General features: G+C 39.1%; 7 protein-coding genes, 6 long non-coding RNA genes and 1 pseudogene across 73 annotated transcripts; 6 read left to right on the top strand and 8 right to left on the bottom strand.

Annotated features, from left to right (window-relative positions):
• The first annotated feature begins 137,715 nt into the window (after window positions 1–137,715).
• On the top strand, window positions 137,716–293,942 carry UFL1 (UFM1 specific ligase 1). 4 transcript variants are annotated; one of them, XM_086317679.1, is made up of 20 exons: window positions 226,618–226,718; window positions 227,907–228,052; window positions 229,398–229,426; window positions 241,877–241,974; window positions 242,499–242,613; window positions 245,055–245,185; window positions 245,391–245,516; window positions 270,712–270,770; window positions 272,752–272,898; window positions 275,542–275,717; window positions 276,352–276,531; window positions 278,253–278,373; window positions 280,670–280,786; window positions 283,668–283,785; window positions 284,884–285,050; window positions 285,128–285,258; window positions 290,317–290,397; window positions 290,711–290,796; window positions 291,293–291,473; window positions 292,093–293,942. In XM_086317679.1, exons 1-20 carry the CDS (start codon window positions 226,642–226,644, stop codon window positions 292,309–292,311), a joined length of 2,505 nt encoding a protein of 834 aa, XP_086173805.1. In that variant the 5' UTR covers window positions 226,618–226,641; the 3' UTR covers window positions 292,312–293,942. The 4 variants fall into 4 exon arrangements, with proteins under 4 accessions (XP_086173804.1, XP_086173805.1, XP_086173802.1 ...); XM_086317678.1 differs by lacking the exons at window positions 226,618–226,718; window positions 245,391–245,516 and adding an exon at window positions 137,716–137,870; XM_086317676.1 differs by lacking the exon at window positions 245,391–245,516.
• Window positions 285,097–290,301, bottom strand: LOC147365977 (uncharacterized). The gene is made up of 2 exons (XR_015133102.1): window positions 289,160–290,301; window positions 285,097–285,332 (listed from the first exon to the last, which is right to left on the bottom strand). It is a non-coding gene; the product is annotated as an uncharacterized LOC147365977 (long non-coding RNA).
• Window positions 293,943–301,331: 7,389 nt separating the features above from the next.
• FHL5 (four and a half LIM domains 5) lies at window positions 301,332–354,602 on the top strand. 2 transcript variants are annotated; one of them, XM_086317673.1, is made up of 6 exons: window positions 301,332–302,470; window positions 340,627–340,797; window positions 341,588–341,762; window positions 343,548–343,717; window positions 348,141–348,327; window positions 354,368–354,602. In XM_086317673.1, exons 2-6 carry the CDS (start codon window positions 340,639–340,641, stop codon window positions 354,529–354,531), a joined length of 855 nt encoding a protein of 284 aa, XP_086173799.1. In that variant the 5' UTR covers window positions 301,332–302,470; window positions 340,627–340,638; the 3' UTR covers window positions 354,532–354,602. The 2 variants fall into 2 exon arrangements, with proteins under 2 accessions (XP_086173799.1, XP_086173800.1); XM_086317674.1 differs by lacking the exon at window positions 340,627–340,797.
• Window positions 313,344–506,525, bottom strand: LOC147365974 (uncharacterized). Of its 4 annotated transcripts, XR_015133096.1 has the most exons (4): window positions 506,107–506,525; window positions 408,913–408,999; window positions 352,046–352,192; window positions 342,967–343,105 (listed from the first exon to the last, which is right to left on the bottom strand). It is a non-coding gene; the product is annotated as an uncharacterized LOC147365974 (long non-coding RNA). The 4 variants fall into 4 exon arrangements; XR_015133097.1 differs by lacking the exons at window positions 342,967–343,105; window positions 352,046–352,192 and adding an exon at window positions 313,344–313,406; XR_015133099.1 differs by lacking the exons at window positions 342,967–343,105; window positions 352,046–352,192 and adding an exon at window positions 365,857–366,677.
• A 5,216-nt stretch (window positions 506,526–511,741) lies between these two features.
• GPR63 (G protein-coupled receptor 63) lies at window positions 511,742–639,444 on the bottom strand. 6 transcript variants are annotated; one of them, XM_086317671.1, is made up of 4 exons: window positions 639,394–639,433; window positions 587,725–587,756; window positions 586,470–586,672; window positions 511,742–517,234 (listed from the first exon to the last, which is right to left on the bottom strand). In XM_086317671.1, exon 4 carries the CDS (start codon window positions 517,079–517,081, stop codon window positions 515,822–515,824), a length of 1,260 nt encoding a protein of 419 aa, XP_086173797.1. In that variant the 5' UTR covers window positions 517,082–517,234; window positions 586,470–586,672; window positions 587,725–587,756; window positions 639,394–639,433; the 3' UTR covers window positions 511,742–515,821. The 6 variants fall into 6 exon arrangements, with proteins under 6 accessions (XP_086173797.1, XP_086173798.1, XP_086173796.1 ...); XM_086317672.1 differs by lacking the exons at window positions 586,470–586,672; window positions 587,725–587,756 and adding an exon at window positions 524,592–524,710 and having other exon boundaries at window positions 639,394–639,411; XM_086317670.1 differs by lacking the exons at window positions 586,470–586,672; window positions 587,725–587,756; window positions 639,394–639,433 and adding exons at window positions 578,671–578,747; window positions 579,202–579,340.
• Window positions 639,445–646,487: 7,043 nt separating this feature from the next.
• Window positions 646,488–655,206, bottom strand: NDUFAF4 (NADH:ubiquinone oxidoreductase complex assembly factor 4). Its single transcript, XM_086317675.1, has 3 exons — window positions 655,002–655,206; window positions 654,044–654,147; window positions 646,488–647,050 (listed from the first exon to the last, which is right to left on the bottom strand). Exons 1-3 carry the CDS (start codon window positions 655,135–655,137, stop codon window positions 646,766–646,768), a joined length of 525 nt encoding a protein of 174 aa, XP_086173801.1. The 5' UTR covers window positions 655,138–655,206; the 3' UTR covers window positions 646,488–646,765.
• On the top strand, window positions 654,155–663,717 carry LOC147365971 (uncharacterized). The gene is made up of 3 exons (XR_015133100.1): window positions 654,155–654,902; window positions 658,590–658,643; window positions 660,927–663,717. It is a non-coding gene; the product is annotated as an uncharacterized LOC147365971 (long non-coding RNA).
• Window positions 659,119–687,026, bottom strand: LOC147365970 (uncharacterized). Of its 4 annotated transcripts, none has more exons than XR_015133094.1 (5): window positions 686,920–687,026; window positions 686,151–686,454; window positions 685,520–686,005; window positions 676,922–677,039; window positions 659,119–659,362 (listed from the first exon to the last, which is right to left on the bottom strand). It is a non-coding gene; the product is annotated as an uncharacterized LOC147365970 (long non-coding RNA). The 4 variants fall into 4 exon arrangements; XR_015133093.1 differs by lacking the exon at window positions 659,119–659,362 and adding an exon at window positions 667,210–667,423; XR_015133092.1 differs by lacking the exons at window positions 659,119–659,362; window positions 676,922–677,039 and having other exon boundaries at window positions 685,212–686,005.
• A 40-nt stretch (window positions 687,027–687,066) lies between these two features.
• On the top strand, window positions 687,067–688,438 carry LOC147365969 (uncharacterized). The gene is made up of 2 exons (XR_015133091.1): window positions 687,067–687,749; window positions 688,226–688,438. It is a non-coding gene; the product is annotated as an uncharacterized LOC147365969 (long non-coding RNA).
• A 6,667-nt stretch (window positions 688,439–695,105) lies between these two features.
• Window positions 695,106–911,178, top strand: KLHL32 (kelch like family member 32). Of its 35 annotated transcripts, none has more exons than XM_086317635.1 (12): window positions 695,131–695,531; window positions 733,273–733,360; window positions 741,394–741,574; window positions 789,381–789,488; window positions 821,097–821,195; window positions 850,487–850,702; window positions 878,216–878,942; window positions 892,851–892,909; window positions 898,140–898,332; window positions 899,984–900,078; window positions 900,823–900,868; window positions 901,956–902,159. In XM_086317635.1, the coding sequence occupies exons 2-11, from the start codon at window positions 733,338–733,340 to the stop codon at window positions 900,844–900,846; spliced, it is 1,725 nt and encodes a 574-aa protein (XP_086173761.1). In that variant the 5' UTR covers window positions 695,131–695,531; window positions 733,273–733,337; the 3' UTR covers window positions 900,847–900,868; window positions 901,956–902,159. The 35 variants fall into 35 exon arrangements, with proteins under 35 accessions (XP_086173786.1, XP_086173780.1, XP_086173761.1 ...); XM_086317641.1 differs by lacking the exons at window positions 900,823–900,868; window positions 901,956–902,159 and adding exons at window positions 751,063–751,249; window positions 910,831–911,178 and having other exon boundaries at window positions 695,148–695,531; XM_086317647.1 differs by lacking the exons at window positions 900,823–900,868; window positions 901,956–902,159 and adding exons at window positions 751,063–751,249; window positions 904,875–905,668 and having other exon boundaries at window positions 695,148–695,531; window positions 850,649–850,702.
• Window positions 870,793–870,902, bottom strand: LOC147365968 (U5 spliceosomal RNA; annotated as a pseudogene).
• On the bottom strand, window positions 899,942–908,901 carry LOC147365967 (uncharacterized). 3 transcript variants are annotated; one of them, XR_015133087.1, is made up of 3 exons: window positions 907,531–907,792; window positions 904,717–904,791; window positions 899,942–900,144 (listed from the first exon to the last, which is right to left on the bottom strand). It is a non-coding gene; the product is annotated as an uncharacterized LOC147365967 (long non-coding RNA). The 3 variants fall into 3 exon arrangements; XR_015133088.1 differs by lacking the exons at window positions 904,717–904,791; window positions 907,531–907,792 and adding an exon at window positions 908,745–908,901; XR_015133089.1 differs by lacking the exon at window positions 904,717–904,791 and having other exon boundaries at window positions 907,531–907,852.
• A 7,329-nt stretch (window positions 911,179–918,507) lies between the features above and the next one.
• On the bottom strand, window positions 918,508–1,043,254 carry MMS22L (MMS22 like, DNA repair protein). 10 transcript variants are annotated; one of them, XM_086317617.1, is made up of 25 exons: window positions 1,043,122–1,043,254; window positions 1,042,297–1,042,473; window positions 1,041,137–1,041,262; window positions 1,037,599–1,037,648; window positions 1,032,019–1,032,106; window positions 1,031,746–1,031,923; window positions 1,029,231–1,029,321; window positions 1,027,525–1,027,655; window positions 1,025,991–1,026,104; window positions 1,023,274–1,023,447; window positions 1,012,636–1,012,698; window positions 1,004,974–1,005,093; window positions 1,002,263–1,002,489; window positions 999,879–1,000,382; window positions 957,373–957,566; window positions 951,984–952,134; window positions 950,138–950,289; window positions 949,036–949,175; window positions 943,521–943,680; window positions 938,206–938,375; window positions 935,285–935,496; window positions 931,873–932,036; window positions 921,302–921,398; window positions 919,680–919,847; window positions 918,508–919,167 (listed from the first exon to the last, which is right to left on the bottom strand). In XM_086317617.1, the coding sequence occupies exons 2-25, from the start codon at window positions 1,042,458–1,042,460 to the stop codon at window positions 919,074–919,076; spliced, it is 3,732 nt and encodes a 1,243-aa protein (XP_086173743.1). In that variant the 5' UTR covers window positions 1,042,461–1,042,473; window positions 1,043,122–1,043,254; the 3' UTR covers window positions 918,508–919,073. The 10 variants fall into 10 exon arrangements, with proteins under 10 accessions (XP_086173743.1, XP_086173747.1, XP_086173744.1 ...); XM_086317621.1 differs by having other exon boundaries at window positions 1,042,297–1,042,419; window positions 1,043,122–1,043,251; XM_086317618.1 differs by having other exon boundaries at window positions 1,043,114–1,043,242.
• Window positions 1,042,692–1,046,634, top strand: LOC147365964 (uncharacterized). The gene is made up of 2 exons (XM_086317666.1): window positions 1,042,692–1,043,328; window positions 1,046,039–1,046,634. The coding sequence occupies exons 1-2, from the start codon at window positions 1,042,806–1,042,808 to the stop codon at window positions 1,046,275–1,046,277; spliced, it is 762 nt and encodes a 253-aa protein (XP_086173792.1). The 5' UTR covers window positions 1,042,692–1,042,805; the 3' UTR covers window positions 1,046,278–1,046,634.
• The last annotated feature ends 106,799 nt before the right edge of the window (window positions 1,046,635–1,153,433 follow it).

Genomic DNA, 1,153,433 nt, shown 5'->3' with positions numbered 1-1,153,433 from the left:
GTAACCTTAATGAGCAACTGTTTAAAGTAATTTTCTCACTGAAAATAGTATAAATGCAATTTAATATTAAGTAAAAATAAGCAGGTGAAAAAAAAAATAAGATCTACTTGTACATTTCAGGTAAAACCCACCACTAAATTTCTAGCTGGGAAAAACTAGAAAAACACTACAACAAAAATAGAAGATATTTTATGGAAACTTTGGTGGTGTTATTATTAAAATATTTGCAAATATTGAGATCAACCTATGGGGAAATAAGTACTGGTCTCCATTTGCACCTTTGAGAATAAGAGACACAGAATAATATTACTGTGTCATGCACAGCATGCTTACAAATCATAGAACATCAAAATCAAGAATGCAGGCTGTAGATTAAAAAGGAGCATCTTGGAATGAGACATAAGAGATTAAGATAAGAAGAGTCTATACCTTGAGTTATGTGGCTGGGAGGGAAACCTGTGATTGCCTATTGTCTTTTTACAGGTTTTGAAGTGATCTGTTCTGAACAATCTTCTTCCATGTAGGATTCAGAGAAACAAACAGTAAAATTCAGTTAAGATCATTCATTATTCTTTTGATTCTTATTATAAAATATTTGAATCAGTATTTCACAGAAAATTTCCCAGTAAGCCTGTTACCAACTAGTTGAGTCACATTCAGCATTTATCTTAACATTTATTTGAGTCTATTGAGAGAAGTCTACATTTGCATCTGCAAGAGAAACTGTGAAGAATATAGAGAAATGGAAAATATGCTCCTCAGAAACTTGATGTGCTCAGTAAAACCATCTAGCACTACAACATTTGAGAGCAACAACTGATGAAGTAGCTATGGCCAAGGAATTCAGTTCAGTTCAGTTCAGTCACTGTGTCATGTCTGATTCTTTACAATGGACTGCAGCACACCAGGCTTCCCTGTCCATCACCATCACCTGGAGCTTGCTCAAACTCATGTCTACTGACTCAGTGATGCCATGCAACCATCTTGTCTTCTGTCATCCCCTTCTCCTGCCTTTAATCTTTCCTAGCATCAGGAGCTTTTCCAATGAGTCAGTTCTTTACATCACGTGGCCAAAGTATTAGAGCTTCAGTTTCAGCCTCAGTCCTTCCAATGAATATTCAGGACTGATTTTCTTTAGGTTTGACTGATTTGATCTCCTTGCAGTCCAAGGGACTCTCAAGAGTCTTCTCCAGCAAAACAGTTCAAAAGTATCCATTTTTTGGTGCTTAGCTTTCTTTATACTTCAACTCTTCCATCCATACATGACTACTGGAAAAAACATAGCTTTGACTAGATGGACCTTTGTTGGCAAAGTAACGTCTCTGCTTTTTAATATGTTGTCTAGGTTGGTCATAGTTTTTCTTCCAAGGAGTAAGCGTCTTTTAATTTCATGGCTGCAATCACCATCTGTAGTGATTTTGGAGCCCAAGAAAATAAAGTCTGTCACTGTTTTCACTGTTTTCCCATCTATTTGCCATGAAGTGATGGGACTGGATGCCATGATCTTAGTTTGCTGAATGCTGAGTTTTAAGCCAATATTTTCACTCTCCTCTTAATCAAGAGGCTCTTTAGTTCTTCTTCAGTTTCTGCCATAATGGTGGTGTCATCTGTGTATCTGAGGCTATTGATATTTCTCCCAGTAATCTTGATTCCAACTTTTGCTTCATGCAGCCTGGCATTTTGCATGATGTATTCAATATATAAGTTAAATAAGCATGGTGACAATATACAGGCTTGACGTACTCCTTTCCCAGTTTGCAACCAGTCCGTTGTTCCATGTCTAGTTCTAACTGTTGCTTCTTGACCTGCATACAGATTTCTCAGAAGGCAGGTCAGGTGGTCTGGTATTCCCATCTCTTGAAGAATTCTCCAGAGTTTGTTGTGATTCAACAGTCAGAGGCTTTGGCATAGGCAGTAAAGAAAAGAGTAGATGTTTTTCTGTAACTCTCTTGATTTTTTGATGATCCAATGGATGTTGGCAATTTGATCTCTGTTTCCTCTGCCTTTTGTAAATCCAGCTTGAACATCTGGAAGTTCGTGGTTCACATACTGTTGAGGCCTGGCTTTGAGAATTTTGAGCATTACTTTGCTAGCATGGGAGATGAGTGCAGTTGTGCAGCAGTTTGAACATTCTTTGGCATTGCCTTTCTTTGGGATTGAAATGAAAACTGACCTTTTCCAGCCCTGTGCCCACTGCTGAGTATTCCAAATTTGCTGGCATATTGAGTGCAGCACATTCACAGCATCATCTTTCAGGATTTGAAATAGCTCAACTGGAATTCTATCACATCCACGAGCTTTATTTGCACTGATGCTTCCTAAGGCCCACTTGTCTTCGCATTCCAGGATGTCTGGCTCTAGGTGAGTGATCACACACACCATTGTGGTTATCTGGGTCACTAAGATCTTTTTGATACAGTCCTTCTGTATATTGTTGCCACCTCTTAATGTCTTATGCTTCTGTTAGGTCCATACCATTTCTGTCCTTTATTGGTGCTCATCTCTGCATGAAATGTTCCCTTGATAGTTCTAATTTTCTTGAAGAGATCTCTAGTCTTTCCCATTCTATTATTTTCCTCTATTTCTGTGCATTAATCACTGAAGAAGTTTTTATCTCTCCTTGCTATTCTTTGGAATTCTGCATTCAAATGGATATATCTTTCCTTTTCTCCTTTGCCTTTAGCTTCTCTTCTTTTCTCAGCTATTTGCGAGAGAGTCAATTCCTAGGCAGGTTGATAAAAAGTCCAGGGTCCCTGAGGAGAAGAAAGGAGTCTGGGGCTCTCAAGGAGGAGATAAGTGTCTGGAATTCTCAAGGAGGAGAAAAAGACAAATATTTTTTCCTACATTCCCTAGTAAAGATTATACAACAATAATGTATCCTGCTTGAGGACATTTCTCCTTCATGAATATCTTCTGACTAATCCTGTTTTCTTGAAGAGATCTCTAGTCTTTCTCGTCCTGTTGTTTTCCTCTATTACTTTGCATTGATCACTGAGGAAGCCTTTCTTATCTCTCCTTGCTATTCTTTGGAACTCTGCATTCAGATGCTTATATCTTTCCTTTTCTCCTTTGCTTTTTGCTTCTCTTCTTTTCACAGCTATTTGTAAGGCCTCCTCAGACAGCCATTTTGGTTTTTTGCAAATATTTTATATGGGGATGGTCTTGATCCCTGTCTCCTATACAATGTCACGACCTTTGTTCATAGTTCATCAGGCACTCTATCAGATCTAGTCCCTTAAAACTATTTCTCACTTCCACTGTATAATCATAAGAGATTTGATATAGGTCATACCTGAATGGTCTAGTGGTCTTCCCTACTTTCTTCAATTTAAGTCTGAATTTGGCAATAAGGAGTTCATGGTCTGAGCCACAGTCAGCTCCTGGTCTTGTTTTTGCTGACTATATAGAGCTTCTGCATCTTCAGCTGCAAAAAATATAATCAGTCTGATTTCGATGTTGACCATCTGGTCATGTCCATGTGTAGAGTCTTCTCTTGTGTTGTTGGAAGAGGGTGTTTGCTATGACCAGTGCGTTCTCTTGGCAAAACTCTATTAGCCTTTGCCTGCTTCATTCCATACTCCAAGGCCAAATTTGTCTGTTACTCCAGGTGTTTCTTGACTTCCTACTTTTGCACTCCAGTCCCCTATAATGAAAAGGGTATCTTTTTTGGGTGTTAGTTCTAAAAGGTCTTGTAGGTCTTCATAGAACCCTTCAACTTCAGCATTACTGGTTGGGGCATAGGCTTGGATTACCGTGATATTGAATGGTTTGCCTTGGAAATGAACAGAGATCATTCTGTCGTTTTGAAATTGCATCCAAGTACTGCATTTCGGACTCTTTTGTTGACCATGATGGCTATTTCATTTCTTCTAAGGGATTCCTGCCCACAGTAGTAGATATAATGGTCACCTGAGTTAAATTCACACCTTCCAGTCCATTTTTAACTCAGATGACCCCTTCCAGTCCATTTTCGGAGAAGGCAATGGCACCCCACTCCAGTACTCTTGCCTGGAAAATCCCATGGATGGAGGAGCCTAGAAGGCTGCAGTCCATGGGGTCACTGAGGGTCAGACAGGACTGAGCGACTTCGCTTTCACTTTTCACTTTCATGCATTGGAGAAGGAAATGGCAACCCACTCCAGTGTTCTTGCCTGGAGAATCCCAGGGACGGGGAAGCCTGGTGGGCTGCTGTCTATGGGGTCGCACAGAGTCTGACACGACTGAAGTGACTTAGCATAGCATAGTCCATTTTAGTTTGCTGATTCCTAGAACGTCAACGTTCACTCTTGCCATCTTCTGTTTGACCACTTCCAATTTGCCTTGATTCATGGACCTGACATTCAAGATTCCTATGCAATATTACTCTTTACAGCATCGGACCTTGCATCTATTACCAGTCACATCCACAACTGGGTATTGTTTTTGCTTTGGCTCCATCCCTTCATTCTTTCTGGAGTTATTTCTCCAATGATCTTCAGTAACATATTGGGCACCTACCGACCTGGAGAGTTCCCCTTTCAGTGTCCTATCATTTTGCCTTTTCACACTGTTCATGGGGTTCTCAAGGCAAGAATACTGAAGTGGTTTGCCATTCCTTTCTCCAGTGGGCCACATTCTGTCAGACCTATCCATCATGACCTGCCCATCTTGGGTGGCCCCACAGCATATGGCTTAGTTTCATTGAGTTAGACAAGGCTGTGATCCATGTGATCAGATTGGCTAGTTCTCTGTGATTATGGTTTCAGTGTGTCTGCCCTCTGATGCCCTCTCACAACACCACCATCTTACTTGGGTTTCTCTTACCTTGGACGTGGGGTATCTCTTCATGGCTGCTCTAGCAAAGTGCAGCCACTGCTCCTTACCTTGGCCAAGGGGTATCTCCTCACAGCCATCTCTCCTGACTTTGAACACTGAGTAGCTCCTCTTGGCCCACCTTCGCCCGCACAGCCACTGCTCCTTGGATGTGGGGTTGCTCTCCTCGGCAGCCTCCCCTGACCTCGGGCGTGGGGTAGCTCCTCTTGGCCGCTGCCCTGACCTTGGGCATGGGGTAGTTCCTCACAGCCACCACCCCTGACCTCGGACATGGGGTAGCTCCTCTTGGCCACTCCTGTGCTGACACAGACTGGCACTCTCGGTCGCCTCCCCTGACTTTGGGTAAGGGGTAGCTCCTTTTGGCCACCCTTCTGCGCAGTCCATCGCAGCCTGCTCACTTCTGAAAATCAGAGATACCAAAGGAACATTTCATGCAAAGATGGGCTCAATAAGGGAAAGAAATGGTATGGACCTAATAGAAGCAGAAGATATGAAGAAGAGGTGGCAAGAATACACAGAAGAACTGTACAAAAAAGATCTTCACGACCCAGATAATCACGATGGTGTGATCACTCACCTAGAGCCAGACATCCTGGAATGTGAAGTCAAGTGGGCCTTAGAAAGCATCACTACGAACAAAGCTAGTGGAGGTGATGGAATTCCAGTTGAGCTATTTCAAATCCTGAAAGATGATGCTGCGAAAGTGCTGCACTCAATATGCCAGCAAATTTGGAAAGCTCAGCAGTGGCCACAAGACTGGAAAAGGTCAGTTTTCATTCCAGTCCCAAAGAAAGGCAATGCCAAAGAATGCTCCGACTACTGCACAATTGCACTCATCTCACACGCTAGTAAAGTAATGCTCAAAATTCTCCAAGTCAGGCTTCAGCAATACATGAACCACGAATTTCCAGATGTTCAAGCTGGTTTTAGAAAAGGCAGAGGAACCAGAGATCAAATTGCCAACATCCACTGGATCATCAAAAAAGCAAGAGAGTTCCAGAAAAACATACATTTTTGCTTTATTGACTATGCCAAAGCCTTTGACTGTGTGGATCACAATGAACTGTGGAAAATTCTTCAAGAGATGGGAATACCAGACCACCTGACCTGCCTCTTGAGAAACCTAAATGCAGGTCAGGAAGCAACAGTTAGAACTGGACATGGAACAACAGACTGGTTCCAAATAGGAAAAGGAGTACATCAAGGCTGTATATTGTCACCCTGCTTATTTAACTTATATGCAGAGTACATCATGAGAAACGCTGGGCTGGAAGAAGCACAAGCTGGAATCAAGATTGCCAGCAGAAATATCAACATCCTCAGATATGCAGATGACACCACCCTTGTGGCAGAAAGTGAAGAGGAACTAAAAAGCCTCTTGATGAAAATGAAAAAAGAGAGTTGGCTTAAAGTTCAACTTTCAGAAAACGAAGATCATGGCATCCGGTCCCATCACTTCATGGGAAATAGATGGGGAAACAGTGTATACAGTGTCAGACTTTATTTTGGGGGGTCTCCAAAATTACTACAGATGGTGATTGCAGCCATGAAATTAAATGACGCTTACTCCTTGGAAGGAAAGTTATGACCAACCTAGATAACAAATTGAAAAGCAGAGATATTAGTTTGCCAAAAAAGGTCTGTCTAGTCAAGGCTATGGTTATTCCAGTGGTCATGTATGAATATGAGAGTTGGACTGTGAAGAAAGCTGAGCACCGAAGAATTGATGCTTTTGAACTGTGGTGTTGGAGAAGACTCTTGAGAGTCCCTTGGACTACAAGGAGATCCAACCAGTCCATCCTAAAGGAGATCAGTCCTGGGTCTTCATTGGAAGGACTGATGCTGAAGCTGAAACTCCAGTACTTGGCCACCTCATGCGAAGAGTTGACTCATTGGGAAAGACCCTGATGCTGGGAGGGATTGGGGGCAGGAGGAGAAGGGGACGACAGAGGATGAGATGGCTGGATGGCATCACCGACTCGATGGACATGAGTTTGAGTGAACTCCAAGAGTTCAAGATGGACAGGGAGGCCTGGCATGCTGTGATTCATGAGGTCACAAAGAGTCAGACACGACTGAGCAACTGAACTGAACTGAACTGAAATGAATCAGAGTTTAGTTTGCTTGTTACTGAAAAAAGGCTATGGCTACACTGCTTGAGGGTAATTGCTACTATTGTTTTGCTAATGCCTAAAGCTCATAAGTTTACTAATGGGCAAAATCTTAGTGCACTGATTTTTCATGGTGTAAGTGGGATCTTAAACTCTATAATTCAGAGCAACAATGCTCCATCTTTAAAGTTGCTGTAATTCAAGGGGTGTCAAAAACTCTAGGAACAGAATATCACTTAAACTGTTCCTGGAGACCCCAATCTTCAGAAAAAGTTGAAAAGGCTAATGACATTATTAAAAGACATTCATATAAGCTAACTCAGGGAACACAAGACAGTTGGCTTAAAATTTTACCCATACCTTTAATGAGGGCTCGAACTGTCCCCCAAAAATGGGATTATCTCAATGACAGACCATTTTTGTGCACAGAGATTATCATACATCCTTAACCTTGGAATTAGCTATGTGACTCAGCTTTCAGCTTTTCAACAGACATTTAGAAAACTCTGGGAGATGACCCCTCCAAAATGGGTTTAATTGCTGGGTCTGCAGAGCACTCCTCATCATCATCAACTGAAGGCTTCACATGGTGAATTTCTCCACTTCAAGGAAAGGACTTTCTTCAACTCGGCAAATACCTTCACCAACAACAATCATATATGATCCCTCTTCTTGATCTGATGACATCTAACAATCCTAAGATGGACTGCTATGACATATTGTACCTTAACTATGGACATAATGTGACTTAATTTTGATTACATTTTAACCTGGTTTAACCATTATTTGGCCTTACATCTGTAACTGCAAAATGTGGTTTGCTTCTAACCATATAGTTACAAATGGCTGTCCAGGCTCCTACGAGTGCTACAGCCTCCTCTATTACTTGGGGTCCCTGAATCAGAGACCTTCATTATGAGAGTTAGGAGAACATGTTGCCTCAACAATTTAGGGACCATGTACCTCTAAAGCAGGAAGTAGTTATGGAATGAAAACGATGCCCCTTTCCCTTGGCAACATAATTCTCCTAGAAGCAAAGGGGGAATGAGAGAGTCAATTCCTAGGCAGGTTGATTAAAAAGTCTGGGGTCTCCAAGGAGGAGAAAGGAGTCTGGGGCTCTCAAGGAGGAGATAGGGGCCTGGAATTCTCAAGGAGGAGGAAAGGATAAACTATTTTTCTACATTCTTTAGTAAGGATTATATAACAATAATGTATCCTGCTTGAGGTCATGTTTCTCCTTCCTGAAAACCTTCTGACTAATCCTGTTATCTTAAAATGTATATTATGGAAATGGGTCTAGTAAGATTGTTACAACCTTGAGACATTCTTTTGATTTATTTTAATAACCAATTAAAAAGTATATAATTCCCTTGCTAAGACTAGGGATGGGGCATTCTCCATCCCCCTTCTGATGCCTATGTCAAAAGGTTTCTCTCTCCCTTTTTAACTTTAATATGATTCTGCTACACAAGAGCTCTTGAGTGATCAAGTCTGGTCCCTAGTTCGGACCTAAATCTTCTTCTTTGGAGGTCACGAATCTGACATTGCTCACCATTAGGTATCATTTGTAAGGCCTACTCCGACAATCATTTTACCTTTTTGCATTTTTTTTTTCTTGACATGGTCTTGATCACTGCTTCCGGTACAATGTCACAAACCTCTGGGCACAGTTCTTCAGGCACTCTGTCAATCAGACTAATCTCTTGAATCTATTTGTCACTTCCACTGTATAATCATAAGGGGTTTGATTTAGATCATACCTGGATGGTCTAGTGGTTTTCCCTACATTCTTCCATTTCAGTCTGAATTTGGCAATAAGGAGTTTGTGATTTGAGCCACAGTCAGCTCCCAGTCTTGTTTTCGCTGACTGTATACAGCTTCTTCATCTTCGGCTGCAAATAATATAATCAATCTGATTTTGGTATTGACCATCTGGTGATGTCCAATTGTAGAGTCATCTCTTGTGTTGTTGGAAGAGGGTATTTGCTATGACCAGTTTGTTCTCTTGGCAAAACTCTGTTAGCCTTTGCCCTGCTTCATTCTGTATTCCAAATCCAAGTTTTCCTGTAACCCCAGGTGTTTCTTGACTTCCTACTTTTGCATTCCATTCCCCTATAATGAAAAGGACATCTTTTTTGGGTGTTAGTTCTAGAAAGTCTTGTAGGTCTTCATAGAACCATTCAATTTCAGCTTCTTCAGCATTACTGGTCAGGGCATAGACTTGGATTAGTGTGATATTGAATGATTTGCCTTGGAAATGAACAGAGATCATTCTGTCATTTTTGAGATCACACCCAAGTACTGAATTTCGAACTCTTTTGCTGATTATGAGGGCTACTCCATTTCTTCTAAGCGATTCTTGCCCACGGTAGTAGATACAATGCTCATCTGAGTTAAATTCACCCATCCCAGTCCATTTTAGTTCACTGATTCCTAAAATGTCAATGTTCACTCTTGCCATCTCCTGTTTGACCATTTCCAATTTACCTTGATTCATGGACCTAACATTCTAGGTTCCTGTGCCATATTGTTCTTTACAGCTTTGACCTTTACTTCTATCACCAGTCACATACACAACTGGGCACTATTTTTTCTTTGGCCCTGTCTCTTCACTTTTTCTGGAGTTATTTCTCCACTCTTCTCTAAGAGCATATTGAGCACATATAGACCTGGGGAGTTCATCTTTCAGTGTCATACCTTTTTGCTTTCTCATACTGTTCATGGAGTTCTCAAGGCAAGAATACTGAAGTGATTTGCCATTCCCTTCTCCAGTGGACCACATTTTGCCAGAACTCTCCACCATAACCTATCCATCTTGGGTGGCCCTACACAGCATGCCTCATAGTTTCATTGAGTTAGACAAGGCTAAGGCCCATGTGACCAGTTTTATTAGTTTTCTGTGATTGTGGTCTCATTCTGTCCGCCCTCTGATGGATAAGAATAAAAGACTTATGGAAGCTTCCTGATGGGAGAGACTGACTGTGGGGGGCACTGGGTCTGTTCTGACAGGCAGAGCCTTTCTCAGTAAATCTTTAATCCAATTTTCTGTTGATGGACATGGCTGTGTTCCCTCTCTGTTATTTGGCCTGAGACCAAACTATGTTGGAGGCAATGAGGATAATGGCAACCTCCTTCAAAAGGTCCCATGCATGAACTGCCATACTCAGTGCCCCAGACCCTACAGCAGGCCACCACTGATCCACGCCTCCACTGGAGGTCCTGGACACTCACAGGCAAGTCTGGGTCAGTCTCTTGTGGGGTTCCTGCTCCTTTTTCCTGGGTCCTGGTGCAGACAAAGTTTTGTTTGTGCCCTCCAAGAGTCTGTTTCCCCAGTCTTGTGTAAGTTCTGGAGGCTCTATGGTGGGGTTAATGGTGGCCTCCTCCAAGAGGGTTTATGCCACACCCATGTCTGCTGCTCCCAGAGCTCCTGCCCCTGTGGCAGGCCACTGCTGACCCATACCTCCACAGGAGACACTCAAACACTCAAAGGCAGGTCTGACTTATTCTCTGTAGGGTCTCCTTGTGTGCACAAGGTTTTGTTTGAGCCCTCTGAACGTCTCTGGTGAGAATGGGGTTTGATTCTAAATGCGATTTTGCCCCTCCTACCATCTTGCTGGGGCTTCTCCTTTGTCCTTGGATGTGGGGTATGTTTTTGGTGGGATCCAACATTCTCCTGTGGATGGTTGTTCAGCAGTGAGTTATAATTTTAGAGTTCTTGCAGAAAATGAATGTACATCTTTCTACTCCACCACGTTGTAGAAGATAGATGGCCAAGTAATAGTAGGTGGTTTTTACCATCTTTTTCTTTTTTCTGTACAGCCCATGGAATTCTCCACACCAGAATACTAGAGTGGGTAGCCATTCCCCTTCTCCAGGGGATCTTCCCAACCTAGGGGTTGAACCCAGGTCTCCCGCATTGCAGACAGATTCTTTACCAGCTGAGCCACAAGGGAAGTCCAAAAATACTGGCATGGGTAGCCTATCTCTTCTCCAGGGAATGTTCCGAACCCAGGAATTGAACCAGGGTCTCCTGAATTGCAGGTGGATTCTTTACCTGAGTGCTACCAGGGAAGCCCCCTTTTTTCCACATGCTTGTCCAAATCTGGGAGTTACAAAGCTACACTGACAGGATCAGGCATCCTAAAAGTTAGTCAATCGTGTCTGACTCTTTGCAACCCCATGGACTACAGCCTGCCAGGCTCCTCTGTCCATGGGATTTTCCAGGCACGAATACTAAAGTGGATTACCATTTCCTTCTCCAGGTAAATTTTCCCGACCCAAGAATCGAAACCAGGTCTCCTGGTTACGTGCAGATTCTTTACCATCTGAGCCACTTTCAATAATATAATACTTCAATATAAAAAAAAAAAAAAACTTGGACATTGGGATAAGATACATGGAGAACTCAGCTTACCTTCTGTTTCTAACATGATTATGAAATTTATATTGTACACGTCATATATAGATATTCCTATAGACAAAAATAACATGTCTCATATATATCTACAGGCAAGTTTTCTGTACATTTTTAAGGGAGAAAATGTTGGGAAAGGGTGTCTTTCTATAAAAAGGGAACAGTTCAAGTGTTCTTAAAGGTCAAATTTGATTTTAACACTGGCGTGTCCTCAATCACATAAAGGACTAATTTCAAGGGAATATTGTATGCTGTTAAAGTCATAATGATTCTATATTTGAAAAAGCAGACAACGTTCTTTGGTCCACATTAATGCTTTTCTATCAAGGCTCATACACATATTGCAAGTCTGTACCCCAGTGATAATTTAAAGCAAAGATATTCTTAACCACCTTAATAAACACCTTATAATTGCCTGAATAAAAATCTTAAATTGCCATTGTGTTTATAATCATGTAAGTGTCAAAAACTATAAATTTGAGCCAATATGAGAATTGAATCAGTTTGTTTAATGAAAAGCATCAAGTGAAATCGTTCAGTCATGTCCGACTCTTTGTGATTCCATGGACTGTAAGCTACCAGGCTCCTCCATCCATGGAATTTTCCAGGCAAGAATACTGTAGTGGGTTGCCATTTCCTTCTCCACAGGATCTTCCCAACCCAGGGATCAAACCCAGGTATCCTGCATTGCAGGCAGATGCTTTACTGTCTGAGCCACCAGGGAAGCCGGGAAGCCTCAAGGTGCCTTGCCGTTTGAATAGGGAAAGGAAATGGGAGAAATAAGTTACTACATAGTATAGATAAAATGAAATAAAAAGTCTTTTCTAACCATCATTACCATATTTGTATTGCTTACAGAAATTTAGCTTCAGCCAAAATGCCTCATTTATTATAGCATGAAATTGTTTAAATTAACCCCAGGTTGATAGCTTGCTAACAGTTGACAAAAGTTCAAGAAACCTTTATAGAATATCATCTCAAGTCTGAGAATTTACTGAGAAGAGAAGACTCTTTGAAAGAGATGGAGTAGAGAATGCCTCAGTGTTTCTTTTATACTCTGTGCCATTCTCCCAGTTCAAGTAGGAAGGGCAATATGGGTGCCCTGCTCTGTTATTTTGGAGAAGGTAATGGCACCCCACTCCAATACTCTTGCCTGGAAAATCCCATGGACAAAGGAGCCTGGAAGGCTGCAGTCCATGGGGTCGCTGAGGGTCGGACGTGACTGAGCGACTTCCCTTTCACTTTTCACTTTCATGCATTGGAGAAGGAAATGGCAACCCACTCCAGTGTTCTTGCCTGGAGAATCCCAGGGATGCGGGAGCCTGGTGGGCTGCCGTCTATGGGGTTGGAAGTGACTTAGCAGCAGCAGCAGCTCTGATATTTGGGGCAACATTTTTCAGAATGCAAGATTGGCCTCTTATTTCCTTTAGATGATAGATAAGCTGCAAAAAGCCATACCAATGTAAGGTTAGAACAGAACACTGGAGATTTCTCCAAAGCTTGGGAATGAAGGGCAACAGGTATTTGTCTCTAGTTAGGATGAATCTGAAGATTAGAAACTGTTTGCAGTGCCCTTGATGGTTGAATTGGGATAGACTGTGTAACTGAGAAAATCTTAAACAGTCAGAGCTCAATAGTGAGGTAGTGAACTTTTCTACTAAGGGACCAAGTGAACATTCAGAAGTTACTGGGGCTAGGATGATACTGAAGGGAGCCTTCTAAAACACCCCCGAGGTATTGTTCATAAGAGTGGGAGCTGGGAGTCCTTTGGAACAGGCATGATCAGCATCAGTGAACAGCACAGCGTGAAGCAAACAGGAAGGTCATGGTCCTTTTCTTCTAAACACCCTTTAATGTATGGTAGAAATCATCACAATATTGAAGAGTAATTATCCTCCAATTAAAATTAATTAATTAATTTTAAAAATAAATAAATAAATAAATACCCTTTATCAAGTTCCAGACCCCAAGGAAACAGAAGCATCAGAGGTGAGGAGCTCTCTCTGAAAACATAGAGAACAGCAGAGGTGCCCTGAAGGAGGAAAAACTAGAGCAGAACATACTCTCTTCTCTCTGGGAACTACAGTATTGAAGTTCAGGACTAAACTGCAGAAGGAGGCAAACTAACAACACCAATTAATATTTAATAAGTCTACATTAAATTATATTAATTAGTGGCAATTAATATAATTAATCTTGACTTAAGATGCTGAAGTTTAATATTTAATTGGATATATACATATGTATATTTCCTTTCATGCTCAGTAAAGAACATTTTTAAATAACTTTTAAATAATTTTGAAATTATGAAAAAGTTGCAAGTACAAATTGCTTTTTCCTGAATCATTTTAAAGTGAGCTGATGATGCAATAGCATCATCTTCAAAATCTTTAGCATCAAAATCATCCTCAAAAACTTTAGCAGGCAATTTCTGTAAGTAGGGACTTTTTCTCCATAACTATCAAAGTCTGGGAATAAATAATGACACATAGCTAGCATCAAATCCTCAGACTCCATTCAGTTTTTCCAGTTATCCCAATAATGTCCCTCGTAACAAAACGATCCAATCCAGGAGCACACATTACACTTAACTGTCATGTCTCTTTTAACGCTTTTCAATCTAGGAGTTTCTCCTTGTCTTTCATGACCTTGAGATTTTTGAAAAGTACAGGCCAGTTCTCCTATAGGATATGATACGATTTAGGTTTGCCTCATGCATATTTGCTCATGATAAAATTCAAGTTATGTACCTTTCACAGGGATATAACAGAAGTGGTGCTCTGTTCTTCTCAATGTACTCCATCAGGTGGTACTTGGTTTTATTTTTTCACGTTACTGGGATGTTACCTTTCTCCATTTGACTAAAGTTGTATTGGACTTTCAGGTATTTAAAATAGGATCGTTTTAATACCTGCAAGTGACTGGAATAACAATGTTCAGTGTGCTATTAAGGGTTAAGAAAGAAAAGCCCAAGTGTTTAAAAAAGTGAGTTTGAGGGAGAATGGATACATTTGCTATCCACTTGAAACTATCATAGCATTGTCAATCACCTGTACTCCCACAAAAAATAAAAACTTAAAGTAAATAAAAAAATAAAAGCCATAGTGAAAGTTAGAATGAAGGCATTATCTCTTTGTATTTCATAGAATCAAACAAAATAAATCATGCCAAACCAAAGCAATTAAAGCCAAAAGGAGGAAATACTTATTTTGGTTTAATTTTAAATTTTATCAGTATTAAAGATTTATATCTGGTTTGTATTTTGTTTTATGGGTATATTTATTTGAATAATGTTAGTAATATTATAATCAAATTAATTTTAAATACTGAGAACCTTAAGGGTCCATGCATAACCCAAGTTTAGGGGAATTATTAGAAACAGTGAATTATTAAAATCCATTCATGTTACATACAACAAAATGGTACACTTTAGAAAGATGGGGTGACTAAAGTTTTCTAGTGGCAGATCCAGAAACCAGATAAAACGTCATAGCTCAAAACCTTGTCTCATTCTCCCAAAGACAAGCTGCCAGTTCTGCTAAACTACCTCTTCACTCTTCCTTCAAAGGTTGGAGTAGGTAGTAATAATCATATTAATAATTTTCAAGCACATACTATGTGCCTAAGAATTGTTTGTGTATCATTTCCTTCTGACAGCAACCCTATGAAAGAAATTTTATAGGTATCTTAATTTAAAATTGAAAGAAACACGTGTACCCCTATGTTCATTGCAGCACTGTTTATAATAGCCAGGACATGGAAGCAACCTAGATGTCCATCAGCAGATGAATGGATAAGAAAGCTGTGGTACATATACACAATGGAGTATTATTCAGCCATTAAAAAGAATACATTTGGGGCTGGTGCACTGGGACGACCCAGAGGGAGGGTAGGGGAGGGAGGAGGGAGGAGGGTTCAGGATGGGGAACGCGGGTATACCTGTGGCGGATTCATTTCGATGTTTGGCAAAACTAATACAATATTGTAAAGTTTAAAAATAAAATAAAAGTTAAAAAAATAAAAATAAAAATGTAAATCAGAAAAAAAAAAAAAAAGAATACATTTGAATCAGTTCGAATGAGGTGGATGAAACTGGAGCCTATTATACAGAGTGAAGTAAGCCAGAAAGAAAAATACCAATACAGTATACTAACGCATATATATGGAATTTAGAAAGATGGTAATGACAACCCTGTATCCGAGACAGCAAAAGAGACACAGATGTATAGAACAGAATTTTGGACTCTGTGGGAGAGGGGTGGGGGTATGATTTGGGAGAATGGCATTAAAACATGTATAATATCATATAAGAAGCAGACCGCCGGTCCAGGTTCGATGCAAGATACAGGAAGCTTGGGGCTGGTGCACTGGGATGACCTAGAGGGATGGTATGTAGAGGGAGGTGGGAGGGGGGTTCAGGATGGGGAACATGTGTACACCTGTGGCGGATGCATGTTGATGTATGGCAAAACCAATACAATATTGTAAAGTAAAAAATAATAATAATAATAAAATAAAATATAAGGAAACTGAGGAGTGAAAAACTAAAGGACATTTCCCCAAGATTATATGATTTCTAAGTGGTGAAGTCAGTAGCTGAAGTTCTTAACTGCCAGTCTGCACTGCCCTGCAGCCTGCCCTCTTGAAATCTACTCAGATAGTTCTTAATTATTGTGTCTTATTGTTTTATACTTCTCTCTCTCTCTAAAGTATAAATGCCTCAAGGATAAGAATTATTTTGCACTTCTTTTTATCACATGTCTAACCAATATGATATGGGACACTAGGAAAGAATCAGCAAATATTGTACCTGAAAAAATTAAGTCAAAATATTGCATGAAGGGAGGAAGAAAGAATGTTAAATTAAAAATCCAAATGAAGCTAGGTGTTAGATAATGAAAGTCTGACCACAATAACAAGAGTCATTAGTTTGTGAATAAATTTGAAGGGCCAAAGAAAAGTTAAAGTTTCTAAATACTCTTTAAGAGATCAATGAGGGCCTAATCAGAAGATGAGATATTAAACTCCATAAACATATTCAGAAACAATGGCATTATGAGAAAAACAATATAAAGAAAAAAGACAACATGGATGAAGTAGGAGATGGTGAAATGACTTGACAGCAGGATTAGGAATTAAGTATAATGACTGAATTTTCATTGTTCAGAATCAACTTGGAGGAAGGCTGCATAGGTCTGAGGACTTCTGGCCAGGATTCAGATTACATGTAAAGTTATTAGAGTGGTGGTGACCACAACTACAAGATTAAAAGCCTATTGCTATAAAAACTTGAATTTGGTATAATGAGTCAAAATGGACAGTCATACCAGGTCGTCAGTTTTATTCCTACTGATCTAATTGGTTGGCTTATTAAACTGACTCTAAAAGTTTATTTAAGAAACATGGATGCACACAAATATAGTCTGAATTAACCAGTCCAAGAGCTGGTATTTAGAATGTATCCATGGATTAGCATATCTGTTAAATTAACATATTTGGGGAAATTTGCAGCTTTCAGCAGATGTTTGACTACTGGCAATAAATAATTATATCACTCCTAAACATTTTGTACAGTCACAGCTTTACTTAACTGATAATATAAAGACTACATCAAGGATGAAAGAATAATTATTTCATTCTAGTAAAATTCTGGCTCAAAAGCAAATTTTAAAACACCCAGTGTAACTGCCTACCAGCACACAGTGTGGAAGGGTACTGAATCCTGTTCCACATAGCACTGCTAATGCAGCTGAAAGAAGGAAATGAAACGGTTTTAGTTTTTTAAAGATAAAAAGATGAAAATAGAAAAGAAATCAGGTCACATAAACTGAAATGGTCCACAGAGGAGCCTGTCATAGAACACATGAGGTCTGGCTGTGAAAATAAAAGCCTCTGACAATCCTGACTAAATCTAAAAACAAAATAACATAGGAAAATACGCTCTACATTATTAGATGGCAAAGAGCAGATCCTTGAGAAAGAGCAAAGGACCATGCTTTCTGCAGCTGGATTGCTGAGGCAGCAGTTTGCAGGTGTGGGTTAGGGGCGAGAAAAATAGCTGCCTGACCACTCAGTGAGGCTTAAGCAGCTGCAGCAGCAAATTTGAGCATCTTGTTCCAGTGGCTTTGTTTGTGGGAAAAAACTAATCAGTGAGGATAGTCAGAGACAGGGATTTAATGTGAAGCTTGGTCAAACCCACGGACACTTTTCCAAAAGTGAAAAAAAATTCACATTGGAGAATAAATTTCAACATTCTTTATTTCTTAGGATAGAAAAACAAATCATTATCCCTTCTACACGAATGCATTCAGTAGAAATACAAAGATTTGTTTTTGTATTAAAGATATATGAGAGTGTGTGTTGTTTATCCTCTGAAAGTAACTGCCTTTGATGACAAGGTCTGGGCTTTTCTTTAAGTTTGATGAGAGCTCAGGCATTGGCACGGACAAGTAGCTCCTATAAATATTTGAGTGATTCCCCTGGTCCTTGAATTTTTGCCACCAGATGAAAAAGAAATATTGATGCCTAGTGTTCTTTCCAGAAGTCCCTGAAAGGCAATGGCTCCTCAAGAGAAGTCTGTCTGGCTTTAACATAAAGCTTCATGTCTCTGTTTTTCAGCACTGAAAGCAGAATGTGAAAACACTGAAGGGAGGACAGGGCCATCATTCCTACATTGTCAATTCTTGAGCTACATAGGGCAAGTAGCACAGCATTTCAGTAGCCTGAAATTCCAACCCCTGACTACACAAATCAACCAAGGCGCTTGTGCCTGCTGATACCAGGTCTAAACTACTATAAGAGGGAAGCAGCTACTCTTATTTTTGTTTTGATGAAATGGTACACAAATCCAGTTAGCCATATGTGTTTAGCTTTTTTTCTGATTTCAGTGTCTAGGAGGATTAAGCAGACACAATCTACAAGTAACTGATAATCATCCCAAGAATATTCTTCTTAAATATGTTCAGAATAACACAATATGCCACATTTTTTGCATGTGTTCATAAATTTACATAATTTACATAAAGACTCCCACTGCTCAATGATTCTGCAATATGCATTCAATATTGTGTTTTTGAGATCTTCCTCTGTTGATACTTAGCCTGCTTTAAGTGGGGGCAGACTTGACTTTACTAAAAAATAATTGGGTATAATAATTCCAGACAAACAACAATGGTAGTCAAAAACCCAAATTGCAAGGCAAACTTCAAAGTGAGCTGTGCTGTTGAAACTTTTCTCAGTGGGATCAGCTGTACTATGAGACTTTGATTTCCAAATATAGGACAGAGATGATCTGAGATTTTTCAGCCTTGAAAGACTCACCACATTTTCCTCCTTCAAACCCATCCATCAAAGTTTAGATACTGTTGGATTGGGCCACATATTGCACTGAAAATGACTTCCACTCAGCACTCAAACTTCAATCTGAGTTTTTTTATTTCTAGCTCTAGATTATTCGACAAGCTGTATAATATTCCTCTGTACAAATCTTCCAAAATTTGTTTCTATATTCACACAGTGCTGAATAGTTGGAGTTTTCATATTTTTTCTTATTACTGTACAAATAATGCTACACTGAAAACTATTGTGCACATCTTCCTACATATAATACCACAAGAATGAGATGACAAAATCAGTCCCAACTATCAAAAGATGTTCATGTTAGTTTTTCAGTTAAATACTCAGCTGACATAATGTTTTGCTATAAAATAAGCACCCCCAGAGATCTTTAATATCACAGTCCCACAATATTTGTTCTAAGTAAGTATTACAAGTTGCCTAGTTTAAAAGTGTATATGGTTAACTTCTTTTCAAACCATGTATATTCAGGTTTCTCTCTCAAAATTTGTTTCTTATGCATCCCTATCAAGTGGACATGAAATCTCTGAATCCATGTCTTTGTATATAGAGAATACTGCTGCTACTGCTAAGTCGCTTCAGTCGTGTCCGACTCTGTGCGACCCGGTAGATGGCAGCCCACCAGGCTCCCCCGTCCCTGGGATTCTCCAGGCAACAACACTGGAGTGGGTTGCCATTTCTTTCTCCAATGCATGAAAGTGAAGTCGCTCAGTCGTGTCTGACTCTTAGCGACCCCATATGGACTGCAGCCCACCAGGCTCCTCTGTCCATGGGATTTTCCAGGCAAGAGTACTGGAGTAGGGTGCCATTACCTTCTCCGATATAGAGAATAGGGGAGTATAAGTCTTGAATTCACTGAGCTATTTTTTTTTAATCCTCTAGTTTTGGTATGTAAGGAAATGAGATATCATCATCACCAGAACAAGCTACTAGGCCTTCTTTTTCCTACACTGCAATTCTTTAAAATAACAAAGCTTTTTTTTTTTTTTTTTTTTAAGTACAGTTCTTTGGTCTTTTTAATATGGAAAATATACTTGATAAAATATACCTGAAATGGAATTTTCGATACTAGTATATGGACATATTCGAATATAATAACTATTACCAAAGTAGTCAAAGTTTTGGTCTCCTTTACTCTCTTATCATCAGTGAATAAGAGTTTTCATTTTCCTTCCATATATATTTCCTTCCAACAATAGGTGTTATACAGTTTTTACCAATCTGAAGCTAAAGAAAGTTATTTCATTCTAAGTTATTTTGTAAGCTGTTATTAAGAAATTTGGGGCCTCCCCGATGGCTTAGCGGTAAAAGAATGTGCCTACAATGCAGGAGACACAAGAGACGCAAGTTCAATCCTGGGTTGGGAAGATCCCCTGGAGGAGGGCATGGTAAGCCACTCCAGTATTCTTGCCTGGAAAATCCCATGGACAAAGGAGCTTGGCGGGCTATGGTCCATAGGGTCACAAAAAGTCAAACACAACTGAAGTGACTGAGCATGCATGCCGGCATTCTTAAACTTAGAGATCTTTTGCATTTTTCTTAGCCATTCAAAGCCTTTGTCTATGTTCTCTAGAATGGTTTGTTTTTCTCATTATTTTTTAAGATATAATATTGCAATAATCTGTATTTGGTCACATTTTGGAAATTTTCTAAGATTTAGACATCTAGAAGCCTGGAAGAAGATGTAATGTTTCATCTGATATTTTCTACAATACTCAGGTAGATGTTGTCTTTGGATTTTAACAGTGTATTAGTTTTCTATAGCTATGTAGCAAAATATCACAAACTAGTGGCTTAGAACAGCACCTACGTATCATCTCACAGTTCTGCTGATCAGAAGTCCAACCAGGCTCTGCTGGGTTCTCTGCTTTGCATCTCTCAAGGTCAAGGTGTCAGCTGGGTTAAACTGTTCTGGGGCCTCAGGGAAAAAATCCACTTCCAGGCTTATTCAGATTTTTGGCAAAATCCAGTTCCTTGAGCCTGCAGGTCTGAGGTCTGCATTTTCTTTCTGGATATCAGCCAGGGACCAGTTTCTGCTCTTAGAGGTTGCCCTCATGCTTTCTCTGTCAACAACCAGCAATGATGTGTTGAGTCCTTCTCCCATGTCAAATCTCATTATAATATAGAAATTCTTTATTTGTCTTGTATATTTATCTTTTTGTGATCTAGGTAACAAACAATTTCTACAAATTTCCCACTTGTCTTTGAATTTTGCTGACACTCTTTTAATTATCCATTTTGATGCCATTAAAATTCTTTCCTTTGTGATTTGCATTCCATTGTTGCTATTTATGTTTCTGGGCTGCACTAATACACTGTAAATCATGCACATTACTGTGTCTTCTCCATCTAAGATTTCTTTTACTTCTTTATCCCTATTGCACTTTCACCATAATCCTTACTTGGAGTATTATTAAAATAACTAGTTCACATTTCATTCAGACTTCTTTCCTCTCCTCATTCTTATCTTTTTTCAAAAGCCTTTCCAGATTGCTGTTTGAATAAATTGCAATCCCCTGCCTCCCTATTGGCCTTCCCCAGTGGCTCAGCGGTAGAGGATCTGCCTGCAATGTAGGAGGCTTGGGTTCAATCCCTAGGTCAGGAAGATCCCCTGGGGGAAGACATGACAACCCATTCCAGTATTCTTGCCTGAAAAATGCAATCGACAGAGGATTTTTGCACTCCATGGGGTCGCAAACAGTCAGACATGATTGAAGCTACTAAGTATGCACGACTACCTATCTCTCTTCCTGCTTTACTTTTCCTTTAGCATTTGACACATCCTCAAATACTGTAGGATTTAATTACTTCTTTTGTTTGCTGCCTAGCTATCCTGAGTTAGCAGGTCAAAGATATGCTGAGCAGGTATTTCGTCTGTTTTGTTCCCACCTTGCTGTATCATCATACCTGGAAGAGGATCTGACACTTAAAAGGCATGCTATAAATATTTGTTGAATGAATGAATGAATAAACAGTTCCCTGTCTTTTTGTTTTAAATGCACATCTTGCAGATAATGGTGTCAGTTAATTTTGTTTGTTTGAAGCCCCTTCTGTATTCTTCTATGTGTTGGATGAGGCTGGGAGTCTGCAAATGACACTTCCCAACATCTCTTGCCAACTGGCTTCCTGTCGAGTTCTGCTAACGGGAGTCCTGATAGGAATGTGTATGGTGGAGGAGGGGAGAACTGCCTCTCATCCTACATCCCGTCTCTGGCAGAATCTTGAGTGGTGGCAGCAGCAGTGACAGAGCAATAGAGGTGACAGCACATCCACGTATGACAGCATTGGCTGTAGACACAGTGCAGGCCATGGTTCCAACCCTGTGAAAGAGGCAGCTCTTTGGTGAATCCTGAACAGGATGTGACATCTCCAGCAGTTCATCAAGCAGGTGTAGACTCTTGGACTCCAGCATAGAAATGTCAGCAGACTTCTGATCTTCAGGTATCACTCTTTCTTCTTTTTTGCTCCTGCTAATCATCTTCTGCATTTTACTCATCCAATATCTACATAACCAATACCCTGTATTAAATTCCCTGTAAATACTTACATTTTCTTCTGTTTGGAGGGATCTTAACTAATATAGCCATTTCCTTCTCCAGGAGATCTTCCCAATCCAGGGATTGAACCCAGGTCTCCTGCATTGCAGGCAGATTCTTTACTGTCGAGCTGCCAGGGAAGCCCCTAATACAACAGCATACAGGTAAACCTTACTTCAGATCCAATCTGTGAGTCTCTATCTTTAGACTTTTAAGTTGAACTCACATTTATCAAAATTACTCCTATAATGGGATTTGTCTGTGTAATGCTTAGTGTTCTGTATTACTATATTTTTATTGTTCCCTTTTTTCTCCTTTCCTTCTTAATATTAGAAAGATTGATTTTTTTTAGTTGGTTGAAAGTTTTATATTTCATGGTTTCTAAAATGCACATGTTTCATGATATCTAAAATGCATGAATTTGGTGATGTAATATCCTGAAATCAGGAAAGATCTGAAGTCAGTACTGTTTTATGATCCCTGTTGGCCAGGCAGTAGTCGTGACAAAGCTGTCATTTACTGAGCCTTCAGGAATGTCAAAAGAGCCAGCATGGTAGCCTGTAGATTAGGGGCCAGGAGTTTGGAAGAAAATCGTAGAGAAAATAGTGGAGAAAAGAATATATTTAACCCTTGGGAACCAAAAGATACTGGAAAAGATGTTGATGTGTGTGACGAATTGGACATATTTAGCAACATTCCTCAGGAGAAGTCTAATGTAGGTCTGTTCTACATAGAATACATAGTAGCTTCTATAAATTCATTTTTAAAATGTTTCATCACCACTTTTCTTAGTACAGAAGATTATTTTGTGTGGAAAACACAAATATTAATGACTACAATGTCATTTAGAAGAGTTGGACTCGGTATGAAGAAGTTTTAGGCATATACTTACCAGTATTATTTTGGTTTTTCTTTTTGTAGTTTTATGAAAATGATAGGACTAAAAGAGCTCTTTCAATCTGAAAAAAAAATTCTAAATAAGAATGCATTGTGTCATGACTGGCAGTCTCTTTTCACAGTTGGCAGCATTTTTTCTTTCATAGCGGTAAATGAAATAATGGTGTATTTTACAATTGATGATGTCTTGAATTTTATGTAAAATAGCAGACATACTATTTTTGTCTTTATGTGATTATTTCTAACTAAAGCCCAACTTTGCATTTATTTTTGTCTCAATTTCTAAATTTATTGATATTTTTGTATTTTCCTTAAACTATTCTCAGCCCCCACTTATGTTCAACATCTCAAGTCATATTAGAATCACTTGAAATTTTAATTCTGGATTGCTTTGGGGTCTGTTTGTTATTGCTGTTGCTTATTAAGGCAATAACAACACTTGCTAAGCTCTTACCCCATAGTGTCTCTTCATCCTATATTCATTCCTCTTTCTCCTGGAGGTCTTTCTGTAAGTGTAATTTCAAAGATAGTTTTTGTGTGATAAATTTTCTGAGGTTCGTTTATCTAAACCTCAGAAAATAAAAATATTTCACTTTCATAGCTAAATGTTATTTATTTGAAAAACATCAATATTCAAAGCTCTTCATTTTTTCTCCTGTTTATTTCTCAATCCATCTGGAAATAACTTTTCCCCATGCCACTCATTAATTAAATAAAGGTGTCCCTTCAGCAATGGTCTGTAATGCTTCCATTAGTATATACTTCAGGTGGCACAGAGGTAAAGAACCCCACCTGCCAATGCAGGAGACATAAGAGATGTAGGTTCACTTCCTGGGTCAGGAAGAGCCCCTGGAGGACAAGATGGCAACCAACTGCAATATTCTTGCCTGGGAAATCCCATTGACAGAGAACCCAGGCAGGCTATAGTTCACTGGCTCACCAAGAGTTGGACACGACTGAGCACACAAACACAATTCAGAGATACATCATTACATTTTCCATTCCATTTTCTGCACATTAATACTTTTGTCAGTACCACACTGTTGATTGCCAGAGCTCTAATGGAGTGATATATTAGGTGGAGTGGTATATAAAGATGCCAACTACCAGTCCTAGGTCATTTCACCTTCTCTTACAACCTTCCCTATCTTTATTTGTGGAGAATATGTCCCAAACTCAGATCAGATCAGATCAGTCGCTCAGTAGTGTCCAACTCTTTGCAACCCCATGAATCGCAGCACGCCAGGCCTCCCTGTCCATCACCAACTCCCGGAGTTCACTGATACGCACGTCCATCGAGTCAGTGATGCCATCCAGCCATCTCATCCTCTGTCGTCCCCTTCTCCTCCTGCCCCCAATGCCTCCAAAACTACAGGTAGCTAAACTCTACAATATCCTGCAAGATGTAAGACTAAAACAATGAAAAAATGAAAGGACTGGTTTGTGTTTTCCCCTAACAGAAGTGAGTCTATAAATAAAATGGAAAGAAAAAGAGGCAGACCTTGAGGGTGGGAGATGATAGCTGTATGTGGACAAGGTGCTTCATGCCTCTACCTTGATTGTGCCCATCCCTAGAAGAATTTCCCTTGCAGTCTGAGACAGAAGCATAATGAATTCTTCTCATTTGAAGTTATCATGAAGACTAGTGCTTACCCAACTTATGCAAAAGAAAACTAAGGCCAAATGAGTAAGTACCATTATGTATATCATACACACATAAGCACACACTCACACATCTGTAACACAATATAACTGTTATTGTTTAGTTCCTCAGTCTTGTCCAACTCTCTGTGGCCCCATGGACGACAGCCATGGGGCTGTAGGCTTCCCTGTCTTTCATCAACTTCCAGAGCTTGCTAAAAATCATGTCCATTGAGTCAGTGATGCCTGTCATCCATCTGACAGTCATCCTCTGTCATCCATCCCCTTCTCCTCCTGCCTTCAATCTTTCCCAGCATCAGGATGTTTTTCAAGGAGTCAGTTCTTCACTTCAGGTGATCAAAGTATTGGAGTTTTAGCTTCAGCATTAGTCCTTCCAATGAATATTCAGGATTTATTTCCTTTAGGATGGACTGGTTGGATCTCCTTGCAGTCCAAGGGACTCTCAAGAGTCTTCTCCAATACCACAGTTCAAAAGCATCAATTCTTTGGCAGTCAGCTTTCTTTAGAGTCCAACTCTCACATCCATACATGACTACTGGAAAAACCATAGCTTTGACGAGATGGACCTTTGTTGGCAAAGTAATGTCTCTGTTTTTTAATGTGGTGTCTAGGCTGTTCATAGCTTTTCTTCCAAGGAGCAAGCGTCTTTTAATTTCATGGCTGCAGTCACCATTGACAGTGATTTTGGAGCCCCCACCCAAAAAAAGTCTCTAACTGTTTCCATTGTTTCCCGATCTATTTGCCATGAAGTGATGGGTGATGGGACCAGATGACATAATCTTAGTTTTCTTAATGTTGAGTTTTAAGCCAACTTTTTCACTCATGTCTTTCACTTTCATCAAGAGACTCTTTAATTCTTCTTCACTTTCTGCCATAAGGGTGGTGTTATCTGTGTATCTGAGGTTATTGAGATCTCTCCCAGCAATCTTGATTCCAGCTTGTGCTTCACCCAGCCCGGCATTTCGAATGATGTACTCTGCCTATAAGTTAAATGAGCAGGATGACCATATACAGCCTTGACATACTCCTTTCCCAATTTGAAACTAGTCTTTTGTTCCATGTCCAGTTCTAACTGTTGCTTCTTGACCTGCATAAAGATTTCTCAGAAGGCAGATCAGGTGGTCTGGTATTCCCATCTCTTTGAGAATTTTCCACTGTTTGTTGTGATCCAACAGTCAAAGGCTTTGGCATAGTCAGTAAAGCAAAAGTAGAAGTTTTTCTGGAACTCTCTTGCTTTTCCAGTGATCCAGCAGATGTTAGCAATTTTATCTCTCATTCCTCTGCCCTTTCTAAATCCTGTTTGAACATCTTGAAGTTCACAGTTCATGTACTATTGAAGCCTGGCTTGGAGAATTTTGAACATTACTTTGCTAGCATGTGAGATGAGTGCAATTGTGCAGTAGTTTGAACATTCTTTTGTATTGCCTTTCTTTGGGATTGGAAAGAAAACTGATCTTTTCCAGCCTTGTGGCCACTGCTGAGATTTCCAGATTTGCTGGCATATTGTATTTAGCACTTTCACAGCATCATCTTTCAGGATTTGAAATAGCTCAACTGGAATTCCATCACCTCCACTAGCTTTGTTCATAGTGATGCTTCCTAAGGCCCACTTGACTTCACACTCCAGGATGTCTGGCTCTAGGTGAGTGATCACACTGTCATGGTTATCTGGGTCATGAAGGTCTTTTTGTATAGTTCTGCATATTCTTGCCACCTCTTCTTAATGTCTTATGCTTCTGTTAGGTCCATATTATTTCTGTCCTTTATTGGTGGTCATCTTTGCATGAAATGTTCCCTTGATAGTTCTAATTTTCTTGAAGAGATCTCCAGTCTTTCCCATTCTATTGTTTTCCCCTATTTCTTTGCACTGATCACTGAGGAAGGCTTTCATATCACTCCTTGCTATTCTTTGGAACTCTGCCTTCAAATGGGTATATCTTTCCTTTTCTCCCTTGCCTTTAGCTTCTCTTCTTTTCACAGCTATTTGTAAGACCTCGTGAGAGAGTCATTTTGCCTTTTTGCATTTTTTTTCCTTGGGGATGGCCTTGATCACTGCCTCCTGTACAATATCATGAATCTCCATCCATAGATCTTCAGGCACTCTGTCTATCAGATCTTATCCTTTGAATCTATTTCTCACTTCCACTGTATAATCATAAGGGATTAGATATAGGTCATACCTGAATGGTCTAGTGGTTTTCCTTACTTTCTTCAATTTAAGTCTGAATTTAGCAATAGGGAGTTCATGATCTGAGCCACAGTCAGCTCCTGGTCTTGTTTTTGCTGACGTCTTCCTGAGATCCTGGATGGTTCACACCCGCCAGGAGGCTTGCAGCCTGAGATAGCTCTCCAGAGGAGATATACAGCACACTTGAAATGGTGCTCTCGTGGAGCACCCAGGAAACCAAGTGGCTGGACCAGGGAGGTCATTAAGACACAAGGCTCACCTGGGACAGTGCGCTCACCAAGCACCTATTCGCCTGAGCTGCTCAGACATGGGAAGGGCACAAAATGCCAGCCCAACCCACAGAGACTGAGTCAGAACTGTGTCTGAGTGTCTCCTGTGGAGGTACAGGTCAGTTGTGCCTGCTGCAGGGGTTCTGGGTGCAGCAGACCTGCATATGGCATAAGCCCTGTTGAAGGAGGTCGCCATTAGCCCCACCATAGAACCACCAGAACTTACACAGGCCTGGGGAAACATACTCTTGGAGAGCACGAACAAAAATTTCTGTGCACCAAGATCCAGAAGAAAGGAGCAGTGACCCCCCAAGAAACTGACCCAGTCATATCCATGAGTGTCCAGGAGTCTCCAGCGGAGGTGTGGGTAGGTAGCAGCCTGTTTCAGGGTCGGCAGTGGCCTGCTTCAGAGTCAGAGGCACTGAGTCTAGCAGTGTATGCATGGGACCTTTTGAAGGTCACCATTATCTTCATTACCTCCACCATAGTTTGGCCTCAGGTCAAGCAACAGGGAGGGAACACAGCCCCACCCATCAACGGAAAATATCCCTACAGTGATATAATTAAGAAATGGACAGAATGCTTAAAGAGCTCCATAAAAGCTCAAAGATACATGTGTTTTCTTATGGGAATACAGCTTGAGCCAGTTTGGATGGTAAAGGGAAGAGCAGAGGAAGAAAGGAGCTGGTTTTGCCAGCTCCAAGAACAGCTTGGAAGGGAATAAAACCTGCTGTATCAGAAGACTTTTGGAGTCACAATCCGTGGAATGTTTCTCTAGAATCCCCCATGACAAGCAGTAGGGCATGTGCCCACCTGGGTCCCCAAGTGGGCCATTTGTCTAAATCAACAATGGGGTACATCTGTATCACAGACCAGTCAGGGATGGACAAGCAGCTGGAGCCTACAGAGCTTTGTGACCTAGCTCTTGAGACTTGATGATAAAGACTGACTCTGACTTTAAAATTATTTGGTCAAGTTTACTACAAGTTTCTTACTCTATTGAATAATGCAGGCTCAAGAATAGAGTTGAGACTAGTCATTAGAAAAGTAGAGTTTCTTGTTGTACACATTTAATTAATGGGTGTTCAGCTGATTATTATGTTGTAATAGAGGCAATAATCATTACTTTTACTTTTTCAACATTTCTGGACAGTCTTGTTGTAATGCAAATTAAATGCATATCATTTAACCCAATAATTCCATGTCTAGGAACCTATTTGAAGGGACCACGTGGCCACAGACAAGATTCCTATGCCAGTTTCAGCTGCCCATCTTGGATGCTCTCATCCTTGACCATTTAAGTCTCCCAAAGATATTGTTATAAACCATCTTCATGGGGTTTGCTGGCCCCTCTTCTCTCACTAAGATACAACACAGGCTAAATAGGACCCACCAGAAAACAGGGCTCTAAGACAGAAGCACAGGCTTTGCCTCCTGTTTCCCTCCATCCCTGTTTCAAATAGTCTCTCTGTTGGATGGGCCTCTGTCCACCCCTTTCTGCTTTTTGTATTTTGCATCTCTCCTATCTACATTGATAATATGTAGAGTATATGACAAATGCTTAGAAAACTGTGCATAAAAAGTGGATTCTTATGTAGTTTAATGTTTTTACTATATGCCTGTCTGCATTCTCTAAAGTTTCTAAAATGTATACATATTATTTTTGACAAAAAGTCAATGTTTGCAAAAATTCTTAAATCCTCAAAGTTCTCTGTAATCAGCACTAACTCAGCCATATTGTGGTTACAAAATGCAATATTTATTGAGCACTTACTACATGCTGAGTACATTGCTAAGCACTATGCCAAAGCCTTTGACTGTGTGGATCACAATAAACTGTGGAAAATTCTGAAAGAGATGGGAATACCAAATTACCTGACCTACCTCTTAAGAAACCTGTATCAGGTCAGGAAGCAACAGTCAGAACTGGACATGGAACAACAGACTGGTTTCAAATAGGAAAAGGAGTATGTCAAGGCTGTATATTGTCACCCTGCTTATTTAACTTCTATGCAGAGTACATCATGAGAAATGCTGGGCTGTATGAAGCACAAGCTGGAATCAATATTGCTGAGAAAAATATCAATAACTTAAGATATGCAGATGACACCACCCTTATGGCAGAAAGTGAAGAAAAACTAAAAAGCCTCTTGATGAAAGTGAAAGTGGAGAGTGAAAATGTTGGCTTAAAGCTCAACATTCAGAAAACTAAGATCATGGCATCCGGGCCCATCACTTCATGGCAAATAGATGGGGAAACAGTGGAAACAATGGCTGACTTTATTTTTCTGGCTAGAAAATCACTACAGATGGTGACTGCAGCCATGAAATTAAAAGACGCTTACTCCTTGGAAGGAAAGTTATGACCAACCTAGGCAGCATATTAAAAAGCAGAGACAGTACTTTGCCAACAAAGGTTCATCTAGACAAGGCTATGGTTTTTCCAGTGGTCATGTATGGATGTGAGAGTTGGACTGTGAAGAAAGCTGAGCTCCGAAGAATTGATGCTGTTGAATTGTAGTGTTGGAGAAGACTCTTGAGAGTCCCTTGGACTGCAAGGAGATCCAACCAGTCCATCCTAAAGGAGATCAGTCTTGGGTGTTCATTGGTAGGACTGATTTTGAAGCTGAAACTCCCATATTTTGGCCACCTCATGTGAAGAGTTGACTCATGGGAAAAGACCCTGATGCTGGGAAAGATCTAGGGCAGGAGGAGAAGGGGACAACAGAGGATGAGATAGTTGGATGGCATCACTAACTCAATGGACACGGGTTTGCATAAGTTCCGGGAGCTGGTGATGGACAGGGAGGCCTGTCGTGCTGTGGTTCATGACGTCGCAAAGAGCTGGACACGACTGAGCAACTGAACTGAACTGAAGTTATAACAATGAACAAACAAGAGAAGTCCCCAAGAGAACCAGAATGTCCTATGTATTTTAGTTTTAAGTGAAGCCGACAATGGTAACAGAAGCAACGTGATTTAATCAGGAAGCATAACTGTATACAAAACTGGTGTTTTAACATCACCTGAGAGATAAGTCATCAAATTTTTCTCTTTAGGGATCTAACAAATAAAGTTGGGCAAGAATAAGATTAATAATTGTTCAAAATTGATGTTCTTAAATGACATATTCTTTACATGTTTTCTTTTGAATAATTTATCCATTATCTAACATTTATGTTCAAGAATTTTAGAACAACCATTTATGTTTATCAAAAAGAATATGTGCTAAAATATCCATATTGGGCCATGGCATATATGTATATACACACACACACACTCTTCAGAGCACTGACTGTAGCTTTGACAGAGGTTCCACTTTCTACCTCTTTATTCATTTATGTCCATATCAGTCAAAAAACCTGTGAGGAACTTAAAGTCTTCATGAATGATGAAGTCACAAATCAGAATAATTGGAAATGGAAAAATATTTAATACATATGAGTTAAAACTAGGTAGGAAATGAATCTGAGGAGGAACTTTGTATAAGTCAAATTAAGTATGTAATGCTTAAAATGCTTAAAACAACTGATAGATGGAATAATACATTATTAATAATTAGTCAAATATTATTGTTAATTACATTAAAGTTCTTAAAATTCCTCTTGTTTCACAGTGCAAATTAATGTTAAGCTCTGATGCTTCATCTTAACAAAAGTTAAAATGCAATTTAATATGAAAGTGAAATGAAAGTCACTCAGTCTTGTCTGATTCTTTGCAACCCCATGGACTATAGCCTTCTGTCCATGGAATTCCCAAGGCAAGGATACTAGAGTGGGTTGCCATTTCCTTCTCCAGGGGATCTTCCCAACCCAGGGATTGAACCCAGGTCTTCTGTATTGCAGGTGAATTCTTTACTGTCTGAGCTGCCAGTCTTATCAATTAAATATGAGATTTAAATTTTCTTTCAACAATGCAAATGAAATCTGAGTTCATTATTTTTCCATCACACAGAAGTTCTCTCTTTCCCAATGTTTTTCAAGCTTAGCAGATAATTAACATGAATGAAAAAAAATATACATTTTATTTTGTTATAAAATTTATTGATCAACTGGAATTTTAGAAAGTATTTTTCCACTTGGAAAATGATGCAACACATATTTCTGAAATTACATTATGCAAAGCAAACCATCATCTTCTATTTTTGAAGCAGATAGAGACATAGCAAAGGAAATGTGGGAAGAATGTGAACAACAGATATTATGAGTATATGTCTTCATAGAGTGCTTCTGGGGTTATTCCTACTACACAGTATTTTTAAAGTGCCAGTTGGGTGCTAAAAATGGGCTATGTCATTGAATTAAAAATGTTATGAGATAGGTACCACTTTTATTCCCATTCAGATATGAAGGGAGTAAGGCACAGAGATATTAAGTAGCTTACTCGAGGTCAGCCAGCTGGTGAATGATGGAGCCCAGAGTTTCAGCCCAGACAGTTTGAACCTAGGCTTCTTAGCTATACTTGGTACCACTTCTTTCCAAGGACTTATACTCTCCAGTGACACTGTGGTTTTATATCATGACAAGCCACAGACTGATGTGATGCCACTGAGACTGAGCCCCTCTGACTTTAGCCTTCCTTACACTATCACCAACAGGTGCAGCTTTTAGGTGATCTGAACACCTAAAGTAATTATTCATGATTTTGGTCGTTTGCTGGGAGAATCACTGAAAGAGCAGAACACTGTCTTGCTTATTAAAACACACATGTGAAAAGATTTCGTAGAAAAGAGGACTCAGTTGGGAAAAGGACAATTTCTGAGTTTACTTGACATTACCTAGACCAGCGCAATTTTTTTTTTAATTCAACATTTTAAAAACTGAATTGAGACAATAATAATACTTTGATAAGAAAAAGACAGATTTATTTGGGGCAGTCCCTGGGTCAGGAAGATCCTCTGGAGATGGGCATGGCAATCCACTCCAGTATTTTTGCCTGGGAAATCCTATGGACAGAGGAGCCTGGCAGGCGATGGTCCATAGGCTCTCAAAGAGTCAGAGACGACTGAAGGGTCTTAGCATGCAACATGAGATGACAGATTACCTCAAATGTTCATCCTCTAAATGAATACCATACACAAAACTTTGCCAGGTGTTTGTTTGTTTGTTTTCCTTACATAAACTCATTTTTTCTAAATACAAGCATTGGCGATTTAACTGGGCTTCCCTGGTGCCACAGGTGGTAAAGAATCTGCCTGAAGTGTGGAAAACCTGGGTTCAATCCCTGGGTTGGGAAGATCCTCTGGAGGAGGGCATTGCAACCCACTCTAATATTTTTGCCTGGAAAATCCCCATGGACAGAGGAGTCTGGTGGGCTACAGCCCATGGGATCACAAAAAGTGGGAAATGAATGGGTGCCTGAGCACAGCAAAGTGATTTAACTAACTTAAATTAAAAGTGTGCCTTTTTCCAGATAATCTTATAGTAAATATCTCAGCTAGCTTATAACCTAAGACCACACAATAAACATAGCACCACAAGATATTAAAATAAAATTTAATTAGCCAGTCCCATATTCATAAATTCATAGTCATCATAGGCAACGTCTTACACATTCTGAAACCTTTTAGTTTATAGGCAAATTTTTTAAATTTTCTAGTATCTTTTGCAAATTTCAGTTGAACATTTCCCTGCTATTTGGCATTATTAATTGATAAAAACCAAGCCATTTCAAAAGAATTGAAAGATAACATTTCCTTTATTTTACTTTTAATCTTTCATCCAAAGAATCTACATATTATCCTCATAGCTCTAAATTATAAATATGATAAGGCATATTAAAGAAACATACACTAAATATTCCAATTTCAGATGTATGTAAAAAATGTAAGATGTGTCTCTGGTTCATTTGAATGAAATGACAGGCATCTTGTGCAGCACAGTGAGCAAATTATTATTTCTGAATTGTACATCAACACAAATCTCCTAAAAGCTCTTTCTTATACCAGCTGCTAAATGATTAATAGTGTTGCATTGATAATTTTCACAAAGACACTGCTAAATAAGAGAACACTGTGTCCAAGAAAATTAGTTTGAGGTTCAGGGAAACAAAACACTTTTTCATAGTTTTAAAAGAAACATAGCATTGAGTTATATCAACTCCCTATCAGTTTCTCAATATAAATGGGTCTGTTGGCCACCTCATGTGAAGAGTTGGCTCATTGGAAAAGACTCTGATGCTGGGAGGGATTGGGGGCAGGAGGAGAAGGGGACGACAGAGGATGAGATGGCTGGATGGCATCACTGACTTGATGGACATGAGTTTGAGTGAACTCCGGGAGTTGGTGATGGACAGGGAGGCCTGGCGTGCTGTGATTCATGGGGTCACAAAGGGTCGGACACGACTGAGCAACTGATCTGATCTGATCTGTGCCTACCCCAGTCTTCTTCATTAGCATATGAGTTAGGCAGTTTGTTTTCAGTACTCGGCATCTGTAACACATAATAAATATATTAATACCATGTATTAATATTAGTATAAATAATACAAATATATTCCATAATATCAAATTATATTATACAATGTTTATGTTATGTATATTTTCAATATTCAGCATATAAAATATACACAATTATATGTGCTGAGTACTGAAAAATAGATACATACATACACACATATATATGTACATATTTATGCACCTTAGTACATCATGAGAAACGCTGGACTGGAAGAAGCACAAGCTGGAATCAAGATTGCCAGGAGAAATATCAATAACCTCAGATGTGTAGATGACACCACCCTTATGGCAGAAAGTGAAGAGGAACTAAAAAGCCTCTTGATGACAGTGAAAGAGGAGAGTGAAAAAGTTGGCTTAAAGCTCAACATTCAGAAAATGAAGATCATGGCATCCAGTCCCATCACTTCATGGGAAATAGATGGGGAAACAGTTGAAACAGTGTCAGACTTTATGTTTTTGGGCTCCAAAATCACTGCAGATGGTGATTGCAGCCATGAAATTAAGAGACACTTACTCCTTGGAAGGAAAGTTATGACCAACCTAGATAGCATATTGAAAAGCAGAGACATTACTTTGCCAACAAAGGTCCATCTAGTCAAGGCTATGGTTTTTCCAGTGGTCATGTATGGATGTGAGAGTTGGAGTGTGAAGAAGGCTGAGCACCGAAGAATTGATGCTTTTGAACTGTGGTGTTGGAGAAGACTCTTGAGAGTCCCTTGGACTGGAAGGAGATCCAACCAGTCCATTCTGAAGGAGATCAGCCCTAAGTGTTCTTTGGAAGGAATGATGCTAAAGCTGAAACTCCAGTACTTTGGCCACCTCATGCGAAGAGTTGACTCATTGGGAAAGACTCTGATGCTGGGAGAGATTGAGGGCAGGAGGATAAGGGGACGACAGAGGATGAGATGGTTGGTTGGCATCACCAACTCAATGGTGATGGTGATGGACAGGGAGGCCGGGCATGCTGCGATTATGGCGTCGCAAAGAGTCCGACAAGACTGAGCAACTGAACTGAACTGATGCACCTTAGACCGATGACTTTAATACAGATATCATGATTCACTTTATGGCTTTTAATGTATTAGCTTTCCACCTCTGCTACTCTTAGCAAGACTGTCTGTGGTGGGAAAAACATGGATATTCAAGGCATAAAATCCTGGGTATAAAACAGAGCTTTAACACTTGTCAGGTGATCTTTACATCATTCTTAAATTGTGAATGGTCAGCTTTCTAAACTGAGAAATGACAAAAATTATACCAACCTCATCAGATTGAAAGAGAATGAAATCAAGTCTCTAGATTTTGCAGTCACTGATATAAAATGATCACTTTCTATAATTCTCCGATTCTAATGACTCTAGACATCTTCTCTGAGAAATTTGCATTTTCAAAAATTTCTTTGTTTCAGATAATACAGAGAATCCTATGTTGTACATATATTTGCCATTGTAATCCACAGCAAACATATTAGCAAATCAAATCTGGGAGAAAATATTTGCAAAACACATACCTGATAAAGAATTTTTATCCAAAATATACAGAGGATGCTTGAATCTCAGCACTAAGAAAACAAACACAATTTTTTAAATACGCTAGATATCTGAAGACACCTCACTGAAGAAAATATACCAGTCACTTGGCCATGGGCACTAAGAAACCACTATACACCTATTAGAATAAGTAATATTCCCATAATTTTCAGTAACAGTTGCTGGCAGAGAAACTGCTGCTGTTTTAATTTGCTCAGTATCATATGTCCTTAATCAAATGCAAATTAAAACAGCAATGAGATAGCATTACACATCTGTGGGAATGCTTGATACCCAAAAAGTTGACAATGCCAATTACTGGCAAGAATGAGGAGCAATAGAAACTTTCGTTCATTGTCGGTGGGAATACAAAATGGTGCAACCTCTTTACAAACTGTTTGGCAGTTTCTTACAGTCTAAACAGTGTTAACATAAAATCTACCAATAATTCTGCTAGGTATTTGCTAAAATGATTTGAAATTGTATGTCTACACATAAACCTGTGCACAAACTTTTCAGCAGCTTTGTTCATAATTGCCAAAAACTGTTAAGCGAATGGATTAACAAACTATGGTATAGCCATAAAATGGAATACTATTCAGTAATAGAAATGATGAGCTATCAAGGTGCATAAAGACTTGAATGAATCATAAATGAATGTTGCTAAGTGAAAGCCAGACTGAAAGATTGCTAACACAGAAATCCACTTATTTGACTTTCTGGAAAGGCCAAAAGTAACAAGATGGTAAATAGTCACTGGCAGAGGTTGGCAGGTGGGAGCAGGGCTCAGTAGTTGAAGGACTGCTTGGGCTGAATTCCCTACTTTTGTTTTTTTGGCCATGCTACTTATGGAATCTTAGTTCCCCAACCTGGGATTGAACAGCAGTGTCACTGCCTTCAGCAGTGACAGGCAGAGTCCTAACTGCTGGATGACCAGGGAATTCCCAATGGTAGGTTGTTAATTGTGAAAAACATACCTAATACAAGATGCTAATAACAGGAAAAAGTGGGTATGGTGTGTAATAGAACTCTTGGTACTATATTAGCAACTTGTGAAATGAAACAAGTGAAAGTGTTAGTTGCTCAGTTGTGTCCGACTCTTTACAACCCCATGAACTATAGCCTGAGAGACTCCTCTACCCATGGAAATCTCCAAGCAAGAATACTGGAGTGGGTTGCCATTTCCTTCTCCAAGTGATCTTCCCCACCCAGGGATCAAACCCATGTCTTTGCTGAGCATCAGAAAGCAACACAACACTGTAAATTCACTATACTTCCATAAAGTGTGAGCCGTACTGTGCTTAGTCGCCCAGTCGTGTCCAACTCCTTGTGACCCCACGGACTGTAGCCCACCAGGTTCCTCTGTCCATGGGGATTCTCCAGGCAAGAATACTGGGGTGGGTTGCCATGCCCTCCTCCAGGGGATCTTCCCAACCCAGGGATCTAACCCAGGTCTCTCACACTGTGGGCAGATTCTTTACCATCTAAGCCACCAGGGAAGCCCACTTTCAATAAAATAAACATTTTTAAGAAATAAACTATACTTTAATAAAAAGTATATTAAAAAAGATATGAGTAGCCCTTAAAATCAAACTGTTTCTCTTCTGAAATTATCATTTTTATCAGATTTCAATGACACATTTATTTTACTTTGAAATTTTAAACAGCATTCAAGAAAATGAAAAAATGTTGAGGAAAAATGGAGTAGATTTTTAAAAAAAATTTTAAAGGCACTGATCTACAACATACACAACACTTCTACTGGATGCTGTAAAAATACAGAATGATGGTTTTGTTCTGAATCTGCTTAGAGTCCAATAGAGATGTAAATAAATAAATGGTTAAAAAAGCATAAACTGAAAAGTGATCAGTTATTTTACCAATCAAATCCAATTGCTAAAAAAGGAATTATTGCTTAAGCCAATATGTGATACTATCATGGCTGTAAAATCCAGTCTTGACTTGCCAGAATAACATGTGCATCACATATATAACAAGATGAAAAGGATTTGCAAACTCTCATAAGAAAAGAGTAATTTTCAAGGTTTAAATTTCACTTTTCTAAGGAGAATATCTATCTCAGCACACATAGAAGTAACAATATTCAGCAAAACCATGTTGTAAAACATTTCATTATAACAGAAATTTAGGTCCACTACTGTTGAAACTATTTCTATGCATTAGACAATAGAGTACTTGCATTCTATGTTTACATGTTTGAATTCTCACTCCTTTAGCCTTTTGTTCTGTAGGCTGCATTCTACCTTTCCATGTGCCTTCCAATAACCAAGAAATAAAAAGCACAGCACTCACATTTCCTGGCAGCTAAGACTCTGTGTATGAAATAACTTCTACTGGTAAGACATACTGTGAGGAGACTTGGAAGGTAGAAAAGAAGCAGAGGACATCCTCTGTCACTATATCCACCTGGACAAGTGGTTTTGTGGAACCAGAAGGGCAGAAAGGAAGATGTGGTAGCTGAACTTGTCATTCAGAGGCCAGTCATCATTTTCATGGATGTTGAGACAAAACTGGGGCATCAGAGTGTCTGTGGACAAAGAAATTTTCTGGTGCTTGGACAACAAATTTTTTTGGTTTGTTTTCAGATTCAATAATTCTAGCTATGACTTGCTTCTCAGCTCTTTCAAGGATTTCCAATGTTATTCCATAGGTTTCAGTGTAAAATACTCAGAGTGGTTGTAGTTTCTAAATTGAGTATTGATTGTTATAGTATTAGACTTACTCTTTAAAAATATTTTAAGACAATTTGAGTTGTTTATACTTATGATATTAATGTAAAGCATGTGTAATCTTTGTTTCAAACAATATTTAAAGCCAAGGAAAACACAATTTATTAAATCCATATAAATAGACTTTTAGGTTCATAAGACATATTTAAGAATCTATGAAGCCCCTTTTAGTTTAAATTATAGATCTGTCTTATTTTGTATTTAATTTTTAAAGAAAATTAAAAATATAATAGATTTAAGATTTTAGTGTGACATAGCTAAAGGTATTCATTAATCAACCATTTCAGTTAGGCAGTTAGTGTTAGTCACTTAGTTGTGTCCAACTGTTTGCAACCCCATGGACCACCAGGCTCCTCTGTCCATGGAATTCTCCAGGCAAGAATACTGGAATGGATTGCCGTTCCCTTCTCCAAGGGACCTTCTCAACCCAGGGATCAAGTCTGTGTCTCTTGCATCGCTGGCAGATTCTTTACCATCTGAGCCACCAGGGAAGCCCAATCAACTAATTAAATTGCATTAAATCTAGGAAATTAAATTTCCCAAATCTGTTAAATCTATAACTTAATTGAATAGTAATAGAAAAAAATAGAATAACTATTTTAAGCAAAAAAAAAATCTAAAATAAGATTTTTTACATTAATCTTAGAGAGTTGGTTTTGAAATTCAATTTATTAAAGTTAGAATTTCCTTATAGTACAGTTGACATACAATTTTATATTAATTTCAGGCATACAACATAATGATTTGACACATATACATTACAAATTGATCATGACTATAAGTCTAGTAGCCATTCAAAGTTATTGCAATATTATTGACTATGTTTCCTATGCTATACATTATATCCCCAAGACTTATTTATTTTATAGCTGGAAGTTTGTACCTCTTAACCCCCTTCATCAATTATACCTAAACCCCACTTTTCCTACCCTCTGGTAGGAGGGTTTGTTTTTAACCACCAGGTTGTTTTCTACACTTTTAATGTACATCACTGTAAGTTCCTTTTCCATATATTATAGCTTTCCCCTCCCAATACATGGCACTGAAAACCAAAGTGACTGCCTGAAATTTCAGACTTCATCTTTTTATTACTCCCACTATGTAGTTTTCACAGTGCAAATATCTGCACAGTAAGTATTTGCCAGCAAATTCCTAGAGCTTTAATAAATTTTGAGATTGTGCCCAAATACATCCTAGTTTTACTATATTATTTTGTTAGACAACTTCATGATACCATGAAATACAGGTAAAAGAGTGAATAAAAAGGAAACTCATGGCAACATTTAATCAGTGATTACAGTTAGAAAACCTATGATAGGAAAGATAGGAAAGACTACAGTAGACATACAGGCTGGGAGCAGGAAGTCATGACCTCAAGAAGTCACAAAATGAAGCAGAATAGCAATAGCTAGAGCAGTCAGGAAGCTACATTCAAGGCCAACAGGGCCAGCTTAGTGGGTGTCTGGCCAATCCTACCACCAGCCACTGAGAAAACGCCAGCCATGCCAGCAATACAGCCTAACTCCCCAGACATCTACAAAATCTGGTAGTATGCCAATGCTAAGAAATAAACAATGACAGGTAAATAAGGCAGTATAAGGCTGGTATTCAATCCCAACCAAATGCAAGAGAGAGTGGCAAGAGTGGGAAGAATAAGTGGTAAGCTTGCCCCTGTCAGTTGTGTCAGTATAGATCAGATGTGACCAGCCTCGTGGAAACCATCAGAAGATGGTATTGGCTAAAAGGAAATGAGTTTGAAATCTGGCTTACCATCAGATTTTGAACCCATGAAATGTTTAGAGAAAGGATGGAAAGGAACTTAACCATGTATTGAGCACTTGTTAATTTTCAAAATCCTACTATAAGGAAGGTTGTGTTTCCATTTAAAACAGATGAGAAATGGCACTGATAATAATTAGACAATCTAAAATTTGAGCCAAGCTTCGAATGACTTTATTATTATCAAGCCCAAAACATTAATGATCACACTGACCTTACATGAAACTGCTCTGATATCTGAGTACGATGGTGTAAATGTTCTAAGAGCTGTTACTTAAATTGTTCTTAATAAAGGATATGCCTTTGTTTAAAAACAGAACTTAAGAATCATTTAGGAAGAAGGTGAGGCCTGAGATTCAGCTGAAATGAAGCAACAGATGAGGGAGCTGAAGTGTGTTTGGGGTCAAGAGTGGTCAAAGAGAAGACAGGGAAATTGGAAAAGTGGAACAGAATGATGGAGGAAGAGAGAAGGTAAAGTAATATGACAGGCAGATGGTGCCTCATTACTGAAATAGTAAAGAGACCAGGAATATCTAACTTTGATTTTGGAATTGCTTGTAATGCTGCCATGTTCCTTCATCTTTCAAACCTTTGCCAAATCCATCTACTCAAAGGCCTTTGTGTGAGTGGTTTGTTTGGCAAAATTTAAGAAAAAGTATGGAATTTCACATTTAGATCAACATGCATGAGCGAGGGACCACATAATGAAGGGGGAAGAGCAACCTTTAGAAAGAACAAAAGCAGCAACCGGAACTAGAGAACAAAACACACAAAAAAGCACATCTACCCTTGTGGCTCCGTTGGTAAAGAATTTGCCTACAATGCGACAGACCTGGGTTTGATCCCTGGGTTGGGAAGATCCCCTGGAGAAGGAAAAGGCTACCCACTCCAGTATTCTGGCCTGGTGAATTCCATGGACAGTCCATGGGATCACAAAGAGTCAGACACAGCTGAGTGACTTCCACTTCCACCCTCTAGGAAATCACAAAAAAATGTTCAGAAAGACATTGTGATCTGCAAGGGTGGACAGTGGATTTTGAGGATTAGAGAGATGCTGACAGCAAAGTAGCCCAAGGGATTTGGAGAAATCAGTTATAAGTTGACATCCTTGAGGAGGAATCTAAAAACCAGATTTAGGATTATTTCTTAGCAGTAAACCCTAACATTACTATTTTTGAATCACAATTCTTTCTCCTCCACCCAACAAACTGTTGTATTGGGTTTCTTATCAATGTCTGTACGTTGGTATCACTCCTAAGCAGGTTTAAGAATTGCCTACAGAATAAGGCAATGAAACATGTTCCTCATGTAGTCTATATCTCAAATTAAACAATGGAGTGTTGCTATAGATAGAGATGTTCCTATAGAAATGTATAGTTGAAAATGTGCTTCTTGACAGTAATGAAACTGTCTGCTTTTTATTTAAATGCATTCTGATATGAAAGTAATAAGGCACTTTTGAAATAATTCTTTTAAACCTTTCATCAGTTCTTTTCCAGTGATGGCACAACCTTGGAGTTATTAAAACTTTAGTTTTACTTGTCAAACCCAGACAGGTATTGTATCCTCTTGAAAGGGAATTGAAGCATTGTGTAAAGTCAGCAATGCCATCAGAGTGGTGGTGTTTGAAAGTGAACCTGTCATGAATTCTAAGTGTGGCTCAAATAAAATCATTCTCTGCTTATGTCAAAGCAGGATTCAGATAGCAAGAATACTTAACTGTGTTCAATGGGGCTTAATGTTTTGTCAGTCATTTATCTGCACATTGAAAATATCCTGTCAACCAGAAGTAGACTTCTAGTAAAATGAATTACAAACCTCCAGAGAGAAATTGCCCCCTTCCCCAACCATGATGTATCCACTGAGACCAAAGAGATTGTTTTCCTTTCCTCTTTCAAGTAATGGAAACTGCAGTACTCAGAAATTCTCTTCAGTATGAGTAAATATCTAATGGATTTGTTCTTCCAGGGTTTGTTTTCAAAAGATGTGTTTATAACTGGGTTTAATATTTAATAATTAGAATAAAGAAATATAGTAAACCACCTAACTATCTAAACCCAACTATCTATTGGGAATGCAAAAAGGGAATAGACTCAGGTAACTTGGTGTTTTAGATATTTTTAATGGCCTAAAAAAAGTCAACCTGTCATTTCTAGAATTTATAAGAATATTGGTCTTTAAATGAGTTTCAAATAAAGACCAGGTATGTCTACTGAATACAAAAAAAAAGTAAAAGAACATCAAGGACAACAGCAAAGAACACGCCACCACAGAATAGAAAATTATGAGAAAAGAGTAAGGGAAAGGTGATGTAGATTTATGCTTTGGTATGCATTTTATTATTTGAAGCACTGTAACTGGAAAGGTAAGAGAGGAAACTACTTGGAAGGAGGGCTATATACATAATTATAAATCTAATCAGAGCACTGAAGGAGCAAAGACGAGTTCAGGAGGTGCTGTGGGTAAAGGAATTGTCATTCTGTGGATCTCAGAAAATTGTGTTGGGCATGGTACATGCTCAATACGTTGACGAAATGAATTCTGAACTTTAGATGAAGATGACCCTGAATATCCTCAGTTGACCCACACATATGGATGACAGAATAGAATAATATGGACTTTGCTCTCAGGCAGACTGATTTAAACTCTAACTTTGCATTTTTGGGGTCGCAAAAAGTCAGACATGACTGAGCAACTAACACTTTTGCACTTTTTACCATATGAACTGTGTCTTTCAGCAAGTCATTGACTTAATTAACCTTGGTTTTCCTTAGGTGTAAAAGGAAGATAACAATAGGAGAAACTATGAAGGGCTGCTGAGAGAATTAACTAGGGTAGTACATGAAGAACATTTTTCAAAGTGTTTCACAAATAGCAAGCTCTCAAACAATGGTAGCTTAAAATGCACAGATAATGTAAATCATGTGACCTTAAAAATTTTTATATTGAAGTTATCTTAGACCTACAGAAGACTATACAAAAATATAGTACACAGATATTTTCATATACTAGGGATCTGTAGGCTTTTTCTGTAAAGAGTCATATAGTAAATATTTTAGGCTTTGTGAGTGAGATGGCTCTATCACAATTATTCAACTCTGCCACTGTAGTTAAAGCATCCTTGGACCTCACCATTAAGTAACACAAATGGGTACAGCTCCATTCTAGTAAAATTTTACAAAAACTGGCAGTAGGCTAGATTTAGCCCATAGTTCACAGTTTGCCAGTCTTAAACTATAGAGTTTATTCAGATACCCCGTTTTAGCATCAATGTCCTTTTTCTGTTCCAGGATCCAACCCAGGATATCACATGGTCATTTCTCCTTGGTCTTCTCCAATCTGTGGTAGTTTCTTGTCTCTTTCTTTTCTTCATGAGTTTGCACTTCTGAAGAGTTCTTGCCAGGCATATGGCAGAATGTCCCTTAATTTTGGTTTTTCTATTGTCTAATGATTATACTGAGGCTATGCATTTTTGGAAGAGTACCAAAGAGATGACATTCCCTTTTCATGGCATTGTATTGGGTGTATATGATATCAGCCTAACTTATTATTGGTCATGTTAACTTTGACCAGTGGTTGAGATGTTGTCTGCCTCTTTTCTGCAGTGTAAAAAGTATTGTTTACCCTTCCAAACTCTGTTTGTTACAAACAAAGCACTATGTCTGGCCCCCTCAAGAGCAGGGGAAACTAAGGTCCACATTTTGGAGGGAAGACTATTGCTATAGACTGAATATTTCTGTCCTTCTAAAATTCATGTTAAAACCTAAACCCCAATGTGAAGATATTAGGAGATGGGGCATTTGGGAGGTTATTAGGTCATGAGAGTGGCATCCTCATCATTTGGATTACTGATCTTTTAGAAATACCAGAAAACTCCCTTCTTCCAAATTGGTAGTAGTAGTTAAGTCGCTAAGTCATGTCCAACTTTTGCGACCCCATGGACTGTAGCCTGCCAGGCTCCTTTGTCCATGGGATTCTCCAGGCAAGAATACTGGAGTGGCTTGCCATTTCCTTCTCCAGGGGATCTTCCTGACCCGGGAGTTGAACCCAGGTCTCCTGCATTGACGGCAGATTCTTTACTGACTGAGCTATAAGGACACAGCAAGAAAACAATCCTCTAAGAAACAGGAAGTGGGCTCTCACCAGACATGGAATCTTCTAGTGCTGTGTGCCATGGATTCCCAATGCCCAGAACTGTAAGTTATACTTTTGTTGTTTGTAAGACTCTTTTTCTATTTTTATCTTATTGAATTTTAAGTTCCTTATATACTGAAAACAACTTTTTTCTTAGATATGTGATACTTAAATATTTTCTCTCCATCTGTGGCTTGTCTTTTCATTTTCTTAACATTGTCTTTTACAGAATAAAATTTTTAATGTCAATAAATTTAATACTGAACAATTTTTCTATCATGGATCATGCTTGTGGTATCATACCTAAAAACACATAGTCAAACCCAAGTTGATTCAAATTTGCTCCTCTGTATTACTCTAGAAGTTTTATAATTTTTGATTTTACATTTAGGACTATGATCTATTTTTAGTTAGTGTTGCACATGGTTTGAGGTTGTATTGAGGCTATTTTTTATTTTATTTTGTTTATGTATATGTTTATGTATATGATAGTTCAAATGTTGAAGCGCCATTATTTGAAAAGACTGTTCTTTCTCCATTAATTTGCCTTTGCATCTTTTTCAAAATGAATTGAATATAACCATCTGTATTTTGTATGGGTTTATTTATGTGCTGTCTATTAAGTTTCACTGATCTACATATCTCCCCTTTCACTATTACTATACAAAATTATCACTGTAGCTTTAGTTTAAGACTTGAAATCAGATAATGAGCCTTCAAAATTTATTTCTTTTTCAAAATTAGTTTGACTATCCTCATTCCTTTGCTTTTTTATGAAGTGAAGTTGCTCAGTCATGTGCTACTCTTTGCGATTCCGTGGGCTGTAGCTTACCAGGCTCCACCGTCCATGGAATTTTCAGGCAAGAGTACTGGAGTGGGTTGTCGTTTCCTTCTTCAGGGGATCTTCCCAACGTGGGGATTGAACCCGGGTTTCCCACATTTCAGGCAGACACTTTACTCTGAGCCACCAGGAAAGCCCATATAAGTTACAGAATCAGCTTATTGATATCTAAAAATATTATTTTGCTCAGGCTTTGAAATTGTATTAAATTTATATATATATATATCATTTGGGGATAATTGACATCTTAACAACATTGATTCTTCTAATCAATACACACTGTATTTCCTCACTTACTTAGATATTTTTTTAATTTCTTTTATCAGAGTTTTAAAGATTTTAGTACTCAGAATCTGCACATTTTTGCTTAATTTATACCTATATTGCAGCAGTTGTAAATGCTGTTTTTCAATTTCAAATTCCAATTGTTCATTGCTGGTATGTAAGAATGACTGACTTTTGAATTTTGACCATTTAATCTACAAACCTGATAAACTCACTTGTCTACTCTCAGATGTCTTTTGTAGAGTTCATGGGATTTTTCTAAGCAGAAAATCCTGTTGTCTTCAAATATAGATCATTTTATTTTCACCTATGCAATCAATATGGCTTTTATCTCCTACTCTTGTCTTATTTCACTGGCAATGACTTCCAGTACATTATTAAATAGGATTGGTCAGAGACAACATTCTTGCTTTGTTCACATCTTAAAAGAAAAACATTTAAAAAGTCAACAGTGTGATGTTTGTGGTAAGTTTTCTGCAGATGCTTTTTATTAAGTAAAGGAAGTTTCCCTTATTCTTAGTTGGCTAAGAGATTTTTTAATCATGAACGTAAATTGAATTTTGACGAATATTTTCTACACCTATTGATATGATCATGTTTCTTCTTATTCAGTCTGGTCATATGGTGAAATACATTTATTTTTCAAATTTTTGATGCAGTCTTTCATCCTCTGAATAAATCCCACTAGATTTCTATATACTGTTCTTCTTTAATATAATAGATATTACAAATTTGATGTACATATACTTCTTGAGAATATTTATGTCTAGGTTCATGAGGGATATTGGTCTGCAGTTTTATTTTTGTATAATGTCTTTCTCAAGTTTTGGTATTAATGTAGAGCTGGCTTCATAAAAGAGTATGGAACTATTACTTCTATATTCTGGAAGAGACTGTATAGAATTGGTATTATTTCCTTATTTATATTGATAGAAATTGCCAGTGAAAAAAATCTAGGCCTATAATTTTATTATTTGGAAAGTTTTAACTATAGTTTAATTCTTTTGTAGAGTTACAACTATTTAGGTTTTCTATTTTTTCTTTTTTAAAAATTTTTATTGAGGTATAGTTGATTTACAATGCTGTGCTAGTTTTAGTTGTATAGCAAAGTGAACCTGTTTTACATATACATATATCCACTCTTTTTTAGGTTCTTTTCCCATATCAGATCAGTCACTCAGTCATGTCCGACTCTTTGTGACCCCATGAATTGCAGCATGACAGGCCTCCCTGCACATCACCAAATCCCGAAGTTCACTCAGACTCATGTCCATCAAGTCAGTGATGCCATCCAGCCATCTCATCCTTTGTCGTCCCCTTCTCTTCTTGCCCCCAGTACCTACCAGCATCAGAGTCTTTTCCAATGAGTCAACTCTTCTCATGAGGTGGCCAAAGTACTGGAGTTTCAGCTTTAGCATCATTCCTTCCAAAGAAATCCCAGGGCTGATCTCCTTCAGAATGGACTGGTTGGATCTCCTTGCAGTCCAAGGGACTCTCAAGAGTCTTCTCCAACACCACAGTTCAAAAGCATCAATTGTTCGGCGCTTAGCCTTCTTCACACTCCAACTCTCACAACCATACATGACCACAGGAAAAACCATAGCCTTGACTAGACGAACCTTTGTTGGCAAAGTAATGTCTCTGCTTTTGAATATGCTATCTAGGTTGGTCATAACTTTCCTTCGAAGGAGTAAGCGTCTTTTAATTTCATGGCTGCAGTCACAATATGCAGTGATTTTTGGAGCCCAGAAAAATAAAGTCTGACACTGTTTCCACTGTTTCCCCATCTATTTCCCATGAAGTGATGGGCCTGGATGCCATGATCTTCGTTTTCTAAATGTTGAGCTTTAAGCCAACTTTTTCACTCTCCACTTTTACCTTCATCAAGAGGCTTTTTAGTTTCTCTTCACTTTCTGCCGTAAGGGTGGTATCATCTGCATATCTGAGGTTATTGATATTTCTCCAGGCAATCTTGATTCCAGCTTGTGTTTCTTCCAGTCCAATGTTTCTCATGATGTACTCTGCATATAAGTTAAATAAACAGGGTGACAATATACAGCCTTGACGTACTCCCTTTCCTATTTGGAACCAGTCTGTTGTTTCATGTCCAGTTCTAACTATTGCTTCCTGACCTGCATACAAATTTCTCAAGAGGCAGATCAGGTGGTCTGGTATTCCCACCTCTTTCAGAATTTTCCACAGTTTATTGTGATCCACACAGTTAAAGGCTTTGGCATAGTCAATAAAGCAGAAATAGATGCTTTTCTGGAACTCTCTTACTTTTTCCATGATCCAGAAGATGTTGGCGATTTGATCTCTGGTTCCTCTGCCTTTTCTAAAACCAGCTTGAACATCAGGAAGTTCACAGTTCACATATTCCTGAAGCCTGGCTTGGAGAATTTTAAGCATTACCTTACTAGAGTGTGAGATGAGTGCAATTGTGCAGTAGTTTGAGCATTCTTTGGCATTGCCTTTCTTTGGGATTGGAATGAAAACTGACCTTTTCCAGTCCTGTGGCCACTGCTGAGTTTTCCAAATTTGCTGGCATATTGAGTGCAGCACTTTCACAGCATCATCTTTCAGAACCTGGAACAGCTCAACTGGAATTCCATCACCTCCACTAGCTTTGTTCCTAGTGATGCTTTCTAAGGCCCACTTGACTTCACATTCCAGAATGTCTGGCTCTAGGTGAGTGATCACACCATCGTGATTATCTGGGTCGTGAAGATCTGTTTTGTACAGTTCTTCTGTGTATTCTTGCCATCTCTTCTTAATATCTTCTGCTTCTGTTAGGTCCATACCATTTCTGTCCTTTATCGAGCCCATCTTTGCATGAAATATTCCTTTGGTATCTCTGATTTTCTTGAAGAGATCTCTAGTCTTTCCCATTCTGTTGTTTTCCTCTATTTCTTTGCATTGATCACTGAAGAAGGCTTTCTTATCTCTTCTTGCTAGTCTTTTGAACTCTGCATTCAGATGCTTATATCTTTCCTTTTCTCCTTTGCTTTTCACTTCTCTTCTTTTCACGGCTATTTGTAAGGCCTCCCCAGACAGCCATTTGCTTTTTTGCATTTCTTTTCAATGGGGATGGTCTTGATCCCTGTCTCCTGTACAATGTCACAAACCTCATTCCATAGCTCATCAGGCACTCTATCTATCAGATCTAGGCCCTTAAATCTATTTCTCACTTCCACTGTATAATCATAAGGGATTTGATTTAGGTCATACCTGAATGGTCTAGTGGTTTTCCCTACTTTCTTCAATTTAAGTCTGAATTTGGCAATAAGGAGTTCATGGTCTGAGCCACAGTCAGCTCCTGGTCTTGTTTTTGTTGACTGTATAGAGCTTCTCCATCTTTGGCTGCAAAGAATATAATCAATCTAATTTTGGTGTTGACCATCTGGTGATGTCCATGTTAGAGTCTTCTCTTGTGTTGGTGGAAGAGGGTGTTTGTTATGACCAGTGCATTTTCTTGGCAAAACCCTATTAGTCTTTGCCCTGCTTCATTCCGTATTCCAAGGCCAAATTTTCCTGTTACTCCAGGTGTTTCTTGACTTCCTACTTTTGCATTCCAGTCCCCTATAATGAAAAGGACATCTTTTTTGGGTGTTAGTTCTAAAAGGTCTTGTAGGTCTTCATAGAACCCTTCAACTTCAGCTTCTTCAGCGTTACTGGTTGGTGCATAGACTTGGATTACTGTGATATTGAATGGTTTGCCTTGGAAACGAACAGAGATCATTCTGTCGTTTTTGAGATTGCATCCAAGTACTGCATTTCAGACTCTTTTGTTGACCATGATGGCTACTCCATTTCTTCTGAGGGATTCCTGCCTGTAGTAGTAGATATAATGGTCATCTGAGTTAAATTCACCCATTCCCGTCCATTTGAGTTCGCTGATTCCTAGAATGTCGACATTCACTCTTGCCATCTCTTGTTTGACCACTTCCAATTTGTCTTGATTCATAGACCTGACATTCCAGGTTCCTATGCAATATTGCTCTTTACAGCATCAGACCTTGCATCTATCACCAGTCACATCCACAGCTAGGTATTGTTTTTGCTTTGGCTCCATCCCTTCATTCTTTCTGGAGTTATTTCTCCACTGATCTCCAGTAGCATATTGGGCACCTACTGACCTGGGGAGTTTCTCTTTCAGTATCCTATCATTTTGCCTTTTCATACTGTTCATGGGGTTCTCAAGGCAAGAATACTGAAGTGGTTTGCCATTCCCTTCTCCAGTGGACCACATTCTGTCAAATCTCTCCACCGTGACCTGCTCATCTTGGGTTGCCCCACGGGCATGGCTTAGTTTCATTGAGTTAGACAATATATAGGCCATATAGGCCATATTTCCCATATAGGCCACTATAAAGTATTGAGTAGAGATCCCTGTGCTATACAGTAGGTCCTTATTAGTTATCTATTTTATATATAGTAGTTGGAGAAGACTCTTGCAAGTCGCTTGGACTGCAAGGAGATCCAACCAGTCCATTCTGAAGGAGATCAGCCCTGGGATTTCTTTGGAAGGAATGATGCTAAAGCTGAAACTCCAGTACTTTGGCCACCTCATGCGAAGAGTTGACTCATTGGAAAAGACCCTGATGCTGGGAGGGATTGGGGGCAGGAGGAGAAGGGGACGACAGAGGATGAGATGGCTGGATGGCATCACTGACTCGATGGACGTGAACTGAGCGAACTCTGGGAGTTGGTGATGGACAGGGAGGTCTGGCATGCTGTGATTCATGGGTTGCAAAGAGTCGGACATGACTGAGCGACTGAACTGAACTGAGTGTATATATGTCAGTCCCAATCTTCCAATTTATTCCCTCCTTACTCCCTGGTAACCATAAATTTGTTTTCTAGATCTGTAATTCTATTTCTGTTTTACAGACAAGTTCACTTGTACCCTTTTATAGATTCCACATATATGCGATATCATATGATATTTGTCTTTGTCTGTCTTACTTCACTTAATCTGAAAATCTCTAGGTTCCATCCCTGTTTCTGCAAATGGCTTTATGTCGTTCTTTTTTATGACTGAGTAATATCCCATTGTATATATACATACCACATATTCTTTATCCATTCCTCTGGTGATGGGCATTTAAGTTACTTCCCTGTCCTGGTTATTGTAAATACTGCTGCAATTAACATCGGAGTGCATGTGTCTTTTTGAATTATGGCTTTCTTCAGATACATGTCTATACAAAAATAAAATCAATATGGAATAAAGGCCTAAATGTAAGGCCAAATACTACAAAACTCTTAGAGAATAACATAGGGAGAACACTCTGACATAAATTGAAGCAAGATCTTTTACGATCCACCTCATACAGTAATGAAAATTAGAGAAAAAAAAAAACCAACAATGTGGCTTAATTACACAGCAATTACAAAGCCTTTACACAGCAAAGAAAAACCATAAACAAAATGAAAAGACAACCCTTGTAATGGAAGAAAATATTTGCAAAAGAAGCAACCAATGAGGGATTAATCTCCAAAATATGCAAACAGATCAAGCAGCTCAAATTAAGCAAACAAACAACCCAATCAAAAAATGGGCTGGAGAGCACATGTACACCTGTGGCAGATTCATTTTGATATATGGCAAAACCAATACAATATTGTAAAGTTAAAATAAAATTAAATTAAATTTTAAGAAATGGGCTGAAGATCTAAATAGATGTTTCTCCAAAGACAATATATAGCTGGTTAAAAAATGTATGAGAAGATGCTCAAAATAACTAATAATTAGAGAAATGAAAATCAAAACTATAATGAGTTATCACCTCACACTGCCAGAACGGCCACCTGGCTGTCTACAAACAATAAATGCTGGAGAGGATGTGGAGAAAAGGGAAACTTCCTACACTGTTGGTGGGAATGTAAACTGGTATAGTTGCTATGAAGAACAGTATGGAGCTCCCCTAAAAAAATACTAAAAATAGAGCTACCATATGATCTATTTATTCTGGAGTGAATTTTAGCAGTTTGTGTCTTTCAAAGACTTAGTCTGTTAGTCTTAGTTGTTGAATATATAGGCACAAGGATATTTTTAATAATCCCTTACTATTCGTTTAGTAAATGTAGGTTTATAGTAATGCCCTAATTTTATTTCTGATATTATTATGTGTCTTCTCTTTATGTTTCTTGGTCAGTCTTGCAAGAAGCTGATCAACATTATAAATATAAGCGTATGAATAATGAGATTTGCCCTCTGGTAGTTGCAACATGTGTATCATCTGAATGTTTTTCTAAAGATTGTTTTTTCACTTCAGACTTTTTTCCCCTGCCATGTCATGTACTGCATAATTTTTGTTGAAGCTATACATATGTATTGATCTGTTGATACTGGGATAATATATTTTATTCTTGGAGTAAATAAACTTTCTCCTTTGCTAGGCCTTCAGGGAAGGGTTTTGTTGATCTGGTTAGAAAGGGACTGTGTTTGAAGTTTGTTATTGCTACAGTTACCCACAAAGCACCAGAGACTTCAAATTCCTCTGCTGATATTTTGCGTTTAGACTGTGGTCTAGTGGTTAGCGAGTTTTCCTTAATGTTTGCTCCCCACTTGGCTTTGGGTTCCCCTCTTGCCATCTTCTCAAGAGAGAACCTGACTCAGATGTATTTCTCTTTTTTTGTTTTTTAATTGGTGTTTGTTAGCCGGGAAGGTAGTGGTCGGGGAAAGGGAGCCTTCTCTGACGTTCTGTGTAATCTCATTCTTAGCAGCACGGTCAAGTTGCGTCTGCATGTTGTGCTTTCACCAGTATTCCTGCTCCCCCTCTAGCTGTAATTCTGGGTCTGGCATGTACTCCTGCCCCTTTCCCAGAGGTGGAGCTTTTCTTATTCCCTTCTCATTTTCTTCCCACTTCTGCAAAAACCCAGTGCTCTAATACACCAGTTTTTTTGGGTTTTGTTGTTGCTGCTGCTGCTTTGGCTGTTTTCCCATGTGCAAAAGTCCATCAAGACTTTTGCTCTGTAACTGAAATAAAGAACATGGATCTGGGTGACCTTTGTCAGGGACTGTTGTTCCCCTTGTCCAGTCAGAACCATAGGAAACCATTCTCAGAATTTTCATAATCTTCCATGTGAGCATTTGATGGCTGTCATAGAGGAAAACCTACAAAAGGATATAAACTACCTATGCCTGTGACCCCAAAGTTTTCAAAGTAGCTCATACGAAGCATTTAACAATGCTTTCAAAGGAATTTTAGCTACATTTTCATATTGGTCAATATGGTTTTTTGGCAGCATCTGTCCAAGTAATCAAATTTCAGAGTTCTGTTTTTCCCTGTGTCTCACCATTTTTTGGAAGTAGTTATTTTACTCTGAAAATTCTTTAATTTGCAGCTAGTCCACCTTTTTTCATGTTACAAGGGTAGGAGTGATGTCATTTCCAGCTCTCTACATCTTTGAGCTCTCAGCTGACATTTTAAAAGTTCCTTTAAATATGCTTGAGGATATTGCTAGGATTAGACTATCTTTACTCAGCTCAAAGAGCATCATGATTTGCTGTGATGCCACCAATATGGAAATAAGTGAGTCCTTATGTTACCAATATATAGGTTGGCAATAACTATGACATCAGTGTATAAGGATGATTTAAAAAAACCCAAAATGTAATTTAATCAAATGCTAGAACAGATGTTTTGCAAATGTTAATGGCTTAGCTGTTCTAATGCTAAAATATATTTTTGTAAAATAAAAATCAACAACACAAGGAATGAATTTCATTAGACTTATATCAACAGTTCTACAAGAAAAAAAATATAGCATGGTATTTACAAGTAGTGTTAATATACAAGTCGACAAGAAAAAATATCCAGAGTGTGGACTTAGCACTCAGGAAAAAAATGGCAAAGAAATTCCAGGAGAATGTGAAGCGTTCAAGAGATGACCTTCAAACACCCTTTAAGGCAAAGCCAGGGAAGAATCTCGCTTTAATTGCCATTTTCACAGAAAGTCTGGATGCACTTATGTTTACAAGGTGATTCCAATAGTCATTTACATCTCAGCTTTGTATAAGCCAGTGCACAATATTACACAAATATTTACACATAGAAAATGCTACTTTGGCCTCAGAGAAAACTAATAATTTTATATATAATTCCAAGTGCCTTAGAAGGAGCAGGGATGTTGTTATTTGTACTCCATGCATTTTTATAGATGTAGAACAGCAAGTTTGGGCCAGGAACTAGAGATCAATATTGCTGTACGTAATCGTGATAGGGCAGTGAGGAGAAGGGATGGGAAGGTCAGGAGAAGAGCAAGGAAGTTGGCAGTCAGCCAGGGTGCTACCTGGTTAGGAACAGCTATAGGGTCTCTAAGTGGGAAATAAACTGTGTGATTTTAAATTATTGTGAGGTGAGTAAGCTGACCCTTTAGTAAAGCTTTAGTTTAAAAAGCTGCTTCATGTAATTTCCTTTGATCTGTGGTGTTTTGGAATGTTCTGATCCCAATGTAGAAGATGTTTCCGCTTTTGGATCAACCCCAGGGCAAAGATAAAAGACTGTCCAGAAACAGGAGTCAGTCAAAAGGGACTTAACAAAGATTTGAAGTAAATACACGTATATGTATAACTGAATCACTTTGCTCTACACCTGAAACTAACACAACATTGTTAATCAACTATACTCCAATATAAAACCAAAAAAAAAAACACTTTTTTTTAAAGAATGAAAGTCCCTTTACCTTTTTCCATTCTACTCTATGACACAGAACTCAGCAAAGACTTGAAAGGCACTTTGGATTTTCACAGTTCCTGAAATGAGACACTCCCCACACCCCCTGTGTTTGCCAGCAGCCATCTATCTCCCTAAGTGTCTCATTCTTTGTAACACTGGAGTTACATTGTCCTCCATGTTCCTAGAGTATATCACTCATCTGGGAAATCAGAAGAATGTACTTGATGCTGTGCTTATAATAATTCCAATGGAAAAATAAAAAGAATCTGCTTGCTCCTCCATCCTTGCAGCTTCAAACATATGAACCACAGAACCCCCAAAGAAAACATGATGACCCAGGACCTATGGAGCAAAATGTTTCATGAAAAATCATCACAGCAAGCCACTGGTACTGGTTCCTGGCATTATTTACAACACTTTGTTTTCTTTGTGAGGATCTCATTTTTCTCAAAAACTAACCCAGTGAAATTTGTACTACTATCCTCAGGAACTCAGGTTTCTGACTCCAAACCTAAAATGCTACCACCAACCACAGCTTTCTCCTTCTCACCTTATTACCTCAGCTGAAACTACCCATCCACAAGCACACAGGATTATGAGACTTGAGCACTGGTGTATTTTCAACATTCTTGTTAGTTGTATACAAAAAAAGACTGAAAAGGTTCTTTGATAATAAAGAAAGAACACTTTTTTGTGAACATGAAGTACTTAACAAGTTGTTTAAAAAAAACCTGGAAACAAGGACGTTGAGCCATGCTATTTAACACTGAAAATACTAATGAAGACTGTTGTTCAGTTGCTAAGTCGTATATTACTTTTTGCCACCCCTGGACTGCAGCACACCAGGCTTTCCTTTCCTTCACTGTCTCCCAGAGTTTGCCCAGATTCATGTCCATTGAGTCAGTGATGCTATCTAACAATTTCATCCTCTGCCACCCCTTATCCTGTTGCCTTCAGTCTTTTCCAGCATCAAGGTCTTTTCCAATGGGTCGTGCCTTTGCATCAAGTGGCCAAAGTACTGGAGCCTCAACATCAATCCTTCCAATGAATATTCAGAGTTGATTTCCTTTAGGATTGACTAGTTTGATCTCCTCGCTGTCCAAGGGACTCTCAAGAGTCTTCTCCAGCACCACAATTCAAAAGCATCAACTCTTTGGCATTCAGCCTTCTTTATGGTCTAACACCCACATATGTATATGACTACTGGAAAAAACATAGCTTTGACTAGATGGACCTTTGTCGGCCAAGTGTTGTCTCTGCTTTTTAATATGCTGTCTAGGTTTGTCTTAGCTTCTTTCCAAAGAGCAAGCATCTTTAAATTTCATGGCTGCAGTCACTGTCTGCAGTGATTCTTGAGCCCAAGAAAATACAGTCTGTCACGGCTTCTACTTTGTTGCTGGTGTTCACTTGCCCAGTTGTGTCAGACTCTTTGCAACCCCATGAACAGCAGCAGGCCAAGCCTCCCTGTCCCTCACCATCTCCTGGAGTTTGGTCAAGCTCATGTTCATTGAATCAGTGATGCTGTCCAGCCATCTCATCCTCTGATGCTCTCTTCTCCTTCTGCCCTCAATCTTTTCCAGCATCAGGGACTTTTCCAATGAGTTGGCTATTCGAATCAGATGACCAAAATACTGGAGCTTCAGCTTCAGCATCAGTCCTTCTAGTGCCTATTCAGGGTTGATCTTCATTAAGATTGACTGGCTTGATCTCCTTGCTGTCCAAGGGACTTTCAGGAGTCTTCTCCAGCACCACAGTCCAAAGGTGTGAGTTCTTTAGCATTCTGCCTTATTCATGGTACAGCTCTCACAACTGTACGTGACCACTGGGAAGACCATAGCCTTGACTATACGGACCTTTGTTGGCAGACTAATGTCTCTGCTTTTCAATACACTGTCTATGTTTGTTCCAGCTTTCCTGCCAAGAAGCAATAGTCTTCTGATTTCATGGCTATAGTCACCATCTGCAGTGATTTTGGAGGCCAAGAAGAGGAAATCTGTCACTACTTCCACCTTTTCCCTTTCTGTCTGCCATGAAGTAATGGGGCCGGATACCATGATTTTAGTTTTTTAAATATTTAGTCTTAAGCCAGGTCTTTCACTCTCCTCCTTCACCTTCATCAAGAGGCTTTTTAGTTCCTCTTCACTTTCTGCCATTAGAGTGGTATCATCCGCATAGCTGAGGTTGTTGATGTTTCTCCCACTTGTCTTGAGTCCAGCTTGTAACTCATCCTGCCCGGCATTCCTCATGATGTGCTTAGCATATAGGTTAAACAAACTGTGACAGCAGATACCCCTGTCGTACTCCTTTCTCGATCTTGCATCAGTCAGTTGTTCCATACAAGGTTCTAACTGTTGCTTCTTGATCCGCATACAGGTTTCTCAGGAGACAGGTAAGTTGGTCTGGTACTCCCATGTCTCTAAGAGCTTTCCACAGATTGTCATGATCCACACAGTCAAAGGCTTTAGTGTAGTCAATGAAACAGATAGATGTTTTTCTGAAATTCCCTTGCTTTCTCTATATTCTAGCAAATGTTGGCAATTTGATCTCTAGATCTCTTCCTTTGCTAAACCTAGCTTGGACATCTGGAAGTTCTTGGTTTGCATAATGCTGAAGCCAAGCATACAAGAGTTTAAGCATGACCTTACTAGCATGGGAGATGAGAACAATTGTTTGATGGTTAGCACATTCTTTGGTACTATCCTTCTTGGGGACTGGGATGAGGACTGACCTTTTCCAGTCCTGTGGCCTCTGCTGGGTTTTCTGGATATGCTGACATAATGAATGCAAAACATCGTTGGCATCATCCCTAAGGGATCTGAATAGTTCTGCTAGAATTTCATCACATCCACTAGCTTTATTTTTTTTTATTTTTATTTTTTTCACTAGCTTTATTAACAGCAGTGCTTCTTAAGGCCCACTTGACTTCACTGTCTAGAACATCTGGCTTTGGGAGATTGACCACACCATCATTGTAATCCGGTTCATTAAGATCTTTTCTATAGAGTTCTTCCATGTAATCTTTCCATCTCTTCTTTATTTCTTCAGCATCTACTAGGTCTCTACCATTTTTATCCTTTATTGTGCCCATCTTTGGGTTGAATGCTCCATTGATATTTCCAATTTTCCTGAAGAGATCTCTAGTCTTTCCCCTTTTGTCATTTTCTTCTATTATTAAGCATTGTTCATTGAAGAAGACCTTCTTGTCTCTTCTAGCTACTTCTAGCTATTTTTTGGAATTCTGTGTTTATTTGGGTGTGCCTTTCCCTCTCTCCCTTGCTTTTCACTTCTCTTCATTCTTCTGCTATCTGTAAAGCCTCCTCAGATGATCACTTTGCCTTCTTGCTTTCCTTTTTCTTTCATGTGGTTTTGTTTGCCGCTTCCTGTACAATGTTATGGATCTCTGTTCCTAGTTCTTCAGGCACACTGTTAACTAGATCTAGTCCCTTGACTCTATTCACTACCTCTACTGCAAATTCATATGAGATTTGATTTAAGTCATACCTTCCTGCCTATTGTTATTCCCATTTTTTTTTTCTTTTAGTTTAAGCCTGAATTTTGCTATGAGAACCTGATGATCTGAGCCACAGTCAGCTCCAGGTCTTGTTTTGCTGACAGCTTCTCCATCTTTGGCTACAAAGAATGTAATCAATTTGATTTCAGTATTGACTGAAATTGGTGATGTCCATGTGTAAAGTCAACTCCTGTGTTGTTGAAAAGGGTATTTGCTATGACTAGTGCATTCTCTTGGCAGAATTCAGCTAAACTGCCGTGCTTCATTATGTTCTCCAAGGCCAAACTTGCCTGTTACTCCAGATATATCTTGACTTCCTACTTTTGCATTCCAATCCCTGGTGATGAATAGAACATCCTTTTTAGGTGTTAATTCTAGAAGATCTTCTAGGTTTTCATAGAACTGATCAGCTTCAGCTTCTTTGGCATTGGTGGTAGGGACATAATAGATTTGGATTACTATGATGTTCACTGGCTTCTACTTTATCCCCTTCTGTTTGGCATGAAGTGATGTGATCAGATGCCATGATCTTAGTTTTTTTAATGAAAGGCCATTAAATTTTTTTAAGTATTAAATTCACATTTTCCCTAATTGTAAACAAATAGAAGACTGTGTTAACAATGCCCCACAAAAATTTAAGAACAGAAAAAAAATGTATAAAACTATATAACAATATTTCATTGTTATCTCTCTGTTGTGAGTTACCTATAATTTTTACTCCACAATTTTTTTTTTGTTTGGTATTTTTCCAGTTCTTTCCAAGTTGTGTGAAATGAATAAACTAAGAAAAGTTTGTTTTTTCCACAATTAGTTTCTATGTGGCAGATATTTATTTTCTATAGTTAGAAGGATTTTCCTCCCACATAGCCTAGCTGTTCTATAATTTGAAAAATGAAATGTTATTTTAAAAATAGCCAAGAAGCTATTGAAATGTAGAGAGGTATACTATCTTAGGTAAACCAGAAAGGTCAGAAGCTTGGAAGCAAAAATCAATGTATTTTAAAGTAGGATCTTTTAAATAGGCCAAAATTATCACTTTAGAAAAAAATAGCTAGTCAAATTTCTTCATTTTACAAAAAACATTGGGAAGGCAAAATGACTTTCCCCTAATCACAAAAAGAGTGGAATGCCCAGAAACAGAATGTAGGTCTTCTGACCCTCAGTACTGTCCATGATTTTTACTTTACCACAGGAATTTAAAGTCTTTAGTACAAAATGACTTGTGATCTTTCCTAAAGATACCTAATGTCATCATCTTTTCCATTTATTCATATTAACAAGTGTCAAATCTAGAGAAAGAAAAAAGAAAAGCTCATAAAGTTGAAATCCTGGCTCATCCCACACAATTAAATTCCCTCATTATACATAAGCAAATGGGAGAAAGAGGTAAGTATCATTTTATTTTGGCCAAACAAGGAGGTATTTGTTGTGCATTGAGAAATAAGGGTATATTTTAACAGCTGGCTCCAGATTCCCAGATAGAAGTGCCTTTGCATAGGAAATACCTTAATAGCATTCTCCTTAATAGTAGGGAAACAGCAAAGCCTGAGTGTGTTCTTCATAGACATAGCAGAGTGGAAAAAAAATAAAATAAAACAAACACAACACCCAAAATCTAGGGATATAGGTAGCCATTTAACAGGAATTTGGAATAGAGGGAAGAGCTCATGGTTAAGAAAGAAATTAGTCTAAATTGCATAGCAGCATATTGGACAGTGTGGATATAAATGAGAATGTTGATAGTAGAGTCTCTAAAATCTTTTGGGAAAATTAGTGCTTTTAAAATCCTAAAAGATGATGCTGTTAAAATGCTACACTTACTATGTTAGCAAATTTGGAAAACTCAATAGTGGCCACAGGACTGGAAAATGTCAGTTTTCATTCCAATGCCAAAGTGTCTTCAAACTACCACACAAGTGTACTTATTTCACATGCTAGCAAGCTAATCCTCAAAATTTATCAAGCTAGGCTTCAGCAGTATGTGAACCAAGAACTTCCAGATGTACAAGCTGGATTTAGACAAGGCAGAGGAACCAGAGATTAAATTGCCAACATCCATTGGATCATAGAAAAAGCAAGGGAATTCCAGAAAAAACAAATACTTCTGCTTCATTGACTTTAGTTCAGTTGTTCAGTCATGTCTGGCTTTGCAACCCCATAGACTGCAGCACACCAGGTTTCCCTGTCCATCACCAATTCCTGAAGCCTACTCAAACTCATGTCCATCTCATCGATGATGCCATCCAACCATCTCATCCTCTGTCATCCCATTCTCCTCCTGCCTTCAATACTTCTCAGCATCAGGGTCTTTTCTAATGAGTTGGTTCTTCACATCAGGTGGCCAAAGTATTAGAGTTTCAGCTTTAGCATCAATCCTTCCAATGAATATTCAGGACTGATTTCCTTTAGGATGGACTGGTTGGATCTCCTTGCAGTCCAAGGGACTCTCAAGAGTCTTCTTCAACACCACGAAAGCCTTTGATTGTGTGGATCACAACAAACTGTGGAAAATTCTTAAAGAGATGGGAATATCAAACCACCTTACCTGTCTCCTGAGAAATCTGTATGCAGGTCAAGAAGCAACAGTTAGAACTGAACATGGAACAACAGACTGGTTCCAAATATGGAAAGGAGTACATCAAGGCTGTATGTTGTCACCTGCTTATATAACTTATATGCAGAGTACATCATGTGAATTATCAGGTAGATGAATCACAAGCTAGAATAAAGACTGCTGGGAGAAATATCAACAGCCTCAGATATGCAGATGATACTCCCTTATGGCAGAAAGTGAAGAGGAACTAGACTCTCTTGATGAGGGTGAAAGAGGAGAGTGAAAAAGCTGGCTAAAAACTCAACATTTGAAAAACTAAGATCATGGCACCCTGTCCCATCACTTCATGGCAAATAAATGTGGGGAAAGTGGAAACAGTCACATATTTTATTTTCTTGCCTCCAAAATCGCTGTAGACAGTGAATGAAGCCATGAAATTAAAAGATGCTAGTTCCTTGGAAGGAAAGCTATGACAAACCAAGACAGCATATTAAAAAGCAGAGACATCACTCTGCCAACAATGGTCCATCTAATCAAAGCTATAGTTTTTCCAATATTTGTGTACAGATGTGAGAATTGGATCATAAAACCTGAGTGATGAAGGACTGATGCTTTTGAACTGTGGTGCTGGATAAGACTCTTAAGAGTCCCTTGGACAGCAAGGAGATCAAACCCATCAATCCTAAAGGAAATCAACCCTGAATATTCATTGAAAGGACTGATGCTGAAGCTGAAGCTCTAATACTTTAATCCCTTAATGTGAAGAGCTGATTCATTGGAAAAGACTCTGATGCTGGGAAAGATTGAAGGCAGGAGAAGTGGGAAACAGAGGATGAGATGGTTGAATGGCATCACTGATTCAATTGCCATGAGTTAGAGATAGTAAAGGACAGGGAAGCCTGGAGTGATGCAGTCCATGGGGATGCAAAGAGTCAGACAGGACTTAGAGACTGAACAATAATAAGAACAATGTTTAATTTAGTTTATGTACTAACAAGATAATCATTATTGAGTGTGTGTGTGTGTGTGTATGTATGTATGTATATATATATATATATATATATATATATACACACACTATAACTGAGAGGGAAAATACCAAAGCGTGTTGAACAAATAAAATTTCTGGGTAAATGGTATCATGAGAAAGAAGAGTTATGTAGCTTATATAATTAATGCCTGAAGCAAAAAAGAATAGCAGCTCTAGGAGAAAAAAAAATAGGTTTAGACTGAATTCAATGGGAACAAAAGCTTGCTAGGAAAAAATGAGAAGTTACAGAACTCCAGCATAAAAGTACATCTCCTCCAGGCAGTCTTGACACATTAAGAGAAACATTGACCTCATCATTTTTTGTGGTAGAAGTTTAACTCAATTTGCATTTAATTCTCAAGAAATGTCATGACCCCAGTTGACATCTGGGTTATACTGGTATAAATCATAAGTGTAAAAATAAAAATGCAAGCCTAACACTAGAGGATTCTTGCCTCTCACTTTTACTGTCACATTGTATTCGGCACTTATCAAAATCAGGGATGGCTCCTATCTCTAGGCAAGGCTTAATTCTGTTTGGATAAGCTTAGTTTGCTTCTTTGTTTTGGTGATATACAATGAAGCTAAAATGTTTAGGAAAATTATTTAGATCACACCTAATGACATTCACAAAAAAAAACTTGATGGAAATTAAAGAGATATATTTAACTTTAGGGTAGTTAAAGAATTAAATGTAAAAGATTAAAATTAAGCTAAAGAGAATGGCATTAATGAACAGAAGAATTAGAAAAAGTTACATCATTGGTTCAAAAATATATTGACCAAAGGAATAAAACATATTTAACTTTGACTATTATGAAATAAATTGAATGAAATGGAATCTAACAGATGGTAAATAAGGACTAATACAAACATTATACAGATTATTATATCAATCATACAACAAAAAATATTCAAATAGTTAAAAGGACAAAGAACATTAAAGTTTATTTACAAGAAGGGGACATCCAATTTTAAGAAAATATTTAAGGAAATGTGTAGCCACATGTTGACCAAAATAATTAAGGTTTATTTATTGTCTGATAAATTCTTAAAAGTTAGTGGTAATATCTCATACTAACCAGGATGTCATCTCATCACCAAGGTGTGACTGAACTTGGTTATATTTGCAATGTACAGTGTGAAAAAAACTTTACATTGGTACTTTTTTGAAAACAAAATGACAGTATTTACCCAGCATCACAACCAAGTGTTTACTCTTTGACCTAATAACCCTAAGGAAATTATAGTCTTTTAAAAAATTTATTATATACATTCATTTTAAAAAATTTTAGATTGCATATATAAGTGAATTATCTTTCTCTGACTTATTTCACTAAGCATAAAGTCTCTAGGTACTAAGAGATATAAACTACTATGTATAAAATAGATGAGACAAGGATCTATATTGTATACCATAGGGAAATACAGCCAGTATTTTGTATTATATTTAGGTTAGATGTCACATTAAAAGGAAAAAAAAAAACCATTCTAAAAATTTTTTAAATATAGACAGAGAGGTAAATTATGAAGTAGACCAATGAACAGCCATGCAACAATTTTAAATACTGAAAATAGTGACACAGAAAATAAAATGTAAGGTCAGCATATACATATGTGTGCATATATGCAACAGAGGGAAACATGATAAGATTAAACGCAGTTTCTTTAATTAGGTGAAATGTAGAGAGAAAATTTTTCTAGTCTATTTTTATAATAGTCATATGAGAAATAAAGTATTTTTAGGGCAGAAGAGGACATACTGAATAAGGCTCATGTATCACTTCATGGGAAATAGATGGGGAAACAGTGGAAACAGTGGCTGACTTTATTTTTCTGGGCTCCAAAATCACTACAGATGGTGATTGCAGCCATGAAATTAAAAGATGCTTACTCCTTGGAAGAAAAGTTATGACCAACCTAGATAGCATATTCAAAAGCAGAGACATTACTTTGCCAAAAAAGGTCTGTTTAGTCAAGGCTATGGTTTTTCCTGTGGTCACGTATGGATGTGAGAGTTGGACTGTGAAGAAAGCTGAGTGCTGAAGAATTGATGCTTTTGAACTGTGGTGTTGGAGAAGACTCTTGAGAGTCCCTTGGACTGCAAGGAGATCCAACCAGTCCATTCTGAAGGAGATCAGCCCTGGGATTTCTTTGGAAGGAATGATGCTAAAGCTGAAACTCCAGTACTTAGGCCACCTCATGCGAAGAGTTGACTCATTGGAAAAGACTCTGATACTGGGAGAGATTGGGGGCAGGAGGAGAAAGGGACGACAGAGGATGAGATGGCTGGATGGCATCACTGACTCGATGGACATGAGTCTGAGTGAACTCCGGGAGTTAGAGGCCTGGCGTGCTGCGATTCATGGGGTCACAAAGAGTCGGACGCGACTGAGCGACTGAACTGAACTGAACTGATATCTCCTGCTTTCCTAAGTTATGTCATTTCACTGTTGACAGATCCCATTATCTTACTCAATTAAAAGAAAAAGAAAGCTATAATATTTGCTCAAAATTCTTATTTTCTTTCTTACATCCTAAACAATAACAATTTCTTGGAAGTAAGGTTTCTCCCAGCAATAGAGAGAGATGCAGCCCTGGTTAGGCATCAACACCAACACTGAAAATGAAAATAATTTATTCTAAGGTGAATTTAGACTGCCTTGGTATTACCAACTCACCTTTTTGAGTTACAAATGTTAACAGATTTTCTAATGTTTCACTTATTTATATATTGAAGCTATATTGTTTGCACCCAGCAAACTGAGTTACAGGTGTCTCACATTTTTTTCCTATACAATATTATTTGAATTTTTCATTTTGCTCATTCTGATAGGTTTCTAGTGGTATAACATTGTGGCGCCAGGTGTTATTTTAGGTGCTTTATTGGTAATACCTATTGAATCTCTAATAAACCCATATGAAAACTGAGGCAGTAAGAAATGTCCAACTAGCATTAGAATGTGAGGTGTCAGATTGCAAGCCTAGGCTCCTGACCTTTGTGATAGGACTGCCTCTACAAGCACCGCATCAATTCTCTACTTAATAACTTTGCAGGTTGTTGCACCAGCATGGTTGTTTTAGTGAAGGAGATTAAAATCAACCATTCTTTTCCCATTAGCTCCAAATATTAATCGAACTGATGTTGCATTTTCCACCTTTAACCTGTGACATTCATACATCTGTCTTTTGAGCACTAAGCAATCAGCATCCAAGCTGAAATATCAGTTAACATGACTGATAAAGCAAACAAAGAGAAATTCTAGAGCTGTCACCCAACTATAATTATATACAATTTAAAGTTTTAAACCATAACTGTGTGATGAATGCCCTCCTTAACACACCTAAAAATATGATTGTGGTAAAGCTGAGAAATTAGCCAGTCCTTATGGCATATTAATTTACTCTTTCAGGTGTTCTCTATAGAATCAGTCTTAAAGTTGCAGTTTTATTAATGGCAGTGTACATAAATGCAGTCAATTAACTCCTTCCCCTGACTTCTTACTGATTTATCTTTTCTCCATTAAATGAAACCCAAAAGGTTAAAAATTCCAAACTTTATAATGATTAAACATGGTTTCTTTTAACCTTTAGTTATCTTCTCCTAACTACTAATGACTTGCTTTTTTCTGCCATTTAAGTAAGTCTACCACACCAGATAGTAGTTGGAGTCGAAGGAACATGTTTCAATTACACTCTAGAGGTTAAAAATTAATGTCATATCTAATTTATAATCTAGAGGCAGAGCAAAATGTAATAATTTATTTTGCAATTTCTATTTTGAATTTTGGTTGACAGGGTCAGGGTTGGGAGGAGCTGGCATTCAAGAATGCAGAGTTCTACAAATAGGTTTAAGCAAAAGTAAGGGGAAGGGAGGTATGGAAGCAAGCAATTCAAGGAAAATAATTAATTTAATTTGGGAAAGGAAAACATTTTCATTAAGTCTTAAAACTCATGTATCAAAAGCACTGCAGTATTTTTACTGCGCATTATTCCAAGTGCACATATATTAATAGAATTTTCCTTTGTAAACAATAAACTTTTGTGAAAAGTTTATCTTTATTGCACAGCACTGTGACTCTTTTCATGACTTAGTCCAAAAACTGACCTTGTACATGAGCTTGAATAGACATCTTCATGAGCTGCTTGAGGTGATGAATAATAATATTCATGTAGCTCATTTCTCCCATACTAGTTTTCACAAAGCTCTAAGTGTTACTAACAGTATTACCTCAGACAAAGAAATCACAAGCTAAAATTAACATGATTTTAATGAAGAATAGTGTATTTGTTCTCTAAGTGCAATGGAAAATATTGGTATTTTGCAGTGTTGAAAATCTAGAGAAAGACAGGGAAAGCTAAGTTTCATTATAGAAGCATTAGTCTAAAATGGTCTGATATGATGCTGAGATCACCATAAACAGAATAGATTATTTAAATTGAATTTTCAAGGCTCTATTTTAGGTTTTGTTTTCTGCTTTATTTCATAGGAAACTTATATGGGCAATCGAACCTAATTTCCTAACTTGTTCCACAGTTACATATTGAATGGGAAATTTTGTGCACTAAAGTCTTCTATAATATTATTTCATGTTTGCAAAAAACTAACAAAACTAAACTCTCATGTTTGCTGATCTTTCAGAAATTGGTCCTCAATCAATCTGATTGCTATCAAGTAGAAATAATTCTAATGCTATGATGTTAAACAAAATTATTGCTAAATTTTAGAGAAATGCAGATCAAAACTACAATGGGGTATCATCTCATGCCGATCAGAATGGCCATCATTAAAAAAATCTACAAATAACAAATGCTGGAGAAGGTGTGGAGAAAATGGAACCCTCCTACACTGTTAGTGGGAATGTAAACGGTCCAGGCACTATAATAAATAGTGTGGAGGTTCCTTTAAAATTGAAAATACAGTTGCCCTATGATCCAGCAGTCCAATTCTTGGGCATCTATCTGAAGAAAACTCTAATTCGAAGAGATACATGCACCCTAATGTTCACAGCAGTACTGTTTACAATAACCAAGACATGGGAGCAACCTAAATGACCAAGGACAGAGGAATGGATAAAAAAGTTTCCTAACACAGGCTTCCCTGGTGGCTCAGACTGTAAAGAATCTGCCTACGATGCAGGACACCTGGGTTCGATCCCTGAGTTGGGAAGATCCCCTAGAGAAGGAAATGGTGACCCACTCCAGCATTCTTGCCTGGAGAATTCCATGGACAGAGGAGCCTGGCAGGCTACAGTCCATGGGGTCGCAAAGAGTCAGACATGACTGAAAAACTAACAGTTTCACTTGTAATACTGCTCACCATAAAAAAGAGTGAAATAATGCCATTTGCAACAATATGGGTGGACCTAGAGATTATCACACTAAGTGAAGTAAATCAGAAAGACAGCCATTGTATGATATCATTTATATGTGGGATCTAAAATATGATACAAATGAACTTATTTACAAGACAGAATCGGACTCACAGATATAGAAAACAAACTCATGGTTACCAAAGGGGAAGGATAAATTAGGATTTGGGATTAGCAGACACTAACTACTGTATATAAAATAGATAAACAAGGTCCTATACATAGGGAACTATACTCAGAACTGTATAAAAACCCATAAAGGAAAAGAATCTGAATAAGAATAAACATATATATGTATGTGTGTATGCATATATATATGTATAACTGAATCATTGCGGTGTACAACTGAAGCTTACACAATATTATAAATCAACTAAACTTCAATTTAAAAGTTTAAAAATAGATTTAAAAAACCCTGAACTCTAAAACAAACAGAAAATGTAAAATTTTTCTAGAAATTTTCCTTTAACAGAGGAGAGTTTTAGGAGTAAAAAGAACATTTTGGACTGAATTAGCTGAGTATTTCCAAGTGAGATGTAAAATGAGAAAAAAATTATTTCCCACTAGAGCTTAAATCATAAATCATTTTCAAGGAAATCAATGTACATTTTCTTCTGTCTGGGATTTCAGTCCCTTATATAATGCATCTTTCTAAAACAAATGGAATTCTTTTATACCCTTGCTAATAGAAAACTAATAGTAGGCCATACATCAGATACCTCATTTATAATATTTTATGCTTATCATTTTATATCTCTATAAAGCTTCATTTTTATGTTCCACTGGGTATTTTTAAGGAAAGAAAATCTGCTCTATATCATTAGCTTGTGTATTAGAAAACATATATTTACTGTATATAATTGCATGTTTTTAAAGTCAATTAAAATCAGACAATAAAGTATTGCATTAGATTTCCAATACCTGAACTAGTCTTTAATAATAATCTTTAAAAATCATTCACATAGATCTAAGTGGCTTTCATAACTTCTTTCAGGGTTGGATTTATCTAGAAAGAGAAATAACAGGATAGGATTAGACGACTGTTGTACTTTCATCTCTAGCTTTCAACATGAATAAACTAATCATGTTATTTATATTAACAAGTGGGATTATGTTTTATTTTGTGTGTGGAGGGTATCGAGACGCTGATGTCAAAAAGTCTAGAATCTAAGAGTAAAGCTAAAATGTCATCAAATAACTCCAACACAAGATGAAAGTTAAAAGCAGCCATAAATTGGGAATCCTGTGAAGAGCAATGAAGGCACAGGGGCTCCTTTCTGCTTGGCAAGGGCAGGGTCAGGAAAGACAGCCCTGAAGGAAGTGACATTTGAGCTAAGCCTTGAAGGATAAGTACAAGAACAGAGTGTCAAAGAGCATGGAACTATCTTTTCATAGCACACTCATTAATTCCTAGTAGCATCTTTGGAATAGAGCACTGAGAAAGATCAGCTTGGGAAATGCGTGTGTGCATGCTAAGTCGCTTCAGTCATGTGCAAGTCTTTGTGACACTATGGACCATAGCCCATCATGCTCCTCTGTCCATGGGATTCTCCAGGCAAGAATACTGGAGAGGGTTGTCATGCCCTCCTACAGGGGATCTTCCTAATCCAGGGATCAAACCTGCATCTTTATGTCTCCTGCATTGGCAGGTGGGTTCTCTATCCCTAGGGCCACCTGGGAAGCCCATCTTGGGAAATATCACTGTACAAAACTGGTAGCTGTGATCTCCGTGAAGCAAGTAGGGCCATACTCTGAACAGTGTTCTCTTATTTTAATACCAATTTAATTATATGATACCGATATCATATCAGATCAGTCGCTCAGTCGTGTCCGACTCCGTGACCCCGTGAATCGCAGCACACCAGGCCTCCCTGTCCATCACCAACTCCTGGAGTTCACTCAGACTCACATCCATCAAGTCAGTGATGCCATCCAGCCATCTCATCCTCTGTCATCCCCTTCTCCTCCTGCCCCCAATCCCTCCCAGAATCAGAGTCTTTTCCAATGAGTCAACTCTTCACATGAGGTGGCCAAAGTACTGGAGTTTCAGCTTTAGCATCATTCCTTCCAAAGAAATCCCAGGGCTGATCTCCTTCAGAATGGACTGGTTGGATCTCCTTCCAGTCCAAGGGACTCTCAAGAGTCTTCTCCAACACCACAGTTCAAAAGCATCAATTCTTCGGTGCTCAGCCTTCTTCACAGTCCAACTCTCACATCCATACATGACCACAGGAAAAACCATAGCCTTGACTAGACGAACCTTTGTTGGCAAAGTAATGTCTCTGCTTTTGAATATGCTATCTAGGTTGGTCATAACTTTCCTTCCAAGGAGTAAGCGTCTTTTAATTTCATGGCTGCAGTCACCATCTGTAGTGATTTTGGAGCCCCCAAAAATAAAGTCAGCCACTGTTTCCACTGTTTCCCCATCTATTTCCCATGAAGTGATGGGACAGGATGCCGTGATCTTCATTTTCCAAATGTTGAGCTTTAAGCCAACTTTTTCACTCTCCACTTTCACTTTCATCAACAGGCTTTTGAGTTCCTCTTCACTTTCTGCCATAAGGGTGGTGTCATCTGCATATCTGAGGTTATTGATATTTCTCCGGGCAATCTTGATTCCAGCTTGGTTTCTCCAGTTCAGCATTTCTCATGATGTACTCTGCATAGAAGTTAAATAAACAGGGTGACAATATACAGCCTTGACGAACTCCTTTTCCTATTTGGAACCAGTCTGTTGTTTCATGTCCAGTTCTAACTGTTGCTTCCTGACCTGCATACAAATTTCTCAAGAGGCAGATCAGGTGGTCTGGTATTCCCATCTCTTTCAGAATTTTCCACAGTTTATTGTGATCCACACTAATTAATATGGTAATATTTAGCTCTTGTTTGCAATCTAGGATAAACCATATTTGTCTGTGGTATTTTATTTATATATTTAAACTATTCCCTAAAATGCTTTTTGACATTTTTACATCTATATTGAAAAGTAAGATGGATATAACTTACTATTTTGTGACATCTTTACCAGACTGGGTTTCAGGATTGGGTTAACTCTGTGAAACAAGATGGGAGCATACTCCGCCTACACACAGACTGGGAATGTGAGATGTGCGTACAAATTACCGAGGGCAAAAAGTTCAAAAGAATTCACCAATTAGATATTCTGATTCCAGAGTATGCAGCAGAGTTTCCAGATGCTTTTTCAAGTTTTACCTACTTTCTACTACCTATGTAAGAAAATTCTGGAAATTACATATACATAAATGTATTTTATAGGTAAAGAATCCACCTGCCATTGCAGAAGATGTGGGTTTGAGCCTGGGTCAAGAAGATCCCCTAGAGAAGGAAATGGCAACCCACTCCAGTATTCTTGCCTGGGAAATCCCATGGGCAAAGGAGCCTGGTGGGCTACAGTCTATTGAGTTGCAAAGAGCTGGACATGACTTTGCATGTCAGAGCAACTGAGCACACACGCTCCTATAGGCTAAGGCTAAGATATAAAACATACAGATATTTTCTAAATATACTAGCACAAAACATAGCCTATTCAGTGTAGCTTGGTCTTAAGAGCCTACCTGAGTCACGTACCTGGGATTGAATCCCAGAACTTCAATTCCAGCTCTATCACTGAACATGCAAGATTTAGCAAGTAAGTTTACTTCTTTATGCATCAGGTTTTCTAGCAGTAAGAGCAGGTAAGTAATAGTACACATTTCTTTGGTTTGTTTTGAGTGATTTGACACATACAAAGCATATGTGGAATTGAAACACAATATTCAATATTTCAACTTCCTTTTGGCTAAAATGAAAAGAAAACCACCCCATGAGTTATAGACCTTTTTCATAATGATTGAGATTGGTTTTATTTAAATTTCTGGTTTATGCTTGTGCATAAAGTGACTGTGGAATCCTTCAGCTTTCTGAGTCTCTGTCTGTAAGAATTTAACGATATGTAACTAACACTTGATCAGGTGCTACACAAAAGAAACCTATGATAATTTTGTGGTGTGAGGAATTCAGTGTTGATGTGAATAGTTTTACTTGCTAATTTATATGTTAATCAAAAAAGTGTTTAAGTTGCATTTAGCATTCTGTTTGATAATATGATGGGCAACCTCCAGGGTTCACCACATTGTATTTTCTGGAGAACATCAGGCCAGCCACCTAATCTCTAGTTTTTCCCCCAGGAGGTTTCATTTATCATCCCTCTATCCTCCACAACTCAGAGTTGCACGTTCAATGTTTTCAGAGCTCTTGGCTTTTGTCCCCAGCACTTTTCAGGGCCAGAATTGTACATTTGCAGTTACTCATGGAATTAACTAGTTTAAAGTCAGAATGCAGGCTCCATAAACACGGACTCTGCCTGTCTTATTTACATGTTGTATCTCCATTACCAGTTTCAAAATCTGAGAACTAGGAGACATTCAACAAATATTTCATAACAGCACAATATAGTGCTTAATAGTATAGACTTTGGAGAGAGAAATTTTTATTTTGAGTCCCTCTCTGCCATTTTGCATAGATAGATTTCCTCTAAGGAAGTTACTTAATATTTCTTTTTCTTTTTTTTTTTTAGCAAACAACTCTATCATACTTTATTTATTTATTTACTATTTTGTTTTATTTTTTAACTTTACAATGTTGTATTGGTTTTGCCATATATCAAAATGAATCTGCCACAGGTACACATGTATTCCCCATCCTGAACCTTCCTCCCTCCTCCCTCCCCATACCATCCCTCTGGGTCGTCCCAGTGCACCAGCCCCAAGCATCCAGTATTGTACATCGAACCTGGACTGGCGACTCGTTTCGTATATGATATTATACATGTTTCAATGCCATTCTCCCGAATCATCCCCCCCTCGCCCTCTCCCACAGAGTCCAAAAGACTGTTCTATACATCAGTGTCTCTTTTGCTGTCTCGTATGCAGGGTTATTGTTACCATCTTTCTAAATTCCATATATATGCGTTAGTATACTTTATTGGTGTTTTTCTTGCTGGCTTACTTCACTCTGTATAATAGGCTCCAGTTTCATCCACCTCATTAGAACTTATTCAAATGCACTCTTTTTAATGGCTGAGTAATACTCCATTGTGTATATGTACCACTGCTTTCTTATCCATTCATCTGCTGATGGACATCTAGGTTGCTTCCATGTCCTGGCTATTATAAACAGTGCTACGATGAACATTGGGGTACACGTGTTTCTTTCAATTCTGGTTTCCTCAGTGTGTATGCCCAGCAGTGGGATTTCTGGGTCATAAGGCAGTTCTATTTCCAGTTTTTTAAGGAATCTCCACACTGTTCTCCATAGTGGCTGTACTAGTTTGCATTCCCACCAACAGTGTAAGAGAGTTCCCTTTTCTCCACACCCTCTCCAGCATTTATTGCTTGTAGACTTATGGATTGCAGCCATTCTGACTGGCATGAAATGGTACCTCATAGTGGTTTTGATTTGCATTTCTCTGATAATGAGTGATGTTGAGCATCTTTTCATTACTTAATATTTCTAAGGCTTAGTTTCCTCATCTGGAAAAGGGGTGCAACAAAACTTTCTATCCTCATGGAACAATTGTGAATTTAAAGTGAGATTATGTTCCTGAAAGGCTCAGCACAGTAGCCAGTATATAGAATATAGTACACTGTGTTTATTATTATTAGAATTATTAGTTAATAGGTTATTATGCCTTCAATTCTAATTATACCTTTCTGTTTAAAATACCTTACTCTAGAAAAATTCTGAACTTTGGTTTCTCTTTTGTTAAATGTACTTTTTTGCTGTGAACTAAGTCAGTTTGGTCCCCCGTGATTATTAGATTCTTCAGATAGCACTATTGCAAATGGCCTGAATTATTTCAAGACTGAAGAGGACCAGGGCCTTACCTCACTACCCAGTAACAGGCTGCATATTTCAGTGAAGGCAGGATCAGTCTCAATCCTGTCACATCTGCCCGAATTAACAGCAAGTGGCATAAGAACAGTCATCAGGAGAGTCTGTTCCTAGGAAGCTAGATGAAGCCCCAGCTCCCTATCCTTTGCATCACTCTGGCAGTGAGTCACATGAGGCAGGTGTGACAGTGTGGTGGAATCCAGTCAGATTTTAATCAGAATCAGGTGACAGAATCAGGTGACAAAATGTGTGTGTGTGTGTGTGTGTGTGGTCATCTCAGGCCTAGGCTGAATGTAGGCCTTTGGATACTGCTTCAAGGGAATGAGCCTCTTTATTTTAAACCTTATTTATGCAAAGGTGCTTGATTAATATCTCTGGCCATCCACATATCTTAAACATCAATAATTTCACAAATAAAAATGATTTCTCACACCCCTTTGTAGTGATAAGTAAGCTATCTAGTTCTATCCAAGGACAGAGTTCATTTACTTGTAACTATTGCCTTTGGAGTCATGCGTGTGCTAAGTTGCTTCAGTTGTGTCCAACTCTGTGTGACCCTATGGAATGTAGCCTGCCGGGTTCCTCTGCCCATGTGATTTCCCAGGCCAGAATATTGGAGTGGGTTGCCATTTCCTCCTCCAGGGCATCTTTCTGACCCAGGGATCAAACTCACGTCTCTTACATCTCCTGCATTGGCAGGCAGGTTCTTTACCACTAGCACCACCTGGGAAGCCCTTGGAGTCATGAATGATGACTTTAAAGGAAGTCTTACGATTACTCTCCTATCCACTCACCCATCCACCTCATGTTAACCATTTTGGGGTGTATAGAAATCAAAGCTCACATACACAACAGTTTTAATACTGAAACATTTTAAAGTAAATTAAAGCAATGTATTGTATTTGCTGGCTTCCCAGGTGGCACTAATGGTAAAGAATCTGCCTGCCAGTGCAGGAGATATGAGAGACAAGGGTTCAACCCCTGGGTCAGGAAGACACCCATGAGGAGGACATGGCAACCCACTCCAGTATTCTTGCCTGGAAAATCCCATGGACAGAGGAGCCTCGTGGGCTACAGTCCATAGGGTCACAAAGAGTCAGACATGACTGAAGTGACTTAGCATTATATTTGCTACATTATTTTACATTTAACTCTTTGCATCCTAGAAATATTTATATACCCTCTCTGTGCCTCAGTTTACATCTATAAAATGAAAACAATGATAGCAATTTCCTTATAGGATTGATGTGAGTTATAAATAAGTTACCTATTAAGCATCTAGAACAGTGTCTGGCATACACTGAAGTTCAATAAATTCTGATAGCAGCTGCTGCTACTCCTGCTATTACCATTTTATAATGATTACTATTTACTGGGATTATAAGCAGATTTAAACAAATTCTTTGACTTCTAGTTTGTAGTTCTTTGGGGCATTTTTTTTTTTTTTTTTCTGAGTTCTCAGAATCCTGCTCCAGTTTTGTTTGTGGGGGTTTTGTTTGTTTGTTTTGTTTATATTGATTCTTTCTTGGTTCCTATATTTATTTTTCCCATTTACCCATTTATGAGTAAAAAGAAGTCATTGCTCTTATTTGCCTCGTTTTATAGAATTAAGTCAACATTTTAAAATTGAGAGATATTCCACTAAAACCCACGTTTCAGTGAACTATCCTAAGATAAGGCAACAAACAAACAAACAAAAAAAACTGTGTAGAACCAAGTAGCATCTGCCCCTGCACCAAGGTCGTGTCCTTTCCGTTTGTCCACAAGTTTCCACTGTGCCTGGACTCCCCACCACAAGGTCAAGGGGTTCACATCTATGGCTCTCTTCTTTTACTTCTTTTAATACAGATATACTTCCTGTACTCGATCTACCTGTATCTGTGCCCATGTTTTCTGCCTTCCGTAGTGTTAAAAGGGATAAAATGTGAGGCTTCCAATGGTCAACCCATCACTTGTGCTCTGAATCCCATTCTCTTTTTGTATATTCAAAGATTTTGCACTCTCAGTTTTTCCCTCTCAACTGGCTTATTCTCATCACATTGCAAAAATGCAGTAATATCTTCTATCTTTAAAATACTCCATTTTTTCACATCCCACATCAAACCACTGCCTCATTTCCCTCTCATAACAAAATTGCAACTAGTTGATGCATGAGTTGTATCTCCTCCCTCTCTTACTCTCTTTTCAAAGCCACTTCAATCAGGCATTTATTGCCTCTACTCTGAAACCTCACTCGTCAAAGTAATCAGTAAGTTCCATCTTGCTAAATCCCAACTCTTTGTTGTTACCTTAACTAGATATCTCATTGGCATTTGGAAAGTTCTCCAAAAATCCTTGTTTAAATACTTTAGTCAGTTGATTTCCATAACACTACACTGTCCTGCTTTCCTCCTGCCTCACTTATGCTTTTCAGGCTTCTTTGAAGGGTTCTCTTCAACTTAACTGTACCCTACTGCTTATTTTTCCATCTATATTTAATGTCCTACATCTAATTCTTCACATCTCTTCTCTTCCTTGACCTTACCCATGTTGTAGGCTTTAACTATTTCTCTATATATATTGATGACTCTCAGAATTCTCTAGTTACAATCATGACCCAGACCAATTCAACATCTCCACTTGAATACAGATTAGGCTCTCAAGTGTATATGTCTGAACCCAAACTCCTGAATTTCTTCTTCAAAGCTGCTCTTGCCTCAACTTTCCCCACCTCAGTAAAAGGAACCACAATTATCCAATTGTTTATGCTTATCTATTCCCTTTTCTTCTTACCTGGTATGTAATCTATCAACATCTACTCACATTTCTTTCAAGATATTTGTCTGAATCTGACCTCATCTCACTGTGGGTCATCACTAAAACTTTAGTAAAGACTACAGTCATCTTTCACTTAGATTATAGCAATTATTACCCAACAAGTTTCTCTGCTTCTACTCTCACCTTCCTAGTCAGTTCTTTACCATAGTGATCTTTGTAACAGTTAAATCATGTCACGTTATGGCCCTTGCTTAAAAATACCAGATTGTTTCCCATCACTAGCTTGACCAGATCATTTTCATTTACCTGAGCCACTCCTAGATTCAACATGAAATTCCTATGTCCCAGGAACTCCCTTGGTCCTAGGAAATTTGAGGTAAAAGGTCATCCTATTATATACAGAATAAAATAAAATCAGATAAAATTAAAACCCCTACTATGTAGTAGGTCAACTACACAATATTGCCTCTGCCATCATCTCCCATTTCTCTTAGCCTTAATCATCTCTATATATGACATCGTCTCCCATTACTCTTAGCCTTAATCATTCTACTCTAGCCACATTGCCCTTCTGTTCTCATCTAAAAACATCAAGTTTGTTTCTGCCTTAAATATTTGTTGAATAATTGAGTGTTCAATATAAAGTAGAAAAGCAAAAGAAAATAATGATCATGATATATTTTAAGAAAATAAGGTATTTATTTATTTAAAATAAAGGAGAATTATTTCTATTCACTTGATATTGAAATGTCTATCTTCTTTGTTAATTTATATTACTAGTCTAGGCCCAGTAGCATCTGATTTTTAAGCTTCTGCTCTAAGCCATTCTAAGGAGCTTAGGCCATGGAGACATGCTGTATTATGTAGATTAAGGAAGATCTGAGGCCTCATCTGTGCCTAGCATCTGGGCACTAAGCAGTTGATGGACACTCTTAATCAGCTAGGGAGTATGCTTAGAAAGAAAACTTCAGTTCAGTTCAGTTCAGTCACTCTGTCGTGTCCTGCTCTTTGTGACCCCATGGACTGCAGCATGCCAGGCTTCCCTGTCCATCACCAACTCTCAGAAGAAAGAAAACTAGATTGTCTATCAAGAAATATGGGTCCTAGTCTTGGCTTTGCCAGTCTAATATGACCTTCAATGAGTCACTTATTCTCAGGCATTAGGTTTTTGCATTTTTTTCTTTTCTTGTTGTTGTTATTGTTTATTTGGTTGGTTGGTTAGTTGTTCTTTAATCCAAAATGACAAGTTGAGTTGTAAAGTTGTCTCTTTAGACTCTTCCAGCTCTATAATTTTTAAATAATTGATTCTTTTTGGCTTTTCCCTATCTGCCATACACTCATATTTTCCTGATACAATAGTAATAAGTGGACAATATATGTGAGCCTAATCTATTAAGGATGCCATAAATTAGAGAAAAATAATGCTGGCTACATGGTACCTCTTTCACCAAGCCTAAACAGTTATTTTTTGCATAATTTTCAAAAAGATTATTCAGTGAAATGCAGACATTGCAGTTATGCATATCATCAAGCTTTTAGCACATCTTTGGGGCTCTGTTTCCCTATCATTGTTGAGCAAGTTTTTTGGATAGTAATATAAAGTGACTTTGCTCAATTTCCTCCTATTTCTTTTCATTATTCTCTTTCAGATCAGACAGAATTCTCCTTCCCATTTTGGTGCTTAAAACCTTCAAATATTTTGTAGTAATGTACCATGCCCTAGTAGCTTTCTAAGCTAATTTCAAATCCCTAGAGTCTTGAAAATTTGGTTGCTGCCATTTCTCCATAAAGGTAGACTGTAAATCAAGTTAAAATATTTCAAATCTAGCTTCACGATCCCCTATTTAAAATTCTATTTTTATTTCAAATAGAATAAATTTCCTCACATATTCCTTTCCTAAATGGCAAAAATCCTAGGGGAAGTGAAAAGTTGTATCTCCTGCTGTGTCATTTTCACTGCAGAATGGAAAGGAACTGTCACCTAGCTAGTTCATAGTTTGATGCTTCAGAAAACCTACTCCAACTTAAATTTTCTTTCTATTCTATTTCCCATTATGCATGCTCTCCTAACTTCCCCTTAACTATGAAACTTGCTTATTTTTATGCTCCCTGAAATATAATATTCTTTTCTATTTAATGTTAATATACTACGTTCTCCTCCTAGGTGTTTCACTCTTCATGGATATTTCATTACATTTTACTCATTTTATAAACTCTGCTCATTCTTCTGTATGAGACTCACATTTCTTCTCCTTCCAGTGAAGAATAGATGATAGTTGTCTGTCATCAGTAAACTTTATGAATTTATGTCTTGTCTGTTTTGTTTTTTAGGAAAACATTTAATAATTCTCAGGATCATGGTAGCATTTATCATCTTATAACTCTCTGTATTTTAAAATTTATAAAATAGGAATTTCTATAGTAACTATTGGAAGTAACTAAATGTTGGTGCATGATTTGCAAATATTTAGAAATTGAGATTGTAAATAATTATATACAGCAATTGAAGTCAATCATTCTCCTTCCTTGAAATGGTTAATCTGGTTATGGCATGGCCCACCCATCAGTATCACACCATTTGGTCTGCCTTTGTTGTTATTGGGTGGAAGGGATCTTCAAATTGGCTTACTTTTCATTCAGCTTCCTTTTAGGACAGAGGTGGATTCAAGTGTATCTGCAACATGGATGCTCAGTCATGTCCAACTCTTTGAGACTCCATGGACTATAGCCTTCTAGACTTCCTTATCCCTGGAATTTTTCAGGTGAGAATACTGGAGTGGGTTGCCATTTCCTCTTCCAGGGGATCTTCCCAACCCTAGGAATCCAGTCCAAGTCTTTTGCATCTCCTGCACTGGCAGGCAGATTCTTTACTCTGAGCCACCAGGGAAGCCCTATTTGAAACATGATATAACTTAAATATTAGTTTCCCATCTATTCTGAACAGAAACTGAATTGCATTCTATCCCCTGGGATGGACTGTTTTGAGTACAATTATAAAAATCAATTACAACTTAACAGGTCATAGGATGAAGATAGATTTCTCATACAATGCCACTGTGTGTAATTATCAGTGATGTTCATTCTGTGTTCAGTCAAATTAGGGAAAAAACATATACACAAATGATTACCATCCAGTGGGAATATTGGTTCTAAAAGTATGAGTGAAGTGCAGTGAAATCACTAGAGATAAAATCATAAATTGTGCCTTGGAAATTCAATATTTACACAAAAGGCTAAGAATTGAGCACTATAGTTTGAATCCCAGAGAAAGAAAATAGTGAGTAAAATCAGTTCTGAACTACCAAAGCGTAAGATTTAAGTAAAGTCAAGAATGGTTAGCATCAAAAAAAGAAAAAGAAAGTGAAAGTATCTTGTTAATACAAGCAAACTACAATAATTATACATATGCTACTAAACCCAAGGAAAACCCAAACATCTAGAACATAAAAAGATGTGGAAACTAGAGAGGACTGATGTTTCTTGGGAGTCAGAGGATGGTTTCCCCCACCCATGGTTTTGAGAACAGAGGCATATTAAAAAGCTGAAGTTTGTGTTGGCAGAAGATGGAAGAGGAATACAAAAGGATTTTAAGAAAGAATTTTGATGATTTTGTGTACCTTTCAGATGTTTAATAAATGCAAGTGAAAGGTTTTTGTATTCTTTTCAAATTACTTCAGTTCTCCTGTATGGTTTTTAAGCAGGTAAATATAAAAGGACCAGGTACACGACAGGAGGACCTCAACTTAATCAAGAGTCCAAAGACACTTCACTGAGATTAAGGTGTCAAAACTCATATTTAAAGATGAGGGTCCAGCAAAAGGCAGAGGGCTCAGGGGAAAATGATTAGCATTTTAAAAGCCTATTGGAAAAGTCTGTAAAGTACTTCAATCAAGTAAATAAATCTAGTCTGTTGAAGCATTCAGAGATAAATCAGTGAGTTCTAGTTGAAGGAAACTATGGTTTAGAAAGTGGGAAAGACATGATATACACCTTTGAGATGGATTTTATACAGCATGTGGATCAGACCCAAAGCCTTAAACTTAGACTTAGAGACCTAGAACTTGGCTTTTCAGGATTTTTTTTTTTTTTTTTTTTAAGTTTAGGCTATACAAGAATTTTTCCACCCTTAGGTAATGGATAAGGAAATATTCTGTGTTTATGAATTGGAAGTTTCAATATTATTAAGATGTCAAGTCCTCCCAGCTTGATCTATAGATTAAATGTAATCCACTCAAAGTCCCAGCAAGCCATTTTGTAAATACAGAGAAACAGATTCTGATTCTAGCATTCATATAGAAAGGAAAAACCCTTAGAGTAGCTAAGACAATACTGAAGAAGAAAAAAAAATTATGTAGAACTCACCCTACGTCAAGATTTACTATAAATCTACAGTAATCAAGGCACAGTATCAGCTGACTCCTCTGGTGTCACAGTGAATAAGAATCCGCCTGCCAATTCAGGAGACATGGGTTTGATCCCTGGTCTGGGATGATTAGGAAGTCAAGAAACACCTGGAGTAACAGGCAACTATGGCCTTGGAATACAGAATGAAGGAGGGCAAAGACTAATAGAGTTTTGCCAAGAAAATGCACTGGTCATAACAAACACCCTCTTCCAACAACACAAGAGAAGACTCTACACATGGACATCACCAGATGGTCAACACCAAAATCAGATTGATTATATTCTTTGCAGCCAAAGATGGAGAAGCTCTATAGAGTCAACAAAAACAAGACCAGGAGCTGACTGTGGCTTAGATCATGAACTCCTTATTACCAAATTCAGACTTACATTGAAGAAAGTAGGGAAAACCACTAGACCGTTCAGGTATGACCTAAATCAAATCCCTTATGATTATACAGTGGAAGTGAGAAATAGATGTAAAGGACTAGATCTGATAGATAGAGTGCCTGATGAACTATGGAATGAGGTTCATGACATTGTATAGGAGACAGGGATCAAGACCATCCCCATGGAAAAGAAATGCAAAAAAGCAAAAATGGCTGTCTGGGGAGGCCTTACAAATAGCTGTGAAAAGAAGAGAAGCAAAAAGCAAAGGAGAAAAGGAAAGATATAGGCATCTGAATGCAGAGTTCCAAAGAATAGCAAGAAGAGATAAGAAAGCCTTCCTCAGCTATCAATGCAAAGAAATAGAGGAAAACAACAGAATGGGAAAGACTAGGGATCTCTTCAAGAAAATTAGAGATACCAAGGGGACATTTGATGCAAAGATGGGCTCGATAAAGGACAGAAATGGTATGGACCTAACAGAAGAAGATATTAAGAAGAGGTGGCAAGAATACACAGAAGAACTGTACAAAAAAGATCTTCACGACCCAGATAATCACGATGGTGTGATCACTCACCTAGAGCCAGACATCCTGGAATGTGAAGTCAAGTGGGCCTTAGAAAGCATCACTACAAACAAAGCTAGTGGAGGTGATGGAATTCCAGTTGAGCTATTCCAAATCCTGAAAGATGATGCTGTGAAAGTGCTGCACTCAATATGCCAGCAAATTTGGAAAACTCGGCAGTGGCCACAGGACTGGAAAAGGTCAGTTTTCATTCCAATCCCAAAGAAAGGCAATGCCAAAGAATGCTCAAACTACCGCACAATTGCACTCATCTCACATGCTAGTAAAGTAATGCTCAAAATTCTCCAAGCCAGGCTTCAGCAATATGTGAACCGTGAACTTCCTGATGCTCAAGCTGGTTTTAGAAAAGGCAGAGGAACCAGAGACCAAATTGCCAACATCCGCTGGATCATGGAAAAAGCAAGAGAGTTCCAGAAAAACATCTATTTCTGCTTTATTGACTATGCCAAAGCCTTTGACTGTGTGCATCACAATAAACTGTGGAAAATTCTGAAAGAGATGGGAATACCAGACCACCTGATCTGCCTCTTGAGAAATCTGTATGCAGGTCAGGAAGCAACAGTTAGAACTGGACATGGAACAATAGACTGGTTCCAAATAGGAGAAGGAGTACATCAAGACTGTATATTATCACCCTGCTTATTTAACTTATATGCAGAGTACATCATGAGAAACGCTGGGCTGGAAGAAGCACAAGCTGGAATCAAGATTGCCGGGAGAAATATCAATAACCTCAGATATGCAGATGACACCACCCTTATGGCAGAAAGTGAAGAGGAACTAAAAAGCCTCTTGATGAAAGTGAAAGAGGAGAGTGAAAAAGTTGGCTTAAAGCTCAACATTCAGAAAATGAAGATCATGGCATCCTGTCCCATCACTTCATGGGAAATAGATAGGGAAACAGTAGAAACAGTGGCTGACTTTATTTTTGGGGGCTCCAAAATCACTACAGATGGTGACTGCAGCCACGAAATTAAAAGACGCTTACTCCTTGGAAGGAAAGTTATGACCAACCTAGATAGCATATTCAAAAGCAGAGACATTACTTTGCCAACAAAGGTTCATCTAGTCAAGGCTATGGTTTTTCCTGTGGTCATGTATGGATGTGAGAGTTGGACTGTGAAGAAAGCTGAGCACCAAAGAATTGATGCTTTTGAGCTGTGGTGTTGGAGAAGACTCTTGAGAGTCCCTTGGACTGCAAAGAGATCCAACCAGTCCATTCTGAAGGAGATCAGCCCTGGGATTTCTTTGGAAGGAATGATGCTAAAGCTGAAACTCCAGTACTTTGGCCACCTCACGTGAAGAGTTGACTCATTGGAAAAGACTCTGATTCTGGGAGGGATTGGGGGCAGGAGGAGAAGGGGACAACAAAGGATGAGATGGCTGGATGGCATCACTGACTCGATGGACGTGAGTCTGGGTGAACTCCGGGAGTTGGTGATGGACAGGGAGGCCTGGCGTGCTGCGATTCATGGGGTCGCGAAGAGTCGGACATGACTGAGCAACTGAACTGAACTGGGACGATTCCACTTGGAACTTAGCCCTTTAGCCACAGCTACTGAGCCCACACTCTAGAGCCTGGGAACTACTGAGCCCACTCGCCACTACTGCTGAAGGCTGCGCCGTCTAGGGTCCATGAATCGCAACTGCCGAAGTCCGCCACCTACAGCCCATGCTCTGCAAACAAGAGAAGCCCCTGCAATGAGAAGCTCCCACACTGCAAGGAAGAGTAGTCCCTACTTGCCGCAACTAGAGAAAGCCTGTGCAAAGCAATGAAGAATCAGTACAACCAAAAATAAAAGTAAAGAATTTTTTGAAAGATGCAGTATTAGCTAAAGAACAGACACATAGATCAGTGGGATAGAATAGAGCGACAAAAAGTAGATCTACAAATACAGTAAATTTCTTTTCAACAAAGGTACAAAAGCATTTCAATGGACAAAGGATGGTATTTTCAACAAACAGTGCTGGAACACTTGGATGTTTATATGCATGGGGATGAGACCCAAATTCACAAGATCCCTAAGGTACAGAAACCTCACCTAAGAACTACTATGTAAGCATAGTCCTCAACTGGTGACCCAATAGACCCTGGTTAACATTGAAAGTGCAACATAGAGACTCTTGAAAAATCTAAGAAATGTCCAGGCCTTTTGTGGGGGGGAGGGGACTCCTACTGGAGACAAGTTCAGGAAAAGCCATAATGGGATCACTCATACTAAGGAAATAGAGATCAAAGAAATTATATGTTTTAAAATAAACATATTTAAAATATTCAGAGAGATCAAGGCAGCAAGAGAATTCACAAGGAATAAAAATTTTATGAAGACAAAAACTCAGATGTTTTTGAAAAGGAACAAAATGGAGATTCTGGAAATAAGATAGTCACTGAAACGTTAAAATAAATAAATAAATAGATATTTTAAACATCAGGCTACTAAAAATCAAACCACTTAAGAACTGAAAATGTCTGCTTCATTAATCCAGCAAAAAAAAAAAAAAAAAAAAGATGACTGCTTGAATAGGGTTTTCGCAATATGAGTAGAAAGTGGAGAAACTTAAGAAGTATTTAGAAAGTAGAGTTAACAAGATTTAGTACATAAGCCTCCAAAAACTACATTCCTGACCCAAAAGAGAGGCACTGTGGTTTTAGCTGATATATGGTAACTTCTTCACAGTTCCTGTCCCATTGTAAACACTCAACAGATTCTTGTATTGTTCTTGTCCTATTATTAATGTTGATGAACAAGGCTGAAAAGTAAAGAAGGAGGTGGTGGGCCTCATAGCGAACAGGGACCCTATCTTTTGTCATCTTCCAATGTCAAGCTATTTTACAGACAGCTTGGCATGCCAGAGCTGCTTTATTTCAGCTTCAGTCGTGTCCGACTCTGTGTGACCCCATAGACGGCAGCCCACCAGGCTCCCCCGTCCCTAGGATTCTCCAGGCAAAAACACTGGAGTGGGTTGCCATTTCCTTCTCCAGTGCATGAAAGTGAAAAGTGAAAGTGAAATAGCTCAGTCGTGTCTGACTCTGTGGGACCCCATGAACTGTAGCCTACCAGGCTCCTCCATCCATGGGATTTTCCAGGCAAGAGTACTGGAGTGGGGTGCCATTGCCTTCTCCATTATTTCAGTCACATTACCCCCCAAAATAGACTTAAAGATTTTTATTTCAGATATCTCGGAAAACATATATCAATGTATGCAATAATGTACGAAATGATTACGGAAGCCGCTCAAATCAGCATTGGAGAGACAGGATAGTTAAATCAGTGATGCTGGCCCAGCAACAGCAGCAAGGAGCAACAATGTACTGTTATTACCTCATGCTGATGTGATTCAAAAAGCATACAGAAAAAAAATTTTATTAAATTAAAGAGATGCAGTTCTAAAGATTTCTTTTGAAAAATACACAGATATTATTTTTGTGGACAACTCTCCTCAAAATAAGAAATAATTTTTATGGGAATATGCAATACTCAATGGTGTGCAGTAAAATAAGAACATTCTTACATTGCTGGTGAAAGAATAATATGTATGGCTTTAAAACACTGCTATCAAGTTTTAAAAGGCCTAAGAACATTTGTACCTTTTAATGTAATAATTCAACACCCAAGAATTTCTCCAAGAAAATTATAGAAGTAAAGAAATATGAATTTCCATGTTGTTTATAGTAGCAAAAACACCTGATACGATCTAAGTAGTTAATCAAAAGGTAGTAGTTGTAATATATGGTATGATTATATTGGAATATTATGTGGCCATAAAAATCTGTTAATAAGAAATTTTTAACAACTGGGATGCTGATTATTGTCCACTTGGCTCCCTACTCTGCCAGATCCATTCTCTTCCATTTTGTTCCCTGATCTGTCTTTGAGAGGTCAACTGTTAAAGACTGCATCACACAGTTAACTTAAGTTCCCACTGAGCTCCAGAAAAAACGTGTCTTTATTTTGCCCATTGAGCCCCGTAACTTCCTTTATTGCAAGTGTCTGATGATCCAGCATCACCTGTTTTGTTTCTTAATTCTAGCGACCCTTCTGTCTGGAGTTGCTTCATAAAAGTCTCTTCATTTAAACCTTCTTGCATGCATGCTAAGTTGCCTCATTCGTGTCCCATTCTTTGTGCCCCTGTGGACTGTAACCCTCCAGGCTCCACTGTTCATGGGATTCTCCAGGCAGGAATATTGGAGTGGTTGCCTTGTCCTCCTCCAGGGAATCTTCCTGACCCAGGGATTGAACCTGGGTCTCCTGTATTGCAGGCAGATTCTTTACTGACCAAACCATCTCCATATCCAGAGATGCACATGAATTTCTTTTGTCATAAAACTGCATAGTCTACATGATCTAATGAGAAAACATGGAGGAAAAACTTATAATGAAACACATAAACATGAAGACTAATTGCTTTTGAGAAGTATCAGTAAGATCCTTTTCCTTCCATTTTCTATTTTCTAAATAATTTACAGTAGAAGTAATTCCTAACAACTCTAAAAATTAGATAAATGTATTTTAAATATACCCCTTATTTTAAAATATAAATTAAGCTACATTTTTTATAACTTTCAATTGATTTTCAATAGTTCAGTATTTTTTTCACAGAAAATTTCCTAGACCTATAGTCTACATCAAAATAAATATCTGGCCAGAAATTTCTACAACTTTTCACTTTCAATTGAGGTCTTTTTCTTGAAAGACCTCAAGAATATTTTATCCCTCCTTTTTTTGAGACAGGAATGTAAGTATATTGCCACTAAAGACATGTTCACATTTGCTGGGCAAGCTTCCATCTACTCTTAGTTTTCCTTGTGTTGAGAGAGGTCAACTAATATACTTTTGGCATTTTTGTACTTGTTAGTCACTTTCTTCCTTGGAAGATGGAGTGCTTTTTCTGCATGAAAACATAGAAAGAATAATAGACATGCTCCACCCTCCAGTTTTCTCCTGAAGCCAGCTTCACCCATAGACTATTAGTTAGCACTTTCATGCTAGACGTCAGGTAGGAGCTAAGTCTGGGGAGTGTCATGAAAGAAGATCTTCCTCAGTCCATGCTTTCTGTAAACGAATGAAATCCCCTGATTCTAGGATCTCCGTACCAGGCCCATTTGACTAACAGACCTAATGCCATAATCTGCATCTTTATCTCCAACAGTGATAAACGTGTTATTTCAGCTCACATATTTGTTTATTTCTCACATCATTTAGTGATCATGTATCCATGTCAATAGTATTCATGTCAATAGTAAAGAATATCATCCTCAAAAATTTCATCAATGAAGTTGCAGTGATAAGTGCACATGTTTAACATTTACATAACAAGACAGATGTTCTGTTTGGTTCAAGTTTTGCTCTATGTTGTCATAATTTTGGATACCAGGGCCTCATATCATTCTTAAACTGGCCATGGTAATCTCTTGAGAATGCAGCAAGTCTAACAGCAAAGGAAGCAGAGTAGAGATCATTTGGGGAGCTGGTTCCTCCCACACATCAGGACTATGAAAGCAGTTGCTGAGCTATATATTGGTTTTCTCTTTTCTCTTATCCTTTTAGCCCTGGAGTTCCAAAAATGCTGGCAAAATAACTATTCAGGATCTAAATTATTCTCCTTAAAACTTTTTTTTTATATGACTCAGTAATGCTTCATTTAAGAGTTGGGCAATGAGGCTACCTTAATCTAACAGATATTTCTTCTAAATATCAAGATAGTAAATTAGATCACTATTGCCTTTTTAGTTTCCTTATCTTAAGCATTAGTCATTTAAATAATTTTGAAATCTTTCATTAGTAATTCTATTAATTCCACTTGAATAGATCTTCATTTAATGAGTCACTGTACACCCTTATTTTCTTCTAAATGAAATATTTTAATGCAATCATTCTATGCAAATTTATACTTTGTTATTAATATGCTATATTTTAAAGTTATATTCATTATGTTATCTATTAATAAAAATCTGATGAAAGTAGCCCTTTAATTCATTTCCTTCAGACTTTATGAAAAATGTATTATGTAGACTATGTGGCAACAAGAGATTATTAATCATGGGACATACTTCACACCACATGACAAAGTATGATCATTGTACTTGTGTGAGATCAATGAAAGATTGTTCATTAATCAAACAAAACTGTATTGAGTACTTAGCATGTATCAGATACTGTGCTAGTTAATGGGGATATACTGTCTCTGTCTTAATGGGCCTAAAAGGATAATGATACAAATGACAGATGTTAATGGCATGACCACACCAATAATTATGAAAAACTATGAAAAATGCCAAACATAAAAATATAAATGACCAGAGTTGGCAGGGAAATGTAGGAAAACTTGTAGATAGTTTAAGGATCCCATTTTTGTTGTTCAGTCACTGAGTTGTGTCCTACTCTTTGAGGCCCCGTGGACTGCAGCACACCAGTCTTCCCTGTCCTTCACTATCTCCCAGAGTTTGCTCAAATTCATGTCCATTGATTCTGACTATCTCATCCTGTCACCCCCTTCTCCTTTTGCCTCTTTCCCAACGTTAGGGTCTTTTCGATTAGTCAGCTTTTTGTATCAGTTGGCCAAAGTAATGGAGCTTCAGCTTCAGCATCAGTCCTTCCAATGAATATTCAGAACTGATTTCCTTTAGGATTGACTGGTTTGATCTCCTTGCTGTCCAAGGGACTCTCAAGAGTCTTCTCCAACTCCAAAGTTCAAAAGAATCAATCCTTTGGCACTCAGCCTTCTTTATGGTCCAACTCTCATATCCATACATGACTACTGGAAAAATCATAGCTTTGACTATACAGACGTTTGTTAGCAAAATGATGTCTCTGCTTTTTAATATGCTGTCTAGGTTGGTCATGGCTTTTCTTCCAAGGAGCAAGCATTTTTTAATTTCATGTCTGCAGTCACCATCCACAGTGATTTTGGAGCCCAAGAAAAAAAATCTATCACTGTTTCCATTGTCTCCCCATCTATTTGCCATGAAGTGTGGGACTGTATGTCATGACGTTAGTTTTTTGAATGTTGAGGTTTGAGCCAACTTTCTCACTTTCCTCTTTCACACTCACCAAGAGGCTTTTTAGTTCCTCTTCATTTTTTGCCATTAGAGTGGCATCATCTGCATACCTGAGGTTGTTGATATTTCCCTCAGCAACTTGATTCCAGCTTGAGCTTCATCCAGCCTGGCATTTCGCATGATGTACTCTGCATAGTAGTTAAATAAACAGAGTGACAATATACAATATACAGCTTTGTACTTTCATAATTTTAAACTGGTCCATTGTTCCATGTCCAGTTCTAACTTTTTCTCTTGACCTGTATGCAAGTTTCTCAGGAGACAGGTAAGGTGGTCTGGTATTCTCTTGAAGAATTTTCCACAGTTTGTTGTGATGCACACAGTCAAAGGCTTTAGTATAGTTAATGAAGCAGAAGTAAATGTTTTTCTGGAATTCCTTTGCTTTTCCTATGTCCAATAGATGTTGGCCATTTGATCCTGATTCCTCTGCCTTTTCTAAACCCAGCTTGTACATCTGGAAGTTCTCGGTTCACATACTGCTGAACCCTAGCTTGAAGGATTTTGAACATAACCTTATTAGCATGAAAAATGAGTGCAATTATTTGGCAGTTTGAACATTTTTTTGGCATGGCCCTTCTTTGAGATTGGAGTGAAACCTGACATTTTCCCGTCCTGTGGCCTCTGCTGAGTTTTCCAAATGTGCTGATATATTGAGTGTAGCACTTTAACAGCATCATCTTTTAGGAGGAACATCATCCAGCTCAGCTGGATCCCATTGGCCTACAGTTAAACAAAATTTTCACCCTCTAAAATTTACCTCTTGCCACTAAGTTGAATCACCACAGAAATTTGCAATATTTATAATCAATTTTTCCTTAAAATTCATCCAAAGACAATTATATGGAGAAACATTTTTTTCAAAGTCAAAGTGTTGTGATCCACATATCAGAGCTCCTGACCTCAACATCTGACCCTTCCCAAACTCCAGTGGGAGCCTTAGGAAAGTAATTTTGCATCTGTGGACCCCAGTTGCTTGGCTTGCAAAATGAAGTTGTTTGCCGGGTCATCTCAAGGCCTACACCAGTCTACATAGTCTATGGTCTATAACTTAAGAGAAATAGTCTCCAGTCTCCATTACTAGAATAAGCTTGTCCCTATAGAGGTTACTTTTCATATAGAAGCCACAAGAATATTGATCTTAAATGAAAATACAGAACTGGATCCTTTTAGTCCTTCATTAAAATAATTCATAACTCTACGGAGCTACTATATGAGGTAAAAGGGACAATAACTTTCTGTTGTGGCTATTGCATCTGATTTTTCTGGAAAATTGTTTCCCAAAGATGCATCTGTTCACCAGCAGCAGTTGGTGTGGGATATACTAAGTAATGACTGGAAGCTAAATTAAATTGAATTATATATAAGTAGTAGCCAACCCAGAAGATATTCCTTTTCCCCCAGAATAATGTAAGTCCACTTGCTATACACATGTGTAGGAACACTTCATTTTCCCAAAACACAAAAAATATTGATTACTATCTGTTTGGCAATATCTTTCTTTCCCACTAGACATAATACCTCCATCATTTACTTTTTGCTGCATTAACAACCAAATTTAGAGTATTAGAACAATAAATCTATTATTTCTGTATGATTTTGTGATGGCAGCTTGGCCCACCTGGACTCTCCTGAGCTTGCCTATGCATAACTCTAGGCTGCTGTCTGGGTTTGTGTCTGCTCTGTTTCTTATTCTGGAACCAAAACCAGAACCAAGAAACAGTGACTACATGGGTCATGTATGTCAAATGTCAATAGTGCAACGGGAAACAGAAACTATGATCCTTAAGCCTCATATTGCACTGGTCAAAGCAATCACATGGACAGGACCAAAGTCAATGGAAGGGGGAGGTATAGGCTGCCGATGTGTTGGGGGAGGGTTCGATGAATTACCAAACAGTAATAAATACTACAACAGCTGCCCTACATTCACTGCAGAACACAGTCAATGGCACATAGTAGATGTTTAGGTGTGGGTTTTTTTTTTTTTTTGAGGAAGTCATAAAATTTGATAACATGTCATTCATCTACCCCAAACAGTCCATGTTCTCTTGTTTATCTTTGCAATACAAATGTTCTTTTCCCTCTGTAGGATCAGATCAGATCAGATCAGATCAGTCGCTCAATCGTGTCCGACTCTTTGCGACCCCCTGAATTGCAGCACGCCAGGCCTCCCTGTCCATCATCAACTCCCGAAGTTCACCCAGATTCATGTCCATCGAGTCAGTGATGCCATCCAGCCATCTCATCCTCTGTCGTCCCCTTCTTCTCCTGCCCCCAATCCCTCCCAGCATCAGAGTCTTTTCCAATGAGTCAACTCTTCGCATGAAGTGGCCAAAGTACTGGAGTTTCAGCTTTAGCATCATTCCTTCCAAAGAAATCCCAGGGCTGATCTCCTTCAGAATGGACTGGTTGGATCTCCTTGCACTCCAAGGGACTCTCAAGAGTCTTCTCCAACACCACACTACCTTAATACTTTAATTTTCACCAATTCATGGGCCAGGAATGGTTCACCATCCTAGCCCTAGTTCTGAGTTCAGTGACTTTTACATAGTCAGTTCTCAATAACCATTTTTAGATAAATGAAAAAATAAATTAATGAATCCATAAGACAAATATCATATAGTTTGTTCTTTTGTTTGCTTGTTTGTGAAGTGCTTTTTGTTGTTTTTTTACAAACAATAAAACTAAGGTTGATATCTACTGCTGCTGCTGCTAAGTTGCTTCAGTCATGTCCGACTCTGTGTGACCCCATAGACGGCAGCCCATCAGGCTCCCCCATCCCTGGGATTCTTCAGGCAAGAACACTGGAGTGAGTTGTCGTTTCCTTCTCCAGTGCATGGAAGTGAAAAGTGAAAATGAAGTCGCTCAGCCATGTCCGATTCTTCGTGACCCCATGGACTGCAGCCCACCAGGCTCCTCTGTCCATGGGGTTTTCCAGGCAAGAGTACTGGAGTGGGGTGCCATTGCCTTCTCCAAAGGTTGATATCTAGTAACTGGTAAATCCTACAGTGCTCTAATATCTCTTTTCATATAAATTAAGAAACTAATTACACTCTTTTGTAAACACAATTAAATCTATGGTATGCTGGTTGGAAATAGTTTTGAAAGACAAATATACACTATTGAAATTATATTGGCACCGTGGAAATGTTCTAATAGACCAGTAAATTTCAACACTCATGCTTTAAGGGTGATCATCATTGTCTTAAAAATTAATATTTACTATCTCCAAGATAGTATCTTATTTTGATGTATTAGCCATTACTGTATATTAAAAATATTTCCCAAGCCTCTGTTTGAAATACAAAGATACATAAGAAAGAGTTTCCTTTGTTCAGGATTTGCTTTCTGGTTGAGTAGATGTGCTATGTTCCAAAATAGCTCCAGTAATATCTGTGAGCATCAAATGAATAAAACATAAACCTATAGAAATTCAGATAAAGGAGATAACTTCATACGAAAATGATGGAAAATCTCACGGAAGAGAAAGAATTTAATGGAAACTTAAAAAATGAGTAGGATTTTCATAACTGAATTAGAAAGGGAGAGTATTTCAGGGAGAATGTGTGTGTGTGTGTGCACTCAGTTATGTCTGACTCTTTGCTACTCCATGGACTGTAGCCTGCCAGGCTCCTCTGCCCATGGAATTTTCCAGGCAGGAATACTGGAGCAGGTTACCATTTCCTTCTCCAGGGGATCTTCCTTACCCAGGGTTCAAACCCACATCTCTTGCATCTCCTGCATTGGCAGTTGGATTCTTTACCACTGTGCCACCTGGGAGAAAGAATCCAATAAATTAGAAAGTAAAAAGTATCATCCAACTTTCTCATCCAATATCAAGAAAGTGGCACTAAAAACTATACATAGGAAAATAACTCGAGACAAGGCTGGGAAAATACAGAATAGATTGTGGATGAAGGCATAAAATGATGAACTAAGGAATGTCAATTTGATTTTGTAAGCATTGTAGAGTCACGGAAATTTTTCACTAGGAAATGTATCACAGAGAAATATATATTTAGGATTATTAATTCGGTAATATTATAAACAACCAATTTGAGGAGGAGTACCATAGAGGCAATTTAGAAGAATGTTTCCATTATCAAAGTATGAGGTAATTACATTTAAATGAAGGTAGATAGCTACAGTGTGAGAAAGGATTACATCGTGAGTACAGTCAGATGCCTTGGGACTAAAACAAAGAGCAGTAACTTGGCCATGGTTTCCTTCATGGTCCCAGAATTCAGATCAGAGACCACTAGGGTCAGAGTACTGAAAGCACAACAAGTTGTGCTAAGGCTCAGAATCAAAAAAATAGAAACAAGGGCAAGGGTTAGTTACTCCAGAGATGGGCATGATTCCTAAAGTAGCAATGTATGCAAGAGACATAGCTCAGGGGCATGGTATTAGCATCATTAGCCAGAGTTCAAACTGAACAGGGCATCTAGATTTTGGATTTTATAAGAGAGAGGCCATACATTCATTTAAAACTAATTTTGGACAGAATTTATTGAGGGAATCAATTGAACTAATGTTGAGTATTCTGACTCAAACCTAAGAGAAATTTCTCTCACTGAGAACAATTCAAAATAATACTTGTCAGAGTAACTGAATGGTCGTGTTTGTTGTTGTCATTCAGTCCAGCCTGAACAAGAGCAGTTCATGTACCTGGACACAAGAACTAGAAGCAGAAGCGATGAGATGATGGTGATTCCCTTCAGGGAGGTGAAACGTACATGGTCCATGTTGAAACTTAATTCATGTATTTTCATCAAGTAAAGAATAACTTGCATGATTTTTACATCCAGTCATTTATTCTTCATCAAACAAAGGCATGTTCTATATTCTAAATTTTATCTGGGTTATGCAATTCTGAGTTTGTTCCTTCTAGTTTTTTCTATAGTAAGATCTCTAACATAAAGGATTAAGGATGCTAATAAGCCTATATACACAGAGAAACAAAAAAGAGTGCTAAGGTGGTACAGGAGAAAGAGAGAGAGGAGAAGAAGAAGGAGAGAGAGAGAGCCTTTATGTTAGGTTAAACAGAAATCATTAATAAAGATATAATAGAAGCACATTTTGTGAATATAAAAATATATCTAAGATATAGTTTCTTCTCAAAAGGAAACTTCAAAATATTTTCAGTGTTTATGGATTACTATATCACCATGTAAAATATTATCAAGCAGTGATTTTTTTCATCCATGAGTGTGTTCATTTGTTGTATGATTCATAACTCCAGTATACAGAAGCCTGACTTCTATGTCACTAAGGGGAGATTTTAGATGCAACACTGTGCCTTTGTTCCTTGAAAACTGTCAGCAGATACTGAAGAAAATAATATATTCTCTACTTACCTCCAGGTACCAAGATACCAAAAACAAGATTTCTTTTTCTTTGTGAACTGAAATTTCAATGTGAAATGTAACAGCACAAGAGTTCAGTGCCAGGAGGATTCATTGATTACTAATGGATCACAGAACTACCAACACACACACACACACACACACACACACACACACACACACACACACGTTAACTATGGCTGCTGCTGCTGCTAAGTTGCTTCTGTCATGTCCGACTTTGCACGACCCCACAGACGGCAGCCCACCAGGCTCCCCCGTCCCTGAGATTCTCCAGGCAAGAATACTGGAGTGGGTTGCCATTTCCTTCTCCAGTGCATGAAAGTGAAAAGTGAAAATGAAGTCGCTCAGTCAGTAGGTTTCAAATATGTGGGCATCAATCATTTGTCTAATTCGATCACAAGCAGTACAGTACCTTTCTAGTCATCATCAGCACATCTCTATCTCTTTCTGAACTGAAATTCTTACTTGCCTGTCTATTCTTTACATCTACCCAATCTCTATTCACCTTTTACTTGGAATCATCTCTATTGTTTGGAGTCTTTTGGTCAAGCTTCTTAATTTTATAAATCTTTTCCACTTTCACCGGTACTTTGGCTTTGCTTTTCCAAACACATCAGGTGTTGGTGTCAACAGTGGATGGAGATATGATGCATGTGTTGAGAGGGCCAGGTTGTATGTAAGGATGAAATTTAGAAAAGGTACTAATTTCAAGATTAAATTGTTGCTTTCTTTGCCTCTCCACCCCAATGTCAAAACCCACAAGCTTCAGCATTATTGTTCAGTAAATAGGAGTTAACAGCAAAAACATACTGAATTGATAAAGTAAAGGAAAAGAATCTGTCTTGTTGAAACTGTCATTTCCTAAAATAGTCACATGAGTCAGAATCTCCTGTAGAGTTTCTTAAAAATTCAGATTCCTCAGAATCCACTCCCACAGAGATCCTGATTAAATGAGTCTGGTGTAAAGGCCAGAAATAAAAATTTTCAACATGCTCTCTGGGTGATGCTAATGCATGGCCCTGCACTCATTATTCTAGAAATTAAAGAAACAAACACTTCTCTGTTCTAATCTGACTAAGAGTAAGTGATAGCAAAGTTGATGGTGATGTAGACACAAGGAGAGAAAGTCGAAGTAATCAGAAAGTTCATAGAACCTGAGAGGAAACACAAGGCCAATCTTAAACTTAAGATTGTTTTAGGGGTTGATGCAAATTTAGTGAACATTTGAAAAAATATGATAGTCATGAAAATATTCAGGGGAATGTACAATGAAGAGGTAGATAAGAATGAAAATAAATAAAAGTAATGAGACAGTCTTGGAGAAGACGGTCTCTTCCTTAAGACATTAGGATCTCAGATTTCCTAAAAAGTAAGAAGAAAATAGATTAAATCATGTGAGCTAAAACATTTCACATTCCTTTTAGGTTGCTGCTGTGTAACTAAAACACACTAGACCCCACTCATTCCCATTTTCATCCTACAACTGCCTACTTTTCCAGTTCTTTCACCTCTTTTACCATGTATACTACTTTACCATCTCTTTATTTTTTAATATAAATTTATTTAATTGGAGGCTAATTACTTTACAATATTATATTGGTTTTGCAATACATCAACATGAATCCACCACGGGTGTACATATGTTCCCCATCCTGAACCCACCTCCCTCCCCATCCGATCCCTCTGGGTCATCCCAGTGCACCAGCCCCGAGCATCCGGTATCCTGCATCAAACCTGGACTGGCGATTCGTTTCACATATGATATTATACATGTTTCAATGCCATTCTCCCAAATCATCCCACCCTCACCCTCTCCCACAGAGTCCAAAATTCTGTTCTATACATCTGTGTCTCTTTTGCTGTCTCGTATACAGGGTTATCATTACCATCTTTCTAAATTCCATATATATATATGCGTTAGTATACTGTATTCGGAGAAGGCAATGGCAACCCACTCCAGTACTCTTGCCTGGAAAATCCCATGGACTGAGAAGCCTGGTGGGCTGCAGTCCATGGGGTTGCTAAGAGTTGGACACGACTGAGCAACTTCACTTTCACTTTTCATTTTCATGCATTGGAGGAGGAAATGGCAACCCACTCCAGTGTTCTTGCCTGGAGAATCCCAGGGACGGGGGAGCCTGGTGGGCTGCCATCTATGGGGTTGCACAGAGTCGGACACTACTGAAGCGACTTAGCAGCAGCAGCAGCAGCATACTGTATTGGTGTTTTTCTTTCTGGCTTACTTCACTCTGTATAATAGGCTACAGTTTCATCCACCTCATTAGAATTGATTCAAATGTATTCTTTTTAATGGCTGAGTAATACTCCATTGTGTATATGCACCATAGATTTCTTATCCATTCATCTGCTGATGGACATCTAGGTTGCTTCCATGTCCTGACTATTATAAACAGTGCTGCGATGAACATTGGGGTACACGTGTCTCTTTCAATTCTGGTTTCCTCGGTGTGTATGCCCAGCAGTGGGATTTCTGGGTCATAAGACAGTTCTATTTCCAGTTTTTTAAGGAATCTCCACACTGTTCTCCATAGTGGCTGTACTAGTTTGCATTCCTACCAACAGTGTAAGAGGATTCCCTTTTCTCCACACTCTATCCAGAATTTATTGCTTGTAGACTTTTGGATTGCAGCCATTCTGACCGGCATGAGATGGTACCTCACTGTGGTTTTGATTTGCATTTCTCTGATAATAAGTGATGTTGAGCATCTTTTCATGTGTTTGTTAGCCATCTGTATGTCTTCTTTGGATAAATGTCTGTTTAGGTCTTTGGCCCATTTTTCGATTGGGTCGTTTATTTTTCTGGAGTTGAGCTGCAGGAGTCGCTTGTATATTTTTGAGATTAATTCTTTGTCAGTTGCTTCATTTGCTATTATTTTCTCCCATTCTGAAGGCTGTCTTTTCACCTTGCTTATAGTTTCCTTTGTTGTGCAGAAGGTTTTAATTTTAATTAGATACCATTTGTTTATTTTTGCTTTTATTTCCAATATTCTGGGAGGTGGGTCATAGAGGATCCTGCTGTGATTTATTTACCATCTCTTTAAAACTCAATTTTTAGCCCTTTTCTCCATGTGTGTAGGCCTCTACTAGCCTTACTGTTTTCCCTAAACTTCCAGTTCTGGAGACCTTCATTTCACAAAGCCTACTGTCAACGCTTTTAAGCATATTTCACTGTTGCTCATACCACTTGTTTTACTAAATCCCTAAGCTAAACTGACCCCAATCCTACTTCTGCTTCTACCACTGAACACCACTGAATAAAAGCCTTACGATGATACTGTTACAACATATGATCTTTTCTCTCAGCTGGATGTTTAACCCCACAGCAATCCTTTATATGTATTTTTAGAATTCTGCCTCTATTTCCTCACAGTAACTATCCTAAATCTTTATTAGTTCATTTGAAGACCCTATTAATTTTCTCAACACAAAAAATAAAATCCATCACATAGGAACTACTTTAACTTCCCATCTTCCTGCACATAAATGCCTATGACTGTACCACTAGTCAAATACCTAGATCTACATCCACAGCTGCCTTCACCTTTCCCAGAAAAATAAGTGCTTCTGTACAAAGCTAACAGATCTATCCCATCTGCTCCAAGACTGTCTCATTACTTTTATTTATTTTCATTTTTATCTACCTCTTTCTTCACTGTACATTCCCCTGAATATTTTCATGACTATCATATTTTTTCAAATGTTCACTAAATTTGCATCAACCCCTAAAACAATCTTCTTTATTTGCTTATTTTTTGTTGGAAATTCAATGAATGGGGATTTAACTCTATTTTTTTATATCTTCCATTCATTTTTTAACTCCTAATATCCTTACTACTCCCATCTGCTCACTCAAGTTGATCTTGCTAAGGTCAACAATAACCTCCTCATTTACAAATCAGGGAACACTTCTCACAGTCTAGCTCACTTAATTTTGAGGAATTGACATCATCTGCTCTTGATGTGCTCTCTTCCTGTAGGCTCTATGAAAGCAGTCTCCCTGGCTTTCCTTCTATTTGTCAGCCTCGTTCATGCATTGTGGACATATGTTGTTTCCAGCACTTACCAACTGTGCAACCTCTCTGATTCCAGCTCCCTCCTCACATAAAAGGGAGGTGATAATTATATATATTTCATTAGGTGGTTGTGAGACTCAAGTGACAAAATGTGTCATAAGTGCTTAACACACAATACCTGACAAACATTAAGGTGGTGCAGTAAGTGGGAGACAGTGTGATATTGATCCATATATTGTATAGTTGTATTATTATTATCACTATTACTATTATTATCTTAACTATTCCTTATCTCAAAATGTTTCCAAATGAATGCTTTTTTGTGTGTTTCTTAAAATATATATCCTTGGGTCTTACCCCAAACCTAACAAAACGGACCCTTTGGAGTTTATCTCAGTAACATGTATTTTAAAGAGTCCCTTGGGTAACTTTTCTGCTAATTAAAGTTGGAGATCCACTATCTCATCCTCTTCTGATGGACCTTGGAATCAGAAAGGCTTTGGATCAAGTTTAAAGATAAAGACAGCTTAGTTTTAGCTTTCTTAGCTTTAGCTTTCATAACTATAAATATAGCTTAGTAGTACTGACTACATGGGCTTGTTGAGAAGATAAAATTAGGTGGTATATATAAAGGGTCTAATATAATGTTCTTCATATAGGCCACTCAACAAATATTTATAATACATTTCATTTCCATTCTCAGTCAAAAGATGAAAAATAATATAAACGCAGTAGAGGGAGCAAGTTTTATCCCACCCTGTGTACTTTCCCTCTAAGATATATCTAAGTCTACAAAGATACAGCTTTAGTTGCCTTACTTGGTGAGAAGTGCAGTAAGTGTCACAGTAAATTGGAAAGCAAGATACCAGGAAAAAAACTTTTAAGTATGCAGTAACTTAGAACCAATAGTCCAGGAAAAAATGGGATGAAGTTAGAGTGTCATGTATTGTGAAATAAATATAAAGTGAACTAGACCATTTTGGCAGGTAGGTCTCATTTAACAAAAAGTACTGTTCATATGATAAAAATGTCCAATATGATTAGCACTATGCTCGCTAATGTGAGAAATTCAAAGGAAGTTCCAGATTTGACCTCTGCCCTGAAATGTTTAGTATCTAATGGGTTGAAAGACTAAAAAACACATGAAAAATTAAGACACAAATTTAAATTGTATTGTTCTATTGAATTAAAACATCATCAGTTCAGTTCAGATCAGTCACTCAATCGTGTCCGACTCTTTGTGACCCAATGAACGACAGCACGCCAGACCTCCCTGTCCATCACCAACTCCCAGAGTCCACCCAAACTCATGTCCATTGAGTCAGTGATGCCATTCAACCATCTCATCCTCTGTCATCCCCTTCTCCTCCTGCCCTCAATCTTTCCCAGCATCAGGGTCTTTTCAAATGAGTCAGCTCTTCGAAGCATGTGGCCAAAGTATTGGAGTTTCAGCTTCAACATCAGTCCTTCCAATGAACACCCAGGACTGATCTCCTTCAGAATGCACTGGTTGGATCTCCTTACTGTCCAAGGGATTCTCAAGAGTCTTCTCCAACACCAGAATTCAAAAGCATCAATTCTTCGGCACTCAGCTTTCTTTATAGTCCAACTCTCACATCCATACATGACCACTGGAAAAACCATAGCCTTGACAAGATGGACCTTTGTTGGCAAAGTAACATATCTGCTTTTTAATATGCTGTATAGGTTGGTCATAACTTTCTTTCCAAGGAGTAAGCATCTTTTAATTTCATGGCTGCAGTCACCATCTGCAGTGATTTTGGAACCAGAAAAATAAAGTCTGACACTGTTTCCACTGTTTCCCCATCTATTTGCCATGAAGTGATGGGACTGGATGCCATGATCTTAGTTTTCTGAATGTTAAGCTTTAAGCCAACTTTTTCACTCTCCCCTTTCAGTTTTATCAAGAGGCCCTTTAGTTCTTCATTGCTTTCTGCCATAAGGGTGGTGTCATCTGCGTATCTGAGGTTATTGATATTTCTCCGGGCAATCTTGATTCCAGCTTGTGCTTCATCCAGCCCAGCGATTCTCATGATGTACTCTGCATAGAAGTTAAATAAGCAGGGTGACAATATATAGCCTTGACGTACTCCTTTCCCTATTTGGAACCAGTCTGTTGTTCCATGTCCAGTTCTAACTGTTGCTTCCTGACCTGCATACAGGTTTCTCAAGAGGCAGGTCAGGTGGTCTGGTATTCCCATCTCTTTCAGAATTTTCCACAGTCTATGTGATCCACACAGTCAAAGGCTTTGGCATAGTCAATAAAACAGAAGTAGATGTTTTTCTGGAACTCTCTTGCTTTTTCAATGATCCAGCGGATGTTGGCAATTTGATCTCTGGTTCCTCTGCCTTTTCTAAAACCAGCTTGAGCATCTGGAAGTTCACAGTTCATGTACTGCAGAAGCCTGGCTTGGAGAATTTTAATCATTGCTTTACTAGCGTGTGAGATGAGTGCAATTGTGTGGTAGTTTGAGCATTCTTTGGCATTGCCTTTCTTTGGGATTGGAATGAAAACTGACCTTTTCCAGTCCTGTGGCCACTGCTGAGTTTTCCAAATTTGCTGGCATATTGAGTGCAGCACTTTCACAGCATCATCTTTCAGGATTTGAAATAGCTCCACTGGAATTCCATCACCTCCACTAGCTTTGTTTGTAGTGATGCTTCCTAAGGCCCATTTGACTTCACATTCCAGGATGTTGGCTCTAGGTGAGTGATCACACCATCGTGATTATCTGGGTCATGAAGATCTTTTTTGTACAGTTCTTCTGTGTATTCTTGCCACCTCTTCTTAATATCTTGTTCTTCTGTTAGATCCATACCATTTCTGTCCTTTATTGAGCCCATATTTGCATGAAATATTGCCTTGGTATCTCTAATTTTCTTGAAGAGATCTCTAGTCTTTCCCATTCTATTGTTTTCCTCTATTTCTTTGCATTGATCATTGAGGAAGGCTTTCTTATCTCTCCTTGCTATTCTTTGGAACTCTGCATTCAAATGGGTGTATTTTTCCCTTTCTTCTTTGCTTTTTACTTCCTTTGTTTTAACAGCTATTTGTAAGGCCTCCTCAGACAGCCATTTTGTCTTTTTGCATTTCTTTTCCATGGGGATGGTCTTAATTCCTGTCTCCTGTACAATGTCATGAACCTCCATCCATAGTTCATCAGGCACTCTATCAGATCTAGTCCCTTAAATCTATTTCTCACTTCCACTGCATAGTCATAAGGGATTTGATTTAGGTCATACCTGAATGGTCTAGTGGTTTTCTCCACTTTCTTCAATTTCAGTCTGAATTTCATCAGCACTTACCAAGTGAAAAGTCATACTATTTAGACAGTGATTCAGTCACTTAAATATCCTGCAAACAAGTAGCGAAGAATGATATCTGCATAAATAATATAGGGGTAACCCTGGAAGGAGAATAATGAAATTTCAAAGGGTTAATTAATATGGAAACAGTCATTCTAAAGTTTCCATGTCAGAATTTCTATAGTGAATCTGTAGTTTAGGAACTGAGATGAAATTTTAAATAAGGTTTGGGTCACAAAGAAGACAAAACTGCACTCAGGCAGAGAAAACATCAGTGGAAGGATGGGGTAAGATTGCATATGGCTTGTCCATGGAATAATGAGAAGGACTATGTGGCTTCAGTAACTACCTAAAGTTACGTAAGATAGAGAGGATGTGATTGTCATTGCACAGACTGAGAAGGTTTGTAAGCAATGCAGATTTGCTTCTATGGAAATAGGATAGTTCTTTTTTAAAAAAGAATCATAACAAAACAATGGATAATATTAGTCTGTTAGTCATATTCATGTATTCAACAACTAGCTACAGGCAGCTAACAAAGCAAATGCTAGGCACTGTAGGAAATAAAATTGAGTAAGATATAGTACACTGCTCTGAAATCTATTTAAAAATTAGGACATAAAATCATGACAAAAATCATTAGAATCACAGCAGAATATAAGTGCTACCAGATAGATACATGACAGTACTGTGAGAAGTAGGTAGCTTATGAATTGTGGTAACATGATATTTGGATAGGACCTCAGAGGGTAGATATAGGTAAAGATAAGAAAAGATAAGAGATATAAGTAAAGATAAGGAGTATCTTTGGGAGAAAACAGTATGACTAGAAGCAGTTTATTTTAACAACTGTCGCATGCCCACTGTGTGCCAGGTCCTGTAAACATTCATCACAGCCTCTGCCCTTAATTGCTTAACACAGGTGAGCAGAGCACTTGTTCTCAGGGACATTTGCGGAGTTGCATTCAGGCAGAGCATTTCTATATAAGAAAGAAATAGAATGAAGCTGGGAAGATAAATTGAACCAATATATTAACGAGAGCTTTAAATGCCAGGCTAATTTATATTCAATTCTACTGGGTATAGGTTCATTGAAATCTGTTGCCATAGTTCTTAGCAGGGGAGTGAAATTATGACAATTGTGTTTTAGGCAGTTTAAACTGGAAGAAATGTATAGAATGGACTTTAAAAAAGAGACTTGAAAACTAGGAGGTTATTGTTACACTAATAAAGAACAGGGTGACAATAGAGTCGGATAGCTGGTGACAGTAAAAGCTGACACATATCAAGAATATGTTAATTCTCTAGTCATTTGTTCAGGGTTTAAGTGAGTTACAGCATTTAATCTTCACAATATCCCTATGTGATGGGTACTGTTATTATTCCCAAGTGACGGATGAGTAAACTGAGCACAAAGATGTTAAGGAGCATGCCCATGACCCACAACTAGCAAATGATGGGGCAAATCTCTAGAAATTGTACTTTTTAACTGCTGGCTATAGAGTTGAAAAGAGAAATAAATTTTGAAGTTGCATGTCTGATTTCAAAAATAGCTCAATTCAAGGAGGTTTAAATACTTTTTTTCACTTAACTTTACCAGCTTAAAAAGAAGTTATATCATCCCTTTCCTAAATCAGACTCACTGAAAAGGTTAGTGGTTTTCAAATTCAATAATAGAATTTTAATAGCAGAATATATCTCAGAGAATACTTACTCCCACCTTACAACTTTATGGAAGAGGGAGCTGAGACCAAGATTAAGAGAACTGCCCAAAGTCAAAAAGCTAGCTAGGGATTGGACTCAGATTAAAATCCATACTTCCTGTTTTCTGGCCTACTGTAATATAGTAGTTTGATTTTATTATATAAAAAGGGACATAACTCTTTATTAGGTTTTCCATAGCAAACATGAGAGATCATAATATTGAGTCATAGAGGGAGAACAGTTTTTACTTATAAATTCCAGAAACATATGTGATTGGTTGCATACCTACTAACTCAAAATCAAAACCGTAAGAATATTAACCACTTAGTCCATTTATCATTTTAGTAGTTTTAACAGATGAGTTTATCGGCAACAGTGGATTTTCAGGCAATGATGTTCAGCAGGTCGACTTCCATATTATACCAAATTCTTAGTAAAGAAGTAAAGCAAACTCCTTGTACTCCTTGTTACCTCATGATGATAAATAAGCAACGGGATATTTTTTATGGGGGTAGAGGTCACCAAAATGCACCCAAGTTTGAAATGCATCACTGTCTTGAGTGTACATCTTCCTAGGAGTACTTTAGCCTTTTTCTGGTCATATTACCAGGTTTTTCTCCCCTTGCAGCAGTAGAGTCATCATTGATAGTAAAAGCATATCCAGATCAATTCACTCTCATTTATTCCATGAATCATTGCCAGACTCAGAGATAAGAACAAAAGGAAGCACATCTTTTTCATGTCCTTTTCAATTGAATGGCACTCAATGAAATTTCTTTATAATATTAAGTACATAAGGGAATGTCTCACATTAATGTAGGACCAAAATGCTTGGACAACTCCGTGGGTTCAAGGCTACTGGAAGGTGCCAAGAAGGCCACCATACAGAGAGGCCACATTGTGAGGCTCAAAGAGCAACGCTGCAGGTTTCTCTGTCAGGAACAAGACGAGTCCAAATAACAACTGGGAATACTTTATCAGCTCTTTCCCCTTAAGTCTCCCCAGCTACAGATATAACATTAATAGTAATAATAATAATAAAAGGAGTTCAGAAGTAAGAATAAAATATAAAGCAGTGAGTTTGTAAAGAAAAGCTTGATTCGCTTCAAATTCATGGGATTATCAATTGATTAAAGATGAATGCATTATTAACACAGAGTTCATGTCACTAGAGAACATAAGAGAGAGATAAAAGAAACATGTTGAAATGGGGTGGAGTGAAGAAAAAAGAGAGGAAAGCCAATAAAAATATTTAAAGCAAAAGAAGAGGAGAAGAAAGAAAATGAAAGAAATTAAGCTGACAGGAAGGAACATATGAGATGCAGCTGTGATGCTCGTTTGCTCTTCTTTTAAAATGTAAATTACTTCTGATTTTGAAATCAAGATCTAGCTATTTTCCTGTGGAAATATAGCCATATACACTTTAAATAATCTCTTCTACAAAGGAGAGAAAATTAGAAAAGATAATGTAGTTTTACTGTAAGGAATTAAAAAATAGTCCTAAAAACCTAAAGGCATTTCAGTGTAACTTGTCTGCAGCAGACAACAGCTTTGAAAACCTCCAAATTTCCTAGCCTGATGTAGGCACAAAGAGAGCCTGAGACTTGGTTGCCTGGCAACCGCGCTCATCACAGGCAGCTGGGGTAAAAGAACCGGCTGGTGCCAAATGGCCTTTCACCTGCTTCGTTAAAGCGAAATCTGTGAAAGACTTACCTCGAAAGGCCCAAAGTCCCCCTTGAGAAACAGAGGCTTGAGAAACCTTTCTGTAGCTTCACTTTCTTTGCCAAATCACTTGAAGTGGGGTTTCTAATGCCTAAGTAATCAGGGGCGCTTTTTTCTCTCCTCCCCCTCCTCTGGGTGCCATTCTGGATAGAGCAGGCTGCAAGCTTGGTGTTTGGACTTTGTATGCAAGGGAAAGGAAATCACTTTTTTCTTTATCCCACCCCTACTTCGATGTAAAAACAGAATATTTTTATATTTATTCCTAAATTGTGTATAAACTTATTAGTCCTAGTTTTATCAGAAAGCAAATCTAATGAAAGAAAATGAGATGTTCATGAAATACAGTACAGTGTGTGTTCTCAATCCTGTCCAACTCTTTGCAGCCCTATGGACTACAGCCCGCCAGGCTCCTCTGTCCTTAGGATTATCCAGGCAAGAATACTGGAGTGGGTTACCATGTCCTCTTCCAGGGGATCTTCCTGATGCAGGGATTGAACTCACGTCGTGCACTGCAGGCAGATTTTCTACCGCTAAGCCAGGGAAGCTCTGTATGTGTGTGTGTGTGTGTGTGTGTATGTGTGTGTGTGTGTACACACCTCCCCCATTCCACCTCCAGGTTAAAGAGGAAATACATTTTTATTCTCAACGTGATCTCCCCAAGGCAGTCTTTTGTGATTGTCAGTAGCTATAGCATCATCCAGAAGACTTTGGTCAGTGAAGGTGAAGAGGTGTCAAATAGCTAAAAAGAAGCAGGGAACAGCTTATAAGCATTCCTAATACTTCTCCCAGAGGTCAAATCAATTACTAAAGACTTGGGTCAAAGAAGATAGAAGGAATGTAATTTTGCTTTAAGTTGAAAATATATCTGACCCCAAGTTTATGGCTTTCACCTTCTCAGGAATGGTTATGAGGATTTTCACTGACATTATTCATCTAACCTTATCTTAGAAGTAAAACTTCCCAGAAAATGTATTATATGTCAAAATGTGATGTATTTGGTCAACCAGCTGTTCTTAAGTAATTAAATGTTTAAGCAGATTCTTTGCTTTTCAAGGACAGTTGAGTGTTTCTGTAATTATATATTATTAAATAGCTTTTCTTTTTAAGTAGTCTTCATTTACAAAGTTAAAAATGGAAGATGGCTTTTTTTCTTTAGAAAGCTGTCAATATAATTCTTTTGGCGAAAAGCAATTTAGGGTTGAAAGTGAGACCTTGAGGCCATAGGTTAGTACACAAGTCCTTAACCTTGTCTGTACATTAGAAGTACCTGGGCAACTTTTTAAAATCACTGATTTACTACTAGAACCTCTCTTCTCCATCAGGGCTGTAATCTTGATTTCACATTTGAGTCACTTATGTATGAAACAGCATCAGTATGTCCCCATGAATTAACTTAACTTAGATTTTTTAAAGTTTTAGAACTCTCTTACTGTCTTATTTTCTGGGAGACTGACTTTAAAAGACTAGTTAAAATACTGTAGAAAAAATAAGGAGTGGTTTGTTTTTGTTTTTTTTTTTGGCTGGGCTTAGATCTTGATTGCTGCGTATGGGTTTTCTCTAGTTGCTGTGAGCAGGGGCTACTCTTCATTGTGGTGCTCAGACTTCTCATTGCTGTGGCTTCTCTTGTCGCAGAACACAGGCTCTAGGTGTGTGCGCTTCAGTGTTTGCAGCACTTAGACTCAGTAGTTGCAGCTCCTGGGCCCTAGAGCACTGGCTCAGTAGTTGTGGCACACCGGCTTAGCTGCTCCACAGCAAGTGGAATCTTCCTGGACCAGGGATCAAACAAGTGTCCCCTGCCTTAGCAGGCTGATTCTTATCCACTGCACCACTAGACAAGTACAAGCATAGGATGAAGGCAATGGCACCCCACTCCAGTATTCTTGCCTGGCAAATTCCATGGATTGAGGAGCCTGGTAGGCTTCAGTCCATGGGGTCGCTAAGAGTCGGACACGACTGAGCGACTTCACTTTCACTTTTCACTTTCATGCATTGGAGAAGGAAATGGCAACCCACTCCAGTATTCTTGCCTGGAGAATCCTAGGGACGGGGGAGCCTGGTAGGCTGCCGTCTATGGGGTCGCACAGAGTCGGACACGACTGAAGTGACTTAGCAGCATGCCTAACTGCTTTTCCCAATACCTGTGTCTCTCTAGTTACATGCTACTGTACCCTTCCATTCTATGCTGTACCTTAATAATGTACTAAAAAAGCTGAAAAGGCAATTAATGTTCATAAAAATATTCTACATTTTGTGGATGTATAAGTAGTGAAGCAAATGGTAGTTCTTACTATTAGCATCCCGCCAGGTTTTGCTCTGGTCACAGAGGGCCATAACTGCTATACTGGCACTGTACAACTCCAAGTTGTGTGTGTGTGTGTGTGTGCATGTATGTGTGTGTATATATATATATATACACATACACATAGAGAGAGAGAGAGGAATTTTTATATACACGTGTGTGTGTGTGTGTGTGTTAGCTGTTCAGTCATGTCCAACTCTTTGTGACCCCATGGATTCTAGCTCACCAGGCTCCTCCGTCCATGGAATTCTCTAGGCAAGAATACTGGAGTGGTTTGCCATTCCCTTCTCCAGGGGATCTTCCTAAACCAGGGATCAAACTTGGGTCTCCAGTATTGAAGTCAGATTCTTTACCATCTGAGCCACCAGTCAATCATAGGCTGAGCTATTTTTTCCAGAAGACCAATATATATTTTCTTAACATGTAGCATTATTTTCTGATAGGGTTATTAGAGTGTTTGTAATGCAGATGGCGACTGCAGCCATGAAATTAAAAGACGCTTACTCCTTGGAAGGAAAGTTATGACCAACCCAGACAGCATATTGAAAAGCAGAGACATTACTTTGTCAACAAAGGTCCGTCTAGTCAAGGCTATGGTTTTACCAGTGGTCATGTATGGATGTGAGAGTTGGACTGTGAAGAAAGCTGAGTGCCAAAGAATTGATGCTTTTGAACTGTGGTGTTGGAGAAGACTCTTGAGAGTCCCTTGGACTGCAAAGACATCCAACCAGTCCATTCTGAAGGAGATCAGCCCTGGGATTTCTTTGGAAGGAATGATGCTAAAGCTGAAACTCCAGTACTTTGGCCACCTCATGTGAAGAGTTGACTCATTGGAAAAGACTCTGATGCTGGGAGGGATTGAGGGCAGGAGGAGAAGGGGACGACAGAGGATGACATGGCTGGATGGCATCACTGACACAATGGATGTGAGTCTGAGTGAACTCTGGGAGCTGGTGATGGACAGGGAGGCCTGGCATGCTGCGATTCATGGGGTCACTAAGAGTCGGACGTGACGGAGCAACTGAACTGAACTGAACTGAATATTATACCATCCTATGAAAGAAATAAAAAGATCCATGTTGTTAATAATTCTCTACTTCTAATATTAATGATGAAAACAGTGATTCGTAGGTAAGAATTAGGATCCATCTTTTGTCATTTTCAGATCTTGTTTTACAAATTCTGTTCTCCACTAAGGGAACCAGGAATCCTAGGAGAAATAGACAATACCAGTGCTAAGGCATGGAAAGTACAAGACAAGCTTGTTGTGATAAAAAGTACGGAGTAAAGAAAAAAGGGACATGTCAAACAAATACACAATTCAGCTCAAAAAGACTCCCCCTGGCTAAATCTGGGACAATTTGACCACCAAAATAAATATTGGTAGTAATGGATTATAAGCTGGTGAGTGAAATCAGTTCAATTCAGTTCACTTAAGTTCAGTCATTCAGTTGTGTCTGACTCTTTGAGACCCCATGGACTGGAACACTCCAGGCCTCCCTGTCCATTGCCAACTCCCAGAGTTTACTCAAACTCATGACCATTGAGTCGGTGATGCCATCCAACCATTTCAATCCTCTGTCATCCCCTTCTTCTCCTGCCTTCAATCTTTCCCAACATCAGGATCTTTTCAAATAAGTTAGTTCTTTGCATCAGGTGGCCAAAGTATTGGAGTTTCAGCTTCAGCATCAGTCCTTCCAATGAATATTCGGGACTGATTTCCATTAGAATGGACTGGTTGGATCTCCTTGCAGTCAAAGGGACTCTCAAGAGTCTTCTCCAACACCACAGTTCAAAAGCATCAATTCTTTGGTGCTTAGCTTTCTTTATAGTCCAGCTCTCATATCCATACATGACTACTGGAAAAACCATAACTTTGACTAGATGAACCCTTTTTGGCTAAGTAATGCCTCTGCTTTTTAATATGCTGTCTAGGTTGGCCATAGCTTTTCTTCCAAGGAGCAAGCGTCTTTTAATTTCATGGCTGCAATCACCATCTGCAGCGATTTTGGAGCCCAAGAAAATAAAGTCTCTCACTGTTTCCACTGTTTCTTCATCTATTTGCCATGAAGTGATGGGACTGGTTGCCATGATCTTCGTTTTCTGAATGCTGAGTTTTAAGCCAACTTTTTCACTCCCCTCTTTCACTTTTATCAAGAGGCTTTTTAGTTCTTCACTTTCTGCCATAATGGTGGTATCATCAGCATATCTGAGGTTATTGATATTTCTCCGGGAAATCTTGATTCCAGCTTGTGGTTCACCCAGCCCAGCATTTCACATGATGTACTCTGCATATAAGGTTAAATAAGCGGGGTGACAATATACAGCCTTGATGTACTCCTTTCCCGATTTGAAACCAGTCTGTTGTTCCATGTCCAGTTCTAACTGTTGCTTCCTTACCTGCATACATATTTCTCAGGAGGCAGATCAGGTAGTCCAGTATTCCCATCTCTTTCAGAATTTTCCACAGTTTGTTGTGGTCCACACAGTCAAAGGTTTTGGCATAGTCAAAAAAGCAGAAGTAGATGTTTTTCTGGAACTCTCTTGCTTTTTCGATGATCCAGCAGATGTTGGCAGTTTGATCTCTGGTTCCTCTGTGTTTTCTAAATCCAGCTTGAACATATGGAAGTTCACGGTTCACATACTGTTGAAGCCCTTTAGTGTCTTCTGTGGAGGTACAGGTCAGCAGTGGACTGCTGCTGGGGTAGGGGCTCTGGGTGCAGCAGACTTAGGTATGGCGTAAGCCTTCTTGGAGGAGGTTGCCATTGACCCCACCATAGAGCCATCAGAACCTACACAGGACTGGGAAACAGACTCTTGGTGGGCACAAACAGAAACTTGTGTGCACCAGGACCCAGGAGAAAGGAGGAGTGACCCCACAAGAGACTGATGCAGACTTGCCTGTAAGTGTCCAAGAGTCTCTGGTGGAGGCATTGGTCGCTGGTGGCCTGCTGCAGGGCTAGGGGCACTGAGTGTAGAGGTGCATGCATGGGGCCTTTTGAAGGAGGTCGGCATTATCTTCATTACCTCCACCATAGTTTGGCCCAGGTAAATAAAATGGAGGGAACACAGCCCCACCCATAAACAGAAAATTGGATTAAAGGTTTACTGAGCATGGCCCCTCCCATCAGAACAAGACCCAGTTTCCCATTCAGTCTGTCTCTCCCATCAGGAAGCTTTCATAAGCCTCTCATCCTTCTCCATCAGTGGGCAGACAGACTGAAGAGCACAATCACAGGAAACTAACCATTCTGATCAGATGGACCACAGCCTTTTCTAACTCAGTGAAACTATGAGCCATGCCATGTAGGGCCACCCAAGACAGATGGGTCATGGTGGAGAGTTCTTACAAAATGTGGTCCACTGGAGAAGGGAATGGAAAACCATTTCAGTATTCTTGCCTTGATTACCCTGTGGTGATTGAAATAAACATCTATAACTCCACATTGACATACATAAATGAATAAATTAAAAATAAAATAAATGGAGGGGAAAGGAAATGAACTTTTTATGGTAGAATGGAGATCAATAAATGAAGAAAGAATTATGTTGTTAGAAAACCATGGACAGCAAATCTAGTGGATACAATTTCATTAACAGGATATTTACTTAATCTCAAAGTACCTCTTTGCAATTACCTATTGATTGGGAAGGGAAAGTAGTGACTTTATCATGGAGAAACCTGGTTGACACCACTTTATCCAAGCAATCAAAACTAATATCACTAATATTAGTGCAGTCTGAATCATGTGCACCAATATGATTCACTAAGAACGGTAAAATATCATTTCAGCAGATTTCCAGACAAAAATGTATAACCTGAAACTAACAACAATGAATCATCAGATAAATTCAAATTGAGGGGTATTCTGCAAAGGAAAAAAAAAAAAAACTGATGTACATCATTAAAAAATTTAAGGCAAAAACTACTATGTATGGCTGAGGATCTGTCCCAAATGGTGGCTCATATGATAAACAATCTGCCTGCAATGTAGGAGAACTGGGTTCAATCCCTGGGTCAGGAAGATCCCCTGGAGAAAAGAATGGCTATCCACTTCAGTATTCTTATTTGGAGAATTCCATGGATAGAGGAGCCTGGCAGGCTACAGTCCATGTGGTCACAAAGTTTCGGACACAACTGAGCAAATAACACTTTCACTTTCAAAGAGACATAAAATATAAATATGATCCATGTTCCTGGTGAACATCAAACAGTGAGAGACTCTTTTTTTGGCGGGGGGGGGGGGTGCGGGGGGGGGCTTCAAAATCACTGCAGATGGACAGTAGCCGTGAAATTAAAAGACACTTGTTCCTTGGAAGAAAAGCTATGACCAACCTGGACAGCATATTAGAAAGCAGAGACATTACTTTGCCAAAAAAGGTCCATCTAGTCAATGCTATGGTTTTTCCAGTAGTCATGTATGAATGTGAGAGCTGGACTATAAGGAAAGCTGAACACTGAAGAATTGATTCTTTTGAACTGTGGTGTTGGAGAAGACTCCTGAGAGTCCCTTAGACTACAAGGAGCTCCAACCAGTCCATCCTAAAGGAAATCATTCCTAAACATTCATTGGAAGGACTGATGCTGCAGTTGAAAATTCAATACTTTGGCCATTTTATGTGAAGCACTGACTCATTTGAAAAGACCCTGATGCTGGGAAAGATTGAAGGCAGGAGGAGAAGGGGACAACAGACGATGAGATGGTTGGATAGCATCACCAACTGGATGGACATGAGTTTGAGTAAGCTCCAGGAGTTGGTGATGGACAGGGAAGCCTGGCATGCTGCAGTCCATGGGTCACAAAGAGTCAGACATGACTGAGGGACTGAACTGAACTGATGTTCCTGGTTTGGATCTTGAAGAGAGAAAATATAAGAAAATATCTTCATTTTGCTAACTATGTTAACCATAGGTAAGAGAATAAACATGTTCTTAGGAAACAAACAGTGCATTATTTAGGGGTTAAAATTCATCTCTCTGGTTTACCTTCAAATGATTCACAATAATGATAATAATATGCAAGTATATAGAGAGAAACCAATGGGACAAAAAGTAAAGAATTGAATCTGGGTATAATATAGGTTATGTGAGTATTCCTAGCTCCTTGTACTATTCCTGAAAACTTTCTGTGAGTTTAAAAGCATAACAAAATAAAAAGTTACAAACAAATTTATAAATATATATCAGGCCCTCTTCCCACTCACCCTCCAAAAAAGTTGTCCCCTGGAGAATATTGAGTCAAAAAAAATACTGCAAAATTCCAGTGTTTCTAGCTCCAGATCTTTGAAGTATAGCTCCAAAATGCAGGTTGGAGAAGAGCTCCAATCTCACTCTACTAGGAAAAGTTCCCAAAGGTAACACACAACTTCATCTCAAGTCTGGTTCTCTTGTTTGATTGTAAGAATAGGAGTAAGAAAGCAAGAATCATGCTGATTATTCTTTTACCTTAGGGGAAAAAAATCTTTTATTGTTGGTGAAAAATTTTTGATGCATATTTTATAAATGATTAAGAAAACTTTTTCTAAAGTAGCTGGATATTTGCAAGCCTACAGCTATTCTGAAGACTCGAAACACACACAGCAGTTTGAGCACTTTCTATCACTGTCTGTGTCAGGTTTTAACATTCTGTTTAATGAGATCAAGATTCTTTTTGCTTGAGAAGAAAATGGACTGAGTTTGCTAGGCGTGCAATGCCAGGACATTTGCATCCTTTTCCTTGCTAGAAAGTTTCTTCTGTTTATTTATATCTTGTGGTCTACAGCCTTTATCTGTTAAATTATAGCAAATTTTTCATTCACTAATTAGCTCTGATTAGAATTCAATCCTTGAAGGTAATATTTATGACAGACACATTGAAGGATGTATATTTCAGATAAGCTCTCAGTAACTCTTAGAAAAAAATCCAAAACAATAAATTATCCACTCTTTTCCAACTTTTCAATGTTTATTAGAAATGACATTTTCTGTCATTCATTAGATATAAATTGCCTGAGATATAAACTTATCATAAGCAAACATTCACATGCTCTTGACATTAGCTCAGGCTTGTCTAGTGGAATGAAACACACCCTCACTCATATAAGTCTATTTTATTATAGTTAATTAAACTTTTTGGAAGTTAAATACAATTTTCACTGGAATAAAAATTTTTATTGGACATCTTATTATTATACCATCCTTTATTATCTCTCTTATGGTCAGTTTCCTCATGTGTAAAGTGGAAATTATGAATGCTACATGAAATAAAGTGCTTAGTATAATGTTTGCTACCTAAGTACTCAATAAATTATGTCCATATATACATATATATATATATAGTTTATCTTATATAAGACAGCTTCAAGTTGAAACTACCATATTGAACACATGTTTATCAGCTCCAAGATTAAAAAACAAGAGATCTCAGAAAACATTTAGCAGATACAGTAGCAAAATGACATTGGTAGTTAGAATCTCAGGCTCCTACCATGCAGTATGAGATGTTAATAAAAAGTGAGCTGGTCTCCACCACCACTCATTTCAGTATCCCAGCAGAGCACAAGATTTGGAAGGATTTGATAGAGGAGGATGAAAAATTATGGAGGAAAAAAAAGTTTGTGGAGGAAGTGGGTGGAGAAGGGAGATGAAAGGTAGTTTGAAAGTCTATGTTCAGCATCTTTACTTCTCCTCCTCCAACTCCCACACACTGAATACAAGTAATTGCTGAGGCCAGAAACTGAAAATTGAATCATTGATAATAGGTGAAGATAAAATCACTGGAACAAAGGCACATAGTAGAGCAAGAAAGAGGCACATACTCGAAAGTAAGAGTAATTGTTGACCCACAGTATACATGACAGTGTGACTCTAAGACCTCTTCCCCACGATACACAGATTACTGACAGAATGTGGTCCACTGGAGAAGGGAATGGCAAACCACTTCAGTATTCTTGCCTTGAGAACCCCATGAACAGTATGAAAAGGCAAAATGATAGGATACTGAAAGAGGAACTCCCCAGGGTAGTAGGGGCCCAATATGCTACTGGAGATCAGTGGAGAAATAACTCCAGAAAGAATAAAGGGATGGAGCCAAAGCAAAAACAATACCCAGCTGTGGATGCGACTGGTGATAGAAGCAAGGTCCAATGCTGTAAAAAGCAATATTGCATAGGAACCTGGAATATCAGGTCCATGAATCAAGGCAAATTGGAAGTAGTCAAACAAGAGATGGCAAGAATGAACACCGACATTCTAGGAATCAGCAAACTAAAATGGACTGGAATGGGTGAATTTAACTCAGATGACCATTATATCTACTACTGTGGGCAGGAACTAAAAAGCCTCTTGATGAAAGTGAAAGTGGAAAGTGAAAAAGTTGGCTTAAAGCTCAACATTCAGAAAACAAAGATCATGGCATCTGGTCCTATCACTTCATAGGAAATAGATGGGGAAACAGTGGAAACAGTGTCAGACTTTATTTTGGGGGGCTCCAAAATCACTGCAGATGGTGGCTGCATCCAGGAAATTAAAAGACACTTACTCCTTGGAAGGAAAGTTATGACCAACTTAGATAGCATATTCAAAAGCAGAGACATTATTTTGCCAACAAAGGTCTGCCTAGTCAAGGCTATGGTTTTTCCAGTGGTCATGTATGGATGTGAGAGTTGGACTGTGAAGAAGGCTGAACGCTGAAGAATTGATGCTTTTGAACTGTGGTGTTGGAGAAGACTCTTGAGAGTCCCTTGGACTGCAAGGAGATCCAACCAGTCCATTCTGAAGGAGATCAGCCCTGGGATTTCTTTGAGGAGGGAGGAGGGTTCAGGAAGGGGAACACATGTATACCTTTGGCAGATTAATTTCGATATTTGGCGAAACTAATACAATTATGTAAAGTTTAAAAATAAAATAAAATTTAAAAAAATAAAAAATAAAACTGAAACTCCAGTACTTTGGCCACCTCATGCGAAGAGTTGACTCACTGGAAAAGACTCTGATTCTGGGAGGGATTGGGGGCAGGAGGAGAAGGGGATGACAGAAGATGAGATGGCTGGATGGCATCACTGACTTGATGGAGGTGAGTCTGAGTGAACTCTGGGAGTTGGTGATGGCAGGGAGACCTGGCGTGCCACAGTTCATGGGGTCGCAAAGAGTCAGACACGACTGAGCGACTGAACTGAACTGAACTGATACATGACAGTGTGACTCTAAGACCTCTTCCCCACCCTACACAGATTACTAGAACCCAACGGTCAGGCTCCAGGTAGAATAGCAGAGAATTTTTTCTGTAGAAAAGGATTACCAAGATAGACTTTCCTGCATTGAAATTTGGGGTCTGACTGGCCATCATTCAGGCCCATTCCACAAGAGTGAGGAGTGCTTTACAAGCACAGATATACAGCTTTAATTCAAAATTTGAAAGCCTTGTTGCTAATTAAGAATGGTCATCACCCAATCAAAAAATGGGCCAAAGAACTAAACAGACATTACTCCAAAGAAGACATACAGATGGCTAACAAACACATGAAAAGATGCTCAACGTTACTCATTATCAGATAAATGCAAATCAAAACCACAGTGAGATACCATCTCATGCTGGTCAGAATGGCTGCTGTCAAAAAGTCTACAAACAATAAATGCTGAAGAGCGTGTGGAGAAAAGGGAACTCTCTTACACTGTTGGTAGGAATGCAAACTAGTACAGCCATTATGGAGAACAGTGTGGAGATTCCTTAAAAAACTGGAAGTGGAACTGCCATATGACCCAGCAATCCCACTGCCGGCCATACACACTGAGGAAAGCAGAACTGAAAGAGACACGTGTACCCCAATGTTCATCGCAGCACTGTTTATAATAGTCAGGACATGGAAGCGACCTAGATGTCCATTGGCAGAAGAATGGATGAGAAAGCTGTGGTACACATACACAATGGAGTATTACTCAGCTATTAAAAAGAATGCATTTGAATCAGTTCTAATGAGGTGGATGAAACTGGAGCCTATTATACAGAGTGAAGTAAGCCAGAAGGAGAAACACCAATACAGTATAGTAATGCATATGTATGGAATTTAGAAAGATGGTAACGATAATCCTGTTTGCGAGACAGCAAAAGAGACACAGATGTAAATAACAGACTTTCGGACTCTATGGGAAAAGGCGAGGGTGGGATGACTTGAGAGAATAGCATTGAAATATGTATATTATCATATGTGAAATAGATCTCCAGTCCAGGTATGATGCATAAGACAGGGTGCTCAGGGCTGGTGCACTGGGATGACCCTGAGGGATGGGATGGAGAGGGAGGCAGTAGGGAGGGTCAGGGTGGGGAACACATGTACACCCATGGCTGATTCATGTGAATGTATGGCAAAAACCACCACAATATTGTAAGGTAGTTAGCCTCCAATTAAAAAAAAAAAGAATGGTCACAAAGAATCATGAAAATATGCAGAAGCCTCAAGAGGGAGGCTAAATAAGCAAACCCAAAAAAGAAATTCAGAGGAAAGATAATGCAGGAAATGCAAGAATTTCTCAAAATTAAACAAAAATGCAAATTAATACATCAGGTAGATAGAAGGTTTTGCGTCAATAAAAAAGGGTGATATTTAGAAGGAAGAACTCTTAGTTAAGATTGTTGAAACAAAATTTCTACAGAAACTTCGAAGTAAACAAAAATGTTAAGAAGATGGAAAATGTGAGAGAAAAGCTTAGAACTAACAGCATCAAACCAAGATCTCAAATAACCAATTCATATAAGTTTCATAAGAGAATAGAAGGGAAGTCCAGAGAAGACAATGGCACCCCACTCCAGTACTCTTGCCTGGAGAATCCCATGGACGGAGGAGCCTGGTAGGCTGCAGTCCATGGGGTTGCAAAGAGTCGGACATGACTGCGCGACTTCACTTCACTTTAAGAACATAAAAAATATTTTTTTACCAAGAAAGTTTTTCAGAACTAAAGATTGTACTTGTCCAAATTGAAAAAATTACCAATACACTTAATTTCTTTAAACATCCAAAACGAAGTATATTGTGTCATGACTTTTAGAATACTATGTTAAAGAGGTGATCTTAAACAATTAATAATAGAGATCATGTTCAAAGATAGAGAATCAGAAATACTTCAAGAAATTCAAAACCAACACCCAATGATTCAAAGAGGAAATTATTTTCAACCTAGATTTTTTTTCATTTAAGTATAAAAGTGAAATAAAGATATTTGCAGTCATGATTTCCCTTCATTTCTTAGGCAGCTGTTGGAAAGGAGTACATAATGAAAAAGAAAATTATATACAAGTATTTATGCCAGATTTTGACAAATTATCTGTTTCCTTGTAATTTAAGTAATAGATCATCTGTATAGAAAGGGGAGAAGGAGGCAGTCTATAAATGATAAATCAACGTATTTTAAGTATTATTATTTAAAATTATAAGGCAATCAATAAGTAAAATAAAAAAGGATAAAATTATATATAAAGCAGGAAAAGAGAAGGAGGTTGGTATAAGTGAAACGAAATTTTATCACTGAGAAAGGTCATAGATCATATTTGAAATCAATACTCAAAAACAGTTTTATAAACATATCTTCTTATGCTTACAACTGAAATTTGGATCTATAATGATGTACTTGAAGAAACTGCTCATTTCCCATTTTCTCATGCAAGCAAAGTTCTAAGAGATGAGTAGATTAAGAGAGATGTTTCAAGTTACACTGCCTTGTCAGAGGGTGTCCATTAAGCGTCACATCTTAAATAGTAGGAGCAAGGTTCCAGGGGCAATGGAAGCCTGCACTTGATATAGACCACTCTTAATCTCTGGCTGCCAATACTGGTAGCATCTTGGGCAGGATGTGGAAGAGAATACAGTACACCCATTGACTCTAGAGTATTGTGAGCAAAGCAGAACTAGAGTAAATATTGAGAAAATGCTAACACTTAGAGCATATGATACTACGTACGATTCAGCCCTACCCCATGGGTAGCCCAGTGGAGCATCCACAGGGATAGAGCAGCCATGTCTTTCTCTTCCAGAGGCAAGAATCACTGGCTGGGTCAAAGGAGAGCTGATCGTGATTATTGGTATCATGTCCAGCATTTCACAGTCAAATCTCTTTTGGAAAATCTGAGATAAATAGGAAATGAGGTGTGCTGAGAGCTTGCCAGTAAGTTAGACGAAGATATTTGCTCTATAGGCCTTTCCTGATAAAGAGGGATGGTATGGGGAGGGAGATGGGATGGGGGTTCAGGATGGGGAACACGTGTACACCCATGGCGGATTCATGTTGATGTATGACAAAACCAATACAATATTGTAAAGTAATTAGCCTCCAATTAAAATAAATAAATTTAAATTTAAAAAAAAAATGGAATGGTAGGTAATTTCAAAGAGGGCTGATGGGCCCAAATCCAGTTGCTCTTAAGGCCATGACCAAAGAATGAGCTCACCATTGGATGTAATAGTCACTTGATGTGCTATGTATTCCTGATGGAGATTTGCAGTATGAAAAGGCAAAAAGATGGAGATACAAGCCACTCATATCCTTGATTGGTGATGTGGGAAAGTAAAAATACATGTAAATGTCTTCCAAGTTAAAAAGAAAAAAAGACCTAAGGGAACATTTTTTTTTTATCTAAGATTATCACATACCATATTCCTGAAACAGTTCTCTCAACAGTCCCTAATGGAACTGTGAGAATTTTCTGGATCCCACGTTGAATGACAATTGCAGAAAGCTCTTTGCTGTTATCAGCCAAGCTACAGATAACTGCGGAAGCATGCCTTTTTTGTAAGTGACATACCCTGCAAACTCCAAGCTTTGTGAGTGAGAAGCATCTCAGTGGGGTCGGCTGCAGTCAGTGGTTTCAGATAGCACACGAGAGTGCACTTTCCTCGGATGACATTACACACACATCCCACCCACACCGTCATGTAACATCTATATGAATCAGAGAAAGAAGAAAAACGCTATAACCAAATGTGAAATATGAGGTATATAATTTGAGATTCATAAATCTGAGTTCTATTTGTCATGTAACAGTAAAAATTTTTAAATATAGGATACTGTGGCAAGATCTATCATGAACATAGTGAATTTTACTTCCCTAATTGTGATTCCTCAAATTTGTGGTAACCTGTGAGGAAGAGGAGATCCTGTGACAGGCTCCACTCTGAGTGACAAGGTTTTTTCTGGTTTCAGATGGTGTTCATGTGGTCCTTGTTTCCAGTTTAAACACTGACCCCTGAGTGAGATTATGCTTGATATTTCTCTCTTTATTTATCTCACTCTCTTTCCCTTTGTCTCTTCCTGATCGTGTCCCCAGAGGTTGACCTGCCTGCATGGCAAGGGGATCCTTCCCCTCCATATTCCAATCCTTTCCAACTTGCCCTCCACATGGCCGGATTGTATAGCTGTTTCAGAGTCTGGCTGTAATATTTATCTTTTGCTGTGTAACAAATAATCTATAATTTGGTGGCTTAAAATAACAATAGCAATTAACTCACAATTTCTATGGATCACGAGTGCAGGTATGGCTTACTTTCAGGCTCAGCTGGAAGGATTATTTTTAAAGCTCACTCCTGGTACTGTTGAAATGATTCAGATCTTCTTAGAGGATGGACTCAGGTCTTTCTTCCTACTGAGCTGTTGGCTGAAAGGCCTCCCTGCATTCTCACTATGTGGACCTCTCCATAGAGCATCTCACAGCACAACACTGCAGCTCATCATAACAGTTCAGTTCAGTTCAGTCACTCAGTCACATCCAACTCTGTGGGACACCATGGACTGCAGCATGCCAGGCTTCACTGTCCATCACCAACTCCCAGAGCTTGCTCAAACTCAAGTCCATCAAGTCGGTGATGCCATCCACCCATCTCATCCTCTGTTGTCCCATTCTCCTCCTGCCTTCACTCTTTCCCAGCATCAGGATCTTTTCAAATGAGTCAGCCCTTCACATCAGGTGGTCAAAGTTTTGGAGCTTCAGTTTCAGCATCAGTCCTCCAATGAATATTCAGGAATTATTTCCTTTAGGATGGGCTGGTTGGATCTCCTTGCAGTCCAAATGACTTTCAAGAGTCTTCTTCAGCAAGTCAGTTCAATAGCACCAATTCTTCAGTGTTCAGCTTTCTTTACAGACCACTTCTCTCATCCTACATAGACTGCTGGAAAAAACATAGCTTTGAAGAGTGGACCTTTGTCAGCAAGGTAATGTCTCTGCTTTTAATATGCTGTCTAGGTTGGTCATACCTTTTCTTCCAAAGAGCAAGCTTCTTTTAATTTTATGGCTGCCGTCAACATCTGCAGTGATTTTGGAGTCCAAGAAAATAAAGTCTCTCACTGTTTCCATTGTTTCCTCATCTATTTGCCATGAAGTGGTAGGAATAGATGCCATGATCTTCATGTTTTGAATGTTGAGTTTTCAGTTCAGTTCAGTTGCTCAGTCATGTCCAACTCTTTGCGACCCCATGAATCACAGCACACCAGGCCTCCCTGTCCATCACCAACTCCCAGAGTTCACTCAGACTCGTGTCCATCAAGTCAGTGATGCCATCCAGCCATCTCATCCTCTGGGGTCCCCTTCTCCTCCTGCCCCCAATCCCTCCCAGCATCCAAGTCTTTTCCAATGAGTCCACTCTTCGCATGAGGTAGCCAAAGTACTAGAGTTTCAGCTTTAGCATCATTCCTTCCAAAGAAATCCCAGGGCTGATCTCCTTCAGAATGGACTGGTTGGATCTCCTTGCATCCAAGGGACTCTCAAGAGTCTTCTCCAATACCACAGTTCAAAAGCATCAATTCTTTGGCTCTCAGCTTTCTTCACAGTCCAACTCTCACATCCATACATGACCACTGGAAAAACCATAGCCTTGTTGAGTTTTAAGACAGCTTTTTCACTCTCCTCTTTCACTTTCATCAAGAGGCTCTTTAGTTCCTCTTCACTTTCTGCCATGGGGATGGTGTCATCTGAATATCTAAGGTTATTGATATTTGTCCTGACAATTTTGATTTCAGCTTGTGTTCATCCAGCCCAGCATTTCACATAATGTACTATGCATATAAGTTAAATAAGCAGGGTGACAATATGTAGCCTCAACATACTCCTTTCCCAATTTGGAACAAGTCTGTTCCATGTCCAGTTTTAACTGTTGCTTCTTTACATGCAAACGGATTTCTTAGGAGGCAGTAAGGTGGTCTGGTATTCCCATCTCTTTAAGAATTTTCCACAGTTTGTTGTTATCCACACAGTCTAGGCTTTGGTATAGTCAATAAAGCAGATATTTTTCTGGAACTCTCTTGCTTTTTCTATGATCCAATGGATGTTGGATTTTTCCAACAATTTAATCTCTGTTTCCTCTGCCTTTTCTAAAACCAGCTTGAACATCAGGAAGTTCTCAGTTCACCAATTGTCCAAGCCTTATTGGAAAATTTTGAGGATTATTTTGCTAGTGTGTGAGATGAGTGTAATTGTTCTGTAGTTTGAACTTCTTTGGTATTGCCCTTCTTTGGTATTGGAATGAAAACTGAACTTTTGGTCCTGTGGCCACTGCTGAGTTTTCCAAATTTGCTGGCATATTGAGTGCAGCACTTTCACAGCATCATCTTTCAGGATTTGAAATAGCTCAACTGGAATTCCATCACCTCCACTAGCTTTGTTCACAGTGATGCTTCCTAAGGCCCTCTTGACTTGGCATTCCAGGATGTCTGGCTCTAGGTGAATGATCACACCATCGTGATTATCTGGGTCATGAAGATCTTTTTTGTATAGTCCTTCTGTGTATTCTTGCCACCTCTTCTTAATATCTTGTTCTTCTGTTAGGTCCATACCACTTCTGTCCTTTATTGTGCCCATCTTTGCATGAAATGTTCCCTTGGTATCTCTAGTTTTCTTGAAGAGATCTCTAGTCTTTCCCATTCTATTTTTTTTTCCTCTATTTCTTTGCACTGATCACTGAGGAAGGCTTTCTTATCTCTTCTTGCTATTCTTTGGAACTCAGCATTCAGATGGGCATATCTTTCCTCTTCTTATTTGTCTTTAGCTTCTCTTCTTTTCTCAGCTATTTGTAAGGCCTCCTCAGACAACCATTTGGCTTTTTTGCATTTCTTTTTCTTGGGGATAGTCTTGATCACTGCCTCCTGTATAATGTCATGAACCTCCTTCCAAAGTTCTTCAGGAACTCTGTCTATCAGATATAATCCCTTGAATCTATTTGTCAGTTCACTGTGTAATCATAAGGGATTTGATTTAGGTCATACCTGAATGGTCTAGTGGTTTTCTCTACTTCAAGTCTGAATTTTTCAATAAGGAGTTCATGATCTGAGCCAGAGTCAGCTCCCCATCTTGTTTTTGCTGACTGGATAGAGCTTCTCCATCTTTGGCTGCAAAGAATATAATCAATCTGATTTCAGTATTGACCATCTGGTGATGCCCATGTGTAGAGTTATCTCTTGGACAACTGTTGCTGGAAGTGGGTGTTTTCTATGACCAGTTTGTTCTCTTGGCAAAACTCTATTAGCTTTTTCCCTGCTTCATTTTGTACTCCAAGGCCAGACTTGCCCATTACTCAAGATATCTCTTGACTCAAGATCTCATTACTCAAGTTATGCATTCCAGTCCCTGTGATGAAAAGGACATCTTTTTTGGTGTTAGTTCTAGAAGGTCTTCTAGGTCTTCATAGAAACGTTCAACTTCAGCTTCTTCAGCATTACTGGTTGGGGCATAGACTTGGATTACTGTGATATTGAATGGTTTGCCTTGGAAACAAACCAAGATCATTCCTGTGTTTTTGAGATTGCACCCAAGTACTGCATTTTGGAATCTTCTGTTGACTGTCAGATCTACTCCATTTCTCCTAAGGGATTCTTGCCTACAGTAGTAAATGTAATGGCCATCTGAATTAAATTCACCCATTCCAGTCCATTTTAGTTCACTGGTTCCTAAAATTTCAGTGTTCACTTTTGCCACCTCCTGTTTGACCACTTCCAGTTTTCCTTGATTCATGGACCTAACATTCCAGGTTCTTATGCAATGTTGTTCTTTACAGCATCAGACTTTACTTCCATCACCAGTCACATCCACAACTGGGTGTTGTTTTTGCTTTTTCTCCATCTCTTCATTCTTTCTGGAGTTATTTCTCCACTCTTCTCCAGTAACATATTGGGCACCTACGGACCTAGGGAGTTTTTCTTTCAGTGCCATACCTTTTTGCCTTTTCATTCTGTTCATGGGGTTCTCAACGCAAGAATACTGAAGTGGTTTGCCATTCCCTTCTCCAGTGGACCACATTTTTATCAGAACTCTCCACCATGACCCATCCATCTTGGGTGGCCCTACATGGCATGGTTCATAGTTTCATTGAGTTTCATTCACAGGGCTGTGGTCCATGCAATCAGCTTGGCTAGTTTTCTGTGATTGTGGTTCTCAAGTCTGATGGATAAGGGTAAGAGGCCTATGGAAGCTTCCTGATGGGAGTGAGTGACTGTGAGGGAAACTGGATATTGTTCTGATGAGCAAGGCCATGCTCAGTAAATCTATAATCCAATTTTATGTTGATGGGTGGGGCTGTGTTCCTCCCTGTTGTTTGACCTGAGACCAAACTATGCTAGAAGTAATTAAGATAATGGCTACCTCCTTCAAAAGGACTTGATGTCTTCAGTGCCCCTAAACCTGCAGCAGGCCACTGTCAACCCACGCCACCACTGGAGACTCCTGAGCACTCACAGGCAAGTCTGGGTTATTCTCTTCTGGGGTCACTGCTCCTTTCTCCTGGGTCCTGGTGCACACAAGATTTTTTTTGTGCCCTCCTAGAGTCTGTTTCTCCATTCCTGCGTCAGTTCTGTAATCAAATCCCACTGGCCTCCAAATCAAATTCCCTGAGTGTTTTAGTCCCTTTGGCAGATCCCCAGGTTGGGAAATCTGTTGTAGGTCCTAGAATTTTCGTAACAGTGAGCAAGCTAAAAACTGAGAGAGTGTTGACAAGATGGATGTCACTGTCTTTTGGAATCAAATCACAGAAGTCATAATCAATTAATTTTGCTGTATTCATCAGTTGTAAGTCACTAAATCCATTAGAGGAGAAGGAAGTGCATACCAAGAGGTGGGGATCATCATCACTGGGGGTCATTACAGAGACTGCCTATCACTCATGCTTATGGTGAGAGGACGGGAAGTGTTTTCAGAGGTTGAAGGAAAGAACCAAAGACTGGAATATATGTAAGAGCTGCCTGACTCTATGGCTCACCCACTATAAATCCATATCTGTTCTTTTCTGTCTCTTTTTATCCAATATTCTAGATTCTCACTTTGTCCTGAGAAGGACAAAGTATAGGTTCTATACTCATTGAACTCTTGGGCTTTAACCACTGGCCTGACTTTCTAATTTTCTGTCCAGACAAATAGCAGAAACTAACATTTATATCTTGTATGTGTACAGATTACAAAGCATTTCCCTGTAAGGAACTGGGTTTCAGGAAGAAACATAACCAAAAGGCAGAAAAGCGGTGGTCAGAGAAGTAGGAGCTTCCAGGTAGTGTATGATAACAGCAATGAATAGTTTCGAGCATTCAATGGTCAGCCTTGTGTTTCCCTCTTAAAATTAGAGTCACCAAATCACCACTGAAGATCCAGGCTGTTATTTGCAAAGTTTTATCATTTGGTTCTTTTACTAAATACAATAAATTTGATATAGTTGATTACTAGAATAAACAGAGAGTTGTGAGAGTTGTAAATTTTAAATAGGAAAATACCACATTTGCTTTTAATATAACCATAGAAACTGAATTAATATCAGGCTTCTTTGCTTATTAAGGTCAGGTTCTGACAGTGGTTGCTATGGTTGTGTTTGATGGTTTTCACTGACTGCAGAACAATTAGAAACATTGTTTTCTCAAAACTGATTTTTCTAGTAACAGGGAACTGAAGTGAATTCAGGGTCCAGCCACATTTTGTGCTTTGATTCATCACTTCTTTCACAGTCATAGTCATAGCAACACATAAAATCAATCAGCATAAAATGCTTATTATGTCACATGTGGATTTTCTAACAAATAGCTTATGAAAACACCTTTCATGTAGATAATAACTAAGAATAAAAGTGGACTGTCTGATTCCCAAGAATAACTGCCTGATGTTGCTTTAATCATGAATAAGTAGTCTATCTTTAAGAAACTAACAAGTGCAAAGCAAGTCAGGACACCAGTTGTGGCTCACACGACAAGATAAATAGGAAATAGAAGACAGAGTCATTTAATTCTGTTTTGTGTATTTCCCCCTCCACCATACCATACTGTATTGATCTGGATGTCTTTTCATTTCGATAAAGGTATTTAAGTGACAGCTGATGAACAGTGTTTGTATTCCATGAGCAGTCTCTCACAGATTTGGATTACATGCAGATGAAAAATAGCCCATATGGCTTTTGAATAAAATGAATGGCTGCAAGCCCTGAAAAAATCCAGTGGAAAGGTTAGCATGCTAAAAGGTTAATTAAAATTTGACTCTGCAGGATGGATACTTTTATTTATAGAACCTTCAGCTAATTTTCAGCAGCCATGTTTTCTTCTAATTAAAATAATATGAACAGCTAATAGCAATCAGCTTTAAAGAACTGAATATTTCAGAGAAAGGGATGATTAATAGGCTTTTCAATAACCATTTTACAGTAGGTGTCTCCACTAAAGAGCACATAAAACATTTGTATTCAGCCATTGTCTGGTTCAAATGTCAGGAGATATTAAGTTGGAAAAGATGAGAAGCAAATTATTTAAAGCTGTCTAAAATAAGTCATTGATATTACCATGTAAATTTGGTATTTCCCTAAAGGTTTTGGAATCATTCTCTGACATGACATAACTCATAAACTCTGAGAAAGTGGGACATTAGAAGCATTATTTTTTAATGAGAATTTCTTTATATATTCACATACATAAACATATGCCAGGAAAGCAGCAACAGTTTGTCATGGAAACATTATGAACACATTCAGATAGATATAGAGATAAGTAGATAAACAATAAGGATCATTTCATCATTATAATTTCTATAGGATTAAGCAATAGTTTCCTCAAACCATTGAGAATGACTCAAGAACTAGATTAAAAACATGAAGTGGAAAAATGGAAAACATCCTTTAAAACTATATGCAAGGGAAGTAAAGTTTTGAAAAGAAAGAAAAAGAACATATCAGAAATAAGTTTCCCCAATAAGTGTCTACTCCCACTGTGGCAGAAGAAACAAATCCATCCCCAACTCCTCACCCAATTTCTCTTTTCCTCTTCTTCCTCAATGATAAAACCCTTGAATTTGAGTCAGGTATATTGCCTTTTTCAATTAAAACCACATATTGCCACCTTCTCGGGAGCTAACAACCACCACTAGCTTGGTCCTGGCCAATGGCGTGCACGTGGCCACAGTGTCTGTGTCTCCTGGGTCCAGTCCATTCTCTCCCTTCTGCTGACTGGCATGCAGAGAGGTACGTGCTCTGGCTGCAGCAAACCTCGGAGGTAATGAGTGAATCTGGGGATGCATGCTTATTAGACTGAGCAATAAAATAAAAGGAGCCCTGGGCTCTAACATCATGGAAGGTCAATTTAGGCCTGAATTGTTCTAACTTGTAGTTTAAGAGAGAAAGCAGTTTCTCCCTTTTAAATTCACTGTTGATTTTGTTGTTGTCTCTTTAGGGTGAACCAAATCCTAATTAAATCATTCTAAAATGTGAATGTATTCTAGAGAAACAAGTCCAGCAACATTTCCACAGTGTAAGATATACTATCAAACTTAAAAAAAAAAAAAAAAACCAAACATATCGTCTCCATGGAGAGACAGAAGTGCACTAAACCAATTATTCTCACTTTTCATGTACATCAGAATCTCCTGGAGGGCTTGTTAAAGTACAGAGTTCTGGACCCCACTCCTAAAGATCTGATGCAGTAGGTCAGGGTGGGGCTAAGAATTTACATTCCTAACCATGTCCCAAGCTATGCTGGTGCTGCCAAACTAAAGGACATTGTGGGTCTCATTGCCCCAGAATACACCTCCACTTCTAATATATGCAAGAGACAACTGTGCCTTACCCTATCAGGCTATTCTAACTTCTAAATGTCATGCAAGGCCACTTCCAACCTCCTGGAATACCTTATCGTTCACCTAACAAGCTCCACATCTTCATTATTTTAAATTGATACAGCTTATAAAAATAGTGAAATGAATATAATGCAAAATCATGTCTTTATTCCTTATTTACTTTAATAGATTTCAGTTCCACTTCAGAAATCAGGTAAAATATAAACAAATTATAGAAAGGGGGGAGGGGTTGGAGGGAGGTAGTATAATTACCAGACCATTTGTTTCTGAATCACCTAGAGCATTTATTAAAAATGGAGGTTCTGAGTCCCATCTTGCAACGACTGAGACAGAGTACCTGCCGGTAGGATATAGGAATCTTTTCTTTAATAAGCTCCCCAGGGGATTCTTATGAACCCAAATGCTTTCCAATTGTTGATCTTGTTGAAAGGTCACCAGAGACACTAACTCAGACTCTTGGAGGAAATTTTTTAGCCTGACTGAGCATGAAACCACAGTCAGAATGACCTCCATAATGCTGCAGGCAAAAAGCTTGAAACCCACTTGTAACCAGAGGGTAGTTGGCGTGAGATTGCAAGCAATCACCAAAAGAAAATCATCAAAATAATGGAATCCTTCTATTGAATGCTGGTTTGAAAAATATTCTTCCTACTCAAATTTATACAAATAATATGAAATCCACCCATCTTGTCACAAAAGGTAATCTTCTATAGAACTTTTGCAGAAGCCACTAGCAGAGATGTTCATATTGAGAAGAAAGCAGAGAAACTCGCATTCACATTTTTTCAACATTCAGTTCAGTTCAGTCGCTCAGTCATGTCCAACTCTTTGTGACCTCACAGACTGCAGCACACCAGACTTCCCTGTCCATCACCAACTCCCAGAGCTTGCTCAAACTTAAGTCCATCAAGTTGGCAATGCCATCCAACCATCTCATCCTCTGTTATCCCCTTCTCCTCCTGCCTTCAATCTTTCCCAGCATCAGGGTCTTTTCCAATGTGTCAGTTCTTCACATGAGGTGGCCAAAGTATTGGAGTTTCAGCATCAGTCCTTCCAATGAATATTCAGGTGCAGAGACCTAAATAGATAAGAAACAAGACATATAAATGGCTAACAGGTAGGAATCTGATCAGGATTTCCACCACTTAAAATCTTTTAGGGCTCCCCATGCTCATGAGGGGGAAGTTCAAGTTCCCTGGTAGAGCCAGAAAGGACTCTTTATGACCCTTTCCTTTATCATGCTTCCAACTTCATCTCTCACTGTCCTCCTTCTCTCACTAGCACCATATCAAACTACTTGCAGTTTCCCCTAATGTGCCCTATTCTCTCATCGCCAGGCTTCTCCTCTGCTTGGGAAGTCCTCTCTGCAAATCTCTACCCGCCCACAGCTTTTGTCTCTGAATGACTCCCATTCAGCTGTCAGGACTCACGTCAGTACATCGTTTTGTGGAAATCTCATCTAAAACCTCCACTCTCCTTCTCTCATTCTTTTTTTTTTTAATTGTAGTATGATTAAAATATTGTGTTAGTTTTTGCTGTACAATGAAATGAATTAGCTATATGTACACATATATCCCTCTCTCTTAACCTCCACTGCCACCAACCCCATCCCACCGCTCTATGTCACCACAGAGCACTGAGCTGAGCTCCCTGTACTATATAGCAGCTTCCCACTCGATATATATTTTACACATGGTAGTGTATTTATATCAAACCTAATCTCCCAGTTCATCCCCCCTCCCCTTCCTCCCCTGTGTCTACATGTCCATTCTCTATGTCTGGTCTCTATTCCTGCTCTGGAACTAGGTTCATTTATACCAATTTTTCTAGATTCTACATACATACATTAATATAGGATATTTGTTTTTCTCTTTGTTAATGAATAAAACTACTATTTCCTAGCTCAAAATTATAAACTGTAACTCCTAGCAATGAGAAACATTTCCAAACAATAATTCATCCTTGATATACTTTTCTACCCTATCATGTGATCAGATCAGATCAGATCAGTTCAGTTGCTCAGTCATGTCCGACTCTCTGCAACCCCATGAATCCCAGCATGCCAGGCCTCCCTGTCCATCACCAACTTCCGGAGTTCACTGAGACTCACATCCATTGAGTCAGTGATGCCATCCAGCCATCTCGTCCTCTGTCGTCCCCTTCTCCTCTTGCACCCAATCCCTCCCAGCATCAGAGTCTTTTCCAATGAGTCAACTCTTCACATGAGGTGGCCAAAGTACTGGAGTTTCAGCTTTAACATCATTCCTTCCAAAGAAATCCCAGGGCTGATCTCCTTCAGAATGGACTGGTTGGATCTCCTTGCAGTTCAAGGGACTCTCAAGAGTCTTCTCCAACACCACAGTTCAAAAGCATCAATTCTTCAGCGTTCAGCCTTCTTCACAGTCCAACTCTCACATCCATACATGACCATTGGAAAAACCATACCCTTGACTAGGCAGACATTTGTTGGCAAAGTAATGTCTCTGCTTTTGAATATGCTATTTAAGTTGGTCATAACTTTCCTTCCAAGGAGTAAGTGTCTTTTAATTTCATGGCTGCAGTCACTATCTGCAGTGATTTTGGAGCCCAGTAAAATAAAGTCTGACACTGTTTCCACTGTTTCCCCATCTATTTGCCATGAAGTGATGGGACCAGATGCCATGATCTTCGTTTTCTGAATGTTGAGCTTTAAGCCAACTTTTTCACTCTCCTCTTTCACTTTCATCAAGAGGCTTTTTAGTTCCTCTTCACTTTCTGCCATAAGGGTGGTGTTATCTGCATATCTGAGGTTATTGATATTTCTCCTGGCAATCTTGATTCCAGCTTGTGTTTCTTCCAGTCCAGCGTTTCTCATGATGTACTCTGCATAGAAGTTAAATAAACAGGGTGACAATATACAGCCTTGACGAACTCCTTTTCCTATTTGGAATCAGTCTGTTGTTCCATGTCCAGTTCTAACTGTTGCTTCCTGACCTGCATATGGGTTTCTCAAGAGGCAGGTCAGGTGGTCTGGTATTCCCATCTCTTTCAAAATTTTCCACAGTTTATTGTGATCACACAGTCAAAGGCTTTTGCATAGTCAATAAAGCAGAAATAGATGTTTTTCTGGAACTCTCTTGCTTTTTCCATGATCCAGCGGATGTTGGCAATTTGGTCTCTGGTTCCTCTGCCTTTTCTAAAACAGCTTGAACATCAGGAAGTTCACGGTTCACATATTGCTGAAGCCTGGCTCGGAGAATTTTGAGCATTACTTTACTAGCATGTGAGATGAGTGCAATTGTGTGGTAGTTTGAGCATTCTTTGGCATTGCCTTTCTTTGGGATTGGAATGAAAACTGACCTTTTCCAGTCCTGTGGCCACTGCTGAGTTTTCCAAATTTGCTGGCATATTGAGTGCAGCATTTTCACAGCACCATCTTTCAGGATTTGGAATAGCTCAACTGGAATTCCATCACCTCCACTAGCTTTGTTCCTAGTGATGCTTTCTAAGGCCCGCTTGACTTCACATTCCAGAATGTCTGGCTCTAGGTCAGTGATCACATCATCGTGATTATCTGGGTCATGAAGATCTTTTTTGTACAGTTCTTCTGTGTATTCTTGCCATCTCTTCTTAATATCTTCTGCTTCTGTTAGGTCCATACCATTTCTGTCCTTTATCGAGCCCATCTTTGCATGAAATGTTCCCTTGGTATCTCTGATTTTCTTGAAGAGATCTCTAGTCTTTCCCATTCTGTTGTTTTCCTCTATTTCTTTGCATTGTTCGCTGAAGAAGGCTTTCTTATCTCTTCTTGCTATTCTTTGGAACTCTGCATTCAGATGTTTATATCTTTCCTTTTCTCCTTTGCTTTTCGCTTCTCTTCTTTTCACAGCTATTTGTAAGGCCTCCCCAGACAGCCATTTTGCTTCTTTGCATTTCTTTTCCATGGGGATGGTCTTGATCCCTGTCTCCTATACAATGTCACGAACCTCATTCCATAGTTCATCAGGCACTCTATCTATCAGATATAGGCCCTTAAATCTATTTCTCACTTCCACTGTATAATCATAAGGGATTTGATTTAGGTCATACCTGAATGGTCTAGTGGTTTTCCCTACTTTCTTCAATTTAAGTCTGAATTTGGCAATAAGGAGTTCATGGTCTGAGCCACAGTCAGCTCCTGGTCTTGTTTTTGTTGACTGTATAGAGCTTCTCCATCTTTGGCTGCAAAGAATATAATCAATCTGATTTTGGTGTTGACCATCTGGTGATGTCCATGTATAGAGTCTTCTCTTGTGTTGTTGGAAGAGGGTGTTTGTTATGACCAGTGCATTTTCTTGGCAAAACTCTATTAGTCTTTGCCCTGCTCATTCCGTATTCCAAGGCCAAATTTGCAGCAAGGAGTATTAAACAGTGAGTGATATCCTGAGGAAAACTTTAAGGAACAAGGACTTTTCATTGCTGCTCACTCCATCCAGCTTTCAAGAGTGGGAGAAAGTCATTCTTGGAGACTTTGTTACAGACATTTTGGATCCACCCTATCAATCTTTTTATGGCTCTACTAAGGGTCCAGAAGAAGCTGGCTTAGGGAATTTTTGTGGGTAGTGGGCCAGAATGTATAACCAAGTTGGTATGGATTGAGAAGGTATTTGCTGCCTGGAGCCTCAAAAAGTGGGAGAAAAAAAAAAAAAAAGACTTTACTCAACCAGAATGCTGTTATTGCCATGAGACACTAACAGGACTTCATATTCTAGGTGTTTCCTCTTGAGCTCTGAAGTGAAGTGAAGTGAAGTTGCTCAGTCGTGTCCAACTCTTCGTGACCCCATGGACTGTAGCCTACAAGGCTCCTCTGTCCATGGAATTTTCCAGGCAAAAGTACTGGAGTGGGTTGCCATTTCTCTTGAGCTCTACTTAATTTCAACTCCCTTTAAAACTTGCCTATTCTAAAGCCAATCTCAAATTCCCTACTGTAAAAAATAGTTCAAGCAGATATCAGGAACCAGCCAGATGAACGTGGCATATGGATCTCAGAAGCAGAGGCACCAGCAGAGAACAACTTAAACCAGAGGATTCAGGCAGAAAGAGCTGTCCCAGAGATGTTACTGGACCCAGCTCTATTTACGGGCTCAGCAGTATTCTTGTGTTCAAGTACTAGTGGGCACCTTCCTGTGCCAGGCATCCAGCCAGCCTATTATAAACAGCCTCAGGCCAGGGAGAGATGCACTTTACCTAATTAACTTAGATGACCTAGCCCCTCTACCTCCTCTAGCTCACCTGCTTTCCAGGGTTCTGTTTTGACAAAGGTGCTGCTCTGGCTCAGCTCTCCATTAACATTCAATCCTGGTATGCAGTCTTGGCTTCTTTCTGTGCATAAATATCCTGGGTCTCAAATTTGCTACCTGGCTTCCATGACTTCAGAACTTTTATGTCTCCTGTCATGCCATGATGAGGGTACCCCAGTAGAAGAGTTCTTTTCTTCTACGACCCTTCTCAGTAGAAGGGTGTTTTCTTCTACAACCATGCCATATTTTTGTTTTGGGTCACCTCTATACATTTCATGCCATTTTGTGGACTCTGTGCCTCTCTAAATGTTGAAAAAATAACTTCAGATGCTGAGGAGTAGCAATACCAGAACTGACCAGATGAAACCATCAGATGGAGGAACCCCATAATGTGGGGACGTGGGTAAGGTTCTTCCTGGGATATTATCTCATAAATATCTCATGAATTTCTTGGTCCTCCTGTCATCTGCCCCACTAGGGCCTCTTATATTGTTCTGGCAATATTCATATGATGATATGGATATTACTTATGGTTTTACATTTCTTTAAGCATTTGATCAATTTGATTTTGGGCTGCTTTTTATTATTATCTGTATTCATTGATTTGGAATTATAAAATTCAGCTTTGCATTTATTACTGAGATTTACTTCACTTATCCTTGTGCAGAAAGAGTGCTTTTCTCTTTCCTAATCCCACTAGGTAAAATATAAACCTATATGATGATTGGAAATATTTCTCTCAGCATACTGGTCACTCTCTTAGAAACTTTCATCTCTTTATAGTCTATACTTTGAAAAATCTCTTTGTTTTACAGTTCAAAGTAAATTCATCATAGAGGATGCCAGCTTAGAGCAAAGGGCAATAAATGCTTCTTTATCCAAAGACCAGGAAAAGCATTAATTATAACAGAATGGTGCAAACCTCCCTACTCTGTTTCAGAAATATCTCTCAGTTCTTTTCCACTGGGATACAATCTAATGTTATGCATTCATATTTTGGCCCCACTGTTGAAAAGGAGATGGCAATAGCCAGTGATATTCCTCAGGCTAAATCTATCAAAAGTTTATGCTAGCAGACTTGACTTGTGATAGATTTAACTAGCAATACACCCACCTTTCTTTCCATCTCTCTCTGTTTCTTCCCACCCTCTACCCTACCTCCACCCGTCTCCTCTCTCTCTCTCACAAACACACACACACACATACACACAAAGTAACTATCCAGATCCAAAAGAATATTAAATAATATTAAAATATACATTTAGATGACCTGTGTGTGCTTGCATGCTAAGTCGCTTCAGTCATGTCCGACTCACTGTGACCCCATGGACTGCAGCCTGCCAGGCTCCTCTGTCCATGGAATTCTCCAGGCAAGAATACTGGAGTGGGTTGCCATGCCCTCTTTCAGGGGATCTTCCCAACCCAGGGATTGAACCCATGCCTCTCGTTTCTCCTGCGTTGGCAGGTGGATTCTTTACCACTGGGCCACCTGGGAAGCTCCAGAATCAAATATCAAGGAAACTCCACTTTTTTCTTAGAAACTAAAAATTTTAAACTTAGAAAATTTAACTTGCTAAAACAATCTAAGTTTCCTGATGGTATTTTTCCATCTTATTTTTGACACTCAAAATTCCAAGGTAAAAGAAATAAGGCAAAATTCCTGATGGCGCCTTTCTGATGTTTGAGGAAGTAGTTTTTAAATGCCAGTTGTCATCCAGCAGTGCAGTGTTCCAAGGCTGTCTATCAGACCAGTTTGACTGTTACTAGTAAAAACTGTTCCTCTTTTTTTTTTTAGTCCTTCTTGTGTTTGGAATTATATTGAGAGTCTTGCCAATTGATAAAGTAAATATTTTTGGCTATATTTTCACTAGGAAAAACATAAGCTTATATTGAATTATTGAATCAAAATATGAAATTAAATGATTATTTTGCTTAATTTCTCTTCACCTTTGTGATTAGAACTACTATCCCTTATGTTTCCCAATCCCACAAATACTCTTGTTTTGTTAATATTTCTTTTTTTCTGCATTTTTGTTAGATTTGCACAGGTTATTTTCAAATTTCAAAACAAATATATGCCTATAAATTCTGTGAAAATGAAAAAAAGTTTTCAATAATGCCCCTGCTCTGAATATGCTAGTTTAAAAATGTCAAGTCACTTAATCCAAGTCCAAGGAGAAGTTTTCTGTTCCCATTTTTAAGTCTTATAGTGAATCCAAGTTTGTGTGAGTTAATTGATTTGGGCTGGTAAAGAATCCACCTGCAATGCAGGAGACCCTGGTTCTTTTTCTGGGTCAGGAAGTTGCCCTGAAGAAGGGATAGGCTACCCACTCCAGTATTCTTGGGCTTCCCTCGTGGCTCAGATGGTAAAGAATCCACCTGCAATGCAGGAGACCTGGGTTTGATCCCTGGGTTGGGAAGATCCCCTTGAGGAGGGCATGGCAACCCACTCCAGTATTCTTGGCTGGAGAATCCCCATGGATAGAGGAGTCTGGCAGGCTACAGTCCATGGGGTCTCAAAGAGTCAGACACAACTGAGCAACTAAGCACAGCACAAAACTTCACAGTCATCAGGGATCGTTTGACTAGCACAGAAAGAAAAATCAATCCAGAATAATTTATCAGTGACAATTTTCTAACCAAGGATGACAGGTTATATTTATGTTAAAACTTTTAGGAAATCTCTTTGCTGTTTTATAATGTTGGGATAAGATTGTAAACCTATCTTTTCCTTCCCCCTCATATCTTCTCATTTCCAAGATCAGTTGGTAAATGAGTTCCCATCCTTTGTGTCTGAGGTTACACCTTTGAGTCCTGTATGACAGAATCAGAAAACTTGTGCCAAACAATTACACTCAAAGAGCACTGTCATGATCAATAAATAGACACAGCAAAATTAATCAGTCACACTTACCATGGCAGCAAATTCACCTTAGTTATTTTTTGTAGAAGCCTTATTTCATGCCAAGCTATTTGCTAACTCCTGGAGCTACAAAATCTGATAAGTTTCTTGCCACCATTGAATTTTCCATATATTGGGAGACACGAATGACTTGTCTGACCATCAGGGTCACCCTGTTATCCCTATTGAGTGGTGGGAAAGATGACACCTCTGAAGTCAGATGGAATTAGGTTCAAATTTCCTCTGCCACTCACTGACTGTGTTACTTTCAGAAAGTCATATAGCCATTTTGAGCTTTATCTTTTAACAACAGTAAGATAGGGATAATAAAACCCTTTAGGAGTCTACTTAGTCAATAAATGTTTCTTGACATGACTATATGCTAGGCACTTTTCTAGGTTCTTGGACTATGTTATAAACACAGCAGGGAGTTCCCAGGTGGCTCAGTGGTAAAGAATTTGCTGCCAATGCAGGAGATGCAGGAAACGTGGGTTTGATCACTGGGTGGGGAAGAGCCCCTGGAAGAGGAAATGGCATCCCCCTCCAGTATTCTTGCCGGGATAATCCCGTGGACAGAGAAGCCTGGCAAGCTATAGTCCTTGGGGTGGCAAAGAGTCAGACTGAGCACGAGCATATAGACCCAGAAAAAAATCCCAGATTTTGTGAAACATATTTCAAGAATATTACCTGCCACTGTTCAATAATAATAGCTATTGCCTTCACTGTTATATTTAATAAATGTAATTCAAAGAGAATTACCAAGAAAAAAAATTTGCTGTCTCAGATTTTACAATGAACAATGCATGAGACAGCACAGACTGAAGAAAGGGCACCTAAAAATGCAAAACAGAGCAAGCAATATATACAAAGTTGAAATGTGTCCATTTCAAATAAATGCTAGGGGTATGAATTTGAGTGGAGTGCTAGGATTAATATTCAATTACGAGAGAATAGCCAGAATAATTCACTCTGAGCTTTTCACTCTGCTGTGAAAAGAAAGTTCCTGCTGCACTAATCAGCCTGGAAAGGCCAATCAGACCATGGTCCAGTCTGTACCAGAGCCTGCATGTGGGTCTCAAAGTGCAGGCTCCCTCTCGCCTTGCTGATTTAGCAACTGCCACAGCTGAAAGTCTATCTGGTCCACCATGGAGACTAAGTCCTCAAAGTGATAGCACCCCTCTGGGAGACGAAACCAGCCACTTTGATAGAAAATTGGTTATTTCAGATCTTTTCAACTCCAGAAGGGCAGCAATTCATTCTTTAATAGAATTGGTACCTATTCTGGGAATAGATTTGTCCTTGTGTGCAGGTCCTTCACTAGCACCACTCTAGAAGAACTTACAGAGTATCTGACTTATTATCACGGGATCCATCATAACATCACCACAGGCTAAGGGACCCACAGGAAGAATGGTGCAATGAAGAGCACACACACAGACTCCCCTGGCCCTACCAAGACCTCTTCACTCAAAAGTTGGCTTCCTGATTTCATGTTGTAATGGCCCCTTAATAGTACAACTGAGATCCTAGCTTACATGTGCAGTGCTGTCCTTCAAAGTACAGTATATACATTAAACCAATGGCTATTTTATAGTGTTATGTCTCTGATCGAAGAGGCTGGGAACCAAAGAATAGAAACAGGAGTGGTTTATCTAAATGCCACTCTTAATAACCCACTTGGAAAACTTATGCTTCCTCTTCTCATGACTTTTGACTTTGCTGATCTAGAGTTTCTGGTTCCTGCCATTGGAACACAGTGGAAGTTCCATTAACTCTAAATTTATGTTTTACATCTGGCAGTCTTTAAGTTCCTCATGTCAGAAGAATAAAAGTAAAAAAAAAAAAATTGCTGCATGTATACATACTATACCTGGAGTAATTGAGTTTCATTACCTTAAGGAGATACAGCTGCTATTATATAATAGGCAGAATGTCTGGGACTCAACAAACTCATTGGCTTATCTCTGAGTATTTCCACATTTGTGACTACTTTTAAGGGACAATTGTTGCAACCACTGCCTAACAAGGGTACAGAAACCAGGGTCTCATCCCTCAGGGGTAGAGCTCTGGAAAAGTAAAGCAGATCAACAGAAATGTTGGCTGAGAGTGAGGAGTATGTAGAAATGGATGATGAATGTATCAGTTGTGATCTCAGCATCAGCAGCATCAGAGAGTGTACCTTGTCCTACAAACCTTTCCACTGTAAATCATTTCTAATAGAAATTTTGAGTGTCAATGCCATTCTGAAGAAGCTCTGTCAAGACAAACCAAAACTTAATAGGAGCAAGAGTGGATCTAAATGATGAAGGGTATTGAATGTAGAATATGTGTTGTTAAATATATCTCCTAGCCCAGTTCCCAATTAATACTAATCAATTAATGTTTCTCAAATACTAATCTACTTTCTACAGGCAGAATTGTGTAAAGGATTGTTTCAAGAGGCAACTATTATAAGCTCCTGGGGGTCCAAGGCAGCCATGTCTTCTTCATCATCTCTAGAGCCTGTGTGTTCCATAGTCATCGTCCAGGATACCCCGAGACAAATTGTTAGTGCCAGCACAGAAATTAAATCCCTTTTCCCAGATTTCCATGGAATAAGCCAGAGTGTATAAAGTTGGGAGAAATTCTGTGGAATGCTCTCCATTTATCAATATTTATTGGAATTTCTGCTGGAGAAAAGAATGACCTAGAAAGGTGAGTGTACATAGGAATTAAATGAAATAGACCCTAGAAACCACCAATAACAACCCCTGACTTTTAGCACTGAGAACACACATTGGAGCAGATAGACCCAGCTGACAGGGAGCTGATGTGATAAGGATTCTGCTGGTGTTGCACTCACTAGGAATCTGAAATAACCTAAATCAAAACAGCAGGAATTCCTCCCAGAACCAGTAGCCAAAATAAAGAGAGACTCAGCATGTCTGAGTTTTCCTTCCAGTTTGACAAAGCCGAAGCCACCTGACCTGTTAATACCACACGCTGCATGGCTCCTTTTCATTTGTCTAGCATGAATTTTACTATCTCATATATTCCTTGTATCTCCCCTATGAGAGAAATATTATTATATTTACATCTCATTATAGAACGAGATGAGGAATTCAGGTACTTCAACCAAAAAACCCACTTGGCCTTGGGCCACTCAAATAGTAAGTGGTGGGCCCAACTTCTAGTCACAGAAGTTTCTAAAGCTTATTCTCTGAAGCCCCTTGTTATGCTGCTCACAGGAGACTGGCTGAACGAATAGGAGCAGTAGCCTCCTAAGTTGTGGGCTGCCCATATTCCCCTACAGACACAGGCACCCCTTCCCCCAGCTGCTGGGAATGTTGGCTGCTGATAACTCACAGCTGAGTCCTGCCTCCAAAATTCTCCTCCAATGAAGAGAGCTATGTAGCCCAATATCATGCTACCTTCTCCGAGTCTGCCACCCTTCCCCCAACTCTCCACCCCAGATGCCAGCATCTGAAATAAAGCAAACTTTCCTTTCCACCAACCTGCCTGTGTACTCGCTTTTGAGCAGCAAGCAGCCGGAACCCCACCACACACGTTCTTTCAGTAACAGATTTTTGGCATCCAACGTGGGGTTGGCTACTGCTGGCTCCTGTGCTTTCATGGCACCTGGCTCTCCTGGGTTTTCCAGGGGAGAACTATGGCCATGACAGTGTATAAGCCTGCTGCTAGCCCCGAGTAGGGGGTCTGGGGGACGTTCCTAGCAGCTGCCAAAACCACGTGTTTTGAGGATCCTCCCTGTTTCTCCCCTGCTCAGCACTGGCTGCCAACTTACTTACGCTTTTCTTTGGTGGAATGGAATCTTGCATTTGGGACAAGCCAACAAGCTCCTGTATTCTTGCCTGGAGAATCCCATGGACCGAGGAGCCTGCTGGGCTACAATACATGGCATAGCAAAGAGTCGGACAGGACTGAAGCAACTTAGCACAACAAGCTTCAAGACCAGGTAAGTCCACCAGAGTGCACACTTTACCATTTGTAAGTGCTAGTGCTGTTTGGGCCTTCTTGCCAGTTGGTCCTGATGTCTGTGTTGTTGAGAACTGTTTTTGGGCACTAGTGCTATTGGGACATTCTTGGCAGTGGTTCCAATGTGTGTCTGATGTTGAGAATTTGAGGGGACATGAGGTGCTATTTGAGCATTTTTGCCAATTGGTTCTGAGGTCTGTCTGCCACTGAGGACTGTGAGCATGAAATGCTATTTGGGAATTCTTGACAATTGGTTCTAATATCTGTCTACTGTTGAGGACCATTTGTGAGCACTGAGTGTCATTTGGGCATTTTGCCAACTGGTTCTGATGTCTGACTACCATTGAAGTTCATTTGTTTTGGGAAAGTGTTTGTCTGGGACTTCATACCGATCACCCTCAGAGAGGGTTTATGACAGATCTATCATTTGGTGTGTGAGCATGTATTCCATTCGTAGGACTGGTACTCTTGTTGCCTTACGTAAAATGGGAAATTCAGGTTCCGTTCTTTAAGAAAAATTTTAAGCTGTGAAACTATGACTAAGAAAAAGAAAAATGTTTTTTTTTTTTTTTTTCAGACAATTTATGGCAACAGTATTGTTTAGATTCGAGGAAAATTAGTTAAAATGAAACTTGAAATTAAAAAAAAAAAAGTTATTTTTGCTTATGCAGTTAGGGAAAGCTAGCTTGATAAAACACTTTCTTCGGATCCTGAGGAAATAAAAATATGCCTAGGAGAAAACTTAACGTTAACTCTTATCAGGCCCTTGTAATACAAATACAGCCCACTTTGTCTGGGCCATCACCCTTTGGTTGATTAGTAAAAGTTCAAGTCAAAGGCAAAAAAAAAAGGAGGGAAGCCTTTTAAGATTGAGTATGTAATTTTGGCTATTCTGACTGTTATTCATAAACTAATAAGTTTAGTTTCAATGCCTAATTCATGAAATGTAAAAAGATGAAACAATGAGATCTCTGTTTGTCTGGATGTTTGTATGTCTCAATATGTGTTTTTGTCTTTGGATAATATTGCTGAGGTTAATATGTAAAGAAGCCCTACTTAATTGGTCTTAAAAAAATACAGCACTTACAAATCACACAAATGTAAGACCAAGAGGGAAAATAAAGATGTTTTGGTTTATTAAAGATGCATGTTGTACCACTGAAGAAAAATTATACTATGAAAAAAATGTATATTTTTAGAGGTTATGGAATATATTCTTAAGTTTACCAATCAGAAACTGCTGGTGTAACATTTCATTTAGTTTTGTTAAAGTTTTAAGGGTTAAAAATTGTGATATGTAAAAATGATAACAGAAACATTTCCATGTATAAAATAAGGATATGTGCTGTTGGTGAAGAAAAAGAATAAAAACAGAGATATTTTTGTTCAAGAGAAAATGATGATAACTGTCCTACAGTTATATGTTTCTGGATGAGGAAATACAGGAAATTTTGTTTGGATCCATAAAATGATAAAAGGTTTATGAAAAAGCAACTTTGAAAAAAGAATTTTATATATTGTCAGGATTAAGATTAAACTAAATTAATTTAGGTATATGAATGCTTTTATTAACAGCAAACTGATTCTAAGATTGAATTTTTTTTTCCTCTGTTAAGAAAGCAAGGTTCTTCTGGAATATTGATCTAATTTTAGTAATGGAGACTTCTAATGGAGAGTAATTGTTTGTTTCTAATCATATTTTCGACTCTAACAAGACGGAAAAATTGTCCAGTAAAGTTGTCACAGAGGATAACTACTCCTGGTGTGTAGCACTGCTGGCTTCAAGTTAACCGCTTAAAGCACACGTACAATGGTTGTATGGCAATCAGGTTGTTGTCTAGTCGCACAGTTGTGTCCAGCTCTTTGCTGAACTCTTTGCTGGCTCTTTGCTATGATGGACTACATCACACCAGGGTTTCCTGTTCTTCACTACCTCCTGGAGTTTGCTCAAACTCATGTCCATTGAGTCAATGATACCATCCAACCATCTCATCCTCCATTGCATCCTTCTCCACCTGCCCTAAATGAGTGGGCTCTTCACATTAGGCAGCCAAAGGATTGGAGCTTCAGCTTCAGCATCAGTCCTTCCAATAAATATTCAGGGTTGATTTCCTTTAGGATTGACTGGTTTGATCTCCTTGCTATCCAAGGGACTTCAAGAGTCTTTTCCAATACCACAGTTCAAAAGCATCAATTCTTTGGCACTCAGTCTTCTTTATGGTCCAACCCTCACATCCATTCTGGAGAAGGAAATGGCAACCCACTCCAGTACTCTTGCCTGGAAAACCCCATGGATGGAGGAGCATGATAGGCTACAGTCCATGGGGTCGCAAAGAGTCGGACACGACTGAGCGACGTCACTCACTCCTCACATCCATACATGACTACTGGAAAACCATAGCTTTGACTAGATGGACTTTGTTGGCAAAGTGATGTCTCTGTTTTTTAATACTCTGTCTAGGTTTGACATAACTCTTCTTCCAAGGAGCAAGCGTCTTTTAATTTCATGGCTGCAGTCACTGTCCACAGTTATTTTGAAGCCCAAGATAATACTCTATCACTGTTTCTATTTTTTCCCATCTATTCACCATAAAGTGATGGAACCAGATGACATGATCTTAGTTTTCTGAATGTTGAGTTTAAGCCAGATTTTTCACTCCTCTTTCACCTTCATCATGAGGCTCTTTAGTTCCTCTTCACTTTCTGCCATAAGGGTGGTATCATCTGCATATCTGAGGTTATTGATATTTCTCCCAGAAATCTTGATACCAGTTTGAACTTCATCCAGCCTGGCATTTTGCATGATGTACTCTGTACAGAAGTTAAATAAGCAGGGTGACAATATACAGCCTTGACATACTCCTTTCCTGATTTGGAACCAGTCTCTTGTTCCATGTCCAGTTCTAACTGTTGCTTCTTGACCTGCATACAGGTTTCTCAGGAGACAGGTAAGGTGGTCTGGTATTTCCATCTCTTGAAGAATTTTCCACAGTTTACTGTGATCTACACAGTCAAAAGCTTTAGCTTATCAATAAAGCAGAAGTAGATGTTTTGGAGCACGCTTGCTTTTTTGATGATCCAGTGGATGTTGGCAATTTGATCTCTGGTTCCTCTGCCTTTTCTAAATCCAGCTTGAACATCTGGAAGTTCTTGGTTCACATACTGTTGAAGCCTCACTTGAAGGATTTTGAGCATTATTTTGCTAGCATGTGAAAGAGTGCAATTGTGTGGTAGTTTGAACATTCCTTGGCATTGCCTTTTTTGGGGATTGGAATGAAAACTGACCTTTTCCAGTCCTGTGGCCACTGCTGAGTTTTCCCAAATTGTTGGCATATTGAGTGCCACACTTTAACAGCATCATCTTTTAAGATTTGAAATAGCTCCACTGGAATTCCATCACCTCCACTAGCTTTGTTCATAGTGATGCTTCCTAAGTCCCACTTGATGTCACAGTCCAGGATGCCTGGCTCTAGGTGAGTGATCACACCATCGTGGTTATCCAGGTCATGACAACCTTTTGTATACAGTTCTCTGTATTCTTGCCACCTCTTCTTAATCTCTTCTGCTTCTGTTAGGTCTGTACCATTTCTGCCCTTTATTGTGCCCATCTTTGCATGAAATGTTCCCTTGGTATCTCTAATTTGACAATTAGGTATAAATGATAAGATGTATGGCTTATAAAGCATTTCCCTATTAACATAGGGAGCTCTGTTATCCTCAGAGCCTGTTCATGATATCTGATTAGTTTTCCCCCAACATGGACAACTAGGCACATATATAAAAAAGAAGCCTAGCACTGAGAGACATGGATGAATCCAGAGCAGCAAGTGAACCACTCTGGCGACATTGGAAAAATATATTGATTATCAATGCTTTCTGTGAAAGGAATTACAATTAAAAGAGGAAAATGATGGAAGAAATTTTCACATATTGAGGTATGAGAAAGTCATTCTTGCCTATACATGATTTAATTTGAACTTCAGGCTAACCAAAACAGCCTGTTTGTGGCTTAATACATACATTGCACTTTGCTTTAATCATTAAAACAGAGAATAATACAAAATGCATTTTTATTCTTATCCTCATTATAATGTGTCTAGTAAATTTCAAATGCTGTCCAGGTATGATGAAAGTTTATTGCTTTTCTTGTTCTGTACCTGTCCCTCCTCAAGGTTGAGGAGTATCATAGAAAAGCAGGGACTGAAATGGAGTAGGGCCCTATGGCCTTGCTCCCCACCATGTCCTCTGCCTACCTTTGTCTGTGGAAAACTTTAGTCAAAAAATAAGTTTAATCAGAGACGTGAGAAATGGGTAAAAAAAACTAGAACACTCAAAGAAGACCAAATAATAGTAAAAAATGTAGTCATTAAGCATAGTCAAGGACCTTTAGTTCTTTTTTCAAGGGCTGTAGATAATATTCTGAGCCATATCCTGTGAGCTGTCTTATAGATACTAAAACACTAGGTGGAGAAGTTAACTACATGATGATCACACTTTACCCAGGACATGAGCTGTAACAATTCTGAGAATTGGCTGCAAAGAAATGGGAATAAATGGACCCTGGAAATAAAGATTAACTGTACTTAAAACAACCAAGATTATGCTGGTCAGAACAGCAATGACCAATTTGAAGATGACTCAGAAAGATGACTGTGCTCGTTCTGCATGTAGCCCATCTCCCCACACTCTATCTATGAGAGTTCTCACCCTCTGCTTATGGGGGGGGCAAGAGTCAGCTTTTGGACAAATGTTTGCCACCCTCCCCCACATCTGAAAGCCAGCATCTGAAATAAAGCAAACTTGCCTTTCCACCAACCTGGCCTGTTTATTGGCTTTTGAGCAGGGAGCAGCCAGACTCCACACACACACTAGATAACAGACGTTGTCATGGAGAAGAATTGGGCCCTTTCTGATGTTTATCCTTTCTGATTACTTCATCCCTCTTTACTTCCATTCTGTCTATCATCATTTTCCTTTAGCCTGATAATCTCCCTTTGGAATTTCCTGTACTGTAGGTTTATTGCTGATTAATTTTCAGTTTTTGTTTTTATTAAAACGCCTTTGTCTTCCCTTCTGAAGAATATTTCCATTGACTATAGTATTCTATGTTGGTAATTATTTTTTGGCAGCACTTTGAAGATATTATTCCCTTGTATTCTGCAAAGTCAGCTGTCATTTCATTGTTGCTCTTTGAAGTGATACAACTTTTTTTCTGGTTTCTCCTAAGATTTTATCTTTGTCTTGTTTTCAAGTGTTTTATTGTGTGGAATTCTCTTTGTATTTATCCTGTTGGATGGTTATACACATTTACATCTGTGGTTTAATATCATCTATTAATTTTGGAAAAGTTTTAGCCATATCTCTTCCAAGATTTCTTCTATACCAACCACTGTTCTCTCCTTCAACGATTCCAGATGCAGACATTTTTAACTGCAAGCCATGTTCATCGTATATTCTCTTCCATCCTTTTGTCTCAGTTACTTCAGTCTGGATATTTTTTCAGACCTATCTTCCAGTTCACTATTTTTTTCACAACTGCATCCAATCTCTTGTTAAAGTCAGATATTAAATACTTAATTTTATTAATTTTGTTTATTATTTTAAAAATATTTATTTTAGCTTTTAGTTTTAATTTAAATGGAAATTTAAATTCTTCTTATAATCTCTACTTCTCTAGTTAAAAATGTCAACTTGCAATTGAATGTCTTACATATATTACCACAGTAATTTTAAAGATTGTATCTGCTATCTTTAATACCTATATCTCTTTTAAATATGTTAAGTTTTTTATGTTTTTTAATCAATTAGTGTAACTTTTTGCTTTGTTATTTTTCACTGAATCTTGAATACTACATGCAGAAATATCTAGGGATCATTTGAAGATATAATTTATTTCATCATCCAAATATATTTGCTCTGCTTCTGCCAAGAATAAGTCTAAAATCTATTTTCTTAATCCAACAATGAATAAGTGGATAGTGAATTTGAAGCTAGGTAGTTAGAAAAGAAAAAAGGAGTCCAAAATGGTGGTGGTTAAAAGACAAAGAAGGGAAAAGCCTGCAAAAATAGAATGAAGGAAGGTGTGAGGACTGGAGTGAGAACCTCAGGTGAAACAAACAGTCCTCCTGGCTAGCCCGATTTCCATAGGGTAGGCTCAGAGGGAGGAGAAAAAACATATAAAAAGAGAAGCCAAAATTGAGCCAGGGGCTTCTCTTTGCATCTTTTGGATAGGCCCACCCTCACGCCTCAAGGATGTTATTTTCCTTTACGTTCTAAATAAAACTGAGCTGTAACATGGAGCTGTAACACTGGTCCGTCTGAGGATATTACACAGGGCTGTAACACTGCTCTGCCCTCGCTTCAAATTTTTGTTGCAACAAGACAGAACCAAGGAAATTACAAACTCCCCCAAAATATATGGTGCCATTTCTCAGATTTAACCGGGCTGAAGCAACCTCAGCTCGGCCCCTGCAAGGCAGAGGCCAAACACAGCAGAAGCCCAACTCAGCAAAAGCTCCTGTGGTGGAAGCTGAATGCAAAGAAAACCCCATGCAGTGGAAGTGACAAGACCAGCATGCTGAAAACTGGGACAGCGAAAAACAAACTCAACAGAAAGCTCACACAGATCAGTCTCAGAAGACCTCTGGTTAAGGTAGGAGGTCCTCGCTCCTATGGCTGGAAGAACATATGCCTAACAAAATCTTAATTCCTTTGCAATCTCTCATTTCTTGTTTCCTCGAACTGCACCCCCCCCCACTACCCCACCATGAACAGGTGAAGCAGCAGCGGGTGCAACTGAGGGACTCTGGAAAGGCTACTCCCCAGTGTATCCTGATGACTCCACTATCCTCTGCACTCTAGTAGCTGTTGCCCAAGTGGGTGGGGATTCTTCTGTCCTTAATCTCCTATGCCAAGGATCAGGCCAATGAAAACTGTGAGCACAGTCAGATATTTAGCAGATTTTCTGGCATATTATGAAGGGGATTTCTTTGTATGAAGAAATTTCCCTATTGCTTTTTCCTCCCATCCTTCAGCTCCTCTCTCCATTTCTGCCACTGATTACAAAGTATTGGGCAGGTCATCATCTTTCCATTTCTGAAAGTTGTGTTTGAAACCATTTACCTAAGATTGGGACTCAAAGCCATGTGGCAGGGACTCTGTGCTATGCTTAGTCACTTAGACATATCCGACTGAGACTTCAGCCTGGCCAAAACCCACGGTGCCTGGCTTCAGGACCTAATGAAGCTCAGGCTCTGATGTCTCATTGCAAAGAATTCAGTGAGAGACACAGCGATAGGTAAGAAGTGGATTTGTTCAGATTCAGAGAGAAGCATACTCCACAGGGTGTGGAGCCATCACAGAGGGCTCCAGCATCAACCATGGAATGTGGTAGGTTAGTTTTTGCCAGCTGGGTGATTTCATATGCTAATGAGTGGGAGGATAATCCCAACAATTAAGGAACCCCCACTCCTTGGTCTTTTGATAGTTCCAAGGCACTATCATGGCACCTCTGGTGTGTCATTTAACTTGCAGATTGACGAGCAAGGTTTAGTTGAATTTGACTTGTCATCTTGGACCCATTTGATTTTATTCAGTTTATGTTATTCCCTTGGGCTATGTCATTCTTTCAAAAAGTGTGCCCTGTCCCCTTCCGGCCTATTCATGTTCTTTTCCTGAGCCCCGTCTGGGCCCACAGTGTTGTCTCTATAATCTTCTGGAAGTACAACCAGAAAATAGCTGGCCCTTGAGAGAGAAATACTGTATAATATCCAAACCCTCTAGATATTTAGGCCTTCATCTTCTGTGTTTCCTACAACATGTACAACAATAGCATCTCTCAGTGAACCTGCTAGGGCGGTAACAGGCACACAATATCTGCTAGAAGTCCATCTGTTGGTGGCAGCCCTTCAAGGGCAACTGGTCTTCCAGGGACAATGTTTGCCACTTTGGGAATTAGCCCTGCTGGCCATTTGGGCCCAAAACCTTACCATCCTTCTCCTAAAGTTATAATCATATCCCTAGATCAAATCTCCACTCCACTTTTATGGAACATCTTATCGATTTGTTCTTAAGTCACTTACTAACTCCTACAACTGGGACCCTGCCCCCTTGTGGGAGAAGGTGATGGCATGCCACTCCAGTACTCTTGCCTGGAAAGTTCCATGGACAGAGGAGCCTGGTAGGCTGCAGTCCATGGGGTCGCTAAGAGTCAGACACGACTGAGCGACTTCACTTTCACTTTTCACTTTCATGCATTGGAGAAGGAAATGGCAACTCACTCCAGTGTTCTTGCCTGGAGAATCCCAGGGATGGGGGAGCCTGATGACCTGCGGTCTATGGGGTTGCACAGAGTCGGACACGACTGAAGCGACTTAGCAGTAGCAGCAGCCCCCTTGTAAGCAACACTGCTCCACCCAGCCTATTAATAAAATACTCTTAATGCCCCTAACAGGACCCACTCCTTAGTCATTACATCTCCTATTACCTAAAGTGGGTCTATGACAATGAAATGTTTACCATTGGAGACACCCTAACCTGCTCTTATGGAGGACTAGGGGAGAAAATCAATGACTTACATTCCCCCAGAGCAGTAAGAGGATAAGGCTTATGGCTGCTTCACCAGGTTACCAGTCTCATGGCACAGGCTTGGATTGCTTACACCATGGTATCTATTCCCATCCACAGTGGACAAACAAACCAGCAATGAGTTAAGATTACACCCCTTAGTCCTATTCAGCACTGGTCCTTGGGGACACCCAACTCCAGTCCTGGGGTCCCAAGAAGTCAACCTGCCTTGACCTGCATAGGTATCTGGCCCCTGGGAGGTTTCCATGCCTCAACCTGCTCAGAGATCCACCAGCCCCGGGTCCCAGGAGGTCTACCTGCCTCGACCTGCCTGGAGATTCTATCTCCAGGAGGTTGTCATGCCTTAGCGTGCCTGGGGATCTGCACCCCGACCCAGGGACACCTGGCTCTCAGGTTGCAACAGTACTGGGTAGGATAAGCTTCAGAAAGACTCACTCCTAAGGAAGTCTACCTATGGAAACAGAAGGAAGCCTATTAGTTGTGGAACTGTGCCCAGTCTCAGCAATAACTCAAGAGTCCAATGAGAACACCATTGCCTTTCTGGAAGGTCTAAAAGAGGTCCTTCAAAAGTTTACCAATCTGGATTTAGACTCTTATGAGGGACAGGTGATTGTAAAGGACAAATTCCTGTCCCAGTGTGCATCAGACATCAGGATAAATTTACAACAGCTACAGTAGCAGGACCCTGTTGCCTCTTTAGATGAGATGGTCCAGAAAGCCACCAATACCTTTTATAACAGAACAGGGGAGGGAGGCAAAGGCCCAGGAAAGGGAGAAAAGGAAAGAGATAAGACATGCCCAGATGCTGGCTGCCCTCCAAGGAAGCCCTGTGGTAAACCCCGAGTGTTAAAGAACAAGGCACCAGGCAAATGCCTAATCTGTAAACAGGCAGGACATTGGGCCAAAGAATGTCTAAACCATGACAAGTCTCCTAAAATAGCTTACTACAAATGCCATCAACTGGGACATTGGGCGGCACTCTGCCCTAGCAACCCAAGAGCCTCAAGGTCAAGCGCCAAGCCTTCCCTCATGATGGTTCAACAGGACTGAAGCAGCCCACTCCAGCCAGCCTGCCTGTTACAGACAACCATCATGGGGCTGGAGCCAAGGGTACACATGGATGTGGCTGGTAGGTCCGAGAATTTCTTGGTTGAAAAGGGGGCTACCTACTCTGTCCTGACCTCCTGCTCCAGAGTTTTCTTCCCTCAAAACTGTATCATTTTGGCTGCTACAGGAAAAACAACTAACAAAAAGATTCACCTGAGCACTTCTCTGTTGCTGGGATGGACAAATATTTTCCCATGAGTTTCCAGTGGTCCCTGAGTATCCAACTCCCTTATTGGGAAGAGATCTTTTCCTGCCTTTGAAATCTTGCAGCTATTGCAGATTTTATGGAAGATGCTTTAAAACACTTTCTTGGAGGCAAACTAACTATTTTTACCAGCCACCAAGTGAAACAACTCCTGAATGGGAGAGGTCATTTATGGAAGTCTGATCAAAGCATCCTCAGATATCAAGTAGTGCTGATGGGAAATTGAGGCATAACTACATCCCCTTGTGAGGCTCTTAACCCAGCTACCCGCCTGCCTTCCCTTGAGGGCTCTCTTCCCTTTCAATCTTGCCTAAAAACCTTGGACCACTGAACAAAACTCCGAGGATTGTCAGAAGATCTTCTGACCAATCCTGAGGAAATCTGGTACACTGATGTAAGCAGCTTTGTCTTGGATGGAGCCGGATATGCAATAGTCTGTAATTTTGAGACCATAAAGGCTAAACCTTTGCCACCAGGTACTTCAGCCCAATTAGCTGAGCTCATAGCCCTGATTCAAGCTTTAGAGCTGGGAAAAGGATAAAAAGAGTAGCCATTTATACTGACTCCAAGTGTGCCTTTCTGGTGCTACCTGCACATGCTGCTATTTGGAAAGAAAGGGGCCACTTGACCACCCGAGGGTCCCCAGTCAAATAAGGTGATCAAATCCTTAGGCTCATGGAAGCAATCCATCTGCCCACTGAGGTTTCAGTCTCCCACTGTAAAGGACACCAAAAAGGGAGCACAGAAGTGGCACGAGGGAACCAAGCAGATGATCAGGCAGCTAAGAGAGCAGCACTACAGAACAGTGACCTAATAGGGGTTGCCACCTTAGTTCCACACACTAATTTGCTAGAAACTCTTCATATACTGAGGGTGAGACTCTTAAATCTAAGAGTGAGGGCTTTCAAGATCATATGGGGTAGTTCCAAAAGGAGGGACTCCTTTTTATGCCTGGGAACCTCCAATGGAAGTTAACTAACTCCTTACATGCCATCACTCATTTGGGGAGAAGACCCTCCAAAGATTACTAGAAAGGTCCTTCAGAGGAACAGGCTTCCAAACGACTATAAGGCAAATGTTCTCCTCTTGTCCCAGTTGTCAATTAAACAGCCCCCAAGGAGCTCAAAGACCCAGCTGGCCCAGCCTGTCCAACGACGTTGGACCTACCCAGGAGAGGACTGGAAGATGGACTTCACACAGATGCCAGTTTCTCAAGGGCGTAAATACCTATTAGTCATGATAGATACATTCACAAGATGGATTGAAGGCCTTCCCACCAGACTGAGAAGGCTGAGAAGGTGGTAAAAAAAAAAAACTCCTCGATGAAATCATTCTGAGATTAGGTCTGCCCAGGTCATTGCAAAATGACAATGGAACATCATTTACTCCTAAGGTCCAACCAAGGGGTCTCTGAAGTATTCAGTTCAGTTCAGTCACTCAGTCGTGTCCGACTCTTTGCAACCCCATGAATCACAGCACGCCAGGCCCCCTGTCCATCACCAACTCCTGGAGTTCACTCAGACTCACATCCATCGAGTCAGTGATGCCATCCAGCCATCTCATCCTCTGTGGTCCCCTTCTCCTCCTGCCCCCAATCCCTCCCAACATCAGAGTCTTTTCCAATGAGTCAACTCTTCGCATGAGATAGCTGGAGTTTCAGCTTTAGCATCATTTCTTCCAAAGAACACCCAGGCCTGATCTCCTTCAGAATGGACTGGTTGGATCTCCTTGCAGTTCAAGGGACTTTCAAGAGTCTTCTCCAACACCATAGTTCAAAAGCATCAATTCTTCAGCACTCAGCTTTCTTCACAATACAACTCTCACATCCATACATGACCACTGGAAAAACCATAGCCTTAATTAGATGGACCTTTGTTGGCAAAGTAATATCTCTGCTTTCTAATATGCTATCTAGGTTGGTCATAACTTTTCTTCCAAGGAGTAAGTGTCTTTTAATTTCATGGCTGCAGTCACCATCTGCAGTGATTTTAGAGCCCCAAAAAATAAAGTCTGACACTGTTTCCACTGTTTCCCCATCTATTTCCCATGAAGTGATGGGACCAGATGCCATGATCTTCGTTTTCTGAATGTTGAGCTTTAAGCCAACTTTTTCACTCTCCACTTTCACTTTCATCAAGAGGCATTTTAGTTCCTCTTCATTTTGAAGTATTGGGCATTACTTATTATTTCCATTGTGCCTGGAGGGCTCAGTCTTCAGGAAAAGTAGAAACAGCCAACCAATTCTTAAAATCAGTGATAAAAAGATAACCCAGGAGACCTCCCTGGAATGGAAGGAGGCTTTACCAATAGCTCTCCTCCGCACCCATATTGCCCCTAAGGAACAGGTTGGTCTTAGTCCTTATGAGATGCTATATGGGAGACCTTTTGTTTATGTCAATGACCTCTTCCTAGATCCATAGGCTCAGACCCTCCAGTTTTATACCATGGCCACTGGGCAATTCCAACAGGATATATGTTTGTGGGGTGTCAACCAGGATCCAAAATATTCTAAAGAGTCACCACTATATGCTCCAGGGACTCAAGTCCTAATTAAAGTCTGGAAATATGGGTCCCCAAAGGCTCAACTCCAGCCCACTTGGAAGGGTCCCTACCCTGTAATACTTTCTACCCCCACAGCAGTCAAGGTACCAGGATTCACTACTCACAAGTCAAGCCATGGAAGAAAAGAAAAAAAAAAAAACACTCAATACACCTGTGAGCCCCTGGGAGATCTCAGATACCTATTCAGAGCTACAAATGAGTGCTATTCTTATGAACATCCCCAAAATTAAGTTTCTGTATGTAAGAGAGCCAACACAGCTTGGCAGGGGTTGTACTCCAAAATAGACAGGAGATAGATCTCCTGATCCCTGAGCAAGGAAGGACTTGAGCCATCTTGAATGAGACATGTTGTTTCTGGGTAAATACCTCCGACTAAGTTTAAAAAAGTTTCATAGTCCTCAAGAAAAACATTCTAGATTCTACAGGACCTCAAAGAATGAGCTAGAGAGTTCTTGGGGTGGCTACAATCTCTCAGGGGATCCTTCTCCTGGCAATGGGGAATTTGGAGTTGGCTAATACCCCTACTAATCCCTATTATCACCATATTGATGCTGCTTGTGATTGCTCCATGTATTATCAATTGTCTAACCTATTTTGTCTCTGCCCATGTCAACAAGCTACAACATGCAATGCCAGTTAAATAAGGATATATAAAACTACAGCCAACCACGGAAAATATCACTCAGACAGACACAGCTGTAAGGACTCTGAGGCTTGAAACTAGCAAGAGGGGAAGGCCCAATGCCCCTCGCCATCCCAGTTCAGCAGGAAGTAGCCAGAGAGACCTCAATGCCCCTATTCCCAAAGAATTGGGCCTCCTATCTCTTGAAGGGGGAATGTTAGGTAGTTAGAATAGGAAAAAGGAGTCCAAAATGGTGGTGGCTAAAAGACAAAGAAGGGAAAAGCCCATGAAAATAGAACAAAGGAAGGTCTGATGACCTAAGTGAGGACCTCAGGTAAAACAAACAGCCCTCCTGGCTAGCCCAATTTCCACAGGGTAGGCTCAGAGGGAGGAGAAAAAACATATAAAAAGAGGAGCCAAATTTGAGCCAAGGGCTTCTCTTCTCTTCACATCTTTTGGGTCGGCTCGCCCTTGACCCTCGAGGCTGGATTTTCCTTTACTTTCTAAATAAAACTGAGCTGTAACATGGAGCTGTAACACTGGTGTCCAGGGAAATTACACAGGGCTGTAACACTGGCCCACCCATTGCTTCAAATTTTTGTTGTGATGAGACAGAACTGAGGAAACTACAAGCTCCCCGAGTAAGCTAAGGGCTGGCCTTGTAAGAGTTAGTTTATGTTTCTTTTACTCTTGCTTCTAAGGGTAAAACTTCCAACTGAAAGCTTAGTGTACTGGTTTACCAGTACTTCCTGTTGCCCCAGTTCCAGTGTTTGTCCTGCCACTGCCATGAGGCTGCTAGAAACCCTGCATAGCCTCCCAGCCTCAGTCACTGCTTTCAAATCAGTGAATGCATTGAGGGGGAAAGACAGGAACAAATGTCTGACACATAACCTCCCTGGTCGTCCCTGCTCTTCATGTCTCAGTCTTACAAGTATTATTTACCAGGGAATCCTGCAGTTCCCTCAACGAGTCTTTTTTGGTTCATAGTTTTCCAACTCTTGTGTTTATTTTACAATGGTTTAGTAATTTTTCAATTGTTCAAAGAAGCTATACCCACCATTTCTGGAAGCAGAACACATCAAATAGCATATTGCTAAAACATAAAGAAAAAAATTGTTTTAGAGCCCCAAAATAGCAGAAAGTGTTGTCTAAGGAGACATGAATATCTTAAGTAGAAGACAAAGTTAGGAAAATCACCTAAAGAAGAAGAAAAGTTTAAGAGATGCAAATGACAATTCCTAAAAGACAAATATGTGGAGTACATCATGTGAAATGCCAGGCTGGATGAAGCACAAGCTGGAATCAAGATTGCTGGGAGAAATATCAATAACCTCAGATATGCAGATGACACCACCCTTATGCAGAAGGGTTATCTTTTTATCACTGATTTTAAGAATTGGTTGGCTGTTTCTACTTTTCCTGAAGACTGAGGCCTCCAGGCACAATGGAGATAATAAGTAATGCCCAATACTTCAAAGTGAAGAGGAACTAAAAAGCCTCTTGATGAAAGTGAAAGAGGAGAGTGAAAAAGTTAGCTTAAAACTCAACATTCAGAAAACTAAGATAATGGCATCCAGTCCCATCACTTCATGGGAAATAGATGGGGAAACAATGGAAACAGTGAGAGACTTTATTTTCTTGGGCTCCAAAATCACTGCAGATGGTGACTGCAGTTATGAAATTAAACAACTTTTGCTCCTTAGAAGAAAAGCTATGACCAACCTAGACAGCATATTAGAAAGCAGAGACATTACTTTGCCAACACAGGTCCATCTATCAAAGTTATGGTTTTTCCAGTTGTCATGTATGGATGTGAGAGGTGGACTATAAAGAAAGCTGAGCATTAAAGGATTGATTCTTTTGAACTGTGGTGTTGGAGAAGACTCTTGAGAGTCCCTTGGACTGCAAGGAGATCCAACTAGTCCATCCTAAAGGAAATCAATCCTGAATATTCATTGGAAGAACTGATGCTGAAGCTGAAGCTCCAATCCTCTGGCCACCTGATGCAAAGAACTGACTTACTGGAAAAGACACTGATGCTGGGAAAGATTGAAGATGGGAGGAAAGGGAGACAACAGAGGATGAGATGGTTGGATGGCATCACTGACTCAATGGACATGAGTTTGAGTAAGCTCCAGGAGTTGGTGATGGACAGGGAAGCCTGGTGTTCTTCAGTCCATGGGGTCGCAATGAGTCAGACACTACTGAGCGACTAAACTGAACTGAAAAGACAAATATAAATATTCAACATATATATGACAGGAATTCCAAGATAAGATGAACAGAAGAAAAGAAACAGTTAAAAAGTTAAAAGCCAATCAAGAAAACTCTTATTCAGTGAAAACAACAACAACAAAACAGAGTCTGCAAATCAAAAATTTTAAAGTTCAAAGTTCTGGGAATAATTAATGAGAAAATGTATATTTAAATGTATTCTGATGAAATTCTGAACTTGAAGTTTGGGGAAAACAGAGAAATCTTACATGCATGAAAATAAAAAATGCAGCTTTTGTGACTGGCATGGAAAGAATCGTTATTTTGTCAAGTTATTACTCATTGTTTTCTTACATAAAAGGCTCCAAAATCTAGGTTCATTTGCATTTCTGCAATAACAAAAGCTTATACTTTTAAATTGGCTTCAAAGTACATCGAAAGCTTCTTCCGATAACTCTGCTTGGTGTCAATTTAGTGGCTGTAGTTGGGAGAGCTTTCAGCTTCTTTGTTGTCAAGTTCATTGTGGGAAGTTTAGAAATAATGCCTTCATTACCATAATCTATGATGATTTCGTATTGTTCTCAATTTCCTTATCACACTTTGTACTTTCTGTTCATGACCAGGCATCACAGATCCAGGTTCCAAACAAAGATGTATACCTAAGATAAATGAGCACATTTGAATATGATATAGGACAAGCAAAATAATAAAAGGTAATATCTGAGGCTATTTGTGAAAAGGGACTTCACTTTGGTTGGAAATGGAAGGAAGCAAATTTATATATTTTTAAATGAAAACTGAATAAAGCACAATTTCAGCACATATTTGAACTAATTTGACTGACGGAGCTGAGTTTTACTTGACTGATAATTAAATTTGGAAAAGAAGCAATGTTCTATAAAGTGGTGAGTTTTATTTTTTTATAAAACAGCTGTATGGACCTCTATTGACTGAGTTAACTATCACACATCCCTGCTCCTCTGTCTGACAGATTTGCAAAAGCCATGGGAGTGAATGACACAAGCATACATTTTCAACACCATGGCAGACCCCACCTTGATTCATCCACATAGCAACCTAATACCACTTGTGTCTTGGAGTACAAAAAATACAAAATTTTCTGTATGCACTGCATTTTTTTTTTCTAGGTAATCTCTCTCACACATAAACTCCACACAGAAGATACACAAAGGACTGGAATTCTGATTCCCTTGTAAATATATATGACACCAAATTTTCAACAATACTTCCCCAAGTCTTCAGATAATCAGCATTCCAGTAAAATAAGCCAGCCTTTACTGGCTAAGATAAATGTAGCAAGGAATATACCAGGAGTGTATAATCCAACTTTAAGAACTCTTGCTCTCAATGAACAAAGTGAAAGTCGCTTAGTCGTGTCTGACTCTTTGCAACCACATGAACTATACAGTCCATGGAATTTTCCAGGCCAGAATACTGCAGTGGGTAGCCTTTCCCTTCTCCAGGGGATCTTCCCAACCCAGGGATCGAACCCATCTCCCGCGTTGCAGGCGGATTCTTTTATCAGTTGAGTCACAAGGGAAGCCAAATAATTTTTGTTTAAAAGGCTAGGAAATAATGCCAAAAATAAAGGCTAAAAAGGAGAAGAGGATTGAAACATGATTGTGTAGGTTTAAGAGCTTAATGGACTTCCCTGGTGGCTCAGACGGTAAAGCATCTGCCTACAATGCGGGACACCCAGGTTCGATCCCTGGGTGGGGAAGATCTCCTGGAGAAGGAAATGGCAACCCACTCCAGTATAATAATCAAGAACAACAATGCTGGAATGAAACTGCTTAGGTTTGCATTTCAGCTGTGCAATGAACATTTTCTCATTTTTGACATTGAACAATAGAGTGAAAGACCTTCCAATATGGTATAAAACATCAAAAATAACCATTAGTACAATAAAAATAGAATGTAGACTTTCCAATTCACCAGAGGCGAAAACAAGCCAACACACTGAGTCCAAATGGGAATTCAGGAAAGAAAAAAAGAGAAACTGGCAAGTCTGAAGAACACAAAAGCATGTCACATGTAAAGCAGAAAGAAGTCTTTTCCTCATTCTCCTCCCACACCCCCACCTTCCATTCCTGATTCCTAGAAAATGCCGGTTCCCTTCCTGTTTCTTATCACATATCTCAGAAGAAAAGTCGACATTTGGTATTGCATCTAAAACTAGAGATAGAAACCATGGTGCTCTTAGCACAATAGTGCACAGGACATATGCATTGGAATATGTCTGAGTAATAAGTCTTATTGCTTTTTGGCTTCCCTTCCTACAGAATCCAAAATACAACCACCCCCACACAATCCCAACTCTATCTAAAGTAGAAACAGATGGGACTAAAGAATAATTCCCCGGAGGCTGAGGAGAAAACAGGCCAGTGGTAGCTGGGAGGTGTGAAGAGAAAGCAGAGATCAGGAAAAAAAACACGTTTTGAATTTCCTAGTAACTGTGAGAGAGGAAGCTTCATAAAGCAGCACAAGGCTTGAACTTGAAAAGTTGGACATACAAGAAGTAGGACAGAGAAGCCACCCCTAAATTCTACTGGGCTCTGTGTGGGTTGGGGTGTCTGCCTGGAGACCTAAGTGCTATTCTTTGTGTTCCTCTGAATCCTGTGAACATTTAATCATCTAAGAGAGTTAAGAGTAAAGACGTTTAAGTTCCACCCCTCTTGACTACTAGTAAGGGGAAAAAAGAGTATCCTTTTTCATTTACCTGTAGGCCTTTTGCCTTCCTGGTAACTATGTGCCCCAATATTAACACACAGTACATTCTTCGACTACTTATTCATATGTTCAACAATTTATTAATCAACTACACTGAGTAGGGAGTCTTCCAGTGACTAGGAAAACCAGCACAGAGAGTCCAGCTTTCTGAGTGTTAAATGGTCTGTTATCCATCTTGTGACTCTCCTTTGGATCAGCTTGACCTGTGCTGAATTCCTGATACTTCTTTTCTGTGTTAGCAACTGTCAGGCAAGTGTATGCTCCTTGGTTTTTGTCTCATCACAACAAAGATTTGGAGTGACGGACATTAAAGCCCCCTCGGCGTGTCACAGCTCTCAGGTCTTGGACAGACCGTGTTATAGCTCTCAGGTCTCGAACAGACCATATCAGTGTTACAGCTCAGTGTTACAGCTCTATTTTTTTTAGAAGATAGCAAGAAAATCCATCTTTGAGGTGTGAGGGCCCATCGATCCAAAGATGTGAAGAGAAGAGCGCCCCAGTGTGCAGAGGGGAGAGAGAGAGAGCACTTTGGCTCCTCTTTTTATATGTTTTTTTCTTCCCCCTGGGCCTGCCCTATGCAAATTGGGTTTGGCCAGGAGTGCTGTTCTACCTGAAGTCCTCACTCCGGTCCTTGGGCTTTTCTTTGACCTTCCTTTGTTCTATTTTCGCCAGCTTTTCCCTTCCTTGTCTTTTAGCCACCGCCATTTTGGACTCCTGTTTTCTATTCTAATTACCTAACAGCAACAAATCAGAAGGCACAACTAACATGACAACAATACCTTGATACCTTAGTTTTCTCCACTTTTATTGCACTCCACAGTGTCAGGGCAACCAACAGGAAGTGCTTTCTTATAGGCGATGTAGTCTGTGGCTCCAATGGTAAGTCTCTGCAGAAAAAGAAGCATCAGTTGTCCCTATGAATCACAGCTTCCAATCCTAGGCACAGCTACAGCTTGCTCTAGAGTTGTCAAATCAAATGTTCTTTGAGTCTATGTTATTTTTTTTAATCTATTTGTCATGACTTGATATTTGATATTCTTGTTTGGGTCCTGAAACAGAAAAAGAACACTTAATAGAAAAGTTGGAGAAATCTGAATAAAGTCTAGAATTCAGTTAAAGTGAAGTACCAGTGTTTTGACAAATGAACCATGATGAAAACAGGTATAAGATTTAGGGAAGACTGAGTTTATAGTATACAGGAACTCTCTGCATTATCTTTGTATTTCATTATTCTGTAAATCTAAAATTATTCCCAGTTAAAATTTTCTTTTAAAAAATCTCAGACTTCCCTGGTGGCACAGTAGATAGGAATTACCCTGCCAATGTAGGACACATGGTTTTGATCCCTGGTCCAGGAAGATTCCACATGCTATGGAGCAACTAAGCCCCTGCACAACTACTGAACCCGTGAGGCTAGAGCCTGTGTTCCACAGTAGGAGAAGCTACCGCAACGAGAAGCCCAAGCACTGCAACTGGAGAGTAGTTCACTCACTGCAACTAGAGAAAAGCCCACACAGCAATGAAGACTCAGTACAGCCAAAAAATAAATAAATAATTTTTTTTAATGGCAGTGCAGATGTTCAGACTATATAAACCAGTAAATTTGGTTATTCACTTATTTAATAAATGTTTATTGAGCACCTGTATTGGGCATAGGGGGTACATGAATGACTGACAGCCCTAGTTGTTGCATAGCCATAAAATACTAATAGGAAACCAGTGCTAGGAAAGGCAACTGACAAAATCAATAACTGGTATGGAACCTGCTCCAGATGAATTCCATCTCATTTTTAAAGATATAACAAAAACTTTAAATATATTGCAAATATCCAATGAGATGAAAGTGTACCTTTAATTTTTTTAAACAGAGAATAAGAAGAATGAGAAGTAAACAGAAATAAAGATATATAAATTTTAAAGTTAAGATGTTGGAGATATAGCAAAAAGAATGGAAAATGCAATAGAGAGGATAAACTTTATAGTGTAGACAGTCAAATTGAGAAATAATAGGTAGGAAGACAGCATTAAGAAACTCACCAAAGTTCAGAGCAGACTCAAATTTATAAAAACATGAAACAAAAATTAAAAATTATTTGTGAGTTTATAATAGAAGGTTATACTCAAAAACTTAAAACAACATTAATGTATAATAAGGAATATTTAACACATAATTAACGCATAATTAGGTCCTTGTAGTCAAGTATGAATTAATGAATAGATGGGAGTCTAGCTAATAAAACATAAATCTTAAACCATAAGAATAAAACATTTCTTGCAATCCAGCAAACTATATAACCGGGAAAAAATTCCAAATACAAAACACCTAGATATGATGAATAAAATTTAAAGTATGATCTCATTAGTGGCCTCCAGACAATAAAGATAAGATACCAGACTCTGGCTTAGAATAGAGGAAGAAGTACAAAGACTTAGGGAGATAATATTGGATTAAAACCTGAAGGACATCTCTTTTACCAAGGTATTAAGGAATACATTAGTGTGGGGTAGACCAACATTCTATAAAAGCTTTGTGGTGGCTGTTCTCTGTAGACTAGAGATGATGGTGGCAGATGCCATCATAAAATCAGGCTCCCTGGTTTCATTTCCAGATGGATAGAAACCAGGTGGCACTGTTGAATCATTAGAGACTTGCTGTGTGCAATTACCGTAATAAGCCAATGAGGTGGGGCAGTAATCAAAGTCTTCTATCCTAAAATGATCTCTGGTGGTAGTTAATTGAGTATGAAAATCCCTAGGAATAAAATAGATAGGCAGCCATTAAAATACTTCTTGATGTGTACAAATGAAAAAAATCTTAGGTCTAGTGATGGAAACTTGACTATAATGGGGATTAAAAACCACTTGAAAAGTGAAAGTGTTAGTCACTCAAAGTGTTATTCCCAACTCTTTGGGATCCCATGGACTGTAGCCCGCCAGGCATCTGTCCACGGACTTCTCCAGGCAAGAATACTGGAATGGGTTAGACATTCCCTTCTCCAGGGGATCTTCCTGACCCAGGGATAAAACCTGGGTCTCCCACATTGCAGGCAGATTCTTTACTATGCGAGCTACCAGGGAGGTCCCAAGAATACTGGAATGGTAGCTTCCATAAGCCTCTTACCCTTATCCATCAGAGGGCAGACAGAATGAGAACCACAGTCACAGAAAACTAACCAATCTGATCACATGGACCACAGCCTTGTCTAAATGAACGAAACTATGAGCCATGCAGTGTAGGGCCACCCAAGATGGACAGGTCATGGTGGAGAATTCTGACAAAACGTGGTCCACTGGAGAAGGGAATGGCAATTCACTTCAGTATTCTTGCCTTGAAAACCCCATGAACAGTATGAAAAGTCAAAAAGATGTGACACTACATCACTGGCTATCACAGAAGTTTTTGTTTAGTCACTCAGTCATGTCCAGTCCAACTCTCTGCAACCCCATGCACTGCAGCACACCAGGCTTCCCTGTCCTTCACTACCTCCTGGAGTTTGCTCAAATTCATGTCCATTGAGTCAATGATGCCATCCATCCATCCATCCTGTTACTCCCTTCTCCTACTGCCCTCAATCTTTCCCAGCATCAGGGTCTTTTCTAATGAGTCAGCTCTTCGCATCAGGTGGCCAAAGGATTGGAGCTTCAGCTTCAGCTTCAGCATCAGTTCTTCCAATGAATATTCAGGACTGATTCCCTTTAGGATTGACTGGTTTGATCTCCTTGCAGTCCAAGGGATTCTCAAGAGTCTTCTCCAGCATGACAGTTCAAAGGTATCAATTCTTCGGAACTCAGCCTTCTTTAAGATCCAACTCTAACATTCGTACATGACTACTGGAAAAACCATAGCTTTGACTATAAAGGCCTTTGTCAGCAAAGTAATGTCTCTGTTATTTAATACACTGTCTAGGTTGGTCATGGTTTTCCTTCCAAGGAGCAAGCATCTTTTAATTTCATGGCTGCAGTCACCATCCACAATGATTTTGGAACCCAAAAAAATAAAGTCTGTCACTGTTTCCATTGTTTCCCCGTATATTTTCCATGAAGTGATGGGACCAGATGCCATGATCTTCATTTTCTAAATGTTGAGTTTTAAGCCAGATTTTTCACTGTCCTCTTTCACCTTCATCAAGAGGTTCTTTAGTTCCTCTTCACTTTCTGCTTAAGGATGATGTCATCTGCATATCTGAGGTTATTGGTATTTCTCCTGGCAATCTTGATTTCAGCTTGAACTTCATCTAGCCTGGCATTTTTCATGATGAACTCTGCATAGAAGTTAAATAAGCAGGGTGACAATGTGCAGCTTTGACGAACTCCTCTCCCAATTCTGAACCAGACTGTTGTTCCATGTCTGGTTCTAACTGTTGCTTCTTGACCTGCATACAGGTTCTCAGGGGAAATTAGTGCTGCCATCAAAGACATGAAAGATGTAGTGGTAACAATTCCTATAATCTCTTTTTACTCCCCTATTTAGTTAGTATAAATTCCAGATATATGCTCAGGAATACCTGTGCATGATGATAAAGATAATCAGGTTATGACACCAATTGCAGCTGCTATTCCCAATGTGGTATCATCACTGGAGCACGCCATCACAGCCCTTGGCACCTTTCAGGCAGTCACTGATTCAGCAAACATTTATTTTCTATACCAGGTAATAGAGAAAATTAGAAGCGATTCACCCTCGCTCTTATACCTCAGTGCTATGTCAGCTCTTGGCTCTTGGTCCCATAATATCCTAGGGGAACCTTGATTGCCTTGATACTCCACAGAGTATCACACTGGTTCATTATATTGATGACAGCATGCTAAGTATATCTGGTGATCAGAAAGTAGGAGAAATAGATGCTTTTGAAAGGCCCATGCATGCCAGGCAGAGGAGACATAAAACTCATGAGAGTTCAGAGACCAGCCACATAGATAAGTTTCTAAAGAAGCAGTGGGCTGTAGCAGGTGAGGATAACTTCTCTTAAGTGAGAAAAGTTGGCCTTGGCACTGCCACTGTGAAGAAAGAGGCACAGCACTTGATTGAACTTTTTAGACTTTAGAAAGAATGTATACCTTATTTGGAAGTGCTGTCCCAATCCAATTACAAGGTAATATATAAAGCTGCCACTTTTAAGCCGGCTTCAGAGTGAGAGAAGCCTCAGTGTTGCGTATGAGCTGTGGTTCAAATGGTGCTACAATTTAAGCTTTATGACCAAGCAGATTCAATGATACTGAAGTGCCTCTGGCCAACAGAGGCTCAACAGAAGCACCACAACACAGATCTTAGAATCTGGGTATAAGGACATGCTATGTACTTCCAACAACTATCCTTCATTTGAAAAGTGGCCTTGAACTGGGTCCACCAAAGACATGAGTCTCCATGTAACTGTGTCTAGGACTCTCCTTTGTGAAATGAGACTTATTTGATGTACCAAATTATGAAGTTGAACATGTACAGCAGCATTTCACTCTTAAATTGAAGTGGTACACTCAAGACCAGGTTCAAGGAGGTCCAGACAGCACAACTGAATTACATGAGTTGGTGAATCAGACCTCAGGGCAGTTGTTGCTATTGCCTTTATGCCTCCCCCTCACCAACATTTATGAACTCATATGCAGAGGCTAATGACTAGCTCATAGAGGAGGAAAAAGCACAAGCCTTTTTTAGAGTTAAATCTACAAGGTATTATGTCTCCAGCCAAGAATAATCACTGCTTTATTACAGTCCCACTTCTAGATGTCCATAAATGACAGTAGGAGAGGTAACTTCCCCTGCTGAGCAGATCTTCAGGCAATAATTTGTGCTTCACTTTTTGTAGAAGGAGAGGTAGATGGGTACAAATCTAAACTAATCATTGGTCAATGCCTCATGAGTTATCTGGCTAGTCAAGGGCCTTAGAAATGTGAAGAGTGATGACAGCACGAATTGAGGAAAAAGTAACATGGATGGACGTATTGACCATGAAAACACCTTGCTCAGCTCCCCGGCTCCATGGAGCATAACTGGTGGATTGAGCTATTGCTCTTCTGGATCCACCACCACAGTCCTGTCCAGGCCACACTTCCCAGGTGTTGCACTGAGCCAGTGACTTTGCACAAAGGCTTACAGATGCAGACCCATTCCTGCAGGCACGGGAATTTTTAAACGAAGTACTTTGGTTCAAGGACTCCCTGTCAGCTAGGCAAACTTTTCTGGAATTGCACTGAGGCCTGATACACTCTGTACACATTGCCCCTTCCTTTTCACTCCTTTTCAGAGATGTCAGAACTGCATTTCCCCACTGCCTCTGCATTTTCCTTCCTTTTTGCCTTTACAGGTATTTCCCCAATAATCTATTGCATGTTGCAGGGGGACTGTATTTTAATATTTTAATATCCAAAGATAACAGGTCAAAATCCTGAAATCTTTGAATGTACCTAATTTGGAAAAGGTTTTTTTGCAACTGTGGTTAGTTAAGGATTTTTTATCAAAGAAGAGTATCCTAGATTACCCAGATGGGCCTGAAACACCATCATAAATGCCCTTAAAGTGAGAGTTGACATAAACACAAGTGGAGGGAAAGGCAACAGTGAGAGAGAGATTTGAAGACACGGGTAATGGAAGGCATCCACCAAAAGCTGGAAGAAGCTGGGAGCAAATGCTCCCCTAGAGCCTCCGGAGGAAGTGTGCTTCTGCCCACAGCTTGATTTCAACCCAGGGAACTGATTCTCAAACTAAGTTTGAGCCTCCAGAACTGTGGAAGAATAGATGTGCGATGTGTGCTGTTTGAAACTATTCAATTGACGGTAATTTGTTAAAGCAGCCACAAGAAATTAATACACATGTCTAATTCTGTCTCGGTGCCCCACTTCTTGAGGATCTGAACTAATACAGATGATACCACTTGTAGTTCAAGAAAAGAGGCACTGAGCTTTAGGGGCAGGTTCATTCACTGCCCAGTAGCCTAAGATGTTATCATACTGAGTGGTATGTGGGGCCTGGACACTCCTTGGCCCAAGGCAGCCCAAGGCTAATGGCTACCGCAGATGACATGGAAGGCATTTAGAATATCAAGAGAAACAGTACCTACAAAGCAGCAGAGGTGGTTGGTTACTGATAAATTGTATTGCTAACTGCAAAGGAATAATAAGAAATTGAGCATTGCTAAAAGGCAGTTAAGGGCTAAGTGAGAGAGCCACTTACAAAGTAGAAAAGAAGACACAGCTGAGCACCAAGTTGAAGTTCTGAAAGTTAAGGATGCAGGGCTCCATAGATGATTAAATAGTTGAGGAAGGTCTGGGGTGGAAAATCAGGGTAGCCTGACACAAAGGTCCCTGCGCTAGAAGGTGTAACATATGTAAAGCAATGGGTGCCCCTTTTGGAAGCTGCTCGCACTTTCTCTCCTGGTTACCAGTCTTATGACCAGGGTTAAATCCCAACATAACCTGCACAAGGCCAAGCCAGGTGCAGCAAGGGAGGAAGGAAACTGAGCCCCCCAGGGGCAGCAACACCAGTGGGAGCCAAGAGAATGCATCTGGCATTGGACTTAGAGGGTGCTTAACCAAAGTGTCGGAATATGAGACCAGATAAACTAGGGATTTATTGATTTGCAACATTTTCACAGGGCATAAGATCTAACAACCTGGCAGGAACCTCAGGGAGTGGGTGCATTTGTTACCAGAATGGCTCCTGGAAGTCTGAGAAATTGATGTCCCACGCTAACAGATGGTAAAGAGTACAGGGGCTGAGAGAAGTGATATGCTGGAATAAATGCAAGGCTAGAATACTCATCAGAGGATTAATGTTCCAGTGGAAGAATGGGGCACCAAGTAAAGAACTATTCAGCAAGGTCACGAGGCATGTACTGGTCTGGGTGCCAGCATCACTAAGAAGTTTGGTGGTGGCCTTCTCTGCAGTGCAGGCCTGAGTGTGGCAGAGGAGGCCACAGAGTTGGGTTTGTTTCTATCCATAGAGATGAGTCTGGGATGTGGGGCTTGGCAGCAGATGCCAGGAGGCCACAATTATCTGGTCAATTGGCAAGGCCAGAGAGGCAGCCCAGGGGCTTTGACCACCCAGGAGTTGTTAGTAGGGCTTCATCTCTCTAGAGCAATGGTCCCCAACCTTTTCAGCACCAGCGACTGGCTTTGTGGAAGACAATTTTTCCATAGACCAGGGGTAGGGGGGATGGTTTCAGGATGATTCAGAGCATTATAGTTATTGTGTACTTTATTTCTATTATTATTATATCAGTTCCACCTCAGATCATCAGGCATTAGATCCCAGAGGTTAGGCACCCCTATTTTAGAGATAAGGTAGACATGCAGTCAATGGTGGTGTTACCCAATGTCTGTTATTATTGCTGTTCAGTCACTAAGTCATGTCCTACTCTTTGCTACGCCATGAACTGCAGCATGCCAGGCTCCTCTGTCCTTCATTATCTCCCGGAGTTTGCTCAAATTTGTGTCCATTGAGTCAGTGATGCTACCTAACCGTCTCATCCTCTGCCACTTCCTTCTCCTTTTGCCTTCAATCTTTCCCAGTATCAGGGTCTTTTCCAATAAGTCAGTTCTTCATGTTAGGCAGCCAAAGTACTAGAGCTTCAGCCTCAGCCAGTCCTTCCAATGAATATTCAGAACTGATTTCCTTTCAGGTTGACTGATTTGACCTCCTTGCTGTCCCAAGGACTCTTCTCCAGCACCATAAGTATCAGTTCTTTGGTGCTCAGTCTTCTTTATGGTCCAACTCTCATGTACCTACATGACTACTGGAAAAACCATAGCTTTGACATACAGAACTTTGTTGGCAAAGTGATATCTCTGCTTTTTAATACAGTCAGTCAGTCATAGCTTTCCTTCCAAGGAGTAAGAGCCTTATAATTTCATGGCTGCAGTCACCATCCACAGTGATTTTAGAGCCCAAGAAAATAAAATCTGTCACTGCTTCCACTTTTCTCCATTTGCCATGAAGTGATGGGACCAGCTGCCATGATCTTAGTTTTCTTTAATGTGAGTTTCAATCTCTAAAAAGGCAAGAGCAGGAAGAGCAGAATGGTCTCAACAATAAAAAGTCACAGTCTTAGTCCCTAAATCTTAGCAAGTTCTCAGATCCAGAAAACATTAATTGAAGAGATGGACTATATCGATCTCACTTTCATTTAAAGAAACTGAGGTGCTGGCAAGGTAAACAGCTGGCCAAGATCACACAGCTAGTGTGTCAAGGAATAAGCTCAGGAAAATATAACTGCAAACTCAGGACTAAATGTTAATATGTGAAGACATCAATAAAGTAGATGATTACTCACAAAAATGTGCAAAGGAACACAAGTGATAAACATGTGGCAAAATTTTAGTAAACAAAGAACATAAAACAATGTACTATCATACTAAACTTGATTAATAAGGATTTTAAATAATATGCTGAGCTAAAATTCAGGAATATATAAACTGGCACATTATTTCTGGAAGTAATATTCACTAAAACACCTAAATTTGGGGAATTTTTTGACCTATAAATGGTACACTTAGGAATTTATTATATACAAATCATTAAACATTTGCATAAGAGTTCATTTACAGAGGCAATGATTAGCATAAAATATAACAGGGAAATTAGAAAAAATACCCTAATAGCTTAAAAAAAGATTCATAAGGAACATTATATAATCATCTAATATAATACTATAAACCATTAAAAATCATAATATTAGATAATATTCAATGCCATAGAAATCTCCACAAAGCATTTTTAGATGTGAAATGGTGAATTAAAAAGAATTTTTATATTACTGTGCAAGAGTTCTTATCCAAAGATTAAGTGAAAATTTAATATTCATATAATGGGGGATAGACCTCAGAGATCAATTATAAGCAAGAGTCTCATTTTCTGATGAATCCACTGAAGCACATAGAAGTTAATATTTTAAAGTATAAACAAAACAAATAGACTGAGAGCAATTTTCTATCCAAAAATGTGCATGTGTGTTTGTGTGTATACATGTATATGAAAGAATTATAAGAGTTCATGTCACAGTGTCATCGGTGCCTGTCTACCTGTAGTGCAAATAATTATTTAATGTATTACGTTTTCTCTATTTCCATTAGTTTTGCAATGAACATGTATGGAAAACCAAGAAATATTATTTGTTTAATTTGTTCAATAAGTTAGTATGCAATTAAAAGCCCTCTGTTCTAACATCTCAAGATTTGCCTGTACATACCTAACAATTCTCAGGTGGCATTCATTAGCATTCACATAAATCCTTTAAGCTCAAAATTACCTTAGTTAGGATGCAATCTAATTTTATTTTTATGATCTGAAACAATAATCCCATTGCTTGAGTACGGAACTAATTTATATGAATACTGATAAGTATGTGAGTAAATACGAATATTGGTATCAGTTATTTTACTGAATTCATATGGAATTTTTAGCTTTATATCTAATTGTTATTTTACTTCTCAATAAATAAACCTAAGCTAAAATTAGGTCACAGAAGTACCATAGTTTTTATAATTAGTACTATAATAAGTATAAATTTTAAATTTTCCGCCTTACATTGTGTCTATTATGAGCACAGATTTCCAGTTTTCCCCAGTGGCATTTACTGTTTAATTCTCTTTACCACCATCATCAGTAAACATCATCATCACCCACTGCAATTTCACTGTGCTGACACATTAGAAAAACCAGCACCACTGACTCCACCTCTCGTATTATAATGCTCAGATCCCTTAGTGCTCTCCTGACACTTTACCACAATCAGAAGTCTTTGTGCACCTACTAACTGGACCACCCCAACATATCAAGGATCTCAGGGTAACAGACTACTTAAGGCCCTTAGAACTTTGGAAAATGAGGCCATGGTTTATCCAGTGTTAGGTTTAACAAGTACAGGGGATAGGGGATAATAGAATGAATAATGGTTCTACATCTCTGGTACTTGAGAATTTAAGAACTGAGACCTCAGAAAAGAAAGACATGTAGTAAAGAACATGAAAGACAGAAAGGAGCCCAGGGACATCGCTTCTAATCCAGACTCTGTGTATGTGTGTGTGTTAGTTGCTGAGTTATGTACAACTCTTTGCGACCTCATGGACCATAGCCCACCAGTCTCCTCTGTCCATGGGATTCTCCAGACAAGAATACTGCAGTGGGTTGCCATTGCCTTCTCCAGGAGATCTTCCCAACCCAGGTCTTCTGTATTGCAGGTAGATTCTTTACCATCTGAGCCACCAGGGAAGCTCATAGGCATTCTAAAAGACTACAGTGGTTTTACCTCTGGGGTTAGTCATCAGGCCAATTTAATTCAGAGATAAAGAGGACACTTGTCAAAAAAAAAAATTCTAACCATTCATGCCTAAAATTATTTTACAGACACAAAGAAAGTCTTTATTCCCCAAAGAGAGAAACACAATAAAATACTAATACCAGGACGAGTTCATCTGAAGAGTAAGTGGAAATTTTAATTGTATACAGATTAAGAAAATTCTAGGGCTGGACCTGAGAGATCAATTACAGCAACATTCTCATTTTATGATGAGCCCACTGAAACCCAGAAAGCTATATTATAAACAGCGTAAGTAGATTGTGTGATAATTTTCTAAATCCCAAAACACTAGAATGAGAAGTGAGCTTGAAATTTTAGAGACATTGTTTTAGGACAAAAATAAATGCAAATTCTCTGCACTTATATGTTAGCTTAATTAAACCTGTAACCTTGCAAATGTCATTGAAAAACAAGGGTTCAGATAACTATAACATGGCAGACCACAGTAGATTATCAGGGAAATTCGGTGCTATGCAGACTGATATTATGACATAGTCTGGACAAGAGTTAAAAGGACCCACTGTATAGTCCTTGACAAAATAATGGACCTTTTAGAAACTCCTCTAGTACTTTGAGTGTAAGATAAAAGGATTGATCTTCAATGATCAAATTACACAAAATTCTATGAAAGTCACACTTTCTGCAAATTTCTTGGGGTCTTTGTCCACAAATACTTGATTGTCTACCCCTTTGATCTTATCCACTGAGAACCTCTATGATTCTTGCAAAAATAACAAAACATAGACCATTCAATCAATGAATCAATACTATTACTTTTATCATAATTGCCTCAGATCTCATATGGCAGACCCTAAAATGACTCATACTGCAAATATCTGCTGCCAATTCAAATACTATAGAGTGATAAAAATCTAATAAAAATGATGAAATGTGTCCCACAAGAGGCAGCAGCAAAAATACAATAACCATTTATCCCCATGAATGATGAGTTTATAAATTACAGACCTGTTCTGGCTATCCCTATAAAAATTTTTATAACTAAAGATTAAAAAACAAAATTTTTTTAAAAATTCCCTCTGTTCAGTTCAGTTCAGTTCAGCCACTCAGTCGTGTCCAACTCTTTGCGACCCCATGAATTGCAACATGCCAGGCCTCCCTGTCCATCACCATCTCCTGGAGTTCACTCAAACTCATGCCCATCAAGTCAGTAATGCCATCCAGCCATCTCATCCTCTGTCATCCCCTTCTCCTCCTGCCCCCAATCCCTCCCAGCATCAGAGTCTTTTCCAATGAGTCAACTCTTCGCATGAGGTGGCCAAAGTACTGGACTTTCAGCTTTAGCATCAGTCCTTCCAAAGAACACCTAGGGCTGATCTCCTTCAGAATGGACTGGTTGGATCTCCTTGCAGTCCAAGGGACTCTCAAGAGTCTTCTCCAACACCACAGTTTAAAAGCATCAATTCTTTGGCGCTCAGTTTTCTTCACAATCCAACTCTCACATCCATACATGACCACTGGAAAAACCATAGCCTTGACTAGATGGACCTTTGTAGGCAATGTAATGTCTCTACTTTTCAATATGCTATCTAGGTTGGTCATAACCTTTCTTCCCTCTATAATTATAACCAATTCAAAAGGCTTCTAATCAACACTGATCAACTACAAGCAAGATTCTGTGTACTGGCTCTTTAAATACCTACTCAGTTAAAATATTATTTTAACAAACAAATCATAACTTCTGCTTATATTTTATAACCATAGTAGTGTGCTCAGTTGTATCTGACTCTTTGTGACTCCATGGGCTGTAGCCTGCCAGGTTCCTCTGTCTATGTAATTTCCAGGCAAGAATATTGGAGTGGGTTGCCATTTCCTACTCCAACTTTATAACCATATCAGGACTTATAAGATGATTTTTAATTCTTCCCTTGAGCCTCCATGACAAAATTGTTTTAAAATGGTTTTCAGAGACCTGACCTTGCCAAATGTTCCACTGTTCCTTCTTCACCCCCTTTCTAACAATCAGGGAGACTCAAAGTAAAATGGTTGGTGAATATTAACTTCCCACTTCAGAAAAAAAGAGTATACAAATGTTAAACTCTGATCCACAGGTTAAGTTTAGGTCTAAAAGGAAAAGAATTTTTTTCTAAGAATATTGGAAAGAAAAACACCTAATCTTATACCATTTATTCAAAGAGTGAGTATTATTCATTAAAATACTTAACTGAAAAAAAATTGAAGAAATTCTAAGGGTCTTAAAAAAACCAAATCATTTCAAGTTTAAAAAAAAATGAATGGGATTCTCTCTTGTTAATATATCCAGCAATATTAGGGTCTCAAGAACATTAATTTCCATCAAACACCTGGTCTCTCTGAAAACTGGTACATTCCCACACATTTATCAAGAAACAGTTCCGATTTCTCAGCTTTCCTCATGTACAGTTTCAGGGAAAGATCCTGACATCGATTTTTGCACATGACTCTGATTGAGTCCAGTGGGAATCCTGCACGCAATTCAGTAGTACAAAATGACCCCTCACCTAGCAGACTATGCCCCTGTTACATATGTTATAGTTTCCAATTCCCAACTTTTTATTTTCTAAATCAGTTGCTCAGCTCTTTGGAGATTTCTCCCTATATTCTCTAACATTTTAAAGCACAGAATTTAAAATTTGAGAAAATCATTTTTAGTTTAATATTGACTTAATATCTTTAGCACACAGTCATTATGGCCTCAGGTGCCTAAAAGTTCTAAACAGTGTTACTGGCACTGAATTTCCAACAGAAAAATTATAAATTATAATAGTCTCAAGATTAATACAGTTTATAGCAAGTATTAATAAGAGCAAGTAGTTGTATACTTTTATTCTGTTGCCGACAGGAATAAACATAATTTGTTCTTTCCACAAGAATTTTTCATTTAGGAGGGGTGCTACTTCAAGTAACAAAATATGTGAATGAAAGGGGATTTAACATTAAAGATATTTTAGTAACTCACTTATCCAGACTGTTTGAAGTAGAAGTTTTAGAATTGGTTATTTTAGCTGCTCAGAAATATCAGGACCCTGGGTGGATTTCCCTGCTACTTTGTTGGCTCTACCCTCATGGTCACAAAATGACTATAACACCTCCAAGCCTCTCAGACTATATCTCCTAGGGCATGAAAGAGGAATGTGGGCTTCAGTTTACAGTTTATTCCTTGGAGGGAGGAGACATTAGTGGAACTCCACCTTATCTGCTCACATTTCAGCCATATAGCTGAAGAAAATCAAGGTTTGGTTCACAGTGAAGTGGAGTTGGTAGTGTCTACATCTGGAACTCCTTACTTGACCATAGCAGAAGCCACATTTATTGGATGTTTTGTGTGACCACTTTTGGGGTAGCTACATATGTACAGAAAGTTCCCAACAAATATCCACAGTAGGTATGATAAGGAGGGTGGGGCCCTAGCACTCAACATGTTTCTCTCCAAAATAACTCCACTTTTAAATAAGGCACCATAGTCAGAGATGTTGAGATGACTTAGGGAATACCTCAAAAACATCTGATTATCTTCACTTTATCATTAAAGCTAGATCAGTTGGTAAAGAATCTGCCTGCAATGCAGGAGACCTTGGTTCAATTTCTGGGTCGAGACTATCCTCTGGAGAAGGGATAGGCTACCCACTCCAGTATTCTTGGGCTTCCCTTGTGGCTCAGGTGGCAAAGAATCCACCTGCAATGCAGGTGACCTGGGTTTGATCCCAGCCTTGGGAAGATCCCTGAGGGGAAAGGCTACTTACTCCAGTATTCTGACCTGGATAATTCCATGGACTATATCCATGGGATCGCAAAGAGTCAGACACAACTGAGCGACCTGCACTTTCACTTTATCATTAACCCTACTATCAGTATATATTTTATTTAACTATACACTAACTCACTAGAATACCAATGGCATAGACTTTAATATTCAATATTCTTACAATGAGTGAATTTTCTAATATGTGCATTCAGTTCAGTTCAGTCACTTGGTTGTATCCAACTCTTTGTGACCCCATGGACTGCAGCACACCAGGCTTCCCTGTCCATCACCAACTCCCAGAGTCCACTCAAACTCATGTCCATTGAGGTGGTGATGCCATCCAACCATCTCATCCTCTGTCATCCCCTTCTCCTCCTGCCCTCAATCTTTCCCAGCATCAAGGTCTTTTCAAATGAGTCCATTCTTTGCATCAGGTGGCCAAAGTATTGGAGTTTCAGCTTTAGCATCAGTCCTTTCAATAAATATTCAAGATTGATTTTTCTTAGGATGGACTGGTTGGATCACCTTACAGTCCAAGGGACTCTCAAGAGTCATATTCAGCATCACAGCTCAAACACATCAACTCTTCGGTGCTCATCTTTTTCCATACATGACCACTGGAACCATAGCTTTGACTAGATGGACCTTTGTTGACAACGTAATGTCTCTGCTTTTGAATATGCTGTCTAAGTTGATCATAACTTTTCTTCCAAGGAGCAAGAATCTTTTAATTTCATGGCTGCGGTCACTATCTGCAGTGATTTTTCAGTTCAGTTCAGTCGCTCAGTCTTGTCTGACTCTTTGTGACCCCATGAATCGCAGCATGCCAGGTCTCCCTGTCCATCACCAACTCCCGGAGTTCACTCAGACTCACGTCCATCGAGTCAGTGATGCCATCCAGCCATCTCATCCTCTGTCATCCCCTTCTCCTCCTGCCCCCAATCCCTCCCAGCATCAGAGTCTTTTCCAATGAGTCAACTCTTCGCATGAGGTGGCCAAAGTACTGGAGTTTCAGCTTCAGCATCATTCCTTCCAAAGAAATCCCAGGGCTGATCTCCTTCAGAATGGACTGGTTGGATCTCCTTGCAGTCCAAGGGACTCTCAAGAGTCTTCTCCAACACCACAGCCCCCAAAATAAAGTCTGTCACTGTTTCCACTGTTTCCCCATCTATTTGCCATGAAGTGATGGGACCAGATGCCATGATCTTAGGTTTCTGAATGTTGAGCTTTAAGCCAACTTTTTCACTCTCCTCTTTCACTTTCATCAATAGGCTCTTTAGTTCTTCTTTGCTTTCTGCCATAAGAGTGCATTGTGTCTTAATAAAACTGTACCACCACTGCCTGCCTTGCCCACCCCCCCATCCCCCCATCCCCACCCCCACCCCCCCCTGCCACCAATAAAAGGTAGTGTGGCTTCTGCATTGGTGCACTCTTTTGGAATATTTGCCCTTGGAACCTGCCAATATGTAATGAGGAAAACTCAGGACTGATGAACGGCTCCATAGAGATGCTCCAACCAAAACCACAGTAGACACTCGTTTGACAGCTAACATCACCTGCCAGACAGGAGACTGAGCAAGCCTCTAAACGATTCCAGCTTAGGTAAGGCTCCAGAGATCAAGGAGCAGAAACAAGCCATCCCTTTTGTGTCCTCTCTGAATTCCTGACCCACAGGAAGCATGAGAAATAATAAGTGATGGTTGTTGTTTTAGACCACATAGTTTTGGAATAATTTATTATATCAATCGATAACTGACACTAATGAAATAGCAACACAAATTTAAAATGAAATGTAAAAATGTAAAATAAAAAGATCTCAAGAACAGGAAGTATATAATTAGGGTATGAATTTATTTCTTACAATAAATCCACAAAAAATCAGGAAATCAGGAAATGCTTCTAGCTGTGATATGCTACATTGAAAGGCAAACCATTCAATACCACGGTAATCCAAGCCCATGACCCAACCAGTAATGCTGAAGAAGCTGAACGGTTCTATGAAGACCTACAAGACCTTTTAGAACTAAAACCCAAAACAGATGTCCTTTTCATTATAGGGGACTGGAATGCAAAAGTAGGAAGTCAAGAAACACCTGGAGTAACAGGCAAATGTGGCCTTGGAGTACAGAATGAAGCAGGGCAAAGGCTAATAGAGTTTTGCCAAGAGAACACACTGGTCATAGCAAATACCCACTTCCAACAACACAAAAGAAGACTCTACGCATGGACATCACCAGATGGTCAACACTGAAATCAGATTGATTATATTCTTTGCAGCCAAAGATGGAGAAGCTCTATACAGTCAGCAAAAACAAGACCAGGAGCTGACTGTGGCTCAGACCATGAACTCCTTATTGCCAAATTCAGACTTAAATTGAAGAAAGTAGGGAAAACCACTAGACCATTCAGGTATGACCTAAATCAAATCCCTTATGATTATACAGTGGAAGTGAGAAATAGATTTAAGGGACTAGATCTGATAGATAGAGTGCCTGATGAACTACGGACGGAGGTTCATGACATTGTACAGGAGACAGGGATCAAGACCATCCCCATGGAAAAGAAATGCAAAAAAGCAAAATGGCTGTCTGGGGAGGCCTTACAAATAGCTATGAAAAGAAGAGAAGTGAAAAGCAAAGAAGAAAAGGAAAGATATAAGCATCTGAATGCAGAGTTCCAAAGAATAGCAAGAAGAGATAAGAAAGCCTTCCTCAGCTATCAATGCAAAGAAATAGAAGAAAACAATAGAATGGGAAAGACTAAAGATCTCTTCAAGAAAATTAGAGATACCAAGGGAACATATCATGCAAAGATGGACTCAATAAAGGACAGAAATGGTATGGACCTAACAGAAGCAGAAGATATTAAGAAGAGGTGGCAAGAATACACAGAAGAACTGTACAAAAAAGATCTTCACGACCCAGATAATCACGTTGGTGTGATCACTCACCTAGAGCCAGACATCCTGGAATGTGAAGTCAAGTGGGCCTTAGAAAGCATCACTACGAACAAAGCTAGTGGAGGTGATAGAATTCCGGTTGAGCTATTTCAAATCCTGAAAGATGATGCTGTGAAAGTGCTGCACTCAATATGCCAGCAAATTTGGAAAACTCAGCAGTGGCCACAGGACTGGAAAAAGTCAGTTTTCATTCCAATCCCAAAGAAAGGCAATGCCAAAGAATGCTCAAACTACCACAAAATTGCACTCATCTCACACGCTAGTAAAGTAATGCTCAAAATTCTCCAAGCCAGGCTTCAGTAATACGTGAACCATGAACTTCCGATGTTCAAGCTGGTTTTAGAAAAGGCAGAGGAACCAGAGATCAAATTGCCAATATCTGCTGGATTATGGAAAAAGCAAGAGAGTTCCAGAAAAACATCTATTTCTGCTTTATTGACTATTCAAAAGCCTTTGACTGTGCGGATCACATAGACTGTGGAAAATTCTGAAAGAGATGGGAATACCAGACCACCTGACCTGCATCTTGAGAAACTTATATGCAGGTCAGGAAGCAACAGTTAGAGCTGGACATGGAACAATAGACTGGTCCCAAATAGGAAAAGGAGTACATCAAGGCTGTATATTGTCACCCTGCTTATTTAACTTATATGCCGAGTACATCAGGAGAAACGCTGGACTGGAAGAAACACAAGCTGGAATCAAGATTGCCGGGAAAAATATCAATCACCTCAGATATGCAGATGACACCACCCTTATGGCAGAAAGTGAAGAGGAACTAAAAAGCCTCTTAATGAAAGTGAAAGAGGAGAGTGAGACAGTTGGCTTAAAGCTCAACATTCAGAAAACGAAGATCATGGCATCTAGTCCCATCACTTCATGGCAAATAGATGGGGAAGCAGTGGCAACAGTGTCAGACTTTATTTTTTGGGCTCCAAAATCACTGCAGATAGTGACTGCAGCCATGAAATTAAAAGACCTTACTCCTTGGGAGGAAAGTTATGACCAACCTAAATAGCATATTCAAAAGCAGAGACGTTACTTTGCCAACAAATGTCTGTCTAGTCAAGGCTATGGTTTTTCCTGTGGTCAGGTATCGATGTGAGACTTGGACTGTGAAGAAAGCTGAGCTCCAAAGAATTGATGCTTTTGAACTGTGGTTTTGGAGAAGACTCTTGAGAGTCCCTTGGACTGCAAGGAGATCCAACCAGTCCATTCTGAAGGAGATCAGCCCTGGGATTTCTTTGGAAGGAATGATGCTAAAGCTGAAACTCCAGTTATTTGGCCACCTCATGCGAAGAGTTGACTCATTGGAAAAGACTCTGATGCTGGGAGGGATTGGGGTCAGGAGGAGAAGGGGATGACAGAGAATGAGATGGCTGGATGGCATCACCGACTCGATGGACATGAGTTTGAGTGGACTCCGGGAGTTGATGATAGACAGGGAGACCTGGCGTGCTGCGATTCATGGGGTCACAAAGAGTCGGACACAACTGAGCGACTGAACTGAACTGAACTACAATCACTACATAAAGTGGGGGACTTCCCTGGTAGTCCAGTGGTTAAGACTCCTCACTTCCAATGCAGGGCGCTCAGGTTCTATCCCTGGTTGGGAAAATAAGAGCAGCTTGTTTCAAGCCACAACTAGAAAATTAATTAATTAATTAATTAAAAATCACCTTAATAATATTAAATAAAGTGACTTTGTTAGAGAGAATGGGAGGGTAGCCATGGGCTGGTTAGATAAATCTCCCAGTTTGGGAGTCCCCCTCTGCCACAGTTATTTATGAAACCTCGAACACCCAGGTGGCACTAGTGGTAAAGAACCCACCTGTTAATGCAGGAGACATAAGAGACAAGAGTCTGAATACTGGAAGATCCCCTGGAGGAGGGCGTGGCAGTCCACTCCACTATTCTTGATTAGAGAATCCCATGGACAGAAGAGCCTAGCAGGGACAGAAGAGCCCATAGGATTTCAAAGAGTCAGACACAACTGAAGCAATTTCACACACATCTACACACAATACACACACACAACCTTGAACAAATAACCTTTATGAGTCTGTTTTCTTAAATGAAAAAGATGTATTTGGGAGAATTAAATGAGATGATTCATGTTAAATACCTAGCCTAATGCCTGACCTGATTAGTGCTGTAGCTACCATGAAATACTTGGAGAGCAAGAGCATGGCCCTAAATTATCTCCATCTATAAAGCTGCTGCTTAACCCATAGATTTTAGAGAGATAGAAATAGTAAGTCCTTTCTATAAACATGCTATCTGTGAAGTTAAAGCATCTTCTTTCACATTTTCTAATTCCTAATTAGTTGCTCAAAATCACTTGTTGAAAATAATCATGGAATCAAGAAGTGCAATTGCTGCTAAACAGATGAAGAATGAGATTTCCATTTATTATTTTATGGAATTTATGGAATTTGATGGTAGTAAATATTATTTCAGATGATGCCTTCCTTGCTGGAGAGGCAATATCACCTTGCCATTTTTGCATGACTATCAGATGATGGCTTTTTCTACATGCTATTTGCTATTTTAGAGAACAAGTGAAGTCAGGAATCAAAAAAAAAAATCTAAAATACAGGGATGGAAGAAGAAAGTTGGCTCTTATTCTTCTGTTTCAGTTATTGCATATCTGTGGTCTAAACTCAGTAAGCCAGCAGGTTAATAAACAGCTTTAAGCAGCCATGGCCTGCTACTGATGGCCAGAGAGGATCCTAGGAATTTGATTCAACTTATACAAACATCTTCAGTTGTACTTCCCTGAATGATTTGAGATGTGAACAAAAAGGGAGGTTGACTTCTAGTAAGAAACAGGCACACATTTGGAACCGTGCATTTTCACTATATCATTCTGCTACTTTAAGGGCATCAGCAAAGAATGCCATCTGAGGACATTTATAAAATAAAGAGCATCTTTCTAAGATTTAATGCAGATTCTTATCTGTGTCTTACCTGTCTTGCTGTTCCTAGCACATTACATGATTCCTAGATCACAAGAGGCACTCAGTAAAGGTCGGCTGAACTGAATTTAAGTACCAGGTCAGAAAGTAGTCTCAAAACCTTCAGAAGAATACTCTACAGGCCATTGAGCATAAAGAAGTGATGTTTCTCCCCCAAGTGCAATAAAGCTTCACTACACCTTCTGTTGTACTTTTCTCTCTCCCTCCAGGCCTTTTCCAGCTAAGATGGCACAGTGTAGCTTGGTGTGTGCATGTTCAGTTGCTCAGTTGTGTCCAACTCTTTGCAACCCTGTGGACTGTAGTTCACCAGGCTCCTCTGTCCACAGAATTTCCCAGGCAAGAATACTGGAGCAGGCTGCCATTTTCTCCTCCAGGGGATATTCCTAATCCAGGGACTGAACCCACGTCTCCTGTGTTGCAGGTGGATTCTTTACTGCTGAGCCACCAGGAAAGCCCATAGCATGGTAGATGAGTGGAAAATCTCCACAGCATGATGGTCAAGTTCAAATCCCAGCTCTGCCACTTTTCTAGATGTGTTATCTTGCGCAAGGTTACTTAACTTCTCAGCACCTTAGTACATCATTTGCAAATGAAGAATAACAATACCTACCTGTTGGGGTTATTGTAAGGAATAAATCCATAAGAATTTGCCAAGTAAACAGATTGAAGTAAGCATAGGATAAACAGCCAATAAATGACAATTGTAATGATAGGCATCTGATCTGTTATTGTCCGAGGCATGCAGCCCAGGCAAGGTCTTAGTTCCCCTCTCCCTTGCCACCCTGGTTAAGAAGACACACAGATGTTACAGCAGAGAATGCTCTTTGCACTCACATGCTCTGAGAAGGATGACTGGAAAGGATCTTGTTTCCACCAGAACTCTAATCAGTGTGGTGAATGGAGAATCACACTGATGGTCCTTAGAAGGCCCAGCTGTGAACAAAAACAGTCTTTTTTTATTTCATGGGCAGTTATTTTCCTGCCACTTTGAATTTAGTTAATGCCAAACATGCCCTGAAAATTCAACAAGTCCTTGATTTTTGTCAGCAAATTAGGTTATCTTGCCAGGCTTCCCCCAAATCATCACTAGCCACACTCAGGAACACCTCCTTTAATGGCAACCCACTCCAGTACTCTTGCCTGGAGAATCCCACAGACGGAGGAGCCTGGTGGGCTACAGTCCATGGGGTCTCAAAGAGTCGGACACGACTGAGCGACTTCACTCATATAATGTATTAGAAATGCTTGAAATGCTGCCATCTAGAGACAAGTATTTAGTAAACTATACGAAGGCAGTGATGGTGAAAGACTGCAAAAAATAGAACTTGGACGTGCATTCCAAATATCATTTTAAAATTCTATAAAGTAAATTGGTTATTTATCTATTTATATAAAATAAATAGGATCAAGCAAAAAAGGTGAAAGTAATTCAAAGCAGAAATAAATAGCATCCTTCATAATTAATATTTTTAAAGCAGTTGTCTATCACAGGCAATGCACTAGAATAATCCTTCACTCAGAACACAATGGGAATGAACAGGAGTCAGAACATCTTGATTTTCAGTCTATCGCCCATGCCTGGGGGTCAGAGTCCCACGTGCCGTGCCCAGATAAACCATGTACTTCTTCAGGAGAAGAGAGACCAGATGGTGTATGCATGAGGTAGTTCCAAGAGCCTCAGCACCTCTCTCTGTCCCTCTCTGTGCACATACCTTTGGGTAAACTATTGTTAGCAATCAAGGATTGATGTTACACAGTGGAGGATAGGACATAAGCAACTAGTTACATTTGTTGGTTATAATTAGAAATTTCATGAAGAACAGAAGAAAAAGTTTTTTGTTATTTTCATCCCACAGGAAAGAATGTTTCCTAATACTATCCCTTAGGTAAAGAGAAAAACTCCAACCATAAATATATCAAAGTTTTCTACATTTTCCATTATTTTGTGACCAGTGTTTCCTTTCTAGCCTTCAAATCTCTCTTGCTGACATGTTGCTTTTGGCAACTGTTACTGTTTCTTATTCTTGTTAATGGTATGGACCTAACAGAAGCAAAATATATTAAGAAGAGGTGGCAAGAATACACAAAAGAACTATACAAAAAAAGTCTTCATGACCCAGATCATCATGATGGTGTGATCACTCGCCTAGAGCCAGACATCATGGAAGGCAAAATCAAGTGGAACTTAGGAAGCATCACTATGAAAAAGCTAATGGAGGTGCTGGAATTCCAGTTGAGCTATTTCAAATCCTAAAAAATGATGCTGTGAAAGTGCTGAACCCAACATGCCAGCAAATTTGGAAAACTCAGCACTGAGCACAGGACTGAAAAAGGTCAGTTTTCATTGCAATCCCAAAGAAAGGCAATGCCAAAGAATGTTCAAACTACCGCACAATTGAACTCATTTCACATGCTAGCGAAGTAGTGTTCAAAATCCCTCAAGCCAGGCTTCAACAATATGTGTACCATGAAATTCCAGATGTTCAAGCTGGTTTTAGAAAAGGCAGAGGAACCAGAGATCAAATTGCCAACATTTGCTGGATCATGGAAAAAGCAAGAGAGTTCCAGAAAAACATCTATTTCTGCTTTATTGACTATGCCAAAGCCTTTGTGTGATCCACACATAGACTGTGGAAAATTCTGAAAGAGATGGGCACACCAGACCACCTGACCTGCCTCTTGAGAAACCTATATGCAGGTCAGGAAGCAACAGTTAGAACTGGACATGGAACAATAGACTGGTTCCAAATAGGAAAAGGAGTATGTCAAGGCTGTATATTGTCACCCTGCTTATTTAACTTACATGCAGAGTACATCATGAGAAATGCTGGACTGGAAGAAACACAATCTGGAATCAAGACTGCCGGGAGAAATATCAATCACCTCAGATATGCAGATGACACCACTCTTATGGCAGAAAGTGAAGAGGAACTAAAAAGCCTCTTGATGAAAGTGAAAGAGGAGAATGAGACAGTTGGCTTAAAACTCAACATTCATAAAACGAAGATCATGGCATCTGGTCCCATCACTTCATGGGAAATAGATGGGAAAACAGTGGAAACAGTGTCAGACTTTATTTTTGGGGGCTCCAAAATCACTGCAGATGGTGACTGCAGCCATGAAATTAAAAGACTCTTACTCCTTGAAAGAAAAGGTATGACCAACCTAGATAGCGTGTTGAAAAGCAGAGACATTACTTTGCCAACAAAGGGTCCGTCTAGTCAAGGCTATGGTTTTTCCTGTGGTCATGTATGGATGTAAGAGTTGGACTGTGCAGAAGGCTGAGCGCCGAAGAATTGATGCTATTGAACTGTGGTGTTGGAGAAGACTCTTGAGAGTCCCTTGGACTGCAAGGAGATCCAACCAGTCCATTCTGAGGGAGATCAGCCCTGGGATTTCTTTGGAAGGAATGATGCTAAAGCTGAAACTCCAGTACTTTGGCCACCTCATGTGAAGAGTTGACTCATTGGAAAAGACTCTGATGCTGGGAGGGATTGGGGGCAGGAGGAAAAGGGGACGACAGAGGATGAGATGGCTGGATGGCATCACTGACTCGATGGACGTGAGTCTGAATGAACTCTGGGAGTTTGTGATGGACAGGGAGGCCTGGCGTGCTGCGATTCATGGGGTCGCAAAGAGTCGGACACGACTGAGAGACTGAACTGAACTGGGAACTGTCCTGCCACCTCTGGGTGTGTCATTTAGCTTGCAGATTGGGGATCAAGGTTTAGTTGAATTTGACTTGTCATCTTGGACACATTTGCTTTTATTCAGTTTATGGTATGCCCTTGCGCTGTGTTGTTCTGCCAAAAGCTGTTCGCTGCCCCCTTCCCTCCTGTTTCATGCTCTTTTCCTGAGCCCCATCCAGGCCCACAATGTTGCCTCTACAATCTTCTGGAGGGACAACCAGAAAATAGCTGGCCCTTGGGAGGGAAATGCTGTATAATATCCAATCCCTCTAGATATTCAGGCCTTCATTTTCCATGTTTCCTACAACATGTGCAACATCAGCATCTCTCAGTGAACCCACTAGGGCAGGAGACGGGCACAAAACACCTGTTAAAAGTCCATGTGTTGGCATCCCTTCAAAGGCAATTGGGCTTCCAGGGATAATGTTTGCCACTTTGGGAATTAGCCCTGCAGGCTGTTTGGGCCCAAACCCTTATTACCCTTCTCCGAAAGTTACAAACACACCCCCAGATCAAATCTCCACTCCACTTTTATGGAACATCTGTTCTGTTGCCTCCTATCAATTTGTTCTTAAGTCACTTACTAACTCCTACAAACAGGACCCTGCCCCCTTGAAGGCCAACATCACTCCACCTACAGGAACAGATAACCCACTCCTTTGTCATTACTTCTATTATAACCTAAAGTGGGTTTATGACAATCAAATGTTTACCATTGCAAACACCCTAAACTGCTCTTATGGAGGACTAGAAGAGGAAATCAATGACTTACATTCCCTCAGAGCAGTAACAGGATAAGGCTTATGGCTGCTTCACCAGGTTTCCAATCTCAGGGCACAGGCTTGGGTTGCTTTACATCTTGATAACTATTCCCATCTGTAGTGAACAAACTGGCAATAAATTAAAATTACAACCCCTTAATCCTACCCAGCACTGGTCACACTGAAGACCTTAACTCCAGCCTGGGGGCACCAAGAGGTTGACCTGCCTCGACCTGCCTAGGGATCTGGTCCCTGGGAGGTTGTCACGCCTCAACCTGCTCAGGGATCTGCCAGTCCGGGGGGTCCCAGGAGGTCAATCTGCCTTGTCCTGCCTAGGGACCTGGTCCTCAAAATGTTGTCACACCTCAACCTTCTCGGGGATCCACCAGTCCAGAGTCCCAGGAGGTCAACACGCCTTGACCTGCCAGGGACCCAATTCTTAGGAGGTCGACCTGCCTCACCCTGCTTGGGGATTCAATCTCCAGGAGGCTGTCACGCCTCAGCTTGCCTGGGGATCTGCACCCTGATCCAGGGATGCCTGGCTCTCAGGCTGCAACAGTACTGGGTAGGATACGTTTCAAAAAGACTCACCCCTAAGGAAGTCCACCCATGGAAATAGAAGGAAGCCTATTATTTCTGGGACTGTGCCTAGTCTCAGCAATAACTCAGGAGCCCAATGAGAACCCCATTGCCTTTCTGAAAAAGCTAAAATAGGCCCTCTAAAAGTTTACCAATCTGGACTTAGACTCTTATGAGGGACAGGTGATTTTAAAGGACAAATTCCTGTCCCAATACGCATCAGACATCAGGATAAAGTTACAACAGCTACAGTAACAGGACCCTGCTGCCTCTTTAGATGAGATGGTCCAGACAGCCACCAACACCTTTTATAACAGAGAACAGGAGAGGGAGGCCAAGGCCCAGGAAAGGGAAAAAGGGAAAGAGATAAGGCATGCCCAGATACTGGCTGCCCTCCAGGGAAGCCCTATGGCAAACCCCAAGTCCTTGAAGGACAAGGCATCAGGCAAGTGCCTAATCTGTAGATAGGTGGGGCATTGGGCCAAAGAGTGTCCAAGTCGTGACAAGTTTCCTAAAATGGCTTGCTACAAATGCCATCAATTGGGACATTGGGTGGCACTCTGCCCTTGCAACCCAAGAGCCTCAAGGTCAAGTGCCAAGCCTTCCTTCACGATGGTTCAACGGCACTGAAGCGGCCCACTCCAGCCAGCCCACCTGTCACAGATAACCATCACAGTGCTGGAGCCAAGGGTGCAACTGGATGTGGCAGGTAGGTCTGAGAATTTCTTGGTTGACACAGGGGCTACTTACTCTTCCTGACCTCCTACTCTGGAGCCTTCTCCTCCCAAACTTGTACCATTTTGGCTGCTATAGGAAAAACAATTACTAAGCACTACTTCATTGCTGGGATGAACAAACATTTTCCTACAAGTTTCTGGTGGTCCCTGAGTGTCCAACTCCCTTATTGGGAAAATATCTTTCCTCCCTTTGAAATCTTACAGCTATTGCAATCCTGATAAAAGATGCCTTAAAACTCTCTCTTAGGGGCAAACTATTTTTATCAACCACCAAGTGAAACAATTCCTAAAATGGGAAAGGCCATTAATGGATGTCTGATCAAAGAGTCCTAAGATATCAAGTAGTGCTGATGGAAAACCCAGGCCTCACTGTACCCCCTTGTGAGGGTCTTAACCCTGCCACCCTCCTGCCTACCCCCGAGGGCCCTCTCCGCTTTCTGGACAAAACCATGAGAGGGGTTGTCAGAAGATCCTCTGACCAATCCTGGGGAAACCTGGTACACTAATGGAACCAGCTTTGTCTTCGATGGAAAAAGAAGAGCCGGATATGAAGCAGTCTGTAATTTTGAGACCATAGAGGCTGAACCTTTGCCACCAGGTACTTCAGCCCAATTAGCTGAGCTCATAGCCCTGACTCAAGCTTTAGAGCTGGGAAAAGGAAAAAGAATAGTCATTTATACTGACTCCAAGTGTGCCTTTCTGGTGCTACATGCACATGCTGCTATTTGGAAAGAAAGAGACCGCTTGACCACCCGAGGGTCCCCAGTCAAATAAGATGAGCGAATCCTTAGGCTCTTGGAGGCAGTCCATCTGCCCGCTGAGGTTTCAGTCTCCCACTGTAAAGGACACCAAAAAGGGAACACAGAAGTGGCACGAGGGAACCAAGCAGATGATCAGGCAGCTAAGAGAGCACCATTACATAACAGTGACCTAATAGGGGTTGCCACCTTAGTTCCACACATTAATTTTCTAGAAACTCCTTCATATGCTGAAGGTGAAACTCTTAAAGCTAAGAGTGGGGTCTTTCAAGAAGATCATATGGGGTGGTTCCAAAAGGAGGGACTCCTTTTTATGCCTGGGAACCTCCAGTGGAAATTAATTAACTCCTTACATGCCACCACTCATTTAGGGGAGAAGACCCTCCAAAGATTGCTAGAAAGGTCTTTCAGAGGAACAGGGCTCCAAACGACTATAAGGTAAGTGATCTCCTCTTGTCCCACTTGCCAATTAAACAGCCCACAAGGAGCTCGAAGACCCCAGCTGGCCCAGCCTATCCAACGACATGGGACATACCCAGGAGAAGACTGGCAGATGGACTTCACCCAGATGCCAGTTTCTTGAGGGTATAAATACCTATTTGTCATGATAGATACATTCACAGGATGGATTGAAGGCTTTCCCACCTGGATTGAGAAGGCTGAAGAGGTGGTAAAAAAAAAACTGCTCCATGAAATCATTCCTAGATTTGGTCTGCCTGGGTTTTACAAAATGACAATGGGACATCATTTGTTTCTAAAGGTCACCCAAGTGAAAGTGAAAGTGAAGTCTCTCAGTTGTGTCCAACTCTTTGCGACCCGTGGACTGTAGCCCACCAAGCTCCTCCGTCCATGGGATTCTCCAGGCAAGAATACTGGAGTGGGTTGCCATTTCCTTCTCCAGGGGATCTTCCCGACCCAGGGATCGAACCCAGGTCTCCCACATTGCAGGCAGACACTTTAACCTCTGCACCACCAGGGATGCCCTTAAATACAAGAATACAGTTTCTCAGAAAACTTCCTATAGAGACACAGAACTTCAAAAGGAAAAGGTAACCCAAGGGGTCTCTAAAGCATTGGGCATTACTTATTATCTCCATTGTGCCTGGAGGCCTCAATCTTCAGGAAAAGTAGAAAGAGCCAACCAATTCTTAAAATCAGTGATAAAAAATATAACCCAGGAGACCTCCCTGGAATGAAAGGGGGGTTTACCAATAGCTCTCCTCTGCACCCCTATTGTCCCTAAGGAACAGGTTGGTCTTAGTCCTTATGAGATGTTATATGGGAGACCTTTTGTTTATGTCAATGACCTCTTCCTAGATCCAGAGGTTCATACCCTCCAGTCTTATACCATGGCCACTGGGTAATTCCAACAGGATATATGCTTGTGGGGTGTCAACCAGGACCCAAAAGATTTTAAACAGTCACCACTATATGCTCCAAGGACTCAAGTCCTAATTAAAATCTGGAAAGATGGGTCCCAAAGGCTTAACTCCAGCCCACATGGAAGGGCCCCTACCCTGTAATACTTTCTACTCCCATAGCAGTCAAGGTACAAGGACACAACTCCCAGATTCACTACTCCCGAGTCAAGCCATGGAAAAAGACAGAAGAGAACACTCAATACACCTGTGAGCCCCTGGGAGATCTCAGATACCTATTCAGAATTACAAATGAGTGCCATTCTTATGAACACCCCAAAAATTAAGTTTCTGGAGATAAGATTTCTCAGGATATCTCTAAAAGCCCACACAGCTTGGCAGGGGTTGTACTCCAAAATAGACAGGAGATAGATCTCCTGATCCCTGAGCAAGGAAGGACTTGAGCCATCTTGAATGAGATGTGTTGTTTCTGGGTAAATACCTCCAGCTAAGTTAAAGCAAGTCTCACACTCCTCAAGAAAAACATTCAGACCATACAGGATCTCAAAGAACAAGCTGGAGAGTTCTTGGGGTGGCTACAATCTCTCTTTGGGAGATCTTTCTGGAGATGGGAATTTGGAGTTGGCTAATGCCCCTACTTGGAAAAGGCAATGGCACCCCACTCCAGTACTCTTGCCTGGAAAATCCATGGACGGAGGAGCCTGGTAGGCTGCAGTCCATGTGGTCGCTAAGAGTCAGACACGGCTGAGTAACTTCATTTTCACTTTTCACTTTCATGCATTGGAGAAGGAAATGGCAACCCACTCCAGTGTTCTTGCCTGGAGAATCCCAGGGACGGCGGAGCCTGGTGGGCTGCCATCTATGGGGTCGCACAGAGTCGGAAACGACTGAAGCAACTTAGCAGCAGCAGCAATGCCCCTACTAGTCCTTGTTATGACCATATTGATGCTGCTTGTGATTGCTCCACGTATTATCAATTGTCTAACCTCTTTTGTCTCTGCCCAGGTCAACAAGTTACAACATGCAGTGTCAGTTAAACAAGGATATATAAAACTACAGCTGACCACAGAAAATATCACTCACCTTTAGATAGACACAGCTATAAGGACTCTGAGGCTTGAGAATAGCAAGAGGGGAAGGCCCAATGCCCCTCGCCATCCCAGTTCAGCAGGAAGTAGCCAGAGATACCTTGATGCCCCTATTCCCAAAGAATTGGGCCTCCTTTCTCTTGAGGGGGGAATGTTAGGTGGTTAGAATAGGAAAAAGGAGTCCAAAATGGTAGTGACTAACAGACAAAGAGGAGGAAAGCCCACAAAAATAGAACAAAAGAAAGTCCGAGGACCTGAGTAAGGACCTCAGGTAAAACAAACAGCCCTCCTAGCTAGCCCAATTTCCATAGGGTAGGCTCAGTAGAAAGAGAAAAAACATATAAAAAGAGGAGCCAAAACTGAGCCAGGGGCTTCTCTTCTCTTCACGTCTTTTGGGTCGGCTCACCCTCATCCCTTGAGGATATATTTTCCTTTACTTTCTAAATAAAACTGAGCTGTAACATGGAGCTGTAACACTGGTCCGTCCAAGAGCTGTAATGCTGGTCCATCTGTCACTTCAAATTTTTGTTGCAATGAGATAGAACCGAGGGTATTACACACTCGCCCAACAACTGGAAAAGGTCAGTTTTCATTCCAGTCCCAAAGAAAGGTAATGCCAAAGAATAGTCAAACTCCCGCACAATAGTACTCATCTCACATGCTAGTAAAGTAATGCTCAAAATTCTCCAAGCCAGGCTTCAACAGTACCTGAATCATGAACTTCCAGATGTTCAAGCTGGATTTAGAAAGGGCAGAGGAACCAGAGATCAAATCACCAACATCCACTGGATCATTGAAAAAGCAAGAGAGCTCCAAAACATCTACTTCTGCTTTATTGACTATGCCAAAGCCTTTGACTGTGTGGATCACAACAAACTGTGGGAAATTCTCAAAGAGATGGGAATACCAGACCACCTGACCTGCCTCCTTAGAAATCTGTATGCAGATCAACTAGCAACAGTTAGAACTGGTCATGGAACAGACTGGTTCCAACCAAGGAAGGGAGTATGTCAAGCCTGTTTACTGTCACCCTGCTAATTGAACTTATATGCAGAGTACATCATGAGAAATGCTGGACTTGATGAAGCACAGCTGGAATCAAGATTGCCAGGAGAAATATCAATAGCCTTAGATGTGCAGATGCCACTACCCTTATGACAGAAAGTGAAGAAGAACTAAAGAGCCTCTTCATGAAATTGAAATAGGAGAGTGAAAAAGTTGGCTTAAAATTCAACATTCAGAAAACTAAGATCATGGCATCTGGTTCCCTCACTTCATAGCAAATAGATGGGGAACAGTGGAAACAGTGACAGACTTTATTTTGGGGTGGGGGAGCTCCAAAATCACTGAAGATGGTGACTGAAGCCATGAAATTAAAAGACACTTGCTCCTTGGAAGAAAAGTTATGACCAACCTAGACAGCATATTAAAAAGCAGAGACATTACTTTGCCCAGAAAGGTCTGTCTAGTCAAAGCTATGATTTTTCCAGAAGTCATGTATGGATGTGAGAGTTGGACTATAAAGAAAGCTAAGCACCAAAGAATTGATGTTTTTGAACTGTGGTGTTGGAGAAGACTCTTGAGAGTCCCTTTGACTGCAAGGAGATCCAACCAGTCCATCCTAATGGAAATCAATCCTGAATATTCATTGGAACGACTGATGCTGAAACTGAAACTCTAATACTTTGACCACCTGATGCAAAGAACTGACTCATGTGAAAAGACCCCGATGCTGGGAAAGTTTGAAGGTGGGAGGAGAAGGGGACAGCAGAGGATGAGATGGTTGAATGGCATCACCAACTCAATGGACATGAGTTTGAGTGGACTCCAGGAGTTGGTGATGGACAAGGAAGCCTGGTATGCTGCAGTCCATTGGGTCACAAAGAGTCAGACACAACTGATCGACTGAACTGACTGACTGACTGATACAAATTTTAAAAGACGTTTCTCTTAAAATTCTGTGTTGCTGTGATGACACCTATTTCCACCTTAACTTAACTGTTCTCAAATAGGTTCTGCTTAAGACTCAGAACTGATAAGGACTCAACAAACCTGGATGTTTTACTTATACATTGTTCTCCTAATCTATGTTAATGAATCTATACACTCATGTGGAAACCTGCCTTTCTTGAAGATTCATGTCAATGGTTTTATGGCCTGGGGTGACTCGCCTGTTGCCAATATTATCTCAAAATGCATGTTGTGGGTGAGGGGCCTGGTGCCACTGAGTTTTGGGACATCTCCTTTATCTAATTAACAGCTGGCTGATAGGTATATAGCACTGCTAAAGACTAGCAGAGGAGAAGGCAATGGCAACTCACTCCAGTACTCTTGCCTGGAAAATCCCATGGACGGAGGAGGCTGGTAGGCTGCAGTCCATGAGGTCGCTAAGAGTCGGACATGACTGAGCGACTTCACTTTCACTTTTCACTTTCATGCATTGGAGAAGGAAATAGCAAGCCACTCCAGATGGTGGGCAGCCATCTATGGGGTGGCACAGAGTCGGATACGACTGAAGCGACTTAGCAGCAGCAGCAGCAAAGGCTAGCAGGGGAGCACTCTTTCTGCCCCCTTCTGATGTCTATGTTAGAAGCTTTCTCTATCTCTTTTATACTTTAATAAAACTTAATTACACAAAAGTTCTGAGGGATCAAGCCTCATCACTGGTCTCAGATTGAATTCTTCTCCTCTGGAGGCCAAGAATCCTGGTGTATTTCATGGCTCAGCAACAACCTTTCAGTAGGACATCTCTAAAGCATTGAGAGATACAGATAAAAGTCAACATGTGAATATTTGCATATTCATCCTTCACATTTGTAGGTGGGAAGCTTTCATTTCATGGAAATTAAAATTTTATTCATGTGAAATCTCAGAACAAGAAGAGGATGGATGACAGAATAAACTATTTTATCTCTGAATGGCTACTCTTTTACTCTCATACTCTAAATGGCTATTCTTAAATAGTTAAGAATATTTATCTTAGAATTATCTGTGGTGGTAATGGTCTGGCCAAGAACATGTCCAGATTCTAACATGCAGGATACTTTTTGCAAGAGAATTTTCCCTGATTTCTTTTAATGTTTCTTCTAAAGCAATGTAAGAGCAGAAAGTAATTCAAAAATCATGTCTTAGAAATGACTAAACTTTGCATATAAAATTATCCTGATGCACACCACTCATTCATCTAAGGTCAGTAATTCTAACCATCTACAGTGTTTCCAAATAATATTAGGTTTGTAGAATTCTGGATAATAGTAAATGATCTCTTCATTCACCAAATCTTAGTAACCTCATGTGATTCAAAACAATATGTAAATGCTAAAAATTAAAAGAAATCAGAATTGAATGGGTTCCTAGAGTTTGCATTCATAACTGTATGATAAATCATATCTAGTCTAATGATTACCAAATTTTTCCATGAAATGCTCTAATATGTAGTGTGATCATATCATCGCACTGAAAAGTCCTATCCATACTGCTCCCAGGACTTCCTTTGATAGAGCTTCCTTGATATACCAGGATGATATATACAAGGTAGAGTAGAATTCATAGAAAATTTCATTGACTAAGATGCCCATTAGCATCATGGAAGCAGGTGATACAATATCACAAGGAAAGCTCAAAAGAATATATTTTTCTCTAAAATGTTTTTACATTAAAATATCTTCTTAAATTCTCTTCCAGTCTGGCCCCTAACTCCACTTCCAATATTTCACAGTAAACAAATTTAGCCACTATCAAAAAAGAGTTTTTGATACTTCTTTTTCAAGAGTTCCATCTAATGTGCTTATCTGGCAGGGTACTATATTGCCAATTAGCACTATAAAGTTTCCAGGTTATGCAGGTGTTCTAGATATTTTGGTACCTGAATTACATAAATCTTTCACAGCAAACATGATAAAAATGTGTTTCCACTTTATCACAAAGATGATTGAAATAAGCCTGAAGTCAAAATGAAATACAGAATGAAAGTCTCTATGGAGGCATTAATAATTTATTTTTATTTAAAAAAAAAGATTAAGTTTTTATGGATAGCTTCTATCCCCCATGAACAAAGGAGAGTTAATGAAGATGCACCAATGAAGACGTTAAAATTCCAAGCCCTTTCTCCTAGGAACCCAGGGCAGTTCATCCAAAAGGAGTTCTAGGCTGTTAGAGGATACAACTATATGATTACTAATAGATCATAACTGAGGTCACATAGATTTCCTCAACCAAAAAGTAACAGATACTCAACAATGTGTATAGTCTCATTGAAACAGTTCCACAATTAATATTAACATTTCCTTATTGGTTTAGAGTTGGTGATGGACAAGGAAGCCTGGCGTGCTGTGATCCATGGGATCGCAAAGAGTCGGACACGACTGAGTGACTGATCTGATCTGATCTGATTGGTTTATTAAAGGTAGACTATCATAAATGTACTTACTCTTTTCCACAGACAACTTTGCTTTATTCAACTCCTCCTCTGAGTATACTAAGGGCAAAATAAGAGGAATCTTCTCCCTTCCTGTCCTTGCAACTCTTCACACTCAGATTAATCTGTTTTCATGAACTATGTCTGCCATGTGACTTTTCCCCTCAAACAAAACCAGTGGCTTCCTGGTGGAAGCTGAAGCAACCTATCCTACCTTCAATGCCTCCTATAGGCCTTGTCCAGCCTGCATTTCCTGCCTTAGAGCCTGGTGCATGGCCACTCAAAGTCTCTCTTCTAGTTGGGCTTGTCTGGCCTTTCAAGCACATGTGAGTCACTGTGGCACAGTATTGTTCCCCAATTTTCTTTACTTGGAATGAGTTCTCATCCTTTTCCCTACCATCTGAACCTTACCCATGATTTCAGGTTCAGAGAAAGTCACACGTTCTCTCTGAAGTTCTTCCTTATCAGAGCATTTCACAGTCCCTATACTTATTAGTGATTTGTATTGTGTTTATTATCTTTGCTAGCCAATTAATATCTATCCTATTCCTTGGATTTTTAATTAAATACTTGAATATTTATATATCTTTCTTCACATAAATTTGACTTTAATAAGGAAAGAGACACTTTTAATATTGCTTTTGAATTTAATTGTCCTTCCCCAGTGTATAGTGCATAGCAGGTATTCAGCAAATTCTTAATTCATTCAAAATAAACTCAAAGAGCAGCATGAGGGGTTCATGCTACATATAAAGCATCCCTTTACAGAGAAACCTGCTAAGCATTGCTCTAAGTTTCCAAGAGGAATATTATCCCCTGGGTGTCATTAAAAATAGATACATGCTATTTTGTGCTGGATGATATAAAGGAAAGTAATAACTCAGGAAATAGATAACCAGAGGTGCATTAGCCCCAGTTCTCCTGTTTCATTATTCTTTGGCTATTTCAATGCTTTCCAGACTGTAAACATCCAAAAGAAAGATAATTTAGTACCTGGATGTGTGCTTTCATTTCCAGTGTGCACAGAATGAAGTAAACCAGCAACAACAGGGAGTTCTACCTGTAGTTTAAAGTTAAGCCTGACAAATCCGTCAAAGCTCTAACATATACAATACAGCAATATCACATTACATCAGATAATCTTCACACTATACAACTTCTCCTGAACAACAATAGCAAGCACCTACTACCAGTGCATTTCTCCCTTTCATCCTTTTAATTCCATCTTTACTGTCATCAATGTTGCCTTTTGATTGGTCCAGTAGACCATTTAAATGTAATGCAATTACATTAAATGATGAATAAATAATGAGTCTTCTATTCATGATAGTGTGGGTGCTGTGTGTGTGCATGTGTGTGTGTGCGAGTGTGTGTGTGTGCATTCATGCCTTAACTCACCGCTCAACTTTAGTTGATCACCGCTCAACTTTAGTTCTTGACCTAGTCTGCACTGTCATCTAGGTTGTATTGCACATCTCAATCTGAACTTCATCCTGGCAAAAACAAAGTTGCCGGCACAACAGTTAGAGAATGCATTCCTCCAGCAGAGTGTTGAATCAGGGTGACCCTGAACCTTCTTTGGATTTTATTTGGAATTAGGCTGCAGTCCATGGGTCGCTACAAGTCGGACACGACTGAGCGACTTCATTTTCACTTTTCACTTTCATGCATTGGAGGAGGAAATGGCAACCCATTCCAGAATTCTTGTCTGGAGAATCCCAGGGACGGGGGAGCCTGGTGGGCTGCCGTCTACGGGGTCGCACAGAGTTGGACACGACTGAAGCGACTTAGCAGCAGTAGCAGCAGCTGGCATGGAAAGCAAAAGTGGACTGTCCCAAGGAAAGACATCAACAAGGAAGCAGAGAGAGCCAAGTGCTAGCATGTCTTTGGCCTCTGTGTATCTGTGCACATTGTACGTCATTCATGATAGTTTATCTACAACTTGACTAACTTGGAGTTCTGCTAATAGTGGCAATCTTGACATTTCTTGGTCAGAATTTAGGCAGATGTAAGACTTTCAATTAATGTCTTACTTATTTCTTTTTGTTGATTAGCCTTTGAGATATGTGCTGAATCAGAAACCTAAATAAAGATAATTTTTTAAAATAAAAAAAAGATTAATGCAATTATTGATACGATTGATTGTAATTATACCACTTTACTACTTGGTTTTTATTTGCCCTGGTTTGTTTCTTTGTTTTGTTTTGTTTTTTGATTCTCTGCTCCTTCTTTCTTTCCTTTCTTGGGAGGATGGAGGGGTTAATCAAATAATTTTTATCATTTTATTTTAACTTATATATTGACTTTTTAGTTAGAACTACCATTTGTATTATTTGGTCGTGGTTATCCTAGGGATTAATTACCACACTCTACTTATACTTAATAGTGTATTAATTAATATAAAATTAGGAATCTTATAAGTGTAAAATTCCATTTGACTATCTCCTCTTTTGTACTATTTTTATTATTTTTTACTTGTACTATAAATTTTCACAAACCTCAGTCAGTTGTATTATAAAGGAAATGAAAGAAGAAAGAAATTGTCTTTTATATTTATGTATATATTTCCCATTTCTTGTTCTCTTCTCCCCTGCAATAGATTCAATTTTCATCAGGTGTTATTTCCCTCTGGCCTGAAGGACGTTCTTTAGAGTTTCTTGAAAGAACAGACCTGATGATAACTAATTCTGTCAGCTTTCATTTATCTGAAAACATCTATATTTTGCTTTTATTTTAGAAGAATATTTTCACTGGATATAGAGCCATAGATGGTAGAGGTATACATATATTATTTCACTACTTTAAAAATGTCATTCTACTGTCCTCAGTCCTCCAATGTTTCTTGTGAGAAAACAGCCACCATTCACATCATTATTCCTGTGTATGGAATGTGTCTTGGTTCCCTGACCACTTTCAAAATTTAAACTTATGTTGGCTTTTCCAAAACTTTGACTATGACATACCTAAAGTTTGGTTCTCTTTGATTTATCCTGTTTACAGTGTTCTGAGCTTCCTATCTGTAAATTTATATTTTTCACTCAATTTGGGTCATTAGTTTTTCAAACATTTTCTTCCCCTTCTATGTCTTTTCTTTTTTTGGAATTCATACTAGACATATATTGGATCACTCAATATTATCCCAGAAGCCATTGAAGATGTGGTATTTTCCCGTCTTTGCTTTCCTTCTCATCTTCAGATTAGATAATTTTTATTGACTTGTCTTCTCATTACTGACTTTATTCTGCATCATCCAATATGTTGGTAAGCCAATTTGGTGATTTTTCTTTTTTTTTCATTTCAGAAACTATATTTTTCAAATCTAAAATTTCTTTTTTGAATAGATTTTCTTTCTTTACTGAGATTTCTCATGTTCACTCTTTATAACCATCATTTCCTTTGGGTCATTAAACATGTTTATAAAATCAAGTTTAAAGTCTTCATATGCTAATTTTTACACCTGATTCATGTTGGGGTTTTTTCCCCCTTGATTAAAAGTCACATTCTTCTGCTTTGCATATTTATAGCTTTTATCTCATATCAAGTATTATGTTCCATTGTAAAATACTGTAATCTATTTTCTTCACTGGAAGATCATTGATTTTTGTTCTAGAAGTGAGTTAAATTACTGGATGATCACCTAGAACTTGTGGATGCTTATTGTTATGATTTGCTAGGGTAGGTAGTTGAAAAACCCTGGGAGTTTATAAAAATCTTAATTTGAAAGAACTCAGACTCGAAACTCTTTTCTGCTTTGAGAAGCATCTAATATCTCTACTCACTTTTTCATCCTTTCAGCTACTACTTTCTAAGTGAGTTTCTTGGAGTCTCCCTCATACTTACATAGTCTAGAAGTCAGCCAAGTATTTGAACAGAGTTCATCTTCATATTATTGTGTCTCCTTGTCTAGGAATTCCTCTTAAAGTGTGTCCTCCCAAATTTTCAGCCACTCTGGCATCCTTGAACACCAACTTTTAATTTCTCAAGCCAGTAGTATTCTGACTTTCTGCTTAAGTCTAGGTGTTCTATATTATGCAGACATCAGAGAGACTTGTGTAAAAAAAAAAAGGGGGGGTCATATAAATGTGAATATCTCCTGTGCATATGAGTGTCTTCTTTTAAGGGTTAAATCCTGTCTCTTTGCTTCTAGTTACTATTCAATGCCTTCAAATTATATACACACGAACATACACACATGCATGTGTTACAGTTGTTACTATGCAAAGGTCAGTCCAATTATCTGCAACAACTGAGATTACTTTTCTAACACCCTTGTATGGCTCTCATTACACCTAGAATTGTAACCAGAATTCTAGATGGCCTTCAGTATCCTACATAATCTGCCCCTGTCTATTTCTTCCACTCCATCTTACCTGCTGTTTTATTTTATTTCAGATATTGTATTCCACTGTAAAATAAAACCAGATCCTCTGTGTTGAATTAAATCGTAAGTAGATTATTAGTTTCATTAAAAGATTCTTGGAAGAGATAAGATTTAGGTCATATGCATTGTACTTTAGAGTTAAGTTTGGTAAGGGCTGTGTTTCAAACATTCAAGACACATTAAAAATAAGTCTTGCTTGAAAAGAAAAGTGAAAATGTTAGACTCAGACCTGTCCAACCCTTTCCGACCCCATAGACCATAGCCCACCAGGCTCCTCTGTCCATGGGATTCTCTAGGCAAGAATACTGGAGTGAGTAGCCATTCTCTTTTCCAGGGGATCTTCCTGACCCAGGGATGAAACCAGGGTCTCTTGCAATGCATGCAGATTCTTGACCATCTGAGCCATGAGGGAAGCCCAAAGTCTGGCTTAAGAAGCTAATAAAAGGATATTGATTTTCTATTGGAGGTCACTATTTTGATTATGGTTGAGTTGTTTTCAATCTACGTAGTTGTGAATATTCTGTTATAGATTTCACAGTTTAAGTCATTTAAGACAGAGCTGACAGACTTCAGGGAAAAAATGGTGAAATATTTTCCATTCCAACTACCTCTAAAAAGTAACACAGTTAGCATCACAGCTGAGACTTTTTTCGAGTCTCTCAGGGTATATCACACATCTGGTTCAATGGAAAAAAATCTAGATTTCCTGATAACTCTAATTAATTTCCATTCATTTATTCATTCAACAAGTATTTCTCATGTTGCTGCTGTATGGTAGGCATATACTAGGCACTGGAAATCCAAAAACTGAATGAGGTCAATACAGCCTCTATCCTCATGGAGCTTGATAGCGGATTTCTCACAGTTATCTAGATTTACATATTCTATATACCATTTGTAAGTTGAAAAAGTAGATAATCAGGCACGTAGGAGTGTTACACAAAATACACAAAACAGCTAACTGGATGTGGACCTGAGGGGATTTCCTGTAAAATAAACCCTATGGGCTTTATGATGTGACGTTCAAACACCCTGATTCTTTTCTCTCACTTCAGATGCTCTGTTTTTATGGTACATCACCACCATTTTGTAAGAAGCAGTCAGTTTGTCACATTCATGAACAAAAATTTTACTTCCTTTAAAGGATGTTTTCAGTGAGTATGCTTCTGTTGATTTTCAGTGACCCCCCCCCCCCCACTAGGTGCTTCCTTCTCCTAAGGCAGAAGCTGAAGCAGAGCGCAGAGGAACCGAAGTAGCATGCTGTCCAGGGATTAAGCAACTGAGTGGTTTGGAAATAGTAGCTTCCTTGAGCTTCCTAGCTTGAGTCAAAATAATGAGTCCAAGAGATTTGGGGTGAGAAGTTTCTTGGCCCTGATAATATTTTAGTCAGACATAAAATACACCTCATTCTAATTAATTCCCACTGTCCTTCAAAATTAACATCACAATGATATCAAATAACAAAAAGAAAGTGTTGGCAACCAACTGGACGTAGCAACTAAGTTAAACAAGGCTCTAGACTACCTAATGTTCTGCATAAACTCCCCCTGAAGGGCCCTAAGCTGTTAGCAGCCTCCAGAGGAGGTGTGCTTGCCAAAGAGCTCTGTGAGATGCCAAGAACACTGGAATCAGATCAAGTTGCTGCTTTCTTAGACTCTGGGCACTTCCCAGATTGAACTCTCTCACCAAACCATTATTGGAGATCCTCTTCCTTATTATAATCTCTGGATTTCACAATCGTTTAAAACTGTCAGACCTTGTTTACTTTTTCAGCTTATTTTTTCTCTTATCATTTAACATCCTTCTAATTTCTCCTTATTTTCTCTTTTGCTTCAGGATCTCACGAACCAAAGTTGCGTGTGTGTGTGTGTGTGTGTGTTTCTCTCATGTGGCCTGCTGGGAATGAAATCAACAAGGATCTCTCATCCATACTTAGTTTTCTTCACAGCAGGTGCTGTAGTGCAGCAGGGATTCTGGACAGAAATACAGCAGGGCTTTTGTTGAAGCTGCCATGCTAGTTACTGGAAGATCAATAAATGATTAGAACACCTAACACAGTGAATGATTCCAGTGGAGTTGAAATGAAGATATTGGAAACCACTTAAAATTCATACACACATTTTATGGCTATCAAGATTTCAAACTTAACATGCATAGTACCTAGCCATTTTCTGAATATATTGTTTGAAAGAGATATAAGATTGATTTTTTTTTCTTTATGTTTCACTAAATACACATTGAGAAAGAGAAAAAAAAATTTTTTTAATTGATTTTGGCAATCAATTTGATCAGGTAAAAAGTAAAGAAATTCAGTAAGAGTTCATTTTTCCAGTATTTGTAGATGTAAGGAAATTTTCATGATAGTTTATTTTTTCTAGCATAAAACTTTTAAATTTATAATAATTTGTAATATTATATTTATAATATATATAGTTATAAGTATATTTATAATATAATAACCTTCAACCAAAGACCTCAAAATTCCTATAATAATTTCTCTCTTTCTTAAAATCTTAACACTAAATAGAACTTCATCTTTTTCTTGATACAAGAATTCTAGTTACTCATTTGCCTTTGCTCTAACTGTGCCTTTACTTATAATTGTGGTTTACAGCTTCTCCACATTTCCATGGTTGATATGTCACAACATCACAAAATGAGTATATTTCAAATTTCCATATCTATACTCAGGTTGTCAACACTGATCAGCAGCCCTTCTCTTCTCCTTGTTCATCTCTCTCTCTTTCATGCAGAATCTGAACTTTCACCTAGTTCCACAGGCTTCCAATTCCACTACCCACTCTCACCTTCTTTGTCTTCCTATTACTTGAGAAAATTGAACCATGAATCTGTCAAGGACTTGTCCATTCCTAACTCAACATGTCAACATCAGCTTCCCTTCCTCAGGGGATGAATGGGCCCTCTCCCTTCAACCTCTGCTCTCCATCTCTCTTCCAGTGTACTGGCAGAATTTCCATCAATTATTTCCCCTGACTTTCCCATCTAAAATCTGTTTTTCCTCTTGACCTACAAATAGACTTAAGTCTATTGCACCTTAAAAAAAACAACAAAACAAAGCAAAACAAAAATTCCCATTGATGCTGTACCACATTTCAAACTCCATTGTTGTTCATATTGATTCCCATTTGTGATGATTTACTTCTTGAGTGTTTTATGATTTTGAATTTTAAGCTCAGTTAATCTAAACCTATAATGTGGGGATCTGAGTTAAGTGTGGATCTTTATAGAGAGTAACTTTATTTGTTTCTGCCAGATACCCATGGCCACATTATTTTAATTTCCGGGATTTAGATTATGTAAATCCAACTACAGATTCCACATGAAGTTGTGCTTATATTTAGAAATTGTTAAGAAGCACATTCTTTTTGCCCTACCTAGAATAAGAGCCAAGGACAAACAAGTGACCTTGTCATGTATCTTTGCTGGTAAGAAGATGTTATTTTCTTAGCCTGTCTTTTCACTGAGCAAATATCCCTTTGAAGGAATTGACTATAGGGATCACTTTGCATAAGTGAAAGGTATCGAATTATGAAAACACAAGTCTCCTTGAATCAGAAAATACCTGCTTGCAGTCACAAATCTAATACAGACTTACCATGCCAGATTGCTGCTTTTTCTTTTTTTGTAAACAATGAGGAGTGTTCTTGTGAACTTTAAAATGTTGTTGATTATATCCAGGAGTGCACTTGTAGTAGGTGATCTAGCCCTCGATATTGCTGGAAGCAAAAATCCTGAAGTTTCTCTAGCAGTAAAAATGTGAGTTCTGTCTGTCAAGGTAATGTCAAACTGAAACACTGCAATTATGAGGAGCTCCAAAATACCAAGTTTTATTTATCTACAGAATTAAATATTCATATTATATCTTATTTTCTGGTAGAAAACAAAAAATCATCCATGATTTCTCACTATTATGTTAATAGGTAAATATAAAAATCTACATTGCAACAGCTAACTATGTAAATTATGTTTAACATTATTTCCATTTCAAAAGGTGGAGAAAATCAAGCCTTAAAAATTTATGCAGACTGTCTAAAGTCACACAACAATTGAGGGATCAATCAAGAATGTAAATCTAGAAAAGTGAAAGTGAAAGTCACTTAGTCGTGTTCGACTCTGTGATCGCATGGACTGTATAGTCCATGGAATTCTCCAGGCCAGAATATTGGAGTGGGCAGTCTTTCCCTTTTCTGGGGACATTCCCAACCAAGGGATTGAACCGAGGTCTCCAGCATTTGAGGCGGATTCTTTACCAGCTAAGCCACAAGAGAAGCCCAAAGATACCGGAGTTGGTTGCTATTACCTTCTTCAGAGGCTCTTTCCCACATAGGATCCAACCTGGGTCTCCTGCAGTGTAGGCAGATTCTTTACTGTTTGAGCCCCCAGGGAAACCCTTTATACCCTCCAGATCAGATCAGATCAGATCAGTCGCTCAGTCGTGTCCGACTTTTTGCAACCCCATGAATCGCAGCACGACAGGCCTCCCTGTCCATCACCAACTCCCAGAGTTCACTCAGACTCACATCCATCGAGTCAGTGATGCCATCCAGCCATCTCATCCTCTGTCATCCCCTTCTCCTCCTGCCCCCCAAACCTCCCAGCATCAGAGTCTTTTCCAATGAGTCAACTCTTCGCATGAGGTGGCCAAAGTACTGGAGTTTCAGCTTTAGCATCATTCCTTCCAAAGAAATCCCAGGGCTGATCTCCTTCACAACGGAGTGGTTGGATCTCCTTGCAGTCCAAGGGACTCTCAAGAGTCTTCTCCAACACCACAGTTCAAAAGCATCCATTCTTCGGCACTCAGCCTTCTTCACAGTCCAACTCTCACATCCATACATGACCACAGGAAAAACCATAGCCTTGACTAGACGAACCTTTGTTGGCAAAGTAATGTCTCTGCTTTCTAATATGCTATCTAGGTTGGTCATAACTTTCCTTCCAAGGAGTAAGCGTCTTTTAATTTCATGGCTGCAGTCACCATCTGTAGTGTTTTTGGAGCCCCCAAAAATAAAGTCTGACACTGTTTCCACTGTTTCCCCATCTATTTCCCATGAAGTGGTGGGACCAGATGCCATGATCTTCATTTTCTGAATGTTGAGCTTTAAGCCAACTTTTTCACTCTCCTCTTTCACTTTCATCAAGAGGCTTTTTAGTTCCTCTTCACTCTCTGCCATAGGGATGGTGTCATCTGCATATCTGAGGTTATTGATATTTCTCCCAGCAATCTTGATTCCAGCTTGTGTTTCTTCTAGTCCAGGGTTTCTCATGATGTACTCTGCATATAAGTTAAATAAACAGGGTGACAATATACAGCCTTGACGAACTCCTTTTCCTATTTGGAACCAGTCTGTTGTTTCATGTCCAGTTCTAACTGTTGCTTCCTGACCTACATACAGATTTCTCAAGAGGCAGATCAGGTGGTCTGGTATTCCCATCTCTTTCAGAATTGTCCACAGTTTATTGTGATCCACACAGTCAAAGGTTTTGGCATAGTCAATAAAGCAGAAATAGATGTTTTTCTGGAACTCTCTTGCTTTTTCCATGATACAGTGGATGTTGGCAATTTGATCTCTGGTTCCTCTACCTTTTCTAAAACCAGCTTGAACATCAGGAAGTTCACGGTTCACATATTGCTGAAGCCTGGCTTGGAGAATTTTGAGCGTTACTTTACTAGCATGTGAGATGAGTGCAATTGTGCGGTAGTTTGAGCATTCTTTGGCATTGCCTTTCTTTGGGATTGGAATGAAAACTGACCTTTTCCAGTTCTGTGGCCACTGCTGAGTTTTCCAAATTTGCTGGCATATTGAATGCAGCACTTTCACAGCATCATCTTTCAGGATTTGGAATAGCTCAACTAGAATTCCATCACCTCCACTAGCTTTGTTCACTTCACATTCCAGGATGTCTGGCTCTAGGTCAGTGATCACATCATCGTGATTATCTGGGTCGTGAAGATCTGTTTTGTACAGTTCTTCTGTGTATTCTTGCCATCTCTTCTTAATATCTTCTGCTTCTGTTAGGTCCATACCATTTCTGTCCTTTATCGAGCTCATCTTTGCATGAAATGTTCCTTTGGTATCTCTGATTTTCTTGAAGAGATCCCTAGTCTTTCCCATTCTGTTGTTTTCGTCTATTTCTTTGCATTGATCGCTGAAGAAGGCTTTCTTATCTCTTCTTGCTATTCTTTGGAACTCTGCATTCAGATGCTTATATCTTTCCTTTTCTTCTTTGCTTTTCACTTCTCTTCTTTTCATAACTATTTGTAAGGCCTCCCCAGACAGCCATTTTGCTTTTTTGCATTTCTTTTCTATGGAAATGGTCTTGATCCCTGTCTCCTGTACAATGTCACGAACCTCATTCCATAGTTCATCAGGCACTCTATCTATCAGATCTAGTCCCTTAAATCTGTTTCTCACTTCCACTGTATAATCATAAGGGATTTGATTTAGCTCATACCTGAATGGTTTAGTGGTTTTCCCTACTTTCTTCAATTTAAGTCTGAATTTGGCAATAAGGAGTTCATGGTCTGAGCCACAGTCAGCTCCTGGTCTTGTTTTTGCTGACTGTATAGAGCTTCTCCATCTTTGGCTGCAAAGAATATAATCAATCTGATTTTGGTGTTGACCATCTGGTAATGTCCATGTATAGTCTTCTCTTGTGTTGTTGTAAGAGGGTGTTTGTTATGACCAGTGCACCTCTAATAATGTAATTATTGAATAGAGACTACAAAATAACTATCTTTAGAATAAAAATAGAAGATGTATCAGATCAGATCAGTCGCTCAGTCGTGTCCGACTCTTTGCAACCCCATGAATTGCAGCACGCCAAGCCTCCCTGTCCATCACCGGCTACCCGAGTTCACTGAGACTCACATCCATCAAGTCAGTGATGGGAATCTAAAACATACCAGAAGAAGGAGACTTTGTATAAAAATGTTTTAAAAGTAAAAGGAACTTATAAGAATTCATTCCCAGTAATTCTTAGCAAAGTAAATCAGATCCGCCTTCAAGCTAAGAACTATTAAACTGGCAAAAAAAAAATATTTTTTATTAAGTCTGCTGGATTCCATTTGAGGGTGCAAGCAGCAGGGATTAATTAAAAGAGCAAGATCTAGGGGATGAAATAAAAAAGAAGAGTTATGAATTTGAGGCCACTTTTATGTACATGTTTATACCATAAAGAACATCTGAGAGAATCAGGAATTTAGCAGGATTTTCAACAGATCATTGTGCCAAGGGAACAAATATTGGAGTTCATTGCCTGCCTAGACAGGGGTAATGATAAATACCTTGGACACTGGTTTGGAACCACAAAGAAATATATCTTACAAATATGGTTCTATCATTAAAAGACAGTCTTTTATGAGAACTGAAGCCCAGATAAGAATAATCTCAAACGTTCATTAAATTGAGATGATCTGAAATTTCTAGCTAACTACCAGAAAAAATATAAATCCCCTCTGGTGGAAGATGACATTAATATGCCCCTAAATAATTTCTATTACTTTGGATTAAATGTGACGCTTACATTAAAAAATGAACAAGATACAGGGAGACAAGGTAGCTTGATCACAACCAAGAGAAAAACAGATAATAGAAACAAACAAAAAATTCAAATAATATATTTTTAGAAATAGATTTGAATATTTTCAAGGCAATAAAAGATAAGATTTAAAACATGGCAGATAACCAAAAGTTGCATAAAAAAGAATCAAATAAAAATTCCAGAGCTCAGAAAAATAATGACCAAATACTAAGAAATCAATATATAGGGTCATGGTAAATTAGTTACAGTTCCGTTCAGTTCAGTTCAGTTCAGTCTCTCAGTCATTTCCAACTCCTTGCGACCCCATGAATCGCAGCACGCCAGGCCTCCCTGTCCATCACCAACTCCTGGAGTTCACTCAAACGCACGTCCATCGAGTCGGTGATGCCATCCAGTCATCTCATCTTCTGTCATCCCCTTTTTCCTCCTGCCCCCAATCCCTCCCAGCATCAGAGTCTTTTCCAATGAATCAACTCTTCGCGTGAGGTGGCCACAGTCCTGGAGTTTCAGCTTTAGCTTCATTCCTTCCAAAGAAATCCCAAGGTTGATCTCCTTTAGAATGGACTGGTTGGATCTCCTTGCAGTCCAGATGTAAAAGAATAAGCCACCTGGGAAATAGGTCAGAAAATAATGTACAGAATAAATTACAGAGAAACAAAAGGAAAGGAAAAAGGAGAAAATTACATAGGAGATTGATAATACAGTGAAAAGTTTGAAAAGATGTATAATTGGCAGTTCAGAAGAAGCAGAGAGAAAAATGAGGCTGAAAAATAATTGAAAAGATTATAACTATGGAATTTTCAAAGCTGGCAAAAGAGATCAAGCCACAGATTCAGGTAGCATTAGGAAACCTAGAAGAGATAAACACCAAGAAAGCTATTGAGGAGCTACTAGAAGATAACTAGCATGAACTCTAGTCAAAGATTCAGTACCAAAGTTTCAGTAACTCTCCAGGATTTACTTTGTGGACTCAGTGGCTCCTAAAATTCTTGCTATTATATCCATGTTATAGGCATTAAAATGTAGGAAGAGGCAAGAGAAACCTCTTCTTCCCAGATTTATCAACTTCAAAGAGCTTTCCCCCAAAGGCAACTCTGGCATCTCCTTGACCCCTTCATTTGCAATAAATGTGAGGAACTAAAATTTTTTCATCTAGTTACTTTGTTACTCTAATATATAACTTTTAACAAAAGAGAGAATGGATCTTTGGGAAGTAATTAGCAATATTTAAGCATAGAAGCAGGACAATCAGTTGGTGAACTCTTTCCATCACCCATTTGGAGAGGACCAGGGTGAAGGAGAAGGAAATGGCAACCCACTCCAGTATTCTTCCCTGGAGATCCCACGGACAGAGGAGCTTGGTGGGCTACAGTCCACTGGTCACAAAGAGTCGGACGCGACTAAGCGACTTCACTTTAATTTCAGGGTGATGGTGGTGGTGGTTGTGAAAAGTGGTTGGATTTCTGCAGATATTTTGAGGATTTGATGGGATTTACTAATGAATAGTTAAAGGCTATAATAGTTTTACTACTAATAGCTCTTTGAAGACAGCATTACTAATGGATCAGGGATGGTATGGGGAGGGAGGTGGGAGGGGGGTTCAGGATTGGGAACATGTGTACACCCGTGGTGGATTCATGTTGATGTATGGCAAAACCAATACAATATTGTAATTAGCCTCTAATTAAAATAAATAAATTTAATTAAAAAAATAATAAAATAAAAATAAAGTGTACTTTGAAACTCTCTGGGGAAAAAAAAGGATCTACTTCATAATGAAGTAATTTGAACCAAGAAAGAAATAGATGAAAGATGAAACTCAGAGGAAAGAAAATATTAAACCTCTGACTAATTTAAAGAATAAAAACAGTAGAATAAAGTTTAAAAATCAATAAGTGGAAAAATTAAAGTTTTCTAAGGTCTGTTGACTTAAACAATACTCACAACCTAGAAGTTGAGAGTTATATTTTACTTGGTGGGAATTTTTAGAACTTCAAGCCCAAGAGATAGCATCTCAATTGACCTTGGGGGAACTGTTCCAAGGAGGGGGAAATTGGGGGGTGGAGAGGAGTCAGAAGTTTTCCACAAAGTAGTCTGAACATCAAAAGATTATTGTTATTTAAGGAAAACCAGATATCTCAAGTTAAGGGATTTAACATTTTTCTCTGTATGGGAAGGTACTGAAATCATTCCTTTCACATGCATCTCAGCTGTCTGGGGCCAACATTCTGAGATTTGATTTTTCACATCCTTAGTTCCTCTCTCACATCCTTAGCTCCTCTCTCACCATAGGGAGTGGCATTGGTTCCTGGCACTGCCAGATCACAGGTATTATTCTCCTTCCTGGTTGCTCTGGAGGACTGGAATTGCTGATGAGGCAATGGCACCCCACTCCAGTACTCTTGCCTGGAAAATCCCATGGATGGAGGAGCCTGGTAGGCTGCAGTCCATGGGGTCGCGAAGAGTCGGACACGACTGAGTGACTTCACTTTCACTTTTCACTTTTCATGCATTGGAGAAGGAAATGACAACCCACTCCAATGTTCTTGCCTGGAGAATCCCAGGGACGGGGGAGCCTGGTGGGCTGCCGTCTATGGGGTCGCACAGAGTCGGACACGACTGAAGTGACTTAGCAGCAGCAGCAGCATGAAAGAGATGGAAATACCAGACCACCTGACCTGCCTCTTGAAAAACCTATATTCAGGTCAGGAAGCAACAGTTAGAACTGGACACAGAACAACAGACTGGTTCCAAATAGGAAAAGGAGTACGTCAAGGCTGTATATTGTCACCCTGCTTATTTAACTGCTATGCAGAGTACATCATGAGAACCGCTGGGCTGGAAGAAGCACAAGCTGGAATCAAGATTGCTGGGAGAAGTATCAATAACCTCAGATATGCAGATGACACCATCCTTATGGCAGAAAGTGAAGAGGAACTAAAAAGCCTCTTGATGAAAGTGAAAGAAGAGAGTGAAAAAGTTGGCTTAAAGCTCAACATTCAGAAAATGAAGATCATGGCATCTGGTCCCATCACTTCATGGGAAATAGATGGGGAAACAGTGGAAACAGTGTCAGACTTTATTTTTGGGGCTCCAAAATCACTGCATATGGTGACTGCAGCCATGAAATTAAAAGATGCTTACTTCTTGAAAGGAAAGTTATGACCAACCTAGATAGCATATTCGAAAGCAGAGACATTGCTTTGCCAACAAAGGTCTATCTAGTCAATGCTATGGTTTTTCCTGTGGTCATGTATGGATGTGAGAGTTGGACTGTGAAGAAAGCTGAGCTCTGAAGAATTGATGCTTTTGAACTCTTGATGTTGGAGAAGACTCTTGAGAGTCCCTTGGACTGCAAGGAGATCCAACCAGTCCATTCTGAAGGAGATCAGCCATAGGTGTTCTTTGGAAGGAATGATGCTAAAGCTGAAACTCCAGTACTTTGGCCACCTCATGCAAAGAGTTGACTCATTGGAGAAGACTCTGATGCTGGGAGGGATTGGGGGCAGGAGGAAAAGGGGACGACAGAGGATGAGATGGCTGGATGGCATCACTTGTCACTAAGAGTCGGACACGACTGAGCAACTGAACTGACCTGAACTGAACTTATGACATCCTTGTATATTTATATGGCAGGAAATACTCCATTTCACAGGTTTTTGTAATATTTAAGAGTAGAGCAGATAAAGATTGTTAGAGCAAAAATGAGAGGAAACCTACTTTGCCAGGGATGAACAAGAGTGGGAAGGGCATTTCAGAAAGATAAACTTTTGTGTGTAAATCTGCAGTCTTCCAGGAATCCTGCAGGTACTAAAAGAGTGATAATGTGGCACAAGCCTGGATCCCAGCCTTCCTTAGGCTGCAGCTGGGGCTATTATTTGGGAACAGGTTGTGTAGGTTTATTTCAGGAGACTTTTAGGAGTCTATTTCTTTGACAATGAAGAACCATCAAATGTTTTTAAAAGCACAAGTGGTATGACTTAAGCTATATTTTAATATAATTATGTTTTAAATACAGTTATGTTGTAGAAATGTAAACTGAAATCAATAAAACACCCTGGAGAAGGAAAGGGCGACCCACTCAGCATTCTTGCCTGGGAAATCCCATAGACAGAGGAGCCTGGTGGGATATAATCCAAGGATTGCAAAGAGTCAAACACAATTTAGCACACAACTTAGCAACTAAACAACAACAATAAAACATACAAAAACAAACAAAAACATAAATACATATAATCCTCAGTGTACAAAAAGAAGGAATCAACAAAACAGTTCATAACTGTTTTTATAAATATATAAAAATAACTGTAATTATAATATAATTATATATTTAAATATACATATTATATATATATATAAATCAAGTTGTTGTTCAGCTGCTAAAAGTCAAGTATAAAGTGGATTGCTGGGAGAAATAGCAACAACCTCTAATATGCAAATGATACCATTCTAAATGAAGAGGAACTAAAGAGCCTGTTGATGAGGATGAAAGAGGAGAGTGAAAAAGCTGGCTTAAAACTCAATAGTCCAAAAACTAAGATCATGGATTCTGGTTCCATCACTTCTTGAAAAACAGATGGGGGAAAAAATGGAAACAGTAACAGATTTATTTTCTTGGGCTCCAAAATCACTGCAGACTGTGACTGCAGCCATGAAATTCAGACACTTGCTCCTTGAAAGGAAAGCTATGACCAACCTAGACAGTATAGTAAAAAGCAGAGATATCACTTGCTCACAAAAGTCCATCTAGTCAAAGCTATGGTTTTCCCAATAGTCACAAATGGATGTGAAAATTTGAACATGAACATGAAGGCTGAGTGCCAGGAACTGATGCTTTTGAACCATGGTCTTGGAGAAGACTCTTGAGAGTCCGTCAGACAGCAAGGGGATCAAACCAGTCAATCCTAAAGGAAATTCATGAAAATTCATTGGAAGGACTGCTGCTGAAGCTTAAGCTCCAATATTTTGGTCATCTGCTGTGAAGAGTCAGCTTATTGGAAAAGACCCTAATGCTGGGAAAGACTGAACACAGGAGAAGAAGGGGATTACAAAGGATAAGATGGTTGGATGACATCACCAACTCAATGGACATGAATTTGAACAACCTTTGGGAGACAGCAAAGGACAGGGAAACCTGGAGTGCTGCAATTCATGGGGTCACAAAGAGTCGGACACGACTTAGCAACTGAACAATAACAAGGTACTGTGCTGTGTACACTTGTTGAGTACAAAAATGAATGACTTTGTCCCTAGACTTAGGTAATTTATGAGATAGGTTGCTGGTGGTTGTTAGAATTGGAAAGAAGTGAAGGATGTCAGAGATAAGAGACAAAGAATCTTTGGGGTTCAAGAAGTACCAAAGGGTGTTTCCTGTGGTTGCTTTTCCTGTACCTCCTGTTCCCCTCACTAACACCCAGGCACATACAGTGTCCTTTTCCATTTTTTGGCTTGTATGTTGTTGAACAAATGTTATTAGGAAGATAAAACATTTTTGGATTTAGAATATTATTTCATACTGTATATTTAAATTAGAGCATTTCTTCTTCACTTAAGATGGCAATATATCAAATTTCTGAAAGCCCATAAATAATTAGTAATACTTTGTGGACTTCTAAACATGTTTCTTTTTCATATTGTTTTTCTCTACCAAATTACCCAAAAGAAAGCTATCATACACAGAATTAAAATGTGTGAAACCTCCAAATGGTTATTGTGGCTTTTCATGGTATAGCTATAGAGTTGAATCTCAATTCTGCCGCTAGTGTTAGAATCAGTTTCAAGTAGAACTACTGAATATTTTTCCCTCTGTATCCTAATCTATTCTAGCATGTATCGTTTGCTTGATAGATGAATGTCTCATATTGCAAGGAGCACAGATGTGTCTTTTTCTCAGCTATAATGATGAAAAACTCCGTAAGCAATTATTTTGTGAATGGATTTTACAGAATGCTAACTCATGCTGCAGAACTAATTCATCCTTCTGTTAACAACAAACATTCACCCAAATGTTCCCCCACCTGCCACAATAAGTGTGATAACAAATACAAGATTTTAGAAAAACCGTGTATTTACCAAATTCTGAAGAAGAGTTCAATCATAGTAATATTATGGATTTTTATTAAGAAAAATCACTAGATTTTAACATATTATAGTATATCATAATCTAGAACATTGTAATGTTAACAGTATTTCAAAGAAGCAATCTTGTTACGAAATTTGCTTCAACCTCAGGGAAAGCAATTGAAAATTTCTAACAACTTATGAAAAATACACAGTTTGAGGAGTTGGGTATTTTCTTACTGACCCACTGTTTACCCTCTAATGTTTTATTTATAACTAAAGACTTAAAGAAGCAAATTAAGAAGCTTTACTGTTGGTATTAAAAGTTTTTTAAAAATTTAGAGGAAACTCAATGATTTCTATTATATTTGGGGTCCAGCCTAAACTCTGAGTTTTATATCTAATTAAAAAATCAGAAAAGTTCTTGAGGTTCATTATATACAAAATGGAGAGTCTCCAATTACTTTACTGCATCACCACCACCTCCAAGATAATCATTGTATAACCATACTTACTTTTGTACTTCAGGTCTAGAAGGAAAAACTGTTGCCTCTGATATCCAAGCTTAGTCCTCTTTGGTTTTCTGTGTTTACTGTAACAAATTACTGCAAACTTAAATAACAGAAGTTTCCTAGCCTCTTCCAGCTTTGTGCAGCTCCAGATGTTCTTTGACTAGAGGCTGCATCACTTTATCTTCTGCTCTTCTGATGTCTGTCTTGAAATTCTTGCTGCCTATCTCTTACAAGGATATATGTGATTGCATTTAGGGCCCACTCAGATAATCCACGGAGAAGGCAATGGCAACCCACTCCAGCACTCTTGCCTGGAAAATCCCATGGACGGAGGAGCCTGGTAGGCTGCAGTTCATGGGGTCGCTAAGAGTTGGGCACGACTGAGCAACTTCACTTTCATTTTTCACTTTCCTGCATTGGAGAAGGAAATGGCAACCCACTCCAGTGTTCTTGCCTGGAGAATCCCAAGGACGGGGGAGCCTGGTGGGCTGCCGTCTGTGGGGTCGCACAGAGTCGGACAAGACTGAAGTGACTTAGCAGCAGCAGAAGCAGATAATCCAAGTGGGTTTCCCTGGTGGCTCAGCGGTACATAATCCACCTGCATCGCAGGAGACAGGTTTGATCCCTGGGTCAGGAAGATTCCACTGGAGAAGGAAATGGCAACCCACTTCTGTATTCTTGCCTAGGAAATCCAATGGACAGGTGGGAGTCAGGTGGACTATAGTCCATGAGGTCTTAAAAGAACTGGACATGACTTAGCAACTAAACAACAGATGATCCAAAATAAAACTTTCCTCTCAAGAGACTTAACTTTACCATTTCTTTTATCATATATTATTCACAGATTTTAGGAAATTAACAGGAATATCTTTTTCAACCTACTATACCATCTATCTGTGGTTTCATCCCATACTTTCCTACCTCTGCTGAGATTTTCTCCCTCTGACTCTCACCCCGCCTCTTGCCTCCTCCTCCCTTCCCCTCATACCTTTGACTCCTCCTTGTCAATGGTTTCCTTCCTTCATCATATATTCATAGTCTGTTAGGGCTACCATAATGAAGTATCACAGTTTGAGTGGTATAAACAACAGAAATTTATTTTCTCACAATTCTGGAGGCTAAAAGTCTGAGATCAAGGTGTTGTTAGGATTGATTTCCTTTGAGACCTGTCTCCTTGGCTTAAAGGCAGCCTTTTCTCTCTCTCCTCATATGGTCTTCACTCTGTAAATGTGTCTCCTAATTTCCTCTCCTTATAAGGACATCAGTCATATTGGATTAAGGACCACTCTAATGACTTCATTTTAGTGTAATAACCTCTTTAAAGACCCTATCTCCAAATATAGTCACATTCTGATGAGGGGGGAAGAAGGGTTAGAACTTCCACCTATAAATCTGGGGCAAGCACAATTCAGGGCGTAACACAAACCATTCTTTCCCACTCTGAAAACAACAGTAGCAACAAAAACTTCTCTTCAAAAGAACTATTCCCTCAAAGTTCCTTCTGTATAAGACATTTACTTCCCACCAAATATCCTGTGCTCCTCTACATTTCCTGGCCCTCTTGCTATAAGCTAGAGCCTTGGGACTAATTTTCAATAGGCAGTATGCAGTTCTAATGGACCAGCAGGGGCTTGTACTATGAAAATGTGAATATAAAAAAGAAAAGTAATTTCATTTTAGAGTCATGGTCTCATAAGACTGGCAACAAATGGATTATAATGTTCATTTCATAAAAAGTGGTTTCTGTGATAGTCTCAGCTGCATTGTGTTCTCATGCCATCAGCTTTCATCAATGTAGGCTTTAAGAAATAGCTTTATGAAATCCATTATGACATTTCTGTGGGAAATGTCCAAAAATCATCTCCAAAACATCTCCAAAAATCTTTGCTTCCCCAGAGAGGTCCTTTTTACTTTTGTCAATGATTATCTTATGATTGACATATTTGTTTTTTTGATTTTGCTTTTGGTTTTTTGTTTCATTCTTGTATTGCTTGAAGTCATATTTAGGATACAAGTTATACAACTAGAAGATAAGCTCAATAAAGGTAACAATTGGAACTGTCTTAGTCACATTCATATATCCCCTATGCCTGGATCAGTTCAGTTCAGTCGCTCAGTCGTGTCCAACTCTTTGCAATCCCATGGACTGCAGCACACCAGGCCTCCCTGTCCATCACCAACTCCCGGAGTTTACCCAAACTCATGTCCATTGAGTCAGTGATTCCATCCAACCATCTCATCCTCTGTTGTCCCCTTCTCCTCACACCTTCAATCTTTTCCAGCATCAGGGTCTTTTCAAATGAGTCAGCTCTTCGCATCAGGTGGCCAAAGTATTGGAGTTTCAGCTTCAACATCAGTCCTTCCAATGAACACTCAGGATTGATCTCCTTTAGGATGAACTGGTTGGATCTCCTTGAAGTCCAAGGAACTCTCAAAAGTCTTCTACACTTGAACCACAGTTCAAAAGCATCAATTATTTGGCGGGGTGCTCAATAAACATTTATTAAATAAATGAATGAGCAACTTTACAAAGTTACATGGCCTGAATATCTACACTGTCATTTTAAATTTGTATTGATTGATTGATTTACCTGTTGGCTGTGCTGGAACTTCATAGCTTCATGGGCTTTCTCTAGTTGCAGTGAGCAGAGGCTATTCTCCTGTTGCCATACTTAGGTTTCTCTTTGCTGTGCCTTTTCTTTTTGAAGAGCATGGGCTGTAGGGTGCACAGGCTTCATTAGCTGTGGCTCATAGGCTCAGTAGCTGCAGCTCCCAGACTCTAGAGCACAGGATCAATAGTTGTAGTGCACAGGCTTAGTACCTCCACAACACATGGGATCTTCCCAGTCCAGGAATCAAACCTGTGTCTCCTGCATGGGCACGCAGATTTATCACCACTGAGCCACCAGGGAAACCCTACACTATCATTTTCTCTCCAGATCTCAACTTTCCAGTTTTTCTGGTATTTTCCTACACCACATTGTTTTTTATTTGGGTGAGTCCTAAGTCATGTCCTACTCTTTGTGACCCTAGGAGCCCACAAGGCTCCTAAGTCCATGGAATTTTCCAGGCAAGAATATTAAAGTGGCTGGCCATTTCCTACTCCAAGGGATCTTCCTAACCCAGGTATCACACCTGTGTCTCTTGCATCCCCTGCTTTGGCAGAAGGATTCTTTACCAGTGAGCCACCTGGGAAGCCCGTTTTTTATTTATCAGTTCAGTTCAGTCTTTCAAGTCATGTCTGACTCTTTGAGACCCTATGGACTGCAGCACTCCAGGCTTCCCTGTCTGTCATCAACTCCCAGAGCTTGCTCAAACTCATGTCCATTCAGTTGGTGATGTCATTCAACCATCTCATCCTCTGTCGTCCCCATCTCCTCCTGCCTTCAATCTTTCTCAGCACTGGGGTCTTATACAATGAGTCAGTTCTTCACATCAAGTGGCCAAAGTATTGGAGTTTCAGCTTCAGCATCAGTCCTTCCAGTGAACATTCGGGACTGATCTCCTTTAGGATGGACTGGTTGGATCTCCTTGCAGTCCATGTCCCTCAAGAGTCTTCTCCAAGAGCTAACACCTATCCTACTCAAACTCTTCCAGAAACTTGCAGAGGAAGATAAACTTCCAAACTCATTCTATGAGGCCACCATCACCCTAATACCAAAATCTGACAAAGATCCCACAAAAAAAGAAAACTACAGGCCAATATCACTGATGAACATAGATGCAAAAATCCTTAACAAAATTTTAGCAATCAGAATCCAACAACACATTAAAAAGATCATACACCATGACCAAGTGGGCTTTATCCCAGGGATGCAAGGATTCTTCAATATCCACAAATCAATCAATGTAATACACCACATTAACAAATTGAAAAATAAAAACCATATGATTATCTCAATAGATGCAGAGAAAGCCTTTGACAAAATTCAACACCCATTTATGATAAAAACTCTCCAGAAAACAGGAATAGAAGGAACATACCTCAACATAATAAAAGCTATATATGACAAACCCACAGCAAACATTATCCTCAATGGTGAAAAATTGAAAGCATTTCTTCTAAAGTCAGGAACAAGACAAGGGTGCCCACTTTCACCATTACTATTCAACATAGTTTTGGAAGTTTTGGCCACAGCAATCAGAGCAGACAAAGAAATAAAAGGAATCCAAATTGGAAAAGAAGAAGTAAAACTCTCACTGTTTGCAGATGACATGATCCTCTACATAGGAAACCCTAAAGACTCCACCAGAAAATTACTAGAACTAATCAATGATTATAGTAAAGTTGCAGGATATAAAATCAACACACAATCCCTTGCATTCCTATACACTAATAATGAGAAAATAGAAAGAGAAATTAAGGAAACAATTCCATTCACCATTGCAATGGAAAGAATAAAATACTTAGGAATATATCTACCTAAAGAAACTAAAGACCTATATATAGAAAACTATAAAACACTGGTGAAAGAAATCAAAGAGGACACTAATAGATGGAGAAATATACCATGTTCATGGATTGGAAGAATCAATATAGTAAAAATGAGTATACTACCCAAAGCAATTTATAGATTCAATGCAATCCCTATCAAACTACCAATGGTATTCTTCATAGAGGTAGAACATATAATTTCACAATTTGTATGTAAATACAAAAAACCTTGAATAGCCAAAGCTATCTTGAGAAAGAAGAATGGAACTGGAGGAATCAACCCACCTGACTTCAGGCTCTACTACAAAGCCACAGTCATCAAGACAGTATGGTACTGGCACAAAAACAGAAATATAGATCAATGGAACAAAATAGAAAGCCCAGAGATAAATCCACGCACATATGGACATCTTATCTTTGACAAAGGAGGCAAGAATATACAATGGATTAAAGACAATCTCTTTAACAAGTGGTGCTGGGAAAACTGGTCAACCACTTGTAAAAGAATGAAACTAGAGCACTTTCTAACACCATCACAAAAATAAACTCAAAATGGATTAAAGATCTCAACGTAAGACCAGAAACTATAAAACTCCTAGAGGAGAACATAGGCAAAACACTCTCTGACATACATCACAGCAGGATCCTCTATGACCCACCTCCCAGAATATTGGAAATAAAAGCAAAAATAAACAAATGGGACCTAATTAAACTTAAAAGCTTCTGCACAACAAAGGAAACTATAAGCAAGGTGAAAAGACAGCCTTCAGAATGGGAGAAAATAATAGCAAATGAAGCAACTGACAAACAACTAATCTCAAAAATATACAAGCCACTCCTACAGCTGAATTCCAGAAAAATAAATGACCCAATCAAAAAATGGGCCAAAGAACTAAATAGACATTTCTCCAAAGAAGACATACAGATGGCTAACAAAACACATGAAAAGATGCTCAACATCACTCATTATCAGAGAAATGCAAATCAAAACCACAATGAGGTACCATTTCACACCAGTCAGAATGGCTGCGATCCAAAAGTCTACAAGCAATAAATGCTGGAGAGGGTGTGGAGAAAAGGGAACCCTCTTACACTGTTGGTGGAAATGCAAACTAGTACAGCCACTATGGAGAACAGTGTGGAGATTCCTTAAAAAACTGGAAATAGAACTGCCTTATGATCCAGCAATCCCACTGCTGGGCATACACACTGAGGAAACCAGAAGGGAAAGAGACATGTGTACCCCAATGTTCATTGCAGCACTGTTTATAATAGCCAGGACATGGAAGCAACCTAGATGTCCATCAGCAGATGAATGGATAAGAAAGCAGTGGTACATATACACAATGGAGTATTACTCAGCCATTAAAAAGAATACATTTGAATCAGTTCTAATGAGGTGGATGAAACTAGAGCCTATTATACGGAGTGAAGTAAGCCAGAAAGGAAAACACCAATACAGTATACTAACGCATATATATATGGAATTTAGAAAGATGGTAACAATAACCCTGTATGCTGCTGTTGCTGCTGCTAAGTTGCTTCAGTCGTGTCCAACTCTGTGGGACCCCATAGACGGCAGCCCACCAGGCTCCTCTGTCCATGGGATTCTCCAGGCGAGAACACCGGAGTGGGTTGCCATTTCCTCCTCCAATGCATGACAGTGAAAAGTCAAAGTAAAGTCGCTCAGTCCTGTCCGACTCTTAGCGACCCCACGGACTGCAGCCCATCAGGCTCCTCCGTATACGAGACAGCAAAAGAGACACTGATGTATAGAACAGTCTTTTGGACTCTGTGGGAGAGTGAGGGGGTGGGATGATTTGGGAGAATGGCATTGAAACATGTATAATATCATATATGAAACGAGTCGCCAGTCCAGGTTCGATGCACGATACTGGATGCTTGGGGCTGGTGCACTGGGACAACCCAGAGGGATGGTATGGGGAGGGAGGAGGGAGGAGGGTTCAGGATGGGGAACACATGTATACCGGTGGCGGATTCATTTCGATATTTGGCAAACCATTACAATATTGTAAAGTTTAAAAATTAAATAAAATTTAAAAAAATAAATAAAATAAAATATTAGAAGATTAAAAAAAAGAGAGAGAGAGAGTCTTCTCCAGCACCACAGTTCAGAAGCATCAACTCTTTGGCGCCCAGCTTTCTTTATAGTCCAACTCTCACATCCATACCTGACCACTGGAAAAACCATAGCTTTGACTAGACAGACCTTTGTCAGCTAAGTAATGTTTATTTCTGAATCAATAATTTTGAAAATATCTTCAATAAACATTTAATTGAAAAAATTGACTCAGTCAACATATATTGTTTCCACAGGCTTGATACTTTTTGCATGGTGAAAAATGACAGAGACAGACCTACCAAGAGACTCTCAGCATTCATTTTACATCAAGTCAGCAATCTTCCCAGAATGGGTTAAGGAGTCAGATCTGGGAACATCAGTCAGGAACCTCTGCTGTTCCTAGAATCTTTCAAGGGGGGCTCTGCAAGGTCAAAACTATTTTCAAAATAGTACTAAGACATTATTTGCCTTTTTCACACTTATTTTATCAAGAGTATATAGTGAGGTTTTCTGGAGACTGCATGAAGTGTGGATAGCTTAACAAATTGAATTAAGAAACTAGCTACTTTCTATTAACCTTTTAAAAAGACACTAAAAGGGAGGGCACAGTTTGAATATACCTCTAGGCTAAATGCTTATAGTCTTGTAACCAAAATTTAAACCTGCCTCAATTTCCCTATCGGAGAAGGCAATGGCAACCCACTCCAGCACTCTTGCCTGGAAAATCCTGTGGACAGAGGAGCCTGGTAGGCTGCAGTCCATGAGCAAGCATCTTTTAATTTCATGGCTGCAGTCACCATCCACAGTGATTTTGTAGCCCCAAAAAAGAAAGTCTCTCACTGTTTCCATTGTTTCCCGATCTGTTTGCCATGAAGCAATGGGACCAGATGCTATGATCTTAGTTTTCTGAATGTTGAGTTTTAAACCAACTTTTTCACTCTCCTCTTTCACTTTCATCAAGAGGCTCTTTAGTTCTTAGCTTTCTGCCATAAGGGTGGAATTATCTGCATATCTGAGGTTGTTTCTTCCAGCAATCTTAATTCCAGCTTGTGCTTCATCCAGTCCAGCATTTCTCATGATGTACTCTGCATAGAAGTTAAATAAGCAGGGTGACAATATACAGCCTTGATGTACTCCTTTCCCAGTTTGGAACCAGTGTGTTGTTCCATGTCCAGTTCTAACTGTTGCTTCTTGACCTGCAAACAGATTTCTCGGGAAACAGGTCAGGTGGTCTAGTATTCTCCTCTTTTTAAGAATTTTCCACAGTTTGTTGTGATAAAGAAGGCAGAGGACCAAAGAATGGATGTTTTCAAACTGTGGTGCTGGAGAAGACTCTTGAGAGTCCCTTGGACATCAAGGAGATCAAACCAGTCAATCTTAGAGGAAATCAACCCTGAATACTCTTTGGAAGGGGCTTCTCAGGTGGCTCAGTGGGAAACCATTTGCCTGCAATGCAGGAGAGTCGGGTTTGATCCCTTGGTCAGGAAGATCCCCTGAAGAAGGAAATGGCAACCCACTCCAGTATTCTTGCTGAGACAATCCCATGGACAGAGGAGCCTGGTGGGCTGTATACAGTCCATGGGGCAGCAAAGAGTGGGATATGACTTAGCGACACAACAACAATTCTTTGGAAGGACTGATGCTGAAGCTGAAGCTCCGATACTTTGGCCACCTGATACAAAGAGCTGACTCACTGGAAAAGACCCTGATGCTGGGAAAGACTGAGGGCAGGAGGAGAAGAGGGCAACAGAGGATGAGATGTTTGGAATGGCATCACTGATTCACTGGACATGAACTTGGGCAAACTCTGGGAGATGATGAGGCACAGGAAAGCCTGGTGTGCTGCAGCCCAGGGGTTGCAGAGTCGGACCTGACTTGGCAACTGAACAACAGCAAAGGTTAAACAGAAGGAGCTCCTTCCTCCATGTAGTAGGAACGCAAAACCGAAAATAATGTTTTTTCTTTCATCCTTTGGACTGCTAGTCCCAGGGAACACCTATGATATCATGCTTGGGCAACATCTTGGAACACACACACACAAAATGCTCAATAGAATGAGAGGAATATGAGTGATGGCTACACAGATAGACAGTATACAGATCTAGAGGTACAGCCCCAAAGTTCGTTTTCTCTTTTCACTTCCATCTGACATTTACTCCAAATCAGAATTACCTTTCATCAATTCCTGGCTCCTGAGAAATTAGGATTTCTCTCTCATTTTCCTAGCAAAATTCCCCAATCAGAGAGATTTCTGACATCCTTGATCAGTGACCCTTACGTTTCTGATACCACTGCCCACAGATCTTTTCACATGAGGTTATTTCTCAGAGATATGGCCTTGCTCTGGAATGGCAAATACATTTCATAGCAAGTGCCAACTCTGATATATTGTTAGCAGTTGGCTGGAACATTGCGAAGAAATCTGAGGTATTTCCAGGCTTGGCAAGACAAATGCCATCATTGATTAGTGGTCTGCCCTGAGTCCTAGATGTGTTAGCTTGTATATGTGTGTTTGCTGACCCTATAAAATCTCTTAGAATTGTTGTGGTCAAACAGCTACAGAGCAAGACAATAAATGTTTAGTACATGAAAAAATTACCCAAAAATATAGCTACTATGGTGGATAATAACAGATATCAGTGACAATATCTCCCTCATAAGCAAACTCAATTCATTTAAAATATAAGCATATTTTTTAAGATTCAGAATAACAAATTCATTTAAAAGAGCATAAGATTTGCCTTAAAGGGTGCTATTGCATAGCCTGTATATCTATATATCCAAGGATATTTTTACCTTTCACACGAACTAGGATAGATGCCAACTACTCTTGATTATGGCATTTTAGGAACTTGGCTGAACTTACTTTCAGAAGCCATCTCCTCAAAATGAAATTTAGGAAGGTGAATTTTAAGGGTGCCAGCTGTGGCTCTTAACAATTCCCAGATGTTGTCCCTGCTGCTGCTACAGAGTAGCATCTGCTGCAAGTCCTATTCCTTTACAACATGTCATCTTGTTGGGGTAATTAATAAATAATACATAGAGGAAGAAGGAGGAAACTGAAAGAGGAGGAAGAACAAGAGCGAAAAGAAAGAAATCAAACAATGACAAATACTGAATGATATCACTTATATGTTGAATCTTTAAAAAAAATTTTTTTTTTTAACTCATAGATACAAATACCAGACTAGTAGTTGCCAGAGATAAAGGATTAGGAGTGGATGAAAAAGGTGAATGTTGTCCAAAGGTACAAAAAAAGAAGTGAAAGGAGAAGGAAGATGATAATGATGATGGTGATGACAAGGAGAAGAACAAGGGGAGGAAAAGAAAAATAAAAAGAAAGACACAAGTTGCTCCTGGAGATCTGGGCCAGCCTAACTTTTCCCTTGCTTGGCAGGAAGCACAGATATTAAGTATTTCTTTAGAATGTGTTCCTGTGTCTATTAACTCTACACACGACTGCCTTAGCACTGATACAAGCTGGCGATATATTCTTTTAAATCATATTTTGTTGGTGAAATAGAAGAAATTTCAGCTCCTTGGAGAACAAAGCTCAAGCACTGACAAGAGCACTAACTTGTTCCTTTACGAATTTGCCTTATTGTCATTTTGCCTGGGAGTTACACTGTGGAGAAGTGTATATAGGAAAGCAAGTGTTGCCTGGAGCTAATAAGTCTGGCTCTAAATACAGTATTGTGAAGGAATTGGGATAAAAGTGAAACCAGAAAAGACTAATATAGAGTTTGTTCCCTTGGAAACAAAAGAATGCTTACTGCTTTTGGAATAAATAGTAGCACAAAAGGTGTGGCTCTAAAATGAAATTCTGACAATATAATCACAAATAACACTACTGCCGATGCTGCTAAATCTCTTCAGTCGTGTCCAATTCTATGCGACCCCATAGATGGCAGCCCACCAGGCTCCCCTGTCCCTGGGATTCTCCAGGCAAGAACACTGGAGTGGGTTGCCATTTCCTTCTCCAATGCATGAAAGTGAAAAGTCAAAGTGAAGTCGCTCAGTCGTGTCCGACTCTTAGCCACCCCATGGACTGCAGCCTGCCAGGCTCCTCTATCCATGGGATTTTCCAGGCAAGAGTACTGGAGTGGGTTGCCATTGCCTTAGTGAGGAATAAATAGGGAGGATAAACATAAAATTTTATAGTTTACAAGGCATTTACATGCATTTAACTCCATAGGTCAAGACTACGCTGATTATATACCAAAGATAAATTGACGGGAACCAGAAGCGATGCTGGTTATTGCTTTACTGATGAGGGTGAAAGGTCACAATGAGCAGAAATTTGCTCCCTTACCTCCCAACAAAACTGACTGATATCCAAAGGGAATTTTAAGCTTTATTTTGGAGTAAGAAGAAAAAGAACATATGCAAAATAGGACATATTCTAAGAGAAATCATTAAGTAAATGACTTCGTACAGTTTAAATCTTCAACATGGTAGCTAGTAGAAAATAGTGGGAATTTCTTAACAATAAATCTTTAAAAATTTACTCCTCCTCAGATTAATAAATTTGAATTATGAAATTCTATAAACGAGGTGATATTCCATGATCTTCCCCTTAAACAAAAGGACTAGCATGGTGTGGTGCTAGTGGTAAAGAATCTACCTGCCAATGCAAACTTAAGAGATGTGAGTTCAATTCCTGGGTCAGGAAGATTCCCTGGAGAAGAGCATGGCAACCCATTCCAGTATGCTTTCCTGGAGAATCCCAACGACAGAGGCGCCTGGCAAGCTACAGTGCATGGGGTCAAAAAGAGTCGGACGTGACTAAAGTAACTTAGAACAGACACATGCATGGTGTTTAAGACAATGTTATAGTTATGCTAACTCTCTTTTTAAAAATATATGAATCACACTATTAGATGTTCCTAAATTTCTTCTGGCTCTAAAATTTTTAAAATCTAAGATCCTATTGTATGAGTGTCACCAGTTATCACAGGTATATATCCTTGATTCACTGTTAATCAATTTTGTTATTAAGTTGAATACTTAATCACTATAGAAGGCAGGTGATGGCAGAAATAACAATGTTGAATGACAGTTAATTTTTGAACTAATCTCAGCTAATTAGTTGAGCTTAATAATAGTTTGTTCTTCTTGATATCCCCAGGGTATACCATAAAGTCTGGCATATAGTAGACCTCAAACACTATTTGTTGAAAGAATAAATGAATGAATGGGTCAAAAATAACAAGGTGAAAGTTATCAAATAAAATTAATTTGTTCAGGTACAGAATAGACTGAACTTGGTTTGATAGCAATTTAGATAAATACCAGTCAGATACAGTTCATTACCAGCTCAATTTAAGCCAAGAGTCCAATTAACAGAAGTATAATATCTAGGGAAATTAATCTCACTGTCACCGCTCTAGTCAGACTATGTGTAAAATACTAAATTCCTTCTGGGCATCACTTTCTAAAGCTGACATTGCCAAGCTAGAGTTTAACAAGAGAGGGTAGCCAAGATATTTAGAAATCTGGAGATCTTGTCAGGAGATATAATTGAAGTATCTGAGATGTTTAACTTGGAAAAAGAAAGCAAGAGGGACATGCTTTGAATATCTAAAGAGTTGTCATGGGAAAGATATATTAGAATCATCCTCTGAGTCACCCAAGGAAAGAATATTGAAGTGACAGGGAAACAGATCTTGCTTTAGTATAAGGAAGGAATTTCAAACAGTTAGATTTGTCCCAAACAGGATTAATCTGCCCCGCAAAGAAGGGAACACTTCATCATTTTAAGTGTTCAAGCAAAAAGTACATAATCTGCCACGAGCTTACAAAGAAATTATTGCTGTAGATGGGTATTAGCATGGATGATCTGAAAAGCCTTTCCTGCCCTGATACTCTCTGATTCTATAAGCCCTGAGTGATTCACTGCCTATCTCTTCAACATCATAATAATCTCTATTTTCATTGACTTTTTTTTATTTAATACTCAATTAGTCCTCTTTGTTCTTTCTCCCATTACTCTCATTTGCTCGTGAGATAGTCCTACAATCAAACATTCATTGAAACCTCAGAAGGGAAAAAAGAAATTGCCTCTTAATAGTCACAACCAGGAATTTCCCTGGCAGTCCCGTGTTTAAGACTCCACTCTTCCAATGCAAGGAGCATGAGTTCTGTACCTGGTTGGGGAGCTAAGATCCCACATGCCACACAGCAACCAAAAGGAAAAAAAAATCTCAACCTCTTTGCCCTAAAAGCAAATGGATTTCTTCTACCCGTGACTCATACTAGTTTCCTGAGACATTGATGCTTTCTATGTACAGGATTATAGTGCCATTTTTGATGGTGGGATTGAGGTAACTGTTAAATCCCAAAGGGCAATAAGATAATGTTAGCTATGTAATTAACAATATCTTTGTAATTTCTGTACAGTAACAAATAGTAAATACTGACTTGCATGAAAATACCCATTTTGCCATTGTTTCGTTTCATTTTCCTAGTTGAGTTGGAGAAAGTTTATCTTGGAGCAACTTTACAGGATCACATCCCCTGCCATTTCAGTGAAGCCAACAACCCACATTACAAATGTTAGAATATCTAATTAGCCTTAGATGAATCTAAGGATGGTGCCACAACCACATACTAGTGTAGCTGAAAAGACCTTGAGTCCTTTCCACATAATGAACATGTCAAAATCTGACTTAGGTTTGTAGAAAATAAAAATTTCTCTTAGGAAATATTTTAGAGAATTGACATGCTGTTTTTCAAATCTACACAAGCTTATTCTTAAAAGGAATTTCTCATCTCTTATTCAGTAGCCACTTGTGCTATTTACCATTATCCTATCCGGTAATCTATCAGAGGTTGTCCAACATTGAACTATTTCCCATTCAAATTTTTATCCTTCATTCAAAATGACTGAAATTATAGTTATGATATGTGGCTGCTAACTGGAGGTGGTTGCTTTGAATCTCATGATCTCAGAGTCTGAACAAATGTGTGCCCTTATCAACGGTCTAAACCAGAGCCATCCAATAGAACTTTTGGTGAGGATAAAATTGGTTTTATATACTGTCCCATAAGATAGCCATGAGCCACATGTGGCTATTGAGCACTTGAAAGGTAGCTATTGTGATTAAACAACTAATATTAAATGTTATATGTATTTTTAAAGACTACTATTAGAGCAGTTTTAACTTCACAGCAAAACTGTGAGAAACGTGCAGAGACTTCCCATATACGCCATTCCTCCACACACATATAACCTCTCCATTATCAATATCCCCTACTAGTGTGGTACATTTGCTATTAATACAATCGATATGCTTACATTTATTTACACATCAAAACCACCCAAAAGCCCATAGTTACATAATGGCTCATTCTTGATGTTGCACATTCAATTTATGTGAACAAATGTGTAATGACAAGTGTCTCTCATTATAGTATCATATAGAGTATTTTCATTGTCTTTAAAAATCCTCTGTGTTCCACATGTTCATCTCTCTTCCCTTCCTAAATGCTGCCAACCATTGATTTTTCACAATCTCCATAGTTTTGCTTTTTCCATAATGTCATGAAGTTGAAATTATACAGTATGTAGGCTTTTCAGATTGGCTTCCTTCACTTAGTAATATGCATTTAAATTTTCAGCATGTCTTTTCATGACTTGATAGCTCATTTCATTTTAGCATTGAATAATATTCCATTGGCTGTATGTACCATAGTTCATTTACCCATTCACCCTTTGAAAGAAATATTAATTGCTTCCAAGTTTGGGCAATTACAAATAAAGATGCTATGAACATCTGTGTGCAGGTTTTATATGGACACAATTTTTCAATTCCTTTGAGTGAAATCCAAGGAGTGTGATTGCTAAATCATATGTTAAGAGCATGTTTAGCTTTGTAAGAAAGTGCCAAACTGTCTCCAAGATAGCTGTACTATTTTGCATTACCATCCATGAATGAGGATTCTGTTGCTGCACATCCTAGCCAGCATATGGCGTTGTCAGCATTCCAGATTTTAGTCATTCTGATAGGTGTGTAGTGGCATCTCATTGTTTAAATTTTTATTTCTTTGATGACATATGATACAGAGCATCTTTTCATATGCTGCTTTGTCATCTGTATATCTACTTTGGTGAATTATCTGTTAAAATTTTTGGTCCATTTTTCATTTTTTGTTTTATTGTTGAATGTCATGACTTTTTTATATCTTTTGAAAAACAGTTCTTATCAGATGTGTCTTTTGCAAATATCTACTACCATGCTGTGGCTTGTCTTCCATTCTCTTGACATGGACTTTTGCAGAACAATTTTTGATTTTAATGAAGTCTAGTTTATCAATGATTTATCTGTTGTGCCTTTGTTGTTGTGTCTAAAAAGTACTGACATGCTACAAGTCATCTAAATTTCCTCCCGTTATTTCCTAGGTGTTTCATAGTTGCATTCTTCATTTAGGTCTGTGATCTATTTTCAGTTAACTTATATGATGAGTGTAAGATCTATGTCTAGATTCTTCTTTTCTTTCTTGCATGTGAAAGTCTAGTTGTTTCTGTACCATTTACTTAAAAGACTATCTTTGCTCCATTGAACTGATTTTGTTCCTGGGGTCGCAAAGAGCCGGACACGACTGAGTGACTGAACTGGACTGAACTGAACTGATGTGGTTTTATTTTGGGGCTCTCTATTCTGTTTCATTGATATATTTGTCTATTCTTTCACCAATACCACACTGTCTTGATTACTGTATCTTTGTAATTAGTCTTAAATTCAGGCAGTGTCTGTCCTTCAACTTTGTTCTTCTTCAACACCATGTTGGCAATTCTGGGTCTTTTGATTCTTCATATAAACTTTAAAAAGAGCTTGTTGATATCCACAAAATAAATTACCCAGGTTTTGATTGGGATTGTACTGAATCTACAGATCAAGTCTGGAAGAATTGGCATCTTGACAATATTGACTGTTGCTATCCATGAATATTGACTATCTCTCCCTTTAATTAGTTTTTCTCTGATTTCATTCATTAGAGTTGGTAGTTTTCCTCATGTAGATCTTATACATATTTTGTTAGATTTATACATAAGTATTTCATTTGGGGGGTTGTTACTGAAAACATTATGTTTTCAATTTCTATTTGTTTGTTTCTGATATAATCTTCAGTTCAGTTCAGTTCAGTTGCTCAGTCATGTCCAACTATTTGGGAATCCATGAATCACAGCACGCCAGGCCTCCCTGTCCATCACCAGATCCTGGAGTTTACCCAAACTCACGTCCATCGAGTTGGTGATGCCATCTCATCCTCTGTTGTCCCCTTCTCCTCCTGCCCCCAATCCCTCCCAGTATCAGAGTCTTTTCCAATGAGTCAACTCTTCGCATGAGGTGGCCAAAGTATTGGAGTTTCGGCTTCAGCATCAGTCCTTCCAATGAACACCCAGGACTGATCTCCTTTAGGATGGACTGGTTGGATCTCCTTGCAGTCCAAGGGACTCTCAAGAGCCTTCTCCAACATCACAGTTCAAAAGCATCAGTTCTTCAGAGCTCAGCTTTCTTCACAGTCCAACTCTCACATCATTACATGACCACTGGAAAAACCATAGCCTTGACTAGACAGACCTTTGTTGGCAAAGTAATGTCTCTGCTTTCGAGTATGCTAACTAGGTTGGTCATAACTTTTCTTCCAAGGAGTGTCTTTTAATTTCATGGCCACAATCACCATCTGCATTGATTTTGGAGCCCCAAAAAATAAAGTCTGACACTGTTGCCACTGTTTCCCCATCTATTTGCTATGAAGTGACGGGATCAGATGCCATGATCTTCGTTTTCTAAATGTTGAGCTTTAAGCCAACTTTTTCACTCTCCTCTTTCACTTTCATCAAGAGGCTCTTTAGTTCCTCTTCACTTTCTGCCACAAGGGTGGTGTCGTCTGCATATCTGAGTTTATTGATATTTCTTCCGGCAATCTTGATTCCAGCTTGTGCTTCTTCCAGCCCAATTTTAATTAATTTAAATAGCTTCATCTGTCTAGTGACTATCCTTTTAGGCAGCACAAGCTGTCTCTACAAATTACAATCTTGAATTGAGCACCGAATAATTGATTTTTTGAACTGTGGTGTTGGAGAAGACTCTTGAGAGTCTGAGAGTCCCCTTGAGAGGACTGCAAGGAGATCAAATCAGTCAATTCTAAAGGAAATCAGTCCTGAATATTCATCGGAAGGACTGATGCTGAAGCTGAAGCTCCAATACTTTGGCCAACTCATGCAAAGAACTGACTCATTGGAAAAGACCCTGATGCTGGGAAAGATTGAAGGCAGGAAGAGAATGGGACAGCAGAGGATGAGACGGCTGGATGGCATCACCGGACTGGATGGACATGAGTTTGAGCAAGCTCTGCGAGCTGGGGAAGGATAGAGAAGCCCGATATTCTGCAGTCCATGGGGTCATAAAGAGTCAGACACTGCTGAGCTACTGACCTTATTGGATTAGTCAAAACCTTCGTTCAGGTTTTCCCGTAAGATGTTATGGGAAAATCCAAAGGAACTCTGTGACCCATAGCATGATTCCCTACACAAATCGAACTGCCCTACGTTAACAGAGAAGACGTAATGTTAACTGCAGCTTGGGGAACAGCTCCTCCCCCGCCTCCCCAAAATGAATCAAATAGAGGGCAGGGAAGAAAAAAAAAAAAGAGTGGTTAACTTTATTATCACTGCGCCAAAATATTAGGAATAATGCAAACAAACGCTTGAAGTAACACTTTATTAACTTGGCTTTCTGGCAGACGAGTACACAAACTGGAGGGCTGGCTCTCTGCAGCCGCGAAGGGATCCCACTGCTGCTGCTGCTAAGTCGCTTCAGTCGTGTCCGACTCTGTGCGACCCCATAGACAGCAGCCCATTAGACTCCTCTGTCCCTGGGATTCTCCAGGCAAGAATACTGGAGTGGGTTGCCATTTCCTTCTCCAATGCATGAAAGTAAAAAGTGAAAGTGAAAGTGAAGTCGCTCAGTCGTGTCCGACTCTTAGCGACCCCATGGACTGCAGCCTACCAGGCTCCTCAGTCCATGGATTTTCCAGGCAAGAGTACTGGAGTGGGGTGCCATTGCCTTCTCCGAGGGATCCCACAGCCCAGGACAAACCTCCCGCGCGGGGAGGGCGGGGCTGCTGCTTTTCTGGCCCCGCCCCCGCCGGCGCAAGTCGCGCACGTTCCGTAGCTGCGTCGCGGGGAGTCTCTTGTCCCTCCGCGCGGCCCGTTCCGCCTCGGCTCCCGCGACCTTTGGGCTGACGTGTCTGCGGTTTGTCGGCGGCTGGGCGAATAGGGCCGAGATGGCGGACGCCTGGGAAGAGATTAGGCGTTTGGCGGCAGATTTTCAGCGGGCGCAGTTCGCAGAAGCCACGCAAAGGTGCCTGACCCTCCCTCTCCGTTTGTGGAGTCCAAAATAGCCTCGGGTGGCCACTCCGGGATCTGAGGCTGCAAACCCCAGGCCTTGAATCCCCGACCTTCCCATCCCCTGTCAGCGTTCCCGCCCCCTCCCTTCCTCCCAGAGGCTGGAGTGCGGTTTCCAAAATAGTTCTCGGCGGGGAAGACCTAGAACATTTCCTTCCCACCCCTTCCAAGCCCCAGCAAGGTGCAGGCGAGGCCACCCCACCTCGACGGCTGGGGCCGGTGACACTCCAAAGACTATCCCTCTGATCCTTGCTTAACTGTTAGCAAGTCCCTGAAGCGTCATTGCCTATTATACACTTCCTGACTTAGAGCTTGAAAGGAGAGGCTAACCCCAAGGTACAGTATTTTGTAAATACTATGTTGACTCCGTAAACATTTTGCCTTCTTGTTCACCAGTATAGGTGTGCTAGGCCAGAGCCATACTCCCATCTGTCATTTTTAGGGACTCCAGACACTTGACGTTTTGGGGGGTGTGTCCTGAAAAAGCTCCCTAAATTTGCTTTTCACCTTTATGGAACACATATAACGCTAATAGAACCCTTTTTTATCTGTTGACTACTTCTTGCCTTGTTCTTTCTGGAGCTAAAGACTTTAATCCTCTGATGCTGTGTTTTGTATCAGTGCTAGCAAACGAGGACACTGAAGTGTTTGTGTAACTGTCAGTTGCAAATTATGGTTTTCCTGGCCTAGCCATGGCCTAGCTAGGTGTCCTGCTTAGAAAGCTTATAGATAGGAGTGAGGCAACTATGCATTTAATAAAATAAAATTTTGTTTTTTTTTTTAAACTGAAGCGAAAGCGAAAATTGAACCAAAAGTAGGACGTGTTTTTTCTTTTACTTAAATTACATGTCCTTACTTTTCTATTTACATTTGAAGATTAGAAGCATGCCTAAGAGAGCAAACTCGAAATCTAAAATAGATTTGTAACAATGAATTACATGATTTAAGTTAATGTAAACCTGTTTACGCCCTATAATTTTTTTAAACGTATTGAATTAGTATTATACGAAAAAAGATTCAGATGCTGTAATATAGAACCTAATGACTATCCAAACATTTTAAAAACCCATTGTCATACATCTCCTTAAACATATTGAGCACTGGATGTAACAAATTCCTTTTTTAAAACTTTTGTTTCCCTCAGATTGTCAGAACGGAACTGCATTGAGATTGTGAATAAATTGATTGCTCAGAAACAGCTAGAAGTAGTTCACACACTTGATGGGAAGGAATATATTACTCCAGCCCAAATTAGTAAAGAAATGAGAGATGAGCTACATGTTCGAGGTGGTAAGTAATTCCTTAGTTTTTTCTTCTGGTTCTTCGGAAAGGGGCCTGGGCATGACCTTTCAAACCATAAATCATAAATGATTTGGAGGTTATAGGACACCCTTCTCAATTGTTAATATAATATTCAGCTTTAATACTTTTAAATAGATTTGGGTGAACATTATATAATTTAAATGAAGTCAAATATTGTCACTTTACAGAATCGCATTTTTTATTTTGAGTTATGTCTTCTGTTTGTGAATTAATCAGCTGTTTCTTTTCACAGTTCTTGAATTTATTGGGTGACTCAGGGGTGGACTTAGCTGTCTGTTATCAGGTGATAATTATGAGAAGGGAACAGAGGTTTTAAATTACAGACCATTGAAAATCAAGACTGTAATGGTCTTTTTTTAATTTTGTTTACAAATTACAAAATAATTTAGTATGATGTTATATCAGATTGTAGGAAAAGCTACTACAAACACGAAAAAGTTTTTGTTTCCATTGCGTTTTTGAAATATGAAGAAATTACTGAGCAAATTTGAATACTGTTTGATTAAAATAGATGCATCTGTGAAAACAACTTATTAGATGTTATGATGTTTGTTTTTTATCTTACTGCATAGTCCTAATAAAATACTAGCTATAATTTGAAATGCTTAACAGATATTTAGGTAATAAGTGATAACATACCAGTTTCAAATAATTGAAAATAATTTATCTGAATTTTGTTGTCAATGTGTCTTTGGTCACAGTAGATAAATTGTGAAGGGATGAAAATAACCCTTATAGGTCTGCCCAACTCAGTATCAGCTGATGCTGGTTATTAGTTTGATATGACAAATGGAACTTTGAAAATAAGCTATCCTCTATATTTTAGCCATGGATACTTATTATGATAGTAACTTGTCTTTGAAGACATTAATTACTGTGGCCCTGTTGGTAAAGAATCCACCTGCAATGCAGGAGACCCTGGTTCTATGCCTTTGTCGGGAAGATCCGCTGGAGAAGGGAACAGCTACCCACTCCAGTATTCTTGGGCTTCCCTAGTGGCTCAGATGGTAAAGAATCCGCCTGCAATGCAGAAGACCTGGGTTCGATCCCTCCCTTGGGAGAAACAGCTACCCACTCCAGTATTCTGGCCTGGAGGGTTCCATGGTCAGAGAAGTCTGGCAGGCTACAGTCTGGCGGGTCACAAAGAGTCGGTCACGACTGAGCGACTCTCACTTTGCACTTTCATTGTGTCCTTTGCAGAAAGATTTATATTTTGGATCTTGAAATGTCCAAAACATAAATATGTTGGAATTTGCAGTTTGGGGCTGGTATGTACTTTCTGATAACTTAAATGAATGTCTTTTCTTTAAAGGTCGAGTAAACATCGTTGATCTGCAACAGGTAAATTTCAGCTTTGTAACAGTTTTTACTTTGATTTCTCAACTTTTTATGTTACTAATTTTTTCAATGCCTTAAGTAGCCACTTGATATTGGTATCATATTGTGTTTGTGAAGAAATAATTATATGACCTTCACTGATACATTTAATCAGTTTAACAAGTTTTTCTTTCTCAGTTGACTTGCTTATACTTTATTCTTTACAAAATAAACTCATAGTTAACCATTTTATGTAATTATAGAGTTTATGTAATTTTGAGAGAAAAATCACTTGTTTCATGGTGACTTGTTTTTAGTATGTGGAAGTTAAACCTAGAAAATATTTTTAGAAAATACAAGTGTACGTGGCATCAGTAAGGGTTTTGTTGTTGTTGTTCAGTGGCAAAGTCATGTCCAACTCTTTCCGACTTTATGGACTGCAGCATGCCAGGCCTCCCTGTCCCTTACCATCTCCTGAAGTTCACCCAAGTTCATGTCCATTGAATCGATGATACCATCCAACTGTCTCATACTCTTCTGCCCTTTCTCCTTTTGCCTTCAATATCTCTCATCATCAGGGTCTTTTCTAATGAGTCAGCTCTTCGCATCAGGTGGCCAAAGTATTGGAGGTTTAGCTTCAGCATCAGTCCTTCCAAAGAATTTTCAGGGTTGATTTCCCTTAGGCTTGACTGGTTTGATATCCTAGCTGTCCAAGGGACTCTCAAGAGTCTTCCCCAGCACCACAATTCAAAAGCATCAGTGCTTTGGCATTCAGCCTTCTTTATGGTCCAACTCTCACATTTGTACATGACTACTGAAAAGACCATAGCTTTGAGTATACAGACCTTTGTCACTGTATAGGTTTGTCATAGCCTTCCTTCCAAGAAGCAAACATCTTCTAATTTCATGGTTGCAGTCACCATCTGCAGTAATTTTGGAACCCAGGAAGAACAAAATCTGTCACTGCTTCTATTTTTTCCCCTTCTATTTTCCAGGAAGGAATGGGACCAGATGTTATGACCTTTGGTTCAGTTTACTAGCTCAGTTGTGTCCGATTCTTTGTGACCCCATGAATCGCAGCATGCCAGGCCTCCCTGTCCATTACCAACTCCCGGAGTTCACTCAAACTCACGTCCATTGAGTCGGTGATGCCATCCAGCCATCTCATCCTCTGTTGTCCCCTTCTCCTCCTGCCCCCAATCCCTCCCAACATCCGAGTCTTTTCCAGTGAGTCAACGCTTCGCATGAGGTGGTCAAAGTACTCGAGTTTCAACTTTAGCATCATTCCTTCCAAAGAAATCCCAGGGCTGATCTCCTTCAGAATGGACTGGTTGGATCTCCTTGCAGTCCAGGGGACTCTCAAGAGTCTTCTCCAACACCACAGTTCAAAACCATCAATTCTTCAGCGCTCAGCCTTCTTCACAGTCCAACTCTCACATCCATACATGACCACAGGAAAAACCATAGCCTTGACTAGACAAACCTTTGTTGGCAAAGTAATGTCTCTGCTTTTGAATATGCTATCTAGGTTGGTCATAACTTTCCTTCCAAGGAGTAAGCGTCTTTTAATTTCATGGCTGTAGTCACCATCTGCAGTGTTTTGGAGCCCCAAAAAATAAAGTCTGACACCGTTTCCGCTGTTTCCCCATCTAGTTCCCGTGGAGTGATGGGACCAGATGCCATGATCTTCGTTTTCTGAATGTTGAGCTTTAAGCCAACTTTTTCACTCTCCTCTTTCACTTTCATCAAGAGGCTTTTTAGTTCCTCTTCACTTTCTGCCATAAGGATGGTGTCGTCTGCATATCTGAGGTTATTGATACTTCTCCCGGCAATCTTGATTCCAGCTTGTGCTTCTTCCAGCCCAGCGTTTCTCATGATGTACTCTGCATATAAGTTAAATAAGCAGGGTGACAATATACAGCCTTGACATACTCCTTTTCCTATTTGGAACCAGTCTGTTGTTCCATGTCCAGTTCTAACTGTTGCTTCCTGACCTGCATACAGATTTCTCAAGAGGCAGGTCAGGTGGTCTGGTATTCCCATCTCTTTCAGAATTTTCCACAGTTTATTGTGATCCACACAGTCAAAGGCTTTGGCGTAGTCAATAAAGCAGAAATAGATGTTTTTCTGGAACTTTCTTGCTTTTTCGATGATCCAACGGATGTTGGCAATTTGATCTCTGGTCCCTCTGCCTTTTCTAAAACCAGCTTGATCATCAGGAAGTTCGTGGTTCATGTATTGCTGAAGCCTGGCTTGGAGAATTTTGAGCATTACTTTACTAGCATGTGAGATAGTGGTAGATACAATGGTCATCTGAGTTAAATTTGCCCATTCCCGTCCATGTTAGTTCACTGATTACAAAGATATTGATGTTCACTCTTACCATCTCTTGGTTGACCACATGTAATTTACCTTGGTTCATGGACCTACTTTCCAAGTTCCTGTGCAATATCATTCTTTACAGCACTGGACTTTACTTTCACCACCAGACACATCCACAACTGAGCATTGTTTCTGCTTTGGCCCAGCTGCTTCAGTCATTCTGGAGCTATCAGTCTGGGGTAATTGCCTTCTGCCCTACCCCACGAACATATTGGACACCTTCCAACCTGAGGGACTCATCTTCTGATATTGTATCTTTTTGCCTTTTTCTGTTGTTCATGGGGTTCTCATGGCAAGAATACTGGGGTGGTTTGCTACTTCCTCCTCCAGTGGACCACGTTTTGTCAGAACTCTCCAACATAACCCGTCTGTCTTGGGTAGCCCTGCAGGGCATAGCTCATAGGTTGATTGAGTTTTGCAAGCCCCTTCACCTTGACAAAGCTGTGATCCATTAGAGGGCATCAGTAAGGTACACTACACTATATGCAGGAAACTGGCCATTTTTTGTGTGAATAGGTTTAATTTCTTATTTTTTCAAATTTTTTTTTTTTCACGGTATAGTTGATTTATAGTTCTTTTTCAGAATCCTTTGCCACATGGGTTATTACAGAACATTGGATAGTATTCCCTGTGCTATACGGTGGGTCCTTGTTAATTATTTTATACATAGTACTGTGTATCAGTTCAGTTCACTCACTCAGTCGTGTCCGACTCTTTGTGACCCCATGGACTGCAGCACGCCAGGCCTCCCTATCCATCACCAACTCCTGGAGTTTACTCAAACTCATGTCCATTGAGTCGGTGATGCCAACCAACCATCTCATCCTCTGTCATCCCCTTCTCCTCCTGCCTTCAATCTTTCCCAGCATCAGGTTCTTTTCAAATGAGTCAGCTCTTCTATCAGGGGGCCAAACTATTGGAGTTTCAGCTTCAACATCAGTCCCTCCAATGAATATTCAGGACTGATTTCCTTTAGGATGGACTAGTTGGATCTCCTTGCAGTCCAAGGGACTCTAAAGAGTCTTTTCCAGCACCACAGTTCAACAGCATCAATTCTTCAGCGCTCAGCTTTCTTTATAGTCCAACTCTTACATCCATACATGACTACTGGAAAAACCAGAGCCTTGACTAGACAAACCTTTGTTGGCAAAGTAATGTCTCTGCTTTTTAATATGCTATCTAGGTTGGTCATAGCTTTTCTTCGAAGGAGCAAGCGTCTTTTAATTTCATGGCTGTAGTCATCATCTGCAGTGATTTTGGAGCCCCGCAAAAATAAAGTCTGCCACTGTTTCCACTGTTTCCCCATCTATTTGCCATGAAGTGATGGCACCGGATGCCATGATCTTAGTTTTCTGAATGTGCAGCTTTAAGCCAACTTTCTCACTCTCCTCTTTCACTTTCATCAAGAGGCTCTTTAGTAGTTCTTTGTTTTCTGCCATAAGGGTGGTGTCATCTGTATGTCTGAGGTTGTTGATATTTCTCCTGGCAGTCTTGATTCCAGCTTGTACTTCATCCAGCCCAGCATTTCTCATGATGTACTCTTCATATAAGTTAAATAAGCAAGGTGACAATGTACAGCCTTGACGTCCTTTTCTTATTTGGAACCAGTCTGTTGTTCTATGTCCAGTTCTAACTGTTGCTTTCTGATCTGCATATAGATTTCTCAAGAGGCAGGACAGGTGATCTAATATTCCTGTCTCTTTCAGAATTTTCCACAGTTTATTGTGGTCCACACAGTCAAAGGCTTTGGCATAGTCAATAAAGCAGAAATAGATGTTTTTCTGGAACTCTCTTGATTTTTCAATGATCCAGTGAATGTTGGCAATTTGATTTCTGGTTCCTCTGCCTTTTCTAAAACCAGCTTGAACATCTGGAAGTTCACGGTTTATGTATTGTTGAAGCCTGGCTTGGAGAATTTTGAGCATTACTTTACTAGCATGTGAGATGAGTGCAATTGTGCAGTAGTTTGAGCATTCTTTGGCATTGCCTTTCTTTGGGATTGGGATGAAAACTGACCTTTTGCAGTCCTGTGGCCATTGCTGAGTTTTCCAAATTTGCTGGCATTTGAGTAGAGCACTTTCACAGCATCATCTTTTAGGATTTGAACTAGCTCAACTGGAATTCCGTCACCTCCACTAGCTTTGTTCATAGTGATGCTTTCTAAGGCCCACGTGACTTCACATTCCAGGATGTCTGGCTATAGGTGAGTGATCACATCATTGTGATTACCTGGGTCGTGAAGATCTTTTTTGTACAGTTCTTCTGTGTATTCTTGCCACCTCGTCTTAGTATCTTATGCTTCTGTTAGGTCCATCCGTTTCTGTCCTTTATTGAGCCCGTCATTTTCTTAAAGAGATCTCTAGTCTTTTCCATTCTATTGTTTTCCTCTATTTCTTTGCACTCATCACTGTGGAAGGCTTTCTTATCTTTCCTTTCTGTTCTTTGGAACTCTGCATTCAAATGGGTATATCTTTTCTTTTCTCCTTTGCTTTTCACTCCTTTTCTATTTCACTCCTTTTTAATGGCTTAGTAATATTCCACTCTATATATGTACCACATCTATATCTTTTTCTCTGTCAATGGACATTTAGGTTATTTCCATGTCTGTCTTGTTGTAAATAGTGCCCCAGTGAACATTGGGGTGAATGTATCTTTTCAAAATATGCTTTCCTCCAGATGTATGCCCAGGAGTGAGATTACTGGACCATGTGGTAGTTATATTTTTAGTTTTTTAAGAAACTTCATACTGTTCACTGTAATGGTTATACCAGTTTTACATTCCCACCAACAGTGTTCGGAGGGTTCCTTTTTCTCCACACACTGTCCAGTATGTATTGTTTGGAGACTTTCAGATGATGGCTGTTCTGATTGGTGTGAGGTTATAACTGATTGTAGTTTTGATTTGCATTTCTCTAATAATTAGTGATGTTGAGCATATTTTCATGCTTTTGGCCACCTGCATTGTCTAATTCAATGAAACCATGAACCATGCCATGTAGGGCCACCCAAGACAGACGAGTCATGGTGGAGAGTTCTGACAAAACATGGTTCACTGGAGAAGGGAATGACAAACCACTTCAGTATCCCTGCCTTGAGAACCCTATGAACAGTATGAAAAGGCAAAAAGATAGGACACTGAAAGATGAACTCCTCAGGTTGGTAGGTGCCCAATATGCTACTGGAGAACAGTGGAGAAATAACGGCAGAAAGAATGAAGAGATGGAGCCAAAGCTAAAATAGCACCCAGTTGTGGATGTGACTGGTGCTGGAAGTAAATACCGATGCTGTAAAGAACAGTATTGCATAGGAACCTGGAATGTTAGGTCCGTGAATCAAGGTAAATTGAAAGTGGTCAAACAGGAGATGGCAAGAGTGAACATCAACATCTTAGGAATCAGAATGATCTCTGTTCGTTTCCAAGGCAAACCATTCAATATCATAGTAATCCAAGTCTATGCCCCAACTAGAAATGCTGAATAAGCTGAAGTGGAACGGTTCTGTGAAGACCTACATGACTTTCTAGAACTGACACTAAAAAAGATGTCCTTTTCATTATAGGGGACTGGAATGCAAGAATAGGAAGTCAAGAGATACCTGGAGTAATAGGCATATTTGACCTTGGAATACAAAATGAAGCAGGGCAAAGGCTAACAGAGTTTTGCCAAGAGAGTGCACTGGTCATAGCAAACACCCTCTTCCAACAACACAGAAGAAGACTCTACCATGGACATTACCAGATGGTCAATACCAAACTTAGATTGATTATATTCTTTGCAGCCAAAGATGGAGAAGCTCCATACAGTCAGCAAAAACAAGACTGGGAGCTGACTGTGGCATAGATCATGAATTCCTTATGGACAAATTCAGACTGAAATTGAAGAGAGTAGGGAAAACCACTAGACCACTCAGGTATGACATAAATCAAATTGCTTAATGATTATACAGTGGAAGTGACAAATAGATTCCAGGGATTCGATCTGATAGAGTGCCTGAAGAACTATGGACAGAGATTCATGACATGGTACAGGAGACAGGGAGCAAGACCATCGCCAAGAAAAAGAAATGCAAAAAAGCAAAATGGCTGTGTGAGGAGGCCTTACAAATAGTTGAGAAAAGAAGAGAAGCTGAAGGCAAAGGAGAAAAGAAATGATATACCCATTTGAATGCAGAGTTCCAAAGAATAGCAAGGAGAGATAAGAAAGCCTTCCTCAGTGATCAGTGCAAAGAAATAGAGGAAAAGAACAGAATGGGAAAGACTAGAGATCTCTTCAAGAAAATTAGAGATACCAAGGGAACATTTCATGCAAAGATGGGCTCAATAAAGGACAGAAATAGTTTGGACCTAATAGAAGCAGAGGATAGTAAGAAGAGGTGGCAAGAATGCACAGAAGAACTATACAAAAAAGATCTTCATGACCCAGGTAACTATGATGGTGTGATCACTCACCTAGAGCCAGACATCCTGGAATGCCAAGTCAAGTGGGCCTTAGAAAGCATAACTGCAAACAAAGCTAGTGGAGGTGATGGAATTCCAGTTGAACTATTTCAAATCCTAAACAGTGATGCTGTCAAAGTCCTGCACTCAGTGTGTCAGCAATTTTGGAAAACTCAGCAGTGGCCACAGGACTGGAGAAGGTCAGTTTTCATTCCAATCCCAAAGAAAGCCTATGCTAAAGAATTCAATATACCACACAATTCCACTCATCTCACACTCTAGGAAGATAATGCTCAAAATCCTCCAAGCTAGGCTTCAACAGTATGTGAATTGTGAACTTCCAGATGTTCAAGCTGGATTTAGAAAAGGCAGAGGAACCAGAAATCAATTTGCCAACATCCACTGGATCATCAGAAAAGCAAGAGAGTTCCTGAAAAACATCTACTTCTGCTTTATTGACTATGCCAAAGCTGTTGACTCTGTGGATCACAACAAACTGTGGAATATTCTGAAAGAGATGGAAATACCAGACCACCTGACCTGCCTCCTGAGAAATCTGTATAGAGGGCAAGAAGCAACATTTAGAACTAGACATGGTTCCAAATTGGGAAAGGAGTATGTTAAGGCTTTATATTGTCACCCTGCTTATTTAACTTATATGCAGAGAACATCATACGAAATGCTGGGCTGGATGAAGCACAAGCTGGAATCAAGATTGCCGGGAGAAATATCAATAACCTCAGATATGCAGATGACACCACCCTTATGGCAGAAAGTGAAGAGGAACTCAAAAGCCGCTTGATGAAAGTGAAAGAGGAGAGTAAAAAAAATTGGCTTAAAGCTGAACATTCAGACAACTAAAATCATGGCATGCAGTCCCATCACTTCATGGCAAATAGATGGGGAAACAGTGGCTGATTTTATTTTTTGGGGCTCCACAATCACTGCAGATTGTGACTAAGCCATGAAATTAAAAGACCCTTGCTCCTTGGAAGAAAAGTTATGAGCAACCTAGACATATTAGAAAGTAGAGACATTACTTTGCCAACAGAGGTCCATCTAGTCAAGGCTAACTGTTGCTTCCTGACCTGCATGCAGAATACCAGTCAGGTGGACTGGTATTCCCATCTGTTAAGAATTTTCCACATTTCGTTTTTATCCGCACAAAGGCTTTGAAATAGTCAATAAAGCAGAAATAGATGTTTTTCTAGAACTCTCTTGTTTTTTCGATGACCCAACGGATATGGCAGTTTGACCTCTGGTTCCTATGGGCTCTGTGGTAACATTAATGGTGAACTGCAAGGGAGACTTTCCCAACCTGATGCGCTGCCAGGGCCCTGGTCCCTGTGGTGAGCCCCTGCCAACCCATGCCTCCACAGGAGACCATCCAACACTAGCAGGTAGTTTTGGTTCAGTCACCTGTTGGGTCACTGCTGCTTTCCTCTGGGTATTGGTGCCTGCAAGGTTTTGTTTGTGCCCTTCAAGATTAGAGTCTCTGTTTCCCTCAGTCCTGTGGAAGTCATGCAAACAGATTCCACTGGCCTTCAAGGCCAGATTCCCTGGGGGTTCCCGCTCCTCTTATCAGATCCCTAGGCTGGGAAGCCTGATGTGGGGTTCAGAAGCTTCACAACAATGAGAGTACTTCTTTGATATTATTGTTCTCCAGTTTGTGGGTCACCCACCCCACAGGAATGGAATTTTATTTTACAGTGATTGTGCCCCCTCCTACCATCTTGTTGTGGCTTCTTCTTTGTCTTTGGACATGGGGTATCTTATTTGGTGGGTTCTAGCATTCTCCTGTCAGTGGTTGATCAACAGCTAGTTGCAGTTTTTGTGGTGTTGCAGGAGGAGATAAGCACATATCCGGCTACTCCGCCATCTTGAACTGAACAGCACTGATCTTAGTTTTTTGAATGTTGAGTTTTAAGCCAGGTTTTTCACTCTCCTCTTTCACCTTCATCAAGAGGCTCTTTAGTACCTCTTCACTTTCTGCCTGCCATTAGGGTGGTATCATCTGCATATCTGTGGGTGTTGATATTTCTCCCAGAAACATTGATTCCTACTTGTGATTCATCTAGCTCGGCATTTCACATGGTGTACTCTGCATATAAGTTAAATAAGCAGGATGACTATATACAACCTTGATATACTCCTTTCCCAATTTTGAACCAGTCACTTGTTCCATGTAGGTTTCTAACTGTTGCTTCTTGACCTGCACACAGGTTTCTCAGGAGGCAGGTAAGGTGATCTGGTATTTGCATCTCTTTCCATTCTCCACAATTTGTTGTGATCCACACAGATTAACTTCAGCAATATTATCCAAAGGCAAAGACACGTACTAGAGACATACATAAATCCAGACTAACAGAGGTCTCACAGTTTCTGCTCAAGGTTTAAAATGCCTCTTTGCATTTTTTTTTTAACCTTTGCTTGCAGTTCTACTAATGAATCCAAGGGCAAAGTCCCAGGAAAAGTGGGCTGTGTTTGTATCTCAAGGACATAGTAAGAGTTAACTTCAAGCTTTCTTCTAGGTGTGTTTTCTCTCAAGGTCAGAATTCCAAAGGAAAAAAATATTTTAACAAGCTAACTTTCTCTAATTGCCTATACAAAAGAACCAATTTTGTTGAGAAGTGTCTGTTTTAAGTCTTCCACCCACTTTTTTGATTGGGTTGTTTATTTTTCTTAAGTAAGTTGCATGAGTTGCTTTTATATTTTGGAACTTTAACCCTAAGAAAACCATAATTCAAAAAGATACATGTACCCCAGTGTTTATTAGAGCACTGTTTACAGTAGCTAGGACATGGAAGCAACCTAGATGTCCATCAACAGATGAATGGATAGAGAAGTTTTGGTACATTTAAACAATGGTATGTTACTCATCCATGAAAAGGAATGCATTTGAGTCAGTTATAGTGAGGTGGATATACCTGTAGCTTGTTACACTGAGTGAAGTACATTATTAATGCATATATGTGGAATCTAGAAAAGTGGTACTGATGAATCTATTTGTAGGGCAGGAATAGAGATGCAGACATAGAGAAAATACTTGTGGACAGAGTTGGGGAAGGAGAGGTGGGACAGATTGAGAGAAAAGCATGAAACATATTTTTACTCATTACCATGTGTAAAATAGATAGCTAATGGGAAGTTGCTGTATAACACAGGGAACCCAAAGTGGTACTCTATGACAATCTAGAGGGGTGGGATGGAGTTGGAGGAGGTTCAAGAGGGAGGGGAACATATGTATACTTATGACTGATTCATGTTGTTGTATGGCAAAAGCCAACACAATATTATAAAGCAGTTATCCTCCAATTAACAAATTTAAGGAAGAACCAATTTTGCAATTTCAAAAGAGTTTTAACCAATTTTCTCTGGAATCTAAAGAATATTGTGGTCTCACAGTGTCAAAAAAGATTATCTTTTTTTGTATTCATAGTTTTATAGCTAAAATTTAGACCAAATAGTGCTTAAACCGACACTAATAAGAGGGGCAGACTGGCTGATGAAATGTTGTCCCAGGGGTACCGTCAGTGGTGTTTATAACTGAAAGTGGACAGAAAGAACAAAAAAACTTAGTGTCCTAGGAGCGTTTTCAAGGGGTGTTTCTTTGGGTTTAGAAGGAGATCCTCCCATGTTGAATAACCTGCAACCAAGAACAGCAGTCCTAGAAATGAAGTCCAGCATCCTGGAAACATTACTAGGAGGCACCTGTAAGGGATTCATAACATCCTCTGAATTACCTTTGATCTTTATGCTGATGGGCTTTGGAGCATCCTCTACTCCCTCACTGCTTTCTAACCAGACATCTCTGGTCAGCTTTGGTTCCTTTAAAGGTGCTCTCCCTCCCTGCCTATGGTGGACATTTGAACCAGTGCAAAGCAGTTGCCAGTTTTTCCCTTAAGCCTTTATAGACAAGACAACAGATCTCCCCTGTGTCCTATAACAAGATTTCCTACACTGGGGTGTACTCCTCAGGATTGAGTATTTATAAAATTTATGTTGTGATCTACTGAGAATTGGCCAGCTCACTAGGCTGGCTATAGCAGTGTGTGGGTTGCCAAAGCCTGGGGTCAGGGTGAGGGGGGCAGCTGAGAAGTAAAAGGAAAAACTCTTGGAGGAATTAGAGTTGAGAAGCATAATTATTTCAGATGTGTGTGTTTTGTAACAAAGATAAGACCTCAGGGTACCTGTGCACTCAGCCTGATGAAGACAGCACTGGCAGTTTAGAAATAAAAAGCAAAAGAACTTTTCCCAGGAGGATGTTGAACATATGTAGTGAAAAACAGGCCCTTCTGTGCAAGATAAGTAGGAAAGAAAGGCACAATCCAAAGGAGAAGCAAAGAAGATAGTGCATGCAGAGATCTCTTGCCATAGTTGAGCGAGACCTGCAAATTACCTTGGCAGCAGTCCGAATCATGGCACCAGATGATGATGGCAAGTGAGAGGACCTTGGTTCTTTTCTTCTTCAGAGAAAGAATTCCACAAAGAAACATTTTAAAGCAGACACAAAATTTATTGGAAGCAACATGCAAAGAGAACAAAGAAGCAGTCTATTTAAAACAAAGCAGAAATACACACACAGGAAAGAGTGTGGGTGTCCTCCCTAATGAGGAGCATCCCAGAGAGGTGATTTAAATCACTTATATGGAAGCAGTTTTTCCTTGGTTTTTTATTTCCTCTGGCCAGTCATCTTTCTTCATTTCCCACCTCAGACTTGACCCAAGGCTCTTCCTGATATACTTATGCATCTTTTTGCCAAGATGGATTCCAGCATGGAAGCCTATAGGAGATTGACAGCACCTATTATGGGATAGCGCCCCTCCCTTTTTGACCCCCAAGTCTTTCTACGCATGTGCAGTCCTGGAGATCCTGACCTCAGGAGTGATAGATGTAGTCATCTTATTTCTTGACTCCAGCAGAGCTCAGCTTCTGCTATTAAGTTTATCCTTGAAATGTCTAGGGGAAGCAAAGGTCCAGTTTACTCCACTTGACAATCTCCAGCTGTTTAGCTCAGGGACCCATCTACCTCCTATCTCAGAACCACGAGCCAGGATCTGCTGAGAAACCTCATTCACGACCCTGACAGTGGGTTTGGCTGACTTCTTTACAAGCCCATGGATCACACCATGGGCTGAGATGTATCAGCAGGCTTGACCCCCTGAGTGCTGGCCTGCAGAGCCTCTCTCGAGTGAGAGAATCAGGGCTGGGATGGTCCTTGGGCCAGGAGGCTCCCCATGGGGCAGCAGTCCAGTGATTGCTCAGAGGCAGTGGGCAGTTTGGGTCATAGACTCACAGACTCACTGCATGATGTCAGCAGGTCAGGACCTGCCTGTTGCACTGCTTCAGGCGCTCCCTCTCACTCCTGTCTGCCTCCCTGGGGACTAGGTGGGACTCTAGAGGTGAAAAGACCTTTGAAGTTGTGTGATTTTTGTAGTGCAAGCTTTCTTAGCGAGTGAAAGTGTACAGGTTCAGAAATGAAAGTGAATGAGCAATAAGCCCCTAATTGTTTGAGATTTTTTATAATATTTCAAATCAATTTGAAATTCATCTAAGGGGAAGTAAGTTTTCATTTTTTTAAAAGTTCTAAAATATATAATTTCAAATTTTAAAACAATATGAACTTATCACTAATAGAATGTGTACTTATTTTCCAGGCAATTAATGTGGATCTGACTCATATTGAAAATAGAATTGGTGACATTGTTAAATCAGAAAAACATGTTCAACTAGTATTGGGACAACTGATAGATGAGTAAGTACAATAATTAAGAATACCTTTTTGTGTTTCTTTTTTTGTAAGCTTATACTTAAATTTAGAATAACTGTGGCACTATGGCATTTTTTAGTACTCTTCCAGTACTGATTTTCATTATTGTGCTCAAAAAGTAAGTGCGTGCTTGTGTGGAATACTTGGGAATAATATAAACTTTTAATTTTTTCTGTTTTTTTAAAGCAACACAAAACACAATTTTTATCATCTTTCCTATGTGAACTTAACTCTGAAAGCAGAATTGTTAAAAAGTCCTAATGAAAATGACTGTAGAATTTTAACTGTTGAAAACAATTTCAGCATTTATTTGATTAATCTTCCATTTAGTTACATTGATAAGAAAAATTTCAGACTATGATTAATGAATGGTGTTTACCTAAACATACCATATTAATTACTTTTGGGGAGTGCCTTATTGCAGCAGAAATTAAACATAAAAAGAAAGAGAAAAATTATTATTCCTAATTAAGTTTTTCCTTTTTTTTTTTTTTAATTTAAACTATTAGGAACTATTTGGATCGTTTAGCAGAAGAAGTAAATGATAAATTACAGGAAAGTGGTCAAGTAACCATAGCAGAACTGTGTAAAACCTATGATCTTCCTGGAAACTTTCTGACACAGGTATTTTTTTTTCCTTAAGGGTATAATTTGTCTTTTCAAATAAATGCCAAGTTTGAAAGGGTGGGAATAAACTAGACTTACTATTATTTGTTTTTTTGCAAGTGTTTTGACTATTCTCTAGTTTTGACTATGTTCTAGCAATATATTTGGGGGATACTTAAACATTGATGGCTCTGATAAGATTGTTTAGAAGTGATTTTAATCTTCCTGAACCCTGTTGCTGCTGCTAAGCCACTTCAGTCGTGTCCAACTCTGTGCGACCCCATAGATGGCAGCCCACCAGGCTCCCCCGTCCCTGGGATTCTCCAGGCAAGAACACCGGAGTGGGTTGCCATTTCCTTCTCCAATGCATGAAAGTGAAAAGTGAAAGTGAAGTTGCTCAGTTGTGTCTGAATCTTAGCGACCCTATGGACTATACAGCCCACCAGGCTCCTCCATCCATGGGATTTTCCAGGCAAGAGTACTGGAGTGGGGTGCCATTGCCTTCTCCATTCCTGAACCCAGAGATACCTAAACTTGGTAGACTTAAGGTCTCAGCCTGCTTGGATGCAGTAGCAAGTATACCAGAAGTGTATATCTTTATTGAATGCTTCTTTAGCAAGAATATCTTCAGTTCTGATTGCTAGTTATAATTTAAGAAACAGCTGATGAAGATTATAATTTATAAGAGATGCTACTGGCATCTTGTGTGGTAAACGTCACAGATGCTGCTGAACATCCTGCAGTGCACAGAGCATTCCTTCCCAATAGAAAATTTTCTTCCCCAGATGTCAATAGTACCAACTTCTTTTGATGTCACCTTTTTTCCTCCTCTAAACTGAGAGCATGATAGGGAGAGAAATCAAGGAATGGCTTATAGTCACTTAATTTTTGGTACTTGTGTCAATACTCAAATCAAATTATAAGTTAAATTACAATGGTGCCTGAAAATAGAGGCTATTTCCTTGTTATTTCAGTTTTCTTAAAGTTGTTTAACGTTTTAGAAGTCTGTTTGGAACAGTGGAAGTTAAACAGGCCATGCTTTGAATTCTGTCTGTGACACTGCTTTGTTACTTAGGGTCAGAAAAATTATTTTTATGCCTATTTGTGCTTCAAGTTACGTATCTGAAAATGGGAATAATTGTCTCTCATAGATGTCAGTAAGGTGTCGAATACATGGTATATCTGGTGAAATGGCTGGCCTAGAGGAAGTACTCAATAAATGATGGTTTTGTTTATATATTTACTGGAACAAATAAGGGAAAAGCCAAATCATTTTAGGTATACTTTAAAAAAATCCATCTTACAGAAATTACCAAACCATAATTGCATGAGATTAATTTATAATGAAACAGATTTACTCACTCATTTTAAGTGGGTGATTTCTCCTCATTGCATCTAAAATACCATTGAGCATATAGATCTGTTTTACAAAGTATTTCAGGAGAACTAAGCTCCTGAGCAAGTGTATGTAAATTACAGAAGATAAAATGAGCAAATACATGTAAATCACAGAAGGCAAAAAAAAAGATACTTTTAGTCAGTTTTACATTAAAATATCAGAACAGATCAAGTGGTTTCTTATTGTGCTACTGATACATTTTAGAAATATATATATATTCTTTTTTCAGTTTTAATTTTTCTCAGTATCATAGGCAGTATTGTAAAAGCTCACTAAGAAGTGGTTTGGGGGACTTCCCTGACAGTCCAGTGGATAAGACTCTGAGCTTCCAATTCCAATGCTAAGGGCATGGGTTTAATCCTGGCTCACAGAACTAAGATCCCACATGCCTCATGGGGCAGCAAAAAAATGGATCCTTAAAAAAAAGTTGTTTGGAAACCATTTTTCTGTACCATAGAAGTATCAGCCAGGCTGACTCAAATAGATTTAACTTGTCCTGGAAAGGGAAATATGTCCAAGCTTATTTCATAAACCTGATCCCAGTCATAGTGTAGCTGTGGAGAAATGCTCTCCTCAGGTTACCAAGAAATCAGGTTGTCTGTCAGTATAGATTTATGGACACAGTTTGTTAATATTTACATCACAGAGTATAACTTTTCAGGTTTTATGTATCCCTAGGTTGCAGAATCTTGGGATAATATTTATTTCTCTGTTAGTATTAGCAGTTCCATATAGGATCCTCTCCAGGATCCTTGTAAATATCTTGGTTGTCTGTGTTTCAGGCTGCCTGTGGCCTTATTAGCAGGTAGCTGAGTTTTTTAACATATCAGTTATTAGACTCATTCAATTCTTGTCTTCACCATAAGATTATGAAGTTTCCTAGATCCTAAGTCTTCATTTTACTTTATATATCTTGTTAATTCATGCTTGCTGAAATTACTCAGTCGTATGATTAATACAACATCAGCATGCCGCATGACTTTAGTAAACCTGTACATATGTAAATCTGTAATTTTGTTCTATCATTTTAATAAGAATTTTCATCCATCTTTACCCTCAGGCACTAACTCAGCGACTAGGTAGAATTATTAATGGACACATTGATCTTGATAACAGAGGAGTAATATTTACTGAAGCCTTTGTATCTAGACATAAAGCACGCATCCGTGGACTGTTCAGTGCTATTACCCGGTAAGCAAGTTTTAAAGTATGTGTATTTTTACATTTCTTTGATCATTGTTTGCCTTTTTTTTTTTTCCTTAAATCTTATTCAGGACCCTAGTTTATTAAACAGAAGGGGAACTTCCATGAAATAGGAATGGGGATTCCAGACTCTCGAATGTGTCCACATTCTCTCCAACCCACATCTCTGTCTTCTATCTTCACCACCCTTAAGACTCCAAATGCACTTCTGCAGAATACTCAGATCATATATAGTCACTCTGGGATTGTGGAAGGAGCATGCAGTCAGAAACCCCTGGGTCATAGCTCTATCATATAGTAACCATGTGACCTTGAGCAGGTAAGTTAGTCACCTAACTTCTTTGAGTCTCAGATGGTGCTGGATGACTTTAGAACTCTTTACTAAATAAAATTCTAGTAGTCTAATGAATAACCATTGTACTTTCAAAATCACTTTAACTGAATGTTTGGGGCCTCTGTGACAAACTCCAGCATAGAATTAAGAAAACCTGCATTCTCAGTTTTCTCTTTTATCCTGTGTCATTAAATTTATCTCAGTAGTTTTCTTGGTCCCCCAGCATATAAATGTCCAGATTTCTCCATTTTAAAACAATCAAACCTCTCTTAACCCTGGATTCCATTCCCTCTACCATCTTGTTTATTCCTTTCCTTAAAGGGAACCATCTCAAATTGATGTCTACAGTTATTGTCTCAGTTTTCTTACCTTCTGTCACTTCTCAGCTTACCCATCTGGCTTCTTCCACTTACATAGCAATGATGTCAGTCTCGTTAAATCTAATGGGTATTTCCTGTCCTTGTTTTACTTGACTTTGTAGCACCATTTAACTCCAATTATGTCTTCTTCTTGAAATGTTCTCTTGTCTCTCTCTCTCTTTTTTTTTTTTTTAACACCACACTTTCCTGGTTTCTTCTTAACCTCTTTTGGCTGTGCCTTATAAGTCAGCTTTTCTGGCTCTTCCTCCCTTCACTAGCCTTGAAAGTTTTCTTTGAGGCCATCTTCTCTTCTCAGTCCTGCACTACCTGCATAGGTGCTTTTACTTTTAAGTTCCAGACACATACAACTTGTACAGTATCTCTATTGAAGTGTTTTACAAGTGCCTGAAATTCAACATATTTAACTCACTGTCCTGAGCTGTCCCACTCCTTGTCTCTTCTGAATTCTTCCACTTGTATTTCCATTATCAGTAAATGCCATCATCAGGTTGGTTTTGCCAGAAACCTGGGAGTCGTCCTTTATGCCACCTTTCTCTCACCTCCGTTTCCATAACACAACATCTTTTGAAGTCATAGCCTAAATATTTATGTAACCTTTACTTCTCTGACATCACTGTTCTCACCAATTCAGGCCGTTTTTTACTGGAGTGTTTTAGTAGCTTTCTAACAAGTCGCTCCTCTTCTTTTCTTACTGTGTTTCAGGATGCTCTTTTGCATGGCAGCCACAGTGATTTCCTTTTGTCATTCAGTAAATCAGGCGCGCTGATTGAATACCTGATACATGCAGCAGGGCCCTGGTAGAACAAAACAATAGAAGGTTAGAAGAGAGAGCTCGCAATCTAATGCAATAGTATTCTTTCTCTTTTTTTAATCTCACGCTTATATTAATAGAAAAGTTCAAAGAGAACCTTTTTTTCAAATTCTGTCCCATTTGAAAGAAAGTAGCTGACATTATGTCCCATGACCAAAAATACTTTAGTCTCTTTCCTATAAGCAAGGGCAAGTGTCCTATAAAACTACAATACAAACATCAAAATCAGAAAATTGACCCTGATCCATTACTACCATCCAATCTTTGGATCCCATTTGTGATTTACCAGTTCAATCCTAATAGTATTCTATATAGAAAAAGGATCCAGTTCAGAATCACATATTGCATTTACTTGTCAAGTCTGCTTGGTCACTTTCAGTCTCGAATACCTACCTTACTTTCATGAGAATATTCATTCTTTTCTTTCTGCTACATGATTCTACTGATAATTCAGATTATTCATCATTGGCAGGAATATCACAGAAGTAATTATATGTCTTTGTCATTGAACCCTATCAGGTGGCATGCAATTTAGATTTTTGCGATTACTCATGCTGCTGTGTTGTGCTCAGTCATGTCTAACTCTTTGCAACCCCATGGTCTGTAGCCTGCCAGGCTTCTCTGTTCATGGGATTCTCTAGGAAGAATACTGGAGTGGGTTGCCATTTCCTTCTCCAGGAATTACTGATGAGGTGCATTGTAACTTCTTAATAAGAATGTATGTAGATTTCTCATTAAGGTTTTTTGTTTCCCTTTATAATTATTTGTGGGGAGGGCAATTTGAGATCTTGTGAGTTACCCTGTTTTTCATCAAATTTTCAATTTATTCATTTATTAAATCACTACAGACTTACGGCTTTCTGTATCATTCTTTGGATTATAATCCATTGTTATCATTATTTAGATTTTCAAGTTGCCTCTGATTTAGGCTAGTGGAATGCCCTTCAGCCTGGCTTCTTTGTTCTTTTGACATTTCTCAATCTTTCCAACACTTCTTTTCTTTCTGATACACAAAGGAGTTCTAGGCTCAGTTCATCCTTTGCCTGTTCAACCTTAGAATCAGCCATTTTAGTAGAGTATATAGAAACCAAAATCTGGACACTAGATTGTTTATTGCTGTTTGGGTTGTTCCTGCTCCCAAGCCCTCAGCAGACAAGCTAAAGGATACACATGGGAGAACAGGGAGGCCTGGCATCCATGGGATCACAAAGAGTTGGACACAACTGAGTGGCACAATGACAACATACATGTACACCCCTATATGTATATTTTCTTTTTTGCATTTTTATTTTTGTGTATCAAAAACCATGAGTTCACACTGAAGTAATTAGTTAGAAGAATGAGATATGTAGGTTAACTACGTTGCAATTCCAAGTTGAAATAAAAATCCAGCAGCCAAGTTTCATTGTACTAAAAAAGCTAGAAATTTTGTGCAGTCCAATTAAACTTTTATTGAACATCCACAATAATTTATGCACCCAGTAGTTTTAAGATAAAGTTCTTCAAGGAGCCCTTTGCATGTTTGTAGGAATACGTTCAGGTAGAAAGGAACAGAAAATAAAAAACATGAGAAGCTTGTAATAAGATAAACAGAGGAGAGCAAAATTCACAGAGCATGTAATTGGACCTAATTGGTTTGTTGTTGTACAGTTGCCAAGTTGTGTCCAAATCTGCAACCCATGGACTGAAGCACACCAGGCCTCCCTGCCCTTCACCATTTCTTAGAGTCTCCCCAGGTTCATGTTCATCGAATCGGTGAAGCCATCCAACTATCTCATCCTCTGTCACCCTCTTCTTCTGCCTTCAGTCTTTCCCAGCATCAGGATCTTTTCCAATGAGTCAGCAGTTCACATCAGGTTAGCCAGAGTATTGGAGCTTCAGCTTCCACATCAGTCCTTCCAATGTGTATTCAGGGTTGATTTCTTTTAGGGTTGACTAGTTTGATCTCCTTGCAGTCCAAGAGACTCTCAAGAGTCTTCTCCAGCACCACAGTTCAAAAGCATCAATTATTTGGCGCTCAGCCTTCTTTATGGTCCAGCTCTCACATCCATACATGACTACTGGAAAGATAATAGCCTTGACTAGTAGACCTTTGTCAGCAAAGGGGTGTCTTTGCTTTTTAATACACTGTCTAGGTTTGTCATAACTTTCCTGCCAAGAACCATTCGTTTCTTAATTGCATGGCTGCAGTCAACATCTGCAGTGATTTTAGAGCCTAGTAAGAGGAAATCTGGAACTACTTCCACCTTTTCCCTTTCTGTTTGCCATGAAGGGATGGAACCAGATGCCATGATCTTAGTTTTTTAATATTGAATTTTAAGCTGGCTTTTTTGCTGTCTTCTTTCACCCTCATCAAGTGGCTTTTTGCTTCCTCTTCGCTTTCTGCCATTAAAGTGGTATCATCTGCATGTCTGAGTTTGTTGATATTTCTCCCAGCAGTCTTGATTCCAGCTTGTAACTCATCCAGCCCAGTGTTTTGCATGATGTGCTCTGCATAAAAGTTAAAGAAACAGGGTGATAATAAACAGCCTTGTCGTATGCCTTTCTCAATTTTGAACTAGTCAGTTGTTCCATACAAGGTTCTAACTATTGCTTCTTGACCCGCCTACAGGTTTCTCAGGAAAAAGATAATATGGTCTGGTATTCCCATCTCTTTAAGCATTTTCCACAGTTTGTTATGATCCACCAGTCAAAGTCTTTAATGTAGTCAATCAAACAGAGGTAGATATTTTTCTGGAATTCCCTTGCTTTCTCTGTGATCCAGCAAATGTTGGCAGTTTGATCTCTGGTTCTTCTGCCTTTTCTAAACCCAGTTTGAATATCTATAAGTTCTTAGTTTACATACCACTGAAGGCTAGCTTGAAGGATTTTGAGTATAACCTTACTAACATGGGAGATGAATATAATTGTCCAGTAGTTCAGACATCTTTAGTATTACCCTTGGGATTTGGGATGAAGATTGAAGATTTCTAGTCCTGGGGCCACTGCTGGATAGTCCAAATTTGCTGACATACTGAGTGCAGCACTTTAATACCATCCTTATTTAGGATTTTAAATAGCTCTGCTGGGATTCCATCATCTCCACTGGCTTTACTGACAGCAGTGCTTCCTAAGGCCTGGTTGACTGCACACTTCCGGAATGTCTGGCTCTGGATGAGTGATGACACCAACGTAGTTATCTGGGTCATTAAGGTCTTCTTTGTACAGTTCTTCTGTGTATGTATTCTTGCCATCTCTTCTATACCACTTCTGCTTCTGTTAGGTCCATACAGTTTGTGTCCTTTATTGTGCTCCTCTTTGAATAAAATGTTCTTTTGATATATCCAGTTTTCTAGAAGAGCTCTCTAGCCTTTCCATTCTGTTGTTTTCCTCTGTTTCTTTGCACTGTTCGTTGAAGAAGGCCTTCTCCTCTGACCTTGCATTTCTCTCAAACTCTGCATTCAGTTGAGTATACCTTTCCCTTTCTCCCTCGCTTTCAATTCTCTTTCCTCAGACAACCATTTTGTAAAGCCTGCTCAGACACTTTGCCTTTTTTCATTTCTTTTTCTTTGGGATGGTTTTGCTCACTGCCTTCTGTACAATATTATGAACCTCTGTCCATAGTTCTTCAGGCACTTTATTTACTAGATCTAATCCCTTGAATCTATTCGTCACCTCCACTGTATAATCATAAGGGATTTGATTTAGGTCGTACCTGATTGGCCTTGTGGTTTTCCCCACTTTCTTTAGTTTAAGCATGAATTTTGCTGTAAGGAGCTGATGACCTGAGGCACAGTCAACTCCAGGTCTTATTTTCTGACTGTATATAATTTGTCTATCTTTGGCTACAAAGAATGTAATCAGTCTGATTTTGGTATTGACCATCTAGTGATGACCATGTGTAAAGTCATCTCTTGTTTTGTTGAAAAAGGGTGTTTGCTTTGACCAGTGTTTTCTCTTGGCAGAATTCTGTTAGCCTTTGCCCTGTTTCGTTTTGTACACCAAGGCCAAACTTGCCTGTTACTCCAGGTATCTTGACTTCCTACTTTTGCATTCCAGTCCCCTCTGTTAAATAGAACATATTCTTTTGGTGTTAATTCTAGGAGGTCTTGTAGGTCTTTGTATAACTGATCAACTTGAGCTTCTTCCACATCCGTTGGGGCATAGACTTGGGTTACTCTGGTGTTGAATGGCTTGTCTTGGAAATGAACCGAGATCATTCTGTCATTTTTGAGGTTGCACCTAAGTGTATTGCATTTTAGACTCTTCTGTTGATTATGAGGACTGCTTCATTTCTTCTATAGGATTCTTGCCCACAGTTGTAGATATATGGTCATCTTAATTAAATTCACTCATTCCCATCCACTTTAGTTCACTGATTCCTAAGATGTCAGTGTTTTTTCTTGCCATCTCCTGCTGACCACATCCAATATACCTTGATTTGTAGACCTAACGTTCCAGGTTCCTATGTAATTCTTTTCTTAATAGTATTGGATTTTACTTTCATCACCAGACACATCCACAACCAGGCATCACTGCCGCTTTGGACCAGCCACGTCATTGTTTCTGGAGCTATTATTAGTAGTTGTCCTCTGCTCTTCTCCGGTAGCATATTGGACACCATCCAGCCTGTGGGCCTTGTCTTTCGGTGTCGTATCTTTTTGCCTTTTTATACACTTCATTGGGTTCTCATGGCAAGAATCCTGGAGTAGTTTGCCATTCCTTCCTCCAGTGGACCATGTTTTTTTAGAACTCTCCACTTCACCCGTCTGTGTTTGTAGCCCTACATGGCATGGCTCATAGCTTCACTGAGTCTGACACGTCCCTTCACCACCACAAGACAGTGATCCATGAAGGGGCTGATTGGTTTCAGGAACTGTAGATAATTTAGCTGAATATTTTAGGTAAAATAATAAAACCAAATTGGCCTATATAGAAATTTGGTAAAAATAATAATTGAATCAAAAATCCCCATACAGAGGTTTTAAATATTAAGTCATATTTTAAATTAATATTTTCTGCTCTCCTAGGTCTGTTATATGGAAAAATTATAATGTCTTAAATAGTCAACAAGAGAAGGTCAAGTAGTTTGAATAAGTTAAAAGTCTGTTAGTCATATTTTTGTTGTTCAGTTGCTCAGTCATGTCCCACTCTTTGTGACCCCATGGTCTGCAGCACGCTAGGCTTCCCTGTCCTTCATATCTCCTGGAGTTTGCTCAAACCCATGTCCATTGAATTTGTGATGCCATCCAACCATCTCATCCTTCTTCTCCTGTCCTCAATCTTTCCCACCATCAGGGTCTTTTCCAATGAGTCAGCTGTTTGTATCAAGTGGGCAAAGTGTTGGAGCTTCAGCATCAGTCCTTCCAATGAATATTTAGGGTAGAATTCTTTTAGGATTGACTAGTTTGATCTCCTTGCTGTCCAAGGGACTCTGAAGAGTCTTCTCTAGCACAATTCGAAAGCATCACTTCTTCAGCACTCAGTCTTCTTGATGGTCAGACTTTCATATCCATACATGACTACTGGAAAAACCATAGATTTGACTAGATGGACCTTTTTTGGGAAAGTGGTATCTCTGCTTTATAATATACTATTTAGATTTGTCATAGCTTTTCTTCCAAGAAGCAAGCATCTTTTAATTTCATGGCTGTAGTCACTGTCCACAGTGATTTTGGAGCCCAAAAATATAATATCTGCCATTGTTTCCATTTTTTCCACATGATGTGATGGGACCAGATACCATGATCTTAGTATTTTGAATACTAATACTTCCTCACTCTCCTTTTTCACCCTCATCAAGAAACTTTAGTTCTTCTTTGTTGTCTGCCTTTAGAGTAGTGTCATCTGCATATCTGAAGTCATTGATATTTCTCCCAGCAATGTTGATTCCAGCTTGTGCTTCATCTAGCCCAGCATTTTGCATGATGTACTCCGCATTATAATTTAAATAAGCAGGGGACAGTTTACAGCCTTGATGTGCTCCTTTCCCAATTTTGAACCAGTCCATTTTTCCATGTTCAGTTCTGTTACTTCTTGACCTGCATACAGGTTTCTCAGGAGGCAGGTAAAATGGTCTGATATTCCCATCTCTTTAACAATTTTCCATTTTGTTGTGATCCACGTAGTCAAGATTTTAGCATCATCAGTGAAGCAGATGTTGATGTTTTTCTGGATTCCCTTCACTTGTCTATGGTTGAGTGGTGGTTTGCAATTTGACCTCTGGTTCCCCTGCCTTTTCTAAATCCAGCTTGAACATCTGGAAGTTCTTGGTTCACATACTGTTGAAGCCTCACTTGAAGGATTTTGAGCATTACCTTGTTAGCATGTGAAAGAGTGCAGTTGTGCAGTAGTTTGAACATTCTTTGGCATTACCTTTCTTTGGGTTTGGAATGAAAACTGACCTTTTCCAGTCCTGTGGCCACTGCTGATTTTTCCAAATATGCTGGCATATTGAATGCAGCACTTTCACAGCATCATCTTTTAGGATTTGAAATAGCTCAACTGGAATTCCATCACCTCCACTAGCTTTGCTCGTAGTGATGCTTCCTAAGGACAGCTTGACTTCACATTCCAGGATGTCTGGCTCTAGGTGAGTGATCACCTAGTTACCATCGTAGTTATCTGGGTCATGAAGATCTTTTTTGTATTTTCTGTGTATTCTTGCAACTTCTTCTTACTATCTTCTGCTTCTGTTAGGTCCATATCATTTCTGTCCTTTATTGAGCCCATCTTTGCATGAAATGTTCCCTTGGTATGTCTGATTTTCTTGAGGAGATCTCTAATCTTTCCCATTCTATTATTTTCCTCTATTTCTTTGCACTGATCACTGAGGAAGGCTTTCTTATCTCTCCTTGCTATTCTTTGGAACTCTGCATTCAAATGGGTATATCTTTCATTTCTCCTTTGTCTTTTGCTTCTCTTCTTTTCTTAGCTATTTGTAAGGCCTCCTCAAACAACCATTTTGCCTTTTGCATTTCTTCTTGGGGATGGTTTTGTCACCATCTCTTGTACAGTGTTATAAACCTCTTGTCTACAGTGTTTCAGGCACTCTATCAGATCTAATGCCTTGAATCTGTTATCTCTACTGTAAAATCGTAGGGGATTTGGTTTAAGTCATACCTGAGGGCCTAGCGGTTTTCCCTACTTTTTTCTATTTAAGTCTGAATTTTGCAATAAGGAGTTCAAGATCTGAGTCACGGTCAGCTCCTGGTCTTGATTTTGTTGAGAGTATACAGATTCTGTATCTTCAGCTGCAAAGAATATTATCAACCTGATTTCAGTATGGAACATCTGATGATCCATGTCTAGAGTCATCTCTTGTGTTGTTGGAAGAGGGTGTTTGCTATGACCAGTGCGTTCTTTTGGCAAAACTGTTAGCATTTGCCGTGCTTCATTTTGTACTCCAAGGCCGAACTTGCCTATTACTCCAGGTTATCCCTTGACTTCCTACTTTTGGATTCTAATACCCTATTATGGAAAGGACATCTGTTTTTGATGTTAGTTCTAGAAGGTCTTGTAGGTCTTCACAGAACCATTCTTCATCTTCTTCAGCATTAGTGGTTGGGGCATAAACTTGAATTACTATGATGTTGAATGGTTTGCCTTGGAAACAAACGGAGATCATTCTGTTGTATTTGAGATTGCACCCTTGTACTACATTTCAGACTCTTGTTGACTATGAAGCCTACTCCATTTCTTCTAAGGATTCTTGCCTGCGGTAATAGATATAATGGTAATCTGAATTAAATTCGCCCGTTTCCATCCACTTTAGTTCACTGATTCCTAAAATGTCGATGTTCACTCTTGCCATCTCCTGTTTGACCACTTCCAATTTCCAATTTGACCACCCTGATTCATGGACCTAACATTCTAGGTTCCTACACAATAAGTACTATTCCTTACAGCTTCGGACTTTACTTTCACCACCAGATACAACCACAACTGGGCGTCATTTCCACATTGACTCAGCCTCTTCATTCTTTCCAGAGCATTTCCCCGCTCTTCTCCAGTAGCATATTGAGCTGGGTAGTTCATCTTTCAGTGTCATATCTGTTTGCCTTTTCATGCCGTTCATGGGGTTCTCAAGGCAAAAATGCTGAAGTAGTTTGCCATTCCCTCCTCCAGTGGACTGCATTTTGTCAGGACTCTCCACCATGACCCATCCATTTTGGGTGGCCCTACATGGCATGACTCACAGTTTTATTGAGTTACACAAGCCTGTGATCCATGTGATCGTATGGTTAGCTTTCTGTAATTGTGGTTTTCATTCTCTCTGCCCACTTATGGGTGAGAATAAGAGGCTAGTGCAAGCTTCCTGCTGGGAGAGACTGGCTGTGGGGAAAACTCAGTTTCACTTTGGTGGGCAGGGCCGAGCTCAGTAAATGTTTAATCCAATTATCTGCTAATGTGTGAGTCTGTGCTCCCTCCCTGTAGTTTGGCCTGAGGTGGCCCAGTCCTGGAGTCTTGCATTCTCTGTGGAAGGGGTATAGTCTCTGTTAGGCCTAATGACAACCTCCTCCAAGAGGATTTATGCCAACAAGCCGCACCTCCTAGGACTGCTGGCAACAGTGTCCCTGTCCCCATGGCAGGTCACTGCTGACCCATGCCTCTCCAATAGATCCTCAAACACTGATGCAGGTCTGGCTCAGTCTCATGTGGTGGTTTCTTTCCCTGGATCCTGGTAAGCACAGAGTTTTGTTTGTGTCCTGCAAGAGTCTCTGGCTAGTGCATAAGAACAAAAATACAGACTAAACCTAAACTAGAGAACTGGTATAATTGGCTTAAAATAAATAGGGAAGAAAAGAATTGGAGTCAGAAAAAAATCTGGATTTTTTTTTAATGATTTACTTAAATTATAATTATTATAAAAGAAAAGCATTCACAAGAATCTATCCAAAAGAAATTAAAGCATATCTCCACACAAAGACATGAAAGCAAATCTTCATAGCAGCCTTAGTCATAATAGCCCCAAACTGGAAATAATCCAAGTGTCCATCAACTGATAATGGATACAAACTACAAAATGTGGTATATCCATATACCAGAATACTCTTTCGCAGTAAAAAGGAATGAATGCTGATCTCTGCTTTATTATTCATGAACCTCAAAGACATGCTAAGTAAAGGAAGCCAGGTGGCTCAGAGGTTAAAGCATCTGCCTCCAGTGCAGGAGACCCAGGTTCAATCCCTGGGTCGGGAAGATCCCCTGGAGAAAGAAATGGTAACCCACTCCAGTGTTCTTGCCTGGAGAATCCCATGGATGGAGAAGCCTGGTAGGCTACAGTCCACGGGGTCACAAAGAGTCAGACATGACTGAGCAACTTCACTCACTCACTCAAAGGAAGCCAAATGCATGAGACACATATTGACTCCATTTATGAGAAATCTCTAAAAAGGCACATTTGTAGAGGCAGAAATCCAGTCAATGGTTCTCTGGGTTACAAGTGGCAACAGGAATTAACTGCAGATATCTAGGAAGACACTTTTTGGGTAATGGAAACCTTCTAAAACTGGATTGTGGTGTTGGTTGCTCAGCTCTATTAATTTATTGAGGTCATTGAATTCTATATTTAGAATTGGTTAGATTTATATGTAAGTTTTATATATCTCATTCAAGCTGTTTTAAAAAATATGTGTAGTCATTACAGAAAATATTGATAAACAAAAGAGATTAATTAAAGTGGATCTCTACCAGTCAAATTTCTTAACTGGAATACAGCATTCCAGTTTCCTTTCAGTTTGTGTATGATCTCGTTTTTCTTCAAAAATACAATCATATAAGATTCAGTGACTTCCCAGGTAAGGACAGTCTCTCAGACAGAAAGAATAGAATAAACAAAAACTTAATATATAATAAAGGGCAAGGCAGATAGTCAAGATCACTAAGTTCAGTTCAGTTGCTCAATCATGTCCAACGCTTTGCGACCCCATGAACTGCAGCACGCCAGGCCTCCCTGTCCATCACCAACTGCCAGAGTCTACCTAAACCCATGTCCATTGAGTCAGTGATGCCATCCAACCATCTCATCTTCTGTCATCCCCTTCTCCTCCTGCCCTCAATCTTTCCCAGCATTAGGGTTTTTTCAAATGAGTCAGCTCCTCGCATCAGGTGGCCCAAGTATTGGAGTTTCAGCTTCAACATCAATCCTTCAACGAACACCCAGGATCAAAATCACTAAATCTGAAGTTAAATTTTGGTTGGAAAGGAAATTGATCTTGGAATAGGAAGACAGATCAATTACCTGGTATTTCAGTAGCATAATTCTGCTTAAGGATATAAAGTGTGGTGCAGTTTTTTTTTTTTTAAGTTAATTTACAGTATTGTGTTCATTTCTTGTGTAAAGCATGTAATTCAGGTGTACATATATATGTATATATTTTTCATGTTCTTTTCCATTATAGTTTATTACAGGGTATTGAATATAGTTCCCTGCGCTATACAGTAGAACCTTATTTATCTATAGTAATTAGTGTCTCCTAATCCAGAACTTCTAATTTATCCCTCTCCTACCCCTTTTCTCCTTTGTAACCATCAGTTTGTTTTCTGTGTCTGAGTCTGTTTCTGTTTTTTAAATAAGAGCTGCTGCTGCTGTTGCTAAGTCGCTTCAGTCGTGTCTGACTCTGTGCGACCCCATAGATGGCAGCCCACTAGGCTCCCCCATCCCTGGGATTCTCCAAGCAAGAACACTGGAGTGGGTTGCCATTTCCTTCTCCAATGATGAAAGTGAAAAGTGAAAGTGAAGTCACTCAGTTGTGTCCGACTCTTAGTGACCCCATGGACTGCAGCCCACTAGACTCCTCCGTCCATGGGATTTTCCAGGCAAGAGTACTTGAGTGGGGTGCCATAGCCTTCTCCATAAATAAGAGCATTTGTACCATATTTTAGATTTCACATCCAAATGATACTATATGATATCTGTTTTTCTGTGTTTGACTTAACTTCACTTAGTATGATAATCTCTAGGTCTATCCATATTGCTGCAAATGGCAATATTTTATCCTTTTTTTATGGCTGGGTAGTAATCCATTGTATATATGTACCACGTTTTTATCCATTCCTCTGTTGATGGACACTTAGGTTGCTTCATCTCTTACCTGTTGTAAATAGTGCTGCTTCGATCATTGGGTGCATACATCTTTTTGAATCATAGTTTTGACTGGTTTATATACCCAGAAACAGGATTGCTGAATCATATGGCAACTTTATTTTTAGTTTTTTAAGGAGCCTCCATACTGTTTTCCATAGTGGCTTTACCAATTTACATTCCCATGAAAAGTATAGGAGGGTTCCCTTTTCTCCATATCCTCTCCAGTATTTATTATTTGATGTTGGCTATTCTGACCCATATGAGGGTGATACCTTATTGAAGTTTTAATTTGCATTTCTCTAGTTACATTGAGCATCTTTTCATGTGCGTATTGGCCGTCTCTATGTCTTTTTTGGAGAAATGTCTATTTGGGTCTTCTGCACGTTTTTTGATTCGGTTTTTGGTTTTTTTAATTGAGATATGTAAGCTGTTTGTATATTTTGGAGATTAATCCCTTGTTGGTCACATCATTTGCAGATATTTTCTCCCATTATGTAGGCTGTCCTTTTATTTTGTTTATGGTTTTCTTTGCTGTGTAAAAACTTAAAAGTTTGAATAGGTCCCATTTGTTTATTTTTGCTTTTATTTCTGTTGCCTTAGGAGGCTGACCTAAGAAAAACATTGCTACAGTTTATGTCAGATAATATTTTGCCTGTCTTCTCTTCTAGGCGTTTTATGGTGTCATGTCCTACATTTTAAGTCTTTAAGCCATTTTGAGTTTTTTTGTGTGTGTACAGTGTGAGGGAGTGTTCTGATTTCATTGATTTACATATGGCTCTCCGGCTTTCCAGATACCACTTCCTGAAGAGACTCTTCTCTGTGTATATTCTTGCCTCATTTGTCAAAGATAAATTGACCATGGGTAGTGGGTTTATTCTAAGCTCTCTCTGTATTTTGTTTTGAGGCTTTTTTTTTTTTTTGCCATGTGGCTTGCAGGATATTAATTCCCTGATCAGGGATTGAACCTGTGCCATCAGCAATGGAAATGCAGAGTCCTAACCACTGGACCACCAGGGAATTCCTTGGGCTTTCTTTTCTATTCCATTGATCTAGATGTCTGTTTTTGTGCCAATACCATGCTGTTTTGATTAATGTAACTTTAAAATATTATCTGAAGTCTGGGAGGGTTGAGCTTCCTGCTTTTGTTCCTTTTCCTCAGGATTGCTTTGGCAATTCTGGGTCTTTTATGGTTTCATATACATTTTAGGATTTTTCTGGTCCTGTGAAAAATGTCATGAGTAATTTGATACAGATCACATTAAATCTGTAGATTGCTTTGGGTACTATGGTCATTTTAGCAATATTAACTCTTCCAGTCCAAAAGCATGAGATACCTTTCCATTTGTTTGCATCATCTTCAGTTTCCTTTGTTAATGTTTTGTACGTCTGAGCATGTAGGTGTTTCACCTCTTTGATGAGGTTTATTCCTAAGTATTTTTTGATGCAATTTTAAAAAGGATTGCTTTTTTTTACTTTCTGTTTCTGACACCTTTTATTATTAGTATAAAGAAATGCTCCAGTACTCTTGCCTGGAAAATCCCATGGACAGAGGAGCCTGGAAGGCTGCAGTCCATGGGGTCGCTACTGAGTGACTTCACTTTCACTTTTCCTTTCATTCACTGGAGAAGGAAATGGCAACCCACCCCAGTGTTCTTGCCTGGAGAATCCCAGGGACGGGGGAGCCTGGTGGGCTGCCGTCTATGGGGTCGCACAGAGTCAGACACGACTGAAGCGACTTAGCAGCAGCAGCATAGGATTCAAACTCAGGTCTGTCTTTCTCCAAAGCCCATGTAAGGATAAAAGGTAATGATGATAAACATCTGACTAAAAGTACATCAGAGAAATCACTAAAAGCCTTAAGATCTTAGTGACAACGTGGAAAACAGTGACAGCACAATTGTTAGTTCCTCATTAAGTTGGAAAAAATTTCTAACATCCAGAAGTCGAAGTTCGGGCCCTCATCAGTGTTTAAAAAAAAAATTTTTTTTCAAATAAACAAAGACATTTCTGTCAAAAAAAAAGAAAAAAGAAAGAAATGCAACAGATTTCTATATGTTAATCTTGTATCATGCTACCTTGCTTAATTCGTTTATCAGTTTTAGTAGTTTTTGTGTGGAGTTTTTTGTTGTTGTTCAGTCACTAAGTCATGTCTGACTCTTTGTAGCCCTGTGGAGTGCTGCATACCAGGCTCCCCTGTCCTTCCTTCAGTATCTCCTGGAATTTGCCCAAATTCATGTCCATTGAGTTTGTGATGCTATCCAATCATCTCATCCTCTGCCGCCCCTACCTCCTTTTGCCTTCATTCTTTGCCAGCATCAAAATCTTTTCCATGAGTGGCCTCTTTGCATCAGGAGGCTAAAGTATTAGAGGTTTAGCTTTAGCAACAGTCCTTCCAGTTAATATTCAGAGTTTCTTTCCCTTAGGATTGATTGGTTTGATCTCCTTGCTGTCCAGGGGATTTGCAAGAGTCTTATCCAGCACCATAATTCATAAGCATCAGTTCTTCAGTGCTCAGCCTTCTTTATGATCCAGCTCTCAAATCCACATGTGATTACTGAAAATAATAGCTTTGACTATACAGACCTTTTGGAGAAGGCAGTGGCACCCCACTCCAGTACTCTTGCCTGGAAATCCCATGGATGGCAGAGCCTGGTAAGCTGCAGTCCATGGGGTCGCTAAGAGTTGGTCACGACTGAGCGACTTCCCTTTCACTTTTCACTTTCATTTATTGGAGAAGGAAATGGCACCCCACTCCAGTACTCTTGCCTGGAAAATCCCATGGATGGCGGAGCCTGGTAGGCTGCAGTCCATGGGATCACTAAGAGTTGGACACAACTGAGCGACTTCCCTATACAGACCTTTGTTGGCAAAGAGATGTCTCTGCTTTTTAATATGCTTTCTAGGTTTGTCATAACTTTCCTTCCAAGGAGCAAGCATCTTTGAATTTCATGGCTGTAGTGCTTATTTGCAGTGATTTTGGAGCCCAAGAAAAGAAAATCTGTCACCATTTTGACTCTTTTAGTTTCTATTTGCCATGAAATGATGGGGCCAGATGCCATGATCTTAGTTTCTGAATGTTGAGTGTTAAGCCAGCTTTTTCACTCTCTTCTTTCACCCTCATCAAGAGGGTCTTTAGTTGCTCTTCACTTTCTGCCATTAGAGTGGCATCATCTACATATCTGAGGTTGTTGATATTTCTCCCAGCAGTCTGGATTCCAGCTTGTAATTCATTTAGTCCAGCATTTCACGTGATATACTCAGCATAGAAGTTAAATAAGCAGGGCGACAATATACAGTCTTGTCGTACCCCTTTCCCAATTTGGAACCAGTCCATTATTCCATGTCTATTTCTAACTATTGCTTCTTGACCTGCATATAGGTTTCTCAGGAGACAAGTAAAGTGGTCTGATGTTTCTATCTCTTTAAGAGTTCTCCACAGTTTGTTGGATCCACACACTCAAAGGCTTTAGTGTAGTCAGTGAAGCAGAAGTATATGTCTTTGTGGAATTCTCTTTCTTTTTCTCTAATCCAATGAATGTTGGTGAGAGATCTCTGGTTCCTTTACCTTTTTTGAAACCAGCTTGTACATCTGGAAATTCTTGGTTCACGTATCTGCTAAAGCCTAACATGCAGCATTAGCTTGCGCAATTGTACAGTACTTTGAACAGTCTTCTGTCATTGCCCCTCTTTGGGATTGGAATGAAAACTGACCTTTTCTAGTCCTGTGACCACTGCTGAGTTTTCCAATTTTGCTGACATACAGAGTGCAGTATTTAACATCATCATCTTTTAGGATTTTTAAATAGTTCAGCTGGAATTCCATCACCTCCACTAGCTTTGTTCATAGTAATGCTTCCTAAGGCCCACTTGACTTCACACTCCAGAATGTCTTGCCCTAAGTGAGTGACCACACTGTCATGGTTATCCAGGTCATTGAGACTTTTTTGTATAATTCTTCTGTGTATTCTTGCTATCTTTTCTTAATCTTTTCTGCTTCTCTTATGTCCTTACCGTTTCTGTCCTTTATCATGCCCATCTTTACATGAAATGTTCCCTTAATATGCCCAGTTTTCTTGAAGAGATCTCTAGTCTTTCCCATTCTGTTGTTTTCCTCTTTCTTTTCATTATTCACTTAAGGCCGTCTTGTCTCTCCTTGCTCTTCTCTGGAACTCCACATTCAGTTGGGTATATCTTTCCCTTTCTCCCTTGCCTTTAGCTTCTTTTCTCAGCTATTTGTAAAGCCTACTCAAAACCATTTTGCCTTCTTGCATTTCTTTTTCTTTAGGATGGTTTTGGTCACCTCTTCCTGTAAAATGTTATGAACCTCCATCTGTAATTCTTTTGGCACCTCTGTCTACCAGATGTAATCCCTTGAAACTATTTACCTCCACTGTATAATCATAAGGTATTTGATTTAGGTCATACCTGGCCTAGTGGTTTTCCCTACTTTCTTCAGTTTAAGCCTGAATTTTGCAATAAGGAGCTCATGATCTGAGCTACAGTCAGCTCTCAGTCTTGTTTTTACTGACTGTATGGAGCTTCTCCCATCTTTGGCTGCAAAGAATATTGAGCATCTGGTGATGTCCATGCGTAGAATCATCTCTTGGAATCTTTTGAGTTTTTTATATATGGTATCATGTCATCTCCTTATAATGAAAATTTTACCTCTTCCTTTCCATTTTGGATACCTTTTATTGCTTTTTTTTGTCTGATTCCTGCAGCTAGGACTTCTGATACTCTGTTGAACGGAAGCGGTGAGAGTGGGCACGCTTGTCTTGTTCCAAAATTTTATTAGGAAGGTTTTCAGCTTTTCACCATTGACTATTACCTTATTTGTGGATTTGTCATACATAGCTCTTATTATGTTGAGATATGTTCTGTCTTACCCACTTTGGTAAGAATTTTTATCATGAATGGTTGGTGATATATGGTATCATGTCATCTGCTTATAATGAAAGTTTGTCAGATGCTTTTCTGCATCTGTTGAGATCATGTGGTTTTGTCTATTCTTTTCTTTATATGGTTTATCACATTCATTTGCATACGTTGAACCATTCTTGTGAACTTGGGGTAGATTCCACTTGGTCATGGTGTATCATCTTTTTTATGTGTTGTTTGATGCAGTTTGCTAATATTTTGTTGATATTCTTTGCATCTATATTCATCAAACATACTGACCTGTAATTTTCTTTTCTTTTTTCTTTTGATGGTGTGTTTAGTTTTGGTATCAGGATGATTGTGGCTTCATGGAATGTCTTTGGGAGTGTTTCCTCCACTTCAGTCTTTTGGAATATTTTGAAAAGAATCAGTATAATTCTTTGTATGGTTGGTAGAATTTGCCTGTGAAGCCATCAAGTCCTGGACTTTTGTTGTAGAAAGCTTTTAAATTAACGATTCTACTTTACTTCTAGGGATAGGTCTGTTCAAATTATGTAGTTCTTCTTGATTCAGTTTTGGTGGGCTGATTTTTTTTCTATGTTTTTAAATTGAAGTATAGTTGTTTCTAGTGTTGTGCTACTTTCAGGTGTATCTTTGTCTGATTTTTGTATCAGGCTGATGGTAGCTTCATAGAATGACTTTTGGAGTATTTCCTCCTCTTCAGTATTTTGGAAGAGTTTGAGAAGGATCATTATAAGTTCTATGTATGCTTGGTAGAATTCCTCATTGAAGCCATCCAGCCCTGTACTTTTGTTTGCAGAGAGTTTTTTTTATCATTATTATTATTACAGATGCTATTTCACTTAAAGTGATTAGCCTATTCAAATTATCTGTGCTTAATTCAGTTTTGGTGGACTGTGTATTTCTAGAAACTTGTCCATTTCTTCTGGGTTGTCTAATTTGATGGCATGTAATTGCTCATAGTATTCTCTTATAACAGATATTGTGTATTTCTGTGATATTGGTTGTTATTTCTTCTCTTTCATTTCTTGTTTTATTTGGTTCTCTCTTTTTCTTCTTGGTGAGCCTGGCTAGAGGTCTGCTGATTTTGTTTACCCTTTCAAAGAACCAACTCTTGGTTTTATTGATTTTCTTTTCCTATTTTTTTTTAAATTGCAGTATAGTTAGTTTACAGTGTGTTTCAGGTGTACAACAACGTGATTCAGTTATATTTATATATGTGTATGTGTGTGTATATATGTTCTTTTTCAGATTCTTTTTCCTTATAGATTATTACAAAATATTGAGTACAACTCCCTATGCTATACAGTGGTTCAGTTCAGCACAGTCACTCAATCGTGTCTGACTCTTTGCAACCCCATGCCAGGCCTCCCTGTCCATCACCAACTCGTAGAGGTTACCCAAACTCATGTCCATTGAATTGGTGATGCCATACAACCATCTCATCCTCTGTTGTCTCCTTCTTCTCCCACCCTCAATCTTTCCCAGAATCAGGGTCTTTTCAAATGAGTCAGTTCTTCGCATCAGGTGGCCAAATATTGAAGTTTCAGCTTTAACATCAGTCCTTCCAGTGAACACCAAGGACTGATCTTTAGGATGGACTGGTTGGATCTCCTTGCAGTCTAAGGGACTCTCAAGAGTCTTCTCCAACACCACAGTTCAAAAGCATCAATTCTTCAGCACTCAGCTTTCTTTATAGTCCAACTCTCATATCCATACATCACTATTAGAAAAACCATAGCCTTTACTAGACAGACCTTTGTTGATAAAGTAATGTCTCTGCTTTTTAATATGCTGTCTAGGTTGCTCATAACTTTCCTTCCAAGGAGTAAGCGTCTTTTCATGGCTGCCAGTCACCATCTACAGTGATATTGGAGCCCCCAAAAAATAAAGCCTCACACTGTTTCCACTGTTTCCCCATCTATTTGCCATGAAGTGATGGGACCAGATGCCATGATCTTAGTTTTCTGAATGTTGAGTTTTAAGCCAGTTTTTTCACTCTCCTCTTTCACTTTCATCAAGAGGCTCTTTAGTTCTTCTTCACTTTCTGCCATAAGGTTGGTGTCATCTGCATATCTTAGGTTATTGATATTTCTCCTGCCAGTCTTGATTCCAGCTTGTGCTTCCTCCAGTCCAGCGTTTCTCTTGATGTACTCCGCATATAAGTTAAATAAGCAGGGTGACAATATACAGCCTTGATGTAGTCCTTTTCCTATTTGGAGCCAGTCTGTTGTTCCATGTCCAGTTCTAACTGTTGCTTCCTGACCTGGAACAGGTTTCTTCTGAAACTCTGGAAGTTCTTCTGGTTCACCCAGAAGTATTCCCATCTCTTTCAGAATTTTCCACAGTTTATTGTGATCCACACAGTCAAAGGCTTTGGCATAGTCAATAAACCAGAAATAGATGTTTTTCTGGAACTTTCTTGCTTTTTCAATGATCCAGCGAATGTTGGCAGTCTGATCTCTGGTTCCTCTGCCTTTTCTAAAACCAGCTTAAACATCTGGAAGTTCATGGTTCACAAGCCTGGCTTGGGTGGCGGTTTAATCACTAAGTTGTGTCCACCTCTTGTGACCTCATGGACTGTAGGCTGCCAGACTCCTCTGTCCATGGGATTTTCCACTAGAGTGGGTTGCCATTTCCATCTCCAGGGGAACTTCCTGACCAGGGATTGAACCTGCATCTCCTGCACTACAGGTTGTCTCCTGCATTGCAGGCAGATTCTTTACCAACTGAGCCACTGGGGAAGCCCATGCTATACAGTAGATTCTTGTTTATCTGTTTATGTATAGCAGTGGTGGTTTAGTCACTAAGTTGTGTCTGAGTCTTGCAACTGCATGGATGACAGCCCACCAGGCTCCTCTGTACATGGGATTTCCTAGGCATGATTACCAGAGTGGGTTGGCATTTCCTTCTCCAGGGGATCTTCCCCACCCAGGAATTGAACCAAGGTCTTCCAGATTGCAGGCAGATTTTTTACCATCTGAACCACCAGGTAAGCCCTATATATAGTAGTGTATATGTATTAATCCCAAGATTTTCATTTATCCCTCCCCTATTTCTCCCCCCATTTTCCCCTTGGGTAACTAAATTTGTTTTCTATGCCTGTGGGTCAGTTTCTGTTTTGTAAATAAGTTTATTCATATCATTTTCTAAAATTTCACATATAAGCAATATCATATGCTATATGGCTTACTTCTGTTAGTATGATAGTCTCTACTTCCATTCATTTTCTGCAGAAAATACCATTTTTCTTATGGCTGAGTAATACCCCCACTGTGTGTTGGGGGAGGTGTATCACATCTTTTTTATCCAGTCATATGTCACGGAACATTTAGGTTGCTAAATGGACATTAGGTTGCTGTGCTGCAATGAATATTGGGATGCATGTTTTTTTCAAATTATAGTTTTGTCTAGCTGTATGCCCAGGAGTGCAATTACAGGATCACATGGTAGCTCTGTTTTTGGTTTTTAAGGAACCTCCATATTGTTCTCCATAGTCCCTGTAACAGATTCACATTCTTACCAACAGTGTTGGAGGGGTCCTTTTTCTCTACATCTTCTCCAGCATTTATTTGTAGACTTTGATGATGATCATTCTGACTGGTATTAGGTGATACCTCATTGTAATTTTGATTTATAGTTCTGTAATAATTAGCAACGTTGAACATTATTTCATGTGCCTATTGGCCATCTATATTTCTTTTATGGAATGTATGTCTTAAGTATTCCACCCATTTTTTCATTGGATTATTTCTATTTTTTTTTAACTCTTTTATTTATCCTTCTATGAGCTTCATTATTTCCTTCCTTCTGTTCATTGTAGGTTTTATTTTTTCTTCTTTTTCTAGTTTTTTTAGGTGTTAGGTTAGGTTGTTTAATTCATATTTTTCTTGTTTTTGGAGGACAGCCTGTATCATTATGAACTTCCCTCTAAGGGAATTGCTTTTGCTGCATCCCAGAGATTTTGTATGGTTGTGCTTTCATTATCAGTTATCCCGAGGTATTTTCAGCATTCCTGTTTGATTTCATCATGACCCATTATTTTTTTAGTAGCATGTTGGGTAGTGTCCACTAATAGTTTTTTTTTTCTTGTTTCTGTTTCTGTGGTCAATTTCTAGTTTCATACTGTTGTGGTCAAAAAAGATACTTGAAATAATTTCTACTCTCTTCAATTTGTTGAGGTTTGTTTTATAGCCTCATCTGTGGTCACTCCTTGAGAATGTTCCATGTGCACTTGGAAACTATGTGTATTCTTGGATCTTTTTAATGCAGTGTCCTGAAAATATCAATTAAATCTGTTGTAGTGTGTCATTGATTTTCTGTCTGGAAGATCTCTCCATTGATGTGAATATGGTGCTAAAGTTTGCTACAGTTATTGTATTCCCATCAATTTCTCCCTTTATGTCTGTTAGTATTTGCTTTATGTATTCAGATGCTCCTATGTTGGGTGTATATATGTTAACAAGTGTAATATCCTCTTGTATTGATCCTTTCATCATTATATAGTGTCCTAGTTTATCTTTTTTTATGGTCTCTATTTCAAAGTTTATTTTTCCTCAAATGAGTATTGCTAGCCTCTCTTTCTTGCCACTGCTATTTGCATGATATAGTTTTATCCATCCCTCACTTTTAATCCATATGTGTCATTTGCCCCCTAAAGTGGATCTTTTGTAGGCAGCATATCGTAGGCCCTTATTTTTTTTTCATCTAATCTGCCACTCTTTGACTCTGGATTGGAGCATTTAGTCTGTTGACCTTTAAGGTAATTATTGATATATATTTCCATTTTAAACCTTGTTTTCCAGTTTTGTATTTCTTAATGGTTCCTTTTTCTTTTTGTCTTTCCTTTTGTGGTTTGATGGTTTTCTTTTGTATTATGCTTTTGTTCTCTTTTGGGTTTTGTGAATCTATTGTGTGTTTTTGATTTGTGATTACTCTATTTTTCAGATGTTTTAACACATTCCAAACCCTTGCTTCAAACTGGTAATCATATAGGCTCAAACATACTCTTAAAAATCTATATTTTACTACTGTTTTCCCCCATATTTTATGATTTTGATGCCCTCTTTCACACCTTCATGTTTATCCTTTTGCTGGTCATTGTAGTTATTGTCACTTTCTTTCACAGTGTTTTTTTAATCTGTGTAGTGGCCTATTTAAGTCATTTACTTTCCAGCTGTGATTTTTTCCCCCTACAGATTCTTCCTTCTTTTCTATTTAAAGAAGACCTTTCAATATTTCTGTTAGGATAGGTTTAGTATTGCTGTATTTTTTTTAAGTTTTTGTTTGTCTGAGTAATTCTCTCTTCTATTTTAAATGACAATATTGCTGGTAGAGTTTGCTAAGTTGTAGGTTTCCCTTTCAAGACATCAAATGTCAATTTCTTCTGGCCTGAAACCTTTTTGTAGAGAAATCAGTTGATAGGCTTAAGTGGGTTCCCTTTGTAACTCTGTTTTTACTTTTGCTGCCTAGAAACATTTCTCTAACTTTGCTATTTTAATTATAATATGTCTTATTGTGGGTTTGTTTGGGTTCATCTTTTTTGGAGGGGAGCTTCTGTGCTTCCTTTACCTGGATATCTGTTTCCTTAGATTTGGGAGATTTTCAGCCATAATTTCTTCCGTTGTTTTCAGTCCCCTTTTCTCTTCTGAGATCCTGTTATGCATAGATTGGCACACTTTATATTGTCCCATGCTGCTGCTACTGCTAAGTCACTTCAGTCGTGTCTGACTCTGTGCGACCCCATAGACGGCAGCCCACCAGGCTCTCCCGTCCCTGGGATTCTCCAGGCAAGAATACTGGAGTGGGTTGCCATTTCCTTCTCCAGTGCATGAAAGTGAAAATTGAAAGTGAAGTCGCTCAGTCATGTCCGACTCTTCGAGACCCCATGGACAGCAGCCTACCAGGCTCCTCTGCCCATGGGATTTTCCAGGCAAGAGTACTGGAGTGTGGTGCCATTGCCTTCTCCATATTATCGCGTAGGTCTCATATATTGCTTTCATTGTTTTTCATTTGTCTTTTTGTCTGCTGCTCTTATTGGGTGATTTCCATTATTCTACCTTCCAGATCATTTATTCATTTTCTGTATCATTCAGTTTGCTATTGATTGCCTTTAACTTGGCTTTAATCTCAACAAATGAGTTTTCTAGTTTTTCTTGATTCCTTTTTATAGTTAACTTGTTACAGAGATCTGCATTTCTGTTGATAACCTTTCTTAATTCTTCAGTAGTTTTATTACCTCCTTTTTGAACTCAGGGTCTAGTAGACTGGATAAGTTTGTTTCACTTTTTTTTTTTTCTTTTCAGGGGAATTGTCTTGATCTTTTAAATGGGTATGGTCCCTCTTCATTTTACTTACATTTTTCTGACTCTTAATTTAGGAGAAATAGCTATTATCTACTGTGGTCTTAGAGGACTGATTTTATGTAGGAGCATCCCTGGGTAGCCTGCATGAGTCTAATATTTGGTGCGAGGGCTCTTTTTAGTACAGGTGCTTGTCAAGTCTTTTCTCAGTATGTGCTGGCCATTATCCCCTTGATGGGGGTGTGACTGTTATTGTGACCAGTGCTTCCAGTGGATATTGAGCAGGGCCTCCTCTTTGCTCTGTGGTTCTCAGAGCCCTGTTGGGAACAGAGCTGCTCCCCAGTTGTTGAAGTAGAAATCCCCAGATCCATTTCAAAGCTGTGGTATGAGAAAGGCAGGACTGGAGTGCTCCCACTGGGAGAGAAACCACTGCGTAATTCCTCCGCAGAAGCTGCCCACTGGGAGTGCACTCTGTGGTGTTGCCTGTCAGTCATCATGTGGGCTCATGAAGTACACTGTTGGAATTGCCCTTGACCCCTTCTCAGCCATGGGAATGCAGGAAATTGGCCTGGGCTACCCTCAAGCACTGTGCTCACAAAACCACTAGCACAGATCTACAGGCTCAGGTCCCCTGTAGGTAGGCACCTAAACTGTCATGGTCACACACCTGGACCTGCCATGAGAGTTACAGACCCCAGTCCCACCTATATATATGCGTGCCCCCAAAGCTTGCAACTGTTCATGCCAGACCTGCCCCAGCCACAGGAGTGCCAGTAATCTGCTTGTATGTCCAACAGGTGCTGAGCTTGCAAAACCACCAGCATGGCGTAAATCTATAGATCAATCAGCCACTGAGACAGCTCAGATTTCAGCCCCACCTCCAAATGTGGGCATCACTCCAGCTCTTGCATCCTCCCAGAGCTCATAAAGGAAAATCCACACTGCTGTGAGCACACAGAGATTAAAGATGCTCTGGTGGGGCCCTGCCCTTCCCTTCTCTCGAGGGTTACTGTATTAACAGTGGGGCTTCTACAGCAGATTCAGGGTCAATCCTGTGTACACCTCCGAAGCGCACTCCACCTCCTTCAGGCTGTTTCTGCACAGCCAACCCCTGTCCTCTCCCCAGGTCTGTCCCCTGGACCCCAAGTTTCAGCACTCAGCCTGTGATGTCCACTAGCAGACGTGTGTCCTTGGCTGGGGATTGCAGCGAGGTGGACAGGACCATTAGTGCCAATCTCTCTCTGTTCTGCCTGTGGCAGACCAGTTACTACACACTCCTCTGAGTCTCCGAAGCTCTCTTTCCGTCCTGGTTGACATTTCAGCCAATGAAAGGGGTTCCCAGGGTGAAGGAACCTTTCCTCTTTCACGGGTCCTTTCTAAGGGCATAGATCCTGCCCCAACTCCTTTTTCTCTTCCTACCCAGGTTCTTGGTGATCTTTCTTGCAACTTCAGTTGTATGAGTTCTGTCAGCTTTCAGAAGGTATTCTGTGAGAATTACTCCACATGTAGATGCATTTTTGATGTATTTATGAGACGAGATGAACTCCACATCTTTCTTTTCCACCGTCTTGATCTCTGATACAGTTTTTGCCTTCATTTTTTTTCTTCTAAATTAATTTATGTTTTTTCATAAGCTAATCATCCTAGTTTATGTAATTCCTAACTATGTGCAACTCTATAATCAGTAAAAAGGTTTTTGTTTTGTTTCCTCTACATAAAGGCCTACAGCAGTGAATTCTTTGATTTCAAGATATGGATTTCAGGAGCAGCTTCTTTACTGTGAGTTTGATTTAAATTGCATTTCACATAATTAGCTTTTGAATAGACTAAATATAAAACTTAACTAATTATAGTATTTTTACCTCTTTTAATCTTAAAACTTATTAAAATATTTCTAGTTGCTAAGTTTCTCTGTACCATTTTTCATGTATGTGTCTTATCTGTTATATTCACCATTTAGTATTAGGTACCTCAAAAGGAATGGGATTTTTAAAGAAATTGTGTATGTGTATAAAATACTCTGTTGTGTGTATGCATACATAGAGAGATTTAAAATTTTAGGATTAAGAATAATTTTCACTTTGTTCTTACCAATTTTTACTAAATTTTTTTATGAAAGTAAGTGTGTGGGGGCTTCCCTACTGCCTCAGATGGTAAAGAATCTGCCTGCAGTACAGGAGACCTGGGTTCAATCCTTGGATCAGGAAGATCCTCTGGAGTAGGAAATAGCAAACCACTCCAGTATTCTTGCCTGGAAAATGCCATGGACAGAGGAGGTAGTTCGTGGGCTATCATCCATGGGGTGTTTGGCTAAAAAAATTTTACAAAAAGCTTATAGCATTAAAAGTATATTCTTAGCATTTAAAAAATAAGTAATTCTCTAAAATAATGTTGGTCCATTGCCTATTTTGTATGTGAAACTTTTTTTTCAAACTTTAAACTTTTTATTTTGTATTGGTGTATAGCCGATTAATAGTGTGGTAGTTTATATGTATATATACGGCTGAGTTCTTTCGCTGTTCATCTGTGAAACTCTTAAGAGGTTTTGAAGGCTTTTTTTTTTTTTTCCCCCTACGCTTGGCTGGAATAATTTTTTAAAGCAGTGGCTTAATCTTTCAACTCCAGTATCTATGCAAGTATAAGAATTAAAATAAATAATGGAAAAGAAATTCAAATTCAGAACCAAAAGTTTAATTTTTATTCACTACCAAAAGCTTAATTTTTATTCACTATGTTTTTCATAAGACAAATTTAAAATTAAAAATGTGATGTATTTTGGAATCTGCTTAATTGGGTTTGTTGGAATTTCATTATAATGTAAACTTCTTTAAGTAATAACTGATAACTTGATAATTTTGGTCTGAATTTAGCTTGGATTTGTGTTGTACAGTCACACAAAATTTTAAATTATGTGTTTGAAATCTAGACCTTTCTGATATATTCTAATTTACTCAGCAATGGAATTCTGAAATTCATTTTTAAACTAATTTTTATTTCTGTTAAAGGCTAAGTTTCCTGAATCATTTTGTCCCAGGCATCTTTTGAATGCTCTTTTTGGTACACTTAGAAATAACTCCTTCCTATCTGCTTTATCTTTTTTTTAGGGGATTGATATTTAAAACAACAAAGTATGTAGTTAAGTGTTACAGTTTAAATAAAAAGCATAAATTTGGTGTTAATGGCAGCACCAGTAGGTGGCAGAGTTGAAGTTTACGCTATCTGGGTCCATACCCATCCTCTTAACCATGCGTTATACTTCTGTTATAGGTAGGGTTTTAATGTGTTGCTTCAGTTTAAACAGTGGAAGTGTAATAATTTATACAGATTTTCATGGCTTAATTTTTCACTGTTGATTCTAATAGGATCCAGGTGTCTTGATTTTCTAAATACGAGAATATTGAACTTGGTTACACCAGTGATTGTGTATTATCTATTCTGAAAGTGTATAGTCGTCTACTTTTAATCATGAGATAGATAATGGAATGTTTTTCCAAAATAACTCAGACTAAACAGTTCAACATTAATATTAATTAGTTAGAATTACAGTTCAGCATCTTTATCTAGTTGACACATTTTCCTGAATTTATGACATGAGTATTCTCATAAATGGCAGGAAAGTTTTGTCTAAAATATAATGTCTTTATTTAGTATGCAACTTGAATTTTAAATTGCTTTTTCTAAGGATAATAAATAAATGGTGAAATTGTAAAGTGTTTTTGAGATTTTTATCTGCTCTGTCTCTATTTGTTTTTCTTTTAAGCTGTTCTTGAAGAACTTGTTAATGATGGACGCTTACGAGGCACTGTGGTTGGTGGGAGACAGGATAAGGCAGTGTTTATCCCTGACATTTACTCCAGAACACAGAGTACTTGGGTGGATTCTTTTCTCAGGCAGAATGGCTATCTGGGTAAATTTTTTTTTTCTTTAAACAAAAAATCATTTCTAATGTTAAACACATTCTTAGAAAGACTGTATTAACCCTGGGAGTGAGTACACATGTACTTTACTGTTGGCCAGCACACTAAAGTGCTTCTCTTTGAATATGAAAGTAGTCACATTGAAGGTTTTTGTGAGTCATGCAACTGAGTTTAATTCCATAGTCACTGAACAGTTGTAATGTAGAAAAGCCAAAGCTGGTATTGATTATTACCAGCCTTCCAGTAATGTGATACTATATATCAAATACTTCCAGTTCTTTTTAATTCATAAAAAGTAATTGTTTTTATAACATAACTTATGAAGTTGCCTGGTTTACATAATCTTAGAAATACTTTATTGGCTGTCAGTTTTATCATTTTTATTAGTTATCCACTATTTCAGAAACATTGAAATTGTACTAAATTCTGTTTCTGAGGTTCCATTATTTGGATGAAATACATTGATTGAATTTAATCATTAAAACAAGTAGTGCGTGTGTGTGTGTGTGTGTATTAGTCACTCAGTCATGTCTGTCTCTGCTACCCCATGCACTGTAGATGACCAGGCTTCTCTGTCCATGGAATTCTCCAGGCAAGAATACTGGAGTGCGTTGCCATTCCCTTCTCCAGGGGAATCTTCCCAACCCAGAGATCGAATCCAGGTCTCCTGCATTGCAGGCAGATTCTTTACTGCCTGAGCCACTAGAGAAACCCAAGAGATGAGTTACCTAAAAATAAGTAACCTATAAGTCATTAGATAGATAGTTCAGTTGCTCACTCGTGTCCAACTCTTTGCGACCCCATGAATCACAGCACGCCAGGCCTCCCTATCCATCACCAACTCCCGGAGTTCACTCAGACTCACATCCATCGAGTTAGTGATGCCATTCAGCCATCTCATCCTCTGTCATCCCCTTTTCCTTCTGCCCCCAATCCCTCCCAGCATCAGAGTCTTTTCCAGTGAGTCAACTCTTCACATGAGGTGGCCAAAGTACTAAAGCTTTAGCATCATTCCTTCCAAAGAACACCCAGGGCTGATCTCCTTTAGAATGGACTGGTTGGATTTCCTTGCAGTCCAAGGGACTTTCAAGAGTCTTCTCCAACACCACAGTTAAAAAGCATCAATTCTTCAGCACTCAGCTTTCTTCACAGTCCAACTGTCAACATCTATACATGACCACTGGAAAAACCATAGCCTTGACTAGACGAACCTTTGTTGGCAAAGTAATGTCTCTGCTTTTCAATATGCTATCTAGGTTGGTCATAACTTTTGTTCCAAGGAGTAAGTGTCTTTTAATTTCCTGGCTGCAGTCACCATCTGCAGTGATTTTGGAGCCAGCCCACTGTTTCCCCATCTATTTCCCATGAAGTGATGGGACCAGATGCCATGATCTTTGTTTTCTGAATGTTGAGCTTTAAGCCAGCTTTTTCACTCTCCTCTTTCACTTTCATCAAGAGGCTTTTTAGTTCCTCTTCACTTTCTGCCATAAGGGTGGTATCATCTGCGTATCTGAAGTTATTGATATTTCTCCCGGCAATCTTGATTCCAGCTTGTGCTTCTTCCAGCCCAGCGTTTCTCATGATGTACTCTGCATATAAGTTAAATAAGCAGGGTGACAATATACAGCCTTGATGTACTCCTTTCCCTATTTGGAACCAGTTTATTGTTCCATGTCCAGTTCTAACTGTTGCTTCCTGACCTGCATATAGGTTTCTCAAGTCATTAGCGTTCAGTTTAAATGTGTGCTAGAATGAGTACTGGTTTGACTTACATTTTCTTGACTTTCTGTAATGTGCCTTTGCAGCCAAGGATTTGAATTAAAATTTTGTTGTAATTAATTTTCTTAAATATTATTATTTGAGGACAAAGAGAGGTTGGTAGCTGTCTCCAGTAACTTTAATGGCTGCAAATTTAAGTCTTAAATATTTTACTTTTTATATACTAGATCTTTTATTAGTGTAAATTAGACTAGAGAATTGCTATCGTCAATTGTTTGATAAAACATTTGAAAAATAAACTCCATTCCTTTTGCTAACTGTGATAAGCAAAATTTCAATTTTTGTTTCTATACATTACATTCCTTTATCCTCAGTTCTATTTTTATTGGCCTTTTGTCTTTTGTCCTCATGCTTCCCTTCGACTCCTCAGTTGGAGAGTAAAAGACAAAGCAGGATTAATGAAGTACTTGAACCAATTTATCTACAAATATGTTTAGTAATAAAAATTTGGGAGTGTAACATAAGGGCCCCAGTGGCTCAGCAGTAAAGAATCTGCCTGCAGTGTAGGAGATGCAGCAGGAGCCAAGGGTTTGATCCCTGGGTTGGGAAGATCCCCTGGAGAAGGAAATGGCAACCCTCTCCAGTATTCTTGCTTGAAAAATTCCATGGACAGAGAAGCCTGACGGGCACACTATAGTCCATGGGGTCTCAAAGAGTTGGACATAACTGAGCATGCGTGCAAACACAGCACAAGGTAATATAACTAGGAAAGAGGCTGTGATATGTTATATTCTTGAAAAATTCTATTAAAATACAATGCATTCCCAAAGAATAGATTTTGATAGAACTTAACATTTTCTAAGAATTCTAAGAGTGATTAACAATTCTATTCCAATCTTGTAATGCATTTCTAGAATTTGATGCTTTGTCCAGACTTGGAATCCCAGATGCTATGAGCTACATAAAGAAAAGATATAAGACTACACAACTCTTGTTTTTGAAAGCAGCTTGTGTTGGCCAAGGACTTGTGGATCAGGTGGAAGCATCAGTAGAGGAAGCCATCAGCTCTGGAACATGGGTTGATATTGCAGTATGTTTTATCTTTTTCTTCTTAATTTTCCTTTAAGCCAAGAACAGCTGGTATTTCACTAGTATATGACCATTTTAAGAATTAGGATACAGCTCTCAGGAGGAATACTTTCATGGTTGGGGGAGGGAGAGGGATATTAATGAAAATGATAATTTCAGATGGTAGAAAGAGCTAAGAAGAAATGTATATTGGAGGCAAAGGTATCAAGAATTGAAGTTAGATTGTGAGTTTATGAGAGGAACGAAGCATGACTTGTAGGTTTAGGGCCTGATTAATGGAATGGAAAGTGGGTCCATTGGTTAAGATCGGGAAACAATGGGGAAGAGAACATGGGAGCTGGGTTCTGGACACACCTGAAGGCACAAACCAAGTTGTTTTGAATAGGACATGTTAAAATTTGAGATGCCTGTTTAGGTATGGGTTGAGGTAGGTTAGGGAAGCAGTAAGATATGTGATTTCAGAGTTCAGAGTGGTGATAAAATTAGAAGTATAATTTGGGAGGTTGTTCAGCATATAGATGGTTCCAAAACCATTGAACTTAATGAGATCACTTAGGGAGGGCATATACATAACAAATGGTTGATCTGTATTATATTGCACTTATACTTTGTTTTCATTTTGTTTGTAATTCTAGCCTCTGCTACCCAGTTCCTTATCAGTTGAAGACGCTGCAATATTGCTGCAACATGTAATGAGAGCACTCAGCAAACAGGCTTCAGCTGTAGTCTTTAGCGATACTATTGTAGTCAGTGAAAAATTTATAAATGATTGTACAGACCTGTTCAGTGAACTGATGCACCAGAAAGCTGAAAAGGTATGCCAGATTTCCTTTCGCCTACTGATTTAACAGTATTTTCACATTACAGTCATCTGATGACTTTTGAAAATAAGGTAAGCAGTATACCCAAAACTGAAAACTATTTCATACATTATTTTCCTTCACTGCATCATTCCTTTTTATTTCCTCTCCTGGATTTGTTTTTCTCCTCCTTCATTCCCATCAGAATATAGAAGTTAGAACATAGGAAAAACATTTTGATTTTTATAAATCAAAATCTTATCAATGAAATTATACACTTATCGCCTGAGAGTATTTGTCCATCATTAAAATCCATACAAATGATACCAGTGTATTATATGCATAATATAGAGTGTATCTATTTATCAATACACATTATATTTACTATATCTAGCAGAGCCTCATAATTTTACCTATTTAGTAGTTAACCAGCCAGATGACTTACTGAGGAAAGAAATTGTTACTATCCACATTGATTAGTTCCTCAGAGCAACTGCTGTGGAAGTGTTTAGAAGCAGAGGTCATACCATGTCTGCTTTAATGACTGTTGAATTCATGTTTCTGGTTAACAGCACCCCCATAATAAAGCCTGCTCATAAATAGGTAGAAAAAACCCATTTATATCTTAGACTGTTAATAAATTCATGAGGGCCTATTAAGTATATAATTTGTGTTTATCTGTATTCCTTTTAAGCTCCTTAATAGTCTTTAAAATGACATAACTTTTCTATATTTGGCCTGCAAACCAGCAGAGAGGAGTATAAAGTACACTGGATTGATATCTGCAAACCTGAGTTCTAATTTCAGCTTGTTTACCCTGTAGGTGTTTGACTAATAGACCTCCAGTTCCCCCATCTTCAAAGAAAAGGATGATGCCTATTCTTAAAAGGATAAATGTGAATTAAGGAATGATGTAAATAAAATGTCTGATACATGTTAGCTACCAGTTAGTAAAGGACTACATTATTATTTTCATTTGTGACCTTTCACTAAACTGCAGTTTAACACTATCATTTTTTTTCTTATTTTCCTCCCTCCAACCACAAAAATAAATTCAGGGGGAAAAAAATTCCTTTGTTGGAACTGTCATTTCAAATAAAATGACACTCAAACAAAATGATATAACATTTCATTGGAAAACTGAAAAGGAAATATTTTCAACAAAATGTTTTTCACTACAGATTTAGAACCATTTTCTGAACTTTGAAATAGTTAATTGTTTCTAACATATATTTATAAAGAAGCAGAGATCAAGAATGAGTCCAGAGTGGGAAAAAGTGTACATGACAAAGTATGCAACTCATATGTGATCATTATTGTGGGAATGGAGATTTCATTATCTTTCTAGTCATCTCGGATATCCAAGTGGTACTAGACCATGGGAGTCTTGAAAAGAGAGGGAGAAAGGGTCACCTGTTAGGCAGTGGCAAAATTAGCCAATAACATTTAAAGAGGATTATATCCAGTACTGTGTGACCAGTTAGTTGTTAAGTGATCAAGCATAGGATTTCTCATTACCTGGTGATAATTACAAGAAGTCAAGGACAACAGGGAAGGAGATTGATTTGGAGCAAGGACTAACAATCTGAGTGGCAGCTGAGACAAAGCTCTATAATTCTTAGCAGTGAAACCAAACAAAAAACAATTAGGATATGAGTATATAAACAAGTTTTATTTTATGCATTTTGTAATATTTTGTATTTTTGCCTATAAAAAATAAGCATGTTTTATTTCAGGAAATGAAAAACAATCCTGTTCATTTAATCACTGAAGAAGATCTGAAACAAATCTCCATTTTAGAAAGCATTAATACAAGTAAAAAGGATAAAAAAGATGAACGAAGGAGGAAAGCAACAGGTAACAAATTATTAACAACATGGAAGATTCAAGATGAGTTTTTTATTCATTGCCGTGAACTTTGTATTTATCAGACCTTTAGGAAGGCCTTTTATTTGTTTAATTCACCTGCTGATATTAACCACATCTTTTGATAATGAATTAACTTGATTATAAAAATGAAAATATTGATGGTTACTCTTCATTTTGTGAGAATTAAGCTAATTTCATGACCTCCTGTTCCCATTGCTCTTTAATGTTCCAGCCCTAGTAGCTTTTTTTCTTCTTGATTCTCAGACTTTCCAAGTTTATGTTCACTTCTACCTGGAATGGTCTCATGAATTCAAGTAACTGTTTCCTTCTTATCATCAAGAGCTCCCCTTGAAATGTCAGTTCCTCACAGAGGCCTGCCCAACCACCACCCAGAATAGTAGACAACATTGTCAGTCTCCATATATTATTCTCCTAGTTTGTTACATCACTTTTATCACTGTGATGTCTTTTATCATTTTGGAATCTTCTCCATCTCATTTATTGTTGTTTCCCTAATACTTAGAGCACTTCTTGGCATATTTTAAGTGCCCCATAATTATTTATTGAGTGAATGAATTTCCTGAGGGCCTGTTTTTATGTATTCTTTTAATTTAGAATCACTGGAAATTATCCTAGGTATCACTGGTATACTAGTAACTTGCATTGGGAAATGTAACACATATTTTCCATACTTTTTGTAGTATTAAAAATTTTATTAGTGCTATATCAAGGTTAAAGAAATTAGATATTCAACGTATTTAATCAATAAATACAGCTATATTGAACATCCATTATAAAAACTTTATTTGCTGTGGAAGTTCACTACTTCAAGATTATTTTTCTCTTCAAAAATCTTTTTCTACAAAATCAATAATGGTATTTTGAAATTTGTCCATTCTAGGAAAACTAGAATATGGTAAATTACTGTAAAAAAATCATAATTTTCATAGCAATGCATATTTTGTTAATTGAAGATTTAAAACCACTTAATCAGTTGGTTGTACTTACATCAGTATAACTAGTCTGTTCTATATCCTTCTTAAAACTTAGGGTCATCTGGTGTTTTGTTCTGATACTGCTGTTAAATAGTTTAATTACAGTTCATGGAATAATGTCAAACATATTTACCATAAGAAATGTATTACCAAATGTAAAAAACACATTCACTTTAAACTTTAATTTGAAAGTTGTGTTTTTCTATCATAAAAGCAATAGAACTTACAGAAAATGATGAAATCTAGGTGGCTCAGCTGATAATCAATCTGCTTGCAATGTGGGAGACCTGGGTTCGATCCCTGGGTTGGGAAGATCCCCTGGAGAAGGAAATGGCTACCCACTCCAGTATTCTGGCCTGGAGAATTCCATGGACTGTATAGTCCATGGGGCTGCAAAGAGTCGGACACGACTGTGTGACTTTCACTTCACTTTGACTTTAAGGGAATTCTACTTAGAGTTTAGAAAAAGAATCTTTGTTTTATATATATATATATTTATATATATATATATATATCTCATTCTATTTTAAAATGAATCTTTTATGACGAAATAATTTTCAATATTTTTCAATGTTATAATCCCATTATTATTTTTGTTGAATAGATATTTTAAATGTAGATGTATAATAGAGGAATACTCTAATTTATTGATAGTGTCTTAGTCTGTTTCTTGGTTTGTATTTTTTTAGTCTTTATTTAGCCCATAGGTGATTGATATTTTTCCACTTAACCAATTTATGGTCAGTATTTATTGAGTGCCTGTTATCTGTCCAGCATTGCCTTAACCCTGAGGATGTGAACATTAGTGAGAGAGGCTCCCTACTTTCAAGAAGTTCATTGTCTTTTTTAGGGTGGTGGGAGAGTCAGCATGTCTCCTGTAAACCTGGGGAATAATCTTTCAATCAAGAAGACAAAACCAAATTTGTGAGGTACTGGAATAGGGGCTGTTAGTGAGGCTGTGGTAACAGATATAAACAACTTAGGGCACTTTTGAGGAAGATAGAAGGAAGCTAAAGGGATGAGTTTGGCCAGGAAAAAGTCAAAGCTTCAGAAAATAGATGTTATTACAGAAAGACTGCATTTAGAGTAGATAGGCTATCTAAGTGAGTTGCTTTAATTCAAATATTTCATCTTATTATTTATTAATTTTTATTGTTTGAATTTTAAAAATATTTTAATAAACCACAACATTTAAAAGTGGCTAAAAGTTAAGTTTATTTGGCAATATAGTGTCATTATTTCTAAAAACAGTTATTAGGTAATACTAACTAATGTCATTTTCCCACCAGAGGGCAGTGGAAGTGTGAGAGGAGGAGGTGGCAGCAATGCCAGAGAGTACAAAATTAAAAAAACCAAGAAGAAAGGAAGAAAAGATGATGATAGCGACGATGAGTCATCTCACACAGGTGTGTAACTCATTTTACTTCTCCTTTGTATGTGTGTGATTTTTTTTAACTTACTTTCTTAAGATGCATACAGTGAGGTGTCTGTGATTATGCAGGAAGTCCTTGCTTTGCAGAGTTTCAGTGGGCACAATTTCACAGTTACGTAACACCAGTACCCCAACAATGCAGTTCATATTTCAGTTACCAGGGTAGTGTACTGAGTAATTGCATAAGGTACAGACTTGGCTGCTGGCTCCTTAGTCCACAGATCACATAAATAACAGATGTGCATCATGGTCTGTGACAGTCACATCACTTATTTCCAGGTTTGTCAAAGACTGATCACTGTGCGTCCCTTAACTTGCTTTATGCACTGAAAACACAGCATGTAGTTTGTGTTACCTCCTTGTCCCCCGGTGATAAATCCATGTGACATTTTACAAAAATGCATCATCAAAAGAGGAAATTGGCCAACAAAGATGAATGTGTGGCAGAGGAAACTGATAACACTGGAAATATGAATCAAGAATAAGCGGAGTTGTAGAAGAAATACCTGACTGTGGGAATGTTGAAGTTGCCTCTGTTCAAGAAACTTTAGCTGCGCAGAGGAGCTTGGTAAAGGCACACTTGACGTAAATAAGGGGAATGATTATGACAAAAAGGATAAAGATGTCTTCAGGGTATGAAATTGACAAAAAAGCTTCACCTTAAAGGAATTCTCATAAGTGTTTCACAGTGTTGAGAGGGCAAAGAATAAAATGTTGGAAGCTGATTGAGAGTTAAAAAGGGAATATGACAGCTTGCTCAGGCATAGAAAAGGTGCTTGCTCTGTATTTTAAGTTACAGGATGAGAAGAAGGTAAGCAGTGTTCAAATTATTCTTGGTAAGTTTTTTACAAAGAAAGTATTTTCATTCTCAGTGTTTCTGATACACTAAATTACAGTGTACTAAATTAGAATTATTAGTCTTATTTTTCATTTCCATATACATTCATAACCAGCAATAAGAACTTTGAATGTTTTCACAAACATTTTTAAAAGGTTACAGAACAATCATAAATTTTCCCATTGTTTATTACAAACACTTTGCAGTTACAGCTTGCATAGATTTTTATGGTCTCCCAGCTTCCATGCAAAGCAAAGTAGAACATTTTATGAAAAGTGACTCTCTGCAAATTGAAGTTAAAAATAATTTTATCCAAAATTATTTAAATTATTTAAATTTAAAATTATTAAAAATAATTTTAATTTTTATGGTAACACCTAATTGGTTGGTTGCTTGTATCTAAGCAGGGGAACTAGATATATGCATCTTTCTTTATCTAGACTTTAGTTAGTATTTGGTATGGTTAAGTTAGCAAGACACACCTTACTTTGCTTTTCTAAATAAAAGTACGATTTTTTTATGTTTGTTTTAAAAATTAATGAAACTATGATACCTCCCCTTCTCCTTTTCCCCAGCACAAAGAGAAACTTGAAATGATTTGAGATTTTTTTTTTTACCTCTTCCGCAGAATTATTTATCACCTTGGGAAATAGAAATATCAAGTGACAAGGCTTCAGATGTTAATACGCCACTACTTGTAATAGAACAATTGCTTAAGATCTGTCTAAAGTATTCTAAAATAAGTCAAAATAGGTACTGTTCTCAACATACATAAAGCAATATTAATTAACAGAAAAGTATCTTAGAAACTGTGAACTCAACCCTTATTTTTAATTAGCATTAAGACTATTCTGTGTGAGTTCCTCAGAGGTTAAACAAGGAGTTAGTGAAGGGGCATTTAAGAAAATACTTTTCTAAAATCTGTAGTCTTAAGTAATTGAGGCAGTGTGATACTCCTTTTGTGTATAGTTTAGTAGGAGAGGAGCTATAAAAGAATTTAAATAAAAGGCAATTTCAGTGCTTTTGAAAAACTGTTTTGTTGTAATCTCAGAAATGGGGGATGCAGTTTGATTCTCAGCTAAAATACACGCTCAACTCTGTGTAAAAGATTACTGGAAGGAAATAATACAGTTTAATAACTAGTCAAATACTATTTGATGTCAGAGAGCAGCAATGAATAGCAGAACTCAGGGGAAAAAAAAGGATAGTACTTTCCTATCTATTCTAAAGCTACAAGAAGTAGCTGTACTTAGATCTTGATGCATACTGAAAATTGATTTTTGAGCTATTCTATTATCTCTAAGGTTTCACTTTTAGGGGCAATAACCTAATTTAGCTGGAAATAATCACTTTTTTATACTTTAACAATTAATTATGGAAATATTGTTAGTTTTCTTTGCAACCCATACTTTCCCAAGTAAGTGAGTAGGCATGACATTTCCTCAATTAACAATTATTTCCATTACATACAAATTTTCCTTGGCATAGAATTATTTCTGTGAGAGCAAAAATAATTATGGCTATAAAATTGTAGGTTTTTTCATCCATGCCTGTTCAAAAAGACAGTTTTTAGCTTCATTCTACTAGAATTGTGGTTCACTTGATTATAAGGATGATTTGATTTTTCATAAATATTTATAAAGAAGGACAGTCTGCTCCATATCCATTGTTCAACAAAAAAATTATCCTAAGATTTTAACAATCCACTTGATTGTTTTAATTTCCAGATATTTGCATCATCCAAGTTAGATTAGGGGGAGAATCATCGTTACTATTTTTGACTGACATGTAGAAAACAAGTTAAGATGTTATTACTCCAAATGCCACTATATATTCTATTTTAACAGTGTTTTCATTGCTTACTGCTATTTGACATGGGTAATTTTGGTGACAAAAGTTAACATTAGAGACTTTATGATCAGCAATGAATAAATTACTATCGTATTAAATATATTATTTGCTTGTAGGTTGCTTACTTCATTGTTTTTTCCTGTGGCTCGTTTTTTTTTTTTTACAGGAAAGAAGAAACCAGAGATTACTTTTATGTTCCAGGATGAGATTGAGGATTTTTTAAGAAAACACTTACAAGATGCCCCTGAGGAGTTTATTTCTGAGCTTGCAGAGTATTTAATAAAGCAAGTATATGTTTTTTGTTTTATGATAGAGATTTAGTGAGTTACTAAAATTTTCACAATCTCATTGAAAACATATAATATAGGTGTTTTGTTTTCAAAACTTCAAATTTAAGTCACTAAATTCTAGATTTTGTTTGCTTATAGTAGTTCAACAAATATTTAAGTGTGCTGGGCAAGGCAGTGCCGAAAATACAGGGCAGGAATGTGGAGGCAGTCTCATCTCCTTCTCTGTTCCAGTCCTAGTTGGAAGAAAAACAACATTGCATGAAAAGTAACATCTAAAATGAAAAGATTATTCTCTGTCAAACAGAAGATAAACAGTGCACTTTTAGAGAGAAAATAAAGTAACAAACTGCCCTCAGAGAGAATAAATTTAGACAGCACTACCTTGTAAATGAGCCAGGCTAAATTTATTTTTGTACAGAAATAAATTGTATATAACGACTATCCCTAACTACCATGAAGTTTTCCCACAAGTTAGTCTGTATGTATAAGCTGCTCTAAACGCAATCCAGGAGCCCAGTGCATCTAACTAACTTTTTGAATTTAGAAACAGAGCTTTTGTAGTCAAATTTTAAAAAATTGAAATGAATGCTCTTGTGCATAAATATGCTACATAGTTATATTTTTCATATATAAAAAGTCAAAATAGTTACTATTAACCATTTGCCACTACATTTTAAAAGTCTATTCTGTGTTTAGCATAAGGATTTTTAAAAATACAGATCTTCTTAGAGTACTTTAGAAATTGAGAGTTTAAGTTATTATTCCTGAGAATGAGAGACAAATTTATAATCTGCTGTATTTATACCAGATTACCTAATTTAAAAAGTTGCTCTGAACTGAATTTGAACTGAAGCTTTTGTTAAAACTGTTTTTCTTGTTGTCTTTAGTGCAATAAGCTTAATTACTTTATAACTTCAAATTAATTAATTTTAATTTCTGGAATTAGAGGAAAAATTCTTGTGAACCATTCTCCAAATCTTATTATTTTTAAATAGAGATCTTTTTAAAGCCTTATTTCCATAGAAGCAAAATTTCCTATCTACATAAACCCAGTGCATTTTAATGAACTAAATATATTTATCTTATTCATAGACCTTTAAATAAAACTTACCTCGAGGTGGTACATTCAGTTTACATGTCTTCAACTTCTTCGGCCTCTGGAACTGGTAGAAAGCGCACGATCAAGGACTTGCAAGAAGAGGTTTCAAACCTTTACAACAATATTCGATTATTTGAAAAAGGGATGAAGTTCTTTACAGGTATTGTACTTAATAGTGTTTTTTCATTCTCAGTTGTTCTTGGACATTCATTTTAATAAAGCATCTTTATTTTCCAGATGATACCCAGGCTGCTCTTACGAAACACTTACTGAAAACAGTGTGTACTGATATCACTAATCTCGTTTTCAACTTCTTAGCTTCGGACTTAATGATGGCAGTAGATGATCCTGCAACCATTACCAGTGAAGTAAGTTAGTGTTTTTCTTGCCACTCTTGATGTGTTTTGCTTTGAAGTCCAAGTACATTTTATTTTCTCACATCCTAAAAGGAAAATGAAATTCAGGAAGGAGTTTTTACAAATCTGTCAGATTTTTAGTTCAGGTTTAGTACACTGTATATACAGTTGCTACCAGGACTGGTAAGACCAGTCTATTAACAGTAATAATAAAAGGAAATACTAGTCATTGTGTCTGGAAATGCCTGTAATAAATATGATAGCATGCATGCTTGGCCTTCTACTTCCTATTAGCATATAGAAAGTAACAGGAGAACATCCTCTCTTTTAAAAAAGATAAGTTCTTAGGCTTCCCAGGTGGCACAGTGGTAAAGAATCCATCCACCTGCTAGTGCAGGATACACAGGTTCAGTCCCATAGACAGAGAAGAAGGGCAGTCCACATGTAGTCCAGTTCAGTCACTCAGTCGTGTCTGACTCTTTGCGACCCCATGAATCACAGCACACCAGGCCTCCCTGTCCATCACCAACTCCCGGAGTTCACTCAGACTCACATCCATCGAGTCGGTGATGCCATCCAGCCATCTCATCCTCTGTCGTCCCCTTCTCCTCTTGCCCCCAATCCCTCCCAGCATCAGGGTCTTTTCCAAAGAGTCAACTCTTCACATGAGGTTGCCAAAGTACTGGAGTTTCAGCTTCAGCATCAGTCCTTCCAATGAACACCCAGGACTGATCTCCTTCAGAATGGACTGGTTGGATCTCCTTGCAGTCCAAGGGACTCTCAAGAGTCTTCTCCAACACCACAGCTCAAAAGCATCAATTCTTTGGCGCTCAGCTTTCTTCACAGTCCAACTCTCACATCCACACATGACCACTGGAAAAACCATAGCCTTGACTAGATGGACCTTTGTTGGCAAAGTAATGTCTCTGCTTTTGAATGTGCTATCTAGGTTGGTCATAGCTTTCCTTCCAAGGAGTAAGCGTCTTTTAATTTCATGGCCACAATCACCATCTGCAGTGATTTTGGAGCCCAAAAAAATAAAGTCTGACACTGTTGCCACTGTTTGCCCATCTATTTCCCATGAAGTGATGAGACCAGATGCCATGATCTTTGTTTTCTGAATGTTGAGCTTTAAGCCAACTGTTTCACTCTCCTCTTTCACTTTCATCAAGAGGCTTTTTAGTTCCTCTTCACTTTCTGCCATAAGGGTGGTGTCATCTGCATATCTGAGGTTATTGATACTTCTCCCGGCAATCTTGATTCCAGCTTGTGCTTCTTCCAGCCCAGCGTTTCTCATGATGTACTCTGCATAGAAGTTAAATAAGCAGGGTGACAATATACAGCCTTGATGTACTCCTTTTCCTATTTGGAACCAGTCTGTTGTTCCATGTCCAGTTCTAACTGTTGCTTCCTGACCTGTATATAGGTTTCTCAGGAGGCATGTCAGGTGGTCTGGTATTCCCATCTCTTTCAGAATTTTCCACAGTTTATTGTGATCCACACAGTCAAAGGCTTTGGCGTAGTCAAGAAAGCAGAAATAGATGTTTTTTTGGAACTCTCTTGCTTTTTCCTTGATCCAACGGATGTTGGCAATTTGATCTCTGGTTCCTCTGCCTTTTCTAAAACCAGCTTGAACGTCTGAAAGTTCACAGTTCACATATTGCTGAAGCCTGGCTTACAGAATGTTGAGCATTACTTTACTAGCATGTGAGATGAGTGCAATTGTGCAGTAGTTTGAGCATTCTTTGACATTGCCTTTCTTTGGGATCGGAATGAAAACTGACCTTTTCCAGTCCTGTGGCCACTGCTGAGTTTTCCAAATTTGCTGGCATGTTGAGTTCAGCATTTTCACAGCATCATCTTTCAGGATTTGAAATAGCCCCACTGGAATTCCATCACCTCCACCAACTTTGTTCATAGTGATGCTTTCTAAGGCCCACTTGACTTCACATTCCAGGATGTCTGGCTCTAGGTGAGTGATCACACCATCGTGATTATCTGGGTCATGAAGATCTGTTTTGTACAGTTCTTCTGTGTATTCTTGCCACCTCTTCTTACTTCTGTTAGGTCCATACCATTTCTGTCCTTTATCAAGACCATCTTTGCATGAAATGTTCCATTGGTGTCTCTAATCTTCTTGGAGAGATCTCTAGTCTTTCCCATTCTGTTGTTTTCCTCTATTTCTTTGCATTGATCGCAGAGGAAGGCTTTCTTACCTCTCCTTGCTATTCTTTGGAACTCTACATTCAGATACTTATATCTTTCCTTTTCTCCTTTGCTTTTCGCTTCTCTTCTTTTCACAGCTATTTGTAAGGCCTCCTCAGACAGTCATTTTGCTTTTTTGCATTTCTTTTTCATGGGGATGTTCTTGATCCCTGTCTCCTGTACAGTGTCATGAACCTCCGTCCGTAGTTCATCAGGCACTCTATTTCTCACTTCCACTGTATAATCATAAGGGATTTGATTTAGGTCATACCTGAGTAGTCTAGTGTTTTTCCCTACTTTCTTCCATTTAAGTCTGAATTTGGCCCATGTAGTCCAGAGGGCCACAAAAAGTTGGACTTAACTAAGCATGCACACACAAATAAGCTCTGTAATGTACAAAATCTTCTTTTAAGCTAATCAGATGACCTAGACTGCAATTAATTTTACCAGATAACCTTTCAGAGAATGAAGGTGACTATCCAAAGAGGTAGGATAGATAGACTGGCTTACCTAAGGTGGATCTTCAGGGAGAAGAGGTGTTTGCCACAAAGACAGGAAGTAAAGCAGCTGAAATTTTAACAATTCTTAGAGGTCTAGGCTAGCACAACAGTTTAGAATCCCATGAGACAGCCAGAACAAGGTGGGGAGAGGGGGAAGAGTAATGGTGTTTAGTTATTTTGAAATCAGGTTTTATTTTCTCCTAATTATTGTTGTGTCACACCCCTTTTTTCTGTTGAGTTGCATATCCCTTACCAGAGTTCTGACCAGATTCTATAACTTTGCAGTTATTTTCATTTCCTGACACTGTCTCGTTTATTTAGACTGACTCCAGTTCATTTTCTTAAGTTCTAATCTCAAATTCAAAGCTCCTCTCTTCCCTTTTTGCAGTGTAAGGTGGAGCTATGGCTCCCATTTGCCTAGAGGAAGAAAAGTATGGTCTGCCCCATCCCCCTCTCCTTCCACACCCTGGATCCACTTAAAGTTGGAGATTAGGAAGAATGAAAGACAAAACGGCCTTTATGAGACTGACTGCATATCACTGGCATTGATCCAGTTCAAACCAAATCAGCCTAATGCTTGTGGCCTCTCCTGATGTGACATTTGTCACATAAGTGAGATAGGCTGTTTGGGGGAAATGTTTTTATTATCATGCAACTCCTTCTCATATCAAGGACTCTCCCTAAACCTCCAGAGGTCCATTTATCTCTTCCTCCTACCCTAGAAAGGCACTGTTTCCCTTCCATTCTTCAGCTCGAACAGTGAGTGCCAGCTATGTGGACTTTTTCATGTACCTGCTTGCATGCCAACCTCCGCTGTGGGAAATACATGGGTACTGTCCCATGCCCTTCAAGGGCCACAGGAAGATCGGTGTAACATGGAGGACAGGAGTCAGTAGGTTGTCCAGTCCTCCAAGACACTGTAATTTTAGAGCCTGCTGCCCACACCATTCCAGTAAGGCCTCCTCTAGCACTTCTGCACTAGGAGGAGCATTCAGACTGTCCACAAATGCCACCAAACTTTACAAAGCATATCTGGGGTGGAGTGCAGTAAAGTTCCACACACCAGACACTATAGCATCTGTCTATCCATGGCTCAAGTCCCCTCACTTATAGATACGCTTGATCTTTATGAGTGGGGCTCCGACAACTGGCCTTAGGGAAAACTACTCTTCCCACCACAATGGAAAAGATAAGGAACAGCCTCTTACCCCAGATTCTCTTTTTCTTGCAAGATGAACAATGGGTATGTGCTCATTCACTCACGTGCTCTCTGATCCTCCTGTTTTACTGCAGGAGCAAATGGGATGAGTGCAGGCTGCATCTAGCTTCTTTGGCTAGCTGTTCACTAGCGTTCTGATGTTAAAGTATTTTACCATATTTTATCCTGAGTTTGCAGTCTGAAATTTAAGAACAAGGATAATACACATTTTTTGTTTTGCTTTGTTTGAATGTATATTCAGTTCAGTTCAGTCACTCAGTCGTGTCCGACTTTGTGACCTCATGGACTGCAGCACAGCAGGCCTCCCTGTCTATCACCAACTCCTAGAGTTCACTCAAAACTCACGTCCATTGAGTCGGTGATGCCATCCAACCATCTCATTCTCTGTCATCCACTTCTCCTCCTGCCTTCAGTCTTTCCCAGCATCAGGGTCTTTTCAAATGAGTCAGTTCTTCATATCACGTGGCCAAAGTATTGGAGTTTCATCTTCAACATCAGTCCTTCCAATGAACATTCAGGACTGATTTCCTTTAGGATGGACTGGTTGGATCTCCTTGCAGTCCAAGGGACTCTCAAGAGTCTTCTCCAACACCACAGTTCAAAAGCATCAGTTCTTCAGAGCTCAGCTTTCTTCACAGTCCAACTCTCACATCCATACATGACCACTGGAAAAACCATAGCCTTGACTAGATGGACCTTTGTTGGCAAAGTAATGTCTCTGCTTTTTAATATGCTGTGTAGGTTGGTCATAACTTTTCTTGCAAGGAGTAAGCATCTTTTAATTTCATGGCTGAAATCACTATCTGCAGTGATTTTGGAGCCCAAAAAAATAAAGTCTGACACTGTTTCCCCATCTATTTGCCATGAAGTGATGGGACCAGATGCCATGATCTTAGTTTTCTGAATGTTGAGCTTTAAGCCAACTTCTTCACTCCCTTTCACTTTCATCAAGAGGCTCTTTAGTTCTTCGCTTTCTGCCATAAGGGTGGTGTCATCTGCATATCTGAGGTTATTGATATTTCTCCCAGCAGTCTTGATTCCAGCTTGTGCTTCATCCAGCCCAGCGTTTCTCATAATGTACTCTGTAGCTTTGACATGTAGTGCATATACAATCTCAAAGGATTTTTTTTTTTTTTTGCCCTATAGGTAAGAAAAAAAATTCTAAGTAAATTATCAGAAGAAACAAAAGTGGCTCTCACAAAACTCCACAACTCTCTGAATGAAAAGGTAAATAAAGTTTTACTGTATTCAGATATTTGAGCTAGAATTTGTGATCTTTGAATAGATTTTTATCAAAATAACTGAAAACTAAATTTAAAACTATTAATCTACACTCAAGACATCTCTTTGGAGGGTGAAGAAAGAGACGAAGCTGGGGACACTTTACTGTCTAATCCTAAATCACAGTTTCAAACCTAATGACAAAATGACCTTTTTAAAAATTGTATTTGGGGCATAAAATTATAAAACAGTATTAAATGACTGCTTTTCTTTAGGCGACTGTTTATAAAAGTAAATAATGGTTTAAATACCTTTCCAGAGCATAGAAGACTTTCTTGCTTGTCTGGATTCTGCAGCAGAAGCTTGTGATATTATGTTGAAGAAGGGAGACAAAAAAAGAGAAAGGTAACACTGAATTAATGTCTGAAATTGGAGTCTGTCTGAATCCTGCAAAGAGAACTGTTGTATCTAAGTGGCTATAGACCTTCAAACGTAGTCAGTCTTCATATCCTTAAGTGTCCCTCTCTGACCCAATGGAATAAGGTATCAGAGTTCTTAATCCCATATCTGATCAAGCCTAGGAATTAATAATTCTTATTAGCCTTAAGACCTTCTTTATAGGAAGCCTTATTTAAACCACGGCACTTCTGTTTGATACCCTACAATTCAAAATAAAAAGCATACTTAGAAAAACTATACATCAGAGATTCTCAATCTATATAGTTTTTCTATTTTTAAGCATATTAGTTTATCAGTGCTGTTCAGAACTATGTGTCTGTTGCATAAAAGGTCCCTTAAATTGTTTATGAAACCTAAAAATGAGTACAGAAGGGAAGAACTGAAATTGGTGAGAACTTGTTAGAATATGATAACGTGCTTATGTTACTTTCTTTTTGTTTAGGCAGGTACTGTTTCAGCATCGACAAGCACTGGTTGAACAGCTAAAAGTTACAGAAGACCCTGCTCTTACTCTGCATCTCACGTCGGTTCTGTTGTTTCAATTCTCAACCCATAGCATGCTCCATGCACCTGGAAGATGTGTCCCCCAGATCATTGCTTTTCTGAGTAGTAAAATTCCAGAGGTATTATATTTTCAGTGTACTTGAAACTTTTAAAACTTTTAGATTCTGAATATTTTGAGTGTACTAACATCATGTTTCTGCTTCCTGGAATGAGAACAGTGAAGGAGGAGATTGATTTTTAAAACTCAGCATAGTTCAGGAATGTTTCAGGATCCTTTAAGATCTATGGTAAAGAATATTCTGAATTTAGAAATTAAGCTTTTGGAAGTGATATAACAATGTTCAGTCTTCCATTTCAGTTTATGCAGGTTTAACCTGTCCTTCAAGAATCAGCTCAAAAAGTCTTACCCAACACACATTCTTCTGAGGGACTTCTCAGCTAGAAGTAAACTGGCTTCTTTGAACTTTCATGTCACTTTATCTTTGGTGATAGAACCCAGCTCAGTCAACTTACATTAAAACTATCTGTATTCATGTTTTATCTCCCCCAAACTAACCTCCTTGAGAGCAAGGAACCTCCTTGAGAGCAAGGACCTTGCTAGATTCAGCTTTCTACTTCTATGACCAGTAATTTGTAAAGATGAAGACCTGCAGTGTATAATGGTTGAATAAATCTTACTTTGTCCCACAGAAAATTAAGTCGTGTTTGTTAACTTTGCTCTCCTTTCTCTTTTCACAGGATCAACATGCTCTTTTAGTAAAGTATCAAGGTTTGGTTGTAAAGCATTTAGTCAGTCAAAATAAGAAGACTGGGCAGGGAGAAGATCCCTTGAGTGATGAATTAGACAAAGAACAAGAGGATATCATCAATACAACTCGTAAAGAACTTCAGGAGCTTTCCTCATCCATTAAAGACCTTGTTCTCAAATCTAGGAAGTCATCAGTGACAGAAGAGTGATGATTTTAATTTACTTAATGTTGTCATACAGTAAATATTTTTCCCTTTAAATAAGTTAAAGGTGAGTGGTTACCAAAAAAAAAAATACTCATTTCACAGTCCAGAATCCCAATAGCACCTCCCACACCCACAATTCAGTTAAAACAGTAGCACTGTATTCATTGTAAGTTTAAAAAAATGTAAATTTTTGTAAATTGGGCTCTCCATGGAAGGTTTCTTTTTCACATTATTCTAAAAATTATACATTTCAAGTTTATTTTCTTCCTAGAAGGTGAATGAAAAATAAATTTTCTGATATCTTTTATCTCTAGGAAAGGACTCTTTTGTTGTGTTACTAGATTTCAGGTGACATGTGTAAATATAATTTTCATAGAAACTTAAAATGTAGTCAGTGTCTTTTAAAGAAAGGAAAAACCTTTAGTATCAAAATGAAAATAGTGTATTTTTCTTTAAAATTAATAGAGAACGCTTCAAAAGAAGTTTGCCAACTGAAGGCCTCTCATTTCCCCCACAAGAGTGAACTTCTGTGTGTCTGGGGCTTCAGGGATGTGTTTACAGATATAGAAGAATACCTGAGAGTCCCATGCATTTCTGTGCTCTATTCTAAAATAAGATGCTAACAAGAGTGAGAGAAAAAGTAGTAATTTACTACTTACAGGTGTTAAATCACATTTACTAAAAATGTAGTACAAATAGTTTTCTATAACCCAGTTTGCATTTCTGAATTTCATTTTTCATATCAGTAGACACTGTCACCTAATACTTTGTTGTAGGGGATCTATAATGCATTTAAATCGTTGGGACTTTTTTTTTTTTTCAAAAATAGAAACTTATTTAGAAATAGGTATTCTTAATTTATAAAGATTAGCAATTAAAAGACTAAAATAGTTCCTTGGAGTAATAATTTTAATCAAATGAGTTTTAAGCAAGAACTTATTGTATATAAAAAAGGAATTATTTAAAATAGTAAATTAAATCTCCAATATTTAAAAAAATACTATTTTATATTATTCCTTATATGGCATTTAAAACAATGTTTTAAAATGTTTGAATACAAAGATCAGTCTACCTCTACCCTAATTCTAGACAAAGTATTAACATTGATTGAAAGAAATTAATAAATTTGCTAAGCAATGTCAAAGTTGATAGGAATATAACAAATTTTAAAATATTTTCCATTGGTAATTTTCTATTAATGTATTTTCATAAGGGCAAAGAAGAAAAATGACAAATCCTCTGTGACCACAAACTCCACTTAGTCGTGTTGATTCAGGTTCCAGAATACACCCAACCTAATTTTTTATTCAGTGCTTGTTTAAAGATCTTATTACTTAGGTTTCAAGAGATACCAAGTAATCCACATTTAAGTCAAAGTATCAGACAATGAAACAAAAAGCCATTCTTACTTTGTTGCATTAAACTTTCATTAAATTCTTTTTCTTTTATCAAAATGGTTATTTTTCCACAGTGAATAAGCAGTTTTTTATTATTTTTGTAAATAAAATTACTTAGCTGATTTTGTATGTAAAAATCTAATTTCATTAATAAAACAAAAACTGTTAAATGTTTACTGTGCTCTTAATGGGCAGATTTAAGAATGTTATTTAGAATAAAGTTCTCTTTCTATTAAATTTTATGTGCTTTGAATCTTCTACTTTAACTGCTAGGATTGATGTATATGTGTAATGTATTTACATTTTAAAATTTTTATTCTGAATATTTTTAGAGGATTTTATTACGTTTGTACACAAAAATAGTTCCATAGTCCTCTGTGCCTTTTTATTCCTTGCAAGTTTGCCATTCATGAACCATTTCACCTTAATAAATCATTTTCAGTTACCTGGATTTCAGCAAATGTATAGCTGAACTTTTATCTGCTATTAGTACTTCTTACTATTGCACATAATGGCAGGGATATTTGAATAATATGCTCAGGTATTTATGTTCATATGTTCTCTCTCCAGACCATTTGTTTTTGAATAGTCAAAGGAAACTCATTTCTGACCATCAGAGTCAATGAACAATGGCATATGTTAAGCAAAAATCACAGTGTATTTCCCAAAAAGACCTTAATATGAAATTAGAAAAATAAATGTAGAAGTTGCTTAACCTGAATATAGACCCATCTTGAACTTTTTGGAGAATGTACTTTAGTCAGACCATGAAGCACCAAGGGTGAAGTCAAAGTGCGGCAGTAATCTGAAGAGTGTGTCTGTAGAGTGAAAAGAAACAGTTCATTCCTTCCTCAGAAATGCCACTTGACACACAGCCAAATGGGATTTTTTTTCTATCAAGAACTAACTTACATGAGTTGGGTGGGGACAATGGAAGTTTTGCTCTCTTTGACTAATACCAATGAAGCCTTTGACCCCAGTGTACACAGTATATAAGGAAAATGAAAGAAAGAAATTTATAAATTTTGGCATGTAGATTTTCCACAAAATCTGAGAGCACTATTAAAGTTACGGCTATTAAAATAGCCTACAGATTCACTCAAGTTGTTCCCCTCTGAAGGCCACACTACACAAACAGGAGAATAAATAGAACCCAGGACTCCACAGCAATGGAAGAAAAAGAAATGAATGCAAATTGGAAAAGAAGTAAAACTGTCCCTATTTGCAGATGACATGATACTATACATAGAAAATCCTGAGGATACTACCAGAAAACTACTAGGGCTCACCAATGAATTCAGTCAAGTTGCAGGATACAAAATAAATACACAGAAATCCACTACATTTCTGTACGCTAACAATGAAATTTTAGAAATAAGGAAACCCATATAAAGAAGAATAGGATACCTAGGAATAAACTTAACTGCAAAAGATCTGTACTCAGAAAACTCTAAGATGCTGATAAACTGAAGCCCACACAAACAGATGGAAAGAGATTACCATGTGCTTGGATTAAAAGAATATTGTTGAAATAACCATACTACTCAAGGCATTTTACAGATTCAGTGTAATCCCTATCAAATTACCAATTGTATTTTTCACAGAACTGGAACAAAAAATTGTTAATTGTATGTAAACACAAAAGACCTCAAATAGCCAAAACACTTTCGAGAAAGAGCTGGAAGAATCCCGCTCCCTGACTTAAGAATATAAAGCTACAGTAAATAAGTATGATACTGACACACAAACAGACACACAGATCAGTGGAACAGAATCGAATCCAGAAATAAGCCCATGTGTTTAAGGTCAATTATCTACAGCAAAGAAGGAAAACATACAGTCGAAAAAAGTCTTCCATAAGTGGACAGCTGCATGTAAAAGAATGAAATTACAACATTCTCTTAACACCATATTAAAAAAATAGACTCAATAGAGTTAAAGACCTAAATGTAAGACGATACAATAAAATTTGCAGAGGAAAACACACAGAAAACTCTTTTACATAAATAGTAACTTTTTGATCTATCTCCTAGAGTAACGTAAAGAAAAACAGAAGTTTTAAAATGGGACCTAGTTAAACCTAAGAGCCTTGCACAGCAAGAGAAACCACAAAGAAAATGGAGAGACATCCCTCAAAAGGTAGAATGTATTTACAAATGATGTGACTGATAAGGGATTCATTTCCAAAATATACAAACAGCTCATACAACTCAATAACAAAAAAGCAATTAAAAAATAGGCAATGCATCTAAATAGACATTTCTCCAAAGAAAACATACAGATAGTCAATGGGTATTTACAGTATACTAACACATACATATGGAATTTAGAAAGATGGTAACAATAACCCTGTATACGAGACAGCAAAAGAGACACTGATGTATAGAACAGTCTTATGGACTCTGGGAGAGGGAGAGGGTGGGAAGATTTGGGAGAATGGCATTGAAACATGTATACTATCAGGTATGAAATGAGTCACCAGTCCAGGTTCGATGCACGATACTGGATGCTTGGGGCTGGTGCACTGGGACGACCCAGAGGGATGGTATGGGGAGGGAGGAGGGAGGAGGGTTCAGGATGGGGAACACATGTATACCTGTGGCGGATTCATTTCGATATTTGGCAAAACCAATACAATATTGTAAAGTTTAAAAAAAAGTAAAAAAAAAACAACAAAAGATGCTCAACATCATAATTATTAGAAAAATGCAAATCAAAACTACAGTGAGGTGTATCACCACACACTGGTCAGAATGGCCATCAAAAAGTTTATAAACAGTGCTCAAGAGGGTACAGAGAAAAAGAAAACCTCCTGCACTGTTTGTGGGGATATAAATTGGTGCAGCCACTACTGAGCACAGTATGGAGGTTTCTTAAATACTAAAGATGGAGTTGCCATATGATCTAGCAATCCACTCCTGGGCACATACCCTGAAAAGACAAAAACTCTAATTTGAAAGGATACATGCACCCCAGTGTTCACAGCAGCACTACTTAACAGTAGCCAGCACATGAAAGAAGCCTATAAATGTCCATCAAAACATACATGGAAAGAGAAGATGTGGCATATATGTTATACATAGAGAGATATATAGTATATGGGGCTTCCCTTGTGGCTCAGCTGGTAAAGAATCCACCTGCAATGCAGGAGACCTGGGTTCGATCCCTGGGTCAGGAAGATCCCCTGGAGAAAGGAAAAGCTACTCACTCCAATATTCTGGCCTGGAGAATTCCATGGCCTGTACAGTCCATGGGGTTGCAGAGAGTCAGACACGACTGAGCAACTTTCACTTTTCCTATAGTATATTACTCAGCCATTAAAAAAGAATGAAATAATGCCATTTGCAATAACACAGATGGACCTAAACTTTCATACTAATTAAATCAAGTCAGAGAGACACAGTATCACATAGAATCTAAAAAACGCATGCGTACTATGTCATGTCAGTCGTGTCTCTTTGTGACCCTATGGACTGTAGCCCTCTAGGCTCCTCTGTCCATGGGATTCTCCAGGCATGAATACTGAAGTGTGTTGCCATTTCCTTGGCACCACCCAGGAAGCCCATATAAGTGAACTTGTTTACAAAACAGAAATAGACTCACAGACATAGAAAACAAATTTATGGTTACCAGAGGGGATAGCAGTGGGTAGAGGGGAGATAAGTTAGGAATTTCAGATAAAATAGATAATAAGGACCTGCTGTATAGCACAGGAAACTATATTCAATATCTGATAATAACCAATAATGGGGGGAAATCTGAAAAATATATATGTATATATTTGTGTGTGTGTGTGTTTTAGTGTTAGTCACTCAGTTGTGTCCAATTGTTTGTGACCCCATGGACTGTAGCCTGCCAGGCTTCTCTGCCCATGAGATTTTCCAGGCAAGGATACTGGAGTGGGTTGCCATTTCCTTCTCCAAGGGATCTTCCTGACCCAGGGATCGAACCTGGGTTTCTTGCATTGTAGGCAGATTCTGTACCATCTGAGCCACCAGGGAAGTGTGTGTGTGTGTGTGTGTACACACATATATGTATGTGTGTATATATATACATACATATATCATTAAAAAGTCACTTTGCTATATATCTGAAACATGGTAAATCAACTATAAATAAATTAAAAAAAAAAAAAATAGAACCCAGGTCAGACTTTTTCCAAATCATTAAGAAAGCAAGCCTGACTTTTGGATCTTCAAAAACTGTTTATTCCATTTACACACAAAAAGAAGGAACTACTACATTAAACCACACATAAACCACACATAAACACACACTGTTTATTCCATCACACACAAAAAGAAGGAACTACTACATTAAACAGGTATTAAATTTTTTAAGGTCCCCAATGTTGTGTTTTATGTGTTTTACCAGGCTTGTCTCTATTTGCACCTCTGTTCCTCTTCAATGATTAGTAGTAAGACTTAACTTGAATGTGTGTTTGAAGAGCAGGAAGGAAGGGATTATATTGGGGTGTGATGGAGGAAAGAGAGGACATGGTGAGTTTCAATCCTTGGCTCAATAATCTGGATCCTGTAAGACAACTAAGTACAAAGAATAAGAATACAGATCTTAAAAATGTGTCTTGCTTTCAAGGTGATGGCAAGAATCAACAGTTATAGTTCAATACAGTGTTGAGAGAGCAGCAAGCAGAGGATGTAATGGGAGAAGAAAGTCAAACTGTCTTGCACTGCAGGGAGGGGAACTGAACCAGCTAGAGGTGACCCTTAAGAAAAGTAGGACTAGCCTGGTAAGGGCATTTCTGGACAAAGAAAAGGAGATTCCAGACTACTAAGATAATATGAAGCAAGAAATTTTGGAATTCCTAAAGTATGAGAAATACGAAAAATGATTTGGGAAGTAGTGTAAGATGAAGCTGGAGAGACTAGAGGAGGAGGAATCACAAAACGGCTTACATTTAAGCTGAGAAGTTAGCCATTCTCCTAAAAGTAAGAGATTGCCTTTAAAGATTAATCAGGGAAGTGAGGTGATTGTCTTTTAAAAAGATCATCCATTCTAAAAGGTAATTTGACAGTTTGCCAAAATCCTTTAAAATGTATGTATTATTTGTGAGATCAGTGTCTCCTGAGAAGTAAAATGTGAACTTAAAAACGTGTACAAATCTTTTCCCCCCAGCCTCTGATAGAAATGTGGATGATACATCTCTCAAGGAATGGAGGCAGTCTTCCACCAAAGAAAAGTCCTTTCTCTGACTAGTCAAGCTATGACAAAATCCCCACAGGTTTTCTTCTGTGTTCATTATTCATTATAAAGAAGAAAAAATCATTTTAGCAAATTGTTTTCCTACTAAACTGTCTTTACTTACTAGTAAAGTGCAGCCTTAAACTAAATGTTTAAGTTTAAATTAATGAACTAGAGTGTTCTATTTTTTTTTCTTCTCTCTTTCCCACAAGAATCTAAGTCTTGTGAGTCATAAATTATAAATGCTGAGGCTAAGTTTTGGTGTTGAAGAAAACAGATCATAGAGAAAAAAGAGGAAACATTATTCCATCACATACTTCATTATGTTGCAGCCATTATTTACAGCCACTTCAAAAATATTGGATTTGGAAAATCACAGTATATTAAGTAAAAATATATGCAGTGTGGTTTTGATTTTCTTATTAAACGTATTTAACTATAGCTGTGTAAGCATTTGCATGAAAATACATAAACATTTCCTCGTATAGCTACATGTATGCATACAGAATATTTCAAAGATATTTGAGTGACGAATTGTGACTGTCTCTTGGATTTCAAGTCATTTTAAACAATGTTTTTCATTATTTCAGACTTTCTGCAAGAAGCATGTATTTTATAATTCAATAAATATATCTTTAAATATTGTTTTATAGTGATACAAAGAAATTATAGAAGGGAACTAGACTGAGGTAGATGCCAAATGTTTTATGACTGATAACAACAATCCTGGAGAAGGCAGTGGCACCCCACTCCAGTACTCTTGCCTGGAAAATCCCATGGACGGAGGAGCCAGGTAGGCTGCAGTCCATGGGGTAGTGAAGAGTCGGACAGGACTGAGCGACTTCACTTTGACTTTTCACTTTCATGCATTGGAGAAGGAAATGGCACCCCACTCCAGTGTTCTTGCCTGGAGAATCCCAGGGACAGGGGAGCCTGGTGGGCTGCCATCTATGGGGTTGCACAGAGTCAGACACGACTGAAACGACTTAGCAGCAGCAGCAGCAGCAGCAACAACAATCCAAGTGAGAAATGTGAGGGCCAGAATGCAGGGATAATGACAAATCTAGGAAATATTTAACAAAGTAGAACCACCAGAAGTTGAGGATGGGGATGAATGATGGGGATGGTGGAGACTAATTGAGGAAAGTGACAAGTCCAAGGTATGATGGATTAGGTGATTGTGCCATGTCCTGAGACAGGAAATGCAGCAGACTCATCTGTACAGTGAGAGGTGGGGAAAAGATAAAAGTGTTTGTTTGGGAGGCCTACAGACCTCTGTGCAAAGAGGATACAAGCGAACAGACAATAGGATACAGGCCTAGAACCTTAGACAGCAATACCAGCTGAGAATACAGGCTTAACAGTCATAATATATTACTAATCGTTTTCATGAGAAAACCCATGGAGAGTGTAGAGAAGCATTCTGAACTGACAATGAAGTTCTAGGGAAGGGTGAGGTGAATAAAGGGAAAGGAGGTTGAAGATGCTAAGCCCAAGGAGAAAATTGAGAGAGAATGATTTAGTGAGACCAAGGGAAGAGAGTTTCAAAAAGAAATGGACATGGCAGAGATGAGAAATTTCAGGTAAGATTAAAGACAGTTACTCTTAGGAGTGTTAACTAAGATATTTTATGAGCTTAATGGAGCTACGTGGAATAGTTTGAGAATGGAGCGGGAGGATCTTAGGTTGGATGCGTGAATGAAGATTACCCTCTCAGGAAAACACAGGGGCAATAAAGAGGGTTCCATAACTACATGGGGACATAGGCGACTTTATAACTCCTGGACTCTACTTCCTCACCTTTAAAAGGAGAAAATTAATGCCAGTCTGCCCGTGGCATCATAAGAATTAAAAGCTATTACTAATAATAGGTTTTATGTTAGATTGAATGTTTTATAATAGTTTGAATGTTCTCTTGTCCTTTCACTGAATCAATTTGTTGCTGCTCATCACAATGTTTTCATTTTCATAATATCTTTATCATCAAAGTCAGGTGAATAACAAGGCACTGAGTTGACTGCCTTTATATATTTCCCTAGCTCCAGTTTTTTGATTGTATGTAACTGAGTTTGACCTCAGAAAACATTAACATATTTCTTTGGCACCTCGAACAAGGACAGGTCAAGTTTGGTCTGGGAATAGATGGCGTTAAAGCAGAACATTTCCTTCCTCACCCACCTTTACAAACTGAAGAAATGGCCTTAAACAGAGAGATTAAAAGTAAATGTCACCTGCTTTATAGATAAATATGACCCACTGAGAATTCCTGTTGTAGATTAGTTCAGTATTCAAACATTTCTTTAGATCCAGCTCCTGAAATATCTGGCCACTTTTTAAGTTTTGACTTCAGATTTCAAAAGCCTGAGTTTGTGCTTAAGTGAAGTCATACAGCCATGGACGTGACATAACAATTGTTGCCAGCTCATAGGGAAAGAGGCAGCAGCAGGGAAGGCCAGGTCCACAGTTCAGGTGCAGGAAGCAGTAACTACTTTGAGTTATCTGAGTCAGGTCTAAGGCTCAAAGTTCACCAATTTCCCAGGAAGGCAGTGATAGAGGCCACACCCCACGATTCATCTCTCAAGCTACCAAAAACGATACAGGTGAGAACATCGGGCCTCATCTCTTTCCAGATATTTCAACAAAAAAGCTCTGTAATTTGTCCATTTCTAACCTATAAGAAGATCTGATTTTAGCTCAGTTGGTAAAATAGCTGCCTGCAATGCAGGAGACTCCAGTTTGATTCCTGAGATGGGAAGAACTCCTGGAGAATGGATAGACTACCCACTCCAGTATTTTGGGGCTTCCCTGGTGGCTCAGACAGTAAAGAATCTGCCTGCAATGCAGGAGACCTGGGTTCAATCCCTGGGTTGGGAATATCCTCTGAAGAAGGGCATGGCAACCCACTCCAGTATTCTTGCCTGGAGAGAATCCCTATGGACAGAGGAGCCTGGCAGGCTACAGTCCATGGGGTCGCAGAGTCAGCCATGACTGAGCGACTAAGCATAGCACACAGCAACCCATAAGAAGGATTCTGTCACTGAAATAACAGCAACAATAACAACAACCAAAAAAAAACAAAAAAACAAAAAACAGGAAATACATCATTGTCTATAGAAAAAATGTTTTAATTTAAATATACCCTCAATTTAGCCTAGGCAGTGGAAATTTCTTGAGTGTATGTGAATGTCTGTATGTGCACTTTATACTTTAAACTTTCTGGAGATTATCTAGACGTTTCATGTACTAATTCTGGCAGGATTTCCCTTTAAGGATGTCCTGCAGAGAATTTGCTACTCATAATTTTAAGTAAAAATTGACGAGTGCTTTTTCAGCCCAGTAGGAGTCAGCTATGTACATGTCACAAGACTTGGAGGAAACCCACACACCCTCCTATTTTCTTCCACAAAGTTAAAAAGGCTGCAGTTGGGAGGGACCCTCAGTTTTGGTGGCCCATTCTGTACCTCTTGGAGGTAACATATGAATGTGTTGGAGGGGAAAGTAAATCATCATATATTCTCCTTTCATCCTGTTTAAACTGTTGGAAGAAGCGGCTTTAAGAAAAAGTAAGTTTTGTTTTCTTCTCCTTAATGTTGTCTTTGCATTTCTAATTTTTTTTTAAGTGCAGGAGATTCTTATAAACTTTCTCATGTCTACTTAAAGGAAACTTTGTGGTGACTTGGTTTTACTTGGCAAGCAAGTATATATCTTGAAGTTTCTTAGAAACTTTTTAAAAGGCATTTGAGCCAGCAGTTATCAAACTTTATATGCTGAGCTTTTCAGATTTCTCAATTTGATGCCATGTGTATAAAGGCAACGTAGTAGCCAGATAACTCTTTTGCGTTGTCTCCTGAGTTCTGAAAATTGTCTATAATTGGAGATACAACTTCATTGTATTCATAAAAAAGGGAATGACTTGATTCTGGGGTTTTAATTGGCTTAATTTATTTGAATGACTAACTTTATCACTAAGGATATTTTATGGCTGGATTTATATATCCAGAGCACAATTTAAAGTCATTTACAGATTTTGAGTTAGTGAGATTCCTGCTATTAAAAAAAAGAAAAACTGCCTATTTTTCACAAGCAGGCATAAAGACAATTCCTAATGTTAGGCTTTCTAAGATTGAATTAAAATGTCTGTGTGCCTGACCCATGTGTAATATGCTGAATGAATCTAAAGCACTGCTTCTTGAAACAGTATTATGAAAGCAGAAGTATGCTTCCCATATGTGTTTATACTTTTTCCCTCTCTAATCAGATTCTTTTTGGTGTCTGTTATCCATTTGAAAACCAAATGCAACTCAACTTGTCAATTTGGGTTTTGGAAATGTGGGAACCAAAAAGAATCATTAATAAAATGTGTAATTCTTATAAATAAAATGTAACAAGTCATTTTAGCTGTCATTTCACATTCACAATATTATCATGTATAGGTTCTAGGATTTTTATTAGCAACATATATGGATTAAAATTTAGCACAAACAATTGCAGATATACACATCGCACAGGATATTTCTTAACATATTTGTTATGATATGTGCCTAAAGCCATAATCCAAACTGCTTGGTGGGAAAGGTAAACTCTGACATCTGTTTTCTACACTTGTTCTATTTATTCCCATGTGTTGTCATTAGCTGCCAATTCCGGGACTGTTCTACCTAAATAAGAGCAGTAGATTTGTGCTTTAATGTAACATCACCTCACTGACAAGTCTACCTCTTATTTTTATTATATTTGCCAACAACATTCTGAGTAAAGTTGGATTAGTTTGGGTTGCTTAAGCAAGGCTAGCAACTTTCTACTATAATATTGAAAATAAAATTTTTTCTAGAACATGCTGCATAAGCTTAGATTTGTTTTTTCACATTTTCAATCTAGGAAATGACCTCTTTAGAATTGAAAACCAAATACTTGGGTTCACGTGGAAAGTTCTGAATCAGATGTCAGTTAAACAACCTTATATTTCCACGTTCTTGTAATTCTCTTTATCCTTTCTGATTGTCATCATTTTTCTTGGTTACCTTTTGGCCCCCTGGAAGGAACTGTGAATAGGAAGGGAAGGAGAAGGAGGATACGGGACTCCTTCCTGCCACAACAGCTCAAATCCCTCCAAAATTATCAGCTTGAGCACTATCTCCACAATAGACTTGGGATCACAGATTCTCTTAACAATCTGAGAATCAATGGACATGTCTCAGAAGAAAAAAGGCACATGGTATATAGACTTTTTATCCTTAACATTTCTGGGGTTGATATACTCTTGAAACCTGTTCTTGAGTATTCTTGAGGTGTCCTGATTATGAACTACTATTCTCTATGAAACCTGGAGTTGGGTTTATGCAATCTTTAAACGGATTAAGGTGGAAGTATGTCTGACTCTCTCAATTTACCCAAGGACAGGAAAGGTTAAGGCAAAGATTTTAGCTGAAGATGACATTTAAGGGTTAATTTTTGAAGTAGATACATGGTTAATCCATAGTCATACTTGTTCTGGACAGCATGTCCACTGATATAAAAGTGGAAGATTCAAATGTCAGAAGTTTCTTCTGTGGAGACTAATGCTTAGAAAGGAAAGGTGATAGGACTAAGCCTCTAGAGACCCCAGAATGTGGAACAGGTGACTGAAGGGGCACCTACCTATTCTCTGGCCATTCTCCCAAATCCCCATACCGACCTATTGGTAGATTGGGGCATAAAAGGAAAGATCTAAACCAGTGCCCATTATCTCATATCTTCTACTTCAGGGTTCACGGACTTTAATCTTTCCTTCTTTATTGGCTCCTCTCATCATCATATACTTCTGCACACAGTATATCATCTATGAGGACTTGTCTAATCATTGCCCAGAAAGGGTTCGGCAGGGCAAAGTCTGGATGGCTCCTTCCAGCTGGTTTATAGATTGTGCGATGTCCTCTGAGTTGCTCCCTCTTGACAACTGAACTCGCACAGTGTGATAACCTAGTGATTGCACTGTTTTCATCAGTCACGTTTTTACAAATGGGTAGACTCATTCATCGGAGAAGGCGATGGCACCCCACTCCAGTACTCTTGCCTGGAAAATCCCATGGATGGAGGAGCCTGGTAGGCTGCAGTCCATGGGGTCTCGAAGAGTCGGACATGACTGAGCAACTTCCTTTTCACTTTTCATTTTCATGCATTGGAGAAGGAAATGGAAATCTAATCCAGTGTTCTTGCCTGGAGAATCCCAGGGACAGGGGAGCCTGGTGGGCTGCCGTCTATGGGGTCACACAGAGTCGGACACGACTGAAGTGACTTAGCAAAAGCACAAAATCATCATTTAAGCATATTCAAATCCCCCATCTTGAAAAGCTTCTGCTTCATTACCAAGCTTTTCCAGTTTACCCTCATTCCTAAGCTTTATAGATCAATGTCCTGAAAGTATTGTCTACACTCTGTAAAGAATCCCCATTTTCTTAGCCCTCACTTCTCAATCTATTGCTGTCTGGCTTTGATCCTCATCAGTTTTCCCCAGCTCTCACTGAGCTGATCAATCGCTAGTGTATTGCTAAATCCAGCAGAAATTTCTTATTCTCTTCTTACTGTTTCAGAACCATTTTACCTTAGTCTCCACTTTTCCCATCTTGAAACACTCTTTACCCAGAGCTTCCATCATGTCCAACTCCTAGTTTTCCTCCCACCTCTAAGACCACTACACTCAGTCAGTTTCACAGATTCTTCTTCCTCTTTCCTTTATCCTAGACTTCTTTTCTCTTTCTGAGCAATGTCACAGCTTCAGTTACAGTCTATTCTATATGCTTAGGTGTCTGAAATCTTTATGTCCCGCTAAGATATCTTTCCTGAGCAACAAACCTCTATGTCTGATTGTCTGCTGAATATAGGACTTCCCAGAGCAGGTGTAGACCTTAGTGAATACAATGGAGTAAATGCAGGGACATGAAGGGCAAGCCAGGTAGAATTTTGACCTAGAATTTGCCCTGGGATCCCTTTCAAAATGTCCAAGGAATTTATGTGGTTTCCTCACTCACTCTTTGGACCTGACTGAATAGTTCTCCTTGACTTTCCCACAGTCCTCTCAAGTCTCATTTTAATCTAAAAGTAAACTCATCAACCAACTGCCTCCCATACTTTCCACCCTCTTCCCCCAAGTATCCTCGTACAGAAAATGACACCATGATACAACCAGTTGCTCAAGCCAGAAACTGGAGGTGAACTGACTCCACCTCTCCCTCAATTTATATACCCAAAGAATCTCCAAATTCTGTTCACACTACCTCATCCACTCACCAGCTTCCCTCCTTCATCACTGCCATCGCCCTATTTCAGGCTGCCATCCTCCTCTATTTGGTGAACAGTAGTCCTTTCATGGGTCTCCCTGACTCCAGAATTGCCTTCTTTGGCTTCACTCCCCATACTGAAGCCAGAGTGATTGACGTGAAACTATTGGTCTAAAAATAGATTTGATTTTGACCATCTCTTACTTCAAGCCTTTTCCTGACTCTCCACTGGCCTTAGGATAATGTCCAGATTCCTTCTCAAAGTTAAAGAGAAGCAGCAGAGTTCAGTGGGCTACAGCAGAAGTTCCAAAACTTTAAAGTGCTCAGGAACCACCTTGTTAAAATGTCTATTCTGATTCTGTAGGTCTGGGTTGGTGCCTCAGTTGTTGCATTTTTAACAAGTTCCCAGGTGATACTGATAATACTGGTTCATGGACCATACTTTTCATGCTAGATTGGCTGGAGCTCAAGTCTCTGTTGTATTCCTCACTAAATCTGATAACTTAGAAGAGTCACTTAGTGTGCACACGTGTGTGTGTGTGTGTGTGTGTGTGTGTGTGTGTGTTATTGTCCTTGTATATGAAATGAAGATCATGACAGTATAAAATTTTCTTAGGTTTAAAATGAGGAATAAATGTGTTATATTAAAATTACAACAGTGTCTGGCACAGAATAAGTATTAAGCACAAGTTAGTTTTCTTACTAGTTAAGACTGAACTGGAGAAGGAAATGGCAACCCACTCCAGTATTCTTGCCTAGAAAATCCCATGGACAGAGCAATCTGGAGGACTACAGTTCATGGAGTTGCAAAGAATTGGACACGACTGAGCAACTGAGCCCTGAGCACAAGACCCTGAATAACTTAGCCTCTATAGTCTTCTCCAAAACAGTTTTTACTGTTGCACTGACGGGCACACCCAGGCATGCACACATGTGCGCACACACACACATAACACACACATAACACACTCTACTTCTCAGTCACAGCAAATGACCTTCAGCAAAGTAGGAATTGAGCAAATGCCTCTTTTCTGCCAGGCCTCCATGGGCACTTCTCCACAGAGCTCTCTGCCCACAGACCTAACTCACCTTAGTCATATCCAGGTGCTCCTTTCTCTGGAAAGAACTTACAGACCACCCTCTACCCAAATCTATGTTTGGTACCACTTCTTCATATTCTCAAACTGCCAATGTACCCTCTTGGGCTCACATTATAGTCTCATTTATTTCTCTTCTATAAGACTGTACGCTTCATTAGAGCAAGGGACTACGGCAATTACTGCTGAATTTCTAGCATTCTACACTCTGTTGCAAGTTTCTGATGATCAGTAAGAAAGAATGCATTTTATAGACACATTTTCAAAGACCATAAAATGAGACATGGAGACAGGGAACAAAGATTTAAGATCTGATGTAATAGAATGAGCTTCTCTGCAAATGCTGCCTCTGGGTTGCACTGTTAACCCACTGGAAAGGGGTGGGGGGAGTTTTAAATTCATTAAATAAATATGCAAGGCTAAAAAGTCAGTGCAAGAGTGATACTGTGATACAGAGGAAAGAGTCAAAGCTTTGAAGTCTGGTCCATGTTAAGTCCTCTGTGAACTTGAGCAAATTAGTTCACCTCAATTCCTTAAATGGAATAAAAATACCCATCTTGTAGAATTTTGTTTTAGAACTATGCTACTCGTCAATTCTGCTTATACAATTCTGCTGCTCCTGGACCTTAAGATTTTCCTTTGCTTATTCATTTTGCCAGAGCAGAATTATCAATGGACCTTGAGTTTTATTTTGCAGTAGACCATTTGGATGTATCAGGTTCTCCCCTCTCATTATTTAAGAATACACTTTAGGTTTTATTTTCAATTTAATTGCAATGAGAACATGCACTGTAGACGATGGGGAAATCAGCTTCTGGGATTCTTGCTTTCCAGCTTGATTCTGTTCTCTTTAAAGATCTTTTATATTTAATTATTCTTGCTGACAATTTAAGTAAAATGCCATTATCATGCAATTCCTAATACTTTTTAAAAGTCTATTAATAGCTATCCTGGTCAAGGTATCAAACAATTTATCATTTTCCTGACAGAGTCAAAAAGTCACGTTCATTCCTTCATGTATTCACTTTCATTCAAGTAAAGTCAGTATAGTATTAATATCTATAAAAATATTGGTCAAGGTTATCATGAATCTCTCCACTGTGCTGATAACCATTTCATGGGTGAACAAGGAGATGCCTATGATAAATTTTGACCAAGGCTTCTCAGTATAGAACAATGCTTTGACTTTATGTAAAAATTTTTTCTTCACATTAAATTCAGCATTTCTTTAGCAGTTCACAGATGTAATTTGCATGCAGGGAGAAAAAATGCATCTGACACCAAGCTATCATGTCACCTAAATGAAGTTGTAAAAATTATTTCTGGCCTTGTAATTACAATCATTCTATTAATTTGATGCCTTAAACATTTCTACACTTACACTATTACAGAAGATTCTAATCACTGAGTTTTTTTTTTTATAAAATGTATTACTACAATCTAATTTTGTTCAATATTTTTCCTTATTTTCAAAGTGTATATTATGCATTGTACAATTTAAAAAGTAGTGAACAGTAAAAAATCTTTTTAAAAATCTGTAACATTAATCAATAATTTTAACATTTGAGTATATTTTCTTCTAAACTTGTTTTCTACTCTTCAAAAATATTTATGTGGTCAAGATCACATTGATTATTTAATTCCTACTTTTTTTCCATTTAAAGCAATATTAGGAGCATTTTGCCATGTCATTAAGTAATTTTCCAAATACCATATTAATAATTTCTAGTGTTATTTTAATACTCTTGCCTGGAAAATCCCATGGAAGGAGGAGCCTGGAAGGCTGCAGTCCATGGGGTCACTGAGGGTCGGACACAACTGAGCGACTTCACTTTCACTTTTTACTTTCATGTATTGGAGAAGGACATGGCAACCCACTCCAGTGTTCTTGCCTGGAGAATCCCAGGGACGGGGGAGCCTGGTAGGTTGCCGTCTATGGGGTCACACAGAGTCGGACACGACTGAAGTGACTTAGCAGCAGTAGCAGCAGCAGTGTTATTTTAAAAGTCATTTAGTAAATAATTTTATATTTTTTAAGCAGTGTGCAGAAGTTCTTTTCAAACTCTCCAGGTTCGATGCATGATACTGGATGCTTGGGGCTGGTGCACTGGGACGACCCAGAGGGATGGTATGGGGAGGGAGGAGGGAGGAGGGTTCGGGATGGGGAACGCATGTATACCTGTGGCAGATTCATTTCGATATTTGGCAAAACTAATACAATATTGAAAAGTTTAAAAATAAAATAAAATTTTAAAAAAATCTACAAAAAAAATTAAAAAACACTCAACAAAATATAACAAAAAAACACAAAATGTATTTTATGTTTTCTGTAAATGGAAAAGACAGTAAATATTTTAGATTTCAAAAACTATTCAACTCTGCAGTGAGAGTGCAAAAGTAGCTACAGACTGTAAATGAAAGAGGCTGTGTTTCAATAAAACTTTATAGACCCTGAAAATTGAATGTCATGTAATTTCACGTATCAAAAAAGTTATCCTTCTTTTGATTTTCTTTGATCACTTAAAAATGCAAAAGCTATGTTTAGGCCTCAAGCCATGAAAACACAGATTGTGGCTGGATTTTTGTTCTTGAGATGGAGTTGGCAACCTGAACTCAGCAGCCTAATACCAAGAACCTTGGCTTCAGCAAGTTTGAAAAAGTTCCATGAACACAAAAATGTGAATATATTCTTAAGGAGAGGTAAATAATTTTTATTAGGTGCTAAGATATTCTTTTGAAAGGATCAAATATTGTCTTTATTTAAGTAAAGTAGTATTTATTTATCTTTTTTTTTTTTTCAAAAAAATTTTTTTTAAACTTTACAATATTGTATTGGTTTTGCCAAATATCAAAATGAATCCACCACAGGTATACATGTGTTCCCCATTCTGAACCCTCCTCCCTCCTCCCTCCCCATACCCTCCCTCTGGGTCGTCCCAGTGCACCAGCCCCAAGCATCCAGTATCGTGCATCGAACCTGGACTGGTGACTCGTTTCATACATGATATTATACATGTTTCAACGTCATTCTCCCAAATCTTCCCACCCTCTCCCTCTCCCACAGAGTTCATAAGACTGTTCTATACATCAGTGTCTCTTTTGCTGTCTTGTATACAGGGTTATTGTTACCATCTTTCTAAATTCCATATATATACGTTAGTATACTGTATTGGTGTTTTTCTTTCTGGCTTACTTCACTCTGTATAATAGACTCCAGTTTCATCCACCTCATTAGAACTGATTCAAATGTATTTTTTTAATGGCTGAATAATACTCCATTCTTTAGCTAAAAATGTTTAAAAATTACTGCTGTAGATAATAGACCCAAAAGCACTTTGTAAACCACATGTGTGTGTTAGTCGCTCAGTCGTGTCCAACTCTTTGTGACCCTATGCACTGTAGCCCTCCAGGTTCCTCTGTCCATGGGATTTCCCAGGCAAGAATACTGGAGTGGGTTGCCATTCCCTTCTCCAGGAGATCTTCCCAACCCAGGGATCAAACCTGGGTCTCCCGTATTGTGGGCAGATTCTTTACTGTCTGAGCCACCAGGGAAGCCCTTGTAAACCACAAATCATTATTAAAATATCTATTAGTACTTTGCTTATGATACTTTTCATTCAGACACCAAGTGATCTGAAAAAAATTGATTAATGAAAATAAATGTAGGCATTATCAGAATTCAATCTGAAAAACTGATACTCAAAATTCAAAAATCTTATAAACTGTAATCTAAAGAGGGACTAGATAACAAGTTAAATTACTAAAGACATTTAAAATAGAATTAATGGTTATTCTAATCGAGGTAATTAAAATATTTATTGTTTTTTGACTGAGTCAAGAGCTTAGAAACACTATTCATTCCTTCACTTAGTTTTTGTTAAGTTTTAAACTACAAAGTTAAAATAATCAGAGAATCCTAATTTACCATTCTGATTAATAAAAACTAGCCTGTGTATGGAGAAGGCAATAGCAACCCACTCCAGTACTCTTGCCTGGAAAATCCCATGGATGGAGGAGCCTGGTAGGCTGCAGTGCATGGGGTTGCTAGGAGTTGGACGTGACTGAGCAACTTCACTTTCACTTTTCACTTTTCACTTTCATGCATTGGAGAAGGAAACGGCAACCCACTCCAGTGTTCTTGCCTGGAGAATCCCAGGGACGGGGAAGCCTGGTGGTCTGCCGTCTATGGGGTTGCACAGAGTCGGACACGACTAAAGTGACTTAGCAGCAGCAGCGTGTGTGTGTGTGTGTGTGTGTGTGTGTGTGTGTGTGTGTGTGTGTGTGTATTCTGTCTTTTCTCCTCTCCTGCCACATGCATATGCACACAGCACAACAAAAGGACTTAGGAATAAAGCCACCTTTATTGGAATGTATGTATGGATTTTAAAGTCCCACTTACTCATGAACCTCTCCTTTCAGAGTTCTAGGACAATTGTGAAATAGATACAGTGTCATATATGAATCAATTTATCATCAATGTTTTTATTGTTAAGGCTGGGTTGGAAAACAGAGCTATTCCCTGAGACTGTGCCTCCCAGCCTGAACTGAGCTTATTTGCAGAGAGGTAGAGAACTTGGACTCAGTGCTCCTTCCTATGGCTGGGTGACTGCAGTGGGCTCCCTCCAGAAGAGCAGAGTTTAGGGCTATGCCTTGGCAAATCCCACTGGAGGGAAGTGGGAGATACTTGAGTGGGGTCCTTTGCCCAGTTGCTTCTCAGTTAAGTGTCTCCCCAGGTAGAACAGAATCAGCAAGTGAAGGGACAAACATTTCACCTCCAAAACTTTCCAAAGACAAATTCCTTTACATGGCCAGTATAGAAATCTGAGAGAAATGAGAGATTCCTTAATATGATTTTTAATTCAAAAAATATTCCTGCTTCTTTGTATAAATGTAAGCTCTGCCAGAATTCCAATAAGGATGATGCTATTAAAGTGTTGCACTCAATATGTCAGTAAATCTAGAAGACTCAGCAGTGGCCACAGGACTGGAAACGGTCAAGCCTCATCCCAATTCCCGAGAGAGTACTAAAGAATGTTCAAACCATAGGACAGTTGTACTCATCTCCCATGCTAGTAAGGTCATGCTTCAAATCTTGCATGCTAGGCTTCAGCATTACTCAAACCAAGAACTTCTAGATGTCCAAGTTAGGTTTAGAAAACGAAGAGGAACCAGAGATCAAATTGCCAACATTTGCTGGATCATAGAGAAAGAAAGGGAATTTCAGAAAAACATCTACCTGTTTCATCAACTACACTAAAGCCTTTGACTGTGTGGATCATAACAAACCATGGAAAGCTCTTAAAGAGATGGGAATACCAGACCACCTTATCTGTCTTCTGAGAAAGCTGCATGCGGGTCAAGAAGCAAGTTAGAATGTTGTATGGAAAAACTGGTTCAGGATTGAGAAAGGAGTATGACAGGGCTGTCTGCTGTCATTCGGCTTATACCTATATGCTAAGCACATCATGAGAAATGCTGGGCAGGATGAGTTACAAGCTGGAATCAAGACAGGTGCAAGAAACATCAACAACCTCAGATATGTGGATGATACCACTCTAAAGGCAGAAAGTGAAGAGGAACTAAAGAGCCTCTTGATGAGGGTGAAGGAGGAGAGTGAAAAAACTGGCTTAAAACTAAATGTTAAAAAACTAAGATCATGTCATCTGGCCCCATTCAGTTCAGTTCAGTTCAGTTCAGTCGTACTTCAGAAAGAGGAAAAGGTGGAAGTAGTGACAGATTTCCTCTTCTTGGGCTCCAACATCACTGTGGGTGATGACTGTAGCCATTAAATCAAAAGACAATTGCTTCTTGGCAGGAAAGTTATGACAAACCCAGACAGTGTGGTGAAAAGCAGAGACATTACTCTGCTGACAAAGGTCCATATAGTCAAGGCTGTGGTCTTCCCAATAGCTATGTATTGGTGTGAGAGCTGGACTGTAAAGAATGCTGAGAGCCAAAGAATTGATACCTTCAAACTCCGGTGTTGAGAAGACTCCTGAGAGTCCCTTGGACTGCAAGGAGATCAAGGCAATCAATCTTAAGGGAAATCAACTCTGAATACTCCTTGGAAGGACTGATGCTGAAGCTGAAGCGCCAGCACTTTGGTCACCTGATGCCAACAGCTGACATTGGAAAAGTCCTTGATGCTGGGAAAGATTGAGGGCAGAAGGAGAAGAGGGCGTTAGAGGTTGAGATGACTGGATGGCTTCACTGATGCAATGAACAGGAACTTGGGCAAACTTCAGGAGATGGTGAGGGACAGGGAGGCCTGGCCTACAGCAAGCAGTCCATGGGGTTGCAAAGAGTCAGACACAACTTGGCGACTGAACAACAGTAACAATTGTAATTTTAGTTTAGTATAAATTTAAGTCATCAATGTAAATTGTTGAGATGCCAAATAAGAGAGATTTTCAGTTGAAGGTATATGTCCCAGGCCTGCTTAACAGTATGGTCTTCAGTTGACCAAGAAGAAAACAGTAGGCTAAAATTATTCATAGCGATGTGTAGCTGAGTTTTGAAAGTTCTGACGTGTAACAGTAAGTGCACCTATCCAGGTATGGACCACCCTCCAAGTGTGGTCCCTCTACAGCTGTAGCAATGATCTCTGGCCTAGTCCATACCCCCACCTACTGCCTCCCTCACAGCTGTGTGGAGTCCTTGCTGCTTCTCCCCACCTTTACTTAAAGACTCGCTTTTATTCCACCTTCAAGCTACAGATCTAAACATGCACATGGGTGCCCAGTTGTGTCCGACTCTTTGCAACCCCATGAACTGTAGCCTGCCAGGCTCCTCTGTCCATTGGATTCTCCAGGCAAGAATACTGAAATAGATTGTCATTTCCTCCTCCAGGGAATTTTCCCTACCCAGGGATGGAAACTGCATCTCCTGCATTGGAAGGCAGATTCTTTACCACTGAATTACAGCTCTGGAAGAAGCTTTAACTGACATTTTCTAGAAACTTCCTAATTCCAGGGCATCCTGTGCCTACATCCAAGTATTTCCAGATGCCCTCTCCTTTCTCCTCTCACTCCCTCTCATCCACAACATTTAGTGAGTGACCAGCACGTGTTGATAATATGCTAGACATGGGCTAGTTTGGGGCCAACATAGCATCTGTCCTGCCTGAAGCTCCGCTGAGCAGGAAGGACAATTAACTAGGGCTGTGGTGCACAGTGTTTTGCTGACATACAGAGAGCCGTGGAGTTTTAGAGCCAGGACTCTGGTCTGGTGGCAGAGGGATGGAGTAAAGTGCTTATTTGTAAGTCTCTCCCATGCCAGAGTAGAAGTTTTTCACAAGGAGAGACCCCGTTTTACCTTCACTGCCAAGCACTATGTTAGGCACTCAAGAGCTCTTTGTGAAAACTATAGAAATAAAGTTCACCGTGTTCAGAGAACCGTTTGATGTTGTTGGGTTTAAAACTGAAGAAATCAGGTCAACGCAGATGCCAGAGTCTGAAAGGTCTGAAACTCTATGCTAAAGAACTTAGACCAGGGATAGGTCACAGAGAGCAATGTGATTCAAAGACAGCCATTTAAAGACTCTGGCTCAGTCTGATTTCTAAAGTGGGAGGGGAGTGGCAGTTTGACCCTAAATAGTTAAGATCCTATGGCCAAAGCTTCAGCTTTCTTCCTGCATTCATTCAACACATACTTAGGCCAGGCTCTCTTTCAGGTGCCAGGGACACAGCCTGAACAAGGCAGAGGGCTCTGCTACGGCTAGTGTGACAGGTTGGCAGGCCTTAAAAATTCACACATAGAGTGAGGCCTGGGGTGAAAATGAAAATAAAATCATAACCAGTACTTGTCAACTAATACTGTGAACATTTGGTTTCCAAAGGAATGACAACAGGTTTCCCCTTTGCTTTATACACAGAATTAGCACAAGCAACCTGAGATCCACACACTGTATTGCCAAAGCTGTAACCCACAAGTGCTGAGTGAAGGTGTGACTACTTTGGGTCCAATCATTTTCCTTCGACAGATACCAAGAACTGACTCTGGTTAAATCTCTGAGACTGAGAACAGATAAAAATTAAAGCTGATTTTAAAGATTACCCTATAACTATTTCAGTGGCCACCCACTCCATCACCAACAAATTTGAAACTGTCAAGAGAGTAGCTTGTAATTACTGATTAGTGTTATCAACAAAGTATAGGATATAACCCTGCCTTGTATCTTTTTAAATCACATTCTGGGTAGGAAGATTATTTTGCTTCAGGTATAAATACTAGGAAAATTAGTTAGCCTTAATCTCCACTCCTCCTCCAACCCAAACCTAAACTCCCTCTTCATGGCACATAAACTCACACATACATACACACAAACACACACACCACACATGCACACACATCATTACCTCAATTTTTTAGGTGAGGATGTGGAAGATAAAGCTTTTCTTCCCAACTGCACTGTTAATCAGTAATAACTATAACAAAGGGCTTCTCTGGTAGCTCAGAAGCTAAATAATCTGCCTACAGTGTGGGAGATCTAGGTTTGATCCCTGGGTCACGAAGAGCCCCTGGAGGAGGGCATGGCAACCCACTCCAGTATTCTTGCCTGGGAAAATCCCATGGACAGATGAACCTGACTGGCTATAGTCCATGGGGATGCAAAGAGTCAGACATGCTGAGCAACTAACACACACAACTATAGCAAAAACCAATAGAAATTGAATTGTCTCGAATGTTCGGGGGAACATGTACTTGCTTTTGAGGCTAATGACATGGTTTTGTACAGCTAGTGGCAGCCTGCCTTCAGGCATGTAATGATCGTCTCTCTTCATGCATGTGAGGCTGTAACCTGGACACAGTGAAAAGGTAGAGTGCCAGATACAGATAGTGCCAGCACTAAAGAGCCTCTTGATGAAAGTGAAAGAGGAGAGTGAAAAAGCTGGCTTAAGACTAAACATTCAGAAAACTAAGATCATGGTATCTGGTCCCACCACCTCATGGCAAACAGATGGGGAAACAGTGGAAACAGTGACAGACTTTATTTTCTTGGGCTCTAACATCACTGCAGATGGTGACTGCAGCCATGAAATTAAAAGACACTTGCCCCTTAGAAGAAAAGCTATGACAAACCTACACAGCATACTAAAAAGCAGAGACATTACTTTATCAAAAGTGTTTCATCTACTCAAAGCTATAGTTTTTCCAGTAGTCACGTAAGGATGTGAGAGTTGGACTATAAAGAAAGCTGAGTGCCAAAGAATTGATGCTTTTGAACTGTGGTGTTGGAGAAGACTCCTGAGAGTCCCTTGGTCTGCAAGGAGATCAAACCAGTCAATCCTAAAGGAAATCAGTCCTGAATTCATTAGAAGGACTGATGCTAACGCTCCAATACTTTGGCCACCTGATGCTAAGATCTGACTCATTAGAAAAGACTCTGATGCTGGGAAAGATTGAAGGCAGGAGAAAGGGATGACAGAGGATGAGATGGTTGGATGGCATCATCGATTCAATGGACATGAGTTTGAGCAAGCTCCGAGAGTTGGTGATGGACAGGGAAGCCTGGGGTGCTGCAGTCCATGGGGTCGCAAAGAGTTGGACGTGACTGAGCAACTGAACTGAAGTGAACTTCACCTCTTCTCTTTTTTAAAAAAATCACAGCAGTAACCAAAGCTGTCATTTCACACAAAGTTTTTGCCTGTGTTTGTATGAAAACAGCCATAGCAAATGGCTTCTATAATGAGCCTGGAGATCTGAATTCTGGATGAAGTTTTTTCAGTGACCACTCTGTAAGCTTAAAAAAAGTCAATTTGCCTTCCTGGACTTCAGTTTTTCTCACATGATAGATGAGAGGAATAAAGTAGAGAATTTCAAAAATCCCTCTCAGCTCCTAGATCTAGTGGTACTGTGAAATGGGCTGAAATCAGAAGCATTTTTTAAAGAGAACAAAAAATATCAAAATGACTGCAGTACTAGACGCTTTCTCTCTAAATATCTTATTGTATCTATAGGGGATTCCTTTCTCCAAGTTTCTCTATAAATCTTCTACGTCTCCACATCTTCCTTCCTTTTTTCTCTATCTTTCCTCATCCTTGTCGTAATGACTGAGATTTAATTATTTTAGTAAACTATTGAAGTAAAGATTGGCTGGTTGTACAACTAATATATTGGAAAGTGGAAGTCAATTCTTTCTCTTTCTTTTAGAGAAATGAGATCATGCAGAGCAAAGTTGAGAGACTATTTGTGAAATTACCAAAACGGTGGTACATGTAAGACTCTTTAAATGGGTCACAAACTGGCATTAAATTTTGGCTGATTTTAAAGAAAATCTCATTTCTATTTAACAATTTGGTCCTAAAGTTCAATCTTTACTAACTAGTAATTTAGTCTGAATTTTATTAAAATTTGTTTTGATTAGCAATGTGGGTATTTCCTTTTAAGTATTTACAAAATTTTATTTGGAAGATACATTCCATTTTTCCAGAAAAAATACTAGATCTATAAACATCCTCTTTGGAGTTTAGTTTCTATCCCTGTAAAATAAGGAGCTAAAATTCATCTATCTCTTCTAGTCCTTATGTTCTATCATCAAAAACAAGTGACTTAAGTAAGTTTAGTCTTTTGATTTGTGTTAAGATTTCATTTAGTTTTTAAAATAGGTCATTTGGTACAAAATTCAAAAGGTACAAAAGACTATATACAAGCAGAAAATAAATCTCACTACCTTCCCATTCTCTTCATCACTGTTTTGAGTTTCTTCAAGAGTGACTAGGTATTTTTAAGTTAAATGTTGATTAATGAGAAGGTAAGCTTTTTTTGATCAGTACCAAATGTTATAGCACTATTAGGATAACAAATTATATATATTCTTAAAATTTTCTACCTACCATTAATTCCTATATATTTCAGCAAGGTTTAGTTTTCCATAACTCATAATGGTTTTAAGGTATTTTGATATATATTATCTAATTTGCTTCAAAGCACCATCTATGGGTATGATTTACAATATTCTACCTTATAAGGCAGAACACAAATGTCATATTTTTCTGCCATATATGTATTTAGATGCTGCCAAAATGCCAAATGGGATGATTAGAGTAGTTTTATAAACTGGTTCTTTGACTTGTCCATGCAAAGGTCATGAAAATGATCAACTGAGAGTTAAGAATTTCGAGAGTGAGTGGAAATTGTGTTCCTATGAAAAGGGGCACTTATGCCTTACGGTCAGCCCTCAGTGGCGGACTCCTGGGATTGCCACCCTCACCCATGGTCTGTGAAGGACCAAGGAGAATCCCTACTAGAGGTTCACAGGAATATAAAGGCAGCAGTGACTATTACTGTTGAAAACAGAATTAAAAGGTCCAAAGAGACATCTACTCCAAACCTGTATCCACCTATTAAACTGTTGGTAGACTTGCAAAGACAAGACGTTTGCTACCCTCTGACTTGCCCTACCAGTTCAGAGGAAAAGAAAGAGTATCCAGTGTCTCCTCCTTAGAAATTAAGGGAAGATAGTTTATACCTGGCATGCTTCTAGTCTCTAGAGATTCATAAGGATGCCTTCCAACAGAATATTCAAAACGGGAGGTACTTCAGCTTATTTTCTTGATCTTGAGTCATCATCACTTTCAGTAAAAAGTGACTGTAAGTTTTATCTGAGACACTTTAAAAGATCATCCAGTAAGTGCTGGACACTTTCAGGCTCCATGTGGAGTGCAGAAATGAGTAAGATAAAGATACAAAGTTAAGTGGGTCTCTGGAAGCACTACTAAGAACAAAACTAGTGAAGGTGATGGAATTCCAGCTGAGCTAATTCAAATCGTAAAAGATGATGCCGATAAACTGCTGCACTCAATATGCCAGCAATCGGGCAAACTCAGCAGTGGCCACAGGACTGGAAAGGATCAGTGTTCATTTCAATCCCAAAGAAGGGCAATGCCAAAGAATGTTCAAACTACTGTACGATTGTGCCTCGTTTCACATGCTAGCAAGGTTATGCTCAAAATCCTTCAAGCTAGCCTTCAGCAGTACATGAATTGAGAACTTCCAGATGTACAAGCTGTGCTTAGAAAAGGCAGAGGAACCAGAAATAAAATTGTTGACATTCATTGGTTATAGAGAAAGCAAGGGAATTCCACAGAAATGTCTAATTCTATTTACTATGCTAAAGCCTTTGACTGTGTGAATCACAACAAACTGTGGGAAATTCTTAAAAAGATGGGAATGCCAGACCATCTCACCTGCCTGAGAAATCCGTGTGCAAGTCAAGAAGCAACAGTCAGAACTGGCCATGGAACAACAGACTGGTTCCAAATTGGAAAAAGTGTACATCAAGGTGTATATTGTCACCTGCTTATTTAACTTATATGAGGAGTACATCATGTGAAATGCCAGGCTGCATGAATCACTAAGCTGGAATCAAGATTGCCAGAAGAAATATCAACAACTTCAGATATGCCACCCTAGTGGCAGAAAGTGAAGAGGAAGTAAAGAGCCTCTTGATGAAGGTTAAAGAGGAAAGTGAAATGGTTTAAAACTCAATATTCAAAAGTATTCAAAAAAAACTAAGATCATGGCATCTGTCCCATCACTTCATGGCAAATACAAGGGGAGAAAGTGAAAACAGTAACATATTTTCTTTTCTTTGGCTCCAAAATCATTGCGGACAGTACTGTAGCCATGAAATTCAAAGACACTTGCTCCTTGGAAGGAAAGCTATGACAAGCCTAGATGGCATATTAAAAATCAGAGACATCACATTGCCAACAAAGGTCCATCTAATCAAAGCTATGGTTTTTCCAATAGTCATGTATGGATGTGAGAGCTGGACCATAAAGAAGGCTGAGCTTCTTTGACGCTTTCAAATTGTGATGCTACAGAAGACTCTTGAGAGTCCCTTAGACTGCAAGAAGATAAAACCAGTCAATTCTAAAGGAAATCAACCCTGAGTATTCATTGGAAGGACTGATGTTGAAGCTCCAATACTTTGGCCAGCTGATGTGAAGAACTGACTCATTGGAAAAGACCTCAGTGCTGGGAAAGAGTGAAAGCAAAAGGAGAAAGGGGCGACAGAAGATGAGATGGTTAGATAACATCACCAACTTGATGGGCATGAATTTGAGCAAACTCTGGGAGACAGTGAAGGACAGGGAAACCTGGCGTGCTGCAGTCCATGGGGTAGCAAAGAGTCAGATATGACTCAGTGACTGAACAAGAACAAAGATACAGTGCTTGCCCTCGGTGAGCCCACATTATGGTCATAAGGAGTACAATGACCTCCTCCTCCTCCTCCATCATTTACAATAGGAGTTAGAATATAAAAATCATCTAAGAGAAACACAACTTGTAAATGTAACTCATGTACTTTACATATACATTATAATGTAAATTCATATATCTTAAAATGCAAAAATGTCTGCAGCTTTAAGTTAATACTTGAAATAGAACTTGTTGATAGATTCTATTTCAGAAGGCCCAGAAAAGAGCTCCTCTTCCATCATTATGTTTTATGAATTAGAAGAAGGTCATAAACCAAAAGAATCTATAATACACATTAATGCCAGGATACATAAAAACCAGTATATTATATGGTTAGACTTGTCTTATTCTCAGAAAAGAACTGTGTGGTTGATTGTGAACTCTTACTTAGTGCCCTCAGTTAAATGACTGAAAGTTCTTCTTAATTTGTTTAACTGGAGTTGTCATTTTTAAGCCGTTTTTTGACTTAGAAAACTACTTTATAGGGTCTATTAGATAAAGGATACATTTATCATTTTATATTGGCCACTTTCCAAATAAAGCATACTCTTCACTTCATTGGAGAGTTTCTAATATTATTTTTCATCAGAATAGAAGTGGTTTCTCATATTTTAAAACATATTTATTGGAAGAAAAATCACGGAAAGCATTTTTTGCTCGATTCTTCTATATTCTGAGTAGCATTACTTTTAGGTTTTCATGATTACATGGAGTTAAGATGCATTGACCAGACTGTTGTGATTAGAGCACTCAGCTCATCTTTCCTAAATTTCTGGGTCCATGGTTATTACCCTAACCTGCTCTCAAGCCACTGTGTAAAGTGAATATGCTTATCATCTTCTTAAGGTGAATTAATTGAGAAGGATAGAGTTTTCTCATTACTAATTATGGAAGGAAATTAGAGTTTATTTTAAAACACCAAGAAATGAAAAGAGCTGTTTTGGTTTTATAGCGATCAAATCACAGTGTCTTTATAACACATGACATAGAACTCAAAAATTGAAGGAAAAAAGGTACAAAAGACATTGCATTTCCTGTCTGATGAAGCACATTCCACTAGGCCATAGAAAAATTCTCCTGTGATCTTGTAAATTCAAATACCTGGCCCTGTAAGGAATTCAGCTGACTAGCATGTGTTAGAGATTCAGTCCTTCTAGAGTAGACTTAGTTTCTACAGTGGCAGGTCACACTTCTTGCTAAATATACTTGTATTTCTCAACAGATGCAAGAAGCAGCAGGTAGAAACAGTGTTAAGTAGACAAATCAATGAGTTCCCTCCCCAATGCTGAGAAAACTACTCCGGCTCAGATGGGGTTTCCCTGGTGGTGGTAGAGGTAAAGAATGCCCTGCCAGTGCAGGAGACATGAAAGATGTGGGTTCAGTCCTTGGGGCAGGAAGATCCCCTGGAGCAGGAACTGCCAACCACTCCAGTATTTTTGCCTGGAAAATCCCAGGGACAGAAGAGTCTGACCAGCGATGGTCCATGGGGTCTCAAAGAGTCAGACATGACTGAAGCAACTTAGCACAGCATGGCACACAGAGCTCAGATACTGACAGTAGATGGTGAGCATGAAGAAGATGACCTCAAACAGAAAAGAAGACCAACCAAAGCAAAACAAAACAGAACCAAAAAACTATCACAACTACTATCTTCAGTATTCCATACAGTACTTGAATTTTTCAAAAAGCTTAGAAATGGGTAAAGGAAATATTCTCTAATATTTACATCAGATCTGGAGTTATGTTTTGATTAGAATCCACTTCCAGGAAATGAGGTTGATTTGGGGGATTCACAGGCAGGAAATACCCTGCCACTACCATGTGCAGACTCGATGTGAAACACATTTACATAAACTACCACATTTAGTTCAGTCCTTGTATATACCGGGATTCCCTGGTGGCTCAGAGGTTAAAGCATCTGCCTGTAATGCGGGAGATCTGGGTTCTATCCCTGGGTTGGGAAGATCCCCTGGAGAAGGAAATGGCAACCCACTCCAGTACTCTTGCCTGGAGAATCCCATGGACGGAGGAGCCTGGTGGGCTACAGTCCACGGAGTTGCAAAGAGTCGGACACAACTGAGCGAATAGTCTAGTCTTGTATATACCAAACCCCAGCACTAAATGAGAACTCAAGACTTTGAGGAGATCCTCAGGGAACCTAGGAACAGTATTTGCTCTTCCAGAACAACTTTCACAGAAATAACAGCAAGTTGACAGGGAGTAGAAGGGAAGACAACCTATACCTATTGAAATGATAGTGGTTCCTTCAGGATAAAAACTGAGACAAGCCTAATGATGGATTTAAAAGCAGAAATTTGGTATTTCAATAGGCAGAGGCCTAGATAATGCAGTTTCACCTTAAAAGTGGTATTCTTTATGTCTTGAAATTTTTCTTATATCCCAGTGAGGAAAAGACTCAAGGATGGTATTAAAATCATGTATTTTTAAGAGCCCTACTTTTTCTATTTTGTAAAGAATATAACATTTGATAAAATATGGTTATTCTTACATAGTACCATGAACTACATTTTACCTCTGTGTCAGTAATAGCTGCCATAACTACATGATTTTGAAAGTAATCCCTCTAAGAATACAAAGCAGTTGTTTTCTTTGTTAGTATCCACAGAACAAATTAACCAGATGGAAAGCTCTTGTCAGCTGTTTTGTTTCATGGGAGAGCAGTGGCATCAGCTCTCAGGAGAATTCTCATTTGACCTCTCTACACAAAACATTCAGCTTCCAACAAACTGAGCTTGTGAATACACCCCTAGAGACTAATATCAAACATTCCACCACAATTCTATGATGCTTGTTTTAGGTTATTTTTGATTAATGGCCTGAAGTTATGGCTTTAGTTATTTTTAAAATTGTTTGTTGAGTTTTCAAAAGTAGTGTTTGAGGGGTTATGAAAATAGCCTCCTTCTTCAAAATGGGAGCTACAGTTATAATTGCACATTTTCCATCAAGTCGAGTATACCTACAGCCAACTCACTCATGCCTTTTCCATCCCAACCTCACTTGATACTTCAGTGGGACCATATGCTGCTAATGATGTTCTCATTTCATAGTTAAGGAAAGTAAGTGCCAGAAAGATTAGATTGTTTCCAGCACTCATTTCTATGCTAGGGCTAAAGCAACTACTGCAACAAACTATAGCCTCTGCATTCCAACCCAGTATTCTCTGTATATTATGTGTTGGGTTATAAGGAAAAACCAGATAATAAAGTATACACAGGTCTACTCAACTCCACCATCAGAAGTAGGAAAAGAAACAAAGGAACAACCTAAGAGTATAATTTTATTAGTTATTCTAACTCCTTAGTATTTTCAAATCTGAGAATTTAAATTTTTCTACTGTCCAGTTCAGTCGCTCAGTTGTGTCTGACTCTTTGCGACCCCATGGACTGCAGCACACCAGGCTTCCCTGTCCATCACCAACTCCTGGAACTTGCTCAAACTCATGTCCATCGAGTCGGTGATGCCATCCAACCATCTCATCCTCTGTCATCCCCTTCTCTTCCTGCCTTCAATCTTTCCCAACATCAGGGTCTTTTCCAGTGAGTCAGTTCTTCGCACGAGGTGGCCAAAGGATTGGAGTTTCAGCTTCAGCATCAGTCCTTCCAATGAATATTCAGGACTGATCTCCTTTAGGATGGACTGGTTGGATCTCCTTGCTGTCCAAGCAACTCTCAAGAGTTTTCAGCACCACAGTTCAAAAGCATCAATTCTTCGGCACTCAGCCTTCTCTGTAGTCCAACTCTCACATCCATACATGACTACTGGAAAAACCATAGCTTTGACTAGATGGACCTTTGTTGGCAAAGTAATGTCTCTGCTTTTTAAAACACTGTCTAGGTTTGTCTATGACAAACCTTCAAAGGAATAAGTGTCTTTTAATTTCATGGCTACAGTCACCATCTGCAGTGATTTTGGAGCCCCCCAAAATAAAGTTTCTACTGTAAAACATCTGCCCTAGTTTACACAGACTGTGAAGGATATATTTCTTCATATATCCCACTTAACTCCACCCAAGTTCTGTCAAATTCAGTCACTCAGATAACACTTCAGTGTAACAATACTTCAGCTAACATCACAGATTTCAGAAGACAATGACCTTGGAATCTTGGTAAAGACATGATTTGTCTCTGAAAATCATATTCACAGGCTGGTGCAGCTTCCAACAGAAAACTGAAGTATCTGATCATAACAGTTCCAAAACTGTTAATGGAAGCTTACTGGTACCCACAGTTTAGAGAGGAAACCCTTTACTAATATCAATAGATTAGCCACCTTCTGCTGTTTCCTTGATATCTTCCTCAGCTGGGATTTAAAGGGCATTCTAGCTGACTTCTTCAAAGAAAGTAAAAGGGCCCTCCTTGCCATAGACAAGAAGCTTCCTTGGAGCTTCACCTTCTGTTCCCTAATCTCTATCTCAGTCCTTGGATATATTTGCCAAAGATATAATAGATATGAATTAATTTACTATTGAAGTCAACATATGCAAATTCTTAACTTTTTTATTCTTGAACCTTTATCTTTTATGCTGTTGATAGAATCCTCTATGTTTTCATTAGGACTTGTCTTGGACTCCAAGCTCATGGGAAATAGGAAGTTTTCCATTCATTCATTTCTTCAGTCATAAAGCATGTGCTGAAGCCCTGCTGTGCTCAGACATGAGACACACAGAAGCAGGCATCATCCCTCCCTTGAGGAGCTTAGAAGTGAGAAAGACACACAATACAAATGTGGTGAAAACCCACATATGTATGAACTAATGAGAGCAACTTCTGTGTCCTCAGAGATCTGAGAAAGCTACAGAGAAGGATTTTTAGCTGGACCTTGAACCATGAGGAGGTGGACAGGGTAGGGGCTGAGAAGGAGAAGATCATTGAAGATAGAAGAAAAGTCATGTGTGAAGGCTCAAAGGTATAAAAAGACATAGTGCATTTGAAGAATAGGGAGTCACGCATGCATACTAAGTCGCTTTAGTCGTGTCCAACTTTTTGTGACCCTATGAACTGTATTCCGCCAGGCTTTTCTGTCCAAGTGATTCTTCAGGAAAGAAGAATGGAGTGGGTTGCCATGCTGTCCTTCAGGGGATCTTCCCAACCCAGGGATCGAACCCAAGGCTCTCATGTCTCCCGCATTGGCAGGCAGGTTCTTTACCCCTGGGTCATTGGAAATGGCTAAAGCATAGGTGAAGGGTTGGGGTGTGTGTGTGTAGTGTGTGATGTGCAGTGTGTGTATGTGTGTACCACATGGCCCAAGGTTAGGGAAGGGATAAAGAGACAGTGAGAAAAGTAGACAAAGTAGTAAATGGTCTCTATGCTAAGTAATGGACTTGGTTTTATAGTCAAAGAAGTTGTCATGTTTTTCTCCAGAGAAAGGAGATGACCATGAGTCTGAGAAAGAATTTTCTTGAGCATTGTGATGTTCTAGAATTCCCAGGGAAACTGATCTTATTTAGAGAGCAAAAGTCATCTAGTAGAAATGTGCTTGGTTCCACTCAATAGAATGAGAAAATTTTAATAATATCTTCAATTCTATGTAAGCCACTATTGTCCATCAGAGATATAAGGGGCGGGGGGTGGGGGGCATACACAATGATTTAAGGAATGCTTCTGAAGTGGAATCCATAAGATATGGTATGGCTTCCCTGATGGCTCAGTGATAAAGAATCCGCCTACCAATGCAGGAGATGCAGGTTAGATCTATGGGTCAGATGCAGGTTGGAGAAGGAAATGGCAACCCACTCTAACATTCTTGCCTGGAAAAATCCTGTAGACAGAGGAGCCTGGCAGATTACAGTCCCTGGGGTCACAAAAGAATCAGACATGACTTAGCAACTAAACACCACCACCACAATAAAGATATGTGGTGGGGAACAGGCAGGGAGGGAGGAGAGAGTAACTGAAACAAGTGCATTGGCAGACAAGCTGCCATGGTTATACATGTATCACCATGGTTTCTGTAACTCGTTATAGAGCACAGAAAAATATACTTCGCTCAATGAGGCTTCCAAAATGCTCTGTACTGACCATCAGCCCACTACCTGCCCTCAGAGCAACAATTCAAATTAAAATACTAAATGGGGAAATTAAGCCCAGGTAAATTCATCTCAGTTCAAATTAAGATTCTTCATCCACTTTTAGTCTTCATCCAAGCTCTATATATCAATCACACGTTTCAAAGACTTCAGTGTTTTGAACTAACATTTTTCAAGATCATTTTAATATTCCTTATGCCCTTTGGATTTAAATTCTTTCAACTTCTTTCCTAAAGAAAAGCAGAAACAGATCTACTTTACAGAATCAGTGAAAGACTGGAATGGGCAATTGAAGCAGTCATGCAGCACTCCCAGATGAGCAGAGATGTATTAGCACAGGCTGAGTAAGGCTACTATGAATAACCAGATGAAGATTAAGCCAGAAAGTCCAGCAAACTTTGAATTAAAAAACAGTGCACTTTGTGGATGAATCTAGAATCTGTCATACAGACTATAGTAAGAAAGAGAAAAAACAAATATCATATATTAATGTATATATATGGAATCTAGAGAAATGGTGCTGATGAACCTATTTTCAGGGCAAGGGTAGAGAAGAGACATAGGCATAGATAACACAGTGGGGAAGGAGAGGGTGTGACGAACTGAGAAAGTGGCATTGCTATATGTGCACTACCAGCCCCCTTGGTGGCTCAGATGGTAAAGAATCCGCCTGCAATGCAGGAGACCAGGGTTTGATCCCTGGGTTGGGAAGATCCCCTGGAGAAGAGAATGGCAACCCACTCCAGTGTCATTGCCTGCAGAATCACGTGGACAGAGGAGTCTGGCAGGCTACAGTCCATGGGGTCACCAAGAGTTACACACGATTGAGAGACTAAAACTAACACATTTCAACTTCACCATAAAAAATAAAAGCCCTCTCTTTTGAAGTTTGTAATCTCTAACAGGAAAGCAATAAGACAAAGCTCATGTCTGATTGCCAAGTAATAAGATGAATCTCGTGCACACTGGAACCACGTTTCGGCTTTGCATATTCATGGTAAATGAGTACTGAGAGAGAGAAAACTTTGTCTCTGTCTCCTCCCTTTTGCATCTAAATGGTCCCTCCCAACTCAGTAGGGGGCCATGGTGATTTGATGACCACTTTGTACATGCTTATTTGGTCTATGTATTCCTAGCAAACTTTATGTAAAATATCAGTACAGCATTTGGATGTATAATCCTCTGTCTTGAAAATGTATATAACTGCGTATTAGACTTGTAACAAGTGGGACATTCCTCAGAGTTTCTGACAGTTTATCTCCTAGGTTATCATTCTCAGGTTGGCTTAAATACAGTTTCGTTTTTCTTCTTGAAAAATACATAAATTAAATAAAATGATCACCCTGAGCAACTGCCCTTTGAATCAGCCCTCAACTATCCTCATATCTTCCCTGTTTGGACAATAAATTCTATAAGCACCATTAGCATGCAAAAATATCCTCAAGATATTGCCACATGCATCTGGATTACTTCTCTGTCGACAAAAAGAATGGTTTAATATATTATAATACTTCTGCACATTTACCACCCCTTTTTTAACTATTAAAAATGAAACAGATATATATAAAAGAATATTTCTGTTATATGCAAAGTATAAGAAATAATTTTGCTTAAAGAAATCAAGTATTTTCTATATATTTGAAACCCTGACACTTCCCAATTCCAATCTAACTCCAGAAGTTAATCTTAAACTGAATCCTGATTTTTGTGTTTATCATCTCTGCTTTAACAGCCTTAATAATATTTTTTATGTTTAATAACATAATATATATTTATTATAATTCCAAATAATCAACTTGGGCTGCTTTTTAACTTTATAAAAATGCAATCCTGGTGTATGTACTATTTTATAACTTGTTTCACTCAATATTGTGAAGTTCATCTGTATTAAGGAGGGCACCTGTAATTCATCTGTGTTTACTGCTGTATAGCAGGTGCTATATGACCATACATCTATTAATACTTATTTATCCACTTTTCCTTTGATAGATTTTCAGAGTTTCCTGCTGTTAGGGCTACTGTAAACTGCGCCATGAGCATTCTCCCAGGTGATCCCTGCAAGGTTTATGATTCACACACTTAGGCAAGAAATCACTGAGTCATTTGAAAGGCACATGTTCACCTTTACAATACAATGAAAAATTGCTTTTCAAAGTAGTTTTGTCCATCCATATTTGAGTTTTATTTCAGTGTGTGAGTTCTCATTGCTCCTTATTCTCACTAACATTTCGTATTTTCAGAATCGATAGTTTTTTCTGACCTTGTGAGTATAAATTATCTCATCATTTGCTGAACAGGTCAGTTCAAATTTCACTGAGTAGATTGAGCTTCCTTTAAAATATTTTAGAAAGAATTTTTGCTTATGTATTTTGCCTATTTTTCTATTGGTTTACCTTTAATTCTTATTGATTCATGAGAATGTTTTATATATCCTGCATTGTAATTCTTTGTCGGTTATATATGTGGCAAATATCATCCAATAATCTGTTATTCTGTGGCTTGTCCTTTCAATATTAATAGTACCCTTCAGTGAGAAATTTTTAAAAGTATCAATCTTTTTGTTTGTAGCTTGTGCTTTTGCATCTTTCTGAAAAACTTTCCCTAACCTGATCATAGAAATTTACTACTGTATTTTAAGCTTTTCTTTTATGTTGATGATAGAACTGTTTTCAATATGGTGTAAGGTAGGACCCAATTTAGTTTTTTGACATGTGAATAACCAGATACTTCAGTACCATTTATTGAATACTTTTTCTTTTACTGAACTATTACTGTATGTGTGTAAATGTTTGATCTGATTTTCTATTACATTGCACAGATCTTCTGGTTTATCCAGTTCTAGTACTTTGCCTTAACTTCTTTAAGTTTTGGCTTTCATGACAAGCCCTCCTACTATCAAAATTTTTAGATATATTGTACTACATTTAATACAAGTATAATTTTTATTATTTTAAAACCTTTTAAACATTGTATTCCTGGGGTATAGAAATTCTGTGAGATTTATATATTGGTTTTGTATCAAAGAACTTGCTAAACTCTCTTTCAGTGACTGTTAATGAGACTGAACACAAGTTCATGTTTATCAGTTATTTGAATATCCTCTTTGGTACAGTATCTATTTGAGCTTTTCTCTCCTTTATTGGATTGTCTAGGTTTTTTTCTAATTGATTTGTAGAATTTTTATGTGTTCTGGATATGACTCTTTAGTTGATTCTTGCATTGAATACCTTCTCTGACACTTTGGCTGTCATTTTCACTCTCTCTGTGTCTTTTGAAAAATTTGTTGCTGTTCAGTCACTAAGTCGTGTCTGACTCTTTGGGACCCCATGGACCGTAGCCCACCAGGTTCCTTTGTCCATGGGGTTTTCTTGGCAAGAATTCTGGAGTGGGTTGCCATTTCCTTCTCCAGAGCATCTTCCCAGACCAGGAATTGAACTCACATCTCCTGATTTGGCATGTGGATTCTTTACCACTGAGCCACCAAGAAAGCCCTTTGAAAAATAGTGGTTCTTAATTTTAATGTAGTCTAATTTATTAAAATTCCCCTATTTGGCTGTTACTCTTTCCACCTTGTTTACGAACTCTTTCCTTGTTACAAGTTAATGAAAACATTTTCCTATATATTTTGAAAGGGCTCAAAGACGAATAATACCATCACAAAAGTAAATTTTGAAGTCCATCAACATAGTATATCTTTATACTTCTTTGAGTTTTATGTTCCTTCAAAGTAGTCTATGTAGAGGTTTCCCACATTCTTATTAGATTAAAATGTAATTGAAGGTCTTTTAATTATATCATAAATTATATATTTTTAAAATTTTCATTTTCTCTGTGTTGCTGTAGGAATACAATTGATTTTTATACATTTCACCCAGCAACGGATAACTCCCTTGTAAATTCTAATAATATAGAATTACTTAGATATTTTTCGCACAAAAATCAGTTACCAGTAAATGAGAGTGTATTTGCTCCTTTTCAATTCTTATATTTTTTCTCATCTTAGCGCATAAACTATAACTTTCAGTATAAAACTGAACAGAAATATAATCAAGGACATTCTTTTCCTTTTTCTGATCTCAGTAAAAACTACCAACATTTGCCAGTAAGAATAATATTTGCTGTATTTTTTACTGCATTGAGAAAATTCCTCTAATCTTAGTTTGCTAAGCTTTTAATAGTGAATTGAAGTAAAATTTTTTATCGAATGTCTTTTTGCATCTGCTAAGAATATGGGAAGCTAAGAATATGGCTTTCTGTTTTATTTGGTAAATGTGGTAAAATACAATGATTCTTTTAATTTTAAACTAAAACTCCATTCCTGGGATAAACTCAATTTATCATATTAACTTTTTCATATATCACTGGATTCAGTTAGTTACTATCTGTGCTAACTTTCTTGTAATTACTGCATATTTTATTATTAGTAGTATGATTGGCCTAAATATTTTTTCTCATAATGTTTTTAGATTTTGGTATCAAAGTTTTGGGCTTCCCTGGTAGCTCAGTGGTTTAAAAAAAAAAAAAAAAAAACCTGCCTGTCAATGCAGGAGATGGGAGTTCAATCCCTAAGTTGGGAAAATCCCTCAGAGAAGGAAATGGCAACCCATTCTAGTATTCTTGCCTGAGAAATCCCATGGACAGAGGAACCTGGTGGGCCAGAGTCCATGGGGTCACAAGAGAGTCAGATGACTTAGTGACTGAGACAACATCATCAAAATTTTAATGGGTTCAAAATTAAATGGATCATGTTTTTTGTTTTTAATTATTTGGTATAGTGTGCTAATATTATTGCTATTTCTTCCTAAAAGCTTAGTTAAATCCACTGGAGAAGCCATGTGAACTTGTATTTTACCTTGTATGTAGACTTTTAATTTCAAAGTAAGTTTCTCTAATTGTTACCAACCAGTTGAAATTTTATATTTCTTCTTGTTCACTTTTAATGTTTTACTTATCTTAGAAGTTTCCCATTTTGCCTAAATTTTCAAATTCTTTAAAGTTGTTCTATGTTAATATTTATTCAGATTCATCTACGTATTTATAATTTTGGTTGTTTTTCACCATCTATCTCTGAGCTTCAGTCAGAGCTCAGTATTCTTCTCCATGAAATATACTGTTAAGTATTTAATAAGGATGTGCTATTGATATATTCAGTTTCTGATTGTCTGAAAAAAGTCTTTTTTCAGACTATCAAAAGTCTATCAAAAGATAGACTTCTAGGTAAGCTCCCATTTTTTTCCCAGCCATTTTATTTTTCCATCATCTACCTTCCATTTTTTCTGTTGAGAAGTAGGTAACTTCTCAATTTATTGTTACTCTGAAAAGTAATATTTTTGACCTATTTTTAAGATCTTATTTTTCTTCAGTTTTTAATAGCTTTATCCAGAGAAGCCTACATTGTGTGTCTTCAGTCTGGGTGAGGTTCATAGTTTTTGCTTTGTTTTTTAAATTTGTAATGTGATGAATTTGTTAGCTTTAATAGATTGGCCATTATTTCCTCAACAAAAATTCTCCCTCATATTCCCACCAAAATATATAAAACAACTCCTTTTACATGGAGATAATAATATTTTTAATATAAATTTATTTATTTTAATTGGAGGCTAATTGCTTTACAATATTGTATTGGTTTTGCCATACATCAACATGAGATAATAATATTATTTGTAGATTAAATGGAATATTGAAAAATAGACTCCTAATCAGTTTCCTGTCTGTGGTGTATCTACCTTCCAATCCTGTCACTATTCCTAGATTAATTTTCACAGATCTCAGTTCAAAACACTTCACTCATCTATTCTCAATCATCAATGATTGTACCTTTTCTATACAAAAAGTAAGCTCATCTCTAATTTGAAGCTTAAGCCACTAATGATCTTACCCAGGCTACCTTTTCAAACTTGTCCTCCAATTTGTACCTTCTCATGGCCTACCAACCACTTCAAATAACTTACTTGCTGTTTTCCATTCAGACCTCACATATAGAGTCTAAACACCTTTCCTCCTAATTATGTTGGTCAGTCTCAATGCCCTTCCCCACATCTTCAGGAAAGGAGAGGTTTATGCAGGCTCAGATCCTGGGCTTCACTTTCTGACAGGTGGAGGTTTAAATCCTAGATTCAGCATTTTCAAGTGGTCTTGGCCTCTCTAAGCTTTGGTTTTTTTCACCTGCCAAATGGGAACCACAACAGTGGACCCATCCTACAGGACTGTTGTGAGGATTAATAGAGAATCTGCATAAAGTGGTTAACACAGTACTTGGCTCTCAAGAAACGCACAGAAACATTAGCTCTCATTGTTAGTATCTGAACAGTCCCTCCAAGGGTGGCAGAGGCTGCTCTCTGCCCACTTCAGTACCCAGTCTGCCCTGTAATCCAAAGGTCAGAAACTTGCTGCTGCCACCAGTACCACTGCCACGACTGTCTCTCACAGCCCCAAACCAAGCCCCTGGCCCCTGGAAAACCTGAGTCCAAGCATTCTGAGTGGTGGAAACCACACACCACTCTATGACTCAGCCCGCCAGCAGCAACAGCAGCCAGAACACGTCCTTCACTTCGCTTCCGCCTGCCCGTGTACACACCTGTTTGGAGTTAACAGCTAAATTTTCATCCTGAATATTAGCTGTAAGAGGTTCCAGGAGAAATCTCAAGCTGCCTGACCTCTCCAACCAGGAGGAGGATAGAACCAAGTTGGGAGAACAAATCCATAATACCTACCACACGATCCATTCAAATGCCATTTTCTCTAAGTTGTTTCTGAATTTTTCCAAGCTAAAAGTAATCCCTTTCCTCTTCTTAACTGGGGCTTTTTTATTCTCACTGGACTTTAGAACTTCCTGGGAGCTTAAAGATACTTGTTCTCCTTCCCTACCCCGCAAGAAATTCTGATTTCATTGGTTTAGGATACAGGTGCACTTTGGGGGAAATTTTAAAAATTCTAATATGCATCGTGTTTAGAACCATTGCTCTAAATTATTATGAATTTTCATTTCTCCTTATCACTTCCAAATTTTTGTTTAGTTATAAAATGTCCTTCCTCTTTCTACTAGATTATAAGCTCTCTGAGGATAGAATTTGAGTCGTCTATTTTTACATCCTTCACTGACTTCTAGGTGATTACTTTGCAAATAAAAAAGGTTTACCTATTTATATAATGAATGAGTGAATGGTGTGTGATGCCCTGAAAACACAAGCATGTTAAAGATGACCTGCATGGCCTCAAGTCCCTGCCTTTCTCCTGCTTGATGTTCTCTGAAGTACACTTCTTGTGAATTTATTAATTCTGTTCAGCATAATAAAAATATAAGTGAGTATATTGCTCACAGCATTTGACTTCTAATCATTAACTCACCATATAACATTACTTGACACAAAATTATTCCTAGTTTTAAAAATAACATGTATCCAACAGCATTCTCACTCATGAAAGCTATGACCTTAGACTCACATCCTTTTAGGGAAAAATCTAAAATCTAAAGCAGAGAATTGGAAGAAGAAAGCCAAGTCCATCCATGACATTGAACTTCTGAGCTATTTATCTTCATAGGTTTTTAGATGTATCAGTGTATCTCTAAATCAGTCTCCTAAAACCTCAGGATACAGTGATAAAAATTCTGTAGTTAAAGTGTTGTGTAACTGAGGAATGACTTTGAAAGAAGTTTGACAAGAATATATCTAATCTTATCCCATTGAAAAGCTTGACATGAGTGTCTAATTGATATTGATACTAACATTTCTAAGTTTATGCCTAGAAAAGTTAAATGCTATCCAATTGGGATCCACTATTAAGATTTCCTATGACTCATAAATCAGCTCTGCTCAAGGATTTTAAATATTTGGAAGCAAACATTTTTAAATATCTTTGCCAAATTAACCCTCAGATGGGGGCTCCTGAGATAAGAATCACATGGTCCCTATCCCCTTTCCTACAGTTTTACCTGTTAGAAAATGATTGAAAACAAGCCATTTGGTCTGTTCTTGTGGGTTATGACCAACCCAGACAGCACATTAAAAAGCAGAGACATTACTTTGCTAACAAAAGTCCGTCTAGTCAAGGCTATGGTTTTTCCAGTGGTCATGTATGGATGTGAGAGTTGGACTATAAAGCAAGCTTTTTAATTGATGCTTTTGAACTGTGGTGTTGGAGAAGACTCTTGAGAGTCCCTTGGACTGCAAGGAGATCCAACCAGTCCATCCTAAAGGAAATCAGTCTTGGGTGTTCATTGGAAGGACTGATGTTGAAGCTGAAACTCCAATATTTTGGCCACCTGATGCGAAGAGCTGACTCATTGGAAAAGACCCTGATGCTGGGAAAGATTAAAGGCAGGAGGAGAAGGGGACGACAGAGGATGAGATGGTTGGATGGCATCACCAACTCGATGGACATGAGTTTGAGTAAGCTCTGGGAGTTGGTGATGGACAGGGAAGACTATCATGCTGCAGTCCACAGGGTCACAAAGTCAGACACGACTGAGTGACTGAACTGAACGGAATCATTATTAATTTTATCAGAGGTTCAGTCACACATTTGGTAATGCAGGAAAAAATCTTGTTAAATAGGCAGAATACAACATAGTAACATTAATAAGGTCATAAGTAAGTATTTAAGCTAAGAACTTACAATCGGTGCACCCCAGTATCTCCCCAGGTTATCTGACCAGTTTGTTCTGCACCAGTTGTTGTCTTTAAGGGAAATGATATATCAGCATTGTATGTAAAGTTCATCGAAGATGTTTCCATGTAAGAGGGTGAGCATGACCCTTTATGGGATTGAGAAAGAAATGTTGTCTTCTAAGGAGTTACATTGTTGGCACCAGAAAAAGAAAAACTGGTCTTTATGGCTGGGCAGGTATTTCTGCCACTGGGCTGGTCTGGATAATGCATAGTGCAGGTGTACATGGCACTCTGAGTTTGGATGGACTCCGGGAGTCGGTGATGGACAGGGAGGCCTGGCGTGCTGCGGTTCATGGGGTCACAAAGAATCGGACACGACTGAGCGACTGAACTGTGGGTACAGATTATTCCCTGATTATTCAGAAATAATAATGAAAGGATTAAAGAGGAGGAAAACAGCAAAAAAAAAAAAAAAAGTACAGAATTATGTTTAGGAGAGAATAAGGTAGTAAAACTGTGACCCAGTTGGAAAAATTCATACTCTTATATTTTTGCCTACCCCCAACCCTATTTAGAACTGTTTGTATTAAAGGTTCAGTTCAGTTTAGTCGCTCAGACACGTCCAACTCTTTGCGACCCCATGAACCGCAGCATGCCAGGCCTCCCTGTCCATCACCAACTCCAGGAGTCCTCCCAAACACATGTCCATCGAATTGATGATGCCATCCAACCGTCTCATCCTCTGTCATCCCCTTCTCTTGTCCTCAGTCATTCCCAGCATCAGGGTCTTTTCCAATGAGTCAGCTCTTCGCATCAGGTGGCCAAAGTGTTGGCATTTCAGCTTCAATATCAGTCCTTCCACTGAACACCCAGGACTGATCTCCTTTAGAATGGACTGGTTGGATCTCCTTGCAGTCCAAGGGACTCTCAAGAGTCTTCTCCAACACCACAGTTCAAAAGCATCAATTCTTTGGTGCTCAGCTTTCTTCAAAGTCCAACTCTCACATCCATACATGACCACTGGAAAAACCATAGCCTTGACTAGACGGACCTTTGTTAGCAAAGTAATGTCTCTGCTTTTGAATATGCTATCTAGGTTGGTCATAGCTTTCCTTCCAAGGAGTAAGCGTCTTTCAATCTCATGGCTGCAGTCACCATCTGCAGTGATTTTGGAGCCCAGAAAAATAAAGCCAGCCACTGTTTCCACTGATTCCTCATCTATCTGCCATGAAGTGATGGGACCGGATGCCATGATCTTAGTTTTCTGAATGTGCAGCTTTAAGCCAACTTTTTCACTCTCCTCTTTCACTTTCATCAAGATGCTTTTTAGTTCCTCTTCACTTTCTGCCATAAGGGTGGTGTCATCTGCATATCTGAGGTTATTGATATTTCTCCCGGCAATCTTAATTCCAACTTGTGCTTCTTCCAGCCCAGCATTTCTCATGATGTACTCTGCATAGAAGTTAAATAAGCAGGGTGACAATATACAGCCTTGACGTACTCCTTTTCCTATTTGGAACCAGTCTGTTGTTCCATGTCCAGTTCTAACTGTTGCTCAAATAGCTTTAAATAGTTGGAAGGTCTTCTTTTATCCTGAATATACCTGGGTGAAAATCTGTTGGCAAGACTTACCATTTCCCAGCTTTGGATGTAATCCCATGCCTTCTCTCATTGTCTTTTCTCCTTCCTTCCCTGCTAATCAAAATCCTTGTTCTCTTCCTTCCTTCCTAACAGATTTGCAAAAGATTAACTTCTTTAAAATCTTTCTAGGAAGGTCTTCTATGCTGTAGCTCCTCACTCCTTTCTAAAATCACTAAGAATTCTATGGTTCTAGTGGAATGTGTATCATATTCTATATGGTAACACTCCTGTTTAAGAAAACTCTATGTGGATGTATTCCTATACCCATAATTAAATGACAGACTTCATAAAAATGAGGACTGGATTTCTTAGTGTACTTTTCCCAACCAAAAATGAGAGAGTGAACGTTCAGTTTGTTCTATCTCAAATTATATTCACTATTACCAAGGTAAGAGCTAAGAGGGTCCAGACTTCTTGAGGGCAGAGAGTTCAGCTATTACTGAGTAGATATTTCAATACACATTGACCTGGACCAAATGCCTACTCGCACTGTATCATTCTATAAAATACAAAATTATACAGTTTTGAGATATTGGGCTGACTCTTTCACCCTCCCCAGCTTCTTGACACTGCTTTTAAAAAACAGGTGGAATAAGATGTACTTTCTCTTTTAAAAGAAACTGAGAAAAATATGGTCCATTTTGTTAAGAATTTTTATGGAGCAAGACTTAATATGTAATTATAATGGAGATGGGGCAGAACCGTATCTTCCCATATTTACATTTAGATAAGTATTTATATTCATTGATATATACTTCTATATTAATATTTATAAAATATTTAGAGATTTAGATTTTATATTTAGACAACTGATCACCAAATGAGGTACAAGTATGATTGTATTTAAAGTGTGGTTTAAAATAAAAACTTGAAAATCTGCCAATTTTGTGATCCCTTTGGTGGTTTATTCATTTTATAATATACTAAAAGCCTCACAAAATGGAAGTAGCCTGGGAGTTTCTAAGTTCTGAGAGGCTATGCTTCATGATGCTATCATACACATCTGCTGCTGTTGCTGCTAAGTCACGTCAGTCGTGTCGGACTCTGTACGACCCCATAGACGGCAGCCCACCAGGCTCCTCTGTGCATGGGACTTTCCAGGCAAGAGTACTGGAGTGGGGTGCCAGTGCCTTCTCCATTATACACATCTAAGACTAAATAAATACATGACTAATGAAAATGGCATTTTCCATACGAAGTGATGAAAGTTAAAAGTATATATTTTATTTCACTATTAAGAGATAAAACACTTGATCACTGTAAACATGAACAAAATTTGAGTTTTAAAATCTTTCAAGGGACTCACATTTATTTCCTCCTGTTTCCAAGCCCTCAGCAATCCTTTTAGTGTGTGTTGTATTTGTGTAAAAGGGACATTTCTATGGAATTAAGCAAATAGGGGATTCAATATTCTTCGCAGATAATTTTGGCATGTTCCATTGGGAACTTCTAGTCTGAATTTTTGTCCTTCCTTAGAAAAGACACACATGTTCCAAATCCTGTCTTTTCTCTGTTACTGAAGGTCTACTATATACAGACTTAATGACAGTGTACATTTAGCAAGACACTCAGCTGAAAATGTTACCATTAAAATAAAAGAAGGCAAACTATGTGGGAATGCAATGTAAATATAGTAAATAAAAACTAGCACTAAAAATTCTGTAAAAAAGCATCACAATAGTGGATTTTCTCATTTTGCTAAAATTGAAAAAGAAAAAAAACAAATTTCTGAGATGGAGAATTAGAAAGTATCTATAGTTCATAATATATTTATTTTCCAAGAAAATCAGTGGTACTGCTTTTGGTGACAACAAAAAACTCGTGTTTAATCCTAATTAATTGCCAACATCTGTTGGATCATAGAAAAAGCAAGAAAATTCCAGAGAAACATCTACTTCTGCTTCATTGGCTATGCTAAAGCCTTTGTGTGGATCACAACAAACTGCAGAAAATTCTTAAGAGATAGGAATAACAGAGCACCTTACCTGTCTTCTGAGAAACCTATAAACAGGTCAAGCAGCAACAGTTAGAATCAGACATGGAACAACAGAGTGGAACACTTTCACTTTTCATGTCAAGGCTGTATATTGTCACCCTGATTATTTAACTTATATGCAGAGGACATCATGAGAAACACTGGGCCGGATGAATCACTAAGCTAGAATCAAGATTGCTGGGAGAAATATCAATAACCTCAGATACACAGATGACACCACCTTAAGGCAGAAAACAAAGAAGAGTTAAAAGAGCCTCTTGATGAAGGTGAAAGAGAAGAGTGAAAAAACTGGCTTAAAACTCAACATTCAGAAAACTAAGATCATGGCATCCAGTCCCATCACTTCATGGCAAATAGATGGGGAAACAATGGAAACAGTGTCAGACTTTATTTTCTTGGACTCCAATATCACTGTGGACAGTGACTGCAGCCACGAAATCAAAAGATGCTTGCTCTTTGGAAAAAAGCAATGACAAACCTAGACAGTGTATTAAAAAGCAGAGACATAATAATTTGCCAACAAAGGTCTGTATAGTCAAAGCTATGGTTTCTCCAGTAGTCATGTATGGATGTGAGAGCTGGACAATAAAAAAAAAAAAAGGCTGAGTGACGAAGAATTGATGCCTTTGAACTGTGGTGCTGGAGAAGACTCTTGAAAGTCCCTTGGACAGCAAGGTGATCAAACTAGTCAATCCTAAAGGAAATCAACCCTGAATATTCATTGGAAGGACTGATGTTGAAACTGAAGCTCCAATTCTTTGGCCACCTGATGTGAAGATCTAACTCACTGGAAAAGACCCTGATGCTGGGAAGATTGAATGCAGGAGGAGAAGGAGATGACAGAGGATGAAATGGTCGGATGGCATCACTGACTCAATGGACATGAATTTGAGCAACTCTGGGAGATGGTGAAGGACAGGGAAGTCTGGCGTGCTGCAGTTTATAGGGTTGCAAAAAGTCAGACATGACTGAACAACTGAATAAAAACCTTTTGAAATCCATGGATTTTGTTAAATGGTTTTCCTAAATTTACAAAATAACTATAATTCTTCTCTTAACCTTGGCTTTATATTTTTCATTTTATAAAATGCTGCTGCTATTTTTCCTTCTGTGTACATGTTAGTTTAGCCCTAAAACTTTAAGAAGCCTATAGCTCTTTTCTACCACTGATGGTTTTGACTGCATGTCTACATATTGCTCAATGGCAGGTACAACAGTGTAGTTGGGGAGGGTGAAGCCACAGGTAAGAAGGATGTCTCAAGGGACCTTAGAACTAACTAATGTGCAGAAATCAAACCTGCATCTCTTAAGTCTCCTGCACTGGCAGGCAGGTTCTTTACCACTAGCACCACATAGGAAGCCCAAAGATTTGGGAAATAAAAGGATGGCATAGAAAATGACAATGTACTTGATTAGTAATTTCTATTTCAGTTAGGAAAAAAAAGACTTATTTCCATGGAACTCCACCTCCAGATCTCTACAACAAGCTAGTAAGTGATGACAGTTAGTGAAAGCTCTATCAACAGTTCATATTTATATCCTTGAGGTGAAACCACCCTATTTCAACAAATATCACTTTCTCATTGAATTCCACATTAGTGAATGATGAATACAAGATGTTTTTTCACACTCCGGCTGCTGGCTTGATGCATTTTGCTAGCAAAATACACAGGAACTGCCAAGATGGGAGAGTAGCCTTTCCTAAATCCCTCCAAGTGTCACCATGACTACAGCATATTTCCTAAACTGGTGGGTGTTCATATAAGAAGATATAAATCCATTCAAGTGCTTGACTCATGCTGTATTGGGGCTTTATAATTTGTCAAAAATTTTGCCTTTATGTATGTGAATTATTTTTCTATTCATAGGATTAAGGCAAAATGACAACTCCTCAATTTTATTGCCAATACTGCATGGCATCACTTCTTGGGAAGAAATATGTACTAAAGGATGACAATCCATACTGTGTTTCTTGTTATGATCGTATCTTTTCTAACTATTGTGAGGAGTGCAAAGAACCAATTGAATCAGGTTCCAAGGTAGGTTTAATTCACAGAATTATTGCATATGATCAGCAGAAAAATGTGTTGTGATTCCTATTTTTCTTTAATAATCTAAGGCTCTGCTACTAGATATAAGGATTTTCAAAGCTATCATCAATCAAGTTGATGTTCAAGGCACTATGCTCAGCACTGTGAAACAGAACACATGCTTTAATCCTTACAGTGATCTTGGAAGACAGTTTAGGATGCTAAAGATTAAAGAAGTTATTTGACCAAAGTTACACAGCTAAAGTGTTTTTTCTAGAATGACAAGAGTATAAATGACTAACTGCATAAACAATTGGAAGTATAAAGATTGAAAAACCTTTATTTCCTAACTTTGAATCAGTTTCATATTCATTAAAGACATTGTGCCCTGACACCTCTCATGCATATAGCCCGTTCCTACCAGAACGCATATTGTTGTCTATTTTCTCTTTTTTTTAATCTTTGCTTTAGGTAAGTAGTGTTGAGATTTTGTTTACTTAAATCTTAAACAGTAATAGGATGTTATCATCTAAAAATAAAAATCATCTCAGGAAATTGGAAGAAATAGGAGAGTCCCCTTATTTTCCATCTATCTTTTGTGACCAACCAAGGAAGCAGGCTCTAGCTCCTAATTGTGGCAGAGTCTCCTCTCTCCAGGTAATAGTATCAATAACATCATGCCCTCAAGCTAACAGCAAAACCTACTAGCACCAGAGCCCCAGAGTGTTTAGTATTGTCTTACAAAATGGCCTGTTTGATCATAAACACATTTAATTAACTTTTACTCTCTGTCTCGAAGGATCTTTGTTACAAAGGCCGTCACTGGCATGAAGGATGCTTTAATTGCACCAAATGCAATCACTCTTTGGTAGAAAAGCCTTTTGCTGCCAAGGATGAGCGCCTGCTGTGCTCGGAGTGCTATTCTAATGAGTGCTCTTCCAAGTGCTTTCACTGCAAGAAGACCATCATGCCTGGTAAGATCTCAAGGCCTTTTGGTCTACAACTGAAGCTACAATGCTTTAAATTAAACCCAAGCACAGGAAGAGTGTAGTGCATTAGTACCCCCATTCTCCTTCCATGGTTTCACTTTTCGTGGTTGTAGTTACCCAAGGTCAAAAATGTTCAGCCTGAAAATATTAACTGGAAAATACCAGCAATAAGAGTTCCTTAAGTTTTCCATTGTGTACTGTTCTGAGTAGTGTGATGAAACGTCCTTGCACCTGTTCCATGACATGAATCATCTCTTTGTCCAGAGCATCCTGCCCAGTAGTCACTTAATGACTACCTCAGTTACCAGATCAGACTGTTGCTGTATCACAGTGCTTGTGTTCAAGGAACCTTTATTTTAGTTAATAATGGCCACAAAGTGCAATAGTAGTGATGCTGGCAATCAGGTATGCCGGAAAAAAGCCATAAAGTTCTTCCTTTAAATGAAAAGACAGTTCTTAATTTAATAAGGAAATAAATCACATGCTGAGGTTACTAAGATCTAATGTAAGAAAAAATTCCCCATCCATGAAATCATGAAGAAGGAAAAAGAAATTTATGCTAGTTTTGCTGTCATGCCTCAAACTGCAAGTTACGGCCACAGTGCATGGTAAGTACTTAGATAAGATGGAAAAGGCATTCAATTCGTACAGCAAGATATTTTCAGAAAGAGAGACCACATTCACATAATGTTTATTCCAGTATATTGTTATAATTGTTCTGTTTTATTGTTATTAATCTCTTGCAATACCTAATTTATAAACTTAAACATAGGTCTGTATGTACAGGGGAAAAAACATGGTATACACACACACACACACACACACACACACAAGGTTTGGTGTTTTCTGCAGTGTCACACATCCACTGGGGATCTTGGGATGTATCCTTCACAGATAAAGGGGACTATTACACAAAATCCTGCTTTTCAGATAGACATATTTCTTACTATCTCTTTATCTCATTTAGTGTACTTTAGAAATGAAAAGATTATACTTTGTTTCCAATGGGCCAAGTGTACTGTCTTTTATATACTGTCATAAACATAATTCATAGGAACATTTTGAACCAGAAACTGAACCAGGGAATAAAATCTACACCAATAAATAATGCTAAAACTGCATTAAACACCCTGTCCTAGGCAGAACCAATAGCATCAAAAAGCACAGCCCATCATAGGAGAATGGAATCAAGCATCATTTTGTATCTCAACAAACACTGGTCTGAGGGTCAGTCATCTTTCTTTTCTCTCAGGGAAAGCAAGGATCCATGTAACCTGTTACACCTTTAGGCAAGTAATAATCCTCTTCACTGATCCTCTTCTCAATACCTATGGACAGCAGCATAAGAACAATTCTCTCTCATTTTCTTATTATAGATTCAAAGTTTTTCTAGGAGACTGTAACTGCACAACATCAATCTCAGGAGTCTGTGCCCTGGGCATTCCTAATATCCTTGTAATTCTTATTATGGCCCAATTTATCTAAACCATGTGCAGCCTTTCAGAGTCTACTTTTATAGTCCTTTCACATCATAAAATTATGAAACAGCACAAGAATTTCCAGTGAAAGAGTGATTCACCATCATTGTGGCTGAACTCTATTGACCTCTTTTTTCAGATAAATGTTTTGGAAACCAAACACTATTTTTTTTCTAAGTGGCTGATTAGTTTATCACCTTAACATATAGTTTAAGTGATGTGATGTATTACTGCTTAAAAGAAAACAATGAAACTTGATTTGTACTAATAGACTCTTACTTTTGGGGTCCAGGTTCCCGCAAAATGGAATTTAAGGGTAACTACTGGCATGAAACCTGCTTTGTGTGTGAGCACTGCCGACAGCCAATAGGAACTAAACCTTTGATTTCCAAAGAGAGTGGCAATTACTGTGTGCCATGTTTTGAGAAGGAGTTTGCTCACTACTGCAGCTTTTGTAAGAAGGTAAATATCTATAAAGCATGAAGCTTATGAAATCTTCCAAACCATTGCTTTTTAGCAACATTATATATTTGCTGATACTATCATATTATAGCCATCTTTGCACACTCACGTTAGTACTGAATTCCATCAAGTTCAAAAGCACTACCTGTCACAGTGAGGAAGCCCATCTATTTTTATCACCATAAAATGCCACCCAGAACATGAATTTAATGTTTCAAAAGCTCAAGTGATTTGATATTCCAGTTCCATTCACTGATGTTCATGCAAGATTTCATGTATTCTGGTGAAGGACCCACATCTCTCTTTGAATACAAATATTTCTTAGAAAATTTTTGATCCATATAATTTCAAAGGGAGATGGATTTGTCTCACAGAGTGACTAAGGGAACCAATTTAAACAGGATATCTCACTCCTCACTTTATATCCAAGCAATGTAAATGTCTTCTTGGCTTGAAGCTTTCATATTTCTAGCAGTAGACAGATAAGAGAATGATACTCAAGAGTGACAAGATCATTAGGGAAACTCATTCATTAGACAGAAAGAAGGCTAAGCACTGCAAGTGGTTTCCTTCGCCTCCAGTTGCAAAGCTTCATGTAGGGCCTTTTAACTTGGATACCCATTCAAACTTTTCCAATAGGAAAAAAAGTCACATTTTTCAAGTAAACTTGGTACAATTCTTTTTTTATCCTCTAAGCTTTTATATGAAAAAGTCACTCATCTCTATCACCTTGATAACATATCTGTAATCCGTTAATATATATTGATGTTCTCAAAGAAATCCTTGACCTGTGAGGTATCATAAGTTTCAAATACCCCTGTAAGTTGTGATCAGAAAGGCTGAATCATGGTAACATGTACTAATTCAGTACAGTGGTTTCTAAACACTTTTGATCTACAGGCTACTCTGCTGCTGCTGCTAAGTCACTCCAGTCATATCCAACTCTCACAACCCCATAGATGGCAGCCCACCAAGCTCCACCATCCCTGGGATTCTCCAGGCAAGAACACTGGAGAATGGAACACTGGAACAATGGGTTGCCATTTCCTTCTCCAATGCATGAAAGTGAAAAGTGAAAGTGAAGTCGCTCAGTCGTGTCCGACTCTTAGCGACCCCGTGGAGCCTACCAGGCTCCTCCATCCATGGGATTTGCCAGGCAAGAGTACTGGAGTGGGGTGCCATTGCCTTCTCTGACAGGCTACTCTAGCAGATCTCTTAAGACTATTTGCATATTTGCATCCAGACAGCTAGCATGTCATTATCTACAAATTAACACACACAGTGAATTTCTACATATATTTAAAATACTGATACTGCATTTGAGGAGGCATCGATAAACTCCTAAGTTACAATTATTAAATTACACGATAGTTCAGTTCAGTTGCTGTCCGACCCTTTGCGACTCCATGAAATGCAGCACACCAGGCTTCCCTGTCCATCACCAACTCCTGGAGCTTGCTCAAACTCATGTCCATTGAATCGGTGATGCCATCCAACCATCTCATCCTCTGTCTTCCCCTTCTCCTGCCCTCAATCTTTCAGGGTCTTTTCCAATGAGCCAGTTCATATCAGGTGGCCCAAGTACCAGAGTTTCAGCTTCAGCATCAGTCCTTCCAATGAATATTCAGGACTGATTTCCTTTAGGATTGTGATGGCTGAAAATTACAACTGAAAGTAACATGACATAAAACCATCTCAACCGTGGAGACTTCCATTACTCTATCAGAAATACTGACTTAGAAAATGACTTTACAAGAAACAGTTAGACTCTATGACCCTGAGACAGATGAAGATGAAGCTCTGCAAAAGTCAATGAAATGCATTTAGAAAGAGATGATGGAAATAAAACGGACAGATTGACCTGACTGTTTTGAGGGACAACTAAATTGGCCATTTTTAGGCTGTGTTTCTTAAGGACTCACACTAAAATGAGACTTGTGGGAGTCATTTTAAAATCATTTGTTGGGCACACGATGTAAAGTTTCCTTCAATGCTATTCAAGATTCAAATATCTTCTCTAGTATATCATAGCTGAGCACTGTCTGGGACCAAAGCCCTGATGTTTCCCAGGTTAGAGGAGCCTGCCCTATATTTAGGACATGATTTTAAGTCCCCAGAAATTTATGAAATGTTTGTATTGGGTAGTAGACAGATCACAACATGCCAGATTATTTTCTATTTAATTTTTTAAAACCACAAGTCCTTTAAGGAAAACTGGATATAAATGTTTCTAATCAAGATGATCCAAGCTGAAGAAAAACAATTTGTTTCAACCCAAGCCAAAGACCAAATATAAAACAAAAGAAAATAAGCAAAAACTACTTGACAACCAGCCCACAGAATTTTTTCATAGATTTTATTTTCTGAAACTAAAATGTATTTTCTACCAGAAAGGAAGTAACCTCAAACAGTCCTTTGAATTCAAACTCCACAAGTTTCACATGTTCTAAAATTGATCAGCTGTCATCCACTGAGTGCAAAATCATTGTTGACTCCACTTTGCCAGAGAAGAAACATGTTCTAAATCCTGGGATCAATCAGTATCAAAAATCAGGCTTGGATATTAGACTTCATCTTAGCCTGTCTGCCTCTTCAAAAGGAATATAATCACAAACAAGCTATTTTTAATGTTCCAGAGTTTCATCTCCGTAATGAAACAATCTTTAGTGTATACATCAAGTTTCATTTTGCTGTGAATACAGTTTTCAAGTTTTGAATCTTTTAAGCCTTGCCTGCTAATCATTTGACCAAACAAATCAAAAGAATCCTGAATTCTGCTGTGCCTGTTGTAAGGCATTTGAAGTCAGTAGGGGGTATTTTAAATTGCTTTAGTTCACACATACCATTATGTTTCCCATTTACTTATTTAGAACAGTATATATTTTTTTCTCATTTACAAAAAATAACTTTATATCAAATTTAATTATTAAGGTATTCATTGGAAAAATTTTAAATATCTTTAGGATAATCTTTTCAAAAGCCTACAGCATAGACAGTTTAATTTGTCACAATAGAACGGCTTAGAATAGACTTTTTCTATATCTAGTTAATTTGCATACAAAGACTACAGGCGCCATCTCAGATATCACATTGCTTCAGTCATTAGAAGACATTTCTATGAATGCTTGCCAGGTTCCCCAGCCACCCCCAAGAGCTCAGTAGCCATGGATTTGAAAGATGCTAGGACTTAAAAATTGCTACACAAGTAAAGTTGTCTAATATTTTTCCATCTGATTTTTAAATAGAGATATCTCAGTCTTTTAAAAGGTAGAATCCATGGATTAAACTGGGTTAGAAAATATTTTATGGAGGAGTAACAAGCATCTCTGCAAAACCCTAACACATCACACATTACGGTTCAATGTACAGCACTTATGACTGAATCCTAGCGCTGAAAACACGCAGTTGCCCACAGTCATTCCGTTTGTGCTAGGACATACTAGAATCGCTTTCAAACATTCTTCCTTTGGTGTTTCTTCATTCATTCAACAAAGATTTCTCAGTGGCTTATCAGTGCAAAGCAATCTCGTCTCAGTACTATGTTCGTGGTTAGGCACACAGATTGTGGAATCAGGCTGCAGGTTTGAATTCTCACTCTCTGTGTCCCTAGCAAGAGATGTAACTGCTCTAACTCTCTGGAGTGGTTCATCTCTAAAGAGGGAAGATACTGTCAGGATACTGAGAATGTTAAGAACAGGTTAAGCACAGGACTAAAGACTGAAAAAACACCTTAGAAATATTAGTCATTATCAGCAGATGATGCGTGCCATGCCAAGTTCCTTCAGTCACATCCAGCTCTTTCAACCCCATGCACTGTAGCCCACTAGGCTCCTCTGTCCATGCGAATTCTCCAGGCAAGAATACTGGAGTGGGTTACCATTTCTTCCTCCAGGGGATCTTTCCAACCCAGGGACTGAACCTGAATCTCCTGGAGCTCCTACACTGGCACATGGGTTCTTTACCACTAGCACCACCCGGGAATGGTGCTGAGCAAATCCTTTCAGGGTTGTTCCTGCTGAATAAAGCATTCAGGAAAAAATAGCTTTTTTTTAGGATTCTTAGAAGTTATATGTGAACATAAGAACATAGCATAGAAAGTATCTTAAGTCTAATGGCAGATCTTTGAAGATCAACAAGAAAGAGAAAGATGAGCAAAGAAATCAAGGGCTTATATCTTTTCATCTTCCTGAGCTCATCATGACCCTGCTTCTTTCCTATACCACTGTAGGAGAAAAATTAGGATAATTCTCGTCAGTTCTATTTGATCGAGATAGCCTTTTGTTTTACTTTGGTTCAAAAAAATCACAGGAAAAAGACATCCTGACGCAAGGTGATAGGGTAGCTCGAAGAACCACTTGTGGACAAAGCAGAGAATCACAAGAGACATTCCATGGCCATCGCCTTTTTTGTGATCACTTCTCAGGTCATAACTTCAGGTGGGATAACGTTTCGTGACCAGCCATGGCATAAGGAGTGTTTTCTGTGCAGCGGCTGTAGGAAAGAGCTCTGTGAGGAAGAGTTTATGTCCAGAGATGACTATCCATTCTGTCTGGACTGCTACAACCATCTTTATGCCAAAAAGTGTGCCGCCTGCACCAAGCCTATTACTGGTAAGTTTAATATAGCCCTAGCATGAAAAAGTACGGTTCTAAAAACGCTATACAGTTAATTTAGGAAATGTCATTTTAAAAAGGATGATCTTTCCCTTATGTCTCCTTTTGAAACAAACATGAGTACTTATATATAAATATGAATATTACACAGAACCCTCAAGGTAAGTATAGAGTATAATTAAGGCAGCTAGGCTCTGTAGAGGGTCATTAATACTAAACTTCATGGTACTGACTCAAAGTAAAGCAATAGTTCAAGAAAGAAGGAGAGTAAGATGAACACAGAAGACCTTCACAAGGAGGCCTGAGTTTTGTGTGTGTGTGTGTGTGTGTGTTAGTTGCTTAGTTGTGTCCGACTCTTTGCAACCCCATAGACTGTAGCCCACCAGGCCCTTCCATCCATGGGATTCTCCTGGCAAGAACACTGAAATGGGTTGCCATTTCCTTCTCCAGAAGGAACTACAGAAAGAAAGAAAGGGAAGTTACTCAGACTCTTTGCGACCCCATGGACTGTAGCCTACCAGGCTCCCCCATCCATGGAATCTCCCAGGCAGGAGTATTGGAGTGGGTTGCCACATCCTTCTCCAGGCCTGAGTTGAGGTAGAACTTTAAGAAACTGAGTGGGAGAAAGGGATACTTATAAATCAAAATGCTGCTCAATTCTAGACAAGCGTAAAGGAGCCTTAAAATAGAAAAAATTTTAATTAAATGCAAGTACCGTGCAAAAATCAGAAGTTATAATAATTATGATAGCGTAGGTGAGGAATTAATTAAACCTCAATTTAAGATGATTCTAACAAATGTATTATTCTCTTTTCATTCTGTTCACTTACAGAATTATCTAATTATGAATAGATGAAACAAGATAGCATTCTGTTGAACAAAATATGTGTGATATGATTTGAAAATAACATAAATGGTAAATCTATCTGTGCTAAATGAGTTTTCAAGGTAAAAAGCACATTGTATTTTCCCCAGACTTACTTCTAAAATGCTAATCCTGTCATAAGAGAACTGACACTCTCACCCCTGAGAGACCCAATAGCTCTTTTTTTCTCTCCTTTTTAAAAATTTATTTTCAATTGAAGGATAATTGCTTTACAGTATTGTGTTGGTTTCTGCTAAACATCAACATGAATCAGACATAGGAATACCTATGTCCCCTCCCTCCTGAAGCTCCCTCCCACCTCCACCCCCATCCCATCCCTCTAGGTTGTTTTACAGCCCTGATCTGAGTTCCCTGAGTCATGCAGCAAATTCCCATTGGCCATCTATTTTGTATATGGTAATGTATATTTCCATGTCACTCTCTTCATAGGTCCCTTGTCTCCCTCCTTCCCCGGCTCCTGAATCCATATGTCTGTTCTCTGTGTCTGTGCCTTCGTTGCTGCCCTGAAAATAATTTCATCAGTACCATCTTTCTAGATTCCATATACATGCATTAATATATGATATTTGTTTCTTTCTGACTTACTTCACTCTGTATAACAGGCTCTAGGTTCATCCACCTCATTAGAACCGACTCAAATAAGTTCGCTTTTATGGCTGAGTAATATTCCATTTCAGTAGCTATTCTTTTAGGTATGGTCACCAAATAACATGGCAGAACTGTATTTCTGCTCTCCATTCCTAGTACTCTTAGATCATATTTCACTTCTGGTTCAGTTTATGTAACATAGGATTATTACAGATTATTTTATACCTTTTCTCCTCCTCTATCTTCAGATATATCACAAGTAAAATTGAATATTTATTTATCTTCAAGTAAAGAGTTTTGCTGCAAGCCCAGCTTGATAGGTTTCACTTTTTTGCAAGGGAGGAAGTTTCCTAGATAAACAGAGCATGGTCTTGTTTCTCCATACAAGGCACCATATTTTTTAGAATCTCACACTGGCCTATGGGCTACATCTGGCCAGCAAGCATGTTTTGTTTGGCCTGCATAAGCTTGGAAACTAATGTAAAATCCATCTCTTCAGCCAAAAAGTAAATGAAGAGCCTGCCCGAGGTAAGCATACAGCCCTCACACTCCTGGTCAGGTCACTGTCACGGGGAGCTGAGTAACTGGCCCACTGTGTAGGGCATGCCCCCTTTGTTCCTCCCACAATCATTCAGCTATGTCACCTCTGCAGCCCTTTCAGGGACATACACTGGTGATTTTAGACCATAGGGCTCCAAGGCTTGGGCTGTTAATAACTCTCCTCTCCGGCTTTTGCATATCTGGCAACTCTTGCAGCCAAGGGAATAAGCCACCCTCTCTACTGGTTCTAGTTAGAAATGAAACTTCCAAAAATGTAACAGTAACTGGAGCTCAAAAAACTTAGTAGAATATGCAATCACAGCTTGATGGACTCAGACAATTTATTCTGCACTTTTCTTGAATTGGCCAGAAAAGAGGGGGGTGGGGGGGGGGTGGTTGGAGGTGGATTTCCATGAAGAAATGAGAAATTTTAACAACTTAAAAATGTTTGAAAACTTCCAGGGACTCAAATGGCTAGTATGGATCTTAAAGAGCCTATACAAGCTTTGAACTTGATGAGTTTCCATTCTGATCCATCACCGCAAATGCATGTGTCTAAGTGATTTTTCTGATGGACTGCTGCAGGTCAATTACTGAACCCAGCTTTTTAAAATCAGACAGAAAAACCACATTTTCCACATGAAACATAGGGATGATCAGGAACCAAAGATGTGTCCCAAAAGTAATCCAAATGCAGGATATATATTTAGAATAATCAGTCTGTTGATCATTATCTTAATCTTCTTTTGGCTCTGTGATTGAGACACACCAGAAACTAAATGCCTGCAAAAACTTCCAACTCACTTTAGTATGTTTTGATCTGATTTTTAAATATATATGGGCTTCCCAGGTAACTCAAACGGTAAACAACCTGCCTGCGATGTGAGAGACCTGGGGTCGAGCCCTGGGTCAGGAAGATCCCCTTCAGAAGGGCATGGCAACCCACTCCAGTATTCCCATCTAGAGAATCTCAAGGACAGAGGAGTCTGGCAGGCTAGAGTCCATAGGGTCATAGAGTCAGACATGAACTGAGCAACTAACACTTTTAAATATATATATATATTCTCTGTAGTTGTGCTTCTTTAAAGTTGAGCTATTTGAACTAATGTACCACAGGGAACTATACTATTAATACCAAACATTTATCTTCTGAAAGTTGTACATTCAGGCAAACGATATGTCATCCCCAGAAACTATGTTAGAATTGTTTTTAAAACATCATTTTAAATTAGCTAGATCTATAAGGAACAACGGAGAAGGCAATGGCACCCCACTCCAGTACTCTTGCCTAGAAAATCCCATGGACGGAGGAGCCTGGTAGGCTGCAATCCATGGGGTCGCTACGAGTTGGACACAACTGAGTGACTTCACTTTCACTTTTCACTTTCATGCATTGGAGAAGGAAATGGCAACCCACTCCAGTGTTCTTGCCTGGAGAATCCCAGGGACGGGGAGCCTGGTGGGCTGCCGTCTATGGGGTCGCACAGAGTCCAACACAACTGAAGTGACTTAGCAGCAGCATAAGGAACAAACTCAAGATGTAACTATAAGTTTTTTCTCCTCCTCTAAGATAGGATTTGCCTTTCTAAGGAGATAAATGAAGCCGCTTGACCTAGTGGGAAGAGCACTAATCTAGGGAGTAAAAGACCATGGCCTTGTCTCTGCCCCTTATTACTGTGTGACTATAGGTATGCAACTCACCTCCAAGGTCCTCATTTGTCTTCTTTGCAAAATGAGGAATTAAATAAGATCACATCTTTGCTGTTTTCTACTTCTGTTTATTTTCAGTAAAGTGAGTTTCAAACGTTGACTTCTTCAGACAGGGATGCTAATATTTCTGGTTATGTTCTTTAAGAAAGAAAATTCAGACTTAATTTGGTGAAGTTGGAAGCACAGACTCTGAAACAGATGGCCTAGGATTGAATTCCAGACCTGCCACTTAGCAGCCGGGTGATTTGGCCAAGAGGCTAACCTCTCTGTTTGACAATTACTATCTGCAAAGTCGGGTTGATGGTAATAACTACCCCATGGAGTGAGGTGTGAGCTGTATGAAGTAAAGGGCTTGGAATAGTGACTGGTTCATCTTTAAGAGCTCAACAAAGGCCAGCTTTTAGTTTACTGAATTTTAGGAATAAATGAAGCCAGATAAAACAGGTGTCAGAGTCCTGTTTCCTGGTTGACTTTCTTATTGAAAATGACCCTTATGATCTGAAGGAGTAAACACATCCAAAATCAAAACAGTTTATAACCATCTCACATGTTAAGTCAAGACTTTCTTATATCCCTGCTACCAGATGTTTCCTTTTTATTCTTCTTTGTAAAATTCTAGAAGAATTATTTTTACATTTGCCACCTGTACAAAGCTTAATAACAAAATCAAGAAAATTTCATATGCATCAAAATGCTAGATGTGTAATAATTAAATTCATGAACAGAAGTGGTTTATGTATATATGGAACATTATTCTTGCAATCAGCTTATTAATGTCTTGAATAACATTTAAGGGGATTAATTGGTACATTATTGATTTACTCTCATTAGAAGGTAGTGATGGCACCATAAATAAGCTATAAATTTAATCAAGAAAAGTACAAGAATTTGATGTAAATGTATCCCTGAACTAGTAAATTATATGTGAAGGCATCAAAAAACATTTCCAGGAAGGAAACAAAAGCTCATTATCATATCTAAGGAGAATTTACCTGAAATAAAATATTTATTCACCTTTTTTGATTTACCATCCCAAATGAAATATTTGGAAATTATATGTGCATCAGCACATGAACTATTTTAGCCTCACTAAAATAGTGTGATAAGCAAACCACAAGAATTTCATAGCACTAAGATCACTTGGAGAAAAGCTGGCAAGTGAAGATTCAAGTCTAGGGCATCCCAACCCTTACCAGACCTTAGACTTTTCTCCTTTTTAACAACTCCTCAAAATCAGTTCCTTGAACTGTACCCTGGATTCATATTTGGAGTATAGAGACAGAGTCTCATCAAAGACTCAAATTCTCATACCTTTCTTATTAATGGAAACCCTATGGCTCAAGTAAGGCCCAAGTTGAAATGGGGGAGCTGATTTCATTGGGTAACATGGCTTCAGTGGCCACAGGAATCAGATTCACACATCTTTGCTGCAAGCCTACATTGTAGTCAACTCTGGGCAAGGTAACAGGGTTATCATATGAGGCTAGCTAAGGACAGTTTGGATGGAATTCTCTATTGGAGCCTTTTGGAAATTGTGTCTCAAGCCACAGTATGACTGTGGGACTTTATCTTGAATAAAATTAAACATGGGAAAAGAGAGAAAAGAACTAAAAGTCATTAAAATATCAGATACCAGGCTGGGAAGTATTCATTTATTTTACCTTAACTTTGCTTCAAAGTAAACAGTGTCACGAGGAAGGAAAAAATATTCTTACTTAGATAAGCAAGTAACTAAGTAAGTAACTTACTTAGATAAGATGTGGAACTTTGAAGTTCTGACTTCAAAACTTATTCCTTCTTCTCACTGCACTACCCTGAATTTCCTTATGTCTTGTGAAAATTGCTCAGCCATGTACAACTTTGCGACCCCCTGGACTAATACAGTCAATGGAATTCTCCAGACCAGAATACTGGAGTGGGTAGCCTTTCCCTTCTCCAGGGGATCTTCCCAACCCAGGGATCGAACCCAGGCCTCCTGCATTACAGGCAGATTCTGATCCACAAGGGAAGCCTTATGTCTTAGGCAATTGGGAACTGTCTCCAAAAATATGTGCTTTGTATACCCAAGTTCAACATTCTTATGCAGATTATGGGACAAAATTGACTGGGTATCTGGCTGGATCTCAAAGGAAGAACCTGTGGGTGTCATTCCTGAATAGATACAGGCCATTTCAGGTGGCATCATTTCTTGGTTACTTTCTTGATGCAGTCTTACTCACTGTTTTATCTCCAGCTCCCAGAAGTGTACCTGATAGAATGCTCCACCTTTTTGTTGAAAGAATAGATTACTCTTTTTCTCCAATTGCTTTACAGGTCTCAGAGGTGCCAAGTTTATCTGCTTTCAAGACCGCCAGTGGCACAGTGAATGCTTTAACTGTGGGAAGTGCTCGGTCTCCTTGGTGGGGGAAGGCTTCCTGACTCACAACAAGGAAATCTTCTGCCGCAAATGTGGCTCTGGGGTGGACACAGACATCTAGAAGGAGACAGTCCCTCCCCACCGGAAATCCACCTTGCTTTTGTTCTCACTAAATCCAAAACTCAACTGACATTGCACTTGACTTAATTTGTAGGAAAAATTCATGTAGAGTTTATAGCACAAGTGTTTTTGCACACCTTTTAATTGAACTATAAGGGCTCAGAAAAAGCACAGTCTAACAGAAATGAATACACTCTAAATCACAAAGACACCTTTTCTTGCAAAATACTGCACTCTGCTGTTAGAAAATATGGGAAAATATTTCTTTATTGTAATCTAATGTATAACCTATGCCTAGAAGTCATGGATTTTATTACTGAAAACTGATGTTTTTCAAAACTGCAAAGTAAGAAGGATACCAAGAGATCAAATTGAAAGACAAATATATGAGACTAATGTTTGCATTCCTCACTAGTTATACGTAACATGCTTGGCTGTTAATGGTAGAACAAAAATGGTCAGGGAAAACATCAGTAATCATCATATTTAGGTATTTTGTCATTTTATCATTCTTTTATTGTTCACAAGTACTAACTTTGGAGTTGAAAAACAAAGCTGCAATTTGCCCTCATCCTCCCCACGTCCACAAGTAGTTGGTTACCATATTTAATCAAAGGAATTTGAGAATTCTGGGCACCATGCCCCTCATTCTCTGCATAGATACAAAGGTGTCCTTTCCCCCCAGGGATAGTCGAAGCATAGGTTTCAACACATTTTGTGTTGAAAGCATTTCAAAGTCCACAATGAAATTTTTTTTCCTAAATATTTACATATTCCCTGAAAGAAAAGTCTATTCTTTCAAAAGAGCAAACCAGGATAATCATTGTCCCCAAAGGCAAACCTTTAAAGTAAATTGATCATTAAATCATCACTTGTGGAAATGAGTTTTAGGGAAGGGATTGTGTGTTGGAACATGACTTTCATCCAGATATCTAAAGGCATAATAGAATGCATAATTAGCTCTGAGCCTCACGCATTTTGCCTTCCAACATTTCACAGATGATTAATGAGGAGACATAAAAGTGAGTTTTAAAGAAATCTAGTAATAATAAAAACCTAAAAAGAATAACTCACTGCTGGTAATTCAGGACCTGTGAAGAAGCACAACAGAGCACTAAGGTCTGTAAATGAGGCTTCCTCCACACCTGGGCTACGCACATCACCTGTGCCGCTTAGTCACCCGCGCTGCCTCCATCACCGCGCCTACAACTTCAGTCTCTTACATCGACTCTGAGGGGCACTCTCGACCTTCAGGAGCCATTCGCCAAGTAAACCAGTGTGCTTACTGGTCACGGCCTCAATGAAAACCTATCACTATATGTTTATCTTTATACCACACATCTATTGATGATGGCCCTAACTAGCTGCCCCTGGACAAAAATTTCCACATTATGTAGGATAAGTGGAAATCAACCTCTGCTCTCATTCAACTATGACCCTTGGTTATAGCGTCACGGGTGCAGCAGAGAGAGGTCAGGAGGAGAAATCCAGACTGACACGACATTTTTGTAAGTGTCTACTCTCATATTAGTGCACTAAAGGTTCTGACTGAAGTCTAATTATTGCTGTGGTTGATTACAATAATTAAAATAGCATCACAGAAGACTCAATTAAAATTGTTATGGAAACACAATTTTTGAAAAAGTTTAAAATGCAAGAACCTTTGGAGATGTCAGCAATTTAGAGATACAAATAAAAGGTCAGGCTTCATCAGCTATTTGAAAGACATAATTGTCCTTTTCTGGGTATTAACAATGCCACGATATTTTCTCATATTAACATTTAAATGTAGGCAAAAATACCGATATTCTTCCTGCACTGCTTGAAATTGCACATGTAGAACTGAATATGCCAATTGTTCAATGCTTTAGAATAAACAGTGAACCATATATTTAGAAAGCCAAGCCATTCTGAATCTATGTGGATATACAATATGTAATACTGTCTCAGTTAATCAATTAGAAGTAAACATACAAAATGGTTTTTCTTAAACAATTGGTATCGTTCAGGCATTTTGCTGTGTGAGACTGGGGGGATGTGAGTATGCACATGATGGGGCATTTTACTTAATTCACAGAACCATTTCCAAGACAGAGATTTTGTCATCCTTTGAGAAGTGTAGCTAAGTATATCTTATCACTAAGCTACCTTCTAAATGTGGAATTATCTCTATTTTTAGAAGATATTTCTTCCATATTTAGTGGGTAGCTTAGTCATCAAACACATATTAAAGATGTCCAATGCACAGTTAGAGCTCAAGTGCTATGATTCTGGGGTGGTGGGGAGGTAGATCAGGGTATGGAAGCATTGGGGTGCCTGATGCAGAGAGCTCATAAAAAGCACCACTATAGACATAACACAGAGCAACAACAACTGAGAAAAGACACGATTAGACTGAGAAAAGACACAATTAGACTGACACATAAAGATAAAAGTAAAAATCATACATAATATGTGGTAGGTGGTTTAGGTCAATAAAAAGAAAACCCTCTAACTGACTTATCACAAGATAGAATGGAGTGTCTCAGAAAGCAGTGGGCTCACAAGATTCAGGGCATGACATCTGCACAAATAAGGAAGCAGTTAGAAACCAATCTGTGTGCTGAGAACAACCCAATGGCTTGGAAATAGCAGAGTAACTGTGCCAAAGAGGAAGAAGAAATGGGATTGCTAAAGAAAAGGGTCAGATGAAGGGAGAGTTATGAACTCTTAGGATAAATGGTTTATACTTAATAGAATAGGAAAGAGAAAGTTAGTTACTGTTCTTAAAAAGAAGAGAAAAACATGTAAAGAACATTGTGCTAAGCATTATGACAATGTGTAAAGAACCTTGTGCTAATGATCGTATGTGGCCTAGAACAGAAGAGGGCAAGTTTCTGAAGGTGAAGATATACCTCCAGTAATACCTTTGATTAGTGGCTGCAGAAGTGAAGAAAGGGGCAGCAATAGGTAATGCAAACCAAGAGCTAGATTTAATGATATAGATGAGTGAACAAGTCAATCAAATATTTTATGCTGTCATGTTGCAGTTAGAGATGAAAAAGAAAAATGCAGAAAAGAATTTCTGCTTTCATCGTAAGAGGAAGGGTGCCCAAGTCTTCAGTTTTCACTCAACAAAACCATAACACATCATATGGGCCTACTGGTTAAGTGAAGTGTAATGGTGCTACAGTCATGGGTTGAAAACTTACTTTTAAAAAAAGAAACATTAAATTGTACTTTGGAGGGAAAGATTGCTCAACCATGGTGAAAATGAATCACACTGTCAAAAAAGACCTTGGTTAAATATCACTGCAAAATTTAGTCCTACAAATGAAAAATTAACCTAAAAATGTACGTCTGTTTTAGTAATAATAACATCATTTTTTAAGGAAAAATTATTTTTTAACCTACTTTTGGTATATTGATTGCAATTCATGTTTTAAATAGGAAAAGATGGTTATAATATGCTTGAGGTGTATTTCATTGAGCACAGAAATTATTCTCAAATACAATCATAGATGTTCATTATTACAATAATATCATTTTTGCTTGTTTTACAAATTCTGATCTTCAAAATTTTATTATGCTAAATAAGTTTTCATAGTATATAGTTCTCAAACTGTATTTAGAGATTTATTTTTTACATAACTGTGCAGTAAGCAAGATAGATACGGAGTAACTTTATAGTGTTTATATATGTCTATTACATAGTTATGAATTTTATCTTCACTTTTACAACACCTAAATTAGCTATCTGTTCAAATATCATTTCAGGGTATTAAAACAGGAATAGCATAATTCAATTCTGTCTGACCCAAACAGTAATAACTCCATATCTATGTTCTGTCTTCTAATGATCACATTTTAAAATATTCTAAACTAAGAATTATTTTAATTACTATATCTGTGATTCTAAAAATATTCTGTCAGAGATATCTCACTTCAGTTGAATTTTCTTATTTCTTATTTTGAGGTAGTCTTCTGCTAATTTCATTTAGGTACTGGAGGAATTTGTAAGACTCTTACTGCTTTTAATCTCTTCTTAATTTTGTCTAAAGCAAAATCTATATCTGTAATAGACTTCATGTAACTTCAGCTAATCCATACTACAAGCATCAGTTAAATTCTCTCTAGAGTTACATTAGACGACTCATTTAATGTCAGAATGTATTCCACAAAGAAACATTCAGAAAAATATCTCTCACCAAACATTTCCAGAGCATTTTTTTAAGTCATAGGGCTTTGAAATATATGATGAAATTCTTATGAATACTCAATAAACATTTACGTCTTGGAATGGTATTTCTTCAGTGAAATGGTCAGAATATTACTAGAAATTATACTTGCAGGGATAAACCTTTATCATGAAGCTCTTCCCCCAAAACTATCAGATCTTTAGATCTTCACTGTCTTACCAGAAACATTCCAAAAGTCAGCTGGAATAACTGTAAAGAAATGTTTGGGGAACTTTGTGGTCCTCTTTCTAAGAAGTAAAGGAAATTGATCGGGCTTCCCTGGTGACTCAGCAGTAAAGAATCTGCCTGCCAATGCAAGGGATGTGGGTTCGACCCCTGTATCCAGAAGATCCCTGGAGAAGAAAATGGCAACCCAGTTCAGTACTCTTGCCTGGAGAATCCCATGGACAGAGGAGCCTGGCAGGCTACAGTCCACGGGGTCGTAAAGAGTCACATATGACCGAGCACACCCATACACACCTGTTAAATGTGGGGTTGGAGGAGATATTTCTCAAACTGAGAGTCAAAAAGGAGGGGAAAGGAATGGAAATGATTCATGCTCAAGTTTCAGTTTATACAGGAAGTAACAGAGTTTATGTTACTCTGAGTATTCAGAATGCCTGGATTGTATATCTCTGTGGTTGAGAAAGGAAACAGCTCACTGTGATAGAATTATGATCCATGTCACAGAGAAGCAAAGAGTATTTGGGTCAAGTATTTTCCCACGAATGGTAATAAACTTATGGAGTGGATGTCCATAAAGGGTTCTCTCAATGAGGAACATTAATGAGCTCAACAGACATCCATTCAATGACTCAAACAGTGACATTAAATGCTATTCCCATCACATCTAAAAACAAAAATTAGGTTTGACATTTATGGAAGTCCACACACGGAATCCCAAAGGTTTATTCTTTATTTATACAAGTTACAACCTACTCCTAATTTGCCTCTGTAGCATCATTTACGAAGCTATTTATCTGAGAACTCTAACCCAAGGAAATAAATGAGGGAATATGAATAAAGAAGAAGTGAAGGAAAAAAGAGTGGTAATAAAAAATTAACATTCCTGAAAAAAAAATAGAAAATTTAATTGATTTTTAAAGACATTTTTCCCTATAGTATAATAAAACATTTTCAAAACCACAAGGCATTTGAAGAAAGCAAAATAAATGGACAACGGAAAATAAAATTTGATAAAATTTGACAAGAGAACTACAATTTGATATCTGTCACCCAGGTAGCTCTAGTAGTAAAGAACCCACCTGCCAATGCAGGTGACGTAAGAGACACGGGTTCAATCCCTGGGTGGGGAAGATCTCCTGGAGGAGAGCATGGCAACCCACTCCAGTATTCTTGCCTGAAAAATCTTATGGACAGAGGAGCCTGGCGGGCTATAGTCCATAGAGTCGCAAAGAGTCAGACACGACTGAAGCGACTTAGCATGCATGCATAACCTCTCTCAAGGAAAAATTACTCTCAAATACTACCAACAGATACGTAGTCACCAAAGTCAATAATATTTACAGTTCCAGTGCTGTCGTGAGGTATTTGCTATTGTTGGTCTTCCATTGCTCCTTCAAAATCTGACTATAGTAATCTTTCCACTATATGTATATATATATGTCTGTGTGTGTGTACTGACAGAGATGTTGATTTTTATATGTATCTATCCAATTACCATGTAGTACACCTTAAATAATTTTAAAAATTAAAAACAAAATTCTCCAGTTAGTGTCATCGATAGGGGCTCATGGCAATCTTGCAAACAGATCTCCTAAAAGAATAACAATGTTAAACATTTTCCTTATATGTATGAAATAACTCTTTTCATGTTTGATACATTTGGCTCATTATTTTCATACACTGCTAGAGAGAGAAAGGTACTTCTGGAAAGAACTTTGGCAATGTATATAAAGAGTCTTAATGTTTTTTATATCCTTTTAACAAGAAATTCCAATTTCTAAGAATTTATACTGGGAAAAATCATTGGATAACCACACAAATATTTTGCACTAAAAGGTTTACTTCAGTATTCTTTAATAAGGTCCAAAATAAGAGAATAAATTAATTACGGTATCTATTTATAATTACTTTAAATTAGCCATTAAAAAATAAGACTAGGGACATGAAAATGTTCATGACTCAAGGTTGAGTGGAAATAAAATATTATTAAATATGTATGATATGTCCATGTTACTAAGTTTATTAATTTATGTGTGAAGAAAAACACTGCAAGGAAGTACAATAAAATATGAACATTAGTAAAATTTAAAAATTGTCTTCCAGTGGCATCCATGGCACTTGTTTCTCTTATGTCTCCTAAAGTCATACCTCCCTTTATCCATTTCTTTAAAATAGATATTCCTACATTTTCTCTGTCAATTAACTCATCTAGTTTCTTGACTTCAATTGCCTTTTCTATGTAACTGAGCCCAAATATACATGTCTTGCCTTCAATTCTCTTCTGAGTTCCAGACCTGAGTTTTTCTCTGCCTTCTGAATATCTGCAATTCAGTATCATGTGAACAGCTCACAACTTTATTATTCTTCCTACAAATTCCACTTATTATGTTCTGCATCTTAGTTAAATGTATCATCCAGACAGGGTCTTTAGATTTTATATCCTGGGCATTAGTCATTAAGAAAATGCAAATTAAAACCACAAGGTACCATTTCACATGGACTAGAAAGACTGTGATCTGTAAGTCAGGCAATAACAAGTGCTATTAAGATGTAGAGAAATAGGAACACTCATACACTGCTGGCAGGAATGTAAAATGATGCAGCCACTTTGGAAAACAGCTTGTCATTTTCTCAAAGGGTTAAATATAAAACTATCTAACAGCCCAGCAATTCTACTTCCACTTATCTACCTGAGAGCTATGAAAACATACATCCACATAAATGTTCATAATAGCATTATTCCTAATAGCCAAAGAAGTGGAACCACCCAAGCATTCAATTGATGAATGAGTAAACAAGCATAGCATAACCATTTAATGGAATGTTAGTCAAAAATAAAAAATGAAGTGCTGACACTCGCCACCACATGTATTTTGAAAACGTTGTTCTAAGTGAAAGAAACCAGACAAAAAAGATAATATATCTATGATTCCATTTATACAAAATGTCAGAAAATGCAAATTTATAGACAGAAAGTAGAGCCATGGTTTCCTAAGGCAGGGAGAAGGAATGGGGATATACTATAAATGGGCATGAAGGATCTTTGTTGAGGGGAATGAAAATCTTCTAAAACTGACTTATGATGATGGTGGCACCACCACTTGGTAAAATTACTAAAAAAAAAAATTATTAAATTGTATCCCTGAAATCAGTGAATTATCTGATACCCAAAGTACACCTCATAAAGCTTTTTTTTTTTTTTAATCTGCCTTGGATCCCACCCCCTCCCCAATCCCTTATACCTAATTCTCATAAGAAAAGCCACAATTTAAACATTTTCTCTTGCAAGCTTTGTCATTCTCCACAGGCTTCATTCCTTTACACTTCCTACACCTAGGAGTCTCCTGCCTGTCAAAATGTTAATCAACCTCCAAAGCCCAAAGTTATCACCTATGTCAAATCTTTACTGATATCCCTTAGAAAAAAACTCACCATTTTCCTCAACTTCTTTTACAATTTTGTGAGCAGTTTAAATAACTTGATTTACATTACAGTCAGAAATGGGGGAAAATCTAACTAAAAGATGATGGTCTTTGGAGCCAGGCATACCAGGTACAGGGCTCAGCCTTACCACTTCCCTTGGTGTGTGACACGTGGTAGTTACTAAACTCTCTGAGTCTCGATTTTCCCATCTTGAATTGGGGATCTGTAATATAAGCTTCAAAATCCTGCTCTGAATATTAAATGAAATAGATGCAAGCTGCTTCACATCTACCTAAAACATTTCAGTTACTAAAAAACTAAATGTCAGTTATTGTCACCTTCCTTTCTACCCCTGCCCTACCCCTAGATAATGCTTTTATTCATTATTTATAAACCCAGAGCTTAACAAAATGTCTGGCACTTGGTAGAAGAGCAATAAATACTCACTGAATTAAATTTTAGTTATGAAGAGTTATTATAATAATATTTTATGTTATCAGTAACCATGATAAATATGTAAATCCTTTTTGCTTCTCATCTTGATTGTGTGAAATGAAGTTGCCCATGTGAGAAGCAGCTAGACTGCAAATCAGCACCTGCAACTTCAAGCATCTGCTCTGAATCTTCTATTTTGATATCACTGCTTTCTTTGTCCAGAGACTACTGATCTGTAGGATGCACTTGTTTCAACCAGAATTCAGGAGGGTGTCTTCAGACACTTAATCTTCAGGTGCCCTGGAGAATAACTCTTTACTTGAAGTTTGCTTTTGGTTCCTCAAAATAGATTTTGCAATGCAGAGTAGCTTTTATGTCAAGCCAGACCATCCCAAATACGCCTGCCAAATATGGAGTCAAGCCAGCCAGCAAGTTTTGGATCATGTACTTACAGTTAGAAATGTAATTGTACTTACTTTGCTTAAACTCCAGAGTGCATTCTCTGTGTCTCACAAAAGGGCAGAGGACTTTAACCTATTGCTGAGTACAGACAGCTCTAAGCATCCTAAATTCTCTTATCGTACCATAACAGCATGTGTGGGCTGCCCTGGTCCTCCAGAGGTCCCCGTTTCTCTATTTCAGCATTCTTTCTGTTGACGGGCATTACTTCTCTCTGGATATAGATTCAGACTATTCACTTAATTACTTTGGAAGGAATTCCAGAAAACAGACATCTAAGCACACTTTTTTGTATACAAATATTCATCAATAAAGATTATTAATTAACAGCAGCTTTATTATTATTTTAACAGCTTCCCTGGTAGTTCAGGTGGTAAAGAACCCACCTGCAATGCAGGAGACGCAGGTGCAACAACTAAGTGTTTATCAATGGGTAACTGGATAAAAATCCAGGGTGTATCCATACAGTGAGATACTACCCAAGAATAAAGAGGGACTACTAATGCATGGAAAAACATGTATAAAAATGAAAAAAATCAGATAGCAATGACTGTAAACTGGACGATCCTGTTTAGTTGAATTTCTGAGGAAGTAAAAACTATAGAGACAGAAATCAGTGGTATTAGAGGCTGGGGGTGAGGGTATGAATTGAGAGGGTTACAAGGGAAATTTGAGGAGTGATGGTGGTGGTTTCATAACTATTACTTTTGTCAAAATGGTGTCTTTTTTAAAAAATCTGTGCTGTGCTAAGTTGCTTCAGTTCAGTTCAGTCGCTCAGTCATGTCCAACTCTTTGTGACCCCATGAATCGCAGCACGCCAGGCCTCCCTGTCCATCACCAACTCCTGGAGTTCACTCAGTCTCACGTCCATCGAGTCAGTGATGCCATCCAGCCATCTCATCCTCTGTCGTCCCCTTCTCCTCCTGCCCCCAATCCCTCCCAGCATCAGAGTCTTTTCCAATGAGTCAACTCTTCACATGAGGTGGCCAAAGTACTGGAGTTTCAGCTTTAGCATCATTCCTTCCAAAGAACAACCAGGGCTGATCTCCTTCAGAATGGACTGGTTGGATCTCCTTGCAGTCCAAGGGACTCTCAAGAGTCTTCTCCAACACCACAGTTCAAAAGCATCAATTCTTCGGCACTCAGCTTTCTTCACAGTCCAACTCTCACATCCATACATGACCACAGGAAAAACCATAGCCTTGACTAGACGGACCCTTTGTTGGCAAAGTAATGTCTCTGCTTTTCAATGTGCTATCTAGGTTGGTCATAACTTTCCTTCCAAGGAGTAAGCATCTTTTAATTTCATGGCTGCAGTCACCATCGGTAGTGATTTTGGAGCCCCCAAAAATAAAGTCTGACACGGTTGCCACTGTTTCCCCATCTATTTGCCATGAAGTGATGGGACCAGATGCCATGATCTTCGTTTTGTGAATGTTGAGCTTTAAGCCAACTTTTCCACTCTCCTCTTTCACTTTCATCAAGAGGCTTTTGAGTTCCTCTTCACTCTCTGCCATAAGGGTGGTGTCATCTGCATACCTGAGGTTATTAATATTTCTCCCGGGAATCTTGATTCCAGCTTGTGTTTCTTCCAGTCCAGCGTTTCTCATGATGTACTCTGCATAGAAGTTAAATAAGCAGGGTGACAATATACAGCCTTGACGTACTCCTTTTCCTATTTGTAAACAGCCTGTTGTTCCATGTCCAGTTCTAACTGTTGCTTCCTGACTTGCATACAGATTTCTCAAGAGGCAGGTCAGGTAGTCTGGTATTCCCATCTCTTGAAGAATTGTCCAGTTTATTGTGATCCACACAGTCAAAGGCTTTGGCATAGTCAATAAAGCAGAAATAAATGTTTTTCTGGAACTCTCTTGCCTTTTCCATGATCCAGCAGATGTTGGCAATTTGATCTCTGGTTCCTCTGCCTTTTCTAAAACCACCTAGAACATCAGGAAGTTCATGGTTCACATATTGCTGAAGCCTGGCTTGGAGAATTTTGAGCATTACTTTACTAGCATGTGAGATGAGTGCAACTGTGCGGTAGTTTGAGCATTCTTTGGCATTGCCTTTCTTTGGGATTGGAATGAAAACTGACCTTTTCCAGTCCTGTGGCCACTGCTGAGTTTTCCAAATTTGCTGGCATATTGAGTGCAGCACTTTCACAGCATCATCTTTCAGGATTTGAAAGAGCTCCACTGGAATTCCATCACCTCCACTAGCTTTGTTCGCAGTGATGCTTTCTAAGGCCCACTTGACTTCACATTCCAGGATGTCTGGCTCTAGGTGAGTGATCGAACCATCGTGATTACCTGGGACGTGAAGATCTTTTTTGTACAGTTTTTCTGTATATTCTTGCCACCTCTTCTTGATATCTTCTGCTTCTGTTAGGTCCATACCATTTCTGTCCTTTATCGAGCCCATCTTTGCATGAAATGTTCCCCTGGTATCTCTAATTTTCTTGAAGAGATCTCTAGTCTTTCCCATTCTGTTGTTTTCCTCTATTTCTTTGCATTGATCACTGAGGAAGGCTTTCTTATCTCTTCTTGCTATTCTTTGGAACTCTGCATTCAGATGCTTATATCTTTCCTTTTCTCCTTTGCTTTTCACTTCTCTTCTTTTCACAGCCATTTGTAAGGCCTCCCCAGACAGCCATTTTGCTTTTTTGCATTTCTTTTCCATGGGGATGGTCTTGATCCCTGTCTCCTGTACAATGTCACAAACCTCATTCCATAGCTCATCAGTCACTCTATCTATCAGATCTAGGCCCTTAAATCTATTTCTCACTTCCACTGTATAATCATAAGGGATTTGATTTAGGTCATACCTGAATGGTCTAGTGGTTTTCCCTACTTTCTTCAATTTAAGTCTGAATTTGGTAATAAGGAGTTCATGATCTGAGCCACAGTCAGCTTCTGGTCTTGTTTTTGTTGACTGTATAGAGCTTCTCCATCTTTGGCTGCAAAGAATATAATCAATCTGACTTCAGTGTTGACCATCTGGTGATGTCCATGTGTAGAGCCTTCTCTTGTGTTGTTGGAAGAGGGTATTTGCTATGACCAGTGTGTTCTCTTGGCAAAACTCTATTAGTCTTTGCCCTGCTTCATTCTTTACTCCTAGGCCAAATTTGCCTGTTACTCCAGGTGTTTCTTGACTTCCTACTTTTGCATTCCAGTCCCCTATAATGAAAAGGACATCTTTTTTGGGTGTTAGTTCTAAAAGGTCTTGTAGGTCTTCATAGAACCATTCAACTTCAGCTTCTTCAGCGTTACTAGTTGGGGCATAGACTTGGATTACTGTGATATTGAATGGTTTGCCTTGGAAATGAACAGAGATCATTCTGTCGTTTTTGAGATTGCATCCAAGTACTGCATTTCGGACTCTTTTGTTAACCATGATGGCTACTCCATTTCTTCTGAGGGATTCCTGCCTGCAGTAGTAGATATAATGTCATCTGAGTAAAATTCACTCATACCAGTCCATTTTAGTTTCCTGATTCCTAGAATGTGGGCATTCACTCTTGCCATCTCTTGTTTGACCACTTCCAATTTGCCTTGATTCATGGACCTGACATTCCAGGTTCCTATGCAATATTGCTCTTTATAGCATCGGACCTTGCTTCTATCACCAGTCACATCCACAGCTGGGTAATCTTTTTGCTTTGGCTCCATCCCTTCATTCTTTCTGGAGTTATTTCTCCACTGATCTCCAGTAGCATATTGGGCACCTACTGACCTAGGGAGTTCCTCTTTCAGTATCCTATCATTTTGCCTTTTCCTACTGTTCATGGGGTTCTCAAGGCAAGAATACTGAAGTGGTTTGCCATTCCCTCCTCCAGTGGACCACATTCTGTCAGTTGTGTCCAACTCTGTGCAACCCTATGGACTATAGCCCACAAGACTTCTCTGTCCATGGGTTTCCTCAGGCAAGAATACTGGAGTGAGTTCCCATTCCCTTCTCCAGGGGATCTTCCAGACCCTGGGACTGAACCTGGGTCTCCTGCATTGCAGGTGAATTCTTTACCACTGAGCCACCCGGGAATCCTAATTGTTCCTAATACCTAAAAATGCTATTGAATTTTATATATTTATCTTAGATCCAGGAAATTTGCTGAAATTTCCTACTAGTGTTAATGATTTTAACCTAGAGTAGGCATACTTCTTGATCCATATTGTCTGGTCCTTAACAAATACCCACAACTCTGCTGCCTGCTATTATGCTCTATATGCAACTTCTAAAGATAGGGTAATACAAGTGTTCAGCTGGTAAATATTCAGAGATAGATCCTGAGACTGAAAACACTCTGGCTATTGAAATTTTAGTTCAGTTTCCATTCTTAGGTTTTTAATGAAATTTCTCTTCCTTAAATGAGGTATGTTTACTAGGTGCTGTAAATGAGGCCTATGCCAGTTTATGAGGAGAGTTATCACCAAAACTCACAGCTGCTAGGATTCCCAAAAGCAAAATAAGGCCCTTTCATTTGTGGTTCATTCTCTAACATGGAATAACTGTTGAAAACTTCTTGGCTAATTACCTTTTTTGTGAACAACTGTCAGCTTTAAGGTGAGAGCAACCTCCCCTACAAGTCCAAGTGTGTGGCTAAGTCACTTCAGTTGTGCCCGACTCTTTGCAACCCTATGGACTGTAGCCTGCTAAACTCCTCTGTCCATGGGATTCTCCAGGTAAGAATACTGGATTGTGATTTCCTCCTCCAGGGGACGTTCCTGACCCATGGATCAAGCCCATTATCTCTCATGTCTCCTGCATAGCAGATGGGTTCTTTACCACTAGTGCCACCTGGGAAGCCCCCCTACAAGCACATCTGATGCTAAATACAGGCAAGTATAGGTGACTCTGCTTAGCCTTCTTAACATTCCCCAAGAACAGCCTCCAGGGCCATGCCCTCACCATGTCTGCAGTGATGTGCGAAATACCTGTGTTTATTTCCTACAACAATCTAATAAAGTGGTACTTTTAATTATTCCATTTGGGCTGATGAGACAAAGGTTTAAAGAGATCAAATAATTGGCTTGAGGCATAATGATACAGGTAGGTCTGACTCCAGAGTCTATGCTGCCAGTGAGGCTGACAATACAGTGTAATTCTGCCTCCTCTCTCTGCAGCAAGCCATCTTGCATTATTTTTCATATGCTTTCTTTGTGCTGGTCCAAGTCCTGCTCCACCTGTTGGATGTCTTCTAAGTCTGTTTTCTCCTTTTTGCTTCCACAGTTCAAGGCTTCATGACCTCTTGCCCAGACTTTTTAAATTGCATCCTACTGAAATATGTTTCTGTGCCCCTATGGCCTCTTCCCTACATCTATGCACACTTCCTTCACCAGATAACTATTTCTCAGGTAGCACCTGATTGTGGCTCCATCTTACTCAGCAGCCTTTGCTGGCTCTCCATTAGGTCTCCTCCCAAATCTAGTCCCACCCTCTTTTCCCAGACATCTCTCTCAGGATTCTTGCTGCAATGGAATATGCATTCTTAAGGACAGAGTCTTTGTCTACATCATACATATACCTAGAACAGAGCCTGGCACAGAGTAGATGCTCAAGTTAGTATTAGGTGGAAGAATGAAGAAATCTTCTGCTTTAACTGAATCTTACTACTCGTTGAATCCAAAATAAATGTCTTATATTTTTCCCAACTTGATTCCATTGCTTAAAATATGTATCTGTGTTTTAAATAAGTTCATACCCACTGCAAGTTCATACACTGCTATATTTAAAATAAAATGCCTTTCTATTTCCATTAAAAGAAAATATACTTAAAGGAAATTTTTAAAGATTAAAAAAATGGAGTCCTCTCTACCATCTATACTCATGCAATTTAATTTCCATTAAAATGTATCCATTATTTAAGCTACAGCTCATAAGTCAACTTCTCCAGCTGGAAACACCCTCTCTCACCTCTGTTCTTTATGATAACTCTAGTCTCACACTCAATATATTTGCTCTGAATTATAGTTAATTCTCCCTCATTAATTTATGAAAACATTGACTCAAAAACAGGGAAATGTCTGATTCAGCTTTGTATTCCCTGTAATGTTGAGTATAAAATAAGCCTAAACAAATGCTTGTTAATTTTTTAAAGTGAATTTGGTCTCAGAACAAACCACTTCTGAACTTCTTCCCCATAAATACTGATACACATATAAACAACAACATTTTTAAACAGTTAAATGTTTTAACATTGTTTTTAACAATGTTAAATAGTTAAAGTAACAACAACATTAAATTAGTAAAATTACTAATGCCATTGAGACTAAGGACTTTGACTGAATTTCATCTTCTCAGCCACCCTCTGAGGTATGATCCTTATCACACGGGAAAGCCCAGGCACAAAGAGGTAAGTTCTCCAAGTTACCACAGCTAGTACAAGGGAGAGCCTGAATTTTCAATCAAGAGGTTTGGCTTTCAAGTTCATGCTCTTAAGCTTGTACACTACCACCCCCAATAATGAAAAGTTCAATTTTTTTGAAGTAAAGCAATGTTGTTTATTATTTTGAACGTTACTTTGTTACTGAACTTTCATTGAGCCTTATTTATACTTTGACTGGTAGCTAATTGCCCGGGTTGCAGAATAGTTATTTGTCTGGCAATGGGTATTTTGATGGTTGTTTTAAGCATACAGATCCTATTTAGGTTTTGTTAGATTTATACCTAAATATTTCAGTTATTTTGGAGCTTGTGTATAGGTTTTATTTTTTAAAACTTGGATTCACCATCATTCATTATTTTTTTGCAGAAATACAGTTGATTTTTATGAAGACCTTGTATCTGCAACTTTGCTAAACACACTTATTGGTCCTAAGAATGTTTTTGTAGATAGCTTCTGTGTAGACAATATTTTAATTTCTTCTAGTACAGAAAAATTTTTATAAGAGCCAAATATAAATACATGCATCTATACCACAGACCTGTAAGTATGTAAACTTTTGGAATTGAACATTTAGTTCAGTTCAGTCCCTCAGCTGTGTCCGACTCTTTGCGACCCCATAGACTGCAGCATGCCTTCCTGTCCATCACCAACTCCCGGAGTTTACTCAAACTCATGTCCATCGAGTCGGTGATGCCATCCAACCATCTCATCCTCTGTTGTCTCCTTCTCCTCCTGCCTTCAATCTTTCCCAACATCAGGGTCTTTTCCAGTGAGTCAGTTCTTCCTATCAGGTGGCCAAAGTATTAGAATTTCAGCTTCAGCATCAGTCCTTCCAACGAATACTCAGGACTTATTTCCTTTAGGATGGACTGGTTGGATCTCCTTGTAGTCCAAGGGACTCTCAAGAGTCTTCTCCAACACCACAGTTCAAAAGCATCAATTCTTTGGCGCTCAGCTTTATTTATAGTCCAACTCTCACATCCATGGGCTTCCCTTGTGGCTCAGCTGGTAAAGAATCCACTTGCAATGCAGAAGACCTGGGTTCAGTCCCTGAGTTGGGAAGATCCTCTGGAGAAGGGAAAGGCTACCCACTCCAGTATTCTGGCCTAAAGAATTCCATGGAGTGTATAGTCCAGGGGCTTGCAAAGAGACAGACATGACTGAGCACTTTCACTTCACTTCACTCATATCCATACATGACTACTGGAAAAACCATAGCTTTGACTAAACGGGCCTTTGTTAGCAAAGTAATGTCTCTGTTTTTTAATATGCTGTCTAGGTTGGTCATAGCTTTTCTTCCAAGGAGAAAGCGTCTTTTAATTTCATGGCTGCCGTCACCATTTGCAGTGATTTTGGAGCCCCCAAAAATAAAGTCTCTCACTGTTTCTGTTGTTTCCTCATCTATTTGTCATGACGTGATGTGACCGGATGCCATGATCTTAGTTTTCTAAATGTTGAGTTTTAAGCCAACTTTTTCACTCTCCTCTTTCACTTTCATCAACAGGCTCTTTGTTCTTCACTTTCTGCCATAAGGATGGTGAGCATAAAGGAACTGGGTATATTTGGATTTCTATTTTGTGTACCCACAATTTTTTTTTTAGCAATATTAAGAGAATTTTCTTTACAATGAAAAAATGTCAATAAATCAATAAAAATGGAAGACTACCTTTGAGACAATTTGTGGAAAACTATTTGTCTAACTAACACTAAACCTTTCCTTCCCATAGCAGGGCATTCAGAAGCCATAGCTTGGTGACAATATTGATTTTTTAAAAATAAAGACCAGTTTATTATTTGAATTATCCACTAGGTGGCAGAAAACTGTTACCATCTAAAGCGACATTTCTAGATTAGTCCAGGCTCTTTGCTAAACTTCAGATTTAGGCAAATTGCTTTCACCTCTATGCTTCGCAATGCTGGCCTTTTCGCACATGGCATTTCCAAGCAAACAACTATTTTTAAGCTGGGAAAGAAAAATCAGAGGTTTTCACAGTAATAAATAGTAGGTATGAGCATGCTAATTATATGTTTGTGTTGCTTTGCTTTAACATAGTGGAAACAGATGCACAGACATTGGGTGAAGGGCTGAAAGCCTCCACAGAATGTTCCATCCAGATGTGAGAGAGTATAGTTAAGCAGAAAGACCTGAAATAGGACAGTTTTCTGTAACTTTCAAGTCAACTTTCTCACCTCTGGTTGCACACTAGACACTCAAGGGCCCTACCCCAGCACTCCGAGGGTGGAACCTGGACACTGGTATTCGCTCAAGCCTCCTCAGCTATAAGAGGATTAGACTAGACATTTTAGTCTTTCAGGTTCCAATATTCTAGGACTGATGTCTAACGTGCTCCTGCTCAGTCGTGTCTGACTCTGCGACCCTACAGATGTAGCTCTCCAGGCTCCTCTGTCCATGGGATTCTCCAGGCAAGAGTACTGGTATGGGTTGTCATTTCCTCCTCATCTAATAGCATATCTATCATTATAAGCTCTGTGACTGCAGGAGCTAATTCTGTTCTGGAGCCTTTATGAATATTAACTTAGTTAATCCCCTGCACTATGAAAGAGTTAGGGGAAAATGAGACATGAAAAGGTTTCAGAACTTGCCCAAGGCCATACAGAAAGAGAATGTTGAGATTCTTCCTGGCAGTCTGGCTTCAGAGCCTGAGCTTATACCATTATAGCACAATTCCCTCATAAATGGTTGATTAATCCATCTCTCTTTCTGCCTATATGTAAAAATGCACCTGTACCAACAATAGTTTCAAACATTGTTTTTTAAGCCATAGCTGCCGATCTCGTTGGACAATTGGCACACTCTGTCTGGGAACTGTGCTTTGGCAGTGACTAACTAAAAAAAAATAGTACATTGGGAGCACTGTTATTTTTCTGGAGGAAATTATAATTGAATTCAGTAATCCCTGGTATTTTTCAAAAGAAGAGAATTTTAAATGCACTTATTAGAATTTTCAAGAGAATCCTAATTTAATAAATTCTATAAACATCCATGACATGAATTTGTTGCCAAGCCTCGAAGAGACTAATAAAAACTACATTCTATTCACACTGTCCTCTCTTTTTAGAACCTCACTTTTTCCTGGCATCTGAACGCATGGCTCTCTTGACCCGCGAGAATGCGTCCATAGAAATGCAGGTGGATGTGCTACGGATTCTTCCACATGTGGCTTAATCAGGCTGAATTCTTCGCAGCGTTCTTCTGAAGAATATATCAATACTTTTTGCCAACATTTCTTGCTAAATAAATATCCGGGGGCAGTGTTAAGTAGTAAGTATGCTGTATGGTTGCTATGAAGTTTTGGATCATCTGTCTTTGAGGAAGACAGTCATATTCACAAGAATTAAATGCCTCTAGAAGTGACCATTATGTGCTATTATTTTTTAGCTTTTCATGCTGGAAAACATATGTAAAAGTACAGTGAGAAGTACAATAAACACATGAACTCATCACCTAAATTCAATTAATGTGTAACTCTGGGCCAATCTCTTTCTCTATATCTCTACTTATTCCCTTCCCCTCAAACACAGGTTATTTTAAGCAAATCCCAGACATTATACTACCTCAACTGCAAATATTTTAGTATGACACTCTAAAGATGCTCTTTTTAAGAAAACATAACATTTATCTGATAAAGTAAAAATTATACTTTTAGAACCTATTTATCTAGGTCCCATTCATTATTGAATGCCCTGGTCTTAAGAAGCATAGGTTATTGTTGAGGAATTACAGTTTATTTCCAGAAAGTAATTTATCAGGCAAATTTTAATCAGGAGGAATACAAAGGGCCTCAGCAGTATACCACAATTTATATTGTTTTTTCCCCTGGCACTTTCTCCAAACCTTAGACTATGTTTGGTTCTTGTCAAATAGTTGTAATCTCCTTAGTAATCATTTACTTTTAGAAAAAAGTTTCTTCTGGGCCAAATGTCAGTAGCACATGTTGTGTGAAATAGCAGACTACAGAGATTTAGCAAAACACAGAAGTTAACAGTATACCCCCCAGACTGTGGATTGGGTAATAATTTTTAAACTTCACAGAAACTCCCATTGCAGCTGGACAATGCAATGGAAGGAAGCTGACTTTAAAGGCAGGACTCTTAACAAGGAGTAATCTTGAGAGCATCTCTATGGGCTCAGACTTTCCCTCTTGAAGATCCCTGGGTTAACATGGAGGCTCTCTCCCCAGGTAGAGCTTCCTTATACGTAGTCACTTGGTCTATGAAATCCTGGAGGGGTGGGTTACAGCAAGGCAAAATCCCCTGAAAACTCCCATGCTATGTGCAAAATCCCTGAAATCAGTGAGAGAGGCTTTTTCTAAACCATTATCCCATGAGGACTGGCAAGCCACTCAACAATCATCTAAGAGAGTCAGGCGTATATTCTGGCCTCACCAAGTGAAGAGTTGCAGGAGGGAAAGGAGCCAATTTAAAACCATAGTCTTTCTATCCTTGAGGTTTCCAAAGGGCCAGTGTGATAAATTTTAGAGTTGGAATGGGACTTGGCACTTGATTATGGCACTGGTCCCTGGGTTGCACTTTGAAGAAAAGAAATTCAAACACGAGGAGAAGGGAGATACAGTAGGCTTCACAAAAATGATATTTCTACCAGCCTAAAATAAACTTAAAATTATACCCTGATATTGTTCAGCACAGTGAAACATTCTACCTTCAACAGTTATATAAAAGATATCTGATTCTTTTCTTTCAAAAATTCCCTTTCCTCACCTGTAAAAAAGGACAATCTCAGAAAATATTGCACCTTCTGGTGTGTGGATAGGATGCCTGGAAAGTCATTACAAGGCATGGCTGGAGCACCATGCTACCTGATGTGAAATCACTAAAATAATTTAAGTTGTCTTTTTCTAATCAACCAATTAAAAGTTCTCCCTGAATACTGGATTGAATGCTGTACATGCAAAGCTCTAAAAAAAAAAAAAAAAAAAAATTTATTTCAGATCTATAAGTCTGTAATTGAAATGATTCCTGGTCTCTCTCTTTCCTCCCCTTTTTCTCTAATGTAAGAGTTTCATTTTCTTCATCTTTGTTCTGGCCCTATTCTTTTCTTTCCAAGTATATATGAGTGCTTCCCTGGTGGTTCAGGTGGTAAAGAATCTGCCTGCAATGCAGAAGACCCAGGTTGGATCCCTGGGTTGGAAAGATCCCCTGGAGAAGGAAATGGCAACCCACTCCAGTATTCTTGCCTGGGAAATCCCAAGAACACAGGAGCCTGGCGGTCTATAGTCCACGGGTCTTGAAGAGTCAAACATGACTAAAACTTTCACTTCTCCCCCGCCCTTTATATGCCATCATACAAGCTTACCCAGCCTAACTGCCTTGAGTCATGGCCTCCTCATACCCTTTACATCACCAGTCCCTGCCCTTATGTCCAAGAACCAAACCTCTCCCTCATCCCTTGACTATTAATAACATTCTATACATATAGCAGAACTGGGCAATAGAAGCATTTTCTTCTCTTTTTTAATTAAACAACTCTACTACCAATTTTCACTAGTAAAAGGCACCATCATGTTCTTTTCCCCAATACAGAATATCAAATGTCTTGTTCTTTTCTCCCATGTTCAATTTTTTGACAAAATGTTTCATTCTCTCTATAAAATATACATTTCCTTCAAGATGACCCAAGCATGCATGATATTCTCAGGCATTTCATTATGCAGACTACTATAACCTCATCAAGGAGTTACCCAGTTCTCACCTCTGTCCCCACCAACTCTGCTGGAGCTGTGCTGCACAGCATCACCTCCGCTCTGCTCACACGATAGCTCCTCAGTTAGATAAGCAGAGCAGCAAGGACCAAACACTCGTGTCAGAGCTGGACTTCAGTCTTGGCTCCATTCCTTACTAGCTATGCAAGATTGGGGAAGTTGTACACCTCACTCATTTTGAAGATGAGAAGAATAAAGCTGAGTATGATAATAATAGAACTTTCATCACAACATTGCTACAAGGATTACATTAACAAACGTATTAAGTACTTACTTGGTGCCAGGCATCTAATTGTTTAAAATGTGTGGCCTCTTTGGGATAGAAAGTGAACTGAGAAATGACTAGAAACCCAAAGACAAAACTAAGATACGCAATTTCTCCTTCTTTCTTATTATTTCTCCCTCTCTCTGTCTCTCTCGCGCTCTCTCTCCTCTCGCTCTTGCTCGCTCACTCTCTCTCTCTCACACACACACACACACACACACTCTCTCAAGCAGTAACAAGATAAGAATTGAGTCAATGAAGCAAATAGACTAAATGAACACTGATTCAAGAATTAGGAAGTTCAGTTAACCAACAGCCAGAGCTGACAGCTTCATAATGATGAGTTCATAACAAAGAAAATGATGATGGAAAAAATTACATTTTATAAGTGTTCACAAGTATGTCTATTTCTCATATTTCTTACTATCTCCTATTTTATCACTCAACTTCCAGCTTTATTTAATCCATTATCCATGTTCTATATTTTTATTCAACTAGATTTGTCCTCTTGGAAAATCTTCTAACTACATTTATAAACCAGTTACCAAACATTAAACAAATTACTAAATAACTAATTGCAAGGAGAAGTGTGCAGGTCTGTGTCAAGAAAACACATATACGTGAACTTTGGGAGTTTAAAATCTAAAACAGAAGCATACAGAAATTGGAAGTTGAAAAGAATATATAGTGTGAGAGCAACCTAAATGCCCATTAACAAATGAATGGCTAAAGATGCGGTGGTACACATTAAGATAATACAATGGAATACTGCTGCTGCTGCTGCTGCTAAGTCGCTTCAGTCGTGTCCGACTCTGTGCCACCCCACAGACGGCAGCCCACCAGGCTCCTCTGTCCCTGGGATTACTCCGCCATAAAATGAGCCATAAAAGGAATTTTCATAAAAGAAAATTCTTTTCTGTAATTTTTTCTATCATCATTTTCTAGGGCTTCCCTGATAGCTCAGTTGGTAAAGAATCTGCCTGCAATGCGGGAGACACTAGTTTGATTCATGGGTCAGGAAGATCCGCTGGAGAAGGGACAGGCTACCCACTCCAGTATTCTTGGGCTTCCCTTGTGGCTCAGCTGGTAAAGAATCCACCTGCAGTGCGGGAGACCTGGGTTCAATTCCTGGGTTGTGAAGATCCCGTGGAGAAGGGAAAGGCTACCCACTCCCGTATTCTGGCCTGGAGAATTCCATCTGTATAGTCCATGGGGTTGCAAAGAGTTGGACACGACTGAGTGACTTTCACTAATAAAAGGAATACATTTGAGTCAGTTCTAAAGAGGTAGATGAACTTAGAGCCTATTATACAGAGTAAAGTACATCAGAAAGATAAAAGCAAATAACAAGTATTAATGCATATATATGGAATCTATGTGAAAAATCTAGTGAAAAAGCTGGCTTAAAACAGCATTCAAAAAACTAAGATCATGGCATCTGGTCCCATAACTTCATGGCAAATAGATGGGGAAAAAAATGGAAACAGTGACAGATTTTATTTTCTTGGGCTCCAAAATCACTGTGGACAGTGACTGCAGCCATAAAATTAAAAGATGCTTACTCCTTGGAAGAAAAGCTATGACAAACCTAGACAGTGTATTAAAGAAGCAGAGACATCACTTTGCCGACAAAGGTCCATACAATCAAAGCTATGGTTTTTCCAGTAGTCATGTACAGATTGTGAGAATTGCAGCATAAAGAAGGCTGAGCACCGAAGAATTGATACTTTCGAAATGTAGTGCTGGAAAAGACTCTTGAGAGTCCCTTGGACTGCAAGGAGATCAAATCAGTCAATCCTAAAGGAAACCAACCCTGAGTACTCATTGGAAGGACTCCTGCTGAAGCTGAAGCTCCAATACTTTGGCCACCTGATGTGAAGAGCGGACTCACTGGAAAAGACCCTGATGCTAGGAAAGATGAGGGGTGACAGGGGATGAGATGGTTGGATGGTATCATCAACGCAATGGACATGAGTTTGAGCAAATGCCAGGAGATAGTAAAGGACAGGGAAGCCTGGCATGCTACAGTTCATGGGGTCACAAAGAGTCAGACATGACTGAGCAACTGAACAACAATGGAATCTATAAAGATCCTACTGATGAACCTATTTGCAGGGCAGCAATGGAGACGCAGACATGGAGAGAAGACTTGTGGACACAGTGGGGGAAGGGAAGGGTGGGACAAATTGAGAGAGTAATATGGAAATATATGCATTACCATGTGTAAAACAGAAAGCCAGTGGGAATTTGCTGTATGACTCAGGGTGCTCAAACAGGTGCTCTGTGACAACCTAGAGGGGTGGGATAGGGTGAGAGACAGGAGGGAGGGAACTTATCTATACCTACGGCTGATTCATGCTGGTATATGGCAATAACCAATACAATACTATAAAGCAATTATCCTCCAATTACAAATAAATAAAATTTTAAAAAGGAATATATAATGAAAATTATCCTTTCTATTTGTATACCTCATCTTCCCTCCATTCCTCCATCCTACATTTAAGTTTCTTAATCATTCTAAAGTGAAGTCGCTCAGTCGTGTCCGACTCTTTGTGATCCCATGGACTGTAGCCCACCAGGCTCCTCCATCCATGGAATTTTCCAGGCAAGAGTACTGGACTGGGTTGTCATTTCTTTCTCCATCTTTCTAGCATTGTATTATAGATTGTTTCTCACACCTTTTATATATAAAGGAGCCAATTACACATGCTAATCTGTACATGGACTCTTTTTAAACATTTTATTTTGAGGCACTTGCAGAGCCACACGCAGTTGTAAGCAATAACTTCAGAGCGATCCTGTGTCCTTTAGCCAGTTTCCCCTGATGGTAAAATCCTGAAAACCCACAGCACGATACAACAGCCAGATGTTGACAGTGATCCAGTCTGGACACAAAACACTTCCATCATCACAAGGATTCTTCATGCTGTCCTCTTGACAGCACCTATTTTTCTATACAATACATTTGTTATCAATAATTTTCCTCAAACTTAATTTAAAAAACAACTAGCCTCGTCATTTTAAATTGCCTTTCCTTATTTTGAGAGGAGTATAACATCTGTATATTTTCTTCATAGTCATTTGTATTTCCTTTTCTGTCAACTGATTTTTCATATCCTTCTATCAGTTAGTTTGGGCTTTATATTAATTTCCAGGACTGCTTTATAAATTAGAAGTCAGGTATGATGTAAATATATTAAAATTCATCCATTTTGAATATACAGGCTGCTGTGTTTTGAAAAATGTATTCACTTGTATAACTACCAGCAGAATAAAATATTAATATAAGACATTTCTATGACCCAAAAAGTTCTGTTAGGCCCACTTGTAATCAACTGCCCTTCTCAGAAGCATTCTCAAATAGCATCTACTTAATAAAAAGCTGAATTAAGAATAACTGGGGAAGATATTTTTTCACTACAGTCTTATTGTCACTCTCCTTTGGATCCAGTGGGTAAGTAAGGAAGAGGCTGAACTTCTATCTTTTTTCTGAGACTATCAGCTGTGAGATGACAGTAAATACAATGTTTTTAGGTTTTTATACTGCATTTACCATTTGCATGTGCTTAATAGATATTATCAGTCAACATTTGCTTCTAACTTGAAACTTGTCATCAATTCAGTCATAAAAATGAGGATATAATTGAGTCACAGTCTATGATATAAAAACACTTCCCCTGCAGATGTAGAGAGCAGACTTGTGGACGCAGTGTGGGAAGGAGAGGGTGGGATGAATTGGGAGTAGCTTTGACATACATACACTGCCATGTGTAAAACAGATAGCTGGTGGAAAGCAGATACAAGCACAAGGAACTCAGCTCGGTGCACTGTGATGACCTAGAGTGTTGGGATGGGGGGCGGAGTTGGAGGGAGGCTTATGAGGGAGGGGATATATGTATACTTACAGCTGATTCACATTGCTGTACAGCAAAAACTAATGCAACATTGTAAAGCAATTATCCTCCAATTAAAAAAATTTTAAAAGACTTGCCTACTCACTAGAAGGTATAATTGCTTATACAACTGTCAGCAGAACTTTTAAAAAACAATAAAATCACTTTTAGAAACAAATACAGTCCCCTACTTACCTGATGCTTAGTTCCTGACTAACCAATTGTAAGTAAATGCTTATATTCTTGTGAAGAAAAATGGTAGACAGCAATAGTATACAGGCAATGACTAAAATGAGCGTGAGCCACGTGCCACTGAATTTGGATAGATCCATCACCCTCATACTGAAGCTCTCTGCCTCAGAGCTGATGCATAATCACTGAACTGCAGCCAGCTTTGTAGGGTTGAATGGGAAAGCTATTATGCACCCACAGACCAGAGTGGCAGCTTTCAATGACTATAGTTTGACTTATTTTTTAGGTTGTTTGTATCTGTGTGGGAAGAATGGAAGCAGAGCATCTGGAGATAGAAGACGGCCATCTGAACTCATTTTCTGTATACTGCTGTAGGAAGCACAGAGGTATTTAAGCTTCTGCATCAGTCATTCTGGAAAATAAATGTGAACTTGCTAGAGAGCACTGTGTTTCCAACACCAATACCATTTCAGATAAGCCACTGCCAAATAAATACCATTCCTTTAAAATTAAAAGAAAACAAAAACTGTTTCTCCATTAGAAGTATCTAAATATGATTAAGTACTACTTAAAACCGTATTTATGGAGTTGTACAACTGTGTGGCTTTCATCATCTAAAATAACAACTTGTAAACTCTAGTAAACCTCCCTTTAACTAAGAGTCAAGGCTATTTTCTAAAATTATCACAGAATAAAATAAGGAGTTAGAACATCTACAGTAAACACTTCCTCAAGCGAAAGAATGCCTTATTTGGGCTAAGCCCAAAACTAATACAAATCCTAAATAACCTGTTAAATGAAAAACTTAGTCCTATTTCAACTCCTCTCAGCCAGAAAACTGCCTTTTTCACTCTTAAATACCCTATCTGTTACCTAAACTCATGAAGTGTGTGCTCAGTTGAGTCTGACTCTTTGTGGGCCCATGGACTATTGTAGCCCACCAGGCTCCTCTGTCCATGGAATTTTCCAGGCAAGAATAGTGAAATAGGTTGTCATTTCCTTCTCCAGGGGATCTTCCTGGCCCAGGGATCAAAACTGTGTCTCTTGCATCTCTTGCGTTGGCAGGCAGATTCTTTACCACCATGCCACCTGGGAAGCTGAAGGAGAGGCCCTGATCATAAAGGCACTACATGTTTTCCATACTTGTGATCTAAATTTGAAACCCTTCCAAGCTCTAATTTTCTTCCAGGTAATTTTTATCCAGGAAGCTTCAGAATTAGATTTTTTAAAATAAACATGAGCTTTATTTATTTATTTTACATAAATATAATTGATTTGGGCTTCCCAGGTGGCACGGAGATAAAGAATCTGCCTGCCAGTACAGGAGACATGTGTTCAATCCCTGGGTCAGGAAGACTCCCTAGAGAAGGAAATGGTTATCCACTCCAGTATTCTCTCCTGGGAAATTCATGGACAGAGAAACCTGGTGGGTTACAGTTCATGGGGTCACAAAGGGTCAGACATGACTGAGCAACTAAACAACAAAGTTGATTTATAATGTTGTATGAATTTCTGCTCTACAGCAAAGTGACTCAGTTATACAAATATATTCATTTTCTCTCTCTCTATATATATATATTTCCATTATGGTTTACCATAGGATACTGAATATAGTTCTCTGTGCTATACAATAGGACTTTGTTGTTTTTCCATTTTATATGTAATAGCCTACATCTGCTAATCCCAAACTCCCACTCCATCCCTTGCTTAACCGTCTCCCCCTTGGCAACAACAGTTTGTTCTCTATGTCTATAAACATGAGCTTTAGATACATGGTTTCTTATTGTGTAGCCTCTGAACAATGGTACACAGAGTTTCCTTTGTGCAATTTCAATTAAACCATATCATACCACATGGAGGGACACTCCATGTCATTCCAATGACAAAATGAGAAACAATGGTAATCACATCTAAGTTTATGCCATTTCACTTTTGTTCATAAATCTGTAGATATCTACACATGCAAATAAGATCCAACTTTCAAAATTCTACATTTAGGATTTTCAAAGAGAGATTGACCTAAAGACATCCCAAAAAAAACATACTGTTAGAGCCCAAATGGATAATACTTATTGGACTAAACTACACAGATAAATGATCAATAAATAATCAGAAGTAACTATTATCAGCATATATTTTAACCAATTTCTGACCTCTCAAGTTGTTCTTTGAGGTTAAGAGGGTGGCTAAGCAAAAAAAAAAAAAAGAAAGAAAGAAAATAAAAAATCTTATGAAAGGCATGATTCCCTGGTGGCTCAGCAGTAAATCCATCTGCAATGCAGAAGATCCATGCAGGAGATATGGGTACAATTTCTGGGTCAGGAAAATCCCCTAAAGAAGAAAATGGCAACCCACTCCAATATTCTTGCAGAGAATCCTATGGACAGAGGAGCCTGGCAGGCTACAGTCCATGGGTCATAAAAAAGTCAGATACAACTAAGTGACTAATCAACAATGTGAATTTACCAGAACCTAAAATCTAAAAGAGAGAATCATCCTACTGATAGTGGTGAAATTTATACTATACTAGTTTAAAAAAAAAGAAATATTAGTAGATTGTTCAAGAAGTTGTAAACTACAACAACGATATGGCTTCAAAATATTGACTATTCATAATTGATTTTGGACATATTAGAGTCAAATTCCATACTATGAGAACTTATTTTTTCAGCTTTATTAAAATATCATCATTAAGAAAAATTGTAAAATATTTAAAATATATGCAGTGATGATCTGATATACATTGTGAAAGGGTTCTCCCATCAAGTTTATTAATATATGTATCACCTCATATAATGATAATGAAATACTGCATCCTATTGAATAAAATAAAATCCATGAGTCCAAACTGATATAAATGAGTATATATATAAAAGGAAAGAAAAATGTCTTTGCTACAGAAAAAAGAGTTAGAAAAATTACCACTTTGATATATTACAAAGCTACAGTAATTGAGATAGTATGATACTGACATAAAAAAAAAAAAATAGATAAATGGGATAAGACAGAAAACCCAGAGACAAATCCACACACCTATGATCACACCGTCTATGATAAAGGAAGCAAGAATATATAACGGAGAAAAGACAGTCTCTTCTTATAGTGGTGCTGGGAAAACTGGACAGCTACATGTAAGAGAATGAAATTAAAACACTGCCTAATACTATACACAAAAATAAACTCAAAATGGATTAAAGACCTAAATGTAAGGCCAGGCCCTATAAAACTCTTAAAGGAAGATGTAGGCAGAACACTCTGACAAAAATCACAGCAAGATCTTTTTCGACCCACCTCCTAGAGTAATGAAAATAAAAACAAAAATAAACAAATGGAACCTAATTAAACTTAAAAGCTTTTAAATAGCAAAGGAAACCATAAACAAGACAAAAAGAAAAGTCTCTGAATGAGAGAAAGTATTTGCAAACAAAGCAACAGGTAAGGGATTAATCTCTAAAATACACAACAGCTCATGAAGCTCAATATCAAAAAACCAAATAACACAATCAAAAAATGGGCAGAAAACCTAGACATGTCTCCAAAGAAGACATACAGATGGCCAACACACACATGAAAAGATGCTCAACTTCACTAATTATCAGAGACGTGAAAAATCAAAACTACAATGAGGTAGTACCTCACATGGGTCAGAATGGCCAACATAAAAAAATCTACAAATAATAAATGTTGGCAAGGGTGTAGAGAAAAGGGAACTCTCATACACTCTTGATGGGAATGTAAATTGGCACAGCCACTATGGAGAACAGTATGGTTTTTCCAGTAGTCATGTATGGATGTGAGAGTTGGACCATAAAGAAAGCTGAGCGCCAAAGAATTGATGTTTTTGAACTGTGGTGTTGGAGAAGACTCTTGAGAGTCCTTTGGACTGCAAGGAGATCAAACTGCTGCTACTAAGTCGCTTCAGTCATGTCCGACTCTGTGCGACCCCATAGACGGCAGCCCAGCAGGCTCCCTCGTCCCTGGGATTCTCCAGGCAAGAACACTGGAGTGGGTTGCCATTTCCTTCTCCAATGCATGAAAGTGAAAAGTGAAAGTGAAGTCCCTCAGTCGTGTCTGACTCTTCGCGACCCCATGGACTGCAGCCTACCAGGCTCCTCTGTCCATGGGATTTTCTAGGCAAGAGTACTGGAGTGGGGTGCCATTGCCTTCTCCCACAAGGAGATCAAACTAGTTAATTCTAAATGAAATCAACTCTGAATATTCATTGGAAGAACTGATGCTAAAGCTGAAGCTCCAATACTTTGGCCACCTGATGCGAAGAACTGACTCATTTGAAAAGACCCTGATGTTAGGAAAGACTGAAGGCAGGAGGAGAAGGGGACACAGAGAACGAGATGGTTCAATGGCATCACTGACTTAATGGACATGAGTTTGAGCAAGCTCTGGGAGTTAGTGATGGACAGGGAAGCCTGGTGTGCTGCAGTCCATGGGGTTGCAAAGAGTTGGACACAACTGAGTAACTGAACTGAAGTGATGGAGGTTTCTTAAAAAAACTTAATTCAACTATCAAGTGTGTGTTAGTCATACAGTTGTGTCTGACTCTTTGCAACCCTATGGACTTTAGCCCACCGAGCTCCTCTGTCCATGGAATTCTCCAGGCAAGAATACTGGAGTGGGTGGCCATTCCCTTCTCCAAAACTATCCTATGTCCCAGCAATCCCACTCCTGGGTTATACCCAGAGAAAACCACAATTCAGAAAGATATATGCACCCCAATGTTCATTGCAGCACTATTTACAGTAGCCAGGACATGGGAGCAACCTAAATGTTCTTCAGCAGAGGAATGGATAAAGGAGATATGGCACATATATACAGTAGAATTTTGTTGTTATTGTTTCATTGCTAAGTTGTGTCTGACTCTTTTGCAACTCCATGGACTGTAGCCTGCCAGGCTCCTCTGTCCATGGGATTTTCCAAGCAAGAAAAGTAGAGTAGGTTGCCATTTCCTTCTCCAGGGGATCTTCCAGATCCAGAGATCAAACTCATGTCTCCTGCATCAGCAGGTGGGGTCTTTACCACTGAGCCACCAGGGAAGCCCCACATGGAGTATTACTCATCCACAGAAAAGAAATGAAATGGTGTCATTTATAATGATGTGGATGGGCCTAGAATTTGTCACACAGAATGAAATCAGAAAAACAAAAATTCTATATTCATGTATATATGGAATCTAGAAAAATGGTACAGATGAACCTATTTGCAAAGCAGAAATAGACACATGGATGTAGAGAACAAACGTATAGACACGGGGAAGTGGCAGGTGGGATGAACTGGAAGATTGAGATTGACATATATACATATGGTTATGTATAAAATAGATAACTAATGAGAATCTGCTGTATAGTACAGGGAACTCTACTCAATGCTCTCTAGTAACAAAGGGGATATATATATATGTATTTAGCTGATTCACTTTGCTGTACATTGTAAAGCAACTAAACTGCAATTAAAAACAAATTTAGAAAAGAAAATCATCACTTTTAAATATCATAATAATAATTGATTCAGGCAAGGATCATCAATGGACTCCCCCACAAATTTATTTATTAATGACAAAGAGAAAAACAATAAATTTACAGAGGAGATACTTGGTAGACACCATGTTACTGAATGGTAAAAATCAAGGCCTTTAGTAATGGGACTAAGTGAAGCTTCTGCTACCCGCTGTGAAACTCTAAGAAGGATACCTATCTTCTTTGGAATTCTTGCTAACAACACATGGTCTAATGTCTAATTATGAGTTAATATCCAACACACCCAAACCATGAGACATTCCATCAAGTAGCTAGCCTACACTTCTTTAAATTGTCAAAATCATGAATAACGATGAAAGACTGAGGAGCAGTTCCAGACCAAAGAGACGTGATAACTAAACACAATCCACGGTCCTAGATTGGCTCTTACACTGGGAAAAAAATATAAGAATATAATTGAGACAAATGATAAAATTTGAATATGGACCATTCAATAATGTATCAGTTTCAAGTATGATATTACAATTGTGGTTATGTGGGTTATGTAGGAGAATATCTTTGTTCCTAGAACATACACACAGAAGTCTTTAGGACAAAGGGGCATAATGTCTGAGATTTATTCTTAAGTGTTTCAGGGGAAAAAAAATTATTTAAAGTGAGAGAAAATGAGGGAAATGTAAGCAATTGGTGTGTCTGGTTAAGGGTATAGACATATGTCTTTGAACTATTCTATTTCTGTAAGTTTGAATTCGTATAAAAATAACAAGTAAGAAATAAAGGAGTACATGGTAAAATTTCCTTAGGAAACCATGGAATATTTTACAAAAATATTTCAAAAAAAAAAATTGGAATCATGGAAATATACCAGGGTTCATATAAGTCTATGCTAGAGCACCCTTAGCAAGAAAGGCACGGGAGATGGCTTGCTGCTTGCTGAGAGCAAGCCCAGGCCCAGGCTCCATGGCTTTGGTAGAGTGCAGGGCCCCATCTCTAGCAGCCACCATGTGCCATGGCGCTCAGTTTACAGGAGGCCACATCTTAGCTACATGGTTTGAAGCATTCAGGTCCCCATGTGTGCAGCTAGTTCCATACATGTGTTTATCTGGGAAATAATCATGTATATTCTTTGCTTACAGATTACTTTACTCAGTGTTCATAGCAGGGCCCCCTTCAAATAGAGCTGTAGATGCTTATCGGAAAAATTACATACATATATGCATGTGTGTGTGCATACATACACAGGCCCACAACTTCTAAAGTGAAGTCACTCAGTCGTGTCCAACTCTTTGCAACCCCATGGGCCCCAGGCTCCTTCATCCATGGGATTTTCTAGGCAAGAGTACTGGAGTGGGCTGCCATTTCCTTCTCCAGGGAATCTTCCCGACCCAGGGATCGAACCCAGGTCTCCCTCATTGTAGACATTTACAGACTGTTAGGTTCCCAACCCAGGGATCGAACCCAGGTCTCCCGCATTGTAGACATTTACAGACTGTTAGGAAGACTGGTCTCCCCATTAGTAGCTCTAAATCCCACATACCAAATCTCAAAGTAGTAAAGTCATTTAATTGAGATTCGATTTCCTCCTCTGCTAAATGGGGTGATACCAGTATTTATGCCATGGGATTGTTAATTGTTAAATTGCAAATCCTTCTAAAGTACACAGCACAGCGACTGGCAAATAATCAGAATTCACATGAAGAACACACACGACAGCATTTTGGCCTAGAAGGACATGTGCTTGGTAATCAGCAAGAAGGCTATTACTCATTGAGCTTCTTCTCAGGTCTCTCAAAGTGACGTATGTAAATAACCTTTTCCTTACATGTCAAGCAGCATATCCATCGAAAGTCTATCTAAAATAATTAGAAAATAATCATCCAGGTCTTGTCATCAGCCTTAATAGCAGTTCATTTCTCGGGATCAATGATGTAAAGAAACACAGTGGTTCTCCTCCGTACGCTGGCTATTTATAGTGGCTATGGAGCAGGCCTGCAGGAGCAGAGCTCAGAATAGGAGCCCCCTTCCCTGGGGCTGTGTGCATTCACTGCTTGTTACAAGAAATGCCTTTCGTCACATCTTGAGCTCAAATATATTTTACTTTATTTATGATTGTTTTCACTGACAGTTTGAAAGTATCTCTAATTACATAAAGATTTTTAAGTTCAACTCCCAAGTCTCTTAAATACACACATACGCCTGCTACTTTCATAGACAGATGAAATCACTCAATTACCTTTTTGGAGAAGTTAACATAGAAAACAGTTTTCCAACTGTGAGGCACAGCACCTTCTTTTTCTTCCAGGAGGTGGCATGTTAATAGGAAAAGCTATCAGAAAGAGCTGTTTCTGTTTGGCCACAGAGAATAATCCCCAGACATGTGATGTCATCTCAGATTGATTTCCCTCTCACTGTTCCTTTGAATACATTGTTATTTAAAGAAAACATACAGAAAAAGGATACGTAATAGGACAAAAAACACATGCTCCCATGAGGGCTTTAAGACAGATCTTATGTAAGGAAGTGCCAAGAAAAATGATTCATCTTTTTGGATTTACAAATTCCTACTTATCTGAGTAAGCAAAAGAATAAAAGAATCACAGGAGAACAGGTCCTCAGGGGCCCCTGTTCTCTCGTGTGTACTCTTTCCCTTCTATTCTCATTCCACTTTTCTGACATCTTATTTATCTGCATGTGTACACATCCTCAAATTCCCAGTTGTTTTATTCCTAGACAAGCTGCTAGAAAAGAGTAGTCTAAGCCCAGGGGCTCAATTTGCCTGCCTCATGCTGCAGTGCTTCTGCTTTCTGCCCACTAGTTTTGTGTTCTTTGAAGCACACGGTTGGCACAGACCCCTTGGGTGCTAAAAGCCAGTGGACGTGCCCAAAGCCTTGTCACATGTGAGCATGCTCGAAGACTACTTGAATGTGTTACTTCCCTGTTCCCCTCTCAAACTGCTGTCTCCTTAATTTCTTTGAAGCCTCAGATGAGATCAAGATCAGTCGCTCAGTCCTGTCCGACTCTTTGCGACTCCATGAATCGCAGCATGCCAGGCCTCCCTGTACAACACCAACTCCCGGACTTCACTCAGACTCATGTCCATCGAGTCAGTGATGCCATCCAGCCATCTCATCCTCTGTCGTCCCCTTCTCCTCCTGCCCCCAATCCCTCCCAGCATCAGAGTCTTTTCCAATGAGTCAACTCTTCGCATGAGGTGGCCAAAATACTGGAGTTTCAGCTTTAGCATCATTCCTTCCAAAGAAATCCCAGGGCTAATCTCCTTCAGAACGGACTGGTTGGATCTCCTTGCAGTCCAAGGGACTCTCAAGAGTCTTCTCCAACACCTCAGTTCAAAAGCATCAATTCTTCGGTCCTCAGCCTTCTTCACAGTCCAACTCTCACATCCATACATGACCACAGGAAAAACCATAGCCTTGACTAGATGGACCTTTGTTGGCAAAGTAATGTCTCTGCTTTTGAATATGCTATCTAGGTTGGTCATAACTTTCCTTCCAAGGAGTAAGCGTCTTTTAATTTCATGGCTGCAGTCACCATCTGCAGTGATTTTGGAGCCCAGAAAAATAAAATCTGACACTGTTTCCACTGTTTCCCCATCTATTTCCCATGGAGTGATGGGACCGGGTGCCATGATCTTCGTTTTCTGAAGCCTCTGTTTCCCTTTAATTAGTTTTCCTGCTTTTATATGCTCTCCTACCTCTGCGCACTGCTCTCAGATGTAGAATTCATTCATTCCCATAGCGTCAGATTCTACCTGAATACCAACGATCCCTAAGTATAGCTCAACTCTTCACTGTAAATCACCTTTAGTGAACAGACCACTTGTTAGTCATGACCTCAAGCACCATATTTCAGAAGAGTTCAACATCTTCCCACTCCTCACTCTGAGTCTGGTCCCATGCTTCCTCACTGTGAATGGATCAACCTGCAGTCACAATAGCAGCTGACATGTATTCAATATTCAGTCGGCACCAGGCAGTTCACTGAGTGCTTCACATGTGCTCTTGCATGTAATGCTAACCACAACTCCAGGATGGAGGTACTCTTATTATATCCATGTTGCAGAGGAGGAGCACAACATCCTCACATATTCTTGTTAAGGCAAACAGGAGTGACAGTCGCAGATGGGGGACTCCGGGGACAGGGTCTGAACCAGCTGGTGGTACTGCCTCTCCTCCATCTCCCACCCTTTTCTTATGACTGGTAGTATAGCTCTGTTGAGTCAGCTTTCTAATATTGGGCTGGTCAAAAAGTTCTTTCAAGATTTTTCTGTAATATCTTACATAAAAACCCAAATGAACTTTGCCCAACCAAATATTTCCTGACCTGATCCTCTCTTCATTAACTTTGGTTTTGTCTTCATTATCTGCTACTTGATTACCATAAAAGTCTGTTTCAGTTTTGTTTAGTACAGTTGCCATTTGTTTAGTATTCTTGCCCTTTCAGGTGCTTCCCTAGGGGGCTCAGATAGTAAAGAAACTGCTTGTAAGACAGGAGACACATTTCCTGTCCATTTCCTCTTTCCTATTATTTGAATATGGTTAAAAGCTACTTAATCAATTCATGAATATGGTTTAGGAAATATAATTTACTGCACAGAAAAGCATTATCCAGATTTATTTCCTATCGTATGGAGCTTATTATTATGACACTTTGTCTTATATAACCTCCATGTAAATATCTTGAATACTTTATTTCTAATTTGCTACATACAATTTCATGCAATCTACATGTTTTCCTGGAGCTCTCCCTCATTAAGGCCTCTGTTCTCCTACTCCAAATAAGACTGACTGTTCTCTCAGCTTGCTGAAGAGCTTTGATGCTGGCACCCCTCTTCCTTACTCTCTTTTGTTAGAGATATGGTTTCCTACATTCTGTCTTTTCCTCTTTCTTGATGTATTCCCTCAATTGTCTGGAAAACATCCTCCATTAATAGCTTAAGAAAGTTTGCAAAGAAAGCATCCCTTCTGAACAGGTCCGCATCTTCCCCACTTTTCACTGGTAGTATGAGTATCAAGTTAGCACAAATATGTGGAATCTAGACAATGGTACAGATAAACCTATTTCCAGGGCAGGAACAGAGACACAGATGTAGAGAAAAGACACGTGGATACAGTGGGGGAAGGGGAGAGTGCGACAAATCCGAAGATTGGGATTGATACACATACACTGCTGCTGCTGCTGCTAAGTCGCTTCAGTCGTGTCCGACTCTGTGCGACCCCAGAGACGGCAGCCTACCAGGCTCCCCCGTCCCTGGGATTCTCCAGGCAAGAACACTGGAGTGGGTTGCCATTTCCTTCTCCAATGCATGACAGTGAAAAGTGAAAGTGAAGTCATTCAGTCGTGCCCGACTCTTAGCGACCCCATGGACTGCAGCCCACCAGGCTCCTCTGTCCATGGGATTTTCCAGGCAAGAGTACTGGAGTGGGGCGCCATTACCTTCTCCGCACACATACACTACTATGTGTAAAATAGCTCATGGGAACCTGCTAGAAAGCACAGGAAGCTCAGTTCAGTGCTCTGCATTGACCTGGATGGGTAGGCTGTGGAGTGGGGGTGGGAGGTGAAGAGGGAAGGGATATATGTATACAAATAGTTGATTCACTTTGTTGTACACCAGAAACTAACACAACATTGTAAAGCAATTATACTCCAATAAAAAATAAAATAGGTCTTTGTATTTAAAAAAAATTTTTAATAAAGTTCTCAGAACTACAGATGGAGATAGATGATAGCTAGCTAATAGGTAATAGACTTTACTTCAGAATTTTGACAATCATCTTCTCCTGTCTTTTTGTTTTGGGGCTTGAGATATTCAATTCTATTCTGATACTCAATCCTTTACATGTGATCTTTCCTAATATTTAGGATATCTGTGCTCTGAAATTTCCTACTGAAGTGTCCTAGTGTGAATCATTTTCATTCTTGGCAGTGGCAAATTGGTAAGTTCTTTAAATCTGTATATTCATATTTTTTTAATTCTAAAATATTTTCCTGTATTTCTTATTTTATTTCCTTCCTTCCATTTTCACTCTATTTTTAATTTAATTTTTATTTTATATTGGAATTCAGTTGATTAACAGACTTTTTTAGTGTCTCAGATGGTAAAGAATCTGCCTGTACTCAGGAGACCGGGGTTCAGTTCCTGAGTCAGGAAGATCCCCTGGAGAAGGGAATGGCTACCCACGCCAGTATTCTTGCCTGGAGAATCTCATTGACAGAGGAGCTGGGCTAAAGTCCATGGGGTCACAAAGAGTCAGACATGACTGAGCAGCTAAGCACGCACGAATCGTTGATTAACAATGTCACATTAGCTTCAGGTGTACAGCAAAGTGATTCAGTTATTCATATACATGCATCTATTCTTTTTCAGATCCTTTGTCCATATTGGTGGTCACAGGATATGGAGGAGAGCTCCCTGTACTATACGGTAGGTCCTTATTGGTTATGCGTTTTAAGTATAGTAGTATGTATATGTTAATCCCAAACTCCTAATTTATTCCTCCTCCCCCCACCTTTCCCCTTTGGCAACCACAACTTTGTTTTTGAAGTCTGTGAGCCCGTTTCCATTTTGTAAATCAGTTCATTTGTTTCATTTTTTAGATTTCACATATGAGCGATATTGTATGATATTTGTCTTTGTTTGACTTACTTCACCTAATATGATAATCCCTAGGTCCATCCATGTTGCTGCAAATGACATTATTTCAGTCATTTTATGGCTGAGTAATACTCCCTTATATATATGCACCACGTCTTTATCCACTCCTGTATCAATGGACAGGTAGGTTTTTTCCATGTCTTGGCTATTGTAAATAGTGTTACAATGAATACTGGGGTGCATGAATCTTTTTGAATTACAATTTTCTTCAGATATATGCCCAGGAGTAGGATTGCTGGATCATATGCAGTTCTATTTTAAGTTTTTTAAGGAACCTCCATACTGTTCTCCATAGTGGCTATTCCAATTTACATTTCCACCAACAGTGCAGGAGAGCTCCCTTTTCTACACACCCTCTCTAACAGTTAATGTTTGTAGACTTTTTTAAAATGGCCATTCTGACTGGTGTGAAGTAATACCTCATTATAGTTTTGATTTGCATTTCTCCAATAATTAGTGACATTAAGCATCTTTTCAAGTGGTTTTTGGCCAACTGTATGTTTTCTTTGGAGTAATGTCTAGTTAGATCTTCTGCCCATTTTTCAATTGGATTGTTTGTTTTTCTTACATAGAGCTGCCTGAGCTGTTTGTGTATTTTGGAGATTAATCCCTTTTCAGTCTCTTCATCTGCAAATATTTCCCCCATTCTGTGGGCTGTCTTTTTGCTTTGTTGATGGGACTTTCTTTTTCATTTAGATGTCTTTACTCATGTTTAGATATCTTTGGTTGACAATACATATTAAAGATGAATGTTTAAAAAGCTAACTGGTAGCTTCCTATGTGTGAATGATATGTGTCAACTGACATGTTTTGGTTTGAGGTGACAGGATGGGAACCATAATTCTACTGGAGAGTTTCTAGACTTCCTATTCCATATGCAGCTCAATATGTGAAGGACTTTCCCCCAGAACTCTTAAGTTCTCCAGAGAAAGGGTCTTCAGTGTCCTAACTGGGGATACATGCAATTTAGGCCAGATGGGATAAGAGAGTAGATCTAATCTAAGTCATCCTTGAATGAAGCCTTTCAATTAATAACCTGCATTTGCTCTAAATCCCAAGCAGTTCTTGTTCAGTTTCTAGAGAATAACCTCTAATCTCTTGTCTGAAGGCTATACATGTAGTTACTTATTCAAGGTACAGAGGCCTGGAAATAGTAGTTCAGCTTTCAGTTCCATATACAGAAAAAAAAAAATGCTTTTACCTATATCGTGTTCAGTTCTGGACTTTATTTCCTGTATTTTGATATCTGTACCATCCCTAAGTTCTGACTCTGCATTTAAGGAAGCAGATAAGCTCTCCTCTTTTCTGTATAAGCTTCTGCTCTGCTAAGTATGTAATATTTATTCCACCCATTGCTGATATTCAATAGGCACTCACCAGTTTGGCCATGCAAACTTTTGAAATAGAAATACTCTTGTATCTGTTGGTTATTAGCCACCACCCCAAAACTCCTTGTGTATTCTCTTGCCCCCACATCATCTCCTGGAAACACATACACACAGTTCTTCAAGGGACACAGATGGCAGCTTTAAATAGGTCACTGAAAGGTTCAATGAAGAGACCACTGACTGAGATGTGGAAAGGGTTAACGGAAACCAAGAAGTGATGGGGCAGGACCCCAGAATCATCAAGATTAGACAGCTATCACCTCCCCTAAATCTGAACAAATAAGAAAGGGGAAGACTTGTCGCAACTAAGCAGAGCTATTGCTACAGAATACAGTCACCCTACAGGACCTGGGGTCTCAGATGGATCACAGCAGACACTGCCAAATCTTGAAAAGAGATTTCAAGATTCGGAAAGAGCCAGGGTTGGGAGTAAAGACCCCCGACATCCCCTGGTGCCTCCATTAGCTGAACCAACAGGAAGCCAAAGGGCAAGAGGGCCCTCTCAGCCTGAGGGGCAGGTTGGTAGTGAACCTAAAGAGACAAACCAAAGGTTGACAGAGACAATGCAGCACATGACTGTCTCCCAGAGCGTCCCCAGAAAACTGCTCTGACACTATATCTGGCAGTTCTTTTTGGATGCTGGGACCTGATGCCATAATTATTTTCAAATATTTTAAATACCCACCCTACTCCTAATAAACAAATTCACAAACTGTAATGAACTTGTATTCACCAATATCCCCTCTCATTCTCCTTATGCCTATAGATTTATACTCACTGTGCTTGGGTAGTGGGGATGGAAGGATGGGGGTTTAGACTTTAAAGGACGTCTAGATTCACTTTTAAGGACTCTGTAAAACAAAACAAAACTCTGTCTTTGGATTCACTTCCCCACAGTTTTGCTTATCTTCCTGGAATGACTTCCATTCACTTAGCTAATTCCAACTCTCTTCAGGTCAACTCAGAAATTCCCTGCCCAAGGAAGCCCTGCCTCCCAGGTGCCCTCCTGCATGCTTTTATAACCACCATGTGATGACCACTATCATAAAATTCTTTCCATTTTGCTGAAACTGTTTATTTCCACCTCTTCAATGACACTATTAGCTACCTGAGAGCAGGAAGAACATATTTCTGTTCATGGATTCTTGACCTATCAGACCAACTCCTTCTATTGAGAAATATGTCTAGTCCCTTTACTATCCTGATATGAAACCCATAGTTAACGCAGCCTACATAAGACGCACAGGGTTTCCCTGGTGGCTCAGCTGGTAAAGAATCCGCCTGCAATGTAGGAGACCCCAGTTCAATTCTTGGGTTGGGAAAATCCCCTGGAGAAGGGAATGGCAACCCACTCTAGTATTCTAGCCTGGAGAATCCCCATGGACAGGGAAGCCAAGAGGGCTACAGTCAATGGGGTCACAAAAAGTCAGACACGACTGAGAGAATCAAGGCATCCACACACGCTGAACTGTCTTCCAAGGGAGTAAATCCAACTATGCCAAGGAATCCCAAAACTTTTTTTGACAGTCTTGGATTCTCCAGCAGAAGAAGATTAGGAACAAGCTTTTCAGTAGAGACATTGGACAAAATGCAAAGAGATGAACCAGATTACTATTCACGGTCAAGAAGCAGACCAACTGCCAAAGGCTGCTGACATAAGCAAAACTAACCCCTATGACAAAAGAATCACTAGGTTGTGCTTAGAATTTCCCCACCCAAAAAAACACGCCCTTCATTGGCACTTGTGTCATGCCAGTAGCCAGTTCTGTGGCGAGCAGGGAGCTTCATCAGGTGACAGGAGACATCATCCCAAGAGGCCTTCCAGCATCACTTATACGATCTCACACATCACAGACCTGCAGCCGAGAGACTTTAAACTCATGACCTTTTAAATCACAATGAACCATTAAAGGCTAATTAGATCTTTCCTTAATTTCACAGTCTTCAAAAAATTGAGATGATTAATGACTTCAAATTTGAAGATTTTAAGTTTAAAGGCTACAATCATCTGACTATTAAAATGGAAATAGCTGACTGAAAACGCCTTCAAATGAGTTCTGTTTCAAGGATATAGTCAGTCATTAAAGGGTGGTTTGAATGCCCAAGTGAAAGTTTTTGCTTTTTCTCTTAATAGAAAGAACTGTATCAAAAGCTATCAGTACCTCCAATGAAAAAAATAAAAAGCTATCAGTATCCTATCAGTTATTAAGAACAGCTGCTTTGGGGTAATTCCTTTAATTTAAAAAAAAAAAAAAAACAGTTCTTTTAGGAAAAAAAATTCCCTGAGCTTAGTTAACTCTTTAAGGATGTGTGAAAATTCTAAGAACATGAATAAGATCAGATTAAAAGTTTATAGACCTTAGAAAAACATGTGGATGTATCTGCATGAAGAATGTCAGCGAATTTCAAGTATTATTTAAGTTTTTGTGCCACTATAAGTATAATAAAGCAGTAAGCTGTGTTCAAAAGAAATCAACAAAATACCTTCATTTTAGCATATGGAGTAATAAAGGGAAATTACTTATAATTAAGGAGGTTCTATGTCAATATAAAAATTCTTGAACAGGACAAAATTTGACTTATTTAGACACTTGCAATATGAAGAATTCCATTCAATGTACTGACTCAACGCTTATAGTTGAGTTATAACTAACTCAACAGTTATAGGTGTGTGATGTAAGAGCCTCTAATACCACAAATATCCCTTCCATCAGCGACTTGACCTTCCAAAATGATGAACAACTCTTGGCATGTTCTGAACAAAGCAAAGAACAATCTAACTGTGATTTACACACAATTTGCATTCTTGGAAAAGAACGCAATACATAAATCCATACATAAATAAAATGGATTTAGGCTCTTTACTCATAACTACAAAAACAAATCTTTCAGCTATTGTCCTGGGTAATATTTTCCCCTCACATTTTAATCTCTTTAAAATTAGGAAATTTATCTTACAGTCAAGGGCTTCTTAGTCTCTTTCAACTGGGAGGCAGTCAAGATCAGCAAACTCAATCACCTGCTCATCATGTCATCACTCAATTGTATTATCTGCTTTGTGGGTATTTCCCATTCTGAGATTAATTACTATGTAACAATTCCTTTTAAAAGATCATGCTACGATTCAACATTGAAACAAGTATTCAAAGGCATGGAAACAGTACAGGTCTGCATCATTTTGAAATTTTAAAATACTAATCATTGGAATCATGATCATCATATTCAATTTTTTCCAAAGGTACATCTAAATTGCTTATTCCTTTAAGAAAGAAGCATACATTCCTTAAGAAAGGTAGATGCCATAAGAAGATAGCAGCTTACATGTAGTTCATGAAACAAATACAAGATTTCTTATCACATGTCACCCAATGCAACAGATGTCAGGAGACTTTGTAGGTCCCTCAGAGTAGGTAAAAGAAATTTCAAAGATACAAGAGCTATGGAGAGTGACCTATGTTTCATACAGAACTAGAGTAAAGGTACATGTCATAATAGCATTTTTACCTTTCTCAGTTATACATATCATACATCTTAAAAATCAATGGTATCATATCAAATGAAATATGATATGTGAATGTATGGTAAAATATTTTAAAATCCTATGGAAGCTTGCACAATTCTTTACTGAAGGACTGTCCTACAGACTGAAAGATGTCTAGAGTTTCTGGCTCCTGACACTAAATATCATGTTTGTGACAAAAAAAAAGAAGAAGAAGAAGAAGAAAACACACAAGCTGCAACACACCACCAGAAAGGGAAGTGGGAGTTGGCTCGTGCTGGATACTACTGTTGGGTATTATGGCCATTCCAGGACCTAGTACATAATAGGTGTTCAATACATGCTTTTCAAAAGATGATTAACAAATGACTAAACTTTAGAATTTCCCAGTACGTTGACTATTGCCAACTCAGCCACTGATCCTTTGTCAAGAATTGATCTTTTGATCATTCTTACTGTAGACTATAGTTCTCTTATGTAAAAATTTTGCCCTCCTTTTAGTAGAGCATTGCTTAAGCAACTGCAATCACAGCATTATTCATTTATTTATTCCCCAGACATATGTTCAACAAGTACTTATTAACAATTTACCATGAGCCAAATCTTGTACTAAATACTGTGAAAACAGTGTAAAATAAAAGTGTATATAGATCCTGCCCTTAGCTTATACTGTCAGAGGCAGAAAATTAAATAAGCAAAAACAATAAAATAAGTCCTCTGAAGGTGGTGAGGGGGTAGAAATAAGACTCATTTGGTTTTTAGTCATGCTAATTCATTTTGCTAGTGATACATTCTGATCTAAAATACAGATATTATTGTCACTTCAGTGTTTCTGGTGGCTACAATAAAAATCCTCTTTTTAATGCAATTCTTTTGGCTCATGGAGTAAAGGATCAGCAGTATAAATGTGGGAATGGTTTTTTTCACACTGTAAGAAAACGGCATACTTTAAACGACAAATATTAAAATGAGAATTCTCTACACTTCTTTTTCACTTCTCATTTATTTTCTCAAGAGCTCTAAAATTTCAGTCTCAAATTTTGATCTCAAAATGGAACCAGCAGTGCTCAGAAATTTGCCTTTATAAAATGCCCAGCAAAACAGGTCCTGAACACACTTCACATTAAACACTGACAAGTTATATATGTCATCCATTCTGTCAAACATAAAGTGGAACAGTGGTCCAAACAATGGTCCCAACAAATTTTCACAGTTTAATGAGCAATTTGATGACATGACCCCTAATTGACATTTTATTATTAGATATATTTGAAAATACTTTTCAAAAAGTATGTTACTAAAGTTACTGGATTGCAAAAAGAAATCATTTTACAGATGATGATGAATTTTTAAAAGTATCTCTTTCTTTCCTTCTCTTTCTTACAGCAACAAACACATCTACCAGAGATTCCAGCATTTTCGAAAGAAAAAAAAAAAATGACTAGGCATCAGAAATGGAGATTAAATAAGTGAAGTAGGTTTACCTCAAGGTTGAATCATTATTGTAGCTAAAGATTTTACACTAAAAATCAGCAATGTCTACTTTTTATGTTATTATATTTTTATCATTTCATGAAAATGTTTTTCCTTTGACAAAATGGTAGATATACTAATTGAAATTAATGTCCTGGATCAAAAGGCATAGTTACCAATACTTCAGTGATATCAAGTTTATTTTTTTTTAAATAAAGAGTCAAATGCATCCCTTTAAATACTTAGAAGACCTTTGAGAAATACATCTCTAATGTAGTTTAAAATATTCTTCGACTTTGAAATTAATTTAATATAGTGAATTAAATATTCAGTCTCAGTCACTAGATTACTTTATATATTTTTTCTATTTTATTAAATTTCAGACTAATTTCCAACCACTGAAATACTTTCATGTTGGTATTTGAGCAATAACAGAAGGATTTTCCCCCTGTATCCTCTTTATTACCCTCCCCACAAAATCTTTATTTCACATTTCTGGGTCCTAAAGATAAGAGGTTCACTGCTTGTCAGGGTATTAACAAGATCATCTAAAATAAACCTAGTGGGTAGCACTTACGGATAAAAACAGCATCATGAATATGGATGTGGAAATAGTCAAGTTTGAAACCTTAGAAATTCATGAGTGCTACAGTTAAATCTGAAACCTAAAAAAAGAAATTTAGTATTTCACTGCTTCTGTCTTTTAAGGAGCTAAATACTCTCCCTTTCTGCTATAGTAACATTTTTCATAACATCTTAAAATGAGAAATTGAAAAATCCCCGCACATGAAAACCTGACCTATTACCATAAAACCCACAAACACTGGTGCATCTGTGTATTCTTAGCATTAAAAGCTTGTGATGAGGTCATTTAAAAGGTGTTTTTCCTCCTCCTCTTTACCATTTGACTGGCAAAACAAGTAACTGGAAATGTAGCTCTGACTTCTTATAGACACCTCTTCTAAATCCCAGGGCAAAGTGAAGACACCCTGTGAGGTACTTGCATAGATGTGGAATCATAATAAACCTCAAAACTTATATTTCACAGATAATGAAACAAAGAGCCAAAGGCATCAATATATTTACCCAATTAAGAAAAAAACAGCAAACTGCTGGCTAACAATTAATAAAACCTGACTTAATCTCTCCTTAGGTTATGAATTTTGACTTGAATACAGTGTGTAATATAAATACTGTATAATCCAGACATGCCAAAGATAAGAAGATTCACTGGAAAACTAAAAAAACAAAATTTCCCTCCCTGAAATTCCATACAGTGGTGCTCCACACAATCTCTCTTTTAAGGGTATAATTTTTATACTTAGAAATGACTATAAAATTGAGCAGTTAAGTCATGAATTTCTTTTTTATCCCTTCTACACAAAAGTTAAAGCTCTCCTTATGAATCACAGAGCAATCTATGCTTTTTTTCAGTGAGAAATTGATTTATGTATTTCCATTTCAAGCTGCTTATCTGTACCAGTTGAGGTTTTAAGTCCTTATCTTGTTGCCTCTCAGAAGCAAACCCACCTGTCTTCCCTGCTTTATGATACTGGATCTGAACTCTCAAAACTACTTTTGTTCTTTGCCAACTGCCTTGATGTTAGGTTGTGCCAAAGATGAGACTAGAGGATAAAGCCATTTTTCCAGCAATTATCTGACCCATGATTTCCAGAAATTCAGTCTTTGGTCCTCAGACTGTGACTTGAGTTGAGCTTGTCACTTGCTTCATGTAGGACTCAAATGGACTCAATAAAATCTATTGTTTTATCAGTCAATATTGTTTATCATCACTGCTACTACAGTGTTGCTCTTCTAATTGGACAATAGCATTATCTTTAAGTCAGTGTTTGAGCAAACCTTTCTGCAGTTCATGTTTGGCGCCTGTCAGAATCTGGTCAGGAGACAAACACCAGTAACTGAACTGGAAAAATTTAATACAAATAATTGTTAACTTAAATTCCATCCAAAATTTAATAGGTGGATTGCAAAATTACAGCGAATTTATTTGCAGCCTTGCCAAGTTTCTCAGGAAAAATTTAGGGTGCTATTTGGCAAGAAATGGGTCTTTGAAACTGAGAATGTGTGTATCTGATTTGGATAAAATGAGAATCTTCAAACCCTGAGTCAATCTTAGCCTTCCTCTTCAAGAAAAAGTTCTTGCTCTCCCTTGTAAGAATTCCCTTCCTCTGCTTGTAAATCCTACAATAACCTCACCTTAGATGTTTTACTAGGGAATGCCTACTCTGCTCAAAATGCTCTAACTATTCCTTTGCCACAAGAGCCATAACTAGGGTCAAATTTGAACTTGCTCCAGAGGGTCAAATAGAGGTGTGATTAGAGAGGAAGTAGTTTAAATACCAAAAGGATTGCAATATTTCACTAATGCGTACTGGAAAACACTGGGGAATATGTATAAAAGCTGTTATTTTAAGGAGGAGAAATTATACTACTATACAAAGCTAAATTCTTTAATATGGATGCACTTACTAGAGATATTAAAATTAATGTCAGTTTTTACAGCTAGGACATGTTCTAACAATGTAAATAGTTGGCTGAAACTTGAACTTCATGGTGGTCTATGCTTAATGAGATTGAAATGCCAATGTTTTCCTGGCACTAATGTAGAGAAAGGAATACAAAGCTTTATTTAGGAAGACAGAACCATTAGAATGGATTTATCCTGTATAATTTGGAGAAGGCAATGGCACCCCACTCCAGTACTCTTGCCTGGAAAATCCCACGGATGGAGGAGCCTGGTAGGCTGCAGTCCATGGGGTCGCACAGAGTCGGACACAACTAAAGCAACTTAGCAGCAGCAGCAGCATCCTGTATAATTACAAGTTTTCATTCCAATCCCAAAGAAAGGCAATGCCAAAGAATGTTCAAACTACCATACAATTCTGCTCATTTCATACATTAGCTAAATAATGCTCAAAACCCTTCAAGCTAGGTTTCAACAGTACATGAACTGAGAACTTCCAGATGTACAAGCTGGATTTAGAAAATGCAGAGGAACCAGAGGTCAAAGAGCCAACATCAGCTGGATCATAGAGAAAGCAAGGGAAATCCAGAAAAATATATACTTGTGCTTCATCGACATCACTAAAGCCTTTAACTGTGAAGATCACAACAAACTGTGGAAAATTCTTAAAGAGATGGGAGACTACCTTACCTGTCTCCTGAAAAACCTGTATGCAGGTCAAGAGGAAACAGAACTGGACATGGAACAACGGACTGGTTCCAAATTGGGAAAGAAGTATATCAAAGCTGGATACTGTCACCTTGCTTATTTGCAGAGTACATCATGCAAGACGCCAGGCTGGATGAATCACAAACTGGAATCAAGCCTGCCAGGAGAAATATCAACAACCTCAGATATGCAGATGATACCACTCTCATGCAGAAAGTGAAGAGGAACTAAAGAGCCTCTTGATGAGGGTGAAAGAGGAGAGTGAAAAATCTGGCTTAAAACTCAACACTTAAAAAATGAAGATCATGGCATTCAGTGCCATCACTTCGTGGCAAATAGATGGGAAAAAAGTGGAAACAGACTTAATTTTCTTGGGCTCCAAAATCACTGTCACTGTGGACAGTGACTGCAGCCATGATATTAAGACGCTTGCTTCTTGGAAAGAAAGCTATGACAAACTAGACGGTGTATTAAAAAGCAGAGACATTACTTGCCAACAAAGGTCTATATAGTCAAAGCTATAATTTTTCCAGTAGTCATATGAGAACTGGACCATAAGGAAAGTTGAATGCCAAAGAATTGATATTTTTGATTTGTGGTGCTGGAGAAGACTCTTGAGAGTCCCTTGAACTGCAAGGAGATCAAATTAATCAATCCTAAAGGAAATCAACCCTGAATATTCACATTGGAAGGACTGATGCTGAAGCTCCAATACTTTGGTCACCTGATGCGAAGAGCTGAGTCATTAGATAAGATCTGATGCTCGGAAAGATTAAGGGAAGGAGGAGAAGTCCATGACAGAGGATGAGACAGTTGGATGGCATCACTGACTCAGTAGACATGAATTTGAGCAAACCCCAGGAAGACAGTTAAGGACAGGGAAGCCTGGCATGCTGCAGTCCATGGGGTTGCAGAATTGGATATGACTTAGCGACTGAACAATGACAACAATCTCCACAGCGACACACACCAGTTATATCTGTGAGAAGACCCAGAAGATATTCCCTTTACTAGGGCATATATTTTCCTCAATATTAGGAAATATTGAAAATATTGAAATATTGAAAAATAGGAAAATATTAATGAGGATATCCTTAAAAATATCTACACTTGTTCTCTTCTTTAGGCACTAGTGACCTTTGGGATATTGCCATTGAGATGGGTTCCCTCATTACAATGGAGATTTCAAAATAGCAGAGACCAAGTTTTAGCACTTTGCTGCCGAAGACAATAGGGATATTTCAAATATAAAAAGGACTTAGGCACCTAGTGGTGGTCAGAATAATCTGACTCATAGGGATGTTTAGTGAGCTAGTAGATCAGAGTGTCCTTGAGAATGAACTATATTGACAGCTTGCTAGAATACTACTTGATTCATAAACAGATCATTATTTTTATGCCAAAAGTCTGCCACAATGGTCACTGCCTCTCATTCAGTTACAACATGGCAAAAGGTACAGATAAAGAAAGAGATGAAAAACTGGAAACAATAATGTCATATACCATAAGATTATTAGATGAATGAGGAGAGAGAAGGATAACATTCCCAACTCACTCCTATATCTTGTGTCTAATTCCAGTAAGCCATAGATCCAAATTCATTAATAAACACTCTCAGGGCAGTCAGAATATCTGTATCACTCACAACTATGATCTCAACTTCTAAATTTTTGATCTTTTGAACTATGGACTTAAATGAATTAAGTATCATATATGTTTAGAATGTCTGTATTCTACTGAGGGAGATTCTTCAGGATATACAGTCCACCATACTAACAAATATAAATTAGCTAATTTTCTTTTGGCAGAATCCAGGATTCTTTTTCTTACTAAACTATATCCTTTAGCTCTTTTAAACTATATCCTTTAGCTCTCTTAAAAAGAGTTAGAATATACTAGTAGGTGCTGTTAGTATTTCTCTGAAAATACTTTTATTGTGACCTCACTCTTAAATATAGTTTATCTGGGTATAGAATTTATTAAAAGTGTTTCTATCAGTACTTTAAATGTCATATTATTGTATTCAAGTACCCATTTTTGAGTAAGAAATTTCCTGTCTATCTAATTTTCATTCTTTGTTCATAGAGTATCTTTTCTGACTAGTAAGTTTTAAGATATTTTCCCTCTAATATTCTCTAGTTTAAAAATGGCTGAGAATTCTCTAAAATTAATGACAGACAAAATTATAGATACAGAAACCTCAAGATGTTCAAGTAGGATAAATAAAAAAAATATCTATACCTGTCTATATCCTATTCAGACTTCAGGAAACCAAAGACAAAGAGAAAATTTTGAAAATCTCAGAAGAAACAAAACTACCTAATACATGGAGAAACTAGTATAAGAAAGTCATCACAATTCTCTTCAGAAACCATATATACAAGAAAATAGTGAAGTGAAATATTTAGAGTGCTCAGAAAAAAAAAAAAAACACTAACCTAGAAAATTGAACCCAGCAAAATTATCCTTCAAAAATGGAGAAATAGTCATTTCAGACAAGCAAACTTATTGTAATGTTATTGTTGCCAGTAACATAAATATTAAAAGTTCTTCAGACATGAAAGTCTGAAACTCATAGATTAAAAACTCAAACCTGCATAAAAAAGAAAGAATCAGACAAGGAATAAGTAAAGGTGAAATGCATGGCCAGCCCCTCCTGTATTCTTGCCTAGAGAATCACATGGACAGAGGAACTTGGCAGGCTGCAATCCATAGGTTCACACACAGTCAGACGTGACTGAAGCAGCTTAGCACAAAGGTGAAATCAGACCTTTTATTTCTAATTTTTAATTGGCCTAATAAATTTCAAAATAATGATAGCAATGATGTAATCAGTGATTACACCTTATGGCTAAGTGAAATAAATGACAGCTATATTGTAAGGAATGGAAGAGAGGAATTGGGTATACTATTATAAGGTACATATACTACCCATGAAGCGTAATAGCATTTTTTGAAAGCAGATTTATATTAGTTGTATTATAAGTGTATTTTGCAAGTTCTAGGGCAATGACTAAAAACAAGTATAATTTATATGCTAAGATGAATGCAAAAAGAATCATATAAAATGTTCAATTAAAACTGGAGAAGGCAAAAAAAGAGTGGAAGACAGAAATAAAGAGCAGGGCCTTTATTCGCCCTGCTACACACTACAGGTCTACAAGCCCTGTACTTGCCCAGCTTCAAGACCAATGAAAGCCAAGAGTCAGCAACAGAAACATCAGTGGTTTAATGGCTGTGGGAGCTTCCAGGTCTGAAGCAAGGTCCTGGAGCAACACTGCATTGTGCACAGCAAGTAGGCAGGACATGGGGGCAGTCTCACTCCCAGGGGGAGGGGAAGGTTCCCAGTTAAAGGGGAATTGACATCAAGTTGGCTTGTTGGCTACCAGGGAAATTAGCAGGCCCCTCACTGCCCCTTTGATAAGCTATCCTGGGACAGATATTCTGATCTAAGAATCGGAACAATCACCAGCTGAGGCTGGGGTGGGAGGAGTATTTAGGAAGTTCAGTCAGGTGAGTAGGGTGTAGGTGAAGCAGGCACTGGTCAAGCAGAGGATGAACAGAGAGCAAGAGAATAGCCATCTTGGGTGGCCTGATCATACACTCTACCCTTATACAGCCCGCACAACCCTTACAATCTTGGCCCACCCATCTTCCGTGAGATCCCTGTGGTCAGTGACATAGGATGGCAATGCAACAATGTGCCAGAAGTACAATACAAAACAGCAGCAGTCAAAGAGTATCAAGAATGAGACACCTAGTATGCTCTGAACAGTCATTTGCCGGGATGCAGGCAAATTTTGGAGCCAAAGGCTTACCAGGTCAACAGAGAGGGAGTTAATGGTAGTAGTGTCTTGTTCAGTAATAAGGAAAGTAAGGCCACCTCTGGTTTTTTTGTAAACTCAGAACTACCTCCATCGGGACAGAGCAAACCACCTCCACCTGGCTCTAAGCGAAACATTCTGGTGCCAGGAGGCAGCCACAGTACAGGTCTGCCACATTAGGGATGGACCCACAAGGTCTTTCTAAACAAAATCAATTAATCCCACTAGTTAGACTTGTGTGTCCAAAAGCAAGTCTATTCCACTCTACAGAGTATAGCCCAGGGGATTCATGGGCAGTCACCCTGGCAAAGGATATGATGTGTTGTATGGTAACATTTACCAGCAGGTATTCTTCTGATGTAATAGCACGTGGGACAGGAAGTCTTTCTCCCCATTGTCAGCCATCCCTATGTGTTTACATTAGCCTGGTCAATTTTTCATGAAGTTCAGAAGATGATGGCAATGAAGTCTTACTGTAGGCCTGGTAATTAGACTCATTTCACGGTGAGGCCATTTTGTTGCCCAGGCTAGCAACTAAATGTAAGACGTCTAACAGCTACAGCACAGGACCATTAAGCAAACCACTTTCTGAGATACCACACCCTGAACAAGCTCAGAAGTATACTGATGGGGAAACATTTTAGAAGCTATGTATTTTACCATTTATACCAAATTGTTACACAACCACTGTATCTGTGCTTTTAGCAACAGATTTAAAGAAAACAATGTTACACATCATGAGTAGCTATACTCTGTGACAACTTCACTAGAGAATTCTTTTTCCATCCTGAACATCAGAGCAAAAGTCTGGCTGCTGCTGCTGCTCAGTCACTTCAGTCTCGTCCGACTCTGTGCAACCCCATAGACAGAAGCCCACCAGGCTCCCCCATCCCTGGGATTCTCCAGGCAAGAACACTGGAGTGGGTTGCCATTTCCTCCTCCAATGCATGAAAATGAGAAGTCAAAGTGAAGTCGTTCAGTCGTGTCCGACTCCTAGCAACCCCGTGGACTGCAGCCCACCAGGCCCCCCCGTCCATGGGATTTTCCAGGCAAGAGTACTGGAGTGGGCTAACACAACATAAATATAGACCTTAATTAGCAGAACTAGAATTTAATATCCATTGAAACACAGTATTTTTCTCTCTAAAATTACCCTCATCTGCAAAGCCAAACCAAGACTAATTTATTTGCAAATTAAGTCTGGCCAGTTGACTACACAGGCTCCTCCAAACTCCTCAGGAGTCTCAGGCTGAATTCCCAAAAGGCCTCTCGAGGCTGAAAAAGCCCTGCCAAAGGCCTGCCCTCAGGACCCACCTTGGTGGATTTCTCTCTTCTAGAGGTCCCCCAAATATCAAGACTCCTGCACACCCCAGGAGACAGTTTTTTCCCATTCACATGGTAAGACTACTAGGAACCCAGCAATCTCCAGGTTCTAGAGGCACCAGTTAGAGAAGAAAAATGTTTCAGTTCTACCCACATGTACATAGTTCACCAAATCGCTGTAAGTCATAATTAACCTGAGGGGAAGGATTTCTCCTGAAAAACACAGATCAAAACTAGACATTTCAGACAAAACCCATAAACATTATAACCATATTTACCAGTTCACTCAGTAAACAGTCCTTTTGTAAAAGTTTTATGGAGCCATCAGGTTTTCTATTAGGACTCTTTTCTTTCCCTGTTTGGCAGCATGCTCTGAAATTTACCAGAGACCTGTACAGTCAGGCCTTGTCAAACAGTCCTCCCTGTGAATTTTCTTGAACGTGAAGCACTTTTGCAATAGCATCAAAGTACAATAACTATAAATGACAAAAGACTTTTAAATACATGGCTAAACATCTGATTACAATGTAATTATTAAAGAAACTTGGCTACAATAAACAGAATTATGACCAATTATAATCTTAACCCTTAAAAACCTTAATCTCTGGCAAAAACCAAGAAGCAAGTAATTGTAAACTATTTATCATAAAAGCATTTCCTTAACTGAAAACATATACGTTAGTCTTTTTCTCTTAAGAAAGCAAATGTAGATAAACTTAGACCTGCCCAGCAATTAATGGGCTTCCCAGGCAGCTCAGAGATAAAGACGCCTGCTAATGCAGAAGATGCAGGTTTGATCCTTGGATTGGGAAGATCTCCTGGAGTGGGAAACGACATCCCACACCAATCTTCTTGCCTGGAAAATTCCATGGATAGAGGAGCCTGGCAGGCTATACTCCATGGGGTTGCACAGAGTCGGACACAACTTAACACACACAGCAATTAATACTCCAATATTTTATCCTATTTGAAATGAGAGAGATAGTCATTCTCTTCTTATATCCATATACACAGAAATGGCACAGGTTTCCTGCTGGAGTTTAAAAGGCCTCTTTTTTCTCCCCTCTCAGGAATCACAGGTGATTATAGTTTCTGAGAATCCACATAAATCATTTACATCTCAAAGGCACAGAAAGAGAAATACCAATTTTCTCTAGAAAACTAACTTCCTCCAAGGCATATGCAAAAACCTGTTTCAGAGTGTCAAAGATTCCCGTCTTGCCCATTTTCAGTGATTTTTTTCAGCTCCTAAATAGCCAAGTCAGTTTAAAAACAGTAAGACAATAATACATATTATTCACTTATATTCACGTGCCTCACTTTCAGAGGAGCAGGAATCAACATTTAATTTACCCTCACCTCAGCAGTTAGCTCAGCCTCTGTGGCCTCTCTTCATACAAAAAGCAATGGCAGACTTCTCTGGTGGCCCAGTGGTTAAGAATTCCCCTGCCAATGCAGGGGACATGGGCTCAATCCCTGGTCCAGCAAATCCCACATGCTGTGAGGCAACTAAGCCCGGTGTGCCACAACCACTGACGCCCGTGAACCCTAGATCCCATGCTCTGCAAAACAGAAGCCATCGCAATGAGAAACCAGCGCACCGCAACTAGAACGTAGCCCCTACCACAACCCAAGAAAGCACACAGCAGCAAAGGCTCAGCACAAACAAAAATAAATTTAAAATATAAATCATGAAGAAAAAAAATTAAAAATAAAAAGCAATGGCATGCCACAACTAAAGATCCTAAATGTGGCATCTAAGACCCACCAGCACAGCCAAATAAATAAATATTAAAGAAAACAAACCAAAAAAAGCAATGGTCAGCCTACAACTGTGCCCACTGCCTTATCATCTAACTTCTTTCTTCCCACCATAATGGCAGCCAATATCGCAGCAGAAACCTTGGGAGTTGGGGGCGGGGGCGGGTGATGTTGTCTATGAGTTCTCTGTACTCTATTGGCACACTCCATTAGTCAAGGACAGCCACCACAGGGCCCCACATAGTAGGGGACAGCCACCCCAAAATTACCACAGCAACTTTTGGGATCACCCCTGGAATTCTTGGGCCCTATATTAGTGGACACCCACCCTAGAATTACACCCGTAACTTTTTGGCTCCATACGTTAATGGAGGACTGCCGCAACTTTCCATTCCCCACCCTCATTTCCCAGCTCGGTGCTCCTGGTTGGCCCCACCAATTGTTGGACTATACCCTGCAACCCTGCAAGCCCTGTGCTTGCCCAGCTTCAAGACCAAAAAAAGAGCCTGGAGTCAGCAACAGAAATATCAATGATTTCATGGATAGGGGGAGCTTACCTTTCTGGAGCAAGGTCCTGGAGCAACACCCCACTTCCTCGTGCAACAGACAACAGGTAGGACAAACATGGCAGCAGCCTCAGCTCCCTGGGAGGACGGAGTATAAGGTTATCGCTGCAGGGGAATTGATATCTGGTGGGCTCCTCAGTTACCAGGGAAACTAACGAGGGGGACGCCCCTTACCACCCCTTTGATTAGCTATTCTGGTGGAGATGTTCTGCTCTAAAGATTAAAACAATAACCAGCTGGGGGTGGGGGAAGGGCACAAGTATGTAGGAAAGTCAGTAATGCTCTGCTCTAAAGATTAGAACAAGAATTAGCTGAGGCAGGGAGCAGGTATGTGAGATCAGTCACATGAGTAGAGTGTAGGTGAAGCTGGGGATGTGCAGAGAGCAAGAGAACAGCAATCTTGGATGACCTGTTCATACAGCAGCTGACAGAAAACGGTTACAGACATGCAAGATATTAAACTGTATCAATAATCATTTTAAATATGAATGATCTAAGTACCAATTGAATAGAGCAACTATAAGAGGGTTAAAAAAAATAAAGCTCGAGATCCAGTATATGGTGTCTACAAGAAATTCAATTTTCATATGAAGACACAGATTAGAAATGGAGGGTGAAAGACATAATGGAGAAACATAATTTAATAATTGGTTGGTTATACTGAATTTAAAGAGAAAAAAATAAACCAATTGTACACTCTTGGAGTACACAGCTGTAACAGCTCAGAACAAAAGTTGCTTACAAATGGAATTGGCAATTTAATTTGATAAGAAACACTATACTTCAAAATGGATAAAATCTTTTATTTTGTTATAATTAGTAACATCTATTTATTAAATGAAAACAGATAGATCAGATCAGATCAGTCGCTCAGTCGTGTCTGACTCTTTGCGACCCCATGAATTGCAGCACTCCAGGCCTCCCTGTCCATCACCAACTCCCGGAGTTCACTCAGACTCACGTCCATCGAGTCAGTGATGCCATCCAGCCATCTCATCCTCTGTCGTCCCCTTCTCCTCCTGCCCCCAGTCCCTCCCAGCATCAGAGTCTTTTCCAATGAGTCAACTCTTCGCATGAGGTGGCCAAAGTACTGGAATTTCAGCTTTAGCATCATTCCTTCCAAAGAAATCCCAGGGCTGATCTCCTTCAGAATGGACTGGTTGGATCTCCTTGCAGTCCAAGGGACTCTCAAGAGTCTTCTCCAACACCACAGTTCAAAACCATCAATTCTTCGGTCCTCAGCCTTCTTCACGGTCCAACTCTCACATCCATACATGACCAATGGAAAAACCAGAGCCTTGACTAGACAAACCTTTGTTGGCAAAGTAACGTCTCTGCTTTTGAACATGCTATCTAGGTTGGTCATAACTTTTCTTCCAAGGAGTAAGCATCTTTTAATTTCATGGCTGCAGTCACCATCTGGAGTGATTTTGGAGTCCAGAAAAATAAAGTCTGACACTGTTTCCACTGTTTCCCCATCTACTTCCCATGAAGTGATGGGACCGGATGCCATGATCTTCGTTTTCTGAATGTTGAGCTTTAAGCCAACTTTTTCACTCTCCACTTTCACCTTTATCAAGAGGCTCTTCAGTTCCTCTTCACTTTCTGCCATAAGGGTGGTGTCATCTGCATATCTGAGGTTATTGGTATTTTTCCCAGCAAGAGGAACATAAATCCATATTTCTTTGGGGAAAAAACTGACTGGACACATTACAGTTTTAAAAATGAAAGTAAGTTATTTTATATTAAAAGTCCCCATTAAGCAGTTTTAAATTGATCTTTTTACTTGTTTTCTTGCTTTTTGACCATACTCTGGTGGTATTATGAATCTACAGAAATTTGGTTTTATTTTCCCTGAAATTTTAAGAATCTAGGAAGAGTCTATATAGCATTTATTCTGTACTCCTCATAGCAAACATATTATCAAATTCCCACACAATCACTTGGTGGTGATGGTTTAGTCACTCGGTCATGTTCAACTCTTTGCAATGCCACAGACTATAGCCTGCCAGGGTCCTCTGTCCATGGGATTCCCCAGACAAGAATACTGGAGTGGGTTGCCAGTTCCTTCTCCAGAGGATCTTCCTGACACAGGAATCAAACCCAGGTCTCCTACATTGCAGGTAGTCTCCTTATTGACTAAACTTGCTGTCCTTGTAAAAATTCATATTAATCTTTAATGAAAGGCTTTCTATATAAGTTCCCAATCTCACTTACAGAAATGCTTCACTACTTCTAGTTTGAAAGTGAAGGACATTCTTCATTTTTGTCCCAAACTCAGACATATTTTCAGGCTATCCACAAAAATCACAAAAGAATTTGATCTGGTATAATAAGTTTGTCATACAGTTCACTAAATCTACTCCATAGATTTTTTTTTTAAGATTTGGTGATTAAAAACTTCATGATAATGAGTATTTTCTCATCCATGATAGCTGCATTTGTAAACAATAACTCTGGGGGTTTTTGCAGGTCAATATTGTATCTTCTTTGATGTTGATCATAAAACCAACAAACCCCATTAATATTTATAGTTTCCTTTGAGAAGAAAAAACTACCCAAATAGTTGATTTTGTAGGCCAATAGCACACAGAGAGTCTCTAGAGAATAAAATGTATATTTCCTCATCTAACAGACTTAAGAAACAATAATCATCTTTGGAGGCAAGCTAACATAACAAAAAAAGGCAAAAAATGTTATAGACTATGGATTACATCACACATTTTGAGTGACAACTTAGTTTAGTAAGATAGTCTGACTGAGAGATGTCCCAAGACTTCCCAAGGCTGCATTTCTTTCTACTATAGGTGGCTATTCTTATCAGGTTCCAGGCCTTGACTTCCAGCAGCCATTTGATGCTGCTGCCAGCACTGCTTACCGACCTTTACTTACTTATTACCACCACTACCACCCCCTACCCCCCGCCACACGCTCCCACTCACTTCCAAGACTCACACTTCCGTTTCCCCTTCTCCAGCTCAGAAAGAGAATCAGTAAGACATCAATGACACAGCATTGGTGGGGAGGAGGAGAATCCCACTTTCTGCTCCTTTCTTCCCTTTTTCCTGCTTGAGTCACAGAAAGTCCTTCTATTCCTGTGATCAGCTTATCTTACAGTTTTATTCAGATTACTGAATACTTCAAATCTCTATGTATGGTTCATTTGCTCATGTTACTTGCTGTTGAATATTGAAAGCTCATCTTCCATGCGTCTAAAATATTTCTGAGTATATTTCATACATGTAAGACACATGGTATATGCAATATAAACGTTACTGAAGACCCAAAAGACAAGAAGCTGGGCATAACCATAGAGAAATATGCCTTCACTTAAAGACAAAGCCAAAAAAAAAAAAAAATGGCTTGAGTAGTACAAACAACTTCTATGGAGAAATGAGATTTCAAAAAGATAGTGGAGGGCAACTGGTATAAAACTTAGAAGTGTCTGTTTACAAGTGAATTGTTGTTTAGTCACTGAGTCTTGTCTGACTCTTTTGTGACCCTGAAAGATTGTTGCTGAGCCATGAAAGATGCTGGGATTCTTGGCCTCTGGAGGAGAGGAATTCAATCTGGGGCTAGTGACGAGGCTTGGTCACTCAGAGCTTTTGTGTGATAAAGTTTTATTAAAGTCTAAAAGAGACAGAGAATGCCTCTGACATAGACATCAGAAAGGGGCAGAAAGAATGCCAACCCCTGCCCCCCTTGCCTTTAGCAGTATGTTATATACCTATCAGCAAGCTGTTAATTAGAGAAAGGAGATGTCCCAAAACTCAGAGTGGCCCCAGGCCCCTCACCCACAACATGCATTTTGAGATAACATTAGCACTAGGTCAGTCACCCCGAGCCATAAAACGATGGACATGAATCTTGAAGAAAGGCAGGTTTCCAAGTAAATATATAGTTTCGTTAACATAGATCAGGAGAACAACGCATGAGCAAAACATACAGGTTGAGCCCTTATCGGTTCTGAGTCTTAAGCGGAACTGACTTGAAGAAAGACAGAGTCTAGGGTAAATACATAGTTCATTAATGTGGCTCAAGAAAAACGTTTCCATAGGAAAAACGCATTGGTTAGCTCCAGGTTTGAGAAAAGTTAAGTTCAGGTGGAGCCAGGTGTTGTCATGGCAACACAGAATTTTAAGAGAAACTCCCTTTTAAATTTGTATGGAGAAGGGGAAAAAATCAAACACTTGTTTGTTTCCTCCTGCTTCTTAAGAGAGAGATTAAAAAATGTCTGACATTTGCAGCCTGTTTCCTCCATATGGAGACCCCTGGCCTTCCTGCCTGTTACCCTCTCATCCCAATAGACTGTATCCCCCCAGGCTCCTATGTCCATGGATTTTCCAGGCAAGAATACTAGAAATGGCAAGGTTGCCATTTCCTTCTCCAGGGGATCTTCCAGATCCAGGGATCTAACTCATGTCTCCTGCATTGGCAAGTGGATTCTTTACCACTGAACCACCTGGGAAGCCCTTACAAGTGAATAAACAGGAGTAATTTGAAAGCAATTTGTGGACGTTTACAGCCTGAGAACAGCTTTGTAAAAATTATTTTGGCAGCAGTGTCCAGACCATTCTAGTGTGGAGTGGCTGGATGAATGAAGTCCAGCAAGATCACTGAAGTGTTCTAAATTAAATGTAATGAATGCCTAGAAATTTGATAGTAGGTAGAGAAAAGAGGCACCATCAGAGCAGAGAGTAATTCTTCAACAAATCTTTGTTATGTGCCTGTAGCATGCCAGGCACTGTGCTGGGTGCCAAGAATAGAATATTAGGCAAAACAACCATGGCCTATGCACTTCAAAAGTTTAAAAGGTAAATTGCATGTAAAAAAGACTTCCTTGAGAAACTCATTTTATCTGAAGGATGCCGCTGCCTACATGCTTAGCTGTGCCTGACTCTTTGTGACTCCATGGACTGTATAGCCCACCAGGGTCCTCTGTCAATGGGATTCTCCAGGCAAGAATACTGGAGCGTGTTGCCATTTCCTCCTCCAGGGGATCTTCCTAACCCAGGGACTGAACCTGAGTCTCTGTGTCTTCTGCATTGCAGGTGGATTCTTTACCGCTGAGCCACCTGGGAAGCCTAAAGTTGGTGTTAACTAACAGCAGATTGGAGGTGGGGAAAGCATACACAAATACTACTACTTTTCACCAGACCAGGTCCATAAATATTTGGCTACATCACTATCATCTGCATCCCACTACTTTCATAGAACCTTGTCATTCACTCATTTAGCAAATCTTTATTGAACAGTTTACTCTGTACCTATTACAGTTCCAGGTGATTGGGATGCAATGAAAAAAATCTTAAAATATAGTGGAGGAAAGAGAAAAGTGAACCGACCATTTCAACACATTGTGACAATGTTGCGAAGTTCCAGGGAAGAAAAAGCATTAATAGTCGAATTGATACTTTCGAACTGTGGTGCTGGAGAAGACTCTTGAGTTCCTTGGACAGCAAGGAAATCAAACCAGTCAAGCCTAAAGGAAATCAACCCTGAATATTCATTGGAAGGACTGATGCTGAAACTCCAGTACTTTGGCCACCTGATGATAAGTGCTGACTCATTAGAAAAGACTGGGGAAATGCTGGGAAAGATTGGGGACAAAAGAAAAAGAGGCAGGCAGAGGATGTGATGGCTAGATAGCATCACTGACTCAATGGACATGAGTTTGAGCAAACTCCGGGAGATAGAGAAGGACAGGGAAACCTGGCGGACTGCAATCCATGGGATCCCAAAGAGTTAGACACGACATAGTGACTGAACAACAGCAAAGTAGTAACAGTTGTAATCTCCAATAACAAAATGGTAACTCCTATTACCAAGTTCTTGAAAATCACCTTTACAGCAGAATTTTAAATTGCATTCAACCTTTTCTATAAGAAACTACAGTTTGGTGGTGTACAAGATGATCTGAACATCACATGTCCCTTCCTTCTCACAGTTGGTGCCTGGGCACTGTCATCTCAGGCAGAAAGAGACCAAGGTAGGGCTAGAAGGGTCACCTCTTTGTTTCAGCTTTGGGACTTTTACTGCCTTCATTGCAAACACAGAATAAAATCACATAATAAAACACCTTTTCATAAACAGCAGGAGAAAAAGGGACTAAAACTAATCAAACCCTGGAGCTACCCAAGGCACCAAACCTAAGCTGCTTATCCTCTGAGAGGAGCAGTTGTTTTCCCAGCAGTATCCCTTGTCGTGGTGAGTGGACGTCCTGCATAACCACAGGGCTTGTGAAAGACTGCAGGCAGGAGTCTATTTCCTGAATCCTTTCTCTTGAGCTTCCACAGAGCTCAGAGGGGGAATTTTTGTATATTTACGACGATTACTTGGGTACCTTCCATCACCAAAATTGGATATGTAATGTCTCACATTCTACTTATTTAGCAATAACACTTTTAAGTTGCCAACTTCAGGCTTCTCAGGAAACTGTCCTGCTCATGGAATTCTGCCAACAGCCTAAGAACATTTTGAAGGGTTTGGCTGAGAGAAGGAAACATCGGCGAGTAATTTGATCCAGCATGAAAGGTCACAGGCGTCAAGATCTGTTGCCAAAATGCTGCTGGTGGGGATTAATTAATATCAATTGAGCAACCACAAGTGTCTGGCATTTGACTAAGACTGTCATTCTTAGCCTCATCCCACTAAAAGAAAAAATGTGCAGTTTCAAACTAACGGGGGCCAACAGACATGTACCTCTCTGGCCACAAAAAAATGGAAAAAGGTTGATGGGATTACAAGGGTAAACCTCTCTCTTATTTCCAGGTAGACAAAGATCAGTTTTGTAGTCATTTATCTAAGACCATTTTCCACTCAGAGAGAAATAAAGAGAATAACTAAAATTTATTGAGCTCTAAATATGTGCCAGACTTTGAGGTGGTCATATTATTTTTATGTTTAATCATTTGGCCTTCATAAGAACCTTGCAAAGTGTTATTATCCTCATTTTACAGATGAACAAACTGATGTGTTAAGCACTGGCCAAAGACATATAGCACACATGAATTCTCTACCTGGGAAGCCAGGCCCTCCCTATGCTGCCCGTGTCTTGCTGTATCTAAGCAATCTATTATTTGCAACAGGAAACTCTGCATAATAACCAAAACATTGTCTATCACAATGTTTTGTGATAGAAGTGACTGTCACCCACTAACTAGCTTGAACTGGGCCACATTTCTTCCACACATAAAACCTTAAGAATCATTCAATACTGCTGAGTATTTATTTAACTCAGGCTTCCCGGGTAGCACAGTGGTAAAGAATCCATCTCCCAATGCAGAAGGTGCAGAAGACTCAGGCTTGATCCCTGGGTCAGGAAGATCCCTGGAGGAGAAAATGGCAACCCACTCCAGTGTTCTTGCCTGGAGAATTCCATGGACAGAGGGGCCTGGCAAACAGTAATCTATGGGGTTGCAAAAGAGTCAGACATGACTGAGCGTGCGTGCACACATACATACACACACACACACAGGTTTAACTCTGATCACCAACTGAACGCCTACAGCATTAAGCCTATAGTGTAAAATGGAGCATAATCCATCGTTATGATGGTATAGTTACAGGAAGCCGACACGTGCAGGACTCAGTTTTTGATAGGCAATGAAAGAACTTTGAGTATCTCTTTTCTGCATCTCTCTTGATCTAAGATTGGCCCATCTGACATGACACATCTTGTAGAACATGAAGGATTTCCGTTTTTTCTTTCACTTCTGCAAAGACACAACTAAAAAACCCAGGGTTATGACTGTGTGTGTGCGCTCAGTTGTGGCTGACTCTGCAATCGCATGGACTGTAGCCTGCTAGGCTCCGCTGTCCATGGTGTTCTCCTGGCAAGAATTCTGGAGTGTGTTGCCATTTTCTTCTCCAAAGGATCTTCCTAGACCAAGGATTGAACCTGTGTCTCCTGTACTGGCAGGTGGATTCTTTACTACTGCAGCACCTGGGAAGCCCAAGGGTCATGATTACACAGATACTATGGAGGGTGTAACAGATATTCTGTTATACCCTAAGAGATATCTGTTAGATATTGGATTTCTTGCATATTTATTTTTAATGCTAAAATATTATAAAAAATTATTGAAGAAGTAAAAAGTGCTTAAATAGGAAGGAAAGGTTGAGATGTTGATTACCGTGTGACCATAAATATATGAGTGAGAATCTATACTATAACTCTTAACCTGTGGTTAGTTAGCCCTGTTTCAATCCAGCCCAAGAACTCTGTTTTGTTTCTATTTTGTTTAATTTTCATTTTGTTCTGCTTTCCTCAAGCACATAGGTCAATGATTTTGATTACAAAGAGATTGGGTATTCAATAAAACAAGCATGACTTGAACTACTACTTTTACTCTTTCATTTTACAACCTAGTTATTTCATTTCCTACCTCTCACACCTGACTGTTTTCTGTACTCTTATTACTGGAAGTTACAATCAGGTCAATCCATCATTTGTCTAGGATTTGAATTTCCTTCATCATTGTATAAATCAGTGTGTACGTGTGTATGCTTGCCAAATTGCTTCAGTTGTGTCTGACTCTCTGAGACCTTATGGACGGTAACCTGTCAGGCTTCTCTGTCCATGGGATTCTCCAGGCAAGAATACTGGAGTGGGTTGCCATGCCCTCCTCCAGGAGATCTTCCCAACCTAGGGATCGAACCTGCACCTCTTACCTGCATTGGCACATTCTTTATCACTAACACCACCTAGGAAGCCACCAGAGGACTCACAGATCTACCGTGAGAATACAATGACAACATTAATTGCATTGACAGCATTAAGTGCCGCTGCTGCTGCTAAGTGGCTTCAGTCGTGTCCGACTCTGTGCGACCCCATAGATGGCAGCCCACCAGGCTTCCCCATCCCTGGGATTCTCCAGGCAAGAACACTGGAGTGGGTTGCCACTTCCTTCTCCAGTACATCAAAGTGAAAAGTGAAAGTGAAGTCGCTCAGTCGTGTCCAACTCTTAGCGACCCCATGGACTGCAGCCTACCAGGCTCCTCCGTCCGTGGATTTTCCAGGCAAGAGTACTGGAGTGGGGTGCCATTGCCTTCTCCGAGTGCAATGACAGTATTAATTCAGTGTGCAGATGCAAGTACAAGTGGTACTATGCCCACGTGTAGATGTTACATTGTACATAGTCATGGGCTCTGTGAACCAGGTTGCTTGTTCACTTTATTTGTAGAACAGACAACAGAATAATGACACTTATTAGAAAGTTATGGCGGTACAGAGACCCAGAGAGGACCCAAATGAGGGAAGAATAAACCTAGGAAAGAAATTGACAGAGGGAAGGAAACAGCTTGGCTTTCGGTTGGCATGGACATAGATGCCCTAGGTATATGCAGGCTAGTGGTGATAAATAACCCCCACTGTGTGTGCAATACTATGTGTATAATATTCCAGTGTATATTCTGGGATATGCATTGTATTGGGCACATCTTTTATAACATGTGGGCTTCCCTGATAGTTCAGTTGGTAAAGAATTCACCTGCAATGCAGGAGACCCCAGTTCAACTCCTGGGTTGGGAAGATCTACTGGAGAAGGGATAGGCTACCCACTCCAGGATTCTTGGGCTTCCCTTGTGGCTCAGCTGGTAAAGAATCTGCCTGCAATGAGGGAGACCTGGGTTCAATCCCTTGGTTGGGAAGATCCCCTGGAGAAGGGAAAGGCCACCCACTCCAGTATTCTGGCCTGAAGAATTCCATGGACTATATAGTCCATGGGGTCACAAAGAGTCAGACATGACTGAGTGACTTCCCCCATCCCTTGCCACAACATGCCATTTATTTCATACAAAACTTTAATGCATTTCCCAACTGAAGTAGAGTGTGTTTAGATAATGTAAATAAATCACCCCAATTTACATGGCTTGAGAATCAAGACAAACCCTGGTCTGTTCAGGTCCAAGGCTCAAATTCTTGCCTTGATCTGTTTGTATTACCTGATGTCTACTAGGAGAAAATCCACTGATGCTTCTACATACCCTCTTCCCTAGTTTTCAAATGTCCTTCATTTGTAATTTATGTTCAATCAAGGATTTTATTTTGTATTATCAGTATTTTTCTCTCCTATCCTTAATGTAATTCACTCTCCCAATGTCAACAATCACCTATAGTCAAATAACTTGCACATTTTTATCATCCTGATTCTGCTCATAAATTCTAGAAGAATATTTATAACTGTTTATCCTATTCCTTCCCTTGAATATTCCATTGGAATCTCAAATACAAACCATCCTATTATATACTCATAAACATGTATATGTGCAATGGACATCAGACTTTACTTATAATAAAAGTAGTAAGTTCATACATAGGACTTGACTTTTGTTCCAAGTGTTTCATGTGTCAACCCATTTAATTCTGCAAACAAATACATAACCCAAATACTATTATCTCCATTTTACACATGAGGAAACTGAGGCAGGCATAAGTTAAGTAAATGGCCCAAACCACGTGGATAGTAAATGGGATAAAAGAATGGGGCGTTCAAACTTGGGCACTCCAGTTCCAGAGTCTGGGTTCTTTACCACCAAGCTCCTCTGTCTCTCCTAGTCCGTAGGTAAGGTCTCTGTAATCCATGGAGGTTAGGTGGTCTGCCAATGCTCATACAGGCAAAGTGGCAGAATCAGACTTTTCACATTTCTGAGCCATGACAATTCTATTCCATTGTCTCCCCCATCCACCCCTCCATCACCTGTGTCTTCTTTGGATTTCCTAATCCTGTTAATGATTTCATTGTCTTCTCAGTTACCCTGCCTGAAACATCTGTCATCTTTTTCTACTCTTTTTATAATCCGATCAATTGCCCAGTCCTACAAATTTAGCTTTACATCTCTCTCTCTCATCTGGTCCTAAATCTCCTTTCTTCACTGCACCTTCCTCACCTCACCCTCTTATGTAATTTCAGACCCTCCCACTTTGTTTTCCTCATCCCAAGAGCCAGCTCTCTCCTGCTCTTTTAAATGACTCTTTAGCCATATGTGCATCCTGACTTCCAAATAACATGTGTCTGCTGCTCCTGTTTTTAACGTTGGGCATTGACTATTGATTTCTCACAACAGAATAGGAAGATTTAACTCTCCTTCTTGCCAGCTCCCATCACACACTTTGCAATCCTCATTCTTCAAATATAAATATATTATAATTTTGATTGGATCAATGTTGACATTGCTATGACTAAGCAAATGCTTTTATTGATCCCCATAGCATAATATGATGTCTTTCTCTACTGAACAATTTGTTTTTGCCGGAGTGTCATTGGCCTGATTTTCTATCATGAATTCAACCACACATTCTCTCCTATTGTGTCAGTATCTTCTCAATACATTTAAACAGCTCAAGCGTCCTTTTGATTTCATCTTCATGACATCTCTCATTGGAATTTCAGATTCAGCTCCACAAAAACTGTCTCGCATGCCTCACCCCCACATCAGGACAACCACAATGCTGCCATATTAAGATCTCCCATCACCAGCATCCTGATGATCCCCTTCTCCCGACTCCTGAGCTGAATCTCTGTTTTCTGGACCCCATGTCTTCATTCTAGCTATACCGTCTTATTTCGCTGATGCAACATCCTGAGAAAAGGTGAAGTTTTGAAACTTTTAAAATTTTACCCTCACATTTGATTGAAACTTTGTGTAGATGTTTTCGAGGTTAGAAAATAGTATCTTCTAGTCTTCGGTGTTGCTTTCACCTGCAACATTTTTATTCTTGGTTCTCTTTGTATGAACCTCCTTCTCCTACTATTACTATTTATTTTTGTGTATAAAATAATACAAAAGCTTGTAGTATCTTTCTTTAATCTCCAGTATTCTGAAATTTCACACATATGTGCTTTAGTGTGAGTCTATTTTTATCAATTTTGCTGAGAATTCAATTCAGAGAGCCCTTTCCATTGAAAGCTTATGTCCTTTACTTCCCTGGTGGCTCAGATGGTAAAGAATCTGCCTCCAAGGCAGGAGACCTGGATTGGATCCCTGAGTTGGGAAGATCTCCTAGAGAAGGGAATGGTAATCCACTCCAGTATTCTTGCCTGGAGAATTCCATGGACAGAGGAGCCTGATAGACTACAGTCTATGGAGTCGCAGAGTCGGGCACGACTGAGTGACTTTCAATTCAGAGAGCCCTTTCCATTGAAAACTTATGTCCTTTACTAATGAGATTTATATATACATACAAATATATGTTATACAGTTGAAATATATATATACTATTGAAATACATATACAATTGAAAAATTTTCCCCTTAACTTTCTCTGTTTTGTCTTTCTGAATTTTCTGATACTTTGATATTAAGTTGCCAGGACTATTTCTCGTTTCCTCTGTATTCTGGGAGATTTTCTTAATTTTTACTTCCAAACATTATTAGTTTCTTTCATTTTTGTTACCATAGTTTTAATTTTCAGTAATTCTTTTTTTTTCTGTTCCATTTCATGATCCTGTTTCATGGATGAAATCTGTTTTTGTCTCTCAGAGGATATTAAGGATTAATTTCTTTGAGGTTTTCAACCCCCTGCATATTCAGTTTCTCTATGTTTTGTTTCAGTCTCTATCTTCCATTTAGAGATGTCAGCTTATACTTCAGGATAGCTCAGTTCAGTTCAGTTCAGTCGCTCAGTCGTGTCCAACTCTTTGCAACCCCATGAATCACAGCATGCCAGGCCTCCCTGTCCATCACCAACTCCCGGAGTTCACTCAGACTCACGTCCATCGAGTCAGTGATGCCATCCAGCCATCTCATCCTCTGTCGTCCCCTTCTCCTCCTGCCCCCAATCCCTCCCAGCATCAGAGTCTTTTCCAATGAGTCAACTCTTCGCATGAGGTGGCCAAAGTACTGGACTTTCAGCTTTAGCATCATTCCCTCCAAAGAAATCCCAGGGCTGATCTCCTTTAGAATGGATTGGTTGGATCTCCCTGCAGTCCAAGGGACTCTCAAGAGTCTTCTCCAACACCACAGTTCAAAAGCATCAATTCTTCGGCGCTCAGCCTTCCTCACAGACCAACTCTCACATCCATACATGACCACAGGAAAAACCATAGCCTTGACTAGCCGGACCTTTGTTGGCAAAGTAATGTCTCTGCTTTTGAACATGCTATCTAGGTTGGTCATAACTTTCCTTCCAAGGAGTAAGCGTCTTTTAATTTCATGGCCACAATCACCATCTGCAGTGATTTTGGAGCCCAGAAAAATAAAGTCTGACACTGTTTCCACTGTTTCCCCATCTACTTCCCATGAAGTGGTGGGACCGGATGCCATGATCTTCGTTTTCTGAATGTTGAGCTTTAAGCCAACTTTTTCACTCTCCACTTTCACTTTCATCAAGAGGCTTTTTAGTTCCTCTTCACTTTCTGCCATAAGGGTGGTGTCATCTGCACTGAGGCTATTTGAAAGTCTTGAATGAATAGTTGGGGTTTTCAATGAGGAGTTTGAATAAATGGTAATCTCAAAGAGCCAGATTAGATTTGGGGAGAAATATCTGATACTCATTTCTATAAAACTTTTCTTCTTGGCTGATCAGAATCCCCACAGAAAAGACTGCATTGCCTTTTTGGATGGTATAAACCTATGCTGTTGTGCTCTTAGTCGCTCAGTCATGCCCAACTCTGCAAACCCATGGACTGTAGCCTGCCAGGCTCCTCTGTCCATTGGGATTCTCCAAGCAAGAATACTAAAGTGAGTTGCCATTTCCTTCTCCAAGGCATCTTCCCAACCCAGGGACTGAATCCAGATCTTCTGCATTGCAGGCAGATTCTTTACCATCTGAGCCACCAGGAAAGCTCTGGCTACCAGCATTATGGTAAGTGAAAGGGAGTGTCTCAGATTCAGAGTAAATTTTTCACTTAATACCCTGGTTTTCATACAATAATCTTGCCTTCAAATCTGCCTGGTATTCTGGAGTCAAAAGACCCTACACTTTACAATCCTTAGAAAATAAATCTCTGATTTTCTGCCTGGTTAAAAGAGGATATTGTTTTGGCTTTATGCAGTAGAAAAATGAACAGAGAAGCTGAAGGAAACCAGGATATGTCACTTCAAAATATGCCTCTTTGACATAAAAATTATTTTGAACTGTAAGCAATCAAGAAGCAGAAAACCCAGGAAGAGCTCCCCATTTTCTGCCTAAAGGCAGGATATAAATTCTCCTTTTACTAAAGACAGATTCTTATCAGCCCAGAGATGGCACCAGAGGAATCTGCAAGTAAACTTTTCTCCATTAGTTTCCTCCCATTTACTTACCTTGTGACATTTTGCTGGCCTTGGAGGCCTAAAACTGCCTTCCTTTGTTGCAACATTTCTCTACAAACACACTGTCCTTTGCTGCAGATGCTGTATAGGCTGGACTTCCAAATAACCATTTTGAATTATTATTTTGGGTTTAGATTTCTCTTGCTGATGTGTACAGCCTACAGTAATAAACTGCTGTCTTTCTCTTGTTAATCTGTCTTGTCAAAGAGTTCCAGCTGAAAGCCTAAAATGGGAGAGGTAAAAGTTTTGCCTCCTCTACAGGATTGTTTTCTGCCTCCGCAAACTTTCAGTTAACTCTTCTGTTTCAGTTCAGTTCAGTTCAGTCGGTCAGTCGTGTCCGACTCCTTGTGACCCCATGGACTGTAGCACGTCAGGCTTCCCTGTCCACAAACTCCCTTCTATTTATAGCCCCCAATTCTTCTGTTTATAGCCCCCAATTCGCCTGCACTCCCACAGGCACACCATGCGACATATTCCTCAGCCACTGAGAACTCTGTAGTAGCACTCGAGTTATTTTCCAGTTCTTCATAATTCTCAGGTCTGCTAATTAAGTTCTTAGCCATCCACCTACTTTGCCAGCTCTTAAATTTTTGCAGTTGGATCTTCTCCATTTCCTTTGTCCTTTTAGGCTGAAAAGCTAAAATCTCTTCACTGCCATTTTAGCATGGATTGAAGCAGGCAGCCAAAGATCAATTCAACTTCCCTGCTTAACTAGATATTGGCCTTTATTTTCTCTGGTCTAGTAAGTTACTAGAGTCTCCTAATTTCTTGATCATATCAGTCTTCTGTTTAGAGATAATCAGGTTTTCTGTTGACTAAAGCAACTATTTTCTACCAAGTAGTTGTTCTCATCTGTTAACTGTCACCACCACTATTCATAAAAGCAATTTTCCATCAGAAGATAATTCTGATGGAAATTATTCTCTCAGTATAACATTATTCTCTCAGTATAACGATTAATTTTCTTACATCTCTCGGGGATATGATGCTTCATATGGTATTAGCCTACCATTATGGCAGTGGCACCCCACTCCAGTACTCTTGCCTGGAAAATCCCATGGATGGAGGAGCCTGGTAGGCTGCAGTGCATGGGGTCGCGAAGAGTTGGACATGACTGAGCAACTTCACTTTCACTTTTCACTTTCATGCATTGGAGAAGGAAATGGCAACCCACTCCAGTGTTCTTGCCTGGAGAATCCCAGGGACAGGGGAGCCTGGTGGGCTGCTGTCTATGGGGTCGCACAGAGTCGGACACGACTGAAGCGACTTAGCAGCAGCAGCAGCATGGCTCATTACCTATGATTTCCACTGACTCTTGCACCAGCCAAAATTGGCTGGGTTTTTTTGTTCCCATAGTCTGACATGTATTTTTTATCTCTCTCTAACTCTGTTTATGCCATTCCTGCATATCTAGAATACAAATCCCTTTGAGCTACAAATCCTTTAAAGCCCAGGTCAAATGGAGCTTTCCCTCCACTCTCAGCACCTTAGAGCAGTGTACTTCACACATAGCACTTTGTACACCTCATTTGGTTTTTACTAAACTAAACATTTTATTTATATCATTATTCCCCTTCCTTTAGATAAGGAATTGTAGGAATTGTATCTTATTCTTATACCTTTGCCAATGCAACAAACATGTGGGTTCATTTAATTGAATTAAAACTATCCAAACCATAATACATAAGGATATATAATAACTTATAAAGCCTTAAAATATTTTTCCTCTTTTATTTATTTGAAAAAGCACCAAGATTTAAAACAAAAGATAAACTCCGTTCACATCTTCATCTCTACTGCCTTGACTGATTCATAGCAATTGTAAAACTCTAAGCATAGTCTGAAATTTGGCTGCCAATTGTATATCTATGAGGGAAAAATCATTTCCCAAAGTATAATTTTTTCCATAAAATATATCCATCAAAATTTCTGTGCGACTTACTGTAGAGAAATCGCACATGACTCACTAAATCAATTTACTCAGGTAAAAGAACATTGCTGGCTTGAGGGGTTATGGGGATTATTATAACTTCAGAAAGATAGCCAAATACCTTCTCTGAACCATTTTTAAAAGCTACCTCAGCAATGAAAATACTGTGTGTTAGCAGGAAGAGAAGGCAATTGACAGTTGCACAAGCTCAGTGGAAATAGCTAGTGTCGTCAAAATAAATCCAGTTTTAGGCTCAACACCCCCCATTCTTATTCTCAGAGCCATATTTCAATAACTTATTTCTGATTACTGCTAGTCATTCCATCTTGTTCCATTTAATATAAATAGCTCCCATTCATTGAGCATTTCATGCTAAATACTTTATATACTTTTTATTTAATAACTACAAAATCTTTTTAGATGTTATTCTTCCCATTTTTACAAATATGTAAAATCAGGTTTAAAAGGACGCTAAGTAAATTGTCTAAGGTCAGAAAGCAGATAAAGTGTCCTTTTTCTCTTATTTAATGATTTTAAATACTTGGTGTTATTTTCACGTGCTAGTTGCCTATATATCCTTGAAACAGAATTTTCATTCTTCAGCTTTTATCCAAGAGTCAGTGGAAAAGCAATGCTGGGTAAAGACTTGCTTGTTATCCAGAGTGAAGAGTTAAAAGGAAGGTTACCTATGCAGACAGCGTCTACAGTGCGTATCCTCTGCACCATATTTGTGTGTTTAGTTCTGTGTGTTATCTATGTTTACCCAAGAGAGATGGAAACTGCATTCTTGAGAGCTGTCTGTCTTCCTTTCTTGCATTTTCTGAAAAAGGCCATTTGCCTTGTGCTGCCTCTGTATCCAGCAATATAGCCCTGCCCTAATATCCACAGAAGTTTTCATCAATTCATCACAGTCTGTCTAAACCCCTTACTTTTTATTACTTGCTTTTTAGGAACATATATTATATGGGAATCATATTTTTCCTTTAGGACAAAGCTAAAGGATCCAAACTTTTGTCATTGGTTGTATATCCATTACTGTGCTACAATTTTAAAAGCTCCCTAGTTTGAGACCCTTCCATCATACCACACCATCTCTTCAGCAACAGAACGGAGGCTATATTCATGATCAACCACTCGGCATCAAATAAATGGCAAACATAACAAAGAACAAGCACTCACTAAATTATTTCTTGAACTCCTATCATTTACAATGTGATAAATACTGAGTTGATACACAGATAAATAAAAAGAGTACCATTATACTGCAAATATGCAGAGGGCTTCCCTGGTGGCTCAGTGGTAAAGACTCTGCCTGCCAATGAACCCTGTAGGAGATGTGGGTTCAACCTCTGGGTTGGGAAGATACCCTGGAGCAGGAAATGGCAACCCACTCCCGTATTCTTGTCTGGGAAATCCTATGGACAGAGGAGCCTAGTGGGCTACAGTACATGGGGTCGCAAAAGAGTCAGACATGACTTAGCCACTAAACAACAATGACAAATATGCAGAGTTCTGATATACAGAGCACACACAGTCAATCATCTAAACCCTAAATTTGGCCTGAAACAAATATAATACTTTTTGGTTGGCTAGAGATGTCTTCCTGGTCTGTTCAGCCTTCAATAACTTTCTCTCCATGAATTAGACCCATTAAAATTGTGAATACCTCACTGTTGGTGGGAATGCAAACTAGTACAGCCACTATGGAGAACAGTGTGGAGATTCCTTAAAAAACTAGAAATAGAACTGCCTTATGATCCAGCAATCCCACTGCGGAAATCAGAATTTAAAGAGACACGTGTACCCCAATGTTCATCACAGCACTGTTTATAATAGCCAGGACATGGAAGCAACCTAGATGCCCATCAGCAGATGAATGGATAAGAAAGCTGTGGTACATATACACAATGGAGTATTACTCAGCCATTAAAAAGAATACATTTGAATCACTTCTAATGAGGTGGATGAAACTGGAGCCTATTATACAGAGTGAAGTAAGCCAGGAAGAAAAACACCAATACAGTATACTAACGCATATATATGGAATTTAGAAAGATGGTAACAATAACCCTGTATACGAGACAGCAAAAGAGACACTGATGTATAGAACAGTCTTATGGACTTTGTGGGAGAGGGAAAGGGTGGGATGATTTGGGAGAATGGCATTGAAATATGTATTATATCATATATGAAACGAGTCACCAGTCCAGGTTCAATGCACGATACTGGATGCTTGGGGCTGATGCACTGGGATGACCCAGAGGGATGGTATGGGTAGGGAGGAGGGTTAAGGATGGGGAACACATGTAAACCTGTGGCGGATTCATTTCGATATATGGCAAAACCAATACAATATTGTAATAAAAAATAAAATAAAATTTAAAAAAAAGAAAAAAAATTGTGAATACCTATGGTAGAATCTGCATATTGAAGTCCCAGGGGAAGATCTCAGATGTTAAGATATAAAGAGGGAGAAATCTTGAATTTTATCCATTTTTATCAAACTTTCTTGCTTCTTTCCTGCTGCCTACCCTTTCTACCTTGTCCATATTCTCTCTCTCTCTCTCTCTCTCTCTCTCTCTCTCTCTCTCACACACACACACACACACACACACACACTGCTGTAAACTGAAAGGGTGTGTTCATCCCAAATTCATGTTAAAATATAATCCCAAATATGATGGCATTTGAAAGTGGGTCCTTTGGGGAAGTGATCATGCCATGAGGATAGAGGCCTCATAAATGAGAGTCAGAGACCCCAGCGAGTTCCCATGCCCCTCCTTCCGGTGAGGCAAAGTGAGAAGCCGGCTCTCTGTGAACTAGGAAGCTTGTATTCACTAGAAACTGAACTTGCCTGTACCTTAATCTTGAACTTCCCAACCTCCAAAACTGTGAGAAACACATTTCTGTAGCTTATAAAGTTAAATAAGCAGGGTGACAATATACAGCCTTGATGTACTCCTTTTCTTATTTGGAACCAGTCTGTTGTTCCATGTCCAGTTCTAACTGTTGCTTCCTGACCAGCATATAGGTTTCTCAAGAGGCATGTCAGGTGGTCTGGTATTCCCGTATCTTTCAGAATTTTCCACAGTTTATTGTGATCCACACAGTCAAAGGCTTTGGCATAGTCAATAAAGCAGAAATAGATGTTTTTCTGGAACTCTCTTGCTTTTTCCATGATCCGGCGGATGTTGGCAATTTGATCTCTGGTTCCTCTGCCTTTTCTAAAACCAGCTTGAACATCTGGAAGTTCACGGTTCACATATTGCTGAAGCCTGGCTTGGAGAATTTTGAGCATTACTTTACTAGCGTGTGAGATGAGTGCAATTGTGCGGTAGTTTGAGCATTCTTTGGCATTGCCTTTCTTTGGGATTGGAATGAAAACTGACCTTTTCCAGTCCTGTGGCCACTGCTGAGTTTTCCAAATTTGCTGGCATCTTGAGTGCAGTACTTTCACAGCATCATCTTTCAGGATTTGAAAGAGCTCCACTGGAATTCCATCACCTCCACTAGCTTTGTTCGTAGTGATGCTTTCTAAGGCCCACTTGACTTCACATTCCAGGATGTCTGACTCTAGGTCAGTGATCACACCATCATGATTATCTGGGTCGTGAAGATCTTTTTTGTACAGTTCTTCTGTGTATTCTTGCCACCTCTTCTTAATATCTTCTGCTTCTGTTAGGTCCATACCATTTCTGTCCTTTATCGAGCCCATCTTTGCATGAAATGTTCCCTTGGTATTTCTAATTTTCTTAAAGAGATCTCTAGTCTTTCCCATTCTGTTGTTTTCTTTGGAACTCTGCATTCAGATGCTTATATCTTTCCTTTTCTCCTTTGCTTTTTGCTTCTCTTCTTTTCATTTGTAAGGCCTCCCCAGACAGCCATTTTGCTTTTTTGCATTTCTTTTCCATGGGAATGGTATGTACAATGTCACGAACCTCATTCCATAGTTCATCAGGCACTCTATCTATCAGATCTAGGCCCTTAAATCTATTTCTCACTTCCACTGTATAATAATAAAGGATTTGATTTAGGTCATACCTGAATGGTCTAGTGGCTTTCCCTACTTTCTTCAATTTCAGTCTGAATTTGGTAATAAGGAGTTCGTGATCTGAGCCACAGTCAGCTCCTGGTCTTGTTTTTGTTGACTGTATAGAGCTTCTTCATCTTTGGCTGCAAAGAATATAATCAATCTGATTTCGGTGTTGACCATCTGGTGATGTCCATGTGTAGAGTCTTCTCTTGTGTTGTTGGAAGAGCATGTTTGTTATGACCAGTGCATTTTCTTGGCAAAACTCTATTAGTCTTTGCCCTGCTTCATTCCGTATTCCAAGGCCAAATTTGCCTGTTACTCCAGGTGTTTCTTGACTTCCTACTTTTGCATCCCAGGTAAGGGGTAAATAAAGGAAGTCTCTACCTGTGCTGAGTTTTTCACATATATCCTTGGAAGTACAAAAGTTCAGAGGTTTTAGAGAAATAATCAAATCAGTGTTTTCCTGTTCTATTTTCTCAAAGTGCCCAGAGGCAGAAGTCATTTATAGGAGGGCTTAAGATGAATCCTCTGAGACCATTAGTGCCAGAAAGGGCTCCTGTCAGTGCCCACTCAGATGGCAGAGGTGCACGCGAGTGGAACTGAATTGCAGCTACTTCCGCTGGTTATCTTGTGAGAGTTCAACCTCAAGAGTTTAACTATAGTCTCCTTCCTCCCAAAGCTATGCACCTTCTTGTGAGCAACACAGCCTCTCCATCCAGGCTCACAGATGCAGAGTTGTCTACTCGTCTCTCCTCCCACCCCAAGAGCTCTGCTGCAGTCCTCGGGGATGGGCACTCCCGCTGGTGAACATGCAGTACCCTTTCAAGCTTCCACTGTGCTGCTCCTCAGACTAATTTTCATCTCACTTCTAACTCTGTTAAAATGTGTCAAGGTCTATATTATTTACCTTTTCCAAAACCCTTCCATAAATCCCCAGCTGTTTTCCCTTCTCCTGTGCTCCTGGGGCACTTAGTTTGAATAACTGTACTTGGCCTATGTATAAATGTCCATGTTTCTCCCTGGAGAGTATAGATGTAGATTATCTTTGTTCTTTTCCAAGTAAGTGAGAAGTCCAACACGGGTCTCACTGGGCTTAAAAAGTGTCAGTAAGACCAAGGTCTTTTTTGGAGACTCTAAGGAAGCATTTGCCTCCTTGCTTTTTTCAGCTTCTAGAGTCCCTGGTGGCTCAGATGGTAAAGTGTCTGCCTACAATGCGGGAGACCTGGGTTCAATCCCTGGGTTGGAAAGATCTCCTGGAGAAGGAAATGACAACCCGCTCCAGTATTCTTGCCTGGAAAATCCCATGGACAGTGGAACCTGGTAGGCTATAGTCCATGGGGTCCCAAAGAATTGGACATGACTGAGTGACTTCATTTTCTTTTTTCTTTTTCTTTTAGAGTCCACCCACATTCCTTGGCTTGTGACCGTCTTCTTCTATCAAAAGTCAGCAATTTCAGATCTCCCTCTCATCCTTCTTCCATAGTCACGTCTCTCTAAATTGGGCCAACTAATGCAGGGCTAACTGTCCTATCCATGTCATCTAATTCAATCTTCAAGCAAACAGTAAATAATACTAAGTCATTGAAAGAAAGCTGGTAGGTTAAGGAATTTCCCCAAGTCATCCAGGCAGGACAGAGAGTCACATTGGTCTGGCTATTGCCATCCATTCTGACTCTTCAACTGACTAAAATTCACTACATAACATCCTCAATTTGAGTGGAGAGAAAAGGAAAACTTGCACTTCCATTCATGCAATAACCGTCACAGCCATAATTTGCTCTGCTTTTCTCTCCCTCCCCATACAACCCCCATACTCAGATTTGACCATCAGTTTTTGATGGCTTCCTCTTTCTGAAATTCTCCAGTATAAACTCAACATCCTGCTGGAGGAGACACAACAAAGCCCGCATAATTACTGCATTACATCAGAAACAGAATGGATGATATGAATGAAGGTCAAAGATGAAAAGTGAATCTTTAAGACCTATGCTATTCTCTCATTTTTTATAACTAAGACATTTGAGTGGGGGTGGGGCACCATATAGCAAGCAGGATCTTAGTTCCCTGACCAGGGATTGAACCCACTCCACCAGCAGTGGAGGTACAGAATCTTAACCACTGGACTACCAGGCAAATCTCGATGCTGTCTTGTTTAAAATTACCTTACTCACATTACTTTCTGAAACTGGCATTCTTCTTTTCAAGTGGCACATTGTGAATCGCGATCAAAGCCTGCACGGACAGTTTCTTCCATCACATTACCTCCACCCTTCACAGACACCAGAGGGCCCTCCCAGTAGGCATCACTTTAAAAATCAGAGAAATTGATTTTAGCTTTTGAGGAGATGTTGTAACACTGTCATTCTTCCCATTTGGCAAAGAGTTACATCGCAAAGCACAAATCCTTCCCTCCCCTCTCCTCCTCCTCCTCCGTCACTCCTCCAAACATACCCATGCTGGGAGATAAGCTTACCATCAGGCACTCTGGTAAAGTCAGGATCTGTTTAGGTCAGTCTGGGCTGCTATCACAAAAAACCATAGATTGGCTGGCAAATAAACAACATAAATTTATTTTTCACAGTTTTGAAGGCTGAAACTCTGAGATGAGGGTGCCAGTGTGGTCAGGTTCTAATGAGGGTCCTCTTCCAAACTGCACACTGCTATCTTCTCCTTGTATCCTCCTCGCAAGGTGAGGACAGTGCTAGAGAGCTCTCTGGGGTCTCTTTTGAAAGGGCACTCATCCAATTCATGAGGGCTCCAGGGCTGTAACTCTTAATACCACCACATTGTGGGGGGTTAGGTTTCCAACATATGAATTTGGTAGGACACAAACATTCAGATCGTATCAGGATCAGTCATCTTTCCTCTTCCATATTCATCAGCCCATCCATCTCTCTAGTTAGTTCCTATTTCTTGGGTATGCATGTTGTCTCTACCTTAGTGTGAAACAGAAGACTTTTAACAATTCTTTCACATTAGGGCCACAGTCTTATCTGTGACTACTTTCAAGTCCCAAAGGATTATTTAATGCATGCAGTTGTGTCTGACTCTTTGTGACCTCATGGACTGCAGCCCACCAAGCTCCTCTGTCCACAAAATTTTCCAGGTAAGAATACTGGAGCAGGTTGCCATTTCCTACTTCACAGGATCTTCCCGATCCAAGGATCAAACCTGTCTCCTAAGTTTCCTGCGCTGGCAGGTAGATTCTTTACCAGTGAGGTATCTGGGAGGCCTCAAAGGATTATTTAATAATCATTAATAGAAAGATTTGGGGTTTCACTAAAGGGGATTTTGGGGTTTCACTAAAGGAGATTTTGAGGGGAAAAGCATATTTGTTATTCCTCGTGGTAGGCCACATGAGCAATCACTCATTTGAAAGATGTCTATTTTCTTTTCTCTTAGTTATGTTAGTGTCCTACAATATTTCTTATTCAAAGTGAGTACTTAAAATGAGCCCTCTGCTGAGTGTGTGGGTAAAGACTGGTGAGTGGTTACAGGTAAAGGACCAGGCTGTGCTATCATCAGGAATTCCAAAATTTAGCCCAATGCATTGGCTATCTTGCTATGGAAAATATGTGCGGGTAGAACACTGAATATGCTTCTGATGGTAAGTAAGTTGTGCTAATTTTTTTTTTTTTTTTTTTACATTACTGTAACAGATAGGAATTTAAATCGGAAAAGGCCTGGAGAAGGATAATGAGGATAGTTCATGTTTGGAAAGGTATATGCTTAGTAACTAGACTGTCAAGTAAGATTAATTAGCCATTATAGGAGAACCACATGAATAAATTGATCAGAGTCATAAAATGTATCCATTTTTTCCATTTAACCATCCCATAAACTCCCAAAGACTTCATTAAATTTCTATGATTAAAAGAAATATAAATAATCAGATCAGATCAGTCCCTCAGTCGTGTCCGACTCTTTGCAGCCCCATGAATCGCAGCATGCCAGGCCTCCCTGTCCATCACCAACTCCCAGAGTTCACTCAGACTCACGTCCATTGAGTCAGTGATACCATCCAACCATCTCATCCTCCGTCATCCCCTTCTCCTCCCGCCCCCAATCCCTCCCAGCATCAGGGTCTTTTCCAATGAGTCAACTCTTCACATGAGGTGGCCAAAGTACTGGACTTTCAGCTTTAGCATCATTCCTTCCAAAGAAATCCCAAGACTGATCTCCTTCAGAATGGACTGGTTGGATCTCCTTGCAGTCCAAGGGACTCTCAAGAGTCTTCTCCAACACCACAGTTCAAAAGCATCAATTCTTTGGTGCTCAGCCTTCTTCACAGTCCAACTCTCACATCCATACATGACCACAGGAAAAACCATAGCCTTGACTAGATGAACCTTTGTTGGCAAAGTAATGTCTCTGCTTTTGAATATGCTGTCTAGGTTGGTCATAACTTTCCTTCCAAGGAGTAAGCGTCTTTTAATTTCATGGCTGCAGTCACCATCTGCAGTGATTTTGGAGTCCCCCAAAATAAAGTCTGACACTGTTTCCACTGTTTCCCCATCTATTTCCCATGAAGTGACGGGACCAGATGCCATGATCTTCGTTTTCTGAATGTTGAGTTTTAAGCCAACTTTTTCACTCTCCTCTTTCACTTTCATCAAGAGACTTTTTAGTTCCTCTTCACTTTCTGCCATAGGGGTGGTGTCATCTGCATATCTGAGGTTATTGATATTTCTCCTGGCATCTTGATTCCAGCTTGTGTTTCTTCCAGTCCAGCGTTTCTCATGGTGTACTCTGCATATAAGTTAAATAAGCAGGGTGACAATATACAGCCTTGACGTACTCCTTTTCCTATTTGGAACCAGTCTGTTGTTCCATGTCCAGTTCTACCTGTTGCTTCCTGACCTGCATACAAATTTCTCAAGAGGCATGTCAGGTGGTCTGGTATTCCCATCTCTTTCAGAATTTTTTTAAATACCAGAGACTTTCCAGATGTATTAAGGCTATAATGTGTGTTTAAATAGAGCTGAAGAATGAAATAAGTGAATTTTGGGTTGACAATATCATTAGATCACTTAGATACTAAGGGCAGTGATTCTTACACTGGCTCATAAAAATGGGCGTGGTTAATATCATTAAGTTACTGTCCTCATATTCATATTCCAGTTCTAATATTCATGGTTCTTTGATTAACCAACATGTCCAAAAAGAGAATTTACCCTGTCAAAATTATTCAGTCTTTTGAGTCTTTTTTTTAAATTTAATTTTATTTTTAAACTTTACATAATTGTATTAGTTTTACCAAATATCAAAATGAATCCGCCACAGGTATACATGTGTTCCCCATCCTGAACCCTCTTCCCTCCTCCCTCCCCATACCATCCCTCTGGGTCGTCCCAGTATAGTTCAGTCACTCAGTTATGTCTGACTCTTAGCGACCCCATGGACTGCAGCATGCCAGGCTTCCCTGTCCAACACCAACTGCCAGAGCTTGCTCAAACTCATGTCCGTTGAGTTGGTGATGCCATCCAACCATCTCATCCTCTGTTGTCCCCTTCTCCTCCTGCCTTCAATCTTTCCCAGCATCAGGGTCTTTTCCAATCAAGAATAATCACCTTTCATTAGTTAATCTCAGAAAATTTTAGAAAAGTATGTTATACTACAGAAAATTTTGAAAGTAAAAAACCAAAAACCCCAAAACTCTGAGAACCCTTATTGCTCCACTAGAATTACTACTAGTATTTTGATATATTTCTTTTCAGGCTTTTATTTTCTATGCAGTTGTGCAGAGATGCAGTCCTAATGTAGAGGTATAAATAGCCAGCGCTTCTATTTCTGCCAAAAGCATTTTCCCATATTTCTTATCTTCCTACTCAGCCTTTTTAAGCTGCATAGTATTCCAACAAAAGATTATATAACACACTACTTATTAGTTCATTTTCTGATTTTTGCTATTAAAAGACATTAGAGTAGTTAAGAGAACATCCTTTGACATCAAACAGTGTTTCTATCAGTAATCAGCTGCTTGATCGCAAATATGCTACTTAATTTTTCTTCAGAATCTCACACAAAGAGACAATTAGTAAGCTTTCAATTAATATTTGTTGAACAGATGAATGAACCTCTTCTATGGACCAAATAGTGTCCCCTCAAATTTGAACATATATTGAAATCCTAACCCCCAGTATTTCAGAATGTGACTATAAGATATTACTTTGCCAACAAAGGTCCGTCTAGTCAAGGCTATGGTTTTTCCTGTGGTCATGTATGGATGTGAGAGTTGGACTGTGAAGAAAGCTGAGCACTGAAGAATTGATGCTTTTGAACTGTGGTGCTGGAGAAGACTCTTGCGAGTCCCTTGGACTGCAAGGAGATCCAACCAGTCCATCCTAAAGGTATCCAGTCCTGGGTGTTCATTGGAAGGACTGATGCTGAGGCTGAAACTCCAATACTTTGGCCACCTCATGCGAAGAGTTGACTCACTGGAAAAGACCCTGATGCTGGGAGGAACTGGGGGCAGGAGGAGAAGGGGACGACAGAGGATGAGATGGCTGGATGGCATCACTGACTCAATGCACATGAGTTTGGGCGAACTCTGGGAGTTGGTGATGGACAGGGAGGCCTGATGTGCTGAGATTCATGGGATCACAAAGAGTAGGACACAAATGAGAGACTGAACTGAATGGAACTGAACCCCCAGTATTTCAGAATGTGACTATACTCATTGATAGGCTCTTTGAAAGGTAATTAAGATTAAATGAAGTTACTGGGGTGGGTCCTAATGTAATACTGCTGATGAACTTATAAGAAGAGATTAAGACACAAACACTGAGGAACTTCTGCCAGCAAACAAGTGGAAATTTGTTATATGACACAGAGAAATTCAAGTAGTTGAAGTGTGAAGAGGAAAGGTAGGAAAGGGAGTAATTAAAGCTGCACAAATGCAGTTTTTCATTGACATGCACAGAAGCTTCTTTAAACTTTGTTCATAGGTAAATGGCTATCCTAGGCTGTCCCAGAATCAGCAAAGGTGCGTGCCTCAGGCTGAATGCTGCTATAACTTAACCATGAAAATTACACAGGTGCCAGGCTAGACAATGAATGCAATTGGAACCTCAGCAAATGCAGACGGGCCTCACGAACGGTAGTGAGAGAATTTGATTATAGAAAAAAAGTCTTTTCACGTGAGGCTTTTTAGATATTTGGGGGTCATGTAAATTATTTGGTGCTTTTGCTTAGGTTTTCTATTGTTTGTTGTTTTGTTTTGCCAACTAGATCAAATCGTAAATTGTAACTATGTCTATAGGAACTACAGAAAAATAGGTGTGAACTTTTAGCTTTAAATTGTTCAAATGAGGCCTAGCTCATTAGTGAGATAGATTTCTCCAAATTCTGCAATGTTTTATGCTATTCTGAACTTCTTTCATGACAAATTGAAAATGGTGGAGGAGCTGAGCTTAGATACATGTGGCTTGTCCACAGGGTCTTGAAAGTTTCCCCCAATATGGCCTCAGGATGGCTCGATTGTTAATTACCTAAGTTCTTAAACCGCTTAAAAACTATGCAATTCTCAAATTTGGCTAAATTCATGGAAGAGTGGTATATTTCATTAATAAATAAAAAAGTAAGAATGTGGCCTTTAATACAAAGACACATGCTACCTTCTTGGGTTCAAAGAAATATCGCAAACATAGATGGCAATTCAAAAAGCCTGTGCTTGGAACATTATGCTTCTAGAAATCAAGTTTGCTCAGGAATCAAAGAGAAATTGAGAGCGATTAAAAAAAAGTTGATTCAGTATTATACTCAGAAAAAGCGCCGTGGAAGAATGAAAACAAATTAAGGAAGACAGACTGATTAAACTGAAGGAAGAAAGAAATTTCTTCAGAAGAAAGGTTAAGATCTGAAGAAACAGATGCAGATATTAAAGGAAATATGAGATTTTGAAGGCCAGAATAGATCAATAATGAGAATATTATAATAAGTAATATATAATTATAACAAAAAAAGCAAAGAAGCATTATACCAGTAAAGAATAAATAATATATTATACCAAAATACAATTCAGTTCAGTTCAGTCGCTCAGTCGTGTCCGACTCTTGGCGACCCCATGAATCGCAGCATGCCAGGCCTCCCTGTCCATCACCAACTCCCAGAGTTCACTCAAACCCATGTCCATCGAGTCGGTGATGCCATCGAGCCATCTCATCCTCTGTCATCCCCTTCTCCTCCTGCCCTCAGTCCCTCCCAGCATCAGAGTCTTTTCCAATGAGTCAACTCTTCGCATGAGGTGGTCAAAGTATTGGAGTTTCAGCTTAGGCATCAGTCCTTCCAAAGAAATCCTAGGGCTGATCTCCTTCAGAATGGACTGGTTGGATCTCCTTGCAGTCCAAGGGACTCTCAAGAGTCTTTTCCAACACCACAGTTCAAAAACATCAATACTTCAGTGCTCAGCTTTCTTCACAGTCCAACTCTCACATCCACACATGACCACTGGAAAAACCATAGCCTTGACTAGACAGACCTTTGTTGGCAAAGTAATGTCTCTGCTTTTGAATATGCTATCTAGGTTGGTCATAACTTTCCTTCCAAGGAGTAAGTGTCTTTTAATTTCATGGCTGCAGTCACCATCTGCAGTGATTTTGGAGCCCCAAAAAATAAAGTCTGACACTGTTTCCACTGTTTCCCCATCTATTTCCCATGAAGTGATGCCATGATCTTCGTTTTCTGAATGTTGAGCTTTATGCCAACTTTTTCACTCTCCTCTTTCACTTTCATCAAGAGGCTTTTTAGTTCCTCTTCACTTTCTGCCAAAAGGTGGTGTCATCTGCATATCTGAGGTGATTGATATTTCTCCCGGCAATCTTGATTCCAGCTTGTGCTTCTTCCAGCCCAGCATTTCTCATGATGTACTCTGCATATAAGTTAAATAAGCAGGGTGACAATATATAGCCTTGATGTACTCCTTTTCTTATTTGGAACCAGTCTGTTGTTCCATGTCCAGTTCTAACTGTTGCTTCCTGACCTGCATATAGGTTTCTCAAGAGGCATGTCAGGTGGTCTGGTATTCCCGTATCTTTCAGAATTTTCCACAGTTTATTGTGATCCACACAGTCAAAGGCTTTGGCATAGTCAATAAAGCAGAAATAGATGTTTTTCTGGAACTCTCTTGCTTTTTGCATGATCCAGCGGATGTTGGCAATTTGATCTCTGGTTCCTCTGCCTTTCCTAAAACCAGCTTGAACATCAGAAGTTCATGGTTCACATATTGCTGAAGCCTGGCTTGGAGAATTTTGAGCATTACTTTACTAGCGTGTGAGATGAGTGCAATTGTGCGGTAGTTTGAGCATTCTTTGGCATTGCCTTTCTTTGGGATTGGAATGAAAACTGACCTTTTCCAGTCCTGTGGCCACTGCTGAGTTTTCCAAATTTGCTGGCATATTGAGTACAGCACTTTCACAGCATCATCTTTCAGAATTTGAAAGAGCTCAACTGGAATTCCAACACCTCCACCAACTTTGTTCATAGTGATGCTTTCTAAGGCTCACTTGACTTCACATTCCAGGATGTCTGGCTCTAGGTGAGTGATCACACCATCGTGATTATCTGGGTCGTGAAGATCTTTTTTGTACAGTTCTTCTGTGTATTCTTGCCACCTCTTCTTAATATCTTCTGCTTCTGTTAGGTCCATACCATTTCTGTCCTTTATTGAGCCCATCTTTGCATGAAATGTTTCCTTGGTATCTCTAATTTTCTTAAAGAGATCTCTAGTCTTTCCCATTCTGTTGTTTTCCTCTATTTCTTTGCACTGATTGCTGAGGAAGGCTTTCTTATCTCTCCTTGCTATTTTTTGGAACTCTGCATTCAGATGCTTATATCTTTCCTTTTCTCCCTTGCTTTTCGCTTCTCTTCTTTTCACAGCTATATGTAAGGCCTCCTCAGACAGCCATTTTTCTTTTTTGCATTTCTTTTCCATGGGGATGGTCTTGATCCCTGTCTCCTGTACAATGTCACGAACCTCCATCCATAGTTCATCAGGCACTCTATCTATCAGATCTAGGCCCTTAAATCTATTTCTCACTTCCACTGTATAATCATAAGGAATTTGACTTAGGTTATACCTAAATGGTCTAGTGGTTTTCCCTATAATTATTATTATAACACAATATAGTATTATGACAAAAATAATAACAAAGAAGGTGATATGAGGATAAAATGAGTAATTACAAGAGAAGTCTTTAAAAAGAAGTCTTCAGATAAATGTCTGCATAGGGTAACGATCTTACTACTCTCTATTGTCATTATTATCATTACTGTTGAGAGGTGTAAAGACACTAACATAGCAAGCAGAATAAACAGTTAGATGCCACAGAGACTTCCTAAAAGAGGAGCAGCAGAAAGGAGAAGGAAGAGCAGTTAACAGAAACAAATTCCACTTGGACTGAAAACAAGAGGGTGAAATGGCTAGTCAAGGTCTCTGATGTCTGAACCCTGAGAAGCAAAAATGTAGATGTGGATCCTCACACGGCTTCTTGAAGGAAGCTTCTATGCAGAAACGGGGTTCTCCAGCTGAAATAACTGTGAATTTGATGGAGAAATTTTTCCTAAGAATCAGTTTTCATGAATGAAAGCAACTTTATAAGAAGAGGCAGAGGCCACAGCCCCTGAGGCAAAGGACTGAAATGGCCACTCACAAAAGGGAGACTCCACCCTTGTTACAGCACTGAAATCCAGAAATACCATTCTGGATGATAGAGACCTGTACTGTTTTTAAAAAATAATTTCAATTTTTTGGTCACACAGCTTGGCACATGGTATATTAGCTCCCTGACCAGGAATCGAACCTGTGTCTCCTGCATTAGAAGCATGGAGTCTTAACCACTGGACCACCCGGGAAGTTCAAGTTGTGTAATATATATATATATTTTTTTACCCTAACATCCTGTGGCCTTCGATTTCATTATCTAGTCACTATTTCTGCCCATATCCTGCCCTAGATTCCACTGGGACATAAGTCTATCTTATTCATTCCCAGATTTCTAACACTTAGCACAGTGCCTCGTATATATTTGTTGGACAAATAAATAAACTGATAGGTGTGGAGGATACTAAAGAGTTCACTTTTCTTTTGGTTCTGACCATTACAAAGCATATAATTAGAAGCATAAGTATCCTTTGAAATTTTAAATGTATATTGTTTTCCCTTGTCCTACTGTATATTGAACACAGGCCTCATGTTCTAAGGAGGGTGGGGCACAATCACCGTTGTCTGCAAGGACAGCAAGTTAACACAGATGCCAAAAATTGTCTGCCCTAAAGGATCACAACAGAAAAACTCTGCCTGGTACCAAACCTAATATCTGAGTAATTACATTTTCCTGCTTCATTGCATGTCTTCCCTATCTTTTTTTATTGCAGACATTTGCATATAACAGGATAGTAGTAATTGAAGTCAGTATTATCCCCACCCACATTCTTCCAAGAAGGCTTGCCTTTTCTCTGTCCAGCAAATGAAGTGAGGTTGACCCCCAGGCTCTCAGAACTGAGTTGACTCAAGATGGATGGAGTTTTAGATACAACTCAGTTCATCTTAGTGTCAAATGTCTGAGGCCGAACCTGTGTTTATGACAGCCCCATGGCTCCAGCAGAGCTTTTTCTACTGAAGCCCCAGCAGACTGGGAAATTTCACTTTACTTTTCAGTCCAGGCCCCATCATGCCTGTTGCCCTGACACTTGGGAGATCCCTGCATTCACAGTGTTCCTCCAGACTCCAATTCAAGTCACCTCATTGTCAGTCACTCCATTCCTTTAACCAAAAGAATGTGAGAGCAATTTATGTCAGTTAGTTACAAGCAGAAACTTTACAAGTCACTACATGCTTCCTCATACATACTTTTCCTTCTTCTATGAGATTGGTGTGACTGTAGTAGTTTCCTGGGGGTCTCATTACGGGGAGCCAGAAATGGGGGGCAGGGAGGAGCTGCTTAACAGACTTCCTTGTCTGACAGTTCTGAAATCTAGAAGTCCAAAGTCAAGGTGTTGGCAGGATGCAAGAGAAGGATCTGTTCCAGGTATCTCTTGCTGGATGACAGATGGCTGTCTTCTTGTGTTTTCATATCACTTTTCTCTCTGTGCATGTCAGTTTCTATGTCCGAATTTCCCTTTTATAAGGACTCAATCACATTGGATTAGGGCACACTCTAATGATCTCATCTTACCTAATTACATCTGCAATGTCCCTGTTTCCAAATAAGGTCACTCTGAAGAATTCAGGGTTAAGATGTCAACATATGAATTTGGAGAGACATAATTCAATGCATAACAATGTTCCACACTGTTGCAGGAAGGCAGACCCCTTCCAGGGCCCAAAACTGGGCTCTTGTCTAACACTCGGAAATGAATTGTCCAAGAAGACACATGTGCTGACAAAGCAAGAGATTTTATTTGGAAAGGGCACCCAGGCGGAGAGCAGTAAGGTAAGGGAACCCAGGAGAACTGCTCTGCCACGTGGCTCGCAATCTCGGGTTTTATGGTGATGGGATTAGTTTCCCGGTGGTCTTTGGCCAATCCTTCTAATTCAGAGTCTTTCCTGGTGGCGCTCGCATCGCTCAGCCAAGATGGATGCTAGCGAGAGGGATTCTGGGAAGTGGACGGACACACGGTGTCTCCTTTCAACCTTTCCCTAACTCTTCCGGTTGGTGGTGGCTTATTAGTTCTGTATTCCTTATCAGGATCTCCTGTCATAAAACAGCTCATGCAAATAGTTACTATGGTGCCTGGCCAGGGTGGGCGGTTTCAATCAGTGTGCTTCCCCTAACAACACCACAACTGCTTTTTCATCCTGAATCCAAGAATGAAGGAGATACATGAAGGAAAGCCTTGTCGCTCCATAGTTGACATTCAATACAAGCCACAAATAAATCTTTATTATTGTATGTCACTGAGATCTCAGGGCTGGTTTGTCATCACTGTTCTACTTAACAAAAGCTGACCAACTTAGGCTCTAGTATGCATTCATTTGATGTATTCCCCTGGTTTCAGGTAGTGTGGTATGTTGAATTGTGTCCACCCCGTCCCCCAGAAAGCAAGTTTAAGTTTTAATCCTCAGTGCCTGTGAATGTGACCATATTCAGAAATAAGGTCTTTGCAGAAGATGAGGGCATATTGGAGAAGTGTTGGCCCTAAATCCAATGACTGCTGTCCTTTTAAGAAGAAAAGGACACACAGAGATACAGATGCAGGGGAGAAAGCTATGGGAAGGCAGAAGGTTACGTGCAGAGGCTGGAGTGATGCATCTAAAGGAACACCCAGGATTATTGGAAGCTAACAGAAGCTAGCAAGAGGGAGAGGAGAATTCCTCCCCGGAAACTTCAGAGGGAGCACAGCCTTGCCAACACTGTGATTTGAGACTTCTATTCTCTAGAACTATGAAAAAAATAAATTTACTCTGGCTTAAGCCACCCAGCTTGTGGTATTTTGTTATGGCAGCCCATTATGTTTGTTCCAGTGGGATCAAATGTTATTTTCATGGCAAAGCTTTTTTAATACTCTGTCTCATGAAAGCCAGTAATTCTTAATGCTGTTTCCTTATCTTTTTCTCTTAATGAAATGCCACCAAAATATGGCAAGAACTTGTCTGAAACTGTCTTAGTGGTGGTGTATGCTTTATTTTGTCTTTTTGCACATTTCATGGATATTTCAGTGGGAAGTTAAAAATGCATGCCAAGTACTCCTAAAGCTAACACTCTATTAACTCTCAAGTCTAATATGTTTAAGCATTGAGAAAGAGATCTTCTGTTGAAAAGTTAATCTCCTAAACCAACAAAGGAGAAGTAAAGTTGACAGTGTCAAGAAAGTCCAGTAGGAAACAAATACCTAAAAACCAACCTCTCTGAATCTTAAAATCTGATGTGCTCAGCTATAAAGAAATTCCAACTGCCTGCACAGAGCTGGCCTTACCTACGATGCCCCTAAGGTACTAGAAGAGAAGGAATCATTTTATCATTAATTTTATAGCAGTGGCTCAGGGTCACCATTTGGTGTGCACTCAGGGTAGACTCTTGCCAAGATAACTCCTGTTAGATCTCAAGGAGGGCCGAGTGGGGAATCTAAACGTGAAAGCCAGAGTCACCTCATTGACCTCTCATTGAACTGGCATCAGCAGCAATAAAAAGCATCAGCATTTACCACAAGTGGGAAGGCACCTGTAACCTTTGCAACCTTAGGGAGAGTGATTCGACAACTGGGGGCTGTGTTGAGCAGCAGAAAGTGACAGGCTGACTATGCCCCTTGCAGAGGCAGCAGGAAATAAGGATTTGCAGCTTTGGAAGAGTAACCCAACAAAAGGGACTAATTACTGGGAATGGGATTGCTTATTATTTATATATTTACCATACTTAATACTTATAAAGGAATGATACAATCATTGAAGAATCACTCAAACAATACAGAAATTAAGCCAGCATAATTCCCAGAAGTTATCTGTTAATATATATATAGATGTCTAGAATTTTTCCATTTCTCTAATAACATAGTTTTCCCTCTCTTTTTACTATTTATTTATAAAATGGGATTATAATATATTTTTTTACAATTTGTTTATTGGATTTAACAATATGGAAATACTTTTACAATATTATACATCTACTTGTCTTTTTTTTACTTTTTAGAGCAATGCTATTATTTTAATAAATATGAAGCATTCTCATTCCAAAATATTGAAATTCTCTAAAAAGTACAGAAACAGTAGCAAAAAATATATACAAAATGTAAACAACTAAAAATAACTCTCAATAACATTACATGAGCTTCATTCTAGATATTTGTTTATGTATAGTAACCTCGTGATGTATGTATGTATGATACCTTATGTATGATATGCAGATGACACCACTTCTTCTGGAAGAAAGTGAAGAGGTGCTAAAAAGCCTCTTGATGAAAGTGAAAGAGGAGAGTGAAACAGTTGGCTTAAAGCTCAACATTCAGAAAACGAAGATCATGGCATCTGGTCCCATTGCTTCATGGGAAATAGATGGGGAAATAGTGTAAACAGTGTCAGACTTTATTTTTGGGGGCTCCAAAATCACTGCAGATGGTGATTGTGGCCATGAGATTAAAAGACGCTTAATCCTTGGAAGAAAAGTTATGACCAACCTAGACAGCATATTGAAAAGCAGAGACATTACTTTGCCAACAAAGGTCCATCTAGTCAAGGCTATGGTTTTTCCAGTGGTCATGTATGGATGTGAGAGTTGGACTGTGAAGAAAGCTGAGCGCTGAAGAATTGATGCTTTTGAACTGTGGTGTTGGACAAGACTCTTGAGAGTCCCTTGGACTGCAAGGAGATCCAACCAGTCCATTCTGAAGGAAATCAGTCCTGGATGTTCATTGGAAGGACTGATATTGAAGCTGAAACTCCAGTACTTTGACCACCTCATACGAAGGGTTGACTCATTGGAAAAGACTCTGATGCTGGGAGGGATTGGAGGCAGGAGGAGAAGGGGATGACAGAGGATGAAATGGCTGGATGGCATCACTGACTCGATGGACATGAGTTTGAGTGAACTCCGGGAGTTGGTGATGGACAGAGGGGCCTGGTGTGCTGCAATTCTTGGGGTTGCAAAGAGTTGGACATGACTGAGCGACTGAACTGAACTGATATATAAAATAATAGAGATATGGATATATATACAAAGTTTTTAATATATGTAATATTTTAAGAAATATTTTACTTGAATTTAAACAACAGGATAATTTTTAAAACTGAAACAAAATAGAAGAATGATGAAATAGACAAATATCCCTTCTGACAAAGGGAATTAGTTGGTTAAGTTATAAGGAAAAATATAAAACCATTAAAGAAGTTGGTTTTATTATGTTTTAAACTACCTACTTCAAACAAGCCTACAAATATTTAGCTTTAACTCCACATACAAATGCATTTAGTGTTGTAGCAGACATTATCAAGCATCTATTTCTGCTCCCTCCCATCTTCCTCTCCCCCTAAAATCTGTTTATTCCAGTTTCCCTCCTTCTCATAACCATGTGCTTTAGGACAGGACAGAGGGTGAGTCTTCAGTGGTCAGCATGGGGAAGCCCATTCTCCCCACCAGTGATTGGTGAGCACTGTAGGCATGTGATCTGACCAATGAGACATGAAGGTAACTTTGCTGGAGGACTTCCAGGAAATATTTCCTAATTTTTAGAAGGAAACACATAGAAGCAAATATTCTATTCTTCTGAACATTGTTATATTTGGTTGTAATGACTGGATTGTTGCAGCTACTTTAAAGCCTTAGAACAAATCTGGTTCTTTTAAGAATAGAAGCAGAGAAAGATTCAGAGAATCTGGGTCCATATCATTGTTGGATTCCCATATTAGAGAGTGGGCTTCCCAGGTGGCTCTAGTCGTAAAGAATCCACCTGCCAATGCAGAAGACATGAGAGACTCAAGTTTGATCCCTGGGTCAGGAAGATCCCCTGGAGGAGGTCATAGCAACTTACTCCAATATTCTTGCCTGGAAGAATCCTATGGACAGAGCAGCCTGATGGGCTACAGTCCACCGAGTCTCAGAGAGTCGGACATGACTAAGCAATTTAACACACACATACACTAGACAGTATTGGGAAACACTGCTCCTGGAACCTCTTGTTATATAAAGTTATAAGCACTATTGTTTAAGCCATTTTGAGATGGATTTCTGTTTCTTGAATCTAGTATTATCTTCAAAGTTATCCTTATGAACATAAGCATTTCTCACTGATCATTTCCTGATCTTGTGTGTGGATGTGTTTGTGTCCAGGTCTATAATCTAACTTAATCCAAAATAATCTAATTTAATCCTGGGGTGATTTCAAGGCAAGTTTATTTTGGGGTGGGAAAGTTCTAGAATTACTCATATAACCAATCCATGTTTTATTATTCATTCATAAATTTTTTATTAAAAATGTGCATCTGTGTATGCATATATGCATGAGCATGTATTTACCATATGTAGTCAGACACTATTGTTAATGCTATGACATAACTGGCATAGTTAAACATGAAAAATCTCTGTTCCTATGAATTCATAGCTGAGGCTGTGGGGGAAGAAAAGCAATAAAGTAAACAAGGATATTGTATTATCTATAAGAATGTGATAATTCTTATGGAGGAAAAACAAGAGCAAGAAAAGGTAGGGAGAACCACAGATAAAGGATGGAGTCAGGGTTGCAATTTTAAGTAGGGGGGTTGGGCACGTCCTCCCTGTTCTGTGCATTTCTCTTCACTGCATGCCATTTAATCACATGACTGTTCTGTAGATGAACAAAGTTAGCTACAGAAATGAGGCCGTATCATTTGAAACTTTTTTGTTGTTCAATTTTAGATTATAAAAATCCCTTGAAATGAGAACTCGGGTCCACAATACATCATTTGAGCAGGTATATATTTATCACCATCTGACAGCTTGTGCCCATCAACACAGCCTCCTGAGAAGGTAATTAGATGTTTGATAGAGACACATTTGTGTGTATGTGCGCGCCTTGAAAGTGAAACACAATCTCGCCCCTCCCACCCAAGTTCTGTTTCCAGTGTCAATCCAAAGACAAAAGAATGTAATATGTGCTAGTTTGTCCACCTGGTTATTTACCCTTAAATACATTATATAATAGCTATTATTTTTGAGGATAAGATACGTCTCAGATGAGGTAGCAAACTTACTGCAAGATCCTTCTACATTATTACAGCTATTTTACTACCCTTTATACTTATCTCTCTCACACAGAATTCTACAAAGATTTTACTCAATAAAGCATTTAATTTATTTTCCTAAAAAGCCACAGCTCTCTTTTTGCAATTCATATTACATTGCTTCCATATTATTTAATTAAACAATTACAGTAACAAGTCTAACTGATTTAAACCAACAAATGAAACCCCTGATTATTTCACAAGCAAATAAAGAGTACGACTGGACATTTTTCTTTGGATAATTAGTGCTTATTTCCTAGGACTGTGTGGCCCCATCACACAGTAGAACTAAACGTGAAAGCACTAACACTGATAGATGCAATTTGTCAACCCCACCCCCTTCACCACCCTGACTTTTTCCTCCCATCTGGCCACGATTCATGTGGGAAGCTTTGCTCCATAGGTTAGCAGTCTGTTCTTTACTGTCACGCTGGACTGTGGGGAGGGTGAGCCTCTGTTAGCCTCAGGCAGGGAGAAGTTATGGTTTATGACAGAAGAACAGAGAAACACCAGGATTCAGGAGCTGGCTGACTTGTCACATACATAAAGAAGGTTGTAAGTACAAGCACAGTCAGATAAAGTGAGCCAATCTGAAATCTTTTACGGGTGTATCCAATGATCAGGCTTAGAGAATATTTCTTGAAGACTGGACAGAAACCAGGAAGTACAAAAACAAAAGAAGACAAAGCCAGGGATGAATGGAAAAACACATCAAGTCAGTGCCTTGAAGGCTGAGGCAAGTTGGATGCCACCATTTAGTCTGAATCATTCTTTCCATATAGGAGAAGCCAATCCCTATGATAGAAAACCCAAGGAAGCAAACAATGAGCTCTGCGTAAGCTGATAAAAAGGAATACATCACACACTGAGATTTACCCCAGTTAGATCAATAGCGGTTCCCTTTCTTCCAGGAAAAGAGTATTGTATCTCTGTCCAACTTCACAAGCAAGGCTTTCTCTAGTCTTGGTAATGATACTTGTCACCAGTTAAACACAGAAGTTGAAAGTGTTAGTTTCTCAGTTGTGTCTGACTCTCTGCAACCCCGTGGATTGTAGCCTGTCAGGCTCCTCTGTCCATGGGATTCTCCAGGCAAAAATATTGGAGTGGATTGCCATTCCCTTCTCCAGGGGATCTTCCCAACCTAGGGATTAAACCTGGGTCTCCTGCATAGGGGAGAAGGCAATGGCACCCCACTCCAGTACTCTTGCCTGGAAAATCCCATGGATGGAGGAGCCTGGTAGGCTGCAGTCCATGGGGTCACTAAGAGTCGGACACGACTGAGGGACTTCACTTTCACTTTTCACTTTCATGCATTGGAGAAGGAAATGGCAACCCACTCCAGTGTTCTTGCCTGGAGAATCCCAGGGACAGGGGAGCCTGGTGGGCTGCTGTCTATGGAGTCGCACAGAGTCGGACATGACTGAAGCGACTTAGCAGCAGCAGCAGCAACAGCAGCTCCTGCATTGGAGGCATATTCTTTACTGTCTGAGCCACCAGGGAAGCCCGTAGTTAAACACAGAGGAAACAATGTTTAATATTATTTTGTATATGCTTGCTGAAGCTCAGAAATAGAAAGAAAATCACAGGAAAAATTAAATTTACATTCTCAGGAATACAAAACATAGAGGTATGAAAGGTAGGGGTGGTCCAAAGGAGAAAATTTGATATTCAAACACCTTGCCTTCAGAATACTGAGAGACCTACATAAATATTTGTTGGATTATCAGTTTCATCTGCATCTATTCCTCCCATGGCCATGTTAAGACAAGGCCACAAATACTTCCATCTTTCTCCAATCAAGAGGAGGGGTCTATGTTCCCTCCCCTTGAATGTGGTAGGTTGCAGCTTCTTTGACAAATAGAGCATGTAGGAAGAGACACCATGTGACTTCTGAGGATAAATCACAAAATCATGGCACTTCAGTCTGATTTGCTGGAAACTTTCCTGGGGAGCTCTCACTCATCAGGTAAGAAGTCCAGCTACCCCAAGGACACCATGAAGACACTACATGGAGGGGAGCAGCTCCCCAGACACAGCCTTTGAGCCCTCCCTGGTGATGCACCAGATATGTGTCTACAGCCCCAGCCATTTGAGTCAACCCAGCTGAGGTCCCAAAGCAAAGACAATGCCTTGTGTGAATTCCTGACCCTTAGGAAGTGTAAGATAAACAAGATGGTTGTTGCTTTATCCCACTAAGTTGGAGGGGGAAGGTGTTCCCTTACACAGAAAGAGATAACTGGAATAATTTCTAATCCTCTGGGATAGTGGAAGAGAAAAGAAAGAAAAATACTATTTTTGCTGAGTTTTCTCTATAACACTTTTGCAGTTGTAGTTATGAGGAACTACTCAGGAGTCTTAAAAACAATATGTAATTAATTTTTAAGGAATATAAGTTCTTCAAACTGGACATAATTGGGGCTTGTTACAGAAACCAAAGGTTAAATTAAAAGATTCTATCATTTAAAGCACTAAAAGATGAGAGGAAGCACCCATACACTCTTACATCTTTCTGTCTGCCTTTCCCCTGCTCTTCTCTGCCTCTCAGTAAACTTGATCAAAGATTATCTGCCACTCTCAGTTCTGCAAGAGACAGAATTCACCCGTGTCTTATACCTGGATTTGGAGCTGCCAATACTTCTTACTATGAACCAAGCAGAAAGCCACAAACCCAAAACTAGGGGGAAAATGGCTTTGTAGAAAAGCTACTTTTAAATCATCCAATATGTCATTTTCCTATGGGTGACTTTCTTACAAATATTCTCAGCAACACCTTCATAGATAACTTTTTAAGAGAAAGCTGAAAGTATATTTTCTTTTTAAATTTAAGCTCAAAATAGATAATCTCCAAAAATATGAAAAAGAATCATTTTGCTCTACAGTAGAAATTAACACAATATCAACCAACTATACTTAAATAAAATATATAAAAATAAATGATCCAAGATCTAGAAGATTGTATGACTTTCCCATTTTGTATTTCTTGAAGAAATATTTTAAAAGTAAAACAAAGATCTTTCAGCTAATTTAAAAATCCCTATGTGAGAATAAATATTCCTAAGCTTTACTCAGATCCACCAAATGTTAAAAAGAAATATTTTTTTCACTCTAAATTAGAAGTTGTCAATTTCTTTCCTTCTTGAATATGAAGTATACTATTAAATGAAATTGTATAAAAATAATCCAGGTTTCATTAAGAATTTTATCAATATCTCTGCACCATACAAAAGTAAATACTGGGACTCAAACACTTACAAATAAGAAAATTAATGAAGTTATTTTACCAGCTTTATATTTACTGGCCAAAAAAAAAGTGCTAATGGGTTTTAAGTATCAGCTTAGCTAAACTTCTTAATTTGTCCATTTGTGATGGTTTTGACAAGTCACTTCAACCTAGTTGGCTCTCTGCTGTGCATTCAAGGCAGGATATGTGGTGTGGCTTTTGTTGGTTAGAAAAGGCACCTCAGAAGCACAGGTGAAGAGACAGCAAGGGACAGGATATCCCAGACCCTGCCCCAGCTCATTGAACAAAGGAAAAAGTGATGAAATCTGTGAATATATTTTGATGCACATGCCAGTATTGCTTCCCAAGGCTGAACCGTCTGAAGAAGGTGGAATTTCCTTGACTTTTGAAGTCTTCCATCCCTTAGGATTATCCTTTAGGATAATCCTTGACACAAACAACATGTAAATTTCAGCAGCTTAACACAAAATTTCTTGCTCAAGTAACAGTATGGTGAGGGGAGGTGGTAGACTCTGTTTTATGGAATGATTCCAGAACTACATATACTTCTCTCCACCATCTTTCCTTTGCTAGGTCCTCTCCATCTGGACAACTGACAAGTGATAAGAGAAAGAAGGAGACACCTGCTCTGATCATCTCAGCTTCAATAGTGATACTTACAACTTCTCATGTTCCAGTGGTAAGAATCAGTCTCATGATAACCAGCTAAATGCAGGCTTTGCCACATATGTCAAAAAATAGTTTTCTATATTTCCCCAATTCCATGACCATCTTTCTTTTTTTTCCCACTTCTGGAGTGGCTACTTCCCTAATCCTGAGTAACATTATTAATTTAAAATTTTATGTATCCTTTAAGATGTAGCTGGATATGGGGGAAATATACCAAGTAACGTTTGATGTAGATACCATTGATATCCCAATAACTTGCTTCCATTATCTGCGAAAAAATGCAAAATTTTGGCTTAACAATTATACAAGGCATTTAAACCTTTTTATCTACCAACCTCCAGTCTTAGAAATCATATTTAAAGAAAAACTCTCAACATGTTACGCTATTCTTAGCTCAGATAGAAAATGATGCTGATTATAGCAGTGTAACTATGGTGTTGCCATGGTTATCTACCTATTAATGATTAAACTTGCTTCCTTATGCTGGTTAGAAAGTATATTTTAAAAGTAGAAAAGAAGTTTATTAGCAGATTATAAGACCCAAAGTTCTCAAACAAAAGTTTGGATATCAGAAACCAATTCAGGCTCTGATATCCAACAGATTTTTCTCTAGTGTCCATGATGTGGGTTTTTTTGCCCCTCATCAACTCAGCAGTCAGTCGTCAAAGAAATAAGCATTTTATGCATCATACAGTCATTATGACTTCCTGGGCAGAGAGAAACTTGATGAGAGATAGTATGAATTATACAAAATATAAAATTGTTTAAAACCATAAAGCATCAGCAAATTGAATCTGTTTATTCTTTTCAATTATTTATGAAACCCATCCTCCTGAGTCCATATACAAAACTATCACCATAAATTATCAAAGCACTCAAAGTTTCAGAATCATATGAAAAAGATAAATAGCTAATAGTTTTTCACAGAAATGACTTTGAAATTTAAAACCCAAGATATTTCTGTTTACTGTATTTTTAATAGCACTCAAATGTTTGTAGGTATTTCCAGCTTCCAACACAATAGATAATTTATCTCCTTACATTTATAGTCCTCACTATTTGTTTTTAGTAAGAGCGAAAACTTGGAAAAGATATACAAGTTATCTCTGTCTTCAGATAATTTTGTTCTGTACTAGAGGAAAAAATAATAATTATATGGTAATGTTTATCTTCCTGTGCTTATCTATTTGTTTATTCAATAGACATCTCTGGAGTGCTTAATTTCATGCCAAGCTCTGTCCTCATGTGAAATGCACAAGACAGATATGGTTCCTATTATCATAGAGCTTTTAATAGTATAGGTAAGAAATGATGAAGCCCTAAACAAAGGCTTCTGAATGAAATCACTCTTTTTTGACAACAGGATGAACCCTTAGCCCATCCTTCAAATTCTTCAGCCTATATTTTAAGCGTTACTTGCAGAAGGGTACTGTGCTTACGCGCTGAACCCCCCTACACACACACACAGAAATGTTTGTTTGCATACATCATTTGGAACCAAATTTCCATGTCCAGGATTGTGTTATCTATCTCCAAGAAGTAAATTATATCCAGATTTCAAGTCCTAACTCAAATCTCACTTTCTCCACAAAGCCTACCCTGACTGATTGAATGGTCTCTCTGTCCTCTGAACACCTGTAGACTTTTTTTTAAGTGTTAAAAACTTGCATTGGAAAATTTATTGAATTTATATTATGAACCAGATATTTAGTTTTATGACAATTAGTTTTTTTTATTTTGAATCTTAATGGTGAAAAATCTGTATTTCACAGATGAGAAGACTTGAATTACAGTGGAGATAAATAAGTTGCCCCAAGTTAGAGCTATAATTCAACTCATGATGTTATGATGAAAAAACATCTATGTTCTTTCCCAACACATCACATTGGCCTAGTAACATTTTTTTATTTCTTATCAGAGTATAAATTCTGTTAGGTCAGGAATCACCTTTATATATGTCTACATTTCCCTTAATATCTAAAGTTAATGTTTTATCCATTGTATGTCTTGATTAAATTTTTTCATGATAATTATAATAAAAATGCAAGATATAATACAGAAAACACCTTCATTCACACATGTATGAAATAACAATTACAAGAGGTTAGAAAGATGGAAACATGGTGGGTTGAGGTAGTGAGAAAGGAAGCTGAGAACTAAAGGATGAGTGGAATTTCAGTGGCTGCTGCCATTAAATAAAAGCATTCATTCCAGACATGGGAAAAGTAAAGAGCAAAGGTGTTGAATTGAGAATGCACAGGGTCCATCCATGGGACGGTAGTTGGAAGTCTCTGGCTACAGCAGAGGTTGATACAGTGAAAGACAGCTTAGAATAGTCAGTGTGGGATACACAAAATAAGGGCCCCCAAAAGACATCCATGTCCAAACCCTGAAACATGTGTTTGTTACCTTATATAGCAAAGGGACCTTACAGAAATGATTCAAAGTAAAGATTTTGAGAGATTATCCTGAATTATCCAAATGGGCACGGGGTAATCACAAGGGTCCTTATAAAGGGATGTAAGGAGATCAGAGTGAGTAGAAAGAAATGTTACGAGGAAAGCAAGAGGTTTAATGATAAAAGACTACTACTACTACTAAGTCACTTCAGTCGTGTCCGACTCTGTGTGACCCCATAGATGGCAGCCCACCAGGCTCCCCCGTCCCTGGGATTCTCCAGGCAAGAACACTGGAGTGGGTTGCCATTTCCTTCTCCAATGCATGAAAGTGAAAAGTGAAAGTGAAGTCCCTCAGTCGTGTCCGACTCTGTGTGACCCCATAGATGGCAGCCTACCAGGCTCCTCCATCCATGGGATTTTCCAGGCAAGAGTACTGGAGTGGGGTGCCATTGCCTTCTCTGATGATAAAAGAAAGGACCATAAACCAAGAAATGTAGGTGGCCCAGGTGACCTCTACAATCTGAAAAGAAAAGGGAACAGATTCTCCCACGAAGGAACCCAGCCCTGCCAACCCCTTGATTTTATACTTCTGACCTCCAGAACTGGAAGACATTGAATGTCTCTTTTCTTAAGTCACTCTGTTTGTGGTAATTTGTTACCTAAAAAATAAGGTATCAGGAAATTTGAGGGCTGTACTAAATAATCAGGAATATCCCCTGCATGCATTGAGCATTTCTAAGACAGGGATGGAAATAAAATCATATGAAGATAAATCATGATGTTACATTTATTCACAGCTTTCTAAACAATTGTGGAAGCAATGAGAAAGGAACCCAGGGAGATGCTTGGAGATTATCTCCGAGGAACTCAGAAAAAGAAAGAAAAATTCAAAGAAGATACATAAATTATGAGTGTAAGAAGATCAATTGAAGTTACAAGGATTTACTGCATAGCACAAGGAACTATTAATATATTCAATATGTTATATAACTTATACTTGAAAATAATCTGAAAAAATATATATCTATATATATTTGCCTTGCATCTGAAACTAATACAATATTATAAATCAACTATACTTTAATTTTTTTAAGTATAATTAGGAGAATAAGAGAATTTAGGCAGAATAGTAAGTGCTAAGGAAGATTATTAGTTAAGTGTTGCACACATTGAGTTTAGCATGCTGGTGTCATACCCATTAAACAAATAAGACCTTACTACTAGAGAGACAAAGATGACTTGGAAACAGTGCCAACTAACTGTGAACTCCGTGCAAGCAAGAATATAGTCTTTTTCTCTTTACCACAAATCTAAGTACACACAGCCAACTACACGTAGTAGATGGTGGACATGTTTGTGGATGGGGAACATGTCTGCTCTTGTTAATCAAATGTATTGTAGACATTTCTGATTTTAAAAGAGCCTCATTGGGATAAAAATCTTGGTATAAAGATTTCTCTCTCTCTTAGTTGATCTCCTTTCCAATTTTGCATCTGGATTCTAGAATCCATATATATCCATGTGGCTTTGACAGGGAGGAATGCCCAGTCCTTATGCCACCTCCTGAGTCTTCGTATGTCCGCTGAACTGTGCCATGGCCCACCAGGTCCCTGGGTGTCTTTAACTGATGTCTGCTGAGTTGAGACCATCCCATGTGGACATCTGAGCATCACTATGGCACTGTTGCAGGTGCCGTGGCCTCCAGCTGCAGGATGATGTAACCACTTCATGCTCATTCTAAACACCTCATATCTCATCCTTATGAAAGGTCTCCTGTGTTCCTCCCAGCCCTTCTATGTCCTCTGCCTCTTAGGGACCTTGGGATTCTCAGTTGCTTTCTCTGAATCATTACAATGTGTACTCAATCCAGTGTAGTTTTTATCAGGCCCAACTGCCTCGGCCACCTGCCTTCATCTTTGTTACTATTCATTCTAGTATTCAATGTTGACTTTTCTGAGACTCCTGCAGGTTCCCTTAGGCTATACATTTGGGAACCCTGAATTTTCCAGATTTATCTGAGTTTTTAAAAACAATTCCTTGGCTTTTAAACCTATTGCCTCTCTATGGCTTTTTAAGTGTCAGATTTGAAATTAAAAGGTGAACAAAGACATTTGAGTTGTAGACAGTATCTCTTCCTTCCTTCCTTAGAGCAATAATTATTGGTCTCTGACTTTGCCTTAGCAAGACTGGACCAGAGAATGAAAAAGAAATATTTGAGAAAGGAAAATACATTGAAAACCATTTCAAAAGCTTTATATATAGAAGCAAAAGAGAAAGCTGAAGACAAGTGCATGAATGACAGCTGAAGGAGTGAGAAAAAGAAACAGTAATGGTCTGAGGGCTCAGCTGGGCAGCAGCTACAAAGCAGGACCAGGAGACAAAGAGGAAAGAATGCAGAGTGAAAACGCAGTGGTAGAGACAAGGAGAACCACAGTGTCAGAGACCCAAGTCCAAGAGAAAAAGAACATTTCCCAAGGAGGAGAGGAAGAGAGAAGTAAAAAAGCAGAGATCAAGGAGAACAGACATCCAAATGGAGCCCCAGGATCTGACATATGCAAGGTAACTAACATTTGACAGGTGTGGGTTAGGGGTAGGGTTTGGATTACAACCTCAGAGACTACCCAGGTAAGGACTTGATAATATAAGCTATATATTAATAAAGCTGGATATTTCTTTTTATTATCCCTATGGAAATATCACTCATTATTAATTTCATGTTTACCGCTAAACTGGTATATGGCCACTCTACTAAAGTGCATCCTTTTCCTATGTGTAAAAATTCATTTTTTACACATGTTTTTACATGTTACACAGAAAAAAAACATGTTTTCTGTACATGTTACATAATTCTCCATTTAAAGCACACCAAAGTTATTGTGAGTTCAAAAGATAGTCATTGTAGTTCCTACTATAAAATTCCAAGGCTGGAAAAAATTCTTATTGTTCTGCTGAGCTTACTAAATATAAGAAACACTTTTGCTGTCTCAAGAATTGCTAAGCTTTAAATAAGGGAAAGATGTCAGTTTGCAAGTTCAAATGAGGGCCTATGCTATAAAAATACTGTATCAGTTCCAAAGAGAACTAAGGAGAAAGTGGATTGTATACCATGTGTATGTAAAGCTCACTTCAACAGATACTCAAAGAACTGAATTTTATACTTAAGTTACTTTATTGGTCACTGAAAAGTTCACTATTATATTGTTTCCATTAAGTATTTCATCAACAAAAATGTGCTCAATAAAGCAGGCAGATTATAGTTGTGTGTGTATATATATATATATATAGAGAGAGAGAGAGATGGATATCAAAGAGAAAAGGATCTCTCTATGGGACTTTATATATTTTTAATAAATATAAATATATAATTTAAAAGATACATATTAAAAAATAAATAAATAAATAAATAAAAGATACATATAAAGTAAAATGGCCCAGACTATAAAACTATCTGAAAGTCACAGTGATCAACCTAGCAAATACTTAAATAAAAAGACCTGAGTTCTAGATGAAGTGACTACAGGTACAATGTTTAAGTTTTCTGAACCTCAATTTCTCCATCTATTAAATACATATGAATACTATAAATATTTTAAAAATAGTGATAGGCATAACACATATGCTCAAGCAAGATATGGCATATTAATCTTAAGTGGTAATATGCTACTCTTTTACTGCTGGTGTTACAAAACTGTAGAACTGAAATATAGCTAAGTCATGGAGTGAAGAATCAGCAAAATACTCCTAGATTCCTCCAGAATAATTTTCTCTCCACTTAATGTAATCTCTTCAGCATGTCATTCCACTGACGTATTCTCTGAGTATACAGAATATCAATGAAGCCTCTGTGTCAGATTTTTAAAAAATAAAAATTGAAGCTGTTTTCCATTCTCTTTCATTTATTTAATTTCTGAACAAAAGCTCATCCTCCTGATCCATAGGACAGTTAGGACTGTCAATCTCATTGCTTTCACCAAAACTGAATAAAGCCCACCTGAGCCTTCACAGCAACAAACAAACATTAGGTTTTGAATAGAAAGTGTATCTGAGGGTGATGGACTCATCCAAAGCTTGGCACATTCTCGAGAGGCAGGCGGGAGCACAGAGGAAGACCCTGTTACCAAATCTGGCAGGCAGAAAGAGGACACAAGATTTGCAGCTGATACCATCTAATTCACTGACCTGATTGCACTTCCAGAGGAAGACTCAGATTTCTGAGGTAAAAAAGACTAAGATAGAACAAACAGCTCGGGTAGCCCAGGGCATGCAGTGCTCTGCGCAGGAACACTAGCATCCTGCAGCACCACACTTAATGCGGAAGCCAGCTGGTGAAGGCACAGAGTTTAGTCTTACATAATTATTGTTTAAAAGAAAAGAAAATAGAGATGTATTTTTATGGACCTCTCACTGATGCATTCTGCACTTAAGTAAATAAACATTCATGGGTGATAATAAATAAAAATGGTTTTCTTCTCATCAAGTGTCCAGAGGTCCCAGGTGGAAAAAATAGCCAAACACATTGTCAGAAAAATGGCAGACAACTAACTTCCTCCTCCCCAGAAAAATAATTGGTATGTGAGGAAAACACAATGAAACACATATTAATAATGTAAAAGTTAGATTCCAAAATGACTCCAGGGCTTCCCTGAAGGCTCAGTGGTAAAGAATCCACTTGGCAATGCGGGAGGTGCAGGTTCAATTTCTGGGTCGGGAAGATTCCCAGGAGAAGGAAATGGCAACTAACTCCAGTATTCTTGCCAGGATAATCCCACGGACAGAGGAACCTGGTGGGCTGCAGTCCAGGGTGTTGCAAAAGTCAGACACGACTTAGCAACTAAACAACAAGAACAACAAAATGACTCCAGCTTTCATCAGACAGCAAATTATTATTATTAGTTTCCTTCTATATTATCAGAGGAAAATCTGGGAAAGAATTCAGATGCACATTTTCTATCCATCAAATACTATTCATAAGTCTATTTTGCATATCAATTCAAGTTTTACCACATTTTAGACAGAGGAAGCAAATTAATTCATTTTTATATGACTGTTTCCCTCTTTTCTTCAGTTTTCCCCTTGATTTGGACTTATTCTCTCCCCAGTTAAGAACATTCTATTCCCCCTCAAGATGGTCCTGGTGATGCTTCTGTCTGGAGCTATATTTCTGTCCTTGAAACGAAGAGTGATTCAACAATTGGTTTTGTTTGCTTACTTGCTTGTTTGTTTCCATAACATACTGGAATAGTTCTTAACAGAAAAGCCATCTGGATTTCCTCTTTCTTCTGAACTTTGCTTCCCTTCCCTTTAACTCTTTCTATTGTGCTTCTGGCTGTGCAGCTGAAGTATTACAAATACTATTTATATTAGTTGTAAAAAAAAGGACTATAACCTTCCAAGATACTGTCTAATGATAAGATCCTATGAAAATGTAAGGGCTTCCCCAGGGGCTCAGCAGTAAAGAATCTACCTGCAATGCAAGAGCCATAAGAGACACAGGTTCAGTCCTGGGTCGGGAAGATCCTCTGGAGGAGGGCACGGCAACCCACTTCAGAATTCTTGCCTGGAGAATCCCATGGACAGCGGAGCTGGGTGGGCTACAGTTCATAGGGTTACAAAGAATTGGACACTACTGAAGCAACAGCACACGTAAGTGAAAATTTAAACCTTTCTCCCTAGACTCTGCTGCTACTGCTAAGTCGCTTCAGTCATGTCCGACTCTGTGCGACCCCATGGACTGCAGCCTACCAGGCTGCCCCGTCCCTGGGATTCTCCAGGCAAGAACACTGGAGTGGGTTGCCATTTCCTTCTCCAATGCATGAAAGTGGAAAGTGAAAGTGAAGTCGCTCAGTCCTGTCTGACTCTTAGCGACCCCACAGACTGCAGCCTACCAGGGTCCCCCATCCATGGGATTTTCTGGGCAACAGTATTGGAGTGGGGTGCCATTGCCTTCTCCCACTGTACCTCAAACAGATTTCGTTGTTCTCTTGGTAATTTATTCTGTGCTATAAAATGAGGGCTGTGGAAGCTTGTGAAGTCTGAGCCTGTATCTAACCTTATACATATAGCATCAAAGCTGGGTGGAAGTTCAGGCATCATTTTGTCCTGGGTTCTCAACACTGGCTGAGTATCCCAACCACCAGAGTGAGCTTTCAAATACTGCTGGCCCAGTCCCATCCAGACCTGATATTTCTCAAAGCTCCTCAGATCATTTTAATGTGCAGCCAGGGTTGAGAGCGGCTGGTCTCATCTATCAGACATTACCAAACTGAAGACCAGAAGGCCCAATCACTAATCTACCTACATAAAATAAAAAACAGCAAAGAAAGGATTAAAGACCCATGTTTTAGTGCAGGGTTTTAGTGTTTCAACTTCAAGGACTACAGGACTGCAAAGGTCTGAATTTCTTTCTAGCTTAGCTCAGGCCAGAACCAGCTATATAATTTGCAGAGCTAGTGCAAAACAAAAAATGTGAAACCCCTTTTTCATAAATTGCTGAGAACTTCAAAAAGCTGGCAGCAGAGATTTAAACCAGGCTCAGGGCCCTTCTAACACAGGGCCTGATGCTACTGCACAGGACACACACACCCATAAAGCCAGCCCTGGTCCAGGTTTTGAAGATCTCCTGTTCAGTAACAAGGTGAATGAGAAAAAATAAAGTTTTTCTAACTCCACAGCTCCAATACTTTGACCACCTGATGTGAACAACTGACTCATTGGAAAAGATCCTGATGCTGGGAAAGATTGAGGACAGGAGGAGAAGGGGGAAACATAGGGTAAGATGGTCGGATGACATCAATGACTCAATGGACATGAATTTGAGAAAACTCCAGGAGATAGTGAAGGACAGGGAAGCCTGGCATGCTGCAGTCCATAGGGTCGCAAAGAGTCGGACATGACTGAGCGACTGAACAGCAGCAGCTATAAACTGGGAAACAGTGCTGAACAAGTCTTTAGTTTTGTTTCTTGTTTGTGTGCTTGTTTTGTTTGTTTTTTTAACTGCAGGAGTTCTCAGGAGACTTCAGTAAGGTAACGTACATCATGACTGCCCTAGCCTGCCTCTCCCCCTGTCCAAAGCAGAATCTGTGACACAAGGGCTTTAACTTGGGGGAGTGATTCCAGAGAACCAGAGGATGGGAATAGTAACATAGTGAAGGAAGAAATCAATACAAGGGTATGTAATGGAGCCAGCCACTGCAGTGGGAAAGTGGGCTGGATCTCCCTGGAAGCCTCTGAAGAGCCAAATAGAATAAGCTTCAGCAGTTCCGAAGGGTGGAGAACAGAGCCCTTATCCTCTAGGTCCTGTTGCCTGTTGGCCCTGAGCATGGCCCTGTAAGGGGTTAGCCCCCTGGCCTTTCCACACTGCATGTGTCAGGAGAAACTGGATAGTCTATCAGGGTGATACCCTGTAAAGCTGGCTGCCCCAGCCAGGGCCAAAGGGACAAAGAGGCCCTGAGACCGTGACCCTTCAAGCTGGCATTCAGTCAGCAGCAGTCCAGACTGATTTTAGCTAAAACTCTTTACTTCCCCAGAATACCTATTAACATCGTTCTGGACACATGTGCTATCTATGGAGCACACTTTGGAACAAGTAGAGGAGCTATTGTTACAGTTAGATATTCCTTTTCAAAGAAATCACATGCTGAAGAAACCAAGTTAGGTGTTGGAAAGATCAAAGGCCTGATTAGAACAGAGAATCAAAGCCTGCCTCCAGCTGAAGGTCAGTAATTGTTTTGAATGTCCTCCCACAGGTATAAGCTCGAGGATTCAGGTCCCCCTAGCTCAACTCTGTGCCAGCTCTCCTGAAATTCTTTAATGTATATCCAGAGAGTTTTAATAGGGCTGTCATTTGTTATGACATCTAAGTCAGACATTTTTCAAATGAATGCTAGATGAAACAGAAAGCGCTTTTGGCCTGAAAACTGGTAACAGTAAGAGGTTTTAAGTGAACTTGGCCACAGCTCACAATTACACAGACAGAAATCCTTTCCTTGTTCAAGACAATTCTAAACACATGCACTCTCGGTCACTGAGACTGCTGGCAGTCATTTGTACAGACATATTGTGAATAAATGTCTTCTTACTATATTTATTTAGCTGTGACAGCAGACTCAGAGCAATCCTAGCACTGAGAAGAAAAACTCCCTAGATATGTTTGGTAGACATGACACAGTTAACATACAAAAATAGCACAACAACAACAAAATCTTTACATACCCAAGTCATAATTTCTATTTTTACTTAAGAACTCTATATGTTAATTTTTAAAATAGTTTGCTATTTAAAAAAAAAAAATCCTTTCAAACATCTCTACATCATGTCTCCTATTTTCTGTCAGTCAGGCAATATTTATTTCATGTTGATGATGTCCAGAGCCCTGAATGTGATTGTGTGTATCAGCAGGATGTTTATATAAATTTAGAAAAGCACAAAGAACTCTGTCTCTCAGGGAAGCTAAATTGAAACATCAGAATGACAAAATATCCGGTGTTGCAGAACATTTTTATAAGGTTTTCAAAAACAGATTCGTCTTAAGAGTGATTCAAATTCTTAGAAAGAATGTTTTTATCATAATTTTCAAAATGTAATTGTCTTACTCTGAAATGTTTGTATGTGATTGGAAAACATGACTTTAAATATTTAGTTTTCCATCTGTTTTAAAATACGACCACCCACAAAGGCTGTATGCTGCCAGTTTTCTCTACATTCCTTTTCATTGCCACACTTATAAACCTGGAAAATTTCACACAAAAACAACTCAATAGCCTGGACTTCCAGAGCAAAATAATTTTAAAATGAGTAATGTAACTTTAAAATGTGTAAATGTGTATATGTAAAAAAAAAAAGAAAAGAAAGAAAGAAACTAAACAAGGTATCATTCCATTGCTGTATTATATCTAAATTTATTCTTAGATACAGTATTTCAGTACCATTATTTATATCAGTAGGGGTATTTCTCTGCTCATATCACATTAGCAGAAATTTTCCTTAGGATAAAGGTCACAAAAAAACCCTTAAACAGGTATACCTCAAATTTACTTCTTTTATACCTCATTTTATTTCTATATCTCATATTTTCTCTTTGTCACATCTCTATTTGTCATTCATTAATATAAAACAAATATGATACAGATTCTATCTCTGAACCTGGGTTACTCTTAGCCAGTGAATGACAACATTTCTTCACCTTAGTTACCTGATCTGTAAAATTAGGATGTTATATCAAATAACCACTATTCTCTTTAAATCTTAAAATTAAATGTAGCTTTAAAATAGGCCTTCCTGTGAAAGAGATGGGCTGAAAACCTTCCTGTACATTCCAGATTAGGACAGCAGATTGAAAACCTTCATCTGATTTCACTCCTTCTCCAAACTCTACTAAAATTACAGTAACTAAATGTTTAAAGAAAAGGAGGCTAAAACATTCCTCCCAATGAATATTCAGGGTTGCTTTCCTTTAGGATTGACTGGTTTGATCTCCTTGCTGTCTGAGGGACTCTCAAGAGTCTTCTCCAGCACCACAGTTTGACAGTATCAGTTCTTTGGTGCACTGCCTTCATTATGGTTCAACTTACATTCATAGATGACTCCTGCAAAAACCATACCTTTGACTATACAGACTTCTGTTGGCAAAGTGATGTCTCTGCTTTTTAACATGCTGTCTAGGTTTGTCATAGTTTTCCTTCCAAGGAGCAAGTATCTTTTAATTTCATGGCTGTATTTACTGTCTACAATGATCGTGGAGCCCAAGGAAATAAAATCTGTCACTGCTTCCCCTTTTTCCCTATTATTTGCCATGAGGTGATGGGACTGGATGCCATGTTCTTAGTTGTATGCTTGTTTTTCTTTAATATTTATTTAAAAAGAAAAAGGCTGAAGACATGAGGCAGAGTAAAGTGCATAAAGTATAGGCAGATTTAGTAACTTTGAACCCACTGAAATTTGACTGCAGATCCCACTTTCCCCTGATCTCATTCAGCTTCCAAAGACTCCAGCAGCTAGGCTTTCACTGTCCAGGCAGAGAAATTGACTTTCTTAAAGGAAATACCTAAGAGAGTTCCCTAACAACAGACTCACTCAGGGTGAAATTTGAGGTTCAAATATGAAAACAGCATCCATGCATTCAAAATCATGAATCATCTTTTTACTCCTTTATCATAAATCACGACTAGATAATCAAGGACTACTAAATATCTAGGCAAAAGCTCAAACAAGAGTGGAAGAGATAAAACAAACAACCTGACATAAACAGCTAGGAGGAAACACAATCTAGACAACCATCATTGAAAACCTCAGAAATATAAAAGAAGATGCTGCGTTCATGAAACAAGACCAGGAGAACATTTTAAAAGGGAAAAAAAAAAAAAAAACCTTCAAATTTAAAAATATTCTAGCAGAAATTTTTTAACCACTATTGAAAACTTAGAAGATATCTACCCCATAGAGTAGAGCAAAATGACAAAATAATAAAAAAAATAAGAAAGAAAAAATAAGAAAATGGAAGTACAGTTCTTGATCAAGTGGACTTGGGATGCAAGAATAGTTCAAAAAGAATGAAATTTTGCCATTTTCAGCAATGTGAATGGGCTAGAGAATATTATGCTTAGTGAAATAAGTCAGAGAAAGACAAATATTGTGTGATATCATTTATATGTAGAATCAAAACAATAAAACAAATGAATTTATATAGCAAAACAACAACAGACTCACAGATATAGAAAATGATCTAGTGGTTAGAAGTGGGAAGAGGGAAGGTGCAGAGCAAGGTAGGAATATGGAATTAAGAGATACAAAATACTATGTCTAAAATGGAAAACAAAAAAGAAAAAATAGAAATAAAAAAGTGAAGACAAAGAGAAAATTCTATAACTTTTTGTGAAGGCAGGAAAGAAAAAAAGATCACATTAAAAGAAATGAGGCATCATACAGTTTTGAAGTTCTAAGCAGCAACACCAGTAGCAATAATAAATCAACACCTTCAAAATTTTGAAAGCAAATAACTCACTATCTAGAATGCTATACCAAATCAAAGCCATCAATCCAGTGTGAGGTTAGAATAAATATGTTGTTTTAAATTTATTTTTTTATTGAAGGATAATTGCTTTACAGAATTTTGTTTTCTGTAAAACCTCAACATGAATCAGCCATAGGTATACATATATCCCCTCCCTTTTGAACCTCCCTCCCAGCTCCCTCCCATCCCACCCCTATAGGTTGATACAGAGCTCATGTTTCAGTTTCCTGCACCATACAGCAAATTCCTGTTGGCTATCTATTTTACACACGGTAATGTAAGTTTCCATGTTACTCTTTCCATACATCTCACCCTCCCCTCCCCTCTCCCTATGTCCATAAGTCTATTCCCTAACTCTGTTTCTCAATTGCTGCCCTGTAAGTAAATTCTTCATACCATTTTTCTAGATTCCGTATATGTGCGTTAGAATACGATATTTACTTTCTCTTTCTGACTCACTTCAGGCTGTATAATAGGGTCTAGGTTCATCTACCTCACCAGAACTGACTCAAATGCATTCCTTTTCATGACTGAGTAATATTCCATTGTGTATATGTACCACAGCTTCTTTATCCATTCATCTGTTGATGGACATCTAGGTTTCTTCCATGTTCTAGCCATTGTAAATAGTGCTGCAATGAACAATGGGATACATGTGTCTCTTTCAATTTTGGCTTCCTCAGGGTATATACCTAGGAGTAGGATTGCTGGGTCATATGGTGGTTTTTTCCCTTAGTTTTTTAAGGAGTCTCCATACCGTCTTCCATAGTGGCTATATCAATTTACATTCCCACCAACAGTGCAAGACTGTTCCATTTTCTCCACACTCTTTCCAGCATTTATTGTTTGTAGACTTTTTGATATTGGAGAAGGAAATGGCAACCCACTCCAGTGTTCTTGCCTGGAGAATCCCAAGGACGGCGGAGCCTTGTGGGCTTCCATCTATGGGGTCGCACAGAGTCGGACACAACTGAAGCGACTTAGCAGTAGCAGCAGCAGCAGCAGACTTTTTGATAATGGCCATTCTGACTGGTGTGAGGTGATATCTCATTCTGGTTTTGATTTGCATTTCTCTAATAATGAGTGATATTGAGCATCTTTTCATATGTTTATTAGCCATCTGTATGTCTTCTTTGGAGAAATGTCTGTTTAGGTCTTTTTCTCATTTTTTGATTGGGTTGTTTGTTTTTCTGGTATTGAGTTGTATGAGCTGCTTGTATATTTTGGAAATTAATCCTTTGTCAGTTGTTTTATTTGCTATTGTTTTCTCCCATTCTGAGGATTGTCTTTTCACCATGCTTATAGTTTCCTTTGCTATGCAAAAGCTTTTAAGTTTAATCAGGTCCCACTTGTTTACTTTTGTTTTTATTTCCATTACTCTAGGAGGTGGGTCATAGAGGATCTTGCTTTGATTTATGTCAAAGAGTGTTCTGCCTGAGTGTTCTCCTGCTGAGAGGAAAGAAAAGAAAGAATAGCTATGCATGTATACCTGTGGCGGATTCATTTTGATATTTGGCAAAACTAATACAATTATGTAAAGTTTAAAAATAAAATAAAATTAGAAAAAAAAAATAAAATAAAATATAACACCAACAACAACAACAACAAAAAGAATAGCTATGCAAAGTTAAACAGAAGTAGATGAAGAAGGTTTATATAAAGACTAACTGTAAGGGGAAAAGAACAGCAGGAAAAGTAAATAAAGCAATAAATTTAGAAAAAAGATAATATATGTTTAAGAAAATTAAAAATTAAAATTTAATTTGATTAAAAATTAAATTTAAAAATTAAAATTATAAAAAAGAGAAAAGAAAATGGAAGAAGAAAGAGAAAAGGAAAAAAAGGAAAACTCCACAGAACTGCAAAGGCCCAACGTAGAAGCAGAGGTTTATAACAACAATAAAAAGTGTGATTGAATATACACATATACATATACACACATAAGTAAAATCAAAACAGTCCAACAAAAATAAAGTACAATAGACTGACCTGGCAAACAAAGGGAACCAAAAATCATGTCTACCAGAACAACAGTAACTAAAGCACAAACTGGAAAACAAAACTAAAGCAAGGTGCTAATTGGGATATAAAGCAATGAAAATAAAACTAACAAATATGTTAAGACTAAAGGTGAAAAAGAAAGACAGAATAGATATGCAAAGTTAAACAGAAGTAGATAAAGAAGATTTATATATGATAAAGATTAACTGCAAGGGGAAAAGAACAGTAGGAAAAGCAAAGGAATAAATGTAGAAAAAATTAATAATAGGTCTAAAAAATTAAAACTAAAAGAATGGGGGAAGAAAAAAAAACTCCCAGAACTGCAAAAGCCCAACATAGAGGCAGAGGTTTATAGTATAGCAACAATAAAAATGTGACTTGAGGGGGAAAAAAAAAGCTCAAAAGCTTAGATTTCATAGTGCCAAAAAAATAAAAAACTACAATAGAAGGAGGGGAAAAGGAAACAAAAGGAAAAAATCCAAAAGAATCTACAGAACAAGTCAAAACATAAGAATAATAAATGTTTTTCTTGAGTCACTGCTGTCAGAGTCTCTTCCCTCGCTGGGAGTCACAATCCACCTCACCTCCCTAGGATGCCCTCCAACACTGTGCTGATCTCTGGACCTGCTGTGGGGGCAGCTCAGATTCTAATCTGTGCCTAGTCCTCTGTGTTCTTGCCTCCAATGTCCACAGCTATCAGAACTAGTGTGTTTTCCTTTGTGGGAGCTCTCAATGACCTTTTATATATTCCATAGGCACAGAGTCTGTCTAGTTGATTGTGTGGATTTAATCTGCAGCTTGTACAGCTGGTGGGAGGGTTTTGGGTCTTCTTTCTTAGCCACACTGCCCCTGGGTTTCAATTGTGGTTTTATATCCACCTCTGCATATGGGTTGTTAACTGGGATTTGCTCCTGAGGCTGCCCTGAAGAACTTGGGTTTGCCCCTGTGAAGAGCAGGTGTGGAGGTGGTGCAGCTGCTTGAGTCACAGGGGTTCTGGCAGCACCAAATACTCAGGGGAGTTGGCAGCTAGCGAAGCAGGAAATATAGTGCTCTAGAAGGGAATGGCAACCAGTATTGGCCAATACGCTCCAGTATTCTTGCCTGGAGAACCCCCCTCCCTGACAGAGAAGCCTGGCAGGCCACGGTCTACAGGGTCACAAAGAGTCAGACACTACCGAAGCGACCCTACGCACATAGACGCAAGACTTTTTTAGCCTATGGCAGCTCTGCCCCATTGAGAGCTGAGTGTGAAGATAGCGCAGCTGCTTGGCTTGCGGGGACCCTGGCAGCACCAAGTGTGCAGGGACATGGACTGCCTCTGCTGCGGGAATTATGGCCCTATCAGAGCCTTTTTTCGAGCCTTTGTAGCTGGTGATCAGAAGGCCTCTTTGGCCAATCTTTCTCCGTAGCACCCATTCAGGCATGTAGAGGGCTTCCTGGTCTGGAGTCCTTCTCTGTTGTTCGGCACATCAGGCACATAGAGGGGCCCCCTGGGTGAGGTCCTACTCTGTAGTTCAGTGTGACAGGTGTTTGATGGGCCAGCCTCTCTATTTTTCAGCTGCCAGTGCTGGTGTGTCCAGGGAGAGAGGCTATGGTGATGGCTCCACCCCCTATGCGTGACTGGGCAAATCGCCTCACTTCCACGGCTGCCTGGCTTTCCTCCACAGGCTTTTCCCACCACAATCTCCTCCTTCACATCCCTCTGTGAAGGATGTGTCTCTGTGTCTCTCTGTGTCTCTGTGTCTCTCCTCAGTCAACAGCAATCCTGCCTGGGGATTGCTCCACAATCCCTAAACTCCAGCTCCCAGCCACTGCACTGTCTGGGATATGTATGGCTGTCACAGGACTGTATGATTCTCATTCCATTTAGGCTGCCCCAGATCAGCTGCTTCACTCTCAGCCTTAAATGTTTCTCCTCTGATTCAGGAAATTGCCCTGAAGTGGGAATCAGACCTCTGCTTCAGTTCCCCCACACGCCAAGGGCAGGCTTTCCCCCCTAGTCCCTTCATCCTACCGAGTTTGCATGGTTCCAAAAGCCTCTTGATGAAAATGAAAGTGGAGAGTGAAAAAGTTGGCTTAAAGCTCAACATTCAGAAAACAAAGATCATGGCATCCGGTCCCATCACTTCATGGGAAATAGATGGGGAAACAGTGGAAACAGTGTCAGACTATTTTTCTGGGCTCCAAAATCACTGCAGATGGTGACTGCAGCCATGAAATTAAAAGACACTTGCTCCTTGGAAGGAAAGTTATGACCAACCTAGATAGCATATTCAAAAGCAGAGACATTACTTTGCCAACAAAGGCTCGTCTAGTCAAGGCTATGGTTTTTCCTGTGGTCATGTATGGATGTGAGAGTTGGACTGTGAAGAAGGCTGAGCGCCAAAGAATTGATGCTTTTGAACTGTGGTGTTGGAGAAGACTCTTGAGAATCCCTTGGACTGCAAGGAGATGCAACCAGTCCATTCTGAAGGAGATCAGCCCTGGGTGTTCTTTGGAAGGAATGATGCTAAAGCTGAAACTCCAGTACTTTGGCCACCTCATGCGAAGAGTTGACTCATTGGAAAAGACTCTGATGCTGGGAGGGATTGGGGGCAGGAGGAGAAGGGGACGACAGAGGATGAGATGGCTGGATGGCATCACTGACTCGATGGATGTGAGTCTGAGTGAACTCCAGGAGTTGGTGATGGACAGGGAGGCCTGGCGTGCTGTGATTCATGGGGTCTCAAGGAGTCAGACACGACTGAGCGACTGATCTGATCTGATGTGATATATTCTTTTCCACTGGTCAGGTACTCCTGTCCGCTCTCAGCTGGTGTTCTGCATGCACTTCTGTGTCTGAAGGTGTGTTCCTGATGTATCCTTGGAGAGAGATGTACTCCACATCCACCTACTCCTCTGCCATCTTGTTCTCCTCAAAAATATTTTTAATGTATGATTGGTATCAAAGTATTTGTCACCCATGACCCATTCTTAAGAAGTCCTTTAAGGATGTACTTTACCACAATGAGAAAAAAAAAAAAAAACGAAGAGAGACCAAAAAAGAAATGGGATGCAGGAAACAGGAGATATAATACAGAACAGAGAAAGAAAACACAAGGGAGGATAGAAAAGGAAGACCCAAGGATTTCAGCTATGACCAGTTGTCAGTGTAACTTAAGAGACAAACTAGAGCTGGAATCACCTAGACACCCACTGCTACAACTTTGTAACCTGAGACAGAACGTATCTATGAGGCTGATCCAGATTTTTATCCAAATTTGGATGAGCAGGTACTGATGAAGCTCTTCCACCCCACACCAGGTCCCGCTGCAGGGATTAGCACAAGTACCTGTTTCCCCTACAAAAGTGCTCTTCTCAAACCTATTCCTAAGAGCTAGAGATAGACCACGATGAGTACAGAAACACCAGCAGAGCAGCCCTTTCCTGCTGATTATATTTCTGCTAGACATTAGGTACCTGCCAGCCAGTTGCCTCAAGTATATGAGAGAATGTATAAGCTATGGCAACAGGAACATTCTGTGATATGTGGCCCTTGTCATTTATTATACAACTCAATCAATTGGAATTTTTCATTATGAATTACTGTTCAGAACTTGGTTACTACACACTCACCCTTGAAAAACTAACCTATTCTAAGGGGTACTGACAAGTCAGGCTTCTAACCCTTTAAGGGTGAAGGCCACTTTCTGATAAGTTCACCAAAGAAATACTCATAAGAGCAGCCTTGTAACAGAGGCCAGACCACTAGTTCCTCTTGATGTCTTTTGAGGGTCCCCTTTCTCCTTATTTGAAAACCTCATCTCCACCAAAAACAACAAACCAGCCAAGCAAAATCCCCACTGGGACTACGGAGAATAGTAACACTTTAAATGAGACTATCATAAGAAATCACTTTATTTATGTTGAGTGAAAAAAAAATGCACATTATGTGTATGCAATGCTCTGTGGTGTCCTCAGTGGGAACGATATCCAAAAAAGAGGGGATATATGTATACATAGAGCTGATTTACTTTGCTGTACGGCAGAAACTAACACATTGTAAAGCAACTATACTCCAATAAAAATTAATTTTAAAATGCATATCATGGCCACTAATAGGTAAGAGAAATAAAATACATCTCTGTGAAGATTTCTCAGACCACCAGTGTCCCCCCAAATGACTGAGAATCAAAGTGTTATGAATTCTTCTTTCTCCATGGCAGACAACCTTTCCTTACAGGAGCTAAAGTTAAGAGAACGAGAGACAAAGCAGAAATTGCAGTGAGGTTTTTTGTGTGTGTGTTTGGTACATTTATTTTGCATTTTTTGTTTGTTTCATTTCAGTGATGAGAGAAAGGAATTGAATTTCTAGAAGAGGTTATTTACATTGTAAAAAACAAACATGGAGAGATGGGGGAAGGCAAATAAAGGTGAATAATAAAGATGCATCAAAGATACTCTAGCTGAGCAGGATAATTAGTAGGTTCTAAAAACCAAGTTTAACTTAATAAGAAAACTTGGTCAAGAAGAGATGCCTAACTCCTCATTGACAGATATAATAGCAAAATTCTTATGATCTGCACAGAAAAACTCTATTTCCAACAACTATTATTATTATTACTACTTAATCACATTCATCCTTTTATACAAAATGTTTTGCTCATTCAGCATTATAGTCCAAATCACTGATGGAACATTTTGCTTTTATTCAGAAATATAAAATCTCAGTGTCTCCAATTTTAAATGATAGTCAAAGACATTAATCAGTAGATTATGATTTAGATAAGGCTAGTAGATATTTCAAATTTTCCTTGACTTCTTTCTTCATTATATAAACAAAGTCATGCTCAGAAACAAAAGCACGTGTAAATAAAGAGTGTGAAGAAGGCTAAATAGCTTTCTAAGAACCTTTGTTCTTCATGACCTGGTTGCTTTTCATTCTGTCCATTTACAAATGTGCATGATACATCAAGCCAAGAAATGAGCCCATCGATAGATTCAGTGAATAAAATGATAAAGAACTGTTCCTGTAATACTTAGCTGAAGGTGATTACAACATGCTCCTTTTTATATCAAAATCTGTTCCAATACTATGTCTATTCATGTCAGAAGGCCCTGATGAAGTCCACCTTTCATTTCAATATTAATGGCAACAACAGGAAGGAACTGTAAATTAGGTTTGCAGAACTATTATCTGCTGCAATCAGAAATAGCTTTAAATGACAGAGACTCTTGTTACTCAAGGCTCTGGGGGAAAAAATAGAAATCACAAATACATTTCTCCTAGCAGACTGGACTTTTTCCTTTGTTTTCTATTCCTCCTTAACCCTTCTCCATTTGTCTAAAAAGTGCACTGATGCCTTTCTCTGAGTAAGAAATAGGATGAAATAGTCATGGATAATTAGAATTCTGTTGGCCATCACCTTACTACATTCTGAGCTTTGCAGCAGGAACTCAGTTCATTTTAAGATCAGACTCACATTTCCTTAGTGGTTATTTGCTGTTCCAGTCCAGTGACTACTATTCACTTGGAAGCTGTGAACATTTGGTGACAATAATAACAAAGGTGTCTTAGAACCATTTATACATAAACTGGCCTGGTTCACACAGGTTCTCAAACAAGAACAGTCAGGACTCTGTGGCAGGAGGGTGCGATCATCTTTCTGTCATCCAAAAGAAGAGAGTCCAATAATAAGCCAAACATGATTAGGTCTCCAAATAATACCTAAAGGTAAAGAGGCTATCAGCCCCTGGCATGCTCTCATTCTGGCCTGTGATGAATAAGGCTTAGTGTCTTCTGTTGATCTGTGAAAGCTACCAAGGCCATGTTAAAAACCACTGACTCCCAAACACTAAGGTTGACAGTGGTTCTCTCTATATATATCAAGCTCTGATTTACTTAGGTATTCCACCGCTTTCCTTTGACATTTGCCAAGTTTCAACAGTAGAAGCTTTTTTATACCTCAGAAAGCTTAGGAAATGCAAAGACGACATAGGAACTATGTTTATTCAAAGTTAGCTTTCTAAAAGCAAATAGAAGGGCTTCTGGAGAATAGTTGTTGCTGCCTCTGACCATGGTAGCTTACTAGGAAAGATTATTCACTATTCATTATTAACCTAGCATCACCACACAACTCCCTCCTTCTGTAAAAAAAAAAAATTCAGGTTCTTGATAATTTATCTTAGGTAAAGGGATGGTGGTGGTTTAGTCACGAAGTCATGTTTGACTCTTTGTGACCCCTTGGACTATAGCCTGCCAGGCTCCTCTGTCCATGGGATTTCCCAGGCAAGAATACTGGAGTGGATTGCCATTTTCTTCTCCAGGGGATGTTCCTGACCCAGGGATCAAACCCACATCTCCTGCATTTCAAAGGAGGCAGATGCTTTGCCACTGAGCCACTGGGGTAGAGGGAGGAGAGTAAAATGTGATTAATTATGCAAATTAAATCTATTTTTAATTATCTACCTATAAAATAATATTTGAGTTGTATTTTCAAAGCAATCACTGGGCTAGGGTACTATAAGTCTTTGTTGAATGTAAACAAGCCAAAATCCATATCTTACCCTGCAACTGATGTAATTTCTAAGCAGTAAAGAGCCATTTAAATTCTCACTATTGCCACTGTCCTACTTCTCAAAATTCCATTTAAATTCACACATCTACAACATCATTGGAGTAAATGAGACCATTGATTAGAAGAAAAACAGATGGCATCCATAATATAAGAATTTTCTAAACACTGTGTGGCCTTGGGTTGATTATTAGCAGTGGTTTCATTACTTTACAGAATAAGACAAATAGTTTATTAGAAAGCAGGCAACCTGGATGTCTAAGAAGTGTGGGAATTACCAGAGAGAATACTTCTAAGGTAGACTACAGTTGGCAGTTACAAAGACAAAATTCAAAATATTTACTCAGGATCCACCATATGTGGGTAACTAGGCCATATTTGATAAAGTCAGGGAAATAAAATTAAAAATAAAAAATCATCTCCCACCCTAGAAATCCTCTTCCAGTAGATAAAGAAAATACTTTATCCAAAGAAGAAACAAATTTCTCATATTTTTATGACAGGAGCAACTTGGAGCAAGGTGCCCACTGCAGTTGGGCTCCTACCCTCCCTCAGAAACTGGGGAGAAGCTATCTGTTTGATGTTTACTTTCAAAGAGATGGCTCCCAAAACCTTGAGAAAGATATTCCAGAATCATAAAGCTGACAAAAAGCCCTACACAGTCTCTAAAAAGATATACATACTTTTCAAAGAGAGGAGAAAGTACTTAGAATTTTTTTAAATGAATGTTCTAAGATAAAGGAGGAGAGAAAAGTTTCTTCAATTATTTCCAATAAAATTAAGTTTATTTTTAATTTTTATTTGTCCCTAAAAGACTAATTCTCAACACAAACTCCGATTTCTTCCAGTATTTCTTACTGTCACATAGATTTCAATTTTATTCTCCAAGTCACATGTCTTCATCCCTTCCCATTAGTTGCTGGTAAATTTGAGTTTCTTGATGTCTCATCACAGAAACGATTCAGTGAGAGACAAAGTGATAGGTAAGAAGTAAATTTATTTAGACAGAAACACACCCCACAGGTAGAGTGTGGGCCATCTCAGAAGGTAAGAGAGAGCTTCAAAATATGGGGTAGTTAGTATTTATGGCCTGGGAGGATTATTCCTATTATTTTGGGGAAGTGGTGGGGATTTCCAGGAACTGGGCCACCACCCACTTTTTGGCTTTTTATGGTCAGACTCAGAACTGTCATGGCACTGGTGGGTGTATCATTTAGCATGCTAACATATTACGATGAACTTACGATAAGGCTCAGGGTCTGCTGGAAGTTGAATATTCCACCATCTTGGACCCAGCTGCTTCTATGGCTGCTTTTAAATGTTGTGCCCTGCCGCCTTCTTTCCTGTTTCACATTCAAACCTTCACAACGTTCACTTGCCTCGGGGATTTTATGCAGCAGGGCAAAACTCAGCAGCTGGCCTGTGCCAGTAGGAAAAAGGATAATGCAGTCATTTACTCAGAGACTGGGCAAAGGATTGGTTGTTGGATCCAGAGTCTGTAGAGTGTTCCAAGTATTTGGGAAATATAATTAAAAACAAAATCTCTTCTTAACCGAGAAAACCTCTCCACAAAGACTGAAGAGAAAGAAAACAACTTTATTATTGAATACTCATTAGCCAGAATGTAATGCTCATCATAGGCAAAAGAGAATCCATGAGATCCATATGCTTGTTCTCTATGTCTGTGTCTCTAATTCTGGTTTATAAATAAGATCATCTATACCAGTTTTTCAGATTTCACATATTTGTATTAAAATACACTTGTTTTTCCCTTTCTGACTTTCTTCAGTGTGGAAACAACCTAAATGTCAATCAACATGGGAGGGAATAAGAAGGTGTGGTACACATATACAATGGAGTATTACTCAGTCATAACAAGGAACAAAATTCAGTCATTTGTACAGACGTGGATGGACCTAGAGACTGTCACCACGACTGCTTCTGATCACATCCATTTAAAGGTAGCTAGTTATGTATTCTTACAGTGTATATCTTCAGCTCTCCCCCCACTTAAAGAAAAAAGTCTGACAGTCTCAGAAAAAACTTTTTTCATGTGCGTAGATACATTTTCTATTGAAAACTCTTTTTTAAAATTAAGACAATATTTTGCCTCTGTTTTTAATTTAAGGGCCTCCCTCATGGCTCAGACAGTAAAGAATCTATCTGCAATGCAGGAGACCCGGGTTTGATCCCTGGGTTGGGAAGATCCCCTGGAGAGAAGGGAATGACTGCCCACTCCAGTGTTCTTGCCTGGAGAATCCCATAGACAGAGAAGCCTGGCAGGCTACAGTCCATGGGGTCGCAAAGAGTCAGACATGACTGACTCACAACTTTAATTCAAAGATGAGAGGAACTATGGACAGAATACTGTAATTCAAAATCATACAAATGTCTTTAATAGGTATTTTCCTAATAGCTTAACCTGGAGAAATAAGTCCCTTATTTCAGTTATTCATTCAATTATTTTATTCATCATATCCATAAACATTTACAGTAGAAAAAATTCTCAGAAAGAGAGTGATACATTGTTCCATTTGAAAGAATCATAAAGTCAAATGTGCTTAATTCATTGACTGGAAGTTATATAAAGTATTCTTAGATTCCATAGGAAGTTCTTTAGTTGAGTTTCTGAAAGTTAAATATTAATGTGTACTGATGCTACAAGGAGATCCAACCAGTACATCCTAAAGGAGATCAGTCCTTGGTGTTTATTGGAAGGACTGATGTTGAAGCTGAAATTCCAATACTTTGGCCGCCTGATGTGAAGAGCTGACTTATTCAAAAATAACCTGATGCTGGGAAAGATTGAGGGAAGGAGAAGGGGATGACAGAGGATGAGATGGTTGGATGGCATCACTGACTCAATGGACATGAGTTTGGGTAAACTCCGGGAGTTGGTGATGGACAGGGAGGCCTGGCGTGCTGCGGTTCATGGGGTCGCAAAGAGTCGGACACGACTAAGCGACTAAACTGAACTGAACTGATGCTATATATCACAGGGAAATTAAACTTTAAGTTGGAAATTTAGGCATAATTGCAACTAATCATTTTAATTGTGTAATTGCCTAGCCTAAATAAGCTGCATGTTATAGCTGTGTTGTCAGTAACTTTGTAATTAGATCTGTGTCTTGAGAAACAAAGTAATTCAACACCATGTTATTCATTAACAGAACTATTATGCAATGAAATCAAAAGGAATAAGTCCATGCAAATATGCTAAAATAACAGTTCATAGATTGCAATGGTTTTCCCAAATCCCTAGGCTGTCTATTAAGACTATTACCTCATTCAAAATGAAAATAGTTTTCTCTTTTCAGATTATAAAATACTAAATGTTCAGTTTAAAGAATTTCCATGCAATTCAGAAACTACTTCTAAAAAATAAAAATAAAATCAGCCTTAATGTCTCCATGAAGAAATAACCACTAATATTTTCCTTTTTATCTTCCAGATTTTTTACTATACCTATATATAGATACTTTTACAAAACTGAATCATTTTTAAACAATGTACTTCATCTTGTTTCATTTACTTATTATATTATTACAATATTTTGCTGTTTATATACATTACATCTTCATTAATGTAAATATTTTTCAAAATATATTTTCCTTATTTATTTAACCAATCCATTTTTAAAATGCACTTAGTTTTTATGTTTCTTTTTTTATATTAAAAGCAATATTTTAATGAATATTCTTATTATACTTTTATGCCCTTTATTTCATAAATTTCTATATTGCAATTGCTGGGTCAAAAAGGACATATAATTTTTAAACTTTTGTTAAATATTTCTCCAAAAGTTTATACCAATTTATAGTCTCATTAATAGTGTACAAAATAACCTTTTCCCTGACACTCTCACCAACACCAGTTCTTAACAGTATTTTTAATTTTGGGCACACTGGTTTTGTTTTTCAAGTTTAAGGAGGAATTGCAAAGAGGAGACTTTGGATATGTTCACTGGATATGTTCATTTTCTTTATTATAATGCTGCTTCACAGACATATACATATGTCAAAACTCATCAATTATATACTTCAAATACCTGCATTTATAACCAATCATGTCATTTATAACTAATAAAGACTGAAAAAAAAATAAAAGGATTCGAAACAAAAATAGGCCAAAAAAATTTTGGTTTTCTATTTCTCTGATTAATATTAGAGAAGTAAAATATATTTTAAGTGCCTGCTGGCCAGTAGGTAATTGTTTTTTATTGCGGACTTGTGTATTCTCTTTAAAGACTAAAATAATAACTCTTTGTAAATGTCTTTTCCAAGTTTGCCTGGTTTGATTATGCTGCATTTGGTCACTGTATGTGCGTGCATACTTGCTAAGTCACTTCAGTCATGTCCAACTCTTTGCGACCTTATGGACTATATAGCCCGCCAGGCTCCTTTGTCCATGGAATTCTCCAGGCAGGAATACTGAGTGGGTTGCCATGCCCTTCCCTCCAGGGGAATCTTCCCAACTCAGGGATTGAACCAGTGTTTCTTACATCTCCTGCATTGGTGTGCAGGGTTTTTACCACTAATGCCACCTGGGAAGCCCACATTTAATCACTAGAGGTTTCAAATACTTAAGTAGATAAACCTGTGTCTTTCTCTTGTTGGTCAGGGCAGGGTCCTGTAGCAATGTTTCTGAACCCATAACCTGTTCCCATTTTTAATGTCAAATCTGTATTAAAGGCAGTCTACCCTCCATTTCCTGCCTGTTTTAGAAGCTCAAGTCAGAACCAAGGTGGGTTCTGGTGGCTCAAGGAGACACTCAACCTTTTTCAAATTTGATTTTTTTTAAGAGCACAAGTTCTCATGGCTCCCACAGAGAGTCACACACATCACTTTACAGACAGCAGGTATGTTATGTTAAATCATTAAGATTAAAGTTATTTGACCATTTTTGATCTATGAAAATGACCATTTTGTATGGTTCAGTTTAGCAAGCAGACTCGGGTTCATGTATGTGTTTGCGGAGCATGGATCACTCAGTAACATCAACCTTCAAAAAGAGTTGGATTTCTTGAAGGCGAAGTCCCATGTGGAGAAAACAAAGCTCCAACAGCTGAGAAAAGATTTTGATCTGTACAAGTTGTATGGTATTGGCAGGGATAGAGACTATAAGGACAGCTGCAGGTCTGATAGATGTGCCACTTGTCTCTATGGCCAATGCAAGCCTAACACAGCCCTGCAGATCTTCAGTGCACCAGCTTTTAGATCACTGATGACCCAGCATCTACTTCTTCATTATCCAGTTCCCCAGCCATACGCCAAAGGAAGGGGATGGCAGAAAGTGATATTAGTGCTGCCCTCAAAACAAGGACACTTATCCAAAACCGAAGGAATTCAAAACAGGAAGAAAGGCCAAGGTTTGGGCGAGATGTGGCACATCATAGAGGGCATACTGGTCTTCACTGGGTCCCAAAGTGTGCCGGCTAGGGAGACAGCACCAGCTGGGAGCTCCAGTTTAAAAATATGTCTAGAAACTGGATACAAACATGGAAACAAAGGGCAAAGCTGTTCAGGAAAGCAAGGGTTATAAACCCAAAGAACTCCACAGCAGAAAGTGGAGACAGCACAGAATGGTGAGGGTTTGGGGTTTCCCTTAGGCTTTGTGAAATACCACAAAGATCCATGGGGAAGATAAGACCACCAGCTGTGATAGGAGAGTTGCTACTATCATTGCAGGGGGACAGGGGGAGGTGGAGGGATTACCTTCTCTTTATAAAGTGTAGAAAGTGTATTCCTGAATAGGTGGCACTAGATTTAGTATTGGCTTCAGAATACAGAGATCAAAGAAAGACTCTGAAGGAAATATAACAGACTTTAACTCAAATAATATTGTTGAGTCAGGGAGACTAAACATTTTTAAACTTTGACTAAAAGATAGGAGTGTTTTAAGTGATATTCTATAACAAATGAAGCAGTCAATATGGGTGATGGATTTTTTTTTTAAGGTGAAATGAGATAGTGTTATAGTTAATCTCTTCACAGGTGATTTTCACCAGTTGACTTTGAGAATCACAAGAGGTAAATTTTAGATCACTGGAATGCATTTGGGGGCAAGCTAGCAAAGCCAAACCTAGGACACTTCCACTTTCTCGTTCTTCTATTTTTTTCTATTAAACCATCCTCCCTCTCCCTCCTCAAACTGAACTTCCATAAATTACTTTTTTCCCCATTTTTAATCAAAGGCATACTAACTTGCCATCTGATACACACCACATAATCAATGCAATCATGCCAACTGCCACACTCAGTCCAAGGCCAAAAACAATATACTTTTTGACTGGGCATTGTCTCTTTGCAGTGTCAAAGTGACAGGTGTGAAAATTTATAGAGCTTTGTGAATAGTTAAAGAACCTCAGGCAGAACCTAAGATTGAAAGCCCTGCTTCCAGGGAAAGAATCCTTCAAATTAAATCTAATACTGATGCCCCTCTACCTTTATAAACACTTATTTCTAGAATTCATTATAAGTTCCATAGATGAAGTCCTTTAGAAGAAACACTGCACAAAACCTCCCAGAGATACAAAACCTGCTGTTAACAAAGACGCAAAAGTGCACACAGTCCTTTTCTTACACCTTAGGAAAACAGGAACATCTGGTGTTTAAGCTGCTCGTTTTTCAGCCATCCCTGTCTCCGCAGGTCTCTCTGTCAGTTCAACACCCACTGAATCCCAGCTACTACCCCAGGCACTTTATCTCGTAGCGTTTCATCTTCACCACAACCTTATAAGGCAGGCATGATTATCCTCATTTTAAAAGATAGAGACTGAGCATATATCCGGAGAAAGCCACAATCCAAAAAGATACATGCACCCCAATGTTCACTGCAGCGCTATTCACAGAAGCCAAGACACAGAAGCAAACTAAACGTCCATCAACAGATGAATGGATAAAGAGGATGTGGTATGTGTATCTACAATGGAAATTTGTGGCAACAAGAACAGACCTAGAGATTATCCTACTAAGTGAAGTAAGTCAGACAGGCAGAGACAAATATCAGATGATATCAATCATATTTGGAATCTTATTTTTTTTAAATGATACAAATGAACTTATTTATAAAACAGAAACAGTCTTACAGATATTGAAAATAAACTTATGGTTACCAAAGGGGAAACAGGGGAGGGAGGGATAAATCAGGAGCTTGGGATGAACACACACACACTACTATATATAAGAAACTATATATAAGACAGATTACCAAGGACATACTGTATACCACTCTACTTAAGGAAACTCTACTTAATATCCTGTGATGATCTATACGAGAAAATAATCTAAAAAAGAGTGGATATATGTAAATGTATAACTGAATTACTTTGCTGTACACCTGAAACTAACACAACATTGTAAATCAACAGTTTGCCAAGAAAATTAAAATTTTTTTAAATAAATAAAGGACAGGCACACTGAGTTTCATAGAAATCAAAATAGTTTGCCATAACTAATACCTAGTCCATCTGAATGCAAATTACATACCTTTTGAGTCATTAAATCATTCAGTGAATATAATTGAGGGACTGGGCACTGGGAATATAGCAGTAAACAAAGTGAAGTCCTTGCCCATATGGGGAATATACTCTGGTGCTGAGCACCATTTGTTTTCTTGAATCCCGTGTGCAGTTAATTAGTTTACTTTGAGGCAGTTGTAAATAGAGGTTAGCCACAATATTATATATTATAGCCACACACTCCTAACCCCACCACTAGGCAATAGCTGCTGATCAGCATCTTTACCAGGAGGAGACACCAGGAACTGGATGAGTAAGTGGCTTGAGCACTAGACCTTGATGAGCCAGTTCATGTTTTGTTTTGATCCTTGATATTTTTCATGTTTTTTATTATCTTACCTTGCTGTGCATGCTATGCTCAGTCACTCAGTGTGTCTGACTCTTGCAACCCCATGGAATGTAGATCTCCTCTGTCATGGAATTTCTCCAGGCAAGAATATTGGAGTGGGTTGCCAGTTTCTTCTCCCGGGGATCTTCCCGACCCAGTGATGGGACCCGTGTCTCTTGTGTCTCCTGCATCGGCAGGCAGATTCTTTACCACTGCGCTACCTGGGAAGCTATATCTTATGTTAGTTGGGATCAAAGGGTCAAACTGATATTAGCCTGTGTAATAAGGCTTTTCTTTCACAGAAACTTTATTTTTTCTTCCCTTTGAAAAAAGAAATCCATGCTAGCTTTATAAGATTGAGGATGCAGAATACATTCTGGCTCAAAATTATCATGAATCAGCAATTATTTTTAAACTATTCAAAATGGCTTGCAAATGTTTTGAGTTTTACTATTTCTTGCCTGGAAAATTCCATGGACAGAGGAGCCTGGTAGGCTGCAGTCCATGGGGTCGCAGAGTCTGACATGACTGAATGAGCACGCATGCACGGCTAAACTTCTAAGTTAGACTGACATAATGGAGCCGAACATCACTGAACCCTCATCGCTCCAATTGGATGCAGAGGAAGAAGTAAATCAATGAAGAGTAATCACTCACTTGTCAAACATCCTCATATATTGCTCACTTCTTGTACAAATGCTCAGAAGGACAATTGTTCAGAGGAGGCCTCTGCAAGAAGGGAAAACTTTGAAACTCATTTTACAAGTGTCCCAAAGTAAACTAATTAACTGAAAATAGAGGTCCAAGAAAGCAAGTGGTGCTTTACGGGAGCTATTGATGCCCTGCCCACCTCCATCCAGGAAAATAGTCTCGAACACGAGGATCTAGCAGATGGGGTCTTTTATTTTCCTCTTCTGTGGACTAGTGTTCAAAGAACATAATTTTTTGAAAAATACCTGGATAAATGGAAAAGCTATCTATAAATTAAACTAGTCCAGCAGTCACTCTGTACTAATTCACAAGTTGGAACACCCCTATTAAGTCACAAATGTAAACATTTAATGAAATAAATTAAATCAAAATGTCTGACACAAAAATGTTACACAGTATAAATGGTCACCAGTCAAGGGAAAAAAGGGGACAAGCTATACAAAGACCCTTAATCCACATTCTGAATATTCAACCTCTCAGTTATAAAAATCTGCTAACCTTGGAAAAAACAAGATGATTGAGTGGGAGGAACTGCCTTTTACATAGCAAAAAAATCACCTTTTGATTAAATAACCACCAACTAATTTCTCATATATTAATATTAACCGCCACAATTCTTTAACTCTAGTGCAATTCTTTCTCAAAGAATAAATACATGAATAAGAATAAAATTACAGTGATTATATTTATAATATAATCACAGTAGTAATTATGCTCAATTTATTTAGGAATATGGAAAGCAATTTTGAAAGGAAACAATTTTAAACATCTCATATTCTCTTCTGAAGATGAATCAAATATTTTAGAAGACATTTAATTGAGCAAGAGGGATCAAGAGAGCTTCAACACAATAGTGTTAACAACTATTTTCAACCATCCAAGGATTTTTTCCATGTTGTTTCATTTCATCCTGCCCACGATTTAAACAGCTACTTTTGCTCTTCACCTGGGTTATTGCCACCTCAATAAGATACTATCATTTTTATATCATATTTTTTGAATTTAACCAAGAAAGTTACTTGTCAATGACCTAACTACAATAAAATCTCCTTTGATTGAGAGCATTTTTAGAGGTCAGTAAAAAAAAACAAAGACACTTCAAATGATACTTACCAGTCAGTGAGCTAACAAAATCATTTTTAGATGAAATTTTAAAGTGCTTCAAAATAGTACAGTGTGTTTGGATGTAAGACTATAATTCTTCCCATGAGGCCTAAAAAAAAAATCCCTCTTTTCATGTTTAACATGTTGTATGCTTAAGCAGCTGCTCTAAAGGAGTACATATACTTAAGTTAATTTCCAGGTTTCTTGAAAAAGCTTATTCACATAGGACATCACCCTCCGATTTAGATTAAGGATTGTTACAGATGTTCATTCAATTATTTCAGTGGTAATAGACTACAAAAATTACACTGCTCTATTATAAGCATCCCCACGTACAATGACTTTTACTTGGAAGTTTTAAACATATGGATATTCAATATGCTCCAAAGTCATAACTATTCATTCTTATTCAAATGACTTCAGGGAGATTTTCAGCAGACCCTTATGAGAAGAATTTAAGTAAATTAAGGATTTCACAGTCAGTAGTTTTTGGGGCTGTAGGTTTTTCAGCTCTAGCCAAATCCCTAGCCTAGTCTTTTCTGAAAATTCCCCTTGTTTACCCAAGCTTTTCAAAAATTTTGTCCTAAAAAGCCTGGATTTGAGGTATGATCACATAGAGAAGCAGGAGAAAATGACCATGTGAAGCATTGTGAAAAGTTTTAAACTTCAAGAGAGCAGATAGAACAATGCTGTGTGTGTGTGTTAGTCACTCAGTCATGTCCCACTTTTTATGACCCCACAGACTGTAGCCCACAAGGCTACTCTGTCCATGGGATTCTCCAGGCAGGAGAATACTGGAGTGGGTTGCCAGTTCCTTCTCCAAACAGAACAATCCTAGCCACCTACATTTTTGCATTTCATCAAATTTCAGACTTCATACTATTTGACAAATTTCCTAGGTGTTTTTCTGTATCTCATTGTTTCCTAAGTTCATGCAATAGAAAAAATCACAAGACCTCAATTACTCTTCAGTTAGGATGCCCAGATCACACTAACCTCAATCTCTTTGACTAGTACCAGAGTTCCCAAAATACAATTTCACTTTACTGGGAAAGATGAAAGGCACATTTGGCATTTGCACTGCAATGAGAAGTCAGTAGTAGATGAAAAGCTATCAGTCTCTAAGGTTTTTTTTTTTTTTTTATATAAGTTATGTGCTAATCTTAAAAGGCTTACAAAGTGAGTTTTCCAAACAAGGAAATAGAGGATTAGCAAATTCCTAGAAACATCCCAATGGAAAAGCATGAGTCCCTGTTTCTTCCAGACCTCATAACTTAATTAACCCACAAATAAATATCTCACAAAATATAGAGAAACTTCACAGAAGAGAAGAAAAGTAAAACATTGTAAAAGATAAAGCTGAAAGAGATCCAAAATCTAATATTCTCTTGGCTTCTTGCTCTCATCACTCCAGTGCTCTTCTTCCAACCTCAGTATCAGCAGATGATTCCTACTTACTGAGAAAATTAAACACTATTCTCATTAAATGTTAAAATTTAAATGTTCATGAACTGTTTAAAATGTAAAGTTTTCAATTAAAAAATAGAAATTAAATGTATTAGTCACAAACCAGTAGAGAGAAAATAAATAGTAAGGAACTAGTTTAATTTTGCAAAAGGAAAAATGCGTAGTAAATAGAAAGCACTATTTGTTATAAAATAAAATTTAAAAGTGACATAAACAAAACTATATGTATTAGTAACTTTATAAATAAAAGTGGAATAAAATTCCATTTAAATGGCAGATTCTTCAAATTGGACTTTGAAACTTTAAAATCTGGCTGTGTGCAGTTTATAAGAAATATACCTAAACTATAATAATAAAGATTGAAAGTAAATTAGTAAAAAACATATACCAGATAAATAACAAAAAAAGATGGTAGATTTATTTCACAATAATTTGAAACTGAGTTTAAAGAAAAAATCATCATTAGGAGTGAAGAGTCAGTACATGATAAAAGAAAAATTCACTAGGATGACATATCAGCTCTAAACTTTTATAAACCTAACTTACTTCAAATAAAACAGTAAAAATGGACAAAACTATAAGGATGTACTTGAAAATCTGCAATTATAGTGGGGAAATTTCTGTTAATAATAATCATTACTTATATAGTATTCTATAGCATTAATTAATATTTTAGACACTAATCTAAGCTCTATACTTAGCATGTCTGATAGACTCTCATTCTTAACACACTCCAAATCAAAGTCCTGATTTCCACCCCCAAATTTGCCCACACACATTCTTCCCCATCTTAATACTGATGCTGTATTTTTCCAGTCACCTGGCCCAAAACCTTGGAGTGATTTTTATTCCTTATATTCTTTTATATCCCATATTCAACAGATCAGGAAGTCCTGTCGAGCCTGTCTTCAAAGTATATATTAATGCAATCGTCTCACCCCCTCCTCTGCTACCCTCTAGTCCAAACCACAGCCATCATCTACCTACATTTTTTCAATAGCCTTGTAACTAGCCTCCCTGATTCCATTTTTCTCCCCATACCATTCTGTTCTCAACACAGCAGCTACAGTGATTCTTTTAAAATGTATGTCAGATCACATCACCTCTCTGCTCAATATCCTCTAACTTCTCAACTTATCTACAGTGAATAGCAAAGCTCCTCACAGTGGCTTACGAGGCTCTACAGATGTGGACTTTTACCCCCCAGGCCACTTACTCTCCCATGCTCTTCTCTGCTCACACCTCTCATGAAACTGTGGAATCTCATGCCATGCCACGCATATTCTAGTCCTGGAGCTCTTGTATTTTCTTCTGCCTGGAACACCCTTGCCCAGATATCAACATGCTAAGTTTCGTCACTTCTTCTAGATCACTCTTCAGATATCATCACCATGATAAGGCCTGGCCTCCCTATTGAAAACAGAAACTTACCTCTCACCTCACTCTCCTCTGCTCTATTATTTGCATGGACTTATCATCTAAGATACTATATAATTTACTTATTTATCTTCTGTTTCTCCCTGGTGGCTCAGACGGTAAAGCATCTGCCTGCAATGCATGAGACCCAGGTTCAATTCCTGGATTGGGAAGATCCCCTGGAGAAGGCCAATGGCAATCCAATCCAGTTCTCTTGCCTGGAAAATTCCATGGACCAAGGAGCCTGGTAGACTTCAGTCCATAGGGTCGCAAAGAGTCGGACACAACTGAGTGAATTCACTTTCACTTTCTCCCTCAATACAAGCTCTAATGGGGGAAGGGGGTGTTTGTATGTTTTATTCACTGGTGTGTTACATATGGCAAGAACATAACTGGCACATAATGGGCTCTCAAAAAATATTTGTTGAGGGAATCCTTGTGGTCAAGTGGCTAAGACTCCACGCTCCTAATGCATGGGGCCTGGGTTCCATCCCTGGTCATGGCTATCAGGCCATGAAAATAACATCAGTTCAGTTCAGTCACTCAGACATGTCCGACTCTTTGTGACCCCATGAATCACAGCACACCAGGCCTCCCTGTCCATCACCATCTCCTGGAGTTCACTCAAACTCATGTCCATCGAGTCGGTGATGCCATCCAGCCATCTCATCCTCTGTGATCCCCTTCTCCTCCTGCTCCCAATCCCTCCCAGCATCAGAGTGTTTTCCAATGAGTCAACTCTTTGCGTGAGGTGGCCAAAGTACTGGAGTTTCAGCTTTAGAATCATTCCTTCCAAAGAACACCCAGGGCTGATCTCCTTTAGAATGGACTGGTTGGATCTCCTTGCAGTCCAAGGGACTCTTCAAGAGTCTTCTCCAACACCACAGTTTAAAAGCATCAATTCTTCAGCACTCAGCTTTCTTCATAGTCCAACTCTCACATCCATACATGACCACTGGAAAAACCATAGCCTTGACTAAATGGACCTTTGTTGGCAAAGTAATGTCTCTGCTTTTCAATATGCTACCTAGGTTGGTCATAACTTTTCTTCCAAGGAGTAAGTGTCTTTTAATTTCATGGCTGCAGTCACCATCTGCAGTGATTTTAACATTGAGGTACCTTAAACACAGATTACTAAGTGGAAGAAGTGAATCTGAAGGGGCTGTTTACTGTATGATTCTAACCACAAGACATTTTTGGAAAAGAAATTATGGAGATAGTTTAAAATATCAGTGTTTGCCAGGAGTTAGAGAAAATAAAGGAATGAATAGGTAGAGCACAGGGGATTTTTAGGACAGTAAAACTACTCTGTCCTAAAATGGTGAATGTAAGTAATCATAAACTTGTCCAAACCCACAGAATGCACAATATAAAGAGAAAACCATAATATAAGCTATGGACTATCAGTGATAATAATGTGTCAGTATAGATTTATCAATTATACCATTCTGTAAGTGAATGTTGACAATGAGTGAGACTATGCATGTGTGTGGGGACAGTTAGTATATGGGAAGCCACTGAACTTCCACTCCATTTTGCTGCGAATCTGAAACTTCACTAAAAAATAAAGTATTAAATTTTTTCTAATGTATCAAGAAATCTTAATTCCATCCCCATTCCTGTTCAGCTTGTCCACTCATCCACTACAAGTAGTATAATTAAAATTAATTTAATTAAATCTAATCAAAACAAGTTTCTTAATCATTCTAAAACATCTTTGTTCAAATATAAACAAACACAAACATACATTCCTATTTTCTCATCTTTGTTAGATAAAAGGTAGCTTGGAATGTGCACAACACCGCTCCTGGCTTTTTCAGTTAACAGTAATATATTCTGGAGATTTCACATCAGCACAATATGGATGCCATGGCCTAGTCGGTAAAGAATCTGCCTGCAATACAGGAGACCCCGCTTTGATTCCTGGGTCAGGAAGATTCCCCCAGAGAAGGAAATGGCAACCCACTCTAGTATTCTTGCCTGGAGAATCCCATGGACAGAGGAGCCTGGCAGACTACAGTCCATGGGGTTGGAAGAGCCGGATGCAACTTAGTAACTAAAGAGAGAGAGAAGAGAGATTATTTTCTTAAGTTAATTAATTTATTTTTATAATCCTTGTAAAATTTTTACTGTTTTTTTAATTTTCTTTTTAATTAGAGGATAATTGCTTTACAATATTGTGCTGGATTCTGCCATATATCAACCTGAATCAGTCATAAGCATACATATGTCCTCTCCCTCTTGAACCTCCCTCCCATCTCCCACCCCGTCCTACCCCTCTAGGTTGTCACAGAGCACCAGGTTTGAGCTTGCTGCGTCATACAGCAAATTCCCACGGCTATCCATTTTATATACGGTAATGTATATGTTCCAATGCTACTCTCTCCATACATCCCACCCTTTCCTTCCCCCACTGTGTTCACAGTCTGGAGGCCCTCATTCTTTATGCAACTGCACAGTACACCATTGTATGGTGAACCAGGTCCCCATTACTGGGCACTCATGATGTTTCCCCTCTTTTGCTATAGAAAAACCAAGATATTGGAAACTAAACTAAGCCATAATGACCAGGTTTATACATGTGCCATTTTGTATTTGTGTACATATAACTATATATACTGTGTACATATAATGTATAACTCCTGGGAGTCCCTTTGACAGCAAGGAGATCAAACCAGTCAATCTTGAGGGAAATCAACCCTAAATATTTATTGGAAGGACTGATGCTGAAGCTGAAACTCCAGTATTTTTGGTCACTTGATGCAAACAGCTGACTCATTGGAAAAGAGCCTGTTGCTGGGAAAGATTGAAGGCAGGAGGAGAAGGGAACAACAGAAGATAACTGGATGGCATCACCAATGAAAAAGACATGAACTTGGGTAAGCCTTGGGAGATGGTGAGGGACAGGGAGGCCTGGCGTGCTGCAGTCCATGGGGTTGCAAAGAGTCAGACATGACTGGGTGACTAAACAAAAACAGCATATAACTATGGGCTTCCCTGGTGGCTTAGTCAGTAAAGAACCCACCTGCAATGCAGGAGACTTGGGTTTGATCCTTTCATTGGGAAGATTCCCTAGAGAAAGGCATGGCAACCAACTCCACGAGAATCCCATGGACAGAGGAGCCTGGCAGGCTATGACAGCCTTCAGAATGGGAGAAAATAATAGCAAATGAAGCAACTGACAAAGAATTAATCTCAAAAATATACAAGCAACTCCTGCAGCTCATTTCCAGAAAAATAAATGACCCAATCAAAAAATAGGGCAAAGAACTAAAGAGACAGTTCTCCAAAGAAGACATACAGATGGCTAACAAGCACACGAAAAGATGCTCAACATCACTCATTATCAGATAAATGCAAATCAAAACCACAATAAGGTACCATTTCATGCCAGTCAGAATGGCTGCTATCCAAAAATCTACCAACAATAATTCTGGAGAGGGTGTGGAAAAAAGGAAACCCTCTTACACTGTTGGTGGGAATGCAAACTAGTACAGCCACTATGGAGAACAGTGTGGAGATTCCTCAAAAAACTGGAAATAGAACTGCCATAAGACCCAGAAATCCCACTGTTGGGCATACACACTGAGGAAACCAGAACTGAAAGAGACACGTGTACCCCAATGTTCATCACAGCACTGTTTACCAATAGCTAGGACATGGAAGCAACCTAGATGTCCATCAGAAGACAACTGGAAAAGAAAGCTGTGGTACATATATACAATGGAATATTATTCAGCCATTAAAAAGAATACATTTGAATCAGTTCTAATGAGGTGGATGAAACTGGAGCCTATTATACAGAGTGAAGTAAGCCAGAAAGAAAAACACCAATACAGTATACTAACACATATATATGGAATTTAGAAAGATGGTAATGATAACCCTATATGCAAGACAGAAAAAGAGACACAGATGTATAGAACAGTCTTTTGGACTCTGTGGGAGAGGGCGTGGGTGGGATGATCTGAAAGAATAGCATTGAAACATGTATATTATCATATGTGAAACAGATCGCCAGTCCAGGTTTGATGCATGAGACAGGGTGCTCAGGGCTGGTGCACTGGGATGACCCAGAGGGATGGGATGGGGAGGGAGGTGGGAGGGGGGCTTAGGATGGGGAACACATGTAAACCCATGGCTGATTCATATCAATGTATGGCAAAAACCACTACAATATTGTAAAGTAATTAGCCTCCAACTAAAATAAATAAATTAAAAAAAAAAAGACAATCCTATGGACAGAGGAGCCTGGCAGGCTACAATCCATAATGTCGTAGAGAGTCAGACAAGACTGAAGCAACTGAGCACACACATATATATAACTATAGGAGAGATACCCAGAAGTGAGATTTCTGGAACAAAGAGTAAAATGCATCTATAATTTTGGTTGCTATTGCTAGATATTCTTCCACAGTTATTGTAGCATTTTTGCTACATCTGCATCCAGCAAATGATAGTGTGTTCTCAAGCTTTTAGATTTCGACCAATCTCATATGTGAGAAATGGTATCTCATGTATTTCATTTTTATTTCTCATGAGTGGGGTTGAACATTTTTTCATATGCTTATGGACATTCCTATTCTTTTTCTATAACTGCTCCTGCCTTTTAATAATCTTTTATGGGGTTGCTGGTATTTACAGTTTTAGGAATTCTTTACACATTAAGAAAGTTACACCTATGTATAACATGTGATCACATTGTCTTTCAAACTCCATACAACTCTAGATGGTAGCACAATTACTCCCACTTTAGAGACGAGGACACTGGAGTAATAGGAATATTAAGTAAATTGTTCAAGAACACACAAACTCAACCATAAACCTGACTTTGAAGATGGTATAATATCCATTTACCACACTGCTCTCATGCCACAAAGACAAAAACTAAGGAAAGCAATAATATCTAACACTATACATTAACTACATTTTTATCTTCACAACAACTCTATAAAGTTGACATTATTATCATCATCTTACTGATGAGAATGTGAGATTTCAAAAAGATAAATACGTTTTCCCAGGAAACACTAACTCGTTCATCAGGGATCAAGTCCCCACAGTCTGTTCAGAACTGGAGTGCTTTATCTGCAAACTCTTCAGTTCTTGTCCTCAAGGAACTCACACCATCCAGTAGCGGAGACAGAAAAGCAACCAGCCTCAAAAATAGGGGTCAACTAAAAATAAAATAGAACTGCAAGCAGGTACAGTTGCTATCACTCCATTTACTGGGAATCTTAAGCTGAGTCTCATTTGTTTTAGAGATAATGATAAACTGTGAGGCTAGCGTCCAAGAGATTGGGCAGTTTTTCACCTGATGCTGTCATTACACCCAGCCAAGGCTCCCAGCAATCAATGCAGTTAATGAAACACAAATTGCCATGGTTCAGCTTAGGGAACATTACTTCAAATTCACAGCGTTCAGAAGTTCTTTGGAAAGGAGCGCTCTTTATGGAGGACTTCCTAAAGGGTCAGTACACTATCAATTCCCCTCAGTAAGCACTAGCTCCAGTATCTGCCAGACTAAGAAAGGAAGGTACATGTCCAGCTTCATAGTTCTCCCTCCTGAGCAATTGTTCTGGCTGAAATTTGATCTTAAATGATGCTTTTGACCAATAGTGAGAAAGTTTTAGAAATTTCTAGGAAACTATGCTTTCTGTTAAGGTGATATTACGGATTCTATTCAAAATGATCTCGTGTCTTCTCTTTGAAAGAAAACTGTAAGTGATTTCTGATCTCAATGTCAGGAATAGTTTTATTCCTACTGAGACTGAATTTTGCTTATCTTGTAGACTCTGAGATTCTCCTAAATGATATTTCCCTCTTTGAATTGACTGTAAGAAAGCTCAGATTAGAGTTTGTGCCACGCACACATACTTTGTATACTCACTTTACTCCCAATTCCATCTTACATCCTTAGCCTTCTTGTCCTTTTACTCCCTTAAATTATTTTATCTTATTGAATTGTGTGTATCATATTGTCACCTAAATGAATTTTAAAGGAGAGCAGGTATAAATATATTCAAGGTATAAAAATATTCAAGCTACATATTTTAATCTCAATTTCCATTCTTTTAAACATTACCAAAACATCATGATTGGAACTCTACTGAATCTAAATTGTGATGCAAATTAAATGAGTAAGTAAAGAAAGACTACTCCAGGGACTTCCCTGGTGGTCCAGAGCTTGAAACTCCATGCTTCCAGCATAGAGGGCATGGGTTCAATTACTGGTCAGGGAACTAAGGTCCTACATGACTCACAGTAAAGCCAAAAAAAAATTGCTCCATCTGCACCAAAATTTCACTAAATTCCTCTCATCTTGTGCTGACCTATAGAATTTAACCAGAAACTTGTGGTAATTTGTGTCTCTGGTAAGAGAAGGGTCAGAGCATGCCAGAATTCTTTTTTAATTGCAGATTATGCAGTCGGGCATGCTAATTGCTACCTGATTAAATCAAGTTTAAGCTATTAAAGATAAATTTTCTGCTGTTAACTGCTTTGAAGCCAGTAAACATGGAGCCTTTAAAATAAAGTAGATATTGGTGCTCACAATGCAATCTTCCTAGAAATAGGCCCCTATATGTTATAATAAAATCATGCAAAGAGCAAAGTAAAATTACCTGGAACATCATTTTAAAATACTACTGGCTCCAGATTAGAAAATTCTGATTATGTCAAAAAAAAGGATTCAAATGAACCCCAGAGTACTTTCTTAGTAACTTGTTTTTATTAACCTCCAGTGGATTACACGGAGAAGGCAATGGCAACCCACTCCAGTACTCTTGGCTGGAAAACCCCACGGATGGAGGATCCTGGTAGGCTGTAGTCCATGGGGTCGCTAACAGTCGGACAGAACTGAGCAACTTTGCTTTTACTTTTCACTTTCATGCATTGGAGAAGGAAATGGCAACCTACTCCACTATTCTTGCCTGGAGAATCCGAGGGATGGGGGAGCCTGGTGGGCTGCCATCTGTGGGGTCGCACAGAGTTGGACAAGACTGAAGTGACTTAGCAGCAGCAGCAGCAGCAGCAGCGGATTACAGATTCTAGGCTATTAGTACGATTGAGAGAGAATTTCCCTCTGTTCTCAAGCTTCTCTCTTTATCACTCCACCTACAGGAAGACTATCAGCATATTCCATCCAGGAAAAAGGGTATTTCAAAAAATAAAAACTCAGCTCATTGTGATAAAAAAAAAAAAAAAAAAAAAACTAAGAAAACTCAAATATGTTGACATTTCTATCCTAAGAATAAAAGTAAAAGGATTTTTGGTCTTGCTTTGTTCATCTATTGGCTCATTTCTTTCTGTTTTCAATGACTTAATGAATACGTCACTCCAAATCTTTGTTGTGACAAGACAAAAACTGAGGAGCATACACTCTCACACTCGCGTAACAAATAGGTCAGGATTGATTCCCCCTAAGCTTTGGCTCATTTAATACTCAGACAAGCTGAATCCGGTTATCTCAGGAAAAATCATTCTTTCGACTTTTGCAATATTTCTAACCTCAGAAAATTACGCATGTTCCTGGAGTCTAAAATGACTATACCCAGAGGAGCTAATTTTCATCTGTGCTTTGAACTTACACAGAAACCACAGCTGCCTTTATCTCTTTGGCTTATAGGTTAATTTACCACAGGGTGTTCACTTTGGCTCTCCTTGGTGTTAAGCTGATAAAAACTGCTTGGAAATATTTTGACTCCCTGTGTCTTGCCCTTATTATATTGTCCAATTCAGTTCATATCATCCTTCTTCTCTCTCTTGACTCTTTTTTTCCTCTCTCTGAAATTAGGTTTTGCTGTTGTCAAGAATGAACTGCTCCTTAGGGAAACCAGGGAAAATCCTGATTGCACGTCACCTTGAGCATAACTGCGTCAGGTCATTTTAGTTTCCCCTCATTTAAAACCACTGTTCCCTCTTCTTCCATATCTTTTTCACCTTCCAAGGGAGGTGGAGAGAAGTGCCATATAACTGACATCATAAACTCATTTACTAGAGCATATCTACTAACAAGGAATTAAACTATCCCTAGTCGGCAAGAATTGATATTAAACAATAAAAGGTGTGTCCCCCGGTGATGACAAATAAAGTAATATACCTAAGACTTAAATATTCAACTCAAAAGAAGAACATAGTCCTTATTTGCTGGGTTAGGCTTAAAATATTGGATCTTTCTGTCTTTTATCTAATTTCTGGATCCCTTATGAAACCATTACTTCATAGTGGTAGCTGAAGTCTCCCTGGGGCTGTTCCTCAGGTGTAGTTTCTTACAAAAGGCACAGAGAAAAACAATTTTCCAATTATAAGCATAAGAAAGGACAACCTGTCTTTTAATAAATAAACAAAATTCCAAATGGTAAACTAATTGTCTTAATGCTGTGAAGTTTACTTACCTTTCCCTAAGTGACCCCCATCAATTACTGTTTTCTTCTAATGCTCCAAATTCAGAGGCAAAATTAAAGTAGAACAATAAAAGAGGAAACAGTTAAAGGCCCAGACTTAAAGAAAATAATTTGAATAAAACTCTATGAGAAACATTTGAGCAGAGCAAAGATGCAAAGAGATAGTATGAAATTATTAAGAAGAATGAGTTATATCCATGTAGACAGACCTGTAAAAACAGCCATGATCTAGTAATTAATAAAGATATTCTACAATAATGTATATAGTATGACCCCAGATTTTATAAAATAAGCAAACAAAACTAAACATAATAGACGTTTATAAGTTTATATAATCATAGAAGAAAATATATAAGTACATATAACTAATGGTCAACATTGGTTACCACTGCTGCTGCTGCTGCTGCTAAGTTGCATCAGTCGTGTCCGACTCTGTGCGACCCCATGGCTGGCAGCCCACCAGGCTCCCCCATCCCTGGGATTCTCCAGGCAAGAACACTGGAGTGGGTTGCCATTTCCTTCTCCAAAGCATGAAAGTGAAAAGTGAAAGTGAAGTCACTCAGTCATGTCTGACTCTTCATGACCCCATGGACTGCCGCCTACCAGGCTTCTCCGTCCATGGGATTTTCCAGGCAAGAGTACTGAAGTGGGGTGCTGCAGAAAGGTGTAATTAGAAAGAAGAAAGTAAAGTTTTTTTTCTATATGTCTACATTGCTTTGACTATTAAAATGAATACTTATTATCTTATAATTAAACAAAACAAAAATGTAAGGAAATAAATTATATACCAAGGAAAACACATGTATCATATATGGGTGAGAAGTTTCTGTTTGAGCAAGTTTTTGTTGAGTATTAAGAATGGTCATATAGCTTAGGTATAGTGCATTTGGCTGCAAGCAGTAGAAAAGCCATGACTTAACTAAAGACGTGTATTGGCAGGCATAACTAGAAGTCCAGCAGTCATGTGGGTTTCAGGAGTGACATAATCTATGAACACCAGCTCCATTTCACTGAGATTCTCTTGGCTTTCCCTTCTTCATGCACTGACTTCATCCTCAGTCTTACAGAAGAATCAGATTTCTACATATCACATGTCCAGAAGAAGACAGGATTGTGTTCTGGAAGTTCCCAAGAATACAAAGTAAATACTCCCATCAAATCTCTCCTAGTGCCTCACTGGTTCAAAAGCAACACATTCCCAATCTTGAAAAATGTATTGGCAAAGGAGATAGATATTAGGTCAATCAGGGCTGCTCTTAGGGTGGGGTGTGCACATAGTCTACCAAGGAACATGGGCTGAGTTGGGGAGGGGACAGGGTAGACACCAGAATAGGGTTCCATTAGCAAAGAAAGCAGAGAAGTGATGACTCTGGCCACACAAAAGTAAACAACAGTTATACAACCCTTACCCTGATGAAGTTTACACTGTTGCAGAAGGGAAACAATAAACAAGGAATTATGACTGTAAATAGCATTAGGAAAAGTAAGTATAGAGGGTTACACTTTGGGAACAGACTGCAAAGGATTTATCATTGACAAATAGGGTTGGAGAAGTTTACAGACTTCCCTAAAAAACGCTCATGATCTGAAAAGGGGGGAGAAGACAGAACACAGGAAGACAGGAACGTCAACAAGTAGTTTAAATAACCAAAAGCAAATAGCCAGAGCCAAGAAAAACTGATGCAAAGGCTACATCTTCTGTACATCAGAAAAACTCTTACAAACTGCCAAGGCAAAGACAGATGCCGAGAGGGGAAAATGGGCAATGTAGAGCACAATAAATAGAAAAGGCAAATTATATATTATTTGGTTCACTAATAAAGACTCTGATGCTGGGAGGGATTGGGGGCAGGAGGAGAAGGGGATGACAGAGGATGAGATGGCTGGATGGCATCACTGACTTGATGGACTTGAGTCTGAATGAACTCCAGGATTTGGTGATGGACAGGGAGGCCTGGCGTGCTGCGATTCATGGGGTCACAAAGAGTCGGACACGACTGAGCAACTGAACTGAACTGAATAAAGAGGAGTTTTCCAAGTGTCTCAGTGGTATAGAATCCACTGGCAATGCAGGAGTGCAGGAGACACAGATTCAATCTCTGGGTCAGGAAGATCCCCTGGAGGAGGAAATGGCAACTCACTCCAGTATTCTTGCTTGGGAAATCCCCTCGACAGAGGAACCTGGTGGACTACAGACCATGGGGCTGCAAAGAGTCAAACATAACTTAGCAACTGAGCACGTAGATGTAGCAATGATCAGAGTAATACATTTTGAAATAAATATTCCACTTTTCACCTAACAAAATAAAATAAATAAAATGAGAGGGGTCCCAAATTGAATTGGGGATACATTTCAAATGGATAACAAGAGGATGATTCAGTCATTCTGAGGTCATTGCTCAAATTTTATTTTTTAATATTAATGTTTGGAATGTATAAAACATGAGATTTCAACACAGACACTTGGCATTTGTAATACTGCTAAAGGTTTCTGCTTTGCAAACAGGAATTCTGATATATTCTCCTTCACATTATTCCCATCTCCAGAGAAACTTACATGTGAGCTGAATTTTCAATTGTATTATTTAATATGTTCCCAACAGAAAGCTTCTCTTTTTGCTAGGTTTCAGTGAGAGCTGAATTCTCTACTTGTAATTTTACATTTGTGAAGATTGGAAGAACTTTCTACAGATTAGCTACTGGCTCCAAATACTGCAAATATTGTTTCTCCCCCACTATCTTCATAATGCCTGTGTTAGGCACCAAAACATGCATTTTCACAGCACTTCCACGTCACAGTTGAGTGTGAGTCAGCACAGGGAGGAGTGGGAGTCCTGGAAGCCATCCCTACCCTAGGCTTGCTAGCAGTAACTTAATTGTATAGGCTTAAGTTAACTTAGCTTAACTTAACTGTATATCTCACTAAATCTAAATTAAAGTATGTCCCCAATTCAATTTGGATCCCAAAATGCCTACTTCCTTCCAAAATACAAAGCAATGTGATAGAGGTAAGTCAAAGTGGAGTCAGTAGTCCTAGAGTGACTGAGAAAGAATACAGAAATATTACCATTAAAATATCTTACTTTTGCACAAATACATATGATCATGCAAATATACCACTAAGGTCTCACCCAGAACCTTGAAAAGGGCTCAGGCAAATGAGAAGCCCTGAAGATTATTTAAGGTTCCCTGGCTTTGTGAAAAGTTAACTGAGTAGGACTGAAGTCAAAATAAAATTGAAGAACATGAACTGTCACCAGTCTTTAGAGTTGTGTGATAATCTCCAGCAGCATTCAGCAGCTCAGTTGAGAAACCAAATCTAATGGAAATGTGTTGATTTTTAATCACCCAATATTCATAGACCATCATTTTAATCACTGTACCCCAATTTCTCCCTTGGAGAACCACCCACTTCTTCCCCTACTTTTAGCCCATGCACTTCTGGGCTCCAGAGTACAGCATGTTCCCTAGACCTAAACCAGACCATGTGGTATTCTGTCACTTAAAATGGAAAGAGTCCTCACACAATTTTTAAAAAATTAAAAAGGAAAGAAACTGGAAGCATAAGAAATGAGGAAAACAAGGATAGAACAGGGGCTTCCTTGGTGGTCTAGTGGTTAAGAATCTGCCTGCCGATGCAAGGGGCACTGGTTCAACCCCTGGTCTGGGAGGATCCCACATACCTCAGAGCAACTAAGCCCTCAAGCCACGACTACTGAGCCCACACACCCTAGCTGTGCTCTGCAACGAGAAGCCACCAAAATCAGAAGCCGGTCAACACAGCAAAGAGTAGCCCCTGCTCACCACCACTATGGAAAGCCCGTGTGCAGCAACAAAGACCCAGTGCAGCCAAAAATAAATAAATAAATCTTAAAAAAACACAAAGATGGAATAAGCAAACATAGGATAGAAAGCAAACTTTCCATCTTGGGCAAGAAAGCTAATAATCCCTGGTAAGGAGTAGAGTAAAACATTTAATCTTATTTCTTGGAATTGAGACCATGTGCCTCTTGGAGTTTTTCAATAAAAAAACTTGATAAGGAAAGAGTTAAGAGTGCTGCTGATTGTGGCCTTCTGTAAGGTCCTGCAATGCAAAACCTCGCTTAGGCTCAGCTGAAACTGGCCCATTTCAAAGCACAAAGGAATGAAAATTAGGAATATGCTGATGGAAACAATTTCTGCCTATGGCCTGTGATCTGAGTTGGCTAAGAATCCAATGAAATGAAACCAGGGACTGGAAAAGATGGAATGCTCTGCTGTCAGTTAAGGTTCTTGCCAGAAAAGGCAGGGAGGAGTCATCCCAGGAGACAAAATTGGGATGTGTTCCCACTCAACTGTCTGCTGTCATGCACTCCAGGAGTGACTGACAGAGGGAACAACTGACTTAAAAGGAAAGCAGCAGCTGGTATGGAGCCGAGGATCAAGAGGCAAATTACTGGTGGCTCAAGGCACAGTTGTTGCTTAATGTTATTCCTAGGCAGAGACCAAAATGAGAACCATTAATCTGAGACTCAAGTGCATAAACTAAAGTCTGAGACTAAGGCAATGCCAGCTACTGAGATGTCTTGATATGATGTCTGACTTTGGGTGTCAATTCATGGAATCCAGAGAATGAAAGGGAGGTAATGGGTGGGAAGCCGTCCAAGCTGTTAAAAAAGCTGCTTTGCTTAACTCTTAATCAATTCCTAGGCCCCTGATACTTAACTAGTTCAAAGTAGAATGCTGCAAGATAATATTAATATATAGCTCCTTCTGTCCAATATCTAAGATATCTTAAGATATGCCCAATATATAAGATAGCTATGCAAAACAATGAACAATGGGCCAAACTTTCCCAGTAGGTCTTGGTTGGGGTTCTGTACTTTTAATAAATTAAATGGGCTTACCCCACATACACTTAAATATTTGGAATATAGTAATTTAGGGAAAATAATCTGAGATATAGAAAGGCAATGCCAAAGAATGCTCAAACTACCGTACAATTGCACTCATCTCACATGCTAGTAAAGTAATGCTCAAAATTCTCCAAGCCAGGCTTCAGCAATATGTGAACCGTGAACTTCCAGATGTTCAAGCTGGTTTTAGAAAAGGCAGAGGAACCAGAGATCAAATTGCCAACATCCGCTGGATCATCGAAAAATCAAGAGAGTTCCAGAAAAACATCTATTTCTGCTTTATTGACTATGCCAAAGCCTTTGACTGTGTGGATCACAATAAACTGTGGAAAATTCTGAAAGAGATGGGAATACCAGACCACCTGACCTGCCTCTTGAGAAATTTGTATGCAGGTCAGGAAGCAACAGTTAGAACTGGACATGGAACAACAGACTGGTTCCAAATAGGAAAAGGAGTATGTCAAGACTGTATATTGTCACCCTGCTTATTTAACTTCTATGCAGAGTACATCATGAGAAACGCTGGACTGGAAGAAGCACAAGCTGGGATAAAGATTGCTGGGAGAAATATCAATAACCTCAGATATGCAGATGACACCACCCTTATGGCAGAAAGTGAAGAGGAACTAAAGAGCCTCTTGATGAAAGTGAAAGTGGAGAGTGAAAAAGTTGGCTTAAAGTTCAACATTCAGAAAACTAAGATCATGGCATGTGGTCCCATCACTTCATGGGAAATAGATAGGGAGACAGTGGAAACAGTGTCAGACTTTATTTTTTTGAGCTCCAAAATCACTGCAGATGGTGACTGCAGCCATGAAATTAAAAGACACTTACTCCTTGGAAGGAAAGTTATGACCAACCTAGATAGCATATTCAAAAGCAGAGACATTACTTTGCCAACAAAGGTCCGTCTAGTCAAAGCTATGGTTTTTCCAGTGGTCATGTATGGATGTGAGAGTTGGACTGTGAAGAAGGCTGAGGGCCAAAGAATTGATGCTTTTGAACTGTGGTGTTGGAGAAGACTCTTGAGAGTCCCTTGGACTGCAAGGAGATCCAACCAGTCCATTCTGAAGGAGATCAGCCCTGGGATTTCTTTGGAAGGAATGATCCTAAAGCTGAAACTCCAGTACTTTGGCCACCTCATGCGAAGAGTTGACTCATTGGAAAAGACTCTGATGCTGGGAGGGATTGGGGGCAGGAGGAAGAGGGGACAACAGAGGATGAGATGGCTGGATGGCATCACTGACTCAATGGATGTGAGTCTGAGTGAACACCGGGAGTTGGTGATGGACAGGGAGGCCTGGCGTGCTGTGATTCATGGGGTCGCAAAGAGTCTGATACGACTGAGTGACTGAACTGAACTGAACTGAATCTGAGACACAGGCAACTGAGGGCACTGACTTTCACTGAGGATTTGTCCTATCTGTTCAAATGGTCACATATGCCCATCTTCAGTTCCTGAGGCCCAGGAAGTCCCAGCAAGAGAGCTGCAGATTAAGGCTTAGATAGTTGACAGGAATCTTGGGGAAATCTTGAGCCAGGTAAAATATTTTTTCCAAGGAAACTTGCAACCTTGATTCCAGGGGTAGAATATGAATCATAGTCAAGAAGTTACAGTAAGAATTTATGACCAACAGCAGATCCTAAAATTATAGTCATATTTATAAATAGAAAAATTAAGAACTATGGGTGGAAGGTAGGAGAATCTCATTCATGAGTTTTCACAAATCCTAAGGTCATAGACACATGAGGATGTTTATGATCCGCTTTTACATGTTGCACTTGTATGTCACATGGTTGACCTCCAGCACCATGGGTTCTATGTGATCTTCTACCCAGATGTACATGGGTCAGGAGCCCTTCCCCAGTGCCCATCTCTCAGTGGGAGTCAGGGGTATTTACTCAGACTTGCACAAAGTTGGGGCAGTTTAGCAGCAAGGCCTATGCACCCAGGATCCAGAAAACAGGATTTTCTACAACTACCATTCTATGGGATTGTGCCCAGTCCATTGCAGTCCTACAAGCATCCAGAGTCCAATATGGAACACATATTATTAAAATAAATATAGAAAATGGAAGGAGAGAGAAGAGCACAAGTTAGAGGAAGAGAGAAGAGAAAAACCAGCAGTTCCACTTACTAGAGCAGAATGCACATTTCTCATCATTGAGTAAAGGGCCCTTTGAATAGAAGGAGGGGAATATTCACAGAATTAGCTGGTTTCTCTAGGATGCAACTGTAAACATCCCCACTGATTGCACCTTCACACGGCAATGACACACTTCCTTCACTCACATAGTTTATCTCCAGTCTTCAGCCAACAAGAATGTATGGCTGGCTTGCCAACTTGCCATGCATAGACAACTGATTTTGTAGCCTACACTAATAAATCACACCTTTACACACTGTTCATGGGGTTCATGCTTTCAAACTGTGGTGCTGGAGAAGACTCTTGAGAGTCCCTTGGATAGCAGGGAGATCAAACCAGTCAATCCTAAAGAAAATCAACTCTGAATATTCATTGGAGGGATTGAGCTGAAGTTGAATTTCCAATACTTTGGCCACCTGATGCAAAGAGTTGACTAATTGGAAAAGACTCTGATGCTGGGAAATATTGAGAGCAGGAGGAGAAGGGGGACAATAAAGAATGAGATGGTTGGATGGCATCATCAATGCAATAGACATGAGTTTGGGTAAACTCCAGGAGTTGGTGATGGACAGGAAGGCCTGGCGTGCTGCAGTCCATGGGGTCGCAAAGAGTTGGACATCCCTTAGCGACTAAACAACAATAATAAATCATGAAAATATCGTGTAAGTTTCCATAAAGCCTTCCTGAGACATTCAGGTCCTCCTTGCCCTTAAATAAAACATATACCAACAACCAGAACTCCTTCCTATAGCCAGCAACACATTGTCTGATGCTCTCATAGAAATGAGAGGTGATGGAGGCAATTACTGCCAGGTAGGATGATCTGACATGGCCCAAAACTCTTCCAGAAATCCTGCATGGTGCTTTAGGAGGAGTCTGGTTGGTCATGAGTGTGGGACTGTTCATCCATTTGTCTCTCTTCTCAGCCAGGATATCAAGATAGTCACTCATTCTGGCTCACCCATAAATTTCACAGCCTTACATACAGAGTTCATCAACAGCATAAGGAAATCAAGGGGCCAGACTATGTCAGGGGAAATCTTAAGGAAGCTGGACCTGCATGTGGGGCAACTATCCAGGGCCACTACCAAACCGGGAGGGAAGTCCAATGTTCTTCAGTGGTTTCTTCTTTTTAGGATACTCTGGTCAGAAATGAAGAGGTCACTGTTGGCTCTACTGAGACAGAAAACACTGTGTTTTCACCAAAACTTATATCTTCTTCATCAGGAGTACACGACTAGACCACATTTCTCAGTCTCCATTGCAAGAAGGTATATCCAATGTGGCCAAAATTTTATCCAATGGAATATGGGGGAGAAGCAATGAATGCTACCTCCAAGCTTGGCCCTTAAAAGTCTCCCAGGTGTCCAGGCATGGTAACTTTATCCAGTCTATTGATATTGGCACATTAGAATTCACAGGCTGAAGATAGCAGAGTTTCTATCATCTTGGCTTCCTGAATGATTACTTGGAGCCAAACCAGGAATGTGTAAATTAAATTGTTATATGAAAAAGAAATAAATTATTGTGTTAAACTACTGCTCTGAGGACTTTGTTGTCAAAAAATCTAGCACTACTTTAATGAATACATGCACTGATGTTCACGTCACATTTGTGGTGCTGGGATAATAGCACTCAGAGTCATGGTTGGATCAGGGGAGACAATGGCCCAGGGTGGCCTGATATAGATAAAGAATTTCAATTGCAGAACAAGAAGGAAACAAACCTAACTGCTAGAAAAGCATTCCCAAAAGTCAGCGTCAAGGAAGGAAGCCATTCACAACAAAGTAAGTAATGGGGATTGAGCCAGGAGGCCTGTGAGTGAGTTGGGTTCTGGGGATGAAGACAAACAGAGCCCATGGTGTAGGATTTGGGCAGAGATATGAGGGCAGCAAAGGTCCATTTTCTGTGCAAATTCAGACAATGTCTGTCACTATCTTTAATAGCCAGCTCTTTATCCATTAGCTTCCTAAAGACTCTACTCACTGGTCTCATTTCTGCAAACCCCATTTCTCAAGAGCCAGTCATTTCCCAAATTCTTTTCTTTAACTTTGTCCTGTACCTGTCACACAGTGATGGTATTTTGATATTCTACTTCTTCACCATATCTGTGCCTTAGATTTCTACTTTTTTCATAATCTGGTAACTGATTGCTGAGTATGTTACTGGGAGTAGAGAAAGACTGCTGTTTTCACTCTCATGTTAAACTTTTACTGGCATAAACACTAGTGTGTGTCAGCCCGCAATCTGGGATTAAGTTGAAAGCACCCAGATGAGCCCTCAGGCTGCAGAAGAGGGCAAATGCTCAGGAAACCCTGCTTCTGAGACATCAGGACCTCATGACAAAAGCCACATACCTCTAGGCAGTCCATGATCTCTTGGCCAACCTAACATTCCTGAGGAAGGAGGTGTCAGATGTGGGTTGAAGTTCTGAATAGGAGCTTCACCAACCTGAGTCCCTCTCCACTATCCAAATCTCACCTGCCTCTCTAGTGATTACCATGTCTGAACCTCTTCCCAGGAAGAACCCCAATGCAAAGAATCATTCTTTGTTTATTGTTTGGACTATTTAGATCTCAAAAGACTTCCGCTGGCCCCAGCCTCTAAGAGCTGTGTGCCTGCTTGGCCCGTCTGGATTTCTGCCCTGTGTTAGGAAGTGCTCTGAGGACATACAGGCCAGTAAAGCTTCATAAGGCTCTGCGGCTTTTTGTGCTTATCTGCAAGAAACACATGACTTCAGGCCATAATAAGGATATTCATCTTGTGGGGTGGCACCTATGCAAATGATCAACACAGAGGAGTTCTCAGCCTTAGTAATGCTGAACCGAGTATCTACCAAAATGAAGGTGTGATGAATGCAGGCAGACCACCAAAGCCAGGAAATCATAGAAGAGTTGAGAAAAAGCTGAGGGCAGGACCAGAGGCAACAGGAGGAATCATGAAGTCCAAATTAGGTTGACTGGGACAATCAGGTTCTAAAGGACAATTTTTCATAAGTGAAGGAGAAATAAGGTGAAGGAAATAAGAATGCATAGGTGAGAAGTTGGATAGATAGCACCACAATGTGAAAAAAAAAAAAGCCTGAGTTTTGGTGCTGACAAAGAGTTGAATTCCTGTATCTCCACTTTATATATCCTGTGGTCTCTTAAATTCATTCAACGATTAACTTAAAACCTTGAAGGATTTGTAAAACAGATTGATAATACCTATTTCCTAGAATTATTATAAGAATTAGAGGCTTCCCTGGTGGTTCAATGGCTAAGACACCACACTCTCAATGCAGGGAGCCCGGGTTCGATTCCTGGTCAGGGAACTAGGTTCCACATGTTACAACTATGACCCGGTGCAGCTAGTTGCTAGCTCGCTAAGCAAGTAAATACTTTTTAAAAAGAATTAGAGATTAGTACTTGCACCATTTAACAGGCATCAAATAAATGATGGATGTCATTAATATGATTACTTGTGTGTGGACTTTCTATAGGCTTTAAACAGCAATCACAGTCTTACCCAAGAGCCAGTGACTGAAATCATTCTTTATAATGCCTATCCTGCTCCAATCAAAAATGAATCTTTACTTAGTACTTAGACCTTTTAGTATTTATTCATTGAACATAGTAAGTAAACTCCTTTTATACATAAAAGGCTGAGCTAGCTGCCAAAAACACAGCACTACCCAGGCATATACCATATTGTTACCTGTTTCTATGTGGCTATACATCTTGTTTTAAACTGTCAGTATTTTAAAACTATGTTACTAAATATAAGTTTTCTGCATTTCCACACAACACTGTACTGATGTGGCTGCCTTTTTTGTTCGCCTAACATTTCTCTTTTTTTGAATCAACCCTTTGTTCTGGCACCATGTTAATGCACCTTTTGGTATATTTATACATGTCATGTCTTGGATTGACTTTTTATTCCAAGTTTCTTCCTGGCAAACATAATGAGCACAGTGAGCTTGCTTAATAAATGTTACATAATAGTAACTATTAAATGTTCCTTTAAAATCTCAAGCCGTTTTTTATCTTTTGCTTCTACTTTGAGATAATTATATACTTCTCCAAAGCTATTTATAGCCCCCATCAGGAAGAACAGCTGAAAAAAAAAAAAAAAAATGTGTTCCCGGTCCTGCCAAAACTATGGTGAAAGTGATTTAAACTCCGAATTTCTGTTGCAAATGTTCCGATGGCATTCAACATATGGAAGTCTAATTCTAGCAATAGGAAACTTCTTCCAACCAGAGTCTCCCCAGTGGAGGTGGTTATTAAATACATCTTGTCCATATCACCATCATCATTCATTTACCAACAAACTGAGATCACACAAAACCAGTTATGAAACACACCTTTTACTTGTTATCGGTCCATCTGCATCTGCTTCTCAGCTGCACAGTGAGTCACGTCCTCCTCTACCCTTTGAAGTCTGAACCCCAGCATATTTAGTCAAGACCGCAAGATGTAGCCACAGACCAGCCTCACAAGAAGAGCAGAGGACCTCCTCCGTGCCATGACTTGCACATTACAGGGTCAAAAAAATTATATACATATGCACACTACTCTGAGGGTTGCCAGGTTTAGCAAATAAAAATTTAGCAGCCCTATCCATTCCACACAATCGTCTCCCAAACTAGCCTTAAAACCCTCTAATTAGTTTCTCCCCTAAGTCAAGGCAGCAGGTTTATACAGTGGGCAGCTCGCTGGACTTGGACACTGAGGCTCTATGTGCCGACCTTAGTACTTGCTACTTGGCTTGGGTAAGTCCATTCTGATTTTAACCATCAAGATTTTATCAAAGGTCCATTTCCAGACTTGTAGGAGCCACCCCTCTCTGTGAGCCATGGCACTAGGCACTGGAGAAGCAACAAGCAAGCACAGTGCCCCGCCCTCGCCCCCGGGGAGCTTAGGGCCTAGTAGGAGAGAAAGGTGAGAAGGCCAGGGAGAAAGGGAGGGCTAGAAATCAAGACAAAGCTGATTTTGTTTTTTGGTTGTCAACACATCTCTGTTAGACTCCATTCCTCTATTTCTCTATTTCCCTTCAGCGTGCAGCTTGTTTTACTGTACATGTTTTCATGAGAAGCCTTTTGCCCTGGAGAGAGATCTAACAGAACCTGTTGCTTGGCAATTGCAGCCTTCACAAAGGTGAACATATAATATTGTGATGTCTTGGAATCCAAGTTAATCACAGCATTTGTATAGCTTTGGGGAAGCTTAAGAAAACTCCATATTTCTTCCTGTCAGAGGCAAATGTCTTCTGAGCCATTTGCAGTTGCTTTGCTCATTAGATGAATCCTGGAAGGTGGGGTGAGAGCACGTGAAATTCTCTGGGTACTAACAGTTTCCCAAGGAGTCCTCGGCACCCATGAAGAAAAAGTCCTGCCAGCCTAGGTCCAGAAAAGCAAAAGTAATAGCGATACTTACCAGACAAGTTTGGGATATGTACATCCTGGGTAGGTCCCAGTTTGTGTCCAAACTGAGAACAAAATGCTCGACCCACGCTGGGAACCAGCCGCTCCTGGCCTGTGTGCCTTTTGTCCTCAAGCTCAACCTTTTTAGCGGTAAATCTTGGATGATGAACTTAAAAAAATGTGCTTTCTTACAAATATAAACATTCTATTGTTCTTTCTACTAGTGAAAATGCACATATTCAATTAAAAGACATTCCAAGATTATTTATTTGGCCTCTGTTAGCTTGGTTACTGTATTTTTTCCAAAACTGGAAAGCTCATTTTCCAGCCCTTCGTTCTCTGATGCTAAAATCCCACTAAGTGCTTCTGAGCTCTAAAGTTGGGAGCTGATGAGCTGGGCTTGAGTTCCTGTTCTACCTCCTAACTGCTGTGAGACGTTGGGAAAGTCATCTAATCATTTAAACCTGTTTCTTCATCTGCTTATTAGTGGACACAGCTGATCCCCGAACAACGGGTTAAGTATCTTCACCCTCCAAAAAGTGGGAAATTCAGGTAGAACTTAAAGGTCAGTGCTCCAGCCCCGTAGCTCTTGCAGCCAAGATTTGACCAACCACGGATCTTGTAGTCTAGTGTATTTACTATTAAAAAATTTCAAATGTGAGCGTACCTGAACAGATGCTCAATAAGATAAATTACACAATTAAATTCTTTTCATTGTTTGCAAAACTATATAAAGAGGGCTTTTATATATATACATATATATATATATATATATACACACACACAAATGCTGTTGTCAACTAATGAATTCTATTTACTATACCAATCATAAGTTAAGAGGATGTTAAAACACAGCCATTTTATGTCAGGCTGAAGGAGTCCTGGTTGGCAACATAACAGGAGTGTCAAAGCTGGCAGCAGGACCTCAGGGTTCTTGACTTTATCACTTCCACCTTCTCTTCCAAAATCTGGGCTACTATAAATCCTGTGGAACTTCAGACAAACCAATACATTCTTGAACTCCAAGTGCACACCAGCATGAAACTCTTTCCAAAAGGGGTTGTGACATCTGTGCAGTCTAGGAAACTGTCTGGGTAGCTAAGTATTCCCAAAATTTCTGCCACAGTCAGCAAGTTCCTGAAGGTCCTATGATATTAGAGATGGTATATCCAGGGCTCCAGGGGCCCAGATAGCTTGACAACTCGATTTTGATTCAGCCTAATCTACTTAATGACTTAAAGAATAAACCAATCTAGGTTTTGTGCTAATACCTACAACTTTGTGTATAGGTTTTTCTGCCATGATTATTTTATCTAATGCATGGACAGGAATAATCACCTAGTATGATGCTTAGTAAGTATACTAGTCACACTAGAAACTCAGTTCTATTATTGGGGAATAATAGGAGCAAGGTGTTCTAAAAAACTGTGAACTTTAGCATTAGGCCTAGATTTGAATCCACCTGAAAAGTTACTTAATCTCTTGGGAACAGAATTGGAAAAAGGAGAAAATACTATGGATTGAAATAAAGTGTATTTTGACTATGTTAAGTGGCCAAAATATGGCATGCATGCTTAGCCTCTCAGTCATCTGACTCTTTGTGACCCCCTTGAACTGAAGCCCACCAGGCTCTCCTGTCCATAGGATTCTCCAGGCAAGAATATTGGAGTAGGTTGCCATTTCCTACTTCAGGGGATCTTCCCAACCCAGGGATCAAACGCGTGTCTCTTGCATTTCCAGTATTGGCAGGTGGATTCTTTTATCACTGAGCCACCTGGGAAACCCATTTAAAACATGGCACTCATCATCATTATTATTGTTAGCATGTTTTTATTTTGTGGTTAATATTGTCTCAACCATTTATGCTTTCAAATTTCTTAGAAGAAAGGCATCATCCTTGCTAAGTATCACTATAATTAAAGTTTATATAAGAAGAAAGTTAATTTATGAAATCATCTGATCAATTATTATTACTCCCTTTTGAGAAGTTTCACAGTGCTGTGAAATTCACAGATACTATGTCCTGTGATTATGTGAATTTGAATATAATGCAGTCAGAATGTCTCCCATCCTCTTCAACATACTTATCTTGGTCATGACATTAATCTCAACACTGAGATTTATGCGACTGAGTTTTTTACACTAATACTATAGCATTATTTGTTGCTGTTGTTTAGTCACTAAAAGTGACAGTTTGCAACCCCATGACTGTAGCCCACATGCCAGACTCCCCTGTCCTTCACTACCTCCCAGAGTTTGCCCAAGCTCATGTCCATTGAGTCGGTGATGCCATCTAGCCATCTCATGTCTGCTGCCCCCTTCTCTTCCTGTCTTCAATCTTGCCCAGCATCAGGGTCTTTTCCAATGAGTTGGCTCTTTGCATCAGGTGACCAAAGTATTGGAGCTTCAGTTTCAGTATCAGTTCTTCCAATGAATATTCAGGGTTGATTTCCTTTAGGATTGACTGGTTTGATCTCCTTGCACTCCAAGGGCCTCTCAAATCTTCTCCAGCACCAGAATTCAAACGCATCAATTCCTCAGTGCTCAGCTTCCTTTCTGGTCCAACTCTCACATCCATACATGACTACTGGAAAAACCATAGCTTTGATATTTTAAGTTTGGATGTTATCACTGCAATGGTCTTGATGTCTTGAAGGTCCATGACATTGTACACGATGCAGGGATCAAGACCATCCCCAAGAAAAAGAAATGCAAAAAGGCAAAGTGGTTAAGGAGGGCTTACGAATAGCTGTGAAAAAAAAGAGAAGCGAAAAGCAAAGGAGAAAAGGAAAGATATACCCATCTGAATGCAGAGTTCCAAAGAACAGCAAGGAGAGATAAGAAAGCCTTCCTCAGTTATCAGTGCAAAGAAATAGAGGAAAACAACAGAATGGGAAAGACTAGAGATCTCTTCAAGAAAATTAGAGATACCAAGGGAACTTTTCATGCAAAGATGGGCACAATAAACGACAGAAATGGTATGGACCTAACAGAAGCAGAAGATATTAAGAAGTGACAACAATACACAGAAGAACTACGCAAAAAAGATCTTCACAACCCAGATAATCACGATGGTGTGATCACTCACCTAGAGCCAGACATCCTGGAATGTAAAGTCAAGTGGGTGGGCCTTAGGAAGCATCACTATGAACAAAGCTAGTGGAGGTGATGGAACTCCAGTTGAGCTATTTCAAATCCTGAAAGATGATGCTGTGAAAGTGCTGCACTCAATATGCCAGCAAATTTGGAAAAGTCAGCAGTGGCCACAGGCCTGGAAAAGGTCAGTTTTCATTCCAATCCCAAAGAAAGGCAATGCCAAAGGATGCTCAAACTACTGCACAATTGCACTCATCTCAAATGCTAGCAAATTAATGCTCAAAATTCTCCAAGCCAGGCTTCAACAGTATGTGAACCGTGAACTACCACATGCTCAAGTTGGATTTAGAAAAGCCAGGGGAATCAGAGATCAAAGTGCCAACATCCGCTGGATTATCGAAAAAACAAGAGACTTCCAGAAAAACATCTATTTCTGCTTTATTGATTACGCCAAAGGCTTTGACTTTGTAGATCACAACAAACTGTGGAAAATCCTTCAAGAGATGGGAAAACCAGACCACCTGAGAAATCTGTATGCAGATCAGAAAGCAACAGTTAGAACTGGACATGGAACAGCAGACTGGTTCCAAATTGGGAAAGGAGTAGGTCATATATATACACTTATATGCAGAGTACATCATGAGAAACGCTGGGCTGGATGAAACACAAGCTAGAATCAAGATTGCCAGGAGAAATATCAATAACCTCAGATATGCAGATGACACCACCCTTATGGCAGAAAGTGAAGCAGAACTAAAGAGCCTCTTGATGAAAGTGAAAGAGGAGAGTGAAAAAGTTGGCTTAAGGCTCAACATTCAGAAAACTAAGATCATGGCATCTGGTCCCATCACTTCATGGCAAATAGATGGGGAAACAGTGGAAACAGTGAGAGACTTTATTTTGGGGGGCTCAAAAATCACTGCAGATGGTGATTGTAGCCATGAAATTAAAAGGCACTTGCTCCTTGGAAGAAAAGTTATGACCAACCTACACAGCATATTAAAAAGCAGGGATATTACTTTCCCAACAAAGGTCTGTCTAGTCAAAGCTATGGTTTTTCCAGTAGTCATGTATGGATGTGAGAGTTGAACTATAAAGAAAGCTGAGCACCAAAGAATTGATGCTTTTGAACTGTGGTGTTGGAGAAGACTCTTGAGAGTCCCTTGGACTGCAAGGAGATCCAACCAGTCCATCCTAAAGGAAATCAGTCCAGAATATTCATTGGAAGGACAGATGCTGAAGCTGAAGCTCCAATACTTTGGCCACCTGATGTGAAGAACTGACTCATTTGAGAAGATCCTGATCCTGGAAAGATTGAAGGTGGGAGAAGGGGACGATAGAGGATGAGATGGTTGTATGGCATCGCCAACTCAATGGACATGAGTTTGAGTAAACTCTGGGAGTTGGTGATGGACAGGGATGCCTAGCATGCTGCAGTCCATGCGGTCACAAACAGTCGGACATGCCTGAATGACTGAACTGAACTGAACTGAACTCTGCCCAGGCTACAGTCCCTAGTTTTTCCATCAAACACTATCTAAGTGGTGCTGTGAAGATGTTTTGTAGATGTGGTTAAAATCTACAATCAGTCCACATTAACTGAGAGATTTTCCTAAACAATCTGGATAGGTCTGACTTAAGCAGTTGAAAGGCTGAAAGCAGAAGGGAGGCTGTTCTGAGAAGGAAGAAATTCTGCCTCAGCAGAAACTGACAGCAACTTCAGCTTGTGCCTGTGATTTCCAGCCTGTCCTACAGGACAGCCCGCCCTCTGGCCTTCAAATCTGCACAGCCAGCCCCACAACCATGTAAGCCAACTCTTGCAATAGATCTCATAATAAATACGTTTTACTAGTTCTGCTTCCCTGGGTTAAATCCTGACTGATACACCCGTGAAATATTTATTTTTTTCTTTTTGCATTAAATCTAACTGACTGCACCTTGACATAGAAGGTAGACACTTCTCCTAAAGGTTCTCTTTATTATGAGTAGAGTGCAGCTAATTATTTTCACAGTAGATGTGAACATGCTTTTAATTCAACATTTTCCATTTTGCTATATCTTACCTTTCCATTTCAAAAGAAACTATTAGATGTAGATTTAATGACAACCTTCCTTTGTAAATCAACCTTCTATTGTAACTTAAAAATAAATATATTTATCTTTTGCATATAAGTGAAAAGGAAAATAAAACCCTCGTGTCTAGTTGGCAAAAATTGAAACTCCTCTAAAAATGAATGATATTTTCTAAAGATTTAAAAGTAGGTTTTAGAAAGGCCTTAGATTTTAGAAAAGTACAGTATGAAGTCATTCCATCAAAACAGAAGCAAATATTGTCACTGATTTGCCAGTGACAATGCGATTTCAAATGACTTAGCAGGAAAATTTTTATAACTCTCCTAGACAGAATGTCTTAAAACTATCTCTTAATACTAGTCTTTTGCCAAGTTTCATTTCATCCTTAATTGCTCTGAGAACTTCTAAAACCAGAATACAGTTACACACATAAAGGCTTTGAGAGCTAATTTGAAAATAAAAACCCAGAGGAAGTAGGATTGAAACTAAACTCAGATTTTAATTGAACAGAAAGTATTATTCATGACAATTTTTTTTCTAAGATAAATGAAGTAGTCCTTTAAAAATACTCCACTTTTAGAAATGTTAGACATTTATTCATTTTCTTACTGGTAGCTCTTTTCCTGGCTGTAATAAGAATATGCACAAATAATCATACATTTTGATTTTGAATATTACAACCCAAAATTCAAAGTGATTTTTTCATATAGGTTAGGTACCATTGTAAAATAAATTAATTTTAATTACAAAGGACTAGTACCAATTAATATCTAAGAACTGTATTACCATTTACTTGTAATAACAAACATGTGCTTTGACATTTTCATTTATTATAAAAACTGAGTTTTCAATGAAGACTATGGTTGTGAAAATCTGAATTAAACAGTCCTTTAAACATTAAAAATCATGGAAGTATAAAATAGCAAGCAAGTGAACATTTTTCCTGTGATATATACATAAATATTTTCATGTAAACAAAAGCAAATATTAAGTTAAGTATCCTTGTCAGCAACTGAAATACATAGATTTAAATGGTTGTTTTATTTTTTCCATGCTTCCATTGAACACAACTGGCGTAAAGAGCAATAGGAATTGGAGGAATCTTTGCATTCCCCTTACTCTTCAGGAGGTTACATACAATAAAGATACCTCTCATCTAGAAAAGAAAATATGAGAGGAATCAGATTCCAAAAGGCATCACTTTCAATTGTGAAGTCATCTTTTCACTCTACTTTGAAACTATATGTTTTATCAGAACTTTGCGGGTTGAAAGATAATAAAGCTGATACTGGAGTGATCCAACACTAACACATGTGGCAGCAAATTAGGCCAATGATATACAGATTTTCCTCTAAATGCGGATTATCCATGCACTGGGAGATAAGGGCTTCCAACACAAATCAAACATTTTTTGGAAAAAACAGACAATTTTTAAGTGGATATATTTCCCACAGGAGTGTTTCTTGAAGTATGCCCCACAGACCATCTGAACCAGAATCAGACCACATACTCAACAAATAAAAGTGGGCCTTGGTGGGCCCAGTGCCCCTCTGGGGCCCTGGTGACCTGTATTTATTGTTAACAAGCTCCCCTGGGAAGATTTAAATGCAGATGAATATTTGAAAGTTTGAATATCACTATTTCAGATTATTAAGGATTTCTTTTGACTCTTTCTTTTGACCACAAACACTTCATTATCTCTTTCCTGCTTCTTACTTATTAGCCTGAAGGAAAAAGAAAAACATTTCTGATGATGTCAGCCAGTGGTGATAACTCATAGTGGCACTTTTTTTCCATCAAGAAAATACAGAATAGGCAACATATGATACTACACCTAAATTCTTCAAAGCTATACCACAGCACTTTTTTTTTTAAGCTTTCAAAATGTATACGTGATAAAAATGTTCAAAATGGTTTGTAAACTGTCATCTGATCAATCAAGACAATCCAGTAGAAAGAGAACTGCTGTTTGGTGTGGGTGCTGAATTCTCACAAAGGACCCTCTTGGTCATCTTTCACAAACGCTGAGCCTCTTAGCAGTGAGCTCTTCCCAACGCTGCACTGCCTACCAGCAGAACTGAAGTTACCTGAGGATTGCTCATAAAAACAGGACAAAGGAAACAGCTGTCTCAACTCCAGCGATGAAAGGTGTCTCAAGATCTACTACCAACATGTAAGATGAATACAGATCACACTGACTTTCCTCAGATAAAGTCTAATTTCAAATAGACTTATTAATATCTGCCTAAAATCTAGCTTATATTGAAAATGGAAACCATGATACACTTCAACGTGCTACTAATATCTACTACAGTGTTTATGCTCTATAAGATCCCAATGGATAAAAGCAATTTTACCTGTGAATAATATAAACAAGAAACCAAAGAGGTAGGTGAGTCTCATCAGAAGATGATCTCAAAACATGTTGAATAACATGCTTGAGTCCCCAAGGACAAGTTAACTGGAAAATGAGTCCCAATAACAAGATCACTGCCTCAAGAACAGTGTTTCTTGGGTCTTTCATGATGACATCCACCTCCCAAACACCTAACTCCTGCCATGGTGCCACATGCTCTTCAGACATTCAATTTTAAGAAACATCTAAAGAAGTAAAATGTAAGAAAAAATAATACTGGAGACCAAAGAGTGATGCTGATGTCAGCTGAGCTCTTCAAAAAATCTCTACTCTCACATTACAATTGGAAAAGATCTTGAAGATTCATCTAGTCCAACTCTCTGGTTGTACAGCTAAAGAAACAGAGGCTCACTTCCCACTGGTGACAAAGCATGACAATTCTGAAAACATGCTATAAATCCAAAAGAAGTTCATGGTTAACTTGACTATTTATAAAGTCCATGATGTAGCCAGCAGGCTACACTTTCAGCACTTACGGCCTTAGTCTGAAGCCCCATCTCTGGGGACTGTCTAGTTCCTAGAATTGGAGAGAGAGGGCACCGAAGGCCCCGGATACACGTAGGGCAGATTATCAGCAAGAGAAGAAGAATTTGAAACCCTGGACCTGCCCCAATGAAAACTTGCTCAAGGCTCAGACCAGGGTTTCTGTTCACCTCTAAGTATTCACATTCTTCAACAGCCAGCTCTGCTCTGGGCGAGCACTGGGGCAACCACAGCATTCTGTCCAGAACATTGAGAAATACAGCTGGACAACTGGAAACATCCAAACCTACAGGGCAAAGACCTATAGACAGCTGTATTTAACTGCTCGATAATGGTCACTTGTTTTGCAAATCAAAAATCTGCCTTATTTCCTTATACCCTTATCTAAGATTTTTAAATTCCACTTTATAAAGGAGGTTATGAATGATTTTATTTTTTTCCTTTCTATTTTCCAGACTTTCCGTAATGTAATTCCTTTTGGTAATTAAAAGAAAAAAAATGAAGCTATTTTTTTTTTAAAGAAGGTTTCAGTCCTAAAAAAAAAAAAAGAAAGAATACACATAGTTTCCCTGTTGGTCATGGAACTTCCAAACCTGAAGGAGGTGTCTGTGTGGTATAGCAGAACAGCAGTCTCAGGACTCAGATGGATTTTCTGACCCCAGCTCTACCACTAACCTTGGGCAAGGTTTAAGTCTCTTTGAGACTTGCCTTCTTCGTCTGCAAAAGGAAGAAATAATAACCTCCCTCACAGCACACTGTGAGGATAAAATGATGCACAGCGCCTGGCTCCTGGTAGACGTCTAATTAAATGGTGACCCTTTTCCCTACTGAACTCAGAGAATCCGTGAGTAAAAGGAATCAGCACAGCCCCCACCAGCCACAGCCTCTCTGCATTTCATTTACATTTTCGAGGGTGCTCCATCTTCTCAACTCTGCCCTATTTCTCTGAAGATTCACTATTGTGCTTAGAAAAAGTTCTCTATTTTTATGTTCTCTCCTTTAAAACTACATGCAGATAAAACATTTTTTTAACTATCTTGCTAGAAATAATGCAATGTTTCCTAAAGCACAACATGTCATGTATAAAAGCAATTCTGAAAAACATGACTGAATTAGTCTGTACATTGTTTCTTAAAGTGCACCAAAGTAAATATTAATGACCTTTAAAATGTCACTCACCCCCTTGGGTTATTTTTCTTAAATAAAACTATCTACTGAGATGTATGTGGTTTTTGGCTCCAACGTGATGGCAAAAAGCAGCAGTGTCTTCCAGGAAAAAAAAAAATTTGATAAACTCAACTAAGCATATCTTAGCAGCATACAATATGCCTAAAATTCAATGTAACTTCAGGCTCAATAAAGCACAATCCTGATTCCTGACAGAAACAAAATCAACTGAAGTTACAGAAAACCATCTCCCCACCCTAAATCAAGGATTTCTCTTGAACCCTGGAGGTAACACTTGGGATCACTTCCCTATTGTGTATCCCTGGTAACAGACTTATAACTAATCACCATCCTTTATTTACATTGCACACATACACATATATACATACCCTATGAATAAAACAACAAAGTTTAAGTGGAGAAGCCATGAGAAAGAAAATTCAAAGTCAGATAAAGAACAGCCATCACCCTAAATGTCAGGCAGTTCCAATATTCACACCACCGTCCGATGTTCCCCACACACATAGACAGCACTGGGGCGTATCCGTCGCCGTGTGTGACCAGGGAGCCGCGGCAAAATCTTGAAGGACTTAGGCATCATGTCCAAGCAGGCATCGTGGAATTTCTTAATCCTCCAGTAGTAAATCAGTGGGTTCAACGCAGACTTGAGGTAGCAGAGCCAGAGTAGCCAGGTGCTGATCTCAAAAAAGTTGTGCTGATAGTAAAAGTGCTTGCTGAACGTTGCCACAAGGCTGTAAGTGGTGAATGGGGCCCAGCAGACGATGAAGACAGCAAAGAGAATCAAAATGGTTGTGAAGGCACGCGTTTTAAAGCCCATGTCAATGCTCATCTGGAAGGGTCTCTGGAGACTCATGAGACCCAGTTTGCTGGCCTGGCTGAGGCATATACCTTCAGGGTAGCTGTGGATCCTCAAGGCATTGTGCCGAAGAGTATTGAGGATGCCCATAAAGGAATACAGGATCACCAGGAAGGGCAGGAAGAAAGAAATGAGAGAAATCAAAATCACATAAGCCTGGTAACCCGGATCGGTTGTGTACCCAAACACGCACTGGGGGGCTCGGGAAGGTATCTGCAGGTCAGGGTTCCCTACTGCCAAAGGAAAAGCTACACAAAAAGAAGTTGCCCAAGAAACTGCAATGAGAACCTTAGCCCTGTATGGATTTAGCTTATCCTGCCTCTGGACTATAATAAGAAACCTATCAATGCTAATGATGAGCAGGATGGCTACTCCCTCTATGACAAACAACCAGAAAAACATAGCAGATACCCTACAGAAGAATTTCCCGAAAATCCATCTGGTGGTAAGAATAGTGACCAAGGCCAAAGGCATGTTCAGCACTGCAAGCAACATGTCTGCAAAGGCCAGGCTGGCCAGGAGGATGTTAATGGCGGAGCGCATGGCAGCTTTTTGGTAAACCATGAGGCAAACAACCAAGTTGCCAAGAAAAGACACACACAGAATAAACATCATTAGAGCAGAAAGGATGATCTGGAGAGGCAGGTTGAGGCTCTTGGAAGCTGCTGGTGTTGGGGACACAGCTGTACTATTCACTGTTAAGGAACTCATCCCAGTGGGAGCCAGGCTTTCAACACTGTATCTAAGCAGTGGACCAACGCCAGGGTGCTGGAATGGTGGAGGGACTGTAATATTCATGTAGGTGTTTTCATAAACTACAAACGTTGTGTTGGATGCCCCAGCATGGGATGCCGTCAACACTGCGGAGACGACCATGGTTTCAACAGGATGGAAGCTGGAGTTGTCAGAGATGTGAGTGTTCTTCAAGCATTTTAACACAGAGCAGCAGGATCAGGTTTCACTGATGAGCTTGGAAACATATTCTGAAAATGGGAGAAAGATGTCCATCTTCCACAGGAGTCCTTTTGCCTGAAAACAAGTCCAAAACACAAAAAAATAAATGGGAGTGAGTTTTGTACATATCATTTAACTCCTTACTCTTTATCCTGAAGGACCTATTTTACTTTTTTTAACTCTTTAAAAATATTTAAGTTTCTAGACTAGTCATCACTAAAATATTGTTCTGTTTGTAGTCAACTATAATGGAAACTTCATGACTTCCATATATAAAGTGAAAGTGAAAAGAATAAAAATGTATTACTGCCTCAAACGCCAAAAGTATTACCTTACAGTTAATTTTTCTTTCAAATTTCCAGGATCAGCATAGCCTTTTCACAGTTACTATTAATACAGATTTTATTATCTGTTTGTCCTGAGAGTATTAACAGTTTTCTTGATAGCTCTTTGGTACAGGTTTATATTCCATTCTTAAACTAGCCCGAAGCTAGCTGACAAAGAACCCTGAAATCAGTTTCCTATTTAATACATGATAATCAAACACTTTTGCTTTCACAGCTTCACAAGTAGACACTACCCTTATTTTCAATGAGGGTCTAAAGCAGTTTTCTGGCTCTCTATTTTATTTGTGTTTTTTTCCCAGAATCCTACCACTCTACTGAAGAAGTTCTTCAAGAAAAGAAGAAAAGTTATCTGTAAAATGTCTTGGTCATATTTTGAAGACTTCCTTTCTTTTTCCAAAGCTCTCTTTGATCCTCATATTCTCTCTTCTTTCCCATGCCCACCCATTTCCATCCTTTATTTTCTGAAATAAATACTTCTATCTTCTCAATTTCTTTTTCCTAAGATCAACCTTACTGTAATGCCAGCAACTTGATTAAAATGTCAACCAAGAAATAAAGGATTCTAAAGAAGATGACTGGGAAAATATTCAGGTGTGAAGAAGAATGCACTCTAGAAAACTTACAAAGATATTTCACTTCTTGCTCCAAAAAGCTTCTTATCACCTTTCTCTTCTCCTTACCCCCAACTTCTTAACAATTCCTGTAACCCGTGAGTTTTCTGTAAACAACTTTCTTAATCTATTATCTTCCTAACCTACTTTTGTGATGTAGGTTTTTCCTTTCTTACTGGAGAGGTAACTTTAACCTTTCTAATTATAAAGAACTCTCACTGGATGTCTGTGTAGATTCCTTTAACAAATCCAAAGATTGGGGATGGGCGAATTACACAGTAGTTTGCATGCATGTGTGTGTGCTAAGTCACTTTAGCCGTGTCTGACTCTTTGCAACTCAATGGACTGTGGCCTCCCAGGCTTCTCTGTCCATGGGATTCTCCAGGCAAGAATACTGGAGCGGGTTGTCATGCCTTCTCCAGAGGATCTTCCCGACCCAGGGTCAAACCTGTGTCTCTTGTGTCTCCTGAATTGCCAGGCAGGTTCTTTTCCACTAGCACCACCTGGGAAGCCCCATATTAATTGTTTAAGATGATGCCATAATTTTCATTATTTGAACTTACAATTACTGAATGATTTTAGGAGTAAGTGCCAGAAGTCCATTTATTCATTTCTTGTAGTATAGAGGGTAGAAGCATTTCATTTGTGAGACCCAAGATCCAGCACTTTAACCAAATCATGGGCTCTCTAACATATTCCTATCTCTCCACAATCCCCAATTTGCTGTCCAGGGCTAACCATATGAATAAGAATATTCACCTATTTGTTCAAAATATTAATTTTACTATATACTTTCAATGTTATGGGCTTCACTCATACCAGCTCGGATGATAGAGAATCCACCTACACTGCAGGAGACTTGGGTTCAATTCCTGGGTTGGAAAGACCCCCTGGAAAAGGGAATGGCAACCCACTCCAATATTCTTGCCTGAAGAATCCCAGGGACAGAGGAGCCTGGCAGGCCACAGCCCATGGAGTCACAAAGAGTCCGATACAACTGAGTGACTAACACTTCACTTCACTGTTATAGCTTAATTTCTTTGTCTCTACAAACAGGTATATTTTCTAAGGAAAACATACCTGGATAAGATGCTCCACTAAGCCAGTGACTCTCAAACTTTATTAACCACAAAGGACCGTGGGGAAAGTCTCTTTATAACTATATAATCAGCCCAAGTCTCTTTATAACTTCACAAATATACATACAAATAAGCATAAAGACTGTGCTTACTGCATACCTCAGCCTCAATATGGTTCTATCTCTAGAGAAAAATCATAAATGTATATCTTAGGCAAATGTGTATCTTTAAGCCTGAAGTAACAGCTGTAACTGCTTGACTAAAAAAGTAAATATATCCATCCTGAAGGAGCACACACTTAGCTTTCTAAAACTCTTATTTTCTAGACCATGCTGAGAACAAAACCAAAACCAAACAGAGCCAAAACAAAAATTTATTGTAAAAGATGCCTTTTAGGTTGTTCTATGTGCATATACAGTCACAATATTTTACTGCTGTTTTAAAAACTTCTAACTCAATTCACTCAATTATTCATCCATCAAATATTTATTTCAGAGCCTACTATGAGCCTGCCTGCCTCCTGAGACACCTGTTTGCAGGTCAAGAAGCAACAGTAAGAAATGGACATGGAACAACGGACTGGTTCCAAATTGGGAAAGGAGTACATCAAGGCTCTATGTTGTCACCCTAGCTTATTTAACTTCCATGCAGAGTATGTCATGCAAAATGCTGGGCTGGAAGAAGCACAAGCTGGAATCAAGATTGGCAGGAGAAATATCAATAACCTCAGATATGCAGATAACACCACACTTATGGCAGAAAGCGAAAAGGAACTAAAGAGCCTCTTGATGAAGGTAAAAGAGAGTGAGAAATCTGGCTTAAAACTCAGCATTAAAAAAACAAAGATCAAAGCATCTGGTCCCATCACTTCATGGGAAGTAGATGGGGAAACAATGGAAACAGTGACAGACTTTATTTTCTTGGGCTCCAAAATCACTGCAAACAGTGACTGCAGCCACAAAATGAAAAGACGCTTGCTCCTTGGAAGAAAAGCTATGACAAACCTAGACAGTGTATTAAAAACCAGAGGCACTACTTTGCCGACCAAGGTCCATCTAGTCAAAGCTATGATTTTTCCAGTAGTCATGTATGGATGTGACAGTTGGATCAAAAAGGAGGCTGAACACTGAAGAATTGATGCTTCTGAATTGTGGTGTTGGAGAAGACTCTTGAGTGTCCCTTGGACAGCAAGGAGATCAAACCAGTCAAGCATAAAGGAATATATGCAGATGTCCTGATCAGAAAAGATCCTGATGCTGGGAAAGATTGAAGGCAGGAGGAGAAGGGGACAAGAGTGGAAGAGATGGTTGGATGGCCTCACTGACTCAACGGACATGAGTTTGAGCAAGCTCCAGGAGACGGTGAAAAGACAGGGAAGCCTGTCATGCTGCAGTCCATGGCATCGCAAACAGTAGGACATGACTGAGTGACTGAACAATAAAAACGAGCGAGGCACTGGAGAAACACTGATGAACAAATGATTCCTGAATTTCTGCTTAAACTAGACAAATGAACCATAGACCCTGCTTCTCAAAATTACACTGAAATGACAGTATAGGGATATGAAAGATGCATCAATGGATAAGAGTTTTTGTAAATGTTTTAAGGCAAAGGCAGATGGTGGTGTGGTAACTGAACAGAGCAGAACAAAGAACTTTTTATCTTCAATACTTCCTAAGAAATATGCTTAGAAGCTGAAAAACTCTGTAGATCCCCAGAGAAGCTGTAGGGGAGGAGATACCAGGAAGTACTTTAAGTTTGGGTGGGGCAGAAAACTGGGAAATTGACTGAAAAATCTATATACAGAGCTATTGGAACCCCACTCTAGGTTTGTGGCTCATCTCCAGCAAACATATGAAAGAAGATACCCCCATGCCAGCAGCCCAAGTCGCTGGCACAACTGAAGCCAATAAGCACAAAACTTTAGCGAATCAGGGCACGGCTGGTCACAGCAGGACTGGATGGGTGTCTATACATTCAGCATGAGAACCTAGCCCCCTTCTCCACCCTGTTGCCAGAGGCCAGCAGCCAGGCATACATTACCAGGCAGGACTGAAGCACTCATCTTTTCCAGTAATTAAAAACTCCCAGAGGAAAAAAAAATACTCTAGATACTAACCTTTCATGGAGCCTCAAGAAAAATGCCAGCTTGGTGCCCAGTTACCTTGTATACTGAAGCCCATTTACTGTCAAGCCCAACCCATGCACACAGAGCTTCCAATCAGCTTTTCAGTACCCATTAAATATAAAAGTTGAATTTCCCAAATATATAAAGAGTCTATGAAAGGCTTACATAAAAGCAATGTTAAGGTAAACACTGAGGAAGATCTGAAATTTCTAATGTCAGAGAGCTTAACATACATGAACTTAATAACGCTTTTGCCCTGGTATCTATATGCTCTTCATTCATTGTACTCCTGGCTGAAAAATTAGGACTTCTGAATACTCATTGTAACTATGTCAAAAGATTCTTTCCTCTTAGAAATTCTTATCAAGTACATTGTGACCTGCAGTTTCTTTGAATTTCACAGTAGACTAAATCAAAGTTTTATACTTAATATTTGCATTTCCAGAGGAAATGGGACAGTAGCAACATAAGAACAGTAGAAAATTAGCTTAGGTTGGTAATACTTGCTTAGCAGTCCTAATGTTTAATCTGAACTAGTCTTTATTTGCCATTTGTTGGGTACTCTTATTACATATTCCAAGAAAAAATTAAAATTATATGTGAAGGTGCACGTTTATATATATATTCATACACACATACATACATATATACACCCCACGTGTAAACCTCAGATATGGCAGAAATTATTGAATTTATGATTCTTTCTCTTGTCTCAAGTATCTACAGAAACAACGCAGGGGCAATCAGGTTAGTGATACTGTTAAGTGTTTCATGTTTGGAGAATGCGGAGATGTCACAATTAATGGGGCTTCAGGGGCTGGAACAGAGAAGGCAATGGCACCCCACTCCAGTACTCTTGCCTGGAAAATTCCATGGATGGAGGAGCCTGGTGGGCTGCAGTCCATGGGGTCGCTAAAGTCGGACACGACTAAACGACTTCACTTTCACTTTTCACGCATTGGAGAAGGAAATGGCAACCCACACCAGTGTTCTTGCCTGGAGAATCCCAGGGAAGGGGGAGCCTGGTGGGCTGCCTCTATGGGTTCACACAGAGTTGAACATGACTGAAGCGACTTACAGGGGCTGGAATGGGCAGTGAAGGCCACAGAATTCTTGCAGTCTTCATCCTTCAGTCTTAAACTGCTATTTCAGTGCTTTAGATATTTGTTTCATTGAAAAGAGTATATTCTCCTTAGAAGGCAGATTGATTTTATAAATCTCATTGTCTCCTATGACTACTATGCTTTGCACACAGCTCAATACATACATGGTAAATTAATCTGCACTGCGTGCATGCATGCTTAGTTGCTTCAGTCGTGTCCAACTCTTTGTGACCCTAAGGACTGTAGCCCTCCAGGCTCCTCTATCCATGGGATTCTCCAGGCAAGAATACTGGAGTGGGTTGCCATGCCTTCCTCCAGGGAATCTTCCCAACCCAGGGATGGAACCCATATCTCCTGCACTGCAGGAGAAGTTTTTACTGCGGAGCCACCAGGGAAGCCCTTATTTGCATTATGTTTTATCAAATCAGAGAATTTCTTCTTTTCTCTTTTTATTATTTATGTTATATGCACATAATTTCATTTAAAAAATCATCAAATTGAGTTTTAAAATGACAGTCAAATCTTATACTACCTTTCACATTCCACATCTGGTTTTAGAGGTAGCCATTTTTAACTATTTTAAAGTTTTTTTTCAAAAGTACTTATGTACCTAAATAACATGAAGAAATTGATACTTTAATCAATATTATATATGAACTCCTGATTTCCTATTAGGATAGTAAAGGTTTAGCTGCCATAGCACCTCCCAACTTACTTCTTATCTCTTCATACTACCAAAATATTTATTTGAAAATTCCAAAGAACAGCAGAAGTTAGTGCATCTATTAATATATTTGCACAAATAGTATATTTACTGATAAGCCAAAAAAATTTTTCTTTCCTGTATAAATTTTGCATTTTATAGAATTAATAATTTATATACTTCTAATTTTATTTTTTTAAACACCTGTTTGTTTAATCTGCTCTACCAGACAGATTTTACATCTAGAAGTATCACATTTCGGAAGGTTAGATATATCAGCTACATATTTTATCTTGAAGTTATTCATTCGGCTTTATGTGCCTCCCTGGAGTGACACTGGGTCAGTTGCACAGAAGCCAGCAGGAAGCATCTCTTTACTATCATCTTGGAATCCTCCTTTTTGCCTTGGGCTCTTGGCTTCCATATTTCTTAGGTCCTTTCTCTTCCACTTCACTGCCTCCTTTGTTGACTTCCTTGTTTCCATGAACCAATTGTTTTTGAATAAAGAACACAAGGGACATAAATTTGAGTCCTTATATGTGTCTGTCTTTATTTTTATCCACATTAACTGTCTTGGCTTAGAATTCTGTTGAAAATAATTTTCTCTGAGAATTTTGAAGGTGTTGTTCCACATTAGCGGTTCTCAAAGTTGAGCATGCATAAGAATCACCTGAAAAGCCTATTAAAACGGGGGCCCCAAACCCCAAGTTTCTAAGTCTGTAGTCCAGGGTGGGGCCTGGAATTTGAATTTCCAGAGGAAAGAAAAAATTCAATTGAGAACGTTAAATTCCAATCTCAAGGATTAGAGGAAGAGCCAGACCACAGTGACCACAGTGAAGAAAACTTATCTCCTACTGCCCCAGAGATGGGATTTCTAAAACTAGAAGTCTAATCCTATGGGTGGCAATATTGCAATGCAAACTGAATTCCCAAACTTACAGAGTCTCTTCAGTTAAAGTTAGGATTCTGGCTGGGAAGCAGAGGGGCCTGAAAGCTGGGATAAGACTCAGTTCAGTTCAGTCACTCAGTCATGTCCAACTCTTTGCGATCCCATTGACTGCAGCATGCCAGGCTTCCCTGTCCATCACCAACTCCCAGAGCTTGCTCAAACTCATGCCCATTGAGTCGGTGATGCCATCCATCTCATCTCATCCTCTGTCATCCCATTCTGCCCCTGCCTTCAATCTTTCCCAGCATCAGGGTCTTTTCCAGTGAGTTAGTTCTTCACATTAGGGGCAAAAGTATTGGAGCTTCAGTTTCAGCATCAGTCCTTTCAATGAATATTCAGGACTGATTCACTTTAGGATTGACTGGTTTGATCTCCTTGCTGTCCAAGGGGATTTTCATGAAGCTGAGGCTGAGGACCATGTGCTGCAGTTTTATCTGCCAATAGTAACAGCTCTTCCTCCTTGCTTGATGAGGTTGGTCTCTCCTTGCCTGAAGAATCAGTAAGAGCCTTACCTACAATGGCATCTTGCCAGGGACTTTGGCCTTCCTTAGGACCCTGCCCCAACTATCTCTCTTGCTTCTAGACCTACAACCAGAATCAAGTCCCAGCAGAATCCAGTGTGTAGTGTGAACTGTGAACGAGAAAGAAAGAAAATTTATATCAAAAGATATGCAAGATAATTCCAATTTATATAGACAGAAACCAGGGAATAGGTATGAAAATAGATGCAGAGGGTATTAAATCAGGTTGGAAAGAATATAATGTTAGAATAGATCAAAATTTTTAATATGGGCACACTAAACTGAGATTCTGGATTTTCTGTGCTATGTCAAACGGCTGAAAATGGCTCTAACAGTTTGTTCACTTGGTTGATGGACGCCTGGTTCTGAAGGTAACCTACACTACATAAAAATGAGATGACACTACCTCCTTGGTAAACAGGGAGCTATGCAAAGACTTCAGCAGATAGGAATGCTGACCTGGATTTATCATGTAAGACCTGCTCACCTGCCTATAACTATATCACCTGGTAGGATCCAGAGGGCACTGCCTTCACTGATGCTGAGATACACTGGTTCAAAGGATCACCAGCATACTTGAAGATCTCTATAGCCGCTATTCTCTGCAGACCAGGAATGACAACAGGCAATGGTGCCACCCAAGAAATGGGTTCCTAAACTGAATGGGGATCATAGTATCCCAGAGTGGCAGGGGCTCAGTGACAGTACTCAACAAAAGATGAGACAGCATGCTTACCAACCTGGGCAGCAAGCAAAGGCTGAAATCGGAATAGTCTAACTTGCAGAGATCATTGGTGCTTGATCATGGTATTTCTAAGAGAGAAATAGTTACAAACCTACCAAGTCCTACTTTTTCTATATAAGGAGCAAAACTATAAAATAGAAAAATGCCACCCCTCAATCAATTCCCAAACTTGAACTAATACACAGATCTAGAACCTCTTGAATAAGAGGAAAACAGGGGACTTCCCTGGTGGTCCAGTGGCTGAGACTCCCCCCTCCCAATGCTGAGGGACTGGGTTCAATCCCTGGTCAGAGAACTAGATCCCACATGCTGCAACCAAGAGACTGTAGAGATTAGGGTCACTATCAAGGACTGAAAGGATGAAGGTCACCACTGTCATTCCTAACACAGACATATTCAGCTTGCCAATTTGGCCTTTAAGAAAAGCAGACGGATCTTGGAGAGTGCAGATACTATACCAAACGTGACTTCTCTGCTGGAGTAAATCAGCACATTCACTGGCATCTGGTACATAGCTGTTGATGTGCAAAAACATATTAGTTTTTTTCTTTATATGTGCTAGCAAAGAATACCTGAGCAGTTTGGCTCCAGCTGGCACCCTACTACCCTACCTCAGGGCTCTATCAGCTCCCAGCACGCACTTATAATCTAGTCCACAGGGACCTTGACTGCCTCTCCATTCCATAGAATGTCATGCTTTCCATTGCATGCTGACTGAGCAGTAAGCAGTAACCACTCTATACTTGGTAAAACACAGATGTGACAAAGGTGAGGAAATGGTCTTAAGGACTGAAAGGATGAAGGTGATGATTCCTAACACATTCATATTCAGCTTGCCTATCTGGCCTTTAAGAAAAGCAGAAGGATCTTGGAGAGTGCAGATACTGTGCCAGATGTGACTTCTCTGCTGGAGAAATCAGCACATTCACTGGCATCTGGTACACAGCTATTGTACCCACAGAGGCCATTTTGTTTTGTACCAGGTTGTTCATCTTGAAGGAGACATGCCAGAGGGACTGATTTACACTCATTTATGGACTGCAGCTAATGGTTTGGTTGGCCATATAAATGCTCACCAAATAGCAACTTCACACATATGGAGCTAAATAATCAGGTAGACAAAGGTCAACCAACCTTTTTCTCTACTGTTGTTCTTCTCAAAAGGGATTACGAACAAAGTGGCCGTGGAGTACGGTTGGAAGTTGTACATGGGCTCCACAACATGTATTTTCACTCACCAAAATGACTATGGCTATATCCACTTAGTATCAATGTGATAACATTAAGGCCAAAACTTGACTCAGTAAATGTGGCATCTTTCTCTGGGGTACCCACCAGCCATCTGGTGGCAAGCTGATTACATGGACTACTTCCATCATGGAACACTTGGTTCTCATTGGAATACGCTCATATCCTGGAAAATTTTTATCAAATTAAGCTGTCAATCATAAGATCAGTATGTTTAACATCTATACTTCTTTTCACAGAATATTCCACATGTAAACAGAAAAATAATCAGAAAGTTAAAAATCTCTACCTTTTTAGTTACACATTTGGAATAAAACACTGGATATGCAAAAATACAACATTTATATTTTGTTTAATTTATTTTTTAATTGAAGGATAATGATAATTGTTTTACAGAATTTTGTTGTTTTCTGTCAAACCAACAAGAATCAGCTATAGGAACAGCCATGTTCCCTTCCTCCTAGATTTTGTTTTTAAGTAGTTAGAAGCATATCAAGATATTTAATCAGTATTCAAAGCAGGAATGTGTATTCTTAAAGAGAATAACTTCTTTTCTCCTGACTTTTTCTAGAAAGCAGAGTGTCGAAGAATGTCTTAAGCAGTTTTGGTATAAATCAGCTTTTAAAAAATTTCACAGCAACTCTGAGACTATTACTAGTAAAATCCTCATTTTAAGTATGAGGAATTAAATGTCAAAAAAACTAGATAATTCAGAAGAAATGGACAAATTCCTAGAAACACACAACTTACCAACATTAAATCAAAAAGTAATAAAAAATCTGAACAGACCAACAATGAGCAGGGAGATTGAATCAGTAATTTTAAATCTCCCAACAAACAAAAGCCCAGGACCAGAGAGCTTCACTAGTGAATTCTATTAAACATTTAAAGAATTACTATCAGTCCTTCTCAAACTCTTCCAAAATACTGAAGAGGAAATAATACTTTCAAACTCATTTTATAAGGTCAGCATTACCCTGATACCAAAGCCAGACATAGATACTACAAGAAAATAAAATTTATAAACCAATATCCCTGATAAGAGACTTCCCTGGTTGTTTAAATGGTAAAGAATCCATTTGCCAATGCAGGAGAAGCAGGTTCAATCCCTGGGTTGGGAAGATCTCTGTAGAAGGGAATGGCTACCCACTCCAGTATTCTTGAATGGAGAATTCCATGGGCAGAGGCCTCGTGGGCTACAGTCCATAGGGTGGCAAAGAGTCAAGACATGACTGAGAGACTAACACACATCCCTGATAAACGCAGATGCAAAAATCCTCAACAAAATACTAGCAAACAGAATTCAGGACCACATTAAAAGGATCATACACTATGATCAAGCGAGATTGATTCCTGGGATGCAAGGATGATTCAACATATGCAAACATTAAAAGAATGAAGGATAAAACACATATGACCATTTCAACAGATACAGAAAAAGCACTTGACAAAATTCAAGGTATTTTTCAAGATAAAAACTCATAATAAATTAGGTATATAAGGAATGTACCTCAATTTAATAAAGGGCATATATGAAAAACCCACAGCTAATATCAAACTCAAGAGTGAAAAGCCTTCCTTCTAAGATCAGGAACAAGACAAGGATGCCCACTCTTACCAATTCAACATAGTACTGGGAAGTCCAAGCCACAGCAAACAGGCAAGAAAAAATAAATAAATAAATAAAAGGTAATCAAACGGGAAAGAAAGAAGTAAAATCATTGCTGTTTGCAGATGACATGATCTTAGAAAAAATTCTAAAGACTTAGTTTATTAGAACTAACAAATAAACTCAGGCAAGTTTCAGGATACAAAATCAATACACAAAATCAGTCATGTTTCTATACACTAAAAACAAACTACCTGCAAGAGAAATTAAGAAAGCAATCTCATTTACAACAGCATCAAGTATAACCAAGGAGGTGAGAGATTTGTACACGATTTCTTTGAAAAAGAAACTGAAGAAGACACAGAAAAATGGAGTTCATGGAAGAGTAGATGGAAGAGTACTATTAAAATACCCATACTACCCAAAGCCATCTACAGATTCAAAGCAATCCATATAAATGCAGATATAAAACCATACCATATGGTGGCTGTGAGAAATCAGATTGGAAGAGGATTATAAAATATAAAGTGCCATCAAAATATGACATATAACCATGATCTTTCTACAGCACTTCAACTATGTTCTGCAATTCATATCTTATTGTACACCTTTGTGGGAGTATAAACTGGTTCAGTTTTTTGGAGGGTAAAAAAGAAATATTTTTCAATATCAAAAACAAACAATTTAGAACCTCCCTGATGGTCCAGGGGTGAACCCACCTGCCAATGCAGGGGACATGGGTTCAACATGGGTTCTTCCTGGTCTGGGAAGATTCCACATGCTGCAGGGCGACTAAGCCCGTGGGCCATGACTACTGAAGCCCCCGTGCCTAGAGCCCATGCTCTGCAATAAGGGAAGCTACCAAAATGAAAAGCCAATGCACCACAACTAGAGAGTTATCCCTGCTCGGCACAACTAGAGAAAGCCCACACGTAGCAACAAAGACCCAACATAGCCATAAATAAATAAATAATTTTAAAAAGTTAAAAATAATAAAAATAAACAATTTAAACACCATTTGGAATTCTGCATTACAGAAATAAAGGCAGAAACATGCAGGTAAGAATATTTATTACAGCATTAAGAGTTTAAAAAACTAGACCCCTTCTAAATTATCCTCAATAAAAATAATAGTTAAATGAATTAGAGTACACACATGCTAGAGAAAGAAAACCATTCAACTATCACAAACAATAGCTAATCCTTAATAGTGACACTAGAGAATATTCATCATACACTGAGTAAAAAGAATCAGCTTGCAGAATGACACACAGTCCTATTGTTGTGTATACATGCAAATGTATGCATGTACGTGACATACAGGTATATCTGTATGTTTATACAAATAGAAGAATTCACACAAACTGACAAGAAGGATTTTCTCTCTGGTGTGAAAATAAAGGTGCAAAATATATTTTCCTTCCTTCTGTCTGGCTTTTTAAAAGTTTTTTTCACATTAAATCAATACTGATGCTTATTATTCAGTGGAACTTTCCCTCACTGTTTCCTATATAAAACAAGACACAAGTTGCAGCCTATCTTTTTTATAACCTATCAGCCCGAACACAAAGCTGTGTACTCTAGTGATACTAACAATGCAATAACCATTCAGAGTACCCTTTAACCATGGAGAAGAGAAGCAAGCCTTCTAGTCTGGATCTTTTTGACAAACTGGGCCCAGTGAAAGTCCTGGGTTCAGGCTTCTCAAGGCTCCCAGAAGACACCTCCCACCTCCCCAGATCCTAGCTAACTGCATACACTCTAAAGGGTGACCTTGGGTCCACTGAGCCCAGGCTGCTGGGAAAGGTCAAGCAAATAAAACAACTGCTGCTGCTCTAGAATTCTTCTGTCGCTTAAGAAGGAGTGAAGTAAATACATCTTTGGCTCGAGTAAAGATCAGCATAAGACGAATAGGATAATCAGTGTCCTACCAAGTTCATAACTTACACAGCAGAATAAAAACAGGTAAGAATTTGAATACTGGCCTCACTCAGACTTTTACCTGCTTTTGTCTTGAGCACAGTGAAAATCTAAAAGAAAGGAAAATGTCTAAGAGAAAGAAGCGCTCGTGTCCTGGGTTACTGAGCATCTCTTTCCCACTCTGGGCCACAGGTGATGCTGGAGGAGAAGAGGTCTCACCATGGTCCTCCTGATACTCACTGCACTCAGCTATGAAGTGAGCTTCTTTCAAGTGAACTTCTTCCTCCAACTCAGCAGTGAAGGAACAAAGGCTTCCTCCCTCCACCCTATCTTTCCTCTCACTCAGGAAAGAAAAATAAACTAAAACTGAGAGAGGAAAGAGACCATGCATCACACAGAAATCTATCTCCTTTGCCTGTAGTAGGCCCTTCACACTTTTCTAGAGATTCTAGTTAGAAATGTGTACTGGTAGAAAAAGAATACACTGGAATGGATGCAAATATACTGAGTCTACTTTTGAATTCTCTAAAAGGGTAGGTGGAGACAGAAACAAAGAACCAGTCATTTCACTTCAGAAGTAGCCCAAAGTTCAACTTCATTTCATTTTTACAAAAGCGATCATCTTCATCAAGCATCCTATTTGAAAATTTTAAAAAATAGTCTACAAAAAAATTTATATCACTATAGCAAAGTCTACTTTTTTGGGCTGAATTGCTATTTTGTTGTTGTTGTTTTACCTGCAGATAGAGTAAAAGGAAGCTTTGAACAAACTAATCAGAAGAAAATAAAATTTTTTTAATTAATTTTTTTGGCTGCACTGGGTCTTCGTGGCCGTATGCAGGCTTTCTCTAGTTGCAGCAAGCAGGGGGCTACTCTTGGCTGCAGCATGCCGGCTTCACTCGTGATGGAGCACAGGCTCTAGGTGCACCAGCTTCAGCGCTGCAGTATGCAGGCTCAGGAGTTGTGGTCTGCTGGCTCATTTTGCCCTGTGGTGTATCAAACCCTTGTCCCCTGCATTGGAAGGCAAATTCCTATCCAGTGTACCACCAGGAAAGTCCCAGAAGGAAATATTAACAATCAAGTAGAGTGGATGGGGTAGGAGAAGGCTTATTTGAAGTCATTTGTATACAGAGACAATCACCATTGCATCAAAATTTCACTTGTTATCAAGGTATCTCTAACTTAAAACCTATATGCAATAAAGCTAAAGGGGAAAAATGCTGTGTGCACATTTTAAGTATGAACCATAGCAATGTTCTATTTATAACACTGTTCCATTCCTAATATATTTCTAATTCCAACCAGAATACCCACCACAAAAAAAAAGAAGAATTTTTCTCATGAATGTTTAAAGGAACATTTAGTTTTTCCATGGACATTTTTAAAATTAGATTGTTAAGCATGAGGATTTATTTGCATTTGTGTTACTTTTTCCCGCAATCGCCAAGGAGAAATTAAACTAAATGTCAGCAAGGGCTTTGTTTCAGAGGAAAATATTCTAAGTGACTACTGATGACAAAACTGAAACTCAAGTGGCAAGAAAGGTCAACATTTAATAGAAAAGTAAATTAATTATAATTAAAAACTAGGAAAATGTATTTTTAAAGTGGCTAATAGAAGATTAACCCTCTAGAACTTTTCTATGAATACAAAAAGCAACAGACATGATGCGCCCTATGGGTGATAGGTTTTATTCATCTCCTTTTTGTCTCCTATTTCTAATTCTCATTCTTTGGCTCACATTCATTAGGTCATTGTTCTGCTGAGAAATCTTTACCTGCCTTGAATATTATTGGGGAAAATGTCAGCCAATTTAATTTTGTCAGCCTCATTGAATAATTCTGACACATTATTTACCTACCACTGATGTTTCTCAAAGAGGTGTTAGATTATAAATTCAAGGAAATAGCAAATCTTATTAGGTAATGAACCTGGAATTTTATTCTCATAGCTCTGCCTAGAATTATTGCTGCTGTGTTAAAATTTGAGTATTTTCTTTTTTCACCTATAAACTACTCACATACAGCAAAAGGTGAAACCAAGTTTTATTTTGTTTTTTACACCTAAGGGAATACATGGGCACTCACATTAAAATCCACATGCCAATTAAAAGCAGTATAATGTAGTCTGATTTTGAGAAACACATTAAAAAAAAAAGATTTAAGTTTGGTTCATTTCTTCTCATACCATAAGCAATCTCCTCCCTACCCACCCCTTCAATTACTGCCTGAATGCAGATACCTGACAAACATGTTTCAATGGCCTAAACCTTACTTCTGAGTTCTAGACTCATGTACATAACTGCTCATTTAACATCTGCACTTGGATATCTCAAAGGCACCTCAAACCTTGAATGTTCAAATTAATCTTACCCCACACCAGAGTTCCCATGTTCAATGACTGGACTGCCACCCATCTGGTTATACAAGCCAGAAACCTAAGAATCACCTTGACAGCTTCCTCCCTCAGCTATATTAATTCCTTCCCCCAAGAACTATCAATTTTAACTCCTAAACATTGTTCCTATCAGGCCACTTCTCTCTAATCCCTCTACCATCATCCTAGTCCAAACTGCCAATAAGTCTCATGAGGCAGGAATTTTTGCCTGGGTTATTCACAAATGATTCCCAACACCTAAGGCTGTGCCTAACACATGGTCCAAGTTCAGTAAACAATTTGCTAAATGACTAACAGCCTCCTGCTAACTATTCACCCATCCTCACAGCCCATTTGCTTTGTGAACTCTTTCTCTGCCATTACTATGGGAATCTTCTCTGGCCAAGACATGGCCAGCCAACACTCCTGCTGTCTCATCCCAACATGTACTTCTTTGTGATAAGACTGCATTGGTAGTCACTTTACAGTCATCCATCACACCCCTAGATACATATCTGTGCCGAGGCCTGCCCTGTCCTTGCCCCAGCTGGAGAGCAAACTCTAAGGAGGCAGAGATGTCACATATTTTTTCCTCAGGATTGTACCCTGAAACCCAGTTAAGAGCCTAGCATATTATAGTATACACTCAATAAAAAGCTTGTGGTTGTTCAGTCACTGTCACGTCTGACTTTGTGATTCCATGAACTGCTGCATTCCAGGCTTTCTTGTCATTCACTATCTCCCAGAGTTTGCTCAAACTTATGTTCATTGAGTCAGTAATGCCATCCAACCATCTCATCCTGTCACCCCCTTCTCCTCCTGATCTCAATCTTTTCCAATAAAAAGCTACTGAGTCATTAACTTTTAAAAATCTGTCATCACATTCATAACCCAATGTCTTCTTGTTTTATTCCCTTTGTGAAACCCTTTCCTAAAGTTTATTCTATAGTATTGCCTTTATATTTCTTTATTAAAATATTTGGTGAATCTTGTCAACTTGGGAAGCAAACTACAGTGATTAGCATAGTAATACACAATGACTAGTTGAAATCAGGTATCTAGAAGCATTTGCAGAGAAGGCAATGGAAACCCACTCCAGTACACTTGCCTGGAGAACCCATGGACAGAGGAGCCTGGTGGGTTATAGTCCATGGGGTCGCGAAGAGTCAGACTGAGCGACTTCACTCTCACTTTTCACTTTCATGCACTGGAGAAGGAACTGGCAACCCACTCCAACATTCTTGCCTGGAGAATCCCACAGATGGAGGAGCCTGGTGGGCTGCTATCTATGGGGGTCGCACAGAGTTGGACATGACTGACGCAACTTAGCAGCAGTAGCAGCAGCAGCAGAAGCATTTGACCCTCATCTGTTCTCTAAGTAAAGAGCCAGAGACTTGCTATAGTCTGAACATTTGTGTCCCCCAAAAACTCATATGTTGAAAATGTAATGTATCAATGCTTTCAAACTGTGGTGCTGGAGAAGACTCTTGAGAGTCCCATGGACAGCAAGGAGATCAAACCAGTCAATCCTAAAGGAAATCAACCCTGAATATTCATTGGAAGGACTGATGCTGAAGCTGAAGCTCCAATACTTTGGCCACCTGACGCAAAGAGCCGACTCACTGGAAAAGATCTTGATGCTGGGAAAGATTGAGGGCAGGAGGAAAAGCAGGCAACAGAGGTTGGATGGCATCATCAATTTGATGGTCATGAGTTTGAGCAAGTTCCAGGAGTTGGTGATGGACAGGGAGGCCTGGCATGCTGCAATCCATGGGGTCACAAGGAGTTGGACATGACTGAGTGACTGAACAACAACAAAAAACCTGGGAGTCAAACAATTCCTTCTCACCCCTCTAAGAGCACACCAAACCAGCCACTCTAGCTTTCCCATCTTACCTCCTAAGTAGTTCTTTAACTCTTTCCCCTTTTCTGCACCCCTATGACCACATCCAGGTAGGAGGAGCCTCCTAAATGGAGGCCTTCTCAGTCTTGCCCTTTCCTTTTAAATCCATCCACCAAACTGTAGCCAAGTGAACTTACTTTTAAATCACAATCCCAATCATTTAAACACTTACTGTATCACCATCAACTATATAGCAAGGATGATCAATCTTTTCTTTCCTCTCAACAACCTGAGGGATCCAACATACTCATAAGAATTCAGGGGCTGAGGGTAATATGGTCACCTCCAAAACATGGATCAAAATTTCTGAAGGATGCATGTGTAGTTAGGCAAAGTTTCTCTCCTCTGGGCTCTCCTAGATTATAATGTATCTACATGTTTTGTTGTTGCTGTTGTTTTTCTGACTTCTCCCATCATCTGGTAGGGACAGGATCCCTGGGCCGTGCAGGCAGCCACGTGACTGTCAAGCATGCCATCTCCTGCAGTGACAGCTCTGGGGATGGACAGGCCCATGACACCTGCTAGTCCCTCTACCCAGAGCCTTCAACATTTCTAGGTCAGGTCACTTTACACACACATACACTTATTCTAAGATCTCATTCTTTCCAGGAACCCTTTATAAGGCTCAAATTGGACTAAGCACCTCATCTCTGTGCCCCAACTGCACTCTCTGCACACCCCAAGGCAGCACTCTAGACCAGGAGCAAATCATCTGCTGGGAAGTTTCTACTAGGTCTTTCACTAAGGCCAGATGGTGAAGGAAGGCTGATTTTTGGGATTCCCTTGGATTAAATACATTATGTTAAGTATAACTACCCGCCAACTCAAATAACCTATCTCTGTGAATCCCTGTAATAAAGTAACAGAATTGTCTCATGCTTTAGGATTTAGAGATATTTTTAAACCTGGGGGGGGGGGGGGGGGGGCGGGGAAACTACCAAAAAGAAAGAACATGTCCTTTTCCTACTCATCTGCTTCTAGTTCCCATTCCCCCACATACATCCAAATGCTGACAGCTCTTTAAGACTCTTTCAACCCAAATGAACAATATTTAGAGGCCTAGTTAACTCAGTAAGAAATGATTCAGACATTTTAAGTATTAATTAAGACTGTAAAAACATTCAGAAATTCTTACAATGTAAAGTCATAAAGCACAGGGTGGAATATTGCATTTTATGTACTTAAAACTATTTTACACACACGCACACAGACTCAAAGGAAATAATCATCCAAATGCTGAAATTAATATGTTAACAGTGGTAGATTGTGGGCTTTTCCTTTTCTTTGTACTTTTTAATGTGCTCTTATTATTTTTATGAGAAAATAAAATTAACTTGAATCCTAAAGAATATTTTCAGTGTATTTGAAAAAGCATAAAGCCATGCCTCATTGAAATTCTAATACAGTAAAACCTCAGTCTGTAAGAATTGTTCATTATAGCTCAGCGGCCCAACTACCACTGAGGTGAGTGGAAGAGCTTTACCCTCTTGATAACAGACATATTTTGACAAGTACTATTCACTTCTCTAGCCTCTCCAGTTATGTTGGGGATGTCATTAAAAATACAGATGTGCAGAACACAGGGTTCAGCTTCATGGCTGGTCTGATACTGTACATCTTGAGAGTTCCCAAGACTGTAGAAAGACAGGTTCTGAATGGTGGCTTTCCATGGTAGGGCATGTGGTTGTCTCTGGGGTGACGGAGCCAACTGTATGTGACACCCACACAGGGATGCACATTTCAAAGAGGTTCCCAACATCTGTGCTTGCAGCTAAAGCAGAGAACAGCAGTTCTTCCCTACTCTCCACCACTATCCTAGCAGAGTTATTCCCACATCTGCTTTTTTAAAAAATGGTTGATTTATGGGCTTCCCGGGTAGCTCAGGTTGTAAAGATCTGCCTGCAGTGCAGGAGACCCTGGTTCGATTCCTGGATCAGGAAGTTCCCCTGGAGAAGGGATAGGCTAAGCACTCTAGTATTCTTAGGTCCTGGTGACTCAGGTAAAGAATCCACCTATAATGCGGGAGACTTGGCTTCAATCCCTGGGTTGGGAAGATCCCCTGGAGGAGGGCATGGCAAACCATTCCAGTATTCTGGCCTGAAGAATCCCCATGGACAGAGGAGCATGGTGGCTACAGTCCATGGGGTCATGAAGAGTCGGACACAACTGAGCAACTAAGCATACCCACACATAGTTGATTTATAATGTTGGGTAATTTCAGGTGTACAACAGGGATCTGGTGATTCAGTTAGATATATAGATATAGATGTATTTATTTTCCATTATAGGTTATTACAAGACATTGAATACAACTCCCCATATATAGTAGCATGTATCTGTTAATCTCAAACCCCTAGTTTATCCCTTCCTCCCATCCCCTTTCCCCTTTGGTAACTGTGTGTTTGTTTTCCATGCCTGTGAGTCTGTTTCTGTTCTGGAGATAAGTTCATTTGTGTTAGATTTTAGATTTCACATACAAGTGATATATGATATTTCTCTTTCTCTGACTTCACTTACTATGATAATCTCTAGGTCCCTTCATGTTGCTACAAATGGCATTATTTCATTCTTTGCATGGCTGGCTGAGTAACATTCCATTGTGTATATATATATATACACCACATCTTCTTTATCCATCCCTTTGTTGCCCACATCCAATTTGACAGCTCCTCTAGCTTTAAGAGGCTTCTCATCTGGTGCTAATGCTGAGGAATCTGCCTATCAACGCAGGAGGCATAAGAGATGCGGGCACATTCAATCCCTGGGTCGGGAAGATCCCCTGGAGGAGGGCATGGCAACTCACTTCAGTATTACTGCATGGAGAATCCCACAAACAGAGGAGCCTGGCAGGCTATGGTCCACAGGGTCGCAAACAGTCAGACATGACTAAAGTGACTTAGCACGCATGCATGCTTGCTTTAAGAGTCTTCAGCCTACACTCTCACCAAAGCTTCTACTTCCTGCAGTGCAGGCTGCTACTGATGCTCCCAGGACTTCTCCATAGCCCTGCTACATGCTCTTTTCTCCTCCTTCTGTGTCTTTTATCTCCCATCATTTCACACATACTCTTTGATTGAATTAATATATAAGCCTTTACTACAAACCATTTTGACATTGCCTTTGGAATGTCAAAATGCTAACTGCTTTGACATGTTTTTCGTGTCAAATGAAATAGCAAATTTGCAATATCATCAAGGAATCTTCTGTTCAAAGGGGGGCCGACCTGTGGACCAGCAGCATCTACATCCTCTGGGAGCCTGTTAGGAATGCAGGGTATTTCTAGAGCCACTGACTCAGAATGGGCACTTTTAAAAGACCCTGGAGGTGATTCCTAGGTGCATTAAACAGAGTACTGGTGCAGGGGGTCACTGGCCAGGTTGTTTTTATTTGCCAAACCTTTGTAGCTTTACCTACACATTTAATGCTAAGCCTGGTAGGCTGCAGTCCATCGGGTCGCTAAGAGTCAGACACGACTGTGCGACTTCACTTTCACTTTTCACTTTCACACATTGGAGGAGGAAATGGCAACCCACTCCAGTGTTCTTGACTTGAGAATCCCAGGGACAGGGGAGCCTGGTGGGCGGCCATCTATGGGGTCGCACAGAGTCGGACACGACTGAAGCGACTTAGCAGCAGCAGCAGCAGCAACCTAAGGAAAAGTGCAGAGATTGTGCCTGACCTTCACCTTACCAGCAAATCAGGAAGCACAGCCATTACTCATAGTCTTGGAGTAGGGATGGAGCCATAAAGATGTGAAACTGTCCCTGTCTGTGCTCCGGGAACAGGGCTTTCTCCAGGGTTTGCTGAGGTTTCAAGTGAGTTTGGTGCTGATGCTAAGCCACTTCAGTCGTGTCTGACTCCTTGCAAACTTATGGACTGTAGCTTGCCAGACTCTTCTGTCCATGGGATTCTCCAGGCAACAATACCACAGTGGGTTGCCATGCCCTCCTCCAGAGGATCTTCCTGACCCAGGGATGTAATCCATGTATCTTATGTCTTCTGCTTTTGCAGGCAAGTTATTTACCACTAACACCACCTGGGAAGTCCTTTCCAGTGAGGTTAAATCAGCTCAACTCAGCACTGGCCAGGACTTGTGGAAACATATAACAACAGTTACCAGTTCCTAGGAATTCTCAGGTGGCACTAGTTGCAAAGAACCCACCTGCCAATACAGGAGATGGAAAAGATGTGGGTTCAGTCTTTGGGTCAGGAAGATCCCCTGCAGGAAGGCATGGCCACCCACTTCAGTGTTCTTGCCTGGAGAACCCCATGAACAGAGGAGCCTGACAGGCTATGGGCCAGGCTAGAGTCGGACATGGAGAAGACGATGGCACCCCACTCCAGTACTCTTTCCTGGAAAATCCCATGGATGGAGGAGCCTGGTGGGCTGCAGTCCATGGGGTCGCTAAGGGTCGGGCACGACTGAGCGACTTCACTTTCACTTTTTACTTTCATGCATTGGATAAGGAAATGGCAACCCACTCTAGTGTTCTTGCCTGGAGAATCCCAGGGACAGGGGAGCCTGGTGGGCTGCCGTCTCTGGGGTCGCATAGAGTCAGACACGACTGAAGCGACTTAGCAGCAGCAGAGTCAGACACAACTGCAGTGCCTTGGCACGCTCACATGTACCAAATTATTAAAATGCTAGCTGCTTTGACATGTTTTCCAAAGTGCAGAAAAGTTAATTCTGTACTATGTTCCATCCTGTATTTTCAAAATGCTTAGGTATATAAATCAAATATTCAGAAACTGGAGAAATGTAAAGGAAAGAATGAGAGGAAAGAATACTTTCTCATTGATTTGGTCATGGGTTCACTAGTTTCTAGGTGAGGTAAAAACTGAGGAAATATACAAACAACTTCTAGTTCATGTTTTTGTATGAACTGATTATTTCCAAATAATCAAAATTTTACAGTGAACATATTAATCTTTAAATCAATTATGGAATATTTGCTTCAATTAAAAAAAAAAAAACCTCTCCAGCATTCAGAATCACATCAATTATATCAATGTGACCAGAATGTATTAGAATCTTGAGAAACAAGATGGTAGAGGAGTAGGTGAATGTGGAATACATCTCTCTCCACAGATACATCAGGAATAAACCTTCAGACACAGAAGTGCACGCAGAATACCAGCTGAGAGCAGACAGGAGTACCTGACCAGTGGAAAAGAATATATAGACCCACACAAACTTGGTAGGACAAAGGAACTAGAGGGAAAAACAGGAGTGTTAGTAGGACTGGACGTGTGCTCAGCGGGTTGAAGAACTGAAGCAGGGGTCCGATTCCCACAGCGAGGCAACTGTCTTAGTCAGAGGAGAAATATTTAAGGCTGAGAGTGAAACAGCTGATCTGGGGCAGCCTAACTGGAATGAGAACAGACAGTCCTTGCCGCAGCCATACATACCTTGGACAGGAATGCTGGTCTCCTGGAAGGCGCAGCAGCTGGGAGCTAGAGTTTTAGGGATTGTGGAGCAATCCCAGGGTGAGGGCTGCTGTTGACTGTGGAGAGACGGATTGAGGGGATGTGAGGGAGGAGAATGTGGTGGGAAATGCCTGTGGAGGAAAGCCAGGCAGCCATGGAAGCAAGGTGATACTGCAGAGTAACGCTTAGTGGGTGGAGCCATCACCATAGCCTCTCTTTCCCCACAGGCCAGCATAGGCAGCTGAACAATAGAGAGGCTGGCCCATCAAACATCTGATGCACTGAACTACAGAGTAGGACCCCACCCAGGGTACCCTTTAAGTGTCTGACGTGCCAATCTACAGAGTAGGACCCCAGCCAGGGGGGCCACTCTATGCCTGATGCGCAGAACAGAGAAGGATCCCAGGAAAGGGAGCCCTCTAAGTGCCTGAACAGGCAGAGCTACAGAGAAAGAGTGTCCAAAAAGGCCTTCTGATCGCCAGCTACAAGAGGCTCGAAAAAAGACTCTGATAGGGCCATAACTCCTGTGGCGGAGGCACTCTGTGTCCCTGCACACTTGGTGCCGCCAGGGTCCCCACAAGCCAAGCAGCTGCGCTATCTTCACTCTCAGCTCTCACTAGGGCAGAGCTGCCACAAGCTAAAAGTCTTGTGTCAATGCACACAGGGTCACTTTGGTCGTGTCCGACTCTTTGCAACCCTATAGACTGTGGCCTGCCAGGCTTCCTGTCAGAGAGGGAGTTCTCCAGGCAAGAATACTGGAGCGTATTGGCCAATACTGGTTGCCATACCCTTCTAGAGCACTGTATTTCCTGCTGCCCTAGCCACCAACCCCCTCTGAGTACCTGGGGCTGCCAGAACCCCTGCAACTCAAGCAGCTGCACCATGTCCACACCTGGCCCTCACAGGGGCAAACCCAAGCCCTCCAGGGCAGCCTCAGGAGCTAAACCCCAGTGGACAGCCCACATGTACTGTTATTTTCCCCTTGCAGTTAATCTTTAACATTTATAAGTCTTCTTTATCTACCTCTATTTAACTTTGCGTATCTATTCCTTCCGTATTTTCTTTCTTTCCTTTCAACATATTTGTTAGTTTTATTTTCATTGCTTTATTCCCCAATTGGCACCTTGCTTTAGTTTTGTTTTCCAGTTTGTGCTTTAACTAGTTTTGCTCTGGTAGATATAATTTTTGGTTTCCTTTCTTCACTGGGTCAACTATTGTACTTTATTTTTGTTGGACTGTTTTGATTTTGATTATGGGTATAAATGTATATGTGTATATTTAGTCACACATTCTATTGTTATAAACCTCTGCCCGTATGTTGGACTTTTGCAGTCCTGTGGAGTTTTTTTTTTTTCTTTCTTTCTTCTTCCTTTTTTTTCTTTTCTCCTTTTTATAATTTTAATTTTTTAAAACCTATTATACTTTTTCTACATTTATTCGTTTGTTTGCCTTTCCTACTGTTCTTTTACCCTTGCAGTTAATCTTTAATTTTTATAAATCTTCTTCATCTACCTCTATTTAACTCTGCATATCTTTTCTTTCTTTCCTTTCCTCTCAACATATTTGTTAGTTTTGTTTTCATTGCTTTGTTCCCCACTTGGCACCTTGCTTTCGTTTTGTTTTCCAGTTTGTACTCTAGTTAGTTATATTCTTACCTGGTAAATATAATTTTTGATTTCCTTTGTTCACCAGATCAATCCAATGTATTTTTGTTGGACTACTTTCACTTTGCTCATGGGAGTATATGTATATGTGTATATCCCATTATTTTAATTATTATTTGCCTGATTTTGTAACTGTGATTTGTTTTTGGTCTCTTGTTTTGGGATATTTATTTTAATCTCACTCAATGCCATAACACCCACTTGTGGAATCTTAATTCCTGACCAGAGATCAAGCCCTGAGGGTTTGGAGTAGGAGCACTGACTCCAAGACCCTAGACTACCAGAGAACTAACCCTAGGGAGTCAAGTAGTGAGAGCTCACACAAAGGAAACCACTTGAATATAAGACCCTGCATCGCCCAACCACCAGCAGCACCATGTGCAGGATGCCTCATCTAAACAACAAACAAAACAAAAATACAAACCCAATCATCAGCAGGAAAGATTACCACCTCACTCAGCCTTGCCTATCAGAGGAAAAACAAACAAACAAACAAAAACTCAGCAGAAATCTCACCCTGGACACAAACCACTGGACCAATCTTAGGAGGGCAGAAACCAAAAGGAAGAAAGAACTCAACCTTCTTTAAGGAAAGAATTCAACTTTCCTTGAAGCCTGGGAAAGGAGGCCTCAATACAATAACTTAAAAAAAAATAATGAAAAGGCAGAGAAATACTGCACAAATGAAGGAACAAACTAGAAACACAGAAGTCCAAATAAATGAAAAGGAAACAAGCAAACTACCTGAAAAAGAATTCAGAATAATGACAGTAAAGATGATCAAAAACCTTGAAAACAAAACGGAGAAAATGTAAGAATCAATTAACAAAGACCGAGAAAAACTAAAGAATAAACATACAGAGACAAACAACACAATTACTGAAATTAAAAATACTCTAGAAGCAATCAGTAGCAGAATATCTGAAGAAGAAGAACAAATCAGTGAGCTGGAAGATAAAATGGTGGAAATAACTTCTGAAGAGCAAAATAAAGCAAAAAGAATGAAAAGAGCTGAGGACAGTCTCAGAGACATCTGGGGCCATGTCAAACACATGAACATTCGAATTATAGGGGTCCTGGAAGAAGAAGAGAAAAAGAAAGGGTATGAGAAAATTTCTGAAGAGACTATAGGTGAAAATTTCCCCAACATGGCAAAGGAAATAGTCAATCAAGTCCAAGAGGCACGAAGAGTCCCATACAAGATAAACCCAAGGAGAAAGATGCCAAGACACACACTAATCAAACTAACAAAGACTAAACACAAAGAAAGAATATTAAAAGCAACAAGGGAGAAGCAACAAGTAACATACAAGAAAAACCTTGTATGCTTAACAGCTGATCTTTCAGCAGAAACTCTGCAGGTCAGAAGGGAATGGCGGGATATATTTAAAGTACAGAAAGGGAAAAATCTACAACCAAGATTACTGTACCTGGCAAGGATCTCATCTTAAAACTGATGGAGAAATACAAATAACTTTTGCTTGCCTGAAATACAAAGCTTTTCAGGCAAGCAAAAGTTAAGAGAATTCAGTACCACCAAACCAGCTTTACAACAAATGTTAAAGGGACTTAAATAGTCAAGAAATACAACAGAAGAAAAAATATCTACAAAATCAACCCCAAACAATTAAGAAAATGGCAATAGGAACATATATATCAATTACTTTAAATGTAAATGGATTAAACGCGCCAACCAAAAGACACAGACTGGCTGAATGAATACAAAACAAGACCCATATATACGCTGTCTACAAGAAACCCACTTCAGACCTCAAGACACATATAGACTGAAAGTGAGAGGGAGGAAAAATATATTCCATGCAAATGAGAAGCAAAAGAAAGCTGGAGTAGCAATCCTCACATCAGACAAAATAGACATTAAAATAAAGATTACAAGAGATAAGGAAGGACACTACATAATGATCAAGGGATCAGTCCAAGAGGATGACATAACAATCATAAATATCTATATACCCAACATAGGAGCACCTCAATACCTAAGACTAACAACATAAAAGGAGATAATGACAGTAACACAATAATAGTAGGAGACTTTAACATCCCACTCACACCAATGAACAGATCATCAAAACTGAAAATTAATAAGGAAACACGTCTTAAATGATACATTAGATGAGATGGATATCATTGATATCTTCAAGACATTCCATCCAAATGTAGAATACATCTTCTTCTCAAGTGCACAGGGAACATTCTCCAGGACAGACCAGATCTTGGGTCACAAATCAAACCTCAATAAATTTAAGAAAACTGAAATTGAATCTAGCATCTTCTCCAACCACCATGCTATGAGACTAGATAGCAATTACAAGAAAAAAACTGTAAGAAACATAAACACATGGAGATTAAACAACATGTTTCTAAATAATCAGCAAGTTACTGAAGAAATCAAAAGGGAAATCAAAAAATTTCTAGAAACAAATAACAATGAAAACATGACAAATCAAAACCTATAGGATGCAGCAAAAGCAGTCCTAAAAGGGAAGTGTATAGCAGCTGAATCCTACCTCAAGAAACAAGAAAAACGTCGAATAGAGAGCCTAACCTATACCTTAAACAACTGGAAAAAGGAGAACCAAAAAAAACGCCAAAATTAGTAGAAGGAAAGAAAGCACAAAGATCTGAGCAGAAATAAGTGAAAAAGAAATGAAAGAAATAATAGTAAAGATTAATAAAACTAAAAGCTGGTTCTTTGAGAAGATAAACACAACTGACAAACCTTTAGCCAGACTCATTAAGAAAAAAAGAGAGAAGAATCAAATCAACAAAATTAGAACTGAAAAGGGAGAGGTTACAACAGACAATGCAGAAATACAAAGAATTATAAGAGACTATTATGAGCAACGCAGAAGGCAATGGCAACCCACTCCAGTACTCTTGCCTGGAAAATCCCATGGATGGAGGAGCCTGGTAGGCTGCAGTCACTGGGGTCCCTGCCAGTCGGACACGACTGAGCGGCTTCACTTTCACTTTTCACTTTCATGCATTGGAGAAGGAAATGGCAACCCACTCCAGTGTTCTTGCCTGGAGAATCCCAGGGATAGGGCAGGCTGGTGGGCTGCCATCTATGGGGTCACACAGAGTCAGACACAACTGAAGCAACTTAGCAGCAGCAGCAGCATGAGCAACTATATGGCAATAAAATGGATAACCTGGAAGAAATGGACACATTCTTAGAAAAGTTCAATCTTCCAAGACTGAACCAGGAATAGAAATTCTGAACAACCCAATTACAAGCACTGAAATTGAAGCTGTGATAAAAAAAAAATCTCCCAAAAAACAAAAGCCCAGGACCAGATGGCTTCACAGGAGAATTCTATCAAACATTTAGAGAAGAGCTAATGCCTATCCTTCTAAAACTCTTTCAGAAAATTGTAGAGGAAGGAACAGTTCCAAACTCATTCTATGAGGCCACCATCACCCTGATACCAGACAAAGACAACACACAAAAAGGTAACTACAGGCCAATATCACTGATGAACATAGATGAAAAAATCCTCAACAAAATTTTAGCAAACAGAATTCAGCAACACATCAAAATGCTGATACACCATGATCAAGTTGGGTTTATTCCAGGAATGGAGGGATTCTTCAATATATGCAAATCAATCAATGTGATACACCATATTAGCAAATTGAAAGATAAAAGCCATGATAATCTCAATAGGTATAGAAAAAGCCTTTGACAAAATTCAGCACCCATTTATGATTCAGTTCAGTTCAGTTCAGTCTCTCAGTAATGTCCGACTCTTTGCGACCCCATGAATCACAGCACGCCAGGTCTCCCTGTCCATCACCATCTCCCGGAGTTCACTTAAACTCACGTGCATTGAGTCGGTGATGCCATCCAGCCATCTCATCCTCTGTCATCCCCTTCTCCTTCTGCCCCTAATCCCTCCAAGCATCAGAGTCTTTTCCAATGAGTCAACTCTTCGCATGAGGTGGCCAAAGTACTGGAGTTTCAGCTTCAGCATCAGTCCTTCCAATGAACGCCCAGCACTGATCTCCCTTAGGATGGACTGATTGGATCTCTTTGCAATCCAAGGGACTCTCAAGAGTCTTCTCCAACACCACAGTTCAAAAGCAAAATTCACCACAGTTCAAAATTCTTTGGTGCTCAGCTTTCTTCACAGTCCAACTCTCACATCCATACATGACCACTGGAAAAACCACAGTCTTGACTAGACGGACCTTTGTTGGCAAAGTAATATTTCTGCTTTTCAATATGCTATCTAGGTTGGTCATAACTTTCCTTCCAAGGAGTAAGCGTCTTTTAATTTCATGGCTGCAATCATCATCTGCAGTGATTTTGGAGCCCCCCAAAATAAAGTCTGACACTGTTTTCACTGATTCCCCATCTATTTCCCGTGAAGTGATGGGACCAGATGCCATGATCTTCGTTTTCTGAATGTTGAGTTTTAAGCCAACTTTTTCACTCTCCTCTTTCACTTTCATCAAGAGGCTTTTTAATTCCTCTTCACTTTCTGCCATAAGGGTGGTGTCATCTGCATACCTGAGGTTATTGATATTTCTCCTGGCAATCTTGATTCCAGCTTGTGCTTCCTCCAGCCCAGTGTTACTCATGATGTACTCTGCATTTATGATTAAAACTCTTCAAAAAATGGGCACAGAAGGAACCTACCTCAACACAGTAAAAGCCATATATGATAAGCCTACAGCAAACATTATTCTCAATGATGAAAAACTGAAAAACATTCCCCTTAAGATCAGGAACAAGACAAGGGTGTCCACTTTCATCACTATTATTCAACATAGTTCTGGAAGTCCTAGCTACAGCAACCAGAGAAGAAAAAGAAATAAAAGGAATCCAGCCATAAAAAGGAACGCATTTGAGTCAGTTCTGATGAGGATAAACCTAGAACCAATTATACAGAGTGAAGTGAGTCAGAAAGAGAAAGATAAATACCATATTCGAATGCTTATATACAGAATCTAGAAAAATGGTACTGAAGATTTTATTTACAGGGCAACAGTGGAGAAACAGACATAGAGAATAGACATATGGACATGGGGAGGGGGAGGAGAGAGGGAGATGTATGGAAAGAGGAACATAGAAACTTACATTACCATATGTAAAATAGATAGCCAATGGGAATTTGCTGTATGGCTCAGAAAACTCAAAGAGGGGCTCTGTATCAACCTAGAGGGGTGGGATGGGGAGGGAGATGGGAGAGAGGTTCAAAAGGGAGGGGATATATTTATAAACATGACTGATTCATGTTGAGGTTTGACAGAAAACAATAAAATTCTGTAACAATTATCCTTCAATAAAAAAATTAATAAAAAATTTTAAAAAGGATGTATTAGAATCTTAGCCCAACACTAAACCAAGCAACATTTATCTATTTTTTAATTTTTATAGCCACACAGAATGTGGAATTTTCCTGACCAGGGAGCAAACCCATGCCCTCTGAATTGGAAGCATGGAGTCTTAGCTACTGAATCACCAAGGAAGTCCCACACTTATCTTTTCTTTTCTTTTTAATTTTATTTTATTTTTAAACTTTACAAATTGTATTAGTTTTGCCAAATATTAAAATGAATCCGCCACAGGTATACATGTGTTCCCCACCCTGAACCCTCCTCCCTCCCCATACCATCCCTCTGGGTCGTCTCAGTGCACTAGCCCCAAGCATCCAGTATCGTGCATCGATATCTTTTCAATTCAACTTTATTTTGAGATAACTGGAGATTCATATGCAGTTGTAAGAAAGAACACAGCATTCCCATTTTCCCATTGCTCAGAGTTTCTTACAATATCACAAACAAGATATTGAAAATGACAGTCAAGATACAGCACAGTTCCATCACAGGGATCCCTCCTGTTGCATTACTATGGTCAGACCCACTCCTCCCACTCTCCCACTGCTGTCCCTGCCCCCGGCAACCACTAGTCTATTCTCTGTCTCTATAATGACACAACTTCAAGGATGTTACATGAATAGGATCATACAGTTATGTCATCTTTGGGGACTAGTTTTTTTTACTCACCATAATTCTCTGGAGGCTCATCCAACTCAGTTCATATATCAATAATTTGCCTCTCTTTCTGGCTAAGTGGTATCCCACCAACCTCCAAGTCTGCTTGACCACTCAGCTGCTAAAGGATAGGTAGGTTGTTTTCAAATTTTGTACACAACACAAAAACTTCTATGAATATCTGTAATACAAGTTTTGTGTGAATACAAGTTTTCATTTCTCTAGCATAAATGCCTAAGAGTACAATTACCACGTCATATGGTAGTTGCAGGGATTCTCAGGTGGTGATAGTAATAAGGAACCTGCCTGCCAGTGATAGAGACATAAGCAGACACGTGTTCAATCCCTGGGTTGGGAAGATGCCCTCAAGGAGGGCATGGCAATCCACTCCAGGATTCTTGCTTGGAGAATCCCATGGACAGAGGAGCCTGGTGGGCTATAGTCCATAGGGTTGCAAAGAGTCGAACACAACTGAAGTGACTTGGCACGAATGCACTCACACGTGCCTGTTTAGTTGCATGTTTAATTTTATAAGAAGCCTCCACACAGTTGTCCAAAGTGGCTGACCCTTTTTATATTCCTACCAGAAATGCATATGTGATCCAGTTTCTCAGCATTCTCATTAGTATTCTAGTGTTGTCACCATTTTTCACTTCAGCCATTCTAGTAGATATGTAGTAATATCTCACTGTAGTTTCAGTTTGCATTTCCCTAATTACTAATAATGCTGACATCTTGTCACGGCCTTATTTACCATCTGTATATCATCTTCAGTGAAATGTCTCTTTATATCTTTTGCCCATTTTCTAATTGAATTGCTTTGTTTATTACTGTTTTGAGAGTTCTTCATGTCCCTACATACTGTCTTGTGGGATATTTAGTTTGCAACTAGTTTCTTCTGGTTTGTCTTGTCATCCTCTTAACAGTCTTGTGCAAAGCAGAAATTTCTAATTTTGATGTGGTCCAATTTATCAGTCTTCCTTTTTATGCATGGTGCTTTTGGTGTCAAGTTTAAGAAATTTTTCCTTAGCGCTAGACAATGAAGATTTCCTTTTTTCCCTAAAAGGTTTATAGTTTTATACTTTGGATTCAAGTCCATGGCCCACTTTAGTTCATTTTTATATAAGGTATGAGGTTTATGGTGAGGTTCATTTTTTTACCTATATTCCCAATGGATCCAGCACTATCTGTTGAAAAACCTTTCTTTCTTCCACTGAATTGCTTTTGCTCCTTTGTCAAAAATCAACTGAGCACATTTGTGGATATTTCAAACTGTGGTGCTGGAGAAGACTCTTGAGAGTCCCTTGGACAGCAAAGAGGTCAAACCAGTCAATCCTAAAGGAAATCAATCCTGAATATTCACTGGAAGGAGAGATGCTAAAGCTGAAAGTACTTTGACCACCTGATGCGAAGAACTGACTCACTGGAAAAGACTCTGATGCTGGGAAAGATTGAGGGCAAGAGGGATGTGGGGAGCAGAAGATGAGATGGTTGGATGGCATCATCAACTTAATGGACATGAGTTTGAGCAAACTCAGGGAGACAGTGAAGGACAGGAAAGACTAGCATGCTGCAGTCCATGGGGTCACAGAGTCAGACATGAATTAAGCGACTGAACAACAACTTTTGGAGGTGTATTTTTGGGTTCTATTCTGTTCCATTGTTCTGTTTGTTCTTCCACAACTATCACACTGTCTTGATAATGTAGCTGTAAAGTATTAGGTAGAGTGATTCCTCCCCACTTTTTTTCAAGACCGCTTTAACTATTCTAGGGCATTTCCATCCCGATTTCAGAGTAAACTTGGCTAGGTCTACAAAAATAGAAGAAAGAAGGTTTTTGACCAAAAGGGTTCAGCTGTACAACCATTCTTTTCCTCATCCTGTGGCTAAAGGAAGCAGGCTTTTTTTTTTTTTTTTTTTCCTGTCTGTTCCCAGGTTGCAGCACCCTTGTTCTATCGGAGACAATAAGAACATCCAAGGAATCCCAGTGCTTTATTGTTCAAGTCCCAAGGGCCCTAGGCAGCCCGCCTTCTTCCCGCTCTTCCAAGAACTCCTTTCTCTGCTTGTTTGTTGTGCTATATCCAGGAGGACTCAGAAAGAATGAGGTATTGATCATTGATGGAAGCAGAAATTCCAATGTGTATTTCTAATGTTACTTCTGGTGCAAAGAGAAGACAGAAGGAAAATAATGATGAACATAAGCAGAAATGAACTTCTTTACACTGTCCATTATTCACAAAATACAACCTTTTGGCCACATTTTTACCATACAGGGAGAGGTAGAAGCAAAGCAAAACAAAACAAAACCAAAAAAAACAGGAACTATATCATTCAACCCTGTTTCCCCAGGCCCCAGCACAGTGACAGGCACACAGAAGAGCCAATGCTCAATGAATATTTGTTCATTTACTGATTCTCCTCATCTAAGGAAGTTTTGAAATGTCCCAGGCGCTCTTCGGAAATGAACTCTATATTCCTAAAACACATGGGAGAACCAGTATAATGACACAAGGATTTGGCTCAAAGAAGAATGTGGCTTTGATTCAATTATTTACTATTTGTCAACATCACGTTTACTGAAAAACTGTAACAGCCCCTGAAGCTTTCCACTGTGTCTGCCACTAAAAAGAGTAACTGAAGAGAATACAGTCCAGACACAGACCCATACATAAACTGTCACCTGATTGACAACAAGCATGTCACTGCAATTCAATGGGGAAGGAAGAGTGCTGCAGTAAATGGTGCTGAATCAATCAGATAGCCAGAAAAAGAAAGAAACCTTGACCCCTAACTCACAGCACACGCACAACCAACCTCAGATGCAATCTTAGCCCTAAATATGCAAGGTCTAGAAGACAATGTTGGAGATAATATCAAGACTTTAGGTAAGCAAAAATGTACGAAGCAGACCAAAAGATATTACCCTCAGGGAAAATATGGTTAAATAATATTTCATTAAAAATTAACAACCTCTGGTCATCAAAAATGATCACTGAGAGTGAAAACCCAAGCTATAAACAGAGAGAAGGTAATTATATCGTCCAAATCCAGAACCAGAGTTCAAATTGCCAACATCCATAGGACCATCGAAAAAGCAAGAGAATTCCAGGAAAACATCTACTTTTGCTTCACTGACTATGCTAAAGCCTTTGACTGTGTGGATTTCAACAAACTGTGGAAAACTCTTAAAGAGATGGGAATACCAGACCACCTGACCTGCCTCCTGAGAAATCTGTATGCAGGTCAAGAAGCAACAGTTAGAACTGGACACGAAACAATGGACTGGTGCAAAACTGGGAAAGGAGTACGTCAAGGCTGTACATTGTCACCCTGCTTACTTAAATTCCATGCAGAGTACATCATGCGAGATGCTGGGCTGGATGAAACACAAGTTGGAATCAAGACTGCTGAGAGAAATATCAACAACCTCAGATACTCAGATGGTACCACTCCATTGGCAGAAAGTGAAGAGGAACTAAAGAGGCTTTTGATGAAGATTAAAGAGGAGAGTGTAAAAACTGGCTTACAATTCAACATTCAAAAAATGATGATCATGGCATCAGGTTCCATCACTTCATGGCAATTAGATGGGAAACAATGGAAATACTAACAGACTTCAATTTCTTGGGCTCCAAAACCACTGCAGATGGTGACTTCAGCCATGAAATTAAAAGATGCTTGCTCCTTGGAAGAAAAGCTATGACCAAACTAGACAGCATATTGAAAAGCAGACACATTACTCTGCCAACAAAGGTCCGTATAGTCAAAGATATGTTTTTTCCAGTAGTCATGTGCAGATGTGAGAGCTGGACAATAAAAAAGCCTCGGTGCCAAATAACTGATGCCTTCGAACTGTGGTGCTGAAGAAGATTTTTGAGAGTCCCTTGCATAGTAAGAGATCTGACAGAATGGGGTCCACTGGAGAAAGGAATGGCAAACCACTTCAGTATTTTTGCCTTGAGAACCCCATGAACAGTATGAAAAGGCAAAATGATAGGATACCGAAAGAGGAATTCCCCAGGTCAGTAGGTGCCCAATATGCTACTGGAGATCAGTGGAGAAATAACTCCAGAAAGAATGAAGGGATGGAGTCAAAGCAAAAACAATACCCAGCTGTGGATGTGACTGGTGATAGAAGCAAGGTCCGATGCTGGAAAGAGCAATATTGCATAGGAACCTGGAATGTCAGGTCCATGAATCAAGGCAAATTGGAAGTGGTCAAACAAGAGATGGCAAGAGTGAATGTCGACATTTTAGGAATCAGCGAACTAAAATGGACTGGAATGGGTGAATTTAACTCAGATGACCATTATATCTACTACTACAGGCAGGAATCCCTCAGAAGAAATGGAGTAGCCATCATGGTCAACAAAAGAGTCCAAAATGCAGTACTTGGATGCAATCTCAAAAACGACAGAATGATCTCTGTTCGTTTCCAAGGCAAACCATTCAATATTACAGTAATCCAAGTCTATGCTCCAACCAGTAACGCTGAAGAAGCTGAAGTTGAACAGTTCTATAAGACCCACAAAACCTTTTAGAACTAACACCAAAAAAAGATGTCCTTTTCATCATACGGGACTAGAATGCAAAAGTAGGAAGTCAAGAAACACCTGGAGTAACAGGCAAATTTGGCCTTGGAATACGGAATGAAGCAGGGCAAAGACTAATAGAGTTTTGCCAAGAAAATGCACTGGTCATAACAAACACCCTCTTCCAACAACACGAGAAGACTCTATACATGGACATCACCAGATGGTCAACACCGAAATCAGACTGATTATATTCTTTGCAGCCAAAGATAGAGAAGCTCTATACAGTCAGCAAAAACAAGACCAGAAGCTGACTGTGGCTCAGATCATGAACTCCTTATTGCCAAATTCAGACTTAAATTGAAGAAAGTAGGGAAAACCACTAGACCATTCAGGTATGACCTAAATCAAATCCCTTATGATTATACAGTGGAAGTGAGAAATAGATTTAAGGGCCTATATCTGATAGATAGAGTGCCTGATGAACTATGGAATGAGGTTCGTGACATTGTACAGGAGACAGGGATCAAGACCATCCCCATGGAAAAGAAATGCAAAAAAGCAAAATGGCTGTCTGAGGAGGCCTTACAAATAGCTGAGAAAAGAAAATAAGCCAAAAGCAAAGGAGAAAAGGAAAGATATAAGCATCTGAATGCAGAGTTCCAAAGAATAGCAAGAAGAGATAAGAAAGCCTTCCTCAGCGATCAATGCAAAGAAATAGAGGAAAACAACAGAATGGGAAAGACTAGAGATCTCTTCAAGAAAATTAGAGATACCATGGGAACATTTCATGCAAAGATGGGCTCGATAAAGGACAGAAAGGGTATGAACCTAACAGAAGCAGAAGATATTAAGAAAAGATGGCAAGAATACACAAAGAACTGTACAAAAAAGATCTTTACGACCCAGATAATTACGATGGTGTGATCACTCACCTAGGGCCAGACATCCTGGAATGTGAAGTCAAGTGGGCCTTAGAAAGCATCACTACAAACAAAGCTAGTGGAGGTGATGGAATTCCAGTTGAGCTATTTTAAATGCTAAAAGATGATGCTATGAAAGTGCTGCACTCAATATGCCAGCAAATTTGGAAAACTCAGCAGTGGCCACAGGACTGGAAAAGGTTAGTTTTCATTCCAATCCCAAAGAAAGGCAATGCCAAAGAATGCTCAAACTACCACACAACTGCACTCATTTCACACGCTAGTACAGTAATGCTCAAAATTCTCCAAGACAGGCTTCAGCAATACGTGAACCGTGAACTTCCTGATGTTCAAGCTGGTTTTAGAAAAAGCAGAAGAAGCAGAGATCAAATTGCCAACATCCGCTGGATCATGGAAAAAGCAAGAGAGTTCCAGAAAAACATCTATTTCTGCTTTACTGACTATGCCAAAGCCTTTGACTGTGTGGATCACAATAAACTGGAAAATTCTGAAAGAGATGGGAATACCAGACCACCTGATCTGCCTCTTGAGAAATTTGTATGCAGGTCAGGAAGCAACAGTTAGAACTGGACACGGAACAACAGACTGGTTCCAAATAGGAAAAGCAGTACGTCAAGGCTGTATATTATCACCCTGCTTATTTAACTTATATGCATAGTACATCATGAGAAACGCTGGGCTGGAAGAAGCACAAGCTGGAATCAAGATTGCCAGGAGAAATATCAATAACCTCAGGTATGCAGATGACACCACCCTTATGGCAGAAAGTGAAGAGGAACTCAAAAGCCTCTTGATGAAAGTGAAAGTGGAAAGTGAAAACGCTGGCTTAAAGCTCAACATTCAGACAACGAAGATCATGGCATCTGGTCCCATCACTTCATAGGAAATACATGGGGAAACAGTGGAAACAGTGTCAGACTTTATTTTGGGGGGCTCCAAAATCACTGCAGATGGTGACTGCAGCCATGAAATTAAAAGACGCTTACTCCTTGGAAGGAGTTATGACCAACCTAGATAGCATATTCAAAAACAGAGACATTACTTTGCCAATAAAGGTTCGTCTAGTCAAGGCCATGGTTTTTCCTGTGGTCATGTATGGATGTGAGAGTTGGACTGTGAAGAAGGCTGAGCGCCGAAGAATTGATGCTTTTGAACTGTGGTGTTGAAGAAGACTCTTGAGAGTCCCTTGGACTGCAAGGAGATCCAACCAGCCCATTCTGAAGGAGATCAGCCCTGGGTGTTCTTTGGAAGAAATGATGCTAAAGCTGAAGCTCCAGTACTTCGGCCACCTCATGTGAAGAGTTGACTCATTGGAAAAGACTCTGATGCTGGGAGGGATTAGGGGCAGGAGGAGAAGGGGATGACAGAGGATGAGATGGCTGGATGGCATCACTGACTCGATGGACGTGAGTCTGGGTGAATTCCGGGAGTTGGTGATGGACAAGGAGGCCTGGCGTGCTGCGATTCATGGTGTCACAAAGAGTCAGACACGACTGAGCGACTGAACTGAACTGGATAATAAGGAGATCAAACCAGTCAATCCTAAAGGAATTCAATCCTGAATATTCACTGGAAGGACTGATGCTGAAACTGACGTTCCAATAGTTTTGGCCACCTGATGCGAAGAACTGACTCATTGTAAAATACCCTGATGCTGGGAAAGATCAGGGGATAACAGAGGATGAGATAGTTGGTTGGATGGCATCACCAACTCAATGGACATGAGTTTGAGCAAACTCAGGGAGATCGTGAAGGACAGGGATGCCTGATGTGCTGCAGTCCATGGGGTTGCGAAGAGTCAGACACAACTGAGTGAACTACAACAACAGCAAGACACTTAATATTTGTGCATTTTGTTCTATAAATATGTTACACAGCAATAAGAAAGTTTATAAAAGGAATACCTACATAAGTCAAAAAAAAAAAAAAAAGCAAATGACACTGACAGTTCACAAGAAAGGACACAAACAGCCCTCAAACATCTAAGATGGGCACCTTTGGTCTCACTAAAGGAACAGGCAAACAGCATACTCGCAGAGATACTATTACCTACATATGAGACTGGCAAAAAATTTTAAATATCCAACATTGGTAAATCTGTTAGTCAACTCCACATATTACTGATGGGAGTGCAAAATGATACAGCCTATTTGCAGGGGAAATTAGCAAACAAAACTACATATACATTTACCTTTTGCCCTAGAAAGCTCAATTCCAAGAATTAACCATGAAGAAATACAAAGCAATGTATGTAAAAATTACTCACTGCAGTAGTAATTATAAGAGCAAAAATACTGCAAAAAACCTAACTGCTCATCTAGGAGACTAAGTAAATAAATTTACTCATCCACATAATGGAATACTATGAACTTGTTTGAAAGTGAAGTCGCTCAGTCATGTCCAACTCTTTGCAACCCCGTGGACTGTAGCCCACCAGGCTCCTCCGTCCATGGGATTCTCCAGGCAAGAATACTGGAGTGGGTTGCCATTTCTTTCTCCAGGGGATCTTCCCAACCCAGGGATTGAACCCAGGTCTCCACATTGCAGGCAGAGACTTTAACCTCTGAGCCACCAGGGAAGCAGATTGAAGATTTCAAACAACTAACAGTGATTTCCAAATACATTATAAACTGAATAAAGCAAAATATAAGAGTACATATAATGTGTTGTTCTGTGAAATAAAGGACAAACATAAATATATGCTTTTATTTATTTTTGAAAATAAGATAGACCAAAAACAGGGAGTTGGGGAGTATTTAGATGGAGAAGACAGAGCTATTAGTGACGCTTCTCTGAGTATATTTTTAATATAGTTTGCATATCTGAACCCCTTAAATATTTTACATATTCAAAAATTAATATTAACAGGACAGAAATGTAAGCCCTCAAGATTTAATCAATTAAAGTGAACTTAAACCTATTATCAAATTGATAGTTGCACTGAAGAAAGAATTTTTTTTTTATCTCAATAGAGTCACATTTTTTATTTTTTATTTTTTTAATTTTACTTTATTTTTAAACTTTTATCTCTGAACAGAACACTCTACTTTAAGCCCTTAGAACACCTTATATCCTAAGGACAAAGAAAATTTGCAAAAAAAATCTGAACTTTACTTAGCTTATTTACTTACTATTAGTAGTGATACTGGTATTTGGTAAAACTATTTTGTTTGTATCATGGGATAAAGCATATATACATTTATCACCTCCCCACCCAGCTCTATCTACTGAAAACCTCTAGAGGCTACAATACTACAGATAAAATGAATGCCCAGGGTATCTTGGTTTCTAAACACATTCACCAGTAAAAGAAACCACAGCTCCTTAGAAAAATGGTGGACTCCAGGTCTAGGGTAGGAACAGTATGGGCAGAGGCTGAAGTACATTACTGGACCAGAAAGCAAAGAAGTGTTAAAAGATTAATGGTGACTTGACAATCTCCCTTTTCTCTCTAGATGTCTCTCTAAAAGATCTCTCTAGGATTTTTTCTTTATACTTAGTGTTCTTAAATTTCACAAGAATATTGCCTCCATCCATTTTGCTGGGTCCTCAGAACTTGTCAGTCCAAAGGTTTGGATTATTTCCCAGAGCACAAGAGAGGCTTCTATTATTTATTTGGTATTTTCATCTCCTCATTTACTCTGCTGTATCTTCTGGAATTCCAAGTATTCAGATATTAGACGAACTTGACTGAGCCTGTCTCTTTGCCTATACGTTTTGTGCCTCTCTTTTTGCACTGTTATAGGAAATTTCTAATATTCACTTTCAAGATTTCCATTTAATTATTTTAATTTCAGCAAACAATCCCTAGTTTTCAAGAGTTCTTCCTTACTCTTTGATGTTGCTATTTTAATGCATCCCGTTATTTTCCAGATGTCATTTTCTTGAAACTTTCCTAAAGTTTTCATATATTCTTTTCTGTTCCTTAATTAGTCTGTCTCTTCCAAGGACAATTATTCTGTTTGTTTTATCACTCTTTTGTTTCTTGTCATATATCTGGTAGATATTTTTGAATAAAAAAGAGAGTAGCTTTTCTCTCTAGAGCTGGTGTGGATTTCCTCTGCTTTTTTGAGAGTCTCTTCTATGCATAAGGCAGCAGGCAGGGAGGTCTGTGTAGGGAAATTAGGGAAATGTTAGTCATAACAAGAGACAGGCTTTATTTTAGGGTGAGCAGGGGTGGGTCTTCAAACAGAAAGAAGATAAGGGCTTTACTGGGGCATATGCACTCCCTTAATCAAGTCCATTCTCTCCCAGGCAGGCACTTTGATTTCTTAAGAAAAGAAGTCTCTGGTTTTCAACTGAGGGGTAGAATGCTAAGCTGTTCTGTCCTACAGGGTGGGTGTGCAGGTAGAAGAAAAACAGTGCACACGTGGATCACAGCTTAGCTTTTCATTTTTCCTCTTCCGTTTACTGCAAATAGACAATTCTGTGAATCTTAGCTCTTAACTTAAAATCTGTACAAAGGCAATGGAAATCTGCAGAAAACAAGAGGTGGTGAACTTTCCAAAAATTCCCAGTCATAAAAGCAGCCTCAATGTTGATGCTAAGAAATTACTGAGTCCATCTGTTTTTATTCTTTCTCTGTAAACAAACAACAACAACAAAAAAAACCTCTAATGTTTGAGATGGAAAGAAAGATCACTCTGCCATAAAAAGCATTCCATATCTCATTTTAGAGACATGGACACATTCTTGGGTCTCCCCTACAAGTTTGTTTCACCTTTAAAATGTCTTTTAAATTCTTTGATGTCTCTTTGAGCAGTACCTATGGGTTTTTGTTTTTTTAATGTAAGTGTGAACTGTGAAGGACAGCAACATATAAACATCTATGAGTCCACCAGATAATTCAACTTGTATTAAAACAAATCCTTAGGTGAAGATTCACACTACCTGAAATGTAAGACATAAAAGAAAATTATTATAAAAATTCAACAAAAAAGACAATGCTGGTATTATTTATGCTAATTCAAAGCAAATGAAAAAAAAAATATTTTATGGGTATGACATTCAATGGTACTCAGAAAATAATCCTTAGATTTGTTCAACCACCAACTTTATACATGAAACATACTATTTATATACATATAAATATATATATTTACCAACAAAAGGAGATGCTATCTGGCATTATGGAGTGCCAGTGTCAGCTGAGTATTGCATGGAAGTATTTTCTGCCTGAGTCATGTTCCCATTCCTTTAGGTCTTTTTCCTAATGTGGAGAACACGGCAGAAACCATTCTTGTGACATTTCTCTGCAGATTTTCATTAGAATGAGCTAAAAGCAAACATCTCCACCACTCTGATATTCCCACTGATGAACAGCAGCCATCTGAACTTGGGACAGCTTCAGAGCTGCCAACTTTTATCTCACCGAACTCCTGTGAGTCTACTTCTCTTACCTGCGGGCGATCACTTATCACACAACAATGGTGCCCCAGACCTAACCCTAATCCCACTGCTTCTATTAATACTAGTAACCAATTCATGTCAGCTTTGAGTGTTTACTTTCTTATGCCAAATTCTTACCTAGTGCTTACATATTAGCCAGACACTATTCTGGTACCTTACAAATATTAGTATCTGTAACACATTTAGGAGGTGGGCATCCAAACCATCCTCGTGTATAGATGAGGAGGCTGAGCTACAAAGTAGGTAGCTTTCCCAAGGCCACACAGTGACTAAACTGCAGAGCTAGGATCAGCACCTAGGTAACCTGGCTCTAGTCCATGAATCACGATCATGAAGGGAGGGGGGAAAGTCTTATATCAGAATAAGAGAGAAAATTTTAAAATGTAATCATATCTCCCATTTCTTAACACCCACCATGTACCAGACTTTCACATGTTATTATCACTATTCCTGACAAATGAAGACAAGTAAACCGAAGCTCAGAGTGTGACTTGTCTCTAATCACAGGGCTGGTGGGACAGCTAGACTTGGAACCCAGGGCAGCCTGGATCCAAAGTCCCTACTCTTTTCAAAATGTTTCGCTGCCCCCCTTATCACCTGGAGAAGAGAGAGGTTCGTTTGTTCCCTTTAATACAGCAATCTGCGATGTTAAAAATGCTGTCCCTAGATCTGGCCCACATCCTAGGTCTGACACCTTGAGGATTTTATTTTTACACCAGCCTTCCCCACAGACTCCAATTTTTCTTCAGAATACCATTCCCCAAGGGCCAGAGGCAGAAGCATGAGAGCAAATATATAGCTTATGCAGAGTTGATGAAATGACCAAAAAAGGAAGGTAGGGCAGTGACTAAGACAAGGACATTTCTGGGAGTCAAATTATATTTCCACAATAAGAGAGACAAAGTATGCCTAATATGATAAGGAAAATTCCACTATCCCTCATCCTCAGACACTATTCTCATAATGTGAGTAAAAATTAAACTGTCTGGATGATTTCTTAAAATCCAAACACTGGGTTACAGTGTGAATGAAGAATGCTTTAGATTTTTAAAAATTTTGTAATCATGCTTTAGAACTCTGAAGTCAGTCTAAAACTGTCTTATCCTTAAACCCCTTTAAAATGCAACTGGCAAGGTTGCCATTCAGCATTTATATGCTACTTCTAGGAATGACATTAATTCAGTTTCATGTGAGGAAGGTGAGACATAATCCCTCTTTTACATTTGTGGAGATTTATGAGGCAGATATTTGTCCCTAATAAATGTGGGACAGACAGCACAAAGGAGAGTTTGATCCTACATTACTGATGTGAAGCAATGCGAGAGAGAAGATAATGACTCAAAAATGGAATAAGACTTTGAGGCCATGCTCCTAAATGAAATAACATAAATCAATAACCAAAGAAAATTTTCATAGTGAACATAAGGAACAATCTTCAAGAGCTTTTTAATCCTATCTCTGCATTATTTTTTAATGTAATCTGCTTCATGATAACCTGGACTATTCCACTTACCAGAAACCAAAAAAGAACACAAAAGAGACACAACCCCTGCCTTCAAAAGTCTGGAAACATTATAAAGACCAAGGGAAATGCCAATTATTTTTAACTTCACTAAGGTAACAATTCTTTATCTTCAAATTCACAAATTCTTATTTATTAATAAAAGCATCATTACATAGTTCTTAAAAATCAATGAAAAACCATGGTGATTAATAAGCAAATCATAAATGGAAGATGCAAAAGGTCAATCATTTTTTGCAACAATGTTCTGTCTCATTAGAATAAAAAAAAATAAAAAGTTTAATAAAAATTACAAGGTTTTTTTTTTTGCTTAGCAAATTTTCAGAGGTTTAAAAAAGATGAAAATAATTCTGACAAAGTAATACTCCATCAATGGAAATGTAGCCTTACTATAATTCAACAAGCTTATCAACAGCCTTAAAAAAACACTTCTAGGTTGGCACAACATTGTAAATCAACTATACATCAATTTAAAAAAACTCCTAGAGACTCCCTGTCCTGGCAAAGAAAAACAAGCTGTGGCAGACCAATGCACCAAACAAAAACAACCAAAAGCGCCTGAATAATTTTTTTTTAAACCTCTTTGAAGTCACCTAAGAGATACCAAAGGAGGGATAACTTGAGAGGCCTAGATCTTATAGAGAAGTAAGTATGGAAAAGTGAGATAACTCAGCACTCAAAGATACTTCTTCCCTGGAGGCATGGGCCAATTCTAAAATGCCAGCTCAGGGGCTTTCTCAAGGCAGCAAGAAGCTGAGAGCCTGAAAACTGGCAGCTGAAAGGCTTAAAAACAGTTGAGAAGCTTAAGGTTGAGTAAGAGAGCCAGCTGGGAGGCTGAGAAACTGAGCAGAACAGAGTCCATATCAGTCTCAAGGGGCTGGAAGTTGCGCTCAGGGCCAGGGAGGGTGGGAGAAAAGACTTCTGCAGGATTTCAGCACTGGAAGAGGCATGGACAGGAAACTGGATGGTGCTCGTAACACCAAACACCAGCTTCGAGTCAGCTCAAGTTTAAGTTTCTTAATCTTAACAAAGTCTCCATATCAAGTTTATTTTTAAAGTACAAATAAGACCCCAAAAGCACTAGCTATAAAGGAATGACTGAAAAGCTGACCAAAAGAAAGTAAAGGTAAGCCAGAAAACACTTGCAATCATATAACTGACAAAGGACTCATATGGACAAATATATCAAAAATAAATAAATAAACCCAGTTGAAAGATGAGCAAAAGAATTGGAATAGAAACTTCACAAAGGAAGATATCCAAATAGCCACACACTCACACACACACACACACGCAAACACAGTAAAGGTGCTCTTCCTCATTACTCATCAGAAAAATGCAAATGAAAACCACAGCAAGACACAAATCCAACAGAATGGCTACAATTAAAAAGACAGAAAATCAGCAAGTTTTGGTCAGGATGTGGTACAAACAAAACTTTCAAACACTGATGCTGGGATAGAATGTAACTGGCTATAGAAAACAGCTTGCCATTTATAGTAAGTTTGTAGTTAGGCCTGCTCCATAACCTAGTAATCCCACCCTTGAGTATACACTGAACAGAAAAGCTCACATTTGTGCACCAAAAATCAAGTACAAGTATTTTGCTAGCAGCACAATTAAAAATATCCAAAAACAGAACATCAATAGTAGAACTGATAAATAAATGTGATGTATTCATAAATGAAATACTATACAGCCATGAAAACGAGAAAACTACTGCAACAAACCACATCAATGAATCTCATCAATAAAATATTAAGCAAAAGACACAAAAATGTATACACAATATCATTCCATTTAAATAAAATTCAAAAAAGGCAAAATTAATTTATGGTGTTACTAACCATTGATTAACTTTGGGGAAGAGTACAAGTAATGACTGGGAAGGGGTTTATAGGAAGTTCTGAGAGGTTCCTGAGAAGCTAGCAACATTTCCTCCTGATTCATGTGGGAGTTACATACATGGATTTATCTTTTCAAATTTCAATTTTCACATGAGTCCCTTATGACTTGTCTATCTTCCTGTTGTAGGTAATACTTAAAAAAAAACATTATTAAAAATGTACAGTCATCCACACTGCAATGAGAAGCCCATCACCACAACCAGAGAGTAGCCCCCAAACACCACAACCAGAGAAAGCCCACATGTAGCAATGGAGACCCAGAACAGCCAAAAGTAAATAAACAAATAAACAAAAATTTAAAAAATACATACAGCCATCTCTCAGGATCTGTGGGGAACTGGTTCCAGGACCCCCCATGGATACCAAAATCTGCAAATGCTCAACTCCTCTACATAAAATGGCACAGTATTTGCAATTAAGATATGCATATCCTCCCATATATTTTAAATCATTTCTCAATTATTTATATCTTATATTATACTTATAATGATACCTAACACAATATAAATGCTATATAAGTAGTTGCAAGTGCATGCAAATTCAAGTTTTGCTCTTTGGAACTTTCTAAAATTTTTTTCAGTTCTTTTCAATCCACAGATCATTGAATCTGTAGATGCGGAAACTGCAAATACAAAATGCTGACTACTAAAAGTTTCTAAAACTTGTACTTCTCAGGATCCATTCTTTAGAAGTATTTTTAAATGTCCTTTAAAAGTTTAAGTAATGAAATATATATAAAATCTTCCAGACCTTGGGTTAGGCAAAGAATTCATACACGTGACACCAAAAGAATAAATTAACAATGTGAACTTCATAAAAATTCAATTTTTTGCATTTCAGATGACATAATTAAGAATTTTTAAAACCAAGAAACAGACTCAAAGTATTTGCAAAAACATATAAAATACCTGTACCTGGAATTTTCAAAGAACAGTTACAACTTAATAGCATTTAAACTAAATTGATAATTGAACAAAAATATGAATAGAATATTACAACAAAGAAGATATACAAATACATAATAAGCACATGAAAAAATATTCAACACCATTGCCATTAGGGAAATGCATATTAAAAACCACATTAAGATATTAACACCCACTAGAATGGCTGTAATAAATAAGACAGACAACAACAAATGTTAGTGAGGATTTGGATAAATAAGAACCCTTATATATTCCTAGTGGGAATGTAAAACTATGGAACCACTTGGGAAAACCGTTTGGCAGTTTCTCAAATAGTTAAAAAAATAACACTCCTACAGAACCCAGCAATTCCACTTTTAAGTACTGACCCAAGAGAAACAAAAATGTGTGTCTACACAAAGACCTGCACGTCAATGATCACAGCGTTATTATTCTTTATAGCACAAAGCTAGGAGCAACCTAGATGTCTATCAACTGGTGAATGGGGATACACAAAATGCATTAGAGGCACACCCCAGAGATACTGTGGGTTTGGTTCCAGACTACCACAATAAATTTTAGCAAGTATCACAGGAAAGAGAGTCACACAAACTTTCTGGTTTCCTAGTGCATATAAAAGTTATGTTTACACTATAGGGTAGTCTATTAAGTGTTCAAGAGCATTAAGTCTAAAACACAAGGTACATATATTAACTAAAAAATACTTCATGGCCAAAAAGTGCTAACCATCATTTGATAACACAGCGTTGCCACACACCTTCAATTTATTAAAAAAAAAAAAAAAAACAGTAAAAAACACAATGTGTGAAGCTTAATAGAGTGAAGTACAATAAAACAAGGTGTGCCTGTATATCCCTACAATGAAATACGTCCAGCAATAAGAAGTAATAATGTACTGATACATGCTGTGTCATGGATGAACCTTAAAAATATGGTAAGAAAAAGAAATCAGTCACAAGAAACCATGTATTGCATAATTCCACTTAGATGAAATGCTTAGAAAAGACAATCAGAGAGACAGAAAGTAGATCAGTGGTCAGCTGGAACTAGGGATAAGATGACGAATTAACTACAAATGGACATGAGGAATCTCACTAGGTGGGGGAGAAAATGTTCTAAAACTGATTATGATAACAGTTGCACCACTTGGTAAAATTATCAAACACCAGTAAACAACCATAAACTTGAAATGACTGAATTTTATGATATGTTAAATAAAACTAATAAGGCTGTGAAAAATTCATGTACAGAGTAAAATGAAACTAAAGGTTCATATTAAGGAAACAGATTGAGTTAATTATGCGATTTATATAATAGAATGCTATGTAGCCATTAAAGCTGTATTTGAACAGTGTTTAATAAAGATACAAGAAAATATTATGTGAGCAGATTGAATAAAGAAAACAGACTATGAAGCCATATATACCATATGCTCTCGATACGTTTAAAGTTTTTAAAAGGAATTAGAAGGAAATATCAAAATATGAACAGATGTTTCTGACCAACAAGAGCATCAGTGATATCAGTGATTTACACTTTTTCTTACTCTTCTTTATTTTCTAAATCTCGTAAAATGAGTGGTTTTCTTACATTCAAGATTTCTCCTTGAAGAATATTTTCATGTATTATAAATACATGAAATACAAACATTAACATTTCTGTTTAATGGTAAGACATTCCTTTAAAAAATAAAAAAACTCTACTCCTTATGTGTTGACGGTAAGGAAGCAAAATAAGCATCCGCCTGCCTGTCTCAACATGTCTACTGTTCATGGGTAGAAGAGAAGACAGTGTTTAAAATTTTGGAAAATGGTGACAAAAAGAGTTACTCAAATGTTCCTTATCCTTTAGAAACCCTCCTACATTGTTGGTGGGAATGTAAGTTGGTGCAACCACCACAGAAAACAGTACAGAGGCTCCTCAGAAAGTTCAAAATAGAATTACCATATGATCCAGCAACCCCACTGCTGGGCAAATATCTGGACAAAAGTCTAGTTCAAAAACATACATGCACACATATGTTCATAATAGTACTATTCAAAGTAGTCAAGGCATGAAAACAATCTAAATGTCCATCCATACCCTACAGAGGAATGGATATAGAAGATGTGATACATATACACAATGGAATACTACTCAGCCATAAAAAAGAATGAAATAATGCAATTTGCAGCAACATGAAAGGACCTAGAGATGATCATCTAAGTGAAGTAAATCAGAGACAGACAAATACCATAGGATGTCACTATATGTAGAATCTAAAATATCACTCAAATGAACTTATTTATGAAATAGAAATAGACTCACACACATAGAGGACATACTTGTGGTTGCCAAGGAGGAGGCGGGTGGCAGGGTAAGGATGGATGGAGAGTTTGAGGTTAGCAGATGCAAACTATTATACGTAGGATGGATAAACAACAAGGTTCTACTGTATAGCACAAGGAATTATAGTCAATATCCTGTGATAAACTACAGTGGAAAACACGTGAAAAAGAATGTATATATACGTACAACTGAATCACTCTGCTGCACAGCAGAAATTAACACAACATTGTAAATCAATACACCAACACTGTAAATCTATACATCAATAAAAAGTGAAAGTTTTTAGAATGTCCCTCATCCTTTGGTCAAGTGTACTTTTGTTATGCAAGAAATGGACTCTGATCAGTAAAGGGCATAAGAAACATGAGAAGAACAGAATTTTGTTATACTTCAATGTGCAAAATTAAAATATGGTAATCTATCATCACTACTTTTAAAAGTACCCCATATTTCTTCCAATATTATCTATTAATTTAAAAAACTGTGCCTATCTTTTCACATTACTCTCTAGATCACTTTTCTGGTTCCCACAAACATCTCTTGGGAATCAATGAAATTTTAAAGAGCTGCTGATTATTGTTTGCTTTCATGCTATTCTGCAAAAGCTTTATTATTTTAATCCTGCTTTACAGTCACCTGAATTTCCGGGTACAGCTCAGCTTGCCACTCCACTTTTTAAAACTGTTTCCTTAACCAACTCTAAGATGGCTTAAAACTCAACATTCAGAAAATGAAGATCATGGCATCTGGTCCCATCACTTCATAGGAAATACATGCGGAAACAGTGTCAGACTTTATTTTGGGGGGCTCCAAAATCACTGCAGATGGTGACTGCAGCCATGAAATTAAAAGACGCTTACTCCTTTGGAAGGAAAGTTATGACCAACCTAGATAGCATATTCAAAAGCAGAGACATTACTTTGCCAACAAAGGTCCGTCTAGTCAAGGCTATGGTTTTTCCTGTGGTCATGTATGGATGTGAGAGTTGGACTGTGAAGAAAGCTGAGCGCCGAAGAATTGATGCTTTTGAACTGTGGTGTTGGAGAAGACTCTTGAGAGTCCCTTGGACTGCAAGGAGATCCAACCAGTCCATTCTAAAGGAGATCAGCCTTGGGTGTTCTTTGGAAGAAATGATGCTAAAGCTGAAACTCCAGTACTTTGGCCATGTCATGTGAAGAGCTGACTCATTGGAAAAGACTCTGATGCTGGGAGGGATTGGGGGCAGGAGGATAAGGGGATAACAGAGGATGAGATGGCTGGACAGCATCACTGACTTGATGGACGTGAGTCTGAGTGAACTCCGGGAGTTGGTGATGGACAGGGAGGCCTGGCGTGCTGCGATTCATGGGGTCGCAAAGAGTGGGACACGACTGAGTAACTGAACTAAACTGACTAAGCAACTCTATAACCCATCTGACCCTACACAACTATCTATATGAGGATTCGACATTTAATTTTTCTTTAATAGTTACATGGCACAACGAAAGTTTCCAAGGCGTTAAGTTATCTAATTAAAACTAAATGTTTCCACCATCATAAATATTTCTTCTGAAAATGCTGCTCTCTCTTCTCCACTTCTCTTAAAAAACATATGATTCTGGCATGTCCTCTGGAGGGAATCAAAACTCAGCGTAAAAATAAATTTTTATTGAGTACTTTCAAGCCCTTCCTCCAGATGCCCATTGTGTCCACCGCAGCAGGGGTCAGAGTGCCTGGTTACTGCTTACTTGCTATGTGTCATTGAGCACATTACTTACTCTCTCATTTTCTCAGATCCTCCTCAGAAAAATGACCAAGGGGCACCTTAGTTGCTAAAGCTGCAGTGGGGCCTTGTTAAATGAAACAGCACATGTAAAGAAGTGGCACACATCGGTTCCCAGTACTTACAAGCTAGCAGTTCTACTCAGAAAAGAAAACCATGTTCTCCCCAACACCAGCACTTCAGTGACGTGGAGCATTCTATCCCTCACCCTCAGAAATGACTATTTTCCATATGATAAAGTGTTAGTCGCTCAGTCATGTCTGACTCTTTCTGACCCCATTGGACTGTAGCCCACCAGGCTCCTCTGTCCATGGAATTTCCCAGGAAAGAATATTGGAGAGGGTTGCCATTCCCTTCTCCAGGGGATCTTCCCTACCCAGCGATTGAACCCAGGTCTCCTACATTTCAGGCAGATTTCTTACCACCTGAGCAACCAGAAAAGTCAATCATATGTCACGCAAACTGAATTTAGTCTTGTTTTTCACCTCAAGATTCTACACTGTGATTTTGACACAATACCTTTGGTTCTCTTCCTCTGACCTTCTTCACTCCAGCTTCCGCCTCAATTATTTCAGAGAAGTGACCTTCAAAGTCTCTTTTCAGAACAAAAGAGATAGAATTTTTCTGTCATTGCTTCAAATCTGGTCTAAGTCTGTATTCCTTCCTGCACCCAGAAACAGTCTACTACCACCATGCCCAGTTTATTCCTCTACCACCAGATGCAACTACAGTATGGCTTTCTTGTTTTTCAGAACAACACTTGTTGTTGCTGACTACGACTACCCCTGAGAGGTGCAGCCAAGCCAATTCACAAAAATGTTTAGGGCATCTACCACGTGCCAGGTAGTGTGATACTTAGTTGGAGATTTGTGGACACGCTATCAAAAACAAACAGGGGACATATACACTTACACTATGGTCTCCTCCAAGCATCATCTCTTGGTATAAGACAATGTTTTAAGATTCCCTATCCCCACCACCGTAGTATCCCACACACGTCAGCATCAATTAGACCAATTTCTCTGATGGTATAATAGAAATGTCACAGAATGTGGACCTGGAACACCTTAATGAATCACCAGATACTTCAAATAACCTCTTGAGTATATACTTGTATAACTAATAATCAAACATTAATATATATCTTACTTTTATCAGTTCAGTTCAGTCACTCAGTCATGTCTAAGACTGCAGCACTCCAGGCTTCCCTGTCCATCACCAACTCCCAGAGCTTGCTCAAACTCATGTCCATCGAGTTGGTGATGCCATCCAACCATTTCATCCTCTGTCGTCCCCTTCTCCTCCTGTCTTCAATCTTTCCCAGCATCAGGGTCTTTTCCAATGAGTCAGTTCTTCGCATCAGGTGGCCAAAGTACTGGAGTTTCAGCTTTAGCATCAGTCCTTCCAATGAATATTCAAGACTGATTTCCTTTAGGATTGACTGGTTTGATCTCCTTGCAGTCCAAGGGACTCTCAACAGCCTTCTCCAACACCACAGTTCAAAAGTATCAATCTTAGTTTTATGTATTCCTTTTAAAAGATTCTAAAATCCTTGGTCCCTTGGCCCTGTAAACATAATTATTACCTGGCAAATTCCAATAATCAATGTGAGGGAAAATACAGAACTACTAAACATTTTCCTAAGTGGGAAGTTAGAAAATGGTGCAAGAGAAACAACATAGAGCAAAAGATCATTCTGCTCTTGGCATGCCATTTCAAAATAGGATCGCTGAAGAGCAAAGCTGACTCATCCTCAGAGACAATGGCAATTCTCTTTTGACCTTGATTCACCGCCATGATCAAAGTAATTTGTTTAACTTGGGAAGATTCTGAAAAATCTAAAGGTCATACTTCAAATTCTTGGACCTCAAAAATCTATTAAGACTTTAGTTTTAATATTTGAAGTGGCCACCAAATAAAGACAAAGGAAAAGTCAACAGAATCATCATATGCCAACTAAAATTACCTCACTGGCACATCTTAACATCCACCTGATACTCAGTCTTTCAACATGCTATTCATGTTATAAATCTTTGACATATACTTTCCACTTAACATATACTCTTTACATTCATTCCCTTCCTTTAACAAATCATTATTAATCATCTGCTGTCCACCAGTTTCTGATTAAGCATGGCATACAATGAAAAACAACAGGTATATCTCATCTTATGTAACTCTCAAGTCTAGTGGGGAGACTCACTGTGATGGTTAGCTTTATGTTAACCTCACTAGGACACAGGGTGCCTGGATTAAACATTATTTCTGGGTGCATTTGTGGTATTTCTCCAGATTAAACTGGAATTTGAATTATTAGATTGAGGAAAGCACACTGCCCTCCCCAAAGTGAGTAGATATCACTCAATCCATTGAAGGCCTGAATAAATCAAAAAGGTCAAGAAGCGGGGATTTGAATTCTGCTTGTTTGAGCTGGGAATTTAAGCATCTCCCTTCAACTGGTACTTACACCAACATCCCTCAGGCTCTCAGAACTACACAATCCGCTTTCTTGTGTCTCCAGCTTGCAGGTGGCCAACCATGGGACTTCTCAGTCTCCATAATCACATGAACCAATTCCTTTTAATAAATCAAATATACCTCATGTCGGTTCTATTTCTCTGGAGAACACTGACTCATACCAAACAGACATACAAACACAAAGTAAACACTGGATTATACCTTGTTGCTTGTGCTGTAAAATGAGGGCACCCCAAGAGTAGAAAACAGAAAATATAATTTCTCATTTGTCCATATTTTCTTCCAACATTCTTTAATGTTATGTCCCATGATAGTATGATATTACATACCAGCACAAATGCAAAAGTACTTGGCTGAAGACTAGTATAGGCCTGTGTGTGTGTGCTAAGTCACTTCAGACCTTTCTGACTCTTTGAGATCCCATGGACTGTAGCCCGCCAAGCTCCTCTGTCCATGGGATTCTCCAGGCAAGAACACTGGAGTGGGTTGCCATGCCCTCCTCCAGGGGATCCTTCCAACCCAGGGATCAAACCCAGGTCTCTTATGCCTACCTTGTTTTATTTTGCTTTGCTTTATTGTGCTTTGCAGATACTGCTGCCATCTTTGCAACAGTATTTGCTCACTTCATGTCTGCCACATTTGGGTAATTTTTGCAATATTTCCATTTTTTAATTTCTATAATTATATATATTATTATATATATTTGTTATGGTGATTTGTAATCAGTGACCTTTGGTGCTACTACTATGACTCACTGAAGGCTCAGATGATGGTTAGCGTATTTTAGCAATAAAGTATTTTTTAATTAAGTTAAGCACATTGTTTTTTTAGACATCATGCTATTGTACACTTAATAGACTACAGAATAGCATAAACATAAGTTTTATATGCACTGGGTAACCAAAAATTCCATGATTCAATTTACTATATTAATAATATTCACTTAATTGCAGCGGTCTATAACCAAGTCTGCAAAATCTCTGAGATATGCCTATATATTTTGATTTTAAAGTTACAGTTTATTTTTTATTCTGCTTTATTTTTTGATGGAAGGGTGGGAGAAAAGTAGGTCACAGGGTAAGAAATAAAAGAAAATAAATGAAGACTAAAAGCAGGAAGCTTTTACTACAAGAATTAAATTTTACTAAATGCATATGGTCCTAAAAAAGTCTTCTAAAACCAAACTGCTCACAAATAATTTTAAACTCAAGAAAATGTTTCTTGAAACCTCGATAGCTGAAGGATTCTCCACTAATACTTTTCATGAATAAAGGAAGGAGTTCATGAATAAAATAATTATCTCCTTTAATATAACCTTATTTCCATTTCTATTATTTCTAAATTTTAATTTTCAATCAAGTTTGCTGTGTATCCAACAATAGGGAAGCATTGATCTAAGTAAAAATGGTTACATAATTGTCATTCTAAATTCAAAGTACTGCAAATCGCCTCCCAACACCTACTATGCTCCCTCCCTACCAAAAAAATCATGTCTTAGCAAAGAAAAATTTTAAAGAAAATCTGGAATGCTCATTTTGAACCTTTAGAAATAAAAAAATAAAGTTGATAAAATAGCTGTATTTAAACATGAAAGAACAATTTCTCATCATGCATCACAAAATCACAAGGGAGAACGAATTTGGGGTTTGGTGGTGATGCTTATCTGTTGCTGGGTTCCCCACTGGTAATGCCCTAATGACGGTGCCAGTCAGTAAGTACCTGATTCTAAGTCCTCTGGCCCACCACTCAAAACCCAAAGCATCAGAAAGCTTTGCAAGTTCACAAAGTATTGATTCAACTGACATATGGGAGTTAAGACCAAGGAACCATAGGGAATTCACTTACCCAAAGTCAACTGTACACATAATCACGAGAATTACAATTCCTAGATAAAAACACTAAATACTGCTGTATAAGCATCACTGTCTATGCTTCTGTGGATCTTCTGGTTTTATTATACTTCATTCATGCCTGGTTCTCATTTGATTTCTTCTACCAGATGTAGCCCATGACAGTGATATTTGAAAGTGCTGTATGAGTGTGCATATGTATATATGAGTATGCACATGTGCATGTGTGCTCAGTTGTGTTCAACTCTGCAACCCCATAGACTGTAGCCCACCAGGCTCCTCTGTCCATGGAATTTTTCAGGCAGGAATACTGGCGAGGGTTGCCGTTTCCTACTCCAGGGGATCTTCTCAACCCAGGGATCGAACCCATGTCTCTTACCTCTCCTGTATTGGCAGGCGGATTCTTTACAGCTGTGCCATGTGGGTGAATTCAATACAGATTTCATAATGGCAAGAACCACTGCCCTAGAATGATGCAAATATAGAGTTTATCTAATGGCTAATGAAACAAATGTGAAAGTTCCTCTTATATGCAGAATATTGATTATGTTGGAACTGAATAGAATAAGAATTTAACATAGACACTGGGAAGGACAGCATTCAATGCAGTGATCACTCCAAGTCTCAAGTTTATATTAGACAAACAGAAAATTTCCTTTCTACAAGGGCCACAAAGCAAATGGATGCTTTATGCTATGCAACAAGGCTTTTCATGTGAGTCTTCCCTGTCTATCCACTTAAAAAAAATTACCTGAAGGATCTTTTCCTAAAATTGTATTCCAACCTAGAATCCAGATAAGAGCAAAGATCTCACCAGAATGAGATTCTGTTATATGAGCCTCAGAGATCATTTCTATTCTGGTGGGTCCTTATGCAAGATGAGAGAAATTAGTAGGATGAAAAGGTTTTAAAACTTGGAATGCAAAAGAAAAGTTATATCATAAAAGGAACACAGAAAATATTAAAAGCTTAGTTTTATGACCTGATGAATGAAATAATTACCCAAAGGTAATCAAGTTTATTACTTCAGTCATTTTTGTATTTGACTTCACTTTACCACTGTGTCTAAGTTTTTATAGCTAACCCACAGCTATAAATATAAATATAAATATATCTCAGAAATATAAATGCTGAGATTCTCGAACTCCTTATTTTTTATTAATAACCATTCATTACAACCAAAAATGCATACACATATCTATACCACAAAGAGTGAAAGGGAAAAACTGAGTATAATAACAACACATAACAATAACTCATCTAAACAAAAAATTTATTCTGAAATGCTAAAACAGGTAAGCACCCAGTAGGTAAAGAAACTGCCTGCAATGCTGGAGACCTGGGTTCAATTCCTGGGTCAGAAAGATCCCCTGGAGAAGGAAATGGCAACCAACTCCAGTATTCTTGCCTGGGGAATCCCATGGACAGAGGAGCCTGGCGGGCTACAGTCCCTGGGGTCACAAAGCCCGGGAAGCTACAACCCATGGAGCCACAAAGAATTGGACACACTGAGCCACTAACACTAAAAAGGGGACAGAGAAGCTCGGCATGACTTAGAAAAAGGAGGAAAGGACATGCATGGTCTCCACACAGTGGAGAAGACAATATCTGAAAAAAGAACAGCTGACCCAGAAAATATGTTTGGGAGTGTGTGTGTGTGTTTATTTTCTGTTTCCTTTTTACAGCCAGAACTAAATTCTAAAAATGAAAAAGGTACATGAAAATACAAATGCCATTCTGCCATCATTAGGGTCATGTCTGACAGCTAAAGATAACTTTAGTCATAAAAATGAAGAAGAGAATTTCTCTCTACATTAAACTATCAATCTGTGAGTTTTTCACACAAGTCCTTTTCTTAGCTTTTGCCCATTTTATATCCTTTAAATTGTTCCCAGGAGTAACTATGTTTTTGTGTTAGTCAGAGGGACACTTATCTGATTTCAAAAGGTAATTTCTGGCTATGATGAAGTTCTGTATTATTGACAGAGAGCGAGAAAGAGATAAATATATAAAATACAGATATAGAGATATAAACACACAGAGGACATTAGGAGTCTATCTGTTGGCAGCAAAGGGTAGAAAATAGAATCATTAAAATCTTAGAGATGGCTATATAAGAAACAATATTTAATTACTCTACCATACAGCAATTATGGATACATCAGTGTACATGGTCAGTAGTTCAGATGGTAATGTAGTAAGGAGACTGACAGTGAAGAGAGGGATGTCCTTGGTGGTGCAGTGGCTAAAAATCCATGCCCTAACATAGGGGACTGGAGTTCGATCCCTGGTCAGAGAACTAAATCCCACATGGTGCAATGAAGAAGAGTGAAGATCCTGCATGCCACAGCTAAGACCTAGCACAGTCAAACAAATATGTTAAAAAAAATTTTTTTTTAAGAATAAGAGAGAATTCTCAGGGCATGCTATCAACTGCTATTCCTGTTTAGGTGGAAATAGCCTTTATAGCTATAACTGGGCACTATTGGATGGTTTAGTGTTGAGGCTGTACCTTATAGCTGAGTTTTTGTAAATATTATACTTAGCATTATTTACCTTGGATAAAGCCTTAGTCAGTCAGGTCTGAGTTCAAATGCAATCTGATTTGAGTCTTTCATATTAGACTAACCAAAAAGACCGTAGAAGGTAATCAAGGAAAGCTATGATGAACTCTACAGATTTTATATTGGGACTAATAAAATGCCTTGAGGTCAATGAAAAACATCAGTGTCCTTTATCCCTATCCCAAAATTCTACTTTTAGGGTTTTACTCAAAGGGAATAACCATAGATATATACAAAAACTGAGCTTTAAGATATTTACTGCTATATATCAGCAATTTTAAAAAAGGAAAAACTGCCTGATATTATAGCATATCTCCAATAAAATATGATACATCCATAGAACAAAATACTATTTAGTACTCAAAACATGCTACAGAAGATCATTCTATGATATGGGATGTGATTCATCTTTGTATGAAAGTTTAAAAGAAACAAAATAGTAAGTATCATTTTAAGAAAATGAAAGTTTTTTCTTTATGCACATAAAATATATATCAAAATGTTAATAGGTGTAATTCCTCTTTTCCTTTTTTGGCCTGTCTGGATTTTCTAAATTTTTCACACATACGAATAAAGAATAAAGATTTGAAACCTTATAAGAGCAACTATACATGAAATATAGACACAAAAATGAGAAGTGACCAACATCAGTGCACCTTTAAGTAGAAGTAAATTAACCAAGGCCTATTAAGGAAGATGGAGGAACCTTAAATTCAAAACTCATAATGTATCATTAAAGAACTCAATAATTCAAAAGAAAGGAAAACATTTAGAAAGTACTGCTAGGAACAAGCTCAGAGTCTTAAAAGCTAGTCCTGAACAGTGTGAAACTTTAGAAGTGGAAGGTTAATCAAAAATGAAAACACCATATTTCATTTATAGCCTGGAGGAAATGGAAAAAACAAGCTAAAATGATGAAAAGTTGATTTTATTAGAAGTAGACACTCAGGCAAATATTTTTTGCTCTGGAAGGCAATAGATGCTATGCCTGGAATTAGCCCCTTTTCATCTCAACTCTTTGAATCTATAGCTTCCCAGGATCCCAACTTAGATCAGCAGCAGACACTCAGCCAGAAACTGTAATGAACACCTGGTGCAGACGTTGACTTATTCTTAGGTAACTCAGAGCTGAAACCCTTATTTTGATTGAAACTTCAAGCATCTTTAAATGCCTGCAAATGTTCTTTCTCTAAAATTACCTATGCATTTGTTTTTGCTTAAAATAAAAAGGAAGAGGTGAAAACGCCTTCCTTTGGAAGGTAAGAGCTACAATATAGAAATGAATCATGTCACTTCTGCTGCACTCCCTCCCCAAAGCAAATCCTTAGACATTTTCATGTTTAAAAAAAAAAAAATTGTGTAACATATTTTAAAATGCTTTAATGAAGGGGCTTCCCTGGTGGTCCAGTGATTAAGAATCCCCCTTCCAATAAAGGGGACACAGATTCAATCCCTGGTCTGGGAATTAAGATCCCTCTTGCCCCAAGGCAACTAAACCTACCTACTGCAACTACTAATAGAAGATCCAACACAGCCAAAAAAAAGCAGCTTTAATGATGTAGACTGGGCTCCATCAATTGATAGAAAAGAAGTTAATCAAGAAGCTTCAGTAAAAAACCAAAGGTACCTAAAGCTTATGACAACAATGACACATGAGGGTTTCAAATGATTAAGAATCAATTAATATATATGCTAGGTGATTGGCACAGTGGGGATGTTTTTAATCAAAGTTGGGCCTGGGAGGTTTATCACTCAAAGGAAATACTGTTAATAATAATGTCATTATTAATTTCAATAGAGTGACCACTAGATGATCCTCCTAACTGCAAATATACACTCTTTTGCCCAGGACTTGAAAGCTCTGTTAAAATCCAACCTTCTCAAACCTTCATTACATTTTGAATTAACATGAATGAGTTTCCTAGTATATTAAGCTATTTCATGCTTGAGTTTTCTGAATCTATTATACAGAAATGGGAACAAAAGTACTTTTATTAATAATACCAATCCTGTCCATATTTACTGGCACAGAGGCTAAAAGGCACTTTATCCTAAGTGTCAAACTCAAAGAATGAAACAGCTTGCTGTCAGCTTCAAAAACCATTTTTTACAAGCATGGCACACTGCCTCAAGCCAACTAAACACTAAAGCATGTTGGGCTACCCACATTGCAAATTATTTGGAATGTTCTCCACATTTTGTGGTTGCAAAAGTACCTATTTTGTAGATCATCCAGTTCAAATCAGGGCCGCGTCTGACCTTAAACAGAAAATTCCCAGGAAACTGAAACTGTAATGGACCAAGATCCCATCATTCTGAAAGTCTGTGATCTCACACGTATAGTCAAACATTTCAAATGTTATTTTTAAGCTGAAAATACACAAAGTAAACTCTGTGAAACACAGCACTGTCCATTTCAAGTAAACACTAAGAACTCATCCTAAATATACACATCACTGCTGCTAAGTCACATCAGTCGTGTCCGACTCTGTGCGACCCCATAGATGGCAGCCCACCAGGCTCCTGTCCCTGGGACTCTCCAGGCAAGAATACTGGAGTGGGTTGCCATTTCCTCCTCCAGTGCATGAAAGTGAAAAGTGAAAGTGAAGTCACTCAGTTGTGTCCGACTCTTCCCAACCCCATAGACTGTAGCCTACCAGTACTCTTGCCAGGGATTTCCCAGGCAAGAGTACTGGAGTGGTTGCCATTGCCTTCTCTGATACACATCACAGTAGCAAAAAAAAATAAGGAAAAAGAAAAAATTGCCACAAGCAACAAAGTAAAGGAAACTTGCAGCAAATATAAACTCATTTCTGGTAAATGCCCAGCAAGTGAAAAAAATGTCTAAAAAATCATTTCATTTCTAATTTTCATATATATGCTGAGATGCAGCAGCTTCAGCTGTGGAAAATGTAAGAAATATTCCGAAGTTTTGTTTATTGAGATTGGAGCACTGTATCAAATGTATCATTTTCCCAAGTATAAATGGGTATCTCTCTCATATCAAATATTCAAGACATCACTTCACAAACTAGGGCACCAAAACTGACCCAAGGTTTATCTCCCATGCTATTGAGGTTTACACTCTAAGTCCCAGACCAACAGGGAATACTTGAAAGTAATTAGAAGAAGAAAACACTATATTGACAAGCTAAATTTTGCCAGGATTCCTCTACTGAAGATAAATTACTGAAGCTTAAGAAATGCCTGATCCAATCAACCAATTGTATGATAACTCAGTCCATTTTAAAAATACGGAGTTAGGACCACTGGAATATGGCTCCCTGGCTCAAGCCTGGTATGAGAACAAGAACATGCTGGAAAACACAGTATCTTTTAACTTATCTGATACTGATGAAAATTGCTAAAATCAATGACAAGCCCTAGCCAGAAACATGTTCAGTTTCTCATCTTTTAGATCTGCCATTCTTAGTGCAGGAGTATTACTGAGTCCCTGAACAGTTTACCCTCTTATAGATATAAAGAGATGCAGAAATATATGAATATCCACATCTATAGATAGATAAGAATTTTGTGACATGTATATGTGATATATATGTGAATACACATTTAGTTTCAAAAAGAAAATTCACAAAACCATCATCTCAATCAAATAAATCACATACCAAATCTCAAGGTACTCATATTAATCCACACAGTTCTAGGAAATAAGTCACACCCACCTTAGAACCCCCAATTCTTTCTGAATGCAGTATTTTCTTGCCTGGAGTCCAGAAAACTTAAGGCAAAATAGTAACTGCAGTGTGGGTTTTAAGTATGTGACTTTTTCTAAGCAAAATTTTTCCAAGAATGCTCAGTTTGCTACAAATTTTCAGAAAATGCTTGAGATGAAGAGTTCTTTTTTCAAGGTTTTAACATATTTGACAGCAGAGTGACAAAACTGTGCTCAGAAATGAAAATCTATATCCCAAACAAAAAGTTATATTAATGCTTATTCTAGAATGATTTTCTTTCAAAACTTCCCCACTACAAGTAAAGTTGTCTCCTACCATACCCCCTATTTCTGCAGTACATTTTTCTACACACAAGTTACATGTAAAGCATATACCTGAGAATTTAAAATACTTCATGACACTTTTCTTTAAAGCTTTCACATTCTATTTTTATTTTTCAAAATAATCTGGATACAATCAATTACATCACTAAAATCTGGCTATTCAACACTTTACAAAGTATAGGGACTTGCCATCAGCACCTGTGATCTACATATGACATCGGATGTATAGAATGTGAGTGAAGAAGACAGAAACAGGGATAGACAGGGGTGGAAGAGAACTGGCAATGTGAGAAAATGGGCTTCCTTTACCCACAGGATACATGAAAAAAGAAACTTAGCCATTTGGGCAATAAATGAACTTATATATTAGGTTTCATCAAATAATTACATCTATTACATACTGTATCCAAGAGTAAAATTGCCTGAAGCAAGAAGGATTATGCAAGAAATATGTGGTTTTGCTTCAGATTCTTAGAAATACTACTCCTAAAATTAGTTGGAGTCTTCTTAATTTAAGATATAATGAAAACCAAATTCACCAATAAACAAAAAAATCCTTCTTTAACAAAACATGCTTTAAACCTCATCTCACCACCAAAAAAAATACTGCATCCTACTACAGGGATACCTGCCTTTCATAAGTGTTAAGATCAAGACTAAATATTTCATGAGGACTAAAAAGATCACTTGGAACATTTCAGTCAGCCTTGGGGGTAAATTTCATAAAAATACATTGTTGGGTTTTGTTGTTTTGTTTGCTTGTTTATTTCAGCACCCTAATCCTCCAGGATTTTTTTTTTTCTTAAAAAAAAAAAAAAAAATCCCAAAAGGGGCGGAGGAATGAGGACTAAAATCAATGCAATGCTGAAGCCCGATCAAAGCTGAGAGACGGACCACAGCGCCGAAAGCTCACCCACATGTAAAAGGCAACCTCTCCGAACTGCTGGAGCTGGAAGGAGTCCTCCGACTTGGGCAAACCAGGTGAACTGCATCCCTAAGGAGTGAGGAGCCCGCAGTGTAAAAGTTCAGGAGGATTCCATCCCCTTCCTCTCACTCCCAGCACTTCGCAGCATCTCCAGGGGAGAGCCGGGCAGAGACAAACCCGGCACTGGGTGCCGACCTGCAGCCGAGCGCTTTCCTCGAAGGCCTCACGGTTCGGGCGGGCAGGGGCCGGGGCAGGGGGCGTCGGGAGGGGAGGCGAGGCGGGGCCCGGGGCCACCGAGTCCTGGCCGGGCCCCACCGTGTGGCGCCGGCTGCCGAAATCCCTCGAGTCCAGCTGTAAAAACCTTCCCGAAAACCCAAGCTTCTCCGGCACAACTTCGGTCTCACCGGCCTCGTCCCCCGCCTCACACTCCGCCCAACCCCACAACCCTTCCCACCTAGGCGAATCGAAGCGCTCCCCACGGACGGCTACCTGTCCCCGGGGGGCCGGGGACCCCACGCCTCACCTCGTACAAAGAGCTGCGCGCGGGCGCCTGCAGGAGAGCCCGGGGAGCATGGCCCCAGCCAGTCCCTCCCGGAACTTTCCTGACATAGCACTTCTCTCCCCGGCTGCAGAAAACGACGCTTCGAGGCGGAGGAGGAGGAGGCGAGGGTGGCGGCAGCGGCGGCGGGAGCAGGAGCAGAAAGTGAGGAGCATCGCGGAGAGCGCCGCCGCCTCGCTCTCTGCCGAGGGGCTCCCGCCCCCAGGGTAACCGAGCTCCCTCTTAAAGGCGCCCGCCGCGTTTTAGGACGGCGGCCAGGGGGAGGAGGCAGGGCAAGAGGGGGAGGAACCGCAAAGACTGAGAGGGCCGCCCCCGCTCTCCGCAGGGTCTGGTCGCCGCTCCGCCTGGACAAAAATAGGGCAAGTGCTGGGACCCGGCACCGGCCGGCTGCCCTCGCCGTTGGCTGGCGCCCCACGACTGTGTTAGAACTTCACCCCTTCTCCTAACCTCTCCCATCCTTTTTTGGGGTCCTGTCTTCCCGCCCCCTCAGCGGCGCCGCGCACACCTACGCCCCCAAAGCCCATGCGCGCCGCTGGCGACTGCCCATTGGAATAGCGTTTCGTCCTGTGTTTCCTGCTTTTTCTTCCTCTATCTCCAACAGAGTGATGAGAGTCTCACCCCAGCCCTGAGAGCGCAGGAGACTGAAATAACTGAAGATTTCAGAGGCCCCTAGACTGGCCCCTGAACGTGTCACTAATGTGTGGCATGGGAGACTTGCTAAATGCTCTGCTTTACTATGTGCGCTGTTCTCGTCCAATAGTCAATGGCCAGGTGGCCTCCCACTGGACTTCTTGAACCAGTGGCTTTTTTGCTTTACAGCAAAGACTGGCTGTAAAGAGCACCCAACTGAATTCTTGGAAGGCCCCTCAGAAAAGATATCACCTTAAGATCGAAATGATACTGGCGATGATGCTTTCAAGTGACAAGTGATAACTGTTTTTCCAGCTCTCACCCACATTTGTGATTACTGCTAAGAGCAACATGGACCGTGCCCAGTGTGGGGATGCCCAGAGACACAGCATCAGCAGCTATCAATGCCCCAGGAAGAGACCACAGAAACAGTGGGTGTGGCAGCAGAGAGCTTGTTTTTCACCTCTTGACTCCCAACTCTTGCTTCTTAATACTGTGAGGCCTGAGTTTGTGTCATTTGTACCCTTCACAGTGTCCTCTGGCTGAGGTGACCGTGGGCAGGCAATTCAAGATTCAGATCCAGCCTGGTCTCCAAAGAATAGGGGCAAGGGGAAACTCAGGGAGAGGTATTTTCTAATTCCACCAAGGCACTGGAATCAGTTGCCTGAGATGGACCTCATTTCTTCCGCTCCTGCCACCAGCAGTTATGAAACAAGCGCATGTGAACTTGTGGGAAGCAATATACAAAAGGTTGGAGGAAACTTTCTTACCAGATGGAGAGGAAACAAGTTTGGGGCTTTATAAAAGCAGGAGACATGGTGCTGTCAGGCCAAAGATAAGATGAGAGAGGAGGTTAGTAGTGAGCAAGAGTGAAGCTATACTGGTTTCATGATCAAGTCTTGTTTAGTCAGGATAGTTAGATGTAATAGGTACCTGAATCAAACTGGTTTTTGAAAGCCTACAGCGAAGAAGGTTGAAATCCCAAGAGTAGAACTGGCAAAAAAAAATTAAAATGCTTTTTAGAATCCTTTTTCTTTTTTCTCCAGGAGTTCAAAGAGTGTTGGGACTTCATTTCTCTTCATATCATGGTTGTGCTTTCATTGCACGGGTTTTATCTTCTCTAATCAAGGCCTAAACCTACAGCCCCAGGCTTTTCTCCTCCTCCCACGTCCTTAGCAATTGGTCTCATTAACAAGAAAGCAAGCCAAGGAATGAGTCTCCCTGGGCTCACTTGGATCCTCTGCCCATCTCTGGACTAACCATTAAAACCACAGACTTGAATATGCACTGCCAGGTTTCGTCATTTGCCTATGGCTGAGAAAGGTCAAGAGAGATAGATTGGGTGCCTTCCCCCTAATATACATGCAAACCACATGGGCTGAGCAGGAAAGAGGAGGTTTCCCAAAGGACACTTACTGTTGTTAACAAAGATGAAATGAAAATTAAACAGGTAGAGTCTATAGACAACCAGTTCCCCACCTGTCCCATTCCCCAAAGCACACACACATACAAAGCACCTACCTCTCTGCCTCTCTCCCTATAGCCTCTGGTTCAGAAGAATACAAGTAATTGACACAACCAGTTACATCCTTTGGCCTCAGAAGCCACTCAGAAGGACCTCAGTAATATTAACAAACCACTTGCAAAAAAAAAACAAACAAACAATATTTAAGCTGTAATTGTATTCAATAATTTTTTTTCCTAAATCATGCTACTTCTGCCTCCAAGATGCCCTCAACCCCTCATTCATTGCTAAGCCTTGTTATATAATCAATTATAAGAGTCCATGAATATACATTCAACTTGAAAAAAAAATGAAGCCTATGAATAATCACATTTCAGTATCCAAGTGACACAGGGCCCAACTCCATTTCCAAACTCCAATAAGTTCTTCATTATCTTTTCAGAGATAGCACGGAGGAGTTTATATTTTGCCTATCAAAAATGCCAAATAATTTCAGCCTTCTTCCCACACAAGAACTTCTCTTTGGTTGCTGATAAAAATGTTTAATGTATTCTTCCTTCATTTTTGTATTTATAGAATTAGTTCATAGATATTCCAGACAAATAGATTTAAAAACCTGGAGGAACCTTCAGGATTAACCTAAAACATTCCCCTTTATTTCAAGGAGGAAGATTTAAAAGCAGAGATTGGGTTGTCTGGGGTCATAGGGCTGTTTTTAGTTTGTGATCTGCCCTGCTCTGTGCTAGATATTTCACAAAGTAAAGAAGCAAAAGCATATAACATGATCACTGCCCTCAAGAGGTTAGATTTAGTCAAGGAGACATGACCACATCTAAGATATAGGACAAATTTTCAGAGCATCACAGTGTATCATGTTAGTGTACAGAAAGGCATGATGAGTCTGTGTTAACTATAGGCATTGAAATAAGAGACGCAATGAGCTGAAGTAGTCTTGGAAATGCTTTTCAGCTAGGAACCAACTTGATGGTCCTTAAAAAATGCAGAAACAGACTTCCCTGGTGGTCCAATGGCTAAGACTCTGCACTCCAGACCCAGACTAATGCAAGGGGTCTGGCTTTGACCCCTGCTCAGGGAACTGGAGCCAGCATATCTAAATTAAGACCCGACACAGCCAAAAAAGAAAAAAATGAAGGCACTGATGGGTAAAAGGTCTTGCCATGTGTTTGGACTGAAAGGAAATTTGGACTGTAAGGAAATCTGCACTGTCATGGTTTAGGAGAGTATTTCAAACTGCAGATTATGAAATTATTTTAGTAGACTTTAACCAGTATTTTTTTTTTAAGAATTATTTATTTATTTGGCTGTGCTGGGTCTTCCTTGCTGCACGTGGGCTTTCTCGAGCGGCAGTGAGCAGGGATCTACTCTCTAGTTGGGGTGTCCGGGCTTCTTATTGGGGTGGATTCTCTTGTTATGGAGCAGTCTCTAGGTGCATGGGCTTCAATAGTTGCTTGACCAGTATTTTTTAAATTAAACAAAATGAAAAATATCAGAGTGCATCATACTTAATAAGATTATTTGTTAAACTAGTTTCATTATCTTCTGTGTTCTAAGTTATGATGTAAATTTCATGTCTTGCTTGGGGTCACTTTCAAAAAGGTTTCAAAAGCCATAGTTCTGAATCCAGACAGAATGGTGTGAAACACTTCAGAGCAAAAGAGTGAATGAATAACATCTCTTCAAGCGTCGTTTTCCTTCTGTGCAAGAGATTTCAGCACAACTTTTTTTTTTTTTGGCTGTTCCAGGTCTTAGTTGCAGCACTCCAGATATTTGTTGCAGCATGCAGGATTTTTTTAGGTGTGGCATGCAGGCTCTCAGTTGTGGCATGTAGGATCTAGTTCCCAAATCAGGGATCAGACCCAGGCCCCCTGAATTGGGAGCACAGAGTCTTAACCACTGGACCACAGGGAAGTCCCTCCAGCACAGTTTTTTACAGAGTAAGACCTACAAATGGTACCTCTTATTTGCTGGCTAGACTGAAGATTTTCAGCCCTGGCTGCATATTAGAATCACTTGAAGAGTTTCTACAAAATACGGATGCCACCCTCAGAGACCCAGACTCAGTTCTGGGATAGAGTCCAGGCATCAGTGAGTTTAAAAGCTGCCCAGGTACAGTTGTGGCTGCAAACCCATGGGCTAGACCCATAGTTGAACACATCTAGTACCTGAGAAGCATGGTGGTACACTGTATCTCTTCAGTGAGAACACTGACCTTATGATTTATGTTTCTATTTCTTTACCAAGCAATAGATAACATGCTACATAGTCATCAGAATTCTAACTTTCTGCTCTAAAAATCTTCAACTCTGGTGCAATCCGCTCATTGTTTATCTCAGTCAATGACACAGCATGGATCCTGAGTCATAATCTCTTATGTGTCTCTCCACATGTACAATTTATGGTTACTTATCAGCATACAGTAGTTTCTGGAGGTGTTAAAAGGCAGTGAAATGCCACCAAAAATTCCCTAAGGAAGAGGAAAAGAGCTGGAAGCAAATGGCATTGGAAATCCATAAGCTAAATAATTAGCAAATGACTCATTACATTTCAGCTATTTTCATCCTGACTTTTAATAACTTCGCTTCTAAATATAGTAATTAATGATGTGCTTTTTGTAATTTTACATTCAGTAATCCCTAAGTGTTCATATCTTACACATTTTCCCTTGTACAGTCAATCGCTTTGTGTATGAAGCAGGAAAAGCTTCCTTCAAATACAGACTATGCAAGAGACTCAGAAGCACTGGTATTCCACCTAGTCATTTTGTCTATGTAAATCTCAACTTTTTTTTTTTTGGTTGGACAAAGATAATAAATATAGCATAATTTTGAATCTTGCCAAAGAGAGGAAGCGACTAAGTAAGAAAGAACAAGGAAAAAAAAAAAAAATCCAACACCCAGACATGTAATTCATGATAAGACAAAATCAGTACCCAGAACCACTGTAAGGTCCTTTTGCCTGACTCTGAATCTAATCAAGCCTCTAGACCTAATAGGAAATACAACAGAGGATTACGTTTACAAACTTCCTCAGGGAAACAATCAGTCAAATCTAGAATGTTGAACAGTCAATAAGAAAAATGACCTTGCTTCCCTGCCAAATCAATGTCATGAAAAAGCAGGGGGCCAATTATAAAAGAACACAAGAGATTTAAGAATCATAATCAAAATGGGACCTCCCTGGCAGTCCAGGGGTTAATACTCAGTGCTTCCACTACAGGGGGCAAGGGTTTGATCCCTGGTCAGGGAGCTAAGATCCCACATGTTTCGAGGTAGGGACAAAAATAAAAAAGAATAATAATCATGAAATGCAGTGTGTGGACTTTGTGTTCTATTTTGACCAAACCACCTATGAAAAGAATCCTTGAAACAGGACAAGCGGGTTATAAACTAAGTATTAGATACTATAAAAGAATTATTGTTAATTATGTTAGATGTGATAATAACATCACAATTACATATAAAACAGAAATTTCATCACAGGTACATACTGAAGAATTCTATAATCTTGTAAAAAATAGGAGGAGGAATAGATGAAAATGACTGATTAATTTATGAAGCTGGGGACAGATACATGGAGGTTTATTATGTCTTACTTCCCATTATTGTGTATATATATTTGGAAAGTCCCCTAACAAAGTTATTATTTTTAAAAAAGCTCTGTGTTTTGATGTATTGGATGTTGAGTTGATCTTTTATTAAAATCCTTCTCATGGTTTCACCAACAGGGCAGTGATAAATATATGTAAGTGTGGGCCTTGGTACATCTTTAATATATTTAGAAACAAGGTTTTAGGCTCAGAAGTCTTTTATTTATTTTTTTTAAAGTCTTTATTGAATTTGTTACAATATTGCTTCTGCTTTATGTTTTGTTTTTTGGCTGCAAGGCATGTGGGATCTTGGCTCCCTAACCCGGGATTGAACCTGCACCCCCTGCATTGGAAGGCAAAGTCTTAACCACTGGACCACCAGGGAAGTCCCAGAAGTCTTTTATTATAATATTTTTGACCAATAGTTACTAGTCACATTCAAGACATGGTTTAAGTCAGTGCACAGTGGAGACAAAGCTCTAAAGCCAATCCTTTTGCTTCAGTGGGGTAGGATTGGACAAAAGGAGGGACTCTGTGGGCTTCCCTGATAGCTCAGTTGGTAAAGAATCCTCCTGCAAAGAGAGCCCAGTTCAATTCCTGGGTCAGGAAGATCCCCTGGAGAAGGGTTAGGCTACCCACTCCAGTATTCTTGGGCTTCCCCTGTGGCTCAGTTGGTAAAGAATCCGCCTGCAATGAGGGAAACCTGGGTTTGATCCCTGGGTTGGGAAGATCCCCTGGAGAAGGGAAAGGCTACCCACTCCAGTATTCTGGCCTGGAGAATTCCATGGACTTTATAGTCCATGGGGTTGCAAAGAGTCAGACATGACTGAATGACTTTCACTTCACTTCACTTCACTTCTGCGGGAAAAGTACTCAATCCCCCAACATAGCTTGCTCTCTGTGTTGCAGGTGCCCCCTACAAGTGTCTCTGTGCCCCGATAACAATCCAATGACTAGCTTTGGCTGCCTCCACCTTAGTATGCCCATGGTGAAGTCTACAGGTAAGTCCATAGAGACCAACTGGGTGGATGTTCCTATCTTTTTCGTAAGCTGCAATGAAGACATAATGTCTTGGCCGTTTCCCTCCCCATCTTACCCCATCACACCGTCCCCTCCCCCCAGAGAAGGTGGATACTCCAGTGTGAACACACAAACACACATATACCAAATGAACATTGCAGTGGTAGATGCAGCAGGCCAAGACCAGTCAGAGGAGATGGAGAGCAGCCAGTCAGCCTGCTTTTGGCCTTCGTCTTAGTCCAGTGTTTCTCCAACACTGGTGTCTGGACTTATATTAGCACAAGATTCAATTTTAGGAGAGGATAACCTTTACTATGTGTATTTAATTTGTTATGAATTAGAAAATGTAACAAGCACATCACTCTCCTGGGTATTCTTTAGATAAAGCTAAGTTTTAAAAACTTGGTCAATATTTTTAAAATCTCAAAGGAATAAAAAGTACAGCTACTTTGAGGATACAACAAATTCACAAAGGTATTTCATAAGCAACCAAGAGTTTTGAGATTCTACCTTTTATCTGTAGAAGCAGGACGAAGCTTCATAGCTCACACATTGCTAGCCTAACTGTGCAGGGACTTCACTAAAAATGAAAGGTAGTGAATCGGATAAGTGAATCCTTTGGCGTTTGATAATCACAAATTCTTCTTCTAGTACCACCATGATGGAGGGACACAAGGAGACTAATTAACCTCTTCAACCCTCACTTTCTTGGTCTGTAAATTGAAAATAAGAATGAATTGTTATGAGGATTAAGACATTGATCTAAAACATTTAGTCTCTGATACGAAGTAAACGTCAGTGCATGTTACACTATTACTAATGGCACAGAGTCTGTATTTTCTAGGTATTCTTTTATCACATTCCCGTTTAGAAAATTGTGGCATAATAGGCAGCAAATGTGAAAATTTTCCACTTAGAAATATAATTAACAATATTCAATATCAGTGTCATTGACAGTCAGGGGTTATTGTTTTCAGCATGAATTTTTTAACAAGAGAAGTGGTTCTTACCCTGGTGATAGTAAGTTTTATCACTTTTTCTGTCTTCTCTCCCCGGGACCTCAGCAGTGAAATCTCAGGAGTCCTAACCACTAGTCCACTAGGGAAATCCCATTTTATCTGTTTTGTAATGACTTGTTTTTAATACAATTGATATTTTTTAAAACAACTATAATTGGCTTTACAAAGAACTTTTAAATTATATTTAGAAGTTATAACTATTTAGAAATTATAAAATCTCAGTATTTTAGCTTTTTAAAAATATAAGCATGTATTTGAGCTAAAAGGAATTTTGTTTGAATATTTTGTTTTTCTTGGAAGTAAGCCAAAAACCTCCATTTTAGGATAAAAATCACTAATAAAAAACGATTATCCTCAAAATTACCATATACAATCATTTCCATTCCTTATTTTACATAATTATGTATTTTTCCAAAGAAGATATAGATGACTAACAGGCACATCGTGAATTACCAGAGAAACACAAATCAAAACCAATATGAGATAAAATATGACACTTGGGTTGCTTCCAAATCTTGGCTATTGTAAATAGTCCTGCTATGAATATTGGGGTGCATGTAAAACCACAATGAGATATCACTTCATATCTGTCAGAATGGCTATCATCAAAAAGCCTACAAATAACAAATGTCAGAGAGGATGAAGAGAGAAAGGAACACTTGCACACTGTCAGTGGGGATGTGAATAGGTGCAGCCACTCTGGAAAATAGCAGGGAGGTTCCTCAAAAAATTAAAAATAGAGTTACCATATGATCCATCAATTCCACTGGACATATATCTGAAAAAAAAGAAAACACTACCTCAGAAAGATACACGAGTTTGGGGGAGAATGGATACATGTATATGTAAGGCTGAATCCCTTTGCTGTTCACCAGAAATTATCACAACACCATTTGTCAGTTGGCTATAACGCCAAAACCAAATAGGTTTCCCAGGTGACTCAGAGGTAAAAAATTCACCTGCACAATGCAGGAGCTACAGGATACCTGGGTTCGATACTTGGGTCCAGAAGATCCCCTGGAGAAGGGAATGGCAACCCACTCCAGTGTTCTTGCCTGGAGAATCCCATGGACAGAGGAGCCTGGCAGGCTACAGCCCATAGAGTCGCAAAGAGTCAGACAGGACTGAAGCGACTGAGCACGCATGCACAAGCAATACAAAATAATTAAAAAAAAACAAAACACAAGAAGGTATATGTGCAACCCAATATTCATAGCAGGACTATTTACAATAGCCAAAATTTGGAAGCAACCTAAGTGTCATTCAACAGACAAGAGTGCATAAAGAAGATGTGATATATATAGATATACATAAAATATTTCTTAGCCATAAAAAAGAATGAAATTCTGCCTTTTGCAGAGATGTGGATGGACCTAGAAAATATAATTGTTAGTGAAATGTCAGACAGAGAAAGACAATTATTGTATGATATCCCCTATCGGTGGAATCTAAAGCACAAATGAATGTGTGTGTAAAACAGAAACAGACTCATGGACATAGAAAACAAAATATTGGCTGCAAATGGAGAGAGGGAAGGGAGAGGGACAAATTAGTAATATGGAGTTGGCAGCTACAAACTGCTACTCATAAAATAGATAAACAACAGGATATATTCTACAGCACAGGGAATTATAGTTATTATCTCGTAATAACTTTTAATGGAGTATAATCTGTAAAAATACTGAATCACTATGCTATATACCTAAAACTAATATACTTTTATAAATCAACTGTAACTTCAATTTAGAAATATGAAACAGAAAAAGTGAAAGCTAACGTAGGATTTGTGTTTTGGTAAGTCAAAGCGATAATAGCAGTGCCCACTAGAGGAAGAGAAAGAAAAGAACTACTTCTAACTCCTAGGGGAAGGGGTTGGGGAAAGTGAAGGAATGAATTACTGAACCAGAAGCCTCCCTAAGTAGGAACATGCCATGGTTTGGGAGACTAAATTGATAAGGCCAGCTGATTTAAACAAAGCTGTTAAGGCTTAGATGACAAACGTGCCAGAATATTCCAGAAGGGAGACGCTAGATTTCGTGGTGGGATGTTATTGCTCCTGAGAGAAACAGAAAGAGAGAGAGAGAGTGAGTGAAGAGCCAAAAAGAGGAGTAAGAAGGAAAGGGAGATGGCCTGAAACTGGAAGGAGTAAGGATCAGTAAAACTCCCCAGCGGTGGAGTCCTCGGGATCTTGTAAGATCTGTTATAAAGTTGTGCTGCTTGTAGTTATTTGCATTTCTAGAATGCAGATCATTCCTTCATCTCTCCAGAAATTCAGCAAAGCCTAAATTACAAGCGCTTTTAGAACAATTATTTTTGGCTGTTGTTGGTTTTGTTGTTATTTAGTCGCTAAGTTGTGTTGACTCTGTGACCCCATGGACTGTAGCCCACCAGGCTCCTCTGTCCATGGGATTCCCCAGGTAAGACTACTGGAGTCAGTTGCCATTCTCTTTGCCAGGGGATCTTCCCAACCCACATCTCTTATGTCTCCTGCACTGTCAGGCCAATTCTTTACCCCAAAGCCACATGAGAGGTTTACTTTAAGATCATTCAAAGTTGAAATCCCTACCTAGGTTTACATGATGCAGACTAGAATATCTAAAAAAGCAGAAGCCTGGGAAGTAGATGTAAGTATAAAAGCTTAAGTCTTCAGAAATTCTAAGAACTTTTGAGAAGGCTTTGGATTTCCATGGCCATGAATTTGGGGTGGATGGTGTTGAGGTCATTTTATCTGGTTCATAAGAGCCAAGAAGTCTCCATCTGATGTCTAGGTTACATAAAATAGAATTATAGAATTCTTAAATTCACCTCATACAACACCTCACTTTTTACAGTTAAAGAACTTGAGGCATACAAAGAGCCTTAAAATGCATATCCTGACAAAAATTTGATTGCAAGAAGCTAAGAGATGGGAAAATGAGACAGAAGGGAAGAAAATCATTAAAGGGTGTGTTTCCACTGTGTGCGACTAGAATTTAACACTGCTGAGAATCTCTGGAACCAGGGCAGAGCTAGCACTTCAGAGTTAGCATTCTCAAAGATGAGGGAGTTGGAGTATTTAGCTTCCCTGTTGGCTCAGTGGTAAAGAATCTGCCTACAATGCAGGAGACATGAGTAGATGTAGGTTTGATCCCTGGGTCAGGAAGATCCCCTGGAGGAGGAAATGGAAACCCACCCCAGTACTCTTGCCTGGAAAATCCCATGGACAGAGGAGCCTGGTGGGCTATAGTCCATGGGGTTGCAAAGAGTCAGACATGACTGAGCACAGCACACAGAATCACTAGTTGAATAGGGAGTGGCTATTCTCTGGAACTTTCAGTCTATCCTGTGCTGGGAAAGAACTGACTTCAGAGGTGGGAAAGAACGCACATGCAGAGATGCAGGTTCTGACAGTCAGAAGTGTTGCCAGCCTGCATGCAAGTATTAGTTGCCAAGTAGATTGAGCAGGGCTATGACAGCATCTTCTACATGAAGACTTGCAAAGGAGTCTCACAGAAGAGTCACCAAGTCTGGACTAAGGACAGCATAGCCTCGGGTGGGGGTAGAAACTGGTATGTATCTGGTCAGTTAGGCAGACCTAGGTTTGAATCCCAGCCCTGTTCTCTAGATTCTGTGCAACCATAGAAACTTACTTAGCCATTTTGTTCTTCAGTTGCCTCATTTGTAAAATGGGGATGTGTTAAGAACTAGCTTGTAGAGTTGGTGAAAACTGAATAAATAAATATTTGTAAAGGAAATAAGAAATTGGCTAGGACAGAGAAGACAGCACAATAAGTGGTGACTAATATTAAGGGTAGTTATTTTATTATGTGAGATAAACTTGAGAGGGGGACAAATAGGAAATAAAAGGGAAAAGTTCTCTTTTTCTCCCTCCCACCACTGTATGCTATAGGGAATCCCACCCCACCCCCAACCTTACCCCTGGACCATAGGTCAAGCAGAGTTCTGTGCTCACTGGTCAATTTCAGTTATTAACATTTTTCACTGATTGTAAGATAGACACCTAATAACCACTCAGTCATGTCTGACTCTTTGCAGCCCCATGGACTGTAGCCCACCAGGCTCCTCTGTTCATGGAATTTTTCAGGCAAGAATGCTGGAGTGGGTTTCCATTTCCTCCTCCAGGGGATCTTCCCGACCCAGAGATGGAATCGTGTCTCCTGTGTCTCCTGCATTGCAAGTGGATTCTTTATCCACTGAACCAATTGGTATGAAATCAAGATATGCCTTACAATCTAATGAATCTGACTTGATGTAGTACTTAAAACAGGACTCCTTTTGGGAATGAAGACTCATTTTTCATATTTTTAAAATTCTAGTATGATATAATGCTGATAGATGTTGACGTTAAAGAAGAGATCTGTTGGGTTATTGTATTATTCTATCTATTTCTGTGTCTGTTTGAAAACTTTCATAATACAAAAGTAATATTAAAGTTTAAGTTTATTCCAGTTCAATTAAAACTTTGAATTAATACCCAACACTTCTTAATAATTACATCAGAAAAGTAGATCTATTTTCCTAAGTTTATTTTTAAAGAAAGATGAAACTAAAATGAGTTGTATTATTTCTTCTTTCTTCTTTGTGTTGGTTTTTGTAACCAGCTAGCCTTGTTGTGGCATACAGGGACATAAACATAATTGAAAACAATTTAATCAAGTTACATTCAATGAAAATTCAATAAATAGGCATTCAGCATAAAATGGGGGGGGAAAAGGAAGGAAAGGTTGCCTTTCTTCAGGTTCACAGGACCCTAGTTAAGGATATGTTTCAGTAATAATTAACTATTGCTGCTGCTGCTGCTGCTAAGTCGCTTCAGTCGTGTCCGACTCTGTGCGACCCCATAGACAGCAGCCCACCAGGCTTCCCTGTCCCTGGGATTCTCCAGGCAAGAACACTGGAGTGGGTTGCCATTTCCTTCTCCAGTGCATGAAAGTGAAAAGTGGAAGTGAAGTCACTCATTTACTGTTGCTGCTGCTGCTGCTAAGTCACTTCAGTCATGTCCGACTCTGTTCGACCCCACAGACAGCAGCTCACCAGGCTCCCCTGTCCCTGGGATTCTCCAGGCAAGGACACTGGAGTGGGTTGCCATTTCCTTCTCCAGTGCATGAAAGGGAAAAGTGAAAGTGAAGTCACTCAGTTGTGTCCGACTCTTTGCGACCCCATGGACTGCAGCCCACCAGGCTCCTCTGTCCATGGGATTTTCCAGGCAAGAGTACATTGCCTTCTCCACATTTACTCTTAGGTTGGTGCAAAAGTAATTGTGGTTTTTGCATTGTTGAATTTTGCCATTTAATATTGGAATACATTCTTAAATAAATGTGGTTATGTTATACATCATTTTAATGCACATTTCTTGCTTTAGGATTTTTTTTGCTAATTACTTATTACTTACTGTTTATATTTATTTTAGACTAGGGAAATGATGTTAGACAAAAAGCAAATTTGAGCAATTTTCTTATTTGAGATCAAAACGAATCATAAAGCAGTGGAGGCCAACTGCATTTGGCCCAGGAACTGGTAATGAATGTGCAGTGCAGTGGTGGTTCAAGAAACTTTGCAAAAGAGACAAGAGCGTTGAAAATGAGAAGTGTAGTGGCCGGCCACCGGGAGTTGACAACGACCAATTGAAACCCATCACTGAAGCTGATCCTCTTACAACTACACAAGAAGTTGCCAAAGAACTCAGCGTTGACCATTCTATGGTCGTTCAGCATTTGAAGCCAATTGGAAAGATGAAAAAGCTCAATACGTGGGTGCCTCATAAGCTGACCCAAAAAAAAAAAAAATCCTCATTTTGAAGTGTCATCTTCACTTATTCTATGCAACAATGAACCACTTCCTGATCAGACTGTGACCTGTAACAAAAAGTGAACTTTATATGACAACCGGCGACAACCAACTCAGTGGAGAAAAAGAAAGTAGGGAAGAGAAAACAAAGGGATTGGAAGAACAATTAATAAAATTACTGCAGAGGTTCAGCACAGTGACTATCTGAGGAAAAGTGCCCCAGGCAGGAGGAGCATCAAGGCCACGCCTCCTCCTGATCCTGGAATACTCAAAGAACAGAGACCAGAGCACCTGGAGCAGGGGAAAGGGAAAGATGAGGTCAGTGTCTCTTGAAATGTGTTCCAAATTAGTTCCTTAGTAAGTTTGGGAAATACTACAGTCTCTGTTCCCTTTAGAGAATCACAGTGTCCTCTGCATATTAAATGCTCTAAGAAGTCCTGCCAAAAGCAACCTGTTTAATATTTATAACCCATGCGATGGACAAAATGTTTGTGTTCCCCCCCAAATGTATATGTTGAAATCCTTACACCCAGTGTGATGGTATTAGGAGGCGGAGCCTTTGGGAGGTCATGAGGGTGATACCCCCTCGTGAGTGGGATATAGTGCCCTTACAAAAGGACCCCAGACTGTTCTCTCACTCTCTTTGTGCCCTGTGAAGTCACAGCAAGAAGACAGCTGGCTATGAACTAGGAAGCAGGCCCTTGTACATGCATGCATGCTCAGTCGCTTCAGTCATGTCCAACTCTTTGCGACCCCATGGACTGTAGCCCACCAGGCTCCTCTGTCCATGAGATTCTCCAGGAAGGAATACTGGAGTGGGTAGCCACTTCCTCCTCCAGGGTCTCTTCCCAACCCAGAGATCGAACCCATGTCTCCTGCATCTCCTGCTTTGCAGGTGGATTCTTTACTGCTGAGCCACCTGGGAAGCCCAAGCAGGCCCTCATCAGATACCAAATCTGCTGGTTCCTTAATCTTGGATTTCCCAGATTCCAGAACTAGGAGAAATACCTATTTATTGTTTAAGTCACCTAGTCCCTGGGATTTTTGCTATAGCAGTCCAAGCAGGACAAATAATCCAGCATTTCTCAGACCTTCCTGACCACAGATCTCTTCTACATCGAGCATCTACTTTTTGGAATACACATTTTGAAAAAGATTATTCTAGCTTGTGAACTCAGAATAAAGACAAAGTGTGTTCTTCTTTGTATCTGCTTAAATACATTCTCCGTAAATATCTGTTGGGTGGGTCAACCCTCATTATGTCACAGTTATATACCTACCATGTTATTGTGTCTTAAAGGAAGACTGATTCTGTTAAACCAACCATTTGCTTTAGGTCATGTTCCTGTGTGCAGTGGGTAAGCTTTCAGCCTCCTTTAAACAATCTCCTGATCAGACCTAGACATTCTCCCCTGTCCTTTCCTGGGTTAGGAATTAGGTCCAGCAACCTGGATACACTCAATTCAAGTGCATGGTAGATACCTCTTTGGCTTAGCCAATTCCATTTTTACTGTAGTCTTGACTGAAGTTAGGGTTAACACCCCCAAAAGATGTCCTTTTCAATATAGGGGACTAGAATGCAAAAATAGGGAGTCAAGAACACCTGGAGTAACAGGTAAATTTGGCCTTGGACTACAGAATGAAGGAGGGCAAAGGCTAATAGAGTTTTGCCAAGAGAACGCACTAGTCATTGCAAACACCCTCTTCCAACAACACAAGAGAAGACTACATATGGACATAACCAGATGGTCAACACCGAATCAGATTGATTATATTCTTCACAGCCAAAGATGGAGAAGCTCTATACAATCAGCAAAAACAAGACTGGAAGCTGACTGTGGCTCAGATCATGAACTCCTTATTGCCAAATTAAGAAGTAAATTGAAGAAAGTGGGGAAAACCACTAGACCATTCCGGTATGACGTAAATCAAATCCCCTACAATTATACAGTGGAAGTGACAAATAGATTTAAGGGACTAGATCTGATAGACAGAGTGCCTGATGAACTATGAACAGAGGTTTGTGACTTTGTATAGGAGACAGGGAGCAAGATCATCCCCAAGAAAAAGAAATGCAAAAAAGCAAAATGGCTGACTGAGGAGTCCTTACAAATAGCTTAGAAAAGAAAATAAGCCAAAAGCAAAGGAGAAAAGGAAAGATATAAGCATCTGAATGCAGAGTTCCAAAGAACAGCAAGGAGAGATAAGAAAGCCTTTCTCAGCAATCAATGCAAAGAAATAGAGGAAAACAACAGAATGGGAAAGACTAGAGATCTCTTCAAGAAAATTAGAGATACTAAGGGAATATTTCATGCAAAGATGGGCTCAATAAAGGACAGAAATGTTATGGACCTAACAGAAGCAGAACACGTTAAGAGATGGGAAGAATACACAGAAGACCTGTGCAAAAAAGATCTTCATGACCCAGATAATCACAATGGTGTGACCACTCACCGAGAGCCAGATATCCTGGAATGTGAAGTCAAGTGGGCATTAGGAAGCATCACTATGAAAAAAGCTAGTGGAGGTGATGGAATTCCAGTTGAGCTATTGAGCTATTTCAAATGCAAAAAGATGATGCTGTGAAAGTGCTGCATTCAATAGGCCAGCAAATTTGGAAAACTCAGCAGTGGCCACAGGACTGGAAAAGGTCAGTTTCCATTCCAATCCCAAAGAAAGGCAATGCAAAAGAATGCTCAAACTACCACACAATTGCACTCATCTCACATGCTGGTAAAGTAATGCTCAAAAACATCCAAACCAGGCTTCAGCAATACATGAACCATGAACTTCCAGATGTTCAAGCTGGTTTTAGAAAAGGCAGAAGAACCAGAGATCAAATTGCCAACATCCACTGGATCATGGAAAAAGCAATAGAGTTCCAGAAAAACATCTATTTCTGCTTTATTGACTATGCCAAAGCCTTTGATGTGTGGATCACAATAAACCGTGGAAAATTCTTCAAGAGATGGGAATACCAGACCACCTGATCTGCCTCTTGAGAAACCTGTATGCAGGTCAGGAAGCCACAGTTAGAACTGTATATGGAACAACAGACTGGTTCCAAATAGGAAAAGGAGTACGTCAAGGCTGTATATTGTCACCCTGCTTATTTAACGTCTATGCAGAGTACATCATGACAAACGCTGGGCTGGAAGAAGCACGAGCTGGAATCAAGATTGCTGAGAGAAATATCAATAGCCTCAGATATGCAGATGACACCACTCTTGTGGCAGAAAGTGAAGAACTAAAGAGCCTCTTGATGAAAGTGAAAGAGGAGAGTGAGAAAGTTGGCTTAAGGCTCAACATTCAGAAAACTAAGATCATGGCATCTGGTTCCATCACTTCATGGCAAATAGATGGGGAAAAAGTGGAAACAGTGGCGAACTTTATTTTGGGCTCCAAAATCACTGCAGACCGTGATTGCAGCAATGAAATTAAAAGACGCTTACTCCTTGGAAGGAAAGTTATGACCAACCTAGACAGCATATGCAAAAGCAGAGACATTACTTTGCCAACAAAGGTCCGTCTAGTCAAGGCTGTGGTTTTTCTAGTGGTCATGTATGGATGTGAGAGTTGGACTGTGAAGAAAGCTGAGCGCCAAAGAATTGATGCTTTTGAATTGTGGTGTTGGAGAAGACTCTTGAGAGTCCCTTGGACTGCAAGGAGATCCAACCAGTCCATCCTAAAGGAGATCAGTCCTGGGTGTCCATTGGAAGGACTGATGTTGAAGCTGAAACTCCAATACTTTGGCCATCTGATGTGAAGAGCTGACTCATTGGAAAAGACCCTGATGCTGGGAAAGATTGAGGGCAGGAGGAAAAGGGGATGACAGAGGATGAGATGGCAGGTGGCATCACCGACTCGATGGACGTGAGTTTGAGTGAACTCCAGGAGTTGGTGATGGACAGGGAGGCCTGGCGTGCTGCAGTTCATGGAGTTGCAAAGAGTCAGACATGACTAAGCAACTGAAATGAACTGACTGAAGTATCAGATACGCTTCTGGTTATTTTTTTCTTCTTTTTTTTTTGTAAGAGTACAGCTTTTGTTTTGGTTGTTTTTTAGTTTGGCTGTGCTGGGTTTTCCTTGATGTGCAGGTTTTTCTCTAGTTGTGGCAAACAGGCTACTCTTGAGTTGCGGTGCTTGGGCTTCTCATTGCAGTGGCTTCTCTTATTGTGGAGTACGATCTCTTAAGCACATGAGCTTCAGTAGTTGTGGCTACTGGGCTCTAGAGCACAGGCTTAATAGTTGTGGCACATGGACTAAGTTGCTCTTCAGCATGTGGGATCTTTCTCGGCATGTGGGATCCCGGATCAGGAATCAAACCCATGTCTCCTGCATTGGCAGGCAGGTTCTTTACCACTGAGTACCAGGGAAGCCCTAATAAATGAACCTGTTCATTCTTTCCCCAGGTGGCTTAGTCTAAGAATATATCACTCTGTCAGCAAGGGAATCCCAGAGGGGAGGAGGGGCAGTGATGGAATTTGAGGAAACATCACGCTAACAACAGTCAGTCCTCATTCTTCTCCTTAAAGCACAGGTAATAGACAGTTAACTTATGTGTACAAGATATCACCGTTTAAATAATATGTAATAAACTAGAAGTGCTTTCAAGAGGCCTATAATGTATATATTGTTTTTATTTCTAAGGACATTACAACATTTGTTTCTGAATGGTTAAGAAATTTACAAAATAACTGATACAAATGTCCTAGAGAATGATCTGTTGTTAAGATAGCAATTAACTACATGAATAGTCTTAAAGCACTTAGCACTAACCAGGGCTCCTTCATTATGTATTTACTAGACTATGCTATTGCCAACCATCTAAGGAATTCACAATCCCACAGGGAAATGAGCTCTTCAGCTGGTTTCATGTGTACATATTTTATTTAAAAAAGCATCAGTTAGTACAAACTTTGGTAGAAAATTCCATAGATATTAACAACTTGTGTGACTTTTTTGTTCGTTTCAACATAAAAATCAGGAACATGGAGTTATGTTTGTATGTATGTGATATATACATATAGATTTCATATATATATGAAATTATTAAGGCTGTTTGTATTGACTGTCTCCCAACCAGTCTTTTAAATTTTCAGACAGAAAAATTTACCCTCTAATAGAATTATTTCTAATTAACAATAGGAATGTAAGTTTTTCTCCATCAGTGTGTTCTTCGCATGGCATGAAGTGGGGCAGGGCACATATGAGGATGCTGATCATTTGTGGTAGTAGATGTTGAAGCAATCTAGATGCCCATCATTTGGATAATGAATGCTAAAGGTAGTAGATACATACGAAGAATTGCCATTGTTAGGTAGTTAGAATAGGAAAAAGAAGTCCAAAATAGTGGTGGCTAAAAGACAAAGAAAGGAAAAAGCCCATGACAATAGAACAAAGGAAGGTCCAAGGACCGGAGTAAGAACCTCAGGTGAAACAAACCGCCCTCCTGGCTAGCCCATTTTACATAGAGCAGGCTCGGGGGAGGAGAAAAAAACGTATAAAAAGAGGAGCCAAAATTGAGTCCTTCTCTTCGTGTCTTTTGGTTCGGCCGGCCCTCATGCCTCAAGGATGTATTTTCCTTTGCTTGCCAAATAAAGCTGAGCTGTAACACTGAGATATAACACTGGTCTGTCCGTTGCTTCAAATTTTTGCTGCAGCGAGACAGAACCAGGGAAATTACACACTCCCCTGATATAAACTGAGCTGTAACACCAAGCTGTAACACTGGTCCATCCATTGCTTCAAATTTTTGCTGCGGCGAGACAGAACTGAGGAAATTACAGACTCCTCTGACACCATGCAGTGGTGAGAAATATATGAAAATATACTGTTAGGTGAAAAATGTAAGAAACAAGTCAAGACAATACTACTTATATAAACGAAAAACACATACACACAACACATATTTCTCAAGTCACATATCTATTCAAAGATATATTAAAAGACATCAGAAGTGAATGTCAAACAGCGAGGGGCTGGACCAGCTGGGGGTCGTTGGGCATCTTTCTCTGTTCCTGTGTAGACTCTGTGTAGTCTTTCCAGCTTGGTGACCTCAGGGTGGCTGGCTTCTTAGATGGTGTGCTTTCAGTACCCCTCAGCACTGGTTTTCAGACTTTGGCAAGCAACAGGATCTCAGAAGGGTTAAAAACACAGATTTGGGGGATTCACCCCAGAGTTTCTGATTCAGTAGGTGAGGCTAATGTCCAACAAACTGAATTTCTCACAAATGTGCAGGTAATTGCTGACATTTCTGGTACTAGACCCACACTTTGAAACCCAGAGTTATAGAAGAAGGCATATGTAAGCACAGGAGATGAAATTATTAGAATGCTTCTAGTGTGTGCAGTATTCTCAGCCACCTCCTAAACATACCCCACCAAGTGGCCTTAAGGTCATCTTGTCACCAAGACATTAAAAAATGCATTGAAGATGGGCCATCATCATTTTTCCACTTCCTAGCTTTTTGACATTATCAATTAATCTTTGGGGGTTTGGTTACTTGCCATCATAAGAAAAAAATAAAAAGAAAGTACTTCTTTACAGAAGAATGCAGGCTAATAAACGCAAACATTTCCATAAAATTGGAATCATCACCATTCTGCAATCCCCAAGGTATTATTTGTGTGTTTAGTCACTCAGTCATGTCCAACTCTTTGTGACCCCGTGGACTGTAGCCCTCCAAGCTTATCTGCCCATGGGATTCTCCAGGCAAGAATACTGGAGTGGGTAGCCATCTTCCTCCTCCAGGGGACCTTCCTAACCCAGGGATCAAATCTGCATCTCCTGTGTTTCCTGCATTGTAGGCAGATTCTTACATACTGAGCCATCCAGGAAGGTAAAAAAAAAAAAAATTGTTTAATTATAAAATTATATGAAAGATTGTTAAGGAACAATATATTCTCAGAGTGCAACATTTCATTTTATCTTATATGAAAGAGTAACTGTGGGTTTAGCATGGAACTTTCTAAGGCACAGCAAGAACTAATTATAAGTAGTTGCTTCCTGGTGTGGTCGAATAACAGAATATAATATTACCTACTAATATGAAGTAGTCTTGCCAATAACGTTTAATCTGAATCTAATCAAACCTTAAGACATAACCTTGGTCATTCCCCAGCCACCACATCATCTGCAATGGTTGATGGCTCCTACAGACCAGCTCTCACCTACCTATACCCCCCCAGGAAATGGTGAGCCATTTCCAGGGACCACACTCAGCTTGTCCACACCTTTCTGAACTGGTGGGTGTTTCTAACTGACTAGCTCTGGCCGCTCCCTCTCAAAACTCTCTTTACCACTAGCAGGCTTTTGAAGAGGTCTTTCCCTTGGCAGTGAGAGGCTATGCACCTGCTGCTTCTGGACCTGTTAGCTTCAGCTTTCCCCCTTTTAGAAGATAACTACATTCTACTACTTAACAATCCTTGATATCAAATTTTTCCTGTTCAAATAATTGGTGTGTATGTGTTTTTTTTTTTCCCCCTGACAGGACCTTTGCTGATTATCAGTGTTCAGTTCAGTTGCTCAGTCATGTCCACTTGGCTTAGCCATGGCCGCTCTGAGGCCCTATGGACTGCAGCATGCCAGACTTCCCTGTCCATCATCAACTCCTGGAACTTGCTCAAACTCATGTCCATTGAGTCAGTGATGCCATCCAACCATCTCATCCTGTCATCCCCTTTTCCTCCTGTCTTCAATCTTTCTCAGCATCAGGGTATTTTCCAATGAGTCAGTTCTTCGCATCAGGGGGCCAAAGTATTGGAGTTTCAACTTCAGCATCAGTCCTTCCAATGAACAACCAGGACTGATTTCCTTTAGGATGGACTGGTTGGATCTCCTTGCAGTCCAAGGGACTCTCAAGAGTCTTCTCCAACACCACAGTTCAAAAGCATCAATTCTTCAGTGCTCAGCTTTCTTTACAGTCAAGCTCTCATATCCATACATGACTACTGGAAAAACCATAGCTTTGAATATATTTCTTATTGCTGCTTATGCCACACAACAAACATAAGATCAGTATTCATAATAAATTAATAACTCCTATAAATCAATATGAAAAAGACAATCTAATAGAAAAATCAAAAAAAGATGTAAGTAGGCTTTCCATAGAAAAATTAATAGCCAATCAATATATAAAATGTAAAAAAGCATTCAACTTCATAAGCATATCACTTCACAGTAGTTGTGGAGAGCTGTTGGATCAATAGAAATTTATATAACAATGGTGAGATGGAAAGGCTTCCCAGGTGTTGCAGTGGTAAAAGAATCCACCTGCCAATGTAGGAGATGCAAGAGATGCAGTTTCCATCCCTGGGTCAGAAAGATCCCCTGGAGGAGGAAATAGCAACCCACTCCAGTATTCTTGCCTGGAAAATTCTATGGACAGAGGAGCCTAGCAGGATACAGTCCATGGAGTACAGAGTCAGATATGACTGAGGAACTAAGCATGCATGGGTGAGGGGAAGACCAATTTGGCAGTATCTCTAAAAGTTGAACATTGTTAGAGTGGGTGACCCAGCAACTATACACTTAGGTGACTTCTAACTATGCACCCAAGAGAAACTCTGGGCATACGCACACCAGGAGACACAAGAATGCTCCTCATCTCTATGTTTCCAACAGGAAGGGGAAAAAAAGGAAAAAACAAATGTCCATAGAGACAGCAGAAGAATGGATGAATAAACTGTAATGCATTCACACAACAGGATATCACAAAGATGTTACAATGAACTAAAAAAAAAGCAACAATTAATGTCTCTTGGAGATATAATACTGAGGGAAGAAAACAAATCCAAGAACACTACAAAGTATGCTAATACTCTCTCAATTCTTCCCACCCTCTCCTTCCCCCGCTGTGTCCACTGGTCTGTTCTCTATTGTCTGCGTCTCTATTCCTGCCTTGAAAATAGGTTCATCAGTACTATTTTTCTAGATTTCATATATATGCGTTAACATATGGTATTTGTTTTTCTCTTTCTGACTTACTTCACATTGTATAACAGACTTCAGTTTATCCACTCACTAGAACTGACTCAGATGCATTCCTTTTATAGCTCAGTAATATTCCATGGCATATATGTACCACATCTTCTTTATCCATTCTTCTGTCAATGGACATCTAGATTGCTTTTATGTCCTAAATACTGTAAATAGTGCTGCAATGAACACTGGGGGTTCATGTGTCCTTTTCAGTTATGAGTAACACGGAAAGATATACATTACCATATGTAAAATAGACAGCTAATGGGAAGTTGCTGTATAACACAGGGAGCTCAACCCAGTGTCTGTGGCAACCTAGAGGGGTGGGATGGGGTGGAGGTAGGAAGGAGGTTCAAGAGAGAAGGGACATATGTATACTTGTGGCTGATTCACATTGTTGTATGCGAGAAATAAATATAACATTGTAAAGTGATTATCTTCCAATAAAAAAAGAAAAAGAAAAAATACAATGATGTAAAAATAGAAAATAATATGCCACTATAGATATTTTAGGGCTCAAAAACAAACTGCACAATACTTTTTCCCCCCACAGTGATAGCTTCTTTAACATTTTGATTAATTAATTAACTTTTAGCTGGATCTTTGTTGCTGTGTGGGTTTTTCTCTAGCTATGGCAAGCAGGGGCTACTCTCTAGTTGTGGTGCAAGGGCTTCTCATTGCAGTGGCTTCTCTTGTTGCAGAGCACAGGTTCTAGGGTATGTGGACTTTACTAGCTGCAGCTCCTGGGCTCTAGAGCACAGGCTCAATAGTTGTGGGACATGGGCTTAGCTGCTCTCCAACCCATGGGATCTTCCTGGACCAGCGATGGAACCCATGTCTCCTGCATTGGCAGGCAGATTCTTTACCACTGATCCACCACATATAGATGTTAAAACTGTATTAAGTATGTAATCTACATATAATTACATATCAAATAATGTAGTTTAAAAAACAATAAAGGAAAAAGAACAATGCTCTACACAGCTCATGATTTTAAAAAAATGAAAGAGAGCCAGTGGTACCACATGGTGATGGACTGTGTGGGTTTTGAAGAAAGACAGGAGAGAGGTGTAACAAACTAAATTCTCTTCAATCAAATCATAAGCAAAATCTGAAGTTCATAAATTAATCATTAAACATATCAGTATTTTATTTTGAGATAAAGACCAAAAGGAATATTAGAAGAACAAAGAAGAAAAGAGTTAACATAGTTGAATTTGTCGGGTAGAATAGAAGAAACTTAGATCCAGCCTTGTTACTTTTCTTCCTAGTCCCTCTGAGAGTTTTGGTTTTCTCTTTTATTTTATTAATTTTATTTTATTTTTAAACTTTACATAATTGTATTAGTTTTGCCAAATATCAAAATGAATCCGCCACAGGTATACATGTGTTCCCCATCCTGAACCCTCCTCCCTCCTCCCTCCCCATACCATCCCTCTGGGTCGTCCCAGTGCACTAGCCCCAAGCATCCAGTATCGTGCATCGAACCTGGACTGGCACGTCATTTCATACATGATATTTTACATGTTTCAATGCCATTCTCCCAAATCTTCCCACCCTCTCCCTCTCCCATAGAGTCCATAAGACTGTTCTATACATCAGTGTCTCTTTTGCTGTCTCGTACACAGGGTTATTGTTACCATCTTTCTAAATTCCATATATATGCGTTATTATACTGTATTGGTGTTTTTCCTTCTGGCTTACTTCACTCTGTATAATAGGCTCCAGTTTCATCCACCTCATTAGAACTGATTCAAATGTTTTCTTTTTAATGGCTGAGTAATACTCCATTGTGTATATGTACCATAGCTTTCTTATCCATTCATCTGCTGATGGAGTTTTCTCTTTTAAAATAACTTTGCTATAGCTTGCTGCTGCTGCTAAGTCACTTCAGTTGTGTCCGACTCTGTGGGACCCCATAGACAACAGCCCACCAGACTTCCCCATCCCTGGGATTCTCCAGGCAAAAACACTGGAGTGGGTTGCCATTTCCTTCTCCAATGCATGAAAGTGAAAAGTGAAAGTGAAGTTGCTCAGTCGTGTCCGACTCTTCGCAACCCCATGGACTGCAGCCCACCAGGCTCCTCCGTCCATGGGATTTTCTAGGCAAAAGTACTGGAGTGGGGTGCCATTGCCTATAGCTTATGCTGTAATAAAATATTTTAATTATGTAAAGAATTATAAAATGCAAAGCTATAAAAGAAATAATTGGGACCAGAGTTTAGAAACCCTGGGAGGATGGGGAGTTGGGGTCCTGGAGAGCAGGAACATTGGGGCAACAAGAAGCTTGGATTTTAATCTGGACTGTGCTACCAATGACCTGATCTGCTATGGTAAGTAATTAAACTTTCTAGTCAGACCACCTCGTCTGTAAGAGTTTGAATAGGTCATCAGTGAAGTTCATTCCCGTTCTAAAATTAATTTTTTCTACAATTGTTCCAATGTACCATGTAACTTTTGGTCATAATATTATTTTCTTTCAGGTGAGCACTCATATGAATTCATCATTTCTTTGCCTCCATCTCTGTTAGACTTCCCATGCCTGGTAGCTTGGGAACATTTGCTGAGAAAAAGTTCTCTTTACTTTGGGATCTTTCAAAAAGTAACGGGGGATGTCTTCCCTTATGTTCTCTGCTGTATCCCCCATCAAAAAAGTGTGTTTTGGGGAGAGGAATTGAGGACAGGAAGGAGGGAGGGTGGAGAGGCAGAGTGCTGCACTTCTTTGTCAGGAACTCCCACCTTTGTGACTCTGTGTTACAACTCTTATCTTGCTGGCAGAATAACTGATGTTCCAGATCTCTTGAGCTCCACACCTAGATTGTACACTTAGAACATCAAAGCTTAAGAAAATAGCAGGTTTCATATTAAGGGCTTACTTCTTTTTTATTTATTTTTAATTGGAGGATAATTGGTTTACAATATTGTGTTGGTTTCTACAACAATGTGAATCAGTCATAGGTATACATATGTCCCCTCCCTTGTGAGCTTCCCTTCCACCCCCAACCCTGTCCCACCCCTCTAGGTTATCACAGAGCAACTGAGCTGAGTTCTAAGAGTTTCCTTCTCTTTTGGCTTCTGGGTTATAGAGGGTGTACTTACTCTGAAATAATTTCCCATATATCAACAGTGGTGGCAGCCTCAGGGATAGTTTATGTCAACCTGGAGGAGTGAGCACACCCAGACACCAGGTAGCTCTCCATCCTTGCTGAGCCAAATGACGGTACAGGTTATCCTGCTATTAATTAGCATCTTAATGGCACTCCTCAGCTCCACTTTTAGCCCAGCCTTTAGATCTATATTCATAGAAATTTTCCTTAAAAAGCAAGACAATTCGTGCTTCTCAAAGAAAATTGAGGCTCTGAGTTTTACAAACAAGTAGTCAAAGCCTTTCAGGGCTCTCCTGATGGCTCAGTGTTAAACAATCCACCCACCAGTGCAGGAAATGTGGATTCGATCCCTGGCCTGAGAAGATCCCCTGGAGAAGGAAATGGCAACCAACCCCATGGACAGAGGGGCCTGGTGTAGTCCATGGGGTTGCAAAGAGACAGACATGACTTGGCCACTGAACAACGAGTGAAAGCCAATTACCTGCATCCCTGGTGAACAGTCCACCACTGCACGATGTACTAGGAGAAGGCACGGGCACCCCACTCCAGTACTCTTGCCGGGAAAATCCCATGGACGAGGAGCCCGGAAGGCTGCAGTCCATGGGGTCACAAAGAGTCGGACACGACTGAGCGACTTCACTTTCACTTTTCACTTTCATGCATTGGAGAAGGAAATGGCAACCCACTCCAGTGTTCTTGCCTAGAGAATCCCAGGGATAGGGCAGGCTGGTGGGCTGCCGTCTATGGGGTCACACAGAGTCCGACACACCTGAAGTGACTTAGCAGCAGCAGCAGCACCATGTACTATCCTATTTATTGGTTATGTTTATCACTCTATTCTGTATCCTTAAAGGCCTCAGGTACCAATAAAACAAAATTACACTGCTCACAATCACTCTGGCAATTTTAACTCTGCAAATTTCATTCTTGGACATTTTGTTTTGGTTGTTGTTTTCATATTTCTCATCCCATTAGAAATTGTGATCAAGTGTGCCTGCCTAGCTTCTGTTTCTCTCTCTCTTTTTTTTTTTTATAAAAGTGTTACTTCTAGTGGTTTTTATGCTATATTTTCCAGTGAAGTTTAATTATATGGAAGTTTATAGTTTAGAAAAAGCTCATAAGAGTGAGCTTCACTCACTATTGGTTGAGTAACTTCAACCAAACTACTATAGAGTCACAAATCCCAGAGCCTTGTACTTGGATTATGAAAGAAAAATTCATGGTGAGTTTTTTTTTTTTAATTCAACCAGATTATAGCTGATTTTGTCAAGTCTACTGCACATGCAACTACAAAATGATAAGAATCTACTATCTTTTGAAAGTTAAGTTATAATGCTTTTGATGTCACTTCATTCAACACAAGGAGTATATATTAAGCAACTGTTTTGTACAGGATTGTGTGAGCACTGGAAGGGATATCAAAGTGGGTTAAAAAAAAAAAAAAAAGGCTATTTCCAAATAGGGAAGCTTTCTTCTAAAACAGCTGGAAACAAGTGGTATAGGGTAATGAAACCAAATACGATGGTAATGTAGAAGGGGAGAGGCTTCATTTCACTTCAGGGATCTTGGACCGTTTCGAGGAAAGAAGGCTTAAGTTGGCCCCTTAAGAATTGGTAAGAACTTCAGAGAAGGATATGTACATGAAACAAAAATAGATTCCAGCAAAGACGAAGAGCTGTATAGTTTTAGTACAGAAGCACACATATACCATGTAATTCATAACATATATCTCAAATATAGCAAAGGATTACTGTCTTCAATATATAGCAATAGATGTGTTAAGAAAAATACTAAAACCCTCAATAGAAAAGTAAAAGATATATTTACAGATGAGAAAATGTATGTGATTAATTAACCATGAAATATGTTCAAGTTCACAGTCAAAGAAACACAAATTCAAATAATCGTAATCTTTCAAGCATTTTTTTTATTGTAAAGAGTCTCAGAAGGTACTGTTCAGGACCTTCAAGAAATAATGAAATTGTCACCCTTGCATAAACTGGTACAACATCTAGAAAATAGTTTCATATTATAAATAAAGAGCCACAGAAAACTTCATATCTTTTGTCTCCTTAAGTTATTCTATATCTACTAATCTGTCCTGAGGGAAAAATCAAAGTATGTCTAAGGTTTATGTGCAATGATTTTCATCATGAAAAAAATCCCTTTAAAAAGCATAAGGGTTAAATAAGCTATACTTCACATTTCTGATGGAATACCAGTATATATGTATATACATTTTATATGTATCTACATATACAGAGAAATACTGTACAGAAATGCACCAAGATGTTATAATAGTTATTTCTGGATGAAACTAGATTTTTTTCTTCTCTATCCTTAATTTTCTATATTTTCTTTAGTTGAGTATGTAATGCTTTTATCTTTAGGAAAGGGTAACTCTTCAAACAAATTTTTTATCTTTCTTTTCTTCCCTCTTTTACATCTGATCCAACACATTTTATAAATACAATAGCATGTCTATGATAGTACTGGTCTTCACCTTGGAATTCACATTTCCTTCACAAAGGAAGTTCAACACTTCAGAAGTAGTAGCACTTACCCAAATCAACTCCAAACCTGCCTTCTACTTCATAGAAATTTCTCTCAAGTCAACACCCCTGAGTTATCAGAGACTTAAGACTTTTCTATTCCATACTCTAGGCCTTTTATCTAAGAATTAACCCAAGAAAGAGAAAGTGGGACTTGAATATAACTTTATAAGCAAGAATAACCTCAACCAAAAACTTTTTCTTTAAATTCTGGGCTTCTATTTATGCAAAACAAATCGTGTAAATCTGAGTTCCCACCATCCCATCTACTTAGAAGAAGGGACATTTCAAATTAGTGTCCAAATGCAGGGAACCTAACCTTATCAAGGAAACCCTCATCATTCATGTTAACATCTAATCCTTTTAAACAGGGTTAAACAAATGATGGGTTTCCCAGGCAGCTCAATGGGTAAAGAATCCACCTGCAATGCAGGAGACACAGGAGGCATGGGTTCAATCCCTGGGTCAGAGGAGGAGGGCATGGCAACTCACTCCAGTATTCTTGCCTGAAGAATTCCATGGAGAGAGGAGCCTGGAAGGCTACAGTCCATAGGGTTGCAAAGAGTCAAACACAATTGAAGTGACTGAGCACACACTCAAACAAATGATGGGTGGGGAATATTTTCATATATTTGGCATATTTGGGGAGTCTTATAAATCTAGGATAATTTTATTCACTCTCAGTATTTCTGTTAGATTCCATAAGACCAAAAAAAAAAACAAAAAAAAAGGAGGTGGTGGCAGGGGCGGGGCAAATGCTGAGTTCCAAAAGGAAGACAATTCAACCTTCATAGAGAGGTGGTATACCTTCACAGAAAACAAGATGCATGTGAGTGTTTGGACAGAGACCAATATTGGGTAAAACTGTAGCTAGCAAGAAACTCAGTCTACAAACTCAGGCTTAAAGGAAAAAGTTACCTCATTTTCATGAATTCAATCCAAGTTCTACCTTAGAGCCTATCTCACTGGAGGTAAATTCTGTTTGGGTCATTGGTGGTGGTTTAGTTGTTACATCATGTCTGACCCATGGACTATAGCCAGCCAGACTCCTCTGTCCGTGGAATCCCCCAAGAATACTGGAGTGGGTTGCCATTTCCTTCTCCAGGGGATCTTCCTGACCCAGGGATTGAATCTGGGTCTCCTGCATTGCAGGCAGATTCTTTATTAGGACCCTAATCCCATTTCAGAGCTTTGTCAAAAGCCAGAAGGCACTCTGGGAGTCTGGAGGAAAATGACCTCTAATATCCCTTTTGCCATGGCTGCTGTAGGCAGCCTCATTAAGCAAGCCTGACAAAGTCTCTTAAACTCTTAACTTGCATGCCTTGAGCCTGACGTGGGATCTTCCAGGACATTGGCCACTTTGGTTCTTAGGATCTCACCTTCATAGGCTCACTGTGCAGCCATCCTGGAACTACAGATTCAGAATGCTGTGAGCCCCTTCTGCTCCCTGCTCCCAGGCTGAGGAAGTCCCCTCTTGCCTCAGCTACTCCACATTATTCTGCTTCTTTTCACGAACTCTCTACTTCCACTTGTTCTTTCACAATGAGCTGTGAAAGCCCATTATACCCAGAGCCTAAATATTAAAAACTATTTTCTCTTTCCCTAAGGGCAGGAAGGGCTGTCTCTTTAAACTCTCCTGGATGGTGAGGAAATATTTTGATTTATATTTCTAGGGCATCAAAGATAAAACAAAATTTATGAAGTGTCTAAACTGAACACGTCTGAACATACACATCCTGCCCTCTCCGTGTTTATTCTCTCAAGTCCTATATTATTACGTGCCTCACAATCATACTTTTTCCACATTATTTTCATCCACCCATTTTTTTTCCTTCCTCAAAACATTTTAAGGTATCTAAAGTCCACACAACTTCATGCTTCTTCTCTGTTTACCAGTTGAAGCAACTTCAAGTTTGAAACAAGTATTTTTTTTGTATTTTATCCATTTAAATTTTATATTATGTCTTTTCAAGTTATTCTAAGTTCTTTCCATTCTCTACTTCTGATTTCTTTTGAGCGTCTTCTGGGATTAGGAAGTGCTGTCAGGATAAGAGATCTCATACAGATGGCATCTCACTGTCAGAATCTTGTCCCACAAGCCCTTCCGCAAATGCCCAGGATTCTGCTGCACACAAGTGAACAATTCTCTGAGCCAAAGGCAAAAATAGACAAACAGAAGTTTGCACTCTCTCTTGCCCTGACAGAATCATGCTTTCCTGTGTTAACTCTACGACCTCTTCCTACCCTTCAGTTACATTCTTTCCCCTCTGGGTGTGAAGGTCTGGCCTGAGAAATGCTGTCCTAGCAGTAATTCCATCCCCACGAGGACATTCGTTGTTCAACCTTAAAAGGCAAACAGATCTCAGCATTTGAGTATTTCCAATATACTTCTTTCAGCAAAATGTATGTCATGAATTTTATTTTTAAGACTTTATAGCTTTTTCTATTATTTATAATATTAGTGAAAATAATTCTAGCTGAGAGTAACAGAAACCAACACAAGGACATGCCAGAAGCCAAGAATCGGCAAGCATCCATGAATCGCTCTTTCTCCTCTCAATTTTGTCCGTCTGTCTGCTGACTTCTCTCTTGGGATAGCCTGGGTTTTTCATTCTTCCATTCACAGAACAGCCGTTTTTTACAGGAAGGAGGAGTTTCCTGTTTTTGCTGTTGTTGTTTTCACTAAAAGAATCAAAGTGGTTATTTTTAAAGATTTTTGTTTAAATTCCGCATGGGAGGACTTCCCGGGTGGTACAGTGGATAAGAATCTGCCTGCCAATGCAAGGGACACAGGTTCAAACCCTGATCCGGGAAGATTCCACATGCCACAGAGCAGCTAATCCCGTGTACCACAACTACCGAAGCCCATGTGCCTACAGCCTGTTTTCTACAAGAGAAAGCACCTCAATGAGAAGCCCGTGCACCACAACTGGAGAGTAGCCCTCACACACTACAATTAGAGAAAGCCTGTACACAGCAACAAAGACCCAGAGAAACCAAAAGTAGATAACTTTAAAACTTCCACATGGGAGCATTTGGCTTATTAAACCAAGTAGAGCTCAAATTTGGAATAATTTGTTCCATTTTTTCACCTGGTAGGATTTTTAAAATAAAAACTAAACAAACAAACCAATCGTAAAATGAAGCAGTAATAGGTTTGAGCTTGTTTCTTCCACCCATACTGAGCTTTTAACAAACAATACAGGATTTCTTGAGCCAGCTTCACAGTGATTTAAATGACTTATAAGAGATGACTTATTTCACTTTGTCAACAAAGGTCCGTCTAGTCAAACCTATGACTTTTCCAGTAGTCATGTATGGATGTGAGAAGTGGACTATAAAGAAAGCTGAGCACCAAAGAATTGATGCTTTTGAACTGTGATGTTGGAGAAGACTCTTGAGAGTCCCTTGGACTGCAAGGAGATCCAAGCAGTCCATCCTAAAGGAGCTCAGTCCTGGGTGTTCATTGGAAGGACTGATGTTGAAGCTGAAACTCCAATACTTTGGCCACCTGATGTGAAGAGCTGACTCATTGGAAAAGACCCTTATGCTGGGAAAGATTGAGGGCAGGAGGAAAAGGGGACGACAGAGGATGAGATGGTTGGATGGCATCACTGACTCAATGGACATGGGTTTGGGTAGACTCTGGCAGTTGGTGATGGACAGGAAGGCCTGGCGTGTTGCGGTTCATGGGGTCACAAAGAGTCAGACATGACTGAGCAACTGAACTGAACTGATTTCACCATTATCAAGAGGCATAAAGAAGTGAAATAATCCTAAATAGACAGGATCACTGACACCTCTGATTTAGTTCAAGAAATCTAAATAGGTAGATCAAAGGGAAGCCAAGTCTCCATTAAAAGCAAGCCTCCTCCCTCCCAGCTGTACCCAAGTGAGGAAGGAGAAAGAAGAAGGGTGTAGCAGCCTGGTGGGCTCTGGGCATAATCTTAAGGAGGATTATTTTTCTACCTTGCATTCAACTACTATGTTCCCAGCCTCTTTTTTAATTAGATGCAATCACTTCTGATCTGAAATGTGCTTAGAAGTCTAGGATTTCCATTTACCTCAGATATCCTATTGAGCTTGTCTCAGACTGAGCTCTTGATGGCCTGCTGGAGCGTAAGTGTTGATGCTCAGCATGATGATGACATGGGTTATCTCATGATCATCACTGGAGGCGAGACAGGGTAAGAGGTTTTATATTGAAAAAGAAGACTAAGGAAGAGAATCTGGGTGGTGCTATTGTGTGAAGAGACAGAGGCATATCTGGAATTTGAGATTAAAATGCAGCCTGAAATGGCTTCCACCCAAACTCTGGAAGGCATCTCCCTGTTCACTGAAGTATCACATCCATCACGTCACATGCAGTTCCTCTGCATCCTATGCAGGATTACAAAATAGGGGTGGCTTTGCTTATATTTCTTGTGCTATTGTTGTTTAGCCACTAAGTTGTGTCCAACTCTTTTTGTGACCCCATGGACTATAGCCTGCCAGGCTCCACTGTCCGTGGTATTTCCCAGGCAAGAATATTGAGTGGGTTGCCATTTCCTAGTCCAGGGGATCATCACAACCCAGGGAACAAACCAGCATTTCCTGCTGGACAGGCAGATTCTTTTACTACTGAATCACCTGCGAAGCATACCTGGTTCAAAATTGGGAAAGAGGTACATCAAGGCTGTATACTGTCACCTTGCTTATTTAACTTATATGCAGAGTATATCATGTGAAATGCTGGGCTGGATGAATCACAGGGTGGAATCAAGATTGCCGGGAAAAATATCAATAACCTCAGATATGCAGATGACACCACCCTTGCAGCAGAAAGTGAAGAGGAACTAAAGAGCCTCTTGATGAAGGTGAAAGAGGACAGTGAAAAAGCTGGCTTAAAACTTAACATCTAAAAAACAAAGATCATGGCATCCAGTCCCATCACTTCATGGCATACAGTTGGGGAAACAATGGAAAAAGTGACATATTTTACTTTTTTGGGCTCCAAAATCACTGCAGATGACTACTTCAGCCATGAAATTAAAAGATGTTTCTTCTTGGAAGAAAAACTATGACAAACCTAGACAGCATATTAAAAGCAGAGACACTACTTTGCCAACAAAGGTCCATCTTGTCAAAGTTATGGTTTTTCCAGTAGTCATGTATGGGTGTGAGAGTTGGACCATAAAGAAGGCTGAGCACCGAAGAACAAATGCTTTTGAACCGTGGTATTGGAGAAGACTCTTGAGAGTTCCTTGGATTGTAAGATCAAACCAGTCAATCCTGAAGGAAATCATCCCTGAATATTCATTGGAAGGACTGACATTGAAGTTGAAACTCCAATACTTTGGCCACCCGATGCGAAGAGCCAACTCACTGAAAAAGAAACCCTGATGCTGGGAAAGACTGAAGGCAAAAGAAGAAGGAGACAGCAGAGGATGAAACGGTTAGACAGCATCACCTACTCAATGAACATGAATCTGAGCAAACTCCAGGAGACAGTGGAGGACTGAAGAGCCTGTTGTGCTGCAGTCCATGAAATTACAGAGTCGGACACAACTTGGTGACTGAACAACAATAGCTATTTTCTACAAATAATTTGAAACTCAGATTCCTTCTCTGAAATATTCAAAGTTAATACAGGTGGGATGTTTCTATCAACACCCATTTCCTGTTCATGCAGCCATGCCTTCCCTAACAAGTCTCAAGTTTTATAGTCTCTTGCTCTATGCCTTGCTACTGCAGCTGGAGGGTAGGTTTGTAGGCTCTGAAAACAGACTACCCTGTTCATCTTCCTGCCTCCTCCTCTTAAGCAGGGTGACTTACCTAAACTTTCTGTGCAGTGGTCATGTCATCCTAAAAATGGGGACAAAACAATAACAGTGCCTAATTCACAGGAGGATCAAAGGAATTTTTAAAAATTCCTTTTACAAATAAATGCCTAGCAGATTATAAACCGTTGCCCTTAGGTATGGCTATAACTTATAAAAATCAATGGGATTTCAACATTTACAAAGAAAATGTAAATACTATAGAATATAAAAAAAAATAAGTCTTGATTTCAAAAATAAAAATAGCCATTCACAAGTTGCTCTGTGACACACATTGGGTAAGGGTTGATACTTAAGTTATTCAGGGCCATCATTAATAAGAGTATCCTTTGCCCCTCTTTCAAGGTCATTGTACTTTAGAGAAGCAAACATCTTGGCTTCAGGCCCTTCCATGGCCACAATTTCTTGTACCCATGAAAGCATCCTCTTTACCAAGTCATCCTGGGTCACTGGTCTCAAGAACCCACTTCCACAGCCAAGTTATCTACTGGGCACAAACGTATTGCTTTTTTCCACTTAGCTAAAATTGGAAAACACCCTGATGCTGCAAAAGATTGAAGGCAGGAGGAGAAGGGGACAACAGAGGATGAGATGGTTGGATGGCATCACCAACGCGATGGACATGAGTTTGAGCAAGCTCTAGGTGTTGGTAATGGACAGGGAAACTTGGCGTGCTGCAGTCCATGGGGTTGCAAAGAGTCAGACATGACTGAACTACTGAACTGATTGAAGATGGATCTACTGTGCTGATAGTCTACAAAATTTCATTTTCATTCAGTATCAAATATTTCAGGTTTATAAAAATATAAATGCCATGTTTTAAAAACAGGAATTCAGGAAATATTGAATTACAATATCAGAGAAAAGACTGAACCACCCTTGGTTATCCAAAAAGCCAACATATCCAAAATTTGATAGCTCCCTTGCCTTTTGCTTTATGGAATAAATGAAGGAGTAATTTCCTAAGTGATGAGACTACATGACATGTATATTCAGTGACAGAACACATCTGAAAAGGAAAGAATCCAAGAAATCTTGGTTTGGAAAACATGACATCAGAAAAGAAGCTGATATTTACAAAGATTTGCACCTTGGCCATGACCTGTAAAATGTAATTCTTACTATAATAAAAATAAACACTGTTTTTTGTTACAGTACAATTTTAAATTTTCTGTTATACATAGACAAGAAGTTCAGGATGACAGATAAAAAAGAAAACAGACGGAGATATTGGAGGATATGACTATGAGAAGATCATTTTTTTCCTTCATTTTTATTTCATATGGTTTAGAAAACAAATTTTAAAACAAAATTATAGGAAAACACTGTTTTCTCTTTATTAATTCAAATGTTGCTTATGGCATTCACTATAAAGGATTGAATATAAATTTAACTATAAACATTTTAATGATGATCATTAAAAGTCCTAACTGAAAACAGAACTGAGAATGTGAAATAGTATTGAATGATTCAGAGTTAAATTCAATCCATAATTCCAGTGGCTTTTTAGACTGTAAGTACCTCCAAGAGTCTATTCATTCAAGAGAAAAAGTGAACTGTCAAATGTAGAAGTGCATATTAATTGCTTCAGAAATAAAAATAACTTGATAAACATCTTCAGTTCCCAACTATTAACACTGAAATATTCATTTGAAATGTCCTAAATTTCCCTGTCTTTGGTTAAAGCTGATCTTGTCAGCAAATAAATGTGGGATATAAATACAAAACTTGAAAACAAAACAATAAACTTAAGAAATATCAATCCAATGGAAAATGTGGGAAACATTCAAGAGATAAATTACACATCAGCAGAGAAAAGTAGCTCCATTGCTACCTCTTAAATCAAAATGAATGTTTCAGCCCTGAACTTCTTTCTCAGCCACATGCTGCTGCTACTAAGTCACCTCAGTTGTATCCGACTCTGTGCGAACCCATAGACGGCAGCCCACCAGGCTCCCCAGTCCCTGGGATTCTCCAGGCAAGAACACTGGAGTGGGTTGCCATTTCTTCTCCAATGGATGAAAGTGAAAAGTGAAAGTGAAGTCGCTCAGTCGTGTCTGACTCTTAGCGACCCCATGGACTGCAGCCTACCAGGCTCCTCTGTCCATGGGATTTTCCAGGCAAGAGTACTGGAGTGGGGCGCCATTGCCTTCTCCATCTCAGCCACATAGTGAAGTTCTTTTTTTTTAATGAAACAAAAGATGAATATTTTTAATGAAAAAAGGTACAATTCACAAAGAAGATAGACATCATAACCATTAGACACATAACAACAAAGAAACAAAGATACATAAAGCAAAAATCAGAAGAAATATAAGGGAAAAGAAAAAGTATGCAATCACAGTGAGACATATTAACATTTCTCTGAGAACATTTTATCAAGTGCAGTGAAGTTCTTTTCCAGAGTCTCAAGCAGTCGTATCTCCTTACACAGCCATTTGCCTACCAAGGATGAATAGGAAGACTAGTGAATATACCTGCTTACTAAAGAAATTAGAATGACGGTCGCCCATCAAATACTGTCAGCACAGTACTGCAATGACTGCTACAGACAGGGCGGCACTGAGGAGACAGTAAATGACTCTACCTGGGGCATTAGGGAAGGCTTCACAGTTAAGATGGGAAATGAGTTTCTCTTAAACTATTACCCACAGATGATGGCTCCTAGGGAGTCTGTGGAGACGGATTTTGAGGTCACCTCCATAATTAATCAGTGTGTGTGTAGTGGATAGAGGTGCAATTACAGCTTAAGGGCACATATTTTGTATTCCTGGAACATCTTCAAGCTATGCCTAATTACCTGCAATTTCCTCAATGTACCCTGTTCTCTCTAATGCCTGTGCCTTTGCTTGTGCTCCTCCCTCTGCCTGGTATACTCTCCTGAGTCTGGCTTCAGTGCCATGTGGCACTGAGAGTTCCATGTAAAGATGGAAATGTGAGTAGAGACAGACAATTCTCCCCTTTCTGTTCCAGACCAAAACAATTAAGGAAATGTAAAAATAGAGACTAAGGATTCCAGCACTGGAAATGAACCACTGAAATAGCAGGAATTTCAAGAGGTATCTATCAGATGCAGAGCAGACCTGTCCAGACTGAAGAACAGCCCAGAATTTGGCTGTCCAATCATCACATGAAGGAAGAAGCCTGACCTCTGAGAAAATGAAGTGGAAAATAAAAAACCTCACAAATAATTCCTTGATTGGAAGGGCAAAAGCAGGTTGTGAGACAGACAGGAGGAAGTGAGGGAACAGGTCAGCCTCGTTGGTTCTGGGTGTTGGGAGAGAGGCTAGTGGAGGCGGGTAGGAAGTCCCCAAAGTAAGGGCAGCTCCAATGAGCCAAAAGCCAGCAGTGGAATGGGAACACACCAAGCATCTGAAACACAGCTTGAATCTGGGCCAGCCATGTTGAGGGGTCAGAAGCCAAGTAGACAAGGTCTCTACCATTACTTCATGGCAAATAGATGGGGTAACAATGGAAACAATGACAGGAGGAGAAGGGGACGACAGAGGATGAGATGGTTGGATGGTATCACCAACTCAATGGATATGAATTTGAGCAAGCTCTGGGAGATGGTGATGGACAGGGAAGCCTGGTGTGCTGCAGTCCATGAGGCTGCAAAGAGTTGGACATGACTGAGCAACTGAACTGATCTACCACCTGTGACACTTGTTTATTTTTTCCCAGAGAAAATTTTTTAAAATGTTTTTAAATAAAAAAGTTTTGAAAATAAAAGTAATATTAAAGTTAAGGAAAACCAGAAATGTATAAAATACAAAGCTGCCTCTAATTTCTTGTTCAGCATATATATGTGTGCGCACATGTGTGCTAAGTCACTTCAATGATTTCTGACTCTTTATGACCCCATAGGCTGTATCCCTCCAGGCTCCTCTGTCCACGGGATTCTCCAGGCAAGAATACTGGAGTGTGTTTCCATGCCCTCCTCCAGGGATCTTCCTGACCCAGGGATGGAACCCACGTCTCTTTATGTTTGCATGTACCCACCTAATAAATTTTGAAAAGTTCACTTTTTATGACCTGCATTATATTACTCCAAACTTGTTTTATGCATATATATCTCTACTCACGTATTTAATAAATGGGTTCATACTATCTTACAATCTGATACTTTCACTCAAAACATATTTTGAAAAGCCTTCCATGACAGCACATTTGGATCTTTTTCATGACTGTAGAGTATTTGTTGTATGAATACAACGTGACCTATTTAATTTGTAATATATGAATATATAAGCTTTTCCAATATTTCTGTAAATATAAACAATGCTGCTGTGGTATATACGTGAATATTTCTAATGGATAAATTTTTCTAAGTAGTGTCATTTGCTCAAAAAACATGCATATTTTAAATTTTAATAGACATTGTCAAATTTACATTCCCACCCACAATATATACAATATAGGAGATCCTTTCCTCAAACCATTGACAATAGAGGAACATTATCAATCTAAATGTCTAACAGCAGAGAACTGCTTAAGGCAACTTTATCATATGCACACGAGGAAATTGTATGCAACAACTTAAAATTATGGTGTGAAAGAATATTTAATCATTTAAGAATATGCTGATAATACATTTTTAAGGAAGAAAAAAGAACAGTGTAAGAAAATACTATTCCTAAGCTTATATTATGATGCTGTTCTTATGAAGCTCTTCTGAACTCTGATTTCTTCACCAATACAGTGAAGTCCCATTTTGATAGAACCAAAATGAGATAATTCTCTTGAAAAAGATAAGTAAGCCACAAAGTTTCTGACAAATGATGTATCTCTAATTGAAGCTAATGTTGACATTTTCCCCAAATCTGTGAGTCAACGGTATAATGCAGACCAAACCCACCAGCTTTGTTACAGAGGGCCAACCAGAGACATAGTGAATGGACACAATTTTTGCTCTCTCTGTTGGCTGCCTGACAACTTTGACAAACACGGGGACCTTGAGGACTTAAAGACTCAACATGGAACAGTCTGTACAGATTTGCAGAGGGTGTGGGTTTTCCCTCAAGAGCTCTCCCAGGCTCCTTTTCTTCACATTTCTAACCTACCACATCTAAGAGCATTCAACTTTTCCACAGAACTTTGCCTAACCACCCAAGTCTCAAATTATTTTTTCTTTTTTTCCCATCCTTCTGTACTTCTGAACATTCAATTTCTCACTGCCTTGCACAGATACTTCACTGCCGGGTATGTCAGCTTTGAGTCAGGCAGATTAGTCTAGAGCTTTGTCCTACCTGAGTCCCATTTGACATGCGTGACCTTAGGCTGGTTACTTATCCTCTCTGAGACTCAATTTATTCATTTTAAAAATGGGGACCGTTAAATTTATCTTAGAAAAGATTATTCATGTAGAGTACTTTATATAATGTATACCACAAATAAGACTGCAATAAACATTAACACTGTTATTATTGATATTATTTCTAACATACTTAAAGGCATGTGGCCAGGTCTTATCTCAACAAGATTAAGTATACAATACTTGTTTTAAATGAATTTATCTAGATTTATTGGAGAAGGCAATGGCACCCCACTCCAGTACTCTTGCCTGGAAAATCCCATGGACGGAAGAACCTGGTAGGCTGCAGTCCATGGGGTCTCTAGGAGTCGGACACGACTGAGCGACTTCACTTTGACTTTTCACTTTCATGCATTGGAGGAGGAAATGGCAACCCACTCCAATGTTCTTGCCTGGAGAATCCCAGGGACAGAGGAGCCTGGTGGGCTGCCGTCTATGGGGTTGCACAGAGTCGGACACGACTGAAGCGACTTAGCAGCAGCAGCAGCATCTAAATTTATATACATTTTATAAACTTGGCCCAGTATTATTTTCTTTAGGCAACAACATTTTGTACAGGTTCATGCTCAAATATCACTGTATTAAAATAATGAAACACAAGAGATTACAAATGGAAAGGCAAATACTTCTTTGGGCTAGAAAATGGGGGGTGGGAAGTTTAAGTAGGACAGAACACGCAGAAGAATATGCATGTTTCTCAAAAAAAAACCCGTGTCATGGACCTGAATTATTAACCAGACTGACTTGAGTCAGGAGAATTAAAATCTTCACAGCAGGATATAAAACACTGAGAGCTGAGATACATACATATATAAATAGATGATAAATAAATATAAGTATAGAATATGGACTATATGCCTATATGTATATCTCAGCCCAAGCTGAACTCTTCAGAATTTGTATCACATTATGAGAGTTCCCAGATATTGTAGTTTCCTCTTAATCAACCAAGTAAGTGTCATTCAGAGTTTAGGTCTCAGCAAAACGTCTGGGCTAAAATTTGACTTAATGATGTCAGAGAGTCTCAAAGCAGTTTGCACTGAGTGAAGCAAAACATCGCCTCCAGTCTCCAGGGTGCTAAACCCTCAGTGGAGAGGTACTCAAGCATAAGGTAGCATTTTTAGCAGCAGTTCTCAGTTTCAGAATGATTTCAACAACTTCAAAGCCATCCTTTGTTTCACGTAGCCCTATTTGCATGTTTTTAGCCCAATCATGGGAGAAATGAGCTGCCTGTTTTTAAACAACATCCCTGCTTTGTGACTGGTAACAAGCTACATCTGGGCAAGACTGCTAATTGGCAATTTTAAAGACACGTGGGGCCAAGAAGGTCTCCTGAGCAGTGATCAACAGACCTGATGTCTAACGGGAAAGGGAACATTGGGGATTCATAGTAGAATGTGTCTATTTTGTCTACTTATCTATTTTATTTATTTTAAAGGGATGAATTTAAAAGAGTAAGCCACACAAAGATTCCATTTCTTAAAAAAAGCACAACCTGCATTTTAATGTCCTATACTTAGTATCAAGTAAGTTGCAATATATATAGTATGACATTATTTTAACCCCACTAAGTGCTTTGATGTGGAACTGCTCAAGGAACTTAAATTCATTAAGCTTACCCAATGTTTGGTTTTTCTCAGACTCAGTTAAATTGATATTTCAAATATAAGAAGAACTAGATTTATAATTAGACTTCAGTGCCACATTGGGTACTAATGAAATATTTGTCTATTTACTAACCACATGCTAAGTCACTTTAGTCGTTTCCGACTCTGTGCGACCCCATAGACGGTAGCCCACCAGGCTCCCCCGTCCCTGGGTTTCTCCAGGCAAAAACACTGGAGTGGGCTGCCATTTCCTTCTCCAATGCGTGAAAGTGAAAAGTGAAAGTGAAGTCACTCAGTCATGTCCGACCCTCAGCGACCCCATGGACTGCAGCCTAACAGCCTCCTCCGTCCATGGGATTTTCCAAGCAAGAGTACTGGAGTGGAGTGCCATTGCCTTCTCCGTTACTAACCATAATCAACTGCAAATTGATGCACTCAGATCATACTCAGAAGTTTAATTTTCCTATTAGGGTTCAGTTCAGTTCAGTAGCTCAGTTGTGTCCGACTCTTTGCGACCCCATGAATCACAGCAGGCCAGGCCTCCCTGTCCATCACCAACCCCTGGAGTTCACTCAAACTCATGTCCATCGAGTCGGTGATGCCATCTAGCCATCTCATCCTCTGTCGCCCCCTTTTCCTCCTGCCCCCAATCCCTCCCAGCATCAGAGTCTTTCCCAATGAGTCAACTCTTCGCATGAGGTGGCCAAAGGATTGGAGTTTCAGCTTTAGCACCATTCCTTCCAAAGAACACCCAGGGTTGATCCAGTGAGTCCTTATGCAAGGGAGGAGAGCAGAGAAAGAGAAAGCAGAATCCATTTACCTATATAGGGCCAACATTCCTGGGGTCAGCTACTGAGTACAATAGCTGCTAAAAATATTCCACAGTTTTAACATTCTAACACCCAGAAAATTAGTAGAATAGAAAAGGTTATACATTTATTTCCCAGAGCATCTTGGCCTGGATTTTTGTAGATCCTTTCTCTACTTTAGTAGAAAACTCTGGAGAGGTAATGAAACAGGAGGGGGTATCCATCCATACACCCAGTATCATATTTTACCTGAGGGAAAAGTTTGGGGTCAAGGCTCATTTTTATTTGTGTTAGTTAAACCTATTGAAAGTTTTTAAAGACATACATTGTAAATTCATGTAAGGTTTCCATGAGTGATCCATGTAAACTTTACTTTAAAAGAAAATAATGTTTGAACATAATTTTGAAGGTATAACACTGAAAGCATTTATTAATATTAAAATGAATAAGGGAAAATATACCCTTATATATTAATATAATCAGAGATCACTATAGTATAGTTCTATATTTCCTTTGGGTTTATTTCTCCGTAAGTGAGATTTTTATTTTTATTTTATTTTATTTTTAAACTTTACATAATTGTATTAGTTTTGCCAAATATCGAAATGAATCCGCCACAGGTATACATGTGTTCCCCATCCTGAACCCTCCTCCCTCCTCCCTCCCCATACCATCCCTCTGGGTCGTCCCAGTGCACTAGCCCCTGTATGTCACATTAATTTGCAAGGCCACAGCTTTGTATATTCAAAATTTAGAGAATAAATCTCATTGTAAATTCAGTATATTGCTTTCTGTTATCATTGTCTTCTTACCACCTAAATGTGGAATATAATTATCTGTTTTAAGGTTAGAATAGTGGAAGCTGAAATTGAACTATTTTCAGTTCAGTTTAGTTCAGTCGCTCAGTCGTGTCCGACTCTTTGCGACCCCATGAATCGCAGCACGCCAGGCCTCCTTGTCCATCACCAACTCCCAGAGTTCACTCACACTCACGTCCATCGAGTCAGTGACGCCATCCAGCCATCTCATCCTCTGTTGTCCCCTTCTCCTCCTGCCCCCAATCCCTCCCAGCATCAGAGTCTTTTCCAATGAGTCAACTCTTGGCATGAGGTGGCCAAAGTACTGGAGTTTCAGCTTGAGCATCATTCCTTCCAAAGAAATCCCAGGGCTGATCTTCAGAATGGACTGGTTGGATCTCCTTGCAGTCCAAGGGACTCTCAAGAGTCTTCTTCAACACCACAGTTCAAAAGCATCAATTCTTCAGCGCCCAGCCTTCTTCACAGTCCAACTCTCATATCCATACATGACCATAGGAACTATTTTAAACGTAACTAAATTACTGATTAAATTTACTCAAGAAATAATGTTTGCTGGAAACTGTATTTGATAAAATATTTCAATAGTCTCCATCTGGAAAAACCTTCAGGAGAATTCATGGCCGTCCTAGGGTTCACCAAGTCATCTGCCTGGATGCAAAGAAGTGAATGAGAAGACATTTAAGGATCCCTTTGAGCTCCTAGAATCCATAAAACCTCAAAAGTAGAAGCAAACCATGCCTTACATCTACTTGGAATCACACAGAACGACCTATTCTTATTGAGGACGCAGATTCTGACCTCTCTTTACAATGGAGATGCCTCTAACAGAGCCAGCAGGTCTCCCTGTTATTAAACTAACCTGTGATGAGTGCCTGCTATTATTAATAATGCACACAAAGGCATAATGTTAGGGGTTAAAGGGTGTAAAAGATGGACATACTTCCTACCCCAAAGAGGTACAGAGAGTGGGAAAGTTTAATCAATGTCTATTTTCAGCTTTGCTACATGAGCAAAAAGCTATACAAAAGATACCAGAGACATTGAACAACTAAATTTCTCCTTTATACAAATACACATACAAACAATCCCCTAATTTCCCATAGGGGAAAGTTGAGCAGAACTACAAAATAAACATATAGCTACATACATCACACATATTTACACATATATGTAGGGATAAATATAAACACACACACAGAGAAGGAAAAAAAAAAAAAACAGAGAAAGAAGGCCAGATGCTCAGAGTAGGAATCTGTATTTAGTCAAATTAAAATTGTTTTTCTTAGGGAACCCTCCTACACCATCAGTGGGAATGTGCACTGGTGTAGTCACTATGGAAAACAGTATAGAAGTTCCCTCAAAAAACTAAAAATAGAGCTACTATATGATCCAGCAATCCCACTCCTGGGTATATATCCAAAAAAACAAGACTCTAATTTGAAAAGATACATGCACCCCAATGTTCATAGCAGCATTGTTTACAGTAGCCAAGACATGGAAACAATCCAAGTGCCCATCGACAGATTACTGGTTTAAGAAGATGTGGCGTATATGATACAATGGAATATACTTTTTCCATTTAAAAAAAATGAAATATTGTCATTTGCAGAAACATGGATGAATCTAAAGAATATTATACTTAGTGAAGTAAGTCAGAGAAATGTAAATGCATTATGATAGCACTTACAGGTGGAATCTAAAAAATAATACAAATGACTACATATAAAACAGAAACAGACTCACAGACATAAAAATGAACTTTTTCTTGGAAAGGAAGGTGAGGGGACAGATAAACTAAGAGTATGAGATTAACAAATACAAACTACTATACACAAAATAAGCAGCAAGGATTTATGGTATAGCACAGGGAATTATATTCAATACCTTTTAATAACCTACAGTGAAATATAGTCAGGAAAAAATAACTCTGCTGTACACCTGAAACTAATACAATGTTGTAAATCAATTAAACTTAAATAAAAAAGATTGCTTTTCTCTTTAAATTATCATATTTTCTAAATATTCAAAATCATGTGAGGTTTACTTTGATAATTACAAAAAGCTTTACTTGATAATTACACAAATTATTAAAATATAAAATAAATTTAAATCTGGACTTTAAATTTTTTTCCATATTTTTAAAAACTCATCTTCATGGAATTTGAAAGCATATTTCTAGTCTAGAAATAAAAATATTACTAGTGGAATAAAACCTGCATTTTGGATATCATATCTAATCTACCCTACTAACATGATAAAAGGAGAACAGAAAGTAAAATTACAATTTGTATTCTAGTCCAAAATTTTTCTGGGCTTCCAGACACTATGATGATGAGTACTTTAAATGCATGAATGAACCAAAATTTAACATGAAATCACAAGTGCTTCTATCACAAATATAACCAGCTGTGTTTAGAATTTATGTCTTGATATTTTCAAAAACCAACAAATTTAAATGCACCATAGAAGCTAATTACTTCCACAACCTACTTCCTGTGGCCAGTGACAGAGAAAACTTTGCAAATAAAGCCAGGTTTATTTACTCTGCCTTATTCAACAAATCTTTAAATAATATTTGTTCATGTCAGTCAGTATTCCCAGTCACTGAACACAGGGAATTCAAAAAAGTAACGTGATTAATTAACAAGAAAGAAGACAATCCAATTTCTAAAGTATGTAAGACACTTGAAGAGACATTTTGCAAAAGAGATTCAAATGGCCAATAAGCAAATTATGGTGTTCAACATCATTACTCATCAGATAGATACAAATTAAAGCCTCATTACATATCCAGCCAAAAGACTTAAGATTAGACAACTGGCCATACCAAGTACTGGTGAAGCTTTGGCTCATTAATGGGGGGGACAGTAAAATGTACAATCACTTTGGAAAACTATTAGGTAGTTTCTAATAAAGTGAAACATGTCTCCCTATGATGCAGCAATCCTACCCCTAGAGAAATGACTGCATATGTTCTAAAACAAGACATGTACAACCAATGTGAATATCAGCTTTATTGATAATAGCTCAAAATTGGAAAGTCAAATATACATCAACAGGAAAGTCATACACTCATAAAATGAAATAATAAATAAGAATCTGAAGAGCAACCAACTGATACAGTGATACAAATGAACCTCAAAAATATTACGGTGAGCAAAAGAATGTACACTGAATGTTTCCGTTTATATGAAATTCAAGAAGAGGCAAAGTTAATCTATATAACAGGGATCAGAATAGTGGTTACCTAAAGCAGGCACCCCACTCCAGTACTCTTGCCGGGAAAATCCCATGGACAGAGGAGCCTGGTAGGCTGCAGTCCACAGGGTCGCTAAGAGTCAGACACGACTGAGCAACTTCACTTTCACTTTTCACTTTCATGCATTGGAGAAGGACATGGCAACCCACTCCAGTGTTCTTGCCTGGAGAATCCCAGGGACGGGGGAGGCTGTTGGGCTGCCGTCTATGGGGTTGCACAGAGTCGGACACGACTGAAGCGACTTAGCAGCAGAGCAGGGGCAGAGGCATTTTCAACTGTTGACCGAGAAGGACAAACAGAGAACTTTCTGAGATGACTGCACATCTCTGAAATAGTCTATATCATAATCTAGGTACTGGCTACATAGATGAATACAGAAATACAAAGTAACTGAGCTGTACACTACTTACTGTGTGTTTGTTTTACCACATGACAATCATACCTCAACTTTTTAACAAAATTAACAACATTAGGTCCCTACCTTCAAGAAATTAGGGGACTAACTGGGATTTTCCAGGCAAGATTACTGGAATGGGTTGCCATTTCCTACTTCAGAGGATCTTTCTGACCGGAGGAACAAACCCGCATCACTTGCGTCTCCTGCGCTGGCAGATGGATTCTTGACCACTGCGCCACCTGGTAATGTCTACTCAGCGGCAGTGTACTCTGAAGACATATGAGAAAAAAATAAAAATTCTTGCTTACATGTTCTTCAAAACTTGTTTTTTAAAGAGAACTTTGAGTTGATGTTTTTAATGTGTTACATCAATTCTAGATATGATACGTGCTGAATTCTGTCTATATGGAAATCTGCTCTAGTCTGAGCAGATTTCATTCATGTATTCACTCAAAAGTCATTTATGGACCATTTTCTCTGTTCCATATTAAAGGAAATGCAGAAATAGAAAAGACCTCTCTACTCTCAGACAGAGGGAAGACCAACATCTAAAACTCATAGTTTTTCTTTTTCTTTTTTTTAACTTCATGAAATCCTTCTTCTCTATAACGGCAAGCACAGCTAACACCCAGGAGAGAGCTCCTTGGTGCAATCACAATGTCCTAAAAAGGACGCATGAGTGGAATGGTGGAGAGTATGTTAAAGGAGAATCACTTTGCTTATAAAATATATTTTTTTAATTTTTTTTTTAAAAGAAAAACTTGAAAGAGTTGATCTGTTGCTCTCAGCCACAGGGACTTTGAGGATAACTTTCTTTCTCTTGTTATTTCAGATTTTATAATCATCATGTCCTCAGATACAAGAATCAAATCATTTTCAAGAACCCAACATCATTATTTAAAAAGAAGGCACTGCCGTTGTAAGCAAAAATGGCTTATGTAAATGTATCTTTTTAAATAATCTGATTTTTCTTTCCCTAGGAATCATCACACAGAAGTCTTTTTTCAGCATCTACGGTGGGCAATGTTGTCTGCTAGAGAAGTAAAAATATAGTTACCAGATCTGCTTTTCTGTCAAAAATGATTTGGCTGATCATTTTTACACATTTGCCATTGACGTTTTGCATCTTTTTTCTAGTCTGCACTCCAGTCACAGCCTTCTGGCAATATGATGTTTTTGAGCACAGATTTGATACGCAAAACCCATCCGTTTTTCCGGTGATTCACAATCTGTAATTTTAGAAAGACTTGGTTCTTTATCACTTGTCTCACTTTAATAAAAGATCTTTGCTAGTATTCTCTGAAGTCCTTTTGGAAACAAAATTCCCTAAAAGATTTCCAGTCTGTGAGAGTGACAAACTCATTTAAATAATCATTTCAGAACAACATTTTGATTTATGGTAAGAATGCTGCTCTAATATTTAAAGTGGCTTAAGGAAATTCAACCAGTGAATATAAAATTAAGCATAACTGTCTCTTCTCTGAGAGGGCACACAGGCTGCAGGGAAGCTGGCAACTTAGAAGACATGGAGTGTGCGGCTTTGGTCCAAGGAGCCATGCTGAATGTTCAGAAGGTTTTGTACTTTGTAGCCTATATTTATTAACTGGATTCTCAAGCTTCCCTTTCCCTCTTTCTTGTGGTAACCTGCTTATCTATGCCATCACATTCACCATTCTGAGGCTCCTGATCTTTCACAAAAGTCCATATACAGTTTTACACTAAGAAGAACATTTTCTGCACCAAGGCCAGGGTTTTGAAAATGTGGAAAACTCAGAAGCTAAAGTTGTACAATTTGACTCGTTTTGGATAAAATACTGACTGTTCAGTTGATTATTTGAGAAAAATGTGTCTGGTGGTTCAAGGGCATAAAAGGGAACTACAGGAGATGCAGGTGGGCTCTCCCCAAGCAATTTTCCAGATAATTGAGGCTTGATTGTTGTTGTTCAGTTGCTAAGTCATGTCTGACCCTTTGTGACCCCATGAACTATAGCATACCAGGCTTCCCTGTCCTTCACCATCTCCCAGGAGTTTGCTCAACTCATGTCCATTAAGTCAGTGATGTCATCCAACCATCTCATCCTGTGTTGCTCCCTTTTCCATCTGCCCTCAATCTTTCCCAGGGTCAGGGTCTTTTCCAATGATTTGGGTCTTTTCCAATGAGTCAGCTCTTCACATCAGGTGGCCAATGTATTGGAGCTTCCGCATCAGTCCTTTCAATGAATATTCAGGGTTGATTTCCTTTAGGATTGACTGGTTTGATCTCTTTGCTGTCCAGGGTACTCGCAAGAGTCTTCTCCAGCATCTCAATTTGAAAGCATCAATTCTTTGGTGCTCAGCCTTCTTTATGGTCCAACTCTCACATCTGCTCATGACTCCTGGAAAAACCATAGCTTTAACTATACAGACTTTTTTTGGCAAAGTGATGTCTCTGCGTTTTAATATGTTATCTAGGTTTGTCATAGCTTTTCTTCCAAGGAGCAAGTGTGTTTTGATTTTGTGGCAGCAGTCACTGTCCACAGTGATTTTGGAGCTGAGAAGAATTCCTTTAAACACCTGGGAAAGTTCTCAATTAACTAGGGCTCTCCAAAGCAGGCTCTGCACAAATGATCTGACTCACTCAGAAGGGCAGGAACTTCAGGGCCTCAAGGGGAGATACATGGATTAGAGAGGAAGCTGAGCCAGGCCTCTTAACACAGGAACCATCTCCCTCTAACTGTCCTCCTTCTCTAACAAAACTCCCATCTCGAGAAGGGGAAAGTGCTGTGACCTAGGGCAGGGATGGATCCTGTGTGGTGAGTCCCCAGGGTGGAAATTCTGGCCCTGCTCTTGGGGATTCAACTTCATCTTCATGGAAGTTGTCTTGCCATTTAGCAGGAGGTAGGCATAGCAGTCAGTCACTCCAGCAAGGCCAGCTGCTTGGCCTGTTTCTTTCCTGGATCAGTACATTAGAGTAACAGCAGTCTTTTTCAACTGTTTTTCCACATTCTGAAAACCACAGCCATCTTTCTGCCTCACTCACATTTGTTAAAAAACTCACATGGGTGGTCAGCTAGATGTAAATTACTCTGTCTCTAATTCCATTTTCTTCATCAAATTCAACAATGACTCATTATGGGTTGAAATGTTTATTCAGAACTGGTGAAAGATTACAGCTGGTAAGGCCAGAGGGCCTTTTTCATCACAGTGAGAAATAAACACTGAATTCTGATGGTAACAAGCCATGTACTGCCTTCAAACAGGCATTGCAAGCATCTGATTTCAGGAAAATCTGAAGTCCTTTTTCAGGTTAAAGTGAACCAGAAATGTAACAGCTCAGGGCTGTGTGCAATTTTAGATTGAGTGTCCTCATTATAGGGTAAAAATAGAAATACCCAGATATTATTATTGTGTTGTTCTGAGGTAAAGTGGGAAATAAGCCTGTGGGACTTCAATGTCTTCTGGAATTCTGAGAATGAGATATTTATGAAGACCTTAAGTATACAAAACAATGAAGAAGATAAATGATGTGTTAAATTGTACACTACACTGAAAAAGTAAACAGGGTTTTGGGATTTTGCAAAAATACAAAATAGACTTCTGGGAAAGAGCTTGAGTCCTAGAGGAGGAAAACAGCGTAATCTCTTTTCTCCGTGCCCTCTGCCATGACAATGAAAGTAAATCAAGAATGCAGCAGTTACATTATTTTTAAATTTTCATACTGGTATTTTTATCTCTAGCCTGCCCTTTCTCAAAAATGATCATTTTCCTCTTTCACTTTTAAATGATAAGTATTTATATGTGCAAATACTGTTTTTGAAAATCCAAGGAAAAACACAATTCAAACCATCTTCTTCAAATTCTTGCCAACTTTTCCTTGTTTTCCTTTTCAAAAAGGGACCCATACTGATGAACCTATTTGGAGGGCAGCAGTAGAGATGCAGAAGGAAGAAACTTGTGGACACATTGGTGGAAGGAGAGGGTGGGATGAATTGAGAGAGTAGCAGTGACATATATACATTAACATACGTAAAATAGATAGCCAGTGGGAATTTACTGTCCAGCACAGAGCTGGGTGCTTTGTGACAACCTAAAGGGGTGAGATGGGGTAGAGGTTTCAAGAGGGAGAGGACATTTGTATACCAATGTCTGCTTCATGCTGATGTGTGGCAGAAACCAACACAACACTGTAAAGCAATTATCCTCCAATTAAAAATAAATAAATTTTTAAAAAAGAAAGACCAGAGCTTCTTACTCCTAACTGACAATGGGCAATGAGTGTAGGGAATAGATAAATGATAAATTAGATGGCTGTTCCACCTTCATCTTTCAACAAAAGTTTTCTCATATTGTGGTGTCCAATTGCTTTGTCTTACTCTTTGATGTTTCAAATAGGCCAGAAGGAAATCTAGGCCAACCCCCTGACTCCCCAGATCTTGAGTTAATATAGCAGACAGTGTGCAAGGAGGCTAATTCATCTTTCATACCCAAAATTGTTAGCAGTGCACTCCAATGTCTGATTGACAGGGTGTCTTTTTAAAAAGACATTCTATCACAATCAGCTGGGAGGAGAGAAGCCCAGGTAAAGTTCATGATGATGTCTGGCTATTCAAAACCCTCTCAGTCAAAACTGCTACATATGCAGTTTTGTAGGAACTGCAGGAAGAGGGTCAGTTCAGTTCAGTTACTCAGTCGTGTCCAACTCTTTGCAACCCCATGAACCACAGCACGCCAGGCCTCCCTGTCCATCACCAACTCCCAGAGTTTACTCAAATTCATGTCCATTGAGTCAGTGATGCCATCCAACCATCTCATCCTCTGTCGTCCCCTTCTCCTCCTGCCCTCAATCTTTCCCAGCATCAGGGTCTTTTCAAATGAGTCAGCTCTTTGCATCAGGTGGCCAAAGTATTGGAGTTTCAGCTTCAACAAAAGTCCTTCCAGTGAACACCCAGGACTGAGCTCCTTTAGGATGGACTGGTTGGATCTCCTTGCAGTCCAAGGGACTCTCAAGAGTCTTCTCCAACACCACAGTTCAAAAGCATCAATTCTTTGGCACTCAGCTTTCTTTACAGTCCAACTCTCACATCCATACATGACTACTGGAAAAACCATATACTTGACTACACGGACCTTTGTTGGCAAAGTAGTGTCTCTGCTTTTTAATACACTGTCAAGGTTGGTCATAACTTTCTTTCCAAGGAGTAAGTGTCTTTTAATTTCATGGCTGCAATCACCATCTGCAGTGATTTTGGAGCCCCCAAAAATAAAGTCTGACACTGTTTCCATTGTTTTCCCATCTATTTGCCATGAAGTGATGGGACCAGATGCCATGATCTTAGTTTTCTGAAGAGGGTCACATTTGCCAAAATCTTAACCAATGGGGTGGATTAATTCTGCCTAAAGAAGTTAATAACTGAGCCTTGAAAAATTGTAAGGATCAAGTGTTTGCTTGATTATGTTTTTCTCATATGTGTTAAAATCAGATACCTGAGCAACAGAACTAGAGAAATAACTTTGAAAACTTTAAATGCTGTTAACATATAAGTGATGTATCAATATTGCTTTCAGGACATGACTATAAATATGAGTCAAGAGGTTAAGTGATGACAGACACTAGTCAAAAAGTCAGAAAGTCAGACTAAACTAGAAAGAAAACAAGAACAAATATCACAATCCTTTTCTTACTTTTCCAGTATTCTTAAGTATATTCATTATGTATGGAAAACATACCAGCATCACAGACAGAGGTAACATGATAGCCAAGGCCATTTACTAAAAGTGAGATCTGGTAAGATGCTGAAGCCTATTTCCCTCCCCTCAAAGCAAATCTTCTACCACTCCTTCCTTGCTAGCTCTCCTCTCCCTTTATCATCAGAACAACTAACTAAGCTGCCATAATTAACATAATAAGATGTTGTCAAGAGAGGAGAGAATTTCTGGTGTATATCTTTAGGAATCTCATTTAGGGAGCTGATCTTTCTTTTCTGAGCCCTTGAGATGTCTGAATATGAAGGTCCAGTTAATCAGCATTTGAAAGCCTCTATCAGCATCTCATCACCAAGGATACTATGCAGGACCATGTGTGTGTACCTCAAAGGCCAGCACTGATTCATCAAAGATGAGGCAAACAGCAAGGCCACAAAGATTCTCAAGACAGAGCGTGATGTTAGAGAAGCTCTAGCAATACAAGGTAGTTGAGGTCCTCTAAATCTGTGAAAATAAAGAAACCAATCCTCCGTAGGGGGACAGAGGCGATGTAGGAGAAAGAATATAAGGCAAACTACTGACTCATACTCAATAAATACATAAACACTGGGTAAAATGAGTATTTCCAGTCTTTATACGTCATTCCCTCTCTCTACACTAAAAAAAAAAAAAAAAAGTGCAAGTGTTAGTTGCTTCAGTGATGTCTGACCCTTTGCAACCCCATGGACTGTAGCCCACCAGGCTCCTCTGTCTATGGGATTCTCCAGGCAAGAATACTGGAGTGGGTTGCCATGCCCTCCTCCAGGGGATCTTCCTGACCCAGGCATGAGAACCCAGGTCTCCTGCATTACAAGCAGATTCTTTACCATCTGAGCCACCAGAAAAAGCTTTCCTCCAAATTCCTAGCTCTCCTTTTATGTGCAGCCCAATAACCACTTCTCCTGTAAGATTCATTATGCAATATCACTTCACTCTGCAATTTATCTTTCTGGGAATCCTTACTGTAGGTCATATTTGTTTCCAGACTCAAAGTTAAAGAGTCTTGCTTGTGTGCTGAGCATGACAAGTAGAATCTAGGTGTGGTGATGGTAAAGCAACCCACCACCCCCACTGTGGTCAAGGCCAGGGCTTTGGACCAGGACTTGCATCTGGGACAGCCCCTCCCCCATCAACTTACAACATGACTGACAATCAAGTAGATACTTAGCACTCTAACATCCAGTTTTCTCACCTGTGAACTGGGGATAATAATTTTTAAAAAACTACCATAAAGACTTCCCTGGTGGTCCAGTGGTTAAGACTCCACACTTCCAATGCAGGAGGTACAGTTTCCACCCCTAGTTGGGGAACTAAGATCCCACATGCCTCATGGTGCAGCAGGGAAAAAAAAAAGCTACCATATAGAGTAACTGGGGGGATAAAATGCAATAAGAAATGTAAAGTACTTACCACTATGTCCAATAAATAATAAACACTGTAAATATACACCACAAAAATATTATTATCAACATTAGCATGATGAACTCAGTGGTTCACATATTTGTAGTACTCTGCAAAGGAATATCCCCTGGAGAAGGGCATGGAAACCCACTCCAGTATTCTTGCCTGGAGAATCTCATGGACAGAGGAGCCTGGCAGGCTACAGTCCATGGGGTCCTAAAGAGTTGGACATGACTGAAGTGACTTAACACGCATGCACAAAAGAATAAGGGCTTCCCGCATGGTGCTAGTGATAAAGAACACACCTGCCAATGCAGGAGATACAAGAGACGTGGGTTCAATCCCTGGGTCAGGAAGATCTCTTGGAGAAGAGCATGGTAACCCACTCCAGTATTCTTGCTTGGAGAATCCCATGGACAGAGGAGCCTGGCGGGCTACAGTCAGTGCAAGGGGTCACAAAGAGTAGGACAGGAATGAAGCAACTTAGCATGCATGCACAAAGGAATAAATCCCTTTACTTTGGGGTTTCCTACAGATTATTTCATAAAAATTTACCATCATTAGAGTTAGACTGAAATCTCCCTAATCAAGCTGACAAAATTGGTAAATGCACTAATGATAATATTTCTAGGGAATTCCTTGCGGTCTGGTGGTTAGGACTCGGTGCTTCCGCTGTTGGGGATCAATCCCTGATTGGGGAACTAAAACCCTGTAAACTGCAGCACAGCTAAAAATTTTTTTTTTCTTTAAAGGCATGTAGTTTTTCTCTCAGAAATTCACAAGACAAGCAAAGATATGTAAACATACACACTTTTTAAATAGAAGTCGTGTTAGAGAAAAAATAATCACACTTTTGTAATTAGCATAATCTCCTCAAATACATAGTAATATATTAAGTCTGTAAAGCAAATTTTAGTTTTAAAAGAAATTTATTCTCCAGAACAAGTTAAATGTGTCCAAAAGTTTGCTCAGCAAACTATCATTTGCTTTCTTCTTAGCAATCACTTTTATTTAAATGGTCTGCTTCTGTCCAGTACTGGCAAATAATAAAAATCCCAAGTGATAGAATCTGATTATATTACACTATCAAGTTAAATAATTAAGAATTAATCTTTCTAATGTCTTTTATCTCATAGCCTCTCTCATAACTCATCACAAATCAAGTTTGACATTCCTCTTAATATTCTTTTATAGAATTCTCTTTAATTAATTAAACTCTCAATTAGTGAAATAATTTTATTTTACTTATAAACTGTATTGTCATTTCTGAAAAAATTCAAAATTATGAAAAATGTTTATAAATGTGGGAACAGATATAAAGTAGGAAGGATTTAAATTTACAAAGATATCAATACAATAATAACATGAAAAAAGAATTACCACAGGCCCCAAAACCATTTTTTAATCATTATCACAGTTATGGTAGAGAAACATAAAAATGATACATTGCTATGATAAGGGATTTTTGTTTTATTCTGAAGTTTACAAAAATTAGACATTTTATTTCTTATTTTGATATATTCTCACAGCTAAATAGTAGGGGAACTTCATTGCTGGGGGAATGAAATTGAGAATGTTTAAGTAACTTCCCAATATGTGGTAGAAGCTGACACTTGAACACAGGTACACCTGGCTAATATGCTAAATAACCGCTAGTTCACTTGTGAACAATTAACAAGGGTATTACATACAGACTGTAATATTTTCAAAGCACTAGAATACAATTAAATGCCTTAAGCCTAATTTTATTTCTGATGACAATAGAGACTCTTATAGTGTTTCCAGATCACCTTTAGGAAACTAAGTAATATTACAGTGTAGGTCCAGTACTGCACGGTGAATTGGGGAAGCAGGACCCTGAATTCCTAGACTCTGCTTTGAACTGTTTGACTTTAGACAGTGAACCTGCAAAATGAAGGCGATGAACCCAATTCTGGCTAAATTACCATCCAATGCGATAGGATGCTTCAATGGACAGAAGTCCCCACCATCATTAATAGAAATGTGCATTCTAAACTGCTTCATAAGCCCATTTGAACTTTATGCAATGCAAAATACACCAAGATTGAATTATGTCCTTAAGAAAATAATTATGCAACTAAAATCTGACATAGGTTGCTGTTACTGGTTGAATTATGTTCCCTCAAACTTTATTTGTTGAAGTCCTAACCACCAAATTACCTCCGAATGTGACTGTATTTGGTGTACTGGTGGTTGTAGTGGCGGCTTAGTCGCTAAGTCGTGTCTGACTCTTGCAAGCCCCATGGACTGTAGACCACCTGGCTCCTCTGTCCATGGATTCTCCAGGCAAGAATACAGGAGTGGGTTGCCGTTTCCTCCTCCAGGGAATCTTCCCGACCCAGCGATTGAACTCGCATCTCCTGCACCACAGCGGATTCTTTACTGCTGAGCCATTAAGACAGGACCATTCAGAGAGGGCCCCAATCCAATGAGACTGATGTTCCTATAAGAGGCGATCAGGACACAGACAGGCACAGAGGAAAAACTTTGTGAAGACATGGGGAGAGGATGGCTCCCTTCAAGCCAAACAGAGAGGCCTCAGGAGAAACAGCCATGACAACACTTTGCTCCCAGATTTCTAGAATCTAGAACTAGGAGAAAGGTGTGTTTGTTTCAGCAACCAAGTGTGTGGTACCTTGTTATGACAACCCTAGAAAATGAATACAGTTGGTTCTTCTATAGCAGCTATATAATCAAAGCATTCTAATGTACATAAATACTGTATGCAGGTCAGGAAGCAACAGTTAGAACTGGACATGGAACAACAGGCTGGTTCCAAATAGGAAAAGGAGTACATCACGGCTGTATATTATCACCCTGCTTATTTAATTTCTATGCAGAGTACATCATGAGAAACGCTGGGCTGGAAGAAGCACAAGCTGGAATCAAGATTGCCGGGAGAAATATCAATAACCTCAGATATGCAGATGACACCACCCCTATGGCAGAAAGTGAAGAGGAACTAAAAAGCCTCTTGATGAAAGTGAAAGAGTAGAGTGAAAAAGTTGACTTAAAAGCTCAACATTCAGAAAACTAAGATCATGGCATCTGGTCCCATCACTTCATGGCAAATAGATGGGGAAACAGTGTTAACAGTGGCTGACTTTATTTTTGGGGGCTCCAAAATCACTGCAGATGGTGACTGCAGCCATGAAATTAAAAGACGCTTACTCCTTGGAAGAAAAGTTATGGCCAACTTAGATAGCATATTAAAATGCAGAGATATTACTTTGCCACCAAAGGTCCGTCTAGTCAAGGCTATGTTTTTTCCAGTGGTCATGTATGGATATGAAAGTTGGACTGTGAAGAAAGCTGAACACCGAAGAATTGATGCTTTTGAACTGTGGTGTTGGAGAAGACTCTTGAGAGTCCTTTGGACTACAAGGAGATCCAAGCAGTCCATCCTAAAGGAGATCAGTCCTGGGTGTTCATTGGAAGGACTGATGTTGAAGCTGAAATTCCAATACTTTGGCCACCTGATGCCAAGAGCTGACTCATTTGAAAAGACACTGATGCTGGGAAAGATTGAGGGCAGGAGGAGAAGGGGACGACAGAGGGTGAGATGGTTGGATAGCATCATTGCCTCGATGGACATGGGTTTGGGTGGAATCCAGGGGTTGGTGATGGACAGGGGGGCCTGGCATGCTGCAGTTCATGGGGTCGCAAAGAGTTGGATCTACTGAGTGACTGAACTGAACTGAGTAGAAGGAACACTAGGAATCTAATGAAATGTGAAGATCTGAGAGGTCCCATCTTCTCCATAAACATTAAAATAATCCTTCTCACAACAGCCCTCTCAGCACAAAAAGTAAGAATTACAGAGAGGGTGAGCCTGTACCGCGTCAGCCACAGCAGTGCTCTGCAAGGAGAAAATAAAAGTGGAAACAGTAACTACCAGCATAAGAAAATAGAAGCCACACAAAAGGCACATACTTTCAATAACCTCTCAAGAAATGTGAAAGTATGTTACAGGTAGTGAAAGACCTCCTGTTTGCATAGCCACCAAATACACCACCCACATCAATGGACTGGGCTCTCTGGAACCTTAAGTTTTTTACTAGCTCGTTACTTTTATATGATTTTCCCCTTCATTTTCCTTGAGACAGTAGCATTAATTAAGACAAATAAACCTTGCTCAGCAGGGTTCTCATCTCTTCCTCCTATGAATTCCCATTGCATTTTATTTATAATTCTTAGGGCACTTATTATGCCCTATAGTGAGGGGGCTTTGTACACTTTTCTTATTCCAACAGGAAGCAAGGACTTCATTCATTCCTTGTCATAACTCTTACCTCTACCTATGGCAGAGACTTGCACCCAATTAACACTCAAGTAATATTTACCAAACTGAAGTGAACTGGATAACCATTCAATAAACCATTGAAGTGTTATTTTACCTTTTAGGTCATAGACAAATAGTACCTCAGTAGGAAATTGAGTACGGAAGACTGTGTTCACACCGAAAGTTATGAGAAATGAGTTTAGAGAGATTAAGCAGGCATGGAGCTCCTTAAAATTCAAGGAACTTGCATTTTATCCTAGGGGTGATGAAATGAATTTAAAGCAGGGGAACAACAGTTTCACGTTTGCATTTTTCAAGAAAAATGAGTCTGGGTGTCAGTTGGAAAATGAATTACAGTCATGATGGAGGCTGGAAGCTGCAGGCAGGGTTGAATTAAAGAACAGTCAAGAGAGGTCTGAGTGTTTTGGTTTTTGTAACTGGGAGACTAGTGAAATCATTGTCAAATCAACCAAAGTACAACCAGGCAACATATATAGAAGAAGATTTAAGACTTTTTTTTTACTGAAATATTAATCGTATTACACTCAAGTATGTAAAATGCTTTATTTTGAAATGAATGTATTGATCTTGATCTTGATGTATTTGTACATAGGTATATACTAATGCAATGTCCGCCCAGATCAAGATAGAGAATACTTCAAGTACCTCTCATTCCCTTTCCTAATCAATAACTTATTAATTACAAGGGAAAAAACAGTAATTTTACTGAAAAAATATGGCAGATACCACCTTAACCAAGCTGTCAAAGTTAACGTAATCCAAATGACAAACTGACAGTATGCACTTCCAGATGTGATGCACTGCAAAGGGCAAAGATGACAAAGAATTCTTCGACACTCTCCCATCAGGAGGTATGGCCAGGGCTCCTTACCCTTGAATCCTTACCCATGCTCCCTACCCATGCTCTGTGACTGCACTGACAAAAGAAGTGATGCTCTGACAATTTCTGACAATTCTACTTTCTTTGTCCTGTAATATTTGCTTTTGGAACCCAGTCAGTCACCATGCTATAAGAAGCCCATGCCACATAGAGAGCTTGCCTACAGATGTGCTGATCCAGTCTTAGCTGAATTCTCAGGCAACAACCAGCAACAGCTGCCTGCCGTGTGTGTGGGCCACCTTGGATGTCTAGCCCATGTCAGCCTTCAGATGACACCAGTTCCCACTGTAATTACATGAGAGATCACAAGAGAAAACTGCCCAGCTGAGCTCCAACAATCTGCAAAACCCTGGAAAATATATATATATATATATATATATATATATATATATATATATATACACACACACATGATGATATATATATATGATTATATATATATGATATATCATATATATATGATATCATATCATATAGATATCTATCTATATATACACATATATATATATGATGATGATATATATATATGTATATGATACATATATACAGATGACACCAGTTCCCACTGTAATTACATGAGAGATCACAAGAGAAAACTGCCCAGCTGAGCTCCAACAATCTGCAAAACCCTGGAAGATATATATATACATATATACATATATATTATATATTGTGTATATATATTATACATTATATGTATAATATGTATACATTATATATAATATATACATATATATAATATATATATATATGAGCTCCAACAATCTGCAAAACCCTGGAAGATATATATAATAAGGAATTTTTTTTAAGCTGTTAGTTTGTTTTTTAATATATTTATTTGCCTGTGCTAGGTCTTGGTTGCCGCACACGGAATATTCACTGAGGAATGAGGAATCTTTAGTTCTGGCACATGAACTCTTAGTTGTGGCATGCCAGAATCTAGTTCCCTGACCAGGTATTAAACTCAGGCCCCCTGCATTGGCAGTGTGGAGTCTCAGCCACTGGACCACGACTGAAGTCCCTAAGCTGCTAGATTTTGAGATGATTTGTTGTAGAGCTATAGATAACTGAAACAGTGACTAATGTAAAACTGTAAGCTCCGTGATGTTATCTTCCCTGTGTTCCTAGCTTCTAGAACGGTGCCTGGCACACAGTAAATAGAAAACTAAATATTTGTGGTGATGAATAAACAAATGAATAAACAGCAATATTACTGATTCGAGAAAATGATATGAAAAGCCACTTCTCTATTCAATACTATGAAGCAAAGGTGAAATGTTTGTCTTCTCTCACCTTAATAAATTACTTGAGCAAGCAAAGTTTTTAAAAAAAATCATGCTATTAATCATATCTACATTCAGAAGTGGGTCGTCCATTTGACCTACCTAAAAGTGGGTCCCTTAAAAAATAGAATGTGCAACCTACATATTTAATAAAGATCTCATTAAGGATGCTGTTTTAAAGGCTTTAGAATCTCTTAAAATCTTTTATCTTACCTTTTGTTATTCCTCCTGAAGCATCATGGTCAGTAACGAAAGGAAAAAATGTAACAAGAATAACCAAAGAGAACAAAAGGTGCTCATTCGCTTTGGTGACATTGTGATACATTAAGTGTTTTTTCATGTCTAAGTACCTTACCTGAACCCAAAGCTTCAGTGTGGACCAACACCAGGGACAGGAAGGCTGAAACAGAAATGACTGTATAACTAATAGATAATGGCCTGAAGCACAGAGTTCGTAAGAGTTGAATATTCTATGCGGGGGTTTCCCCACAGTAATAGAAATTTAAGTAATATATAGTAATATTATTATTATATATAATAATATATATATATAATAATGTATAATAACATATAATATTATATAATAATAATATTATATTATAGCATGGGCGGCTGCGACGGCGCACATAGCATGGACGAGAGGAGCTACCCCACGTACGAGGTCAGGGGCGGTGGCCGAGAGTGCCAGGCTGCGACAGCACAGGAGCAGCCACAAGGAGCTACCCCACGTCCGAGGCCAGGGGCAGAGGCCCAGAGGAGCAACCCCACATCCAAGGAGTGGTGGCTGCGTGGGAGCAGGAGGGTCTAGAGGAGCTATTCCACATTCAAGGTCAGGCGGGGCGGTGGTGAGGAGATACCCCTCGTCCAAGGTAAGGAGCAGTGGCTGTGCTTTGCTGGAGCAGCCGTGCAGAGATACCCCATATCCAAGATAAGAGAAACCCAAGTAAGACGGTAGGTGTTGCAAGAGGCCATCAGAGGGCAGACACACTGAAACCATAATCACAGAAAACTAGTCAATCTAATCACACTAGGACCACAGCCTTGTCTAACTCAATGAAACTAAGCCATGCCCGTGGGGCAACCCAAGACGGGCAGGTCATGGTGGAGAGATCTGACAGAATGTGGTCCACTGGAGAAGGGAATGGCAAACCACTTCAGTAGTCTTGCCTTGAGAACCCCATGAACAGTATGAAAGGCAAAATGATAGGCTACTGAAAGAGGAACTCCCCAGGTCAGTAGGTGCCCAATATGCTACTGGAGATCAGTGGAAAAATAACTCCAGAAAGAATGAAGGGATGGAGTCAAAGCAAAAACAATACCCAGTTGTGGATGTGACTGGTGATAGAAGCAAGGTCTGATGCTGTAAAGAGCAATATTGCATAGGAACCTGGAATGTCAGGTCCATGAATCGAGGCAAATTGGAAGTGGTCAAACAGGAGACAGCAAGAGTGAATGTCAACATTCTAGGAATCAGTGAACTAAAATGGACTGGAATGGGTGAATTTAACTCAGATGACCACTATATCTACCACTCTGGGCAGGAATCCCTTAGAAGAAATGGAGTAGCCATCATGGTCAACAAAAGAGTCCAAAAGGCAGTACTTGGATGCAATCTCAAAAACCACAAAATGATATGTTTGATTCCAAGGCAAACCATTCAATATCACAGTAATCCAAGTCTATGCCCCAACCAGTAATGCTGAAGAAGCTGAAATTGAACGGTTCTGGTTTTAGAAAAGGAAGAGGAACCAGAAATCAAATTGCCAACATCCGCTGGATCATGGAAAAAGCAAGAGAGTTCCAGAAAAACATCTATTTCTGCTTTATTGACTATGCCAAAGCCTTTGACTGTGTGGATCACAATAAACTGTGGAAAATTCTGAAAGAGATGGGAATACCAGAACACCTGACCTGCCTCTTGAGAAATGTGTATGCAGGTCAGGAAGCAACAGTTAGAACTGGACATGGAACAACAGACTGGTTCCAAATAGGAAAAGGAGTACGTCAAGGCTGTATATTGTCACCCTGCTTATTTAATTTATATGCAGAGTACATCATGAGAAACGCTGGGCTGGAAGAAGTACAAGCTGGAATCAAGATTGCTGGCAGAAATATCAATAACCTCAGATATGCAGATGACACCACCCTTATGTCAGAAAGTGAAGAGGAACTAAAAAGCCTCTTGATGAAAGTGAAAGTGGAGAGTGAAAAAGTTGTCTTAAAGCTCAACATTCAGAAAATTAAGATCATGGCATCTGGTCCCATCACTTCATGGGAAATAGATGGGGAAACAGTGGAAACAGTGTCAGACTTTTTTTGGGGGGGGGGGCTCCAGAATCACTGCAGATGGTGACTGCAGCCATGAAATTAAAAGACACTTACTCCTTGGAAGGAAAGTTATGACCAACCTAGATAGCATATTCAAAAGCAGAGACATTACTTTGCCAACAAAGGTCCGTCTAGTCAAGGCTTTTTCCAGTGGTCATGTATGGATGTGAGAGTTGGACTGTGAAGAAAGCTGAGTGCGGAAGAATTGATGCTTTTTTTTTTTTTTAATTTTATTTTATTGTTAAACTTTACATAATTGTATTAGTTTTGCCAAATATCAAAATGAATCCATCACAGGTATACATGTGCTCCCCATCCTGAACCCTCCTCCCTCCTCCCTCCCCATACCATCCCTCTGGGTTGTCCCAGTGCACTAGCCCCAAGCATCCAGTATCGTGCATCGAACCTGGACTGGCATCTCGTTTCATACATGATATTTTACATGTTTCAATGCCATTCTCCCAAATCTTCCCACCCTCTCCCTCTCCCACAGAGTCCATAAGACTGTTCCCTACATCAGTGTCTCTTTTGCTGATGCTTTTGAACTGTGGTGTTGGAAAAGACTCTTGAGAGTCCTTTGGACTGTAAGGAGATCCAACCAGTCCATTCTGAAGATCAGCCCTGGGTGTTCTTTGGAAGGAATGATGCTAAAGCTGAAACTCCAGTACTTTGGCCACCTTATGCAAAGAGTTGACTCATTGGAAAAGACTCTGATGCTGGGAGGGATTGGGGGCAGGAAGAGAAGGGGACGACAGAGGATGAGATGGCTGGATGGCATCACTGACTCGATGGACGTGAGTCTCAGTGAACTCCGGGAGTTGGTGATGGACAGGGAGGCCTGGCGTGATGCGATTCATGGGGTTGCAAATAGTCGGACACGACTGAGCGACTGAACTGAACTGATAGTAATATTAAATTTAACATTAAAATATTAAATAAATATTAAAGCAAATATAAAGTAATATTAAATTTAAGTAATATATAGTAACATAGTACAAATATAGCCCATTTGTACTGTTTCTTAATTGAATAATTAAAAAGCAGCATCTGTTTATGAAAAGCAGCATCTGTTTATGTACTCACCAATTCATAAAAATTTATGTTGAACTATATTGAAAAAAGCAAGGTAAAAGGAAAATACAATTTAAATCTTACACAAAAATATACTATTGTGTAATAAGCACCACTGCAAATGAAACTATAATTACAAAATAAAATAATCTTCATTACATATTTCAGTGAAATTATTCATTTATTTGAATTATTATAGCTTCCTAGAAATGCAGGAAGGCATTTTAGGAAAAATCTGGCTATAATATTTCCCATACATAAGGTATACTAAAATAGCAAATTTGCTCAAAATCATTCTAAGTGGAATTTTTATGACAAAACATACATGTATTAAATTTAATCATTACTTATTCTTTTGAAAAAAAGAAAAAGGCCTGAGGCTTATTTTACAAATGAATAGAATATTACTTATTTTTTTTTCCTCAGTAGCCCCACTATTTCCAGATGTGAATGTCAGTAATCAAGCCTATGGGTAATTACTTTTATTATTTTCTTTGGAACCAGAAGCAGAGTTCATTGTCATTCAGGTGGCATTGTTGCAGCTCTCTTTAAAAATGCACCTCTCCAAAGGTTATATTCTCTCAAATAACCAAGAACTCTTTCTGCTCCTCAAGACTACACTCCTATTTTTTCTCATCTCAGGAATTACTTCTCAACATCCAAGTACTAGCTTATCTCATTTTGACTGAATTCTTATCAACAAAGTATTCATCTTTATAGTGACCTACCCATTGCCTTTTTCCTCACAGGAAGTAAGAAGAATCAATTTGGGTGTTACCTGCTATGTACTTCACAACATTAATACATTAAACTTATAGAACCTCATCTCTGCTCAGGATTCTGTTCTTCTAACTCCTACAGTTCTTCCCAAGACACAGTTCTATTGTCGGAGTGCAGACAACGGCAAAGAAAAGCCACAGAATTAGTCACCTAAATGCGCTGAAGGTAAAGCTTTGAGTTTTTACATATGGACTTAAATCTAAGAGCTTCTGTTATTTCACCATTTCTCCTAAGAAGTAACTCAGTTCTATTATAATGTTCCTAAAGCAGAAGAAATGGAGTAGCCAGATAAACAAATGGATAGTCCTCTCAAAAGGTTTAATGGTCTAAGACAAGTAAGCTAGAGTAGCTTTAAAGTGATGAGCTATATAATGAGCAATGGCTATTTAAGATAAATAAAATCATTTTAATCCTTTGTGTTCATTTCTTATATATTTTCAGCTTGTACCCAATAAGCTGTCCTTAAGCTCAGCCCCAATTCAGGGCGCTTTGTGCCACATCAGTTCAATCCCTGTAGGTATGAGTACAGAAGCTTCATCATACTAACCTGAACCTCCAGTATTTTAGAGCATGGAATAGATATGGAGGAGGGGATATCCGTGCATAAGCATTAGTTGGGACCAAGAAAAGCCTTCTGGCACAGACAGTAGCCACTCCTGATTGGCTAATGGTGAGGTGCTAAATGTTGATCATGTGGAGCTAAGGGGATTGCAGCCAGATCACAGGTGGGCAAGCTCGGCATTAGTGCCTTTTCACCGTATCTCCTAGCTTGTCCAAGACGTTCCAGTTTATGCCTCTTGTCCTAATGTAACTGGTGCCCTCTTCACTCTCAAGTGTCTCAGTTTGAGCAATAATTTACATGGTGACCCTATTTATGGCAGAACTTTGTGATATCCGCCCAGTTAGGCAGCTTTTCTGTATCAGCTTCCTGGATCCCAGTTCTGTTCATCCTATGGTTGGCCTCCCTGTGTCTTCCCCTAACTCTGCTAACCACGAACCTCCAGGAATTATTCCCTTCTTCCTTTTTCATGTCCCATAAAATTTCTCTCCTTCAAACTCCCTCAAAATTACCCTCCTATCTCCTATCCCTTTTCTTCTTTCATAGGAAACTTTAGACCCAGACAATGTTGATATTTAAACTGCACAGATGGTCAGCGCAGCACACTGGTCATTATTTTTAAAACATCCCTGATCCAGAGCTCATCAACAAAGAAGTCTCTCAGCCTGACTAAAGCAGTCTACCACAGCAGAGAAGGCCCAGATGTGTATTTTTCCAGAGGTCCACAGAAGATTCTCATGCTGAGGGCACTGAGTAGTCCTGGCTTCACACAGCCCAGGCACCTTGCATGCCATCGCACCCAATTTTTATAGTCCCACAGAGAAACAGCGAAGGTAGTGCTGCAGTCAGGGGCACAAGGTTTTCAAAGAGTTTAAATCTGGGCTCCAACATTTGTTAGGCCATCTTTTATAGATCCCTGTACTTCAATTTTCCTTGTAAAATATAGTAACAGTACTTCTCCTCCTACCAGTGGTAAATATTGTTAATACATGTAAAGCACCTAGATCAATGCCTAGTACAGTAATTGCTTTAAAGATGCTAGCAATTATTACCTGTTTTACAATTGAAGACACTGCCAACATCACATGGCTAGAGGTGATGCTGAGATCTACATCCAGATTTTCTGAATCTCAACTCCATGCTGTCTGTGACACCACTACTACCCAACACTCTCCTACACATGATACAAAGCAGTAATAGGCTAATCAATGATATGGGAAGGACTATATCATGCGACACTACATAACCACAGCCATATTTACAGCTACCTATCCACAGTGTAGATCTGAATAGTGAAGATGGCTCAGAAACAGCATTACTATGATTCAGGTACAGGTACTGACCTTTATTTGGTAAAGGAAAACAGTTTTGATGATTTACTGAATTTCTAAAACACAATTTTATAGACAGAATTCTTGTTTTCTTAAAAAAAAAAAAAAAAGGTTTTGAACCAAATATGGTCTAGGGATAGTTGATTCACATAATGAAACTGCATCTGAACACAGCTTAAAATCTTCCCATCTCCGTCAGTTTTTCTCTTCTCAGCGTTACAAAGGCCTCATTCCATCACCATGCTTAATTCCTCAGCACCTTCCATATTATTCCCAGGGGAAATTCCTGGGAAGACGGGGATGCCTGTCTTCCCTCAGAAAAACACTGATAACTTGAAATTTTTCTTACCACATTCTACGAGTATTCCCACAGCTCACAGAAAAAATATACCACTAGGACTTTAAAATCCTAAATTCTGGGCCTGACTATGTCATAAACTACAGAATAATCTTAAATAGGTCAGGAAACTTCCTCAGGCTTCTCATCTGAACTGCAAAAATTCAAGTCGAATTTGTTCCATCCTTTGTAGTTATTATGCATCTTCACAGTAACCTTTGGACTTAATAAAGCAGCATTATATTCATTTTATAGAGGAAACAATCTCAAAGAGGTTATGCAATCTACCCAAACTCCCAGAGGTAGTAATATTGCAGAGCTAAACTTACACAACCTTGCTGAAGACCCTAGTACTGGCTCACACTGTGCTCCTAAGTTTGTTAAATGATCGAGACAGCAATTTTCCAAGTCTTTTGCAGTGATCAAACGTTATATTTCTACTTGTAATTTTTTATCTCTTCTTTCAGCCAGTATTTAAATCGGAAAAAAACACATGTATTTGATCACCAAATTCAATTTACCATGGTTCTTTAACTATGCTTTAAAATTATCTTGTACTTTTACATTAAGTCCACAGAAAACTTATTTTTTTTTCAGAGAGTTTCTACCACCTGCCTCTCTGAAAGCTTTTGGACTTACCTGTTTGGTTGTCAAAGCAGAGGCTGACAAAATTTTATAAACACCAATTCTTGCTTGTATTTTTAAAAAGTTATTTTATATGTAAAATTCATTCAAAACAAAGTAAGTCTCCACTAGTTCTTTTTCCCTGGAACAGTAATAAAAATATATTTTCTACTGTTTTGTATCCAGTCTCCTGTCTGCCATTATTCAGGAAACATTGTTATTGGACTTCAATGTCAAGCGTCCCTTTCCTCAACAAAAAAAACTCACAGTCTTAAGAGTCAGGAAAACTCTTCCTTTCACTATTTCACAGGAAGAATAAACCAGCTACCTACACTGGAAGATGAAGCTCTGAATGTTAAAGAAAGGATTCAGGATATTTCCCAAGAGGCTACATGACCAATTTAAAAGCTGATGATAGATTTGCTTAAAATACAGTAATTTTTATTTACAGTAAATTATACATGTGCTGATTAGTCATGCTGATATTACGTAAGAACACAAACTAAACCAAAGTTTAACAGAGAGAAAAGTCAATCCTATCAGCCATCCTGAATATTCAAAAGAGTTCATAAATAGCAAGCTCTCACAAAGAGGTAGCTCAACACAATTGGTAATTTATATAATTAAACCTGCTACAAATGAAGAAAATAAACAGGGCATGGGGATGAGGACAGGAAAAGTCCTGTCAAGATTCTCTTCATTTTGATTCTATTGCTTTCTTGCCTTCAGGGGGGAAGATTTTGACTTCAAAAGTCACAAAATATTTGAGAAGGGAATTTACATCTTGCTGTTCTAGATGGTATTCTTCAGCTATTTTCTTAGCAGTCCATGTGTCTGGATAAAGTTTATGATTATTGAGAAGTGTCAATGCCTCTACAATGGAAATTTTGCCTTTGGGAATGTTCTTAACGTCCATCATGTCAAACTGATGGTCTTTCGGCAACCTGAACTCAGGCTTCTGACGTGCTGTGGCATCCTTTACCTAGTATCAAAAGACAAAAACCAAAAAACAGGCTTTTAGGATGAGAGCAAGGATTTGACATCTACTTTCGTGCCTTGAATCTCTATTTTTCTTCTTCAAACAAGTATTACCCATGCTTCTCCAAACTACATTTTCTCTTTAAGATGAGTCTTAGTTTGATGGTGCTTTTGCCATATCACCATTTCACAACCATAGTTCAATCATTAGGTAGAAATCAATCAAATGGATACCATCCACTCACCACATTATTTCATATATATTAAAAGAATAACAAGTTGGTTGGAAACAATAAACTGCTTTAGGAGGGCAGGAACCTGATGCTGCTCTAACAGCTTACCTGACAATCTTCATTCTTTTCCCTAGTTTTGTATTCATATTCAGTTCAGTTCAATCGCTCAGTCATGTCCAACTCTTTGCAACCCCATGGACTGCAGCACGCCAAGCCTCCCTGTCCATCACCAACTCCCAGAGTTTACTCAAATTCATGTCCATTGAGTCAGTGATGCCATCCAACCATCTCATCCTCAGTCGTCCCCATCTCCCCCTGCCTTCAATCTTTCCCAGCATCAGGGTCTTTTCCAGTGAGTCAACTCTTAGCATCAGGTGTCCAAAGTACTGGAGCTTCAGCTTCAACATCAGTCTTTCCAATGAGTATTCAGGAGTGTAAGGAGATCCAACCAGTCCATTCTAAGGAGATCAGTCCTGGGTGTTCTTTGGAAGGAATGATGCTAAAGCTGAAACTCCAGTACTTTGGCCACCTCATGCAGAGTTGACTCACTGGAAAAGACTGATGCTGGGAGGGATTGAGGGCAGGAAGAAAAGGGGACGACAGAGGATGAGATAGCTGGATGGCATCACAGACTCAATGGATGTGGATTTGGGTGAACTCTGGGAGTTGGTGATGGACAGGGAGGCCTGGCATGCTGCAATTCATGGGGTCGCAAAGAGTCGGACATGACTCAGGAACTGAACTGAACTGATGGGACCAGATGCCATGATCTTAGTTTTCTGAATATTGAGCCTTAAGCCAACTTTTTCACTCTCTACTTTCACTTTCATCAAGAGGATCTTTAGTTTTTCTTCACTTTCTGCCATAGTGGTGGTTATCATCTGCTTATTTGAGGTAATTCATATTTCTCCCAGCAATCTTGATTCCAGCTTATGCTTCTTCCAGCCCAGCGTTTCTCATGATGTACTCTGCATAGAAGTTAAATAAGCAGGGTGACAATATACAGCCTTGACGTACTCCTTTTTCTATTTGGAACCAGTCTGCTGTTCCAAGTCCAGTTCTAACTGTAGCTTCCTGACCTGCACACAGATTTCTCAAGAGGCAGGTCAGGTGGTCTGGTATTCCCATCTCCTTCAGAATTTTCCACAGTTATTGTGATCCACACAGTCAAAGGTTTTGGCATAGTCAATAAAGCAGAAACAGTATTTTTCTGGAACTCTCTTGTTTTTTCGATAATCCAGCAGATGTTGGCAATTTGATCTCTGGTTCCTCTGCCTTTTCTAAATCCAGCTTGAACATCTGGAAGTTTATGGTTCACATATTGTTGAAGCCTGGCTTGGAGAATTTTGAGCATTACTTTACTAGTGTGTGAAATGAGTGCAATTGTGCAGTAGTTTGAGCATTCTTTGGCATTGCCTTTCTGTGGGATTGGAATGAAAACTGACCTTTTCCAGTCCTGTGGCCACTGCTGAATTTTCCAAATTTGCTGGCATATTGAGTGCAGCACTTTCACAGCATCATCTTTCAGGATTTGAAACAGCTCAACTAGAATTCCATCACCTCCACAAGCTTTGTTCACAGTGATGCTTCCTAATGCCCACTGGACTTCACATTCCAGGATGTCTGGCTCTAGGTGAGTGATCACACCATCGTGGTTATCTGGGTCATGAAGATCTTTTTTGTACAGTTCTTCTGTGTATTCTTGCCCCCTCTTCTTAATATCTTCTGCTTCTATTACGTCCATACCATTTCTGTCCTTTATCGAGCCCATCTTTGCATGAAATGTTCCCTTGGTATCTCTAATTTTCTTGAAGATATCTCTAGTTTTTCCCACTCTATTGTTTTCCTCTATTTCCTGGTGGCCTACAGTCCACGGGGGTCACAATGAGTCGGACCCGACTAAGCGACTTCACTTTCACTGAGGAAGGCTTTCTTATCTCTCCTTGCTATTCTTTGGAACTCTACATTCAAATGGGTATATGTTTCCTTTTCTCCTTTGTTTTTGGCTTCTCTTTTCTCAGCTATTTGTAAGGCCTCCTCAGATAGCCATTTTGCTTTTTTCCATTTCTTTTTCTTGGGGATGATCTTGCTCCCTGTCTCCTATATAATGTCACAAACCTCCATCCATAGTTCATCAGGCTCTCTATCAATCTAGTCCCTTAAATCTATTTCTCACTTCCACTATATAATCGTTAGGGATTTGATTGAGGTCATACGTGAATGGTCTAATGATTTGCCTTACTTCCTTCCATTTAAGTGTGAATTTGGCAATAAGGAGTTCATGATCTGAACCACAGTCAGCTCCCGGTCTTGTTTTTGCTGACTGTATAGAACTTCTCCATCTTTGGCTACAAAGAATATAATCAGTCTGATTCATTGTTGACCATCTGGTGATGTCCATGTGTAGAGTCTTCTCTTGTGTTGTTGGAAGAGGGTGTTTGCTATGACCAGTTCATTCTCTTGGCAGAACTCTATTAGTCTTTGCCCTGCTACATTCTGTACCCCAAGGCCAAATATGCCTGTTACTTCAGGTATTTCATGACTTCCTACTTTTGCATTCCAGTCCCCTATGATGAAGAGGACATCCTTTTTTGGTGTTAGTTCTAGAAGGAATTGTAGGTCTTCATAGAACCATTCAACTTCAGCTCCTTCAGCACTACTAGTCAGGACATAGACTTGGATTACCATGATATTGTAAATATCATCAAACCCAACAACTCTTCTTTTATGATCAGTTTCCTTCTTTTCAGTTCAGCTTTAAAAAATAGTACTTGTGATCTCATATCCAGAGGATTACATCTTAATCCAGAGGACATTTTTTAAGCAAACACTGCTGACCACTCCCACATACCCACAACTATTTTTGCTTTGGTTTCCATACCACCTCTCTCCTAGTGTTCCATCTGTCTCCGCAGTGGTTCCTTCCTTGCGGTCTATTCACTTCAGCTACCCTGTAAATGTTAGTATGCCCCCAAGTTCTGGCCCAGGCCCTCTTCTCACTCTACACATTCCCCCCAAGCAATCCCACCATCCCCTTATTATTATCCACACATCAATGACTGTCAAATATGGTCTCAAACCTTGACCTTTCTCCTGACTTTCAGATCCCAATTCCCAAATGACTAACTACATTTTTACTTGATAACCTATAAGTACCTCAAAGATCAACTTGTCTAAAGCTGAACTTGTCCCTTTTCTCTGAAAATACAATTTTGTCCCCATATTCTCTAGCTCAGGGACCAACTCCACCCATCTCTCATAGCCCACTTCAAAACTCAGTTTCTCTTATATTTGACATTTCCCTCTCCTCACTCATTACAACCAATCAATGATCAAATCCTGCTCATGCTTCTAAGTCCCTCTCAAACCTGTTCATTCTCTCCCAGTCACTAATTACCCTTGTCCAAGCCAATGTCTCTTACGGGAATTACTGCAAAAGCCTGGTCTCCTCTTAACTGGGTAAAATGCCTTTCCCTCCCTCCCTCCCAGCCCACCCTCAAAACTGCCCTCAGAATGAAGCAGATCTGAAGTCACTCTTCCACAGGAAACTCTTCAATGACTTCCAACTGCCCTCAGGATAAAACTCAAATTCCTTAGCAAGACAAATACAACCTTCATGATTTGGCCCCTACTGACTTTCTACCCCACCCCATTTCATCAACCCAGATTCATCCCTCATACTTTCTTCTAACTGTGGGTGTGTGCGTTCTCAGTTGCTCAGTTGTGTCCAGCTCTTTGCAACCCCACCAGGCTCCTCTATCCATGGGACTTCCTAGGCAAGAAAACTGAAGTGAGTTGCCACTGCCTCCCTCCTCCAGTGGATCTTCCCCACCCAGGTAATGAACCCAAGTCTCCTGCAGCTCCTGCACTGACAGGTTCTTTACCATTGAGCCACTAGCTCCTAACTGTACTGAACTCTAAAGGCACCACACACTCTCCTACCTTCATATTGTAACTCTGGCCTGAAACACTCCTAACTTCTTCACTTTCCAAAAACTCAAGTTTCCCTTATCTTCCTAGTTCTGTATCTTCTTACCACCTAATATATACTTTTTTAATCCAGTTTTCCCTTCTGATTAATATTAAATACTAAAATTAACATGACACTGAAAAAATCTGATAAATTCAACATCCTCTTTTAATTAAAAAAAAAAAACTCTTAGCAAATTAAAAATAGAACAAAACATCCTGTGATAAAAGTATTTTTCAATCAGACCAAATCACTTTATTTTAATTAATTACAGGCACCCTATGCAAGGAAAGAACAGGACAGAATAATAGACACAGTAAGAGGAGAATTAAGTATAAACACTAGAGAGAGAGAAAATTGTAATTCCATTCCAATGGTATGAGAATATCTTTAGAAAAATATAAAAGAATCAACTGAAAAACAAAGAGAAATAATAACCTAGCAAAGCAGGCACGTGCAATACAAAAATCACTTTTTTTGTGTGACATATTAGCAATAAATAGTTAAAAACTTAGGGAGAAAAGAGATCTCATAGTAACAATCTTCCCTGTACCCTTCAAAGACTCAATAAAACAAAAATGTTAATTCTCAATTAATCTATAAATTCCAATTCAATTACACTCAAAATCAAAATAGGACTTTTCAAGAACCTGTTCATATGGGGAAAAAATGTGTGGCAAGAGTCAAAGAACTTCTGAAAAGAAAGAAGGATGATCATAACAGGTATCAAGATACTTTACAAAGTTTTATTAATTAAAATAGTATAATTCTAGTGTAGACATAAAAATTAAATAGAACTGATGAATCCGTTAACAGACTTATAAGTGTATGTATTAGCATTTTAAATGAGTGGGGAAAGGACTGGGTTATTCAATAAATTATATTTAGACAACTGACCATCCAGTTGAAAAGTTCTCCCTCACCAAAAACTTTATTTAATGCCAAATAAAGATTTTAACATAAAATATATAATCATAAAAGTACTAAGAAAATATAGAAGACTTTATGTTAGACTGAGTCCATACAATGAAAGACAAAAAGGCTAATATATTTCACAAAATTTTGAATAGCAATAGATAAAAAGTTGGACAAAAGTAAATTATTTGACATATGAGAGCCACAGCATCACTGATGTCTAAAGACATCACAAATCATTAAGAAAATTATGAACTGCCCAAAAGAAAAAGAGACAAACATAAATAGGCATTTCAACCTTTTCTTCACTATCACTTGCCCATGAATGAGTTTTTTCAGATTTTTCCTAATACCACTCCAAGAAATTTTAACACCACTGTGTATCCCCTAAGTATTATATTTACATTTCTATATTTTATACAGAAGTATTAAATGGTTTTTGTTCCCCAAGAGTTAATTTTAGAATGAATAAGTACATGTGAGAGAAACAATACCGAAGTATTATCCAACACCTGTCTAAATATAAAGAACACAAACATCAACCCCTATATATTTGTGTGTGTGTGTATGTGAACATCTGATAACCGAACCCTATAACTGTTGTAACAAGTTACAAACCTTACTTTACATGTGCGTTTTCTCTTCCCTACTTAAAATTATACTAATAACTATTAACGTATCTGTGCAGTTTATTGCCTATCTACAGAGAAAGACTTTGGAGAATTTTAGAATGAAAAGGGAATGGTCACTGGTACTTCCCTCTCCTTTAATCAAAGTCTTCTCCCTGCTTAGAAGCTTCCTGCCCCCATGAACTCATCTGGCTAACACCCAGCTGTTGTTCAGGCCACTTCCTCAGAAACCATCCCTGGTCCTTCTGTCTCAAACAGCTCCCTCTGATATGCTCAGTGCCTACATTTCCTCTTTACAGACTTCGCAATTATGTACCTGTGGCTGCTCAGTTGTTTAATGCCTGTGTCCCTCACAACACTATAAGCACTGTGACAGCAAGGACTAGAACTGCTGTGTTCATCACTGTACACAGAGCACTTGTGCCTGATATTTACATACAGGTTCCCACTCCCAGTTTATTCTGCCATCTCCCTGATTTTACAGATCTTATCTGAATATTTTCTTAAAAACAAACAAACAGCCCACCAACAACACAATACTAAAAAATGTTCTGATATCAGAACATACCTCAAACCACTGAAGGAAGAGAAAATAGTATTAAAGCTCTCTCTTACTACTACTACTACTACTACTAAGTCACTTCAGTCGTGTCCGACTCTGTGCGACCCCATAGACGGCAGCCCACCAGGCTCCCCTGTCCCTGGGATTCTCCAGGCAAGAACACTGGAGTGAGCTGCCATTTCCTTCTCCAATGCATGAAAGTGAAAAGTGAAAGTGAAGTCGCTCAGTCATGGCCAACCCTCAGCGACCCCATGGACTGCTGCCTTCCAGGCTCCTCCGTCCATGGGATTTTCCAGGCAAGAGTACTGGAGTGGGGTGCCATTGCCTTCTCCAAAAGCTCTCTCTTGGTGTCATTCAAATGTCATTCAAGTGACCAACTGTCATTTGGTAGGAATTTCCTACCAAATCCTATAAATTCTGAAATAATAGAGGTGCATTCAAATAATCCTTTCACAAGTCTGTTACTTATTTTTTCACAAGTCTTTTAGATTTCAGCAAATACCTCTTGCTTAGACCTCTGTGCTTCAACTTTGCCAAAGCTCTGCATTCTGGTTCAGAAGCACACTGACACATGTATAAACATGCAGAGCCCTCACTCTCTTTTACTATTTGCCACACTTCTCTACGTGATTCTCCTGGAGCTCCAAGGAGTTATAATATATATTTACTTAATGAAAACACACATTACCTGCAAAGAAGACACGGGATCTTGGGAATCAACATACACGTCTTTTAGTAATGACAGCAGTTTGTCATCTTTCCTATCAATTTCTCCCTTAATTTCTGGATGGCCTAAGGAAAGAAAAAGAATGTTACAAATGTAAAAAAAAAAAAGAAAATTTCCTATAAGATCCTAACACTTAACACAAAACAGTCACTTTTTTTCCTCAAAAACTTTAAAATTTTTATTTTGCATTGGGGTACAGCTGATTAACAATACTGTGGTAGTTTCAGGTGAACAGGAAAGGGACTCAGCCATACATACACATGTATCCATTCTCCCCCAAATCCCCCTCCTATCCAGGCTGGCACATAATACTGAGCAGAATTCCATGTGCTATACAATAGGCCGTTGTTGGTTACCCATTTTAAATACAGCAGCGTGTACATGACCTTCCCAAAGTCCCTAACTATCCCTTACACGGCCCCTCCTCCCCCGGCAACCATTAAATTCGTTTTCTAAATCTTTGAGTTGCTTTCTGTTTAAGACAGTCACTTCATTTTTTGCTTAATCAACATTCACTCGAACACAATAGGACGTGTTTTAAATGTAACTCATAATGCTAGGTCAAGTTCGGTGTCCACTGTTCGGCGAAGACGTCTAGAAAGTTCTCTCGCATAGGATTGCTTCTGATTCCTTGTATCATGCCGCAAAGTATTAAAGCCGGCGAGGGCGGGGTCAGCATGGGCAGACGCCGACACCTCCAAGGCTACGAAGTAGGCGGAGCCGCCGACTCCGCGGGAGCAAGGAGACAGTCTCAATGTCACCAGCCCGGTGGCGCCACCTTCCCGAGTTCGGCTGACCCAGGTGATTGCGGCTGACCCAGGTGATTGCGGCTGACCCCGGTCACCCCCACCACTGCACCGAGGTCCACCACTCAACCCACACCTGGAGACCGAGCGCCGGGACCCGAGACACCACTTACTGCTCATCTGCTCTAGCAGGAGGTTCTTGGTGGAGGGGTGCCTGGGAGCGGGGGAAGGCTTCATTCTGCTGATTTCCCGTCCCGCCCGGTTCTCTAGGTTGAAATTCCTGACTGCGCGAGCCACTGCAGCCCCCATTTCTTCACAACATGATGCCCTAAGTTACACCACACGTGGTTAAACACCGGCGCGGGCGACCTCCGGGACACACCGGAGCATGCGCACGTCTGGGGGTGACCCGCACTGGAGCTTCAAAACGCGCGCTAAATGCGTGCAGTTCGCCCCCTAGCGGTCGGGAGGGCACACGCCGCGTCTCCACCCAGAATATCTCAAAGGGAGCACCTCCCTCTGGGGCGGAGACATACTCCCACCTGCGGCTGCTTCCCGCGATTTGGGGCGGGATTTAGGGCTTGGGCACACCTTGTTTTTACGCTCTTCAGCCTGGTGGAGTCCGGCGGGAAGTTTTAAAACAGTTTTCTTGCCGGGATTTCCCCCAGGTTTTCTGATTTAATCCCTCCCGAGTGAGGCCTGGCGTTGGTTCAAGTTCCCCACGTGATCCCACAGTTGCAGGCTGAGAATCAAAGTCTAAGCAACTTGACCTTGAGTTCTTTCACAGGTCGGTGCAACCAGAGGAAGCCAATATAAATGCAATTAATGGCTAAAGGAAGGTTCTAAAAAAGCCATTTCCTCCTTTTATGAAAGGAAAATAGTGAAATTTTACTCATTCTCGATGAATATTTGTTCTGTCGCTCTTTTGTTTAAATGTCGCTTATTTTCCTGTCCCGTTGCCTGTTGCGTCTGAATCTGAGCCCTGTTCTTCCCAGAATCTTTTACATCGCGCTGTCTTAAAGCATTTGACCTCTCGATTTCCATTATGCTCTCCTTTTCCTTCTTTTTGTGTATTTTTAATGCTAATTTGGAGAAGGCAATGGCACCCTACTCCAGTACTCTTGCCTGGAAAATCCCATGGACGGAGGAGCCTGGTAGGCTGCAATCCATGGGGTCGCTAAGAGTCGGACACGACTGAGCGACTTCACTTTCACTTTTCACTTTCATCCATTGGAGAAGGAAATGGCAGCCCACTCCAGTGTTCTTGCCTGGAGAATCCCAGGGACGGGGGAGCCTGGTGGGCTGCCGTCTATGGGGTCGCACAGAATCGAACACGACTGAAGTGACTTAGCAATGCTAATTTGTGTTGTGTCTCTGTGCCATTAAGCATTGAGTCATTGCGTCATACCTTAGCCTATCTCTCCTTTGTTCTATACCTTTCTTATTCTTTTTAAGCCACGGAGACCTCCTTGTAATTTAGTGAAAGGAACAGCCAATAGGAAAAAAAAAAAACAACAACAACAAAAACGAGCGGTGTTACATGTTTTCTTAATCTTCCTCTTTGTCTCTCTCTCCCTCCCTCCCCTTCTCTCCCTCTTCCTTCTCCCTCTGAAAGGATTACAGTGTTGCTTTTATTTAAGATTCTTCAAAAATATTGTCATTAATTCATAAAGAACCCACTAAAAAGTGGCAGAGTTTCCAAAGTTACAGTATTTTTCAGACTGTGGCTGTAAGATCTGTTTTTAGGGTTCTCAGCTCTCAGCAAAATGAAGTTTAAAAGCAGTGAAATGAGACAACAGTAAGTTAAGTAATGATTTTTAAAAGAATCTCAAACTAAAGAAAGGGCTGTTTTCTTTAAAGAAAACTAATAAAATTATTGCATATAGTAATCATACCAAAAGTTCTACAAGGGACATAGCTTCCACCATTAACTATCATGAAATGTTCTTACTGGAATTGGTATTTGGAATTTGCAGAGGCTAAAACCAGTGTTCTCTGGTAGTGTTAATTGTGAAGTTATCCTGAAGGTGGCAGGCTGCTCCAAGAGTTCCATCTTTGAGACAAGCATGCCTGTAAGTGCTTTAGAGCACAGGTCTTCATATTTCTACCTATATACACCAAAACATTTTCCTTTGCTTCACACATCTGTGTGTTTCAACAATTATGGTAGTAATCCCATTCACTGCCTGTTAAAAATATTTTAAAAGTGAAAAATTCATTTTCATAGAAATCCACTGTACTTCTGGCAGCATGGAAAAGTAATGTGAGACAGAAGTTATAAGAAGTATAGGGAGCTATGGGAATTACCCACATGAAAGAATTTATTGAATTTCCACATTTAAGGAGACTTTGGATTCAATACATCTGTATCAGGTGGCTCAGACAATAACAAATCTGCCTGCAATGCAGGAGTCCCGGGTTCGATTCTTGGGTCAGGAAGATCCCCTGGAGTAGGAAATGGCAACCCACTCCAGTCTTCTGTCCTGGAGAATTCCATGTGCAGAGAAGCCTGGCTGGATACAGTCCATGGGGTCACAAAGAGTCGGATACAACTGAGAGAATCACACACACATACTGAGATTCAATATTTAAGGAACATCCAGTCCAGGCCAGCTGCCTTGCTGGCCCTGGAGTGTTCAAGTCCTCAAAGAGCAGGACAGAAGGCAGAGGTACTTGAGAAATACACAATTGCCTGTCATCCCTTGGGAGTCATCTAGAGATAAAACCTGAATCACAAATGCATAATTCCAGCCCTTCTTGTTAAATACGCAAATTAACATGAAGTGTGAACTCAAAACTCTCTCTGGGCTCATGTTAAGGTTGAAGTCAGGTGCCCATGGAAAGCATAACCAGGATGTTGCTCAGAATTAATCATCTCTCTGACTGCCATATGATGTATTTATATTGCTGAATATCCTAGGGTACCAATGAAGTAAACCTAGAGTCTTGCCAACACAATAGAATGTAAATTTTTTGAGGACAGTAATTATTATCTTTGTTCACTGCTGTCTGCATCTCACTGAACAATGCTTGGTACACAGCAGGTACTAAACAAATGTCAGGTACATATTGGTGGGTGGTGGTGGTTCAGTCACTAAGTCATGTCCAACTTTTGCAACCCCATGGACTGTAGCCCTGCCAGGCTCCTCTGTCCATGGGATTCTCCAAGCAAGAATGCTGGAGTGGGTTGCCATTTTCTTCTCCAGGGGATCTTCCCAACCCAGGGATCAAACCCAGCCTTCTGCACTGCAAGCAGATATTTTATTGCTAAGCCACCACAGAAGCCAAGATAAATATTAAATGTGAGCAGGGGCTTCCCTGGTGGCTCAGATGGTAAAGAATCCACCTGCAATGCTGGAGTCTTGTGTTCAATCCCTGGGTTGGGAAGAACCCCTGGAGGAGGGAACAGCCACCCACTCCAGTGTTCTTCCCTGGAAAATCCCCATGGACAGAGGAGCCTGGCAGGCTACAGTCCATGGGTTGCAAAGAGTTGGACATGACTGAGCAACTTTCACTTCACAAAAATGAGCAGAGCCCTCGAGAGTCTAGGCCTTAGATAGGTTTCTACCTGAACACCAGCCCCTCTACCAGAAATGAGTCCTTATGAAAGTCACTCACTCTGGTTATGCTCACTTCATGTTAGAACTGGGACAATAGCAATTACCTAATGGATTTAGCACCATTTAAAAATATGAAGTGTCTGATACAGTGTCTAGCTCAGAATATGATATTGAGTATTTGCGTTGGTTTCCATTTTCCAGAGGAACAGAAAGAAGTTTGAAAAGGAGCAGATATTCTGAAGCCCTGGTCTATAGGTGAGTAAAATGAATAAAATAAATATCTGAAAGTAAAGTGACTCAAGTTCTTCCAGAATTTAATTTTGAAAAAATAGGTGTTTCAGTTTCTATTCTCTGATTAGCGTGCTCTGCATGCAGCGTTGCTGGGCCCATTAAGGTGGAAAATTGGGTGGGCATCATTAGCTTGACACCAGGCTTTCCCTGGTATTGGCTGCAGAAAGAGTCCCTCCTTGCTTCCTTCCTTCATCCTCAATCTTTCTCTCTCTATCTAGATTTTTACTTTCCTGCACTCCTTTCTTTCGGAGGAGGAAATGGCAACCCACTCCAGTATTGTTGCCTGGGAAATCCCATGGATAGAGGTGCCTGGAGGGCTACAGTCCATGGGGTCACAAAGAGTCAGACATGAGAGAGTGTGCATGCATGCCTTTCTTTGAACATAATTCAAAGGCATTCTGTGTTCTCCAAACCCACTAAACCCACATGGACAAGTGACTCAGGATGCTCTGGAAAGTCCCCAGAGGTTTCATTGACCAAACCCCAATTACAAGTGAGCAGCATGGCAGATTTGTGGAGGAATGGCTCATCCTGGCAGAGATGTCCAGGTTCAGATGGAACTTCTCCAGGCCCTGGATTCCAGTACCAGGGGCCAAGGAATTTGTGAGTCCAGCTGAGGTCATTTACCAGATTCCCAAACTTCACCGGTTCCATTGTGATGTAGTGTTGTGCGTTTGTGAGACCTAGAATATTTCAGAAAAAAAAATCCTGAAAACCAGAAAAAACTAGGCTCTGGTAGATCCAATATTCATATTGAGAAACTCTAGGTTTCATAGATTAGAATTACCAACCAGCAATTATACCCAGATGCCTACTCTGTGGCCACCAAACTTTTGGTATTGTATTAGTTTCCTATCACAACTAGCAAATTACTGCCAAATAGTGCCTTAAACTGGAGGAGGAAATGGCAACCCACTGCAGTATTCTTGCCGAGAAAATCCCATGGACAGAGGAGCCTGGCAGGCTACAGTCCATAGGGTTGCAAAGAGTTGGACATGACTAAGCACTGCACAGCAGCAGCAGTGCCTTAAAACAGAGCAAATTATAATCTTGCTCTTCTGGAGATCAGAAGTCAGAAAGCTGGAAATGGGTTTCCGGAGACTAAAATCAAGGTGTCAGCAGAGGTGTCTTCATGCTGGAGGCTCCAGAAGAGAATTCCTTTTCTGGTCTTTTTGGGCACTTCTGCTGCTGCTGCTGCTAAGTCACTTCAGTTGTGTCCAACTCTGTGCGACCCCATAGATGACAGCCCACCAGGCTCCCCTGTCCCTGGGATTCTCCAGGCAAGAACACCAGAGTGGGTTGCCATTTCCTTCTCCAATGCATGAAAGTGAAAAGTGAAAGTGAAGTCGCTCAGTCGTGTCCGACCCTCAGCGACCCCATAGCGTTTGACAACCAGCAAATGAATCATTTCATTGTATTATCTCCTTCTCTGACTATGACTCCCCTGCCTCCCTTTTCCCTTTATTACACCCTTATGATTACATTGATCCTAAATGTGATAATCCAGGATGATATCCCATGTCAACATTCTTAATTCAGTCACATCTGCAAAGTACATTTTGCAGGTTCTGGGGATTAAGAGATGGATGTCTTTGGAGGTCCATGTTCTGCCCAGCACAGTCACCGTCTTCAGAACATCTGTATCTACTTCTATGTCTATGATCAAATTAGTAAAATTCAAAACTAGAACAATGGATAGAATGGCTAGCATTCTTTGTTCAGCCCCATGATGCTTATATTCCAAAGAAACAACCTAGTTGTTGAAAGAATAAAACCATTTTGTTCAGGCAGTTGTATTCTTTCTTTTAGAGTTTGTCTAAGAGCCATGGTAAGCTTACTAGTAAATTTGTCAGTACCTTGCCAGATCGCTACACTGCACTGAGAAGCAATTCTTCTAGGGTCCCATTCTTTCACCTTCTCTGGAGCACCTATGTCTGACAAGCTTCAGTGAGAAAGAATATGTATGGGGTTAGCCAAAAAGTTTGTTTGGATTTTTCTGTAACATATTATAGAAAGCCCTGAACAAACTTATTGGCCAACTCCATTATCCCCCTTATATATAAAGCTGCATGATTGCTTTTCCTAGTTATGGCACCTTAGAGACACCGGAATTCTACCACCTTTCTCTCCTTCCCACTCAATTACTTCCCTCTCAGGTTAGAATTTCACAGTCACTCACCTATTCCTTTGTTTGCATTATTATTTTTTTTTTTTAACCCTTTTCTCTATCTAATCCACTTTTAAAAGGCAGGTACTCTCCGGGAAAGCAGGCCATTTATGGAAGAGTTTATCAGTTCTTTGGACTTGAACTGGAAGCGGAGAGCTGTTTGAAAAGTGGGAGAGAGAGAGGGGGAGAAGCTACTGGAAAAAGTGGGAAAGGGAAGGAAAGAAAGGAACCAGAGAATAACCAGAGCAGAAAAAAGGCGTCTACAACCCTCCATGGGGCTGAGAAGGCTCCACATCCAGCTCCTCTCCCAGTAGTTTTTCCTTCTGCCAGTCTCCTTGTATAAACTCTTTATAAATGAACAATATTGAAAGAAACAATTATCCAAACCCGTGGGATGTAGGCAAAGCAGTACTTAAAGAAAATGTGTGTGTGTGTTTCTATTACATGTATATGTTAAAACTCTAGAAAGATTGACGGTAAATGAATTTGAGTTAAACATCCAACTCAAAAGCACGAGAAAAAGAATATCAATGTAAATCTAAAACATTTTTTAAAGAACTGAAGATAAAGCAGAAATTAATTACATAGAAAACAAAACCAAATAGTTCTTTGAAAATTTAAAAATCTGACCTATCTAAGTAAAAATAAAGGCACAAATAAAAAACCTTAGGGATTTTTTTGGAAAGAGTATGATCACAAATATAGAGAATTTTTTTAAATGAGAGAAAGTGATAGATGCAACTTTATATACAACTTTAATATATGATCTCCTCCCCTTGAGTGACTTACTTATAGCCAATGAAATGTGGGAACTGTGAATAAAATGAAGTAGGACAGGATAGAATCAAATAGGCATAGATATCCCCTGGGGAAGGAAATGGCAACCCACTGCAGTATTCTTGCCTGGGAAATCCCATGGACTGTAGCCTAGTGGGTTGCAAAGACTCAAACACGATTGAGCAACTTAACAGCAAACAGAACAGACTATAGAATTGAATACATGACTCTCGTGACAACCTTACATAAAGTAAGACTCCATCTGAGGAATCAGGAGTGAGAGCCTTCTGTTGGCTTTGGAAAAGCAAGCTGCCATGTGGTTAGAGGGTCTTTAGAGAGCCTGTATGGATATGAGGGATCGTAAGGAAGGCTGAATGCCAAAGAATTGACACTGTCAAACCATGGTGCTGGAGAAGACTCTTGAGAGTCCCTTGGACAGCAAGGAGATCAAAAAAGTCAATCCTAAAGGAAATCAACCCTGAATATTCATTGGAAGGACTGATGCTGAAGCTGAAGCTCCAATACTTGGGCCACCTAATGCAAAGAGCTGACTCACTGGAAAAGACCCTGATGCTGGGAAAGATTGAGGACAGGAGGAGAAGGGGGAGACAGAGGATGAAATGGTTGGATGTCGTCACTGACTCAATGGATATGAGTTTGAGCAAACTCAGGGAGATAGTGATGGACAGAGAAGCCTGGTGTGCTGCAGTTCATTGGGTCGAAATGAGTTAGACATGACTTAGCGACTGAACAACAGAGAACCTATAAGAGGCCACATGGGAAAGAACATCAGGGTCCTTTTGGAGATAAGGGCAGCCCCCAGGTGACAATGAACTGAATTTTGGCAACAACTGCATGAGCCTGAAAGAGGACCTCCGGAAATTAACACAGCCCAGTCAAGTACTGTATTTCAACTGATTCACAATATATACTTGGTTAAATTCAATACCCATTAATAATACTATGGCTAGTTGAGAATAGAAGGAAGCCTCCTCTACTTGATAAAGAGTACATATCAAAAAATTGTAACAAATATAATTTGGAATGGTGAATGTTAGAAGAAAGACCAGTAAAGGCAGTACTTTTTGCTACTAGTCCTATTCAACATTTTGCTGGAGGTCCTAGCTAATAAAGAACGAACAAAGGAAGTGAGAACTATTTATTCTTTTGAACAGGCAGTGTCTCTGTCTTCCCAGAAAATTTTGGAAATCATCCAAAGAATTATTATATCTTTAAAAGAATTCAATAAGCTAGCTGTTCTGTACACCAGTGAGAGAGTAGAATGCCCCAAAATTTCATGTGCGATGGTCACAAACACTATTATGCGTCTCGGAATAAACTTCCAAAAATGTGCAAAACCCGAATTACGTACACCACAAAATTTACGTAAAGACAAAAAAGGAACAAGTGGTAGACATAGAATGTTCCTTGATGCAAAGTCTCAACAGTGTAAAAATGTCAGTTATTCCACAAATTAATCCATAAGTTTGATACACTTTAAACTTCCCTGGTGGCTCAGTAGGTAAAGCATCTGCCTACAATGTGGGAGACCCAGGTTCAATCCCTGAGTCAGGAAGATCTCCCAGAGAAGGAAATGGCTACCCACTCCAGTATTCTTGCCTGGAAAATCCCATGGACGGAGAAGCCTGGTAGTCCATGGGGTCACAAAGAGTCCATGAACACAGTCCATGGAGTCACAAAGAGTAGGACATGACTGAGCAACTTCACTTCACTTTGATACACTTTCAATAGTACGAGACAGCAAAAGAGACACTGATGTATAGAACAGTCTTATGGACTCTGTGGGAGAGGGAGAAGGTGGGAAGATTTGGGAGAATGACATTGAAACATGTAAAATATCATGTAAGAAACGAGTTGCCAGTCCAGGTTCGATACATGATACTGGATGCTTGGGGCTAGTGCACTGGGACGACCCAGAGGGATGGTATGGGGAGGGAGGAGGGAGGAGGGTTCAGGATGGGGAACACATGTATACCTGTGGCGGATTCATTTTGATATTTGGCAAAACTAATACAATTATGTAAAGTTTAAAAATAAAATAAAATTTTAAAAAAAAAGAAAGAAAAAAAGAAATTTTAAAGTGAAACTTGACAACTCATAAGGTTCATCTGGAAGAGAAAATGTGAAAAATAGTCAATAATATTTTTTCACAAATGTAGCATACAATATGTACTGTTTTGCCCATTTGTTCTTTTTATTTTAAAATAAATTTATACCAATTCTCCCACTCCCCACCTCCTGCCTCTAGAAACCACCAATCAGTTCTCTGTGTTTATAAGCTTGTGATTTTTTCTTTAAGATTTTACATATAAGAGAGGTTGCATGGTATTTGTCTTTCTCTGACTTATTTCACTTAGTGTAATTCCCTCAGGGCCCATCCCTGTTGTTATAAATGGTAAGAGTCCATTCTTCATTTATGGCTGAGTAATATGCCATTACTACATTACAGGAAGCAACAGTTAGAACTGGACATAGAACAACAGACTGGTTCCAAATAGGAAAAGGAGTACGTCAAGGCTGTATATTGTCACTCTGCTTATTTAACTTATATGCAGAGTACATCATGAGAAACACTGGACTGGAAGATACACAAGCTGGAATCAAGATTGCCGGGAGAAATATCAATAACCTCATATATGCAGATGTCACCATCCTTATGGCAGAAAATGAAGAGGAACTAAAAAGCCTCTTGATGAAAGTGAAAGTGGAGAGTGAAAAAGTTGGCTTAAAGCTCAACATTCAGAAAACTAAGATCATGGCATCTGGTCCCATCACTTCATGGGAACTAGATGGGGAAACAGTGGAAACAGTGTCAGACTTTATTTTTTGGGGCTCCAAAATCACTGCAGATGGTGACTGCAGCCATGAAATTAAAAGATGCTTACTTCTTGGAAGGAAAGTTAAGTCCAACCTAGATAGCATATTGAAAAGCAGAGACATTACTTTGCCAACAAAGGTCCGTCTAGTCAAGGCTATGGTTTTTCCTGTGGTCATGTATGGATGTGAGAATTGGAGTGTGAAGAAAGCTGAGCGCCAAAGAACTGATGCTTTTGAACTGTGGTGTTGGAGAAGACTCTTGAGAGTCCCTTGGACTGCAAGGAGATCCAACCAGTCCTTTCTGAAGGAGATCAGCCCTGGGATTTCTTTGGAAGGAATGATGCAAAAGCTGAAACTCCAGTACTTTGGCCACCTCATGTGAAGAGTTGACTCATTGGAAAAGACTCTGATGCTGGGAGGGATTGGGGGCAGGAGGAGAAGGGGACGACAGAGGATGAGTTGGCTGGATGGCATCACTGACTCGATGGACATGAGTCTGAGTGAACTCCGGGAGTTGGTGATGGACAGGGAGGCCTGGTGTGCTGCAGTTCATGGGGTCACAAAGAATCAGACACGACTGAGCAACTGAACTGAACTGAACTGAATATGCCATTGTGGAGAAGGCAATGGCAACCCACTCCAGTACTCTTGCCTGGCAAATCCCATGGATGGAGGAGCCTGGTAGGCTGCAGTCCATGGGGTCGCTAGGAGTCACTCATGTATGTGTACATGATTTCTTTATCTGTTTATCCATCTTGGCTATTGCAAATAAGCTGCAATGCCCATGGGGGTGCATATATCTTTTCAAGTTAGTGTTTTCATTTTCTGTGGATAAATACCCTCAAATGGGATTACTGGATCCTATGGTAGTTCTATTTTTAATATTTTGAGGAACCTCCAGTGTTTTCCATGGTGGCTGTACCAATTTACATTCCCAAAACCAATACACAAAGTTTCTCTTTTCTTCACATCCTAACACTTGTTATTTCTTGTCTTTTTAATAATAATCATTTTTACGGGTTGTGGTGATATCTCACTGTAGTTTTGGCTTGCATTTTCCCCTGATGATTAATGATAGTGAGATATACCTGTTGGCCTCCTGTATGCTTTCTTTGGGAAAATATCTGTTCAGATCCCCTGCTGGTTCTTAAATCAGATTGTCTGTTTTCTTTGCTGTTGAGTTGTATGGGTTCTTTATGTATATTGGATATTAGCTCCTTATTACATATATGATTTACAACTATTTTCTCCCATTTAGTAAGTTGCCTTTTCATTTTGTTGATGGCTTCCTTTTCTGTGTATAAGCTATTTATTCTTGCTTTTGTTGCTTTGTTTTTGGTGTCAGATTCAAATAATAATCACTGAGACCTATGTCAAAGACCTTACTGCCTATGTCTTCTTCTAGGATTTTTACGGTTTTAGATCTCACGTTAATGTCTTCAATTTGTTTTAAATTTTACGTATGGTGTAAGATTGTGTTCGAGTTTGATTCTTTAGCATCTGGCTGTTCAGTTTTCCCAACACCATTTATTGAAGAGACTGTCTTTTCCCCATTATATATTCTTGGTTCCTTTGTCATAAATTGACCATGTATATGTGGGTTTATTTCTGGGCTCTCTATTCTGTTCCACTGATCTGTGTACTATACTGTCTTCATTACTATAATTTGTAATAATGGTTTGAAATGAGGGAGTATGATGCCTTCAGCTTTGATGTTTTTCAGCATTGCTTTGGAACCAATATATTTATTTTATTTTATTTTATTTTTAAACTTTACATAATTGTATTAGTTTTGCCAATATATTTTTAAAATACAGCAATAGGGAAGTCCTACCCTACAATTTATCAAAATATTGTATAAAAACCTTAAAGTGTGATATTGATACAGGACTAGGTAAATAAATCCATAAATATAATAGTGACAAGATGGATTTAATTATATACTACATGCCATTTAAAAGCACCCAGTGATGTAAGGATCTAACATTTTCCTCCCCTAAACAGATGGCCAGACTTCCAACATCATTGATTTACCAGGCCACCGTTTCCCCTCCATGATCCCACCTGTCACTTGCTTCCTTGTCTCTTAATTAACTAATTAATTTTATTTTTGGCTGTGCTGGATCTTTGTTGCTTTGTGAAGGGTGTCTCTAGTTGCAGTGGGAGCGGGGGCTATTCGTCTTTGCAGTGTTCGGGCTTCTCATTACAGTGGCTTCTCTTGTTGCAGAGGACAGGCTCTGGGATGCACAGGCTTCAGTAGTTGTGCACAGGCTCAGTGGTTGCCATGCTTAGACCCTAGAGCATGTGGGCTCAATAATTACAGCTACTGAGCACTGGAGCATGGGCTCAGTAGCTGTGGTGCCCGGGTTTTGTTGCTCTGAGACATGTGAAATCTTCCCAGACCAGGGATCAAACCCATGTCCCCTGCATTGGCAGGCACATTCTTGTCCACTGTACTACCAGGGAAGTCCCCCTGTCTCCTTTTTTTTCTTTTTCTTTTTCCCTAGATGAGGTAGCTTTCATAGTGTATCTATCCTTCAAATACCCACTGTTTTGCTGCTTATAGAAGTAGGGAACATTTAGCCATGGCTAGATTTTGGTTTAATTCCAAAGAGGTAATTTTGTTCTGTCCACAGCAATTTAATCAGTACAGTAATTCTCCATCTTGACCCCAGCCACATAAGGTACTCCTGACAATTTGGCAAGGGGAAAAAAAGGTGGGGGGAGTCAAAAAGAACAAGCAAATACTCAAGAACTAATTTTCATTCAAACATTATGAAAACAAGGTATATGAAACAAAATTTCAGAAGGACTATGAAAAGTAAATTGCACTAAAGCAGGTTACCTAAGCTAGTGAGCCCTTTCCAGTAATTCCAGAGCTTGGGTCCATATTTGTATCCTCCATTTATCTGTCCATCTTCAGGTCTTTCTCCCCGATTGCAACTGTCTCTCTGACTCTTTCCTTAATGGCGATAGAAAAACATAATGATCACAAACAGGCATGACACTAGACAGACCTGCATTTGAATCTTGGCTCTATCTTCCTGAGTTCATGCTTTGGGGTTCATAATTTTTCTGGTCACCAGTTTCCTCATCTATAAAATGGAAATAACAATACTGCTCAGCAGAGGTTACTGTGAGACATAATCCTTGTGAAGGTGTAGGACTTGACATATAACAAATCTTCAAAAACTGTTAGCTCTTCTTTTACATAACAAAAATATTAAAATATGAAACATTTGGATAGTAATAACATCATTTGGTTATACTGAAATCAGTATTTTCAGATACATTATTTCATTAATACATTCTGGCAACACTGTTTAGAATTTTATCCACATTAGACATATTTTAGAAGGTGCATTTGGCTGCTTGTTATTTTTAAAGTGGTGGAATGGCCTTCCCTGGTACTCCAGTGCTAAGACTCAGCACTCCCAATGCAGGAGGCCCAGGTTCAGTCCCTTGTCAAGGAACTAGATCCTGCAAGCCACAACTAAGAATCCCACATATTGCAACTAAGACCCAGCACAACAAATAAATAAAGAGTTTGTTAAATAAATAAATGGTAAGTATAGGAAGTACATGAAATGCTCTTGCCCATGGGCTTTGGAGAGCAATTTTTTATTGCTAGTCCTTGCCTTTGCAGGCACAATTCTATCTTTTTACCCCAATAGGCTCTGCTTTTACTAACTCTGCTCCCTAAACTTTAGCGCACACAACTCCCTTCTGAATCTCATTTCTGTTGGATGTGACACTGTTAGCATGGAGGCAGGTGGGGGAGGCAGAGTTCTGTGACCACTACTGATCCTAAGCAGAGAACCCAGGCAAGCCGGCCTGGCCTTCTCACCTACAGAGCAACGAGATAAGAAATGGATATTATTTTAAGCTTCTACATTTGTGGTGACTAGTTATGCAGTGATAGAAAATGAGTATAGTAGGTAGTGTGAAAGTAAGGTTGGGGATGAAGTAGGTGGTGATGGATCCGAACACTCCTAAAGCCTGACGAAGATGTGCCCCAACCCTTGAACCCACAAATCCAAGAAAATTCAAGGACTGCATCCTTCCCCCCACATCTCATGCAACACACCAAGTGCCTGACAGCTTGCCAAAGCACTGTATGGGGTACTAGGTATAAAGTCAAGATCAGATCTTGTGGCCAAAGGTGACAGTACAGTGATGTCGTGTTATCACATGAGATGGGTAACAGAAAGAACAGACTAAAAGGCAAAACACAAGAGGGTAGGGATGAGCCTACACAAAGTTATACAAAGGTTTTGCCAGTAGAAGGGGTCAACCATGACTCATACTTTATATAAAAACACATGTCAATGATTTTGTTTAACTCATAAATGAGGGAACCAGAAAGATTTACGACCAGTTTAAATAATCAAAACATGTCATCAGGGATTTAAAATACAAAAGGAGAGAGGGGTTAGGAATAAAGAGGAAGGGCAGGAAAATGGGAAGAAGCTATTGTTGAGGTCATCACAGGTCAACTAATAGACCTTTTTAAATGATGAAATACAGAGTTTAGTCTTCATTCTGTTTGTCTTAAGTTCGCTTGAATGGAAGTCACAGAGTCATAGACCTGTTTTAGAAGGATGATTGACATCTACATAAAGGATGGTTTGTAAGAGAAGGACCAGATAAGTTGCTGTTTTTGTTGTCCATATGGTAAGCTTTTTTGGTCTGGTTTTCTTCAGTTCAGTTCAGTCTCTCAGTCATGTCTGACTCTTTGCGACCCCATGAATCACAGCACACCAGGCCTCCCTGTCCATCACCAACTCCCGGAGTTCACTCAGACTCAACGTCCATCGAGTCAGTGATGCCATCCAGCCATCTCATCCTCTGTCGTCCCCTTCTCCTCCTGCCCCCAATCCCTCCCAGCATCAGGGTCTTTTCCAATGAGTCAACTCTTCGCATCAGGTGGCCAAAGTACTAGAGTTTCAGCTTTAGCATCATTCCTTCCAAAGAAATCCCAAAGGGCTGATCTCCTTCAGAAAGGACTGGTTGGATCTCCTTGCAGTCCAAGGGACTTTCAAGAGTCTTCTCCAACACCACAGTTCAAAAGCATCAATTCTTCGGCGCTCAGCCTTCTTCACAGTCCAACTCTCACATCCATACATGACCACAGGAAAAACCACAGCCTTGACTAGATGGACCTTTGTTGGCAAAGTAATGTCTCTGCTTTTCAATATGCTACTAGGTTGGTCATAACTTTTCTTCTAAGGAGTAAGCGTCTTTTAATTTCATGGCTGCAGTCACCATCTGCAGTGATTTTGGAGCCCCAAAAAATAAAGTCTGACACTGTTTCCACTGTTTCCCCATCTATTTCCCATCTATTTCCCGGTTTTTTTAGGGATGCCTATTTAACAAGGGGTCTTTGTAGGGACACTGTTTCCATATGTCTTTCCCTTAATCTGGATGGATAGATGGGATTCAGAGACAGGGTTCAGAGGCTGAAGCATGAAATGTCGTCAGCTATTTTCCTAATCTCATGCCACTCTTGATGTAGTTAATCTTTTTTAGAGCTTTTGATCAAAGAGAAGCTCAGAATGTACCCCTATGATCCTGTTGACTTTCAGGTTCCCAACCCACGGCCTTAGGCACATAACCCTTATACTTCCAGAGAAAGCTAAAAACATCAGTTCTGTCTACAGGTCTCAGCAATGCGATCTAGTAAGCTAGTATATGGGCCTTCTCTTTTGGTCAAAAAAAATTCATGCACCTGGCTATATTTTGATAAGGAGTTTGAATGTGTTTACTATAAGAAATTTAAATGTTTATGCAAGTAAGAGGTAAACCTGTTTTTTACCAGTGTGGTTTTATTGGAAAACTAGTGGTAGCCCTTTAAAAAATAACTTTTGATTATGAAATTTCAAACACAATTAAATATAGAGTTAGTATAGTGAATCAACATGTGCCCATTAGCCAGAATCAATCATTATCAATTCATGGCCAACCTAACTTTTTCTTGTATATACCTTCCCATTTTCCTACGTTCCGCCATTATTTTGAGACAAATTCTATTCATCTTATCACAATAACAAGGGCATCTTGCTAAACAACCATAAAATAATGGCAGTCTTTTTCAAAAAGCTGTGAATGAGGAGAAGATACAGACTTTTGGATGGGTTTATATTTGGTAAATTTGTTATTATTTGCTTTCAATGATATTTTTATTGACTTGAACAATAAAGTCATAGTATGACTTAAACACTTTGTGCATTTGAAGCTCCTGAAGCTGTGTCTTGCCCTCTCTGCATACCTCACTGCCCACAGGCTTCCCTTTCACTGGTTTTCCTCCCTCGAAAAGGCTCTAGAGTTGGCTGTTCATCACAAGAGTGACTCTGTAATCACATGATGCCCAAACTGAGCTCACCCAGCTCATTTCTGTCCTGCTACAAGGCCATTTTTGCTTTTAACTGGTTTGTTGATCTGGATGACAAATGAAGTATGATTCATGTGAATGTCAACATCCCATCCCTGTTTCCTTGCCAGCCCCCTAACTCCACCCCCTGAAATCAGGGCTTGAGTTAGTGCCTAAGGTGTACAACAACAGCTCTACTTTGCATGTGAGTGACTAATCAATTCTTTCATCAGAATCCAATAGAACAGATAGAAGATTCCTGTCCTCACAAATAATAAACCATAAAGCAAAATTCCTAAACTTAACACACAGGTCAATTAAGATCTAGAGGTGTGGTAGCTGTATAATGACCCCAAACACATTTAGGTCCTAATCTCTGGAATGTGTAACAGTATCTTGTCTGGAAAAAGAGACTTTGCAGGCGTGATTCATTTAAGGCTCTTGAGATGAGATTATCTCACTGAACCTTAAATGCCATGATAAATTTCCGTAAAAGAGGAAATCAGAGGAAGGTTTGACATAGAAGATGATATGATGAGTGAAGCAAGATGCTATGTTGCTGGCTTTGAAGATGGAGAAAGAAGCCATAAGTCAAGGAAACAGATTCCTCCCGAGAGATTCCAGAGGGAACATGGACCTAAAGACACTTTGATTTTTAGCCTAGTTAAACTGATTTCAGACCTCCAGAACTGTAAGAGTTCCATTCCACTATTCCAATGCTTTCTAGGCAACTCCAAGCCTTGCTTGTGAAACGCAGGATGGGATATATGGAGTTTTCACAAAACACACACAAATAAGGAAGGTAATAAGTACATATTAATAAATAGGGCACTTATCCTGGTGTGTACGACTGTGACCCAGAATTCATCTGCAAACTGCTTCCCGCCTCTCCCAGCTCTCAGGAACAGCCTCAGATTGGACAGTTTGACTTTACTATTCTGCCTGTCATATACGCAAAATATTTTTACTCTTTAACCTTGTTACATTTCTTGATGCTCACAGATGGAACCTGTCGTCTTTTGCTAAAGCAGTGGTCCTCAACCTCTGGGATCTAATGCCTGATAATTTGAGGTGGAGCTGATGTAATAATAATAGAAATAAAGGGCACAGTCAATGTAATGCCCTTGAATCATCCGCAATCCACTGCCCCACCCCCAGTCCATGGAAAAGTTGTCTCCCATGAAACCAGTCCCTGGTGCCAAAAAGGTTGGGGACTTCTGTGGTAAAGAATAGCCTTTACAGAGTTGGGGTGAGTGAAAATCCTGAAGGTCAGGCCCATCTCTTACGGCTTTCCCGTTCCCTGGGGCTCCTCAGCCATGCCTTCCCTTGCCCGAGCCTGCACTAACCTCCGAGGGGTGAGCACCCGTGTGGTCTGCCTCAGGACACCTGGTCCAGGCCTGACACCAGTCATGTGCTCTCATAATGCTGAAAGCTTTCCTTGGCCCTGATCCTGTAGTCAGTCATCTGATTACTCACTCTTAGATGCTCATAATGAGAACTCTGTCCCAACAGACAGGAGACTTTGAATCAGAGATGAAATTTCTGATGGTGGGATTTCAGCCTATAAGACAGACTGCCCCGGGTATACCTTGGAGGGGGGCTTGCTTTACCTTCTCAGCTCTCTCGTGGAATGCAACCTTGAGGCTGAGCCTTGTCATGTGCCTTTAGAAATATAAACGAAGACAACTCTGAGATGTCTCAGCAGGGGGCTGAGATGTCACCATCTGGTCACTCAGGTCCAGCTGTCTTGTGCTACTGGAATTTTTCCACCCCAGGTGTAAATTCCCAACAAGAGGGACACTAACTGACCTGATGCAGGTCAGGAAGTGGGTCATGGGGTTTGGGCATCCGTACCTGAGCCTTATGGGCTTCCCAGGTGACACTAGTGGGAAGAACCTGCCTGCCAATGCAGGAGATGTAAGAGACGCGAGAGACATGGGTTTGACCCCTGGGTAGGGAAGATCCCTGCAGGAGGGCATAGCAACCCACGTCAGTACTCTTACCTGGAGAATCCCATGGACAGATGAGCTTGGTGGGCTACAGTCCGGGGGGTCACAAAGAGTTGGATCCAACTGAGCATGCACACATACCAGAACCTCATGGAGGTGGGGGGTGTAAAGACTAACACACTGCCTAGAGAAAAACGTTCCTGACAGCTCCTAAAATTAACTCTCTGCTCCCTGGTTCTCTGACAGTAAAGAACCCGTGCAATGCAGTGCAGGAGACACAGGTTTAATCACTGGAAGAGCTTGATTAGTTCGATCCCAGTTTGATCCAGGGAAAAGCCCCTGGAGAAGAAAATGGCAACCTACTCCAGTATTCTTCCCTGGAGAATTCCATGGACAGAGGAGCCTGGGGTCTCCTGGCAGTCTCCTCATAGACAATCCCTGGGGTCACAACGAGTCGGACGTGACTAAGTGACTACCACTTTCCCTGGAGTTTCACATGTGTCACAAAGGCTTATTTTGGAGCCTCTTTATGGTTTTAATGACCTGGTTTTTGATTCAACACCTTGTGTGATTGGTCTTGATTTTGGTTCTGGACTATGGTTAGTTGTAATCCAGTTTATCCCACAGCTTTAAAAAGAGCCAGTCTTCTACTGCCCTGGTCACCTTGTTCTGGGCTAATCTTTAGCTAAGTCAGTCCCATCTCTGAGCTCCATAATCAACAGCTTGAGAGAAAGGACTCATGAGCGATGAGATCCTATGGATGGTTAGGGAAGGTTCAGAACTAGAATCCCGGAGAAGGCAATGGCACCCCACTCCAATACTCTTGCCTGGAAAATCCCATGGATGGAGGAGCCTGGAAGGCTGCAGTCCATGGGGTTGCTGAGGGTCGGACACGACTGAGCGACTTCACTTTCACTTTTCACTTTCATGCATTGGAGAAGGAAATGGCAACCCACTCCAGTGTTCTTGCCTTGAGAATCCCAGGCAGCCTGGTGGGCTGCCGTCTATGGGGTCGCACAGAGTCGGACATGACTGAAGCGACTTAGCAGCAGCAGCAGAACTAGAATCCAGTATACTGATTCGCCATCCAGTGCTCTTTCCTTCCACATGGACTGTCAGTCCAGCATTTGAGAGCTACTCATAAGAGGAAACCAGACAGAGCTATTGCCAGGACATCAGCATGTTGAGAGGAGATTGAAAGTGCTGTGTCTTTTGTGTGCAGGCGTGGGATCATGATCTGGACACATTAAAAGTGAGAAATAGGAACTTCTCTGGTGTCTCAGTGGTTAAGAATCTGCCTGCCAATGCAGGGCACATGGGTTCGATCCCTGGTCTGGGAACTAAGATCCCACATATTGTGAGGCAACTAGGCTTGTGTGCTACAACTATTGAAGCCTGTGTGTCCTAGAGCCGTTGCTCCACAAGAGTAGCCCCTGCTCCCTGTAAGTATACCCTGCACACAGCAATAAAGAGCCTGTGAATGGCAACGAAGACCCATTGCAGCTTAAAAAAAAAAAAGTGAGAAATAGAATATCAACCATTTGTCCTGCTGGAATTGTGTAATTATTAAGAAGATGGATGATAGTTTTGAATCAGAAGATTTAAATGACTTTGCACTTTTCCATACATGTGACAGTGGGGAAAGAGGAGAGGCAGGAAGAAGACTGGAGGTGTGTGCTGGGAGTTCAGAGACAAGACACATGTTGGGAAGCAAGCCAGGTTACCGAAGCCCACTGCAACTCTATTCTGAGATGGCACTTTTGCCAGACCCTGCAACAGCAGCCTCTCCCTTCAGGAGTGAAGAGCTGTAGCGCGGTCCTGCACCCTCAACAGACCTCTCCACTACCTATGACGTTCCCCTTTCATAGGGTCTCTTTCCTTTGGAACCAGAGAATGGCATCTGAGAATTTCCACACCTAGGACCTCCGTTTTTAATGACCCTGGTCCTACAGAAGATATGCAAAAGATAAAGATTTCCTTTTTTTCACAGTTGTCAGAGAGATTTCTCAAAGGACAATATCCAAGGATAAGTTTATATAAGAGAAGATTGACTCCCTTGCTCACAACTGCAAATACTGTTACAAAAAATGTAAGCAGTATTTAGATAAGCAGAAGCATTTTGTGTGACACTCTAACTTGTGTTGCTTATTGTTTCTACTTTTGCACTGGCTTTCCCAACTGTATCGCAGAACCCATGGAGAGGTATCTTCGTCACCTCCTCCATACACCTCCATCACTGTATATGGTGATCTGAAATATATGCTTAATAGAGATCTGTTCCTGATAATAAAATGCAAGTTTATAATTTTTGTTTATTTTAAAAGATCAATTTTGTCTTAATGGGAGTTACTGATTTATTCCTCAATCTTTGCTGCATTTCCTCAGGTAATCCGCTAAGCCTTTTAGGTAAATCCTCAGTTATTAATAGAAATATGATTTAAATCTGGATTACTATGAAGCAATTAGATTTGGCAGTTTGTTGATAAAATTAGAAAGACACAAAACCAGAAGAAACTCAAGCTTTGACATTTAAGCAGATGCTTGTACAGAGTACATAACTGTTTATTTAAAACACTACTATTTACTAAAGTAGTATTAGTAAATAGTAGTATCAGCCCTGGGATTTCTTTGGAAGGAATGATGCTAAAGCTGAAACTCCAGTACTTTGGCCACCTCATGTGAAGAGTTGACTCATTGGAAAAGACTCTGATGCTGGGAGGGATTGGGGGCAAGAGGAGAAGGGGACGACAGAGGATGAGATGGTTGAATGGCATCACTGACTCGATGGACATGAGTCTGGGTGAACTCCGGGAGTTGGTGATGGACAGGGAGGCCTGGCATGCTGTGATTCATGGGGTCACAAAGAGTTGGACATGACTGATCGACTGATCTGATCTGATCTGATTTACTAAAGTTATAATTATTTATATATTATATATGATTAATTTGATATGAATATGACTCAGGGAGCCCAGCCTGGCACTCTGTGAAGATCTAGACAGGTGGGATGGGGGGAGGGGAGGGAGGCTCAAGAGGCTGGGGGTATATGTATAGTCGTATAGCTGATTTGCACTGTTGTACAACAGAAACCAACACAACATAGTAAAGCAATTTTCCCCCAATTGAAAATAAATTTTAAAAAATAAAAATATAAGATACAACTATGTTTTAAATATCTTTTTAAAATGTTTAGTGTTTTGATATTCTATATATAGTGTGCTGCTGCTGCTGCTGCTAAGTTGCTTCAGTCGTGTCCGACTCTGTGCGACCCTATAGACGGCAGCCCACCAGGCTGTCCCTGGGATTCTCCAGGCAAGAACGCTGGAGTGGGTTGCCATTTCCTTCTCCAATATAGTGTGCTAGGGCTGTCTTAACAAAGTACTGCAGACTGGATGACTTCAACAACAGAAAGTTATCGTCTTGCAGTTCTGGAGGCTAGAAATCTGAGCTCAAGGTTTGGCAGGGTTGATGCCTTGTAAGGGCTGTGGGAGAATCTATTCTAGGCCTCTCGCCTGGCAGCTGGTGGTTTGCTGACAATCCTTGGTATTCCTTGGCTTGCAGAAGTGCCGATCTCTGCCTTTATGCTCACATGACATTCTCCTGTGTGTGTGTGTCTATATCCAAATTCCCTCTTTTGATGAGAACAGCGCTCGTATGGGATTAGTCACTGGTCCCACTGCAGGATGACCTCACCATAGCTAAGTATATCTCCAGTGACTCATCTCCAAATAAGGTCATCATATTCAGAGGTATCTGGAGTTAGGGGACACAGTTCAACCCACTACACATTCTTCAGTCAGTTCAGTTCAGTCGTTCAGTCATGTCCGACTCTTTGAGACCCCATGGACTGCAGCACGGCTTCCCTGTGCTTCACTATCTCTAGGAGTTTGCTCAAACTCATGTCCATTGAGTCAGTGATACCATTCAACCATCTCATCCTCTGTTGTCCTCTTCTCCTCCTGCCTTCAATCTTTCCCAGCATCAGGGTCTTTTCCAATGAGTCAGTTCTTTGCATCAGGTAGCCAAAGTATTGGAGTTTCAGCTTCAGCATCTGTCCTTCCAATGAATATTCAGGACTGATTTCCTTAAGGATTGACACATTCTTACATTAAGAAATTTTTCTTTATGTCTAGGGACTTACCTGGTGGTTCAGTGGTTAAGACTCCATGCTCCCAATGCAGGGGTCCCGGGTTCAATCCCTGCTCTGGAAACTGGATCCCACATGCTGCCACTAAGAGTTCTCATGCCACAACTAAGACCTGGTGCAGCCAAAGAAATAGAAAAGGAAATGTAAAAAAAGAAATTTTTCTTTACGTCTAACTAAATGATTGATTTGTTCAAATCAGGTCCCATTTCTTTTCTTCCTGGAAAGCAGGCCTGATTCTGCTCGTTAACTATGGCAGAGAAGATGAACTGTTTTTCTACCCCATTTTTAGCTCCCACGTAGGAGCAGGAAGAATGATGAATGTAATTGATAAACATTCTTTAGGTCACATTCTTTTGGATGAAGCTATTATGCCTTCAAGGCAGGACCCAGGCCTGCAGCTTCCTCTTTCCCTGCACTTACAGATATCATCCTGAAAACAGACCAGCCAAGCATCTGCTTTTTCTCCTAGAGGAGGCAGTTCCGGCCAGCTCTCCCGCCAGTAGTTCCAGCTCCTCGGCCAGGATGCAGCCAGCCCATTCCCCTCCCTGACGGATGTCTTCATGTCACAGGGTTAGAACGGGAATCAGAAGCTCCTGGCAGGCTCTGCAGCTCCTGGGCCGAAGCCTCCTGAGTGCTTACCAGTCACTGTATGGGGAACGAGGGGAGGGGATGGTTTTTATCAGGGCCTATTCTGCCAGTAATGACCCCTAGCCCTGATAAGTGTGCTTCAGACTGGGCTTTCTCTCAGTTATTGGTGAGATCTCACACTTAAGGCTTAGGAGTCAAATGGGCAGATTCAGGGGAGAAGACATAGGCTGCCCCCATGTAACCTTAAATATGAACACTGTGCACAGCCTCATGTTTTTCTTCTGCTTTGAAATTTCTTGGGCACTTGATCAAACATTAAGAAAGCTGGTATGTTGTTTCACTGTGGCTCTTGTTTTTCTTGAATGTGCCTCTGATACCAGCAACTCAGTGATGTTAAGTCTGTTGGCATCTTCCCCTCTTCTTCCCCCATACTTTACTGCTGGAAACAAGTGGAATCATTCTCCACCAAGAATAGCACTATGAGGGTGAGACAAATTGAGAGAGTAGCACTGACATATATACACTACCATGTGTAAAATAGCTAGCTGGTGGGAGGCTGCTGGATAGCACAGGGAGCTCAGCTTGGTTCTCTGTATTGACCTTGAGGGGTGGAATCAGGAAATGGGGGTGGGAGGGAGACTTAAGAGGGAGGGGACATATGTATACTTACAGCTGATTCATGTTGTACAGCAGAAACCAATACAAATTTAAAGCGATTATCCTTCAATCAAAAATAAAATTTAAAAACATGGATTTCAATAAAAAGACAAAATAGAAAAAGAGCTGGACTGTAAAGAAGGCAGAATGCCAAATAATTGATGCCTTTGAGCTGTGGTGCTGGAGAAGACTCCTGAGACAGCAAGGAGATCAAACCAGTCAATCCTAAGGGAAATCAGCCCTGAATACTCCTTGGAAGGACTGATGCTGAAGCTGAAGCTCCAGCATTTTGGTCACCTGATGCAAACAGCCAACTCATTGGAAAAGACCCTGATGCTGGGAAAGATTGAAGGCAGAAGGAGAAGAGGGCGCCAGAGGATGAAATGGCTGGATGGCATCATCAATGCAATGGACATAAACTTGGGCAAACTTTGGGAGATGGTGAGGGACAGGGAGACCTGGCATGCTGCAGTCCATGGGTCACAGAGTCAGACACGGAAGGGTGACTGAACAAAACAACAACAGCTCTCCAGTGTTCAGCCAAAGTTTCCTGCCTCTTCCTCACTGGACCCACTGCTTCCTGTTCTTTTCAGGAAGACTTTCCAATCCCTGACCACCATTCCTAGCTTTTGATAACTGTCTCTGCTCTTAGATTTGTGATTCCAAGGGGCACTTTCCATGATTCACTGATTGTAGATTCCCATTTAACTCTGTGCTCTGAACAATCTGTCTGATGCTCTGGGCAGTTTGGGAAAGCCTTTAACTTAGAGAAACTCAGCTGTCAGGCCAGCCCCTCTTTTCTGTAAGCCAGGGCAGAGGGAGGTGGGGCCTCTGCTGTAGACCTCTATTCTGAGTCTTTTGACACCAGGAAAAAACAGGTGATAGAGAAGCTACGTCTGCGTGTATAGAATGACAGTGTTCAGTTTCCAGCATTCATGGTTCAGCTTGTAGAGGGGCAGGTGGACCCACCAACACTTGCACTCACAAATGGCCATCAATCAAAGCCTTTTCCACACCACTGTTATTCCCATATTCTGAGAGATGACATCAACTTTTTCCAACACTTTCCCACAGTGTTATACATATACAATCCCAGTTTGATTCCTGGGTTGAGAAGATCCCCTGGAGAAGGGATAAGCTACTCACTCCAGTATTTGTGAACTTCCCTGGTGGCTCAGATGGTAAAGAATCGGCCTGCAATGCAGGAGACCTGGGTTTGATCACTGGGTTGGGAAGATCCCCTGGAGGAGGGCATGGCAACCCATTCCAGTATTCTTACCTGGAGAACCCCCATAGATGGAGGAGCCTGGAGGGCTACAGTCCATGGGGTCGCAAAGAGTCGGACATGACTGAACAGCTAAGCACGGCACAGCATACCTGTGCTTATTCAGCACACAATATTATTTAGAAACAAACCCATCGAGCCACCTGCTTCCTGGACACTTCCTCCCAGGTGTCCTATAGGCCTTTCAGATGTGTTTTGAACCAGAACTTATCTTCCCCCAGAAAATCCAGGCGGCAGTTACCTTTCCTCCTGTGTTTCCCATCACAGTGATGAATATAACCGCCTCTCCAGTGATCCTAGGCAGACCTGGGCAGCATCCTCAGCTCTTACCCCCTCTACACCCCCTTCATCATGCATATTCATTCCTTCTCATCTCTTTCCTGGATTACACGTTCCTCTCTGGCTTTTCTCCCTCTGCTTCCATACTTATACTGCAGTGATTCTTTTAAAATAAACCAACTTGCTTATTACCTGCAAGCAAACAAATAAACATTATTGCTTATTAGGTCCTTTATGATCTAATCTGCTTCTAAGCAAGCTTTTCTTGGTTGCTTTCATAGTTCATCACCCTGCACTTGAATGTTTAATCAGATAAACTTGTTTTCTTTTCCTAGAACCCATCCTGACTTTCCATATGCTATTCTCTTTACTGGAACAATCTTCTCTCCAACATCCCTTAACTCATACTCTCCCAGTCCTACTCCCACTATAAGACCTTGGGCAACTTTATTTAACTTAGCTGTGTCTCAGTTTCCTCATTTGTAAAATGAGGAGAATAATTATACCTACTTCATGGGTGTCAGAAGAACTAAATGAAGTAAAATGAGTTTAAGACCTGAAGCATGGAAGTACTCAATAAATATTTGTTATTATTGGTACTATTACTACTACTTGGATTCAGCTTATATGTTACTTCATTCAGGACTGCTTGCCTGACCCTGGGCAACCTCAGTAAGCTGACCCTCATAAAATTGAGTACTTCCAAGAACCAGTCACCCTGCATTGTAATTACTTATTCATTTGTCTGTTTTCTCGTCTACCCACTGCCTGTATGCTTGTGTACACACACACACCACTGATTTCCCACCAAGGTAGCTTGTGATCCTTCTATCCCTAGAACAAGCTCAAGTTTTTTGGTTGACTGAAAGAATATGGATAAAACATGATTCCAATGTAATATTGGATTACATGATTCCATATTCCAGTGGAATATTGTCACCTGTTCTGCTAATTCTCTACTTCCTGGATGAGCATTGAAGTGCTTGAGCCCTCATGAAGGGTGGATTTGTGAGTGTTTGTAATCTTGTTAAGATTAAGATGTACCAATATTATTCATGGAGGAAGGCCTTCCTGGCATGCCCACCCAGCTTAGGTACATTATGACTCTGATTGACCTTGGCAACACCCTAGCAACTAATAAACTGAATTCTGTGTATCCTACTGGAGAGCAGAAGCTCATTAGACAAAATTGTAATATATGGTTTTAGTGTTTGTCTGGGAGGCCCAGACTAATTGGAGCAGTCAGCTACTATCTTTGAAATCATGTGGGTCCCAGCCTGATTGCTGATGATACTCACTTTTAAGTTCATATGTACTAAGTGGTATGGCAAATGTGTAATAACTGTATCTCCCAGGGCAAAGGCCCTCATTTGCAGCATTTACTCATTATTATGGTGTTAATAGTCCTACCGTAGACAATGTCACCCCGATGTTGCAAAATTCTTGAAAATGCAATAAAAGCTTTTCACAAGCCTTACAATATAGCTCTAGCACACCAGTCTGGATGAGTGTGGCAGAGGAAATGTGAACTCTATTTCCACAAATAAACATTCATCATGACTGGGAAAAAAGTCTGAGAGAAAGTGTGATTTTTGAGACTGGCCTGGCTCAGATGGTCTCTAGGCTTTCCCTGGATATATTTGCCCCTCAGCAAGTAGGGCTCTTATCATGCAATCGAGGTCTGGTGCCATCCCTCCCAGGGAAAAGAGTGTGGTAGATAGAATAATGACCAACCCAGGTGCCCATGTCCTAATCTGTGCAGTCTGTGAATATGTAATCTTATGTGGCAAAGGAGAGCTAAGAGTACAGGTAGAATTAAAGCTGCTATTCAAATGACTTTAAAATAGGGAGATTATCCTGGATTATCTAGGGGGCCCAATGTAATCTCAAGGCTTATTAAAAGTAGAAGAGAAAGGCAGAAGAAAGAGAACCTGAGAGAGGGCATCCTAAGCATGAATTGTCCCAGGGTTCCTTGCTTTGAAGATGGAGGAAGGGTCCAAGAGTGAAGGACCGTGGACAGCCTCTGGAAGCTAGCAGAGGCCAGGAAACAGATTTGCTCCTAGTTTCTTCAGGAAGGGACTCAGCCCTGGTGACATCTTGATACTAGCCCAGTGAGACCCTTGTTGGACACCCAACCTACAGAACAGTAATATAATTAAGCTTGTGTTGTTCCAAGCCTCTATTTTTGTGATCATTTGTTACTCCAGTAATAGGCAATGAATACAAAGGGATATCATTATTAAACACTACCAAGGACCCCCTGCATTTGCTAAGGACTTGTTTAACTTTGACTCCATATCCTGTGCAAGCTTAACTACGATTCCGCCCTTTGATCTTACTTGTACTCCATCTTGCTGGCATTTGAAACCTGGTTTGATAGACAAACTGTCTAACTCCCTGCACCACTGCCCATGTACCAGGTACCAGTCTGGTGACCTTGCATCATGTGCTCATGAGGTAGAAGTGCATTTATCTAGTGACAACCCCAACACTGTTCCTTCCCTGTCCATTTCCTCAGCCCCTGCAGCCACACGCCCAGCACCTAAATCCTAGACAATTATACAAACTCTTCCTCCAACCCATTAGGAAGGTCAGCCCTCCAGAAGAGAAAGAGTTAATATCACCTGTGCCTCTTGGCTAAAGTACAAACACCCTGAGTTGGCATTCACAGCTTCCTATAGTTTTGCCCCAATCTACTTTGCTGAAGGGATTTCTCAGTATTCCTCTACTGAGTTGTATAGTTCAATCACAATGATCCCAAAAATTGTTTTGTATTTCACCGCTTCACATGCATGCATTCATCTATCCACTTATCATCTAACAAACATTTACTAAGTACTCTTCTAACAACTGTCCTGGGCATGGGAAAATGTAAGACCAAAAACAAAAGGGTAAAACTTACAGCCTAATGGAGGATTTTTAAATATACACCTGAAAGTTCAGTAACTTATGACAATGAATGCTAGGGATATATAGTAGGTTCCCTGGGAGTTGGGTGGCCAAGATGAGGGGGAGGTGCAGTGAGTGGCCTCATCTGTCTTCTCAGTGACTTCTTCCTCCCATTCAGAAGCAGGTGCACCTCAATGAAAAGGACTTTGAGTTTGTGAGCTGGAAACCTGATTTTGGCCCCAGTTCTGCAATTAATTTCTTGATGAAGTAAGTTGAATTGCCAAGTATTTATTCATGAGCAGAAAAATGGGGTAAAGAATATTTATAGAACTGTGAGTAGAAAGAGTGAGAATTAAGAATGCTCTGTCATCTGAATAATGTAAATAAGATTCTAGTTTACTTATGAAATATGCCACCCCAAAATATGCCTCTTTGGCCTATGGATTATTTTTTGCTGAAAGCAATTAAGAAGCAGCAAACACAGAGTTCTTTTCCCTCCATGTGCTCAAAGTTTCCTTTGTGACAGTGTTTCCCCTCCCCTCACTGACCAGGTGTTGACTTAAAGAATAGTCACAACCAAAAAGTTGAGAGTTCTGTTTCATTTGGTGGGAATGTTTAGAACTTCAAGCCCAGGAGACAACATCTCAAGTAACCCTGAGAGAACTGCTCTGAGGAGGCAAGGGGAGGAGCCAGGTTATATAGAAGTTTTGCAACAAAGGGCAGGTAATCTGAACATCGAAAGATTGTTAATTAAAGAAAACCAGATATCCTGTTAAGTAATTTAGGCTTTTCTATGTATGGGAAGATGTAAGAATCTGGGCTCACTGAAATTGTTCCTTTCATGTGGATCTCAGCTATTCTGGGCCAGTATCCAGTGTTTTTTCACATCCTGAGCTCCCTTGGGGCTCACCATGGGGAGTGACTGCAGTCCTGATGGCTGCTAGATGGCAGGTGTTCATCCCCTTCCTAAGTGCCCTTAGGCCCAGGAACTCACGTTGGAGGGCTGCAATTGCTGATGACTGTGACATCCTTGTTTACTGATACGAAACACTCCATTTCTCACAGGAGAACAAGGCTTATCACTGGAGCCAGAAAATCAGCACAGAGATGGGTCTGAACAAACATACTTCACTTAAGTTGCCCTTATCTTCCATTTGTTCCCCCAATATGTACCTTCCCACAACTTACCACCCTGAAAACCCAAACCCCCTTTCCTTTGTCTTGTCTACAATTTACTGCCCTTTGTTAAAAATGTTATATAGCCTCCAGGTGTAACTAATTCTTGTGTCTTCACTCTTTTCTATGAGGACCTCCACGTGCAGAGAAATTAAAATATTAGCATCAAATAAAGTTCGGATGCTTTCTCTCCTGTTAATCTGTTTTTTGACAGTTTAATTCGTGGATCTCAGGCATATAACAGAAGCGAGTAGAGGAAAAGGTCATTTATTTTTCCTCCTCTACACTTAATTTAAATAAAAGCCATTATTAATGGCTGAGATGAAATATCATTTCTTTTTTCTTTCCTGTAAATTCCTTTAATTTGCTATTTAGCCTCCTTGTGACTCAGCTGGTAAAGAATCCGCCTGCAATGGTGGAAACCTGAGTTTGATCCCTGGGTTGGGAAGATCCCCTGGAGAAGGGAATGGCTACCCACTCCGTTATTCTGGCCTGCAGAATTCCATGGACTGTATAGTCCATGGGGTCACAAAGAGACGGACACGGCTGAGCAACTTTCACTAGCGCTCATCAAAAAGGAACAGCTTTTTCCATAAAGCAAATATACAACTTGTTGAATAGTTACAAAGTGAACAATCTTGAATCCTTTTTAGAGTGCAAAACATAACCAGAACCTCAGCAGCCCTGTATGTACTTCACTGGGGCACTTTTCATGCTACACTAGCTGAAATTTGGCTTCTGTACACCAGCATACAGAGTTGAATCTCAGAGTTTTGGGTAAAGTAGAAAAGAATAGCTTTATTGCTTTGCCAGGCAAAGGTGGGGGCCACAGCAGGCCTACGCCCTCAAAATTGTGTGTCCCAACCTGGAGGGTGGTAGTGAGGAGTTTTACAGTAAAGAGAAGAACACCATCATCTTGTGGACATTCTTCTGATTGGTTGGTGGTGAGGTAATCGGTAGTCAGCATCATCAACTTTCTGTTTCCAGCCAGTCTGGGGTCTACATGCTTATGGGTGTGCTCAGGCATGTCCAAGTGAGGCAGAAGGCCGATAGGACCCCCCCCACCCAGGGTAAAGGAGTTGGAGATTCATTCCCTGTGGACTGAAACTCCAAGACAAGAATAGCAGGACAAGTAAGGGAGAAGGCTGGGCCCTGGCTAGACCACGCATTTCTTGTTCGTGAAGCCAGGAGCCCTCCCCAGCCACACATGCACAGAAAAGGCTCCTGGAAGGCCAAAGGGGAGTTACGCAAAGGGGTGTTCCCTACCCATATGCTTTTCAGTAAGATCCATCTTGGCTAAGAGACTCATGTACACACATGGGAGGATCCTGAGATATACCAAATATGGACTGTGAACCAGGCTTTTGTAGCCACGTGTTCCGGGAAACAAACTCACTTAGAAGGATGATGCAGATAGTGGAGTACAGTTTATTACACTGGCAGGGCTAAGGCAGAGTCTCCTCTTAGCCAAGGACCCCAGCCAGTTTTTGTGAAAACCTTATATATGTGCCCAAATCCACCTTCCCAGATTCCCTGAAACAAGTCGGAACAAAGGGAAAAAAAAAAGATACATTAAAGTTAACCTGTGATTCATATGCCTTAAGCCTAAGTGGTTAACAGTAGAGAATTATCAATAGGCCTGTGGTCATACCCCAATAAGCATAATAGAATGTATGATTCTCGGAGAAGGCAATGGCACCCCACTCCAGTACTCTTACCTGGAAAATCCCATAGATGAAGAAGCCTGGTAGGCTGAAGTCCATGGGGTCGCTAAGAGTCGGACACGACTGAGCGACTTCACTTTCACTTTTCACTTTCATGCATTGGAGAAGGAAATGGCAACCCACTCCAGTATTCTTGCTTGGAGAGTCCCAGTGATGGGGGAGCCTGTTGGGCTGCCGTCTATGGGGTTGCACAGAGTCGGACACGACTGAAGCGACTTAGCAGCAGCAGCAGCAGAATGTATGATTCTATTTGGTTACACAGAGAATTAGGGTATTCTTTTAAGTTACAGAGAGTCTGGGTATGAGCCCTGGAGCTCTTCCTTCTGGGGGCCTGGTTTTCCAGTTGGTATGTCATTTCCATAGATACTGGGCATATAGCTCAAAGTCCACAGTCCGGCTCAAGATGGAGTCCTGCTTTCAAGATTAAGCCTGTTCTGTTTCCTCCTTCAAGGCAAATGATAATGACTGGCCAAAGGAAACCTGGAAGAAATACCCCATAAAAGTAATTCAAATTGCCATGAGGGCACAACTCTGGGACTCTCCCTTTGAGTCTGCCTGTGTGTCTATCCACATTTATTGTACTCTTTTTCCTCTTAATAAATTCTATACTTGTTTCATTACTTACTGTCTTTGTCGGAATTCTTTTCTGAAAATTCAGAAGGGCCCAGTCTAGTGGGTAGAATCTTGTGCTTTCACCGCGAAACCCAGCCCAGTCTCTGGCTGGGAACCCAAGCCCCAATCCAAGCTGCTGCAAGCTGAGGCCATCCAAGATCACAACCATTTGCCACCCCATGGACTGTGGCCTTTCAGGCTCCTCTGTTCACAGAATTTTCAGGGCAAGAATACTCGATTGGGTTGCCATTTCCTACTCCAACATGCTTATGCGGAGCATATGATTAACTTCTTCCAGCTGGTGGCAGTTTCAGTATCTGCAAAACAGCTCAAAGATATTTTTACCTATATATCTTCAGAGTTAACCAGGACCCTGGGCCCCAAGGCTGCAATACTGTTTCTTGATTGCTCCTTTCTAGTCTCCACACCCCCCTCTCTCTCCTGAGTAGCAACTGTTTGAACCTGCCCTTTGGAACTCAGGGAAGGTCATGGAGGCTGAATGAAGCCTGTTTCCTACAAGCAAGAAAGGGTGGGCACAGAAAGACTCTTGTGCCCAGGAGCCCCACAGGGTACTGCTCCACTTTCATCTGCTACTCTATACTGCTGTACTGAATTTTAAGGATTTTGAAGACACGTGTATTAGCCAAAATTCTTATGCTGGAAGTGATAAAGACCCTGATTAACCTAGCTTAAACAGAAGATGAAAACTGCACATAAAATCAAATGGTAGGAAGTATGGAAATGGAGCTGGACTTGGGAAGACCTGGGATGAAAGCGCTTACTTTCTCTCACTTCCTCCTCTCTCCTTGCTTTCTTCCTTTCTGCTTCTCTCTGTAGGAGAGCCTCATTATCTCAAGATGTTTCCCCCCAGAGCCTCTTACTATATAGTCATGAGGCCAGAAAAGAGATTCTCTTTCCTCAGCTTGAGTGAAAAAGAAAAACCTGGGGAAGGCCTATTGTTTGGCTCACCTGAGTTATAGGCCCACCCCTCGAGGTCAAGGCAGCCGGATCTGTTACCAGAAGGAGGATTGGGCCGGAAAAAGTGTGGTAACAGGAAACAATAGCTATGACAGAGAGACTGTTTCTTGTTCAGTGTCTCAGATGATCATTACATTCTCTAAAGAGGAGGCAAGTCTGCTTTTAATGTTGAAAGAATCCTATCATTCTAAGGAGAGGCAAAGAGGAGGAGCATGTTTAGCTTAAAAATACCAGAGGTGATTTTTGAGAATGGAAGAGCTACTGTTTCTCAGATTGTCCTGTAGGCCAGCTTTCTGAGACTCAGGTCTTTCTGCCTCAGCACTATTGGCATTTTGGCCCAGATATTTCTTGTTGTGAGGGGCTGTTCTGTGCACTGCAGAGTATTTGGTAGCATCCCTAGCTCCATCCTCTAGATGCCAGTAGCATCCTCCTTCTGCAGTCATGAAAAACACTAACATCTCCAGACATTATGCCTGTGGAAGGCAAGATTGCCTTTGTTCTGGAAGAAAGGAGGTGTTAAGGAAAAACAAAGTCAGTAAAAGGACAAGAGTTGATGTCCAAGGCATGAGTGGAAGCCGCATGTACTGTGTCTGCAGCAAAAAGGCTGCCTCTTCTGTTACCAAAGATACGCCGGGTGAGTCATCAGAGCTCCTGGGTAAAATACCTTTGAGACAACTTGAAGTGGGGCTGATGCTTTCTGTTAAGTGGCAGGCTGAAGCTGGAAAAATATTTTTGTTATTTTTGACAGCTGCATGACCTATTTTACCTTTAGGCTGATGTGACCTGGGAAACATTAGTAATGATTGAATGAAAGAATGAATTTAATGAATGACGTTAATTTTTTTCTTAATGGCATGCTTAAATTCATACATTGCTGCTGTGGGATTAGAATTTTCAAAGCATTAGGAACTTTCATCTGCATTATACTAATGTAAGATGGTCTTGAACTTTCTGTGAAAATTGATCCCACACAGATAGTTCTAAACTTAGAAACTAAAATTTTGATGTACCATCAAGTGTTCCCTTTAAATTCCGCAATAGGTGGCCTAAACATAAGGGAGACAATTTTTCTAAACAGGGTTCCTGAGGTGTCATCCTTGTATTTCATAGGTTACTCTTCACTTTTAAAAGAATGTATATCACCGAAAAGAATTTTGGAGACTTCCCTGGTGGTCCAGTGGCTGAGACTTCGCACTCCCAATGCAGGGGGCCCAGGCGTGATCCCCGCTGGGGAACTAGATTCCATAGGCCATAACTAAGAGTTTGTATGCTGAAACTAAGATACGGCACAGTCAAATAAATAAATATAAATTTTAAAAAGAACTTTCATCAATTTGCTTCCAAATAGCTTCAATCCCATCTGAAATATATTTTGAAGCAGTCAAAGGGTGGGAGAGTAGATAATAAAAGGAAATAAAAATTCTTTAGTTTTGTCTCCATTTAAAAGATAGCAGTAATGGACAGTCACTGGTTTTGCTTGCCCAGCATCCCTTGCCTTTTTGGAGGGGGGTGGGGGTAGGGTGGGGGGCCGGGGGCGAGAACTTCACTACTCCTTTCCTTTTGGGAACTACTTCTTTCCCATTCCATTCCATATGGTCAAATCCATCCCTCACCACTGCCTCTCCAATCACAAACCACATCATGATGGACTTAGGACCTAGACTGGCTTAATTATAGACTCTCCTGGGAATTTGAATCTTGGCTAGAATGATATTATTTTGGGTTTCTGGTCTTTCAAAGCTTGGCTCTTTGGACTTTCCCTCCCAGCCCTTCTCTATTTGCTGAGTCACCAGTGCCCGTCCAAGAAAGTGCATTCTTGCTTAAGTGATTCAGAATCAGTGTCTGCCACTGAAAACAGAATTCAACGAACTGTGACTAATACAGGAGACTCAGCAAAATATTGCGATTGGTTTGTGACCATGGCCAAAAAGAAAAGGAGAAAGTCAGGAAAGAGTATGGAATCAGAGTTGAAAGGGAGAAATCTTGGGTCTTTGTTTACCAAGTGTTGGAAGTATAGGGTCAGTTTATATATGTGTGTGTTTTAGTCTTATATCCTTATCAGGCTTATATGCAGATAGTTATGTAGAGGGCTTCCCTGGTGGCTCAGCTGGTAAAGAGTCTGCCTGCAATGCAGGAGACCCAGGTTCTATCCCTTGGTTAGGAAGACCCCTGAAGGAGGAAATGGCAACCCACTCCAGTATTCTCGCCTGGACAATTCCATGGATAGAGAAGCCTGGTGGGCCACAGTCCATGGAATCACAAAGAGTCAGACACAGCTGAGTGACTAACAGACCCATAGTTATGTAGTTGCCAGGGTGGCCTGACTGATGTCAGGACTTCCTGACTGCTTGAGATTCACCCCTTTCCACCTGAGCCAGTAAAATGAAAAAATATATTTTTATGTACACATCTCCCTCCTCTCCTCCCACTCTTGCTCTGCTTTTATACAAGTTAGTTCATATTATTCCTATTGATCTTCAACTTGCTTTTTTACATTTAGTAATACACCTTTGACATTAGTGTTTAAAGATCTACTTATTTTTTAAAATAACCACATAGTATCCTAATAATTTGACTTGTCTCCAAATAATGGATTCTAATGTGCTCCACCTGGACCCCTCCCTCTCTCTATTTTTTTCTCTTTCCCTGTTTCTTTTGACTATCATGAACATTCTTTTACATAATATTTGCATTTTTAAAAAATTAATTTTTATTGCTGTATAGTTGATTTACAATGTTGTGTTAGCTTCTGCTGTACAGTAACGTGGATCAGTTATACATATACATATATGCACTCCCACATAGGTCATTACAGAGTATGGAGTAGAGTTCCCTATGCTATACAGTAAGTTCTTATTATCTATTTTATATATGATAGTGTGTATATGTCAATCCCCACCTCCCAATTTATGCCCCTGACTTTTCCCCTTGATAACCATAAGTACGTTTTCTATATCTGCGACTCCTTCTGTTTTGTAAATGAGCTCATCTGTACAGTTCTTTCAGATTCCACATATAAACAACATCACGTGATATTTTTCTCTTTCTGACTTCATTCAGTGTGACAATCTCTAGCTCCATCCATGTGGCTGCAAATGGCATTATTTTGTTGCTTTTTATAGCTGAGTAATATTCCATTGTATATATGTACAACTTTTTCTTTATCCACTCCTCTGCTGACGGACATTTATGTTGCTTCCATGTCCTAGCTATTGTAAACAGTGTTGCAATGAACACTGGGGTACATGTTTCTTTTCAAATTATGGTTTTCTCCAGATATATGCCCAGGAGTGAGATTGTTGCATCATGACATAGTATGAGGTTATGTAACGATCTCTATTTTTAGTTTTCTAGGAACCTCCATAATGGCTACATTAATTTACCTTCCCACCAACAGTATAGGATTCCCTTTTCTCTACACCCTGTCCAGCACTTATTGTTTGTAGACAGGGAAGCCTGGTGGGTTACAGTCCATGGGGTTGCAAAGAGTTGGACATGACAACAATTGAACACACACACACACATTATTTTGATGATGGCCATTGTGACCAGTGTGAGGTGATACCCCATTATAGTTTTGATTTGCATTTCTCTAATAGTTCATGATGTTGAGCATCTTTTCATGCACTTTTTGGCCATCTGTATGTTTTCTTTGGAGAAATGTCTACTTAGATCTTCCACCCAGTTTTTCATTTTTCTATAGAGGTAAGTCCTGGAGGAGGTCATGGAGAGGACGTAACCACTGGTTGACTCATGAGATGGACTCAGGCAATTGAAGGCTCCTCATCGCCTCCCTCATTCTTGGAATGCATATTCTGCCCATCTTTCCTACACTGGGAGCTGTTCCAAGAACATAGCCTTGAAAGAATAAAGCATTGTTGAGATTGTCTGAATGACGTGTGTGATGGAACCCCATTAAGGCCTCTATATAAACTTTGAAGGTTCTAGAGGGCAGGTGTAGAGATCTACTCCTGTGTAAGTTCCCTTGTTTATTAAACCAGCCACCTCCCAATCTGGAGTGGTCTGCCTCTTTTTTCAGTCTCTCCTTCCCCTCCATGTATGAGGGGAGTTTGCAAACCAACAGTAACCCCAGGATAAATTCCTAGAAGTAGAATTGCTCTAACAAGAGGAATGTGCATTAAAAAAATGTAAATACAGGCAAGTTGTCATCCAAAGTGTTTGTATCCATGTGCATTCACGTTCTTATTTACCCATTTTCTAACACTGGATATTATCATCTTTTTACATCTTTGTTAATCCGATACATGGAAAAAATTCAATTTATTTTAGAAGTTGCCTCCCCTAATGATGACTAAGAACCCCTTTTGTATTTTGTTTGTACTTATTTAGTAGAGCACTTAGAATATTCTGTCTTGTGGGCAAGGACTATTTTGTGTTCAGAACAGTAAATATTTTCTAAGCATCCATTATGTGTCTACTTGATTATACTGAATTAGGCTAAAAACAACATAAATAACAGTGTTTGGTACCAGATAATGTGGCAGAGAATATAAATATCAAAAATATTAATGGTAAAAGATTTTCCCATGGTATTATTAGTTTTGAGTGACACTAGCTCCCAATACGGAGAAAGCAATGGCACCCCACTCCAGTACTCTTGCCTGGCAAATCCCATGGACGGAGGAGGCTGGTGGGCTGCAGTCCATGGAGTCGCTAAGAGCCGGACATGACTGAGCGACTTCACTTTCACTTTTCACTTTCACGCATTGGAGAAGGAAATGGCAACCCACTCCAGTGTTCTTACCTGGAGAATCCCAGGGACGGGGGAGCCTGGTGGGCTGCTGTCTATGGGGTCGCACAGAGTCAGACACAACTGAAGCGACTTAGCAGCAGCAGCAGCTTCCAATAAGTAGAATGAATTAGCTACAAAATGTACCCAAAAGGTAACTGAATAAATTGAGGTGTTTTGTTAAGCTAGTTATTTTGTATTTTCCACTTGAGAACTACAGAGTATCAGCCAAGAAAAAATCAATTTTGGTTTAGGCATAATTTATAATGATCTGTTTCCCTTGGAAGAATAATTAGAAATTTGGCTCAGCAACTCCTTCATGTCACTACTGGCTTATGACAGAAAACCATGACAGAGGTATTAAGAATGACACTGAGCTCCTCATTCGCTATGGGACAAGGCAACCATGACAGGTGTTTGTTCTGGAGTGGAAACTTATGTCTTATATCACTAGACTGAAACAGGGAAAACATCTAATTATTGACAGTTGAAGCCCTACACTGATCATTCTGTGAAATACATTTTAAGAGCTCAAAATTTTTTTTTGCATAGCTTTTGTGAAGCATTGTTTTAAACTATTTTCTTAACAAAGAGAACTACCATATGTTCAGTTCAGTTCAGTCCAGTTCAGTCGCTCAATCATGTCCAACTCTTTGTGACCCCATGAACCTCAGCACACCAGGCCTCCCTGTCCATCACCAACTTCCAGAGTCCACCCAAACTCATGTCCATTGAGTTGGTGATGCCATCCAACTATCTCATCCTCTGTCGTCCCCTTCTCCTCCTGCCCTCAATCTTTCCCAGCATCAGGGTCTTTTCAAATGAGTCAGTTCTTCGCATCAGGTGGCCAAAGTATTGGAGTTTCAGCTTCAACATCAGTCCTTCCACTGAACACCCAGGACTGATCTCCTTTAGGATGGACTGGTTGGATCTCCTTGCAGTCTAAGGGACTCGCAAGAGTCTTCTCCAACACCACAGTTCAAAAGCATCAATTCTTTGGCGCTCAGCTTTATTTATAGTCCAACTCTCACATCCATACATGACCACTGGAAAAACCATAGCCTTGACTAAACGGACCTTTGTTGGCAAAGTAATGTCTCTGCTTTTTAATATGCTGTCTAGGTTGGTCATAACTTTCCTTCCAAGGAGTAAGCGTCTTTTAATTTCATGGCTGCAATCGGTGCCCAAGGGAGAAACAGTGCCTAAAATCTATTTGTTCTGGTAACAGAGTATATTAGAAAACACACTTGGATTGAGTTTTTACGGCTGTTTAACAAAATGCCAAGTCTTATTTCAGAGAAATAAAATACATCTTAAATTAAAAAACTGTACTTTAAATCAGTCTAAAGGAGGCATTTAGGAGAAAATTGCCCTCTCTGAACTAAACATTTTAATAGACAATATAAATTTTCTTCTTTAAACTTCAATATCTATGCATCAACAATATTAACTGAGCCCCCAATATATGACAGGCATTCTGCTAGCTTATAGGAATACAATGATGAACAAGACAGACTAGGCTTGAGCAGTAAGAAACCCTTCTATAGTCGCACAGGTAGTGAGTTGGTGACATATTTTTTCTCTGTAAATACAGTTATTGTCTTTGCTTTTCTATTTTTTTTTTTAATAAATAGCTTCTATTTATTCCAGTGAAGGACAGGGAAGCCTGGCAGGCTTCAGTCCATAGGGTTACAAAGAGTCAGACACGACTTAGCAACCTAGTGACTGAACAATTCTATAAACAAACAGATAATCTAATCATTATGCTATAGATGAGTTTAAATTTTAAGCACCTTCAAAATACTTTACTAATGTTAAGGGAGTGTTGTATTTATTGACACTAAGTCATTGTCAGAATTTAGGTTCAAGTGTGGTTCGACATTTGAACTTCTGGTATAAAATAAGACTTAATGGAAAATGTAAAACTGCTTATGAAAAATTCTAGAAAATGACACTGCACCTAATGTTTGTAACCAGTCTGTCATTCTTCTCCCTCTGCCCATCTTGGTGTCCAGGACTGCTAGACAAGTAGGACTGAGGATCTAAAGTCCAAATTTCAAGACCAATGCAATGAAGCACTGAATGGCCAGAGAGGCTACAAGGGAGTCAGTGTGGATTGAGCAAAAAAAAATTGCTGAACGATTGAGACTAATGAGAATGTTAGGGACACCTCAGATAGATCAGGGCACTGTTTCCTAGCCCGACAGTGGAAGAACCTGCAAGCGAAGAGACTCAACTGTGAAATTCCATCTTCCTAAAAGTTAAATCCTGATCTTCTACAAAACACAGTTTACTTCAATTGAGAGTTTCATTTCACTGTTACATGCACGCATGGTTAAGTCGCTTCAGTCGCTCCTCTGTGGGGATTCTCCAAGCAAGAATACTGGAGTGGGATGCCATGCTCTCCTCCAGGGTATCTTCCCAACCCACAGGTCAAACCTGTGTTTCTGACATCTCCTGTATTGGCAAACGGGTTCTTTACCACTAGCACCTCCTGGGAAGCACCCATTTCACTGTTAACTGGCTGTGTAACTCCATACTGGATAAAATTTTTTCAATTCCAAAGTGTAACATAATATTTTACCTATCAAAATCATTCACTTTGCTTCTAAGCATGTTTTATACAAAAATGACATGAATCACCCACAAGTGACACCAGAGTGGGCTAGGCCGCAGAAGTTAATGGTGGTATTCTGGGGATGCTGTCTGTTTACAGGTTTGATGCTGGGTTAGCTGCAACCAAATAGGCTTCCATCCAACCCTGGGATCCCCTGTCATTTCTTAAGGTTACTGGAAAGCCCTTTTCAACAGTACCATAAAGTGTATTATTCTAAGGAGGGCCGAGATATAGGTCCTGCAAAGCGGCCACTAGGAAAAGGGGAAATTTGAACTTTACAAGTTAGTTGGGTCGGGGGGAGGGAAGCAGAGGACCAGAGCTCGCGGCTACTGCAAGTTGGGGTCACGGCCATTTGTTCCGGTAGGTCGCTCTCTAGCCCTGGGAGGCAGTCTGGGAGCAGGCAGGCTGGCTCCCGGTGTCTCGGTCGTCGCAGGAGGCAACGCTGCTGAAACGGCAGGCGGTCCAAGCGACCCAGCAGTGGGCAGCGCAGGTGCCAGAAAGCAAGAAAGGTGCAGCACGGGGGAGGTAGGCTTCCGGAGAGAGCGGGCGCGCGCTGGCTCTCCTTAGGAAGGGGACGGAGGTGCGCGGCGTGCGCGCCTCGGGATGCTGGGGGTGGGGCGCGCGTGCTCGCCGGGGGGCGGGGCGAGCGTGCGCGCTGACTCGCCAGAGGCGCGAGGGGGAGGAGCAGCTTCGCAGTCTGAGCCGCGCGGGTCCGCGGGGGTGCGTTCCCAACCTGACGCTGTCGCCTAGCGCAGAGCTAGCCGGACGCGCCACCCGTAGGGCTGGCTGCTGCCTTTATTTACTAGGAAACACCGTTTCCCTGCGGGAGAGTCGGGGAGCGCGCAGACACACATACACACGCTCGCACACACGTTCACGGATACACATACGCGCACACACACGCTAACGCGCTCGTTCTTCACAATTGCATCCCCAAACCGGCAGAGAGAAGCTACTGCGGTTTCTCTTAACCTCGGCATCGGGCATCGTAGGGCGAAGTACGACCATTGTGTATCAACCAGAGCCAGGTGCCTGCGCTGCCGCCTCGGGTACGTAACCCCGCAGACAGCTCACCCTCTCTCCTCGTTACCTGTTCGGAGTTGGTTCTTCAAACCGGTGGGAGAGGGTGGGAGTCTGCTTGTGAGCCAGTGGGGGCGAGATCAGAGTTGAAATTTCAGGGGCTTTGCAGCCCGTGCAGCTTCTAGCAGCGTCGTCTAGCGGGAGCAGTTACTACTCCCGGTTACTTATTCTACCCACCCCTTAGAGTTGCTGTCCCTTTTCCCCTTCCTCCTGGCCCAAGATGTACTTGGCTCCTTGGTTGCCAAGGAGACTTGCTTAAACATCAGTCTTGGGGCGTCTGTTGAAAGAACTGGTTTCTTAAATAATGCTGTTATTTACTTTGATTTTTTTCAAAAAACAAAACGTACACTGAGGACCATGTGGTAATTTGACACTCAATCTGTATTCAAGCGAAGGGTTCATTCAACTTCAAGAAAAGCGGTAATTGCCCTGTATGAAGTGCTTTAAAAAGGATTCGTCAGAGTGATTTTTCAGCGGATTGTGACTTAAATCATAAATTACTCCCATCTTATAAAGAAAGCTGATTCCAATTAGAATCCCTTCTCCCATTATATGTTGCAGTTCACTCAAGCGTGATTGTGTGATTGTCTTAACATTAAAAAGCAGTAAATGAATTAATTGTGATTCCTCACACAAGGATGATCTTCTGTCGTAAAATGACCAGAACAGGAATGCGTATGTGAATTCTTAATGTAGGGAGATAGCATTCATAACATACATCTTTGCTAACATTTCTGTATTTATGGTATTACTCTTTAAGTACAGTTTTCTGCTCCTCTGCCCTTTTTCTGAGAAGATTCTGTTTTCTTTCAAGTCTCTTATTATTTTTCTTTTGGTGATTAGCAGTAGCCTTTTTTGTTGGAGTATAGTTGCTTTGCAGTGTTGTTTCTGCTACACAGCAAAGTGCATCAGCTATGTGTATACATATATCTCCTCTTATTGGCTTCTGACATACATCTGTATGTATAGATATAGATATAAAATGTGTGCCCTGGCTTAATACACCATATTCTAAGGTTTTAGAGCTTATATTAACATGTAGAGAGGAAAGAAGCCCAGAAAAGCTTTGAAGATACTTTTGGGTTTTTTCGTGATGGACTGGATCCTTTCCTGGAGCACTGCGTGAGGCCCAGTGAAGAGGTTTGTCTCACAGGAACCCCTAATAACTGGGCTGTGAGTTTTACCTTGAGGTCTCAGGAGCCTAATGTGAACTTATAACACAGCACTCGGAGAGATCAGCAGTACAGTAGTTAAACTCTGCACTAATTTCATGCCTTCATTACAAACAGAAATAACCACTGGCATTCAACAGTTCATTTTGTTTTCCTTTGATATTTGTTCATCTTTTCTCTCTCCAATTAAATGAGGCCAGGAAATGCATCAGATTCTTTTTATTTAGATTTTAAGCTGTGTCATACAGTGTAATAGTAAGAGAAAGAAGGAAAGCAGTAATAACTGAGGTGGGTAGAGGGGATTTGTGTAACTGACAGGGAGTAAGAAATGAATAATGATGACAAACATTTTACAATTCCAGATTACAGAGTATTTTTGTGCATTTCTATTTTAATCCCCATGACAACCTTGTAGGGTCACGGAATTATCTTCGATTTAAAGCTGAGGGACCTAGACTCAGAGCTAGTGAAGGTCACAGAGCTAGTGAATGCGAAAGCCCTTTTTGGATCCAGGCTCTTTGCCTTTAAGAAAATTCTGTGCTCTGCTTGTCCAGTGTGTGCAGGTGTCTAACAGGTAAGGTAAGGCCAAGGAGGGGGCACGTGGGTGAGGGGGGTGTGGACTGTGACCTCTGGAACCTTATGTGCCCCTCTAAATGGGGCAGCTCTTACTGGCCTGTTGCTGGTTGCCACCCTGGCTCTAAAACGTTCTTGTTTTTTCAAGAAAAAAAGTAACTTCCAGCTTTTTTTTTTTTTGAAGTATCTTTAATTTAAAAGGGCTTCCCTGGTGGCTTAGACAGTAAAGAATCTGCCTGCAATGCAGGAGACCTGGGTTGGATTCCTGGGTTGGGAAGATCCCCTGGATAAGGAAATGGCAACTCACTCCAGTATTCTTGCCTGGAGAACTTCAGGGACAGAGGAGCCTGGTTGCAAAAAGTCGGACACGACTGAGTGACTAACACTTAATTTAAAACACTGTAAGGACTGCTTTAAAAATATATCTGGGCCACAAGTGGTCTGGAGCCTACTGGTTTGCTGTCCATAACTACTGAAGTCTCATTCAATTTAAAACTGTTTTTCTATAATAGAATACTAATGTAAACAAATACATCCATTATTATGAGAGTGATTAAGAGTTTCTTGATTTTGATACTAAAATCTCTAGCAAAATTGCTCAACATCCAATAAACAGGTCCAAGTTTGTTTCTGAGGATTCCTTGGTCTCTTTCTTATACCTCAGAGAAAGTGAAAGAGCATGCAGTGCTCCGGAGGAAGAATTTTTGAATCTGGTGAAACAAAATCATTTATAGTTTAAAATGTTTCATGCTCCTAATTTAATTTATTCTGCATACAGAACAAGTCGGTTGGTTACTTGTTGTTGTAGGAAGAGGTAGAATGAAAACTTGAACAGAAAAAAAGAGCATCCTGAACCTTTCAGTGAAAAGTTCCTTTTAAGGATTTACATTGCTGCTGGTAAGTCACTTCAGTCGTGTCCGACTCTGTGCGACCCCATAGACGGCAGCCCACCAGGCTTCCCTGTCCCTGGGATTCTCCAGGCAAGAACACTGCAGTGGGTTGCCATTTCCTTCTCCAATACATGAAAGTGAAAAGTCAAAGTGAAGTCGCTCAGTCGTGTCCAACTCTAGCGACCCCATGGACTGCAGCCCACCAGACTCCTCCGTCCGTGTGATTTGCCAGGCAAGAGTACTGGAGTGGGGTGCCATTGCCTTCTCTGAAGGATTTACGTTACTAGTTAGCTAAAACCTACCACAAAATATTGCAAGATTCCAAAGGAACAAATGTAAATGGAAACTCAAAGAGACATTTGATTTTAGGACCCTGGCAGAGAAAATTCTGTTTACTCCTTAATTAATCTTATAATGAAGCCAGTATTTTTGAGAGGCTGCCACTTTCTCATATGTCTACCAAAATTACAGAGATGTCCGTAGACTTCATCAAGGCAGACCTGGTGGTCAGAAAGGAGTGGTATTTTATTTCCATCATTTCTTTTGTGGATCCAAATAAGGTCTCATTAAAAAAGAAAAAGCCAGCATTTGGACAGTAGCTTCTGATAGTTCTGTCATTCTAAAATTACTCTCTTGAAGGAGGCTTTAGTGATAAATAAGTGAATTTCAGTTTTCAGTTCTTGAAAGTGTGTTGCACATGGAGTAAAGAGTCAGGCAGATATTAGTCAGTACTAATAAAACAAAGTCCTGGCTGGGAGATAAAGATTCAAAGCAAACAAGCATATTGTTCCTGGAAGCTTTTACTTTTCCAGCCCCTTTTACATGCAAACTGCTTTCCATGTTGTCTTCATAACATCCCTGTAAAATGAGCATGTTATTTCTGTTTGACCATTGAACAAGATTATTTGAAGTTAAATTGGACCAATGAAAGAAAACCCTAAACCTCAACAACACTCCTCACTTGACACCCTCACTTCTCTGCCAGTTTCCTGATGGGTGTTATAGATATGCACATAATGTTGGTTCTGAGGCAGTTGTGTGTTAAATGCTATGACAGAGATACAGAATTCCACAGAAACACAGATATGAGAAAAATCTTAAAACTTCTGATTCTGGAGGTCAGGTAAGTCCTGTGTAGAAGAATTAGTGCCAGACCTTGATGGCTTTGTGGGTCTGATTATAGTAAATGAAGATCCCTTTAGCTGTCGAAAGATGGAAGGTTCTACCAGACAGTCATTTGGAATTGTTCATTGAGAGGATAATGTACATGATGTTTGATATTGATGAGCTCATCATTGTAGCTGAAGGGATGATGCAAGATGTAGGCAGAGATATTGTCTCCAAATGGAATGCAGCAAGAAGAACTGGGGATATAGAGAGGGTGTGGGGGAAATCGAGTCGGTGAATAAGACCAAGAGGGTAGTTGTAGACATAGAATCCAGAGAGTGTAGTACTGATTGTTCAAAAAGAGTGAACCTAAGGCAAAGGATGAACCAAGTATCATGATCTCTATACAGAGTCTGGTACATGGCAAATACTGGTTAACTACAATGGTGTGTCTGCATTCTTAACATCCAACATCTGGCACATAATTTCCTCTCATATTATCACTTTTCTATGGAAAGGAACATTTATAAATATTTTGTTGTTCAGTCACTCAGTCATGTCCAGCTCTTTGTAACCTCATGGACTGTAGCACGCCAGGCTTCCCTGTCCTTCACCATCTCCCAGAGCTTGCTCAAACTCATGTCCATTGAGTCAGTGATGCCATCCAACCGTCTTGTCCTCTGTCATCCCCTTCCCTTCCTGCCTTCAATCTTTCCCAGCATCAGGGTCTTTTCTAATGAGTCATCTCTTTGCATCGGATGGCCAAAGTATTGGAGCTTCATCTTCAGCATCAGTCCTTCCAATGAATATTCAGGGCTGATTTCCTTTAGGATTGACTGGTTTGATCTTCTTGCAGTCCACGGAACTCTTCAAGAGTCTTCTCCAACACCACAGTTCAAAAGCATCAATTCTTTGATGCTCAGCCTTCTTTATGGTCCAATTCTCACATCCATACATGACTACTGGAAAAAACATAGCTTTGACTAGATGGACCTTTGTTGGCAAAGTTATAGATATTTTATATGAATGCAATTAGAATGAACAAATATTTGAATTTTTAAAAATGGGAAAGAGATTGTGAAAATTAGATGAGAAAAGGCATTTATTAGTGTAAATATCAGTATAAACATCATAGGCTTAAAGATTAGAAAGACTCTTGCAAATAGAGATTTTAATGTTAGGTACATCTTTTATGAAGTCTCATTTCATATCTGTGGGATAAGTGAGGAGAAAAGTGAGGAGAAATGTATGGTGTGTTAGCTGTTTGGAAATCTATACTCACACTCAGAGAGAAGCCTTTAGTGACAGATAAATGTACTCTGTTCTTGATCCTGCTTGGTTCAACTTTTTGTTACTTGACTGAAGTATGAAAAAAATGTGACAAGGGAAAGTTAGATTCGAATTCAAGTACTAGATCTGGAATGACTGGGTGGGAGAACTCCTGTTAGAATGATGGGCACAAAGTAACAGGGTGAAATCAAAGAGAAAACATGACATAGCCAGCTAGAGTCTAGCGCTGAGGACATTTGGCTTGTCAGGAGTTCACTTTGAAGTTGGAGGGATTTTAATTCCAGTCAAGTACAATATAAGCCAATGTGATGATTTGCTCTTCACAGATATATTTGGCAAGTAATGGAAAATATTATGAACAGGTGATGTTAGGAGCCCTTCTTTCAGGCTTCAGTAGAGTGCTGACTCAGTAGTTGTGGCACACACCAGCTTAGCTGCACCGTGGCATGTGATATCTTCTGGGACCAGGGACCAAACCCACATCCCCTGCCTTGGCACCAGGAGAATCCCCTTCCCTCTTATTAAATGGAGCTTTTGGTGACAGTGGAGACAGACCTGGTTCTGTCTCTGTGTCAGGCAGTGCATTACACCCGCTTCCCTCCTTCTATATCTGATTTGTGTTATCTGAGAATTTCTTCCAGTTTGGAGACTAGAACTTGAGAATTTATCCCAGAACACCCTCTTATTGGGAATTAATAGTTGAAATTAATTTTGTTCATGTATTTCCTGGTTCTGTCCTTCTGATGGGGTCCTTCATGCTCATACCCTACTTGCCAAGATCTTTACCTAGGAGGTAGAAGAAGCACTCAGCTCTCTTTGTCTTTCTTTTGTCTTGTTTCATATGCACATTGTGATGCATTAATGCATTTAGCTTAACTTGATTTAGACATATGGTGCTGTAAATCTTGGTAAGATTTTAAAAAGAACTATGTATAAAAAAATAACAGTTTTGCAAACCTGACTTGGAGTCAGATTAGTTCTGCATATGGTGAAAGCACGGAAAGCTGTGAATTTGCCTAACGACGTTTTGCAGGGTTGGAATTACTGACTGATAAGATGATTTTTAAATGAAGAAGGAAAATCTTTGGCAGTTTTCATCGACTCTTGACTTACTCCTACATGTTTATTTGAGGTATAATATATTCTGCTTTCTATGCCAGATGAGTTAGTTCCAGTTACTTAGAAGCAGGACTTTCCTATAATCCCTCTACTCCCCAGCACAGCCTGTCTGGCTTACAGGATATTGTTCGAGTAAGTAGTCCCATCCCGGATGATTGCTTCAGTGGGAACACAGTCACTGCTAATGGGACAGATGCCAAGAGCAGTGGAGGAGGCATTTTGCAATTGTTTTTATGACGTGAGTTCTGGTGCCTCATTGTAAATCATTATTTAGAAATCTTATTATTTATAAATTTTAGTTCTTCCAGTTCTTGTGCATTGTCTGTACAAAGTAGCGTGACACAGCCTTGGAGCCTGGATTCAAATGGTCAACCTGACACTTCTTGGCTCTGTGATCTTGGTACTGGCTCTGGGATCGAGCTACATATCTATCTCCCCTCAATCTCATTTTCCTCATCTGTAAAATGGGAACTCTATTACGCTGATAACCGGACTATTCTGAGACTAAATAGGATATGTGTAGTAAACATCTAGCACAATGCCTGGTGCATAATAAAATCTCAGTACTCACTAATTCCTTCCCTTTGCCTCCCCTTCGCTGCCTACCTTTTCTTTCCTCAACATGAGGGTAGAATTCACTTAAATTTTATATTCTGTTAGTATATAAAAGGCTTCCCCGATAGCTCAGTTGGTAAAGAATCTGTCTGCAATGCAGGAGACCTTGGTTCGATTCCTGAGTTGGGAAGATCCGCTGGAGAAGAAATAGGCTACCCACTCCAGTATTCTGGCCTGGAGAATTCCATGGACTATAGTCCATGGGGTCGCAAAGAGTTAGACACTGCTGAGTGACTTTCACAGTATATAAAATGTCTTAATATGGTCCATCAGCCTTAAGAGAGTTTGAGTGAGCAGTGGACTGCTTAGGTGTTGGGGTTATGTCTGTCAGAGGCTTTGGCAAGCCTCCCCTCTCTTTTCCGCTGTTCCTGGAGCCACAGGGAAAAAGAGGGAGCGTCAGTTTTCCCCACAGAGGCAACTCACTGGGACTTTATTTTAGGATCTCTTCAGGGGACCCCCTCTGTGGAAGCACAAAGCTGCCTCTTGTGTCCCCTGTGGATTAGTAAAAGCAGCACCTAGTATCTGGTGGGTACAGACCTCTTACCATTTCTGTGAGGTCAAGTTCTTGCTGCCAACATCTTTCTATTCAACCTGGGGTTTCCCTTCATGCTGAATTATGTAAATTTTATGAAAAGGTCAAGAGCTCCCCAGGCTCAAAGAAAAAAACTCCTCAAATTCACTTTCAAGTCAGATAGGATTAAAGTCTTCCTGAAGAGAATACTTTCTAAAAGTTAAATCTTTTTTTTTTTTCCCTTTTTCCTCTGTACCATTTTTTGTCCCCTCTCCCTTGCCCCTGCCAAGCAAGTCCTCATCTTCACAAATGGCAGAGTGATCTTCCTCTTTTTTTGGATATCGTTAGATTCTCTGACAACCTAGAAGCACAGATGAGGTTAGTGTGTCCTGAATTCTTTCGAGGTTATCCCCCAGCTCACAGGCCTGAGGTAACTCAGGAAGCAGTGGGGGCTACTGGCAGCCTACCATACTGGTGACTTTTGTAGTATTAATAACAAAAAATATTTATAGAACAGTAGCATGAGCAGTAATTTTAGGAAACTATACACCCCATGGATTCAGTGGACATGAATTGGAGCAAACTTTGGGAGATAGTCAATGGCAGGGAAGCCTGGTGTGCTGCAGTCTGTGGGGTCACAAAGAGTCAGTTATGACTTAGCGACTGAACAACAAAATACCAAGCTAAGTTCTGTTTTTATCATACAGTGAATTATAGAGCATTTCATTTACAGAAAAGGCTGTTTCTTGTGCTACATGTGTCATTTGAGAAACATGCACATTTAAGAAACTCATACATATATGCATGTATATGTGTATGTATTTATTTCGGTGTTTCTTTAAATATGTTGCAATTTAATAATTCAAATATATATTTAATAGTAAGTAGCATCAATTTAGATACCTAAAATAAGGGCTTAGGGAATTTGTTCATGCTGAATTTGTGATCGTTTGTCAAAGACAGAATATCCTTTACCTATTTCTTTACTCTCTAAGAAGCCAGAAGAGAATATAGTAAAATTTTTAAAAAGATTCAGTATGTAGTAGATATTAATTACAGTGAGGTGTGAATTCCAGGATGAAAAATATGGTAGCCAAGATGATATCAGTACCAGATCTTGTGTTTGCATCCAATTCAGATACTAACAAAGTTCTAAAATCATACTGCTAAGGAAAAAGAGCCTTTAAATATGAGCATATTCTCAACCACTTCCCAAGTGACAGCTGTGGTTATTATTTTAGAGATTCATGTTCATAATTGAGGTAGATATCCAAATGGAAGAGATTTATTTTGATAGAGTCTCTCATTGACTTGCATCCTCATCTGTTCTGTCTGACATTCCCTGAAAGAGACTTAAACAAAAAAAAAAAGATGCTGTTTTTGTGATAGGCAGTAGTGTAGATGTAACCCAGTAACCCCTCAACAGCAAAGATTCACTAGTCTTTCTCAGACTGATATCTTTGAGCTGATATGGCTGATTTTTTTTTTTAAAGAATACAGAGCCTAAAGAATTATGGAATGAAAGTTTTGGTTTTTCCTTCTATGGAAACATTAACTACAGTCTGATTTAATTTGGGCACAGCTTATCGTCTTTAGCTTTAGGTCAAAGCTGTTTATCATTTCCTGAAGGTATTTCATAGCGTCTAGAGATAGGGCTTCCCAATTGACCAAATATCATTTGAGAAACTCATGCACAGTCCTTAGGCCTTTCTACACAGCATTTAACTTCACTTTTTACTGAAACTCTATAATTTGTGAATGTGTCATCCATAGGGTTTTATGGTTAAAATTTTCTTAACTTGTCATATTTCACAGAGTTGTCAACTTCTGATTTCTGTTTCATGTTGTTCTATCAATATTGCTCTCCAGAAGTCTGTAAATTATAGTCATTGCATATTATTAATTGCTTTAAAATGGAATATTTTTAATGCATGTAACTGCCAAGGGGTTTGTAGATGTGGGTGGAACTCTTTGACCAGCACCATCTCTCTTTGTGGCTGAATGTCTGGTAAGCATGGAATTGGGACAAGAGGAGTCAGTACATGGTTCAGCTACATAGTAGCATCAGCGGTATGTATTGCTTTTGTAAATGAGGACATACTTTGCCCTTGGACCTAATGGGGCATGAAATTCCCAGATCTCCTCAATATGTGCCTTGCTTACTGTGTTCTTCTTTTCAGGCACTGTATTCTTAGAGTTCTTCTACTTCCTCTATGTTGACCCCATTTTGGAAAATATCAATATTCTGTGATTGCTTCAGAATTTTGTTGCTGTCATTCTTTGCTCATGTGCAAACTTGCAGTGCCTCAATCTGCAGCTATTGGTATACTGTTCCTTTTGTGTATTTATGTGTTGATTGATGAAGAGACAGAGGCAAGGATGAAAGAGGACCTCTTGTATCTCAGCATTAAATGAGCCCATTAAGAGGGTTGGACAGTAACCAATGAGGACCAAGATATTTAAGAAGCCCAGATATCACTGACTCAAGAACTTTTTTAGTTCTCTTCTCTTCTTATCTGGAACCTCATGGTTGGCCTTTCTAAATGGTGACAAAGCACATATCAGTATCTTAGCCAGGAAAGAGAATCTCACAAGAATCAGCCATATTTCCCTCCCAGGCCAGCTCCCAGGCTTTCTGAGGGCAGTGCCAGTATTGACAAGGCCTCTTCTTGAGGCTGCTTTTACCTGTGTTTGCTTGGGTCCCAGGGCAGAACGAAAATCCTTCACTGATCATATTTCCGTACATGAGGTGAGGCATAGTGAGGTGGATCAGGAGGGCAGAGGCCCTCGGAGTCAGAGTGTTCTTGTTTCCAGCTCTGCCAGGGGAGCTCTGTGCCCGAGTCTCCTTCTTTATAAACTGGGATAATAGAATCATGAGAACAAAATTGGATGTTTTTTAAAAGCTCTGTTTATAAAAAAAAAAAAAAAGAGCTGTATTATTGGCTTGTTTGGTTGTTCTGGAACCTTGCTTTAGAAAATCATACTTGATCACTGTTCTGCAAGTAAGTCCAGCCCTAATGTTGCAACGAGGCTGATCCTCAGAAGGACCTGAAGTTGTTTTAAAAATACAGATTCCTGGAATCTCTATATTTTTTTGTATTGTAAGCTATGTTGGTTGCTTAGGCTCAGTGTATTAGGACACCTTTCCTGAGTGATTCTCATGGTGGGCCTAATCCCAGAGCTGCAGGTCAAAAGCACAGGGACCTGGTCACACTCTGCTCCTGTTCCTGGCTCCCAAGGACCCACCGGGCCCCCTGGATCTGGGCCTCGGTTTTCTTTTCATTCACATTTAACAAAAAATAACACAGCAAATAAGTCCTGAGTCACAATGCTCTCTGGATACTCAATCGGCATTTAAACGTTGCAGGCAATGCTTTACTAAACAAGTGCCCTGGATGAGAGTGGTTATGTGTGATTAATATCTCCACTGCTGAAACAGAATTTAGGATTTTAAACTCAGATTTCGGAGAAGGCAATGGCACCCCACTCCAGTACTTTTGCCTGGAAAATCCCATGGACAGAGGAGCCTGGAAGGCTTCAGTCCATGGGGTTGCTAGAGTCGGACACGACTGAGTGACTTCACTTTGACTTTTCACTTTCATGCATTGGAGAAGGAAATGGCAACCCACTCCAGTGTTCTTGCCTGGAGAATCCCAGGGACGGGGGAGCCTGGTAGGCTGCCGTCTATGGGGTCGCACAGAGTCTGACACGACTGAAGTGACTTAGCAGCAAACTCAGATTTGTGTACAACTAAATCAGGTGAATTATTACAGAGAACATCTTTGTGAATATCCTCATTGTAATATTACCCAACAATGAAGTAGTTTGATTGATTTAAAAATGGACATTTCTTTGTGTGTGTTTAGTCGCTTAGTCCTGTCCTACTCTTCGTGACTGCATGGACTGTAGCCCACCAGGCTCTTCTGTCCATGGGCTTCTCCAGGCACAAATACTGGAGTGGGTTGCCATTCCCTTCTCCAGGGGATCTTCCCAATCCAGGGATCAAACCTGGGTCTGCTGCATTGCAGACAGATTTTTGAGACCTGGGTTTGATCCCTGGGTTGGGAAGATACCCTGAAAAAGGGAATGGCAACCCATTGTATTCTCGTCTGGAGAATCCCATGGGCAGAGGAGCCTGGGGGGCTTCAATCCTTGGGGTCACGAAGAGTTGGACACGACTAAGTGACTAACACTCTTCCCTTTTGAGGGATCACACCAGACATTTCTGCACAAGATGAAATGAGATGCTTTTTATTTTATACCTTTTTAGATTTAGAGCATTGATAGTGATTACATGACATTATATAAGCCAAATGGAGAATACAATTTCCACAGGGGATGAAATCCTATGAGTCATTGATTAAAAGTAGTGAACTGTGGCACAATAGTGTAGATCTTTACATCAGGATTTTGGGAGCAGAGAAACCATTATTTTGAATTGTTGTTTGCTCTTTGTTTTAGGGACAGTTTAGAAGGTGTTTTTCAGGGTTTTTTTTTTTTTTAAATATAGGTTTTTAAATTTAAAATTCTGTTCTTAGAAACTGGCTGAAACAATGTGACTGTGTGTGTGGATTTTTTATGTCTAAGGGAAATTTCATGACTGTCTTAATTATCATCATCTTAAAGCATCAAAATACTTGAATATTAGGCATTTTGAGGAGACATGCAACTGTTAAGCACCAGCATATATATAAGGAGAAAAGGAGGCCTTGTTATGAGACATTTATGAAATTATACATGATTTTGATCAGAGAAAAGAGAGAAGAGTTATGAATGGTGAGGATGTTGCCTATTTGTAAATATAAGAGAAGTCATTTTAAGGCATATGAGTATATGAAAGAAGGGCAGATCATACTTATATTTATTTGTCTGTGATCATTCTAATCATTATTATGACTGTTGTGATGGTTTCTCTGTTATTGAGTTAGGTACAAACCAGCTTAATCTCTTTTGCAAGATTATTTTTGAGTTGAAGAAATAGTCTTTTGACCTAAAGAATGACCATTTTAGAACTGGAATTGTTTTGTTGAGTTACCTTTTCCTCCCTGGAAAATGAGATGAAATGGCATGTTTAGAGCTTTACCAAATTGGATTTAGGGTATATGCTTTCTTCTGCCTTTTGTGTCAAGGACAGGAGAGACAGATAAGGGCGAAGTTAACTATACAATTGTATTTACCATCAATTGGTTTTTAAGGCTGTAGCTTCATTAGGTGGTTAGCACTCGGCTGTTCTGCCAAAAGTATCTTTTTGGCCATCTGTGCCAAATTAGAGGAAGTAATGGCCTTGGGCACAGCTGCTGAGTCTACTGTGTATTTCTAACTCATTTATTAATGATAATAATCACACGGAGAAGTCCGGTGGCCAAATGTGTAGAATAAATCGAGGGAACCAAATACACACACAGAAATTTAGAGGTGCAAGAAAGAAAAATTTGTGTTTTACATCGTGAAATGAAAGTAGGTGTTATTTAAACCCGCAGCGAGGACTTTAATGTTTTCTACTTTCATCTCCTTATGGTGGCTTTCTTCTGGTGGTTTGGTGGTTTAGTTGCTAAGTTGTGTCTGACTTTTGTGACCCCATAGACTGGAGCCTGTTAGGCTCCTCTGTCTATGGGATTCTCCAGGCAAGAATACTGGAGTGGGTTGCCATTCCCTTCTCCAGGGGATCTTCCCGACCCGTGGATCGGACCCTGGTCTCCTGCATTACAGGAAGAGTCTTTATCATCTGGGCCACTAGGGAAGCTTTCTTGTAAGGAGAAATAACTACAGGAGAGACTGACCTTGATTTTCAGCACTTCTTTGTGATGCTTCATGGATTTTGCTCTAAAGTTGATATTTTTATAGGAGTTAAAGCTCATTAATATATCTCAGAATTCATTGATAGGGCCTTTTCTCAGCTCAACAGCTCTATTAAGAATCACTGAGGGATGAGTGACTCTCATTGGTGTCACTGCTCTTTTTTGTTGGTTGACTTCGACCAACAGCAGGACCTTTCCAGGCAGGGTAAGTCTGATGTGATTAGAAGTATAATTAAGGAGTTATAAGAAAATAAGCTGTTCAACAGTCCTAAGGATAAAAAGAAGGCCAAGAATCAGGATTTTAAATAGACATTTCTAAATTTTGCGTGGCCAATTCATTCTCTAGAATACCCCAACTGATGAATATGTTGGAAGGAAACCCTGTAATGAAATTGACCTTTAAGAGAAAGTTACAAAAATTATGTGTTTTGCCTTTGGCATATATAATATATTTTAGTAGCAAACTTCCCAGTACATGCTTTTTTGTTTTTTTTCCTCCAAACCTGCCTCCTCCAGAGCTTCCCCATCTTTACTCAGGCGCAGAGCCTTGTGGAGTCAGCCTTACTTCTTTCTCGAACAACTCACATCTAGGCAGTCAGGAGATTCTATTGGTTTTACCTTCAAAATGCACCCAAAATCTGACGGTTTCTCACCATATTCCTGCTCCTACCATTGCCCCAGTCAGCACCAGCTGATGCTTAAACTACTGTAACAGATTCTCAGGGGGTCTCCTTTGCCTCTTGTAGTAGTGTTAGTTGCTCAATCGTGTCCAACTCTTTGCGACCCCATGGACTGTAGCCCACCAGGCTCCTCCTCCAGACATCTTTCCCACCCAGGGATCAAACCCCCATATCTGTGTGTGCTGCATTGGCAGGCTAGGTCTTTATCACTAGTGCCACCTGGGAAACCCTTGCCTCTTATAGACTGTTTCCAATACCACAGCCAGGGTGATCCTTCTAAAACCAGAGTTAGATCACCTTCCTCTTTTGCTCAAACCTCCAATAGATTTCATCCCAGGAAGCAACACAGTCCACACCATCTTTCCCCTCCTGTCCCCTCTCTTCATCTTCTACTGTTTCCTGCCCACTTCTGCCCTGGTCTCGCTGGCCTCCTTTTCTTCTTTAGAACCTGCACACACCGTCCCAGGTTTCCTGTGCCTGGACTGCTCCTCTTCCTGCTTGTCCCCAGACACCCTCCCTTACCTCCTTCAGGTCTTGGCTCAAATGTCACCTTCTCACTGAGGCCCACTGCCATCACCTACTGAAAATATAAACTATCCTCACCCCCCTCTTCATTCTCAGTTCTCCTTACCCTGTATTACTGTCCCCTTTCCACAGCTCTCATCACTTTAAAGACCAGATTTATGGAGGGTTAATTTACAGATTGTAAGTGTACAGTTCAATAGTTTTTAGTCAATGTGTATAGAATTGTGCAGCTGTCACCTCAGCCCACTTCTAGAACATTTCTATCAACGCCCAAAGCTGCCTTGTGCCCCTTCAGAGTTATTTCCACTCCCCCTCCACCCTAGGTAACCTCTAATCTCTATCAATAAATGTAGCTTTCTGGACATTTGAATCTCCAGCTTCTCTGACTTGGTATCACCAGTGCTCAGAAAGTATGGGTTAGAGGAGGTGGATGTTTATGTAAAATTCAATTATTACCCTATTCAAGTGTGTCTGATCTTATCTGTGGCTAACTAGGCTGTCATCTCGGTATGCAGTCCCCAAGCCTCTCAGTTTCTCCTTCCCGCTGGCTCCTGTGCCCTCCTCTCCCCTCTGTTCTTCGGGCCACTTTTCTGATTCAGGTCCTCAGCACTATAGCTTCATACTGGTCTCTGCGCTGCTTTCTTTTTTCTTCCATCCCTTCCTGTGGACTCTGTCAGATCGATATCTTTGGAAACTTGGCTTTCTTTATCTCATTCTTTTTTCTAAAAACCTCCTGCGACTCTCTAAGACGTGTGGCTAGATTAGTCTCAAAAGGCATTTCCCCACCTGCCTTCTAATTCTTCCCAGTGTGAACCATATCCCTTTCTGAGATTTTGTAAGTAAACAGGCTTTCAGGAGGTACTGATTTCTCTTCAACCTCTAATTGTCTGATTCCTAAGCCTCGTTGTCGAGTAACATGTGATTTAATAAAAACAACAACAAAAATCTTTAAAGCTTCTGGGAATTGGCTATTTAAAGGAATCCAGTAATTTCTCTCTATTATAGTTCCTTACGTTGAGTATTCTCAAAACAACTCTTCCGGACTTGCTTTATGTGCACTTAAAAAAAAAAAAATTAATCAGGGGTTTCTCTGGCCACTAGTGTGGTGAAGAGAAATTACAGGATTAATTCCATAGTGGAAACAAAACAATGCGTGTTTGGCTGAGGCCCTCCAGCATCAGGAACAGTCCTTGGCTCTGTTTCTCTGTTCTGTGTTCATTGTTGTTCCCTGCTGGAGGGTACTGGGTGGGACTGGGGTCCACAGTGGAGACTTTTTCTTCTGGGATCCAGCCTTCTCAAGTACACCCCAGCTTCTCCGTGCTCTTACTGATTTCAGCTGTTCTGGCCCTTTGTGATGACTGGTGATATTAAAACTGTCTTTGGACTACAGTGTCCCCAGCCACTTCCCTCATCCACAGCAAGGGGGGCTCTGGCTGCTTGTAGCTGCCTTTCGTATTTTGTCTATCAGCAGCGGTGAGGTGGTGCATCCACAGGATGGCTTTAGAGGCGGACAGCTCGTACGTGGAAACCTGGTTCATTCTTTTACCAGTTGTTTGGTCTTGGGAAAGTTATTTATCTCTTTGAACCTGAGTATCCTCATTTCTGCTCTGGAGACAGTTATCCCTACTCTGCGGTATAATTATGTGGATCAGATGCAATAATGTATATATGTTATCCTTGTTCAGCAAGGAAGTAAGCACTCAGTAAATTTATTTTCGCTCAGTAGATCTACTTCTATGATTATTCTTAAGCAGAGGCAGGAGGGCCTGGGAGCTAAGGTTGCTCCCCTGTTATTGGAGAGAGCAGTCTTTCTTCCTATTATCACCTCTCCCTGGGTGTGGGGGTAATGAGAATGTCAGCAATTGTGTTTTGACTATCACCTCTGTTTTCCAGTATTCGGGGTCTAAAGCTGTGATTCATGGGCCACACCTGGTTGTGCTTGTATGACCCTAGTACTCTCAGGATGAAAAGTATAGAAGATCCCGTGTTGTTGTCACTTATTAAATATGCTGCCACTGATGTTTTTGCTTATGAAAGCTTCGCCAGTTTTCTCATTAATATTATTCTGTTCCGTCAAGAATGCTCATTCGGCACATAGTTATGGGGCATCTGTTCGATGTCAGGCTCTGTGCCAAGTTCTGCTGATTCAGTGGTGAGGAAAACAGATCATAGCTTCATCGTCTTGGAGCTGACACTCTGGTGGAATTGAGGGGCATTCCTCAGACGATTTCACAAATAAGGGTAAAATCACAATAGAAATAAATGCTGAGGCTCGTGGTGTTGGGAAAAGTGTAAAAAAACTTCTGACCTGCTCTGAAGTGGTGGTGAGGAGGCTTTCCCTGAGAAGGTGGGGTTGGGGGTCTGAAGGATGTGACGAGATAGTGAAGTGAAAGCCAGAGGGTGGAGAATGCTTAAGATAAAGAGAAAAATTTATGTGCAGAGGCCCAGGGCAGTGTTAAGGGGGAAAGCAGTGATAGTGGAGTGCAGTGGGATGCTGCGAGCCAGGGAGAGGGAGCAGGGAGGTGCTGCTCGAGGGTGGGGAGTGCAGGACCCACCGCACCTGGGTCTTTAGTCTAAAAACGGTGGAAGCCACTGAGGAGGGGTTTTAGTCAAGGAGTGACAGCACCTGGAAGGCTAACAGTGGCTTCTGACTGGAGGAGAGCATGTATCACTATAGGAAGGTGTTACTGTCTGTTGCTCTGGTTCAGGTCAGAGAGGATTGTAGTAGCTTGTGAAAGGAGGTGGTGAGGAAGAGAGAAGGCCATTTAAGGGCTGTGGAAAGGTAGACTTTTCAGGTCTTGGTGCTGGATCGGATATTGAGAATGAGAACCCTGCTGAGTCCTGGGTCTCTGGAGGTGGTGCTATTCCATAGAGCTGTGTGGGTGGAGGCACCATTTGCATGGTGGTGAAACTAATCCATACAGCTGGATGGTGGTGCAGTTGGGTGTATGTTGGTAAAACTCATCAAGAAAGGGGTTCTAGAAGAGGTAGGGGGCGGGTGGGATGGGTGAAGGAAATTACGTGTGCTTTTGGCATTATTAAATTTGAGCTGTCTTAATGTATTCAACTGAAGATGTCAAATAGGAGGTTATTGTATGTTTGGTTATCATAGAAAACTCTGATACAGTTTTTAATCGGCGTTGGAATTGCCTAGAGGTAAAGTAGACCATTGAACTCTGAACCTCATAGAACTGCAGCACGTAATGATTAGGTAGAGAGGGTGGAGCAAGAAAAATGTGTAACTAGAGAGGAAGAGGGAAAACCAGAAGAGGATGGAATCACAGAAGCCAAGGAAGTAGCAAGATTCAAAAGGAGAAAGCATTTATCTGCTTTGAATACTACCAATATCCAGTAAGTCAAGGACTGAAAATGATATTTGGATTTAATGACAGTCCAGCTAAGGTACTGAGGTGGCTTGGAGACCAGAGGCACCTGGCAGCCCAGGTCACGATGCCACCGTGTAAATCCTGGAACCACAGCGTAACTCTGAGCAGCCCCAAGAAGGCAGAGCTTCCCAGTGGGTAGAACGGAAATTGAGTTGTGGGAAACAGAGGGTTAAGCTCTTAATTTTCTCCCACACCAGAGTTTGCAGCAAGGCTCATACCTACTCTTGAGACAGTGTCTACTTATTCATTCAGCAGACTTTGTTAGGTTCTCTCAGGAAAGCTGGGTAAGAGGTGGTCTGTGTCCGGAACACACTCACAGAACAGCGGAGAGGAAAGATGCACCCACAGAACATGTGTAACTGTCATCTAGGCCTAATGTACGCATCCCTAACACAGGCACAAACTGTAGGAATTCAGAGAATGGAAGGCTTAGTAGAAGATCTGGAATGCACAGTCAAAAATAGAAACATGAAATGTACAACCAAAAGCAGCACAGGGCCAGAAGCCTCCTGGAAATCTGCGATAATTAACACCTCAGGATTTACTTTAGAGTGTCACTGGTAGCTCATTAGAGTTTCTCAGGTGTTGCTTTTTCCTTTGTACTTTTACAAACAAATTTTCACAGGTTTGCTTACCAGGTTGAAATTTCAAAAAATAAATTTTTCTGAAAACTCTTTTATTTTAAAGGTGCAGCTTTTATGATTCATATGTTCCAATAGCAAACTAAATTTAACTGAAGTACCCGAAAAGTCAACACTGCTTTTGGTAGAAAATATAGTGAAAAAGGTATGTCTTTCTTCTTTCAACCTGATTGACTCTTAGTTTTTTTAATATTTTGAGAAACGTCCCTACTGAATAAGTGGAAGTGGTCAAATGCGGATTTTGATATTTGACTTAAGAAATATGATTCTTCCTTTTTTTGGAAGTCTGTGTGTATCTCCACTAAGAATTAACTGTACTTGATCTCATTGCTTAAATGTTTCCTGAAGGACTTAAGACACATGTTATGTGAAATTTTAGCTCTGAGAAACTGGTTTTATAATGCAAAAGAGGTTTGATGTGAGGGGGTAATCGTAAAACAATTCAGGATAAGACTGCTGTTGGAGCTGCCTTCACATAATCCACGAAAGCACCTTTATTAGCACCTCCCTGAAAGTGAGCCTGGAAAAGCGCCTTCTCAGTTTTCCCTTCTGGGTTCCCTGCTGTGCAGGGATCACCTGGGATGGTGCCTACCAGCCACTGTTCTTCTGTGTTTTACCCTTCACTTTTCCCACCTGCACTTCCCCCACCCACAAGGAAAATAGGCAAACACTTTCTGCTACTGAATTCTCAGTCTTCCTGTGTTGTGTGTGGGTGGGATGAGGGTCGGATGGGGAAAGTGGTTGTCACATACCTTTTTGAGAATTTTATAAATTCCTCTTTCCTGTACAAAATGCATGCATGCTTGCAGCTTCAGAAAAAGAGTGGCACAGAACAGCAGGGGCTGTCGCGTTCTCAAAGTCTGTTCATGTATCGCAGGTTGGAACCTTCTGCTGTGACCATCCTGGGCACCAGGATCTGAAGGTGCTTTCTCAGACACGTCTTTCATTGTAGTAGTCTCTTGCTTTAGGGGCTTCCCAGGTGGCGCTAGTGGTAAAGAACCCGCCTGCCAATGCCTGAGACAGAAGAGATACAGGTTTGATCCCTGGGTCAGGAAGATCCCTGGGTCTGGAGGAGGGCATGGCAGCCCATTCCAGTATTCTTGCCTGGAGAATCTCCATGGACAGAGGAGGCTGGTGGGCTAGTCCACAGGGTCTCAGAGAGTTGGACACAACTGAAGCCACTTAGCATGCACTTGTTTTAGAGCCAGTGATGACTCCACAGTTGCTGCTCTTAAGTTCTGGCACTGTGCCATTTGCAGCCCAAGGTCAACTGACCCTGCTTATCCCGGTCATCACACCCTGGCACTACTCCCAGCACTGTGGCTGTCCCCCCTTGCTGTCTTTCTTGTGCGTGCCCTCCTGCATATGTTTGATCCTGAACATGTGTGCCTGACCCCTGGCTCAACGTGGTTGTACCTCCCTCTCATTCTAAGATCTGTGCACCAAGGTTTAGTGCCATGCTTATTTCCTTCATGAAAACCCCACTCCTGACTAGCTCTACCAGAGGGTATTTTTCCTTATTTTAGTTCTCATCTACTTGCCACTCAGTTTTCTACATAGCTATGTGGTGAAGCCACATAGCTTGTTGTTCTCTGGTCATTTTGAGTGTTTCCTTAATTAGAAAGTGTATCAATGACAGGAGCAAAGTCCCACAGTGTCAGAGCAGGAAAGGACATTAGTGGTGAAATGCTTCATCTTTTATTCCCCTAGCAAAAAAGTGGCAGTAACTTATAGCTGTGATGAGTGTGTGTATGTATGTATGTGTGGATATGTTAAGACTATCCTTTTAGGGTCATATGAGAATCTCAAGGAGGGGGAGAGAGAGGAAAACGCATAGATTGAAAAAGCCTTTCCACAGGTGATTCTGATGACCCTCCCTCAGTCTCTACCACCATCAGTAATCCTCTACTGTCCCCCATCTGTGAGAATCACTTCTTAATGCAGACTGGCTTCTGAGCTAGCCTGGGAAATAAGTAGGCAACCTGTTTCACCTCTTCCTTGTCCATGTGCCTTGCTTAAAAATTAAATGAGCACTCAGTGCCAGCAATTTAGAGGGAAAAGAGACAGGAAGAACAGAGAAATGACAGGAAGAACAGAGATATGAGTTCTCTGTGGATTGTCTGTGCTCCTGTCCACCCACCAACACACACATCTACATACCTTTACACACATTTGAACACACTTGTGCATCCCTTACCCATGCACACACATTCTCATTCTCCTATTTTTTTTTGTAAAATTATATTTGATTTATAGTAGATGCAGATGTCCATATTCTAGGGGTTAGAAGGACTTGCAGGAGAGCTCCTGAAGCACTGGGTCTCTTGGTGGTGTTCTCACAGGATCCATGCGGTGGTACGGTCTTCTATGGCTGGACCTCTGTGTCCATGGGATCTACATGCACAGAGGACTGACCAAGGGACTTGAGCACCTGTGGATTTTGGTGTCTGCAGTGGCTGCTGGAACATAGCCCTGGTGGATATTGAGGGGCACAGCTTTACCTGTTTTTGCTGAGCCTCACATTGGATAATTTCACATAGGCCACAGAGAACTCTCCAGACTGATTTGAGTTGGATCACACTACTGTCCACATGAGAAGGCAGAAGCACGGAGAAGCAAACTGGCTTATCCAAGGGAGACAGAGCTGGGGCCAGGACACAGGTCTCCCAGACTTTTCATTCATTGGCCGGTCTTCTTCGGTTTCATAGTCCCTTTGGTGTCTCACACAGGACACATTTTGTAAGCCTTCCCTTCTTTTTAAGGACTTTGAGCTCCTGCTGTTATTTCATTGCCATATGCACAGACACTCACCCCAGCCATCTGGGGAAGGGAAAAGTCATATCTGGCAGGGGAATGAGTATGCAGATGAATTCTTTTTATAATTACCCAGAACAAGGTTGTTGAAGGTATGAGTTATTTAGCCAGCTTCTTCAGATTTAGATTCAAAAGCTATTCTCATGTTCAGAAAATATTTTGTACAGAACCCTCGGGACATTCATTCTTTGTCAATCTGTGATCTCACTTTTCAGCATGTCTCTCTGGCTTTGGTAGCTCACGGAAAGCTCATACACCACCAGCATTAACTTGACCCCCGGCTGAATTCTTTGCCTGTCAGCTCCTGTCCTCCGGGCTGTTTCTCATGGTAATATCAAAGATGGGAGCAGCTGGAATCAGATGCCTGTGATTATGAAGACAGTAATTACTGATCATGCCGACACCAGCAATCGTAACTAGTGCTTGAATAATTGAAAATGTTACCTACGAGGCAAGCAGTGATTCAAGGTGTCAGAAAAAAAGGCGTTATATAGAGTAGCCTAGGCAGTAATAGAAGGGCTTCCCTGGTGGCTCAGTGGTAAAGAATCCGCCTGAAATGCAGGAGATGAGGGTTCACCGCTGGGTCAGGAAGATCCCCTGGAGAAGAAAATAGTAGCCCCATCCAGTATTCTTGCCTGGGGAATCCCATGGACAGAGGAGCCTGGCGGGCTGCAGTCCATGGGGTCACAGAAGAGTCGGACACGACTTAGCGACTAAAACGTGGCAGCGACAGGCAATAATATAATGTTTTCATTCTTGTTTTTTTCAGATAGTCTGGCTAAAATTGCTCTGTGGAGGTAATGAACTTTGAGTTTAACCAGTTGTCTTTTTTAACTTCTTTACAAAATAGAGTTATAGGATCTGGAGGAATGCTGTTTAGGGCGAACAAGTCAGTTTTCTTCTCTTTGTCGGGTTGTTGTGAGACAGATAAATGCCCCATGTGCTGCAGAATGAGTACAGCTGCTAGAGTGAGTTTGATGAGGTTGTTTGCTTACATTGTACTTCCATGTGTAGAAAGTATGTGCAGACTCATCGTTTCACTTAATGTCAGTGAAAGTATTTGTGGAAGAAGTTGTTTTACCCTGTCTTAGGGAGAAGTAAGTGTTGGCTAAGAAAGGCTAATTGATTTGCCCAAGTTACACAGATAATACATTGTGAGGTTAAGTTAGAAGGTAAGATTTGTTCATGATTGTGTAACACTTTCCAAATTTGTCAGGTGGCAGAAAATTCTGTAATATATATTTGCTATTTTTAGAATTTAGGGGAAAATATAAGAGATACTGTCTTCTTTGGAGGAATATTTTGGATCTAATATTTTATCAGAAGAATAGTCACAGGAAGGAAAAAAATGCTTTTAATAGACTTGTAAAATTTTCTTCACTGGAAGATTGATCGTTTTTACTCTTACATTTATAACTCTGAGTGAATGAGTGAGTCGCTCAGTTGTGTCTGACTCTGTGTCACTCTTGTGTCTGTGTCCCCATGGACACAGACCACCAGGCTTCTCCACCCATGGGATTCTCCAGGAGAGAATACTGGAGTGGGTTGCCCTTCCATTCTCCGGGGATCTTCGACCCACGGATTGAACCCAAGTCTTCTGCATTGCCGGCAGATTCTTTACTGTCTGAGCCATCAGGGAAAACTATAACTCTAAGAATATAACTCTATTTTGATAACTCTTTTCACATATAGGATATGACTACTCTATATTGGATGTTCCCATATTTTTGTATTGAATTTGTTAATCTCTTATTATGACCTACCCTCAAATATTGTAGTTTTAATTTGGAAAGCATTTCTTTGAGAAATTTGATGTAGCTTCCCATATTTCATTTTTATTTGTTGTTTTTGATCCTTACCCCCTTATCTCAGCACATTGCTATGCCAGCTCTTCATGCTGGTGTAGACGGTGCATAGCAGGGCCAACTCTTAACACTTTTCAGTGCTCACCGGAGGCCATCTAACCCATAACTTTGCTTTTTCTCCCAGAGAGCTAGAAGCCCACATCCAACTCCTGTAGATCTGAAATCCCAGGATGTACCCTAAGATTGAAGCATGTCAGGAGAACCTTTTGGGGCAAGCTCTTCTGGATGTCACAGACCTTATGGAGAGAATCAAAACTTACAAGCTTAGTTCCAGCCCAGGGGGCCAGTGTCAGAGCAAAAGCTTGAATCCAAGTGCAACATAGTGTCTACCAGCAGATTGTCCTCTGGCCCAAGTCCATGTGGACCCAAGTCCAAGTTCTAGAGAGGGAGGGATTCTTTACAATGAGCAAGAAAGATAATGCATTGGTTGAAATCTCTAAGGGATCCTGAATACATGGTAGCATTGGAGTGGTGGACTGTGCTGGCACTTAGAATTGTGGTCATTTTAGGAAAGGGTACTTTTGGGCAGTGAGTACTTCAGATGAGTGTCTTTGTAGCATCTCAGGACTGTCATGAGCTTTACTGCCACTGTCAGTGGCTTTAGCAGGAGCCTGTGCCCTCTGGGGTATGCATCCATAGATTCAGCAGTGGGCGTTGTTACACAGTAGACAAGAGAGAAAGGAGGGGCTGAGAGGATGGTTATATTTTTTGAGAGTCCATGAGATACTTCCTGAAACTGACAACCTGTCTTCCCTTTGCAGTTGGAGTTCCCAAAGTTACAGGTGTGGGTGCAAGACCAGAAAGGAAATATAACAGTTTCTGGAATCCTAGTGTTTACTGAAGTGCCTGAGAAATAAAGGGCGTATAAGAATGATAAGATGTGATTTAGTTTGTTTTATGAAAAAGTATTCACTGTACTGAAGAAATATCAACAGAATTAACGTTTGAAACATTTAAAATGTGAGTCGAGGACAAAAAAATCTATTTTGCAAAATTGATGTGTATCATTCTAACCAACATAACCATTCAAAATTATTATAGTATTTTCAGTTTCTACTGAAAGTTATTTTTTTACATAAAACCTTCACCCAGATCCCATTTAGCTTGCTTGATTTTTTCATATCACTTATCACTCTCTGGAACACCCTGTAATTTACTTATTTGCCATGGTTATGGTTTATCTTCTCATGTATAAGTTAAGCTCCATGGGGAATGCATTTTGTCTGTTCTGCTTGCTGATGTAAAATTAAATGCCTGAAACATGGAAGCACTCAGCAAATACTTATTATTAAGTCAAGAATCTATAAACTTGTAATTATATATGTTTTGTGAAGAAGAGACAGTGAAGAATAGGGACATGGAGAACTCTTTTATGAGGTAGATCGTTAGACAGATTACCTATGGATGAGGGTGTAGTTGTGGCAGGCTACTTTCAAATTTGTGGTTTTTAGCTTATGCTTTTGCTCTTCCTAAGCCCCCAGCTCAGCAGCAGATGCCAGCCCTGCTCTTACAGTCCTGGAGGAAGATCATAATGCGATCACCACTCTTACTTTTATTTCCTTTCCTATTCATCCAGATACTTTGTTTCATACCTTAGTTATTCAAAAGAATAAAATTTAACTTGATGCAAATTGGCTGGCTAAGGAAAAAGAAAGGGGATGGCCATTAAATGAACCAAGAGCAATTACAGGACGATACATACCTTTAGGTTCCAGATACTAAGAGAGGGGGATATGTTTCATTCTAAATGTTCTTGGTAATTTTTGTAAAAGTGAGCTTTGATTAAGTTACTTGATTTAAAGCATTTGTGAGTAAAACAAAACCCCTTGTTCAGAAACCTCAGTGTCTGAACATCAGTCCTGGAGAAAGCCAGTATAAAGAAAGCCCTCTCCAGATTCTCATTGAAAAGGATGCCATATAATGAATGTCCTGAGCGGTGTCTTCCAGGGATCTTTCCAGGGTTATCAAAGCACCTTCTCTAGGCTTTTATTCACCTTATGCTTTAGTATGTAGAATGGCAATAATTTGAAGGTACAGATGAGGAGGTATGATAGGGTTGAAGTCTGTAGCCGTTTTTCCTCTGGCATTATTTAATGACGACAGCTAGAACTTTTGTTGATTTTTATGTTCTTAGCATTGTTCTTAATATTTATACTGACTTCTTAAACCTCTATAACTATGCTGTGAGGTAGGTAGTGTTATTAACATCATTTTATAGAAAGAGGAAACAGACACAGAAGGGTTACATCCTTGTCCAAGGTCCTATTGCTAGTGGGCTGGAAGTTGAAACCAGACAGTTTCATGATAATATTTGCAGCGTTATCCTTGTGCTAAATGCCTTTCTGAAGCAGAAGACCAGATTTTAGAGGGTCCACAAGAGAAATGGTTATGCTGAATATTTTCCAGAAAATTATCTCTGATACCTGGCATCTTGGAAATTATTGAACATTTATGAAAGAAATTTTTGCTTACTGGAAATCCCTGGAGTCCAGCTATTCTGCATTGCTCATTCAGATGGCAACACAGTCTGTGACAGGGGTGTGAACTCTCATCAGACTTTGCTAGGTTCTTAATCCCAGCTCTGTCACTTACTAACTCACTGACCTTGGGACAGTTGCTTCATATTTACCTCAAACTTGATGTTGGATTGATATTCTGTGCTTGGTAGATTCCTAGAGGTGGCATTCTTAGCAATTTCCCCAGAGGGACTCAAAGTTCTTGTTGTTTTTAATGGTATGTGGATAAAAAGTATTTAGCTAAGCCGTTAAATAGTTCCTGGGACTTAAAATTTTTGTGATGTCGGTGGGAAAGTCTGTTTTTCTCTTCTACAGCATTATTGAAACCATAGGATACAATTATGGTGTGCTTTCTTCATGAATAAAAATGGTGATTTTGTTTTACTTAGATCAGATCAGATCAGTCGCTCAGTCGTGTCCGACTCTTTGTGACCCCATGAATCGCAGCACGCCAGGCCTCCCTGTCCATCACCAACTCCTGGAGTTCACTGAGACTCACGTCCATCAAGTCAGTGATGCCATCCAGAATCTCATCCTCTGTCGTCCCCTTCTCCTCCTGCCCCCAATCCCTCCTAGCATCAGAATCTTTTCCAATGAGTCAACTCTTCGCATGAGGTGGCCAAAGTACTGGAGTTTCAGCTTTAGCATCATTCCTTCCAAAGAAATCCCAGGGATGATCTCCTTCAGAATGGACTGGTTGGATCTCCTTGTAGTCCAAGGGACTCTCAACAGTCTTCTCCAACATCACAGTTCAAAAGCATCAATTCTTCGGCACTCAGCCTTCTTCACAGTCCAACTCTCACATCCATACATGACCACAGGAAAAACCATAGCCTTGACTAGACGAACCTTTGTTGGCAAAGTAATGTCTCTGCTTTTGAATATGCTATCTAGGTTGGTCATAACTTTCCTTCCAAGGAGTAAGCGTCTTTTAATTTCATGGCTGCAGTCACCATCTGCAGTGATTTTGGAGCCCAGAAAAATAAAGTCTGACACTGTTTCCACTGTTTCCTCATCTATTTCCCATGAAGTGATGGGACTGGATGCCATGATCTTCGTTTTCTGAATGTTGAGGTTTAAGCCAACTTTTTGACTCTCCACTTTCACTTTCATCAAGAGGCTTTTGAGTTCCTCTTCATTTTCTGCCATAAGGGTGGTGTCATCTGCATATCTGAGGTTATTGATATTTCTCCCGGCAATCTTGATTCCAGCTTGTTTCTTCCATAGCATATTCTATAAGAGGTAGAATATCACCAAAGGGCAATAATGTCTTCATTAGAAAATACACTTAAAAACTGTGTGATCTTAGACTTGGCGCATTGGGAAAATTCGGATTGATAAAGAAAGGATTCTACTTCAGTCATTGTGAAATACCAAGCATGATGGATTTGACAGCCTCCCCCCTTCCCCGACCTCCCCCACACTCTTCTCCCTGAGATTTGTCCTCCCACTTGTTGAGCCCACCCAAGCCTATTGACTGAGCCAAGAAAACAGACTCCACTCTCCTCCTCCTCTTCTGACTCATGCCAAAAAATCATGGAGCAGTTCAAAACATGTCCCAAATCACAAAACATAATGTGGAAAACTTTCTTGTCTGACTTTGGAATGTTTTTTCATATCCTTTTGTCATTAGTGACATTTTGGATGAACTTCGTTTCTTCAGAGATCTCCCTGACCACTCAGAGCAGACATGCATCGACGTCACATCACATCGTTCTGTTCAGTGTTGCCCCAAAGTTTTAAAGTAACATTAATTTTTAAATGAAATTTGGATTTCTTTTTGGTTTTGATATCTTGGTTAAGATTATGGGCATATTCTGTAAAAGACTTGTAGTGCCTTTTTAATGACAGAGAAAAGTGTTTTTGGAGATGTTTGGAACTTCTGCATTTGTGATAAAACTGCATTAACTTCCTGAACAATAACTATTTTATAAACAATTCATTTTTTACCAAGTCTTCTGAGAACAAAGTTCCTTCTTACACAGAGATCAGCGGGACATGGTCCCTACCCTTGTAATTCATAAAGATATCAGTTAAGGTGCAGCTCAACTCAGCTGAAGGAACTTAACCTCATGCCCACGTCCTTTCTTCTACTTTACATCTCTTTTGTAAAAGAAAATTATGCTTTAAAAAGCAGTAGCTTTTATCACTTGTCATGTTAGGAAAAAAAAAAAAGACATTTTGTTTTACAAAGTCATTGTAATCTTTCTCTTTTACATGCCGTCCCGGCATATGGTAAAAGCAGTTTAAATGTTGAATGAGTGAGAGAGAAGATGCTTAGTGAATAGTTATAGTAAATTCTTTGTTATTCAAGCCTGGTCAGATCTCTGTTTTAATGGAAAACCAAATATTGTGTCTGAGAGAATTAGTATGTTTATTATGAGATTAGAAGTGCAACACACTCAAAGATATGGGGGCTTCTGTTATACTTTTGTAAAATAAGAACTCTATATAGCTGGAGAAGCAGGATAGCTTAGTGATTAAAAAAGAGTGGGTCTGGATATAGACTGGTTCCCAGGTGGTGCTAATGGTAAAGAATCTGCCTGCCAGTACAGAGACGCAGGTTCGATCCCTGGGTCAGGAAGATCCCTTAGAATAGGAAATGGCAACCCACTCCAGTATTCTTGCCTGGAAAATTCCATGGGCAGAGGAGCCTGGTGGGCAGCAGTCCACAGGGCCACAAAGATTGGGACATGACTGACTGAGCACTACTGCTAGGATGTAGCCTACCTCCTAGGTTTTCACCCTAGCTCCTATATTGGTTGTGTAACCTTCCTGAAGTTACTTAATTTCTCTAAACCCTGATTTCCTAATCAGGAAAATGGGCATAAAATAGGACTTACCAAAAGGGCTTCCTGTTAAAGATGGTGGACTGAACACATGTCTACACTGCATCTTCAGCTGGTACAGAGTTCTTATTTTACAAGAGTATCACTTAGAAGCCTCCTTACATTTCAGTGTGTTGTACTTTTCATCTGGAAAGCCTCCTCCTCTCTCTCTGCATCTTTCAGTGCTCCTCCACTTACCTTCCTCCACCATTCTAACCAACATCCAGCTTGCCTTTGGTAGGGCGATATGGTGCAGCAGAATGTAACAGATGGATTTGAGTCTCAGCTTTACCAGTTCCTAGTTTTGTTTTGTTTTTTTTTTAAACCTCAAGCATTTTAGCTTGCTGGGCCTCTGCTTTTTCTTTGGAAAAAATGGGTCCATAATTCTTATAATGCTAGGTCAGTGTATGAACTGTATGTAATATTGCATGTAATATTGCATGTAATTACATCCTAGCCTCTTTATTTAAGTACTTGAATTGTGGTGCTTCACCAGTTTTAATGCTTTTTGCACATGTGAGATACATATCAGCTTTTCAGTACATCAGCAATCAATTTAAAGTACAGCTTCAATTTTAGAAATTGTAAAATGAGAGGAAATTGTGAATCTCCCAGCTGAAGAAAATGCAGAATGTCTTGTACTATTAGGGTGATGCTAATGTGGATATTATGCCTTGACGCTAGTGGTAAAGAACCCTCCTGCCAGTGCAGGAGACATAAGAGACACAGATTCGATCCCTGGGTCAGGAAGATCCCCTGGAGGAGGACTTGGCAACCCACTCCGATATTCTTGCCTGGAGACTCTCATGAACAGAGGAGCTTGATGGCCTACAGTCCATGGGGTCACAAAGAGTTGGACATGACTGAAGCTACTTCTCATTCTGTGTGGATGTTATCCCTTACTTAAACTGATGCTGAAGCTGAAACTCCCAATACTTTGGCCACCTCATGCGAAGAGTTGACTCATTGGAAAAGACCCTGATGCTGGAAGGGATCGGGGGCAGGAGGAGAAGGGGATGACAGAGGATGAGATGGCTGGATGGCATCACCAACTCGATAGACATGGGTTTGGGTGAACTCCGGGAGTTGGTGATGGACAGGGAGGCCTGGCGTGCTGTGATTCATGGGGTCGCAAAGAGTCGGACATGACTTAGCAACTGAACTGAACTGAAAGGTTATAAACTATTTGAAGGACAGAGATCATTTTTAATTCTTTTGTGTCATCACATCTTGTTCAGTGATTACTGGAAATATATTAAGCCTTTAGTAGATACTTGAATGAATGAAGAGTCCATGTTTTAAAATTTAATGGTAAAACTTTCTCTGTTTGAAAATGGAGTTTGAATTACATCTAGATCATATGTTAGAGGACTGTGAACTGAATATTTTCTATTTGTTAGAAGGCAGTCATTAATAAGAAGAATGTTCATTCATTGTCTGAATAATAACATTTTCATACAGATTTTTTAAATGAAATAAAGTAATTATATAAATGTAGCATATTGTTTTTTCTATACAATAATATTTTTGTCATAAAAATATTTTTATGTATTCAAGATCTACATTTTACCATCTACAGAGATGCAAATAGTTGGTTTAATTTTCAGTGGTCTGAGAACTATAAGAAATTCTTTAATGAAAAAGTTTTCATGGCAACATTTTTAAAAAGCACATTAGGATGTTATAATTGCAGGTTAGGTTATTTTGACAAGACTGTGTAACTGATCTAAGCATTTTATGTTTCTATTCACAGAGGAGTGATGGAGCTAAAAATTAAAAAACTGGAAAGGGGTGTGTTAATGTGACTGGGAGAACTGACTGAAACGTTATATTTTATTTTGGTTCACAAGGTCTCCAGCTATATTCGTGAGGGTGACTGCATATTCATCCTTGTTCTCATTAGAGGAATTTTTAATATTCAGTGCAGCACTTCCTTTTAGGGCATGCATTTTGATAGTATGGGCTTCACAGGTGGTTCAGTGGGAAAGAATCCACCTGCCAGTGCAGGAGATCTGGATTCAATCCCTGATCTGGGAAGATCTCCTGGAGAGGGAAATGGCAACCCACTCCAGTATTCTTGCCTGGGAAATACCATGAGGAGCCTGGTGGGCTACAGTCCATGGGGTTGCAGAAGAGTCAGACATAAGTCAGTAACTTAACAACAACATTTTTATAATATTCACTAAAACATTGTGATTTAATACATGCAAATAAGCTGGCCTTATGATCACATGTTCTTCATCCTAAAACAGGGATACATTATACTTTTACTTTTTCTACTTTGGGGGATTTTGTGAAAATAATGGTAGTCCCAGGGGGTTCAAGACAGTGAGCAAGATAGATATGGATCCTGCCTATATAGACAGGATGATCAGATTATTTATGATCGAAACTGGAAAACCGCAGAGAATAAATGGGGGTGCAATTAGTAATTACACTGGGACAGTAAACAAAACTATGGCTACTCCAAGATGGCTCAGTCTCCTTAAAGAGCCACTGTCATGGGGTGGGTAGAAATGAGGCTAAGCCAATAGCTTCTAACCCCCTTTCCCCAAACAAGTAATTATATAGAGTGCTAATTATGCTGTGTATTTGGATGTATAGGTGTTATTGGAGCTTATAGAAGAGTAAGGAACTGGGACCTTGGGGAGTTTTAGGGAAGGCTTCCCAGAGGAGGTGACCTTGGGACTTGCAGGATGAATAGGAGCTAACTAGGTAAAAAGGACACAGGAAGTTCTGGGCAGAGAAGATGGTTGGTACCAGTATCCTGAAGGGAGAGAATAGCTCAATGTGGATGAGTGGATCTGCATGATAGATGCTGTACCATACTAGATGCTTTCAAATATGTAAAATGTGGAATAGAATAGTACAGAAGACCTAGAAACTCTACTGCATGAACTTTCATAGATTGCATGGATATTGGCTCTCCTTTCCTAACTAGATACATGTGGTTTCCTATCACCCTATTCAACACAATTGATGATTTGATGTGTCCCATAATTTTAAAGGGATTTCCTTTCTCCCTATTGCAAATATCTATTTATCTGGGATTATTGTGCTGGGTCAGTTTATACTAGCTTTGTGTCCTGGTGACCTTAAGTGAAATCCAGCTACGAAAAGATATTTATTTAATTTTTTGTCTCTTGATGTTTTTCCCTCTCTCATAGGATAATAAATACTCAGTATATAATTATATACTTATTTATGGCTTATATTGTTAAGAAGATCTTACTCTATTTCTTCTTTAATTTTCATATAATCTATATATTTTGATTTTAGTGTGACTTCAAAAGTAGTAGTATTATGGTTTATTATAAAACTTGGAATTAGAGCAGAATAATTAAGAGTACAAACTTTGGAGTCAAACAGTTTTGATCTCTGAGACTAGCAATTTCTAGTCCTGTGCCTTTTGTGAATTACTTATACCCCTGCGTTCTTAATAAAATGAAAATGATATCATCCACATTAGGTTGTTGTGAGTATTAAATGAGATCATGCATATGAAGTACCTCTTATTGTAAGAGCAATCACAGAAAGCATTTGGCTTGTGGTAGTAGGTAAAGTTTGAACATTCTTTGGCATTGCCTTTCTTTGGGATTGGAATGAAAACTGACCTTTTCCAGTCCTGTGGCCACTGCTGAGTTTTCCAAATTTGCTGGCATATTGAGTGCAGCACTTTCACAGCATCATCTTGTAGGATTTGAAAGAGCTCAACTGGAATTCCATCACCTCCACTGGCGTTGTTCGTAGTGATGCTTCCTAAGGCCCACTTGACTTCACATTCCAGGATGTCTGGCTCTAGGTGAGTGATCACACCATTGTGGTTATTTGGGTCATGAAGATCTTTTCTGTATAGTTCTGTGTATTGTTGCCACCTCTTCTTAATATCTTCTGCTTCTCTTAGGTCCATACCATTTCTGTCCTTAGTTGTGCCCATCTTTGCATGAAATGTTCCTCTGGTATCTCTAATTTTCTTGAGGAGATCTCTAGTCTTTCCCATTCTGTTGTTTTCCTCTATTTCTTTGCATTGATCACTGAGGAAGGCTTTCTTATCTCTCCTTGCTCTTCTTTGGAACTCTGCATTCAGATGCTTATATCTTTCCTTTTCTCCTTTGCTTTTCACTTCTCTTCTTTTCTCAGCTATACAACCATTTTGCTTTTTTGCATTTCTTTTTCTTGGGGACGGTCTTGATAACAAATTTCCCTGATGCCTTCAGCATCAGGGGAAATATTGAAGGCAGGAGGAGAAGGGGATGACAGAGGATGAGATGATTGGATGGCATCGTTGACTCAATGGACATGAGTTTGAGTAAGCTCTGGGAGTTGGTGATGGATAGGGAAGCCTGGTGTGCTGCAGTCCATGGGGTCGCAGAGTTGGACATGACTGAGCAACTGAACTGAACTGAGTAGGTAAAGTGATTATTGTTTATAACTTTAAATTAAAACAAAATAGCAGATATTTAATAGAAAGGGTTTAACATTATGATCTCAGGAATAAAGCCTGAATAATTGTCTTTTATAGAGTAAAAGAATTGTAGGGTTTTGTAAGACGGGACAGTTGTGTTCTTTTGGCCTAAATTTCTATTCAGTTCGTAAACTGTGCTCTAATCACACATTGGACCTTTCCTGTTAGAATTGAGTCATCTCCATGTCTTTTTTGTTTGGAGGGGGAGCTTAGATGTTTTCACCCTCTAAGATGAAAGCATTCCTTCACCCTAGAGGGTTTTTACCCTCAAAGGGCAAGCATCCTTGTTACCTTCAGGAATGATGTTCCATGCAGGAAAGTATACCAGTGGGGTACCTTGAATGTTTACCTTTCAAACTAAAGGGATATCTAATATCATTTATTGCACACCATGTGATGGTGTACTGGTATTAAGATATAATTTGCTTTTGAACTATGGTGTTGGAGAAGACTCTTGAGAGTCCCTTGGACTGAAAGGAGATCCAGCCAGTCCATCCTAAAGGAGCTCAGTCCTGGGTGTTCATTGGAAGGACTGATGTTGAAGCTGAAACTCCAGTACTTTGGCCACCTCATGCGAAGAGCTGACTCATTTGAAAAGACCGTGATGCTGGGAGGGATTGGGGGCAGGAGGAGAAGGGGACGACAGGATGAGATGGCTGGATGGCATCACCAAATCGATGGACATGGGTTTGGGTGGACTCCAGGAGATGGTGATGGACAGGGAGGTCTGGCGTGCTGTGGTTCATGGGGTCACAAAGAGTCGGACACAACTGAGTGACTGAACTGACTGACTGACTGACTGGTATTAAAAATATACCAATTTATGAAATAATCAGAATTAAAGATAAATTATCATAAGTAATACATAATCTAATGATACTATAAAATATATGTAGTAAAATATAAGAAATGTTCAGTTTCACCAGTCCTCCCTGTCCATTACCAACTCCTGGAGTTCACTCAAAACTCACGTCCATCGAGTCGGTGATGCCATCCAACCATCTCATCCTCTGTCGTCCCCTTCTCCTCCTGCCGCCAATCCCTCCCAGCATCAGAGTCTTCCAATGAGTCAACTCTTTGCATGAGGTGGCCAAAGTACTGGAGTTTCAGCTTTAGCATCATTCCTTCCAAAGAACTCCTTTAGAATGGATTGGTTGGATCTCCTTGCAGTCCAAGGGACTCTCAAGAGTCTTCTCCAACACCACAGTTCAGAAAGCATCAATTCTTTGGTGCTCAGCCTTCTTCACAGTCCAACTCTCACATCCATACATGACCACTGGAAAAACCATAGCCTTGACTAAATGGACCTTTGTTGGCACAGTAATGTCTCTGCTTTTTATATGCTATCTGCTGCTGCTGCTGCTGCTAAGTCGCTTCAGTCGTGTCCAACTCTGTGCGACCCCATAGACAGAAGCCCACCAGGCTCTCCCGTCCCTGGGATTCTCCAGGTAAAAACACTGGAGTGGGTTGCCATTTCCTTCTCCAATGCATGAAAGTGAAAAGTAAAAGGGAAGTCGCTCAGTCATGTCTGATTCTTAGCGACCCCATGGACTACAGCCTACCAGGCTCCTCCATCCATGGGATTTTCCAAGCAAGAGTACTGGAGTGGGGTGCCATTGCCTTCTCTGAATATGCTATCTAGGTTGGTCATAACTTTCCTTCCAAGGAGTAAGCATCTTTTAATTTCATGGCTGCAATCACCATCTGCAGTGATTTTGGAGCCCAGAAAAATAAAGTCTGACACTGTTTCCACTGTTTCCCCATCTATTTCCCGTGAAGTGATGGGACCGGATGCCATGATCTTCGTTTTCTGAATGCTGAGTTTTAAGCCAACTTTTTCACTCTCCTCTCTCACTTTCATCAAAGAGGCTTTTTAGTTCCTCTTCACTTTCTGCCATAAGGGTAGTGTCATCTGCATATCTGAGGTTATTGATATTTCTGCCGGCAATCTTGATCCCAGCTTGTGCTTCTTCCAGCCCAGCGTTTCTCATGATGTATTCTGCATAGAAGTTAAATAAGCAGGGTGACAATATACAGCCTTGATGTACTCCTTTTCCTATTTGGAACCAGTCTGTTGTTCCATGTCCAGTTCTAACTGTTGCTTCCTGACCTGCACATAGGTTTCTCAAGAGGCAGGTCAGGTGGTCTGGTATTCCCATCTCTTTCAGAATTTTCCACAGTTAATTGTGATCCACACAGTCAAAGCCTTTGGCATAGTCATTAGTGAATTATAAATAACAGTAATTTTCAGGGATTAATTTGTCCTTTAACTCATTTTTAACTCCCAGCCTTTAAAATGGTGTTCATTTCACTAAACATTGTAGAATGGAACAGATTGTAATTAGATAATTTCTGAAGAGAACTAATTTAGTGAGTTGGTCTCCAAACAATAAAGGAAGTTATCTTGAGATTTTTAATTGCTGTATTTGGAATGTCTGAAAAATATCAATAAGGTGTGTCCTTTAATTTTGTATTATTGTAACTTTTAGGATTATTGTTCTGTATTCACCTAGTTATTGGAAGCATTTTAAAATATTAAAATTTCAGAAAGATTAAGGGTTTTTCATGTCTCTGTAATAATAATAATAATAAAAAATATCTTATGCCATCTTATGCCATCTTATGCCATCTTAAAGTGTCCATCTCTGTAGTTTTTGTGTTAGGCAATAAGAACCTGGAGTTTATAACCTAGTTTATGAAGGGAATATGTAGCAGTGATGGGTTGCTAGGAAAGTCTCTGAGCTAGTTAAACAACGTGTCATGAATTATTCTGATCCTCTTTATTGCTCAGTTCTAGTGAATTAATTGAAAATGATGCTCATTTTTAGATTTTTAAAAACTTAAATGAAAAGTATAGGTATACTATTTTCAGTAATTAAAAAAGCAAGAAATAAGTATGAATGTATGAAATGTTTAAAACAACCTGATGTTTGACAACAGTGAAATGAATCCTCAGCAAATTATGATATATTTATGTGATTTAGTATAGTTTGAAGGTTTGGATATGGTGTAGCAAATACTATATTATAGATTGGAAATCATAGGTCTCTCTTTTATAAAATTAGCAGAAAATAGGCACAGCTTTACATATTTCTTTCATGTGTTTTTACACTGTTTTTGCTTTTCAAAATTAAACTTAGAAGAGAGCCTGTTTAAGATGATTCAAACTGGAATTAATTTTGATGCTTGGGTGTATTAGAAAATGGAAGCTAGACCTTCTAATGGGAGTTGTAAAACATAGTCATGGATTCAGTGTTTATATATGTAAATATATGTTTTTTATATTTTCCTTTTCTGAGTCTTTTCCATTATAAGTATTATAAGATACTGAATATAATTCCTTGTTCTATATTGTAAATCATTGTTTATTTTGTTTATTGTATATATCTATTAATTCCATACACCTAATTTATCCCCACTTCCACTTTGGTAATCATAAGCTTGTTTTCTGTGTCTGTGTGAATCTGTTTCTATTTTGTAAATAACTTCATTCATATTATTTTTTTAGATTCTACTTATAAGTGATATCATAGAATATTTGTCTTTCTCTGACTTTACTTAGTATGGTGATCTCAAAGTCCATCCATGATGCTGCAAATGAGAAAATGTTTTTCTTTTTTATGGCTGAGTAATATTCTTTTATATATATACACATGCATACATATATGTATATATACTACATCTTATTTATCCATTCATCTGTTGATGGACCCTTAGGTTGCTCTCATGTCTTAGCTGTTATAAGTAGTGCTGCTATGAACATTGGGGTACATGTATCTTTTTGAATTAAGAGTTTTAGTATTTTAAGGACTCGCCGTACTGTTTTGCATAGTGGCTGCACCAATTTACATTCCCACCAATGGTATAGAAGTGTTCTCTTTTCTCCACACCCTCTCCAGCATATATTATTTGTAGACCTTTTGATGATGTCCCCTCTGATAGGTGTGAGGTGTCAGACAGGTACCTCATTGTAGTTTTGATTTGCATTACTCTAATAATTAGCAGTGTTGAGCATGTCTCATGTCCCTGTTGGCCATCCATGTATCTTCTTTGAAAAACTGGCAGTTTCTGCCCATTTTGGATTGGTTGTTTGTCTTTTTGATATTGAACTGTATGAACTGTTCATGTATTTTGGAAATTAAGCCCTTGTCACATTGTTTGCAAATATTAATATTTTCTCTTAGTCCGAAGGTTGTCTTTTCATTTGTTTATGGTTTCCTTTGCTGTGCAAAAGATTGTTTGATTAGGTCCCATATGTTTATTTTTGCTTTTATGTCTATAGTGAGTGTTGTTTGGAAAGCTGGACTACCACGTGTACGTCAATGAAGTTAAAACACTCCCTCACACCATAAACAAAAAGAAACTCAGAATGGGTTAAAGACTGTCTATGGAATTCTCCAGGCAAGACTATTGGACTGGGTTGCCTTTTCCTTCTCCAGGGAATCTTCCCGACCCAGGGATTGAACCTAGGTCTCCTGCATTGCAGGCAGATTATTTACTGTTTGAACCACCAGGGAAGCCCCTAAATATAAGACATGACACCATAAAACTCCTAGAAGAGAACATAGGTAGAATGTTCTCTGACATAAATCGTAACTATTTTTTAAAGTCTTAATTTTTCCCTCTGGCCATCTGATGTTTTAATTTTTAATGTAACTCTTTAGCTATTTTTGGTTCTCAAATTTTAATTTTTTGTCCCTGAAATTCTAATAAGGTGAAAAAACTTTAAAACTTATAAGCATTCTGAAACCTTGCCTATCACAAGAGCATTCAGTCAGATTGTTGTATCTTGTCTATAAGACTCTTCAAGATTTGAAAGTATTAGCATCATGAAGGCCCAGAGTATGTTTGTTTTTTTCTTTTTTTTTTTTTGCATTTAAGTCACTGTGCTTTTCTTTCTTGTCTTTTCATTTAGCTGGAATGCTTGCCAACTCCTCTGCGACCTTCTGAGGCTGAGACCCTGAGGAACCCAGCTGGAGAATGCCGTCTGAACGCTTCCTCAGGTGGGCACTGTAGGATACGTCTTGGCTTGGGGTGGTGAGCCTTGTGTGACTTGAAATCCTCCTACTGCAATGTCTAGGACCGAGCACAGGGAAGGCACTCAACAAGTATTGAAGGAATTAAAGCAAACCAGTCTGCGAGTGTGTGTGAATTTAGTTTGGTAGCACAAGGGCTAACCACTAAGATGTAATTACTGCCCAAACTTAGATATGTTTAATGGTTAAGTATTTCAAAGAATACTTTTTTATCCTTTTTATCTTTTCTTTATTTAGGATGCTAACCTCCCTCAAACTAACAGTATACATCCATAAAGATATATGATGTAATAAATAATCAGAAAACTACATATATATGACTATTGTCCCTTTTAAAGCAATCATTTGACATGTAGTTAGTATAAAAATATTAATGAGATGTTTTTGCATTGTTTTATTTCATACTGTGTCTTTGACATCCAGTGTACATTTTCTGCTTAGAGTCCATCTCAATTTGGACTGCGCACGTTTTACTCAGTAGCCACATGTAGCTAGTGGCTATTATATTGTACAGAGCAGGTTTAAGGAGTTCCCCAGAGGAAAGGGTATTGGGGTTGCCTTGCCGAAGACAGGTCACCCTCTACTCTCACTTGTAAATTTCAAGGTGGCAATATTGCTTCCATGGAAGACCTTTCCGAATTGTAGAATGACCTTCGAACCTGTATACCCTCGGAAAATGTGGCTCCTGTCTTATGTTTTGTTTGTTTGTTTGTTTAGTATTTTAGGAAGCTTTAGGAATATGTTTTTCCTTCCTTCTTCATCCATTCCTCTGTCGATGGATGTTTAGATCGCTTCCATGTTTTGGCTGTTGTAATCTGTGCGGCAGTGAACATTAGGGTGCGTGTATCCTTTCTGATCATGTTTTTTCCCAGATATATGCCCAGGAGTGGGATTGCAGGGACATATGGTAGCTCTGTTTTTAGTTTTTTAAGGAACCTTCCATACTGTGCTCTATAGTGTTCTGTACCAGTTTATATTCACACCAGCAATTTAGAAGAGTTCCCTTTTCTCCACACCCTCTCCAGTATTTTTTGTTTGTGGATTTTTTTTTTATGATAGTCATTCTGGCTAGTGTGAGGTGATATCCCATTGTAGTTTTGATTTGCATTTCTCTGATAATTAGCAGTAGTGAACATCATTTCATGTGCCTGTTGGCCATCTGTATGTGTTCTTTGAAGAAGTATCTATTTAGGTCTTCTCTCTGACGTCATTTTTGGTTGGCACCAGGCTTGGAGGTGCTATTGGCATCTAGTGAGTAGAGGCCAGGGATCCTTCTAAACATCTTACAGTGCGCAGGATAATGCCCATAGCAAAAAACGTCAGGATGTCAGTTTCACTGGGGTTGAGAAACCCTGCTCTAGATCTGGCATCCAACCAATATAGCACATGGAAGGAGATAATGGTATCGGTCTGCCACCACTAAGCAAAGTGTTATTTCTGGCTACCATGATCCATATGGATTCTTCTCCAAATTATTTATTACTTTAAATTCACCATCTCTGACACTGTGATCCCACTGCCATCTGTCCTCCATAGCACCATCATCTCTGTGATGGACTTTCCGTCTCTGCTGCAACACAGACCTTCCTTTCCCCCCTTTCTAACTTTCCTGTGCCCTGTGGAGCTGTTGCACCGGGTCTTGTTTGTGCTCCGCTGTGTCATCTCCCTCACCCTTTGAAGCTTTGAGCACCTCCTGCCTTCACTGGGCCCTGTCTTTGTCTGGGGCACCACTTGTTCTGTAGCGCTCTCAAGTGGTGGCCTTATTTTCTCAGTTCTCATGTACTTTATCGATGAGTAAAGAGCTTGTTGTCAACCTGGGGCATAGTTTTGCTTCTCAGTCTTTACTCCTTATGTTGGTTGTCTGAGAAAATGACAACAAAGATGGGCTCTTCTGAAGGTGGTGCTCGTCAACTCTTGCCTCCTCTCCTCCTCCCCACATCAGCAGGGTGACTTCCTCTCATTCACTGTGCGCTTGGCGTTGGGCCGACAGTCTCTTCTTCACCACAAACCCTTTACTCCTTCCCGGTGCCTCCGTATTCACAGGGAGGATCTGCCTGACTCGATGGCCTTGGATCTTCTACCTGCGTGTAGCCTTCTCCCTCACTGAGCCACCTACTCCCGTGGTCACGCCATGGATCTTACATCCCCAGAAGTTGCTCAGTTTCTGAAACCACTGCATCCGCCTTTTTATTCCTACCAGGACCTTCTCTCCTTCTAGCTTCCTGATTTACCTACCCTCATCATGGTGGTACTTTGACCTCATTGCAGTGTCTCATTTAGTGGCCGGGCCACTCCACCAAATCCATCAATATTTTCCTTCTCTCATTTCCCTTCTTAACCAGTTTAGAATCTATTGCTCTTTTAAATCCTTAATTTATCTTGCTCTCTGCATTTGCCTGACAAAACCCCAACCCAGATGATCCCAAATATCTGTGTTTTCATGCCTGCATTGTCCAGTGGAGGTTGGTTCCACTGAATGTTTAGATTCAGCAAGCAAAAAAATAAAATGCCCTAGGTTTTAATGCATGTTTCTGCTTCATTTATTTCTTCCCTCCTGCTACTCAAAAAGGAGTCCTTTCTCAAAACTGAGCCCAGCCCTGCTTCTGTGTTTTGAATCCTGTCTTTCTTATCTTCTCGGCAGCTTTTGACGGTTGTCTCTCATGTGTGTTCTGGAGACATAGCTGTGCTTCTGTCATTCTCTCCATCCAGATGATTTTTGCACCTCTAGCCAAGACCTCTTTCTGAGCTTCAGATCCTGCTCTAGGCCTGTGCTTGTCCTCAGGGTTCCAGCCGTGAGTATTCTATAGACTCGGTGTCAGGGCCTTGCTCCCTCCTGCCACAGGATCAGAGCACTTGCTGTTCCTCTGCCTGTAAAACTCTGCTCTCCCCTTTGCCATGGTAACTTGTTCTCATCCTTCAGCCTACAGCTCCAGCATTACTTCATCAGAGAGGCTAGCTTATTTGATTAAAGTTTAACTACCTCACAAAACTGAGGGTTCTGTGAAGGCTGCTAAAGTGTTCATCATCTTATCTCCAGAACCTGGTATAATACCTGGCACAAGATAGTAAATGTTTGTGTGAATAAAGGAAGGAAGGAATGAAACAAGATTGTCCATTTATAAATACATTCCTTTCTGCATAGTCTTCATTATTTCTTGGTCATTTACTAAGCATATTGCATCTTCTTTGCTTATTATTTTGACCCTTACTATTGTTAGCATTAATTTAGAAGTATTTACAAATTGTAAAGTGTTCTATTAAAAATAAATTTAAGTTCCATGGTGTTTTTTTTTTTTTTAACAGCCTGTCCACTTCCCAGGTGGTGCTAATGGTAAAGAATCTGCCTGCCAGTGCAAGATATATAGAGACGTGGGTTCTATCCTTGGGTCGGGAAGATACCCTGGAGAAGGAAATGGCAGCCCACTCCAGTATTCCTGGGATTCTGGGAAATCCCATGGACAGAAGAGGCTGGCAGGTTACAGTCAATGGGGTCTCAAAGAGTCCGACATGACTAAGCAACTAAGCTCCACTTAAATAAATAGGGTTCTTTTAATATTAATGTATTTAATTTGTATTAAAATAGTTTGACTGTAGAATGGAAGTGATTAGGGCACAGTTTATCAATAGACTGAACTGAGATAATCATGCATAATCCTAGTTCTGTTAGGTTTTTCTTGCCCAGTCCTTTTCTTTTTGGTGTAATCTGTTTAGGAAACGAGGATCTCTACAGTACTTGACTATTTGATATACAAGTATGCAACACCTTATTGGTAACCTCACTTGAAAACTACTTGCATATATTTTGTGTATCTAAATGCTAAGTAAACATTGATATGGAAACTGACTTGAATTTTTAAATTTGAATTTCAGATATTTAAAAACCAGATAACCATTCTGGAATTTATATATTATAAACTGAGTGACCTCAGTCAAAATTTATGCTATAAAAATGAGACTCAGAGGTTTCTGTGATCAAAAATGTTCACTGTGAGCTTGAAGTGTGGTTTGTGATAATGCAGTGCTTCCCTGTGAGTGAGCTGTACCATGTTATGAACTTCGTGCTCTGCATTTGATTTTTTAATTTTTATCATCAATTTCAGAATGAAAGTTAAAGATTTAAAGTCATGAATAGTTCTGTTCCTTGAGATCTCATTTATTTATCTCCCTGTTACTGGATGCTACATTTGACCAATCAGATGGTTGCTCCCTGGCATCACTAAAAAGCAATTTCTTGCTCAGGGAGTCTGGGGCTTCCTGTGTTGTACCTGAGAGGGGTAGGGCCCTGTGAGAATCAAGAACAGCCAGACTCATCAGCAGCCTGATGGGGTGTCTGAAACCCTTATACAGTTCATGTGGAAAGACATGAGGAGCATATCCCCAGGGAACTTGTAGACTGTCCTGTAAAACCTTAGCATGAAGTATATATATCATTTAATCTTTTCAAACAGGCATATTTTTTTAAAGTTAAAGGAAACTAGTAAAAAGGATTTTAACAAAATATTTTATTTAACCCAGTATACCCTAGATGTTGTCATTTTGTCATATTGAGATATTTTTGCATTCTTTTATTTAATTCTATATCTTTGACATCCAGTGTACATTTTCCATTTAGAGCCCATCTCAACTTGGACTGCCCACGTTTTACTCAGTAGCCACATGTGGCTAGTGCTGTTATATTGGACAGTGCAGGTTTAAGGAGTTCCTCAGAGAACAGGGTACTGTGGTTGCCTTGCCAAAGCCAGGTCACAGGTCACCCTCTGCACTCACTTGTGAATTTCAAGGTGGCAATATTGCTTCCATGGAAGACCTTTCCCAATTTTAGGATAACCTTCAAACCTATATACCCTTGGAAAATGTGGCTTCTGTCTTATGTTTTGTTTGCTTGTTTGTTTAGTATTTTAGGAAGTTTTAGGAATATGTTTTTCCTTCCTTGTTTCCCAAGGAATGGCAGGGCACTGCTCTAAGTTGGTAGTTTGCTAATTTACAGAAGTTTGATGCCAAGGAAACCATTTGCGGGCATATGTCTGCTCCCCACCCTAGTTCACAGGTGGTGCATAACAGTCTGAGTCACCTCCTCCCTGGTTTATGAGTATTGGCTTTATCCTATGGACCTATGGCCTTGCAGCTGTGTTCCGTGGCTGCGTGTGCCTTCACACTTAAAGAGTTGAGGTCTTTTGCAGATTTACATCTTGAGAGTTGAGTGGGAAGTTCCTTTCAGAATACAGTACAATGACTTGTTGATTAATAGGCCTTTATTTCTTGCCAAATGTTGGAGTATTTGTTTGTGCTTTTAAGGATTCCTAACATATTGGTTCCAAAACATTTGGTATCTTGTGCCAAGTGTTGCCTTAAATATTTAGCATGCTGTTTTCTTTAAGCTTGAATATTTCAAGCCCAGCTGAATGATCCTGTGAAATTGTGCAGCATCCCAATTGTTTCAGAGCTGAGCCCTTAATTCTTGGCCAAATTTCAGTTTACAGCTACTCTTTCCCTGGCAAGATTTATTCTCTGTCAATGGATATCTGAAAGGCAAACACTGATTCAGTCTTAATAATAAGGATGTGAATTGTGGCTCTGTATTTGGAAAAATGAGTAAGGAAACATTATAAGGCAATTATTTTAATATATTCTCCTGTTCCACTACAAATGAAATTTCAAAATACATTTATTTGGCATTTAAGGTATATTAAAAGGGAGAAAAGTTATGAGAGTTTCACATAAATGTTCTAAGATTATCATAATTAAAATCTATTTTCTCTCTCCAAACTTAATCATTGCAAAGATAAATGTTTTTGAAGCATGATTTCAGACATTTCTTATCACTATCTCATGTTATTATGCTAATGTGTATTATTTTTCAAAGATACTTTGATTTTGAGATTATGCACAATCTAAATATATAATTAATGTGGACTTTGTGATTTTTTTCCCCCTCTAGCATAGATTTTTGAGATCTTAGATGATCATTTTTTGCCTTTGTTTCAGGTTTTTTTGTTTGTTTGTTATATTTTTTAAGCAGGAGGACAAATGGCATTATTATATTCATGGTATAGATTCTCAAAATGCCTGCTCTTGGGCCATCAGGTTTCTTATCTGTGAAAGACATATTATTACCTGCCTCATAGTGTTGTTATGAAGATTAAATGAATTAATAATGTAAATTACTAAGAATAATTCATGGAACATAGTAAGGACTTTGTGCTTGTGAAATGTATAAAAATGTCATCCTTTTAGGAAAGATTTTTCAAAGACTGTCTTAAAGCTTATTTAGCTGATATAATACTTCTATTACTACTCTGCCCCTTCATTTCTTTGAGCCATGCTAATTAACTCCATTCTAGCCTTTGCATAGCAATATGTATAGGAGTTATTTATGCTTCCGAGCATGATTTTCAGTTACTGACTTTAAAAGTCTGCCTATAGCTAGAGATGCTAGATGAATATTTGATGACAGTAACCATTTCAAAACGCACTGCTGTATTTCAGCTGAAAATAATCCTCCCACCTTCCCACGAGAACTTACTATATCATCACCTCCTGTCAAATTTTTTTTCTTTCAGTAGTTCTGACATTTCTGAGGCTCCCCAGTCAAAAATGTCCAATAAAGCTTATTGGCAGCACTCTGGCGTTTTATGGGAAGCATTTGGTTTCCTTTAAGATAGTGATTTATGCTGAACTGTAATTTATCAGCCAGCTGGCACCACAGCCCTGTCAGATAAACCAGCCATGCAGGGTAGACTGGTGGTGACGCCTTGGTTCCCCTGAGCGGTTCTTTCACATTCAGAGGAAGGAACTGGACACAGGAGTTGTCAGATTGGGAGAGACAATCTCACCCATTCCTATGGCATCTTTACTCGACTTCAAGAAGAGTCCACAGGCCAGAAATAGAGCTTAATAGTTCCTGTTCTCAACTCCTCTTAGTCCAATGCCGATTCTGAGATTCCTAGAGCGCCATGGAAATTTTCATGTATCTAAGCTGGAATTGTTTATAACTATCTACAAATTCAGTTTGCATTTGGTGTTTATTAGCATTACTTCACACTCTTTTAGGAAGATGTGGGGTTTCACCCAGGAGTTTTGAAAGGACATGCAATGAATATTTTAGGTTAGGGTTGGAAGTGAAGAGGAAAGTTTCACAGTGAGTAAGTTGAGCAGTTGCGCAAAATAGAGCAGAAAATAGATGGCATTGTCATTCGTAAGTCTAGTACAGTGACCACACATAGCTACTGGAGGCTAATAATACAGATGCAGTTCACGTTCAGCCTTAAAGTTTTTCCTTACAATGGCATTTCTTTTGATGTACTCTTGGTGATGCATAATTTCCCAAGTTTAATAATAAGCTGCTACGGCTTAATTAATGCCCTTTTACATGAAGTGGTCACTGGCAGCCCTTTTTTACCCTACCCAACATTTGCTCGGTTTCATCTTATTTATTAATGGAGTATTGTGTCTTGTGAGGAGACATGGTGACTTCCTGTGTCTCTGGTGAGTCATATAGGTCTCGTGGATTTAGTGCTGGCTCAGTGCATGCCAGAGATAAGGTTCTGAGCTTGTGTTAACCTCACACAGGTGTTACAAAGCTAGAAAAGGAACCAGAGACTAGGAAGGGGGTCCCAGAGTGGGAGGAGTCACATGCATATGTACATACACGTCCAGAGATGTGTGCCCAGAGGTACACATGCTGAGGAGACAGAGGTCCAGAAGCAGAGGTTTACAGGCCTGCAGATATGGGCCAATACACAGCCACGGATGGACACACAACAAACACAAATTCTGAAAGAGAGGGATAGTAGGAAAGGAAGAATTGCTGTGGGGGTGAGGAAAAGAGAGAACTAGAGACAAAGAAAGCAAGACGCTGGTGGAGCAAGAGATGGGGGGGCTAGGACGGCCACACTGTCACAGGCACTGGAATCTGCATTCCCTGAGTTGCTACGAGGGAGAGTGTGGGGGTGGCCGGGCTGCTGAGAGGAAGAACATTAACTTGCTCCCTCTCCCTACAGTATTCAAGAAATGTTGACAGGCCAGAGGCTCTGCCACTCGGAATCTCATAACGATAGCGTCCTGGCAGCGCTGAATCAGCAGAGAAGTGACGGCATCCTCTGCGACGTCACCCTGATTGCCGAGGAGCAGAAATTCCATGCTCACAAGGCCGTCCTAGCAGCCTGCAGTGACTACTTCCGGGTAAGTCAAGGAGTTTGTTATTTGTTTCTCTTAGGATATTATGCAAATAAACGGAGGATGACAGTTTTCCTGAACTGTCACATAGTCATCAGCCAATTAGGTAATTAGTCCTCAGAGTTGTGAATGTTGGGGGGCTTTCCTGGTCAGGCTGAGATTGGGATGCTGTTGGGATCCTCCTTGGACTGGACACCTGGATGGCCCTCCAGTGGAGAGCAGACCTCTCCTTTGCATCTTGAGCTGAGGAGTGTTCGACAGTTTACCACCATAAGGAAGTGTGGCATTGTAGTGTGCCGTAACAGGAGTGCAGGCCGGAGGCAGGGTATTTCTGCATTGAGGATCAGAAGGACAATCTGTGAAGCAATGTATTTTTTTAAAGTCCCTAAGTATATGTCATGTGTCTGATTTTTTTATTTTCTATGGGTGTTCTTGCTTTAGTGCTTTCCAACTCTGTGCTCCAGGGACAGAGATGCAATCAGCCCCATAAGCGGTACTTATGGTTGACATGTGGGTACCTGCTTCTCTGAGGATATGTTGTCTTGTTTAGTAGAACTTTAGATTTTTGTTTCTAGTGGCTAATGATACGTGATGATGTGTTTGTTGTTGTTATTTCAGAAGGTGAATGTATGGGATGGTTATAGCTAAATTTAATGTTATTTATTTAGTATTTTTTATGATTCAGGTCATAGACAAAGGACTTTAAATGCATATCTCATTTAATCTTCATAACAATCCATTTTATAAACATATACTATAAAAATCATTTTACATGTAAGGAAACTGAATCTCAGAGGTTAAGTAATTTGAGGTAACTCAGAGTTTAAGTAATAAGTCACACGGTTCAAAGTGGCAGATCTACAACTGAAATCCATGCCCGAGTCTTAACCAGCACTCTGTACTACCCCTAATGTGGGTAGAAAAAAGAAAATCATGGCAATTATTAACCAGATTTTTTGAAATATTAAATTATGAATGTACATTATTTAATTGCTATTTAATTTTTTCAATCTTTTATCAGTTAACTAGTGAGTAGGTAATATTTTAAAAATATAATAGCATACAATCTTTTCCAACGTCTCAAAATGGTAAAGAAACCAACTCCAGCCTGGGCCAATTTGTTGGTTTGATTTGGAATTTTTTTTTTTTTTTTTTGGCCACGGTGTATGGAATCTTAGTTCCCCAACCAGGAATCAAACCCATGCCCCTTGAAGTGGAAGCATGGAGTCTTAACCACTGGACCACCAGGAAAACCCCTGATTTGGAAATTTTCAGTAGTAATCTTGTTTTTTGATGTTTACGAGACAATATCAACTGTACACAACTGCCGATCAGCATTTAAAGAGAATTTTCAAAGATGCCAAATCATAAAAGAAAGATTTTTTTGAAAGTGTTTTGCTGCTGCTGCTGCTAAGTCGGTTCAGTCATGTCCGACTCCGTGCGACCCCATAGACGGCAGCCCACGAGGCCCCCCTGTCCCTGGGATTCTCCAGGCAAGAACACTGGAGTGGGTTGCCATTTCCTTCTCCAGTGCATGAAAGTGAAAAGTGAAAGTGAAGTTGCTGAGTCTTGTCCGACTCTTAGCGACCCCATGGACTGCGGCCCACCAGGCTCCTCCGTCCATGGGATTTTCCAGGCAAGAGTGCTGGAGTGGGGTGCCATTGCCTTCTCTAAAAAGTGTTTTAAATGTGGTGAAACCTAGTGATGTAGAGGATAAATATCTTAAATTAAACTTAAAATATCTATCTAAAGTTAAAAGTAGGGATTTAATTTCTAAACTGCAGAAATGAAGCAGTGTCTATAAAGTACCCTTCTGGTTTCATAAATATAATTTACATTTTATATACTTACATTATCAGGCAATACTTTTCCAGAAAGCTTATGTTACTTGTAGGGCTTCTGAAACAAAATACTTTGGGTTGTTACATATAACTTGTGTACATTATATAATATGAGTTTTGTCATTTTATAGATCATAATATAGCCCTGTTGGTGCTTAGCTTTTTTCCTCCTTGATCTCTGTGGGTTGCGTTTTGAATTTAATTGGGGTTCGATTTTGTGCATGTGTATATATAAGAGAGAGAATGTGCAAGTGAGTGCATACATATGAGCCCCAAAGAGCACTTTGCTTATTGTTGGCATTTAACAATGTTTGCTGCTACTCCAAGTTTCTCTCTTTGCCACATTGCCCCTCATACTCTGACAGGTCTTGCACAGAGTGCCTCCTTTAAAATACTGATGTTATAAAGCCTGTGAAGAAAGCTTTTTTATTCGCATCCTGCAGATACAGAACAGAGAAGGCACTGGCGACCCACTCCAGTACTCTTGCCTGGAAAATCCCATGGACAGAGGAGCCTGGTAGGCTGCAGTCCATAGGGTCGCTAAGAGTCAGACACGACTGAGTGACTTCCCTTTCACTTTTCACTTTCATGCATTGGAGAAGGAAATGGCAACCCACTCCACTGTTCTTGCCTGGAGAATCCCAGGGATGGGGGAGCCTGGTGGGCTTCCGTCTATGGGGTCGCACAGAGTCAGACACGACTGACGCGACTTAGCAGTAGCAGCAGCAGCAGCAGCAGATACAGAAATTAAAGTTCAATATGTTTAAATAACTTGCCCAAGGACTGCCAGATACTAAGTAGGAGAGCTTATTTTCATCCATTGGAGCATTTGTCTCTTTAAGTACCAAGTTGTACTTTTTCTATATAATCCTGTGCCCTGCAGGATTCATACACAGTTCCTTCAATCTCAAGACCTGCTTGTGAGGTGAAATTTCAGTGCCTGTGTGTTGATTATTTAGATGTAAAAACTAAGACAAACTTGGACCTACTGGTATTTAACTCTTTCCTAGGCACTGTGCTAAGTGCTATAGTTATACAGTATTTAACCAGACATAGACTGAACCCTATAGAACTTGTAATATAGTTATTACACTGGAGGTCATTTTTCCCTTGTACCCTGTATCTTTATTAACCTGTGTTGCATAACAAAAGACCCCCAAACTTAGAAACTGGATCCTTCCTCTGGTCTAGCAGCTTCCCAGATCTCTGCTGGATTCATTCTCACCTCAGCAGTTAACTGAAGAGTTGGCTGGAGGTTGGGTGATCTCAGTTGGCTTTGTTTACATGTCTGGTGATTGGTAGGGCCACAGCTGGGGTTCAGGGGGACACTTGACATGTATTTCTCATGAACAAACTAGCCTGGGATTTTTCACGTGACAACTAAATTCTAAAACCAGCAAGTAGGCTAGCTTCAATGCACAGATGCTTTTCAAGCTCCTGTTTGTGTCCTGCTTACTAATGTCTCATTGATCAAGCAAGTCACATGGCCAAGCTGAATCAGTGTAAGAGGGTATACTAAAGGATATGGATGCAGGCAGAAGAAGAATTTGTTACCATTTTTGCAACCTACCACTTTCAAGAACTATCAAGGATCTGTGGTTTATCCAAGTAGGAAGCCTGCAAGTTAGTCTATCACAGGTTCAGGGATGCTGCTAGAAGAAATGAAACTCTTTTTTTTAAATTTTTTTTATTGTGGTAAAAGTCATATAACATTAAACATACCATTTTAACCATATTCAGCTGTATGGCTCAGTGGCACCCAGCACACTCACATTGCCACACGACTCTCACCATTATACATCTCCCCAACCTGTCACCCTCCCAAACTGAAACTCCATCCCCACCAAACACCAGCTCCCCATTCCCCTTCCCCCACTTCCACCCGTGGCATCTACCAGTACACCCCTTAAATCTATGAATTTGACTGCCATAGGCACCTCATACTGGTGGAATCAAACAGTATTTGTTTGGACCTAATGTATATTATAATGCTTTTTTAAGGTTATTATTTTTTTTTTAATTTATTTTATTTGGCTGTGCTGGGTCCTTGTGCTGCTCACACTTTCCTCTAGTTGTGGCAGGCGGGGTCTACTCTCAGTTGTGGTGTAAGGACACCTTTCCACGGTGGCTTCTTTTGTTGCAGAGCTCGAGCTCTAAGGCACATGGGCTCAGTGGTTGTGGCCTCCAGGCTGTAGAGCACAGGCTCCGTCATTGTGGCACACAGACTTGGTTGCTCTGCAGCCCGTGGGATCTTCCTGGATCAGGGATCCAACCCGTGTGTCCTGCATGGGCAGACAGATTCTTTACCACTGAGCCACCTGGGAAGCCCTAAGGTTATCGTAATATAAGGACATGAAACTCATAGTGGATTGCATTATAGGAGAGGATCATTGAACGTGGGGAACCTGAATCTTTTGTAAATGGGTAGGAAACATGACTGTCCTTTGCTCTGGAGGAAAACATTACTATACTGGGCAGTAAGCGTGCCTTTATTTTCTTGGGCTCCAAAATTACTGCGGCTGGTGACTACAGCCATGAAATTAAAAGATGCTCCTTGGAAGGAAAGTTATGACAAACCTAGATAAACCTAGTGTATTAAAAAGTAAAGACATTGCTTTGCTGACAAAGGTCTGTATAGTCAAAGCTATGGTTTTCCATTAGTTGTGTACAGATGTGAGAGTCGGACCATAAAGACAGCTGAGTGACAAAGAATTGATACTTTCGAATTGTGGTGCTAGAGAAGACTCTTGAGAGTCCCTTGGACTGCAAGGAGAGCAAACCAGTCAATCCTAAAGGAAATCAATCCTGACTGTTCATCAGAAGGACTGATGTTGAAACTCCAGTACCTTGGCCGCCTGATGGGAAGAGCTGACTCACTGGAAAAGACCCTGATGCTGGGAAAGATTGAGGGCAAAAGGAGAAGGGGGTGGCAGAGGATTAGATGGTTAGATAGCATCACTGACTCAGTGGACATGAATTTGAGCAAACTCTGGGAGATAGTGGAGGACAGAGGAGCCTGGTATGCTGCAGTCCACAGGGTTGCAAAGAATCAGACACAATTTAGCGACTAAACGACGACAATGTTCTGACATCTGGTGGATTATTTTGAAGCTAAATTGTTCTGATTCAGGAAATATGGGACAGCACGAGTGAGAAGACCCAACTTTTGATGTAAACTGTTTCTTTATATTGATCCGAGAGATGGTATCAGCTTTTCTGGCTTAAAATACAAATAATGAGTAGTTGAGCACAAACTACTGTGGTTTTCTGTAATCATCAACATTTTATTTATTTATTTATTTTTTCCCAACTACAATTTTATTTTATTTTTAAACTTTACAAAATTGTATTAGTTTTGCCAAATATCAAAATGAATCCGCCACAGGTATACATGTGTTCCCCATCCTGAACCCTCCTCCCTCCTCCCTCCCCATACCATCCCTCTGGGTCGTCCCAGTGCACCAGCCCCAAGCATCCAGTATCGTGCATTGAACCTGGACTGGCAACTCGTTTCATACATGATATTTTACATGTTTCAATGCCATTCTCCCAAATCTTCCTACCCTCTCCCTCTCCCACAGAGTCCATAAGACTGTTCTATACATCAGTGTCTCTTTTGCTGTCTCGTACACAGGGTTATTGTTACCATCTTTCTAAATTCCATATATATGTGTTAGTATACTGTATTGGTGTTTTTCTTTCTGGCTTACTTCACTCTGTATAATAGGCTCCAGTTTCATCCACCTCATTAGAACTGATTCAAGAGATACGTGTACCCTAATGTTCATCGCAGCACTGTTTATAATAGCTAGGACATGGAAGCAACCTAGATATCCATCAGCAGATGAATGGATAAGAAAGCTGTGGTACATATACACAATGGAGTATTAATCATCAACATTTTAAACGAAAGAGTTGAAGCACATTCTTCAGCCAAGTAATAAAGTCTTCTTTTTTTAAAAAAATGTTTAGGCTTAATAGCAGCATAACATGGCATTAATCAAAAGCTATAACTGTGTCAGACCAAGGGCACCTTTTATAAGAGTAAAGCAACAGTGGAAGGAAGAAAAGGAAGAATGCAAAAGTCAGATCTGAGTTTGAAGATAGCGGGAGGGAGTGTATCTCCCTGTTGACCATTGTTTCCCACAATCCCTGACAAATAGCCGATGCTATTCTAATTATTATTGTTGTTATTATTGTTGTTATTCACCTTCTTTCACTTTTATTCTTTGATATAGGCCAAGTCCTCTGACTTCTGTGAACCTAAGGTTTTTTAATCTGTCAATTGGTGGTCATAAAGCATAACTCTCAGAATAGATTGATATAGAGATCCAAAAGTGATAAGGTCTGTAATACACTCAGTGATGTATCTGATGCACAGCAGACCTTCAACAAACATTCTCTGTTTAATTTGGAATTCCTGGTCGGTCTGCCTGGCCACTTGTGGGAAGAGAAGACTGCTCACCATTAGTCTTACCTGGCTTCAGACTCCCTCACATTTTGATGGGTCAGAATAGCCTTTTGGATTCATCCTTTCCTGTCTTAGGGCTCCCCTGGTGGCTCAGTTGGTAAAGAGTCTGCCTGCAATGCAGGAGACTCGGGTTCAATCCTTGGATTGGGAAGATCCCCTGGAGAAGGAAAAGGCAACCCACTCCAGTTTTCTTGCCTGGAGAATTCCATGGACAGAGGAGCCTCCAGGCTACCGTCCATGGGGTCACAAAGAGTCAGACACAACTGAGTGATGCATCTGGGCCATAGTGTTTCCCATGTTGTCATTTTCTGAATCTGAGACCTGCCTTCTTACTTAGAACATTCTACTAGCCATTTAACTTTTTCCTCCTCCGGTTGTCCCTTGGCAAACCGTTGTGCGGATGACTGTGTGATGAACTTCCACTGCCCTGCTCAGGTCCTCTGGAGATCCTCACGGCGTGTCTGCCAGGCCCCAGGAGTGGCCTCTGTGCTGTGTTATTATCATTCATCCTCATCTGTTCATTTGATCTTGAGGCCGTAACTGTTCTCCAAACACTCTATTCCTCCTAAGGGCTTTTCCACCTCTCAGCCTTGCTGATTACCATTCCCTCTGCCTTAATTTCCTACTCACCTCTAGTCTACCTTCTGTCTTCAAAGATTTATCACAATCAACAAGTGTGATGTCCTCCACAGAGCCTTATCCTGTGCACTCTCTGCCACTTCACTTAATTCATACAGAATGTCCTCTTTTCTGAAGGCTTAAAACTATAGCTTGTCTTCCTCAAGGAATAAAAGGTCAACAAGAACGAAAGGGCAACCTAATGAGTTAATACCCAAAATATATAAGGAGCTCATACAACTTAATACCAAAAAGCCAAATACTATGATTAAAAAATAGGCAAGAGATATTAATAGACATTTCCCAAAGAAGATACACAACTGGCCAACAGGCATATGAGCCTGAACAGGTACATGCTTCACATCACTAATCAGGGAAAACCACCATGAGAAATTGCCTCACAGCTGCTAGGATGGCTATTACTGAAACAAGAGATAAAAAATGTTGGTGAAAATGCAGAGAAAAGGAAGCCCAATACACTGTCGGTGGGAATGTGAATTGGTACAGCCACTATAGAAACCATCAGATCAGATCAGTCGCTCAGTCGTGTTCAACTCTTTGCGACCCCATAAATCGCAGCACGCCAGGCCTCCCTGTCCATCACCAACTCCTGGAGTTCACTCAGACTCACGTCCATTGAGTCAGCAATGCCATCCAGCCATCTCATCCTCTGTCATCCCCTTCTCCTCCTGCCCCCGATCCCTCCCAGCATCAGAGTCTTCTCCAATGAGTCAACTCTTCGCATGAGGTGGCCAAAGTACTGGAGTTTCAGCTTTAGCATCATTCCTTCCAAAGAACACCCAGGGCTGATCTCCTTCAGAATGGACTGGTTGGATCTCCTTGCAGTCCAAGGGACTCTCAAGAGTCTTCTCCAACACCACAGTTCAAAAGCATCAATTCTTCGGTGCTCAGCCTTCTTCACAGTCCAACTCTCACATCCATACATGACCACTGGAAAAACCATAGCCTTGACTAGATGGACCTTTGTTGGCAAAGTAATGTCTCTGCTTTTGAGTATGCTATCTAGGTTGGTCATAACTTTCCTTCCAAGGAGTAAGCGTCTTTTAATTTCATGGCTGCAGTCACCATCTGTAGTGATTTTGGAACCCAGAAAAATAAAGTCTGACACTGTTTCCACTGTTTCCCCATCTATTTCCCATGAAGTGGTGGGACCAGATGCCATGATCTTCGTTTTCTGAATGTTGAGCTTTAAGCCAACTTTTTCACTCTCCACTTTCACTTTCATCAAGAGGCTTTTTAGTTCCTCTTCACTTTCTGCCATAAGGGTCGTGTCATCTGCATATCTGAGGTTATTGATATTTCTGCCAGCAATCTTGATTCCAGCTTGTGCTTCTTCCAGTCCAGCGTTTCTCATGATGTACTCTGCATATAAGTTAAATAAACAGGGTGACAATATACAGCCTTGACAAACTCCTTTTCTTATTTGGAACCAGTCTGTTGCTCATTTCCAGTTCTAACTGTTGCTTCCTGACCTGCATAACAAATTTCTCAAGAGGCAGGTCAGGTGGTCTGGTATTCCCATCTCTTGAAGAATTTTCCACAGTTTATTGTGATCTACACAGTCAAAGGCTTTGGCATAGTCAATAAAGCAGAAATCGATGTTTTTCTGGAACTCTCTTGCTTTTTCTATGATCCAGCAGATGTTGGCAATTTGATCTCTGGTTCCTCTGCCTTTTCTAAAACCAGCTTGAACATCAGGAAGTTCACAGTTCACATATTGCTGAAGCCTGGCTTGGAGAATTTTGAGCATTACTTTACTAGCGTGTAGTTTCTCACAAAAATTAAAAATAGAAGGCTAACATGTGATCCAGCAATCCCGTGTCTGGGTATATTTCAAAAGGAGATGAAATGAGAATCTCAAAGAGATATCTGCACTCCCAAGTTCACTGCAGCCTTATTCATAATAGCTGAGCTGTGGGAACAACCCAAGTGTTTGTCCATGGATGAATGGATAGAGAATATGTGGCGTATGTGTGTGTCTCTGTGTGTGATGGGACATTGTTTACTCATGAGAAATAAGGAAATCCTGCCATTTGCAACAACATGGATGATTCATGAGAACATTAAGTGAAATAAGTCAGAGAAACACAAATATGGTATGATCTTACTTATAGAAACAGAATAGAATGGTGGTTTTCAGGGGCTGTGGAGTAGGTAAAATGGGGAGATGTTGGCAAAGGGCACAGACTTCCAGTTGTATGATGAGTAACTTCTGGGGATTCTGCTATGCAGCAGGGTGACTATAGTTAATAATACTATATTGTAGACTTGAAAGTTGCTGGAAGAGTAGCTCTTAGAAGTGCTTAGTACACACACAAGTTAACTATATAAAGTGATGGATGTGTTAACTAACCTTATTGTGGCAATCATTTCAGAGTATAAAAGTGTATCAAATCATGGACATTGTATACCTTAACCTTACACAATGTGATATGTCTGAGTATATACTGAGTATACACCGAGTTATATCTCAGTAAAGCTGAGTTATATACTGAGTATACACTGAGTTATATCTCAGTAAAGCTGGAAATTTGTTTTTAAAGGAATTGAAGCTGATGTGTCATGTGCTCCAGTGCCTTTCACCAGTGATATCTCTGAGAGTGACTGACTAGCTGAAGACTAGTGAGGTCATCAAAGCACTGTTGAACAGAATTAAATGAGGAAGTACTGAACCAGAGGTAGCGAGAGGAATTGGAGCCTTGTGATCTGGAGTGTGTGTAAAAAATGGAGGTGAGTCAGCCTCTCCCCCTCTACCCTGTGGCAGTCCTGGGCTATGGGCCACTCTGCAGCTTCTGGAGGCTGTTGTTTAACATTTGCTGTCTCCAGCTTCAGTCTCCATGAATGCCTACACTTTCTGGCCAAGGAAACATATGTCTTGACTGTCTAACATAGCTTTGCATATGTGATGGCAAAGTGATTCAAATATGACATTTTGGAGAGTTAAATATTTGAGCATCATTTTTCACTAGACCCTCAGCGTGCTCTGCCTATATAATTTTTAGTTTTGAGAGATGAGGAAAAGCCCTTGATAATGAAAAAAAAAAATCTGTCTTCCCTATATTTTTATAATCATACTCTCCAGTCGCTATTTGATTACAATGGCACTAAAGACTATTAAATAAGTATATGATATATAATTACAATTTTTTTTTAATTCAGTGAGCTTTTCTTACATACCTACTCTTTTCTAGATGCAGAATGAATTAATAGTCTGGTAAGAGATACAGACAGGTGACCAAATAACACAGTGTAATTAATTATATCAATGATTTGCATGGTGTTGGAGGGCTTGAAACTTGTTTTAAATCCATCTGCCTCACACCCATTATATGTACTATCTGTTTAACACATTAGTTCATGTTATTTCTTAAGCTGGTTTCCTATAAAGATTTTAGGGTAATAGCACTGCTGACATTAAAACATATAAATGAGGGAATTCCCTCGTGGTCCAGTGGTTAGTTCCATGCCTCCACTACATGGGTTTGATCCCTGGTCCAGGAATGAAGATTCTGGAAAGCCTTGAAGCAGGATAAAACAAAACCAAATTGTTGGGCTCATGTTGTCTCTTATTTGGTTGTTTTAGAGACTCTTCATGAACAGTTCTGATTTTCAGAAATCCTGTATGAGACATACTGTGTTTATCACATTGAGGATAAACAGCATCATTCTGTTGACACTTACGTTGCTTCTGGCTGCCAAGCCTGCAGCCTCGTGCCTTTATTCCTTGCCCATTCGTGAGCTTTCCTCACTGACTCTGTGAGCTCTCAGTGTTTCCAGTAAACTGTCTTTTTGTTTAAACAAATAAAATTAAGAATAAAATTGAATGTACCTGGAATACTGTCAATGCTACCTGTATAAATACTTAAGGACTTTGCATAGTCCATTTTTGTCTTTTGTTCAGTCACCCCTGCCGCAGCGGGTTGTCTTCTGGGAACCTTCTGAGCAGTCTCTGGGCTCCATGCTGTAATGAGGATTCACTCTTTTGAGGCACAGGACTGTTGTCACAATCTGATTAGTACAGTCCTTAAAAATTAATTGTTAGCTAGGAGTAATTTAAAACTAACCTCCTTTTCAGAAAAAAATGAATAAAAATAATAGTAAAATAACCCTCAAATCCTTGAGTACATATAGTAATTATTTTTAGTGTATCTTTTTGATGGTTACTGTAAACATGTAAATATCTACTACTGTCCTAAAGAGCAAAGCATTATTGTACAGTTTTTTAACTGGGTGCTTGAATATCTCTAAAATTAAATCCCATGATGTTCAGTATTTTCCATAGTCAGGTTACACTGGCCTGGCCTGTGATTAATTACCTTGCTTTAGGCCAAATGAGCACTGTGGAGTTCTGTGGTTATTGGGTGTTGATGCTGAAACAGCAGCCTTGCTAATTCTTGCATATTTGCACACTGCTGTGTTCTTTCCTTGATATCTGCATTTTGTGTATCAATCACAGATGCACTGGAATATCATTTTCATAGTACATTTGACTTATGCATTGTATGGTAAAATCATTATTGTTTTTCATCAAATGAATACTGTTTTAACAAGGGAATATTATTTGCCCATGGGAAAGAAGGAAGTCCTGCAATTTGTGACATGGATAAACCTTGATGGTATTATGCAAAGTGAATGTACATCACAGTGCCTACAGTTAACAAGACTGTATTGGAGACTTAAAAGTTGCTAAGAGAGTAGATCTTAATAGTTACCACCCACACGCAGAAAGATGTGTGGTGATGTGAGATGATAAATGTGTTCTGTTCAGTTTAGTCGCTCAGCCGTGTCTAACTCTTTGTGACCCCATGAACCGCAGCATGCCAGGCCTCCCAGTCCATCACCAACTCCTGAAGTCTACTCAAACCCAATAAATGTGTTAACTAACCTTATCGTGGGAACCGTTTCACAAGATACACGTTATCACCAAGATTGACATCCAGGAATTTACCACGTATGTTTTCTTCTAGGTTATTGACAGTTTTGCCATGAAAGGATGTTGAATTTTGTCAGATGCTTTTTCTGCATCCACTGAGATGATTATATGGTTTTTATCTTTAGTTTTGTTAATGTGGTGTGTCACATTTAATCTACATATGACAAACTATCCTTGTATCTCAGGAATAAATCCCACTTGATCATGGTGTGTGATCATTTTAATATGCACTTGAATTTGATTTGCTGATATTTTCTTGAGAATTTTTGCATCTATATTGATTAAGGTTGTTGGCCTGTATTTTTCATTCCTTGTAGTGTCCTTATTTGGATATCAGGATAAGAATTGCCTTATAAAATAAGTTGGGGATTATTGTCGCCTCTTCAGTGTTTTGTAAGAGTTTGAAAAGAATTGGCATTCATTCTTCCTTACATGTTTGGTAGAACTCACTGTGGAAACCATCTGGTCCTGGACTTTTCTTTGTTGACATTTTTTTGATTACTGATTCAATCTCTTTGTTTGTAATTGGTCAATTCAGACTCTATTTCTTCATAACTCAGTCTTGGTAAATTGTATTTCTAGAAATTTGTCCATTTATTCTAGCTTATCCAATTTGTTGGTACTATTAAACTACTATAGTTATTTATAGTAGTCTCTTATGGTCCTTTGTATTTCATGGTACAGCTATAATGTCTCCTCTTTCATTCCTAATTATATAAAGTATGGTCCCACCATACAATGAAATATTATTCAGTGACAAAAAAAAATGAGCTATCAAGCCATGAAAATACAGGAATGAACCTCAGATGCGTATGACTAAGTAAAAGAAGCCAATCCGAAAGGTGCATAGCTATTTGACTCCAACTGTGTGGCATTTTGGAAAAGGAAGAACTATGGAAACAGTGAAAAGATGAGTTGTGCCAGGGCCTGGAGGGGGGGATGTATGGATGAAGCATAGGTGATTTTGGAGGCAGTGAAATTTATCAGTATGGTATGATAATGGTAGATGTAGGTCATTAATACATTTTTCAGATTCACAGAATGTACAGCACTAACAATGACCCTTAATGTAAATTGTGGGCTTTGGTTGATAATGACGTGTCAGTGTCACTTCATCAGTTTTGCCGCACTGGCATGGTAATACTGGTGGGAACGGGTTATGTGGAATTCTCTGTACTCTCTGCTCAGTTTAACTGTAAAGCTAAAACTGGTCTAAAAATAGTTCTATTAATTAATTTTTAGTTATTAACTTTTAATGAAAGAAAATATATTACAGATATGTCACTGCTTTCTGATAATTGTTCTGTTGTTTTCAGGGAAGACGACCTCCCAATTCTATTTTTTTGGCATTGAGTGAACAATTAGGCTGTGAAAATGAAACGTACCCCTTTCAGGAATAGGCAGCTTTCGTCCAATAAGTCATGATTCTAAGGTTAGCAGGATTGGGTTTAAGATGGTGAGCTGCACTCTGGAGGTGATCTGACTTGTTCTACCGTTAAAGGGCGTCACCATCCTCTGCACAGTGTGCTGAGCAGCTTTAGGCACAGGATGTTGTACTGACCGCCTCAAGAGGATTGTGCAAGTTCCAGTCTGAGTTCACGCTAGAAGGCAGAAGACTGAAGCCCCAGCTCAAAGACATACAGCAAGAATTCTTTCTAATGCAGACCTTTTTATTCCATGCAGACTTTCAACTGATTAGATGAGGCCCACTCTCGTTGGGGAGGGCCATTTGCTTTACTCAGTCTACCAGTTCAAACATTAATCTCTTCTGAAACAGCTTCACTGCCTACCCATACATAATGCTTTACTTGGGAATCCTGTGACCCAGTCAGGTTAACACTGTGACCACCTTGTAGGCTCTTGTTAGGGTTTGGTTTTTACTTCAGTGAGGTGGGAAGTGCTTGGACAGTTTTGACAGAGATGTAACATGACTTGACCTCTGTTTTGCAAAGGTGATTCTCCAGTTTCTGTCAGGAGATGAGAGTGGATGTAAGGTGGTGGCTTATCCTGCGATAGTGGGGCTGGAGGTGGTGAGGACTATTGGAGGCATTTTGAAGGAAGTTCAGTTCAGTTGCTCAGTCGTGTCCGACTCTTTGTGACCCCATGAAATGTAGCATGTCAGGCCTCCCTGTCCATCACCAGCTCCCAGAGTCCACCCAAACCCATGTCCACTGAGTCGGTGAAGAGCCCGGGGAATTTGATGAGGAACTGGTCTTAGAGTGTGAGAGAAAGAGAAGTGTTGAGGCTGATTCCAAGGCATTTGTGTAAGACATTGGAGGGCTGAAATAGTCTTTACTGTGATTAGGAAGATTGTGAAAAGACTAGTTTTGCAGCCATTTGGTGATGGTGACGACAAAGTACAGGCTTTACCACATGTTATCTGGTAGTTGTGCACATACGGTCTCGCCCACCAGGTGGAGGTTTTTGTGAAGGGAAAGGTTTTGGTCCTCGTCATAGGATCTTGTTAACTTCAGGGCAGTTTCTCACACATGGCTTGTGCTCACTGAGCACTTGAAAATGAATATATGAACTTTGCTACAGGTGGGTTGCAATGTAAGTGCCTTCTGGAGTCAGGCAGAGTAGCTATAGAGTTGTCTTTCTATAGTGGTGGTGGGTTTTGTACAGATTAGAAGTAGGATATTATCTTGGTAATGAAATCATGCAAAGGTCTCGAGTCTCTATGGAACCCGAACATCGAGCAGATGGTATTTTTATGTATACGACATTGTGCCTGGCCAAGAGCTGGGCCACAGGTGCTCACTGGAAGCCTCCTCGTCTGATGGGGGCCAAGCATGCACACTTCAACAAGAAAAGGAGTGCACCAAACCAGTACAGTGCTGCCAGGACTCAGAGTAATAGTGATAACGCTTACCAAATCTCGTTTGGTAATCTCATTTGATTCTTGAAACAGCCATTTAGGTAGATGTTCTTATTCGTGGTTAAAACACCAGGCTCACTCCAGTAATGACTGCATAGCTTCATCTCTTTGAGTGTCCACTACCTGGGGGAAAGACTGAATTTTTTTCAGTCTCCTGTATTACCTAGCAAAGTATCTTGAGCATAGCAACACAGTGAATGTTTTTGCAGAATAAATGGGTGAAGAAATGAATTATTTTGAAGGATGGAGAAACGTTGGTATGTAGTTAGCTGGGAGACTTCTTGGAACAGGAGGCTCTTACCTATACAGTAAGGACTTCCCTGGTGGCTCAGATGGTAAAGCATCTGTGCCTATGATGTGGCAGACCCAGGTTCTATCCCTGGGTCGGGAAGATCCTCTGGAGAAGGCAATGGCAACCCACTCCAGTACTCTTGCCTGGAACATCCCTTGGACAGAGGTGCGTGGTCCATGGGGTCACAAAGAGTAGGACACGACTGAGTGACTTCACTTTTCTTTTTCACCCATACAGTGAGGTCCCAGGAGTGCTTTCCAGCCTTGGGTAGCACTAAGGTGATTGTGGAGGTGAGGGCAAACAGAAGAAATCATGGTAGTGCTTCTTGTTTTGTGGCGACTGTTGCACCAGTGAGTTACTCATTCAGTCTTGTTTGATTGTGACATCATCCAGGTGTGACAGCTATTCCCACCTACCCGAAAGAAAGTTAAGACTGAAAACGCTGGGGAAGTGTCCTGAAGTCCTGTGGTTATTGAGTTGTGGAGCAGCAGTGCAGAGCCAAGACTGGCGTTTGTTTTATCACGTTGTTTACACCACATGGCAAATGGTGCCCCGTCCCCTTCCCTCCACCGGCAGATGAGAGGAGAGGCCTGCCACGAGCTGTGTTCCTTCGGTTCCCTGGAAGTCACACCAGGGAACTAGTCACACTTGTCCAGGGAGCTGCCTGAACTTCTTGAGGCCGCTGTGCTCGCAGGTCCTTGACATGACTCAGATGTTCCTGGTTGCCTCTAATGATTTCACTTTTTAAGGTTTCACATCAAAACTTTATTTAAAAAAAAAATGTCATACAGCTTAACAGCAAAAGAGAATGTATTTTTGTATTCCAGTAAGGAACTCACATTTTTATAAGAATTATAGAGTCAATACAGTTTTAGACAAAACCAATCTGATTTATAACTGCTTTCTTCAAATATTTTCTGACTGTATATGTCCTTGTGCAAACAACTTTATCTCTAAGTCTCATTTTTTCTCCTCCAGTTGTGAAAGTATGAATTTTCACTGACTTCATGGGTCTGATGTGGAAATTAAATGAGATCATAAATCTCATGTGCAGACCAGGGGTCTGAAACATCCTGGGTGCTAAATTGATGGTTTACTGGTATTAATGTTAGTTTTTATTTTCCAAGCAGAGGAGAGCAGTTTTTGTTTTTAAACTGAAAATTCTGTTAAAAAGAAGGCTTATATTAAGACTATGCAGCAAAGATAATTTTTGCCAGTATTGTCTGTTTCTTAGATTTTAATGTTTCTTTTATATAGAATTTATTTTTCCCAAGGCAATACTCTTGAGTTCTAACTCTTCAGTCTTTTGAAATGCTCCAAGGCACCCCAGATTTTCTTCACAGTTAATTTTCTTAGGATCTGCCAGGCATGGGTTGCTTTTGCTCTAATTTACAATCCAGGATACTTGTAAACATAATTTTGAATGTTTGCAAAGTTTTTTTATGGGATTAAAAGGAATGCAAGTGAAATGTTCCTTTGCTTCATGTTTTATGAAAGTGGAATTTGTGTGTATGTTTTGTTGTTGGAGTGTGTTTACTGTTTTGAACAGACTTTGTTTTCCACTTTGAATTCCTTGTTTGATAGAAGTGGGATGAGCTGCTGGATGGTAGAAAAGAAGGCTGCATATATTTCATGCTCACACCTCCCCAGTATCGTATGATTTCACATACTAAAAGTATGTAAGGATTTCTTGACCTTTATCCTAGTATCTTAAAACTGTATACAGAGATTAGCTTTTGGGGGTAATTTACATTCCTCATCTAAGAGCGTTGATACCCTTTCTGGGGACTGAGGGGCGTTGTCAGTCCGAGAGCTTCATGCACAGGCTGCTGTGTCACCAGCCTGTAGACTGTGAGGACTTCTGTTCAGCCTTCTACAGAGAAAGGCAAAAGAAACAAGCTAGGATGGCCCCATCAGGCTACTGGATTTTCTCCCTTGACTTTGGAGCAGAAAGGATTGGGGACTGTTTTTTTTGTTTGTTTCTTTGTTTGTTTGTTTGTTTTTTAAGCGAGCAGAGTCGCACAGGACTGAGCGACTTTTACTTTGCTTAATAGGAAAATATAGAATGCCCTAGGTCATGCTCCTGGCTCGTTCAGTTCAGTCATTCGGTCATGTCCGACTCTTTGCGACCCCATGAATTGCAGCACACCAGGCCTTCCTGTCCATCACCAACTTCCAGAGTTCACCCAAACCCATGTCTATCGAGTTGGTGATGCCATCCAGCATCTCATCCTCTGTCATCCCCTTCTCCTCCTGCCCCCAATCCCTCCCAGCATCAGAGTCTTTTCCAATGAGTCAACTCTTTGCATGAGGTGGCCAAAGTACTGGAGTTTCAGCTTTAGCATCATTCCTTCCAAAGAACACCCAGGGCTGATCTCCTTCAGAATGGACTGGTTGGATCTCCTTGCAGTCCAAGGGACTCTCAAGAGTCTTCTCCAACACCACAGTTCAAAAGCATCAATTCTTCGGTGCTCAGCCTTCTTCACAGTCCAACTCTCACATCCGTACATAACTACTGGAAAAACTATAGCCTTGACAAGTTGGACCTTTGTTGGCAAAGTAATGTCTCTGCTTTTGAATATGCTGTCTAGGTTGGTCATAACTTTCCTTCCAAGGAGTGAGTGTCTTTTAATTTCATGGCTGCAGTCACCATCTGCAGTGATTTTGGAGCCCAGAAAAATAAAGTCTGACACTATTTCCACTGTTTCCCCACCTATTTCCCATGAAGTGATAGGACCAGATGCCATGATCTTCGTTTTCTGAATGTTGAGTTTTAAGCCAACTTTTTCACTCTCCTCTTTCACTTTCATCAAGAGGCTTTTTAGTTCCTCTTCACTTTCTGCCATAAGGGTCGTGTCATCTGCATATCTGAGGTTATTGATATTTCTGCCGGCAATCTTGATTCCAGCTTGTGCTTCTTCCAGCCCAGTGTTTCTCATGATGTACTCTGCATAGAAGTTAAATAAGCAGGGTGACAATATACAGCCTTGACGTACTCCTTTTCCTATTTGGAACCAGTCTGTTGTTCCATGTCCAGTTCTAACTGTTGCTTCCTGACCTGCATATAGGTTTCTCAAGAGGCAGGTCAGGTGGTCTGGTGTTCCCATCTTTTTCAGAAATTTTCCACAGTTTATTGTGATCGACACAGTCAAAGGCTTTGGCATAGTCAATAAAGCAGAAATCAATGTTTTTCTGGAACTTCCTTGCTTTTTCTATGATCCAGTGGATGTTGGCAATTTGATCTCTGGTTCCTCTGCCTTTTCTAAAACCAGCTTGAACATCTGAAAGATTATCAATAAATGAAAAATAGTAGAAGCCAGAGAACAGGTAGTGATATAAGGACAGTGATTGAGGAAAAAACTGGTAGGGTATGGTACAGCTTGCAGTGGAGGGCTGATGGTAGAAGGGAGTCAAGACCTGTACATGTGTCTGTTCTTTGCTCATCTCCCTGACCCTCACTGAATACTCAGCCCTGGCCTCTGCACATAACTAGTGCAGCAAATTGAGAAGCAATGGCACCCACTCCAGTACTTTTGCTTGGAAAATCCCACGGACAGAGGAACCTGGTAGGCTGCAGTACATGGGGTCGCTAGAGTCGGACACGACTGAGCAACTTCACTTTCACTTTTCACTTTCATGCATTGGAGAAGGAAATAGCAACCCACTCCAATGTTCTTGCCTGGAGAATCCCAGGTACAGGGAAGCCTGGTAGGCTGCTGTCTCTGGGGTCACACAGAGTCGGACACGACTGAAGTGACTTAGCAGCAGCAGCAGTGCAGCAAATATTTTTTGAAACATTTATGAGCATCATTCACATCATCACAAAATTTTATAAATTGAGGCCTATAAAATGCATGTTTTCTTATTTCTGTTGAGGCATCATCATGTTATCTTAGATACAGAAGAATTTATTCTGTATCTTTTCTCAGTTTTGTATGAGCATAAGTGAAGAAAGTACTGAAAAAGTATTTTATTAAAGAAAAAATTTGTTAATAGCCTATATATTATAATTGGTTCTAATATTGAAAAAAATCCAAATGACTTTAATCCTTTCCACCTGGGAAAGGAAATATCATTTTTGTAGATCTAAGAAAACTAACTGGGAGTTACCTAGTGGTCCAGTGGGTAAGATTGGGCTCCCAATGCGGGGGCCCAGCTTTGACTCCTGGTCAAGCAACTAGATCTCACATGCTGCAACTGAGACCTGGTGCAACATAATAAATAAATACTTTAAGGAAAAGTAACCTAGAAAAATAAAAAGTACAGTCCTCTATATCTCTTATTCATCTTTTTTTTTCTTTTTCTTCTTCTAAGCAGCAGAATAGTCACTAGTTTCACTGAGTATTGGGCAACAAGTTAAAAAATGTGGAGTAGCAAGATTACTGTTCTTTACTGGAGATTTTCCAGCAAGGCAAAGCAAAAATATTTGTGAATGTGTAGAAGTATTTTCTGGACCTTAACTCTTACATCTGGCATATGCTGCTGTCTGCTTATAAGATTCTGCTTCTAGCTGGTAAATCAGAGATTCCCCGTGGAGTGTTATTATATCAAGGGGCAGGGATGGGAGGAGGGATAGTGTTGGAATGCGATGTGTTTATCATATATGCCATGAGTTTGTTACTGGGTTGTTCATCTCCTGTGTAGCCAAGTACACATTAAATTCCATTAGGTTAGCATTTGAGGTCATAATAAAATTTCTGGTTTTTAGAATCATGGACATGTTCTTCTTTAAATGCTTCAAGAGATGACTGCTGAAAATAATATGAACCATATCTTCATATTGTAGTGAAAAGTCAGTTTCAAGAAGTTTGTGATAAATCACCTAGAAAAGACAATGAATTATGTCCTGATGGTTGGAACGAGACAAGCTTTCTAATAGAGATGACAATTATTAATTACTCATCACAAAGTATATGTGTGATGGGAGCTAATCTCAAAGCTATAATAAAAAGAAGCATGTGCTTTTTAATATAATGAATGAAAAATGTCAGTTTAAAAGGGCAAAGAAGAATCTTAAATTATAAAAATGTTCAATTCCTTTGCCATAAACTTTAAAAACTCTATAAATGCTTCTAAAACCCCAACTCACTGAAGTACTTTTTTCAGACCAGTAATTTATCTTGAATTAAAATTAGGCATCAGGATCACTGCAAATGAATCCCCTAGTTATTTAAATATTAAAATAAACTTATTAGAAACTACTTAGGGGAAAAGAGTATTAATAGTATAAGGATTGGCCAGGAAATGAATATATTTCTTACTGAGGAAGTAATAGTTGTTATTCATACTGCAAAGTCTAAACATTTGTCCATTATGTCATTGAGTTAACATCTGTATTTGTTTACTAGCCTCAGTACTCCGTGTGTTCACATTCCTTATCTTCATTTAATCCCCCAGTAACCATTGGATGTAGATATCTACAGCAAGCTTACAGACAAAGAAATTGAGCTTGCTCAGTGTTGGATAATAAAGATTAAACAGTTTCTCCATGCCACAGTCAAATCCCAGTCTAGGGCCACATGTTTCCAAACTCCCTAAATTTTCCTTGACACCAAGCTATGTGAACCTCAGAGGATTTTCTGCTGGTTCCCACTAGATAATCCCTGGAGCCTGTGAATGTTTCCCCACATGGTAAAGGGACTCTGCAGATGTGATGAAGGCCACTGAGGTAAGAGAATTCTGGTTTATACAGCTGGCCCAATGTAATCATGAGGGTCTCTGAAAGATGGAAGAGGGAGTCAGAAGAGTCAGGGAAGATGTGACACCAGAAGCAAAGGTTGGAGTGATGTGATTGCTGGCTTTGACAAAAGGGACCCTGAGCCAAGGGATGTCACAGTCTCTGAAAGCTGGAAAAGTCAGGGAAACAGATTCTTCCTAGAGCCTCTGACACTTTGATCTTAGCACACTGAGTCCATTTTGAACTTCTGACTTCCAGAACTGTTAAGATTTGTGCACCACTAAGTGTGTGGTAATTTATCATAGCAACAGTAGGAAACTAATATAAACATCTTGACAATAACTAGCTGAAGTGGTTTTTCCCTTGATGTTTTTGTGAATTTTCAGATACGGTTTTGCTTTACTATCATTTCTGTAGTCCTGCTGTCATAGGTGCTGCCTGATAATGTTGGGAAATGACAAAATCTTAGGTCTCAGATTTGAAGAACAATTAAACTATATATGGGGGTCATTGTATAAGAAGTGATGGGATTCCTGTATCTCAAAGCAGAATATCACAAGAGTCAGATGGGTTTCATGTATTGGTGCAGCATTTGTTATAGTTACGGTTATTATTATTTTTTACTTTTCCCTCCTGAGCACCATAATTCAAAAGGAGCCCCTATTTAATGTTTCAGCTTTGCCTTGTAAATAACAAGAGATCACGGTGTGACCAGTGAACTTTCTAACCTTAAATAGAAGAAATCCCGTGACTTGGGGTTTTGTGAGAAAAGGATATTCCCTGTCCTTTAAATAAGTGAAAGATAGTAAGTGCTCTTAAAATAAACCTTGTGTGGAATAACACTCTTGTTACTTTGTGAAGAAAAGATTTGTCACGTTGCATGTTGTAGTAGAAGACGCAGATTTCAGTAGTTAGTATATCAGAGCAGTTTGAAATTAGAAAAGCACTCTGGGCTAGTGTTAGGTGAATTCTGTTTTATTTTTTATTTTTTTTATAATTAATTTTATTTTATTTTTAAACTTTACAAATTGTATTAGTTTTGCCAAATATCAAAATGAATCTGCCACAGGTATACATGTGTTCCCCATCCTGAACCGTCCTCCCTCCCCATACCATCCCTCTGGGTCGTCCCAGTGCACTAGCCCCAAGCATCTAGTATCGTGCATCAAAGAGCCGGAGCAGTGTGGGCAGGGAGGCTACATGTGCTGTGAGCGGGGGCAGACCCAGTGTGGCTGAGGCACTGTGAGCACACGCCAGTGTTATTTGTTTGCAGCCTCCCTCCCTCCCTCCCCACAGCGAGACTGAACAAGTGAGCCTAAAAAAAAAAAAAAAAAAGTCCCCTTTGTGTCAGGGCGGAAACCAGACACTGAAGAGTCCAGCAAACAGAAGAAGCTATAACAGAGGGAACCGCCTTGGAAGCTACAGGCAATAGATTAAAACCCTGTGGTTACTACCGACTACATAGGAAGGGGCCTATAGATCTTGAGAAGAATTCTGTTTTAGAATCTTCTGTCTCTGTCGTTAACTTGCCACATTATCTTAGGAAAGTTACTTCAGTTCTTGTGCCTTGGTTCCTTTGTTTGTAAAACTGGGATAACAGTACCTGCTCTAGTATCTTGTTAAAGATTTGCTGAGATGATAGGAATTGCTGACATGTAAATGTCTGATTGGAAAGGAATAATGGCTACACCAATGCTGGGTAGTATTTTTGTTATTGGTAAGCAAGGCCCTGGTTCATACACACACGCACGTTCACACACACATACCCACACAAAATCTAGCCGTGAAAGATCCAGTAAGGCCTTTGGATTCCATGAAAGGATAAAGAAGCATTTAGTAAATGATGAAAGTGTTTATTAAGAAGTTATTCACTGTTTTGATATAAGCTCCATGAAAATCTTCAGAATTTATATTAATTTTTCCCTGAGCCCAGAAGTAAAATGTTTATTACCTACTGAGGCAAAGGAAGAAAACAGCAAACTATGGGAATTAAGCCAACTTTGCAACTTGCTGTGATTTACTGAGGCAGATTATTTTCTTTTGTCACAATTTTTGTCAAAATGGATAAAGGATTATTTTATAAGTTTGTTGTCATAAAGTTTAACACCCATGGCAGATTCATGTTGATGTATGGCAAAACCAGTACAATATTGTAAAGTAATTAGCCTCTAATTAAAATAAATAAATTTAAATTAAAAAAACCAAACCAAAACAAAAAAAAAGTGTGAAAAATTGGCCTAAGTGCAGTGTTTTGTCGCATGGAGCTCTGTGTAGCCCTCAAGGGGCAGATGAGTCCTGGGGATGTAGGGGAAAACTTACTATCTATAACTTTTTATATCAATTTAATTTATGCTTTGGGGTTTATTTTATAATGTATGTAAACCAATTGGTATATAATATGTCTACATAATTTATAAATTATAAATATTACGGCTCCTGCTCAAAACATGTCAATAATGTTTGTACAAGCAAAAAGCTTGGAGAGTACTACAATAGCGAAACAGAATACAGAATGTAATATTGAACATGCTAGCCTTTTCATGTATGAACTAGGATTGTAGTGATGCATGTATTCAAGATCATGGCTTTTCTATCATTGTCAGAAACTAAAAACCAAGGTTAAAGGAAATTGTTGGCAATTTAAGTAATTGGCAGTTAGGTTGAAAAGTTACTGCACAGTTGAGGAAAAGAAACCCTCCATTCTATAGACAGATAACTGAGTTCCACTTGAAAGCATCATCAGAGCAGAGATTTTGTCTTTTTTATTCACTGCCAAACCTGCAACACTTCTAACAGAGCAGAGCGTATAGTAAGCACTCAACTAAAAGTTACTGAGTGAACATATTAATTTGAATATATTAATTTGCTTGGTTGGTGTTATATACCAAGAAGCAACATGCCATTTTGCTTATAGGTGCAGAATAGCCATAGTAACATGTCATAAAAGAATATGGTTGTTGTTACAGGAAGGTTTGACTGATTTTTCTCTCCTTTGCTTGAATAACTAAGATGAGTACACCTCTTGGTCCATGGTACTCTCTTTGACATTCTGCACTTTTTTTCCCTAGTTTGCTGTCTTGGCTGTTTCTGGATCTCTCTGTGTGTCTGTTTGCTTTACTTTGTATCACTATTCTCTCTTTTCTTCATTTTTCTTTTATCTTTTCCCACTGATCTTCTCCTTAAAAATCTCTCCCTAAATGCACACTTTGGGTTTATAGTGAGTAGACTATAAAGCACATGTTGATAATTTATCAGTTGGACAAATGGAACATATGTTAGTTAAATTTTTAGTTAAGGGAAAATGTTTTCTTTTTAGATCATTGTTTAGATTATTGTATCTAATACAGTAGGTGTGAAACCTTATGTGAAACTGGTCTGCTTACCTATAAGTGTAAATTATTGACACAGTAAAACACAGACATGTGATTTATCATATAAAGGGCTAAGCCATTCTGATGAAGTTTAATCTTTTTGAGATTCAAAAACCATTTGGCATTTTCCCTGCTTTAAAGGTGTCTAATACAAATTTAAGTCTTCATTTATGTTGCCATGGAAACAAGAAGTAAATAGGCTTCTTAGATTTTGGATTCTAGATAAATAGAATTGACTTTTTTTGGTGAAATCATGTGTGTTGCTAAAAGCAATCTATCAAAAAGGATTTAAAATTAAAAGGCAGTGAAAACATATAGCAAAGTTAACTATAAAGACTGATGGATATAATTGTCAGAAAGTAAATAGGTGCGTTTGGGACTTGGGGGATTAACAAGCTGAATCTGGTTGTGTCTAAAAGGTTTTACTTGAGCTCAGAGACAGATGGCGAAGCTAATTCCAATGGGAGATTTCTGTATTCCAGCATTCTTATTCATGGTTTAGGCCAACAGAGGGAATACCCTCATCATTGGGAGAGTAACTGGTCTGCTTACCTATAGCATCCCAATGGGAGGCTGATAGCATCTCATTCTGGAGAAGGGCTGATGGAACAGATAATGCCAAACACAGAACAGAAGGCTGGGATTCATGCAAGGATTAAGTGGGTGAGAGCATGGAGCATAAAGAAATGAATTGTGCATGCTAAGGGGCCAGGGTTTTCCATGCTTGAGGTAGTGATAAACAAACCACATAATTCAGGAACGCACAGAAGCTGGAATGTGGCAGATACAGCCAGCTAATCCCCTCCCCTGCTGAAGTTGTTGCTTCTAAGTGTCTACTCAGTTGTGGGTTTCGTTTTCTAACACCCCTTACATCCAGTTGGGGCCACAGGACAAGTTCTTGCCAAAAGGATATGAGGAAAAGGTATAAGTTGCTCATGGGACAAAGTGGTTTTAAGCAGATATACCTGCTCCACAGTCGTCTACTCTGTCTATAAGCCACATTGAAAGGACTCAGAGGAGAGCAGATCCATAAGATGAAAGGACCCTAAAAAACCATGTGCATAGTGGCTTATGTAGGAATACTCACACTGGGATGTGTAATGAGTGAAGCCATGGATCTATTATTAATATAAAACTACCTAATGTCACATTGCCTTAATACAGAATTATTGACAGACTCAACAAATGGTTGAAAGTATGACAGAAGTGGAAAATGGTTATTGATACAGTCAGAAAGAGATTTTACATTAAATATAAATAATACTGAAAGAAGAAAACTGTTTTCAATGCTACATATGTACAAAGGGAAAAAAGAAACAAAAATGTGAACAATTATAACACAACATAAGATGGCAGAAGTCAGACCAAAACAAACATTTTAGTAGTAATATTTAGTAATAATGATATATGTGAACTGTTCAAAGTCATTCACTGAAAGAAACAAACTTAAGTTGATTAAAAATATAAATCTAAGTATATTTTGTTTATAAGAAGCATACCTCAGAAAAATATATTAGACACTAACAAAGTATGTATGATATTAATATGGCCCAGACTAGAATTCAAGAACAGAATTCAGTTCAGTTCCGTTGCTCAGTTTTGTCTGACTCTTTGGGACACCGTGGACTGTAGCACGCCAGGCTTCCCTGTCCATCACCAACTCCCGGAGCTTACTCAAACTAATGTCCATTGAGTTGGTGATGCCATCCAACCATCTCATCCTCTGTCATCCCCTGCTCCTCCCGCCTTCAGTCTTACCCAGCATCAGGGTCTTTTCCAATGAGTCAGTTCTTTGTATCAGGTGGCCAAAGTATTGGAACTTCAGCTTCAGCATCAGTCCTTCCAATGAATATGCAGGACTGATTTCCTTTAGGATAGACTGGTTGGATCTCCTTGCTGTCCAAGGGATTCTCTAGAGTCTTCTCTAATACCATAGTTCAAAAGCATCAATTCTTCGGCGCTTAGCTTTCTTCACAGTCCAACTCTCACATCCATACGTGACTACTTGAAAGAGCATAGCTTTGACTAGACGGACCTTTGTTGGCAAAGTAATGTCTCTGCTTTTTAGCATGCTGTCTAGGTTGGTCATACCTTTTCTTCCAAGGAGTAAGCGTCTTTTAATTTCATGGCTGAAGTCACCATCTGCAGTGATTTTGGAGCCCCCCAAAATAAAGTCTCTCACTGTTTCCATTGTTTCCCCATCTATTTGCCATGAAGTGATGGGACCAGATGACATGATCTTAGTTTTCTGAATTTTGAGTTTTTTTTTTTTTAACTTTACAATATTGTATTGGTTTTGCCCCAAATATCGAAATGAATCCACCACAAGGTATACATGTGTTCTCCATCCTGAACCCTCCTCCCTCCTCCCTCCCCATACCATCCCTCTGGGTCGTCCTAGTGCGCCAGCCCCAAGCATCCGGTATCGTGCATTGAACCTGGACTGGCGACTCGTTCCATATTTGATATTAATAGCTAACTTTTTCACTCCCCTCTTTCATTTGCATCTAGAGGCTCTTTAGTTCTTCTTCACTTTCTGCCATAAGTGTGGTGTTATCTGCATATCTGAGGTTATTGATATTTCTCCTGGGAATCTTGATTCCAGCTTGTGCTTCCTCCAGTCCAGTATTTCTCATGATGTACTCTGTGTATAAGTTAAATAAGCAAGGTGACAATGTACAGCCTTGACGTACTCCTTTCCTGATTTGGAACCAGTCTGTTGTTCCATGTCCAGTTCTAACTGTTGCTTCCTGACCTGCATACAGATTTCTCAGGAGGCAGGTCACATGGTCTGGTATTCCCATCTTTATTTTTTTTTTTTTGGTATTCCCATCTTTTTAAGAATTTCCACAGTTTGTTGTGATCCACACAGTCATAACCTTTGGCATAGTCAATTAGAAGGGACAGAAAGTGACATTCTGACCAAAGTAACAATCCATCAAAAAGGTAACGGTTATGAATCTTGTTGTTGTTCGGTTGCTCAGTCATGTCTGACTCTTTGCAACCCCACAGACTACAGCACCCCAGGCCTTCCTGTCCCTTACCATCTCCTGGAGGTTGCCCAAGTTCATGTCCTTTGTTTGTTTTTTTTTTTTTTTAATTTTATTTTATTTTTAAACTTTACATAATTGTATTAGTTTTGCCAAATATCAAAATGAATCCGCCACAGGTATACATGTGTTCCCCATCCTGAACCCTCCTCCCTCCTCCCTCCCCATACCATCCCTCTGGGTCGTCCCAGTGCACCAGCCCCAAGCATCCAGTATCGTGCATCGAACCTGGACTGGCATCTCGTTTCATACATGATATTTTACATGTTTCAATGCCATTCTCCCAAATCTTCCCACCCTCTCCCTCTCCCATAGAGTCCATAAGACTGTTCTATACATCAGTGTCTCTTTTGCTGTCTCGTACACAGGGTTATTGTTATCATCTTTCTAAATTCCATATATATGTGTTAGTATACTGTACTGGTGTTTTTCTTTCTGGCTTACTTCACTCTGTATAATAGGCTCCAGTTTCATCCACCTCGTTAGAACTGATTCAAATGTATTCTTTTTAATGGCTGAGTAATACTCCATTGTGTAAGGTGATGCCATCCAACCATCTCATCCTCTGTTGCCCTCTTCTCATTCTGCCTTCAAACTTCCCCAGAATCAGGGTCCATACTTTCAGGGATCATTTCTATAATTTTTTATGAACCTATATCCACTTAGTAAAGAATATTAGGAAAATAATAGGATCATAAGGATAAATCAACAGATTCTCAATCATAGTGGGAGATTTTTAACACTCTTCTCTCTGAAACTCACAGATCATATAGACTCAAAATAATAAAAATGTATCTAGAGGATCTGGATAGCACACATTCTCAACACATACAAAGTAGTTGTAAAAATTGTAGTTAAGTAGGTCATTCCAACCACATTGTAAATAGATCATAAGAAACTTATTATAAGCAGAAATCAGTAACAAAAATTAATGGTCTTACACGCCGTATACTTGCAATTTTTATTCTTAAAAAGCACTCAGTTAATTCCTTAATTAAAAAGAAAGCATCAGAATTACAAAATATTTAAAACTGAATATTAATTAAAGCATTGTTCTTAAGATGAATTTGAAGAAGAACAGTTATAGCCTTCTTTGCAGTTTGGGTTCCCTGGGAAGAAGACTTTGAAGTCAGCACCCACAGAGGGAGGTGGAGAAAGCAGGGTTTAGGAGGAGAAGCTGACCTTTGATGCCAGTCCAACAACAGTCTCAGCTGACTCTACAGGAAACTCTGGAGCTAAATGCCCTTTAGTTTTGGGCCAAGGTGTCCAGGACTTTATATTCTTGCACTGATCACTCACCGACTGTGGGCCACCCAGGAAGGGGCAGGACCTTGGACAAGGCACTGTCAGAAGCTGGGCAGTCCCTGAAGAGGCTGGGGGCTGAAGTCTGTCTGCTCACAGTTCTCCCAGCAGCTGGGACCACAGATTCTGCATTAAAGGTGACCAGGGGGCCACATCACAATGTCCTTTCCAAGCTATTTGCATTTATAAAAAAAATAGGAAAGATCTAGAATGATGAACTATGCTATCAAATCCAAAAGCTGAAATTATAAAACCAACCCTAATAAAATAGTTGGGAGGGAATATGAATAAAAGGAAGTATTCTTGAAACAGCATATATATATATTTTTATATCCAATATTCTTAAGCTATATTTTAATATTATTTAGATAAGCTTTGGCCAGATTTACTTAAGAATTTTAGAAAAGGAAGAGTCAATATATAAAAAAATATTAATTTATATAAAATAAAAAAGGTGACATTTATAGATGAAGAAAGGAAAAATGATTATCAAAGAAACCATAGAAACTTTATATCAATAAACACCAGAACCTTAGTGAGCAAATTTCTAAGAAAATATAAATTACCACAATTGAATCAAAAGAAAAGGGAAGAGATAAGAAATTGGAGGAGTAGTCAAAGTAGCTGTATATCTCCTCAGAAAGGCAGTGGGCCCAGATTTTTTACATACTGGTACCACTAACTCTTTATGTAACAGCTGTTTCCCATAAACCTATTCTAAAGTCTAGAAGAAAATGGGAAGCCACACACCTAATTTTATAAGGCTGATGTAATTCTTGTTACCAAAAAAAAAGTCTGCAAAAGAATTGAGAACCTAATCTCACTTAAGAGCATAACAGAAATTGTCAATAAAATAAAGCCAAATCCAACGTCTGTTTCCAGTCTGCTTTTTTCTAACTCATCCTCATCTCAATTACTTCCTGTTCCTTGAAGCACTGTCACTTGGCTTTTGAGTTTTGGTTTTTTAACCCACTTATTGACTGATGTTTCTCAATATTCTTTGCTGGTTTGTCTCTTCTCCCCAACTTCTTAAAATGAAGTGACCCAGACTCGGTCCTTAAACTTTTCTCTGTCTATGGCAGCATTCATGATAATCTCATTCTGTCGTGTGTGTGTGTGTGTGTGTGTGTATTATACATATGTGTGTGTGTTAGTTGCTCAGTTGTGTTCAACTCTTTGTGACTCCATGGACTGTAGCCCATCAAGCTCCTCTGTCCATGGAATTCTCCAGGCAAGAATACCAGAGTGGGTTGCCATTCCCTTCTCCAAGGGATCTTCCCAACCCAGGGATCAATCCCTGGTCTCCTGCATTGCAGGAAGACTCTTTCCGTTTGAGCCACCAAGGAAGCTCCATTATACATATATATATATATAATATAAAATGATATATTATTCAGGGATCTTTATAGAAATAGAGCCAATAAGATTTTATATAGAAGAGATTTCTTTTTATAAGGGATTGACTCATACAAATACAAGTCCCAAGATCTACCCAGCCAGCAAGCTGGAGACCCAGGTGAGCCAATGATGTAGTCTCAACGTGAAAGCTGTAGTCTGAGACCCAGGAAGAGCCAGTGTTTTAGTTTTGTGTCCAAAAGCAAGAAAAAGCCATGGGAGTTCCATGGTGGTGCAGTTGTTAAGACTTAGGGCTTTCACTGCCATTGGTCTGAGTTCAATTCCTGGTCAGAGAACTAAGAGCCCACAAACTGTGTGGTGTGGCCAAAAAAAAGAAAAGCCAACATCTCAGTGTAAAGGCAGCCAGGCAAAGAGAATCCTCTTTTATTCTGCCTTTTGTTCTATTCAAGCCTTCACCTGATTATATGAGGCCCACCTGCATTAGAGAGGGTGTCTGCTTTACTCAGGGCTTCCCTGGTGGCTCAGAGGGTAAAGCGTCTGCCTACAATGTGGGAGACCTGGGTTCGATCCCTGGGTTGGGAAGATCCCCCGGAGAAGGAAATGGCAACCCACTCCAGTACTCTTGCCTGGAAAACCCTGTGGACTGAGAAGCCTGGTAGGCTACAGTCCATGGGGTTGCAAAGAGTTGGACACGACTGAGCGACTTCACTTCACTTCTACTTTACTCAGTGGCAACCCACTCCAGTACTCTTGCCTGGAAAATCCCATTGACAGAGGAGCCTGGTAGGCTGCAGTCCATGGGGTCGCTAGGAGTTGGACAAGACTGAGCGACTTCACTTTCACTTTTTCACTTTCATGCATCGGAGAAGGAAATGGCAACCCACTCCAGTATTCTTGCCTGGAGAATCCCAGGGACGGGGGAGCCTGATGGGCTGCCATCTATGGGGTTGCACAGAGTTGGACACGACTGAAGCGACTTAGCAGCAGCAGCTGCTTTACTCAGACTGTCAATTCACATGTTAATATCATGCAGAAACACACAGACCAATGTTTGACCAAATATCTGGGCTTCCTGTGACCCAATCAAGTTGAAAATAAGCTTTATTATCACAGATGATGACTCCCAAATTTATATCTCCAGAATGGACTCTTCCCTATATCCAACTTCTTGCTTAGTATCTCTGCTTGGATGTTGAAGAGGCATCACAAATATGTCCAAATCAAGCTCCCAGTTTCCTCCCACTCAGCTGCTTATTGCATAGTATTTTCCATTTCAGTTAACAGTGACTCTATAGATAGTGCAGGCCCCAAACTGCTGGGTAATTTGGGAGTCCTTTCTTTTGCTTCCAAACTACCAGTAAGCTCCATGGCTCTACTTTGAAAATATATTGAGACCCCAGCTATTCCTACTCCTACCACCCTGGTGCAAGCTGGGATCATTTTTCCTGGAGTTTTTCAGTGTTCTCCTATTTTATCTTTCTACTTTCATCCTTGAGCCCTTGGAGTCTATTTCAGTACTTCAGCTGCAGTGATCTTTTTGAAAGCAAGTCAGATTATATTCCTTCTGCTCAGCATTCTCTGATGATTTCCACTTTCATTCAGAGTGAAAGCCAGTGTCTTTTAGTTTACCTGGTTCTACACCCTCAGGCCTCTTTCCCATGACTCTTGCCCTTCCATCCCCATCACATTGACCTCTGTTGTTTCTCAGACATGCCTGGCATATGCTCACCTCAGGGCCTTTGCACAGCTGTTTCCTCTGCATGTATTACTCTTCTCTTTGATAGCTACATGACTTTCTCCATTGTTCCCTTCAGATCTTTGCACAAATACTACTTTCTCAGAAAGTAAGACTTTAATTTTATCTATGGTAACCTTGTTTTTAAAGAAGACTATATTTATGTATTAAGTATATAACTAGAAAATAGTAAAGACAAAAGTCACCATTTAGTTTTTGTAAACTTTTGGAGTCATACATACAGTCAGCTAAAGCTTTTCCCTTTGGAATTTGGATTGTATTTATTCACCAGTGACAAGAATGCCTGCGTCCATATATACAGTTGTGAATATAAAACTGACCAGTGATACTTGCCGGAGAAGGCAATGGCACCCCACTCCAGTACTCTTGCCTGGAAAATCCCATGGACCAGAGGAGCCTGATAGGCTGCAGCCCATGGAGTTGTAAAGAGTCGGACACGACTGAGTGACTTCACTTTTCACTCTCTTACATTGGAGAAGGAAATGGCAACCCACTCCAGTATTCTTGCCTGGAGAATCCCAGGGACGGGGGAGCATGGTGGGCTGCTGTCTATGCGGTTGCACAGGGTCGGACACGACTGAAGCAGCTTAGCAGCAGCAGCAGCGGCAGTGATACCTGTTTCAGCTTTCACAAGTAAAAGCGATTTTCATTAATACTAAATACTATTTTTGTTTTTATCTGTCCAGATCTCTGTGTAATCTAACTGGTGTGAAGGTAGGGGAGCAGAAGGATGGCTCAGGGACACTGGGACACTGAATTTGTTTTCTTCTCACACTTGAGAAAATGGCCTTACTGATACTGAGATTGAGTTAAAACCTAGGAGAGTGATGCTTATACTAGCTCCCCAATATAGAACTTATTAGATTCTTAGTGGATATGTACTACTAGAAAGGTAACTTAAGTGCTCAGTTCCAAAGACTTGTGACCTGGCAGACATCTTGCTGTTTTCTCGGATCTAGCTGGCCTAGTTGGACATATGCAACATCACCTGAAGCTGATAGGGAATAAAGACCCTGGGAAAACTAGAAGCTAGCTACTCGTAAGTTTTAGAGTCATTGGCTAATTAGTTGGGGACCTAATGTAGTAGCATTTGGTTGCTTCCATTCAGCTTGTAACTCCAAAAATACTAGAATCTGGTCCAGAAGAGGTACTTAAAATGCTCCAGTACAGTTCTTAGGGTGATTGTGACTTAAAAAAAAAGCAACAAAACCCTGCAAACAAACATAGCTCTCCAAGGAGTCATAGAAATTGACAGAAATAATCGCAGTTGAAAATGTGTTGAATTTCTCACCTAAGTCATAAATATGTGCTATCTGTGAGTAGATGTTGGTGTTCTACAACTTTCATCCACTGATTAGTCATTTAGTTAATATCTACCAAGAAGAGACCTCATGAACTAGCTTTTAAATTTAGCCAGAAAAAATAGCACCATTAATGATGGCCTTGACATTCAGCAAAGCCAAATTAAGCAGTCAATCTGACATTTTATAGACAGTCTGTTATGGAGCCTCACACCCGTTGGATGTTCGATAAGCATTAATTGCCTGGCTGACAATGAACAGCCACACATCTGTCTGTTACAGAAGCTTCAGTGCTTGAGTAACCAGGAGAAGGCTGATTTTAGATACACTGTGAGATAGGATCTTGTGAGCACCAAAATGTGTATGGGGTTGGGGTTTTGTTTTGTATGTTAAAATGGATTCATAATTTCATTTTGAAACTGAACACATTCATTATAAACAGTATTCCCTTTGTCTATTCAATGTGAAGTACCAGTTCATTGTGGTAGTGATCAACTGTTATTTCCTCTTTAAATAGAAAGCTGAGAGCTTCTAAACAATCATTGTCACATCCCCTTTTAAAATTATGTACATCAGTGCCAGAGAAATCATTAACATTTTGGATCAGATAACCATTAATTTCATTATTGTGCTGTTAGTGCACTGTGTTCATTATAGTGAGTGGAGAATGGTGAACTCTGGTCTGCATTTTATTCCTTTGTTTAAACTGATTCATTTCTACTGAATATACACACTATGAAGCTAGATAAATTCTTGTAATAATAGCAGCTAATTTTTCCTCATTTAATTCTCTGCAGTCATTGTGCTAGGCTCTTTGAATGTATTTAAGTTTGTATTGAAAGATTTTTTTTTGCTTTTTCTGCCATAGCTTTTTTATGCTTTTAAATTTATGACTTTCACACTGCTTTATTTAAAATCACAATTTCACTCATGCTTGTTTAATCACAGTAATACAGTTAACCTTAGGTTCATCGGAAAGAACAAGAACACATGTTTGAAGTATAGTGAAGCTGATGAAGACTTTAAACCTTTAGAAATTGTGTATTGAGCAGAGACAGATGTTTTATAATAGAGGGACATGGTATAAAAGATAGCTGATCATGTGAATCTGATGAGTTTGGGAAAGAATTATTGGAATCTATAGATAAGCCCTGATTCTGTTTATCATTTTTATGAAAAAAAACTGGTTCGAAATGAATTGTCCACACTGTGGGATGATCCAGCCACTTGCCAAATCAATTGCTTTTAATTAGCTTATCTGATGTTGATTGGATTTGGGGCCTGCATGCCTGGATAGGAATCCAGGATTGAATTATCAGTTTTCTTCTCATGTAGAGAGATGTGACTCTGAAGTGATGAGAGAGATTTTCATATCAAATCATTCATATCACTTGAAAAATTATATATCTATGTGGCCACCCACTCCAGTGTTCTTGCCTGGAGAATCCCAGGGACAAGGGAGCCTGCTGGGCTGCCGTCTATGGGGTCGCACAGAGTCGGACACGACTGAAGCGACTTAGCAGCAGCAGCAGCAGCATGCATATATATTTTAATAAGATTAAAAGAAGTTCTCCATTTAGTTACTTTTGTATTACTCAGCCATTAAAAAGAATACATTTGAATCAGTTCTGATGAGGTGGATGAAACTGGAGCCTATTATACAGAGTGAAGTAAGCCAGAAAGAATTTGAGCTCTTGCGGATTATTCTTAAACTATTTTCCTCCCGTTTTGTAAGATGTAGAGACTTTGCATGTAGCCCACATCGACAAAGCATCAGATGTGTTTGCAGAAGAAGTGCACTTGAGCATATGGGATGACCCAAACACTTTATATTAAACTGGCCTGTTCTGCCTGGCATCAGGAAGGTTCCAGTGAAGTGGTTGCCTGGCAACTAATGGAGTTAGAGAAAACTGTGTGTTAACTGCCGGGCCTCTTGCCTCCCCTGTGTGAACGCCTAACAAGGGGAGAGTGGCTTCAGTGTGTATTGCCTGATTCACAGCTGTCAAACCAAAGTGGTGAATAAAAGCAAAGACTGAAAAGAGATGGCACAGCTGGGCTGGGTGCCTGTATTTATAGTCTTACACGTCTCTTTCATGTAAGCGTGTTGGAGAAAAAGATACTAAGGGAGGACTTTGAAAATAAAAGAGGGACTGTTGAAATTTGGGGTTAAAGTTTTAAGAACAATCATTAACTTACATTGAGTTTTTAAAGAGTAGACTAAAAAGTGATAATTGAGGTGTTCCCATGCTATTATCTCAACATTCTTCAAAAATGTTCTGTATAGAAAAGAGGTAAAACATTTTATATGATGATGTCATGAATTTTAGGACAGAAACTGTGTTTTAGTGATTGTACATATGCATACTCTAAGGTACGGGGCTGGTACATCTGCTCCTGCTCCCTTTCTATCCATATGACAGTCGTAATAACTAGATCCTGGTTGTTCTCACTTGAGCCTGGATGGGGCCTCAGAGCTCTCAACAGGACTCCACCAGTCACTACCAGCATTAGTCTGGGCAGGCAAGAAACTACCTTGGCGTTCTTCTTTGGTTTTCTTTCAGCATTTTTTTTTTTAAGTTGAAGTATAGTTGATTTACAATATTATGTTAGTTTCAGGTATATAGCATAGTGATTCAGTGTTTTAGCAGACTATACTCCATTATAGGTTATTATATGTTGATAGCTATAATTCTCAGTGCTATACAGTATATCCTTATTACTTGTCTAATTTTTATATAGAGCAGTTTGTATCTGTTAATCCCATACCTCTCGTTTGTCCCTTTCCCCTTCTCTATACCTTTTGGGAACTACTAGTTTGATTTCTCTATCTGTGAGTCTGTTTTGCATATACGGTCATTTGTATTATTTTTTAGATTCCAAATATCAGTGACACCATACAGTGTTTTTGTTTGTCTGTTCAACTTATTTAACTAAGCATAATACTCTCTAGGTGCATGCATGTTGCTGTAAGTATCAGTATTTCCTTCTTTTTAATGGCTGAGTAATACTCCATTCCATTCCACACACATATATGTCACATCTTCTTAGTCCAGTTGTCTGCTAATGGACACTTGGTTGTTTCCTGGTCTTGGCTTTTGCACATAGTGCTGCTATAAACATTGAGGTACATGTATCTCTTTGAATTAGTGTTTTTGTTTTTTTCCATATATATATATTCTGGAGTGGAATTCCTGGATCATATGGTAGTCCTGTTTTTAGTTTTTGAGGAAACTCCATACTGTTTTCCATAGTGCTTGCACCAATTTAAATTCTAATCAACAGTGTACAAGATTTCCCTTTTCTCTTAAGTCTTTGCCAACATTTGTTGTTTGTAGACTTGTTGATAACAGCCATTCTGATAGGTGTGAGGTGATATCTCACTGTTGTTCTGATTTGCATTTCTCTAATAATTAGCGGTGTTGAACATCTTTTCATGTGCCTATTAACCATCTGTATATCTTCTCTGGAGAAATGTCTGTTCATGTCTTCTGCCCATTTTTTGCTTGGGTTGCCTTGCCATTCTTTATGGCAAATTGAAAATCCTTAAAAGGTTCTACTTTTGAATTCTATAAAAATGAGTCTGAGGGATTTGTGTCAATGGTAACTTTGAGGTGGCTACTCAGATTTCCTCCTCAGGAAAGTATAAGACGGGGATGGACTGGAGAAAGGCAACTGAAGTAATTAGGAATTGGAAGGTAAAGTGATGGGTTTGTCTGAAGGCTCCTACCACTGCCGCCACCTAAGAACATGGGATGATTTACTCTTTTAAAGGCCTTGTTCTTAGAACTGTGGGTCTGTCCTTAACTAAGCAGTAACTTCCCCTCCCTTCACCTTAAATCTGGAGATCAGTTCTTGCTTGCTAAAATTTGAACTCTAGTCTCCTGCTTGGGTTGCAGGATTCCTAACATTGATCTTGAGTGCTAACCTATTATGACCCAGATAATATGGAGTAGCTGCTGTTTCCAATAGACTTAAGAGCTGCTATCACATATTGGAAAGGCCGTTAAGCAGAAATCAAAGTGAATTTATTGACTTTCTACTAAGACCAAGGGGACAAAGTTGTCAGGAGGGTGACTATGATTCAATATTCTGGAAGTATTGCTAATGCTTTGCAATCTCCTGTGAAGTATTGGGGCTTCCCTGATAGCTCAGTTGGTAAAGAATCTGCCTGCAATGCAGGAGACCCTGGTTCGATTCCTGGGTTGGAAAGATCTCCTGGAGAAGGGATAGGCTACCCTCTCCAGTATTCTTGGGCTTCCCTTGTGGCTTAGCTGGTAAAGAATCCATCTGCAGTGCAGGAGACTGGGTTCAATCCCTGGATTGGGACGATCCCCTGGAGAAGGGAAGTATTGGGTGTCTCATCACTTCAAATATTCAGATAGGCAAGGAGGGTTGAAAGGGTAGAGTACTGACCACAGCTATGTCTTTCAGACTCTGAAGTGTGTGTGGGTTACTGGGGGCTCATGTTAAAGTGCAGCTTTCCATCCAGTAGGTGTGGGTGGACCTGAGAGTCTGCATTTCTATTAAGTTCTCTTTGATGCTGGTACTGCTGCCCTAGGGACCACATGCTGAGCAGCAAGAGGCCAGTGATCTCTAAAGTACCCTCCAATTTTAAAATTCCATTTACAGAAAGAAAAAAAAAGCTAGAGTTTTACTTATGATACCTAAGACACATACTATGCAGCTCTGATAAGCCACATCAGAGCCCCTTCTGTGTCTTACAGAACTCTCCCTTAATACCTATTATATTTTAATCAACACAGAATCAGTCTGCCTCCTCAGTAGCTCCACCTGTTCCTTTTCTCTTAAGGCTTTCAAGCTTGTCTGATATTACAGCCCTCTAAAAATTTCCTTTCTTCATAGCTGCTGCTGCTGCTAAGTCGCTTCAGTGGTGTCCGACTCTGTGCAACCCCATAGACAGCAGCCCACCAGGCTCTGCCATCCCTGGGATTCTCCAGGCAAGAACACTGGAGTGGGTTGCCATTTCCTTCTCCAATGCATGAGAATGAAAAGTGAAAGTGAAGTCGCTCAGTCGTGTCCGACTCTTAGTGACCCCATGGACTGCAGCCCACCAGGCTTCTCCATCCATGGGATTTTCCAGGCAAGAGTACTGGAGTGGCTTGCCATTGCCTTCTCCGTGCTTCACAGCTCCTTCCCCTGATTCACGCAGACTCTGTTTCACATTGGCATGGTCACTCCTTTACGTGGACCCCGAATTCTGCCTTTTAGGACAGCTGTCAAAATGTAATCCAAGTTTGGTCTTAGTCCTTGTGTCTTTAGTAAATTTGAAAGACAGGGTTGTGCCAATGTCTGCCGTGTCAAGACAGACCAAAAAGGTCTCTGTGTAGGAAAGATTCATACAATAATAGCTTATCAAGTTTATTCAATAAGGAAGAGTAAAAGTGCCATCCCTAAGTATCTGAAAGACATTTAAAAAGAATGAATTTCTTTATATGGTGGATAGTGAAGTGTTGAAATCCCATACCCATGGGGTACAACCATAGACTAAAAGGTACCAGAGGGCTTCCCTGGTGGCTCAGCGGTTAAGAATCTGCCTGCCGATGCAGAAGACATGAGTTCAATCTCTGGGTCAGGAAGATCCCCTGGAGAAGGAAATGGCAACCTACTCCAGCATTCTTGCCTGGAAAACCCCACAGACAGAGGAAGCCTGGTGAGCTGTAGTCCACAGGGTCCCCAGAGTCGGACATGACTTCACAATTAAACAACAACAAAGAGGATAACATCAGAGGCATCAAAGGAGTGAGGGATCTGAGAGGGTGACCTGAGGCTAAAACCAGATGTGTGGGTGTCATTTTCCAGAGTATCTGACTGGTGAGAAAGATAAATATAACCTGACTTCATGATGGGCAGTTTCTGGTTTTCATGTGTACTGTCTCTTTAGCTAAGAAAAGAACAGCTTGATTTGTGTTCTTTTTCCACTCCATTTTCCCTCAGTAGACCCAAGTAGTTGAAATATGGCCACATCCAGGAGGAGGAGAGTTCTAAGGAGAAGTAGGATAAACCATAATCATCCTGGTTTTGAAGGGCTCATTATCACCATGTAGTTAATTTAAGAAGTAATGTGCCAAGAGCAAAGCTATGAAACACAGATTCTTGGAGTAAACAAGCTACATATTTGAAGATGTTGGGAAAATCAATATGTTTCGCAATTTTTAGCATATAAGGTGGATTTTTCCTTTACATGGTGAAGGTGAGGGAAAACTGGTATTTCAGAAATAAATTCACCTTTTTTCTGTCTGACTATATTTATAGTAATATTTTACCGTTTTCATTTGTTCTGACATTTTATTCTCTGAGAGTATTACTGTATTGTTTGAGGGAGACTTCTAAAAAGCCATAAATGTACAGGGAGAAAAAAACACTCCAACCAAATATCCCCACTCTTTCAGGTCATTAAGCTCCTCAAATGGCTTGGATTGCTTTTGCATTTGTGAGATAAAGAAGGTAAATAGTCCAGTTTGAAACTATGGTCAAGACCCTTCTATCCTTAAAATCAAGGAAATGGGCTATTGTGGTTAATTGAACAGTCTCATCAGCTGAGATTTACTACCTGTTTTATATGTGAGGTATAACCAGAATGCAATAAAGGATAATCACCATTAACACTAAATTGAGCAAAATGTAATCTTTGTTGATTTAGAGGTTAGTTCCTATCTCTGTAATGCCTCATGGCCATTGTAAACATCACTAATTACAGAATATATAAAAGGCTTTGGGGGATCAGGCTGGGTCTGCCACAGTCTTTGCGAATTGCTCTTTTCTATACCTCCTTTAGACATGTTTACTTTTGTTTGTCTCTCACAAAAGATAAGAGTTGAATGTGCCCCAAACAATCTAGTTATTTCATCTGTAAAATCATTTGTGTTCCTGATGAAACGAGAATTCACCATACATCTTGCTCCTATCCAGGGCAACTCCAAAGCTACATGTAGCTTACCAGGTAAAGAGATCATAATTTACCAACTAAGTGCCTAACGAAGTCTATCATCTGCCATTCTACTTATCTCTGAGGATGTAGTAGAATTGCCATCGGTCAGTTTTGTGGCATAATGTCCCAAATCCCAGCCTAAAATTGGTTGTAGCTCATCCTGTGACTGCATGACAACTAATGTGACCTAAGGAAACTTAATTCATGTACTGTGATTTTAGGACTCAATTCATGTCATTTCCGTGTGAATTACAGAAGGAATGGCACACTATAAATCCACAGCTCTATCTGTGGTAGGCACTTCAAGTGGATTGCATTCTCACAAACTGGGTTTTCCATTAGAAAGATTTGTGGTGGTTGCAGCACATGATCAGCCAAGAGGAAGCTGTGATGACTGTAAATCTCAGCCTGGCCAAGGCTCTCCCAAAGACAAAACAGTGTGAACCAAGAAGGAGTCTGTGCAGTGTTTTCTTGTTTCTAAGCAGAAGCCTCCCATGCTTTGGCAGAATGTTGTGGCTTGATAGAGGACATTGCCATACGTTCTTACTTTTTTTCTAAATGTCTAGCTTTGAACTAATTTGGTAGATACTCTTTCTCTAACTTTTGGTTTTATCCCAGGGTCTAAAATGCCTTATATCCAGAAATTCTTTATGTCGAATTATTTTTGTTTATGATGATGTAGAAGAGCTGTTCATTATCTGCTGTTGAATTTTTAAAGAGTTTGTCAGGGCATTCATTCACTCGTTCATTGCCCTGTACTCATTGCACACATGTAATGCTCGGGTCTAGGGGCTTCATGGTGGAGAAGGCAAATATGGTGCTCACTTTTATGCACATTACAGTTTAACTTTTCAGTAAGTTTGATGCTACAAAATAGCACCGTGGTCTCATCACCTCTTCTGCTACCGAAGGAGACTCTTCTTCCCCATGGGCTCTAGCAGGTCTCCAGACATTCTTTAACAAGGTTAGGAAGCCTAGGTGGCTGGCATTTCACTGTGTCAGATGGCTGGGTTCTTCCTCATTTGGTGTTACCCAGTGAGGCACTTCGGAGAAGGCAATGGCAACCCACTCCAGTACTCTTGCCTGGAAAATCCCATGGACAGAGGAGCCTGGTAGGCTGCAGTCCATGGGGTCGCACAGAGTCAGACACGACTAAAGCAACTTAGCAGCAGCAGCAGCAGCAGCAGCAATGAAGCACTTCCTAATTGAGGTGCCTAGTAAATTTATTAAACTCAGGACATCGACTTTGATTTCTTAGTTCCCTTTTTAAAAAATTTATTTATTTATTTTTGGCTACACTGGGTCTTTGTTGCTACTTGCAGACTTTCTCTGGTTGCGCCAGGTAGGGGCTACTCTTCATTGAGGCATGCGGGCTTCTCATTGCGGTGGCATCTTTTGTTCTGAGCACAAGCTCTAGGTGAGCAGGCTCAGTAGTTGTGGCACACAGGCTGACCTGCCCCACAGCATGTGGAATCTTCCTGGACCAGGGATCAAACCCATGTCCCGTGCATTGGCAGGCAAATTGTTAACCACTGGACCACCAGGGAAGGACCCTTTTTTACCTCTTAATTAATGAGCTTTGCTGCTTTTTAAAAATAATGTGTTGTTTGTAACATTAAGTTTCTAGGACCAAATGATATGATATCAGAATGGAAGTTAGGTGTTTTTGGAAATGGAGGTGATGGTTTGTACGATGGAGTCAGTCCTTAAAGTAGGGTGTAGGGGTATGTGATGAATGTGAAGTCCTGTGGCCAGACATAGGAATTTTGAATGGAATTGTCATTAGGAAAGTCTTTGAGAGGAATGGATTTGGGCAGAGGGCGGGTGGAGAAGGCTGTTTCTTAGCTCTGGATTAGAAATGAGTTTCTATTTATTGAGCATCTACTCTGTGCCAGGGGTTATGCTTGACATTAATCTAAACATCAAGTCAACCCTGTGAGGTTGTTATCGTCCCCATCTACAGATAACAGCCTGAGGTTCAGAGGAGTGAACAAATTATCCAAAGACCATGTGTTCAAGGTAAATAGCCTCCATGACCAAGTAGGTTATAGAACCAGGATATGAATCAGATGTGTCTTCCTGCACAACCTATGACCTTAAAAATATGACAGGTTTCAAAAGACAGTTGTTAGAAATACACAGGTAACACGTGTTCATGATAATGATCCAAATAATGTTATATGTAAGTGGAGTAAAATAGTAGTTCCTTCCTTCCCTCTATAGTTATACTCTATAACATAACCACAGTGACCAATTTGTGTTGCTTTGTTGCTTATACAAACATGTAACATTTTTTAGGGGTTATATTCTTTTCCCAACTCTGCCAAGCCAGGTTTCAGGTTCGTAGCTCACAAATCTCTGGTTGAGGGTGGAAACCTGTTCTGTGCAATATTGTCTTGGTTGCTTTTGAACGATCCTTATGAAAACAGATTCAAAAAACTCCCTTGGCAGGTTGTTTTGTTCTTTAAACCTTACTCTAAAAAGGAACATTTTCCATTTCATTAACCCAGATAATTTGTTTGCAGTTTGAGTCATTTCTGTCCTGCTCTGTATATGGTTTGATGGAGAGCAGCTGGTTACCATATCAGATGCAATTACAACTTGGAAACCTGAAAAAAATCAAGTTAATGTGGGAATATTAAAAACTGAAACACTCATCTCATGTTAAAAAAAAAAGGACACTGAAAGCAGCGGAAATTTCTTTCAGTTTCTTTTAAAAGAAGCTATAAAAAGTCTAGAAACAAATTTAGAATTACACAGATTGAAAGTTTTCTACTGTAACCTATGCTTTTTAATTTTTAAATTTCAGATCTACAAATGCCTAAGCAGAACCTACTTAACACTAAGTCTTTCCTGTGAACATTTTTATCTATAGCCATATTTGATTTAAAAAATAAAACAAAGCAAAATAAAAAATTCTCAGAACTGATACTTCTGATATGTCAATTCTTTTAACCAGAGAATACATAGGAGAAGCTTCATTCTATTTCATTGTTTTCGCAAAGTATAAATTATTTCACTAAGAGCTTGCCATATAGCAGGTACTCTACTGAATACTTTATATTACTATTATATAACCTTCAGGTTCATGAATGGGCACAATTTTTAGCCCCATTTTTCAGATAAGAAAGCTGAATCACAGAGAGGGTATGTGTTTGTCCGAGTCACCTGTGATTGTTCAAACTCTAAATTTTTGGTTACAAGTTTGCTGTTTATCACGGTTCTTCACCGATCAAGTATTATGTAAATTTGCCTCTAGTGTTCTTAAGCTATGCATAGTACCTTTATTGCCAATGGCATCAGTGGGAAGTCAGATCAACTCACTAACTCACCAAGTTGTCAAATTTGCCATATTGACCATTCACCTTTGACAATTTCTAAATGAATATTAGATTTCATTTATTCATGATAAAGTAAATTTTTGAAAGTTAAATATATTCTGAATGTTTGCTATTTAATCTTACAATTGTATATGCTACATGTTACATACTCCCAATGTCTTTAGGACACTTTGAATATTATTTTTTATTTTATCACATTGTAAGCATTTAAAATATTCTTTACAAAATTTCTCAAATGGTAAGAGAACAGTAATTTTGTATTTCTAACAAGTTAGAATGTTAACTATAAGTTATCCAAGAGAATCTTATTTATTATGAAACTTAAAACTCTTACTGTGTGAAATAGAAATGAGGACCTCAAGAAAGAATGTTGTTGTTTAGTCACTAAGTTGTGTCTGGCTGTTTTGCAATCCCATGGACTGTAGCCTGCCAGGCTTTTCTGTCCATGGGATTTCCAAGCAAGAATACTGGAGTGGGTTGCCATTTCCTTCTCCAGGGATTCTTCCCAACCCAGGGATCAAACCTGCCTCTCCTGCATTGACAGACAGATTCTTTACCACCCTCCAGAAAGAATAAAGGACCATCAATTAAATCCACTCATTCCATACATATTAATTTAAAACATAAAGAATTGTGAAGCTCAAAAGTGAATTTGTCAGAATAAAATATTGGTATAATATGAATATTAATCCATTGGCAAAACAAAAAAAATCACTTTGTAAAATTAAAAATATTTAGTATGAGCTTAAATAGTACTCACATGTTCAGTAATTTGCTTGAAGGACTCATACAACTCACTGAAAGCTTGTATACTCACAGATATGGCTTATTTCAGGGGATACAAATCAGAACCTTTGTTTGAGGAGGCCTTAAAAATAGCTGTGAAAAGAAGAGAAGTGAAAAGCAAAGGAGAAAAGGAAAGATATACCCATTTGAATGCAGAGTTCCAAAGAATAGCAAGGAGAGATAAGAAAGCCTTCCTCAGAGATCAATGCAAAGAAATAGAGGAACACAATAGAATGGGAAAGACTAGAGATCTCTTTAAGAAAATCAGAGATACCAGGGGAACGTTTCATGCAAAGATGGGCTCAATAAAGGACAGAAATGGTATGTACCTAACAGAAACAGAAGATACTAGGAAGAGGTGGCAAGAATACCTAGAAGAACTATACAAAAAAGATCTTCACAACCCAGATAATCACAATGGTATGATCACTCATGTAGAGCCAGACATCCTGGAATGCATAGTCAAGTAGGCCTTAGGAAGCATCACTATGAACAAAGCTAGTAGAGGTGATGAAATTCCAGTTGAGCTATTTCAAATCCTAAAAGATGATGCTGTGAAAGTGCTGCACTCAAATATGCCAGCAAATTTGGAAAACTCAGCAGTGGCCACAGGACTGAAAAAGGTCAGTTTTCATTTCAATCCCAAAGAAAGGCAATGCCAAAGAATGGTCAAACTACCACACAATTACATTCATCTCACACGCTAGTAAAGTAATGCTCAAAATTCTCCAAGCCAGGCTTCAATAATACATGAACTGCGAACTTTCAGATGTTCAAGCTGGATTTAGAAAAAACAGAGGAACCAGAGATCAAATTCCCAGCATCTGCTGGATTATTGAAAAAGCAAGAGAGTTCTAGAAAAACATGTATTTCTGCTTTATTGACTATGCCTAAGCCTTTGACTGTGTGGATCACCACAAACTGTTGAAAATTCTGACAGAGATGGGCATACCAGACCACCTGACCTGCTTCCTGAGAAATCTGTATGCAGGTCAGGAAGCAACAGTTAGAACTGGACATGGAACAACAGACTGGTTCCAAATCGGGAAAGGAGTACGTCAAGGCTGTATATTGTCACCCTGCTTATTTAACTTATATGCAGAGTACATTATGAGAAACGCTGGGCTTGATGAAGCACAAGCTGGAATCAAGATTGCTGAGAGAAATATCAATAATCTCAGATAGGCAAATGACACCACCCCTATGGCAGAAAGCGAAGAAAAACTAAAGAGCCTCTTAATGAAAGTGAAAGAGGAGAGTGAAAAAATTGGCTTAAAACTCAACATTTAGAAAACTAAGATGGTATCTGGTCCCATCACTTCATGGCAAATAGATGGGGAAACAATGTGAGACTTTATTTTGGGGGGCTCCAAAATCACTGCAGATGGTGACTGCAGCCATGAAATTAAAAGATGCTTACTCCTTGGAAGAAAAATTATGAGCAACCTAGATAGTATATTAAAAAACAGAGACATTACTTTGCCAACAAAGGTCTGTCTAGTCAAGGCTATGGTTTTTCCTGTGGTCATGTATGGATGTGAGAGTTGGACTGTGAAGAAAGCTGAGCGCCTGAAGAATTGATGCTTTTGAACTGTGGTGTTGGAGAAGACTCTTGAGAGTCCCTTGGACTGCAAGGAGATCCAACCAGTCCGTCCTAAAGGAAATCAGTCCTAAATATGTATTGGAAAGACTGATGTTGAAGCTGAAACTCCAGTACTTTGGACACCTGATGCGAAGGACTGACTGTTTGAAAAGACCCTGGTGCTGGGAAAGATTGAAGGCGGGAGGAGAAGGGGACGACAGAGGATGAGATGATTGCATGGCATCACCGACTCAATGGACATGAGTTTGAGTAAACTCCAGGAGTTGGTGATGGACACATAGGCCTGGCTTGCTGTAGTTCATGGGGTTGCAAAGATCGGACACGGCTGAGCAACTGCACTGAACAAATCAGAACCAGCCAAGGGAAGAGACACAAAGGGCAGAGTCCAGAAAGGGACCCAACATGGATCATCCGGCCTTCCTCCGCCTGTGGAGTCCTAGCCTTACCCGCTCTTGCCCAGACTCTGTGACAGTATGCACGGGGGACTGCCAACCCGGGAAGCTCTCTCAGGTTTTCGGTGTCCAGAGCTTTTATTGGTGTTTACTCACAGTCATCCTGTGTGGCTGACCTTTCATCTCTAGCCTCTCCTGGGGGTCAGACTACTAGCTTTGGTCCCTTGCTCCTCTGGAGGTCACAGCTGATACAGTATGAACCAAAGCTCCCATCATAAATCATGTTGTTATACTGTCAGTGGTCATAGCCCCAGAGAACAGAGATACTCCTTTCAGGCAGGATATTCTTAGGCCTGGAGAGGTCCTTTGGATAAGGTTAATTCTTCACTACATAGATGTACAGTTTTCTAAATAGTGTATTTCATCATCAGTGGTCCAAAATAGAATATTATCTTTATTACCTGTTAAGTTGAACTTGTTATAAGTGTACAAATTAGTGGTTTTCATTTTTTAAAATTTTATTTATTTATTGTTGGTTGTACCACGTGGCTTATTGGATCTTAGTTCCTTGGCCAGGGATTGAACCCGTGCCCTTGACAGTGAAAGTACAGAGTCCTAGCCACTGGACTGCTGGGAAATTCCTGCATTTTTTTTTAATTTCAAAGTTTTCATTTGACAAACTGATTTTCAATCCGTTGGCCATTTGGAGAACTGGTTTGGGGGCAGATTGATTTTCACTGAATATCTTAAGACAGTGGTTCTCAGATTCTGGTAAGCTTCGGAATCACTTGGATAGCCTATTACAACCCAGGTTACTGGTAGCCCGCCAGGCTCCCCTGTCCATGGGATTTCCCAAGCAAAAATCCTGGAGTGGGTTGCCATTTCCTCCTCCAGGTCTAGGTTGCTGCTGCTGCTGCTGCTAAGTTGCTTCAGTCGTGCCTGACTCTGTGCAGCCCCGTAGACGGCAGCCCACCAGGCTCCTCTGTCCCTGGGATTCTCCAGGAAAGAATACTGGAATGGGTTGCCATTTCCTTCTCCAGTGCATCCATGCATGCTAAGTTGCTTCAGTCATGTCCGACTCTGTGAGACCCTATGGACAGCAGCCCACCAGGCCACTCTGTCCATGGGATTCTCTAGGCAAGAACACTGGAGTGGTTTGCCATTTCCTTCTCCAAGGTCTAGGTTGCTGCTGCTGCGGCTGCTGCTAAGTCGCTTTGGTCGTGTCTGACTCTGTGCGACCCCATAGACGGCAGCCCACCAGATGGCAGCTCCCCTGTCCCTGGGATTCTCCAGGCAAGAACACTGGAGTGGGTTGCCATTTCCTTCTCCAAGGTCTAGGTTAGAGCCCCATTAAATTTATACTCTAAGGAGTTCCCAGGAGATGCTAATGTTGCTGACCCAGGGGCCACACTTTGAGAACCACTGGAATAGAGTGTGATGTATGTCAGGTGTGAGGAAAGAGATGCGTCACTGAAATGAGGCAGGGAAGAAAGGCGGAGAAGTCTGGGAACAAGGCACTGCTTTCCGTGTCCTTTTGGCAAGAAAGTTTGGGAATGCTCCCCATTTTAGGTTAGCTGTGGGACCCCAGGATGGAGACAGTGGGTTCAGGGAGAGAACCTGAACCCAAGTCACCCCCAGAGAACAGCTGCGGGATTCAGTGCTACTCTGTGTATGAGGCACGCAGGGCCCTTTGTGTGTTACTGTAACCGGACACCAGAGTGATTTGCAGTGGCTTGTGTGAAGGAAGCCTTGTGGAAGCATTTCAGAAACCAAAATCAATCTTTAACTTGTTTCTTTCTTAATTTCTCTAGGACTTCATTGTGTTCCCTTGCTTTTTAAGTCCCATAACTGTCTTCCTTTCTCTCCTACCTCAGGCCATGTTCAGTCTTTGTATGGTGGAAAGTGGTGCTGACGAGGTGAATTTACACGGTGTGACCAGTCTTGGCTTAAAGCAGGCTCTGGAGTTTGCATACACAGGACAGGTATGGTACCAGATGTCATCCGAGAGGCTTAACTTCACATGACCAGAGGAGATTATCCTTGAGGAATGAGGTCTAGGTATTTTTCTTGTTATTCTTGTCAATGTTGAAAAAAAGTTTTGCCTCCACTTAATAACTAAAATAATAGAAAGGTAAGTAGAACACTTTGATTTTAAATATGACCCAGGAAACATGGTATTTTAATCTTAGCTCAGTGGCTTGCTTATACAATTTTTAAATATCTTAAGGGATTATCATATGGGAGAGTTTGCAAGATAACTCGAATTTTCGTTGTTATCAGTTCACTGAAGCTCAGTGACTCAATCATGGCTTTATTGACCAAAAGTGAAAGTGAAGTGACTCAGTCGTGTCCAACTCTTTGCAACCCAGTGGACTGTAGCCTATCAGGCTCCTCCGTCCATGGGATTCTCCAGGCAAGAATACTGGAGTGCGTTGCCATTTCCTTCTCCAGGGGATCTTTCTGACCCAGGGATTGAACCCAGGTCTCCTGCATTGTGGGCAGATGCTTTAACCTCTGAGCCACCAGGGAAGTCCAAAAGACCAAATTAAAGCTTTAAAGAGCTATGTCTAACATCTTGGCACCCTATCCTCTGCATTTATTTCAGGGTCAGGGCCTCAGATTAGAATGTGATGGTTTAAAAGCCAAAGTTTGTTCAGCACTAAAATCATTAGAGGACCTACAGGAATCTCCAGAGCACATTCATTTTATTTCTTGCTTTTTAAATGAAAGTAATGGTGACAACTAACATATGTTAGTGTATGACTGTCAGAGAAAATCAAAACAAGACTGCATATGAACAGTATGAACAGAGATCTGAAGCTTCATCTTTCTTACCTCATTGCATGTTAGTGAAACAACTATTAGAACACACGAAACCCATCCTTATAGAATTATGTTTAAATTGAGATGTAATATTTTTAAGATTTATTTTTGATATGGAGCATTTAAAAAGTCTTTGTTGAATCTGTTGCAGTATTGCTTCTGTTACTTATGTTCTGGTTTTTTGGCTACAAGGCATGTGGGATCTTAGCTTCCAGATCAGGAATCGAACCTGCACTCCCTGCATTGGAAGGTGAAGTTCTAACCACTGGACTGCCAGGGAAGTCCCAGTTGAGATGTAACTGACATTGTATTAGTTGTAGGTATACAACAGAATGATTTTCATTATGTACAACAGAATGATTTACATCAAAACAATTACTGTAATAAGTTTTAATTAATGTCTGTCACCACACAAAGTTGACAGATTTTTTTGTGTGATAAGGATTTTTAAAATCTCCTTTCATAGCATGTTTTAGGTATACAGTACAGTATTGTTAACTATAGTTGCCATGTTGTACATTACAACCCAGGACTTATTTATCTTAAAACTTTTATATCTTATAAAAGTTTGTACCTTTGACCCCCCCCTTCACCCATTTTGCCCACCCTCGTCACCCCCTACTTTCATTTGAGAGCTACTCAACTATGTCAGTGGAGAAGGCAATGGCACCCCACTCCAGTACTCTTGCCTGGAAAACCCCATGGACAGAGGAGCCTGGTAGGCTGCAGTCCATGGGGTCGCTAAGAGTCTGACACGACTGAGAGACTTCACTTTCACTTTTCACTTTCATGCATTGGAGAAGGAAATGGCAACCCACTCCAGTGTTTTTGCCTGGAGAATCCCAGGGACAAGGGAGCCTGGTGGGCTGCCGTCTTTGGGGTCACACAGAGTCGAACACGACTGAAGTGACTTAGCAGCAGCAGCAGCAACTACGTCAGACCAGATACCGAGTAGTTATTTATCTTCTTTTATAGTGTTTTGTTATTTAATTTCATTTCATCCAACTTATGTTCAGTGTCTTCTGTGCTAAAATAAGGGCTGCTGCTTTTGGCAGGCTCACATCCTGGTGGGGGAGAGTCATATACATGATTCCATGTCCTACTGTGGTGGGAAGCATAATAGCAGAATATGAGACACAGTGGGGACAAAGGAGAGGATGTGGTTAACTTGGTTCCTCAGTGCAAACCTTCACAGAAAACGCAGGCAGATTCTTTACCAGCTGAGCTACAAGGGAAGCCCTTTGAAGGGTAAGGAGACTGCTAGGGAATAGGGAAGAAGTTTGCAGAAGAACAAATGTGTGTGTGTGCACTTAGAACAAAGTTCTAGGGGGGAGACAGAGTTGCATTTATTCTGCCCAGTGACCCATTCTTGATGTTGCATCCCACAACATGTCACACAGAGGTGACAGTCTTGCAGCATATACAGCAATAACTCATCTTTTCAGACTGTGCACTGAAGGGACAGGAAGTGGGCTGGCATTTCGTGGAGCACCCTCTTCAGGAACAAGGGCACTGCCCTGGGCATTTCATGTGTGCTGTGTAGCCTAATACTCTAGACAGCTCTGAGGAATTTAGTGATCCTGTTGTAAAGACGACAAGCCCTGGAAGGTGCAGTAAATGACTAAGATCAATCTCCCAGGTTTGACCCAGTGAGTCAAACCCAGTCCTCTTAATTTTGAATCCTTTTCATTTATTCTTAGCCCTTTCTTAATGCTCTATGTCATTAAGAAAAAATTAAGTCATATTTGTTATACCTTGATTAAGGAGATGGGGAAGTATTTGGACGTTTTAGAAAGCGAACTCTTGGGAGAAGGCAGTGGCAACCCACTCCAGTACTCTTGCCTGAAAAATCCCATGTACGGAGGAACCTGGTAGGCTGCAGTCCATGGGGTCGCTAGGAGTCGGACACGACTGAGCGACTTCACTTTCACTTTTCACTTTCATGCATTGGAGAAGGAAATGGCAACCCACTCCAGTGTTCTTGCCTGGAGAATCCCAGGGACGGGGAGCCTGGTGGTCTGCCGTCTATGGAGTAGCACAGAGTCGGACACGACTGAAGTGACTTAGCAGCAGCAGGTTCCTTTAGAGGAAAGAGGGATGCCCTTGTGCATCAGTTGAATATCTCAGTTGGCACAACTCTGAACCTCAGTATCTTCACATAAGGTTGGTTATAATCAATGTCACCTCCAAGATTAAGTTTGCTGTTCAGTCGCTCAGTTGTGTCTGATTCTTTTGCAACCCTCTTATTGTCACCCACCTGGCTTCTCTGTCCATGTGATTTTCCAGGCAAGAATACAGGAGTGGGCCTCCATTTCCTTCTCCAGGGGATCTTCCCAACCCAGGGAGTGAACCTGCATCTCCTGCCTTAGCAGGCAGACCTTTACCACTGAGCCACCTGGGAAGCCCACTATTGGAGTGATGGGCCTTAATAACTCAAAAGTAAGCTCAGAAATAGTCTGGCCCAGAGTTGGAGTGGAGCATGAGAAACTGTTTTTAGGCACTACTAGCCTAGAATAGGGGAGAAGGCAATGGCACCCCACTCCAGTGTTCTTGCCTGGAAAATCCCATGGGCTGCGAAGCCTGTTAGGCTGCAGTCCATGGGGTCGCTAGGAGTCAGATACGACTGAGCGACTTCACTTTCACTTTTCACTTTTGTGCATTGGAGAAGGAAATGGCAGCCCACTCCAGTGTTCTTGCCTGGAGAATCCCAGGGACGGGGAAGCCTGCTGGGCTGCCGTCTATGGGGTCACACAGAGTCAAACACGACTGACTCGACTTAGCAGCAGCAGCAGCCTAGAATAGAACAGTCTGGGTGCAAGTCACCATGGTGAGACACTGGCAACTAGCAAGCCAATCCTGCTGGTGCTCTGCTCAGGTGTTCAGGCCCCAGGGGCCTTGGCTGCCTTATTAAGCCATCTTGTATACAGTGCTGCACCAAGTGCCAGGACAGGATGAAGCGAAATAAACAGCCTCGGCCTCGAAACCCCAAGAGAGGAGATGGACTAGCCGTCCAGGTGAGGGGCCCTTGGGTGTTGTGGCCTTCTTGGGAGCAGCCTTAAGGGGAGACCTTGGAGGGTCTGTGGGGGCAGTTTTCTGTTTTCTCAAGATGGGGGCCAGGTTTGGATCCTAGGACTGGGGCCAAGTGGAGAATGTGATGGACATTCTGATCTTGGGGAAGTAGTTGGGGTTTGTCCCACAAGTAGACCTTTTCTAAAAATATCTTCTGGTTGTCTGGAGCTGTATCTAGGGGCTCACATGTATCACCTTGGAACTTTTCAAAGGTGAGGATCATAAATCCTACCTGCTTCCTAGGGCTGCTGTGAACGTTTAAGGCTGTAACCTGGGTAAGTTGTTTTGCCTGGTGCCTGGCACACAGTAAGCCCTCACATGTACTGAATGGCATTGTGATAACAAAACCCTTATAGTGATATAACATCCAATATTAATGTATTAATAAAATCTTAAAAAAGGAAAAAAATAGAAAGTGAACTCTTTTTGATGGTTCTCCCGACCTGGGTGCTTTTCCAGTGCTGAGTTCATGAGGGCTCTGAGTTGCTGCATTTGTACTTTGTGTGTGATTATTCTTTGCTGCAGGGTGGAAGTTTGGTACAGTCTTTCTTGAACAACATTCATGGCAGTTTGGTTTCTTAAATACCAAAATGACTTTATGATAAATCTGTTTTCTCTTTGAAATATAAACATAGATGACAGCAAAAAATGGAATTGTAGTATACTTGGAAAATGCAAAAGAGCTTTGTCTTACTCTGGAAATGAAATGAACATTAAGCAAAGAGTTTAGAATAAAAATATGAATAAAAGCATGGTTCTTCAGTTTCTTGTTATTTACTATTGTGAATATTTGCTGAAAGATGGTCTTCAGCCATGATATGTATGTAGATTTGTAAAAATCTTGGGTTAACATTTAAATTATCTACCTAAGCTATTCCTGATAGTTGATTATACCTTCAGTCTGTTGTAGTAAGCATAGTATAAAATGTTAAGTATTTTAAGTGCCTGAAAATCGTTACTGCCTTGGGAAGAAAATTGAAAGTATAGAGTGGGTGTGATGAATGAGTACCACTGTGTAACAAGGTGTGTGTGTGTGTGTGTGTTCCTCCTACACACTGTTCTAAAGCATAGCCTTCTTAAAATTGGTCACAGATATCATCCAGGAAATTTTAAAGAAAAATCAAATTGTCCTCCTAATGCTAATACATCCTCTGAAAATGCATGCGCTTTTCTTATCAAGGCACACATGCACTCTGGCTTCACACTAGTTAGAGGCGTGCCCTTCCTGTGGGAACACCCTGCTTGGGTCATCACCTGAGCAGAGCCCCGCATGCGTGGCAGTGCTCGTGAGTGACCCTGCACAGCTGTACACAGTGGAACTGGCCATGGAGAGCAGAGGAGCCAGACTGCAAGTCCTGTTCTGGGCTGGCTCCAGGAGCTAGGTTAAAAGCAAAGGGTATGATGCAAAATTGTCACTGGCAAGATCTGCCAGAGGAAGAAAAAGATAAAGTGAACCTGAGGAAATGCCACCTTTTACTTACCGGTGAGCAAAGGGAATCCTGTTCCCCTGCTGTCCCTCAATCTCCTTGCTTTCCAACTCTGGCCAGGAGTCCATTCCTATTTCAGTCCAGTCCTGATAGAAGAGATCTGAAAAAGAAGGGGGAAAAAACTGTCTAGGGATGGGAGGAGGGAAGGAAGCTCAGGAGTGATGGGATATATATATATATATATAATTATAACTGGATTCACAGTACAGTTGTTCTGTAATACTGACTGTTGTACTACAGAAACCAACATAAAATTATAAAGCAGCTTTCCACCACTTAAAATTAAATAAAACTTTTTTTAAAAAAGAGATTGGTATTGACATATGCACACTACTATATATAAAATAGATAACGAGCAAGTCCCCACTGAGAACTCTACTGAGTACTTTGTAATGACATATATGGGAAAAGAATCTGAAAAAGAGTGGTTATATTTATATGTATAACTAATTCACTTTGCTATACAGCAGAAACTAACAAGATTTTAAACCAACTACACTTCAAAAAAAATTTTTTTAAAGAAGGATTCTAATGGAGATGTTACTTGCCTCAGATGATGCCTCAGAAAACCCAGCCAGTCAGTGAGGAGCACCTAACATCAAGACCCTTTCATAAAGATATGAGCACTGCTCAGCAAGTGTAAATGAAAAAAAACTGAAAGTGTTAGTAACTCAGTTGTGTCCGACTTTTTGTGACCCCATGGACTATAGTCCACCAGGTTCCTCTGTCCATGAAGTTTTCCAGGCAAGAATACTTGAGTGGGTAGCTATTCCTTTCTCCAGGGGATCTTCCTAACCCAGGGATCAGACCCAGGTCTTGTGCATTGCAGGCAGATTCTTTGCTGTCTGAGCCACCAGCTCAACAAGCAGAAGAACATGTAGTCCTAAAGGTCTTTGATTATGCCTCTTGGAATTTAAGTAGGTAAGGGCCCAAAATGAAAGCAAATAGGACTGAGAACTACAATAAAGTTTGCTGTATTAATACTCTGGCTGCCATGATGTTAAGGACGAAAGACTATATGCCGATAATGTGATAAAGTGAAAGTTGCTCAGTCGTGTCCAACTCTGTGACCCCATGGACTATAGGATCCATGGAATTCTCCAGGCCAGAATACTGGAGCTATTCCCTTCTCCAAGGGATCTTCCCAACCCAGGGATCAAACCCAGGTCTCCTGCATTGCAGACAGATTCTTTACCAGCTGAGCTGCTGCTGCTGCTGTCGCTTCAGTCGTGTCCGACTCTGTGCAACCCCATAGACGGCATCTCACCAGGCTCCCCGGTCCCTGGGATTCTCCAGGCAAGAACACTGGAGTGGGTTGCCATTTCCTTCTCCAATGCATGAAAGTGAAAAGTGAAAGTGAAGTCGCTCAGTCGTCAGGGACTAAATGCCTTCCATATAGTAGAGCAAGGGGTTCAAGCTCGTTGGCTTCCTCTTAACTTTCCTGAGAACTCTCCCTTCCATGTGTCCTGTCCCTTGCTGCCTGATGGAGCATTTCCAGAAACCCAGTAAAGAGAGAAACTGTGCACTCAATGATAGGTTTGTAATCCCCTTTGAATTTCCCAGAGTACCCCTCTAGGTACTGCTAACTTTGCCAGCCATGAACCAGGCACACCGTATCTGGGCAGATGAAAAGGACTCTTTGATATCTGTTGTTTTCTTGCTTTTCTTTTCATATCCAGTAGCTCCAGCCTCTGGTTCCTCAGCATCATGGAAGAACCTATCTCTGGGGACACACATCCTGATTACCGTTCCCTGGTGCAGAGAGTGCTTTAGTAGAATCTCAACAAGGACATTTTGTATAACTATTAGTATTAATATTTTGAACGCTTTGGAAATCTAGGGAAGTGTGACATTCTGTGAAGTGAGAAATACTTTTTTTTTAGCTATAACTGTGCTCATGTAATCAGGAATTGAAAACTAGAAGACATAGCTCCTTAATTTTCTTGCTCTTGTATAGTCAAGGTTTTCTTCCTGATTCTCATTTGTTTATTTAATGTGTTCATGTGACTTTTTTATAGCCCTGATAAGGCAGACACTGTAGCCTTATTTTGATGATCATTGAAAGTGTATTTATTCTCTGCAGTGGAATACTTTTCTCTGGAGACCTGAGTGTCAGGCCTGGCAGCAGAGTGACAGGAATCTTAATTGGAACTGCCTTCTCATAAACCATTCCTTCAGGAAAAGATGTGTCACTTTACATGAGAAAAAGTCCCCATCAGATTTACTTATTATAAACATAACCTGGTGGAACTAAATGTTATTAGCACATGGAAAAAATCTGGGAGAAATATTTTTTAAATGCTTCTCTTGGGAGTAGCATTAGGACCATTCAGTGGTTTAAATACTTTAGCTGCAAAATTCTTTCTTCACCTGGCAGTACCTACAGAAGCCTGGCAAGTAAGAGGCCCCCAGGGTATGCACCCTGTGCCCTAGGCTCCAGAGCACAGAGTCTACAATCCACAGTCTAAGGAAGGATATTTTGAATTGTGCAGAAAGTGATTATTTTCTTCTTACCTTAATTCTTGTCGGAGTTGTGCCAGAGTCCATAACTGGACTGTTGACATAGAAAAGTTTGAGAAGAGTGAAATGAAGGGGATAAGTTTGAATTCCATCAGTGAGTTTTCACGTTCTTGGATCTTTTGAAACTCTATATTATTGCCTTTAGAGAGATTTTCTCTCTTTTTTAAATCAGTGGATTATTGAAACAAATGAGCAGATGTGTCTGCTTAATGTTTTGGGGTGAGGATGTTACAGGTTTCCATGTGTGGCTTCCTAGAAAGTGTCAACCAACTTGACAGACAGGGACCATATGCCAAATGAAATTTTTATGGCTTCTCAGGATGTCAAGTAAAATGATAAATCCTTGATGTGGTTAGGTAGTCAAAGCTATAAGGACAGGTTGGGGACCTAAACGTGTATTGTGAAAAACTGAGAAGTGAGATTTTAAAAGTTCCGGTCCTGCCTGACCCCAGAAGCTTACTTTTCTCAGCTGAGGACCCAAGAACAGTGTCAGTGGACCCAAAGCCTGTCTGTTCCTCATGGTCGACAGCAATTCAAGGTGAAGGTCTGTGGGAGCGCCCCTGCCTGTAGAGCCGGGTCAGTTTTAACTGACAGTTTGCCTGTGCCGGCTTGTTAGCCCTTTCAGTTCAGTACAGTCTCTCAGTTGTGTCTGACTCTTTGCGACCCCATGGACTGCAGCACGCCAGGCCTCCCTATCCATCACCAACCCCCGGAGTTTACTCAGACTCATGTATTGACTCATATCCCTTTATCCCTCATGAAATCCCTGTGTGTGTCTGCTCAGAGAAGACTCAGGCTGTGGTTTGTACTGCAGGCATTACAGAGCCATCTGCTCAGCATAGCAATGTCTAAAATGTTGCAGAGAGAGGAAGTCTAACTGTGGCCACACTTCTGAGGTCAGCTTTCCAATTTGGTAATAAAACTGATGATTTTGATTTAAAAAAAAAAGTTATTTCCTGGCTTTTTCTTAACAATTTGTAAATTTAGGAATTCTTAGTTGTCTGATAGTCACTCTGCAGAAACAGAATGGCCCATCACCCACTCAGCGTTTGTTGCAGTGTTGAGACTGATAACAGCACACATGGACCAAGCGGATAGGAAAGCGTTTCTCATTCACATAGTGAGGCTTTTGGGGCTAAAAGCGTGGGTTCCAGTAGGTCCAAATATGTCTTCAGAGGGCAAGTAGGGGTGATTGATCAGCGTTGGTGTTTATTGTGCTTAGGAGGTGGGGCTGGAGGATTCTCCATGTAGCCAGAGGCTTGTGTGGTTTGAACTTTCCACCAGCATCAAGGGAGAGAGACCTCAGACTTTTCCTGTATTTTCCCCCAGGTGTGGAGCAAGCAGGGAAGAGGGAGTGGTGGGGCTTGAGAGCTGTCACCACACATCAAAAATGGAGACGGACTCCATTGTGTTCGTGTAGCATTTTGCTTGAGTGATAGTCACATTTTAGACACAGACATTTTCCTTTGGCACACTGTGAAACTCAGACACTTATTGAAAACAAAATGTGTTTGAACAGTATGCTCACAGCATTTATAATCTTTCTTGGCGTAAGTTCTGTGCTGCAGGACCCATTGTGGACTAAGGGACTTGAGCTCATGCATACAGAACACGCACACTGATGACACTCAGAGGGTCTCTGGATATCTGAGATAATATTAGATGACAAGGATGCATGTGACCCCTCTCTGTTTTAACCTTGTCTTCATTATACAAAACTTTATTTAAATGAGCTGGATTTGTTCCTTGGGTCCTCCTCTCTCCCTCCCACACTCTACCTCCCAGCGCCACCTTACTGCCAGGATGGTGAATAGAAAGAGAAATGTTTCCTGTGTGCTCTTGATAATGGCTTTATTGTCACAAGTGGAGCAATAAACAATCCTTTCTTTTCTATTTGATGTCCTCCAAAGTAGAAAAAAATAATATTCAGTAACTCAAAAGAGTAGGTCAGCCCCATTAAGCTAACTCAGGGTGGATTTTACAGTTCTGTGCACTTGTTTCTCTCGGTTTTGGCAGAAAGTCCCATTGCTAGACATTTTTCATTTCATCATGTCCATCTGAGTTTTTCCTTTGCTATGGCAGATGAGTAGCAACTCCTGTTCAGAGTATTTCTAAGCAGACATCATTACAGTTGTGTTCTTTCTTGATCGTTGGAATTTCTGAAGGTTGGCTATATTCCGAATCATTCCCTAAGGAAATTGTGACCCTTCCTTTAGGTGTCTCATGAAATCATCTGAGTGGAGGGAGCTTACCAGTATATTTAGTGGAGATTCTTGATTAGCTCTTTAGTTATCATAAGAAGATGTCAGCCTATTGATAGCTTTTTAAAGGACATGAACTTTTCCCCTTATTCAGCAAAAGAGAATAATTACATTCCAGCCTCAGCCTGTTTGCTAGAAAGCTCTCACTAAAAGTTGACTGGGAGGAATTATACATACAACGAATTCTCAGAAGATACGCAGCCTGCCAGTCTGGCTTGGTAGTTCTCAACCACATCTATCAACCCTTAATATACAAGGCCACCTTTACTATCCTGAAATGAAATTCCTAATAATATAACTTACCCACACAAATTACTCTAAACACTAGTAAGAATATCTTGTGTGTGTGTTAGGCACTCAGTCATGTCTGATTCTTTGCGACCCCATGGACTGTAGCCTATGGCCCATCCATGGAACTCTCTAGGCAAGAATACTGGAATGGGTTGCCATTTTCTTCTCCAGGGATCTTCCTGACCCAGGGATTGAACCTGGGTCTTCTGCATTGCAGGCAGATTGTTTACCATCTGAGCCACCAGGGAAGCCAAGAATATCTTAACCATATATAAATAACAAACAGAAGGAAATAAAATATATTGAAAATAATGTGCAGTTCAGTATGTAGAGGCTGGGGCAAAACTCTTCACAAGACATAATGAAACAGTTGCCTGTATACAGCTACAGGTAGAATCCTCATGCTGCATAGAGATGCGGAGTGACACAAAAGGATGTTTTGCTGGAAACAGAGATACCACAAGGGCATGCCCTAGGCAACATGATTTTCTGAAGTACTGAACAACTTTCTGTAAAATTCCTTAGAAAACAAAACAGTAGTCTTCTCTTGGTTTTTATTGTGGTAGCATTCCTGGAAAATTCAGTATATCTTGATGCAAAACAAATAGAAATTTGTCTATATGTAAAATAGAGTTCAATTCTGGGCTTAGGGTTTTATAAACAAGTTTTTCACCTATTTACATGTCTGTCTTCCCAAGTGGCTCAGTGGTAAATAATTCAATCCTTGGGTTAGGAAGATTCCCTGGAGAAGAAGATGGCAACCCATTCCAGTGTTCTTGCCTGAAGGATCCCATGGACAGAGGAGCCTCGATGAGCTTCAGTCCATAGGGTTGCAAAGAGTCGGACATGACTGAGCTTGCATGCGGACACGTGTCCATCTTTGCATTTGGTGGCTGTCCTGTGGTTTGCCTGGCTGCTGTCCAATAAAGGCCAATAGTATTCCCCTTCCTGGAGCAGCTAAAACTATCTGTATGCATTTCCAAATTGCTACCTATAAGGTTGTACTGCCTGCTTTAAGAACCACTGCTCATCTACTCTAAATCTTATGTCTAAATCAAGATATCAAGGGAGAAAATCAGAAAACTACATCTGAGTTTTGAAGAATCTCTATTAACTTTTACTTTTTATGCAAAGTTTACAAAATACACTTATGTTAGTATTAAAAGTATCACCAGATAGGTAATTCAATGATAGTCATAATGTCTGAAGGAAATTTTCCATTAGTTTCAGGGCCTGGAGAATCTAGAGTTCATTTCAGTATTTTCATCTTTTTATCTTGTATTAGGCTACATTTTCTTTTTTGATTTTAATGCTAGGAGGCTTAGAGCCGTATTTGCAGGCCATTATTAATAGTTATGAAGATACATATACATATATACACACGTATCTCTCCTCTAAACATCGCATTGTTTCCTATTTTCTCCTGGCTCGAATGATGTTTCTAATCTTTAAATGCTTGTACTGATGCCTCAGATCCTGCTGAAAATGAGTATATGTAAATAAGAAAAGTGAATGAAAATATTTAGGAGCCCTGTCTGAAAATTTCTGGAATCCCAGGGGGTACTTTAGGGTTATTTAGGCATGAATAAAGTGGTGCTACATCCTGTTAGTTCTGCCTCCAAAAATGGAGTGTCTCCAGAATCCCAGGTTGTTCCACAAATAAGCCATTCTACTTGCTTCCTAAATTTTTTCCACCCCTATTTTCAGAACTAAAATTAAGAAGTGTGCAAATTTTGTAAAGATAAATTACTATTTTTCATCTTTTGAAAGTGAAAAAGATGTTTATACAAACATAAAGAATGAAAGTGAAAAGCCATATTCACTCAAATTCTCACTAACATACTGTATGTTATTTTTCTGTTCTTTTCCCCTGGCCTTTCCCCATCTCCTGAGTAATATAGATTTTTTTGTGATTATAATTTAATGTCTTTTCTGGAATTAGATAAAAGTACATTTATCTATAAATTCATAGTATATGCTGCTTTATTGTAATACAGGTTTTTTTTAAACAGGTTTGGATTATTTAAAATAAATTTGTAGACCTGGAATCACTTGATCAAGAAGAACGTGTTTTTTGTGAGAGTGCCTTCTGAAGTTTTGCAACAGCTGCTATTGGACAGTGAATTTTATAAACTTCTTGTCTTAAAAAAGAATTCTTGAGCCCTCTGCTGGAAGCATTTAGTATTTCTATTGAGTTAGTAATAGATGGGAGTTTCATAATTCTGAATGTAAGATTTTTTAAAAGAAAACAACCTGATAGCAAACATATGTGGGCTTCGTGGTTAATTTCAAGACAAAAACCTAACTAGCCAAACAAAGCTTTTGAGAAGACTTATATTGCAAGTTGATATTCCATTTGAGTGGAATAATCATGCAAACATCTCAGTCGTGTCCAACTCTTTGCGACCCCATGGACTGTAGCCCACCAGGCTCCTCCGTCCATGGGATTTTCCAGACAAGAGTACTGGAGTGGATTGGCATTTCCTTCTCCAGAGGATCTTCCTGACCCAGGGATCGAACCCAGGTCTCCTGCATTGTAGGCAGACGCTTTACCATCTGAGCCACCAGGGAAGTCTAAACATTTCAAATGAAGGGTTAATTCAAAGGTATTGAACGTTCTAAGTTAATTTGTGAATACTTTATTTTGTTTGTATCCTTTATAAAAAACCATTTATAGTTTATCCTCAAATTGAGATCCATTAATAAAGCAAATGGTTCATGAGCACCTACTATGTGTTCAAGACTCACAAGACATTAGGGTTGTATTGATGGAAGTAATGCCATGAATGCTTTCTCAAAGTGGGCTGACAGTGAAATGACAGATCAACACACCATTGCATTTATTGGAAATGGGGCCTCAGTTGTTAGTGTATGGAGCATGGTGAAGTATCTGAGAATGCTCAGTGTTCCAGAAGTTACACTGGTTCAGACAGGAGAATGAATTATTGAGCTGGAGTACTTTATCAAGTACTGCTTGCAGTTTACTTTGCAGGGAGAAAAGGTAGCCGTTTGACATATGGTATTTGAATAAATGCAGCTCTTGAAAAATTGATTACAACCATGCATCCTTATGTTATCATATGGGTATCAGGGTAGAAACAGTTTGGCACAACCCAAAGAATATAGCCACTGACCTAGAGGGACTCAAGCATGATTCCAGCCTGTGGCACCTTTAGAGAATTGTTGACTGAATTCCACTACAAGTATCAACTCCGCTGACTGTTGCTGAAAAAAGTTAGCATTTTCACTTCAAATTCAGATTCCCAAATTTCAGTTGGATGCTCACCTAGCCAGGCAGTGCTAATTTGTTTCCTTGCTAAATTTGCTTTCCTCCTCTTCCTGCTAGGTTTTTCTTTTCTTCTCCTCTTTTCAAACCCTGTTGCCCTCTCACTACCCTGCCCTGGTACACATAGCACAAGGGAAACTCCTCTTCCATTGAGAAACATGCATACAGGAAATATATCTTTTCACCATCGAATCCCCAAACTTCCCAGGTTCTGTGCACTTATTCTGTGTATCCCTATCTTTTATGCTGGAGGAGACATCTTTGCTTTGTGAGAGGCTCATCTCTCCACTTAAGCTCTGGATCCTCCTTCCTCTTATCCTCTCAGACATCAGTGCTGAATCCTCATGTCTGCCTCTTCTGTCATCAGTTTCTCCTCCACTGGTGTATTCCCACCCGTGTAAAAACATGCTTTATTGTTCATCTTTCAAAAATCCCTTTCTTGTTTTTCTCTTCTTCTTCAACTACCATTTATTCTTCTGCTTTCCTTCACAGCGGAACTTACGAAAAGAGTTGCATAAACTTACTCTTCCTCATTTTTTACTCCCTGTTCCATTCATCAGGTCTGGAAGTTGCCATCTTCAGCATCCCGCTGAAACTGATCTGATAGTCACAGATATTGCTGGACTGATTGCATCGTGTCCACTCAGCTGCATTCAACACAGTCAACCTGCCTCTCCATTGAAGCCGTTTTGTGAATACACCACACTCTGTGGGTTCTTATTCTTATTCCCCCCAGCTCTCCTCCCCATCGTTCCTTTTCAGGTGTCTTTGCTTGCACCTCCTTCTGTAGGCTCTGAGTTCCTCGTGTGTCAAAACCCTCCTGTTTATATCTAAACAGCTTCCTCAATACCATCATCTAGACCCATGTTATTTGGTACAACATTATGCTCTTGACTGCTAGTCCCCACCTGTACTCCAGACTAGAGATCAGCAAGCTTTTTCTTTAAGGGTTCAAATAATAAATAATCCAGCCTTTGCAGGCCATATCCAGCTCTGTTGCAACTACTCAACTCTGCTGTTATGGAATGAAAACAGCCAGAGACAGATAAGTAAATAGATGACATGGCTATGTTCCAACAAAACTTTATTTATGGATGCTGAAATTTGAATTTCATATTTTTTTTACATTTGTTATTCAGTCACTCAGTCGTGTCTTTGTGACTCTTTGTGACCCCATGGACTGCAGCACGCCAGCCTTTCCTGTCCATCACCGTCTCCTGGAGCTCGCTCAAACACATGTTCATTGGGTCAGTGATGCCATCCAACCATCTTGTCCTCTGTCATCCCCTTCTCCTCCTGCATTCAATCTTGCCCAGCATGAGGCTCTTTTCCAGTGAGTCAGCCCTTTGCATCAGGTGGTCAAAGTATTAGAGCTTCAGCATCAGTCCTTAAAATGAGTACTCAGGCACAATTTCCTTTAGGATGGACTGCCCCTTGAAATCCAAGGGGCTGTCAGGAGTCTTCTCCAACATCACAAGTCAAAAGCATCAATTCTTTGGCGTTCAACCTTCTTTATAGTCCAATTTTCACATCCATGCATTACTACTGGAAAGACCATAGCTTTGACTAGATGGACCTTTGTTGGCAGTGTCTCTGCTTTTTAATATGCTGTCTAGGTTTGTCATAGCTTTTCTTCCAAGGAGCAAGCATCTTTTAATTTCATGGCTGCAGTCACCATTTGCAGTGATTTTAGAGCCCAAGAAAATAAAGTCTGTCAGTGTTTCCATGGGGAAACAGTGTTTCCCCATCTGTTTGACATGAAGTGATGGGACCAGATGCCATGATCTTTTTTTTTTTTGAATGTTGAGTTTTAAGCCAACCTTTTCACTCTCCTCTTTCACTTTCATCAAGAGGCTCTTTAGATCCTCTTCACTTTCTGCCATAAGTGTGGTGTCATCTGCATATCTGAGGTTATTGATACTTCTCCCGGGAATCTTGATTCCAGCTTGTGCTTTACCCAGCCTGGCATTTCGCATGATGTACTCTGCATGTAAGTTAAATAAGCAGGGTGACAATATACGGCCTTGATATATTCCTTTCCCAATTTTGAACCAGTATGTTGTTCCATGTCCGGTTCTAACTGTTGCTTCTTGACCTGCGTACAGGTTTTTCAGGAGGCAGGAAAGGTGGTCTGGTATTCCCATCTCTTTTAAGAATTTTCAACAGTTTGTTGTGATCCATACAGTCAAGGTTTTCACGTAGTTAATGAAGCAGTAGATGTTTTTCTGGATATCTCCTGCTTTTTCTGTGATCCAACGGGCTTCCCTGGTGGCTCAGATGGTAAAGCATCTGCCTGCAATGCAGGAGACCCAGGTTCGATCCTCAGGTAGGGAAAGTCTCCTGGAGGAGGACATGGCACCCCACTCCAGTACTGTTGCCTGGAAAATCCCATGAATGGAGGAGCCTGGTAGGCTACAGTCCATGGGGTCGCTTGAGTTGGACATGACTGAGTGACTACTTAAATAAGTTAAACGGATGTTGGCAATTTGATCTCTGGTTCCTCTGACTTTTCTAAATCCAACTTGAACATTTGGAAGTTCTCGGTTCATGTACTGTTGAAGCCTGGCTTGGAGAATTTTGAGCACACCTTTGCTAGCATGTGAAATGAATTCTATCGTGCAGTAGTTTGAACATTCTTTGGCATTACCCTTCTTGGGGATTGGAATGAAAACTGACCTTTTCCAGTCCTATGGCCACTCCCAAGTTTTCCATATTTGCTGGCATATTGAGTGTAGCACTTCAACAGCATCATATTTTAGGATTTGATATAGCTCAGCTGGATATTTTTTAATATATTAGCATATTATTCATCTTTTCACGTTTTCCAACCTATTTTAAAAAATTAAAAGCATTCTTAGGCATTAGCACCCTAAAATAAAATGCTTAGGAAGAAATCTGTCAAAATATGAACAAGATCTGTGTGAGAAAATTACAAAATTCTGATAGAAGGAATCAAAGGACTAAATAAATGGAAAGAGCTTCCATGATTATGGATAGGAAGATGCGACACTGTTAATATGTCATTCTCCCTTGCAATCCTAATCATAATCCCAGTTAGTTGTTTTGTTGATACTGACAAACTGTTCCTAAAAGTTCAGTGGAGAGAGACAAAGAACCCAGAGCCAATAGAACATTGAAGAAAAACGACTGGAGGACTGACATTATCTGAATTCAAATTACTATAAAGCAAAATCAAGACACTGTGGTATTGGCTGGAAATAATAGATGAATAGATCAGTGGAACAGAATACAGAAACCAGAAGTAGACCCAGATAGATATAGACAATGGATCTTTGACAGAGGAGCAAGACAATGCAGTGGAGCAAAGATAGTCTTTTCACAAATGGTGCTGAAACAGCTCACGTTCACATTCAAGAAAATGAGTCTAGCCAGACCTTATGCCCAAATAAAAATCAACTCAAAATGGATCACAGACCTAAATGTAAAATGTAAAACTATAAAGCTTCTAGATGGTGACAGGAGAATACTTAGATGACTTAGATGATTTTGGATATGGCAATGACTTTTTAGATACAATGCCAGAGGCATGACTCATGAAAAAAATAATTTGATAAGCTGTATTTCATTCAAATTACAACCTGCTCTGCAGAAGTTTTATCAAGAGAATGAGCATACAAGCCACAGATTGGGGGACAATGTTCACAGAAGATACAGCTTACAAAACTAAACATATTCTTAATCATGCAATCCAGCAGTCACACTGCTTGGTATTTCCCAAAGGAATTGAAAACTTAACATTCACACAGAAACACACATACAGGTGTTTATAGCAGTTTTATTCATAATTTCTAAAAGTTGGAAGCAACCAGGACACCCTTCAATAGACAAATGGATAGCTGCGGTATATCTAGACAATGGAATATTATTCAGCACTAAAAAGAAATGACCTATCAAACTATGAAAAGACCTGGAAAAAACTTAAGTGCTTACTGCTGAGTGAAAGAAGCCAATCTGAAAAGGCTACATACTTTGGGATTCCAACTATATGGCATCCTAGAAAAGGCAAAGCTATGAAGATAATACCTGCCTCCTGAGAAATCTGTATGCAGGTCAAGAAGCAACAGTTAGAACTGGACATGGAACAACAGACTGGTTCCAAATTGGGAAAGGAGTAATTAAAGCTGTATATTGTCACCCTGCTTATTTAACTTGTATGCAAAGTACTAGAAATGCTGGGCTAGATGAGGCATAAACTGGAATCAAGATTGCTGGGAGAAATATCAGTAACCTCAGATATGCAGATGATACCACACTTATGGCAGAAAGCGAAGAAAAACTAAAGAGCCTCTTGATTAAAGTGCAAGAGGAGAATGAAAAAGTTGGCTTAAAACTCAACATTCAGAAAACTAAGATCATGGCATCCGGTCCCATCACTTCATGGCAAATAGATGGGGAAACAGTGGAAACAGTGACAGGCTTTATTTTGGGGGGCTCCAAAGTCACTGCAGATGGTGACTGCAGCCATGAAATTAAAAGATGCTTGCTCCTTGGAAGAAAAGCTATGACCAACCTAGACAGCATATTAAAAAGCAGAAACATTACTTTGACAACAAAGGTCTGTTCTAGTCAAAGCTATGGTTTTTCCAGTAGTCACGTATGGATGTGAGAGTCGGACTCTAAAGAAAGCTGAATGTCGAAGAATTGATGCTTTTGAACTGTGGTGCTGGAGAAGACTCTTGAGAGTCCCTTGGACTGTGAGCAGATCCGATCAGTCCATCCTAAAGGAAATCAGTCCTGAATATTTATTGGAAGGACTGATGCTGCAACTCCAATACTTTGGCCACCTGATGTAAAGAACTGACTCATTTGAAAAGACCTTGATGCTGGGAAAGATTGAGGGCGGGAGGAGAAGGGGACGACAGAGCATGAAACAGTCGGCTGACATCACTGACTCAATCAATGAATGTTAGTCTGCTCAAGCTCCGGAAGTTGGTAATGGACAGGGAAACCTGGCGTGCTGCAGTCATGGGGTCGCAAAAGGTCGGACACAACTTACCAACTGAACTGAACTGATGGAGATAATAAAAAGATTAGTGGTTGTCAGGGGTTTGGGGGAGGTACGGATGAGTAAGGCAGAGCACAGAGGATTTTTAGGGCAGTGAAAATACTCTGTACTCACTCTGGATGTTCATCTAAACCCCAAACCAAGAGTGAACCCTAATATGAACTATGGAGCTTGGGTGCTAATACTGTGTTAGTATGGGTTCATTGATTGTAACAAATGTACCATCCTGGTGGGAACTGTTTGTAATGGTGGAGCTTATGCATATGCAGGATTAGGAAGTATGTGGTACTCTGCTTTCTGCTCAATTTGTTGTGGACCTAAGAGTGCTCTAAAAGATTAAGTTTATTAATGAATGAAATAAAATTTTAAAAATGCAAGTAAAATTTTTGTCTTAAACCGTTTTTTTTCTTAGCTCACAGGCCATACAAAAAGTATGTGAAAGAAAAATTTGGTCTGGGACTTACAGTTTGCTAACTAGACTCATATATTTCTGACTACTTGATATCTCTGTTTGGACGACCAATAGCCATCCAGTAAGCCACACATTGAACATATCTCCAAAATGGGACTTTTGCTGTTTCCTTCAAATCTGTTTCTTCCTTTGTTTTCACTCTTGCCAGTTGATGGTACCTCAGTCTATCCTGGAGGCCAGAGCCTGGAGTGTGAGCACTGAACACCGAGGAACCATGTTTGTCTTGTTCACGTTCATACCCAAAGTGCCTGGAAAGGTGCCTCGACAGTGCAGCACTCACAAAAGATTTTTCTGTTTGAATGGGTGAATTTCTCCACCTTCAGTTTCTTCATTTGCCTTAGGGGGTTAATATTTACCTTGCAGGAGTGAGCAGTGGGGAACAGTGTAAGAAAGAGAGATAACATGTATGAAATTACCTCACATGGCACCTGGTCCGTAGTAGACAGTGTAAACATTAGAAATAGAAGTCATTATTTGTGAATAATTATTTTCTGTTCATGGAATTAACAATAATAATAGTAGCACCTATATTTCTTACCCTGTGAAACATGCCAGGGATTATTCTAAAATTTTTACCAGGATTATTCCATTTTATCCTTATATGTAAACTTTACAAAATAGGTAGTAGTCATCCCCCTTTTTCAAAATACAATGATGTTAAAAACAAACATGTCATGGATTGGAAGAATCAATATAGTGAAAATGAATATACTACCCAAAGCAATTTATAGATTCAATGCAATCCCTATCAAGCTACCAACGGTATTTTTCACAGAGCTAGAACAAATAATTTCACAATTTGTATGGAAATACAAAAAACCTCGAATAGCCAAAGCTATCTTGAGAAAGAAGAATGGAACTGGAGGAAACAAGCTACCTGACTTCAGGCTGTACTACAAAGCCACAGTTATCAAGACAGTATGGTACTGGCACAAAGGCAGAAATATAGATCAATGGAACAAAATAGAAAGCCCAGAGATAAATCCACACACATATGGACACCTTATCTTTGACAAAGGAGGCAAGAATATACAATGGATTAAAGGCAATCTCTTTAACAAGTGGTGCTGGGAAAACTGGTCAACCACTTGTAAAAGAATGAAACTAGAACACTTTCTAACACCATACACAAAAATAAACTCAAAATGGATTAAAGATCTCAACGTAAGACCAGAAACTATAAAACTCCTAGAGGAGAACATAGGCAAAACACTCTGTGACATACATCACAGCAGGATCCTCTATGACCCACCTCCCAGAATATTGGAAATAAAAGCAAAAATAAACAAATGGGACCTAATTAAACTTAAAAGCTTCTGCACATCAAAGGAAACTGTTAGCAAGGTGAAAAGGCAGCCTTCAGAATGGGAGAAAATAATAGCAAATGAAGCAACTGACAAACAACTAATCTCAAAAATATACAAGCAACTCCTACAGCTCAACTCCAGAAAAATAAATGACCCAATCAAAAAATGGGCCAAAGAACTAGATAGACATTTCTCCAAAGAAGACATACAGATGGCTAACAAACACATGAAAAGATGCTCAACATCACTCATTATCAGAGAAATGCAAATCAAAACCACTATGAGGTACCATTTCACACCAGTCAGAATGGCTGCGATCCAAAAGTCTACAAGCAATAAATGCTGGAGAGGGTGTGGAGAAAAGGGAACCCTCTTACACTGTTGGTAGGAATGCAAACTAGTACAGCCACTATGGAGAACAGTGTGGAGATTCCTTAAAAAACTAGAAATAGAACTGCCTTATGATCCAGCAATCCCACTGCTGGGCATACACACTGAGGAAACCAGAAGGGAAAGAGACATGTACCCCAATGTTCATCGCAGCACTGTTTATAATAGCCAGGACATGGAAGCAACCTAGATGTCCATCAGCAGATGAATGGATAAGAAAGCAGTGGTACATATACACAATGGAGTATTACTCAGCCACTAAAAAGACTACATTTGAATCAGTTCTAATGAGGTGGATGAAACTGGAGCCTATTATACAGAGTGAAGTAAGCCAGAAAGAAAAACACCAATACAGTATACTAACGCATATATATGGAATTTAGAAAGATGGTAACAATAACCCTGTGTACGAGACAGCAAAAGAGACACTGATGTATAGAACAGTCTTATGGACTCTGTGGGAGAGGGAGAGGGTGGGAAGATTTGGGAGAATGGCATTGAAACATGTATAATATCATGTATGAAACGAGTCGCCAGTCCAGGTTCGATGCACGATACTGGATGCTTGGGGCTGGTGCACTGGGACAACCCAGAGGGATGGTATGGGGAGGGAGGAGGGAGGAGGGTTCGGGATGGGGAACACATGTATACCTGTGGCGGATCCATTTCGATATTTGGCAAAACCAATACAATATTGTAAAGTTTAAAAATAAAAAAAAATAAAAAACAAACAAACATGTCAATAACTTGCCTATGTTGCTACAGTGGCTCCTGAAGCCATACTTTTACTTCCATTTCTTATAAAGCAAATACAAGGACTTCCCCAAATGAACATGGAATTGAAGATTAATGAGGTATTTCTTCATGTGAAAAATCATTCTACAGCTTCCTTCAGTGACATGAAGCATTCCCAGCCAAGTGCTCCTGCAGCATCCTGTGCCCACGCTGTCATAGCCTAAAGCATAATGGTTCCTTTTGGCTCTTTGCTTCTGTCTGTGCTCACGCACCCAGCAATGACATCATAGTATGCTATGCTAAGTCGCTTCAGTCGTGTCTGACTCTGTGCAACCCCACAGGCGGCAGCCCACCAGGCTCCGCCATCTCTGGGATCCTCCAGGCAAGAATACTGGAATGGGTTGCCATCATAGTAGCCAACTATAAATGAACATTGGCACCAGGCCTATTCATTCTCCCAGAGACCTTCCGTCTTTGGACGTCAGTATTTTAAAGGAATGTTTCTTTTTCCTTTGGCCATACTAGCATTATAAGAAACTAGCTCTGTATGGAAAAGCTCAGATTCATTCATAAAACTTAATGGAATGAAACCTCCCATGTTCATCACACTTGAAAGAGCACTGGTTATAAAAGTGAATCTTAATAATTAATTTGGCGTTTCTTATAACCTGTAATGACCTTCATGTTTCATTATATTTAATTGCTGGGACTGCTTCTTTCTCTTGGAGTTAGAAACTCTTAAAAATTTGTTCTGCCTTTTCAAATAATTAGGCCATATTTTTAAAGTAATGTAAGTATATGTAATTCATCTTTACATCTTGTTAAATAATATATTTTGTTAATTTAAACACAATGAAGAAAACTGTTGGAAGTGGCTATCTGACAGAATTATTGATCTTAGAGCTTTGAAATACCAGAACTGTGAAAATGGAAAAGGGGCCAAAAGAAAATGAGACTCGCTCATGCAATCTGAGGGGACCAAGTTTTTTGTGTAAAGAGTTATTTCACAGCTCCATTGAAATGAAGCACCTCCAGCCAAGTGCTCCTATAGCACCCTGTGCCCACTACTATCTTAGCAGCTTAGTAATTCCATCTGATTCCTTTCTTCTCTCTCTACTTGAGCACCTAGCTTGAGTATTTAATCCATCACCCTTTCACGTGTCCTAAAATAGGAAAGGAAGAATAAGGAGCAACAAATGTAGACTTTTAAAGTTTCATTAATGGTAATAAAATTTTTGTAGGGCAGCATGGAGTTTCCTAGTAATATAGTGGTGGTGGTGGTGGTGGTTCAGTCACTAAGTCATGTTCAACGCTTTGTGACTCCATGGACTATATAGTCCATCAGGCTCTGTCCATGGGATTCCCCAGGCAAGAATACTGGAGTGGGTATCCTTTCCCTTCTTCAGGGATTCTTCCTGGACCAGGGATTGAACCTGTGTCTTCTTCGTTGGCAGATGGATTCTTTAGCACTGAGCCACTAGGGAAGTCCCAGTAATGTAGTATTGGTGGCCTTATCTATTCCAAGATTTCTTCTTAGCATCTTAGGGACTATGCTTCTACTATCTGCCTATAACCTTAGAAACTTCGAATGAAGCAAATGAGACTGTGTAAACTAGTGAAGGAAAATAATAGAATCTCCAAGTGATTATTACCATGCTTTTTTTTTTTTTTTACTAGTATGTTTTTATTGTTTTACCTTTGTGGTTTTAAGCATTTTTTCAAGATACTCTGAAAATTAAGTCTCATTTTCTCCTTTTTTGTATTCTAATAGATGCAAAAGTTGATTGTTTTTTCATAAATTGAAAATCAGTATATTTAAGTGTTTGATATTAAGATCTTGTAGGAATTTGTATAAGTGTCCTATGTTTGGAAGAAAACTACCTGACGGAATTTGAAACTTAAGGAATCAGTAATCAAATCACAAATTCATCATATGGAACATCCAGCCCAAAGGTGACCTTCATTTGCACACATTACTACGACTGTTAGTTGAAATGTCTGTTGTGTCCTTTTGTTTAGCTCTTTCAACCAGATAATCCTTGATTCGGATTAGCATGTGACCAGGCTCTCTCATGGAGGCTTTTGACATCTTCTAACATTTTCTCCAGGACCTGTATTTTTTACTCCTATAAATTTCTTTACTAAATAATTCCTGAGGTATTCTTCTAAGGTGTTCAACAGCAATGAACATGAAATAGGATGGACCCTGTCATCATAGTCTCATAGGTAAGACATAAAATAAGACACACATACACACCTAACTCACTCAGGGCAAAAGCAGTCACGTGAAAAAGAAACAGATAATGGTTGACATTTATTGCAGATTTATGTAAGCAGATACTCTGCTAAGAGTCGTGGCCTATTCTTTGATTGTCTGCACAACATCCATTCCCTCTTTCTTCTTTATATAAAATTCCAGTTTAATTTGGGACAGTAGTGCATCTAGCTATAAAAACTCACTTTCCCAGGTTCTTTTACAGTTTTGAGTAGCTACCGGAACTAGACTTGGCAGATGAAATGTAAATGGAAGTCTGTGTGGTAGTATTTTTAGGAAATCTGTTATTTCATAGTAAATAATATCAGCTGGCATACTATTTCTATTCCTTTTCCTCTCATTTCTTTCTGCTTTGAGTTCAAATGCAATGCCTGGAGGTGTGGCAGCCTTTTTGTGACCATGAAACCACAGGCTAAAATTGGAGAAGTAAGAAATTGCAAGGAACCTGGTTTGTTGACACTCCAAGCTGCCTAATTTGCCTAAGTCCCAAATTGTTTAAGCCATTTAGCTAATACAGCCATATACAGTTTTAATGATGTATATGCATTTTCTCAGTCTTTAAAACAATTTTTTGAGATAGGTATTATAATTTCATTGTATAAATGAGGAAACAGAGGCAGAATTGAGTAATTATCTCAATCTCATTCTGCCAGCTGGGATTTGAAGTCAGGTGGTGTGACCTGGGGCTCATAGTTTTAGTTCATTAGACATCTGTGGTAATTCGGAGTCCCAGGAGATTAATCCCAGTTTCAGATTAGGGTGAAGGGAAATCTTGCAAAGCTTTATATAGGAAGTGGACTTCACTGAATCTTGACAAATGGGTAGGATTTTGATATAGAGATTAAATAAGTTAAGAGGGCGGTCAAGGTGGAGAAAAAGGTACTGCCTGTATGTGGAAGACAATGGGCTATTGGCTTTAGCAAAGCAACCATAGGGTTGCAGAGTTGGAAGTTTTATAAATTAGGTTGGGGCCACATCATAAGAATTTCTGAATACAAAGACAAAAAGTTTGAACTTCTTATATTCATAAACTGGGACCTGATTTATGAAGAACTACTGAATTTTGATTGGTGTCACTCATATTAAGTGTTTCAACAGAAATGTTTATGAACATTTCCCCAAATTATAGATACATCTAGAAAGTAGAATTCATACTTTATTATCCTTATTTATTATTTTTCTTTCTTAGAAATAAAGTGGCTGTCCTAAAGATACGCTTCCTAATTTGGAAAATCCTTTTACTTTAATCTAAGGCGCCACCTTGTGGTTTAAAAAAATCCTTAGTGTAATGGTTTTGAAAGAACTAAATTGATGGCAGTTTCCCACAGCTAGATCTTATGGTTCAAATTCTGTCTATAGGAAGTCTGTTGAAGGACTTTATACAAAGCATTTTATGTATCCTTAATATCTGATAACTTAAAAGTTATTTACACTGTTTTATTCAATTTACTTGTTTTTATTTATAAATTCAAATTGTGATAATTTGCCATTTTTGCTATATTATACAGAAAAATGTCCCAAAGAAACAAGTATAAAGAATAATAAATGTGCTCATTTATTCTTATAAATAGTCTTAAGCCGCATCTGATTCTCACTTACATGAGAGCTTTCAAAAATGCTTGTGTTCCTGTGTGCACAGCTGTTTGTTTGGTAAAGACCTTCATTGTTTGACTTCAACATGTTCAGTTCTTTCAGACTACTCTATCCACAAACCCAGAAGTAAGTAATTTAAACAGCTCCTGAAGCAAAAAATGAGGAAGATAGCTTTAAAGAACTGAGATACAACCTTTTTTTGAAGATGCTAACTCACCTATTCATAAAGCAGGATAAAAGATCACACCAAGACTTGCCATGGCTATTAAAGACAGTCCCTACCAGTAGCAACTCCAAGAAGCAAGGTAAAGTGAGAGAAAAAAAGAAAAAGAAAAACAATAAGAAGGCAAAATTAAAAGGATGAAGAGACACTTGGTGATTTGGGAGAAGGAGCTGCAGAAGGAAAGGCAGGAACGCCTTGCGGTCTGTGTGCTCCGTTAGTCCGAGCCCTGTCTTCCCAGAGCCCTGCCAAGTGAGGACATGGCTCATCTTGTAGCCTCTGCAGCCTCTCACCTCTCCCTCATATTCTTCTTTCTTAAGTTTCTGGCCTTGTGTCCTGCCCAAGGATATTGCTGGGACCCGGAGCCCCAGTCTCATTCCAATTTGGAAGCCCTTTGTTAGAGATTGTGCAGCTTCCCAGGTGGCGCTAGTAGCTAAGAACCCGCCTGCCACTGCAAGAGACTAAGAGACAGGGGTTCGATCCCTGGGTTGTGAATATCCTCTGGAGGAGGGCATGGCAGCCCACTCCAGTATTCTTGCCTGGAGAATCCCATGGACAGAGGAGGCTGACAGACTACAGTCCATGGGGTCATGAAGAGTCAGACAGAACTGAGGGAATTAGCAGACACAAAGATTGTGCAGATCCACTGTCGCTTAGATCAGTGGCCAGACGACACCTTTGGTCTCAGTATTCAGGAGTGCCTCCTTCTGGCAGGGCAGTTGGACCCTTCATGCCTGAATTCTGATGTGGTAACTCTCACTGGTATCTTTAGAGACCACGTCTTCAACTGTAGTTGTGGCTTTTACCTCTGTTGCTTTGTCACACTACCCAGTGTCACCTTGACTACAGCCACTGACCGCTTCTTATCCTCAGCTGGTCACAGTGAAGGCGGAGTCTCAGCTTTTGGGGCAGGGGTCAACAGTGGATCTTTCCTCAGCTGACACGGACTAACTTGCCACCAGCTGCAGGACAGCTTTTGAAATGAGATTGTCACCTCCCCAGCTAGGACTGTCCAGCTCCCCTCTTTCAAGTTCAGCCCTCTGTATTCTGTTACCTGGAGGTCAAGTGTGAGTGGGTGGCAGGGAAAGCATGTTCCATACGATGGCCTGTGAACAGGCAGCTCGTGCCCACCTGAAATTGCATCAGAACCGCTTTGAACAGTCTGAAGACACCCCACTTCTGCCTCCACCCGGGCAGGGGACATCACTGAGGGAAGAGGCAATGCCAGCCCAGTTGGGTGGCGTTAGTGTTTTCCTGGGCTACTTGGCTTTATGCATCCTGCATTTCTTAATCTTTTTTGTTATTCAGACATTGGTTTTGTCCTCTATCTCATCTGAGCTAAGCTCCTCCAATTTGATGATTGACTAGATGTGTCAAGCTCCCACTCTACTACTCCAGTGTTCTGAACTGTCAGGGAACACCCTTCCCTCCTGTGGGTGGTCCTGGAGTGATCCTTCTTCCCATCTGACCTGCTTTGAGTGCCAGACTAGATGTGGGTGGGTATGCATTCCTGAAAGGCCTAAGTGTAACCAGCATGTGCTCTGCAACACTTAGGGATCTCCATGTTCATCTATCAACTGACGTGTGGGGGAGCCCTTCCTTCTACAGAAGGCCATTTTCACCCAGTTCTAGACAACTGATAGATTGGCCATACTGTACACCGTGATGAGATCCAACCTTTGTTTTTCTGCCCAAACACAAATTCTCTGGAAAAATATATGAGGACAACCAGTCACCAATAAGCTACAGAACTGAATTGAAAAGACTTTAAGGGCTTCCCTGGTGACTTAGATGGTAAAGAATTTGCCTGCAATGCGGGAGACCTGGGTTTGATCCATAGGTTGGGAAGATACCCTAGAGAAGGAAATAGCAACCCACTCCAGTATCCTTGCCTGGGATATCCCATGGACAGAGAAGCCTGGCAGGCTACAGTCCATGGGGTTGCAAAGAGTTGGACATGACTGAGCGACTAATGTAAATAAATGTAAATGGAGCTTGGAATGCTGGTTTTGTTTCTGTAAGTGAGACCCAGCTTTTCTGATAGGTTATTTTTTTTTTTTTTAAACCACTCCCTTTAAAATCACTTAGGGATTTTCTGTGCTAAAGAATTTTTTTTAGAGAAACTTATGTTGTAATGAGAGAAGAAAAAAAAAAAACTACAGAACAGAAATCAAGAAACAAAGACGAAAAAACAATCCCAGGATGGGTTTCTCTTCTGAGGTTTCTCCAGGTGGCCCGCTGGACGTGTTACACGTGCTGTGGAATATTCATCTTGTCTCTCTGTGATATCTGTCTTTGTGTTTGGCATTACCGAGCCTTAGAGGTTATCGTGAATGCCAGTTGTGTGAAATAAGCGCAACTGACAGGATTTAAAGGCTAAGACTAACCTTTCTAATCCATCTATTCCCCATTCTGCGCCTTAGGCCATGCCTCTTCTGCAAGAATACACTACATCCTTGCTCCTGTGAAGGGAGCTGCAATAATTTCCTGAATGTCAGTCAAAGCCTTCTCCTTGAGGAGTTAGAAAAATTCAGGTTTTTCCCTCTGACTAGACAGGAAAGGAGCTGTAAAGAATTTTCAGAATAAGATGAATGTTGGTATTTTTGCCACACATGCTTAACTTTTTCACTTCTTTGATCATTGAGAAATAAAATGTATAGTCCTTTTCCCTCTTTCCTCTAGTTAGGCTTATTATAATTTAAAAACATATCTAGAGGACTTCCCTGACAGTCCAGTGGTTGGGACTCCACGCTTCCACTGCACAGGGAGGGTGCAGGTTTTATCCCTGGTTGGAGAACTAAGATCCTGCATGCTGCCTGGTGCGGCCAATAGTAAATAATAAATAAATAATTTTTAAAAATTAAAAAAAGCGTATCTAAAGATAAATTCTTCCCTGATAGCTCAATTGGTAAAGAATCTGCCTGCAATGCAGGAGACCCCAATTCAATTCCTGGGTTGGGAAGATCCCCTGGAGAAGGGACAGTCTACCCACTCCAATATTCTGGCCTGGAAAATTCCATGGACTGTATTTATAGTCCATGGGGTAACAAAGAGTTGGACACAATTGAGCAACTTTCACTTTTCACTTTCAGAGATAAATTAATTCAGTAAATTAAGGTTAATTCATCAATGTTAAGTGAAAGCTTTTTGTTTGTTATTGTTCTGAGTGCTAGGGATACGAAATGGCTCAAGTTCTTACTCTCCTGGATCATGTATCCTAGTCAGTGGAGGAACAGAAAATCATCAATGAGACAAATATGTAGTATGTTGAGAGATGTTAAGTGCTATGAAGAAGAATAAAGCAAAGAGATTGGGAATAGGGGTGATGGGGAGTGGGGTACTGTTTTACATAGGATGGTCAGAGAAGGCCTCTTAGGTAAGATGCTGTCTGGGCAGAGGTTTGAAGAGCACGAGGAGTGAGCCTCTCTGATGTCTTGAGGAAGAGCAGTCCAGGCAAGGAAAGCAGCTAGATGTAAACGCTAAGGTGCTCTGTGTATTCAAAAGGAACTTACATGATATAGTGAACACTGGTCTTTTTCCGATGAGATAAAAAGTTGTTGGACAGTTCTGAATGAAAGAGTGACATGATTTCATTTCTGTTTTTAAAGAACCATTTGACTGATATTAAAAGCAGTGCGAGGAGGCAAAGGAGAGAGCAGTTCAACTAGTTAGGAGGCTATTATATAGGAGACAGTAGGTTGGACTAGAGTGATAATGATGAAAGAGGCACTGAGTATGTTTGATTCTGGAACTATTTTGAAGTAGAGCTAACAGGAGTGGCTGATGGATCAGATGTGAGGTATGAAAAAAATAAGAAGAGTAAGGAATGACTCTGGGGTTTTAGTGTAAATAACCAAGTTGCTTTTTGCTGAAATGGCTGGATTGGGATAGGAGCAGGTTTGGTGGTTGGTGGAGAGGATGAAGAGTTCAGTGTGGGGCACTTTCAGGTTGAGCTGCCCATTAGATACCCAAGTGGTGACACAGAATGGGTGGTTGAATGTCAGTCTGAAGTTCAAGGGTGAGGTTGGGGCTGGAGAAACAAATTTGAATGTAATCAGTGTGTGGATAGTTTTAAAGCCATGGGATTATGTGAGGTCATCCACGGAGTTAGTAGAGAGAGGAAAGAAGAGATGGGGGACTGAGCTCTGAGCATTCCCAACGCTTACAGTTTGGGAAGGTGATGGAAAGGCTCTGGTTATTGAAGTAGAAGAAACCGAGAGAGAGTGTGTTGTCCTAGGGGCAAGGGAAGAAATTGTTCAAGAAGAGGAGCAATCAGCTTTGCTAACTGCTGCTGGTTTGAGTAAGATTAAATATTGAGAAGTGGCTCTTGGATGTAGAAGTCACTGATGGCCTTGATGAGAGCATTTTTAGAGGAACCATGGGAACAAAACTCAACAGGTATAGATTTGAAAGAGAGCTGAGTAAAGCAAGCAATGGGGTTTTATATATACAACATCCCCTGAGGAGTTTTGTTATGATGGGAAGCGTGAGGGGTCTTTGGGGTCAAGGGATGGGATTTTTATTTATTAAGAGCTTGAATGGCATATTTGTATGCTGATGAGAGTTATCATCCAGTGGAAGAGAACAGCTGATGATATAGCAACGAGAGGGGAAATATCAGGCAGAGAGAGATGGGATCTAGTGCCCAATTGAAGTGTAGGGGAGAATAAAATGTGCTGGAACAGATATGAGTAGGTGAGTTGGTAGACTTGGTGGTGGGAACCTTTGGAAGATCATGAGGTTAGCATAAGAAGAGAGACAAGGAGTTGCAGGCTTGAGGAGAGAGAAGCATGCGAGAAGAAATAGAGGGAGAGAGCAAGCTGACTCCACCAGTGTTTTTCTGGCTTCACTGGGCACTAGAAGCCCCAGTGGGGTTTGTCGAAACACCAGTTACTGGGCTTTACTTGAAAGTTTCTGATTCAGTTAGATCTGGGGAGGTGCCTAAGAATTGTCATTTTCAGGATTTCCCAGTTAACACTGATGCTGCTGGTTCAGAGACTAGACTTTAGGAACCACTGTGCTTGGGAAATGGGTGAGGAAGACTGGAGCAGCATTGCAGTCTTCCTGTGCCTGGCAGTCTTGGATGTAAAGTTAATTTAGTCAACTTAGTTGTGTGTTTTTCTCCAGTCCTGTTTACCAGCTCAAGCGCTGGCAGCTGTAGGCCCAAAGTTGGACCTAACCAGAAAAGAATGAAGACTGCTCTTGCCAGTATATCTGGGGCATTTTGCTTTCTCTCTGATGCCTTTTTATTCTAAATATACTATTTCTACATCTTTTATTTGAAACAGAAAGGATTAGAGAATCATAGATTGAGAAGGAAAAAAAATGAAAGCTTGTGGTTGAAGTTATTATAGGATTTAGAAGTAAAACGGAGCAATATCTACCTCTGGTCTCATATTTCAAGGAGAAATGTAAGCCCTTTTCCCTAAAATACCTGTTAACTGTACTGTTTCTGCAATTTACTGAAGAAAAACCTTCTGAAGTATACGTTGAAAAACTAAAATTCAATTCTTTTGTATTTACAAGATGACATTCATCACACACTGAATTTTAAGACTATTATATTGGTCTTTGCAAATGTTCATATCCTCCTGCAAAAATAAGTGGTTAAGTGTGGAGCTTTGTGCACAAGAAATGAATATTGGAAATGAGAACTCAGCTGTTAGAATGAGGGCCACAGCTCATTAATCAGAACAGAAAAAGGACTGACTTCCATAATAAGAAACAGTATTAATTCAGATATAGTATGTTAAGGAGCAATTTAAATACAGTACATTTGCAGATTAAGCAAGTTGTAAGTAACTGATTATTTTCTTTTATTTAAAAAAACAACAGATTTTGTTGGAGCCAGGCGTGATCCAGGATGTGTTAGCAGCTGGCAGTCACCTACAGTTACTGGAGCTTCTCAATTTGTGTTCTCACTATCTCATCCAGGTATGTAAGCTTGCATCCTGCTAGTATGCCCTGCACATTCCTCCCCCTGCGGTAACCCACCAGCTGGACTCCAGTGACAGATAAAGTACAAGAGGGGTGGGTGGGAGATGTGGCCTGTGGTGGTAGAATTTCTCCAGGACACGGACTGAGGCTTCTAGGAGGGCAGCTGCAGCTCTCAGCGCCCTACCTCGTGTCCCCAGCCCTCCCCGCCTACCCTAGGCCTCCACTCCCCTTGGGCAGCAGAACAACTCAACAGCCACAGACAGGGTTCACTGCTGGGGCCCTGGGAGATGACACTAGGAAGGGCCTTGACTTGAACCAGTGCTGTCTGATTGTGGAAATGCATGAAAAGTTGGATTGTCATTTCAGATTCGGTAACAATAGCTAACATATCATGACGTCATATATAATTAATTGCTGCATGAACTTCTCAGGCAGTAAATTCCGGAGAAGTGATGAGTGATCTGTGCATTTTTTGCTCTGATTTGCTAGGGTTGCAGGAAAGGCTTTGCGAAGGGGAGGGGGAGAATGGCCCATCTACTGAGCACCTGCTGCTTGCTCACTGATGCTTCACGTTTGGCCCTCACAACAGGGTACACATTTTGATAGGTAAACAATCAAAGATTTGAAATAATCCCAGTTTGCTCATAGCTGGTGAGTGATAGGCCTTTCTGATTCCAAAGACTTTTTTTTTTTTCTTCTTGGATGAAAACCTTTTGTTTCAATAGGAAGACACAGGACATCTTAGGCAGGTAGTATGTCTATGAGTCTCTTATTTTGCAGAGTTAAGTACCAACCTCCTATCTTGAGATCCTCCAATTTATTCTACTAGTATGACTGTTAACTTGCATTTATTACAGGATTATAACAACAGTGAAAGTAAATTTGAAAAATAATAAATCTACATAATTTAATTCTACTATCCTTGTGCATATGACATATTATTAGTAAGTAGAAAAATACTATTTTTTCTGCCTAATTATTTCCTTCCTAATAATTTCTCTAATTTTAAATATAGCCATTCTGTTACTGATTAGGTCATTTCCAAAGCCCTTTCTCGTATATCATATTATTTCATCCCCCCAGCAACCTCAGGAAATAGGAACCAGTGCTCCCTAGGGAGACAGTGTAAGGAATGTCAGCCATGTTCAACTAAGGGGCAGTTCCAATACAGCGGATAGAAGTTTTATCATTATCTCAGCATATTTAATCTAATAGTAAATGTTTAAATGTTTTATCTTCTTTTCCTTCTGATTCCCCTCAATATCATTGGGTGATATGGGATAGCTATTTTAATCCCTTTCTGCAAGTACCAAATGAGAAAAACATTGGCTATAAGACTTCAAATCTGTGTGTTCAGTTTGTGAAATTGAAATTACTTTTATTTGACATTTTTACAACAAATATTACAACTTGTGCTTTCAGCATCATCACCTGATTCACTTTTTCCCTGGTAGATAATAATTAATGATGTGTGTTGACAAAAGTTTGCTTATGGTGCTAGCTATCATGATGCATATTAAAATCGTGTGTATATACAGGTGTGTGTGTGTGTGTATGTGTGTGTGTAAACTATAATTCTCTCTAAATAAGGATTCTGGATGAACATGGGACATTCATGAGTATTTTTCCCTACCCATCAGATGAACCTGTCGAAATATTGGCTAACTTGTGTCACTTTGGAATTTTTAATTCTTGCAGTTCATTGTTTGCTCTGGAAAAAAAATGTAACTTGCATACAGATGTGTTTTCTGGATAGGTCATTTATTATTAGCCTGCTTGAGCAGGGATTAAAAATTTCACTTTCTTTTCACCAATGTTTTCATTTCATTCTCTTATGTAACTTTCCTTTTCCTTTTTATTTCTGATGTTACAAGATGTTCAACTTTTGGAAGGAAATTTGACTATAAGTGGATTAAAACCATTTGTGTGCAGAAGCCTTCATTATGTCAGTCTTTTACAAATATATCCCCTGCCTATCTTTTAGGATTATCAAATTACCAGAATGGGTCAGTCTGCTTTCGTTTTGACAGAGTCAAATAACTATACCTATTTATGATTTTTTTGGTATTATTGCTTACCTAGTTTTTAATTTCCTGTGGAATAATTTTATTGGGTATATAAAACGTTTTCTGTTAAAATGAAAAATCTTTAGTGCTTTAACTGTAGTTAGAAATTAAGACCCAACACCAAAGCTAGTATATTCTCTGTCCTTGTTTGGTGCTTGCCAAGTCGCTTCAGTCATGTCCAACTCTTTGCAACCCTGTGGACTGTAACCCACCAGGGTCCTCTGTCCATGGGATTCTCCAGGCAAGAATACTAGAGTAGTCCTTGTTCGGTACAACAAGGAGTTTGTGAAGCCATTTTCCTAAGATGCCTGGTATTATTTTGTTGTTCTCAGATTACCATTGTTTCAGAGATGTGAAGGGTAGACTTTGGCTTTGGTGCCTCCTCCTGTCCTCTAGGGCTCATTAGAAAGCATATGCTAGGAGAAGTACAAGGTGGACACTTCCCAGAAACTCACTGCCCTACCCAAGCCACCCTGAGCCTCCCCAGCCATCAGCTGTTGTATTGACCTGAAGCTTCTTCGGCACATGCCTAGATGCGGCTGCTGCCCCTGAGCCAAGGAAAGGGACACTTTGAGGTCACTGTGTCCTTTCTCTTGTTTTTTCTCTGGCAGGCTGTTGAGGGCCAGGAGCCCACATCACAAGAGCAGTATCCCTCTGTATTAGGGAGGATAACCATGAATTAGCCTCTCAGGCTGTGAGGTCTTCCTTATCCTGTGGTCTTTGCTTATTCATTTTTGGCCCCAGGCCCTCTCATTGGACCCCTCATTGAGAATACATGTGGTCTCAGTGCATGTTGGTGGAATTAACTGGTAGCGTGGCTGTGAAACAGCTAACTCATTGAGGACAAGGTGTTTGCAAGGAGGAGTGGCTACTGTAATAGCCCATCATCCCAAGATGAGGGATTTATAAACAGCTCCTCAAGTGTGCATCCTTTCTTACTGCTTTGCGATGAAATTCTGTAGGATTCCATCCTGTATAGCCTGTCATGTTATATATTATTAATAAGCATGACCTGTCAGACTTACCTGCTATCTGAGATTCAGTCTCAAATGAAATGTGAATGTTGCTTTCCCTGTTCTGCCTTCTGCTCCTCTTTCTTACCCACTGTACTCTTCTTAAAAATTTCATCAGAAAGGTGAACCAGTTCACTAAAGAGCAATATTTGTTTTAAAGTAGGTCCAGTAAAACATGTAAATTTTCTTATTTTTCAGAGTATGCATGTGTACACGCATGTCAATCACTATGTTAAATCTTATAAAGGAATCTCTGCAGACCATCCTCAGGACATGGGCTGTGAATAAAGGGAATCTGATGTGGCTGCTGATTTACTGAGTCCTTCAGATAAACATTACAAAATTTTTGAGTCCAGTTTTCCTAAACTTTGATTTTTCCTTGTCTTTTTAAAGTTAGCTTCTGAACGTCTCTATCTAAGCATCACACAGGCAATTCAGATCCAACATGAGAAAACCTATCCTTCTCTCTCTTGGTGGTACCATTGATCTGTTGTCTAGAAATTTGGACAGAGTCTTAGAACCCCCTTCCTCATCACTGTATCCAATCAGTTATCAAGTTGTGTTGATTCTACCTCCCAAATATCTCTCAGACCAGGTCCGTTTCTCCAGTGCTAATTTTCTTAACTTTCTTTAGACTCTCACCATCACTGGCTATATGTTATGAGCTCATAATTTCCTCCTAGGGGGTCTGCTTGTTTCTCACCTCTGTCTATGCCAAACCATAGTCCCCAGAGCCATCATTATCTTTCACAGGAAAGAGAACCAACATTTATTGAGAGCCTATCTGTATTGAGTCTTTTGCACAGAGATTCCCATTTCTCCTCTGCTGAGCAACCCCTTAAGGCAGGTGAGTGTTCTTTTCTCTTTACAGATGGAGAAACTTAAAGTCAGAGCTAGGATGCTGATCTGGTTTGGAAACCTCTACTAGCTTCCCTAATGACCCTTTGGCCGCATCATTTCACCTACAGAAACCCTTAGCCTGGTCTCCAAGGCCAGGCCTGATCCTCCTGAGCCTCATATCTTGTCCTCACGCCTTTCCTAGTCTGCTCTGTCCTGGACACTAAGGCCTTCCTCTCATGTTGGAACTTGACACTGGGAGGAAGGGCTAGGTGGTGGAGATCGTCAGTGGACAGGCAGCACCTTCAGTCATCACCTTCAGATTGTACCTAGGGTCAAGAGTAGGGAACACACACACACGACCCTCCCCAAAACTCCCCTAGCATAAGATCAGGGGTACTGGCCACTGGATTTTGTGCTGTATCCTCTGAAAGTGATGTATTAGGAGATACACATGCTTTGCTGAAAATGACTTTTTTTGCAGTTAGCTTTGTAGATTTTGTACTCAAAAAAAGGTTTGTAGATTTTGTACTCCCTCCCCTAAATAACACACGGTATATCCTATTATTTGTTTAGTAAGTGATCTTTTGGTTTGCCAAGTATCAGCCCTTGTTATGAAATGCAGTTTAAATATACTGACGAGAAAGAACTCTCACTAGACTTTCTGAATAAGACCACCAAAGTGGTGAATTAACTCCTTTTGATAGGAATATGCTTTTAGTATCTGCTCCTAGGCAGCAGGTGGCAGTGTGAATCCACCAGAATTCAGTAGTTAATTTAAAGCAAAAATCAGAAAAAATGAAAAGAAAAATTATTTATTTTGCTACATTAGTCTTCTGACCTAATCAGTAAAAAAGTCATTATTCACACCACACTGGGCAATATGCATTGTAATTTTTAACAAATAATAGGAAACTGTTAATGTGTTCACAGGAAATACAGTTTTGTCTTGGGCTGCTGTGGTCATTTATCACCACACTTTGTGAAATCACTCATTTGTTCTAATTTGAATGTAAATGACTCTAAGGTTTTACAAATAAGGTGACAGACTCACATAAATGTAATTGCAGGGTTCATCTCCCTCTTTTTATATATCACTCATTAGGTTATGAATTAAATACATCGTATTAAACCAGGGGCATGTCCAATGATGATATTGTAATGGCAAATTACTCTATGCTATTAGAGGTGTATTTTTTATTCATGGACATTAATTTGTCATTAAGCGGCATTAGTTTAGCACTTTTATGGGGAAGACGTGACCTGAAAGAGGAGACGTGCTGCTGCGATGTGAGAGGCAAAGGGTAGGAGTGCTCTAGGTGGAGTATTTTATCACTATAAGGAAAGCTGGACGGGGGGTGTCTTTTTTTAAAACTTGTTTTGGTTTCTGTTTTTACAAGTATAAAAGAGCATTTCCCCAGATTGAAGGGATTGTTCTGTTTATGGTGTGCATTTTTGGATCACCTTATAAAGCGAAGCCAAAATTCTTACTATATTAATCATTCAGAAGCCAAGAATGTAAAGGGAGCAGGAGGGAGGAAGTGACTTCCTGCCCTAAATCTCCCTCCTCTGTGACTGATGCTTATTAGTCATCCCTTGTCTTCATTTTGTTTTACACTAAATGGGCTGCCGTGAGAATTAGTCATTTTCTCTCTTCAGTGAAGGTACAAAGGTTTAAAGAATGTTATTCTCCCATGAGGGTATTAGGAAGAATTCTGGGTATTCTGGTTTTTTTTTTTTTTCCCATAAATGTGATTTTTAGTGTTCTTGTACTTAGAAATTATTTTTTCCCTTTCAAATTTGAGAAGCGCTGGATCCTTGAAATAACTTCACAGAAGCAGAAAGTATCTGAGTGCTGGTTTTGCATCACTTTCCTCATGGGCTAACGTGGTTGAAAGTGTTACCCACCCCTATTATACTGTGGGGCTCTTGAAAGCAGGAGTCATACCTGACGCCTCTTTATTTCTTACCCCTCCCTCCTATCACATCACAGGGGCTCAGTGTGTGTATTGGTCAGCTCAGGCTACCAAAACAAAATACCACAGACCAGGTGATATAAACAGACGTTTATTTCTCACAGTTCTGGAGGCAGGAAGTCTAAGATCAGGTGCTAACATGGTTAGGCTCTGATGAGGGCTCTCTTCCTGTCTTGCACGTGGCCACCTTCTGGCTGTGTTCTCACATGACAGAGAGAGACCTCAAGCTCTCTGGTATCTCTTCTTAGGAGAACACTGATCCCGTCATGAGGGCCCCACCCTCATGACCTCCTCTAAACCCAGCTGCCTCCCACAGGCACACCTCCAAATACCATCACACTGGGGCTTAGAACTTAAACATACAAATTTTGGAAGGATGCAGTTCAGTCCATAGCAGTGTGTACTGTAAACTTCTCCTGCTTAAATATTGAAATTTTGTATTATGGGAAGAAAATATGTTAATAAATAATTCTTTTGTTACCATTGAATACAGTTTTTTTAAGTTGAAAATACTTTCTATGGGGATTGCGTTTAGCACTAAAGATCTTGCATATTTTACAGTATTTTAATAGATTATGATTTTTTAACTAAGTAATATGGCAATGACTTATAGGAGGTTATCTCTTCCAAACAATGTATTATTATAATTTTAATTATTAAATTAGCACTGTCTCCTAGCTACATAATATATAGTCGGTGCTCTAAATGGAATAATTTATCCTCAAGGTTGAGAAGTTGTAACTTACATTCATTTTTCTCCACCACTGAGCTATTGTTTCCCACATTAGATAAGACAGATGATTGTACCAACATATATATTTAATATGCTCCTAATCAAATATACTGTGTGCTATTTCATAGTTCACTAGAGCTGATGCTTTTGTATTTGGAGAAAGTTAAAGTACGAACTTTGGAAAATACATTACAAACAGTTTAATCTTTCAGATTCTTTTTAAGTCCGTGCAAATGATCAGAAAAGGTAGGAATGTATCAGCCTTACTTAATCATTGCCAACTACTAATTATTTGTTCTAATCATGACTATTTGCTATCTGGCATGGGTAATCTAGATTGTCATATTTGCCGAATGTCATTAATATTTGGCTCTAAAATATATCATAAGTTTTTAGTAGCCATTTAAGGATCCCAGTCAATTTTTTCACATGCTATTATGTTGGCTCTTTTTCCCTAAGCCCACTCCAGAGGATGTCAGTGACAGCCCAGAGACATGCGGGCTGGCCAAGGAAGTCATTTTGTCATTTTAGTTTATTATATGGATAATCTAGAGTTCACTGTGTCTTCTTTGTTTGTGAGTTTAAGGAGAAGAATGTCTTGAAGGATTTTTCTAATATTAGTAATTTCTGTTTTTAGCTAACTATTTGTTGTCCAGTGGGCAATTTTAAAATCACTTTCAACATATTTTTCTCAAAAATAAAATGTTTCCAATGTTTGACTGATGCCAGAGTTCAGAATCAATAAAGCAAACAAAATCAATCACACTTAATTCCATTATCAATACTCAAAATTAGAGGTGTTAAAAGAAAATCTATGTTTCATTTAAGATATTCATTCTCCTGCCCACCCTCCACCTGCAAATATTTCTGCCCATAGTTAAATGTCTGCTCTGTTCTCTGAGGCTAAACTGCCTTTCAGCAACTTGATCTGTCAGGAACCTCCTGGGTTTCCCATAGTTTCAGTATCTTCTCCGCTGGTACCTTTTTTTCATTTTTAAAATAGGATCAATAAGATGGGAGAAACTTTTCTTCTTCTTTCATCACCACAACCCTCTCCTATTAACTACCAAACTGGGAACAGTGTCTATGAGTCCTTACCACTTATTCATTCTTCAGTCCTATTGAACTCAGTCCTTGGCCTTCATTACTGCTCAAAGGCTGTTCCAACAAAGGTCACCAAAGCCTCCAAATTGTCAAAGGCAGTGGGCTTTATGGTCTTTAATGTGACCACTCTATAGCCTTTCAATACTGGCAGCTCCTTTCTTTCCTGCACCTCTCTTTTCTCAAGACTCTCTCCTAGTTCTCCTCCTCCTCCTTTTCAGTTCTTTTACAGACTCTTCTTCCATCATCTTCATGAATATCCCCCTGGGTACTGTGGTGCCACATGGGTGCTCATCTCTTCTACTCACCTTTGCTTTCTTTCATCCACATGTGGAGGGTCTCTGTCCCCTCTCCTGCACTCCAACCTCAGTGTTCATCCCTGTCTCCTGGTTACAGACTATGTTTCTAACCCTGTCCTTTTTCTTTCTCATCTCCTTAATGTGCTGTATTCTTACTGTACTAAATAGCATGCTTTGTCATCTCTAAGCCAACTGCTTAGTCAGCATTTCCTCTTGGATATTCCACAGACATGTGACCTTTCTGAGAGTTAACCCAAGCCAGAAATTCAGGAGTCATCCTAAAATACTCCATCTTTGTGCTACACATAGGCTGTCACCAAAACCTTTCAATCTTACCTCTTCAACTTTTTCTTATACTCTAACTCCTCTTATAAGAGGAGTTGTAGGTTCATGACAAAATTAAGAGGAAGATAGATTTCCCCTGTACCCCATCATATGAATAGCCTTCTTCATTATCAACATCCTCTACCAGAGTAGACACATATGTTACAGTTGATGGACTTGCTGTCACTGTCACATCACCATCACCCAGAGTCTGCAGTTTATATTAGGGGTCACTCTTGGTGTTTTACATCCTGTAGGTTTGGCCAAAATGTGTATCTACCATTATAATATCATAAGAGTAGTCTCACTACCCTAAAAGTCCTCTGTGCTCTGCCTATTCATCCCTCCTTCCCTATCTTAACCCCTGGAATCACTGATGTTTTTACTGTCTCCATAGTTTCATTTTTTTTCCAGAATGTTGTATAGTTAGGTTCATACAGTATGTAACCTTTTCAGATTGGCTTCTTTTGCTTAGTAATACACATTTAAATTTCCCCTCTGTCTCTTCATAGCTGGATAGCTCATTTCTTTTTAGCTCTACATAATATTCCCTTGTCTGGATACCACAGTTTATTTATCCATTCGTCTACGAAAGGACATCTTGGTCACTTCAAGTTTAGGCAATTATAATGAGCTGTTATAAACATCTGTGTGCAGGACTTTGCATTAACTCCCTTAATTTTTAAAAATCTCTTATCATTCTATTTCTATTACCACTGTCTTGGTTCAAATCCTCAATACTTATTTTCTGGGCTAGAGAAACTTACTGATAACCAATGAACCTACCTGTCTTCACTCTTGCCTCACTCCAAAACAAGGTTTATTCATCTTAAAGTGGTTCAGATGTTCCATTTTTTTAAAAAAAATTCATGGCGTACAGCATGTGAGAATTTAGTTCCCCAACGAGGGATCAAACCCATGCCCCCTGTATTGATTGGGAGTGTGGTGTCTCAACCACTGGACCACCAGGGAAGTCCCAACACAGGTTCTATTTTTACTATGAAACATCCTCTCTCTTTAGCCTTTTAAAAAACAATTTACTACCCACATGCTATAACACAGTCATTGCAAACTTCATGCATATCCCCATACTCAAACCTCTTTACATGACGCCTCCTTCTCCATGGATTATTCTCTCACAGTGTCACCCTATGCGTTCGTCTTTAACCTGCAAGGACTTTGCTCACATGTTATCTCCTCTTCCAGAGCTGATCAGTCAATCTCAGAGTTAGATTTCCCTCCTTTTCGTTAATTATGGGGCACTCTTCTGGGGTGCTGATCATACCATATTACCTGTGTTGATTTACTTTTCCGTCTCCCTGTGATATAAATTCATGTCTCAGAGTTATGTGACCTTGGGCAAAGATCACATAAAAAGAGGTTACACAACCTCTTTGCCCACATGCCTCATCCATAAAATTCAGACATGATATCATATATACAATGTACATCTTAGGGGTGTTGGAGTGTTCATGATATGGTGCATGCAAAGTATATTATAGCATAGTACCCTACACACAGTCAGTGAGTGAGTGAAGTCGCTCAGTCGTGTCCGACTCTTTGTGACCCCGTGGACTGTAGCCTACCAGGCTTCTCCGTCTATGGGATTCTCCAGGCAGGAATACTGGAGTGGGTTACCATTTCCTTCTCCGGGGGATCTTCCCAACCCAGGGATAGAACCCGGGTCTCCCGCATTCCAGGCAGATGCTTTAACCTCTGAGCCACCAGGGCCAGAGCCAGTACAGTGGCATGCTTCACTTGTGAATTTCTCTATTAATTCCACAGTTACCTTGCTACCCACTTCCATCACTCCTCTCTTCCTTCATTCCTGAAAATGTCACAAACTTTACTACCTACTTCCAATCAACAGCATATTGGACAGGCCTGTTCCTGGAAATTTTCGAAATAATAACCATTCTGGAAAATATATTTTTCCTATGGCCCATTTCTCTTGGCTTTGTAGAAGTGCATGTATTATTTTAGAAAAAAAGTCACAAATAATTATATGAACCGTCTCTTTCTCCCTTCCTCTGATAAGTGAAAACATAACACTGAACTGATACTTTAACAAATAGTAAAAATTGATGCTTTTAAAAGCAGCATAATAGTTGGTGCTGCTGCTTTGTAAATAGGAAGTTTTTGTTTTATTGTTTTTCCCCTGCCCTTCCTGTAAGTAAAACATCTTGCTCCTTCCTCATTTACAGGATTCAAGGAGAAATTAGAAAACTCTTTATTTCTAGCTCTAGTACATCATAGTTGCTTAGAAGCACATGTTTGTTTGAGTTCCTTCTCCATGTGCCAAGTGAGTTCCCTGTGAGAGAAATTTTTTGTAATACAGCCGCATGGTGTCCTGAGTTCCCTGATTAGGGGATATATAAGCAGTGCATTTGTTTAACAGAAGAAAAGTGTAAGTTATTCCTTACCGGAAGACTGCTATCCATCTGTCTGTCTCCCTCCAGGTGTCTTTCCTTCCCTGATGTCTCTCCCACCTCCACTTCCCACTCTCCCTCCACAAATATCCTTTAGAGCAGGCTCCCAACCTTTTCTTGCTGCATTTCAGGAGACATGTGCTAGGGCCCTAAGAAATGATTGCTTATCTGTGTCAATAATTTAGCTCCAGGTACAGGTAAGTTCAGTGGTAAAGAATCTGCTTGCCAGTGCAGGAGACACAGAGACGCAGGTTCAATCCCCAGGTTGGGAGGATCCCTTGGAGGAGGAAATGACAACCTGCTCCTGTATTCTCTGCCATGGACAGAGGAGCCTGGTGGGCTACAGTCCATGGGGTCGCAAAGAGTTGGACATGACTGAGCGACTGAGCTCACACGCGCACGCACGTTCCATGGCCTCAGTCCCATACATTCGGTATATTACTTGCCCACTTCAGAGTCTGGGATGAGGGACTGGGGTTTTGCAGCTTGTTCTGCTGCTTGAATATGTTTTTGCAGGTTAGAGCTATTCCTTTCTTCACTCAAATGTGTACTTTGTATCAGTGGTTCTTAAACTTGACCATGTATGGAATCACCTGAATAGCTGGTTAAAACAGACGGCTGGGCCTGCTCATACAGTTTGATTCAGGAGATCTAAGGAGCCTGGATATCTGCATGCTAACAAGTTCCCAGGTGATGCTAATGTTACTGCTCTGGGGACCACAGTTTGAAAGCCACTGTTCCAGACGTTCTTGCCACCTCACTACACATCAGTTCCCAGCCTGTTAAGTAACTGACTTCAGATTTTGAAAGTGCCATAACACCTAGACAAATTTGAACTGGTCCCAGTTATAAATATACAAAAAATTTACATTATGTAATAAAATTTGTAAATATGATGTAAAATATTGATATTATATATCCTGCATAGCATCTAAAATATAAAAAACCAAAACACTGCAGAGTTAAAACAAAAAAGAAACCTTACCTATCTTCATTCTTATGTATAATAATGATTGACAAAGTCCATGTAAATAAACTGAGAGATTGTTGAAATTCTGCAGCATTGAGCTAATTTTCAGCAACTGACTTTGAGTAGCACAGCTTATGATGTATGGAAATGCATCATAATTACTTCCAGGCTCTACTATTCTTTAAAAATATTTTAGGGGGGAAGAAGGCGGGAGCCGAGGGCTGGAGTCTCGGTTGACATAGTAACTCCAGCGCGGTCTCCCGGGCTTTAAAAAAAAAAAAAAAATATTTTAAACTGATTGGGCCTCTCATCATTCAAAAAAGCTTTGTGATTCTTGAAATTTTCATTTTAAAGCCCCAGTTGCTCAGATAGACTGTTTTTCAACTAAAAAAAGAAAAGTATACATTAATTTCCTCTATAGAGTCCATAGTTCAGTGGTAATCGCCTGAAGTGCTGAGGCAGCTCTAGTAAACTTTTTGATGGCATTTTGCAGCACATAGTGACCAGGGCCAGAGTTATTAGTTGTTGATGATGGCTGTGTCTCTGTACTTCCTTCATACTGGATTTCCAGCTTACTACAGACTTTTCCAAGGAACAATATAAAATTATTCATGAGCCTCAGATATTTATGCATACAATTGATTATGAAAATGTACTAGTAACCTAATTGTAGAGTTCCTCTGTTATACAGCACAAATATATTTATACAGGCCTTCAAAGACTTCAAGAATTAGAGCATGCTGGGGTTTTTTCTTATATTTTGAATTGCTGCTAATATCTTGTTTTAGTCTAAGCACATTGTATTTATGCATATTTATATCAATACACAAATATATAGTTGCATTCAGTTGTCCATATATTTTTATGTTTGTATACAAATATATCTATGTATATTTATACAAATAAAAATATCTGGTTTTACATTATTTTATCATATCACAAATAAACTGGCCTGCATTGTCAATGATTTGCTCATATTTTTTTTCCATAGCTATTAGATTTTATCCAATCAGCTCTAATATATTATGGAGAAAGCTCACAGGTTCCTTTACATGCTTGATATGTCTGATGACTTTTTTCTACATGATTCATCTCCAGGCATTGGATTTTATTTGTTTCAGCATGTTCCAAAGGTCCACCCCTTCACCACACATCCACGACAAAGCCCTTTATGTTGCTTTCTCTAATCCTGGAGTGCAATCCTTTTCTGCAGCACCAGGTCATGTAGTCACATAATACCTTGATTTATAACTCGGTTGTAATCCAAATAGGAAACAGGTGGAATCACAACTGGGTATGGTGCCTTGGATATTAATGGCTTGGCTCAGCAGTGGAATTTCTAAAGCTGTACACACTCTTTTTTGCCTTAATTATGCATTCATTAAAAGCTTTTATACCCAACAGAATAAAGTAAATATTTTTTGATCTCCATAGTGTGCTCCCAGACTGTAGATTTGCACAGCAGGGTCTTGATAATCTGAATAAATTGTATTTCCCCAAGGAGTTTATCTTTCAAATAAGGTCATAAAGAAATGCAGCTCCTCCATCCTTAGATTTCTCTGTGTGCCTTTTTGGCTGTATGTAATACAGAGCATGGGAACCAGAGTACATTCTAGTAATACCTAGCTGGTGATGGTCTGGTATAATGTCTCAATCTACTCTCCCTTTTTATCTCTGATAAAGTGTTTTGTAAGTACAAAAGTCACGGTGGTTTAGAACAACTATGGTTTTTGCTGTCATTTGTAGAAAAATAAAGTCTATATTAGACATTCAGCATTTTCCTCTCTATACCCTGTCTGTGAGTAAAATTTGTGGAATATGCAAAGCTATAGCTTAAGAAGATTAATAGTATTTTAAAAAGGAATAACAATAATGGTGACTTAGTCACTAAGTCATGTCCAACTCTTGCTACCCCATGGACTGTAGCCTGCCAGGCTCCTCTCTTCATGGGATTCTCCAGGCAAGAATACTGGAGTGGGTTGCCATTTCCTCCTCCAGGGGATCTTCCTGACCCAGTAATTGAACCCAGGTCTCCTGCGTTGCAGGCAGATTCTTTGCCTGCAACAATAACAATAACAATAACAAATAACAAATAACAAAAACAATAACAAATAACAATAGTGAGATAGCTACTGTGTTGAGCATCTACTATATAGAAGGTCCTTTACATATGTTTTTGGCAATCCGTACTGCGGATCACCTTTCCCATTTTCCATTCAAAGAATTGGACTTCCTTTTTCCATTTTCCTACTGAGAGGTTCATCACTTGCTAAAGCCATCCGTATGTATCAGCTTCAACGCATATGCTTTCCCTGCCACACCAGACTGAAGATGCAGCCAGTTCCTTGTCCACACAACTTACAACCTAGAGAAGGAGACAGGGAAAATATAAAATTATAAACTCAAATAAACATTCAGAAGTTGAACTTATAATTTTTCTCAGTTATAAAGAATAGCAATATACCTGCTATTGAATTGTAGCCCCAAAACAACATACAGTTGTGAAAAGTTTAGGCAATAACTATTTTTTTCTCTCTCTCTTTCTAGGCTGCCATATTTGTATATTTATTTATTTTATTTCTGGTTGTGCTGGGTCTTCGTTGCTGTGTGTGGGCTTCCTCTAGTTGCATCGAGTGGAGGCTGCTCTTGCGGTGCGTGGGCTTCTCATTGTGGTGGCTTCTCTTCTAGAGTGTGGGCTCTAGGCATACAGGCTTTAGTCGTTGCGGTGCATGGGCTCAGCAGGTGCGGCTCCCAGGCTCTAGAGCACAGGCTCGGTAGTTGCGGTGCACAGGCTTAGTTGCTCTGCAACATGTGGGTTTTCCCAGACAGGATCAAACCCATGTCCCCTGCATTGGCAGGTGGATTCTTCACCAGACCACCAGAGAAGCCACCTGGGCTACCATATTTATTTCCAGTGTGGCTAACATTCTAGGCATTTTAAATATTTATATATTAAAAATATTTAATCAGTTTATTTAGTATATAATAAATTAATCAAATATTTTTAAATATTAGAATACTTTTAGAGAAGTAGATGATCAGTGTTTTCCCTGTAGACTAAGAAGTAAAGGCAATAAAAGTTGAATTTTTAAAGGTCTGATAATCTTTATTATTTATTCACTATCCACCAATCAAAGTAGCCACTTGATGAAGACAGAGAGGAAGATCTAAAGAAGTACAGATTCAGTCTGCGCCTTTATGCACAAGGGCTGAGTAAATGGTTCAAGTATACAAATAGTTCCTGAAATTAGAAGTCAGCAGAGAGAACAGGCTTTCCAGCTGGAGTGGTTTGGCTTTCTTGGGAAGAGGAATCTGATCCTGGTTGTCATCCTCTTTCCCAACACTGATGGTGTTTGTTATACTTTTGGTATACAGCACAGACATTTATATGTTCTGGTTATCACTCTATACAGAGAGAAGTAAGGTTCCTTTCAGCATTCTAAGAAGCCTGTGAAAAGACAGAAGACCCAAGATTCACTGTGAAAGCCAGCCCTGATATATCAGGCACAAGTGGGTGCTCCCCCATGTTTACCAGTCATATAAAAGCCATGATGTGTAGTTAGCATCAAGAGAGATCTAATATTGAAGTTCAGATTTAATATTTGAGAGCACCTTTCTCAGTTAATTGTGAGCAATCAGTTAGTGTTGTTCTGTTGTAAAATCAGACCTACAACCGAATTGTCTTTTCCTCTTTTCACTTGAAGTCATGGATATGCTTCAAAAAAAAATTTTTTTTTCTTTTTTTTTTACAAGGGAAGTATCTCCTGGATTATATTAGGTTAGAAGATAGCAGATCCAGAGAACCTTTTATAATCTGTCAATGAGCCTACTCTGGAAATTAATACCCGGAGTGGCATATCAGTGAGAACTTTAGCCTAATCTGGGAGGAGCCTCCCAGCCCTGTGGAACAAAAATTGTCATGAAATGTCTCCCACATGTTGGTCGAATTCCTGACCAAGGGGAGGGACTGGGAATTGGAATATTTCCCGCCATATCAGTAAACAAGGATGTCACAGTCATCAGTGATTGCAGCCCCCCCACGTGAGTTCCTGAGCCTAAGGGCACTGAGGAAGGGGACAATCCTGTGATCCAGCAGCCCCCAGGACTGCAGTCACTCCCTACGTGAGCCCCAAGGGGGCTCAGGATGTGAAAAACCACACCCTGAGCTCTGAGATGCACGGGAAAGTAATGATTTCCGTAAGCCCAGACTCTTGGATCTTCCCATATGTAGAAAAGCACTAAATTCCTTAATTTGAGATCTCTGGTGTTCTTTAATTAACAGTAATCTTCTGATGTTCAGAAAACCTTCCCTTTGTTGTAATACTTCTGTATAACCTGACTCCTCCCTCCTCACCCCCTCAGAGAACCTTGCCTCCTCAGAGCAGTTCTCTCAGGGTTACTTGAGATGCTGTCTCCTGGGCTTGAAGTCCTAAAAATTCCCACCAAATAAAACATAACTCTCAAAACACAAAAACAAAATGTGTAGGTTTTTAAAATTCATAATCCAACAAATATTTTTAAGTTACAGTCTGTGATAAAACATTGTCATTGGTATTGTACAGGATACAAAAAGGATAAGATATAAAACCTACTTTTTACTAGCTTACTGGAAGCTTTTTACTTATTGGAAGATATCTGCATGAACAGCTTAGTGACAAGTTCATTGGGATGTGACAGTAGACTTGAAGTGGGAAACATGAGAACTTAGAGACCAAAAGCTTCATATTTACTATGTCTGACTTGGTGTTTGGTCTCTATAAGCTGCCAATATAGTGTTTTTACTTAACTTCTAGTTAACTTGGTAAACATCAAATCATACTGGTTTTACATGTAGAGTAACTGTACCAGGCTATTTGGAATCTATTAGTGAATAGTTTTTTTTTAAGATTTCTTGACTTCCGTAGCAAGAGTGACTTTTCATTTAGAGACATCCTCAGACATTGTCAACATTTTATAATAGAACTTCAAGTTTCATGCATGCTATTAGATGAGAGGCATAGAAACCACTCTCTCTCCTGACCATCTTTATCTTAGTAAAGTATTGACATGTAATTGAGGTGACATTTTGAAAGGAGGTATAAATGAAGGGGATCAATAGTTTGGAAAAGAAAGGTTATAATTATAACGATGAAACACAGCATTGTCAAAATAGTCACATCTTTTAAGTATTATTATCTAGAAAAATTTGGAATCCCATTCAGTTTGGTCGTCTTGTGAGGGAGGGGTGGGGAATTCAGGAAATCAAAAGAGCATTACTTTTAATTTGACCTTGAGAGAGGTGGTTTATCTTGAGCATAATTCATCATTTTCCATTCCTAAGTACAGGTTGTTGATGCTCACTTTTGTTTTGCAAGTCAATAATGGTCTCAGAATTACATGAGGTGACAAGAGAAATAGGTGTTATTAAGGCTGTGTTTTGCATAGGTATCCATGGTGTTAAAGCATCTTCGTTAGATTTCCTAATCTTGTCATTTTAACATGGACTCCTAGATTTGAGGAAGAGTATTTGTGGAGCTGACATTGGGATACTCTACAGTAGATGCAGTCACAAGATAACAAGTATTTTCTGTGCTCTGCATAATTCCCATGCCAGGGCTATGATTAAACTGCAGTGCTGGATGGGCCAGGGGTTACTGACAGTTAGGCCAGGATACATGTGAGTGTGTCTGAAACAAAGACAGACTATGTATTAGAAATATGCATTGTTGATTTCCAGCTTGTATCAGTGTTGTCACACGTCAACACATGTCTCTAGGCTGTGGCATACATAAGCTAGGCTGTGGGTTATATACAGTGAACCTGCAGACCTCTGCTATAAGGCTGCACCATTTTCTCCTATTCAAGAATGTGTATTAGAGTGCACTGTCTGGGTGACACTGGTTCAGGGATAGGCTTAAATCTCTGATCTTTCTTTTGTCTTGTATGAACTTTCATCACTAATTATTAATACTTGCTTAATTAGGATATTGAAAGACACTTGCTAATACATAAAGACCAGTCGCTCAGTTACAGATGAGAACCCTGCCATCCATCACCACAGTGGACTTATTCTGTCTCCCTTGGTTTGGTAAAAGGGCCACAGAGTTCACCCACAGCCCCCAAACTGCCCCTACTTTCACTCACATCCTTACCACCTGATAATTTGCCTCACAAAAGTAATTACCTTTGAATATAAGCCAAAATAAGATAGCATTTTCCTTTCCTGTGCTTTCTTTTCCTTACTATGTATTCAATAGTTAATCTGGGGAGTAACCATTTTTAGTTAATTAAGGACATAGGCCACACCAAAAGACTGAATTTGGGGAATATATAAGGTTTAAGAACTATTGTACTTGCAAAACTGGTATTTCTTCTATAGCTAGTATAGTACTGGGGACACATTTTATGGCTCTTCTTCTGTTATTTAACTTGTCATTCACACTATGAGAAACAAATAGAAGGGAAGAGAGAAGCCAAATAGCCCTAAACCAGAGGAAAATAAATACTATTTAAAAAGATTCCCCAAAGAACAACAATGTATACACCATAATTCTGAATAGAAAGTAAATTTTAAGTGAGAAGCAGTGTGACAGAAATGAAACCTTTTTAGAAAAATAAAAGATTTTCCTTTTACTCAGAGTTTCTTGTTGCTGAGCTATAACTTCAATTCAAAACTACTGCCTCTACTGAGTTACTTGGATTTCTAAGTCACAGTATATAAGAGAAGGGAGACAATCTCATAACTAGAAGAAAGTATCATTTGAAAAGCTACTTTGATCTGAGTAGCCAGTTGATAGAGAAAGTAATTTTCTTGGGCTAAAAAAGAAATTTTGGGTGGATTGAAATATTTGAATCTTTTTTCACAGCAGAGCTATTATATTGCGCTTGGCTTTAAACACTTTCAACTCTAGATACTAGGAACAATTTTCCCATTTGGAAAACTGACCACTGGCTTTGCCTTGTGAATGTGTAGGAAGGAAGACCAGAAAGAGACAGGGAAGATGAGGGAGGCCAGTGAGGTATGAAAATGGCCCAATTTCGATGATATTCAAAATTGGGTAGGCATGTTGGAGAGGCATGGCCCATTCTGGTTTTGCTTGGTTATAAATACGTGGAAAAAGCTCATGGCTATTCTTTGATTATACTCCTATGTATTGAGCATCTGTTCCCTGATAAATACCAGGGGCACAATACAGTCCTTGGCGCCAAGCACTTGAGATTTAGTAGACAGATCTGTAATCAAAGAGCATTTGCTTACAGTGACAAGTGGACTGCTGGAAATCTACAGAGGACAGGGTGGAGGCACAAAGAAGGACGTGGTCTATTCGACCTGAACAAGGGAAGCTGAAAAAGTAAAATGGATTCATTCATCCAGTAAGTGTGGCTTGAGCCCCTATGTGCTTGGCAGTGTTTGGGGCATTAGGGGTATAGCAGTGAATAAAACAGATAAGTCCCTTTTCCTATAGAACTTGGGACTTAGGAAAGGGGACACACACATCATGAATAAGTAGGCAAATAAATGCAGAAGATAATTTCAGATAGTGATGCATGCTCAAGGCAAAGAAAATGCAGTAATGTGATAGAGGGAGGCATGGAGAGGATAGAGGGGGGGATATGCTACTTCAGGTAAGGTCAGATAGAAAGATGGAAACATGATTCCTCATCCATAGGAATTTTGCAAGTGTTGTTGCTTCTGGAGTATTCTCCCTCAATCCCATCACCATCCTGTTTTAAAATATAGGTTTTATTATTATTCAGGTATGGTGAAACTAGTGTCTTGTGGAGCCTGCTCCTTTCTTCTGAGTCCTGGTGCACACAAGGTTTTGATTGTGCCCTCCAAGAGTCTGTTTCCCCAGTCCTGTGTAAGTTCTGAGGGCTCTCTGCCCCTGCAACAGGCCACTGCTAATCCATACCCTCTCAGGAGATACTCAGACACAGTTCTGGCTCAGTCTCTGTGGGGTCTCTGGGTCCTGGTGCACACAAGGTTTGTTAGAGCCCTTCAAGCATCTCTGGCAGGTATGGGGTTTGATTCTAAAGGTGATTTTGCCCCTCCTACTGTCTTGCTGGGGCTTCTCCTTTGCCCTTGGACGTGGGGTATCGTTTTTTGGTGGGATCCAACATTCTTCTGTCGACAGTTGTTCAGCAGCGAGTTGTAATTTTGGAGTTCTCGCAGGAGAAGATGAGTGCACGTCCTTCTACTCCACCATCTTGTAGTCAACAAACTTTACCCAGACTTGCCCGTGAGTGTCTAAGAGTCTCTGACGGAGGTGTGGGTCAGCAGTGGCCTTCTGCAGCGTCTGGGGCACTGAGTGCATGGGACCTTTTGAAGGAGGTCACCATTATCTTCATTACCTCCACCATAGTTTGGCCTCAGGTCAAACAACAGGGAGCCCTGCTCATCAACAGAAAATTGGATTAAAGATTTACTGAGCATGGCCCCGCCCATCAGAACAAGTCCCAGTTTCCCCCTCAGTAAGTCTCTCCCATCAGGAAGCTTCCATAAGCCTCTTATCCTTTTCCATCTGCAGACAGAATGAAAATCACAGAAAACTAACCAAACTGATCACACGGACCACAGCCTTGTCTAACTCAATGACATTATGAGCCATGCTGTGTAGGGCCACCCAAGAGGATGGGTCATAGTGGAGAGTTCTGACAAAACATGGTCCACTGGAGAAGGGAATGGCAAACCACTTCAGTATTCTTGCCTTAAGAACCCCATGAACAGTATGAAAAGGCGAAAAGATAGGACACTGAAAGATGAACTCCCCAGGTCAGTAGGTGCCCAATATGCTACTGGAGATCAGTGGAGAAATAACTCCAGAAAGAATGCAGAGAAAGAGCCAAAGCAAAAATACCACCAGGTTGTGGATGTGACTGGTGGTGGAAGCAAGGTCTGATGCTGTAAAGAGCAATACTGCATAGGAACCTGGAATGTTAGGTCCATGAATCAAGGCAAATTGGAAGTGGTCAAACAGGAGATGGCAAGAGTGAATGTCGACATTTTAGGAATCAGCGGACTAAAATGGACTGGAATGGGTGAATTTAACTCAGATGACCGTTATGGGTGAATTTAACTCAGATGACCGTTATATCTACTCAGATGACCATTATATCTACTACTGTGGGCAAGAATCCCTTAGAAGAAATGGAGGAGCCATCATAGTCAACAGAAAAGTGTGGAATGCAGTACTTGGATGTAATCTCAAAAACAACAGAATGATCTCTCTTTGTTTCCAAGGCAAACCATTCAATATCATCCAAGTCTATGCCCTGACCAGTAATGCTGAAGAAGCTGAAGTTGAATGGTTCTATGAAGACCTACAAGACCTTCTAGAACTAACACCCAAAAAAGATGTCCTTTTCGTTATAGGGGACTGGAAAGCAAAAGTAGGAAGTCAAGAGGTACCTGGAGTAACAGGCAAATTTGGCCTTGGAATACAGAATGAAGTAGGTCAAAGGCTAACAGAGTTTTGCCAAGAGAACGCACGGGTCATAGCAAGCACCCTCTTCCAACAACACAAGACTCTACACATGGACATCACCAGATGGCCAACACGGAAATCAGATTGATTATATTCTTTGCAGCCAAAGATGGAGAAGCTCTATACAGTCAGCAAAACAAGACTGGAAACTGACTGTGGCTCAGATCATGAACTCCTTATTGCAAAATTCAGACTTAAATTGAAGGAAATAGGGAAAACCACTAGACTATTCAGGTATGACCTTATGATTATGCAGTGGAAGTGACGAGTAGATTCAAGGCATTAGATCTGATAGAGTGCCTAAAGAACTATGGACAGAGGTTGATGACATTGTACAGGAGGCAGTGATCAAGACCATCCCCAAGAAAAAGAAATGCAAAAAGGGAAAATGGTTGTCTGAGGAGGCCTTAAAAATAGCTGTGAAAAGAAGAGAAATGAAAGGCAAGGAGAAAAGGAAAGATATACCCAGTTGAATGGAGAGTTCCAAAGAATAGCAAGGAGAAATAAGAAAGCCTTCCTCAGTGATCAGTGCAAAGAAATAGGGGAAAACAATAGAATGGGAAAGACTAGAGATCTCTTCAAGAAAATTAGAGATACCAAGGGAACATTTCATGCAAAGATGGACACAATAAAGGACAGAAATGGTATGGACCTAACAGAAGCAGAAGATATTAGGAAGAGGTGGCAAGAACACACAGAAGAACTATACAAAAAAGATCTTCATGACCCAGGTAATCATGATGGTGTGATCATTCACCTAGAGCCGGACATCCTGGAATGCGTAGTCAAGTGGGCCTTAGGAAACATCCCTACGAACAAAGCTAGTAACAAAGGTAATGGAATTCCTAACAAAGGTAATGGAATTCTGGTTGAGCTATTTCGAATCCTAAAAGATGATGCTGTGAAAGTGCTTCACTCAATATGGCAGCAAATTTGGAAAACTCAGCAGTGGCCACAGGACTGGAAAAGGTCAGTTTTCATTCCAATCCCAAAGAAAGGCAATGCCAAAGAATGTTCAAACTACCGCATAATTGCACTCATCTCATATGCTAGCAAAGTAATGCTCAAAATTCTCTAAGCCAGGCTTCAACAATACATGAACTGTGAATTTTCTGATGTTCATGCTGGATTTAGAAAAGGCAGAGGAACCAGAGATCATACTGCCAACATCTGTTGGATCACTGGAAAAGCAAGAGAGTTCCAGAAAAAAAATCTACGTCTGTTTTATTGACTATGCCAAAGCCTTTGACTGTGAGGATCACCACAAACTGTGAAAATTCTTAAAGAGATGGAAAAACCAGACCACCTGACTTGCCTCCTGAAAAATCTGTATGCAGGTCAAGAAGCAACAGTTGAACTGGACTTGGAACAACAGACTGGTTCCAAGTTGGGAAAGGAGTATGTCAAGGCTGTATATTGTCACCCTGCTTATTTAACTTATATGCAGAGTACATCATGAGAAACGCTGGGCTGGATGAAGCACAAGCTGGAATCAAGATCACTGGGAGAAAATATCAGTAACCTCAGATATGCAGATGATACCACCTTATGTCAGAAAGTGAAGAACTAAAGAGCCTCTTGATGAAAGTGAAAGAGGAGAGTGAAAAAGTTGGCTTAAAACTCAATATTCAGAAAACTAGGATCATGGCATCCAGTCTAATCACTTCATGGCAAATGGGGAAACAATTGAAACAGTTAGAGACTTTATTTTTTGGGGCTCCAAAATCACTGCGGATGGTGACTGCAGCCATGAAATTAAGATGCTTGCTCCTTGGAAGAAAAGTTATGACCAACCTAGACAGCATATTAAAAAGCAGAGACTTTACTTTGCCAACAAAGGTCCATCTAGTCAAAGCTATGGTTTTTCCAGTAGTCATGTATGGTTGTGAGAGTTGGACTGTAAAGAAAGGTGAGCACCAAAGAATCGATACTTTTGAACTGTGGTGTTGGAGAAGACTCCTGAGAGTCCCTTGGTCTTCAAGGAGTTCCAGCTAGTCTGTCCTAAGGGAAATCAGTCTTGAATATTCATTGGAAGGACTGATGCTGCAGCTGAAGCTCCAATTACTTTGGCCACCTGATGCGGAGAACTGACTCATTGGGAAAGACCCTGATGCTGGGAACGATTGAAAGCAGGAGGCGAAGGGGACAACAGAGGATGAGATGGTTGGATGGCATCACTGACTCAATGGACACAAGTTTGAGCAAGCTCCAGGGGTTGGTGATGGACAGGGAAGCCTGGTGTGCTGCAGTCCATGGGTTCTCAAAGAGTCGGACACAACTGAGGAATTGAACTGAGCTGATGGTAAAACCAACAAATCAGGAGACCACTGCCATTGAAACGATACTTTGTTACTTACATTTCCCAAGATGGCAGCATGGCAAAGCCCGTGGGGCCACAGGGGTAAGTGTCAGGGTTGAACAGGAGGTGGAAGGAGTGAAGGGAAATAGTGGGCAAGGGCATTTGTTGTGGCTTCCTCAGGAAAGACAAGGCTGATAAGCAGGCTTATCCAGTCTAAGGTATATAGGCCATCTCTAGGTGTCTGCTACTTAGCCCTAGGTTCATTGAGCGTGTGCGTGGTCAGTCACTTCAGTAGTGTCCAACTCTTTGGACCTCATGGACTGTAACTCACCAGGCTACATAGGAAATCCATAGGATTTCCCAGGTAAGAATACTGTAGTGGGGTGCCAATTCCTCCTGCAGGGGATCTTCACAACCCATGGATCAAACCTGCATCTCCTGTGGATCCTGCATTGGCAGGGGGGTTCTTTATCATTTGAGACACCTGGGAATGTAGAGGAATATTGACACCTGGAGTGTAGGAATCCGCTAGAGGAGGTGGGTGGCAGTTTGGGCTCTTGATTGGTTACTCTGCATATAAAAGGTGCATCCTTCTAAAAATTGGCTATCCCAAGGGAGAGGTGGTCTCTCCCCAGTCAGTGAGGCCCCTGATGCCAAAGCATCAAGATACAGAAAACAAGAAAATATAGTTAATATGTACCCCACCCCACGCTTTGCCAAGTTAATCTGCCCTTCTTCAGTTATCAGCTGCATGTTGGCTTCTCTGGGACACCATTAGTATCTTTCCACTCCAGGTCAGATCTATCCACTGGGCATTTATAGCCCTCTGTTCTACCCTTTGTAACCTTTACCTCAGTGATAATTTTCCATTCATTTTCAACACTTTTTATTAATGGCTTACTCTTCCAATAGACTATACATCTTATGAAGCCTGAGAACTGCCTGTTTTTCTTCGTTTCTGTTTTATTTATGCCTGGTGTGGTTCTGGCACATGATGTGAATGTATAGGTCATTGAAATGGTGGAAGCCAAGCGAAGGTGTGTAGGACTGTTACACTACAGGGTAAGCAGGTCAGCAGGTTATGGAAGGCTATGCATTGCAACTGAGTTTGGACTTCTCTCCATTAAGCAAATGGATACCTATTGATGGGTTTTAAACAGATGATCAGTATGGTTAGAGTCTTGTAAAAATAGAGGATTGAGAGTCTGATACTGGGAGCAGGAAATTGCAATTCAGGACCCTGTTGTAGGAAGTCTGGATAGGAGATAATGAACAGAACAAGAAATGCTAAGGAGGAAGAGCAAACAGAACTTGGTGACCAACTGGCTATGAGGGAGGAATATGGCCCACCTTTGGGGACCCTGCTGTGGGGACAGAATGTGCTCATTCTCCAAGAAGGGGGATATAGGAGAAGATGCAAGTTTGCAAAATATAAGTTCAGCATTGGTATGTTGAGTTCAGTATGGCTGTGGAATAGCCAAGAGAAGATGTCCTGTTATAGGCAGTTGGGAAAATGAATTCAGAGCTTAGGAGAGAGGTTTGGGCTAATAATATATAAGTGGGAGGCCTTAACATGTAAGCAATTTATGACTCAATTGTATGGTTTTTACTTGGCTTGCCTCCTTTTCCCTGACTTACTGGTACAGCTTATTTAAGACTTTGATACATGAAGGGACCACATTCTTCACTTTGCCCTCCTTGCATCAGTGATGAATCAGGGTTTATGGATGCCAAACAACAGTGCTCAAATGTACTTAATGGTTCCTTGCCTGCCAAATCTACTGTCTGCTTTCTATGGACCAAGCTGTGTGGTAAGTGCTTTTCTGTCATGTCTATAACAACATGAACTGGGTGGACTCTCCGTTTTGTAAATGAGGAATAACAGAGGTTCAGTGACTGATCCAAGGTCATAGCCAACAATTATAATTAACATGCTGAATTTGAACCAGGTCTACCTGATTCTGTGGGCTTTGCTCTTCTGCACCAACCTGGATTGCCTCTGAGTGCCTGTGGCTGTTGATGGTTTGTTCTGCTCCTGAATACAATTGTTCTCTCTTTCTTATATATATAAAAGAGTTCTTTCAAAAAAAAGTCTAGAAATATGTACAGAAACATTAATAGTGATTATCTCTGCATGGTGAAATAGAAATGATTTTTGTTTTCTTTTCCATACTTTGTACTTCCTGAGTTTTATGCAATGAACAAATATATTACTGTTTATAACCAGACACATAATGGCACTATTTCCATAACAGTGATGATTTTTTTTTCCATGCAGAGAATTATAGATGAACATTCAATGCAGTTTAACCATTGCTTCCCACCTCCCCCATCACATTAATGGGAATCCTTAAAAGCAGCATTATTTTTTGCTTGCACATGGTCTTAGCCAATAGAACAAGAAGCGATGCTTTTGCTCAAGACTCACATGAGCACATGGCCCCAGTAGGAGGGATGTATACTGTGGTATCAAGACCTCAGTGAAGGTTTTGTTTTTTCCTCTCAGTTCCCCACTTTACACAGTGTGACTACTGAGGTGCTAAGTATGCATAGCAAGGGGAACCAGAAGCTTTGACAGAGAGAGCACTGGCGATTTGGGGAAACTATGCTTTTAAGCCGCAGAGAGGAGAAATGAAAAGGTAAAGTCAGGGAGCACTTTTAACTGTTGTTTCTCTTGTGCACCAGTATGTGTCAGCTGAGTTTGCCTTTGCTCTTCACTCAAGCATTGACACGTCCATTTAGCCTTCATTCTCCACTAATATCAAATGCTCTGTTAGATTGGATTTAGGAGTGATAAAACATTATACCCTTAGGAAACAAAAATATTTCAGGACTGTGGAAGTAGGAATTAAATGATTACATTCAAAAGGAACACAGCAGAAGAGAAACACACTTTTTAAAATCCCATATTAATTCTCTGGTCTGCTGCAATTTTGAACTGGACTGACTTCTAATCTGAAGAAACCCAGTATCTCTATACAAAGATACTTAAAAAAGAATATTTGATTACTACTGCATAATCCAGCCCCAAACTCATGGTCATGTACACCTTTTTGGCAGAATGAGTGGGGAAAAAAAAAACCCACCATCCCTGTGCTGTGCGCGTTCATCTTTAACTTTGCCGAGCTTGGTTGTTTCTGCCTCTGCGCATGCTCGTGTTTCTGCACGGTGCCGCCGGCCGATGCCCCACTGAATTGAGGCAAGGTTTAGGCGTGTGCCCGGGGTGCCTGGAGGGCGCTGACACCCCACGCTTCTGAGCGACTGCAGACTTAGTAGTAGAAGCCAAGTCGCTCAGTCGTGTCCGACTCTTTGCAACCCCATGGGCTCTAATAGTCCATGGAATTCTCCAGGGCAGCATACTGGAGTGGGTAGCCTCTCCCTTCTCCTTGGGATCTTCCCAACCCAGGGATCCAACGCAGGCCTCCCGCATTACAGGCAGATTCTTTAGCAGCTGAGCTGCCAGGGAAGGCTGCAGAGTGACTTACCTGGAAGCTAAAATCGTATCCAGGGCCCAGAAGCTGTTAAACTTGCTTCCTAGATGTACTGACTAGAAATAACTTATTCATTCCAAGAAGATGGTCCTAAAGTTGGCTGTAGAAGCTCCACGTGCAAGGGTTACATATTCTTTCCTTCCATAGTAGAATTTACCAATCTGAAAGGTAAGATTTGGAGAATGAGTTTAAACAGTACTTTAAAAAAATCGGTGCTGGAGGCAGAATCTGCAGTATTCCTTTGATAAAGTCTGCTGAATGGAAAGCCAACATATTTTAATTGAGTGGCTGTGAGTGGACCCTTAGATATTTTGAGTTGTAATGAATTTTAGTGGTTAACTGTGGTAAACTTCATTTCAAAGACAAGTTATTTATTCTTTTTCAATTGTGTTGGCAAATAGAGCTATTAAGAGCCAGAATCTTATGTCTGATTACTGAAGTCATGTAGCTTGACTCCTGTTAGGAATGTAATTAAAGTGTCATCGCCCACCAAAAGAAATAGAATCTAAAGAAAAAGAATCAGGTGGCTGTGATGATGATGCAACTGTTACTCTGAGACCTGTTTTTACATCTTCATTATACTTTTCATTATTTAGAAAAACATTGTACAGTAGAAACATAATGGAAGTCATATATATTAATTTAAAATTTTCTAGTAGCTGCATTAAAAGTAAAAAAAAACAGGTGAAATTAGTGATAATATATTTAATCTACTATATCCAGAGTAATACCATTTCAACATATAATCAATATAAAAATTATTAATGAGATATTTTACATTCTATTTTTCTTACTCTTTGCTTTCATATATATTTAACATTATGCATGCATGCATGCTCAGTCACTCAGTCATGTCAGACTCTCTGTGACCCCATGGAGTGTAACCTGCCAGGCTTCTCTGTCCATGGGATTCTCAGGCAAGTAATACTGGAGTGGGTTGCCGTTTCCTCCTCCAGGGGATCTTCCCCACCCAGGGATCGAACCCACGTGTCCTGCATTGGCAGGTGAATTCTTTACCACTGTGCCACCTGGGAAGCCTATATTTAACACTTAGAGCACATCTCAAATCACACTGGCTACATTTCAGATGCTGAATAGGTACATGTGGCTGGCTAGTAGGCTACCATGTGGAAGAGTGCCCGTTTAGCACATATTCCTTTAAACCTTAAACTGTGATGGAAACAGATATATTAGAATATGTAGGTCTTAGAAAGAGTTCTTAATACTTTTTAGATAACTAAAAACAGGGCTAAGTATGTTGAAAATAAATCAGTCAATGGACTAAAATAGCCATCTGATGGTGTTCTGCATTCCTTAAGTTACTGGGAAATATTGTAATAATAATTGCAAGTTGAAAATGAAGACAACTAGGACAGAGCCTACTCTCAGTCTACTTGAAATAGGTAAGTTTTCCATCAACAAATCTGCATGCCAACTATGGTTCTTGCAGAGGTACAAGGCAGAGATTTCACAGATGTCCTGGCTTCTGGTGGCATTATTTTATAGCTTGGTTATGAGTTTGAGAACTTGTAGAGACAGGCAAAATCCCACCCCACCCCCTCACAACACAGTATTGCAACAGAAACTCTGAAAAGATTGCCATTGACTGTCTGAAGTTGATAAAAGCAAAGAACAGTTATAAATCGTTCATCTCAGGTGCATTCAATATAGAATTACTCAGGACAGGAATCTTTTCTGTGATATTTCCTCATTCCCTGAGACTTTACATGTGTGGCGGATTCATTTTGATATTTGGCAAAACTAATACAATTATGTAAAGTTTAAAAATAAAATAAAATTAGAGAAAAAAAAATCATTGTTTTAATTCATTGTCAGTTGTTTTTAACTCTGTGTTTAATTTGAGGTTTTGGAAAAAGAGTAGGGCTCCCACACTACCTGCCCTCATTTTCTCTTTAGTGGAAAAAATGTATCACCTGAGAGCTATAAAATGAAAAAAATTATTTTCATTGGGAAAATGTTCCTAAAAGGTTGCAAAGTAACATTTTTGCCAGTGAAACCAGAAACCCCTTTCAGCCCCTTTATTAAGACGTCTTTAAGTACATGGGTTTTAAGAGGGACAAAATAAGGGGGAAAAAAATGTTAAATTCTAGAATACTAGTTCTCTTCCCAGAGCCTTGTAATGAGGATTTTGTTGTTTTGTATAGTTCCCTTTCTCCCACTCCTGTCATGCAAACTTTGGGGAGTCTGAATTTCTTGCTTATTCTTTCTTGGATTGATTTCTAAGAGATCTTTTTCCATTTTTATTTTTATTTTTTTGACACCCAGGAATTAAATAGCTTTAATTACTTGGATCTGTACAGACTTGCTGACCTCTTTAACCTCACTTTGTTGGAGAAGGCAGTGATCGATTTCTTAGTGAAACACCTCTCTGAGCTCCTGAAGAGTCGGCCGGAGGACATTCTAACGCTGCCTTATTGTCTGCTTCAGGAGGTACTGAAGAGCGACCGCCTGACCTCCTTGAGCGAAGAGCAGATCTGGCAGGTAAGGGCACTCTGCATGGGTCCTCCTTCGGCGCGAAGTCATGGAATGATTAAAAGTTAAAGGACTGAGGAACAATGACAACTATTTTGTCTGGTTTGCTCCACATTGGAGTTGAAGTTTTAGAAGTCATGTCCTTGATGGGCAAGTAATTGGAGAACACCAGCCCTTGAGGCTTGATCCTGCTCAGCTTAACTGAGGGAATCACAGGTAAGATTCCTCAGACCCTCACCATGGCTTTCCAGAACCTAAGGGGGTTATATCAGAAAGAGTCAAGGGTTTATATTCTCTTGCCAAACATAGTTACTGAAGCTGAATATGAGAAGGATAGATTGTAAAGCGATATTTATGCCTATTTAAGACCAATGGAATCAGAATAAATTCTGGGCTTTCCGGTAAACAGTTCAGAAAGAGGCTTTTGTTACAGTAGAGAGCAGCTGGGACCTTAAATGAGATGAAGCTCTTTCTGTTTCGCTTTGGGAAAATCTCTCCTTCCTTCATTCTGTGCTCATTGCTGTTTTCCTATGCCCTGCCTTTTTACCTGACATAGCATTCCTTTCAGATACCTTTTGTTTAGGGGGCAGAGGATGTTTTGTGTTTTCAAGTTGGTTATTCAGTTGAAATCCATTGTGCTCATCTCCAGTGACTATACTTGAACAATCCACACAGTGTCTTTGGAAAACTGTCACCACACAGTCACCACAGTCTGACTGTTTTCCAAAGACAGAGTCCATCTTTCCCCGCTTCTCCTTATACTTTCCATCTTCCTCTCTGAAGCAGTGGCTAGCCATCTTGTTACTTCTTGGATTCCGTACCTTCAAGATTTCATGGTCATTTGAAAAATATTTATATACAGAATACAAGTAAAAATATGAAGTCTTCTATTAGCAGATGAGGCACCTTGTATCTTATCAAAGACATTCAGAGAATACTTTAATTCTGGCTGAAATGGAGTCATAGGTAGTTGTGAATTATCCAATGTCTGATTCTCTGGTGGTGGTGATTTAATTGCTAAGTTGTGTCCAACTCTTTGTGACCCCATGGACTATAGCCCGCCAGGCTCCTCTGTCCATGGGGATTCTCCAGGCAAGAATACTTGGGGTGAGTTGCCATTTCCTTCTCCAGGGGATCTTCCTGACTCAGGGATCGAACCCAGGTCTCCTGAATTGGCAGGCAGATTCTTTACCACTGAGCCATCTGGGAAGCCCACATCTGATTCTACTGATGGCTTATTCTCCTGATGCCTTTCTCCCTAATTTCTTTGTTTATCTTACTTTAATCAGCAACTTTCCTCTTCACCATTGCTTCCACCAGTGAGGATAAGAGCTGCAGTGTACTGAGGGCCTTCCAGGACCCAGGCTCTTTGCAAACTTACTAAATTATCATCACAACAAGCCCGAAGAATGGCTGTTATCATTCCATCCTCTGGACAAACAAAATGAGGCTTCAGTGTCTTGCCTCAGGGTTACAAAGCAGATCCAGGCTTCAAATCCATGTTTGCTGACACCTGCCCTCATCTTTCAAGTATTCCATGCTGTCTTGACAAGAAAATATAAGTGGAAAAAACAAGCCACAAATTATTTTCTGCTTCTTAGGTATATCTCATAATGTTCGTTCAGGCAGAGGTCAGAAGTGTTGGTGAGGATGAGTTTGGGGTATGAATTTTAATTATCTGTGGAAAGCACAAATCATCAGAATTACTCTGGTTAATTCAAAGTGAGGAATTGTCATATTTTTCTTGACTTCCCAAAGGGAAAAAGACTTAGAATGAATTCTGCATTTGATTATTTCTAACCAAATTGAGATGTGAGCCAACCATCCCTGTGGCTTCTGTCTCTTTTTGTGGCATGGTTGAAAGCACTGCCAGGTATCAACATGGTAATGTACAGATGTGCGAGTGTCCAAAAATTTCACGCTATTCACATAGGAGTTCCTGTAATTGCCTCTCTAAAGGTTACTAATATTATAATGTAGAATCTCAAAAGCTGCTTTCTGCTGCAGGCAATATTTTCTTAGACTTGGTCCTAAAGAAAGAATTAAAAGACTCACAGAAATATTATCAATTTAGGCATTCAACGGGCAATGAGAAACTATTTTTGCATTATCTTTGTAAATAAGTAGTTCCCTCGTACTCAACTCAACAGAGAAAAATCAGATCAGTCCAGTTATATCACCTCAAGTATAGTTAAGTTCATCATTTTTGCTGAGGTTATACTGGTAATGCAATATACCAGGGAAGAATCTGATATTCAGCCCAGGGTGAAGATTGGGTATGCCGGAGGATTAGTGTCAGGGTGACTTTATGAAAGTGAAACTTGATGGACAGGTTGGAGACAGATCTACAGAATCTCATTAAATTGCTGAATTGTTCATTACGGAACGTTCTCACTGTAATAAAGTGCTCATTGACTTTGACAAATCCCTATCCCGTGTCTGAAAGAAGAACAGTGAATCTAGGGGTGTTGGGGAGGAAACAGAAAATTGGCACAAAGTAGGACAAGTAATAGAAAAGCAGATGGAGGGATGGTACTGTTTGATTATGTGCAACTGGTAACTTATGTGAGAGCTCAGTAAACACACATACACCCTTACACATATGGCTCTTACACTCGCTGATCTACTGGTAATGTAATCCAGGATATCTACTTTATTTGGCAAAAGGCCCAATTTTTATTATTCACCGTACTTCACACAGTTTGTCTCTAAAGACATGTCACAAGAACTGTCACTTTATCCTAACTGAACAGACTTTTTTTTTCTTTTTCCTGCTATCCCTTATCCAGTCCCTTTCCTGCTAAAATGTGCTAAAGCCCGTGATAACCATTCCTTGCATCTGAAAACCTATGAAATCCCCTGAGATTATGCTTTTTGTCTGCTCTCTCTTCTTCCACCTGACCTTTAAAAACTTTATCTTAAGTCTTCTCTCTCACAGAGGCTTCTTCATCCCCCCTAAACAATTATTTTCTCCCTTCCATAGCCTGAAACTACTGGGCCTGTTCATTAACTTCACTTTATATTCACAGGTACTGATGAGACTTTACCACATATGCACTTTGGATATATAAAGACAGAGAAGTCCCCTCAAAAAAATCTTTTTTTTTTTTTAATTCAGTTCAATTCAGCTCAACAATTTGGTCTTAGAGTTCAAGGCCAGCAATTTCTCAGATTCCAGATTGGTTATTGGGTTCACAGAAAGAGGATACTAAAAGGGAGCAAATCAGCAGAGGAGGAAACATGTGGCGTGAGGTCACTGGCATCCATGACCTGGCAAATCTCCACCAGTTTTACTTTGCTTTCAGGTTTTAGCTTTGACTTAGGACTTTGTTTCAGCAGGGGCCTATTAAATTTCTCTTGTTAGATTCAACATGTAGTTTCAGATGACTGAGCCAGAGGTCCTGCTCTAAAACTTAGAGTGAAACTATGAAACAGTTCCATTCCACTCCCACTTATTAGAGGTACTGGATAATCTGTTTTTTCCTCAGGAAGGTATATTCTCTGCCTTTTTTTTTAACCACAGTCTTTTCTGAGAATAAAGGGGAAGTTACCTTCTATGACAGTGTAGTTTGTAGAAAAACCTATATATTATGTAAATTCTTGTATTTGCTAGCATAGGGAGAAAGTGTGGCTGTCCACCTATCAATATTCTTTGTTGTTGTTGCGCCACATGGCATGTGGGATCCTAGTTCCCTGACCAGGTGTCAAACCCAGAATCCCTGTATTTGAAGTGTTGAGTCTTAACCACTGGACTGCCAGGGAAGTCCTTATCCATCAGTATAAACTGAGCACCTACTAAGTGCCCCAAACCATGGAATGTAAGACAGAGTACAAGTTAGCTAACTCCGTTTCCCTCTCCTAATCCTCATGCCAATTGGGAGGGATCCTTCTGGTTTTAAACCATTGCCCAGCTCTCTGGATTATTATTTCATCTCTGAAGTAGCAGAAACAAGGATATTTAAAAATGGGTACAGTAGATTGTTGAATTACAAATGAGTATTTATTGTATACCTGTTATGTGCTTGGCACAGTTTTAGAAGTTAGATCCTGGGGTAAAAAGCTCTTTAAAAGTGTTCAGTTGTCGGGTTAGAGAGATTTAGCTTAGCTTTATTTCTGAACATGGAAAAGTTTTGTTTACCTTTAATTCTTATTTTATTAACTATTTCCTACTTTCAGTGAAAAGCACTTATTATTTAATGTGTTAATTATATATCAGTGGTTTTCATCCTTTACTAACCTTGGCTTGAGGGCTCCTCCTAATATTTTGAGCCTAACTTTGCCTGGACTTCAGTAGATAATAAGAGCAGACAATTCAGTGGTCACATCACTGATGTCAGACAAGACCAGACCTTGGCAGGGAAAGTCTTTTTTATCCCAGTAGTTTGGCAAAGAGCAACCATGTCATGTGGTTTGGGGCTGGGGGGATTGGAGTGGGTAATCATGTTTACATTTGTCTTTGATTCTTTGTCCCCAGAGCCACAGGCTGTACCTGTAGGCTTTGTGTTGAATGCTACCTTCTTGCTCTCTTACACTCTATAAATAATGAATTAAAAACAATAATGTATAGTTTTCATATTAAAATGTATTGAATGGATAATAAGGCATCCTACTATTCCTATAAAAGGCTAGATTTATTCTCAGAAAATTGGTATATTAAATGAGTTTCACCTTTTAAAACAGCATTTTTTTCTTGTGTTTTAGTTGGAAATTTGCCTCTGTAAGTCATACTGTTAGTAACACGTTCACTTTATATCTCTAGAGGTGTAAGTCACATATTGTTTAGAGTTGTCAACAACCTCTGATACAGTGATTTTTTTGACAGGCCCCTCCTGGGCTTTTATCTACTCCACAAACTACCCACCTTAGGTTTGATTTAATCATTTCCATCAAAAGGAGTCCCAGAAAGTGAACCCAAACAAAAAACTACTATCCCTTTATAGTTGGAAAATAGAGGACACTAGCGATGTGCTCAGCGTTCGACTTTTATCTCTAAGATGATAAACTGTCCCAGATGCACCTCTGGCCAGGGAGAAGGGAGGACTTCAAACAGTCCTATGTGTCCAACAATACCATCGTAACACTTCGCGTCTGAATATCACATCCCGGTTTCCAGAATGCGTCTGCGTTTTGCATTGCTTTGTGCTCCTGTGGTGCAAATGGGGAAACTGGAGTAACGGAGCTAGAAATCAAATTCACGTCTTCTAATTCTTGGGTTTTTCCCACTTTGGCCCATAGCTGCCAAGTTTATAATAGAAGCGCAAAAATACTTGGGGTGTGGTGGACACAGAGGTGCATCAAGTTAATCCTGTGACTTGAAAAGAAATGAGGAAGGGCTTGGCTGTTCCTGTTCCCTGGTGTGGTGCCAGCAGGTTGAAGGGGTAGTGGCCAGCTCTGTGCCTTCATGCCTGTGTCATGTGGCTAACTCTGACTCTGCTCCCTGTGCTTAATTGTGCTCCTTCACCCAGTGCCTGATTGCTTCCCAGTGGGGACTGACCTCTGCCAAACACAGTGGTGATTTCTTTGCTAATTTTGGGTGTATTGAAATGATATGGGTGGATTGGAAAATGAAATTCTTTTGCTTGGACATTTCAATATCACCTACCCTTTACCTTTTCTTCAGTGCTTTATTCATTGTTAATTCTTTTTTTAAAAAATATTTATTTATTTGGCTGTGCTGGGTTTTAGTTGTAGCACGTGGGATCTTTTTTAGTTGTGGCGTGTGGGATCTAGTTCCCTGCCTGGGAATCGAACACAGGCCCCCTGCATTGGGAACACAGTGGAGTCCTAGCCATTGGACCACCAGGGAACTCCCTCATTGTTCATTTTTGTTCATTGTATGTACTACCTTAAACAGCTTTGCAAATCTTTGTCAATCACTGCAGTAGAGTCCAAGCCTCAAGGAAATTAGACTGTGGGTGACTATTTAATCAAAAAGCTCCATAAGTAGTGTCCTCATTCTTACACTTGGTAGCTGGAAATGAAATAAAATATTGTGGCCTGAGAACTCTTATCCCTACCCCCTAATTATAGTCTTTCATTATATCCCTACCTTTCTTCAGTTTAATTTCATATATGCATGTATCATTTCTATTTTTTCAGAGAGGCCCTTTCTGGGCATCTTAACTAAATGTGTACAGTTTCTCAGTTTTCTTCCTGAAGCTTCTGGCAGTCCCTCCCAAATACCTATAATCTTTCCTACAAATGTGATGAGGGCATCTTCACTTCCTTTTTACTAGATGTTACACTGAGAATTGGAGAAGCAATGGCACCCCACTCCAGTGCTCTTGCCTGGAAAATCCCATGGATGGAGGAGCCTGGTAGGCTGCAGTCCATGGGGTCGCGAAGAGTCGGACACGACTGAGGGACTTCACTTTCACTTTTCACTTTCACACATTGGAGAAGGAGGCGGCAACCCACTCCAGTGTTCTTGCCTGGAGAATCCCAGGGACGGGGGAGCCTGGTGGGCTTCCGTCTATGGGGTCGCATAGAGTCGGACAGGACTGAAGTGACTGACCAGCAGCAGCAGCACACTGAGAATAAATAGTGGATCATTCACATCCCAAATAGTGCTGTGCCCGGAGGATGTTTGATCCTGGGAGTGCCCCCAGCTGGACACTGAGCGCTTCTGCTAGTTCAGGTCTTGTTGCTCAGACGGGCCAGAGTGTGTATTCAGTCACTTGTCCTGATCTGCATGCGGCTGATTCCTTGTGAGGACTCATCCCCGAGTTGACTAGTGGCCCTGCTGTTGTTCGTCTGGACTGTGTGCCTTTGAGAGACGCACGACACATTCATTTCAGAGGGACTTTGCTCCCGCTAATCCTCAGTGCTAGAGCTGTGCATTGTCAAGAGGCCATGCAGGGCAGTGATTATCAGAAATTACAGGAGACCTAACTTGTATTCATGTGCTGCTGTTCCCATGAGTTAATAGTTTCTTTTTCCTTCCTTTTATTTTGTTGTAAATGAGCACAACAGAACAACAAGGTGATTTATGAGATATGACATATTTATGTTCTCTGCTTCTAATTTTCATTGTGATTCATGTTGTTTCCAGACTGATATTTTTGTTGTTGCTGCTGTGAGAAGGAAAAAGATGACTGGAGAATATTACTTATGCATTGGTAGCCTGCAGTCATATTGCTGCTACCTGGGTTATCAGGGATTTAAAAATAAAACCCAAACTATATGCTAAACATGAGGTAGAAACCTCGAGGCCAGGCATAGAAGTTCATCAATAATAATAACACCAATAATAATTTTTACAATCCTTAGCTTTATACTTCTTAAGCACTTTTACACACATCATTTCATTCAAGTCTCCCATCAGCCTTATTAAGGTTGATAAGGCAACTATCATCCAAACTTTAACAGGTGAGGAAATGAAAACTCACAGAGGACAGGTGGTTGACTCCCTTCACAGTATGGATTCAATATAGATCTCACTGTGTTCTCTTCAAATACTCCAAATCACTAAGAAAACAGAAACTCAGCGTACCTGATACAGCTTCTCAAAAGTCAAACCGACTATACTGCTCTATAATGCGTGAGCCAGCAGTCTACATTTCCTAATAAATTACCAGTTTTCATTTTCACCTGTTGTGCTGCTTTGTGGGAAGTTGCAAAAATGACTCAATAAAAGTCATACAAAAAAGTGTCGCTGAAGGTCTTTCTTTTATCAGAGCCTGGAAAATTGAGGCTCTAGATGGTTTGATGAGAAGGAGTGAATGGAGCACTCTGGCAGAGGTAGGGAACCACCTTCCATTCCCTGGAGGTACAAAGTAATACAGTGCAAAGCAGGAAGAGAGCGCATAATGGAGGATCACTTAAAATCTGATCAAGAGATTTCGATCAGTGTGAAAAAGAACTTAGAACATGGTTATTTCTGTTGCACGGAGAAGGCAATGGCAACCCACTCCAGTGTTCTTGCCTGGAGAATCCCAGGGACAGCAGAGCCTGGTGGGCTGCCGTCTGTGGGGTCGCAGAGTCGGACACGACTGAAGCGACTTAGCAGCAGCAGCATTTCTGTTGCAGCCCTGCAGGCTGAGTGATGGAAAGTCTTCAGACTGTTGTGAGAGTGAGGATGAATCAGATGGAAGTTATTAATCCTGATACCTTCATTTTATACCTGAATATTAAAATTGAGAAGTTTATGTAGTAGAAAATTACATCTAGGTAATGGCCTAAATATGGGATTTAAGAGAAAGGGAGAAAAATATTAATTTATTAACACTGATAAATGTTAAGTGTCTTTCCGGTAGAAATGAGCTTGTACCCCATGCCCTGCATTGCCAGACTATTTCTATAGGAATCCTTACCAGGCCAGTTGGGTGCCTGTTGGCCGTGGTATTTGCGCCAATTGGCCATATCAGACCATGGAGATTGCCTGTTCTGGGTATTCTAGAGGAGAGGCTCTCAACTTAGCCATGGAGTGAGCCTCTGGGTTTGTTTATACTCCAAAGAGATGTCTGGGGAACCTTTGGCATCTATTTTTAAATGCCGACACCCTTTCACTCTGCTTCACTCACCCGTGCCTCCAGGCCTGGCTACAAGTAAAACTAAAGAACAATATCTCTCAACTTACCTGGAGGGAAAAGGTGGCCATTCTAAGATAGTAATCATGGGCAGTATTCAGAAATATGAATAGTTGAGGTTCTCCTCTTTAACAGGACCACCTCTTTGTTACTTGGGGTGCCACATTGGAGGAATGAAAACAGATTTCAGTATTCCAGTAGACAAAACATAACCAGAAAGAAAAATTCTCTTAGGTAAAAAAATCTTTGATGAGTTCTAAAGATAAATAGCACAGGCTTTTGCATTGTTCCTCTTTGTCTATAGGAAGTCCGTTTCAGTAAGTGGTCCAGATACTACTTATGTTTCAAGAACAGAAGCTAAAAAGAGCCGGGCCAGCTGGAGGCTGAATGCACTTATCTTCTTTGTGTGTGTTCTTGTTGATGAGAAATGCCCACACACCAGCTCCTCTGGCCACACAAGGAAGTCAGGTAATTGAAGTAGTGATGGATGGTGCGCTGAAGTTTAAACGTTTTAGGGGGACCCATCTTATTAACACTTTAAAACAAGTGAGCATAATATCATTAATTTTGATTAATTCATTTGCTCTTAATATAGCTTTTAATTTGTAATTCTAGGTGAATTACAATGTAATTTGGCATTAATTATACTAAATTGACTATAAGTCAGCCAATCACAGTGGGAAATTACTCACAGCTGAAAGTAAAACTAGACATCTCCATCCAGAAAGGACAACGCTTAGTTAAGAGGCAAATAGACTTTAGACATCCCTCTCTTTGGCTGTGGGAATGACATTGAACCTGCCGAGGGCTGTAAGCAATTTCTTATTCTGCTCACTGCTGGGACTGTATACTCTGGAGTGAAGCCCAACACAGAGAGTAAATAATAAAGTAAACAAAGGGATTGATTTGTCAGGTTGCCAGGTCTCCTGAAGAATCTTTCTGTTCTTCTCATCTCTTGTACAATTTAAGCCATGTAGAGGGGCTGTGTAGTGCTTTCAAACGATGAATTCCACACCTCTTGGATTCAAGAGGTTAGAGCAGACACTGACACGGGTCGCCTGCTTTTCATCCTCCTGGTCTGTGAACCAGCTAAGGAAATTCTCTCTTAAATCCCATGTGCTGTCAGTGTCCCAAAGCCACTCTTTTTTTTTTTTTTAATATTTTTATTTATCTGTTTGTTTGGCTGAGCTGGGTCTTGGTTGTGGCTTGTGGGATCTAATTCCCCAGGTAGGGATCAAACCCAGGCCCCCTGCATTGAGAGCTTGGCGTCTTAGCCCTTAGACCACTAAGGAAGTTCCCCAAAGCCACTCTTAATTGACCAATATACAAACTACCTTCTGGGCAGAAGGAAGTCTGTGCCATAAAAACCAATGCTACTCAGGGAAAAGAAGGGAACCCTCAGGAGATGCAGAGCCTGGTCATTAATAAAGCTTGTTGGAGGCCCCTGTGCACACACCACAAGTAAGATGCCTGAGAAGGTGGTGGGAGAGCGAAGATGGTTTTGTAAAATAATTGTGCTTGAACATTTGCCAGATATCTTTCTAGGAGAATTGTCTCCTAAAAACAGAATGAAAACTTTGAGATGCTTTGAAGTCATATGGCAAATTTAGCAATATCCTGCTTGAGGTGTATGTACATGTAAGTAGAACTATGGAAATTTTGTACATTCTTGATACTTTTGTGGTGAGCACCTGACCCATAAAATGAGATCTAGCTATGAGGAGACTAAATATTGCATGGAAAATTCCAGGCTGTTTTTAATAATTCTTTTTACTTTGTCTATTATATACCCCTATTGTATCATTCCAACTCACAGTCTAGCAAATAAAATGGCCTAAGTTTTATGTAAAAGTTTTGAGTGGAGAGGTTAAAAACTATCCTGTCTCCTGTCTCTTACACACATAGGGGTCGGGTTCACTCCACACACACAGACACACTTGCAGGTAGACAGACACATACATGCACATCACAGATTGCATGCATATTAATTTTTACAGCTAAAAGACCTTCCTTTGTTTTGCACTATTGACCTGGATCATAATACTTTCATGATTGGCTGGTTGATCCCAAAATTAAAGAAGAAAATAGAAGTTTGAAACTTACTTTTGCTATTCCAGGTGTATATTCTATTATCATAAATTATTTAAGAATATTAATGACTACAGTTTGTGTAGTTGCCACATGAATGCAGAAAAAATCATCTCCATTTTTCCCCAAATCTCTTTGTGCCAAATTTCGCCTGGCCTATCGCAGAAATTTTTATTCCTTTTCCTCAAATATTCTTTTTAATGTCAGCATAGGTTTGGTGGGTTCTACCTACCCCTGTGGCTCCCAGTACAGCTACGTGTTCCTAACTCAAAATCACCCTTATTTGATCTGTACCCTCTGATGGATGAGCTCCTTTGAGCTCCTAATGTGGCGGTCTTCAAGAACAGTAAAGGATTTGGGGCAGAGAAACTGGTACTGAAGTAAGCAGAGCAGAGGGGTTGAGAGAAAACATTTACAAGATATTTCTGCCCTCGGTTTTATCATCTCATCATTTAGAATGCCAGTGGAATAAATGGGTCTGTTAATCAAACAGCACTGAGAGGTTAGGTCATTGGAAGCCTTTTTAGTCATTTTGTGCTTTTCAAGAGTGAATTTGTTAGAATTATGCTGAATACCCACTTAAAGCCTCAGCTGATAACCCTACCTGTGTTTTATAACTCTGCACTGTCAGAACTCATAATAAGTCAAACATTCTTTCAGTGGTGCTCATAAGGGAGGGAAAAAAAAAAAAACCCCACAAATTTAAGAGTAATTTCAGATCGTAAATGAAAAGGAGAGGCACGACTGTTCATTTGCACCAATCATGCCTTCCTTTCATCTGCTCTGATTAGGCCTGGTGCGGTTTCATCAGACCCCTCCATCACCGAGCTGTCACTCCAGCCGTCTGTTGATTGAAAACAATCAAGGCTCTGATGGCACAATTATTCTGACCCTTTAACTAGAGGCTGCTGTGATAATGAAAGGTTGATTATGATAGTTTGTGCCTCTTTCAGTTTGCCAAGAAGGTTAATTTGGGCATCAGACGGATGTTTAATGGGCGCTTGCTGGCTACACTGAGGTAAATGAGAACGTGCAGTCTTGGATATTGCACGGATATAGTTTGGCTGTCAATCATTGTCATTTGGAGTTTGTGCCTCACACTCTGGAAATCACATTTTATTTTTTCCTTGGGATTTAATTTATTCTGTGCCCCGAGGAAGTTCTTTCACTCAGTGACCTTCACAGCAGCTTTCTCTGCCTTTTTTTTTTTTCTTTTTTCAAATGGAGCTCAAAGGCACAACACATCTAGAAGAGCATTTTTCTTTCATTTTCACTTAAAAATGGAAACTTTAAAAAATCCATCCTTATCACTGCCTTCCAATAGAGCAAATGTTCCCATCCTGGTTGTGCAGTGGGGGAGTGTAAATGACAGGGGTACTTTGGCCAGCTTGCTAATGCAGCAGCTCCCACAGTTGTTGTGCACTGCTTGTCACACCAACCAGCAAAGCTGGGAAATTCAAAATGGGCGCATATATGAACTGAAGGCTCCATTCTCCTTATGTTTCTCTCACCAGCCTGTCTCACAGCAGTCTGATGAATTCTTGTTTCCAAGGGCAGCCTCTGACTCCTTTTCCCTCCTTGGGAAGCATGAGGGGAGGGGTTGAGCTGGGGAGACAGATATTTGTCGACAGAACAACGAAGGTTATTAAAAGTTGCAAATTTCAATTTGTATCATCCCAGCACCTAATCTTGTTGCTTTTTGAAGCATAAGGTAAAAAAGATGCAGGTGTCTAATAGTGCTGGTGTTTACAATGCATAGCTCATTTTAGTCCTCTTTTATGCACACCTTTTAAAACAAAAAATAAAGGAAAAGAAAAAATAAAGGAAGGCCTTCATTTCTGTCTCCAAGCTCTGCATAGTGGTCTCATAGATTAGGGACCTGAGAGCCAGAATCACTGTTCTGTGTTTTCACTTATGTTGTCTTCAGGTCCTCCCTTCCGCACTGTGAACATTCAGCAGCATATTTCTACTTAGCTGTAGGACATTTTTTCTTACATGTCAGTTGTAAAACAATTAAGTGTATAGGTGTTAAAGTGACAGTGTCATAATGATTATAATTTTACTTCAAGTGTTCTATTTTCACATTATTTCTTGCTTAAAAAAAAAAAGCTATTCATTTTTGAATGGTAAAGGGAGTCATTAAGTGATAATTCAGTCTCATGTGAAGAGGCTCAAAAAAATGAATTAAGTCATTGAATTCAGTTACTGTTTTAGGCAGCCCTTATTTAAGTAACAGTGCTGTTTAAAATATTTGAAAATATATGAGAATAGGGTCATGCATGTATGTATAGTCTAACCAGATTCTTCATTGCACTAGACCAGGAATAATTATTTTTGTTTAGCTCTCTGGATAGCATGGATAAAATCACCCTCAGGGATGCTTAGTAAAATTACTGATTAGTTATGTCTTGTTTTTATTTCAGCAGCAGAGAATAAAAAGGTAATTAGGGGAGAAAAGTCTCAGTCAAATCAGTCAAGAGAGGTTTTTTTCTTTTTTAGTATTTAAAAAATAAGATGACTTGCCACAGTGGTATCTATATTTTATTTTTAGATTCATTCTGTTTGCAAATTAATGAGACTTAAGCAAAAAAAAAAAAAATGTTTTTTGAAGTATAACACTATTTCAGATCATTTTTGGTCCAAGCCTGACTGTGTTTCTACCTTCCCCCAGCCTGCTGAACCCTTTAAACTAATATCTAAAGATAAAGAACTTTCTCTGTGTCCTTATAAGCTCCCTACCACATTCCCAGAACCGTGGTCTCACAGTGACTCCGTTCACTTGAGACTGCATCCCCTCAAGCAGTGATGTCCCCCATTACAGGGTCCCTAGAGTGTCTCACACTTCATCTCCTGGCCTCTGCTCCTAGGGCTGGGCTCACCTTACTGGCACCACTTTCTCTTTCCTCTTCAACTCTTCTGTCTCCACCTTCGAGGTTCCCCTTGTTGTTTCAACACGTTGTTCCTCTGAATGTGGTAAAGATGTCCTGGGTCTGTGACTTCTTCATATTGCAGTCTCATAATTCCTTCAGCAAATTTTTTTTTGCTGACCAAAAAAATTTTTTTTCACCTTCAGCAAATACTTACAGATTTCCTTCTGGATGCCTGGCCTTGGGACTGGAACACGCTCCTTCTCTCAGGATAACAGTTACTGTTAATTCCTCCTAGTGCGCTTTCCTTCACCCACTGCAGCCCCTCCCCCCTCATAGGTTTTCTGAGATCGGCAAGCCACTGGTTCTCCTGCACTGGGCCTGTCTTCCCACACACCCATTTTCCACTGTCCTTACTGTTCAGTCACTAAGTCATGTCCAACTCTTTGCGACCCCATGGACTGCAGCATGCAGGCTTCCCTGTCCTTCACTATCTCCCAGAGTTTACTCAAATTCATGTCCATTAAGTCGGTGATGATATCCAACTATATCATTCTCCGCCACCCTCTTCTCCTGCCTTCAATCTTTCCCAGCATCTGGGTCTTTTCCAATGAATCGGCCTTTGCATCAGGTGGCCAAAATATTGGAGCTTCAGCTTCAGTATCAGTCCTTCCAATGAATATTCAGGGTTCATTCCTTTAGGATTGACTGGTTTGATCTCCTTGTAGTTCAAGGGACTCTCAAGAGTCTTCTCCAACACCACAATTCAAAAACATCAATTCTTCAGCACTCAGTCTTCTTTATGTAACTACATCTATTCATAGTTACACCTATACGTAACTATCCATTTTCCATACATGGCTATTATATATTGGCTTTCTAAGTCACCTCCCCCACTCAAAAAAATCATAATTGTGCTGAAAAGAGTGTATCTTTTTTGACAAAAGCATCACTTTTACATTATATTCAAAGGTGCTTCAGGGTATGAATAGAGGATTCTGTGTTCCCCATTATTTATACTGTGATGAAATGAAGGTGAAAAATGCAGTGTGAAGTATCTTTTTCACACATTAGTAGCCAGGCTGGAATTCACATGGTGAAGGTGGTTTAGTGGTCAGCATGGCATCTTATGTGTGTTCTTTGCAACCTACTGAGTGTAGGCCCTGGTACCCCAGCCCACCAGCTCAGTCCCCTGATAATAGAGGCTGGCCCCTGACTGTGTTTAGTCATGCGCTCCAGATAGTGGGTTCCCGACTCCAATCACTGTACTCTCAGCTCCAAATTAATGTTTAAAGTAACCTTTGAGGATTCTTTTCTTTTTCTTTGGAGGCTGCCAACATTAACTCTTACCTGCAGCTTAGGTACTTCCTGAACATCTAATTCATCACGGTACCCTTATTTGAGGGATTTTACCATCTCTGTTTCTATGACCTGGGGCAGCTGCTTAAGCCTTTGAGCTCCTTTTGGTCATTAAAGGTTTCATTTCAGGTGGGGAGTGTATGTGCCAGTGAACCTGTAATTGATTCGTTATTATTGAATCAGTTCATAAAGAAATATTCAAAGGCTTGATGCTCTCAGGATGCTCCAGGGCGTGTTTACAAATTAAACAGCTTTAAAACAAAACAAAACAAACTTTAAAATGTATAAATGTACCAGAAATATTTAAAACACCCATCAGGGATACGGCAACATTAAAAGATGGGTTTTGCTTGTGTCTGAAAATCTGCCTACAATAGACTGAAGATTCTAAAATTGTAGGATATTTCTTCCCTTAATTCCATACTCCCTGAGTATATTTTACAGGGATACTTTAAGACACTTGAGGTTAAGAGTAAGGCTTGAGTTATATGGTGCTAACAGAACTTGGGACTGAATGGCAAGTAAGACTGTATATATATATATAGAGAGAGAGAGAGTGAGAATTTCTTTCTCACTGGCTAAGTGCCTGGCACATAATGGACACTCAGTAAGAAACTGAAGGGACTTCCCTGGTGGTCCAGTGGTTAAAACTCCTGCTTCCAGTGCACAGGGTGCAGGTGTAATTCCTAGTTGGAGAACTAACATCCCACAGACTGCACAGTGTAGTCAAAAGAAAATTAAGAGAATTCTTGGTTTATCATAAAAGAAATACAAATTAAAATAAATTGAGGAATGGATGAATAAAAATACTAAAAGATTCATGATTATATCATGTACCCCAGAGCCAAAAAAAGCAGAAAGTAATCAACTTAATCATTGTTTTAGTTTGCTCAAGTCAGATAGCTTAGGGTATACATATAATTTCCTTGCACTAAGTTAACTGAGTTGAGATTTAAGGGAACTGATGGACTTGAATTCAAATATTTTAATGGGACATTCACACCAAGTAAAGAAAGTGAACATATACTGACAGTTACGCAGAGACAACTAAGTTTATGTCTGTATCTCTCTTTTCATTCATTTATTCATCCACTCATTGGTTTTTCTCTTACTTGAAATTTAACAAAAATCCTGTATCTTTAATTACTGGGTTAGAATTACTGAATTCATTGGTGTAGAAATAGGCTCATCTTAAGGGCTAGATTTTAATCTGCAACAGATTATCTGCTTTGATTTTACTATCATTTTATAACATGAAGTATTTTAATAGTGTAGCAAATTCCTTATCATCTAGAGATCTCTCAAAATTTATGTCAATATTGCACAACATTTATGTAAAAATTGTCTGAATGTGCTGGCTTTCACATGAATTCAGAAGGATAATTGCATTGAGAATTAGCTCCATCTCTTGGTGGCTCATTGCCATCATAATAATTCTGTTTATTGTCTAAATGTCATAGTTTTCCAAGCACTTTCACATGTTATCTCATTCAGTCCTATGTAGACACTGTGACGTAAATAACATCATCTTTGTTTTACAGATGAGGAAACCTAGGCTCAGTATATTTATGTTTTTCATAAATGCTCAGATACGTTAAGAAACCTTTTCTCCTTTTCATTGTGTCATGTTCACCTCCATGGGCATGCACCAGTTAGCGGTAGGAAAAAAGCATCAAAATTTCCCTGTCCTTTGACTTCACCCTGATAAGGCACCCTCCTTGCCTGCATACCTGGGAGAGAATGTGAAATGGTGTGACCCAGGGAGGGTCACTTCTGCTCCCTGTTGCCAGTGCGATACCGTAGGATTTTCTTCTTTGACCAAGTTGGTTTTCTCTGATTTTCCCATGTTGTTCTGACAATATAAGGTTCATATCTCACCACCACATGCAGTGTCCCTTTTATTTCCAGAAGGACATCGTATATAAATATGCATCACTAATATCTTACTTATATATAAATGTACATCACTGATATCTTACTTACATATAAATGTGCATCACTAATATCTTACTTAGAAGTCTCACCCATCAATCTAGCATCAGGTGATACTCTGATGCCATCAGCAGTTAATGGATGAGTATTATCTTTTGGCTCAGACCATTATTAGATTATTTAAGTCAAGTATAAGAAGTTATTTCTAAATGTACTTATATTTTGCTAAGTGTGAATAGACCAGGAATGGGTTTCATTTTTCCTGCATTGGTGATGTTGATTGTCTTTATTGTCCCGAGGGACATTCTTCCCATCTAAAAAGCTTCGTATATTCTAGATATGGGGATGGTGTATTTAAAGCCTCTCCTGAAGAAAAACTTTATGTGACTAGTTTATTAAATATTTTCATTTCTAATAAAATCTCACTCTGGGATTTTAAATAAATAACACCTTGAAGCAGTCGCCTTACAAGTTTGAAACGTGTGTTCTTTGGCTGAGATCATTTTATTCCTGTGTGGGCCTGTGTACACATGCACTTCCACTTGCCGTACACAGGTGTGTGTTTCTGGTGAGTTCAGAATTATAGACAAAAGCCATCGCTTCGTTGTTCTGAGAAGATATTTATAAAAACTATTTGTGCTATGGAAATCTGTGGCTTGGATCCTAGACACAGTGATTAACTTTGATTGTCTTTCCTACCTGTAGAAATTTTGGAGGGTTCTACTTTATGTTTTTAAGTTTTCAAAATTTTAATTAAAAATATCTCATTATTATTTTGTTGGTATTTGCCTTATATATTGAGGTGCTCCTATTGTTGGGTGCATATAGATTTATAATGGTTATATCTTCTTCTTGGATTGAACCCTTGATTATTATGCAGTGTCTTTCTTTGTCTCATAACAGTCTTTGTTTTAAAGTTTGTTTTGGCCAATATGAGTATGCTACTCCAGCTTTCTTATCACCCATCCAGCCTATGTCTTTTGGTTGGTGTATTTAACCCATTTACAATTAAGGTAATTATCAATATGTATGATCCTATTATCATTTTGTTTATTGTTTGTGGTTTATTTTTGTAGATCTTTTCCTTCTCTTGTTAAGTTTACTGACTATAGAGAAGTTCCTTTAGTGTTTGTTGTAAAACTGACTTAGCGGTGCTGCATTCTCTTAGCTTTTGCTTGTTTGGAAAGCTTTTGATTTCCCTATCAAATCTGAAGGTCTTGCTGGACAGAGAATTCTTGGTTGTAGGTTCCTCCCTTTCATCACTTGGAATATATTGTGCCATTACCTTCTGGCTTGTAGAGTTTCTGTTGAGAAATCAGCTGATAACCTTATGGGATTTCCCTTGTATGTTGTCTTTTTTTCCCTTGTTGCTTTTAATATTTTATCTTTCTCTCTAATTTTTGTCACTTTGATTACTATGTGCCTTGGGTTGCTCCTCCTTGGGTTTATCCTGCCTGGGACTCTCTGTGCTGGATTTGGTTAACTATTTCCTTTCCCTTGTTTGGGAAATAAAAACAATTCATTATTATTTTTTAAGTACAGTTGATTTACAGTGCTGTGTTACTTCCACTTGTACAGCAAAGTCATTCAGATATATATATATACACACACACATATATATATACATACCCACAAGCTGAAATCAAGATTGCTGGGAAAAATAACAACCTCAGGTACAGATGATACCACTCTAATGGCAGAAAGTGAAGAGAACTAAGGAGCCTCTTGATGTGGGTGAAAAGCTGGCTTAAAATTCATCATTCAAAAAATGAAGATCATGGCATCCAGTCCCATCACTTCATGGCAAATAGATGGGGAAAAAGTGGAAACAGTGACAGATTTTTTTCTTGGGCTCCAAAATCACTGTGACTGTGGCCACAAAATTGAAAGATGCTTGCTCCTTGAAAGAAGAGCTATGACCAACCTAGACAGTGTATTAAAAGCAGAGACATCACTTTGCTGACAGAGGTCCATCTAGTCAAAGCTATGGTTTTTCCAGTCGTCATGTATGGATGTGAGAGTTGGACCATAAGGAAGGTTGAGCACTGAAGAATTGATGGGTTCAAACTGCAGTGTTGGAGAAGACTCTTGAGAGTCCTTTAGACAGCAAGGAGATCAAACTAGTCAATCCTAAAGGAAATCAGTCCTGAATATTCATTGGAAGTACTGATGCTGAAGCTGAGGTGCCAATACTTTGGCCACCTGATATGAAGAGCCAACTCATTGGAAAAGACCCTGATGTGGGGAAAGATTGAGGGCAAGAGGAGGGGGTGACAGAGGATAAGATGGTTGGATGGCATCACTGACTCAATGGACATGAGTTTGAGCAAACTCAGGGAGATAGTGAAGGACAGGGAAGCCTGGCGTGCTGTAGTTCACAGGGTCGCAGAGTCAGTCATGACCTGGTGACTAAACAACAACATTCTTTTTCCAGATTCTTTTCCCTTTTAGGTTTTTTTTTTTTTTTAATTGAATATAATTCTCTATCCTATAATGTAGGTCCTTGTTAGTTGTCTGTTTTACATATAGTAGTGTGTATTTGAGGATTCTACTTTAAAATATTACATTTTGGTGGATTTGTAAGTGACATATATCCCAGAGATAAAGAGACTCTTGCATCAACTCACTCATTTTACAGATGAGATGCCAAATGACTGCTCCAGTGTTGGCCATGGATTCTTGCTGTTCTTTGTATTGACTTTTCAAAGATCAGCTCAAATGGTGGCCAGTTCTTATAGATGTAAAAGGTATCATGGTATACTAACTTCATCTCTTTTTCCTACCTTTGTTTTTTCTTGATGTATAATTTACCTTTTTAAAAACTGACTTGTGTCAGAAGACTGAACCAAAGGACAACTCAAGTCCTTGTGTTTGCCCTCACAAATACCAGGAACTTAAATGGGGCAGGCCTCAGGGCACTTTTCCTGTGGTTCCTCCAGTCCTGTGTGTTTGTCACTGTCTGCGGGAGACATCCTTGCTTGCAAGGGCTCTTACTTTTGATGCTTGGCAGTATGTATTTTTTGAGCAAAATGTGTATTAAAGATGGTTAACAGGCACTTTTTTTTGTTCTTTCAATTTTCTGTTTCAAAATAATTTCTAACTTACAGGAAAGTTGCAAGAATAAGAATAGTAAAGAGCACCCATATGATTTGCTCATTTCTTAGCAAATTACTTCATTTGCTTTATCATATGTTCTCTGCCTCCATCTCTAGATATCTATCTCTCTATAAATATCTAGTAGGAGAATAGCTATTCAGGCAGAGAGGGAGAGAACACACATGTGTGCTTTTCTTCTGAGCCATTTGAGGCTAAGTTGTATACATCATGACTTTTTTTTTTTAAGTCCCTAAAAAAACTCCTCTTAACTGTTCTTTTCCACGGATATCTTTAGTAAAAGGCAAAAGACATATATGATCTGAAGAGAAGCTAGAGTATTACCAAGCACAAATTTTTTGCTAAAGGTGAACATAAGAGCATTTGTCAATCCTTCAACTTCATAAAGTTTTAAATGAACAATGAAAGAATATGTGTTATTACCATACCTGCTGAGCTGAATATTCTATTTAAAATCTGCCAGGTCTTTTTTTTTTTTCTGACAGTATATGAACCTGGGACCTCATCAGTTTTGATTCAATTGAAATATATTTCTCAGAGGAAAAAACAGCCTATGTGTCATATATAAGTCTGTAGTCAGCTGTAATGGTTAATGTACAACCTCCCTTGAAAACTGTTTTAACAAGCAAAATGTTGACACAGTTTTAATTATAGCACTTGAGTGAGCACTGTTGTAATTTTTAATATTCCTCCATCGTAACATTTTCATTGTTCTGGTGGAGCAACGCACTCTGATCTTATGTCCCTAGTTTCTGCTGCTTTTGGATCAGATTGTTGCCATTTTGAACAGAAATCTTTCATTTCATCTCAAAGAGGAGAATAAAGCTGTAAAATTCTGTGCGTTTATTTATTAATATGAACTTTCCTCTATGTCAGTCATTATTCTGGTGTAGTATGTCACTATTTAGAGCTTTAACATGACTCATATTAAATAAATAAGCTTCTGTGTAGTCGAACATAGCAAATCTCAACACCTGTTCACTTACACGTGGGAAACTCCACATTTTTCATCTGAAGAAACTGTATATTTAAAGGGTATCTTGCTAAAGTGTTTACAGTTTATTGAAATTTAAGGCATAAAATAACATATGAGTTAGTGTACCTGAACACAACATACATAACAGTCCATGCAGCTTCCCTTTGAGGCCATGTATTAGAAGATGGTGAGCATCCTTGATCCTCTGTTTAGAAGGGGAAACTTCTCTCTGTGCATTGTCACTCACTCCATTAACACATGCTCTGCTCCCCACAGCTTGTGTCCCAAGCACTCTTTTAACATGCCAGGTTCGTTGGTGGAGCTTCAGGAATGCCAGGAGGTTGCTGACTTGCTCTTATGCCCTTCCTTTGTTCCTTTCTAAATCTGCAGGCGTGTGGAATTTGTGCTGCCTGTCGGTCACTGCGGGGAGATGGGTGCCCTGGCTTATCTCAGTAGGATGACAGGACTGGCAAGGATATAGACACTTGTGCCTTCACAGCAGGGCGCCTGCAAAAGGCAGGTCTCTGTTTTCTCCATCAACAAAGCAGTTTGCAACCAAGTTTTAGAATAAGAGAGTAATTATAGCTGCCCCAGGCCAAGGGGGTTGTGTCGGACTGTGGGCAAAAATGCCGCTTCTTGCTTACTCAGCTTTGGCTGATGAATTCTGTGATGAGAACATCCTCCTCAGTGAAAAAGAATACTTGTGAACCAAGAGAAAGAAAGAGTTACTGCTTTCGACAGGGCTTTATCTTTTGTTAGTGTTGGAGAAAAATACTCAATCACTCATCCGATGAGAACTGCTCTGTAAAGGTCATTTTAATATATATATTTGCAAGATATAAAGGTGATTTTATGGAAGAGCGCATTGATGTGTATTCTTGGATTTGGGATAACTTCCTAATTCATATATTTTCCAGAGAATCTGTGAATATAAAATTTCTTATTGCTTTGGGGGTCATGTTGGACAGTACACATACTTGTGGACATATATAAGCAGAGATAGATTTCAAAACAGCAGCTCCTTTCAAAGGATCAGGAATTTTATATTTTAAAACAGCAGTTTCTATCTCTGTGTGTTTGAGAAACAGTAAAGGAATTTGGATCACAGCTTGAGGGCTTATCATGTTAGGAATGTGACGTTCGTTCATATATTTCACATATTTGTGAAATACATCTAAATAGGTTGCATACTTTAATTGAATCAGAAAATTTTGCATAATTTAAAATTATATACTTTTATATTTAGTATTATATATCCTATTCATAGAATAGCAGTCAGTGGGGATACACTGAGAAAACTAAAAGGAGGGGACTATTTTCTATTTATTTTTGAGCCAGGTTTAGTTAACAGGGGATCACCTAGAACTTAAATATATATTCCCATTAAGAAGTGAGACAGAAGTTCAATACTCAGAGGAGCCCATTCCTCTAAAGACTGGTTCTTTACTTAAAAACTCTATAATTGGCACCGTTAAACCATGGTTTTTATGCAAAAATAATCCATAAATGAGAGTCATTGAAAAACATTTTCACCTATCTAAAGCAAAGCATGTATTTTTTAAAAAGATTTTTTTCCTCTAATTTAGACAATACGGAAGTTGGGTTTGATTTTGAGTGCCCAGATTCTATCTTAAAATAGTTTTTGATGAACAAATAATGATTATATGATATAATAGAACATATTTATAATTTGAAAACGGCATTTCTGGTTCCAGCTTTTCCATTAATCAGCTGCATGACTTAGAGTATGTCAAATAACTTGTCTGGATTTGATTTCTCTTTATAAGATTTAGAAGTTTGAACCAAACGTACTCAAAAGTTTCTTCTTGCCCTGATATTTTCAAATTTATTTGAGGGATTAGCATATTACAATGTGCATTGCATTGCTAATAATTTCAGATAGAGGTGGCCAGCGCCAATCGTGGAGGGAGTAAAACGAGGACCATATACAAATAAGTCCAGTGCGTGCTGCCTTGTGTGAGAGCTTATAAGGGCTTTACAGGAAAACCACAAAGATGAGATGATGAAATAGGAGACTGAAGCCTGTGATAGATTAGTCATGTCCGACTCTTTGAGACCCCATAGACTGTAGCCCTCCAGGCTCCTCTGTCCATGGGGATTCTCCAGGCAAGAATACTGGGGTGGGTTGCCATGCCCTCCTCCAGGGCATCTTCCCAACCCAGGGATCGAACCCAGGTCTCCCACATTGCAGAAGGATTCTTTACCATCTGAACCAGTGGGGAAGCCTATAGACAGACAGATATGGATATATACAGAATCTGATGTCATTGGTTCAAAAGAAATGTGAGAAATAGCCTAGGAATAGTTACAAAGAATTTTCCATTATGCACCAAATATGTGTAGCCTACTATGTGCTAGACATTGTTTTTATCAAGAAACTGAGAGATATGTTGACACTGGAATAAGCAGTAGTAAGTGCTCCTTTGAGGAAGAAACAATTGTCCATCAGGGCAAGATGAAATGGATTGGGTTAGGCACGGTGCTTGGGAGATTTCCTGTGGTCTTTGGAGGTGGCAGTCCCTGTGTTTCAGATGGTTTAGGAAACACCTTGCCTAATGCCCTGTTTCCTAAGTACTCTTTGATCTGTCCTCCCAACCTGAATCCTTGTGTTCTTTTCCACTGTTGCTGTCTTTGTCGCCTAAGCAAGTGAGAGATAAAACTTTCACTGTATGCTCCACCCACCCCCATCAATTAAAATATTCTAGAAATTAGGGCGATGGGAATGTCAGTGTGTCAGAGTACTTAGAATAGGATTTTCACCTTCCCTGAGTTATGCTTTCTAGATGTAGTATCACCAAAAGCCAAAAGTTCCTTAAATAAACATTTGCAAATATAAGCCCCAAAATGCACTACAGAGCTACCTGTGGTCTCTGTGTTTCATGTCCCAATGATGAATCAGCCTTCTGTGTATACTATAGTTTCTAATGGTGGTGGCTTAGTCCTAAGTCATGTCTGATGCTGCAACCCCATGGACTGTAGCCTGCCAAGATCCTCTGTCCATGGGATGTCCCAAGCAAGAATACTGCAGTGGGTTACACTTTCCTTCTCCAGGGTATCTTCCCGACCCAGGGATCAAACCTAGGTCTCCTATGTTGCAGGCTGATTTTTTACTGACTGAGCCACCAGGGAAGCCCTAGTATAGTTTCTATTCTAAACCTCTTAAATGGGCTCCAGGATTGCATGTACCGCCTTGCCCTCAATTCAGCATGGCAATGAATAGTGCTCCATTGAGGTTCGTGGTATAGAAGTGATTTTAAGGTAGCCCATTGTTTTGGATTTTCTTTGCCATTTCTTCCATTATCTGGATAAGTAAGAGTTATCCATGGTTTCAATGATTTTTCTCTTTTATATTGTCACCAAAGTAAAAACTGAGTACGACGACACTTTTACTTTTGTTTATGTATTATTGCAAAAGCAAAACTGCAGAGTGTTTGTATGCCTTCCTTTATGCCATCAGAATCAGGTGCTGATTTATAGAGCCAAGGTCTGAAAGTATGCTGTCTTGCCCGTAGTAAGAGCTTACCCATATCTTACTATAAAGGAAACACATTGTCTTAGCCCTAGTATTAGCTACACATGCCCTATATCTTTATTAAAGCATCCTACTTAAGTTTCAGTTGATTTTAAGCCTTTTAAAATTTGAAACAGCAGACTCAGGTTACTGTAATACAGCAGCAGTTTACAGTCTCATGGATGGGACTGTCTAAAACCTTCCTGCTCAAAATGTGGTTCATGGACTAGCAGTGTACACATCACCTTGGAGATGGTTAGAAATGTGGACTTGCAATCCTTCTCTTCCTCCTACTGAATCAGAATCTGTATTTTGGCCAGAAACCCCAGGTATTCATGCACATATTAGGTTTGAGAAGCACTGGATTTAAATCTAGCACTAATACCCTATCTAGGTGAGATTGGTTTGAATTTGGCAGACCTGTAAGTTGTATTTACCTTTGATCTGGAGAAAAGATAAACCCAACAGATATGAATGACTATGTAGTCTGAAAATATTTATAAATAATAAATGTGTGAAAATTATATGAAAAATGTGAGAAGTTAGACATATTGGCAGTAAGAAAAAAGAGCCCAGAAAATGCAGACTATATGTATGTGCACAAAGTTTTCTGTAATACATAATACTTGGGGAAATTGAGCATGGACCCTCTCATGATATTTGTGACGTAAGGGGTGATAAGTAGACAGAAAGCCGGAAGTGATAGATCACAGTGATAGATCACAGTGGTCACTGTTCCACTGCCCGCTTGTTTCCTTAGAAATTTTCTTAAAAGCAGAGCCTGGCTGTGGCTTATGTTCCTTTCACACAGTAAGTGACAATGTTCACTAGAAAGATCAAGGTAGATTGGACAGTGTTAAGAGATGGGCTGGAAGATTGATTAGGGCATGGGAAGAACTGATTTATGAGGAAGGAGGAAAGTAATTAAATGGCAGCACTGTGCTATAAAAAGAGGCTATAGAGACATGAGCATTTCTTTGGTAATTCTCCAGAGCTGTTTTCCTGTAGTATCCATATGCAAGATGCAAAAACATTAGGCTCTAAGGATTCTGAGAAGTTTGTTACAAAACAAAGCAATACCAGCTGGAATGACTCAAATTAGGAGCAATATGAAGGATCAAGTTTAAGAAAATTTTACCTGGTACAGGAGTGACCTTCAGTGGGATGACTTTATCTCTGAAAACTTTTGAAAGCCCTGTGGGACAAAGAATGGAAAATCATTTATTAAGTTGTAGAATTATCTCCCCAGGGAAATAATTGGAACCCATTTCTTGAAACTTCTAAAATTAGGGTGGAGGAAAACCAGGATGTTGCCTGTGGGAAAACTCTCCACTTCTGGCAGAGACCTGGTGATTGATGAGTAACCTGTTTCTTCTGCACTGTCTTTGATTATTACTGTTTTACTGTACACAGGTAATTTTTTTCATCAGGCTAGTACCTTATTTAAATTAAAAAAAAAAAAAAAACTAGTTTCTGGAAAAACAGCCAAAGAGTGTCTCTCATCTGCCCTCCATGGTGTCTGCCTGTGTGGCATCTGTTGGCTGCCTGGCACCCAATGACATTCTTTTTCCATTTCTCTTCACTCATTATTCATTAAGAGATGCAATTTAGCATATATTGGAAGCAGATTCACTGGCTACATTCTCTTCATCTGGAGAACTAAAAAGACATGCCCGCAATATGCCTTGCCTTTTGGAGCCGTTCGTCAAATGGATACAAGTCAGAAATGATCGAATGCTACAGAGAGTTTAGCAGTCCTTTTCACCAGGATGAAAACCCGGCTCATGTTTGTCAAGGAGTAATGGTCTGAGGCCATGACATTTCCTTCTGTCTCTGCAGGTGTTTTTTCCTCTAGTGCAGTGAGTCAGCTGAAAAAGGAACCCAGAACCCCAGTTCCATTGGTCAGAAAGCAAGTAAAACACAGCAAAATTATCTAGTATTCTATTTATTTTTTTATGCTACTTCCTTCAGGTCCACATTTATATTGCTTAGGCAATCTAGTTTAATATAGGTACTATTCAGAATAAAGGGCTTCCCTGTGCCTCAGCTGGTAAAGGATCTGCCTGCAATGTGGAAGACTTGGGTTTCTATCAAATATGTTGACTGGAATTATTAGATATACTTCTTTATGCTGGTGTTTGGAAATCTTTGCCAAACTTAAATATTAAGTCACATTAATTAACTTACTTTAAGTGCTCCATATCATGAATTGACTTTTTATTGCTATTGTTTTCTAAACTATTCTTCAGTTTTGGTATTTATGACTTAATATGCCTGCTTTAAAGAAATTCTATTTTTCTGTAGCCAAAAGTTTTTACTTTTTCCTTCTTGAAAGATTTCTAGACCTAAACAAAAAGGCTAGGATTAAATTCTGCTCTTGTGTCCATAATACAAAGATAATTTCCTCTATATCCTGTTTTTATGAAAATAGCTCTATTAAATTGCTGTATCTTACAGTGCAAACAACAACCATCTTCAAAATGAAAACTAATTGAGAAAAAATAAAATGGATAGATTGCAATCTTTCTTTTTCTTCTCTTGCTTCCTGACTGATACCCTACCAAGGGAGCAGGGGAAAAAGTCCTTTTTCTTTTAAAATCATGCTACTAGTGTCATATTGATTTTCTCTCAAGTACACCCTCTGGTCTCAGATGCTCACATATTTTCGCACATTACTCGTATTGATACAGCACCTTGGCTCACTGGTTGACATATGTTGCTTACACTGATGACACGGTTCACTGTTGACACTTCCTGGTGGAGGTGGGGGCACCAAGCCTCTTATGCCTAAAACCCAAGAGAACAGCCTATTGCATTACCATATTCTCATTTTTTGAAAAGTAATTATTGTTCACCCGAAGTGATACTTTAAGTCTTGTCAATTTTACTTAACATTGTTCCTAATCGCTCCAGTAGTGTTTTGAGTTCTTTTGTGTCTCTGCTGATGCAGAAAGGGAAAAAAATATCCCTCAACTGGGTATCACAATATTTGAGTGGTACATGGTTTGTAAGGAAAAAAAGGAAATTATGAAGTGTCTGAAATAAAACATGGCAAGGCCTGTGCGCCCCCTTGCTTTGGCTCTTTCTTACCTCTGCGCTCTCTCCGCCTCCCTGCCTCTGTTTCAGCTAGCCGTGAGGTGGTTGGAACACAGCTGTCATTACCAGTACTTGGATGAGCTCCTGCAGTATATCCGCTTCGGCCTCATGGACGTGGATACGCTCCACACAGTTGCCCTGTCCCACCCCCTGGTCCAGGCGAGCGAGACGGCAACAGCTCTGGTCAACGAGGCCCTGGAATACCACCAGAGCATCTACGCACAGCCCGTGTGGCAGACTCGCAGGACCAAACCGCGGTTCCAGTCGGATACCCTGTACATCATTGGTGGGAAGAAGCGCGAGGTCTGTAAAGTCAAGGAACTCCGGTACTTCAATCCCGTGGATCAGGAGAATGCCCTCATCGCTGCCGTGGCCAACTGGAGTGAGCTGGCTCCCATGCCCGTGGGTAGGAGCCACCACTGTGTGGCGGTCATGGGGGACTTCCTGTTTGTAGCAGGAGGGGAAGTTGAGCATGCCAGTGGTCGGACGTGTGCCGTGAGGACTGCCTGTCGCTATGACCCCCGCAGTAACTCCTGGGCAGAGATAGCACCCATGAAAAACTGCCGGGAGCATTTTGTGCTGGGAGCCATGGATGAATACCTCTATGCTGTCGGGGGCAGAAATGAACTGCGTCAGGTTCTGCCTACCGTGGAGCGGTATTGCCCCAAGAAGAACAAGTGGACTTTTGTCCAGTCCTTTGACCGGTCCCTGTCCTGTCACGCTGGATATGTGGCTGATGGTCTTCTGTGGATATCAGGTAGAGCATGCTTAATGGATTTATTACAAAACACTTTCATTCATAAATTGAAAAGTCAGGCTTTGGTAGTTGTGTCCACATGCGTCTGTGAACAATTCAGCCAAGGATGCCAGTTTAGCTAATTCACATTCATTTACTGGGCACCTGTTTCTATAGAGAGCAGTGTAAGGGGAAGTAATTGACCTTTCTGTGACTTTCTTAGTGATTAGTGGGGTAAAATTTCAAAAATGGAAATTAATGGCCCATTAACATCTCTTTTTCTACCAAACCTTCTATTGTTTAGATTGTCAGCTTTTCATATTCATGGATTATATTACACTCCTGTGGTCCTTAGCTTTTCCTTTCACCTTGGGCTGTCTGAGTAGGAGCCATTCTATCAAAGACAGGGCAGGTGAAGAAAAGCCCAGTTTATCCATATGGATGGGTATAACAGTGGGAATAGATCCAGGTCAGAGCCATTGCTGTGCATTGAGGGAAGAGGTTTAAATTATTGGCTAAAATAACATTTTCCTTTTATTTGTGAATTATAGTTTTTCATGCCATCCCGGTCCTATATTCCTATTTACTTTCCCATTCTTCCTAATTATTTGGGGGTTTTGACTATTTTGCTTTTTCTTGTATTCGTATTTTTTGGAAGGCTTTTGATTATTAAAAGAGGAGAGATACTAATATAATGAATCCCATGCTCCTATAACCCAGCTTCAGCAGGTACCTGCTCAGGGCCAGTCTTGGCGCATTCACACCCACGTGCCACTTCTAGCTTCTCATGTCTGTCTTTGCACTGCTACAGAAGGAACCTACGAGGCATGTGTTATTAACATCACATTATCAACTTGTGTTTCCAATACTGTTATTGAAAAAAACCTCACATGTACTCCTTTGAAAAGTTTGCCTATTAGGGAAGAAAGTTGCATCTCCTCTCAGTTGGAGGATACTCATTTTGTGACCCAAATGGAACTTACTAGGTTTCTGTGTCAAGGACAAAGAGGAATAGTCAAAGCAAATAAATACTAAGAGTAACTTAGAGATGTTTGTACTTGGAAGAAATAATCATTTTTAAGTACACTAGTGAAAACTTCTGTTTCCTTCAGTAATCGTCTCTAATTTAAAATCTGCTCCAACAAAATTCTCCCTTGCATTTAAAGTAAATTCACTGGACTCTGCCCATTTTTCCTTCTGCTATCTTCAGTAACTAGGGAGACAGCTGTAGTCTTGGCGTCTCTGGGTAGTGCCTCAATTATTGGCAATTCACTGATTTTTATTGAATAAACCTGGCTCATGTCTGGATTTAATTGCTCAATAATTAATGAATGAAGATTGAGACCAAAGAAGAGGGTAAATGAGGATAAATTACTGTTCCTGTATGCCAAATCAACATTTGATATGAGTGTGTATGCTATTATATATTGATATAGATAAGACCTCATTTATCTGGTGACTTACTCCTTTTTCTTTAAGTATATATTTCAGCGGTTAAGAAAAAAGCCACCAGGACTATATCCTGTTAGATTTGTTGAAGAAACCTTAAACTTGGCTACAAGAGAGTCATTACTATTAGGAAGAACGGATCTGTACTTAGATAACAAAGCAATGATGGATTTATAAAATCAGTATACTTTATATTGTCTTCCAGCTTAACATTCCTTCCATTGACTCATTCAGTTTTCACATATGCCTAAGGTATTGCATTCCTAAATTTTGTATTGCATTTTCTAAATTTTAGAAAATTTAAACTTTCTCATAAACTTCTCATAATTTAATGATTATTCCTTATTTTTAATTTTGGCTATAAAACTTAAAAAAAATGCTGGAGTTTCCCTTACATAGTCTTAGAGGTATAACGATTTAACACTTTCTTGAGTGAGGCCTTAAGAAAGCAGAGAAGTTTATCAGCCTAGATCTAGATCTCTCAACCAGGTTCAGTTCAGTTCAGTTGCTCAGTCGTGTCTGACTCTTTGCGACCCCATGAACCGCAGCATGTCAGGCCTCCCTGTCCATCACCAACTCCTGGAGTCCACCCAAACCCATGTCCATCGAGTCGGTGATGCCGTCCAACCATCTCATCCTCTGTCGTCCCCTTCTCCTCCTACCCCCAATCCCTCCCAGCATCAGGGTCTTTTCCAGTGAGTCAGCTCTTCGCATCAGGTGGCCAAAGTATTGGAGTTTCAGCTTCAACATCAGTCCTTCCAATGAACACCCAGGAATGATCTCCTTTAGGATGGACTGGTTGGATCTCCTTGCAGTCCAAGGGACTCTCAAGAGTCTTCTCCAACACCACAGTTCTAAATCATCAATTCTTCGGTGCTCAGCTTTCTTTATAGTCCAACTCTCACATCCATACATGACCACTGGAAAAACCATAGCCTTGACTAGATGGCCCTTTGATGGCAAAGCAATGTCTCTGCTTTTTAATGTGCTGTCTAGGTTGGTCATAACTTTCCTTCTAGCTGACTTCTCTCTCCATGTGGGTCTGTATGTTTCCTTTTCCGTTTTATTAAATGTATCCATTTATTTCAGTTCCTGCTGCTGTATCACTTTGTTTTTTCCCTACTATGAAAGGAAATAATTTCCTTTGTTCTCTTTTTGCACTAATGCATTCTGCCTGTGTTAACCATACTTAATGAAAACAATCACAGTTTTCTCAGGTTTGTTTCTCCCTACTGTGTACTTGAGATGAAAATCTTACTTCCCTGTGTACAGTACAATACCTTTAATTGGAAAGAGGAGGAAATCACCAGTGACATTTCTAATACCTTCAGGCCCAGCTTATAATAAATCAGTTGTGAATCTAACCATGGATAGGAAAGGGTTGCTAGGGGCCCTTTAAAAAAAAAAAAGGTATATAGTTCACCCTGACTGTCTCTGATTTAGAAGTGTTACCCTGATTTCTTTTTGGAGTAGATAAAAATATTTCGAGCTGTTCCTTATCCTTTACCAAATAATTAATTTTTTCCAGTTTAACTAATGGTGTATCGGGTCATTGACATCCTTCTGGTATACTGTAAACTTTGCCTGAGGTGACGTGGATTTTGGGGGCTTATTTTTGTTCCATAAAACACAAAACGAATGTTTCTTTAGAGACTCAGTATTTCCAGTGTGCTCACTCCCTTCTCTGTACCCTCTCCCCTTTGCTGTCCATTTTAGGGTCAGGACACCTGGAAACCCGCCCCTTGTTTTTAAAATGAGACAAGCAGAGATGAATTCAGAAAACCGAGCTGTGTAGATATGCCCATTAGCATGTGATTTAAGATGTTAGAGACAGTGAGATTTTACAGGCTCCTCTAGCATCTGACATTGTGACCCAGTTCACAAACACGCACATCATTTCTACTTGAAATTCACAATCCTGAAGTAAAGTAAGCATTAAGTATCCCACTGTGGCACTTTTTAAAGGCATGCTCTCCATTGTAAGAGACTGTTTGTGAGCTACTGAAAAGATCCTTTTTCGTGTGAGTGAAAGTGAATCCCGAACTCATCTTGCAAAATAACTTACTTTTCATTTTTGTCAATTGGCAGCAGGATAATGGGACACTAACCACAGAATTAGTTCCTTAAAACTACAAAGATAAGACAGTTGGTATTGCATTTCCTCAAGAGTGGCATCAGTGCTGTCTTCATTCTCTCAGGAAATGGTCTATCCTTATTAAGTCAGTGCTGGATCATGGATACATAAGATTAAATCAGCAAACACACTTCCTGCCCTCTAGGAGTGGACAATCAAAGAGTTTTTTTCAGCTATTTCATTCGTGAAAGAACATTTGCTAGGGCTTCTTTAACTCCCTAGAATATATGTTTATTTTCATCTTGATTAAATTTAGATGAAGTTTGCATTTGCCCCATTTAAAATAACTTTTATTTATTCAAACCCATTAAAGGGCCTTTAATTTTTCTGGTATTCATCATAATTAGAACAATATAAAACATAGTCAGCATTTTGAAAATGCCACAGCTATAGCTTTAATGTGTAAGTATTATTGCAGAGGGAGAGGGTGGGAAGATTTGGGAAAATGGCATTGAAACATGTATAATATCATGTATGAAACGAGTTGCCAATCCAGGTTCGATGCACGATACTGGATGCTTGGGGCTGGTGCACTGGGACGACCCAGAGGGATGGTGGGGAGGGAGGAGGGAGGAGGGTTCAGGATGGGGAACACATGTATACCTGTGGTGGATTCATTTTGATATTTGGCAAACTAATACAATTTGTAAAGTACAAAAATAAAATAAAATTTAAAAAAATATATTATTGCATCTAAAGAAACTATATACAAAGTACTGGGGACAAGCAGGGGGCATGACTGAGGCTGGCTGTGTGAACTGAGGTCACAGACTGAGGGCTCATGCACGTGTGAAGCGCGCTCCACTCTTTGCCAGCCAGCAGACTGGGCAAGTTTCCTCATCTCCCTGAGTGGTTCTGGGCTAGTGCTGCAGCCACAAAGCACAAAGGCAGGTCCCACGCCGGGCTCACGGTTTTTAAATGGATGATTACAGTGTCGTGTGATGTGTGTGATGGGAGATGTCTTCCCAAGATACAGAAGTAGCGTGAAGCAGGGAGTAATCAGTGTAGGGGAGCCAGAGGCTTCATGGAAGTTTGTGGCATCTTCAGCCTCACTTAGCCCCAGGTCCTTTGGCTGCTTCCTACTTGCCTATTAACCCCTCCCTGTGCTCAGGCTTGAGCTTCATGGTCCCACCATTTCCATAGCTCTCTTAGCCTCTGGCAAGCATCCACTGTTGGAAAAACCCTGTGGTCCACTTTGTACGTGTACCTGGGCAGCTGAGCTCGGTGGGAGGAGCCAACTAAGGGGGGCTTGGTATATATATCTGCTCAGCCCCCAAGTCCTCTCTATGCCCCACCACTAGGGTCTCATCTACCCTCCTTCACTAGCTTCCTGCCTCCTGTTTCTCAGAGCAAATGGAAGTGAGGAGGTTCTCAGAGCAAATTAAGTATGAGAAGGTGGTGAAGAGTGCGAGGAGCCAGAGGAGCTAGAGATGGTCTGGAAATGCTAGTGAGGAGCATACAGAGGACAGGGTATGAAGGAAGGAGCCTGAGAATGTGCAATGGCAAGGCCAGAGGAGGAGGTGTATCATAGAAACCGAAGCCAGAGCAGGAGGGTGGGTGAGAGGTGTCCCAAGACTGTGGGGACGTCCAAGTCCAGAATATATCCTTGGCATTTTTCAGCCAGGAACTACTTGGTGGTTTTATTGGAAGCAGTTTCAGGAGAATGAGAGAAGGTAGAAGCTAGAATGTAGTGGTCAAAGGTGTGGATGGAAAGTGAAGAAGTGAAAGCTGCAAGCGCAGGCCACCTTTGGACAATGCTGGGACGTCATCAAAGCTTGACTCCCTGAACTTGAGCCTTCCCCTCAGCTTGCCTGTTACCCTGCTCCATCCTGCAGGGAGAGAGGGTACTGTGCTAGGTACACACATACTTCGGGCTGGGTGACAGCTTTTCATTATAATTAATAGTGTTTTGGCTTTAGGAAGAATAAAGGAGGAAAGACGGAAGGAAAGACAAAGAAGTTTGGCTGAGAGAATGGAGATTAGGTAGAGGAAAAAAAAAATCTAGGTCAAAGGAGGGAACTTTTTTTGAGGAATGAGTGCATTAAGCAAATTTATAGCTAAGGGGAAGGACAGAGTGAATTTGAAGTGAAGGACTGGGGGCATCTTCTGGTTTTAAGTGCTGAGAGCAGCTCATAGGTACCAGGAATAGGAATAAGTGTGGGGGATGCAATATTGACTGCAGACACAGGGTCCCAGACAGGACAGTGGGAGTTAGGCAGGGGCTTGGGCTTGGACAGGAGGAGAGAGCACCCCCCCCACCCCGCCAGCTCCAGGGCAGGATGCAAGCTGGGTGTGGACCTAGATGAGCTCAGAGAGGAGGGGCAGGGACCTGATGAGGGTCAAGCGAGAGGCAGAGTTGTCGGTGGAGGTCGTGCCATTTCAGGATCAGGAAGAGGGCCTGAGGGCAGTGGGTTTGGGAAAAGTTTCTGAGAGAAGACAGAGGGAACTAACATGTTTATACAAATTGTGTCAGAACCCATGCTAAATTGGAAACCACAAAATTATGGTATCCCAGTATGCAAATTTCTGTTCTATTTTTTGGTGGCACTTAGCAGAGTTGATGAGGGCAAATGAATTCACTCATGATGGAAAGTTTTTAGACTGGGAATGCCCCAGAGGATCTACTGGAAGAGTTCAGCATGCTGGGATCCCAGTTAGGTGGGGTCCAGGGCCTAAGGTTTCTTGAGGGAGAGATAAGTTTGTTGTGATGTGGAATGACTGCCTAAGAGGCTCTGTTTCTTGCTCCTGAGGAGGAGTTTGGGGCTTGATAGCTTGACATTCCACTAAAAAGTTCCTGAAAGTGTTAGTCGCTCAGTAGTTGTATCTAACTCTTTGCGACCCCATGGACTGTAACCCGCCAGGCTTCTCTGTCCATGGGATTTCCCAGGCAAGAATACTGGAGTGGGTTGTCATTTCTTTCTCCAGGAGACCTTCCTGACCCAGGGATCGAACTGAATCTCCTGCATTCCTGGCGGGTTTTTTACCCTCAGTTTCTAGTAAGCTGGAATTCCACTAAGAATGAAATAATCTTTTTTTTGTTTTAGGTCTCAGCAGCTAGCTGGTCCCAGCAGTTACTTTTTCTTCTGTTCCCCACTCCCCCCAGTTATGCTCCAGCCTTTACTACTCCCCATCTGAGAGAGATTAAAACAAAACCATTACAGTATTACACTGAGATGGAAGCCAAACAGAAATGAACCATTCTACAATGCTTTTGAAAGACTTAAATGGTTAAAAGAAAGCAATCAGATCACCTACACATTCTCCAAAATAATCACCAAAGCTTTCATCCTAAACTGACTTCCTTTTATTCTGAAGCAGCATTTAGTTTCCCCTCACATTGCTCCTGAAGAAATGAGGCTTAAAGAGGTTAAGTGGTTTTTTTGGACAACACAGTGATTATTTGGTGAAGAAGGAATTTGATTTCTGTGTCTCTGGTTTTTGAAAACCATACTTTCCCCCACGAAAGTACACAAATCAGTTACAAAAAAAAAAAAGATCTCAAAAACAGATGCTTACATTGTAAAAAGAACTTCCAAATGGCATGACTGAGAGTTAATGATACACAGAATAGTTCATACCTGGACATTTGTGTAGGATCAATGATCATTTGATTGTCTTTAATTAACTGACCATCTTAGGGCACAGAGTTGACCCAGATAATGTCTTTCTTTTTGTGTTTCTATAGTTTAGATTCTGAAACAGAAATGATATAAAGTTAAAATGTATAAAGGAACAGTGATAATATGGACTATTCTAAAGTATCAATATATTGGCTTAGGTTAGAACATTGTTTTCTGGAAGGATTACATATTATAATATAATAGCCTAATGGCCTTTCACGTTGGTAGCTTAAGTAGGTAAACAAACAAACAAACAAACAGCGATTGGCTCCATTTCTTTCATGGCGAGAATAGTCTTTGTTCAGATGATCAATTTGTGTCTGTCTAGATGAATTTAGAAAAAGAAAGTAGAAAAAAGAGTGAGCTGAATTGGTCTACCTAAGAATATGAGAAATATGTCATTTTTCTTTATTCCCAAGAGGAGAGAAGAAGAGTAAAGCTATTGGGTGAGCCAAAAAATTTGTTCGATTTTAAGTGAAAATACATATTTTTCATTTTCACTAGGAACCTGATTGAAAAACCTATTCACTAACCAAACAAACTTTTTGGCCAACCCAATACATCATAGAAATAGGGAACTGGTTGAAGAGTTTGTGTAATAGCAGGAAAAAGGTAAAAGATTCAACAAGAACACAGCAAAACCAGCACACTAGAGATAGGCAGTAGTGACCTTTAGAGTTTAATCCTGCTAGGAACCTGTAGAATCTTTGCAGGCAGGATTCCAGCTTTCTACAGAATAAGGAATTGGAGTTAGAGTGGATTTTACTGAGATTTTAAAGGTCAGCTGACATCTGCATTGTAGTAGATGTTACCATCACTTATTATTTCACTTAGTTAAAATACCGTGGTGCACACTTTACATATTTTGGGTTACGAATTTACATCTGCACACTCTAGGTGACATATATATATATATAAAATTTATATTTTCAAGTGCATCAATCTTTTTGTTATAGGTTTTTATAAATTTGAGACTTTCTATACAGGATTTCGAATGTATTAATTACCTATCCATTTGTGTGGTTTCCTCAAGTGTGATAGCAATAATATGGATTCTAGTTTTAATTTAATGCATGGATTAAGGATGCTTCTATTCAAGATGCTAATTTAGTAGAAAGATTCTTGGCTTTAATTGTTTATGTGGCAGTATTAACACTCCCAAAATACGGGCAGTATAATCTCATGTAAAAATAAGATAATAAAATGTTTATTTTTGCATTCATTATAAATATTCTCATGGTATCCCTTTTATCAAGGAATATTAATGAGTTTGGCTCTTTTAAAAAATGACTTATATGAACTTAAATAATGCCAGTTTATTCTTTTGATAATTAGACTATGAATGTGAAGTTTTTAAAAATCTTTGGCAAATTGGAGCAAGTTTACATACAGAGCAGAAGCTAAAACTGTTAAAAAGGAAAAAGTCTTTGATACCCTTATAAACCAGTCGGTAATTCTGGTTATTAGAAAAAAGAACTATAAGGAATCTATTTCAGATTACAAAATTCATTCATGAGTTCAGTATTCCATACTTAGTTACTTTTTCAGTATTCCATATATACTCATTTGTACCTTTTATGAAAATGGTAAGAAAGCTTTATGAACAAACTACTACAATATCGTGGTAAGCTTCCCTTTATGGATGGCTGCTATGCCAAGTCCTGTCATTCATCTGAAACCCGAGAGAGAGGTTTCAGTCTGCATTTTACATATGAGGAACCTGGGCTTGGCTGCTAAATGGCTTACCCAAGGATAGAGTCATAAAGGCGCTGTAAGGGGGGACACATAACACAGCTTGTGCTGAAATTCTCCCTCGCCACCCCAGATTACTGTGAGGCTGGCACAGCAGGCCTTCAAGAGAGCTGCAAAGAACTCTAGATGGTTTTCCATAATCTTGACTGGCTGACGGAATTCCAGCCTGGAGCAGCTTCCCTAAGAGCATTGTTGTTGTTGTTTAGTTGCTAAGTAGTTCCAACTCTTTGAGACCCCATGGACTGCAGCACGCCAGGCTTCCCTGTCCTTCACTATCTTCTGGAGTTTGCTCAAATTCATGTCCATTGAGCCAGTGATGCCATCCAGCCATCTCATCCTCTGTCGTCCCCTTCTCTTCCTGCCCTCAATCTTTCCCAGCATCAGAGTCTTTTCCAGTGAGTCAGCTCTTTGCATCAGGTGGCCAAAGTATTGGAGCTTCAGCTTCAGTATCAGTCCTTCCAATGAATATTCAGGCTGATTTCCTTTAGGATTGACTGCTTTGATCTCCTTGCTCCCCAAGGGGCTCTTGAGAATCTTCTCCAATACCACAATTCTAAAGCATCAATTCTTTGGTGCTCAGCCTTCTTTATGGTACTCTTATAACCATATAAGACTACTGGAAAAACCATAGCTTTGACTAGATTGACCTTTGTTGGCAAAGTAATGTCTCTGCTTTTTAATATACTGTTTAGGTTTGTCATAGCTTTTCTTCCAAGGAGCAAGCATCTTTTAATTTCATGGCTGCAGTCACCATCTGCAGTGATTTTGGAGCCCAAGAAAAGAAAATGTCACTGTTTCAACTTTTCCCCCATCTATTTGCCATGAAGTGATGGGAACGGATGCCATGATCTTCTTTTTTTAAACATTGCGTTTTAAGCCAACTTTTTCACTCTCCTCTTTCACCTTCATCAAAAGGCTCTTTAGTTTCTCTTCACTTTCTGCTATTAGGGTAGTATCATCTGCATATCTGAGGTTGCTGGTACTTCTCCTCGCAATCTTGATTTCAGCCAACAGCACGGACACATTCAGTTCTTTGATCCTGCTCTGCTCCAGTAGGGGTGCAGTCACTACATTAGGTACCACAGACTCCTATCAAAGACTTCAGTACTCTCTACTTACCAACAGAGATCCCTGAAAAGAAAAAAAAAAGAGCAGAGCCAACAGACTTGACCTAACTTGACTAATATATATTGACCAACACTATTTTATAGACATTGTCAGCATTGGTGAGTTGTTGCTTTTGAGCACAACGAATTTCGGAGTAGTGAGCTCGCAGTAGTGGAGACAAAGGTTGTTTGTTTGGCAGTCACCTGTCATCTTCTCCCTGGCATGCACTCATCCATTTGTCACAACGTTTTGTGGGAAGTTGAACAGGGAAGCTTAAGAAAAATGTTTTACTCTTGTCTTGATGATAGAAAGCATTTCTCACTGCTGGTAGCATGGTGGTAACTTTTCATTCCTTCTGGCAGTTTTTAAAGACTTATTTGACTTTGAGGGAACCTGCCGTATATCTTTAAGTCACAGTTCAAAAGTATAAGACAGGGTTGTTCATTTTCAATTTTGGCTGAAAAGTCTTAACTTTGACTCTCTGGCACTTCAAAGTTAGGGAAAACGTGGCTTTAAAAATGGTTGCTGATACGAGATGGCATATTTAATGACAGATGTATCTATAGAAAGCTGTTAAGATGCAGATTATCCCCCCTGGGGTGGGGGAGGGAGATCAAAACTGCCAATCTATAAAATATACTCGATAGAGGAAGGCATGGAATCTATCTTTGCAAGTGCTTTGATTGCAGGGGACAGTATAGCAGCATGTGGCATCATAACCCAGAGCAGACAAATCAGCTTGATGACTTTCAAAGCCGGGAATACTGCTGCAGGCAAGGGTACTCCAGTCTAGGAGAAATTAAAACATATAGAGACTGTTATTAATTCCATATCTATTTTTGTATAGTCAAATCTGTATGCAAATCCTTAGCATCTCATTTCAGAAGATTAATCTAAAAGTGAAGAGTGTTATGTGAAGGGAATGTAATGATAAAGCTCTGAAAATGAGTAATACTGCTAGAGAAATGTGGGCTGCAAACTTGGATGCTTTTTTAAAATTTATTTTTTGTACTGAGAAGAAATGCTTTTTATTTATATGCTCATTTGTAAGTTGTTTCAAAGGGGGAAAGCAATAGAACCAATTCTTAAGGTTTTTCCCTTGCCATCCTGACTTGGCAGAAGTTACAGCACTCAGCTTTTTAGGCACCTCCTGCAGTTTAACATTCTAGAAGTAATCAACCAAATAACTAACTAGGACTTTTATTCTTACCACCAACTAGTAACCCAATATCTCATTTCTAAACATTGTCATAAGAGTGAGAATTTGTATGTAAGGGTAAGGAATCTAATTACTGGGTGCAGATTAAGGGGGAAAAGTTGTATTATAAATGCATCTGAGGAAGACAGTAAATAGTAATTCTGAAAAGCAGGAAGATAAGTGGTGTGCCCTGGTTGGGAGAGAGGGTACAGTAGCTGCATTCTAATCCATTGGTTGTACATTTAATCTATAATGGGCAGAGTCTCATACGTATTGTAGTGTAAATATCTTCAAATGGTGTCATAAACAGATAGTTTACTGCAGTAGATATTAATTCTGTCTCATATTTCTAAAACAAGTAGAGAGACTGTCAGCATTTTGAAATAATGTGGGGGGAGTTCACCTTCTGTTCCCTCTCATTTGGAGAAATGATTATAGGCAAGCTGGACATTAATCTGGAGGTTATGGGCCAGATCAAAAGCACTTGGCAATCATTTTAACCCTGAAGACTTGTGAGGTCTCAATAGATTTGATTACTTTTCTGTAGTTACGCTGAGATAGAATTATTGGACATTCACGTTTTAATCAGATAAAGGAAGGTTGAGGGGGAAGCAAACATCCCTCTGTATTTGACATACATTTTGACTCTACATAGGTATTTCAGCCTCAGCTTTCTTAAGTGTATTATCTTTTTCTTTGATTTCATCTTTAAAAATGAGACATTCAATGAGAAATCCAGAGAAGACTATTTGAGGGCAGGAAGCTCATTTCTCTCTGTTCTTTGTGGATTTCTTCTGCAGACAAACCACTTTCCGTGATCTTGAAAGTGGTTGCAAGCTTCAGAGAGAACTTATAAAAAAAACCTTCCAGTTAATAGTAGCTATGGTCAGTTACATGAAAGATACACTGTCTTTACAGGGATTGAGACAGTAATGGTTGGCCTGGACTGGTTTCCTCTCCTTTATATGTCCATTAGTATTGATTGATTATTCCACTTTCGTTAAGCTGATGCACTAATTCTCTAGTGTTTGGTTGATTTGACTTCTGGCCATGGAGTTGATAGTTGTGACCTATCCAAAATATTTGAACTACCAAAGCAAAAATATTACTGGAGAAAGTTAAACAGACAAGGAAGACTTGATTCAAGACTATTGCACTAGGGGAGAGAGATTAGAATGCAGTCTGAAGTCAACTCCTCTGAAAAACAATAGGGTTTTTAAGCATTGGCGTGAACTAGAAGAAATATACCGAAGTACTTTTGGAGGAAGGTTGATCCGTGTGATGTGTGGAGCACATTCAGTTACCCTGACTCTGTAAATGTTTTTCTCTGTGGCTTGGTCATTTGTGTTTCCTGATTTGCATCCATCAGAATTAGGCTCCCAGCCTCCATAGAAACTGATAGATGGGAACATTATTTTCCTTGATGATAACATCTCAATGGGATGCGTCCCAGGTCTTCAAGGAAGATGCTCCTGGGTTGTAAAACTTGCAGGAAGCTTCATAAATGATTTATGCCATTCCTCTTACTTCATCTCATCAAGTGGGTTATATCATCCCCATCATCATCATCAGAAGTACAGTACAGTAAGGTATTTTGAGAGAGTCCACATTTACATAACTTTCACTAGAGTATATAATTGTTCAAATTCATTATTAGTTATTGTTGTTAATCTCTTACTGTGCCTCATTTGTAAATTAAACTTTATCACAGGTGTATGTATATAGGAAAAACAAAGCATATACAGCATTTGGTACCATCTTACACTTTCAGGCATCCATTGCAGGTCTTGGAATGTATCCCTCAGAGATAAGGGGGGATTATTATTGAGTTAAATTCATATTAAGTTTAAAGTAAAGGATTTCTTTTTTCTGCTTAATGTGACTACTGGAAAAATTAAAACTGCATATGTGACTCTTGCTTATGGTGCTTATTCTATTGGACAGCACTGGCTCTAGATCTCTTTTGATGAATAATATGTTTTTTTAGATACAGTTCTTCCCAAGAGACATCAGGGTATCACTGTGTCGGGACCTCCCTGGCAGTCCAATGGTTAAGACTCTGCCTTCCAGTGCGTGGGGTATGAGTTTGATCCCTGGTTGGGGAGCTAAAATCCTGCATGCCTCTGGGCCGGAAAGCCAAAAAGTGTAAAACAGAAGCAATATTGAAACAGATTCAATAAAGACTTTAAAAATGATCCACATCAAAAAGTCTTAAAAAAAAAAAAAAGATATTACTGTTCACTGTGTTAGCACACCTAAGACTACAGCCATAAAATGACCAAGTTAGCCAAGGACAAGAATTTTCCATATAATTATGTCCCTGGCATAAATATTGTAGAGATTTGTGTTAAGTGTGCTCCACTTGCTCCCACTCCCTCACCATATTTTGTGCCTCATTTTGGCCATGCAGAGCCGCTTGCCAGAAGTGGGGGCCTCGTGGTAATCTCAGCGTACTTGTTGCTTGCTCTAAACTGGATTGCTTCTGAAATGTTTCTTGAAAATGAAACTGCTTCAACAGTAAGCTTCTTAACTATGTCATGGGTTCACCGTGAGGGTGTACAAACAGATCCTCAGCAGTAGCTAATTTTCCTTTAATTGTATCTCATTCTTATGTTGGACTATCCCATTTCTTATTCATGAAAGCGCTAACATGTGCTAATCCATTACAGGTGGAGTAACTAACACGGCACAATATCAGAACAGACTAATGGTATATGAACCTAACCAGGTAAGACTCTTCTAAGAAAAGCTCATTACCTTAATTAAAATGAATTTTTAAAGAGTCCTCCAGTAATTAGGAGTTGGAATGCCAAGTCTATACACACACATGCATCTTAAACTTACATAGAGAAAAGGAAGCATCTGGATAAACTGCTTTTGGGTTGCTTTTTTTTTCCCCTTTACAAAACATGAAATTTCAGCTCTTTTTGTTTTATGCTCTACTCAATGCTTAACTCTTTCAGAGTTTTGCATAATGTAGGAAAAAGGGAAAATACGTTGAGTTCAGTTCAGTTCAGTCGCTCAGTCATGTCTGACTCTTTGCGACCCCATGAATCGCAGCACGCCAGGCCTCCCTGTCCATCACCAACTCCCGGAGTTCACTCAGATTCAAGTCCATCAAGTCAGTGATGCCATCCAGCCATCTCATCCTCTGGCGTCCCCTTCTCCTCCTGCTCCCAATCCATCCCAGCATCAGAGTCTTTTCCAATGAGTCAACTCTTCGCATGACGTGGCCAAAGTACTGGAGTTTCAGCTTTAGCATCATTCCTTCCAAAGAAATACCAGGGCTGATCTCCTTCAGATGTTCAGATCAAGATCCTTCAGATGTTGATGAGTTAAATGCCCTTCTTTCTGTTTATCTCAAGTGGCTGTTCGTCTTTGAGATATCCTAAGAAAGGATTTGCATTGTCCTGTTGCTGCAGCCTTTGAGAAGGCTTGTCATTCTAGGAGGGAAGCATGCTTATGGTTTTGTTATTCTCAAATAAATAGTAACTTTTATTTAACCCCATGTAGCCAGCATATCTCAGGTTCTATAGTGAAGAATAAGTCTGAAGGAGAAGTATCTGAAGGGGTGGAGTATGTTTTTCATCTAAGAACTGGCCTGGACTGGGCACATTGGGATGGTGCCTGTCCCGTCTGCCCACTTCTCATGCACATTTCATGACTTTTCTTTCCCCACAAAAGAACTATTTTTATTTTCTTTTCCTTCTACCAAAGTATCTGTTAACTGTGGCACATGTTTGCTGAACTTTGCCATTTCTGTGATTTTGGTAATGTAAGTATTTTTCCTGGTTATGACAATATTCCAAAATGATTTGGAGGTCAGATCTTCATCAGCTGAAGATAATGGAACATGGAACTGGGTCGGGATTAGCCATCAAATATATGTTCAGAGTGCCCTCAGTCTATTTTGTACCTTTTAATTTTTACAATTCCTTGATTCCGAGTGTAACAAAAGTATTTCTGTCTTTGCAAGTGTGTTTCCTGATGTCATTGTAAGCTGTCGATTTTGGATACCATGTGTTCCTGGGCTGGGTGTCTCAAGAGGGATCATTAATTACAGTTGCTTGAGTTTGGTGCACACGTGGTTAAAGAGGAAGAAGGTGTTAACATTTCTCAAACGAGTTCTGTTTCGTGTTTGTACACACATGCTCTTGTTTAAAATTCTGCTGGCATATTGTTTACGGTGGGTACTGGCAAACATCACATCTGCTTGCATCTTGCTCAGAATCTCAATAACTCTATCATTCAGCCCTGGTGCTTATTTCTCTTCTAGGCCTTTGTGGAGAGTCCGTAATGCCTGCCATCTGCCACAGAGCACATCGCTACCTGCCAACAGGCAGGCCGGGGTGACCTCTGCTTCCTCAGCACTGATTAGTATTCACACGCTAGCTTATTAGGAATGACCCCACCAGGCCTCTCTGTTTCTTTGCCTTTGCAGCGGTTGGCGGCTCACCTGGCAGGCACGGCAGTGAAGGAAGCTAAAGATATAATCAGGGGATGCAGGCAGGCTTTGCAAACCAGATGGCATCCATAGTCCTGTGGCAGGGGACTGGACTGCTGGTGCAACACTGAGCCCTCATACTGTGATGCGTTGCCTCATAGAAAGCACCTACAGAAAGCACCATCGTGTCTTGAGTTAAATCCACTCGTGTGTAATGTATTAAAGGCATTTCTTAGAATATCTAAAAGAAAGGTTTAACTTATTAAAGATACAGTTAATTGGAAGGAGAGTCTTATTATGACAGGTTTAAAACTGGGGGACCAAATGAATGCAAGCCTTAAACAATTGGACAAACCACTTTCTTTTTTCTTGTGAGTGTATCTTTAAAAGAGAAATTAGAAATGAGCCAGTCAGTATGCCATTAGTGAATGGACCGATATTTATACAAACTTTTTTTTTTTCATTTCCGCCTTTACACCTCTGTGAACTGGTGAAATTGTATGTATTCAAAGCATCATGATTTTTCTGGTCGAAACCCAAATTTTTCTTGGCAGAAAGAAATTATCTGTGTTCTTCCTGTATGTTTAGTGTTTATATAAAAATAAAATGGTTAGGCTTATTGACCTGTCCATTACTTGAGATTTAAATTAAAGTCATATTTGATTTTCACCTATTTTTATATTTTAAATAACCTTATTTGAGAGGAGTTGAGAATACCTTTCTTAATCCTGAGAGTGATACAGAACCAAACATTAGAGGTTTCACCATTTCCTAAAGTTATCACAGAAAATTTGGTCTTCTGTAACATAAGACCAAATAACAATATGCCTGGAAATAACTCTTCCCAATTTGGTGAAGATGTGAGTGTAAATATATTAAAGGCTGTGAGGGATTTGTTGCTGAATCAAAATTTTGCTCTTCCATTGACCTCAGGAGGTTCATCCTGGAAAGAACAGCAAAGCTGCCCTCACATTAGCTTACGTAGGGTTCCCTGTGAGCCACTGATTTCATCACAGTAAGTTTCCTAGTTCAGTTCAGTCACTCAGTCATGTCCGACTTTTTGGGACCCCATGGACTACAGCATGCTAAACCTCCCTGTCCATCACCAACTCCTGGGGTTTACTCAAACACATGTCCATTGAGTCAGTGATGCCATCCAACCATCTCATCCTCTGTCATCCCCTTCTCCTTCCGCCTTCAATCTTTCCCAGCATCAGGGTCTTTTCAAAAGAGTCAGTCCTTCATATCAGGTGGCCAAAGTATTAGCGTTTCAGCTTCAACATCAGTCCTTCCATTGAGTATTCAGAACTGATTTCCTTTAGAATGGACAGTTGGATCTCCTTGCAGTCCAGGGGACTCCCAAGAGTCTTTTCCAACACCACAGTTCAAGAGCATCAATTCTTCAGCGCTCAGCTTTCTTTATAGTCCAACTCTCACATCCATACATGACTACTGGAAAAACCATAGCCTTGACTAGATGGACCTTTGTTGGCAAAGTGATGTCTCTGTTTTTTAATATGCTGTCTAGGTTGATCATAACTTTTCTTCCAAGGAGCAAGCATCTTTTATATTCATGGCTTCAGTCACCATCTGCAGTGATTTTGGAGCCTCCCAAAATAAACTCTGTCACTGTTTCTACTGTTTCCCCATCTATTTACCATGAAGTGATGGGACCAGATGCCATGATCTTTGTTTTCTGAATGTTGAGTTTTAAGCCAACTTTTTCACTCTCTTCTCTTTTATCAAGAGGCTTTTTGGTTCTTCTTCCCTTTCTGCCATAAGGGTGGTGTCATCTGCATATCTGAGGTTATTGATATTTCTCCTGGCAATCTTGATTCCAGCTTCTGCTTCATCCAGCCCAGTGTTTCTCATGATGCACTACTCTGCATTTAAGTTAAATAAGCAAGGTGACAATATACAGCCTTGATGTACTCCTTTTCCTATTTGGAACCAGTTTATTGTTCTACGGAGAAGGCAATGGCACCCCACTCCAGTACTCTTGCCTGGAAAATCCCACGGATGGAGGAGCCTGGTAGGCTGTAGTCCATGGGGTCGCTAAGAGTCGGACACGACTGAGCGACTTCCCTTTCACTTTTCACTTTCATGCATTGGAGAAAGAAATGGCAACCCACTCCAGTGTTCTTGCCTGGAGAATCCCAGGGATGGGGGAGCCTGGTGGGCTTCCATCTATGGGGTCGCACAGAGTCGGACACGACTGAAGTGACTTAGCAGTAGCAGTAGCAGTTGTTGTTCTTTGTCCAGTTCTAACTGTTGCTTCCTGACCTGCATACAGATTTCTCAAGAGGCAGGGTCAGGTGGTCTGGTATTCCCATCTCTTTCAGAATTTTCCACAGTTTGTGGTGATTCACACCGTCAAAGGCTTTGGTGTAGTGAATAAAGCAGAAATAGATGTTTTTCTGAAACTCTCTTGCTTTTTCGATAATCCAACAGATGTTGGCAATTTGATCTCTGGTTACCCTGCCTTTTCTAAACCCAGCTTGAACATTTGGAAGTTCATGGTTCACGTACTGTTGAAGCCTGGCTTGGGGAATTTTGAGCATTACTTTACTAGCGTGTGAGATGAGTGCAATTGTGCGGTAGTTTGAACATTCTTTGGCATTGCCTTTCTTTGGGATTGAATTAAAACTGATCTTTTCCAGTCCTATGGCCACTGCTGAGTTTTCCAAATTTGCCGGCATATTGAGTGCAGCACTTTAACAGCATCATCTTTTAGGATTTGAAATAGCTCAACTGGAATTCCATCCCCCACCACTAGCTTTGTTCGTAGTGATGCTTCCTAAAGCCCACTTGACTTCACATTTCAGTGCTGACTGTGGCTTATTAGATCATGAACTCCTTATTGCCAAATTCAGACTTAAATAGAAGAAAGTAGGGAAAACCACTAGACCATTCACGTATGACCTAAATCAAGTTTCCTAAAGTGCACATTATCAGACATGTGTGCCAGGCACTGTTCTAAATACTTTAGGTGCATTAGCTCATTTAATCTTCACAACAGGCTTGTCAGTTGGGTACTGTGATCTCCGTTTTACAGAGGAGGAAACAGGCACAGACAGGTTAAATAAATTGCCAAGCTCACACACAAATTATAAACTCGGTATCCTGGATTCAGAGCCTGTTTTGTTATCATTACAGCACTGTACACAAACACCTATGCGTGTGCACTCCTGAGTCATTTGTAGGAGAAAGTTCTCTCAACTGGGAGTTAACTATCATGAAAACTTCTAAATTCTCATATGCTCCTCTTACAAATGCAAAATGCCCTATAAAATGCAACCCAAACAGGAGGAAATGCCTTATGTAAGTTGCAAAACAGAGTTAGAACATGTGGGATCTTCTCCACTTGTTCTCAGGTAAGACACCCATTCCTTTCAAACTAAGTAAACAATATTTAAGTAGAATGTGGTCCACCAACAACTATTAATGAGGCACTGCTGTTTTCTGCCGTGGACATCTCCAGTTAACAGTTCACCTGCATTTCTTTTCTTTTCAGAATAAGTGGATAAGCCGTAGCCCTATGCTGCAGAGGCGGGTCTACCATTCCATGGCTGCTGTTCAAAGGAAGCTTTATGTTCTTGGAGGCAATGACCTGGATTACAATAATGACCGGATCCTCGTGCGGCATATAGATTCCTACAACATAGACACTGACCAGTGGACACGCTGCAATTTTAACCTGTTGACTGGCAAGTACCTTTGATTAAGTAAATCAGGAGAAAGAAGAGATTCAGGAAGTTGACAGACTTGTTTTCATAGACATCTTGAGGGCAGCTCTAAATATTAACTGCATGGAGTAGAACAACTTGGTTTTATTACAAAAGGTGAACATTGTTTATCTCTGACTCAGCCCATTGGCTGAGCACCCAGTTTCTTGGGGCCTGTGCTTACCTTTGTGTGCGTTTTCACTTTGTCGAGAGAGGCTTATCAAGTCCGTTACTGTCAATCAGTATTCATGTAGGAACACTGGTGTAAGTAGGGAGGGATCAGGTGCTGAAAGAGTTAATGACTCTATAGGAGCAATTTTTCTCTTCTCACTTTTAGTCTTGTTAGTTCAGGAGAATGGTCTTCACTGTTTATCACTGTCCGATATTGGGTTTTGCCTGTATTTTCCTAAAGAGAAAACGCTGGAGATGTTCTGTGCGTAGGGGTTTAGCAGCACTTCTGACCACACAGACCTATCCAGCCATCACCACGATCAGCACTAGGTAGGGACCATGCTCATCCCAAAGCGAAAGAAAAGAAAGCAGCCAACAGCCTGCCCCTGACGTTTCTTTAGGAAGCTGAAAACTTTCTCCCTTCTTGGCTTGCATTATTAAGGTCCCTTCCCTTCCCGTTATTAAAATCACAGACTCAAAAGGGTGGGCAGGACTATGGCCTGAAGGCATTTTAATACCCTGAGTGGGCACTGTCACTCACAGCCACTGCCAAGGAGGCCACACTGGGGGCATAACCAATGTGAGGGGTTTAGATGCTTTATACTGCGCTCCTGTTTTTCTGAAAAATGATCTGAGGCCCACCTACAAACACTTAACTTTAAGTTCCTGTAGTGGTACCTTAGCCCCTTGGTCCCTCGATCTGTGATTCTGTCTGCTATAGGATCCAGCTTATTTATTACCTGAGTCAATTCTGTGTCAGCCCATCAATAAGAAGAGACTGTCTCACTCTCTGATGGCCTCCAGGGAAGAATATGTGGTAGTGAGTTATTCTTTTTTTTTTTTAATGGAGGAGGAACCTTTCATCATTTTGGCGTGTCTATATCTAGGGACTACCCAGGCTGGTCCCACCTCAGGAACTTTAATATAGTCTTAAAACTGTTGTGTATGTAAAGAAAAAGGAAGGTAGTAACTATCAGTCTTTTTCTGTCATTTGTCTTCATTTGGGGCACGCTAGGGGCATGGCTCGGTTTTATTCGCTTCTTGGGGTTGCAGCTGTTAGAGATGTAAGCCCTTGCCTTAAAAGTATTTGTATTCAGTAGAACAAGAGGTGTTTTGCACTCCTAAAATATACTTTATTTCCATTAGTATTAATTAATGGCCTACAACATGGTATGAAACTCTTCTATATGGCTTATTATTGCTGTCTTTAATGCTGTATTTACTAATTTGACTGGCTATTAAGTGTTATAACCTGGTTCTGACCCAACACAGATTCATTCTCTGAGAGTGGTTAATTCTTTCCTCTGAGACCTGGGAGGCAGGGATTAGTTGCGGCAAAAATCCTGTGGAGTATACACATGTGCCACAGGGGAAAACTATCCCTCAGTGGCAAAAGGGTTAATTAAGACATGCAAGGAAATAGATTTATTTTTCCTCTTTTATTCAATTCTCTTTACTTTAGGCCAAAATGAATCTGGAGTTGCTGTCCATAATGAGAGAATATACTTAGTTGGTGGATATTCGATTTGGACAAATGAGCCTCTGGCTTGTATCCAGGTGAGTGGTTGAAGTCCTCTTTTGAAGTTCATTCAAGTGGTTCAGTGAGGTTATTTTTTTGTAGTGCTGAATTGAAGAAAGAGAATATTTACATGTAGAAAGAAGATTGAGCTCCTTTGTGCAGCTAGTTCAGCCACTAAACTTCATTCTACATCCTAGAAATGATATCTAATGATTGAGTCCTGTTGAAAATAAAGATGGGAATGAGCTTTAACAGTAATATAATATATACGGGGTGTGGGGGAAGTGGCATGCCTTTCCCTTTTTTATAAACCAAAACCTGTTGAAATCTTGGTAACAGTACTTCCACATCTGCAAAACTTATTTTCTGTATATTCCAATTCATTCATTTAACAAATGCCCCCTATAATGGTGTTCTTTCCTAGCATTAGTGAGTAGTCGTGTTTTGTGACTGGTCTGAGGGGGGAACCTCTGCTCCCAGAGTATCCTTGGCACATCAACATGTGAGCAGCCTAGACTGGGCAAGCTGCTAGCTGGGCTGTTCAGAACAGCAATGGCTGTTGTTGATATATATAGTCAAGGTGGTATTATTTATGATTTTTTTTTTTTTAACAATTCTTACCAGAGCTGTTTTTCTACTTTGCGTTCTCTGATAACATATTGACATGTATTAGCCCTGACCTTTCCCTGATCCCCAGAAAAATATATCATTATAACTATTCATAATATCTAACCTCATCTTTGTGGGAAGATTTTAAATAGATGCTTCAATGTCTTTAATAGTTGCAGGACTATTTGAGCTTTTAATTTCTTCTTCACATCTCATAAGGTATGTATCTTTTTTTCAAGAAACTTTCCCATGTTTTCTAAGTTTTCAAAAATGTTAGTATATAGATACTGAGTTCGCTATATTCTACTTTACATTCGTAATATTGCTTTTTTTTTTTTTCTTTCCTTCCATTCTTGATCTGTCTTGCCCAAGATTTGTCTGGGGATTTTTTTTTTTTTTTTACTTTTTTTAAATTTTATTTTATTTTTAAACTTTACATAATTGTATTAGTTTTGCCAAATATCAAAATGAATCTGCCACAGGTATTTTCTACTGTTGATATAGATAAGTAGTTTTAAGTTAGCAAAGGTAGCATAGAAATGAATATTTAACAGGCTTGTCCTGATGGATGTAGTTTATGATCTAACAGAGGGAATGTAATGTGTTAGTTTAATGTATACGACATGATTTTATATACCTATACATTGCTAAGTAATCCACAGTAAATTGAACATCCATTACCTCACATAGTTGCACATTTGTACTTTTTTCTTAGGAGAACTTTTAAGATTTAGTTCCTTAGCAAGTCAAATATGCAATATATTATAGTCAACATTCAGGACATTGTATCCCTGAACTTATTCTTATCACTTTTTTGAGGTATCTTTTGACTAACTCACCTATTTCTGTCACTCCCCACTGCTTGCCTCTTGCAACCACCAATATGTCTTTGCTTTCTATGAGTTCAATTTTTTTTTTTATTCCACATGTAAGTGAGGTCATAGAGTTTTGTCTTTTTCTGACACATTTTTTTTGGGGATTGGCCAGAAAGTTTGCTTGGGTTTTTCCATAAGATGGTACAGAAAAACCTGTCCATATATGTTGTTGCAAAAGGACTTCGTATTTTAATGTCTCCTTCTATATATATGTGTGTGTGTGTGTGTAGATAGATAATTATCTATCTCACATCTTCTTTATCCATTCGTCCATAAGTGGACACTGAGGTTATTTCCATGTCCTGGCTATTATATACAGTGCTACAGTGAACAGGGTACAGATGTCTCTTCATGATACTGATTTTGTTTTCTTTGCATAAATACCCAGAAGTGGAGTTACTAAATCATAAGGTATTTTTAACTTTTTGCAGCAACTTCATACTTTTTTCCAATAGTAGCTGCATCATTACTAGAAAGCATTATAAAGCTAGTGGATGAAGGTGATGGAATTCCAGCCAAGCTATTTAAATCCTAGAAGATGATGCTGGTAAAGTGCTACCCTTAATGTCAGCAAATTTGTCAGTTTTCATTCCAATTCCAAAGAAGGGCAGTCCCAAAAATGTTTAATCTCCCAGACAGTTGTGCTCATTTCATGTTAGTACGGTTATGTTCAAAATCCTTCAAGCTAGGCTTCAGCAGTATGTGAACTGAGAATTTCCAGATGGACAAGCTGGGTTTAGAAAAGGCAGAGGAACCAGAAATCAAATTGCCAACATTCGCTGGATCATAGAGAAAGCAAGGGAATTCCAGAAAGACATCTGTTTCACCTACTATGCTAGAGATTTAGAGTGTGTGGATCACACAAACTGTGGAAAATTCAAGAGATGGGAATACCAGACCACCTTCCCTGTCTTCTGAGAAACCTGTGTGCAGGCCAAGAAGCAACAGTTAGAACTGGACATGCCACAAAGGACTGGTTCCAAAGTGGGAAAGGAATATATCAGGGCTATATATTGTCACCCTGCTTAGTTAACTTATATGCAGAGTATATCATGAGAAATGCCAGGCTGGATGAATCACAAGCTGGAATCAAGATTGGTGGGAGAAGTATCAACAACCTCATATATGCATATGATACCACTCTAATGGCAGAAAGTGAAGAGGAACTAAAGGGCCTCTTGATGAAGGTGAAAGAGGAGAGTAAAAAAGCTGGCTTGAAACTCAACATTAAAAAAACAAAGATCATGGCATCTGGTCCCATCACTTCATGGGGAATAGATGGGTAAACAACGGCAACAGTGACAGACTTTATTTTCTTGGGCTCTGAAATCACTGCTGATGGAAACTGCAGCCATGAAATTAAAAGACATTTGTTTCTTGGAAGAAAAACTGACAAACCTAGACAGCATATCAAAAAGCAGAGACATCACTTTGCCAATAGTGATCCCCCTAGTCAAAGGCATGGTTTTTCTAGTAGTCACGTACAGATTTAAGAGTTGTACCATAAAGAAGGCTGAGCACCAGAGAATTGATGCTTTCAAACTGTGGTGCCAGAGAAGACTCTGAGAGTCCCTTGGACAGCAAGGAGATCAAAGCAGTCAATCCTAAAGGAAATCAACCCTGAATATTCATTGGAAGGACTGATGCTGAAGGTCCAATACTTTGGCCACCTGATATGAAGAACCGACTCATTGGAAAAGACCCTGATGCTGGGAAAGACTGAAGGCAAAAGGAGAAGGAGGTGGTAGGAGATGGTTAGATAGAATCACCGACTAAATGGACATGAGTTTGAACAAACTCTGGGAGATTGTGAAGGACTGGGAAGCCTTCTGTGCTGAAGTCCATGGGGCTGCAAAGAGTCAGATACCACTTAGCACCTGAACAACAACAGAGCTACACCAATTTACATGCTTTCCCTACCGAAGGTGCACAGGGTCACTAATCATGGACACTAATTAACTCATTACATCTGGTTTCCCAAACAAACCTGTTTTCAAAAAGATGAAGGAGTACATGTGTGTATCTTAAGCCACTGAGGATATTCTAGAGTAGCCTCAGGATTAAGGTGATTCTGAAAGAGGCAGTTCATACATTTTAATCAAATAAATTTTAATCAAAGCTTGTGTTAATGGAATAAATTTCATCTCTGAGATTGGACAATAAAAGATCCTAATGTATCTGTTTTTTTTAAAAAATAAGCATTATGGGTAGTTTTGCATTCCCATAGTCACTTTGAAGTACCACATCAATCAATCATTTGCAAAAGCTGTGTTTATTTCCTTGGCTGGCATGTTAGTCCCACAAAGCACAGATAAGCCGGATAAAGGCTTTTAAGAGCCTTTATTATTTGTAGATAATAAGTTCATATAAGCATATGAGTTGTCATTTAAAGAGAGGCTTGGAATGTTAAGTCTTCACGGATAACAGACTCATCACATATCTTCGATTTTAGCTACTGACAGCTGATTATAGGTTACATTATCATTCATTCTAAACCATGGCTGTACAGTCTGAAGTATTTATTTTTTGGGTGACTACAGAACTATTTATTTTGGTTCATTAACAGTAAATATGTTGATGGTTGAAGAGACTGCCTACATGTTCAAGCCATTTCCTTCCTACTTTCTGGAAGAATATCCAGCAGAGAAGATAATGAGAGACTGAAATAGTATTTATGAGAAGATACTGACTAGACAGTAGAAATTCCTGAGTACATGTCATCAGGTTGAAAATCACAGGAGTCAAGACAAGAGGGTGGAGTAGAGGACACGAGCTGACCTCTTCTATGGAAATGCCAAAATCACAGCTAACTGCTGACCAACCACTGACGCATGCTGGAAGCTACCAAGATACCCTGCATCCATAAGACGGTGGGAGGGGTCAATTGTGATGAAGTTCAACCCCATACATGCCGGGTGGGCAACCCACAAACCCAAAACTAATTATATCACAGAAGTTCTCCCACAGGAGTAAAAGTTCTGAGCCCCACATCAGGCTCCCCAGCATGGGCGTCTGGCAACAGGGGGAGCCCCCAGAGAATCTGGCTTTGAAGGCCAGTGTAGTTTAGTCACAGGAATTTCACAGGACTGGGGGAAACAAATTCCATTCACGGAGGGCACTCACAGAGTCTTGTGTGTACCAGAACTCAGGAAAAAGAGTCACTGTCCTTGTATGAGACTAGGCCAGACTTACCTGCTAATATTGGAGGCTCTCCTGCATGGGGGGTGGGGGTGTGTGGCCGTGAAGTCAGAATGGTGTAAATCACTGCTGCGGAACAATAAAGGATGAAAAGAAATAAGAGTCTAAGAGACCTCTGGACAATAGTAAATGCACTAACATTTGCATTATAGGGGTCCCAGAAGAAGAGAGAGAGAGAGAACGGACCCGAGGAAATCTTTGAAGAGACAATAGCTAAAAACTTCTCTAACATGGGGAAGGAAACAGTTACCCAAGTCCAGGAAGCACAGAGTCCCAGGAAGGATAAATTCAAGGAGGAATATGCTGAGACAGTAATAAACTGACAGAAATTAAAGGCAAAGAAAAAGTGCTAAAATCAATAAGGGAAAAAAATAATGTACAAGGAAACTCCCATAAGGTTATCAACTGATTTCTCTGCAGGTAAGAAGGGAATGTGGCATGATACATTTAAACTGATGAAAGGGAAGAACCTACAACCTACTCAGCAAGGCTCTCCTGGAGATTTGACAAGAAACCAAAAGCTTTACAGATAAGCAGAAGCTAAGAGAATTCAGCACCACCAGACCAGCTTTGCAACAAATACTAAAGGAGCTTCTCCAGGTGGAAAAGAAAAGGCCGTGACTAGAAACAGAATTACGAATGGGAAAGCTCACTGGTAAAGACAGACATACAGTGAAGGTAGGAAATCATCTGCACACAAATATGGTATCAAAATCAGCAATTGTGAGGAGAGCACAAATGAAAGATATTGGAAATGCACCAAAAAAAATAATTACAGGCCAATATCACTGATGTGAACATAGATGTAAAAATCCTCAACAAAACATTAGCAACAATACATTAAAGGGCTCATACACCATGATCAAACGGGGTTTATCTCAGGGATCCAAGGATTTTTCGATATCTGCAAATCAGTCTGTGATATACCACACCCACAAATTGAAGAATAAAACCCATATGATCATCTCAATAGATGCAGGGAAAGCTGCTGATAAAATTCAACACCCATTTACAATTAAAAAACTCTCCAGAAAGTAGGCATAGAGGGAGCCTACCTAAAATAATTAAAGGCCATATGTGACAGACCTACAGCTAACATCATAATCAACAGTGAAAAGCTGAAAGCATTTCCTCTAAGATTAGGAAAAAGACAAGGATGTTTACTCATACCACTTTATTAAACATAGATGTGGAAGTTATAGCCATGGTAATCCAAAGAGAAATAAAGGGAATCCAAATTGGCAAAGAGGGAGTGAAACTGTCACTGTTTGCAGATGACATGATACTATATATAGAAAATCCTAGAGATGCTACCAGAAAACTACCAAAGCTTGCTAATGAATTTGGTAAAATTGCAAGATACAAAATGCAAGGAAATCTGTTGCATTTCTATACACTAACAATGAAAGACCAGAAAGAGAAATTAAAATAATCCCACTGCATCAAAAAGAATAAGATACTTAGGAATAAATCTAAGGAAGCTAAAGACCAGGACTCTGAAAACTGTTAGATGCTGATAAATTAAAGATGATACAAACAGAAGATATACAGTATCTTTGAATTGGAAGAAATCAATATAGTTATTAATAAAATGACCAATAATACCCAAGACAATCTACAGATTGAATGCCTTCCCTATCTAATTACCAACAACATTTTTCACAGAACTGGAACAAAATTTTTTGAAAAATTTATATGGAAGCACAAAAGCCAAATAGCCAAATCAATCTTGAGAAAGAAAAGCAGAGTTGGAGGAAAGAGGTTCCCTGACCTTCGGACAGTACTACAAAGCTATAGTCATCAAACAGTATGGTACTGGCAGGAAAACAGAAATATAAGTCAACAGAACAGGATAGAAAGCCTGGTCAATTATACACCAACGGTCAATTAATCTACAAGAAAGGAAGCAAGACTATATATACAATGGAGAAAACAGTTTCTTCAATAAATAGTGGTAGGAAAAATTAAATTACAGTTTTTAACACAATACACAAAAATAAACTCAAAATGGATTAAAGACGTAAATATAAGACCCAATACTGTACAACTCCTACAGGAAAACATAGGCAGGCCACTCTTTGATATAAATTGCAGCAGTATCTTTTTTGATCTGTCTCCTAGAATAATGGAAATAAAAACAAAAATAAACAGATGGGACTTAAAAGCTTTTGCACAGCAAAGGAAACTATAAAAAAAATCAGCAAAAGACGGCCCACAGAATGGGAAAAAATATTTGCAAATGGTGCATCTGACAAGGGATTTCCAGAATTTACAGACATCTCATGTGGCTCAATATCAGAAAAATCCAAACAAAAAATGAAAAGACCTAAATCTGTGTCATCTGTCATAGATGGTCACAGATGACCAAGAAGCACATGAGAAGACACTCAACATCATTAAAATTAGAGAAATGCAAATCAAAACTACAGTATCACCTCACACCAGTCAGAATGGCCATCATCAAAAAGTCTACAAACAGTAAATGCTGGAGAGTGTGGAGGAAAGGAAACCCTGCTACACTGTTGGGAATGTAAATTGGTACAACCACAATGGAGAACAGTATGGAGGCTCCTTAAAAAGCTAAAAATAGAGCTACCACATGATCCAGCAATCCAACTCCTGGGCATGTATCTGGAGAAAACCATGTTTCAAAGGATATGTGCACCCTAATTTTCATTGCAACACTGTTACAATAGCCAAGACATGAAATCAACCTAAAATGTCTATCAACAGAGGAATGGATAAAGAAGATGTGGTACATATATACAGTGGAATATTACTCGGCCATTAAAAAGAATGAAATAATACCATTTGTAACGACATGGATGGACCTGGAGATTATTGTGCTAAGTGAAGTTGCTGCTGCTGCTAAGTCGCTTCAGTCGTGTCCGACTCTGTGTGACCTCATAGACGGCAGCCCACCAGGCTCCCCCGTCCCTGGGATTCTCCTGGCAAGAACACTGGAGTGGGTTGCCATTTCCTTCTCCAATGCACGAAAGTGAAAAGTGTAAGTAAAGTCGCTCAGTCGTGTCCGACCCTCAGCGACCCCATGGACCGCAGCCTTCCAGGCTCCTCCGGCCATGGGATTTTCCAGGCAGGAGTACTGGAGTGGGGTGCCATTGCCTTCTCCCTAAGTGAAGTTAGAGAAAGTCAATTATCATATGATACCATTCATATGCAAAATCTAAAAAAAGATGATACAAATGAACTTATTTACAAAACAGAAACAGACTCACAGATTTAGAGAACAAATTTATGATAACCATGGGGGGAGAGTTGAGGGGGAGGGATAGGCTGGGAGTTTGAGATTGACATGTACTATGTGTAAAACAGATAACCAACATGGAGCTACTATAAATCACAGGGTACATGGCTCAATACTCTGTAACAACCTAAATGGGAAAAGAATTTCAAAAAGGATAGATATATGTATAACTGAATCACTTTGTCATATACCGAAAACAATCAACATTGTTAACCAACTATACTCCAATGTAAAATAAAAATTAAAAACAAAACAAAAAAAATTTTTAAAGCTCCTAAACATTGAATAAATTGAGATATGATCTGTGAAGGAAAAAAGTATAGGAAAGAGTGGAGAAAAGAGTATAGATGTTAAAAATATCAAAAGTTTAAGTTTTTTTAATAAGTCACAAATATGTAGAATTCTTGGATTCTAAAGGCCTGGCTGGCTAAGATTAGTGAAACACTTAAATAGTTCACAGAGTGGTCTGTTAACATCCAGAAGGACTCGTCTTTTTTTTCCCCATCTTGAAAATACCAGCCAGTAACCTATTAGACTGACCCTTCTGGACTCTCATTAAAGTTTATTTAACTGTCATTTGTAGGATTCAGCCACACAGGGATGAAGCATGTCAAATGTTGAGAAACCATACTTTTTTATCTTCTTTTCTGCTGTGTGACTTACCACAAACCATTTAACCCATTATGAGGACAACTGAAACAAAAGCTGAGATGCTCTTAAATTAATAAAGATTGGGCTTTGGACTTGTAATACTTACACATGGAAAATGTTAAGTCCTGAGGAGTCAGGTGCTCTTGTTTATTCAGTGGGTGTGTAAGCGAGCAGCTGGCACAGAGCTTGACTCTAGTCTGGTAGGAATCCTGTGGATGACAAGCATAAAGGAGCAGCTGCCTAAGTGATTGGTCTCTGCTGTCAGATCACCTCCACTGCTCTTCACTTATGATTACTTCTTTTTGGCTGGAGGATATGCTGCCAAGTTGGCACCTCCTTCTCCCCAATGCCTTCTCTCTGCCAACTTTCAAGGGACCATTTTGGAGAAAAACCACCAAACCTTCGTTCTCCCCGTCTTACAGATTAAATAAATTACATCTGCTCAGTGGCTTCCCAGGTGGCGTAGTGGTAAAGAATCTGCCTGCCAATACAGGGGATGCAAGAGACATGGGTTCAATTCCTGGATCGGGAAGATCCCCTGGAGTAGGAAATGGCAACCCACTCCAGTATTCTTGCTTGGTGAATCCCATGGACAGAGGAGCCTGGTGGGGCTACAGTCCATGGGGTTGCAGAGTTGGACCTGACTGAGCACGCACATAGGCACTTACCATACACAGTCTCTCTTGGTCCAGGAAACCAGACAAAAGTTCTCTGGATGGGTGACTTCAGCTTTTGTGTTCTAAAAATGTATTCAGTTGGGGCGGGGATGTCACAAAATGGCATGAAATCCTTATTTTTTTTGGGGTTGCAACTCTGAGCCAAAAAACTGGCTCTACCACTTACTAGCTATGTGACCTTGAGTAAGTCACATAGCTAGTCAAATTCACAGGGTGGGGGAATAATACTTGTCAAATTGATCTTGAAGTTTCTCCAGGAAAGAATATAAGAATTACCAAGAAATGCTTGAAAATGAATGAGAGAGACATGCCCTTACCCAAAGTAACTGTAAATGTGCTTTTGTAGGAAGATACATAAATCAACAAAAGAGAACAAAGAAAAATCTGTATGTAGCATATACTGGAGCGATTTAAAATTAGTAGTGACAGGGCATATTGTTCAGTAAATGGGATGGGACAGCTAAATGTCCATTTGGGGGAAAAAAGCTACAGGTGTGATCTTTTACTCTAGGCCTTACTGATGTCCGTCTTTATGGGCTTGGATCCCCAAATCTCAAGGGCCCCTTTCATCTAAAATAATGCATTATTGCATTAAAAGCTTAAGAATTATCCACTTAGGTGACAGATGTGGGTGTAAGAGTGGATGGGACCACTGAAGAGTGCCACAGGGTCTGTGGTTGGAATGCTGGGGCACGTCTGCATTTAGGATGTGGCTGGAAGAAGTGGACCAGAGTGGCTGACACCAGGACAATATGAATGACAAACTGTTTTTTTAAGGTCATAGAACCCAAGGAAGGAAAAGTTTTAAATGAAGTTAGAGGAAGGTCGTATGAAGACAGGATAAGATGATTGAGGGCTATTTTTATGGGTTCGACAAGTATGACATGGCCAGCTTGTCTTATAAAAGAATCTTCCTAGTACTAAGATTAAACCAGAAATCAGTGAGGTGACAGCAGGCACTAACTAACAAAGATTCTTTTCCATATAAGGAAAGAGATGTAACTCCAGCTTAACAAGGAAATAACTGGGGGAAAATCTCCAGAAGCAACTGATTTTCTTGAACCTGTTACGAAGCTATAATATTCTCTGTGCCAGACCCTGCGTGAGATGATCTCACCAGTTTTCAGAGCAAAGCTGCAAAGTCAATGTTGTTTTCATATTGCAGATGAGGATTTGTAAGCCAGCATACAAACAACGCTTACTAGTTTGGGCAAGTTACTTAACCAATCTAAGGCCGTTTTATTAAAGGACGATAATGCTGCCTGCATCTCAACACTTGTTCTGAAGGCTAAATAATTATAAACAAACATCTATGTACATACACATAAATGTGTAGAATAGTATTTTACAGGAACTAAATACATATTTCTGGTACAACACTGTGAGAAAAATAGCAATATGTAAGATATAGTCATGTCAGCATAACTGAAATTAACTGCAGGTTCTCTTTCATGTGTACACAGCTTTATTTTGAACAACCACCTTTTACATACAGATTTTTCCCTTCCTTTGTAGGTACTGGATGTAAGTAGAGAAGGCAAAGAAGAAGTATTCTACGGGCCTAGACTCCCTTTTGCTTCCAATGGAATAGCAGCATGCTTCCTCCCCGCTCCGTATTTCACATGCCCTAACCTTCAGACTCTTCAAGTGCCTCATCACAGGATTGGCACTGTCTGAAAAGCCAGTGCTTTCTTAATAACTGTCATGAACAGGAGGAAAAAAAGCCTGACTTTTGGATACTGGGCATGAAAATACTCAGTGCTCAATGCTTCCTTGTTCTGTTTTCTAGATCTTATTATATTCAGATAAACATAAGCAAAAAATGAAGTTTTCTAAAATACACATTATTGAAAATGCCTGTCACTCTTCTCCGTGTGTGTCAATATATAGTATGTATGACTTTTACTGTGGTGTTAGCTTAGGGCCGACTGAGTGGTCTATGGGTCTTTAAAGCATTCTTTATACACCTTGTCTAATCAGTGCTGTCCAGGACACTACACTCTTAGTGAGGCAGTTTATTTCACAAGTACTGCCGTCAGTGATCTTCAAAAAAATTGTCAGTACTTAATATCTTTACTAAACCCTGGGTTTGTAATTTTTCTGTTAAAAATCCAACATTATACAACACTGCTGTATAAGCAGAGTACTCACCATTATGACATCATAAATTTTTAAATGCCATATTTTATTCAAGGTAATATGAATAACAGAAATACACTGGAATAGCAGGTGGAGTACCCAGATTTTTCACCTTGGTTGCTCTGTGACCTTGGCTTAACTTTACAGAGCTTCAATTTTCTCACTTTTTAAGGAGGGCAATTATTGATTTACATATTAATTCAGAAGAACGTTGTGAGGATTGGGCAAATGCTCTGAAGTACTTTGTCTAAAAAAAAAAAAAAAAAAAATCATTCAAAATACAAGGTATTTTACTGTCTTTAGAACTTTGTAATTGAACCGGGAGATTATTTTTGAAGTTTAAAAATTACTGGATAGAACTTGGAAGACATACTATAAGATGATTCTGAAAAGCATGTAAAAGAGACATACTAATTAGAAAACAGGGAATTTACCAAAGCCAAAGATTCCTAAACTTGTACAAACCCTTGCCTCAAATTCATTTAAGACTATTTAGTGAAAAGTGACATTTTAAAGCTCGAAAAAAAAAATTAGTTGGACTAATTTTGGTATCATAAAGTGCTTTGACATAAATTTGAACCTAGAATCAGTAGTTCTAATAAAAGTTTTTCCACTTTGTCAAAGGTTATGTCAATCTTGAGTGCTTGTGGGATTCTTCTCCATCACCAATACATATTACTACCATTTTTAATAATGCATAAGAATTTTTTAGGCTAGGTTTTTGAATTTGCTTCGTCTATAACAAAAAGTTAACAAATTAAACAACTCAATAATCGTATTTGAACATAAATTCCACAACTACAATGTGAGTTTTCCCCCTTTCTCTAATCTTGTTACAATAAGTCACCTTTCTTAAAAGGAAGATTTCACTTTTATTCCTTGGTATAGTTTAAGCATTCAGCAATCCTTGGCTTATAGGAAACTGTCATTTTGTTCATGTAGCCACTTTTAGTAAGCAGAAGTGAATAAAAATATTTTTATCCTAAGTAGAGAAATCACTAACTTTATATATTATATAGTACCTAAAACACTTATTTTAAATATGTATTAAATATCAATATATTAAAAATAAACATATAATTTCTGGCTGTTCATATTAAGGGGGGAGGGGAGACTAGGGTAAGAAAAAGAGTAGTAAAATTTTAAAAGAAAAGATTTAAGTTTAGAAACAAAAAACCTTAGAGGAGTATTTGTACAGTTCTGAAAATTGATAATTGCTATTTAGAAGGAAAACAGAGTCTCTTTATAAAGTACAAACCATCTAAATTTTAAAAAATGCCTTACTTACAGTGTCAGGAAAGTGGACTCCAACATTTCAGAAATCTTTTCAACATGGACCTAAACAGTTATTTCAGATTTACTAAAATTTCTACTTGACACACAGATTTCTTCCCTCCAGGAATTTTACCTTATAAAACAATCTATTTTTAATCCCAGATTCTCTACCCAATTATTAAAAGGGAAATGGTCTAAAAGTGAACTTGTTTGACTGATAAATGGAAAGGCAGCCTGAGATTATTCTAATTTCTGTGAAAACATCTAACTACTCATTTAAAACAAATCAGTATATATTATCAAACCTTTCCTTGTATAGTACTACTCAGTAATAATTGTATAATTAATAATTGTATAATAGTAATAATACTATACAATAGAAGTCGGAATTTTTATATAAATTTTACATAATTTTCAGAACCATAATTGTAAACAAAGAATAGCATCCAAAGTACAGCAACCCTTCCCCACAAAGAAAAAAATCCAGATCACTTATAATTCGATCCTGTCCCTCAAATTACCAATCATAAGAGCTAATAAGAAAAATTCTAGAGAACAATGGCTGGTCATAAAAACCAAAGTCCACTGAAACTATTCAAATACATGTTTTCTATTATAGTGAACTATTCTACAGTAATAAATCTTCCATTTTTAATCTTCAAAGACCATACCGTATTTGTATTTATTAATTTCAATTTCCATAAAACCATGAAACCTAAAACAATTTAAATATCAAGATTGTACTTTAAAAAAGAAAAAGCAGTAACACAGATATTTGCAGTGTTCTTACTCTAGGAGGAAAAGCCAGAAAAGACATGAATCTTTAAAATAAAGATAATAAAATGTATGTAAAACGCAGTGATTTTCCTTAGATCTTTAAGAGCAAAATGCCAATTGGTTATTTTTAGGGTATTTTTCGCACCATTTCTCTGTATTTTCCTCACAGTTTAGCCGTATGTGTATTGTATACCCTCAGCCATTATAGTAGCTGAAAAATTAACTTTCTTTTGTTAAGGCAGAGTATAAAAGCAATAGGACTAAGTAAGATAAAAAATATTCCTCTAGGTAACATGGTTCATTTTTATTTTGGTTTTCAAAGAGTCAATCTGTCATAAAGAGGAAGTTGAATAATCACAAGTGCAGTGTAAGTTGAATATATGCATTTTTATTATATCTCATTACTTTGTACACAAATAACTTAAAACGTGTATAAAATAAAAATGCCCAGAATTTTTTTAAAAGCATAATTCACAAGTGCAATGAACTGGGTAACTATCTTCACATCAAAAACTTCAATAAGCAGAAGTTGGTCAGTTCTAATCATTTGATACTGATTTTGGTAAACTTAACAATATAGTTTGTCACAGAATCAAAATATAAATCTCGTATCTTACATCAAATATGTGAAAGAATATACTATTTTGCTAGTTCCCCAACCGTTTTATACAAACAGAGCCTGTTATTTATACTAACATACTCTCCACTTGACTGACAATGCAATATTTTTAACCCTAGGAGGAGGCAGCAGGAGATCGGTTTTTGGAAGATATAAGGTTTATGTAAAAATAGAGTATGAATCAAAAACCAGTGGTTTAGAACAGATAACACAGTTTTTGGTGAAGTTTCTATGATATCTGCCTTTTATCTCTGAAACAAAGTGTTAAGTTGATGCGTAGAACTTAGAGAAAGTAGTTTTCTTAAGGTTTTTCCCAACTGTAACAGCTTGTCAAATTCTTATATGATTATATAATCCTAAAAATAAAAACTGCCAAGATTCTATGAATGTACATGCAAAGGAGTCCATGTAATTAGTTATAAACAGTAGTTTTAACGATTTGTGATGAAGCACAGAAGAAGATAAAAATAACAATGTATAGTGAAAATACACACCTAACAACCCACAAATAATTTTTTTTACTTACCCCCCAAAACAAAAAAGTCAAATATGCTTAGTAAGAGAATAAAATTTGCTAGGGATAAGGAAAGATGTAAAAGTTTATACTGTGAAACTCTTCCAGTACAAATGCACTGAATACTGAATGATTTTGTATAGAGACAATACACCCATGTCGTCTTCTCCCCTATGAAAACCTAATTAAATGTTCAATTGAAATTTAAATCAAACCAAATCTGAGTGTCTAATAAAAGTCCTTTTCATCACCGTGTTGTCATTCAATCATCTTTTACACTCCACCTGATATTTTAAAGAAACTGACTGGAATACTTATGTATAGAAAGTGAAAGTGTTAGTCACTGAGTAGCGTCCGACTCTACTCATTGCTACTCAGTGCAATGCTACGCTACTCTACTCAGTGTGAAGAGCTGACTCACTGGAAAAGACCCTGATGCTGGGAAAGATTGAGGACAGGAGGAGAAGGGGATAGAGGATGAGATAGCTGGATGGCATCACTGACTCAATGTACGTGAGTTTGAGCCCATTCTGGGAGATGGTGAAGGACAGGGAAGCCTGGCCTGCTGCAGTCCATGGGGTCGCAAAGAGTCGGACATGACTGAGCAACTGAACAAGTGTCTGACTCTGCAACCCCATGGACTAGCCCGCCAGGCTCATTTGTCCATGGAATTCTCCAGGTAAGAATACTGGGGTGGGTAGCCATTCCCTTCTCCAGGGAATCTTCCTAACCCACAGATGAAATCCAGATCTCCTGCATTGCAGGCAGATTCTTTAACATCTGAACCACCAAGGAAGCCTAATATGTATATTTTAATTTTCCTATTTGAGGATCTTAAAGTTAGGTTTCTGTAGAAATGGTGGTAAGCTGGCAAATTGAATGAGGCCCACAGTGTAGAATGAACATGTCATTCAGCGAAAGCAGCCAAGACAGCCTACTCTCCTGCTTGAGTTGAGTTTGGAAAGAGAACGTATATTGTCAGGGAGCAGGAATTCTCCTGACAGAAGGGCTTCAATGTCAGCTTACTAACAATGGGAAGTAAATGGAGGTCCTTGAGCAGCAAAGTAACAAAGTAGTCTTCTAGGAACATTAAGGTCAGAACTACGTCAAGAATAAATTTCAATAGTCCGGAGATAAGGAGCTGATTATAGTGCCTAATAAATTTGGATGCACATGATGGCAAAGAGAAAAAAATAGCAAGAGCTTGTACTGCTGATCAGATGAAAACTGGGGAACAATGAAGAATCCAAGAAACATCAAGGTTAGGTGAACTGGGAAAGTGGTGTACGCTCTGGGTAGAAAATGATGGCAAAGACAGTGTCACCTTCTCTGGAAAAGAAGGTGAGAAAGGCAGCTTGACATGTTGCCCTGAGATTCCAGGAGAATCCAACTAGATGTTTAGAGAAAAAGCAGTACTAGATACAGATGTGAAAGATAAAGTTATTAGCTACCAGAAGAATGTTGAGACAGAGCAGGTGAAGGGCCAGATCTTACCAGTGGGGAGAAGAAGGGAAAATGTGTATGTAGGAAGAAGCAGTATCGCTGAGGAAGGGATGAGAAGAAAAAAGAGAATGCAATGTCACAGAGGTGCCAAAGCACAAGGGAAATGAGAACACATTCCAGATTTGACCACAAGAGACTGGCTTACCTTAACAATGGTAGAAGCAGTCACCTCAGATATTACAGGGATTTTAGGGGAAAAAGAACATTAAGGAAGCAACTATAAGACTATTCTAAGTCTGGGAATGGAAAGAGAGAAGACTATAGTAATAAGGGTCAGTGAAGATTTTTAAGAAACGGAACTGAATCATAAATTTTCTTTTTTCTTCAACGAACAAAACAGTTTAAAATTTTACTGATACACAAATTAAAAAATATATCTACATATACATGTTACAGACTTTCTTGTTACTGAGTTTTATGTATAAATTTATTAATATACACAGGTACATATCCTAATACGGGATTTAGTAACAGATTTTCTTAACCCTTAAAAAGTTTCATAAGCTAAGAGCAAGATTATCTAAGACATCTTTATCAATTTCCCTTGGGGAGGAATACACACACACACACACACACACACAAATAACCCTTTAAAGGCACTCCATTAAATATTTTAAATTTCAACTGCTAAAACTTGTAAAATAATACATCATTAGTAATAATACATCATTAGTAAGTCACTATTATAATGAAAAGAAATTCACTGCTATGAAGTCTTGCTGCTGCTCCTGCTGCTAAGTTTCTTCAGTCATGTCTGACTCTGTGTGACCCCATAGACGGCAGCCCACCAGGCTCCTCCATCCCTGGGATTTTCCAGGCAACTGGAGTGGGTTGCCATTCCAGGCAACTGGAGTGGATTTTCCAGGTACTGGAGTGGGTTGCCATTTCCTTCTCCAATGCATGAAAGTGAAAAGTGAAAGTGAAGTCCCTCAGTCATGTCCGACTCTTCACAACCCCATGGACTGCAGCCCACCAGGCCCCCTGTCCATGGGATTTTCCAGGCAAGAGTACTGGAGTAGGGTGCCATTGCCTTCTCCGGCTATGAAGTCTTAAGTAACCTTAAAGAGGCTTTTATTCATCCTATTTATTGAATTAGTTTATTTAGGGGTAAAATAGACCATTTATAAGTCATGCAGTCCTTTAGACTTTACAAATTCCAATAAGGAAAGGTCTATTAACTAACTATAGTTTCCTGACTGCAGTGCATGTAAAAGATATTTGAGCCAGAAAAGGGGTGAAAATGTTTTCCTGAAGGAATAGTGAAACCATGATAAACACTAGAGGCCCCAGAAGAAAACAAGTTATTTCAAAGTTAGCAAACATGACATGTAAGAAAACACTGAAAAGAAGTAGAATCATTCATCTAGGACATACTGTTAGAGAAGAACAAAACTGAGAAGTTTCTTTACTTTTGTGCATGAGATACAGTAATCATGGCTGTATGCCTAACAATGTAGATCACCAAATACTTTCACATACATTTTAATTACATGATTATAAATTGGTTATCCCACTGATTCTTACCAGAACACTGTGAAATTTCAATAAGTATTATTACTCATTTTTCTCCATGAGGAAATTAAGGCTCAGAAAAGATTAAGAATCTGCTCATGGTCACAAAGTGGAGCTGGGTTTAAGACCCACATGGGTTCTCAGCACTAAGACTGGAACTGTTTTTACCAAATAATGCTCACTAGAAAAAGGAGTCAAGGACAATGCCCAACCCAGTAAAATAAATCTGAAATTTCAGATAATTAAAGAGTTGAGAAATGAACTGCTACAGGAAACTAAGCTGGTTCCCTGCAAATATGTAAGATGCTAGTTTATAAGAGGCTGTAGTTGAAGAGCAAGTGGATAATTCAGCTAACTTTTCAGAACTCTCCTGTTAATTTGTAACCTTAAAAAAGTTCCAGAATATTATTTATTCTCTTTTTAAAGGCTCTTATTTATCCTCCTCTTGATATGACAACTCCAAAAGAAAGGATGAATAGAAAAACATCTGGCAACTGTTGAACCCCAAGTATAAACACTGTTGCTGCTGCTAAGTCATTTCAGTCGTGTCTGACTCTGTGCGACCCCATGGACGGCAGCCCACCAGGCTCCCCCGTCCCTGGGATTCTCCAGGCAAGAACACTGGAGTGGGTTGCCATTTCCTTCTCCAATGCATGAAAGTGAAAAGTGAAAGTGAAGTTGCTCAGTTGTGTCTGACTCTTCACAACCCCATGGACTGCAGCCTACCAGGCTCCTCCGTCCATGGGATTTTCCAGGCAAGAGTACTGGAGTGGGGTGCCATTGCCTTAGCCCAAGTCAAAAAAAATTTATATATGTATCTGTATAATCCCTTAGCCAGATTCATTTCTCAGAGTTCAGTGTGCTCTGAAAGAATTTTATTAACTTGCCTCAAACATAGTATAAAAAAGGATAACAAAGACAGTCCTATCTCCTGACCATTTGTCAAAAGAAACCAAACAATAAAAACAAGCAAACAAGAAAGCAACCAAGTAACAAAGCCAGCATAGGGCAGCCAGGTAATGTGAAATAGTGTTATGATTAAACATAACTTGTAAAGAAACAAAAAACAGAAATAAATTACTTGCAAGGCAGAAAGTCACACTACAATACAATGCCCATGGATCAATCAGTACAAACCTGCATAGACATACACAGACAGCACTCCCGGATAGGAAAACTTTAAGCTTCTTTAGTTTAACTAAAACTGCTTCAAAACAGAATGCAGTCTTACCAAGTTCCAAAGATTCTATAACATATTTAATTAACTTTTATTTTCTTATTTATATACTTTATACTTACAGGTATGTACGGAAAAGATCCTATAAAGTATCTTTAACAGAACATTATACAATTAATAAAAGTAGGAGTCAAATGGCACAAAGTGGCTTTAGGTAGTTATAATTAATGTTGAGGATAAAATTACAAACTAGATTCAACATGATCATTTTCCAGTCTCTGTATCTCATCTTGTCCTGCTTGTCCTAGCTGAGATAAAAGTTTGCTATAGGCTTCCCTGTAAAGACAAAAGAAAAGAAGAGAGAGATACATGTTTATTGCTGCTGTGCAGTTGCTGAATCGTGTCAGACTCTGCGAACTCATGGACTGCAGCACTCCAGGCTTCCTGTCCTTCACTATCTCCCAGAGTTAGCTCAAACTCATGTCTATTAAAGTCGGTGATGCCATCCAACCATCTCATCCTCTGCAGCCCCCTTCTCCTGCCCTCAGTCTTTCCAGCATCAGGGTCTTTTCTCTTTTAAAACAACCTCTCTGGGATATACAGACTTATCCCACCACGTTTCATTACTCTAAATAGTCCAGCACTATGTTCAGTCATAAGCCTATAGGGAAAAAAAAGAGCCTGTATCTATTTTTGACCAAAAGCATATTATCTAGTTGAGTCACTAACCCTATTCACTGGAACAGACTCCAAATCTTTATAAATGGGAAAATAGGCCATTACTAGGAAAATGAATCAAGATTTCATAATCATTGTCCAAAAGGATATAATCAAATAATCAAACATACCTCTGTGCACTATTTCTGCCAAGGCCCCACTTCCGCTCTGAATTCTTCAGAGACTGAGTAAGGGTAGGAACCAAGTGGATAACAACCTGCTGGTCCAATGCTGCTACTGCTTCTAAAATGCTGTAAATCTGATAGTCATATCTCATACCATAATCTTCAATAAACTGCCTGAAAGTAAAACAGGTTACTTAGAATTACTCTTGGGGCAATTACTTGGGCTAGTATTTAGCCAATTATAGCAACAAGCTGTAAACTGAACGCAAGAAAAATCACTTTATGTAAGATTATCATAAGGATCTATGATAGACGCCATACAGACTGAAACTTGAAAATAAAGAAAAGAAATGGCTTCAGCGTGAGCCATGACCAGAGTGATGGCATTAAGAGGGAGAGGGAAGAGTTGGAATCCCAAGAGGAAGGATTAACAGGGAAAAATCTAATGCCAGAGACTTTCCTGCTACGCTTTGCATGTGGTCAATCTGGATGGTAAGGGTGTAAAAGAGACTAAAACAGAAAACGAGTCCAGTTTTCTGGTTATTTTGTTTAACTTTTAGTTAATTATTCCTATCTCTAGATAAACAGTATTTCTATGATGAAAGCAAGTTACTTCTAAATAATTTCTATATTCCTTAATTGAACAGGAGACTGTAGACCCACAGAAGAATAAAATATGAAGAATATATATTTATAAAGAATATTTATATAATTATACATTATATATAAAGAATTATATATTTTAATCGTAAAATTTCCACTCTCCCCACCTTCACCAAAAGTCACCTAGCTTAGTAAACTGTACTTAACAAACATGTAATTTTTGTTCATATAAAATCCTTCCTTGTCTCTTAGGGTTTTACAGTTTTCTTAAACCCAGTATTTATTTCAAATGATCACAATTTTTATATTCTGTAAATAAACTGTGAACAACTGACAAGTCCCAACTACATGATAAGAAAGAAAGCTGAGGAATCAAAAATCCCACACAGAATGAAGGAAATGGACCCAGACTATTTAACACAGTGGTGCTATGGTAGAGATACATGAAATGAAGCTCAATGGGTAGAAACTATGAGAAAGATACACTTTAAAAGTACTGCTTTAACAGAAAGCCTAAGATTCTATACAGTGCAAGGCAGGAAAACAGAAACAAAACAGAAAACGTTCTACAAGTTGCAGTTATTCTTACGAAGGAACAACGGATCTGTATATAAAGTCTGTGCTTCACAATTTACATCCAGTGGAGCTCTGTGGGTTCACAGCATCTAAAGTGAACAGGAAGACCAGAGACAGGCACTTCCACACTGGCTGCTGAGTAGCACGTTTACCAGCTCCAAAGCCTGTATACCTGTCGCTATGACTCACGTTTTCCACTTTTTCCTCTGAAACACATGCAAGCATCTTCCTTACTAAATTCTCAGGTAATGTAAAGTCATTTTTCTCCCTAGTAATTTTATTTTTTAATAAAACAACTACATAGCAGAACTACTGCCAAAAATATAATAATTGAAACTACAAACAAGTAGTAACACATTATGTTTTGGATAATTAGTTATTTAGAAAACATGTTGACTGTCAAATGGCTGGCAATAGTCTGCTTGCCAGTTGGCATATTTTCCAGTTACCTAAACACAGAAGTCAGCTGGGCGGCAGGTTCTCCTCCTGACCCCACTTGGCAGGCTCTGACCATGCATTGCAAGTTCTCGGTGGCCAGCCTTTTAACTAGGAGGGAAAATTACAGCATTACACATTGTGCCTGAATTCACCATCTGGATCCTCATTTTCATGAGCACTCTAGATTTAGAAAAACATGTTGTTTTCTTAAAGTATGTACATGCTTTTTTATTTTTCAAAGTGAAATAGTTATGAGCTTTTGTTCTAAAGTCTCCCTATCTTCCATTTTAAGAAAATACAAAACACTTGAGGCTATTTTTCACGTGACTGAAAAAATACTGTAACTGAAAAAATACATGTGAAGATATGCCTTTCTATCAGAAAAGAGTTCGTATTCAAAACATTCGACCATCCTAACACTGCAAACTGTCACACACTGACAACAGATAACCTTTAATACTTCCGCTTACAGATTGATTTTTTAAATTCATATTCCTTCCATTCACAAATACATATGCAGTAAATTAGAAAATATCCCTTCCATACACAAATACATATGCAGTAAATTAGAAACTACCAACAGTTCATCTGTTCTTAAAATTAGATTTATATATTTGTTGTTCAGTTGCTAAGTTGTGTCTGACTGCGACACCATGGACTGCATATATACACAAATCCATCAGTTGATGGTCTACATATATATATAAAATCAACTACTGTTGATGCTAATTTCCTTTTTAAAGATAGCAAAGTTACAAAGAGATCATTTACATTCTTTCAGTATTTAACCAAATCCTTTACAGCTGTGCATTTGTACATAAAATGGTAAAAAAAAAAAAAAAAAAAATCAAGAAAGAACCAAAAATTCACCATGTTCCAAGTGTTAATACATTTTTTATACTGTTTTTGGCATATTAAATATAAGTAGCTGGGGAGAAAAATTACTTTCTCTAAAGAATAAGAAAATCTTCAGAAACTGTAATCCACTATGGCAATGCACAAGAACCTAAATTAATTAAGCAGCAGATAGTTTTCCATAGCATGAGGATAGTGGATAAGGAAGATATAGCATATTTGTCTTTACTGAACAAGTAAGTTCTCATATCAGATGCAATTCTAGAGCCAGTATAAATGATTCTTCTTAAAGATGCTTCCTTGAAAAAAAACCCCAAAATCCACAAGTTTTTTTGTGGAAAAAGTACCAGAACATGAAGACATACCCCTCATAAAGTATTAAAAGTAAGCACTGTTTCTTAAAAATAACAGATTTAGGTATAATTCACATATAAAAACTAACCTTTTAAAGTGTACAGTTCATTGGCTTTTAGTATATTCATAAGAATTGTGAAGCTATCACCACTATCTAATTTCAGAACATTTTTATCACCTCCCTCCAAAACTTTACACCTATTAGCAGTCATTCCCCACGTTCTTCCTCCCTCAGTCCCTGGAACCACTGATGTACTTTTTGTCTCTATGGATTGTCTATTCTAGGAATTTCATATAGATGGACTCATACAGATTTGGTTTTATGTAACTGCCTTCCTTTCCTTAGCAAAATATTTTAAGGTTCACTCATGTTATGGAACATGTTAGTGCTTCATTCCTTCTCATGGTCAAATACCATTCCATTGTATGGACTTACTTCATCTGTTTATCAGTTCATTAGATGATTAGTTGATGGATATCTGGGTTGCCTCCATTTTGGCTATTACGGGTAACACTGTAGTGAGCATTAGTGTACACGGTTTCTAAAAAAATCTATCCTCTTTGTTTATTTCTTTAACTGAACTGGGCATTGTTTTTAAACACTGGGTTATCTTTCAGTTTTTTTTTAAAATAACAGCTTTATTATCATATAATTTATATACAATATAATTCACCCATTTAACACATACAATTCAATGGTTTTTAGTATAATTACAGAACTGTGCAACTGTCACTGCAATTTCAGAACATTTTCTTTATCCTGAAAAGAAACACTGCTCCCTTTAAAGCTATTACCTCCTGTCCTCCGATACCCTCTCAGCAACCACTAATCTACTTTCATACCCTCTAAGCAACCGCTAATCTACTTTCCATCTCTGTAGATTTAACTACTCTGGATATTTCATATAAATAGAACCATATAATATGTGGTCTTGTGTTAACTGGTTTCTTTCACTTATAATAATGTTTACAATACCTTCTATAGCAATACATGCTGTAGCAATACTTCCTGCAGCATGAATTAGTACTTCACTCCTTATAGCGAATATATATTTAATATTATATCCAAATAATATTCTCTTGTATGGATAGATCACATTAAAAAAATCCATCCATCAGATGATGGTATTCCATCTTTGGCTATTATAATACTGCTACAAACATTAAAGTACAAGTTTCTGTGTGGACATATGTTTTCATTAATCTTGGGAATATATTAAACTTAGGAGTGCACTGCTAGATCACAAGGTAACTCCATGTTCAACTATTTGAGGAATTAGACTTCCCTGGTGGCTCGGACAGTAAAGCGTCTGCCTGCATTGCGGGAGACCCGGGTTCAATCCCTGGGTTGGGAAGATCCTCTGGAGAAGGAAATGGCAGTCCATTCCAGTATTCTTGCCTGGAAAATTCCATGGACTGAGGAGGCTGGTAGGCTACCGTCCATGGGGTCACAAAGAGTCAGACACGACTGAGCAACTTCACTTCACTTCACTTCCCAAGTGGCAACACCATTTTACATTCCCAAAAGCAGTAAATGAGGATGCAGATTTCTCCATGTTCTTGCCAATTTTTGTTATTATCTTATTCATTATAGCCAACCTAGTGAGCGTGAAGTGGTATCTCACTGTAGTTTTGATTTGCATTCCCCTCATGACTAATGATGGTGAGCACTTTTTCAGGTGCTTTTTAGCCACTTGTTTATATTCTTTGGAGGAAACTGTATTCAAATCCTTTGCCTGTTGTTTCTTTTTTTAAAACTACTGAGTTTTATTCTTCATATACTCTTGATACAACTTCCTTATCACATCAGTAATATGCAAATGCTTTTTCCCATTCTCTGAGTTGTCTTTTTATTAATACTTTTTTGACAGTGCTCTTTGAAACACAAAAGTTCTTTATTTTGATTAAGTCTAATTTATGTGTCTTGTTCTGTGGCTTGTGCTTTTGATGTCCTGTTTAAGAATTCATTGCCAAATCCAAGATCATGAAGATTTAGTCTTGCTTTAAGAGATTTACAGTTTTAACTCTGACATTTAGGTCTATAAACCTGTTTGAATTAATTTTTGCATATAGTGTGAAATAAAGGTGCAAGTTCAATCTTTTGAATTTGGCTATCCATTTGATTTAGCACAATTTGTTGAAAAGACTATTTTCCCTCTATTGAATCATCCTGGCACCCTTGTTTAAAGAAAAGAAAAAGTCAGTTGACCATAGATACATAGGTTATTTCTGGACTTTCAGTTCTATCTCACTAATCTATATGTCTGTCTTCATGCCAGCACCACACTGTTTTGATTACTGTTGCTTTGTACTAAGTTTTCAAATTGAAAAGTGTTATCGTCCAACTTTGTTCTTCTTTAAGATTTTTTTGGCTATTCTAGGTCCCTTGTAGGATTACACGAACTGTAGAATCAGTCTGTCAATTTTGCTACAAAGAAGCTTGCTGAATTCTGGTAGGGAACCTTGCTGAACTTATTTATTAGTTCAAATAGTTTTCAATGGGTCCTTAGGATTTTGTGTGTGTGTGTGTGTGTGTGTGTATAATGATATCATATATACCCATACAGTATAGTCAAAGCTATAGTTTTTCCAGTAGTCATGTATGGATGTCAGAGTTGGACCATAAAGAAGGCTAAGGGCCGAAGAATTGATTTTTTTGAACCATGCTGCTGGAGAAGACTCTTGAGAGTCCCATGGACAGCAAGGGACAGTCAATCCAACAGTCAATCAAAACAGTCAATCCTAAAGGAAATCAGTCCTGAATTTTCACTGGAAGGACTGATGCTGAAGCTCCAATACTTTCGCCACCTGATGAGAAGAGCCAACTCACTGGAAAAGACCCTGATGCTGGAGAAGACTGAAGTCAGGAGGAGAAGGGGATGACAGAGAATAAGATGACTGGATGGCATCAATGACTCAACAGATACGAGTTTGAGCCAGCTCCGGGAGATGGTGAAGGACAGGGAAGCCTGGCACGCTGCAGTGCATGGAGTCACAAAAGAGTCAAACACTACTGAGCGACTGAACAACAACAAAATGATACCATGTGCAGACATGGATAATTTTACTTCTTCCTTTTCAACCTAGATGCCTTTTATTTCCATTTCTTCCACTGACTAGAACTTCTAGTACAATGTTGAAAGGAAGTGGCAAGAGTGGACACTTTGGTTTTGCTCCTAATCTTAGGGAGAAAGCATCTTAAGTGTGATATCAGCTGTAGGATTTTCAAAATTGTCCTTTATCTGATTGAAGCAGTTCTCTCCTCTATTCCCAGTTCATTTTATGTAATATCCATCTTTATGTCTGATGGTTCTTCTTGTCCTGAAGTCTGTTTTGTGTGAAATATAGCTACACCTGTGTTTTGAATTGTTAGCACTGTATGTATTTCTCCATCCCTTTACTTTTAATCTAATTGTGTCTTTATGTTTAAAGTGGATTTCTTGTAGCTGACATATAGTTAAGCCTTGTTTTTTATCCACTGTCAGTCTCTTAATTGGTTTATTTAGACTACTAAATCTAAATTGGTTTAGATTATTTCAATAATCATTGAAATAGTTATTTCAATGATTATTGAAATAGTTGAATTAGTATCTACTTTATACATAGTTTTTCTAGTCTTTGCTCTGGACCTTTTTTAAAAAAAAAAAAAAAAATCTTCCCCTTTTTCCCTGCCTTCTCTGAAGGTTTTAATTGAGCACTTTGTATAATTACATTTTCTCTCCTCTCTTAGTACATCCTTTACCTCTTTAAAAAAATTACCTATTAGATAAGTTAAAACTAAACAGAAAGGTGGATACAGAGAATCACAGCTAGCCAGGAGCAGAAGCCTTATGATGTAGCTGGTATTGGTAGGAATATTTAAGCTGAATTTGACAAATTGTTGTATGCTCAGTTTTGAGGGCAGTGATTTGCCCTATGACCTCAATTCTCTGATGCACCTAAGAAGAATTATTTTTAAGGCTGCCCAGAGTTTTTCTTGTTGTGAAGGTGAGTGATGACTTTCAAGATCTTTATTATTATAGCAGAAACCAAAGTTCCTCCAACTATTTCTGTGAATTATTTTCCCCTTCATTTCTTTTAGTTTTTTCTTGTATTTTGCTATTATTAGGTACACATATATTTATAATGGTTAAATCTTCCAGATTCACCCTTTTATCATTATAAAATATTCCCTCTTTATTTCTAGTAATATATTTTTTTTTGCCTAATGTCTTTTCTGTCTGAGGTTAGTCTAGCTACTCCAGCTTTCTGCGGTTGCAATTTGCATGATGTATCCTTTCCCATCCTTTAACTTCCAATCTTTGAATCAAAAGTGTTTCCTGAGATAAAGATAGAGCTTTAAAAAAAAATTCTGATAATCTCTTTTGATTGGATTGTTCAACTTTTTCACAATTAACATTACTATAGATACAGCTGGATTTACATCAGCCATTTTACCTTTTGCTTTCTAAATGTCTTATGTTTTTGTCCATCTAATCTCTCTTCTTTTTGCACTGAGTGAATATTTTCAAATGTAGCATATTAGTTACTTTAATGATTGTCCATTAGTTTTGAATTATTTTCTTAGTGGTTGCTCTAGGTTTATCATGTACATCTTAACTCTTCAGAGCTTCAGATTTACATGAACTTAATTCCAGCAAAATATAGAAACATTATTCCTATACAGCTCTAGTCACTTTCCCGTCTTTTGTGGAATTACTGTTACATGTTACATCTACAAATTTTAAAACTCAGTGATACATTATTATAATTTCTACCTTATAAAATTCCTATGTTTTCAAAGTAGCTAAGAAAGGAGAACACGTATATATTTTGGGTTTTGTTAAATTTACCTATCATTTATTGTTCTCATCATTTGTTCCTATTTAAGTTATCATCTGAAGTCACTTCCTTAGTCTAATACTGCTTTGTTCCCACCATCTCCTTTATACTGTTATTGGTAAATATATTAAACTTCTATATATTATAGGACAATTATATACATATTATTTCATATATTTACTTTTAAAAGCAGTTGAAAGAAAAAAGGTGAAAATATGCATTTATGCTGCCTTTCAACTACAACTGACCCTTGAACAACATGGGGCTTCCCTGGTAGCTCAGATGGTAAAGAATCTGCCTGCAATGTAGGAGACCTGTATTTGATCCCTGGGTCAGGAAGATCCCCTGGAAAAGGAAATGACAACCCATTCCAGTATTCTTGTCTGGAGAATCCCATGGACAGAGGAGCCTGGTGGACTACAGTCCATGGGGTTGTAGGAGTTGGACACGATTGAGCAACTAACACTTGAACAACATGAAGGTTTAGAGTGCTGATCCCCCATGCAGTTGAAAATCCATGTTTAACTTTACAGTCAGCTTTCTGAATGTAAAGTCAGAAAGGGTTCAGTCAGGGTTCTGCATCTACAAATTCAACTAACCATGGTTTATGTAGTAAGAGAGTCCCTTGGACTGCAAGGAGATCCAACCAGTCCATTCTGAAGGAGATCAGCCCTGGGATTTCTTTGGAAGGAATGATGCTAAAGCTGAAACTCCAGTACTTTGGCCACCTCATGCGAAGAGTTGACTCATTGGAAAAGACTCTGATGCTGGGAGGGACTGGGGGCAGAAGGAGAAGGGGACGACAGAGGACGAGATGGCTGGATGGCATCACTGACTCAACGGACATGAGTCTGGGTGAACTCCGGGAGTTGGTGATGGACAGGGAGGCCTGGCATGCTGCGATTCATGGGGTCTCAAAGAGTCGGACACGACTGAGCTACTGAAAAAAAAAAACTGAATTGAACTGAATAGTATGAATTTATTGAAAAGAAATGCTGCAAATAAGTGGACCTGTGCAGTTCAAATCCATGCTGTTCAAGGGTCAACTGTACATAATTACCTTTGCTGTTCTTTGTTTACTCTTAAGGATTCAAGTTATTATCTGAGCTCACTTTAACTTTCATTCTGAAGAACTTCCTTTAGTAATTTTTATAAGGCAGGTCTGCTAACAACAAATTCTCTCATTTTTTATCTGCAAATATCTTGAGTTGACTTTCATTTTTGAAAGGGCAGCTTTGCTCACTATAGGATTCTTGGTTGACAGTGCTTTCTTTGATCACTCAGTGTTATCCCACTGCCTTCTAGTTTCCATTGATTTTGCTGAGAAGTCAGCTGTTAATCTTCCCAGGGTTCCTTTGAAGGTAGAGTTGTTTCTCCTCTTGCTGCTTTGAAAATCTTCTCCTTGCCTTTGACTTTCAACCTTTTTTCCCCCCCACTAAGTTGCATGTCTGTGGATCTAAGTTTATTCCATTTAGAACTAGGTGAATGTATATTCATTCCTGAATGTATAGATTGGTATTCATCAATAAATTTTGAAAATTTTCAGCCATTATTTCTTCAATATTTTTTCTGCTCCTTTCTGTCCTCTCCTGATATTCTATGTAGGATGGTGTGCTCGATGATGTCCTACAGCTCTGTTCATTTCTTTCATGTTTTTTGTTTTTTTCAAATGCATAACACCTAACAATCTATCTTCAAGTTTGCTAATTCTTTCGTCTATCAATTCAAATTAAACTTAAGATTTTCAGTTTAGCTTTTAAACTTCAGAATTCCCATTTGGTTATTTTCTGTTTTAATAATTTCTATTTCTCTACTGATGTTCTCTGATGTGACACTGTCATCACATCTTCCTCTACTTTATTAGCCATGATTTCCTTGAGCTTTCTGAACATTTTTATAATGGCTACTTTGAAGTCTTTGTTTATTAAATCCTATATCTGATTTCTCATACTGGCAAGATCTGTTGACTGATTTTCTCTCAGTAAAAGTTTAAGTGTATGATCTTATCAAATCCAGGCTTTTTTAAAGGGGGGATTTCTGAGATTAGTGATATTTGTTTTCACCCCAGGGCTTTTTGCAGTCAATTCTCTCACTAAACTAGTTGACCTACAAATTAGCTTACACCTCTAATAAATCTATCATTCTCCTACCTATTGCCTTTTAACCACAAACTCCACTGCTTTTGACAGCACCCTCAGGCTTGAACTTTTTCACATTTCGTTGTAAATGAAGTCTGTTCCTTTGGGAGAAATTCAGAGTTATCTGTCCTATGGCTTTCTCCTACCCCCTCCCCCTCTCAGGCAAAGTTCAGAGGTGAAATTCTGTTGCTGGGGACAGAGATCATGGTGCCCACTATTTTCTGACTGACATACCCACATTAGGTGCTGCATGCTTGTGGAAGGAGGGGTATCAGCTACAGATCCTCTTGGTATGAATTCTCTACCTCTAAGCTGCAGCAAGGACAATCAACACTCCAGTATTCTCATTGATACCATACTCAGTATAGTGCTCCCATCTCACAAGTGGGAGCTGAGTGGAAGAATGAAGGCCTCACTTCTCACCCACACTCCCCCGGAATATAACCTTAGCATTAGGTGGCTAGGAGGCAGGATGAGGAACACTGATACTCTGGCCTCTCTTAGGAAGACAGCCCTCCTCCTGGAAGCTGCAGGGAGAGGGAACCCTCATTCTTTAATTTACCAGAGTTGCCATGCCTCTGAGATAGGAAGAGAGAAGGCAGTCGTCTTGGTTCAAATTTCAAAGACTTGCTGTTCCTACCAAGCTTCAGTAGACAATTTCTCCATTTGTTGTGTACCCTTTTAGGACCATTTCCAGAGAATTTAAATGCTTTCTTTTAAACAATTTTCACCAGTTTTTCTGGGGATCAAGGCTGCAGAGCTTCTCATGTCACCATGCTGGAAGTGAACTCAAGCTCTTGTGTACAGGTATTTTGGATAAACACTGAAATATTTCTGGGCATAACACTAACTTTCTACAGTTTTACAAACTGTCCTAAAACACTGAGACTACAAGGAGAGTTAGCATCTTCTCTGAGCCAATAACACACATCTGTGTTTAAACACTGCTCCTTCAGCTTGTAGGACAATGTGGAGATAGAACATTCATTCTATATACCTGCTATTTGGAACATGCAATGCACCACTAGCTACAGATGAGCAGCAAATTCCCCTCCCCAAACCTGACCTCCTTCATGACAAATATTACACTCACTGAAACAACAGGCTAGCTAAAATGCTATACTATCTGCTCTGTCTCAAATTTTGTACTATATAGTACAACAGACTTTCACTGAAATTAAAAGCAAGCAAATGTTTTCAAAGAAGGTAAAATTTCTAAAGAACAGTCTGGGATCTATCTCTGGATATTCTTTACTGAAGAGGTGTTACTATCAAGTAAGGGTATTTTACATTAAAATAATACAACATTTTTCACAAAACCAAGCTTGGAAGCAGAGAGGACCGTTTTTAAATATCAAAATAACATGGATTAAAACAAAACATGCATAAATTTTTGAGATAAAACAGAACATTTCAAAGAGCTGTCTGAGCTTTTAGCTGCCGCTCTGCATGCTGCCCTCATATTTTTTAGGATGTATAGCGTACTCACTTATCACAGTAGTTAGAAGTACTTAACTAGAAGCATTTGAGAAGCCTGCCCCAAATGATCACATTATAATGATAAATACACACACAACACATCTATTTACACTAAAAATCCCTTCAGGATAGAACTACAGCCACTATTCTGCATATTCCCAATAAGCTTGTTAAGGCCTGCTACTCACAGCAGGGACTAAATAAATAATATTTTTAAGTGATCATAGGCAGCAAGGCTGATGAGACTGAAAACAAAAGGATCAACATGTACTTACAGGTTTGCCCAGAGATCAGCTTACATATTATAGCAGAATCCAGAATAGGAGAGAGTAGGCTGCCCCCTTACCACTTAATATCTAGCAAGTTGCATTCAGTATCAGAGACAAATTGAACAAAAATTAAATAAACATAAATCAACTATTTGGGAGGGGAAAAAAAAAAAACTAGACTGAATCATGTCAGTTTTTAACCATTTTATCACACCCAACCTTAGCTATTGGCTGGAGTTCATTCTTTGTGCTATGCTATGCTGTCACTTCAGTCGTGTCTGACTCTGTGCGACCCCATAGACGGCAGCCCATCAGGCTCCCCCGTCCCTGGGATTCTCCAGGCAAGAACACTGGAGTGGGCTGCCATTTTCTTCTCCAATGCATGAAAGTGAAAAGTGAAAGTGAAGTCGCTCAGTCGTGTCTGACTCTTAGTGACCCCATGGATTGCAGCCTAACAGGCTCCTCCATCCATGGGATTTTCCAGGCAAGAGTACTGGAGTGGGGTGCCATTGCCTTCTCTGGTTCATTCTTTAGCTATGATAAAAATTAAGTTGATATGAAATAACCATATATTTTCATAACTGTCAATTTAACTGACAGAATTGAAAACTTTCTTACTTTGTGAACATAAAAGTGTAACAAATACAAACTCTTAAATGAACTAACCTTGAGGTTCACTGACCAGCAGCAAGCATTTTAATACTCCAGGGAGAAGTAGTTCAATCTCAGAAACATCAGTGTTAGTTTCCTTAACAAGTTGGAGGATGAAGGCCAGAATGGATGCCAAGCGAGGAGGGAGCAAGGATCCTTTAAACTCAAAGTAGGACTTCCTGAAAACAAGCACAATTTTGTTCTTCCTTCTCTTTAAAGTTTCAATAGAGCAAAATCAAATGTCATACACTTGAAAGATGATGGCCTATTTTATCTCTGAAATCCATAAAGCACAATTTTGAAAAACTATGTATATTTTACCATATTTTCTTCAAACCTAAGATTTTTGAAGCAATGACTGCACATCCTACTGGCATGCTATAAAGACCAAAGCAGAATACAGATACAAACCAAATATGAAGCAACCTGGTCTTAAAATAAACAATCAAAATCTAATAAAAATCTGTTAATTTTTTTCCTTTCTAATGTAAGCTTGATCTCCCCTATGAGCTCCTCAATGATACATTTTCTTAATTTGACTTTGCATAAAGATTCTCTCCTCATATTTATTTATCTATGGATTTGAAAGGGAGTCTTATTTTTCCAAATAAGAGAACTATACTAGAAATCATCTTTCCATTCCAACCTGTATCCTTCCTTCCCTTATGAAATAAAAGAATTAGAGAGGGAATTTAGGATTTAATATCTTCTTTTAAAGCAGGACAACTTCTATCATTTGAACTCAGAGGTCATAAAGATAACTCACCTGCCTCATCTTTGTATCTCTACCTCTTAGAACAGGTCTCAACTCATAGCAGGTGTTCAGTGTAGTTTTTTATGTGAATAAATGCAAAGTGGAAATTGCACAGTTTCTAAAAAGTCTAGACAATATGAAAAAGTGTCAAATATAGCTAAATCTAAACCAGACATCTACATATACTTTGCGAAGAGATATAATTTGCCAAAATGAGGCATAGAAATCACTAAATATTATAAATTCCTTAAGGGCGGAAATATGCCTTCATCATTTCTACTCCATACAATGATTTCCAACAAATATTACATATTAGAAAATTCATTCATTCTTTGAGGTCAATTGTTTCATGTGTTTTGTTTAATGCTGAATTTCTAATGCTTAGAACAAACATTCATTGAGTATGTGGTATGCTTGGTACAAGTCTAAGAACAAGAAAGTAAAATATGGTCTCTGAAAGCAATGGCTCACTGTCCATTTGAAAAGTTAGATAAAGAAGAAAAGAACAATTATAGTGTGATAGGTGCTTTGGAAGATAATCCCAGAATTCTTGGGAATTCAGTAGAAGGAGTCCTAAGCTAGGGAATTATAGGAGTAGAGAAGCTTGGAATAGAGGAAATCATAGGAGACAGTCTCTATGTCTTTCCTGAGTGAAAAGAAAAAAAGAAAAAGGAATTGCTACTTGTTTAGGTCTTCAACTAGAAACAGTAAGAAAAACATTTTCACTATATACAAAGTAAAGAGGAAAGTCAAGGAAAGTAGCCAGGGTCTTAAACATTGGGCTTTAACAGCTTTAAGGTCTTAAAGATTTGATTTCATTTCAGCACTTGCCATTTGGTTTACTAAAATTACCTATGCAATGTCTCAAACACAGTGGTAGAGTACTATAATCTTGCTGCAAAATTCATATACAAGTTAGGCAAAACTATCAAGATTCTGAGAACTGAATTATACAGAGCACAAGGCTCCAGAAGAAGGAAAGAAGCGTCATGGTACACTGAGATATTAGGTCTCATAAAGCCTAGGAGTATGTAGCCCAGTAGATAGCATTTTAATGGAGAAAACGGTCTGAACAAAGCTGTGATATAGGGAATGGTGAAGTATTTTGGAAGGGTGATAATTAAACCAATATCATTAGGATTTGTATATGATGACATATATATGGGAAAGTTAAGTGACAGATCATGGACAGCAAACAAAGAAAGTTTGAGGGTAAGGAAGTGTCATACTGGAAAAACATTTTAGGAAAAGTATTCTGAAGAATTGTTTAGGTGCGACTGGAAGAAAAGACTGCTGCTGCTAAGTCGCTTCAGTCGTGTCCGACTCTGTGCAACCCCATAGACGGCAGCCCACCAGGCTCCCCCGTCCCTGGGATTCTCTAGGCAAGAACACTGGAGTGGGTTGCCATTTCCTTCTCCAATGAATGAAAGTGAAAAGTGAAAGTGAAGTCGCTCAGTCGTGTCTGACTCTTTGCGACCCCATGGACTGCAGCCTACCAGGATCCTCCGTCCATGGGATTTTCCAGGCAAGAGTACTGGAGTGGGGTGCCATTAAGACTAGAGATAGTGAAAGTAGTTATGAGACTCTGGCTATAATGTAGGTATAATGTGATAAAAAAGGGATGTGAAAAGGGAAGGAGATGATCATTTGCCAAAGGTTGAAAAGGGAGAGGAAACAAAAGAATATGAAGCTTTCAAACCTGAGTAACAGAACACTAGGAACACACAGAGAAAGTCAGAGGGAGAATAGATCTCAGACATGGAATTCTGTAATGTGAGGTGACAGATAATATTAGGATATTAAAGTTATCAGATCATTAAAAACACAGAAAAAAAAACCACTAAGAATAATATATATCACCATAGCATCTTAAAAGTTTAAAAACTAATTTCATATGAAGCTAAATACTTCAATGAACACCAAAAAAAAAAGGTGGTTTCTAATGTTGCAGTTAGAAGATACAGAGTTTAGTAGAAAATCTAAGAAGTTTCATTGATTCATTTGCCCAGTAATAAAACAGTTATTAAGACAGAGAAGACTAAAAGAAAAATGACTTCATATTGCTTCCTTTTTCATATTAGCATTCTTCTTTTCACTTAACTATCTCTTATAATTACTTCATTTTATACAGTACAAAATACAATCAGTGTTTAACTGATAAAAAATAATACATATACATGTTGTTATTTAGTTGCTAAGTCATGTCTGACTCCTTTGCAACCCCATGGATTGTAGCCCACCAGGCACTTCTGTCCATGGGACTTCCCAGACAAGAATACTGGAATGGGTTGCCATTTCCTTCTTATATATATATATATATGGACTTCCCAGATGGACAGAAGAGCCTGGTGGGCTACAGTCCACAGGGTCACAAAAGATTTGGACACAACTTAGTGACTAAACAGCAGCAGCAGGACATATATAAGAAAAATAATAGCAATACAGAGAAAACAAGCAATTCAGAGAAAACAATTTAAAGAGCTCTGTCTTAGGCTGCCAAGTCATTCTGATAAATTCTGAGATAGAATCCTACAGGTTGCCAATACTTCTGTTATTTTTTAATACAGAAAATTAGAGAAATTTATTATTTAATAGAGAAAATAAAAAACTATTCTGTTTTTAATAGAGAATAATACATTGTAAATACCACTTATTCTTAATATTTAGATGTACCTTATGACATGGACAATGCATTTCTTTAGCAATGACATCGGTGGAACACTGGCTGAGTTTTTCAATGCCAACAAAACAGGATGTTGTCCAAGACCTAAGACATGAGCTGAGGCTGGAAGAAATCGCCCGATATACTGCTCAATAACATTCCCCAGCAATTGATTCAGATAGGCATTTGGATTTTGAGACTGACAACACACAATACACATGCCCTACAGGAGGAAAAAAAAAAAAAAAAGAAATACTAAAAGATAAAGTTAAAAAAAAAAAATTAGGAAGTTACTAATTTTGCCCCCAGCATTGATATTTATATATCAGAATGCGTAACTTAACACAGTCAACAAGAACACCTTCCATAATCAACAGGTAATGTTTGTATGAAGCTCAGGGAACAGCTGAGTTTGGTTAACTTATGCAATGGTACCTAACCAAACACGTGTGTTTGGGGCATACCCAGAGGAAGCAGGGGAGAAAAGTAAGAAGACAGATGAAGCTCTCTTCTGGGTCTCATCTTGAGAAAACTTCACCACCACACTCTTCAATGAACAGCTAAGTCACTTCAGTCATGTCCGACTCTGTGCGACTCCATAGACGGCAGCCCACCAGGCTCCCCCGTCCCTGGGATTCTCCAGGCAAGAACACTGGAGTGGGTTGCCATTTCCTTTTCCAATGCATGAAAGTGAAAAGTGAAAGTGAAGTTGCTCAGTCGTGTCCGACTCTTAGCGACCCCATGGACTGCAGCCTAACAGGCTCTTCCGCCCATGGGATTTTCCAGGCAAGAGTACTAGAGTGGGGTGCCATTGCCTTCTCCATCATCAATGAAATATATATGTAATTACAATGTTGTAAAATACACATTAGGTCTATTTTATTTTTTAATATAAATTTATTTTAATTGGAGGCTAATTACTCTACAATATTGTAGTGGTTCTGCCATACATTGACATGAATCTGCCACGGGTGTACATGTGTTCCCCATCCTGAACTCCCCTCCCATCCCTCTGGGTCATCCCAGTGCACCAGTCCCGAGCACCCTGTCTCATGCATCGAACCTGGACTGGCGATCTGTTTCACATATGGTATTATACATGTTTCAATGCCATTCTCCCAAATCATCCCACCCACGTTAGGTCTATTTTAAAACTTATGGTACGGGTCATTCTATCTGAACAAGACTATAAAATTTATGCTAAAAATTTTCAATGTTAAGAAACATAATACATTTTTTAAATAAAAATAACAAAAGGAGAGAAATGCAGAAGATTAAGACTCGGAATAATGACAATTGATTTTGAGGTTTTTCTATATGTCAGCACTGTGCCACATGTTTTGTATTCATTATTTCATTTAAATTTCTCAAAAAACATCCTCACTGACTTAGTGCTATATCTGCTGGAGAAACAGGTTTAGAGAAGAGTTTGATAAATTCATGGTCAAACAGAACTCACAATGTTTTATTATACGTCTGTTGATTTAAACCATTGTATTTGTATAGAGTTAATGAGATAGTTTCACATGGATTGCAGTGTTTGATACTTAGAAACAAATCAACACCCTAAGAAAAAAAATTTTTCTGCTAATATTACTAAATATTGCATTTTACTAAATAATCACCAACAGAGCAACAAATTATGCTCTAAAAGTTCACTTACAATTTGGTACCTTGGCGATTTCACAATGTGTTTTTTCCAGAGAAATAATCAGAAATGACTGTCATGTCTCTATCTTAACTATAAATGGTATTTGTCCAGTAAGAAATTTTGAAAGTTTATTTCTAATGAAAAAGAGTACAAAGCTGTTAAAACATAGGCGCTTAAACAACAATTAAAAAAACAAAACAGTGGACTCCCCACCCATTTCTTTCATGCTCTGTTTGAGGAAAAGCATATTATATCAGAAGATAAAATACTAAATGAATACTTTAAGAAAGATTCTGATGAGAAGAGCTTATACCTTCAAGAAGTTAAAGATATAGCTCCAAGTGAGTTCTGCCAAATGGATAATTCAACAAATTTTTTTAACTTAGGAAGTTTTTAAGAATTTTTATTATGTGAACTGTTTTGGCATCAGAGGGCCACGGTGGGGCAAGCGCTCCACACAACTATTGACATAAGTAGCCACCACGGAAGCTAAGAAGCATTCTACTTCTTTCTGCTGCTCTGCAACACTCACGCTCAGCAACTCTGTGACTGGTGATACTAACCGTTTCTAAAATCTGCTGCGTGCTTCGTACCCACTGCCTTAGTTCCATACCTTCAGATAATGAACTAAATCTAACCTCCTCACCAGCTTAAATGTGGCCACCAGAATCACCTTTCTAAAACTTAAATATGGTACGTCTCTCCCACTTCTCTGCTCACAAACCAACAACATTCCCCTTGTACAAGAGCAAGTCCAAACTTCTTAAGTACACAAAACTCTTACTATGTGGCTCCTCCTCTATGAGCCTCCAGCCACAAAAGAAGTATTTGCCTTTCCCCATGAGTCATGTTTTCTTATAACTTATGCTCTCCACGTGCTGTTCCCTCTTACAGGAACAGTCCTTCAAGTCCTATCCACTCTGCTCTTTAACACCTGATATTCTTTACTACAGTTATCTTCTCTTGCATCCCTTCAGCCCAGTCTGGCTGACAGAGAGCAGAGGCCTCTGAGGAAAATACTGAGCAAATGCTGGATTGTCTACGCTAGTCAGTCTCTTCGCTCAATTTTAAGCTTCTTGAGAATGGAGGTTTTGCCTCTTTCAACTTTGTTTTTAGAGCTCAACACAAAAGAATTTTAAACCTATTCAGTGGAAATACATCATCACACATATACATTAGGAATATAACGTATAGTTTTGAAATCTGCAATTAGTAAACTGCTTTAAGGCAAGTGTCAATTATCTTTTTCGTTTTCCTTTTAAGCAGTCACACTTACTATACCTGGAGATACAAAGGAAGACTCTTCTGAATTGCAGTCAACATAGGTGCAGGCAGCTCCTTCTCTTGCTGTAATACTGTATGTGGCAGCAGTAAACAGTCTATGATCCGGAATAGTAATTTTTGGGCTTTAGAGGTGGCAAAGATCAGTGCCCATGATTTAACTAGAGTTCCTAACAAAGAGGAGTGGTAAGAGAAATTATGGTTATCCTCTAACCAGAAAATTTTGTCATTCCAGTTAAAAAAAAGAAAAGTATATTTAAAACACAGAGGACCAAGTTAAAGTTGGCAATAGGAAGAAACATATATTAACAGTCAAAAGACATATGCCAAGTATCTCACTGAAGAGGCAACTGTCTCAGAATTCTGGGCCAAGAAAAACATACATTTCCTGAGCAACTGGCATTTAATACATACACACAACGTGTAGTTATACATTATGTGAAGTTATAGACTGAATGTTGCCATTAGCCAGATCTCTCTCTCTCTCTTTTTGTTCAGGCTGCTAGGAAACTCAGAGGCTAATCTGCAGTCAACTTTAAGAACACTGTAACACCATATATTATGCTTTTATGTATATATTCACTTTTCCCTGGGCTTCTTCATGCTACTGTAAATTTTACTCATAGTCTTACTTCTTTATATTTTATTTATTTTTTAAATTTTATTTTTAAACTTTACAATATTGTATTGGTTTTGCCAAATATCAAAATGAATCCGCCACAAGTATACATGTGTTCCCCATCCTGAACCCTCCTCCTCCTCTCTCCCCATACCATCCCTCTGGGTCATCCCAGTGGGGATACCCAAGCATCCAGTATTGTGCATCGAACCTGGACTGGTATCTCGTTTCATATATGATATTATACGTATTTCAATGCCATTCTCCCAAATCATCCCACCCTCTCCCTCTCCCACAGAGTCCAAAAGACTGTTCTATACATTAGTGTCTCTTTTGCTGTCTCATATACAGGGTGATTGTTACCATCTTTCTAAATTCCATATATATGCGTTAGTATACTGTATTGGTGTTTTTCTTTCTGGCTTACTTCACTCTGTATAATAGGCTCCAGTTTCATCCACCTCATTAGAACTGATTCAAATGTATTCTTTTTAATGGCTGAGTAATACTCCATTGTGTATATGTACCATAGCTTTCTTATCCATTCATCTTCTGATGGACATCTAGGTTGCTTCCATGTCTTGGCTATTATAAACAGTGCTGCAATGAACACTGGGGTACACATGTCTCTTTCAATTCTGGTTTCCTCAGTATGCATGCCCAGCAGTGGGATTTTAAATTACATTTACAAGCTGTCTGAACCCAGTTTGCGACAAGAAGGATCACTAAATTTAATTGTTGAAGTAGGAAAAAAGATTAGCTGTAACATCTTGAAGCAATCACTTAACCTCTTGGAACTTCAGTTTTTATAACTTCTAGCTATTTAACACAAACACTGAATTTAAATTTTGATTCTAAAAGAAGAGAAATGGACTTCTTTACTACATGAACTGTATTATGGTTTCCTAATGGTAGGAGTCTGTCAAAAAACTGCTACACTGAATGATGGTAAAACAACAAATGAGCACTTTTTGCTTAATAATGTAATTAAGGGCAGATATATACTTCCCTTTAGAGTGTATTACTGCTACTGAGGCCTCTTTTACTGAAAAATATTAATTCAAAAGGAGATCATTAAGCACTTGTCCAAACAGCAGTTGCTGCATAAACTTTTATATTTTATTTCATCTTAGAAAAGCAAAAAAGAAGATAAAATTCAAGGTCATTTCCACATAACAGAAAGTTTAAAATTCGAGCTCTGAAGGAAAACAAAAATATGCTTAGAGATGAATATAGTTTTTTAAAAAACAACAACCAATAATCACTTCTAAGAACAAATAGCAACATTAATCTTTTGTAAAAGGAAATACAATAATCAATCATAAGAAACACAATGCTCACTTAGCAATATTTTAAATAACGCTGGCCTGCTGCTCATTTTTCCAGTAGGTGAAAATCTTGAGGATGACAGCAATGTAAGAAGAGCTCACATTCTAAACACATTAATACACTGGTAAGAGGAACTGCCATCATCACCAACATTTGAAATGATTCATATCACTCTTAAGTGTCACACAGGTACTAACTTATAAAGAGCAAGGACCTTCCAACTGAAAACGCCTCATCTACCCTTGTATTTTATCTTCTGCAATGGTAATAACACTGACGAAGACTTAAAATTTCATGAGTTCATAGAAGGTAGAGATGATACATTTGTTTTACTGCTATCAAGCCCCTAACTGAAAGTTTCAGGAAAGAACATTCAAGGGTGTGTGGAACTAAAAATGCAAAGGAAAAATTTTTTAAGTAAAAAACTTTGGAAAAGGTTTAAATACACAGAGTAGCTTTGTAAGAAACCAAGTATTTTTCCTGGCTAGAGTCGGAGAGGTTTGAGCGACTTTCACTTTCATTTTCGTTTCCTTTGTAGCTCAGTCAATAAAGAATCTGCCTGCAATGAAGGAGACCTGAGTTCGATTCCTGGATCTGGAAGACCCCCTGGAGAAGGAAATGGCAACCCACTCCAGTACTCTTGCCTAGAGAATCCCACGGACAGCGGAGCCTGGCAGGCTACAGTCCATGGTGTCACAACACTTGGACACGACTTAGTGGCTAAACCACCACCAAGAACTATTACTTACTTACTGATAAAGCTGAAAATATAAGAAAACTGTGGGGAATATATTCTGACAATTGAAAGCCACACCACAATAATTCTTACGTATTTACTTATTTTCTGCTGCTGCTGCTAAGTCACTTCAGTCGTGTCCAACTCTGTGCGACTCCATAGACAGCAGCCCACCAGGCCTCCCCCGTCCCTGGGATTCTCCAGGCAAAAACACTGGAGTGGGTTGCCATTTCCTTCTCCAATGCATGAAAGTGAAAAGTGAAAGTGAAGTTGCTCAGTCGTGTCTGACTCTTAGTGACCCCATGGACTGCAGCCCACCAGGCTCCTCCGTCCATGGGATGTTCCAGGCAAGAGCACTGGAGTGGGGTGCCATTGCCTTCTCCAACTTATTTTCTACTCTATGTATATAAGAGTTCTTATGATTTACTTATTTTCTATTCTATGTATATATTAAGCCTTAAAAAAAAAGACAATTAGATCATTATATATTTTTAGATGTAGTTAACAGAAAGCAACTTTGCTCATTTAGTAACACTACAAAATACACTACATAGTGTATAAATAAATAGCTAGATTTATATTTAAGGTTATTAAGTTTCAGAAATAGTTAATATATATGCCATCCTCTACATTGGAGAATCTCTTTAACCACTATATCATCAGTTCCCAAATCAGTGCCTGATATACACTCATTAAATGTTCTTATATGTTCAGAATACAACACGATGATGGGAATAATAAGATATGGCCAATAACCATAAGCAAGTTTAAATTTTACTGGAGGCATATCAAGTACACAAATTGTAACAAATGGAAAGCTACCAAAAAAAAAAAAAAAAAAAGTCAGAAGAGAAGGACAGGTGAAGCAGAGTCAGGGAGAGCAGGTCTTTCTGGGCTGGACAGTGAAGGGTCATGTGTAGAATTTCAATTTGAAAGATCAAAGGGGAAGAAGGATCCCAAGAGAGAAACATGATCAAAAGTAAAGTCATGGAAACAGAAAAGCCAGAGATATAAAGAAGGGGTAAAAAAAAAAAAAAAAAAAAGGACATAAAGGGAAGGAAAGTTGAAGATACTACTGAGAGATCAATCCTGCCTTCTCAGAAATTACCTGGAGACGATTAAGACCCCAGATGCCTTAGTCTGGAGTGATGCTGTCAAGAGTTAGTGCCTCCACTAGCAGCAGTGCAACTGAATAGCAGAGGCATTTATCCCCAGGGAGGAACCAGCCAGGTAAACAAACTACCGATGTTTAGGTGGTTAATTTTCTTTCACTCTAGATGATGTGATATCCCAACACACCCAGAACAGGTTCCGGCTCTCAACAATTTGTATTTGCTCTTCTCTGTTTTCTTCTAAACCTGTTTACCCGTAAAAGACATCTGTTCCTAATTTCTGTGACTAAACGGGCAACATTATAGCAGTGTACTCTATTCCCAAACTCTGAGGGCTAGACAAAGGGAAAGAATACCATATCCACTGGCCATTAAATAAAAAATCAAGCATGTAACAAAACAAAGGCCCCCCCAATTCTTCATAAGGAGAATGTCCCAGGTCTACATATCACCAATCCAAATGATTTTGCAGTTCTTGATAAGATAATCATGTATTTTGTAAAATAAAGACATCCTTCTAAAATCATACATTTAGCTTGGTAAAAATCCAATAGCAACGAATAAATTATAAGCCTAAATGCTGAAATACATGTTAATATAAATTTTACTAAGTTAAATTTATAATAAATGCTCACTTATATTTTTCTCTAAAATTAAAATGACCAAATTGCTACTATTGCTTTCACTACATCCTACATCATCCATATTTACACATTTTCACATTCTCCTTTATCTTTCACAACGAAGATAAAAGGTTTCAGACAGCCCAAATCAGGTGTATTCATATGTTCACAAGATCAAAGGGAACAGATATAAGGTTTTGGCCACAGAGAAAAAAAGTAAACTTAAATTCTGTATAAAAACTTCTAAGGAAATCCTTCTCATTTCCCTTTATCCAGTTCCTATTTTTGGTTAGCAACAAGGTTTTAGTGAACAAAGATATTCAAATTACTGACTTCCTAAAGAAGGATGACCTCTGTTGTTATAGCGCAGACACAGAAGAAGATTTCTTTTCTTTTTGAAAGGAGAAAACATATTGTGAGAAACAAGATTTGAAGCATAAATATCTTTTAGCACCATAATAAATCCTTTCCTGACCTCCTTCATACAGAGCAGACCATAAAAATATAGAAAGAAGTAATGGTTTTCTGAAGTTTTAAATTCTAACATACATAAGTGTTGGAAAAAGGTTCATTTTAATTATGCAGGCATTCACAATGTGAATGATTTACAACAGACTATATCTGTAGCAAGCTGGAGTTGGTGTGTTTTTTCTATTGATCATAATTAATTTTAGTATTAACCAAGCCTAAGAAGAAAAGTTCTGAAAGGAGGTAGGGCAAGACACAGATACACTTGAAAGTCAACATGAATTATTTTAAACTAAATCATTGTCTTTCAGATTATTCTTAAGATTGTGTGGAGAGCACTGACTTAGCCAGTGTATCAGTATATTCCTATCCATCATGATACCATAGGTTAAGTCTAGGGAAGTTTTAATAAAGTCAGGAATACATACCCATCATCGTATAAGTCAGCTGCAGCCCTGCACTGGAAACTTTTTTTCCCAAATAAGGTTTTATATATTTTAATATTTCACCAAGGTATTCTAAGGACTTTGTGACCATGGCAGATTTATCAGAAACTGTCTGCAGATTCCCGTAAGTTATACCAACAGCCTATAAATAAGAAAAAACATGATTTAGTTTTCTACAATACAGACTTTGAAAAATACAGATAATTTCTCTTTCTACACACACACATGCACATACATATTCCTGACATTTAAGCCTTCATCCTTAACTTTCCAATAAGTGTTCACAGCAATTAAAATCCAGAAAAAAGAATTATCTTGCCTTTTATGATTAAAATAAAGGCTAAAGGAAGAATAAAAAAAATCAGTTCACCAATAATTATGAGTCAGCCAAGTATTAGTTAGAAGACACATGGAACTAATATACAAGAAGCTTACAAATTTCCTATTAGGCATTAGGTGAGCCAAACAGGACGGCTCACCATATTTCTAGCACATAACTGGGAATTCTACAAAATTTCTACAAAAAAGACCTACTGGTGAGGTTAATAAACTCTTACAAGTCAGACCTCCATAAATAAAGTTCAGCTTTATGATATAAGTTGATTTTTTTCCTCAGAATTTTGTTTATAAGCCAATAGTTACCAGCTTAACTTTCTCAGAGGAAAAAAAAGGTACAAAGGGTAGAAATGGCAAAATGGGGAGGCAGAGAAGTGTGAGATGAGGTAGTAAAATAATAATGATGAAGTCAGAAGAAGGAGGTAAATATGAGAGAGGCTACTTGTGACAAGGTGAGAATAAGCAAGAGCTGAGAAGTCACAAAAAGAATCAGTAGAAAACTGGCTAGGGATGGGTGAGGTCTGAGGACAGCAGTGATGTTTCTAAGCCACTACTGAGAACTTCCAATGAATTTCAATCACCCAAACTGGAACATGAATGGCACCAGTATACATGGTTATGTGGTTTTTCTCCTGAAGCTCTGAGAAGATAAGACAAAGGAAAGAAACCAGGTGGTTGTACTGATCCAAAGTTGAAGGTTTAGAGCTGTAACCAAAAGACAGGGATGGGAGACTGAGTGTGTTGGTTAAGAGTAGTTGAAATGAGGCCTCCAAGAGGTTTAGTTAAGGTAGATAGAGAAGAAAGTGAGACCATCAGAGGATGCTAGGCTTCGGAAAAAGGGAAAGGAAGGTCCTGATGAAGTCACTCAAAGAGTTGGAAGGAAAGTGAAGTGGTGACAGTCAGTAAACTTTCAGATGCACCAAGTGACGCCATGGTTCAGTGATTAGTCATGGGAGTGGATGGATGACAGCAGAAGTGAAGACCACTGAGACTATTGGAGAAGATTTGAAATGGGGACTCAAGGTAAGTTATCCAAGATGATATTCAAATTAGCCATGTTGATGATAAAACGTAGAATAAAGGGAAAGATAAGAAGCCTAGTGAACTTGAGTGATTAGGAAGTGAACTGGTGAGAACAAAAGATATATACTCAACGAATCCCCTTTTCCATTTAGGTCTCTGCCCTTGGTTTTCTATATTTCTTTTCCTGGACCAGAAATTCTCAAACTTTTTGTCTCAGTTTCCTGTTATACACTTTAAAATTGAGGATCTTAAAGGGCTTATTATTATATTATTTGAACTGTATCCACTGAAATTTATGATATTAGGAATTACAACATAAAATTTCAAATTATTTTTTTAAATTATAAACATGTTACCAGAATATATTTTTAGTGAAAATAACTTCCTTTTCCAAAACAAACAAAAAAAGTACTGAAAAGTGGCTTTTTTTTTTTTTTACATTTTTCCATATCTCTTTAACATCTGGCTTAATAAAAGATAGTTATTCTCATATCTGCTTCTGCATACAATCTGTTGCATATGTTGTAGATAAAAACAAACAAGTCTCATAAATATATGTAGCTGGAAGAAGAAAAAATATTTTAATAAATTTTTCAGATAATTGTGGGATTCCTTTTTGATACTGAAACTTGACAGGTGGTATTTCTTAAATGTGAGTTGTAATATGCCATCCAAAGTCACTTTAATGCATATTCTTACTCTGCTACATTAAAAGCCATTGGTCTGTCCAGTGCTTTGAATGCATGTTTTCCACCCAGGCATGCTTTCTAAAAAGTCTGTACTTGTTATCTGAAAAATTTTGGTTCCCAATTTGGACAACACATTTCACTGTCTGTACTTTTTAAAAATCATATTTGTTAATATAACAAATAATCGTTATTTGTTAACACCAATGCTATTCAAAAGTCTTAAACTATCAAGTCCTGGTGGCAAATATAAGTGTTCCAAAATTCTAATTTTCTTGAAAGCTTTAGAGAAAGCAATGGCAAGCCACTCCAGTACTCTTGCCTAGAAAATCTCAAGGACGGAGGAGCCTGGTAGGCTGCAGTCCATAGGGTCTCGAAGAGTTGGACACGACTGAGCGACTTCACTTTCACGCATTGGAGAAGGAAATGGCAACCCACTCCAGTGTTCTTGCCTGAAGAATTCCAGGGACAGCGGAGCCTGGTGGGCTGCCGTCTATGGGGTCGCACGGAGTCGGACACGACTGAAGCGACTTAGCAGCAGCAGCAAAAATGCTGTCTTTGAAGTGATTTCAAAGTTGCTTTCTTTAAAGTGATAGGCTCATTTTTAAGAAAATATCTGCCAAATACTCAGGTCTGAATAACCATATTTTGTCAGTTGTTCTTTCATGATAGAAGTGTCCGTTCAGCATGCAACTCAATTACTTAAGTGTTTCTTATTTAAACAGTCTTTCTTTGGTGTGCAGCAAATGTACTTTAAATACACTTCCTATTGTCATTCACAGAATACAAAAAGGGCATGTACTCAAGCATCAAAATTTATTAAAATCAATAACTTTATGGCTTCATTAGTGATATTCTTAAGTGAACTGGCTTTTCTCCCCATTTGATTGCATGGCCTTGAAAATTATAATGATTACTAGTATCATCTTGGGCCATGGTGTTGATTTCTACTATAGCTTTTACGTTCTTTGTATAAACGCCAATATACTTTTGAGCTCACAGAACCCCTGAAAATTACTGACTCCTAGAAGTCTATGAAAGGACTTTTGAGAAAACCAGTGCCCTAGATTTCAGTATTTCTCTAAGTTTAGCCTTAACCTAATTATGAGATGTGTATTTCTCAGTGCCTTGACTATCCCTACTTTCATGCCATGCTATCATTTCTCTGCTAAGGAGAATTAACATAGCAGGTCCCAATCACTATCTTTAAAAGGCTTACATGCAAGGTTGGCCCTGTGTTGGTTTTTGGAACCTTAGATTTTTTTCCCCATCATTTTCTGATAAGAATGGCTCACTGTGCTTCAAAAGTTTGTGCAATCAGTACAGTTATGCTGGATATCTGCTTCCCTTCTGAGAATCTGGATTTTTAAAAGTGCTGAACAAATAGGGCCTAGGTGGCCAGCTCCCATTAAAAAAACCCCAAAAACTCCTGGGCACTCAGTCATTTAAGAGTTCCCCCAGTAAAGAATTTCCCAGGTGCTCTCACAATTCCTTGCTGGAAGAATTAAGCACGTCCAGGGTAATATCACTAGAAGAGGACTCTTGGAAGCTGTGCTTGGTTACTCCAGATGTTACCCATGTACCTTTTCTCTTTGCTGACTGTACGTTGAAAACTTTCACTGTGATAAATCATAGACCTAAGTACAACTATATGCTGAGTTCTGAGTCATAGCACGTGGCGGGGGAGAGAGGTTCCTGAGCACCCCCTGACACAATTTCAAACTCAACAGGTTTAAAATTGGGCTTCTCACCTACTATGGCCCCATCCTAAATCATGATCTCTGCTTAAGGTCATCATTCTTCTAGTTAAACACAGTATTTCCTAATCATTCAAAGATTCCCTAGTTCAATCTTCAATTCCTCCTAAATCCCACTAGTTTCTGGCCATTAGTGCTCCTGAGCCTTTAATGTACTCTGTTCTTTGTTATTACCAATTTTCTTAAAGTCATTTGATCAAATCATACCTACTTAAAAATTTATAAAACCTGTTCACAATAAAATCTAAACTTCTTATATCAAGATGCTCTGAATTCTTAACCTGCTGATTGACCTATCAACTAATTGGCACTTATCATATACTATCTTATTATTTTAATCTCTGGGCATGTCTTGTATTCTCAAAGTAAAAGTTCACTAAGATCAAGGACTAGTTCTTTTGGTTCTTCAAGTCCCTAAGAAATCTTCGCTGAATACTATCTAGCATTTAGCAAGTAACTATAATTTAGTGAGTGGTGAAAGAGCAATTAATTTGGATAGGATTAAATTAGGAGAGCCTTCGAATATGATCGGTGGGGTGCTTGACTTTTACATTCTTTTCTGGCCCAGGATGGTCCCTGGCAAAGGTGTTTAATTACAGATGGAGATCCAATCAAGAACGAAAGAAAAGGCTCCAGAGACATGTGTATTTTATATTTGCATATACTGAAGATCCCCTGGAGAAGGGACAGACTACCTACTCCATTATTCCTGGGCTTCCCTGTAAAGAATATGCCTGCAATGTGGGAGACCTGGGTTCGATCCCTGGGTTGGGATGATTCCCTGGAGAAGGGAAAGGCTACCCACTCCAGCATTCTGGCCTGGAGAATTCTGGCCTGGGTTGCAAAGAATCGGACACAACTGAGCGACTTTCATATTCACTTTCACTATACCATTATGAAATATTTTTAAGATTAATACGACATCTCTGTTTTACAATTATATTTTAACTTAACGAAAACCAATGGAAGAATTCACATTTATGGAAAGAGCTTATGGGTTGTAATGATTTTCATTGCAGTTAATATCAACCACTGTGGGAAAATAAACCAAGTTTTACTGTGAAGAGCTTACGAAAACACTAATCCAAGCACATTAACAACCTCAATTAGGCTATAAAACAAAAACTATCACGTAAGATAGATCCCTACAAAATTAATAATTAATAAAGTAAAATGTTGAATGGACTATTTATTACAGAGACAAAACAAATGGATTAGATTTTAAAGCCCCAACCATGTTATGGATATGAAGTAGCTGGTGCTTATGCTGAATACACACTAAAATTTTACTGTAAAATTTACAGTTTGTTACAGGGTGGTAAACATTAAGTTGGAACTATTATGCACCATATATAAGGAGATTTAAGTACCTGAAGAATATGGTTATCCAGCAATTTTAGCAATAAGATACTCCTATGATTTCGATCAGATTTGGAGTAAGGTTTTTATGTGGCATTCTTTACTCTTACTATTTTTCATTAAATGTATTTCCTCTGCTGTCCTCAAGAATGAATTATATGCTATATCTTAGACTCACATTTCTATTCCTCCAGAATTTTATAATAGCAGCAACCAATAATATGATTCAGTTTAAAATAACTCATTTTATAATGAAAAACATAATGAACACTTTAGGATTTTTGGAAAAATAATTATAACTGATTTGGACAATTATATTAATGAATAAAAAAATACCTCAAAGAACCGAATAAGTGCTTTTTTAGGATCGTCTGGGATGGGTAATTCAACTTGAGACTTTGAGAAAATATTCTTTACTTCTGATAGCTTAAATAGCAACCTTGTCAGTTCAGTCAACTGTTCCATGTAGTCCTTTTCTGTCAAAATAAATTATATTTATATACTTATGATATAAATTTATGTTATACACACACACACACACACACACACACACACACACACATATATATACATTACTGGAGTAGGAAACAGCAACCCACTCCAGTATTCTTGCCTGGGGAATTCCATGGACAGAGGAGCCAGGCGGGCTATATAGTCCACAGGGTCACAAAGCGTCAGACACAACTGAGCACATGCACACACACACACACACAGACACACACACACGGGAGAGCAGAGAATGTAGCATTCTTCATTTGTGACAATCATTTGTTTTAAAATTAAAATTTCTACATTATTAAAAACTAAGTTTCTCTCACTACAGGAAGGCTTTATTTAAAAACAAACATTTACTTGTGAACATCCTAGTCCCAAAAGTTGTTAATGTAAAGCCAACTGATATAATAAATATAAAAGTAAATGTGGAGCATGTTTTCAGTCCAGCCTTTCCAAGATTTACAACTGGCCATAAACAATAGCTTTAGGAAAAGGAAAATGCATATGCTTCAGACAACCAGAACAGTATGGAATATTAAAAAAAAAAAAAGGTTGCAAGGAAAAGGAGTAAATTATTCATAATTGGATATTTTTATAGGGTGTTCACAGTATGATATCTGGTTATTTACTTCCTATCTCCACTTTTTTTTTCTGATCAGTTTCTTCAAGGTAAAAAAATAGCTTGTCACCTGAGAACAAATTTTTGTTCTGAGCTTCCAAGGAAATAAGTTCTTTTATCTTTACAGGAGAGAAATTCGTCATATACAGTAATGGGAAAATATCAAGAAAAAATAAACAGACTGCAAATCGAAATAAACTTCTGTTCATATTAATACCTACTTACAAATATATTTTTAAAATCTTTTCTATTAATTTATGTAACAAAACAGGAAATTCTAAACATACTTAGCAATCCAGAAAGCAAAACACTTGCAGTACTTACCAACTGCCTGTTCAGGATTTATATCAATGAATGAGTCATCTGGCACATGAAGGTTTTTTACATACATTTGCAAAATGCAACGGATCCATGATCTTACAGTTAGGGCTTGAAAAGATACACAGCCTGAATGAGAAAGTGCTTCACATAACATGCTGTAAAAATAAGTTGATGAATATTAAAAACAGAAACCAAAACAAAACCCTGACAATGTGTTCCCTGAGTACAGAGATTCCGAAATAAAACATTCTAATACTCCCCAGTTTTTGGTCTCACTTATTTTACAAACACACGAATGCAGACATGCTCTGCTGAAGATAAACACTACACACACCACAAAATATTTTAGACAAATATTCTTGCTTTCATTTATAATGCCCTAATTTTTAAAATTTCCTTTTTCCACTGGTGGCATACATATGACTTACGCCAAGGGAGAGACACGGTTAAAATTAGAAAAACAAGGAAGGGGTTTAAGTAGCTTTGTGTGATAATACTGAAGGAAGTGGCAAGCACAATAAAAAACAGTGGCCCTTAAGAGCAAAACAGAGAAGCGGGCATGACCATATACAGAAGAAAAAAGGTAAAACACATTTCTATGAGGGTCTCCCAACCAATCCAATCTACATCCCTTCCTTTCCTGCTCCCCCACCCACAGGAACTCCAAAATAACATCTGAACAGGAGTTTTTTTTTTTTAATTATTTTACAAAGTCAAAGGTCTGGCTTCATCTTATTTCTAATCATTTTATAAGACAGGATGGGGATAGTCTTAACCTAATTATAAATGTTGTATAAAGTTATTAGACACGTGAAAAATACATAAATCATCACTCTGAAAGTACTGTTTTGAAATACTCTGAATACACATTTTCATAAAAAAAGAGAATACAAAACGGAACTCAGATGGGTTGTTTATCACCTATACAACCTCCCAACACTACTTAACATCTTTGCATTTCACTTCAGTTGCTTCATTTCAGTTAGTCCTTCCTTGCTGCTAACATACCAATATTATTTTAAAAACAAACCTTCAAGATAATTTCAGCACAAGTATTTAACAAATAATATAAATAAATGTTTGTTGTCATCCAAGACTTCTTAAGCTGGAAGGGATCCTAAAAGTAATCCAATTGAAGTTGAACTCCCTTACTGTGTAACTGAAAGCTAGTGAGAAAATGATTAATGACTATGCTTAATGAACTTCCTTTTAAGAAGAATACCTCTCTTCATTTTCACTGACTGGCAGCTGTGACCAGATCTACATTGGTCTCTTAGGCTTGCATATTTATTTTATTTTCCCTTATCTTGATATTCTTATTTGAATCACCCTGATTGTTCTATACCATTTCTATTACTGACTGTATATTTTTTCTGTTGGGGTTCCTCAGATCTCTTATGTAATGCAGACACTTAAAGACATGGAAATCAAAGTTCAAGGTGATGAAGTCTCTTGTTCATCACTGCACAAAAGTCAGATCTTTAAAAACCTAGTGTGAAGAGGAAAGCTATCATTAAACTAAAACTGTAATAATAAAATAGTGTCTTACAGATTTAGCAATATTAATTGTATAATTTCTTTCACAATGGTGAGTGTAGAAAAATCATTTCAGGATAAGTTAAGGCAGTCCTATAAAAACCATTTTGACAAAGCAGCAGCAACATTGTTTTAATAAAAGTTTCCTACTATTAATACAGTCAAAATGTGGATACACAGAAAAGCAACAAATTGTCCCAGTGAAATTATACATAGCAAAGATCAGTTTTTATTTTGGAAATGCTCACCTTCCTTGTGAACTAATCTATTGTGGGTTTATATTAATGTGTATACCTGAAATAAAAACACTTACCTATTTTGTAGGAAATGACTTAAATATCTGGCTACAACTTGGGGCCAGATGATATCATCCCAACCAAAGAGTTGTATCATTGACGTAACTGGCTGAGGCTGAAGATCTGATGGGGCTGTGCTGGGCAAATCCATTGCCAGCAAAGTAAAATCTAGATTTAGAATGAGAGAAACTTACAGTGAGAATGTAAAAAAAAAAAACAAAAAACCCACTATCTCCCTTAAATTATGTTAATAGTGATTTTTTTAAAAATCAGCACTAAACAGTAAATGTCACATTTTAGAAATGTAGAACAGAAAGCTAAAACTGAACTAAACTCATATCATCAAAGAAATTTGTGTGCTGATTATCTGCATCTCCAAGAAAGGGTCTGGAAAAATCTGTCTCAGCATCATCACAATGCATCTGTTATAGAAAGGCCCTTCAAATGGTAAATTAGAAAAAAAAATTGATTGATTGATTCACTGCAGTCACTTCTCTTGTTGTGGAACACAGGCTCTAGGAGCACGAGCTTCAGTAGTTACAGCTCCCTGGATCTGGAGTGCACGGTCAATAGTGGTAATGCATGGGCTTAGTTGCTTCAAGGCATGTAGGATCTTTACAGATCAGGGACCAAACCCATGTTTCCTGCCTTGGCAAAGGATTCTTTATCACTGAACCACCAGGAAAGCCTTCAAATGGCAAATTCTAAACCTAATGGCTCTGCTAAAGAGCCTCTTTCACCCAAATGATCCATTACTAAAAATATTTCTAGCATCCACTCTTTTCCAATCAAGTTAATTTACTCATCACCTACCACAGACACGACTGAGCGATCTCCACTTTCACTGACCACAGATGAAGAGCTCTAACTCACCATGGACACTGGACATTTTCTTCTAGTAAACAGTGATTTCCTACTATCAATGATACTCCACTTCCCTCAGAACTCAAAAAGCCTAGGAACCAGAATGTCTTAGATCACCATGGTAAACAAATAGACTTTATTTTGTGATTTCCTGGGATTCCCCAACCTAATTTGTAGTACATCAATTTATGTGCATGTGCACTCAGTTGTGTCCAACTCTTTGCAACCCCATGGATTGTCGTCCACCAGGCTCCTCTGTCCATGGGATTCTCCAGGCAATACTGGAGTGGGTTGCCATTTCCTTGTCCAACATCAATTTATGTTTATCAATAAATTATTTATTAAGCACTGCCTCCTGTAGTGCTCTCTCTATTGGTGGCCATTTATATCTTCCCACACTCTCATACACTGGACCCACAGAGGGTGAGCAACTTCTGGTCCATGCTGCTGCTTCTAGACCATTGTCCCTTCCTCTTCTTGAAAACCTCTGGCCCTGAGTCTCAGGTCATCAAATCATACCAACGCTCTCTTCGTTGCACCTGTCTACTGTTCTCTCCTTTGCCACCTCTCATTCCTTGAAGATTGTAGCTCATGATCATCCTTTCTAACTGCAGTCCTGTCATAGTTCTTGATGATTTTTTTTTTTCTCCCAGTCTCTTGGCCTTGAACTTCTCTCCTTCAGTGAGACTACCTTCCACTACTTTAGCCACTCACTCCCATGGTGATACAGAGAACCTGACACTGCCCGTAAGTACAATATCACTGAAATCCCTACTTTGAAGACCCCCTCTTTCTGACACCAAATCAGCTTTCCAACTCTCCTCCTCTAGGTTCCCAACCCCTCCAGCAATCCTTTGATTCCATCAGGACCTACGATTCGTTGGTCCTACAAACTTCCCTATGTTCCTCACTGACTTTGTGCCTTCCTTTCCCCTTTCAGGCAACTTGACTGAACGCTCCATCATTATACTCATTTTCATATACCATCAATTCCCTTGCCTCTTACTTGATTCACTGAACTTGCCTGGGGAGAAAAAAAAAAAAAACACCATCTGTTTAATTACAATTCTTTGTCTTCTCCCCATAGGCACCTATGACCAGTATTAAGGGGCCGGTGAACAACTGTGTGGCCTGATTGCACTTTAAATTTATGACTGCAGATGGTAAGCGGGTCCTTAGAGCTGGCCATCATTCCTACCATACTTCACTAGTCCATTTGGTCTTTCATTCTCCTACAGCATTCCTGCAGACCTTCTCTCCTCTCTCCACCATCAATCGGCATCTCCTCCCCATCTTCATTTTCAGTTAATGACTTTTACTACTTCACGGAGAACTGAGAAGCATCAGAAGAGAACCACCACATCTACCCTGCCACCTCCAAGCAGACCCATTTACTCTGCCTTCTCTTCTGCTACCACAGGAGATCTGAGGCCGAGTCCTCAATGAGATCCCATTTCTCCTGGGCATTAAAACACAAATGACTCTCTTGCAACATCAAGTTTTCTCTCACTCCTATACATTCCTGTCAGCATTATAAATATGCTGGAGTTTCTCCCATGTTATTAAAAAAAATTAAAAAATAGAAACCCTCCTTGACCCCATCTCCCTCTCCAGCTAACATCCCCGTTTTTTTCTACTTCTCATAGGTGTGTGTGTGTTAGTCACTCAGTCGAGTCTGACTCTTTGCGACCCCATGGACTGTAGCCTGTCCATGGAATTCTCCAGGCAACAATACTGGAGAGGGTTGCCACTTCCTCCTCCAGGGCATCTTCTGACCCAGAGATCCAACCTGAGTCTCCTGCATCGCAAGCAGATTCTTTACCATCTGAGCCACCAGGGAAGCCTCTTTTAGTGGTGATACTCAAAAAGATTTACTTATGTTTGCAGCCAGCGATTCCTCTTCTCGCATTTCCTCTTGGATATCTTTAATGGGCCTTGGCCTCTACCCACTACAGCAAAAACCTAGTGACCTTTGTCCTACTACATCCAGTGACCAATTCTCAGGCCTCATCCTAATTGACACATTAAACACATTTGAATTGATGATCACTACTCTTTCCTTAAAATGCTCTGTAATTTGGTTTCCATGGCATTACACATAATGGGTTTTCACATCACCTCACTGGTATTCCTTTGCAGTCTCCTTTCTTGGTTCCTTCTAATCCTATAAATCTGAACATGGGAATATCCTAGGACCTGTCTTCAAACTTCTCTTTTTACTACTTACTCTGTTAGTAGTCTTACCCAGGTCATAGCTTTATAAGACAATTTGCACATAAATAGCTTCCAAATTTAAATCTCCAGCTTGGACCTCTTCCCTGAAACTCAGGTTTATTATCCAGGGGTGTACTCAACATCCCTACTCAGATTTTAAGGGATAGATATCTATCGATCTATCTCTGTATCTCCCAAGTCAAAATCCAGGTCTTCACTCATTAAAAATTTCTTCCTGCCACAATCTTTCTCATCTCAAACAAGGGTTTCTCCCTTTGTCTATATTGCTTACCATATCAAACCCACTTAGAAAATTCTGTCAGCTCTACTTTCAAACTGGAAATCTGACCACTTCTCACCACTCCACTGCTCCCACTGTGGCCCCAGCTGTCCATCTCTAAGCTGTTACAAGAGTTCTCTATGTGACCTTCCCACCTCTCGATAGTCTAATCTCCATCCAGCAGCCAGAGCAATCATATCACCTCTCTGCTCAAGACTTTCTAGTCTCAGGGTAAAAGTGAACATTTTTACAACTATGTATAAGCCAGAAGAGAAAGCAGTTCTACATAGCCTATGGATTGCGTCTCTGACTACTCTTTCTCCATTTCTTATGCCGCAAGAGCTTTGATGGCTTCCATGTAGTTTCTTGAACACACCAGACATGCTCTTGCCTCTGGATTTTTGCATAGCTCATATCTGCATAGCCGCATATCTCACCTTCTTCGGGTCTTTGCTCAAATAAATGATACCTATACATGTTTTCTGGGCAACTCTTATTTAAAATTATAACTTGCCTGTGATCTTTCCTTGTGCTTAATAGATCAGTTGTGTCCTACTCTTTGTGACCCCATGGACTGTAGCCCGCCAGGCTCCTCTGTTCACGGGGATTCTCCAGGGAAGAATACTGGAGTGGGTTGCCATGCCCTCCTCCAGATCTTCTCAACCCAGGGATCAAACCCAGGTTCCCTATCCCTATCCTTTTCTATATTTTTCTTTTTCTCCATTTATCATCATCTGACATATTACACATTTTACTTACCTATGTTCTCTTCCTTCCCTAAGAACGTGGAGCTTATGCATGAAAAAACGAACTGTAGTTCTTTTTTTCCCATTGATAAATCCCCAATGGCAAAGTATTCATTAACTATTTTTTAACGCAGGAAATTTTTGCCTCCTGTCTTTACTGCAAAACAAACCCCAAACCCACATACATTTGCTTTATATCTATATTACTATTTATTTTCAGGACCTAAGACAGTACTGACTAACGTGTATCATTTTGGTCATTAAGTGAGAGTTGGGATGATGAATGGTAGAAAGATAAGTCATATTGACTAGTAATGACTGCTTTGGTTAAACTGAAAGTCAGTATTTATTTTCACAGACATTCCAGTGGTTGCAAAAGCACTGCCTGTCACAGTTCTCCAATCTGTGTATCGCTGTAAAGTCTTAATTATGGAAGCACTACCAGAATTCAAAATCTTTTCAAAGGTATATCATGAAGTCTTTTATGTAATGCTTTTAGCTCAGTTTTCCTTATTCACACTAGGGTAAAATAAACCTTGGTTTAGAGCTTAGGTTTTTAAAAGCATTTACATTTAAATACATTAAACATCTTCTTAAAAACCGCATTTAAATACATGTAGTCACCATATTGATCTCTATTCCAGTACTTCTTAACATACGTTGGATAAAATATCCCTTTGAAAAAGATAAAGACTTCTTGTGGGAAAGTGCATATGTGAATATATATATTCAAATTCTTGCCTATAATTTCATCTGATTCAGAGTCCATTAAAGTCTAAGGACATGTCTATAGGCTAATAATCAAATTAAGTAAAAATTACAACCTAAAATAGAATCTAACAGAAGTCTGAACAGTAACATTCTATGTACTCCATGTCATTCTGATCTCATCGGCTTTATGTTGAAGTGGAATTCATTCCATCTCTTTTTGCTCTTTATTCAATTTCATATTTTACTAGGTATCTGCACATACAATCTGAAAATAAACGACCTGAACTAGAAGTCAAATGCTGTTTTACTTTCCAAATAATGCATGAATAAGAAAAGCTCATGTAAGTACAGTAGTTTTAAGGTTAAAAATGATCTTTTTAGCAAATCTTCACTTAGTTTTTACTTTTACTAACAGGAAAATAATAAACAAGCCAAAGAATCCTAATTTTAAAATACATAATTCTTTTCTTCCTGGTTGTCAAAATATTTATTGCACTGTAATAAAATAAGAGTTTGCTACTAAGCAAACAGAAGAAAAAACTGACAGAGTCTGCAAAATGAGAAACTAACTGGCAAATAAAGAACGCTGACCTGCGGCTGCATCCGCGAGTTGTGAGAGAGGCACTATCTGCGACATTCTCTGACTCTTCAGAAATGAAAAGAAATGCCTCCACAGCGCACTGGCAACTGCAGCAAGGTGGCGCTCTTTAGTCGATAATGAAGACTGCACACTGAGGTCCCCATGCTCCCTTTGAAGTTCCTGACACAATTGTTGATGCAGACTCCTAAAAAAATAAATAAATAAAAATACAGCTAACACCCAACAAACAAATACAAAATTTTTCTTTAAATACATTTTGGGGTTTTAACATTTACACCATGTGAAAACTGAAGGACAGTTCTATCTAATTAAAACCTTTATGCCAAGACATTATGCATTTCTTGTTATTTGATGGATGAACGATGGCATATTAAGTACCATAATGTTAATGTTAATTACTAATGTCAAGCATTAATTATATGCTTTTTAATATGTCAGATCTAAATGAGAAACAGGCAGCTTCAAAATGAAGGTTTGCATTTTGCAACTCGCTATGACAAGTGATTTTACTTACAATCTAGACATAAAAACAAAATTTTAAGCCACTTCTCCTGTGAGCTTTAGGTTATGATGTACCAAGAGGAAAGTACTTATGGCTTATATGTGATATTTTAAATTAAAATACTGTTCTTGTTTAGAGCAGACATAGACATTAAGCTGGAATATAAAACTGTGCTAGATACAACATTATTAGTCTTTTGGTCCAAAAAGACCCATAATCATTTTCACATGGTAAAAAATAATAAAATCATTCTTCTCCAAAAATCAGTAAAACGTGAATTCAATACCGCCTCAAGTTTTGATTTGTCATTTACTCACTTTTCCTATGGAAAACTGAGACATCTCTAAGACCTTAACAGAAACATAACAGGGGTGAATACCAAAAGATTTTTCTAGTGATCTGCAATAGAAGATAATGCAATATGCCCAACAATTAATATTATTATTTAAAACTAAACATGCAACTATGATGTTATTCCTGTTTCTGTATATATAACTGTAATGTTATTTCTATTTCTGTACATACAACTGCCATCTCAATTGAGTAGACACAAATGCATACACAGCACCCTTATATTTGTTTTCTTCAATTAAAGAGCAAACAGTGAAAATAAACCAGTGGCGCTAAGCCAGAATACTTCCTTTGATAGTAGCAGTATTCCATTAAGAAAAATGACTAGTACTTTAAAAAAAGAAGGAAAATTACATTAAGTCCAACATTCCTGATGCTTTAAATCAGTTCATCAAGAAGTGGACACTCAAAATAACTATATAAAATACGGAACTAATGCACAGATTTAAAGCAATTCCACAAAAAGATCAAAACTGGTGGCAAGACCACATCATCGTATTTTTCACATAACTAGAAAAGAGTGAAAAAGTTGGCTTAAAGCTCAACATTCAGAAAACGAAGATCATGGCATCTGGTCCCATCACTTCATGGGAAATAGATGGGGAAAGAGTCGAAACAGTGTCAGACTTTTATTTTTCGGGGGCTCCAAAATCACTGCAGATGGTGACTGCAGCCATGAAATTAAAAGATGCTTACTCCTTGGAAGGAAAGTTATGACCAACCTAATAACATATTCAAAAGCAGAGACATTGCCAACAAAGGTTCGTCTAGTCAAGGCTATGGTTTTTCCTGTGGTCATGTATGGATGTGAGAGTTGGACTGTGAAGAAAGCTGAGTGCCGAAGAATTGATGCTTTTGAACTGTGGTGTTGGAGAAGACTCTTGAGAGTCCCTTGGACTGCAAGGAGATCCAACCAGTCCATTCTAAAGGAGATCAGCCTTGGGTGTTCTTTGGAAGGACTGATGCTAAAGCTGAAACTCCAGTACTTCGGCCACCTCATGCGAAGAGTTGACTCATTGGAAAAGACTCTGATGCTGGGAGGGATTGGGGGCAGGAGGAAAAGGGGACAACAGAGGATGAGATGGCTGGATGGCATCACTGACTCGATGGACGTGAGTTTGAGTGAACTCCAGGAGTTGGTGATGGACAGGGAGGCCTGGCGTGCTGTGATTCATGGGGTCGCAAAGAGTCAGACACGACTGAGCGACTGAACTGAACACAAAAGTAAAGATTTTAAGTATAAGTTATATAACATTAGGACTCTATGTCTCTCTACACTGGAATTCTTGGATAACTATGAGACATAACTTAATGCTACTTGCAGTACTGGGGGCAGTTCAAAATACCTGGAGAAAGAATATCATAGTAATCAAGTTTCATAAAAACTAACAAAATATCTGCTATGTCCTCTTCCTGTAAAACTTGCCTGAGATGCTTTCAACTTGAACTAGTGGCTAAAGATTATTTCAGGTCCTTTAGCTTTGAGTAAGATGAATATCAAACCACTAAAATCCATTTGGCAACTAACTCAATTGCCTATACCAACAAAGCAAAATTCATGGGTACATTTCAAGACACTGGAGTTCAAGTGAAATAATACCACCATTTGCAAAACCCATCTAAAGCTTTTTCAAGTATATTGGTCTCAAAGGATAATAAATAATTTACTATACTTGGGTAGCACAGATTTTACTATTTCTAAATAAAATAAGCCATTTACTTCACTCTTTAAAATCGATTCTCCAGGAAGCGGTATCATTTTCGATCATCCTTTATGAAGCTGGAAATTCTTTAACTAAAAATCAGAACAATTCTATGAGATGGGTGTCACTAATCCTCTTTATAGAGGATAAAGATGATAATGATATCCCCAAAGGTCACATGGCTAAGAAGAGCTGGCCCCATAATCTGAATCAAAATCTGACTCTGAAGCCCATACTTTCCCTTATACACTAAAACACACACCTTGTAACACTAAGGTGTGCATGTGTGTGTGCTCACACACACACACACACACAATTAAAACATTGATCAATTTTCTTCTCTCCCTACTTGGATTGAAGAAATTTTACTAAGCTTAAGAAAAGAAGCTGGAGAAGCCACACGTAGCTTTGCTTTGTAAAGTGGTAGGGATGTAGGTTTTAAGTAGAAGACTGACTTTAAAATCATTTTGGAAATATACATGCATAACCAACCCACTTATGTTCTAAAAGATCCAATATAGCAGAAAAAAAATCTGCTGAATGTCAAGTTATTTAAATTGCAGCTTTCACAGAAACAATAGCAACATCTAGCATTTACTAGTACTTACCATGTGCCAAGAACCACACTAGGAAGTTTGTAAGCACTGTTTCTCACCCTATGAGGTAGGTATAATTATGATTCAAATCTTATAAAATGAGGGAATTGAGGCAACAGAAGTAGCTTGTGTTGGGTAAAACTGCTGGTTATTAGCAAAGCCACTCAGAGCTGTGTGACCTTAAAAAAAATGAGTTACCACCCAAATTTCATTTTCTAAAGAGTTAAAATTAGGAAAAATCATTTATTATCCACCTACCAGGGTTATTGTGAAGATTACATGTGAAGAATAACATCCTCAAAACAGTGTTCAGGAACCTATCACTACACTATGTTGTTGTTTAGCCCCTAAGTTGTGCCAGACTCTTTGCGACTCCATGGGCTGTGGCCCACCAGGCCCCGCTGTTCACGGGATCTCAAAGGCAAGAACACTGGAGTGGATTGCCATTCATTTCTCCGGAGTATCTTCCTGACCTAGCGATGGAACATTCATCTCCAGGGTTGACAGGTAGATTCTTTACCACTGATCCACCTGAGAAGTCCATCGCTACACTATGGAAATGCCCAAACTTGTACATACCTAGTTATCCAGGTCTTCGTAAGCTTCTGTTTTATTAATAGCTCTGGTATCCTGCTTCTTTGGGCTTACCTTCGTTAGTTCAAGCACTTTCCTGATCCTGTACAAAGCTGTTCTTGTGCTCTACTTTCCAAGATTTGTTTTCCTATTTTTATTTCCATGTTACTTTTTGTAGTGATTTTATATATCTCACCCTCCCACCTCCCCATCCTCACCAAGACATACAAATATACTGAGGCATCTATTAATATGACTGGTAAGAGCTAACAGAAAGCAAGGGGGTTAAAAAAATTAATAACTGAATTCCTTTTTTAAGTTCTACTTCAAAGCCTGCCAACTTCAATCCACATCAGTGAAAAATATAATGGGAAGCTCTAAGTTAAAAAAAAGTTGTTCTAAACCACTATGAGTGATGATTCCAAGTGTCTGATGAATGTAACTAATGGAAAACTGGATGGGAATCAGGATACTCTACCATTTTTAGTTTCAATTAAATTTACTAAAAAAAGCCCAAAAAACCTTAGGTACTTTGGATCTTCCTGTTATTCACATCTATAAAACAGGGCTATAATCTGCTTTACCACCCAGAAAGAATATAAGATAACCAAACTAGTGAAATTACCAGAAAGCAAACAAACAACCCCCACAAAACAAGGATTTAAAGCTGGAAGGTATCTTAAAAATCATTTAATCCAATCCTGTCTTCAAAAAATAAAAACAAAAATAAAACAAAAACAGATTCTAGGTATAAAGAGAATATTGCAAAGTCTCACTAGAAGATAATGGGAAGTCCTGCCCCACAATTCTGTGCATATCCAGTTACTAGGGAGACGCAATAGGTCAGAAACCAGGCTGTTGAGTAGTAGCCCAGGCATATCCTATAGGGGCTCCCTGGAATGGGGGATCCATGTATTTGTGTGTACATGGACAAGGAGGTGAATGGGTGGTAATGATTGAGTGAGTATGTGAGGTCAAGGCAAGGAGTTTACTGGCTGTTTTGACTATTAAGCGATGATAAAAAAAAAAAAAAAAGCCCAGTACTGGCAATGATACTTCTAGTCATATATAATGCACCATTGTATGCAGGACAAGAAGCAACGGTTAGAACCGGACATGGAACAAAGGACTGGTTCCAAGTTCGGAAAGAAGTACATTGAGGCTGTATATTGTCACCTTGCTTATTTAACTTTTATGCAGACTACATCATGAGAAATGCCAGGCTAGATAACTCACAAGCTGGAATCAAGATTGCTGGGAGAAATACCCAAAACCTCAGATATGTAAATGATACCACTGTAATAGCAGAAAGCAAAGAGGAACTAAACACCCTCTAGATGAAAGTGAAAAAAGAGAGGGAAAAGCTGGCTTGAAATTCAACACTGAAGAAATGAAGACCATGGCAACTGGTCCCATCACTTTTTGGCAAGTAGATGGGGGAAAAGTGGAAACAATTACAGATTTTCTTTCCTTGGGCTCCAAAATCACTGTGGATGGTGACTGAACCCATGAAATTAAAAGATACCTGTGACTTGGAAGAAAGCTATGACAAATCTAGACCATGTATTTAAAAGCAGAGATAATCACTTTGCTGACAAAGGTCTGTAGAGTCAAGGCTATGGTTTTTCCAATGCTACGTACAGATGTGAGAGTTGGACCATAAAGAAGGCTGAAGGCTAAAGAATTGATGCTTTTGAATTGATGTGATGAAGACTCTTGAGAGTCCCTTGGACTGTGAGATCAAACCAGTCAATCCTAAAGGAAATCAACCCTGAATATTCACTGGAAGGACGGATGCTGAAACTCCAATACTTCCGCCACCTGATGCAAACAATTGACTCACTGGAAAAGACCCTGATGCTAGGAAAGATTGAGGGCAGGAGGAGGAGCTGACTGAGGATGAGATGGCTGGATGCATCACTGCCTCAGTGGACATGAGTTTGAGCAAACGCCAGGAAGTAGTGAAGGACAGAGAAGCCTGGCATACTGTGGTTCATACAGGAGCAGAGAGTTGGACACGAGTAAGAGACTGAACAACAACAACATAGGAATAAAAAGCCTCCTCAAGGTCTAAGGAAAAATTATCCAAATGAACACTTGTGTAGGAGACAGAAGACTAGTCTGTGACCCTGGAAAACTAAGACTTAGTTTTTCATCTGTTAAATGGGAATACTGCCCTACTATATCCTCTATAGAGCTGCTAAAGTGTCAAATTACACAACTTAGGTAAAAACAATTTATAGGCTATAAGGGAAGGTAATATTTACTTTAGTCTTATTGTTATTCATTCCAATTTCTAACAATCATGTCCACACATTCAGTAGAGCATTATCTAGAAAGATATAGGCTTTAGAGACAAGACACACCAGAGAACAAATCCTACTCTCTCAACTACTAGTGGATGGCCATTTCCTCAACTGTTACAAAAACTCCCAAATAAAATACATTCGACAAATGGAATAATGGAATATTATTGGCCTGAGAATCAAAGACTGTTTAGTGAGAATATATGTGTTACCCTATTCTGCTTTTGACCTTTATTAACTAGTTTAATTCTGTAGGCATTATTTTTCCCATTTTGTAGACAAGGAATCTAAGAACAGAAAGAATAAATAATTTGATTGGGCTATACTGCTGGTAAGCAGCAGAGACAGAATTTGAATCCAGGCAGTCAAGCTATCATGCAACTATGCTACAGCTACTCCAAATACCATTTTACTACCTGTAAGTATATTACTATATAAGTAATACATGTCTTAAATGCCATTATTTCTGTATTCATTCATTCATATGCCAAGTTCCTAAAAGGGGTAGTTTCAAAGCAATATAACATCCAATCTTGATGGCACAAAAGATGCACACATATTCAAAGTTTAATAGTTCTGGGAAGTAGAGAATTCTATAGGGATTCCAAATTTCAATGCCATGTGACTACTTAAAATTTTCCTGTGGAAAAAATTTCCTTGTCCCTATCTCCAGAATAGGGTATAGCATGAAAATACATCAATAAAAAGTGATTATTTTTATGTTATCCTTATTATTTTATTAGTCATATATGTAGATGACTATGGGTCTCAAGTGACTTAAAAGTTTTGGTGATATTTCATTGCATTTTATGGTACACTAAAACAGGGATCTACTTTGGTAGTTCTCAATCTTCACTACCATTAAAATCACCTGTAGAGCTTTTTAGAAACACGGAAGTTCTGACTTCACTGAAGATCCTACTGCATCTACAAGTCTAGGGTCAAAGCTTATTATTTTAAAAACAATACTCACCCAGTGGTCTGGGGAGGGGCCCGAGAGTCTACCTGTCTAGCAGGCAGATTTTGCATGCCCATGGCCACACTTTAAGCAGTTACCTTCCTGGCTTGTCTTGTCTATAAAATGGTGACAATAATAGTATCTACAGGATTACATTAGTTCATTAAAGTCAAACACTTAGAATAGAGTTGCCACACACATTCTCATTTAACATTCTGATTTTCTGGCTAACAATAACAGATATTCCATTTACTGAATATGTCTTACTTGATTCCTGCAAGAGATGAAGAAATGATCACACAACAAGTAGTCCATGAATCACTCTGAGTATTCAATTGTAATTCTGTATGAGAGAAGGTTGATAATCATTCCTGTACTCTACAGGCATAAGGGTAAACAAAATTTAGGTTTTACACAATGAGGTACCATCTTATGCCGGTCAGAATAGCTGCTATCCAAAAGTCTACAAACAATAAATGCTGGAGAGGGTGCGGAGAAAAGGGAACCCTCTTACACTGTTGGTGGGAATGCAAACTAGTATAGCCACTATGGAGAACAGTGTGGAGATTCCTTAAAAAACTGGAAACAGAATTGCCACACGACCCAGCAATCCCACTGCTGGGTATACACACCAAGGAAACTAGAATTGAAAGAGACATGTGTACCCCAGTGTTCATCGCAGCACTGTTTATAATAGCCAGGACATGGAAGCAACCTAGATGTCCATCAGCAGATGAATGGATAAGAAAGCTACGGTACATATACACAATGGAGTATTATTCAGCTATTAAAAAGAATGCATTTGAATCAGTCCTAATGAGGTGGATGAAACTGGAGCTGATTATACAGAGTGAAGCACGTCAGAAAGAAAAACACCAGTACACTATACTGACGCATATATATGGAATTTAGAAAGATGGTAACAATGACCCTATATGCAAGACAGCAAAAAAGACACAGATGTAAAGAACAGACTTTTGGACTCTGCGGGAGAAGGCGATGGTGGGATGATTTGAGAGAATAGCACTGAAACATGTATATTATCATATGCGAAATAGATCGCCAGTCCAGGGTCGATGCATGAAACAGGGTGCTCAGGGCCGGAGCACTGGGATGACCCTGAGGGATGGGATGGGGAGGGAGGTGGATTCAGGATAGGGAACACATGTACACCCATGGCTGATTCATGTCAATGTATGGCAAAAACCACTATAATATTGTAAAGTAATTAATCTCCAATTAAATAAATTAATTAAAAAAATAGAGGTTTTACAGTAATTCGGAAACTAAAGATCATTGACGGCAGCAGAATAAAACGGGCATGGAAATGATTCTCAGAGAACAGGTTAAGGATAAGAAAAGTGAAAATGAGGGAACTAAAAACACAAAGGCATATAAATTCCACACATTTACTCTAATTCAATGCATATTACACAAGTTCTAGGCAGTAGGGATACAAAGTCATCAAAACAAAGTCTCTGCCCTGGAGCTTGTATTTTAAAGAGAGATAGATAATTAAACACAGATGTGGATTACCTGAGGTTGTGGTGAGCTTTATGGATAAATAGAAATCAAGGTACAGGGATGATGAGTGATGATGGTATTTCAACTAGGAATACCAGGAAATACCCCCTGAAGATGTGACACATGAGCAAAGACTTAAATGAGTAAGGCGGAGAACCAGATGGGTACACATGGAGAGAGAATTTCAGGCACAAGAAACAAAAGTGCATAGGTGCCGAGGCTAGGGGTTTTATGGGCTCAAGATCAACAATTAGGAGGCCAGTTGGCTGAAGCACAAAGGAAGATAGAAGGAAAAGCAGATGAGTCAAAGAGGAAACTGAGTTCCAGATCAAGCAGATTCGTCAAAGAACTTCAGATAGAATCAAAGTGGATAACAAGCCAGAAAGCAGAAGTGTTATATAATTTCTTTTAAAAGGAACATATGAAAAAGCAAGGTATTTGGGGAAGGGGAAAAAAATAGTAACCACTCTGACTATAATGGATAATTTTTATAGCAGAATTAGAAGGCAATAAATTTAAGAGTAGAAAATAAAGACAATATTGAATACTGGTTCAGTCACGTGTTCTCCTCATTCACTTCGCAAGAAGTTATAATGCCAGTCACTGTATGTGAAGTCAGAGGTATACAAACGATTAAGGCACATCCTGCTCTTAAAAAAAGAAAATCTAGACTTCATTCTGTAGGTAGTAGATTGGTGCAAAAGCGTGGTTTTTGCATTATGGAAATTTGCCTTTGATATTGGAATACATTCTTAAATAAATGCAGTTATGTTATACATCATTTTAATGTGCATTTCTCATTTTATAGTTTTTTCCTAATGACTTATTACTTGCAGCTTATTTTATATTTATTTTAGACTATGGAAATGTTAAACAAAAAGCAAATTTGAGTGGTTTTCTCATTGAAGTTCAAAATGGGTCGTAAAGCAGCAGAGACAACTTGCAACATCAACAACACATCTGGCCTAGGAACTGCTAAAAAATGTACGGTGCAGTGGTCGTTCCAAAAGTTTTGCAGAGGAGACAAGAGCCTTGAGGATGAGGAGCTGATAGTGAGACTGACATCAGAAGTTGACAACCAACTGAGAGCAATCATTAAAGCTGATCCTCTCACAACTATGCGAGAAGCTGCTGAAGAAATCAACATCGACCATTCTATTGTCATTCAGCATTTGAAGCAAATTGGAAAGGTGAAAAAGCTTGATTAGTGAATGCCTCGTGAGCTGACCACAAATCAAAAAACCTGTCGTTCTGAAGTGTCGTCTTTTCTTATTTTATGCAACAACAACAAATCATTTCTTGACTGGTTTGTGACATGCGACAGAAAGTGGATTTTATACAATTGGTGAAGATCAGCTCAGTGGTCAGATCGAGATGCTCCTAAGCACTTTCTAAAGTCAAATTTGCGCCAAAAGAAGGTCATGATCATTGTTTGGTGATCTGCTACCTGTCTGATCCACTACAAGCTTTCTGAATCCCCGTGAAACCATTCCATTTGAGAAGTATGCTCAGCAAATCAGTTAGATACCCTGAAAACTGCAACACCTTCAGCCAGCACTGGTCAACAGAAAGGGGCCAATTCTTTTGCATGACTACACCTGATTGCAAGTCACACACTTCAAAAGTTGAATAATGAATTGGGCTATGAAGTTTTGCCTCATCCTTATGTTCACTTGACCTCTTGCCAACCAACTACTTCTTCAAGCATCTCAACAACTTCTTGCAGGTAAAATGCTTCCACAACCAGCACAATACAGGAAATGCTTTCTAACAGTTCACTGAATCCTGCAGCAAGGATTTTTACACTACAGTAATAAACAAACCTATTTCTCATTGGCAAAAACATGTTGATTGTAATGGTTCCTATTTTGATTAATAAAGATGTGTTTGAGCCTAGTTATAATGATTTAAAATTCATGGTCTGAAACCGCAATTATGTTTGCACCAACCTAATAGTAAGGAACCACTGAAAGATTTTGAACTGAGGAGTGACATAATGAGAACAGTGCTTTGGGAAAGATTAATCTGGTAATGGCAAACAGAATGGATTAGAATAAAAACTGATGAGAGACAGAAGAGACCAATTACGAAGCTTCTATAAACATGCAGGTATGAGTTAATGTGCCATTTAAGCTACTTTATGAAGAAACAAGAAAGCTAACAGTAATTAATTGGCATTTTGTGAAGGAGAGAAAGGAGCAATCTATGTTATTGCTAACTTTTGGGAGAGGGAAACAAAGGTAGGAGAGACAGTTAATTTCTACACAAGAAGAGTATAATTTGATTTGCAAACAGAAAATTTAAGTAACAAAATCCCCAAAGTTTTTGGAAATTTGGACCTAGAATCCAAGAGTACATTTAGATTCAGAAGTCACTTGTGCCCAGTAGTTCAGCTGATTTTAATGAACATTTTAATGTCTATTAGTTACTTGAGGTAGTGTGTTCAGTTCAGTTCAGTTGCGTCTGACTCTTTGCAACCCCATGAATCACAGCACACCAGGCCTCCCTGTCCATCACCAACTCCCGGAGTTCACACAGACTCACGTCCATCGAGTCAGTGATGCCATCCAGCCATCTCATCCTCTGTTGTCCCCTTCTCCTCTTGCCCCCAATCCCTCCCAGCATCAGAGTCTTTTCCAATGAGTCAACTCTTCACGTGAGGTGGCCAAAGTACTGGAGTTTCAGCTTTAGCATCAGTCCTTCCAAAGAAATCCCTGGGCTGATCTCCTTCAGAATGGACTGGTTGGATTTCCTTGCAGTCCAAGGGGACTCTCAAGAGTCTTCTCCAACACCACAGCTCAAATGCATCAATTCTTCGGTGCTCAGCCTTCTTCACAGTCCAACTCTCACATCCATACACGACCACTGGGAAAACCATAGCCTTGACTAGATGGACTTTTGTTGGCAAAGTAATGTCTCTGCTTTTGAATATGTTATTAGGTTGGTCATAACTTTCCTTCCAAGGAGTAAGCGTCTTTTAATTTCATGGCTGCAGTCACCATCTGCAGTGATTTTGGAGCCCCCCAAAATAAAGTCTGACACTGTTTCCACTGTTTACCCATCTATTTCCCATGAAGTGATGGGACCAGATACCATGGTCTTCATTTTCTGAATGTTGAGTTTTAAGCCAACTTTTTCACTCTCCTCTTTCACTTTCATCAAGAGGTAGTGTATTAGAGGCAATCAAATATGGTCAGTACTCTCAAAGAACTTACAATTAAGTGAGAAGACAGAGGTATCTACAGAATATTACGATACACACAAAGGAAACATTTAGTCCACCTGGGGGTTTGATGAAGGCCTCAAGGGGTAAATACACTATTATCAGATTAAGGAAGCTGTTAACTGAAAAAAAAAAAAACAAAAAGCTTCAGGAAGTTGTAATAACATAAGTAAAGCAAAGTGACATGACACTGCATGGTATATGAGGAAACTCATGAACAGGTTAGTATTTTCAGAAGATGAAAAGTCAAGGGGCAGAATGATGGAAAATGAAACTATATTATTGATGGAGACCAGGTCACGGAGGGCCACGCCATCTAAAATGTTAGATACAAGTAAACAATTCTTTAAGGTGGGGAGAATTAACAGAAACAAAGCCAACATATACACCCAACATACCCACATATGTTCTCAATATAACCTAGTGCTTATAAGCCCTATCTTAGACAAATACACATTTAAACACCCCATGTAACTGCACAGAGCAATGTTACAATGTTATTTGTCTTTAAAATATCTTCATTAAAAAATTCAACCTTTTAAGTATGTGTATATATGACTTAGGGGCTTCTCACATGGCTCAATAGTAAAGAATCTGTCTGCAAATGCAGGACATGCAGGAGACATGAGTTTGATCCCTGAGTCGGGAAGATCCCCTGGAGAAGGAAATGACAACCCACTCCAGTATTCTTGCCTGGGAAATCTCATGGAGAGAGGAGCCTGGTGCTCACCCGACCAAGCATGCACACACACAGCTAACCCTTGAACAACGGAGAGGTTTATCTGCATATATGTCCTCCAAATCTGCAGTTCCTCTGCATCCATAGATTCAAGTAACCATGAACTGTGTAGTACTGTAGTATTACTGAAAAATATCTTCACGTAAGTGGACCTGGGCAATTCAAACCCATGTTGTTCAAGGGTTAACTGTACAAGGGACCACTCATCACAATACCCTTTTTGTATTTTTTGCCAATGCTTGAATGCTATCTTATATGCTAATTTAATAAAACTGAGCCTAATCTATAGCCATTCATGTTATTAGCACAACGTAGTGCAAATGTTCTTAGTAAATGGGGTCTCTACTGCACTATCTCAAGTTGAATGCTTATCTTTTTGTGGTCTATTCCTGCCATTTATTCTGTTTGGAGGAACAGCTTTGCCTGCGATCAAGAAGTATAGTCCTGAACTCAACACAATGACTCAAAGAAACAGTGTCATGCTGGATATTAAGACTGAAGTTTTACAGCACCTTAAGATGCCTTCAAGGAAATACATGGCTGAGGGTAAAGACCACATTAAGGCTTGGCTAAAGTTCTTTGACATTAAAACTGAAAGAAACCATAGGCAGATGGATGTCATGACTTAAAGGGATTTCTAAAAGTACAAGAGAGTAATCATCACCTGCCCGTGACAACTCATTTTCAAAGGAGTAATGCTACAGTAACACTGTACTGCTTATATTCAGTTAGACCCCTTCTTTCCAGGAATTTACCCTCCAAATTTCATAGCAAGTATATGGGTACAAGATAATGAAGAAAGTAAGAGGGATTTGGGCTCAATATAAAACTATTTAGTTTCCAAGTTTGCCTGCTACCAGAATACTGTTTGGGAAGAACATGAATGATCCAGCATTTTTGTCCTTTTTTCAAAAGCACTCAGAGTGAAGACCCTCCTTGTAATAAGTCTCACAACAAAATGTACACATCTTTGACAAAATATCTATAGTTGTCATACCAGTCTTTTGGGATTTCAAACAAAGTTCTCTTCCTCTTTAACTGTAAGTGGATATGTATAATTGAGAAACCATACATTCATTAGATCTTACCAAAATAGTTATCTATAGAATTCTCATACAAGCAAAAAGGAGGGGGACCTTATGAATTGGTTGAAAGAGGAAATCAGAATTTTTTTTTTTTTTTTGCAATAATGGTATACTCATTTATTGCACTTCTTAGATACTGCATTTTTTCCAAATTGAAAGTTTGTGACAACTGTGTTGTCAGATGATGGTTAGCATTTTTGAGCAATAAAGTATTTTTTTAATAAAGGTATATATGTTGTTTTCTAAGACATAATCTATTGTATACTTTACAGATTACAGTATCGTATAAACTGACTTTTGTTTGCACTGAGACCAAAAAGTCTCCAGCTTTTTTAGTTATCCCAAACTGAAACATTTTAGCTGAGGCCCCAGACACAGGAGAGCAGTGAAGAGCTGTCCTTGGCTTTCCATATTCTTGACCTACATGATCTGTAAGCACTGTATTATGAAAAAGTTGTTTTGGGTATGTTTTCTGCCAGTAAATTTTGGCATAGTTTATTATGCTTTAAACAATAGGCTCCCACTATATACTAAGTACTATGGTAGAAATTAGGAATTTAAAGATGAGAAAGATACAGACCTGATTCAAGGATTTCATACATGAGGAAGAACAAAGACTTTTCTTTATTAAAAGTACAAATAAGAGGTGGTATCTGCAATGGTGCAAAGGAAAACTTAAGATGAAACAGCTATGTTTCAAGACTCTGAGGGACCATCTGCAACAGTCTCAGAAATTCTAGACTTGTTTTAGGACAAATGAATTGCAACAAGATTATTTGAAGAAAGACAACTTTAGTTTCCTAACTATCCACCACAGTACACCTATTAACAAGCAACTACTGAGACATTCTAGAGACAGTATCACATTTACTCTCAATAAATTTTACTCAGTTCTGTTGCTTTACCATCTCATTAATAATTGAGCTTTTAAAAGCGAGTTTCATTTTAATAATCCCTAGATATAGAGTAGCATGTTTGCAAACTTATGAAGTTCATCTCTTAAAGCTAATTAATAAAACCATCCTTCAAAAGCTAGCTTAATTTTCACCATCCCAGTAGCCGCTTCTGAAAACAACAGTATATAGTCAGCTGTGCCCTCTACTCACAGCTGCAAGGATTACACATCTTATTAGATGTGTTTAGTGGCAATGTTGGGGAAAGTTTGATTCAAAAGAATTCAGGATCGTTTTATTAAAGACTCAAATATTTGGGAGATCAAATATTCCACAAGTAAGCTAGGGCTAAATTCCATTTGTGAGCACTTTTTCCTAATTGGTGGTAATAAATTCCTAAAAAGAAAGGGTCTAATGGCAATGTTGACTGATTCTTAACTACATTAACCCAAATGTTCCTGTCACAGTGAAATCTGCTCTATAATTTACCTTAATGGACTAGGTGTATCAATAAATATTGAAAATGTCCAGTCTTTTTTTTCCTTTCCATTTAAATCAAATCCAATTCTATGTCAACAGACTGTACCAAGGTATAATTACAATAGCTAATGCAATGGGAAAAGTAGTATTCCTTGATAAATATTATTTCTAAAACCTCATAGGCATTCTACATCTTCAATATTTCTCTTACATTCAAGAAATGTAGTAAATTACAAAACAAGACACCACTGACCATTGCCAATTGTGATAATGGATCTAATAAACCTCATCATCAGCCCTACTTACTGACCAAGTTTTCAGGTTTCAAAACTCAGTCAAGCAAAAGAGTTAAAAAATACCTAGGGATGTGGAAGAAAGAATGTATGCTCAGACACTCATTCGTGTCCAACTCTTTGTGACCCCCATGGACTGTAGCCCGCCAGGCTCCTCTGTCCATGGGATTCTCCAGGCAAGAATACTGGAGTGGGTTGCCATTCCCTTCTCCAGGGGATTTTCCCGACCCAGGGATCAAACCCGCATCTCCCGGGTCTCCTGCATTTGCAGGCAGATTCTTTACCACTGAGTCACTTGGGGCCAATAAGAAAAAATATTCTTTACCAAAAATATAACCAAACTCTAACAGGAATAACAGCTTAATCACTAATATAATGCAAAACCTGGGGTAGATACGCTTTAGAAGTCTATAAACCCCTTGAAATTATGTGTAAAGTTTTGTGTAGATATATTTTTGTGATGAGAAAGCCTATAGGTTTCATGAGACTTTTAAAAAGGGTTTGCTTCAAATGAATGAAACCTACTAATTAGCTCCTGTTTCCCACTAAATGTTTCCTACAGATTTCCAACCCTGACTCCTCTTTGCCCTCCTTTTCATTTTTACCCTCTGTGCCTCTCCTGTCCTCAACAACCCAGCTGTAACCTGTGTATCAAATCTCTAACTTTGAAAGTTTCATCTGAATTCTATGCAGAAAAAGCAGTTACTAGTCAATGAGTAAGATCAATTACCAAAATAAATAAATGTATAAGCTTCTTTGGAACAAACCTGCATGTTAACAGCCCATTCATTTCTTAAGTTTTAATTTTGTAGCTATTTCAGATACTTAGTTAGACATGCATTTCTTTCTGGAGAGGCCATTTGCCAACTTTAGGACAGTTATTTAAAAGGGAGGAAAAGATAGAAGGGAAAAAGTTTTGCTAAAAAGATTACTCCTTTTGTCAACAATCTGTGAGGGTTACTATGAAGCTCCATTACTAGGGTTGAGAGCCTTAAAGGCTTTTGTTACATCACTAATTTTTTTTTTTAAAAGGCTTCAGCATATGAGCTGATTTATCTGGTTCTGCACGCTTGAGGCCTGATACATGCTATTTGTACATGGCAGGTTTCACCTGTGTAGCATAATTGATAATATTTATCTGCACAACAAAAAAGGTCATCTCCTGACGCAAAAAACAAACAAAAAAAAATTGTGCATAAACTGTGGTAAGCAATGGTAAAGAGGTGAATAAAGACTTATGATCTCTCATAAAATGGAACTAAACTACAGGAAAATCACCAATTGTGTATGAATGCGCACCAGGGTGAAAAGAGCAAATACAGCACAGAAAAAGGACTGGAAAGACCCTTGCTTGCTGCTGCTGCTGCTGCTGCTAAGTCGCTTCAGTAGTGTCCAACTCTGTGCGACCCCATAGACGGTGGTCCACCAGGCTCCCCCGTCCCTGGGATTCTCCAGGCAAGAATACTGGAGTGGGTTGCCATTTCCTTCTCCAATGCATGAAAGTGAAAAGTGAAAGTGAAGTCGCTCAGTCGTGTCCGACTCTTAGCCACCCCATGGACTGCAGCCTACCAGGCTCCTCCATCCATGGGATTTTCCAGGCAAGAGTACTGGAGTGGGGTGCCACTACCTTCTCTGGAAAGACCCTTGCTTACAGTGATAAAACAGAAGGGCTTTGTTACCATTCTGTGAATTTTAACCTGAAATGAGAAAAAACTAACTTATTTTAAAAAAGAAAAGATGAAGCTTTATGACCAAAGAAATATTTCAAAATAAACTTTACCATAGTTTCCATTGTTTATAACCAGCAGAAGAAAATTAACCCCTGAAATTTACTTTAATGGGGGAAAAAATGTTTAGATTTTTGTTGCTGTGGTTCTTAATTGAAAAGCCTTTGATAAAGCTTAATGTCTTTAAAGAAAAGTAACTTTAGAGAACATAGAAACGAAAAGGTAACCAAATGTAAAACCGCTTTCCTTTCAGAAATGATAATCAGCCTAAAAGCATCTGTGTAAAAGATTCTGAAAGGAAAGCACATCCTCTAATAACAAGGTGGTAACAAGGTTATTTCCAAATTTCCAACAGATGATATATAACACAATTCTTTTGAGAAAAATCAGAATTTTTCTTTGTGAAGAAGGTACACATCGAGTTAAGAGTTTGCTCCTGTAATTCATCATCTTTCAGAACCTGAGGTTACATTAGGCTTCAATCACCCCCTATCCTACTGTTCTCAGCATTTGGTAATATAGATAGTAGAGCTAATTTTCTGTCATTCAGGAAGAACTGTTGGATCACTAAACTTGTATCATCATCACCTCTGAAACACAGTAAAAATCACTGTTAGAACCAATGGTTTATTAGGTCGAACCCACCATCAACAATGTCAGCTCTGCCTGGTCGTGTTAACAGGAAAATGTTTTACGAGTTCCACCACTGGGCATCAATTTAACTTCTAGCACCAGCTACGCTGTAAAACCGTGAACGTAATTTATATGGTGACCCGCGTGTGTGGGAAGCAATATCTAGGTGAAACTTCTCACAGTCTGACAAAATGCTTTGATTTGCACCATTCAGATGATTGAGCAAAAAGAGTTTAAGCAATCACCACCAATAGCGTTTATCTCCAAATGCACTAAAAATTTATTACTCTATGAGTACAACCTATTGCTTTAGAGCTAGGCTTGATAGAATAGAAATGATTGGATAAATATTACATTTTCAACTGGTACACATCTTGTCCATTAGGTTTAAATATTGGACAAGCTATGTGTTTAAGATAAACATCAGTCTTAGCTGATTCCATCACACAGTACATTTAGAAAGCCTCCAAATGTTTCCATAGTAACATTTTTGTGCTTACACATAGCTGAGGATACATGTTCACTGCCAATTAGGAGAAAGTAAATGGAGAGACCACTGAACTCTTCTTGAACAGTATACCTTTGTCTTTTACTTAGCACTTAATACAGCTGACAGTATTTACACATCTATTGCTGTGCATGTATCAACCAAATAATCACTCAAGTAGGAATGAACATAAATAAATACATGGCTTACTTACCTATCCTAAATACAAGTTTATGATTCAGGCCTTCTTAGAAATTTTAAACTAGCCTAGATTTCATACTCCACAAGGCTTTTCCAGTAGCTACTTCTGTGCATGAAGGGAAAGGTATTCACCTGGCAACCTCTATCCACCTGCCCAAGATTTAGACACCTTTAAAAATGGCAAAGGGTGTTTCTGATCTATAGGTGCAGAGCACAGCTGCCATGATTACTACACCACAGCTTTTACATATCCTTTCTAGCAGCATGGGAGGGATCCCACACACATAATCTTCAATGTCTCTGGGTTCTTGAGCAACTACAGTAGCCTTGACTAGTGTGATTAACTCAGTGTTACTTGCTATTATGTTCTAATTTGGTTTGCTTAGATACTGCACGGTAAATAGTATCTCCATTTGGTGGTGAAAAAAATGGACTTAGGTTAAATGACTTGATCAATAAATAACAGAAGTGGAATTGTAATCCAGGTGTGTCCGATTCCAAATCATTTTCCTCTATAAGCCATACTGAAGATCCCTAGTCAAGATGAGACTGCAGTAATTAAAATCTTACACCTCAAGTTTTCAATAAGTGCCTAACAGTAAAACAAAACTTGAACACACACAAGATTATTTATAATTGGTACATCTTTATTATACTCCTAATTACCAATCTTCATTCACTGAAGAAATATACTACTAATCAAGGGATCACCAGGCAAAATGAGTACTGGTTATTAACTCTGGTAGTTGAACTCTTTAATTAAGGTTTCCAGCCTTGCTTTCATGCATTTTGTTTGCCATGCTAAAAATAATAATTGCAGTGTGCAAAATGGATATAAAACAAAAACTTAGTATTTAGAAACAGATCATCCTATATTCCATACACAAAGCCATTTGTTACAGTACAACTGGAGACTTAAGCATTTAACCTGGACTGTCTAGCAGGATCTTTTAAACTGTTTTTCTTATCTTGTTCTTCACAATTAGAAACTAGAAAATCCCACCTGTCTAGAAAGAAAAAAAAAAAAGGTCGTCTCTTCTAGGGTTAACAGATGCTTTTTGTAAGATTTTAGGTAAGATTAACCTTTTGCTCACAATAGGACTGGTTATTGGTTTTATTTTTTTTTTAGTGTCTTTAACTCAGGTAAAAATCAATATAGAGCGAGACAAAGGGCTCTAGAGGGTCTGGCTACACCAGCTTTGGGTTTGGCTCTTGCACAATTCTACAACACGCTGAAGCTGGGAAGGATTAGCCTGCTTGTGTTGAGTAAACCGATGATACTCAATAAACAGTTTCTGTTGTAAACCCCTTAGGACGTGCAAAGCCACACTAGTTGGCAATAGACCAGATAAGCTGCAGAACCAGCTGTAATCTCATTTAGACCTGAGCTGATCCTCCTGTCCTTTCATTCCACAGGATCAAAGCAAAGCACTGAGGAGGCAGCTGTATTATAGCGGCTCTGCTAGCTGGATGCAGCAAACATTTCATAAATTCCACTCCTTGAAGCAAGTCTCTACCTAATCTACCCAGAGCTAGGACAATCAATGAATTTCTGAATTCATTAGACTGATTATTACAGGGTAAACCAGTTTCTCTTTGGAGAAATGTGATGACTGCCTGCCAACTATACAAAGCAGCTCCTGTTTCTGACCTTGCTTTTTTCTTGAGGGGGCCCAAAACGCCTCCCACAGCAGTAAATAAAAATGGTTTAAAATTTACTTAGCTCATTATCTTTAATGCATATTAACAAGCAAACAATAGATGATGCCAAATTCCTCCAGCTGTCATAGCTGACCATCATTCAAATGCATCCAAGCTTTAACAGTGGTCCGTAATTCCACGTTCAGTGACATGGGGGCAGGGGACAGTAAGGCCAACCCTTACTGTCATACAATACCATACATCAGCCAAAAGTAATATTCAGAAAGAATTTACAGAAAAGGTTTCTGAAGTTTGTTAGAAAATATTACTTAACACTTATGTAACTTTTCTATAAAACAACACAACTTTTAAAGCATTCCAAAGTGTGAAGTATTTCAAATAAGTGTTTCTTCTTCCCTTTCGACAGAAGGACACCACACCGTACTATCTCATTTCCTTTAATAGAAATTTAAATTTCAAGTAACGGTTCTTTAAAAAGTAGTCATCATCCCCAAATTTAAAAGGATACTAACTGGATTCATAATGGGTTGGGAAAAGAAGGCTGTGGGTCACAGATGACTCTAAATAGTAAACATGGAAGAAGTGAAACCCCAAACAGATGGGCATGGCTATATAAAAAACATCAGCATAAAAAAAAAAATCAACTAGTAATTTAATGCTGAAAGCCATTTCATAGGGAAACCCTATGAAACATCTAGTCAGAGTTTGAACAATTTTTGGGGTAACTATTTCCACCTTGCATACCACATACAGAGTCACCTGTAAGCAATGTAAAAACCATTATTAGCTCAACAGCTGTACAAAAACAGTCCATGGGCCAGACTTGGTCGGCAACACCTTGGTTCACCAACCCCTTTTGATCCAAATTACTCACTTTACAGGTGAGAACACAGAGCCTCAAGAACATGAGTTCTTTTTGTAACTGTCAGCATCGCAGTTCAGATCTACTGAACCCCACTCCGGGGTTTTTCTATTGCTTCCCGACATTTTTTCAACATTGCTTCCAGGGGGAGAAAAAAAATGGTGTGAAGAACCTACTATACTTCAGAAACATTTGAAAAAGGTTAAGCAAGAAAAAACCGGGACTTGTCAATCCACGCAGTGGACCCAGTGCTCACAGTGACTGATTCAATCATTTCCAAGCTAACAAATTCTGCATCGAATGGTCTGCCTCTCTCAAATCCATTCTTCAGACATAAAAAGGTCTCATTTAACATAATCACATAATAACAGCAAAAGTAATAAATATCAAAACCTTAACTCTTCTAATATTTGCAAAATCCAGATCTTGGTAATAATAACACCACGATAGGAAACTGCAAAACTGTATAATTATACTTTAATTGTATTGTGAGGCATGCATTAATCACAAAGTTTAAGTACCAAGGATAGAATTATAATAATTCTGTAAAACAAATTTAAGCTAGCTAAGTAGGTCAGAACCACTAACATGCAACAGGAGACCTCTGGGAATTTATCAGTTAATGGCTATTTATGTGCAAATGAGTGCCCTCCAACCCTCCAAAATCCTGTGTAGCTGAAGGGTATTTCTGTTAACCAGGAGCACTGCTTAACTGCCGAGGCATAAATTAAACCATTTTATTGGAATGATTTTTAATTCCTCGACTTTCCTCTTACCACATCCCCCCACCTTTCTAGAAGCACAATTTACAGAACATATCTTAAGTAAGAAGAAAAAAAGAGGTGGCCAGAGAGTTTTCAAAACTGGTCTCTCCTGTCATCTACATGTGCATGTACACTATGCCTTCAGTAAAATTAAAACGTTTCACACATCTTCCAAAAGAAATTTACACTCTCAAAACACTACAAGTTTCAATACAACACTAGGCGAACACATCTTACAATGAATTAAAATAAATTCTGTTCTATATCCTTATATTTTTATCTTACAGAGGACAAAGAAATTCAATACAGTTTGCATATACCATAATTTTTTTCACAACAGTCAAATGATATACCTTCAAAGTATACTCTAAGGGGTGGAACATTAGCTTATTTCTGTTTCTTTAAAACAACCCTTTACTGTCTCAAAAGAAAGTGAAGTATTTGGGTGGGGGAAAGGCAGAATAAAATTTCTCAGTGTGACATAAATACAGTTACAAGAAACCACTGAATATCCACTATCAGAACCGTGCCAAACTTACTCAAATACAGAGGGAGCATAAGTTAGCTACTAACTTCTATATTTTGTGTGGAATAACTGTTATCTAAATTAGTCTATTAATAGAGGAAATCTTAAAATTTCTATTTGTGCTAGCACTCTCTTCCATCATTAACTGACAAATAAAATACAACCTAATGCTAAGTAAAAGACGGAGAGACCAAGGTAAGACATAGTATCTTTAAAATTACAGTATTTTATAGCAGAGGTAAAACCTCAGCAATTCAAGCTGGAGGCAAAAAAATACAATACTTGTGGGAACTCTCTAAAAACATACAACTAATAAAACTTTGTGGTAAACTTCTTCCAAGAGATAAGAAAAAATGCTCCACTCATCTTTTCATAATTGAATTTTCCAGGGTTGTAAGTAAACTATAGCAGAGCAGATGATTATATCAAGTTTGCTTCTGATGAATATGCTTTGAATACTGGATTTGGAGAGCGATCATCAAAGGTATCAAGTGCTCCACTGGACAATTATGTTTGCATATGAAACAAAGAACAGAAGTATCCAGCCTAAAGCCATGTGTTACACTTAAATGCATAATATGCATGAGTCATAGAAATTAAGATGCATTTATAGCCTGAAAACATAATTTCATTACAACTGTCTGCTTTTAGGAAGAAAAATATTAACTACAAAAGATAAAATTCTCACACAAACGTGACCATCTGTTAAAAGTCATCACCCTACTTCAAAAGGGAACTCTCAGAAGCTGTACCGTAAGGACTCTCTTGGATACCCCCCCGGCCCCCACTATTTCTATCCTTTCTGGATAGGGATAATACAGTGTGCACGCCAATCTTCCAGTCCCAGGCAGATTTTCTGTCAGATCTCTGTGTACCCAGCACTGCCCTAAGGCTTAATTAACCCTGCCCAGAGATAAACAGGACCTTTTCTGATTGCAGAGACAACAGATACATAGCCAGTCTACTGAAAAAGTATCAAAATTAAGAGGTAGGTCTCATATTTGGACAATCCCCTTCAAAACTGCACAAGAACATCACACAAGGAAGAAAACTGTGCAGGTATTGTGTAGAAGTCATTGAAAATTACAACCTCCGCATTTACATGGCTGAAATACCAGATGAAATAACATCATATTAAAGTTTTTACATCCTTAGGGTAATGAGATCAATACTACCAATGAAGGAAATCACAGACCACAGAACAAATGAAAAATTTCAGCAGTCTGGAAGAAGTCGCTAAACCTAAAATGTCCATAATAGCTCAAAATGTTGCTTTTATATTATTGCCTGATTACACAGCCCCAGCCTGGGTCATCAGTCATTCCTTTCCATTATTCCCTCTATCATTTAGTCCTGACTTCAAAACTAATGCTCTTTGCTACCATACTGCATTTTTAAACCACTTTTTTAAAAATATATTTTTATATTACTAGTTTAAAAAATAAAAACAAAAAACACCCACAATAGCTTTCTACTTAGTTTCCTTAACTTTTTAATCCATGACAGAACCATCAAAGACTTACTGAGCAACATTGTATATTAGGCACTTTAACTGGATACCTAGTGCTGAAAATTAAAATACAAGTAAGACAAATCCCCCAGCCTCAAAAAGTATCCCTCCAGTGAAGAGGATGGACAAAGACAGATAATGGTGTTCCAAGTGATAACCACTCTGGGTGATACAAATATGTAACAAGAAGGCACAAGGAAGGAAGCGACTCCCTGGCTGGGTATCCACCTACCTTTCACCCACTCAGCCTACTTAGTTAAAATTTGTTAATTCTCCAAAGTTTTCTTCCCTGCATAGGAAAATGAGAACTCAAACTGACTGAAGCTCCTTATATACTAGAAGCTTTCATCATATACGCTGCTTAGTAATGAACTGACTTGGTTATTACGTCTCTACCTAAAAAACAAACAAACAAAAAACAAAACAAAACAAACCTACACAAAGTACCAACCTAAGTATTTATTAACTTATTTTTAAGTTAACTGCTGCTACTGCTGCTGAGTCGCTTCAGTCGTGTCCGACTCTGTGCGACCCCATAGACGGCAGCCCACCAGGCCCTGCCGTCCCTGGGATTCTCCAGGCAAGAACACCGGACTGGGTTGCCATTTCCTCCTCCAATGCAGGAAAGTGAAAAGTGAAAGTGAAGTCGCTCAGTCGTGTCTGACTCTTAGCGACCTCATGGACTGCAGCCTACCAGGCTCCTCGGTCTATGGGATTTTCCAGGCAAGAGTACTAGAATGGGGTGCCATTGCCTTCTCCCTTTGAGTTAACTAAAACCCACCAACTACTGGCCAAAGTAAAAATATTCGATAATATTTGTAGTGCTATAAGTTGGTGCTAAAGACAAATGTTTCCTTATGTCATTCTTTTTTGTATTTTTATTTTATGCATGCTACATGAAACAGGGGGATAAAAACAGCTCTACATAAGTAAAATAAAAAAAATAAAGCCAAGTAAGTTTTAGTTTAATCATGTTGATTCAGTTCAGTTTAGTCACTCAGTCGTGTCCGACTCTTGCAACACCAGGCCTCCCTGTCCATCACCAACTCCCGGAGTTAACGCAAACTCATGTCCATTGAGGCGGTGATGCCATCCAACCATTTCATCCTCTGTCATCCCCTTCTCCTCCTGCCTTCAATCTTTCCCAGCATCAGGGTCTTTTCATGTGAGTCAGTTCTTTGCATCAGGTGGCCAAAGTATTGGAGTTTCAGCTTCAACATCAGTCCTTCCAAAGAATATTCAAGGACTGATTTCCTTTAGGATGGACTGGTTGGATCTCCTTGCAGTCCAAGGGACTCACAAGAGTCTTCTCCAACACCACAGTTCAAAAGCATCAATTCTTAGGCGCTCAGCCTTCTTCACAGTCCAACTCTCACATCCATACATGACCACTGGAAAAACCATAGCCTTGACTAGACGGATCTTTGTTGGCAAAGTAATGTCTCTGCTTTTGAATATGCTATCTAGGTTGGTCATAACTTTTCTTTCAAGGAGTAAGCGTCTTTTAATTTCATGGCTGCAGTCACCATCTGCAATGATTTTGGAGCCCCCAAAATAAACTCTGTCACTGTTTCCACTGTTAAATCATGTTTCCATTTATCAACTTTAAAAAGAAAAGCAAATTTACCCTCAAATGTTAAAGCATTCAACATATAATTGATAGAATCTGAAACACTGAAGTAAGCTAATCCAAGCCTTTACCCTTCAGGTGAAAGAACTGAAATATGGGTGTCAGCCTGAGGTCCCACCGAAGCTAGAGTACTAAAAGATCTTAGTATCATTTCACATCCCATCTCAATTTGCTTCTCCACAGAAATTTAATGTATTCTGAAACCAGCAGTCTCTCCTAAAATGTACATATTGTATTGATGAATATTTGAGGACATATACAATGTATTCATATTGAGATAAATATAAGACTACAGGTGAACATGAACAGGGAGCAATTTTAACTTTTTTCACTAACTTTGAAACTTTGTATTAAACATGAAAAGAACTGAAAGGAGAGTATGTAAAGGATTCTCTAACTTCTCTGATTCCAAAATAAAAGATGTAAAAGCCAAGAGAAGTAACGTCTATGAAAATTTAACCTTTTGCACTCTCTCTCTGTTGTCAGCATCATTATTCCAATGGGAATAAATATATCCATCTGCTATGGACTCAACTGTATCTTCCCAGATTCATATACTAGGAAGTAGTTAAAGTTAAATGCAGTTATAAGGTTGGGGCCCTGACCCAATAGGATTAGCATCCATGTGGGAAGAGACCAGCAGAGTCTCTCCCCTACCCTCCAATAATGTACCTGCAGGTAAAGGTCATGTGAGCACACAGGGAGAAGCCCTTCTCACTAGTAAAAAGAACTCTCATTAGAAATGAGCAATGCTAGTACCTTGATCTCAGACTTTCAACCCTCAGAACTGACAGCAAATAAATTAATCTCTTATTTAAGTAAGCTAGTCAGTCTGTAGTATTTTGTTATGGCAACTTGAACAGATTAAGACATCATCTGCCCAAAGTTTTTAAAAGGTTATGTATTTAAATGATAAAAGCTTCCAGTGCCTACTAGTCGTAACCTAAATGAAAAATGTGGAAGAGCATCCAAAAAGGTAAGACATACGACTATGACTGTATCACGATATGAGATATGACTGTATCAGTCCATATGAAAATGGGAAAACAGAACCATGTTTACGATCTCTAAAGCAGGCAAGATGGACTTGTCTTCTGGGAAACCGGCATATATAATTACATCTCGTCACAAAACTCACACTGTAATGTTAATTCTGAAAAGCCTGGACCATTAGTTTGGCCCTACCAAACTACCAAACCTACCATTTTACGTGTGTAATCTTCAAAATATAAGAAAACACCATTCATATATTGGATCAAACTAATGGTTCAGACATTTTAGAATTTGGAAAAGAGCAACTGTGGAGATATAAAAATGTGGAACCATTAAATAGCTGTTTCCACTACACTGTAGCTCTGCAAGTATAGGATACAGCTTCATGTACACAGAACACTTGTTAGTTCAGTCCTGACACAGAAAGTATCCAAGAAATGTATGCTGAATTGCACTGGAATTCCTCCCAGAAAACCAATAGAAAAAAACTGTCAACTGTTAAATATGTGTATGTATATAAATATTTTTTAAAGATTATGACACTTATGTACATAAAAGCCTTAAAACTTCTATATATCCAAAAGGAAATGTAAAATGCACATTTCAATGCATTTGAAACATACAGGATGTTCCTAAAGTTGATGTAGTTAAGCCACTATATGTAATTTGTTATGGTAAATTAATATTAAAAACAAAACAAGGTTCCTTATCAATAGGTCATTAGAACAATCTCTCATTCAGTGTTACAGACCCAAAGAAAAGTTCATTTTATAATAAAATTGCTTTACTCTCCCCCAGAATAAGAAAAATAATTTTTCTTTCCCCACTTTTTCCTGAGGGCCTTCCTCTCAAAGCTTGCCATCCTTCTACTTAAACCTGGAATGGTGGTTGCCTGGGCCAGACATAAAACTGTTTTCCATCCCTTCACTATTCTATCCTGGATTCTTCATTTCTTGAACCCAAGATGTTCCTTGTTCTTGGCTAAATCCTTGTTTTCCTGTAGGACGTTTTCTCTGGCAGTATATCTCAAAAGTATAAAACCAAAAGAAAATAGTGGCACAGCTGTGCACGGCATCTCTGGTATGACAGCACTTACGTAAACTTTTGAAAATGTACAATGCCAATACTACATATTGGTTTTGGATTCTATTTTGTCACATTAAAGTGTGCTGTCCTGAAAAGAGCAAAAGTTCATAGAACATTTAAAGAGGTGGGAAGAAAAGATACATTAAGGTTTCAGAGAATGGGAATAGGAAAAAAATAGATGTCAGAAAAAAGAAACGCAGAAAAATGTATCAATGGCATAGTACTGTTATTAAAAATTCACCAAAGACCGACCATTCCATATGTTTATTAGTGGCTAAGTTAGTTTTATTAATAGAGGAACTATGTTAAAGATGTCAAAAACCGTATGAAAAACTTTTGAAGGAATATCTACCTAAGCACAAGCTGCTAAACACTTATAATGTCTCTTCTCTAATTTTTCTGCCACCAATCAGCTATGAGACAGTGTGAATGACTCACTGCCAAATAATCACATACAGTATTTCGTACAGGGCAATCTCAGAGAAAATTCTGTAAGTGATGTAGAAGAGTTTTAAGAAGAGTCTCTTCAACAATTGTGTATCGATCACCGTGTTATTTCTTTGTTTATATGTCGGCTTCACTACACTGTGGGGCACTTGAGAGCAGCAATCTGTTTTCAGCATCTCTGTTTCCTCCAACACCAGCCAAAGTCTGCCATAGCAAGTACTTTCTGGGCACTCAGTAAAGGAGGATTGACTGAAAAATAGTTATTTCTGTTTCATGCAAAGGCACAAAACTAATACAGTCAAAATTCTCTAAGTTGTAAGAAAAAAAGAGGGGAAAGGAGATGCCACAAAGAAAGAATAATTTCTACTTTCACTTTAAACATAAATAGCATTTTTTTCAGGGAATAAAACTGAACTGATTGTAAAAATCTTGGAGTGGGAAACTGTCTTAAATTTACTTGTAGTGTAATATATTCTTTCACCTCAGTTCTCTGAAACCAGTGGATAAGGAGTAATGGTAATAAAAGCAATCATCGCTTAGGTATTCTGTTATACATTTGACTTATGTTATCTCTTTTGGGCTTCAAACCAGTTCTTTAATATTATCGCACACATTTTACAGATTTGAAAAACTGAGGTTCAAAGAGATTATACAACTTGCTGAAAATTAAAGTGAAAGAAAAGTGGCAGAGTCAGAATTAAAATTCACATCTACAACCTTTTGAAAAAAATACAGCAATATTTGTTACTATAAGCAAAACACGTAATTGTAATTCCACATGTGATTCATAGAAATTAAAATGAGTCAAGTGGAAATGTGCTTTGCTGGTTTTGATGCTTGATATATTAACTCACAGAACTACAACTAATATCCTGAATAAACTGAGCAACCAAGATTTTCAACCAGGATCTTGAAAAATCAAGAGCCAGGCAACCTTAAAATCACCTATAACTCCTAAATGTTCACAGGGGCTAAATAAAGTTTATTATACAAAAAGAAACTATGTAGTCTTATACAATATGTGTATCTAGAGAGATGCCTTTGATATCTTTAAAAAAAAAAAAAAAACACAAACTCAAGTTGTAGAAATTTCCAAGGTATAATCTAATCCCACTTAAAATAATAGGTGGTAAAAGAGGCAGTATGGATACAAGGAGAAGCAACAGCAGTTTAGAAGAACATTCCACAAAGTGTTAATAGTACTTCCCTTTATGGGAGGTAGTTGTAGGAAGGGAATGACTTTTATTTTCTACAGCATACAATTGTACATTATTTATATTCTTTAAAGGATATGTGAATTTTGATAATATAAAAATAATACGGAGGAGCACTATAAACCCTCTCTAGAGGCTTTGAGTACTTAACTTATATTGAAAACTTACAAACTCTACAAGTTTTCTATCTCTATAGTTTTCTATAGAACTATAGTTTGGTTCCAAAGAGGGCAGAAATCTTTATTTTTCTAGTCTAAGATTTTCTACTACTAATTGAAAATTTGCTTCTATAGAAGGTATTGAATTATGTATTTTTTGTTGTTTGGTCGGTGGTGCTACCTAACCGTCTCATCCTCTGCCATCCCCTTTTCCTTTTGCCTTCAATCTGTGTAAATATAAACCTTGAATATAATTAAATCATGGCTCCCAGTTCAGTCACTCAGTCATGTCTGACTCTTTGTGACCCCATGGACTACAGCATGCCAGGCTTCCCAGTCCATCACCAACTCCTGGAGTTTGCACAAACTCATGTCCATCGAGTAGGTGATGCCACCCAACCATCTCATCCTCTGTTGTCCCCTTTTCCCATCTCCCAATTAAAAAACAAAACTATGTCTAAGGCTCTATATTTTAAACCTAATCATTTAAAAAGTATCTTCCACATATAATTAAACAAATCCATGAAGATCAAAGTCTCATTTACAATGTTGAGAATGGTACCTTTAGAGTTGTGCAGTGCACAACGTGCACAACAGTTCTCAAGAACCCTACCAAGAAACTCAAAGAGACATTCATCACAACTTTGTACCTACTGGAGAAAATTTCAGAACAGTGTAAGTTTTTACCAGTAAGAACTGGTCAAGTAAACTATGAGAATATTGTGAAATCACTAAAAATAATGTAGATGTCACTGATATGCAAAGTGACTGACGATACATTAAGTGAAAAAAAGCAGGCCACTAAACAGTACATAACCCCATTTTTCCATTCTGAGTTTTATATCATAAACATAATAGCCTAACACTGATTTTTTTTTTTTTTAAATCACAACTGCAGAAATAAAATGAAACGAAAGTATTCCTATATCATAAGGTTATGCTGGGTTTGCTTTTCTTTAAAAAAATAATTTGACTTACAGGAAAAAAACTTTTCCTTCCATCCCATCCCCTCCTTAGGAAGGAGATTTATGCAACATAAGCTACATAATCAAAAGCACTATTCACTTTGTATTGATATTTTTATCAGGTACCTTGGAAACTGTGCTAACACTGGTTGGTAGTCTGAATTAGATTTTGAAGATTGTTAGTAAAGTTTTGTTACTTATAAAAATACATAATTGAGAGAGAAACAAACCCAACTGAGGCCCCTGAATGAAAACTACTACAGGAAGAGTAGACTGGGCTTTTTGCTCTGGGTAGATTCATTTCATAAATGCATTAACTCTTGGTTAACTAGAAAATCTTTGAACACCCGATTTCTCAATAATAATGTTTTTTAAAGCAATTTACTATTAAGTATGCTCTAAAATACCCTTTTTCCCTTGCCTCCTATCACGGGCACTTTTCATCACCAAAGAGTTCCAAATTCCTGGAAATCTACAGAGGATGCTCTTTTCTTCGTTATCTTTTACTGGTTTCCAGGAAAACTGCCGGTAGGAGGCAGCAACGACTGGTGGCAACGGCGGCGGCTGCACTCTGCACAGTAGTTAGCTGCTGGCTTCATTCTTCTGTCATTATAGAAGCAAGATGACACTGTTCTCTAATCCAGCCAAAGCTGATAAGTACCATCAACCTGTCACTTCCTACATTTCAAATTCTAACATCACAGCATCAAAGAGTTTTTACATTTCGATTTCTTCTGCTGGCAGCAGCCGGTAGCCTCTCATTCTCCCACGGTGTTCTAATGCTGCATTTGCACACCGGGGTTACTCCCAGACTGAATAGCAGGTCATCCCCTGCTCACTGAGCTCATCTGTGGCCCATGTGCTAGGCAATTTAGATCCAATCAGCCCTTATTTAGCTCAAGAGTAATGAGCAGCATAGTGACACAGACTTAAGCCTGACCCTCAGGATACTGCTCATCAAGCAGTAAAACTGTGACAAAATCATTCATCTTCCACCCGCTGGCAAGAAATAATACTCGCACTCACTGTATTACTTTTCAAGATAAAAAAAAAAAAAAAAAGTCCTGAATTTTCATGATGTGAGACATTAATTTGCAGAAAGCTGAATTCCCTTAAACCCCCCTGTTGCTATGAGCTCACCAGGGGGAAATAGGCCTTAGGAGACTGAAATGGAATAAAGAAAATTGCTCTAGCTTTCTTTTCATTTTAAATAAGCCTTAAATCTGACAAGAGATATCCTAAAGAGAGAAAAATATATATCTTGTAAGGTAAAGAAGAAACAATTGAAATTAAGAGTTCCAAAGGCTAGTTTCACTCCTTATAGTTGTTCTCAATTTTGTTAAAATATAAATAAAATTTGAAACAGAGCAATTACTTACCCTTCTCCACAAGGTAGATGGTGAAAGGTAAGGAACTGTTCCTTACAGGCCATATGATGGCAAAAGTAAATCCATTATTATAAAACAAAAATGTATTCTGATGTTTTCTAAGAAACACATCTTAAAATAACTTTAGGGGAATTATCAGAAGATGGTGAGGATACCTAGGAACATTTTTAAACTATAATAAATCTACTTTTCCACAATTTATAGTGCCTTCTGAGGTCTTATTAATCTAAAAAGAATGGGATAATTAAGAGATCAGTTTCCTTCTCTGACACATCACATCATTAAAAAACAGTGAGTGGTTTATTGTACTACACTTATTGAATGTAAATGCTTAAATTATTTCTTGTTTCCTCTGAGCACTTCCTTTTTAAAGCCAAAACCCACAGCAGTAGTTTATCTCCTGAGTTTCTTAAGACTGGGTCCGCCTACTGAAATCATAATTTCAGGTCTTTTTATCCATTCCACAGTTGGAAACAAGTTAACTTCAGCAAACCCATCACAAATGGGATTTACTGGTCTTCAATATATTTATTATAACAACTTTTCTTTGGTTTAAGAAACAGAGCCCTATGTGGTGCGATGAAAGAGCACAGTAGCCATTGCCTTCCTATAAGCCTACTGAATTTCATCCAAAGCTTCAAAGATCTGGGTGGTCCAAATACCTGTAATGAACCATGGAGTTCAGAAAAGGAATCACAGGCATATAAGTAAGACTGGGGAAAGTAGCTTTCACGTCATCCCAGCATCTTTTGATTTACTGCCATTTGGCTAAAGAGAAATATTCCACTGCTTGGTATAGAAAATAATCATGGCATTTCTATTCCCTGAGCTCATCCACTTTCAAAAGAATGAAATGTTTCCTTTCCAGAGTGTATTTCTTTTGCCCTTGTCCTTTTTTATCCTAATGTTTATCACAATTTTTTTCAGTGTTCTTATGCCACTCTTACCTTCCTTTTCCTAATTATGAGAGGTGGAATTTACTGCTTTCATTCAAACTTTGCAAACAACTATGTCATCTACTTCTTGACAGTAATCTTGAAAAAAAATCTATAAAGTTCTATTCACCTCTCTACTTTTATAATTTTGGAGATGAGGCTAAATATTAGATCTGACCTAGGCTATAACTGGAGATTACATCAGGGGCACAGCAAACAGAAAAAAATAGAAGATTAAGAAAAGTGGCTAAGACTGAGAAGTCCATGGACACTTTGATACCTTTATCTTGTACCAAGCCTTCTGAAATTCACACAGCTGTGCTTTACTGTTAGTCTTATTTTCTTACATTGTGCTACAGTCATTCAAAAGGCCCTTTCAATACGGAAGCTTCCACTCCAGGGAACTGCTTTAAATTATTTTATCAAGTATTTCCTCCATTCCATTATTTCAGTTCCCTCTTCCAAATATTTAATACCTTGCTTCCAACCCAATCCAAATACAGATGATCTCTACTTTTACATTCAAAGTGCTCCTGTGGACCCAGCCTTGATGGAGAGGTTTTGGAGACTCTCACAAGCAAGGGAAAAGCTCAAAGGCCCACTTACTCCACCTGTGTCCATATTTTAGTGGGAGAATAGTTTTGGTTATTAAAAAATGGTCCCAAATTTTCAGCTAGAGTAGACATGAGTTTCATTTTTCTATAACATCAAAAACCTTCCAATTAATTGAGAAGAATGGACTCCTGTCATTTTTTTGGAAGTCCCTTCTGCCCAATGGTGCTTAGAAGACAAAAAGCACAGAGTTGAAATTCAGATTATGTATTAAATCCATTAAACCCACAGCCTGGCTGCACAGATACTGTTCTCTACTTTCATGTGGATACTGGCAAGAATTGTTGGATAAGCAGGTAAAATCTGGGGACAAGTATAAATCATTATCAAATAATACTGAATGGCTGAAATAATATAATATAAAATGATGAAAAGGTGATGGCTTCAATAAACACTTAAAGTATCTTTAGATTTTCTCAGTCTGTCTTTCATGTAAGAAATACATGAGTGCGTATCATATACACTGCACTTAGCTGGTTTACAGATGTATGCCAAGTGCCTGCCTACAAAAATGCCTGTTATCACTACAGGCACTCATAAATATTAGCTGGATTTGCTGAATAATTTATTTGATACATCCTCTGTAAGGAAAAAAAAAAAAATACAAAGTAGAAAGCAATAAAGAGCATTTGAGAGAAAGTGTTAAAGAAATTCCAAGGAAAGTGAGATTATTTAAGACTGTGGACATATGGACAAGCATACATTTCAAGAGAAGCTTGGCATAAAGGATAACACTGTTCACATAAAAATGAAGAAAATGTAAATGAATATAATAAACATATTGAGAGATTTTATGATCAGTGGTCTGGGGAGGCACAGGATCTAAGTCAGTGCTGCTGAGAGCTCTGCTGCTGCCCACTACACAGCCACTAACTACGAATGGCCACTGGGCATCTGGTATGGAACTAGTGTGACGGAGGCATTGTATGTCACATTATATTCATTAACTTAAATTGTCACACACAGGTAGTATGTATGGACAGCAGAGACCTAAGCAGATATTCATAAAGATCCTATAAAGTAAGGACTATTTTACAAATTTGCAACTGAAGCTTAGAAAAGGTTAAGTAACTTCTCAAGACTGCACTGTTGGTAAGCAGAGGAGGGACAATGTGATATCAGGTTTACTGACCCTAAAACTCCTGCTTTTTATACTATGCTGCAACCCCACTCCAGTACTCTTGCCTGGAGAATCCCATGGGTGGAGGAGCCTGGTAGGCTGCAGTCCATGGGGTTGTTAAGAGTAGGACATGACTGAGCGACTTCACTTTCACTTTTCACTTTCATGCATTGGAGAAGGAAATGGCAACCCACTCCAGTGTTCTTGCCTGGAGAATCCCAGGGATGGGGGAGCCTAATGGGCTGCCATTTATGGGGTCGCAGAGTCGGACACGACTGATGCGACTTAGCAGCAGCAGCAGGAAGAACACACAAACACTTCCTTAATACGTAGAAGAAAAAAAGCACAACTTACTGTTGGGGATTTGTCCACTACCGCCTGAAATCCTGACTTCCACCATGTACAGTGCTCCTATCTGAAGCTCATTGAGTCCATCTCTAGCCCTGATCTAGGTACTACTAACTTCTCAAATCACCTTTTCCTTTTCCCAAATCCCTCTAAATAAGTCTTTTGAGGTTTTTTCCCTTTCTTTTCCTGTATTCTGCCACCCCATCTCTTTGCCTACTGTAACCAACACTGACCATTTCTGACTTGTGATCTTCACAACTGCTTTCACTCCTTGAATTTAACCCTTTTCTAATTATTGACTATCACATATCTGCAGCTTATTCAGTCCTCAGATCTAGCTCTACTGTCCTGGACATTCTCTGATCTGAATCCTCAACTGGTTTTGACAGGAAAATGTAACAGTAAAAAAGATTTGGGAGATATCTTGGTAATTAATAGTTTCATTTGATTAAAGGAGAACCACAAGAAAAGGGTACAGAAATAAAGTAAAGCCAGACGGTGGATAACTTCGAAAACTGTGATAAGGAATTAGACATTACATTTTGTGTCTTATCAGGATGTCATTAAAGGTGTTTAAGTAGAGAATGACATAAGCAGAATTGCTCTCCAACAAGATAAATATGGTAAGAGAATATGAGATGAGCAGAAGCAACAAATGAAAAACTAGATATATAGGACTTCAATAAAATTTTTCAAATTTATGCTACAAAAGATGTTAAAGTGAAAAGGGACTTCCCCAGCAGTCCAGTGGTTAAAACTCCACCTTTCAATGCAGGAGGCTCAGGTTTGAATCTGCTCTGGGGAACTAAGATTCCACACACCACACGGTGTGGCCAAAAAGTTTAAAAAAAAAAAAAGAGAGAAAGAAAATGAGAAGACAACTCATAACATGGGAGAAAATATTTGTGTATCATATCTGATGAGGGATTTGTATCTAAATATATTAAGAATTCTTATAATTCAGTAACAAAAAGACAAATAATTTAAAAATGGACACAGGGTCCAAATAGATATTTCTCCAAGTAAGACATAATGATCAACAAGCACATGAAAAGCATGTGATCAACACCACTAGCCACCAAGGAAATGCAAATCAAAACCATAATGAGATACTAATCTATCACCTCACATCCACTAAAATCACTGCATTCAGAAACACACGTAGCAACAAACACTGGTGAGGATGCGGAGAAACCGCAATTCTTATTGCAGGTTGGATAAGGTCGGATTGTATAGACTGGACTGTAAAATGGTGCAATGGAAACAGTTTAGCATTTCCTTAAAAGGTTAGAGTTATCACATGACCCAGCAATTCCACCCCTAAGTATATATACCCAAGAGAAATAAAAACATGTCCACACAAAAACTTGCACATAAAAGTCCACAGCAATGTTATTCATAATAGCGAAAAAGTGCAAACAACTCAGTGTTCATCAACTGCTACATGGATAAATAAAATCTGGCATATTCAAAGAGGGGGCTTCCCTGTTGGCTCAGACAGTAAAGAATCTGCCTGCAATGCGGCAGACCTAGGTTCAATCCCTGGGTTGGGAAGATCCCCTGGAGAAGGGAATGGCAACCCACTCTGGTACTCTTGCCTGGAGAATTCCAAAGACAGAGCGGCCTGGTGGGCTACAATTTGTGGGGTTGCAAAGAAAGACAACTGAGCAACTAACACACAATTTATACAGTGGATTATTTGGTAATAAAAAGAAATGAAGTACTGTACACACTTTAATGTGGATAAACCTTCAAATCATTATACTAAAGAAACGAATCACAAAAGATGATGTGTTGTATGAGTCCATTTGTATGAAAGGTCCAAAACAGGTAAATCTCTAGAGACAGACAGTAATTAGTGACTGCAAGGGAAAGGGGGCTGGGGAGATGGGGAGTGACTGCTAATGGTTAACGAGGTTTCTTTTTGGGGTGATAAACTGTTCTAAAATTGCGGTAGAGGTTACACAACTCTGTGAATATACTAAGACCATTAATTTTATGGTATGTGAATTTTATCCCAACAAAGCTGGTCAATAAGTGAATTGTAAAAGTGACATATCTCAGAAAAGCCAATTAAAAAAACAAGAGGTAGGTAGTCTGAGGAGGCGAGGCACAGAAGGCCAGAAGATCAGGCAAACATTAATAATGGAGGAATGTTATTAATAACATGGAGGAAATGGCAGTGAGAATAAAGTTGGGATCATAAACAAGCTCCTCCAAAGAAGACTTAAATTCTCTCACTTAACTAGATATAAAGGACATTCATACATATCACATTTCTACCTTAAAAAGTTACTCTTCTTTCTCTACAGCAGCTCCTTATCATCTTAGTAACACAGAATCACAATTTCCAACAGTTCTCTAATTGTGAGGCAATGTTCATGTTCTCTGCAATTTGAGTTTTTACAACACAGACACTAACTCATTTATACATCAAAAGCGAAAGTGAAAGTCACTCAGTTGTGTCCAGCTCTCTTTGCGACCCCATGGACTATACAGTCCATGGAATTCTCCAGGCCAGAATAATGGAGTGAGTAGCCATTCCCTTCTCCAGGGGATCTTCCCAGCCCAGGGATCAAACCCAAGTTTCCCACATTGCAGGTGGATTCTTTACCAGCTGAGCCACAAGGGAAGCCCAAGAACACTGGAGTGGGTAGCCTATCCCTTCTCCAGCGGATCTTCCCGATGCAGGAATTGAACCGGGGTCTCCTGCACTGCAGGTAGATTCTTTACCAACTGAGCTATCCACTTCGTAAAAGGTATTATATTAGGAAGGGTTAAGAACCATCCAAGTCCAAACACACACACACACGTGAGCACACTAGAAATGAATACATTAGGGCCTCTTTTGAAAACAGTAATAATAATAAAAGCAACATCCATTTATTGAACACTTACTAATATGCCAGGCACTGTGTCAATACTTCACATTACTAGGGTTATATTATAATTAACCCTTAAAATAACCTGGTGAGGTTTGTGCTATTATCCCCATTTTACCAATAAGGCTAAAATTTGGACACATAACTTTTCCCTTATAATACTTTCAAAGAATCACTTTGTACTTATACAAGGAGAATGCATATCTATTAATAGATCTAGTTGGAGACTAAATAAATGACCCAAATATTAACTCTAATACATGAAAAATTAAGTAAATAGCATATGTTTCAACAAAATAATAAAAAAAATTTCCAAGTTATTAGGGTAAGAGGTTTATATTACTGCATGAATTTATAAAATATGTAATATAAAAGGGCTATGCTTTGCGCAATTCAAGCTTGGCAAAGAGTACATAAGCAAATAAAAAAGTTAACTCACAGTATACTTGTAAAAATCTTATTATGAACTATTTAATGAAAAGAAATCTATACATTTTATATATTTCCACAATATCAATACTAGTATATTCCCTTAGAGATGCTGATGCTTTCTCTGAAGCAACCAAAACTGGTAGGTGGATCACTCTTAGTGAGCAACACAACTGTCTGACTTTTCAAATAAAAACTGCAAATGTATTTTTCCATGGGGCATACTCATGTGCTCCCTCTCTCAAATTATTAGAAAACTGTCCTAAAAATCTGTATCAAATCAAAATCTGCATACAGTATACATTTCATATACACAGTATAAATGATGTACCTATGTGTATATATGACACACATTCACATATATGTACATATAGACAGATGTTCATATATACACATGATCAAACAGCAGAACCCCAGATGTTTTGGGCAATCTGGGATGTACTAATGAAACTTTGCAAATAAATAACTCAAAATAATTTGATTAAAAAAAATCATATTGGTTTCAACTTGTTTTGTAGTAAACAATTCAATAATTAAAAGCTGTAACCCATTATACTAATAGAACACCCAATAAAAAAGGAGGAAAAGGCTTGCATACTGTCAACAGTTCTTTTTTTCTGAAAGATCATGTAAATTATTTGGCGATCAGCACAGTCTCACAAGAATACTTCCTTTTAAACTGCCGCCTTCCCTCCCTAGAAAATCTCTAGTTCTCTTCCAAAGGAAAGATTAAAATTTTTTTTTAGAATAAATGTTGTCATACCAATAAAGATTAAAATAACTAGAACTATTGAGCATGGAAAATATTTGAGGAGAATGCTACACATAGTTCTTGTATAATGCGTACAAACACACACACACACCATCCCAAATGTCAAAAAAGATATATAACAGGTGAACTTGCAAGTTCGTGGAAAAAGAAGAAAAGAATGAAAAAATGTATGTATTTTCAAATGTATTTTGAAGCCAGGAAAAAGAATCATAAACCTTTTAAGGAGCTGCACTTGAGCACATGGAATATCAAAAACAGGTCATCTTCCCTTTTGAACTATTTCTTAGTCTGCACATTTGACATCTTAGACAAGTTTTCAGCTGCCTTTAGACTTCTTTGAAACTAGGCTCTTGTTTAATACAAGATAGGATGTCAGTTGATCAATATCCATTTGACTTAAATTCATAAGTCCACAACCTCCCTTAAGTGGTAGAACAAACAGGTACAAAGCCTGAAAATTTATTGTTTCTTTTTAAACTCCGAATGATATTTGCAGATGCCAAAAGGCATTTTGAAATCACTCACCTCTACTTCAGTAAAAATGAAACAGGGGGATGGGGAGGAGGGAGAATCTCATGAGGCCTTGCATGTCAAGTTTTTGCCCAGAGCTAATTTTCAGAGCTGTGTTATAAAACCCTGAAAATGGAGGTTTATAATGGAAATGCTGACAGACCCTTAACTATAGCAGCATGAATGGATATAATTAAAGAAAAGCTTTTGGCTACACCTAACTCCACAAATGAAAGACTGCCATTTTTATATTAACCTCAAATAACAGCCAAGTGAGAACCAGAAATGTGATTCCAGAAAGGTAATGTGAAATGTTAAAGATGACTGCTAAAACTATTTGACATTCGGAGTTTTAAACATGGAGGCATTTAGTTAACATAACCAAGTCAGTATTTTCATAATGCTACTTAATCAGCAATAAAGAATGCTCTGGTGAGCCATCAGCTCCAGTTAGCTGAAAGTGGCATATGAAGTTATTATTTCTTAACAGCCTAGAGGGAGCCGCTTCTCTCTATAATCAGTGATCTTAGTTCCTTCCTACCTATAATTTCACTGTCATACAGTTATAAAACTATTACCCAGTTCAACACACACACACACACACAAGCACATATCCTGCACACACATTTATGCAAGGACTGGTACCTTACTCCCACCTGAATTACAAAACAGAAGAGATTGCTAAGGTAAAGTATTTCATTCTTTCCTTTGTCAGGGATGCAGTCAGGAATAAATATCATCAATCTATGTAACCCACCTTCTCCATCTAAATCAAAATTCGAAGAATTTAGCTTTGTTCTTAACTTAAAAGAAAAGCTGTGCTTTAATTTTTAACAACTATTCAAATTATTTTTGAACTTCCTAATAATATTAATAGTAAAAATACTGTAGCATACCTAAAAAAGTCCTCTGGAAAGAACTTCAATGAATCCAAATTTGGAGTTAAGAGATCAGGAACACATCTCCATATGACCAAATACCTAGGGGACTTTTCTTGTGTTTCCCCTCCCTCCCTTCTTTTTTTCTTCTTAAGGTAAACAATCCTGAATGATCTCTGGGGCCCTTTCCCTGCAAATATCCCAAACTAAAACAAGTCTGTCTGGACAATATTTGCTTGGAAGTACTGAAGACTGATGGAATAAAATAAACCATGCAAGTCACAGTCCCTCTTATTATGTACTACAATCAGTCTCATTGAAGGACTGTTGCAAATTACTATGCAAGCTTCAGAAACTTAAAAGATGGCAGTGCCTGTACCATGACAGCATTAACAATGACCTGCACATTACTACACCATTCTCATTCACACAATGACCTCATACTTCTGTTAAAACTGCTTGATAATTTTGGTGACAGAAAGTTACACATGATTTCACATTCTCTTATAGCAATTGCTTTTGATCATAGTTGAATAGTATAAAGCAAAACCAAAAATAAACATTTCTACAAAGAATTAAATATTATCAGCATAAACATTTGTGTCCTTTTTTTTTTACTGGTTAGTCCTGTAGACCACACACTCCTTGCCCCCTGTTCAAGATGACACCAAATTAACACACTCAAACCAGATCCAGTTTTAAAGAAATTCCTAATATAAATGTAAAGTTACTCTCACTTTATATAATTGACAGTCTTCATTATGCCCTCTTGATTCCTACCTCTGTACTTCTGAATAGTGTGACCCTCATGGTTTCAACAAAAATGCATTATAGTGAACAGCTTACAAGGTACTTGCAAGCAATATTTTCCCAACACTCCGGAAACTGTTTTGGTTTTAATGCTAAAAACTCCTATTCCTTTGCCCAGGCTGTAGCAACATCGCCAGGCTGGTTTAGACCAGTTTTCAGACCCTTTTTCCTTCTTGCTTTGTATATTCAGACGAATATAAATAAACAAACCAAAAATGGTACCAGAAATGTGGAAATCTCTAACTGTGCTCAAGAAGCACAGGAAAATACTGCTTACCACTTATTTAAAATCTGAACAAACAAAATGAATTTGGCACTTGGAAAAGTATAGCATCTGCTAATAAACTCTACTAGACTAGGAATAAACAAATTATTTCATGGAGAAGATCCAGAATCAGTAAAAGCTTCCTCTAATGAAGTTGGCTCTTCATTTACTTATCTATTTATCTATCCGTCCATCTAAATATTTGATTCAGTTTACATTTAGGGATATAGGGATGATTATCTGCTTAAGAACTAGAGTACATGAATATAAAAACTACATAAAACCTAATGCGTGAAAACCTGTGGACTGATCTCTATGAACACACAGCCCAATGTAAATTAAGAAGATCACTAATGAAATTGGTAATGAAATATCCAAAATTCAGAAATTTCATTAAGTTTAGTATCTTTGAAAAAGATGCTACTTTTGTAATGTGCAACTAAGAAAAGGGAAGCAGTCTCTTCATTAACTTCAGACATGATTTTAAATAAAATTGTATTTCTATACCTAACTGCACTGAGTGTAGTATCTAACTTCTTAAGAACATGAACTTCAAAGGTGAAACTGCTATGTGAAAAGAGCCTTCAAGGCAATAAACAGCATGATCACTGTTCTCACCATTACTGTTTGGGTCTGAGTGCATCTGCATATTTGTATAATTCACGTAGATCTGGGAACAGCTAAGTTTTATACAGATGACTGGTGAACATCATCTACACAAAACTTGCTGTAGAACAATCCTATCTCACTCTTAGAATACACTGCTTTAGCTGGGAGTATTTCATGTGTTTGGGGCTTCCTTGGTGGCTCAGTCGGTAAAGAATCTACCTGCAATGCAGGAGACCTTGGTTCGATCCCTGGGTCGGGAAGATCCCTCAGAGGAGGGCATGGCAACCCACTCCTGCATTCTTTCCTGGACAATCCCCATGGACAGAGGAGCCTGGTGGGCTATATAGTCCACAGGGTCACAAACAGTAGGACATGACTGAGCCGTTAAGCACAGCTCATTTCATGTGTTTGAGGCTACAACTCGGCAGCAAACTAAAGAAAATAACTTTTTTTTTTAATGGTACAATGTGGCCAAAATCTCCCTAAGTACACAAAACTGCATATGTTTCAATGAAAGTCACCTCAGATTTGAGTTCATGGTCTTGCTTAGAATGTCTGAAATATCCCTCTGGATAATAATGTTTTTAGGAGAGGTAGAGAGGCAAGACGGGGCCAAGAGGCATGGCTCCTGGATTGCACCAGAGTTGAGTTTTATAAGCTTGCATGTGAGCCTTCTTTCAAAGAAGCGCTGTTTGAAAGGACAGTTTGCGTGCAGTAAAACTTCCTTTAACTGCTCTCTTTACAACTGAATTTCATGAGTATGTCAAAAGGAAAACTTTAACACAGAATCAACACAGGTAATGATATAAAACAAATTAATACATGAGCACATTACTGGAAAACATACCTGATTCTGGCCAGAACAGCTTGTAGAAAGTTCAATACTGTCCTAAGTTCAGATTCTTGACAAGCTCGTAGAAGCATACTAAAGCCATCATTAAGCAGTTTTTCATGAGAAGGATGCAAGCAACGGCTTGTCTCAAACACCTCCTGAACACTGTCCATATATATGGAAAGAAGGGTCCAAAGGGTCTGTCTTTGTCCCATTTCATCATTCTTAGATACCAAGAACTCCTTTGCTTTCTCCCGGAAAGCATTTGAAAATTTCTCAGCCAAAACACCAATGTCCAGATTTTTCTGGGTATACATCAAGAGGAAGGCCATCTGACCCTTCCAAATGAGAGGAGATGTTTTAAAAGTAGGCTTGAGGAAATCTAGGAGGCGTAAAACATGACTTGCTACATCTTCTACCTCTGCCACAGCTGCTAACAGTAGAAAAAGGCTGAAAAAGTTCTGCAGACCAACTTCAGTTAGTTCTTCCATTCTTTTTTGATGGAATTTAGAATATATCCTGTAAAATTAAAACAAATGAATTATGAACAGTTTCATTCACAAAAATCCATCTTTTAAACTAACATTTAACTCAATACTCATGACAGCCTCATCACTTTAAATTTTTAGCTATTTCTACATAATGGGGCTATTGTATCACTTTTGTTGCTTAGAAAACAAAACTCAGAGAATATGCCTCACCTCTCAACCTTCAAATTTCTCAAGGATGCAGCAAGCATCCATAAGTGAATCAAAGGATTCAGTGGCTGTCCCCAAAGGACAGTAGAAATACTATTTTCTATATAATACTTGGCTTTTCCTTTTATTTTAACCCCCCCATAACCTTTCTTTTTCAGTGTTTACTGACAAATAAGAAAGAATATGTAATTCTTTTAAGTACAACTTGATGTACTTTATAGAACTCTTAACAGGGCAATTTTACATAACAGTGTTCCTTAATTTCTTTCTCCCTCTACCCTTCACAAAGACCTGGCTCTTACTATACTTATACGTTAAGACAATGCCAAGTACTGGAAAAATTATTTTTACCCACTCACAAAGAAAAATTACTAGTGCTCAAATATCCAAGACTAGCCATTTAAAAATCTGTTGTCAATATTACTTAATATAATTTAAGAGCTGATATATTTTAATTAATTAAGGGATCAGAACTGAACACCATTCATTTTTAATCTTACTTAGGGATTGTTAAGTTTCTCTGCAATTTTTATAATGGCTTATTCAAAACAGAAATGATTAATGCTTATGAGAGGTTAAATGTTTATTTATAAATAATGAAGCTGATAAGCTCCTGAAGATAAAGATCTAATTATCTTCATATCCTCCCCATCATACCCATGATAGGCTTGGTATACAGTCTTGTTATGAATTCCAATTTCTTTAAGCAATAAAGTTCAGAGTATTATGCTTTCCATAAAAATATTTAAGATTCCAAACAAAATTGGCAAACAGAACAAAAGAAAAGTAACTACTGTTTGAGCTACCTAATTACTGGAGGCTTAACAAAGATACCATTAAAAAATAAAGTATATTCTAAATAAAAAATCCAAACTGTATCACCATAATGTTGCAAGAATTATTCATTGTGTGAATCAAACAGGAATTTCATTTAGAGATTATTGAGAAGCATCTACCAGAAATATTAAGTATTCTGTTGCAAGAGCTTCCATTGCTTAAGCTAAGCAAGCGGTGGAGAACAGTCAACTGCAGAGGGCTAGAAAAGGGGCTCATAGGCAAAAGTAGAACAAGGAAAGACAGTAAGAATCACACCCATTTAACAAGCAAAACTCTCAAAAAAGGACAACACTAGACAAATGTGACCAAACGTTTATTTTACCACATCAGAAATGAAAATGGCATACTCCTCAAATGAGAACATCAGAGGTTTTGGTTCTTTTATATTATGGTTAGTTTTCATTCAAGAAACCTGCGCTTGTGAGACTGGTGGACTCAAAGAACACAAAATTTTATAGACTTAATCTATCATCTGCCAATGCATAATCTGGACATAATTTTTATTTCTGTAAGTTTTAATAAAATATATACAAGGAGTTACATGAAACATTACAATTAACTTTGGCAAGAAAAACAACAGTTCTCTTTTATACCTGCACTTAATACATGGGATCTCATTCTTCAGGACTGATGAGATAAATAAGAAACTAAAATCTTCCCTAAGTTAGGGATATTAGGTTGGTTTTGTACTGTTAACAAATTGGCAAGATCAAAATGCTCCATATTTTGCTGTCCTTTAACAAATATATTTAAGATATAAACCATAAAGACATCCAAGCACAAATTAACTTAAAAAACACACACAAAAAAACTTCTCCGAAGATGTAAGTGAACATTCATGACAAAGAAAGATACAGTACACACCTTCCCTTGACTTGTTTCCAAGGATGAGGACCATTGTTCTTCATTGCTTTCTTGACAACTTTTGCCAAAATGCAAAGGAAAATAGTGTAACTACTGCTGGATTTATACAGGTCATGATCTTGTTTATCACAGCAGCAGGTCTTCACCATTTCTAGCATAGACAAGGGTGACTTAATGATATATGTAAGGCCTTTTAAAGGAAGCCAAGAAATACTGAAAGAACTATTCTAAAAGGAAAAAAAGAAAACAAGTATTAAATCTCTGAATAAATAACAGAAAGCTGTAAATCCCAACTAGCTCATTAAAATTCTGACTCTTCTTAATCATAAAAACTACACAGCCATTACCACATATTCCCCCTAAAATAAAAATTCCACTTAAGCACAGAATACAAAGGGCTGTTTCAAATTCCTGGATTATCCCCAAAATGTCTTTTTAACAGTTAGTCTGTTCAAATTAGGATAGTGTCAAGATTCATACCTTGCATTTGGTTGACACGCCTCTTGAATCTTTTACCCTATAAAAATTTCCAATGGTTTCATCATACCATTTAACAGTAATTTATTGTGCAATTTCCTAAATTCTGATTTTAGGGGCTTATATCTTCGGCTTATATCTTCCTACATTTCAAGATCTTTCTTACATCTTCCTGGAGTCGCTTAATGTATTCTTTCATCTGCTATCTTTTCTGTAAATTGGTAGCTCTATCTAGTGGACTGATCAGATTCAGGTCAAGTTTTTTGGTGAGAATCTTTCAATGGCAGTCTCGAGTACTTCCTATTTCAGTTAGCAAAGAGGCACGTAATTTCTGACTTTCATTCTTTTTGTGATGTTTAAGACTGATCATGCTGATCGATCCATCTGAGTGATCCCCACCATTTGAACAGCCAGGGATGATCATCATCCAGATGGCTTATTTCAACAGATGTGAAAGATAGTGATTTTCTAATTCTATCATTCTTTCTAAACTAGCTTGAAATTTGGTATTCTGAAATATAGTTTGCTGTTGCTGCTGCTAAGTTGCTTCAGTTGTGTCTGACTCTGTGCGACCCCATAGACGGTAGCCCACCAGGCTCCCCCGTCTCTGGGATTCTCCAGGCAAGAACACTGGAGTGGGTTGCCATTTCCTTCTCCAATGCATGAAAGTGAAAAGTGAAAGTGAAGTCACTCAGTCATGTCTGACTCTTAGGGACCCCATGGACTTCAGCCCACCAGGCTCCTCGGTCCATGGGATTTTCCAGGCAAGAGTACTGGAGTGGGGTGCCATTGCCTTCTCCGGAAATATAGTTTATATTTTCCTTTATTTAGTTTCCAGAATAACAACTTTTCTAAAAATACCACAAACTCGAGGATTTAAACACATAATCCACAGCTGTCTTTATTCTTTATCATGCCCAAATTTACCCAGCACTGGGGAATGGGAGCTCCTTACAGCAGGCTCCTGTGTTCTTTTGACACAACTCCAGCTTACTTGGATACCCTCCCTGTTTTCAGGTATAACAAGGCATTACAAACCCATCCTGTATACATTCTGCCTGAGAATCAGAATTGGTCATTTCTCCAGCCAGACTGACCGTATGTTTCAGAGAAAGGTATTTTTCTCATTTTTAATAAGTTCAATTATATATAGACCCAAACTTGTAATTTACTTGTATGTCCTCCATATCTTTTTCTGTCTTGATTGAAGGTTTCACTATATACTTACTCAGAAAACCAAACATTCCAAATCTTCTCTTCTCTCCATACACAAGTAACAATCCATTTTTTAAATGTACTTTTAAAATTTTCTCTTCCAAATTTACCCTTTTTAAATTCACTGTCCCTATTTTAGTTCTCATTTGCTGCATTATTTACTTATACTACCATACTGGACTACTATCTCATCTGTACCCACTTCCTTTATACTACTTTCAGAAAAAAACTTTCTCAAACACATACATAATATGTCACATTTTTGCTTTCCAATGTCTCTTGGATAAATCATAACTCAACTGCATGTTATCTTTAACCCTTCAAAATCCAGCCCTGGACTAACTTTTCTACTTTCTTCATCTCCCATATTTCTCCACAGTCACCTCAGACCCATCATTTAGAACTATTTAACATAGTAGGCATAAATCATGTTTTTTCATGTCTCTATACACTTGTCCAAAACACTATTCCTTTTGCTTGGATGCTCATTTTCTTCTGTACTTGGAAAATTCTACTTATTCCCCAGGCCAATTTAAAAAATTATGAGTTCATCAAGTCTTCTACAAGTCAGATACTCCTTCCTCTAGCATTCCAGAGTATTGTAACTCTTTTCTTTTTTTTCTACAATATGTATGCTTCTGCCTAGTAGCCTAGAAGCTACTCAAATGCCAAGACTAGTTCTATAAGATAGCATTAACTGTTCAATGTGTTGCAAGCAATCAGTAGTTGTTAGAAAACATTTATAAATGAAGATTTTAAAAAATACCTTTCTGGCACAATTCTGGTTCCTTTGCTTAATCTCACCCTTAAGAGAAAAGGGACGTCAGATGCTCCGTTCCCCTATGTCCATGCTCTTTAGACAATGTGAAACATAAAGATATTTTTTAGCTACTCTAATCTACTTTGAAAAATTAAAGAAATCTCTGTAATTATATATAATTAAACCCTAAAAACATTCCTCAAATACCATGTTCTAATTCTTCAAATTCCTGGAACAAATTCATACTCTATTTACTCACCAGGTTCTTACTGTAATATTCCCACAGAATGGTGACAATTGCAATGTTTGGCTCCCAGAAATCACAAAGGGTCAAACAACAGTGAAGATACATTCGTAACTGCTCTTCTAGTATACCATCCTAAAAAATAAACTGAAATTGTGAGGAACTAAATAATGACCAACACACATTATTATAATTTGACACTGTTGAATAACCTGCTCCTGAAAAGAATATAAATACATATTACCAAGTCATACCCATTTTCATCTTCAGACCAGAAGGTCTGAATCAGCATAAGGTATGTAACTTTGCTTTAGAGAAGGTTAATATGATAATTGAAATTACATAACTCAGTTTGACTTTTAACTCAATTATTTAACAACTGCAATAGGTATTTAATAACTGAATAGTGTCGAACCCAGAGACTGAAAAGAAACCCTAACCAGAAAGTAGCATAAGTTATCTAAAAATACAGAAGACTCAATCATACCTAAGTAATTCTTTATAGAAATATAGGAGTTATTCTAAAAACCAGAGCGTTGGCAGAGTACATATGTTTTAACCTTTTAGAATGTTTTAATAGGTAAGAGTAAAAAAGTGACACTTTAAACTTACATATCAAATAACATGCATGTTTGTTAAAAGCTGACATAACACTGAATTCCAGTCAGTTATTCAAAGCTTACTATGTATCAGACAGTATTCTAAGGTACTAGGGAGAAGGAAGGCGATGGCACCCCACTCCAGTACTCTTGCCTGGAAAATCCCATGGACGGAGGAACCTGATGGGCTGCAGTCCATGGGGTCTCGAAGAGTCGGACACGACTCGGCGACTTCACTTTCACTTTTCACTTTCATGCATTGGAGAAGGAAATGGCAACCCACTCCAGTGTTCTTGCCTGGAGAATCCCAGGGACAGGGGAGCCTGGTGGGCTGCCGTCTATGGGGTCACACAGAGTCGGACACGACTGAAGAGACTTAGCAGCAGCAGCAGCAGGCATAATGAAGTTACACTTTGGGGAAAATGGAAAAAGAGGATACAAACAAGGATACAAACTGTTTACATAATGTAAACAGTTACAACCACTGCAAAAAGCAAAAGAAAAGCAGAGTAATGTGGTAGAGTAACTGACAGAGGATGTGGGTCATTTTTTTTATCAGGCACTACGAACTGAAAGGCCTTTTTGAGGGCTAGCAGTAGTAGTGTTAGTTGCTCAGTCGTGTCTGATTCTCTGCAACCCCATGGCTTGTAGCCTGCCAGGCTCCTCTGTCCATGGGATTCTCCAGGCAAGAATACTGAAGTGGGCTGCCATCTTACTCTTCCAGGGGATCCTCCCCACCCACGGATGGAACTCTGGTCTCTTGCATTGCAGGCAGATTCTTTACCATCTGAGCTTTTATGGGCTGGAATTTGGGTTAAATGATTGGATGGAAAAGAGCCAACCACATACAGAAATGAAAGTAAAGCACTGATGGCAGAGAAAATACATGGAAACTTCCTGAATTAGCAGTAAGCTTGGTATTATAGGATTAAGTCAGAGATAGTCAGGAACCATATCTCATTTAAGGCTTTACACGTCACAATCAGAAGTATGGACTGTATTTTAATTATGTTGGGAAACCTTTAGAGGACTGTAAACACAGGGGTGACATGAAATGAATGCTTCAAAAATGCTACACTGGATCAAGCAAGATGACAATAGCGGATAAGAACAGAGGTATAAGATCAGTTAGAAGAGCTGAAAGAGAACTTCCAGTGTAACAGAAAAGCAGACAAAGGTTAAGTACAAAGCAGACATGCTGGAAATGTGACGGTGCCTGGGAAACATTATGCTTTAGGTAAATAATTGTTGAATGGATTCAGTATTGTCTCTTTTCAACAAAGGTGCGTGGTTATTTCATCACAGAAGATTAAAATGTCTCCTTTTTTCTACTTCCTTCTCCCACCAACTTAAAATTCTAGGAGATTACTGTGAAACTGTAAGATTAAGACAGGAAGACAATTTTAGAGTTATGTTGATGGAATTTGTTTATGACTTATATTAAGGTATGAAGGAAAGATAGCAATTCAGGGGAATTCTTAAGTTTTGGCTTAAGAAAATGAATTGATGGAACCACTCAATTCTTATGGTGGCAAAGAGCAGGGAAGGAACAGGTGAGAGTGCACAGGGCAACCGAGTACAAATATTACACAGACAATTTATGGGTCTATAGCTCAAGGAAAAAGGCAGAGCTACTGATACAAATTTGGATATTACCTTCATATTGATGGTTTTTAGAGCTAAAGGCCTATATAAGATCAATCTAGGAAAGACTGTGGACAGAAAACAGAAAAGAACCCAGAACTGACAGCCTATTGCTATTCCAAAATTTAGGTATCAAGAAAAAGGAGGCCTATAAGCAAAACCCAATGAAGTAGGTAGGAAACCAGGCATCATGGGCCCTGAGAGAAGTATTTCAGAAAGAGAAGGGGATCACCACTTTCTGTACAAAGTTACACAGCTTCATGGACACTTCACACAGTTCTCACCTTCCTATCTACCTTCAAGTCTATGAGTTCCCTAAGGGCTGTGATAGTGCTCCCCAGGCCTAGCACAGTGCCTGCTTTACCAAAGAGACTCCGTAAATGTTTTATCAACAAAACAGATCTGAGTTCTAGTGTTTCTTCTCATCAAGTGGCTCTATGGTTTAGGGAAAGATATTTAGTTCCTCTGATAAATAAACTCATTGAACCCTCGTTGGTCACTAATGTTCTTTGATTTTATTATGAAAATATTAAACTAGATGTAGGTTTATTCTCATGGCACACTACTGATGTGAATTAAAACATACTAATTTAATTACACTGCAAGATTAAAAAGTGAATTACATGAAAAAAGTGGGTTCGTTTTGAAGAGTTTTGTGTTGCTTTGTTTGGTGTCTGAAAATCATTTACATGTAAAATTCACAAAAAGGTATTTAAACCATAAAAATGTACAAAGTTTGGGAAAAACAAAAGGTTAAATACCAACTATGTGTCTGATATCATATGATGTTTTACGTATGTTATTCATGTATGTCTCATACCATCTGTTTTACTACACTCATTTTACCAAAAAAAAAAACGGGCTAAGGTTCAGAAATTATAAATGGCTTACCCAAGTGCATATGGGAAGGAGTTAGGACTCATGACTCCAAAACTTGTTAGATATACTATACCACCTTCCAAAAACATGAGGGAAAAAAAATAAACATCTAAATAAACATCTGATTGACACCAGATTTGATCAAGATTGCTCTTAGTGACCAGAACAAGATTTGAATCAAAGTTTGTGAGACCAAAGCCCATGCTCTTTCCACTGCAACCAATCAAGAAGAAATTAAATACAGTATCCTGGGGGATTTTTCCTCCCTTTTTTTTTTTTTTGGTTAAGGAAAGGAGATAAATTTCCCATCCTTTTCTTGCTAGTGGCTACAGATTAAAATGAAAAGAAATGTCTTATAAAATACCATTTTCTCCACAGTTCTGGCAGGGTAAGTCAGTTGAGTGTGACTTGAAAAGCAAGTTCCTTTTTTTTAATTAATCACTGTATTTGTTGTAAAGCACATGCTCATGTTTTGTATATTCATCCATTATTTTGTTTAGAACCATGTTCCCTTAGTGCTTCTTAAAAATTTCCATTAAAAATTGTGTGGGTGGGCACACATCAGCTGAATTAAATGATTTGCCCATCTTCAAGTTCAGAAAGCCAAAGAGATAAGAATTTACAATAGTTAGAAGTAGAGGAGCCAACAGACATCTTAGTTCAAATTCATAATGGAAAAACAGCTGAAATATGGTGAGGAAGAATGTTTGAGAACACCTGAGTATATTAATTTCTTCCTACCTTACATTTTTCTCATCATAGACTTATTGGAGAGAGAGAAGATCACAAAAACAAATTTAAAAAAGTGGAAAATTGAGATAGTTGCTTTCCACAAGTATTACCAAAACAGATCTCACAAATCAAAGTACATTACTAATGAAAGATATAACAGCAAAGAAGTTTCAAAAAAGAAAGTTTTAAAACAACAACAAAAAGCAGAGTTTTATTAAGAATCTTACAAGGTCAAGTGTTTTGAGGGAGTTTGGAATGACTTCCTCCGTAGGACTTCCCTCATGGCTCAGATGGTAAAGCATCTGCCTACAATGTGGGAGACCTGGGTTCGATCCCTGGGTTGGGAAGATCCCCTGGAGAAGGAAATGGCAACCCACTCCAGTATTCTTGCCTGGAAAATCCCATAGGCAAAGGAGCCTGGTAGGCTACAGTCCATAGGGTAGCAAAGAGTTGGATACGACTGAGAGACTTCACTCTGGAATGACTAAAAAACACATATGATGATTCAAATTCCAGCTCCACCACTTCCTAGCTAGCTGAGTGAACCTGGACAAGGCTTACTCTGTGTCCCAGTTTTCCTAATGTCTAAAATGGGACTTCACAAGACTGTCATGAGTGGAAAATGTACATCTAGTGCTATGGACAGTGCTCGCACAGTGACAGCTGTCGCTTTGAATTTTTTTTAGCTAAAACATTGAGTCTTGACAATCATATAATAAATGCAACACATTCACACTATTGTACCTTAAATGGATATATTTTAATTTTCTGAGTGTTGAAGCCAAACTCTACCTAAACCAAGAATTTTGATTAACATTATCTAAATCCACTCTCTCTGATTTTTAATAAACCAGAAGGCACGTGGGGCTCTTTTCCATGTAGATTCAAACCTACCTATCTCAAATCCAGAGCCCACGCTACTCAATTTCTACATTTATCACAAGATCCTGTGGGCTCTCTGGGTGTCTCATCTCAGCTGAATGAGTACATATAAACTATTTCATATAAAAAGCAATCCTAGAATACTCCAGTGTCTGCTGCTGATCTCTCAGTCCTTTCAAAAAGGATATCTTCCTAGAACTTTTGTTTTGAAAGATCAAAAGCAGGCATATTAAATTTGGGTATATTCCACGCACCAAATTGTTTTACTGAACTAAAAATAAAAACATTTTTTAGCTTATTTTATAGAAATGGCAATATAACAACTGGGGATTCATTTTTTATGCATAACTAACTTGCCTATCAGAAACCATCTAGAGAATAAAACTTATGTTGAAGCTAAATAGTAACTATCAGTCTGATGGGATTTTATCAGGATTGGATAAAGAGAGTTAGCAGCTTCCCTGGTGACTCAGTGGTAAAGAATCTGCCTGCCAATGCAGGAGACATGGGTTCAATCCCTGGGTCAGGAAGATCCCCTGGAAGAGGAAAAGGCAACCCACTCCAGTATTCTTGCCTGGGAAATCCCATGGACAGAGATGCCTGACGGGCTACAGTCCATGGGGTCACAGAGGCCGACATGACTCAGTGACTAAACAAAGAGACTTCAATATCCCAGTCAAAATCCCTCTGTCCAAAAACACAGTAATTCTGATTAGTAATTAGAAGATTGACCCACATTATTCAGAACTAGTCATATTCTGAGTTGTTTTTAGCCTTAAGACTCTCAGGATTATTTGACAAATAAAAATATTTTTTAAATATTAGGCTTGCTTAGGATTTCTTCTTGCATCCCTTCATGCCCTTTGAAAGACAATTCTTGTGAACTCAGAAAATAATGAGGCTTTATTTAAAAAGTGGCATAAAACTAAAAATGTCCCTTTTCATATGAAAATAATGATGTTGTAAAGGTAGAACAAATGTTTACTGTTAACATTCACAAATATTACACAGGATTACCTCAGAAGAATGTTTTTAGAGCAAATACTTAACTATTTAGTTTAAGCAAAATTTAACAATATATGTTCTCTTTACTAACAAAGCTCAGTGTCTGTTTCTGGAAGATTCTCTATGGCTACAAAAAGATTTGGAACGTTATTTGCTTAATCAAAACTACAGTGGAATGTCCACCAATTTTATTTGAAGACTGCTGTATATGTAAAACATTTTTTTTTTAAATATTGCAAACAGACTCTTTCTTTCACAGTTGGAGATGAAGTCAAAGCACACAAGCATGTTCAGATTTTAATTTACCTCAATGGGGAAAAACAGATAATCAAACTGATAGCTCTATCCAAACATATTATTTATTCTTTATGACCACCTACTGAACCCACAAAATTGGTTTCAAAAACTCTAGCAAGTAGTCCTATACTACTTATAAAATCTAATTTGATACAATCAAGGCAAGACAAAATTGAGATAACTAGAGAGAATGGACTGCTTTTTTCTAAATATTACAATGACCTCTTCTCTCACAGGAAAGATATTTCTTTGACTTTATGCTAGACCTAAATTCACAGAGAAAGTTTCTTAGATTAGCTGTACTATCCTTGCTTCTAGGATGATTGACTTGGCCCAGTTTTCTAAGGTCTTCCCTGGTTTTATCACCAAAAAGTCCCACATCTTGGGAAATCCCAAGCCAGGTAAATCTACATGTCAGTCTACCTCCTTAAAAGAATTGGGGATGTATCCTCACAACCACTTTAGCAGATACCATTAAAAGACTGATGATGTAAACAATGGCCAATTTTAGGGATTCCACACATTCTTGAAGTAAAAAAAATACATGTCTGAAACTTTGAGCTACTAAAATCAGTATGCTCTCAAAAAGAACAGAGGAGAAAGCCAATTAAAATGATACAAAAAAAGAAACAACAATTTTTACAATGGTTGAGATTACAGCTCTTTTGCTTCTGATGCAACTGCTGTATTCAGAGTTCTTTGGCATTCTAATCTAGAATTCTTAGTTCATAACTAGAAGTTTTATCTTGTAACTAAATGTACTTATATTTTTACCTAAAAAAAATAAGAGTAATGATAATAGGGAAAACAAAATTTTAAGCCATTAAAACAATTTTCAAAGATATGGGTAAAAAATAAATGTATGTGTATATGTGTAGCAGTCTTATACTACTATATTTTTTATTCCTCTTCAGGTTTTTAACAATCCTCATTTCTTAAAAGAAAATGAGTCTATTACCCAAACTAAAAAAAATACTAAAATTTCCCTTTAAAATCTTACATAAACAACTTATGCCACAAAACTTTACAGAACTATAATACAATATGTTTAAAGATGTGATGAAGAGCACACTTAAAACTATTTTAAAAGGAGGTCAAATCTGACCTCTGGGCCATGAAGCACTGCATTAACAGTTCTGCAGAAAGAAAAATGATAAGCTATGAAATGAGGGCTCAGAAACTAGGACCTTATCAGTCAGAGTATGATTCAAGCCTGTAAGACAAATTGCTCAGCAAGGCAAGTCACCTTCCTGCTGTGACGAGGATATAACTGAATTTCCAATGCCACTGACTATCTCCCTCATCATGTCTCCTAGACTTGATATCATACAGTCAAGGAATGGCTGATTCTAAAGCTTCTGCTCCTTATTTTGAATACATTTTGTCAAAGTCACCAACTACGATAATTATCTTTGCCCTTTAACTGGCAACTCAGTGTTAAAATAAAAATCTTCAAAATAAAAACTATGATACAAAGACCCTGTATTAACAAAGAATGATGATTCTTATCTCAGGTTTCTAATAAGTAAACCAAGTTTGTTATTTAAATCATTTTAACGGTTTGCTTGGTTCTTAAAAATAAAATCTGTAACATAAAAATTTAGCAAGGCCCACAAACCATCTTACTTTAAATGTGTACCTGAACACTGATGGACTTTTTCAGCAGTTCTTCTACAAAATTCCAATTTGATTCCATTTGTCTCTAGAAAGGGAGAAAATACTGCATTAAAATTATTGCTCTATAAATACTCCAATTATCAGGAGTTGTTTTATTAAAGTGGTACTTCTATAAAATTATAAACGTTTTAACAAATAGTAAACTTTTGCTGTCAATTATTATCTAATAGGAAAAAAAAAACCTCTAAGTATATTTTAGAGTCTTTTACACCACCAAGTATCTTCCTTATTCTGTACTTTACTCAGTAGAGATTTTTACCTTTGTTTTATGCTAACGGCCTCAAAATGGTCTACTCTAGTAAACAAGTAACTAAAAAAATTATTGTAAAACAACTTTTACACACTTGGTACCTCATTTAGCCAGTGGTCACTTACCAGGCAACCTGAACTATCCAGAAGCCTCTACAATAAAGAAGAAAGATAAAAACGACTCAAAAAGCCAACATCACAAAGGCTAAGCAATAAGAACAACTCTACTTTTCCCAAGGAAAAACCTAGAGGAAATTTTCACAGGATGCCTGGTTCACTTGATTCCCAGGTGGGTCAGTGGTAAAGAATCTGCCTGCAGTGCAGAAAAACCAGATTTGATCTCCAGGTCAGGAAGACCCCCTGAAGGATGAAATGGCAACCCACACCAGTATTCTTGCCTGGAGAATCTCACGGACAGAGGAGCCTGGTAGGTTATAGCCCACGGGGTCGCAAAGAGCTGGACACGACTGAGCACGCATGCTAGTTCACTTGATATTCAGTTCCTAAAGATTTGGATATGTGGATACTGGTCAAAACCAGAAGCAAAGAAAGTACATTCACAAAGATGCAAATCACAGCTAGTTTCAAACAAGGGAAGAACAAAAGGTACAAAAGCAAGCCTGAGACCTCAGAAAGCTAAGCCAGAGGCCTTAAAGAATAAAGGCAAAGAGTTTCCTCACACCCTCCTATCCCTATCATAGCATCCATGCTGTTCATAAGGATGAACTCCAGTGACCAATAAAAAGTTAAAGCACATTCAGATTTTAAGTGGCTGGATAATGCTCATATAAGATGGATGCTAACTACAAGAAATTACTGAACAAGTATTTCCTTAATAAAGGTGCTTAGTGACTATGGTAGCCAGCTCTAAGACAGCCCCTAGTGATCTCTGCTTCTGGGAATTCATGCCCTTATTCAATCCCCTCCCACACTGTACCAGAGTTGGTCCATTAACCAGAGTTAATAGAAGAATACCAGCACTAATAGTACTGAAAGTATGTCACTCCCAAGATTAAAGGACATTGAAGATTCTGTCTTAATGACAATCTCTCTCACTGACTACTGGGAAAAGTTATGCTAAGAACAGTACCAAAGAGGCTTACATGATGGGTAATTAAGGCCTTCTGTCAAGGTTAGCGAGAAGTAAACCCTCCAGCCCTGGAGATTGAGGTCCCAGGGGACAGCTTGATTACAAACTCACGAGATTCTGAGCCAGAACAACCCACCTAGGCTTCTACTGGATGTCAGACCCTCAAGAACTGTGTGAGATGTTCATTCTTTTAAGGAGCAAAATTTTGTTCCACATCAGTAGATAACTAGTATTGTACAATGATGTAGTTTTTAGAAAGGAATTATTGGTTTTCTCAAATATATTTATGTAAATAAAGTACATGCAAAATATTTATCAGGAAAAAACATGTAGTACAGAATTTGCCCTGGACCAAAGAGAACTACATGGACATCATCAGATGGTCAATTCTGAAATCAGACTGATTATATATTCTTTGCAGATGAAAACAGAGAAGCTCTATACAGTCAGCAAAAACAAGACCTGGAGCTAACTGTGGTTTAGATCATGAGCTCCTTATTGCAAAATCAAGACTTAAATTGAAGAAAGTAGGGAAAACCACCAGACCATTCAGGTATGACCTAAATCAAATCCCTTACGATTATACAGTGGGAAGTGACAAATAGATTCAAGGCATTGCCAATAGAGTGCCTCAAGAACTATGGATGGAGGTTTGTAACACTGTACAGGAGGGGGTGACCAAAACCATCCCAAACAAAAAGAAATGCAAAGAGGCAAACTGGTTTTCGGAAGACGTTTCACAAATAGCTGAGAAGAGAAGAGAAGTGAAAGGCAAAGGAGAAAAGGAAAGATACAGAGTTCCAAAGAATAGCAAGAAAAGATAAGAGCTCTAAGTGAACAATGCAAAGAAATAGAGCAAAACAACAGAATGGCAAAGTCAGGAGATCTCATCAAGAAAATTGGATACCAAAAGAACATTTCATGCAAAGATGGGTACAACAAAGGACAGAACAGCGAGGACCTAACAGAAGAGATTAAGAAGAGGTGGCAAGAATACATACAAGAACTGTACAAAAAAGGTATTAACGACCCAGATAACCACGATGGTGTAGTCACTCACCTAGAGCCAGACATCCTGGAGTATGCAGTCAAGTGTGCCTTAGGAAGCATTACTACAAAGCTAGTGAGGGTGACTGAATTCCAGCTGAGCTATTTCAAATCCTAAAAGATGATGCTGTTAAAGTACTACAAGCAATATGCCAGCAAATTTGGAAAACTCAGCAATGGCCACAGGACTGGAAAAGGTCAGTTTTCATTCCAAACTCAAAGAAATCAGTGCCAAATATTCAAACTACTGTACGGTTGTGCTCATTTCACATACTAGCAAGTTAATGCTCAAAATTCCCCTGCATACCATCACACATTGATGCTAACAGTTTAGTTTCGTTTCAAAAAATTAAAACCATGGCACCCAGTCCCATCACTTCATGGCAAATAGATGGGGAAACAATGGAAAGTGACAGACTTGATTTTCTTAGGCTCCAAAATCACTGTGGATGGTAACTGCAGTCACAAAATTAAAAGACGTTTGCTCCTTGGAAGAAAAGCTATGACAAACCTAGCCAGTATATTAAAAAGCAGAGACATCACTTTGCAAACAAAGGTCTGTACAGTCATTGCTATGTTTTTTCCAGTAGTCATATACGGATGTGAGTGTTGGATCATAAAGAAGGCTGAGCGCCCAAGAATTGATGCTTTCAAATTGTGGTGCTGGAGAAGAATAATGGGGAGTCCCTTGGACAACAAGGAGATTAAACCAGTCAATCCTAAAGGAAATCAACCCTGAATACTCATTGGAAGGACTGATGCTGAAATTGAAGTTCCAATACTTTGGCCACCTGATGCAAAGAGCTGACTCACTGGAAAAGACCCAGGATGCTAGGAAAGATTGAGGACAGGAGAAAAAGGGGGCAACAGAGGATTTAATGGCTTGATGGCATAAATGACTCAATGGCCATGAGTTTAAGCAAGTTCCGGGAGTTGGTAATGGACAGGGAAGCCTGGTCTGCTGCAGTCCAGGGAGTCACAAAGAGTCGGACACAAGAGCAACTGAACTGAACTGAGTCTCCACGTCCAGCCAACTAGGTAACCTGAAGCAATGCTCATTTTAAGGATGTATTTCACACCTTTATCTAATCACTATTCCAAAAGTTTCAAAGACAAGAACAAGCTAGCCAGACTGATTGTACTGATGATCCCTGTAATGTCCCAAAGTAATTATTCTCTTTAAACTATATTTGCTTTTAAAATAGGTGATTAAAATTGTAAGAGGTAACACTCATTAGGAGCAAGGCAAGGATGCCTACTCTCACCACTTTTAACTGGAAGAAATCAACATTGTCAAAATGACTCTACTACCCATGGCAATCTACAGATTACCTATCAAATTACTCATGCGATCCCTATCAAATTACTCATGTCACTGTTTACAGAACAAGAACCAAAAAAATTTTATTTGTATGGAAACACAAAAGACCCCGAATAGCCAAAACAATCTTGAGAAAAAAGAATGGAATTAGAGAAATCATGTGCCCTGACTCCAGATTATAAGAGACCTATATAAATAATTTTTTAAAAAATGTGGTACTGGCACAAAAACAGAAATATAGATCAATGGAATAGGATAAAGTCCAGAAATAAACCCCCACACTTCTGGTCATCTAATCTATGACAAAAGAATATACAATGGAGAAAACAGCCTGTTCAACAACCAGTGCTGGGGAAACTGGGCAGCTGCATATAAAAGAATGAACTGAGAACATTCTCTTAACACCATATACTAACATAAATTCAAAACGGAATAAAGACCTACATGGAAGACCAGATACCATAAAATACAGGAACACTCTGACATAAATCACAGCAATGTTTTTTTGGATCCATCTCCTATAGTAATGGAAACAAAAACAAAAATACACAAATGAGAGCTAGTTAAACTTAAAAGCTATTGTACAGCAAAGTAATAGAATGGGAGAAAATATTTGCAAATGATGTGACTAACAAGAGATTCATTTCCAAAATATACAAACAACTCACATAGCTCAATATCAAAAAACCAAACACTCAATCAAAAACTGGGCAGATGACCTATACAGACATTTCTCTAGAGAAGACAAACAGATGGCTAACCGTCACACGAAAAGATGCTCAATATTACGAATTATTAGAGAAATACAAATCAAAACTATAATCAGGTATCACCTCACATGAGTCAGAACAGCCTTTATCAAAAAGTCTACAAATAATTAATGGTGGAGAGGGTGTCGAGAAGAGAGAATCCTCCTATACTGTTGGTGGGAATGTAAATTGGTATGGTCGCTATGGAGAACAGTAAGGAGTCTTCAGTCTTTATAAAAGTAAAAATAACAGTTACCATATGATCCAGCAATCCCACTCCTGAGCATATACCAGAAAAGACAAAAACTAATTCAAAAAAATACACATACCCCAATGTTCATAGTAGCACTATTTACAATAGCCAAGACATGGAAGCAACCCAAACGTCCATCTACAGATGAATGGATAAAGAAGATGTTGTGTGTGTCTACATACACACAAAGAAGTATTACTCAGCCATAAAAAAGGATGAAATAATGCCATTTCCAGCAACACAGATGGACCTAGAGATCATACTAAGTGAAATAAGTCACAGAAAGACAAATATTATATATCACTTACATGTGGAATCTTAAAAAAATGATACAAATGAACTTATTGACAAAAAAGAAATAGACTCACAGACATAGAATACAAGCTTATGGTTACCAAAGGAGAAAGGGGGAAGATATAAATTTGGAATACAGGATTAACAGATATACACTACTACATATAAAATAGATAACAAGGATCTACTATATAGCACAGGGAACTCTATATTCAGTATCCTGTAATAATGTATAATGGAATGGAATATGAAAAAGAATACATATAACTGAATCACTTTTCTGTATACCTCAAACACTAGAAATCAACTGTATTTCTAAAGAATAAAAGCAAAACACATGGCTGGGGTTGTAAGAAGATAACACATCTATGTTGGGAGATAAGCATTAAACAGAAATATATGAATATATAAAGCCTCGACAATGAAAAGTGAGATACCAAATTTTTCTTATAAGCCAGTATTAAGCAATTGGCAAGTTTTTATTTAAATACACATACAGCTAATGTCTAGTTTACAAAAACTTAAAAAAAAAAATTAACCATATGTGAAATCGACCTAAAAAAGAAAGATTTCACGTTAACCTTCAGGGCAAAGCAGTTTACATTTAAAAACTGAAACATCTTTATGATTATCACAAGACTGGAGGTAGTTCTCCGCTGCAGAATATATGACTAATCACTGTTGCTTTCTATCATCCTCTCACACCAGGTAATTCTTTAGTGAAATAAAGCATGATCAATGCATAACCATTCTCCATACAGTAGCTGGCTATGCTAATACACCATAAGGAGAAAAGAAATTCAGATAATTTTCAAAACTCTTTAAGTAGCTCTCAGACACAAATTCAGAGAAGGCAATGGCACCCCACTCCAGTACTCTTGCCTGGAAAATCCCTGGACAGAGGAGCCTGGTGGGCTGCAGTCCATGGGGTCGCCAAAGAGTTGGACACGACTGAGCGACTTCCCTTTCACTTTTCACTTTCATGCATTGGAGAAGGAAATGGCAACCCACTCCAGTGTTCTTGCCTGGAGAATCCCAGGGACGGGGGAGCCTGGTGGGCTGCCGTCTATGGGGTTGCACAGAGTTGGACACGACTGAAGCGACTTAGCAGCAGCAGCAGCAGCAGACACAAATTAACATCTTATATAATCTCTGAAAGAATGAGTTAATATATCCTTATGATCAGAGATTAAAATAATTATATGATTTATAAACCAAATTGAGAAACTTTTGAGAATAAAGGGAGAAAAACTAACCAGATGGGGAATAAGGGAGAAATGGACACAAATTGGGATTGTCCCTGGCAAATTGATATACATGGTAACCTTCCCAGAGACCTATCCATATCCTCAGACAGTCCCTAATACTGAATTTATCTAAGTAATAAAAAAATAGGTTGTTATTTTTTATTAGTAGCAACTATTTTAGTAGCTACTGTTTTTTAGTTGTACACAGTACAACTACTATGTACCTCAGTCTCTTTAACTGTAAAATGGATATAATACTAATCTCTAGCCTACTTCATTACACTTCATTGAGATAAAAACCAAATAGTCACTCTGAGATATTAAACACTTTGCAAATGCAAAATGCTGAAGGTATCCCCTAAAGAAAACTATCATTAACTGGAGAGTTTGAGTGTTTCTTTTAAAGCCATTAAGAAATCAAGAAATGTCTGAAACTCTTTGAGGACTCATGAATAAAGGCAGAATCTATTTGATATATATACACATGTATGACACATCTTTATTATTTTTATTATATAAAAGTAGTTTTTTCCCCAAATACTCTGGCTCTCTTTTGGAGCAGGAAATGGCAACCTATTCCAGTATTCTTGCTTGGAGAATTCCATGGACAGAGGAGCCTGGCATGCTACAGTCCATGGAGTTGCAAAGAGCCGAACACGGCTGAGCAACTAACACATGGTTCTCTTTCCTCTAAATCTCTCTAGAACTTCTACATAATTTTAAAGATTAAGATTAAAAAAATAGGTATCTTGACAAAAGCAAATCAAATCATAAAAGAACTACTGGCAATATTAAAAGACATAGGTTGGGTTCAGTTCAGTCACTCAGTCATGTCCGACTCTTTGCAACCCCATGAATCGCAGCACGCCAGGCCTCCCTGTCCATCACCATCTCCTGGAGTTCACTCAAACTCACGTCCATCGAGTCGGTGATGCCATCCAGCCATCTCATCCTCTATAGTCCCCTTTTCCTCCTGCCCCCAATCCCTCCCAGCATCAGAATCTTTTCCAATGAGTAAACTCTTCTTCGCATGAGGTGGCCAAAGTACTGGAGTTTCAGCTTTAGCATCATTCCTTCCAAAGAACACCCAGGGCTGATCTCCTTCAGAATGGACTGGTTGGATCTCCTTGCAGTCCAAGGGACTCTCAAGAGTCTTCTCCAACACCACAGTTCAAAAGCATCAATTCTTCGGTGCTCAGCTTTCTTCACAGTCCAACTCTCACATCCATACATGACCACTGGAAAAACCATAGCCTTGACTAGATGGACCTTTGTTGGCAAAGTAAGAAACCCAAGTAAAACGGTAGGTGCTGCCAAGAGGGTGTCAGAGGGCAGACACACTGAAACCATAATCACAGAAAACTGGTCAGTCTAATCACACTAGGACCACAGCCTTGTCTAACTCAATGAAACTAAGCCATGCCGCGTAGGGCCACCCAAGACGGGCGGGTCATGGTGGAGAGGTCTGACAGAATGTGGTCCACTGGAGAAGGGAATGGCAAACCACTTCAGTATTCTTGCCTTGAGAACCCCATGAACAGTAGGAAAAGGCAAAATGATAGGATACTGAAAGAGGAACTCCCTAGGTCAGTAGGTGCCCAATATGCTACTGGAGATCAGTGGAGTAATAACTCCAGAAAGAATGAAGGGATGGAGCCAAAGCAAAAACAATACCCAGTTGTGGAGGTGACTGGTGATAGAAGCAAGGTCCAATGCTGTAAAGAGAAATACTGCATAGGAACCTGGAATGTCAGGTCCGTGAATCAAGGTAAATTGGAAGTGGTCAAACACGAGATGGCAAGAGTGAATGTCGACATTCTAGGAATCAGCAAACTGAAATGGACTGGAATGGGTGAATTTAACTCAGGTGACCATTATATCTACTACTGCGGGCAGGAATCCCTCAGAAGAAACGGAGTAGCCATCATGGTCAACAAAAGAGTCCGAAATGCAGTACTTGGATGCAATCTCAAAAATGACAGAATGATCTCTGTTCGTTTCCAAGGCAAACCATTCAATACCACAGTAATCCAAGTCTACGCCCCAACCAGTAACGCCGAAGAAGCTGAAGTTGAACAGTTTTATGAAGACCTACAAGACCTTTTAGAACTAACACCCAAAAAAGATGTCCTTTTCATTATAGGGGACTGGAATGCAAAAGTAGGAAGTCAAGAAACACCTGGAGTAACAGGCAAATTTGGCCTTGGAATATGGAACGAAGCAGGGCAAAGACTAATAGAGTTTTGCCAAGAAAATGCACTGGTCGTAACAAACACCCTCTTCCAACAACACAAGAGAAGACTCTACACATGGACATCACCAGATGGTCAACACCAAAATCAGATTGATTATATTCTTTGCAGCCAAAGATGGAGAAGCTCTATACAGTCAGCAAAAACAAGACTGGGACCTGACTGTGGCTCAGATCATGAGCTCCTTATTGCCAAATTCAGACTGAAATTGAAGAAAGTAGGGAAAACCACTAGACCATTCAGGTATGACCTAAATCAAATCCCTTATGATTATACAGTGGAAGTGAGAAATAGATTTAAGAGACTAGATCTGATAAGAGTGCCTGATGAACTATGGACTGAGGTTTGTGACATTGTGTAGGAGACAGGGATCAAGACCATCCCCATGGAAAAGAAATGCAAAAAAGCAAAATGGCTGTCTGGGGAGGCCTTACAAATAGACGTAGGTTAATCTATTCTAAATACAGACAATTCTTTCACTATCCTGATCCAGAGCTAATAAAAGCAATAATGTCCTATGGAGTTCTCTGTATGAAATAGAAGAGTAATTTCAGCAATGGCAACTGAGGGTTGTACCAGTACAATTCAACACTACAATAGTAATAGTAATGATATATATTAATGTGGCTAGATTACCTACCATACTGGGAGTATGTGGGGGTCAATATCAACCACTACTAAAATGTACTGCTTATTGAAGTAAGTGTTAATGGCAGTTTCAGCAAGCATTAATAACTTGAAAGCATATTACTTGAAGAGGCAGCACAATTTATTTCATGAGTATCCTATCATGGGCACCTATTATTATGATAGCCACTCAACAGGAACTCATGAAGTGCTTAACTAATTGCCATATTCATTTACAGTGATTTAAAATCAGAAATATGTATTTGGAAGAATTAAGGTAAGAGAAATAAAAATGCTTATGCAAAGACCTTTGAATTATAGGTAAATTTTTTGAGTTCTTTGTTGTTCTAGTATTTTAAGAACTAAAAGAAGTGAAACATAACCATATTAACTCCATTAAGATACTCAATAAGAGCACTTCTACAGTAATAATAGCATTTATCATTTTCCATACACCAGTATGGGAAGGACTCACAAGCATAAACAAAGGACATACGATCTTTCTCTGAGAAGCTCATTCTATTATTCTCTCTCAAAGAGTCAGTAAAATGCTTAAATACACTGAAACTGAGCAGTATATGGACTTGTCAGAGCACTTTCTGACTTAACTTACTTTATCTTGGGCTCTCCTAAAGGATCTTTTATTATTAAGGGATCACTTGGAGGCCCTCTTAAGGCCCTTTCCATTTCTACAACACTATGTCAACACTAACTGACCCTCAGATTCCATGGATAATTTCTGGGCTCTGTCCAGTATACCAAAAAGAGAAAAATATGTGAAGTCCATCAAGGAACACATTTCATAAAGCAGTGGTTTCCATACCTGATGGAGAATCACGGAGCTTTTCAAAAATAAGAACTCCCAAACTCCAGACCAAATTATAGTACTAAAACAGGATCTCCAGATTTTAAAAAATCTGAATTTTTACAAGCTCACAGAGTAGGCCTGTTGATCAGACAGCTTTGTAATCATCCCCAGAAAAAAAGACCAATTTTGAAAATATAGACACATTGGTTTCAAGATTCTAGATGCTTACTTTATGGAACTAATGGGTTTATACAATACTATACTACTTCTGAAGATGGAAGAAGTTATATACAAATAAGGTTTCAAATGAATACATCAACCAGCTGGTTTTATTTCGTAGCACTTTTTAAATGAAAAAAATGTTTCTAACTAGAAACTAACATACTAGTTAAAATCTGTTTTTTTATTTGAAGTAAACTTCATGGTTGTTTAACAGATTAAAGTATCTTCCCCCAAAACTTCTCTAACTCATTTCTGGAGATGTAGGCTTTCCTTTTGGCAATCTTAAGAGATTTTAGTTATCACTTTTTAAAGATTTAGAAAGATCCAGCATGTCTAATTTCAAAAGCTTGTTAAATTATTGTTTCTGCTCACTTTCTAATTTGTTTACCAAAAAAATGTATTAACAATAATTTAAGAAAGTTTAAAAACATAAAATCTTACCATTTCATCTGGTGTTCCATGGCGATCGAACTGATAAAATGATGCTACATGAGTAATAATCCACCAACTAAAACCCAATGGGTCCCTGGGCTGGACTATAAGCACAGATCTTCTCTGGTCATTTGATTTTTCAAGAAGTGTTTTGAGTAGTTTATTCAACCAGTTCCAAAATGACTATGGAAACAGAGGTATTATGATTTAGTTAAATTCAGACACTGATCCAGAAATCTTAATTTGGGTTTTTTCCTTCATATTTATAAGGAAATACAAAAGAATACAAAACACATATGTAAAACTTAGAGAATAATAAAAATACCCAGGTTAAAAACTAGAAAATGACTAGCTCTTGCAACTCCCACATCTTCTTCCATCCAGGGGTAACAATTATTCTGACTTCTTTATCATTCCCTAGTTTTGTAAATTTTGCCACTTAAATATACAAGCCTTAATTACATGTTGTCTGGCTTCATCTTTTTTTGTGTGTTTGTATTCTCATGTAGCTTGTTTCCATTGTTTAATAACTTGATATATATCTTGTCATATCTTTTACTATCAGTTCCAAATTCTTCTAAACTTTGTTTTAGATTCTCTTATAAACAGCTTACAGTCTTTGACAGTATATGTTTTAAATGAGCAATTAGTAGTCCATTTGCAGTTACTGTAATGACTGAAATTTAGTTTTAAATCTACCACCTTATTCTATATTTCTATTTATAACCTACTTTTCCCATCTACACCTCCTTCCTGCCTTCTTTTGGGTTGACAATTTCACTATTTTCCCCTTTATCAGGCTGCAAGTTAAATAATCTACTTTTTCTTTTAGTGATACCCTAGAAACAACAGCATACATTCAAATATCTCGGTAAGTTCACATATATCTTGCTTTTCTCTTGGACTAAACAAAGACTTTAAAATTCTCATTTATGCCCCACCCAATTTATAAGCTAGTATTACTGTGTACTTTATTTCTTAACCCCACTCGATTATAATTTATACACAACATTTACCACTTTCATTACTCCCTTCCTATAGCTCAAATAACCTTCCTTTTCACTTTGGCATTATTATTATTCTACTAAACTTATCTTTCAGGATTCCCTTTAATTTTGCTTCATTGAAAACTGTTTCATCCAAGTCTTGAAAGACTGTGCTGGATGAAGAATTGTATGTTGAAAATTAGTTTGTTTTAGTAAAATGATGATACCATTCCCACTGGCCTCTATGGCTGTTGAGAAATCAGCTGCCAGTCTAATTGCCACTCTTTTCAAAGCAGCATTTTTCTGTCAGAATGCTTTTAATCTCTTCTGTCTCCAATGTTATTAAAATTTATTATTAAAATTATATAGAATATTTTCACTGTCCTAAAAGTCCCCTATGTTCTGCCCACCCCTAGAAGCCAATGATCTTTTTACTGTTTTCAGTTTTGGCTTTTAAAGAATGTCATGTAGTTGGAATCATACATTGTGTAACCTTTCAGCCTAGCTTCTTTCACTTAGTAATATGCATTTAAGGTTCCTATGGCAACCCACTCCAATGTGCCTGGGAAATCCCATGGACAGAGGAACCTGGTGGGCTACAGTCCATGGGATTCTAAGAGTCAGACACCACTGAGTGACTATCTCCACCATCATGTCTTTTCATGGCTTGATAGCTAATTTCTTTTTAGTGCTAAATAATATTCCATTGTCTGAATATACCACACTTTATCCATTTACCTACTGAAGGATATCTTGGATGCTTCCAAGTTTTGGCAATTATAAAATAATTGATAAATTAAGCTGCTATAAACATTTATGTGCAGGTTTCTATGCTGACATGCGTTTTCACTGGGTAAATACTAATGAACACAACTGTTGGATCAATGTGTTAAAACCACACTAAGGTTTGTAAGAACAGGGCAAAATGTCTTCCAAAGGGGCTGTACCATTCTATATCTCTACCACAATGAATGAGTTTCTATTGTTTCACATTCTCAACAGCATTTAGAGTTGTCAGTGTTCCCAATTTTGGTCATTCTAATAGGAATGGTATCTCTTGTTCTTGTTACTTTTCCCTGAATTTGTAGTGTCTTTAAGGAAATTTAAAGCTCAATTGAGCTTCTGACTCAGAGAGCTACAGAGGAGTTTTTTTTTTTTAATTTATGCATAAAGTCTTAAAAATAAGGAAGAAATCATTCTAAACTCCTACCTGAATAAGAACATATAAACCACTTTCTTTAAGTATCATTTCACAATTAATTGTATACTTCTGCATATGGCTATTTCTCTTTTCCCCCTAATCCAGAACACTTGAAATAAAATAAAGTCCCATTCTGAAGACTGATTCAAAGTGAGGTAAAATAAAATTTGCCACCTTCCCCTTTGTGTTTTTCTTTCTCCCTCCTTGAAATAAGATACTGTAAAATTGATTAATAAATCTAAATCTGCCTCATTTCCTGACTAAATGTTTCTTGAATTACAAGAGCATTTTTAAAGTACTTTAGCCTAACGGATTCTTAATAGAAGAAAAAAAGAACTTGAGAAGATAAAATTATGAGTCAAATCTCATACCTGTCCTAGATTTTCCATATTGCCAATTTAGGGTTAAAAATACAATAAGTATTTAGTATTCAGTGCTGTTTATAAAGAAAACAACTTTATAAGATTTTTTTTTGCCAAACCAACTGCATAAATTCAATATAAGGGTTAGTAACAATAACTAATAGTTTTATAACTTACTTCTGAGAGAGACCATTTACTTCTGTGATTAAGGAGGTGAATGAGTAGAACCCATAATTCTTTAATGCATGGACATGGGCAATGGTGACTCATTAATGCCTCAGAAGGCCTAACCTTCAGAAAAGAACCAAAAGGAGTAAATTACAAGATAGCAGAATTTTACATGCCACATATCTCCCCTCAAATGTTTTAAAAGATTGGTTTTGATGACTTAAAATTTATGCTCAATTATATAAAATTGCTTATAAAAAACATACCATTTCATTAACTTTTAAAATAAATTTCCATGTAAAAACAAAAGTACACAATGAATTTATTCCCAACTTAAAAAAAAAAAACTGCTTTAATCATCTAGTCCAACGGAGAACAAAGTTGTTCTTTAAAGGGCTAGACAGTAAATGTTAGAGTCTTTAATAGTGAAATAGCCTTTGCTACAACTACTCAACTCTGCCATTGTTCAGCAACTTTAGTCATAGACAATGGATGAATAGGATGGGAATGTGTTCCAGTAAAACTTTATTTACAAAAAGTTGATGTGCTAGATTTGGCTACGGGTCATGGTTTCCAAACCTTGATCTAATCCATCAGCCAATTAAAAAGATTTCTAAGAAAATGATTAGAAAATAAGTTTAAATTCACTGTAATTGAGACTAAAACTTTTTATAATTAAGCAAATTTATTAGGAATTCATAAAGATTAGACAATTTTATCATTTTTGTAACAAACATATTCTCAATGCTCCTAAATATACCCTCAAGTGGCATACAGAGAATATGCACTATATTTTCAAGGACAGCCAGACTTCTGAAATTCAAGTGTTCATTATTTCCCATATTATACAATTTTCTAACATAACATAGTAAAATAACCATCAAGATATTACTTTATCATATCTAGTTAACCTACTAATTACATTATAAATACAGACTAGATTTAGACAATACATAAAACATGATCTAAATTTTAAAAAATTAAAAATCCCAATTTCCCATAGGTAACAGTTATGCTTGTAACCTGAAGTTCTGACAGTCAACAGACTTCCACTGACTGAAAATAAATGTATACCATAGCACTTTTAAAGCACTGCTTTAAGCACTATGATAAGTAATTTAGTAAAAACACATAATGTCCCCCAATTCTAGACCTTTTATGAAAACAAGCAAACAAAACCACTCTTTAAATGTGTCAACTAACTTTAGCTAAGTACTCATTTATTTTGTTATATAACAATAGATTATTAAAGGGCTGGTCTCTATTTGAAGAGAAATTTCCAATCATCATAAACATTGTTTTATTTACTTGACCAATAGAAAAGTGTTTAAAAAAAAAGCTCTAAGACACTAATTCTAGCCTGTTTTAAATGTTTAACTCAAATTCTTTTCCCAACCAACTCCCAAATAAAAGTAAATATAAAATTAGAAGAATTAACAAATAAATCATTTTAGGTTAAATTCTTATAGAACAAACTACACTCATTAAGTCCTGACTATTGTCATTAAATACCAAAAATGCAAATAAACTCTTAAGGCATTACCTTGTCATACCTGTTGAGGGACAGGTTTATTAAATCACAAAGAAGATTTTCACAATGTTCTTCAAACAAGCTGACATTGGTTAAATTGTCACCTGCCAGATTCATAAACTGATGACTATATACAACTTGTTCTAAAAATGAAATAAATTCTGTTTAAAACTACAGCAGATTTTACTAATTCAGAAGGAAGGGACTGTACACCTTTAAATTAACATAACACAACTGCAACAGAAACAGTTAAAAGAAATTTTTTTCTGCAAATTAAAGTTAAATGTGAAAACAATTGCTTTCTTATATGAGCAGTGATGTTTCAATCCTCCCAAGTACTGTTTAATAGATTTTCTTTCCTTAATATGGCCATCTAAAGAGCAACAATGCAACAAAAGAAAAAATATATAAGAAGGTAAATATAGAAAATCTTCACCTATATTTCTAACCAATAATGCCTTTAAAACATTCTTCTTTTAACAAATACTGATAAACTAACCATGTGTAATTGTTTTTTGGCATGAAATAGGACAAACCAAGGTAACAGATACCAAAATTTGTACTTGTGTCAGAGTAAGTTCACCTAACTACTGCTTTAAAAAAATATTATTTGAAGTAGAGTCGACATGAGAGAGGAAATGACATTTGTGTATACAATTCTATGTTCATATGTATCCATGTAAGTGCTCACATATACACACGTATACATATATGTATTTTTGCATTAATTCATTTGAAAAATGGGTACTGAGGTATAGAATGTCTTTATAACCCAAATAATTAATAATTTACAACTAGATAATATTTATAAAGAACAAGACCAAGAATAAATAGGCAACATGTGAAATAAAATTTTACCATCCACAATATATACAAACTACTTCAAATTAAAGAAAAACAGGAAAGACTGAAACAAAAAATAATGCAATATATGCTTTGCAAAATATAATGAATTAATAAAGCAAATATAAAGATAATAAAATTAAAGATGCTCAACTTCACTGATAATCAGGAAATTACAAAATAGATTCAATATCATTTTTCACATATAAGTTGGCAAAAAATAGAAATAATAATAGCTACTACTGGCAAGAGTATGAGGCAAAGATATGCTCATGGTTAAGTGTATAAAATTGGGGAAACTTATTATACAACACCAGAGCAGCATATACAATATTAGAAGTGCAATATGCTACTTCGATTCCAAAAACCTATTGTACAAAATAGCCTGTACAAGTATTTGAAGATGTATATACACACAAGGATGCTCAGTGAAATGTAATTTGTAATATTAAACAGAAATAACAAATATTAAAAAAGAGTTGGCTAAAATTATGATAGGTCCATAAGATCTATAACAAATGAATCAAGTAAAACTGTATGTACTAACATGAACAGATCTCTAAAAGCACTATTAAATAATACCCTCCACAGAACAATATGACACCACTTGTGGTTAGAAACAAAAACAAAAATTCTACCTATATATGTTTCTATGTATGTATACTAACAATAAGTACGGATGGATGGATAAATGGACCATTCTTTCCGGTACTTATCTCTAGAAAAAAGAAGTTAAGACCTTCACTTTCTAGTTTCATTACTGTTTGATTGAAAATAATAATACCTAGAAAACACTTACTTGTATAATATTAAAAAACAATTTAAACATGTTTAGATTCAAAAAAAGGACATAAACCAGAAATCTATAAACTTACTCAATTTTTCACCAAGCATGTGAAGAATTTCCAGCACCAGCCAATGGATATCTAGGTGGAGATGTAGTAAATGCCATGATGGTGGGTAAAGCTGTGAATGATATTATCAACTGTGAAAATTCATAATACTTTATTAGGTATTTTATAGCATGTCACAATAATCTTCCCTAAGCACAAGTTAAACTACCACTATTCAAAAGTGCAAGGGAAACTTTTGTCTTGTTTGTTAAGAGGCTTTTTTTCACTAGAGATATTTAAAAGTAGGATATAGGATATACTCTTAACTGATGTTGCAGACAGACCCACCTTGGGGCTGCTTAACAGAACAGACTTGCACAGTAAAGGTAGCTACCAACCAAGAGATATTCTACTACAGCTGCAAACCAGTAAATGAATTTTTTTAAAACATCATTTTCATGATTTTATTTTAGACTTTAGCCAGGAAATATGGTTTTAAATGTAATGAATACCCAGGAACATCCATAAAATATTTTAAGGAGAACTTTTAAATCATTTTAAGACACTACTGTCACGTCCATAAAGAAACTAAAGTTAAAAGTGGTGAAGAAATTTACCCCTCAATTCATTCCTTAGGATTCAAACCTAATTCTATTCCATTCAAAAGTCAGTGCTCTTTACTGTGCATGCAGGTTATCAATAAATTTTCTCCAATCAACATTTTGATTCACTAAAATACAATGATTTGTGCTTTTTTATTAAGACATCTAAGAATGATGGAGAGGGATCTTACCTTATCAAACATACAAACAAAATAAAACACTAGTAAAACAACATTGGCTCAGGAATAGATAATAAACTGCAAACATAGGAAGAGAAGAATGGACACACATTCAAATCAGCAGGGAAAGTGTAGGTCATTCAGTAGGAGTCAGGATGATTAACTTATTCATTTGCAAGATACTAGATTTCCTACTTCAAGGTATATTTTTTAAAAGATGAATTAGAAAAAAAAAATAAATAAAAGATGAATTAGAGATAAATATTTAAAAGTATGTATTTTACAAGAGCATAGGAATTGTATTAAAGAAAAAAATTGATAAATATAATTTTACAGGAAAAAATGATGTACCTAGCAAGTCAGCTTAATTGCTGAAAAAGATAAATGAAAATATTTGTAATACATAATACCAAGAAATAATATTACTAATTTTAAAAAGTCCCTTAAAAAGAATAAAAGACAGATGTTCAACTAAGAATACCAATTAAAGCATTTTCTTGCATATGAGAAAGGCAAAACGTAAGAAATACGTAGAATCTTGAAAGATGCTATTTCATGATTTTTTGGTTTTGCTGATGTTTCAGAACAGTATTTCAGTGTATGGCTATTTTGTTTATGTGCTGGTGATTCCATTCAAAGTAACCTATACTTTCAACAAGTCCGTCTAATTAAAAGCCTATGAAAGGTAAACCTTAGGTTGAGGACCCTTGCATGGATCTTTTAATTTCTGCTTCTAGATAAATTATTTTTATTTTTCTTAAGCAGTCAATGGATATTCAGAAAATAAAAGCCAGTCCAATTTACAGAAACTAAAAAGGAAAATTACCTTTCTCCTTACAATCCATCCATGAATCTTTATTAATTGACATGATTAAAAACAATTACCTAATTGGTTTCTATGGATTAGACATATTCACCTGTGAAAACAGCTGGAACTCTATTTACTTGTATTATCACATATATTGATCCCTGAAAAGTTGGATTTTTAATTGTTAAATTTCACAGAAATATAAACACTTTATTGTACGTTATGTATTTTGGCAAAGACTCATTCCTAAAAGCTGAAGGAATTGGTGATGTCAAAGAGAATAGACAGAACTTAGGAAATCCCATGGGGAATTATAATCTGTCACTCACAGAAGCTCACATTTTCCTATGGAGAATTTGTTCAATACATCCACAGGCTGGGTCATGCTAACAATACAATTTTTTAAAAAGCCAAAATTCAGAGAGAATAATTGTCACAGACAGAAAAAAAATGGCAGGCATGGTCAAAACATTCATATTCTGAAACTATCTCAAAAGCCAGAAAACATAACAATGTGTTTTGAAAGCCTAACTTTTTAAAGGTGATGATCTTAACTCTTCCGATAAAATAAAATAGGGTTTGCCCATACCTTGATCAATGGGAGAGAGGATACGAATTTTAGAACATAAAAGGTTATTTTATTTGCTTTGAAACTTTTAAGCATTTGCACTGTTACAAATTAGAATAGCTATCAGTGATTCAACATAAATGATTTCTAAGCAGTTAATGCACTTTATTCAATTCTCCCAATAACTCCAGGAAGCTAAACCAATTACACAGATGAGAAGACTGAAGCAAGAGGTGCTATTTGCCCAATGGCACATAATTAATAGAAGGAGGAGCCAGTATTTCAACTCATGCAGTCTGGTCCAAGAACTACACCCTTGACTAATTTCCCTCATTCTTGAATGAATATTACCTGTGAGAAGAAAACAAAAACTTCAAAAATTAAATGTAACAAATCAAACCTTAGTCTGGTTTTGATTTACAAATGCTCCTGTATTCGTAGTGGGAAGTTCTGATAGGTGTCCTATATACAAGAGTAACCCATGGAGCTCATCAACCAACACTGAGGGAAGCTGTGCCTCCAAAGTCTCGTAGGGATGGACAAGAACATGACTTTCAGCATTACGTACTTGCAGGGACCTAAAACATGATGAGATCCAAAAGCTAATTAGAGTCTGGATAAATTTGCATTCAGAAATTCATGTATTATTCGTATTACTCATCTGACAGCCTACCTGAAGATGAAAACTTTAACATAATGAAGAAATGTTACGCAGAGCTGCCTAATATTGTGTGCTTTGCAATGCAGCGTTGATATCTTCCCTAAAATCAAAATAGGTAACGTTAATCATGGTTTAAAGAATCAGTGATTGGTGACAAAAAAATTCTATAAGCTGTATAAGCAGAAATTCTCTATCTTTTCATTTGTTTCAACTGATTCTCACTATCCCCCTGCCCTTCCCCCACAAAAAAACTGCTCTTAAGGTCACCAGTGAAACCAAGGTTGGCCAATCTAATGGACACACCTGTCTTCAATTAACTTGCCCTTACAGAAGTATTCCCTACACCTGGTTCATTGATACCATATGCTGCCAGTCTTCCTTCCTCCTCACTTTCCTATAATTCTCATGTTTTCTCTGTTTTTGTTTTCTGGCTGACTCATTTTCCCCTAGAGTGGTTATGAGTGTTTTGCACATAGTAACCACCCATATAATTTTTGCTGATGTAAATACTGAAGTAAGGGAAAGATGGCATGGGTTCAGGCTGAATGAAAAACAGGAATAAGTGATTAGGCAGCCTTATAAGTCATTATGAGTTTTGATTTCATTCTAATACAGTAGATGACTTTTCACTGGGTTCTGATTTAGGAGGAACAGGAATTGATATACATTTGAAGCAGATTTTGTACTAAAGATTATAGAAGGGCTAAGGGGGATGTGTTAAGAGACCTGTAGCAGTAATTAAAGAGATCACAGGAAAATGTATAGGTTGAAAGTATATTTTGATCATAAACCTACTGGGAATTTGATGGATTAGATATGAGTTTAAAGGAAATGAAAGAATCAAGAATGACTTATAGGCAACAGTTAGCACCAGGTAATAAGTAGAGAAAACACGGGCAGCATAAGCTGGTTTTGGAGCACATCATGGACGTACTTGGATTGAGCAATCCAAGGACAGATGTCAGGCAATTTGACATGCAAAGCCTGGAATGCAAAGGAGACTGGAATATTTCAACATTTGGTGTTGTTACTATTTAGAAATAAAGTAACTGATGAGATGGTACATGTAGGAAAAGATATACAGAGAGGAGACTCGAGGAGCCTGATTATTAGCAATAGATCTGAGGTGGAAGGGGCTTCCCTGATAGTTCAGTTGCTAAAGAACCCGCCTGCAATGCAAGAGACTGTGGTTCAATTCCTGGGTCAGGAAGATCCACTGGAGAGGGGATAGGCTACCCACTCCAGTATTCCTGGGCTTCCCTTGTGACTCAGCTGGTAAAGAATCCTCCTGCAATGCGGGAGACCTGGGTTTGATCTCTGGGTTGGGAAGATCCCCTGGAGAAGGGAAAGGCTACTCACTCCAGTATTCTGGCCTGGAGAATTCCATGGACTCTATAGTCCTGCTGCTGCTAAGTTGCTTCAGTCATGTCCCACTCTGCGCGATGTCTGTGAGATCCCCCATCCCCGGGATTCTCCAGGCCAAGAATACTGAAGTGGGTTGCCATTTCCTTCTCCAATGCATGAAAGTGAAAAGTCAAAGTGAAGTCACTCAGTCGTGTCCGACTCTTAGCGACCCCATGGACTGCAGCCCACCAGGCTCCTCCATCCATGGGATTTTCCAGATAAGAGTAATGGAGTGGGCTGCTATCGCCTTCTCGGACTCTATAGACCATGGGGTCACAAACAGTCGGACACGACTAAGCGACTTTCACTTTCACTTTTGAGGAGGAGCCAAAATAAAAGAGGCAGGAAAAGGAGGAAAAACAAAGCCCCTTACCATAGGCAACGAATTATTATTCATATTAAACATAAAGAAAAACTTAATTTAAAATTTGTATTCAAATGAGTAAACATGGATACCATTTTGGCAAAACCAACATGAATATAAGTGTAAACATACTGTGCACGTATCTACATATCAACAAGTGCAATGCAATTCTACAGCTTAATTCTACTTTGCTTACAAAAGTCATAACAATCCCCCAGTGTCACAATTCTCAGCCCAAAAAGGCAGTACTCTTAAAAAAACAACTGCTATGAACTGCTGCATCTAGCCAAAATGGAGTAAAGGAAATCATACTTACTCACCTCTCATCTTAAACTTAAAAAAAAAAAAAAAAAAAATCCATAAAACAAGAGTTTTCAGGCATTGGACAAAGGCAACACAAGACTCCTAATCCAGAGAGATTAGTTCCAGGACTATACCAGCTTCCCACTAGAGACAGTTTCCAGGCTGCAGCACAGGGGCAGAGAATTCAGAGCCCAGATCACTGATTTGAGAAAACATGAGATCTGAGTTTAGGGAAGTCTAAATTTGCAGGGCAAAAGTACCAAAGAGGAAAAAAATGGCTACATAAAAAAGAACCTGGAGATGTGCAGAGGTCCCTTTTGAGTCTGACTAAGTACTGATCTGCAGGCCAGAGAAAAATACCAGAAAACAATTCCCTACAAAGCTTACGAAGATCAAGGAACAGTTTAAGTTCACACTAGCAGGAATTTAAAAAAAGTAATAAATCAGAAAAAATCCTCAGAAGTCTTACTAGAGCTGAACATTAGACTTAACATTAGACTACAGGCTACTTTTTAAAAGTCCTAACAAAATTTACAAGCTTCAAAAAGATCCAATGGATTACAAGTACTCAACAATGAGCCAGAACAAAATTCAACAGTAGTTTTAGGAATACAAGAAAATTCAGAAAGCAGCAATGTAAAAGCTACAAAGTCCATCACACAAGAAAAAATTACTAAATGTTCAAAAAAGCGGAAGAATATATCCTAAAACTATGAGGAAAAAGTCAATACAAACAAACCTGGAAATGACAATGATGAAAGAATCTGTAGTTAAAGTTAAAAAAAAAATATGAGAACAGAAATGGAAAACATAAAATCCAGATGAAATGTCTAGAGACAAAAAAATACAGTACCAAAAAGGGAGTAACATTAACAGCTATATTTAATACCAGGTGGCAGTACTCTTCAGAGAAGGCAATGACACCCCACTCCAGTACTCTTGCCTGGAAAATCCCATGGACGGAGGGGCCTGGTGGGCTGCAGTCCATGGGGTCGCTAGGAGTTGGACATGACTGAGCGACTTCACTTTCACTCTTCACTTTCATGCATTGGAGAAGGAAATGGCAACCCACTCCAGTGTTCTTGCCTTGAGAATCCCAGGGACGGGGAAGCCTGGTTGGGCTGCTGTCTATGGGGTCGCACAGAGTCAGACACGACTGAAGCGACTTAGCAGCAGCAGTGGAAAAAAAAAAAATATATATATATATATAATGTATACTATTCTGCCTCAACAGGAAAGCAATCCTTGGAGTATAATCAACAGGAGAACAAGAACCATGTGTACATCAGTAACTGACCCTAAGGGCTTTCTGGAGAGGGTTGAGGGCCAAGGGTTTACAGGAGTTTACTAACAAACCCCTGGTACAGCTTGCATGGGAGGGGAAAGCTGGTGTGTGTGTGCTGTGTGCTATGTGCTTAGTCGTGTCCAACTCTTTGCAATCTCATGGACTGTAGCCCACCAGGTTCATCTGTCCATGGAATTTTCCAGGCAAGAACAGTGGAGCGGGTTGCCATTTCCTACTTCAAAGGATCTTCCCAAGCCAAGGATCAAACCTGCGTCTCGTGCAGTGGCAGATTCCTTACCACTGCACCACCTGGGAAGCCCAAGCTGACGCAGGGATAGTCTTCAGTATTGCTAACCTGCCCAATAAACCGGTCATTGTTTTTTTTAAGCAACTAAAGGGGCCAAAATGTCAGCGTAACAAGTAACCGTTTCAACAAATGGCCCACTATAGTGATTTTAGGTCCATAACTGCTTTTCAAGGAATAATCCTGCATAATAAATGCCTTCCACAAACCCAATTTAATTAAGTCATTCTATATAGTAAAGGTATTTTTGCTGTTTCCACTACAATCTTGTAGAGGCTCCCCAGGGGTTTAAAAGTAAAATTGTGACTTTTTGGCACTGCTTACAAAGACACCTATAATTGCCTCCCTTCCAAAAATTAATTCCTAACATAGTCCAACTGACATAATCACCACTTACTCCCTTTTCTCCCAGCTTTTATGTTTTTATACACGTCAAATGTCTTTGTCACAAAGTTGTTTCATACCTGAACTCAGCCTATCCCCAACACTTGTCCATAAGCTTTTGCCTGACTAAGTCCTCCTCATCCTTGAAGCCCCAGATCTGGTATCATCCAGTGATGAGCACATACACAGATAAACCCCTTGGTTCCTGCAGCAACTTGCACATGTCTTTATCATTACACTTTTCCATTTGCCATGCCAATTATGCTTGTTTATCTGTTTTACTCAACTGCAAACTCTTCAGTAGCATAATTTTCCTCTTTGATTCATCAGCACCTTGCACATGAAGGAGGGACTTGGGTGGCAACAGAACAGGAATAGTCAAAATTTACTGAGGACCAGCTGAGAAAAAAGAACGGCCCTGGCAGCAGACAACAATTAAGGCCATGAAGTTTCCTAATGAAATTAAACAGTCATACATTATCAAAAATAATCACACAAAGTCACTCCATGATTTTGGTGAAACAAGGAAAAACAACAAACCGCCTTAGTAATCATGTTTGACACAGAAACAGGGCACTACACAACCACGCGGAGACAAGGTCCAAGAACAGAATATCCTCCTCTTCCAGCTAAGATGACTATCGCTTCATCACTAACTAGAACCTACCCTTGCCTTCTTTTTGTTCCACCTTCTAAAAAAAAACTTTAAATTACCATACGCTGTCACCAAGTTGCTCCAGCTTCTGAACAGCATCAAATCCAGAATAAAGCCTCTTAAACTCGACCCAAAATTAGTCTGCGCAAGCACATACCCTACACAAACCCCTCCCTAATTCCGCTTGCTGAGAGGCCCCAACTGTTCCTCATGATGCGTTTCTCTCCCTTGCCTCCGAAGCTAATAAAACACTTTTTTGACCAAAGGTGTGTTTTGCATGATCTGTGGTTGCTGAGCATAACAACAGATCCTAAGCTAAGCACCTAACATGCATTATGCCATTTAGTCCTCACGAGAACTCAGTGAGGTGGGAACCTGGTGTGAGGCCTGCAGTTTGCTAGGGCTGGAACCCAGGCTGACCACACAATCATGTTTCTGAAGACTATACTGAACTGAAACTGTTCAAAGGAGAGGCAGCTAGCCTGTACTGAAACACACTGCCCTTCAACTCCCTTCACTCCCTTAACTATACCAATTACCCCACAATAAAAACAAAAACGGAAAGCATCAAAGGTAAACAAGAAGCTGGCATGAGGTCTGGCACTTTACATTTTCACCACTCCCCACCCCCAAAGCAAGTTACTAACTCACTTCAGAGATGTTTGGCCTTAAATCAATTTTACTTGCAGATTTGGAAAAATACCATAAATTTCATACAGGAGCAAAATTTAAGTGTCATACTTTTTCTGAACACTAAATATAACTGTCTCCTGAACTTCCGAACTAACACTTCCTTCAAGTTATGATGATATCCAATGACACATCATAGACCCATGTACAAGTCACTGAAAGAGAGCCATTTCTCTTTGTCTTTAAACACACTTAAAACTTACCAAAATCACAGCTGGCCTGTAATAAGGTTTCCAAGTTGTATAGCTGTTGCCTAATTTAAAAAATTTAGGGTAAGAATTAGTTTTTGAACAGTTTAAAGTATGTAACAATTACTTACAGATAGTGTTTCCAAATCTTTTACACAGCTTCAATGCCTCTCATTCCTGAATAATGTTTGATGTTTCATGAATGTTTATTAGCATCACCTTCAGGGAGTAAACACTTTGAGAGAAGATAAAACATGCCTATGTCTGTCCTCCCAAAAACAACTAAGAGATACATTTATCTCAAAAATTAAATATAGATTTCAACATCAAGAAGATACTGTTTATATCTCTAAGAAGTTTAAGATAGTTACATTAAACATCCTATGTTAAAAGTAACATAAGGAAATGTTAAACTGTGTCATATAATTACACAATAGGAGTTCTGAAAAGGAACAGAATATGTAATGTAGACTAATCAGGGAAAATTTTAATTTATGATGTTCCACCTTAATTTCTCACAATAATCTTCTCTTGCCATTCTCTTCCTAGTTGCCTTTTTTAACTCCCTAAAGACGGAGCCATATTTATAACCTATGACCTGGATAAGACTAAACTCATTCTTTAATGTTTAAGATTATACAGAATCACTCAGACTGTTTTCCCAACAAAACATGTAACATGGCACAGGTTCCATGGGATCAGGGTGAGAGGAGAAATCACTCAACCTTTCTATTTTCATTTAAATGTATCATGTATACATTCTTTTTTAATTATGTAAGTTTCAAGTATACAGCACTGTAATTCCACATCTATATACACTACCACATGATCACCATCACAAGTCTAATTACTCTCCATCACCATACAGTTGACTTGATTCACCTTTTTCACCGACATCCTCAACTCCTTCCCTCTGGTAACCACTAACTGGTTTTCTGTATCTATGAGTTTGTTTTATTGTTTGTTCATTTGCTTTATTTAGATTCCATGTGAAGTCATACAGTATTTGTCACTCTCTGGCTTATTTCACTATGTATAATACCCTTGAGGTCCATCCATGTTGCTGCAAATGGCAGGATTCCATTCGTTATTAAGTCTGAATGATATTCCATTGTGTATATATATGTATGTATATATAATTTTTAAAATGTATATATATATAAGTGTATACATACATACATTTAAAATTTCTTCATCCATTCATCCATCGAAGGACGCATAGGTTGTTTCTGTATCTTCATATCCTGACTACTAAAAATAATGCTATAATGAACACAGGAGATGAATCTATCTTTTCAAATTAGTGTTTCTATGTCCTTTGGATAAATACCCAGAAGTGGAATAGCTAGGTCATAGGGTAGTTCTATCTTAATTTTTTAAAACCTCCATACTGTTTTCCATAGTGGCTGCAGCGATTTACATTCTCACCAACAGGGCACAAGGGTTCCCTTTTCTCCACATCTTCTTCATTTTGTTCTTTCTTTTCTTTTTGATACCAGTCAGATGTGACGTGACATCATTTCCTTAAGTCACGTTGAACATCCTTTTATGTGCCTGTTGGCTGTCTCTAACTATTCTTTAGAAAAATATCTATTCAGATTCTCTGCTCATTTTTTTCAGATTTTTGTTGTTGTTGTTGAGCTAAATCAATACTAACCCCTTATATTAACCAAATATATGACTCGCAAAGAGTCGGACACGACTGAGCAACTGAACTGTCTGACTGCTGACTTGCAAATGCCTTCTCCCCTCCAGTAGGTTGCCTTTTCACTTTGATGATTGTTTGCTGTGCGTAGTTTTTTAGCTTGATGTAGTCACATTTATTTATTTTTTGCTTGTTTCCCTTGCCTTTGGAGTCAAAGCCAGAAAAACATTGCTAAGACTGATGTCAGTGAGATCACTGCCTTTATTTTCTTCTATATATTTTATTGTTTCAGGTCTTATATTCAAGCTTTTAATCCTGTTTAATTTTTGTGTATAAGATGGTGGCCTGGTTTCAGTCTTTTACCTGTGATTGTCTAATTTTCCCAACAGCATTCATTGAAGAGACTGCCCTTTCTTTAATGTATGTTCTTTGCTCCTTTGCCAGTAATTAACTGTCTCTATTTAGGTGTAGATTTATTTCTGTTATCTCAATTCTGTTCCATTCATCTATATGTCTGTTTTTATGCCAATAACATGATATTTGTTTACCATACCTTGGTAATATAGTTTGAAATCAGAAAGTGTGATGACTCTCACTTTGTTCTTCTTTCTCAGGATTGTTTTGGCTATTTGGGATCTTTTGTGCTTTCAGGTAAACTTTAGAATTACCATGTATACATTCTTAATGTATTTTGAGACAATATTTGCCTTTGATAAGTAACTCCAAATCTCAAATCTAAATTATGGACTGGGTTTTAAGTAATAACGAATCATTTCAATTTAATTAATTGTGATAATGAGTAATGTTTATTTATTTTTTTATAAGTTCATATTTTTAAGAGATATATACCAAAGTATTTAAGGGTGAGATGGCATGATACCTGGAATCTGCTTTAAAAATATTTAAGCCAAAGGTAGAGGGAAAGGGACAGAAGGAAATGTGATAAATCATGATGTTTATCATAACTGAGGGAAGGTATGTGAGGGTTCACTATACTATTCTCTCTATATTTGAGTATGTTTAAAATTTTCATTAACATTTTTTAATGTTGTCCAGATTAATTAATCATATTTCTATTATACAGTCTGAAAAGTCTGAGTTCATTCTCCAAAGATTACTGAAAAATTATGTCTATTAAGCAGTCCTAATGCTAGGAAAGACTGAGGACAGGAGAAGGGGGGTGACAAAGGATGAAGTGGTTGAATAGGATCATCGACTCAATGGACATGAGTTTGAGCAAACTACAGGACATAGAGAAGGACAGGGAGGCCTGGTGCGCTGCAGTCCACAGGGTCACAAACAGTCAGACAGGACTGAGCGACTAAACAACAAAAAGCAACAAAAGTATTTTTTTTTTCTTCCAAAGTTATGGTATACTTTAAAGCCTTAAATATTTGTTTTCAATAAATGATGTCAAATGTGTGTGTGTGTGTTCAGTCATGTCCAACTCTTTGTGACCCTATGTACTGTGGCCCACCAGGCTCCTCTGTCCATGAGATTTCCCAGGCAAGGATACTGGAGTGGGTTGCCATTTCCTCCTCCAGAGGATCTTCCAGACCCAAGGATTGAACCCATGTCTCCTGCGTCTCCTACATTGCAGGCAGATTCTTTACTACTGAGCCACTGCAGAAGCCCAATGTCAAATACAACAGAATAAAAATTCTGCAAAACCACTAAAAGAATAAACTCATTAAAACCATTACTCCATCAAGCATTACTGCTTAAGTGCTGTTACTGATAAGATAACCAGGTGAGCAGCAATCAAAATTCTATAGGTGTTTTTGTAATGTCAGTATTAGAAACCACCCAGAAATGTAACTTAAAACTGAATAGCAAAAAAAAAAAAAAAGAAAGAAACTGAACAGCATATTCACTCAATGGCAGTTTTTAAAAAAATACAAAACATACCTGAATAGATGAAAGAGAACTCTAGATGAATTCACTAATGCTGTTTCAGTAACCCACTCAATGCCAAATATTTCCACTGTATCCTCTTCAAAATTAGTTGGTAAAGGATCAAGATTCAAAATTACTCTGAAATAAAAATTCTGATTCAATTTCACAAAATGTATGCTATATCTCATACTATAGCAGGAGTTTCTGGCATTATATGAATCCGTATTACCCATGACATGTCAACAATAATGTTAAACGTCAGGTAATGCCTTGGTACCTTGTATCTCACTAATACTATAAATGAACTATATTAAGAATTCAACCCTGTATTATGATTTTTTAAAAGAAGAGGGTAACTAAAGAGCACTATAACTTGAGGGAAAAAGGTGGAACATACTTTCCATAGGGAACATACTTTCACCTGCATTCAACAGTGGTCTTCAGTTGTAGAGTTTCACCTTTTGAGGGGACATTTAATTTTTAAAACAGTTAAAGTTACTCTGAGCCATGTCTAAAGAAGGGCATAATCAAGTCAAATAACATCTTTTAAGGTCTGAAAGAAGGTACAATTGTAAAAATCAACAAAAATGGTTTCTGTTCTGAATAAAACTGCCTCAGCAGGTATTTCCAAAATATTTCAATAACAGGAGTTTTACTTAAATATGAATATACAACTGTTCAAGACAAGAGATTGGAAGGATAATATTTCTGTGAATTTACACAATCTAGAGCACTTACTCAAAAGTTAAAAAAAAGCTTAAAATAAAGACCTATAAGACTTCTGTACGTGTAAATATACAGAATTAGAAGACTCTGGAGCAACAAAAAAACTGTGTCACTTCAAAAAGCCCAGATAGTTTATAATTCACTTTAAGTAAAAGGTAAAACTAGTGTCCGGCTCCCTACTCCAAAGCTGAGGCAGCGGTGAGGTAAGAGAACAGCAGGTAGCAAGGAAATGATCCTTCCAAAAATCTTTCAGGTATGTGTATGCTCTAACAAGAAACCAACAGAACTATTAGCGTGCATCCGTATGGTAATTCGAGCCGATTTACAAAAACAGTGCCCGATGAACATTAAAGTTTAACTGACTGAAGTCTTAATTAAATAACATACCTAAACAGACTCCTAAACTCTGAATAGGGAAAAACAGTTTCCGATTTTTTTTAACCTACCGCTTAAGAGCTCCACTGGAAAGGTAGGACTCTCCAGAAAAATGTTTTCCTCCTCCTCTGTTGTCAAAATCACAAGAAAAGCAAGGGGGATTGCACCATTCTGTCTGTAGTTCCAGTTCCAAGCTGTCGGTCAGAAACGTGGACGCAGGGGGACAGTTATCCATTGTTCACCATTTCCTGAAATTTTTGGAGTTCATTAATGACTATCAGTAAGGGCTCCAAAGAAGTTGTGATGTGATTCCTGGAGGTGGGGAGGGCCGAGAAATTTGGGGTGACCTCAAAAAAGTTCCCCAAACGCCCCCCTCCCCAGCACACAGGAAAAAAACGAGAAGCGAAATAAATCCTCAATAAATATATACCTCCCCCCCCTCAACCCGCCCCTGCCCACCGACTCCCCTAGATCAAGGCTGTCAGATTTTAGACTGTGCCCCGGACTGGCTGTGGCAGTAACTTAAAAATCCCATCTACGTCAGACCCGTCAGTACAGGGTGAAGTGGGGGAGAAAAAAAATGTTGGCAGGACAGATTCAGCCTCAAGCCCAGAGCTCGACTAGACCTGCGACCTCCGCTAAGTTACTACACCGCACTGAGCCAGGTTCCCCGCAGTGCCGGAACTGCAAGCTCCCCGGCCGACGCCAGGCGTGGATCCAGAGGGCCCAGAGCAAATCTCCGCTCTCCCGACCTGGGCAAGTCCCGCCAGATTCGCACAAGGCAGCGATCTGCGTGGGCCGACCACAGGGCGAGGGGATCCGGTGTCCTGCACACCCCGGCGCCCTTGGTTTGGTGCACGTCGTACCTACTCACTCTAAGATCCGTACCTACTCACCCGGAGATCCGCCCCGGCGGTCCCGGCCAGAGCCAGCGAGTCCGTGGGGGTCTAGATCACAGACAGACGAAATTCCCGCCAAGACGCCTGCGTTCAATGAGGGCGGGGCCACGGAGAAGCCCGCCCCCCGAGGTGCGCTCGCGAGATCTCTGAGGTACCCGTCGGAACTCCTCAAGTTCTCGCGAGAATCTTCCAGTCCAGGACTCCGTAAGGCTATTTGCATTTTTACTTCTTATTTTTTTTTTCCCTCCCTTTGGTAGTTTTAATTGGTACTTTGGGCCGGAAGGCGGAACCTCACTTTAGAAGGAAACGGGCTGAGGTGAACGAGGTTTAGGGACCGCGGGGTTTGTAGTCTGGCCGAACTTAAGAAAAGAGCTCCACTGGAGCCAATCGCAAGCGGGTGTCTGAGGGCCGCGCCTGAGCCTCTAGTTGCTGGGCTAGTCCCAGCAGCTGCTTTGTCGAGGTCGTAGATGCCTTTGTTCATGGATGTGGACAAGGCAGGTGCAAAAATGAGGTTATTCCAGTGGGTGGAAACACTGAGTAGGTCACATGGAACTTGATTTCGGTATAAAAACTGTTGTGCGCCTCCCCGCCCCCCCCCCCCAACAACATTATCTGGACAGGTTTAAGACACTTAACCTTGGACACTTTTGTAAAGACTTTTCAGTCTAAATCAGAGATAACACCGTTCAGCCGTCTTCAGTTTCAACAAAACATGGGAATTTCTCATTTAAATGTCCTGCTGTAATTTGAGTATTCTCCATTGCCCTTTCATCCAAATATAGTTTGTCCTGGGTGTAATAGCGAAATAGACCCCTTTTTCCTTTTTCAAGTGTCTGTTGTTGAGTAGTCAATTTGGTTAAACGAGTGGAGTGTAAAGAATTAATAAATTTTCTGAAATAATTTAAGCTACTACTTTCATAGGTGGTGTATCATTATGAACCCCCAGCAAATAACTGATGGCATGCTCAAGAGACGTAGTTGTAAGGTGCTTAATGAAAGGGCACTTTACAAAGAGGTGGGTGGTATTACCAGGAAACAAAAGTGATGGTGAAGCTCCCAGAACTGATCAGAGACATGATTACTTTTAGACTTAAGAGGTAAGGGAAAAGAGATTGCCAGGTCCCAGGGAGACTTAACTGCTGTTGGAGATGCCACCCACCTGATAGGCACCTTTGCTACCTTAATGAAGGAGTATAGCCAATGTCAGCGTGAACCCAACAGGAAGGAGCTAAAGGATTAGGTCCAGGCAGACCTCATTTTTGTTGTGGTTTGTTTTCTTGTGCCTCCTAGATAACTGTGTTTCTACAAAGTGAAGGTTTGTGAGAACCCTGCATTTAACAAGTCCATTAGTACCATTTTTCCAATAGCATTTGCTCGCTTCATGTCTTGTGTCACATTTTGGTAATTATCACAATATTTAAAACTTTTTAATTAGTAGATTTATTACGGTGATCTGTGAGCGTTAATGATACTATTATGATTCCTTTGGGGTGCCACAAACCAGGCCCATGTAAGACAGCAAACTTAATCAATTGTTGCAGTGACAACATAGGATTTAGACTAGTACATAAACTTAGCTGAAAAAGCATCAACAGGGTTTAAGAGGATTGACTTCAGTTTTGAAAGGCATTCTACTGTGGATAAAATGCTATCAAACATCATTCTGTGCTGCAGAGAAATCATTCATGAGTCATCAGCATGCCAAACTTCAGTTTTGTCTTATTTTAAGAAATTGCCACAGCTACCCCAACCTTCAGAAACCACTGCCCTGATCAGTCAGCAGCCATCAACACTGAGGCAAGACTCTCCATCAACAAAAAGATTATGATTTGCTGAAGGCCCAAATGATGGTTAGCACTTTTTTAGTAATAAAGTATCTTTTAATTAAATTATAGACCTTATTGTTTAAAGACATTATGCTATCGCACATTTGATAGACTACAGTATAGTGTAAACACAAATTTTATATGCACTGGGAAACCAATTTGTGTGACTCACTTTATTGTGGTGGTCTAGAACCAAACCCACAATATTGCCAGGGTACACCTACACTGAAATCTCTTTCCCTCCCCAATGTAATAGCCAAGCAGTGTCCCCCATCATTGGTGGCCAAACCCAACTTAAAAGCAGAGGGCAAGGATGTAACTTATAAAGTTCAGGCTCATGGAGTAGAGTCCAGGCTGAAGAAAAATAGAGTGAATCTGACAGAAATGGAGTTAATTTCATCAAGATGATAAAATATTCAGTGTATATATATCAAATAATAGAGCTTCAATATATATAAAGAGAAAAATATTATCATTTATGGAAGAAATAGGATTCCCTGGTGGCTCAGCCTGTAAAGAATCTGTGTGCTGTACAGGAGACCTAACTTCAATCCCTGGGTCGGGAAGATCCCTTGGAGAAGGGAATGGCAACCCACTCCAGTATTCTTGCCTGGAGAACTCCATAGACAGAGGAGTCTGGTGAGCTATAGTCCATGAAGTTGTAAAGAGTTGGACATGACTGGGCAACTGACCAACAACAACATAAGACACCAAAGGCTTCCCTGGTGGTTCACTGGGTAAAGAATCCTACTGCTAACGCAGGCAACACAGGTTCAATCCCTGGGTCGGGAAAATCTGGAGGAGGGCGTGGCAACCCACTCCAGTATTCATGCCTGGAGAATCCCGTGAACAGAGGTGCCTGGCAGGCTATAGTCCACAGGGTCCCAAAAAGTTGGACATGACTGAAGCGATGTGGCATGCACGCACTTTTCCACAAGTTCTGTGTACATCATGTTCTCTCTGCCTCCAATGTGCTTCCTTCCCCTTCATAGTACTATTGCATATCCTTCAGATCTCTTCTCATATATCTAACCCTCAGAGAAGTCTTCCATGATCTCTGTAAATTATACCAACTCCTTCTATTATAGGTATCCATGGAGCTCACTTTGGAAGGACTCACCACAGGTGCAACTTTATAGCAACATATGTAATTGGTAATATTTATATCCTACACTACTTACCTGATGGCTCAGACGGTAAAGAATCTGCCTGCATTGTGGGAGACCCAGGTTCGATCCCTGGGTCAGGAAGATCCCATGTAGAAGAAAATGGCAGCCCACTCCAGTATTCTTACCTGGGAAATCCTATGGACAGAGGAGCCTGGTAGGCTACAGACCATGGGGTCACAAAGACTTGGACACAACTGAGTGACTAAAACATACTACAATGTAAGCCTCAAGAGAAGAGGAACCATGTCTGCTTTTACATAACATTATACCTTCAAAAATGCATCTTGAGGATGTTCAATAAGTCAATATTAAAGAGTGAATGGATATTAAAGGACTGAATGGATATTAAGTTAGTGACGGTATTGTTGAATTGGGTTTTAGGTATGGTAGAAAGGCTCAAGATGATTCTATAAGTAGGTCTGATTTCAAAGCCTGTCTCATTTTCCATTTGTACCTCATAAGCTTGTTGTGGTAATTACATTAAAAATGTAAGTAGAGCTTCCGACATAGTACAATATGAGCAGTCTGGCCTCCTTTCACGTCCACCTGCGACCTTAGGGCTGGTATAAGGCAGAAGGTCCCTGGTGGCTCAGAAGATGAAGAATCTGCCTGCAATGCAGGAGACTGGGGTTGGGAAGATCCCTTGGAGAAGGGAATGGCTTCCCATTCTAGTATTCTCGCCTGGAGAATTCCATGGACTTGGGGTCCACGGGTTTTAAAAAGTCAGACATGACTGAGCGACTAACACTAGACTCCTAGTATTGAAGTATGTGGTAATCAGAAGATTGTAAACCCTATGTAAAGACATATAAACACACTAGGAAAACATTACACGAATCAAGAAAAACACATTTCTAGGCCAAGTTGGCGTTCTAGCTGCCAGTTTGCAATCCCTGAATTCTAGTCTGTATCAGAGTATCATTATGAGAATGAAGATGGATTGGAAAACACTTATTTTAAACTGTTTTGTGCCCTTTACTTGGGGCTTCTCAGGTGGCTCAGTGGTAATCTGCCTGCCAATACAGGAGCCGCAGGAGATGTGGGTTCAATCCCGAGGTCAGGAAAATCCCCTGAAGGTGGAAAAGGCAACCCACTCTGGTATTCTTGCTAGAATAACCCCATGGAGAGAGAAACCTGGCAGGCCATGGGGTCCATGGGGTCACAAACAGTTGGACATAACTATGCATGCACGCATGCATGCCCTTTACTTCCTACTTCTTAACATATGTATTAATATATAGTTCTATTTAGAGTTAGAAAGTGGAAAGGGAATCAGATCAGATCAGATCAGATCAGTCGCTCAGTCGTGTCCGACTCTTTGCGACCCCGTGAATCACAGCACACCAGGCCTCCCTGTTCATCACCAACTCCCGGAGTTCACTCAGACTCACATCCATCGAGTCACTGATGCCATCCAGACATCTCATCCTCTGTCGTCCCCTTCTCCTCTTGCCCCCAATCCCTCCCAGCATCAGAGGCTTTTCCAATGAGTCAACTCTTCACATGAGGTGGCCACAGTACTGGAGTTTCAGCTTGAGCATCATTCCTTCCAAAGAAATCCCAGGGCTGATCTTCTTCAGAATGGACTGGTTGGATTTCCTTGCAGTCCAAGGAACAGTTCAAAAGCATCAATTCTACGGCGCTCAGCCTTCTTCACAGTCCAACACTCACATCCATACATGACCACAGGAAAAACCACAGCCTTGACTAGACGAACCTTTGTTGGCAAAGTAATGTCTCTGCTTTTGAATATGCTATCTAGGTTGGTCATAACTTTCCTTCCAAGGAGTAAGCGTCTTTTAATTTCATGGCTGCAGTCACCATCTGTAGTGATTTTGGAGCCCAGAAAAATAAAGTCTGACACTGTTTCCATTGTTTCCTCATCTATTTCCCATGAAGTGATGGGACTGGATGCCATGATCTTCGTTTTCTGAATGTTGAGCTTTAAGCCAACTTTTTCACTCTCCACTTTCACTTTCATCAAGAGGCTTTTTAGTTCCTCTTCACTTTCCCTAATTTATAATCACTCTAAGAGAACAGGAAATGAAAGAGGAGTGATTCTCCAAAGCAAAAGCAGAATATTGTTACCAAAAGAAGGAAGATGAAATACTGTACAGGCAAAGCAACAGATGCCCAACACTCCTTTCCTCTTCTCTACCTGGTGGGATTATCTTCTTATATGACACTTCTTATATATCACTTCTGTGCTACCTACCATGGTAGGTCACATCCTACCATAACATCTTCCTGTCCAGGAAAAATAAATTATTCTTTTTACATTTGTGTAAGTAATATGTACTATATTATTACCTTTACTGTGCTACAGCAAAAGAGCTGTGATGTATCTGCCTGTCTCTGAGAGATAGCTTCCTCCAGAGAGAAAAATTTCCACCCACAGACACTGTACTGCTTCCTGCTCTGCCTCTTTTCCTCAGTTACCCAGTTACTCTTTTCCTGATGCCTACCCAAGTTACATATCCTTAGTCCTGTTTCTAGCTAAGACTTTGGTAATTTTTTTGCCTGGCTTAGGATATCGTCTTATGGTCTGCCTTACAAAGTCCTCAACTCTGGCCTTCTGGTACTCTGCTTCTCTGTTCAAAGACTACATCGAAGGTTCTATTCTTTCCTAAACATCCCTGAGTTAGATTTTCAGGTCATACAAGTAGAATACATAACCTTTATACATAGCATATATATGCAGGATAATATATTTCATATACACAGAGTAATTGTGCCATATCTGTCTCCTCACTAGGCAATAAGCTTGAGATTTGTCCGTTATTATGTCCTCAGCATCTGGGATAGTACCTTAGTAGGCCCTTTAAAAGACTTTTGAATAAATGAATGAAATGTTGCCTCTTGTCTTTAACTATCAATATTTATATTGGTGGGGGGGTCTTTTTGAAAGTTGTTATACTTTCTTAGTTTTGCAGTTTCAGCTGAGACATCACCCTGAGAAAATTAACTATAACCCAATATTCTATCTGAGGTAATAGATCATTATTGCAAAATAGGTAGCCAAAATTTGGTTTTATCATCATTAACTGATCATCCACCTTTATATATATATATATATATATATATATATATATATATATATAAAAGAATTCACTAGGGGGGCTAGACTTTTAAGAGTGAGGATTTCTTTAGAGACTAAGCATAGACATGTTTCCCCTCTCTTTCTTCAGGTCAAGGGAGGAGAACTTCAGGAACCACTTAAATGGGCTGAAGTGTATGTGCTGGTGTTTGGGGGCACACAGGTCTCTGTCTCAGTGCTGACAAAGCAGAAGATTGGCATGACTCCTGGCGGCAGAGTCAGGAGACAGTGCTGTGGAGGGAATGAGCTGTAATGCCTCTGGGGTAAATACATGGTATGTGGCTCCTGCAGGAGCAAGACCTGAGGCGTCTCGGGAGGAAGTTTGTGAAGAAGACTGCCTGGAGGGCTCGGGTGACACCAGCAGAAAGAGGCAAGATTCTTTACCCATATAGGTTGTTACAGAATATTGAAGGGAGTTCCCTGTGCTATACAGTAGGTCTTTGTTGATTACCTGTTACATATAGTAGTGTGTATATGGATATATGTATATGTATAATTGAATCACTTTGCTATATACCTGAAATGAACACAACACTATAAGTCAACTATACTCCAATATAAAATTTTAAAAAAATTAAAAAGAGGCTGGAGGGGCACGGGCAGTCAGGCTCTGGGGGGCAGCCATGCACACTTGTCAAGGGGAGGTGCAAATCTCTTGGTTATTTAAAATCTGTCAGTGGCCTCCTGTTGTTCTTAGAGTGAAACCTAACTCCTAACATTTGTGATCTGACCCCTTCCTATGTCTACCCTCCACCTCTTTCACAAATCATCAGCCATGCTGGCCTTCTCCCAGTTCCTCTTACACACTATATTCGTTCTCAAAATGTTGTGCCTTATGCCAGAATTGACTTTTTTTTTCCTCTTGCTTTTTCTAGGCTTCGTTCCTGTTTGTCCTTGAGATCTTAGCTAAAATCTCTCTCTCTTATAGAGGTTTCTGTTGAACTCTGAATTTAACATAAATTTCTGTAATACTTTGAGTTGGGCAAAGCTGCAAATGGCATAAAACTCAAATTAACTGTATCTTCCTGGTAGCTCAGCTGGTAAAGAACGTGCTTGTAATGCAGGAGACCCCAGGTCGATTTGGGATCAGGAAGATCCCCTGGAAAAGGGATAGGCTACCCACTTTAGTATTCATGGGCTTCCCTAGTGGCTCAGACAGTAAAGAATCTACCTGGTATGTGGGAGACCTAGGTTCAATCCCTGGGTTGGGAAGATCCCCTGGAGGAGGGCATGGCAACGCACTCCAATATTCTTACCTGGAGAATCCCCATGGACAGAGGAGCCTGGCAGGCTACAGTCTACGGGGTCACAAAGACTCAGATACAACTGAGCAAGTAAGCACGGCACAATAAACAAAAGCATCTTCTTTTCCCACGAATGTCATGAAATCAGTCTAGACCTGGTGCTTTTGTATAGTTTCAGGATTCCAGGATTCTTATATCTTGTGTCTACACAATGTGTGGGGTTCAATTTTAAGTTCATTTCATGGTCCATAAGGGCTCCTCCTGTTGTAGACAGCACATGTACTTTCCATCTGGCAAAAAGGGGAAAGGGGAAGGGCATGTATCCTTTTAAGCTCAGTTCTAAAAGTTGCTCATACTAAATTCACTTACACATACTACATCATAGAGCTTATTTTGGAAACAATAATACACACCCCCAGATGTACCTAGGCATTTCATCCAGTTTCTGACCCAATTCAGTACTTCCTTATTCTTCATTTAGCTCTGTCATGTCGAGCTGAAAGTTAGGCAAACTGGGAAATAACAATCTTTATCCTGTCAAGCTAAAATTAGGGAACAGATTAAATATAATGAACAAGTAGAAGTTGCCCTCACAAACACCCATCAGTTTTATTATCTTACAACACTAAGTTACAGAGGCTAAACTCTTCTCCTTCATAGAAACTTTTTTTGATCACTCAATCTAAAGTAAATTTTTATATTTTGGGTAATAGAAAATTCATCTCGAAAATGATCTCCCGGGAAAAAGGTTTTATTATCTTTCACATTAAAGTCATACAGTCATTCTAGGGTTGGCATGGTGCTCTGTGGTATTCAGAAAGGCAATGAGTTAAAATTTATGTAATTCCATTATATTAGTCAGCAAACTATAACCCAAGGGTCAAATTTGGCTTGCCACCTGTTTGGAAGAAAAATATTATTGGAACTCAGACTCACACATTAATTGATGTATTAATTTGTGATTACTTTCTCACTACAGCTGTGAAGTTAAGGGTTGCAAATAAGAGTATACAGTCCACAAAGGCTAGACTATTTACTGTCTGGCTTTTTATAGAACAGAATTGCCACCACCTGAATTACATTAATAAATTTGTTGAATAACATCTATGTAGAGTCGTGGTGGCCACAGGACTGGAAAAGGTCAGTTTTCATTCCAATCACAAAGAAAGGCAATGCCAAAGAATGCTCAAACTACCACACAATTGAACTCATCTCACACGTTAGTAAAGTGATGCTTAAAATTCTCCAAGCCAGGCTTCACCAATACTTGAAGCGTGAACTTTGAGATGTTCAAGCTGGATTTAGAAAAGGCAGAGGAACCAGATATCAAATTGCCAACATCCTCTGGATCATCGAAAAAGCAAGAGAGTTCCAGAAAAACATCTATTTCTGCTTTATTGACTATGCCAAAGCCTTTGACTGTGTGGATCACAATAAACTGTGGGAAATTCTGAAAGAGATGGGAATACCAGACCACCTGACCTGCCTCTTGAGAAACCTATATGCAGGTCAGGAAGCAACAGTTAGAACTGGACATGGAATAACAGACTGGTTCCAAACAGGAAAAGGAGTACATCAAGGCTGTATATTATCACCATGCTTATTTAACTTATATGCAGAGTACATCATGAGAAACTCTGGGCTGGAGGAAGCACAAGCTGGAATCAAGATTGCCGGGAGAAATATCAATAACCTCAGATATGCAGATGACACCACCCTTATGGCAGAAAGGGAAGAAGAACTAAAGAGCCTCTTGATAAAAGTGAAAGAGAAGAGTGAAAAAGTTGGCTTAAAGCTCAACATTCAGGATGGGGAACGCGGGTATACCTGTGGCGGATTCATTTCGATATTTGGCAAAACTAATACAATATTGTAAAGTTTAAAAATAAAATGTTTTAAAAAAAGGAAAAAATAAATAAAATATTAAATAAATATTAAATTAAAAAAAAAAAAAAAAAAAGCTCAACATTCAGAAAACGAAGATCATGGTATCCGGTCCCATCACTTCATGGGAAATAGATGGGAAACAGTGGAAACAGTGTCAGATGTTATTTTTCTGGGCTCCAAAATCACTGCAGATGGTGATTGCAGCCATGAAATTAAAAGACGCTGACTCCTTGGAAGGAAAGTTATGACCAACCTAGATAGCATATTAACTAGCAGGGACATTACTTTGTCAACAAAGGTCTGTTTAGTCAAGGCTATGGTTTTTCCAGTGATCATGTATGGATGTGAGAGTTGGACTGTGAAGAAAGCTGAGCACCGAAGAATTGATGCTTTTGAACTGTGGTGTTGGAGAAGACTCTTCAGAGTCCCTTGGATGGCAAGGAGATCCAACCGATCCATCCTAAAGGAGATCAGTCCTGGGTGTTCATTGGAAGGACTGATGTTGAAGCTGAAACTCCAATACTTTGCCACCTGATGTGAAGAGCTGGCTCATTTGAAAAGACCCTGATGCTGGGGAAGATTGAGGGCAGGAGGAGAAGGGGACAACAGAGGATAAGATTGTTGGATGGCATCACCGACTCAATGGACATGGGTTTGTGTGGACTCTGGGAGTTGGTGATGGACAGGGAGGCCTGGCGTGCTGTGGTTCATGGGGTTGCAGAAAGTCAGACTCGACTGAGCGACTGGACTGAACTGAACTGAAGAGTCATAAATTTCCTTGGAGCTTTAAGATTATCCCTCTGAAACCCAGCAGATAAGTAATTATGTTCCTACAACATACTTTTCCTCTGCTTAGTATCTTCTTTAATTTTCATTTTTCTATGGGAGGTGTGTAAATTGAAGACCTTTTTAATTTTTCACTTGGAATTATTTTTTGGTTAATCCTTGTGATGCCACCAGAGTTGGGGCAATCTTAGAAGTCACTTTATGGGACTTGGTGTACCACCAAGATTCCCCTTCCAGCTGCTGAAATGCTCGTTAGCCCTTGCTTGTCAGCCGTTTTCAGAATTGCCTTCAGTAAAGAGAGCTTGCTTGCCCAAATTGCGGCATCTGGAATCTGATAACAATGTCATGAAGGTATAAGTGCTTAGCCCTTCTTCTCCCTACCCTACGTTGGGATAACTCTGAAGGGTGATCTCAACTTCAGAGCTCCCATCAGTTAGCTGAGGCCTCATTGAGATTACTTTGCAGTCATTATCTCCCTCTGTCCATTCCTACTTTCCTTCCCTTTTCTTGTGCAGATGGTTGTTTCCAAGAGTATTCCTTAATAAACTTCTTTCCTCTTAAGCTCTGCCTCAGAGTCTTCCCACCAACAAAAAGCACCTAACCTAATTTCCTGATTCTAGGAAGCCGAATCTTATAGATTTCACAAGGCACAGGTTTGGAAAGGGGAAGTGCCAGAACTTTGGGCTCCAAAGGTCAGTTCCCTTTCAACAATAATATGATAAGTTAATTTTAAGGGAGCTCTCATTGCTATCTAATATCTTGGGCTTCTGTAAGAAGCAAAGACTGAAGTACTGTAGCCTCCTCTTGATATTTTGAAATTCTAATGTCAAGAGTCTTTATCAATTCAGCTTCACTGGAATTTGTTCACCATGTTATAGGATAAACTGAAGTGGAGATCATTGTTTGAAGGACACTTCATAGATCAGCATACCTAAGGTCTGAATCCCACAGTCTGTATTTTCTACTTGTACGATTTTGGACAAATTTCTTAAACTTAAGTGTCAGATTTATTACCTAAGAATTGGAGGATAGTATCCATTAGAGGCAGGGGGGACCCTCTTCTATTCCATTACTTTAGTTTATCCAACATGTAACACCCACCCTATTTCATTTCATTCTATTCCAAAAGGAATTACAAACATTCTAAGACATTTCTATCACTATGGTAGTTAAAAAATCATGAGAAGTCACGGTTCCTGCCCTGAGGAATCCTCTAATTTTATTACACAGACAAAATTTAAAATATAAAATGATTAGAGAAATATATAAGTTAGAAACCAAGTTCAAATGGTATAGAATGGGCAATGTGTTAAGAAAATGAAGGCCAAGATAGATTTAGTGAAAGTCACTCAGTTGTGTCTGACTTTTTGTGACCCCATGGACTATACAATCCATGGAATGTTGCAGGCCAGAATACTGGAATGGGTAGCCTTTCCCTTCTCCAGGGGATCTTCCCAACCCAGGGATCAAACCCAAGTTCCCTCATTGCAGGTGGATTCTTTACCAGCTGGGCCACAAAGGAAGCCCTAGAATAGTGGAGTGGGTAGCCTATTCCTTCTCCAGTGGATCTTCCCGACCCAGGAATCAAACCGGGGTCTCCTGCATTGCAGACAGATTCCTCACCAACTGAGCTCTCAGGGAAACCCTGATAGATATAGTTAAATATAGATTTAACATATCCAAAATTTTCATGATATCAGTTTATAATTGTTCTCCAAAGTATCTATAGGTTAAAGAAAGTTGAATTATCGTTTTTCAAATTGAAAGAATGGAAGGAACTTTTCCTTTCCATTCTCTCCAGTTGAAAGTATTAATGTAAGAAAAGTCACAAGTGAAACAGTAAAAAATTTTAACTTAAACTTTCATATAGTAAAATTAACTCTTTGTTGTCCAATTCTATGACTTTTGAAAAATTCATAGTGTTGTATAATCACCATCAAAACTTTATTCAGTTCAGTCGCTCAGTCATGTCCGACTCTTTGCGACCCCATGAATCGCAGCACACCAGGCCTCCCTGTCCATCACCAACCCCCGGAGTTCACTCAAACTCATGTCCATTGAGTCAGTGATGCCATCCAGCCATCTCATCCTCTGTTGTCCCCTTCTCCTCCTGCTCCCAATCCCCCCCAGCATCAGAGTCTTTTCCAATGAGTCAACTCTTCGCATGAAATGGCCAAAGTATTGGAGTTTCAGCTTCAGCATCAGTCCTTCCAGTGAAAACCCAGGACTGATCTTTAGGATGGACCGGTTGGATCTCCTTGCAGTCTAAGGGACTCTCAAGAGTCTTCTCCAACACCATAGTTCAAAAGCATCAGTTCTTCAGTGCTCAGCTTTCTTCACAGTCCAACTCTCACGTCCATACATGACCACTGGAAAAACCATAGCCTTGGCTAGACGGACCTTTGTTGGCAAAGTAATGTCTCTGCTTTTTAATATGCTATTATAAAGGCATGGTTGATCATGTGACCAACCATATGACAGGTTGGTCATAACTTTTCTTCCAAGGAGTAAGCGTCTTTTAACTTCATGGCTGCAATCACCATCTGCAGTGATTTTGGAGCCCAAAAAATAATGTCTGACACTGTTTCCACTGTTTCCCCATCTATTTCCCATGAAAACTTTATTACTCCCCCTGAAATTTTCTCATGAAAACACTGCAGTCAGACCTTCTCTCCTCCTTCCTCAACTCTTGACAACCACTAATTGATTCTCTGTCCCTGTGTTTTTGCTGATCCAGAATATTATATAAATGTTCTTTAGTATCCAGCCTTTTAATATGGCTTCTTTTACTTGGCAAATGTAATTTGGGCTCATCCATGTTGTATGTATCAATATTTTGTTTCTTGGCAACCCACTCCAATATCCTTGTTGGAGAATCCCTTGGACAGTGGAGCCTAGCAGGCTATAGTCCATAGGATCACAAAGAGTCAGACATAACTGAAGAGACTTGGCATGCATGCCACTTTCTGAATATTATCAATATAACTGCTATGAACATTTGTATACAAGTTTTTTTACGTAGATGTATGCTTTAATTTCTCCTGAGTAAATATGGAGTAAAAATAGAATTTCTGGTCTTAAGGTAAATTTATGTATAACATTTTAAGAAATTGAAAAACAGTTTTCCAAAATGGCTGCAGTGTTTTATATTTTCATCATCAGTATATAAACGTTCCCTTTTCTCAGTATCCTAGTCAATACCTGTTATTGTCATCTGTATGACTTGGGGTAATTTTTCATGACAGTATTGGTGATTCATATATGTTCTTCAGTGAAAAGTTTTATCATGTACATAATTTGTAATTTTGTTTTCCCAATGTGTGGCTTTACTCTATTGTTTTTCTTTTTAAAATTTTATTACTTTCTGCTTTTACCTTGAGTGTTTATTTACTTCTCTTTGTTCTGGTTGTGATTTGCTGTTTATTTGTAGTTTCTCAAGATGGAAGCTTACTTACTGATTTCAGACTTTGTTCTTTTCTAATAAAAGCACTTAGTGCTATTAATTTCCCTCTAAGCAATTGCATTCCATATATTATGATACATGGTATTTTCATTTTCACTTAGTTAAAAATGTTTTCCAGTTTCTCTTGAGACTTTCTTTCTGACCTATTGGTTATTTAGTACTGTGTTGCATAATATCAAAACACTACAGGTGCCGCTAGTGGTAAAGAACCAGCCTGCCAATGCAGGAAACTTAAGAAATGTGGGTTCAGTCCTTGGGTTGAGAAGATACCCTGGGGTAGGAAATGGTAAGCCATTCCAGTATTCTTGCCTGGAGAATCCCATGGACAGAGAAACCTGGTCAGTCAGTTGAGTTCAGTTCATTCACTCAGTCGTGTCCGACTCTTTGCAACCCCATGAATCGCAGCATGCCAGGCCTCCCTGTCCATCACCAACTCCCAGAGTTCACCCAAACTCATGTCCATCGAGTCAGTGATGCCATCCAGCCATCTCATCCTCTGTCATCCCCTTCTCCTTCCCCCATTCCGTCCCAGCATCAGAGTCTTTTCCAATGAGTCAACTCTTCGCATGAGGTGGCCAAAGTACTGGAGTTTCAGCTTTAGCATCGTTCCTTCCAAAGAAATCCCAGGGCTGATCTCCTTCAGAATGGACTGGATGAATTTCCTTGCAGTCCAAGGGACTCTCAAGAGTCTTCTCCAACACCACAGTTCAAAAGCATCAATTCTTCGGCGCTCAGCCTTCTTCACAGTCCAACTCTCACATCCATACATGACCACTGGAAAAACCATAGCCTTCACTAGACAGACCTTTGTTGGCAAAGTAATGTCTCTGCTTTTCAATATGCTATCTAGGTTGGTCATAACTTTCCTTCCAAGGAGTAAGCGTCTTTTAATTTCATGGCTGCAGTCACCATCTGCAGTGATTTTGGAGCCCAAAAAACAAAGTCTGACACTGTTTCCATTGTTTCCCCATCTATTTCCCATGAAGTGATGGGACTGGATGCCATGATCTTCGTTTTCTGAATGTTGAGCTTTAAGCCAACTTTTTCACTCTCCACTTTCACTTTCATCAAGAGGCTTTTTAGTTGCTCTTCACTTCCTGCCCTAAGGGTGGTATCATCTGCATATCTGAGGTTATTGATATTTCTCCTGGCAATCTTGATTCCAGCTTGTGCTTCTTCCAGTCCAGCGTTTCTCATGATATACACATGGACATCACTAGATGGTCAACACTGAAATCAGATTGATTATGTTCTTGCAGCCAAAGGTGGAGAAGCTCTATACAGTCAACAAAAACAAGACCAGGAGCTGACTGTGGCTCAGATCATGAACTCCTTATTGCCAAATTCATACTTAAATTGAAGAAAGTAGGGAAAACCACTAGACCATTGGTATGAGCTAAATCAAATCCCTTATGATTATACAGTGGAAGCGAGAAATAGATTTAAAGGCCTAAATCCGATAGATGGAGTGCCTGATGAACTATGGAAGAGGTTTTTGACATTGTACAGGAGACAGGGATCAAGACCATCCCCATGGAAAAGAAATGCAAAAAAGCAAAATGACTGTCTGGGGAGGCCTTACAAATAGCTGTGAAAAGAAGAGAAGTGAAAAGCAAAGGAGAAAAGGAAGGACATAAGCATCTGAATGCAGAGTTCCAAAGAATAGCAAGAAGAGATAAGAAAGCCTTCCTCAGCTATCAATGCAAAGAAATAGAGGAAAACAACAGAATGGAAAAGACTAGAGAAGAAACGGGATCACATAAGTGACTTAGCACACATATGCACACATATGCAACAAAGGGCCTGCCTGGTAGCTCAGCTGGTAAAAAATCTGCCTGCAATGCAGGAGACCCCAATTTCATTCCTGGATCAGGAAGATCCCCTGAAGAAGTGATAGGCTACCCATTCCAGTATTCTTGGGCTTCCTTGGTGGTTCAGGTGGTAAAGGATCCGCCTGCAATGTGGGAGACCTGGGTTCCATCCCTGGGTTGGGAAGATCCCTTGAAGGGGGACATGGCAACCCATTCCGGTATTCTTGCCTGGGAAATCCCCATGGACAGAGGAGCCTTGTGGGCTATAGTCCATGGGGGTTGCAAAGAGCTGGACTTGACTCGGCACAGCACAGCACATGCAACAAAGTCTATTTTTTCTGATATTAATATGGCCACTCCAGCTTTCCTGTCACAAATACAATGATTTTTCTTTTAATATGTGTCATATTATTAGTGGATCTCTTGCAAAAAGTGGGTCAGTTTACAAAAAGCATATACTTGGATTTTGTTTTCCATTCAACCTGAGTCTATGTCTTACTTGGTGTGTTTAGATAATTTTCATTTAATGTGATACAGTCATATTTTTTAGTTACTTTTCTGTTTGTCCCTTCTGGGTTTTGTTGTTATTGTTCCCATGTTTATTTTTTCTTATAGTCTTTTGGATTATATTTTGAATATTATTTTAAATATATTTGGCTATATTTTAGTATTATAATTTATCTACTAGCTCTTTTACTATACCTCTTTGTAGCATACTTACAGTAATTTCTCTAGGGAATCACACTGTACATACTTAATCTTTAAGAATATCATTAGTAAGTAAGTAAGTGTTAGTCACCGAGTCGTGCCCGACTCTTTGCGACTCCAGTACTGTACTGCAGCCCACCAGGTTCTTCTGTGCACGAGATTTTCCAGGCAAGGATACTGGGGTGGGTTGCCATTTCCTTCTCCAGGAAAAATATCATTAGAGTTAATATTTATCACTTTACATAAAATGTAAAAATCTTACCACCATGTCATTGCTGTTCAGTCACTAAGTCATGTCTGACTCTTTGTGAGCCCATGACTGCAGCACACTAGGCTTCCCTGTCCTTCAATATCTTCCCTGTCCTTCAGTATCAGAGTTGGACACGACTGGGCGACTGAACAACAACAACAATCCATTACTAAATATCATTATTGGTTACCCAGGTTTCGGTTTTCCAATTAGCAACTGTGAGTACTAAGATAAAAAGGTGTGAACCTAAAATAATATAAAATTTGTTTATGTCTACTGATTGCCACACTAAATATCCTTCGCTAATGTGTCTTACCTGTGTTGTTGCTCAGTGGCTAAGTCATGTCTGACTCTTTGCAACCCCATGGATTGCAGCACACCAGGCTTCCATGTCCTTCACTATCTCCTGGAGTTTGCTCAAAGTCATGTCCATTGAATCGGTGATGCTATCTAAACATCTCATCCTCTGTTGCCCCTTCTTCTGCTCTCAATTTTTCCCAGTATCAGGGTCTTTTCCAGTGAGTTGGCTGTTCGAATCAGGTGGCCAATGTATTGGAGCTTCAGCTTCAGCATCAGTCCTTCCAATAAACATTCGGGGTTAATTTCCTTTAGTATTGTCTAGTTTGATCTCCTTGCTGTCCAAGGGACTCTCAAGAGTCTTCTCCAGCACCAAAGTTTGAAAGCATCAATTCTTTGGCTCTCAGCCTTCTTTATGGTCTAGCTCCCACATCTCTACATGACTACTGGAAAAGCAATAGCTTTGACTACATGGATCATTGTTGACAAAGTGATGTCTCTGCTTTTTAATATGCTGTCTATGTTTGTCATAGCATTTTTCAAAGCACAAACATCTTTTAATTTTGTGGCTTCAGTGACTGTCCACAGTGATTTTGGAACCCAAGGAAATAAAATCTGCCATTGTTTCCACTTTTTCCTCATCTATTTGCCGTGAAGTGATGGGACCAGAAGCCATGATGTTAGTTTTTTGAGTGTTGAGTTTTAAGCCAGCTTTTTCACTCTCCTCTTTCATCACCAACAAGAGGTTCTTTAGTTCCACTTCACTTTCTACCACTGAAATGGTATCAGCTACATATCTGAGGTTGTTGATATTTCTCCCAGCCATCTTGTTTCCAGCTTATGAGTCATCCAGCCCATTGTTTCCCATGATGTACTCTGGATACAGGGTGACAATATACAGCCTTGGCATACTCTTTTCCCAATTGTGAACCAGTACATTCTTCCATGTCCAGTTCTAACAGCTGCTTTTTGACCTGCATACAGGTTTCTCAGGAGGCATGTAAGGTGGTCTGGTATTCCCATCTCTTTAAGAATTTTCCACAGTTTGTTGTGATCCACACAGTCAAAGGCTTTAGTGTAGTCAGTGAAGCAAAAGTAGATCTTTTTATGGAATCCCCTTGCTTTGTCTATGATCCAGCTAATGTTGGTAATTTGATCTCTGGTTCCTCTGCCTTTTCTAAATCTAGCTTATACATTTGGAAGTTCTTAGTTCACGTACTGTTGAAGCTTAGATTGAAGGATTTTGAGCATTACCTTACTAGCATGTGAAATAAGCACAATTGTGCAGTAGTTTTAACATTCTTTGGCATTGCTTTGCTTTGGGATTTAAATGGAAACAGACCATTTCCAGTCCTGTGACCACTGCTGAGTGTTCCAAATTTGCTGGCATATTAAGTGCAGCACTTTCACAGTATTATCTTTTAGGATTTTAAATAGCTCAGCTAGAATTCCATCATTTCCACTAACTTTGCTCATAGGAATGCTTCATAAGGCCCACTTGACTTCACACTCCAGGATGTTTTGCTCTAAGTAAAGTGATTACATCATTGTGGTTATCTGGGTCATTAAGATCTTTTTTTGTATAGTTCTTCTTTATATTCTTGCACCTCTTCTTAATCTCTTCTGCATCTGTTAGGTCCTTGCTATTTCTGTCCTTTATTGTGCCCATCTTTGCATGAAGTATTCCCATGGTTTCTCCAATTTTCTTGAAGAGATGCCCAGTCATTTCCATTCTATTGTTTTCCTCTATTTCTTTGCATTGTTCATTTAAAGCTTTCTTATCTTTCCTTGCTATTCTCTGGAACTCTGCATTTAGCTGGATATATCTTTCCTTTTCACCTTTGCCTTTCACTTCTCTTCTTTTCTCAGCTATTTGTAAGGTCTCCTCAGACAACCATTTTTCCTTCTTGCATCTCTTTTTATTTGGGATAGTTTGGATCACCACCTCCTGTACAATGTTATAAATCTCCGTCCATAGTTCTTCAGGGACTCTGTCTACCAGATCTTAATCCCCTGAATCTGTTACTTCCACTGTATAATCATTAATGGATTTGATTTAGGTCAAACCTGAATGGCCCGATTTAAGCCTGAATTTTGCAATAAGGAGCTCATGATTTGAGCCACAGTCAGCTCCAGGTCTTATTTTTGCTAACTATATAGAGCTTCTCCATCTTCGGCTGCAAATAATTAATCAGTCTGATTTTGGCATTGACCATCTGGTCATGTCCATGTGTAGAGTTGTCTCTTGTGGTGTTGGAAGAGGGTGTGTGCTATGACCAGTGTATTCTCTTGAAAAAACTCTGTTTGCCTTTCCCCTGCTTCATTTTATACTCCAAGGGCAAACTTGCCTGTTACTCCAGGTATCTCTTGACTTCCTACTTTTGCCTTCCAATCCACTATGATGAAAAGGACATCTTTTTTGGTGTGATATTAGTTCTAGATGGTCTTGGAGGTCTTCATAAAACTGTTCAACTTCTCTGGCTTTTGTGTTTGGGGCATAGACTTGGATTACTATGATGTTGAATGGTTTGTCTTGGAAACAAACTGAGATCATTCTGTCATTTTTGAGATTGCACCCAAGTACTGCATTTTGGACTCTTGTGTTGACTCTGAGGGCTACTCCATTTCTTGTAAGGGATTCTGGGCCACGTGTGTAGCTATAATGGTCATCTGAATTAAATTTGCCCATTCTTGTCCATTTTAGTTCACTGATTCCTAATATCGATGTTCATACTTGCCATCTCCTTTTTGACCACATCCAGTTTACCTTGATTCATGGACCTAACATTCCAGGTTCCTATGCAGTATTGTTCTTTACAACATGAGACTTTACTTTCACCATCAGACGCATCCACAACTTAGCATTGTTTCTGCTTTGGCCCAGCCTCATTATTCTTTCTGGAGTTATGTTATCTTCCCCAGTAGCATATTGGACACCTACTGACCTGGAGGCTCATCTTCTGGTGTGATATCTTTTTTCCTTTTCATGCTGTTCATGGGGTTCTCAAGGCAAAAATACTGAAGTGGTTTGCCTTTCCCTTCTCCAGTGGACCATGTTTTGCCTTACACAAGTCTATGATGCATGTGATCATTTTGGTTAGCTTTCTGTGATTATGTTTTCGTTCTGGAGGCTGTGGGATTGTAGTTCTTGCTTCTTCTGTCTGCCATCTGTTGGTGAGAATAAGAGACTTCTGCAAGTTTCTTGATGTGAGTGACTGGTTATAGGGAAAACTGGGTCTTGCTCTGGTGGGCAGGGCCATGCTTAATAAATCTTTAATGCAATTTTCTGCTGATAGGGGGGCCTGTGCTCCCTCCCTGTTAGCTGTTTGGCCTGAGGCGACCCGGTGCTGGAGTCTACAGGCTGTATGGTAGGGCTAAAAGTGAATTTCAAAAGGACTTATGCCAACACATGCCTCCCAGTACTGCTGCTGCCAGTGCCCCTGACCCTGCAGCAGGCCACTGCCAACACACGCCTCTGCAGAAGGTCCTCAAACACTCACAGACAGGTCTGACTCAGTCTCTTCTGGGACCACTGATCCTTTCCCCTGGGTCTGGTGTGCACAAGGTTTTGTTTGTGCCCTTCAAGAGTCTCTGTTTCCCCCAGTCCTTTGGAAGTTCTGTAATCAGATCCCCCTGTCTTTCAAAGTCAGATTCCCTGGGGATTCCCTGTCCCCCTGTGAGATCCCCAGGTTGGGAAGTCTGATGAGGGGCCTAGAATCCTCACAACAGCGTGAGAACTTCTTTAGTTTTTTATTCTCCAGTTTGGGTCACCCACCTGGTAGGTCTTAATTACCACCATACAGATTCCTTTACCCTCTACCTTTTATGTTGTAGTTTTCATACATATATTGAAAAATTACCCAGTGTTATGATATTTTATTTCAAGAGTCATAAGTACTTTTCTAAACTTAAGATATAATAAATTGTTTATTATTCTTACCCAGATATTTGTCATTTATGTTGTTCTTCTTTCATTTCTAAAGTTCCAGATTTCCCTCTAGTATCATTTACCTACAGCCTGAAGAATTAACTTTCTTTAGCATTTCTTTTCGGAGAAGGCAATGGCGACCCACTCCAGTACTCTTGCCTGGAGAATCCCGTGGACGGAGGAGCCTGGTGGGCTGCAGTCCACGGGGTCGCTAAGAGTTGGACACGACTGAGTGACTTCACTTTCACTTTTCACTTTCGTGCATTGGAGAAGGAAATGGCAACCCACTCCAGTGGAGCAGAGGACAGAGGAGCCTGGTGGGCTGCCGTCTATGGGGTCGCACAGAGTCGGACACAACTGACGCGACTTAGCAGCAGCAGCAGCAGCAGCATTTCTTTTAGAGTAAGTCTGCTGGTGATAAATACTTAGTTTACCTTCATCTTATATGTCTTTATTTATCTTCATTCCTGAAGGATATTTTCAGAAAATATATTGTCCTGGTTTGACAGTTCTTTCCTTTCAGCATTTTAAGGGTGGTATTCTACTGCCTTTTGGTCCTAGTGTTTTCTGATAAGAAATATACAGTTGTTTGAATAATTGTTTTCTCATATGCATGTGTGTGTGCATGCTTCAGTCACTTCAGTTGTGTCCGACTCTTTGCAACCCTATGGACTGTAGCCCACCAGGCTGCTCTGTCCATGGGGATTCTTCAGGCAAGAATACTTAAGTGGGTCACCATGCCCTCCTCCAGGGGATCTTCCCGACCCAGGGATCGAACCTGCATCTCTTATGTCTTCTGCATTGGCAGGTGGGTTCTTTACTACTAACGCCACCTGGGAAGCCCCGTTTCCTTATATATATCATGTCAGTTTTCTCCAGTGACTTTTAGGTCCCCCCCCCCGACTTTCGCTTCCCCCAGTTTTATCATGTCATATGTGACATAGTTTCCTTTGTTTTGTTTTTAAGATTTATTTATTTACTTTTGGCTGCACTGGGTCTCCCTTGCTGCATGCAGGCTTTCTCTAGTTGCAGTGAGAGGGGCTACTCTTGATTATGGTGCATGGGCTTCTCATTGTGGCAGCTTCTCTTGCTGCAGAGCACAGGCTCCAGGGTGTGCAGGCTTCAGTAGTTGTGGCTGCATGGGCTCAGTAGTTGTGGCTCTCTGGCTTATTTGCTCTGCAGCCTCTGGGATTTTCCCAGACCGCTGATCTAAGCTGTGTCTTCTGCATTGGCAGGTGAATTCTTAACCACTAAACTAGCAGGGATGCCCCAACATAGTTTCTTTTGAATTTATCCTACTTGAAGTCCAATGACTTTCTGAATTTGGTAAATTTATGTCTTTCATAAAACTTGGGAGAATTTCAGCCATTATTTCTTTAAATATATATATATATATATTTTTTTTCTGCATTAATCTCTTTCCCTTCTCCTTCAGGAACTAAATTACATGAATATTAGGTCTTTCAATATTTTTCTCATTTTCCTCAATCCTTTTTATCTGTTCTTCATAATGTACAGTTTCTACTGATTAAGAATCAGGTTTACGGATTTTTTCCCCTCTATCATCTCTATTCAGCTATTTTACTCATCTTATGAACTTATGTACAATTTATAATTTTTAATTTCAAGCTGCTTATGCGCTTTTTTCATTTTCTACTTTTCTATAGAAAACTATCTATTCATTTCAAAAGTGTTCACTTTTACCTCTTGTAGGACGATTATAATAGCTGCTTTAATGTCTTGTCTGATAGTTTAAATATCTGTCATTCCAGGATTGGCATCTCTTGACTGTGTTTTTCCTGAAATTTGAGCAGATTTTTGCCAAGTTCCTTACATGTCCAATAATTTTGAATTATATCTCCTAAAGTTTTGTCTTTATGAGACTTTGGGAACCTATTTAAAATCCTCCAAATAATTTGTTTGCCTATTTTTTTTTTGAGGTTTTTTTTCAATTTGTTTGTTTTCCCAAGCAATAGTCCAATTAGGTTCAAGCTATCAGTTTTTTTTCACTTTCTGTGGATGAATGTTTTCAGTTTTTAAAGGATTTGCTATGCTGCTGGATCTGCCCTTTCCTTATGCCCCTCGGGGATTAGTTTGAAGCTTGGGCAGTAGTTTATATATATGTTCAGTTCTCAAAATCTTTGCTTTGTGCCTCTGATTATGCTCCATATATGCATAACCTAGGGGTGAGCCTAAGACTTCTGTTGATTCACACACAGAAGTAGATGATCTCTTCCAGCTCTCTCTTTAATGGTACTTCCCCACATTCTCTGGCTTCTAGGGACTCTTTTTCCTGATTCTTTATGCTAGAAATATGGGGTCCTCTCAGGTAGGGACTTCTTGAATTGTCACATAGTTCCATGTGCTAAGGCCCCTCTCCAGAAAAGGCAATGGAAGGAAAGAGAAACAACAATAAACCAGAGGTTCAACACTCCTCCATACACTCTGCACAACAGAGGCAACTTTTCCTTGTTCTTCCATTCCAAGATTTGGGTTTTAGCTCCAGATTATGGGTGCCCACCCTGCCTCAACTATGACAATACAGCTATGATTGGGGAAGGGCTGAGAAGGGCCCCTTTTCCTGATTTTCTAGTGAGAAAGATGGGCTTCTCCTGGATTTTCACTGCAGCTGTTCACAGTGGAGTTTCCCAATTCAATCCAGCCTTGGATCAAAGCTCTAGATACAGGAAAAACACTAGGAATCTCTCATTGTCACCATTCAGTTCACTTCAGTAGCTCAGTCTTGTCCTGCTCTTTGCGACCCCATGAACCGCAGTATGCCAGGCCTCCCTGTCCTTCACCAACTCCCAGAGTCCACCCAAACCATGTTCATTGAGTCGGTGATGCTATCCAACCATCTCATCCTCTGTTGTCCCCTTCTCCTTCTGCCCTCAATCTTCCCCAGCATCAGGGTCTTTTCAAATGAGTCAGCTCTTTGCATCAGGTGGCCAAAGGTGGCCAAAGTATTGGAGTTTCAGCTTCAACATCAGTCCTTCCAATGAACACCCAGGACTGATCTCCTTTAGGTTGGACTGGTTGTATCTCTTTTCAGTCCAAGGGACTCTCAAGAGTCTTCTCCAACACCACAGTTCAAAAGCATCAATTCTTCAGTGCTCAGCTTTCTTTATAGTCCAACTCTCACATCCATACATGACCACTGGAAAAATTATAGCCTTGACTAGATGGACCTTTGTTGACAGAGTAATGTCTCTGCTTTTTAATATGCTTTCTAGGTTGGTCATAACTTTCCTTCCAAGGAGTAAGTGTCTTTTAATTTCATGGCTGCAATCACCATCTGCAGTGTTTTCGGAGCCCAGAAAAATAAAGTCAGCCACTGTTTCCACATATATTTCCCATGAGGTGATGGGACTGGATACCATGATCTTAGTTTTCTGAATGTTGAGCTTTATGCCAACCTTTTCACTCTCCTCTTTCACTTTCATCAAGAGGCTCTTTAGTTCTTCCCTTTCTGCCATAAGGGTGGTGTCATCTGCATATCTGAGGTTATTGATATTTCTTCTGGCAATCTTGGTTCCAGCTTGTACTTCCTCCAGCTCAGAGTTTCTCATGATGTACTCTGCATATAAGTTAAATAAGCACAGTGACAATATACAGCCTTGATGTACTCCTTTTCCTTTTTGGCACCAGTCTGTTGTTCCATGTCCAGTTCTAACTGTTGCTTCCTGACCTGCACACAGGTTTCTCAAGAGGCAGGTCCGGTGATCTGGTATTCCCATCTCTTGAAGAATTTTCCACAGTTTATTTTGATCCATACAGTCAAAGGCTTTGGCATAGTCAATAAAGCAGAAATAGATGTTTTTCTGGAACTCTCTTGCTTTTTCCATGATCCAGCGGATGTTGGCAATTTGATCTCTGGTTCCTCTGCCTTTTCTAAAACCAGCTTGAACATCTGGAAGTTATCACCATACTCTTCTTTAAATTTTGACTTTCAACTCCAATCTGCCTGGTATTCCTTGAATTTCAGAATCCTTCAGTTCAGTTCAGTTCAGTTGCTCAGTCATGTCCGACTCTTTGCAACCACATGAATTGCAGCATGCCAGGCCTCCCTGTCCTTCACCAACTCCCAGAGTTCACCCAAACTCATGTCCATCGAGTTGGTGATGCCATCCAGCCATCTCATCCTCTGTTCTCCTCCTGCCCTCAATACCCCCCAGCATCAGAGTCTTTTCCAGTGAGTCAACTCTTCACATGAGGTGGCCAAAGTACTGGCGTTTCAGCTTTAGCATCATTCCTTCCAAAGAAATCCCAGGGCTGATCTCCTTCAGAATGGACTGGTTGGATCTCCTTGCAGTCCAAGGGACTCTCAAGGGTCTTCTCCAACACCACAGTTCAAAAGCACCAATTCTTCGGCACTCAGCTTTCTTCACAGTCCAACTCACATCCATACATGACCACTGGAAAAACCATAGCCTTGACTAGACGGACCTTTGTTGGCAAAGTAATGTCTCTGCTTTTCAATATGCTATCTAGGTTGGTCATAACTTTCCTTCCAAGGAATAAGTGTCTTTTAATTTCATGGCTGCAGTCACCATCTGCAGTGATTTTGGAGCCCAAAAAAACAAAGTCTGACACTGTTTCCACTGTTTCCCCATTTATCTCCCATGAAGTGATGGGACCAGATGCCATGATCTTCGTTTTCTGAATGTTGAGCTTTAAGCCAACTTTTTCACTCTCCTCTTTCACTTTCATCAAGAGGCTTTTGAGTTCCTCTTCACTTTCTGCCATAAGGGTGGTGTCATCTGCATGTCTGAGGTGATTGATATTTCTCCTGGCAATCTTGATTCCAGCTTGTGCTTCTTGCAGCCCAGCGTTTCTCATGATGTACTCCGCATAGAAGTTAAATAAGCAGGGTGACAATATACAGCCTTGACGTACTCCTTTTCCTATTTGGAACCAGTCTGTTGTTCCATGTCCAGTTCTAACTGTTGCTTCCTGACCTGCATACAGGTTTCTCAAGAGGCAGGTCAGGTGGTCTGGTATTCCCATCTCTTGAAGAATTTTCCACAGTTTATTGTGATCCACACAGTCAAAGGCTTTGGCATAGTCAATAAAGCAGAAATCCTTAGGTATTTGATTTTTGTATTTGTCCAGAGTTTTTGGTTGTATTTGGAGGGAAATATGGGCTCTAGTGTATACTTATTCTGTTTTAGTCAGCACTAGATCATAGGTGAACTTATTAAATATAATTTTCATATTGGGTTAGAGGGTGCAGAGACCAATCAAATAGGTTGTCATAGAAAAAAAAGTATTATTTAACTTCAGTCTCCTCATTTATTAAACAGAGAATATGCCTACTTGCTGTTACTTTTTGTTTAAGATGTGTTTTAAGTTTCAGCTTTACATGCGTAGTATGAGCTCGTTTATATATCACACCAATGTTAATATCTGTGTGGTTACACAGAGATTATAACCCCCCAAAATTACTAAAGTTTGGAAGATGGAAATGAAGGCACACGTAACAAGTTTGTATTGTTGAATATTAGAAATGACGAAATCAACCTAAGAAGAAAAGAAGAATCCTCATGATTATGTGCATCTGATTTCTAGCTACAGTAGGTACCTTTAGTGGTGATCTGCTCAGTTCCTCACAACCTTCTTTTTAAAAGAATCTTTGTGCCCCATGTCCCTCCCCCTATACCTTCTAGACACCATTTGGAAGCTATATGTAGGGTAAAAGGCACTGCCTCCCTGACCATCTAAAGAATTCTCTCTCTGGAGGATTTGTAATGAGAACTGAAAAGGTCTAGCTTATTCTGGCCTGTGCACTTGATCTGAGGTGATTCTGATTCAGGAACTGTGGGACAATCACCTTTTACCACATATAGAAACAGAGAAGGCCAGATACCTGAGAGAAGAGAAAAAAGCATAAAAAAGTACAAATAATAGACTATGTGTCCAAAGAAAGGGGAGAGAATTAAACATAATAAGAATGAGACTGAGAATAAGCAAAAAATAAAAAGCTGAGTTGTTCTTAAAGGTTTTTAAATTTCTTAGTTCTGATACATTTTGTGACCTGTCAACACTTTACCCTTTTATTCAAGGATCCAATTATGTATCATAATAATTATCCCATTTTCCTTAAATTGTGTTACTAAGACATTAGATTTCTCTCCCTGAATAGAAAAGCAGCATCCCAGGAAACTGTGACTTAGTCATTTTGAAAAGATTTGCTTTTAATTTTAAAAATAAAGACTGTATGTTGAGACTATACATATATGCAACAGCTCTAAGAAGGTATGAAGGTATAATCCAGGATGCTAACACCACAGCCAGATCTTATCTTTAATGGGTAGACTGGAACAAATATATACTATAGTAAGACTAGAAAGGGGTGGGGACATGTGAACTGATTAAGAAAAAACAACTTTCGAAGAGTTCTTTAATTAACAATCTATCCAGAAAAAAATTACATACATTCATATGTTCAACAGATTTTTTTTTTCCTGAGAATCTATTAAAAACCAAGTGTTGTTTTGTTATAAGTGCTAGAAAAAAAGCATGAGGGCTACTCATATGGAGCTCAAGTTGTAGGGGGTGCAGGACCAGCAATAACAAAAATACAAGTGAGAGCTATTAAAAAAAAAATAAAGCAGGGGCAGGGGTTAGAAAACGCCTGGGCAAGTATGGTATTTTATATAGGGAGACCCAGAGAAGACTCACTTTTTAAAGTGGCATATAAACCAAGATCTTGACTGAAGTGATGAACAAGCCAAGTTGATTTCTGGGGAGTGTGTTCACATATTTGAGCAAGAGCAGGTTTCTTATGAAAAGTAAGAAAGAGAGAAAGTAGTAAATGACTGAGCTTTGGAGTGTGTGTGTAATGGGGCGGGTCAGATTCTGTTGACCACAAGACTCTACTTTTACTTTGAGGACTATGGGAAACCATTGGAGTGTTTTGAGCAGAGGAGTAACACAACTCAAGTTCTACCAAATCACTCCAACTACAATGGGGAGAATAAACTATAGGGAGCAAGTTGATCAGTGGGGAGACCAATAGAAGGCTCTTGGAATACTCCAGATAAGGGAATTTAATAACTTCAGTGTTAAAGTGGTGAGATATAGTTGAGATACATTTGAAGGTGGTGCTGACAGGATGGACTGTTGTGACAGTTGTGAATTGTATGAGAGAAGTTTCACTTTTCCTTGATTAAATTTTTGACTTAAACAACTGGATGACTGGAGATATAAGGAGTCACAAAGAAGAAGATGCCTATCTATCTGTAGCAATACACCACTTGGAAGACACCTGACACTTTATAAGACATGCTTTAAATGCTCTAGCTCTTTTGAGAGACTCTGGGAAATAGATTAATAATATTTACCCATTTTACAATTGAAGAAACTGAGGCACCAGGACGTTATTATCCCTTGGCTAACTAGGACAAAGACAAGTTGGTATTTGAATCTAGAGAGCCTTGCTCCAGAATCTGCCCAAGTATCTATCTAATTGGATGCTTTGGCAGGCAGTTGTATACAAGGTCTTCAATTCAGGAAGTGTAAGGTCTAGGCAGAATTATACATACCATGTTAAGAGTTGGCATATTGATGGTATTTGGAGCCATGATCTTAGTTGAAATAATTTAGAGAAAGAGTATAGATAGAGAAGAGAGTAAGTTCAAGGGCTAAGCCCTTGGGCATTTCCTTAGTTAGAGCTCAGGAGGCTCCATAAAAGAACACAGAGGATTAGAATAGCCAGGAGAAGAACCAAGAAAGTGTGATGTTTTGAAAACCAAATGTAGAAAACATTTAAGGAGGATAATCAGCTCTGTCAAATACTGCTCTAGGGAGTTGGTTAAGAGAGGATAAAAGGAAGGGAAATGGCTTGGACAACTTTTAGAGATTTTGTTGTTGTTGTTGTTATAATAAAGGAAAGCAAAACTAAGTTTGTCCTCTTTTTCTTCTCTTCCAGTGTCTTCACACTCCCTTCTCCACACTGTGACTATCCATCATTACCAAAATGATAACTGCCAGAGAAGTCATCTCTGGGTGCCTTACAAATCAGGTTTCTCAGAAAGACAGTTCACCAACAGACAATCAAATGACTGTTTTCATCTCTGCCTTTTTCTGGTTCATGGGCTGGTTATCTCTCCAGCACCTGACATTACTAACCCAGATGACACCCTCAACTTCAACCTCAACACTTTAGAGTGTGCCCAGACTCTCAGACTGGGTTGGGTATCTGTTCTATGATCATAGTATCTTGCACTCAGCTTTATAAAATTTACAACAGTTTGTATTTGCACATATCTGTTTATATGATTATTTCATTTATGCTTGTCTTCTTTCTCTCTTAGACTGTGCTGAGAGAATGAACTCTGGAGTCAGACTTGCAAGGTAAAAATCCTGGTCATATATGCTAGCTGGGAGACCTTAGGTTAGTAACTTAGCTACTCTGAGACACTATTTCCTCATCTGTAAAATTAAGGTTAAAGAAGCATTCATCTCATACAATTTTGTGAAGCTAATATTATATGTAAAGATACCTGGCATTCAATGAATTTAAAAATCATTGTTAACATATTAAAACAGAAAATACAAGTGTTAAAATATATCCATGCCACCCCCTCCTCCCATAATCTCTGTCTTTCTCCATTTACTCTTTTCTCTCTATATTCCAGTTTTGCCTTGAATGTGTTAAATATTAGCCACATTTTTAAAAAACCCTTTTATACCTGATTGCAAAACCCATTATCTTATTGAATTTTCCAGCTGGTATTTTTTTTTTTTAACAGTAATGGTTTAAAATGTTAAAAGAAATCCCACCATTGTTTTCTTTCCACAATATTGAAGCTTCTTTCTCATTTTTCTGGAATACCTACTAAGTAAAAGTCGGTCACTCATCTACTGCTCCACAACAAACTACTCCTAAATCTAGTGTCTTAAACCAATGATTTATTATGATTTACTGTAGCTCTGTGGGTAAACTGAGTTATCTCAATAGTTTTTGTTTTGTTTTAAATCTGATACTGTGCTGTGCTTAATCACTTAATCACTCTGCAACCCCGTAGACTGTAGCCCGCCAGGCTCCTCAGTCCATGGGGATTCTCCAGGCAAGAATACTGGAGTGGGTTGCCATGTCCTCCTCCATTATCTCATACTATTTCAGACAAATAGAGGCTGGTCTTGAATCTGTAGGCTTGAATGTAAAAGTGGTCAGATGTGATTTCTTCACTCACATGTGTTGGTGTCTCTACTAGAGTGAATGGAACAGCCTTGGACTAGCTGTACATCTCCATTTCTCTCTATTTCTGTCTGTCACACACATAAGTATTAATTCTTTCTGTCTCTCTCCTTAGGCTTCCCCATTTGGTAGCTTAGGCTTTATAATAGTATGGAGATCTCAGTGTATTCAGACTTTTTACCCAGTGGATGCCTTTCCCAAACAAGCATTGCAAGAGACTCAGGTGGAAACCACAGGGCTTCTGAGAATCTTGCTTCAGAGGCTACACCAGCCCCGATTCAGGTGGAGGGGAGCACACAAGAATATGAATTCTGAGAACCATGGTTTATGGGGGTCATATTTGAGGATGAGCTATCACCCCGAGCCTATAAATATACTTAATAAAACCACAAAATCCCTTTCTTTCGGAAGCTTATAGTATAGTACAGGGCAGAGTATTTTCACTTTTACACTATTGACTTTTTAAAACTTGAATACTTTTTTTAAAGGACAGTTTCAGATTTACAGAAACATTGTAAACATAGTAGAGCGTTCCTGTACACTTGTACCCAGTTTCCCCTATTATTAACACTTTGCATTAAGATGGCATGTTTGTTAAAATTATATTTCTTGCCCGAGATCTAAAATCATCCTTTTTTCCAAGGACCCTTGGTTCCTTTTATTAGAAACCAATATCTGGGTGATAGTTGGACTCATTGTTACAACTGTTAACATTTTGGGCCTTTTGGGATCTGTTCTTTATATCATAGATTGTTTAACACCATCCCTTTCCTATGCCTATTAGATGCCAACAGCAATCCTCCTTCTCCAGTTATGAAGATCAATAATGTCTCCAGATACTGTCAAATATCTCCTAAGGGCACAAAATGGTTCCTGGTTGAGAACCACTGGTAGAGACAGACATGCTGAAAATGACGAGGATATAATATAATGGAGAACAGTGGGAGACTTGCAGAAGAAGCCTCTGAGCCTATTTGTAGATATTGGGGAAGGATTCACAGAGGAGGTGTCATCTGAAATGATAATTGATTTGATATTTTTTGAGCTGTTATCATGAGCCAGACAAAAGGTGATATTTTATTTTTGTTATTTCATATCCCAAACTTCAAAAGCAGGTATTCTAGAGGTGAAGAAACTAAAGTTCAAAGAGATAAAGTAACTTTAAGCTGATCTTGAAGGATCCTGTCAGCCATGAGGATGGAGAGGTTTGAGGTCACTGACATCTCACTGCTCAAATCTAGACTATCTGAACTGTTCTTTTGTTTATAAAAGTGCAATTTCACCTCATTTTAAGTTTATTTTTCCCACTGAATTCTGGCTTCCTGAAGGCAGAGACCATGCAATGTTCATTTACAATGCTTGCCGTGTTGTAGGGGGACTATAAACATTAGTCCATTCCTTGAAATTCCCCACTTACAGATTATAGAATTAACTTTTGCTTCCTTCTGGTCAAACTGTTATCCAACCAGCACCTCTGGTGGAAGGCTTGTTGCCCAGAATACCAGCCAACTTCCTGTAGTCTTGGTCACTCTGCCTCCTCATTGTTTTACTCCTAGAACTTCAAAAGGAGTAGTTGGCTATGTGAATGACAACCTTAAACTGATTATAGCCAGTAGCACTTTGCCATAGGTTACAGCTGCAAAAGGTGTCTCTCCGGAAGGTAAAAACCATACTATAGTTGTTAGTCACTCAGTCGTGTCTGACTCTAGGTGACCCCATGGACTATAGCCCACCAGGCTTCTCTGTCCATGGGATTCTCCAGGCGAGAATACTGGAGTGGATTACCATGCCCTCCTTCAGGGTATCTTTCCAACCCAGGGATTGAACCCTGCATTGCAGATGGACTCTTTATCATCTAAGCCACAATACTATACTTCTGATATTAAAATGCAGAATATGTCACTTGTGGTTTTCGCATGTAATGCCAATTATCTACTTTTGACAATTCCTTTGTCCCATATGATTCTTCTATTATTTAAGGAAAAATTTTACACAGACCATGAGAGGTGTTTTTTTTTCCCCCCTTCTTTTCGAATGCTTTACAGTCTTAACCCAATTTCTTTGTTGATTTATTTATTTTTGGAGCTGGGGAGGTTTTCTTGTTTATTAAACAAAATAGGAAAAAATGTCCTTTTTTTGTGGTTGTTGTTATTGTTCCTTTTCTTTTTCCTACAACTTCTAGATCTGCTATTTGCAGTTGCTATGAAATTTTAAGTCTGTTGAATTAGAAGTTTCTGTCTCTGGTTTCAAGACTCACTTTCCTTCTTCCTTTCCTTTGCTAAAATTCTGGTCTAATTAAAAAAACAGTAGATCATAGTTAAATAAAACTGTACCCAGGATAACCCTAATTTCCATATGCAGATTTATCTGCACTGACAGCCACCCCCCCTTACACACACACTCTCGCTCTCTCATTCTCCTTTCCCTGCTCTCCATCTCCCTATTGCATTGTGTCTGACTGATTTTCAGAGCACCTTCGCTGTTTCCCTCTTCTCATTCCCTTTCTGTAAAATATGTAGACAGGAAGGAGGTGGCTGCAGAAGCTGAACAAACAATCTGATATTCTGCCTGCAATGTCATCGTTTCTTTCCCCCATTTTAGGGGGCTGAAGTTGCCCAGGAAGGGGATGCAGAGGAGCTGAAAGGAAGGAGGGAGCTCTCCAGAGGCAGCTGCGGTCAGGGGCAGGGACTGCCGCCAGATGTGCCTGCCTCTCTGGGCTTTGATGCGAAAGGGGCAGCAGGAGGAAATATTGGGAGACAAAAGCCCTGGTTTAAATGATCATTTTCTTTATTTAACATGGCAGCAGACACTCTCTGCGTAGGATCATCATGCCGAGCATAAACTGGACTTTCCCACTTGCCTGGCAGGAGTGAGACAGATCACTGTGTGCAAAATGAGCATTTGAGGTAAGACCCACTCTTACAGATACTTGATTTTTTCCTAATCAATTAATTTTGTTTAATATATGTTTCAGCCTCAATCATAAACAGTATAGTGGGGGCAAATCTGTGTTAATCTGCATCTAAAGATCCAGGAAAAAGCAGAGGTATAATATATTCAACTCAATTTGGGGAGGTTAGTTACTTTGTCAATTTTGTGTGTGCTCATTTTTTGCTGTTTTTTTTTTTTTTTTTTTAGAAAATATATTTGCTTTAAGAATAGACTTAGTGTCATCATAATCTGCCACTGGTGATAATACTGATGTTCAGACTCTTAAAAAAAACTTTGCAAAAAGACAGTGAGCTACAGATGCATGTGCTGTATTTTTAGCTCACATACAAATATTAGAACTCTTATTAAAATGATAGGCTTTTCTTTAGCAGAGAAGGAATGAATGCTGCATAATTAAGTACAGTATTTAATTTGGCTGTTGTGAAGCAAAAGAATAAGGTAATAATTTTTATTGTACTAATCAGTCTCAAGATGTTCTCTGTGTTAATTGGGTTAAAAAAATTGCAGTACTTATTAGAAATTCTAATTTCACAATGCAGCACTGACAATAAGCTCAGCCAGTGAATTATTCACATCTTTAATTTGCTCACTTAATGACAGTGTTCTGTAATCAGAGTGCAGAGACTGCTGCCTATGCATTATGTATGATGCTCAGGACTTAAATGCAGGACATTATGAAGCTCTCAGTGGTTCAGTAATTAGTTTTCCACAAGACAGGATTTAGATATTCACAGATAAAAGTCCACAGTTGGATAATGCTAAGGTTGCAATACAAAATAACAAAGGAAAGGAAGCTCAAAGTTTAGACTGAAACTTTGTCTCTCCAGCCTTGTACACCCTGGAAACAGAATCAAGCCACCTGAAATAGTTGCCTAGCTCTGATCACATGTTTGAAAACTGTTTTTGAACAAAGTTGTAGCAGACAAGGCATTTGAACAATTTCAGTGGACCAGAGGGGAAAGATAAAACCTTTTTAATTAGTGTTCACAGAAGCCCTGCAATATATCCTCCTAATAAGTCTGTAGTATGCATAGCAGGCATTTCCAATGTGCTTTGTAACTTAGTGCAAATGCAAATCAGGTTACAATAGTGTTTGGCTGTAATTGTGTTTGTAAAAGGGTTACATGCCCAAATGGAGATTGAGCTTGCTCATGGTTTTGTTCCAATTGCTTCTGAGGGGAGGTTTGAAAACCAAATGAGAAATTAAGTGAATCTGGGCATGAAAGGAAGTAGATCTGAATTGTCGGTGCAACTTTGGAATTTCTTACACTTGTCAGTTTAGAGTTGTCAGGTTTTCTTTAGTGATCCTGCCATAAGTGTTCTGTCATAAATGATAAAATCTTATAATAGACTATCCAGAACTCTTAACAATACTTTGAAAATGTATGCTAACTTTGGGAAGTCATTTTGCAGTATTAGTTCTAAAGTTTAATGACTAAGTTGAGATCTTTACAGTGATTTTGTTTCTTTTTAAAGAACATGCTGATTCTGCTTGGGATACGTTTGAAGACTGATATTAATCTTTATTAATAAGATCTTATTGCTTTATTATTTGTCAGTTTAAGATTTGTGCTCATTTCCAAAACCCAAGTATTAGGATCCTTAATAAATATTGATATCTAAAATGGGAATGCATAATAACACTTTAAAAAAACTTCACTTAATCACTTAGAATATTTTTTTAAAGAAAGTTGAGAAATCTATAGGCAAATGTAGCATTTTGTGAATGAATGAAGTAGTCAACTTTTTAAAAATTACATTCTACCATAATTTGAAAATTTTTAAATTAAATAAAGCCATACCTCCAAACTTGACTTCTGTCTTCTAGAACTGAAAAGTTACTTTAACAAAAGGTTTTCCTCTGTGTTTAGGAAACTATTGCTTTCTGATACTTAGAACCTAGTATCACAAAGTTACTTTAACAAAATAAATAAGGTTTTCTTCTATGTTTATGAAGCTGTTGCTTTTCTGATATTTTTTGGGAAAGAACACTTGGTTGGGGGAGGAATTAGGATATTGGGCAGTTGAGTAGGTGACCTGGCTTTGCCTTGGGTTTGGTTACAGAGTAATATGTGGCAACCAGATGGTAGTAGTGGTACCTATGGTAGTTCAAAGAAATGGTTGGAAATTAGAAAAGTTGACTCTAACTATCTTTCTGCCACAAACCAGGTATGTGACTTTGAGCACTTAAAATCACTTTCCATTTCCTCAAACATTAGATAGGAATAACAAAGTTTTCTAGGCTTTAGGAAAAACAACAACTATAGAGTTGTTATGGGGATAAATGAGGTAGAAGGAGTGAGCGTTTTATGAAAATTTAAAAGCAGTAGACAAAAATAAGGAAATTATTTTAAGGACTTGCCTAAAACTAAATGTGCTTTTTTGAATGTGTATTGTTTATTATGGCAGAGATTCTCATCCAGATTTTCCATACTCTATAATGCAAAAAAGTCTAAATGTTGTCAAGTAAATACATTTAAATTTAATTTAATGAAAATAAGCCATGAAAAAATTGTCATCTTAGGTATAATGTTTGGGGTAGAATTAAGAGAGCTTTGAGATCTCATAAACATCATTTTGATGTCACTTCTCCAAAAAGGTTAACAATTCTCTTGGTTTAGCAGGTTCTTTCACCCATCACTTTAAGAGAACTTGCATATTAATACTCTTAGAAATCTTATACCTGGAATGCCTTCCTGGCAGTCACTAAGATTTCAGTCTTCTCATTAGATTATATGAATCAGACTGAAATCATTTACACCACCAGAATTTTGGAACTATTTTACAACAAAAATTAATATGTCAACCAATCAATCAGTAATTGATTATCTTATTTTTTCTTTAATTGTCTATTGAGCACTTACAGTGCTATCAAAAATAACATGCTATCTCTTCCTATTTCTTATGAGGTAGTTATGTCTGTATTTCTGGCGAGAGACTGAAGCACAATATCACATGGGATGTGAGTGTAAGAGTTGGAAGTGAACCAACTCTAAGTCCTGAGGTGTCAACCGATAGACTGTGTTATCAATTACTAAGACCCTGTGCTCATTTCTGAGATATGGTAATCACAACTCCTGCCCTCAAACTTCTCACAGTGGTAACACTTGAATTTCTTCTGTATGCTCAATTTTAGGTCAAGACTTGCTTCTCATAGTGTGGGCTACAGACTAGCAGCATTAGCATCATCTGGAACCAGGTTTGGGTACTTTGCAGATTTTGATGTGGCTTTTAAATCACCTGGGGATCTGGTGAAAATGCAGATTCTCATTCAGTTGGTCTGGGATAGGGCTTCAAATAGTTTTTAATGTTTCCAGATGATGCAGTGTTGCAGCCTCCATTTGGTGACTTCTATTATTACTCTCATTTCCCCAAGTTTGGTGCCTGGTATGTTTAAGGCAGGCTAGGTGTACTGGATTACTTACTGAGTCCGGCTCTTCCTCCAGTTCTGATGTTTCTTTGGCCAACATAGAAGAGTTTCCATCTTGGTTTCCTGACTTCAGCCTTCTGCTGCCCTGAGTCTCAGGCAAATACCCATGGCCCTGGCTACCTGCTTAGCTTATGCTTAGACTGTCTCTTGCGGGTCTGATCTCACACTCCCAGATACTTTCATCATTTGGCCTCTACCTGTCGTGGCCTTGGCCTAGTTGAGGACATTCATTTTCTTTTTTTGCAGCAGAATCACCTGTGAAGGTTATTAAATACCTCCAAGCCCTTCATCACCACTGGCATAGATTCTGACTCAATATACCTGGAGTGGGTCTTCAGGACCCTTTTTAAAAAGATCTTTTACAAAAGCTTCATAGTTAATCTGATGGGCAGCAAATGCTGAAAACATTATCCTTGGGTTCCCTTGCTGTGCCATGACCAGATGAGAATTATTTGGAAAGTGATATTGGCGTAGCTTGGGTTCAAGTTTGCCGTGTACTAGGAACATTTTCTCTATGCCTCTATGTTAGCAATGGGAGCACAACATAGAAAGTATTTAAAACTTTGCAGAGCTAGTTTCAGAGAGGCTTTGCTGAATGATTGACCTTTGAATTCACAAGTCAGTGAATAAATGTGTCTTTTTTTCAAGTCAAAGGAATAATAGCTTACACAAAGACAGATTAAAATGAGAAAGGTGGCTTCAATACTGAGACATCCTTTTTGACAAAAGTGCTTGTTCAACACCCACAAGGGAGGAGTAGAAGATAAAATTATAAACGTAGGTAGTCTTAGTTTTAGGACTTTATGTGTTATATCCAGGAGTTTACACTTAATTCTACAGACAGAATTACCAGAGGTTAAGATGGAAAGCAAGGTGATCAGATGTGTGTTTTGTAAAGATAATCTTGGCATTGAGGCATATGAATTTTTTTGGCTGCACTGTGGGGCATGTGGGATCTTATTTCCCATACTGGGGATCAAATCCATGCCCCCTGCAGTGGAAGTGCAGAGTCTTAACCACTGTGCCTCCAGGGAAATCCCAAGGCGTATGAATTTAATGGGGCAAAACAGAAGGCAAAGAGACAGGTTATGCACTTGTGGTAATAGAGTGTAAGTGATGGGGAGAGATGTTTTTCTCAGGCCACAAGCTTGAGCCCTGAACAGAACCTCCTCTGTCTCAGACACTGATGATGCTTCTTTATCATACTTATATTTTATAGTAATAACCTACATGTTAGACCTTCAAATGGCACGGCCTTGAAAATTCAGGGAACTCAATGCTTTTATGAGCCATCACTGGTTCTTCTTCCCTTGATTATTTTACCAGGACATCTAGTTCTAGAGTTTTTCCCTCAGGAGCTGCTTAGAAATTTCAGGTAATTATTTGTTAGAAAGTCTTCTACATTGGTCTAAGAGAACTTGAAACCAGTTAATGAGTAGCAGTAGGAATCCCAATGGTTGGGAGAATTATGTCTTGGTCTCTTGAATGTACTGCTATTGCCCAAGCTCTGAAGGGAGATTTGCATAGTCCATTAGCCTTGACCCAGCTTAATTTTTTATGTCTTGCATCTGAATTTGTCCTTCTTGGAGTATATACTAAATTATATCACCCAGCATATCTCAGATATGCTAAGGTATTTCACACAGTTTTTGACCCACTTCAGTACTTCCTTGTTCATAGCTAAATTCTCTTCCTTGACTTCAACTTATGTATATGCTTATGTGGTAGGCTGCATAGTGGCTCCCCTACATAATTACCAGAACCTGTGAATATGTTACCATACATGGCAAAAGGGACTAAGCAGATGTGACTAAGAACCTTGAGATGGGAAGATCATCTTGGATTATCTGAGTGGGCCAATGTAATCACAGAGAGCCAGTCACAGTGGGCCAGTGTAATCCTTTTCAGAGAGAGGTAGGACATCAGAGAAAGAGATTGGGAGAGGCTATCCTGCTGGCCTTGAAAATGGAGGGAGGGACCATGAGTCAAGGAATGCAGACATTCTCAAGAGCCTAGAAAAGCTAGGGAAACAAAATTTCCCTTAGAGACTCCAGAGGGAATCAGCCCTGCCAACTCTTTGACTTTAGCCCAGTGAGACAGATTTTGGACACTACCTCTAGAACTATATGACAATACATTTATATTGCTTTAAGCTACTAAGTTTCTGGTAATTCGGTATAGTAGCAAGAGGAAACTACTAGTTTATTACATACCTTTATCTGACATTTGTTTTGCTGCCCAGTTTGTCCCATGGATAGCAATTTTATTGCTTTGTTCTTGTTTTTTCTTGAATACGTCTTTGTTAGTAGGCCAGCCCACATATTTCTTCTGAGCTTCAAATTCCTCAGTGACAAAGGAATTGCCTAGGAGATTGTGACTGGTGGGGTTGTATTGAGGTAAATGAAATTAAGTCAGTAAAATACTTTACACAGTGTTTGACATAGGATAGGTGTGAAACGAATGCAGTTCCTATCTCTTCATGGGATTCTGGTAAACTAATCATTAGGTTTTTTCTTATACTTTGGGGGAAATTCAGTAGCTATTTTGCATATTAATGGCTCACAGGTTTATTTAGGATTTAGATTAGTTGCTGCTTAGTACTAATAACAATTATTTTTGATCCATTTTGAATTTAATTTAAAAGATATTTTGATTCTGAAATTTTTCAGGGTAAAATATTACTCATGGCCATTTCTACACTCTGCAAAGCAAACTAGCTAAAGCTTAACAGGGCATTCTTTCTTTTTCAGAATTTTCTCCCTCCTGCCTCATTTTAAGTGTTTTTCTACACACACCCCCACACAAACACACAGTGTGCGTCAAATCTGCAGTACACCTTATATCCTATGTATAAAGACGCTGTGAGGGTTAAATGAGAATGCAGGTGAAAGTAAATGGCTGAATCTTTAGGAATACAATACAAATTGTTGGTACATCTGTTGTACTGACAAGGTTTTAAGCTACTGGGGAAAAGATGTATATTATATCTTTGCATCCCCCAGTTTCCCATGTGTGTCCCAAATATTGCATCAAAGTGAATGGCATTGGTTTTTGCTTTTTTTTTTTTTTTAAACCTTTAGACTCCCTTCACCCATTTTCTCATCCCCCTGCCTCTAACTTCTGGTAATCACCAATCTGGTCTCTGTACTTGTAAACCCTTTTTTTTTTTTTTTTTTAGCATTCCACATATAATAGAGATTATATGGTATTTGTCTTTCTCTGGCTGACTTATTTCATTTAGCATAACGGCCCTGAGGGCATTACTGTCCGCTGTCAGCTGAAGGCCATCATCATCCTCTAGAGACCACTTGCATTCCTTGGCTTTGGTCCCCTTCCTAGTCTTCAAAGCTTGCAATGGCAAGTTGAATCCTTCTCATGCTTCAAATCTCTCCTTATTTTTCATATCATCTCTCTGACCCACTCTTCTCCCTTTCTCTTCCAGTTTCAAGGACTCATGTTACTAAGGTGTTCCCACCTGGATAGTCCAGGATAATCTCTGCATCAAAAAAGCCATAACTTAATCACAGCTGAAAAGTTTCATTTGCTTTTATGATAATGTATTCACAGATTCCAGAGATTAAAAGGTAATTGTCTTTGCTGCTGCTACTGCGGCTGCTAAGTCACTTCAGTCGTGTCGGACTCTGTGCCACCCCATAGATGGCAGCCCACCAGGCTCCTCTGTCCCTGGGATTCTCCAGGCAAGAACACTGGAGTGGGTTGCCATTTCCTTCTCCAATGCATGAAAGTGAAAGGTGAAAGTGAAGTCGCTCAGTCGTGTCCGACTCTTAGCGACCTCATAGACTGCAGCCTACCAGGCTCCTCCGTCCATGGGATTTTCCAGGCAACAGTACTGGAGTGGGGTGCCACTGCCTTCTCCGCAAAAGTTTCCAGAGCCTGTCAACTACCAAGCAGTAGTGCCTAAATGTATTTAACCCATTATTCTGCCTACCACAGTCCATAACTGACAGCTTTTGTATTATAGTTGTTCTGCATTTTGTTTTCTAATTTCTGCAATATTAGTTTTAGTCTCTCTCTAAGTCTCAGTTATGTCGTCTCAGAACATTATTAGGCGTTTGATTCAAATATTTTGTCAGTTTAGCTCTTCTGTATTGTAGTCATTTTTCTCCCAATTTGTTTCAATTCGGTTAGATTCAGTTCAATTCAGTAAGAATTTATTGTCTACTGAAAACATTTCTAGTATGATAAGGTAAGCTATGGAGTTTGAAATCTGTTTTAGAAATCAGATGTATTCATCTGAGATAGAGAAAACTGCAAGAGAGAATATAATCACCATGAGTGGATGACAGACAAAGGTGCTGGAAGGAGATTAGTATGCATTGGTGGGATTAGGAAAGCAAAATTGTGATTTTGCCTGGCTAAAGTAACTTAAGTGATGTGATTTCAGGAACAATGGTCAGATATTTCTGTTTCAAAATACCTCCCTATATAGCTTGAAATGTTTGCTTCATTTTGTCACTGTTATATACAATTAGCATTAAAATCAATCTCTTTTACCAAGCCATCCTGTAGAACTCCTACTCAGGATATATATATATATATATGTGTGTGTGTGTGTATGTGTGTGTGTATACACATATATCAGTTCAGTTCAGTTCAGTCGCTCATTCTTGTTCGACTCTTTGCGATCCCATGAATCACAGCACACCAGGCCTCCTTGTCCATCACCAACTCCCGGATTTCACTCAGACTCACGTCCATCGAGTCAGTGGTGCCATCCAGCCATCTTATCCTCTGCCGTCCCCTTCTTCTCCTGCCCCCAATCCCTCCCAGCATCAGAGTCTTTTCCAATGAGTCAACTCTTCGCATGAGGTGGCCAAAGTACTGAAGTTTCACTTTTAGCATCATTCCCTCCAAAGAACACCCAGGGCTGATCTCCTTCAGAATGGACTGGTTGGATCTCCTTGCAGTCCAAGGGACTCTCAGGAGTCTTCTCCAACACCACAGTTCAAAAGCATCAATTATTTGGTGCTCAGCTTTCTTCACACTGGAAAAACCATAGCCTTGGCTAGACGGACCTTTGTTGGCAAAGTAATGTCTCTGCTTTTGAATATGCTGTCTAGGTTGGTCATAACTTTCCTTCCAAGGAGTAAGCGTCTTTTAATTTCATGGCTGCAGTCACCATCTGCAGTGATTTTGGAGCCCAAAAAAACAAAGTCTGACATTGTTTCCACTGTTTCCCCATCTATTTCCCATGAAGTGATGGGACTGGATGCCATGATCTTCATTTTCTGAATGTTGAGTTTTAAGCCAACTTTTTCACTCTTCTCTTTCACGTTCATCAAAAGGCTTTTTAGTTCCTCTTTCCTTTCTGCCATAAGGGTGGAGTCATCTGCATATCTGAGGTTATTGATATTTCTCCCGGCAATCCTGATTCCAGCTTGTGCTTTTTCCAGCCCAGCGTTTCTCATGATGTACTCTGCGTATAAGTTAAATAAGCAGGCTGACAGTATACAGCCTTGACGTACTTCTTTTCCTATTTGAAACCAGTCTGTTGTTCCATGTCCAGTTCTAACTGTTGCTTCCTGACCTGCATATAGGTTTCTCAAAAGGCAGGTCAGGTGGTCTGGTATTCCCATCTCTTTCAGAATTTTCCACAGTTTACTGTGATCCACACAGTCAAAGGCTTTGGCATAGTCAATAAAGCAGAAATAGATGTTTTTCTGGAACTCTCTTGCTTTTTCGATGATCCAGAGGATGTTGGCAATTTGATATCTGGTTCCTCTGCCTTTTCTAAAACCAGCTTGAACATTTGGAATTTCATGCTTCACGTACTGCTGAAGCCTGGCTTGGAGAATTTTGAGCATTACTTTGCTAGCATGTGAGATGAGTGCAATTGTGCAGTAGTTTGAGCATTCTTTGGCATTGCTTTTCTTTGGGATTGGAATGAAAACTGACCTTTTCCAGTCCTGTGGCCACTGCTGAGTTTTCCAAATTTGCTGGCATATTGAGTGCAGCATTTTCACAGCATCATCTTTCAGGATTTGAAATAGCTCAACTGGAATGCCATCACCTCCACTAGCTTTGTTTGTAGTGATGCTTCCTAAGGCCCACTTGACTTCACATTCCAGGATGTCTGGCACTAGGTGAGTGATCATATCATTGTGATTATCTTGGTCGTGAAGATCTTTTTTGTACAGTTCTTCTGTGTATTCTTGCCACATCTTCTTAGTATCTTCTGCTTCTGTTAGGTCCATACCATTTCTGTCCTTCATCGAGCCCATCTTTGCATGAAATGTTCCCTTGGTATCTCTAATTTTCTTGAAGAGATCTCTAGTCTTTCCCATTCTGTTGTTTTCCTCTATTTCTTTGCCTTGATCACTGAGCAAGGCTTTCTTTTCTTGCTATTCTTTGGAACTCTGCATTCAGATGCTTATATTTTTCCTTTTCTCCTTTGCTTTTCACTTCTCTTCTTTTCACAGCTATTTGTAAGGCCTCCCCAGAAAGCCATTTTGCTTTTTTGCATTTCTTTTCCATGGGGATGGCCTTGATCCCTGTCTCCTGTACAATGTCAGAAACCTCTGTCCATAATTCATCCGGCACTCTATCTATCAGATCTAGGCGCTTAAATCTATTTCTCACTTCCACTGTATAATCATAAGGGATTTGATTTAGGTCATACCTGGATGGTCTAGTGGTTTTCCCTACTTTCTTCTGTTTAAGTCTGAATTTGGCAATAAGGAGCTCATGATCTGAGCCACAGTCAGCTCCCGGTCTTGTTTTTGTTGACTGTATAGTGCTTCTCCATCTTTGGCTGCAAAGAATGTGGTCTTAATTGTTCTTAATTGAATACTGCTTATCCATCCTTGTACTTTAGTCTGAAGCAACTTCTATAGACCTTTAAATTTGTTGTCCTAGTATCTGAGAAGTTTTTTAGCACCAGGTATTTTTGTACTTTAGTAGCATATACATGGAATAAATCAGGACCATATGGGACAAGGCTTGGAAAATGGAGCCAGGACTCCTGTTATTCTCTCATGATACCCCTAAGGGGGATTAACATGGCAGCAGTATTGACTTCCATGGGGTGTGGCCAGAAGCCCATATTCCATTGTTCAAGGGGAAGTATCACAGAATATCATAGAAGCTCTTAAACTGATAAGCAGTGATCAAGCCATAGACTTATCTGGAGAGTGTAGAAAATTATAGTCAGGTAGAGGTAGCTTGTATCTGGGAAAATAGATCCAGATAGAACCTGAACCTCAGTTTGTTACTGAGGATACAGAAATTTAGTGTCCAGGCCCATTAAAGAGACAAGAGGTAGACAAATATTTGGATCCCAGGCAAATAGGCCAGAATTCAGGATAGGCAGCTTGAATATAAAGTGGAAGGCATGACTGAAGTTAAAAGTAGACTTGGTATGAATGGTCGGACAAAGGTTCCAGCATGGGACTTGCAATCACTGTGGTCAGGGAAGACATGAGCTTCTGCTGATAGACAAATTCCAGACTTTGGGGACCATGACTGTCCAGCCAGGCCTCATTCTCATTGGTTCAGGCAGAGCAGGGCTTACTGATTTTTGTTCCTCGGGGCCTGCACCTGGCCATCGGCACTCAGGCCCGATTGTCAGACTGTGGGGAATTGGATGTGCGCAGTTGGTTCTGTGGAAAACTTCCATGAATATTTGTTCCACCTGTGTTGTGGAGTTTGTCTAATGCCAGATGACTTCAGGCACAATTAAATTAAACAAGTTGTTTGCTTTGACTATAGTGTTATTCCAAATCCGGACTCTGGTCATTAAATTATTCGGTTATTTGCTAATTTTCTAATTTAAAAATTTTGATAAGTTTTGGTTGAATAGGTGAAATCCTAGTAATCTATGGTTTCTGAAGTTAAAGTGAGAGGGAGTCAGTTCCCTGAAACTTGAGGAATTAAAACATTCATTAGATGACCACTTGGCAGATGTTATGTTAAAGCATTAAACAGGTGACATTTTAAAGTCCCTTCTAATTCTAAAATCCTATCTAATTCAGGATAATGTAAAATGTCTAGACTTCACAGTTTATTTATTGAACACCTGGCTTCTTTTAAGTTTTAGAAAAACAAATAGAAAGGACGTATTAAAAGGGATAATTTTCATTAAGCATGCTTGGCCATTTTAAATTACTTTTTTCAATTTAAAATCCCCTTAATACACTGATTACTTATTAGATAAACCAATAATCTTCTATGATTGGCAGTAAAGTACAAATTTATGCATAAATATTTAAATGTTACATATAGCCATATCCACTGAGGGTCCATTTTTTTAAAAACATAAAATTCATAATGGTATATCTTATTACAAACTTGTTTAATGCTGGAATAAACTCGAAGTCTGTCTGCTAGTTGCACTGAATTTCAATGGGTGTCTTAATTGCAATTAAGCTCACAGTTTTCAAAGTGCTTTTGGAAGAAGGGTCTATCTGTATTTAAGATGTGTGTTGCCTTAGGTAGTGTTGTCACCCAAACGATTTCTGCTGTGTCTGGCAGGCAGTCTATGAAGAAAGAAGTCCATAAAAATGGGGTGTGATTTGGGGGTTGAGATCTATGTCTAGGTATGGGATACAGTGGGAGAAGGACTTTCTCAACTTTTGGTACCTTAAATTTAAGCCTAGAATCACAGAATTTACATGCTTCAAAAGTCTTTAGTGGTAACTCTTATACCTCATTTTACAGATGAGGAAACAGTTACGGGAACTGTTTATATATTTCACTTAGCAGTTCTCCCAGCTCCTTTACATTCAGTTTACCCTGGCAGCTCATTCAATTATTACTCTTAAAGAAGAGGAGAGACTGATTAAATTGGGCCAGAAGAGGCAGTGGATACTAGTCCTTCTTCCTCCACTTGTGATGCTGCAATATAGCCCTGCACAATACTTTTTTTCATCATTAATTCTCTGGTGACTATAAGGTGGCTAAATCAAACCCTATTAATCTGAGGGTAGGTTCAAAAAGTTACAATATACCCTGTTCATTGCAAAATACTGTAAGATTTGGAAGTGCTGAATACAGCTTTTTCCTAAGGAATTTAGTAAACTTATAATTTGCAGTCTATATCTCATAAATAATATTAGATACCAATTACATATATTATCTTGATATTTACAGGTTTCAGAATACATGGTTTTTTTTTTTAGAAGACTGCTTTTTATTTCATTTATTGCCTTGCAATCATTGTTTTTGATGAACATTGATATATGTATAATAAAAATTCATGAATGTAAACTGGGTAATGATGCAAGGTACAAGTTTTCTCAAAATTTGAATTTCATAATGTAGTACACTGTAAATAATTACATTTATTTCTTTTGATCTCTTTATGTTGATCTTTAAAAATATTCTTAACTATATGCCTAAAGCTAGTGGTAGGCAAGATTTTTGATTGCAGTGTTCTTATATCTTTTGTCCTAAGAAGTCACTTTTCCAAAGAAAGAGCATTTCTCTTACTTTTGTTGAAGCCCAAAGGTGAAGATTCTGCAGTCTATCTGTTGCAATGCAAGAGTGCTTCTTAGAATAAGGAAGATGCTTCAAAGCCACTGTCCCTTGATATCCATGATTATGTCTGTGCTCACTGCTGGGCTCATCACAACATGCTATCTCTTCTAATGTTACAACATCCCTGAGACCTAAGCATTGCAATATGGTGGTGGTGGTTCTTGTTGTGCTCAGTTGTGTCTGACTCTTTGTGACCCTATGGACTGTAGCCTGCCAGGTTCCTTTGTCTTTGAAATTTTTCTGGCAAGAAATACTGGAGTGGGTTGCCATTTTCTACTCCAGGGGATCTTCCCAACTCAGGGATTGAACCCATGTCTCTTGCATCTCCTGTACTGGCAGGAAGATTCTTTACCACTGTGACACCTGAGAAGCCCATGCTATTCTATAAATGGGGAAACTGAATTTCTGAGAGGTTGAGTGCAAAACCAGTTCAAGTTATTCTTTGTACCACAGCAAACTTCTTATTTTATTATATTTCCTTTTGAGAGAGAGAGAAAGACAATAAAAGTGAGATCAACAATGGCACTTCACATTCATATAGCACTTTAGAAATTTCTCTAGCCCATTGTGTGTTATATATGTATTACAGTGTTTTCTAGAGAACTAATGTGGTAATGATAATAGTAATATTTGTTAAAAACCTACTATATGGAAGGCACTGTGCTAAGTGCTTCATATACATTATCTCATCTCATCCTCACAGCAGCCCTATGAAGTAGAAATTATTATGCTCATTTTTAAGATGAGAAAATGAGGCTTAGAGAGATTAAATAGCTTGCCCAAGGTTACTGCTGTTTAAACCAAGCAATCTAGCTGCAGATTCCAATCCCCTAACCGCTCTGCTGCTTGCAGTGTACCTAAGGCTCTTCTTTTTACCTACTTAATGTTTCTTCTTTTTTATGAAGGGGTTGTAGAGAAATGACTTCTGCACTGCTGCTGCTGCTAAGTTGCTTCAGTCGTGTCCAACTCTGTGCGACCCCATAGACAGCAGCCCACCAGGCTCCCCTGTCCCTGGGATTCTCCAGGCAAGAACACTGGAGTGGGTTGCCATTTCCTTCTCCAATGCATGAGAGTGAAAAATGAAAGTGAAGTCGCTCAGTCATGTCCAACTCTTAGCGACCCCATGGACTGCAGCCTACCAGGCTCCTCCTTCCATGGGATTTTCCAGGCAAGAGTACTGGAGTGGGGTGCCATTGCTTTTATGTAGTATTAAGAACTGCTGCTACTGACCAGTGTCCTCAAGATTTAATGTGCATAATCATTATCCGAGTCGTTTGCTAAGGCAGATGGTACTAGATATTCCTGAAATTTCATGCTGACCTTATTGTTACAAAATTTAAATGTAAACTAGAGTTGCATGGTGGGTAAAACCCCCAAATTTAATATTGTCAACAAATATCTAAGTAAACAATCATCTCTTGACTTAATTTTTTATATAGAAACAGATTTTTATGATTTCAGTAACTTTAAGGAAACTGTGTGGTGCCTTATCTTTATAATTAATACAATCATAGGACATAATCCAAAAACGTCTTTACTTTTGTCTATCTGCCCCTTTAAATTTCTCCAGGGGCATTAGCTTGTCTACTGCGAGATAGAAATGTGATCATTTCTATGGCTTTTCTGTTCTTTCTCTCAGGATCCTACATTGTGGAGTTAGAGAAATTTCCACACTGTTTTCCACAGTGGCTGCACCAATTTGCATTTCTACCAACAGTGTACAAATGTTTGCTTTTCTCCACATCGTCTCCAATGTTTGTTATTTGTGTTCTTTTTGATGATAGCCATTCTGACAGGTTTTTTTTTTCCCCTCATGATTAGCAGTGTTGAGCATCTTTTCATATACCTGTTGTCCATCTGCATTTCCTCTTTGGAAAAATGTCTATTCAGTTTTTCTGCCCATTTTTAAACACTTTGTTTTTTTGATGTTGAATTGTATGAGTTGTTTGTATATGTTGTATATTAATTCCTTATCAGTTATATCATTTGCAAATATTTTCTCCCATTCAATAAGTTGTCTTTTCATTTTGTTGACAATTTCCTTTGCTGTGCAATTGCTTTTAGGTTTAATTAGCACCCATTTGTTAACTTTTGCTTTTATTTACTTTAGGAGACAGATCCAAGAAAATATTGCTGAGATTCATGTCAAAGAGTGTTCTGCCTATGTTTGCCTCTAAGTGTTTTATAGTATTAGGATCTTACATTTAGACCTTTAATCAATTTTGAGTCTATTTTTCACATGATATTAGAGAATGTTCTAATTTCATTCTTTTACATGTAGCTGTCCAATTTTCCCAGGACTACTTACTGAAGAGACTATCCTTTCTCCATTGTATATCTTGCCTCCTTTGACCATAAGTGTGTGGGTTCATTTCTAGGTTCTCTATCCTGTTCCATTGATCTATCTGTCTGTTTTTGTCCTGGTACCATACCGTTTTGATTGCTAGAGCTTTATAGTATAGTATAGCTGTATACTATACTATGGGAGCATAATTCTTCCAGCTCTGTTCTTCCTTCTCAAGATTGCTTTGGCTATGCATGATCTTTTGTGTTTCCATACAAACTTTAAAATTATTTGTTCTAGTTCTATGAAAATTGCCATTGGTATTTTGATAGGAATTGTATTGAATCTGTAGATTTCCTTAGATAGTAGGGTCATTTAAATATTTACAATATTTAACAATTTATAGATGAATCTGTTCCTTTATGAGGAAGATTATCTGTTCCCCCCTGATCTCTTGCCAGTGTCGAGAAGTCTGGGGATTGATTTGGAGCTTGTTAGTATTTTTTGATATCTAAATCCAAAGAATAAGATCATGGAACCGAGCAACAGTTACAAAATGGGTAGAACTGTTTGATTATTACCTAGTGAACTGAACCCCTCTTAAATACCACTTTATATCATCTTAGCTCCATTTCGTCATCCAGTCACTGCTGTGGTAGCCAGGTCCACACACACTTTGACCAGATTTAGATAAGCATAGACTGACACTGCCTCAGCCTCAGCCAGTTGCTTCTTTTTTCCTATCTTGTGTTTCTCTGACTACCTTAGAATAGTTGGCTCTCATGCATGATCAACCAAAAGAATGGAGGCAAAGGAGTTAATGCCCTTAGGGCCATTCTTGGCTAATAGAGAATATTCCAGATAGATAAATGTTTTTTTCTTTTCAATGCCAGCATGGCAACTCAAATGCATGTTCATAAAGCCTCTTATAATCTATTATTGATTTGAGTAATTATTAACCATGGGGGTTTTCAACCAGGTAACACTTTGCCTTCTTCCCCACAGATTCCCCCATCTCTTGCTATTTTTTCCTGAGATCAATTCCTAAATAAAATACCTGCCTGCAAGCCTTTTTCTAAGGCTTTCAGGGTGACCCAGGCAAAGACTAATTACCAATACTAATCCTTCTCATTTTCTGTCTCTTGACGATTGGTGCAAACCCAGATGTTCAAAATTATAAATTCATATGAAATTGGCATGTCTGTAAAAGAGGAGTGCCTGTAATTCTGTTGGCTTCAATTGAATAATTTGACACCAAGCATTGAAATTGCTCATAAGTAGTTCATGAATGTGGGCAATAGGAGCTGAAATACCATGAAACTGCCATCCTCCCTAAGAAGCAGAGGACTGAACTAGATAACTTCTTTGAGGAACACTGAGGACTTCAGTGACTTTTATCAGATGCAGGCATTTTTGACACAGGAAGGTATCAAAAAGGCATGTCACTTAACTGGGCTCACAAGTAGCCATATACCAAAGAGATGCCGTACAGTTTGCTTTAATTTAAAAGTAATATATTCTTACCACAATTCAGAATTTTCCTAGGTGATAGTGATGCCGATGTCACTTCCACCTGGGTTTGTGCTACACAGGAGAAGCCGTACAAATGTTTTTCCATTCTGTCTCAGAAATTCCTGTGGTTGTATGACAAGGTAATCTGTAGTCCTTAAACACTGGCCTATTGATTGACTATAGCGTAATCACTAAGGAAGCTTTTCTAAAATACGTGTTCTAAGTTCTGGAGATTTGAATTAGTTCTGGGGTTGGGCAGTGGTAGGCTGGAGCTGTTCTGTCTAGCTTGTGAGGGCCTATTGGGCACCTCTCTAACTCTGCCTTGCATGACTTCATTTTAGTAGCTTGAAATCAACTCTAATGAGAGTTTATTCTATGGAAGTTGGCAAATGCTAAAATCAGAGATTCATATCCCCACTTGTTCCCCCTGCCAGAGGAGCACATTGCTGGCCTGGGCTAAAAACCCAGTATAACCTTTCACTAAGGTAAGGAATCTATTTTTGGTTTTTATTTAATAATAAATCAAAATCCATTTATCAGATTTTTTTGGGCAAATATTTTAAAGGTATATCTGTTAACCTTTTTATTTAAAATAATATTATTAAAATTAACAAATTACCAATTTTGACTGTATAATTACAAATTTGAACACCTTGTCCTATAGCAACTAAAGTAAATGGCCTCTCACTGGGTTTTCTAAAGGCAAAGCAGTTCATATTAATTTAATTCCCTATGTGAGTTGTAAAATTATTTTACGAAATTAAAATATTTGTCTGGTTTGGTTTAATCATAGTTTTTAAACTAATTGCTTTAACAGAAGCTTAGAGTATCATTAGCCTACTAATTATTATAATTTAACAAATAATTGCTATACTAAAACCAAATGGTTATCATGGAAAGATTTTATCTGAAATCTGGAGATAGGAAGGGTGGCCCATCAGATTGGGCTTCCTATTTCTCCTCCCTGTTGGTACCTCTAATTGTTAAACATTAAACATAGCGAGACTGGAGAATTCAGTACCTATTTACAAAGAGGACAGTGATTCTCAAGACAATGCCTGTGTTTCTATACCTGGCAACAGTGACTTAAAGACTTAAAGGTGATAAAGAATTATGCTTGCATTGGGGGCTTGAAAATGATAAAATCCTACATTTTGTTTGGAAACAAACTTTCTAAAGGCAAGGGTGGGTTAGAATGGGAACACTAACCTCTTTTTGTATGTGAGTGAGTGAAAATCACTCAGTTGTGTCTGACTCTTTGCAACTCCATGGACTGTATAGTCCATGGAATTCTCCAGGCCAGAATACTGCAGTGGACAGCCATTCCCTTCTCCAGGGGATCTTCCCAACTCAGGAGTCAAACTCAGGTCTTCCACATTGCAGGAGGATTCTTTACCGTCTGAGCCAGTAAATCATAGTATATATCATGTAATCCTTAAAATAGGCCTTTAGGTCATTACTCAGATGGAATAAGCATGTATTTTTATGGCTAGGTGATTATTTAGTTCATCTCCCAAAGAAAAAGTCTTCACAGGTAGTGCTTTGTTTGGGTTTTTAATTTAAAAATGAAACAAAAAATTATTCTAGGATTAATTTGGCAAAACTAATACAATTATGTAAAGTTTAAAAATAAAATAAAATTAAAAAAAAAAAAGAAAAATTTGAGGAAAATATAGCAATTAAAAATATCAAGTTTGCCAGTATTAAAAAGAATTGTGTTTCTTAAGCATATCAAAATTTTAAATAAAATCTTACAGGGAATTTTATTCATTTGTAGGCAGTCAAAAAAAGTATCTCGAATGGAAGTAGGAAGATTCTTTCTAATACTTGGATTTAAGTGTTTCTTTTATGGGACAATTTTCTCAGAAATTAAGTACAAATTACTTTATATCGACACTCACATGTAGTCTAAAATGTTTAGATCATTAATAACAGTTTATATATACTTCTTAAAATGATAATTGATATAAATAAATTTGTAGGTTTAAAAACAATAAGCAAGCGTAATGCAGTATTATTATTTGGGCATTTTCTAAGTTTATTCTGTAAATCAGGCTTCCCTGGTGGCTCAGAGGTTAAAGCATCTGCTTGCAAAGCAGGAGACCTGGGTTCGATCCCTGGGTTGGGAAGATCCCCTGGAGAAGGAAATGGCAACCCACTCCAGTATTCTTGCCTGGAGAATCCCATGGGCGGAGGAGCCTGGTGGGCTACAGTACACGGGGTCGCAAAGAGTCGGACTCGACTGAGTGACTTCACTTTCACTTTCATTCTATAAATCAAGCATTGTCAGGTTCTGTGAAAGATTTATAAGTCTATGTATTTTTGAATATTTATTTTAAATGATCAGTTGGTTCACAATTTTAAAAATATATAGAGGTATATAATAAAAACACCATGAAAATTATTGCTTTTCATCTGTTTCCATCCCCAGAGGCAACAAATATTACCAGTTCCTTGTGTATCCTTATGCAGATAAGCAGGTACAAGCCAAGTGGGGGTTATTCTCTCCAACATCTTGGTTGTACAGTCTGCTTTACACATATAGTAACATATCCTACACATAGCTACAGATCTTGCTTTTCACACACATATCTTGGAGATTATTCCATAGCCCAAGTAACAGATTATCTGTGTTTTAATGATTGCAAACTATTTCCTTTTTTGAATGCTCCATAATCTATTGGAACAGTCATCTGTTATGGTCACTTTGGTAGTTTCCAATCTTGATATTACAAACCACATTGCAGTGAATAACCTTATATATAGGTCTTTTCACCCATAAGTAAGTATGGCTTTAAGAAAAACTCCTTTAAGTAGAGTTGGGTTAAAGGGTATATACTTCTATAATTTTGATAAATATTGTCAAATTACCTCCTGTAGAGGTTGCATCAGTTTGCAGTTTGACTAACAGCATACAAAAATGTCTGTTTCCCACCTGTCTGGCCAAACAGTATTATTAATCTTTTGTATTTTTGTCCATCTGATAGATAAATAATGGTATATTAGTATAGTTTTAATTTTAATTTTTCTTATTCTCTTATTCATGTGTTTAAAAGTTATTTGTGTTTCATTTTCTACAAACTGTGCATATTGTTTACTTATTTTTCTATTGGGCCATTTATTATCAAATAGTAGGTGTTTATTGGTTTGTGATATGAGTTGCAAATATTTATCCCAGCTTGCCATTTTTCTTTCACCATTGTTTATTATAGTTTTATGCTGTAAAATTTATCAATCTTTTGATTTATGGCTTCTATGTCATATTTAAATAGGCTTCTTCTATATCAAGATTATAAAACATTTTTCCTAGGTTTCTTCTAATACTTTTATGCTTTCACTTTTACAATTAAATCTTTGATTCATTTGTAATTTATCCTGATGTAGAATATGAAGAATAGCTCTAATGTTATTTTTTTCCTAGATGGCTACCCAATGGCATTTATTGAATAATCCATCTTTTCTTCAGTAAGCTGAGATGCTGTCTTGCTACCTTTTGTTATATTAATAATTATGGAATGCACACTATGAATCAAGTGTTGCGTTAGGTACTATGGTAAATTTTAAAAGTGTAATACAGTTCTTGTAGCAGAAATTACTGTCTAGTTAGAGCCACAAAACTAACACTCATGGAAAAAATAAAATGGTGTATTATATCAGAGATGGTTTGATGGAGGGGTGGGCATCAGTTCTTCCCTGATGGTTGTAAAGAGGGATTAGAGAATAAAAACACACAAAAGCGAAATAGGGGAACAGAAGAAAAGGAGGATACTTGCTCATACTCATTAACCAAAACTGATAGGTCTAAACAAGAGGCAGGCTAAAGGTTTATTAGCAAATATTCATTATGGATGTATTTCTGTATGGCAAATACTTTTATTTTGTAGAAATACATCTATCACATGTAAGCTGAAAATTACCATTATAAGATGCTGTGATTTCTTAAATTCTTCATTTTTAATTTAAATGTGGAAGTATCTGTAGAAAATGGCTTCAACTTCAATAGCCATTATCACAGCAAGCATCTTGTTAGTTAATTTGGAATTATTTGGTTATATCTGAACTGGTTCCTATTGTATTTTCTTTCTTGTTTAATATTGAATCTCTTTGTATGAAATTAGCCATACTGGACTCTGCCACTTTAAATACTTTCATAATGGAAGATTTAGAAATATCTGTGGTACATAATACAAATATATGTATTCTCTTTTGTTCATAGTTTTAAATTTTAATCTTAAAATTTACGATAAAATTTTTTTGACTGTGCTGCGTGACTTGTGGGATCTTTGTTCCCAGACCAGGGATCAAACCCAGACCTTCAGGACTGAAAGCATGAAGTCTTAATCTTTGGACTGTCAGAGATTTCCCAAGATATAACTTATATGTCATAAAATTCACATTATAAAGTGTACAATTAGATGGTTTCATGTAAATTCATGAGATTATAGCAGCTATCACTTCTATTTAACTCCAGAATATTTCCATTACTTCATAGAGAAACTTTGTATGAGTTAATAGTCATTCCACATTATCCTGGCTCTCCAGCCCCTGGCAACTGCTATTTTCTGTTTGTGTAGATTTGCCTGTTTTGGAAATCTCATATAAATGGAATCATATAATATGTGGCTTTCTGTATTTGCCTTCTTCATATAAGGCATCCATGTGGTAGCATGTGTTGGTGATTCAGTCTCTTTAATGGCTGAATAGTATTCCATTGTGTGAATATACCACGTTTTGTTTATTCATCAGCTGATGGACATTTGAATTATTTCTGCCTTTTGCTAATATGAATAAAGCAGCTGTAAACATTTGTAGGGCTTCCCTGGTGGCTCAGTGGTAAAGAATCTGCCTGCAATTCCCTCGAGGAAGGCATCACAACCCCCTCCACTATTCTTGCCTCTAGAATCCCATGGATAGAGGAGCCTGGTGGGCTACAGTCTACAGAGTCACAAAGAGTCAGATGCAACTGAAGTGACTGAGCACACATGCATGCAGGAACATTTGTATACAAATTTTTGTGTGGACGTATGTTTTCATTTCTCTTGGATATATACCTAGAAGTGGAATTGGTAGCTCCCATGGTAACTCTATATTTAAAAATTTGAGAAACAGTCAAACTGTTTTCCACATTGACTGCATCAATTTACATTTCCACCAGCAATGTATGAAGGTTAAAATTTCCTCAAATATTTGCCAGTACTATTTATTTCCCCCTTTTAAAAATTATAGCTATCCTAGTGTGTGTGAGTGGTGTATTGTTGCAGTTTTGATTTGCAACATTCCTGATGAGTTGAGTATCTTTTCATGTACTTGTTTTCCATTTCCATATCTTCTCTGTAGAAATACCTGTTTAAATTCTCTGGCTATTTTTGAATTGGACTGTCTCTTCATTATTTATTTGTAGGTGTTCTTTGCACATTCTAGAAATTAAAACCTTATCAGGTATATGATTTGCAAATGTTTCTTCCCATTGCTTAGTGTTTTTTGTTTTTTTTTTCATTTTCTTGGTAGTATCTTTTGACACATATTTTGTTGTTGTTGTTGTTGAAGAGACTATGCTTTCCTCATTGAGTGATCCTGACATCCTTACTGAAAATTAATTGACTGTGTAAATGTAAGGTATATTTCTTGATTCTCAATCCCATTCCATCGAGGTACTTGTTGCTGTTTAGTCACTCAGACGTGTCCAACTCATTGTGACGCCATGGACTGTAGCCCATCAGGCTCCTCTGACCGTGGGATTTCCTAGGCAAGAATACTGAAGTAGGTTACTGTTTCCTTCTCCAGGGGATCTTCCCGATCCTGGGATCAAACCCAAGTCACCTGGGAAGCCCTTTCTAGTACTACACATTCCTGATTACTGAAGTTTTGTGGTAGATTTTGAAATGAGGCAAAGTATGAGTATTTCAATGTTGTACTTTTTTTTTCAAGATTGTTTGGCTATAGTAGGTGACTTGTACTTATATATAAATTTTGTTATGTTTTTTATTTTATACTTTTTTTCTATATAGATTTTAGGATTAGCTTGTCCATTTCTGCAAAAAAGAAAGTTGTAATTTTGACACGAGTTGCACTGAAATCTATATATCAATTTGGGGATTACAAGTTTGCAAATAAGTTGATTTTTACTATTTTTAAATATGTAAATATTCTTACAGCTCTATACTTTTTCTAACATTTCACCTAAATTTTAAAGTTAATTTTTTAATTATTTAAAAATATGATATGAATTCAGTGGTCTTTTCCAGTGGCTACTGTTACCACATGCTTATTTTTGCTGCTTTTCAGGAATAGCATTCTGTCAGACTTGAACTTACCTAATACTGATGACGATGGTTATGGTAATGGAGCTGGTACATGTAAAAATGACCATGATGGTAAGGATGACAACCTGTACTTCCCGAGTGCCAGTTATGTACCAGGTTCCTTGCACATCATATTTAATCCTTGGTCATTACTTGGGAGGGAGATAGAAGCATCACAAATTTCTAGGTGAGAATACTGAGACTGAGTGTGATTTGATAAAGAATCTGAGACCTAGGAAGGTAAGTGACTTTCTCCAGGTCTCAGAAAGCTGATAAATGCAAAACTGAGATTTGAACACTCCTCTTCCCCCCATTACTCTGTGTCCTCTTTACCTATGAGCATCATATTTCAAAAACTTCAGACTAGTGTACACTAGATTTTGGCTTCCTATAATTAGGTATGAATGATGAGAATAAAATTATCTAGTAGGAAGAGATTATTAACATAATCAATATGCCTTCCCTTTTCAAGATATTCCAGCCATAATGACTCTCTTTCTCTATATCCTACATTAATATACCAAGTTCATCCTTACCCAGAAGGCTTTGTACTTGCTGTTTTAATTCCCCTCTTCTTGGAAAGTTTTCTCCAGACATTTGCATGGCTGGCACATTTTTCATCTTTGAAATCTTGGTCCAAGTGTCTCCTCAAAGAGGCCCCCTCTGACTACATCTAGGTAAATATTTTATTTCCATTCTACATTGCCATAGTTATTTTCTTTCCCATGTTAGATTATATTATTATCTTCATAGTCATCCTTATAAGTAACTGAAATAATTTTGTTCACTTCTACATTTATTATCCTTTTCCTCAAACCAGAATATAAGCTCTTTGGAGACAGACATTTTTTGTTTGTGTTTTTACCAAAGTTTCATAGAAATTTTTCAAATATTTTTTGACTAATTGTGATTAATTAGAAACTTTTCTCAACATGTGCCCCAATTTGTTTTCCATTTTACTTTCATTTATTTTGGAATAATTTTGGCATGTGATTACTTTTCCCTCTTATTTATAAACTTAGTTTTTAAAGAAATTTATTTTGTTTCTCCATGGCTAAGAAATGCAGGTGTTTAATCACATAAATAAGCTCTGAATAATTAGAGATTTTTTTTCTAAGCTATGTAAACTGTTTCTCTTCATTTTAAAATTAATGGTGGACTCCTTGGGCTAGTTTCTATTGTTGAACTTTTGTTTCAAACTTTTATTCTTAATTTTGTTTTTCCTGTGTCTTTTGTGTTGCTAAATAGGTTATAAGCTACCTGTAATGTTGAGGGACTGAGCACAGGGTTGAGTTACTCAATAAACTCTGCTTAGTTGTTTTATTGCAACTTAAGAAATGAAGAGAAGAAAGTCAAATCAACAAAACATTGTTAATAATGATCATAATATCTTTGTAACAAACTTTTTGGAAGAAGGATTTGATGCCATTTTCTAAAATATTGTTTATGTGTTTTATTGCAAAACTTCCTAAATAAGCTGTCTTCATTAATTGAAAGTTAATTCCCTGTTTTCATGGTTTTAAAGGCGTGGTCTCTGTAGGTGGTTGACCTTTATCACTCAAAGGCTTCCAGAATACCTATGAAAGAAAAGCAACTTGGTATAGAAAGACACTAGAATTACACTTCTATTAGTAAATCTTTAACTTTTTTTTTTTTTTTTTTAGCAAAGAAAAGCACACTTAGTAAATGTTTCAACATCCTGGTTGAGTTATCTAATTGGAGTTAAATGTATAAATAGGTAAGCAATACTCTTTCAGGAAAATCTGATAGAAAATTACTCTTTTGCTACAACAGAAAGAAATGTCATTACATTACAGCATTTGTGATATGCTGAATTTATTTGCAGTGTTTATAATAGCTCTCATATATTTTATAGAAGTAAGAGTTTTAGTATGTATTTATCAAATTAAAAACTGCCTTAGATTGTTCATTCTGTTTTCTAAACTTTATCACTGATTATAGATACAAGGTACTTCTATCATTTATTTTAAACACTGTTTATTAACTTGTCTTTAGGCTAGCTAAGATTGCATAGTGCTAAGAAATTAAGTGCTTTGGACAATCAGCAATTTGCATAATTATTGTTTTAGAGATAATTCTGTAGGGAATAGTCTGCTTCTATGAATATTTATAAAGTATCTGATTTATAAGCACAGAGACAATGAGTATAAGGTATTGTTATCTAGTTGTTTGAAGGATAATAAAATGTCCACAGAGAATAAATGTAATATCTTTGATATGGTTCAAATGACTTTATCACTAATCATATAATAGAAAAAAGAAAGAGGGTAATGGGAAATTTTCCATTATTTAGCTTACTCTTGTACTTTCAGGACACAGTCCCTGAAATATTTTGTGTAATAGTTTATGTCTGAGTATACGTATTTATGTATGATGACATATTTGTAACAGGAATATGTATTGGACATCATAATGTAAGTAATGAGAATTAATCTAGATTAATGTTGGCAAATTTACTCAGTAGGTCAGTTGAATCTGACCCACTGCCTATTTTTGTAAGTAAGGTTTTATTGGAACACAATGCTAATTCATTTGTATATTATCTGTGGTAACTTTCATGCTATTACAGCAGATTTGAGCATGGCCTGAGAAGCTATGCCCTTTAGAGAAAAACTCATGCCCCCTGATCTAGATATTATCACATAGATGCAGCTGACCCTCATACTCCAGGGTCCCTATGTTGCTGCATTTTAAAGAATTTTTCTCTGTATTCTTTTCTTCCTAACATAATGTGACTACTAAAGAGAGTCTTTAGTTATTGGCTTAAACAAGATCCAAGGAATCTTTTTGATCCTTATTGTCTACCTGTGTTTATAATCATAAGCATTAAAAGTGGAAATACATAAAACACATTAATACAAAAGCCTGAGATTTTGTCATAAAGTGATCTAAATTCTACCAGTGCTTTTTGAATATCCAGGGCTTACTTAATTAGTATCTTGGGAATTGGGAATAAAAGTTAGCAAACTCTTGGTTATGTGTACTGTGATACTTCAAAGCTACTCCTTCCACTGCAAGAAGAGTAGTTTCCAATATTCTCCTTCCTCACTTATCTGTGTGCGAGTGTTAAGTCGCTTCAGACTCTGTGCGATTTTGGACTGTAGCCTGCCAGGCTCCTCTGTTCATGGGATTCTCCAGGCATGAATACTGGAGTGGATTGCTGTGCCCTCCTGGAGGGGACCTTCCTGACCTAGGGACTGAACCTGTGTTTCTTACAACTCCTGTTTTGGCAGTAGGTTCTTTACCACTATGCCACCTGGGAAGCCCTCCTCACTTATCTACCAAAGACAAATGAGGAAAACAAATTCTAGTTAATATACTTTATATCTTGATTTTAAGGTTTCTAATTTCAATAAAAATAAAATATTGGATCAAATAACTTCCAAGGTTTCTTTATAATTTTAAAATTTTGTGATTTTTAAATTTTTTTCATTTAAATTAAAAAGCTAGTATAAGCATTTATCAAAGAAAAATAAATGCATTCTCTTAAAGAATCAATTTAGTTCATCATTAGTAATTAAAATAGCTCTTTTTCACAAGCTCATTCTCTGTAGTTATAAATCATAAGAAAGGAATTTAAAAGAAGAGCTAAATGAGTTGAGCGATATACCATGTTCATAGATTGGAGCTCAATATTGTTAAGATGTCATTTCTTTACAAATACTATAGATTCAGTAAAATCCTCCCCAGTTTTTTTTGTAGAAATTGGCAAATTGATTCTAAAATTTATATGTTGACAGAGAAAGATAAACATCATATGGTATTCCTTATATGTGGAATCTAATGAATAATAGAAGTGAACTTTTATACAAAACAGAAATAGATCCACAGATATAGAAAACAAATTTATGGATACCAAAGGGGAAGAGGGGTGGTTAAATTAGGAGTTTGGGGTTAACATATATACAAGAAAGACCTGTATAGCATAGAAAACTATACTTAACATTTTGTAATAACTTATAAGGGAAAATGGGTTTTCCTGGTGGCTCAGATGGTGAACAATCCACCTGCAATACGGGAGACCTGGGTTCGATCCCTGGATTGGGAAGATCCCCTGGAGGAGGGCATGGCAACCCACTCTAGTATTCTTGCCTGGAGAACCCCAAGGACAGAGAAGCCTGGCAGGCTCCATGGGGTTGCAAAGAGTCGGACATGACTGAGCAACTAAGCACAGCACAGCACATAAGAGAAAGTAATCTGAAAAAATATGTATGACTGAATCACTTTGATGTATACTGGAAACTAACAACATGAAATTAAAAGACGCTTACTCCTTGGAAGGAAAGTTATGACCAACCTAGATAGCATATTCAAAAGCAGAGACATTACTTTGCCAACAAAGGTCCATCTAGTCAAGGCTATGGTTTTTCCAGTGGTCATGTATGGATGTGAGAGTTGGACTGTGAAGAAGGCTGAGCTCCAAACAATTGATGCTTTTGAACTGTGGTGTTGGAGAAGACTCTTGAGAGTCCCCTGGACTGCAAGGAGATCCAACCAGTCCATTCTGAAGGAGATCAGCCCTGGGATTTCTTTGGAAGGAATGATGCTAAAGCTGAAACTCCAGTACTTTGGCCACCTCATGCGAAGAGTTGACTCATTGGAAAAGACTCTGATGCTGGGAGGGATTGGGGGCAAGAGGAGAAGGGGACGACAGAGGATGAGATGGCTGGATGGCATCACTGACTCGATGGATGTGAGTCTGAGTGAACTCTGGGAGTTTGTGATGGACAGGGAGGCCTGGCGTGCTGTGATTCATGGGGTCACAAAGAGTCAGACACAACTGAGCGACAGAACTGAACTGAACAACATTATAAGTCAATTGTACTTCAGTTTTTCAAAAAATTCATATGGAAATGGAAAGGATTTAGAATAGTTAAAAAAAATCTTGAAAGAACAATGTTGAAGTACTTATATAAAACCCTTGATTTTAAGAGTTACATTAAAGCTAAAGTAATGAAGATAGGTGTCTATTAGCATAGAAGTAGGTAGGTAGATCAACTGAACAAAATTGAACACAAATATAGCAAATTGTGCATGTCAAGGCTGTATATTGTTACCCTGCTTATTTAACTTATATGCAGAGTACATCATGCAAATGCTGGGCTGGATGAAACACAAGCTGGAATCAAGATTGCTGGGAGAAATATCAATAACCTCAGATATGCAGATGACACCACCCTTCTGGCAGAAAGCGAAGAAGAACTAAAGAGCCTCTTGATGAAATTGAAAGAGGAGAATGAAAAAGTTGGCTTAAAGCTCAACATTCAGAAAGCTAAGATCATGGCATCTGGTCCCATCACTTCACGGTAAATAGTTGGGGAAACAGTGACAGACTTTATTTTCTTAGGCTCCAAAATCACTGCAGATGGTGACTGCAGCCATGAAATTAAAAGACACTTGCTCCTTGGAAGAAAAGTTATGACCAACCTAGACAGCATATTAAAAAGCAGAGACATTACTTTGTCAACAAAGGTCTGTCTAGTCAAATCTATGGTTTTTCCAGTAGTCATGTACAGATGTGAGAATTGGACCATAAAAAAAGAATTGATGGTTTTGAACTGTGGTGTTGAAGACTCTTGAGAGTCCCTTGGACAGCAAGGAGATCCAACCAGTTAATCCTAAAGGAAATCCATCCTGAATATTCATTGGAAAGACTGATGCTGAAGGACTAAAACTCCTATACTTCTGCCACCTGATATGAAGAATAGACTCATTGGAAAAGACCCTAATGCTGAGAAAGATTGAAAATGGGAGGAGAAGGGGATGACAGAGGATGAAATGGTTGGATGGCATCACTGACTCGATGTACATGAGTTTGAACAAGTTCCAGGAGTTGGTGATGGCCAGGGAAGCCTGGTGTACTCAGTCTATGGGGTTGCAAAGAGTCAGACACAACTGAGCTACTGAACTGAACTGATAGTAAGTTGATTTTGAACAAAGCCACCAAAGCAGCTCAATAAAAGAAAAGAAAATGTTTAACAAATGGTTCTACAACAACTAGAAAATGCACCTCTACCCCTTCTTCACAATATAAAAAGAGTTAGTTCAACATGTGCCAAATTTAAGAGCCAAAACATAAAGCTTCTAGAAAAATAACAAAGGAGAATCTCATTGTGTGTTTGACATTTGAAGATTTCTTAACAACCTACACCCACACACATGCACACTCTAACCATAAAAGACAAAATATAGATGTATTGGATTGTACAATAATACAATTTTTCTCTCATCAAAAACAAATAAAATAAAATTGTTAAGGAAATAAAATTCAAACTATAAACTTGGAGACAATATTTGCAACATTTATATCTGTCAAGATAATTGTTCCAGAATCCTACAAGTCAATAATAACTATCAATTCAATAAAAAATGAAGAGATGAGAAAAATACTTCAAAAAGAAGAGAAACAAAGGGCCAATAAGCATAGGAAAGGGTCCTCAGCATAATTGTGGAAATGCAAATTAAAATGGCACCTTCCATAGACAGATAAATTTCTAAAATTAAAAATGACAGTATCAAAGATTGGTGGGAATATGAAAAACTGGAACTCTCATATTGTGGGTGAGTGTTTAAAATAGTATAATTATTTGGAAATAGTTTGGCAATTTCATATAAAAATTATATACAGACTAACTTGGGATCCCAAAATTTTTTTCCTAGGTATTTACCCAAGAGAAATACAAATGCAACATAGTTTATAGTTGCTTTATTCATAATGGGCAAAAGTCAAAGAAACTCAACTGTTCATTAATGGAACAATGAATAAATAAATCACGGAATATTCATACATACTACTCAGCAATACAATAAATACTACTCAGGAATATAAAGAAGCAAATAACTAAAACAAAAACATAGCTAATCTCAAACTTTTATATTGAATGAAGGAAAGCAGACACAAATAACTATATTTAAATTTATATGAAGTTATAACAGGCAAAACAAAACAGGAAGCAATCTAAACATCCATCAGCTGGTGAATAGATAAAATGTGGCATATCTGTACAATGGACTATGAAATATTATCCATAAAAAAGATGAACATCTGATAAACGCTACAACAGAGAAAGCTAAGTGAAAGAAGCCAGACGCAGAAAGACTACATATTGTATGATTCCATATGTATTAAATTTCCAGAAAAGTCAAATCTGTGCTCATGGAATGCAGATCAATGACTGCATGAACTGGGGAGTAGGGGAACACAAACAGGCATGAGGGAACTTTTTGAGTTGGTGGAAATGCGTAACTGGTTCATGGTGATGGTTGTGGAAGTCTGTAAATGTACTAAAAAAAGCAATGAATTGTATACTTGTAATGGGTGAACTTTATTTATTTTAATAAAGCTATTTCAAAGAGAGAAGAAAGAGCAGACAAAGCTAACATTATGATGATAGAAATCAGAACAGTGGTTGTTTCTGAGTAGTGGAAACTGACTGGAAATTAGGAGGGAATTTTATGGGGTGATGGAAATATTCTGTCTTGATTGGCCTCGTAGTTATACATGGATGGTATTTATTGTCAGAATTTATGGAACTCTACAGTTATGATTTGTGTATTTTTATAATATGTAAATTATACCTCAAATTAAAAGAAAACGTTACTACACGTTTGGAGTTTGTTGAATTGGAAGAATGTAGCAGTGACTTACCCACATTAAATTTTGCCAGTTCTGAAGGTTAAAGGATGCAACCACAGAGGAAGATGCTAATATGTTGATTTTATTTTATGTGAAGTAAGTTCTGGGGCAGAAAATGGGCAAGAGCATATAAAGAACATCATGTTTTTTATTTACCATTTTTTCTTTCCTGAAATCAGTTTTATCCTCTTTTGCTTGCTTTTAAGGGCATTGGAGAAGGAAATGGCAACCCACTCCAGTACTCTTGCCTGGAGAATCCCAGGGGCTGGGGAGCCTGGTGGGCTGCTGCCTATGTGGTCGCACAGAGTCGGACACGACTGAAGTGACTTAGCATGCATGCAAGGGTATGACTAGAGATTTATTAGGAAACTTTCTATTGTCAACTAAGCTATTATGTCCATTAGTTGTTTATCTCTGACATCAGTTTTTCACCTCATTATTCTTAAAATCAAGAAAATTAGAATTCACCTAAGTGTACAGGAGATAAACAGTAAATTGTTGACAATGTATTCAGTTCAGTTCAGTTCAGTCGCTCAGTCGTGTCCAACTCTTTGCGACCCCATGAACCGCAGCATGCCTGGCCTACCTGTCCATCACCAACTCCCGGAGTCCATCCAAACCCATGTCCATTGAGTCGGTGATGCTATCCAACCATCTCATCCTCTGTTGTCCCCTTCTCCTCCTGCCCCCAATCCCTCCCGGCATCAGGGTCTTTTCCAATGAGTCAGCTCTTCACATCAGGTGGCCAAAGTACTGGAGTTTCAGCTTCAACTTCAGTCCTTCCAAAGCACACTCCTTCAGAATGGACTGGTTGGATCTCCCTGCAGTCCAAGGGACTCTCAAGAGTCTTCTCCAACACCACAGTTCAAAAGCATCAATTCTTCGGCGCTTAGCTTTCTTTATAGTCCAACTCTCACATTCCTACATGACTACTGGAAAAACCATAGCCTTGTCTAGACGGACCTTTGTTGACAAAGTAATGTCTCTGCTTTTTAATATGCTATCTAGGTTGCTCATAACTTTCCTTCCAATGTATTATGGTGTTTTATTGTCATCATTATCTGTTATAACGTTTCTAATACTTGTTAAATTTGTTAAGAGCCAGGGTGGAAGAGAACAGAAAATCTATTTTAGGAAGCCATTTCAGCTTTTCTCAGTCTGATAAGGAATTTAGAATGGTTACTCACTCATTTTCAGGTCATTTATATGAAATTGGCTTCCCTGGTAGCTTAGATGGTAAAGCATCTGCCTACAACACAGGAGACCCTGGGTCAGGAAGATCCCCTGGAGAAGGAAATGGCAATCCACTCCGGTATTCTTACCTGGAAAATGACCTTGCCAGGTCATTTATACTTAACCTTTATTAAATATTTTCAAATCCTAAGCAGGTTTCATGCTAAAAGGCAGAGAAAATTTTTAAATGTGTGGTGAACAGAAAGTGTTGTAGATTTTATTCTTTTCATTTTTTTCTGCCTTATTTTGTATTTCTCATAGTCCTAATGCTGTTTATCTCTCAGTTTTTTTCTTCCATTCAATCAAGATCTTCAATAATCTAAGTCCACCCTTCCATTTCTGAACTGTATTTGATGCTAACGTGTACTGACCAGAAATCCTTTCATCTTATGATGGTCCTCAGTCTCACCTCAGGACCTTCTCCTTACCTCCAAACACAGTGGTATCATCCAGTTGCTAAAATTTCCATCTGAAGACTTCAGAGTGGGAACTGCCACTGTGGATGCTTCTCACATGTGCGCTCAAGGACCCAGTGAGCACTACAATGTCTTTGCCATGTGCTCTTCCAAAGCCTAGTTTTAATCTTACTTTTGAATTCCTTCATCCTAGTAGTACTCCACTACTTCTAAGGCAACACAAAGATCTCTTTTTTTCTTGCAAACTCATTTCCTTCAGAAGCGAGACCACTCTCTGTTTCTACCTCCATTTGGCATTTCTTGTCTCCTTTCACCTAGGTTTTTATAAGGACAACCATTTTTCTTCTATCCTGTCAGATTTGGAACTTTGCTTAATCTGAGCTTCCTTCTCTTTGTTACAATTTTTACCTTAATACCAAGAAAAAAATTTTTAAACCTGTTTTTTCAAGTGTTTGTACAGAAGTTCCTATTACCTTCAAAAGCCCTAGCAATTATTTCTATTTACATAATTATGAATTTGGTTTCTCTGTGTGTGTGCGCACGTGTGTGTTTTGTAGATCAATTTGCTCAGTTTCTGTGCTACTACAACCAAACCAGAATCTTAGAAAAGATTTCTAGGCACAAAACTCAAATATCTCTTTTCCCTGGAAACAGTGTCCAAGAAGATGGCATCCTTTATCTACCCCAGAACTCATTCTTACTTTTTCATTCCTTGTTGAATTTCACTTTGGATAAATCTGTACTCTGGATTCTCAACATTAGTGACAGTACAAGAGCAATAAGTGGATAAAGATAAATAAGTTTTCATGGGAAGATAATAAAATTAGTTTTCAACATTATTATCCTCCTAAAATTTCACTAAGTAGTTTAAAATACAGGCCTGGAACCTGAGAGAAAAAGTAGAACTAGAAAACGATTGGAAAGTTTTCTGCATAAAGCATTTAAAGCCATAAGAGTAGATGGAAGGACATGTAGATTAGAAATAGTATACATCTGAAATCAGAATACCTGGGTTTATTTCTATATCTGTCACATTTTAGCAGAGGGACTTTGGCAAGTTATCTAACACCTGTGATCCTTAGTTTTCTTATTTCTTAAATGGAGTTTGCCATAGGCTATCTCTAAGTTCTGTTTTAGCTCCAAAATTCTACTATTTTAAGAAATTATTAAACATGAAAGTGCAGAAATAAAATACAGAGAGCCGGTAAGTAGTCAGTGGAATTGAGACTTAAGGCAGATTTCAAAGCTGAGAGCACTTAAGAATGTGCATATTTGAATGACATTATTTGTTTCTTGATTAACACATGAACTTTTTTCTTTCCCCCCTGATGGGTGTTAGGACCCAATTTCCATTAAAATTTTCTCTTTGCAAAGTAAAATGCAGTACTGTAAAGGAGATTACCAATAACTGAGACTAATGATGGTTTAAGTATCAAAATTAGAATAAAACTAATAAATTTTAGGGATGATGTTCCTATGATAAAATAGGAACTGATTACAGCCTGAATGTAGTATGAGAGAAAGCAAAGTCAATTGGTTCCCAGATTGCATACCTATGAGATACTGTATTTGAAGATGTAGCATATGAGGAAATGGAAATTAAGGAGTTTTAATCATATGGGTGTCTTTATGGAGAGGTCAGAACATTTTGCAGACATAAAAATTAATCCTTTTTATATCTTTTAGAGGCAGGTAAGAGAATAGGCATTATTTTCAGCGAGAAACTGAGGGCCAGTGTTAATGGGGTAAGCACATGGCATAGACAGAGGCAGTCAAGTTGTCACATCTAAAAGCATGTTGCTGTGCCACTGCAGCCCTACCACACCACCCTTCTGCTGTGTGTCACTGGGCAAGTTGCTTATTTGGGTTCAATATTTTTTCTATGAAATGGGATTAATAACTATTATTAGTGTGGTTGTTAGGATTAAATAATTTGTGTAAAGTGCTTCTAATGGTGTCTGCCACATAGTAAATGTAATCAATATAGATTACCGCTACCACCATTATCTTAACTACAGCTGCTACTATAATGACAGTGAGCATGATACAGGTGATTATTTGTGTGAAGTGTGTGTATATGTAGAAGGGAATTGATGTTTCTTCATCCTTATTTTGGGTTCCATTCTGTAAGTGTGGTCTGGAGAGAACAGAGGACTACGACAGTCCCCCACAGTTCACACTGTGGTCTCTTATCATGTTAATAGTAATGATACAACAACACCTTCATTTTTTTTAAGTACGAAGGAAACTTATTTGACATTTCACTGATGAGAGATGGAAGCAATAACAAATACTAATAATTTTACCCCATTAATTGTGGATGAAAGTGAAAGAGGAGGGTGAAAAAGTTGGCCTAAAACTCAACATTCAGAAAACTAAGATCATGGCATTTGGTCCCATCACTTCATGAGAAATAGATGGGGAAACAGTGAAAACAGTGTCAGACTTTATTTCTTTGGGCTCCAAAATTGCTGCAGATGGTGATTGCAGCCATGAAATTAAAAGATGCTCACTCCTTGGAAGGAAAGTTATGAGCAACCTAGATAGCATATTAAAAAGCAGAGACATTACTTTGCCAACAAAAGTCCATCTAGACAAGGCTATGGTTTTTCCGGTGGTCATGTATGGATGTGAGTTAGACTGTGAAGAAAGCTGAGCGCCGAAGAATTGATGCTTTTGAACTGTGGTGTTGGAGAAGACTCTTGAGAGTCCCTTGGACTGCAAGGAGATCCAACCAGTCCCTTCTAAAGGAAATCAGCCCTGGGTGTTCATTGGAAGGACTGATCCTAAAGCTGAAACTCCAATACTTTGGCCACCTCATGCAAAGAGTTGACTCATTGGAAAAGACCCTGAGGCCGGGAGGGATTGGGGGCAGGAGGAGAAGGGGATGACAGAGGATGAGATGGCTGGATGGCATCACCGACTCGATGGACATGAGTCTGAGTGAACTCCGGCAGTTGGTGATGGACAGGGAGGCCTGGCATGCTGCAGTTCATGGGGTTGCAAAGAGTTGGACACGCCTGAGCGACTGAACTGAACTGAATTGTGGATTGTGTTTTTAATGGATAGTGGTAGCAGGAATTATGTTGGAGAGGCACTGTTTATTTAACAGACATTTCTTCTCATAAAAAGGGTCAATGAAAAGCAGAAGCTTGGGAGATTCTGTTCTATACTATACCAGCCAGATAAAAAATTGCTAAGTAGTATTGCAGAAAAGAGGCATGAACAAAGTTGAGTCAATAGCCTGCTGCATAGTCTTTCAGATTCTAGTTCCACTCACACTACTTCAGGATTTATTTCTCTTTCCTTTTAGGCAAACCTTCTACCCTCCAAAATACTCTCCTTCCTTAGCTCATTAATCTGTATCTTTTTGACCCTTATAATACATGATATAAAATATTCTGTTTGCTTCCCCCACTCAGATCACACACTGAATCACTTCAGCATACATATAATAATTGTATTGTTTTAATTTGCAATAATTAAATTATGTATTTCCTTGGAAACCCTATTTTAGTCTGTTTATACAGTGTGAATAGTTAGTACTATTGAAAGTTCCTTGATGCCAGAGACTGTATCCTCTGTTCCATTGCATCTCCCTAGGGTACCTGTCATAATGTGCAGAAATATTTATTAGCCACCCAGTGATGCTTAAGGAATGTTATTGACTGACAAGACTTTCATCCAATTGAGATAGCAGCAAGACATCTGAGAAATTTCTTAGACACAAGCAGAGAAACAGAAGCTAGAGGTGAATAGATCTGAGTTTTATCCATGTAATGAAAGTAGTTTCACCAGACAAAAGTCCTAGTTTTTCTTAAACCTTTCACGCATGTTAGTGTTCCATGTCTTTAAAGCATTTTCAATGTCTCTTTTGGTATACTCTTAAAAAATTTGTATGCCTGTCTCTCCAAGAAAAATGACCCTAATTGAAAGGTGAAAGAACACCATAATTTATATAATGGCATTATATTTTCTTTCTAATATTCTTCAATTATGGGAAGCTTTAAGATTGTCCCTGTTAGCTAACTATGTCATGTTCTGTAATTTTAAAAAGTGAATTCATCTTACCGTTTTTATCTTCTTGTGACATATCATCATCAAATTTTCAACAATGTGTGTGACTAGCATGTAAAAATCTAAAACCATACATTCTTTGAAAAATATGAAATATACTTAAATTGTAGATATAATTTGGTATATATCTGGGTAAAATGTGGAAAGCATTCTGGGAGACATTTGTATGTAAAAATAAAACAAAAGAAATCGAATTTTTCCCAAACTAATGCTAGAAGTGCCAGAGAAAGAGAGAGGATTATATATGCAATGCAATAAATACTGAAGATACATACTTGCAAGGAAATACTGTGGCACATAATTGACTCAGTAATTCTGTACCGTGAAAAGTAATCAAATGATCTTCACTTAAGACAAATCAAATGGACCATATGTTAGATGTAATCACAACATAAATTTTCATGCAGTATTTAGCATTTAGGGTAATACATATGGTAACATCTATGTATGTGTAATATGTGTATATATGTTTGTTTACACATTTATAATGGAGTCTGATTAAAATATATTGTGGAAATGCTGAGAAACCTTTAAGACAGTAATTTCTTTTTAGAAGATGTTCAAGAAAAGAAAAAACAAGGCTAGTGTTATAAGATGAAATGTACTATTTTATGAAAATTATCATTGATATTAATGCTGTCACCCATGGGATATAGTGTATGAAAGAGGACAAGAGCACTGAATGTCAGCAAAACAACATATTCATAGGTATAAGCTCATGTCTGACATTAAATAAATGTGGTCCACTGTACCAAGCATATCAGGAATTCAGTTTCAATTAATTATATTTCAGGGGCTAATATGTAACTAAGGTTAATGGTCCTTGGGCCTCAATCTATTCAGTTATTTTAGTAGCGCATGCCTTTCACTTCAGGTGCTATTGGTAATACGATATTAAGATAACAATCAGATAACCATAGTTAAAATAAATGAGGGCTTATTTGCCTCAGAGTGATTAGAGTGACTTTTTTCATTTGTTTTCACCTGGCTGCTCTCAAGTATCATTACTTTCATTCCCTTATCCAGGTGAACAAGGCACAAGGTCTAATATCACAAGTAATTTTCGTAGTCCCTGATCACAGCTCATTTTGAAGAAATTGTGTATTGGATTGTTTGTGGAGTCTGAACAAGCCATTGAAATGCAAATAAAAGATCCTTTAATTGGAATAGCTTTATGAATTGCTAGAATAATTTTTGTATCTTTTTAGAAGATATTTTAATAGTCCTTCAAATTTTTTGTACAGTACTACTATGAATGAGGTTTATTATTTTATAGAAGAAAACAAGGTAGTCATACATTTTGTTTTATATACTTGGGTTGAGAAAGAAAATTAGCGTCTCTTTCCTCTCATTCATCAGTGTATTATGTGCAATATTATCAAAACCATGACTAGGAGTAACACAAAGTTGTGTGGATAAAAAGCAAAATTGCAAAAATGCTGGTAAAGGTTTGTTTTTGTTGATACTAATTTCTAAACATCTGGAATCTGCCAAACACGTAGTAGTTTCACAGGCAAGTTAATGTGAGAGGGAAAAATATTGAGGAAAATCTTAAATATCCGAAGGGTGTGCTGATGATACCTGGTTTTGAGATAGCTATGGTTTAGAATTGTTCTGTGTTGTTTTCCAAAGCAAAGAGAAATGAAGGAAATGCTTTAAAATCCTACCCGGTATGTTGGTGGTATGGGATATCTCTTGAGAGTCACATTAAGACAAACACACCTGCGTGCAAACCCCTCTCCCCCAACACACACACGCAGAAGCACTTTCTAAAAACTTAATTTTGAATGAGTGGCCACATGGCAAATATCATGTATATCAAAGTATAAAAGCTGAATATATCTATATTCAATTAACTACCTTAAGACTAACAAAATTAAAACATTTATTGTTCTACCCCAGAAGTTTAGGAACACAATGCGTTAAACTGCAACCCCACAGATTCTGACTTAGTTTGTCTGAGGTGGGACTCAAGAATAAGTAATTGATTCACACTCTCCAGAGGATTCTAGTATGAATACAAGGTTGAGAAGGACTCTTTTGTACCACCGACCCTGAAAGAAAGCAAAGACTTTGGGGAGGGTTGTCCCTCAACTGAGCTCCGGGCTCTGCCAGGCTCTGCCACTGTGTGTCCCTGTGCACATTACTCTAAGCATGCTTTCTCATCAATGATATGGAAAATACAAAGCCACTAGATTTCTAGGTGAATTATATTTAATACTTATAAAACCTTCAGCAAGGCTCAAATATACTTGCTCCTTCCTATCCGTAGGCATTTCATAGAGTCTCTCATCACCCCCAAGTATAAGGTCACTTTCTGTTATAATATTAAGGTAAAATTAGCATTATCTCCTCCAATTTATTATGGAGTAAAATTTTCAGCATTTTGGAGATGATGTTAATGTGTGTAATTATTTCTGGTTGTTTTATACTGCTTTTAAAATTATTCTCTGCCTAACATTTTGCTCTTTGTCTCTGACTCCATTTCTACCCTGTTAACTACAGGACACGGTCCCTATTCCTTTGCTACAGAAAGTATTGTCAGCTGTAGTCGACAAAAGGTTTATTATTCAGCAGACAATTTAAAATTTCATCTCAGTTAACCCTTTTCTTAAAAATCTCTCAACTTTCTGGCTCTAAAAATTGTTATTAGTTGTCTCTTCTACTGGGGGTCTGGCCTCCTTTCAGGTTGCTATGCCCTTTTTGTTTCTCCTTCAAATGCTGTCCACATTTTTTCTAGACTATTTTCCCTTTTCTAGATTATTTTCCCGATCCCCAAATGCCTACTTTATTTTTAGTTCTCTCTTTGGTTAAGTTCTTATTACTCAATTTTTCTCTGAGTAATATTCTTTTGCAGAGAGTACCCAAACAAAATATTTTACTAAATAAAAACTACTTACTTCAAAGAATTTTGCCAATCATTAGGAATAATAATTTTCCTCCATATTGTACAAGATTATACAGTTGTAAAATTATAACTGATTATAATTAGCATTATCTTATATTTCTTTTTATTTTTGTTCTCTAGAATAAGTAGCAGGTTGTTGGGTATAAGTATATAAAACTTTAGTGGTCATAAGAATAGCCTAATCTGTTTGCTAATCTGTAGATTCCTGAGACTTGTCCAGAGACTTTGATTTAGTAGCTTAGCAGTTTAAACTTTAATGGGCATCTCAGATGATTCCAAGATGTTCTGTATGTTTCATAGTGAGTAATATAGGCATGATTCGGCTCAGGTAGAACCTAGTTTATTTGGTTCAGCTAGTAGGACAATCCCCTCGAGAAGGAAATGGCAACCCACTCCAGTATTCTTGCCTGGAAAATCCCATGGACAGGGGAGCCTGGCAAGCTAAAGTCTATGGGGTTGCAAAGAGTCAGACATGACTTAGACACTGAGCACAAGCACACACAAGGTCCAGTAATCACCAGCAGTGATCAGAATAAAGTATAAGAAAAAACAGTAACGTCATCATTAAGATCGTATCTTTTGGTTATCAAAAAGAAACTCTGTTAAAAAGGAACCACTTCACCAGAACACCTGAATGGGATCAGATAGGATTTTAGGGAGTGGCTATTTGTTGACTCTAGACGTGGACCTCACCAGATGGTCAACAAACGAAATAGGATTAATTATATTCTTTGCAGCCAAAGATGGAGTAGCTCTATACAGTCAGCAAAAAAACAAGACCTGGAACTTACTGTAACTCAGATCATAAGCTCCTTATTGCAAAATTCAGGCTCAAATTGAAGAAAGTAGGGGAAATCACTAGACCATTCATGTATGAACTCAATCAAATACCTTATGATTATACAGTGGAGGTGACAAAAGGAATCAAGGGATTAGATTTGGTAGACAGAGTGCCTGAAGAACTATGGATGGATGTTCATAACATTGTACAGGAGGCAGTAACTGAAACCATCCCTAAGAAAAAGAAATGCCAGAAGATAAAGTGGTTGTCTGAGGAGGACTTACAAGTAACTGAGAAGAGTAGAGAAAGGCAAAAGAGAAAGAGAGATATATGCAACTGAATGCAGAGTTCTAAAGAAAAGCAAGGAGAGACAAGAAAGCCATCCTGAGAGAACAGTATAGAGATGCAGAAGAAAACAATAGAATGGGAAAGACTAGAGATCTGTTTAAGAAAATTGGAGATACCAAGGGAATATTTCATGTAAAGATGGACACAATAAAGGACAGAAATAGCAAAGACCTAACAGAATCAGAGGAGATTAAGAAGAGGTGGCAAGAATACACAGAAGAACTATACAAAAAAGGTCTTGATGACTTGGTAACCACGATGATGTGGTCAATTACCTAGAACCAGACATCCTGGAGTATGAAGTCAAGTGAGCCTTAGGAAGCATTACTACAACAAAGCTAGTGGAAGTGATGGAATTCCAGTTCATTTCAAATCCTAAAAGATGATGCACTTAAAGTGCTGGGCTCAATATGCCAGCAAATTTGGAAAACTCAGCTGTAGCCACAAGACTGGAAAAGGTCAATTTTTGTTCCAATCCCAAAGAAAGGCTATGCCAAAAATGTTCAAGTTCAGTTCAGTCACTCAGTCGTGTCCAACTCTTTGCGACCCCATGAATCGCAGCACCCCAGGCCTCCCTGTCCATCACAAACTCCCAGACTTCACTCAGACTCAGGTCCATCGAGTCAGTGATGCCATCCAGCCGTCTCATCCTCTGTCGTCCCCTTCTCCTCCTGCCCCCAGTCCCTCCCAGCATCAGAGTCTTTTCCAATGAGTCAACTCTTCGCATGAGGTGGCCAAAGTACTGGAGTTTCAGCTTTAGCATCATTCCTTCCAAAGAACACCCAGGGCTGATCTCCTTCAGAATGGACTGGTTGGATCTCCTTGCAGTCCAAGGGACTCTCAAGAGTCTTCTCCAACACCATAGTTCAAAATCATCAATTCTTTGGTGCTCAGCTTTTTTTGTAGTCCACCTCTCATATCCATATATGACTACTGGAAAAACCATAGCCTTGACTAGATGGACCTTTGTTGGTAAAGTAAAGTCTCTGCTTTTTAATATGCTGTCTAGGTTGGAGAAGGAAATGGCAACCCACTCCAGTGTTCTTGCCTGGAGAATCCCAGGCATGGCGGAGCCTGGTTGGCTGCCGTCTATGGGGTCGCACAAAGTTGGACACGACTGAAGCAACTTAGCAGCAGCAGGTTGCTCATAACTTTCCTTCCAAAGGAGTAAGCATCTTTTAATTTCATGGCTACAGTTACCATCTGCAGTGATTTTGGAGCCCCCAAAAATAAAGTCAGCCACTGTTTCCCCATCTATTTGCCATGAAGTGATGGGATTGGATGCCATGATCTTAGTTTTCTGAATGTTGAGCTTTAAGCCAACTTTTTCACTCTTTTCTTTCACTTTTATCAAGAGGCTTTTTAGTTCTTCTTCCCTTTCTGCCATAAGGGTGGTGTCATCTGCATATCTGCATATCATGCAAAATCCAGGCTGAATGAAACACAAGCTGGAATCAAGATTGCCGAAAGAAGTATCAACAGCCTCAGATATGCAGATGATACCACTTAAATGGCAGAAAATGAAGAGGAACTAAAGGTGATGAAGGTGAAATAGGAGAGTGGAAAACCTGGCTTAAAATTCAGCATTCAGAAAATGAAGATCATGGCATCTAGTCCCATCACTTCATGGCAAAAAATGGGGTAAAAGTGGAAACAGTGACAGATTTTATTATATTGGGTTCCAAAATCACTGCAGATTGTGACTGCAGCCATGAAATTAAAAAATGCCTGCTCCTTGGAAGAAAATGTATGAGAAACCGAGACAGTGTATTAAAAAACATAGACATCACTTTACTGACAAAACCTATACAGTCAAAACTATGGCTTTTCCAGTAGTCATGTATGGATGTGAGAGTTGGACCATAAAGAAAGCTGAGCGCTGAATAATTGATGCTTTTGAACTGTGGTATTGGAGAAGACTCTTGAGCATTTTTGGACAGCAAGAAGATCAAACCAGTCAATGCTAAAGGAAATCAACCCTGAATATTTATTTGAAGGACTGATGCTGAAGCTGAAGTTCCAATACTTTAGCCACATGATGTGAAGAGCTGACTCATTAGAAAAGACTCTGATGCTGGGAAAGATTGAGGGCAGGAGGAGAAGGGGGTGACTGAATGAGATCATTGGATGGCATCACTGACACAATGGACATGATTCTGCACAAACTCCAGGAGATAGTGAAGTACAGGGAAGCCTGGCATGCTACAGTCCATGGTGTCACAAAGAGTCGAACATGACTTAGGGACTGAACAATAACAATTTGTTCCAGAACGATCTTTGTTCTCTGCCAAATGGTTCAGTACTTGTTTATTTGTTGATTTGTATCCATTCTTCTTCCTTCTTACAAAAGATACACTGAATTGAGGTTGAGGGGAATAACTCCATTCTCAGCCATGCGGTTTGAGTGGAGTGAGATTTATTCCATCTTAGATCTTGCTTAGCCCCCTCTCACAGAAACTAAAGAAAGCCTGCATCCAGCAACAAAGATCCAGCACAGCCAAAGATGAATAAATAAAAATTATGAATAAAAAGAAAGTGGGCTGCTAAAGAGCACTAGCCCCCACAAGTGTCAAGCACTTCTAGATTGGATGGAAACTTCAACTACTTTGCTGTCCATAACAAGAGCAGCCTGAGATGAGGTCAACCCTTAGGTATAGGAAAGACAAAAAATGAATATGCTCCTTAACATGTCATTCAGGGAGTACCTGAGGCTAGCCCTTCTTTGGACTTTGTAGATAAGAGAGCCAATAAATTCTCATGATATTTTCAGTTTTTTTTTTTTTTTTTACAATTTGCAGAATAAATGGTTATCTGATACACCTGAACATTCTCCAGAGAAGTAGAACAAATATATAATTTATAATAAGGTATTGGCATATAGGATTATGGAGGCTGAAAATTCTCATGATCTGTTGTCTGCAGCTGAAACTCAAGAAAGTTTGTGGTGGTCTGAGAACCAGGAGTGTTGAGGGTAGGAAGAGATTGATAATTCAGGTTAGAGGGGGGACAAATCCAACCTTCCTCCACCTTTTGTTCTATTAATATTCAGACCATCAATGGATTGGATGAGGTCCATCCACATTGGGGAGGGCCATCTGCTTTACTCAGTCTACCAATTCAAAGGCTAATCTTTTCCAGAAACACCTCACAGACAGATGCAGAAATAATATTTAACTAGATATCTGAGCATCCCTTAGCTCAGTCAAATTGATACAAAAAATTAACCATCACACCTTACAAATGATTTTATAGCGTTACTTAATTTTTTAGGATCTTGAATTTCTTCTGCCTTCCAAGAGAATATCTACTGTGAGCCTCAGAAACAATGTCTATAAAGCATAGTGGATAGTATATGTATATTGTACCCCCTCTGCCACATGGGAGTTAAGTGCTGGTGGTACAGAGATGAATAAGACATAATTTCTGTCCTGAGGACCTCACAGTCTACTTGGGGTCAAGGAATAATTATAGTTCAGAGTGGGAGACGGAGAAGTGAAGTGTGCTTGTTGTCTAGGGGAGCAGAATGCAAGAAGTGATGCTGTGCAAGGGAGGTGGTCAGGGCACAGTTTGCATAAGGGGAGGCACTTGGGCTGGTTCCTTAGGGATGTAGAAGTGGGCTAATATGAGAGGATGGAAGACTGGGGGATACTTGTTTCCTTAGTCTTGAGATAAAGGGAAAGATCAAAGATGCACACCAAATTGGAATATGTCATCAGCCTTGGTGAAGTCAACAGAAGCCTATGGGCCAGTTGGACATAGTGATTTATGAAATTAAGCTTGATCAACGTAAGATACTTTTGGGTTAAGCTTACTTAGTAGCTAATTGCATGTTTAACAGTAAAATCAAAACAAATCATTTTTTGCAGTAGTTGTATTTTTCTATGCCTATAAAATATAAATATGCTGATTGAAAAATTATGAAAATATAAAAAAAGGCAAATAAAGAACATTCAGCTGTAATCACTGTTAACATTTTGATGTACACATTTAAAAAATCATTCTAAACAGACAACCATCCTTCAAAAAATGCAATTAGAGAGTGCATATGACTTTTTACCTGTTTCTTCTCACCTAATATATCATGAAAATGTTCTAAAAATAAATATAAATTAATATTTAAAATAAACATAATATTCTATTATGTGGATATGCCACATTTTTAGAAATAGGTTCATCTCTTCTAGTACATTTGAGAACGTTTTCCCTTTTTTCCCTGTTAAATATAATTCTATAATAAATGGTCTTTCAAAGTCATTTCTGTTCACTTCTTTATTTCTTTAGGAGAAATTACCGGGTTAAAATGTATGCACATTTCAGATGCTGTCCAATTGGTCTGGAAGTTTGTGTCATTTTTTTTCTGTTTTCACTAAGCAATGTGTGAGAGTATAACCTAACCAAATCTTATTCTGACTTAAATTGCTTTTCTTGTAAAGGTAACATTATTCTGCTTAGAATAAAACCATTAGTGCCAATATACTTAGGCTCATTATTAAATTATAAATAAGTTGAGAAGAGATCAATAGATCTGTGCTTCCTAATTTATTCCCTCAAGAATATTAAATGAAAGTGCAAAAGACAGAATTGAGTGTAAATAAATTTAATATAATTTTATATATTTATGTAACACTTTCTCTAAAGAATTAATAGATTTATTTAAGTCAGATATGTTATTGGGTTGTCTTGATACTTAGAAGCTTCACATTTTCATGTTTTTCATTAATGAATAATAAGATCATCCTCAGATTTTTGTACTCAAAGCCGATGTTCTTGGTCCCCGAAGAAATTCACAGAATATGTTTTGCTAACTCAGATAACTTTATCTTTCGCTTGAGTAAACTCTTACTTATTTCAGTGTTCTAAGTTAACCCCTGGTAATATAAAATAATTAAGACAGCTTCTCAAAGTGTACAACTCATTACTAGAGTGTTTCAAACTAAACAAAACCAAAAAAAGCCTGTAGGTTTATGAGTGCTTTCATTATTATTGTTATTCAGTATTCAAAGTTGAAAAGAGAACTATGTTAACTTCCCAAGATTTAATAGTAATTCAAAGTTCTATATTAATATATAAATCAATTCTTTATAGTTATGATGCATCTATTGCTTAGCTGTCAAGAGTACTTGGTGAATGAACCATTTTAAATAGCCATTTTCTGAATAATACAACATTTTCACCTAAGAATAAAAGATATTTCAGAATTACGTATTACCCATTCTTGACTTTTCTAAACAAGCCTTAAATAAGTGTTATATACTATCCTGTTTTATTGTCCTCAGGGCCTTATGAATTTTTTGTTGCCCATGCTAATTGATCTCATATTACTTTCCTGACAACTCTTGAGCCTGCTTTTTATTTTTGTTTTCTCATGCTATTTGTCACATTTTTCTGTCAGTGTACTGCTTCCTCTTTTTTATATTTTGCTAGTGCTAATCTGGCGTAAATAACCATGCCTGTTAAGATTATAAAAAGCAAAAGTAGATGAGAGCTGAAAAAGGACATGACAATATCTTTTTGAGTGAAGAATAAACATTTCCCTCTATAAATATTTGTTTTTATTAATATAATGATCTGTTCAGGAGTATATTTTTCTAATTTCTGACTCTGGCTAAATTTTGAATAGATAAACTATTCCTCTTACTCCAAGTGTCCCTCTTAACCAAAACTAAATGTCAGACAAAGTGAGTTTTAGGAAAGGCACAGAACTGTCCTACCTTCCTCCCATACTGTCATCACATTAAGATGTAACTTTGCCTTAAATTGCATCAACTGTATGCAGATTTCCATGATTTCTGTGCTCTTCCAAGCGACGGCTGATCTCTGCCTATGAGTTTCTTTGAGTTTCTAAGCTCCAGGTTTTATTTTACCCCATTTCACCCACTTTCTTCAATTCTGCTTTGATTTTTCCATTTGGTAAAAATTGGAGCATGTTCCAGGGGCCTTAGTGAATTTTTAGCAACATACTAATTAGAAAATAATTCTGTAAAATTTAGCAGAAATAGGCATAATGTATATTTAGGGATATTTGAGAGTTGTACTATAAAGAAAGCTGAACGCCGAAGAATTGATGCTTTTGAACTGTGGTGTTGGAGAAGACTCTTGAGAGTCCCTTGGACTGCAAGGAGATCCAACCAGTCCATCCTAAAGGAAATCCGTCCTGAATATTCATTGGAAGGACTGATATTGAAGCTGAAACTCCAATACTCTGGCCACCTGATGCGAAGGAGTGACTCATTGGAAAAGATCCTGGTGCTGGGAAAGATTGAGGGCAGGAGGAGAAGGGGACGACAGAGGATAAGTAGTTGGATGGCATCACCTACTCGATGGACATGAGTTTGGTTAAACTCCGGGAATTGGTGATGGATAGCGACTTCACTTTCCCTTTTCACTTTCATGCATTGGAGAAGGAAATGGCAACCCACTCCAGTGTTCTTGCCTGGAAAATCCCAGAGACAGGAGAGCCTGGTGGGCTGCCGTCTCTGGGATTGCACTGTCAGACAAGACTAAAGTGACTTAGCAGCAGCAGTAGCAGCAGCAGGGAGGCCTGGCGTACTGCAGTCTATGGGGTCACAAAGAGTTGGACACAACTGAGCAGCTGAACTAACTGACTGTATACATATCTCCAGACGGCTAGAATTACTGGGTTAAATTGGACTTAAAGTTCTCTTTTGAGTTTAGTATGCACTGAAATATTTCTTTGTCTAAATGCGAGTTAGTGGACTGGGCAATGCACTTAAAAATGAGGAAAAGTGCTTATAAGAATCACTGATCATGGATATAAAGTTGAAAAAAGTTAGAAAGTATGTCTAATGATACATTATTATAAAAAATAAGTTAAAAGCCCAATCTCCTAACCGATATTTGGTATTGATTTTTCTTTGTTACCTAGTTTAGGGAACATAATTATGAAATAAATCAAAAGAAACAGCAGCTTTAGGGAGCATTAGAAATGACATTTGGGTACTGTGCATGACATTGAAGCTCCTGAACCCTGAGGCACCCCTTTATTTAATTTAAAGACAATGTGGCTAAAGCTGACTAGATTATTTTCTGGTATGTAAGAAGCTGTTTGTTGTTAGAAAACTTGACTAATTTGCTTCCCATTTTTACTAAGAACAGGATAAATCACACATAATATACATTTTATTCACTTAGAATTCTCTTTGGAATGGTGCCTGTAAGAGGCAGGGGACTCCAAGAGGCTTATGATTCTGTTTTTAAAAGACCAACAAAAAAGAATAAAAAGATATAAGCTTTTCTCAACTAAATGATTATATAGAGGAAAACTTTACTCAACTCTAGATTAATGATGTTACTCATTTTCTTCTCTTTGGCAATGCTGCTGATAGGGAGCAGTGACCTCAGACTTTCTCCTTCCTATTTATCTGCAGATATGTCACTTTTCTGTTTCTGAAAGAAGTGCTTAACATATTATATGAAACTATGACAAAGGTTTTACCACTGCTATTTTAAAAAATACTGTGTACATATCCCTGTGGTTTTGGAGAACTCTTTCATTTCAGTTTTATGGCTTTTTGTGAAAACTACAACAGGAATGCTTGTTTATTTGAAAGTATGAGATGTATATTTTAATGTAAGGAAGGCTGATGGTCATGTTTTCATCACTCTTCTTACCATTCTCTTTCATGAATATCTTTGACAAACTGTACGACAGATTATTTTTCTGTAGGAGTAAAGAAGTTCGGTGGCACCCACTCCAGTATTCTTGCCTGGAAAATCCCATATATGGAGGAGCTTGGTGGGCTGCAGTCCATGGGGTCTCTAAGAGTCGGACACGACTGAGCGACTTCACTTTCACTTTTCACTTTCCTGTATTGGAGAAGGAAATGGCAACCCAGTCCAGTGTTCTTGCTTGGAGAATCCCAGGGACAGGGGAGCCAGGTGGGCTGCCGTCTATGGGGTCGCACAGAGTTGGACACGACTGAAGCGACTTAGCAAAGAAGTTCAACCATTACATAGAACATTAGAGCTATTTAATTAGCGGAGTGTTTAATGTACCAATCGTAAATATATTGGTCATCCTAAATTATTTGAAAGTGGAGATATAAATTAAGAAAATAGAACTTTAAGGGTGATTATGCTCCACTTTTTAAAAGACATCTACCTTGAGCACTTCAGATTCCCTATGCAATGTTTCAGTTCAGTTCAGTTCAGTTCCTCGGTTCTGTCTGACTCTTTGCGACCCCATGTACTGAAGCATGCCAGGCCTCCCTGTCCATCACCAACTCCAGGGGTTTACTCAAACTCATGTCCACTGAGTTGGTGTTACCATCCAGCTATCTCATCCTCTGTCCTCCCCTTCTCCTCCTGCCTTCAATCTATCCCAGCATCAGGGTCTTTTCCAATGAGTCATTCCTTCGCATCAGGTGGCCAAAGCAATGGAGTTTCAGCTTCAGCTCAGTCTTTCCAATGAATATTCAGGATGGATTTCCTTTAGGATGGACTGATTGGATCTCCTTGCAGTCTAAGGGATTCTCAAGAGTCTTTTCCAACACCACAGTTCAAAATCATCAATTCTTCCATGCTCAGCTTTCTCTATGGTCCAACTCTCACATCCGTACATGACTACTGGAAAAACCATAGATTTGACTAGATGGGCCTTTGTTGGCAAAGTATGTCTCTGCTTTTTAATATGCTGTCTAGGTTGGTCATAACTTTTCTTCCAAGGAGCAAGCATCTTTTAATTTCATGGCTGCAGTCACCATCTGCAGTGATTTTGGAGCCTAAGAAAATAAAGTCTGTCACTGTTTCCACTGTTTCCCCATCTATTTGCCATGAAATGATGGGACCAGATGCCATGATCTTTGTTTTCTGAATGTTGAGCTTTAAGCCAACTTTTTCACTCTCCTCTTTCTCTTTCATCAAGAGGCTCTTCAGTTCTTCTTCGCTTTCTGCCATAAGGGTGGTGTCATCTGCATATCTGAGGATATTAATATTTCTCCTGGCAATCTTGATTCCAGCTTGTGCTTCATCCAGCCCAGCATCTGCATGATGTACTCTGCATATAAGTTAAATAAGCACAGTGACAAAATAAGCACACAAGCCTTGACGTACTCCTTGCCCGATCTGGAACCAGTCTGTTGTTCCATGACCAGTTCTGTTTCTTCCTGACCTGCATACAGATTTCTCAAGAGGCAGGTCAGGTGGTCTGGTGTTCCCATTTCTTGATGAATTTTCCACAGTTTGCTGTGATCCACATAGTCAAAGGCTTTTTAGTCAGTAAAGCAGAAGTAGATGTTTTTCTGAAACTCTCTTGCTTTTTCGATGATCCAATGGATGTTGGCAATTTGTCTCTTGTTCCTCTGCCTTTTCTAAATCCAGCTAGAACATCTGGAAGTTCACGGTTCACGTACTGTGAAGCCTGGCTTGGAGAATTTTGAGCATAACTTTACTAGCGTATGAGACGAGTGCAACTGTGTGGTAGTTTGAGCATTCTTTGGCATTGCCTTTCTTTGGGATTGGAATGAAAACTGACCTTTTCCAGTCCTGTGGCCACTGTTGACTTTTCCAAATTTGCTAGCATATTGAGTGCAGCACTTTCACAGCATCCACTTTTAAGATTTGAAATAGCTCAACTGGAATTCCATCACTTCCACTAGATTTGTTCGTAGTGATGCTTTCTAAGGCCCACTTGACTTTTCATTCTAGGATGTCTGGCTCTAGGTGAGTGATCACACCATCGTGATTATCTTGGTCGTGAAGATCTTTTTTGTACAGTTCTTCTGTGTATTCTTGCCACCTCTTCTTAATATCTTCTGCTTCTGTTAGGTCCATACCATTTCTGTCCTTTATTGTGCCCTTTTTTGCATGAAATGTTCCCTTGGTATCTCTAATTTTCTTGAAGAGATCTCTAGACTTTCCCATTGTATTATTTTCCTTGATTTGTTTGCATTGATAGCTGAGGAAGGCTTTCTTATCTCTCCTTGGTATTCTTTGAAACTCTGCATTCAACTGGGTATATCTTTCCTTTTCTCCTTTGCCTTTGACTTCTCTTCTATTCATAGTTATTTGTAAGGCCTCCTCAGAAAACCAAAATTCAAATTGTTATTACTGTATTCAAGATTGAGATCTTGGAGATTTAGTTCCTGTGCAAGAAGTTAGATGCTATTACAGAAAAACATGAGTTTTTATTTTATCCTTTGGAATGATTTTGGGAACACTTACTAAAATATATAGCAATGTCATTATGTTACTATTTGCCATGAAATAAAACTTGTCTAAACTGAATGTTGTATTACAGGTGTCAGATACTGAATTACTTGATTATAAAGGGCTTTACTTAAGGCAATATGACATTACAGACTCCAATAATAGTTCTACAGATGATATCACATGCTTATAAATATTCGTGAAGTATATACAAGTATACATGTATATGCATTTGTTTACCAGGATGCTATGACTATTTTGTGGGTTGTTTAATATTCTCTGTTAAGACATCAAAAGTTATCAGTTAGCTCTTGGTATGAGCTATACATGTTCCAGATTCATGGATGGGAATGAATTGGCACGTACTTATTCCCTCTCCTGGCACATAATAAATTAATATCCACTATTTTCCTGAAACCATGTTGAAAATAAGTGAATGACTGTTACAGGAAAATTAATTTCTGTGTACCTTAGTAACAGATATCCAAAGGTACCGCCTTTGAACATTTATAATGAATAAAGTTGACCTACATGTATTTTTGTTCCAAACTCTTGACCATGCTTGTTACTGAAAAATCTGTACTTATAAAGCTAACAAGTGTCTAGAATAGAGATCTCTTCAAGAAAATTAGAAATACCAAGGGAACATTATATGCAGAGATGGGCACAATACAGGACAGAAATGGTATGGACCTAACAGAAGCAGAAGATTTTAAGAAAAGGTGGCAAGAATACACAGAAGAGCTGTACAAAAAAGATCTTCATGACCAAGATAATCACGATAGTGTGATCACTCACCTAGAGCCAGACATCCTAGAATGAAAAGTCAAGTGGGCCTTAGAAAGCATCACTACGAACAAATCTAGTGGAGGTGATGGAATTCCAGTTGAGCTATTTCATATCCTAAAAGTTGATGCTGTGAAAGTGCTGCACTCAATATGCTAGCAAATTTGGAAAAGTCAACAGTGGCCACAGGACTGGAAAAGGTCAGTTTTCATTCCAATCCCAAAGAAAGGCAATGCCAAAGAATGCTCAAACTAGCGCACAATTGCACTCATCTCACATGCTAGTAAAGTAATCCTCAAAATTCTCCAAGCCAGGCTTCAACAGTATATGAATGGAGAACTTCCAGATGTTCTAGCTGGATTTAGAAAAGGCAGAGGAACCAGAGATCAAATTGCCAACATCCGTTGGATCATCAAAAATGGAAGAGAGTTCCAGAAAAACATCTACTTCTGCTTTATTGACTACGCCAAAGCCTTTGATTGTGTGGATCATAACAAACTATGGAAAACTCTGAAAGAGATGGGAATACCAGACCAGCTTACCTGCCTACTGAGAAATCTGTATGCAGGTCAAGAAGCAACAGTTAGAACCAGACCTTCAACAATGGACTGGTTCCAAATTGAGAAAGGAGTTTGTCAAGGCTGTATATTGTCACCCTGCTTATTTAATTTATATGCAGTGTACATCATGCGAAATGCCAAGCTGGATGAAGCACAAGGTGGAATCAAGATTGCTGGGAGAAATATCAATAACCTCAGATTTGTAGATGGCACCACCCTTATGGCAGAAAGCAAAGAGGAACTGAATCGCCTCTTAATGAAAATGAAAGAGGAAAGTGAAAAATTTGGCTTAAAACTCAACATTCATAAAACGAAGATCATGGCATCCAGTTGATCACTTCATGGCAAATAGATGGGGAAACAATGGAAACAGTGACAGACTTTATTTTCTTGGGTTCAAAAATCACTGCAGATGGTGACTGCAGCCGTGAAATTAAAAGATGTTTGCTCCTTAGAAGAAAAGCTATGAGCAACCTAGACAGCAAATTAAAAAGCAGAGACATTACTTTGTTGACAAAGGTCCATCTAGTCAAAGCTATAGGTTTCTAGTAGTAATGTATGGATGTGAGAGTTGGACTACAAAGAAAGCTGAGCACCAAAGAATTTATGCTTTTGAACTGTGGTGTTGGAGAAGACTCTTGAGGGTCCCTTGGACAGCAAGGAGATCCAACCAGTCCATCCTAAAGGAAATCTGTCTTGAATATTCATTGATAGGACTGATGCTGAAGCTGAAGCTGCAATACTTTGGCCACCTGATGGGAAAAACTGACTCATAGGAGAAAACCCTGATGCTGGGAAAGTTTGAAGGCAGGAGGAGAAAGGGACGACAGAGGATGAGATGGTTGGATGGCATCACCTACTCAGTTGACATGAGTTTGAGTAAGCTCTGGAAGTTGGTGATGGATACCGAAACCTGGCGTGCTGCAGTCCATGGGGTTGGAAAGAGTCAGACACAACTGAGCAACTGAACTGAACTGACTGAACTGAACGAATGACTAAAATATTTTTCAGGTTGAACATTTATTCCTTCAACAGTTTTTTTAAACACCTTTATTTGTGCACAGATTTAAATTTGTACGTAGCCAAGCTGATCTTTTTCTTTATGATTTTCTCTTTTTCCTTTAAACATAGAAAGTGATTTTCCTTAGAGAGTTTAAATAAATATTCACATATGTTTTCTACTAAACTTTCGATAGTGTGACTTTTTACATTTAATCTTCCAGTCATCTGGAACATGTTTCAAATTGGCTAATGATACATCCTTAGTAATTTTAAAGAGTAAGGATTTATATACAATGTCTAGAACTAAGCACTGTGCCAAGCTTTTGTCTGGTGCTCAATACATTTTTTTGAATTCACCCTTCTCCCATCCTGTAGCCAACCAGCACATGTATTCAGTCAGTGTTTCAAAGAACAACATCTAACTCATGTCAAAGCATTCACCAAAAAGTACAGGAAAAGGAAATGCGAACAAATGATTATATGTTCATTTCCTTTGGTGGAGCAAGAAGACTGAGAAACTTTCAAAGGAGTGGGATCTTACCCACTTTCTGTGTATATAAGTGTGCAAGTGGCATGATTCATTCAAAATTTTTCATTTTTACATATCTGGTACAATTTTTAGAGCATGTATAATGTTTCTTTCATGCAGTTTCATATCTGAATAATTAACAGTCCACAGTACTACAAATTGGTACCAAATCAACTGAATATCTAATTTCTGGTAATGCTCAGATCATGTCAGTCGGAAAGTTTGCCTGAATGTCCCTGTTGATTTAGGTATGGTTCAGTTTCCTTAAATATTTTTTGTTTGTTTGTTTGTTTGTTCAGTTTCCTTATAGAATAGCGATATAGCCTTGGAACGTGGGACAATGCCTTATGAATTACCTTTGCTCTGAGACAGAAAAATTATAATGAATTATGCCAATACCTTTTTGTTTTTTCACAGTTTTTAGAAATGTATTTGACACCACTAGCACTTGTTTTTATTTTTTATAATTTATGTGTTTTGTTTTTGATGCGCTGGGTCTTTGTTGCTATGTCTGGGCTTTCTTTAGTTGTCGAGAGTGGCGGCTACTCTCTAGTTCGGGTGAGTGGGGCTTCTCATTGTGGTGGCTTTTGTTGTGGAGCACAGGCTCTAGGCACATGGGGATCAGTAGCTGCAGCTTGCTGGCTCTATTGCGTGTGGGCTTCAGTAGCTGTGGCACATGAGCTTAGTTGCTCCATGGCATGGAATCTTCCCAGACCAGGGATCAAGCCGGTGTCCTTTGCACTGGCGGGTGAATTCTTATTCACGGTACCACCAGGGAAATCCAGTGTTTACTAAGCAAACGTGGCCTAAGTTATCATCCTAAGCTAGTTAGCATCCTAAGCTAACTTCTCAAGTTATTATTTGGGCATATCAGAGCATTTAGTACCTTCTCTAATTTGTTCTTCTTTAGTTTGGATGCCAATGTGTGGCCTGAAGAGAAGTTACTGGAGTGGCATAAGTGGGGCCCCAGGTGTTTGTGAATGGTGATCTTCAATACCCAATGGTGATAAAGCTGCAAACTGAATTTGCCTGATTTATGAATAAGATATTGGGGACTGATACTACTGCTGCTGCTGCTGCTGCTAAGTCACTTCAGTCGTGTCCGACTCTCTGTGACCCCATAGACGGCAGCCCACCAGGCTCCCCTGTCCCTGGGATTCTCCAGGCAAGAATACTGGAGTGGGTTGCCATTTCCTTCTCCAACGCACGAAAGTGAAAAGTGAAAGTGAAGTTGCTCAGTCGCGTCCGACCCTCAGCGACCCCATGGACTGCAGCCCTCCAGGCTCCTCCATCCACGGGATTCTCCAGGCAGGAGTACTGGAGTGGGGTGCCATTGCCTTCTCCTAGGGACTCTTAAATCATTGAGAACTGAGTTGATAGATAGATTAAACCTGCGACAACTGGTGTTGCATATTAATGTTATCTAATTTATAACATGATGCTGATGAGGCCTTAGAATATTTGAATTATGTACTACTGACCATTATCTTGACAAATATCAATTGCAGTTTCAGATTGATGGCTAAGCCAAACATAAACCAAACTTGTTAAATCAGATAAAGTTTACATATCTAAGGAAGTGCTTTCCAATTATCTTTACTTCATTGAATGCATAAAAGATGATGTATTTGGTATTCAGGGGTAAAATGGAGGATTTTTGGAAAGGCATCTAACATGAGGTTTGGTAAAGAAAAATTGTTTTCTTTATGTTATATATTTATGATAGAAGAGATAAACATTAAGTGTTTTGAAAAATGAAAATTAAATATATGTAAAACTTTCAAATCTTATCAACATTTAAATAAACTTGACTTGCTTTAGTGAACATATAATTTCTGATTAAGACATTTTAATGCTAATCTCTTCCATATTTGGTAGTCATATATTGCAGATAAGAAACTTCATTTTAAACCTCTTATTTTTACAGCAACCCCAATTTTTCAAAAATTAAAACAAATATTTAAAGAATCACATAGCTATTATTTTTCTTTCAATGGCAAATATAATGGTAAAATTTACTGTGATGAATTCAAATGAATTTCAATTACAATTTTACATTTTTATAGCAAAGATTTCAAAACAACAATCAAGTTCTAATTGCAGAATGCATATGCATATTTTTTTACTTTTAGTCAGTTTGAATGCCCCTACACGGGCACAAGCAGACAGAGGTATTGAATCTATGGGAAGACAGAGACTGGAGTTCCCCCAAATCTCTGTAATTCGAGCACATTTTTGCACTGTGGTCCTTTACTTCTTGGGTGTGAACTCTTCTATCAGTTCCATAGGACTCTTGAGCAAGATGAAGAGTGAAAGTGTCTGCCCCAGGATGTTAATGCAGATATCCAGGTAATAGACCACCTCTCTGGGGAAGCTCTTGATGCTATAAAGGAGTGGTAAATGCGCACGGTCACATCTTTTGCTCCCCATCTGTGGGCACCACAAGGTGAGCATGATCCTAATCTCTCACCCTTCTCTGAGGAGTCCTGGAAAATGCTTGAACGTGAACGTGAACGTGAAGTCGCTCAGTCGTGTCCAACTCTGCGACCCAATGGACTGTAGCCTACCAGGCTCCTCTGTCCATGGGATTTTCCAGGCAATAGTACTGGAGTGGATTGCATTTCCTTCTCCAAGGGATCTTCCCAACCCAGGGATCGAACCCTGGTCTCCCGCATCGTAGACAGACACTTTACCGTCTGAGACACGGAAGACACGGAAAATGCTTATTGAAGTCAAAAGTCTGAATGGACCAGCATTTCTGCATATTCCTCTACACCACTGGATGTGTGGTAATGCACTACAATTCACCCTTTGGTAAACTCTGATATAAGTCCTATAGAGGATAGTAGTACAGGAAGAATATCAGCAGCAATCTTCAGTGACAGACTGAGGTATTTCTAGGTCTCCCCAAGTTATTTCACACAATTGCAGATGTTAGATCTGGGCTAATAATGATCAGATCAAAACTTCTGGAAGCTTAAATGTTCCCATTACTGCCCAGCTTTAATTATGAGAGGTTAAAACATTTCAGAATACAACTTTGCTGGGATACGTGCTGTGTTTTCACACCCGGGCTTGGCACATCATTAATCTCAGAATCATAGAGTACAAAATGTACAGTGTACAGTGTACTTGGACCTGAGTATACTCCTTGCCCATCATTTTCAGCCTCCCAATAGGACTAAAATTGAGCCAAAAACATCTCTTTCTGTGGCATTTGAGCAAGTGGCAGTTACCAAGTTTTCTGGAAATTCCTTCCCATATTTCCTGCTGCTGCTGCTGCTGCTAAGTCACTTCAGTCGTGTCCGACTCTGTGCGACCCCATAGACGGCAGCCCACCAGGCTGCCCCGTCCCTGGGATTCTCCAGGCAAGAACACTGGAGTAGGTTGCCATTTCCTTCTCCAATGCATGAAAGTGAAAAGTGAAAGTGAAGTCGCTCAGTCGTATCTGACTCATAGCGACCCCGTGGACTGCAGCCTACCAGGCCTCTCTGTCCATGGGATTTTCCAGGAAAGAGTACTGGAGTGGGGTGCCATTGCCTTCTCTGCATATTTCCTGAGGCAAGGCCAATTGTGCAGCATATGATCTGTCGTTCCTGAAAAATTAAAAATAATAACTGGCTAACATAAAACATTAAGTGTAGGCAGTATTTGATAACATTTCCTAGCCTCTCAGACTAAGAGTGTTTTTCCTCTTGTGGAAACAATGAGAAGAAGGGGGAATTTTTAACTATGAAGATTGAGTTATCTTTTTTCTTAACATTTAGATGCATGGATTTATTTTAACTTTATTATTTAAAGGAAGAGAATGTCAAGAAGAATTTAGAAGCAGGCGATTATGTGAGATATACAACACTCTTTCCATGGAAATGGCTACTCACAGGACAATGGGAAACCTCATTCCCTGGGGAGACTTCAAAAAAAAGATTTGTCAGATGTCTTATAAATGTTGGTGTCCTGATTCTGAATGCAGCCAGGAGATGCTTCTGGCATGTGTGAAGTTTTAACATTACTCGTCTATAAAGTTGACTTATGCCCTGGAGCCAACAAGGCACATTTTTCTTCCTCTCTCCTCTGAACTTTCTGGGTTAATTAGAAGCTATCATTATCACTGTTTCAGCAGCTGACATGCTATAAAAAAGAGCTTTAGCAATGGATTAATTGAAATGCAGAGAGCTATTTCAGAAATCTTAAGTCAAGAGAGAATGTACTTCCTGGCCTACTAAGATCATACAAGAATCAGTTCACATACAACAAACGTTATTGGGTACACACACAAATGTCTGCCGGGCTATGTGTCTTGGAAACATTGGGGTTTATCCTTCAGTGTATGGGTTCCTTATTCTGATTCTTACCTCAGAGCCAGGAGTCATAAGGAATTGCCAAAGGGCATCTGACATTTAGCAACCACAGTGCAGAATCTTGTAGAGTTCCTACATCTAAAAGATAGGTCCTTCCTTCATTCTTCCTACCACAGCAGGAGGTGGAGCCTACATTTTGAAAATGTGCTAAGTCTTTGCTCTTCATTGGCAAGTGGTATTTATTTTTGAGACTTCTTTTGCAGGATCTTAGAGCTAGTTCTCACTGTTTGGTGAAAGAAGAACCTAATTCTTATTTTTCCCATTTCAAACTCAGGCTAAATGATTTTTGCCTTTGTTGACTTGAGGTTGTAATTCTGTTTTTTGTCCTGTAATTAAGCTAATATGAAGTCATGTTGTTAAATTTCAAAATTCTGCTTTGTTTAGGATGTAACTTCCTAAAGTTACTTTTAGGAACTTTTAAAAAAAGAGGGTTTTCTATTACAAATATCTACCTTTGAAATAAAAATTCCTAAGCACCCCAGGAATCTCCTTTTGATAGAGTAAATTCAGTGTGAAAGGCTTATCATGGTTCTAGTTCCAGATCAAATGTTTATTTTCTTTTTTGAACTTTCTTTAAACTCTCCAGATAAAATCTTTCCCTCCACTGTGCTCCAGATATATCCTTTGTTCTTGTTTCTGTCATAATATTTGCCACTTTAAATACCACAGTTATTTGTTTGTGTGTGTTGTTGTCTCAGACTGTGAACTCCTAATGGACAGTTAGGAGTATCTCATTATTCTTTGTATCCCAGGGTCAAGCACCCAGAGAGAAGTAAGTGTTGAACCGATAGAAGAAAGGATGAACAAACAATATGTAATAAACCCTAATCAAAGGGTTTTAGTTACTTAAGTATCAAGAAAACTTTAGAGTTATTAGTTAGTTCCTAAGATTATTGCTCTATTGATGTATCAATATTTGTGGCAAATTAAAGCTCTTATTTGGTTAATGTAAATCTATATGCAAATGAAGATATTTGATCCTAAAAGTATATTTATACTGATATTCTTTTGAAATTCTGCCATTTTGATAATATCTTATTTTGCTAGTTATATTAGATTTAGTGCTTTGAATGATTTTCTGATACGTAAATTAATACTGTAATATACTGTCATCATTCTACTTAAATAAGACAGAGCATAGGGCTTGGAATTTGGGATTTGACATATTGTTTTTCTAATATTGAATATATTAAAAGTTGATTACTAACCTTTGCTTTTACGTAATTTGGTAAAAATTACTTCCTTGAGATACTGAAGAAAGAACTTTGAGACATCAATTTTTTAAATTTTATATTGACTTCTTCCTGAAAAGCTGTCATAAATAATTTAAATAATTTCTTTAAATTCATAAATTTAAAGTCATAAATTCCTTTAAATAATTTTAAGGAATTATTCAGAATCCAGGCCAAAAATAATGAAAGCAAGTAATTGTATTTTTTCTTCTCCTACTCTGGTATTTGCTTGTGTATAAGATCTTTGACAGATTTCTAGGTGGTTTAATGAAAGAACTGCCAAATAGTAGGGGCTTAATCACCTGTTGTCATCATGAGATAGGCCAAAGCTTTGTATTTCTTTAGGCAAAGATATTACTAAAAGAGCTCATGTTTCCTTTTTTCTGATATTATCTGTTTAACATATGCCTTTATTTTCCATTTTGTTGAGATAATAGTTAACCAAATCATATATTTAGAATGGAGATTGTAGAATTAAGTCAAACTCATCTCCAATATATGCAAGACTACGAATAAGCAACAAAGGGAGAAGTCTTGATCTTCAAAGTGCTTTCAGGGAGAGATTAAAAAAATAAGATGTAGAAAACGAGCTTATGGTTGCCAAAGTACATGGGAAGTTAAAACTAGGAATTTGGGATTAACATATACACACTACTATATATAAAACCGATAGCCAACAGGGACTTGCTTTTATAGTACAAGGAAATACACTCAATATTTTGTAGTGGTCTATAGGGAAGAAAATTTGAAGAATATATATAACTGAACCACTGTGCTATGTGCCTGAAAACAATATAATATTTTAGATTAACTATATTTCAATAAAAAGAAAAGATGTCTAGGTTGTATTACAGAAAGATGAAAATGACCTACTACTGTATGGATCACAACAAACTGGAAAATTCTTAAAGAGATGGGAATACCACCACCTGACCTGCCTCCTGAGAAATCTGTATGCAGGTCAAGAACCAACAAACAGAACCAGACATCGAACACAGACTGGTTCAAAATTGGGAAAGGAGTATGTCAAGGCTGTATATTGTCACCCTGCCTATTTTACTTATATGCAGAGTACATCACGCAAAATGCCAGGCTGGATGAAGCATAAGCTGAAATTAAGATTGCTGGGAGAAATATCAATAACCTCAGATATACAGATGATGCCACCCTTATGGCCAAAAGTGAAGAGAGAATAAAAAGCCTCTTGATGAAAGTGAAAGAGGAAGTGAAAATTTAGCTGGCTTAAAACTCAACATTCAGAAAACTAAGATCATGGCATCCAGTCCCATCACTTCATGGCAAAAAGATGGGGAAACAATGGAAACAATGACAGACTTTATTTTTGGGAGCTCTAAAATCGCAGCAGATGGTGACTGCAGCCATGAAATTAAAAGACATTTCTCCTTGGAAGTAAAGCTATGACCAACCAAGACAGCATATTAAAAAGCAGAGATATTACTTTGTTGACAAAGTTCCATCTAGTCAAAACTATGTTTTTTCCAGTAGTCGTGTATGGATGTGAGTGTTGGACCGTAAAGAAAGCTGAGTGCCTAAGAATTGATGCTTTTAAACTGTGGTTTTGGAGAAGACGCTTGAGAGTCCCTTGGACTTCAAGGAGATCCAACCAGTCTATCCTAAAGGAGATCCGTCCTCAATACTCAATGGAAGATCTTATGCTAAAGCTGAAGCTCCAATACTTTGGCCACCTGATGAGAAGAACTGACTCATTGGAAAAGATCCTGATGCTGGAAAAGACTGAAGGCAGGAAGAGAAGGGGACAACAGAGGATGAGATGGTTGGATGGCATCATGGACTCAATGGTCATGAGTTTGAGCAAGCTCTGGGAGTTGGTGATGGACAGGTGTTGCAAAGAGGTGGACATGACTGAGCCACTGAGTTGAACTGATTGATGAATCATTTTATAACCTCAGATCAGTCCTCTTTCTGGGAAATCTTTCTCTTTTTTATTTTTTAAAATACTCAAATGAAATTATTATGGTGGAATCTGGAATTTATTCATGATAATTCATTCTTAGGTTCCACATGGTAATAAGGAGCTTTAGGCCTCTTTTTCAGAATACACAGGAAAATCCAAAGACTAGGACTCATTGGCTTGGATAAGGTCATGTGTTATTTCTGAATCAAACCCAAAATCAAGGGAATGAGCTACTTAGACTAGCCAGACCTGAGTTACATGACTCATCCCTAGAATAATAGTAGATTCACTTATAAAAGAGGCACATAATTCAGAGTTGGGGCATAAATGATCCCGCATAGAAAGATGGAATTGTAGAATTTTCCAGGATGACTAGAGAGGCAGTAGACATTGGGTGGAAAATACATTTAATTTCTTCTACAAAGATATAATCATTGTTACAAAGATAGTACATAACATCACACATATTTGATGTTAAATGAGTGTATAGAGAATTCACTTTAGGAGAAAGCAGTACTCATTGCAAACACTTCTGAAAAGACTTAGGCTTTAAATGGGAAGGACACTGCATGATACTAGGTGGATATAATGTGAAGATATTGTGTTAAGTGCTTTTATTATTATTTTTTATTCTAGTCTTGAAAATAAGTAGTACAGTAGATATATTACTTTCCTTTTATACATGACAAGCTAAAGTCCAGAGAAGTTAGGCAACCTAATAATGGTGGTGGTTGGTATTTATTAGTGCTTTTTATGTGGGCTTCCCTGGTGGCTCGGTCAGTAAAGAATCTGTCAGCAATGCAGGAGAACTGGGTTTGATCTCTGGGTCAGGAAGGTCCCTTGAAGAAGGAAATGGCAACCCACTCCAGTATTCTTGCCTAGAGAATTCCATGGACAGAGGAGTCTGGAGGGCTACAGTCCATGGGGTTGCAAGAGTTGGACACAACTGAGCTACTAAACCATCACCACCACCATATGTTAGAAAGTGTGAAAAGAGCTTTAGTTAGTTATATTTATGTAGTATCTTCATTATCATCATCATCATCATCATCAAACCTTATTTAAAAATAAAGAAATGGAGAATTAGGGGCTTAATCCTGGTTAAGTTACTTAACACACATGATAAGTAGCATCCCTGGACTTTGAAAGAATTGAATCATGAATCAGTAGGCTCAACCTATACGCTAAACTGCTCTTTTAAAAAAAAAATTATTTTGCTGTACCAGGTCTTAGTTCCAGCATGCAGGATCTTTAGTTACAGCATGTGGGACCTAGTTTCTCCAAACAGGGATCAAACCCATGCCCCCTGCATTGGGATGGCAGAGTCTTAGCCACTGGACCTCTAGGAAAGTCCCTAAATTGCTCTTTTGAGTGATTACATAACTAGTAAGAGATAGAGCTGGAATTTCTATTTCTGACTTGCCTGACTGGCAAGCTTATGATTATTTTCATCTTTATTGTTGGTAAAATTTAGATAGTTAAATAAGAGAGTATTTAAGTTAAAGTGTTAGGGTTGTAATTACAGTAAACTAAAGTTCCCAATAAATGATCTCAGAAAGAGTCATACAGCTAAAAAGGTAGTTATCAATATATTTCTTAAATGATCTGGCTGTTATTGACTCCCATTTCCCATTTTGATAAACAGAATTTTCCCTTTCATCTGTTCCTTTCCAAGTATTTATTCTAGACCCTCCAAAATTCTAGACAGTTTTTGCTCTGGTTTTTTTTTTTTTTTACCAGAGTTTGGTCCTGCTATGTTTTTGTTTTTTTCCTTAACCCAGCTCTCTCTTTTCTAATCTTTAACCTTGGGTTCTTTATATATTCTTGGAGGACAACTAGCTAATCCAAGAAACCAACATATGACGGAAGATTAATGGAAGTTCTACTTGCTAGAAAATATGTATATTCTCTGTGGTCTTCTTAATCATCTATCCAAGAAAATGATTCTAATGGTAAGAATTTTAAACGTGTTTGGAGAGAGCAATCTTATGTCACAGGGTCTCACTTGCTGAAACCATCAGGCCAACCACATCAGATTTTAGGGGTTATTGCAGTTCTGCTTATGGATTTTTAAATAATAAACTTCAATATTAGAAGTAATCCTGCTTTGCTTCCATCAAAATCATGAACTAAAAGTATCGTGAGAATTTTAGGAAGCAAGAGTACCTCTATCCAAAACATGGATTTTCTCTTTAATGCTATTATCTCAGAAAATAGTTCTCCATGTGCCTTTATTATTCTAATTTAATTGTATTTAAGTCTTTAAAAATTTCCTATCCATGTGTTTCTGTGTAAGTGTGATTAGCCATAAGACGGGACAACTTTTGCTGGACTTTGTTTTTTGTTGCAAAATAAAAAATGCTGATATTAAAATTTTCTCATTCCGTTTTTTTTTGTCATTCAGTGATTCTTTCTCTGAATGGATATAGCAAAGTAAATTTAGATGAGGCTAAGTCAGTTTATTGAGAAGGTCCCCTGGAGAAGGGAATGGCAACCTACTCCAGTATTCTTGCCTGGAGAATTCCACGGACAGAGGAGCTTGGTGGACTATAGCCCATGGGGTCGCTAAGAGTTGGACAGGACTGAGTGACTAACACTTCCACCTTTCAAGCTAGTTTATAAGGGACAGTTTCTAACATAAAAGTCTTTACAATCTATTTGAGGATCTAACACACACAAAAAATATAACAGAAGAGAACTGTACAATTTCAATACCTATATTTTAGCTTAAAAAGGACCCTTAAAATACTTAATCAGTTAGCTTTGACTGGGGTTTCTCAGAGCCTTCTTACAGATCGCTTCCAGAGGTGGAGTTTAGGGAGGGGAGAAGGACGGAGCCCTCTGCAGAGCGTCACGCTCTCCTTATGCTTTAGCCACAGGCACTCTACTTTCACCCGTTTTGTAGAAGATTTAGTTTTAATAAAGATTTTCAGGATTAAAAAAGTATGAGACTCACAGGTCCAATACAATTCCTGTTGTTTCACAGATGAGATAGTTGCCTGAAGCCAAGATAAATTATTGGGCTGCCCTACTCTGAAGAACTTGGAGGGAAGGCTTAAGCTGGTTCTATTAATGTCCTGATATTGCTGTAGTGAGTGCCAGCATTTTAATATCAGATATAAAATGTTTTATGTAAATTAGACTTTAACTTGTTATCTAAGATCTAAAATAATTAGCATTTAATTTTTCACCCTTTTTTCTGGTATCTCATATATAAGTAGTTTTTATATAATTATAACTGTACTATAGATATATATTTTTATTTTTTAACCTATTTTATGATAAATATTTTTTCATGTTGCCATAGATTTTATAAGTTCTACTTGTACAATGTCCTTGTGAGTTGATATAGCTTACTTAATTTAATCATTTCCATATTGTTGGACACTGGGGACATTTTCAATTTCCTTGCAATTTTGTTGCATTTGTGTACCTTTTCTCTCTTTTGGATTATTTTTAAAAATAAGTTGTGAAGAGTGGTTTTACAGTATCAAAGCATATAAACATTTTTTGATTTTTGTTACATTGCTTTCTGAAAGGATTGTGTAATTGTCAATTCACCATAGTCTCCTACCTATAGGAATTACCAATATTTTGAAATTTTGTTAGTTTCTTTAGGTAGTACCACACTGATGTTTTGCTTTGTGTTTTGATTATTAGTGAAGATTGTTATTTTTATTATCAGTATAATATAATAAAAATCACTAAGATGAAATTATTGTATTATCACTATAATTAAAAATATACCTATGTGCAAATTATCATCTGTTGAGTGGATAGTTGGTTTATATCCTTTCCTCTTTTATTTTGAGGTTCTCTTAATTTGGTTCTTTTGAATTGTAAATATTTGTATATTTAAATATAATCTTTTTGATAAAAATATGTTCATAGTCATCATCTAATGTTTTTAACCAGTGATTCTTACATGTTAATTCAATTTATCATTACTGTTGCTGCTTTTAACTCACTTTAACAATTAGCATTAAAATGTTTCTTTTCTCTTGCTAGAAACTGTCTTACTTTGATGAAAATGAGAGTATACTTATAATAAAAGAATTAGCTGCATATCTAATAAGCACAGAACATTAATTTTTGACTAGTTAATTTGAGTAAACAATAAAATTTGTAAAACTCAAATGTTTTAAACTCTGCCCTACAACTCATCATATAATACATATGTATTTTCAGCTACTTTTATTCTATTTTTACTAGCAGATTTCCTCTTTTTAAATCAGTTCACATCATTGACAATTTTAATCTTATACTTTTATCATTTATAATTCTAGTTCTCTGTTGGAATCAGTGAAAATTCCTTATTCTAAGAATATCCCCCAAACAAACAATTCATCTAAATAAAATAAGCAAAAAATAAAAATATTCCTATGCAAATAATCATTAAGCTACATGCTTGAGTTGGTAAAGTTCAAAAGGATTCTTCTTCATTTGAGGAAGAATATTCTTATTTGATAAACAATGAGTATATAAACATGAGGCATTATCTTTTCCTTCTTTTCTTCTCTTAACCCTGCAGACAAAAAAGAGAATGTTTTAAAAATTTGACCCTCATGCACATATTATCCCGGTGGTGTGTGAGAGCGTCCAGAAACATTAAATCCAATTGGGATGTTCAAAACCGTATTTGCTTGCCACTGCAACTGGTACAATGAACTAATTTTTCTGAGGTTACTGGCCCCTAACCTGAATTTCTCTTTAGCTGCTTTCATCAAACGGAGTTAGTCTTTTCCGTTGCTGTGAGGTTAATAGCATTTTCAGATTCTAATCTAGTCTCTGGAAAATTGTCTTTTAAAAAAATTAATCAATAATACTCATTTTTACATCAGTATGTCAAACAAGGCAGAGACTACCACACCAGGCATTTCTGCCACTAACTGTCCTATCCAGTAGATATTCCTACATGACAAAAGTCAATAAACTCACCATGCTTGCAGCGTCGCCATTTGTTCGTGCTTTTAATTCACTCATGTATTAAAGAGAGCCTGAAAGACTCACTGCGCAAAGACATTAAATTCCCCTGAAACAAATACTTTAGGAAAAGTCTTAAATATATTTTCATGTCTGTGTTCTGATTTATTCTCCTTGGGGATACTAGACAGATGCTATCTGAAGACAATTTATGTGTATTGCCGCAAAATAAATAACTGATTAATGTATTTATTTCCAAAGTGACCTGGAGGCCACATCAACACAGGTCTATTTAAATAAGGAATGGGAAAGAGTTGCTTTGAAGATTGAATTAGATAATCATATAAAAGCACAAAGTCCAATGTCAGACACATAATAAATACTTGATGTTAATAATAACGAATGTTATTAATTGTTATTACTTCCATTATATTAAAGAACAATTATAAAGTATAATTGGGACTATGGATAGGGCACTATTAAGCATAACTCTCCATTGTTGGTTTCACCATGTTAATATTGAGTGTAATAAAGGTGATGTAAATGCAAACCAGAAATAGGATGTTTCTTTTTGCAATGAGAACCAGGCTGGCCAGAAATAGATTAAACTGTTAATGTAATTATTCATGGGAGAGATTCTTCATTAAACTTATTATGGAGTAGCACTGTTAGTTCAAATTAAACTGACGTTGAGCCCCTGTTAGGGGTCAGGCACTATCCTATATAGGTACAATATGTAACTTTTAGTTCCTGTCTTTTTAAGGGACTATAATCGGGTATCGGAGAAGGCAATGGCACCCCACTCCAGTACTCTTGCCTGGAAAATGCCATGGATGGAGAGGTCTGGTGGGCTGCAGTTTATGAGGTCGCAAAGAGTCGGAACGACTGAGTGACTTCCCTTTCACATTTCACTTTCATGCATTGGAGAAGGAAATGGCAACCCACTCCAGTGTTCTTGCCTGGAGAATCCCAGGGACGGCAGAGACTGGTGGGCTGCCTCTCTGGGGTCACACAGAGTCGGACACGACTGAAGTGACTTAGCAGCAGCAGCAGTATAATCGGGTATCAGATGTAGAAATGTATATTAATTATATTGCAGTGTAGAAAACGAAATAATATAATATGTGGGATATAGCAGAGGACAAAATAATTAACTATTAGCAAGATTAGGAAAGGCTTCATGGAAGAATATCCAAGGTGGACTTTTGAAAGATGTAAAATTAAGTAGCATGTTTATGATAGGTAGTATATCTGTGAAAAAACTTAAGAGTCCAGAAGAAGCATGATACTTAAGGGAAATTGGTATGTCTACAGTGGTAAGTAGGAGACAGAGATGAGTGAAGAGAAGTGAAGCTGCAATACTAAACAGGCCAGATTTTTTTAAAGGGTTTGTAACTGTTATGGAATTTGAACTTAATTTCAAGGTTAACAGGGAACCGTTGAAGGGTTTGAAGCATGAGATAGACCTGACTGATCATTCTTAAATTTTATAAAGAAGCCTCTAATTCTGAAGTGTGAAGAAGGGATGGTAGAAAGGTGAAAATGAAGGCAGGAGCTTGTGCACTTCATTCACTACAATAGAATCTTATAAAACTAAAAGTGATTAAAAAAAAAAAAGCCTATTTATCAATAGATTAATTGACCAATGGTTTGTGGCAATAGTAATACAATTTTTTCTCCTGTCTTTGGAGGACTACTACGGAGATCTTAGCTGGCTGCATGCTTTATTTTTTCTGATTCCAGGAGAGACGTTAGGAGGCCACTAAATGTTTGAGACAGAGATAATGAGGTTTTAGGTTGAGGCAGGGCAGAGGGTAGAGGAGGTAAACTGAAGATAGACACATAGGTGGCTAAGAGGGCTATGGATGTGGGAGCAAGAAATAGGGAGGGAAAATACAGAGGAGCAGAAATGGGTTAATGAAGACAAATCTCCTGAGAATGACACAAATGATCAACTCATTTGCAAGTATGTTGTTTTTCAGTCATGTCTGACTCTTTGCTGATCCCATGGACTATATATATAGCACACTGGGCTCTTCTGTCCCCTGGAGTTTGCTCAGATTCATGTCCATTGAGTCAGTGATGCTTATGCAAATGATATTTTGTTATTTAACTCAATGCCATTATGTATATAGATTTTTTAATAGATAAATTTTGAGCACACATCACACAAGTGGGGCATTAAAAGACATAAGAATGAGTGGGTAACTTATAAAAGAAAACCTCTCAGTAAAGAAAGTCAGATTGCTTGCTGCTTGCCTTATTTAAAATTAAAGTATTTATTAAAAGAATTATTTATATTTGCCTAATATCTCACAACACTTTCTTGGTCTACCAAATATACTAAAATTCAAGTCATAGAAGGTATAATATGATAATTTTTTGTCATCCTCTGACTTTCCTGATACTCAGATTGTTTAAAAGTATTAACATTTGTTTGTCCAGTTAAAATGTGAGTCCTGTTGCTAAATGCTATGAATTGTAATCTGTTTAATAATTAATTTGATTAATATTTAAATGAAACATTTTCTGATGGAAGGAGCCAATGTCATAAAGAAAAGGAAATTCTTTATGTATAACAAGTTGATGAATGACTCCTTTTGATAGGGAGAAAAAGGGACTGTTCCTTGGCCATAAATGCTTTTCTTAGGTTTTTGACGTGTATCAGGTTTTTGATGTGTATCTGAGAGTAGATTTGAGATCTGTGAGGTGAACGACATTACTGGAACCCTTAGACAGGGAGGTACCACCTCATTTCCTTTGAGGCCTGTTTCTTAAACTGGGAGAAGATAGATCACTAACCCAACAAAGGGGAAATTAACCTCAGGCTAAAGAGTCCAGGGTAAAATACAGTGTGTTCAGTTTGGGAGTCTGTAGGGTTAGACTGAACTGCTAATTGTATAGCTAATATTTAGTCAGGCAAGATATCAATTAAGTATCATGGGAAACATTTAAAGCATATTTAATATTTATTTAAATAATAATTACATTCCATTTGAAAAGATTTTCAAAAAGGAAATTAGTTCTGATTATAATACTAACAATCTATACTTTAAAATACATGAGCCAGTGGATTCAAAGAACCAGCAGTCCAGCACAGAACCTGGCAAAGAGATTCATAGATTCATTGAATAAATGAATGACGGCTTAGATACTAGGAAATGGAGTTCCGGCTGCTGAGACTACAACACTGAGCACTACCCCCACCTAGTGGCAGTCTACCGGGAGTGCATGGATAATTACAAAGTGAAAACAGGCCCCTCTGGACGGGAATTATACCTGCTTTGACTTTTTGCTGAGTGACCCCTTACCTACATTAAATTATTCTTTCAACATTATTGAACTTCCTGAGGGAAACAGCCCTATAAAATCCAAATCTCAATTTTCTTTGGAAATGTTGAAGATTTTGTTCCTGACATTCATCAGTCAATGTAGTTTAATGGAAGCTATAGTCTTTTTTTTTTTTGTAATTTATTTTTACTTATTTTTAAAAATTAATTAATTTATTTTAATTGGAGGCTAATTACTTACAATATTGTGGTGGTTTTTGCCATACATTAGCATGAATCATCCATGGGTTACATGTGTCCCCCTCTTCCTGAACCCCTCTCTCATCTTCCTCCCCATCCCATCCCTCTGGGTTGTCCCAGAGCACCGAAGCTAGTCTTTTATTTAAGAAAATTGTGCCTGGAAATGAAAAAGAAATAGATCATTTATATATTAAAATATAAATTGCCAATAGATATGAACACATTTTCAGCCTCATTAGTAACAAATACACATTAATACTATTTATCCCTATCAAAATAGCAGATTATAAAAAACAATACTCTGCTGGGAAGGAAGAAATGAAGGTACATTCAGCAATTGTTAGTGGCAGAGTAAATTGAAACTGTCATTTTAAAACTTTATATTAGCAAATAATTTTAAGCTTATAGAAAAGCTGCAAGAATGTGATTTGTGTTAAAAAAAAACAGTTGCACAACTTTTTCCTGGGCTTATCTATTATTGATATTCTACCCAAATCGCTTTAAAATTGTTTTGTGGAACTATTTGAGCTGAACACTTCAGAGTATATTTCCTAAGAATAGCAATGTTCTCTTACATATCTACAATACAGTTATAAAATTTAGTAAATTTAATATTAATGTTATTATTTTATCTGACTTAGCATTCATTTTATAATTTCCCCATTGGCTGCATTGGTTTTTTTTTTTATTGGAGTATAATTGCTTTACAATGTTGTGTTCATTTCTGCTGTATATCAAAGTGAATCAGTTATATGTATACATGTATCCCTTTCCTCTTGAACCTCCTTCCCACACATCCCCCCTCATCCCACCCATCTAGGTCATAACAGAACACCGAGCTGAGCTCCCTGTGCTATACAGCAGGTTCCCACCAACTATTTTACACACGGTAGTGTATATATGTTAATCCTAATCTCCCAATTTGTCCCACTGTCCCCTTCTCCGCTGTGTCCATATGTCCATTCACTATATCTGCATCTCTATTCCTGTCCTGCAAATAGATTCATCTGTACCATTTTTCTAGTTTCCACGTATATACATTAATGTATGATATTTGTTTTTCTCTTTCTGACTTACTTCACTCTGTATGACAGGATCTAGTTCCATCCATATCTCTACAAATGACCCAAATTCACTCCATTTTATGACTAACAGTCCACTGTATATATATCACATCTTTATCCATTCATCTGTTGATGGACATTTAGGTTGCTTCCATGCCCTGGGTATTGTAAATAGTGCTATAGTGAACATTGGCGTGCTTATATCTTTTTGAATTATGATTTTCACTGGGTGTATGCCCAGTAGTCATATTGCTGGGTCATATGGTAGTTCTATTTTTAGTTTTATAAGGAACCTGCATACTGTTCTCCACAGTGGCTATATTAGTTTACATTCCTACCAACAGTGCACTTCCCTTGTAGCTCAGCTGGTAAAGAATCCACCTGCAATACGGGAGACCTAGGTTGGGAAGATCCCTCGAAGAAGGGAAAGGCTACCCACTCCACTATTCTGGCTTGGAGAATTCCATGGACCGTATAATCCATGGGGTTGCAAAGAGTTGGACATGACTGAGTGACTTTCACCAACAGTGCAAGAGAATTCCCTTTTCTCTACCTCCTCTTCGGAATTTATTTTTTGTAGATTTTTTTGATGATGGCCATTCTGACCTGTGTGAGGTGATACCTTGCTGTTTTGATTTGCATTTCTCTAATAATTAGTCATGTTGAGCATCTATTCATGTGCCTCCTGACCATCTGCATTTCTTCTTTGGAGAAATGTCTATTCATGTCTTTTAGAATGATTTCTGCCCCCTTCAGTATGGGATCCTCCGATCAAGACCAAGTATTACATTTAGTTTTCATGTCTCATTAGCTTTCTTTGTTGTTGTTCGGTTGCTCAGTCATGTTTGACTCTGTGACACCATGGACTGCAGCACGCCAAGCTTCCCTGTCCTTCACTATTAGCTTCTTTAATCTGGAATATGTCATAGCCCTTACTTTGTCTTTTATGACTCTGACATCTTTGAAGAATATAAGCTGTCCTTTTTTTTTTTTTAAGAACATTTCTTATGTTGTGTGCCTATTGAATGATCCTCATTATTAGATTCTGTATTCTCAGTTTAAATGTCTTTTATGTGATGCATACTTCTCAGACGATTACATCTGAAGGCACATGATGTCCATCCGACCCTCACTGGTAGTGTTAATTTTGTTTACCTGTGAAGAATGGTCTGATTTTGGGCTTCCCTGGTGGCTCAGTGGTAAAAAATCTGCCTGTCAATGCTGCTGCTGCTGCTAAGTCAGTTCAGTCATGTCTGACTCTGTGCAACCCCATAGACGGCAGCCCACCAGGCTTCCCCGTCCCTGGGATTCTCCAGGCAAGAACAATGGAGTGGGTTGCCATTTCCTTCTCCAATGCATGAAAGTGAAAAGTGAAAGTGAAGTCGCTCAGTCGTGTCCGACTGTTACCCCCTGGACTGCAGCCTTCCAGGCTCCTCCGTCCATGGGATTTTCCAGGCAAGAGTACTGAAGTGGGGTGCCATTGCCTTCTCTGATTCTCAGTTTAAATGTCTTTTATGTGATGCATACTTCTCAGACGATTACATCTGAAGGCACATGATGTCCACCTGACCCTCATTGGTAATGTTAATTTTGTTTACCTGTGAAGAATGGTCTGATTTTGGGCTTCCCTGGTGGCTCAGTGGTAAAAAGTCTGCCTGTCAATGCAGGGGAAATGAATTCAATCCCCGATCCGGGAAAATCCCACATGCTGCAAAGCAACTAGGCCCGAGTGCGAGTGCCACAACTATTAAGCCTGTGCTCTAGAGCCCCGGACCTGCAACAGCTGAGCCCACTTGCCTCAATTACTGAAGGCTGTTCACCATAGAGCCCATGTACCACAACAAGAGAAGACCCCGGGCACCGCAACTAGAGAGGAGCCCCCATTCTCAGCAACTAGAGAAAAGCCCATGCAGCAAGGAAAACCCAACACAGCCAAAAGTAAATAAATAAATAAATTTAAGAAGTTCTTTAGAAAAACTTGCTTTAAAAAAAAAGAATGGTCTGATTTCTACATTGCATAAATATTACGATTTTTTTCTGTGGAGAAACACTTTAAGATCACACAAATATTCTATTCCTCATAAAAATTCCCCTGAGATTTAGCACCTGGTTCTGCCTGTTTTGGGCTTCCCTGGTGGCTCAGAGGTCTGCCTGCAATGTAGGAGACCTGGGTTCGATACCTAGGTCGGGAAGATCCCTTGGAAAAGGAAATGGCAACCCATTCCAGTATTCTTGCCTAGAGAATACCATGGACGCAGGAGCCTGGTGGGCTACAGTCCACGGGGTTGCAAAGAGTTGGACATGACTCAGCGACTTCACTTCACTTCACTTCTGCCTGTTTCAATCTCTATTATGAGGGTTGTAAAATGCTAATTTTCAATTTTTGATTTTTTCCCCCCTGGATAACAAAGAAAGGAAAAGAAGAAAAATTGCATTTGTAAATATATACAAACTTTTGTACTTTAAAAACATGTAGCAATATTTTCTGAAAATCATTCCATATCAGTTCAGTTCATAGTGATCTTCCTCATTCTTTTGCATAGCCACATAGCTCTCAATTTGGAACAATTGTCTCTAACAGGAAAGCATATGAAGAATTTTAAAAGTGTTTATATTTATTGACCAAGTAAGTTCAAATTCAGGAAGGTCTCCAAAGGGAATTCTCAGATATACATTTAAAGGTTAATGCACAAAGATGTTCAATAAAGCATTATTTATAATAGCAGAACTTTACAAATAATGTGAACCTCTTATATTAATGGAATGGTTAATGTCCACGTAATGAAGCTTTATGCACTCATTAAAAAACACTATGCCTTAATTTACTATTGTGTTACCTGAAACAAATAGATCTCAAAATTATATACTTTGATCTCATTCATTTAAAATGCACCAAAAAGAGATTGGCAGGAAATATATTGAAATGATTAAAAAATAATTGCTTCTGAGGGTAATAATTTAGATATTTAATTTTTCCTCCATTTTTATATTATTGATACTCTTCAGATTATATTCAGTGAACATACAATCTTATTAGTTTCCTAAAAATTGTAACCAGTGATCTAGTATTATAAGAAGCGTTTTTCCTTATGGAATTGGACTTTTCTTCACTGGGTTTATTATAGGTCTTTATTATGTCGTATGTTGTATTTCTCTTTTTGCTCTGGGTGCCAGGAACCCAGTTTGAAGGTTAATCATGACATCCTATAAAACTTGATTTCTCTTTCTCGCCTTTTATTGATTTTATAATGTCTGTTTTCTTAATGTTATTATGATGTCTCTTGCTGCAAACTATCTCAAATCCTTTTTTAAAAAGAGGTGGAAGTACAATTAAATAGAATATAATGAAATTCCTGCACAATAATTGTCCAAGAACTTCTGAAATAGATATTATGGATCTACTAGAGATTTAGTTAGAATATTTATTTAGATATTTATTTAGAATATTTAGTTAGAATATTGCATTCCACAGCAATCAAATCCTAGAACTGATGGGCATCTGGTGGGGGTGAGGAGGCATTTACTCAGGCATTTACTTTATTACAGATTTCTGTTTAAGTGTGCTAATCAAGTTATAATTACTAAAAACCATCATCTAGACTAGTAACCATCATCTAGCATCAGGGGGGAAATAACCCTGTTTGTTTTGGTAATCATTGTATTTATAGTGCCTGACACACAGAAGACATTTAATATTTGTAGACTGACTGAATGGATGAAATGTTTTGAGGCATTTCATGATTTGTAAAGCAATATTTTAAAAGAGCATTTTGTTTAATTTTCAAAGTTATTTGTAAGGTATCTATTACAAACTCTGGGGATTAGAATTTAAGGTATCTGCCAAAGGTTCACCTAACCAAAAAGTAGTGAAACCAGTGCTTTACCTACTACAGTTTTCTGTGTATAGGCAGCAGTGTGACTTGGAAGGTGAAATAGTCTCAAGCTGCAGAGCAGCCGGGTCCCATTGAGAGTCTGTGTAACAGGTCAGGTCAGGTCCATGGGACTTCAGAATATGGTATGGAAATGTTGGGGGAGTGTGTCATTTCCTCGGTTCTGTCTTGTCCCATCAAAAATTTGAAGTGACAGATGGACCTGTGTTATAGCCCTTGGACAGACCAGTGTTACGGTCCCGTGTAATTTCCTCAGACAGACCAGTGTTATAGCTCCGAGTTACAGATCAGTTTTCTTTAGAAAGCAAAGGAAAATACGTCCTCGAGGCGCGAGGGCTGGCTGATCCAAAAGACGTGAAGAGAAGAGAAGCCCCTGGCCCAATTATGGCTCTTCTTTTTATGTGTTTTTCTGCTCTCCCTGAGCTTGCACTGTGTAAATTGGGGCAGCTAGGAGGGCTGTTTGTCTTACCTGAAGTCCTCACTCCAGTCCTCGGACCTTCCTTTGTTCTATTTTCTCGGGTTTTTCCCTTCTTTGTCTTTTAGCCATTTTTCTTTCTTTGTCTAGCCACCATTTGGGGCTCCTTTTTCCATTCTAACTACCTAACAGAAACTTAGGCAAAATTATCTTCTTGTATATGTTGGTTGCTTGGAATAAACTGATGTCTTTGAGTCTCAGTTTCCTCATCTGCATAATGAGGACAATTGTGATACTAATTCACAGAGCTGATGTCATGAACATAAGGATACAGAGAATGCATGAGTTTGAAAGCCCAATGGAGGCTGTAAAGTGCAGTGCTCTTGCAGGGTGGTGGCACTGGTATAATTACATATTAGTATTTGGCTTAGTATGTGGCTAACCCAAAGTTTCCCAGAGAAATTCTCCTACCACTGACAGGAGGTACTCAATATACCTGACCAACAAATATAATCTAAACTATATTTTTACTTTTAAAGTGATTTCTGTACTTGGCTCCTCTATCTTATCGGCTGTCACTGTCATCACCAAAAACATAAAAACAACTCCTTAACCCACCGCACCATCCCTATGCATTATATTGAGAAGACAAAAGACTTGCATTGCTTTTGGTATAATACCTGCGAGACCATGGACTTTTAATATAAATACAATATTTAGTGGATATTTGCTAATGCTAGTGCATTCAGTGTTTGTTTCTAAGTGTGTTTCAAGGCATCAGTTATTATCTATAAATTCCTAAACAGTTTAGATCTTTTTTCTATATGGACAACTCACTGTAGCGACAGCACTGTGGAAATTAATTCTGAGGTTCATTACCTGGTGACAGGAAGAATTGTGGAGTTTGGTGGAAGCCTTAATTATTCTTGGCAGGGAAATCCAGCCTATTGAGTTTGGGAGCATCTTTACAAGTGCTGCTTGGTGTTGTAATATATGATGATGGCTATTGCTGTTGTGCTTTTTATATTTTAGGTAAATCTTTAATGTTTGCATTTATACCTTCAGGCAGTTTAATCCTGAAATATTTACATATTCATAAGTAAAAAAGACACAGAAATAAGAAAAGTTTTAAAAATGTTTATATAATATGCATGTAACTACACACACACACACACACACACACAAATTCCTTTTCAAAATAAAACCCAAATAAAAAGAATAGCAGGCCAGACATTTTTAAAATGACCTTTTATAGTCTACTCTGAAGAGTTACCTTTTCCTATTATTGAGATTATTTATTTATTTTCAAAATCATGGGATTGAGTCTTTAGAAGTGTATTTTTCTCTGTGATCTCAAAATCACTGCCTAGCAAGCCGCTGTTTCTGCCTGAGTCATGTCTCCCAGTTGTGTGGGAGTAGAAATGATGTTTGAGAACAAATGATTGCAAGTAAATATGAGGGTACCATTCACCAAAATGCAGTCTATTTTTCCAGGATGCCAGAAAGAAAGGGAAAAAAATGTGGAAAGAGTATTGTGAATAAAAATGTAGTTTTAGATGGAATATAGTACATTTAAAAGAAATGTTTACTAAAGAAAACTTTGAGGGCATTGTACTAAGTGAAATAAGTCAGACAGAAAAAGACAAATATCATATGATCTCACTTAGATATTGAATCTAAAGAAAAAACTGAAAAAACTGAGTTAATAAATATAGATAACAGACTGGTGGTTGCTAGAGGTGAGGGGTAGGAGGTGGCTGGGGTTGGTGAAGAGGATCAAACGTATGAACTTCCAGTTATAAAAAAAATGAGTCATTGGTGACTATAGTTAATAATACCAAATTGTGTATTTGAAAGTTATGAAAAGAATAGATTGTAAAAGTTTTCCACAAGGGAAAAAAGAAGATCTTTATAACCATGTTTAGTGATGGATGGGCCTAGTTGCTCAGTTGTTTCTGACTCTTTGCGAACCCATGGACTCTTCAGGTAATAATACTGCAGTGGGTAGCCATTCCCTTTCCAGGGGATCTTCCTGACCCAGGGATTGAACCTGGGTCTCCTGCATTGCAGGCAAATTCTTTACCATCTGAGCCACCAAGGAAGTCCAATAGCTATGCTACAGTAAGGTAAACATTTTGCATATATACACATATTATATATGTAACATATATGTATATTTACCATTCTTTATATTTTCTCATGGAATACATTGAAGTCTAAAAAATTTTTTAAAACTTAAAATTCTACGAATAAATTAATTAAATGATTTATTGAGTCTTAAAAATATCACCTACCTTCGAAATAAGCTGCATGATTTCAGCTTAAATATGCAAAGTCATACACTGCGGATGGCCCTTTGCAGTATCTTTGATGAGCAGAATCATTAACTGATGTTCAGTAAAGCAAGATTCTGTTCCACTTGTCATTCACCACACCTGTAAAATCAGTCTGCAAAAGTATTGGCTATGACCCAAGACTTTTCACTGAACTGCCAGTTCATGTGTGGGAGGTCCTTATGTTTGCCCTTTAATATCCTGGGGCTTAAAGAAGGACAGAAAAAATCTGACTTAATCACCAGGTCTGCAGCAGGGCCACCAATCAGAAGAACTGATATTTTTCAGCTGCTATACTGTTCACAGTTTCCTCTGAGATGTGCATGTTCTCAGAGGTAAAACAGTAAAACAGTTCAGATAGGGTTGGATATCACTGAGTACCTATTGTCTTTTTCCTCTAGGATCTTCTTCAACTCAGAAGAAAATGCTTCAGCTTGGCACCTAATCTGTTTCCCCTCGTTGCCTTCTATCTGGCAAAAAGAATAAAAACACTTCTTAAAATTCTTTGACCAAACTTT

This window comes from Bos grunniens, chromosome 9, assembly GCF_055505025.1.
Source record: "Bos grunniens cultivar Pamir isolate PY7600 chromosome 9, Bosgru_T2T1.0, whole genome shotgun sequence".
Classification (NCBI taxonomy): Eukaryota; Metazoa; Chordata; class Mammalia; order Artiodactyla; family Bovidae; genus Bos; species Bos grunniens.
This window is presented reverse-complemented; position numbering and strand designations above follow the sequence as displayed.

Bases quoted from the DNA above. Each gene is read 5' to 3' on its own strand.
- UFL1 (XM_086317679.1), top strand. From the start codon at position 226,642: ATGGCGGACGCCTGGGAAGAGATTAGGCGTTTGGCGGCAGATTTTCAG. The intron at 276,532-278,252 runs GTATGCCAGATT...GTTTTATTTCAG, and splicing joins TGCACCAGAAAGCTGAAAAG to GAAATGAAAAACAATCCTGT. The intron at 283,786-284,883 runs GCAAGTATATGT...TCTTATTCATAG, and splicing joins CTTGCAGAGTATTTAATAAA to ACCTTTAAATAAAACTTACC.
- FHL5 (XM_086317673.1), top strand. From the start codon at position 340,639: ATGACAACTCCTCAATTTTATTGCCAATACTGCATGGCATCACTTCTT. The intron at 340,798-341,587 runs GTAGGTTTAATT...TCTGTCTCGAAG, and splicing joins CAATTGAATCAGGTTCCAAG to GATCTTTGTTACAAAGGCCG. The intron at 348,328-354,367 runs GTAAGTTTAATA...ATTGCTTTACAG, and splicing joins CTGCACCAAGCCTATTACTG to GTCTCAGAGGTGCCAAGTTT.
- GPR63 (XM_086317668.1), bottom strand. From the start codon at position 517,081: ATGGTCGTCTCCGCAGTGTTGACGGCATCCCATGCTGGGGCATCCAAC.
- NDUFAF4 (XM_086317675.1), bottom strand. From the start codon at position 655,137: ATGGGGGCTGCAGTGGCTCGCGCAGTCAGGAATTTCAACCTAGAGAAC. The intron at 654,148-655,001 runs GTAAGTGGTGTC...TTCTTTCCTTAG, and splicing joins CCTGCTAGAGCAGATGAGCA to GCCATCCAGAAATTAAGGGA. The intron at 647,051-654,043 runs GTAATGTGTGTT...TTTTGATACTAG, and splicing joins ATCCCGTGTCTTCTTTGCAG to GTAAAGGATGCCACAGCACG.
- KLHL32 (XM_086317628.1), top strand. From the start codon at position 733,338: ATGCCGTCTGAACGCTTCCTCAG. The intron at 878,943-892,850 runs GTAGAGCATGCT...AATCCATTACAG, and splicing joins TGGTCTTCTGTGGATATCAG to GTGGAGTAACTAACACGGCA. The intron at 900,079-904,874 runs GTGAGTGGTTGA...TTTGCATTATAG, and splicing joins AGCCTCTGGCTTGTATCCAG to GGGTCCCAGAAGAAGAGAGA.
- MMS22L (XM_086317617.1), bottom strand. From the start codon at position 1,042,460: ATGGATAACTGTCCCCCTGCGTCCACGTTTCTGACCGACAGCTTGGAA. The intron at 950,290-951,983 runs GTAAGTGTTTTT...TTATTTTTACAG, and splicing joins AGTCATTTCCTACAAAATAG to CATGTTATGTGAAGCACTTT. The intron at 932,037-935,284 runs GTACATCTAAAT...GCTTGTTTTCAG, and splicing joins TGCATTGTCCATGTCATAAG to GAAGTCCTACTTTGAGTTTA.
- LOC147365964 (XM_086317666.1), top strand. From the start codon at position 1,042,806: ATGTTGGCAGGACAGATTCAGCCTCAAGCCCAGAGCTCGACTAGACCT. The intron at 1,043,329-1,046,038 runs GTAAGGCTATTT...CTTCTATTATAG, and splicing joins ATCTTCCAGTCCAGGACTCC to GTATCCATGGAGCTCACTTT.